The 906,992-nt window shown below is 42.0% G+C and overlaps 15 protein-coding genes, 1 long non-coding RNA gene, 4 other non-coding genes and 6 pseudogenes across 35 annotated transcripts; 12 read left to right on the top strand and 14 right to left on the bottom strand.

Annotated features, from left to right (window-relative positions):
• Positions 1-19,982: 19,982 nt before the first annotated feature.
• LOC136332603 (U4 spliceosomal RNA) lies at positions 19,983-20,126 on the top strand. Its single transcript, XR_010730783.1, has one exon. It is a non-coding gene; the product is annotated as a U4 spliceosomal RNA (small nuclear RNA).
• A 7,946-nt stretch (positions 20,127-28,072) lies between these two features.
• Positions 28,073-29,588, top strand: LOC136331904 (zinc finger protein ZFP2-like). Its single transcript, XM_066271074.1, has one exon. It carries the CDS (start codon positions 28,224-28,226, stop codon positions 29,322-29,324), a length of 1,101 nt encoding a protein of 366 aa, XP_066127171.1. The 5' UTR covers positions 28,073-28,223; the 3' UTR covers positions 29,325-29,588.
• A 22,837-nt stretch (positions 29,589-52,425) lies between these two features.
• Positions 52,426-195,517, top strand: LOC136331889 (zinc finger protein 420-like). Its single transcript, XM_066271043.1, has 5 exons — positions 52,426-52,570; positions 169,930-170,145; positions 182,000-182,219; positions 187,711-187,769; positions 189,711-195,517. The coding sequence occupies exons 2-5, from the start codon at positions 170,131-170,133 to the stop codon at positions 192,180-192,182; spliced, it is 2,766 nt and encodes a 921-aa protein (XP_066127140.1). The 5' UTR covers positions 52,426-52,570; positions 169,930-170,130; the 3' UTR covers positions 192,183-195,517.
• On the bottom strand, positions 81,586-82,148 carry LOC136329263 (activated RNA polymerase II transcriptional coactivator p15). Its single transcript, XM_066265241.1, has one exon. It carries the CDS (start codon positions 82,095-82,097, stop codon positions 81,714-81,716), a length of 384 nt encoding a protein of 127 aa, XP_066121338.1. The 5' UTR covers positions 82,098-82,148; the 3' UTR covers positions 81,586-81,713.
• On the bottom strand, positions 110,222-233,447 carry LOC136331893 (zinc finger protein 420-like). 8 transcript variants are annotated; one of them, XM_066271053.1, is made up of 7 exons: positions 141,612-141,753; positions 138,083-138,226; positions 136,227-136,359; positions 135,791-136,004; positions 125,311-125,437; positions 114,319-114,392; positions 110,222-112,679 (listed from the first exon to the last, which is right to left on the bottom strand). In XM_066271053.1, exons 4-7 carry the CDS (start codon positions 135,803-135,805, stop codon positions 110,895-110,897), a joined length of 2,001 nt encoding a protein of 666 aa, XP_066127150.1. In that variant the 5' UTR covers positions 135,806-136,004; positions 136,227-136,359; positions 138,083-138,226; positions 141,612-141,753; the 3' UTR covers positions 110,222-110,894. The 8 variants fall into 8 exon arrangements, with proteins under 8 accessions (XP_066127150.1, XP_066127151.1, XP_066127156.1 ...); XM_066271054.1 differs by having other exon boundaries at positions 138,083-138,162; XM_066271059.1 differs by lacking the exon at positions 138,083-138,226 and adding an exon at positions 130,250-130,478.
• Positions 204,692-204,836, top strand: LOC136332600 (U4 spliceosomal RNA). The gene has a single exon (XR_010730781.1). It is a non-coding gene; the product is annotated as a U4 spliceosomal RNA (small nuclear RNA).
• On the top strand, positions 207,650-207,725 carry TRNAG-GCC (transfer RNA glycine (anticodon GCC)). Its single transcript has one exon. It is a non-coding gene; the product is annotated as a tRNA-Gly (tRNA).
• LOC136331892 (zinc finger protein 420-like) lies at positions 209,193-442,948 on the bottom strand. The gene is given in 6 exon segments (XM_066271051.1): positions 209,193-209,398; positions 209,401-211,078; positions 213,972-214,045; positions 221,087-221,228; positions 229,931-230,146; positions 442,817-442,948. Coding segments are annotated over 5 exon segments (2,091 nt in total). The 5' UTR covers positions 229,946-230,146; positions 442,817-442,948; the 3' UTR covers positions 209,193-209,216.
• LOC136331890 (zinc finger protein 420-like) lies at positions 286,748-324,357 on the top strand. 3 transcript variants are annotated; one of them, XR_010730554.1, is made up of 5 exons: positions 286,748-286,884; positions 289,768-289,982; positions 302,587-302,713; positions 307,342-307,400; positions 323,991-324,357. XR_010730554.1 is itself a non-coding variant. In XM_066271044.1 (5 exons), exons 2-5 carry the CDS (start codon positions 289,968-289,970, stop codon positions 311,756-311,758), a joined length of 2,247 nt encoding a protein of 748 aa, XP_066127141.1. In that variant the 5' UTR covers positions 286,748-286,884; positions 289,768-289,967; the 3' UTR covers positions 311,759-313,033. The 3 variants fall into 3 exon arrangements, 1 of the variants encoding a protein (XP_066127141.1); XM_066271044.1 differs by lacking the exon at positions 323,991-324,357 and adding an exon at positions 309,722-313,033 and having other exon boundaries at positions 289,768-289,991; XR_010730553.1 differs by lacking the exons at positions 307,342-307,400; positions 323,991-324,357 and adding an exon at positions 303,446-304,310.
• Positions 326,923-328,466, bottom strand: LOC136331909 (transcription initiation factor TFIID subunit 9-like; annotated as a pseudogene).
• Positions 411,166-731,863, bottom strand: LOC136331912 (zinc finger protein 420-like). The gene is given in 6 exon segments (XM_066271080.1): positions 411,166-418,437; positions 418,440-418,609; positions 421,143-421,216; positions 427,318-427,444; positions 437,682-437,833; positions 731,800-731,863. Coding segments are annotated over 5 exon segments (2,454 nt in total). The 5' UTR covers positions 437,697-437,833; positions 731,800-731,863; the 3' UTR covers positions 411,166-416,369.
• On the top strand, positions 459,589-582,099 carry LOC136331895 (zinc finger protein 737-like). Its single transcript, XM_066271060.1, has 7 exons — positions 459,589-459,737; positions 463,000-463,215; positions 492,292-492,418; positions 497,481-497,539; positions 571,596-571,737; positions 576,713-576,786; positions 578,610-582,099. Exons 2-7 carry the CDS (start codon positions 463,201-463,203, stop codon positions 580,137-580,139), a joined length of 1,947 nt encoding a protein of 648 aa, XP_066127157.1. The 5' UTR covers positions 459,589-459,737; positions 463,000-463,200; the 3' UTR covers positions 580,140-582,099.
• Positions 463,201-484,567, top strand: LOC136331897 (zinc finger protein 737-like). Its single transcript, XM_066271065.1, has 5 exons — positions 463,201-463,215; positions 467,719-467,866; positions 474,171-474,312; positions 479,228-479,301; positions 481,078-484,567. Exons 2-5 carry the CDS (start codon positions 467,732-467,734, stop codon positions 482,605-482,607), a joined length of 1,881 nt encoding a protein of 626 aa, XP_066127162.1. The 5' UTR covers positions 463,201-463,215; positions 467,719-467,731; the 3' UTR covers positions 482,608-484,567.
• LOC136328827 (zinc finger protein 91-like) lies at positions 500,127-502,055 on the top strand (the record flags this gene model as incomplete). The annotated part of the gene is made up of 1 exon (XM_066264817.1): positions 500,127-502,055. A coding segment is annotated over one exon (1,929 nt), but the record flags the coding sequence as incomplete, so codon positions are not given.
• LOC136331913 (transcription initiation factor TFIID subunit 9-like) lies at positions 524,490-525,929 on the bottom strand (annotated as a pseudogene).
• LOC136331891 (zinc finger protein 420-like) lies at positions 598,624-621,148 on the bottom strand. Of its 5 annotated transcripts, none has more exons than XM_066271045.1 (6): positions 611,713-611,732; positions 610,511-610,619; positions 605,644-605,785; positions 604,310-604,383; positions 602,519-602,668; positions 598,624-602,181 (listed from the first exon to the last, which is right to left on the bottom strand). In XM_066271045.1, the coding sequence occupies exons 1-6, from the start codon at positions 611,715-611,717 to the stop codon at positions 600,481-600,483; spliced, it is 2,181 nt and encodes a 726-aa protein (XP_066127142.1). In that variant the 5' UTR covers positions 611,718-611,732; the 3' UTR covers positions 598,624-600,480. The 5 variants fall into 5 exon arrangements, with proteins under 5 accessions (XP_066127142.1, XP_066127146.1, XP_066127143.1 ...); XM_066271046.1 differs by lacking the exons at positions 610,511-610,619; positions 611,713-611,732 and adding exons at positions 618,003-618,218; positions 621,014-621,148 and having other exon boundaries at positions 598,625-602,181; XM_066271047.1 differs by lacking the exons at positions 610,511-610,619; positions 611,713-611,732 and adding exons at positions 618,003-618,218; positions 620,979-621,133 and having other exon boundaries at positions 598,625-602,181.
• On the top strand, positions 674,194-765,457 carry LOC136330136 (zinc finger protein ZFP2-like; annotated as a pseudogene).
• Positions 680,055-680,171, bottom strand: LOC136332406 (small nucleolar RNA SNORA51; annotated as a pseudogene).
• Positions 713,640-731,801, bottom strand: LOC136331902 (zinc finger protein 420-like). Its single transcript, XM_066271073.1, has 3 exons — positions 731,650-731,801; positions 720,899-721,025; positions 713,640-717,189 (listed from the first exon to the last, which is right to left on the bottom strand). The coding sequence occupies exons 1-3, from the start codon at positions 731,662-731,664 to the stop codon at positions 716,099-716,101; spliced, it is 1,233 nt and encodes a 410-aa protein (XP_066127170.1). The 5' UTR covers positions 731,665-731,801; the 3' UTR covers positions 713,640-716,098.
• On the top strand, positions 732,415-732,690 carry LOC136331911 (vacuolar ATPase assembly integral membrane protein VMA21-like). Its single transcript, XM_066271079.1, has one exon. It carries the CDS (start codon positions 732,415-732,417, stop codon positions 732,688-732,690), a length of 276 nt encoding a protein of 91 aa, XP_066127176.1.
• Positions 765,458-787,437: 21,980 nt separating the features above from the next.
• Positions 787,438-817,007, bottom strand: LOC136331899 (zinc finger protein 420-like). 3 transcript variants are annotated; one of them, XM_066271070.1, is made up of 5 exons: positions 816,851-817,007; positions 809,691-809,906; positions 801,463-801,589; positions 794,181-794,254; positions 787,438-791,607 (listed from the first exon to the last, which is right to left on the bottom strand). In XM_066271070.1, exons 2-5 carry the CDS (start codon positions 809,703-809,705, stop codon positions 789,994-789,996), a joined length of 1,830 nt encoding a protein of 609 aa, XP_066127167.1. In that variant the 5' UTR covers positions 809,706-809,906; positions 816,851-817,007; the 3' UTR covers positions 787,438-789,993. The 3 variants fall into 3 exon arrangements, 1 of the variants encoding a protein (XP_066127167.1); XR_010730556.1 differs by lacking the exons at positions 787,438-791,607; positions 794,181-794,254; positions 801,463-801,589 and adding exons at positions 802,649-805,215; positions 805,908-806,000; XR_010730555.1 differs by lacking the exons at positions 787,438-791,607; positions 794,181-794,254; positions 801,463-801,589 and adding an exon at positions 805,224-806,000.
• On the bottom strand, positions 800,423-800,539 carry LOC136332589 (small nucleolar RNA U3; annotated as a pseudogene).
• Positions 817,008-830,128: 13,121 nt separating the features above from the next.
• On the bottom strand, positions 830,129-833,862 carry LOC136331888 (nucleolar RNA helicase 2-like). Its single transcript, XM_066271042.1, is given in 5 exon segments — positions 830,129-831,131; positions 831,133-831,607; positions 831,610-831,638; positions 831,640-831,991; positions 832,491-833,862. Coding segments are annotated over 5 exon segments (2,328 nt in total). The 3' UTR covers positions 830,129-831,031.
• A 35,090-nt stretch (positions 833,863-868,952) lies between these two features.
• On the top strand, positions 868,953-869,099 carry LOC136332607 (U4 spliceosomal RNA). The gene has a single exon (XR_010730785.1). It is a non-coding gene; the product is annotated as a U4 spliceosomal RNA (small nuclear RNA).
• Positions 869,100-873,173: 4,074 nt separating this feature from the next.
• Positions 873,174-875,120, bottom strand: LOC136330135 (zinc finger protein ZFP2-like; annotated as a pseudogene).
• Positions 875,121-876,259: 1,139 nt separating this feature from the next.
• Positions 876,260-881,191, bottom strand: LOC136331916 (uncharacterized). The gene is made up of 3 exons (XR_010730559.1): positions 881,078-881,191; positions 877,056-877,129; positions 876,260-876,411 (listed from the first exon to the last, which is right to left on the bottom strand). It is a non-coding gene; the product is annotated as an uncharacterized lncRNA (long non-coding RNA).
• Between the last annotated feature and the right edge of the window lie 25,801 nt (positions 881,192-906,992).

The following is a 906,992-nucleotide window of genomic DNA, read 5'->3' as shown; positions in this document are numbered from 1 at the left end:
AAGACTTTTGAATAAAAATCTATCCAAAGAGGTTCGCTTTTGCCTGCCATTTAAAATGTTACTGAGGCCCTGGCCGGTTGGCTCAGCGGTAGAGCGTCGGCCTGGCGTGCGGGGGACCCGGGTTCGATTCCTGGCCAGGGCACATAGGAGAAGCGCCCATTTGCTTCTCCACACACACACCCCCTTTCTCTCTGTCTCCCTCTTCTCCTCCCACAGCCAAGGCTCCATTGGAGCCAAGATGGCCCGGGCGCTGGGGATGGCTCCTTGGCCTCTAGAAGAGTCTCTAGGGGAGAGACAGACAGACTCCCGCATGCGCCCGACCAGGATCCACTCGGCATGCCCACCAGGGGGCAATGCTCCGCCAATCTGGGGTGCCGCTCTGTTGCAACCAGAGCCATTCTAGTGCCTGAGGCAGAGGCCACAGAGCCATCCTCAGCACCTAGGCCAACTGTGCTCCAATGGAGCCTTGGCTGTGGGAGGGGAAGAAAGAGACAGAGAGGAAGGAGAGGGGGAGGGGTGGAGAAGCAGATGGGCACCTCTCCTGTGTTCCCTGGCTGGGAATCAAACCCAGGACTCCTGCATGCCAGGCCGACGCTCTACCACTGAGCCAACTGGCCAGGGCTCATTTTTACATTTTTTACTAACTTTTTTGTGTGCTATCATGGGGGCAAAGAAAGTGAGTGTAAAGGACAGTGGTGAGAAGAAGAGAATGATGTCAATAGAAGTAAAGCAAAAAACAATAGAAAAACATGAGTGTGGTGTACGAGTGAACTGGCAAGTCTGTACAACCACAATACATCTCCAATTTGTACCATTCTTAAACAAAAGGATGCCATCAAAATTGCAAATCCAGTGAAAGAAACTACAATTCTGTCCCAATTAAGGAAAATATCCATGAAGTAATGGAGAAGGTTCTGCTCATGTGGGTGAAAAAAAAAAGAGCTGGCAGAAGATATAGTGATGGAAATTATAATATGCGAAAAGGCACATATTATTTAAAGCAACTTGAAGAAAGAACCATCAATCTCAAAAGAGGCAGAAGATACGTTTAAGGCAAGTCATGGCTAGTTTGAAAATTTCAAGAACAGATCTGGCATCCACTTGATTGTGAGGCATGGTGAAGCTGCAAGTGCTGACGTTAAGGCAGCTGAGGAATACATCACACGTTTTGCTGCACTTATCACAAAGAAAGGCTACATCCTCGAACATGTGGTCAACTGTGACAAAACAGGATTGTTTTGGAAAACAATGCCCCAGAACACTTTCATCACTGCAGAAAAGAAGAAGCTGCCAGGCCATAAACCTTAGAAGGACCATCTGACCCTTGCATTGTGTGCAAATGCTGGCGGTGACTGTAAAGTATAGCCACTGCTAGTGTATCATTCTGAAAATCCTCGAGCCTTTAAGAGTCACAAGATTCTTAAAGAAAAACTGCAGGTTATGTGGTGCACCAATGCTAGGGCATGGGTTATGCAGCAGTTTTTTATTGAATAGGATATCTCATCTTTGTTCCTGCAGTGAAGAAATATCTTCAAGAAAATAAACTCTCTGACTTCAAACTATATTGTAGGGCCATGACAATCAAAACAGCATGGTATTGGCAGAAAAATAGACACTCAGACCAATGGAACAGAATAGAAAGTTCAGAAGTAAAACCACATATATATGGTCAAATAGTTTTCGATAAAGGGGCCAACAACACACAATGGAGAAAAGAAAGCCTCTTCAACAAATGGTGCTGGGAAAACTGGAAAGCCACATGCAAAAGAATGAAACTCGACTACAGCTTGTCCCCTTGTACTAAAATTGATTGAAAATGGATCAAAGACCTAAACATAAGGCCTGAAACAATAAAGTACATAGAAGAAGACATAGGTACTAAACTCATGGACCTGGGTTTTTTTTTTTGTTTGTTTGTTTGTTTTGTATTTTTCTGAAGCTGGAAACAGGGAGAGACAGTCAGACAGACTCACGCATGCACCCGACTGGGATCCACCCAGCACGCCCACCAGGGGCAAGGCTCTGCCCACCAGGGGGCGATGCTCTGCCCCTCCAGGGCGTCACTCTGACCAGAGCCACTCTAGTGCCTGGGGCAGAGGCCAAGGAGCCATCCCCAGCGCCCGGGCCATCTTTGCTCCAATGGAGCCTTGGCTGCAGGAGGGGAAGAGAGAGACAGAGAGGAAGGAGGGGTAGGGGTGGAGAAGCAAATGGGCGCTTCTCCTGTGTGCCCTGGCCGGGAATCGTACCCGGGTTCCCCGCACACCAGGTCGATGCCCTACTGTGAGCGAACCGGCCAGGGCTGGACCTGGGTTTTAAAGAGCATTTTATGAATTTGACTCCAAAGGCAAGAGAAGTGAAGGCAAAGATAAATGAATGGGACTACATCAGACTAAGAAGTTTTTGCTCAGCAAGAGAAACTGACAACAAAATAAACAGCCAACTAAATGGAAAATGATATTTTCAAACAACAGCTCAGATAAGGGCCTAATATCCAAAATATACAAAGAACTCATAAAACTCAACAACAACAAACAAACAATCCAATAAAACAATGGAAAGAGGACATGAACAGACACTTCTCCCAGGAAGAAATACAAATTGCCAACAGATATATGAAAAGATGCTCATCTTCATTAGTTATTAGAGAAATGCAAATCAAAACTACAATGAGATACCACCTCACACCTGTTAGATTAGCTATTATCAACAAGACGGGTAATAGCAAATGTTGGAGAGGCTGTGGAGAAAAACGAACCCTCATACACTGTTGGTGGGAATGTAAAGTAGTACAACCATTTGGAGGAAAGTATGGTGGTTCCTCAAAAAACTGCAAATAGAAATACCTTATGACCCAGCAATCCCTCTACTGGGTATATACCCCAAAACCTCAGAATCATTGATACGGAAAGACACATGTAGCCCCATGTTCATTGCAGCACTGTTCACAGTGGCCAAGACATGGAAACAACCAAAAAACCCTTCAATAGAAGACTGGATAAAGAAGATGTGGCACATATACACTATGGAATACTACTCAGCCATAAGAAATGATGACATCAGATCATTTACAGCAAAATGGTGGGATCTTGATAACATTATACGGAGTGAAATAAGTAAATCAGAAAAAAACAAGAACTACATGATTCCATTCATTGGTGGAACATAAAAACGAGACTAAGAGACATGGACAAGAGAGTGGTGGTTACCAGGGGTGGGGGGAGGGAGAGCGCAGGAGGGAGGGAGAGAGTTAGAGGGATGGGGAGGGGCACAGAGAAAACTAAACAGAGGGTGACGGAGGACAATCTGACTCTGGGTGAGGGGTATGCAACATAATTTAATGACAAGATAAGCTAGACATGTTTTCTTTGAGTATATGTACCCTGAATTATTAATGTCATCCCATTAACATTAATAAAAATTTATAAAAAAAAAGTTTTAAAACATTTTCTCCTCAGGACTTACTGCAGCTGAGGCATTTTACTCCAGTCAAGCTACAGCCTAAGTCTCTCATGTTATACTGGGATATATTAACTGGCCCTGTTGGGCAAATAAGTTTGTGAAATCTCTATTTTTGTGGTTTGCTCACTTTTATTGTTAAAAAATGGCCACTGGTCAGGTGAATGGTACTGCCAGGTGAAACTGCCAATCACCTTCCTGCTGTGGAGGAGGGTTTTGTGCACCAAAATGCTTTAAGAGAAAAAGAGGCAGGAGGAGTCCGTTTTTTTCAGAGAAGAAAGCCAAGATGGCAGGGTGCTGAAGGTGAAGCCATGTTTTTGCAGTTTCTGCATAGAGAAGCAGATGTGGAATCAGAGGTGAATAAGGCTGGTGGGGGCCTTTGATTCTGGGAAAACCCAGATTTGTCAGTAGCTTTGTGAGTGCTGAATGAATGGGTTTTGGAGCCCCTTGTGTTTGTGTTTACTCTCCAGCCAGGTATGAGGCTAGAATAAAGGTATTTCCCACCAGTTCTTGGCTCCAGAGTTTCTCTACCATCTGACAGAATCTAATGTGAACCTGCATGTACTTGGCCATTAAGGCCATGACCACTGGCCATACATTTAGCATAGTTCATGGCAGGATTCTCATCAGGTTGGTATGGAGCCGCCAACACCCTTGAGGGGTGGGGTGGAGAACCGGTTGTTATGGATCCCCATGGCTATCATTTTGGGGACTGTAGGCTGGCTGAATTCTACAGCCCTGCAAGAGGAAACCTTGAGCTGTGTGGAAGAGGCAGCTGGAGGCCTGCAAACTGAGCAGCAGAAAGAGTTGGAATGGCCACAGAAGGAAGAGATGCAGATCCTGGAACTGGAGGAGGAGACCACTTTTGTGAGTTGTGCCTGAAAATGGAGCAGTCTCTCAAGAAGGAATTATGGATTTGCAAGTTGCAATTTTCCCTGGAAGTTGCTGAGAGCCAAAAGCTGCAGGAGCCTAAGATTGAGCCATGCCAGCAGAGTGGATCTGAGTCAGCCGGAGTAGAGGTTTCCAGCTTCTCTTGATGAGGAGAATCAGACTGGAGTTGTCATCAGCAGACTTCAGAAGGAAATACCGCAACAGAAAGGAGTTCCTACTATACCCCTAGTAATTTGCTGTGGTTTTGGGACCGGTGGATACCAGTGTGCTATCTGGAGCAAAGGTAGAAATGCTGGCTGCCATTGCCACATGCTTCTCTTTCGGGCAGCTCTTAAGAGCTGACAAGATGACATAGATGAGGGGGGAGGCCTGAGGCCCCATGTCCATGGACTGATTCTTGGACTGCAACCAGAGGAGGCACTGGCTCCCTTGTTGGATGGACATACAGTTTTTGAACAATATGAAAAACCCTGATAAAAGGGTACAAGTCTGGTGGAGGCCCTCTGCCCCGGGAAGCTTTTCATCCAGTTGGAGAGAAGCTCTGAAGACATTTTGCGCTTTGGGCTAAGTGCTCAGAGAGACATGGTGAAAGGCACCTTTGTAATTGTTGAAATTCTTGGTCTGTTTAGGCTTTCTGCTTCTTCATGACTCAGTCTAGGAAGGTTGGTCTGGTAACATTGGATCCATCTGCAGGCTCCTCGTGATTTTCAACCTAAATTTAGGTTGTTACAAATAAGCCAAAAAAGTGAGGATTTGGTAAATTATGCAGATAACTTATCTAAGGGCAATACATGGTGAAAGCCCTGAGGTGAGAAATTCTGTTCCTCACAGGGTGTTGAGTAAGGTTACCATACTGTGTAAAGCTTTCCCATGTTCTTTATGTCTCCTCCTCTTCTATCCAGTATAAGCAGATGTTGAGTAGGATATGGATAAGGACAAAGACTTTGGAACATAAATTACATTTGAAGGTTTAATTATCTGATGCTCAATAAGACCTGAAGAAAGCTTAAATGTTATGCCAAATCACTGACACTTTACAGTTTGTCTCTATCATGAAATTTGCAATGTTGAGCAAGTTTTGAGCACAGGTAAAAAACTTCATCATGTACTTTACATTTGCTAGTGCCTCCCTCATATGTATTCTCTTGTTAAGGAAGGAGAGGCCAGTCATTTAAGGTTTTGCACACCTCCATATTCACAAGCCTTCTCTTGAGAATGAATTGTCTAATATTTAATAAGATTCCACTGCCAAGCAAATACCTTCTTAAACTCCCTACAAATATGAGGTTTGCATTCAGTTTGAACTCTTTGGTGAAGAGTAAGCTTTCAGGACTGGTCAAAGGCTTTGCCACATTCTCTTTATTTGTAAAGCTTGTCTCCAGTATGAATTCTCTGATTATTAGTAAGGTAAGATGACATTCTAAAATCTTTGCCAGACTCTACATTTGTATAGTTTCTCTCCCATATGAATTCTTAGATGCACGGTAAGACAAGTTCTGGATAAAGGTTTAACCACACTCTAAACATTTATAAGACCTCTATTCATTATGAATTCTCTGATGGTTAGTAAGTCTTGAGAAAAAGCTAAAGGCTTTGCCTCATTGTCTAAATTGTATGATTTGTCTCCTGTGTGATTTCTTTGATATTTAGTAAGAATTGAGGGTTGAGTAAAAGCTCTTCTGGGGACCCCGCGTTCTCATCCCAAATCCCCACCCCACGGAAAGTGTGCTGTTCCTGGGCCACTTATTAAATTAAATGGGGTGAGGGTTTCCAGAGGGGTACTGCCCGGTTCTGACCGAGGCAGGAAACCCCACAGCAGGGGTTGCCCCACGCCCGACGGCAGGGGAACAGGCAGGGGAACACGGGTGGGTTGGCCTCAGAGTTTTCCCAGAAACCAACGTTGAACCCCCCCACCTGGCAGCGAAGCGGGCAGGCTCGGGGCCTCTCACCTGGACTCCGCACTCACCGCTGGGGGCTCGGGAGCGGCGCTCTCAGCGTCCGCAGCGACCCTTAGGCTCCCGTGTGTAGGAATGGGGGAGGGGAGGGTCAGGTTTGCGCCGGGAAGACTGTCTGCAAGTCCCGCGTGATCTTTGAACAGCCGCGTCTGGATCGGTAACAACCACACGTGTGCACTGCCTCTAAATCTCAGTGGTAGAGCATTGGCCCGGCATGTGGAAGTCCTGGGTTTGATTCCCGGTCAGGGCACACAGGTAAGCACTTATCTTCTTCTCCACCCTTCCCCCTCTCCTTTCCATCTCTTGCTTCTACTTCTGCAGCCACGGCTCCATTGGAGCAAAACTGGCCAGGGCACTGAGGATGGCTCCATGACCTTCACCTCAGGTGCTAGAATGGCTTTGACTGCAGTGGAGCAATGCCCCAGATGGGCAGAGCATCGTCCCCTGGTGGGCATGGCAGGTGGATCCTGGTCAGGCACAAGCAGAAGTCTGTCTCTGTCTCTGCCTCCCTGCTTCTCACTTCAGAAAAGTACAAAAAAATAAAAACTAAAAAAATTTAAAGAATATACGTAAAACAAAAAATTCATGCTGTTTTTGGAGGCTGGAACAGATTAATTTCATTCTCATTAATTTAAATGGGGAAATTCGATTTGACACAGAAGCAAAGAGAGTCACGAGCATGGTCATTAAACAGATTAAACTCATGAGTCAAAGTACCACTCTCTATATATAATAACAAAACAAATTGCGGCAGGTTAGTTCTGTACACATTAATATCCTTTCTTCTTACCATTCTTCCTAAATTTCTGAGGTTTTCATTACATTTACAAGATCAAAACCACACCTTCCATATCTTACCAGTATTGTTTTAGAGAATAAATCTTCTATGCCTGGATTTTGTAACAAGGTCTGGTTGTCTTCAGATGGCACAGCTGAGAGATACAAAATATGACAGTTATGACACAGTAAATGGATATACCAGCAAGTAGTGACAAAATTACATTTTAAGTAAGACAAAGGCAGGTTAAGAGTTCCAGGCAATACCATGTCTTCTCACCTGGGTACAAAATGCATTAGAAATTGGAGCTGTGAAGGAAAATGACAGTATTCTCCCACCCAGGTAGGTGGGATGAGGAAGCAGATGAGGCAGATAAGAGATCTAAAGGCCATGGAGGAAGCCAGACCTTACAGTGTGGTTGGGAAGCTGCTGCAGTGGAAAGGGCTGTGAGAAGCCCAGGTGTATTCTGGTTGCTGTCAGAGAGGGACAGCTTGTCTTCAACACGTTCCATATTCCAGCATCCTCTCAGGACTCTGCTTTTGCTTTAGTGACCTCTGTCATCAAATTAGCAGTGGAGGCAAGTCTTCCTCTTGGACTGAGGGCTGCCATGATGACTCCTCTTCCATAGCTTTGGGGACCTTGGAATACCTGTGTATGTACCTGAGGAGGTTCATGGTAAGCTGTGTTTTCTCATTTGGAGTTTTTGTTGGAAGTGGTTGAGATCTTCAGATTATGTGCAGAAATTTCAGGAATCCTGGGGACCCATGCCATGTTTTCAAAATTATCATCTATCTTTCTTTCTTTCTTTCTTTCTTTCTTTCTTTCTTTCTTTCTTTCTTCTTTCTTTCTTTCTTTCTTTCTCCCTTTTTTCCTTCCTTCCTTCCTTCGTTCCTTGTTCCTTCGTTCCTTCGTTCCTTCCTTCCTTCCTTCCTTCTATCCATCCTTTCTTTTCTTGACAGAGACAGAGAGGGACAGGTAGGGACAGTCAGGAAAAGAGAAAGATAAGCATCAGGGTTTTTTTTGTAGCACCTTACTTGTTCATTGATTGCTTTATTTTATGTGCCTTGATCTGGGGTTACAGGAGAGTCAGTGACCCCTTGCTCAAGCCAGCAACCATGGGTCATGTTTGTGATTCCATGCTCAAGCCAGCAATCCCGCGCTCAAGTTGGTGAGCCCACGCTCAATGTGCTGACCTTTGGGTTTTGAACACGAGTCCTTTGTGTCCCCATTCAACATTCTATGCAGTGCTCCACTGCCACATCAGGCCAGGTTTATTGTTTCCAGTTCTATGGAGGATTCCCACAAGACCATACAGAGTGAAGACCCAATGATTTCATTACAACATAAAGCATCTCCCCAAAGTGTGAAGATCTAATTCTGCTTTAATTCAAAATGTTCTTTTGCTTAGTATGAATTATGATTACAAATTTTTGGTCTGGGCCCTGGCCCTTTGTCTCAGTGGGAAAGCGTCATCTTGGAATATGGATGTCCTGGGTTCAATTCCACTCAGGACATGCAGGGGAAGTGACCATCTGCTTTTCCATCCTTCCCCTTAGCCATTCTTTCTCTTCTTCTCTTCCTTTCTCTTTCCCTCCTGAAGCCATGTCTCATTTGGTTCCTGCATATTATCTTGGGGTGCTGAGGGTGTCTCTGTGCTGTCTCCACCTCAAGCACTAAAAATAGCTGAGTTGTGGCCATGGCCCCAGATGGATAAAATAACAGCCCCAGACGAAGGTTTTTATGTGCATCACATTGAGGTGCATGCACGAGTCTATCTACCCTCCTTTAACTTGGAACAAAATAAAAATATATTTCCAGTCTGTATTTTTAATTTTCAACATTAGAATAACTTCATGTCTCTATGTATCTTAGGGAGTCCTTCAATAGTTACTGCTATAGGTGACCTTAGAGTATCACACAGCAGGTAGGAAAGTGTCCACTGTTACCCGCTTTCACCATCACCTTCATTCTGTAATTCTTTCTTGTGCAGTTGAGAGCTGCCTGGAATTCTGGCTTTCTCTGTTTTCACTTTTTGATTAGATTTTTGTCATATTTTTTCCTTTGTGCTTCAGGATGATGCTCCAACCAATTAAGCTATCTGGCCAGGGCAGGACTATTATTTGTGTTTAAGTATGTTTTCTAAATGGGTCAAAAATATTACACATCTGTGAAACTCCCTCTTTACATCAGCTACATTGCCTATCAGATAGTTTCTAAAAATGCAGATTGTCTCTGGCCAGTTTCGTCAGTGGTACAGTGGCCAAGAGAGTGGATGTCCCAGTTTTGATTCTGGGTCAGGGCCTACAGAAAAGGCAACCATCTGCTTCTTTACTCATCCCCCTGTTGCTTCTCTTTCTCTCTCTTCCCCTCCCACAGCCATAGCTGGATTGGTCGAGTGAGCTGGCCTTGAGCAATGAGAATGGCCCCGTTGTCTCTTCTCTAGGCACTTTTAAAAAATGGCTCTGTTGCTGAGCAATGGAGCACCATCCCCACATGGGCAGAACATTGCCCCTTGTTGGCCTTGTCTGTTCTGTTCCATCAGGGTGCATGTGGGACTCTCTCTCTACTTCCTATGCTTCCAATAAAATAAAATAAAAAATTTAAAAAAATGAAGATCAATAACTATTCTTAGCCTGACCTGTGGTGGCTCAGTGGATAAAGTGTCGACCTGCAAATGCTGAGGGGGCCAGTTCAAAACCCTGGGGCTGCCTGGTCAAGGCATATATGGGAGTTGATGCTTCCTTCTTCTCTTCTCTCTCTCTGCCTCTTTCTCTTCTCTCTAAAATGAAAAAAAAATTTAAAAAACCAAACTATTCATTACTATTACATATTTTTTAAAAAGAGATCATGAAAAGCTAAAGAACTTATGTAATCTTTGGACTAAATTATTACACTGGGGACAATTTTTTTTTCATTTTCTATTGCATGAGGTTTTAGAACTTTTTCTATATATTTCTGCATTGCTGATTCCAAATCTGAAAACCATTTTTTGGTGCATGCTCTAGTTTTTATGCAATTTTAATTTCTTTTTGTTACAGTTAATGGCATGAATTGGTTTTTAAATTGGAGTTAAAGGGCAACAACTCTTGAATTGAACATAACCACAAGGCAATTAATGTTTTACAAACATCACTTTTACATAATTGTAGTTGTTGTTTTTTACAGGGACAGAGAGAGTCACAGAGAGGGATAGACAGGAATAGATAGACAGGAATGGAGAGATGAGAAGCATCAATCATCAGTTTTTCTTCTTTTTTTTTTAACAGGGACAGAGAGAGAGAGTCAGAGAGAGGGACAGACAGACAGGAAAAGAAAGATGAGAAGCATCAATCATTAGTTTTTTGTTGCGCATTGCAACACCTTAGTTATTCATTGATTGCTTTCTCATATGTACCTTGACTGTGGGCCTTCAGCAGACCTAGTAATCCCTCCATCGAGCTAGTGACCTTGGGTCTAAGCTGGTGAGCTTTAGCTCAAACCAGATGAGCCCACGCTCAAGCTGGCGACCTCGAGGTCTCGAAACTGGGTTCTCGGCATCTCAGTCCAATGCTCTATCCACTGCACCACCGCCTGGTCAGGCTGTAGTTGTTTTTAAATGTAAAAGATTATTATCTGATAAAAAAAAACACCCTCTTATTTTGTTTTAAGATTGAATCATGGCTTCTTTGAGTAGGTGTAAATTGAAGAATAGTCCTGATACCTTTTGTTATATATGTGGCTCTTACATACTTCAACATCAAAGGCGCAATATTTCATCATTTGTGACACATGCATATATTGCCTATTTTCAAGTTCCTCTTGGCAATCAAGACAAGAATTGGGCTCCTCATATTGTGTGTCATAATTGTGAGGAAATGCTTTGTGACTGGACAAAAGGAAAAAGCAAAAGAATGCCTTTTGGTATTCCCATGAATTGGCATGAACCTAAGGACCACAGCAGTGACTGTTATTTCTGTCTGGTCCATACAAAGGGCATCGGCAAGATAAAACAGCATATGATCACATATCCTAATATTCCTTCAGCAATATGACCTATCCCACATTCTGAGACACTCCCGGTTCCAGTTTTCAATGGTTTTATATCTTCTAAGGATGAAGAAAGTGAACATGGTGATCAAGTGTATTTTGATAAGATGCATGAGGAAATGTTTGTAGAATCTGAAGGGTCTTCTTCTGATGCCAAGCAGTCATTAATCCCTCAGGAGTTTAGCCAACCCAAATTGAATGACTTAGGAAGAGATTTGGGCCTATCAAAAAAAGCAGCTGATTTATTAGCCTCCAGGCTTCAAGAAAAGAATGTACTTCACTGGTCAGCTAAAGTATCCCATTTCAGGAAGCATGAACAAAGTTTTGTGTACTTTTTTTTGAAGACAAACACTTTGTTTACTGCATGATTTTAGTAGTCTTCTCAGCAGCTAGGTGTTACCATTTACAGTCCAACAGAATGGCAGCTATTTCTTGACAGCCCTAAGTGGAGTCTGAAATGTGTTCTCCTACACAACGGTAATGTTTATGCAGCAGTCCCAATATTTTATTCAATTCATCTGCAAGAATTTTATAGCGACATAAAAATTATCCTTGACTTACTGAAGTACAAGGAGCATAACTGGATCATTTGTATGGATCTTAAAATGGTAAATTTTCTGCTAGGAAAACAGAGAGATTTCACGAAGTATCCTTGCTTTCTGTGTTTGTGCAACAGCCGAGCTCAGGAGAAACACTGGATACAGAAGGAGTGGCTGAAATGTGAAGCTCTGGAAGTAAGGATGCAAAATATTGTGAATTAACCTGTAGTTAATTGAGACATGATCATTTTTCCCCCACTTCACATCAAACTTGGCTTAATGAAGCAGTTTGTTCAGTTTTGAATAGAGAAAGTGAATGCTTTTAATATATTATTTCTGCTTTTCCTGCCTTGTCTTTCAAGAAGATAAAAGTAGGTGTATTTGATGGACCTTAAACTCAAACCCTCATACGTGGCAAAGAATTTGCCAGGAAGATGAATAAAGAGGAGAAAGCAACATGGCAATCTTTTGTGGCAGTTACAAAGAACTTCCTTGGCAACAAAAAAGCAAAAAACTATGAACTTCTGGTTCAAAGGATGCTGTTGGCTTTCCGCGACATTGGATATAACATGAGCATTAAGATTCACTCTTGAATAGTCACCTTGATGTTTCCTGAAAATCTTGGAGCTGTTAGTGATGAGCAGACTACTGCTGGAGCATCAAACGAGATTGTCCTCATCAAGTACACAAACGCAAGAGCTACGTACGGAAATTTTTGCCTGAATAGAATTTAAATAAGTTTTGCACAAATTTTATGAGTAAAATAAGTGTTTTAATATGTTCTATTTTGAAATTGTAAACAAATTCTGATGCAATCATATCTCATAGTGTATTAGTTTATTTACTGCATTATATAAATTATTATATTTTCACAAAGATGGTGCCCAAGAAGACATTCTACTTCATTATGTTAAACTAAATGTTGAAACTTTTACAATAAGGTGAAAACCTAAAATCTTGAATTGCAAAAAATCTGTAGCTTACAGAGAAAAACTAATGTCAGATTTGAGATCAGCACACTCGAATTATGTGTTTTTGTGATGCAACAAAAATTTTGTTCCCTAGTGTAATTAGTTGATACTCTAATTGAGCTGGCATAGGGACATATTGTCCTTCTCCAGTTAACACATCGGCAGTAACAGCAACCTGCTCTTGCTAGTTTCTTCATCCTGCTCAGTGGACTTTTCATAAAAGTCTGATTTCCACAACAAATAATCACCCCCAGAGACACAGGCACGAGCAACTGCCTTCCAGTCATTTGGAGGAAGATCCTTTGCACTAATAGTATCTAATAAACCAAGTGTAAAAGGGGCGGTAGGCCCATACTTAACACAAACAAGTTTAAATTCTTTCATTTTTAAAAGGTAAAGGTTCATGCTTTCATACTACATTCCCTTGATTGTCCCGTCTTTCTACAACAAGAAAACAGTGAACGCCATCATTGTTTCCCCTATATTTCGAGCCTGATGTACAGGTTGTTGGAGCTGGCATTTCCAAGGGTCTGAGCTAGAGACTCTGGAAGCAACCCAATAAAGGCACGGAGGAGCAGAAGGTTGAGCGTAATGAGCAGTGGGCGGCAGCGGCGCCATGGATAAGGCAGCCATAGCTGCGATACTCTTAGTTTCTCCCGAGTCATCCTCAGACTCCAAGGTCTTCTCATATTCACATCCCTCCATTTCTACCTCACCCTGATGCTCTTCAGACAATTCATTCTCATATGGAAACATTTCTACAAAAAGGTCCTTTATTTTTTACCCTGTCACATAATTTATTACTCCCGATTATACTCTCCCTCAAAACTACTCAAATATTTTATTTACTGTGTGCACCTGGGGAGTTCCATCACCTGCCTTTAGTTTAGTTTTTCCTTTCTCAGTCCCTATTCAAGTGCCACTTGTTTTGAACAAGTGCGGCTAGTAATTTCAGGTCCTGAGTGGGAATGGTGCAGAAGTAAGGAAATACGTGTAAAGAATAAAAGGATGGGTTTGGTATGGCTCTGCAAAGCTGCTGACAAAAACAGTGCACTCAAAAACTGCTCTCCCCTTGGCCCTGGCCGGTTGGCTCAGTGGTAGAGCGTTGGCCTGGCGTGTGGAAGTCCCGGGTTTGATTCCCAGCCAGGGCACACAAGAGAGGCATCCATCTGCTTCTCCACCCCTCCCCCTCTCCTTCCTCTCTGTCTCTCTCTTCCCCTCCCGCAGCCAAGGCTCCATTGGAGCAGAGATGACCTGGACGCTGGGGATGGCTCCTTGGCCTCTGCCCCAGGCGCTAGAGTGGCTCTGGTCGCGACAGAGCGACGCCCCAAATGGGCAGAGCATTGCACCCTGGTGGGCGTGCCGGGTGGATCCTGGTCGGGCGCATGCGGGAGTCTGTCTGACTGCCTCCCCATTTCCAGCTTCAGAAAAATACAAAAAAAAAAAAGTTGACGGGCTTTTTGGTTGTTTCCATGTCCTGGCCACTGTGAACAATGCTGCAATAAACATGGGGCTGCATGTGTCTTTACGTATCAATGTTTCTGAGTTTTTGGGGTATATACCCAGTAGAGGGATTGTTGGGTCATAAGGTAGTTCTATTTTCAGTTTTTTGAGGAACCACCATACTTTCTTCCATAATGGTTGTACTACTTTACATTCCCACCAACAGTGTATGAGGGTTCCTTTTCCTCCACAGCCTCTCCAACATTTGCTATTACCTGTCTTGCTAATAATAGCTAATCGAACAGGTGTGAGGTGGTATCTCATTGCTGTTTTGATTTGCATTTCTCTAATAGCTAACGAAGATGAACATCTTTTCATATATCTGTTGGCCATTTGTATTTCTTCCTGGGAGAAGTGTCTGTTCATATCCTCTTCCCATTTTTTTATGGGATTGTTTGTTTGTTTGTTGTTGAGTTTTAAACCAGGAACTGCATTATTCCATACGTAGGTGGGACATAAAAGTGAAACTAAGAGACATTGATAAGAGTGTGGTGGTTACGGGGGGGAGGGGGGAATGGGAGAGGGAAAGGGGGAGGGGGAGGGGCACAAAGAGAACAAGATAGAAGGTGACAGAGGACAATCTGACTTTGGGTGACGGGTATGCATCATAATTGAACGACAAGATACCCTGGTCTTGTTATCTTTGAATATATGTATCCTGATTTATTGATGTCACCCCATTAAAAAAATAAAATTATTTAAAAAAAAAAAAGTTAAAAAAAAAACAACAAAAAAACTGCTCTCCCCTTTAATTTATAGGGCAAAGTGAAGCCATCAGCAAATCAGATTTCTGATCATGTTTCCAAGGCAACCCAAGAATCTTACCAAGTGCAGAAAACCTGCACCATACATATCATCTTAACTTCACACGAAACAAAGGGTAAAAGAAACTTACCTTCAGTCTTTTCCAGGGGACATGTGGTGGATGAGCATAAACAATCCAGCATCACAGCTAACATGGAGGTGTGGGGAAGGGCTTAGCCTTTTGCAATTTAATCAGGCAAGTGAGGTGGGGGGTGGGGGTTGATGAGACTGTCAGCCTATAACCAGTTCCCCACACCTCTGACCCCTAAAATCTAAAGTGTAAAAACCCTGTTGGCTTTTCGGTCCCCAACAGTCTCTCTCTCCCTCCTGCAGCCAAGACTCCAATGGAGCAAAGTTGGCTTGGGTGCTGAGGATGGCTCCATGGTCTCCACCTCAAGCGTTGGAATGTCTGGCTGCATCAGAGCAAAGCTCCAGATGGGCACAGTATGGCCCCCTGGTGGGCATGCCCAGTGAATTCAGGTTGGGAGCATGCAGCAGTCTGTCTGACTGCCTCCCCTCTTCTCACTTCAGAAAAATACAAGAAAATATAATAATAAAAATATAGGTACAGTCCTTGAAGCTCCAGAAAACTCTTCTTGGTTGATGCATATGGTGGGTGGGCAACTGTGGAGCCCAGGCTGAAGCTTCTCATTCTGGTAATGTGTTCCTCCATTGTTTGGTGAGATTTCTACATACTTATTATTCTCTTTTTCTTAGTCTTTTAACTAGCTATTACTCTACAATCCAGGCTGTTTCTTCATTTGGTGATGTTCTGTAGCTTATTGCATATTGATTCTTTTTTTATGTTCTACTTTAGGTTTCATATGTTCAAAACCACTTTAATTTTGACTTTTTTTTCTTGGGCAAGAGAGACAGAAAGAGGGACAGATAGGGACAGAGAGACAGAAAGGAAAAGAGATGAGAAGTATCAATTCTTTATTGTGACACCTTAGTTGTCCATTGATTGCTTTCTCATGTTCCTTGACCCGGGTGGATGCAGTAGAGCCAGTGACTCCTTACTGAAGCAAGCAAGCTTTGGGGTCAAGCCAGTGACCATGGGACCATGTCGATGGTTTCATGTGCAAACTGTGAGCCTGCAATTACACCAACACTTTTGGGGTTTCCACCTGAGCCCTCTGCATCCCATGTTAATGCTCTAGCCACTGCACCATCGCCTGGTCAGGCTATTTGTCCCTTGATTGAAATATTTTTCTCCAGCAAGGCAGGAATCAAGATTTTGTCACCTCACCAGTAGTAGAAGTATTTTCAGCTGCAGGGTAAAAAGTTGTTACATGGGTCAGTAAAACAATGGGAGGGCGTGGTGCTAAGTATGAGAATGTTCAGATAAGTGATGAGGGGGTGACTCACTGGCACAATGTTCAAGGGCCTGAGGGTGGAGCAGGTAAGATATCACTGGGATTGCTCAGGTGGAGGGTTACGAGATCTGCCCTATTCAGGGTCACCTAAAGTTCAACCCAGCTACTGGAGGATTTTGGTAAGAAGCCCTGTACCCAGACCCAACTTTAATCTGAGGGGAAAAAAATATTGTAACTCTAAAAACAATGCACTGAATACAAGATCTACAAGGGTCTCAAAGGTCAGAAAGAAAAAATGCTTTTTTCTTTAACAGAAAAGGGTCGACAGGGCTAGAAAACTTAACCAAAAAATCCCAAAACATCCACTAACACAAACATATGAATAACTAGCTGAGGGCAACCAAGGTGAGGGGTTTGTGAAGTGGAACAAAATACTAAAATAATAAAGCATTTAAAAAATATTAAAGAGAAAAATGAAACTTTTAAATGCAATAGTATGATCACTGTTGGAAGTGATGTGGGTAAAGCACTTGAGGTCATTATGGCTGGAAAGTTAAAACTCTAGACACTGTGGACAAAAAGGGGCCACACTGTGAACATGACAAACTGGGAAGAGGCTCGCATGGTGGCCTTGCAAACTCAGAGACCTGAAGTAACCACACAGGATGGTCTGATACTAAAACTAACTAAAAGCACTTCATGGTGAGTAGTCCTGTCCTAGAACAGTATTTGCTAACAAAGGTGCATGCTTACCTTCATTGAGCCTGTCTCTTGACTTTTGCATCTACAATAATGTATAGGCTAACATACCCTTGTAATGAAAGAGTAATCCTTTTCTACCCCCTCCTGGCACAACCACCCCACCAGAGCAAACACCAAGGAACCCATTTATTGTTATATAAATTGTTAACTGTTACCTATCCTAACCTTGTCTGTGTAAAAGAATTCTGAGTCTATACTATTTATCCTATCCCAGACTTTTTTATTTTGCTTTCTCCCAACTCTCTAATCTACCAGCTGGTTTCTGGGTAGACGAATATCCCCCTGCTCACAGAAATATAATGTCAGGTGAAAATGTGTGAGAAGTAAAGCCTACATCCCCGTGTCATGAGAGAGAGCTGAGCACCCCTGTGGGAGAAGTGAATTGTGTGGCATAGACCCCCCCCCAAAGCTTGTGATTCCCCCACTTGGATCTTTGTCTCTAATGGAACCTTGGTGTCTCAGCCATGGAAGGGAGGGGAGGTCACCTTTTACACATGCCAAAGCAGCAGTCACAATAATCAGTTTTCAGGAGCATGAGTTCCACTCCCTCATTTCCTGCTCCAATTTACTGTCCACACAGTTTTTCCAACTCCATTTCAGAATCAGCCTGTTGCCTGACAAGTCACTAGAAATAGCTTGGTTGTGAGAAGCTACAGCTGGGCAGATCATCAGCCCCAGACAGGGGTTGCTGGGTGGATCACATTTGGAGTTCATGGTAGAGACTGTCTCTATCTCTGCTCCTCTTATTTATTTTTAATTTACTTCAAAAATGTTTTTTAATTGTTAATTTTTAGAGATAAGAGAGAAGGGAGAAGCAGGAAGTATCAACTTCTATTAATCGTTTCCTGTATGTACCCTGACCAAGCAAGCCCAGGGTTTCTTACTGATTAACTCAGGGTTCCAGGTCAATGCTATATGCACTGTGCCTCCATAGGTCAGGTTTCTCACTCATTTTCTAAAGATTTTCTTTATTTTTTTTAAAGCTGTCTCTTGTTAATTTTTATTTATTTATTCATTCCATTTTTTTAGAGAAAGAAGGGAGGGAGGGAGAGAGAGAGAGAGAGAGAGAGAGAGAGAGAGAGAAGGGGAAGGAGCAGGAAGTATCAACTCTCATATGTGCCTTGATCAGGCAAGCCCAGGATTTCGAACCAGTGACCTCAGCATTCCAGGTTGACGCTTTATCCACTGCGCCACCACAGGTCGGGCCTAAAGATTTTCTTTATTAGGGAAAGGAATGAGGGAAATGAAGGTTGGAGCAGAAAGCATCAACTCATATTAGTTGCTTTTTCTATATGCCTTCATACGGCAAGCCCAGGGTTAACTGACATCAGCATTTCAGGTTTATACTTTAACTTTATCCACACTGCCACTACAGGTCAGGCCCCTGCTCTACCTCAGAAAAAAAAAAGCACAAAGTTGACATGCTTCAACCTAGTAGAATTTTAAAATACTCCTTGTCTGATTAGATGGTGGTGCAGTAAATGGAGCATTGGCCTCAGATATAGAGGACCCACATTCAAGATGCTGAGCTAACCAGCCTGTAAGATTATAGACATGACCTCATGGTAGCTGAACTTAAAGGTTGCTGGTTTGAAGCCCAAGGTCACTAGCTTAGAGCCCCTGATAAAACTACATATAAGAAAATAACCAGCCTGACCAGGTGGTGGCACAGTTGAGAGCATCGTACTAGGGCGCAGAGGATCCAGGTTTGAAACCCTGAGGTCACCAGCTTAAGTGTGGGCTCATCTGGTTTGAGCAAGGCTCAGCAGCTTGATTCCTAACTCACTGGCTTGAGCAAGGGGTCACTCAGTCTGCTGTAGCCCTTCGGTCAAGGCACATATGAGAAAGCAATCAGTGAACAAGTTAAGATGTCACAAGGAACAATTGATGCTTCTCATCTCTCCCTTCCTTTCTGTTCCTATCTGTCCCTCCATCTGTTTCTCTGTCTCTGTCACACACAAAAAAGAATGAGAATATAAATATGAAGAAATACATAGATTGTAAAAAGTATAAAACCATAGCATTTGCAGAAGTATGGACACACATTGTCTTAAGTGCAATAAGTCAGAAAGAGAAAGACATCTATCATTTCATGTCAATTATATGTGTAATCTAAAGAATATACATGAATAAGCAACCAAAAACACTAAAAAAAATAGTTCAGACTTTGTAAAGTACATGAAGGTCTAACCACTATATGGTACAGTTGTAACTATTTCAAAATAATATTGAATGAAAGAAAATGCAAAAGAATAAAAAATTTATCCCCAGAATTCTGAGTACATAAAAGTTCAACTGATAAACAATCCATCTTTATAACTAAAATTTTTAAATGAGTGGACCCTGAAATAGCAAACATTTTGCATTGTGACATTATACAGAAGAAACATTTCTTAGGCAATGTATTCATATTCAACAATAACTATAAAGTACAATTTTAATAAAGACATTTAAATAACATGATGACTTTTTCTGGTTTAATATATTTTAGCTAATGCTACAAAAACATGCAGGCTATAATCCTCACAGAATAAAAGCAAAACCCTTTATTTCTACTTTCTTTCTTTTTCTTTTTTTTTTTTTTCAAAGAGAGAGAGGGATAGACAGGGACAGACAGACAGGAACGGAGAGAGATGAGAAGCATCAATCATTAGTTTTTCATTGCGCGTTGCAACACCTTAGTTGTTCATTGATTGCTTTCTCATATGTGCCTTGACCGCGGGCCTTCAGCAGACCGAGTAACCCCTTGCCGGAGCCAGCAACCTTGGGTTCAAGCTGGTGGGCTTTTTGCTCAAACCAGATGAGCCCATGCTCAATCTGGCGACCTCGGGGTCTCGAACCTGGGTCCTCTGCATCCCAGTCCAATGCTCTATCCACTGCACCACCGCCTGGTCAGGCAAAAACCCTTTATTTCTAAATAAAAACCATTAGAAAGCTATAAAATATGAAGAGAAAGACTATTCTTTAAACATTTCAGATTAAGCTTTGCACAGTGGCAGTATCATACCAATGAGGTTTATCGAAGGAGCGATTATTGCTAATTGAAAACATTTCTTAAGCATTTCAGATTAAGTACACCATGTAAAGGAACATACTGAGAAAACAAATGAAAAACCTCATTAGTTTCTCCTGAAGTAAACTTGAATTAAAAAGCAAAAACATTTCCTAATTATGAAGTGCCCATTAATGCTGTATTCCTATTCTTACCAAAGAAAAATTCTGCTTATTGTATCAGCACTTATGATTCTCAAAGCAGAAATATGACAAAGATCTAGTAAAAAGTGAAAACACAAGACATAGTCCTAAGTAGCTCTCAGATGTGTAAGAGAAAGGCAGAATGACAGTGATGATGAAAACAGGTAACTGGACATTTTCCTACCTGCTGGGACATACTCTAAGGTCACCTATATAAGTGACTTACTGAAAATCTCTATGAGATACAGTGAGTCATGAAATTAATGTGGTCAATTAGGAAATAGAGACTGGAAATATTTTACTTCTTTTTCAACTCATAGGGAGATAGACATTCTACCTGCATGCACCCCAAATGGGGTCCACCTGGCAACACCCATCTGGGGCCAATGCACTCAAACAAATTGAGCCATGACTGCTAGAAAAAACAGAAAGAGAAGGGAGGAGGAGATGGGTGGAAAAGCAGATGGTCACTTCCCATGTATGCCCAGACTAAAATTACACCAATCACATCAACATACCATACTGAAGCCTACCACTCAGCCAAATGGCCAGGAATTAGATTGAAAATTTTTAATGATAGTTCATACTAAGCTAAAAAAAGTTTTGAAGGGACTTAGATTTTTGCATTTTGGGGAGGTGTCCTGTGCTGAGAAGAAGTCACTGAGTCTACACTCTGTAGGGTCATGTGAGAAACCTCCACAGGATTAGAAATGACAAACCTGAAAACATGTCTTGTCAGGGTTCAGCCCCGGGGGGGAATCCAGGGGTCCCAGAGGAAGAGACGCCATAGGCGAATTCGAATGAGAGAGCCGAATTCTTTTCTTTCTCTTTATTCTCTAGTTAGCATTTACTGCCAGGCATCTCTGCCAATGGCTGGTCTAACTTTACTTTTTATGCACACACACTAAGTTACAATCACATGGTATTTTGAATACATCATTGTTTTAGTTTCACTATGGTTACATATTTCCAGATAACAGTTAATTCATATCTATAAGCTATAAATCAGGTGGTAAGTCATTCAAAGTACAGTTATACAATAACTTGAATAGTAATAACAATATCGGTACAAATTTCTAAAAGATTAGTACTAATTAATAACTCTATTTTACTGTTGTTGTGAATCAAGGGTACAGAGAGAGATAGCAGACAAAATCATCAAGGACTAGCAAAGGACTACCGCTTGCTCAGGCAAATAGCCTTAAGTTCATGTAGTGTCCTAATTCTTTTTTCACAAGACTACAAAAGGCTTGCTATTTAAGAAACTGACATAGCATTAAGAGTAACTTTTACTTAAAGATACATAGAGTGCACCTGCAAGATAGCTAGTAGCAACATAATATCAGACGGCATTAATTGCTATTGCTGCTATGAATCCCACTACATTCCTCTTCTTATTCTTGGAAAATACAAAAATCTCATGAGAATGTTTTACTGAGAAAAGCCCAGCAACTGCCTTCAGTGACAAGTCTTTTAACAAAACATTCTTTACTTGCCAGCTGCGCTCCCATCCAAGGCCACACAACAGGCCACTCCACTCCACTTTACCTAAGATTCTAATGTCTAGTTCAACTTTATTCATTTACTATATTCATACACTAGTTAAGTTCTAACTTTATTCTTTCTAACATGATTAATAAGAAGAAATTCTCCTACAAACTTAATTCTTTATGAGGGGATATCATGGCCAGCCTCTTATTTATGAGCCCAGTTAAAGGGGCTTACAGGCTTTTCTGTGGAACTTACACCTTCTGTCTCATTTCCAAAGAAATTACTACGAATCTACAGGGGAAGCACAGTACTATTATCCCTGTGCCATAAATAATAGCACACACCCAGAAAAGGGGGGATATAAGGCCAGATTAATTCAAAAGGTCAAAGGGGAAGTATCGTTGTGCCTTTCCTTTGCGGTGACTTTGTCAACCCGCAGCCGTTGGTCTTCACTGCGGTAACTCTATCAACCAGCAGCCATCGATCTTCTTTTGCTGTGACTTTGTCAATCAGCAGTTGTGGATCTTCTCCTGCTGTGACCTTGTTAGCCAGCATTAGTGGATTGGCTCCCGACATCATCTCTGACCACGTGGTGGTTCAGTGGAGAGAGCATCACCCTGTGTTGCAGAAGACCCAGGTTCAAAACGCCAGAGTCATGGCTTGAAAGTGAAATCACCAGCTTGAGCACAGGACTGCTGGCTTGAGTATGAAATCATACACATGACACTGGTTGGTGGCTTGAAACCTAAGTTCGCTGGCTTGAGCACGGGGTCACTCACTCTGCTGTAACCAAGCCAGTAAAAGACACATGAGAAAGCAATCAATGAACAGCCAAGGGTAGCAATAAAGAATTGATGCTTCTCATCTCTCTCCTTCCTGTCGGTCCATGTTCCTCTGTCTTACATTAAAATAAAAAAGTGTAAACCTGACATATGTTCCCAGGTATCTTGAAATTTCTGCACCCAATTAAAGGATCTCTACCACTTCCTTCGTGAACTTCTACATTTAAAAGAAACAGCTTAGCACAGATACGTCAGCTATGTGCACAGGTTTCCCAGGTCCCTGAAGCAATGGAAGAGGAGCCAGATAATAGTGACCCTCAAAGTCCAAGGGGAGGACTTGGGCTACACAGCTAATGTGATGATGGTCATCACTGGAGCAAAATCATGGTCCAGAGAGAATGCAGGAGGACAGGATGTGTTGAAGAGTCCAGCTGTCCCTCTATGACAGCAACAAAAGTAAACCTGCTTCTCACAGCCCTTTCCACTGCAGCAGCTTCCCAACCACACTGTAAGGTCTGGCCTCCTCCATGACCTTTAGATCTCTCACCTGTGTCATCTGCCTCCTCATCCCACCTACCTGGGTGGAAGGATACAGTTTTTTTCACATCCCAACGCTCCTACACTTGCTCCAAAAAGTAATACATGCTTATTTTAAAAGGGAACAAGAATGTTGGTATAAATTCTACAATTTCCAATACATTTGGTGCCCCGGTGAAAAAACATGGCACAATATTACAATGTTCTAATAAATACTGTTTTCTGATAGCACTTTAATTGTTCTAAACAACACATAAGTTTTTATTTTAATTTTTTATTCATTTTAGAGAGGGAAACAGTCAAGTACATTAATCTGTTACTGCATGTGCCCTGACCAGACATCAGACCTGCAAACTGTGTGCTTTGGGACGATGCTCTAACCAACCATGGTATCCAGGAAGGGATAACACTAACTTCATTTTCCTGAGTTGAGCCAGTTGTGCAGCATGGAAACAGGTGTCCTCTCTCCACATACAGCACTCACATCAAATCGGCATCTTGGGTGTTCGTCATCTCCCACCTGGTCCTACAGCCTCACTGCTACTGGATTCAGGGTACTTTATTACAAAGCACCTTTTAGAGTGACAGCACTGTCCTGTGTGTGCTCACTTCATGCAATGTCAGAAGAACAGTGACAGGACATCACCTAATATTCAGATAAACACATTGGCAGAGACAAAGAACTGACTTGGATAACATCACTAACAAAAACTGAGAAATTTTTAATTTAGTGAGAGGAGTGGAGGCAGAGACAGTTTCCAGCAGTTGCCTCAACTGGGATCCACGTGACAAGCCCACTAGGGGGTGATGCTCTGCTCGAGGGGGGCCCTTGCTCCCTTGCAACCACAGCCATTTTTTTATTTACTTATTTTTTACAGAGACAGAGTGAGTCAGAGAGAGGGGTAGACAGGGAAAGACAAACAGAAATGGAGAGAGATGAGAAGCATCAATCATTAGTTTTTCATTGCACGTTGCAACACCTTAGTTGTTCATTGATTGCTTTCTCATATGTGCCTTGACTGCGGGCCTTCAGCAGACCGAGTAACCCCTTGCTGGAGCCAGCGACCTTGGGTCCAAGCTGGTGAGATTTTGCTCAAACCAGATGAGTCCGTGCTCAAGCTGGTGACCTTGGGGTCTTGAACCTGGGTCTTCTGCATCCCAGTCCGATGTTCTATCCACTGCGCCACCTCCTGGTCAGGCACCACAGCCATTTTTTAAGACCTGAAGTGGAGGCCAGAGATTCACCCTAAGCACCTGAAGCCAGCTCGCTCTAATTAAGCCATGGCTGTGGGAGGAGTGAGAGAGAAACAAGAGGCAGAGGCCTGGAGAATCAGATGGGCACTTCTCCTTTCTGTCTCGACTCATACTCAAACCCAAAACATTCACATGCTGGGCCGACATTCTACCACTGAGGCAACAAGCCAGGGCCGAGAATTTTAAAACTGTGATATAATGCTGTTATTCTCCAATGGAAAAACAAAATACACTAAACAAGATAAAGCTTTGTGATCTGAATGAAATTACCTGCATTTTCCAGTTGATTTCTCTATAACACTATATTCCAAAAAAGCCATTCTTAAAATCTCTAAGCAGGTCATATAAATAACATTCCATGACCATAAAAGGAAATAACTATAGGAGGGTTTTTTTGTTTGTTTTTTCTGAAGCTGGAAACGGGGAGAGACAGACAGACTCCCACATGCGCCCGACCGGGATCCACCCGGCACGCCCACTAGGGGGCGATGCTCTGCCCCTCCAGGGCATCACTCTGTCACGACCAGAGCAACTCTAGCGCCTGGGGCAGAGGCCAAGGAGCCATCCCCAGCGCCCAGGCCATCTTTGCTCCAATGGAGCCTCGCTGCGGGAGGGGAAGAGAGAGACAGAGAGGAAGGAGAAGGGGAGGGGTGGAGAAGCAGATGGGCGCTTCTCCTGTGTGCCCTGGCCCGGAATCGAACCTGGGACTTCTGCACGCCAGGCCGACACTCTACCACTGAGCCAACCAGCCAGGGCCTATAGTAGGTTTTTTATTAAAGTAAAAGAGATAACCGCATAGTGAGTTTCTATAACCAAGAGTCATGAGTTTGGGGAAAAGTTAATTATACAGAAATGCAATGTATAGAAAATCACTCATATTAGAAAGTGGTGAGATTTCTACTTGGCAAATAACTTTATCAGTATTGTTGAATTACTTCTTTTGATGCATTATTTCCCTACCCTAATGAAGACATGCACACACATTTCTTTATTTCTCAGTCCTCTCACTCCTACATTACATCTTCAGGTTACTAATGTATCTAATGCATTTTTATAAATCAAACCATGGAAATTTGTTTACACTGACTCAAATAAAAATATATGAAATAATACATAGGCTCAACATTTAAAAATAATTATACTAGGGTGGATTATTTTCAATTACTAGAATTTGTGAAGCAGAGCACTGTGATACTGGAGGGTGAGCAGCAGTTACAGAAGAGACCACAAGGCCGATAAAACAGACACATGGATGACTCACAAGCCCTGGAGGAACAGCACAGCCTGCCTGACTCTACCCGTGGAGGCCTTGGCAGAATGCAGGAAGAGAGAAGCAGGACGTAGCGCAAAAGCTTTTAACAGGATCCATCTGCAGACTCCTCAGCATTCTGAAGTTAGTTTTAGGTTGCTAAAAATAAACTGTAAAAAGCACGTATTTGGTAAGTTACACAAAGAACATAGCTAAGGGTGAAACATGGTGACAGGTCTGAGGTGGGAGAAATTCTATTGCTCACAGGGGTGCAGTAAGGCTAAAGTTTTCCCATGTTCTTTGTTACTCTTCTATCCAGTCTTAGCAGACATTAAGATATAAATTAGGACAAAGACTTTGGAACATAAATTGCACTTTACGCCTTAAGCCTCTGATGCTCAAAGAGGTTTTAACAAAGGTTTAATATTTTGCCAAATTACTTACATTTCTACTGTTTCTCTCCATCATGAATTCCACAATGTTGAGCAAGTTTCCAGCGCAGATAAAAGGCTTTGCCCCATACTTTACATTTGCAAGGTGCCTCTCTGGCATGTGTTCTCTTGTTTAGGAAGGTGAAAGCAGTCATTTCAGGTTATGCCGCAATCTCCATATTTGTAAGGCTTCTCTTGATAATGAATTCCTGAATATTTACTATGATTCCCCTGCCAAAAAAAACCCTTAATACACTCCCTACAAATGTAAGGTTTCTGTCCAGTATGAGGTTCCTGATGGCGAGCAATGTGCCAGGACTGGCCAAAGTCTTTGCTCATTCTTTTTGTTGGTAAGGCTTCTCTTCAGTATGAATCCTCTGATGTCAGGTAAGGTGTGAGGAGCAATTAAAGGCTGTGCCACATTCTGGGCATTGATAGGGCTTCTCTCCAGTGTGAACTCTTTGATGGTTAGTAAGAAAGACTTGATAAATTTCTAAAAGGTTTGCCACATTGCGTACATTTGTATGGTTTGTATTCTGTGAGAATTCTTTGATGTACAGTAAGATGTGATACTTGGGTAAAAGCTTTGCCACATTGTCTGCATTTGTTTGGTTTTTTTCTGTAAGAATGAGATGGCACTGGATCACTAGGTATGCAGGCTTTATTAGAGGAGAAAGACCTGCCTGGGCACTCTTCAGGTTATTAATCATGTTACATCTTCAGGTTACTAATGTATCTAATGCAATTTTGTGAATCAAACCATGGAAATTTGTTTACACTGACTCAAATAAAAATATATAAAATAATACACATAGGTTCAACATTTAAAAAGAATTATACTAGGGTGGATTATTTTCAATTACTAGAATTTGTGAAGCAGAGCACTGTGATACTGGAGGGTGAGCAGCAGTTACAGAAGAGACCACAAGGCAGATAAAACAGACACATGAATGATTCATGGAGGAACAGCACAGCCTGCCTGAGTCTACCCGTGGGAGAAGTCTTGCTCTGGGAGAAGTGCACCAGTACAAGCTAGGGGGACAATTATATGGGGTCAAGAAGAATTTTGAGCATGTGGGTGTTGAATCAAAAGTCCTGGTATGGCCAGAGCTCCTCCTTGGGGCGGCTTGTCAGCTTCTTGGAATTCCTCTGTCTCAGGGGCGATAGTCCAGTAAGGGTGAGGTCTGACAGATAAGCAGAACATCAAGAGGGCAGTTTGGAATGCACATATCTATCATTTCTCAACTCTGGTTACATATAAAAGAAAGGCAGTTATTAATTTTATAATATATGGTGAGGGGTGATGAGAAAGAGGAGAAAAAATTGGAAAATTATTGCTACTTCTGGAGAGAACTCAAGAAAAGAGCCTTGCCAAGCCAAGTCCCCCATCCAGTTAAGGAGGTCATCAATTTCCGTGCTGTAAGGTCTGAACCAGGCGATGTCTTTGAACACCTGAGTGAGGAAATAAAAAAATTTTGCGAGGTAATAATTGTGAATTGCTTGCTGCAAGTGCCAAGTAGTCAGAGTGACATGGTGATACACGGTCTCCTGGATGAGCTTCATGAGACGTGCTGGTCTGGTTCCTCTCAAATGGGAGGACATGTGGAGATTTTTAGAGACAGGGAACCTGTTGGTGTAAGTTTTAGAAGGACTGGGTATGTGTGGTTGAAAAGGAAGGGGGTTTGGAGAACATTCAGGAGGGAACTTCTCGGGCTGAGGGGCGGCTTCTTCCTGCTGTCATCCCTACCTATTTGATATTTCCTTCGTGAAGTTCTCCTTGGGGATTGGGGAATAGGAGTGTAGGAGCATTTGATTATAGGTAATTCTAGAGATTTCTCTCATCCGGGCCTGTATGAACTTGATAAAGAAGGGGGCAAGTATTTGGAGATCAGGAATGCAGAGATAAGGAGGGTTGTATAGCGGGGGTGAAAGTTCTTCCATGGTAAAGTTAGAGATATTCTTTCCTGGCAGCCCTGGAGAGAGCAGTTAGCTTGAGCTAAAAGAAGTGTTTCATGTTCATTTGTAGGCTCTTCTTCGGCCAAGAAGACCCAGTGATCTTGTCCCCTTACTATGTGAAGGGTAAAAAGACTGAGAAGCATTAAGAGGTAAATGTTATTTATTCTCCTAGTTCATAGAGGAGAAAACCATTTTAAATATGAAAAATCTGGTAAGGCATTTAATTGGCATTTATGTCTTAATTTAAATGAGAGAAATATTCACAACAAAGGGAGACCTCACAAATTTAGCAATTTCTCAACCCTTTTTAAACATGAGGAAATTCACATGGGAGAGAGGTTTCATAAATGTTTAGAATGTGGCAAAACGTTTATCCATACATCACACCTTACTCAACATCAAAGAATTCACACAGGAGAGACAAAAGACAATTGCAGGAAATGTGGCAAAGCATTTAACTGTTCCTCCACTCTTACTGTACATCAAAGAATTCACAGAGGAGAGAAACCATACAAATGCAGACAATGTGCCAAAGCTTTTACTCGACCCTCAGGTCTTACTAAACATCAAAGAACTCACACAGGAGAGAAACCATACAAATGCAGATATTGTGGCAAAGCCTTTAGCTGTTCCTCAACTGTTATTGTACATCAAAGAACTCACACTGGTGAGAAACCATACAAATGCAAACTATGTGACAAAGCCTTTAGGTATTCCTCTGAGGTTACTATACATCAAAGAACTCACACAGGAGAGAAACCATACAAATGCAGACAATGTGACAAAGCATTTAGCCGTTCCTACACTCTTACTGCACATCAGAGAATTCATGCTGAGGGTTCTCATAAATGTTTAGAATGTGGCAAAACCTTTATCTGGAAATCAATACTTGCTATACACCAAAGAACTCACACAGGAGAGAAACCATACATATGTAGAGAATGTGGCAAAGCCTTTAGTTGTTCCTCAACTCTTACTGAGCATCAGAAAATTCATACTGGAGAGGGGTCTCATAAATGTTTAGAATGTGGCAAAACCTTTATCTGGAAATCAATACTTACCGTACATCAAAGAATTCATACAAGAGAGAGACCATACAATTGCAGACAATGTGGTAAAGCCTTTAACTCTTCCTCATCTCTTACTAGACATCAAAGAACTCACACAGGAGAGAAACCATACAAATGTAGGGAATGTGGCAAAGCCTTTAGCTGTTCCTCCACTCTTATTGTACATCAAAGAACTCACACAGGAGAGAAACCATACAAATGTAGAGAATGTGGCAAAGCCTTTAGCTGTTCCTCCACTCTTATTGTACATCAAAGAAGTCACACTGGAGAGAAACCATACACATGCAAACAATGTGGCAAAGGTTTTACCCAAGTATCAAGTCTTACTGTACATCAAAGAACTCACACAGGGGAATGATAGATATGTGAATTCCAAACTGCCCTCTTGATGTTCCGCTTATCTGTCAGACCTCACCCTTACTGGACTATCTCCCCTGAGACAGAGGAATTCGAAGAAGCTGACAGGCTGGCCTAAGGAGGGGTTCCTGACATACCAGGACTTTTGATTGAACACCCACATGCTTGAAATTCTTCTTGACCCCGTATAATTTGTCCCCCTAGCTTGTACTGGTGCACTTCTCCCGAAAGAGTGCCCTAGCAGGTCTTTCTCTAATAAAGCCTGCACACCTGGTGATCAAATGCCGTCTCATTCTTACATTTGGTGCCGAAAACTGGGACAGGGTACTAACTGCCTGGACGATCCCGCTTTGCCATCCAAACTTACAACCAGGGAAGCAATGGGCAGTGGCAGCTCATCCCGGGCTTACTCCCTGATTCTGTTTGTATGTGTAAATGTAGGTCGATTGGCTGGCAGTCTAACCCTGTCCTAAACCCTGCTGGACCAGAAGATAAGGAGTTTCTCCCTTCCCCTTCCCTGGTTGGACTCTAAATTTCTCTCTAAAAAAACCCCTCCTTGGTAGGACGGTTTTCTCTGACACACCTCAAATTTTGAGGGGTTTGACTTTCAGTCTCAGTGGACTGCACGGGAGACTAGGAGCCTAGCTAAACCTCTCCACTCTCTCGGACATCTAGTCCTTGGAGCTCCTTGACAGGTGGTGACAACCTCTATCAGAGACGACTCCCCTACATGGAGATTCTCTCCTCTTGGTATAGTGACAAAATGCGGGAATGCCCCCTCTTGCTCACCTGTCTCCATGGTTCTTCAGAGTCTAAGCCTTCCGACCGGACCCCTCTAGGATGTCTCATAAAAAACCTCACCAAACTCGGTCTCTCAGACCTCAAACCGAAGAAATTAATCTTCTGTAACATGGCATGGCCTCAGTACAGACTAGACCAAACTTTTTACACAGGGGGCCAGTTCACTGTCCCTCAGACAATTGGAGGGCTGCCACATACAGTGCTCCTCTCACTGACCACCAATGAAAGAGGTGCCCCTTCTGGAAGTGTGGCCGGGGGGGGCGGATAAATGGCCTCAGGGGGCCGCATGCGGCCCACAGGCCGTAGTTTGGGGATGCCTGGACTAGACAATGACTCCCATTGGCCTGAAAACGGGACATTTGATTACAGTATCCTAAGAGATCTTGACCATTTCTGCCACTGGAAGGGGAGGGCATCAGAGATTCCTTACATGCGGGCTTTTCTTCTCCCTTCTCTCCTGTCCTTAATTTCTGTGCCTTCTGTTCTACTCGCAGGCTGTTTTGGCCAAAGAAATGTCACCTAAAACCTCCACTCCTAATCTTTCCTTCTCCACAGGCTCCCAACTCTCTCCCCCTCCTGCCTGACCCCTGGGGGCACCCCTCTCAGGACCCCTCTTTAGTCCCTCTGCAAATGTCTTTCGCTGGAGTTTCTTCCCTTTAAGAGCCCCCTCCCTCTGCAGAAACCTGTTTCTCATTCACCAGCAAATCCAGTCTCTTTTTCCTCCTCTGCTGGCCAGGGGCCCCTCCCTTTTCTACTGTGTTCTTCATCCCCTCCCCCCTCAGAAGCTGTGACTCCAGCTGTGAAGCCTGTCTCTTCTCTGACCCCTCCTCCTTCCTTACAAACTGTGACTGTGCCTCTTTCCTCCTTGCCCCCTCTCCTCTCCTCAAAGCTCTAAATCATTTTTGACCCTCTGACCACAAGGCACCACACCAGTACTTGACCCTCCTCCTCCTGCAGGTTCTGACCCTCCTTTTCCATCCAGCTAGTCACACTGTCCATTTGCTTTCAATCTCCCTCCCCTCTATACTGGCAACTCCCTGTCATCTTGAAAAACTTTAAAAAAAACAATTGTATAATAAGCTATGTGAGTAAGTAATCTGTCTTTTTGTCAGAAAATATCTCTAGTATAATTTGAGTTAAAACAAGTAAAGCACGCTCATTTAAATTTAATTCATAATATGTGAAGTTTTTGTTTAATATGTAACTGTGTCTTTCTAAGGCCTTAAACCAATAATTACCCACCTTTTATTTTATTTTATTTTATTTTTTCATTTTTCTGAAGCTGGAAACAGGGAGAGACAGTCAGACAGACTCCCGCATGCGCCTGACCGGGATCCACCCGGCACGCCCACCAGGGGGCGACGCTCTGCCCACCAGGGGGCAATGCTCTGCCCATCCTGGGCGTCGCCATGTTGTGACCAGAGCCACTCTAGCGCCTGAGGCAGAGGCCACAGAGCCATCCCCAGCACCCGGGCCATCTTTGCTCCAATGGAGCCTTGGCTGCGGGAGGGGAAGAGAGAGACAGAGAGGAAAGCACGGCAGAGGGGTGGAGAAGCAAATGGGCGCTTCTCCTGTGTGCCCTGGCCAGGAATCGAACCCAGGTCCTCCGCACGCTAGGCCGACGCTCTACCGCTGAACCGACCGGCCAGGGCATTACCCACCTTTTAAATCAAGGCTTACTCATCCCCATGGACTCTCCCTGCAATACCCCCGTTCTTCCTGTTCAAAAACCTTCAGGGGCTTATCACCTCATACAAGACTTATGCATAATCAATGAGGCAATAGTTCCCCTCCATTAGTCCCTAATCTCTACAAGTCACTGTCACTCATTACCTCAAATACCACTCACTTCAGGGTCCTAGACCTCAAAAATGCCTTTTCCATTCCTCTACACCCTGACTCTTACTTTCTGTTTGCATTCACTTGGACTGACCTTGACACTAATACAGTCCAGCAAATTACATAGACTGTCTTACCTTAGGGGATCAAAAATAGCCCACACCTGTTTGTGCAGGCACTAGCTCAGGATTTAGCAGCATGCAATCTCAAAACTAGTACTCTTACAATATGTAGATGATCTACTCCTCTGCAGCCCCTCCCTGCCTGCCTCAAGGAGACACACCACCACCCTTCTTAACTTCCTTGCTGTAAAAGGATATTGCGTCTTCTCTGCTAAGGCTCAACTTGACTCTCAGTCTGTAGTCTATCTAGGCATCTCCTTAACACCCACCACCTGAGGTCTCACCCTAAATCAAACCCAGACCCTCTGCAGTCTCCAACCACCTACCACCACAGATGAAATCTTTTCTTTCCTCTGTCTAATAGGCTTCTTTAAACACTGGATTTCCAATTTTGCTCTCTTAGTCAAGCCCCTCCTTGAGGCTTTTAAGGTCTATAATGGCCAAGGAAGTAACAAAAAAGTCAAATAAGGCCCAAAAGAAGTCAGGAAATACCAGCTTTAGGCATACACTCTTAAAGGCTCCAGTGACCTAAAGGGCTTCATAGAATCCTATCAAGGCCCTGCTCCAGAGTGGAAAGAAAGGTCATTGAACTGAAGCCTGCCAGGCTTCCTGGGCCCATCAAGGGACACACCTGTGCTGTGGAAAGAGGGACATGAGAAGGTAAGATGCCCCCTTGCTCCATGGAGGGAGGGTTCAGTCTCTTCTAGCCCTGCTCCAGCTACCTGTGACCTGACCTTGCCCAGCGTGCTGGGAATTGCCACTGAAGGCCCAAGGACATTGTTCACGAGCCTGAGGTATTTTTTCCAAATAGCAAGTAAGCTAACCTCATTTCTTGTAAACACAAGGTCCATCAACTATGCCTTGCTTGAATATTTAAGTTTTATTTATCCCTCAAAGATCTCTACTGTGGGTATTGACAGTCTGATTTTGTTACTTTACTTAATGTATAGTATCTCCTTTATTCCTCTTATCTCAATGCCTCATGCCTATTATAGGCTGGGACCTGCTGCTAATTCCAGCTAGAAGCAGTGGTCACTAGGACTTAAACTTCAACTGCAAAGTGTAGAAATGTAACCACCCTTTTCCTAAGCACTTGCAGGATTTACAGGTTACTCAGCAAACTGTTCAAAGACTGTTCAAGATGTAATGCTTCCAGCATTACATCACCCAAGGACTGACTTTTACATAGGTCCACACACCATGATCCTGACAACTCCCATTGCTGCTACAGTAGAAAAACGGTATGCCTTACTCCAACTATAAATCTGAAGCTGGTTGGTCTATGTATGGCAAATATATGAAAAAACTAAGGACTCTTTTAATCAGGCTTTGGGAAAAGGGAAACTAGGATAAATAGAAAAGTTTATAACCTTTGTTTTTACCTATACAGGTTTGGGGAAAGAATGAAGGGGGGATGGAACACAATTCATTAGCAAGTTTATAACATTTGTCTATAGGATTCATAAAAAAAAACATTTCTACACATTAAAACTTACAAGGTAACACAATGGGAAAATGTCACTTTACATATTAAAAGATATTCCTATATTTTCTAGTGTTCATTTGCTATTCCTTTGTTTAGAGATATATACATTAACTACATGCTTTCAGGAGGAGAGGGGTAGTTTCCATGGGGACAAATGCCTGTAAATGGCCCATCAATATAAAAAAAGATTTATTTTAACCTTTCTCTTCCTGCACCTGGCTCGTTATTCACCTATTTTCTTACAGCTTCGGTGGTTGGGGGTGAGTGAGGAGGTCAGGGAATCCAAATCTCCTTCCCCTCTTCATTTACAATACAATGCTATCAGCCATCTTGGTTTGATGCTAATCACACAAGTACAAAGATCATTTACAAAATCTCTCTGCACGCTTGCCCAAATTAATAAAATGTTCTTTAAGCTTCCTAAAATATTAATATTAATTTTGTAGCTTTTGGTAACTTACAACAATCCCCACTGGTTTTATTGCCTAAGTCAAATACTTAATTTACTGAATAATATAAAATAATTGTGTAGAAAATATTAACTTATAATATGTAATAGATATTTAATAGAAAATAGTAATACAGATCATTAGAGAAATAAATATTACTGATTGATTTCCCATAAATTGCAAAACCTTTTGTAACTTACATAAAATTAACTGCTTTCATAACAATTTACTTTTAGTCAGAAATTTTAATTTTAAAATCTTTAACCTTTAGTGACAATTAAGTTGGTTTTCTTTTTACCCTAGCTTCCTTTTACCCAAGGTCTGATTAAAAAGGAAGTCCTCAGTGAGTTTTTTCATAAATTCACCATACATAGACCAACCAGCTTCTAGTTTGTGGTTGGAGTAAGGCAAGCCTATCTTGGCATCAGTGGGGGTTCTCAAGATCACGGTATGTGGACCTGTCCATGTGGGAGCCAGTCCCTGGGTGATGTACTGGATTTCCTAGTAATGTTGGAAGTGCCTCTTGGGCAGTCTTTTGAACAGTTTGCTGAGTAACCTGTAAATCCTGCCAGTACATAGGGAAGGGGTGGTTACATTTCCTTTACAATTTGGTTCATGTATTTTACTTGCCCTGGACCTTTGGGTACCTGTGGGTACAATGTAACTTCAAGTTAGTTTTTAATTAATATCGGGTTTCTTTCTTACTAGCTTTGAGATTGTGGACACAAATGAACATCCAATATTAGAATGGGCAAACTAAACCTGGAAAAAATTCTATATAGTAATTTTCTAACAATTGTTACTATAGCCTATTTTAGAAGGAAAAGCTTTTATTTATTTGTCAATTATTTATTAAGTTTATTTCTAAATGTTCACCTGGGAAATTTGGGGGGAGGCTAAAATCTTTTTCTAATTAGTTTTGAATAAGCCTTTGGCAAAAAGGGTCCCCAAACCCCACTGGTTTTGGGTGGCATCTTTCTATTTATTTGAATTCCTATGTCCCAATTTTGAGGCAGACTGAAAAAATATACAATAAACAATAAAATATAAATAGCTAATGTTAACAATACTATAATAAGTGTCTTAATACAATAAAAGGACTAAAGCCTATTACATTATTAAATGAAACAAAGTTCTAACTAATATAACAGTATTTAAAATAAAATTCTTACAGTTATAAATGTTCTTAATATATTAACATAATTTTACTGTCTATGTTGATACTATTGTTGTTTTATATTATTTACAAATGTAGCCCAATTTTTATTTCAGTTTGAGTAATGTCCTAGAGTATGAGTCCTTTATATTCAGGGTAAGTCCACAAGGCACTGGAACTGTGGTCATATTTCTACATTTTATAGCTAGAATTTAAGTCCTAATGATTAATGTTTCTAGCTGGAATAAGGAGCAGGTCTCAGCCTACAATAGGCATGGGGCATTGAGACAAGAGGAATAAAGGAGACACTATACATTAAAAAAAGTGATAGAGATTAGACTGTTAATATGCACAGTAGAGATCTTTGAGGGATAAATAAAACTTAAATATTTAGGCAAGGCATAGTAAATGGTCCTCGTGTTTACAAGAAATGAGGTCAGTTTACCTGCTACTTGGATGAAATTCTCTAGGCTCATAAATGGTGTCATGAGATGGGGCCAATGGCCTTGGGCACCTTAAATCCTTCAGTGACAGGTTCCAGCAGGCTTAATATTAATTTTGTAACTTTTGGTACCTTACAACATAAACAAACATAATAATTTTTTTCCTCTCTTAAATGAGAAGCACATAGGCAGTAATATACTCCTGCATGCATCCCTACCAGAATCCACCTTGCAAGCCCAGTAGGGGCAATGTTCTGCACATCTGGGTCTGTTTCTCAGTAGTTGAGCTCTTTTAGTTCCTGAGGTGTGTCCATGGAGCCTTCCTCAGTGATTGGGGCCCCTTGGACAAAAAAGCCATAGCTGCAGAAGGGAAAGAGAATGATAAAGTGAAGGGAGAAGGGGAGGGGTGGAGAAACAGATCTTTACTTTGCCTGTGTGCCCTTACCAGGCATCAAACCAAGGACTCCACATAACAACCCAATGCTCTACTGTTGAGTCAACTTGCCAAGGCCATAACCAGAGTTTATAATTCTTTGCCAAATATGAGACAGTCTCAAATTTTAAATTTTTGATCCTAGAAGTCGTTACATTAAAAAAGATTTCATATAATTTCCCTTTTAAATACATTGTGTCAAGTTTAAATTCTGAGCCCTGCATTCTTTCTAGTGTCTATCATATATTGAAAAGCCATTGGTATTTAGTAAAGCATATTGGGCTATTTCATTGTGCACTTGGTAAGGATGTCTGATCTTAGCAGTCAGATCCTGTGTCTTGAGTTCATCAAATGTTCAACAGTTTTTTTTCTTGTGACCTGTTGAATTAGTGACTGAAGGTTGAAACCACCCTCACAGTATCCAGAAGTGTGAGGTGTGCTGTCTGATACCTGTCAGCCAGTGCTGCTGAAAACAGCTCTGAGGGAGCAATGCAGGCACCACAGGGACCTAGATAAAGATGCTATATCATTGGCCCCACTGAAGAACTGCAGAACCACAACTTAGAATAGAGCCCTCATTTCCAAGGGACTGCATGTTTATTGAAGCTAAACTATTTCCCTCTGGGGTTCTATTAAATGGCTTTATTTTTAAGAAAGGATATCACCTGTACCATCACCCTGAAACTTGGAGACCTGCTCTGGGTGGAGCAGCATTGTTGTTTTGTTTAGTTATTTATTCCATTTAGAGAGTAGCAATGGAGAGAAGGAGGGAGACAGAAAAGAGAGAGTGGAGCAGGAAGCATCAACTCCCATATGTGCCTTGATTAGGGAAGCCCAGGGTGTTTAACCAGAGACCTCATTGTTCCATGGTCGCTGCCTTGGGCCCATATTTCACTGCCTTGAAACCTAAGTTGCTGGCTTGAGAAAAGGGTCACTCACTCTGCTGTAGTCCCCCCCTTTCCCATCAAGGCACATATGAGAAAGCAGTCAAGGAACAACTAAGGAGCTGCAATGAAGAATTGATGCTTCTCATCTTTCTTTGTTACAGCCTGACAGTACATATTAGTTCCCCTCTCTGTCTTAATGATAAAAATAAGTCACAGAATTAGAAGTGGGCTCAAGGAACAAATTTTAGAGGTAAAAGTGTCATGGGCCAGCTGTGACAAGTATATTCCAGGGTCTTGAGTGGGAAATGGTACAAAATTGAATTAAATAGTATAGACAAGAGACTTAAAATTATATGTACAGAATGGGTTCAAGAAAATGCCAATGCATTGCCAAAAATCACTACTGTTTCGAGCCGCAAAAAATGGCTATCCCCAGAAAGAAATTCTTCTTTATTCCAGGGTAACTTGGGCCATTAGCAATTAAATTAAGTTTCCAAGGCAACTCAAGAAAACCATCAGGTGCAGAGAAACCCCTACCATCTTAACTTTTAAACAAAGAACTTACTAGCTTCCAATCCTTCCAGAAACTTGGGCAGGCAGAAGGAGCAGAGAAGCACAGCCCTTTGTTAACTTAATTAGGCAGGTGAGGTGAGGGGTTGGGCAGACTGCCAGCCCTCAGCCAGCACCCAGCACCCCTGTCCCCAAAATCCGGACTAAAAAATACCTTGTTTATTTTTTGGTCCCTTACAAAAGAGGAATTCTCAAACTTTGAGAGAGACAGGCAAAAGTAAGTGGGGAGGAACAGACATTCTCTAGAGAGGAGAATGTACCTGGGAAGCATTAGTGAGAGTGGGGAGCAGGGATGGTCAGGGGAGGTGACAGGTTGTTGTGTTGGGTTTGGGCATTCAGGAGAGCAGCGCCTGTTCTCATTGCTGTGGAAATCTGTGGACGTCTGACGGAGGACAGACAGGTGAAGACAGGAAAATAATACAGTGTGGTCTCCCTGCAGGAGCACTTTTGGCTGACTCCAGTGAGGAAGGACAGGAGAGTGTGTCCTTCTCAGCATTTCCAGGTCCTTCTGTCTGTGAGTGTGGTGGAAGTGGATAGAGGGGCTGTGTGGACACCTGTGGTGACACATTCTCAAAATGCAGACTTGACTCCTCAACACATTGTTACCTGAGAAAACAAGCAGGAGCCAGACCAGGACAAAATGGCTGCTTCTCAGGTAAGCAATATGTCCTGGGCAAAGGCAGTGTTTACTTTTCCTTCTATAGTCAGTGGATTTAGGACCTGCAATCTTTAATTCCCTACTTCTGATGTGACTGTCTATTGAGGCATGAAAAATTCTCACCATGAATTAATGCCCTTCAACTACTGGAAACATCCCCTTTGTGTAGTGGAATAACCCATTGCATGGCCTTGGATGGGAACACAGCCAAGAAGAAAAGAATGTTTTGCCAAGAAAGTTGTTTTGCGACTTGAAGGTGGGTCACTGAAACAGGTGTATGTGACTGACGGCAGTTACTGGGCTTTTCTCAGTAAAACATTCTCATAAGATTTCAGTACCTTCCAAGGTTATCCCTTAAGATAAGGAGAGGAATGTTGTGGGATCCATAGAAGCAATAGCAATTAATGCCTTCTGATATTATGTTGTTACTAAGCTATCTTGTAGGTGCACTCCATGTATCTTTAAGTAAAAGTTACTCTTGATGTTATGCCAATTTCTCAGTAAACAAGCATTTTGAAGTCTTGTGAATAAAATTAGGACACTGCATGAACTCGGGGCCATTTGCCTGAGCGAGCGGTGGTCCTGTGCTAGTCCTTGATGATATCGTCTGCTGATCTCTCTCTCTGCGACCCTGACTCACAACAACATTTGGTGCCCAACATGGGGCCTTTAAGAAGAGGTTGGGAACAGATGGAACCCCGAAAGGGTAAGTTGGACGTGCTGTGTATGCGATACTTTTGGGTAACTAGCAAAGTCATGGGAAATTCCCATTCATTACGTGACAATTATGTACAGGTTTTGAAATCCCTTTTAAAAGAATCTGGGATTCAGATAAAAGACAAGGTTTTGTTACGTCTTTTAAATGCTATTCAGAAACACAGTTATTGGTATACTCCTGAACATTGTAATCAATTGAATTTGAATGTTTGGCAACAAGTAGGAAAATCTTTATGCTGTGTTCATCAGCACGGAAATCCACTTGATGCTAAAATGTGGGCTGCCTATAATCTTATTGCTACAGCCCTTGGACCTTTGCAATCAGATGGAGATTCTGTTAAAGACTTGAGTGAGCTTATTTTTAATAAGCCTGAAGAATTTGATTCAGCACAGAATGAACAGAATAATGACTTGGACAATACTGTCTCTGCTTCTGAAGTTACTGATAATGTTAATGAAATTCAGCCATCCAAAGGCTTTCTTCACTCTTTCTTAAAAAATGAGGGAGCCCCTATGGATGATGTTGCCTGCCTAAAACATTTATTAAGTAAACTACAATTTATACTGGAACAACAGGAGAATGGAAATCAGTATACTGCTTATCCTGTTCAAAAGCAAGATATATGTGAGCCTATGGCTCCTCCAATTCAAGGTAAAAAATTAATTGGTACTGGCAGGGGAAGGATTTTTCAATTCCCTGAAATCTCTGAAATGCAACAAGTGCTTATGCATCATGATGATTTAGAATCTAATTCTAGTAATTTTTCTGCATTTAATTTTCCAATTATTTGACAGCCTTCTCCTCTTAATGCTCCAGATTCTGGGGGAGGGCATAATATCCAATTTGACCAATTTGAATTTACTTTCTTAAAGCAAGTCAAACAATCTGTTGCTATGTATGGACCTCAGTCCTCATTTGTTCAAGGTTTTATCTCTTCCTATTGTAATGATCATTTAATGATTCCTTTGGATTGGGATTTGCTTGCTAGTATGGTTTTGGAACCAGGACAATATTTACAATTCAAATCTTGGTGGAGAGAGGAGGACCTTCTAATATCTCACATGAATGCCAGAAATAATCCCCCGGGAGCTACTTTTGAAATGCTCATCGGCATTGGTGCTTATGCACCTGTGGGACAACAAACTGGTTATACTGATGCTGTTATAGAAGCTTAGATTAGATCGCTTGTCTTAAAGCCTGGATGTAAATCACTGGAGACAGAGACAAGGGAAAAAAGCTTGCAGCTTTACATCAGTTGATAGAAATTCAATTAGAATTAGGACGTATAGAAAAATCATGAAGTCCTTAGGATTCTCTAGTCTTTGTAATAATAAAATAAATAAATACTAATTTTCTTTGGTGTTATAGCTACGATCCTCTGAGCTATCATTTTGTTTCTTTTTTATTCTTTGCCTGGAAACTGAGGCAGGGGACATATGTTGGATCTGACTATAGAAAATATCCCAGCAGCTGCCAAGAGAATTTTCTTGGGGAAATTTTGTTTAGTCTCATCCATCATCAGTCCCTCTGTCAGAAAATGCCCTGATTAAAATCAGGCAGGCATCTTTCTAGTCTGACTGTGCTCTGAAATCCCGGGTTTTTCTTTGGTTTGTCTAGTCTGGTTTGTCTGATTCTAATTTCTGTTTAGTTTTTGTTTGATGTTTTCTAAAATGTGATTTTTAAGGCCTAAGTTAAGTTCTTGCATGCAAAAATTGGAAATACTGGCTCTAATATTGAAGAAAAAATAAAATAGTTTTATTCCTACATTTTTGCTTAAAAATAAGAGCACATAGTGTTCATTTAAATGTAAATAGAATGTAATTTGGATCATAAAGACTTACTAATTTAATTTGTGTTTTGTGAGGTATATTCTCTACTGTCTTCAGAGTTGGGAGCTAATAGCAACTCAGATATTAGGATTAGTCAGATTTCTGTGTTATATGTATATTTCTGTACTGTAAGTTATATTGTTTGTGTGTGAAACTGTACTCAGGTCTGTGAAACAAAGAAATTAAGAAAAATTAGGCAGTGCCCTGATAAGTCATCTCAGGAGTGTGTCTCACCCGCCTGCTTCAGGCAGTGGGAAGAATAGTATAAGAATGCGAATTCTGCTTTTCAGGCCACATCCTGCAAAAGGGGCCCTGAGGAGATGAGGAATTTAGTTTCTCTGATTTTGCCTATTGAATTAAAAAAATAGCTAAGGGATGCCCTGAAATGGAACTAATAATACAAGGGTGTAAATTCAGAGGACATTTAGAGACAAGAGATATTGTATCTATTATTGCTGAGAAATGTTGGCCTTCTCCCTGGTTCACGCATGAAGCAGTCACTGAGCTGAAAGGCTTAGGGAAAAGTACATTTCCCTAACAAAGCTGTAAGTTTTTTCCAATGCAAAGATAAAAATCATATTGGACTTTTTCAGCCTTATGTGCTCTCTAGGTTGGGATTAATATGTTTTGAAAGATGTGTAAGCCTTACTTGTCAGTCCTAATAAGGTAGTCAGTGACAATGCTCCTGTGTATGTAGTAAAAGCATTTACTACATTTTGTCAGACTTTTGAAATCACCCTGAGGACAGGTATTCCTTACAATCCTCAGGGCCAAGGCATTGTAGAGCGTGTTCATCAAGCTCTTAATGGTCAATTAGAAAATGAAAATGTGGAAATCATACCCTGGAACTTTTGCAAATCATCTTTGTAACACTCTTTTTACTATAAAAAATTTTGAATACTAATGTACAGGGTCATTCAGTGGCTAAGAATCCAATAAGGAAGGCCTTCCCTGAAGTACGATGGAAGGACACGCTTACAGGATCTGACAAGTGCCATTCTGTTCTCTTGTGGGGCCAAGGATTTGTGTGTTTTTCTAGGTCTGCTGAGCCTTTTTGGTGGGTTTCAGAATGTTTGACAAGACATCATGAGTCAAGAGGAATGGCTCACCCTACAAGAGCAATTATATAAGGCTTAGTTTACTCTTAAAATATTTTTGACCATTTTCTGCTCAATACTTACTGCAGCTGAGAGGTATATATATATCAGCCCAGCAAAGCCTACTCCTCATGTTATATCAGAATATATTAACTGGTACTAAGTGGCTAAATTCAAGCAAATTACTAAATTGGGGGCGAGGATATGTTCCAATTTTGTCATCAACAGGTCCGCTTTTAATGCCAGCCAAGAACAAGGAAGGTGAAGCCTCATATTGGAGGAAGCAACCAATTTCCAGAGAGGTCCAGAATCCCCATTAAGCTTAAAGCAAGGGCTTAATTGGCACTCCAAATCTTGGAATAACTTCTGTGAGCAATGTCCTGGTTATTTCCCTAGCCTGTTCTGTCCAGTGAGGCAGGCTTCTATCCATCCGGAATAGATACATAGTAGGACCAGCAAGGACTGGTAACTTTGACTTTTGGGCATCTCGGTGAAGTCTACCTGTGCATTCTCAAAGGGAGCTGCCCCATAAGACTGGATGCCAGGGGGCACTGAAGTTTCTTGTTTTGCATTGTTCTGGTGGCAGGTTTGGCAGCAAAGGCTGACTTTCTTGGCTAAGGTTGCTAGGAGAGGGATGTAGAAATACCTCTCTAGAAGTTTTTCTGTCTTTTCTTGTCCTAAATGGGTGGCAGTGTACAAAGCCTAAACTGCTGCCGGTCCCCGTAGGCGGGGGATGACATCTCTACCATCTGGCAGCTGCATCCAGCTGACTTTTAATTCTTCTGTTTCCTCCTTTTGTATCCACCTTTTTCTCCTTCAGAATATTTGAATGCAAAATCCGGGGCCCATGAAATAAAAGGGGCAATTAGCCTTGTGATAGGGCAGAGTAGGAGCCCTCTTTGCCTCTGTATCTATCTGCTCTGGCATTTCCTTGGGCTTCTACCATTTCTCCCTTCTGATGTCCTCAACAGTGGATCACTGCTACTTGTTTTGGCTTCCTAACTGCTTCCAGCAGCTAGAAATTATTCCTGGATATTTTGTATCTTTGCCACCAGAAGTTAAGAGTCCCCTCTCTTTCTAAATTGCCCCATTTCCTCTACAAGTGAGGAAGGCAGAATGAGAATCAGTAAAGGTATTACTCCTTTACTTTCACTGAGCTTTAAGGCTCCAGTCAGGGCAAACAGTTCTGCCACCTGACCACAGGTGCCCGGGGTTAGAGGCCACACCTCTATACTCTCTGTTAGAGTCAGTTCTGCATACCCTGCCTGTTGCAAACTGAAATATAAACAGGGTATTTTTGCAATCTGGATAAGTCTAGGGACAGAGGTGTTGGGCCCAACCCCCCACTTCACCTACCTAGTTAACAACGAGCTATACCTGATTCTCAATTGTACCACCCATGTTCACCAGAGCAGGCTGGAAACTAGTTTCTTATTGATGTAAAGTTAGATTTGAATAGTATGGTGGCAGTTGTCTTTGAGTTGTCTTGGAAATAATTGAATTGCTAATGGACCATATTTCTTCCCTGAGTAAAGATGGATGTGCTTCTGGGGCCACCATTGCATTGGCTCAGGAACAGTAGAGACTGTTCGCTGTGCCGTCCTACTGAACTCATCTGTATGTATGTATCTTTAAGTCTCTGTCTATCATTTATTCAATTTTATACCTTTTCCCATTTAAAACCCCATAATAGACTCGTCGCAGCTGGACCACGACAATTGGTGCCCATAAGTGTGGCCATTGAAAAAGGGAAAGAGGAGATGTAATGGAACTCCCCAGAAGTGTGCACACAAAGTAAGTATAAAGCTTTGAGCAAGTGAAACTTGTAAGTAAAGTTTGGGGGAGAGAATAATAATGAAGTAATTTGGGAGTAAATAATCATGGGGCAGAATAGGTTCAAAAATGAGGGACTTTTTTCTTTTTGTACAAATGTTTTTATTTGAGAATAAGTTGTTTGATCAGAATGAGGTAAAAACATTGGAATGTAAATATGAGAAGAACTTGGAGTCTGGGAATAACTCAGGAGATGAGAATATTATGGCTGTGGCCATTTTAAACTTTGCACCTCTGTGCCCTCTGCTCCCAAGGTCTTTGTCTCAGACCCTGGGAGATCTCTGCTCCAACAAGCTTTGGATCAGGCTTGAGATGCAGGGGAAGAAATGAAGGAATTCAGCAATAGTAGGCAAGGTTCTGATGAGCAATATCAACAATTTGTTTCAGGGCTGATTCCGGAAGTTGAAAGAATAGTAGTAAAAAAAGAAGTTTATATCAGAATATGTACTGATATTGGCCTTTATACATGGAAGGTCTTGCTTTTGCCACAGGCATTAAGCAAGAATTCCAGGGCATTTTGATAAAAGGCAAAACAAACGAAAGAAGGAAAGTCAGGGAAATATTTATGCCAGTGGATCTTGTTTCCAATGTGGAAAATTTGGGGCATTTTGCTAGAAACTGCCTTGCTCCCCCTGAATATCATCCTTGACCTCTTTTTCAAGCCCAGCTGGCTCCTAAGGACCCAGACTTTTGCCCGCACTGTAAAAAAGTGAAACACTGGGTGAACAAGTGTAAGTCTAGATATGATATAATGCGGAGGAGCAAAGTATTCAGAGAAGCCGCGAAGGCTACTGCTGCCTTGCACCCGAGTGGTTGCCAGCAGGCCTGTCATGGTTACCTCTTGGAAGCTCTGGTGGCCAAGCATGCAGGCGGCCAAGGGGGCGTGTCCCCCAGGCAGCGTGGGCAGCACAGCCTCCTTTCCTGGAATGTGCGGCTTTCGTGAGCTCACACCACAGCAGCAGAGGAAGCGCCACTGAGGTTCTGTGCCCCAGATCCCGGTAGTGGTAGTGGCGGTGGCTGTGATATGACAGGCTGACCCTGATATGGGTGGGGAGTGGCTCAGCTGGGAGGCCAAGCCCCGAAAGGGGAGCTGGAAAGCCTTCCCCTGCCTTTCAGTGGGGATTGAAATGGAGGGATTTAGGTTGCCAGACACAGCAGCTATTAGAATTTAAGAATGTTTAGAAGACCCAGATGTTTTTCAAAGTTGTATTTTTATCTGATTTTCATTAGTAAATAAAAAGAGTTAAGAGTTTGTGAAAATTACAGCTTTTTTCTGTTATTCTCTAACTTTCTCTAAACTATCACTTTATTTCTTTCCTATTCTGTGCCTGAAAAGGGGGTGAAGGAAACGTCTGTTTGGATGTGGCTGAACAGATATCTCATACAGCCATCTTGAGACTTTTCAAGACAGTGTTCTGTTTAGTTTTTATCCTTTATTATGTTCCTATAAAAATAGCCCTGTGTAGAGATCAAGCAGGCCACGTTCTAATCTCTAAAATTCTGAGTTTCACTCTTGATTTGTGTGATTGCATGTGAACTCTTTGTTTAATGTCTAAATGTGTGTTTTTAAGGCCTGAATTAATTTCTTGTATGCAAAAATTGAAAATGAATAGAAATTGAAAATGCCAGCTCTAATATTGAAAAAATACAATGATATCATCCCTACAAATTTTAAATTTTAATTAGAATAAGTAAAGTGCACTCATTTAAATTTAAATAAAATGGGATATGGGTCAAATAAGTTTGCAAATATGATGTATATGTTCACTTGCTTATAGTTTGCATTGGGTGTGGGTGACAGCCTGTAAGCAGGCAGGGTCCTTATACCCTAAGCCTTAGTTTTAAGACTAAGCCTTTCCCACCCTTTGAATTCTAAACTCTTCTCAACACTAGGCTTTTCCCCACACCCTTGACTGTTGCATGATGTGGGGTGGTGCACTTTTATGAGGAATCCCATTTATGCCTCAGATAAGTGACCGTATCAGAGACTTCCTTATTTGTATATTGGCTTAAAGGTTTTGATTTCTACACTATGACATGGGGCAGACTAGGGGCTTGATCTCTCAGTTCCCACTATTAGCATGTCAAGGAGAAGCAACCAAGATGGTGGAGTGCTGAAGAAGAAGAAGCCAGTTTGTACAGAGAGAAGGAGATGGGGAACAGAGGTGAATAAGGCTGGTGAGGTAGAAACTTTTGATTTTAGGAATACTCGGATAAGTCAGTGTCTTTGGAAGCCCTGAATGGAAAGGGAAGTGTTTTCTCATTGTGTGTATTACTCGCCCGCCAAGTGCGAGCTAGGATTAAAGATAATGGTTCACCAGTTCTGGCTCTGTTGTTTCATTACCGACTGTTTGAATCAAACCTGAATCTGCATGGCCCAGGCGGCTGTGTTGGTGACCACAGCTACTGGTTTTATACTTGGCGTAGTCTGTGGCAAGATTTGAATCAGATTGGTATGGAGCCATCACCACTTTTGAGCAGTGGAGTAGAAGACTGGCTGCTGTTATGGTTCCCCATGTCTGTCCTTTTAAGGACTGTAGGCTGGCTGACTTTTACAGGCATGTGTGAGGAAACCAAGAGCTCTGTGGAAGAGGCTGCATGGGTCCTGCAAACCGGGCAGTGGAAGGAGGTGGAGCAAACCTGGAAGAAAGAGATGCTGATCCTGGAGCTGGAGCAAGCACTGGAGGAGGCCAGCCAGGTTCATGAAGTTCACTGGGAAATAGAGCAGCTGCTGAAGAAGGAATCACAGGTTCATGAGTTGCAGTATGCCCTCAATGTTGTGGAGAGGCAGCAGCAATGAGAGGCCAGGGCTGAGACTGCAAGACACATAGAGAAGGAGGCGGTGGTGGTCCGGGGCTCGAGCCTCGTGGCAAGAGTTGGCATTTCCAGTTTCTCTTTGGAGGATGAGGAGAATCAGGCTGGAGTTGTGATCTGCAGTCTCCAGAATGTGAGAGCCCAGCAGCAAGGAGTACCTACTACACCCCTGGTAGGTCTGTGATTTTAGGACATAGGGGTAGATACCATCATGTTCTCCAGAGCAAACATGGAAATGCTGGCTGCCATTGCCACATGCTCCTCCTTGGGACAGTGTAAGACCTGCCAGGACAGCAGGAGTGAGGGGGATTGCTGAGGCCCCATGTGCGTGGACTGATTCCTGGACTACGACCGAAGTGGGCACCAGCTCCTTTGTTGCATGGACTTATGGATTTTGGACAATGTGAAATACACTGATGGGGGTGGGGGACAGCTTTGCTGGAGGCCCTCCCCCTGAACTGGGAAGCTTTATCCATGGCTAGAAAGAAGTCTGAGGATAATTTGTGCCCTTGGCATAGTGCTCAGAGACTGGTGAGATTTATCTGTGTAATTATTAAAATTGTATAATTTGTTATGTTGTACTTTGTGTAATGTGCCTATTTTCCTTGTACAAGAATACCTGTGCTTTAGATTGTAAGTGAGCAAAAGGGGTAGAATGTGGATCCTAGAGACTTGTTAATTTGGCCAAACTGCTGCAAGCTGCAAGCTGAAAAGCTTGAAGTAGTGTGGATTTGCTTAGTATAGGAAAATAATGAAAGCCACATTGGAATTTTCCAGCTTTAACATACTCTTTATTTCTCATGTTAATTAATGGGGTAGAAATGTTTTAATAAGTATGGGAATGTTACTTGAAAATGCATTACTATATTTTGTTAGAAGTTAACATAAAGTCAAGTATTTCTTACAATCTTTAAAGTCAAGGTGTTATAAAGTGTGCCCAACAAATGCTTAAAGGTCATTTGTAAATAATATAAAAAAGGGGGGAGAGTCATATCATGGAACTCCTGCAAATTTTTTTTATCATGCTTTTTAATTTAAAAAATTTATTTTGGCCCTGGCCGGTTGGCTCAGCGGTAGAGCGTCGGCCTAGCGTGCGGAGGACCCGGGTTCGATTCCCGGCCAGGGCACACAGGAGAAGCACCCATTTGCTTCTCCACCCCTCCGCCGCGCTTTCCTCTCTGTCTCTCTCTTCCCCTCCCGCAGCCAAGGCTCCATTGGAGCAAAGATGGCCCGGGCGCTGGGGATGGCTCTGTGGCCTCTGCCTCAGGCGCTAGAGTGGCTCTGGTCGCAACATGGCGATGCCCAGGATGGGCAGAGCATCGCCCCCTGGTGGGCAGAGCGTCGCCCCTGGTGGGCGTGCCGGGTGGATCCCGGTCGGGCGCATGCGGGAGTCTGTCTGACTGTCTCTCCCTGTTTCCAGCTTCAGAAAAATGAAAAAATAAATAAATAAAAAATTTATTTTGAATGCTGATGTACAGGGTTATTCAGCAGCTGAGAGACTCTGGAATTCTACAGGAGACACCAAATCTCTTTCTCCTGCAAACTTCTACCCCCTTTTATTTGATGCAGCTAATAATGCTGTTTTGTCTTTTTCCAAATAGCTCCAGATATACAGAAAACATTTATATAGGTGGAAGAGGACCCTCAAACCCCTCAGCGATATCTTCTGAGCATGGCTTTTAAGGTCTATAATGACCAAGAGGAACAGAAAAGGAGACAGAGCCCAAAAGAGATCAGGCAAAATACCAGCTCTTGGCATACACCCTTAAAGGCTTCAACACCCCGAAGGGGTTTCATAGGACTCCATCAGGGCCCTGCTTCAAGAGTGGAAAGAAAGTCATTGAGCTAAGGCCTACCAGGCTTCTTGGCCCCCACCAGGGACATGCCTTTGCTATGGGAAAAAGGGACACTTGAAGATAAGCTTCCTCCTCCCTCCTCTAAGGGAGGGTTCTCCCTCTTCCAGTCCTGCTCCAGCCACCCATGACCTGTCCTTGCCCAGCCTGCTGGGACTTGCCACTGAAGGCTAAAAGTGCCCAGGGCCTTTGGCCCCCTCTCACATCTTTGTGGACGAGCCTAGAATATTTCTTCGAAGTAGCAGGTAAACTGATCTCATTTCTTACAGACATGAGGACCACTTACTATGCCTTGCCTGAATATTTGAGTATTTATTCATCCCTCACAGATCTCTGTTGTGGGTGTTGATAGTCTTATTTCCTGCTGCTTTGTTTAATATACAGTATAGTGTCTCTTTTATTCCTCCTGCCTCAATGCCCCATGCCAATTTAGGTTGGGACCTGCTCCTAATTTAGATTAATTTACCTCTGTCAACCAGCATAGTGTATGTTAAGGTTCTCTTCACTATGCCACGGTTGCAGATCTCCAGGGAAAGGCCCCCTGGGTTCATCTCTCCAGTTTAAAGAAAACAGAAGCTCCATCTTCGTATGTGCTGCAGACGGCTTTTCCAGTCTACCTGAATCGTTACCAGCTAGAAGCAGTGGTCATTGGGACTTGGACTCTAGCTGCAAAGTATGGAAATGTGACCACAACTCCAGTGCCTTGTGGACTTTTCCTGAATGTGTGTGACTCCTGCTCCTTGGGACAGTTCTCAGACTGAAGCAGGGTTGGGTTACATTTAAAAATAATGTGAAGCGGTGATTGTGTCAACATGGACTTGGTGAAATTACAGTAACATGTTAATGACATTTAAGACTAAGAATTTTATTTTAGGTCCTATTTTACTAGTTAAGACTTTGCTAGATAATCTAATAGGCTTTAATCACTTCATTGCATTTGAACACTTGATATAGTATCTGTTAGCATTGGCTATTTTAATTTTTTTGTTTATTTCATATTTTTGCAGTCTGCTTCCAAATCAAAACATGGGAATTCAGATGAGTATGAGTCACAGCACACGAATTGAAGTTTTAAAAAATATAGAAGGGGGGTCTGTTGGGGACTGAAATATAAACAAGGTATTTTTGCAATCTGTATATGTCTAGAAGACAGAGGTGTTAGGCCTAACCCCCCACCTCACCTGCCTAGTTAACAATGAGCTATACCTGATTCTTGCTTGTCCCACCCATGTTCTCCAGAGCAGGGTGAGAGCTAGTTTCTTATTGGTGTAAAGTTAGATTTAAATGGTATGGTGGGGGTTGTCTTTGAGTTGTTTTGGAAACAATTGAATTGCTAATGGACCACGATTTTTCCCTGAATAAAGACAGATGTGCTTCTAGGGGCTGCCATTGCATTGGCTCAGGAACAGTAGATTCTGTTCGCTGTGCTGTCCTCCTGAACCCATCTGTATGTATATATATTTAAGTCTCTGTCTATCATTTATTCAGTTTCCTACCTTTTTTTGTTCTAGACCTCATAATAGGCTCATCGCGGCTGGACCTCAATATCTGCCTTCCTTTCTCCCTTTGAGTGACAGCTGTTTACATCTACATAAAGCTCCCACTCGGGCTCCCTTAGGGGTTGATCTAGTAAGCCTGGCTGGCTGGAGTATACCGCACCAAGCACTTCTAAGTAATTGTGCTGCAGCTTTCCCTTCTTCACTGGGAGCAGTATTGCTGGATTTAAAGTGGTACACATCTCTATTACCAGTCTTGGGTTTTCACATAACAAACTCTGCTACTTAGTGAGACAGGTATTAGTAGCTACTGACTTCCTTTGGCATTCACCAGAGTCACTACAGCATGTGGCTCCTGCATCTTTTGTTCTTGGCCCAAGGTTAATTTGTCTGCCTCTTGTACCAGCATACATCTGGCTTCTAGGGCTCTCAAGCATGATGGTCAGCCTTTTTAAAATTTTTTTATTTTTTACAGAGACAGAGAGTAAGTCAGAGAAAGGGATAGTCAGGGACAGACAGGAACAGAGAGATGAGAAGCATCAATCATTAGTTTTTCATTGCGCATTGCAACACCTTAATTGTTCATTGATTGCCTTCCCATATGTGCCTTGACTGCAGGCCTTCAGCAGACCGAGTAATCCCTTGCTCGAGCCAGCAACCTTGGGCTCAAGGTGGTGAGCTCTTGCTCAAACCAGATGAGCCCTCACTCAAGCTGGCGACCTCGGGGTCTCAAACCTGAGTCTTCTGCATCCCAGTATGATGCTCTATCCACTGCGCCACCACCCAGTCAGGCTATGACGGCCAGCCTTTTGCAACCCTTTCTAATTTCTTGAAGAGGTAGGCTACTGGTCTATGCCATGACCACAAGTCCTGTGTTAATACATCCACAGTTGTCTTGCTCCTCTCTGAGACATACAGCACAAAAGCTTTTTCTAGGTTAGAAAGACCAAATGCTCAGGCAACTTGTAATTCCATTTTAAGAGTCAGTAAAGCACTCTTCTGTTTCAGCTCACACTCTGTGGGCTCATTCCCCCCTCCATGTAACTTCATAGGCCGGTTTGGCCAGAACTACAAAGTTGGGGATTCAGAACTTTGCACTACTGGCTAAACCCCTCTATGAAGTCACAAAATGGGGAGAAAAAGAGCCCATGAACTGGGGGCTGGAACAGAACTGTGCCTTTCAAACTTTTAAAAAGGAACTACAAGTTGCCTCAGGACTAGATATTTGTAACCTAGCAAAACTTTGTGTACTGTATGTCTCAGCAGCAAAACACAGTGGGTGTATTAACCCAGGATTTAGGGTCATGGCCTAGACCTGTATAGCCTACCTCTCCAAGCAATTAGATGGTGTTGTAAAGGGCTGGCCACCATGCTTAAGAGCCTTAGCAGCCACTGTCATGCTGATACAAGAGGCAGACTAATTTTAGGACAAGATCTAAAGGTGTGGGTGCCACATGCTATAGTGATTCTGATGAATGCCAAGGGACATCACTGGCTCACAAATGCCTGGCTCACTAAGTAACAGAGTTAATTACGTGAAAATCTATGACTGGTAATAGAAGTATATAGCACTCTAAATCCAGCAACACTGCTCCCAGTGAATGAAGAAAAGCCACAACACAATTGCTTGGAAGTGCTTGATGTAGTATACTCCAGGCGGCCAGACTTGCTAGATCAACCCTTAAGGGAGTTAGACTGGGAACTGTATGTGGACAAAAGCAGCTCCTTCAAATTCACAGGGAGAAAGGCAGGCAAGGTATGCAGTACCACCACTAACACACACTACAGAGGTGTGGCCTGTATCCCAAGGTACTTCCACTCAGCGGGCAGAACTGATTGCCCTGACTAGAGCCTTAAAGCTCAGTGAAAGAAAAAGAATGAATCTCTTTACAGATTCCAGTTTTGCCTTCCTCACTCTCTAAGTACATGGGGCAATTTACAAAGAAAGAGGACTCTTAACTGCTGGGGGCAAAGATCTTAAATATCCAGGAGAAATTCTCCAGCTGTTGGAAGAAGTCTGGAAGTCAAAACTAGTAGCAGTGACCCACTGCCGAGGACACCTGAGGGAAGAACAGTAGAAAAATGGCAGAACAGATGCAGAGCCAAAGAGGGTTTCTACCCTGCCCTACCACGAGGCTACTATAGCCCCTCTGACCTCTTGGGCCCCAGAACTGTTACCCAGATATTCTGAAGGAGAGAAAAGGTAGATGGAGAATGAAGCAGCCGAAGAGGTAAAGGGCGGATAGCTGCAATTTCCAGACGGTAGCGTTGTCGTTCCCCACCTGTTGGGTCAGCAATCCAAGCTTTCCATGTTGCCACCCATCTGGGACAAGAAAATACAGAAAAACTGCTAGGGAGATATTCCTATATCCGTCTCTTGGCAACTCTAGGCAAGAAAGTCAGCCATTGCAATCTTAGGAATAATTACAAAGTTCAAACCAACACACAAAAAAAGGCTTTAACGAATGAAAGCACGTGGATGGACCCGGAACCCGCTCCTTTTTATTTTTTTTAGATATAGACCCGCCTCGTGAAACGCACGGCCAATTGCAGAAGCGCTTATACAGTCAATAGTCCCGCCCGGCTTTTAAGGCAATGCGCACGCGCAGGTGCCAGAAACCCGGAAGCGGCTATAGCTAGGTCACGCAGGGTCTGGTAACGATCTTTCCTGTTTAAACATGGCGCTCCCCATCCGCAGCCTTCCACGCGGGAAGCTGGAGGGTCGCTGAGGAGTCCGAGATCCCCGCTCCCGAGCCCCCAGCGGTGAGTGCGGAGTCTCGGTGAGAAGCCCTAAACCCGCCCGCTTCTCCCCGAGTGGGGGCTCCGCGTCTGTCCTGGGGAAAAGCTGAAGCCGCCCCACACGTGTGACGGCGGGGCACCCCTGCCCCCCAGCCCTGCCTCAGAGTTTCCTGCCTCGGTCCGAGGGGGCAGCCCCCCCCCCATCGCACAGTTTAAATTCTCGGGAGACGGACAGTGTGCGCCCCTCCCCCGCCCAGCCTGTCTAGGCGGGTAGAGCCCGGACTGGCTCGCCACAGGCATGGGGACCTGCGGACCCCCTCCTGCGATTCCCCCCATTTAATAAGAGGCTCCGGTCCACAAGGAGCACACTCTTCATGGGGTGTGGATTTGGGGTGAGAACGCGGGGTCCCCAGAAGAGCCCCCGGCCCTGCGCAGCGACAGCAAAGGGGCCCCGGGGACGCGCAGAGCGGGGCTGGGAGGGGTCAGGGGACGGAGAGAGACACGGGAGGGGAGGAGAGGTCAGTGAGGGGCCATGAAGAGACGGCCACGTGGGGGTGCGGGGGACGGGACCGCGACTGGGAGAGTGACTGTTGCATCCACCGGGTCCGAGAACAAACGTCGGAGACTTTCAGGAGTTTAGATGGTACTTTATTGGCCAAATTTAACCTGCGCAGGGGCGAACTCCCAAGATGTCCAGAGACACCGTACTCACAAGGAGCTGCAAACAGGAGTCGAGCCTGGCGCTTATAGCTAGGTCTTTATATATCCTAAGTGAGCAAGCATTTACAGAAGCAGATGTGGCAGTTAGCTATTCGCTAGGGAGGTCACAGGCAGCCTAGCAACAGGGGTTTGGTTAGCTTAGTGGAGAATTTCAAACATAAACTTCTGATAAGGGTCTCTGACCTTCTTTGTTCTCAGCCTCACAGGGGCCCTATCAGCATTCCCTGTTCCTGCCAGCACTCCCTGTTCCTGCCAGCACTCTGGCAGCTACAGCACACTATCCTGAATCTAACAGACTAACCAGGGAAAGGAGCGTGAGGGGAAGAAGGGAGAAACCCCGAGGAGAGGGAGGGGCCTGGAGAGAAGGGCATAGGGAGGGGGCTGGGGAGCAGAAGTGGGGATAAAGAAAAAATATATATTTTGGCCTAATGGATTTACCTATTTTTTTTTTACACATCTCACATGTATTTCCTTTTAAAAATAACATATTGAGATAAATCTTAGTATGTTAACTGTAAGGCCAGTAGCTACGGGCACCATCACAGCTGCCTTGCCCGTGGAGGTTCGCATTTGATTTGGACAGACGGTAATGAAATGAAGGAGCCAAGAACTGGTGGGCCATTATCTTTAATCCTAGCTTGCACACAGCGGGCAAGTAAAAACACACACTGGGCTCCAAAACCCACTCACATTCAGTGTTCACAAAGCTACTGAGTTATCTGAGTTTCCTAGAATCAAAGGTTTCTAAGATCACCAGACTTAATCACCTCTGTTCCCCATCTCCTTCCTTCTCCCTGCACAAACTCTGCACATACTAGCTTCTCACTCAACACTCCGCCATCTTGGATGCTTCTCCTGGCCTCCTCCACGTGGCCTTTCTCTGCTCTCCTCTCTAATGTTAATGTCAGGAACCAAGAGAAGAAGCTCCCTGTCTGCCCCATTTTATAGTGTAGAAATCAAAACCTTTAATCCAATATACAAAATAGGGAAGTCTCTAATACAAAGTCACTTATCTGAGGCATGATGGGATTGCACCACCCCACATCAAAAAGGGTGGGAAAGGTTTAGTTCTAAAACCAAGGCCCAGGCTACAAGAATCCTTCCTGCTCACAGCCCACCACCAACACACATTAATATAATTACGCCCATTCCAAGCATAAGAGCAACAAAAATCATCACCTGGGAGACAGACTTCCACGTGGGCAGCGCCATCTTTAACAAAGTGAGCATAATATATTTTATCTGCCCAACAAACGTGATCTGTCTTCCTTTTAAAACCTTTTGGCGCCTGACCAGGTGGTGGCAAAGTGGATAGAGCTTCAGACTGGGATGCGAGGACCCAGGTTCGAGACCCCGAGGTTGCCAGCTTGAGTGCAGGCTCATCTGGTTTGAGCAAAGCTCACCAGCTTGGACCCAGGGTCGCTGGCTCGAGCAAGGGGTTACTCGGTCTGCTGAAGGCCCGCAGTCAAGGCATATGAGAAAGCAGTCAATGAACAACTAAGGTGTCACAATGAAAAACTGATGACTGATGCTTTTCATTTCTCTCCGTTCCTGTTTGACTCTCTCTGTAAAAAAAAACAAAAAACTTTTTGGCATAAAAGGCCTCCTCCAACACACATTAGTATAATCATGCCTATCCCAAGCAAGAAGGGCAACTAATATTATCACCTGGGTGATGGGCTTCCATGTGGGCAGCGCCATCTTTAACAAAGTGAGCATAATATATTTTATCTGCCCAACATTGACTATGTGCTTTCTTGCAGTAGTTATTGAATTTTAAAAAAAGCATTGGTGATATCTCATAGCCACAGCGTATAATTCTCCCCCCCCCCCATTTAATGAGAAGCAGGGAGGCAGAAAGACGCTATTGCATGTGTCCCTACTGGGATCTACCTTGAAAGCCCACTAGGGGGCGATGCTCTGCTGTTAAACTGTTTTAGTGTCTAGCTAAGTGTCTAGCTATTCTAGTGCCTGAGGTGAGGCCATGGAGACATCCTCAGTGCCTGGGGCCACTTTGCTCCAATAAAATAATGGCTGCAGAAGGTAAAGAGAAAGAGTGAAGGAAGACGGGGATGGTTGGACAAACAGATGGTTGCTTAGCCTGAGTTCCCTTACTAGGAATTGAATCCAGGACTTTCACACAACAAGGCAATAGTATACTGCTGAACCAAATGGCCAAGGCCATAACCAGAGCTTATAATTCTTTGTCAAATATGAGTCAGTCTCAAATTTTAAATCTTTGATCCTAGAAGTTGTTACATTAAAAAAGATTTCATATCGTTTTTCTTTTAAATATATCGTGTCAAGTTTAAATTCTAAACCCTGCATCCATTTTAGTGTCTTTCATATGTTGAAACGGCCATTGGTATTTAGTCAACTATATTAGGTTCTTTAATTGTGCTCTTGGTAAGGCTGTCTGATCTTAGCAGTCAGAGCCTTGTGTCTTGAGTTCATCAGATGTTCAGCAGCTTTTATTCATGTGATTTCTTGAATTAGTGACTGAAAAAGAGAAACCACCTTCATAGTATCAAGAAGTGTGAGGTGTGCTGTGTCTGATCCCTGTCAGCCAGTGCTGTGGAAACAGCTCTGAGGGAGCAATGCAGGCGGCACCGTAGGGACCTAGATAAAGATGCCATATCCTGGGCCCCACCTGTGAAACCACAACTTAGAGTGGAGCCCTCATCCCCAAGGGATCTGCATGCTTATTGAAGCTAAACCATTCCCCTCTGGGGTTCTATTATTAGATGGTTTGATTTTTAAGAATGGAGATCACCTGCACCATCCCCCTCAAACTCAGAGAGTTGTTCTGGCTAGAGCACCATTGTTGTTTAGTTCTTTATTCAATTTGGAGAGTAGCTAGGGTGAGAGAGAGAGAGAGGAAAGAAAGAGAAATAAATAGAGAAAGAGGAGGGAGGTATAGGAAGCATAAACTCCCATATGTGCCTTGATCAGGCAAGCCCAGGGTTTTGAATCAGCAACCTCAGTGTTCCAGGTCTACACTTTATCCACAGCACCACCTCATGTCAGGTAGCATTGTTGTTTTCGTGAGCTGCTCCAGATGATTTTAGAGTGAGCCCAGGAATTAGCAGGAAGGATCCTGCATACATTTGTTTTTTTGTTTTTTATACAAAAAATTTTATTAAAAGTCATAAGTATCCTGACCAGGTGGTGTCGCAGTGGATAACATGTAAGACTGGGATGTAGAGGACTCAGGTTCAAAACACTGAGGTCAGTGGCCTGAGCGCGGGGTCACTGGCATGAGTGTGGGATCATAGACATGACCCCATGGTCGCTGCCTTGAAGCCCAAGTTTCCTGGCTTAAGGCAAGGGTTACTGGCTTGAGTAAGGGGTCACTCGTGTGCTGTAGTCTCCCCTTTCCCCATCAAGGCTCTTATGAGAAAGCAATCAATGAACAGCCAAAGAGCCAAAATGAAGAATTGATGCTTCTCATCTCTCTCCCTTCCTGTCTGTCTGCACCTATCTGTCACCCCTCTGTCGCATCGAATGAAATCAGTCACAGAAGTAGAATTCAGCTCAGGTAACAGGTTTCAGAGGCCAAAAAGGAAAGGTGAGTGGGGAGGCACCGACATTCCCAGAAAGGAGAGCGCCCGGGATGCATTAGTGAGAATGGGGAGCAGGGATGGTCAGGGAGGTGACAGGGTGTTGTGTTGCTCTGTATGGTCAAGGTCGTGACTTTAGTATTTATGTTTTGTTTTATGTAATTTACTCTTTCAGCTCTTTTTTTTTTTCTTTAAAAGACAGAGAGTCAGAGAGAGGGATAGACAGGGACAGACAAACAGGAACGGAGAGATGAGAAGCATCAATCAGTTTTTCGTTGCGTGTTGCAACACTTTAGTTGCTCATTGATTGCTTTCTCATATGTGCCTTGACCGCGGGCCTTCAGCAGAACTATTGATAGTGCCCCTTGCTCGAGCCAGCGACCTTGGGCCCAAGCTGGTGAGCTTTTCCTCAAACCAGATGAGCCTGCGCCCAAGCTGGTGACCTCGGGGTCTCAAACCTGGGTCCAGTGCTCTATCCACTGCGCCACTGCCTGGTAAGGCTCTTTCAGCTCTTATATTTATATTTAGGTCTTTGATCTATTTTGAATTACTTTAAAATACCTCTGGCTTTGTTCTTTTTTTTCTCAGGATTGCTTTTGTTATTTGAAGTTTTTTTTAAGGGTACATACAAACTTGGTGATTTTTTTGGTTCATTTCTTTAAAAAATGACTTGGGATGTTGATGGGTATTGCATTGTTTGTTTATAGCTTTGGGTAATATGGCCATTTTAACTATGTTGACACTTCCAATCCACAAACATGGAATATTTTTTCATTTTATTTTGTCCTTTTTAATTCTTTAATAATGCTTTTTAGTTTTTTATAGATACTTTACATCATTTATTAAGTTTATTCCAAAGTATTTTATTTTATTTTTAACTGTTATTGTAAAGGGAATTTTTTTTTAGTTCATTTCCTTGAGTTTCTCTGTTGGCATATATGAAAGGAATACATTTTTGGATGTTGATTTTGTATCCTGTGACTTTACTGCATTGGTGTTTAGTTTTTAATTTATTTTAGTTGAATTTTTGGAGTTTTCCTTCTTTCTTTCTTTTTCCTTCAGTGAGAGGAGGTGAGGGTAGACAGAATCCCACATGCATTCAACAGGGATCCATCCAGCAAGACCACTAGGGGTGATGCTCTGCCATCTGGGGTTCTTACTTTGTTGCTCCTGGAGAAATATTTTAGCACCTGAGGCGGAGACCATGGAGCCATCCTCAGTGCCTAGTGCCAACACACTGCAATTGAGCCATGGCTGCAGGAGGCGAAGAGGCGCAACTGAGAGAGGGTAGGGTGGAGAAGCAGATGGGTGCTTCTCCTGTGTGCCCTGACAGGAAATTGAACCCTGGACTTCCATAGGTTGAGTAGATGCTCTACCGCTGAGACAGCTGGCCAGGGCATTGAGTGTCCTATGTACAGGATTATATCGTCTGGAAAAATGTGATACCATTAATTCTTTTTCGATATGAATGCCTTTTATTTCTTTCTCTTGCCTGATACTCTGGCTAAAATTTCCAGCACTATGTTGAATATTAGTGAAGAGACTGGCACCCTTGATTTGTTCCTAATTTTAGTGTAAAAGCTTTCAGTTTTTCTTCATTTAATATTATATTAGCTGATGATTTGTCATATATGGCAGTTATGTTGAGGTACTTTAATTCCAATTTTATTGAGTGTTTTAAACATATAAAGGGATGTTGTATCTTACTGAATGGCATTTCTGTATCTATTGATAGGATTGTATGAGTTTTCTTCCTTTTGTTGATATGTGTTATGTTAAACGACTTACATATATTGAACCATCTTTGTGTACCTGGAATAAATTCCACTCAATAATGATGTATATTATTTCTTTCATCTGTTGTATTCTAATTGTTAGTATTTTTTTAGGATTTTTTCATCATATTCATTAGATATACTGGTCCATTGTTTTCTGTTTATTTTTGTAGTAACCTTGCCAGGTTTTGGTAACATGATATTGTTGATCATATAAAATGTGTTAAGAAGTTCTGCTTGTTCTCTTTGGAAGAGTTTGAGATTCACAGGAACTGAATCTTTGAATGTTAGGTAGAATTTGCTAGTATAGTCATCTGGTCCTGGACATTTATTTTTAGGGAGGATGTTTCTTTGGGGGGGAATGAAGACAGAGAGAGGGACAGATAAAGACATTCAGGAGGGAAGAGAAATAAGCATCAATTCTTTGTTGTGGCTTCTTAGTTGTTCATGAATTGCTTTCTCACGTGTGCCTTGACCAGGGAGCTACAAGAGACTGAGTGACCCCTTGCTCAAGCCAGTGACGTTGGGTTCAAGCTGGTAGCCATGCTCATTCCAGTTGCCCCTGTGCTCAAGGTAGCAGCCTCAGAGTTTTGAATCTGGGCCTTCAGCGTTGCAGTCCAGTGCTCTATCCACTGTGCCACCACCTGGTCAGGCCTCTTACTACTGTTTTTGCAGAATCCCTTAAATTTCTAATTATTATTTTTTGTATTTTTCCAAAGCCAGAAACAGGGAGGCAGTCAAACAGACTCCCACATGAGCTCGACTGGGATCCACCTGGCATGCCCACCAGGGGGCGATGCTCTGCCCATCAGGGGCGTCGCTCTGTTGCAACCAGAGCCACTCTAGCACCTGAGGCAGAGGCCACAGAGCCCTCCTCAGCGCCCGGGCCATCTTTGCTCCAATGGAGCCTTGGCTGCGGGAGGGAAAGAGAGAGGCAGAGAGGAAGGGGGGGGGGTGGAGAAGCAGATGGGTGCTTCTTCTGTGTGCCCTGGCTGGGAATCAAACCCAGGACTCCTGCACGCCAGGCCGACACTCTAACACTGAGCCAACCAGCCAGGACCGGAATCCCTTAAATTTTTATTTATCAAATTGTCACTTTCTGGTGTGTGTGTGTGTGTGTGTGTCAGACAAGGAGAGAGCCAGAGGGGGACAGATAGACAGGAAGGGAGAGAGATGAGAAGCATCAATTCTTCCTTGCAGCCCCTTAGTTCATTGATTGATTTCTCATATGTGCCTTGACCAGGGGCTATAGCAGAGTGAGTGAACCCTTACTCAAGTTGGCGACCTCGGTATTTAGAACCTGAGTTCTGTACATCCCAGTCGGATGCTCTATTCACTGCGCCAGCACTGTTCAGGTTGTATGTACCTTTTGATCTTTGCTTTTATTTTTTCTTTAACCCAGGCATTTTTTAGAAGTAAAGTTTAATTTTCACATTTTTTTGGTTTCTTTAATTTCTTTTTGCAGGTCAGTTCTCATTTTTCTTTAAAAAAAATTTTTTTTAGAGGAGGGATAGAGTGAAAAGGGGGAAGCAGCAGGAAACATTAATGCCTTATATGCCTTGACCAGGAAAGCCTAGGTTTTGAACCGGCGACATCAGTGTTTCAGGTAAACGCTTTATCCACTGTGCGACCTCAGGTCAGGCTGAATTCTATTTTCAAGGCCTTATGGTCAGAGTATATACTTGGTATAATTTCAGTCTTGAATTTGTTGATATTAGTTTGAGATCCAACATACGGTTTATTCTTGAGAATGTTATATTCGTACTGGAGAAGAACGTATAATCTGGTATTTTGTGATGAAATGTCTTGTAAATGTTTATTATCTCCATTTCATCCAGTGTGTCATTTGAGGTCAATATTTCTTTATTGATTTTCTGTTTGGATGATCTATCTAAAGTTGTCAATTGTGTGTTGAGATCTCCCAAGAACGTCTGTGTTTTTCTGTGCTTCTATTTTTAGATCAGTTAGTAGATGTCATATATATTCTGGTGTTTTCTGATTCGATGCACATAAAGAATTTTTATGTCTTCTTTATACAGTGTCCCCTGTATCATTATGAAATATCCATCTGTGTGTATGGTTACTTTTCTTGGCTTGAAGTCAGCATTGTTAGATCTGAGTATGGCTACACTTATTTTTGGTTTGTTTGTTTGTTTGTTTGTTTTTTATGTATTTTTCTTAGATAGTAAGTAAAAAGGCTGAGAGGACAGACTCTTGCATGTGTGTGAATGGGATTCACCTGGCAATTACACTATAGAATGATGCTTTGCTCATCTTGGGCCATTGCTTCATTGTAACTGCAGCCAGTTTAGTTCCTGAGGTGAGTCCATGCAGCCATCCTCAGTGCCCAGGCCAACTTCATCTTTTGGAGCCTTTGTTGTGGGAGGGGAAGAGAGAGATATATAGAGAGAAAGGAGATGGGTAGGAGTGGAGAAGCAGATGGTTGCATTTCTTGGGTGTAGGTCTGTTTGGGTTGAGGTAACTCAGCATTGTGTTTACTTTTGTTACATTCAAGGCTCTAACTCTTTTCATAGGCTTGGAAAGTTCTCATCCATTATTTGTTTGAATAGACTCTCCATCCCCTTCTCCCACTTTTCTTTTTCTGATATACCCATTATTCTTATATTGCTTTCTTTTCTGTTTTGTTGTTGTAGTTGTTGTTGTTGTTAAAGACACAGAGAGAGACAGATAGGGACAAATATACAGAAAGGGAGAGAGATGAGAAGTATCAATTCTATGTTTTAGTTCCTTAGTTGTTCATTGATTGCTTTCCCATATGTGCCTTGATGAGGAGCTACAGCAGTGTGAGTGACCCCTTTCTCAAACCAGTAATTTTTGGGCTCAGCCAGTTAGTATGGTATCATGTTTATGATCCCATCAATGCACACTCCAAGAAAAACCCATGCTCAAGCTGTTGACCATGGGCTTTCAATCCTGGGTCCTCTGCATCCCAGTCCAACTCTATCCACTGCACCACCACCTGGTCACACCTTATATTGGTCTTTCTGATGGAAGCAGTCAAATTCTTGTGGTGCTTTTATTTTTTATTATTTGTGAGTTTATTTTCTTTTCTCTCTGTAGTATCTCTGGTTGCCTATTTTGGTGTTACTGAGTCTTTTTTTTGTCTGGTCTGTTTTATTATCTAAACTTGCTACCTTATTTTTCAGTTCATGTATTGAGTTTATCTATGTTTCTTTTTGAAAGTTTAAATCTCTTTAGTGAAGTACTTTTTTTCATTAATTTGTTTTTCATCTCAATAAGTAGCCTATCAGTGTTTCCTCGCAACTTATATATATTGAGGTTTTGTTATAACTTCAGCTTTAAATTCTGTTTTTATGTCAAGGTTTCCATGTTACTGTGATCTCTTTATGGAGATATTTTACTCTTTCTTGTGTATTCATGGTATTTGATTTCTTCTGTCTTGATGACATTTGAGAGCGGTATTGTTAAGAACTCTAAAAAGAAACATCAACATATGAAAAATAAAAACAAAAGAATATCATGAATAATATAAAAATTTTATACATAATAAGTAAAATGAAAAACTACAGAAAAGTAGGAAAAATACAAAAAGAAAAATAAACAAAAAATTAAAATTAAACGTAGTAAGATTCAAATTTAAAAAACAAAGGAAAAAGAAAAATAATTCAAATAAATAAAATGAGGAAAAGAAATAATAGGAAATGTTTTTTTCAGGTTTGTGAGGTTACTGTTTCTTTACAGTAGGTGTTGCAGTCCTGAAAGTTTTAGCTTTCAGATTTTAGGAAAGAACTCACTGCGACCTTCCTGTTAATGATGCAGGCCAGGCTGCAGTCAGTGGTGGGTGGTGTGTAGTGAGGGTTTTTCGGCTTCAGCTTTATACCTTTACAGCTCTGTTGCTTTAGGTTTTAGTAGTGGAGATTTCAGGTCTCTGGGAGTTCCTCCCCATGACTCAAAAACCAGGGGACCGGATGTGGAGTAGCTCTATTTCTCAGGTGAGAGAGTAGCTCTGGAGAGCTAGCTGTGGGGTCTGCCACTGCCACTTTTCCTACCCATGAGGTGAGTGAGTTGGCATCTGGGAGGCTGGGGCGCTGCACTTTGTCTCGGTGCAGAGAGTAGCTGCAGGCAGACCACGGGAAGTGTGGCCGGGACCCTGAGCTAAGCCTGCCTCCTCTCCCCTCTTTAGTTCAGCACCTTCTCCTCTGCTTCTCAGCCTCTCCGCTTCTCCTATCTGAAGGAGGCTCAGGGACTGTGGACTTGACTCTTCATTTCTTGGTAAACAAGACCCAGGCAGCATGGCCCTTCCTCCTTCCCACAGTGCAGAAGAGAAAAAGAAAGAAAAACCTGGTCAGGCTGGTTTCTTTCCCCTTCAGAGCTGACTGAGTGTGTTTTATCTTTCGCCCTTTCATCCGCTTCACCTTCAGTCCATTCGGTGTGGGGATCCTTCAGGTGCTCTGTGAGCCCAGCTGGGATTTCTGCACTGTGTTGTAATTGTGCAATTTGTTGAAATTTCAAAGGGAGAGATCAAGGGCATCTCTCATGCCGCCATTACTCTGTAATGACTTTCAAGTACTAGAAATATCTCCTTTGTAAGGTCAACCTGGGAGAGCAACTGTGTCCAACATCCTTATGAGGATGGGTCAGAGGCTCGGGCATCAGTAAGAAGGGAAAGTAGGCTATAGTTCCATGTGGCTGCAGCGTCACCTCTGAGGGACAGGATTAAGGAAATGAACCTTCTACGGGTCAGAATAGCTGAGGAAGTTCTGACAGAGAAGAGCAGCTAGAAGAGACCTGCTCACTAGATTGCTGAGAATGTCTTTATTTTATTTATTTATTTTTTTTTTAGAGAGGAGAGAAAGAGACAGACAGAGAGAGAGAGAGAGGAGAGACAGAGAAAGAGAAGGGGGGAGGAGCTGGAAGAATCAACTCCCATATGTGCCTTGACCAGGCAAGCCCAGGGTTTCGAACCCGCGACCTCACCATTTCTAGGTCGACGCTTTATCCACTGCGCCACCACAAGTCAGGCTGAGAATGTCTTTATTTTAAGAGTGTTAAAGAACAGATCATGGAGGGTACATGTGGATGGACATTTTCAAAAATTACTATTTTTTTGACCATTTTCAGATAATTTTCTTACTCATATTGTGTGTCTACAGTGTCACAGCAGAGCTCTCCATGGATGTGTATCAAAATTTTCAGACAGGCCTGACCTGTGGTGGTGCAGTGGATAAGGCATCGAACTGGAATGCTGAGGTCGCCAGTTAAAAACCCTGCACTTGTCTGGTCAAGGCACATATGGGAGTTGATGCTTCCTGCTCCTCCCCCATTTCTGTCTCTCTCTCTCTTTCTCAGTCTCTTCTCTGAAATGAATAAATAAATAAAAATAATTTTTTTTCAATGAAGTTAAAAGAAAAAAATTGCTTTAAATTCTTTTCTATTATTGTTATGTTTTACTTGCTATTGTTTTTATTAAAAATGAGTATCACCTGACCCAGTGGTGGCTCAGTGGATAGAGGGTTGAACTAGGACACAGAGGACCCAGGTGTTAAATCATAGACTTGACTCCATGGTCTCTTGCTTAAACACAGAGTTCTCTGGCTTGAAGCCCAAAATTGCTGTCTTGCCCCAAGGTGTAAGCAAGGGGGTTACTAGATCTGCTGTAATTCCCCCCACCCTCATCAGCTCACATATGGCAAAGGAATCAATGAACAACTAATGAGATGCAACTAAGAACTGATGTTTCTCATCTCTCTCTTTTCCTGATTGTCCCTCTTCCTGTCTGTCTCTGTCAAAAAAAAAAGCATAAACGCCAGTATGTGCCTTAAATAGGAAAGTCCAGGATTTTGAACCGGCAACCTCAGTATTCCAGCTTGATGCTTTTTCCTCTGCACCACCACAGGTGGGGCTCTATCACTTTCAAATTGTACCTAGTTCTCCTGTTATGTCTGTGTGTATAACATGTTAACATTATTTGAGCTATATATTCTTCTTGCTTAAGAAGTATTTTTATCAGTTTATAGAAACATTTATAGATGTTTATGAAATTTCTTATGACTATGGGCCGGTGTTTGTATTGTGTTTGTTTTGTTTTTTTTTGAAAAATTGTAGATTATTTTTGAAGTAAAATTCAAGGTCTACTCTTCACTGAATGTTTGCTTCAAAGAGGAGTCACACAGCAAACTAAGCTATATCTGGTTATAACATTATTATGTATTGTAAATTTTTGGTTGCTATGAATCATATTCCTTGAGAACAAGAAATTCCATTAAAATTTTAGCTCACAGTCATGTATGCATTTTCCCTTGTGTTTTCTCTGTGCTATTCAGGAGTATGGCAGGTGGACTGGAGACAGTGGTGTCTGTTGAATGTCTGCTTTCTTGCAGTAGTTATTAACTTTAAAAATAAGCATTGGTGATATCGCAGAAGCACACCTTATAATTGTTTTATTTTTCCTCCCTTAAGTGAGAAGCGGGGAGGCAGAAAGACACTACTGCATGCGCCCCCACCGGGATCCATCCACTTTGGAAGCCCACTACTTGTACTCTGCCCACCTCGGGCTGTTGCTCTGCAGTCCAGCTATTTTAGTGTCAAGCTATTGTAGCGCCCGAGGTGATGCCATGGAACCATCCTCAGTGCCTGAGGCCACCTTGCTCCAATAAAGCCATGGCTGCAGGAGGGGAAGAGAAAGATAAAATGAAGGGAGAAGGTAAGGGGTGGAGGAGCAGATGGTTGCTTAGCCTGTGTGCCCTGACCAGGAATCGAACCCAGGATTTCACACATTGTGCGGATGCTTTACCACTGAGCCAACTGGCGAAGGCCATAAACAAAGCTTATAATTCTTTGTCAAATATGAGGCAGTCTCAACTTTTTAAATTCTTGATCCTAGAAGTCGTTACATTTAAAAAGATTCCGTATAGTTTTCCTTTTAAATATATTGTGTCAAGTTTCAATTCTGAGCCCTGCATCTCTTCTCCAGTCTATCATATGGTGAAACAGCCATTGGTATTTAGTAAAGTATATTAGGCTATTTCACTGTGCACTTGGTAAGGGTGTCTGATCTTAGCAGTCAGCGCCTTGTGTCTTGAGTTCATCAAATGTTCAGCAGCTTTTTCTTTTTTTGTGATTTGTTGAATTAGTAACTGAAAAGGTGAAACTGCCCTCATAGTATCCGGAAGTGTGATTGTGCTGTGTCTGATCTCCATCAGCCAGTGCTGCTGAAAACAGCTCTGAGGGAGCAGTGCAGTCACCACAGGGACCTAGATAAAGATGCCATATCCTGGGCCCCACTGCAGACCTGCAGAACCACAACTTCAAGTGGAGTGCTCATCCCCAAGGGATCTGCATGCTTTTTGAAGCTAAACCATTTCCCTCTGGGATCCTATTAGATGGCTTGATCTTTAAGAAAGGACATCACCAGTGCCATCCCCCTCAAACTTGGAGAGCTGCTCTGGGTGGAGCAGCATACTTGTTTTGTTTAGTTTTTTATTTTTTCAATTTAGAGAGTAGCAAGGGAGAGAGAAAGAGAAAAGGAAGGGAGGAACAGGAAGCATCAAGTTCCACGTGTCTTGATCAGGCAAAGCCGAGGGTTTTGAACCAGCAACCTCAGTGTTGCAGATCTACACTTTATCCACTGCGCCGCCACCGCAGATCAGGTAGCATTATTGTTTTCATGAGCTGCTCCAGGTGATTCCAGGGTGAGAGCCCAGGGATTAGCACAGTGTTTCCCAACGTGGGGCCCACGCCCCACAGGGGGGCAATTCGATAGTTAAGGGGGGCAATTTGAAAATGGACTCAACACGACTTTAACTCTTTCGCCCCGGGCCATTTAAATGCAATGCTAGATATCGGTGCCAAATTTAACAAAAAATGCAATTCTTAAATAATTGCGGTAAATAATTATTAAGTATAATTTCGTTTGACGAAACCAAAATATCAACTGGGTGATTGGCGCCTTCAAGTAAACTTCATCCTGGGTTCACCCCGGAGCGTGCCGTCTGCCGCGGGGAACCCCAGACGTTTTAAAAACTTGCTAAATAACGCAGTTATTCTCACCTAATTGGCCCATCGCAACTTCTGTAGTGTTTCACATCATTCAGCTGGTGTTAATTTGAAATAAGTGTCAGTCAAAACTGTTGTAAAAGCTCGTTGATTTAATAAATATACATATATATATTGTATAGATATAATTGGTAAGTATTTGATTTTATTTTTATCAATATTAAACTCTTTATTAAGTACTTCTTGCATCGGGGCTAGAAAGCACTAATATTTTATAAATATTATTGGGGCTATAATAGTGCATGCATGACAATTTTAATTTTAGAAGCATAACTTTCCAGAAAATTTTGTCAAGTGGAAAAAATATAGATACCTTTTGATTTGTGGTGGTAGTGTAGTAAATGTGTTATATACATTTAAATAAATATGAATTTTTAGTATACGTTTACTCTATGTCACATTGAATATATTTTAACACATATTTTAATATTAGTTTTTAATTGATCTTATTTTTGTTTCTTATAGCCCATAGTAAAATGAGTGGTGCAAGCAAGAAAAAAACTCGTCAATATTCGGAGGAATATTTAAAATTTGGGTTCATACCCGCTGTTCACGATGAGCGGATTCCTTTTTGTCTTTTATGCCAGCAATGCTTGACCAACGAATCAATGAAATGAGGTCATCTTGAGGCGCATTTGAAGGCGAAACATAGTGCTCATATTAATTCAGATTTGAGTTACTTTAAAACGTTAAAAAAATTTTTGAAAAAAGAACATTATAGTCTCTATTTACTGCTCATATTTCAACTAATAATCGTGTTCTTGAGGCTAGTTATCAAATTTCTTTATTCATCGCTAAAACTGAAGAAAATCACACTATAGGAGAGAATTTAATAAAACCATCAATATCAGCATTTCTTAAAACAGTTCTTGAAAAAGATGACAAAGATGTAAAAGCTATGCCACTCAGTAACAATTCTGTTAGCAGAAGAATAGATGAAATGAGTGAGGATATTAAAAAACAACTTATTGAAAAGCTGAAAACAAGAAAATTCTCCTTGCAAATGGATGAATCAACTTTGAGAGACAGTGAGGCAGTATTGATAACTTACGTAAGATATATTGATAAAGGACATTTTGCTGAAGAAATGTTGTTCTGTAAAAGATTAGAAAGCACCATTACCTCCAAAGATATATAAAATAAGCTAAAAAACTACTTAGGTGTCAATGATATACCAATGAAAAATATAACATCTTGTGCTGCAGATGGTGCTCCCAATATGATGGGCAAGAAAAATGGCTGCTTAAAATTGATGAAAGATGCGAATCCAGAAATGATTCTTGTGCGTTGTGTTATTCATAGGGAAAACTTGGTAGCTAAAAACATCTCGCCTGTTCTGAATGAAGTATTACATATAATAATAAAGTGTGTTAATGCTATTAAAGCTAGTGCCAAATGTGAGTGTCTTTTCAAGCTATTTTGTGAAGAACAAAATGAAGACCATGTGAGACTTTTACTTCATACTGAAGTAAGATGGCTATCTAAAGGAAACTGTTTGAAAAGATTTATGGAACTGTTTGATACTCTTAGTGATTTTTTAAGCGACAAACCTGAAGTGAAGTATCTGTTAACAATAGATGGTAAAGCATTTGTGAGTTATTTAGCCGATATCTTTGAAAAACTAAATATATTAAATAAGCAACTTCAAGGAACAAATAAAACTCTTGTTGATGCAAAAGCAAAGATATTTGGTTTCATTACCAATACTTAGTTATGTCAGAAACATATTAACAACAAAAACTTTAAACAGTTTCATTGGCTCCAAAAATGTGAAGTAACTGATACTGCTTTACTTGTTATTGTCAATCATTTGAATATTCTATCGGCTGATTTAAAAGAAAGATTTTCTGATTTAAAACAAATTGATTTCCCAACATGGATGATGCAGCCAATGTTAGTATATTTGTCTGATATATCAAATATGCAGTATCAAGAAGAACTCACAGAATTGCAAAATGATGAGTCAGTTAAAGCTTTATTTAATATCAAAGGAGCGATGGCATGGCTTTGTGAGGAAACAGAAATCAAATACCCAAATTCAACCAAATGTGCAAGAAAACTATTGCTACCGTTTCCATCTTCATTTTTAGCTGAATGTGGATTTAGTGCTGTAAATGATTTACTGGTAAAAAAAAGAAATCGGCTGGATATAACACAACGTGGAGACTTGAGACTAAAGCTAACCAAATTGGAACCTACTATAAAATCTCTGTGCAGCAAGCATCAAGCGCAAGGATCACACTAAATTAAAATAATAAATTAATATAGAAAAATCTGTATTAAAATTATTTGGAATTTAAATTTCTGTTTTTCCATTATATGTTTTGAAATTTTACTTACTGTGTTTTGTTAACAATTTCATAGTGATTTCTTCCTAGAACCTATCATTTATGTTTATTAAGTGAACAAATCAATTTTTTAATGTTAAAAATTATGTATGTTACATAGGGGGGGACATAAAAATTTTAGAAAAGTTAAAGTGGGGCATGGCACAAAAAAGGTTGAGAAATACTGTGCTAGAATGTTTATTTTTGGTAAGAAATGAGTTACAGACTTACAATCCTTTTAAATTTAGAACAACGTTTGTTCCTTAAAGTAAGTTTACTTCAGGCAAAAACAATGATAAGGTTTTTCATTTGTTTTCTCATTCACCTTTAGCATGGTGTACTTAATCTGGAATGTTTAAAGATTTTTTTTCAATATTTTACAATTTTCTAATGATTTCTTTATTTAGATATGAACATTTTTTTTGTCTGTGGCTGAGACAGAAAGAGTCAGAGAGAGGGACAGATAAGAACAGACAGGAAGGGAGAGAGATAAAAAACATCAATTCTTTGTTGAGACTCTTTAGTTGTTCATTGATTGATTTCTCATATGTGCCTTGACTGGAGGGCTACAGCAGACCAAGTGATCCCTTGTTCAAGCGAGCGACCTTGGGCTTAAGCTGGTGAGCCTTGTTCAAACCAGATGAGCCCACACTGAAGCTGGCAACCTCGGGGTCTCAAACCTGGGTCCTCCACATCCCAGCCCAACACGAGATTCTCTGCGCCACCGCCTGGTCAGGCAGAAATGAACATTTTTTTTTCTTTCTTTTTCTATGAGGTGCATTACAGCCTATATATTTTGTGTAAGAGTAGTTGAAATATATTAAACCTGAAAAATATTTTCCATGTCATTTAAATGTTACTGTATTACAATTATGCTTTACAGTTATTTATTTTTACTTTTCTGAAGTTGGAAACGGGAAGGCAGTCAGACAGACTCCCGCATGCGCCCGACTGGGATCCACCCGGCATGCCAACCAGGGGGCAATGCCCTGCCCATCTGGGGCGTCACTCTGTTGCAACCAGAGCCATTCTAGCACCTGAGGCAGAGGCCATGGAGCCATCCTCAGCACCCGGGACAACTTTGCTCCAGTGGAGCTTCGGCTGCGGGAGGGGAAGAGAGAGACAGGAAGGAGAAGGGGAGGGGTGGAGAAGCAGACGGGTGCTTCTCCTGTGTGCCCTGGCCAGGAATTGAACCCGGGACTTCTGCATGCCAGGCTGACGCTCTACCACTGAGCCAACCGGCCAGGGCTTTTACAGTTATTTTTGAATGATTTGACTGCATTGTTTAAGAAATCTTTTTGCGCCCTGGCCGGTTGGCTCAGCGGTAGAGCGTCGGCCTAGCGTGCGGAGGACCCGGGTTCGATTCCCGGCCAGGGCACACAGGAGAAGCGCCCATTTGCTTCTCCACCCCTCTGCCGCGCTTTCCTCTCTGTCTCTCTCTTCCCCTCCCGCAGCCAAGGCTCCATTGGAGCAAAGATGGCCCGGGCGCTGGGGATGGCTCTGTGGCCTCTACCTCAGGCGCTAGAGTGGCTCTGGTTGCAACATGGCGACGTCCAGGATGGGCAGAGCATCACCCCCTGGTGGGCAGAGCGTCGCCCCTGGTTGGCGTGCCGGGTGGATCCCGGTCGGGCGCATGCGGGAGTCTGTCTGACTGTCTCTCCCCGTTTCCAGCTTCAGAAAAATGAAAAAAAAAAAAAAAAGAAATCTTTTTGCTGTATATTATCTGTCATAATGCAAACTATTTGCTGTTTTAGGGTATACTTATAAATTTAAGTATAAAGAATGAATTTATATGTGAAACTTTTATATAATCAGAATTCTGTGTATAAATTTACTATTCTTGTTTTGCATTTGTTTTTATTCAGTAGAATTTTTAATTAGTTGCAGCTATATAGCATAATGGTTAGATCTTTATATATTTTACAGAGTCTGAAAGTATTACCCATGATATTTCCAGGACCCAAGATAGTTAATACAGTATTGTTTACTATGGTCTCCATGCTGCACTTTACATCACATAACCATTCTGTAACTACCAATGTGTCCTCTATTGCAGGGGTCTCAAACTCGTGGCCCGCGGGCCGCATGCGGCCCGCCGAACAATTTTGTGCAGCCCGCAGACTAATCCACGAAGTTCAAAATATTTTGGATAAAATTAAGTAAGCCTAGGGGCCTACTTGTATTTTTCATTTCTCTAGCATCCTAGCTAGATATTAGCTTAGTTAACAGCAGTTGTGATGCGAACTACAGTTTCTGGTCGTTTTGTGACACTGAGTAAACTGCATGTACGATTGTGCTTGTTGTACTGATTTTTTTTTGTTTTCAACTGCAGTGAGAAAAGTGTTGCGTAACAGTTGCCTTTTGTAGACCTAGTGCGGCCCGCCGAATGGCTGTGATCTTGCTCTGCGGCCCACATGCTGAGTTGAGTTTGAGACCCCTGCTCTATTGATTCATTTTTTTTGACCCAGTCTCTCAAGTCCCCTCCCTTCTGGCAGCCATCACTCTGTTCTCTGTACCTATGAGTCTGTTTGTGGTTTCTTTATTCATGTATGTAGTTTTTCTTTATATCTTTATTTTTATTTTTATATGTGAATATTTTTTGTAAGTGAGAGAAAGGGAGATAAAGTGCAGACTCCTGTATGTGTCCCTAAAGGCATCAACCCAGCAACCCTAGTCTAGACCAGATGCACAAATCACTGAGCAAACTTCAGTGCCTGAGGGCAGCACTCAGACCTACTGAGCCATCATCATCACCCAGTGCCAATAGTCAAACCAGTCTGGCCCCTTGCTGCAGGAGGGGAAAGGAGAGAGAAGGAGAAGAGTGAGGGCCGGGAAGCAGATGGTCACTGCTCATGTGTGTCCTAAATGGGGTTCAAGCCAAAAGCTGCACACCAGGCTGACTATTTACTGAGCCTTCTGGCCAGCATTATATTGGTTTTTTATATTCCATATATAAATGACATCATATAGTACATGTCTGTATTTGCCTGAGTTATTTCACTTAGCACAATTCTTCCATATGTGTTTATGCTTTTGCAAATGCTATGATTTTATTCTTTATTAATACATTTATTTCTTCACATTTATCATTCACATTTTTATGTGTGTGTTTTGTTTTTTTTTGCTCTTTTTAACAATTCCCTTTTTTGTGAGACAGAAAGTGAGAGAGATTAGAAGCATCAATTCCTATTTGAGGCAGTTTTTAGTGATTAATTGATTGCTTATTCTATGTGCCTTAACCAGAGGACTCTAGCTGAGCCAATGACCCCTTGCTCAAGCCAGCATCTTTGTGCTTAAGCCAGTGACCTTGGGCTCAAGTTAGCAACTATAGGATCATATAGATGATTCCATGTTCAATTTGGAGACCTTGCGCACAAGCTGATGAGCCAGAGTTCAATCCTGGTGAGCTGGATCTCAGAAAAGAGACCTCAAGGTTTTAGACCTGGGACCTCAGCATCTCAAAGTGACACTCCATTACACCACCACTAGTCAGTCTGTTTCTGTTTTTAATATAGGTTTTCAGTACTGCAGTTTTGTGTGTTTGATAAATTACTCTTTAGTAGTCAATACAGTGCTTTGCCCATGTACTGCCATTCTCCTAGCAATTGGTGTCATGCAGAACAGAAACAGGTCTCTCAAGAAGCAGCAAAGCAGCTGGTACATTGAGCACAGAGTACTTTCATCTCTGTCTCCTGAGAAGTAACAGTGAATTGGGAATTTTTCTTATAATATTGCCAATGTGTGCCAGGATGTTTGAGCAGCTACTGTCAGTAGTAAAAGCAACTATACATCCCTTTCTGATGTGACATGGTATGTCCATTAACCTTTGTTTCAAAACTGCAAACATTTATTTTGTCTCTTTCAGCTTTGCCATTAGAAGAGAGTCAGTCCTCAACTCTTACTATACATCAAAGAACTCAGGAGAGACACCATACAAATGTAGAGAATGTGGCATGGCCTTTAGCCACTCTTTGACTCTTATTGACCATCAGAAAGTTCAAACTAGAGAGGCATCTCATAAATGTTTAGAATGTGGCAAAACATTTATCCAAAAATTACAACTTATTGTACATCAAAGATTTCACACAGGAGAGAAACCATACAAATGTAGAAAATGTGGCAAAGCCTTTAGCTGTTATTCAGTTCTTACTAGACATCAGAGAATTCACACAGGAGAGAAACAATACAAATGTAGAGAATGTAGCAAAGCCTTTAGCCAATCCTCAACTCTTAACTGCATGAAAGAACTCACACAGGAGAGAAACCATACAAATGTAGACAATGTAGAAAAGCCTTTAGTCATTCCTCAGGTCTATCTGTGCATGCAAGAACTCACATAGGAGAGAAACCATACAAATGTAGGGAATGTGGCAAAGCCTTTACCCAATTCTCAACTCTTACTCTACATCAAGGAACTCACACAGGAGAGAAACCATACAAATGTAGAGAATGTGGCAATGCCTTTAATCATTCCTCAACTCTTACTGACCATCAGAAATTTTATACTAGAGAGTGGTCTCATAAATGTTTAGAATGTGGCAAAACCTTTATTCCTAAATCAAACTTTACACAACATTAAATAATTCACACAAGAGAGAGGCAATAAAATTGCAAGCAACATGGCAAAGTCTTCAGTGGTTTCTCATCTCTTACTGTACATGAAAGAACTTACACAGGAGAAAAATCATATAAGTGTATAGAATGTGGCAAAGCCTTTAAAGATTCCTCAACTTTTACAGTACATCAAAGACTCCACACAGGAGAGAAATCATACAGCTGTAAAGAGTGTGTCAAAGGCTTCATTCACTCCTCAGCTCTTACTATGCAACAGAAAATTCATCCTAGAGAGCAGTCTCACAAATGTTTAGATTGTGGCAAAACTTTCTTCTGAACTCACACCTTACTGTACATCAAAGAATTCACATGGGATAGAAACCATAGAATTGGAGGCAATGTCGTTAGGCTTTCAGCATACCTCAGCTCTTGCTAAGCATTGAAAAACACACAGGATAGAAATGATACAGATGTATAGTGTGCCAGTGCTTTTGGCCATTTTTCAGCTCTTGCTAAATGTCAGAAAATTCATACTAAAGAGAGGTCTCATAAATATTTAGAATGTTGCAAAGCTTTTAGCAATTCCTCAGTTTTTTTTTTTTTGTTTTTTTTTGTTTTTTTTTCTGAAGCTGGAAACGGGGAGAGACAGTCAGACAGACTCCCACATGCGCCCGACCGGGATCCACCCGGCACGCCCACCAGGGGGCGACGATCTGCCCACCAGGGGGCGATGCTCTGCCCCTCCGGGGCGTCACTCTGCCGCAACCAGAGCCACTCTAGCGTCTGGGGTAGAGGCCAAGGAGCCACCCCCAGCGCCCGGGCCATCTTTGCTCCAATGGAGCCTTGGCTGCGGGAGGGGAAGAGACAGAGAGGAAGGAGGGGGTGGGGATGGAGAAGCAAATGGGCGCCTCTCCTATGTGCCCTGGCTGGGAATCGAACCCGGGTTCCCCGCATGCCAGGCCGACGCTCTACCGCTGAGCCAACCAGCCAGGGCTCAATTCCTCAGTTCTTGCTAAACATTGGAAAATTTATACTAAAGAGAGATTTCATAAATGTTTAGAATGTGGCAAAACCTGAACCCAGAAATTAGTTTATTGTACATCAAAGATATCACACTGAAGAGAAACTATACAAATGCAGACAATGTGGCACTGCCTTTTGAAATTCATCAGCTCTTACTAACCATTAGAAATTTATACTGGAAAGAAGTCTCTTGGGGCAAACAAGTTTGTTAAATCTGTATTTTCTGATTTTGTTCACTTTTATTGCTAAAATGGCGCTGCTCACATGAATGGCCGTCACTTGTGTGATACAACTAATTACTTTCTCACTTGGGAATGGGCTTGGTTATGGTAATGTGTGCTGGTGCAGGGATTGTTGCACCAAAAAGTTTTTTTTATATATAAATTTTTATTAATGTTAATGGGGTGACATCAATAAATCAGGGTACATATATTCAAAGAAAACATGTCCAGATTATCTTGTCATTCACTTATGTTGCATACCCATCACCCAAAGTCAGATTGTCCTCCGTCATCTTTTATCTAGTTTTCTTTGTGTCCCTCCCCCTCTCCTCCTTCCCTCCCCTGCCCCCCTCCCCACCCCACCTCTGGTAACCACCACACTCTTGTCCATGTCTCTTAGTCTCATTTTTATGTCCCACCAATGTATGGAATCATGTAGTTCTTGGTTTTTTCTGATTTACTAATTTCACTCCGTATAATGTTATCAAGATCCCACCATTTTGCTGTAAATGATCCGATGTCATCATTTCTTATGGCTGAGTAGTATTCCATAGTGTATATGTGCCACATGTTCTTTATCCAGTCTTCTATTGAAGGGTTTTTTGGTTGGTTCCATGTTTTGGCCACTGTGAACAATGCTGCAATGAACATGGGGCTACATGTGTCTTTACATATCAATGTTTCTGAGTTTTGGGGTATATACCCAGTAGAGGGATTGCTGGGTCATAAGGTAGTTCTATTTTCAGTTTTTTAAGGAACGACCATACTTTCTTCCATAATGGTTGCACTACTTTACAGTCCCACCAACAGTGAATGAGGGTTCCTTTTTCTCCACAGCCTCTCCAGCATTTGCTATTACCTGTCTTGTTGATAATAGCTAATCTAACAGGTGTGAGGTGGTATCACATTGTAGTTTTGATTTGCATTTCTCTAATAACTAATGAAGATGAACATCTTTTTATATATCTGTTGGCTGTAGCATGCACTGGGTACGAGAACAAACGTCGGAGACTTTCAGGAGTATAGATGTTTCTTTATTGGCCAGTTTAACCTACACAGGGGTGAATTCCCTAATGTCCAGAGACACCGTACTCACAAGGAGTTGCAATGGGAATCGCGCCTAGCACTTACCGCTAAGTCTTTTTATAAGCTCAGCAAGGAAGCAGTTCATAGAAGCAAATGTGGTAGTTAGCTATTGGCTAATTCACACTTACATAGCATAACAACCCAAATATGGAATGGAATTTTTCAAAATTCTGCAAGTCTAAACACATATACTGTTATTGTGTGGTCAGTGAGTCAGTATCTTAAACAACCTTGGTCATGGCATTTCTAACAGTCAGGGACAGGACCTGCCTGTACACTTAAGTTCCCTGTTCTGTTAGTGCCTTGCCTACATCCTGTTATTTTAAACATTCTGATCTTTTTTTTGGTCTTTACATTCCCTACTCCTGTTGAGGCATAAATCAAACCCTTGATTCTTCATCAGTGGGGAGAATGGTATAAGGCTGGGGCCCATGAGAATTTTCTACTTTAGCTGTAGCTATAAGTTACTTGGGTCTTATACACTGGCCAGTGATTAGCCTACCATGCCTCTCACAATGGTCAGTGATGAGCTCAGGGGGAGAGGGGTATTTATAGGTGAAACCTACAAGGTTACAATGTTTCAGCACAATTGTACAATATCTTTGCAAAAGTACACAAGCACACACTGTTTTAAGATAATAAACTACTTTCCTGCAATATCTTCAGGGCTGATACACAAGGAACATGTCCTTCCTTGTATTGTTCTTCTCTGTACTAACTTCTTACAACTTGCACAAACCTTCTGCAACTTACACAAACCTTCTGCAACTTACATCAACCTTCAACTTTTATGAAGTTTCTTTATAACTAGCTTTCACAACAACTTACTTTTTTCTTTTCTTTCAAAAGTATTTCTATACCTTATACCTTCTATTATCAAAACTATACAATTCCTTTCTAGTCAAAACTCTTGATTTTTAAAAACCTTAACCTTCAGTGAGGACTAAATCAGTAATAAGTAATCCTCTTTTAAAGATTGCTTTTGGAGGTGTTCTTTTCCTAAGTAGCCTATTGGACACATGACCAATATTCATAGGTTATTCTATAGTGGTAGCTATGAGCACATTTATAATTTTCATTTACCTTATAGCTTCTCTCTCAGCCAAGGGACTTATACTCCCTTTCTGTATGACTCATAGCAGTACATGCATCAAACCTTAAGATGACTTACTTGGCTTTCCTTTACCTTAGTTTCCCTCCCTCCCCAAAGTCTAATTAAAAGGAGGTCCTTAGTGAGTTCCTCTAGGCATTAGCCATGCGTGGACCAGTTAACTTCTGGTTTGTGGCTGAAGCAGGGCATGTGGTCCTTCTCAGGGTCAGCTTACAAGAATTGGCGGGGTCAGTCTTCGCTGTCCACAAAGGTGTCTCTGCTGGGACTGCAAGCTTCAGTTGGCTGCGGTGGACCCAGGCGGGTATGCCTTCAAACTTGGCAGTAGTGGGAGTGGTCAGGATCATGGTGTGTGGACCCGTCTACGCGAGAGTCAGTCCTTGGGTGGTGTACTGCTAGAAGTGCCTCTTGGACAGTCTTTGAACAGTTTGCTGAGTAACCTATAAAACCTGTAAGTACTTAGGGAAAGGGTGTTACCTTTCTACACTTTGCAGTTAGAGTTTAAGTCCTAGTGACCACTGCTTCTAGCTGGAATTAGCAGCAGGTCCCAGCCTATAATACGGATGGGGCATTGAGATAAGAGAAATAAAGGAGATACTAAACATTAAATAAAGCAATAAAATCAGACTGTCAATACCCACAGTAGAGATCTTTGAGGGATAAATAAAATTTAAATATTCAAGCAAGGCATAGTAGGTGGCCCTTGTGTTTACAAGAAATGAGATTAGCTTATCTGCTACTTGGAAGAAATACCTTAGGCTCCTGAATGATGTCCTTGGACCTTCAGTGGCAATTCTTAGCACGCTGGGCAAGGTCAGGTCACAGGTAGCTGGAGCAGGGCTAGAAGAGACTGAACCCTCCCTCCATGGAGCAAGGGGGCAGCTTACCTTCTTATGTCCCTCGTTCCACAGCACAGACGTGTCAACCAGTGGGGCTGGGAAGCCTGGCAGGCTTCAGTTCAATGACCTTTCTTTCCACTCTGGAGCAGGGCCTTGATGAAGCCCCTTAGGGCGCCGGAGCCAAAAGTTGGTATTTCCTGACTTCTTTTGGGCCTTATTTGCCTTTTCTGTTACTTCTTTGGTCATTATAGACCTTAAAAGCCATGCTCAGAAGATCTCACTGAGGGGCTTGACTAAGAACAAAATTGGGAATCCTGTATTTAAAGAAGCCTATTAGACCGAGGAAAGTGATCTGTGGTGGTAAATCAGATGGAGGTTCAGGATCAAAGCCAGTATCCAGGGCTGCCACTATCAGCCGCCTGGCCCATGCAGGTTCACATTGGATTCGGACAGTTGGCAAAGAAATAACGGAGCCAAAAAACTGGTGGGCCATAGTCTCTAATCCTAGCTTGCACCCGGCGGGCAAGCAAAAAACACACATTGGGCTCCAAAACCTACTCACATTCAGTGCTCACAAAGCTACTGACTTATCCGAGTTTCCTAGAATCAAAGGTTTCTAGCTCACCAGTCTTATTCACCTCTGTTCCCCATCTCCTTCCTTCTCCCTGCACAAATTCTGCACAAACTGGCTTCTCACTCAACACTCTACCATCTTGGCAGCTTCTACTGGCCACATGGCCTCTTTCTGCTCTCCTCTCTGCTCTCTCCTCTAATGATAATCTCAGAAACCAAGAGTGCAAGCTCCCGTTCTGCTCCTATTTTATAGTGTAGAAATTTAAACCTTTAATCCAATATACAAAATAGGGAAGTCTCTAATACAAAGTCACTTCTCTGAGGCATGATTGGATTGTACCACCCCACATCAAAAAGGGTGGGAAAGGCTTAATCCCAAAACCAAGTCCCAGGCTACAACAATCCTGCCTGCCCACAGCCCGCCCCCAACACACATTAATATCACCTGGGCAACAGCCTCAATGTGGGCAGCACTATCTTTAACAAAATGAGCATAATACATTTTACCTGCCCAACAATTAACAATTATTGAATTATTATATATCCCCTAATATTTAAACTAAAATTTTAACATCACAGGCTATGAAATAGCAAATGAAAAGGAGAATTAACAAAAAGACTGTTGAAATAACATATACATTTCTAACATAGAAAATGTTTTTTTTTTTTACAACAAATCCTTGGTACAAAAAGGAAGTCTTTGTATTTGACAGACTATACAATTCTATTATGGCAGAAGCAGTGGGTTTAGAAGGGGCCGTATTCCCTAAATCTTCTTTTTGGGTCTGGCTCCAGATAGGAGGTGGGGATTCCCCAGAGCTAAAGCAGAGGAGGGCAGGGGCTGTAGCAAGGTGATGATAACCTCTAACTTACTGCACTGTTATCTTTTGCCTGACTAAGCAGTGGCTCAGCCCTTGAGCTGGTGCCCAAGGGGGAGGGGCAAGTGCCTGAAACTGTGAGGGGAGCCTGCCGCTTCTTCTGCAGCCAGCTGCAGCCTGGCTGCCTTTTCTTTCTCTACCTCTGCTGCTATACTGGGCTGCATACTGACCATGCCACCTGCCTATAGGTGGGTGCTGGTGATAGTACGCTAAACTCTCTATGTTTTCTATGGGTCTAGCAATCCTTGGTTTGGCCGGTCTGCTAAAAGTGCTTCCCTTCCCCCTGAGGTATTTGGGTCCCAGTTTGGGGGTTGTTTAGGAAGGACATTCTCTACTTCCATATCTGTTCCCCCGTCCTCTAAAACAGCCTTTGCTGCTTCTCTCATTGTCCTGTTCCTTTCTTCTGTAGTAAAAAAGTTTGCAAGACCTGTTGCAATCATCCCATGTTGGCTGATGGGTCCTGAAAATGGTCTCAAGCAAGGATATTAATCCCTGCGGTTTCTCAGAAAAGGGAGGATTCTGATGCTTCCAATTGTATAAATCACTGGAAGAAAAGGCACATAAATAAAAGGGGTGGCGCGCGGGGACCCGCCTCCAGTGCCGGTGGCGCCTCCTGAAGCGGTAAAATGGCCGTGCTCCCCTGGGCACCTCCCGCCGGAGGAGATAAAACGGCGGCACCTTCCACCGCCCCATACACCACCCCTCCTCGGGTGTGAGACAGGCTTGAAAGCTCGCTCACATCTTGCCTCGAAGAATCAGGTTCTTCCTGCCGCCGATAAGGTGGTGGAAAATTCATCGGATCTAGGTGGTCCTCCAGCGGCTCAGGCAAAACAGGGTAAATTCTAGATGACGGCAGGGTAGGTCGTGCCCGGGGAATAGCCTCTCCCCTTTTCTTCTTACTGCCTTGCCCTGCCTTCTGATTATCTGCAGTAACACACACTGCCCTTCTCTGTCCCTTGCTATCCTTTATATGCTTCCTGATATAACTTGGCTTGTCAGTAGCAATATCAATCCACACATTTATATACAAATATTGGTCTGGGTGGGGCACCAGATAGATAATGGCCCGGACCGCAAACACAATAGGGAGATCAAAAGTTCCCTCAGTGGGCCACCCTACATTGAAGGTGGGCCATTCTAACTGGCTTAAATTCTGGAGGGTCTCTCAATCTGGAGGCATTTCCCTGTAATCTTGTGCCCTTTTCTGGAAATCAGAAAAAATTGTTTAACAAACACTCAAGCAGAGAACCGGGCACAGACTCTTGTTGTCCCATTCTTCTGTATTCCACTCTTTTTGCTTCTAAAACTTCACGAAAGAACAGAACAAGTGTTAAAGTACAACCACCAATTAGTATTGTTAATAGGATACAAGATTGTCCTTCACTTATTTTACTCATTCAAGCTCAGACAAAGCGCAGCGCAAAGGAATCCCTAATGTGACCGGTCGCTTCTAATGTTAACTCCTAGAGTTAACAATTCCTTTCAGAAAATGGCGTCCCGTTTCTGAAAGCCCTGGGTAAATTACCAGCAGCGTCCCACCTACTACCACAGGTTTATGCGCTCTGGAGCTTAAAACCACACCAAATGAGGATCCTCAGCAAATACTTAGCTTGAGCTGTCCCGTCGGTCTCCGACTCAAAAACTCCACCAAGGGAGATCTCGCTGGCGCCTCGAAGATGTAGCATACACCAGGTACGAGAACAAACGTCGGAGACTTTCAGGAGTATAGATGTTTCTTTATTGGCCAGTTTAACCTGCACAGGGGCGAATTCCCTGATGTCCAGAGACACTGTACTCACAAGGAGCTGCAATGGGAATCGCGCCTAGCACTTACAGCTGTCTTTTTATAAGCTCAGCAAGCAAGCAGTTCATAGAAGCAAATGTGGCGGTTAGCTATTGGCTAATTCATACTTATGTAGCATAACAACCCAAATATGAAATGGAATTTTTCAAAAACACGTATACTGTTGTTATTGTGTGGTCAGTGAGTCAGTATCTTTTTTGTGTGTGTGTGTGTGTATTACTTGATTTTATTTTACACTAGGTGGCGCACACAGCAATCTACCTTAATAAAGTTGACAATTATTTTCACTCAGAATGTTTTTAATAATGCACATTAAAAAAAAAGTATTCTGCCTGACCTGTGGTGGCGCAGTGGATAAAGCATTGACCTGGAATGCTGAGGTTGCTGGTTCAAAACCCTGGGCTTGCCTGGTCAAGGCACATATGGGAGTTGAAGCTTCCTGCTCCTCCCCCCTTCTCTCTCTCTCTCTCTCTTTCTCTCTCTCTCCCCCCTCTAAAAAAATGAATAAATAAATAAAAATAATTTTAAAAAAAAAGTATTCTTACAAATTGTTCTGCAATCCAAATATACAACGGTTGGAAAACAACGTTTAGAAAACAAAAGCCAATGTAAAAAGACAGGTTAAAACAACTAGAACAGTACAAGTGTGTATGGCTCTGATTTTACAGTTTTCTTACTGCATCATCAATGTCAGAAATCTGTTCCTTCAGCTGGCTCCACTGCTCAGGATTTAAAGAAATACCTTTTCTTCCTGGTTTCATTTCACCTTCTGGGTCCATCCAATATTCTCTAATATCAATTAGGACTTTTCCTTTGAAGTCCCGAACACTGACATACCTCATTTTCCCAATCTGAAACATGTTATCATCTCTGCTGCTGCTGCTCTGCTTAGAAGATGACAGGGCTCTTGAAGTTTCACCAGTCTTTTGCTTCTTTACAGGTTTTTCTGAAGCAACTTGCTTTTTCCTCTTTAACTTTTTGTCAACTTCACTGTCAGAATCGCTGCCAGAAGAACTTGAAGAAACAAGTTCCTTTGATTTAGGCATTGCTCCGCTCCTGCTCCGGATCAGCCCAGTGCTCGCTCGCTACCTCGCTCGCTACTCGAGTCAGTATCTTGAACAACCTAAACACATATACTGTTATTGTGTGGTCAGTGAGTCAGTATCTTGAACAACCTTGGTCATGACATTCCTAACGGTAAGGGACAGGACCTGCCTGTATACTTAAGTTCCCTGTTCTGTTAATGCCTTGCCTACATCCTGTTATTTTAAACATTCTGATCTTTTCTTGGTCTTTACATTGGCCATCTGTATTTCTTCCTGGGAGAAGTGTCTGTTCATGTCCTCTTCCCATTTTTTTTTTTTCTTTCCATTTTTCTGAAGCTGGAAACAGGGAGAGACAGTCAGACAGACTCCCGCATGCGCCCGACCGGGATCCACCCGGCACGCCCACCATGGGGCGACGCTCTGCCCACCAGGGGGCGATGCTCTGCCCATCCTGGGCATCGCCATGTTGTGACCAAAGCCACTCTAGCGCCTGGAGCAGAGGCCACAGAGCCATCCCCAGCGCCCGGGCCATCTTTGCTCCAATGGAGCCTTGGCTGCGGGAGGGGAAGAGAGAGACAGAGAGGAAAGCGCGGCGGAGGGGTGGAGAAGCAAATGTGTGCTTCTCCTGTGTGCCCTGGCTGGGAATCGAACCCGGGTCCTCCGCACGCCAGGCCGACGCTCTACCGCTGAGCCAACCGACCAGGGCCCTCTTCCCATTTTTTTATTGGATTGTTTGTTTGTTTGTTGTTCAGTTTTATAAGTTCTTTGTAAATTTTGGATATTAGGCCCTTATCTGAGCTGTTGTTTAAAAATATCTCCCATTTAGTTGGCTGTCTGTTTATTTTGTTGTCAGTTTCTCTTGCTGAGCAAAAACTTTTTAGTCTGATGTAGTCCCATTCATTTATCTTTGCCTTCACTTCTCTTGCCTTTAAAGTCAAATTCATAAAATGCTCTTTAAAACCCAGGTCCATGAGTTTAGTACCTATGTCTTCTATGTACTTTATTGTTTCAGCTCTAATATTTAGGTCTTTGATCCATTTTGAATTAATTTTTATACAAGGGGACAAGTTGTAGTCGAGTTTCATTCTTTTGCATGTGGCTTTCCAGTTTTCCCAGCACCATTTATTGAAGAGGCTTTCTTTTCTCCATTGTGTGTTGTTGGCCCCTTTATCAAAAACTATTTGACCATATATATGTGGTTTTACTTCTGGACTTTCTATTCTGTTCCATTGGTCTGAGTGTCTATTTTTCTGCCAATACCATGCTGTTTTGATTATCATGGCCTTATAATATAGTTTGAAATCAGGTATTGTAATGCCCCCAGCTTCATTCTTTTTCCTTAGGATTGCTTTGGCTAATTGGGGTTTTTTATAGTTCCATATAAATCTGATGATTTTTTTGTTCCATTTCTTTAAAGAATGTCATAGGAATTTTGATGGGAATAGCATTAAATTTATATATTGCTTTGGGTAATATGGCCATTTTGATTATATTTATTATTCCTACCCATCAACAAGGAATATTTTTCCATCTCTTTGTATCTTTTTCGATTTCCTTTAACAATGCTTTGTAGTTTTCATTATATAGGTCCTTTACGTTTTTTGTTATGTTTATTCCTAGGTATTTTACTTTTTTTGTTGCAATCATGAAGGGGATTATTTTTTTGAGTTCATTTTCTAATATTTCATTGTTGGCATAGAGAAAGGCTATGGACTTTTGTATGTTAATTTTGTATCCTGCAACCTTACTGTATTGGTTTATTGTTTCTAGTAATCTTTGTGTGGAGTCTTTTGGGTTTTCCATGTATAGGACCATATCATCTGCAAAAAGTGATACCTTTACTTCTTCTTTTCCAATATGGATGCCTTTTATTTCTTTCTCTTGTCTGATTGCTCTGGCCAGAACTTCTAGCTCCATGTTAAATAAGAGTGGAGAGAGTGGACAACCCTGTCTTGTTCCTGATTTAAGGTGGAAAGTCCTCAGTTTTATGCCATTTAATATGATGTTGGCTGATGGTTTATCATATATGGCCTTTATCATGTTGAGATATTTTCCTTCTATACCCATTTTGTTGAGTGTCTTAAACATAAAGTTGTGTTGTATTTTATCGAATGCTTTTTCTGCATCTATTGATAAGATCATGTGGTTTTTGTTCTTTGTTTGTTGATATGGTGTATTACGTTAACCGTTTTACGTATGTTGAACCATCCTTGAGATTCTGGGATGAATTCTACTTGATCATGATGTATTATTTTTTTAATATGTTGTTGTATTTGATTTGCCAGTATTTTGTTTAGTATTTTAGCATCTGTATTCATTAGAGAGATATTGGTCTGTAGTTTTCTTTTTTTGTGCCATCCTTGCCAGGATTCGGTATGAGGGTTATGTTGGCCTCATAAAATGTGTTTGGAAGTATTGCTTCTTCTTCAATTTTTTGGAAGACCTTCTGTAGAATAGGGACCAAGTCTTCTTTGAATGTTTGATAGAATTCACTAGTATAGCTGTCTGGGCCTGGACTTTTATTTTTGGGGAGGTTTTTTAATGGTTTTTTTCTATTTCTTCTCTACTATTGATAATAGGTCTGTTTAGGCTTTCTGCTTCTTCTTGACTCAGTCTAGGAAGGTTGTATTGTTCTAGGAATTTATCCATTTCTTCTAGGTTGTTGAATTTAGTGGCATAAAGTTTTTCATAGTAATCTACAATAATTCTTTGTATATCTACGATGTCCATGGTGATTTCTCCTCTTTCATTTTGGATTTTGTTTATATGAGTTCTTTCTATTTTTTCCTTGGTAAGTCTTGCCAGGGGTTTGTCAATTTTGTTGATCTTTACAAAGAACCAGCTCCTTGTTTTATTAATTTTTTCTATACTTTTCCTGTACTCTATTTCATTTACTTCTGCTCTGATTTTTATTATCTCCTTTCTTTGGCTGGTTTTGGGTTGTTTTTGTTCTTCTTTTTCCAGTTCCTTAAGGTGGGAAGTTAAGTGGTTCACTTGGGCTCTCTCTTGTTTGTTCATGTACGCCTGAAGTGATATAAACTTCCCTCTTATCACTGCTTTTGCTACATCCCATAGATTCTGATATGTCGTATTGTCATTTTCATTTGTCTGTATATATCTTTTGATCTCTGCGCTTATTTCTTCTTTGACCCATTCATTTTTTAAAAGTATGTTGTTTAGTTTCCACATTTTTGTGGGGGTTTTTTCCTCTTTTTTTGCAGTTGAATTCTAGTTTCAAGGCTTTATGATCAGAAAATATGCTTGGTACAATTTTGATTTTTCTGAATTTGCTGATATTATTTTTATGGCCCAACATATGGTCAATTCTTGAGAATGTTCCATGTACACTAGAGAAAAATGTACACTCTGTCACTTTGGGATTAAGTGTCCTGTAGATGTTTATCATATCCAGGTTCTCTACTGTTTCATTTAAGGCCACTATATCTTTATTGATTTTCTGTTTGGATGACCTATCTAGAGCCATCAGCAGTGTATTGAGGTCTCTAAGTATGATTTTATTTTTGTCAGTTTTTGTTTTTAGGTCAATAAGTAGCTGTCTTATATATTTTGGTGCTCCTTGGTTTGGTGCATATATATTAAGGATTGTTATGTTTTCTTGATTCAGCATCCCCTTAATCATTATGAAATGACCATTTTTGTCTCTGTGTACTTTTGCTGTCTTGTAGTCAGCATTATTAGATATAAGTATTGCTACACCTGCTTTTTTTTGGATGTTATTTGCTTGGAGTATTGTTTTCCAGCCTTTCACTTTGAATTTGTTTTCATCTTTGTTGCTTAGATGTGTTTCTTGTAGGCAGCATACAGTTGGATTTTCTTTTTTAATTTATTCTGCTACTCTGTGTCTTTTTATTGGTGAGTTTAATCCATTTACATTTAGTGTAATTATTGACACTTGTGGATTCCCTATTGCCATTTTATAAATTGCTTTCTTTTAGTTTTGGATCTTATTTGATTCTTCTCTTTTGTTTTTCTATCATTTGTTTTTGTTTGTTTGTATTGCATACTTCTTTCCTCTGTTGCTACCTTTTTTAAGTCATGTGCTTTTGTGGTGGTTTTTTCAAGGGTGGTTACCATTAAGTAATGAAAAAGATACCTACCATACTCATTGTAGTACCCTATCTTGCGAGTGTTTCTGCATTTCATCGTCTTTTGCTACTGTTAATCTCTGTGCTCTCCCCCCCCCCTTTTTTTGTCACAGGTTAAATTTGGTTTTATTGTGTTCTTGGTGGAGCTTTTACTTGTGGTTTTGTTTTGTTTTGTTCTTTGAATCTGGTTGGAAAACCCCCTTTAGTATTTCCTGGAGAGGGGGTTTTCTGATGATAAATTCCCTCATCTTTTCTGTATTTGTGAATGTTTTTATTTCTCTTTCGTACTTGAAGGATAGCTTTGATGGGTATAGTATTCGTGGCTGGAAGTTCCTCTCTTTCAGGACTTTAAATATTGGGGTCCACTCTCTTCTAGCTTGTAGAGTTTCTGCTGAAAAATCTGATGATAATCTAATAGGCCTTCCTTTATATGTTGTATTCTTCTTTTCCCTGGCTGCCTTGAGCATTTTTTCTTTGTTGTTGGTTTGTGCTATTTTCATTATGATGTGCCTTGGAGTAGGTTTGTTGTAGTTAAGAAAACTCAGTGTTCTGTTTGCTTCTTGAATTTGAGGCTTTAGTTCTTTCCAAATGCTTGGGAAGTTCTCGTCTATTATTTGTTTGAATAAATTCTCCATTCCATTTCTCTCTCTTCTCCCTCTGATATACCTATTATTCTTATGTTATTCCTTTTAATGGAGTCAGACAATTCCTGTAGGGCTTTCTCATTTTTTAAAATTTTTGAGTCTCTTTCTTTTTCTCTCTGTTGTGCCTCAAGTTGCGTGTCTTCTATATCACTAATCCTATCTTCTATCTGGCCTGTTCTATTAGCTAAGCTTGTTACCTCGTTTTTCAGTTCATGAATTGAGTTTTTCGTTTCTGTTTGATTTATTTTCATAGTTTCAATTTCCTTGCTAATATATTCTTTGTGTTTGTTGAGTTGTTTTTCTGAGCTCACTAAATTGCCTTTCTGTGTTTTCTTGTATATCTCTGAGTATTTTTAGGATTTCTATGTTAAATTCTCTGTCATTTAGCTCCAAGCTTTCTAATATATTAAATTTTTTCTCCATAGATTTTTCCACATCTGTGTTATTTCTCTTTCTTTTGTATACATGATATTTGATTTCCTTTTTCTTAATGGCATCTGAGGGTGGTCTTGTTGATAGCACTTTGCCTTCAGGGTGTGAAACTCTCGGATGCTCCAAGAATAGGTTTTTCTGTCTCTGGTTGTTGAACTTGTTGAAATTTTGGGGAGATTTTTCGGTCTGTGTCCTAACGGCGCCATTTCTATGACCAAAAAGTTTTAATAGGAGGAGCTAGAAGGCCATTTTAGAGGAGACCACAATGTTGCAGGGCTGGGAGGCCATGTGGTGGTTGGATAGAAAGCAGCAAAACGAAGGCTTGCTGACAGGGAACACAGTGAGAGGCTCTTTAAGTTCCGCTGAACTGGTGATGGCCTTCGTTTCTAGGAAAACTTGGATGTCTCATTAGCTGTGTGAGCACTGAATGAGTGGCTTTTGTTTTCCGTGTGTTTGTTTTTACTCGTCTACCAAGTGTGAGGCTAGAAATAAAGAAAATGGTCCACCAGTTCTTGGCTCCGTGTTTTATTACAATCTATCTGAATCTAATGTGAACCTGCACAGGCATGGTAGTTGCTGTGATGCCCACAACTACTGGACCTACAGGTCTCATAAATGTTTAGAATGTGGGCCTTTATGTGGAAGTCAGAGGTAACTATACATCAGAGGATTCACATGGGAGAGTAATCATACAAATGTAGAGAATGGTAAAGCTTTTTGAAGATCATCAAATCTTACTAAGCATCAAAGGTGCATACTGGTTAGAAGACCTTTAAATGTGAATAATGTAGCATTTAGGTTTTCCTCCAACCTTACTGAACACTGGAGACTTCATATTGGTGAGAAGCCCTTTACTTTTTATTTATTTATTTTTTGGTATTTTTCTGAAGTGAAAAGCAGGAAGATAAAGACAGACTCCCACATGTGCCCACTGGGGTCCACCCAGAATGCCCACTGTGGTGCAATCCTCTGCCCATTCTTGGCATTGCTCCATTGCAACTGAAATCATTCTAACTCCTGAGGCCGAGGCCATGGAGCCATCCTCAGAGCCCGGGCAAACTTTGCTGCAATGAAACCTTGGCTGTGGAAGGGGTAGTGCGAGACAGAGAGAAAGGAGAAGGGAAAGGGTGGATAAGCAGGTGGGCACTTCTGTGTATCCTGACTGGGAATTGAACCTGGGACTTCCTTACACCAGGCCAATGCTCTGCTGCTCAAAAATGCCCAGCAAGCCCTTTAAATGTAGAGAAAGAATGTGGCAAAGTGATTGGCCATTCTTAAGTTTTTAATAAACATCAAACACTTCATATTGGAGAGAAGCTCTATCATTGTCCATGTGACACAGTCTTTCATTCAGTCATGCATTTCTTTGTTTGCTTCCTGTGTGTGACCTGTTTGGAGATTAAACTTGTCACCTTGTTGTTTCAGGAGGACTCTCTTAGCAAACTGAGTTAATTACCCATAGTCAATCTTGAAGTCTTGCATAATTTAAATATTTACATCTGGTTTATATGACATCTTAGGACAAGCTGTGCAGGCCACCAGCCATGAAAACTGAGTACATCCAGTACATGGCTGGAGGCAAAAGATAAATAACCGTTAGAAATGTAGCAATATTTTCCACTGAACTCTATGTACCCAACATCCAGGAAGCCCTACCCTAGAGACTTAGCCAAGAATAAGGTCAGCTAATTTCACCTCTTCTGCACTTGTAAATGCTGCTTCTTGCTCAACCTAGATAGCCACCCTATAAAAAGGAGCCATTTTAGAGGCTTGGGACTGCAGTGTTCCTTTGTGTGGGTTACCTGCAGTCCCTGCGCAGGTTTGCAATAAAAATTATAAAATTTGGCCTTGGACCGGTTGGCTAAGCAGTAGAGCATTGGCCTAGTGTGCGGAGGACCCGGGTTTGATTCCCGGCCAGGGCACACAGGAGAAGCGTCCATTTGCTTCTCCACCCCTCCGCCACGCCTTCTCTCTGTCTCTCTCTTCCCCTCCCGCAGCCGGGGCTCCATTGGAGCAAGGATGGCCCGGGTGCTGGGAATGGCTCCGTGGCCTCTGCCTCAGGCGCTAGAGTGGCTCTGGTCACAACATGGCGACGCCCAGGATGGGCAGAGCATCGCCCCCTGGTGGGCAGAGCATCACCACATGGTGGGCGTGCCGGTTGGATCCCGGTCAGGCACATGCGGGAGTCTGTCTGACTGTCTCTCCCTGTTTCCAGCTTCAGAAAAATGCAAAAAAAAAATCAATTTGTTTTAAATTAGAAAATCTTTCTTTTAAATCAGCCAATAGAATATTCAAATGATTGACAATAACAAGTAAAGCAGTATCAGTTACTTCACATTTTTGGAGCCAATGAAACTGTTTAAAGTTTTGTTGTTAATACGTTTCTGACATAACTCAATATTGGTAATGAAACCAGATATCTTTGCTTTTGCATCGAGAAGAGTTTTATTTGTTCCTTGAAGTTGCTTATTTAATATATTTAGTTTTTCAAAGATATCGGCTAAATAACTCACAAATGCTTTACCATCTATTGTTAACAGATACTTCATTTCAGGTTTGTCGCTTAAAAAAATCACTAAGAGTATCAAACAGTTCCATAAATCTTTTCAAACAGTTTCCTTTAGATAGCCATCTTACTTCAGTATGAAGTAAAAGTCTCACATGGTCTTCATTTTGTTCTTCACAAAATAGCTTGAAAAGACGTTCACATTTGGCACTAGCTTTAATAGCATTAACACACTTTATTACTGTATGTAATACTTCATTCAGAACAGGCGAGATGTTTTTAGCTACCAAGTTTTCCCTATGAATAACACAACGCACAAGAATCATTTCTGGATTCGCATCTTTCATCAATTTTAAGCAGCCATTTTTCTTGCCCATCATATTGGGAGCACCATCTGCAGCACAAGATGTTATATTTTTCATTGGTATATCATTGACACCTAAGTAGTTTTTTAGCTTATTATATATATCTTTGGAGGTAGTGGTGCTTTCTAATCTTTTACAGAACAACATTTCTTCAGCAAAATGTCCTTTATCAATATATCTTACGTAAGTTATCAATACTGCCTCACTGTCTCTCAAAGTTGATTCATCCATTTGCAAGGAGAATTTTCTTGTTTTCAGCTTTTCAATAAGTTGTTTTTCAATATCCTCACTCATTTTGTCTATTCTTCTGCTAACAGTATTGTCACTGAATGGCATAACTTTTACATCTTTGTCATCTTTTTCAAGAACCATTTTAAGAAATGCTGATATTGACGGTCTTATTAAATTCTCTCCTATAGTGTGATTTTCTCCAGTTTTAGCGATGAATAAAGAAATTTGATAACTAGCCTGAAGAACATGATTATTAGTTGAAGTATGAGCAGTAAATAGAGACTTTAATGATCTTTTTTCAAAATTTTTCTTTAAAGTTTTAAAGTAACTCAAATCTGAATTAATATGAGCACTATGTTTTGCCTTCAAATGTGCCTCAAGACGACCTCGTTTCATTGATTCGTTGGTCAAGCATTGCTGGCATAAAAGACAAAAAGGAATCCGCTCATCGTGAACAGCGGGTATGAACCCAAATTTTAAATATTCCTCCGAATATTGATGAGTTTTTTTCTTGCTTGCACCACTCATTTTACTATGGGCTATAAGAAACAAAAATAAGATCAATTAAAAACTAATATTAAAATATGTGTTAAAATATATTCAATGAGACATAGAGTAAATGTATACTAAAAATTCATGTTTATTTAAATGTATATAACATTTACTACACTACCACCACAAATCAAAAGGTATCTATATTTTTTCCACTTGACAAAATTTTCTGGAAAGTTATGCTTCTAAAATTAAAATTGTCGTGCGTGCACTATTATAGCCCCAATAATATTTATAAAATATTAGTGCTTTCTAGCCCCGATGCAAGAAGTACTTAATAAAGAGTTTAATATTGATAAAAATAAAATCAAATACTTACCAATTATATCTATACAATATATATGTATATTTATTAAATCAACGAGCTTTTACAACAGTTTTGACTGACACTTATTTCAAATTAACACCAACTGAATGATGTGAAACACTACAGAAGTTGCGATGGGCCAATTAGGTGAGAATAACTGCATTGTTTAGCGAGTTTTTAAAATGTCCAGGGTTCCCCGCGGCAGACGGCATGCTCCGCAGTGAACCCAGGACGAAGTTTACTTGACGATGCCAATCACCCAGTTGATATTTTGGTCTCATCAAATGAAATTATACTTAATAATTATTTACCGCAATTATTTAAGAATTGCATTTTTTGTTAAATTTGGCACCGATATCTAGCATTGCATTTAAATGGCCCGGGGCGAAAGAGTTAAAGTCGTGTTGAGTCCATTTTCAAATTGCCCCCCTTAACTACCGAATTGCCCCCCTGTGGGGCATGGGCCCCACATTGGGAAACACCGACCTAGATCCTGTAGCCACAGGATGGCCCACATGCATGAGAGCCATAGCTGCCATGGCGGCACTAGTCAAAGAAGTTCAGAAGTTGACTCTTGGGCAGGACCTCCAAATACATGGTCATACCACTGAAGCCCTTCAAAGGTCCCCACCGGATTGATAGATTTCTAATGGTAGGTTAACTCAATATCAAGTACTCCTTTTGAACCCTCCTCATGTAACGTTTTCCAAGTCAGTAGCCCTCAACCCGACAACCCTGCTGCCCAAGACAGAGGAACATCCCGGCCCTGATCATGATTGCCTTGAACTTCTTGACACTATTTCCAGTCTCTGCCCAGATCTTCAGGACTTCCCATTTTTGAATGCAGAAACTACTCTCTTCACTGATGGGAGTAACTTCCTCGACCAGTGGGTCCAAAGAGCTGGAGCAGCTATAACAACAGAGGGCAAGGTAATATAGGCCCAGTCTCTTCTACAAGGAACTTGTGCCCAGAGGGCTGAACTTATTGCTCTCACTCAAGCCTTAAGATAGACAAAAAGAAAAATTTGTCAACATCTACATGGACAGCAGGTATGACTTTCTACTGCACATATACATAGGGCTTTATATAAGGAGAGAGGCCTTCTTACTTCTAGAGGGAAAGAAATTAAAAATAAAGAAGAAAGTTTAGCACTCCTGAAGCCATTTGGCTACCAGCTAAAGTAGCTATTATACATTATAAATAACATCAAAAGGGGTCGGATCCAATAGCAAAAGGAAATAACCTAGCAGATGATACAGCAAAAGCAGTTGCTTTAAAACCTGGGGAACCAGTTACTATCCTTCCCTTACTTCCAGAAAGTCTTTTACCTGAGAAGCCTCACTATTTAGAAAAAGAAATTCAATTAGGAAATAAATTACACTGCAGAGACTTACCTAGTGGATAGAAGCAGCTACCCAATCAGAGACTGTTTATACCTAAGGCTATAGGAACAACTTTAATTCAGGAAATACATCAAGGAACCCACCTAGGTATTAACAAGCTTGCTTCCTTGCTATGAAGGCACTATTACATACCTGACTTAAGTAGTCTTGTAGAATCAGAAGTATCCAGATGCCTTGCATGTGCAAAAGTAAACCCACACCAATGGAAGAATATACCTAAGAAAGACAACAGGGACACTCTCCAGGTAAAATTTAGGAAGTAGACTTTACTGAAATAAAGAAAGGAAGATATAGATACAAGTACATATTAGTCTTTATTGATACTTATTCAGGATGGGTTGAAGCCTTCCCTACAAAGCATGAAACTGCTACCACTGTGCTCAAGTACCTCACCTCTGAGATTATCCCTTGATTTGGCCTTCCCGTTGCTCTGGGGTCAGACAATGGTCTGGCTTTCATAGCTTCAGTTTCTCAAAATTTAGCCAAAGCTTTAGGTATTAACTAGAAACTTCATGACATATACAGGTCACAGAGTTCAGGACAAGTAGAGAAAATAAATAGAATCCTAAAAGAAACTTTAACTAAATTAAGAGAGGAAATAAGTGATGATTGTGTAGGCCTCTTGCCCTTTGCCCTTCTCCGTACTAGGTGTTCTCCTTACTATAAAGGCTTAACCCCTTTTGAAATTCTTTTCAGAAGACCTCCTCCTATCCTGCCCAAGTTAAGTTCAAGCATGTTAGCCCCCTTTGATAACTTACAGTTCCTTAAGTCCTTACAAGCCATTGAGGCAGTGTGAGCAGAAGCCAACTCCCACACCCAAAGAATACCTAACCAGCACCCGCATTCCAGCGAGCCTCTCATTGAGCCTGGACAGTAGGTTTGGGTCAAGCGGCTCCATCGTGGGAACCTTCAGTCCACTTAGGAGGGACCTCACCTTGTTATCCTGGCTACTCTAACAGCAGTTAAGGTAGTGAATCGCAAACATTGGATTCATCACAGCCAGGAAGGACACATCTCTCTGGCTGGATTCCAAGGAAAAAGACATTACTTCACCTTAGGAGAACTGACAGACCCCACCACCATTGGATATCAGAACTCTTGTCTCTCCATGACTCACATCAGTCCACCGGCAGCCGGAAGAACATGGGTACTAAAAGCACCAGAAGGAACTTAGGTTTCTTGTTTATCTCGAGTCAGCAAATGTATCTTACCTAGCACCTCTAATGATTTTTGTATATCTATCTATATTGTACCTCAGGTTTACCTATACGGGGGAAACTGTGAATTTCTTCTCCAACCCGACATCAGGTACAGAGCTAAAAAAGCTGTACCCCTACTTTTACCTATCATAGCAACCTTAGGGATCACAGGAGCCATAGCTACAAGAACATCTGCTCACATCACCCTAGAAACTAGAATTAAACAATTATTTTTTTACCTTTTCAAAGGATAGATCTATTTTACAAACTCAGATGTCATACCTTGAACATGCTGTGGATTCTTTAGCAGAGGTAGCTCTTCAAAACAGCAGAGGGCTAAATTCACTCTTCGTGAAACAAGGAGGATTGTGTGCTGCTCTAGGAGAAGCTTGTTGCTTTTATGCTAACCATTCAGGAATAATTAGAGAAAGTAAGTATCCAAGAAAAAGTTTTAAGAAAAAGGCTCCAAGATAGGAAAAAGAAATTACAACAAGACAATAACTGGTATCAAAATCTTTTTAATTAGTTCCCTAGGTTAACAACCTTACTTACTGCATTAGCTAGGCCAGTTTTAATACTGCTACTCATCCTCACCTGTGGACCAATCATTGTCAATCATTTAGTAGCATTTGTTTGAGAAAGAATAGATACTGTAAGACTTATAGTCTTAGCTCAGCCCTACCAGATTATACCCAGTTTGAATGAGCAATACCAAAGTTCAATGGTTTGAACTAGTAAGAAGAAAAGGGGGAAATGTGACATCTTAGGACAAGCGGTGCAGGCCACCAGCCATGAAAACTGAGTACATCCAGTACACGGCTGGAGGCAAAAGATAAACAACCGTTAGAAATGTAGCAATATTTTCCACTGAACTCTATGTACCCAACATCCAGGAAGCCCTACCCTAGAGACTTAGCCATGAATAAGGTCAGCTAATCATACTTCTTCTGGTCTTGTAAATGCTGCTTCTTGCTCAACCTAGATAGCCACCCTATAAAAAGGAGCCATTTTAGAGGCTCGGGACAACAGTGTTCCCTTGTGTGGGTAACCTGCAGTCCCTGCGCAGGTTTGCAATAAAACTTATAAAATTCACTTTGGGTTTGCTGTGGTCTGTCTCCTGGGATGTAACAGTTTATAATGAGAAAAGAGAAAGACATATGTCAAAATTTTGAAACAATTAAATACAGTAATACTTCACTTTTCTTTGACTTCGGTTATCATCAGTTTAGGTTTCTGTCGGTTTCTTCTGCAAAAAAATTGTCTCGGATATTGTTGACATGCTCAACTGACCTCACTGTTAATTTTGTGAAAACAAAGGTCAAGCTAAGCTTTCTCCTGCTCAGTGTGGCATTGTTTCTCATTGCGTGAGCATCATCTCACATGTACAGTCAAGCAATTCCATGCTTTCCAGTGTTTTTGTGATTTTTATTGATTGTGGGTACTAATACTACAATTACATGTATGTGATTACTGTGTAGAGTAATTGCATTTACATTGATTTATGTGGAAATAATTGCCTTGGGTTTCATCAGTTTTGGATTTCGTTGATTGCTTTGAGATGAAACATCAACAAAACCTGAGGTATCACTGTAGTCTTTTCTTTCTTGTAAATATGTTTCTTTCACTCCCTCATACATTTTACAAACAACAAAACTTCCCCAAAACAAAATAAATTCTTAGCCTTCACTGAAAATTGGCCTTTCCCTAAATGTTTTGAGTTTGATAGAGTGTTCTTGCTGCTTCGTATTTCTTTGCTGTGAACATGAGTGTTAGCTTTAAGTTGGCTCTTATAGATCCAGAGCTCCTTTAAAGCTCAAATTCCCATACCCCGTCTCCCCACTCAAGCTCAAAACAGAACAATGTCATCCTGCACTGTGAGGTTGTAGTTAATTTGCCTGCTAGTCTCTTACTGCCTTTCTGGTCTTCACTTTGAAATGATGGAAAGTATGTACTTTTGCAGAAATGTCATGGAAAACTTATATTGGGGAGGGTCCTGACCATTAAGCAAGTTTAATTCATTATAGAGTGGCATCTTGAGATACAATCAGACCAACATACAAATTTTTTAAGATACGAGCTGCGACTCAGTCCGTATTTTTGTTCGAGATCCGAGGAAAATACTAAGATACGAGTCATGATTTGAGAAGTTGCCACTAGTTGGCGCACGGGTGCAGTATCAGCAGCACAACATGAGCATCTCGTTCTTTCTCACGTGTTACCTGAAGAATCAAGTCGAATCTCATGTGCTGTACTCATTCTTGCATCTTTTTTTTTTTTTTTTAGTTTTCTGAAGTTGGAAAAGACTAGGCAGTCAGACAGACTCCTGCATGCACCCGACTGGGATCCGCCTGGCATGCCCACCAAGGGGCAATGCTCTGTCAATCTGGGGCGCTGCTCTGTTGCAACCAGAGCCATTCTAGCGCCTGAGGCAGAGGCCACAGAGCCATCCTCAGCGCCCAGGCCAACTTTGCTCCAATGGAGCCTTGGCTGCAGGAGGGGAAGAGAGAGACAGAGAGGAAGGAAAGGGGGAGGGGTGGAGAAGCAGATGGGCACCTCTCCTGTGTTCCCTGGCTGGGAATCACCCAGGACTCCTGCATGCCAGGCCTACAGTCTATCACTGAGCCAACCGGCCAGGGCTCATTTTTACATTTTTTACTAACTTTTTTGTGTGCTATCATGGGGCCAAAGAAAGTGAGTGTAAAGGACAGTGGTGAGAAGAAGAGAATGATGTCAGTAGAAGTAAAGCAAGAAATAATAGAAAAACTTGAGTGTGGTGTATGAGTGAACTGGCAAGGCTGTAAAACTGCAATACATCTCCAATTTGTACCATTCTTTAAAAAAAGGATGCCATCAAAATTGCAAATCCAGTGAAAGAAACTACAATTCTGTCCCAATTAAGGACAAATATCCATGAAGTAATGGAGAAGGTTCTGCTCATGTGGGTGAAAAAGAAAGAGCTGGCAGGAGATATAGTGATGGAGATTGTAATATGTGAAAAGGCACATATTATTTACATTGACTTGAAGAAAGAACCATCAACCTCAAAAGAGGCAGAAGATATATTTAAGGCAAGTCACATCTAGTTTGAAAAATTCAATAAGAGATCTGGCATCCACTTGATTGTGAGGCATGGTGAAGCTGCGAGTGCTGACGTTAAGGCAGCTGAGGAATACATCACATGTTTTGTTGCATGTATCACAAAGAAAGGCTACATCCTCGAACATGTGTTCAACTGTGACAAAACAGAATTGTTTTGGAAAACAATGCCCCAGAGGACTTTTATCACTGCAGAAAAGAAGAAGCTGCCAGGCCATAAACCCATGAAGGACCATCTGACCCTTGCATTGTGTGCAAATGCTAGCAGTGACTGTAAAGTATAGCCACTGCTAGTGTATCATTCTGAAAATCCTTGAGCCTATAAGAGTCACAAGATTCTTAAAAGAAAAACTGCAGGTCATGTGATGCACCAATGCTAGGGCATGGGTTATGCAGCAGTTTTTTATTGAATGGGTAAATCTCATCTTTAGTCCTGCAGTGAAGAAATATCTTCAAGAAAATAAACTCCCTGACTTCAAACTATATTATAGGGCCACGACAATCAAAACAGCATGGTATTGGCAGAAAAATAGACACTCAGACTAATGGAACAGAATAGAAAGTTTAGAAATAAAACCACATATATATGGTCAAATAATTTTTGATAAAGGGGCCAACAACACACAATGGAGAAAAGAAAGCCTCTTCAACAAATGGTGTTGGGAAAACTGAAAAGCCACATGCAAAAGAATGAAACTCGACTACAGCTTGTACAAAAATTAATTCAAAATGGATCAAAGACCTAAATATTAGACCTGAAACAATAAAGTACATAGAAGAAGACATAGGTACTAAACTCATGGACCTGGGTTTTAAAGAGCATTTTATAAATTTGACTCCAAAGGCAAAAGAAGTGAAGGCAAAAATAAATGAATGGGACTACATCAGACTAAGAAGTTTTTGCTCAGCAAGAGAAACTGACAACAAAATAAACAGACAGCCAACTAAATGGGAGATATTTTCTATTTTTTTTTTTTCTTCTCATTTTTCTGAAGCTGGAAACAGGGAGAGACAGTCAGACAGACTCCCGCATGCGCCCGACCGGGATCCACCCGGCACGCCCACCAGGGGCAACGCTCTGCCCACCAGGGGGCGATGCTCTGCCCATCCTGGGCGTCGCCATGTTGCGACCAGAGCCACTCTAGCGCCTGAGGCAGAGGCCACAGAGCCATCCCCAGCGCCTGGGCCATCTTTGCTCCAATGGAGCCTTGGCTGCGGGAGGGGAAGAGAGAGACAGAGAGGAAAGCGCGGCAGAGGGGTGGAGAAGCAAATGGGCGCTTCTCCTGTGTGCCCTGGCCGGGAATCAAACCCGGGTCCTCTGCACGCTAGGCCGACGCTCTACCGCTGAGCCAACCGGCCAGGGCCAGGAGATATTTTCAAACAACAGCTCAGATAAGGGCCTAATATCCAAAATATACAAAGAACTCATAAAACTCAACAACAAACAAACAAACAATCCAATAAAAATATGGGAAGAGGACATGAACAGACACTTCTCCCAGGAAGAAATACAAATTGCCAACAGATATATGAAAAAATGCTTATCTTCATTAGTTATTAGAGAAATGCAAATCAACACTACAATGAGATAGCACCTCACACCTATTAAATTAGCTATTATTAACAAGACAGGTAATAGCAAATGTTGTAGAGGCTGTGGAGAAAAAGGAACCCTCATTCACTGTTGGTGGGAATGTAAAGTAGTACAACCATTATGGAAGAAAGTATGGTGGTTCCTCAAAATACTGAAAATAGAACTACCTTATGACCCAGCAACCTCTCTACTGGGTATATACCCCAAAAACTCAGAAACATTGATACGTAAAGACACATGTAGCCCCATGTTCATTGCAGCATTGTTTACAGTGGCCAAGACATGAAAACAACCAAAAAGCCCTTCAATAGAAGACTGGATAAAGAAGATGTGGCACATGTACACTGTGGAATACTACTCAGCCATAAGAAATGATCAGATCATTTACAACAAAATGGTGAGATCTTGATAACATTATACGGAGTGAAATAAGTAAATTAGAAAAAACCAAGAACTACATGATTCCATACATTGGTGGGACATAAAAATGAGAGTAAGAGACAAGGACAAGAGTGTGGTGGTTACCGGGGGTGGAGGAAGGGGGGACACGGGAGGGAAGGAGGGAGAAGAACACAAAGAACTAGATAGAGGGTGACAGAGGACAATCTGACTTTGGGTGATGGGTATGCAACATAATTGAATGACAAGACAACCTGGACATGTTTTCTTTGAATATATGTACCCTGATTTATTGATGTCACCCCATTAACATTAATAAAAATTTATTTATAAAACAAATAATAAATAAATATTCTAAAAAAGAAAAAGAAAAAATAAACTCCCAATGAAAGCATTACTAATCCTTGATAATGCTCCAGCCTACCCACTTGATCTTGAAGACATTCTCAATGAGTTCAAATTCGTGAAAGTCCTCTACCTCCCATGCAACATGACTTCAATCTTGCAATCTATGGATCAGCAGGTCATTCCCAACTTTAAAAAACCTTACACAAAGCACTTGTTCTGCCACTGCTTTGATGTGACTGAGAATTCAATTCTAACCCTTCGAGAGTTTTGGAAAGATCACTACAACATTGTGATATGTTTACACATTATTGAGTTGGTATGGCAAAAGGTTACAAGAACCTTGAACTCGGCATGGAGAAAGTTATGGCCTGATGTTGTTGCAGACAGAAACTTCAAAGGATTCGAACAACAGACTGAGACTGAGGTAAGAAGCACTGGAGGAGACTGTGTCCTTTGGAAAGTCGATGGGTCTAGAGGTAGATGAGAGTGACATAGATGAGCTTGTCCAGGAACATGAGGAGGAACTTCCAACTGAGGAGTTGAAGGAGCTACAGATGATGCAACATATGGAGCTTCTGCAAGAGATTAGTAGTGAGGAGGAGGTAGAGTCGGAGGAAGTGATTTCTACAAGTGAAATTAAAGACATGCTGGCAATGTGGAAGAAGCTTTCAAGTTTCATTGAAAAGAAACACCCAGAAAAAGTTTCAACTGGTCGTGCTTTAGCACTTTTTAATGACACTTTTTTTGTCACATTTCAGTAACATTTTAACCATTTTATTTATTTATTTATTTTTTACAGAGACAGAGAGAGAGTCAGAGATAGGGATAAATAGGGACAGACAGACAGGAACAGAGAGAGATGAGAACCATCAATTGTTCATTTTTCATTGTGACACCTTAGTTGTTCATTGATTGCTTTCTCATATGTGCCTTGACCACGGGCCTTCAGCAGACTGAGTAATCCCTTGCTTGAGCCAGCGACCTTGGGTCCAAGCTGGTGAGCTTTGCTCAAACCAGATGAACCCGCGCTCAAGCTCCGACCTCGGGGTCTCGAACCTGGGTCCTCCACATCCCAGTCCGACACTCTATCCACTGCGCCACCACCTGGTCAGGCATCAGTAACATTTTAAAAGGCAGGCAAAAGCAAACCTCTTTGGATAGATTTTTTTTTTTGGTTATTTATTTTTTTTTAATAATTTTATTTTTTTAATGGGGCAACATCAATAAATCAGAATACATATATTCAAAGATAACATGTCCAGGTTATCTTGTCATTCAATTATGTTGCATACCTATCACCCAAAGTCAGATTGTCCTCTGTCACCTTCTATCTAGTTTTCTTTGTGCCCCTCCCCCTCTCCCTTTCCCTCTCCCTCTTGGATAGATTTTTATTCAAAAGTCCTACAAGTAAAAGTGCCAAAAGTGCAGCCAAAAAGGCAAAAACTGGTGATGATTAAATAAAAAATATGTAATGTTAAGCTTAGGTTAAGTTCAAAGTTAAGAAAGTGCATTTTTTTACAATTAAGATTTTCTGGTTTTATTTTAAGTAAAGAAAGTGCAGTTTTAGTTTTGTTTAAAGTAAAGAAAATGCAATTTTAATTTACATTTAGTGTTAAGGAAGTGCAGTTTTAGTTTATGTGTCTACAGTGCCTGCATCCCTTCCTCCCGCCCTCCTCCTCCACCATTCACCTTTGTTAGTCACTCTCGTCTGTATCCAAGGTAAGAATACAGTACTAAATAACACTTTTTTCTTTTATTTAACATATTTTGTTATGCATTGGTAAGGTATACATGTGTGTTTCTTAATTTAAAATGTCTTCATAATTTAGAATGGTTTGGGGATATTTCACAGGGCTGAAACAGATTAAATCTATGTCAGTTATTTTAAATTGGAGAAATTTGTTTGATATATGAGTTGACTGACTTACGAGCTAGGTTACAGAACAGATTAAACTTGTATCTCAAGGTACCACTGTAGTCGTTTGTAAAAGGCTAGCCTTGGGCTCAGAATTGCCGAGTCTCAGCTGTTCCTGAGACATTCCTGACCTCTTAGCTATCTTCAGTATTTTCCCAGGACACTAAATAGGACCACTGTCATTGACCTGTACTACATCACAAAGAACTTGTGCTTCTGCAACAAAATTTCCCTCCTGCTCTTTGTCAGATCAGTGACCAGCCCCCAAATCCTGATTTGCTAATTTGAGCATGTCCCAGTGCAGGCAACCTCATACCAGCAAGTGCCTGGTTCAGCCTCTATATCTAATGCTGCTTCCCACATCTTGAGTTTGACACCCTTTGTTGTCACTGCCTGCTTGCATCCAGACACTTTTAAAATACACTTTCCTCTTGAAACACACTAACCTCAAATTTTTGGTTCATCTTGTGGTTTCTGTGTTTCATCGACTGTACATACTGAAATATCTTTTATGCCAACATGGCTGACTAAAATACTACACAGTCCTGTATAATCTCTATATTCTGTATTACACAGAACCCCAAATCTATAACCAACTGTATATATTTTTTAAAAGATACTTGGGAAGCAAAACAAGAAATGACTTGACAAAAGCGTTACATTGCACTTTCAGTCCTATGAGAATCAACCATAGAGATTAAAACTATTATGTATAAATATGCCTGACCAGGCGGTGGCGCAATGAATAGAGCATCGGACTGGGATGTGGAGGACCCAGGTTCGAGACCCCGAGGTCGCCAGCTTGAGCACGGGCTCATCTGGTTTGAGCAAAGCTCACTAGCTTGGACCCAAGGTTGCTGGCTTGAGCAAGGGGTTACTCAGACTGCTGAAGGCCCACTGTCAAGGCACATATGAGAAAGCAATCAATGAATAACTAAGGGGTCACAACAAAAAACTGATGACTGATGCTTCTCATCTCTCTCCGTTCCTGTCTATCTGTCCCTATCTATCCCTCTCTCTGACTCTCTCTGTCTTTGTTAAAAAAAAAAAAAACTATTATGTATAAATATATAATTGTTATAAATCTGTCAAAATGGTTGTTTCAATATCTGGAAAGAATCTAAGTATGAAATCCAACCTTCACAACAAAGATAAAAAATATTGATCTATTTTTTTGTAGATTTTTATTTATTGACTCTAGGGAGAGGACAGAGAGAGAATGAGAGAGAGAGAATGGAAAGAGTAGCAGATAGCATCCATCCCAATATGTGCCTTGACCAGGAAGCTCAGGGTTTCAAACTAGCTACCATAGCATTGCCAGGTTAATGCTTTATCCACTGCGCCACCACAGATGAGTCTAATTCTTCATTAATTACTAAACATCACAGTTATACTAATTAGAGAAACACTACAAATATAATCAGTTTGGAAGGACTTTCAGCAGAATATATTTTCACACAATATCTGGAACACCCACAGAGAAAAATAAAATATAATAAATGAGGTGATGTATTTCATCTATATTTAAATACATTATTTAAAAAATTATCCAAAGAAAGTCTTCATTTTAAATGAAATTTGAATATAAACATATTATGTTTAGAGAAAGAGACAGAAATCCACTTGATATTCAATTTACTTATACATTTGTTGGTTGATTCCTGTAGGATGCCTGATCAGTGTTCACACTCACAACCTTGGCATATTGAAAGGTTGCTCTACCCATTGAGCTACTAGATCGGGGTGTCTAAGAAATATCTTACAACAAATGTGTGAGTCAACGTTGTTCTCCAACACTGAATCTTTGGGTCATCATCAAAATGATCCTCAATGTATTTATTGATTAATATCGAGGTGAGGAGGGGATGGTGCGAGACTGAAAAATATGGACTTGTGTTCCCCTCATTTATACATTCATAGCTTGCTTCCTGTATGTGCCCTGTCAAGGTTACTGCAACTGTGTTCTATCAGGATGACACCCTAACCAACTGAGCTCTGGGGAAATACATCTTACCAGTTATATGAGTAATGATATTTAAGTCTTACTAAAGATTACCTTATTTAAATTCAATGACCAAGAAAATAACTGCAATCAGTGCTGTCTCCACTCCTAACTTGTCAGTGTTAAGGCCCCACCCACTGCTTGAAGTCGTCAGCCAGTGGTTTGGCGCACCGAATTTAGAGGCACTGCTCATGGGCACCTTCCTATCAACTGGAAGCGTTTCTAGCGAGGTCACACAGGATCTCAAAACGGTCGGCCCTATTTAAACCCCACCCTCCCTGTCACCGTTTCTCCACGCAGAGCGCTTGAGGTTCGCTGCGGTTGCCGAGAGCCCCACTCCAGAGCCCCCAGCGGTGAATGCAGAGTCCCGGTGAGAGGCCCTGAGCCTGCCTGCTTTGCTGCCTGGTGGGGCTCCGCATTGGTTTCCGAGTAAACTCTGAGGCCGCCCCACCTGTGTCCCCCATGTCGTCCAGGGTGGGATCCCCCTGCCACAGGGTTTCCTGCCTTGGTTCCAAAGGAGCAGCCCCAACCCCCTGGGGACCTGCAGACCCCCTCCTGAGACCCCACCCCATTTAATAAGAGGCCTGGGTCCACATTCATGGAGCAGGGATTCCCAGCAGGAACACGGAGTCCCCAGAAGAGCTCCTGGCGACAGCAAAGGGGTCCCGGGGATGCACAAAGTGAGGCTGGGAGGGGTCTGGGCAGAGAGAAATGGGAGGGGGAGGTCAGTGAGGGGCCATAGAGGAAAACGGGGTGCAGTGGACGGGACCATGATGGGGAGAGTGACAGTAAACGAGGAAAGAAGCCCTAGGGGAAGAAGGCAGAAACCCCGAGGAGAGGGAGGGGCCCCAGAGAGAAGGGCGCAGAGAGGGGGGCTGGGGAGCAGAGGTGGGGGCGCAGGACAGGGCCCTTCAGGAGGGAGTGGCTCAGTCTTATAGCGAAATCAGCAGGAGTATATAAATGGTCTCCACACCAAAGTACAAATTTATAAAAATTTTTGGTCAAAACTGGTGACTGCACAAAGATCTGAGTCAGTCAGGTCATGCAGCCCTGAACAGTTTGAAGTTAGCTTTTAAAGACAAAATCACATACTGATTGGGGTATGAGGAAGGGAAACCTAGCAGTAAAACAAGCACGGAAACAAACTCATTTACAGTGTTTATCTGTGGGATTAATTCAGGGAAAATCATTCTGGGAACATCTGCAACCTTGCAAAACTAGCCCAAGGCCATAGCCTGTAATACTAGGCTCAGGACCAGGGTTAGAGAGTCTTTTAGAAAAAGTTTTGCCTGACCAGGCAGTGGTGCAGTGGATAGAGCGTCAGACCGGGATGCAGAGGACCCAGGTTCGAGACCCCAAGGTCACTGGCTTGAGCGTGGGCTCATCTGGCTTCAGCAAAGCTCACCAGCTTGGACCCAAGGTCGCTGGCTTGAGCAACAGGTTACTCAGTCAGCTGAAGGCCCATGGTCAAGGCATATGTGAGAAAGCAATCAATGAACAACTAAGGCCTTGCAACAAAAAACTGATGATTGATGCTTCTCATCTCTCTCCATTCTTGTCTGTCCCTGTCTATCCCTCTCCCTGACTTTTTCTGTCCCTGGTAAAAAAAAAAAAAAAAGAAAAAAAGTAAGTTCTGCTGAGTCTCTTTGTTTTAGGTAAAGTTCTGTTGCTTATTTTCAAGAGGATAGTTTGGGGAGAAAGTAAGGGTAGAAAGAGGGGTTTAAGGATGAGGGAGCCAAGAGGAAAACAGCTGAGTCAGCCTGCGGTGGGGGTGGGGGTTAGGACTAGAAAGAGTAACAGGCAGCAGGAGTCACGTGTAGGGAGAGAAGAACGTGGACAGGTGTGGAGATGGGAGCACTCAGATCAGAGAAAGCAAGTTAAAGTGAAATAGGTTTCAAGAGTTTCACAAAGCAGATGTAGGGACAGGAACAGAAAATGGGAGAAAGAGCAGCGGAGGGCGTGGGGAAAGACAGGAAGGGTTGACTGTGCCTAGAAGCTGGGAAGAGACAAAAGCAGTTCTATAGACAGAAATACTTAGAAGCAGGAAGAAGGGGAACCAGGACCTGCTGGTGAGCCCATGGGGTATGCATGGTTAAGCTGTAGATACATGGGAGTTTGGCTTTATATTCTAACAGTCACTGAATTGTTTTAGTTAAAAAGATTTAAATGAGAATTACCAATCTCTAGTTTGAAGGCTTGTAAATTTTACGATTGTTTGCTTCCAGTTGCAGCACTTGTTCACTCAGAGGGATAAGACCTATCAGTCATGGGTCTCTTCGACTCCTGGGATGGCAAGACATAGGAAACTGGGGACAAGAAATGACTAAACACATGAATCTTTAAGAATATTGAATTTTTTTTTGTTTTGCTTTTTAAAAAATGTTCAGTGGATTTACCTTTTTCTTTTTCTTTTTTATTCATTTTAGAGAGGAGAGGGAGAGAGAGAGAAAGAGAGAGAGAGAGAGAGAGAGAGAGAGAGAGAGAGAGAGAGGAGAGACAGAGAGAAGGGGGAGGAGCTGGAAGCATCAACTCCCATATGTGCCTTGACCAGGCAAGCCCAGGGTTTCGAACCAGCGACCTCAGCATTTCCAGGTCGACACTTTATCCACTGCGCCACCACAGGTCAGGCAGATTTACCTTTTTCAAGTCTACATTTCACATTTAATTCTTTATTTGAAAAAATTATAAAGAGAAATCTTAGTCTGTTGACTATTTGCTATCCTGTAAATAGTCATTAACTTCTGAAATAAGCATTGGTGATATCTCAAAACCAGGGCTTAACATTCTTTGCCAAACATAAAGTAGTCTTAACTTTTTTTTTTTAATTTATTCATTTTAGAGAGGAGAGAGTGAGAGAGAGAGAGAAAGCGGGAAGGAGCAGGAAGCATCATCTCCCATATGTGCCTTGACCAGACAGGTGCAGGGTTTCAAACCGGCAACCTCAGTGTTCCAGGTCAACACTTTATCCCCTGAGCCACCACAGGTCAGGCAGTCTTAACTTTTTAAAACTTTCTAGAAGTTATTACATTACAAAGTTTTCATATCATTTTCCTTTTCAACATAGTTTTTAGTTTGTATTTTGAGCCCTGCATCATTTATAGTGTCATGTGTTGAAGCAGCTATTGGTACTTAGTAAACAATATTGGGCTGTGTCAGTGTGCACTTGGTAAGGACGTCTATGACCCTAATAGTCATAACCTTGGTAAAGAACGTCTATAATCCTAATAGTCATAACCTAGGTTCAGGTTTTTCATCATTTTTGTAGTTTGTTGAATTAGTGTGAGCCACCAAGCAGTTTTTCCCCTCCACTCCCTCTTGTCCGCTCTCTGAAAACACTGAAGGATGGCCTGCATTGACATGAAACTTGATTCTTATACAACCAAAGCTACTGACACATCTGGGTTTTCCTAGAATCAAAGGCCCCCACCAGTCTTATTCACCTCTGATTCCACATCTGCTTCTCTCTGTAGAAACTCTGCAAAAACATGGATTCTCCTTCAGCATCTGCTGTCTTCACTTTCTTCTCTGAAAATGACCTTGTTTTTCCTTCTCTCAAATCTTTTTGGTGCAAACAGCCCTCCTGCAGCACACATTAGCATACCAAAGGCCCATCCTAAGCAGGAAGGTAACTGGCAGTTTCACTTGGCAGCGCCATTCACATGGGCAGTGGCCATTTTTAACAATAAAAATGAGCAAACCCCAAAAATACAGGTTTCACAAACTTATTTGCCTAACATTCCACCCCTTTTGCTCAATTTGCAATCCACACCACAGGCATTTCTATGCACGGAATTAGGCACATCACACAAATTACAGCAACATCACAAGTCATATAATTTCAACAATTACAAAGGTGCCTTTCACCAGTCTCTCTGAGCACTTAGCCCAAAGCGCAAAATGTCCTCAGAGCTTCTCTCCAAGTGGATGAAAAGCTTCCCGGTGCAGAGGGCCTCCACCAGACTTGTCCCCCTTTCATCAGGGTTTTTCACGTTGTCCAAAAGCTGCATGTCCATCCAACAAGGGAGCCAGTGCCTCCTCTGGCTGCAGTCCAAGAATCAGTCCATGGACATGGGGCCTCAGGCCTCCCCCCTCATCTATGTCATCTTGTCAGCTCTTAAGAGCTGCCCTAAAGAGAAGCATGTGGCAATGGCGGCCAGCATTTCCACCTTTGCTCCAGATAGCACGCTGGTATCCACCGGTCCCAAAACCACAGCAAATTGCTAGGGGTATAGTAGGAACTCCTTTCTGTTGCGGTATTTCCTTCTGAAGTCTGCCAATGACAACTCCAGTCTGATTCTCCTCATCCTCAAGAGGAGCTGGAAACCTCTACTCCGGCTGACTCAGATCCACTCTGCTGGCATGGCTCAATCGTAGGCTCCCACAGCTTCTGGCTCTCGGCAACTTCCAGGGCAAATTGCAACTCGCGAATCCATAATTCCTTCTCAAGAGACTGCTCCATTTTTAGGCACAACTCACGAAAGTGGTCTCCTCCTCCAGTTCCAGGATCTGCATCTCTTCCTTCTGTGGCCATTCCAACTCTTTCTGCTGCTCAGTTTGCAGGCCTCCAGCTGCCTCTTCCACACAGCTCAAGGTTTCCTCTTGCAGGGCTGTAGAATTCAGCCAGCCTACAGTCCCCAAAATGATAGCCATGGGGATCCATAACAACCGGTTCTCCACCCCACCCCTCAAGGGTGTTGGCGGCTCCATACCAACCTGATGAGAATCCTGGCATGAATTACGCTAAATGTATGGCCAGTGGTCATGGCCTTAATGGCCAAGTACATGCAGGTTCACATTAGATTCTGTCAGATGGTAGAGAAACTCTGGAGCCAAGAACTGGTGGGAAATACCTTTATTCTAGCCTCATACCTGGCTGGAGAGTAAACACAAACACAAGGGGCTCCAAAACCCATTCATTCAGCACTTACAAAGCTACTGACATATCTGGGTTTTCCCAGAATCAAAGGCCCCCACCAGCCTTATTCACCTCTGATTCCACATCTGCTTCTCTATGCAGAAACTGCAAAAACATGGCTTCACCTTCAGCACCCTGCCATCTTGGCTTTCTTCTCTGAAAAGAACAGACTCCTCTTGCCTCTTTTTCTCTTAAAGCATTTTGGTGCACAAAACCCTCCTCCACAGCAGGAAGGTGAATGGCAGTTTCACCTGGCAGTACCATTCACCTGGGCAGTGGCCATTTTTTAACAATAAAAGTGAGCAAACCACAAAAATACAGATTTCACAAACTTATTTGCCCAACAGGGCCAGTTAATATATCCCAGTATAACATGAGAGACTTAGGCCGTAGCTCAACTAGAGTAAAATGCCTCAGCTGCAGTAAGTCCCGAGGAGAAAATGTTTAAAAACTTCTTAAAGTAAATTAAGTAATATAGTTGGTTATTGGTGAGTCTCTCCTACTGACTCATGATGTCTTACCCAACTTTCAGAAGCCCACTGAGGAGCCTTATCAGACCTAGGCAAAACACATGTATCCTTGGCCTCACAAGAGAACAGTGTCTGGCCCCTGCCAGATTCCTGTGAACAGATCCCTCCATCGCACTTCAGGCTTTCCTTGTTGGATACCAGTCTCTGAGCTGCTGAATGGCCCTGTACATTAGTGCTCAAAGAAAGAATTTTTTAATTATTTCCCTACCTTTATGAAGGCATGCACACACATTTCTCTATTTCTCAGTCCACTTACCCTTACATCTTCAGTTTAATAATGTACATAATACATTTTTATCAAACCATGTAAGTTTGTTTACACTGACCCAAATAAAAAAATATGAAATAATACACATAGGCTCAATAGTTAAAAAGAACTTCCTCATTATACTAGAGTGTATTATTTTCAATTACTAGAATTTGTGAAGCAAAGCACTGTGATATTGCAGGGTGAGCAGCAGTTACAAAAGAGACCACAAGGTACATAAAAAAAAAAAAAAAAAAAAAAGACGCATGGATGACTCACAAGCCCTGGAGGAACAGCACAGAATGGCTGAAGAGAGAAGCAGGGCCCAGAGATCAAGCATTTAACAGGATCCATCTGCAGACTCCTCAGCATTCTCAGTTAACTTTAGATTGTTAAAAATAAACCAAAAAACGTATCTGGTATGTTGCACAAAGAACATAGCTAAGGGTAAAACACAGTAAAAGCACTAAGGTGAGAGAAATCCTGTTGCTCACAGGGGTGTCAGTAAGGCTTGCATACAGTGTAAAGCTTTCCCATGTTCTTTATATCTGTTACTCCTCTATCCAGTCTTATTAGATGTTGAGTAAGATATAAATTAGGACAAAGAGCCTGACCAGGCGGTGGCACAGTGGATAGAGTGTCGGACTAGGATGCTGAGGACCCAGGTTCAAGACCCCAAGGTCGCCAGCTTGAGCGCAGGCTCATCTGGTTTGAGCAAAAGCTCACCAGCTTGGACCCAAGGTCGCTGGCTCAAGCAAGGGGTTACTCAGTCGGCTGAAGGCCCATGGTCAAGGCACATATGAGAAAGCAATCAATGAACAACTAAGGTGTTGCAATGCACAACAAAAAACTAATGATTGATGCTTCTAATCTCTCCATTCTTGTCTGTCCCTGTCTATCTCCCTGATTCTCTGTTTAAAAAAAAATTAGGGCCCTGGCCGGTTGGCTCAGCGGTAGAGCGTCGGCCTAGCGTGCGGAGGACCCGGGTTCGATTCCTGGCCAGGGCACACAGGAGAAGCGCCCATTTGCTTCTCCACCCCTCCGCCGCGCTTTCCTCTCTGTCTCTCTCTTCCCCTCCCGCAGCCAAGGCTCCATTGGAGCAAAGATGGCCCGGGCGCTGGGGATGGCTCTGTGGCCTCTGCCTCAGGCGCTAGAGTGGCTCTGGTCGCAACATGGCGACGCCCAGGATGGGCAGAGCATCGCCCCCTGGTGGGCAGAGCGTCGCCCCTGGTGGGCGTGCCGGGTGGATCCCGGTCGGGCGCATGCGGGAGTCTGTCTGACTGTCTCTCCCTGTTTCCAGCTTCAGAAAAATGGAAAAAAAAAAAAAAAAAAAAAAATTAGGACAAAAACTTTGGAACATAAATTGCATTTTATGGTTTCTCTGGTGCTCAAACAGGTTTTAAGAAAGGTTAAATATTTTACTAAATGACTGACATTTTTACTGTTTCTCTTCATCATGAATTCTGCAATGTTCTGAAAGTCTTCAGTGCAGATAAAACGCTTTGCCACATACTTGACATTTGCCAGGTGCCTCTCTGGCATGTATTCTCTCCTTTAGACAGGTGAAACAGTCATTTAATGTTTTGCCACAACCTCCATATTTTTAAGGTTTTTCTTTATGATGAATTCTTGAATGCTTACTAAAATTCTGCAGCCAAGCAAAAACCTTAATACACTCCCTAAAAAATTTCTGTCCATTATGACAGTTCTGATGATAAATGACATTTCAGGATTGGTCAAAGGCTTTACCGCTTTCTCTTCACCTGTAAGGCTTCCCTCCAGTATGAGTCCTCTGATGTAAGGTAAGGTATTAGGAGGAATTAAAGGCTGTGCCATATTCTCAACATTGATAGGGTTTCTCTCCAGTATGAACTCTTTGATGTACAGTAAAAGTAGAGGAATTGTTAAAGGCTTTTCCATTCTCTACATTTATATAACTCTCTTGTATGAGTTCTTTGATGTACAGTGGGACTGGACAGTTGAGTGAAAGCTTTACCTCATTGTCTCATTTGTATGGTTTTTCTCTTGTGTGAATTCTTTGATGTTCAGAAAGAGTTGAGGAATAGCTAAAGGCTTTGCCACATTGTCTGCATTTGTATGGTTTCTCTCCTGTGTGAGTTCTTTGATGCCTATTAAGAGTTGAGCGATCAGTAAAAGCTTTGACACATTGTCTGCATTTGTATGGTTTCTCTCCTGTGTGAGTTCTTTGATGTATAGTAAGTTTAGGGGAACAGGTAAAGGCTTTGCCACATTGTCTACATTTGTATGGTTTCTCTCCTGTGTGAGTTCTTTCATGTACAGTAAGGTCAGAGGAATATCTAAAGGCTTTGCCACAATACCTGCATTTGAATGGTTTCTCTTCTGTGTGAGTTCTTTGATGTTTATTAAGAGTTGAGCGATCAGTAAAAGCTTTGACACATTGTCCGCATTTGTATAGTTTCTCTCCTGTGTGAGTTCTATAATGTACAGTAAGTTCAGAGGAATACCTAAAGGCTTTGCCACAATTCCTGCATTTGTATGGTTTCTCTTCTGTGTGAGTTCTTTGATGTACATTAAGACCGGACAGTTGAGTGAAAGACTTGCCACATTGTCTGCATTTGTATGGTTTTTCTCCTGTGTGAATTCTTTGATGTTGAGTAAGAGTTGAGGAATAGCTAAAGGATTTGCCACATTGTCTGCATTTGTATGGTTTCTCTCCTGTGTGACTTCTTTGATGTTTATTAAGACCGAACAGTCTAGTAAAAGATTTGCCACATTGTCTGCATTTGTATGGTTTCTCTCCTGTGTGAGTTCTTTGATGTTTATTAAGAGTTGAGGGATCAGTAAAAGCTTTGACACATTGTCTGCATTCGTATGGTTTCTCTCCTGTGTGAGTTCTTTGATGTTTATTAAGACCAAACAATCTAGTAAAAGATTTGCCACATTGTCCGCATTTGTATGGTTTCTCTCCTGTGTGAGTTCTTTGATGTTTATTAAGAGTTGCGCAATCAGTAAAAGCTTTGACACATTGTCTGCATTTGTATGGTTTCTCTCCTGTGTGAGTTCTTTGATGTACAGAAAAATTGGAGGAACAGGTAAAGGCTTTATCACATTGTCTACATTTGTATGGTTTCTCTCCTGTGTGAGTTCTTTGATGTTTATTAAGAGTTGAGCGATGAGCAAAAGCTTTGACACATTGTCTGCATTTGTATGGTTTCTCTCCTGTGTGAGTTCTTTGATGTATATTAAGCTTTGATTTCCTGATAAAGGTTTTACCACATTCTAAACATTTATGAGGCCTCTCTCCACCACAGATTTTCTGATGGTTGAAAAGGGTTGAGGAATGGCTAAAAGCTTTGCCACACTGTCTGCACTTCTGAGGTTTCCCTTTGGTGTGAATATTTCTATCAGGTAAATTAAGAAATGAATTCCAATTGAATGCCGTGCCAGATTTTTCATATTTATAAAGTTTTTCTGCACTATGGACCTTAAGTATATTTACATTGAGTATTTCACTGAAAGCTCTGGTACATAAATTATAAGTGTAAGCGTCCTTCTCAGTATGAATATTCTCTTCTTCTGGATGATCTGAGGATTGCATAAAAGATCTGACACATTTACTTTGTTCCTTTATCTCCACATCATGAATATCATGATGAATATTATAATGTGATATCTGGTCAAATACTTCTCCGTGTCCATTATGGTTCTTGGGAAATGGAGTTTTCTCATTTTGATTACAAACTGATTCTTGTTCAAAGTTTTTCCAATGTTCATTGTATCGATAACTTCTGTCTTCATTATGCATAATCTGGTAATAATGAAAGATAGATATACTTTTATTGAAAGGTATAATTTCATTTAACATGTACACTTATTCCCAAATAACTACTCTGTGATACCTATTAAACCATGTTGGCTGTACAAAATTTGCTACCAACTTAATGAATATCAGACATTAAAATGGAAAAACATTTGAAAACCAAACCCAATCATTATTTATTCCAAAGTTTACATAACTTCCTAACTTTTCCAGATTTTCTTTTCAAAAGTATATAATAGTAACAGATAGTTTATGATGTTGGTGGGCAAGCCTACCTATGTGGGGATATTAGCAATGAAGCCATTTTTTTAGTGCCTTAGGAAGAGTTCAAAGAGTGATCGATCCATTGTGCCTAAGGCCAGCTTACTCAACCAATGCATCCATGGCTGTGGGAGGTGAAGAGTAAAAGAGAAGCAAGAGGGGGACGGGTAAAGAAGATGGTTGCTTTTCCTGTAGGTCCTGACTCAGAATTGAACCCAGGACATCAACATTCTTGGCCACTGAAAACACCAGCCAGAACCAATTTGAATTTTTAGAAACTGATACCCAATGTAGCTGACTTAAATATGGAGTTTCACAGATGTGTAATATTTTTTACCTATTTATAAAACAATGAATTAACCACAAATAATAGTCTCGCCCTGGCCAGATAGCTCCTTTGGTTGGAGCATCATCCTGAAGCATAGAGGTTGCTGGTTCGATCCCCAGCCAGGACACATACAGGAAAAGATTAATGTTTTTGACTCAGTCTCTTTCTCTCCCCATTCCACTCTCTCTTAATACAGTGGTACCTTGACACATGAGCACTTGATTTTGCAAGCAATTTGAGAGAGGAGCAATCACTTGCAGAATTTTTTGCTTTATGTCACCAGCAAATATTAAAATCACGAGGTTCCACCAACTTCTAATAAATGGCCTTCTGATTGTTCTAAAAGGGAGGAACAAACAAACTTCCATGGAAAGGTTTTCGGTGAAACAGCTTCTAGGTGAAAGCAAGGAAAGTGTGCCAAAAAAGCCAATAGTCCGTGAAGAAAATTATGATGATTAAGCAAAGTAAAAAAATGGCAATAAGATTATCAAGAAAATTACAAATCATATGTAGTGTGTAAATTTTGCAATTAAATGTAGTGTTAAGTGTGTAGAGAGTAAGTTATAAGTTAAGCAATAGTGCACGAAATAAAAACATCCTCCGCGGTCTCCTCCCCCTCCACCAGCATCTTTACCTGAACTTGAAGGTAAATACAATTCATAAACAAGCTTATTTCTTTACATTTTCTCTTATTATGTATATATGTACATATTTGTTATTTATAAAGTACTTTTTATTTAAAATCATATATGTAAAACAAAAACTTTGTTTGGTTTTTGGAAACCAGAACAGATTAATTGTATTCCCCAAAATTTAAGTGGGGAAATTCTCTTTGACATACAAGGATATTGAGTCACGAGCTCGGCCAGGAAACAAATTAAACTTGAGTGTCAAGGTAACACTATATATAAATAACAAAAAAAAATTGTGGTAGATTAGTTCTGTATATATTAATATTTTTTCTTCTAACCACTCTGCTAAAATTTTTGAGGCTTTTATTAAATTTAAATGATCAAAACAATACCTTCCATATCTTACCAGTATTCTTTTAAAGAAAAAATCTTTGATTCCTGGATTTTGATACAAGGTCATGTTGTCTTCAGACGGCATAGCTAAAAGATACAAAATATGACAGTTATGACACAAGGTAAATGGATATACCAGCAAGTATTCACGAAATTACATTTTAAGTTGCCAAAGGCAGGTTAAGAGTAAAAGGCAAGACCAAGAAAGGTAACAATGAAGAAAGTCCCATCAGTGAGGAATAAAAATTTACATCTACTCCTAACAATATCTGCTAAAACACCCGAGCACACAAGGCTGATGTGGTAAGAATATTCCCAATTGGGAGAGAAGATGGCAGCGGAGTAGGTGGATGCACAGACGCCCAGCTCTCAACACCAAACTGGAATACAAATCAATTTAGAAAAAATCAGCATGAAAAACCAACACTGAACTGCAAGAACAGCTCTCAAAAACCAAGGAGCAAAGAGGAAGCCACAATAATCCTGGTAAGGAGTGCCTGAATCTCCTCTTCTTACAGGAAGGGAAGGAGGGGGGTGAGGCTGAGAGCCCAGAGAGGATTTCACAGAGGAAAAAGAGCAGAAACTACTGCTCACAGCCACTTACCTGGCAACCAGGGAGCAAGGTGGGTTGAAAAGACCAGCTTATCTCCCAAGTGGAAAAGACAGGGAGAGGGACAGACTGTGAGGGGCTAAGGTATGCAAGAAACAAAATAAAAAAGCTGACTCATTCGTGCTGGAGGCGGCCATAGCTGGGGGAGGGACTGAACCTTTCACAAAACAGAGCTGAAGTGCTTCCGGATCAGAGATCTCCGGACATCTATCCAGCTCCAATCAGCACAACAAGACACAGCTGAAAACAAGAAGTGGGGAGGAGGGGCAGTAACTCAGGTCTCCATGGAGATCTGAGATACACCTCCCCCTACTGAAGCTGAGAGAAAAAACCCTGCCCCCAGTGAGATTAGTTGGAGGAAGAGACCTTCAGCGTCTCAGGTTACACCCACAGCATTCCTGGATACAGTTTCAAGGAAGCCCCCTGCTGAGATCAGTTAACAAGACTATCACCTGTTAAGAAAACAAACAAATCAAGACTTCAAAGCTGCCCAAATCCGAAAGTGGATTACAAATAATAGCTGATACCAACCCACGAAGACCTAAAAATAACACAACTGAAAACTGGAGGCAGACAACACCAAGCCTAGACTCAATCAACTCTACAAATAATAAAAAAAAAGAAGATGAGAAGACAAAGGAGTGCAATCCAAATGAAACCACAAGAGACACCTTCAAGAGATGAACTGAGTGATATGGAAATAATCAAACTTCCAGATGCGGAGTTCAAAATAATGATTGTAAGGATGCTTAGGGATCTTAGAACAACAATGGAGGGGCAGTTTGAAAACCTAAATAAAGAAATAGCAAGTATAAAAAAGAATCAGTTGGAGACGACAAATACAATATCAGAAATAAAGACCACAATGGAAGGAATTAAAAACAGGATAGATAGAGCAGAGGATCGAATCAGCGAGTTAGAGGACAACTGGAATGAAGGCATGAAAGCAGAGAAGAAAAGAGAAAAAAGACTCAAAAAGTCAGAGGAAACTCTTAGAGAGCTCTGTGACAACATGAAGAGAAGTAACATCCGCATCACAGGGGTTCCTGAAGAAGAAGAAAAAGAACAAGGGATAGAGACATTGTTCAATCATATCATAGCTGAAAACTTCCCTAAATTAATGCAAGAGAAACTCTCACAAGTCCAAGAAGCACAGAGGACTCCATTAAAGAGAAACCCAAAGAAACCTACACCAAGACACATCATAATTAAAATACCAAAGCTAAGCGATAAAGAGAAAATATTAAAAGCTGCAAGAGAAAAAAAAGTTATCACCTACAAAGGAGCCCCCATAAGGATGACATCTGACTTCTCAACAGAAACACTTGAGGCCAGAAGGGAATGGCAAGAAATATTCAAAGTAATGCAGAACAAGAACCTACAACCAAGACTACTTTATCCAGCAAGGCTATCGTTTAAAATTGAAGGAGAAATAAAAAGCTTCCCAGACAAAAAACAACTCAAGGAATTCATTACAACCAAACCAATGCTGCAGGAAATATTAAGGGGCCTGGTGTAAACAGATAAAGTGGGAAAAGAATACAGAAAAAAAAAAAAAAAAGGAATACAACTTTAAAGAAGAAAATGGCAATAAACAACTACATATCAATAATAACCTTATATGTAAATGGATTAAATGATCCAATCAAAAGACATAGGGTAGCTGCGTGGATAAGAAAACAGGACCCATACATGTTGTCTACAAGAGACACACCTTAGAACAAAAGACACACACAGATTGAAGGTAAAAGGATGGAAAAAAACGTTTCATGCAAACGGAAATGAAAAAAAAGCTGGGGTAGCAATACTTATATCAGACAAATTGGACTTTAAAACAAAGGATATAGTAAGAGATAAAGAAGGCCACTACATAATGATAAAGGGAGTAATCCAACAGGAAGATATAACTATTATAAATATCTATGCACCTAATATAGGAGCACCCAAATATATAAAGCAGACTTTGATGGATTTAAAGGGCGAGATCAACAGCAATACTATAATAGTAGGGGATTTCAATACCCCACTAACATCACTAGATAGATCCTCAAGAAAGAAAATTAACAAAGAAACAGCAGACTTATTGGAAACACTAGATCAACTCGATTTAATAGATATCTTCAGAACCTTTCACCCTAAAGCAGCAGAATATACATTCTTTTCAAGTGCTCATGGTACATTCTCTAGGATAGACCACATGTTAGGGCACAAAAGTGCTCTCAACAAATTTAAGAAGACTGAAATCATATCAAGCACTTTCTCCAATCACAACGGCATGAAACTAGAAATGAATCACAGCAGAAAAGCTCAAAAATTCTCAAACACATGGAAACTAAATAGCAGGGTGTTAAATAATGAATGGATTAAGAATGAGATCAAAGAAGAAATAAAGAAATTCCTAGAAACGAATGACAATGAGCATACAACAACTCAAAATTTATGGGACACAGCGAAAGCAGTGCTGAGAGGGAAGTTCATAGCACTACAGGCACACTTTCAGAAGCTAGAAAAAGCTCAAATAAACAACTTAACCCTGCATCTAAAAGAATTAGAAAAAGAACAGCAAGTAAAGCCCAAATGTAGTAGAAGGAAGGAAATAATAAAGATCAGAGCAGAAATAAATGACATAGAGGCTAAAGAAACAATACAGAGGATCAATGAAACTAGGAGCTGGTTCTTTGAAAAGGTAAACAAGATTGATGAACCTTTAAGTAGACTCACCAAGAAAAAGAGAGAGAGGACTCAAATAAATAAAATTAGAAATGAGAGGGGAGAAATAACAACTGACACAACAGAAATACAAAATATTGTAAGAAAATACTATGAAGAACTGTATGCCAAAAAACTAGACAACCTAGATGAAATGGACAAATTCCTTGAAACGTACAATCTTCCAAAAATCAATCTGGAAGAATCAGAAAACTTAAACAGACCGATTACACCAAAGGAGATCGAAACAGTTATCAAAAAACTCCCAACAAAGAAAAGTCCGGGGCCCGATGGCTTCACAACGGAATTCTACCAAATATTCAAAGAAGAACTAACTCCTATCCTTCTCAAACTATTTCAAAAAATTCAAGAGGAAGGAAGACTTCCAAACTCCTTTTATGAGGCGAGCATAATTCTGATTCCAAAAACAGGCAAAGACCACACAAAGAAAGAAAATTATAGGCCAGTATCTCTGATGAATATAGATGCTAAAATCCTCAACAAAATATTAGCAAACCGGATCCAACAATATATGGAAAAAATCATACACCATGATCAAGTGGGATTTATTCTGGGGAGGCAAGGCTGGTACAATATTCGTAAATCAATCAATGTGATTCATCACATAAACAAAAAGAAGGAGAAAAACCATATGATAATTTCAATAGATGCAGAAAAAGCATTTGATAAAATCCAGCACCTATTCATGATCAAAACTCTCAGCAAAGTGGGAATACAGGGAACATACCTCAACATGATAAAAGCCATCTATGAGAAACCCACAGCCAACATCATACTCAATGGGCAAAAATTAAAAGCAATACCCTTAAGATCAGGAACAAGGCAAGGGTGCCCCCTTTCACCACTCTTATTTAACATAGTCCTGGAAGTCCTAGCCACAGCAATCAGACAAGAAGAAGAAATAAAAGGCATTCAAGTTGGAAAAGAAGAAGTAAAACTATCATTATTTGCAGATGATATGATATTGTATATAGAAAACCCTAAAGTCTCAGTCAAAAAACTACTGGACCTGATAAATAAATTCAGCAAAGTGGCAGGATATAAAATCAATACTCAGAAATCAGAAGCATTTTTATACACCAACAATGAACAGTCAGAAAGAGAAATTAAGGAAACAATCCCCTTCACAATTACAACCAAAAAAATAAAGTACCTAGGAGTAAACTTAACCAAGGAGACTAAAGACTTGTACTCGGAAAATTACAAAACATTGATAAAAGAAATCAAGGAAGATACAAACAAGTGGAAGCATATACCGTGCTCATGGTTAGGAAGAATAAACATCATTAAAATGTCTATATTACCCAAAGCAATTTATAAATTCAATGCAATACCAATTAAAATACCAATGACATACTTCAAAGATATAGAACACATATTCCAAAAATTTATATGGAACCAAAAAAGGACACGAATAGCCTCAGCAATCTTAAAAAAGAAGAATAAAGTGGGAGGTATCACACTTCCTGATATCAAGTTATACTACAAGGCCATTGTACTCAAAACAGCCTGGTACTGGCATAAGAACAGGCATACAGATCAATGGAATAGAACAGAGAACCCAGAAATAAACCCACAGTTCTATGGACAACTGATATTTGACAAAGGAGGTAAGGAAATACAATGGAGTAAAGACAGCCTCTTTAACAAATGGTGTTGGGAAAATTGGACAGCTACCTGCAAAAAAATGAAACTAGATCACCAGCTTACACCACTCACAAAAATAAACTCAAAATGGATAAAAGACTTGAATGTAGGCCGTGAAACCATAAGCATCTTAGAAGAAAACATAGGCAGTAAGCTCTCCGACATCTCTCGGAGCAATATAGTTGCTGATTTATCTCCACGGGGAAGTGAAATAAAAGACAGGTAAACAAATGGGACTATATCAAACTAAAAAGCTTTTGCACAGCTAAAGACAACAAGAACAGAATAAAAAGACAAACTACACAATGGGAGAACATATTTGACAATACGTCTGATAAGGGGTTAATAACCAAAATTTATAAAGAACTTGTAAAACTCAACACCAGGAAGACAAACAACCCAATCCAAAAATGGGCAAAAGAGATGAATAGACACTTCTCCAAAGAGGACATACAGATGGCCAATAGGCATATGAAAAAATGCTCAACATCACTAATCATTAGAGAAATGCAAATTAAAACCACAATGAGATATCACCTTACACCAGTCAGAATGGCGCTTATCAACAAAACAACACAGAATAAGTGCTGGCGAGGATGTGGAGAAAAGGGGACCCTCCTGCACTGCTGGTGGGAATGCAGACTGGTGCAGCCACTGTGGAAAACAGTATGGAGATTCCTCAAAAAACTGAAAATCGAACCGCCTTTTGACCCAGCTATCCCACTTTTAGGAATATACCCCAAGGACACCATAGAAAGGCTCGAAAAGGAGAAATGCACCCGCATGTTTGTGGCAGCATTGTTCACAATAGCGAAGATCTGGAAACAGCCCAAGTGTCCGTCAGAGGACGAGTGGATTAAAAAACTTTGGTACATATATACTATGGAATACTACTCAGCCATAAGAAATGATGACATCGGATCATTTACAATAACATGGATGGACCTTGACAACATTATACGGAGTGAAATAAGTAAATCAGAAAAAAAACTGAGATGAATCCATACATAGAAGGGACATAAAAATGAGACTCAGAGACATGAACAAGAATGTGATGGCAACAGGGGCGGGGGGGTTGGGGGAGGGGGAGGGGGTGAAGAAGGAGAGAGGGGTTAGGGGAGGGGAGGGGCACAAAGAAAGCCAGATAGAAGGTGACAGAAGACAATTTAACTTTGCGGGAGGGGTATACAGCACAATCAAATGTCAAAATAATCTAGAGATATTTTCTCTCAACATATGTACCCTGATTTATCAATGTCACTGCATTAAATTTAATAAAAAATATATTAATATTAAAAAAAAAAAAAGAATATTCCCAATTACCAGTTTCTTCCTAAGAAACAGAAACTATAGTACTGCATGCTCAGTGAACTGGCGGCTTTGCTTCTTCCTGAAATATCGTTTCTGTTTTGCATAATAAAGTGCCAAGAGAATGGCAGTACATGGGGAATGTACTGTAATGACCATTTCTTAAGAAGTAATTGTTCAAGCACATAGAGACTGCAGTATTGACAGATATCAAAAACAGAAACAGCATGACCAGTGGTGGTGCAGTGAATAGTGTCAACCTGGGATGCTGTGCTGTGGTATCAGGTCTCAATCCCTAAGCTCTCTGGCCTATGACCTCATTTCCCTTGAGTGCAGGCTCAAATGATTAAGAGCAAGAATACCAGGCCTGATGAGGTGGTGGCACAATAAATTGAGTGTTGGCTGAGATGGTGAGGAACCAGGTCCAAAGTCCCAAGGTCGCCGGCTAAAATGTTGGCATACCTGTTTAACAGTGGGCTCACTGGCTTAAGAGTGCAGTGGTACCTTGAGATACAAACAGAACAACATATGAATTTTTTAAGATACGAGCTGCAACTCGGTCCGTATTTTCGTTCGAGATCCGAGCAAAATTCCTATACATGTCATGATTCGGTAAGCTGCCGCTAGTTAGCACGTTGGCACATGAGTCCATTATCGGCAGTTTGATATACGAGTTGACTGACTTACGAGCTTGTTTACAGAACAAATTAAATTTGTATCTCAAGGTATCACTGAATCTATGCCTGGTAGGTCACTGGAATAGATATGACCCATGGTTACTGGCTTCAACCCCAATGCACTGGCATAAGCAAGAAGTAAGTGGCTCAGGTTGAACTCCCCAACAAGGCACATATATGAAAGCAATCAATAAACAACTAATGTGCCCCAATTATAAATTGATGCTTTTCTTCTCGCTCTGTTTCTGACTGTCTCTCTCGCTCTCTCACTAAGAAAATAAATAAGACAGAAAAAGAGAAAATAATGTCAAGGCTGCCACTTCAGCATAATAGGATCATCATGATTATATCACTACTAGCTTGATACCAAGGTCAATAGTTTGTGCAAGCTATCACTCACTGCCTCAGCTGAAGACACCCAGGCAAGGCACATATAAGAAGTAGTCAATGAACAACTAACTAAAGTTACTCAACTATTAGTTGAAGCTTTTCATCTTTCTCCCTTGCTTACTCTCAGTAAAAGAAAACAACAGAGTTGTCATCTTAAAACGAAGAAAGTAAGATCAGGGTCACGTAAAATAAAGAACAAAAATATATATCAAGAACGTGAATATAAATATTAAAAAATAAATGGATGATAAAAATGAAATCATAGCATTTACAGAAGCATGTACAAGCATAGAAGATATTGTGCTAAGTGAGATAAGTCTGGCAGAGAAACATATGTACCATATGATGTCAGTTATATTTGGAATGTAAAGAACAATATAAATGAACAAACAACCAGAAAGATATTCACAGGTACAGTAAATAGAGTTAAAGCTGTCAGAGGGCAGGGGAGTTGTAAGACTGAGACAAAATGTTGAAGCACTTGAGAAGAACACACTGGTAGCTACAGAACAGTCATGGGATGTAAAATGCAGCGTGGGGACTATAGTAAATATCATAATACGGTATTAACTATGCTGGGTCCTGGAAATATCACGGGGAATACTTTCAGATTTTATAAAGTATATTAAAGTCTAACCATTATCCTGTACATCTGAAACTAGTTCAAATTAATACGAATGAAAAAGAAAATGCAAACCAAGAACAGAAAATTAATCTGAAGAATTTTGAAAATTATATAAAAGTTTCAGTGATTAAAAATCACTATATTAAAAATCACAATATTAACTATAATTTTTAAATGAGTATACCCTCAAACAGAAAATAGTTTGCATCATGACACTCTAGAGCAAAAACATTTCTTAGACAATGTATTCAAATCATTAAAAAAATAACTGCAAAGTATAATTGTAATAAAGATATTTAAATGACATGAGAAAGTTATTCTGGTTTACTCTATTTCACCTAAGCTTATAAAAATGTGTAGGTTGTAATTCACCTAAAAACATAATCTTTATTTCTAAATAAAAAAAGCATCAGAAAGTTCTGAAATATGGACAGACTAATCTAATCTTTAAACATTTCAGATACAGCACACTATAAGAAAAAAACATGCTGACAAAGTAAATGAAAAACCTCATCATTGCTTTTCCCTGAAATAAACTTGAATTAAGGAACAAAGCCACTTCCTAAATATGAAGTGCCCAATAATGCTGTATCCCACTTCTTACCAAAGAACAATTCTGCGTCTTGTACTAGCACTTGTGAATCCATAAGCACAAATATGACAAAAATCTCATTAAAAAGTGAAAACAGAAAAAGTCAGTCAGGGGCAGCCCTCAAGTGCACAAAAAGAATTACAGAATGACAGTGACGATGAAAGCAGGTAACAGTGGACACTTTCCTACCTGCTGGGCAATACTTCAAGGTTGCCTATGACAGTCATTATTGAAGTATTCTGTGAGATTCGGAGAGATATGAAATTACACTATTGTGCAGAATTAAAAAATACAGACTAAAATATTTTTTCCAAGTTAAAGGATGAGAGACAGCCTAGTGCATGCACCTCAATGTGATCCACCTGAAAACCCCCATCTGGGTTGTTGATTTATCCATCTGGGGCCAGGTTGCAACTGACCTATTTTTAGTGCTTGAGGTGCAGATAACACAGAGCCATCCTCTGTGCCCAGGGATAATACACTGAAACCAAACAAGACATGGCTTCAGGAGGGAAAAAGAGACAGTGAGAGAAAAGGGTGAAGAATCAGATGGTCACGTCCCCTGTATGTCCTGAGTGGCATCCATCCCAGGATATCTATATGGTAAGCCGATGACCTCCCACTGAACCAAAGTGCCAAGGCTGAGACCAGAATTTGTAACGATAATTCATACTAAGCAGAAGAAGAATTTGAATTAAAACAAAATCTGAACATCCCACTTTGGGGATATGCTTTGTGTTGTGATGAAATCATTGAGTCTATACTTTGTACGGTCTTGTGCGAAATGTCCATAGGATTAGAAATGATAAAACTGACCCAAACAGGCAGTGGTGCAGTGGATAGGGCACAGAATGAGCACACAGAAGACCCACGTTTAAAACCTCTTTAACAACTGAGCTGTGATAGCGCAGTGGATAAAGCATCAACCTATAACACTGAGGTTGCCGGTTTGAAACCCTGGGCTTTCCGGGTCAAGGCAAATACGGGATTTAATGCTTCCTGCTCTTCCCCTTTTTCTCTCTTTCCTGTATCTCTAAATGAATAAATAAAATCTAAAAAAATAACAAAACACTCAAGGTCACCAGCTTGAGTATGCGATTGCTGGCTTGATCATGGGATCACAGATACAACCCCATGGTTGCTGGCTTGATGCCAAAACGTTGCTGGCATGAGCACGGGGGTTACTCGCTCTGCTGTAGCCTCCCAGTCAAGACACATATGAGAAAGCAATCAAAGAGCAGGTAAGGTGCCACAAAAAAGAATTAATGCTTCTCATCTCTCTCCTTTCCTGTCTATCCCTATCTGTCCATCTCTATCTCTGGCAAAAAGAAAAAAGAAAAAAATAATACATCTGAAAACAAGGCATCTGTCCCCAGCATTCCTAAAATTTCTGCACCCAATTTGAGAATCTCAACCATTTCTGTGAAAAATGCCAAATGAGAAAAAAAAGCTTATCATGTAATTCCTCAGGTGCATGCATAGGTTTTCTGTGATGCCCAAAGCTATGGAAGAGGAGTCATCATGGCAGCCCTCAGTCCATGGGGAAGACTTGGACCCCACTGCTAATGTGATGATGGAGGTCACGAGAGCAAAAGCAGAGTCCTGAGAGGATGTCAGAACTCAGGATGTGTTAGCAACCAGGATAAATCTGGGCCTCTCACAGCCCTTTCCACTGCAGCAGCTTCCCAACCACACTGTAAGGTCTGGCCTCCTCCGTGACCTTTAGATCTCTCACCTGTGTCATCTGCTTCCTCATCCCACCTACCTGGGTGGAAGGATACTGTCATTTTCCTTCCCAGCTCCAATTTCTAATTCACTTTTTGCCCAAGTAAGAAGACATGGTACAATATAACAATGTTCCAGGAAATAACTTTTAAAATAACATTTTCTGAGAGCACCTTAATCATTCTAGACCAGTGGTCCCCAACCCCTGGGCCACGGACCGGTACCGGTCCATGGGCCATTTAGTACCGGTCCGCAGAGAAAGAATAAATAACTTACATTATTTCCACTTTATTAATATTTAAGTCTGAATGATGTTTTATTTTTTAAAAATGACCAGATTCCCTCTGTTACATCTGTCTAAGACTCACTCTTGACGCTTGTCTCGGTCACATGATAAATTTATCCGTACCACCCTAAAGGCCGGTCTGTGAAAATATTTTCTGACATTAAACCGGTCCGTGGCCCAAAAAAGGTTGGGGACCACTGTTCTAGACAACATGTAAGTTTTCATATACTGAGTTCTAATTAATGTGCATCATGAAGCCTTTGTTTCTACACCAGCAAACCCTCATATTTGTTCCCTGATGGCAGAACTCTAAAACCTAACCTGCAGGGCAGAAGCTCCCATGTAATGTTCCCCCTAATGAACAGAAGAAAAAGCTGCAGGTAGAGAATAAACTCAGGAAGGAAGTCATCCTCACCCAGGGAGACCAGGTTCCTGTAGTTCTCCAACATCACATCTGTGTACAGTTTCCGCTGAGCTGGGTCCAGGCATTCCCACTCCTCCTGAGAGAAATCTACAGCCACATCCCTGAAGGTCAATGGTTTCTGGAAGAAAAGACACATTAACAGAGGTCTGCAATCTGAGTTCATAATCCCATCCAACAATAAAACCGGGTTAGAACTGGTTTTGTCCTAAGAGAAATGACCCAGTAAGATCGTTTTCCCCCAGCAATATATAGTTTTTCTAAATGTGTGTGAGAAAGAGGGTCACACAAACTAGTTTGAGAGAGATGAGACTGTGGGACTTCTTACTTTTTCATTAACTACTTTCTGATATGTGCCTTGGCCCTAGCTGAGCCAGTGACCCGTTTCTCAAGCCAGCAAGGTTTGGCCTCATACCAGTAACCACGGGGTAATATCTATAAGCCCACACTCCAGGAAGGGACCCTGGGTTGAAATCAGTGACCTCAGGGCTTTAAATCTGGGTCCTCAGTGTCCAGGTCACTGCCTTATCTACTGTGCTACTTCCTGGTCAGGTAATACGCTTTCTAAAAAATTTTTTATCGTCCTTTGTTTCCTTAATTTTTCACACAGTAATTTTCTCTTATTCTCTATCATTGAGTAACAAGGATTACACATGTCCATAAATCCACTATATAGACTTGGCTTTCCAAGAATATAAATTTTAAAATTAAGACATCACTGTGATCTGGTAGGTCAGCTGAATAAAGCATTCTCCTGAAATACCAATGTGGCAGGTTCAATTCCTGCTTAAGCACATACAAGAAATCAACCAATTAACTAATAAGGGAAATAGCAAGCTCATGGCTTTTCTCTCCTCTCTCTCAAATTAATCAATAGAATTAACGCATCAGCATAGGCATGTGGATTTGTCAGTGCTGTATGTGATCACTCATGATCAGTTGTGTATATTTTTTCAGGTGGAAAAGTCACAATGAGTTGGAAGTGTAAGTACTTCTTCAATTTTGACATGGGACAACAGTGAACTGCTGTTTTCTAAAAATGCTGATTCTCACTCAGGAGTTCTGAGATGGGGCCTGTGTTTCCACACAGCTAACAAGCTCTCTTTTTACCAGTGACACCAATGTCTCCAGTCCACGTGCCACACTCCTGAATAGCACAGAGAAAACACAAGGGAAAATGCATACATGACTGTGAGCTAAAATTTTAATGGAATTTCTTGTTCTCAAGGAATAGGATGCATAGCAACCACTAATTTACCATATGTGATTTTAGAACAAGGTATTTCTTCCCTTGCTGTGGGATTGCTTTGTGAAACATACAGTGAAGTGTAGACCTTGAGTTTTATTTCAAATGTAATCTACGTTTCCTAAAAAAGTAGAAACACTGGCCAATTCTCATAAGAAACCTCATCAACATCTATTGAAGGTCCTATCACTGATAATAACCAAAATATCTTAAGAAGAAAAAAAATACCTCAAATAATGTTAACATGTTATGCACAAAGACATAACAGAAGAACTAGGTACAATTTCAAAGAGATAGAACCTGACCTTTGGTGGTGCAGTGGGAAAAACGTCAACCTGGAACACTAAGGTTGCCGGTTCAAAATCCTGGGCTTCCCTAATCAAGGCACATATGAAGTTCATGCTTTCTGCCTTGTTCTCTCTCTCCTCTTTAAAATAAATTTATAAAAATCTTAAAAATAACATAAAATGATAGAAAATAAAATGAAGATACTGTGATTCTGTTGTTTCATGAATCACTTGTGAATGATACTTTTTTGTGTGTAACAGAGAGAGAGACAGAGGGACAGACCAGAGAAGAGAGAGATGAGAAACATTAGTTCTTTGTTGCTTCTCCTTCATTGTTCCTTGATTGCTTTCTCATATGTACATTGATGGAGGAGCTACAACAGAGCGAGTGACCCCCTTACTCATCCCTTAGGACAAGCCAGGAACCTTAGCTTTCAAATCAGAGAACTTTAAGTTTAAGCATAAGACCATTATAGGTTATGTCTATGATCCCGCGCTCAAGCCAGTGACCTCAAAGTTTCAAACCTGGGTCCTCTGTGTCAGCAATGCTCGTTTTTAATAAACACAGTAGCAAGAAGAACATCCATGAAAATTAAGAAGAATTTAAAGCAAGTGACTTTTTGTCTCTAATTTCTTTGAAAATTTTTATACACATTTGTGAAAAATTATCTGCTGTGACATTGTAGGCACACAACATGAATAAGAAAATTATCTGAATATGATCATTAGGGAATAGTAATGTTTCCAAATGTCCTCCACATGTTCTGTTCCAGAGAAGGTGCATTTCCTTAATCCTGTCACAGAGTTGATACTGCAGCCACATGAACCTACAGTCTACTTTCCCTTTTTATTGATGCTCGAGCCTCTGACCCATCCTCGTAAGGTTGTTGGACACAGTTGACTTCCCACGTTGATGTCACAAAGGGGATATTTCTAGTATTTGAAAGTTATTAGAGAGTAATGGTAGCATGAGAGATTCCCCTAATCTCTTCCTTTGAAATTTCAACAAATTGAACAGTTGTAACACAGTGAAGTAACCCCAGCTGGCCTCACAGTGCACCTGAAAGATCCCCACACTGAATGGACTGAAGGTGTGCCGAGTTGAAAGGGTGGCAGATGATAAAACTCCTTCGCAGTCAGCTCTGAAGGGGAAAGAAACCGGCTGGACCAGGTTTTTCTTTCTTTTTCTTTGCTGTTCTATGGGAAGGAAGTAGGGCCATGCTGCCTGGGTCTTGTTTCCCTTTCAAGGAAGAGTTAAATCCGCAGTGTCTTAGCCTCCTTCAGATGGGAGAGGCAGAGAGGCTGAGAGGCAGAGGAGGAAGTGCTGAACTGAGGGGTGTAGACGGGATGGCCTGGGATCAGGGTCCTGGCCACACTTCCCGTGGTCTGCCTGCAGCCCACTCTCTACACCGAGACAAAGTGCAGTGCCCCAGCCTCCCAGATGCCAACTCGCTCACCTCACAGGTAGAAAGTGTGGCAGTGGCAGACCCAACTGGTAGCTCTCCAGAGCCACTCTCTCCCGAGATGTACTCCACATCGGGTCCCCTGGTTTCTTGAGTCATGGGGAGGAGTGCCCAGAGACCTCAAATCGCCACTGCTAAAACCTAAAGCCACAAAACCTTAAAGCCATAAAGCAAAAGCTATAAAACCCTCACTACACACCACAACCATCACTGACTGCAACCCTGCCAGCATCATTAACAGGAAGGTCGCAGTAGAGTTCTGCCCAAGAATCTCAGAGTCAAAACTTGCACTACAACAACACTTCCTGGAAGAAAACAATAACCTCACAAACCTAAAAAAATTATACATATATATATTTTTTTTGTATTTTTTTTTCTGAAGTTGGAAATGGGGAGGCAGTCAGACTCCTGCATGCGCCCGACCGGGATCCACCCGGCAAACCCACCAGGGGGTGATGCTCTGCCCATCTGGGCTGTTGCTCTGTTGCATCCAGAGCCATTCTAGCGCCTGAAGCAAAGGCCATAGAGCCATCCTCAGTGCCCGGGCCAACCTTGCTCCAATGGAGCCTTGGCTGCAGAAGGGGAAGAGACAGAGAGGAAGGAGAGGGGCACCTGTCTGTGTGCCCTGGCTGGGAATCGAACCTGAGACCCCTGCACGCCAGGCCGATGCTCTACCAGAGCCAACCGGCCAGGGCTATATATATATTTTTTTTTCTACTTTTATTTACTTTGTTTTTTCATTTACCCATTTAAATTTTATTATCTTTAACTTTTATATATATTTTTTTCCAGCTGACTTTTTTTTATATATATTTTTGCTCTGTACTTTGGTATTTCCTTTTACTTATGATTATGTTTAAAATTTTTATATTTTTCATGGCTTTTTATCAATTTTAATTTTTCATTTTTTAGTTGTTTCTTGTTAGCGTTCTTAACAATACCACTGCCAAATGGATCAAGAAAGAAGAAATTTAAGACCATGCATACAGAAGAAAGAGATGTAGAGTTCAGGTAACAAAAAATCTCCAGGGAAAAAAATCTCAACTACATGGAAATCTTGGAGTTAAAAAACAGAATTCAAAATTGAATTTATAAAAAAACTCAATGAGTTGCAAGAAAACACTAATAGGCAAATTAATGAGCTCAAAACAAATTAATGAACAAAATGAGTTCTTCACCAATAAAACTTAAACTCTATAAAAAAAAATCAAACAAAGCTGAAGAATCCAATATATAAATTGAAAAATAAGGTAGCAAGTTTAGCTAATACAACAGGCCAGAAAGAGGAATCAGTAACATCGAAGACAGGCAAATAGAGATACTACAGAGAGAAGACACTCATGAATTTAAAAAAACAAGAGAGCACCACAAGAACTGACTACCTCCATCAGAAAGGGTAATATGAGGCCTGAGCAGGTAGTGATGCAGTGGATTGTGATTCAGACTGGGATGCAGAGGACCCAGGTTTAAAACCCCAAGGTCACTGGTTTGAGCCCAGGCTCACGAACTTGACCATAGGCTTGTTGGCTTGAGCCTGGGATTATAGATAAGACCCCATGATTACTGGCTTGAACCCAAAAGTTGCTGGCTTGAAGCCCAAACTCACTGGCTTGACCAAAATGTCACTCGCTCTGCTGTAGGACCCCCATCAAGGCACATATGAGAAAGCAATCAATGAACAATAAAGGAGCCGCAACAAAGAGCCACAACAAAGAATTGATGTTTCTCATCCCTCCCTTCCTGTCTGTCCCTGTATGTCCCTCTTTCTGTAACAATAAAAAAAGTAATGGTATCACTTTTTGCAGATGATATGATCCTGCATATAGAATAACCAAGGCTTTGGCCAGTTGAATCAGAGGTAGAGCCTGTGGATTGTCTGGGTTCAATTCTTTGTCAGGGCACACAGGAGACATGCCCTTCTGTTTCTCCACCCTTACCCTCTCACTCATCCACCTATTCCCCTCCTGCAGCCATGGCTCTATTGGAGCAAGTTGGACTGGCCACTTCAGATGGCTCTGTGGCCTCTGCCTTAGGAACTAAGAGGAGCTTCGTTGATAAGCAATGGAACTATGCCCCAGATGGGCACGGCATCATCCTCTAGTGGGCTTGCTGGGTAGATCCCAGTCAAAAGCATGCATGAGTCTGTCTCGGCCTCCCTTCTTCTCACTGAAAAAGAATAAAAGAAAGAAGAAAAAAGGAAAGACCCAAAGACTCCACCAAAAAAATATTAGAAACAATAAAGCGATACAGTAATGTCACGGGATACAAAATCAACATACAAAACTCTACTACTTTCATATATGCCAATAATCAAACTCCAGAAAATGAACTAAAAAAATAATCCCCTTTACAATTGCAACAAAAAATAAAATAAAATATCTTAGGATAAACTTAATAAATGATATATAAGATCTATATATAGAAAACTACAAAGCATTAGTAAAAGAAATGGAAAAGGACAAAATAAAATGGAAATATGATATATTCCACGTTCATAAATTGGAAGAATGTAATAGTTAAAATGGCCATATTACCCAAAGCAATATACAGATTTAACATCATCCCCATCAACATCCCTGTCATTTCTTAATGAAATGAAACAAAAATATCATCAGGTTTGTATGTAATAATAAAAGACCCAGCATAACAAAACCAATCATGAGGGGAAAAAAAGCCAGAATTATTACAATACCTTATTTCAAATTAAACTACAGAGCCATGATAACCAAACCTGGTAGTATGGGCAGAAAAATAGCCACACAGTCCAATGCGGAAAAAATCAAGAGCCCAGAAATAAAACCATGTATGGACAAATAAATCATCTCTGTCAAAGGAGCCAAAAACACACAATGGAGAAAGGAAAGCCTCTTCAATAAATGGTGCTGGGAAAATTGGACAGCCACATGCAAGAGAATGAAACTTTTTTGTCCCCCTGCAGAAAAAGTAATTCAAAACAGATCAAAGGCCTTAAGCCTTGGCCGGTTGGCTCAATGGTAAAGCGTTGGCCCAGCATGTGGAAGTCCTGGGTTTGATTCCAGGCCAGCACACACAGGAGAAGCACCCATCTGCTTTTCTACCCTTCCCCCTCTCCTTTCTCTATCTCTCTCTTCCTCTCCCACAGCCAAGGCTCCACTGGAGCAAAGGTGGCCCAGGCGGTAAGGATGGCTCCATGGCCTCCGCCTCAAGCGCTAGAATGGCTCCAGTTACAATGGAGCAATGCCCTAGATGGGCAGAGCATTGCTTCCTAGTGGACTTGCTGGGTGGATCCTAGCCAGGGGCGTATAAGAGTCTATCTCTCTGCCTCCTCACTTCTCACTTCAAAAAATACAAAAACAAAAAACCAGGTCAAAGACATAAATAGAAGAACTGAAACAGTAAATTACATAGAACAAAACATTCTAAACTCATAGACCTTGATCATATAGAACAATTTATGACTTTGACCCCAATGGAAAGAAAAGTAAAGGATAAAATGAGTAAGACTATATCAAACTATAAAGCTTCTACAAAGCAAAACTAACTGGAAACAATGTAGATAAGCACCCAATGAAATGGGATATGATACTTGCAAACAACAGCTTCAAATAGGGGTTAATATCCAAAATATCAGGTCTACTGGAAAGTTCTGTCCATTTCTATCACAAGTTTCGACACGTAAGCACATGTTTATTTGGCGCATGTATGCCTCTCTATTTTTATCACTTAATGTATACATACTGACGTAGCAAATTAACTAAAACAAAGTTGATTCACGTTAGTCTTATGTGTGAAGCAATAGTGTACCCATGGCTACTGATAAAGTTCATTTACGCCACTGTAATTTTTACGAATTTCAACAAGGAATGATATAGAAGCATGTAGAAATTTATTGAAAGTGTTTGGTGAAGGTACAGTTTCTGATAGGACATGCAGAAGACAGTTTGAAAAATTCAAAACAGGTGATTTTGACCTTTCCGATAAGCCATGTTCTGGGCGACCATCTGTGATCAATGACGATGTTGTTAAGACCATGTTGGAGCAAGATCCTTTTCTGACAACATCGGAGATTGCAGAAAGGCTTAATTCAGCTCAGCAAACTATTTCAGACCATATTCGGAAGACAGGATTGGTGTGGAAATATTCAAGATGGGTGCCACATGAATTAAGTCAGAAGAATTTGGATGATCGAGTCGTCATATGCACATCTCTGCTTGCTCAGAACAAAATTGAGCCCTTCTTGAACCGGATGATAACTGGGGATTAACAGTGGATTACCTACGAAAACATCGTAAGGAAAAGGGCATACTGTGAACCCGGAAAACCTAGCCCTTCCACCTCTAAACCAAATTTGACTCTGAATAAGAGAATGTTGTGTATATGATGGGACATTCGAGGACCAATACATTATGAGCTTTTAAAACCGAATGAAAAGCTCAATTCAGAGAAGTATTGTCAGCAACTAGATAATTTAAAGACAGCAGTCCAAGAAAAGAGGCCAGCGATGTTCAATAGGAAGAACATCATACTGCATCATGATAATGCCAGGCCACATGCTGCTTTGGGGACTCGTCAAAAAATTACAGAACTAGGCTGGGAAATTCTGTCGCAGCCACCATATTCTTTGGACTTAGCACCCTCCGACTATCACTTGGTTTTGTCCTTACAAAATTTTTTGAAGGGCAAAAAATTCAAAAATGAAGAAGATATCAAACAAGCACTGGTTCAATTTTTCACATCAAAAGATAAAAACATTTTTCAAAAATGGGATATACAAATTGCCCTCATGCAGGCAAGAAATCATTAATAGTAATGGCAACTTTATATTATTTAATAAAGTTTATTGACGGTAAGAAAAATTTGTATTTTGTTTTTTCCAAAAATGGACAGAACTTTCCAGTAGACCGTATATATAAAGACCTCACAAAGCTTAGCAACAAACAAGCAAAAAATCCAAATAAGAAATAGGAGAGGGCCCTGGAGAGCGTCGGCCTGGCATGTGGGAGTTCCGGGTTCGATTCCCGGCCAGGGCACACAGGAGAAGCGCCCATCTACTTCTCCACCCCTCCTCCTCTCCTTCCTCTCTGTCTCTCTCTTACCCTCCCGCAGCCAAGGCTCCATTGGAGCAAAGATGGCCCAGGCACTGAGGATGGCTCTGGTCACAACAGAGTAATGCTCCAGATGGGCATGCCAGGTGGATCCCGGTCAGGCGCATGCGGGAGTCTGTTTGACTGCCTCCCCGTTTCCAACTTCAGAAAAATACAAAAAAAAAAAAAAAGAAAGAAATAGGAGAGGATCTGACATACACTCCTAAGAAGACATACAAATGACCAACAGATACATGAAACAATGCTCATCTTCACTAGCTATTTTGAGAAATGCAAATCAAAACTACAATCACATACCACCTCACACCTGTTAGATTGGCTACTGTCAACAAGACACGTAATAACAAGTAATGGAGAGGGTACAGAGAAATAGGAACCCCCATTCACTGCTGATAGGAATGTAAACTATAACAGCCATTGTGGAAGAAAAATGAAGATTCCTCAAAACATTAAGAATAGAACTACCATGACCCAGCAATCTCTCTACTGGATATCGACCCCAAAAACTCAAAAACATTCATACCTAAACAAAAATGCAGCCCCATATACATCGCCATGTTAATCACAGTGGCCAAGACATAAAAACAACCAAAGTGGCCCTGGCCGGTTGGCTCAGTGGTAGAGCGTCAGCCTGGCGTGCAGAAGTCCCAGGTTCGATTCCCGGCCAGGGCACACAGGAGAGGCGCCCACCTGCTTCTCCACCCCTCCCCCTCTCCTTCCTCTCTGTCTCTCTCTTCCCCTCCCGCAGTGAGGCTCCATTGGAGCAAAGATGGCCAGGGCGCTGGGGATGGCTCCTTGGCCTCTGCCCCAGGCGCTAGAGTGGCTCTGGTCGCAACAGAGCGACGCCCCGGAGGGGCAGAGCGTCGCCCCCTGGTGGGCGTGCCGGGTGGAACCTGGTCGGGCGCATGCGGGAGTCTGTCTAACTCTCTCTCCGCGTTTCCAGCTTCAGAAAAAAATTAAATAAATAAAAAACAACCAAAGTGTCCTTCGATAGAGGATAGGATAAAGATGATGTAGTACATATTCAATATATACAACGGATTACTGCTCACCATAAGAAATGATATAGTGTCATCTATGTCAACATGAATGGACCCTGAGAACATTATGCTGAGTGAAAAAGTGTATCAACAAAAGTTAAGAACTGTTTTTACCTAGAGGTGGGATGTAAAACTGATACCTATGGACATAGATAGATAAAAGTGGTTGGCAGGAGAAGGGGTGTGCAGGGGAGAAGAATAAGGGGAGGGGTGCGGGACAGGGTATAAAGAGGAAGGACAAATATGAGGTGACACAAAATAATTTGACTCCGGGTGATGGGAATACAATATAATCAATAGTTCAAATGCTGTGGAGGTGTTTACATGAAACCAATGTACTCTTGTTGATCAATGTCACCCTGTTAAGTTTAATTTTCTAAATAGTAATAAAAGCCTGACCAGACAGTGGCACAGTAGAAAGAGCGTCGAATTGGGATGTGGAGGACGCAGGTTCGAGACCCCGGGGTCGCCAGCTTGAGCGTGGGCTCATCTGGTTTGAGCAAAACTCACCAGCTTGGACCCAAGGTCACTGGCTTGAACAAGGGGTCACTCTGTCTGCTGTAGCCCCACGGTCAAGGCACATATGAGAAAGCAACCAGTGAACAACTAAAGTGCTGCAACAGAAAACTGATGATTGATGCTTCTCATCTCTCTCCGTTCCTGTCTGTCTCTCCCTACCTATCCCTCTCTCTGTCTCTCTAAAAAAAAATAAATAAATAATAATAATAATAAGTGATTAATTCACAGTGGGAATTGTTCATGCCCTTAGGGAACGTGGATGGAGAGGAGGCACAGAAGGCTCTGGGACAAAGGAGGGAAGTAGGTAAGCGGCTGACCCTGACAATTAAAAATGCCTGGGCCCCGGGCCAGATAGCTCAGTAGGTTAGAGCATGGCCTTAAAGTACAGTGGTTGCTGCTTTGATCCCTGCCGGGGCACATACAATAACAGGTCAATGTTCTCACCTCTCTCTCTCACTCTCTTCGTGCCTCTAAAATTAATAAAATAAACATTAAAAAAAAGAATGGAACAGCCTGACTGTGGTAACAGAGTCAATAAATCGTCAACCTGGGATGCTGAGGTTGCTGTTTCGAAGCCCAGGGTTTACCCAGTCAAGGCACATATGGGAAGCCACTACTAGGAGTTGATAGTCCCAACTTCTCCCCCCTTTCTCTGCCTCTCTCCTTCTCTCTCCCCTCTATCTAAAACCAAAAAATGAAATAAAAAAATAAGTAATCAGAAACAACCGCAGTAGGCAGGAATATCAAAAGTGGAGAACTACAGGTTGCAGGTCTTAAATCCACTGAAGTTAGGAGGAAAAGCAAACACTGTCTCTGAGCAGGACACATCGCTTACCTGAGAAGCAGCCATTCTGTCCTGTTCTGGCTCCTGCTTGTTTTCTCAGGTGACAATATGTTGAGGAGTCCAGTCTGTATTTCGAGAATGTGCCACCAGTGTCCACACAGACCCTTTATCCACTTCCACCACACTCACAGACAGAAGGACCTGGAAATGCTGAGAAGACCATGTTCTCCTGTCCTTCCTCACTGGAGTCAGCACAGAAGTGCTCCTGCAGGGAGACCACACTGTATTATTTTCCTGTCTTCACCTGTCTGTCCTCCCTCAGACATCCACACATTCCCACAGCAATGAGAACGGACGCTGCTCTCCTGAACGCCCAAACCCAACACAGCACCGCGTCACCTCCCCTGACCATCCCTGCTCCCCACTCTCACTAATGCATCCCAGGTACACTCTCCTCTCTGGAGCATGTCTGTGCCTCCCCACTCACCTTTGTCTGTCTCTCTTATAAGATTCAAGGGTTCATCTTTTGCCTCTGAAACCTGAGTTCCACAAGCCCGCTGTACTTCTGTGACTTATTTTTTTTGATAGGACGGAGAGGCGGACAGATAGGTGCAGACATGCTGTCAGACAGAGAAATGAGAAGCATCAATTCTTCATTGTGGCTCTTTAGTTGTTCCTTAATTGCTTTCTCATATGTGCCTGGAGGAGGAAGGGGGGGATACTAAGCAGAGTGAGTAACCCCTTGCTCAAGCCAGCTAACTTTTGACTCAAGCCAGCAACCCTAGTGTCATATGTATAAATATATATGATCACACACTCAAGCTGGCAACCCAGTGCTCAAGCCAGTGACCTCAGGATTTCGAGAGTGGGTCCTCTTCACCACAGTCTAACTTTTATGCACTGCGACACCAACTGGTAAGGCTACTTCTGTGACTTCTAAATAAAATTTATCATATGAAAAACAAAAACAGAAAACAAATTCTTCAAGGATCCTTCCTGCTAATCCCCTGGATCACCTTATGAAAACAACAATGCTAACTGACTTGCGGTGGCACAGTGGATAAATTGTCCACCTGGAACACTGAGGTCACTGGTTCAAAACCCTGGGCTTGCCTGACCAGACAGGGGCGAAGTGGATAGAGCGTCGGACTGGGATGTGGAGGACCCAGGTTCGAGACCCCGAGGTCGCCAGCTTGAGCGCAGGTTCATCTGGTTTGAGCAAAGCTAACCAGCTTGGACCCAAGGTCGCTGGCTCGAGCAAGGAGTTACTCGGTCTGCTGAAGGCCTGCGGTCATGGCACATATGAGAAAGCAATCAATGAACAACTAAAGTGTCACAACGCGCAACAAAAAAACTAATGATTGATGCTTCTCATCTCTCCGTTTCTGTCTGTTCCTGTCTATTACTCACACTGACTCTAGAAAGAAAAAAAAAGCAAAACAAAAAACCCTGGGCTTGCCTGATCAAGGCACATATGGGAGTTGATGCTTCCTGCTCCTCCCTCCCTTCTCTCTCTTGCCCTAGCTACTCTCTAAATTGAATAAATAAAGAATTAAACTGGTGTTTCCCAACGTGGGGCCCACGCCCCACAGGGGGGCAATTCGGTAGTTAAGGGGGGCAATTTGAAAATGGACTCGACACGACTTTAACTCTTTTGCCCCGGGCCATTTAAATGCAATGCTAGATATCAGTGCCAAATTTAACAAAAAATGAAATTCTTAAATAATTGCGGTAAATAATTATTAAGTATAATTTCGTTTGACGAGACCAAAATATCAACTGGGTGATTGGCGTAGTCAAGTAAACTTCGTCCTGGGTTCAACGCGGAGCATTCAGTTGGTGTTAATTTGAAATAAGTGTCAGTCAAAACTGTTGTAAAAGCTCGTTGATTTAATAAATATACATATATATATATTGTATAGATATAATTGGTAAGTATTTGATTTTATTTTTATCAATATTAAACTCTTTATTAAGTACTTCTTGCATTGGGGCTAGAAAGCAATAATATTTTATAAATATTATTGGGGCTATAATAGTGCATGCATGACAATTTTAATTTTAGAAGCATAACTTTCCAGAAAATTTTGTCAAGTGGAAAAAATATAGATACCTTTTGATTTGTGGTGGTAGTGTAGTAAATGTGTTATATACAATTAAGTAAATATGAGTTTTTAGTATACATTTACTCTATGTCACATTGAATATATTTTAACACATATTTTAATATTAGTTTTTAATTGATCTTATTTTTGTTTCTTATAGCCCATAGTAAAATGAGTGGTGCAAGCAAGAAAAAAACTCGTCAATATTCAGAGGAATATTTAAAATTTGGGTTCATACCCGCTGTTCACGATGAGCGGATTCCTTTTTGTCTTTTATGCCAGCAATGCTTGACCAAAGAATCAATGAAACGAGGTCGTCTTGAGGCGCATTTGAAGGCGAAACATAGTGCTCATATTAATTCAGATTTGAGTTACTTTATAACTTTAAAGAAAAAATTTGAAAAAAGAACATTAAAGTCTCTATTTACTGCTCATACTTCAACTAATAATCGTGTTCTTGAGGCTAGTTATCAAATTTCTTTATTCATCACTAAAACTGGAGAAAATCACACTATAGGAGAGAATTTAATAAAACCATCAATATCAGCATTTCTTAAAATGGTTCTTAAAAAAGATGACAAAGATGTAAAAGCTATGCCACTCAGTAACAATTCTGTTAGCAGAATAGACGAAATAAGTGAGGATATTGAAAAACAACTTATTGAAAAGCTGAAAACAAGAAAATTCTCCTTGCAAATGGATGAATCAACTTTGAGAGACAGTGAGGCAGTATTGATAACTTACGTAAGATATATTGATAAAGGACATTTTGCTGAATGTTGTTCTGTAAAAGATTAGAAAGCACCACTACCTCCAAAGATATATATAATAAGCTAAAAAACTACTTAGATGTCAATGATATACCAATGAAAAATATAACATCTTGTGCTGCAGATGGTGCTCCCAATATGATGGGCAAGAAAAATGGCTGCTTAAAATTGATGAAAGATGCAAATCCAGAAATGATTCTTGTGTATTGTGTTATTCATAGGAAAAACTTGGTAGCTAAAAACATCTCGCATGTTCTGAATGAAGTATTACATACAGTAATAAAGTGTGTTAATGCTATTAAAGCTAGTGCCAAATGTGAGCGTCTTTTCAAGCTATTTTGTGAAGAACAAAATGAAGACCATGTGAGACTTTTACTTCATACTGAAGTAAGATGGCTATCTAAAAGAAACTGTTTGAAAAGATGTATGGAACTGTTTGATACTCTTAGTGATTTTTTAAGCGACAAACCTGAAATGAAGTATCTGTTAACAATAGATGGTAAAGCATTTGTGAGTTATTTAGCCGATATCTTTGAAAAACTAAATATATTAAATAAGCAACTTCAAGGAATAAAACTCTTGTCGATGCAAAAGCAAAGATATTTGGTTTCATTACCAATATTGAGTTATGTCAGAAACATATTAACAACAAAACTTTAAACAGTTTCATTGGCTCCAAAAATGTGAAGTAACTGATACCGCTTTACTTGTTATTGTCAATCATTTGAATATTCTATCGGCTGATTTAAAAGAAAGATTTTCTGATTTAAAACAAGTTGATTTCCCAACATGGATGATGCAGCCAATGTTAGTGGATTTGTCTGATATATCAAATATGCAGTATCAAGAAGAACTCGCAGAATTGCAAAATGATGAGTCAGTTAAAGCTTTATTTAATATCAAAGGAGCGATGGCATGGCTTTGTGAGGAAACAGAAATCAAATACCCAAACTCAACCAAATGTGCAAGAAAACTATTGCTACCGTTTCCATCTTCATTTTTAGCTGAATGTGGATTTAGTGCTGTAAATGATTTACTGGTAAAAAAAAGAAATCGGCTGGATATAACACAACGTGGAGACTTGAGACTAAAGCTAACCAAATTGGAACCTACTATAAAATCTCTGTGCAGCAAGCATCAAGCGCAAGGATCACACTAAATTAAAATAATAAATTAATATAGAAAAATCTGTATTAAAATTATTTGGAATTTAAATTTGTTTTTCATTATATGTTTTGAAATTTTACTTACTGTGTTTTGTTAACAATTTCATAGTGATTTCTTCCTAGAACCTATCATTTATGTTTATTAAGTGAACAAATCAATTTTTTAATGTTAAAAATTATGTATGTTACATAGGGGGGGACATAAAAATTTTAGAAAGGTTAAGGTGGGGCATGGCACAAAAAAGGTTGGGAAACACTGAATTAAACAAAAGAACAATGGTGCTCCATCCAGGGCAGCTCTCCAAGTTTGAGAGAGATGGTGCAGGTGATGTTCTTTCTTAAAAACCCAGCCGTCTAATAGCCCACAGGAGAATGGTTTAGCTTTAATAAGCATGGAGATCCCTTGGGGATGAGGGCTCCACTTGAAGTTGTGGTTCTGCAGGTCTGCAGGGCTCAGAATGTAAACTTGACACAATATACTTAAAAGGAGAAAGATATGGAATCTTTTTAAATGTAACAACTTCTAGGATAAAGATTTAAAAAGTTGAGACTGACTTATATTGAGCAAAAAATTATAACCTCTGGTTATGGCCTTGGCCAGTTGGCTCAGCAGTAGAGCATGGGCTTGGTATGTGCAAGACCTGGGTTCGATTCCTGGTGTGAGCACTCAGGCTAAACAGCCATTTGCTTCTTCACCCCTTCCCCCTCTACCTTCACTCTACCTTTTCCCCTCAGGAAGCTATGGATTTATTAAAGCAAGGTGGCCCCAGGCTATGAGGATGGCTCTATGGCATAACCGCTGGTGCTAAAATAGTTCCACTGCCGAGCAACAGTCCCAGATGGCAAGAACACCCCTAGTGGGCTTGCAAGGTGGATCCCGGTGGGGGCGCATGCAATATTGTCTTTCTGCCTCCTTGCTTCTCATGTAAGGAAGGAATAATAAAACCATTATTGGCTGTGGTTCTGAGATATCATCAATGCTTATTTTAAAACAATAGCTCCTGCAAGAAAGCAGATAATCAACAGACTAAGTTATCTCACTAGGTTTTTTTTAGAAATGAATTAAATGTGGTGTAATAAAAGAGATAAATACATTGGGTTAAAAAAATTACTTTCTCCCGCACTTCTGCACACATTCCCTCCCCCACCTGTGTATTTCTCTGCAAGCCCCGCCCTCTCCTCGGGGTTTCTCCCCCTCGCGCTCCTCTCCCCGGTTACTATCACTCTCCCCGTCGCGGTCCCGTCCCCCCGCACGCCCACGTTGCCGTCTCTTCATGGCCCCTCACTGACCTCTCCTCCCCTCCCGTGTCTCTCTCCGTCCCCTGACCCCTCCCAGCCCCGCTCTGCGCGTCCCCGGGGCCCCTTCGCTGTCGCCGCTCCCACACAGCCTTCCCCGTGCGGGGCCGGGGGCTCTTCTGGGGACCCCGCGTTCTCGTCCCGAATCTCCGCCCCAAGGAGAGTGTGCTCTTCCTGGACTTGGGCCTCTTAATAAATGGGGTGGGGTCTCAGGAGGGGGTCCGCAGGTCCCCAGGCCAGGGGGTGGGGCAGTCCGGGCTCTACGGGCCGAGAGAGGCCGGGAGGGGGGAGGGGCGCACACTGTCCGTCTCCAGCGCCCGCTTCCGTCTCCTGGGACTTTAAACAGCGCGGGGGAGGTGGGATGCACCCTCGGGACCAAGGCAGGAAACTCCGCGCATGGGGTAGTCCCAACGTCCAACGGTGGGGGGACACGGGCGGGGGGGAGCTTCAAAGTTTCCCCAGAAACCGACACAGAGCCCCCACCCGGCAGCGAAGCGGGCAGGCTCGGGGCCTCTCACCGGGACTCCGCACTCACCGCTGAGGGCTCGGGAGCGGGGCTCTCGGCATCCGCAGCGACCCTCAGTCTCCCCGCGTGCAGGGATGGGGATGGGGAGGGTCAGGTTTAATCCGGTATGAACATCAACAGACATCGCGGGACTTCGCAAATCTACAGCGGCTTCCGGTTTGTAGGAAACTGCGCGTGATCAGCGCCTCAAAAACCCAGCTGATTTACCACTTCCCTCAGGGGGCGGGATGTTAATACTGAGGCCAAATCGCCTCAATCGTGGCTTCCCTTTACCTTTCTAGTCGGTTACAATTTTTTATAGGTCTTGGAATTTGACTAAGGTAATAAAATGTGTAAGAGTTTTTCCCCAAAGTTAATATTATGACGAGGCCCTGCCCGGGTTGCTCAGTTTGTTGCTGTCCTCCTGATCCACTAAGGGGTGGAGTAATGGGATGGAGCTCCTACAAGAAGGAAGCAATGAATGCATAACTGCATGGAACAAAAAAATCTGCGTTTCTCTTTCTCTCTGCCCCACCATGCCCTCTTAAATATCAATCAATAAAAACTAACTTTCAAGATTATTATGACACTTCAGGGATTAAATGTTGCATAACAACTTTGACACACACACACTGTAAGATTTTCTTTTTTTTACCAAGAGAGACAGTAAAAGGAACAGACGGGAAAGGAAAAAGATGAGAAGCAGCAACTGGTAGTTGTACACTTTAGTTATTCATTGACTGCTTTCTTATATGTGCATTCATGGGGATGGGGCAAAAATGGGGATGAGGGGGCGGGCTCCAACTCAGCCCATGACCCCTTGCTCAAGCCAGCAACCTTGGCCTCAAGCCCCTGACCTTGGAGTCATGTCTATGAAACCACATTCAAGCCAGAGATCCTGTGCTCAAGCTGCTGGTTTTGAACCTGGGTCCTCAGTATCCCAGCTCAATGCTCTACCCACTGGTCCACAGCTTGGTCAGACTGTAAGATTTTTCTTAGATGGCTTTGGACTAATTGCTCACTGGCTTAGAGAAGCCTCCCAATATGCCAAGGCTGTGGGCAAGAATCAACAATGAATACCTGTATATGAATAAGTGGAACAAGAAGTGAATGTTCGTCTTCCCCCACCTCTAAACTGAATAAAAACATTTAAATTGAAATCTCATTTAAAAAAAGATTACTCTTAAGTGTATATTGCCTGATGTATTATCATTATTATTATTATTATTATTATTATTATCTGAAAGCTGGGGAAGCAAAGAGACTCCTGCAAGAGCCTTGACTGGGATTCACCCAGAAAGCCCCTTACCAGGCAATGCTGTGCCCATCCCATCTGGGTCTTTTACTGCGTTGCTCGGCAACTGAGCCATTTTAGCGCCTGAGGAAAGCCATGGAGCAATCCTTAGCACCTGTGTCCTACTTGCTTGAACCATTTGAGCCATGGCAGCAGGAGAAGAGAGGGGCGGGGGTGGAAATGCAGATGTTCACTTCTCCTGTATACCCTGATTGGGAATCCAACCCGGGACTTCCACATGCTGGGCCGACACTCTACTGCTGAGACTACTAGCCAGGGTCTATTGTCTGGCTTTTAATAATGTTTTTTAATAATGCATTGGAGTCTTAATTAAATACATCAATATATTCATTCTATTTTATTATTTGTCCCAGGGTGTATTCCTGATGTTCTGTGAAAATTCATCTTGCCAAAAGTCTTTCCAAATCGATTATACTTGCATTTTCTCTAATTATATAGTATAACTGTTTTATTTGCTTAATTATGAAGAATGAATCAAAACTTTCCTGTCTTTATTGTAAATGTTGTGTTTGATACCAGGAGAAATTTTCTTCAGAAGTGAAAACTAAGAAACAATTCTAACAGATTTTTACTTTGATTATATTTATATTCTACATAATTGTTTTAATTGCTATAGTTGATTTTGAAGGGACTGAAAGTTTAATGTAATGCGTTTGTCAAATCATTCTATGCGTAGGTTCCAAAATATCTTTTTAAAACTCTATAATGTTGGTAACAGGATTTGGGATCTGTGGAATTCAGATTATGGAGCATACAGTGCTGTGTAGTATTTCCCTCAGCCATATTGACATGAAATACATTTCAGTGTGCACACTCGTGTTCACAAGCAAATACATACAGGGCTGCTGGAACACTTCATGAAACTCAAATCATTTGGAAATAGTCAATAAAGTCAAAAATTCATTTTGTTTTGGCAAGTTTTGTTGCTCGTATATTTACAAAGGAGGGAAATGAACATATTTACAAGAGAGAAAATACGAGTGAATTGGTGCAAAATTTGGACATATGTCTTTCTGGTTTGTTTGTGTTTTTTTTTTTTCAATATAAAACAAATGCAATAAAAAGGCAGTGGATAAAGCTTTTACCTGTGAATGCTGAGGTCGCCAGTTTGAAATTCTGGGCTTGTCTGGTCAAGGCACATATGGGAGTTAATGCTTCCTGCTCCTCCCCCTTCTCTCTCTCTCTCTCATCTCTAAAGTGAATAAATAAAACCTTTTTTTAAAAAGGGATAGAGACAGTCTATGATCAAGGCAACAAACCAAGATATGCAAATCTGAGCAGGTCTAAGTGCACCCAACCCCATGCCAGCAAATGCTTACAAGAACCCCTGTTTCAGACACCTGCTCCTTACAGCTCTGTGCTGATGCCACTAGCGTTTCATCCCAGCTGTTTAGAGGATACAGAAATAAACTTATAAAAGTCATCAGGCCTATGTGTCCTCACTTCGGCCTAGCTAACATTTGGTGCCCAAACCTGGGAGAGTCTCTTAGGGGCAGGATTGGAGCAGCGCTGTTGACCCCCAACTATCCTGAGCTTGCAACACATAGAGCGGTGGGCAGTGACAGCTGGTTTCAGACTTACATCTGAACCCTGCTCGGGGTTGCAGGGCTGACCTGTGCCGGTTCTCTTCCCGGTGACCCTCCTGAGCCAGCCAAGGATGCCAGACATTGGGAGGTTCTCTTCTCCATTGCTGACTTCTTCGTCCAACTGGTCATCCATTCTGGTGAGTGACTCTCTGATCCCTCTCACTGGGTCTGTCAACTCCACTCACTTTCGCTTCGCTTTGGCCCTCGACTCACTTCAGAAGTCCTCAGCTAGGCCTGGAGACCCTCTCAAGTTAGCATCCCTTAGAATCGGGGTGCCTGATGTCAGGGACTCACTCACTCACTCAGGGTGACTCCGCTACTGGTAGGGACGTCTGTCAATAGAAAGTCACTCTCAGAGATTGTAGTTAAGTCACTCCCCCTGCCCTTGCTACCCTTCTCTCCCTCCTCTCACTGTGGGCAACGCACACTCCACACCTCCAGAATCCACTGCCTTAGGCTATCTCTTCAAAAATATAAATCATCTCATCTTAAAAGAGAAATCAAGCAAAAATCCTTTTTTTTTTTTTTTTTTGGCAACAGTTTGGCCTCTGTATAAACTAGACAATTATTCTTAATGGCTGGATAATGACACTTTTAGTTTCAAAACCTTACAAAACCTCACTAACCTCTGTCACTGCAATGGAAAATGGTCAGAAATTCCCTATGTGCGGGCCTTCTGCACCTTTCACTACAGATTCTCTCTGTCAGTCCTGCTCAACCTATCAAATTCTTCTCAAAATGAGAAAATAATGACTCAAAAATTAAACTAAATCAATGCATTTAAATATACTGTTCTAACTGTATGTACTCTATGTAATAGTCTCATTCCTGTGTCTACATAGCATGAGCTTTGTTGCTTTAAAATTAGAATGTATAAGGGACACTCATTTAACTTTTAATAGAATGGAATTGTATATCCGGAACTTGTTTCTGTATTCGGTAAGGTCTTGCCACGTTAATTTTTGTGCTATGTGCTCATTCTCTCCTGCGTGAAGGGCCAGACTGCAACTCTGCTATTTGGTTTAATCCGGTTTTATTTCTGTGTCATGCTTGTGTCTGCGCTGCAGTTGCCTCTTTTCTACGTAGGCAGTCTCAGGTTGAGACCTCTCCTCTGTCTAAAATGTTTGCTGTTCTATACACCCTGGGGATTCTCTGTCTCTGCCCTTTAGCTTTTATGTCACCTGGACCTTGGAAATGTGTCTGCGGCACCAGTTGGTGTGAAACAAGATGAGTGTCTCTGTCCCTCCTTCTGGAGGATTTAGTTTATAAATATCTTTTTGTTTGACTTTGTTTTTATTTTTTATTTTGTTTATTATGATATGCACCAGCTTTTATGTTCTTATTAAAAATTCTATTCAAAAGGATAATAAAATTTCAAAGTAGAAAATATCTCACTTTCCTTTCCAGACAGTAAATCTCAGAAAAAAGAAAAAAAAAAACCAGGGCATACTGACACTTTTAAAACCCACGCACCTCAGTAGCGTGTTCTCGCCCTTCACTTAGGCCTTCTTAGAAGGTTGCCAAAGGGAAGTGAGAAGTATTGCCTTCTGTATAACTATTAAGAATACTATTTATATACATAACAAAGTATAAAGTTATTCCAACCTGACCAGGAGGTGGCGCAGTGGATAGAGCGTTTGACTGGGATGCCGAAGACCCAGTTGGAAAGCCCAAGATCCCTGGCTTGAGTGCAGGCTCATCTGGTTTGAGCAAGGCTCACCACCTTGAGCCCAAGGTATCTGGCTTTTCAAGGGGTCACTCAGTCTGCTGTAACCCCCAGGTCAAGGCACATATGAGAAAGCAATCAATGAACTAAGGTGCCACAGTGAAGAAATGATGCTTCTCATCTCTCTCCCTTCCTGTCTGCCTGTCCCTATTGTAAGGTATTTTTCCCCACCTAGGAAGAAGGAAGGGGCGTAGCCACTAAGTGTGGAATAGTAAAGGCTTTATTTAGTACAGCTAGTACTCGACTTACGACCACGATTGGTTCCAACAGACTGGTCATAACACGATTTGGTCATAAATTTAAAAGGCTATATGTACAGTACTGTGAAATGATGTTATAAAAATCTTTAAGTCATATTTTATCATAATTTTCTTTCATTATTGTTATATATCATTATTTTCTTTGTTCCTTTTATTCCATTTGTATCATCTCTACACCATTTTGTTTCTATTTTTACATTCGTCAGGTTTAAGTAAAAACACTGCATTACCAGTACAACTGGTTTAATATTTGCAAAGACAATTTCCTCTTGTAGACATCTTGGGAGGGGTTTGATGAAAAATATCCAAGACACAAAACACAAATTGCTGTACCAAGTCTGGGGTAACAATTAAAATGGTGCACGTGGAGATGGTAGTGCTTCCAGAAGCTGGTCCACACTGTCATTCGCCCAGCTGGGCAACGCTTGCACTGCCAGATGCGGAGCAGTTGGAGCAGTCGTGGCTAGTGATTGTGGTCGTAAAGTCAAATGGTCATAAGTTGCATAGGTCATGAGTCGATCAATATTTGTACAGAGTGTTTCTCTAATGAGATTCACTGGTCCAGAAGATGGAAGTTAGGAAAATCGCGCATGGAAAAACTGCATGGGCAAATTTAAAGAAGTCCCCCAGGGAAGTTGGGCTAATCTGACGTAGCGAAATCTCACTGGCTGACAGTCACTTTCTTCCAAAGGACTCCTGGGAAGTTTCTTTTGGCTTGCTTGGTTGCAGGAGGTCCTAGCCAAAGTTCCCGGACTGAGTTCCCCACATGACCTTCCCCATTATCCACCGATCTTACATTCAGATCTTTTTGTGTTAATTAGGGGTGCCGTTTATTTATCTGCCTACTTCCTGCTGATTAGGGCCATCACGGGGAGGGGGAGATCAGAAGGTGGTGGCTTTGAGGGGTGTCACGAGGAACATCTGTTTGGCCATGAGTTGAGAAACTTGACTGGTGTGGTTCTGTAAGAATTTAAAAAGGCGGGGCAAATATGAGTTATACGCTGATAATTAGAAGAAGATTTAGGTAGGATAGAGGCAGCCCAGGTAAGCATGGGTGGCTTCCATTAGGAGTTAAGCAGGTTGTAGGAGAGATTTTTGCTTAATTTTTCTTGCAGACAGTTGAGATTGAAGCTTCTTTTATCAGGCCAGCCTTACTGAACAGCATTGCTCCCTGCTTCAGCTCACTCTGGTGGCAGGTTCCTGGTGGGAGGGACAGGAGCAACTGGAGGGTCTGCATGGCCCAGTCTTTTGGTGAGCTGCAGACGAGTAAGGCCCAGTGGTTCTGACTCCCAACAATCCTGTATGGGAGCAAGTTTGAGGCGAGAGACATGATACCAAGGTGTTTGCTCTAGAAGTTTAGCTGCAGTACGAAGAGTCAGTATTACCGTATGGGGTCCCGTCCATCTGGGCTGTGGGAAGCCAGGTTGGAGCTCCCTTAGAAGAACACTGTCTCCTGGTTGGAGGGGGACCATCGGGTGTGTTTCATCTGGACCCCCTATGGGAGGAAGGGTCTAGTCCACATGTTCCCTGAGAAGATGGTGAAGTAAAGACAGAAAGGGGAGGTATGTGGCAAGAGGAGGGGGGTTGACATTAAGTTGTGATTGATTAGGAATGGTCTACCATAAACCAGATCAAAGGGGCTGAGTTCAGTGGGGTTTGCAGGGTTGCTCTGATTCTGGTGAGTGCCGGGGGGAGGAGATTTGGCCAGGAGAGTCTGGTCTTGATGGAATGTTTAGTTAGCTGATTCTTCAGGATGCCGTGGGCTCTTTCCACCTTACCTGATGATTGAGGGTGATCGGGTATGCAGAGCTTCCAGGTAATGTTGAGAGAGGTGGCAACCTGCTGACTATTTGGGCAGTGAAGGCCGGGCCATTGTCTGACTGGATGGTAGTCAGCAGTCCAAACTGCGGGATGATGTTTTCAATGAGAATGGAGACAATGGTGTCTGCCATCTCTCGAGAGGTGGGAAAGGCTTCTATCCATCCTGAAAAGGCGTCAACAAAAGTTAAGATATACGGAGTTTTTTGTAAGGGTGCATATGAGTGAAGTCAATCTGCCAATCCTGGCCGGCATGTGCCCCCTCAGCTGATGAGTGGGGAAGTGGGGGCAGAGTCCCTCTTATATAGAGGCTTTGGAACAGATAGCACATGCTGCGTGTACCTTTCAATAGTCTGCTGGAGGCCTGGGAAGAAAAAGAGTGGTTGCAAGAACCGATAGAGAGCTTTTGGCCCTATGTGTAAGGAACAGTGGATATCAGAAAAGAGAGTTTCACCTTGTCTTTTTGGTAAGGCAATTCTATCTCCGAGAAATATCCATCCATGGTTGCACACATCTCCACCCTTTCTGAGGAGGGCCTGTTCTTCCTCAGGAGTGTAGGAAGGTTTCAAAGAGGTGGAGAGAAACATAGAGGAGTGGGGGAGGCTCCCAGGGTGAGGTTTCGAGCCGTTGTGTCAGCCCGAGCATTTCCCAAGGCCACCGGGTCCTGAGAGGTTTGATGGCCTCTACAATATACCACAGCCACCTCAGTGGGAAGCTGTAATGCCTGCAGAAAAGATTAGTTTCTTCTTTTTTAGGGAAGGATCAATGTTTGAGAGATTCCAGATAAGGCCCCCCAGGGGTGTTTTAGAGTCAGGTTTGGATCCCTTTTCCCCCATGGTCACCCTCAGTTCTCGGAGTGGTCAGAGATGAGTATCGGAGTCCCAAAACTCAAGCTCTAGCCAAGGACGGATAAAGTAAAGTGAATATTCTCAGGATGTCTTCACGGGCACACACGCACTTGGAACAGAAAGAAGTCCCTGATGCAGCTGTGGTTTCGAACAGGGATACTTGGTGGAAAGAACTGAGGTGGGGGTGGGGAGGTGGGGGACTTACTGCACTGTGCGCCGAAGTGGTGGAAGGTCAGTGATCCTAGTTCATTCTCAGAGGGGAAGAGGAGGGGAGTGGTCCTTGCGGACTTCAAATTCCTCCCGGGTTTCGGCACCAAATGTAAGGTATTTTTCCCTGCCTAGGAAGAAGGAAGGGGCATAGCCACCAAATGTGGAATAGTAAAGGCTTTATTTAGTACAGAGCATTTCTTGGATGAAATTTACTGGCCCAGAAGATAAAGGTCAGGAAAATTGCACATGGAGAAATGGCATGGGCAAATTTAAAGGGGTCCTCTAGGGAAGTCGGGCTAATCTGATGTAGTGAAATCTCACTGGCTGACAGTCGCTTTTTTCCCCAAGGACTTCTTTTGGCTCGATTGGTTGTGGGTGGTCCTAGCCAAAGTTTCTGGCCTGAGTTCCCCATATGACCTTCCCCCATTATCCACCGATCTTACACCTATCTGTTCCTCTCTCTGTCTCTGTCACAAAAAAATAAAATAGAAATAAATAAAGTTATCCCTAGTTTTTTTTAATCAGGTGGTCTAAAAAGGCATGTGATATTACTACTGGTTTAAAAAATTAATATCTTTCAAAATTCTTCAAAAATAATACATGTTTGTTTTGCCTGAGTTTAAAAAGATTCCTCTTATCTCAGTTATATCTTCCAAAAATATGAATGTTTCCAATAAAAAAAATCTTTCTGATAGTTATAAAATATGCTCATAAAAATATTAATCTAAAATTGCTAATTAGTTCTTAGGTTTGGGATCAGGGCTCCTTTAAATCCAAAGCCCCTTTAAAACTCAAATTCCCCTCACCCAATTTCCTACTCGGGCAATTTCTTCGGTAAGCATCTCCCTGGTCCTCTCTCCCCCTGCTTTCAGCATCTTCCCCTCATCTAGAAAAGGTTCCAGAAAATGTCCTTGGGACAAAACCATCGAGAGGAAACTTAGGATTAATTTGAGAAAGGGAGACAGTCTGTGCTCAAGGCAGCAAAGCAGATATGCTAATCTGAGCATGTCCAGGTGCACCCAACCCCATGCCAGCAAATGCCGGCAACCATCCTTCTATCAGTCACTCATTTCCTGCAGCTCTCTGCTGGCGCTGCCAGAGTCTCAGCCCGTCTCCTTTTCAGATGCGTAAATAAACTTCTTATAAACCTCATCAGGTCTGTGTGTCCCTCTTTAGTCGAACTAACATTACTGACTGGCTTAGGTCTCACTTAAATTTAAGGACTTTGAAAATTGAAAATTTTAATCAATTGGAAAAAAATTGCATAGTTTTAGCAATAAAAGGAATAACGTATAGAAATACTTTTTTAAAGTTCTAAATCAAAATATTTATGAAAGGTGCAGAATGTTTATGCAGGTTGTAGAGGGAGAAATAAGAAGGGAAACACAGGAAAAAAACACACACATATTACAGAAAAAGAGACATTCAAAAAAAATTTTTGACCTGGCCTTTAAGGTCTTCAATAATTGGAGGAGGAACAAAGACTAGGCCTTAAAGATGTTTGCCAGGGGATCCACCAGGCTGTAAAATAACAAAAAGTCTCCCCAAATCCCAGCAGGGATTTTCTGGCCCTTTGCCAGGGATCTACTTTAAGGGCAGATGGGAGGTAGACTGGAACTGCTCCTGTCCCAATCCCAGGCCACCAGGCAGACCCTGCCCTCTCTGTAGTTGTGTGGGCCATTGGAGTTCAGACCTCCCAGAGCCCCTCAAGGCATGAGAGACTCCCTTCTTGCCCCAGCCTCTCCCTGGCACTAGCACTTCTTGACACCCTGGAGTAAAGAAGACTGATAGGACCTGACCTCTCCACAGGCCTCCACCTGCCCCATCTGAATGGCAGAGCCTTGCTTAACTCGACAGGTTTCTAGTAAGGCCATTTCTCCCCTATTAGGTATAGGCCACTTACTTGGCACTCCTTCAATATTCAGGACGACTGTTTTCTTTCACTATCTCGATTATTTGGGTGCACAGTATTTTCTCCAACTCACTGATCTACCCCACTCCTCTGTTATCCAGAAAATTACCCCTTTACCCACCCTGTTGGAGACTGCAAGCTGACAGGGTTTTTGAAATTTAGATTTGTGGGGGACAGAGGTGTGGGGGACTGGCAGTAAACTGATAGGGTCCTTGCTGCCCATGCCCCCAACTCACTTGCCTGATTAAGTTGCTAAAGGCTAAGCTCTTCCCCACAACCTCTGACTGATTGTTGAAGTTGGTAAAGGCAATTTACACGCCCTTCCCCACACCTCCATGTTGCTGTGATGCTGAAGTATCTCTACTCATCCTATCCCCCCCCCCATCCCTGGGAGAGACTGGAGGCAGTATTCTTTTGACCCTTTGTTTTGGGAAGTTAAGATGTTATATATAGTGGAGGGGTTTGGGGGGCTCTGCAGAGAATTCTTAGTTTGCCTTTAAAATGTGACTTTATTTCTGAGCTCTCATTGATGAGCAAAAGACTTTACTTTACACTATAACAATCAATCTAATCTTTTTTCTTTCTGTGTTTATTTTCTAATCCTCTACCGTTCCCACCCGAGACCCACAAAATTATTTGTCACGGTGGTTTGCAAGAAATGACAACCAACCTGAGGCCTCAGGTAAGGCGGGACTGAAGCTGAAGAAGGCAGGTGAGGGGACTCCCTGGGTTGCACGCATAAGTAAAAGAAGTTTTCAGGGAGAGTACATTTGGGAGTAATACATTATGAAACAGGGTTAAAAAGAAAGGGACCGACTTGGCCGGTTGGTTCAGTGGTAGAACGTCAGCCTGGCATGCGGAAGTCCCGGGTTCAATTCCCGGCCAGGGTACACAGGAGAGGCGCCCATCTGCTTCTCCACCCCTCCCACTCTCCTTCCTCTCTGTCTCTCTTTTCCCCTCCCTCAGCCGAGGCTCCATTGGAGCAAAAGATGGCCCGGGCGCTGGGGATGGCTCCTTGGCCTCTGCCCCAGGTGCTAGAGTGGCTCTAGTTGCGACAGAATGACACCCCGGATCTGCAGAATATCCCTCCCTGGTGGGCGTGCAGGGTGGATCCTGGTCAGGTGCATGCGGGAGTCTGTCTGACTGCCTCCCCGTTTCCGGCTTCAGAAAAATACAAAAAAAAAAAAAGAAAAAAAAAGAAAAAGAAAGGAACCTTTTTGTAAGAATAGTTATGCAGTTAGTAAGCTTTTTGTGTTATGTTCAAGATGTGTGCCCTGGTTCCTGGAGGTGGGAATGGTTAGTTCTGCTACAGGGGAGCAAGTAGGGAAAGTTCTGAGAAGGCAGTGGTGTGAGGAGACTATGGCAGGAGGAATGAAAGTGGCAGTCTCTCTGGCAGTTGGTGCCATACTCTGTGGCTGGGGGCCCGAGGGACGTGGGGTAGTGTGGATGCTTCTAGTTCTCTCTGGCTGCTTGGTTTGCTGCTCAGATAAAATTGAGAAAGAGGAGAAGTCTTGGCATGGTCAACCTGAGCTGCCAGTTACAGCAACTGTGAAATTTTAGAATGGATAGGAGACTCATGTAAAATTACAGCATTTCCTGTTATTGTCTGATTTTTTTTTTGATGTTTTTGCTACAATCCTTGGAACTATCATTTGTTTCTTTCCTATTCTTTGCCTGGAAATTCAGCAGAGAACCCCTGGTGGATCTGACTACCAAAATCTCCCACGCAGCTGCTGAGAGTCTATTTTCTCAGGGAGATTTTGCTAGTTCCATCCTCCAGTGTCTCTGTCAGAAAATGCCCAGACTGAGATCAGGCAGGCATCTTTCTGGTATGGTTGTACTCTGAAATCCCAGGTTTCTCTCTGATTTGTCTGTTTCTAGTTTCTATTTAGTTTTTCTCTGACCTTGTCCAAAATATGTCTGCTCTTAAGGCCTAAGTTAAGTTCTTGCATGCAAAAATTGGAAATACTGGCTCTAATATTGAAGAAAAAATAAAATAGTTTTATTCCTGCATTTTAGCTTAAAAATAAGAGCACATAGTGTTCATTTAAATGTAAATAGAATGTAATTTGGATCATAAAGACTTGCTAATTTAATTTGTGTTTTGTGAGGTATGTTCTCTACTGTCTTCAGAGTTGGGAGCTAATAGCAACTCAGATATTAGGATTAATCAGATTTCTGTGTTTATGTGTATTTCTGTACTGTAAATTATCTCTTTGTGTGTGAAACTACTCAGGTGTGTGAAACAAAGAAATTAAGAAAAATTAGGCAGTGCCCTGATAAGTCATCTCAGGAGTGTGTCTCACCCGCCTGCTTCAGGCAGTGGGAAGAATAGTATAAGAATGCGAATTTTGCTTTTCAGGCCACATCCTGCAAAAGGGGCCCTGAGGAGATGACGAATTTAGTTTCTCTGATTTTGCCTATTGAATTAAAAAAATAGCTAAGGGATGCCCTGAAATGGAACTAATAATACAAGGGTGTAAATTCAGAGGACATTTAGAGACAAGAGATATTGTATCTATTATTGCTGAGAAATGTTGGCTTTCTCCCTGGTTCACTCATGAAGCACTCACTAAGCTGAAAGGCTTAGGGAAAAGTACATTTCCCTAACAAAGCTGTCAGTTTTTTCCAATGCAAAGATAAAAGTCATACTGGACTTTTTCAGCCTTATGTGCTCTCTAGGTTGGGATTAATATGTTTTGAAAGATGCAGAAGCCTTACTTGTCAGTCCTAATAAGGCAGTCAGTGACAATGCTCCTGTGTATGTAGTAAAAGCATTTACTACATTTTGTCAGACTTTTGAAATCACCCTGAGGACAGGTATTCCTTACAATCCTCAGGGCCAAGGCATTGTAGAGCGTGTTCATCAAGCTCTTAAAGGTCAATTAGAAAATGGAAATGTGGAAATCATACCCTGAAACTTTTGCAAATCTTCTTTGTAACACTCTTTTTACTATAAAAAATTTGAATACTAATGTACGGGGTCATTCAGTGGCTAAGAATCCAATAAGGAAGGCCTTCCCTAAGTACGATGGAAGGATCTGCTTACAGGATCTGACAAGGGCCAGACTGTTCTCTTGTGGGGCCAAGGATTTGTGTGTTTTTCTAGGTCTGCTGAGCCTTTTTGGTGGGTTTCAGAATGTTTGGCAAGACACCATGAGTCAAGAGGAGTGGCTCACCCTACAAGAGCAATTATATAAGGCTTAGTTTACTCTTAAATTTTTTTTGACCATTTTCTGCTCAAGACTTACTGCAGCTGAGAGGTCTATATATATATCAGCCCAGCAACAGCCTACTCCTCATGTTATATCAGAATATATTTACTGGTACTAAGTGGCTATATTCGAGCAAATTATTAATTTGGGGGCGAGGGTATGTTCCAATTTTGTCATCAACAGGTCCGCTTTTAATGCCAGCCAAGAATAAGGAAGGTGAAGCCTCATATTGGAGGAAGCAACCACTTTCCAGAGAGATCCAGAATCCCCATTAAGCTTAAAGCAAGGGCTTAATTGGCACTCCAAATCTTGGAATAACTTCTGTGAGCAATGTCCTGGTTATTTCCCTAGCCTGTTCTGTCCAGTGAGGCAGGCTTCTATCCATCCGGAATAGATGCATAGTAGGACCAGCAAGGACTGGTAACTTTGACTTTTGGGCATCTCGGTGAAGTCTACCTGTGCATTCTCAAAGGGAGCTGCCCCATAAGACTGATTACTGGGGGGCACTGAAGTTTCTTGTTTTGCATTGTTCTGGTGGCAGGTTGGGCAGCAAAGGCTGATTTTCTTGGCTAAGGTTGCTAGGAGAGGGATGTAGAAATACCTCCCTAGAAGTTTTTTTGTCTTTTCTTGTCCTAGATGGGTGGCAGTGTACAAAGCCTGGACTGCTGCCGGTCCCAGTAGGTGGGGGATGACATCTCTACCATCTGGCACCTGCATCCAGCTGATTTTCAATTCTTGTTTCCTCCTTTTGTATCCACCTTTTTCTCCTTCAGAATATTTGAGTGCAAAATCCGGGGCCCATGAAATAAGAGGGGCAATTAGCCTTGTGATAAGGCAGAGTAGGAGCCCTCTTTGCCTCTGCATCTATCTGCTCTGGCATTTCCTTGGGCTTCTACCATTTCTCCCTTCTGATGTCCTCAGCAGTGGATCACTGCTACTTGTTTTGGCTTCCTAACTGCTTCCAGCAGCTAGAAATTATTCCTGGATATTTTCTATCTTTGCCAGCAGAAGTTAAGAGTCCCCTCTCTTGCCTGACCTGTGGTGGCGCAGTGGATAAAACGTCGACCTGGAAATGCTGAGGTCGCTGGTTCGAAACCCTGGGCTTGCCTGGTCAAGGCACATATGGGAGTTGATGCTTCCAGCTCCTCCCCCTTCTCTCTCTCTCCCTCTCTCTGTCCTCTCTAAAAATGAATAAATAAAAAAAAATAATAAAAAAGAGTCCCCTCTCTTTCTAAATTGCCCCATTTCCTCGACAAGTGAGGAAGGCAGAATGAGAATCAGTAAAGGTATTACTCCTTTACTTTCACTGAGCTTTAAGGCTCCAGTCAGGGCAATCAGTTCTGCCACCTGAACACAGGTGCCCGGGGTTAGAGGCCACACCTCTATACTCTCTGTTAGAGTCAGTTCTGCATACCCTGCCTGTTGCAAACTGAAATATAAACAGGGTATTTTTGCAATCTGCATATGTCTAGGTACAGAGGTGTTGGGCCCAACCCCTCACTTCACCTGCCCAGTTAACAACGAGCTATACCTGATTCTCGCTTGTTCCACCCATGTTCTCGGAGCAGGCTGGAAGCTAGTTTCTTATTGGTGTAAAGTTAGATTTGAATGGTATGGTGGGGTTGTTTTTGAGTTGTCTTGGGAACAATTGAATTGCTAATGGGCCATGTTTCTTCCCTGAATAAAGACCGATGTGCTTCTGGGGCTGCCATTGCATTGGCTCAGGAACAGTAGAGACTGTTCGCTGTGCCGTCCTACTGAACCCATCTGTATGTATATATCTTTAAGTCTCTGTCTATCATTTATTCAATTTCATACCTTTTCCCGTTCGAGACCCCGTAATAGACTTGTCACAGCTGGACCGCGACAATTGGTGCCTGTATGTGCGGACATTGAAAAAGGGAAAGAGGAGATGTAATGGAACCCCCCAGAAGTGTTCACACAAAGTCAGTATAAAGCTTTGAAAGAGTGAAGCTTTTAAGTAGAGTTTGGGTGGAGAGCATAATAATAAAGTAATTTGGGAGTAAATAACCATTGGACAGATAGGTTCAAAAGTAAGGGACCTTTTTCTTTTTGTACAAATGTTTTTATTTGAGAATAAGTTGTTTGATCAGAATGAGGTAGAAACATTTGAATGTAAATATAAGAACAACTTGGAGTCTGGGAATAACTCGGGAGATGAGAATATCGCGTTGTGGCCAATTTAAACTTTGCTCCTCTGTGTCCTCTGCTCGCAAGGTCTTTGTCTCAGACCATTGGAGATCTCTGCTCCAACAAGCTTTGGATCAGGCTCGAGATTCAGGGGAAGAAATGAAGTTTGGGTGGAGAGCATAATAATAAAGTAATTTGGGAGTAAATAACCATGGGATAGATAGGTTCAAAAGTAAGGGATCTTATATCTTTTTGTACAAATGTTTTTATTTGAGAATAAGTTGTTTGATCAGAATAAGTTGTTTGCTCAGCAATATTAGGCAAGGTCCTGATGAGCAATATCAACAATTTGTTTCAGGGCTGATTCCAAAAGTTGAAAGAATAGTAGTAAAAAAAAAAGTTTATATCAGAATATGTACTGATATTGGCTTTCATACTTGGAAGGTCTTGCTTTTGCCACAGGCACTAAGGCAATAATTCCAGGGTATTTTGATAAAAGGCAAAACAAACAAAAGAAGGAAAGTCAGAGAAATATTTATGCCAGTGGATCTTGTTTCTATTGTGGGGGATTCGAAGAATTTTCCTAGAAAGTGCCTTGCTTCCCCCAAATATCATCCTTGACCTCTTTTTAAAGCCCAGCTGGCTCCTAAGGGCCCAGACTTTTGCCCACGCTGTAAAAAAGGGAAACACTGGGTGAACAAGTGTAGTTTAGATATAATGCCGAGGGGCAAAGGATTCAGAGAAGCCGCGAAGGCTACTGCTGCCTTGCGGCTGAGTGGTTGCCGGGCGGCTGGTCATGGCTTCCTCCTGGAAGCTCTGGTGACCACGCAGGCAGGCGGCCAAGGGGACGTGTCCCCCAGGAGGCGTGGGCCGTGTGGGCAGTGCAGCCTCCTTTGCTGGAATGTGCGGCTCCCATGAGCTCACACTGCAGCAGCAGAGGAAGCGCCACTGAGGTTCTGTGGCCCAGATCCCGGTAGTGGTAGTGGCAGCAGAGGTGCTATGGCAGGCTGACCCTCATATGGGTGGGGAGTGGCTCAGCCTGGCAGGCCAAGCCCTGGGAGGGGAGCTGAGAAGCCTTCCCTTGCCTTTCAGCAGGGGTTGAAATGGAGGGATTTAGGCTGCCAGACACAGCAGCTATTAGAATTTAGAATGTCTAGAAGACTCAGATGTTTTTCAAAGTTGTATTATTATCTGATTTACTTTAGTAAATAAAAAGACTTAAGAGTTTGGGAAAATTATAGCTCTTTCCTGTTATTCTCTAACTTTCTCTAAATTATCACCTTATTTCTTTCTTATTCTATGACTGAAAATAGGATGAAGGGAATGCCTGTTTGGACATGGCTAAACAGAGATCTCATACAGCCATCTTGAGACTTTTTGAGAGTTCTGTTTAGTTTTTATCCTTTATTATGTTCCCATCAAAATAGCCCTGTGTAAAGATCAAGCAGGCCATGTACTAATCTCTAAAATCCTGGGTTTCACTCTTGATTTGTGTGATTGTATGTGAAGTCTTTGTTTAATGTCTAAATGTGTCTGTGTTTAAGGCTTGAATTAAGTTCTTGCATGCAAAAATTGGAAATACCAGCTCTAATATTGAAAACATAAAATGATATCATCCCTACAAATTTTAAATTTTAATTAGAATAAGTAAAGTGTGATCATTTAAATTTAAATAAAATGGAATATGGGTCAAATAAGTTTACAAATATGATGTATATGTTCACTCACTTATACTTTCCATTGGGTGTGGAAAACAGGCTTTAAGCAGGCTGGGTCCTTATACACTAAGCCTTAGTTTTAAGACTAAGCCTTTCCCACTCTTTTAATCTTAAAATCTCAATGCTAGGCTTTTCCCACATCCTTGACTGTTGCATGATGTAGGGTGGTACACTTTTATAAGGAATCACATTTATGCCTCAGATAAGTGACTGTATCAGAGAATTCCTTATTTGTTTATTGGCTTAAAGGTTTAGATTTCTACACTATGAAATGGGGCAGTCTAGGGGCTTGCTCTCTCAGTTCCTGCTATTAGCATGTCAAGGAGAAGCAACCAAGATGGTGGAGTGCAGAAGGAGAAGCCAGTTTGTGCAGAGTTTGTGTAGAGTGAAGAAGATGGGGAACAGAGGTGAATAAGGCTGGTGAGGTAGAACCTTTGATTTTAGGAATACTCAGATAAGTCAGTGGCTTTGGGAGCCCTGAATGGAAAGGGAAGTGTTTTCCCATTGTGTGTATTACTCTCCTGCTGAGTGTGAGCTAGGATTAAAGATAATAGCCCACCAGTTCCGGCTCCATTGTTTCATTACCGACTGTTCGAATCAAACCTGAATCTTCATGGGTCAGGAGGCTGTGTTGGTGCCCACAGCTACTGGCTTTATATTTGGCATAGTCTGTGGCAAGGTTCGAATCAGATTGGTATGGAGCCACTACCACCTTTGAGCAGTGGAATAGAGGACTGGCTGCTGTTATGATTCCCCATGTCTGTCCTTTTGGGGACCATAGGCAGGCTGACTTTTACAGGTATGTGTGAGGAAACTGAGGATAGGCTGCATGGAACCTGCAAACTGGGCAGTGGAAGGAGGTGGAGCAAACCTGGGAGAAAGAGATGCTGACCCTGGAGCTAGAGCAAGCACCAGAGGAGGCCAACCAGGTTCATGAGATTCACCTGGAAATAGAGCAGCCACTGAAGAAGGAATCACAGGTTTGTGACTTGCAGCATGCCCTGGACATTGTGGAGAGCCAGCAGAAATGGGATGCTGAGGCTGAGGCCGGGGCTGTGGCTGCAAGACACATAAAGCAGAAGGCGGTGGCGGCCTGTGGCTCAAGCCTGGCAGTGGTAGCTGGCATTTCCAGTTTCTCTTTGGAGGATGAGGAGAATCAGGCTGGAGTTGCGATCTGCCGTCTCCAGAAGGTGAGAGCCCAGCAGCAAGGAGTACCTACTACACCCCTCATAGGTCTGTGATTCTGGGACATAAGGGTAACTGCCATCATGCTCTACAGAGCAAAGATGGAAACACTGATTTACATTGCCACTTGCTCCTCTTTGGAACAGTGTAAGACCTGCCAGGACAGCAGGAATGAGGGGGGTTGCTGAGGCCCCATGTGCATGGACTGATTCCTGGACTATGACCAGAGTGGGCACTGGCTCCTTTGTTGCATGGACTTACAGATTTTGGAAAATGTGAAATACCCTAATGGGGGTGGGGTCAGCTTTGCTGGAGGCCTTCCCCCTGCCCTGGAAAGCTTTTTTCATGGCTAGAAAGAAGTCCGAGGACATTTTGGGCCTTTGGCAAAGTGCTCAGAGACTGGTGAAGTTTATCTGTGTAATTGTTGAAAATGTATAATTTGTTATGTTGTTGTAATTTGTGTAATGTTCCTAATTTCCTTGTACAGGAATACCTGTGCTTTAGATTGTAAGTGAACAAAGGGGTAGAATGTGGATCCTAGAGTCTTGCAAATTTGGCCAAAGTGCTGCAAGCTGAAAAGCTTGAAACAGTGTGAATTTGCTTAATATAGGAAATTAATGAAAGCCACACTGGAATTTTCCAGCTTTAATATACTGTTTAATTTACATGTTACTTAATGGGGTAGAAATGTTTTAATAAGTATGGGAATGTTACTTGAAAATGCATTTACTGGCCTGACCTGTGGTGGCGCAGTGGATAAAGCGTCGACCTGGAATGCTGAGGTCACCGGTTCAAAACCCTGGGCTTGCCTGGTCAAGGCATATATGGGAGTTGATGCTTCCTGCTCCTCCCTTCTCTCTCTCTCCTGTCTAAAATGAATAAATAAAGTCTTTTAAACAAATGCATTTACTATATTTTGTTAGAAGTTAACATAAATAAAGTCAAATGTTTCTTACAATCTTTAAAGTCAAGGTATTATAAAGTGTGCCCAACAAATGCTTAAAGGTCAATTGTAAATATAATAATATAAAAAAGGGTGGGGAGTCATATCCTGGAATTCCTGCAAATCTTTTTTATCATGCTTTTTACTTTAAAAAATTTATTTTGGGCCTGACCTGTGGTGGCGCAGTGGATAAAGCATCGACCTGGAAATGCTGAGGTCGCTGGTTTGAAACCCTGAGCTTGCCTGGTCAACGCACATATGGGAGTTGATGCTTCCAGCTCCTCCCCCCGTCTCTCTCTCTGTCTCTCCTCTCTCTGTCTCTCCCTCTCCTCTCTAAAATGAAAAAAATAAACCAGAAGAAAAAAAATGATTTTGAATGCTGATGTACAGGGTTATTCAGCAGCTGAGAGACTCTGGAATCCTACAGGAGACACCAAACCTCTTTCTCCTGAAAACTTCTACCCTCTTTTATTTGATGCAGCTAATAACACTGTTTTGTCTTTTTCCAAATAGCTCCAGATATACAGAAAAAGTTTATATAGGTGGATGAGGACCCTCAAATCCCTCAGCAATATCTTCTGAGCATGGCTTTTAAGGTCTATAATGACCAAGAGGAACAGAAAAGGAGACAGAGCCCAAAAGAGATCAGACAAAATACCAGCTCTTGGCATACACCCTTAAAGGCTTCAACACCCCAAAAGGATTTCATAGGACTCCATCAAGGCCCTGCTTCAAGAGTGGAAAGAAAGGTCATTGAGCTAAAGTCTGCCAGGTTTCTCAGTCTGCACCAGGGACATGTCTTTGCTGTGGGAAAAAGGGATACAAGAAGGTAAGCTGCCCCCTCCCTCCTCTAAGGGAGGGTTCTGTCTGTTCCAGCCCTTCTCCAGCCACCCGTGACCTGACCTTGCCTCGACTGCTCGGACTTACCACTGAAGGCTAAAGGTGCCCAAGGCCGTTGGCCTAATCTCACATCTCTGTAGACGAGCCTAGGGTATTTCTTCAAAGTAGCAGGTAAACTGATCTTATTTCTTATGGACACGAGGGCCACTTACTATGCCTTGCCTGAATATTCGTGTTTTTATTCATCCCTCGAAGATCTCTATTGTGGGTGTTGATAGTCTTATTTCCTGCTGCTTTGTTTCATATACAGTATAGTGTCTCCTTTATTCCTCCTGCCTCAATGTCCCATGCCAATTTAGGTTGGGGCCTGCTCCTAATTTAGATTAATTTACCTCTGCCATCCAGCATAGTGTATCTTAAGGTTCTCTTCATGATGCCACAGTTGCAGATCTCCAGGGAAAGGCCCCCTGGGTTCATCTCTCCAGTTTAAAGAAAACAGAACCTCCATCTCCATACATGCTGTAGATGGCTTTTCAAGTCTACCTGAATCATTACCAGCTAGAAGCAGTGGTCATTGGGACTTGGACTCTAGCTGCAAAGTATGGAAATGTGACCACAACTCCAGTGCTTTGTGGACTTTTCCTGAATGTGTGTGATTCCTGCTCCTTGGGACAGTTCTGAGACTGAAGCAGGGTTGAGTTACATTTACAAATAATGTGAAGCAGTGATGGTGTCAACATGGACTTGGTGAAATTACATGAACCTGTTAATGACATTTAAGACTAAGAATTTTATTTTAGATCCTGTTGTATTAGTTAAGACTTTCCTAGATAATATAATAGGCTTTAATCACTTCATTGCATTTGGATACTTGTTATAGTATCTGTTAGCATTGGCTATTTTAATTTTATTTTATATTTTTGCAGTCTGCCTCCAAATCGGAACATTGGAATTCAGATGAGTAGGAGTCAGAGCACATGAATTGAAGTTTTAAAAAATACAGAAGGGGGATTTGTTGGGGACTGAAATATAAACAGGGTATTTTTGCAACCTGGATACGTCTAGGGACAAAGGTATTAGGTCCAACCCCCCACCTCACCTGCCTAGTCAACTAAGAGCTATATCTGATTCTCGCTTGTCCCACCCATGTTCTCCAGAGCAGGCTGGAAGCTAGTTTCTTATTGGTGTAAAGTTAGATTTGAATGGTATGCTGAAGGTTGTTTTTGAGTTGTTTTGGAAACAACTGAATTGCTAATGGACCATGTTTTTTTCCTGGATAAAGACAGATGCGCTTGTGGGGGCTGCCATTGCATGGGCTCAAGAACAGTAGAGACTGTTCTCCATGCCGTCCTCCTGAACCCATCTGTATGTATATATCTTTAAGTCTATGTCTATCATTTATTCAATTTTCTACTTTTATCCGTTCGAGACCTCATAATAGACTCGTCATGGCTAGACCGCGATATCTGCCTTTCTCCCTTTGAATGACAGCTGTTTACGTCCACATACAACTCCCACTCGGGCTCCCTTAGGGGTTGATCTATTGATAGTAAGCCTGGCCCCTGTAGTGTACTGCACCAAGCACTTCTAATTGTGCTGGAGCTTTCTGTTGTTCACTGGGAGCAGTGTTGCTGGATTTAAAGTGGTACACATCTCTATTACCAGTCTTGAGTTTTCACGTATGTTGGGCAGATAAAATGTATTATGCTCACTTTGTTAAAAATGGCGCTGTCCACGTGAGGCCGTCGCCCAGGTGATATTAATGTGTGTTGAGAATCCTTGTAGCCTGGGGCTTGGTTTTGGGATTAAGCCTTTCCCACCCTTTTTGATGTAGGGCGGTACAATCCTATCACGCCTCAGAGAAGTGACTTTGTAGAGACTTCCCTATTTTGTATGTTGGATTAAAGGTTTTGAATCGACACTATAAAATGGGGGCAGAACAAGAGCTTGCTCTCTTGGTTCCTGAGATTATCATTAGAGCAGAGAGCAGAAGGAGCAGAGCAGAGAGAGCAGAAAGAGGCCACGTGGCCAGGAGACGGAGCCAAGATGGCGGAGTGCTGAGTGAGATGCCAGTTTGTGCAGAGTTTGTATCTGGGATAAGGAAGGAGATGAGGAACTGAGGAGAATGAGGCTGGTGAGCTAGAAACCTTTGATTCTAGGAAACTCAGATAAGTCAGTGGCTTTGTGAGCACTGAATGTGAGTGGGTTTTGGAGCCCAGTGTGTGTTTTTCTTGCCCGCCGGGTGCAAGCTAGAATTAAAGAAAATGGCTGTAAAGCCAGGAGGCAGGGCCATGGCCAGCATCAGAGCTGCCTGGCTCATGCAGGTTCGCATTGGATTCGGACAGTCGGTAAAGAAACCATGGAGCCAAAAACTGGTGGGCCATAGTCTTTAATCTAGCTTGCACCCGGCGGGCAAGTAAAAATACACACTGGGCTCCAAAACCCCAGTCACATTCAGTGCTCACAAAGCTACTGATTTATCCGAGTTTCCTAGAATCAAAGGTTTCTAGCTCAACAGCCTTATTCTCCTCAGTTCCCCATTTCCTTCCTTATCCCAGATACAAACTCTGTACAAACTGGCATCTCACTCAGTACTCCGCCATCTTGGCTGCTTTTCCTGGCCTTCTCCACGTGGCCTCCTCCCGCTGCTGGCTCTATTCTCTCTGCTCTCTCATGCTAACCTCAGGAACCAAGAGAGCAAACTCCCGCTCCGTTCCCATTTTATAGTGTAGAAATCCAAACCCTTAATCCAATATACAAAATGGGGAAGTCTCTAATACAAAATCACTTCTATGAGGCATGATAGGATTGTACCACCTCACGCCAAAAAGGGTGGGACAGGCTTAATCCCAAAACCAAGCCTCAGGCTACAACAATTCTCAACACACATTAATATCACCTGGGCAATGGCCTCTTTAACAAAGTGAGCATAATACATTTTATCTGCCCAACAATGGCCCACCAGTTTTTGGCTCCAGTGTTTCTTTACCAACTGTCCGAATCCAATGCGAACCTGCATGAGCCGGGCTGCTGTGATGGTGGCCCTGGCTTCTGGCTTTACAACGTAACAAAATCTGCTAGTTAGTGTAAAGTATTTTTCCCCGCTGAGAAAGAAGGAAGGGGCTGTAGCCACGAAGTGTGGAATAGCAAGGCTTTATTTAGTACAGCACATCCAGCCCGACAAGGTCCTCTAGTCCTGGGAGAGAGGCCAGAGGAGTCACATGGATTAAACTGCATGAGGGATATTTAGAAGGGTCCTCTCGGGTGGGTGAGCGAATATGACGTGATGAAATCTCACTGGCTGACGACGGTCGCTCTTTTCCCAAGGACTTCTAGGAAGTTTCTTTTGGCGCACTTGGCTGTGGGCGGTTCTAGCTAACTTCCCAGGCCTGGGCTCCCCACGTGACCTTCCCCCATTATGCACCAATCTTACACTTAGTGAGACAGGTATTAGTGAGCTACCGATGACCTTTGGCATTCATCAGAGTCACTACAGCATGTGGCTCCTGCATTTTTTGGTCTTGGCCCAAAGTTAATTTGTCTGCCTCTTGTACCAGCATAGGTCTGGCTTCTAGGGCTCTCAAGCATCATAGCCAGCCGTTTGCAACCCTGTCTAGTTTCTTGAAGAGGTAGGCTACCGGTCTATGCCATGACCCAAAGTCCTGTGTTAATATACCCACTGCTGTCTTGCTCCTCTCCGAGACACACAGCACAAGAGCTTTTTCTAGATTAGGAAAACCTAATGTTGGGGCAACTTGTAGTTCCATTTTAAGAGTCAGTAAAGCACTCTCCTGTTTCAGCTCACACTCTATGGGCTCGTTTTTTCCTCCCTCTGTAACTTTATAGATGGGTTTGGCCAGAACTACAAAGTTGGGGATCCAGAACTTTGCACTACTGGCTAAACCCCTCTATGAAGTCACAAAGGGGGGAGAGAAAGAGCCCATGGACTGGGGGCCAGAACAGAACTGTGCCTTTAAAAGTCTTTAAAAGGAATTACAAGTTGCCTCAGGACTAGGTGTTTGTAACCTAGCAAAACTTTGTGTACTGTATGTCTTAGGAGCAAAACAGCAGTGTGTGTATTAATTCAGGATTTAGGGTCATGGCCTAAACCTGTAGCATACGTCTCCAAGCAACTAGACGGTGTTGCAAAGGGCTGGCCACCATGCTTAAAGAACCTTATTAGCCACTGCCATGCTGATACAAGAGGCAGACTAACTAATTTTAGGACAAGATCTAAAGGTGTGGGTGCCGCATGCTATAGTGACTCTGATAAATGTCAAAGGACATCACTGGCTCAAAAATGCCTGCCTCAATACGTACCAGAGTTAATTATGTGAAAACCTAAGACTGGTAATAGAGGTATATAACACTCTAAATCCACCAACACTGCTCCCAGTGAATGAGAAAAAGCCGCAACACAATTGTTTGGAAGTACTTGATGTAGTATACTCCAGTTGGCCAGACTTGCTAGGTCAACCCTTAAGGGAGTTAGACTGGGAGCTGTATGTGGACAAAAGCAACTCCTTCAAACTTACAGGGAGAAAAGTAAGCAAGGTATGCAGTACTGACTCTAACACAGACTACAGAGGTGTGGCCTCTACCCCAAGGTACTTCTGCTCAGTGGGCAGAACTGATTGCCCTGACTCGAGCCTTAAAGCTCAGTGAAAGAAAAAGTGAATATCTTTACAGATTCCAGTTTTGCCTTCCTCACTCTCTAAGTACATGGAGCAATTTACAAAGAGAGAGGACTCTTAACTGCTGTGGGGCAAAAATCTTAAATATCCAGAAGAAATTCTCCAGCTGCTGGAAGCAGCCTGGAAGTCAAAACTAGTAGCAGTGACTCCACTGCCGAGGACACCAGAGGGAAGAAGGTAGAAAAATGGCAGAACAGATGCAGAGCCAAAGAGAGCTTCTACCCTGCCCTACCACGAGGCTACTATAGCCCTTCTGATCTCTTGGGCCCCAGAACTGTTACCCAGATATTCTGAAGGAGAGAAAAGGTAGATGTAGAAAGAAGCAGCAGAAGAGTTAAAGGACGGCTAGATGCAACTTCCAGACGGTAATGTTGTCGTTCCCCGCTTGTTGGGTGAGCAATAGTCCAAGCTTTCCATGTTGCCACCTATATGGGTCAAGAAAAGACAGAAAAACTGCTAGGTAGATATTCCTATATCCGTCTCTTGGCAACTCTAGCCAAGAAAGTCTGCCATTGCAATTTTAGGAATAATTACTAAGTTCAAACCAACATACAAGAAAAGGCTATAACCACCTGACCAGGTGGTGGCACAGTGGATAGAGCGTTGGGCTGGGACTTGGAGGACCCAGGTTCGAGACCCCAAGGCTGCCAGCTTGAGCTCAGGATCATCTGGTTTGAGCAAAGCTCACCAGCTTGGACCCAAGGTCGCTGACTCAAGCAAGGGGTCACTCGGTCTGCTGGAGGCCTGCGGTCAAGGCACATATGAGAAAGCAATCAATGAACTAAGGCACTGCAATGAAAAACTGACGATTGATGCTTCTCACGTCTTCGTTCCTGTCTATCTACCCCTCTCTCTCTGTCTCTGTAATAAAAAAAAAAAAAAGTCCCGCTTGGTTTTTTTTAGGCACTGCGCACGCGCAGTTTGCTAAAAACCCGGAAGCGGCTGGGGATGGTTTTTCCTGTTTAAATATGGCGCTCTCCGTCCCCAGGCTTCCACGCAGGAAGACGGATGGTCGCTGAGGATGTGGAGAGCCCCGCTCTTGAGTCCCCAGCGGTGAGTACGGAGTCCCAGTGGGGGCTCCGCGTCGGTTTCCCGGAAAAATCTGAGGTCGCCCCACCCATGTCCCCTCGTCGTCGGGAGTGGGACGCCCCCCTGCCGCGGGGTTTCCTGCCTCGGTCCCGAGGGGGCAGTTACTCCCCCCATCCCCCACCCCCCACACCTCCCCGCGCTGTTTAAAGTTCCGGGAGACGGACTCCGGCGCTGGAGACGGACAGTGTGCGCCCCTCCCCCCACCCGGCCTCTCGGCCCATAGAGCCCGGACTGCACCACCCACCATGGCCTGGGGACCTGCGGACCCCCTCCTGAGACCCCACCCCATTTACTAAGAGACCCGGGTCCAGGAAAAGCACACTCACCATGGGCGCGGGGATCGGGGCGAGAACGCCGGGTCCCCAGAAGAGCACCGGCCCCGCGCGGGGAGGGCTGTGTGGGAGCGGCGACAGCGAAGGGGCCCCGGGGACGCGCAGAGCGGGGCTGGGAGGGGTCAGGGGACGGAGAGACACGGGAGGGGGAGGAGAGGTCAGTGAGGAGACATGAAGAGACGGCAACGTGGGGGTGCGGGGGGACGGGACCGCGACGGGAGAGTGACAGTAACCGGGGAGAGGAGCGCGAGGGGAAGAAAGGGGAGAAACCCCGAGGAGAGGGAGGGGCCTGGAGAGAAGGGCGCAGGGAGGGGGGCTGGGGAGCAGAAGTGGGAATGAAGATAAAAAGAATTTTTTTTTGGCCCAATGGATTTACCTATTTTATTATACATCTCACATGTAATTCCTTTTAAAAATAACATATTTAGATAAATCTTAGTATGTTGACTATGTGTTTCCTTGCAGTAGTTATTAAATTTTAAATAAGCAGTGGTGATATCTCATAGCCACAGCATATAATTCTTTTTTTCCTTCTGTTAAATGAGAAGCGTTAGGCAGAAAGACGCTACTGCAAGTGTCCCTACTGGGATCTACCTTGAAAACCCACTGGGGGGCGATGCTCTGCGGTTGAACAGTTTTAGTGTCTAGCTATTCTAGTGCCTGAGGTGAGGCCATGGAGACATCCTCAGTGCCTGAGGCCACTTTGCTCCAATAAAGTCATGGCTGCGGAGGGAGAAGAGAAAGACAAAGTGAAGGGATAGAGGGAGGGTTGGAGAAGCAGATGGTTGCTTAGCCTGAGTTCCCTTACTAGGAATTGAACCCAGGACTTTCACACAACAAGCCAACGGTCTGTTGCTGAGCCAAATGGCCAAGGCCATATCCAGAGCTTATAATTCTTTGCCAAATATGAGTCAGTCTCAAATTTTAAATTTTTGATCCTAGAAGTCATTACATTAAAAAAGATTCTGTATCGTTTTTGTTTTCAATGTATTGTGTCAAGTTTAAATTCTAAGCCCTTCATCCTTTGTAGTGTCTTTCATATGTTTAAACAGCCATTGGTATTTAGTAAAGTATATTGGGCTACTTCACTGTGCACTTGGTAAGGATGTCTGATCTTAGCAGTCAGAGCCTTATGTCTTGAGTTCATCAGATGTTCGGCAGCTTTTATTTTCTTCATGTGATTTTTTGAAGTAGTGACTGAAAAAGTGAAACCACCCTCATAGTATCGAGAAGTGTGAGGTGTGCTGTGTCTGATCCCCGTCAGCCAGTGCTGCTGAAAACAGCTCTGAGGGAGCAGTGCAGGCACCTTAGGGACCTAGATAAAGATGCCATATCCTGGGCCCCACCTGCGAAACCACAACTTAGAGTGGAGCCCTCATCCCCAAGGGATCTGCATGCTTATTGAAGCTAAACCATTTCCCTCTGGGGTTCTATTATTAGATGGCTTGATTTTTAAGAATGGAGATCACCTGCACCATCCCCCTCAAACTCAGAGAGTTGCTCTGGGTAGAGCAGCGTTGTTGATTAGTTTAGTTATTTATTCAATTTAGAGACTAGCTAGGGCAAGAGAGAGAGAGATAAAGAGAGAAAGACAAATAGAGAAAGAGGAGGGAGGTGTAGGAAGCATCAACTCCCATATGTGCCTTGATCAGGCAAGCCCAGGGTTTTGAACCAGCGACCTCAGTGTTCCAGGTCTACAGTTTATCCACTGCATTACCTCCAGTCAGGTAACGTTGTTTTTATGAGCTGCTCCATATGATTTTTGAGTGAGCCCAGGAATTAGCAGGAAGGATCCTGGATGCATTTGTTTTTTATATGAAAAATTTAATTAAAATCCGTAAGTATCCTGACCAGGTGGTGTCTCAGTGGATAAAACATCAGGCTGGGATGCAGAGAACTCAGGTTCAAAACACTGAGGTCAGAGGCCTGAGCATAGGGTCACTGGCATGAGTGTGGGATCATAGACATGACCCCATGGTCGCTGCCTTGAAGCCCAAGGTCGCTGGCTTAAGGCAAGGGTCACTGGCTTGAGTAAGGGGTCACTCGTCCGCTGTAGTCTCTCCTTTCCCCATCAAGGCTCTTATGAGAAAGCAATCAGTGAACAGCCAAAGAGCCAAAATGAAGAATTGATGCTTTTCAACTCTCTCCCTTACTGTCTGACTGCACCTATCAGTCGGGGCACCCCTCTGTCACATCGAATGAAATAAGTCACAGAAGTAGAATTTGGCTCAGGGAACAGGTTTCAGAGGCAAAAGAGGAACCCTCAGAGCTTAGGAGAGAGACAGGCAAAGGTGAGTGGGGAGGCACCGACATTCCCAGAGAGGAGTGCACCCGGGATGCATTAGTGAGAGTGGGGAGCAGGCATGGTCAGGGGAGGTGACAGGGTGTTGTGTTGGGTTTGGGCGTTCAGGAGAGCAGCGCCCGTTCTCATTGCTGTGGGAATGTGTGGACGTCTGAGGGAGGACAGATGAAGACAGGAAAATAATACAGTGTGGTCTCCCTGCAGGAGCACTTTTGGCTGACTCCAGTGAGGAAGGACAGGAGAGTGTGGCCTTTTCAGCATTTCCAGGTCCTCCTGTCTGTGACTGCGGTGGAAGTGGATAGAGGGGCTGTGTGGACACCTGTGGTAGCACATTCTCGAAATGCAGACTTGACTCCTCAACATACTGTCACCTGAGAAAACAAGCAGGAGCCGGACCAGGACAGAATGGCTGCTTCTCAGGTAAGCGATGTGTCCTGGGCAGAGGCTGTGTTTGCTTTTTCTCCCAATTTCAGGGGATTTACGACCCTCAACCTTTATTTCTGTACTTCTGATGTTCCTGCCTAGTGATGTTGTTTCCATTTACTTATTTTTTAAAATTTTATTTATTGATTTAGGATAGTAGGTAGAAAGATGGAAGCAGAGAAAGAGAGGGGAGAAGTGGGGAGAATCAACTTGTAGTAGGGGCTTCCCTTATGTGCCTTGACTGGGTCAGCCCAGCAACCTCAGCATCCCAGGTTGACGATTTATTGACTGTGCCACCAGTCAAGCTTGTTTTCTTTCTCTCTCTCTTTTTTTTTAAAAAAATATTTATTTCATTGATTTTACAGAGAATGAGGGAGAGAGTGTCAGAGTGGCAAGAACATTGATCTGTTCCTGTATGTGCTCTGGGCAGGGATCAAAACAGCAACCTCTGTACTTCAAGACCATGCTCTAACCTACTGAGCTATCAGACTCTTTTATTTGTCATGGTCAGCAGCTTATATACTTCCCTCCTTTGTCCCAGAGCCTTCTCTCCATGCAGGCTCCCTGAGGGTGTGAAAAATTCCCACCATGAATTAATCACTTTTTATTTAGATAATTTAACAGGGTGACATTGATCAATAAGAGTACATAGGTTTCAGGAAAACACCATCACAGCATTTGAATTATTGAGTATATTGTATTTCCATCACCCAGAGTTAAATTAATTCCTGTCACCTTATATTTGTCCTTCCTCTTTATACCCTTCCCTGCACCCTCCCCTTATTATTCTCCCCCTCATCCCCTCCTCCTGTTAACCACTTTTTTTATGCCCATGAGTCTCAGTTTTTCTATCTCAACTATGTGTGTAAATATGTAATTCTTAGGATTGATATACGTGATTCAGTCAGCATAATGTTCTCAGGGTCCATCCATGTTGTTATAAGTGATACTATATTATCAATTAATTTTTTTTTGTATGTGACAGAGACAGAGAGTGGGACAGATCGGGACAGACACACAGGCAGAGAGAGATGAGAAGCATCAGTTCTTTGTTGCAGCACCTTAGTTGTTCACTGACTCCTTTCTCATATGTGCCTTGATGGGGAGGCTACCTCAGAGCGAGTGACCCCTTGCTCACGTCAGGGAACTTGTGAAAAAGCTGGTGAGCCTTGCTCAAACCAGATGAGCCTGTGCTCAAGCCGGCAACCTCAGGTTTTTGAACCTGGATTTTCTGCGTCCCATTGCAATGCTCTATCCACTGCGCCACCGCCTGTTCAAACTGTGTATTATCATTTCTTATGGCTGAGTAGTATTCCATTGTACATCATCTGACCCTATTCTCTACTAAAGGACACTTTAGTTGATTCCATGCCTAGGCCATGGAGTGATTGACATGGGGCTGCATGTGTCTTTACGTATGAATGTTTCTGAGTTTTGGGGTAGATACCCTGTAGAGGGATTGCTGGGTCATGGTAGTTCTGTTCTTAATGTTTTGAAGCCCATCCATACTGTCTACCACAGTGGCTGTACTAGTTTACATTTATACCAGCAGTGAATAAGGGTTTTTTTTTCTGCACGGCCTCTCCAGTACTACTTGTTATTACCTGTCTTGTTGACAGTAGCCAGTCTAACAGGTGTCAGGTCGTATGCCATTGTACTTTTGATTTGCATTTCTCAACTAGTGAGTGAAGATGAGCATCTTTTCATATATTTGTTGGCCATTGGTTTGTCTTTTTAGGAGACGTATATGTTCAGGTCCTCTCTCTACTTTTTAATTGGATTGTTTCCTTTTTTGTTTTTGAGCTTTGTGAGGTGTTTATTTATTTTGGATACTAACCCCTAATATGAGCTGTTTTCAAGAATCATCTCCCGTTTAGTTGGCTATTTGTTTTGTTTTCAGTTTCTTCTGCTCTTTAGAAGCTTTTTAGTTTGATATAGTCTTACTCATTTATTTTTGCCTTTACTTCCCTTGCCATTGGGGTCAAATACATAAATTGCTCTGTATGGTCAAGGTCTGTGACTTTAGTATCTATGTTTTTTTCTATATAATTTACTCTTTCAGCTCTTATATTTAGGTCTTTGATCTATTTTGAATTACTTTATGTGCAGTGAACAAAAATGTTTCATTGTATTGCATGTGAGTTTTCAGTTTTCCCAGCAGCATTTATTGAAAAGGCTTCCTTTTCTCCATTGTTTGTTTTTGGCTTCTTAATGAAGATGATTTGTCCATATGTATATATGTGGTTTTATTTCTGGGCTCATGATTCTTTTCATTGGTCTTTGAATCTACTTTTCTACCAATACTATCTGTTTGATTATCACAGCTCGGTAGTATAATTTGAAGTCAAGTAATGTGATAAAATACCTCTGGCTTTGTTCTTTTTTTTGTCAGGATTGCTTTTATTATTTGCGTTTTTTTAAGGGTACATATGAACTTGGTGATTTTTTGGTTTATTTCTTTAAAAAATGACTTGGGATGTTGATGAGTATTGTATTGTTTGTTTATTGCTTTGGGTAATATGGCCATTTTAAGTATGTTGACCCTTCTAATTCACAAACATGAAACATTTTTCCATTTCATTGTGTTCTTTTTAATTTCTTTAATAATGCTTTTTAGTTTTCTGTATATAGGTACCTTACATCTTTTATTAAGTTTATTCTAAAGTATTTTATTTTATTTTTTCCTGCTATTGTAAAGGGAATTTTTTTTAGTTCATTTCCTTGAGTTTCTCTCTTGGCATATATGAAAGGAATACATTTTTGGATGTTGATTTTGTATCCTGCGACTTTACTGCATTGGTGTTTAGTTTCTAATTTATTTTGGTTGAATTGGGGTTTTTCTTTTTTTTTTCAGTGAGAGGAGGTGAGGGTGAGACAATACCGCATGCACTCGACAGGGATCCACCCAGCAAGACCACTAGGGGCGGTGCTCTGCCATCTAGGGTCCTTACTTTTTTGTTCCTGGATAAATTTTTTAGCACCTGAGGCGGAGACCATGGAGCCATCCTCAGTGCCTAGTGCCAACACACTGCAATTGAGCCATGGCTGCAGGAGGCTAAGAGGCTCAACTCATCAAGAAGCAGATGGGTGCTTCTCCTGTGTGCCCTGAGAGGGAATTGAACCCAGGATGTCCATAGGCTGAGTAGATATTCTACCACTCAGACAGCTGGCCGGGGTGTTGGGTGTCCTTTATACAGGATAATATTGTCTGGAAAAATGATACAATTAATTCTTCTTTTCCAACATGAATGCCTTTTATTTCTTTCCCTTGCCTGATACTCTGGCTGAAACTTCCAGCACTATGTTGAATATTAGTGAAGACAGTGGCAGCCTTGATATGTTCCTAATTTTAGTGTAAAAGCTTTCAGTTTTTCTTCATTTGGTATTGTTACATCCCAGGAGACAGGCCACAGCAAACCCAAAGTGAATTTTATAAGTTTTATTGCAGACCTGTACAGGGACTGCACGCAACCCACGCAAGGGAGCACTGCAGCCCCCCCAAACCTGCGTAGGGACTGCAGGCAACCCACGCCTCCAAAGAGACTGGAGCACTGCAGCCCCGAGCTTCTAAAATGGCTCCTTTTTATAGGGTGGCTATCTAGGATGAGCAAGCATCATACAGAAGCTGATGTGGCTGTTAGCTATTGGCTAGGGAGGTCGTGCGCAGTTACGGGGGGAGGTGGGTATTGCTCAGTGGAGAATTTCAAACATAAACTTCTGATAAGGGTCTCTGACTCATAGCCTGTTTTTCTAAGAGTTAGACAGCACACTTCCTTGAACCTAACAGTATGATATTAGCTGATGATTTGTCATTTGTGGCAGTTATTATATTGAGGTACTTCTATTCCAATTTTATTGAGTGTTTTAAAGATATAAAGGGATGTTGTATCTTACCGAATGGCATTTCTGCATCTATTGATAGGATCGTATGATTTTTCTTTGTTTTGTTGATGTGTGTTATATTAAACGACATACGTATATTGAACCATCTTTGTGCACCTGGAATGAATTCCACTCGATACTGATGTATTATTTCTTTCATGTGTTGTTATATTCTAATTGCTAGTATTTTTGTTTAGGATTTTTTCATCAGTATTCATTAGAGATACTGGTCCATTGTTTTCTGTTTATTTTTGTAGTAACCTTGCCAGGTTTTGGTAACATGATATTGTTGATCATATAAAATGTGTTAAGAAGTACTGCTTGTTCTCTTTGGAAGAGTTTGAGATTCACAGGAACTGAATCTTTGAGTGTTAGGTAGAATTTGCTAGTATAGTCATCTGGCTCTGGACTTTTACTTTTAGGGAGGATTTGTTTTGGGGGGGTGATGAAGACAGAGAGAGGGACAGACAGGGAGAGACATTCAGGAGGGAAGAGAGATAAGAAGCATCAATTCTTTGTTGTGGCTTCTTAGTTGTTCATTGATTGCTTTCTCATATATGCCTTGACCAGGGAGCTACAAGAGACTGAGTGACCCCTTGCTCAAGCCAGTGATATTGGGTTCAAGCTGGTAGCCATGTTCATTCCAGTTGACCCTGTGCTCAAGGTAGCAGCCTCAGTTTTCAATCTGGGCTCTCAGCGTTGCAGTCCAGTGCTCTATCCACTGCACCACCACCTGGTCAGGCCTCTTAATACGATTTTGCAGCATCCCTTAAATTTTTATATGTCAAATTGTCACTTTCTTTTGTCTGTATGTACATTTTGTGTGTGTGTGTGTGTGTGTGTGTGAGAGAGAGAGAGAGAGAGAGAGAGAGAGAGAGAGAGAGAGAGACAAGGAGAGAGCCAGAGAGGGACAGATAGACAGGAAGGGAGAGAGATGAGAAGCATCATCAATTCTTCCTTGTACCCCCTTAGTTGTTCATTGATTGCTTTCTCATATGTGGCTTGACCAGGAGGCTATAGCAGAGCGAGTGACCCCTTACTCAAGCTGGCAACCTCGGTGTTTAGAATCTGGGTTCTGCACATCCCAGTCTGATTCTCTATCCACTGTGCCAGCACCAGGTCAGGGTGTATGCACCTTTTGATCTTTTTTTTTTCTTTGACCCAGTCATTTTTTAGAAGTATACTTTAATTTCCACATTTTTGTTGGTTTTTTAAATTTCTTTTTGCAGTTGAATTCTCATTTCTCCTTTTTTTAAAAGAAAATTTTTTTTAGAGGAGGGAGAAATAGAGTGAGAAGTGGGGAAGGAGCAGGAAGCATCAGCTGCCTTATATCCCTTGACCAGGAAATCCTAGGTTTTGAACCAGCGACATCAGTGTTTCAGGTAAACGCTTTATCCACTATGCCACCTCAAGTCAGGCTGAATTCTATTTTCAAGGCCTTATAGTCAGAGTATATGCTTGGTATCATTTCAATCTTGAATTTGTTGATGTTAGTTTGAGACCCAACATATGGTTTATTCTTGAGAATGTTATATGCACACTGGAGAAAAACGTATAATCTGATATTTTGTGGTGAAATGTCCTGTAAATGTTTATTATCTCCATTTGGTCCAGTGTCATTTGAGGTCAATATTTCTTTATTGATTTTCCGTTTGGATGATCTATCTAAAGTTGTCAATTGTATGTTGAGATCTCCAAGAATGTCTGTGTTTTTCTGTGCTTCTGCAGTATTTTTAGATCAGTTAGTAGATGTCATATATATTCTGGTGTTTTCTGATTCGATGCACATAAAGAATTTTTATGTCTTCTTTATACAGTGTCCCCTGTATCATTATGAAATGTCCATCTGTGTGTATGGTTACCTTTTTTGGCTTGAAGTCAGCATTGTTAGATCTGAGTATGGCTACACTTTTTTTGATTTTTTTATGTATTTTTCTTAGGTGGTAAGTAAAAAAGCTGAGAGACAGACTCCTGCATGCACGTGAATGGGATTCACTTGGCAATTACACTATGGAATGATGCTTTGCTCATCTCAGGCCATTGCTCCATTGTAACTGCAGCCAGTTTAGCACCTGAGGAGAGGCCATGCAGCCATCCTCAGCGCCCAGGCCAACCTCATCTTTTGGAGCATTTGCTGTGGGAGGGGAAGGGAGAGAGCGAGAGAAGGTAGATGGGAAGGAATGGAGAAGCAGATGGTCACTTTTCCTCGGTGTAGGTCTGTTTGGGTTGAGGTAACTTGGCATTGTGTTTGCTTATTGCATTCAAAGCACTCTTTTCATGGGTTTGGAAAGTTCTCATCTGTTATCTGTTTGAATAGGCTCTCCATCCCCTTGTCCCACTCTTCTTTTTCTGATATACCCATTCTTATATTGCTCGTTCTTTTCTGGGGTTTTTGGGGGGGCTTTTTGTACAGAGAGAGAGACAGGGAGAAATATACAGAAAGAGAGAGAGATGAGAAGCATTAATTCTATGTTGCAGCTCCTTAGTTGTTCATTGACTGCTTTCCCATATGTGCTTTCATGGGGAGCTATAGCAGTGTGAGTGACCTCTTTCTCAAGCCAGTGATTTTTGGGCTCAAGCCAGTGACTATAGTGTCATGTTTATGATCCCATCAATGCACACTCCAAGAAAACCCCATGCTTAAGCTTTTAACCACAGGGTTTCAGTCCTGGGTCCTCTGCATCTCAGTCCAATCCTCTATCCCATGCACCAATGCCTGGTCACTCCTTATATTGGTCTTCCTTTTTTTTTTTTCCTTTTTGTATTTTTCTGAAGCTGGAAACTGGGAGGCAGTCAGACAGACTCCCTCATGCACCCGACCGAGATCCACCCAGCATGCCCACCAGGGGGCGATGTTCCGCCCATCCGGGGCATCACTCTGCCACAACCAGAGCCATTCTAGTGCCTGAGGCAGAGGCCACAGAGCCATCCTCAGCGCCTGGGCCAACCTTGCTCCAATGGAGCCTTGGCTGTGGGAGGGGAAGAGAAAGAGAGGGAGGAAAGGGGGAGGGATGGAGAAGCAGATGGGCGCTTCTCCTGTATGCCCTGGCCGGGAATCGAACCCGGGACTCCTGCATGCCAGGCCGGTGCTCTACCACTGAGCCAACTGGCCAGGGCCATATTGGTCTTTCTGATGGAGGCAGTCAATTCTTGTGGTGATCTCATTTTTTATTTTTTGTGAGTTTATTTTCTCTTCTCTCTGTAGCATCCCTGGTTGCCTGTTTTCCGTGTTTGCAATTCCTTTTTTTGTCTGGCCTGTTTTATTAGCTAATCTTGCTACTTCATTTTTCAGTTCATGTATTGAGTTCTTCTCTGGTTTTTTTTGATAGTTTAAATTTCCTTAGTGAAGTACTGTTTTTTTCATTATTATTTTTTTTTACAGAGACAGAGAGTCAGAGAGAGGGATAGATAGGGACAGAGAGACAGGAACGGAGAGAGATGAGAAGCATCAATCATCAGTTTTTCGTTGCGACACCTTAGTTGGTCATTGATTGGTTTCTCATATGTGCCTTGCCTGTGGGCCTTCAGCAGACCAAGTAACCCCTTGCTTGAGCCAGTGACCTTGGTTCCAAGCTGGTGAGCTTTGCTCAAACCAGATGAGCCCGCACTCAAGCTGGCGACCTCAGGGTCTCGAACCTGGGTCCTCCGCATCCCAGGCTGACACTCCATCCACTGCGCCACCACCTGGTCAGGCTTAATTTGTTTTTCATCTCAGTAAGTAGACTAGCAGTGTTTCCTCGCAACTTATTGAGGTGTTTTTTATAACTTCAGTTTTAAATTTTGTTTTTTAGAACCAGGGTTTCCATGTTGTTGTGATCTCTTTATGGAGATACTTTACTCTTTCTTGTGTATCCGTGGTATTTGATTTCTTCTGCCTTAATGGCATTTGAGAGTGTTATTGTTAAGAACTGTAAGAAGAAACATCAACATATGAAAAATAAAAACAAAGGAAAGTCATAAATAATATAAAAATTTTATACATTATAAGTAAAATAAACTACAGAAAAGTAGGAAAAATACAAAAAAAATTAACAAAAAAATTAAAGTTAAAGATAAGATTCAAATTAAAAAAAACAAAGGAAAAAAGAAAAGGAATGTAAATAAAATGAGGAAAAGAAATAATAGGAATTTTTTTTTCAGGTGTGTGAGGTTACTGTTTCTTTACAGTAGGTGTTGCGGTCCTGCAAGTTTTAGCTCTCAGATTTTAGGAAAGAACTCACTGCGACCTTCCTGTTAATGATGCAGGCCGGGCTGCAGTCATTGGTGGGTGTGGCCTGTAGTGAGGGTTTTACGGCTTCAGCTTTATACCTTTACAGCTCTGTTGCTTTAGGTTTTAGCAGTGGAGATTTCAGGTCTCTGCGAGCTCCTCCCCATGACTCAAAAACCAGGGGACCGGATGTGGAGTAGCTCTACTTCTCAGGGGAGAGAGTGGCTCTGGAGAGCTACCTATGGGGTCTGTGACTGCCACTCTTCCTACCCGCGATGTGAGTGAGTTGGCATCTGGGAGGCTGGGACACTGCACTTTGTCTCGTTGCAGAGAGTAGCTGCAGGCAGACCACGGGAAGTGTGGCCGGGACCCTGAGCTAAGCCTGTCCCCTCTCCTCCCCTTAGTTCAGCACCCCCTCCTCTGCCTTTCAGCCTCTCCATCTCTCCTAACTGAAGGAGGCTCAAGGACTGTGGACTTGACTCTTCGTTTCTTAGTAAAGAAGACCCAGGCAGCATGGCCCTTCCTCCTTCCCACAGAGCAGAAGAGAAAAAGAAAGATAAACCTGGTCAAGCTAGTTTCTTTCCCCTTCAGAGTTGACTGAGTGCGTTTTATCTTCTGCCGTCTTTTCATCCGCCACACCTCAGTCCATTCGGTGTGGGGATCCTTCAGGTGCCCTGTGAGTCCAGCTGGGATTACTGCACTGTGTTGTAATTGTTCAATTTGTTGAAATTTCAAAGGGACAGATCAGGGGTATCTCTCATGCCACCATTACTCTTTAATGACTTTCAAATACTAGAAATATTCCCTTTGTGAAGTCAACCTGGGAGGGCAACTGTGTCCAACATCCTTATGAGGATAGGTCAGAGGCTCGGGCATCAGTAAGAAGGGAAAGGAGGCTATAATTCCATGTGGCTGCAGTGTCACCTCTGAGGGACAGGATTAAGGAAATGAACCTTCTACGGGTCAGAATAGCTGAGGAAGTTCTGACAGAGAAGAGCAGCTAGAAGAGACCTGCTCACTAGATTGCTGAGAACGTCTTTATTTTAAGTGAGTGTTAAAGAACAGATTGTGGAGGGTACATGTGGATCGACATTTTCAAAAATTACTATTTTTTGGACCATTTTCAGATAATTTCCTTATTCATGTTGTGTGTCTACAGTGTCATAGCAGGGCTCTCCACAGATGCGTATTAAAATTTTCAGAGAGGCCTGACCTGTGGTGGCGCAGTGGATAAGGCATCGAACTGGAATGCTAAGGTCGCCAGTTGAAAACCCTGCACTTGTCTGGTCAAGGCACATATGGGAGTTGATGCTTCCTGCTCCTCCCCCATTTCTGTCTGTCTGTCTGTCTCTCTCTCTCTTCTCTAAAATGAATAAATAAATAAAAATAAAAATAAAATTTTTTCAAAGAAATTAAGAGATAAAAAACCAATTGCTTTAAATTCTTTTCTATTATTGTGTATCTTTTACTTGCTGTTGTTTTTATTAAAAATGAGTATCACCTGACCTAGTGGTAGCTCAGTGGATAGAGGGTTGGACTAGGACACAGAAGACCCAGGTGTCGGATCATAGATTTGACCCCATGGTCTCTTGCTTAAACACAAAGTTCTCTGGCTTGAAGCCCAAAGTTACTGTCTTGCCCCAAGGTGTAAGCAAGGGGGTCACTAGATCTGCTGTAGTTCCCCCCACCCTCATCAGCTCACATATGGCAAAGCAATCAATGAACAACTAAGGAGACGCAACTAGGAATTGATGTTTCTCATCTCTCTCTTTTTCTGATTGTCCCTCTTCCTGTCTGTCTCTGTCACAAAAAAAGCATAAATTCCAGTATGTGCCTTAAATAGGAAAGTCCAGGACTTTGAACCGGCAACCTCAGTATTCCAGCTTGATGCTTTTTCCTCTGCACCACCACAGGTCAGGCTCTATGACTTACAAACTGTACCTAGTTCTCGTATTATCTTCTCCTACTATGTCTGTGTGTATAACATGTTAACATTATTTGAGCTATATATTCTTCTTGCTTAAGAAGTATTTTTTATCAGTTATAGAAACATTTATAGGTGTTTATGGAATTTCTTATGACTATGGGCCAGTGTTTGTATTTTTTTTTTAATTGTAGATTATTTTTGAAGTAAAATTCAAGGTCTACCCTTCACTGAATGTTTGCTTCACAGAGGAGTCACAGAGCAAACTAAGCTATATCTTGTTCTAAGATTATTATGTATTGTAAATTTGTGGTTGCTATGCATCATATTCATTGAGAACAAGAAATTCCATTAATGGGCCCTGGCTGGTTGGCTCAGTGGTAGAGCGTCGGCCTGGCGTGTGGAAGTCCTGGGTTCGATTACTGGCCAGGGCACACAGAAGTGCCCATCTGCTTCTCCACCCTTCTACCTCTCCTTCCTCTCTCTCTCTTCCTGTCCCACAGCCATGGCTCCACTGGAGCAAGGTTGACCTGGGCGCTGAGGATGGCTCCATGGCCTCCACCTCGGGTGCTAGAATGGCTCTGGTTACAGTGGAGCAACACCCACATGGGCAGAGCATCACCCCCTGGTGGGCCTGCCTGGTGGATCCCAGTCGGGTGCATGTGGGAATTTGTCTGCCTGCCTCCCCGCTTCTCACTTCAGAAAAATACAAAAAAGGAAAATATTAAGTAAAAAAAAAAAATTTAGCTCACAGTCATATATGCATTTTCCCTTGTGTTTTCTTTGTGCTATTCAGGAGTGTGGCATGTGGACTGGAGACATTGGTGTCACTGGTAAAATGAGAGCTTGTTAGAGGTGTGGAAACACAGGCCCCATCCCAGAACTCCTGAGTGAGAATCAGCATTTTTAGAAAACAGCAGTTCACTGTTGTCCACGTCAGAATTAAAGAAGTACTTACACTTCCAACTCGTGACTTTTACACAAGTGATCATGAGTGATACACATACAGCATTGACAAATCCACGACTGTGTTGATGCCTTATTCTATTGATAAATTTTAGAGATAGAGAGAGGGAAAAGCCAAAGACTTGCTATTTCACTTATTTATTAATTAACTGGTTGATATATTGTATGCGCCTTGACCAGGAATTGAACGTGCCACATTGGAAATCAGGAGAATGGTCTACCCACCTGACCTACCAGGTCACGGTGATGCCTTAATTTTAAAATTCATCTTTTTGGAAAGTCAAGTCTGTGTAGTGCGTTTATGGACATGTGTAATCCTAGTTCCTCTGTGTTAGGAAATAAGTTAGAAAATATTACTGTGTGAAAGATTAAGGAAACAAAAGATGACAAAATATTTTATGGAAAGATTATTGCTGTCTGACCAGGTAGTGGCACAGTAGTTAATTAAGGCACTGACCTGGGACACTGAGGATCCAGCTTCAAAGCTCTGAGGTCACTGACTTAGACCCAGGCTCTCTGGCTTGAGCATGGGGTTATAGACAGTACCCCCTGGATGCTGGCATGAGTCCAAAGGTTGCTGGCTTGAAGAACGGGTCACTGACTTGGCTATAGCCACCTGGTCAAGGCACATATTAGAAAGCAGACAATGAATAACTAAAAGTCCCATAGCTTAAAAGTGATGCTTCTTAACTCAATCTAGTTTGTGTGACCCTCTTTCTCACACACACTCAGAAAATACATATATTTCTGGCTGAACATGATTTTACTGGATTATTTTGTGTTAGGACAAAACCAATTCTAACCCTGTTTTTATGTTGGATGCCATTATGAACTCAGACTGTGGACATCTCCTAATGTTTCTCTTCTTCCAGAAACTATTGACATACAGGGATGTGGCTGTGGATTTCTCTCAGGAGGAGTGGGAATGCCTGGACCCAGATCAGCGGAAACTGTACATGGATGTGATGTTGGAGAACTACAGGAACCTGGTCTCCCTGGGTGAGGATGACTTCCTTCCTGAGTTTATTCTCTACCTGCAGCTTTTGTTTCCTTCATTAGGGGGAACGTCATGTGGAGCTTCTTCCGTGCAGGGTAATTTTATAGTTCTGCCATCTGGGAACAAATATGGGGGTTTGTAGGTATAGAAACAAGGGCTTATGATGCACATTAATTAGGTCTCTGTGTGTGAAAACTTACATGATTCTAGAATGTTTAAGATGTTTTCAGAAAATAGTATTTTGGAAAGTTATTTTCTAGAACATTGTAATATTGCACCATGTTTTCTCACAAGGGCACAAAATGAATTAGAAATTCGTGCTGTGCAAGAAAGTGAGAGTATCCTTGCACCCAGGTAGGTGGGATGAGGAAGCAGATGACACAGGTGGAGATCTAAAGGTCACGGAGGAAACCAGACCTTATAGCAGGGGTCCCCAAACTTTTTACACAGGGGGCCAGTTCACTGTCCCTCAGACCGTTGGAGGGCCAGACTATAAAAAGAAACTATGAACAAATCCCTATGCACACTGCACATACCTTATTTTAAAGTAAAAAAAAAACCAAAACGGGAACAAATACAATATTTAAAATAAAGAACAAGTAAATTTAAATCAACAAACTGACCAGTATTTCAATGGGAACTAAAAATAAGACAGCCCCCGTATTTGGGGGGTAAAATTAATATAAGACAGGGTCTTATAATAGGGGAAACCTGGTGTATAGTAATGTGGGGGGAGACTTTTGGGCAAAGGGAAGTTATAGGGGCCATTATGTTGTTGTACATTTGGGGAATATGGGGACCATTGTACTGTATAGTAATGGTTATAGTGCTTTGCCTTTCTTCCTACTTCTGCTGTTATTTCACACTGCTTCTGGTGATGTGCTTCACATGACGTGCTTCCAGAGCCCTGACGCGTGTGTCCTGCATCACGGGAAGTAGTACTGCATGTGAGTGATGCCGGGCTTTGCGGCACCGCCACATACAGTACTGCAGGAGCACAGGATGCAGATGCATCCGCATCCTGTGCTCCTCTCACTGACCACCAATGAAAGAGGTGGCCCTTCCGGAAGTGCGGCGGGGCCGGATAAATGGCCTCAGGGGTCCGCATGCGGCCCACGGGCCTTAGTTTGGGGACCCCCGCCTTACAGTGTGGTTGGGAAGCTGCTGCAGTGGAAAGGGCTGTGAGAGGCCCAGGTGTATTCTGGTTGCTGTCATAGAGGGACAGCTCATCTCCAACACATTCTGTTTTTTGGCATCTTCTCAGGATTCTGGTTTAGCTTTAGTGACCTCCATCATTACATTAGCAGTCGGGTCTAAGTCTTCCCCTTGGACTGGGAGCTGTCATGATGACTCCTCTTCCATGGATTTGGGCATCACAGAAAACATTTTCACGTCCCTGATGAATTACGTTATGCTTTTTTTCATTTCTAGTGTTTTGTTTGTTCTTGTGACAGACACATAGCGACAGAGTGACACGAAGGGAGAGGGAAAAGAATCATCAGTTCTTGGTTGTGGCACCTTATATGGTCATTGGTTGCTTTCTTTTATGTGCCTTGATTGGGGGGCTACTGCGGAGAGAGTAATCCCTTGCTCACGCCAGCGACCATGGGGTCATTCATGTCTATGAACTTCTGCTAAAGCTAGCAATCCCGTGCCCAAGCTGGTGATCCCACGCTCAAGCTGCAACCTTGGGGTGTTAAACGTTGGTCCTCTGTGTCCCCATTTGACGTCTATTCACTACACCACTGCCTGATCAGCCCAGATTTATCATTTCTAATCCTATGGACGTTTCCTACAAGACCATATAGAGTGTAGACTCAATGACTTCATCACAACACAAAGCATCTCCCCAATGTATGAAGATATAATTCTGTTTTAATTCAAAATGTTCCTTTGCTTAGTATGAATTATTGTCATGAATTTCTGGTCTGGACCCTAGCACTTTGTCTCAGTGGGAGAGCGTCAGCTTGGCATACACATGTCCTGGGATCGATTCCACTCAGGGCATACAGGGGAAGTGACCATCTGCTTCTCTACTCTTCACCCTTCTCTCTCTTCTTTCTTTCACACTCTCTCTTTTTTCCTGAAACCATATTTCATTTGGTTCCAGTGTATTATCCCTGGGCACTGACGATGGCTGTGTGGTTTCTCTACATCCAGCACTAAAAATAGCTCAGCTGGGACCTTGTCCCCAGATGGGTAAAACAACAGGCCCAGATGGGGTTTCATATGCATCAGATCAAGGTGCACGCATGAGTCTATCTTTCCTTCTTTAACTTGAAAATATAGAAATAAATATTTCCAGTCTGTATTTTTTGTCTACATAAGAGTAATTTCATGTCTCTGTGTATCTCATAGAGTCCTTCAATACTTACTGTCATAGGTGATCTTAGTTTATTGCACAGCAAGTAGGAAACTGTCCACTGTTATCTGCTTTCTCATCATCACTTGTCATTCTGTAATTTTTTCTTGTGCAGTTCAGAGCTGCCTGGGATTGTGACTTTTTCTGTTTTCACTTATTGATGAAATTTTTGTCATATTTGTGCTTTTGGATTCACAAGCCCTGGTACAACATGCAGAACTGTTCTCCTTTGGTAAGAAGTGGGATACAGCATTATTGGGCACTTTATATTTACGAACTGCTTTGTTCCTTATTTCAGGTTTATTTTAGGCAAAAGCAATGATGAAGTTTTTCATTTGCTTTCTTAGTATGTTTCCTTCTTGTGTGCTTAATCTGAAATGTTTAAAGGCTAGAGTAGTCTGTCCATATTTCAGAACTTTGTAATGCTTTTTTAATTTAGAAATGAAGGTTATTTTTTAGGTGGATTACAGCCTACACACGTAAGTGTAGTTGAAATACAGCAAACAAGAAAAACTGTTTCATGTCATTTAAATATCTTCATTACAATTATACTTGATACTATTTTTGAATGACTTGAATGCATTGTCTAAGAACGTTTCTGCTGTATAATGTCATGATGCAAACATTTTGCGGTTTGAGGGTACACTCAGTTATAAATTATAGTTAATATAGAAGGATTTTTGATCAGTGAAATGTTTATAAAATTTTCAAAATTCTGCAGATTAATTTTCTGTTCTTTGTTTGCATTTTCTTTTTCACTCAGTATTAGTTTGATCTCCTTTCGGTTGTACATGATAGTGGTTAAATCTTTATGTACTTTATAAAAACTAGAAGTATTCCTCGTGATATTTCAAGGACCCAGCATAGTTAACACAGTATTATTTACTATAGTCCCCATGGTGCACTTTACATCCCACAACCCACTGTAACTACCAGTGTGTTCTTCTGAAGTGTTTCAAATTTTTGTCCCAGTCTTTCATCTCCTCTGGCAGCCATCACTCTGTTCACTGTACCTGTGAGTGTCTTTCTGGTTGTTTATTCATTTATATTGTTCTTTAGATTACAAATATAACTGACATCATATGGTACATGTGTTTCTGTGCCAACCTTATTTCCCTTACAGTGGTCAGCAAACTTCACCTCGCGAGCCACATGCAGCTCTTTGGCCCCTTGAGTGTGGCTCTTCCACAAAATACATTTTGGGCACGACTTTGATAAGGAATGTACCTACCTATATAGTTTAAGTTTAAAAAATTTGGCTCTCAAAAGAAACTTCAATCGTTGTACTGTTATTTGGCTCTGTTGACTAATGAGTTTGCCGACCACTTCCTTAACACGATACCTTCTGTGTGTCCATACTTATGCAAATGCTAAAGATTCATTCTTTTTTATCATCATTTTCTTTTTTTCTTTTTTTTTAGTGGCAGAGACAGAGTCAGAGAGAGGGACAGATAGGGACAGATAGGAAGGGAGAGAGATGAGAAACATCAATTTTTTGTTGCGGTTTCTTAGTTCCTGGATTGATTTCTCATATGTGCCTTGATCGGCGGCTACAGCAGACCGAGTGACCCCTTGCTCGAGCCAGCAACCTTGGGCTCACGCTGGTGAGCCTTGCTCAAACCAGGTTGAGCCCACACTCAAGCTGGAGACCTCAGGGTCTCGAACCTGGGTCCTCCACATCCCAGTCCAACACTATCCACTGCGCCACTGCCTGGTCAGGCTCATTGTTTTATTTCTTAACATTTATATTCACATTCTTGATATTTTTTTTTATTTTACAATGACCCTGATCCTTTTTCCATTTTAAGATGACCCTCTTTTTTTACTGAGGGTGAGAGTGATCAAGGGAAACAGGTAAAAGGCTTCAACTCATATTTGAGTCATGTTAGTTAGTTGTTCAGTGTGTACTTATATTTGCCTTGACTGAGGGTCTTCAGCTGAGGCAGTGATGCCTTGCTGAAGCTGGCAAGCTTACAATCAAGCTAGTAAGCATACAATTATGATGATCCCATGCTTCAACTGATGACCTTAATATTATATTTCTTTTTCTGTCTTCTATTTTTTTGTTTGTGTGAGAGAGAGAGGGACAGTCAGAGAGTCTGAAGAAAAGTATTGGGATCTTTTTTTTTTTTTAATTTTTTTTTATTTATTTATTCATTTTAGAGAGGAGAGGGAGAGACAGAGAGAGAGAAGGGGGAGGAGCTGGACGCATCAACTCCCATATGTGCCTTGACCGGGCAAGCCCAGGGTTTTGAACCGGCAACCTCAGCATTTCCAGGTTGACGCTTTATCCACTGCACCACCACAGGTCAGGCAATTAGTTAACAATTAACTCATAGTTGGAACATGTTAATTGTTCATTGATTACTTTCTTATATGGGCCTTGATGGGGAGCTCCACCTAAGCCATTCACTCCTTACTCAAGCCAGTGACCTTGAGCTTCTGGCCAGTGACAGTGTGGTCATATTTATGCCAGTGACATACTGGACATCGATATTTCTAAGCCAGTGGCCCCACTGTTCATCTGGTGTGCCCACACTTTAGCCAGTAACCTTGGGGTTTTGGACCTGGTTCCTCAACATCTCAACTGACACTCAATTAATTGTGCCACCACCTGGTCAGGCCTGGTGTCCTTGCTCTTAAACTTTGGAGTCTGCACTCAAGGCAAATGTCATGCTCAGGACAGAGACCTCAGGGATTGAGACCTGGTACCTCATTATCCTAGGTTGAAAATTTATTTACTGGACCACTAAGCATGCTGTTTCTGTTTTTGATATCTGTCCTCAGTACTGCAGTCTCTGTGTGCTTGAACAGTTACTGTTTAAAAAATGGTCTTTACAGTACATTCACCATGTACTGCCTTTCTCTTTGCACTCTGTCTTGCAAAACAGAATGATCTTTTAGGAAGCAGTGAAGCAACCAGTTCAGTGAACATACATTACTGTCATTTCTGTTTCATAAGAAGAAACTGGTAATTGAAAATGTTCTTTTCCTATTGCCCGTGTGTGCTTCAGTGTTTCCGCAGATATTTTCGGTAATAAATGTAAGTTTTTATTCCTCTCTGTTGTGACTCTTTTTCATTTTTACCTTTCTTGGTTTTGCCTTGAATTCTTAACCTGCCTTTGGCGTACTTAAAATGTAATTTTGTCAATACTTGCTGGTATATCCATTTACCTTGTGTCATAACTGTCATGTTTTGTATCTTTCATCTACGCCATCTGAAGACAACCAGACCTTGTTACAAAAGCCAGGAATCGAAGATTTCTTCTCTAAAACAATACTGGTAAGATATGGAAGATGTGGTTTTGATTATGTGAACCTAGTGAAAGCCTCAGCAATTTCAGAAGAGTGCTGAGAAAAAAGGATATTAATGTGGACAGAACTAACCTGCCACAATTGTTTTTTTATTATTATTTATATATTAAAAAAGAAATGGGAGGAGGGAGACACTGACAGAAAAATTGATATTTTCCTGTATGTGGCTTGACCAGAGACTGAGCCTGAGACCTCTGCATACTGGGATGACAGTGAATCCAGAGGAGGGTATTATTCACGGTGGGACCATTATTATTATTATTATTATTATTATTATTGTTATTTTTCCAAAGTGAGAAGTGGGGAGAGGGAGAAAGACAGATTGCTGCATGTGCCCAACCAGGAATCACCTGGCATGCCTACCAGGGGTTGATGCTTGGCCCCTCTGGGGCATTCCTCCACTGTAATCAGAGTCATTCTAGCGCCTGAGGCAGAGGCCATCAAGCCATCCTTAGAACCCGGGCCAACTTTGCTCCAGTGGAGCCTTGACTGCAGGAGAGAAAGAGAGAGATAGAGAGGAAGGATAGGGGGAAGGTTGGAGAAGCAGATGGTCACTTTTCCTCTGTGCCCTGGCCAGGAATCGAACCCGGGACTTCCACATGCTGGGCTGACGCTCTATGGTTGAGGAAACCCGCCAGGGCCATTATTATTATTAATTATTTAAGTGTTTATTCTACTCTGGCCTGTTAAGCTCTCAGTTCGTTAAAAGCGCCATACTGAAACAAGGTTGTGGATGTAATCGCTTCTAGGGGCACAAGGGAGAAGCTGCCAATGAATGGACAGCAGGGTTGGGCAACAAATGAATGCTTCCCTTCTTGTTTCTCTTTCTCTCCTTTTATCTCTCTGACTCTCTGAATATAAAAAAACCCCTCAGTTCTGCCTGAATAGGTCAGTTAGTTTGTGAGTTGTCCTGGAGCATGGACACTGCTGTTGTGATTCCACAGTGGGGGCTCATACAAGGGGAAATCAATGTCTCTTTCTCCCTGCCTTTCGCAAAAAAACCCAACAAAGCTTATTTCATTGATTATATCAAAGAAAGGAACAGAAAAAGGTGGAGAGACAGGAACATACATATGTTTCTATATGTACCCTGGCTGGGAATCGAACCAGTAACCTCTGTGCTTCAGGATGATGCTTCAACCAATTGACCTATCTGTTTATGACAGGACTATTATTTCTGATTAAGTCTTTGTTGTCAATAGTTCAAAATATTCCACATTAGTGAAGCTCCCTCTTTAAGTCAGCTACATTGCCTATCAGTTAGTTTATAAAAGGGCAGATTGGCTCCAGCCGGTTTCCTCCGTGGTAGAGTGGCCAAGAGTATGGATGTCCCAGGTTTGATTTTGGGTCAGGACTTAAAAGAAAACCAACTATCTGCTTTTTACCCATCCCCCTCTTGCTTCTCTTTCTCTCTCTTCCAATCTCACAGCCATTGCTGTATTGCTTTAGTGAGTTGTCCTCAAGCACTGAGGATGGCTATGTGGTCTATTCTCCTGGCACTAAAATAATGACTCCATTGCTGATCAATGGAATATTTCCACATGGGCAGAACATTGCCCCTTGCAGGTCAGTTCTGGTCAGGGTGCTTGATGGGACTCTCTCTCTGACTCCTATACTCCCTCTAAAAAAAAAAATAATTAAAAACTGATGATAAAAAACTGTTCTTTACTACTACATACTTTTGGAAAGGAAATCAGGAAAAGCTACGAACTTATGTAATCTTTAGAGAAAATAATCATTGGATTTGTTTTTCATTTCAATGTCTATAATATTCATTAATTTTGGAGCAAATTTTGTACAGCCAACATGGTTTAATAGGTATCACAGAGTAGATATTTGAGAATAAGTGTACATATTAAATGAAATTATACCTTTCACTAAAAGCATACCTATCTTTGATGATTACCAGAATACACATAATGAAGACAGATGTTACCATTGCAATGAACATTGGAAAAGCTTTAAAAAAGAATCAATTCATAATCAAAATGAGAAAACTTTATTTCCAGAGAACCATTATGAACAAGGAAGAGTGTCTGACCAGATGTCGCATTCTAATAATCATCAGGTTCTTCATATTCTGGAGAAGACAAATGAACAAACTAAATGTGTTGAATCTTTCAAGCAATCTTCAAACCATAATGACAATGAGAATATTCATACTAAAAATGAAGCTTACAATTATAATTCATGTAAGAGTGCTTTCAGTTTAATTTCCCATGTAAATACACTTAAGAAAGTCCATACTGAAGAAACACTTTATAAATGTAAAGAACGTGATAAAACACTTAATTGGAATGCATATCTTACTTTATATGAGAGATATATTGACGCCGAAGTGAGAATTTACAAATGCACAGAATGTGGAAAAGCCTTTAACCATTCCTCTGCTCTTATTAGACATGAAAGAAATCATTCAGGAGAGAAACCAGACAAACATAGAGAATGTGGCATAGCATTTTGCCACTCCTCAGCTGCTACTGAACATCAGAAAATTCATACTGGAGAGAAATCTCATAAATGTTTAGAATGTGGCAAAACCTTTATAAAAACATTACAACTTATTGTACATCAAAGAAGTCACACAGAAGAGATACTATACAATTGCGGAGAATGTGGCAAAACCTTTAAGGATTCCTCAGCTCTTACTGTGCATCAAAGAATTCACACAGGAGAGAAACCATACAAATGTAGAGAATGTGGCAAAGCCTTTACCCGTTCCTCAGTTCTTACTAGACATCAAAGAACTCACACAGGAGAGAAACCTTACAAATGTAGAGAATGTGGCAAAGCCTTTGTACGATCCTCAGCTCTTACTGACCATCAGAAAATTCATACTGGAGAGAGGTCTCACCATTGTTTAGAATGTGGCAAAACCTTTATCCGTAAATCAAACCTTATTCAACATCAAAGAATTCACACAGGAGAGAGACCATACAATTGCATTCAATGTGGAAAAGCATTTAATGATACCTCTACTCTTACTGTACATCAGAGAATTCATACAGGAGTAAAACCATACAAATGTAGAGAATGTGGAAAAGCCTTTAGCCGTTCCTCAGTTCTTACTAGACATCAAAGAATTCACACAGGAGAGAAACCATACAAATGTAAAGTACGTAGCAAAGCTTTTAGCCAATCCTCAACTCTAACTGTGCATCAAAGGAGTCACACAGAAGAGAAACCATACAAATGTGAAGAATGTGGCAAAGCCTTTAATCATTCCTCAACTCTTACTGACCATCAGACAATTCATACTGGAGAGAGGTCTCACAAATGTTTGGAATGTGGCAAAACCTTTATCCGGAAATCACACCTTACTGTACATCAAAGAATTCACACAGGAGAGAAACCGTACAATTGCAGACAGTGTGGAAAAGCATTTAATGATAACTCTACTCTTACTGTACATCAAAGAATTCACACAGGACTAAAACCATACAAATGTAGACAATGTGGCAAAGCCTTTAGCCAATCCTCAGCTCTTACTGTACATCAAAGAACTCACACAGGAGAGAAACCATACAAATGTACAAAATGTAGGAAAGCCTTTAGCCGTTCATCAGCTTTTATTAAACATCAAAGAATGCACACAGGAGAGAAACCATATAAATGTACAGAATGTGGCAAAGCCTTTAGTGATTTCTCAGCTCTTAGTATGCATCAAAGAAATCACACAGGAGAAAAACCACACAAATGTAGAGAATGTGGTAAAGCCTTTAATTATTTCTCTGATCTTACTAGACATCAAAGAATTCACACAGGAGAGAAACCATACAAATGTACAGTATGTAGCAAAGCTTTTAGCCAATCCTCAACTCTAACTATGCATCAAAGAAGTCACACAGTAGAGAAACCATACAAATGTGGAGAATGTGGCAAAGCCTTTATACGCTCCTCAACTCTTACTGAGCATCAGACAATTCATACTGGAGAGAGGTCTCACAAATGTTTAGAATGTGGCAAAACCTTTATCCAGAAATTACACCTTACTGTACATAAAAGAATTCACACAGGAGAAAAACCACACAAATGTAGAGAATGTGGCAAAGCCTTTAATTATTTCTCTGATCTTACTATACATCAAAGAACTCACACAGGAGAGAAACCATACAAATGTAGAGAATGTGGCAAAGCCTTTAGCCGTTCCTCAGTTCTTACTAGACATCAAAGAACTCACACAGGAGAGAAACCATACAAATGTAAAGTATGTAGCAAAGCCTTTAGCCAATCCTCAACTCTTACTGACCATCAGAAAATTCATACCGGAGAGAGGTCTCACCAATGTTTAGAATGTGGCAAAACCTTTATTCGTAAATCAAACCTTACTCAACATCAAAAAATTCACAGAGGAGAGAGACTATACAATTGCAGACAATGAGGAAAAGCATTTAATGATACCTCTACTCTTAGTGTACATCAAAGAATTCATACAGGAGTAAAACCATACAAATGTAGACAGTGTGGCAAAGCCTTAAGCCAATTCTTCGCTCTTACAGTGCATCAAAGAACTCACATAGGAGAGAAACTATACAAATATAGAGAATGCAGCAAAACCTTCCACTGCTCATAAATGTTTACAATGTGGCAAAACTTTAGCCCAGAAATTACACATTAAAGTCACACAGGAGAGAAACTATACAAAATGCAGACAATGTGGCAGTGCCTTTTGAAATTCATCAGCTCTTAATAACCATCAGAAAATTTATACTGGAGAGAGGTCTTCGACAAATAAGTTTGTAAAATCTGTATTTTCTGGTTTTGATCACTTATTGTTAAAAATGGCACTGGTCATGTGAATGGCCGTCACCCAGGTGATACCGCTGATTTCCGTCATGCTTGGGAAGGGGCTTGGTTATGCTAATGTGTGCTAGAGGAAGGACTGTCTCATCAAAAACTTTTAAAAGGAGGATCTAAGAGGCCCTTTTAGAGGAGACCACGTTGTTGCAGGGCAGACTGGCCACACGGAGGTTGGAGAGATGGAGGCCTGCTGATGGGGATTAGGAGGGAGGGGCTTTGTAAGCACCACTGAACTGGTGATGGCCTTCGTTTCTAGGACAACTTGGATGTGTCGGTAGCTTTATGAGCACTGAATGAGTGACTTTTGTTTTCCATGTGCTGCTTTTTACTCATCAGCTAAGTACGAGGCTAGAAATAAAGAAAATGGCCCACCAGTTCTTTGTTCCGTTGTTTCATTACAATCTATCTGAATCTAATGTGAACCTGCACGTCCTGGTGGTGGCTGTGAAGCCCACAACTACTGGACTTACAGGTCTCATAAATGTTTAGAATGTGGCCAAGCCTTTATGTGAAAGTCACAGTTAATTGTACATCAGAGGATTCACATTGGAAAGAAAATCATACAAATGTAGAGAATTGTGAAGCCTTTTGAAATCACCAAATCTTACTCAGCATTAAAGAATGCATACTGGTGAGAAGACACATAAATGTGAAGAATGTGGCAAAGCCGTTAGGTTTTTTTCCGACCTTACTGAACATTGGAAACTTCATATTGGTGAGAAGCCCTTTATTTTTTATTTTATTATTATTATTATTTGGTATTTTTCTGAAGTAAAACATGGGGAGACAGAGAGACAGACTCCGTGTATGCCCAACCAGGATTCACCTGGCATGCCCACTAGGGGTTCATCCTCTGCTCATCCTGGGCATTGCTCCTTTGCAACTGAAGCCATTCTAGCCCCTGAGGTGGAGGCTATAGATCTATCCTCAGCACCTGGGCCAACTTTGCCCCAATGAAGCGTTGGCTGCAGAAATAGTAGAGACAGGAGAGCAGAAAGGGTGGAGAAGCAGATGGGCGCTTCTCCTGGCTGGGAATCAAACCTAGAACTTCCATACACTGGGCCAGTGCTCAACTGCTGAGCCAACCAGCTGTGGTCGGCAAGCCCTTTAAATGTAGAGAACGTGGGAAGCCATTGTCCATTTCTCAGTTGTTAATGAACACCAGAGACTTCGTATTGGAGAGAAGCTGTATCATTGTGAATCTGGTACAGTCTTTCATTCACTCATGCATTTCTTTCTTTGCTTTCTATGTGTGACCTGTCTGCAGATTAAACTTGTCACCTAGTTGTTTCAGGACGACACCAGTAACAAAATGAGATAACTAGCCAGAGCCAATCTTGAAATCTTTCAGAATCTAAATATTTGTATCTATCTTAGAATGAGAAAAGAGAAAGATACATGTCCAAATTTTGCACCAATTAACTAAATACAGTAATACTTTGGTTTTCATTGACTTCAGTTATTGTTGGTTTACGTTTTTGTCAATTTCTTCAGTGTAAATTTGTCTTGATATTGTTGATGTGCCCACATGACCTTGCTGCTAATTTTGCGAAAATAGGGTGAGCTATGCTTTCTCCTGCTGAATGTGGCATCGTTTCTTTTTTGAGAGTCACCCTGCATGTATAGTATACAATTCCATTGCTTTCCAGTGTTTTCTGTGCTTTATGGATTGTGAGTGCTAATACTACAGTTGCATGTATGTGATTACTGTGTATACTAATTGGATTTAAATTGATTTATATGGAAATAATTTCCTTGGGTTTTGTCTCATTTGGATTTAGTTGATTGTGTTCAGATGGGATATCTATGAAAACCAAAGTATCCCTGTAGTTTTTTCTCTCATAAATATATTTCTTTCACTCATACATTTTAAAAGTGACAAAACTTCCCATAAACAAAATGAATTCTTAGCATTCATTGAAAATTGGCCTTTCCCCAATTGTTTTGAGTCTGATAAAGTGTTCTAGCTGCCTCAAATTTCTTTGCTGTAAACATGAGTGTTAGATTTAAGGTGGCTCCTTTAGATCCAGAGCTCCTTTAAAGTTCAAATTCCCATCACCCATCTTCCCCCTAGGGCTCAAAACAGAACATTCTCATCCTCCACTTTGAAGTTGGAGTTATTTTGCTTGATATTCTCTCATTGACATTTTGACCTTCATTTTAAAATGTAGCAAAAAGTTTACCTTTGCAGAAATGTCACAGAAAGCTTGTATTGAGGAGGGACCTGACCATTACACAAGTTTAATTCAGTATAGTTGTTTGTAAAAGCCTAGCCACAGGCTCAGAGATGCTAGGTCCCAGCTGTTTCTGGGACATTCCTGACATCTTGGAAGCCTTCAAAATTTTCCCAGGACACCCAAAGAGGACCACTCTCATTAACCTGTACTACCTCACAATGAACTTGTGTTTCTGCAATAGAATTTCCCTGTTGCTCATTGTCAAGTCAGTGACCAGACCACAAACTGTGATATGCTCGTTTGAGCACATCAGGCGCAGGCAACCCCATTCCAGCAAGTGTCAGCTGTACCCCCTATATCTAATGCTGCCCCCCACACCTTGGGTCTGACTCCCTTTGCTAGTCTCAGCCTGTTTGCTTCCAGGCACTTTTAAAATAAACTTTTCTTTTGAAACATTCTAGCCTCGAGGTTTTGGTTCATCTTGTGGTTTCTGCTTTTCATCGAGTGTATCTACTGAATGTCTTTTATGCCACCATGTCTGGCTGAAATAAAACACAGTACTGTATGAAAGTTTCTTTTTTGTGACAGAGAGGGATAGGTAAAAAGGGAAAGATGAGTAGCATAAATTCTTTGTTGTGGCACCTTAGTTGTTTGATTGCTTTCTCATATGTACCTTAGCCAGGGGGCTACAGCAGGCCGAGTGACCCTTTGCTCAACCCAGAGTCCTTGGGCTCAACCTGGTGAGCCATGCTTAAATCAGATGAACCCGCGCTCAAGGCGGCTTTGGTTTCAAAGCTGGGTCCTCCAGATCCCAGTCCAACACTGTATCCACTGCACCACCGCCTGGTCAGCCAACACAGTACTGTATGATCTCCATTATCTGCATTATACAGATCCCCAAATCTATTACCAACCTTATATAGATAAGATAGTTTTAAAAAGATATTTAGGAACCAACACATGAAATGATTTGACAAAAGCATTCCATTGAACTTTCAGTTGTCAGAAAGAACCACAGACATTAAAACTATTACAAATAATGTAAGCATATAATCATGTTATAAATCTGTCAGAAATGATTTTTTGTTTTCACAACTGGAGAGAATCTCTTTAGTATGAAACCCAACCTTTGCAATGAATATAGAAATGTATTGTTCCAGGTTTTCTAGGTTTTATTTATTTTAGAGGATAGAGACAGAATGGAAGGAGAAGCAGGAAACATCTAGTCCAATATGTGCCTTGAGCAGGCAAGCTCAGGGTTTCAAACTAGCTTCCATTCCATAGTGTTACCAGGTCAATGCTTTATCTACTGCATCACCACAGATTAGGCCAGTTCCTCATTAATAACCAAACATCACAGTTATACTAGTTAGAGAAACACTACAAATATAAATCAGTTTGGAAGGACTTTCAGAAGAAAATCTTCTCACACAGTATCTGGAATACCTGCTGGGGAAAATAATATATAATGAATGAGGTGATGTATTTATTCTAGATTCCTATACATTACTAAAAATTTAAGCATCATCCAAAGAAAATCTTCATTTTAAATGAGATTTGAATATAAACACAATTTTATTATGTTTAGAAAGAGACAAATCCATTTGATATTCCATTTATTATACATTCGGTGGTTGATTCTTGTAAGCTCTGACCCCGGTTCAAACCCACAACCTTGCCATATTGGAAGGATGCTCTAATCCACTGAGCAACTTGATCAGGGGTATCCTAAGAAAAATCTTACAAAAAGTGTGTGTTGTTGTCTAACATTCAGTCGTTGGGGCATTATCAATATGTTTCTCCGTGTTTTTATTGATTGATATCAAAGTGAGGTGGGGATGGTGACAGATAGAAAACATTGATTTCTGTTCCCCTCAATTCTACATTCATAGCTTGCTTCCTAAATGTGCCCTCTCAGGAATTAGTGCAACCTTCTTGTATCAGGATGACACTCGAACCAACTGAGCTTTGGGGAAAAAAAATCTTACAAATTTTATAAGTAGTGACATTTAAGCCTTACTCAATATTCCCTTAGTCAAATTCAACCACCAAGAAAATAACCAATCAGTGCCGAACAGAGAAGGAGGAATGGCCAGTACATAACCGTTTTTGGCCCCTCCCATTTTACTGCTGTCTCCACTCCTGATTTGTCAGTATTAAGCCCCCCCACCCCCCACCCCCGCTTGAACCGCTTGAAGCCCTCAGCTACCGGTTTGAACCTCCGGGAGTTAGAAGCAATGCACACGTGCAGGTTGTTACTGATCCGAATGTGGCTGTACGAAGATCACGTGGGACCTGAAGAGAGTCTTCCCGGTGTAAACCTGACCCTCCCTCCCCGCCCCCATTCCTCCACACAGGAGCTTGAGGGTCGCTGGGGACCTCGAGAGGCCGGATCCCGAGCCCCCAGGGGTGAGTGCGGAGTCCCGGTGAGAGGCTCAGAGCCTGCCCGCTTCGCTGCCAGGTGGGGGCTCAGCGTTGGTTTCTCGGGAAACTCTGAGGCTGCCCCACCCTTGTCCCCCCAGCCGTTGGGCATGGAGCACCTTCTGCTGTGGGGTTTCCTGTCTCTGTACGAAATGGGCAGGACCCCTCTGAGACCCCCCACCCCATTTAGTAAGAGGCCCAGGCCCAGGAAGAGCACACTTTCCATGGGGTGGGGATTCGGGACGAGAACGCGGGGTCCCCAGAAGAGCTTTTACTCAACCCTCAACTCTTAATATCAAAGAAATCACATAGGAAACAACTCTTACAATTTAGACAATGTGGCAAAGCCTTTAGCTTTTTCTCAAGACTTACTAACCATCAGAGAATTCATAATGAATAGAGGTCTTATAAATGTTTAGAGTGTGGTTAAACCTTTATCCAGAACTTGTCTTACCGTGCATCTAAGAATTCATATGGGAGAGCAACTATACAAATGGAGAGTCTGTGGCAAAAATTTTAGAATGTCATCTTACCTTACTAATAATCAGAGAATTGATACTGGAGATAAGCTTTACAAATAAAGAGAATGTGGTAAAGCCTTTGACCAGTCCTGAAAGCTTACTCTTCACCAAAGAGTTCAAACTAAATGGAAACCTTACATTTGTAGTGAGTTTAAGATATTATTTACTTGGTTATTAAACATTAGACAATTCATTCGCAAGAGAAGGCTTATGAATATGGAGGTGTGCAAAACCTTAAATGACTGGCCTCACTTTCCTTAACAAGAGAATACATATGTAAGTACATAGCAAATGTAAAATCCATGATGAAGTTTTTTATCTGTGCTCAAAACTTGCTCAACATTGCAAATTTCATGATAGAGACAAACTGTAAAGTGTCAGAGATTTGGCATAACAACTAAGCTTTCTTCAAATCTTACTGAGCATCAGACAAGTAAACCTTCAAATGTAATTTATGTTCCAAAGTTTGTCCTTATCTATATCCTACTCAACATCTGCTTATACTGGATAGGAGACATAAAGAACATGGGAAAACCTGGGTTCGATTCCCGGCCAGGGCACACAGGAGAAGCGCCCATTTGCTTCTCCATCCCTCCGCCGCGCTTTCCTCTCTGTCTCTCTCTTCCCCTCCCGCAGCCAAGGCTCCATTGGAGCAAAGATGGCCCGGGCGCTGGGGATGGCTCTGTGGCCTCTGCCCCAGGCGCTAGAGTGGCTCTGGTCGCAACATGGCGACACCCAGGATGGGCAGAGCATCGCCCCCTGGTGGGCAGAGCGTCCCGCTCCTGGTGGGCGTGCCCGGTGGATCCCGGTCGGGCGCATGCGGGAGTCTGACTGTCTCTCCGTTTCCAGCTTCAGAAAAATGGAAAAGAAAAAAAAAAAAAAAAAAAAAAAAAAGAACATGGGAAAGCTTTCAGTATGGTAACCTTACTCAACACCCTGTGAGGAACAGAATTTCTCACCTCAGGGCTTTCACCATGTATCACCCTTAGATAAGTTATCTGCATAACTTACCAAATCCTCACTCTTTTGGCTTATTTTTAACAATCTAAATTTAGTCTGAAAATCACGAGGAGTCTGCAAATGGATCCAATTAAAGGCTCTGGGTCCTGCTACGCTCTTTTTGATTTTATTTTATTATTATTATTTTTTTTCCTGAAGCTGGAAACGGAGACAGACAGACAGACTCCCGCATGCGCCCGACCAGGATCCACCCGGCACGCCCACCAGGGGCTACGCTCTGCCCACCAGGGGGCGATGCTCTGCCCCTCCAGGGCGTCGCTCTGTTGCAACCAGAGCCACTCTAGCGCCTGGGGCAGAGGCCAAGGAGCCATCCCCACCGCCTGGGCCATCTTTGCTCCAATGGAGCCTCGGCTGCGGGAGGGGAAGAGAGAGACAGAGAGGAAGGAGAGGGGGCGGGGTGGAGAAGCAGATGGGCGCTTCTCCTGTGTGCCCTGGCCGGGAATCAAACCCGGGACTTCTGCATGGCAGGCCGACGCTCTACCACTGAGCAAACCAGCCAGGGCCACCTGCTACGCTCTTTTGGCATTCTGTCATGACCTCCGTTAGGAACTACAGTAATGCTGGCTTTTCCCTCCAGACATGTGAGTTAAAACGTCTGTTCCCATCTCCCTTGTGATCTCCTGTGTAGCTGCTGCTCACCCTCCAATATTACTGGGCTCTGCTTCACGAGTTTTACTAATTGAAAAAACTCTAGTCTACTATTAGGAAGCTCTTTTTAACTTCTGACCTTATATATATTATTTCACATGTCAGTTTCCTGATCAAGCCCACTTAAACAAATTTACATGGTTGGATACACAAAAACACAGAATGTTCATTAGTAATGTGAAGACATAATGTAGAAATAAAAGGACAGAAATAAAAATTGTGCACATCTTCACTAGAATAGGGAACTTATGCATTAATATATAATTTTTAAAAGCTGATGTTACTAGCCACGTAGGCATCTTTCAGAATTTTAATGTGAATGACTTTTTGTATTTTTTTTACTTTTTTTCTTAAAATTCATAAATCTTTGCCTGACCTGGAGGTGGTGAAGTGGATAAAACGTTAGACTAGGATGCAGAAAAACCAGGTTTGAGACCCCAAAGTCACCAGGTTTAGTATGGGCTCATCTGGTTTGAGCAAGGCTCACCAGCCCAAGATTGCTGGCTTGAGCAAGGGGTCACTTGGTCTGCTGTAGCCCCCCCCAATCAAGTCACATGTGAGAAAGCAATCAATGAACAACTGGGATGCCACAGTAAAGAATTGATGCTTCTCATCTCTCCCTGTCTGTCCCTCTCTGACATTGTGTCACAAAAAACCACAAAAAATAATATTTGTTATAGAAAGTTACAATGCAGTTATTCTTTTTATTTTGTTTAATATAAAGCCTACTATAGTACTTCCTTGTTTCACTGGTCATTAAATGTTGAGTATATGAACTGCTCAGATTTTAAGAATGGTTTCTGCAGAATGGAGTGGCATTCAGAAATCACCTGTAAAATGCAAGTAATTTCAGAGCTCACAGAAAGTTTCATTTTGTTTAGTATATTCCATTTTTCCATTGGAGAATAACACTAGTACATCAATGTTTTAAAATTATTGTTTTGGTAACCAATGTCCTCCAAGTATGGAGGAAAATATGCATGTGTGTAAATTAGAACTCAATTGAACATGAAAAAAAAGGGTCACAAAAAATGGTTGCAGGACAGACTTTGACATCTACTCAGGGTGGGATAAGACTTTCTGCTGCAGTTTCCCCTGAAATCAGGAAGAAAGGTCTGAAGACAGGTTTCCCTGAAGCCAGGGAGGATGTGACTACTCCATTGCCAGCTTAAGTTCATTATTTCAGAATGTGGTGACCTTTCTTTTTCCCTAGAAGTTATGCATGAAAGACTCTTGTGTAAAACTGTCCAGCCCAAATTGTAGGTACCGTTCTTGAATCTCCAGAGAATTCTTCCTAGTTGATGCACACGGTGTGAAGCTTCCCATTGTGGTAATGTGTCCCTTTTTCTTAGTCTTTTAACTAGCTATTATTATACAATCCAGGCTGTTTATTTGGTGATGTTGTGTAGCTTATTGCATATTCTTTTTTTATATTCTACTTTAGGTTTCATACATTCAAAACCATTTTAATTTTGACTTTTTTTTTTTGCAAAAGAGACAGAGGGAGGATCAGATTGGGGCAGACAGGAAGGGAGAAAGATGAGAACCATCAATTCGTTCTTGTGGCACCTTAGTTGCCCATTGATTGCTTTCTCATGTTCCTTGACCTGGGGGGATGCAGTTGGCCAGTGACTCCTTATTGAAGCCAGCAACCTTTGGGGTCAAACCAGTGACCATGGGAACATGTGGAAGATTCCAGTTGCAAACTGGTGAGCCTGCAATTATGCCAACAATTTTGGGGTTTCAACCTGAGTCCTCTGCACCCCAGGTTGATGCTCTAGCAACTGCACCAGCTCCTGGTCAGGCTACTTGTTTCTTGATTGAAATATTTTTCTCCAACAAGGCAAGAATTAAGATTTTATTGCCCCACCAGTGGTAGTAGTATTTTCAGCTGAAGGGCAAAAGTACTGTTACATGACTCAGTAAAACAATGGGAGGGCATGGTGCTAAGTATGAGAATGTTCAGATAAGTGATGAGGGGGTGACTCACTGGCAGGATGTTCGAGGGCCTGAGGGTTGGAAGAGGTAAGATATTACTGGGATTGCTCAGGTGGAGTTACGGGATCTGCCTGGCACAGGGTCACACAAAATTCAACCCATCTAGTGGAGGATTTTGGTAAGGAGCGATGTACCCAGACCCAACTTTACTCTGAGGGGAAAAAATATTGTAACTCTAGAAACAATGCACTGAATACAAGATCTACAAGGGACTCAAAGGTCAGAAAGAAAAGGTGATTTTTTTCTTTAACAGAAAAAGGGTCAACAGGGCTAGAAAACTTAACCAAAAAATCCCAAAACATCCACTAACCCAAAGAACTAGCTGAGGGCTACCAAAGGTGAGGGGTTTGTGAAGTGGAACAAAAAACTAAAATATTATAGGATTTTAAAAATATTAAATTGGAAAATGAAAATTTGAAACGCAATAGTATGATCACTGTTGGAAATGATATGGGTAAAGCATCTGAGGTCATTATGGCTGGAAAGTTAGAACTCTAGACACTGGACAGAAAGGGGCCACACCGTGAACATGACAAACTCAGAAGAGGCCCGCATGGTGGCCTTGCAAACGCAGAGACCTGAAGTAACCACACAGGATGGTCTGATACTAAAACTAAAAGCAGTTCATGGTGAGTAGTCCTGTCCTAGAACAGTATTTTCTAACAAAGGTGCATACTTACCTTAATTGAGTTTGTCTCTTGACTTTTGCATCTACAGTAATGTATTGGCTAACATACCTTTGTAATGGAAGAGTAATCTTTTCCTACGCCTTCCAGGCACAACCACCCCACCAGAGCAAACACCAAGGAACCCATTTATTGTTATCATATAAATTGTTAACTGTTACTTATCCTATCTGTGTCTGTGTAAAAGAATTCTGAGTCTATACTTTTTATCCTATCCCAAAGATTTTTTTACTTTGCTTTCTCCCACCTCTCTAATCTACCAGCTGGTTTCTGGGTAGATGAATGTCTCCCTGCTCACAGAAACATAACGTCAGGTGAAACTGTGTGAGAAGTAAAGCCTAAATCCCCGTGTCAGGAGAGAGAGCTGAGCACCCCTTTGGGAGAAGTGAAGTGTGTGGCATAGACACCCCCCCCCCCAAGCTTGTGATTCCTCCACCACTTGGATCTTTGTCTCTGATGGAACCTTGGTGTCTCAACCATGGAAGGGAAGGGAGGTCACCTTTTACACACGCCAAAGCAGCAGTCACATTAATCAATTTTCAGGAGCATGAGTTGCACTCCCTCTTTCCCTGCTCCAATTTGCTCTCCAGTTTTTCCAGCTCCATTTCAGAATCAGCCTGTTGCCTGACCAGTCGCTAGAAATAGCTTGGTTGTGAGAAGCCACAGCTGGGCAGATCATCAGCCCCAGAGAGGGGTTGCTGGGTGGATCACAGTTGGAGCTAATGGTGGAGTCTGTCTCTATCTCTGCTCCTCTTACTTATTTTTAATTTACTTTAAAAATGTTTTTTTCATTGTTAATTTTTAGAGATAAGAGAGAAGGGAGAAGCAGAAAGTATCAACTTCTAGTAACTGCTTCATGTATGTACCCTGAGCAAGCAAGCCCAGGGTTTCTTCTGATAACCTTAGCATTCCAGGTCGATGCTATATGCACTGCGCCTCCATAGGTCAGGTTTCTCACTTATTTTCTAAAAATTTTCTTTGTTTTTTGTTTTTTTAAAGCTAAGTCTCTTTTAATTTCTTTTATTTATTCATTCATTCCAATTTTTTTTAGCGAAAGGAGAGACAGAGAAAGAGAAGGAGGGAGGAGCATGAAGCATCAACTCCCATATGTGCCTTGACCAGGCAAGCCCAGGGTTTTGAACTGGTGACCTCAGCATTTCCAGGTTGACACTTTATCCACTGCAACACCACAGGTCAGGCCTAAAAATATTCTTTATTAGAGAACAAAATGAGGGTTGGAGCAGAAAGCATCAACTCATTAGTTGCTTTTTATATGTGCCTTGACACAGAAAGCCCAAGGCTAACTGACATCAGCATTTCAGGTTTATACTTTATCCACTCTGCCACTACAGGTCAGGCCCCTCCTCTACCTCAGAAAAAATAAAGCACAAACTTGACATGCTTCAACCTAGTAGAATTTTAAAATACTCCCTGCCTAATTAGATGGCAGTACAGTAAATAGAGCACTGGCCTCGGATACAGAGGACCCAGGTTCAAGACCCTGAGCTCACCAGGCTGTGAGATTATACACATGACCTCAAGGTAGCTGGCTTGAACTTAAACGTTGCTGGTTTGAAGCCCAAGGTCACTGGCTCAGATAGAGCTCCTGATAAAACCACATAAAAGAAAGTAACCAGCCTTACTAGGCGGTGGCACAGTTGAGAGCGTCGTACTGGGGTGTGGAGGATCCAGATTCAAAACGATGAGGTCACCAGCTTAAGTGTGGGCTCATCTGGTTTGAGCAAGGCTCACCAGCTTAAGTCCCAGCTTGCTGGCCTGAGCAAGGGGTTACTCAGTCTGCTGTAGCCCTTTGGTCAAGGCACATATGAGGAAGCAATCAATGAACAAGTTAAGATATCGCAATGAACAATTGATGCTTCTCATCTCTCCCTTCCTGGCTCTTCATATCTGTCCCTACTTCTGTTTCTCTGTCTCTGTCACACACAAAGAATGTGAATATAAATATGAAGAAATACATAGATTGTAAAAAGTACAAAACCATAGCATTTGCAGAAGCATGGCCACACATAAAAGGTATTGTGCTAAGTGCAATAAGTCACACAAAAAAAGACATCTACCATTTCATGTCAATTATGTGTGTAATCTAAAAAACAATATACATGAATAATAAACCAAACACAGACTCAAAAAAGTAATTCAGACTTTGTAAAGTACATGAAGGTCTAACCACTATATGGCATAGCTGAAACTATAAATATTTCAAAATAATATTGAATGAAAGAAAATGCAAAAGAATAGAAAATTTATCCCTAGAATGATTACATAAAAGTTCAACTGATAAACAATCATTCTTTATAACCAAAATTTTTAAATGAGTGGACCCTGAAACAGCAAACATTTTGCATCATGACATTATACAGAAGAAATATTTCTTAGACAATGTATTCAAATTATTCAACAATAACTATAAAGTACAATTTTAAAGACACTTAAATAACCCAATGGCTTTTTTCTAGTTTTATATTTCAGCTAATGCTACAAAACATGCAGGCTATAATCCTCCTCGCAGAATAAAAGCAAAACTCTTTATTTCTAAATAAAGAAACCATTAGAAAGCTACAAGATATGGAAAGACTATTCTTTAAACATTTCAGATTAAGCTTTGCACAGTGGCAGTATCATAGCAAATGAGGTTTATTCGAGGAACGATTATTGCTAATTGAAAACATTTCTTAAGCATTTCAGATTAAGTACACCATGTAAAGGTACATGCTGAGAAAACAAATGAAAAACCTCATTAGTTTCTCCTGAAGTAAACTTGAATTAAAAAGCAAAGTCATTTCCTAATTATGAAGTGCCCAATAATGCTGTATTCCTATTCTTACCAAAGAAAAATCCTGCTTATTGTAATCAGCACTTATGATTCTCAAAGCACAAATATGACAAAGACCTAATTAAAAACTGAAAACACAAAAGACATAGTCCTGAGTAGCTCTCAGATATGTAAGAGAAAGGCAGAATGGCAGTGATGATGTAAACAGGTAATAGTGGACACTTTCCTACCTGCTGGGACATACTCTAAGGTCACCTATGTAAGTGACTTACTGAAAAACTCTATGAGATACAGTGAGTCATGAAATTAATGTGGTCAATTAGGAAATAGACTGGAAATATTTTACTACTTTTTCAACTCATAGGGAGATTGAAAGACATTCTACCTGCATGCACTCCAAATGGGATCCACCTGGCAACACCCATCTGGGGCCAACGCACTCAAACAAATTGAGCCATGGCTGCTAGAAAAAACAGAAAGAGAAGGGAGGAGGAGATGGGTGGAAAAACAGATGGTCACTTCCCGTGTATGCCCAGACTGAAATTACACCCATGACATCAACATACCATACTGATGCCTACCACTCAGCCAAACGGCCAGGAATTAGATTGAGAATTTTTAATGATAGTTCATACTAAGCTAAAAAAAGTTTTGAAGACTTAGATTTTTGCATTTTGGGGAGGTGTCTTGTGCTAAGAAGTCACTGAGTCTACGCTTGTAGGTCATGTGAGAAACCTCCACAGGATTAGAAATGACAAACCTGAAAACATGTCTCTGACCAGGTGGTAGTGCAGTGGAAAGAGCATCACCCTGCATAAGACCCAGGTTCAAAACGCCAGTCATGGCTTGAAAGTGAAATCACCAGCTTGAGTGCAGGATTGCTGGCTTGAGCATGAATGAAATCATACACGACACTGGTTGGTGGCTTGAAACCTAAGTTTGCTGGCTTCAGCACGGGGTCATTCACTCTGCTGTAACCAAGCCAGTGAAGAGACATATGAGAAAGCAATCAATGAACAGCAAAGGGCAGCAATAAAGAATTGATGCTTCTCATCTTTCCTTCCTATCTATCCCTAACTGTTCCTCTGTCTTTTACATAAAATTAAAAAGTGTAAACATGACATATGTTCCCAGGTATCTTGAAATTTCTGCACCCAATTACAGATCTTTACCACTTCCATCCTAAACTCCTACATGAAAAAAAACAACAGCTTAGCACACACACGTCACCTACGTGCACAGGTTTCCCAAGTCCCCGAAGCAATGGAAGAGGAGCCACATAATAGTGACCTTCGAAGTCCAAGGGGAGAATTTGGGTACATTGCTAATGTGATGATGGAGGTCACTGGAGCAAAATCACGGTCCAGAGAGAATGCAGCACAGGACGTGTTGAAGAGACCAGCTGTCCCTCTATGACAACAGGAATACACCTGGGCCTCTCACAGCCCTTTCCACTGCAGCAGCTTCCCAACCACACTGTAAGGTCTGGCCTCCGCCATGACCTTTAGATCTCTCACCTGTATCATCTGCCTCCTCATCCCACCTACTTGGGCAGAAGGATAGTGATTTTTTTTCACATCCCACTGTTCCTACACTTGTTCCAGAAAGCAAGACATGCTTATTTAAAAATGGAACATGAGTGTTGATATAGATTCTACAATTTCCAATACATTTTGTGCCCTGGTGAAAAGACATGGCACAATATTACAATGTTCTAATAAATATTGTTTTCTGATAGCACTTTAATTGTTCTAGACAACATGTAAGTTTTTACTTTTATTTTTTTATTCATTTTAGAGAGGGAAACAGTCAGTAAATTAATCTGTTACTGCATGTCCCCTGACCAGACATCAAACCTGCTAACTGTCTGATTTGGGACGATGTTCTAACCAACCATGGTATCCAGGAAGGGATAACACTAACTTCATTTTCCCAAGTTGAGGCAGTTGTGCAGCATGGAAACAGGTGTCCTCTCTCCACATACAGCACTCACATTAACTCGGCATCTTGGATGTTCATCATCTCCCACCTGGTCCTACAGCCTCACAGCTACTGGATTCAGGCTACTTTATTACAAAGCACCTTTTAGAGTGACAGCACTGTCCTGTGTGTGCTCACTTCATGCAGTGTCAGAAGAACAGTGACAGGACATCACCTAATATTCAGATAAACACATTGGCAGAGATAAAGAACTGACTTGGATAACATCACTAAGAAAAAGTGAGAAAATTTTAATTTAGTGAGAAAAGTGGAGGCAGAAACATAGTCCAGCAGGTGCCTCAACTGGGATCCACCTGACAAGCCCAGTAGGGGGTGATGCTCTGCTCGAGGGGGCCCCTTGCAAGCACAGCCATTTTTTAAGACCTGAAGTGGAGGCCAGAGATTCAACCTAAGCACCTGAGGACAGCTCGCTCTAATTAAGCCATGGCTGCGGGAGGAGACAAGTGAGAGAGAAACAAGAGGCAGAAGCCTGGAGAAGCAGATGAGCACTTCTCCTTTCTGTCCCAACTTATACTCAAACCAGAACATTCACATGCTGGGCTGACATTCTACCACTGAGGCAACAAGCCAGGGCTGAGAATAATTTTAAAACCGTAATATAATGCTGTTATTCTCCAATGGAAAAATGAAATACACTAGACAAGATGAAACTTCGTGATCTCTGTGAAATGACTTATATTTTCCAGTTGATTTCTCTATGACACTACATTCCAAAAAAGCCCTTCTTAAAATCTCTAAGCAGGTCATATAAGTAACATTCCATGACCATTAAAAAAAAAGAGGCCCTGGCCAGTTGGCTCAGTGGTAGAGCATCGGCCTGCCATGCAGAAGTCCCAGGTTCGATTCCCGGCCAGGGCACACAGGAGAGGCGCCCACCTGCTTCTCCACCCCTCCCCCTCTCCTTCCTCTCTGTCTCTCTCTTCCCCTCCTGCAGCTGAGGCTCCATTGGAGCAAAGATGGCCCGGGCGCTGGGGATGGCTCCTTGGCCTCTGCCCCAGGCGCTAGAGTGGCTCTGGTCGCGGCAGAGCGACCCCCCGGAGGGGCAGAGCATCGCCCCCTGGTGGGCATGCCGGGTGGATCCCGGTTGGGGGCATGTGGGAGTCTGTCTGCCTCCTCATTTCCAGCTTCAGAAAAATACAAAAAGAAAAAGAAATAACTATAGTAGGTTTTTTATTAAAGTAAAAGGGATAACTGCATAGTGAGTTTCTATAACCAAGAGTCATGAGTGTTGGGAAAAATTGTACAGAAATGCAATGTATAAAAAATCATTCACGTTAGAAATCTATGAGATTTCTACTTGGCAAATAACTATGAGCATTGTTGAATTACCTATGTTGATGCATTACTTCCCTTTCCTAATGAACACATGCACACACATTTCTTTATTAGTCCTCTTACTCCTACATCTTCAGGTTACTAATGTATCTAATGCATTTTTGTGTATCAAACCATGAAAATTTGTTTACAGACTCAAATAAAAATATATGAAATAATACACATAGGATCAACATTTTAAAAAAACTTAATTATACTAAAGTGGATTTTCAATTACTAGAATTTGTGAAGCAGAGCACTGTGATACTGGAGGGTGAGCAGCAGTTACAGAAGAGACCACAAGGCAGATAAAACAGACACACGCATGACTCACAAGCCCTGGAGGAACAGCACAGCCTGCCTGAGTCCATTCATGGAGGCCACGGGAGAATGCCGGAAGAGAGAAGCAGGACTCAGAACACAAGGTTTTAACAGGTTCCATCTGCAGACTCCTCAGTGTTCTGAAGTTAATTTTAAGTTGTTAAAAATAAACCATGAAGAGCACCTATTTGGTAAGTTACGCAAAGAACATAGCTAAGGGTAAAACACGGTGACAGACCTGAGGTGGGAGAAATTCTATCACTCACAGGGGTGCAGTAAGGCTTGCATACTGTGTAAAGCTTTCCCATGTTCTTTATGTCTGTTTCTCTTCTATCCAGTCTTAGCAGATGTTGAGTAAATATAAATTAGGACAAAGACTTTGTAACATAAATTGCACTTTAAGGCTTAATTCTCTGATGCTCAAAGAGTGTTTAACTAAGGTTTAATGTTTTGCCAAATTACTTACATTTCTGTTTCTCTCAATCATGAATTCCACAATGTTGAGCAAGTTTTCAGTGCAGATAAAAAGTATCGCCAACATACTTTACATTTGCAAGGTGCCTCTCTGGCATGTGTTTTCTTGATTAGGAAGGTAAAAGCAGTCATTTCAGTTTTTGCCACACCTCCATATTTATAAGGCTTCTTTTGATAATGAATTCTTGAATGTTTACTATGATTCCCCTGACAAAAAAAACAAACACCTTAATACGCTCCCTACAAATACAAGATTTCTATCCAGTATGAGATTCCTAATGGTGAGTGACCTGTCAGGACTGGCCAAAGTCTTTGCTCATTCTTTTTGTTAGTAAGGCTTTTCTTCAGTATGAGTCCTCTGATGTCTAGTAAGGTATGAGGAGCAATTAAAGGCTGTGCCACTTTCTGGGTATTGATAGGGCTTCTCCAATATGAACTCTTTGATGTTTAATAAAACTTGATGAAATTCTAAAGGCTTTGGCACATTCTCTACATTTCTATGGTTTCTCTATGTGAATTCTTTGATGTACAGTAAGGATCGATTTCTGGATAAAGGTTTTGCCACATTCTAAACATTTATGAGGCCTCTCTCCAGTATGAATTTTCTGATGCTCAGTAAGATTTGAGGAATGACTAAAGAGTTTGCCGTATTCTCTTCATTTGTATGGTTTCTCTCCTGTGTGAGTTCTTTGATGTTTAGTAAGAGTGGAGGGGTGAGTAAAAGCTTTACCACATTGACTGCATTTGTATCGTTTCTCTTTTGTGTGAGTTACTTGGTGCGTAGTAAGACTTGAGATTTGAGTAAAAGCTACGCCACACTGGCTGCATTTGTTTGGTTTTTCTCCTGTGTGAATTCTTTGATGTACAGTAAGACTTGATACTTGGGTGAAAGCTTTGCCACATTCTCTGCATTTGTATGGTTTCTCTCCAGTGTGACTTCTTTGATGTACAACAAGAGTTGAGGAACAGGTAAAGGCTTTGCCACATTCGCTACATTTGTACGGTTTCTCTCCTGTGTGAATTCTTTGATGCACTCTAAGAGTGGAGGAATCATTAAAGGCTTTGCTACATTCTCTACATTGATATGGTTTCTCTCCTGTGTGAGTTCTTTGATGTCTAGAAACAGATGAGGAACGGTTAAAGGCTTTACCACATTGTCTGCAATTGTATGGTCTCTCTCTTGTATGAATTCTTTGATGTACAGTAAGTAATGATTTCCGGGTAAAGGTTTTGCCACACTCTAAACATTTATGAGACCCCTCCCCAGTATGAGTTTTCTGATGCTCAGTAAGAGTTGAGAAACGACTAAAGGCTTTGCCACATTCTCTGCATTCGTATGGTTTCTCTCCTGAGTGAGTTGTCTGATGTCTAGTAAGAGCCGAGGAACGGTTAAAGGCTTTGCCACATTCTCTGCATTCGTATGGTTTCTCTCCTGAGTGAGTTGTTTTATGTATAGTAAGAGCTGAGGAATGGTTAAAGGCTTTGCCACATTTCCTGCAATTGTATTTTGTCTTTCTTGTATGAGTTCTTTGATGTTGAGTAAGGTGTGATTTACGGATAAACATTTTGCTACATTCTAAACATTTATGAGACCTCTCTCCCGTGTGAATTTTTTGATGTTTAAAAAGGGTTGAGGACTTGCTAAAGGCTTTGCCACACTGTATGCATTTGTGAGGTTTCTCTTTGGTGTGAATATTTCTCTCATTTAAATTAAGACATGAATGCCAATTAAATGTCTTACCAGATTTTTTATGTTTTTCTCCACTATGAACTTTCTTACATTTATTTACATTGAATATTTCACTGAAAGCTCTGGTAAATAAATTGTAAGTGTAAGCTTCCTCCTCAGTATGAATATTCTCTTCTTCAGTATGATCTGAAGATTGTTTAGCATATTTGACACATTTACTTTGTTTGTTTGTTGTCTCCACAATATGAATCACGCGATGAATGTTAGAATGTGATATCTGGTCAAATACTTTTCTGTGTTCATAATGGTTCTTGAGAAATGGAGCCTTTTCATTTTGATTATGAATAGATTCTTGTTTAAAATTTTTCCAATGTTCACTGTATTGATAACTTCTGTCTTCATTATGTGTACTCTGGTAATCATCAAAGATAGATATGCTTTTACTCAACAGTATAATTTCATTTAACATATAAACTTATTCCCAAATAACTACTCTATGATACCTACTAAACCATGTTGATTGTACAGAATTTGCTCCAAATTTAATAAATATTATAAACATTGACATGAAAAAACATTTCAAAAACAAATCCAGCTGACCAGGTGGTGGCGCATTGGATGGAGTGTCAGACTGCAGAAGACCCAGGTTTGAGACCCCGAGATCGCCAGCTTGAGCACGGGCTCATCTGGTTTGAGCAAAAAGCTCACCAGCTTGGACCTAAGGTCACTGGCTCGAGCAAGGGGTTACTCAGTCTGTTGGAGGCCCACAATCAAGGTACATATGAGAAAGCAATCAATGAACTGAGGTGTCGCAATGAAAAACTGATGATTGATGCTTCTCATCTCTCTCCGTTCCTGTCTGTCCCTGTCTATCCCTCTCTCTGTCTCTGTTAAAAAAAAAATTCAAGGATTATTTACTCCAAGGATTACATAACTTCCTAACCATTCTAAATTTTCTTTTCAAAAATATATAATAGTAAATAAGTTTTGATCTTGGTGGGCAAGCCCGCTAAGGCATAAACTTTTCCCCATGTGGGGATTTTGCTCAATTGGTCAGCAATGGAGCCATTTTTTTAATGCCTGGGGTAGAGTCCACAGAGCCATCCTGAGTGCTCAAGGCCAGCTCACTGGACCAATCCAGCCATCACTGTGGAAGGGGAAGAGAGAGGGGGAAGCAGGAGGAGGACAGGCAAAGAAGCAAATGGTTGCTTTTACTATAGACCCTGATTCCGAAATGAACCCTGGACATCTAAACTTTTGACCATTCACAATCATTAACGAAATGGGCCAGAGCCAATTTGCACTTTAAGAAACTGATAGACAATGTAGCTGACTTAAAGAGGGAGTTTCACAAATATGTAATACTTTTGATTTATTTAGAAAACAAAGAGTTAACCAGAAATAATAGTACTGCCCTGAACAAAGAGCTCAGTTGGTTGGAGCATCATCCTGAAGCATAGAATTTGCTGCAATTCCCAACCAGGGTACATACAGGAGCAGACAGATGTTCCTGTCTCTTTTTACATTTTTCTCATCCTCTTTTTTTTGTTTTTTTTTGTTGTTTTTTTTTTATTCATTCCAATTTACAGATAGGAAAACTGAGTCACAAAGAGTTTAAGTAACTTGCTCAAGATCACACATCTAGTAGGTGACAACAGCCAGGCTTTTAGTCCAGTCAATCCAGCTCCGCTTTCTTTCTTTTCTTTTTTTTTTTTTTTAATTTTATTTATTCATTTTAGAGAGGAGAGAGAGAGAGACAGAGAGGGAGAGAGAGAGAGACAGAGAGAAGGTGGGGAGGAGCTGGAAGCATCAACTCCCATATGTGCCTTGACCAGGCAAGCCCAGGGTTTCGAACCGGCGACCTCAGCATTTCCAGGTCGACGCTTTATCCACTGCGCCACCACAGGTCAGGCGCATCCTCTTTTTTTGATAAAATCAATGTAAGAAGTTCTTTGTTTTTGTTTTTGAAAAAGGCAGGGAAAGTGACAAAACATTTATTTGCTCTTTTTTGAACCTTTACCAGAAAATCAAACCAGCAATCTGTGCTCCAGGACAATTCTACAACCAAATGACGTATTCAGGCAGGACTCAATTTCTTTTTTATGTTCACAGAGACAGAGAGAGGCAGGTAGAAAGAGAGGATCAAAAAGAAAACATTCATTGTTTTTTCACCCTGCTGTCCATTCACTGACTGCTTATCCTGTGTGCCATTACCAGCAATTAAATCCACAATGTATTTGTTTAAGGACGACACTCTAACCAAGTGAGTTGTTAACAGGCCAGAGTAGAGTAAACACTTAACCAATTAATAATACTAATTGTCCCACCAAGGAAAATATACTTCATTGTTTTCACTGTCATTCCACTATGCAAAGGCTGTAGGCTTAATCCCTGGTTAGGGCACATATAGGAAAAGATCAATGTCTATGTCACTATCTCCTCTCTCTCTAAATACAGTGGTACCTTGACACATGGGGACTTTAAATCATGAGCAATTTGAGAGATGAGCAGCCACTCATGGGATTTTTTGGTTTAAATCACAAGCGGATATTTGAATTCAGAGCTTCTGCCACCCTATACTAAATGGTCTGCTGAACGTTCTGAAAGGGAAGAGGAAACAAACTTCCATGGAAAGGTTTTTGTTGAAACAGCCTCTAAGTGAAAGCGAGGAAAGTGTGGCAAAAAAGCCAAAAGTCAGTGAAGAAAATGATTAAGCAAAGTAAAAGAATAGCAATTAAGTTTAGCAATAAAGTTACATATCATATGTAGTGTGAAAGTTAAATCCTGCAATTAAATGTAGTGTTAAATGTGAAGAAAGTAAGTTATGTTAAGCGACAGAGCACGAAATGAAATCCTCCTCTGCCAGTCTCCTCCCCCTCCGCCAGCATCTTCACCTGAACTTGAAGGTAAATACACTTCATAAACCAGTTTATTTCTTTACACTCTTTCTTATTGTGTGTGTGTATAGATATATGTATTTGTTATTTATTAAGTACATTTTCTTATTTAAAAGCATATATGTAAAACAAAATATTTGTGTGGTTTTGGGAGGCTGGAACAAATGAACTGCATTCCCATTAATTTAAATAAGGTATTTCGATTTGTCACATGAGCAATTGAGTCACAAGCTCAGCCATAAAACAAATTAAACTCATGTGTCAAGGTACCACTGTATAAAAATAACAAAAAATAATTGTGGCAGGTTACTTCTGTCCACATTAATATCCTTTCTTCTCACCACTCTTCCTAAATTTGAGGCTTTCATTAAGTTTACATTATCAAAAACAAAACCTTCCATATCTTACCAGTATTGTTTTAGAGAAAAAATCGTTGATTCCTCGCTTTTGTAACAAGGCCTGGTTGTCTTCAGATGGCATAGCTGAAAGATACAAAATATGACAGTTATGACAGAAGGTAATTGGATATACTAGCAGTTATTGACAAAATTACATTTTAAGTACACCAAAGGCAGGTTAAAAGTTCAAGGCAAGATCAAGAAAGGTAACAATGAAAAAAGTCACATCAGAGAGGAATAAAAAATTACATCTATTACTAACAATATCTGCTGAAACACCCAAGCACACAAGGGCAATATGGTAAGAACATTTCTAAGTACCAGTTTCTTCTCAAGAAACACAGAAATGACAGTACTGTATGCTCAATGAACTGGTTGTTTTGCTGCTTCCTGAAAGACCGTTTCTGTTTTGAATAATAAACTGCCAAGAGAATGGCAGTACATGGTGAATGCACTGTAAAGACCATTTTTTAAAAAGTGAGTAATTGTTCAAGCACACAGAGAGTGCAATACTGAAAACAGATTATCATAAACTGAAACAGCATGAGTAGTGGTGGTGCAGTAAAGAGAGTGTCAACCTGGGATGCTGAGGTACCAGGTCTCAGTGCCTTAGGCCTCTATCCTGAGCATAACCTCATTTGCCTTGAATGCAGACTCCAAAGTTTAAGAATGAAGAGAATGAAGACACCAGGCCTGACCCGGTAGTAGCACAATAAACTGAGTGTTGGCTGAGATGTTGAGGTACCCAGGCCAAAATCCCAAGGTCGCCAGCTAAAGTGTGGGTACATCAGTTTAACAGTGGGGTCACTGACTTATGAGTATCTATTCCCAGCAGGTCACTGGCGTAGATATGACCCCATGGTCACTGGCATGAAGCCCAAGTTCACTGGCTTAAACAAGGAATCAGAGTCAGTGGCTCAGGTGGAGCTCCCCGTCAAGGCACATATAACAAAGCAGTCAATTAACAACTAACGTGCCCCAACTAAGAGTTGATCATCCTTCTCTTCTCGCTGTTTATGACTGTCCCTCTCTCTCAGGAAAAAAAAAGACAGGCAAAGAAAACAATATCAAGGTCACAAGCTTAGGAAGGCTTCACTGTCTCAGCTGAAGACCTCAAGTCAAGACACATATAAGATGTTGTCACTGAACTAACTAGAATGACTCAACTATGAGTTGGACCTTTTCATCTCTCTCCCTTGCTCTCATCACTCTCAGTAATAAAAAGGAGAAGTGGGGGAGAGGGTAACCTTAAAATGAAGAAAAAATTATCAGGGTCATTGTAAAATAAAGAAAAAATATAAAAAATAAATATAAATGTTAAGAAATAAAATGATGATAAAAACAAATTAAACCATAGCATTTGCAGAAGCATGAACACACATAGAAGGTATTGTGCTAAGTGAAATCGGACTGGCAGAGAAACACATATAGCATATGATGTCAGTTATATTTGGAATCTAAAGAACAATATAAATAAATAAACAACCAGAAAGAGACACACAGTTATAGTGAACAGAATGATGGCTGCCGCAAGGCAGGGGAGTTGGAAAAGTCGGACAAAAAGTTGAAACACTTTAAGAGAACACATTGGTAGTTACAGAACGGTCATGAGGTGTAAAGTGCAGCATGGGCACTACAGTAAATAATAATGTATTAACTATGCTGGGTCCTGGAAATACCATGGGCAACACATTCAGAATTTATAAAGTATATTAAGGACTAACCAGTACATCTGAAACTAGTTCAAAATAATACTGAATAAAAAAAAATGCAAACTATGAACAGAAAATTATCCTACGGAATTTTGAAAATTATGTTTCAGTGATCAAAAATCATTGTATATTAACTATTTTATAACTGAGTGTACCATCAAACAGCAAAGTTTGCATCATGACAATATACACCAGAAAAATGTCTTACACAAGGCATTCAAATCATTCAAAAATAACTATCAAATATTATTCAAATAAAGATATTTAAGTGAGCCTGACCAGGCAGTGGTGCAGTGGATGGAGCGTCGGACTGGGATGCAGAGGACCCAGGTTTGAGACCCCCAAGGTCACCAGCTTGAGTGCAGGCTCAACTGGCTTGAGCAAAAAGCTCACCAGCTTGGACTGAAGGTCGCTGGCTCCAGCAAGGGGTTACTCGGTCTGCTGAAGGCCTGCGGTCAAGGCACATATGAGAAAGCAATCAATGAACAGCTAAGGTGTCACAATGAAAAACTGATGATTGATGCTTCTCATCCCTCTCCATTCCTGTCTGTCCCTATCTGTCCCTGTCTCTGACTCTCTCTCTCTCTGTCCCTGTAAAAAAAAAGGATTAAAAATATTTAAATGATATGGTAAATTTTTTCTGGTCCTGTATTTCAGCTACTCTTACAAAAATCTGTAGGATATAATCCACGTAAAAAAATAACCTTCATATCTAAATAAAGCATTACAAAGTTTTGAAATATTAAGAGACTAATTTAATCTTTAACATTTCAGGTTAAGCACACCATTAGAAAAAAACATGCTGAAAAAGCAAATTAAAAACCTCATCACTGCTTTTGCCTGATATAAACTTGAATTAAGGAACAAAGCCGCTTCCTGGATATGAAGTGCCCAATAATGCTGTATCCCACTTTACCAAAGGAGAACAATTCTGCATGTGTACCAGCACATGTGAATCCAAAATATGCCATCAAAGATCTCATGAAAAACTGAAAACACATAGGAAAATTCCCAGGCAGCTCTCAACTGCACAAGAAAGAATTACAGAATGAAGGTGATGATGAAAGCAGGTAACAGTGGACACTTTCCTACCTGCTGGGCAATACTCTAAGGTCGCCTATGGAAGGACTCTATGAGATACATAGAGATATGAAATTAATGTAGACAATTAAAAATTACAGACTGGAAATATTTTTTTCTTTTCAAGTTAAAGAAGGAAAGATAGAAAGACTTGTGCATGCATCTCGATGTGATGCATATAAAACCCCACCTGCAGCCGTTGTTTTATCCATCTGGGGCCATGGTTGCAACTGACCTATTTTGAGTGCTGGAGGTACAGAAACCACACAGCCATCCTCAGAGCCCAGGGATAATACACTGGAAACAAACAAGACATGACTTCAGGAGGTAAAGAGAGAGTAAAAGAGAGAGAGACCATGGAGTGGAGAAGCAGATGGTCACTTCCGCGGCATGCCGTGATTGGAATCTAATCCAGAACATCAATATGCTAAGCTGAGGCTCTCTCACTGGGACAAAGTGCTAGGGTCCAGACCAGAAACTAGTAACAATAACATTGGGAAACAAAATTTTTGTTGCATCCACAAAGACACTTGTTCTTACCTAATACGAGTGTGTTGATCTCAAATCTGACATTAATTTTTCTCTGTAAGCTACAGTTTTTTTTGCAATTCAAGGTTTTAGGTTTTCATCTTATTGTAAAATTTTCAACATTTAGTTTAACATAATGAAGTAGAATGTCTTCTTGGGCATCATCTTTGTGAAAATATAATAATGTATAGAAGGCAGTAAATACACTAATACACAAAAAGATGATTGCATCAGAATTTGTCTACAATTTGGAAATAGAACATATTAAAACACTTTTAATCATAAAATTTGCGCAAAACTTATTTAAATTCTATTCAGGCAAAAATTTCTGTACGTAGCTCTTGCGTTTGTGTACTTGTTGAGGACAATCTCGTTTGATGCTCCAGCAGTAGTTTGATCATCACTAACAGCTCCAAGATTTTCAGGAAACTTATCAAGATGACTGTTCAGGAAGTAAATTTTTTTTTTTTTTTTTTTTTTTTTTACAAAGACAGAGTCAGAGAGACGGATAGATAGGGACAGACAGACAGGAACGGAGGATGATGAGAAACACCAATCATCAGTTTTTTGTTGCGACACCTTAGTTGTTCATTGATTGCTTTCTCATATGTGCCTTGACTGTGGGCCTTCAGCAGACTGAGTAACCCGTTGCTCAAGCCAGCATTCTTGGGTCCACGCTGGTGAGCTTTTGCTCAAACCAGATGAGCCCGCGCTCAAACTGGAGACCTCGGGGTCTCGAATCTGGGTCTTTCCGCCTTCCAGTCTGATGCTCTATCCACTGCGCCACCGCCTGGTCAGGTGGGGGAAGTGATCTTAACGCTCATGTTACATCCAATGTTGCAGAAAGCCAACAGCATCCTTTGAACCAGAATTTCATAGTTTTCTCCTTTTTGGTTGCCAAGGAAGTTCTTTGTAACTGCCACAAAAGACTGTCATGCTGCTTTCTCCTCCTTATTCATCTTCCTGGCAAATTCTTCTTCACATATGAGGGTTTGAATTTGAGGTCCTTCAAATACACCTGCTTTTATCTTCTCAAAAGACAAGGTAGGAAAAGCAGAAATAATATGTTGAAAGCATTCACTTTCTCTATCCAAAACCTGAACAAACTGCTTCATTAAGCCAAGTTTGATGTGAAGTGGCGGAAAAATGATCCTGTGTCAATTAACTACAGGTTCATTCACAATATTTTGCATCCCTACTTCCAGAGCTTCATGTTTCGGCCACTCCTTCTGTGTCCAGTGTTTTTCCCAAGCTCAGCTGTCCCACAAGCACAGAAAGCAAGAAAACTTTGTGAAACCTCTCTGTTGCCCTAGCAGGAAATTTACCATTTTAGGATCCACACAAATGATCCAGTTATGCTCCTCATACTTCAGTAAGTCGAAGACGATTTTTATGTTATTATAATCTTCTTGCAGATGAGTTGAACAACCCATTGGAACCGCTGCATAAACATTACCATTGTGTAGGAGAACACATTTCAGACTTTGCTTAGAGCTGTCAAGAAATAGCCGCCATCCTGTTGGACTGTAAGTGGTAACACCTAGCTGGCTGAGAAGACTACTGATATTATGACAGTAAACAATGTGTTTGTCTTCAGACAAAATGTCCACAAAACTTTGTTCACGCTTTCTGAAATAGAATACTTTAGCTGACTGGTGAAGTACATTTTCTTGAAGTCTGGAGGCTAATAACTCAACTGCTTTCTTTGATAGGCCCAAATCGCTTCCTAAGTCATTCAATTCAGGTTGGCTATACTGCTGAGGGGTTAATGACTGCTTGGCATCAGAAGAAGATCCTTCAGATTCTATAACCATTTCCTCATGCATCTTATCAAAATACACTTGATCACCATGTTCACCTTCTTCATCCTTAGAAGAAATAAAACCATTGAAAACTGTAACTGGGAGTGTCTCAGAGTGTGGGATAGGTCGTATTGCTGAAGGAATATTAGGATATGCAATCGTATGCCGTTTTTTCTTGCTGATCCCCTTTGTATGGATCAGACAAAAATAACAGTCACTGCTGTGGTCCTTAGGTTCACGCCAAACCATGGGCATACCAAAAGGCATTTTTTTGCATTTTCCTTTTGTCCAGTCATGAAGCATTTCCTCACAATTATGACATACAATATGAGGAACCGAATTCTTGTCTTGATCGCCAAGAAGAACTTGAAAACTGGCAATATGTGCACATGTCACAAATGATGCAATTTTGCACCTTTGACATTGAAGTGTGTAACAGCCACATATATAACAGAAGGTGTCAGGACTATTCTTATATTTATGCCTACTCGTAGAAGCCATGATTCAATCTTAAAACAAAAGAAGAGGGTGTTTTTTTATCAGATAACAATTTTTTACATTTAAAAACGACTACAATTATGTAAAAGTGCCATTTGTAAAACATCGATTGCCTTGTGGTTATGTTCAATCCAAGAGTCATTGTCCTTTAACTCTAATTTAAACACCAATGTATGCCATTAACTGTAACAAAATTAAAATTGCATAAAAACTGGAGCATGCACTAAAAAATGGATTTCAGATTTGGAACCAGCAATGCAGAAATATATAGAAACAGTTCTAAAACCTCACACAACAGAAAATTTAAAAAATTGTTCCCCAGTGTAATTCATACTAAGCAGAAGAACATTTTGAATTAAAACAGAATTAGATCTTCATACTTTGGGGAGATACTTTGTGTTGTGATGAAATCACTGAGTCTACACTCTGTACAATCTTGTGCATAGGATTAGAAATGATAAATCTGGCCTGACCAGGCAGTGGTGCAGTGGATAGACATCAAATGGGTACATAGAGGACCCATGCACAACACCCAAAGGTTGCTGGCTTGTGCACAGGCTCACAAGCTTCAGTACGGGATTGCTGGCTTGAGCATAAGATCATAGACATGACCCCATGGTCACTGGATTTAGCAAGAGATTACTCCCTCGGCTGTAGCTCCCCATCAAGGCACATAAAAGAAAGCAATCAATGAACAAGTAAGGTGCCACAATGAAGAACTGATGCTCTTATCTCTCTCTCCTGTCTGTCTGTCCCTCTCTATATTTGTCACAAAAAAAGAAAAAGCAAAACACTACAAATGAGAAAAAACAGCTCATCATGTAATTTCTCAGGTATATGCACAGGTTTTCTGTGCTCCCCAAAGCTATGGAAGAGGAGTCATCATGGCAGCCCTCAGTCTTAGTAGAAGACAGACCACACTGCTAATGTAATCATGGACTTCACATAAGCTAAAGCAGGGTCCTCAGAGGATGTCAGAACACAGGACACGTTGGAGACAAGCTGTCCCTCTCTGACAGCAACAAGAATAAACCTGGGCTTCTCACAGCCCTTTCCACTGCAGCAGCTTCCCAACCACACTGTAAGGTCTGGCTTCCTACATGACCTTTAGATCTTTTACCTGCCTCATCTGCTTCCTCCTCCCACCTACCTGGGTGGAAGGATACTGTCATTTTCCTTTCCGGTTCCAATTTCTAATTCATCTCCTGCCCAGGTGAGAAGACATGGTACAATATTACAACGTTCTAGAAAATAACTTTCCAAAATACTGTTTTCTGAAAATACTTTAATCATTCTAGACACATGTAATTTTTCATACACTGAGTTCTAATCAATGTGCATCATAAAGTCTTTCTTTCTACACCACCAAACCCCTATATTTGGTCCCTCATGGCAGAACGCTGAAATCTACCCTGCAAGGTAAAAGGTCCTATGTGACATTCTCCCTAATGAAGGAAACAAAAGCTTCAGGGACAGAATAAACTCAGGAAGAAAGTCATCCTCACCCAGGGAGACCAGGTTCCTGTAGTTCTCAAACATCACATCCATGTACAGTTTCCGCTGAGCTGGGTCCAGGCATTCCCACTCCTCCTGAGAGAAATCTACAGCCACATCCCTGAAGGTCACATCCCTGAAAATCAATGGTTTCTGGAAGAAAAGACACATTAATAGAGGTCCGCAGTCTGAGTTCATAAATCCTACATGAAAACAGGATTTGAAGTGGTTTTGTCCTAAGAGAAAATGATCCAGTAAGATCATTTTAGCGCAGCAATATATATTTTTTCTGACTGTGTGTGTGAAAGAGAAAGGGGTCACACAAACTGGTTTGAGAGAGATGAGAAGCATCAACTCAAGCTGTGGGACTTTTAGTTGTTTACTGCTTTCTGATGTTTCATGACCACGTGCCTGTAGCCAAGCCAGTAACCCAATGGACAAGCCAGCAACTTTTGGACTCATAACAACCATGGGGTAATGTCTATAACCCCACGCTCAAGCCAGGAATCCTGAATTAAAGTCAGTGATCTCGAGGCTTTGAATCTGGGTCTTCAGTGTCCCCAATCAGTGCCTTTTCTACTGTGCCACTACGTGGGTAGGTACTAATTCTCTCAAAAAAATTTTTATCTTTTGTTTTCTTAATCTTTCACACAGTAATATTTCCTAACTTATTTTCTAACACTGAGTAATGAGGATCACACATGTCCATAAATGCACTACACAGAATTGACTTTCCAAGATGAATTTTAAAATTAAGGCATCATCATGACCTGGTAGGTCAGATGGATAGAGCATTCTCCTGATATACCAATGTGGCTGGTTTGATTCCTCGTAAAGACATATTTAAGAAATCAACTAATTAATTATTAAGATGTGAAACAGCAAGTTTATGGTATCTCCCTCTCTCCTTCTATTATTAACAATAGAATTAAGGTATCAACACAGGCTTGTGGATTTCTCAATGCTGTATTTGTATCACTGATGATCAGTTGTGTATATTTGTCAGGTGGAAAAGTCACAAGGTGGAAGTGTAAGCACTTCTTCAATTTTTACATGGACAATAGTGAACTGCCGTTTTCTAAAAATGCTGATTCTCACTCAGGAGTTCTGGGATAAGGCCTGTGTTTCCACAGCTCTAGTAAGCTCATTTTACCAGTGACACCAATGTCTCCAGTCCACGTGCCACACTCTTGAATAGCACAGAGAAAGAAACATGAGGGAAAATATATACATGACTTTGAGCTAAAATTTTAATGGAATTTCTAGTTCTTAAAGAATAGGATGCGCCTGGTCAGGCGGTGGCGCAGTGGATAGAGCATTGGACTGGGATGCAGAGGACCCAGGTTCGAGACCCCAAGATTACCAGATTGAGCGCAGGCTCATCTGGTTTGAGCAAAAAGCCCACCAGCTTGAACCCAAGATCGCTGGCTCCAGCAAGGGGTTACTCAGTCTGCTGAAGGTCCGTGGTCAAGGCACATATGAGAAAGCAATCAATGAACAACTAAGGTGTTACAAAGCGCAATGAAAAACTAATGACTGATGCTTCTCATCTCTCTCCGTTCCTGTCTGTCTGTCCCTGTCTATCCCTCTCTCTCTCTGAAAAAAACAAAAACAGGATGCATTGCAACCATAAATTTACTATACACGATAATCTTAGAACAAGATATTTCTTCCCTTGCTGTGAGACCGCTTTGTGAAACATACAGTGAAGTGTAGACCTTGAGTTTTATTTCAAATGAAATCTACAATTAAAAAAAAAAAAGTACAAACACTGGCCAATACTCATAAAAAACATCATAAGCATCTATAGAAGTTTTTATAATTGATAAAAACTTCTTAAGCAAGAAGAGAAAATAGCTCAAATAATGTTAACATGTTATGCACAGATATAATAGGAGAACTAGGTACAATTTGAAAGTGATACGGCCTGACCTGTGCTGGTGCAGAGGAAAAAGTGTCAACCTGGAACAGTGAGGTTGACAGTCAAAACCCCTGAGCTTTTCTAATCAAGGCACATACTGGAGTTTGTTTTCTGCTCCTACTTTCTTCTCTCTCCCTACATATTTTGTCTTGCTTGCCCTCTCCCTCTTTGAAATGATTTAATAAAAATCTTAAAAATAAAGTAAAATAAAATGATAAAAGATACTGTGATTCTGTAGATTCATCAATCACTTGTGAATGATACTTACTTTGAAATTTGGTTTTCTTGTGACAGAGAGACAGAGAGAGGGACCATCAGGAAAAGAGAGAGATGAGAAACATCAGTTCTTAGTTGCGTCTCCCTAGTTGTTCATTCATTGCTTTCTCATATGTGCATTGATGAGAATGGGGGGGAACTAAAGCAGCGCTACTGGCCCACTTGCTTACCCCTTGGGACAAGCCAGTAACCTTGGGCTTCAGGCCAGAGAACTTTGTGTTTAAGCAAGTGACCACGGGGTCATGTCTGTGATCCGACACTAAAGCTGGTGACCTCCGGGTTTGGAAACTCAGTCCTTGTGTCCCAGTTCAACAGTCTATCCACTGTGCCACCACCAGGTCAGGTGATACTCATTTTTAATAAACAGAGTAGCAAAAAGTACATCCACAATAATAGAAAGTAATTTAAAACAACTGAATTTTTTTCTCTATTTTCTCTGAAAATTTTTATAAACATTCGTGGAGAGCTCTGCTGTAACACTGTAGGCACACAATATGAGTAAGAAAATTATCTGAAAATGGTCATAAAAATAGTAATTTTTGTAAATGTCCATCTACATGTTCCTTAACACTCCTTTAAAATAGCAAGACTTTTTTAGCAATCTAGTGAGTAATTCTCTTTCAGCTGCTCTTCTCTGTCAGAACTTCCTCAGCTATTCTGACCTGTAGAAAGTGCATTTCCTTAATCCTGTCCCAGAGAGGTGACGCTGCAGCCACATGAAACTAAAGCCTACTTTCCCTTCTTATTGATGCTTGAGCCTCTGACCCATCCTCATAAGGATGTTGGACACAGTTGCCCTCCCAGGTTGATGTCACAAAGGAGATATTTCTAGTATCAGAAAGTGACTAGAGAGTAATGGCGGCATGAGAGATATCCCTGTTCACTCTCTTTGAAATTTCAGCAAATTAAACAACTACAACAGTGAAGTAACCCCAGATGGGCTCACAGGACTCCTGAAAAATCCCCACACCAAATGGACTGAAGGTGAGGCCGGTTGAAAGGGCGGCAGAAGAGAAAACGCACTCACTGTCTGCTCTGAAGAGGAGAGAAACTGGCCTGACCAGGTTTTCTTTCTTTTTCTTTGCTGCTGTATGGGAAGAAGGAAGGGCCATGTTGCCTGGGTCTTGTTTACCAAAAAATAAAGAGTCAAGTCCACAGTCCCTGAGCCTCCTTCAGATAGGAGAGACTGAGAGGAGGAGAGGCTGAGAGGCAGAGGAGAAGGTGCTGAACTAAGGGGGTGGGAGGGCTGAGCTCAGGCTCTATGCTACACTTCCTGTGGTCTGTCTTCAGCCCACTCTCTGCACCAACACATAGTGCGGTCCCCCAGCCTCCCAGATGCCAACTCCCTCCCTTCACAGGTAGAAAGAGTGGCAGTGGCAGACCCCTCTGTGGCTCTCCAAAGCCACTCTTTCCTCTGAGAAATAGAGCTTCTCCACATCGGGGCTCCTCGTCTCTTGAGACGTGGGGAGGAGCGCCAGAGACCTTAAATCTCCATTGCTAGGACCTTAAACTACAGTGCTGTAAAGGTATAAAGCTGAAGCCGTAAAACTTTTACTACACACCACACCCACCAATGACTGCGGCCCTGCCTGCATCATTACCAGGAAGGTCGCAGTAGAGTTCTCCCAAGAATCTCAGAGCAATAACTTGCAGTACAACAACACCTACTGGAAAAATATAGTAACCACACAAATATGAAAAGAATATTTCCTTTTACTTTTTTTTCCCTCATTTTATTTACTTTTTTTCTCTTATTATCTTTAATTTCTATATTTTTATTACATACTTCCCTCCTTTGTCCCAAATCCTTCTCTGCCTTCATTTTATCTAGGCTCTCTGTGGGCATGAACAATTCCCACCATAAATTAATCATTTTTTTTATTATTTAGACAATTTAATTTAAAAGTGTGACATTGATCAATAAGAGGACATAGGTTTCAGGTAGATACCTCCACAGCATTTGAGTTCTTGATTATATTGTATTCCCTTCACCCGGAATTAAAAATCGTTTCTGTGACCTTATATTTGTCCTTCCACTTTATACCCTTCCCACACCCCTCCTGTTAGTCTTCTCCCCCTCCTCCCCTCCTCCTGGTAACCACTATTTTCTATGTCCATGAGTTAATTTTCCATCCCAACTATGTGTGTAAACAGTTATGATTAATATGCTTATTTCACTCAGCATAGTATTCTCATTGTCCATCCATGTTTTTATAAATAACACTATATTATCATTTATTTTGTGTATGTGTGTGACAAACAGAGAGGGATAGAGAGGGACAAAGAGACAGGAAGGGAAAGAGATGAAAAGCATCTAAGGGGGTGAGTTCTTCAATGCAGCAGCTTAGTTATTCATCGATTGCTTTGTCATGTTCCTTGACCGCAGAGCTACAACAGACTTAATGACCCCTTGCTCAAGCCAGCCACCTTGCGTTCAAGCTGGTAGCCATCCTGGTAGCCATGCTCATACCAGATAACCCTGTGCTCAGGACAGTGACCTCATGGTTTTGAACCTGGGTCCTCTGCATCCCAGTCTGAGGCTCTATTCACTTGGACACTACCTGGTCAGTCCTTTTTCTACTACTTTTGCAGCATCCCTAAAATTTTGATATGTCAAATTATTACTTTCTTTTGTCCATATGTACCTTTTTCTTGTGTGTGAGTGTGACAGAGAAATAGAGAGGGACAAATAATGATAGACAGGAAGGGAGAAAGATAAGAAGCATCAATTCTTTGTTGCAGCACTGTAGTTGTTCATTGACAGCTTTCTCAGATGTGCCTTGACCAGAGATCTACAGCACAGCGAGTGACCCCTTACTCAAGCTGGCAAACTTGAGGTTTCGAACCTGGTTCTTTCACATCCCAGCCTGATGCTCTATCTAGTGCGCAACCATCATCTGGTCAGAGTATATGTAACTTGATCTTTTATTTTTTATTTCACCTAATCAATTTTTAGAAGTATGTTGTTCAATTTTTACATTTTTGTAGGTTTCTTTACTTTCTTTTTGCAGGTGAATTCTAATTTCTTTTTAAATTTTTATTTATTTATTTATTCATTTTAGTGGAGCGAGAGAGAGAGAAGGGGGGAGGAGCAGAAAGCATCAACTCCTATATGCTCCTTGACTGGGGAAGCCCAGGGTTTTGAACTGGTGGCCTCAGCATCTCAGGTCAACTCTTGAGCACCACCACAGGTCAGGCCAATTTCTGTTTTTAAAAATTTATTTTTAGAGGAGCTAGAGAGAGAAGGAAGGAAAGAGCAGGAAGCATCAACTGCTTTATATGCCTTGATTAGCTAAGCCTAGTGTTTTTGACTGGCAACATCAGCATTCAAGGTAGATGCTTTATCCACTGTCCCACCACAGGTCACACTGAATTCTAATTTTAAAGCCTTATAGTCAGAGTATATGCTTGGTATAATTTCAGTCTCGAATTTGTTGTTAGTTTGATACCCAAAATATGGTTTATTCCTGATAATGTTACATGCACACTGTGGAAGAATAAATCTGATATTTTGGGATTAAATGCCCTGTAAATGTTTATTATCTCCATTTAGTCCAGTGTGTCATTTGCAGTCAATATTTCTTTATTGATTTTCTGTATAGATGATTGATCTAAAGGTGTCAATGGTGTGTTAAGATCTCCAAATATGTCTGTGTTTTTGTCTGTTTCTATTTTTAGATGTTAGTAGATGTCATAGATTCTGGTGCTTTCTGAGTTGGTGCATATAAAGAATTGTTGTCTTCTTGATACAATATCCCCTGTATCATTTTGAAATGTCCATCTGTGTCTACAGTTACCTTTGTTGTCTTGAAGTCAGCATAGTTAGACATGAGTATGGCTACACCTGTTTTTTGTTTGTTTTTTATGTATTTTTCTTAGGTGATAAGAAAGTCGACTCCAGCATGTGCTTGACCGGGATTCACCTGGCAAGTCCACTAAGAGATGATGCTTTGCTCATCTGGTGCCATAGGCTCCATTGTAACTGGAGCCATTGTTAGCATCTCAGGTGAGCCCATGGAGCCATCCTCAGTGCCTAGGCCAACTTCACCTAGTGGAGCCTTTGCTGTGAGAGGGGAAGCAAGAGAGAGAAGGGAGAAGGGTAGGAGTGGAGAAGCAGATGGGCACTTTTCCTGGGTGTAGGTCTGTTTGAGTTAACTCAGCATTGTGTTTTCTTTTTAGATTCGAGGTTCTCTTTTCATAGGCTTGGAAAGTTCTCATCCATTATTTGTTTGAGTAGGCTCTCCATCCCCTTTTCCTTCTCTTTTTCTTCTGATATACCCATTATTCTTATATTGCTCTTTTTTTGTTGTTGTTACAGACAGCAATGGAGAAAGGGACAGATAAGGAAAGATAGACAAGAAAGAAGAGAGATGAGAAGCATAAATTCTTGTATGTAGTTCCTTTGTTGTTCATTCATTGCTTTCTCATATATGCCTTTATGAAGAGCTACAGCAGCATGAGTGACCCTTTCCTCAAGCTAGTAATATTTGGGTTCAAGGCAGATAGGTATTATGGGGTCATGTTTATGATCCCATCAACGCTCAAGCCAGCAAACCAACGCTCATGCCGGTTATCTCTGTTTTAATGCTGGATCTACTGCGTTTCAGTCCAACTCTCTATCCACTGTGCCACCACATGGTCACATCTTATATTGGTCTTCTTGTTGGAGGCAGTCAATTCTCGTGGTGCTCTATTATTTTCTTTTATTTGTGAGTCTATCTTCTCTTCTCGCTGTAGCATCTGTACTTGTCTGCTTTCAATGTTACTAAATCTCTTTTTGTCTGGCCTGTTTTATTAGCTAAAATTACTACCTCATTTTTCTGTTCATCTGTTTGACTTCTTCATCTCTGTTTGGTTCTTTTTTAAAGTTTAAATCTTTTTCTTAAAGTACACTGGTACCTTGAGATATGAACAGACCAACATACAAATTTTTTTAAGATACGAGCTGCACCATGGTCCGTATTTTTGTTTGAGATCTGAGCAAAATTCCGAGACATGAGCTGTGATTCAGGAAGCTGCCGCTAGTTGGCACACTGGCACACGGGTCCAGTATCGGCAGTTTGATATACGAGTTGACTGACTTAAAAGCTCGGTTACAGAACGAATTAAATTTGTATCTCAAGGTACCACTGTATATAAGCCAGTGACCCTAACAATGAAAGAAGCCTGGCCTCTGGCCAGATAGCTCAGGTTTCTCAAGTACTTATAAACTAATTACTAAAGAAAAAGGGGCCCTGACCTCTTCTTCTTTAATAACTAATTTATTTCTGCCATGTGATGAAAATGGTTGTATTTAGTCAGTGGCACTGACCTTAGTAATTAGTGTATGTTTGTGCCATGAAAAAAAAAGGTTGAAAATCACTGGGTTAGAGCATGGTCTTGAAATGCAAAGGTTGCTGGTTTGATCTTTGCCCAGGGCACAAAAAAAAAACAGATCAAAGTTTTTGCCTCTCTCTCGCTCTCTCCCTGACTCTCTCTAAAATCACTAAAATAAATATTTAAAAACAGAAAGAAAAAGCCCTGGCCGGTTGGCTCAGTGGTAGAGCGTCGGCCTAGCGTGCGGAGGACCCGGGTTCGATTTCCGGCCAGGGCACATAGGAGAAGCGCCCATTTGCTTCTCCACCCCTCCGCCGCGCTTTCCTCTCTGTCTCTCTCTTCCCCTCCCGCAGCCAAGGCTCCATTGGAGCCAAGATGGCCCGGGCGCTGGGCATGGCTCTGTGGCCTCTGCCTCAGGCGCTAGAGTGGCTCTGGTCGCAATATGGCGACGCCCAGGATGGGCAGAGCATCGCCCCCTGGGGGGCAGAGCACCGCCCCTGGTGGGCGTGCCGGGTGGATCCCGGTCGGGCGCATGCGGGAGTCTGTCTGTCTCTCCCTGTTTCCAGCTTCAGAAAAATGAAAAAATATATATATATATTAAAAAAAAAACAAAAAAAACAGAAAGAAAAAGAGAAAGAGGCTGTGGTGGCACTGTTGATAAGTCATCAAGCTGGGATGCTGAGGTTGCTGGTTCAAAACTAGGGCTTAGCCCTGGCCAGTTGGCTCAGTGGTAGAGCGTTGGCCTGGCGTGCAGAAGTCCCGGGTTCGATTCCCGGCCAGGGCACACAGGAGAGGCGCCCATCTGCTTCTCCACCCCTCCCCCTCTCCGTCTCTCTCTTCCCCTCCCACAGCGAGGCTCCACTGGAGCAAGGATGGCCCAGGCGCTAGGGATGGCTCCTTGGCCTCTGCCCCAGGTGCTAGAGTGGCTCTGGTCGCAACAGAGCGAAGCCCCGTAGGGGTAGAGCATCGCCCCCTGGTGGGCGTGCTGGGTGGATCCCGGTCGGGCGCATGCAGGAGTCTGTCTGTCTCTCCCCGTTTCCAGCTTCAGAAAAATACAAAAAAAAAACAAAAAAAAAACACTAGGGCTTACCCAGTCAAGGCACATAAGGGAAGCCCCTACTACTGGTTGATGCTCCCCACTTCTCCCCCCCCTTCACTGCCTCCATCTTTCTTTTTACTATCTAAAATCAATAAACAAAATTTTAAAAAAATAAGGAAATGTTTAGAAACAACCTCATTAGGCAGAAACATGAGAAGTAGAAAATTAAAGGTTGAGAATCCTAAATCCACTAAAGTTAGGAGGAAAAGCAAACACAGCCTCTGTGCAGGACACACCACTTACCTGAGAAGCAGCCATTCTGTCCTGGTCCTGCTCTTGGTTGTTTTCTCAGGCGACAGTATGTTGAGGTGTCAAGTCTACATTTCAAGAATGTGCCACCACAGGTGTGCACACAGCCCCTCTATCCACTTCCACCACACTTACAGACAGAACGACCTAGAAATGCTGAAAAGGCCACACTCTCCTGTCCTTCCTTACTGGAGTCAGCCAAAAGTGATCCTACAGGGAGACCACACTGTATTATTTTCTTGTCTTCACCTGTCCATCCTCCCTCAGACGTCCACACATTCCCATAGCAATGAGAACGGGTGCTGCTCTCCTGAACGCCCAAACCCAACACAACACCCTGTCACCTCCCCTGACCGTCCCTGCTCCCCACTCTCACTAATGCATCCTGGGCGCTCTCCTCTCTGAAGCATGTCGTTGCCTCCCCATTTACCTTTGTCTTTCTCTCTCCTAATCTCTTAGGGCTCCTTTTTTGCCTCTGAAACCTGTTTCCTGAGCCCCGTTTTACTTCTGTGACATATTTTTTTCATGAGACTGAGAGGGACAGACAAATATGAAGGGAGAGAGATGAGAAGAATCAATTCTTTATTGTTGCTCTTTGGCAGTTCTTTGGTTGCGTTCTCATATGTGCCTTAACCGGGGAACTACAGCACATGAGTGAACCCTAGCTCAAGCCAGAAATCCTGGCCTGAACCCAACAATCTTGGGATTCAAGGGAGCAAAGTTTGGACTCAAGACAGTGACTTTGGAGTTTTGAACCTGGGTCCCCTGCATCCCATCCAACATTTTATCCACTGTGACACCACCTGGTCAGTCTACTTCTGTGAATTTGAAATAAAATTTGTCATATAAAAAAACAAAAACAGAAAGTAAATGCATCCAGGATCCTTCCTGCTAATCTCTTGGGCTCAACTTGCAATCACCTGGAGCAGCCCATGATAACAACGTTACTTGACCTGCGGTGGCACAGTGGATAAAGTGTAGACCTGCAACACTGAAGTCGCTGGTTCAAAATCCTGTGCTTGCCTGATCAAGACACATATGGGAGTTGATGTTTCCTATTCTCTCTCTCTCTCTCTACCTCACTACTTTCTAAATTGAATAGAAAAGGAACTAAACAAAACAACAATGCTGCTCCACACAGAGCAGCTCTCCAAGTTTGAGCGGCATGGAGCAGGTGATGTCTTTTCTTAAATCAAGCCAACTAATAGCACCCCAGAAATGAATGATGTAGCTTCAATAAGCATGCAGATCCCTTGGGGATGAGGGCTCCACTTGAAGTTGTGGTTCTGCGGGTCTGCAGTGGGGCCCAGGATGCGGCATCTTTATCTAGGTCCCTGCGGTACCTGCATTGCTCCCTCAGATCTGTTTTCAGCAGCACTGGCTGACAGGTATCAGACACAGCACACCTCACAGTTCTGGATACTATGAGGGTGGTTTCAACCTATTAGTCACTAATTCAACAAATCACATGAAAAAAATAAAAGCTGCAGAACATTTGAAGAACTCAAGACACAAGGCTCTGACTGCTAAGATCAGACATCCTTACCAAGTGCACAGTGAAATAGCCCAATATACTTTACTAAATACCAATGGCTTTTCAACATGATAGACACTAGGACTGATGCAGGTCTCAGAATTTAAACTTGACAAAATATATTTAAAAGAAAAACGATATGGAATCTTTTTAAATGTAACAACTTCTAGTATCGAAGATTTAAAAAATTGAGATTGCCTCATACTTAACATAAGAATTCTAAGCTCTGGTTATGGCCTTGGCCAGTTGGCTCAGCAGAAGAGCATTGGAGCAGTGTGTGGAAGTCCTGGGTTTGATTCCTGGTCAGGGCGCACAGGCTAAGCAACCATCTGCTCCTCCACCTCCTACCCTCTCCCTTCACTCTATCTTTCTTTTCCCATCCTGCAGCTAGGGATTTATTGTAGCAAGGTGGCACCAGGCACAGAGGATGGTTCTATGACCTCACCTCAGGCGCTAAAATAGCTCAACATTAAAACAGCTCGATTGCTGAGCAACAGCCCCAGGTGGACAGAGCATCACCCCCGAGTGAGCTTGCATGGTGGATCCTGGTGCCAGTGCATGCAGTAGTGCCTTTCCGCCTCCCTGCTTCTCACTTATAAGAGGGGAAAAAAATAATTATATTCTGTGATTATGAGATATCACCAATGCTTATTTTAAAAAGTTAGTAACTACTGCCCTGGCCGGTTGGCTCAGCGGTAGAGCGTCGGCCTAGCGTGCGGAGGACCCGGGTTCGATTTCCGGCCAGGGCACACAGGAGAAGCGCCCATTTGCTTCTCCACCCCTCCGCCGCGCTTTCCTCTCTGTCTCTCTCTTCCCCTCCCGCAGCCAAGGCTCCATTGGAGCAGAGATGGCCCGGGCGCTGGGCATGGCTCTGTGGCCTCTGCCTCAGGCGCTAGAGTGGCTCTGGTCGCAATATGGCGACGCCCAGGATGGGCAGAGCATCGCCCCCTGGGGGGCAGAGCACCGCCCCTGGTGGGCGTGCCGGGTGGATCCCGGTCGGGCGCATGCGGGAGTCTGTCTGACTGTCTCTCCCTGTTTCCAGCTACAGAAAAATGAAAAAAAAAAAAAAAAAAAAAAGTTAGTAACTACTACAAGAAAGCAGATAGTCAAATGACTAAGATTTATCTCAATAGTTACTTTTTTACTGTATTAAATGTGAGATGTGTATTTAAAAAGGTAAAAATATTAGACCCGCCTCCCCCAAATTCTATTTTCTTCATCCCCACTTCTGCTCACCAGCCCTCCTCCCTGCGCACCCTAATCTTCGGGGCCCTCCCCCTCTTCGGAGTTCTACCCCTTTCTTCCCCTCGTGCTCCTTTCTCCCGGTTAATGGTTAATGTCCCTCTTTCCGTCGCGGTCCCAACCCCCCTCCCCCGCACCCCCACGTTGCCATCTCTTGATGGCCCCTCACTGACCTCTCCTCCCCCTCCCGTGTCTCTCTCCGTCCCCTGACCCCTCCCAGCCCCGCTCTGCGCGTCCCTGGGGCCCCTTGCTGTCGTCGATCCCACACAGCCCTCCCCGCGCGCGGCCGGGGACTCTTCTGGGGACCCAGCGTTCTCGCCCCAAATCCCCACCCTCTGGTATTCCGAGGTTGGGTTAATCCCAACAGAGCACATACAAGAGGCAAGCAATGAACGCATAAATGAGGGGAACAATAAATCTGTATTTTTCTGTCTCTCCTCTTTCCCACACACACACACACTGCCTAAAAATCAATTAGTCCAGGAGAGTGTGCTCTTCCTGGACCCGGGCCTCTTACTAAATGCGGTGGGAATCTCGGGGATGAGTGGGGCTGACCCCTTGGAACCAAGAACCCCGCGGCAGTGGGGGTCCCACGCCCTATGCGGGGGGACACGGGCAGGGTGGCCTTAGAGCTTCCCCGGAAACCGACGCGGAGCCCCCACCCGGCAGCGAAGCGGGCAGGCTCGGGGCCTCTCATCGGAACTCCAAACTCACCGCTGGGGGCTCGGGAGTGGAGTTCTCGGCATTCGCAGCAACACTCACCCTCAGTGAGAGAAAGAATGAGGACGAGGAGAGCCAGGTTTAAATCAGGAAGACCGGGTCCAGATCTCGCGGTATCTTCGCTCCAGCTTTTTCCCGGGCGCAAAAAAAAAAAAAAAAAGCGCGTGCGCATTATGTCTAAAGGTCAGGCAGAAAAGACCGCCAAGAGCTTTCTGATGTGGGCGGGGCCTTAATACTGACCTATCAGAATTGGAGGCTGCAGAAAAAGTGGGAGGTACCAAAAGGCAGCGTGTTCTAGGTTCACCTACAGATTTCGTGACCACTGATAATTTTTGTTGGTCATTGAATTTCAGTAAAGTCATGTTTAGTAAGCCTCAAATATTAGTACTGACAAAATTGTGTGTTTTTTACCCAAAGTTAACATAAAGATAAGTTCTTGGCTGTGTAGTTCCAATGCTTAGAACCTCATTCTGGTACTCCGAGGTTGGGTTAATCCCAACAGAGCACATACAAGAGGCAAGCAATGAACGCATAAATGAGGGGAACAATAAATCTGTATTTTTCTGTCTCTCCTCTTTCCCACACACACACACACTGCCTAAAAATCAATCAATCAAAAAAATTAAGGAACATTGCGATGACACCCCAAGGATTCAATGTTGGATTAAAACATTGACACACACATTGTTTATCAGATTTTTCTTAGATGTCTCTGGTCCAGTTGCTCAATGGGTTAGAGCAGGGATAGTCAACCTTTTTATACCTACCGCCCACTTTTGTATCTCTGTTAGTAGTAAAATTTTCTAACCGCCCACCGGTTCCACAGTAATGGTGATTTATAAAGTAGGGAAGTAACTTTACTTTATAAAATTTATAAAGCAGAGTTACAGCAAGTTAAAGCATAATAATAATTACTTACCAAAAGTACTTTATGTCAGATTTTCACTAAGTTTGGCAGAATAAATCTTTATAAAACAACTTACTATAGTTAAATCTATCTTTTTATTTATACTTTGGTTGCTCCGCTACTGCCCACCATGAAAGCTGGAACGCCCACTAGTAGGCAGTAGGGGCCAGGTTGACTACCACAGGGTTAGAGCATCCTCGCAACGTGCCAGGATTGTGGGTTTGAACCAGTGTCCTGACCAAGCAGTGGTGCAGTGGTTGGAGCATTGGCCTAGGTCGCTGAAGTTTCATTTTCAAAACCTCCAGGTTGACAGATTGAGCATGGGCTCACTGAATTTATCACAGGGTTGCTGGCTTGAGCATGGGATAGACATGACACCATGGTCACCAGCTTGAGCCCAAATGTCACTGGCTTGAGCATAAGGTCACTGGCATTAGCAAGAGGTCACTGGCTTGGTGAAATTCCCCCGCTCCTATCAACACAGATATTAGAAGGCAATCAATGAATAAGTAAGTTGCTGCAGCAAATAATTGATGCTTTTCATCTCTCTCCATTCCTGCTTGTCTCTCCCTCTCTCTCTTAAAAAAAATCAACTAATGAATGAATAAATAAGTAGATGTGGATGTTACCCTTTCTCCTCTCTCTCAACAAAATAAATATTTTTAAATTAACATATCATTCTTAAAAAGATTTTCCCTGATGTATATTGACTGATGTTTAATATTTTATTAATATATTTGTGCTTTGATTAAATACATCACCTTATTCATTATATTTTATTTTCCCCAGTGTTCTTTCTTGATTCTATGTGAAAATCCATCCTGATGAACGTTCGTCCAAGCTAAATATTTTTGTAGTTTTTCTCTAACTGGTATAACTGAGATATATTGCTATTCAGGAAAAATGATCTAAAGTTTCCTATCTTTTTTTTTTTTTTTTTTTTTTTTTACAGAGGCAGAGATAGACAGGGACAGACAGACAGGAACAGAGAGAGATGAGAAGCATCAATCATCAGTTTCTCGTTGCGCATTGCGACTTCTTAGTTGTTCATTGATTGCTTTCTCACATGTGCCTTGACCGTGGGCCTTCAGCAGACCGAGTAACCCCTTGCTGGAGCCAGCGACCTTGGGTCCAAGCTGGCGAGCTCTTTGCTCAAGCCAGATGAGCCCGCGCGCGACCTCGGAGACTCGAACCTGGGTACTTCCGCATCCCAGTCCGACGCTCTATCCACTGCGCCACCGCCTGGTCAGGCTAAAGTTTCCTATCTTAATTGCAGAGGTTGGGTTTGATATCAAGAGAGATTCTCAATTGTGAAGACTAAAAAACAATTTTGACAGATTCTTTACTTGATTACACATATTTAAAATAATAGTTTTAATTTCTAGGTTTGATTCTGATGGAACTGAAAGTTCACTGTAATGCTATCATTCAATCATTTCATGCATTGTTTCTCAATTATCTTTTTAAAACTTTATAACACGGGTAAAAGATTTGGGGATCTGTGGGATGTACATTATGGAGATCATACAATGCTGTGTAGTATTTTCATCAGCCATGTTGGCATGAAAGACATTTCAGTGTGCACACTTGTGTTCACAAACAAATAAATATGAGGCTGCATGAATATTTCATCAAAGTCAGAACATTTTAAGAAAGGCCAATTGTTGATGAAAGTCAAGAATTCATTTTCTTTTGGAAAGTTTTGTTGCTTGTCAGTGGCGTAGGGAACATAACTGGCTCCCAGGGCACCACTTTACTGGCGCCCCCCTCCCCTTCTACTATACTTTTCTTGTTTGTCTTAGACACCTTTGGCGCAGCTCTGCAAGTGGCGCCCGGGGCATGATAGACCCTCTTGACCCCTCCCCCTTGTTACATTGAGGAAGTGAAATAAACATATTTACAAGAGAAAGAACACGATTTAATCAATTGATGCTAAATTTGGACATCTGTGTCCCTCTTTTCTCATTATAAAACAGTTGCAAATATTTAGATCATGAAAGACTTCAAAACTGGCCCTGGCTGGCTCACTCAGTTAAGAGCATCATCCCAAAACAACAGGGTTGATGGTTCAATCTCTGGAGCCTCTCATTTCTGGATGAAGGTAATTGGACCCACTGGAAGTTTCAATAGAAGTGTACTGGCTCAGTCCTCTTGATATGGAGCCCATTGACAAAATTCCATCCACATCTGGTACTTGGTCCTCTCAACTATCAAAGCAGAATCCTACCTTGGATTTCAAAAGACTTGTTAGTTCAGAACATTGGTGTTGGTGACTCCCTGTGAAGAAGGAATATGAGTTACTCAGAGTTGAAACATGAGTCCACTCTGAGCATGTCCTGTCTGCACCAGGAACCACGGTCACTATGAGGGAGGACAGAGAAAAACAAGATTTCTGCTTAATTTCCATGAGCACAAGGTTGTCATCTGAATCAGGTCATCTGTTAAAACAGCTCTCATGAGAACTCATGTCACTTGTTCAATTCCTCTTCCCTGTGTTTTCTGTGTTTCCTGGAACTTTCTGTTTGTCAATTTACCACAACCAATGTTATATTAATACAAGTAACTCTGTGTTTCTGTCCAGGTATTTATCTAAATATTTTAATCTCTCATCTGCTTCTTTCCTATCAATCTTTCTGTCTAGGCTACAAACTCAGAAGATCTGGTAATTGTGGTAATCCTTGATTCTAGAAAGAATGTTTGGTGTCTTGGATATATTACACTATTTATTTCCTAAAAGAAGAGATCAATAGAACAAAGAAACCTGATGTGGAAATATATAATCCCACGTCAGAGAAGAAAAGAATCAGCGGTTGAGGAACTAAAAGGTAGACCATTTTGACCAGGTTGTGGTGTAGTGGAAAGAGCATTGGCCTGGAACACTGAAAACTCAGGTTCAAAACCCCAAGATTATTGGCTTGAGGATGGGCTTGTCTGACTTGAGCTCAGGCTCATCAGCATGAGCCTGGAGTCCCTGGCTTGAGCGTGGAATCATAGACATGAATTCATGGTCACTGGCTTGAGCTCAAAGGTCAGTAGCCTGAAGCCCAAGGTCACTGGCTTGAGTTCAAAGGTCAGTGGCCTGAAGCCCAAGGTCACTGGCTTGAATTGAAGGCCTATGGCTTGAAATAAGGTCAGTAGCTTGAGCAAGGGGGTCACTGGCTTATCTGGAGCTTCCCAGTTAAGGCTCATATGAGAAGGCCATAAATGAACAACTCAAGTGGTACAACTACAAGTTGATGCTTCTCATCTGTCTTCCTATCTGTCCATTTATTTATTTTTGTCTCTCTCTAGCTCAGTCCTTCACTAAAAATAAGGATAGGTAGACCCAACCATTCTCATCCTCATGTTCCTGATCTCAAGACAAAATAAGTTCCCAAATGTTCAGCTTTGTCTCCTAATTTGATGCAAGATAAAACACTGAAGATGGTAATCTCAAGGAATTGAGATGACATTATTAGTGTTTGAGACTCTTTGGAGATCAGAGAAGTGATTATTTAAGCATCATCACATCTCCTCACACACCACACACAGTGTGTGTTTGTTTCTTAGGAGCAGAAAATATCCGGGGACCATCAGAACAAGTCAGACTTCAAGAGAATTGAGTATAAGAAATTCAGTATAAAGCTGAGTACAGAGGGTCAGTTTCAACCAATAAAAATAAGTGAACTTGGATAAACACCCAGGAGTTTTGGGATCATTTAATATTGCTCTGAACGTTGTGACCTGATTGTCCACAATCTGGTAACCACTACACTGTTGTCTGTGTCTATGAGTCCAAACTATTTTTGACATGTACCCATTTATTTGGTTGTGTAAAACAGATCTGGTATTCTGAATAATGAGAAACACAATCAGTAAATGTGGTAAATAAAAGTGAACAAGTGTCTTACATGAAAGTGGATGCGAGTTTCAATCCAAATCCACAATATCTAGCTTCAAACACCTGAGACTACACAGTGGGGAATGAGTCAGGGTGTCTGTGGCTGTTTTGATCTTTGTGGTCCTCTGGGTGCTACTGTTTCAATCTTGGCATCAGAGGAGACCCCACAGTGCAGCCAGGATGGAAACAGAAGAGACCTCAAACCCATCATTCAGTGAGGTAGAACCTTGGAAATGACTCTGATGGCACCAGAAGGTTGTGGAAGAACATGTGGGCTGACGTGGGGACTGTCTGCTGAGAGTGTCAAGGATGTAAGCATGGTTCATATGCAGGAAAACATCAGTACTGTGGAGACTTTTTTTTATCATTAAACTGTGGTCATTTTACTTCATGGCATTATTGATTTTCCCTGACTGGACCTTCTTTTCTCAAACTTATGACACGACGCTACAACCACCTCATAAGTTTGGATTGAAACTCGCATCCACTTTCATGTAAGACACTTGTTCACTTTTATTTACCACATTTACTGATTGTGTTTCTCATTATTCAGAATACCAGATCTGTTTTACACAACCAAATAAATGGGTACATGTCAAAAATAATTTGGACTCATAGACACAGACAACAGTGTAGTGGTTACCAGAGAGAAGGAGAAAGAGGGATGTAGTTCAGGGTACAAGAGGTTAAATATATGGTGATGGAAGGAAACTAGACTTTGGATATCAGACACAATGCAATATACAGATGATGTATCAGAAAATTGTACACCTGAAACCTATTTCATTTTCTTAAGCAGTGCTATCCCAATAAATTTAATTAAGAAGATTAATGTGGACACAGAGGACCCAGGTTCAATGCCACAAGGTCACTAGCTTGAACACGAGGTCATCTGGCTTGAGCACAGCTCACCAGCTTGAACCCAAGGTCACTGGCTTGAGCAAGAGTTCACTTGCTCTGCTGGAGTCCCCCAGTCAAGGCACATACAAGAAAGCAATCAATGAACAACTAAGGTGCTTCAACCAAGAACTATGCTTCTCATCTTTCTCTCTGTTCCTGTGTCTCTGTCCCTATCTGTTCTTCTTTCTGTCTCTCTCTCTGTTTCTGTCACACACATGCAAGAAGATTAATGTGGGACTAACAAATTTAAAATTGTGAAAAGCCTCCCTGATCCCATCAAGTCCTTCTGTTTTGATCAGATAACTTACATGATGTAGAATCTCTGAAAATAGCAGCAGTTTGAATGAGAACACTGGTGTGTCAAATGAGAGTCAGGTGGTGTGTTAGTAAACCAGCTCTAAGAAAATATCTTTTTTTTTTAAAAGCCCTTATTTGTGTGGCATTTGCCTGATTTCTGGTTGTAAATACCCTCGTCATGGCCAACTTGAGGATGGCAGTGTGAGTGTCCTGTAGGCACAGTGGGGATGGAATACAAAGAACCATCTTTACATGTGATGACGGTCACCGATAGTCCTTGACTGATGACATGCTTTCTTCTATTGTGAAGGTATGGTAATTTTTCCTACAGACTATTGCCATTATCTCATTAAAACTCTGATGTCAAAATTCTAGTACATGCACATTAGACAAAACAACAACAACAAAAAACATGACAATATCAACTGTGGGAGAAATACTGAGTGCCTAGAATCCCAGTATATTCCAGGGAGGAGTACAGACTTCCACCATCCACCTCCACTGTGGGGTCTGATGCCATGATGCTCTTAAGTGGCAGCTCTTCTATGTCTTATCCTGGTTCAAGGGTAAAAGCAGTTGACCTCACTTCTGTACCAGCAACAGTGACCCCACACTCACTCTGATGACAGATTTCTCCAAATGCAGATACTAGAGCTCAGTGATTCTACATTACTGCCCCTGTCACACAGCCACTGGAAGAAGGATAAATATTCATAGAGGCCAGATTTTAAATTAAAACCACTAAACTCACTGACCCATAAAGCTTGAAGGCAGGACCACAGGACCAAAGTTCAGCTCTAAGAAAGGGCTCAAGGGGGCAGTGATGAGCAGCATGGACTCAGAGCTTTGCTTCAAGACGTGGTGAGTGTGTTGGAAAAATGAGAGAAAAGTCCATGAGTGGGAGCCTTGGGTAGAAAAATTCCACTCTCTGGGATCAAGAGAAAAGTCATATTTTCTCCTGATACTACCTTTTTTTCTCCTTTGTGCTCACTGTCACAGAAAAGCTGAATTTCACCTGCACAGTGGATGGTAAAGGTGTGTCTGAGACATGAGTTCTGCAGTGTATGCGTCACTGAACATCTATCTATCACTGTGCTTTTTGCTGGTGGAAGGAGGAACTAAGACACATACATGCACAACTTAAAAGCAACACGTCTTTTTCTTAAATACATTTTGGTATAGAATAACTTTTAAGTTAAAACTATTTACATTATGCAGAGGTAAAATAAGCATGAGATAATATTTTTACTTCAATTATTATTGATGAAGTAACTTGAAAGATGTCAGAACCAGTTTCCAGAGAAATGCAGAGAACAGACACTTATGGAAGAAGAACATTGAATCGAATTCCCAGGTGAAGTGTGAGGGCTTCTTCCACAGGTGAAGTGTGAGGGCTTCTTCCACATGCCCTTGTCTCTTCCTGGAATTCTCTGGAAATCTCCCATCACCTTAGTTGGGAAGCCCCTCTCACCTTCATTGTGTGATCAGGAGAAGACATGCAACTTAATAATCCTGCCACTAGGGGGAGCAAGAAACACGGAGTGGGTGTATCCACACAAGGTCAGAGAAGCCCCAGAACATAAACAGGACCAGCGGAAAGGACCTGTCACCTGATAGGACTGGTCAAGATGGGAGGAGGTGACTGCTAACTTCACATACAAAACAGGAACACAGAACTCAAAAGAACATGAAGAATCCAAAACTATGACATCACCAAAGATTATAATACCTCCCCCCAATATAACTGAACCCAAAGATACAGAGATATGCAATTTACCCGATAGGTAATTCAAAAGAAATGTCATGATTGACAAGTAAACAACTGAAAGACAATTCAATATAATGAGGAAAACTTGACTTGGAGCAAGTGGCAAATTTAACACAGATAGAAATCATTTTTATAAATCACAAATTCTAATGTTAAAAACTCAATGAGTCAAAGAAATAATGCAGGCCCTGGCCAGTTGGCTCAGTGGTAGAGCGTCGGCCTGGCGTGCAGGAGTCCCGGGTTCGATTCCCGGGCAGGGCACACAGGAGAAGCGTCCATCTGCTTCTCCACCCCTCCCCCTCTCCTTCCTCTCTGTCTCTCTCTTCCCCTCCCGCAGCCAAGGCTCCATTGAAGCAAAAATGGCCTGGGCACTGAGGATGGCTCTGTGGCCTCTGCCTCAGGCGCTAGGATGGCTCTGGATGCAACAGAACGATGTCCCAAAGGGGCAGAGCATCGCCCCCTAGTGGGCATGCCCGGTGGATCCCAGTCAGGCTCATGCGGGAGTCTGTCTGACTGCCTCCCCGTTTCCAGCTTTGGAAAAATCAGAAGAAGAAGAAGAAGAAGAAGGAGGAGGAGGAGGAGGAGGAGAAGGAGGAGGAGGAGGAGGAGGAGGAGGAGGAGGAGGAGAAGAAGAAGAAGAAGAAGAAGAAGAAGAAGAAGAAGAAGAAGAAGAAGAAATAATGCAATAGGAGGCAACAACAGAAGAATAAATTAGAAAAGAAAAATAGAGGCCAAGATCCTTGTTGAAAATAGAGACAAAGCTTCTCAACAAAATAGTAGCAAACAGATAAAGATGTTCAAATTGGTTGTTACAGAACAGTCATGTGAAATAGACTATACCTATATACAGGGGGTCCTCTGGTTATGATATAGTTTTGTTTTTACGAGAGTGACAAAACCCAAATTTTGGTGTAAGTCAAAACACACCCTAGCCTAAGTCACTTACCTATCCTAACAACAGAGGCAGATTAAGGTCAATTTAGGTCTCAGGCGCAGAAGAAAATATTGGGCCCCTTAAAAAACTTGGTGACATTCAAAAAAAGTGTAAGGTTTTGTGGGGCCCTTCAGAAGCCAGAGCCCAGGGTGCTTGCACAGTGCACCTGTGGTTAAATTCACCACTGCCTAACACATTTGTAAAATTATAGTCTAGAACATAAAAACACAACTCAGCCAAAGAAAAGTATACTGTGTAATCTTCCATTGTGCACGACCAAAGTAGTTTGCCCATGTAGTCCATAAGTATGATGCTAATGGCATAAGCCGAAACACTCACACTGAGGGAAGAGAAACCAGAAGAATGCATAAGGGGGGCCTGCAATGTCTGGGATCTTATGCTCCAGCCAGCAATCTCAGTATTTATAATTGAAGGAGCAAGGGAAGACAGAAAAGTTTGAAAAATAGCAAACCACAGCTGTGGTCCCTGCATGTAATCAGTTCTTTGAAATGAACTTGCAGTTCCAGAGAGAATGAGTGATACTTAAGGACATACCTTCCGCCTGCTCTCACTATCCCCTCCTGGAGACACAAAAGTCAGGTAGGTTGGCAAAGAAGTCATAGATATCAGGCATTTGTCACATGAGAGCTAAAGCTGTAAAGGCATATAAGATGTAAGAAATCTAACTTTGGGGAGGTAGTGTCTTTTGTGTTATCAGCCCCAAGAGCTCCATCAGCTATTAAAATTCTTTCTCCCTGGCCTGACCAGGCAGTAGCGCAGTGGATAGAGCATTGGGCTGGGATGCAGAGGACCCAGGTTCAAGATCCCGAGGTCGCCAGCTTGAGCGTGAGCTCATCTGGTTTGAGCAAAAGCCCATCAGCTTGAACCCAAGGTCGCTGGCTCCAGCAAGGGGTTACTCGGTCTCCTGAAGGTCTGCGGTCAAGGCACATATGAGAAAGCAATCAATGAACAACTAAGGTGTTGCAATGCACAATGAAAAACTAATGATTGATGCTTTTCATCTCTACGTTCCTGTCTGTCTGTCCCTGTCTATCCCTCTCTCTCTGACTCACTCTCTGTCTCTGTAAAAAATAAATAAAGAAATAAAATTTAAAAAAAAATTCTTTCTCCCCTGTCAAGTTGTCTGGGCGCTTGTCTCCCATTCGCAGCTATTTCCTACTACAACATCTCAATTTTTTGAAGTTTTTATTGTGTTGTAAGATACCAAAAGCTACAGAATTAATATTAATATTTTAGGAAGCTTAAAGAACATTTTATTAATTTGGGCTAGGCATGCAGAGAGATTTTGTAAATGATCTTTGTACTTTTGTGATTAGCATAAAACCAAGATGGCTGATGGCATTGTGTTGTAAATGCAAAGGGGAAGGAGAACTTGGATTCTCTGACCTACCACCACACCTATGAGGAAATGGGTGAATAGCTAGCCAGGTGCAGGAAGAGTAAGTTTAAATTAAACCTTTTCTTATATTAATGGGCCACTTACAGGCATTTGTCCTCATGGAAACTACCTCTCCCCTCCTGAAAGTATGTAATTAATGTATGTATCTCTGTACAAAGGAATAGCAAATAAACACTAGAAAATATAGGAATGTCTTTTAATATGTTAAGTGACATTTTTACCATTGTGTTACCTTGCAAGTTTTAATGTGAAGAAATGTCTTTTTATGAATCCTATGACAGATGTTATAAACTTGCTAATGATAGATAAATGAATTTACCAGAACTTCCAACTGCCCCTTTGTTGTCTCACCTGGCCACCTGACCTCACCCTAACTTACTGGATAATCGCCCCTGAGGCAGAAGAGTTTCTGAAAGCTGATCAACCACCCCTAGGAGAAGAGTTCCAGGAAGCAAAAACTGTAAAACCATAAAAGGGAACATACCAGAACTTCTGACTCAGTATCTCCTCAGGCTCTCCCAAGCCCTATAAAATTTGCCCCCTAGTCTGTAACCAATGCCCTTCTCCCTAGAGAAGTGCCCAGCAGGGTTCCTTTCTTCCTTTCAATAAAGCCTCTTACTCTGTTTTTTTTTCGGACTCCCATGGATTCCAACAGATAATGAATTGTGTCTCATCTCCCCTCCCTTCATTCTTTTCCCAAACCTGAATAGGAGAAAACAAAGCTTATAAGCTTATGCTGTGATGTCAGGCTCTTGATCCCTGCCCATGTATAATTAAGGGTATATAACCAGACCCTAGAATATTATAAAGGCACACAATTTGGGTCTGCCCCGTGTAAGCTATATATGGCTGGCATATTTAATACATTTCCTTCTTTAATAAAACTCTTCAAAAATGTATTTGGACTTGGTGTCTCTACAAAAACCCGTGGAATTGTGTCTTAGGTACTTTATAACAATTGGAGTGTCATAAACTTAAAATGTCATATGTCAAGACTGTTGTATCCCGAAGAACTCCTGTATAGTGTATGATGAGTATGATATTAACTGGTATGGTCACTTAGTTGTATAATGTCTAATTATTGGTATGTCCATCTGAAATTAATATACTACTGTATATTGACTGTAATTTTAAAGTAAAACATGACTTTAATAAAAAATACTAGCAAAGTGAATTCAATAGCACATTAAAAGTTTTATACACAGTGATCAAATGTGATTTATCTTTCAGATGCAAAGATATTTTAACATATACAAATGCATAGATGTCTTCACCACAATAACAAGTTGAAAGATATAAATTATGGGGTCATTTCCACAGATGCACAAAAAGCATTTGAGAAAACACAACCATTTATAATAAAAACTCTGAACAAATACAGAAGGAAGGTACCTCTATAAAATAAAGACCATATACAACAATAAAGACCCACTGTCAACAGACTCAACAGTGAAGAGGTGAAAGTTGTTCCTCTGAGATCAGGAACAAGACAAGGTTGTCCAGTCTCACCACTCTTATGCAAAAGATACTAGAAGTCCTGCTAGAGCAGAAAGACAAGAAAAAAAAGGCATTCAAATTGGAAAGGAAGAAGTAAAAGTGTTTGCAGATATACAATCTTATGTATAAAAATATCCTAAAGACTCTACCAAAAAAGTTAAAACTTATAAACAATTTTATTAAAGTTGCAGGATTCAAAACCACCATACAGAAACCAGTTGCATTACTTTGCATCAATCATAAAATATCAAGTAATGAATAAAAACAATTTTATTTATAATAGCAACAAAATCATTAGAAATAAATATAACCAATGAGGTAAAAGATCTGGACATTAAAACCCCAAGACTGATAAAAGAAACTTTAAAGGACACACATATGTGGACATATATCATATTCACAGTTTAGAAGAACTTCCCAGTGTGATCTACAAATTCAATGCAATCTGTATCAAAATTCAAATGGCATTTTTTAAAGAAATAGAACAAGTAATACTAAAATTTATAAAGAACTACAAAAGACCTTGAGTACCCAAAGCAATCTTGGAAAGAGAGGAGAAAGTCTGACCAGGTGGTGGCGCAGTGGACAGAGTTTTGGCCTGGGATACTGAGGACCCAGGTTTGAAACTCCAAGGTCACTGGCTTGAGTGCAGGCTAACCAGCTTGAGCATGGAGTTGCTGGCTTGAGTGTGAAATCATAGATATGACCCCAATGTCGCTGACTTGTGCCCAAGGTCACTGGCCTGAGCAAGGGGTCACTGGCTCAGCTGGAGTCCCCCAGTCAAGGCACATATGAGAAAGCAATTAATGAACAACTAAAGTGCCACAGCTATAAGTTGATGCCTCTCTCTCTCTTTTCTTGTCTGTCCTCTTTCTCTCTATTTCTCTTTCACTCTTTGTGAGAGAGAGAGAGAGAGAAGAAAAAAGATAGAAGCATCACATTAGTTGATACCAAATTGTATTACAGAGCAATATTAATTAAAACAGAGTGGTAGTGGCCAAAAAAGACATAGAGATCAATAGAATAAAATAAAAAGCCCAGAAACACACACACAGCTAACATTTGACAAGGTGTCAAGAATACACGATCCAGGAACAGTCTCATCTGCAAGAGAATAAAATAGAACCTTTTCCTATTTCCACAACATCACATCATTATGGTTACTTTCTTTCACGACTACAACAAAGATCTATCCTCAACAAATCTGAACTATATACGTATTACATTATTGTTCATTATAATCACCGTTCTGCGCACTAGCTCCCCAGAATTTATTCATCTTTTAACTGGAAGTGTGTGGCAATGGTAGTTTGTTCATGTGGCCTCCTACACTATATGAAATATAATGAAATTGAGAGAATTCAATCTTAGATTTTTCCAACTTATTTTTTGAATTACCAGCCATTCCAAATTACTCTGGAATTTAACTCTCAGAACCTGTGTGTAACCACCCTGCTTCTTGGCTTTTAGACCACATTAATGCTTCAATTATTATAAAAATGTAGCTTTAGGCCCTGGCTGGTTGGCTCAGTGGTAGAGTGTCGGCCTGGCATGCAGGAGTCCCAGGTTTGATTCCTGGACAGGGCACACAGGAGAAGTGCCCATTTGCTTCTCCACCCCTCCCCCTCTCCTTCCTCTCTGTCTCTCTCTTCCCCTCCGCAGCCAAGGCTCCACTGGATCAAAGTTTGCCCGGGTGCTGAGGATGGCTCTGTGGCCTCTGCCTCAGGCGCTAGAATGGCTCTGATTGCGGCAGAGTGACGCCCCAAGATGGGCAGAGCATCGCCCCCTGGTGGGCATGCTGGGTGGATCTCGGTCGGGCGCATGTGGGAGTCTGACTGCCTCCCCGTTTCCAGCTTCAGGGGAAAAAATATAGCTTTAGACCCTGGCTGGTTGACTCCATGGTAGAGCGTCAGCCCCTCATGTGGATATCCTGATTTGATTTCTGGTCAGGGCACACAGAAGCACCCATCTGATTCTCCACCCCTCTTCCTCTCCCTTCTCTCTATCTCCCTTCCTTTTCTTCCCCTCCTATAGCCATGGCTCCATTGGAGTGAGTTGGCCCTGGGAGCTGAGGATGGCTCCATGGCTTCTACCTCAGGTGGTAAAATGGCTCTGGTAGCAATGGAGCAAGGGGCCCAGATGGACACATCATCACCCTCTGGTGAGTGTAGCATCCACCGGGTATGAGAACAAACATCGGAGACTTTCAGGAGATAGATGTAACTTTATTGGCCAGTTTAACCTGCACAGGGGTGAATTCCCAAGATGTCCGAAGACACTGTACTCACAAGGAGCTGCAAATGGGAATCTCGCCTAGCGCTTATAGCTAAGTCCTTTTATAAGCTGAGCGAGCAAGCAGTTCATAGAAGCAAATGTAGCGGTTAGCTATTGGCTAATTCATGCTTATGTAGCATAACAACTCAAATACGGAATGGAATTTTTCAAAATTCTGCAAGTCTAAACACATATACTGTTATTTTGTGGTCAGTGAGTCAGCATCTTGAACAACCTTGGGTATGGCATTCCTAATGGTCAGGGGCAGGACCTGCCTGTAACACTTCAGTTCCCTGTTCTGTTAGTGCCTAACCCTCATCCTGTTATTTTAAACATTCTGATCTTTTCTTGGTCCTTAGAGTGGGCATGCTGGGTGGATCCCAGGTGGGGTGCATTCGGGAGTCTGTCTCTGCCTCCCCTCCTCTCACTAAAAAGAAAAAAAGAAAGAAAGAAAAAGAGAAAAAAAATGTAGCTTTGAATTTCCAAGGTAACTTTAGAGTAAATGAAAGACACAACTGCCAGCTCTCTGACCCCAAACTTAATTTCCAGTTCAATTACAGTGAGACCCAGAGGTAGATTTAACCGTGAGCCCCGACTTCTGAAGGGCCCTGCAAAACCCCAACATCACACTTTTTTTTCTATTGGAAGGGGCCCGATATTTTTTTCTGTGCCTGGGGCCTCAACCGACCTTAATATGCGTCTGGTGAGACCAACCTGAATAAGTGACTGAAGGATCGCCAAACTGAGATATTACTGTGTAGCCCAGGATTTGCGAAGAAGCCACGCTAAGATTGGTAAGGAGCTCGCAGATGCAGACAGAGCAGCCCACTGACAGGTGTGGGGGCGGCAGCAGTGGGACTCCCTCCCTCTCCCGAGTAGTGTGGGTGGGAGTCGGAGTGTATCTCACCTGAAGCTGGGATCCCAAACCCAGAGAGGTGGAGGTAAAAAGAGAAGCCTGCAAAGCAATTGGTGGTGAAAACCAGAGAAAACTGAGTCGACCTGAGTCACCCAGACATCACCTACACAGGGGCGTGTCCCCTATTGTTACAGAACCAGTGCGCTCCCCTCCCCCACTCCTATTGCGGCTGCTCCGCCCTGTGTGGTCCTGCAGTGGGATCTTCAGGTGGCAACCAGCAGTGAGTTTGGGGGCCACTGTCTCCTGGGGGAGCCTTGTGGGTGAGATACAGACAGTGACTGGGTGGGAACGTTTTGGAAAAAGGACCTATCTCCCCCATATGGAGAGATTAGGCATTGTGGAGGAACAGTACTTGAAAGAAAAATGAACTTGAACTCAACTGAATGTGAACAATAAGCGTCACAAGGGTGGTTACAAGGAGGACTGAGTCATTTACTCCAAGTGAGGTAAGACATCCTGCTTTGCCCGAGGCTGCTCAGGTGTGCGGTTTCCCGTGAAGGCAGAGAGGTAGGAGCTGGGTGTTCTTAACGCGTGAATGCCGGCCTAGGTCACTGTTCACCGTGCCAGGATGTGGTGACTGTGGTAAGGTACCAAAGAATAGAAAAATTAATATTAATATTTTAGGAGAAAGAGTCAGGTTTTTGCTCTCTGCAGGGGGTGAGGGAAAAAGGAATGTGAAATTTTCCTGGCTTGCAGAGACATACTGTGTAGGAAACCCCTTTTTTACCAGGAAGCTTAAAGGGCATTTTATAATTTAGGCTAGGCATACAGAGAGATTTTGTAAATATGATTTTTATACTTGTGTGTGATTTGCACCAACTCAGGATAGACAACAGCATTGTATTGCAAAAAGATTGTATGCTAGCGAGATTTAGATTCCCCCTTGCCCCACTTCTGTGAGAAACAGGTGAACACCTAGCCAGGTGTGGGAGGGGAGGGAGAGGTCAAGGGAACCCTTTTCCTGTACACTTTTTTCTTGTTTAATGGGCCATTCACAGGCCATTATCCTTTGGCACCATGTAGATTCCCCCTCCCCTCCTGAAAAACATGTAATTAATGTATATACCTCTAGACAAAAGGATGGCAAATGAGCACTAGAAAATTTGGGAATATCTTTTAATATGTAGAACATTTTTTGCTATTTTGTTACCTTGTAAGTTTTGATATATAGGAATATTTTTTAAATCCTATAGACAAATGTTATAAGCTTGCTAAAGAATGTGTCACCTTCCCCTCCTCCTCCTTTTTCTACCAACCTGTGTGAGATCAAAGATGCATAATCTGCCTCAGGAGCTGTGTGTGGCATGCACAATTTGGGTCAGCTATGATTCGTGTTAGTCATATGCAGCTGCCATATTAATAAATCTCCTTTTAATAAAACTTCTTAAAAATTCATTTCAACTTGGTGTCTGTACATAAACCTGTCAGAAAGTTACTTTATAATAGTGACCTTTCTTTGTTCCTAGAAGCTATGCATCCAGTGCCTTCCTGTAATGGCCTCCAGCCAAAATTTCCCCATAGAATGGATAGGGTCCCAGACCGCCCCTGAGAGCTTCCTCACCAATGCACAGGGCAAGTGGCTGACTTTGGAGCCCAGGCTGAGGATTCTCGATCTGGTGATGTGTTTGTTCCTCCACAGTTTTCTGAGATGTGTACATAATTCTTTTTTCTTAGTCTATTGCTTTAACTAGCTGTTACTCTAGAGCCAAGGCTTATGTTTCTCCATCTGGTGATGCTGTGTAGCTTATTGTTGTGTTGATTATACTACACTTTTCTCTTTAGTCTTTTTTCAAGGTTACATAAGTTCAAACCCTCTTCGATTTTGCCTTGACTATTTTTATTATTGTTATTAATCATAATAAATTTCTCCCCTAAAATCCAGCTGTGAGTAATTGCATCTCTGTACCACGCCCCCTGCACAGCACATGTTGTAAGGTACCAAAGCTGAAAATTGATATTGATATTCTGGGAGGAAAGGTCAGGCTTTCCAACCAGGCTTTCCTATCCTGTCCCTCCTTTAGGGAGGAAAGGGAGAAAAATGTAGAAGTTTCTGGCTTGCAAGAACAATGGGTCATTCTGTTTTAAATCTAAAATAAAGTTTAACCTAGAAACTTCTTCTCTTTCAATAGGAGGCAGAATTTACATGCCACCTTGCATTGATTGTAGTTTCTCCCCCTTCCTGGAATCATGAGGGTAAAATACCTCTAGGCCAGTGGTTCTCAACCTTTCTAATGCCGTGACCCCACAATACAGTTCCTCATGTTGCGGTGACCCCAAACCAAAAAATAATTTTGGTGGCTACTTCATAACTGTAATTTTGCTACCAGTTATGATTTGGAATGTAAATACCTGATATGCATTATATATTCTCATTGCTTTAGGCAACCCCTGTGTTTTGGTTGTTCGACCCCCACTGGGGTCGCGACCCACAGGTTGAGAACCGCTGCTCTAGGCTAACGAGGGAAGAGGAACCCTGAAATATTTGTAAATGTCTTTGATTGTGTTACCTTTAAAGTCTTAATGTTTCTGTGTATCCCCTAAACAAATGTTGTCAGCTTGTACCATGACATCATGCTCTCCCCTGCTCATGTGTGATCAAGGGTATATAAGCAGCTCCTGAACTATTTTTGATACTGCATGATTTAGGCCTGCAGATGCCCTGTGTCAGCCATATGCAGACAGCATATTAATAAATCTCCTCCTCTAATAAAGCTCTTCAAAATTTATCTGGTGGGTGTCTCTACCTGAACTCGATGAAATGAGGTACAGTGCCTTTCAGAATCTGGGGTGTGGTACTTTATAACATTTGGGATCTTGTCCGGAATCCGGTGTTTTACGGCACTGGATCGAGACAACTGAATCGGCTGGTCTCTCCGGGGAGCTTCCCTGCCCCACTTGAATCTCAAGGAGAGGTGCGCCACCTGGAACTTTCCAGGGCTCCGTCTTCCTATGGGGTACAGACTGTTCCTTGGTAGATGCCTTGCGATTCCCAAATTTGACAATTTGGATAATTCAGCAGAGAAAATCAAGGAGGTAGGTAGAGCAACTCTTTCTGCTCTACTGAACTTTCTGGCTTTCCTCTGAACTCTTTGCTTTCACTTTTATGTTTTGGACTAGAATGTAGATAGAGTGGATTTGGGGACTTTATTGAATTATGACTCCAGGGATGTGGAACCCCGGTGGAAGTAGGTAGGGCTTTCAAAACTGCTTTGTTGGTTGTTACTAGTCTATGGTTTTTAGGTTTTGAACTTGATCTGCCATGAAACAGACCAGACGTGGTCATAAGTTAATGCAGGCTCTCCAAGACTGAGACATCAGTGGGGAGTTTTAGTGGTTGGTCCTGCCTTGGGTTCTAGTTGCACTCTCAGTAGAATACCAGAAATGGGAACATGTATCTATCTCTTGGAAGGCTAATAGAGGTTAAGACCATTCAGGATTGGTCAGTCTCGCATCACACTGAATCAGTGGAGGCTGAGCTAACCTGGATTGATTAATCTCAACCAAGACTTTCAAGAGACATCTCTGTATTTGTCGAGACTTCAGTCTTTGTTTATAAAGGTGTCTGTTTTAAAAACCCTGGTTTAAAGGAATCTCTGGTGCAGCCTGCATGCACCTGAGAAGCCACGAGAGGGAGCCCTTTTCTCATCAGTGAGGCACAGCACTTTTCAGAATCTGGAGTGCGGTGCTCTCCACTGAGGGGAACTCCTCCCTTGTCTATTGAACTTTGTCTTTGTTTACCAGAAAAATTAGGATAAATAAAGCACGCTCATTTAAACTTCTTGATATGTGTGTATAAGTCCTTTTGTCCAATGTCTAAATGTGTCTCTTTGGGTCTTTTGTGTCAAGATTGGAAGCTTCTGATTAAGAGCTATGTTAAGTGTCTTTCTTTGTTCTCAGAATCTACCTTCAGGGCACTCTGATTTCTCCCCTATAGAAAAAATCATTCTCGCCTGACCAGGTGGTGGCGCAGTGGATAGAGCGTCGGACTGGGATGCGGAAGGACCCAGGTTCGAGACCCCGAGGTCGCCAGCTTGAGCGCAGGCTCATCTGGCTTGAGCAAAGAGCTCACCAGCTTAGACCCAAGGTCGTTGGCTCCAGCAAGGGGTCACTCAGTCTGCTGAAGGCCCACGGTCAAGGCACATGTGAGAAAGCAATCAATGAACAACTAAGAAGTCGCAACACGCAACGAGAAACTGATGATTGATGCTTCTCATCTCTCTCCATTCCTGTCTGTCTGTCCCTGTCTATCTCTGCCTCTGTAAAAAAAAAAAAAAAAAAAAAAAAAAAAAAAAAAATCATTCTCTTTGATTGGCTTCTTCCCCTTTTCTTGTGTAATAATTAATGTCTCTATAGTCAAACACCCTCTTATTCTGGTTGCTAGTTATCTATCTTATCTTTCTTGATAGTGCACTAATTATTAGATTCTCCTGAAACAAGTTTTAGTTTTGTAATATGTAATAGCAACTGGGAATTCTAATCCCTGGATAATAAGGACAGTCTGGAATATAGTAATTGGGAACCCAGGCTGTGCCGATCAGTTTCCATACATTGTTCGGTGGCTAAATTTAATAATGGATCCAGCACAGTGGCTTAAAAGCTTGCTCAATACAGAAAGGGCTGGCAAACAAGCGAATTAAATGAAAGAAAAGCAGAGCCCACAAATTGAATGGGTTTCTCCAAACTCTGGAGCAAAAGAACTAGCAAGTAAGCAGTTTGAGTGAAAGGAAAACCAAGCAGTTCTGCGTGGTGCGCAACACGAGGTGGTGGGGCCATGGCCAAGGAGAGGCAAACATACACATGCCCCCTCCTCTCTCCATCGTTCTCTGGTCTCCGCGGGTTCTGCACCCAAGTGGAAGGCAAACAGTAAACAGCAAACCAAGAGACAAGCCCCACCGCCTTCAGGCACACGGTTAGGTTAGAATTCAGCTTGCTGTGTGCGGTGCAGAGGAGAAAGAACAACGAAGTAAGGATAAAATAACTAAAATGTAAAATAAAAATTAATTTCAAAGGTCCGCCTACTGATCAAAGGAAGTTTTGCCCATTTAGAAATTACAGGGTAGGGATAGTATTAAAAATTAAAACTTTGCTTTAAAAAAAATTATAAAGAAGAGAAAAGGAATTTAAAAATTAACAAACCATAGGTGTGGACTATGCTAGTTAATTGGCAGTTTCTTAAATTAAATTGCAGCTACAGAAGGAGTGATAGAATCATAAGTGTTGGAATCTATGGGAGTCTGTAGACCAGAGTAACAGGCTTTATTGAAAGGAAGAAAGCAATCCTGCTGGGCACTTCTCCAGGGAGAGGAGTGCCGGTTACAGACTAGGGGCAAGTTATATAGTGTTTGGGAGAGCCTGAGGGGATATTGAGGCAAAAGTCCTGGTATGCCCAGAATGCTCTTCCTTGGGGGGCTTGCCAGCTTCTTGGAAATCCTCTGTCTCAGGGTCAATAGTCCAGTAAGGGTGAGGTCTGACAGATAAGCGGAACATCAAGAGGGCAGTTTGGAATACACATATCTATCATTTCTCAGCTCTGTGCTTACATATAAAAGAAAGCTAGTTATTAATATTATAATATACGGTGAGGGTAACAAGGAGAAAGAGGAGAAAAAATTGGAAAATTATTGCTTCTTCTGAAGAGAACTCAAGAAGGAACCTTGCCAAGCCAAGTCCTCCATCCAGTTAAGGAGGTCGTCAATTTCCATGCTGTAAGGTCTGAACCAGACAATGTTTTCAAAAACTGTGTGAGGAAGTAAAAAAATTTGTGAGGTAATAATTGTTAGTTGCTTGCTGTGAGTGCCGAGTGGACAGAGTGACATGGTGATCCATGGTCTCCTGGATAAGCCTCATGAGATGTGCTGGTCGAGTTCCTCTCGAATGGGAGGACATGTGGAGATTTTTAGAGACAGGGAACCTGTTGGTGTAAGTTTTTAGAAGGACTGAGTATGTGTGGTTTAAAAGGAAGAGTGTTTGGCCCTGGCCGGTTGGCTCAGTGGTAGAGCATCAGCCTGGCATGCAGGAGTCCCGGGTTCGATTCCTGACCAGGGCACACAGGAGAAGCGCCCATCTGCTTTTCCACCCCTCCCCCTCTCCTTCCTCTCTGTCTCTCTCTTCTCCTCCAGCAGCCAAGGCTCCATTGGAGCAAAGTTTGCCCGGGCGCTGAGGATGGCTCCATGGCCTCTGCCTCAGGTGCTAGAATGGCTCTGGTCACAACAGAGCAACACCCCAGGTGGGCAGAGCATTGCCCCCTGGTGGGCATTCCAGGTGGATCCTGGTCGGGCGCATGCAGGAGTCTCTCTGACTGCCTCCCTGTTTCCAACTTCAGAAAAATACAAAAAAAAAAAAAAAAAAAAAAGACTCATTAAGAAAAAGGATGGGCATGACCAGGCAGTGGTGCAGTGGATAGAGCATCGAACTGGGATGCGGAGGACACAGGTTCAAGACCCTGAGGTCGCCAGCTTGAGCATGAGTAAAGCTCACCAGGTTGGACCGAAGGTTACTGGCTTGAGTAAGGGGTTACTCAGTCTGCTGAAGGCCCATGGTCAAGGCACATATAAGAAAGCAATCAATGAACAAAGGTGTTGCAACAAAAAACTGATGATTGGCCTGACCTGTGGTGGCGCAGTGGGATAAAGCTTCGACCTGGAAGTGCTGAGGTCGCCGGTTCGAAACCCTGGGCTTGCCTGGTCAAGGCACATAGGGGAGTTGATGCTTCCTGCTCCTCCCCCCCCTTCTCTCTCTCTGTCTCTCCCTCTCCTCTCTAAAATGAATAAATAAATAAAAAAAAAAAAAACAAAAAAAAAAACTGATGATTGATGCTTCTCATCTCTCTCTATTTCTGTCTGTCTGTCCCTATCTGTCCCTCTCTTTCTTACTCTCTCTCTGAAAAAAAAAAGAAAAAAGAATAAAGGATGGGATCAGGAGGCCTCTTCAATGCTGATGGCAATATCCAAGTGCCCAATAGCCCCAGTTTGCTTTATTATATAGCCATATGCAAATAAGGATGTGTTGGGCAGATAAAATATATTATGCTCACTTTGTTAAAGATGGCGCTGCCCACACAGAAGTTGTCACCCAGGTGATATTAATGTGTGTTGGGGGAGGGCAGTGGGCAGGCAGGATTTTTGTAGCCTGGTGCTTGGTTTTAGGACTACGCCTTTCCCACTTTTTTTTTTTTTTTTTTTTTTTTTTTACAGAGAAAGAGAGTCAGAGAGAGGGATAGACAGGGACAAACAGACAGGAACAGAGAGATGAGAAGCATCAATCATTAGTTTTTTGTTGCGTGTTGCAACACCTTAGCTTTTCATTGATTGCTTTCTCATATATGCCTTGACTGCGGGCCTTCAGCAGACTGAGTAACCCCTTGCTCAAGCCAGTGACCTTGGGCTCAACCAGTGAGCTTTTGCTCCAACCAGATGAGCCTGCGCTCAAGTTGGAGACCTCGGGGTCTTGAACCTGGGTCTTCCGTATCCCAGTCTGATGCTCTATCCACTGCACCACTGCCTGGTCAGGCTTTCCCACCCTTTTTGATGTGGGGTGGTACAATCCCATTATGCCTCAGATAAGTGACTTTGTATCAAAGACTTCCCTGTTTTTTATATTGGGTTAAAGGTTTTGATTTCTGCACTATAAAGTGGGGGCAGACCGGGAGCTTGCTCTCTCGGTTCCTGAGATTATCATTAGAGGAGAGAGCAGAGCGGAGAGCAGAGAAAGGCCACATGGAGGAGGCCAGGAGAAACAGCCAAGATGGTGAGTGCTAAGTGAGAAGCCAGTTTGTGCAGAATTTGTGCAGGGAGAAGGAAGGAGATGGGGAACAGAGGTGAATAAGTCTGGTGAGCTAGGAACCTTTGATTCTAGGAAACTCAGATAAGTCAGAGCTTTGTGAGCACTGAATGTGAGTGAGTTTTGGAGCCCAGTGTGTGTGGGGTTTTTTTAAACCTTTTTTTTTTATGTGCCTTGACTGCGGGCCTTCAGCAGACCAAGTAACCCCTTGCCTGAGCCAGCGACGTTGGGCTCAAGCTGGAAAGCTTTTGCTCAAACCAGATGAGCCCTCGCTCAAGCTGGCGACCTCGGGGTCTCAAACCTGGGTCTTCTGCATCCCAGTCCGACGCTTTATCCACTGCACCACCGCCTGGTCAGGCCTCAGTGTGTGTTTTTACTTGCCCGCCAGGTGCAAGCTAGGATTAAAGATGATGGCCCACCAGCTTTTGGCTCCATTGTTTCTTTACCTACTGTCCAAATTTAATGCGAACCTGCATGGGCCAGGCGGCTGTGATGGTGGCCATGGCTACTGGTTTTACAAGATGTTTGTAATACAAAGTTACACATCTGAGGCAGAAACAGAAACTCTCCTAAGGCATAACAAGAATCTCCCTACCGTGCATAAGCAAAATCAACCAACATCTGAACAAACAGAGGGTGAGAGGAAGGGCATGTAAATTGCTTCCAGCAACTGAAGCAAGCAATTGAAGCGGGTGCAAATACTCAGCATCATAGCCAATATGGAGGTGGTGAGGGGAGAATTTAGCCTTTTGCTAAGCCTGGAATTACAAAGGCTTTTTGCCACTTGCAGTCTACAATAGTTTTCTGTAGAATCCTAGGAGAGGAGGAGGCAGTGTGTTAGATGGGGCTCACCCATCCCTCATGTCCCCCAACACTGAGCTGTGAGAGGGGACCCCTTTCCTGAAGGCAGAGCCTGGGGCTGGGACCCTGAGTGTGCCCTCACCTGTCACCACCAGCTCTAGGGGGTCACTGCACTCTGAGCAGCCAGTGGAGCTGAGGTAGTAATGGTGGCATCTCCCTGTGTCACGTTCTGTCATGCATATGATGGAGAAAGTGTGTTTTTTTTTCCATGGGGACCATGACTTCCAAAGGACACGTTTTTCTTCTTTATCCAAATGAAACTCCTGAGCCTCCAGGGTCCCCTGACACCAGACAGTTACAGAACTTCCCCAGAGGATGACAGGGCCTGGCTTGGCCCAGATGATGGGTTTAAGGAGGGTCCCTGGAAGGAAAGCAGAGGCTGCATTACAAAGAACCTCCCTTTCTCATTCCCCAGCTCAGCCCAACACCCTCCTGTTCTATTTTGGTAAAGTACCAAAAAGTTGCAAAATTAATATTGATTTTTAGGAGGAAAGATCAGGCTTTCTGTCCCATCCTTCTTTTGGGGAGGGGAGGAGAAGAATGTAGAAGTTTCTGGCTTGCAAGGACAATGGGTCATTTAGTTTCAAATACAGAAAAAAAGTTATCTGAGGAACTTCTTTTCCCCGTCAATACGAAACAGAATTTACAAACCACCCTACACTGATTTTGGCTCTTCCTTTCTTTCTGGAATCCTGAGAGTAACATACCTCTAGGCAAAGGAGGGAAGATAGACACTAAAAGATTTGTAAATGTCTTTAATAGTATTACAAAAGTTTTAGTGTTTTATGAATCCCCTAAACAAATGTTATAAGCCTGTTAATAATTATGTTGCCTCTCCCCAACCTGTCTGTAATCAAGGGTATATAACCAGCCTCTGAGATGTATTTGGCATGCACAATTTAGGTCTGCAGTGCCCCATGTTATTCATATGTAGCTGGCATATTTAATCTCCTCCTTTAATAAAACTCCTTAAAATTCATCTGGACTTGGGATCTCTATGTAAACCCGCATAAGGGAGGTACGGGTACTTTAAAACATTTGGTGCCCAACGTGGGGCAGTGGTGTTTTGCATCATTGGGTAGAGACACTCCGAATTGGCTGGTCTCTCCAGAGGACTGCCCAACCCCACTGGAATCTCAAGGAGAGGTGCCACCTGAGACATTTTCAAGGCTCCTTGTCTTCCTATAGTGTTAGGACAGTTCTTTGGCAGACACCTTCAGTTCCCAAATTGGACAATTTGGCAGAAAGATTGAGGAGGTATGGAGGTAAGGCAAATCTTTTGCTTTGCTGAATTCTGTTTGGGACTAGTCAATTTGGGCTATTGTGTAGAGAACCGGACGTGGTCTCACTTGTGCAATAGGGTCTCCAAGACCAAAACATCAGTGGAGAGTTTTTGGTCCTGCCTTGGGCTCCCCTGGGAAACATCTGGTTGTACTTTGGAAGGACGATTCGTGGGGGTTAGGTCCTACCTCGGACTCCCAGGGATATCTGCTCATACTCTAGGAGGGCATTAGTGGGAACTGAGCTAACCAGGTTAGTCAGTTCTGTCTCAGACCTCCAGAGACATCTGTTTATGCTCTAGGGAGACAATTAGTGGGCCTTCATCCTGCCCAGAACTTCCAGTGACATCTAGTAGTTCCCCCAGAGGGAGACATTAGTGGGGACATTTGGCGGTGCTCTCAGGAAGAGACCTGAGTAGGAACTGAATTAATAGTAAGCTAATCAGTCCTGTCTCAGGACTTCCAGGGACACCTTTGTGTGTTTCAAGATCTCAGTCTTTGTTTTTATTGTTTCTGTCTAAAACCCCTGAGTAATTGGTATATAAATGGAAATCTCTGGTGCCTAAGCCTAATTTCCAGGAATGTGGCTAGGAGAACACCTGAGAAGCCCTGAAGAAATTCTTTGTTTATTGAGCTGTGTGCTTAAACAGTAAATGATTTGTTCTGTCTCTTTGTTTGCCAGGAACCATCTCTGGTTTAATTTTAATTGGAATAAGTAAAGCGCGTTCATTTAAATTTTGTAATTTGTGATTTGTGTATGTGAAATCTTTGTTTAATGTCTAAATGTGTCTGATTTTAAGGCTTGGCTTAAGTTCTTGTGTCAGAAATTGGAAGCTTTTGGCTTAAAACTAGAGGGCAATCTTCAATGGTGAAGGGTCTGTGATGTAGATTCTCCTTGTTCATCTGAGAAATCTCTTGTGACATTTCATAGTTTAGGCCTCTCACCTCAAAGCAACTAAATATCTTTTCTTGGATCCAAGACCTCTGGCTTCAGGGCACTCTGTCTGATTTCCCCCCAAAGAAATTATTCTCTTCTGTTGGCTCCTTCCCCTTGTCTTGTGTAATAATTAATATCTTTTTTGCTTTTATTAGTGTGCTAATTCCTGCATTTTTCCAGACAGTTTCAATTTTGTAAATCAGTGCCCCAGACATTAAATATAGGAAAAGAGGGGCTATAGTAGCCTTGTGGTAGGGCAGGATAGAAGCCCACTTTGGCTCTGCATCTGTTCTGCCGTTTTTCTACCTTTTTCTCTTCTGGTGTCCTTGACAGTGGGCTCACTGCTACTAGTTTTGACTTCCAGGCTGCTTCCTGCAGCTGGAGAATTTCTTCTGGATATTTAAGATTTTTGCCCACAGCAGTTAAGTGTCCTCTCTCTTTGTAAATTACCCCATGTACTTAGAGAGTGAGGAAGGCAAAACTGGAATCTGTAAAGATATTCACTCTTTTTCTTTCACTGAGCTTTAAGGCTAGAGTCAGGGCAATCAGTTCTGCCAGCTGTGCAGAAGTACCTTTGGGTAGAGGTCACAGCTCTGTAGTCTGTGTTAGAGTCAGTACTGCATACCTTGCCTGCCTTTCTCCCGGTGAGTTTGAAGGAGCTGCTTTTGTCCATATACAGCTCCCAGTCTAACTCCCTTAAGGGTTGATCTAGCAAGTCCGGCCAACTGGAGTATATTACATCAAACACTTCCAAGCAATTGTGTTACGTCTTTTTCTCATTCACTGGGAGCAGTGTTGCTGGATTTAGAGTGCTATGTACCTCTATTACCAGTCTTGGGTTTTTACATAATTAACTCTGGAACTTAGTGAGGCAGGCATTTGTGAGCCAGTTATGTGCTTTGGCATTTATCAGAGTCACTATAGCATGCAGCACCCACACCTTTAGATCTTGTCTTAAAATTAGTTAGTTTGCCTCTTGTATCAGCATGGCAGTGGCTGATAAGGCTCTTAAGCATTGGGCATGCCCTTTGCAACACCGTCCAGTTGCTTGGAGAGGTATGCTACAGGTCTAGGCCATGACCCTAAATCCTGGATTAATACACCCACTGCTGTTTTGCTCCTCTCTGAGACATACAGTACACAAAGTTTTGCTAGGTTACAAACACCTAGTCCTGAGGCAACTTGTAATTCCTTTTTAAGACTTTTAAAGGCACAGTTCTTTTCCGCCCCCAGTCCATAGGCTCTTTCTCTTCCCCCTTTGTGACTTCATAGAGGGATTTAGCCAGTAGTGCAAAGTTCTGGATCCCCAACTTTGTAGTTCTGGCAAAACACGTCTATAAAGTCACAAATGGGGGAGAAAACGGGCCCACAGAGTATGAGCCGAAACAGGAGAGTGCTTTACTGACTCTTAAAATGGAATTACAACTTGCCCCAGCATTAGGTCTTTCTAACCTAGAAAAAGCTCTTGTGTTGTGTGTCTCAGAGAGGAGCAAGACAGCAGTGGGTATATTAACATAGGACTTGGGGTCATGGCATAGAACGGTAGCCTACGTCTTCAAGAAACTAGACAGGCCTGACCTGTGGAGGCGCAGTGGCTATAGCGTCGACCTAGAAATGCTGAGGTCGCCAGTTCGAAACCCTGGGCTTGCCTGGTCAAGGCACATATGGGAGTTGATGCTTCTAGGTCCTCCCCCCTTCTCTCTCTCTGTTTCTCTCTCCTCTCTCTCCCTCTCTGTTTCTCTCCTCTCTAAAAATGAATAAATAAATAAATAAATAAATTTTAAAAAAGAAACTAGACAGGGTTGCAAAAGGCTGGTTATGATGCTTCAGAGCCCTAGAAGCCAGACCTATGCTGGTACAAGAGGCAGACAAATTAATTTTGGGCCAAGACCAAAAGATGTAGGAGTCACATGCTGTAGTTACTCTGATGAATGCCAAAGGACATTGGTAGCTCACTAATACCTGTTTCACTAACTGTAATATTGGTGCATAATGGGGGAAGGTCACATGGGGAACCCAGGCCCGGGGACTTAGCTAGAACCGCCCACAGCCAAGCGCGCCAAAAGAAACTTGCTAGAAGTCCTTGGAAAAAGTCAGCCAGTGAGATTTCACCACGTCATATTAGCTCACCCAACCTAGAGGACCCCTTTAAATATCCCTCAGACAGTTTAATCCATGTGACTCCTCTGGCCTCTCTCCCAGGACCAGAGGACTTCCTTGGGCGGGATGCACTGTACTAAATAAAGCCTTGCTTTTCCACACTTCGTGGCTACAGCCCCTTCCTTCTTTCTGGGCGGGGAAAAATACCTTACACTAACTAGCAGAGTTTGTTACGTGAAAACTCAAGACTCGTAACAGAGATGTGTACCACTTTAAATCCAGCAATACTGCTCCCAGTGAAGAAGGGAAAGCTGCAGCACAATTACTTAGAAGTGCTTGGTACGGTATACTGCAGCCAGCCGGGCTTACTAGATCAACCCCTAAGGGAGCCCGAATGGGACGTATGTGGACGTAAACAGCTGTCACTCAAAGGGAGAAAGTCAGGCAGATATCCCCGTCTAGCTGTGACGAGTCTATTATGAGGTCTCGAACAGAAAAAGGTAGGAAATTGAATAAATGATAGACAGAGACTTAAAGATATATACATACAGATGAGTTCAGGAGGACGGCATGGAGAACAGTCTCTACTGTTCTTGAACCGATGCAATGGCAGCCCCCACAAGCGCATCCATCTTTATTCAGGAAAAAAAACATGGTCCATTAGCAATTCAATTGTTTCCAAGACAACTCAAAGACAACCTTCACCATACCATTCAAATCTAACTTTACACCAATAGTAAACTAGCTTCCAGCCTGCTCTGGAGAACAGGGGTGGGACAAGCAAGAATCAGGTATAGCTCTTTGTTAACTAGGCAGGTGAGGTGGGGGGTTGGGCCTAACTCCTCTGTCCCCTAGACATATCCAGATTGCAAAAAATACCCTGCTTATATTTCAGTACCAACAGATCCTCTTTCTGTATTTTTTAAAACTTCAATTCGTGTGCTGTGACTCATACTCATTTAAATTCCCAAGTTCTGATTTGGAGGCAGACTGCAAAAATATAAAATAAACAAAATTAAAATAGCCAATGCTAACAGATGCTATAACAAGTATCCAAATGCAATTAAGTGATTAAAGCCTATTAGATTGCCCAGCAAAGTCTTAACTAATACAACAGGATCTAAAATAAAATTCTTAGTATTACATGTCATTAATATGTTAATGTGATTTCACCAAGTCCATGCTGACACCATCACTGCTTCACATTATTTGTAAATGTAACCCAACCCTGCTTCAGTCTGAGAACTGTCCCAAGGAGCAGGAATCACACACATTCAGGAAAAGTCCACATGCACTGGAATTGTGGTCAATATTTCTATACTTTGCAGCTAGAGTCCAAGTCCCAATGACCACTGCTTCTAGCTGGTAATGATTCAGGTAGACTTGAAAAGCCATCTGCAGCACATATGGAGATGGAGCTTCTGTTTTCTTTAAACTGGAGAGAAGAACCCAAAGGGCCTTTCCCTGGAGATCTGCAACCGTGGCATGGTGAAGAGAACCTTAAGATACACTATGCTGGCCCTGGCCGGTTGGCTCAGTGGTAGAGCGTCGGCCTGGCGTGCGGAAGTCCCGGGTTCAATTCCCGGCCAGGGCACACAGGAGAAGCGCCCATCTGCTTCTCCACCCCTCCCCCTCTCCTTCCTCTCTGTCTCTCTCTTCCCCTCCCACAGCCGAGGCTCCATAGGAGCAAAAGATGGCCCGGGCACTGGGGATGGCTCCTTGGCCTCTGCCCCAGGCACTAGAGTGGCTCTGGTTGCGACAAAGCGACGCCCCGGATGGGCAGAGCATCGCCCCCTGGTGGACATGCCGGGTGGATCCCAGTCGGGTGCATGCAGGAGTCTGTCTGACTGCCTCCCCGTTTCCAGCTTCAGAAAAATACAAAAAAAAAAAAAAAAAAAAAAAAAGATATACTATGCTGGTTCATAGTATAAATTCATCTAAATTAGGAGCAGGTCCCAACCTAAATTGGCATGGGGCATTGAGGCAGGAGGAATAAAGGAGACACTATACTGTATATTAAACAAAACAGTGGAAAATAAGACTATCAACACCCACAACAGAGATTTGAGATTTGAAGGATGAATAAAACCTCGAATATTCAGGCAAGGCATAGTAAGTGGCCCTCATGTCCATAAGAAATGAGATCAGTTTACGTGCTACTTCGAAGAAATACCCTAGGCTCATCCACAGAGATGTGAGATGAGGCCGATGGCCTTGGGCACCTTAAGTTTTCAGTGGCAAATCTGAGCAATCTAGGCAAGATCAGGTCATGGGTGGCTGGAGCAGAACTGGAAAAGACGGAACCCTCCCTTAGAGGAGCGAGGGGGAAGCTTACCTTCTGTGTCCCTTTTTCCCATAGCAAAGGCATGACCCTGGTGGGGACCGAGAAGCCTGGCAGGCCTTAGCTCAATGACATTTCTTTCCACTCTTGAAGCAGGGCCCTGATGGAATCCTATGAAACCCCTTCAGGGTGTTGAAGCCTTTAAGGGTGTATGCCAAGAGCTGGAATTTTGCCTGATCTCTTTTGGGCTCTGTCTCCTTTTCTGTTCCTCTTGGTCATTATAGACCTTAAAAGCCATGCTCAGAAGATATCGCTGAGGAGATTGAGGGTCCTCGTCTGCCTATATAAACTTTTTATGTATGTCTAGAGCTATTTGGAAAAAGACAAAACAGAGTTATTAGCTGCATCAAATAAAAGAGGGTAGACGGGCCTGACCTGTGGTGGCGCAGTGGATAAAGCGTTAACCTGGAAACACTGAGGTTGCCGGTTCAAAACCCTGGGCTTGCCTGGTCAAGGCGCATATGGGAGTTGATGCTTCCTGCTCCTCCCCCTTCTCTCTCTCTCTCTCTCCTCTCTATAATGAATAAATAAAATCTAAAAAAAAAAAAAAAAAAAAAAAAAAAAAAAAAAAGAGGGTAGACGTTTGCAGGAGAAAGAGGTTTGTTGTCTCCTGTAGGATTCCAGAGTCTCTCAGATGCTGAATAACTCTGTACATCAGCATTGAAAAGAAATTTCTTAAAGTAGAAAGATTGATAAAAAAGATTTGCAGGAGTTCCAGGATATAACTCCCCCACTTTTTTTATATTGTTTACAATTGATCTTTAAGCATTTGTTGGGCACACTTTATAATACCTTGACTTCAAAGATTGTAAGAAATACTTGACTTTATGTTAACTTCTAACAAAATATAGTAAATACATTTTCAAGTAACATTCCTATACTTATTAAAAGATTTCTACCCCATTACTAACATGCAAATTAAAGAGTATATTAAAACTGGAAAATTCCAGTGTGGCTTTCATTATTTTCCTATATTAAGCAAATTCACCCTGCTTCAAGCTTTTCAGCTTGCAGCTTGCAGTAGTTTGCCAAATTATCAAGTCTCAAGGATCCATATTCTACCCCTTTTGCTTGCTTACAATCTAAAGCACAGGTATTCCTGTACAAGAAAATTAGGCACATTATGCAAATTACAACAACATAACAAATTATACAATTTCAACAATTACACAGATAAACTTCACCAGTCACTGCGCACTTTGCCAAGAGCACAAAGTGTCCTCGGACTTCTTTCTAGCCATGGAAAAAGCTTCCCAAGGCAAGGGGAGGGCCTCCTGCAAAGCCAACCCCCACCCACATTAGGGTATTTCACATTGTCCAAAATCCATAAGTCCATGCAACAAAGGAGCCAGTGCCCACTCTGGTCGTAGTCCAGGAATCAGTCCATGCACATGGGGCCTCAGCAATCCTCCTCATCCCTGCTATCCTGGCAGGTCTTACACTGTTCCAAAAAGGAGCACGTGGCAATGTAAGTCAGCATTTTAGTTTTTGCTCTGGAGAGCATGATGGCATCTACCCCTATGTCCCAAAATCGCAGACCTACGAGGGGTGTAGTAGGTACTCCTTGCTGCTGGTCTCTCACCTCTGGAGACTGCATATTGCAACTCCAGCCTGATTCTCCTCATCCTCCAAAGAGAAACTGGAAATGCCAGCTACCTCTGCCGGGCTCAAGCACCGGGCCGCCACCACCTTCTACTTTATGTGTCTTGCAGACACAGCCTCAGCCTCCCATTGCTGCTGGCTCTCCACAATGTCCAGGGCAAATGCCAGAGCAGATATAGAGGCAAAGAGGGCTCCTACTCTGCCCTATCACAAGGCTAATCGCCCCTTTTATTCCATGGGCCCCAGATCTTGCACCCAAATATTCTGAGGGGAAAAAAGGTAGATACAAAAGGAGGAAACAAAAGAATTGAAAGTCAGCTGGATGCAGCCATCAGATGGTAGAGATGTCATCCCCTGCCTATTGGGACCAGCAACAGTCCAGGCTTTGTACACTGCCACCCATCTAGGACAAGAAAAGACAGAAAAACTTCTAGGGAGGTATTTCTACATCCCTCTCCTAGCAACCTTGGCCAAGAAAGTCAGCCTTTGCTGCCCAACCTGCCGCCAGAACAATGCAAAACAAGAAACTTCAGTGCCCCCTGGTATCCAGTCTTACGGGGCAGCTCTCTTTGAGGATGCACAGGTAGACTTCACCGAGATGCCCAAAAGTCAAGGATACCAGTCCCTGCTGGTCCTACTATGCATCTATTCTGGATGGATAGAAGCTTGCCTCACTGGACAGAACAGGCTAGGGAAATAACCAGGACATTGCTCACAGAAGTTATTCCAAGATTTGGACTGCCAGTTAAGCCCTTGCCTTAAGCTTAAAGGGGATTCTGGATCTCTCTGGAAAGTGGTTGCTTCCTCCAATATGAGGCTTCACCTTCCTTGTTCTTGGCTGGCATTATAAAAGGACCTGTTGATGACAAAATTGGAACATACTCTTGTCCCCAATTTAGTAATTTGCTCGAATTTTGCCAGTTAGTACCAGTTAATTTATTATGGTACAACATGAGGAGTAGGCTGTTGCTGGGCTGATATATATATATATATATAACTCTCAGCTGCAGTAAGTCCTGAGCAGGAAATGGTCAAAAAAATTTAAGAGTGGCCCTGGCCGGTTGGCTCAGCAGTAGAGCGTTGGCCTGGCATGCAGGAGTCCCGGGTTCGATTCCCGACCAGGGCACACAGGAGAAGCGCCCATCTGCTTCTCCACCCCTCCCCCTCTCCTTCCACTCTGTCTCTCTCTTCCCTCCCGCAGCAGAAGCTCCATTGGAGCAAAGATGGCCCATGTGCTGAGGATGGCTCTGTGGCCTCTGCCTCAGGCGCTAGAGTGGCTCTGGATGCAACGGACCATTGCCCTAGAGGGGCAGAACATCACCTCCTGGTGGGCATGCTGGTTGGATCCCTGTCGGGCGCATGCGGGAGTCTGTCTGACTGCCTCCCTGTTTCCAGCTTTGGAAAAATGAAAAACAAAATATTTAAGAGTAAACTAAGCCTTATATAATTGCTCTTGTAGGGTGAGCCACTCCTCTTGACTCTTGCCAGACATTCCTAAACCCATCAAAAAGCCTCAGCAGACATAGAAAAACACACGCATTCTTGGCCCCACAAGAGTACAGTCTGGCCCTTGTCAGATCCTGTAAGCGTGTCCTTCCATCGTACTTCAGGGAAGACCCTCCTTATTGGATTCTTAGCCATTGAATGACCCTGTACATAAGTATTCAAAATTTTTCATAGTGAAAAGTGTGTTAGAAAGAAGATTTGCAAAAGTTCCAGGGTATGATTTCCACATTTTTATTTTCTAATTACCTTTAAGAGCTTGATGGGCACGCTCTCCAATGCCTTTGTCCTGAGGATTGTAAGGAATACCTGTCCTCAGGGTGATTTCAAAAGTCTGACAAAATGTAGTAAATGCTTTTACTACATACACAGGAGCATTGTCACTGACTACCTTATTAGGACTGACAAGTAAGGCTTCTGCATCTTTCTTTTTTTTTTTTTTTTTTTTCTTTTTTTTTTTTTTAGTTTATTCATTTTTAGAGAGAAGAGAAAGAGGAGAGAGAGAGACAGGGGGGAGGAGCTGGAAGCATCAACTCCCATATGTGCCTTGACCAGGCAAGCCCAGGGTTTCGAACTGGCGACCTCAGCATTTCCAGGTCGACGCTTTATCCACTGCGCCACCACAGGTCAGGCCTCTGCATCTTTCAAAACATATTAATCCTGCCTGACTGGGCGGTGGTGCAGTGGTAGAGTGTCGGACTGGGATGTGGAAGACCCAGGTTCGAGACCCTGAGGTCACCAGCTTGAGCCCAAGGTTGCTGGCTCAAGCTAGGGATTACTCGGTCTGCTGAAGGCCATGGTCAAGACACGTATGAGAAAGCAATCAGTGAACAACTAAGGTGTTGCAATGTGCAATGAAAAACTAATGATTGATGCTCTCACCTCTCTGTTCCTGTCTGTCTGTCCCTGTTTATCCCTCTCTCTCTCTCTCTCTGTCTCTGAGAAAAAAATATTAATCCCAATCTAGAGAGCACATAAGGCTGAAGAAGTCCAGCATGACTTTTATCTTTGCATTGGAAAAAACTTACAGCTTTGTTAGGAAAATGTATTTTTCCCTAAGCCTTTCAGCTTAGTGACTGCTTCATGAGTGAGCCAGGGAGAAAGCCAAAGTTTCTCAGCAATAATAGATACATCAGCTCTTGTCTCTAAATATCCTCCAAATTTACACTCTTGTATATATTATTAGTTTTGTTTCTGGGCATCCCTGACTTATTTATTTTAATTCAATAGGCAAAATAAGAGAAACTAAATTCCTCATCTCCTCAGGGCCCCTTTTGCAGGATGTGGCCTGAAAAGCAGAATTCGCATTCTTATACTATTCTTCCCACTGCCTGAAGCAGGCGGGTGAGACACACTCCTGAGATGACTTATCAGGGCACTGCCTAATTTTTTTTAATTTCTTTGTTTCACAGACCTGAGCACAGTTTAGCACACAAAGAGATAATTTACAGTACAGAAATATACATATAACACAGAAATCTGATTAATCCTAATATCTGAGTTGCTATTCGCTCCCAACTCTGAAGATAGCACAGAACACACCTCACAAAACACAAATCAAATTAGCAAGTCTTTATGATCCAAATTACATTCTATTTACATTTAAATGAACACTTTTTATGTGCTCTTATTTTTAAGCGAAAATGTAGGAATAGAACTATTTTATTTTTTACTTCAATATTAGAGCCAACATTTCTCATTTTTGCATGCAAGATCTTAACTTAGGTCTTAAGAGCAGACATATTTTGGACAAGGTCAGAGAAAAACTAAATAGAAACTAGAAACAGACAAGTCAGAGAGAAACCTGGGATTTCAGAGTACAATCATCAGAAAGATGCCTGCCTGATCTCAGTCTGGGCATTTTCTGACAGAGACACTGGAGAATGGAACTAGCAAAATCTCCCTGAGAAAATAGACTCTCAGCAGCTGCGTGGGAGATTTTGGTAGTCAGATCCACAGGGGTTCTCTGCTGAATTTCCAGGCAAAGAATAGGAAAGAAACAAATGATAGTTCCGAGGATTGTAGCAAAAACATCAAAAAAAAAAACCCAGACAATAACAGGAAATGCTGTAATTTTACATGAGTCTCCTATCCATTCTAAAATTTCACAGTTGCTGTAACTGGCAGCTCAGGTTGACCATGCCAAGACTTCTCCTCTCTCTCAATTTTATCTGAGCAGCAAACCACGCAGCCGGAGAGAACTAGGAACAGCCGCACTGCCCCACGTTCCTCGGGCCCCCAGCCACAGAGTATGGCACCAACTGCCAGAGAGACTGCCACTTTCATTCCTCCTGCCATAGTCTCCTCACACCACTGCCTTCTCAGAACTTTCCCTACTTGCTCCCCTGTAGCAGAACTAACCGTTCCCTCCTCCGGGAACCAGGGCACACATCTTGAACATAACACAAAAAGCTTCCTAGCTGCATAACTATTCTTACAAATGGTCCCTTTCTTTTTAACCCTGTCTCATAATGTATTACTCCCAAATGTACTCTCCCCAAAAACCTCTTTTACTTATGTGCACACCCCAGGGAGTCCCCTCACCTGCCTTCTTCAGCTTCAGTCCCGCCTTCCCTGAGGCCCGAGGTTGGTTGTCATTTGTTGCAAACCACCATGACAAATAATTTTGTGGGTCTCAGGTGGGAACGGTAGAAGATTAGAAAATAAACACAGAAAGAAAAAAGATGAGATTGTGAGGTCTTATGGTGACTGATGGCCTACTAAGAGCACCTGCCCTCCCCAAAGCTTTTTTTTTCCCAAAAGCTTTATTGCTATAGTGTAAAGCAAAGTCTTTTGCTCATCAATGAGAGCTCAGAAATAATGTCACATTTTAAAGGCAAACTAAGAATTCTCTGCAAAGCCCCCAATACCCCTCCACTATATATAACATCTTAACTTCCCAAAACAAAGGGTAAAAACAAAACTGCCTCCAGTCTCTCCCAGGGACAGGGGGGATAGGATGAGTAGAAATACTTCACCATCACAGCTAACATGGAGGTGTGGGGGAGGGCGTGTAAATTGCCTTTACCAACTTCAACAATCAGAGGTTGTGGGGAAAAGCTTAGCTGCAACTTAATCAGGCAAGTGAGGTGGGGGGATGGGCAGCAAGGACTCTGTTAATTCACTGCCAGTCCCCCACACCTCTGTCATCTTTAGGGGCCAAGCAGAGCTAGGTGATTTAGGGAGGAGTAATGTTTCTTCCAAAATGCTTAGTTTTATTCACTTATTTATTTTTAGCAGCTGATGATGCAACCCCCCCCTTCTTTTTTTTTTTTTTTTGAAATTTACAATATATTTTTTAATTTCTAGAGCTGATTGCTATGTAAAGGCTAAGTTGACTGCTTCAGTATCTTTTCTGATCCTGGCTAACAGAAACTGAGGGAAAATATCTAAATCTTCCTCACTTGCTTGGTTGCTAAAATCTTATTTAAGCTAGGCAATTAGAAACATTTTCTTGAGGTAGTCTTGATTGTTTTACAGATTCTAACAGTCCTGTTAGGGCTGAGGCTTTCCTCATAAAGGGAATTCTGAGCTTTCTAATTCTATAGGTTACTCTGGTTTTTGGTAACTTAACAATGAACAATACTGCTTTAAAAATGATAATAAACTAAACATCATATAAAAAGACATTATTAACAATTATTACATATTTTCCAAATATTTAAACCAAGATTTCAACATCACAGGGCTATGAAACAGCAAATAAAGAGGAGAATTAACAAAAGGCTTTTGAATTAACATATATATTCTTAACATGGAAATTATTTTTTACACAATAGGGATCCTTGGTACAAAAAGGAAGTCTTTGGATCTGGCAAGCTATATAATTTTATTTTATTTTATTAATCTATATAATTTTATATGCCTTGTTATTAGTACAATTTTAGTATAGTTTACAATAAGAGGATTGTAAACTACCACTCCCAATGAACTATTGATTTACTGAGAAAAATAAGAAATGCTCAAAGTGCACTCACTAATTCGTAACTACCCAGCTGGCAAAGAAATGTTAACTCTATTTTTGACCTATAGTGCTTGTAAAGCCAGGAGGCATGGCTAGGGCCACCATCACAGCTGCGTTCTGGCCCATGCAGGTTCACATTGGATTCGGACAGTCGGTAAAGAAACAATGGAGCCACAAACTGGTGGGCCATAGTCTTTAATTCTAGCTTGCACCCGGCGGGCAAGTAAAAAATACACACTGGGCTCCAAAAACCACTCACATTCAGTGCTCACAAAGCTACTGATTTGTCCGAGTTTCCTAGAATCAAAGGTTTCTAGCTCACCAGCCTTATTCTCCTCAGTTCTCTATCTCCTTCCTTATCCCAGATACAAACTCTACACAAACTGGCATCTCACTCAGCACTCCGCCATCTTGGCTACTTCTCCTGGCCTCCTTCACGTGGCCTTTCTCTGCTCTCCTCTGCTCTCTCTTCTAACCTCAGGAACCAAGAGCACAAACTCTGTTCTGCCCCCATTTTATATTGTAGCTTCACAACCTCTAATCCAATATACAAAATAGGGATGTCTCTAGTAGAGTCACTTCTTTGAGGCATGATTGGATTGTACCACCCCACATCAAAAAGGGTGGGAAAGGCTTAATCCCAAAACCAAGCCCCAGGCTACAACGATCCCCAACACACATTAATATCACCTGGGCGACGGCCTCACGTGGGCAACGTCATCTTTAACAAAGTGAGCATAATATATTTTATCTGCCCAACAGTGCTTTACACTATTAAATCAATATAAGGATTGGGGTGCCTGGGATTCTTGGTGCCCAAGGGGAAGCAGGCTCCAGGAGCTATGAGAGGAGCCTGCCGCTTTTATTATTTTTTTCTGCTGTTTATCCTGTGGTCATTAGCAAAACAATGGTTCCTCCCAAGCAGAATTTTAATCCAATCTGCAACCTGCAGCTAACTAACTGCCTTGTTCTGAGTAGCTGCTCAGTGCTATTTCCCACAACAAAAGTAGCAAATTAAAAATACAGTGGTACCTTGAGATACAAACCGACCAACAAACAAATTTTTTTTAAGATACGAGCTGTGACTCTGTTCATATTCTTGTTCGAGATCTGAGCAAAATTCTGAGATATGAGTAGTGATTCAGGAAGCTGCCACTAGTTGGCACGTTGGCGCATGGGCCCAGTATCGGCAGTTTGATATACAAGTTGACTGACTTATGAGCTCGGTTACAGAATGGATTAAATTCGTATCTCAAGGTACCACTGTACAAATTTTACAATTTACTTTCCCAACAGTGGGCTGCTTTAGCCCACATGAGGTTTTTAATTTCCCCGCAATTTCCTAAGAATTTGTATTTCAATTTTTTATTATTATGGCTAAAGCAGTGGCTCTCCCCCATGAATTCCATGCCTCCCACATCAGACAACAATTATGCTACACGAAGGAACTGGGGAAGGGTAGGGGAAATTGGAGGGGACCTAACACCTGCTTTGGCCCCACAGGAGAGAGTTGGAACCCCTCTATAATTTTTTACACCAGTGGAGGGCAACAAGCCACCATCCCAACCCATAAAGGGCCCACACGACCCCTATGTCCTAGGGAGAGTATAGGAAGGGGATAGGCAGCCAGAGGGCCTGTCTCTGTGTAAAGCCAGCAGCCAGGGCTGCCAACACAGCAGCCTGGCCCATGCAGGTTCGCAGGTTCGAACAGTTGGTAAAGAAACAATGGAGCCAAAAACTGATGGGCTGTCATCTTTAATTCTAGCTTGCACCCGGCGGGCAAGTAAAAACACACACTGGGCTCCAAAACCCACTCACATTCAGTGCTCACAAAGCTACTGACTTAATCCGAGTTTTCTAGAATCAAAGGTTTCTAGCTCACCAGACTTATTCACCTCTGTTCCCTGTCTCCTTCCTTCTCTCTGCACAAACTCTACACAAACTGGCTTCTCACTCAACACTCCACCAACTTGGCTGCTTCTCCTGGCCTCCTCCACGTGGCCTCTCTCTGCTCTCTCTTCCAATGCCAATAATCCCAGGAACCAAGAGCAAGCTCCCGTTCTGCCCCTATTTTATAGTGTAGAAATCCAAACCTTTAATTCAATATACAAAATAGGGAAGTCTCTAATACAAAGTCACTTCTCTGAGGCATGATGGTATTGTACCATCCCACATCAAAAAGGGTGGGAAAGGCTTAATCCCAAAACCAAGCCCCAGGCTCCAAGGATCCTGCCTGCCCACAGCCCACCCCCAACACACATTAATATCACCTGGGCGATGGCCTCCACGTGGGCAGCACCATCTTTAACAAAGTGAGCATAATATATTTTATCTGCCCAACACTCTGATAATCCAATCCCCTATAATCCTGTTACTCATGACCCCTCGTGGAGCTGTAATTCAATTCAAGAAACTGACAATTAACAGGGTCTACACCCGTGGTTTGTTAATTTTTTTTTTTAACCTGGCCCTGTTTTGTTTTTTGTTTTTTTTAAGATTTTTCTAAAGCAAAGTTCTAATTTTTAATACTATTCCTACCCTGTATTATCCAAATGGGTAAAACTTCTTTTGTCAGTAGGTGGATATCTGAAACTAGTTTCTATTCTATATTTCCTCTAGTCACCTCACCCTTACTCCAGCACCTTTCCCCCGCTGCTTCACACACAGCACATCCCAGCCCCGCCTTCCGTTTTTCTCTCACCCAAACCACTTACTTGCCAGCCCTTCCCCCCAGATGCTGGAGAAACACTTTCCTTTCCATTCAAGGCTCCCAAAACCACTGACTCATTCTAGTTTTCTAGAATCAAAGGTTTCTACCTGTTGGGCAGATAAAATGTATTATGCTCACTTTGTTAAAGATGACGCTGCCCACGTGGAGGCCATTGCCCAAGTGATATTAATGTGTGTTGGGGGCGGGATGTGGGCAGGCAGAATCCTTTTAGCCTGGGGCTTGGTTTTGGGATTAAGCCTTTCCCACCCTTTTTGATGTGGGGTGGTACAATCCCATCATGCCCCAGATAAGTGACTTTGTATTAGAAACTTCCCTATTTTGTATATTGGATTAGAGGTTTTGATTTCTACATTATAAAATGGGGGCAGAACAGGAGCTTGCTCTCGGTTCCTGAGATTATCATTAGAGGATAGAGCAGAGAGGAGAGCAGAAAGAGGCCATGTGGCCAGGAGAAGCAGCCAAGATGGCGGAGTATTGAGTGAGAAGCCAGTTTGGGCAGAGTTTGTGCAGGGAGAAGGAAGGAGATGGGGAACAGAGGTGAATAAGTCTGGTGAGCTAGAAACCTTTGATTCTAGGAGAACTCGGATTAAGTCAGTAGCTTTGTGAGCACTGAATGTGAGTGGGTTTTGGAGCCCAGTGTGTGTTTTTACTTGCCCGCCAGGTGCAAGCTAGGATAAAAGATGTTGGCCCATCAGTTTTTGGCTTCCTTGTTTCTTTACCGACTATCTGAATCCAATGCGAACCTGCGTGAGCCGGGCTGCTTTGATGGTAGCCCTGGCTTCTGGCTTTACACTACCTCATCAGCCTTCTTTTCCCATATTTAATGTCTGGGGCACTGATTTACAAAATTGAAACTGTCTGGAAAAATGCAGGAATTAGCGCACTGAATGTGAGTGGGTTTTGGAGCCCAGTGTGTGTTTTTACTTGCCCGCCGGGTGCAAGCTAGAATTAAAGATGACAGCCCATCAGTTTTTGGCTCCATTGTTTCTTTACCAACTGTTCGAACCTGCGAACCTGCATGGGCCAGGCTGCTGTGTTGGCAGCCCTGGCTGCTGGCTTTACACAGAGACAGGCCCTCTGGCTGCCTATCCCCTTCCTATACTCTCCCTAGGACATAGGGGTCGTGTGGGCCCTTTATGGGTTGGGATGGTGGCTTGTTGCCCTCCACTGGTGTAAAAAATTATAGAGGGGTTCCAACTCTCTCCCGCAGAACCGAAGCAAGTGTTAGGTTCCCTCCAAGTTCCCCTACCATTCCCCAGATCCTTCGTGTGGCATAATTGTTGTCTGACATGGGAGGCATGGGATTCATGGGGGAGATCCACTGCTTTAGCCATAATAATAAAAAATTGTAAAAAAGAATTCTCAGGAAATTAAAAACTTCATGTGGGCTAAAGCAGCCCACTGTTGGGAAAGTATATTGTAAAATTTGTACAGTGGTACCTTGAGATATGACTTTAATCTGTTCTGTAACCGAGCTCGTAAATCATTCAACTCGTATATCAAACTGCCGATACTGGGCCCATGCGCCAACGTGCCAACTAGTGGCAGCTTCCTGAATCACTACTCATATCTCAGAATTTTGCTCAGATCTCGAACAAGAATATGAACAGAGTCACAGCTCGTATCTTAAAAAAAAATTTGTTTGTTGGTCGGTTTGTATCTCAAGGTACCACTGTATTTTTAATTTGCTACTTTTGTTGTGGGAAATAGCACTGAGCAGCTACTCAGAACAAGGCAGTTAGTTAGTTGCAGGTTGCAGATTGGATTAAAATTCTGCTTGGGAGGAACCATTGTTTTGCTAATGACCACAGGATAAACAGCAGAAAAAAATAATAAAAGCGGCAGGCTCCTCTCATAGCTCCTGGAGCCTGCTTCCCCTTGGGCACCAAGAATCCCAGGCACCCCAACCCTTATATTGACTTAATAGTGTAAAGCACTATAGGTCAAAAACAGGGTTAGTATTTCTTTGCCAGCTGGGTAGTTACAAAATAGTGAGTGCACTTTGAGCATTTCTTATTTTTCTCAGTAAATCAATAGTTCATTGGGGGTAGTAGTTTACAATCCTCTTATTGTAAACTATATTAAAATTGTACTAATAATAAGGCATATAAAATTATATAGATTAATAAAATAAAATAAAATTATATAGCTTGCCAGATCCAAAGACTTCCTTTTTGTACCAAGGATCCCTATTGTGTAAAAAATAATTTCCATGTTAAGAATATATATGTTAATTCAAAAGCCTTTTGTTAATTCTCCTCTTTATTTGCTGTTTCATAGCCCTGTGATGTTGAAATCTTGGTTTAAATATTTGGAAAATATGTAATAATTGTTAATAATGTCTTTTATATGATGTTTAGTTTATTATCATTTTTAAAGCAGTATTGTTCATTGTTAAGTTACCAAAAACCAGAGTAACCTATAGAATTAGAAAGCTCAGAATTCCCTTTATGAGGAAAGCCTCAGCCCTAACAGGACTGTTAGAATCTGTAAAACAATCAAGACTACCTCAAGAAAATGTTTCTAATTGCCTAGCTTAAATAAGATTTTAGCAACCAAGCAAGTGAGGAAGATTTAGATATTTTCCCTCAGTTTCTGTTAGCCAGGATCAGAAAAGATACTGAAGCAGTCAACTTAGCCTTTACATAGCAATCAGCTCTAGAAATTAAAAAATATATTGTAAATTTCAAAAAAAAAAAAAAAAAGGGGGGGGTTTGCATCATCAGCTGCTAAAAATAAATAAGTGAATAAAACTAAGCATTTTGGAAGAAACATTACTCCTCCCTCAATCACCTAGCTCTGCTTGGCCCCTAAAGATGACAGAGGTGTGGGGGACTGGCAGTGAATTAACAGAGTCCTTGCTGCCCATCCCCCCACCTCACTTGCCTGATTAAGCTGCTGCCAAGCTCTTCCCCACAACCTCTGATTGTTGACGTTGGTAAAGGCAATTTACACGCCCTCCCCCACACCTCCATGTTAGCTGTGATGGTGAAGTATTTCTACTCATCCTATTCCCCCTGTGCCTGGGAGAGACTGGAGGCAGTTTTGTTTTTACCCTTTGTTTTGGGAAGTTAAGATGTTATATATAGTGGAGGGGTATTGGGGGCTTTGCAGAGAATTCTTAGTTTGCCTTTAAAATGTGACTTTATTTCTGAGCTCTCATTGATGAGCAAAAGACTTTGCTTTACACTATAGCAATAAAGCTTTTGGAAAAAAAAAGCTTTGGGGAGGGCAGGTGCTCTTAGTAGGCCATCAGTCACCATAAGACCTCACAATCTCATCTTTTTTCTTTCTGTGTTTATTTTCTAATCCTCTACCGTTCCTACCTGAGACCCACAAAATTATTTGTCATGGTGGTTTGCAACAAATGACAACCAACCTGGGGCCTCAGGTGAGGGGACTCCCTGGGGTGCACGCATAAGTAAAAGAGGTTTTTGGGGAGAGTACATTCCGGTGTAAGAAATTATGAGACAGGGTGAAAAGAAAGGGACCTTTTTGTAAGAATAGTTATGCAGCTAGTAAGCTTTTTGCGTTATGTTCAAGATGTGTGCCCTGGTTCCCGGAGGAGGGAACGGTTAGCTCTGCTACAGGGGAGCAAGTAGGGAAAGTTCTGAGAAGGCAGTGGTGTGAGGAGACTGAGACAAGAGGAATGAAAGTGGCAGTCTCTCTGGCAGTTGGTGCCATACTCTGTGGCTGGGGGCCTGAGGAACGTGGGGCAGTGCTGCTCTTCCTATTTCTCTCCGGCTGCTTGGTTTGCTGCTCAAATAAAGTTGAGGTATAGGAGGAGTCTTGGCATGGTCAACCTGAGCAGTCAGTTACAGCAACTATGAAATTTTAGAATGGATAAGAAACTCATGTAAACTTACAGCATTTTCTGTTATTGTTTGATTTTTTTTTTTTTTTGATGTTTTTGCTACAATCCTCGGAACTATCATTTGTTTCTTTCCTATTCTTTGCCTGGAAATTCGGCAGAGGACCCCTGGTGGATCTGACTACCAAAACCTCCCACGCAGCTGCTGAGAGTCTATTTTCTCAGGGAGATTTTGCTAGTTCCACCCTCCAGTGTCTCTGTCAGAAAATGCCCAGACTGAGATCAGGCAGGCATCTTTCTGGTCTGACTGTGCTCTGAAATCCCAGGTTTCTCTCTGATTATCTGTTTCTAGTTTCTGTTTTTAGTTTTTCTCTGACTTTGTCCAAAATGTCTTCTTTTAAGACCTAAGTTAAGTTCTTGCATGCAAAAATGGGAAATATTGGCTCTAATATTGAAGTAAAAAATAAAATAGTTCTATTCCTATATTTTTGCTTAAAAATAAGAGCACATAAAAAGTGTTCATTTAAATGTAAATAGAATGTAATTTGGATCATAAAGACTTGCTAATTTAATTTGTGTTTTGTGAGGTGTGTTCTGTGCTATCTTCAGAATTGGGAGCCAATAGCAACTCAGATATTAGAATTAATCAGATTTCTGTGTTATATGTATATTTCTGTACTGTAAATTATCTCTTTGTGTGTGAAACTACTCAGGTGTGTGAAACAGAGAAATTAAGAAAAACTAGGCAGTGCCCTGATAAGTCATCTGAGGAGTGTGTCTCACCCGCCTGCTTCAGGCAGTGGGAAGAATAGTATAAGAATGCGAATTCTGCTTTTCAGGCCACATCCTGCAAAAGGGGCCCTGAGGAGATGAGGAATTTAGTTTCTCTTATTTTGCCTATTGAATTTAAAAAAATAGCTCAGGGATGCCCTGAAACAAAACTAATATATACAAGAGTGTAAATTTGGAGGATATTTAGAGACAAGAGCTGATGTATCTATTATTGCTGAGAAACTTTGGCTTTCTCCCTGGCTCACTCATGAAGCAATCACTAAGCTGAAAGGCTTAGGGAAAAGAACATTTCCGTAACAAAGCTGTAAGTTTTTTCCAATACAAAGATAAAAGTCATGCTGGACTTCTTCAGCCTTATGTGCTCTCTAGGTTGGGATTAATATTTTTTTTCTCAGAGACAGAGAGAGGGATAAACAGGGACAGACAGACAGGAACAGAGAGGTGAGAGCATCAATCATTAGTTTTTCGTTGCACATTGCAACACCTTAGTTGTTCATTGATTGCTTTCTCATACATGTCTTGACCATGGCCTTCAGCAGCTCGAGCCAGCGACCTTGGGCTCAAACTGGTGACCTCAGGGTCTCGAATCTGGGTCTTCCACATCCCAGTCCGACACTCTATCCACTGCACCACCGCCCAGACAGGCAGGATTAATATGTTTTGAAAGATGTGTAAGCCTTACTTGTCAGTCCTAATAAGGTAGTCAGTGACAATGCTCCTGTGTATGTAGTAAAAGCATTTACTACATTTTGTCAGACTTTTGAAATCACCCTGAGGACAGCTATTCCTTACAATCCTCAGGACCAAGGCATTGGAGAGCATGCCCATCCAGCTCTTAAAGGTCAATTAGAAAATAAAAATGTGGAAATCATACCCTGGAACTTTTGCAAATCTTCTTTCTAACACTCTTTTCACTATAAAAAAATTTGAATACTTATGTACAGGGTCATTCAATGGCTAAGAATCCAATAAGGAAGGCCTTCCCTGAAATACGATGGAAGGACGCGCTTACAGGATCTGACAAGGGCCAGACTGTTCTCTTGTGGGGCCAAGAATGTGTGTGTTTTTCTATGTCTGCTGAGGCTTTTTGATGGGTTTAGGAATGTTTGGCAAGAGTCAAGAGGAGTGGCTCACCCTACAAGAGCAATTATATAAGGCTTAGTTTACTCTTAAAATTTTTTTTTTTCATTTTTCCAAAGCTGGAAACAGGGAGGCAGTCAGACAGACTCCCGCATGCGCCCGACCGGGATCCACCTAGCATGCCCACCAGGGGACAATGCTCTGCCCCTGTAAGGCAATGGTCCATTGCATCCAGACCCACTCTAGCACCTGAGGCAGAGGCCACAAAGCCATCCTCAGCGCACGGGCCATCTTTGCTCCAATGGAGCCTCTGCTGCAGGAGGGAAGAGAGAGACAGAGTGGAAGGAGAGGGGGAGGGGTGGAGAAGCAGATGGGCGCTTCTCCTGTGTGCCCTGGTCGGGAATCGAACCCGGGACTCCTGCATGCCAGGCCAACGCTCTACCGCTGAGCCAACCGGCCAGGGCCACTCTTAAATTTTTTTTTACCATTTCCTGCTCAGGACTTACTGCACCTGAGAGGTATATATATATATATATATATATATATATATATATATATATATATATATATATCAGCCCAGCAACAGCCTACTCATCATGTTGTACCATAATATATTAACTGGTACTAACAGGCAAAATTCGAGTAAATTACTAAATTGGGGACAAGAGTATGTTCCAATAATGTCATCAACAGGTCCTTTTTTAATGCCAGCCAAGAACAAGGAAGGTGAAGCCTCATATTGGAGGAAGCAACCAATTTCCAGAGAGGTCCAGAATCCCCATTAAGCTTAAGGCAAGGGCTTAATTGGCACTCCAAATCTTGGAATAACTTCTGTGAGCAATGTCCTGGTTATTTCCCTAGCCTGTTCTGGCCAGTGAGGCAGGCTTCTATCCATCCAGAATAGATGCATAGTAGGACCAGCAGGGACTGGTAACTTTGACTTTTGGGGCATCTCGGTGAAGTCTACCTGTGCATCCTCAAAGAGAGCTGCCCCGTAAGACTGGATGCCAGGGGGCACTGAAGTTTCTTGTTTTGCATTGTTCTGGCGGCAGGTTGGGCAGCAAAGGCTGACTTTCTTGGCTATGGTTGCTAGGAGAGGGATGTAGAAATACCTCCCTAGAAGTTTTTCTGTCTTTTCTTGTCCTAGATGGGTGGCAGTTTACAAAGCCTGGACTGTTGCTGGTCCCAATAGGCAGGGGATGACATCTCTACCATCTGATGGCTGCATCCAGCTGACTTTCAATTCTTTTGTTTCCTCCTTTTGTATCTACCTTTTTTCCCCTCAGAATATTTGGGTGCAAGATCTGGGGCCCATGGAATAAAAGGGGCGATTAGCCTTGTGATAGGGCAGAGTAGGAGCCCTCTTTGCCTCTACATCTGCTCTGGCATTTGCCCTGGACATTGTGGAGAGCCAGCAGCAATGGGAGGCTGAGGCTGTGTCTGCAAGACACATAAAGTAGAAGGTGGTGGCGGCCCGGTGCTTGAGCCCGGCAGACGTAGCTGGCATTTCCAGTTTCTCTTTGGAGGATGAGGAGAATCAGGCTGGAGTTGCAATATGCAATCTCCAGAGGTGAGATACCAGCAGCAAGGAGTACCTACTACACCCCTCGTAGGTCTGCGATTTTGGGACATAGGGGTAGATGCCATCATGCTCTCCAGAGCAAAAACTAAAATGCTGACTTACATTGCCACGTGCTCCTTTTTGGAACAGTGTAAGACCTGCCAGGATAGCAGGGATGAGGAAGATTGCTGAGGCCCCATGTGCATGGACTGATTCCTGGACTACGACCAGAGTGGGCACTGGCTCCTTTGTTGCATGGACTTATGGATTTTGGACAATGTGAAATACCCTAATGTGGGTGGGGGTTGGCTTTGCTGGAGGCCCTCCCCTTGCCTTGGGAAGCTTTTTCCATGGCTAGAAAGAAGTCCGAGGACATTTTGTGCTCTTGGCAAAGTGCTCAGTGACTGGTGAAGTTTATCTGTGTAATTGTTGAAATGGTATAATTTGTTATGTTGTTGTAATTTGCGTAATGTGCCTAATTTTCTTGTACAGGAATACCTGTGCTTTAAATTGTAAGCGAGCAAAAGGGGTAGAATATGGATCCTTGAAACTTGATAATTTTGCCAAACTGCTGCAAGCTGCAAGCTGAAAAGCTTGAAGCAGGGTGAATTTGCTTAATATAGGAAAATAATGAAAGCCACACTGGAATTTTCCAGTTTTAATATACTCTTTAATTTGCATGTTAGTAATGGGGTAGAAATGTTTTAATAAGTATAGGAATGTTACTTGAAAATGTATTTACTATATTTTGTTAGAAGTTAACATAAAGTCAAGTATTTCTTACAATCTTTGAAGTCAAGGTAGTATAAAGTGTGCCCAACAAATGCTTAAAGGTCAATTGTAAACAATATAAAAATAGTGGGGGAGTCATATCCTGGAACTCCTGCAAATCTTTTTTATCAATCTTTCTACTTTAAGAAATTTCTTTTCAATGCTGATGTACAGAGTTATTCAGCATCTGAGAGACTCTGGAATCCTACAGGAGACACCAAACCTCTTTCTCCTGCAAACGTCTACCCTCTTTTATTTGATGCAGCTAATAACTCTGTTTTGTATTTTTCCAAATAGCTCTAGACATACATAAAAAGTTTATATAGGCAGACGAGGACCCTCAATCTCCTCAGCGATATCTTCTGAGCATGGCTTTTAAGGTCTATAATGACCAAGAGGAACAGAAAAGGAGACAGAGCCCAAAAGAGATCAGGCAAAATTCCAGCTCTTGGCATACACCCTTAAAGGCTTCAACACCCTGAAGGGGTTTCATAGGATTCCATCAGGGCCCTGCTTCAAGAGTAGAAAGAAATGTCATTGAGCTAAGGCCTGCCAGGCTTCTCGGTCCCCACCAGGGTCATGCTTTTGCTATGGGAAAGAGGGACACAGAAGGTAAGCTTCCCCCTCGCTCCTCTAAGGGAGGGTTCTGTCTTTTCCAGTTCTGCTCCAGCCACCCATGTCCTGATCTTGCCTAGATTGCTCAGATTTGCCACTGAAAACTTAAGGTGCCCAAGGCCATCGGCCTCATCTCACATCTCTGTGGATGAGCCTAGGGTATTTCTTCGAAGTAGCAGGTAAACTGATCTCATTTCTTATGGACATGAGGGCCACTTACTATGCCTTGCTTGAATATTCGAGGTTTTATTCATCCTTCAAATCTCAAATCTCTGTTGTGGGTGTTGATAGTCTTATTTTCCACTGTTTTGTTTAATATACAGTATAGTGTCTCCTTTATTCCTCCTGCCTCAATGCCCCATGCCAATTTAGGTTGGGACCTGCTCCTAATTTAGATGAATTTATACTATGAACCAGCATAGTATATCTTTTTTTTTTTTTTTTTTTTTTTTTTTTTTTGTATTTTTCTGAAGCTGGAAACGGGGAGGCAGTCAGACAGACTCCTGCATGCACCCGACCGGGATCCACCCGGCATGTCCACCAGGGGGCGATGCTCTGCCCATCCGGGGCGTCGCTTTGTCGCAACCAGAGCCACTCTAGTGCCTGGGGCAGAGGCCAAGGAGCCATCCCCAGTGCCCGGGCCATCTTTTGCTCCTATGGAGCCTCGGCTGTGGGAGGGGAAGAGAGAGACAGAGAGGAAGGAGAGGGGGAGGGGTGGAGAAGCAGATGGGCGCTTCTCCTGTGTGCCCTGGCCGGGAATTGAACCCGGGACTTCCGCACGCCAGGCCGACGCTCTACCACTGAGCCAACCGGCCAGGGCCAGCATAGTGTATCTTAAGGTTCTCTTCACCATGCCACGGTTGCAGATCTCCAGGGAAAGGCCCCTTGGGTTCTTCTCTCCAGTTTAAAGAAAACAGAAGCTCCATCTCCATATGTGCTGCAGATGACTTTTCAAGTCTACCTGAATCATTACCAGCTAGAAGCAGTGGTCATTGGGACTTGGACTCTAGCTGCAAAGTATAGAAATATTGACCACAATTCCAGTGCATGTGGACTTTTCCTGAATGTGTGTGATTCCTGCTCCTTGGGACAGTTCTCAGACTGAAGCAGGGTTGGGTTACATTTACAAATAATGTGAAGCAGTGATGGTGTCAACATGGACTTGGTGAAATCACATTAACATATTAATGACATGTAATACTAAGAATTTTATTTTAGATCCTGTTGTATTAGTTAAGACTTTGATGGACAATCTAATAGGCTTTAATCACTTAATTGCATTTGGATACTTGTTATGGCATCTGTTAGCATTGGCTATTTTAATTTTGTTTATTTTATATTTTTGCAGTCTGCCTCCAAATCAGAACTTGGGAATTTAAATGAGTATGAGTCACAGCACACGAATTGAAGTTTTAAAAAATACAGAAAGAGGATCTGTTGGTACTGAAATATAAACAGGGTATTTTTTGCAATCTGGATATGTCTAGGGGACAGAGGAGTTAGGCCCAACCCCCCACCTCACCTGCCTAGTTAACAAAGAGCTATACCTGATTCTCACTTGTCCCACCCCTGTTCTCCAGAGCAGGCTGGAAGCTAGTTTATTATTGGTGTAAAGTTAGATTTGAATGGTATGGTGAAGGTTGTCTTGGAGTTGTCTTGGAAACAATTGAATTGCTAATGGACCATGTTTTTTTTCCTGAATAAAGATGGATGCACTTGTGGGGGCTGCCATTGCATCGGTTCAAGAACAGTAGAGACTGTTCTCCATGCCGTCCTCCTGAACTCATCTGTATGTATATATCTTTAAGTCTCTGTCTATCATTTATTCAATTTCCTACCTTTTTCTGTTTGAGACCTCATAATAGACTCGTCACAGCTAGACGGGGATATCTGCCTGACTTTCTCCCTTTGAGTGACAGCTGTTTACGTCCACATACGTCCCATTCGGGCTCCCTTAGGGGTTGATCTAGTAAGCCTGGCTGGCTGCAGTATACCGTACCAAGCACTTCTAAGTAATTGTGCTGCAGCTTTCCCTTCTTCACTGGGAGCAGTATTGCTGGATTTAAAGTGGTACACATCTCTGTTACGAGTCTTGAGTTTTCACGTAACAAACTCTGCTAGTTAGTGTAAGGTATTTTTCCCCGCCGAGAAAGAAGGAAGGGGCTGTAGCCATGAAGTGTGGAAAAGCAAGGCTTTATTTAGTACAGTGCATCCCGCCCAAGGAAGTCTTCTGGTCCTGGGAGAGAGGCCAGAGGAGTCACATGGATCAAACTGTCTGAGGGATATTTAAAGGGATCCTCTAGGTTGGGTGAGCTAATATGACGTGGTGAAATCTCACTGGCTGACTTTTCCCAAGGACTTCTAGCAAGTTTCTTTTGGAGCGCTTGGCTGTGGGCGGTTCTAGCTAAGTCCCCGGACCGGGGTTCCCCATGTGACCTTCCCCCATTATGCACCAATATTACAGTTAGTGAGACAGGTATTAGTGAGCTACCAATGTCCTTTGACATTCATCAGAGTAACTACAGCATGTGACTTCTACATCTTTTGGTCTTGGCCCAAAATTAATTTGTCTGCCTCTTGTACCAGCATAGGTCTGGCTTCTAGGGCTCTGAAGCATCATAACCAGCCTTTTGCAACCCTGTCTAGTTTCTTGAAGACGTAGGCTACCGGTCTACGCCATGACCCCAAGTCCTATGTTAATATACCCACTGCTATCTTGCTCCTCTCTGAGACACACAACACAAGAGCTTTTTCTAGGTTAGAAAGACCTAATGCTGGGGCAAGTTGTAATTCCATTTTAAGAGTCAGTAAAGCACTCTCCTGTTTCGGCTCATACTCTGTGGACCCGTTTTCTCCCTCCTTTGTGACTTTATAGACGTGTTTGGCCAGAACTACAAAGTTGGGGATCCAGAACTTTGCACTACTGGCTAAATCCCTCTATGAAGTCACAAAGGGGGAAGAGAAAGAGCCTATGGACTGGGGGTGGAAAAGAACTGTGCCTTTAAAAGTCTTAAAAAAGAATTACAAGTTGCCTCAGGACTAGGTGTTTGTAACCTAGCAAAACTTTGTGTACTGTATGTCTCAGAGAGGAGCAAAACAGCAGTGGGTGTATTAATCCAGGATTTAGGGTCATGGCCTAGACCTGTAGCATACATCTCCAAGCAACTGGACGGTGTTGCAAAGGGCATGCCCAATGCTTAAGAGCCTTATCAGCCACTGCTATGCTGATACAAGAGGCAAACTAACTAATTTTAGGACAAGATCTAAAGGTGTGGGTGCCGCATGCTATAGTGACTCTGATAAATGCCAAAGCACATAACTGGCTCACAAATGCCTGCCTCACTAAATTCCAGAGTTAATTATGTGAAAACCCAAGACTGGTAATAGAGGTACATAGCACTCTAAATCCAGCAACACTGCTCCCAGTGAATGAGAAAAAGACGTAACACAATTGCTTGGAAGTGTTTGATGTAATATACTCCAGTTGGCCGGACTTGCTAGATCAACCCTTAAGGGAGTTAGACTGGGAGCTGTATATGGACAAAAGCAGCTCCTTCAAACTCACTGGGAGAAAGGCAGGCAAGGTATGCAGTACTGACTCTAACACAGACTACAGAGCTGTGACCTCTACCCAAAGGTACTTCTGCACAGCTGGCAGAACTGATTGCCCTGACTCGAGCCTTAAAGCTCAGTGAAAGAAAAAGAGTGAATATCTTTACAGATTCCAGTTTTGCCTTCCTCACTCTCTAAGTACATGGGGCAATTTACAAAGAGAGAGGACACTTAACTGCTGTGGGCAAAAATCTTAAATATCCAGAAGAAATTCTCCAGCTGCAGGAAGCAGCCTGGAAGTCAAAACTAGTAGCAGTGAGCCCACTGTCAAGGACACCAGAAGGGAAAAAGGTAGAAAAACGGCAGAACAGATGCAGAGCCAAAGTGGGCTTCTATCCTGCCCTACCACTAGGCTACTATAGCCCCTCTGATCTCTTGGGCCCCAGAACTGTTACCCAGATATTCTGAAGGAGAGAAAAGGTAGATGTAGAAAGAAGCAGCGGAAGAGTTAAAGGACGGCTAGATGCAACTTCCAGACGGTAGAGTTGTCGTTCCCCGCTTGTTGGGTCAGGAATAGTCCAAGCTTTCCACGTTGCCAACTATCTGGGATAAGAAAAGACAGAAAAACTGCTAGGGAGATATTCCTATATCCCTCTCTTGGGAACTCAAAACAAGAAAGTCTGCCATCGCAATTTTAGGAATAATTACTAAGTTCAAACCAACACACAAGAAAAGGCTATAACCGCCTGACCAGGCGGTGGCGTAGTGGATAGAGCGTCAGACTGGGACGAGACCCCGAGGCCGCCTGCTTGATTGCGGGCTCATCTGGCTTGAGCAAAAAGCTCACCAGGTTGGACCCAAGGTCGCTGGGTCGAGTAAGGGGTTACTTGGTCTGCTGTAGTCCCACAGTCAAGACACATATAAGAAAGCAATCAATGAACAACTAAGGTGTGGAAAGAAAAACTAATGATTGATGCTTCTCATCTCTCTGTTCCTCTCTGTCTGGCTATCCTATCTATCCCTCTCTCTGACTCTCTGTCTCTCTGGAAAAAAAAACGAAAAAAAAAAACTATAACCAATGAGAGTAGCTGGATGGACCCAGAACCCGCCTCTTTTCATTTTTTCCTTTTGATATAGACCCGCCTCAGGAAACGCTGGGTTAATTGCTGAAGGGCTGATTCAGTCAATAGTCCCACCCGGATTTTTAGGCTTGCGCACGCGCAGTTTGCTAAAAACCCGGAAGCGGCTGTATTTCGGTCACGCGGGATCTGGGGATGGTCTTTCCTGTTTAAATATGGCGTTCTCCGTCCCCAAGCTTTCACGTGGTAAGATGGATAGTCGCTGAGGATGTGGAGAGCCTCATTCTCGAGCCCCCAGCGGTGAGTACGGAATCCTGGTGGTGTTCCGCGTCAGCTTTCGGGGAAAATCTGAGGTCCCCACCCGTGTCCCTACGTCGTCAGGAGTGGGACCCCCCTACCGCGGGGTTTCCTACCTAGGTCCCGATAGGGCAGGCCCCCCCCCCCACCTTCCCGCGCTGTTTAAAGTCCGAGGAGACGGACGCTGGCGCTGGAGATGGACAGTGTGCGCTCCTCCCCCCACCAGGCCTCTCGGTCTGTGGAGCCGGGACTGCCCCCCCACAATGGCCTGGGGACCTGCGGACCCCCTCTTGCAACACCCCCCCCCCCAATTAATAAGAGGCCCTGGCCCAGGAGGCGCACATTCTCCATGGGGTGTGGATTCGGGGAGAGATCGCGGGGTCCCCAAGAATAGCCCCCCCCCCCGCGCTTGGAGGGCTTTGTGGGAACAGCGACAGCGAAGGGGCCCGGGGGACGCACAGAGCGGAGCTGGGAGGGGTCAGGGGACGGAGAGAGACACGGGAGGGGAGGAGAGGTCAGTGAGGGGCCGTGACGAGCCAGCATTGTGGGGGTGCGAGGGGACGGGACTGGGACGGGGAGAGTGGCAGTAATCGAGGAAAGGAATGTGAGGGGAAGAAAGGAGAGAAATCCCAAGGAGAGGGAGGGGCCTGCAGAGAAGGACGCAGGGAGGGGGGCTGGTGAGCAGATGTGGGAATGAAGAAAAAAAGAAAAAAATTTTTTTTGGCCCTATGGATTTACCTGTTTTACTACACATCTCACATGTAATTCCTTTTAAAAATAACATATTTAGATAAATCTTAGTATGTTGACTATGTGCTTTCTTGCAGTAGTTATTAAATTTTAAAGAAGCATTCGTGATATCTCATAGCCACGGCGTATAATTCTTTTTTTCCCACTGTTAAATGAGAAGCAGGGAGGCAGAAAGACGCTACTGCATGCGTCCCCTCCATGATCTACCTTGAAAGCCCACGGGGGGTGGGGGGCAATGCTCTGCCGTTGTTGAACTGTTTTAGTGTCTAGCTATTCTAGTGCCTGAGGTGAGGCCATGGAGACATCCTCAGTGCCTGGGGCCACTTTGCTCCAATAAAGTCATGGCTGCGGAAGGAGAAGAGAAAGACAAAGTGAAGGGAGAGGGGGAGGGTTGGAGAAGCAGATGGTTGCTTAGCCTGAGTTCCCTTACCAGGAATTGAACCCAGGACTTTCACACAACAAGCCAACAGTCTACTGCTGAGCCAAATGGCCAAGGCCATATCCAGAGCTTGTAATTCTTTGCCAAATATGAGTCAGCCTCAAATTTTAAATTTTTGATCCTAGAAGTCATTACATTAAAAAAGATTTTATATTGTTTTTGTTTTAAATAGGATATATTGTGTCAAGTTTAAATTCTAAGCCCTTCATCCCTTCTAGTGTCTTTCATACATTGAAACAGCCATTGGTATTTAGTGAACTATATTAGGCTCTTTCATTGTGTACTTGGTAAGGATGTCTGATCTTAGCAGTAGCAGTCAGAGCCTTATGTCTTGAGTTCATCAGATGTTCTGCAGCTTTTATTTTCTTCATGTGATTTTTTGAAGTAGTGACTGAAAAAGTGAAAGCACCCTCATAGTATCGAGAAGTGTGAGGTGTGCTGTGTCTGATCCCCGTCAGCCAGTGCTGCTGAAAACAGCTCTGAGGGAGCAGTGCAGGCACCACAGGGACCTAGATAAAGATGCCATATCCTGGGCCCCACCTGCGAAACCACAACTTAGAGTGGAGCCCTCATCCCCAAGGGATCTGCATGCTTATTGAAGCTAAACCATTTCCCTCTGGGGTCCTATTAGATGGCTTGATTTTTAAGAATGGAGATCACCTGCACCATCCCCCTCAAACTCAGAGAGTTGCTCTGGGTAGAGCAGCATTGTTGTTTAGTTTAGTTATTTATTCAATTTAGAGACTAGGGCAAGAGAGAGAGATAAAGAGAGAAAGACAAATAGAGAAAGAGGAAGGAGGTGTAGGAAGCATCAACTCCCATATGTGTCTTGATCAGGCAAGCCTAGGGTTTTGAACCAGTGACCTCAGTGTTCCAGGTCTACACTTTATCCACTGCGTCACCTCCGGTCAGGTAACATTGTTGTTTTTATGAGCTGCTCCATATGATTTTTGAGTGAGCCCAAGAATTTGCAGGAAAAATCTTGGATGCATTTGTTTTTTATACGAAAAATTTTATTAAAATTTATAAGTATCCTGACCAGGTGGTGACTCAGTGGATAAAACATCAGGTTGGGATGCAGAGAACTCAGGTTCAAAACACTGAGGTCAGAGGCCTGAGCATAGGGTCACTGGCATGAGTCTGGGATCATAGACATGACCCCATTGTCGTTGACTTGAAGCCCAAGGTTGCTGAATTAAGGCAAGGATCACTGGCTTGAATAAGGGGTCACTTGTCTGCTGTAGTTTCCCCTTTCCCCATCAAGGCTCTTATGAGAAAGCAATCAGTGAACAGCCAAAGAGCCAAAATGAAGAATTGATGCTTTTCAACTCTCTCCCTTACTGTCTGACTGCACCTATCAGTCGGGGCACCCCTCTGTCACATCGAATGAAATAAGTCACAGAAGTGGAATTTGGCTCAGGCAACAGGTTTCAGAGGCAAAAGAGGAACCCTCAGAGCTTAGGAGAGAGCCAGGCAAAGGTGAGTGGGGGGCACAGACATTCCCAGAGAGGAGTGCACCCGGGATACATTAGTGAGAGTGGGGAGCAGGGATGGTCAGGGTAGGTGACAGGGTGTTGTGTTGGGTTTGGATGTTCAGGAGAGCAGCGCCCGTTCTCATTGCTGTGGGAACGTGTGGACGTCTGAGGGAGGACAGACAGGTGAAGACAGGAAAATAATACAGTGTGGTCTCCCTGCAGGAGCACTTGTGGCTGACTCCAGTGAGGAAGGACAGAAGGGTGTGGCCTTTTCAGCATTTCCAGGTCCTTCTGTCTGTGAGTGTGGTGGAAGTGGATAGAGGGGCTGTGTGGACACCTGCGGTAGCACATTCTCAAAATACAGACTTGACTTTCAACATATTGTCACCTGAGGAAACAAGCAAGAGCCTGAACAGGACAGAATGGCTGCTTCTCAGGTAAGTGATGTGTCCTGGGCAGAAGCTGTGCTTGCTTTTCCTCCTAACTTCAATGGATTTAGGACCCTCAACCTTTATTTCTGTACTTCTGATGTTCCTGCCTAGTGATGCTGTTTCCATTTACTTAATTTTGTTTTTTTGTATTTTCCTGAAGTTGAAAACAGGGAGGCAGTCAGACAGACTCCTGCATGCACCTGACTGGGATCCACCCAGCATGCCCATTAGGAGGCAGTGCTCTGCCCATCTGGGGCGTTGCTCTGTTGCAACCAGAGCCATTCTAGCGCCTGAGGCAGAGGCCACAGAGCCATCCTCAGTGCCCAGGCCAACTTTGCTCCAATGGAGCCTTGGCTGCGGGAAACGAAGAGAGACACCGAGAGGAGAAGCAGATGGGCGCTTCTCCTGTGTGCCCTGTCCAGGAATCGAACCTGGCACTTCTGCACGCCAGGCAGACACTCTACCACTGTGACAACTGGACAGGCTCATTTACTTATTTTTAAAAAAAATTTTATTTATTGATTTTAGATAGTAGGTAGAAAGGTGGAGGCAGAGAAAGGGGGGAGAAGTAAGGGGCATCAACTTGTAGTAGGGGCTTCCCTTATGTGCCTTGACTGGGTAAGCCCTGGGTTTCGAACCAGCAACCTCAGCATCCCAGGTTGACGATTTATCGACTGTGCCACCAGTCAAGCTTGTTTTCTTTTTCTCTCTCTCTTTTTTTAATATTTATTCCATTGATTTTAGAGAGAATGAGGGAGAAAGCAACAGAGAGGCAAGAACATTGATCTGTTCCTTTATGTGTTCTGGACAGGGATCAAAACAGTAACCTCTGCACTTCAAGACCGTGCTCTAACCTACTGAGCTATCAGACTGTTTTATTTGTCAGGGTCAGCAGCTTATATACTTCCCTCCTTTGTCTCAGAGCCTTCTGTGTCTTCTCTCCATGCAGGCTCCCAGAGGGTGTGAAAAATTCCCACCATGAATTAATCACTTTTTATTTAGATAATTTAACAGGGTGACATGATCAATAAGAATACATAGGTTTTGCCCTGGCTGGTTGGCTCAGCGGTAGAGCGTCGGCCTGGCGTGCGGGGGACCCGGGTTCGATTCCCGGCCAGGGCACATAGGAGAAGCGCCCATGTGCTTCTCCACCCCCCTCCCTCCTTCCTCTCTGTCTCTCTCTTCCCCTCCCACAGCCAAGGCTCCATTGGAGCAAAGATGGCCTGGGCGCTGAGGATGGCTCCTTGGCCTCTGCCCCAGGCGCTAGAGTGGCTCTAGTTGCGGCAGAGCGACGCCCCGGAGGGGCAGAGCATCGCCCCCTGGTGGGCAGAGCATCGCCTTTGGATCCCGGTTGGGTGCATGCGGGAGTCTGTCTGACTGTCTCTCCCCGTTTCCAGCTTCAGGAAAAAAAAAAAAAAAAGAGTACATAGGTTTCAGGAAAACACCATCTCAGCATTTGAATTATTGATTATGTTGTACTCCCATCACCCAGAGTTAAATTAATTCCTGTCACCTTATATTTGTCCTTCCTCTTTATACCCTTCCCTGCACCCTCCCCTTATTATTCTCCCCCTCCTCCTCTCTTCTTGTTAACCACTTTTTTTATGTCCATGAGTCTCAGTTTTCCATCGCAACTATGTGAGTAAATATGTATTTCTTAGGATTGATATATGTGATTCAGTCAGCATAATGTTCTCAGGGTCCATCCATGTTGTTATAAGTGATGCTATATTATCAATTTTTTGTGTGTGTGACAGAGACAGAGAGTGGGACAGGTAGGGACAGACACACAGGCAGGGAGAGAGATGAGAAGCATCAGTTCTTCATTGCAGCACCTTAGTTGTTCACTGTCCCCTTTCTCATATGTGCTTCGATGGGGAGGCTACCTCAGAGCGAGTGACCCCTTGCTCAAGCCAGGGAACTTGTGAAAAAGCTGGTGAGCCTTGCTCAAACCAGATGAGCCTGTGCTCAAGCCGGCAACCTCAGGTTTTTGAACCTGGGTCCTCCACGTCCCATTTCAATGCTCTATCCACTGCACCACCACCTGTTCAAACTGTGTATTATCATTTCTTATGGCTGAGTAGTATTCCATTGTACATCATCTGACCCTATCCTTTATTGAAGGACACTTTAGTTCAGGGGTCCCCAAACTACGGCCCAGGCCGCATGCGGCCCCCTGAGGCCATTTATCCAGCCCCCGCCACACTTCCAGAAGGAGCACCTCTTTCATTGGTGGTTAGTGAGAGGAGCATAGTTCCCATTGAAATACTGGTCAGTTTGTTGATTTAAATTTACTTGTTCTTTATTTTAAATATTGTGTTCCTGTTTTGTTTTTTTTTTTACTTTAAAATAAGATATGTGCAGTGTGCACAGGGATTTGTTCATAGTTTTTTTTTACAGTCTGGCCCTCTAATGGTCTGAGGGACAGTGAACTGGCCCCCTGTGTAAAAAGTTTGGGGACTCCTGCTTTAGTTGATTCCATGCCTAGGCCACGGAGTGATTGACATGGGGCTGCATGTGTGTTTACATATGAATGTGTCTGAGTTTTGGGGTAGATGCCCTGTAGAGGGATTGCTGGGTCATGGCAGTTCTGTTCTTAATGATTTGAAGCCCTTCCATACTGTCTACCACAATGGCTGTACCAGTCTAAATTTCTACCAGTGAATGATGGTTCTTAGTTCTGCACAGCCCCTCCAGTACTTGTTATTACCTGTTTTTTTTTTGTTTGTTTGTTTTCCTTTTTGTATTTTTCTGAAGCTGGAAATGGGAAGGCAGTCAGACAGACTCCCGCATGCACCTGACCGGGATCCACCCAGCATGCCCACGGGGGAGGGGTGGGGGGTGGGATGCTCCACCCATCTGGGGTGTCGCTCTGCCGCAACCAGAGCCATTCTAGCACCTGAGGCAGAGGCCACAGAGCCATCCATCCTCAGCGCCCGGGCCAACCTTGCTCCAGTGGAGCCTTGGCTGCGGGATGGGAAGAGAGAGACAGAGAGGCAGGAGAGGGGGAGGGGTGGAGAAGAAGATGGACGCTTCTCCTGTGTGCCCTGGTTGGGAATCGAACCCGGGACTCCTGCAGGTTACCTGTCTTTTTTACAGTAGCCAGTCTAACAGATATCAGGTCAAATGTCATTGTAGTTTTGATTTGCATTTCTCAACTAGCGAGTGAAGATGAGCATCTTTTCATATATTTGTTGGCCATTGATTTTTCTTTTTAAGAGGCGTGTATGTTCAGGTCCTCTCTTTTTTTTTTTTTTGTCAAATATGTTTGATAACCTTCCGAGAGTTTGAATTTTAGAAGGAGACTTTTTATTTTTATTTACAGAGACAGCGAGAGATTCAGAGAGAGGGATAGACAGGGACAGTCAGGAACCAAGAGAGATGAGGCGCATTAATCATCAGTGTTTCATTGCGACAGCTTAGTTGTTCATTGATTGCTTTCTCATATGTGCCTTGATATTGGGCCTTCAGCAGACCAAGTAACCCCTTGCCCGAGCCAGCGACCTTGGGTCCAAGCTGGTGAGCTTTGCTCAAACCAGATGAGTCTGTGCTAAAGCTGGCGACCTCGGGGTGTCGAACCTGAGTCCTCCGCATCCTAGTCCGACACTCTATCCACTGCGCCACCACCTGGTCAGGCTTTGTTTTTTTTCTCTGCTTCTATATGATAGAAAATTTGGGGATGAATTTCTAAGAAACTATTTATTGATTTTTTTATTTATTTATTTATTTTATTTTATTTTTTTAGAGAGAGAGGAGTGAGAGAGAGAGACAGAGAGAGAAGGGGGAGGAGCAGGAAGCATCAACTCCCATATGTGCCTTGACCAGGCAAGCCCACGGTTTCAAACCAGCGACCTCAGTGTTCCAGGTCGATGCTTTATCCCACTGCGCCACCACAGGTCAGGCAGGCTTTGTTTTTTAATTGGATTGTTTCCTTTTTTGTTTTTGAGCTTTTGAGGTATTTATTTATTTTGATTCTTTTTTTTTTTAATTTTTATTCATTTTAGAGAGGAGAGGGAGAGACAGAGAGAGAGAGAGAGAGAGAGAGAGAGGGGAGAGACAGAGAGAGAGAAGGAGGGAGGAGCTGGAAGCATCAACTCCCATATGTGCCTTGACCAGGCAAGCCCAGGGTTTCGAACCGGCGACCTCAGCATTTCCAGGTCGACGCTTTATCCACTGCGCCACCACAGGTCAGGCCTATTTATTTATTTTGGATATTAACCCCTAATATGAGCTGTTTGCAAGAATCATCTCCCATTTGAGTTCGTTATTTGTTTTGTTTTCAGTTTCTTCTGCTGTGTAGAAGCTTTTTAATTTGATATAGTTTTATTTATTTTTGCCTTTACTTTCATTGTCATTGGGATCAAATACATAAATTGCTCTGTATGGTCAAGGTCTGTGACTTTAGTATCTATGTTTTCTTCTATATAATTTACTCTTTCAGCTCCTGTATTTAGGTCTTTGATTTATTTTGAATTACTTTATGTGTAGCAGACAAAAATGTTTCATTGTATTGCATGTGAGTTTTCAGTTTTCCCAGCAGCATTTATTGAAAAGGCTTCCTTTTCTCCATTGTTTGTTTTTGGCTTCTTAATGAAGATGATTTTTCCATATGTATATATATGTAGTTTTATTTCTGGGCTCATGATTCTTTTTATTGGTCTGTGAGTCTACTTTTCTACCCATACTATCTGTTTATCACAGCTTGGTAGTATAATTTGAAGTCAAGTAATGTGATAAAATACCTCTGGCTTCGTTCTTTTTTTTGTCAGGATTGCTTTTGTTATTTGCGTTTTTTTAAGGGTCCATATGAACTTAGTGATTTTTTGGTTTATTTCTTTAAAAAATGATTTGGGATGTTGATGACTATTGTATTGTTTGTTTATTGCTTTGGGTAATATGGCCATTTTAAGTATGTTGACCCTTCTAATCCATGAACATGAAACATTTTTCCATTTCATTGTGTCCTTTTTAATTTCTTTAATAATGCTTTTTAGTTTTTTGTATATAGATACCTTACATCTTTTATTAAGTTTATTCCAAAGAATTTTATTTTATTTTTTCCTGCTATTGTAAAGGGAATTTTTTTTTAGTTCATTTCCTTGAGTTTCTGTTGGCATATATGAAAGGAATACATTTTTGGATGTTGATTTTGTATCCTGTGACCTTACTGCATTTGTGTTTAATTTCTAATTTATTTTGGTTAGAATCCTTGGGATTTTTCTTTTTTTCTTTTTTTTTTTTCAGTGAGAGGAGGTGAGGGTGAGACAATCTCACATGCACTCGACAGGGATCCATCCAGCAAGACCACTAGGGGCGATGCTCTGCCATCTGGGGTCCTTACTTTGTTGCTCCTGGAGAAATTTTTAGCACCTGAGGCGGAGACTATGGAGCCATCCTCAGTGCTTAGTGCCAACACACTGCAATTGAGCCATGGCTGCAGGAGGCGAAGAGGCGCAACTGAGAGAGGGGGTAGGGTGGAGAAGTAGATGGGCGAGAGAGAGAGAGAGAGAGAGAAAGAGAGAGAGATAAGGAGAGAGCCAGAGAGGGACAGCTAGACAGGAAGGGAAAGAGATGAGAAGCATCTCAATTCTTCCTTGCACCCCCTTAGTTGTTCATTGATTGCTTTCTCATATGTGCCTTGACTGGGAGGCTACAGCAGAGTGAGTGACCCCTTATTCAAGCTGACGACCTCGGTGTTTAGAATCTGGGTTCTGCACATCCCAGTCTGATGCTCTATCCACTGTGCCAGCACCAGGTCAGGGTGTATGTACTTTTTGATCTTTTCTTTTTTCTTTGACCCAGTCATTTTTTAGAAGTATAGTTTAATTTCCACATTTTTGTTGGTTTTTTAAATTTCTTTTTGCAGTTGAATTCTCATTTCTCATTTTATAAAGAAATTTTTTTAGAGGAGGTAGAAATAGAGAAGGGGCCGAGGAGCAGAAAGCATCAGCTGCCTTATATGCCTTGACCAGGAAATCCTAGGTTTTGAACCAGTAAAATCAGTGTTTCAGGTAAATTCCTTATCCACTGTGCCACCTCAGGTCAGGCTGAATTCTGTTTTCAAGGCCTTATGGTCAGAGTATATGCTTGGTATCATTTCAATCTTGAATTTGTTGATGTTAGTTTGAGACCCAGCATATGGTTTATTCTTGAGAACGTTACATGCACACTGGAGAAGAACGTATAATCTGATATTTTGTAATGAAATATCCTATAAATGTTTATTATCTCCATTTGGTCCAGTGTGTCATTTGAGGTCAATATTTCTTTATTGATTTTCCATTTGGATGATTTATCTAAAGTTGTCAATTGTGTGTTGAAATCTCCAAGAATGTCTGTGTTTTTCTATGCATCTGCGGTATTTTTAGATCAGTTAGTAGATGTCATATATATTTTGGTGTTTTCTGATTTGATGCACATAAAGAATTTTTATGTCTTTATACAGTGTCCCCTGTATCATTATGAAATGTCCATATATGTGTATGGTTACCTTTTTTGGCTTGAAGTCATCATTGTTAGATCTGAGTATGACTACACTTGTTTTTGGTTTGTTTCTTATGTATTTTTCTTAGGTGGTAAGTAAAAAGGCTGAGAGACAGACTCCTACATGCACATGAATGGGATTCACCTGGCAATTACACTATGGAATGATACTTTGCTCATCTCAGGCCATTGCTCCATTGTAACTGCAGCCAGTTTAGCACCTGAGGTGAGGCCATGCAGCCATCCTCAGCGCCCAGGCCAACTTCATCTTTTGGAGCTTTTGCTGCGGGAGGGGAAGAGAGAGGTAGAAAGGAGGGAGATCGGTAGGAATGGAGAAGCAGATGGTCACTTTTCCTCTGTGTAGGTGTCTGTTTGGGTTGAGGTAACTTGCCATTGTGTTTGCTTGTTGCATTCAAGGCTCTAACTCTTTCCATGGGCTTGGAAAGTTCTCATCCATTATCGGTTTGAATAGGCTCTCCATCCCCTTGTCCCACTCTTCTTTTTCTGATATACCCATTCTTATATTGCTCATTCTTTTCTGGGGGAGCTATAGCACTGTGAGTGACCTCTTTCTCAAGCCAGTGATTTTTGGGCTCAAGCCAGTGACTCCAGTGTCATGTTTATGATCCCATCAATGCACACTCCAAGAAAAACCCATGCTTAAGCTGTTGACCAGAGGGTTTCAGTCCTGGGTCCTCTGCATCCCAGTCCAACTCTCTAGCCCATGCACCAATGCCTGGTCACACCTTATATTGGTCTTTCTAATGGTGGCAGTCAATTCTTGTGGTGCTCTCATTTTTTATTATTTGCAAGTTTATATTCTCTTTTCTCTGTAGCATCTCTGGTTGCCTGTTTGTGTGTTTTTTTTTTTTTTGGTCTGGCCTGTTTTATTAGCTAAACTTGCTACTTCATTTTTTAGTTCATATATTCAGTTCTTCTCTGGTTCTCTTTGATAGTTTAAATCTCCTTAGTGAAGTACTGTTTTCTTCATTAATTTTTTTTTTATTTTTTACATAGAGAGTGAGTCAGAGAGAGGGATAGATAGGGACAAACAGACAGGAATGGAGAGTGATGAGAAACATCAATCATCAGTTTTTTGTTGTGACACCTTAGTTCATTGATTGCTTTCTCATATGTACCTTGACCAGGGGTCCTCAAACTACGGCTCACGGGCTGCATGCGGCCCCCTGAAGGCATTTATCCAGCCCCTGCTGCACTTCCAGAAGGGGGGGAACCTTTTTCATTGGTGGTCAGTGAAAGGAGCACAGGATGCATCCACATCCTGTTATCCTGGATTACTGTATGTGGTGGAGCCGCAAAGTACGGCATCGCTCACTTACAGTACTACTTCCAGTGACGCGGGAAGCACGCTTCACAACTCTGGAAGCGAGTCATATCACTTGTTACAGCTAGCAGTGACAAATATGGAACCAGGCATTGACCATCTCATTAGCCAAAAGCAGGTCCATAGTTCCCATTGAAATACTGGTCAGTTTATTGATTTAAATTTACTTGTTCCTTATTTTCAATATTGTATTTGTTCCAATTTTGTTTTTTTACTTTCAAATAAGATATGTGCAGTGTGCATAGGGATTTGTTTATAGGTTTTTTTTATAGTCCAGCCCTCCAATGGTCTGAGGGACAGTGAACTGGCCCCCTGTTTAAAAAGTTTGGGGACCCCTGGCCTTGGCTGTGGGCCTTCAGCAGACTGAGTAACCCCTTGCTCGAGCCAGTGACCTTGGTTCCAAGCTGGTGAGCTTTTGCTCAAACCTGATGAATCCATGCTCAAGCTGGTGACCTCAGGGTCTCGAACCTGGGTTCTCCGCATCCCAGTCTGATGCTCCATCCACTGCGCCACCATCTGGTCAGGCTTAAATTTTCATCTCAGTAAGTAAACTAGCAGCGTTTCTTCGCAACTTATTGAGGTTATTTTATAACTTCGGTTTTGAATTTTATGTTTTTTATGTCCAAGGTTTTCATGTTGTTATCTCTTTATGGAGATATTTTACTCTTTCTTGTGTATCCATGGTATTTGATTTCTTCTGCCTTAATGGCATTTAGAGTGTTATTGTTAAGAACTCTTAAGAAGAAACAATAACATATGAGAAATAAAAACAAAGGAAAGTCATAAATATAAAAATTTTATACATAATTAAAATGAAAATACAGAAAAGTAGGAAAAATACAAAAAGAAAAAAGTTACAAAAATTAAAGTTAAAGATAAGATTCAAATTAAAAAAGTTAAAGGAAAGTAAATAAAATGAGGAAAAGAAATAATAGAAATTTTTTTTTTTCAGATTTGTGAGGTTACTGTTTCTTTACAGTAGGTGTTGCAGTCCTGCAAGTTTTAGCTCTCAGATTTTAGGAAAGAACTCACTGCGACCTTCCTGTTAATGATGCAGGCCAGGCCGCAGTCATTGGTGGGTGGTGTGTAGTGAGGGTTTTACGGCTTCATACCTATAAAGCTCTGGCTTTAAGGTTTTAGCAGTGTAGATTTCAGGTCTCTGGGAGCTCCTCCCCATGACTCAAAAACCAGAGGACCTGATGTGGAGTAGCTCTATTTCTCAGGGGAGTGACAGGGTCTGGAGAGCCACCTGTGGGATCTGCCCCTGCCACTCTTCCTACCCGTGAGGTGAGCGAGTTGGCATCTGGGAGGCTGGGGCACTGCATTTTGTCTCGGAGCAGAGAGTGGCTGCAGGCAGAACACGGGATGTGTGGCCGAGACCCTGAGCCCAGCCCGACATCTCCCCCCTTAGTTCATCACCCCTTCCTCTGCCTCTCCACCTCTTCGCCTCTCCCATTTGAAGGAGGCTCAGGGACTGTGGACTTGACTCTTCATTTCTTGGTAAACAAGACCCAGGCAGCATGGCCCTTCCTCCTTCCCACAGAGCAGAAGAGAGAAAGAAAGAAAATCTGGTCAGGCCAGTTTTTTTCCTCTTCAGAACAAACCGTGAGTGCGTTTTATCTTTCACTGCCTTTTCAACCACACACCTTCAGTCCATTCAGTGTGGGGATCTTTCAGGTGCCCTGTGAGCCCAGCTGGGATTACTGCACTGTGTTGTAATTGTTCAATTTGTTGAAATTTCAAAGGGAGAGATCAGAGGTACCTCTCATGCCGCCATGATTACTCTTTAATGACTTTCAAATACTAGAAATATTCCCTTTGTGAAGTCAACCTGGGAGGGCAACTGTGTCCAACATCCTTATGAGGATGGGTCAGAGGCTCGGGCATCAGTAAGAAGGGAAAGTAGGCTGTAGTTTCATGTGGCTGCAGCGTCACCTCTGAGGGACAGGATTAAGGAAATGAACTTCTACGGGTCAGAATAACTGAGGAAGTTCTGACAGAGAAGATCAGCTAGAAGAGTCCTGCTCACTAGATTGCTGAGAACGTCTTTATTTTAAGAGAGTGTTAAAGAACAGATCGTGGAGGGTACATGTGGTTCTACATTTTTAAAATTAATATTTTTTTTACCATTTTCAGATAATTTTCTTATTCATATTGTATGTCTATAGTGTCACAGCAGGGCTCTCCACGGATGCGTATCAAAATTTTCAGAACCTGAAATTTTCACCACCTGACCTGTGGTGGCGCAGTGGATAAAGGATCGAACTGGAACGCTGAGGTCGCCAGTTGAAAACCCTGCACTTGTCTGGTCAAGCACATATGGGAGTTGATGCTTCCTGCTCCTCCCCCATTTCTGTCTCTCTCTTTCTCTCTTCTCTAAAATGAATAAATAAAAATAAATTATTTTCAAACAAATTAAGAGACAAAAAATTCATTGCTTTAAATACTTTTCTATTATTGTGGATGGTTTTACTTGCTACTGTTTTTAATTAAAAATGAGTATCACCTGACCTAGTGGTGGCTCAGTGGATAGAGGGTTGGACTAGGACACAGAAGACCCAGGTGTCGGATCATAGACTTGACCCCATGGTCTCTTGCTTAAACACAGAGTTCTCTGGCTTGAAGCCCAAAGGTGCTGTCTTGCTCCAAGGTGTAAGCAAGGGGGTCACTAGATCTGCTCTAGTTCTCCACACCCTCATCAGCTCACATATGGCAAAGCAATCAATGAACAACTAAGGAGACGCAACTAAGAATTGATGTTTCTCATCTTTCTATTTTCCTCATTGTCCCTTTCCTTGTCTTTCTGTGTCACAAAAAAAGCATAAACTCTAGTATGTGCCTTAAATAGGAAAGTCCAGGATTTTGAACCGGCAACCTCAGTATTCCAGCTTGATGCTTTTTCCTCTGCACCACCACAGGTGGGGCTCTATCACTTACAAATTGTACCTAGTTCTCCTGTTATGTCTGTGTGTATAACATGTGAATATTATTTGAGCTATATATTCTTGCTTAGGAAGTCTTTTTTTATCAGTTATAGAAACATTTATAGATGTTTATGAAATTTCTTACGACCTTGGGCCAGTGTTTGTTTTTTGTTTTTTTGTTTTTTTTTTTTATTGAAAAATTGTAGATTATTTTCAAAGTAAAATTCAAGGTCTACCCTTCACTGAATATTTGCTTCACAGAGGCGTCACACAGCAAACTAAGCTATATCTTGTTCTAAGATTATTATGTATTGTAAATTTGTGGTTGCTATGCATCATATTCATTGAGAACAAAAAATTCCATTAATGGGCCCTGGCTGGTTGGCTCAGTGATAGAGTGTCGGCCCGGCGTGTGGAAGTACTGGGTTCGATTACTGGCCAGGGCACACAGGAGAGGCGCCCATCTTCTTCTCCACCCTTCCCTCTCTCCTTCCTCTCTCTCTCTCCCTGTCCCACAGCCATGGCTCCACTGGAGCAAAGTTGGCCTGGGAGCTGAGGATGGCTTTATGGCCTCCACCTCAGGTGCTTAGAATGGCTCCAGTTGCAATGGAGCAACACAGTACATGGGCAGAGCTTCGCCCTCTGATGGGCATGCCTGGTGGATCCCAGTCAGGCGCATGAGGCAATTTGTCTGCCTGCCTCCCCACTTCTCACTTCAGAAAAATACAATAAAGGAAAATAAAAAAAAATTAAAAAAGGTTTTAGCTCACAGTCATGTATGCATTTTCCCTTGTATTTTCTTTGTGCTATTCAGGAGTGTGGCACGTGGACTGGGGACATTGGTGTCACTGGTAAAATGAGAGCTTGTTAGAGGTGTGGAAACACAGGCCCCAACCCAGAACTCCTGAGTGAGAATCAGCATTTTTAGAAAACAGCAGTTCACTGTTGTCCACGTCAGAATTGAAGAAGTACTTACATTTCCAGCTCGTGACTTTTCCACCTGACAAATAAACACACGTGATCATGAGTGATACACATACAGCACTGACAAATCCACGACTGTGTTGATACCTTAATTCTATTGATAAATTTGAGAGATAGAGAGAGGGAAAAGAGAAAGACTTGCTGTTTCACTTATTTATTAATTAATTGGTTGATATTTTGTATGTGCCTTGACCAGGAATTGAACGTGCCACATTGGAAATCAGGAGAATGGTCTATCCACCTCACATACCAGGTCACGGTGATGCCTTAATTTTATAATTCATCCTTTTGGAAAGTCAAGTCTGTGTAGTGCGTTTATGGACATGTATAATCCTGGTTCCTCTGTTAGGAAATAAGCCAGAAAATATTACTGTGTGAAAGATTAAGGAAACAAAAGACAAAATATTTTATGGAAAGATTATTGCTGTCTGACCAGGTAGTGGCACAGTAGTTAATTAAGGCACTGACCTGGGACACTGAGGATCCAGCTTCAAAGCTCTGAGGTCACTGACTTAGACCCAGGCTCTCTGGCTTGAGCATGGGGTTATAGACAGTACCCCCTGGATGCTGGCATGAGTCCAAAGGTTTCTGGCTTGAGCAACGGGTCAGTGGCTTGGCTAGAGCCACCTGGTCAAGGCACATATTAGAAAGCAATGAACAACTAAAAGTCTCATAACTTAAGTTGATGTTTCTCAACTCAATCCAGTTTGTGTGACCCTCTTTCTCACACACACTCAGAAAATACATATATTTTTGGCTGAAAATGATCTTACTGGATCACTTTGTATTAGGACAAAACCAATTCTAACCCGTCATGTTGGATGCCATTATGAACTCAGTCTGCGGACCTCTGTTAATGTTTCTTTTCTTCCAGAAACTATTGACATACAGGGATGTGGCTGTAGATTTCTCTCAGGAGGAGTGGGAAAGCCTGGACCCAGCTCAGCAGAAACTGTACGTGGATGTGATGTTGGAGAACTACTGGAACCTGGTCTCCCTGGGTGAGGATGATGTTCTTCTTGAGCTTATTCTGTCCCTGCAGCTTTTGTTTCCTTCACTGGGGGGAACATAACGTGGGAGCTTCTTCCGTGCAGGGTAATTTTATGGTTCTGCCATCCAGGAATAGATATGGGGGTTTGGTGGTGTAGAAACAAAGGCTTCATGATGCACATTGATTAGATCTCAGTTTGTGAAAACTTACATGATTCTAGAATGTTTAAGACGTTTTCAGAAAACAATGTTTTGGAAAGTTATTTTCTAGAAAATTATAATACTGTACCATGTTCTCTCATGTGGGCTCAAAGTGAAGTAGAAATTTGTGCTGTGAAAGAAAGTGAGAGTATCCTTGCACCCAGATAGGTGGGATGAGGAGGCAGATGACACAGGTGAGAGATCTAAAGGTCACGGAGGAGGCCAGACCTTACAGTGTGGTTGGGAAGCTGCTGCAGTGGAAAGAGCTGTGAGAGGCCCAGGTGTATTCTGGTTTCTGTCAGAGAGGGACAGTTTGTCTCTAACACATTCTGTGTTCTGGCATCCTCTGAGGAGTCTGATTTTGCCCTAGTGACCTCCATCATTACATTAGCAGTCGGGTCTAAGTCTTCCCCTTGGACTGAGAGCTGCCATGATAACTCCTTTTCAATGGATTTGCGCACCACAGAAGACGTTTTTACGTTCCTGAGGAATTATGTTATGCTTTTTTCTCATTTCAAGTGTTTTGTTTGTTTTTGTGACAGACACGTAGACAGCGACAGAGAGACACGAAGGAAGAGGGGAAAGAATTATCAGTTTTTGGTTGTTGCACCTTATATGGTCATTTGTTGCTTTCTTTTATGTGCCTTGATTGGGGGGCTACCGCGGAGAGAGTAATTTCTTGCTCACGCCAGCGACCATGGGGTCATTCATGTCCATGAACTTCTGCTGAAGGTAGCAATCCCGTGCCCAAACTGGTGATCCCTCGCTCAAGCTGCAACCTTCGGGTGTTAAAAGTGGGTCCTCTGTGTCCCCATTTGACGTCTATTCACTTTGCCACTGCCTGATCAACTCAGATTTATTATTTCTAATCCTATGGGCATTTCCTACAAGACCATATAGAGTGTAGACTCTGATTTCATCACAACACAAAGCATCTCCCCAATGTATGAAGATTTAATTGTTTCAATTCAAAATGTTCCTTTGCTTAGTATGAATTATTGTTACAAATTTCTGGTCTGGGCCCTAGCACTTTGTTTCAGTGGGAGAGCATCAGCTTGGCATGTACATGTCCTGGGATCAGTTCTACTTGGGCGTACAGGGTTAGTGACCATCTGCTTCTCCATTCTTCCCCTATCTCTTTCTTCTTTCTTTCACACTCTCTCTCTTTTTTCCTGAAGCCATATCTTGTTTGGTTCCAGTGTATTATCCCTGGGCACTGACGATGGTTGTGTGGTTTCTCTACCTCCAGCACTAAAAATAGCTCAGCTGGGACCTTGTCCCCAGATGGGTAAAACAACAGGCCCAGATGGGGTTTCATATGCATCAGATCGAGGTGCATGCATGGGTTTATCTTTCTTTAACTTGAAAATGAAGAAATATTTCCAGTCTGTATTTTTTAATTGTCTACATAAGAGTAATTTCATGTTTCTGTGTATCTCATAGAGTCCTTCAATACTTACTGTCATAGGAGACCTTAGTTTATTATTGCACAGCAGGTAGGAAAGTGTCCACTGTTATCTGCTTTCATCATCACTGTCATTCTGTAATTTTTTCTTGTGAAGTTCAGAGCTGCCTGAGATTGTGATTTTTTCTGTTTTCACTCATTGATGAAATTTTTGTCATATTTGTGCTTTTGGATTCGCAAGCCCTGGTACAACGTGCAGAATTGTTCTCCTTTGGTAAGAAGTGTGATACAGCATTATTGGGTACTTTATATTTAAGAACTGCGTTGTTCCTTAATTCAAGTTTATTTTAGGCAAAAGCAGTGATTTTTTTTGTGTGCTTTCTTAGTATGTTTCCTTCTTGTGTGCTTAATCTGAAATGTTTAAAGACTAGAGTAGTCTGTCCATATTTCAGAACTTTGTAATGCTTTTTTTATTTAGAAATGAAGGTTATTTTTTAGGTGGATTTAAGTGTAGTTGAAATACAGCAAACGAGAAAAACTTTTTCATGTCATTTAAATATCTTCATTCCAATTATACTTGATATTATTTTTGAATGACTTGAATGCATTGTCTAAGAATTTTTTCTACTGTATAATGTCATGATGCAAACATTTTGTCGTTTGAGGGTACAGTTATAAATTATAGTTAATATAGAAGGATTTTTGATCAGTGAAATGTTTATATAATTTTCAAAATTCTGCAGATTAATTTTCTGTTCTTTGTTTGCATTTTCTTTTTCACTCAGTATTAGTTTGATCTCCTTTCGGTTGTACATGATAATGGTTAAATCTTTATGTACTTTATAAAAACTAGAAGTATTCCTCGTGATATTTCGAGGACCCAGCATAGTTAACACAGTATTATTTACTATAGTCCCCATGGTGCACTTTACATCCCACGACCGTCTGTAACTACCAGTGTGTTCTTCTGAAGTGTTTCAAATTTTAGTCCCAGTCTTTCATCTCCTCTGGCAGCCATCACTCTGTTCACTGTACCTGTGAGTGTCTTTCTGGTTGTTTATTCATTTATATTGTTCTTTAGATTACAAATATAACTGACATCGAATGGTACATGTGTTTCTGTGTCAACTCTATTTCCCTTACAGTGGACGGCAAACTGCGCCTCACGAGCCACATGCAGCTTGATCCCCTTGAGTGTGGCTCTTCCACAAAATACCACGTTTTGGACGCTACCTCGATAAGAAATGTACCTACCTATATAGTTTAAGTTTAAAAAATTTGGCTCTCAAAAGAAATTTTAGTTGTTGTACTGTTATTTGGCTCTGTTGACTAATGAGTTTGCCAACCACTTCCCTAACATAATACCTTCTATGTGTGTCCATATTTATGCAAATGCTAAAGATTCATTCTTTTTTATCATCATTTTATTTTATTTTATTTTATTTTTTTTAGTGGCGGAGACAGAGTCAGGGAGAGGGACAGATAGGGATAGACAGGAAGGGAGAGAGATGAGAAACATCAATTTTTTGTTGCGGTTTCTTAGTTGTTTTTGGATTGGTTTCTCATATGTGCCTTGATAAGGGGGCTACAGCTGATCGAGTGTCCCCTTGCTCAAGGCAACAACCTTGGGCTCACGCTGGTGAGCCTTGCTCAAACCAGATGAGCCCACGTTCAAGCTGGTGACCTTAGGGTCTCAAACCTGGGTCCTACACATCCCAGTCTGATACTGTATCCACTGCGCCACTGCCTGGTCAGGCTCATTGTTTTATTTCTTAACATTTATATTCACATTATTGATATATTTTTTTACTGTACAATGACCCTGATCCTTTTTTCATTTTAAGATGACCCTCTCTCTTTTTTTACTGAGAGTGAGAGTGATCAAGCGAGACAGGTAAAAGGCTTCAACTCATATTTGAGTCATTTTAGTTAGTTGTTCAGTGCCTACTTCTTATATTTGCCTTGACTGAGGGTCTTCAGCTGAGGCAGTGATGCCTTGCTGAAGCTGTCAAGCTTACAATCAAGCTTGTAAGCATACAATTATGACAATCCCATGCTTCAACTGGTGACCTTGATATTATATTTCTTTCTCTGTCTTCTATTTTTTTGTGTGTGAGAGAGAAGGACAATCAGAGAGTCCAAAGAAAAGCATTAACTTCATAGTTGGGGAATGTTAGTTGTTCATTTATTACTTTTTTATATGGGCCTTGATGGGGAGCTCCACCTAAGCCATTCACTCTTTACTCAAGCCAGTGACCTTGAGTTTCTGGCCAGTGACAATGTGTTCATATCTATGCCAGTGACATACTGGACATCGATATTCCTACGTCAGTGGCCCCACTATTCATCTGGTTTGCCCACACTTTAGCCAGTAACCTTGGGGTTTTGGACCAGGTTCCTCAACATCTCAGCTGACAATTAATTGTGCCACCACCTGGTCAGGCCGAGTGTCCTTGCTCTTAAACTTTGGAGTTTGCACTCAAGACAAATGTCATGCTCAGGACAGAGACCTCAGGGATTGAGACCTGGTACTTCAGTGTCCTAGGTTGAAAATTTATTTACTGGTCCACCAAGCATGCTGTTTCTGTTTTTGATATCTGTCCTCAGTACTGCAGTCTCTGTGCTTGAACAATTTTTAAAAAATTGCCTTTACAGTACATTCACCATGTACTGCCTTTCTCTTCACACTGTGTCATGGAAAACAGAATGATTTTTCAGGAAGCAGTGAAGCAACCAGTTCATGGAACATACATTACTGTCATTTCTGTTTCTTAAGAAGTAACTGATAATTAAAAATGTTCTTTTCCTATTGCCCGTGTGTGCTTCAGTGTTTCCGCAGATATTGTCGGTAATAAATGTTTTTATTCCTGTCTGTTGTGACTTTTTTTATTTTTACGTTTCTTGGTTTTGCCTTGAATTCTTAACCTGCCTTTCGTGTACTTAAAATGTAATTTTGTCAATACTTGCTAGTATATCCATTTACCTTGTGTCATAATTGTCATGTTTTGTATCTTTCATCTATGCCATCTGAAGACAACCAGACCTTGTTACAAAATCCAGGAAATGAAGATTTCTTCTCTAAAACAATACTGGTAAGATATGGAAGGTGTGATTTTGGTGATGTGAACCTAATGAAAGCCTCAGAAATTTAAGAAGAGTGCTGAGAATAAAGGATATTAATGTGGACAGAACTAACCTGCCACAATTTTTTTTGTTGTTATTTATATATTAAAAGAGAAATGGGAGGAGAGAGGGAGACATTGACAGAAAAATTGATTTTTTTTTTTGTATTTTTTTTTTCTGAATCTGGAAACGGGGAGGCAGTCAGACAGACTCCTGCATGTGCCCAACCGAAATCCACCCGGCACACCCACCAGGGGGCGATGCTCTGCCCATCCGGGGCATCTCTCTGTCGCGACCAGAGCCACGCTAGCGCCTGGGGCAGAGGCCAAGGAGCCATCCCCAGCGCCCGGGCCATCTTTTGCTCCAGTGGAGCCTTGGCTGCGGGAGGGGAAGACAGAGACAGAGAGGAAGGAGAGGGGGAAGGGTGCAGAAGCAGATGGGCGCCTCTCCTATGTGCCCGGGCCGGGAATCGAATCCAGGACTCCTGCATGCTAGGCTGACGCTCTACCACTGAGCCAACTGGCCAGGGCCAAAAATTGATATTTTCCTGTATGTGGCTTGACCAGAGACTGAGCATGAGACCTTTGCATACTGGGATGAGAGTGAAACCAATGGAGGGTATTGACCACAGTGGGACCATTATTATTATTATTATTATTATTATTATTGATGTTTTTCCAAAGTGACAAGTGGGGAGAGGGAGAAAGACAGACTGCTGCATGTGCCCAACCAGGAATCACCCGGCAAGCCTACCAGGGGCTTATGCATGGCTCCTCTGGGGCATTCCTCCACTGTAATAAGAGTCATTCTAGCGCCTGAGGCAGAAGCCATTGAGCCATTCTTAAATCCCGGGCCAGCTTTGCTCTAATGGAGTCTTGACTGCAGGAGAGAAAGAAATAGAGAGAAAGGATAGGGGAAAGGATTGAGAAGCATATGGCCCCTTCTCCTCTGTGCCCTGGCCGAGGATCAAATTCTGGACTTCCACATGCCGAGCCCATCCTTTATGGTTGAGCCAACCCGCCAGGGCCATTATTATTATTAATTATTTAAGTGTTTATTCCACTCTGGCCTGTTAAGCTCTCAGTTTGTTAAATCGTCATACTGAAACAAGGTTGTGGATGTAATCGCTTCTAGGGACACATAGGAGAAGCTGCCAATAAATGGACAGCAGGGTTGGGCAACAAATGATTACTTCCCTTCTTGTTTCTCTTTCTCTCCCTTCATCTCTGACACTCTGAATATAAAAAAAAAACTCAGTTCCTCCTGGATAGGTCAGTTAGTTGATGAGTTGTCCTGGAGCATGGAAACTGCTGGTCTGATTCCCCAGTGGGGGCTCATATAAGAGGAAATCAATGTTTTGTCTCTTTCTCCCTGCCTTTCTCAAAACAAAAAAGCTTGTTGCATCGACTATATCAAAAGAAAGGAACAGAAAAAGGTTAGAGAGATAGGAACATAGATATTTTTTTTATGTGCCCTGGTTGGGAATCAAACCAGCAACCTCTGTGCTTCAGGATGATGCTTCAACCAATTGACCTATTTGGCTGTGACAGGACTATTATTTCTGGTTAAGTCTATGTTGTCAATAGTTCAAAATATTCCACATTAGTGAAGCTCCCTCTTTAAGTCAGCTACATTGCCTATCAGTTAGTTTATAAAAGGGCAGATTGGCTCCGGCCGGTTTCCTCCGTGGTAGAGTTGCCAAGAGTATGGATGTCCCAGGTTTGATTCCGGGTCAGGACTTACAAGAAAACCAACCTTTTGCTTATTTACCCATCCCCCTCTTGCTTCTCTTTCTCTCTCTTCCAAAATCACAGCCATGGCTGTATTGCTTTAGTGAGTTGTCCTCGAGCACTGAGGATGGCTATGTGGTTTATTCTCCAGGCACTAAAATAATTCCATCGCTGACCAATGGAGCAACATCCCCATTGCCCCCTGCAGGTCAGTTCTGGTCAGGGTGCATGTGGGACTGTCTCTCTGACTCCTATACTCCCACTAAAAAAAAATAATTAAAAACTGATGATAAAAAGTATTCTTTACTACTACATTTTTTTGTAAAGGAAATCAGGAAAAGCTATTAACTTATGTAATCTTTAGAGAAAATAATCATTGGATTTGTTTTCAAATGTTTTCCATTTCAATGTCTATAATATTCATTAACTTTGGAGAAAATTTTGTACAGCCAACATGGTTTAATATAGGTATCACAGTGTAGATATTTGAGAATAAGTGTAAATATTAAAATGAAATTATACCTTTCACTAAAAGCATACCTATCTTTGATGATTACCAGAGTACACATAATGAAGACAGATGTTACCATTGCAATGAACATGGGAAAAGCTTTCAAAAAGAATCAGTTCGTAATCAAAATGAGAAAACTTTATTTCCAGAGAACCATTATGAACAAGGAAGAGTGTCTGACCAGATGTCGCATTCTAATAATCATCAGGTTCTTCATATTCTGGAGAAGACAAATGAACAAACTAAATGTGTTGAATCTTTCAAGCAATCTTCAAATCATAATGACAATGAGAATATTCATACTAAAAATGAAGCTTACAATTATAATTCATGTAAGAGTGCTTTCAGTTTAATTTCCCATGTAAATACACTTAAGAAAGTCTGTACTGAAGAAACACTTTATAAAGGTAAAGAACGTGATAAAACACTTAATTGGAATGCATATCTTACTTTATATGAGAGATATATTGACGCCGAAGTGAGAATTTACAAATGCAGAGAATGTGGAAAAACCTTTGTACGGTCCTCAGCTCTTACCTATCATCAGAAAATTCCTACCAAAAAGAGGTCTCACCAATGTTTAGAATGTGGCAAAACCTTTCTCCGGAAATCACACCTTACTGTACATCAAAGAATTCACACAGGAGAGAAACCGTACAATTGCAGACAATGTGGAAAAGCATTTAAGGATACCTGTACTCTTACTGTACATCAGAGAATTCATACAGGAGTAAAACCATACAAATGTAGACAATGTGGCAAAGGCTTTTACCAGTCCTCAGCTCTTACTGTGCATATAAGAACTCATACAGGAGAGAAACCTTACAAATGTAGAGAATGTGGCAAAGCCTTTGCAATATCCTCAGCTCTTACCTACCATCTGAAAATTCATACTGGAGAGAGGTCTCACCAATGTTTAGAATGTGGCAAAACCTTTAGTCGTAAATCAAGCCTTAATCAACATCAAAGAATTCACACAGGAGAGAAACCATACAATTGCATACAATGTGGAAAAGCATTTAGTGATAACTCTGCTCTTACTGTACATCAGAGAATTCATACAGGAGTAAAACCATACAAATGTAGACAATGTGGCAAAGCCTTTCGCAATTCCTCAGCTGTTACTGTGCATGAAAGAACTCACACAAGAGAGAAACCATACAAATGTGGAGAATATGGCAAAGCCTTTATACGATCCTCAATTCTTTCTGACCATCAGACAATTCATACTGGAGAGAGGTCTCATAAATGTTTAGAATGTGGCAAAACCTTTATCTGGAAATCACACCTTATTGTACATCAAAGAATTCACACAGGTGAAAAACCATACAATTGCATACAATGTGGAAAAGCATTTAGAGATAACTCTATTCTTACTGTACATCAAAGAATTCACACAGGAGTGAGACCATACAAATGTAGACTTTGTGGCAAAGCCTTTTACCTATCCTCAGCTCTTACTGTGCATGAAAGAACTCACACAGGAGAGAAACCTTACAAATGTAGAGAATGTGGCAAAGGCTTTATACAATCCTCAAATCTTACTGACCATCAGAAAATTCATACTGGAGAGAGGCCTCACCAATGTTTAGCATGTGGCAAAACCTTTAGTCGTAAATCAAACCTTACACAACATCAAAGAATTCATACAGGAGAGAGACCATACAATAGCATACAACGTGGAAAAGCATCTAATGATACCTCTACTCTTACTGTACATCAGAGTATTCATACAGTAGTAAAACCACACAAATGTAGAGAATGTGGCAAAGTCTTTAATTATTTCTCTGATTTTACTATACATCAAAGAACTCACACAGGAGAAAAACCATACAAATGTAGAGAATGTGACAAAGCCTTTAGCCGTTCCTCAGTTCTTACTAGACATCAAAGAACTCACACAGGAGAGAAACCATACAAATGTAAAGTATGTAGCAAAGCCTTTAGCCAATCCTCAACTCTTACCTACCATCAGGAAATTCATACTGGAGAGAGGTCTCACCAATGTTTAGAATGTGGCAAGACCTTTATTCATAAATCAAACCTTACTCAACATCAAAAAGTTCATAGAGGAGAGAGACTATAGAATTGCAGACAATGAGGAAAAGCATTTAATGATACTTCTCTTATTGTACATTGAAGAATTCATACTGGAGTAAAATCATACAAATGAAGATAATGTGGCAAAGCCTTTAGACAGTTCTTTGCTCTTACTGTGCATCAAAGAACTCACACAGGAGAGAAACCATACAAATGTAGAGAATGCGGCAAAGCCTTTAGCTGCTCCACAGCTTTTACTAAACATCAAAGAATGCACACAGGAGAGAAACCTTAGAAAAGTACAAAATGTGACAAAGCTTTTCGTGATTTCTCAGCTCTTAGTATGCATCAAAATATCATAAGAAAAAAACCATACAACTGTAGAGAATGTGGCAAATACTTTAGTCGTTCCTCAACTATTACCATTAGAAAATTCATACCGGACATAGATCTCACCAATGTGTAGAATGTGACAAAACCTTTTTTTGTAAATCAAACATTACTGAACATCAAAGAATTCACACAGGAGAGAGACCATACAATTGCAGGCAATGTGTCAAGGATTTAACTATTCCTCAGCTCTTGCTAAGCATTGAAAAACTTACACAGGAGAGAAACAATACAAATGTGAAGAATGTGGAAATGCTTTCAACCATTCCTTGCCTCTTGCTAACTTCGCAATATTTATGCTGAAGAAAGTTCTCATAAATGTTTAAAGTGTGGCAAAACCTTAACCCAGATGTTATACTTTTTTGTACATCAAAGAAATTACACCAGAGAGAAAGTATACAAAATGCAGACAATGTGGCAATGCCTTTTGAAATTCATCAGCTCTAAATAATCATCAGAAAATTTATACTGGAGAGAGGTCTTGTTGGGCATATAAGTTTGTAAAATCTGTATTTTCTGGTTTTGCTCACTTTTATTGTTAAAAATGGCACTGGTCACGTGAATGTCCATCACCCAGGTGATACAGCTAATTATCTTTATGCTTGGGAAGGGGCTTAGTTATGCTAATGTGTGTTGGAGGAGGGATTGTCATGCCAAAAATTTTAAACAGGATATAGGAGGCGCTTTTAGAGGAGACCATGTTGTTGCAGGGCAGACTGGTCGAATGGAGGTTGGCGAGATGGAGGCCTGCTGATGGGGACTAAGAGTGAGGGGCTTTGTAAGCTCCACTGAACTGGTGATGGCCTTTGTTTCTAGAAAAAGTCGGATGTGTTGGTAGCTTTTTGAGCACTGAATGAGTGGCTTTTGTTTTCCGTGTGCTTGTTTTTACTCACCAGAGTGTGAGGCTAGAAATAAAGAAAATGGCCTACCAGTTCTTGGCTCCGTTGTTTCATTACAGTCTATCTGGAATCTAATGTGAACCTGCACAGGCCTGGTGGTGGCTTTGAAGCCCACAACCACTGGACTTACAGGTCTCATGTTTAGAATGTGGTAAAACCTTTAGGTGAAAGTCACAGTTAATTATACATCAGAGGATTCACATGGGAAAGAAAATCGTACAAATTTAGAGAATTGTGAAGCTTTTTGAAGATCACCAAATCTTATTCAGCATTCAAGAATACATACTGGTGAGAAGACACGTAAATGTGAAGAATGTGACAAAGCCGTTAGGTTTTTCTCCAACCTTATTGAACATTGGAAATTTCATATTGGTGAGATTGGTGAGAATTCTGTTCCTTATATTTTGTCTTTTTTTTTTTTGATTTTTCTGAAGCTGGAAACGGAGAGACAGACAGACTCCTGCATGCGCCCGACCGGGATCCACCCGGCACGCCCAACAGGGGGCGACGCTCTGCCCACCAGGGGGCGACGCTCTGCCCATCCTAGGCGTCGCATGTTGCGACCAGAGCCACTCTAGCACCTGGGGCAGCGGCCAAGGAGCCATCCCCAGCGCCCGGGCCATCTTTGCTCCAATGGAGCCTTGGCTGCGGGAGGGGAAGAGAGAGACAGGAAAGTGCGGCGGAGGGGTGGAGAAGCAAATGGGCGCTTCCCCTGTGTGCCCTGGCCGGGAATCGAATCCGGGTCCTCCGCACGCTAGGCCGACGCTCTACCGCTGAGTCAACCGGCCAGGGCCTCTTTATATTTTAATCTTTTTATTTTTTGCTATTTTTCTGACGTAAGTTGTGGGTAGACAGACTCCGTGTGTGCCCAACCAGGATTCACCTGGCATGCTCACTAGGGGTTGATCCTCTGCCCATCCTGGACATTGCTCCTTTGCAACTGAAGCCATTGTAGCCGCTGAGGTGGAAGCTATAGATCTATTCTCAGCACCTGGGCCAACTTTGCCCCCATAGAGCATTGGCTGCAGTAGAGAGAGAGAGAAAGGAGAGCAGAAAGGGTGGAGAAGAGATGGGTGCTTCTCCTGTGTACCCTGGCTGGGAATCAAACCCAGAACTTCCATACACTGGGCCAGTGCTCAACTGCTGAGCCAACCAGCCATGGTCGGCGAACCCTTTAATTGTAGAGAACGTGGAAAAGCCATTGTCCATTTCTCAGTTTTTAATGAACAGCAGAGACTTCGTATTGGAGAGAAGCTCTATCATTGTGAATCTGGCACAGTCTTTCATTCACTCATGCATTTCTTTTCTTTGCTTCCTATGTGTGACCTGTCTGCAGATTAAACTTGTTACCTACTTGTTTCAGGATGACAGTGGTAACAAACCAAGCTAACTAACCAGAGCCAATCTTGAAATCTTTCAGAATCTAAATATTTGCATCTATTTTAGAATGAGAAAAGAGAAAGATACATGTCCAAATTTGGCACCAATTATTTAAATATAGTTATACTTTGGTTTTAATTTACTTTAGTTATTGATTTACATTTTGTCGATTTCTTCAGCGAAAATTTATGTTGGATATTGTTGACGTGCCCACATGACCTTGCTGCTAGTTTTGTGAAAATAGGGCGAGCCACACTTTCTGCTGCTCAGTGTGACATCATTTCTTGTTTGAGCGTCACCCCCAGTGTATAGTCAAACAATTCCATTGCTTGTGATTTTGTGCTTTTTATTATTGAATGTGAGTGCTAATACTACAACTACATGTATGTGATTAATATGTACAGTAATTGGATTTAAATTGATTTATATGGAAATAATTTCCTTGGGTTTTGTCTGATTTGGATTTAGTTGATTTTCAGATGGAATATCTATGAAAACGAAAGTATCCGTGTAGTTTTTTCTCTTGTAAATGTTTCTTTCACTCACTCATACATTTTAAAAGCAACAAAACTTCCCATAAACAAAATGAATTCTTAGCATTCACTGAAAATTGGTGTTTCCCCAGTTCTGAGTTTGATAAAGTGTTCTAGCTGCCTCGTATTTCTTTGCTGTTAACATGAGTGTTAGCTTTAAGTTGGTTCCTTTAGATCCAGAGCTCCTTTAAAGTTCAAATTCCCATCACCCATCTTCCCACTAGGGCTCAAAACAGAACATTCTCATCCTCCACATTGAAGTTGTAGTTATTTTGCCTGATATTCTCGTACATTTTGACCTTTGTTTTAAAATGTACCAAAAAGTTTACCTTTGCAGAAATGTCTCAGAAAGCTTGTATTGAGGAGGGATCTGACCATTACACAAGTTTAATTCACTATAGTTGTTTGTAAAAGCCTAGCCACAGGCTTAGAGATGCCCGGTCCCAGCTAGTCCTTGGACATTCCTGACATCTTGGAAGCCTTTAAAATTTTCCCTGGACACCAAAGAGGACCATTCTCATTAACCTGTACTACCTCACAATGAACTTGTGTTTCTGCAACAGAATTTCTCTCCTGCTCATTGTCAGGTCAGTGACCAGGCCACAAACCGTGATATGCTGATTTGAGTACGTCAAGGTGCAGGCAACCCCATTCTAGCAAGTGTCAGCTGTAACCCTTATATCTAATGCTGCCCCCCACACCTTGAGTCTGACTCCCTTTGCTAGTCTCAGCCTGCTTGCTTCAAGGCACTTTTAAAATAAACTTTTCTTTTGAAATATTCTAACGTCAAGGTTTTGGTTCATCTTGTGGTTTCTGCTTTTCATCGAGTGTATCTACTGAATGTCTTGTGCCACTATGTCTGACTGAAATACAACACAGTACTGTATGAAAGTTTCTTTTTCATGATACAGGGATAGATAGGAAGGGAAAGATGACTAGCATAGATTCTGTGATTGCTTTCTCATGTACCTTAGCTAGGTGCTACAGCAGGCTGAGTGACCCTTTGCTCAACCCAGGGTCCTCAGGCTCAACCTGGTGAGCCATGCTTAAATCAGATGAGCCCGTGCTCAAGGTGGCTTGTGGTTTCGAACCTGGGTCCTCCAGGTCCCCGGCCGACGCTGTATCCACTGCACCACTGCCTGGTTAGCCCTATACAGTATTGTATGGTCTCTATTATCTGCATTATACAGATCCTCAAATCTATTACCAATCTTATATAGTTTTATTTCTTTTTTTTTTGCATTTTTCTGAAGCTGGAAACAGGGAGAGACAGACAGACAGACTCCCACATGCGCCTGACCGGGATCCACCTGGCACGCCCACCAGGGGGCGACGCTCTGCCCACCAGGGGGCGATGCTCTGCCCATCCTGGGCATCGCCATGTTGCGACCCTCCTGGGTGTTGCCATGTTGCGACCAGAGCCATTCTAGCGCCTGGGGCAGAGGCCACAGAGCCATCCGCAGCGCCCGGGCCATCTTTGCTCCAATGGATCCTTGGCTGCAGGAGGGGAAGAGAGAGACAGAGAGAAAGGTGCGGCGGAGGGGTGGAGAAGCAAATGGGCGCTTCTCCTATGTGCCCTGGCCGGGAATCGAATCCGGGTCCTCCACACGCTAGGCCGACGCTCTACCGCTGAGCCAACCGGCCAGGGCCCCAATCTTATATAGTTTTAAAAAGATATTTAGGAACCAACACATGAAATGATTTGACAGAAGCATTCCATTGAACTTTCAGTTCTGTTAGAAAGAACCACAGACATTAAAACTATTACTAATAATGTGAGCATATAATCTTGTTATAAATCAAATGATTTTTTGTTTTCACGACAGGAGAGAATCTTTTTTAGTATGAAACCCAACCTTTGCAATGAATATAGAAATGTATTCATCTATTTTTTTCAGGTTTTATTTATTTTAGAGCAGTGGTTCCCAACCTTTTTTGGACCACGACGGTTTAATGTCTGAAAATATTTTCACGGACTGGCCTTTAGGGTTGGTCGGATAAATGTATCACGTGACCAAGACAAGCGTCAAGAGTGAGTCTTAGACGGATGTAACAGTGGGAATCTGGTCATTTTAAAAAAATAAAACAGACAAGTATAAATAAAATGGAAATAATGTAAGTGATTTATTTCTCTGCGGACCAGCACCAAATGGCCCATGGAACGGTACTGGTCCACGGCCTGGGGGTTGGGTAACACTGTTTTAGAGGATATAGATAGAATGGAAGGAAGCAGGAAACATCCACTCTGATATGTGCCTTGACCAGACAAGCTCAGGGTTTCAAACTAACTTTCATACCATAGTGTTACCAGGTCAATGCTTGACCTACTGCGTCACCACAGATTAGGCCAATTCTTCATTAATAACCAGACATCACAGTTATACAACTTAGAGAAACACTACAAATATAATCAGTTTGTCAGAGCTTTCAGCAGAAAATCTTTTCACACAGTATCTGGAGACCCACTAGGGAAAGTAGTAATATATAATGAGTGAGGTGATTGATTTATTCTAGATTCCTATATATCAGCGGTTCTCAACCCGTGGGTTGTGACCCCTTTGAGGTCGCCTAAAGCCATTGGAAAATACATAATGCATATCAGGTATTTACATTTCGAATCATAACTGGAGCAAAATTACAGTTAAAATTATTTTTTGGTTTGGGGTCACTGCATCATGAGAAACTATTGCAGGGTCACGGCATTAGAAAGGTTGAGAACCACTGCTATGTATTAGTAAAAAAATTAAGCATCATCCGAACAACGTCTTTGTTTTAATTGAGATTTGAATATAAAGGTTTTATTATGTTTAGAAAGAGACAGAAATCCATTTGATGTTCCTTTTAATTATACATTCAGTGGTGGATTCTTGTAATCCCTGACCCAGTTTCAAACCCACAACGTTGGCATATTGGGAGGATGGTCAACCCACTGAGCAACTTGATCAGAAATATCTTAAGAAAAATCTTACAAAAAATATATGTGTTGCCCAACACTCGGTCGTTGGGGCATTATCAATATGTTTCTCAGTGTTTATTGTCATCAAAGCGAGGTGGGGATGGTGACCTATAGAAAACATGGATTTGTATTCCCTTCAATTCTACATTCATAGCTTGCTTCCTAAATGTGCCCTCTCAGGTATTAGTGCAACCTTCTTGTATCAGAATGACACTCGAACCAGCTGAGCTTTGGGGGAAAAAATCTTACAAATTTTCTGAGTAATGACATTTAAGCCTTACTAAATATTCCCTTAGTCAAATTCAATGACCAAGTAAATAGGTGCAATCAGTGGGGAACAAGGAGGAGGAAAGGCCAGAACATAACCGTTTTTGGCCCCTCCCATTTTACTGCTGTCTCCACTCCTGACTTGTCAGTATTAAGTCCCCCACCAACTGGTGGAAGCCCTCAGGTACCCTTTTGAACCTCCGGGATTTAGAGGCAGTGCACACATGCAGGTTGTTACCGATTCGGATGTGGCTGTAGGAAGATCACGTGGGAATTAGAGACAGTCTTCCCGCCCCCCATTCCTCCACGCTGGAGCGTGAGGGTCTCTGCGGGTGTCGAGGGCCATGCTCCCGAGCCCCCAGCAGTGAGTGTGGAGTCCCAGTGAGAGGCTCTGAGCCCGCCCTCTTTGCTGCCAGGTGGGCGCTCAGCGTTGGTTTCCAGGGGAAACTGAGGCTGCCCCCCCCGAGCCCCCCCCCCCGCCATCGGGCGTGAGACACCCCCTGCTGTGGGGTTTCCTGCCTCTGTCCGAAATGGGCTGCACCCCTCTGAGACCCTCAACCCATTTAATAAGAGGTCCAGGAAGAGCACACTTTCCATGGGGTGGGGATTTGGGACTGGAACGCGGGGTCCCCAAAAGAGCTTTTACTCAACCTTCAACTCTTACTAAATGTCAAAGAAATCACACAGGAGACAAATCGTACACTTTATAGAATGTGGCAAAGCATTTAGCTTTTTCTCAAGACTTACCATCAGAGAATTCATACTGAATAGAGGTCTTATAAATGTTTAGAATGTGGTTAAACCTTTATCCAGAACTTGTCTTACCCTGCCTCTAAGAATTCATAGGGGAGAGAAACTATACAAATGTAGAGTCTGTGACAAAGATTTTAGAATGTCATCTTACCTTACTAATAATCAGAGAATTGATACTGGAGATAAGCTTTACAAATAAAGAGAATGTGGCAAAGCCTTTGACCAGTCCTGAAAGCTTACTCTTCACCAAAGAGTTCAAACTGAATGCAAACCTCATATTTGTAGGGAGTTTAAGAAATTATTTTCTTGGCAGTGGAATCTTATTAAACAATAGAAAATTCATTTTCAAGAGAAGGCTTGTGAATATGGAGGTGTGCAAAATCTAAAATGACTGGCCTCATCTTCCTTAACAAGAGAATACATATGAGGGAGGCACTAGCAAATGTAAAGTCTATGATGAAGTTTTTTTACCTGTGCTCAAAACTTGCTCAACATTGCAAACTTCATGATACAGACAAACTTTAAAGTGTCAGAGATTTGGCATAACAGTTAAGCTTCATCAAATCTTATTGAGCAACAGACAATTAAACCTTCAGATGTAATTCATGTTCCAATGTTTGTCCTTATCCATATCCTACTCAACCTCTGCTTATACTGGATAGATAGAAGAGGAGGAGACATAAAGAACATGGGAAAGCTTTACACAGTATGGTAACCTTACTCAACACCCTGTGAGGAACAGCTTTCACCATGTTTCGCCCTTAGATAAGTTATCTGCATAATTTACCAAATCCTCAATCTTTTGGCTTATTTTTAACAATCTAAATTTAGTCTGGAAATCACGAGGATTCTGCAGATGGATAATTAAAGGCTCTGAGTCCTGCTATGCTCTTTTGGCATTCTGCCGTGGCCTCCGTGAGGAACTACAGTAATGCTGGCTTTTCCCTCCAGGACTTGTGAGTTAAAAACGTCTGTTTCCATCTCCCTTGTGATCTCCTGTGTAGATGCTGCTCACCCTCCAATATTACCGGGCTCTGCTTCATGGATTTTACTAATTGAAAAAACTCTAGTTTACTATTAGGAAGCTCTTTTTAACTTCTGACCTTATATATATTGTTTCACATGTCAGTTTTCTGATCAAGCTCACTTAAACAAATTTACATGGTTGTATACACAAAAATACAGTATGTTCATTAATAATGTAAAGACGCAATGTAGGAATAAAAGTACAGAAAATTGTGCATATCTTCACTAGAATAGGGAACTTACGCATTAATATATAATTTTTAAAAGCTGATAAGTTACTAGCCACATAGGCATCTTTTAGAATTCTACTGTGAATGACTTTGTATTTTTTTTACATTTTTTCTTTAAAAGTCATAAATCTTTGCCTGACCTGGAGGTGGCGCAGTGGATAAAGTATTAGACTAGGATGCAGAGAACTCAGGTTTGAGACCCCGAGGTTGCCAGGTTTAGAGTGGGCTCATCTGGTTTGAGCAAGGCTCACCAGCCCAAGGTCGCTGGCTTGAGCAAGGGGTCACTTGGTCTGCTGTAGCCCCCGGTCAAGTCACATGTGAGAAAGCAATCAATGAATTGGGATGCCGCAGTAAAGAATTGATGCTTCTCATCTCTCCCTGTCTGTCCCTCTCTCTGACATTGTGTCACAAAAAAACACACAAAAAAATATTTGTTATAGAAAGTTACAATGCAGTTATTTTTTTTTTTTTTTTTTTTTTTACAGAGGCAGAGATAGACAGGGACAGACAGACAGGAACGGAGAGAGATGAGAAGCATCAATCATCAGTTTCTCTTTGCGAGTTGCAACTTCTTAGTTGTTCATTGATTGCTTTCTCACATGTGCCTTGACCGTGGGCCTTCAGCAGACCAAGTAACCCCCTGCTGGAGCCAGGGACCTTGGGTCCAAGCTGGTGAGCTCTTTGCTCAAGCCAGATGAGCCCGCGCTCAAGCTGGCGACCTCGGGGTCTCGAACCTGGGTCCTTCCGCATCCCAGTCCGACGCTCTATCCACTGCGCCACCACCTGGTCAGGCTGCAGTTATTCTTTTTACTTCTTTTGTTTAATATAAAGCCTAGTATAGTACTTCCTTGTTTCATTGGTCATTAAACGTTGAGTAGATGAACTGCTCAGATTTTAAGAATGGTTTCTACAGAATGTAGAGGCATTCAGAAATCACCTGTAAAATGCAGGTAATTTCAGAGATCACAGAAAGTTTCATTTTGTTTAGTGTATTCCATTTTTCCATTGGAGAATAACATTAGCATATCAATGTTTTAAAATTATTCTGTTTTGGTAAGCGATGTCTTGCAAGTATGGAGGAAAAGTATACATGTGTGTAAAATAGAACTCAATTGAACATGAAAAAAAAAAGTCACAAAAAATGGTTACAAGAGAGACTTTGACATTTACTCAGGGTGGGATAAGACTTTCTGCTGCAGTTTCCCCTGAAATCAGGATGAACGGTCTGAAGACAGGTTTCCCTGAAGCCAGGGAGGATGTTACTACTTGATTGCCAGCTTAACTTAATTATTTCAGAATGTGGTGACCTTTTTTTTCCCCTAGAAGTCATGCATGAAGAACTGTTGTGTCATAACGTCCAGCCCAAATTTTTCTATAAATGTAGGTATGGTTCTTGAGTCTCCGGAGAACTCTTCCTGGTTGATGCACATGGTGTGAAGCTTCACATTGTGGTAATGTGTCCCTCCATTGTTTGGTGAGATTTGTACATACACATTATTCTCTTTTCCTTAGTCTGTTGTTTTATTAGCTATTACAGTGGTACATTGACACACGAGTTTACTTCATTTCACGGCCGATCTTGAGATTCAATCTAGTTGAGTGCCAAATCTAATTTTATTAAATTAATGGGAATGTAATTAATCCATTATGGCCCCCCCAAACCACAGAAATTTCTTCTCTTATATGCTTTTAAATAAGAAAATGTACTTAATACACACACATATACACACATAATAAGAGAGAATGTAAAGAAATAAACTGGTTTATGAAGTGTATTTACCTTCAAGGTGAGGTGCAGATGCTGGCCGTGGGGAAGGAGACTTGCTGAGGAAATTCTCATTTCATGTGCTATCACTTAGCACAACTTACACTCAATGCTACATTTGATTGCAAAATTTTACTTACACGCTACATATGATATGTAACTTTATTGCTTTTTACTTTGCTTAATCATCATCATTTTCTTCACTGACTTTTGGCTTTTTCACCATACTTTTCTTGCTTTCACTGAGAGGCCGTTTCAACAAAAACCTTTCCATGGAAGTTGGTTTCTTCCTCCAATGCTAAAGATTTCGATAATGTGTGAAGGAAGTGTTGTTATACAGCTCTAACGCACAACTTGTTGCACGCTTTTCTGGGTGTGACTTTTTAATAAACGTTAATTTATTTCCAGTTTCCCAACATTTCCTTAATCTTACTTCTATTGATTCCTGCATCCACCTCTGGCTCCTTCCCGCTGAATTCTTGCAGAACCTTCGTACACTGAGGGTGTAACCTGTAAAACCGAACGTTCAACAGGCTATCTAGTGGAGGGTGGTGGAAACTCATGATTCAAATATTTGTTCGTGACCTAAAGCAAAAAATCCCACACGTGACTGCTCGTTTCTCAAATTGCTCATGATTTAAAGTGCTCGTGTATCAAGGTACCACAGTACTATAGAATCCAGGCTGATGTTTCTTCATCAGGTGATGTTATGTAGCTTACTGTGTTGATAGTTTTTCTTTATTCTACTTTGGTTGCATAAATTGAAAACCATTTTTTATTTATTTTTGGCTAGAGAGACAGAGAGAAGGACAGAGGAATAGAGAGAAAGGGAGAGAGATGAGAATCATTCTTTTTTGTGGAACCTTAGTTGTTGATCGCTTTCTCATATGTTCCTTTACCAGGAGGCTAAAGTTCAACCAGTGACCCCTTGCCCAAGTCAGTGACCTTGAGCTTTAAGCCAGCCATTTCTGGGGTAATGCCAGTGGTCATGTGTATGATCACATGCTTAAGCTGGATGAGCCTGCACTCAAGCTGGTGAATTTGGGTTTTGGAAGCTGAGTTCTCCTTGTCCCAATCTGATGCTTTACGTACTGCATCACTACCTGGTCAGGCTTGACTTGATTATTTTTTAATTGATAATAATCATAATAAATTTCCCCTCTCTAATCCATCCATAAATAATTGCAACTCTGTACCATGAGTCCTACAAAGCATACCAAGTCATTTCTTAGTCTCAGCCATCTGTTCATTTGAACACTAGGTGACGTCCTGTCATTGTGTTCCTCTTCCATTTAAATGAACACACTTAGGACAATGCAGTCACTCTAACCAGTGCTTCATAATGAAGAGACTTGAATCCCAGGGGCAATGATGCTGTAGGACCAGATGGTAGATGACTAAGACTCAGGGTGCCGAGTTTACATGAACACTTCACGTGGAGCGCTGACACCTGTTCCCAGGCTGCACAGCTGGCTAAACTCAGGGAAATTATGTTTATTTTTCACTTCCTGTTTCTTTTAGAGTCTTTCTTTTTATGCTCAGCTGCAGACATCACAGCCATTCTTCTCTGAAGCACTGTGGCCACAGCTTCTCACTTCTTTCTCTCCTTGCCCTGGGCATGTTAGCACTGGGGGTTTTGTTTTGTAATTTGAAGTCTTTCTAATGCAATGACACATCAGAATTCTATAAATATTTTTACATTATATATTTCATAAAGTATGTAGCACACAACTCATAATTTCATGCTGAACTCTCCAAATATAAATATGGATTTTTGGATGAAATGGCATTTGTGTGTTGAGGTGATCTACCTGCTTTCAATTTTTATCAGAGTTCTGAAGATTTTCTAAGTTTTACATTACTACCTTCTGCCTTACTGAAGTGGACCCAGGACAAGTTGAACTGGTTTGATTCTCAGTTATGATTGTAGCCAACTGTTGATCATTTTTTCTAGAGAAATTTGGAGATTGTAGCAGCCTTTGGGTTGAAATATTTTTTTATCACTCTATTTTTGAAAGAGTTGATAAGCACCAATAGGTTGCTGTGTTACTTTACTTGCTCATTTATTGTTTCTCACAGGTGTCATGACCTTTGAGGATAGAGCTGATGCAGTGGTCTCTTGCTCAAGTCAATGACCATGGGAACCTTGGGATCATGTTGTTCTCACACTGAAATCAGTGACCTAAGGATTTTGATACTGAAACCTCACCATCCCAAGTTGCTGCCTATCCACTTGACCAGCAACTGTCAGGCAAACCATTTTCTTTAGTGTTTGGATGCAAGGTTATTGTCTATGTTCATTGCATGGCCAGAAGTAGATCCACTGACACCTGTTGTGCCTTGAGTGTATTTCAAGTAATGGTCACCATTACCAGGAATTACTAGGAGGAAGGTTTGAAAATAAAACAAAGTTTGTTGGCTGTTTCAGTGTCCTGTCCTGCTTCAGTTTAAGCTGCTCAATAATAGTTCCTATGCACGTGCCCATGCTAAAAATAAAGAGCGTATAGAAAGTACATATGAATATGGTTTTCTTCTGCTTCCTATAGAGTCACTATATGTAGTATTCATATTTATATGCATCTAAAGATGTTTTGTGTCTTGTAGTCATTACTAGCTACAGTGTCTTTGTGGTTACTTTGTTATAACACAAACTACAGGGCTTCAGCTTGATGGGAGTTCAGTTTCCAGGTAGTCTAGTGTGGGACGTTGAAGTGTATTGATGCACATTGTTTATAAGTTGATTTATTTGTTTTTCTTGTGGTCATTAGGAAGACAAATGAAACTGTGTCTCTAGGCTTAGAGAACATTCTGTTTTCATTATGTCTAGAATGTATATACTTATGTTTTGGGGTGAAATACTTTAATTAATGCAAATTTATCTTGTATAATGTGTCACTAGAGAGCTATTTACTTGTTGATTTTCTTTCTGGGAGATCTAGCCATTCATGTCAATTGAAAGTTAAAATCCCCTTCTATGATTGTAATACTATATTTAAAAATGCCAAAAACTATATAACTTTTAATAATTAAAATGAAAAGAAATGCTTCAATTAAGACCCTGGTCGGCCTGACCTGTGGTGGTGCAGTGGATAAAGCGTTGACCTGGAAATGCTGAGGTTGCCGGTTCGAAACCCTGGGCTTGCCTGGTCAACGCACATATGGGAGTTGATGCTTCCAGCTCCTGCCCCCTGTCTCTCTCTCCTCTCTGTTTCTCTCTCTCTCTCTCTCCTCTCTAAAATGAATAAATTAAAAACAAAACAAAACAAAACAAAACAAAAGACCCTGGTCAACTGGTTCAGTTGTAGAGCACTGACCCTGTGTGTGGATGTCCCACATTGCATTCTCAGTCAGGGTATACAGGAGAAGCAACTGTCTACTTCTCCTCCCTTATCCCTTTCTTCTATCATGTTTCTTACACTCCCTCAGTCAAGACTCAGTTGGTTTGGTCACATTAGTCCCAGGCACTGAGTATGTTTTTTTGGAGTCTCTTTCTCAGGCTCTAAAAATAGGATGTTTGTGAGCATAGCCCCAGATGGGCAGAGCATCGGCCCCAGAGAGTTTGCCAGGTGAATTCCAGTGAGGGTGAATGTGGCAGTCTACCTATTTCTCCTCTCACTTTGGAAAAAAGAAATGCTTTAATTAAAATCACAGGGGCCTGTCCAGGTGATAACGCACTGGAAAAAGCTTTGGCCTTGCATATAGAGGAACCAAGTTTGAAACCCCATGGTCACTAACTTGAGCATAGGATAGTGGATAGAAACTCATGGTCTCTGGATTATGTCTTGGGTTGCTTGTTGGCACTCAATGTCACTGGATTCAGCCCAAGGGCTCAAGTTGTCACTAGCTCTGCTGTATCCTTCTCAGTGAAGGTACATGTGAGAAAGCAATTGATGAGCTAAGGTGCCACAATAAGGAATTGATGCCTTTCATCTTTTTCCTTTCCTATCTTCCTTTTCCCTACCTGACCCTCTCTGTGTCTCTTGCAAAAGTGAAAAATGGAAACAAAAAAGTCACGGGGTACCTGAATGGATATGAGAAAAACTAAACATATGCTGTGTACAAGAGACCTACTCCAAATCAAACAACAGGATGAAAGTAAAGGAAAAAATGTTATTTCACCAATTTGTGTAGACCCCGCAGAATGTACTCTGCAGAGAATTGTGCTGCAGTGAGAGGTCTCATGGTGGACTGTGTACATAGAAAAGCCATGAGAGTAACTCTGCTCATATTTTGCATCCTCATGTGGTTCAGGTGACGTTCAGTGGAGTCATCATTGAAAACAGTCTGCAGACACTCAGGAATTCATTTTGAATATGGTCAGGCAGGTCAGAGCAGGTGTGATGGAAAATTCATTAAAGATACTTCTGTTTTATAGTGAATGACTTGAGAAGCTGATGGGCACTTTTCCTTTCTGTCCTGAGTCATAATAAAACCCTAGACATTCACATGCCGGGCAGATATTTTACCACTGAGGCAACAAGCCAGGGCCGAGAATACTTTTAAAACCTTGATATAATGTTGTTATTCTTCAATTGAAAAAATGAAATAACACTAAACAAGATGAAACTTTGTGTGATCTCTGCAAAATTACCTATATTTTCCAGTTGATTTCTCTATGCCACTACATTCCAAGGAAGCCAGTCTTAAAAGCTCTAAGCAGGTCATATTGTTTTTGTAAGTCAGGGGGCGCAGAGAGAGAGATCAGTAGACAAAATCATCGTTGACTAGCAAAGGACCACCACTTGCTCAGGCAAATGGTGCTGAATTTGCGCTGTGTCCTATTTTTATTCACAAGATTTCAAAAAGCTTGTTTACTTAGAAATTGGCATAGCATCAAGCATAACCTTTACTTAAAGATACATGGAATACATCTGCATGATAGCTTAATAACTATAATATCAAAAGGCATTAATTGCTATTGCTTCTATGGTTCCCACAACATTCCTCTCTTTATCTCAAGGGACAACCTTGAAAGGAATAGAAATCTTATGAGAATGTTTTTTTTTTGTTTGTTTTTTATTTTTATGAATGACAACTTTATTTCTTACACTTAAAGGCCAATGAAAATCATTATGAATTCTATTAAAGAAAATACAAAATCTCAATGAAAAACTATGGTACCTGTATTGACTCATTGAATATTATTTAAGTTTTCTAAAACACAACTTGAAAACAACCAGCATGCATGTTTAATCTCAGTGTAGTGGGGACAAGAACAAGTGTACATGTTACATGCATCAGGCTAGATTACAAGTTATCATAGTCATCTTCATCATCGTCATCGTCATCTTCACGTTTTCTTTTCAGCACACTTGATGGTTCATTGACAGTGTTTTATGATGACACCATATTAGTGGTAATGAGAATGTTTTTGGACCCAATTAACGATGGATTAATCAGAACATTGTGAACTGTTGATGTTGCAGGAATTGATGCTTTTACAGCTGGGGACTGTGAAGTGGGCATCTGTACTGTAAACCTTTGCCCTGTGAGGGACATTGGAGTCCCTACTTTAGTTGAAACTGACATGGTTTGTGGGGTTGGTGTGCCAAGTGTAGGAGTACTTGGTCTGCTAGTAACTGAACTAACACTTAATCATGGAACTGTTATTCTTCCTGCTGAAGTAGGTGCCTTTTTTTGTAAAGACTTAAGTCTATAGTTTGGAGCAGTCAAGCAATATCTATCAGGTGGCAATCTAGGGTCTGAATATGGCTTGATCAACGGCAAAGGGGTTTGATTTCTTTGGCGTGCAATATCTAATAAAAAATCTCTTGGGGGAGGAGTGGTAAAAGACTAGTCAGCACGACACCGGATTGCCAATCACACATCATCTGCATCGACAGTAGCTTTCTTAGCATGGCTTGAATAAATTTTTGCATCATCTAGAATTGTGGTCACATATCGGAAGGCAAACTCCAACATCTGATTTATAACTCTTGGCTCATATTCTGTAATCCCCATATCCTTCAGGATTTGTGCCATCATCTGTGCACCTTTCGGCATGCTCTTGGGAGAAGCCATCTTGCCAGACTCCATGATATCCAGTGATCAGACTTCTCGAGCTAAATCACACACTTTAATGTATTTCAGTCCTGATTTTGATGCAAGTTCTTTGCCTAGTGTGGTTTCTCCAACCCCTGGTGTACCGGTGATCAGAATATTCGGAAGCAACATGGTCCTCAAGGCGATGGCTCTGGAAACCTCTGCACAGGGGTCCTGAAATCTTATGAGAATGTTTTACTGAGTAAAAAGCCCAGCAACTGCCTTCCATCACATAGACCTGTTTCAGTGACTCACCTTCGAGTCACAAAACAATTCTCTTGGCAAAACATTCTTTTCTTGTTGGCTGTATTCCCATCTAAGGCCATGCAATGGAGTATTCCACTACATTTCTCCTTTTTTGTTTATGCTGAATGTTATGAAGCACAATAGAAAACGGCCTTCTGTCGTTCATCCCTTATTTTTCGTTTTGATTTGTCGACAGACTATATAAAAGAAAACATAGAATTAATACTTTTATAAAAAATCCCACAGTGGACCTCCAAAATCCTTTAATATATTCAATAAGATTTAATTGTGACAAGTTATCCATTAATCCCTTCAATATAGATTGACATGTTAGAATTTCTATTTTTTTTTGAAAAGCTTCATGAATATGTCTTTGTAATTTAATGATTTCTTTAGTCATATTATCATGATTTAACAAATGCTTTTTAACATTTTCCTAAGGGAAATATGTATGATTTTAAGGAATAGGGGTAACACAAGAAGTAGTTACATTCTAATCACATCTTAGCTTAATTTGTCTTTGCAGGCTAACAGTTTGATCTTTTACATAATCATAGTCTGTTCTAAATCATTAATGTTAGTATTAATATTATTTATATGTTATTGAGAAGTCCATGGTTGTTCAGAATTTTTATTCCATTTTTGTAGAAAGTTCACAGTCTGAATACTTTGATGTAATGCAACTCCAGACACAGCAGCCGCTGTGGTTACAGCTATTTGTCCTATAATGGTACCGCCAATTGTCCAACCAGTCTCATGGTTCACTTCCAGGACTTAATAAGATGTTATAACAGCATCATAGAAGGAGAACCCTGCCACATTCGATGCATCTGTACTTGAATCCAGACTCCTGTTCGGTTTCTTAAAATGTAAAGACTTTGACTATTTTTATTTAAAAAAATAGAAGAATGAATACATGTATAAAAAGCACACTTATTGCAAGTTATTGAATAATTTTCAGCTGTCTATTTGGTTTCACCTATAATAAACATATAAGGAAATCTAACACAAGCAGATATGAAATGTGTTGTTTCATTTTTCTTAAAGATTAACATAATATGATTAGGAGGATAATTTCTCCAGATTTTTCCTTTCTACACTGACATATGTTTAAGTGCCGTGGCTACTTTCTACAAATGATATTGTATAGGACCAAATTTTATATGAGGAGCTTGAGGTGACATCCCTCCTCTATACTATATGATAGTATGATTACCTTGACCACCAGCTATAATTAAACCATTGTTCTTATGCCACCTTAAATCAGCACCCTGCCCTTTAACTTGGGCGGAGGTATGATGGCTTTAATCTATGATGTTTTATGTACAGATGCATTACTTTTAAATCTATATCCTTGTAACAAACGTGTTTTTTTTATCTCCTTTACTGTTATCTTTGACAATAGAGAGCCAAGCTTGAGCTTCTATGTTTAAACAATGTGGCTCATGTCCTATACATATAGGTAATTCCTCAACTCCTGTTGTATAATTTTCTAATTTCATGCCTTCTTCTGAAGGTGCTAAGGGACCTCTATTATTAAAAGGTCCTGGAAGCCAAGTAGAGTCATTAACAAAAATAGAAAAGGCACTATTTTCCTAATGAATAGCTCTACTTAATGGAGGATTTGGGACATATGCCTTATAACTAAAATTTGCAGCTCTACTTACCAAATTGTTACCAAAGCAATTATTGCTAAAAACAGGTTAGTAGCATTTTCTTTTTTTCTAGTAGCTTGTAGCATTTTTTTTTACCATTAAAGGTCAGTTTCTTAAGTTGACCCCAACTTGGTATTTTAGCCTTTTCAATACCAAGCAGCAGCACCTTTAAGATTCTTCTTTTGAAATTCATTTCTTCCATCTCAGCAATGGGCAGATATGAAAGAATCTATTGTTCTTATTCATGTTGTTAGTTTAATTCTGTGAGCAGGACTCCAAAGGACTTCACCAGATTCTGCAATGACACAAGCAAACCCTCTTCCCCAATATTGCACTACACTAGGTACCTATTGATCCAACTCACTTTTATAATGTATAGGTTGATTAATCTTAGAACTGTTATTTTTTTGTCCAGTGTCTGCAGCAGTCAAATTATCTTCTTCTGTATTTAAGAAATTTAAAGTAAATAAAGCTTTGTGTAACATAGTTCTAGGGGATAATCTTCCTTTTCTCTCCCTTTTGTTTAAGTAACATTTTTTCAGAGTGCAATTACTGCGTTCTATAATCGCTAGTTCTTGTGGATTATATGGAATTCTAGTAGTATGTTTAATATTCTAAAATGCTAAGAATTGTTGAAATTTAGCAGATGTATAGGCAAGACTATTGTCAGTTTTAATTGCTTTAGGAATGCTTATAACATTAAAAGCTTCAATAAGATGTTGAATGACACAATCAGCCTTTTCTCTAGGCAAAGGTGTGGCCTATCGAAAGGAAGAATAAATATTAATAGAACTGTACATAAGACAGTTTTATAAAAGAAGAAATATGAGCAATATCTATTTGCTACAGGTTATTTCTATGTTTTCCTCTAGGATTTATTCCTCTCAGTAATGGAGGAGCATTCATAATACTATACTGAGGACAGTTTCTAACAATATTCTGAGCTTGTTGCCTGGTCATTTTAAATTTTTGCATTAAACCTTTTCTATTTGTATGAGTCTTTGCATGAAACTTAGTAGCTATTTCTATTGATCCAATGAGTAATTGATTAACTTTATTATTTGTAGTAGACATCAATCCTGGTAAAGCTGTATGAGAATGAATATGAGTTATATCGACAGGCGAATTTTGTTTTTACAATAAAAGTTGTAACTCTTGAAACAATTTGTGCAATCTAGAACTATCATTTGAAATATAAACAGTTTCTATAAGTTCAACTCTACGTTCTACATATTTTGAATCAGTAACAATGTTAATAGGACAGGATCTTTGAATTTTGTCTTCGGCTATAATTAAACTATACTGATTTAAGGTTTCAGAAACATTTTTAAGGATGACTGAAAGTTCAGCATTTTTTTACAAGGTATTAATATGTCATATAATGGATAATTAAAGATTGAGGATATTTCTGATGAGTTTTTTTATAAATGTTGATTTACATAATGATACAGTGTTGGGCTATTCAATATTGCTTATGGAAGTAATATAAATTTAGTAAGAATAGTTAGTTCTGCTTATAGACACAACAGCTAGCATTGCTAGAAACAAAGTCAAAGATGTTTCTTAAAGTCTGAGTCTTAAATAAAACATTTTTTGCCTCCTAGGTAAATTTATTTAATTGTCAAATCTCCCTTTTTTCTATTTCTGACTTCTGCCAAGGCGTCAACCTTCTGTAAGGTATCTACTGGTCTCCCGTATCTCTGGAGATAAGAGCAAATCCTCATCCCTACATTTTGCCTACATTGCTGTTGTAAATTAGCAAACTGTCCATCTAAAAAGTCCATTTTGTGTAATATTAATAAGAGGGTTAGCATTAGCATTTTGATTAGCTTGAATACAAGCCTGATTCTCCTACTAAGTCATAAATTGTAACTTTCACTTTTGAAAGAACAGCCCGAGCTAACATTTCTAAATTTTTTGAAATAAAACATTCAGAGTCCATGAAGGAGGATAGCAGTTCCTGCAAATAAAGACAGTTAGTTGTATACTGGGAGCAAGCCATTTTTAACTCTTTAAGAGCTTTGACAGAAATTTGGTCATAGAGAGTATAAAAAAACTCCTTGTCAGAAAGTTTAGACTGTAATTTTAAAAGTTGCTTTTTTAGCCTGACCTGTGGTGGCGCAGTGGATAAAGCGTCGACCTGGAAATGCTGAGGTTGCCGGTTTGATACCCTGGGCTTGCCTGGTCAAGGCACATATGGAGTTGATGCTTCCAGCTCCTTCCCTCTTCTCTCTGTCTCTTTTCTCTCTCTCTCTCTCTCTCTCTCCCTCCCTCCCTCCCTCTGCCTCTCCCTCTCCCCTCTAAAATGAATAAATAAATAAATAAATAAGTTGCTCTTTTAAGTATAAGATAAATGTTTTCTTTTATCAGAGGTCAAATGACCCTTGTTATTTTCCTATTGTAAAAAATATCTTAGAGCTTTGTTAGGGACTTTTCCTAAGCCATGCAGCTTAGTGACTACTGCCTAAGTGGGCTAAAAATAAAACTAATGTTGCTAGTAATAGCAGATGCATTAGCTTCTATATCTAAAAGTCTTTTGTATAGTTAAGTCTATTATAGGGCATCAGAGGAACTAAATTCTCGTTTTCCTCAAGTGCCTCCTTTTTCAGGATGTTGCCTTACAATCAGCCAACTGTCTGAAGCAGCTTGAGATAATTTCTTAAAATGACTTAATTTTACTTAATTCCTTACTTTTACAAATTTGAGCATATTTTACACACAAACGACAATTTTCAACACAAAAATACAAGTATAACATATAACTTTAACCCTAATAATTAAATTCTTATTTGATTTCAAATTTTGAATATACCTTACAATGTATTAATCAAATTAGCAAGTCTTAAGGATCCGTATTCTATTATTTAAATTTAAATGAGTGCTCCTTATAATTTCTAATTTTAAAGCAAAAAATATATGGATGAAACTTTTTCAATATAGAAGCCAGCATTTTTTAATCTTTGCATGTAAACATTTAATTCAGGCCTTAAAAATCACATTTTAGACAACATCAAAAAAAAAAAAAAACCAAACCAAACTAAACAGAAATTAGAATCAGACAAACCAGACTAGACAAACCAAAGAGAAACCCGGGATTTCAGAGCACAGTGAGACTAGAAAGATGCCTGCCTGATGTTAATCTGGGCATTTTCTGACAAAGGGATGGACAATGTATGAGACTAAACAAAATTTCCCCAAGAAAATTCTCTTGGCAGCTACTGGGATATTTTCTATAGTCAGATCCAACACATGTCCCCCGACTCAGTTTCAAGGCAAAGAATAATAAAGGAACGGAATGGGCCCCGGCCGGTTGGCTCAGTGGTAGAGCGTTGGCCTGGCATGCAGAGGTCCCGGGTTCGATTTCCGGCCAGGGCACACAGGAGAAGCGCCCATCTGCTTCTCCACCCCTCCCTATCTCCTTCCTCTCTGTATCACTCTTCCCCTCCCGCAGCGAGGCTCCATTGGAGCAAAGATGGCCTGGGCGCTGGGGATGGATCCTTGGCCTCTGCCCCAGGTGCTAGAGTGGCTCTGGTCACAGCAAAGTGACACCCTGGAGGGGCAGAGCATCGCTCCCTGGTGGGCAGAGCGTCGCCCCCTGGTGGGCGTGCCGGGTGGATCCCGGTCTGGCCCATGTGGGAGTCTGTCTGACTGTCTCTCCCTGTTTCCAGCTTCAGAAAAATACAAAAAAAAAAAAAAAAAGGAACAAAATGATAGCTCAAAGGACCATAGGAAAACACCAAAGATACTCAGTATTCATTTATTTTATTATTACAAAGACTAGAGAATTCTAAGGACTTCATGATTCTTCTATATGTCCTAATTCTAATTGAATTTTAACAACCGGTGTAAAGCTGCAAGCTTTTTTCTTGTGTTTATCTCCAGTGATTTGCATCCAGGCTTTAAGACAAGCGATCTAATCTGACTTATAACAGCATCAGTATAACCAGTGTGTTGTCCCACAGTTGCATAAGCGCCAATGCTGATGAGCACTTCAAAAGTAGCTCCCAGGGGATTATTTCTGGCATTCATGCAAGATATTTGAGGAGCCTCCTCTCTCCACCAAGATATGAATTGTAAATATTGTCCCGGTTCTAAAACCATACTAGCAAGTAAATCCCAATCCAAAGGAATCATTAAATGATCATTATAATGGGAATAGATAAGGCCTTGAATGTATGGGGACTGAGGTCCATGCATAGCAACAGATTGTTTGAATAGCTTTAAGAAAAATTCAATTTGGTCGAATTGAACACTATGCCTCCCTCAAGATCATTAGGAGGAAAAGGCTGTTGAATAATTGGAAAAATAGATGCAGAAAAATTACTAGAATTAGATTCTAAATCATCATGACGCACAAGCACCTGTTGCATTTCACAGATTTCAGGGAATTGAAAAATCCTTCCTCTGCTAGTACCAATTACCTTTTGACCTTGAATGGGAGGAGCCGTAGGCTCACATATATCTTGCTTTTGAACAGGATAAGCAGTATGCTGATTTCCAATCTACTGTTGTTCCTGTGTAAATTGTAATTTTTTTTTAATTTTTAAATTAATTTTTAGAGAGAAGAGAGAATGAGAGAGAGAGAAAGAAGGGGGAGGGAGGAGCAGGAAGCATCAACTCCCATATGTGCCTTGACCGAGCAAGCCCAGGGTTTTGAACCAGCGAACTCAGCGTTTTCAGGTCGATGCTTTATCCACTGCGACACCACCGGTCAGGCATTTTGTAATTTATTTAATAAATGTTTTAGACAGGCAACATCATCCATAGGGGCTCCCTCATTTTTTAAGAAAGAGAGATGAAAGCCTGTGGACGGCTGAATTACATCAACATTATCAGTAACTTCAGAAGCAGAGACAGTATTGTCCAAATCATTATTCTGTTCATTCTGTGCTGAATCAAATTCTTCAGACTCATTATAAATAACCTCACTCAATACTTTAACACAATCTCTATCTCATTGCAAAAGGCCAAGGGCTGTAGCAATGAGATTATAAGCAGCCCACATTTTAGCATCAAGCGGATCTTTGTGCTGATGAGCATGGCGTAAAGATTTTCCTTCTTCTTGCCAAACATTCAAATTCAATTGATTATGTTGTTCAGGAGTATACCAATAACAGTGTTTCTGAATAAGATTTAAAAGACGTAACAAAACCTTGTCTTTTATCTGAATCCCTTATCCTCTTGAGAAAGATTTAAAAACTTGTACATAGTCATCTAATAATAAATGGGAATTCCTCATGACTTTGGTAGTTTTCCCAAAAGTTCGCATACACAGCGCGTCCAACTTACCCTTTCGGTGTTCCGCCTGTTCCTAATCTCTTATTAAGGCCCCAGTTTGGGCGCCAAATATTGTTGTGAGTTGGGGGGCACAGAGAGAGATCAACAGATGAAATCATCATTAACTAGAAAAGGATCACCGCTCGCTCAGGAAAATGGTGCTGAGTTTGTGCTGTCCTATTTTTATTCACAAGATTTCAAAAAGCTTGTTTACTTAGAAATTGGCATAGCATCAAGCATAACCTTTACTTAAGGATACATGGAATACATCTGCATGATAGCTTAATAACAATATAATATCAAAAGGCATTAGTTGCTATTGCTTCTATGGTTCCCACAACATTCCTCTCTTTATCTCAAGGGATAACCTTGGAAGGTACAGAAATCTTATGAGAATGTGTTACTGAGAAAAAAGCCCATCAATTGCCTTCAGTCATATAGACTTCTTTCAGTGCCCCGCCTTCGAGTCACAAAAAATTCTCTTGGCAAAACATTCTTTTTTTGTTGGCTGTGTTCCCATCCAGAGCCATGCAATGGATTATTCCACTACATTATATACGTAACATTTCATGACCATAAAAAAAGAAATAACTACAGTGGGTTATTTATTAAAATAAAAGAGATAACTGCATAGTGAGTTTCTATAACCAAGATTGGTTATTTTGGAGAAAAAGTTAAGTATACAGAAATGCAATATATAGAAAATCATTCACATTAGAAATATGTGAGATTGCTACCTATCGAGTAACTTTATCAGCTTTGTTGAATTACCTATGCTGATGCATATTTTCCTACCCTAATGAAGACATGCACACACATTTCTTTATTTCTCAGTCCTCTCACTCCTACATTACATCTTCAGGTTACTAATGTACGTAATGCATTTTGTGTATCAAACCATGGAAATTTTTTACGTTGACTCAAATAAAAAAAGATATAAGGCCCTGGCCGGTTGGCTCAGCGGTAGAGCGTCGGCCTAGCGTGCGGAGGACCCGGGTTCGATTCCCGGCCAGGGCACACAGGAGAAGCGCCCATTTGCTTCTCCACCCCTCCGCCGCGCTTTCTTCTCTGTCTCTCTCTTCCCCTCCCGCAGCCAAGGCTCCATTGGAGCAAAGATGGCCTGGGCGCTGGGGATGGCTCTGTGGCCTCTGCCTCAGGCGCTAGAGTGGCTCTGGTCGCAACATGGCGACGCCCAGGATGGGCAGAGCATCGTCCCCTGGTGGGCAGAGCATCGCCCCTGGTGGGTGTGCCGGGTGAATCCCGGTCGGGCGCATGCGGGAGTCTGTCTGACTGTCTCTCCCCGTTTCTAGCTTCAGAAAAATGAAAAAAAAAAAAAAAAAGATATGAAATAATACACATAGGCTCAGCATTTAAAAAACTTCCTAATTATACTAGAGTAGATTATTTTCAATTACTGCAATTTGTGAAGCAGAGCACTGTGATACTGGAGGGTGAGCAGCAGTTACAGAAGAGGCCACAAGGCAGATAAAAACAAACACATGATTAACTCAGAGGCCCTGGAGGAACAGCACAACCTGCCTGAGTCTACCTGTGGAGGCCACGGGACAATGCCGAAAGAGAGAAGCAGGACCCACAGCACAAGCATATAATAGGATCCATCTGCAAACTCTTCAGCGTTCTAAAGGTAACTTTAGGTTGTTAATAATAAAGTATAAAAAGCAATTATTTGGTAAGTTACACAAAGAACACAGCTAAGGGTGAAACATGGTGAAAACCATGAGGTGGGATAAATTCTGTCGCTCTTAGGGGTGTCAAGTAAGGCTTGCATACCATGTAATGCTTTTTCATGTTCTTTATGTCTGTTATTCTTCTATCTAGTCTTAGCAGATGTTGACTAAAACAAAAATTAGGACAAAGACTTTGGAACATAAATTGCCTTTTATGGCTTAATGTTTTGATGCTTAGAGGTTATAACAAAAGGTAAATGTTTTGCCAAGTTACTGACATATTTACTGTTTCTCTCCATCATGAATTGTGTGACGTGCACCAAGTTTTCATTAAAGAAAGTCTTTGCCACATACTTCACATTTGTAAGGTGCCTCTCTGGTATGTATTTTCTTGTTTAGGAAGGTGAAAGAAGTCATTTCAGGATTTGCCACAACCTACAAATTTGTTAGGCTTCTCTTGATAAGGAATACTTGAATGTTTACTAAGATTCCCCTGCCAAGCAAAAACCTTGGCCTAACCTGTGGTGGCGCAGTGGATAAAGCGTCGACCTGGAAATGCTGAGGTTGCCGGGTCGAAACCCTGGGCTTGCCTGGTCAAGGCACATATGGGAGTTGACGCTTCCAGCTCCTCCCCCCTGTCTCTCTCTCTCCTCTGTCTCTGTCTCTCTCTCCTCTCTAAAATGAATTTTAAAAAACCCGTAATACAATCCCTATAAATGTAAGGTTTCTGTTCAGAATGAGGTTTAAAATGAGTGATGTTTCAGGACAGGCAAAAGGTTTTTTCACATTGTTAGTAACTCTTCTCTCTAGTATGAGTCCTCTGATGTCGAGTAAGGTGTGAGGAGAAATTAAAGGCTGTGCCACATTCTGAGCGTTGATAGAGCTTCTCTCCAATGTGAACCCTTTGATGTTTAATAAGACTTGATGAAGTTCTAAAGGCTTGGCCACATTCTCTACATTTCTATGGTTTCTCTCCGATGTGAATTCTTTGCTGTACAGTAAGGTTTGATTTTTGGAGAAAGGTTTTGCCACATTGTAACCATTTATGAGACCTCTCTCCAGTATGCATTTTCTAATGCTCAGTAAGATTTGAGGAATGACTAAAGGCTTTGCCACATTCTCAATATTTGTATGGGTTCTCTCCTGTGTGAGTTCTTTGATATATAGTAAAATCAGAGAAAGACCTAAAGGCTTTGTCACATTCTCTGCATTTTTTAATCTTTTTTTTCCATTTATAAATAAATTTTTATTTTAATGGGGTGACATCAATAAATCAGGGTACATATATTCAAAGAAAACATGTCCAGGTTATCTTGTCATTCAATTCTGTTGCAAACCCATCACCCAAAGAGAGATTGTCTTCTGTCACCTTCTACCTAGTTTTTTTTGTACCCCTCCTCAGCCCCCTCCCCCTCTCCCTCCTTCACTCTCCCCACCCCCTGTAACCACCACACTCTTGTCCATATCTCTTAGTCTCATTTTTATGTCCCACCAATGTATGGAATCCTGCAGTTCTTTTTTTATAATTTAATTATTTCACTCCATATAATGTTATCATTTTGTTGTAAGTGATCCTATGTCATCATTTCTTATGGCTGCATAGTATACCATGGTGTATATGTGCCACATCTTCTTTATGTAGTCTTCTAATTTTTTTTTACAGTAATTAAAGTCTTTAAGCAAACTCTTGGCCAATTCAACAAGAATCCATAAAAGAGTAGTGTCCTTAATATGTTCACCAAGTCCAAATTGGCCCCAACACCATGCCAAATCCCTGAAAAATGCAACCCAACTCCAGTTCAGTCTGTTAGGAGCTGTCACAAGGAGCAGGAGTCCAGGAAAAGTCCACATCTAGGAAAAGTCCGCGTGGCACTGGAATTGTTGTCACAATTCTACACTTTGTAGCTCACGTCCATGTCTCAATGACCGCTGCTTCTAGCTAGTAATGATTCAAGTATACTGGAAAAGCCATTTTCAGCATGTGTGGATATGAAGTTTCTTAACTATGTCAGGCAAGACATAGTTAAGTGGCCCTTGAGCAAATGAGATCAGTTTACCTTTCTTGGAAGAAGTACCCTAGGCTCATCCACAGTTTCATAAATGGGGTTGACGGGCCTGGGCCCCTTCAGCCTTCAGTGACAAACCCCAGCATTCTGGGCAAGGGTAGGTCATAAGTGACTGAAGCAGGGCTGGACGAGACTGAACCCTCCCGTAGAGCAGCGAGGGGGAAGCCTACCTTCCAGTGTCCCTGTTTCCTCACAACAGAGGCATGTAAGTCTGGCAGGCTTTAGCTCAATGAACCTTCCTGTCCACTATTGAAGCAGGACCCAGATGACATCCTATGAGACTTTTTTGGGGCGTTGGCGCCTTTAAGGGCGTATCCTAAAAGCTGGTAGTTCCCCTGATCTCTATTGGGCTTTTTCTGCCTCTAGGTATCTTAAAAGCCATGCTCAGAAGATCTCGCTGAGGGGTTTGAGGATCCCCATCCGCCTATATAAATCTTTTTTATATATCTGGAACTATTTGGAAAAAGACAAAACAGTGTTATTAGCTGCATCAAATAAAGAAGGTAGTAGTTTGCAGGTGAAAAAGATTTGGTGTCTCCTGTTCATCAGCATTCAAAAGAAATTAAAAAAAAAATTTAAGTAAAAAGCATGATATGGTAGACCCGTAGGAGTTCCAGGATATGACTACCCCCTTTAAATTTTTTTTAATTGACCTTAAATTATTTGCTGGGTACACTTTAATAATACCTTAACTTTAAAGATTGTAAGAATGACAAAATAAAGTAAATGATTTTGCTCTATATGCAGGGGCATTTTCAGTTTAACCAGTTTAGGAAATCCAATAATAGAACGATTCAGAAAAATACAAAAAAAAAAAAAAAAGAAAAGAAAAGAAAAAAAGGGGGGCATTTCCTTGTGCTAAAGTTCCAGGTAGCATGGAGTGAGCTTGAGTATGTCCTGTGAAACATGTAGCTCTATGTTGACATACAAGTCTTTGAAGAAGGAGGAACTGCTGAAATAGTTCATCAGCATTTGTCCCTAAGACAGCAGTCTTTATAGTGGAAACACCATAAGTAAATATTTGCTGTCTGTATATAGATTAAAGGGGGAATATGGCAAATGCTGAAAAGCCATGATAATGGCATATAATTCAAGACTTTGAGCTGATTTTAAGTTGACAGTTTCAGTATAAAGTTGTCCATTGATTTGCAAGAGTGATTTGCCATTTAGTGGAAGTTTCCCAGAGCCATTGTTGTTGATCCTTTGAAAAAAGGAACAACAATAGTTTTGAGATTCAAAACCTATAAGATGTAAGGGTCGCCTATGCCCCTTGATAATCCAGGAGGCAACAAGATCAAAATATGGAAGTGTATTCCATGGGACATTCTCTGCATTTGTATGGTTTCTCTCCTGTGTGAATTCTTTGATGTAAAGTAAGAGATGAAGAACAGTTAAAGGCTTTGCCACATTCTAAACATTTGTGAGACCTCTCTCTTGTAAGAGTGGAAGGGTGAGTAAAAGCTTTACCACATTAACTACATTTGTATGGTTTCTCTTTTGTGTAAGCTGCTTGATGTATAGTAAGACCTGAGAGTTGACTAAATTCTTAGCCACGTTGTCTGCATTTGTGTGGCTTCTCTCCTGTGTGAGTTCTTTGACGTACAGTAAGAGATGAAGAACAGTTAAAGGCTTTGCCACAATCTAAACATTTGTGAGACCTCTCTCTCGTATGAATTCTCTGATGTACAGTAAGAGTTGAGGAACTGCTGAAGGCTTTGCCACATTGTCTGCAGTTGTATGGTTTCTTTCCTATGTGAGTTCTTCGATGTTTAGTAAGACCTGAGAGTGGACTAAAACCTTTGCCACATTATCTGCTTTTGTATGTTTTCTCTCCCATGTGAGTTCTTGGATATACATTAAGAGTGCAGGAATCTTTAAAAGCTTTGCCACATTCTTTACATTTATATGATTTTTCTCCTGTGTGAGTTCTTTTATGTACAGTAAGAACTGAGGAATGATTAAAAACTTTCCTACATTGCCTGCAATTGTATTGTCTCTCCCCTGTATGAATTCTTTGATTTTGAATAAGGTGTGATTTACAGATAAAGGTTTTGCCACATTCTAAACATTTAAAAGACCTCTCTCCAGTATGAATTTTCTGATGGTAAGTAAGTGCTGAGGAATGCCTAAAGGCTTTTCCACATTCTGTACATTTGTATGGTTTCTCTTTTGTGTGAGTTTCTTGCTGTATAGTAAGAGCTGAAAAGCTAAAGGCTGTGTCACATTCTTTGCATTTATACAGTTTTTCTCCCGTGAGAATACTTTGATGTATATTAAGCTTTGATTTCTGGGTAAAGGATTTGCCACATTCTGAATATTTATGAGCCCTCTCTCCAGTATGAATTTTCTGATAGTTAAAAAGAGTTGAGGAATGGCTAAAGGATTTGCCACACTGTTTTTATGTGTGAGGACTCCCTTTGATGTGAATATTTTTCTCATGTAAACTAAGACACAAATGCCAATTAAATGTCTTACCAGATTTTTCATATTTATAAAGCTTTTCTATACTATTGTCTTTCTTAAATATATTTACATTGAATATTTCACTGAAAGCTCTAGTACGTAAATTATAAGTGTAAGCTTCCTCCTCAGTATGAATATTCTTTTCTTCAGTATGATGTATTGATCGTTTAAAGGAGTTGACACATTTACTTTGTTTGTTTGTTATCTCCAGAACATGAATAAGCATGATGTAACATGATTAGAATGTAACATCCGGTCAAACACGTTTCCATGTTCATAAGGTTCTTGGGAAATGGAGTTTTTTCATTCTGATTACAAATTGATTTTTTTTAAAGATTCTCCAATGTTCACTGCATTTATAACTTCTGTCTTCATAATGTATACTCTGGTAATCATCAAAGATATATGCTTTTACCGAAAGGTCTAATTCATTTAACATTTACATTTATTCCCAAACAACTACAGTGTAATACCTGTTAAACCATGTTTACTGTAAAAAAATTGGCTCCAAGCCTGACTAGGTGGTGGTGCCGTGGATAGAGTGTCAGACTGGTATGCGGAAGGACCCAGGTTCGAGACCCCTGCGGTTGCCAGCTTGAGCGTGGGCTCATCTGGCTTGAGCAAAAAGCTCACTAGCTTGGACCAAGGTCACTGGCTCAGCGTGCTGAAGGCCCACAGTCATGGCACATATGAGAAAGCAATCAATGAACAACTACAGTGTCGCAACAAAAAACTGATGATTTACTTTACAAGATGATGAATTTTAAAATTAAGGCATCACTGTGACTTGGTAAGCCAGATAGATAGAGCACTTTCCTGATATACCAATGTGGCCAGTTTGATTCCTGCGCAAGACACATTCAAGAAATCAACCAATATATAATAAAGAAGTGCAACAGAAAGTTTATGGCTTCTCTCTCTCTCTCTCAAAGTTATCAATAGAATTAAGATATCAACATAGGCATGTGGATTTGTCAGTGCTGTGTTTCTATCATTCATAATTAATTGTGTATATTTGTCCAGTGGAAAAGTCACAAGGTGGAAGTGTAAGTACTTCTTCAATTCTGATGTGGATAACAGTGAACTATGCTTTTTAAAAATGCTGATTCTCACTCAAAAGTTCCGGGATGGGGCCTATATTTCCACACCTCTAAAAAGCTCTTTTTTTTTATCAGTTACACAAATGTCTCCAGTCCGGGTGCCACACTCCTGAATAACACAGAGAGAGAAAACAAAGGAAAATGCATACATAACTTCAAGGAAAAATTATAAAAAGATTTCTTGTTCTCAAAGATTAGGATTCATAGCAACCACAAATTTACGTAATTTTAGAACTAAATATTCTTTTTTTGTGAGACTGATTTGTAAAACAAACATACATTGAAGAAAAGATCTTGCGTTTTACTTGAAACTTAATCTACAATTTCTCAAAAAAATGTACAACCACTGGCTAATAATCATAAGAAACCTCATAAACATATCTAGAAGTTTCCATAAGTGATAAGAAAAACTTAAGAAGAAAAAATATTTCAAATAATATTAAAATGTTATGCAGAAAGACAATAGAAGAACTAGGTATAGTTTGAAACTGATAGACTGAGACCTGTGGTGGTGCAGTAGAAAAAGTGTCAACCTGGAAAACTAAGGTTACTGGTTCAAAATGCTAGGCTTCCGCCTAACCAGGCAGTGGCGCAGTGGATAGAGCTTCAGACTGGGATGCAAAATACCAAGTTTGAGACCCCAAGGTCACCAGCTTGAGTGCAGGCTTATCTGGTTTTAGCAAAGCTCACCAGCTTGGACCCAAGGTTGGTGGTTCAAGCAAGGGGTTACTCGGTCTGCTGAAGCCCTGCAGTCAAGGCACATATGAGAAAGCAATCAATGAAGAACTAAGGTGTTGCAACAAAAAACTGATAATTGATGCTTCTCATCTCTCTTCGTTCCTGACTGATTATCCCTATCTATCCCTCTCTCTGACTCTCTCTCTGTCTCTGTAAAAAAAACCCACAACAAACCAAAAACCCTAGGCTTCCTTAATAAAGGCACAAATTGGAATTTATGCTTTCTACTCCTACCTCTTTTCCCTACTTTTTCTTTCTTGCTCTCATCTTTTTAATTCATTTTTTTAGAGAGGAGAGAAAGAGAGTGAGACAGAGAGAGCAAGGAGAGAGAGAGAAGGGGGAGGAGCTGGAAGCATCAATTCTCATATGTGCCTTGACCAGGCAAGCCCAGGGTTTCGAACCGGTGACCTCAGCATTTCCAGGTCGATGCTTTATCCACTGCACCACCACAGGTCAGGCTGTTGCTCTCTCTCATATTTAAAATGAGTTAATAAAAATCTTAAAAATAGGTTGGGCGTATGTGGGAGTCTGTTTGACTGCATCCCCGTTTCCAACTTCAGAAAAATACAGAAAAAAAAAAGTTACAAATTCTTTAATATTCCTCTATTCAGAGGAAAGTAGAGATGGCAGTGGAGTAGGCGGATGCACAGACGCCCAGCTCTCAACACCAAACTGGAATACAAATCAATTTAGAAAAAATCAGCATGAAAAACCAACACTGAACTGCAAGAACAGCTCTCAAAAACCAAGGAGCAAATAGGAAGCCACAATAATCCTGGTAAGGAGTGCCTGAATCTCCTCTGCTTACAGGAACGGAAGGAGGGGGGTGAGGCTGAGAACCCAGAGAGGATTTCACAGAGGAAAAAGAGCAGAAACTACTGCTCACAGCCACTTACCTGGCGACCAGGGAGCAAGGTGGGTTGAAAAGACCAGCTTATCTCCCAAGTGGAAAAGACAGGGAGAGGGACAGACTGTGAGGGGCTAAGGTATGCAAGAAACAAAATAAAAAAGCTGACTCATTTGTGCTGGAGGCGGCCATAGCTGGGGGAGGGACTGAACCTTTCACAAAACAGAGCTGAAGTGCTTCCAGATCAGAGATCTCCGGACATCTATCCAGCTCCAATCAGCACAACAAGACACAGCTGAAAACAAGAAGTGGGGAGGAGGGGCAGTAACTCAGGTCTCCATGGAGATCTGAGATACACCTCCCCCTACTGAAGCTGAGAAAAAACCCTGCCCCCAGTGAGATTAGTTGGTGGAAGAGACCTTCAGCATCTCAGGTTACACCCACAGCATTCCTGGATACAGTTTCAAGGAAGCCCCCTGCTGAGATCAGTTAACAAGACTATCACCTGTTAAGAAAACAAACAAATCAAGACTTCAAAGCTGCCCAAATCCGAAAGTGGATTACAAATAATAGCTGATACCAACCCACGAAGACCTAAAAATAACACAACTGAAAACTGGAGGCAGACAACACCAAGCCTAGACTCAATCAACTCTACAAATAAAAAAATAAAAAAAAATAAAAAAAGATGAGAAGACAAAGGAGTGCAATCCAAATGAAACCACAAGAGACACCTTCAAGAGATGAACTGAGTGATATGGAAATAATCAAACTTCCAGATGCGGAGTTCAAAATAATGATTGTAAGGATGCTTAGGGATCTTAGAACAACAATGGAGGGGCAGTTTGAAAACCTAAATAAAGAAATAGCAAGTATAAAAAAGAATCAGTTGGAGACGACAAATACAATATCAGAAATAAAGACCACAATGGAAGGAATTAAAAACAGGATAGATAGAGCAGAGGATCGAATCAGCGAGTTAGAAGACAACTGGAATGAAGGCATGAAAGCAGAGAAGAAAAGAGAAAAAAGACTCAAAAAGTCAGAGGAAACTCTTAGAGAGCTGTGTGACAACATGAAGAGAAATAACATCCGCATCATAGGGGTTCCTGAAGAAGAAGAAAAAGAACAAGGGATAGAGACTTTGTTCAATCATATCATAGCTGAAAACTTCCCTAAATTAATGCAAGAGAAACTCTCACAAATCCAAGAAGCACAGAGGACTCCATTAAAGAGAAACCCAAAGAAACCTACACCAAGACACATCATAATTAGAATACCAAAGCTAAGCGATAAAGAGAAAATATTAAAAGCTGCAAGAGAAAAAAAAGTTATCACCTACAAAGGAGCCCCCATAAGGATGACATCTGACTTCTCAACAGAAACACTTGAGGCCAGAAGGGAATGGCAAGAAATATTCAAAGTAATGCAGAACAAGAACCTACAACCAAGACTACTTTATCCAGCAAGGCTATCGTTTAAAATTGAAGGAGAAATAAAAAGCTTCCCAGACAAAAAACAACTCAAGGAATTCATTACAACCAAACCAATGCTGCAGGAAATATTAAGGGGCCTGGTGTAAACAGATAAAGTGGGAAAAGAATACAGAAAAAAAAAAAAAAAGAATAAACCTTTAAAGAAGAAAATGGCAATAAACGACTACATATCAATAATAACCTTAAATGTAAATGGATAAAATGATCCAATCAAAAGACATAGGGTAGCTGCGTGGATAAGAAAACAGGACCCATACATATGTTGTCTACAAGAGACACACCTTAGAACTAAAGACACACACAGATTGAAGGTAAAAGGATGGAAAAAAATGTTTCATGCAAACGGAAATGAAAAAAAAGCTGGGGTAGCAATACTTATATCAGACAAATTGGACTTTAAAACAAAGGATATAGTAAGAGATAAAGAAGGCCACTACATAATGATAAAGGGAGTAATCCAACAGGAAAATATAACTATTATAAATATCTATGCACGTAATATAGGAGCACCCAAATATATAAAACAGACTTTGATGGATTTAAAGGGCGAGATCAACAGCAATACTATAATAGTAGGGGATTTCAATACCCCACTAACATCACTAGATAGATCCTCAAGAAAGAAAATTAACAACGAAACAACAGACTTATTGGAAACACTAGATCAACTCAATTTAATAGATATCTTCAGAACCTTTTACCCTAAAGCAGCAGAATATACATTCTTTTCAAGTGCTCATGGTACATTCTCTAGGATAGACCACATGTTAGGGCACAAAAGTGCTCTCAACAAATTTAAGAAGACTGAAATCATATCAAGCACTTTCTCCAATCACAACGGCATGAAACTAGAAATGAATCACAGCAGAAAAGCTCAAAAATTCTCAAACACATGGAAACTAAATAGCAGGGTGTTAAATAATGAATGGATTAAGAATGAGATCAAAGAAGAAATAAAGAAATTCCTAGAAACGAATGACAATGAGCATACAACAACTCAAAATTTATGGGACACAGCGAAAGCAGTGCTGAGAGGGAAGTTCATAGCACTACAGACACACTTTCAGAAGCTAGAAAAAGCTCAAATAAACAACTTATCCCTGCATCTAAAAGAATTAGAAAAAGAACAGCAAGTAAAGCCCAAATGTAGTAGAAGGAAGGAAATAATAAAGATCAGAGCAGAAATAAATGACGTAGAGCTAAAGAACCAATACAGAAGGTCAATGAAACTAGGAGCTGGTTCTTTGAAAAGGTAAACAAGATTGATGAACCTTTAAGTAGACTCACCAAGAAAAAGAGAGAGAGGACTCAAATAAATAAAATTAGAAATGAGAGAGGAGAAATAACAACTGACACAACAGAAATACAAAATATTGTAAGAAAATACTATGAAGAACTGTATGCCAAAAAACTAGACAACCTAGATGAAATGGACAAATTCCTTGAAACGTACAATCTTCCAAAAATCAATCTGGAAGAATCAGAAAACTTAAACAGACCGATTACACCAAAGGAGATCGAAACAGTTATCAAAAAACTCCCAACAAAGAAAAGTCCGGGGCCCGATGGCTTCACAACGGAATTCTACCAAATATTCAAAGAAGAACTAACTCCTATCCTTCTCAAACTATTTCAAAAAATTCAAGAGGAAGGAAGACTTCCAAACTCCTTTTATGAGGCGAGCATAATTCTGATTCCAAAACCAGGCAAAGACAACACAAAGAAAGAAAATTATAGGCCAATATCTCTGATGAATATAGATTCTAAAATCCTCAACAAAATATTAGCAAACCGGATCCAACAATATATGGAAAAAATCATACACCATGATCAAGTGGGATTTATTCTGGGGAGGCAAGGCTGGTGCAATATTCGTAAATCAATCAATGAGATTCATCACATAAACAAAAAGAAAGAGAAAAACCATATGATAATTTCAATAGATGCAGAAAAAGCATTTGATAAAATCCAGCACCCATTCATGATCAAAACTCTCAGCAAAGTGGGAATACAGGGAACATACCTCAACATGATAAAAGCCATCTATGAGAAACCCACAGCCAACATCATACTCAATGGGAAAAAATTAAAAGCAATACCCTTAAGATCAGGAACAAGGCAGGGGTGCCCCCTTTCACCACTCTTATTTAACATAGTCCTGGAAGTCCTAGCCACAGCAATCAGACAAGAAGAAGAAATAAAAGGCATTCAAGTTGGAAAAGAAGAAGTAAAACTATCATTATTTGCAGATGATATGATATTGTATATAGAAAACCCTAAAGTCTCAGTCAAAAAACTACTGGACCTGATAAATAAATTCAGCAAAGTGGCAGGATATAAAATCAATACTCAGAAATCAGAAGCATTTTTATACACCAACAATGAACAGTCAGAAAGAGAAATTAAGGAAACAATCCCCTTCACAATTACAACCAAAAAAATAAAGTACCTAGGAGTAAACTTAACCAAGGAGACTAAAGACTTGTACTCGGAAAATTACAAAACATTGATAAAAGAAATCAAGGAAGATACAAACAAGTGGAAGCATATACCGTGCTCATGGTTAGGAAGAATAAACATCATTAAAATGTCTATATTACCCAAAGCAATTTATAAATTCAATGCAATACCAGTTAAAATACCAATGACATACTTCAAAGATATAGAACACATATTCCAAAAATTTATATGGAACCAAAAAAGGACACGAATAGCCTCAGCAATCTTAAAAAAGAAGAATAAAGTGGGAGGTATCACACTTCCTGATTTCAAGTTATACTACAAGGCCATTGTGCTCAAAACAGCCTGGTACTGGCATAAGAACAGGCATATAGATTAATGGAACAGAACAGAGAACCCAGAAATAAACCCACAGTTTTATGGACAACTGATATTTGACAACGGAGGTAAGGAAATACAATGGAGCAAAGACAGCCTCTTTTACAAATGGTGTTGGGAAAATTGTACAGCTACCTGCAAAAAAATGAAACTAGATCACCAGCTTACACCACTCACAAAAATAAACTCAAAATGGATAAAAGACTTGAATGTAGGCCGTGAAACCATAAGCATCTTAGAAGAAAACATAGGCAGTAAGCTCTCCGACATCTCTCGGAGCAATATATTTGCTGATTTATCTCCACGGGGAAGTGAAATAAAAGACAGGATAAACAAATGGGACTATATCAAACTAAAAAGCTTTTGCACAGCTAAAGACAACAAGAACAGAATAAAAAGACAAACTACACAATGGGAGAACATATTTGACAATACGTCTGATAAGGGGTTAATAACCAAAATTTATAAAGAACTTGCAAAACTCAACACCAGGAAGACAAACAACCCAATCCAAAAATGGGCAAAAGAGATGAATAGACACTTCTCCAAAGAGGACATACAGATGGCCAATAGGCATATGAAAAAATGCTCAACATCACTAATCATTAGAGAAATGCAAATTAAAACCACAATGAGATATCACCTTACACCAGTCAGAATGGCGCTTATCAACAAAACAACACAGAATAAGTGCTGGCGAGGATGTGGAGAAAAGGGAACCCTCCTGCACTGCTGGTGGGAATGGAGACTGGTGCAGCCACTGTGGAAAACAGTATGGAGATTCCTCAAAAAACTGAAAATCGAACTGCCTTTTGACCCAGCTATCCCACTTTTAGGAATATACTCCAAGGACACCATAGAAGGGCTCGAAAAGGAGAAATGCACCCGCATGTTTGTGGCAGCATTGTTCACAATAGCGAAGATCTGGAAACAGCCCAAGTGTCCGTCAGAGGACGAGTGGATTAAAAAACTTTGGTACATATATACTATGGAGTACTACTCAGCCATAAGAAATGATGACATCGGATCATTTACAATAACATGGATGGACCTTGATAACATTATACGGAGTGAAATAAGTAAATCAGAAAAAAAAAACTGAGATGAATCCATACATAGAAGGGACATAAAAATGAGACTCAGAGACATGAACAAGAATGTGATGGCAACAGGGGCGGGGGGTTGGGGGAGGGGGGATGGGGTGAAGAAGGAGAGAGGGGTTAGGGGAGGGGAGGGGCATAAAGAAAACCAGATAGAAGGTGACAGAAGACAATCTAACTTTGCGAGAGGGGTATACAGCACAATCAAATGTCAAAATAATCTAGAGATATTTTTTCTCAACAAATGTACCCTGATTTATCAATGTCACTGCATTAAATTTAATAAAAAATAAAAATAAAAAAATAAAAAAATAAAAATAAATCTTAAAAATAAAGTAAAATGACAAAATAAAATGAAAGATACTATGATTTTGTAGTTTCATGAATCACTTGTGAATGGTACTCATTTTGTTTTCTTTTTCTCTGACAGAGAGACAGAGAGAGGGATCATCAGGAAAAAAGGAGAGAGGCGAAACGTCAGTTCTTAGTTACATGTCCTTAGTTGTTCATTGATTGCTTTCTTATATGTGCACTGACGAGAATTTGGGGGAACTACAGTAGAGTGAAGGATTCCATTCCTTACTGCTTCGGACAAGCCAGTAACCTTGAGCTTTAAGCCAAAGAGCTGTGTTTAAGGAAGTCACCATGGGGTCATATCTATGATTCCATGCTCAAGCTAGTGACCTCAAGGGTTTGAACCTGGGTTCTCTGTGTCTTAGTTCAATGCTCTATCTACTGTGCCCCCTACTGGTCAGATGATACTCGTTTTTAATAAACACAGTAGCAAGAACATCCATAATAACAGAAAAGAATTTAAAGCAATTGATTTTTTTCTCTAATATTTTGAAAAATTTTATACACATTTGTGGAGAGCTCTGCTGTGGCACTGTAGTCACACAATATGAATAAGGAAATTATCTGAAAATGATCAGAAAATAGTAATTTTTGCAAATGTCTATCCACATGTACGATCCACATTCTGAACCTTAACTCCCTTGAAATAGAAGAACGTTCTCAGCAATCTAGTGAGCAAGTATCTCCTAGTTCCTCTTCTCTGTCAGAACTTCCTCAGCTATTCTAACCCATCGAAGGTGCATTTCCTTAATCCTGTCCCACAGAGGTGACGCTGCAGCCATGTGAAACTGAAAGCCTACATTCCCTTCTTACTGATTCTCAAGCCTCTGACCCACCCTCATAAGGATGTTGGATACAGTTACTGTCCCAACTTGATGTCACAAAGGAGATATCTCTTGTATTTGAAAGTGATTACAGAGTAATGGTGAAATGAGAGATACCCTTGATCTCTCCCTTTAAAATTACATCAAATTGAACAGTTGTAACACAGTAAAGTAACCCCAGCTGAACTCACAGTGCACCTGAAAGATGCCCACACTGAATGAACTGAGTGAATGATGCATTTGGAAGTGGAAGATATAATGCCTTCAAGGTCATCTCTGAATAGAGGAACCAGCCTAAACAGTTTTTGGTTTTTTGGGTTTTTTGGCTGCACTGTGGGAATGAGTAAGGGCCATGTTACCTGGGTCTTGTTTACTGTGACATGAACAGTGAAGTCTGCAGTGCCTGAGCCTCCTTCAGATAAGAGAGGTGGAGAGGCAGAGGAGGAGTTGCTGAACTAAGGTGGGGAGAGGGGGCAGGCTGGGCTCAGGGTCCCGGCAACACTTACCATAGTCTGCCTGCAGCCCACTCTCTACACGAACACAAAGTGCAGCACCCAGCCTTCCAGATGCCAACTCGCTCACCTCCCAAGTAGGAAGAGTGGCAGTGGTATACCCCACAGCTAGCTCTCCAGAGCCACTCTCTCCACTGAGAAACAAAGCTACTCCATATTGGGTCCCTTGGTTTCTTGAGACATGGGGAGGAATGCACAGAGACCTCAAATACCACTGTGAGAAACTGAAAGCCACCAAGCGATAAAGCTGAATGTGCAAACCCTCACAACATACCACACACAACAATGACTCCAGCCCTGCCTACATCATTAACAGGAAGGTCACAGGAATTCTTGCCAAAAATCTCAGAGACAAAATTTGCAGTACAGCAACACCTACCACAAAAAAATACTAGCCTCATAAACTGGAAAAAATATTTTATTTCTTTTTCTCATTTTATTTACTTTCATTTCTCTTTTTCTCATTTGAATTCATTTATCTTTAATTTTTATTCTTTTATTTATTTTTGTTTGTAATTTTCCCTTTTTAATATTTTTCTTTTCTGTGATTTTTTAATTTTACTTATCAATATGTAAGAATCTAACATAATAAAGGCCATATGTGAGAAACTATAAGCCAATAACATACTAAATGGATAAAAACAGAGCTTTTAGACTAAAATCAGAAACAACTAAAATCACGAAAAAGGCTGCCCAGTCTCTTCACTCCTATACAACATAGTGCTAGAAGTTTTAGCCAGAGCATTAGGGAGGACAAAGGGAAAAGAAGGCTTTCATATCAGGAAAGAAGTAATGGTATCATTTTTCCAGATGATATGATTCTGTATATAGGACACCCAACACCCTGGCCAGTTTGCTCAGTGGTAGAGAGTCTCTCCAGTGTATAGATGTCAAGGGTATAATTTCCTGTTAGTGCACACAGGAGATGCATCCATTTGCTTCTCCACTATACCCTCTCACTCGCCCCTCATTGCCTCCTGCAGCCATGGCTTGATTAAAGCCAGTTGGCACTAGGCATTGAAGACCGCTCCATGGTCTCTGCCTCAGGTGCTAAAAAATGTCTCCAGTTGCAATGAAGCAAGGTCCCCTGATGGGCAGAGCATCACCCCTAGTGGGCTTGCCAAGTGCATCCTGGTCAGGGGCATCCACAGGTCTGCCTCTGCCTCCTCTCTTCTCCCTCAAGAAAAAATAAAAATTTAAAAAACAAAATAACTCCACCAAAAAATATTAAAAAGTATAAACCAATGCAATCAAGTCGCAGGATAGAAAATCAACATACAAAAGTGTATTGTTCTCACATATGCCGGAGATGAAACGAGACAATGAACTGACAGAAAAATTCCCTTTATAGTTGCAACAAGAAAAATAAAATACTTTGGAATAAACTTAATAAAGAATGTAAATTTTCTGTATAGAGAAAACTACAAAGCATTATTAAAAGAAATTGAAAAGGACACAATGAAATGAAAAATTATTCCATGTTCATTGATTGGAAGGGTCAACAAAGTAAAAACGGCCATATTACTCAAAGCAATATACAAATTTAATGTAATTCCCATCAACATGCCCAAGTCATTTTTTTAAAAAATGAAACAAAGAATCACTTTGATTTTATGTATCCTTAAAAAAATAACCTGAATAACAAAAGCAATCGTGAGAAAAAGAAAAACAAAAGTATTTCAGTACTTCAAATTATACTACCGCGCCATGATAATCAAAACATTGTATAGGTAGAAAAGTAGACCCACAGACCAATGGAAAAAATTGTCAGTCTAAAAATAAAACTACATATATACATATGGACTAATCACCTTTACCAAAAGAGCCAAAACCACACAATGGAGAAAAGAAAGCTTTTTCAATAAATGGTGCTGGGAAAACTGAAAAGTCGCGTGCAATAGAATGAAACATTTTTCCCCCTGCACAGAAAGTAATTCAAAATAAATCAAAGACCTAAATATAAGAGGTAAAACAGTAAATTACATAGAAGACAATATAGGTATTAAACTCACAGACCTTGGCCATACAGAGCAATTTATAAATATGACCCCAATGGCAAGGGAAGTAAAGGCAAAAATAAGTAAGACTGTATCAAACTAAATAGTTTCTACACAGCAGAAAAAAATGGACAACAAAACAAATAGGCAGTCAACAAAATGGAAAATGATACTTACAAACAACAGCTCTTATTAGGGGTCAACATCCAAAATAAATAAAGACCTCACAAAGCTCAGAAACAAAAAAGCGAACAACGAAATTAAAAAATAGGGAGAGTACCTGAACATACACTTCTCCTAAAAAGACATACAAATGGCCAACAGATATATGAAAAGATGCTCATCTTCACTAGGTAGTTGAGAAATGCAAATCAAAACTAAATGACAGTAAACCTCACACTTGTTAGATTGCCTACTGTCAACAAGACAGGTAATAACAATATTGGAGATGCTATAGAGAAAAAGGAACCCTCATTCACTCCTGATAGGAACGTAAACTTACAGCCATTGTCGAAGAAAAGTATGGAGATACTTCAAAACATTAAGAATAGAATTACCATGACCCAGTGTTGGGAACTGAAATATAAACAAGGTATTTTTATATCTAGGGGACAGAGATGCTGAGCCTAACCACCCATCTCACCTGCCCAGTTTTAACAAAGACTTATACCTGATTATGGCTTGTCCCACCCATGTTCTCTGGATAAGGCTGGAAGCTGGTTTCTTTCTTTTTTTTTTTTTTTTTTGTATTTTTCTGAAGCTGGAAACGGGGAGAGACAGACAGACTCCCGCATGCGCCCGACTGGATCCACCCGGCACGCCCACCAGGGGCGACGCTCTGCCCAACAGGGGGCAATGCTCTGCCCCTCTGGGGCATCGCTCTGCCACGACCAGAGCCACTCTAGCACCTGGGGCAGAGGCCAAGGAGCCATTCTCAGCGCCCGGGCCATCTTTGCTCCAATGGAGCCCTGGCTGCAGGAGGGGAAGAGAGAGACAGAGAGAAAGGAGGGGTGGGTGGAGAAGCAAATGGGCGCCTCTCCTATGTGCCCTGGCCAGGAATCAAACCCGGGTCCCCCGCACGCCAGGCTGACGCTCTACCGCTGAGCCAACCGGCCAGGGCATGGAAGCTGGTTTCTTATTGGTGTAAAGGTAGGTCTAATCAGTATGGTGGGTGTAAGGTCGGTGGAAATGGGGGATGGTCACGTGGGGAACCCAGACCCGCGAACTTTGGCTAGGACCGCCCACAACCAAGCGCGCCAAAGGAGGCTTTACAGGAACCATTTGGAAAAAAGCTACTGTCTACCAGCCAGTGGTATTTCACCACATCATGTTAGCTCAACTTCCCCAGGGGGACCTCTTTAAATATCTCCCATATGGTTTAATCTGTGCAACTTCCCTAGCCTCCATCGCCTCCATCTTTCTTTCTTTGGGGCCAGGGAACCTTGCTGGGTGAGATGAGCACTCTGTACTCAATAAAGCCGTTTGCTATTTCACACTTTGTGGCTCTGGCCTCTTCCTTCCTTCTTGGCGGGGAGAAATACCTTACAGTGGGGGTTGTTTTTGAGTTGTCTTGGAAACAACTGAATTGCTAATGGACCAGGTTCCCCCCCACCACTCCCAATAAAGATGGATGCACTTCTGGGGGCTGCCATTGCATTGGCTCAGGAACAGTAGAGACTCTTCACCGTGTGGTTCTCCCAAACCCATCTTTATGTATATATCTTTAATTCTCTGTCTATCATTTATTTAATTCCATATATTTTCCCATTCGAGGACTCCATAATAGACTAGTTGTGGCTGGACCGTGACAACTGGTGCCCATACATGTGGCCATCAAAAAAGGGAAAGCGGAGAGGTAATGGAACTCCCCCAGAAGTGAACATATGAAGTAAGTTAAAGCTTTTAGAGAGTGAAGCTTTTAAGTACAGTGTGGGGGGAGAGTAAATTAATAATTTGGGAGTAAATAACTATGGGAGTACTAAGTTCAAAAGTGAGGAACCTTTATTTTGTATAAATGTTTTTATTTGAGAATTGTTGTTTGATCAGAAGGAGGTAGAAACAGGAATGTAAATGTAAGAGCTTGGAGTCTGAGAGTAACTTGGAAGACGGGAATATCATGGCTGTGGCCATTTTAAACTTTGTGGCTCTGCAGCCCTCTGCTCCCAAAGTTTTTGTCTCAGGGCCTTGGAAATCTCCTCTCCAAAGAGCAGAAGGCTGGCCTCCCCACACAGATGTAATGAGCCGAGAGCTCATTAAGTTACTGTCACACATTTTCTCAAACACCACTCCAGGGTTCTAGACCTCAAGAATGCCTTCTTTATCATTCCTCTACACTCTGACTCTTACTTTCTGTTTGCATTCACCTGGACTGACCTGGACACTAATGCAGCCCAGCAACTTACATGGACTGTCTTACCCCAGGGGATCAAAACAGCCCACACCTGTTTAAGCAGACACTAGCTCAGGATTTAGCAGCGTGCAATCTCAAAACTAGTTCTCTCTTACAATATGTAAATAACCTACTCCTCTGCAGCCCCTCCCTGCCTGTCTCAAGGAGACACACCACCACGCTTCTTAACTTCCTCACAATGAAGTGATATCATGTCCTCTCTGCTAAGGATCAGCTTTATTCTCAGTCCCTAGTCTATCTAGGCATCGCCTTAACCCCCACCACCTGAAGTCTCACCCTAGATCAAACTTAGACCCTCCACAGTCTTCAACCACCTACAACCACAGATCAAATCTTTTCTTTCCTTGGTCTACTAGGCTTCTTTAAACACTGAATTCCCAATTTTGCTCTTAGTCAAGCCACTCAGTGAGATCTTCTGAGCATGGCTTTTAAGATCTATAATGACCAAGGACGTAACAGAAAAGGCAAATAAGGCCCAAAAGAAGTCAGGAAATACCAACTTTTGGATCCAGTACCCTAAGGGGCTTCATAGAATTCCATCAGGGCCCTACTTCAAGAGTGAAAAGAAAGGTCATTGAACTGAAGCCTGCCAGGCTTCCTGACCTCACCGGTTGACACACCTGTGCTGTGGAAAGAGGGATACGAGAAGGTAAGCTGCCCCCTTGCTCCATGGAGGGAGGGTTCAGTCTCTTCTAGCCCTGCTCCAGTTACCTGTGACCTGACCTTGCCCAGCATGCTGAGAATTGCCACTGAAGGCCCAAGGACATCATTCAGGAGCCTAAGGTATTTCTTCCAAGTAGCAGATAAGCTAATCTCATTTCTTGTAAACACAAGGGCCATCTACTATGCCTTGCTTGAATATTTAAGTTCTATTTATCCCTCAAAGATCTCTACTGTGGGTATTGACAGTCTAATTTTGTTACTTTATTTAATGTATAGTATCTCCTTTGTTCCTCTTATCTCAATGCCCCATGCCTATTATAGGCTGGGACCTGCTGCTAATTCCAGCTAGAAGCAGTGGCCACTACGACTTAAACTCTAGCTGAAAAGTGTAAAAATGTAACACCCTTTCTCTAAGTACTGGCAGTATTTACAGATTACTCAGCAAACTATTCAAAGACTGCCAAGAGGCACTTCCAGCATTACATCACCGAAGGACTGACTTTCACATGGACAGGTCCACACACCGTGATCCTGACAACTCCCACTGCTGCTGAAATAAAAAAAATGGCATGCACTACTTCAACTACAAATCTGAAGCTGGTTGGTCTATGTATGGCAAATATATGAGAAAACTAAGGACTCTTTTAATCAAACTTTGGGAAAAGGGAAACTAGGGTAAAAAAAAGTCAGCTTAATTTTTACTAAAGGTTAAAAAATTTTAAATCAAGAGTTCTGAGTAGAAAGGAATTGTATGATTTTGATAATAGAAAGTATAAGGTATGGAAGTACTTTTGAAAACAAAAAAGGAAAAGCAAGTTGTCATGAAGGCCAGTTATTTGTGGATAAGAAAGTTCATGAAAGTTGAAGGTTTATGAAAGTTGTAGAAGGTTTGTGCACGTTGTAGGAGGTTTGTACCGAGAAAAAAGAATTTGTAAAGTCAGAAAACTGGTTTTCAAAGAATGTTTAATCAGTCACCCTAGCTAACAATCCTGTACTCTCCCCAATTATTGGGACGACTCTTTACCCTGACCATCTGCAACTCAGAAACAGAGAAATAAAACTGATCCCTTGTCCTTTTATTCTCTATTCATCTCTCAGCCTACCTAACCCTATCAGGGGCTTTCTACTCGTATGAGACCAACACCTACCTATATGTGTCTCCTTACTAATTGTACAGAAACCTGTACCCTAATCTGTCTCACCCCAAATGTCAACCTAATCCCACCCCATGAGCCTCTTCCAGTTCCTAATACACTATCCATCAATCTAAGGACCAAATGAGCTATACAGGTAATTTCTCTTCTTGTTGCTTTAAAAATTTCTATAAAAGTAGGTCTAGGGGCAGGGGCCTGGCTACTTCCCTGTCTTATTCCTATTTGTGCGCTCTCTCTCTCTCTCTCTCTCTCAAGCCTAGCGAATTCGTAAACATGGAATCAGTGGTTTCACACAAACTGGATGTCTTGACTATTGCCTTTCATGAGTCCACTCACTTTCATATTTTTTTTTAACTTTTAAACCCTGCTTCTTATGTTAGTTCACTAGTTTCTTACAGAACTGCATGCAGACCTTCACCAATCAGAAAATTGGAAAACTCTATCTAACCCTACACACCAACCCTGAAACCTGCCCTCGCGAAACAGAAAAATCTGAAACCCTATATCAGCAAACCTCCTAAATCCTATCTTTTAACCCCTACATGTCCCCTAACCCTAAAGCTCTCCCTTATCCCTGAAGAACTAGGAGAATGAATAGCATTCACCTCTTAACGCTTCTCAGTCTTTTTACCCTTCACATAGTAAAAGGACAAGATTGCTGGGTCTTCTTGGCTGAAGAAGAGCCTAAAAATGGACATGAAACATTTCTTTTAGCTCAAAGTAACTGCTCTCTCCAGAGCTGCCAGGAAAGAATATCTCTAACTTTACCATGGAAGAACTTTCGCCCCTGCTATACAACCCTCCTTATCTCTGCATTCCTAATCTCCAAATACTTGCCTCTTTTTTTTAAAAAACAAATTCCTACAGGCCCGGATGAGAGAAATCTCTAAGATTACCTACAATCAAGTGCTCCTACACTCCTATTCTTCAATACCCCAAGGAGAACTACATGAGGGAAATATCAAATAGGTAAGGATGGCAGCAGGAAGAAGCCGCCCCTCAGCCTGAGAAGTTTCCTCCTGAATGTTCTCCAAACCCCCTTCCTTTTAAATCACACATATTCAGTCCTTCTAAAAACTTACACCAACAGGTTCCCTGTCTCTTAAAATCTCCACATGTCCTCCCATTTGAGAAGAACCAGACCAGCACATCTCATAAGGCTCATCCAGGATACCATGTATCAACATGTCACTCTGTTCACTTGGCACTCGCAGCAAGCAACTAACAATTATTAATTTGCAAAATTATTTTACTTCCTCACTCAGGTTTTCAAGGACATCGCCTGGTTCAGACCTCACAGCATGGAAATTGACAACCTTCTTAACTGGATGAGGGACTTGGCTTGGCAAGGTTCTCTTCTTGAGTTCTCTCCAGAAAAAGCAATAATTTTTCAAATTTTTCTCCTCTTTCTCCTCATCACCCCTCACCATATATTAAAAAATTAATAACTGCCTTTCTTTTATATGTAACCACAGAGTTGAGAAATGATAGATTTGTGAATCCCAAACTGCCCTCTTGATGTTCCGCTTATCTGTCAGACCTCACCCTTACTGGGCTGTCGCCCCTGAGACAGAGGAATTTCAAGAAGCTGACAAGCCGCCCCAAGGAGGGGCTCTGGACACACCAGGACTTTTGATTCAACACCCACATGCTCGAAGCCCCCCAAGGAGGAGCATTCCAGACATACCAGGTTTTTTGCCTCAGTATCCCCTCAGGCTCTCCCAAACACTATATAACTCGCCCCTAGTTTGTAACTGGCACTCTTCTCCCGGGAGAAGTGCCAGGCAGGGTTCCTTTCTTCCTTTCAATAAAGCCTGTTATTCTGTTCTTTTGGACTCCCATGGATTCTAACAAAAGTTATTATCTGATTTTCTTTAGTAAATAGAAATACTTAAGAGTTTGGGAAAATTACAGATTTTTCCAGTTATTCTCTTTCTCTAAACTAATTTTATTTCTTTACTGTTCTATGCCTGAAATTAGAGCAAAGGGAATGCCTGTTTGGATGTGGCTAAAGAGAATCTCATAAACGGCCGTTTTCAAACCTTTTTGAGAGAGTTCTGTTTAGTTTCTATCCTTTTGTTCCTATCATAATAGCCCTGCATAAAGATCAAGCAGGCCACGTTCTAATCTCTAAAATTCCTGGTTTCTCTCTAATTTGTCTGATTAGTCTACCTTGTCTGATCCTTGTTTGTGTTTAGTCTTTGTTTAATGTTGTCTAAATGTGATGTTTTAAGTTCTTGCATGCAAAAAATTGGAAATGCTGGCTTTAATATTAAAAAAATAAAATGATATCATCCCTACAAAATTTTAATTTTAATTGGACCAAGTATAGCGTGCTCATTTAAATTTAAATAGAATGGAATGTGGAGCCTAAAGACTTGCTAATTTTGGCTAAACTGCTTCAAACTTCAGGCTGTTTGCTGTGGCTGCAGAGCTTGAAGCAGAGTAGATTTACCTAACAAAGGTATAGATTTTTGTTAATAATATAGGAAAATAATGAAAGCCACACTGGACTTTTCCAGCTTTAATGTGCTCTTTAATTTGCCTGTTAATTAATGGGGTAGGAATGTTTTAATAAGTATGGGAATGTTACTTGAAAATGCATTTACTGTATTTTGTTAGAAGTTAACATAAAGACAAGCATTACTTAAATTTTGAAGTAAAAGTACTATAAAGTGTGCTCAAAAAATGCTTAAAGGTCAATTATAAATAATTTTTTAAAAGGGGAAGGAGTCTTATCCTGGAACTCCTGCAAATCTATTTTATCATGCTTTTTACTTAAAAAAATTTTCTTTTGAATGCTGATGTACAGGTTTATTCAGCAGCTAAGAGACTCTGGAATCCTACAGGAGATGCCAAACTTCTACCCTCTTTTATTTGATCCAGCTGATAACTTTGTTTTGTCGTTTTCCAATCAGCTCCAGATATACAGAAAAAGTTTATATAGGTAGATGGGGACCCTCAAACCTCTCAACGAGTTCTGAGCATGGCTTTTAAGGTCTATAATGACCAAGAGAGGAACAAAAAAGGCATTCAGAGCCCAAAAACGAGATCAGGCAAAATATCAGCTTTTGGCATATGCCCATAAAGGCTCCAATGCCCCAAAGGGGTTTCATAGGTCTCCATCAAGGCCCTGCTTCAAGAGTGAAAAGGGCCTGACCAGGCGGTGGTGCAGTGGATAGAGCATTGGACTGGGATGCAGAGGATTCAGGTTCGAGACCCTGAGGTCACCAGATTGAGCACGGGCTCATCTGGTTTGAGCAAAAAGCCCACCAGTTTGAACCCAAGGTTGCTGGCTCCAGCAAGGGCTTACTTGGTCTGCTGAAGGCCCGCGGTCAAGGCATATATGAGAGAACAATCAATGAACAACTAAGGTGTTGCACCACGCAATGAAAAACTGATTGATGCTTCTCATTTCTCTCCGTTCCTGTCTGTCTGTCCCTGTCTATCCCTCTCTCTCTCTCTGAAAAAAAAAAAAGTGTAAAGAAAGGTCACTGAGCTAAAGCCTGCCAATCTTCTCGGCCCCTACCAGGGACATGCCTTTGCTATGGGAAAAAGGAACACTGGAAGGTAAGCTGCCCCCTCACTTTTCTAAGAGAGGGTTCAGTCTCTTCCAGCCCTGCTCTGGCCACTTGTGACCTGAACTTGTTAGCCTACTAAGACTTGCCACTGAAGACTAAAAGTGCCCAGGGTTGTCAAGCCCATCTCACGTCATTGTGGATGAGCCTAGGGTATTTCTTCTAATTAGCAGGTAAACTGATCTCATTTCTTATGGACACAAGGGCCACTTCCTATGCCTTGCCTGAATATTCAGGTTTTTATTCATCCCTTGAAGATCTCTGTTGTGGGTGTTGATAGTCTTATTTTCTGCTGCTTTGTTTAATATATAATATATTGTTTTCTTTTTTCATCTTGCCTCAATGCTCCATGCCTATTTTAGGCTGGGACTTGTTTCTAATTTAGACAAATTTACCTCTGCCACCCAGTATAGTGTATCCCAAGGTTTTCTTCACCATGCCATGGTTGCAGAGCTCCAGGGAAAGGCACCCTGGGTTCACCTCTCCAGTTTAAACAAAACAGAAGCTCCATCTCCATATGTGCTGCAGACAGCTTTTCCAGTCTACCTGAATGAATCATTACCACTAGAAGCAGTGGTCATTAGGACTTGTACTCTAGCTGCAAAGTGTGGAAATGTGATCACAACTCCAGTGCCTTGTGGACTTTTCTTGAATGTGTGTGACTCCTGCTCCTTGGGACAGTTCTCAGACTGAAGTGGGGTTGGGTTACATTTACAAATAATATGAAGCAGTGATGGTGTTAACATGGACTTGGTGAAATTACATTAACATGTTAAGGACATTTAAGACTATAAGAATTTTATTTTAGATCCTGTTATATTAGTTAAGACTTTGCTTGATAATCTAATAGGCTTTAATCACTTCATTGTATTAGGACACTTGTTATAGTATCTGTTAGCAATGACTATTTTAATTTTGTTGTTTATTTTATACTTTTATAGTCTGCCTCCAAATCAGAACATGAGAATTCAGATGAGTATGAATCATAACACACGAATTGAAGTTTTAATAAATACAAAAGGGGATCTGTTGGGGACTGAAAAATAAACAAGATGTTTTTATATTTAGGGGACAGAGATGCTGGTCCTAACCACCCATCTCACCTTCCCAGTTAACAACGAGCTATACCTGATTATTGCTTATCCCACCCACGTTCTCCAGAAGAGGTTGGAAGCTAGTTTCTTAGTGGTGTAAAGTTAGATTTAAATGGTATGGTGGGGGTTGTCTTTGAGTTGTCATGGAAACAACTGAATTGCTAATGGACCACGTTTTTTCCCTGAATAAAGACAGATGCACTTCTGGGGGCCGCCATTGTATTGGCTGAGAAACAGTAGAGACTGTTTGCTGTGTGGTCCTCCTGAACCCATCTTTATGTATATATGTTTAATTCTCTATCATTTATTTAATTCCATACCTTTTCCCATTTGAGGACCCTGTGATATACTAGTCGTGGCTGGACTGCAACAACACAGCCATCTCTCTACTGGGTATCTACCCCAAAACTGAAAAATATTCATGCATAAATATACAGGCAGACACAGGTCAATTGTTGCATAAATCACAGTGACTAATGCATGGAAACAAGCAAAATGTCCTTCAATAGAGGATAGGATAAAGATAATATACAATGGAATAGTACTGAGCCATAAGAAATTATAACAGCATGACCAGGAAGTGGCACAGTAAATAGAGCATCAAACTGAGACATGGAGGACCCAGGTTTGAAAACCCGAGGTCACCGGCTTGAGCACAGGCTCTTCCGGTTCAAGCAAGGGTGAGTGAAATACAAATATCAAACCTAAGAACTATTTACAAACATAGTTGGGATGTTAAACTGAGAGTCAAGGACATAGAAAATAGTGGTTACCAGGAGGAGGGGAAGTGGGGAGAATAAGAGGAGGTGTGTGGGAAGAGTATAAAGAGGAAGGACAAATATAAGGCGAGAAAAAGTAATTGAACTCTGAGTGATGGGAATACAACATAATTCATGGTTCAAATGCTGCAGAGGTGTTTTACTGAAACCTATGTCCTCTCATTAATCAATGTCATCCTGTTAAATTAAATTGTCTAAATAATAATAAAAAAGTAATTTATTCATGGTGGAAATTGTTCATGCCCTCAGGGAGCCTAGATGGAGAGAAGGCACAGAAGGCTCTGGGATAAAGGAGAAAAATATATAAGCCATTGATACTGACAATTAAGAAAAAGAGCCTGGGCCTGGCTGGATAGCTCAGATTAGAGCATGGTCTTGAAGTGCAGAGGTTACTGGTTTGATCCCTGCCCAGGGCACATACAGGAAGAGATCAGAGTTCTCGCCTCTCTCTTTCACTGATTCTCGCTAAAATAAATAAAGTAAACATTAAAAAAAAGAGAGATAAGAGCTTGAACTGCTGGCACAGTTGATAAATCATCCACCTGGAATGCTGAGGTTGCTGGTTCAAAACCAGGCCTTACCCACTCAAGGCACATGATGGAAACACCTTCTACAAGTTAATACTTCCCACTTCTTCCCCCTCTTTCTGTGCCTGCATTTTTCTCTCTCCTATCTAAAAATCAATAAATATAATTTAAAAAATAAAAACAACCTCACTAGGGAGGAACATCAGAAGTAGAGAATTAATGGCTGATAATCTTAAACCCACTAAAGTTAGAAGGAAAAGCAAACACAGCTTCTGCTCAGGACACATTGCTTAACTGAGAAGCAGTCATTCTGTCCTGGTCTAGCTCCTGCTTGTTTTCTCAGGTGCCAATATGTTGAGAAGTCAAGTCTGCATTTCAAGAATGTGCCACCACAGGTGTCCACACGGCCCTTTGTCCACTTCCACCGCATTCACAGACAAAGGACCTGGAAATGCTCAAAGGGCCACACTCTCCTATCCATCGTCACTGAAGTCAGACAAAAGTGCTCCTACAGGGAGAACACACTGTATTATTTTTCTGTCTTCACCTGTCTGTCCTCCCTCAGACATCCACACATTCCCACAGCAATGAGAACTGGCGCTGCTCTCCTGAACACCCAAACCCAACACAACACCCTGTCACCTCCCCTGACCATCCCTATTCCCCACTCTCACTAATGCATCCCGGGTGCTCTCCTCCCTGGAGCATGTCTGTGCCTCCCCACTCACCTTTCCCTGTCACTCTCCTAAGATTCCAGAGTTTCTCTTTTGACTCTAAAACCTGTTCCCTGAGCCCACTTCTACTTCTGTCACTTATTATTATTATTTTTTTATGTCATACAGGGCAGACTGATAGGTGCAGACAAACAGGAAGGGAGAGAGATGAGAAGCATCAATTCTTCATTGTGGCTCTTTGACTGTTCATTGATTGTTTTCTCATGTGAGCCTTGATGGGGTAGGGGGGTCTACAGCACAGTGACTAACCCTTGCTCAACCCAGCAACCTTGGTCTTAAAGGCAGCAAACTTTCGGCTCAAGCCAGTGATCATAGGGTTATGTCTGTAATCTCACACCCAAGCCGGCGACTCAGTACTCAAGCGGGTGACCTCAGAATTTCAAATCTAGGTTCTCTGCATCCCAGTCTGCTGTTTCATCCACTGTGACAGCACCTGGTCAGGATACTTCTGTGATTTCTAAGTAAAAGTTTTTGTACAAACACAAAAAGAGAAAGCAAATACCTCCAGGATCCTTCCTGCTAATCCCTGGGCTCACCTGAAATCATCTGGAGCAGCTCATGAAAACGTTACCTGACCTGTGGTGGTGCAGTGGATAAGGTGTTAACCTTGAACACTGAGGTCCCTTGTTGAAAACCCTGAGCTCGCCTGATAAACAAATGAAAGTTGATGGTTCTTATTCCTCCCTTCCTTCTCTCTCTCTCTCTCTCTCTCTCTGTCTCTGTCTCTGTCTCTCTCTCTCTCTCTCCCTTACTGCTCTCTGAATTGATTAAATAAAGAACTAAACAAAACAACAACACTGCTCCACCCACAGCAGCTCTCCAAGTTTGAGGCAGATGGTTCAGGTGATGTCCTTTCCTAAAAATTAAGCCATCTAATAGCACCCCAGAGGGGAATGGTTTAGCTTTAATAACCATGCAGATTCCTTGTGGGTGAGAGCTCCACTCTAAGTTGTGGTTCTGCAGGTCTGCAGTGGGGCCCAGGATATGGCATCTTTATCTAGGTCCCTGTGGTGCCTGCATTGCTCCCTCAGAGCTGTTTTCAGCAGTACTGGCTGATGGGTCTCAGACACAGCACACCTCACACTTCTGGATACCATGAGGGTGGTTTCACCCTTTCCATCACTAATTCAACAGCTCATATAAAAAAATGAAAAAGCTGCTGAACATTTGATGAACTCAAGACACAAGGCTCTGACTGTAAAATCAGACATCCTTACCAAGTACACAGTGAAATAGCCTAATATACTTTACTAAATACCAATGGCTGTTTCACCATATGATAGACATGAGAACGGATGCAGGGCTCAGAATTTAAACTTAACACAATATATTTAAATGGAAAACTATACGGAATCTTTTTTTAATGTGACGACTTCTAGGATCAAGGATTTAAAAAGTTGAGACTGCCTCATTTGGCAAAGAATTCTAAACTTTAGTTATGGCCTTGGCCAGTTGGATTAGCAGTAGAGTGTCAGCATGGTGTGTGGAAATCCTGTGTTTGATTCTTTGTCAGAGCACACAGGCTCAGTGAACATTTCTTTCTCTACTCTTCCCTCTCTCCCTTCTTTCTATCTTTCTCTTCCCCTCCTGAAGCCACGGCTTTATTGAAGCAAGGTGGCCCCAGGTACTGAGAATGGCTCCATGCTTCACATCAGTCACTAAAATAGTTCAACACTAAAATAGCTCGACTGCAGAACAACAGACCCAGATGGACAGAGCACCCCTAGTGGGCTTGCCAAATGGATCTTGGTGGGGGGGGCATGCAGTATTGTCTTTCTGCCTCCCTGCTTCTCACTTAAGAGAGGAAAAATAGAATAAACTGTGGTTCTGAGATATCACCAATGCTTATTTTAAAAGTTAATAACTACTGCAAAAAAGCAGACAGTCAATGTATTAAGATTTATCTGAAAAGGTTGTTTTCTTTTTCTGAAGTGAGAAGCAGGGAGGCAGGAGAGACAGACTCTCTCATGAGCCCAACTGGGATCCACCTGGTATTTTCACCAGGGGGCAATGCTCTGCCAATCTAGGGTGTCGCTCTGTTGCAACCAGAGCTATTCTAGTTCCTGAAGTAGAGGCCATGGAGCCATCCTCCGCACACAGGCAAACTTTTCTCCAATTGAGCTTTGGCTGCGGGAGGGGAAGAGACAGAGAGAAAAAAGAAGAGAAGGGGAGGAGAAACAGATGGGTGCTTCTTTTGTGTGCCCTGGTCGGGGATTAAACCCAGGACTTTCACATGCTGGCTAATGCTCTACTGCTGAGCCAGCTACCGAGGGCCTCATTAGGTTTTTTTTTTAAAAAAGTTTTTTTATAATGAATTAAATGTGACATGTGTAATAAAAGAGGGAAATCCATAGGGCCAAAAAAAAAAATTCTCTATTTTTCATCTCCCACTGGGTCCATCTCTCTCCTCTGGGTTTCTCCCCTTTCTTCCCCATCTCACTCCTCTCCCTGGTTATTTTTGTGGCAAGAAAGTGTAAAACAGCATAACAAATGCCATTTTTGTGTGCCTTCTGTAATCACCACTTTTACAATTGCTTGTATTTTGTCAGTGCAGACTTTCAAACTAAGCTAGACTGCAAATAAAACTATTAGCAACAGTCAGGAAACTCTGAAAAAGGCATTGATTGTTGTACTAACTGAAATTTCTGCTTCCGTGAAACGGCTTTTTTGCAGTTGCTAAAACTTCCCTAACTGAATCCTGTAACTTTTCCCTTTATAAACCCTGAAAACTGACCCCTCGGGGCTGCATGATTTGAGCCTGTGAGCTCCATGCAATCAATTACCTTAATAAATCTCCCATTGAAATTTTGCTGTAACTCTAGTGTCTTCTTTGAATTCATTGGTCACTTTACAACATTTTGGAGGCCTCAGCGAGATTCCTGCTGCTCTGTGTCACCGGGTTAAGATACTTGGGCTGCCTGGGCTCTCCAGGATGTTTCCCAATCCCGCTGGATCTCTAGAAGAGGCGTCCCCTGAGACGATCCAGTGCTCCAGTTATCCTGTTGATCGCAGACAACATCTTGGCAGACACCTATGGCCCCAGCATGTGGCAAAAGTTGAGTATAGATTCTGACCTCCTGAGATGAGTAAACAAAATCTCTTGCTTTACTGAATTCTGTTTTTCTGTTTGGGACTAGTCAATTAGGAACTATTTTGATGGAGGATCACACGTGATCACACTCATGCACTAGGCTGTCCAGGGCCAAGACGTTGGCAGAGAGTTAAGTCCTGCCTTGGGCTCCCGGGATACACTTGGTTGTGCTCCCATGGAAGACAATTAGTGGGGAGGTTTGTGCTCTTAGGGAAAAGTCAGTTTAGTGGGGACTAAACTGAGTCCTGTCATGGGCTTCCTGAGACTCCTTTTGCTGAGATCTCATTCTTTGCTCTTATTGTTCTGTCTGAAAACCCGAGTGATGGGTTTGTGTGTCAGGATCTCTGGTGCTGGCACCCCAGATTCCTGTATGTGGCTCCACGGTCAATAACCATGGAGTCTGAGTGGGCTCTAATAACCTGCAGTTCCCTGGTGATCCTCATATGGCTATGGTGGTATCAGACAGTCTCTGATCCGAGTCGGGGCTTTATACCGACCCACCAATTGCTAAGAGGTGCCTAAGCTTCCATTAGGGATGCAGCCAGGCAAGCACCTGACAGGCTCCTCACAGAACACCTCCTTCCCTTACTTATAGAACTGTGTCTAAAAGTCAAGAGTAAATGTAAATAATAAATTGCCTGTTCTGTACATTTTCTTTGCTCATCCGAGAAATCTCCTGAGACATTTCCAGGTTTGTGCCATTCTCCTCAGAACTGCTAGGCCTTTTTTTTTTGGATCCAAGACCTCAGTTTTCAGGGCACTCTGTCTGACTTCTCACCAGAGGAAGTTGCCCTTTTCTGTTAGCTCCTTGTCATACTTTGTCTAAAAACTCTCTGTCACTTAGTACTCCAAGAATTGGTCCAATAGGGAATGTTTTAGAGAATTAGCACAAACCTCAGGTCTTGATCCCTTTTGTAATCTTAGGGAGCTCATTTGAGCTAATATTACTTACTTGTAACAAGAGGGGATAGACAAAGTAAGAACCAAACCCCACTCAAATATAAGCTTAAGAATTTCAAAATTAGATTTTCTAGTAATTAAAATGTAAAAACTGTCTAAAAACACACTGAAAACTCTGTAAATTAAAATGGCCAACTTTTAGAGTGGACTGGCCAAATCAAGAGACTAACCACCCCAGAGGAATTTGAACTGTCATGCCCCTGCTACAGCCCCTCCTATGTCCTCTGCTTTGGCTCCATGAACTGCCTCATACCTGGAGCCAAACTCGAGGAGAAGACTTAGGAAATACTGCCCCTTCTAAACCCATTTTGCCTCTGTGGGAAGCCCTGCCTGCTAATAAGTTGCTTCAAGGAAAGCAACCTTTTATAGTTTATGTCGTTTTCCCCCTAAAGTGACCTATAAAATTAGAAAACTCAGAATCCTCCTTTCTCAGAGAAGCCTCAAGCCCTAACAAGACTGTTAGAAACTCTACTGTACACACACCACCCCAGCTGGAATGATTGCCAGCAGCTCTAATTCACTCCATTCACTACTAAGGCTAGGAAACAACTCAAAACTAAGGTGAAAAAAAAAAAAGACTTCTACGTTAGGAATAAACTAAGGAGCTAAGGAAGATAACCAAGAACATCTCAAGAAGGTGTTTCCAGTAGTCCAGCCTAGATAGAACCCTAACACTACAGTGGAATGGGAAGCTTTGAACACTTTTTGCCAGTTTCTGTTAGCAGAGATCAAGGCAGCTGCTAAAAGCCCATAAATTTGTCTAAGGTGTCAGAAGATATTCAGGGTCCTCAAGAGACTTCTGCAACTTTCTTAAAGAGACTAGCAAAAGCTTACAGGGTCTATACACCTCTAGACCCTGAAGCACCAGAAAATGCTAGGGCAATTAACTTAGCCTTTATATCACAGTCAGCTCCAGACATTAAAACAAAAGTGTACTACAAAAATTAGAAAACTTCCTGGGAATAAGCCTTTAAAAGGTAGAACCATCAACTGCTAAAGAAATAAAGCCATGGCCCTGGCCGGTTGGCTCAGCGGTAGAGCGTCGGCCTAGCGTGCGGAGGACCCGGGTTCGATTCCCGGCCAGGGCACACAGGAGAAGCGCCCATTTGCTTCTCCACCCCTCCGCCGCGCTTTCCTCTCTGTCTCTCTCTTCCCCTCCCGCAGCCAAGGCTCCATTGGAGCAAAGATGGCCCGGGCGCTGGGGATGGCTCTGTGGCCTCTGCCCCAGGCGCTAGAGTGGCTCTGGTCGCAACATGGCGACGCCCAGGATGGGCAGATTATCGCCCCCTGGTGGGCAGAGCGTCGCCCCTGGTGGGCGTGCCGGGTGGATCCCGGTCGGGCGCATGCGGGAGTCTGTCTGACTGTCTCTCCCCATTTCCAGCTTCAGAAAAAATGAAAAAAAAAAAAAAAAAAAAAAAAAGAAATAAAGCCAAACATTTCACAAAGGACCTTGCCCCTCCCTCACTCACATCACCGTGTTTTGCCCCTCAGATGGCTGGCTAGCCAAAGACGGGTAAGATTCCTAAAGGCAGACAGGCACAGTCAAAGAGGGGCCATCAGGAGAAGACTTCAAAACTAACAAAGATAAGGCTCAAACCCTCACCTCAACAATGCAAAAGTCTGCTCCCCTAAAATAGTGGCTGTCATCCACTGTCCAAGGTACCAAAAGAGGGGGGAAATTCCCTAAAAGCTCAAGAAAAACCAAGCGGCTGATGCTACTACCAAGAAGGTAGCCCTAAAACCAGTGGATCCTTTAGAAAGTTTAGTAACTAGAAAAGGACAGCTAAGTATAAGAAAAAAATAGTTTAAAGTGCAAAACAAAGGATTTTTCTTTCCTAAGCCCCAGTTGAAAAAAGCAGTGTCCAAGTGTTTAGTCTGTGCCCAAATAAATATTAAGCAAAATAGAGAAGTTATAAAAATAGAAAAAGAGGAACTTTCCCAGGTAAACATTTAGAAATAAATTTTACTGAGGTAAAGCCACCGGCACAGGGATATAAGTACCAATTAGTTTTTACTGACACCTTTTCAGGATAAATGGAAGCTTTCTCTACTAGAGATGAGACCACAGTAACAGTTGTTAAGAAATTATTACATTAAATTATACAAAAATGTAGCTTGCCCATTAATATTAGGTCCAATAATGGGCCTGTATTTATATCCAAGGTCTCACAGCTAGTAGGAAAGGCACTCAATATTAATTAGAAATTACATTGTTCTTACAGACCTGAGTTTGGGACAAGTATAAAAAATAAACCAAACTCTGAAAGGAGTCTTGACCAAATTCATTCTAAAAACTGGTGAAAACTGGACTTACTCCCCCTAATTGTATTAAAACCTAAATGCACCCCCTACAAGGCAGGATTCACCCCATATAAAATTGTATCAGATAGGGCAACAACCCCTTCTCCCTAAGTTCCATTAGAGACCCCCTCAGAGATGGTGCAAACAGATCCCACCAACCCTTGTAAGTTGACCCTGATTAGGACAACATACCCTGCTCCAGCCACAAACCAGAAGCTGGCTGGTCTGTGAATGCCTGAAGCCTGATTAATCTCACCTTAGGACTACATTAATTAAATCTTAAAAGGGGGGGGGGAACTAGGGTTGGGAAAGGTCAAAACAAGTCATCTTAAAATTTAATATATGTGCTGCTATAGGTCCTACAGGAGGTGGAGAACAACTCTACATAATAAATAAAAAATAAAAAATATATGTGCTTGTAGCTACCCCTGTAAAGTAACCTGTAAGTATTAGCTACTTAGGGTGAAGACACCTCCAAAAGAAAGTATATTTTAAAGTAGAAATTGCTATAAAAACTAAATATTTAAAGTTCATAAAAAATTAAAAACTTATGTTACAAAAAAATTTATTCAAATTGTAAAAGGTACAAAGAAAAAAACAAGGTTAAAACAAAATAAGTTTCTATCATATATTGTAGTATACGTTATGCCTCAGTTTCATTTACATAGAGGAAATAGTTTCACAAAATAGGAAGGGACTAAACCTGCTGTTCCTTAAACAGGCAAGGCTTTGCGTAGCCCTCAGGGAAGCTGCTTCTTCCATGCCAACAACTCAGGAGAAATTCAAGAAAGCTCATCACCAGTCCAGAAAAACTTAGGCAAAAAATTTTTTAAAAATCTAATTAATGGTTTTCCAAAGTATTTACACTCCCCTCCCTATAGAGGAAAATAAGTCAAGCTTTTACACATAGCATTAAAACCAGCGGGAAATTTGACAGGTGCCAAGAAACTAAAACTGTTAGCGTAAGCAAATGGCATTTTGTATGCCTTCTGTAATCACCATTTTACAATTTCTTGTATTTTTCAGTGCAGACTTGCAAACTGAGCTAGACCTCGAGTCCCAACTGTCAGCAATAGTCAGGAAACTCCGCAAAAGAAACTGTTTGATGAACTAACTGCAACTTCTGCTTCTGTGAAATGGCTTTTTTGCACTTGCTAAAACTTCCCTGACTGAATCGTGTAGCTTTAGCCTTTATAAACCCTGAACACGGACCCCTAAGGGCCGCATGATTTGAGCCTATGAGCTCGATGCAACCAGCCGGTTTACTAAATCTCCCTTTTAAGGTCTCCTGTAACTCTAGTGTCTCTTTGGAACTCGGTGGTCACTTTACCACATTTTCTCTCTCCCGGTCGCGGTCCCGTCCCCCGCACCCCCACGTTGCCGTCTCTTCATGGCCCCTCACTGCACTGACCTCTCCTCCCCTCCCGTGTCTCTCTCCGTCCCCTGACCCCTCCCAGCCCCGCTCTGCGCGTCCCCGGGGCCCCTTCGCTGTCGCCGCTCCCACACAGCCCTCCCCGCACAGGGCAGGGGGCTCTTCTGGGGACCCCGCGTTCTCGCCCCGAATCCCCGCCCCATGGAGAATGTGCTCTTCCTGGACCCGGGCTTCTTATTAAATGGGGTGGGCGGTCTCAGAGCGGAGGCTGCCCGGCGCGGGACCGAGACAGGAAACCCCGCGGCAGGGCGTCCCACGCCCGATGGCAGGGACACGGGCGGGGCGGCCTCAGAGTTTCCCGGGAAACTGAGCGGAACTCCCACTCGGCAGCGCAGCGGGCAGGCTCGGAGCCTCTCACCGGGACTCCGCACTGACCGCTGGGGGCTCGGGAGCGGGGCTCTCCACGTCCGCAGCGACCCTCAGGTACCCCACTTGCAGAAATGGAGACAGGGAGGAGCGGGTTTAAACTGGAAAGACCGCTTCCAGATCCCACTTGCCCTTCGCTACAGCAGCTACCTGGTCTGTAAGGAACTCTGCGTGCGCCTCGCCTTTAAAGGCCAGCGGCCTACTGCCCAACGGAGCGCTTCGCTCAGAGGGCGGGCTTTTTTTTTTTTTTTTTGACAGAGACACTGTGAGAGTCAGACAGTCAGGAAAAACAGCATCCTAGGCTGACGCTCACTGCACCCTCGCATTTATGCATTCATTGCTTGCTTCTCGTATGTGCTCCATCCCATTACCCACAGCCCATAGTGGATCAGGAGGCCCCTAACAAACTGAGCAATCCAGGCAGGGACTCGTCATAATATTAACTTTGTGAGAAAAAATCTTAGAAATTTTATTACTTTAGTGAAATTCCAGGACCTACAAAAAACCGGACCTGGTGAGAAAGGTGGAGGGGAGCCCACGATAGGGGCGTTTTAGTCTCTCCCACCCCCACTGTCTCTACTCCTGATTGATCAGTATTAATAACCCGCCCGCGCCTGACCAGGCGAAGGTGCAATGAGCATCAGACTGGGATGCTGAGGACCCAGGTTCCAAACCCCAAGGTCGCCAGCTTGATCCGGGGCTCCTCTGGCTTGAGCAACAGGGTCACTCAGTCTGTTGTAGCCCCGGTCCCTCGGTGAAGGCACATATGAGAAAGCAATCAGTGAACAACTAAGGAGCCACAACAAAAAACTGATGCTTCTCATCTCTCTTCCTTCCTGTCTGACTTTCACAGTATCTTTGTCAAACAAACAAAAAAATCCCAACTGCTGAGGGAACCGCTCAGTTGCGTGGTAACCCGCTGGCCTTTAGGGGGATGCGCACGCGCAGTTCCTTACAGACGAGGAAGCGTCTGTAGCAAAGGTTACACGGGTTCTGTGGGCGGTTTTCCCAGTTTAAACTCGACCCTCCCCGGTCCCCATTTCTGCACTCGGGGACAGTGAGGGTCGCTGCAGAATCCGAGAGGCCCCCTCCCGAGCCCCCAGCGGTGAGTGCGGAGTCCCGGTGAGAGACCCCGAGCCTGCCCGCTGCGCTGCCGGTGGGGGCTTCGCGTCGGTTTCCGGGGAAACTCTGAGGCCGCCTTGCCTTTTCCCCGCTGCCGTTGGGCATGGTACACTGCCCCCCACCGCACTCCCCACCCCTCCGCCGCTGGATTTCCTGCCTCGATCCCCAGGGGGCAGCCCGTCTACCCCCCTCTGCGCTGTTTAAAGTTTCGGGAGATGGACGCAGGCGGTGGAGACGGACAATGTGGGCCCCTCTCCCTTTCCCGGCCTCTCTCGGCTTGTAGAGCCCGGACTGTCCCCGCTACGGGCCTGGGGACCTGCGGACCCCCTCCTGGGACCTCACCCCACTTAATAAGAGGCCTGGGTCCAGGAAAGGGACACTCATCATAGCGTGGGGATTCGGGGCGAGAGCGCGGGGTCCCTAAAAGAGCGCGGGCTCCGCGCAGGGAGGGCTGTGTGGGAGCGGCGACAGCGAAGGGGCCCCGGGGACGCGCAGAGCGGGGCTGGGAGGGGTCAGGGGACGGAGAGAGACACGGGAGGGGGAGGAGAGGGCAGTGAGGGGTCATGAAGAGACGACCACGTGGGGGAGCGGGGCGACGGGTCCTCGATGGGGAGAGTGACAGTAACTGGGAAAAGGACCTCGAGGGGAGGCAGAGGCCCGCAGAAAAGGGTGCTCAGGGAGTGGGGCTAGTGAGCAGAAGTGGGGATGAAGAAAAAATAATTCTTTTTTCTTTGGCCCAATGCACTGACCTTTTAAAAAAAAATTTTTTTTTTATTGATTTTTAGAGAGAGGGGAGAGAGAGAGAGAGAGAGAAGGGGGAGGAGCAGGAAGCATCAACTCCCATATGCGCCTTGACCAGGGAAGCCCAAGGTTTTGAGTAGGCAACCTCAGTGTTCCAGGTCAATGCTTTATCCCACTGCGCCACCACAGGTCAGGCTGCATTGACCTTTTTTATTACACATCTGACATTTGTTGTAATCCATGGCAGTCCGAAAAGACCAGAGTAACAGGCTTTATTGAAAAAAACTCTACCAGGCACTTCTCTGGGGAGAATGGCACCAGTACAAGCTAGGGGAACGAATTTATAGGGTAAGGAAGAATTTTGAGTAAGTGGGTGTTGAAATATGAGTCCTGGTATGTCAGGAATGCTTCTCCTTGGGGCAGCTTGCCAGCTTCTTGGAATTCCTCTGTCTCAGGGGCGATAGCCCAGTAAGTAAGGATGAGGTCTGACAGATAAGCGGAACATCAGAGAGCAGTTTGGGATTCCTGGTAAATTCACATATCTATCATTTCTCAACTCTGTGGTTACATATAAAAGAAAGGCAGTTATTAATTTTATAATATATGGTGAGGGGTGACGAGGAGAAAGAGGAGAAAAAATTGGAAAATGATTGCTTTTTCTGGAGAGAACTCAAAAAAGAACCTTGCCAAGCCAAGTCCCCCATTCAGTTAAGGAGGTCGTCAATTTCCATACTGTGAGCTGTGAACCAGGCGATGTCTTCAAAAATCTGAGTGAGGAAGTAAAAAAAATCTTGTAGGTAGCCCTGGCCGGTTGGCTCAGTGGTAGAGCGTCAGCCTGGCATGCGGAAGTCCCGGGTTCAATTCCCGGGCAGGGCACACAGGAGAAGCGCCCATCTGCTTCTCCACCCCTCCCCCTCTCCTTCCTCTCTGTCTCTCTCTTCCCCTCCCGCAGCCAAGGCTCCATTGGAGCAAAGATGGCCCGGGCGCTGGGGATGGCTCTGTGGCCTCTGCCTCAGGTGCTGGAGTGGCTCTGGTCACAACAGAGCGACGCCCCGGAGGTGCAGAGCATCGCCCTCTGGTGGGCAGAGCGTTGCCCCCTGGTGGGCGTGCCAGGTGGATCCTGGTCGGGCGCATGCGAGAGTCTGTCTGACTGTCTCTCCCCATTTCCAGCTTCAGAAAAAAAAAAAATCTTGTGAGGTAATAATTGTTAGTTGCTTGCTGTGAGTGCCGAGTGGACAGAGTAACATGGTGATACATGGTCTCCTGGATGAGCCTCATGAGACGTGCTGCTCTGGTTCCTCTCGAGTGGGAGGACATGTGGAGATTTTTAGAGACAGGGAAACTGTTGGTGTAAGTTTTTAGAAGGCCTGAATATGTGTGGTTTAAAAGGAAGGGGGTTTGGAGAACATTCAGGAGGGAACTTCTCGGGCTGAGGGTGGCTTCTTCCTGCAGTCATCCCTACCTATTTGATATTTCCTTTGTGAAGTTCTCCCTGGGGTATTGGGGAATAGGAAGGAGTGTAGGAGCATTTGATTGTAGGTAATCCTAGAGATTTCTCTCATCCGGGCCTGTATGAACTTGATAAAGAAGGGGGCAAGTATTTGGAGATCAGGAATACAGAGATAAAAAAAGGGTTGTATAGCAGGGTGGGGGGAGGAGTGAAAGTTCTTCCATGGTAAAGTTAGAAATATTTTTTCCTGTTAGCCCTGGAGAGGACAGTTAGCTTGAGCTAAAAGAAATGTTTCATGTCCATTTGCAAGGTCTTCTTCAGCCAAAAAGACCCAGTGATCTTGTCCTCTTACTATGTGAAGGGTAAAAAAACTTAGAAGTGTTAAGAGGTGAATGCTATTCATTCTCTTACTTCTTCAGGGATACAGGAGAGCTTTATGGTTAGGGGACTTGTAGGGATTAAAAGAAAGAATTTAGGAGGTTTGCTATTAAAGGGTTTTAGATTTTTCTGTTTCGCGAGGGCAGGTTTCAGGGTTGGTGTGTAGGGTTAGGTAGATTTTCCCAATTTTCTGATTGGTGAAGGTCTGCATGCGGTTCTGTAAGAAACTAGTGAACAATTGTAAGAGGCAGGGTTCAAAAGTTAGAAAAATAAATAGGAGAGTGAGTGGACTCATGAAAGGCAATAGTCAAGATACCCAGTTTGTGTGAAACCACTGATTCCATGTTTACAAATTTGCTGGGCTTCAGAGAGAGAGAGAGAGAGAGAGAGAGAGAGAGAGAAGGAATAAGACAGGGAAGTAGCCATCCCCCCTGCCCTTAGACCCATTTTTATAGAAATTTTTAAAGCAACAAGAAGAGAAATTACCTGAATATCTTGTTTGGTCCTTAGATTGACAGGTAGTGTACTAGGAACTGGAAGAGGCTCATGGGGTGGGATTAGGTTGACATTTGGGGTGAGACAGATTAGGGTACAGGTTTTTGTCCAATTAGTAAGGAGATACATATAGGTGTTGGTCCCACATGAGCAGAAAGCCTCTGATTGGGTGAGGCAAGCTGAGAGGTGCAGTGGGAGTTGTTAGGATTACGGTGTGTGGACCTGTTCATGTGAAAGTCAGTACTTGGGTGATGTAATGCTGGAAGCACCTCTTGGACAGTCTTTTGAACAGCTGGTTGAGTAACCTGTAAATTCTGAAAGTACCTAGGGAAAGGATGGTTACATTTCTACACTTTGTAGTTAGAGTTTAAGTCCTAGTGACCACTGCTTCTAGCTGGAATTAGCAGCAGGTCCCAGCCTATAATAGGCATAGGGTATTGAAACAAGAGGAATAATGGAGATATTATACATTAAATAAAGCAATAAAATCAGACTGTCAATACCCATAGTAGAGATCTTTCAGAGATAAATAAAACTTAAATATTTAGGCAAGGCATAGTAGATGACCCTTGTGTTTATAAGAAATGAGATTAGCTTATCTGCTACTTAGAAGAAATACCTTAGGCTTGTGAATGATGTCCTTGGGCCTCAGTGGCAATTCCTAGCATGCTGGGCAAGGACAGGTCACATGTAGCTGGAGCAGGGCTAGAAGAGACTGAACCCTCCCTCCATGGAGCAAGGGGGCAGCTTACCTTCTTGTGTCCCTCTTTCCACAGCAAAGGTGTGTCAACAAGTGGGGCTGGTAAGCCTGGCAGGCTTCAGTTCAATGATCTTTCTTTCCACTCTGGAGCAGGGCCTTGATTGAATCCTATGAAGCCCTTTAGGGTGCTGGAGCCTTTAATCGCATATGACAAAAGCTGGTATTTCCTGACCTCTTTTGGGCCTTATTTGCCTTTTCTGTTATTCCCTTGGCCATTATAGACCTTAAAAGCCATGCTCAGAAGATCTCACTGAGGGGCTTGACTAAGAGAGCAAAATTGGAAATCCAGTGTCTAAGGAAGCCTATTAGACTGAGGAAAGAAAGGATTTGATCTGCGGTGGTAGGTGGTTGGAGACTGTGGAGGGTTTGATTTCGATCTAGGGTGAAACCTCAGGAGGTGGGGGTTAAGGTAATGCCTAAATAGACTATGGACTAAGAGTGAAGTTGAGCCCTAGAAGAGAAGACACGATATCCCTTCATGGCAAGGAAGTATTGAAGGGTGGCTGTGTGTCTCCTGGAGGCAGGCAGGGGAGGGGCTGCAGAGGAGTAGCTTATTTATATTTTGTAATAGAGTACTAGTTTTGAGATTGCATGCTGCTAAATCCTGAGCTAGTGCCTGTTCAAACAATTGTGGGCTGTTTTTGAACCCTTAGGTTAAGGCAGTCCATGTAAGTTGCTGGGCTGTATTATTGTCTGGGTCAGTCTAGGTGAATGCAGAGAAAGTAAGAGTCAGAATATAGAGGAATGGTAAAGAAGGCATTCTTGAGGTCTAGGACCCTGAAGTGACTGGTGTTTGAGGGACTGTGTGACAGTAACCTGTAGAGATTAGAGACTACTGGATGGAGGGGAATTACCACCTCATTGATTAGATGTAAGGCTTGTACAAGGCGATAAGCCCCTGAAGGTTTTTGAACAGGAAGGTTAGGGGTATTGCAGGGAAAGTCCATGGGGATGAATAAGCCTTGATTTAAGAGGTGGGTAATTATTGGTTTAAGGCCTTAGAAACAGACACAGTTACATATTAAATAAAAGTTTTACAAATTATGAATTAAGGAATTTAAATTAGCATGCTTTACTTGTTTCAATTCAAATTATACTAGAGATATTTTCTGACAAACAAAGAGACGAGACGGATTACTTATTCATGTACCTTAATATATAATTCTGTTTTTTTAAGTTTTTCAAGATGGCAGGGAGTTGCTAGCATAGAGGGGAGGAAGAGAGAAAGCAGATGGATGGACAGCGTGAATAGCTGGATGGAAAGAAGGAGGGTGATAATTTGCAGGAGGAGGAGGAGGAGGTTAAAGTTCTGGTGGTGGCAGCACGTGTTTAGAGGAGTCAAAAGGATTTGGAGCTCTGAAGAGAGGGGAGAGTATGAGGGTGAGAAGGGCATAGCTCTAGTCTGTGAGAAGGGGGGTTTGGGGCAAGGAGAAGAAAGGCAGAGCCTGCAATTTGTAAAAAGGGAAGAGGGGTTAAAGAACACAGTGGAGAAGGGAGGTGCCCCTGGGCAGCAGGGGAGGAGAAAGAGAGGATGGTATTTTCAGGTGAATGAGAAACAATTCTGTGAAGGGAGGGTGCTTTTGGAGGGAAGAGACTCGAGTGGAAGAGATTTGTAGAGGGACCAGAGAGGGGTCCCAAGAAAGAGGTGCCCCTGGGGGTCAGGCAGGAGGGGAAGAGAGCTGGGAGTCCACGGAGGAGAGATTAGGAGTGGAGGTTTTAGGTGAGGTTTTTCTGGCCACAAAACGGCCTGCATGTAGAACAAGCAGTATAGAAATTAAGGACAGGACCAAAGGGAGAATGAAGCCTTCACATAAGGAATTTCTGATGCCCTTCTGTCCAGTGGCAAAAGTTGTCAAGGTCTCACAGAATATTGTAAACAAATGTCCTCTTTTCAGGTCAATGGGAGTCATTGTCTAATTTATATCATGGCCAGGTAGTATGGCAAAAGAAAATCAGTAGAAGACAGCCCAACGGGGTTTGGTCAGATAGCTTTGACTCTGAGGAGCCCAATGTGGAGATTAGTGATCTAGAGAGGGTGTCCCCGCCTCCAGTCACAATCTCAAAGGAGAAAGCTCTCCTGGGAATGTGGAGTCGTCCTATTTAGGAGTCATCAACAAAAATGGCATACCCCTCAAAATGTGAGGCTGACCGGAGAAAGACGTCTAATGATGAATTAGAGACTTATGGGTCAAATTAAAGCCAGCCGGGAGAGGGAAGGGAGAAACTCCTTACCTTCTGGTTCAGCAGGGATTCAGGACAGGGACAGTTCACTGGCCAATCAATCTACAATTACTTGTCCAGGCTTCATTTGAACAGCAAAGAGGGATCATCCAGGCAACCAGTACCCCATCCTGGGTTTTGGTACCAGATGTTAGAATCCATTGGAGTATGAAAAGACCATAGTAACAAGCTTTATTGAAAGGAAGAAAGAAACCCTGCTGGGCACTTCTCCATGGAGAAAGGCACCAGCACAAGCTAGGGCGACAAACTTATATGGTAAGGAAGAATTTTGAACAAGTGGGCATTGAATTAAAAGTCCTGGTATGTCAGGAATGCTTCTCCTTGGGGCGGCTTGCCAGCTTCTGGGAATTCTTCTATCTCAGGGGCAATAGTCCAGTAAGTACAAGTGAGGTCTGACAGATAAGCAGAACATCAAGAGGGTAGTTTGAAATTCCTGGTAAATTCATGTATCTATCAATATTTAATTCATTTAAAAAACCCTATTGAGATAAATCTTAGTCTGTTGAATGTCTGCTTTCTTGCAGTAGTTATTCACTTTAAAAATAAGCATTGGTGGGGAGACCTGAAGATGGCAGTGGAGTAGGCAGACGCACAGACGCCCAGCTCTCACCACCAAACTGGAATACAAATCAATTTAGGAAAAATCAATGTGAAAAACCAACTGTGGACTACAAGAACAGCTCTCAAAAACCAAGGAGCAAAGAAGAAGCCACAACAAACCTGGTAGAGAGCACCTGAATCTCCCCTGCTTACAGAAATAGGGGGGGGGGTGAGGCTGAGAGCCCAGAGGAGCTCTCACTCTAGGGAAAAAAGCAGAAAATACTGCTCACAGCCACTTGCCTGGTTACCAGGGAGAAAGGTGTGTTGAAAGGACTGGCTCATCTTCCAAGTGGAAAGGGGAGAGAGAGGGACAGATGGTCAGGGGCAAAGGAATGCAAGAGATGACCTAAAAATCTGACTCATCCACTGCTGGAGGCTGCCATAGCTAGGGGAGGGACTGATTCTTCCACAAAACAAGAATAAATTGCTTCCAGATCACAGATCTCCAGACATCTCTCCAGTTCCAATCAGTGCAACAAGACACAGCTGAAAACTAGAAGTGGGGAGGAGGGGCAGTAACTCAGGTCTCCATGGAGATCTGAGATACACCTCCCCCTACTGAAGCTGAGAAAACACCCTGCCCCCAGAGAGATTAATTGGTAGAAGAGGCCTTTAGAGTCAGAGGTTACACCCACCTCATTGCTGGATACACTTTCAAAGAAGCCACCTGCTGAGATCAGTAAACAAGACTATCACCTGTTAAGAAACAAACAAGACTTCAAAGTGGCCCAAATCCAAAATTGGATTACAAATAATAGCTAATGCCAACCTAAATATACCAAGAAATAACACATTTGAAAACTGGAGGCAGACTACACCAAGCCTAGACTCAACCAACTCTACAAACAAAACACTCAAACACAGATAATGAGAAGACAAAGAAGTGCAATCCAAATGAAACCACAAGAGAAACCTTCAGGAGATGAACTGAGTAATAAGGAAATAATCAAACTTCCAGATGCGGAGATCAAAATAATGATTGTAAGGATGCTTAGGAATTTTAGAACAACAATGGATGGTCATTACGAACACCAAAATAAACAAATAGCAAGTATAAAAAAGGATATTGAAATATTAAAAGATAATCAGTCGGAGATGACAAATACAATATCATAAATGAAGACTACAATGGAAGGAATTAAAAAATGGATAGAGCTGAGGATCAAATCAGCAAGTTGGAGGACAACTGGAATGAAGGCAAGAAAGCAGAGAAGAAAAAACAAAAGAGACTCAAAAAGTCTGAGGAAACTCTTAGAGAGCTCTGTGACAACATGAAGAGAAATAACACCCGCATCATAGGTGTTCCTGAAGAAGAAGAGAACAAGGGATAGAGACTTTGTTCAATCATATCATAGCTGAAAACTTCCCTAAATTAATGCAGGAGAAACTATCATAAGTTCAAGAAGCACTGGGAACTCCATTAAAGAGAAACCCAAAGAAACCTACACCAAGACACATCATAATTAAAATACCAAAGCTAAGTGATAAAGAGAAAATATTAAAAGCTGCAAGAGAAAAAAAGCTATCACCTACAAAGGAGCCCTCATAAGGATGACATCTGACTTCTGAACAGAAACACTTGAGGCCAGAAGGGAATGGGAAGAAATATTCAAAGTAATGCAGAACAAGAACCTACAACCAAGACTACTTTATCCAGCAAGGCTATCATTTAAATTGAAGGAGAAATAAAAAGATTCCCAGACAAAAAACAACTCAAGGAATTTATTACAACCAAACCAATGCTGCAGGAAATGCTAAGGGGCCTGTTGTAAACAGATCAAAGTGGGAAAAGAATATAGCAAAAGAAGAATACAGCTTTAAAGAATAAAATGGCAATAAACAACTACATATCAATAATAACCTTAAATGTAAATGGATTAAATGATCCAATCAAAAGACATAGGGTAGCTGCATGGATAAAAAAAAACAGGACCCGTAATATGCTGTGTACAAGAGACACACCTTAAAACAAAAGATGCACATAGATTGAAGGTAAAAGGATGGAAAAAACATTTCATGCAAATGGAAATGAAAAAAAAAGTTGGGGTAGCAATACTTATATCAGACAAAATGGACTTTAAAACAAAGGATATAGTAAGAAATAAAGAAGCCACTATAAAATGATAAAGGGAGTAATCCAACAGAAAGATATAACTATTATAAATATCTATTCTCCTAATATAGGAGCACCTAAATATACAAAGCAGACTTTGATGGATATAAAGGGCGAGATCAACAGCAATACTATAATAGTAGGGGATTTCAATACCCCACTAACATCACTAGATAGATCCTCAAGAAAGAAAATTAACAAAGAAACAGCAGACTTAAAGGACACACTAGATCAACCTGATTTAATAGATATCTTCAGAACCTTTCACCCTAAAGCAGCAGAATATACATTCTTTTCAAGTGCTCATGGTACATTCTCTAAGATAGTTCACATGTTAGGGCACAAAAGTGGTCTCAATAAATTTAAGAAGATTGAAATAATATCAAGCACTTTCTCTGATCACAATGGCATGAAACTAGAAATAAACCACAACAGAAAACCTCAAAAATTCTCAAACACATGGAAACTAAATAGCAGGTTGTTAAATAACAAATGGATTAAAAATGAAATCAGGCTCTGGCCAGTTGCTCAGTGGTAGAGCATCGGCCTGGCGTGTGGGGGACCCGGGTTCGATTCCCGGCCAGGGCACATAGGAGAAGCGCCCATTTGCTTCCACCCCCACCCCCCTTCTTCTTCTCTGTCTCTCTCTTCCCCTCCCGCAGCCAAGGCTCCATTGGAGCAAAGATGGCCCGGGTGCTGGGGATGGCTCCTTGGTCTCTGCCCCAGGCGCTAGAGTGGCTCTGGTCGCGGCAGAGCGACGCCCCGGAGGGGCAGAGCATCGCCCCCTGGTGGGCAGAGCGTCGCCCCTGGTAAGCGTGCCGGGTGGATCCCGGTCGGGCGCATGCGGGAGTCTGTCTGACTGTCTCTCCCCATTTCCGGCTTCAGAAAAAAAAAAAAGAAATCAAAGAAGAAATAAAATAATTCCTAGAAACAAATGACAATGAGCATAGAACAACTCAAAATTTATGGGACACAGCAAAAGTAGTAATGAGAGGGAAGTTCATAGCACTACAAGCACACTTTAAGATAGTAGAAAAAGCTCAAATAAACAACTTAACCCTGTATCTAAGAGAACTAGAAAAAGAATAGCAAGTAAAGCCCAAATGTAGTAAAAGAAAGGAAATAATAAAGATCATAGCAGAAATAAATGACGTAGAGCTAAAGAACCAATACAGAGGATTAATGAATCCAGGAGCTGGTTCTTTGAAAAGGTAAACAAGATCGATGAATCTTTAACTAGTCTCACCAAGAAAAAAAGAGAGAGGACTCAAATAAAATTAGAAATGAGAGTGGAGAAATAACAACTGACACAACAGAAAAAAAAATGTTGTAAGAAAATACATGAAGAACTGTACGCCAAAAAACTAGACAACCTAGATGAAATGGACAAATTCCTTGAAACATACAATCTTCCAAAAATCAATCTGGAAGAATCAGAAAACCTAAACAGACCAATTACACCAAATGAGATTGAAACAGTTATCAAAAAACTCCCAACAAAGAAAAGTCTGGGCCTGATGGCTTCACAAGTGAATGCTACCAAATATTCAAAGAAGAACTAACTCCTATCCTTCTCAAGCTATTTCAAAAAATTCAAGAGGAAAGAAGACTTCCAAACTCCTTTTATGAGGCGACCATAATTCTGATTCCAAAACCAGGCAAAGACAACACAAAGAAAGAAAATTATAGGCCAATATTCCTGATGAATATAGATGCTAAAATCCTCAACAAAATATTAGCAAACCGGATCCAACAATATATGAAAAAAATCATACACCATGATCAAGTGGGATTTATTCTTGGGAGGCAAGGCTGGTACAATATTTGCAAATCAATCAATGTGATTCATCACATAAACAAAAGGAAGGAGAAAAACCACATCATAACTTCAATAGATGCAGGAAAAGCATTTGATAAAATCCAGCATCCGTTCATGATCAAAACTCTCAGCAAAGTTGGAATACGGGGAACATACCTCAACACGATAAAGGCCTTATGCCCTGGCCGGTTGGCTCAACGGTAGAGCATCGGCCTAGCGTGCGGAGGACCCGGGTTCGATTCCCGGCCAGGGCACACAGGAGAAGCGCCCATTTGCTTCTCCACCCCTCCACCGCGCTTTCCTCTCTGTCTCTCTCTTCCCCTCCCGCAGCCAAGGCTCCATTGGAGCAAAGATGGCCCGGGCGCTGGGGATGGCTCTGTGGCCTCTGCCTCAGGTGCTAGAGTGGCTCTGGTCGCAACATGGCGACGCCCCGGAGGGGCAGAGCATCGCCCCCTGGTGGGCAGAGCTTCGCCCCTGGTGGGCGTGCTGGGTGGATCCCGGTCGGGCGCATGCGGAAGTCTGTCTGACTGTCTCTCCCTGTTTCCAGCTTCAGAAAAAATGGAAAAAAAAAAAAACATGATAAAGGCCATCTATGACAAACCCACAGTCAACATCATATTCAATGGGCAAAAATTAAAAGAAATCCCCTTAAGATCAGGATTAAGGCAGGGGTGCCCCCTTTCACCACTCTTATTCAACATAGTCCTGGAAGTTGTAGCCACAGCAATCAGACAAGAAGAAGAAATAAAAGGCATTCAAGTTGGAAAAGAAGAAGTAAAATTATCATTATTTGCAGATGATTTGATATTGTACATAGAAAACCCTAAAGTCTCAGTCAAAAAACTACTAAACCTGATAAATGAATTCAGCAAGGTAGTAAGATATAAAATACTCAGAAATCAGAGGCATTTTTATATGCCAACAATGAACAGCCAGAAAGAGAAATTAAGGAAACAATCCCCTTCACTATTACAACCAAAAAAATAAAGTACCTAGTAGTCAATTTAACCAAGGAGACTAAAGACTTGTACTCGGAAAATTATAAAACATTGATAAAAGAAACCAATGAAGATACAAACAAGTGAAAGCATATACCATGCTCATAGTTAGAAAGAATAAACATCATTAAAATGTCTATATTACCCAAAGCAATCTATAAATTCAATGCAATACCAATTAAAATACCAATGACATACTTCAAAGATATAGATCACATATTCCAAAAATTTATATGGAACCAAAAAAGACACGAATAGCCTCAGCAATCTTAAAAAAGAAGAAAAAAGTGGGAGGTATCACACTTCCTGATATCAAGTTATACTACAAGGCCGTGTACTCAAAACAGCCTGGTACTGGCATAAGAACAGGCATACAGATCAATGGAACAGAACAGAGATCCCAGAAATAAACCCACAGCTCTATGGACAAATGATATTTGACAAAGGAGGTAAGGAAATACAATGGAGTAAAGACAGCCTCTTTAACAAATGGTGTTGTGAAAATTGGACAGCTACCTGCAATAAAATAAAACTAGACCACCAGATTACACCATTCACAAAAATAAACTCAAAATGGATAAAAGACTTAAATGTAAGCCGTGAAACCATAAGCATCTTAGAAGAAAACATAGGCAGTAAGCTCCTACATCTCTTGGAGCAATATATTTGCCAATTTATCTCCACGAGGAAGTGAAATAAAAGATAGGATAAACAAATGGGACTATATCAAACTAAAAAGCTTTTGCACAGCTAAAGTGAATAAGAACAGAATAAAAAGACAAACTACACAATGGGAGAACATATTTGACAATATGTCTGATAAGGGGTTAATAACCAAAATTTATAAAGAACTTGTAAATCTCAACATCAGGAAGACAAACAATCCAATCAAAAAATGGCAAAAAGAAATGAATAGACACTTTTCCAAAGAAGACATACAGATGGCCAATAGGCATATGAAAAAATGCTCAATATCACTAATCAGTAGAGAAATGCAAATTAAAACCACAATGAGATATCACCTCACACCAGTCAGAATGGCACTCATCAACAAAACAACACAGAATAAGTGCTGGTAAGGATGTGGAGAAAATGGAACCCTCCTGTACTGCTGGTGGGAATGCAGCCTGTTGCAGCCACTGTGGAAAACAGTATGGAGATTCCTCAAAAAATTGAAAATCAAACTGCCTTTTGACCCAGCTATCCTACTTTTAGGAATATACTCCAAGAACCCCATAGAAGTGCTCCAAAAAGAAAAATGCACCCCTATGTTTGTGGCAGCATTGTTCACAATAGCAAAGATCTGATAACAGCCCAAGTGTCCATCAGAGGACCAGTGGATTAAAAAGCTTTGGTACATATATACTATAGAATACTACTCAGCCATAAGAAATGATGACAAGGGATCATTTACAATAACATGGATGGACCTTGATAACATTATACGGAGTGAAATAAATCACAAAAAACTAAGAACTATTTGAATCCATACATAGATGGGACATAAAAATGAGACTCAGAGACATGAACAAGAATGTGATGGCAACGGGGGTGGGGTTGGGGGAGGGGGGATGGGGCAAGGAAGGAGGGAGGTGTAGGGAGGGGAGGGGCACAAAGAAAACCAGATAGAAGGTGATGGAAGACAATTTGACTTAGGGTGAGGGGTATACAGCATAATCAAATGTCAAAATAATCTGGAGATGTTTTCTCTCAACATATGTACCCTGATTTATCAATGTCACTGCATTAAATTTATTATTTATTTATTTTTTATTTTATTTTTTTACAGGGACAGAGAGAGTCAGAGAGAGTGATAGATAGCGATAGACAGACAGGAATGGAGAGAGATGAGAAGCATCAATCATCAGGGTTTTTTTTTGTTATGACGCCTTAGTTGTTCATTGATTCCTTTCTCATATATGCCTTGACCACGGGCATTCAGCAGACTGAGTAACCCCTTGCTTGAGCCAGCAACCTTGGGTCCAAGCTGGTTCTTTTTTTTGCGCAAGCCAGATGAGCCTGCGCTCAAGCTGGCGACCTCGAGGTCTCGAACCTGAGTCCTTCCACATCCCAGTCCGACACTCTATCCACTGCGCCGCCTGGTCAGGCGGATCTGCATGCTTCTTGAAGCTAAACCATTTCCCTTTGGGATCTTATTAGATGGCTTCATTTTTAAGAAAGAACATCACCGGCCCTGGCTGGTTGGCTCAGTGGTAGAGCGTCGGCCTGGCGTGCAGAAGTCCTGGGTTCGATTCCCAGCCAGGGCACACAGGAGAAGCGCCCATCTGCTTCTCCACCCCTCCCCCTCTCCTTCCTCTCTGTCTCTCTCTTCCCCTCCCGCAGCCGAGGCTCCATTGGAGCAGGGATGGCCTGGGCACTGGGGATGGCTCCTTGGCCTCTGCCCCAGGCGCTGGGGTGACTCTGGTCGCAAGAGAGCAAGGCCCTGGAGGGGCAGAGCAGCCCCCCCTGGGGGCGGAGCGTCGCCCCCTGGTGGGCATGCCGGGTGGATCCCGGTCAGGCGCATGCGGGAGTCTGTCTGACGGTCTCGCCCCGTTTCTAGCTTCAGAAAAATACAAAATAACAACAACAAAAAAAATCACCAGTGCCATCCCACTCAAACTTGGAAAGCTGCTCTGGGTGGAGCAGGATACTTGTTTTGTTTAGTTTTTTATGTTTTCAATTTAGAGAGTAGCAAGGGAGAGAGAGAGAGAGAGAAAGAAGGGAGGGAGGAGCAGGAAGCATCAACTCTCACATTTGTCTTGATCAGGAAAGCTGAGGGTTTTGAACCAGTGACATCAGTGTTGCAGGTCTATACTTTATCCACTGTACCACCACAGGTGAGGTAGAATTGTTTTAATTAGCTGCTCCAGGTGATTCCAGGGTGAGCACAGGGATTAGCAGCAAGGATCCTGGAAGCATTTGCTTTCTGTTTTTGTTTTTCATACAATAAATTTTATTTAAAAGTCACAGAAGTATCCTGACCAGGTGGTATCACAGTGGTTAAAACGTTGGACTGGGATGCAGAGAATCCATGTTTGAAATCCTGAGGTCACTAGCTTGAGTGCTGGGTCTCTCGCTTGAATGTGGGATCATAGGCATGACCCCATGATCCTGGCTTGAGCACAAAGATCACTGCCTTGAAGCCTATGTCACTGGCTTGAGGCGAGGGTTAGTGGCTTGAGCAAGAGGTCACTCACTCTGTGGTAGCCTGCCCCTCTTCCCCATCAAGACACAGATGAGAAAGCAATCAATGAACAACCAAGGTGCAACAGTTAAGAATTGATGCTTCTCATCTCTCCCCTTTCCTATCTGTTATTCCCTATCTGTCCCCCTCTTTGTTGCATTGAAAAAAAATAAGTCACAGAAGTAGAAGTGGGCTCAGGGAACAGGTTTTAGAGGCAAAAGAGAAACCCTGAAATCTTAGGAGAGAAACAGGCAAAGATGAGTGGGGAGGCACCAACATTCCCAGGGAAGAGAGCGCCCAGGATGCATTAGTGAGAGTGGGGAGCAGGGATGGTCAGGGCAGGTGACAGGGTGTTGTGTTGGGTTTGGGTGTTCAGGAGAGCAGCGCCCGTTCTCATTGCTGTGGGAATGTGTGGACGTCTGAGGGAGGACAGACAGGTGAAGACAGGAAAATAATACAGTGTGGTCTCCCTGTAAAAGCACTTTTGTCTGACTCCAGTGAGGAAGGACAGGAGAGTGTGGCATTTTCAGCATTTCCAGGGCCTTAGGTCTGTGACTGTGGTGGAAGTGGATAGAGGGACTATGTGGACACCTGTGGTGGCACATTTTCAAAATACAGACTTTACTCCTCCACATACTGTCACCTGAGAAAATAAGCAGGAGCAGGACCAGGACAGAATGGCTGCTTCTCAGGTAAGCGATGTGTCCTGGGCAGAGGCTGTGTTTGCTTTTCCTCCTAACTTCAGTGGGTTTAGGAGTTGAAACTTCTAATTCTATATATACTCCAGTTCGCCTGCCTAGTGAAATTGTTTCCATTTGGTTATTTTTTTAAATTTTATTTATTAAGTTTAGATAGTAGAGGGAAAGATGGAGGTAGAGAAATGAGGAGAATTGGGGAGCATCAACTTGTAGAAGGGATTTCCCTTATGTGCCTTCATTGGGTAAACCCTAGGTTTCAAATTAGCAACCTCCACATCCCAGGTTGACAATTCATCCTCTGTGCTACCATGGTCAGCCTCTTTTACTTTTTCATTCTTTTTTTAAAATATGTATTTTATTGATTTTATAGAGAGGCAAGAACATTGATCTGTTCCTGTATGTGCCCTGGGCAAGGATCAAACCAGCAACCTCTGCACTTCAAGGCCATGCTCTAAAATACTGAGCTATCTGGCCAGGGCCCAGGCTGTTTTTGTTAATTGTCAAAGTCAGCAGCTTATATACTCCCTCCTTTGTCCCAGACCCTCTGTGCCTTCTCTCTATCCATGTTCCCTGAGGGCATGAACAATTCCCACCATGAATTAATTTCTCTATGAAACTATTATTTACAAAATTTAATTTAACAAGATAACATTGATCATCAATTGTATATAGGTTTCAGGCAAACACCTCCACAGCATTTGAACTATTGATTATGTTGTATTCCCATCACCCAGAGTAAAATCATTTTCTGTCACCTTATATTTGTCCTTCCTCTTTATACCCTTCCCTGCACTCTCCCTTTATTCTTCTCCCCCTCATCCCCTCCTCCTGGTAACCACGTTTATCTATCTGTGTCCATGTGTCTCAGTTTTACATCCCATCTATGTGTGAAAATGGTTCTTAGCTTTCGCTGATACACTTTTTCACTCATGATAATGTTTTCGGGGTCCATCCATGTTGTCATAAGTGACTCTATATCATCATTTCTTATGGCTGAGTAGTATTCCATTATACATCATCTTTATCCTATTCTGTATTGAAGGACAGTGGTTGTTTCCATGTCTTGGCCACCGTGACTTAGTTGGTGATGGACATGGAGCTGCATGTGTCTTTACCTTTGAATGTATTTGAGTTTTTGGTGTAGATATGCAGTAGAGGGATTGCTGGGTCACGGTAGTTCTATTGTTAATGTTTTAAGCATCTCCATAATTTCCTCCACACTGGCTGTACCAGTTTACATTTCTACCAGCAGTGAACAAGGGTGCCTTTTTCTCTACATCCTCTTCAATTCTTATTACCTCTCTTGTTGACAGTAGCCAATCTAACAGGTGTGAGGTAGTATGTCATTGTAGTTTTTTATTTGTTTAAAATTTTTTTTCTCCTTTTTTCTTTCAGATTTTTATTTATTTATTTTAGAGAGGGAAAAAGAGAGAAGGGGAGAGGAGCGGGAAGCATCAACTCCCATATGTTCCTTGACCAGGCAATCTAGGGTTTTGAACTGGTGACCTCAGCGTTCCAAGTCGATGCTTTATCCACTGAGCTGCCATAGGTCAGGCTGTCCACTGTGCTACTGCCTGGTCAGCATAGGTCAGGCTATCACTGTAGTCTTGATTTGCATTTCTCAACCAGCTAGTGAAGATGAGCATGTTTTCATTTATCTATTGGCCAATCGTATGTCTTTTTAGGAGGAGTATACAGGTATTGATCGACTTATGACCTATGCAACTTATGACCATTCAACTTTACCACCACAATCTCTAGCCATGACTGCACTGCATCTGGCAGCGCAAGCATTGCCCAGCTGGGCATAAGGCAGTGTGGACCAGCTTCCGGCAGCACTACCATCTCCACGTGCACCATTTCAACTGTTATCCCAGACTCGGTACAGCAATTTGTGTTTTGTGTCTTGGATATTTTTCATCAAACCCCTCTCAAGATGTCTACCAAGAGGAAATTGTGTTTGTTTTTGCCTCAGCCTGCCAAGAAGAAAAGAAAGGCCATCAATCTCGACAAAAAAATGAAGGTAACTAAGCAGTAAGTAGGAGAGGAAGTGAATGTGATCGCACATGATACGAAGTTATCACACTCGTCTGTGTTGATGATTTTGAAAGATAAAGAAAGAATTCGTGAAGCTGTGAAAGGTTCTGCACCCATGCGATCAACAGTTATAACAAAGCAACGAAGCAGGCCCATCCACAAAATGGAGAAATTGCTATATATTTGGATGGAAGATCAAATTAAAAAATGGACACCATTTACTCTGGGTGATGGGAATACAAAAAGTAAGTCTTTTTACTGTGCAGATGAAGGCGAGAAGTCTATTTCAGACTCTGAAGGAGCGTGTTGGAGAAAATTACAGTCAAGAATTTGTAGCAATCACTGGCTGATTCCAGAGATTCAAGAAAAGATTCCAAATGCATAGTATTTGAGGGACTGGAGAAGCAGTGAGTGTGGATGAGGAAGTAGCGTGTCAGTTTGTTGATAGTCTGGATGAATTAATTACAGATGAGGGATAAGAAACAAAATGGTGTAGAGATGATACAAATGGCATAAAATGAACAAAGAAAATAATGATATATAACAATAATGAAAGAAAATTATGATAAAATATGACTTAAAGATTTTTATAACATCATTTCATAGTACTGTGCATATAGCCTACTCAACTTACAACCAAATCGTGTTACGACCAGTCTGTCAGAACCAATCATGGTTGTAAGTTGAGCACTAGCTGTATGTTCAGGTCCTCTCATTTTTTAATTGGATTCTTTGCTACTTTGTTTCTGAGCTTTGTGAGCTCTTTATTTATTTTGGATATTAATCCCTAATAGGAGCAGTTGTTTGCAAGTATAATCTCCCATTTAACTGGCTGCCTCTTTGTTTTGCTGTCAGTTTCTTTTGCTGTGTACCAGCTTTTTAGTTTGATACAGTCTTACTCATTTATTTTTGCCTTTACTTCCCTTGCCATTGGGATCAAAATAATAAATTGGTCTGTATGGTCAAGGTCTGTGAGTTTAGTACCTATGTTTGTTCTACATAATTTACTGTTTCAACTCTTACATTTAGTACTTTGATCTATTTTGAATTACTTTCTGTGCAGGGGGACAAAAATGTTTCATTCTATTGCATGTGGTTTTTCAGTTTTCCCAGCAGCATTTATTGAAAAGGTTTCCTTTTTTCCATTGTGTATTTTTGGCTCCTTAAATGAAGGTGATTTTTCATATATATATATATATATATATATATATATATATATATATATATATATGGATTTATCTTTGGGCTCACGATTCTTTTCCATTTGGGTTAGTATATTTTTCTACCCATACTATCTGTTTTGATTCTCATGGCTCAGTGGTATAATTTTTTTTTTAATTTTTATTTTATTTATTCATTTTTTTAGAGAGGAGAGAGAGAGGGAGAGAGAGAGACAGACAGAGAGAGAAGGGGGGAGGAGCTGGAAGCATCAGCTCCCATATGTGCCTTGACCAGGCAAGCCCAGGGTTTTGAACTGGCGACCTCAGCATTTCCAGGTCGACGCTTTATCCACTGCGCCACCACAGGTCAGGCTCAGTGGTATAATTTGAAGTCAAGTATTGTAATACCTATGGCTTCGTTCTTTTTTTCCTCAGGATTGTTTTTGTTATTTGGGTTTATTTTAAAGGTATATTCAAACTTGGTGTTTTTTTGTTTCATTTATAAAAAAATGACTTGGTGATATTAATGAGGATTGCATTAAATTTGTATATTGCTTTGGATAATATGGCCATCTTAACTATGTTGACCCTTCCAATCTATGAACATGAAATATTTTTCCATTTCATTGTGTGCTTTTCAATTTCTTTTAATAATGCTTTGTAGTTTTCTATATACAGAAACTTTATTTCATTTATTAAGTTTACTCCAAGGTATTTTATTTTATATTTTGTTGCAATAGTAAAGGGAATTTTTTTTAGTTGACTTTCTGGATTTTTATTGTTGGCACATATGAAAGCAATATACTTTTGTATGTTGATTTTGTATCATGTGACATTACTGCATTGGTTTATAGTTGCTAATTTATTTTGGTGGAGTTTTGGGGGTTTTCTTCTTTCTTTTTTCTTCAGTGAGAGGAGGGAAGGCAGAGACAGACTCCCACATGCCCCTGACCAGGATACACCTGGCAAGCCCTCTAGGGGCGATGCTCTGCCCATCTGGGGGTCCTTGCTCTGTTTCAACCAGAGCCATTTCTTAGCACCTGAGGCAGAGACCATGGAGCCATCCTCAGTGCCTAGTACCAACTCCCTCCAATTGAGCCATGGCTGCGGGAGGCAAAGAGGGGCTAGTGAGAGGGCGTAGGGTGGAGAAGCAGATGGGCACATCTCCTGTGTGTCCTGACAGGGAATTGAACTGGGACTTCCATACACTGGACGAATGCTCCACCACTGAGCCAACTGGCCAGTGTGTTGGGTGTCCCATATTCAAGACCATATCATCTGGAAAAATGATACTGTTACTTGTTCTTTCTCATATTAATGCTTTTTATTTCTTTTTCTTCCCTGATGCTCTGGCTAAAACTTCCAGCGCTATGTTGAATAGGAGTGAGGAGACTGGGCAGCCTTGTGTTGTTCCTGATTTTACTGGAAAAACTTTCAGTGTTTCTCCATTTAGTATGAAATTAGCTTGATGGTTTGTCATATATGACCTTTATTATGTTGAGGTACTTCTATTCCAATTTTCTTGAGTGTTTTAAACATAAAGGTATGTTGTATCTTACTGAATGGCTTTTCTGCATCTATTGATAGGATCATATGATTTTTCTTTGTTTTCTTGATGTGGTGTGTTATGTTAAATGACTTATGTATATTAAACCATCTTTGTGCTCCTGAAATAAATGCCCCTTCATCAAGATGTACTATTTTTTTAATGTGTTGTTGTATTCGAGTTGCTAGTATTTTGTTTAGGATTTTTGCATCAGTACTCATTAAACATATTGGTCTGTTGTTTTCTGTTTATTTCTATACTATCCTTGCCAGGTTTTGGTAACATGATATTGTTGACCACATAAAATGTGTTAAGGAGTAATGCTTCTTCTTCTGTTCTTTGGGATCATTCGAGATGCATAGAGACCAAATCTTTGAATGATTCATAGAATTCTCTAGTGTAGTCATCTGGTCCTGGACTTTTATTTTTGGAAATGATGTTTTATGGAGGCTGCGTGGACGAAGACCGAAAGAGGGACAGATAGGGACAATCAGAAAAGGAGAGAGATAAGAAGCATCAATTCTTTGTTGAGGCTCCTTAGTTGTTCATTGATTGCTTTCTCATATGTGCATTGACCAGGGGGTCTAGAGCAGAGCAAGTGGAGCCTTGCTCAAGCCAACAAACTTTGGGCTCAAGCCAGCAACCATGGGATCATGTCTATCAACTAGCATGATAAAGTAACCCTGCGCTCAAGCTCATCAGATCCTGATCAAGTTGGATGAGCCCACGCTCAAGCCAGTAACCTCAGGGCTTCGAACCTGTGCTCTCCCCCAGTCCAACCCTCTATCCAGTGTGCCACCCCTGTTGGGCTTTTGGGAGGTTTCTGATAGTTGTTTATATTTCCTCCCTCCTTATGGATCTATTTAGGTTTCCTACTTGTGACTCAGGCTAGGAAGATTGTACAGTTGTAGGAATTTATCCATTTCATCTAGTTTGTTAAATTTGATGGCATAAATTTTTTCATATTATTGTATGATGATCTTTTCTATATCTGTGATTTCTGAGATAATTTCTCATCTTTCATTATAGATTTGTTTAATATGAGTCATTTCTTTTTTATTTTTTATTTTATTTATTTATTTTTTTAATTTTTCTGAAGCTGGAAACAGGCAGTCAGACAGACTCCCCATGCGCCCGACCGAGATCCACCCGGCATGCCCACCAGGGGCGGTGCTCTACCCCTCTGGGGCATTGCTCTGTTGCATCCAGAGCCAGTCTAGCACCTGAGGCAGAGGCCACAGAGCCATCCCCAGCACCTGGGCCATCTTGGCTCCAATGGAGCCTTGCTGCGGGAGGGGAAGAGAGAGACAGAGAGGAAGGAGAGGGGGAGGGGTGGAGAAGCAAATGGGTGCCTCTCCTGTGTGCCCTGGCTGGGAATCGAACCCAGGAGTTCTACACGCCAGGCCAATGCTCTACCGCTGAGCCAACTGGCCAGGGCAAGTAATTTCTTTTTTTACCTTCATGAGTCTAGTCAGTGGTTTCTCAATTATATTGATCTTTTATAAACTGAGCTGTTTGTAGCATTTATTTTTTCTATACTTTTTCTGCTCTATATTTCTTTTAGTTCTGTTTTAATTGATACTAATTAACTTCTGCTGACTGGTTTCTTTTTATTCTGCTGTTTCTAGTTACTTAAGGTGGCATGTTAGGTTGTCTACTTGGAATCTTTTATGTTTCTTCATATAAGCCTGTAATGACACAAACATTCCTGTATACTTTATTATTTGTTTTGTGACAGAGACAAAGAGAGAGAAACAGAGAGATGGATAGGAAAAGACAGAAAGGGAAAGAGATGAGATGCATCAATTTTTTGTTGTGGCACCTTAGTTGTTCATTGATTGCTTTGTGATATGTGTCTTGACCAGGGAGCTACAACACACCAAGTGACCCCTTGTTCAAGCCAGTGACCTTGGGTTCAAGCTGATATCCATGCTTATACCAGATGACCCTGTGCTCAAGCCAGAAACCTCGGTGTTTTGAACATGGGTCCTCTGCGTCCCAGTCTGATGCTCTATTCACTATGCCACCATTTAGTCAGGTGTCTTACTGCTACTTTTGAAGAATCTCTTAAATTTTCATATGTGAAATTATCACTTTCTTTTGTCTGTATGTACCTTTGTGTGTGTGTGTCTTTGTGTGTGACAGAATCAGGGTCAGATAGGGACAGACAGACAGGAAGGGAGAAAGATGAGAAGCATCAATTCTTCATTGCAGCAACTTAGTTGTTCATTTATTGCTTTCTCACATGTTTCTTGGCCAGTGGGCTACAGCAGAGCGTGTGATCCCTTACTGAAGCTGGCAACCTTGGGGTTTCGAATCTTGATCCTCCATGTCCCAGTCCGATGTTCTATTCACTGTGCCATGACATGGTCAGTGTGTATATACCTTTTAATTTCTGCTTTTATTTTTTCTGTGACCCAGTCATTTTTTAAAAGTATGTTATTTAATTTCCACATTTTTGTAGGATTTTTGACTTTCTTTTTGCAGGTGAATTCTAATTTCTTTATTTTAAATGTTTATTTTTAGAGAAGAGAGAGATAGAGTGACAAGGGGGGAAGGAGCAGGAAGTATCAACTGTCTCATATGCCTTCACCAGGAAAGTTTAGGGTTTTGAACCTGTGACATCAGTGTTCCATGTCGACGCTTTATCCACTGTGCCACCAGAGGTCAGGCTGAATTCTAATTTCAAAGCCTTATGGTCAGAGTATATGCTTGGTATAATTTTAATCTTGAATATTCTGATGTCTGTTTGTGGCCCAACATATGATCTATTCTTGAGAATGATATATACACACTGAAGAAGAATGTATAATCTGATATTCTTGGATTAAATATCCTGTAAATGTTTATTTTCTCCATTTGGTCCAGTGTGTCATTTGAGTTCAATATTTCTTTATTGATTTTCTGTTTGGATGATCTATCTAAAGGTGTATATGGTATGTTGAGTTATCCAAGTATGTCTGCTTCTATTTTTAGATATTAGTAGATGTCTTATATATTCTGGTGCTGACTTGATGCATATAAAGAATTGTTATGTCTTCTTGATTAAATGTCCCCTGAAACATTATGAAATGTCTATCTGTATGTATGGTTACCTTTGTTGTCTTGGAAGTCAGCATTGTTAGATATGAGTATGGCTATACCTTTTTTTGTTTGTTTTTTATGTGCTTTTCTTAGGTGATAAGTAAGAAAGAGAGACAGACTCCAGCATGCATATGACCGGGATTTATCTGGCAATTCCACTAGGAAATGATGCTTTGCTCGTCTGGGGCCATTGCTTCATTGTAACTGGAGCCATTTTACCACCTGAGGTGAGGCCATGGAGCTATCCTCAGCACCCTGGCCATCTTGATCGAGTGGAGCCTTGGCTGCTGGAGGGGGTGGGGAGAGAGAGAGAGAGAGAGAGAGACAGACAGACAGAAAGACAGAGAGAAGGGAGAGGTGTACAGGTGGAGAAGCAGATTGTCGGTTTTTCTGTGTGTAGGTTTTTGTTGAAATAACTTGGCATTATGTTTGCTTCTTAGATTTGGTCCTTTAACTTTTTTCACAGGCTTGAAAGTTCTCATTCATTATTTGTTTGAACAGGTTCTCCATCCCCTTCTCCTTCTCTTCTTCTCCTGATATGCTCATTATTCTTATATTACTTAGTTTTTTTGTTTTCAGAGACAGAGAGAGAGAGACAGAGAGAGGGATAGACAGGGACAGACAGACAGGAACGGAGAGATGAGAAGCATCAATTATTAGTTTTTGTTGCGCATTGTGACACCTTAATTGTTCATTGATTGCTTTCTCATATGTGCCTTGACTGTGGGCCTTCAGCAAACCAAGTAACACCTTGCTTGAGCCAGCGACCTTGGGTCCAAGCTGGTGAGCTTTTGCTCAAACCAAATGAGCCCGCGCTCAAGCTGGCAACCTCGGAGTCTCGAACCTGGGTCCTTGGCATCCCAGTTCAATGCTCTATCCACTGCACCTGGTCAGGCATATTACTCTTTCTTTCTTTTTTGTTACAGACAGAGACAGAAAGAGAGACAGGTGGGGACAGATAGACAGGAAGGGAGAGAGATGAGAAGCATCAGTTCTCTGTTGTAGTTCCTTAGTTGTTCATTGATTGCTTTTTGATATGTGCCTTGATGGGGAGCTACAGCAGAGCAAGTGACCCATGCCTCTAGCCAGTGATTTTTGGGCGCAAGCCAGTGACTATAGTGTCATGTCTATGATCCCATCAATGCTCAAGCCCACTGAAGCTGGCAACCTTGGGATTTGAAACCTGGGTCTTCTCCATCCCTGTCCAAGTCTCTGTCCACTGAGCCACCACCTAGTCACACCTTATATTGGTCTTTCTGATGAAGGCAGTCAATTCTTGTGGTGCTCTCTCATTTTCTTTTTATTCATGAGTCTGTCTTTTCTCTCTGTAGCATCTCAAGTTGCCTGTTTTTGGTGTTACATATTCACTTTTTTGTCTGGTCTGTTTTATTAGCTAAACTTGCTGCCTCATTTTTCAGTTCATATATTGAGTTCTTCATATATAGTTCTTTTTGAAAGTTTAAATTTCCATCATGACTTCGCCTTTTGTTCATGAATTTGTTTCTCAGCTCAATAAATAGCCTATCATTTTTTTCCATGGAAATTATTGAGTTTTTTTTTATAACTTCAGTTGTAAATTCTCTGTCTTTTATGTCCAAGGTTTCCATGTAGTTGAGATTTCTTTATGGAGATTTTTTTATTATTTATCCAAATTATGTCTCTATCTTCTGTATCCATAGTATTTGATTTCTTCTATCTTGATGGCATTTGAGAGTGGTATTGTTAATAACTCTAACAAGAAACAACTAAAAAATGAAAAAAATTTATGAAAAATATAAAAATTATATGCATAATAAGTATAATGAAAAACCACACTAAAGGACAACCATAAAAAGAGAAAAAGAAATCACAAACAAAAATAATAAACTATAAAAATTAAAGATAATAAAATGTAAAAAAAGAAAAGAGAAAGATAAATGAAAGTAAATAAAATGAGGAAAAGAAATAAAAGGAGAAAATTTTTTCAGGTTATTGTGGTTACTATCTTTTTCCAGTATGTGTTGCTCTACTGCCAGTTTTAGCTTTGAGATTCTTGCGCTGAACTCCACTGCGACCTTCCTGTTAATGATGCAGGCAGGGCCACAATCAGTGGTGGGTGTGGCATGTACTGAGAGTTTTACAGCTTTAGGTTTATAACTTTATCATTTTGTGGCTTTAAGTTCCTAGCAATGGTGATTTGACATCTCTGGGAGCTCCTGCCACATGTCAAGAAACCAGACCTGATGTGGAGTAGTTCTATCTCTCTGGGAGAGAGTGGCTCTGGAGAGCTGCCTGTGGGGTCTGCCACTGCCATTCATTGCACCTGCGAGGTGAGCAACTTGGCACCTGGGAGGCTGGAGTGCTGCACTTTGTTTTGTGCAGAAAGTGGGCTGCAGGAAGACCATGGGAAGCATTGTCGAGACTCTGAGCTCAGCCCTCCCACAGTCCACCCTTTTAGTTCATCACTTCTCTGCCCATCAGCCTCTCCGCCTCTCCTATATGAAGGAGGCTCAGGTACTGCAGTCTTGACTCTTCATTTCATGGTAAACAAGACTAGGCAGCATGGCCCTTCCTCCTTCCCACAGTGCAACAAAGAAAAAGAAAAAAACCTGGTCAGGCCGGTTTCTCTCCTCTTCAGAGGTGACTGCAAGTAATTTTTATCTTCCACTGCTCTTTCAACCCACATCACCTTCAGTCTGTTCACTGTGAGGATTTTTTAGGTGCACTGTGAGCCCAGCTGGGGTTACTTCACTGTGTTGTAGTTGTTCAATTTGTTGAAATTCCAAAGAGAGAGATCAGGGGAATCTCTCATGTGCCATTACTCTCTAGTCACTTTCAAGTACTAGAAATATCCCCTTTGTGACATCAATCTGGGAGGGCAACTGTGTCCAACATTCTTATGAGGATGGTTCAGAGGCTCAAGCATCAATATGAAGGGAATGTAGGCTTTAGATTTATGTGGCTGCAGCATCACCTCTATGGGACAAGATTAAGGAATTGTACCTTCTGTGGGTCAGAATAACTGAGGAAGTTCTGACAGAGAAGAGGAGCTAGAAGAGACTTGGTCGCTAGAATGCTGAGAACGTCTTGCTATTTTATGGGAGTGTTAAAGAACAGAACGTGAAGAGTACATGTGGATGGGCATTTGCAAAAATTACTGTTTTTATGATTATTTTTAAATAATTTCATTATTTTTATTGTGTTCCTACAATGTCATAAGAGAGCTCTCCACAAATGTGTATAAAATTTTTCAAAGAAATTAGACAACAAATCAATTACTTTAAATTATTTTCTATGATTATGGATGTTCTTCTTGCTACTGTGCTTATTAAAAATGAGTATCACCTGACCCAATGGTGGCACAGTGGGTAGAGCATTGGACTGGGACACAGAGGACCTGGTTCAAACCCCCGATGTCACCAGCTTGAGCATAAGATTATAGACATGACCCCATGGTCTCTTGCTTAAACACAAAGTTCTCTGGCTTGAAGCCCACAATTGCTGGCTTGCCCCACGGTGTAAGCAATGGGGTCCCTTGCTCTGCTGTAGTTCCCCCCTATTCTCATCAATGCACATACAAGAAAGCAATCAATGAATAAGTAAGGTGATGCAACTAAGAACTGATGTTTCTCTTCTCTTTTCCTGATATCCTTCTCTCTCTCTGTTACAAAAAAAATTATTCACAAGTGATTCATGAAACTACAGAATCACAATATCTTTCATTTTGTTTTCTATCATTTTATTTTTCTTTATTTTTAAAATTTTTATTAATTCATTTTAAAAAGAAGAGAGAGAGCAAGACAGAATAAGTATGGAGAGAGAAAGGGGTGGGAGCAGACAGCATAAACTCCAATATATGCCTTGATTAGGAAAGCCCAGGGTTTTGAACTGGCAACCTTAGTGTTCCAGGTTGATGCTTTTTCCACTGCACTACCACAGGTCAGGCTCTATCACTTTCAATCTGTACCTAGCTCTGTGCCTGACATGTTAACATTATTTGAGCTACTTTTTCTTCTTGTTTAAGTTTATATTATTGCCTGACCTGTGGTAGCTCCGTGGATAAAGTGTCAATCTGGAATGCTGTAGTTGCTGGTTCAGAACCCTGGGCTTGCCTGATTAAGGCTCATATGGGAGTTGATGCTTCCTGCTCTTCCCCCTTCTCTCTCTCTCTGTCTCTCCTCTAAAAAAATTAATTAAAAAATGTTTGTTATAATCAGTTATAGAAACTTCTATAGATGTTTACGAGGTTTCCTATTAGTATGGGCCAGTGTTTGTACATTTTATTGAAAAATTATGGGTTATGTTTGAAGTAAAACTCAAGGTCCATTATTCACTGTATGTTTGCTTCACAAACCAGTCTCACAGCAAGGGAAGAAATATCTTTTTCTAATATTACGTATAGTAAATTTGTGGTTGCTGTGCATCTTATTCCTTGAGAACAGGAAATTCCATTAAAATTTTACATGAAAGTCATGTATGCATTTTCCTTCTTGTTTTTTTCCTGTGCTATTCAGGAGTGTGGCACATGGACTGGGGACATTGGTGTCACTGGTAAAGAGAGCTTGGTAGAGCTGTGGAAACAAAGACTCCATCTCAGAACTCCTGAGTGAGAATGAGCATTTTTAGAAAACAGCAGTTCACTGTTGTCCACGTCAAAATTGAAGAAGTACTTACACTTCCAACTTGCTGTAACTTTTCCACCTTATAAATATACACAACTGATCACGAGTTATACAAATACATCACTCACAAATCCACATGACTTTGTTGATACCTTAATTCTATTGATAATGTTTGAGAGAGAATGAGGGACAAGCCATGAACTTGCTGTTACACTTATTTATTTATTTATTTATTTATTGGTTGACTTCTTGTTGTATCCATGATATTTGATTTTCTCTTCCTTAATGGCATCTGAGGGTGGTTTCGATGATAGTATTAATGAGATTTAATAAAGAATAAAAAGTTAAAAAAATAAAAAGTCAAAAAAAGTTGTTTTTTTAAAATTAATAATGAAATAAAGAAAAATAAAATAAAAATTAAAGAAAAGGAAATTATTTCCCCCCCTCCTTTTTTCCTCTCCTCTCCTCTCCCCTCTTTCTTGAGAAAATCTTGTGGTGAACTGTGAATTACATTATATTTAATAGAACAAACAATGCCTGTAATGGAGGGCCTGAATTAGGGAAAAGTAATAAAGGGGCAAGAAAAAATAATAATAAAATAAAAAATAAAAAATGGGGGTATGGACCCACAAAAAGCAAATAATGAAAAAATTTGAATCAAGAATAAAATGATTTGCGTTTAGGTGTTGGTTGACTAAGAGTTATGATGAGAGGAATAAGAGGGAAACAGGAAAATGGGGGGACAAATTAAAAAATTACTATTGTATTTAGTGGAAGAGCTTGATAAAATAGAGCCAGGGATGGGAGCACTGCTAGTGAGTTAAAAAGGTGAAGTAAAAACCCCCCAAAATGCCACAAACATAAGTTTGAGCCCCAGATAAGATAAATTGTTCGTTACTGAGGTTTGAATGAGAGGAGACGTAAAGGAGAAAGGAAGAAACTAATATAGAAGGAGAAAAGAGAGAGAGAGAGAAAAAAAGAGGGAACCACTAAAAGAAGAAAAAAGAAAAAAGAGAGAGAGAGAGAGAGAGAGAGAGAGAGAGTTAAGGGTTTTGGAGTGCAACCCTCATAGAGAGAAAGGAAGAGGAAAGAAAAGATAATGGGAGATGTAACACTTATGGGTAGTGTAGTTCAAGGAGAGGAGAGAGTAAGACCGGTAGAGAGTTAAACGACCAAATTGGAGGAGGAAAAAAAATAAAAAAAATCAAGGATGAAGATAAGAGAAACAAACAAACAAATATAATAAAATGGGATAGGTTATAAAGTCTGCGGATTATTCTTGATTTTGAGAGGTTATTTTCTTGCTTTTTCTTTTCTCTCCCTCTTCCTGGTCGGTGACTCTGTACCCCGGGTTCTTCCCCTTTGGCATGCTCAGGTAGAGGTTTGCAGTTGATAAGTCTCTATGGCGATGTCATGTATTGTGCTTCAGTCTCATTGGCAGTCAAGGCTCATTAGCATTTATAGGCTCCGACAGTGAGAGAGTCTGTTCCTGGAGCCTCTCTCCTAGTCTTTCCTTCCTCAATTAGTAGCCTGATAATCCAGCTATGGGGTTGCTGCTGCCTCTGCCTGGATAGTAAGAGGCTCAAAGAGCTGGCAACTCCCCACTCTATTTCCACTCAGCACAGGGCTCTGGGTAAGGCTCAGTCAGTCAGAGCCGCTAGCATAATCAGGCGGGGCTTCTGCCCACTCAAAGACCTCTAGCTCTGCCACTCTGTCCGGTAACATGGGTGGGCACCCACTTCCTGGGCGCTTGGAGGAAACTCTTGCTCACTATCTGCGTGCGCAGACCAGGATGTCAGGCCAGAAGTCTCGCCCTCTGAGTGAAACCCCCTGCCCGCATGGAAAAGTTCCAGAGTTGAAATTGGCTCTCGCTCCGCCCCCGTGTGCGGCTTTTTCAAGGCGCTGGGGTGGCCTGAGACTCTGCCCTCGGCCCACACAAAGGCCCCCGACTCTGCCCCTCCATGGGACAACAGGGGCTCCCACTCCTGAGGTGCTGGGAGGAGTTTCCGGCCCACTCTCCGTGCGCACAGACCAGGATGTCAGACCGGAAGTCTTGCCCTCTGAGTGAAACCCCCTGCCCGCACTGAAAAGTTCCTGCATTGGAATTAGCTCTTGCTCCCTTCCCGTGCGTGGCTCCCTCAGGGTGCTGGGGCAGCCCAAGATTCTGCTTTTTGGCCCACACAAAGGCCCCTGACTCTGCCATTCTGTGGGATAACACGGGCAGGCACTGCCGAGGCACTCAGAGGAATCTCTCGCTCACTATCTGCACGCGCAGACCAGGATGTCAGACCGGAAGTCTTGCCCTCTGAGTGAAACCCCCCGCCCGCACTGAAAAGTTCCAGTGTTGGAATTAGTTCTCGCTCCCTCCCCATGTGCGGCTCTCCCAGGGCGCTGGGGCGGCCCGGAGGCTTTCGGCCCACACAAAGGCCTCTGACTCTGCCTCTCTGTGGGGTATCACGGGCGCACCCTCCCGGGGCTTTGGAAGGAATCTCTCGCCCACTATCTGCGCGCGCCGACCAGGAGATCAGGTAAAATGGCTGCCCCGCTTGTCTTTCTTTGTCTGGGTTTGGCGCGAGTGTTAGCTGTATTGCCCGGGTTGTCACAGGAACAGTTTTTCCTCGGCTTGGATCTCCGTGCCACAGCCTGGTTCGGCTGTTTGTGCCGCGGCCTGGATCTATTCACTCCCTTTGCCCGCCTTAGTTTCTATATTCTCAGTTTCGAGTGAAAGCCGCCCTGTTTAGGTTAGTGAGGAAGGCGGAGCATTTCTTACTCCCTATTTCCTTCAGGGTTTGGTTATATATTTAGCCAATTTTTCGCTCGATCATACCTTTGGGTGTATTGTGAAACATCTGGAGGCTCCAAGGATAGGTTTTTCTGTTTCTGGTTGAAGATCTTGTTGAGTTTTGGGGGAGATTTATCGGTATCGCTTCCTACCCCATCATTACTCTGACGTCATCTCTCCGGTTGACTTCTTGTACGCACCTTGACCAGGAATTGAACCTGCCACCCACGTTGTTATTTCAGGAGAATGCTCTATCCATCTGACCTACCAAGTCACAGTGATGCCTTAATTTTAAAATTCATCTTTTTGGAAAGTCAAGTCTGTTTAGTGGGCTTATGAAAATGTGTAATTCTCATTACTCAGTGTTAGAAAATAAGTTAGAGAATATTACTGTGTGAAAGGTTAAGAAAACAAAAGATAAAAAACTTTTTGCAAAAGAATATTACTGCTTGATGAGGTATTGGAACAGCAGATAAGACACTGGCCTGGGACACTGAAGACCCAGACTGAAAGCCCCGAGGTCACTGACTTCAACCCAGGGTCCCCCGATTGAGTGTGGGGTTATAGGCAGTACCCCATGGTTGCTCTCAGGATCCCAAAGGTTTTTGGCATACACTGGCTCAGCTAGAGCCACTTAGTCAAAGTACAGATCAGAAAGCAGTAAATGAACAATTAAAAGTCCACATCTTGAGTTGATGCTTCTCATCTATCTCAATCAGTTTGTGTGATCCTCTTTCTCTCACACACACACTCAGAAAAAATATATATTGCTGGGCAAAAATGATCTTACTGGATCATTTTCTCTTAGGACAAAACCACTTCTAACCCTGTTCTCATGTTGGGTGGCATCATGAACTGACACTGCAAACCTCTGTTAATGTGTCATTTCTTCCAGAAACCATTGACCTTCAGCCATGTGACCTTCAGGGATGTGGCTGTAGATTTCTCTCAGGAGGAGTGGGAATGCCTGGATCCAGTTCAGCGGAAACTGTACAGGGATGTGGTGTTGGAGAACTACAGGAACCTGGTCTCCCCAGGGTGAGGATGACTTCCTTCCTGAGTTTATTCTCTACCTGCAGCTTTTGTTTCCTTCATTAGGGGGAACATCACATGGGAGCTTCTGCCTTGCAGGGAAGATCTCAGAGGTCTGCCATCAGGGAACAATTATGGGGGTGTGCTGGTATAGAAACAAAGGCTTCATGATGCACGCTGATTAGAACTCAGTGTATGAAAACTTATATGTTTTTTTTTAAAGATATATATTTTTTTATAGGAAGATTTTTTAAAATTTATTCATTTGAGAGAGGAGAGAGAGAGGGAGAGAGAGAGAGAGGAGAGAGACAGGGGGAAGGAGCTGGAAGCATCAACTCCCATATGTACCTTGACCAGTCAAGCCCAGGGTTTCGAACCGGCGACCTCAGCATTTCCAGGTTGACACTTTATCCACTGCACCACCACAGGTCAGGCGAAAACTTACAAGTTGTCTAGAACAATTAAGGTGTTTTCAGAAAACAGTATTTTTTAAAGTTATTTTCCAGAGCATTGTAATACTGTACCATGTCTTCTCAGTTGTGCATGAAATAAATTAGAAATTGGAGCTGGGAAGGAAACTGACAGTATCCTTCCACCCAGGTAGGTGGGATGAGGAAGTGGATGAGGCAGGGAAGAGACCTAAAGATCATGGAGGAAGCCAGACTTTACAGTGTGGTTGGGAAGCTGCTGCAGTGGAAAGGGCTGTGAGAGGCCCAGGTTTATTCTGGTTGCTGTCATAGTGGGACAGCTCATCTCCAACACGTCCCATGTTCTAGCATCATCTCAGGGCTCTGCTTTTGCTCTAGTGACCTCCATCATTACATTAGCAGTGGGGGCCAAGTTTTCTGCTTGGACTGAGGGTTGCCATGATGACTCTTCTTCCATAGCTTTGGGGACCTTGGAAAACCTGTGTATATACCTGAGGAATTACATGATAAGCTGTGTTTTCTCACTTGGAGTTTTTGATGGAAGTGGTTTAGATGTTCCGATTGGGTGCAGAAATTTCAGGAATCCTGGTGACCCATGCCATGTTTTCAGAATTATCCTTTCTCGCATCTTTCCTTCCTTCCTTCCCTCTTTCTTTTCTTGCTTATTTCCTTTTTTCTTCCTTTATTTTCTTTTCCTTTTTTTCCTTTCTTTTCTTGACTGAAACAGAGAGGGACAGATAGGGACAGTCAAGAAAAGAGAGAGATAAGCATCAGTTCTTTTTTGTAGCACCTTACTTGGTCATTGATTGCTTTCTTTTATGTGCTTTGAACTGGAGCTACAGCAGAGTTAGTGACCCCTAGCTCAAGCCAGCAACTATGGGTCATGTCTGGGATTCCATGCTCAATCCAGCAACCCCGCACTCAAGTTAGTGAGCCCATGCTCAAACTGCTGACCTTTGGGTTTTGAACACGAGTCCTCTTTGTCCCCATTCAACATTCTATGCACTGCTCCACTGCCACATCAGGCCAGGTTTATCGTTTCTAATTCTATGGAGGATTTCCACAAGACTGTACAGAGTGAAGACTCAATTGTTTCATTACAACATAAAGCATCTCCCCAAAGTGTGAAGATCTAATTCTTCTTTAATTCAAAATGTTTTTTTTGCTTAGTATGAATTATGATTACAAATTTTTAGTCTGGGCCCTGGCCCTTTGTCTCAGTGAGAGAGCATTATCTTGGAATATAGATGTCCTGGGTTTGATTCCACTCAGGACATACAGGCCAAGTGACCATTTGCTTTTCTACCCTTCTCCTTAGCCCTTCTCTCTCTTCTTCTCTTCCTCTTTTCTTTTTCTCCTGAAGCCATGTCTCATTTGGTTGCAGCATATTATCTTGAGGCGCTGACGATGTCTCTGTGCTGTCTCCACCTCAAGCACTAAAAATAGCTGAGTTGTGACCATGACCCCAGATGGATAAAATAACAGCCTCAGATGAAGGTTTTAATGTGCATCACATTGAGGTGCATGCACAAGTCTTTCTATCTACCCTCCTTTAACTTAGAACAAAATAAAAATATATTTCCAGTCTGTAATTTTTAATTTTCAACATTAAAATAACTTCATGTCTCCATGAGATCATGGAGTCCTTCAATAGTTACTGCTATAGGTGACCTTAGAGTATCACACAGCAGGTAGGAAAGTGCACTGTTACCTGCTTTCATCATCACCTTCATTCTGTAATTGTTTCTTGTGCAGTTGAGAGCTGCCAGGGATTCTGATTTTCTTTCCACTTTTTGATTAGATTTTTGTCATTTTTTGGCTTTTGGATTCATAAGTGCTGTTATAACATGCAGAATTGTTTTTTTGGTAAGAAGTGGGATACAGCATTATTGGGCACTTCATATATACGAAGCAGCTTTGTTCCTTAATTCAAATTTATTTTAAGAAAAAATAATGATGAGGTTTTTAATTTGCTTTGTCAGCATGTTTCTTTATTACAGTGAGCTTAATTGGAAATGTTTAAAGATTAGTCTGTCCATATTTTAAACTTGCAAAGCTCTTTTTATTTAGAAAAAAATGTTTTTTTAGGTGGATTACGGTCTACACATTTTTATAACATTAGGTGAAATACAGTAAACCAGAAAAAAATTTCTCATGTCATTTAAATATCTTTATTATAATTATACTTGACAGTTTTTGAATGATTTGAATGCATTGTCTGTGAAAATTTTCTGCTGTATAATGTCATGGTGCAAAATTTTGCTGTTTGATGGTACACTCAGTTAAAAGTTTAGTTGATATAATAGGATTTTTGATCACTAGAACATTTATATAATTTTCAGAATTCGACAAATTAATTTTCTTGGTTTGCATTTTATTTTTTATTCAGTACTCTTTTGAACTAGTTTCAGATATACAGGATAGTGGTTAGACCTTAATATACTTTATAAAATCTGACAGTATTCCCCATATTTCCGGGACCCAATATGGATAATACAGTATTATTTACTATACTTTCCATGCTGTACTTTACACCCATGACTGTTCTGTTACTACCAATGTGTTCTTCTCAAATGTTCCAAATTCTTGCTCCAGTCTTCCAACTCCCCTGCCCTCTGACACCCATCACTCTGTTTACTATATCTGTCTCTTTTTATTTATTCATTTATATTGTTCTTTAGATTCCAAATATAATTGACATCACATGGTACATGTGTTTTTCTGCCAGTCTTGTTTCTCTTAGCACAATACCTTCTATGTGTATTCATGCTTCTGCATATGCTATGCTTTTCTTTATTATAATCCATTTATTTCTTTTATCTGTGGCAGAGACAGAGAGTCAGAGAGAGGGACAGATAGGGACAGACAGAAAGGAAAGAAGAGAGATGAGAAATATCAATTCTTTTTTGTGGTTCCTTACTTGTTCATTGATTGATTTCTCATGTGCCTTGACCGGGGGGCTACAGCAGACCGAGTGACCCCTTGCTGGAGCCAGCGACCTTGGGCTCAAGCTGGTGAACCTTGCTCAAACCAGATGAGCCCACACTCAAGCTGGTGACCTTGGGTCTCAAACCTGGGTCTCCCGCTTCCCAGTTCTACGCTCTATCCACTGCGCAACCGCCTGGTCAGGCTCAGGATTTTAATGTAAATGACTTTTTGTACTTTATTTTTTATGTTTTTTCCTTAAAATTCATAAATTGTTGACTGACCTGGTGGTGGCGCAGTGGATAAAGCATTAGACTTGGATGCAGTGAATCCATGTTTGAGACCCTGAGGTCACCAGGTTTAGCGTGGATTCATCTGGTTTGAGCAAGGCTCACTAGCCCAAGATCGCTGGCTTGAGCAAGCGGTCACTTGGCCTGCTGTAGCCCCCTCCTCTGGTCAAGGCACATGTGAGACAGCATCAATGAACTGGGATGCTGCAGTGAAGAATTGATGTTTCTCATCTCTCCCTGTCTGTCCCTCTCTCTGACATTCTGTGTTGTAAAAAACCCCCCACAAAAAAACCCCATAAATCTTTGTTAAAAAAAAGTCACAATGCAGTTATTCTTTTTACTTTTTTTGTTTAATATAGAGCCTAGTATAGTACTTCCTTGTTTCACTGGTCATTAAATGTTGAGTATATGAAATGCTCAGATTTTAAGAATGGTTTCTGCAGAATGCAGTGGCATTCAGAAATCACCTGTAAAATGCAGGTAATTTCAGAGATCACAGAAAGTTTCATTTCGTTTAGTATATTCCATTTTTCCATTGGAGAATAACACTAGTACATCAATGTTTTAAAATTATTCTCTTTTGGTAAGCAATGTCCTCCAAGTATGGAGGAAAAGTATACATGTGTGTAAATTAGAACTCAATTGAACATGATTTAAAAAAAAAGGATCACAAAAAATGGTTGCAGGAAAGACTGACATCTATTCAGGGTGGGATAAGACTTTCTGCTGCAGTTTCCCCTCAATCCAGGAAGAAAGGTCTGAACACAGGTTTCCCTGAAGCCAGGGAGGATGTGACTACTGGATTGCCAGCTTAAGCTAATTATTTCAGAATGTGGTGACCCTTTCTTTTTCCCTAGAAGTCATGCATGAAAGACTGTTGTGTAATAATGTCCAGCCCAAATTTTTCCATAAATGTAGGTATGATCCAGAGAACTAGATCTCTAGAGAACTCTTTCCGGTTGATGCACATGGTATGAAGCTTCCAATTGTGGTAATGTGTCCCTCTATGGTTTGGTGAGATTTGTACATACTCATTATTCTTTTTCTTTTATTGTTTTATTAGCTATTACAGTGGTACTTTGACACACAAGTTTACTTCGTTTCATGGCCGATTTTGAGACTCAATTTGCTTGTGTGGTAAATCGAATTTCCTCATTTAAATTAATGGGAACATAATTAATCCGTTCTGGCCCCCAAAAACCACACATATTTCTTGTTTTATATGCTTTTAAATAAGAAAATATACTGTATAAATAACACACACACATATATATTTATACATATATAATAAGAATATAAAAAACTGGGCCATGGCCGGTTGGCTCAGCGGTAGAGCGTCGGCCTGGCGTGCGGGGGACCCGGGTTCGATTCCTGGCCAGGGCACATAGGAGAAGCGCCCATTTGCTTCTCCACCCCCCCCTTCCTCTCTGTCTCTCTCTTCCCCTCCCGCAGCCGAGGCTCCACTGGAGCAAAGATGGCCCAGGCGCTGGGGATGGCTCCTTGGCCTCTGCCCCAGGCGCTAGTGGCTCTGGTCGCAGCAGAGCGACGCCCTGGAGGGGCAGAGTATCGCCCCCTGGTGGGCAGAGCTTCGCCCCTGGTGGGCGTGCCGGGTGGATCCCGGTCGGGTGCATGCGGGAGTCTGTCTGACTGTCTCTCCCCGTTTCCAGCTTCAGAAAAATACAAAAAACCAAAACAAAACCAAAAAAAAAACTGGCTTATAAAGTGTATTTACCTTCAAGGTCAGGTGCAGATGCCGGCTGAGGGGAAGGAAACTGGAGGAGGGGATTTTCAGTTCATGCGGCATTTACTTAACATACTTACTTGTGACACTCTTAATGCTACATTTGATTGCAAAATTTAACTTACACACATTATATGTATTTTTATTGCTATTTTTTACTTTGCTTAATCATTTTCTTCACTGACTTTTGGCTTTTTTGCCACACTTTTCTCACTTTCACTGAGAGGCCTTTTCAACAAAAACCTTTCCATGGAAGTTTGTTTCTTCCTCTCTTTCAGAACATTTCAATAAAGGTGTGAAGCAAGTGTTGTTACACAACTCCAATGTACAACCTCTTGCATGTTTTTCTGGGTGTGACTTTTCAATAAACTTTCATTTTTTCCCAGTTCCCCAACATTTCCTTAATCTCACTTGTATTGATTCCTTCATTCACCTCTGGCTCCTCCCCACTAATTTCTTGCAGAACCTTCGTACACTGCTGAGGGTGTAACCTGTAAAACTGAACGTTCAATAGCCTATCTAGTGGAGGGTGGTGGAAACTCATGATTCAAATATCTGTTCATGACTTAAAGCAAAAAATCCCACACGTGACTGTTCATCTCTGAAACTGCTCATGATTTAAAGTACTCATGTATCAAGGTAACACTGTACTCTAGAATCCAAGCTGATGTTTCTTCATCTGGTGCTGTTATGTAGCTTTTTGACTTTTTTTTTTCTTTTGGCAAGAGAGAGAGAGAGGGACAGATAGGGATAGAGAAAGGGAGAGATGAGAAGCATCAATTCTTTCTTGTGGCACCTTAGTTGTTGATCGCTTTCTCATATGTGCCTTGACCAGGAGGCTAAAGTTCAGCCAGTGACCCCTTACTCAAGTAAATGACCTTGGGCTTCAAGCCAGTGATTTCTGGGGTCATGCCATTGGTCACAAGGTCATGATTATGCTCCCCTGCTGAAGCTGGTTGAGCCTGCACTCAAGCCAGTGACCTTGGGCTTTTGAAGCTGGGTCCTCTGTGTCCCAGTCTGATGCTTTATATATTGCATCACTACCTGGTCAGGCTTGACTTATTTTTAATTTTTATTAATCATAATAAATTCCCCCCCTCTAATCCATCCATAAATAATTGCAACTCTGTACCATGAGTCCTGCAAAGCACACCAAGTCATTTCCTAGTCTCTGCCAATGTGTTCATCTGAACACTAGGTGATGTCCTGTCATTGTGTTCCTCTTACATTTAAATGAGGTGAACACACATAGGGCAGTGCAGTCACTCTAACAGATGCTTTCATAATGAAGATACTTGAATCCCAGGGGCAATGATGCTGTAGGGCCAGGTGGGAGATGACTAAGACCCAGGGTGCCGAGTTTACATGAACACTTCCTGTGGAGCACTGACACCTGTTCTCAGGCTGCACAGCTGGCTCAACTCAGGAAAATCAAGTTTATTTTCCACTTCCTGTTTCTTCTAGAGTCTTTTTATTCTCAGCTGCAGACATCACAGCCATTCTTCTCTGAAGTGCTATGGCCACAGCTTCTCACTTCTTTCTCTCCCTTGCCCTGGGCATGTTAGCACTGGGGGTTTTGAATTGTAATTTGAAGTCTTTTTAATGCAATGATACATCAGAATTTTATGAATATTTTACATTATATATTTCATAAAGTATGTAGCACACAACTCATTTCATGCTGAACTCTCCAAATATAAATATGGATTTTTGGATGAAATGGCATTTATGTGTTGAGGTGATTTTCCTGCTCTCAATTTTTATCACAGTTCTGAAGATTTTCTAAATTTTACATTACTACATTCTGCTTTACTGAAGTGGAACCAGGACAAGTTGAACAGGTTTGATTCTCAGTTATGATTGTAGCCAACTGTTGATCATTCTTTCTAGAGGAATTTGGAGATCATAGCAGCCTTTGGGTTGAAATATTTTTTTATCACTATTTTTGAAAGAGATAGGAAATGGGAGAGTTGAGAAGCACCAACAAGTAGCTGTGTTTCGTTGCTCATCGATTGTTTCTACAGTGGTACCTTGAGATACAAATTTAATTCGTTTTGTAACCGAGCTCATAAGTCAGTCAACTCGTATATCAAACTGCTGATACTGGACCCGTGCACCAATGCGCCAACTAGCAGCAGATTCCCAAATCACTATTTGTATCTCAAAAGTTCACTCAGATCTCGAACAAAAATACAGACCAAGTCACAGCTCGTAGCTTAAAAAAATTGCATGTTGGTCTGTTCGTATCTCAAGGTACCACTGTAATAGGTGTCATGACCTTTGAGGATGGAGCTGATATAGTAATCTCTTGCTCAAATCAATGACCATGGGAACCTTGGGATCATGTTGATCTCACACTCAAATCAGTGACCTCAGGATTTTGATACTGAAACCTCACTATCTCAGGTTGCTGCCTATCCACTTGACGAGCAACTATCAGGTGAACCATTTTCATTAGTGTTTGGATGCAAGGTTATTGTCTATGTTCAATACATGGCCAGAGGTAGATCTATTGACACCTGTTGTGCCTTGAGTGTATTTCAAATAATTGTCACTATTACCAGGAATTCCTAGGGGGAAGGTTTGAAAATAAAACAACAGTTTGTTAGCTCTTTCAGTATCCTGTCCTGCAACAGTACAAGCTGCTCAATATTAGTTCCTATGCACATGCCCATCCTAAAATCAACAGCATTATAGAAACCAGGTATCAAATACAGCTCTCTTCTCCTTACTACAGTCACTGTATGCAGTGTTCATATTTATATGCATCTAAAGATGTTTTGTGTCTTGTAGTCATTACCTGCAACAGTATCTTTATGGTAATTTTATTACAGCACAAACTACAGGGCTTCAGCTTGATGGGAGTTGTTTAGTTTCCAGGTAGTCTAGTGTGGAATGTTGAGGTGTATTGAAGCACATTGTTTATATGTTGACTTTTCTTGTGGTCATTAGGAAGACAAATGAAACTGTCTCTAGGTTTAGAGAGCATTCTGTATTATGTCTAGAATGTATATACTTTTGTTTTGGGGTGAAATACTTCAATTAACGCAAATTTATCTTGTATAATATGTCACGGGAGACAGCTGTTTACTTGTTGATTTTCTGTCTTGGAGATCTAGCCATTGATGTCAATTGAAAGTTAAAATCCCCTTCTATGACTATAATACTGTTTTTCAAAATGCCAAAAACTATATAACTTTTAATAATCTAAAATGAAAATAAATGCTTCAATTAAGACCCTGGTCAATTGGTTCAGTTGTACAGCGTCAGCCCTGTGTGTGGATGCCCCATGTTGGACTCTTGGTCACGGTTCACAAAAGGAACCATCTTCCTTCTCCACCCCTACCCCTCTCTTCTATCATTGTGTATTACACTCCCTCAGTCATGACTCAGTTGGTTTGGTCACATCAGCCCCAGGCACTGAGTATATCTTTATGGAGTCTCTTTCTCAGGCTCTAAAAATAGGTTGGTTGTGAGCATGGCCCCAGATGGGCAAAGCATAAGCCCCAGAATTTGCCAGGTGGATCCCAGTGAGGGTGAATGTGGCAGTCTACCTATTTACCCTTCTCTCACTTTGGAAAAAAGAAATACTTCAATTAAATGTCATAGGGGCCTGATCAGGTGATGACACAGTGGAGAACGTTTCAGCCTTGCATATAGAGGAACAAAGTTTGAAACCCTGCGGCCACTAGCTTGAGCATGGGATAGTGGACGGAACCCTATGGTCTCTGTCTTAAGCCTAGGGTTGCTGGTTTGCATCCAATGTCTCTGGATTCAGCCCAAGTGCTCAAGGTGTCACTCGCTCTGCTGTATCCTCCTCAGTGAAGGTACATGTGAGAAAGCAATTGATGAGCTAAGGTGCCACAAGAAGGAATTGATGCCTTTCATCTTTTTCCTTTCCTATCTTGTTTTCCCCTACCTATTACTCTGTCCCTCTCTTGCAAAACTAAAAAATAGAAACAAAAAGTCACAGGTTCCTAAATAGATATGAGAACAAGAACTATCCATATGCTATGTACAAGAGACCCTCTCCAGATCAAAGGACAGGATGAAAGTAAAGGGAAAATGTTATTTTACCGATTTGTGTAGGGCCTGTGGAACTTTCTCTGCAGAGAATTGTGCTGCAGTGAGAAGTCTCATGGTGGACTGTGTACATAGAAAAGCCATGAGAATAACTGCTCATATTTAGAATCCTCATGTGGTCCAGGTGACGTTCAATGGAGTCAGCACCGAAAACAGTCTGTAGACACTCAGGAACTCAGTTTGAATGTGGTCAGGCAGGTCAGAGCAGGTGTGATGGGAAACTCAGTAAAGATGCTTCTGTTTTATGTGAACCACGTAAGAAGCAGATGGGCACTTTTCTTTTCTGTCCTGAGTCGTAATAAAACCCTAGACATTCACATGCCAGGCAGATATTCTAACAACAAGGCAACAAGCCAGGGCTGAGAATACTTTTAAAACCTTGATATAATGTTATTATTCTCCAATAAAAAAATGAAATACACTAAACAAGATGAAACATTGTGTGATCTCTGCAAAATTACGTGCATTTTCTAGTTGATTTCTCTATGCCACTACATTCCAAGGAACCTAAACTTTCTAAGCAGGTCATATAAGTAACATTCTATGACCATAAAAAGAAGAAATAACTATAGTGGGTTCTTTATTAAAATAAAAGATAACTGCAGAGAGAGTTTCTATAACCAAGAGTGGTGATTTGGGGGAAAGTTTAAGTATACAGACATGCACTGTATAGAAAATTATTCACCTTTAAATATGTGATTTCTACCTGTTAAGTAACTTTATCAGCTTTGTTGAATTACCTATGTTGATACATTATTTCCCTACCCTAGTGAAGACATGCACACACATTTCTTTATTTCTCAGTTCTCTCACTCCTACATTACATCTTCAGGTTACTAATGTACGTAATGCATTTTTGTGTATCAAACCATGGAAATTTTTTACATTGACTCATATAAAGAAAGATGTAAAATAATACACATAGGCTCAACAGTTAAAAAGAACTTCCTAATTATACTAGAGTGGATCATTTTCAATTACTAGAATTTGTGAAGCAGAGCACTGTGATACAGGAGGGTGAGCAGCAGTTACAGAAGAGACCACAAGGCAGATAAAACAGACACATGGATGACTCACAAGCCCTGGAGGAACAGCACAGCCTGCCTGAGTCTACCCGTGGAGGCCACGGGAGAATGCCAAAAGAGAGAAGCAGGACCCACAGCACAAGCCTTTAGTAGGATCCCATCTGCAGACTCTTTAGCATTCTAAAGTTAACTTTAGGTTGTTAAAAATAAAGCATAAAAAGCAACTATTTGGTAAGTTACACAAAGAACACAGCTAAGGGTGAAACATGGTGAAAGCATGAGGTGGGATAAATTCTATTGCTCACAGGGGTGCAGTAAGGCTTGCATACCATGTAAAGCTTTCCCATGTTCTTTATGTCTGTTACTCTTCTGTCCAGTCTTAGCAGATGTTGATTAAGAAATCAGGACAAACACTTTGGAACATAAATTACCTTTTAAGGCTTAATTCTCTGATGCTCAACGAGCTTTTAACAAAAGTTAAATATTTTGCCAAATTCTAACATTTTTACTGTTTCTCTCCATCATGAATTCTGCGATGTGCAGCAAGTTTTCAGTAAAAAGTCTTTGCCACATACTTCACATTTGCAAGGTGCCTCTCTGGTATGTATTCTCTTGTTTAGGAAGGTGAAAGCAGTCATTTCATGATTTTCCACAACCTGCAAATTTATCAAGGCTTCTTTCTTCTGATAATGAATTCTTGAATGTTTACTAAGATTCCCCTGCCAAGCAAAAATCTTAATACACTATAAATGTAAGGTTTCTGTTCAGAATGAGGGTTAAGATGAGTGACGTTTCAGGACAGGCAAAAGGCTTTTCCACATTCTCTTTGTTAGTAACTCTTCTCTCCAGTATGAGTCCTCTGATGTCGAGAAAGGTGTGAGGAGCCATTAAAGGCTGTGCCACATTCTGGGCATTGATAGAGCTTCTCTACAATGTGAACTCTTCGATGTTTAATAAAACTGGATGAAATTCTAAAGGCTTTGCCATATTCCCTACATTTCTATGGTTTCTCTCCCATGTGAATTCTTTGATGTACAGTAAGGTTTGATTTCTGGATAAAGGTTTTGCCACATTTTAAACATTTATGAGACCTCTCTCCAGTATAAATTTTCTGATGCTCAGTAAGATTTGACGAATGACTAAAGGCTTTGCCACATTCTCTACATTTGTATGGTTTCTCTCCTGTGTGAGTTCTTTGATGTATAGTAAGATCAGAGGAACACCTAAAGGCTTTATCACATTCTTTGCATTTATATGGTTTCTCTCCTGTGTGAGTTCTTTGATGTTTAGTAAGAGTGGAGGGGTGAGTAAAAGCTTTACCACATTGACAGCATTTGTATGGTTTCTTTTTTATGTGAGTTGCTTGATGTATAGTAAGACCTGAGAGTTGAGTAAAAGCTTTGCCACACTGTCTGCATTTGTATGGCTTCTCTCCTGTGTGAGTTCTTTGATGTAGAGTAAGAGATGAGGGGTGAGTAAAAGCTTTGCCACATTGTTTACATTTGTATGGTTTCTCTCCTGTGTGAGTTCTTTGATGTATAGTAAGGTCAGAGGAATAGCTAAAGGCTTTGCCACATTGCCTGCATTTATGTGGTTTCTCTCCTGTGTAAGTTCTTTGATGTATAATGAGAGTTGAGGAACATCTAAAGGCTCTGCCACATTGTTTGCATTCATATGGTTTCTCTCCTGTGTGAGTTCTCTGATGTACAGTAAGACCTGAGGTTTGAGTAAAAGCTTTGCCACATTGTCTCCATTTGTATGGTTTCTCTCCTGTATGAGTTCTTTGATGTACAGTAAGAGATGAGGAACAGTTAAAGGCTTTGCCACAATCTAAACATTTATGAGACCATTCTCCAGTATGAATTTTCTGATGTACAGTAAGAGTTGAGGAACAGCTTAAGGCTTTGCCACATTGTCTGCATTTGTATGGTTTCTCTCCTGTGTGAGTTCTTTGATGTACAGTAAGAGTGGAGGAATCTTTAAAGGCTTTGCCACATTCTCTACATTTATATGGTTCTTTTCCTGTGTGAGTTCTTTTATGTACAGTAAGAGCTGAGGAACGATTAAAAGCTTTGTCACATTGCCTGCAATTGTATTGTCTCTCTCCTGTATGAATTCTTTGATGTTGAATAAGGTGTGATTTACGGATAAAGGTTTTGCCACATTCTAAACATTTAAAAGACCTCTCTCCAGTATGAATTTTCTGATGGTAAGTAAGTGTTGAGGAATGCCTAAAGGCTTTGCCACATTCCCTACATTTGTATGATTTCTCTCCTGTGTGAGTTCTTTGATGTGTAGTAAGAGCAGAGGAACAGTTAAAGGTTTTACCACATTGTATGCATTTGTATGGTTTCACTTTTGTGTGAGTTTGTTGATGTATAGTAAGAGCTGAAGAAAAGCTAAAGGCTGTGTCACATTCTCTGCATTAATACAGTTTCTCTCCCATGTGAATTCTTTGATGTACATTAAGCTTTGATTTCCTGGTAAAGGATTTGCCACATTCTAAATATTTATGAGACCTCTCTCCAGTATGAATTTTTTGATAGTTAAAAAGAGTTGAGGAATGGCTAAAGGCTTTGCCACACTTTCTGCATCTGTGAGGTCTCCCTTTGTTGTGAATATTTCTCTCATGTACACTAAGACACGAATGCCAATTAAATGTCTTACCAGATTTTTCATATTTATAAAGCTTTTCTATACTATTGTCTTTCTTAAATATATTCACATTGAATATTTCACTGAAAGCTCTAGTACATAAATTATAAGTGTAAGCTTCCTCCTCAGTATGAATATTCTCTTCTTCAGTATGATCTGTAGATTGTTTAAAGGAGTTAACACATTTACTGTGTTCGTTTGTTATCTCTACAACATGAATAAGCTGATAAATATTAGAATGTAACATCTGGTCACTTTTCCATGTTCATAATGGTTCTTGGGAAACGGAGTTTTCTCATTTTGACTACAAATTGATTCTTGTTTAATGGTTCTCCAATGTTCACTGCATTGATAACTTCTGTCTTCATTATGTATACTCTGGTAATCATCAAAAATAGATATGCTTTTACTGAAAGGTATAATTCATTTAACATTTACATTTATTCCCAAATAACTACACTTTGATACCTATTAAACCATGTTTACTGTACAAAATTGGCTCCAAAATTAATGAATATTATAGATCTCAAAATGGAAAAACAAATTGAATGATTATTTACTCCAAAGATAACATAACTTCCTGACTTTTCCAGATTTACTTTTCAAAAACATGTAATAGTAAAAGTATAGTTTTTGGTCTTCTGGGCAAGCCCACAAAGGGTTAATATTTTGATCTAGGGGGGACACTGCTCTATGGCTCAGCAATGGAGCCGTTTTTTTACTGCCTGGAGAAGAGACCACAGACCCATCCTCAGTGTCTGAGGGCAGCTCTCTCGACCAATTCACCGATGGTTGTGGTATGGGAAGAGAGAGAGAGAGAGAGAGAAGCAAGAGGGGGACAGGTAAAGAAGATGGTTACTTTTCCTGTAGGCCATGACTCAGTATTGAACCCAGGACATCCACATTCTTGGCCACTCAAACACTGAGGAAATGAACCAGAGCCAATTTGCATTTTTAGAAACTAACTGGTGACAATGTAGCAGACTTAAAGAGGGAGTTTCACAAATGTGTAATATTTATTACCTATTTAGAAAAAAACGAGTTAACAACAAATAATAGTTCCCCTCTGGCCAGATAGCTCAATAGGTTGGAGAAGCATCCTGAAGCACAGAAGTTGCTGCCTGGATTCCCAGTCAGGCCACATACAGGAGCAGATAGATGTTCCTGTCTCTCCACCTTTTTCTCCTCCTCTCTTTTGATAAAATCAATGCAATAAGTTGTTTTTTCCTTTATTAAGAAGGGTAGGAAGAGATAGAAAACATTGATGTGCTCTTGTATGAACTTTGGGGAATCACACCAGCAATCTGCTCCAGGACAATTCTACAACAAACTGAGCTATCCAGGCGGGACTCAACTTCTTTTTATTTTCAGAGAGACAGAGAGAGGCTGGGAGAGAGGAGTGAGAAGGGAAGCATTCATTGTTGCTTCAACATGTTGTCCACTCATTGGCTGCTTATCCCGTGTGCCCTTACAGTGATTAAATCCAGTGTTGTTTCAGGACGACGCTCTAACCAATTAAGTGGTTAACAGGCCAGAGAGGAATAAACACTTAAACAATTAATAATATTAATTGTCCCACCATGGCCAATACCCTCTATTGGTTTCACTGTCAGCCCAGTATGCAAAGGTTGCAGGCTCAATCCCTGGTCAGGGCACATACTGGAAAAGATCAATATTTCTGACTGTCCCTGTCTCCTCTCTCTCTCCCCATACCTCTCTCTCTAAATACAGTGGTATCTTGACACACGAGCACTTTAAAGCAATTTAAAGCAACTTGAGAGATGAGTAGTCACTCGTGGAATTTTTTGCTTTAATTCACGATCAGATATTTGAATCATGAGTTTTTGCCACCCTCCACTAAATGGCCTGCCGAATGTTCTGGAAGGGAGGAAGAAACAAACTTCCATGGAAAGGTTTTTGTTGAAATGGCATCTACGTGAAAGTGTGGAAAGTGTGGCAAAACGCCAAAAGTCAGTGAAGAAATTGATAATAATTAAGCAAAGTTAAGAAAATAGCAATTAAATTTAGAAATACAGTTTTATATCATACATAGATGTAAGTTAAATTTTGCAATTAAATGTAGTGTTTAGTGTGTAGAGAGTAAGCTATGTTAAGCAATAGCATGAAGTGAAAATCACCTACGACAGTCTCCTTCCCCTCCGCCAGCATCTTTGCCTGACCTTGAAGGTCAATACATTTCATGAACCAGCTTATATCTTTACATTCTTGTTTATTATGTGTGTGTGTATGTATTTGTTATTAATAAAGAACAATTTCTTATTTAAAAGCATATATGTGGCCCTGGCTGGTTGGATCAGTGGTAGAGCATTGGCCCGGCATGTGGAAGTCCTGGGTTCAATTCCCGGTCAAGGCACACAAGAGAAGCAGCTATCTTCATCTCCACCCTTCTCTCTCTCTTTTCCATCTCTTCCCCTTCCACAGTCAAGGCTCCATTGTAGCAAAATTGGCCTGGGCGCTGAGGATGGCTCCATGGCCTTCGCCTCAGGTGCTAGAATGGCTCTGACCACAGTGGCGCAAGGCCCCAGATGGGCAGAGCATCGCCCCCTGGTGGGCATGCCTGGTGGATCCTGGTCGGGCACAAAAGGGAGTCTGTCTCTGCCTCCCTACTTCTCACTTCAGAAAAGTACAACAAAATAAAAACTAAAAAAAATTAAAGAATATACGTAAATCAAGAAATTCTTGTGGTTTTTGGAGGCCAGAACGGATTAATTTCATTCTCATTAATTTAAATGGGGAATTCGATTTGACACAAACTGAGTCACAAGATTGGTCATTAAACAAATTAAACTCATGTGTCAAAGTACCACTGTATATAAATAACAACAACAAAAAAATTACGGCAGGTTTTCATTACATTTACATGATCAAAACCTCACCTTCCATATCTTACCAGTATTGTTTTAGAGAATAAATCTTCTATGCCTGGATTTTGTAACAAGGTCTGCTTGTCTTCAGATGGCATAGCTGAAAGATACAAAACATGACAGTTATGACACAAGGTAAAGGAATATATCAGCAAATATTGACAAAACTACATTTTAAGTACACGAAAGGCAGGTTAAGAGTTCAAGGTAGACTAAGAGACATGGACAAGAGTGTGGTAGTTATGGGGGGGAGGGAAGGAGGGAGAGGGGGAGGGGGAGGGGAAGGGGCACAAAGAAAACTAGATAGAGGGTGACGGAGGACAATCTGACTTTGGATGATGGGCATGCAACATAATTGAATGACAAGATAAGCTGGACATGTTTACTTTGAATATATGTACCTGATTTATTGATGTCACCCTATTAAAATAAAACTTCAGGTATTTAAAAAAAAAAAAGAGTTCAAGGTAACACCAAGAAAAGTAATAATCAAAATGTCACATCAGAGAGAAATAAAAACTTACATCTCATACTAACAATAGCTTCTGAAAAACCAAAGTGCACAAGGGAGATACGGTAAGAACATTTCCAAATACCAGTTTCAACTTATTGTAAGAAACACAGAAATGACAGTACTGTATGATCAATGAATTGGTTGCAGAGCTGCTTCCTGAAAGATCATTTCTGTTTTGCATGACAGAGTGCCAAGAGAACGGCAGTACATGGTGAATGTACTATAAAGGCCATTTTAAAAAAAGTAATGGTTCGCCTGACAAGGCGGTGGCGCAGCGGATAGAGTGTCAGACTGGGATGCAGAGGGCCCAGGTTTGAGACCCCGAGGTCGCCAGCTTGAGCGTGGGTTCATCTGGTTTGAGCAAAAGCCCAGCAGCTTGAACCCAAGGTCGCTGGCTCCAGCAAGGGGTTACTCGGTCTGCTGAAGGCCTGCGGTCAAGGCACATATGAGAAAGCAATCAATGAACAACTAAGGTGTTGCAAGGCGCAATGAAAAAACTAATGATTGATGCTTATCTCTCTCCATTCCTGTCTGTCTGTCCCTGTCTATCCCTATCTCTGACTCACTCTCTGTCTCTGTAAAAAAATAAATAAATAAATAAAATAAAATAAAAAAGTAATGGTTCAAGCACACAGACTGCAGTACTGAAGACAGGTATCAAAAACAGAAACACCTTAAATTGGTGGTGCAGTGAATACAGTGTCAGCCTGGGATGCTGAGGTTCCAGGTCTCAATCCCTGAGGTCTCTGGCCTGAGCATGACCTCAGTTGCCTTGAGTGCAGGCTCAAAAGCTTAAGAGCAAGGACAACAGGCTTTAGCAGGTGGTGGCACAATTGTTGGCTGAGATGTTGAGGAACCAATTCAAAATCCCAAGGTCCCTGGCTAAAGTGCAGATATACCAGTTTATCTGTGGGGTCACTAGCTTAGGATTATCTATGCCCAGTAGGTCACTGGCATAGATATGACCCCATGGTCTCTGGCTTGTAGCCCAAGTTCACTGGCTGGAGCAAGGAGTCAGTGGCTCAGGTGGGGCTCCCTGTCAAGACACATATAAAAAAGCAATCAATGAACAACTAAGGAGCCCCACTAATGAGTTGATGTTTTTCTTTCTTTCTTTTTTTCTTTTCTTCAGAGACAGAAAGAGAGTCAGAGTGAGGGACAGATAGGGATAGTCAGACAGGAACAAAGAGATGAGAAGCATCAATCATCAGTTTTTTGTTGCGACACCTTAGTTGTTCATTTACTGCTTTCTCATACGTGCCTTGACCGCGGGCCTTCAGCAAACTGAGTAAATCACTGCTTGAGCCAGTGACCTTGGGTCCAAGCTGATGAGCTTTGCTAAAACCAGATGAGGCCCCACCCACTCAAGCTAGCAACCTCGGGGTCTCGAACCTGGGTCCTTCGCATCTCAGTCTGACGCTGTATCCACTGCGCCACTGCCTGGTCAGGCGATATTTTTCTTATCACTCTCTTTCTGATTGTCCCTCTCTCTCTGTCACTAAAATAATTAATTAAAAATATTGATAAAACAATAATATCAAGGTCGCCAGCTTGAGCATGGGATCGTCATGATTCTATGGTCACTAGATTAATTCAAAGTTTGCTGGCTTGAGCACGGTGTCACTGCCTCAACTAAAGACCCCAAGTCAAGGCACATATAAGAAGTAGTGACTAAAAAACTAACTAAAGTGTCTCAACTATGAGTTGATCATTTTCATCTCTCTCTCTTGCTCTCTTTTTTTTTTTTTCTTTTCTCTGAAGCTGGAAACAGGGAGAGACAGTCAGACAGACTCCTGCATGCGCCCGACCGGGATCCACCCGGCACGCCCACCAGGGGTGACGCTCTGCCCACCAGGGGGCGATGCTCTGCCCATCCTGGGCATCGCCATGTTGTGACCAGAGCCACTCTAGCACCTGAGGCAGAGGCCACAGAGCCATGCCCAGTGCCCGGGCCATCTTTGCTCCAATGGAGCCTTGGCTGCGGGAGGGGAAGAGAGAGACAGAGAGGAAAGCGCGGCAGAGGGGTGGAGAAGCAAGTGGGCGCTTCTCCTGTGTGCCCTGGCCGGGAATCAAACCCGGGTCCTCCGCACGCTAGGCCGACGCTCTACAGCTGAGCCAACCGGCCAGGGTTCTCTCCCTTGCTCTCTTAATGGGGGTGGGAAAGTCATCTTAAAACAAACAAACAAAAAAATCAGGGTTATTATAAAATGAAGAAAGAATATAAAAAATGAATATAAATGTTAAGAAATAAAAGGATAAGAAAGAATGAAACCATAGCATTTGCAGAAGCATGGATACATATACATAGAAGGTATTGTGCTAAGTGAAATAAGACTGTCAAAGAAACACATGTACCATTCGACGTCAATTATATTTGGAATCTAAAGAACAATATAAATAAATAAACAACCGGAAAGAGAGTCACAAGTTCAGTGAACAGAGTGACTGCTGTCAGAGGGCAGGTAACGTGGAAGGCTGGGGCAGAAAGTAGAAGCACTTGAGAAGAACACATTGGTAGTTACAGAGTGGTCATGGGATGTAAAGTGCAGCATGGGGCCTATAGTAAATAATACTGTATTAACTACGCTGGGTCCCGGAAATATAATGGGGAACACTTTCAGATTTTATAAAGTATGTTAAGGTGTAACCATTATCCTGTACACTTGAAACTAGTTCAAAATAATACTGAATGAAAAATAAAAAGCAAATCAAGAACAAAAAACTGATCTTTAAAATTTTTAAAGTTATATACTGTATAAGTTTCAGTGATCAAAATCCTTTATTAACTATAATTTATAAGTGAATATACCCTCAAACAGCAATAATTTTTCATCATGACATTATACAGCAGAATAAATCATTAAAAAATAACTATCAAGTATAATTGTAATAAAGATATTTAAATGACATGAGAAATTTTTCTGGTTTATGTATTTCAGCTACTCTTACAAAAATGTGTAGGCTGTAACCCACATAAAAAAAAATAACCTTCATTTCCAAAGAAAAAAAGTATTACAAAGTTCTGAAATATGGACAGACTAATGGAATCTTTAAACATTTCAGATTAAGCACACCATAAAAAGACACATGCTAAGAAAACAAATGAAAAATTTCATCATTGATTTTGCCTGAAATAAACTTGAATTAAGGAACAAAGCCACTTCCTAAATATTAAGTGCCCAATAATGCTGCATCCCACTTCTTACCAAAGGAGAACGATTCTGCATGTTATACCAGCACTTGTGAATCCAAAAGCACAAATATGACATAAATCTCATCAAAAAGTAAAAACAGAAAAGGACACAGCCCTAGCAGCTCTCAAGTGCACAAGAAAGAATTACAGAATGACGGTGATGAAAACAGGTACAGGGGACACTTTTCCACCTCCTGGGCAAAACACTCTAAGGTCGCCTATGGCAGTAACTATTGAAGGACTCCATGAGATACACAGAGACATAAAATTACTCTAATGCACACAATTAAAAAATAAGACTGGAAATATATTTTTCTTTTCTTTCAAGTTAAAGAAGGAAAGATAGACTCGTGCATGCACCTCGATGTGACGCACATGAAACCCCATCTGGAGCTGTTGTTTTATCCATCTGGGGCCATGGTCACAACTCAGCTATTTTTAGTGCTGGAGGTAGAGACACCAGAGAGCAGTCCTCATCGGCCAAGATTAATACACTGGAACCAAACAAGAGATGGCTTTAGAAGGGAAAGAGAAAGAGAGTGAAAGAGGGAGAAGAAGAGAGAGAGGAGTGAAGAGTGAGAGGAGTAAAGAGTGAAGAAGCAGATGGTCACTTCCCCTGTACGCCCTGAGTGGAATCCATCCCAGGACATGTGTATGCCACGCTGACACTCTCCCACTGAGACAAAGTGCTAGGGTCCAGACCAGAATTCTGTAACAAAAATTCATATTAAGCAAAAGAATATTTGAAATTAAAACAGAAATACATGCTCACACTTTGGTGAGATGATTTGTGTTTTGATGAAATCATTCAGTCTACACTCTGTAAGGTCTTGTGGGAAATGTCCATAGGATTAGAAATGATAAATCTGGCCTGACCACACAATGGCATAGTGGATAGATGTGCAATGGGGACATAGAAAACCCACTTTCAAAACACCAAGGTTGCCGGCTTGAGCGTGGGCTCACCAGCTTGAGTACAGGATTGCTGGATTGAGCATAAGATCAAAGACAGCCTGACCTGTGGTGGTGCAGTGGATAATGCGTTGACCTGGAAATGCTGACATCGCCGGTTCGAAACCCTGGGCTTGCCTGGTCAAGGCACATATGGGAGTTGATGATTCCAGCTCCTCCCCCCTTCTCTCTCTCTCTCTCTCTCCCTCTCTCTCTCCTCTCTAAAAATGAATAAAGAAAAAAAGAAAAAAAAAGATTAAAAAAAAAAAAGATCAAAGACAGGACCCCATGGTCACTGGCGTGAGATAGGGATTACTCCCTGTGATGTAGCTCTCAACTAAGGCACATAAAAGAAAGCAATCAAAGACAACTACAGTGACACAACAAAAAACTGATGCTTCTTTTTTTTTTTTTTAATTTTTTAGAGACAGAGAGTGAGTCAGAGAGAGGGATAGACAGGGACAGACAGGAACTGAGAGAGATGAGAAGCATCAATCATTAGTTTTTCATTGTGCCTTGCAACACCTTAGTTGTTCATTGATTGCTTTCTCATATGTGCCTTGACTGTGGGCCTTCAGCAGACCGAGTAACCCCTTGCTGGAGCAAGTGACCTTGGGTTCAAGCTGGTGGGCTCTTGCTCAAACCAGATGAGCCCGTGCTCAAGCTGGCGACCTCAGGATCTCGAACCTGGGTCCTCTGCATCCCAGTCCAATGCTCTATCCACTGCGCCACCGCCTGGTCAGGCAAAAGTGATGCTTCTTATCTCTCTCGCTTCCTGTCTCTCTGTCCGTGTCTATGTGTCTCTCACAAAAAAATAAAACAAAATACTCCAAATGAGAAAAAACAGCTTATCATGTAATTCCTCTGGTACGTGCACAGGTTTTCTGTGGTCCCCAAAGCTATGGAAGGGGCATCATCACGGCAGCTCTCAGTCCAAGGGGAAAACTTGGCCCCCACTGCTGATGTGATGATGGAGGTCACTAGAGCAAAAGCAGAGTCCTGAGAGGATGTCAGAACACAGGACATATTGGAGAGCAGCTGTCCTTCTATGACAGCAACCAGAGTACACCTGGGCCTCTCACAGCCCTTTCCACTGCAGCAGCTTCCCAACCACACTGTAAGGTCTGGCCTCCTCCATGATGTTTAGGTCTCTTACCTGCCTCATCTGCTTCCTCATCCCACCTACCTGGGTGGAAGGATACTGTCATTTTCCTTCACAGCTCCAATTCCTAATTCATTTTGTGCCCAGGTGAGAAGACATGGTACAATATTACAATGTTCTACAAAATAACTTCCCAAAATACGTGTTTTCTGATAACACCATAACTGTTCTAGAAACATGTAAGTTTTCATACACTGAGTTCTAATTAATGTGCATCATGAAGCCTTTGTTTCTACACCACCAAACCCCCATATTTGGTCCCTGATGGCAGAACTCTGAAATCTACCCTGCAAGGCAGAAGCTCCCACGTGATGTTCCCACTAATGAAGAAAACAAAAACCCACAGGTAGAGAATAAACTCAGGAAGGAAGTCATCCTCACCCAGGGAGACCAGGTTCCTGCAATTCTCCAACATCACATCCGTGTACAGTTTCTGCTGAGCTGGGTCCAGGCTTTCCCACTCTTCCCGAGAGAAATCTACAGCCACATCCCTGAAGGTCAATGGTTTCTGGAAGAAAAGACACATTAACAGAGGTCCATAGTGTCAGTTCATGATGCCATCCAACATGAAAACAGGGTTAGAAGTGGTCTTGTTCTAAGAGAAAATGATCCAGTAAGATCATTTTGCCCAGCAATATATATTTTTTCTGAGTGTGTGTGAGAAGAGGGTCACACAAACTGATTTGACAGAGATGAGAAGCATCAACTAAAGATGTGGGGCTTTTAGTTGTTCATTCACTGCTTTCTGCTCTTGACCAGGTGGCTCTAGGTGAGCCTGTGACCCGTTGCTTAAGTCAGCCATCTTTGGGCTCCTGCCAGCACCCATGGGTTAACAAGTATAACCCCACTGTGAAGCCAGGGACCCTAGTTTGAAGTCAGTAACCTCGGGGCTTTCAATCTAATACCTGTGTCCCAGGCCAGTGTGCCTTATCTACTGTGCCACTACTTGGGTAGGTGACAATGCTCTTTCTCAAAAATTTTTTTGTCATCCTTTGTTTTTTAATCTTTCACATAGAAATATTCTGTAACTTATTTTTTAACACTGAGTAATGACAATGCACATATCCAAAAATGCACTACGCAGAATTGACTTTACAAGAAGATGAATTTTAAAATTAAGGCATCACTGTGACCTGGTAGATCAGATGGATAGAGCATTCTCCTGATTTACCAATGTGGCAGGTTTGATTCCTGGTCAAGGCACATACAAGAAATCAACTAATATATAATAAATAAGTGCAACAGAAAGTTGATGTCTTTTCTCTCTCTGTCTCTAAAATTTATCAGTAGAATTAAGGTATCAACACAGGCATGTGGATTTGTCAGTGTTGTATGTGTATCACTCATGATCAGTTGTGTATATCATATTTGTCAGGTGGAAACGTCACAAGGTGGAAGTTTAAGTACTTCTTCAATTCTGACATGGACAACAGTGAACTGCACTTTCTAAAAATGCTGATTCTCACTCAGGACTTCTGGGATGGGGCCTGTGTTTCCACAGCTCTAACAAGCTCTCTTTTTACCAGTGACACCAATGTCTCCAGTCCACGTGCCATACTCCTCAATAGCACAGAGAAAGAAAACAAAGGAAAATGCATACAGAACTTCAAGCTAAAATTTTTTTTTCCATTTCAAGAAAAAAAATTTAATCTGGATGGCTAACATCAAGTGTTGACAAGAAAGGAAAGCAATCAGAACTCTCAGTCATTGCTGGTGGAAGTGCAAAGTGGAGCCACCAACTTTGGAATTCTCTGCAGATTCCAGCAATGGCTCCAGCAAACTCACTCCTAGGAATATGTTCCAAAGAAACACATGTTTATGCTCACCAGGAGTTATGCACAAGAAAGTTCATAGCACTGGAATATATAATAGTGAGAAACTTAACACAGCCACCACAACAGTGAAGAGAAAAGGACTGCTGATCGACAGTATGACGTGGGTGAATCTCACAGACATGCTGAGCAAAACAGCAGACAGGAAAGAGCACATCTGTGTAATTCCATTTATATGAAATTCAAAACAGCAAAACTAATATGTGAGGATAAATATTGTCCTGCCTCTGAGAGGAGTCTATTATCAGACTTAATACCTTAGATCTGTGCACTTTGTTGAATAGAACTTATGCCTCAATAAAAATATAAAAGATATTTACTGTTTTCTTCTTTCTAGAATAACTCATTATCTATTCATTCTTCTCCTTCTCCTTCTCCTTCTCCTTCTCCTCCTCCTTCTCCTCCTCCTTCTTCTTCTTCTTCTTCTCCTTCTTCTTCTTTAGAGAGAGAGGCAGGGAGAAACAAAGAGACTGTTCCTGTATGTGCCCTGACCGGGGATTGAACCAGTAGCCTCTGCACTTCAGGACAACACTCCAACCAACCGAGCTATCTGGCCAGGGCTGTCTGTCTTCTTTTGAAAAAGATTTAAGGTGTCTTACAAAGGTGTATGGTATTGAACTGTATTTATAAGTGAAGAATTCTGGGTGATTCTAAAATGAAGGCAGGAAAATGAAATGCAATGAGATGTGCAGGTAGTCCTCAGCACTAATGCCAAGCAGTTCTGCACTCTTTCTAGGGGTGAACTGAACAGAGCATCCTAGCAGTCAAGAGAAAGAAGAAACACCACAATTCCACATCCAGAAACTGGTAGTCCAGCCGGTCAGAAGCACAGAGATACCAGAGAGAAATTTCCCCTGTGCCGTCTCAGAAAAAGGCAACTAGGCAATCAAACTTCTTTGTGCTGTTTAAACATCCTATTTGGGACCCCGGATCTCTGAGTTCCTTTTGGCTACATTTTCACCCCTATGCATGGCATATCCCCTCAGAGAACTTAGGGAGAGGCAGCAACCCTCTGACAGGCAAGGTTCCCCCTGGACCGTTCTGTGGGACCAACACCAGACCCTGCTTACTTTCCTGGGTGTGGTTTGGGGGAAGCCCTGCTCATGACCGCTGGGTCTCTGTTCTTGGGGGTGCCTGGCTTGCCATCCTGGTTTCTGGACCCTGGGTGTGCCTCCTCAGCCTTTGCTTTGCCACGCGGCCACTCTCCTTCCCTGTCGGTGCTCCTCGGTGGCCCAGTTCCTTCCACAGACACAGCTCTGCTTGGAGCTGCTCCGTGCATGCTGGACTCAGTCTGCTTTGGCATTTGCATTAAGGGATCTTTCCACTCTCTGGCTCCAGTTTTTGAGTTGAATCTGTATTTTGCCCCAGTACCTGGGTCTATGGCTTCACCATCAAAGACAGTGCTCATCTGGATGGTTTCCACCACAACTTCTCTATTTGCATTCTTCATTTCTCTGTTCTCCATCTCCTTCTCTCTGCACAAACTCTACACAAACTGGCTTCTCCTTCAGCACTCCACCACCTTGGCTGCTACTCCTCTCCTCCACGTGGCCTTTCTCTACTCTCCTCCTAGAATGTCCAAGCTAAAATTTTAAAAGGATTTCTTGTTCTCAAGGAATAGGATGCATAGCAACCACAAATTTACTATACGTAATCTTAGAACTAGGTATTTCTTCTTTTCCGTGAGACTGCTTTGTGAAACAAACATACAGCGAAGAAATGACATTGCATTTTACTTGAAACTTAATCTACAGTTTCTCAAAAAAACTGTACAAACACTGTCTAATACTCATAAGAAACCTCATAAACATCTCAAGACGTTTCCATAAGTGATAATAACAAAAACTTCTTAGGAAGAAAAAATAGCTCAAATCATATTAACATGTTATGCACAAAGACATAATAGAAGAACTAGGTACAGTTTGATAGTGATAGACTCTGACCTGTGGTGGTGCAGTGGAAAAAGTGTCAACCTGGAAAAATGAGGTTGCCGGTTCAAATCCCTAGCTTCCCTAATGAAGGCACAAATTGGAGTTTATGTTTTCTACTCCTACCTTTTCTCTCTCCCTACTTATTCGTTTTTGCTCCCTCTCGTCTTTAAAATGAGTTAATAAAAATCTTAAAAATAAAGTAAAATAAAATGAAAGATATTGTGGTTCTGTAGTTTCATAAATCACTTGTGAATGATACTCATTTCATTTTCTTTTTTCTCTGACACAGCGAGACAGAGAGAGGGACTGTCACGAAAAGAGAGGGAGGAAAAACATCAGTTCTTAGTTAAGTCTCCTTAGTTGTTCATTGATTGCTTTCCCATAAGTGCATTGACAAGAAGGGGGGGGGGAGAGTACAGCAGAGCGAGCGACTCCATTGCTTACTGCTTGGGCAAGCCAGCAACCTTGGGCTTCAAGCCAGAAAGCTTTGAGTTTAAGCAAGTGACCATGGGGTCATGTCTATGATTCCATGCTAAAACTGGTGACGTCGGGGGTTTGAACCTGGGTCCTCTGTGTCCCAGTTCAATGCTCTATCCACTGTGCCCCCTACTGGTCAGCTGATACTCATTTTTAATAGACACAGTAGCAAGAACATCCATAATAACAGAAAAGAATTTAAAGCAATTGATTTTTTGTCTCTAATTTTTTGAAAAATTTTATACACATTTGTGGAGAGCTCTGCTGTTACACTGTAGGCACACAATATGAATAAGGAAATTATCTGAAAATGATCAGAAAAATAGTAATTTTTGCAAATGTCCATCTACATGTATGCTCCACATTCTGAACCTTAACACTCCCTTAAAATGGCAGGACGTTCTCAGCAATCTAGTGAGCAGGTGTCTTCTAGCTGCTCTTCTCTGTCAAAACCTCCTCAGCTATTCTGACCCACAGAAGGTGCATTTCCTTAATCCTGTCCCACAGAGGTGATCTGCAGCCATGTTAAACTGAAGCCTACATTCCCTTCTTACTGATTCTCAAGCCTCTGACTCATCCTCATATAGATGTTGGACACAGTTACCGTCCCAACTTGATGTCACAAAGGAGATATTTCTTGTATTTGAAAGTGATTACAGAGTAATGGTGGGATGAGAGATACCCCTGATCTCTCCTTTTAAAATTACATCAAATTGAACAGTTGTAACACAGTAAAGTAACCCCAGCTGAACTCACAGTGCACCTGAAAGATCCCCACACCGAATGAACTGAGTGAATGATGCACTGAAAATAGGAGTGGAAGATATAATGCCCCCAAGGTCAGCTGTGAATAGGAGAGGAACCAGCCTTACCAGTTTTTTGGTGGTTTTTTTTTTTTTGGCTGCACTGTAGGAATGAGTAAGGGCCATGTTGCCTGGGTCTTGTTTACTGTGAAATGAACAGTGAAGTCAGCAGTGCCTGAGCCTCCTTCAGATAGGAGAGGCAGAGAGGCAGAGGAGCAGGTGCTGAACTAAGGTGGGGAGAGGGGGCGGGCTGGGTTCAGGGTCCCGGCAACACTTTTTGTAGTCTGCCTGTGGCCTACTCTCAGCACCAAAACAAAGTGCAGCGTCCCAGCCTCCCAGATGACAACTCGCTCACCTCGCCCAAGGGAAGAGTGGCAGTGCCAGACCCCACTGCTAACTCCAGAGCCACTCTCTCCACTGAGAAACAGAGCTACTCCACATCGGGTCCCCTGGTTTCTTGAGACATGTGGAGGAGTGCCCAGAGACCTCAAGTCGCCACTGCAAGAAACTTAAAGCCACCAAGCCATAAAGCTGGAACTGTAAACCCTCACAACATACCACACCCACCACTGACTGCGGCCCTGCCTACATCATTAACAGGAAGGTCATCGGAGTTCTTCCCAAGAATCTCAGAGCCAAAATTTGCAGTACAGCAACACCTACCACAAAATAATACTAATCTTGCCTGACCAGGCAGTGGCGCAGTGGATAGAGCATCAGACTGTGATGCCAAGGACACAGGTTCGAGACCCTGAGGTCACCAGCTTGAGCGTGGGCTCATCTGGTTTGAGTAAAAGTTCACCAGCTTCGACCCAAGGTTGCTGGCTTGAGCAAGGGGTTTCTTGGTCTGCTGAAGGCCCATGGTCAAGGCACATATGAGAAAGCAATCAAAAATCAACTAAGGTGTCACAATGCGCACTGAAAAATTAATGACTGATGCTTCTCATCTCTCCATTCCTATCTGTCTGTCCCTGTCTATCCCTCTCTCTGGCTCTCTCTCTGTCTCTGTAAAAAACAAAGAAAAACTAACCTCATAAACTGAAAAATAATTTTTTTTTTGTATTTTTCTGAAGCTGGAAATGGGGAGAGACAGTCAGACAGACTCCCGCATGCGCCCGACCAGGATCCACCCGGCACGCCCACCAGGGGCGACGCTCTGCCCACCAGGGGGCGATGCTCTGCCCCTCCGGGGCGTCGCTCTGCTGTGACCAGAGCCACTCTAGCACCTGGGACAGAGGCCAAGGAGCCATCCCCAGAGCCCGGGCCATCTTTGCTCCAATGGAGCCTTGGCTGCGGGAGGGGAAGAGAGAGACAGAGAGGAAGGAGGGGGTTGGTGAAGAAGCAAATGGGCGCTTCTCCTATGTGCCCTGGCCGGGAATCGAACCCGGGTCCCCCGCACGCCAGGCCGACGCTCTATCGCTGAGCCAACCGGCCAGGGCCTGAAAAATAATATTTTATTTCTTTTCCTCATTTTATTTACTTTCATTTTACTTTTTCATTTCTCTTCTTTATCTCATTTGAATTTATCTTTAATTTTTATTCTTTTATTGTATTTATTTTTGTTTGTGATATTTTTCCTTTTTATATTTTACCTTTTTTTTCTGTGACTTTTTATTTTACTTAGCAATATGTAAGTATCTGCCTGACTTGTGGTGGCGCAGTGGATAAAGTGTCGACCTGGAAATGCTGAGGTCACTGGTTTGAAACCCTGGGCTTGCCTGGTCAAGGCACATATGGAAGTTGATGCTTCCAGCTCTTCCCCCCCTTCTCTCTCTCTGTCTCTCCTCTCTCTCTCCCTCTCTGTCTCTTCCTCTCCTCTCTAAAATGAATAAAAAATAAATAAATAAAATATGTAAGTATCTAACATAATAAAGAGCATATATGAGAAACTATCAGCCAATATCATACTAAACGGAGAAAAACTGAAAGCTTTTAGAATAAAATCAGGAACAACACAAGGCTGCCCAGTCTCTTCACTCCTATACAACATAGTGCTAGAGCATCAGAAAAGAGAAAGAAAGAAAAGGCTTTCATATCGGGGAAAGAAGAAGTAACGGTATCATTTTTCCAGATGATATGATCCTGTATATAAGACACCCAACACCCTGCCAGTTGGCTCAGTGGTAGAGAGTTTGTCCAGCATATAGATGTCCCGGTACAATTCCCTGTCAGTGCACACAGGAGATGCACCCATTTGCTTCTCTACTCTACCCCCTCACTTGCCCCTCTTTGCCTCCTGCAGCCATGGCTCGATTGAAGCCAGTTGGCACTAAGCACTGAAGACAGCTCCATGGTCTCTGCCTCAGGTGCTAAAAAATGTCTCCAGTTGCAATGAAGCAAGGTCCCCTGATGGGCAGAGCATCAGCTCCTAGTGGACTTGCCAGGTACATCTTGGTCAGGGGCATCCACGGGTCTGTCTCTGCCTCCTCTCCTCTCACTGAAGAAAAAAGAAAGAAAACAAGAAAACCCCAAAAACTCCACCAAAAAAATATTGAAAAATATAAACCAATGCAATAAAGTTCCAGATAGAAAGTCAACGTACAAAAGTATATTGCTCTCACATCTGCGAAAGATGAAACTCGAGAAAATGAACTGAAAAAAAAAATTCCCTTTACAGTTGCAACAACAAAAATAAATAAAATACCTTGGAATAAACTTAATAAACAATGTAAAGTTTCTGTATAGAGAAAACTACAAAGCATTATTAAAAGAAATTGAAAGGGGCACCATGAAATGAAAAATTATTCCATGTTCATGGATTGGAAGGGTCAACAGAGTAAAAATGGCCATATTACCCAAAGCAATATACAAATTTAATGCAATCCCCATCGACATCCCCAAGTCATTTTTTAAAGAAATGAAACAAAGAATCACCATGATTCTATGTACCCGTAAAAAAAAATCTGAATAACAAAAACAGTCCTGAGAAAAAGAAAAACAAACCCAGAAGTATTTCAATACTTGACTTCAAATTATACTACCGTGCCATGATAATCAAAACAGATTGTATAGGTAGAAAAGTAGACCCACAGACCAATGGAAAAGAATTGTGACCCAAAAAATAAAACTATAGATATACATATGGACTAATCACCTTCACCAAAGGAGCCAAAACCACACAATGGAGAAAACAAAGCTTTTTCAAGGAATGGTGCTGGGAAAACTGAAAAGTCACATGCAATAGAATGAAACATTTTTGTCCCCCTGCACAGAAAGTAATTCAAAATAGATAAAAAAACTAAATGTAAGAGCTAAAACAGTAAATTACATAGAAGACAATATAGGTACTAAACTCACAGACCTTGGCCATACACAGCAATTTATGAATATGACCCCAATGGCAAGGGAAGTAAAGGTAAAAATAAGTGAATAAGACTGTATCAAACTAAAAAACTTCTACACAGCAGAAGAAACAGACAACAGAACAAATAGGCAGCCAACGAAATGGGAGATGATACTTGCAAACAACAGCTCTTATTAGGGGTTAACATCCAAAATAAAAAAGACCTCAAAAAGCTCAGAAACAAAAAAGCGAACAACCCAATTAAAAAATAGGGAGAGGACCCTGGCCGGTTGGCTCAGTGGTAGAGCGTCGGCCTGGCGTGTAGGAGTCCTGGGTTCGATTCCCGGCCAGGGCACACAGGAGAAGCACCCATCTGCTTCTCCACCCCTCCCCCTCTCCTTCCTCTTTGTCTCTCTCTTCCCCTCCGGCAGCCAAAGCTCCATTGGAGCAAAGTTGGCCCGGGCACTGAGGATGGCTCTGTGGCCTCTGCCTCAGGCGCTAGAATGGCTCTGGTTGCAACAGAGCTGCGTCCCAGATAGGCAGAGCATCGCCCCCTGGTGGGCATGCCGGGTGGATCCCGGTCAGGAGCCTATGGGAGTCTATCTGACTGCCTCCCCATTTACAACTTTAGAAAAATACAAAAAAAAAAAAAAAAAAAAAATAGGGAGAGGACCTGAACATACACTTCTAAAAAGACATACAAATGGCCAACAGATATATGAAAAGATGCTCATCTTCACTAGCTAGTTGAGAAATGCAAATCAAAATTACAGTGACATTAAACTTCACAACTGTTAGATTGCCTACTGTCAACAAGACAGGTAGTAACAAGTATTGGAGATGCTGTAGAGAAAAAGGAACCCTCATTCACTCCTGATAGGAATGTAAACTGTTACAGCCATTGTGGAAGAAAGTATGGAGATACTTCAAAACATTAAGAACAGACCTACCATGACCCAGCCATCTCTCTACTGGGTTATCTACCCCAAAACTCAAAAATATTCATACATAAATATACTTGGAGACCCAGGTCAATCGTTGCATAAGTCACAGTGACCAAGGCAAATGGAAACAAGCAAAATGTCCTTCAATAGAAGATAGGATAAAGATGATGTACAATGGAATACTACTGAGTCATAAGAAATGATAATAGCCTAACCAGGAAGTGGCGCAGTGGATAGAGCATCAAACTGGGACACAGAGGACCCAGGTTTGAAAACCTGAGGTTGCCGGCTTGAACACAGGCTCATCTGGTTTGAACACGGGGTCAATCGCTCTGCTGTAGCCCCGCAGTCAAGGCACATATGAGAGAGTGGTCAATGAACAACTAATGTGCCGCAACGAAGAACTGATGCTCTCATCTCTTTCCCTCCTGCCTGTCTGTCACTATCTGTCTGTCTCTCTGTCACACACACAAAAAAATAAATGATAAACTAGTGTCATTTGCAACAACATGGATGGACCCTGAGAACATTATGCTGAGTGAAATCCGTGTATGAAACCTAAGAACTGTTTACACACATAGTTGGGATGTTAAACTGAGACTCAAGGACATAGAAAAAAGTGGTTACCAGGAGGGGAAGTGGGGAGAATAATAAGGGGAGGGGTGTGGGAAAGGTATAAAGAGGAAGGACAAATATAAGGCAAGGGAAAGTAATTGAACTCCAAGTGATGGGAACACAACATAATTCATAGTTCAAATGCTGTGAGGTGTTTTACTGAAACCTATGTCCTCTTATTGATCAATGTCACCCTGTTAAATTAAATTGTCAAAATAATAATAAAAAAAGTGATTAATTTGTGGTGGAAATTGTTCATGCCCTCAGGGAGCCTAGATGGAGAGAAGACACAGAAGCCTCTGGGACAAAGAAGAAAAATATTTATATATAAGGCGCTGACCCTGTCAATTAAGTAAAAGAGCCTGGACTCTGGCCGGGTAGCTCAGTAGGTTGGAGCATGGTCTTGAAGTGTAAAGGTTGCTGGTTTGATCCCTGCACAGGGCACATACAGGAACAGATCAGCATTCTCGCCTCTCTCTTTCTCTCTCACTGACTCTCTCTAAAATAAATAAAATAAACATTAAAAAAAAGAGAGAAAGAGCTAATCTGGTGGCACAGTTGATAAATCGTCAACCTGGGATGCTGAGGTTGCCGGGGTTCAAAACCGGGGCTTACCCACTCAAGGAACATGAGAGAAACCCCTTCTAGAAGATGATGCTTCCCATTTCTTCCTGCTCTTTCTGTGCTCCATTTTTCTCTCTCCTATCTAAAATCAATAAATAAAATTTTAAAAAAAAGTAAATGGAAACAACCTCACTAGGAAGGAATATCAGAAGTAGAGAATTAATGGTTGAGAGTCGTAAACCACTAAAGGTAGAAGGAAAAGCAAACACAGCTTCTGCCCAGGACACATTGCTTACCTGAGAAGCAGCCATTCTGTCCTGGTCCGGCTCCTGCTTGTTTTCTCAGGTGACAGTATGTTGAGAAGTCAAGTCTGCATTTAGAGAATGTGCCTTCACAGGTGTCCACACAGCCCTTTGTCCACTTCCACCACACTCACAGACAGAAGGACCTGGAACCTGGAAATGCTTAAAGGGTCACACTCTCCTATCCATCGACACTGGAGTCAGCCACAAGTGCTCCTACAGGGAGACCACACTGTATTATTTTCCTGTCTTCACCTGTCTGTCCTCCCTCAGACGTCCACACATTCCCACCGCAATGAGAATGGGCGCTGCTCTCCTGAACGCCCAAACCCAACACAACACCCTGTCACCTCCCCTGACCATCCCTGCTCCCCACTTTCACAAATGCATCCTGGGCTCTCTTCTCTGGAACATGTCTGTGCCCCCCACTCACCTTTGCCTGTCTCTCTTTTAAGATTCCAGGATTCCTCTTTTGCTTCTGAAACCTGTTTCCTGAGCCCACTTCTACTCTGTCAGTTATTTTATTTGATGTGATAGAGGGGGGGACCGATACGTGCAGACAGATAGGAAGGGAGAGAGAAGAGAAGCATCAATTCTTCATTGTGGCTCTTTGACTGTTCATTGATTGCTTTCTCATATGTGCCTTGATGGGGCAGAAGGTTCTACAGCAGAGTGAATAACCCCTTGCTACACTCAGCAGCCTTGGGCTTCAGGCAGCAAACTTTGGGCTCCAGCTATTGATCATAGGGATATGTATTTGATCCTATGCTCAAGCTGGCAACCCAGCGCTCAAGTGGGTGACCTCAGGGTTTCAAACCTAGGTCCTCTGCATCCCAGTCTGCAATTTTATCCACTGTGACAGCATCTGGTCAGAATACTTCTGTGATTTCTAAATAAATTTTTTTGAACAAACAACAAAAAGAGAAAGCAAATATATCCAGGATCCTTCCTGCTAATCCCTAGGCTCACCCTGGAATCATCTGTAGCAGCTCATGAAAACAACAGTGCTACCTGACCTGCGGTGACACAGTGGATAAGGTGTCCACCGTGAGCACAGAGGTCGCTTGTTCAAAACCTGGGGCTTGCCTGATCAAGGAACAAATGAAAGTTGATGCTTCTTGCTCCTCCCTCCGTAATTGATTAAAAAAACTAAGTTGTGGTTCTGCAGATCTGCAGTGGGGCCCATGATATGGCATCTTTATCTAGGTGCCTGAGAAGCAACCTTTCATAGTTTATGTGCTTTTCCCCGTAAAGCAACGTATAAAATTAGAAAATTCAGAATCCTCCTTTCTCAGAGAAGCCTCAAGCCATAACAAGACTGTTAGAAACTCTACTGTACACACACCTCCCCAGTTGGGATGATTGCCAGCAGCTCTTAGTCACTCTGTTCATTACTAAGGCTAGGAAACAACTCAAAACTGAGGTGAAGAAAAAAGGCTGCTACATTAGGAATAAACTAAGGAGCTAAGGAAGACAACCAAGAACACCTCAACAAGGTGTTTCCAGTAGTCCAGTGTAGATAGGACCTTAACACTACAGTGGGATGGGAAGCTTTGAACACTTTTCACTAGTTTCTGTTAGCAGAGATCAAGGCAGCTGCTAAAAGCCCGTAAATTTGTCTAAGGTGTCAGAAGATATTCAGTGTCCTCTAGAGACTTCTGCAATTCTCTTAAAGAGACTACCAAGCCTGACCGGGTGGTGGCGCAGTGGATAGAGCATCGGACTGGGATGCGGAGGACCCAGGTTCGAGACGTCGAGGTCACCAACTAGAGCGCGGGTTCATCTGGTTTGAGCAAGGGCTCACCAGCTTGAGGCCAAGGTTGCTGCCCCCGAGCAAGGGGTTACTCGGTCTGCTGAAGGCCTGCGGTCAAGGCACATATGAGAAAGCAATCAATGAACAACTAAGAAGTCGCAACGAAAAACTAATGATTGATGCTTCTCATCTTTCTGTTCCTGTCTGTCTGTCTGTCCCTGTCTATCCCTCTCTCTGACTCTCTCTTTGAAAAAAAAAAAAAAAAAGAGACTACCAAAAGCTTACAGGCTCTATACATCTCTAGACCCTGAAGCACCAGAAAATGCTAGGGCAATTAACTTAGCCTTTATATCACAGTCAGCTCCAGACATTAAAACAAAAGTATACTACAAAAATTAGAAAACTTACTGGGAATAAGCCTTTAAAAGGTAGAACCATCAGCTGCTAAAGAAATAAAGCTAAATATTTCACAAAGGACCTTGCCCCTCCCTCACTCATATCACCCTGATTCGCCCCTCAGATGGCTGGCTAGCCAAAGACGGGTAAGATTTCTAAAGGCAGGAGCAACTTAAGACAGGCCCAGTAGAAAAGGGGCCATCAGGAGAAGACTTCCAAACTAACAAAGGTAAGGCTCAAACCCTCACCCCAACAATGCAAAAGTCTGCTCCCCTAAAATAGTGGCTGTCATCCACTGTCCAAGGTACCAAAAGAGGGGGGAAATTCCCTAAAAGCTCAAGAAAAACCAAGCGGCTGATGCTACTACCAAGAAGGTAGCCCTAAAAAACCAGTGGAGCCTTTAGAAAGTTTAGTAACTAGAAAAGGACAACTAAGCATAAGAAAAAAAACAGTTTAAAGTGCCAAACAAAGGAGTTTACTTTCCTAAGCCCCAGTTGAAAAAAGCATAGTGTCCAAGTGTTTAGTCTGTGCCCAAGTAAGTATTAAGCAAAATAGAGAAGTTATAAAAATAGGAAAAGAGAAACTTTCCCAGGTAAACATTTAGAAATAAATTTTACTGAAGTAAAGCCACTGTCACAGGAATATAAGTACCGATTAGTTTTTACTGACACCTTTTCAGGATAAATGGAAGCTTTCTCTACGAGAGATGAGACCACAGTAACAGTTGTTAAGAAATTACTACATAAAATTATTTCCAAATTTAGCTTGCCCATTAATATTAGGTCCAATAATGGGCCTGTGTTTATATCCAAGGTCTCACAGCTAGTAGGAAAGGCACTCAATATTAATTAGAAATCACATTGTGCTTACAGACCTGAGTTTAGGAGAAGTCAAAAAAATAAACCGAACTCTGAAAGAAGTCCTGACCAAATTCATTCTAAAAACTGGTGAAAACTGGACTAACTCCCCCTAATTGTATTAAAACCTAAATGCACCCCCTACAAGGCAGGATTCACCCCATATAAAATTGTATCAGGTAGGGCAACAATCCTGCTCCATAAGCTCCATTAGAGACCCCCTCGGAGATGGTGCAAACAGATCCCACCAACCCTTTTAAGTTGACCCTGAGAAGGACATGCCCTGCTCCAGCCACAAACCGGAAGCTGGCTAGTCTGTGAATGCCTGAAGCCTGATTAATCTCACCTTAGGACTACTTCTTTAACTTTTTTTTTTTTTTTATTCATTTTAGAAAGGAGAGGGAGAGACAGAGAAAGAGAGAAAGAGGACAGAGAGAGAGAAGAGAGAGAGAGAGAGAAGGGAGGAGCGGCTGGAAGCATCAACTACCATATGTGCCTTGACCAGGCAGGCCCAGGGTTTTGAACCGGTGACCTCAGCATTTCCAGGTCGACACTTTATCCACTGCGCCCCCACAGGTCAGGCAGGACTACTTCTAACTAAACTTTAAGAAAGGGAAAAAACTAGGGTTGAGAAAGGTCAAAACAAGTCATCTTAAAATTTAGTATATGTGCCGCTATAGGTCCTACAGGAGGCGGAGAACAACTCTACATAATAAATAAAAAATATATGTGCTTGTAGCTACCCCTGTAAAGTAACCTGTAAATATTAGCTACTTAGGGCGAAGACACCTCCAAAAGAAAGTATATTTTAAAGGAAAAATTGTTATAAAAGCTAAATATTTAAGGTTCATAAAAAACTAAAAATTTATGTTACAAAGGATTTATGCAAATTGTAAAGGTACAAAGAAAAAAAAACAAGTTTAAAACAAAATAAGCCTCTATCATATATTCTAGTATATGTTATGCCTCAGGTTCATTTATATAGAGGAAACAGTTTTACAAAATAGGAAGGGACTAAACCTGCTGTTCCTTAAACGGGCAAGGCTTTGCGTAGCCCTCAGGGAAGCTGCTGCTTCTATGCCAACAGCTCAGGAGAAATTCAAGAAAGCTCATCGCCAGTCCAGAAAAACTTAGGCAAAAATTAGAGAAAAATCCAATTAATGGTTCCGCAAAGGACTTACACTCCCTATAGAGGAAAATAAGTCAAGGTTTTACACATAGTATAAAAACCAGCGGGGAATGTGACAGGTGCCAAGAAACTAAAACTGTTAGCGTAAGCAAATGGCATTTTGTATGCCTTCTGTAATCACCACTTTACAATTTCTTATATTTTTCAGTGCAGACTTGCAAACTGAGCTAGAACCCAAGTCCCAACTGTCAGCAATAGTCAGGAAATTATGCAAAAGAAACTGATGAACTAATCGCAACTTCTGCTTCTGTGAAATGGCTTTTTTGCACTTGCTAAAACTTCCCTAACATAATCCTGTAGCTTTTGCCTTTATAAACATTGAACAGGGACGCCTAAGGACCGCATTTGAGCCTTTGAGCTCGATGCAACCAGTCAGATTAATAAATCTCCCCTTTAAGGTCTCCTGTAACTCTAGTGTCTTTGGAACTCGGTGGTCACTTGACCACATTTTCCCTCTCCCCGTCGCGGTTCCCCCCGCCCGCCCCCCCCGCACCACGACATTGCGGTCTGTTCATGGCCCCTCACTGACCACTCCTCCCTTCCCGTGTCTCTCTCCGTCCCCTGACCCCTCCCAGCCCCACTCTGCGCGTCCCCGGGGCCCCTTCGCTGTCGCAGCTCCCACACAGCCCTCCCCGCACGGGGCCGGGGGCTCTTCTGGGGACCCCGCGTTCTCCTCACCCCCCAATCCCCGCCCCATGGAGAGTGTGCTCTTCCTGAACTCGGGTTTCTTACTAAATGGGGGGGGGGGGTCTCAGAGCGGGACCGAGGCAAGAAACCCTGCGGCAAGGGGGTCCCACGCCCGAAGACGGGGGCGGGGGAGAGGGGCACGGGCTGGCCGGCCTCAGAGTTTCCCTGGAAATGGAGGGGAGCGCCTCCCCCCTACCCGCAGCAAAGTGGGCAGGCTCGGGGCCTCTCACTGGGACTCCGCACTCACCGCTGGGGGCTCGGGAGCGGGGCTCTCGGTGTCCACAGGGACCCTCAGGCTCCCCACGTGCAGGAATGTGGACAGGGAGGGTCAGGTTTAAACCGGGAAGCCCGTCACCAGATCCCGCGTGACGTTCGCTATAGCGGCTGCCTGGTTTGTAAATTGGAACTGCGCGTGCGCCTCGCCTTTAAAGGCCAATTGGTTACTGCCTAACTGAGCGCTTCGCACAGCAAGCGGTTTTTGTGTTTTTTTTTTGACAGAGACACTGTGAAAGTCAGTCAGTCAGGAAAAGCAGCGGCCTAGTCTGAGGCTCACTGCACCCTCGCATTTATGCATTCATTGCTTGCTTCTTGTATGTGCTCCATTGAATTACCCACAGCCCTAGTGGATCAGGAGGCCCCTAAGAAACTGAGCAATCCAGGCAGGGACTCGTCATAATATTAACTCTGCGAGAAAAAAATCTTACAAATTTTATTACCTTAGTGAAATTCCAATACCTACAAAAAACCAGAACTGGTGAGAAAGGTGGAGGGGAGCCCACGATAGGGGCGTTTTAGTCTCTCCTACCCCCACTGTCTCTACTCCTGATTGGTCAGTATTAATATCCCGCCCGAGCCTGACCAGGCGAAGGTGCAATGAGCATCAGACTGGGATGCTGAGGTTCCAAACCCCAAGGTTGCCAGCTTGACCAGGGGCTCCTCTGGCTTGAACAATGGGGTCATTCAGTCTATTGTAGCCCTCGTCCCTCGGTGAAGGCACATATGAGAAAGCAATCAGTGAACAACTATGGATCCGCAACGAAAAACGGATGCTTCTCATCTCTCTTCCTTCATGTCTGACTTTCAGTGTCTCTGACAAAAAAAAAAAAAAAATCCCGCCCGATGAGGGATGGGCTCAGTTGGGTGGTAACCCGCTGGCCTTTAGTGGCGATGCGCACGCGCAGTTGCTTACAGACCAGAAAAGTCAGGCTGGATCTGGGGGCAGTCTTCCTGGTTTAAACCCGACCCTCCCGGTCCGCATCCTTGCACGCCGGAGGGGGTGGGGGTGGGGGTGGGGGTGGGGGCGGGGGGGCCTTGAGGGTCGCTGTGGACGAGAGCCCGCTCCCAAACCCCCAGCGGTGAGTGCAGAGTCCCGGTGAGAGGCCCAGAGCCTGCCCCCTTAGCTGCCGGGTGGAGGCTCCGTGAGTTTCCCGGGAAACTCTTGAGGCAGCCCTGCCCGTGTCCCCTGGTGTTGGGCGTGGGGCAGGCTCTGCCCCGGGGATTTCTGTCTGGGTCCCAAGGGGGCAGCTCCCTCCTCCCCCAGATGTTTAAAATCCTGGGAGAGAGATCCCCATTGCTAGGGACGGACACTGTGCGCCCCTCTCCCCAAGTCCTGCCTCTCTCTGCCGGCAGAGCCTGGACTGCCCCTCCCACATCTGCGGACCCCCTCCTGAGACCCCCCAATTTAATAAGAGGCACATGGGTCCAGGAAGAGCACACTCTCCATGGGGCAGGGATTCCAGGTGAGAATGCAGGGTCCCCAGAAGAACTCCCAGCCCCTCGTCGAGAGGGGCTGTGTGGAAGCTGCAACAGCAAAGGGGCCCCAGGGACAGAGAGAGACACGGGAGGGGGAGGAGAAGTCAGTGAGGGGCCCTGAAGAGACAACAACGTGGGGTTGCAGTGGAATGGGACCCAATGGGGAGAGTGACAGTAACTCGGGAAAGGACCTAGAGGGGGAGAAAGGGGAGAAACCTCAAGGAGAGGGAGGGGCTTGTGGGTCAAGTAAGCTTACAAATATGATATATATCAGTGGTCCCCAACCTTTTTTGGGCCATGGACCGGTTTAATGTCAGAAAATATTTTCACGGACCAGCCCTTAGGGTGGGACAGATAAATGCACAAAAAATTATTCGACCGGCGTAAAAACTGGTATTTTTAAATATAATTGTCGAACTTATGATATTTATTGGGCTAAGTTAAAGGAGGAACAAGCATGTCATCATTATTCAGGCTGTATTTAAACTTGTTATTCAATTTGAATATGATAGGTTCAGGCTCACTACCAATCATGAACCTACGACATAAAAATAAACATGAATCCACTGTGTACTCGTATGCAACTTTATTAGAAGTGTCCTCTTAACATCACACCAACAACATAACATGAGTAACATCCTCTCTGCCTCCAAACACTTTCCAGTCACTATGGTAACGTTTAAACATGCCTTAAAAATAAATGTTTTTATAGAATGAGAGATAGTAGCCTATCTCTCAACAACCATAATGCTAAATCAGTGGGAGCCCTGATTACAGAGCTTGTTTCTCTGTAACAAGACGGTCCCATCTAGGGGTAATGGGAGACAATGTCACCCGAAGTGTGTTGCTTATGTCCAGTCTATTCCGTAATTTTGTTTTGGTTGCTGTCACTGCAGAAAATCCTGCTTCACACAAATAGGATGTCGGAAATGGCAACAGGGTTTTTAGTGCTTTTGTGGCAATCTCGGGGTATTCTGCCATGACTTTAATCCAGAACACCGGCAGAGTTGTAGTCTTGAACATACTTTTAAGGCCATCGTCATTTGCGATCTCCAGAAGTTGATCCTCTTCTTGCATAGACACGCTGGATTCACCCGGTTTGTTGACAAATGGATCGCGGATCCATTCTTTGGCAATTCGAGGGTCTTTGGTGGTTGGCAAGTAGCATTCAAACTCTTTTAAAAGCAAATACGGTGATTGTGCACCAGCTGGGACAATGAAGGCTTGGGCTCTGTTTCTTCCAAAATTCCCACAAATGTTTGAAACATGTCAAATATACCCGTTCACGCATCGTCCCCACAAATCCAGTTTGGCTTTAAATGCAGCTACTTTATCTGCCAACTTGAAGACAGTTGTCATTTTCCCCTGAAGTGACCGACTGAGTTCATTGAGGAGGTTAAATATGTCGCTCAAGTAAGCGAGTTTTGCGACCCATTCCTTGTCACTGAAATGTGCTGCTAGTGGTGACTTTTTTCCTGAGAGAAATCTGCAGTGGCTCAGTAATTCAAACACTCTGGCCAGGGACCTCCCTCGGGATAACCATCTTACTTCTGTGTATAAGAGAAGGTGACTGTGCTCCGTGTTCATTTCCTCACAAAGCTGCTCAAACAGGCGCGAGTGAAGGGCGTGTGCTTTCATGTGGTTAATAACTTTAACAACATCATTCAATACGCTGTTAAGTTCCAGTGGTATATTTCGGCTAGCCAGCATTTCCCTGTGAATGACACAATGCATAGACTCGCATTCAGGTGCAACCTCCTTAATCCGAGTAGTTAAACCAGACATCCTTCTGGTCATGGCAGCAGCTCCATCTGTGCATATGCTGACACAAAAAGACCATTTCAGTTTTCCTGATATGTAGTCATCCAGCAATTTAAATAGTTCTGCGGCTGTGGTTTTGGTTGGCAATGATACTGCACATATCCTCATGCACATCCTCTTGATAAAGTTAATGCTGGTAAACATGTAGCATTGCCTTGTTGTCAATATCTGTAGATTTGTCAACTTGGAGAGCGTACCACGGTGATTTATTAATCCTTTCCAACAATTGTGATTCAATGTCCTCTGCTATTTCCTCAATGCGCCGTGTGATGGTGGTAGCCTAAAGAGGCATCTGTGCTATCTTTTTAGCCGCAGCCTCTCATAGAAGTTCACAACAAATCTTTAGTGGCTGGAAGGATCAATTCTTCACCAATGATGAATGGCTTCTTAGCCTTAGCAATACGATTAGCCACCAAGTATGATGCTCTCAGTGCACTCGGATTTGATGTAGTGGCCACCAGTAATTGTTTCTGTCCTTCTTGTTCATGCTTTTTTCTTTTGAAATACTCAGAAGGCTTGTCTTTTAAAGTAGGGTGCTTGGTCTCCAAGTGGCGAAGCAGTTTTGAAGGCTTCATTGCCTCATTACTTAGCTGGTCACCACATATTATGCAGAGTGGCCTTGGTGCGCAAGACTCACCAGTTGCGATAAATCCAGACTTCAAGTAGGACTCCTGGTATTGACTGTTAACTGAGCCTTCTTTTTCTTCGAGGTTGTAGGTTCTTCTTCTGTCTCCTCACTGGCCCTTTTCCACTTCGCAAAAAAAGTATCGATGGAATTTTGTTTTTCACTCATTTTGCTAGTTTATGGGTTTAATTTTAGCGGCAACATATCACATGACCAAGACAAGCATCATCAAGAGTGAGTTTTAAGATGGATGTAACAGAGGGAATCTGGTCATTTTTAAAAAATAAAACATCGTTCAGACTTAAATATAAATAAAACGGAAATAATTTAAGTTATTTATTTTTTCTCTGCGGACTGGCACCAAATGGCCCACGAACCGATACCAGTCTGCGGCCCGGGGGTTGGGGACAACTGATATATATGTTTGCTTGCTAATATCTTGCACTGGGTGTGGGGGACAGGCTGTAAGCAGGCAATATCCTTATAGCTTAAGGCTGTTTTAAGACTAAGCCTTTCCCACCCTTTTAATACTAAGATCTTTTCAAATCTAAGCTTTTCCCCACACCCTTGTCTGTTGCATGATGTGGCGTGGTGCACTCTCATGAAGAATCCCATTATGCCTCAGATAAGTGACTTTGTATCAGAACTTCCTTGTTTGTATATTGGATTAAAGGTTTTGATTTCTACAGTATAAAATGGGGTAAAAGAGCCCATGCTGGGGAGAGCAGAGAAAGGCCACGTGGAGGAGAGGAGAAGCACCAACATGGCAGAGTGCTGAAGGAGAAGCCAGTTTGTGCAGAGAGAAGGAGATGGGGAACAGAGGTGAATAAGGCTGGTGAGGTAGAAACCTTTGATTCCAGGAAACTCGGATAAGTCAGTGGCTTTGGGAGCCTTGAATGGAAAGGGAAGTGTTTTCCCACTGTGTGTATTTTCTCGCCCACCCAGTGCAAGCTAGGATTAAAGCTAATGGCCCACCAGTTCTTGGCTCCGTTGTTTCATTACCGTCTGTCCGAATCAAATCCATATCTGCATGGGCCAGGTGGCTGTTGTGATGGTGGCCGTGCCTATTGGCTTTACAGGGGCCCGGAGAGGGGCGCTCAGGGAGGGGGCGCTGGTGAGCAGAAGTGGGGATAAAGAAAAAAGAATTACTTTTCTTAGGCTCAATGGATTTACCTATTGTATTACACATCTAACATGTAATTCCTTTTAAAAATAACATATTGAGATAAATCTCAGAATGTTGACTATCTGCTTTCTTGCAGTAGTTTTTTTTTTTTTAATTTTTTTTGTTCTTTTTTAAATTTTTTTTAATTTATTCATTTTAGAGAGGAGAAGGAGAGACAGAGGGAGAGAGAGAGAGAAGGGGGAGGAGCTGGAAGCATCAACTCCCATATGTGGCTTGACCAGGCAAGCCCAGGGTTTCGAACCGGCGACCTCAGCATTTCCAGGTCGACGCTTTATCCACTGCGCCACCACAGGTCAGACTGCAGTAGTTTTTAAATTTAAAATAAGCATTGCTTATATCTCATAGCCACAGCGTATAATTCTTTTTTTCCCACTGCTAAATGGGAAGCAGGAAGGCAGAAAGACACTACTGCATGTGTCTCCACTAGGATCAACCTTGCAAACCCACTAGGGGGCTGTAGCTGTGCAGTTGAACTATTTTAGTGTCTAGCTATTCTAGCACCTGGCGTGAGGCCATGGAGCCATCCTCAGTGCCTGGGGCCACTTTGTTCCAATAAAGCCACGGCTGCAGGAGGGGAAGAGAAAAGAGTCAAGGGAGAGGGGGAGGGCTGGAGAAACAGATGGTCGCTTAGCCTGAGTTCCATTACCAGGAATTGAACCCACAACTTTCACACAATAAGCCAATGGTCTACTGCTGAGCCAAATGTCCAAGGCCATAACCAGAGCTTATAATTCTTTGCCAGATATGAGTGAGCCTCAAATTTTAAGTCTTTGATCCTAGAAATAAAAATCACCTACGCCAGTCTCCTTCCCCTCCGCCAGCATCTTTACCTGACCTTGAAGGTAAATACATTTCATAAACCAGTTTATATCTTTACATTCTTGCTTATTATGTATTATACATAAATGCATATATATATATATATATGTATGTGTTATTAATAAAGTACAATTTCTTATTTAAAAGGATGTTCGTGGCCCTGGCTGGTTGGATCAGTGGTATATACATGGTGGTCCTGGGTGGTTGGATCAGTGGTGGAGCGTTGGCCTGGCATGTGGAAGTCCTGGGTTCGATTCCTGGTCAGGGCACGCAGGAGAAGCACCTATCTGCTTCTCCACCCCTACCTCTCTCCTTTCCATCTCTCTCTTCCCCTTTTGCACCCAAGGCTCCACTGGAGCAAAATTGGCCTGGGTGCTGAGGATGGCTCCATGGCCCTCGCCTCAGGTGCTAGAATGGCTCTGACTGCAGCAGCACAATGCCCTAGATGGGCAGAGCATCGGCCCCTGGTGGGCATGCCAGGTGGATCCCAGTATGGCACAAGCAGGAGTTTGTCTCTACCTCCCTGCTTCTCACTTCAGAAAAATACAACAAAATAAAAACTAAAAAAAATAAAAGCATATACGTAAAACAAAAAATTCATGTGGTTTTTGTAGGCCGGAAGGAATTAATTTCATTCCCCTTAATTTAAATGGGAAAATTTGATTTGACATACAAGCAAACTGAGTCATGAGCATGGTCATTAAACAAATTAAACTCGTGTGTCAAGGCACACTGTATATAAACAACAAAAAATAATTGCAGCAGGTTAGTTCTGGACTTTTTTTTTTTTTTTACAGGGACAGAGAGGGAGTTAGAGAGAGGGATAGATAGGGACAGATAGACAAGAATGGAGAGAGATGAGAAGCATCAATCATCAGTTTTTCGTTGTGACACCTTAGTGGTTCATTGATTGCTTTCTCATATGTACCTTGACCGTGGGCCTTCAGCAGACCGAGTAACCCCTTGCTGGAGCCAGCGACCTTGGGTCCAAGCTGGTGAGCTTTTTGCTCAAGCCAGATGAGCCCGCACTCAAGCTGGCGACATTGGGGTCTTGAACCTGGTTCCTTCCGCATCCCAGTCCAACACTCTATCCACTATGCCATCACCTGGTCAGGCAGTTCTGTACATATTAATATCCTTTTCTCTTATCATTCTTCCTAAATTTCTGAGGTTTTTATTACATTACATTATCAAAACTACACCTTCCATATCTTACCAGTATTGTTCTAGAGAATAAATCTTCTAGCCTGTGTTTTGTAACAAGGTCTGGTTGTCCTCAGATGGCATAGCTGAAAGATACAAAATATGATAGCTATGACATAAGGTAAATGATATACCAGCAAGTAGGGACAAAATTACATTTTAAGTAAGACAAAGGCAGATTAAGAGTTCAAGGCAAGACCAAGAAAGGTAACAATCAAAAATGTCACATCAGAGAGGCATAAAAACTTACATCTAAGACTAATAACAGCTGCTGAAAAACCCAACCACACAAGGGAGATATGGTAAGAACATTTCTTTTTTTTTTTTTAATTTTATTTATTCATTTTTAGAGAGGAGAGAGAGAGTCAGAGAGAGAGAGAGAAAAAGAGGGAGGAGCTGGAAGCATCAACTCCCATTTGTGCCTTGACCAGGCAAGCCCAGGGTTTGGAACTGGCGACCTCAGCATTTCCAGGTCGATGCTTTATCCACTGCGCCACCACAGGTCAGGCCAAGAACATTTCTAATTACCAGTTTCTTCATAAGAAACACAGAAATGACAGTGCTGTATGCTCAATGAACTGGTTGCATTCCTGCTTCCTGAAAGATCGTTTTTGTTTTGAATGACAGAGTGCCAAGAGAATGGTGAATGTACTGTAAAGGTCTTTTTTTTTTCTTTTTTTTTTAATTTATCTTAAGGGTTTTTAAAATTATTTATTTATTTATTCATTTCTAGAGAGGAGAGAGAGACAGAGAGGGAGAGAGAGGAGAGAGAGACAGAGAGAGAGAAGGGGGGAGGAGCTAGAAGCATCAACTCCCATATGTGCCTTGACCAGGCAAGCCCAGGGTTTTGAACCAGTGACCTCAGCATTTCCAGGTCGACGCTTTATCCACTGCGCCACCACAGGTCAGGCCTGTAAAGGTCATTTTAAAAAAAGTGAGTAATTGTTCAAGCACAGACTGCAGTACTGAAGATAGGTATCAAAAACAGAAACACCAAGACTGGTGGTACAGTGAATACAGTGTCAGCCTGGGATGCTGAGGTACCAGGTCTCAATCCCTGAGGTCTCTGCCTGAGCATGAGCTCATTTGCCTTGAGTGCAGGCTCAAAAGCTTAAAAGCAAGGACACCAGGCCTTAGCAGGTGGTCGAACAATTAATTGAGTGTTGACTGAGATGGTGAGGAACCAATTCAAAATCCCAAGGTCCCTGGCTAAAGTGCAGATATACCAGTTTATCTGTGGAGGTCACTGGCATAGATATGACCCATGGTCACTGGCTTGAAGCCCAAGGTCACTGGCTGGAGCAAGGGGTCATTGGCTCAGGTGGAGCTCCCCATCAAGGCACATATAACAAAGCAATGAATGAACAACTAACGAGCCCCAATTATGAGTTGATGCTTTTCTTCTTACTCTCTTTCCGACTGTCCCTCTTTCTCTCACTAAAATAAATTAATTAAAAATAAAACAGAAACAATAATATCAAGGTCGCCAACTTGAGCATGGGATCGTCATGATTCTATGGTTACTAGCTTGATTCCAAGGTCGCTGGCTTGAGCAAGGTGTCACTGCTTCAACTGAAGACCCCAAGTCAAGGCACATATAAGAAGTAGTCACTGAACAACTAACTAAAGTGACTCAACTACGAGTTGAGGCTTTTTATCTATCTCCTTTGATCTCGTACTCTCAGAAAAAAAAGGGGGAAGGGAGGGTCATCTTAAAACAAACAAAAAAAAGATCAGGGTCATTGTAAAATGAAGAATATAAAAAATGTGAATATAAATGTTTAGAAAGAAAAGGATGATAAAAAAGAATGAAACCGTAGCATTTGCAGAAGCATGGGCACACATAGAACGTACTGTACTAAGTGAAATAAGACTGTCAGAGAAACATGTACCATCTGATGTCAATTATGTTTGGAATCTAAAGAACAATATAAATAAATAAACAACCAGAAAGAGAGTCACAAGTTCAGTGACCAGAGTGATGGCTGTCAGAGGGCAGGGGAGTTGGAAGACTAAGGGAAAAAGTAGAAGCACTGGAGAAGAACAAATGTTAGCTACAGAACAGCCATGGGATGTAAAGTGCAGCGTGGGGACTACAGTAAATAGTACTGTGTTAACTATGCTGGGTCCCGGAAATATAAGAGGGAACACTTTCAGATTTTATGAAGTGTATTAAGGTGTTAACTACTATCCTGTACAGTTGAAACTAGTTCAAAATAATACTGAATGAAAAATAAAAAGCAAATAAAGAACAAAAGATTGATCTGTAGAATTTTGAAAATTATATACAAGTTTCAGATATCAAAATCCTTCTTTATTAACTATAAGTGAGTGTACCTTCAAACAGCAATAATTTTTCATCATGACATTATACAGCAGAATAATTTCTTAGATAATGCATTCAAATCATTCAAAAATACCTATCAAGTATAATTGTAATAAAAATATTTGTGAAATGAGAAATTTTTCTGGTTTATGTATTTCAGCTACTAATCCACCTAAAAAAATAACCTTCATTTCTAAATAAAAAAAGCATTCCAAAGTTCTGATTTATGGACCAACTAATGTAATCTTTCAACATTTCAGACTAAGCACACCATAAAAAAGACATATGTTGAGAAAAGAAATGAAAAACCTCATCATTGATTTTGCCTGAAATAAACTTCAATTAAGGAACAAGGCCGCTTCCTAAATATGAAGTGCCCAATAATGCTGCATCCCAATTCTTACCAAAGGAGGCGATTCTGCATGTTGTACCAGCACTTGTAAATTCAAAAGCACAAATATGATAAAAATCTCATCAAAAAGTAAAAATAGAAAAAGACAAAGCCCCAGCTGCTCTGAACTTCAAAAGAAAGAATTACAGAATGACAGTGATGATGAAAGCAGGTAACAGTGGACACTTTTCTACCTGCTGGACAAAATACTCTAAGGTCGCCAATGGCAGTAACTATTGAAGGACTCTATGAGATACACAGAGACATGAAATTACTCTAATGTGGACAATTAAAAAATAGATACTGGAAACACATTTTTCTTCATTTCTAAGTTAAAGAAGGAAAGATTGACAGACTCGTGCATGCACCTCGATGTGATGCACACGAAACCCCATCTGGGGGTGTTGTTTTATCCATCTGGGGCCATGGTCACAACTCAGCTATTTTTAGTGCTAAAGGTGGAGACACAACAGAGCCGTCCTCAGCGCACAGGGATAATACACTGGAACCAAAGAAGACATGGCTTCAGGAGGGAAAGAGAGAGAATGAAAGAGAGGAAGAGAGAGAAGGGTGAAGAGTGAAGAAGCAGATGGTCACTTCCCCTGTACGCCCTGAGTGGAATTGATCCCAGGACATGAATATGCCAAGCTGACGCTCTCCCACTGAGACTAAGTGCCAGGGCCCAGACCAGAATTCTGTAACAATAATTCATACTAAGCAAAAGAACATTTAGAATTAAAACAGAAATACATGCTCATACTTTGGTGAGATGATTTGAGTTTTGATGAAATCATTGACTCTATGTAAAGTCTTGTGGGAAATGTCCATAGGATTAGAAATGATAAATCTGGCCTTACCACGCAGTGGCATAGTGGATAGACATGAAATGGGGACATAGAAAATCCATTTTCAAAACTCCAAAATTGCCAGCTTGAGCGTGGGCTCACCAGCTTGATTACAGGATTGCTGGCTTGAGGGTAAGATCAAAGACAGGAACCCATGGTCGCTGGCATGAGGTAGGGATTACTCCCTGTGCTGTACCCCCCCCCCCCACCAAGGCACATAAAAGAAAGCAATCAATGAACAACAAAGAAAAGTGGTGCAACAAAGAATTGATGATTCTTATCTCTCTCTCTTCCTGTTTCTCTGTCCGTGTCTATGTGTCTGTCACAAAAAAATAAAAGAAAACAAAACACTCCAAATGAGAAAAAAACAGCTTATCATGTAATTCCTCAGGTATATACACAGGTTTTCTGTGGTGCCCAAAGCTATGGAAGAGGAGTCAGATCATGGCAGCTCTCAGTCCAAGTGGAAGACTTGGACCCCACTGCTAATGTGATGATGGAGGTCACTAGGGCAAAAGCAGAGTCCTGAGAGGATGTCAGAACACAGGACGTATTGGAGACACATCATGACAGCAACCAGAATACACCTGGGCCTCTCACAGCCCTTTCCACTGCAGCAGCTTCCCAACCACACTGTAAGGTCTGGCTTCCTCCATGACCATTAGATCTCTTACCAGCCTCATCTGCTTCCTCATCCCACCTACCTGGGTGGAAGAATACTGTCATTTTCCTTCCCAGCTCCAATTTCTAATTCATTTCATGCCCAACTGAGAAGACATGGTACAGTATTACAATGTTCTGGAAAATAACTTTTAAAAATACTGTTTTCTGGAAACACCTTAATTGTTCTAGACAACATGTAAGTTTTCACACACTGAGTTCTAATCAATGTGCATCATGAAGCCTTTGTTTCTATACCAGCACACCCCCATAATTGTTCCCTGATGGCAGAACTCTGAGATCTTCCCTGCAAGGCAGAAGGTCCCACGTGATGTTCCCCCTAATGAAGGAAACAAAAGCTGCAGGTAGAGAATAAACTCAGGAAGGAAGTCATCCTCTCCCAGGGAGACCAGGTTCCTGTAGTTCTCCAACATCACATCCACGTACAGTTTCCGCTGAGCTGCATCCAGGCATTCCCACTCCTCCTGAGAGAAATCTACAGCCACATCCCTGAAGGTCACACGCAATGGTTTCTGGAAGAAAAGACACATTAACAGAAGTTTGCAGTCTGAGTTCATAATGCCATCTAACATGAAAACAGGGTTAGAAATGGTTTTGTCCTAGGAGAAAATAATTCAATAAGATCATTTTCGCCCAGCAATATATATTTTTTCTGAGTGTGTGTGAGAGAGAAAGAGGGTCAAACAAACTGGTTTGAGAGAGATGAGAAGCATCAACTCAAGCTGTGGGACTTTTAGTTGTTAATCCACTGCTTTCTGATCTGTGCCTTGATGAGGTGGCTCTAGATGAGCCAGTGACTTGTTGCTCAATCCAACTTTCTTTGGGCTCCTGTCAGCACCCATGGGGTAACGACTATAACCCCACACTCAAGCCAGGGACCCTGGGTTGAAGTCAGTAAATCTGAGACCTGTGTCCCAGGCCAGTGCCTTATCTACTGTGCCACTACCTGGGTTAGGCAGCAATGCTCTTTCTCAAAAAATTTTTTGTCGTCTTTTGTTTTTTCTTTCTTTCTTTCTTTTTTTTGGTTGCAGAGACAGAGAGTCAGAGAGAGGGACAGATAGGGACAGACAGACAGGAAGGGAGAGAGATGAGAAACATCAGTTCTTCGTTGCAGCTCCTTAGGTGTTCATTGCTTGATTTCTCGTTTGTGCATTGACCGGGGGGCTACAGCAGACCGAGTGACCCCTTGCTCAAGCCAGCAACCTTGGGCTCACACTGGTGAGCCTTGCTCAAACTAGATGAGCCTGCGCTCAAGCTGGCAACCTCGGGGTCTTGAACCTGGGTCCTCCACATCCCAGTCCGACACTCTATCGACTGCGCCATCGCCTGATCAGGCTCATCTTTTGTTTTTTCAATCTTTCACACAATAATATTCTCCAACACATGTCCAAAAATATACTACACAGACTTGATTTTCCAAGATGAATTTTAAAATTAAGGCATCACTGTGACCTGGTAGGTCAGATGGATAGAGCATTCCCCTGATATACCAATGTGGCAGGTTTGATTGCTGGTCAAGGCACATAGAAGAAATCAACCAATATATAATAAATAAGTGAAACAGCAAGTTTATGGCTTCTCTCTCTCTAAAATTTATCAATAGAATTAAGGTATCAACAGAGGCATGTGAATTTGTCAGTGCTGTATGTGTATCACTCATGATTAGTTGTATATATCTATATTAGTCAGGTGGAAAAGTCACAAGGTGGAAGTGTAAGTATTTCTTCAATTTTGATGTGGACAACAGTAAACTGAGTTTTCTAAAAATGCTGATTCTCACTCAGTAGTTCTGGAATGGGGCCTGTATGTTCACACCTCTTACATGCTCTCTTTTTATCAGTGACACCAATGTCTCCAGTCCACATGCCACACTCCTGAATAGCACAGAGAAAGAAAACACAAAGGAAAATGCATACATGACTTCGAGCTAAAATTTTAAAAGGATTTCTTCTTCTCAAATAGGATGCATAGCAATCACAAATTTACTATACGTAATCTTAGAACTAGATATTCCTTCCCTTGCTGTGAGACTGCTTTGTGAAACAAACATACAGTGAAAAGACCTTGCATTTTACTTGAAACTTAATCTATAATTTCTCAAAAAAAACTGTACACTGACCAATACTAATAAGAAACCTCATAAACATCACCAGAAGTTGCCATAAGTGATAATAACAAAAACTTCTTACGAAGAAAAAATAGCTCAAATCATGGTAACATGTTATGCACAAAGACATAATAGAAGAACTAGGTACAGTTTGAAAGTGATAGACTCAGACCTGTGCTGGTGCAGTGGAAAGTGTCTACCTGAAACACTGAGGTTGACGGTTCACAACCCTGGGCTTCCCTAATTAAGGCACATATTGGAGGTTATGCTTTCTGCTCCTACCCCTTCTCTCTACCTACTTATTCTGTCTTGCTTTCTCTCTTCTCTTTAAAATGAGTTAATAAAAATCTTAAAAATAAAGTAAAATAAAATGATAGAAAATAAAATGAAAGGTATTCAATATTATGATTCTGTAGTTTCATGAAGCACTTGTGAATGATATCAGATAGGGCAATACCCCTCCTCCCTAAGCTCCCTTAGAGACCCCCTCGGAGATGGTGCAACCAGATCACACCAACCCTTTATATGGAGTGAATGCTGCCTAGTAGCGGGGGTGCATTTAGGTTTTAGCAGAATTAGGGGAAGTAAGGTAGTCCAGTTATCATTAGTTTTTAGAATGAATTTGGTCAGGACTTCTGTCAGAGATCAGTTTATTTTTTTTGACTTGTCCCAAACCCTGAGAAGAATGAAATGCCCTGCTCCAGCCACAAACCGGAAGCTGGCTGGAGCATTCTATAAATGCCTGAAGCCTAATTAATTTTGCCTTAGGACTACTTAAAATTAAACTTTAAAAAAGGGGGAAAACTAGGGTCGGGAAAGGTCAAAACAAGTCATCTTAAAATTTAATATATGTGCCGCTATAGATCCTACAGGAGGCGGAGAACAACTCTACATAATAAATAAAAAATATATGTGCTTGTAGCTACCCCTGTAAAGTAACCTATAAATATTAGCTACTTAGGGAGAAGACACCTCCAAAAGAAAGTATATTTTAAAGGAAAAATTGTTTAAAATGCTAAGTATTTAAAGTTCATAAAAAATTAAAAATTTATGTTACAAAGGATTTATGCAAATTGTAAAAGATACAAAAAAAAAAAAAAACAAGTTTAAAACAAAATAAGCCTCTATTATATATTCTAGTATATGTTATGGCTCAGGTTCATTTATACAGAGGAAATCGTTTTACAAAATAGGAAGGGACTAAACCTGCTGTTCCTAAAAGAGGCAAGGCTTTGCGTAGCCCTCAGGGAAGCTGCTGCTTCTATGCCAACAGCTCAGGAGAAATTCAAGAAAGTTCATCACCAGTCCAGAAAAACTTAGGCAAAAATTAGAGAAAAATCCAATTAATGGTTCCCCAAAGGATTTACACTCCCCTTTCTATAGAGGAAAATAAGTCAAGGTTTTACACATAGTATAAAAACCAGCGGGGAATGTGACAGGTGCCAAGAAACTAAAATTGTTGGCGTAAGCAAATGGTATTTCGTATGCCTTCTGTAATCACCACTTAACAATTTCTTACATTTTTCAGTGCAGACTTGCAAACTGAGCTAGACCTCGAGTCCCAACTGTCAGCAATAGTCAGGAAACTCTGCAAAAGAAACTGTTTGATGAACTAACTGCAACTTCTGCTTCTGTGAAATGGCTTTTTTGCACTTGCTAAAACTTCCCTGACTGAATCCTGTAGCTTTTGCCTTTATAAACCCTGAACACGGACCCCTAAGGGCCGCATGTTTGAGCCTGTGAGCTCGATGCAACCAGCCGGTTTAATAAATCTCCCCTTCAAATTTTCCTGGAACTCTAGTGTCTCTTTGGAACTCGGTGGTCACTTGACCACATTCTCCCTCTCCACGTCGCGGTCCCGTCCCCCCCGCACCCCCACGTTGCCGTCTCTTCATGGCCCCTCACTGACCTCTCCACCCCTCCCGTGTCTCTCTCCGTCCCTTGACCCCTCCCAGCCCCGCTGTGCGCGTCCCCCGGGCCCCTTCGCTGTCGCCGCTCCCACACAGCCCTCCCCGCGCGGGGCCGGGGGCTATTCTGGGGACCCCGCGTTCTCGCCCCGAATCCACACCCCATAGAGAGTGTGCTCTTCCTGGACCCAGGCCTCTTATTAAATGCGGTGGGGTCTCGGGGGAGGGGGCGCTGCCTGGCTGGGGAGCGAGGCAGGAAACCCCGCGGCAGGCGCGTCCCACGCCCCACGGCGTGGGACACGGGCGGGGCGTCCTCAGAGTTTCCCTGGAAACCGACACGAAGCCCCTACCCGGCAGCGAAGCGGGCGGGCTCGGGGCCTCTCACGGGGACTCCGCACTCACGGCTGGGGGCTCGGGAGCGGGGCTCTCGGCGTCCGCAGCGACCCTCAGGCTCCCCGCGTGCAGGAATGGGGACAGAGAGGGTCGGGTTTAAACCAGAGAAGACCGGCTCTAGATCCCGCGTGATCCTCGCTACAGCCGGTTCCTGTTCTGTAAGGAACTGTGCGTGCGCGTCGCCTCGAAAGGCCAGCGGGTTACGGACCCATTGAGCGCTTCCCTAAGGGCGTGGCATCCCTAAGGGCGTGGCATTTTTTATTTTTTTATTTATTTTTTGACTGAGACAGTTGGAGAGTCAGACAGGAAGGACAGCGTCCTAGTCTGACGCTCACTGCGCCATCGCATTTATGCATTCATTGCTTGCTTCTTGTATGAGCTCCATCCCATTACCCACAGCCCTTAGTGGATCAGGAGGACACTAATAAACTGAGCAACCCCGGCAGGGACTCGTCATAATATTAACTTTGTGAGGAAAAATCTTATTTTATTACCTTAGTGAAATTCCAAGACCTACAAAAAACTTAACTGGTGAGAAATGTGGAGGGGAGCCCACTACAGGGACATTTTGGTCCCACCCATTCCTTCTCCCTCCCCCGCTGTTTCAACTCCTGATTGTTCAGTATTAACATCCGCCCGTGCCTGACCGGAGGATGGTGCAGGGAGGGTCAAACTGGGACGCTGAGGACACAAGTTCGAAACCTCTAAGTGTCCAGCTTGAGCGCGCGCTCCTCTGGCTTGAGCAATGGGGTCACTCGGTCTGTTGTAGCCCCCCGGGTGAAGGCACATATGAGAAAGCAATCAGTGAACAACAAAAATGCCGCAACGAAAAATTGATGCTTCTCATCTCCCTTCCTGACTGACTCTCACAGTTTCGTTGTCAAAAAAGAAAAAAGAAAGAAAAAGAAAAATCCCGCGCGCAGAGGGAATCTAGCAGTGAGACGATGCGCACGCGCAGTTCGTTACAGACCAGGAAGCGGCTGTAGCGAAGGTCACACGGGATCTGGAGCCGGTCTTCCAGGTTTAAACCTGACCCTCCCGTCCTCATTCGTCCACGCGGGGAGCCTGGGGGTCGCTGCGGACGCCGAGAGCCCGCTCCCGAGCCCTCAGCGGTGAGTGCGGAGTCCCGGTGAGAGGCCCCAGCCTGCCCGCTTCGCTGCCGGGTTGGGGCTCCGCGTCGGTTTCCGGGGAAACTCAGGCCGTCCGGCCGTAGGGCGTGGGACGCGCCTGCCGCGGGGTTTCTTGCCTCGGTCCCGAGAGGGCAGCGCCCCTGCCCCTCCCCTTCCTCCCCGGCCTCTCTCCATCCGTAGAACCCGGACTGCCCCCCTGCCCCGCCCTGAGGACCTGCGGACCCCCTCCCGAGACCCCACCGCATTTAATAAGAGGCCTGAGTACAGGAAGAACACACTCTCCATGGCGTGGGGATTCGGGGCGAGAACTCGGGGTCCCCAGAAGAGCCCCCGGCCCCGCGCAGGGAGGGCTGTGTGGGAGCGGCGACAGCGAAGGGGCCCCGGGGACGCGCAGAGTGTGGCTGGGAGGGATCAGGGGACGGAGAGAGACACGGGAGGGGAGGGGAGGAGAGTTCAGTGAGGGGCCATAAAGAGACGAAAACTAGGGGTGCGGGGGGGGGGAGAGGACGGGACCACGACGGGCAGAGTGACAGTAACCGGGGAATGGAGCGCAGGGAATAAATGGAACTCCGAGAAGACGGAGGGGCCCGGAGAGAAGGGCGCTCAGGGAAGGAGGCTGCTGAGCAGAAGTAGGAGAGGAGAAAAGATTTTTTTTTTTTGGCCCAGTGGATTTACCTTTTTTATTACACATCTGACATTTAATTCATTAAAAGAAAAGAACCTATTGAGGTCAAGCTTAGTCTGTTGAATGTCTGCTTTCTTGCAGTAGTTATTAATTTTAAAAATAAGCATTGCTGATATCTCAGAATCACAGCTTATAATTGTTTTATTTTTCCTCTCAAGTGAGAAGCAGGGAGGCAGAAAGACACTACTGCATGCACCCCTTGCTGGCCCACTAGGGGTGGCTGTTGCTCTGTAGTCAGCTATTTTAGTGTCAAGCATTCTAGCACCTGAGGTGAGGCCATGGAGCCATCCTCAGTGCCTGGGGCCACCTTGCTCCAATAAAGCCATGGCTGCAGGAGAGGTTGAGAAAGGTAGAGTGAATGGAGAGGTGGAGGAGTGCAGAAGGAGATGGTTACTTATTCTCTGTGCCCTTACCAGAAATCGAACCCAGGATTTCCACACATCGTGTGGACGCTTTACTGCTGAACCAACTGGCCAAGGCCGTAAACAAAGATTTAATTCTTTGCCAAGTATGAGGCAGTCTCAACTTTTTAAGTCCTTGATGCTAGAAGTCGTTACATTAAAAAAGATTCCATATAGTTTTTCTTTGAAATATATAAATATTTTGTCAAGTTTAAATTCTGAGCCCTGCATCCCTTCTAGTGTCTATCATATGTTGAAACAGGCACTGGTATTTAGTCAACTATATTAGGCTGTTTCACTGTGCACTTGGTAAGGATGTCTGATCTTAGCTGTGAGAGCCTTGTCTTGAGTTCATCAAATTTTCAGCAGGATTTTTTTTCTTGTGATTTGTTGAATTAGTAACTGAAAGGGTGAAACTGCGCTCATAGTATCCGGAAGTGTGAGTTGTGCTGGGTCTGAAGCCCATCAGCCAGTGCTGCTGAAAACAGCTCTGAGGGAGCAATGCAGACACCGCTGAGACCTAGAAAAAGATGTCATTATCATGGGCCCCACTGCAGACCTGCAGAACCACCACCTCAAGTGGAGCCCTCATCCCCAAGGGATCTGCATGCTTATTGAAGCTAAACCATTCCCCTCTGGGGTCCTATTAGATGGCTTGATTTTTAAGAAGGGACATCGACTGCACCATCCCCCTCAAATTTGGAGAGCTGCTGTGGGTGGAGCAGCATACTTGTTCTGTTTAGTTTTTTATTTTTCAATTTAGAGAGTAGCCAGGGAAAGAGACAGAGAGAAGGAAGGGAGGAGCAGAAAGCATCAACTCCAACATATCTCTTGATCAGGCAAGCCCAGGGTTTTGAACCAGGGACTTCAGTGTTCCAGGTCTACACTTTATCCACTGCACCACCGCAGGTCACGTGGCACTGTTGTTTTTATGAGCTGCTCCAGGTGATTCCAGGGTGAGCCCAGGGATTAGCAGCAAGGATCCTGGAAGGATATGCTTTCTGTTTTTGTTTTTCATACAATAAATTTTATTTAGAAGTCACAGAATTATCCTGTCCAGGTGGTGTCACAGTGGATAAAATGTTGGACTGGGACGCAGAGGACCCATGTTTGAAATCCTGAGGTCACCAGCTTGAGCGCTAGATCGCCCAGCTTGAATGTGGGATCATAGACATGACCCCATGGTCCTGGTTGGAGCACAAAGATCACTGCCTTGAAGCCCTAGTCAGTGGCTTGAGGCCAGGGTCACTGGCTTGAGCAAGAGGTCATTTGCTCTGCAATAGCATTCCCCTTTTCCCCATCAAGGCACATATAAAGCAGTCAATGAACAGCCAAAGAGCCACAATTAAGAATTGATGCTTCTCGCCCTGGCCGGTTGGCTCAGCAGTAGAGCGTCTGCCTGGCGTGCGGGGGACCTGGGTTCGATTCCCGGCCAGGGCACATAGAAGAAGCGCCCATTTGCTTCTCCACCCCCCCTTCCTCTCTGTCTCTCTCTTCCCCTCCCGCAGCCAAGGCTCCATTGGAGCAAAGATGGCCCGGGCGCTGGGGATGGCTCCTTGGCCTCTGCCCCAGGCGCTAGAGTGGTTCTGGTCGCGGCAGAGCGACGCCCCAGAGGGGCAGAGCATCGCCCCCTGGTGGGCAGAGCGCCCCCCCTGGTGGGTGTGCTGGGTGGATCCCAGTCGGGCGCATGCGGGAGTCTGTCTGACTGTCTCTCCCCGTTTCCAGCTTCAGAAAAATACAAAAAATAAATAAAATAAATAAATAAATAAATAAATAAATAAATAAATAAATAAAAAAAAAGAATTGATGCTTCTCATCTCTGTCCTTTCCTATCTGTCTGCACATATCTGTCCCCCTTTCTGCAGCATCGAAAAAAATAAGTCACAGAAGTAGAAGTGGGCTCAGGGCTTAGAGCCAAAAGAGGAACCCTGGAATCTTAGAAGAGAAACAGGCAAAGGTGAGTGGGGAGGCACAGACATGCTCCAGAGAGGAGAGTGTACCCGGGATGCATTAGTGAGAGTGGGGAGCAGGCATGGTCAGGGGAGGTTAGGGCGTTCAGGAGAGCAGTGCCCATTCTCATTGCTGTGGAATGTGTGGACGTCTGAGGGAGGACAGACAGGTGAAGACAGGAAAAAAATACAGTTTGTTCTCCCTGTAGGAGCACTTGTGGCTGACTCCAGTGAGGACGGACAGGAGATTGTGGCCTTTTCAGCATTTACAGGTCCTTCTGTCTGTGACTGAGGTGGAAGTGGATAGAGGGGCTGTGTAGACACCTGTGGAGGCACATTCTCAAAATGCAGACCTGACTCCTCAACATATTGTCACCTGAGAGAACAAGCAGGAGCTGGACCAGGACAGAATGGCTGCTTCTCAGGTAAGCGATGTGTCCTGGGCGAAGGCTGTGTTTGCTTTTCCTCCTAACTTCAGTTGATTTAGGACCTGCAACCTCTAATTCTTTACTAGTAGTATCCCTGCCTAGTGACGTTTCCATTTGCTTAGTTTTTAAAATTTTATTTATTGATTTTACATAGTAGATGGAAAGATGGAGGCAGAGAAAGCGGGGGGAGGAATGGGGAGCATCAGCTCGTTGAAGGGATTTCCCTTATGTGCCTTGACTGGGTCAGCCCTGGGTTTCAAATCAGCAACCTCAGCATGCTAGTTTGACGATTTATCGTCTGTACCACCACTGCCAGCCTCTTTCTCTTTTTCATTCTTTTTTTTTTAATGTTTATTTTATTGATTTTAGAGAGAGATGAGAACATTGATCTGTTCCTGTATGTTCCCTGGGCAAGCGACCTTGGGTCCAAGCTGGTGAGCTTTGCTCAAACCAGATGAGCCCATGCTCAAGCTGGTGACCTTAGGGTCCTCTGCATCCCAATCTGATGCTCTATCCACTGTGCCACCACCTGGTCAGGCGCAGTATACTTTTGTATGTTGATTTTATATCATTCGACTTGATCGTGTTGGTGTATAGTTGCTAATTTATTTTGGTGGAGTCTAGGGTTTTCTTCTTTCTTTCTTTCTTCTTCAGTGAGCGGAGGGAAGGCAAAGACAGACTCCCGCATGCCCCTGACTGGATATACCTGGCAAGCCCACCAGGAGGCCATGCTCTGCCCATCTGGGGTCCTTGCTCTGTTGTAACCAGAGCCATTTCTTAGCACCTGAGGCAGAGACCATGGAGCCATCCTCAGTGCCTAGTGCCAACTCGCTCCAATTGAGCCATGGCTGCAGGAGGCAAAGAGGGGTTAGTGAGAGGGCCTAGGGTGGAGAAGCAGATGGGCGCATCTCTTGTGTGTCCTGACAGGGAATTGAACCGGGACTGCCATACGTTGGACGAATGCTCTACCACTGAGCCAACTGGCCAGGGTGTTGGGTGTCCTATATACAGGGTCATATCATCTGGAAAAATGATAACGTTACTTGTTCTTTCCCATATTAATGCCTTTTCTTTCTTTCTCTTCCCTGATGCTCTGGCTAAAACTTCCAGCACTATGTTGAATAGGAGTGAAGAGACTGGCAGCCTTGTGTTGTTCCTGATTTTAGTGGAAAAGCTTTCAGTTTTTCTTCATTTAGTAGGAAATTAGCTGATGGTTTGTCATATATGGCCTTTATTATGTTGAGGTACTTCTATTCCAATTTTCTTGAGTGTTTTAAACATAAAGGGAAGTTGTATCTTACTGAATGGCATTTCTGCATCTGTTGATAGGATCATATGATTTTTCTTTGTTTTCTTGATGTGGTGTGTTATGTTAAACGACTTATGTATATTAAAACATCTTTGTGCTTCTGGAATGAATCCCACTTCATCAAAATGTATTATTTTTTTTATTTATTTTCAAGAGGAGAGAGAAAGTGAGAGAGAGAGAGAGTGAAGGAGAGAGAGAGAAAGAGAGAGAGAAAGGGGGGAGGAGCAGGAAGCTTCAACTCCCATATGTGCCTTAGACTAGGCAAGTACAGGGTATTGAACCGGTGACCTCAGCATTTCAGGTCTGTGCTTTATCCACTGCGCCACCACAAGTCAGGCCAATGTATTATTTTTTTAATGTGTTGTTGTATTCGAGTTGCTAGTATTTTGTTTAGGATTTTTGCATCAGTATTCATTAGAGATAATGGTCTGTTGTTTTCTGTTTATTTTTGTACTGTCTTGTCAGGTTTTGGTAACATGATATTGTTGACCACATAAAATGTGTTAAGGAGTAATGCTTCTGTTCTTTGGAGAACGAGATGCATAGGAACCAAATCTTTGACTGTTTGGTAGAATTCTCTAGTATAGTCATCTGGTTCTGGACTTTTATTTTTGGAAATCATGGTTTTTTGGGGGGAGGGGCTCGTAGACAGAAAGAGTAACAGATATGGAAAGACAGGAAGGGAGAGAGATAAGAAGCATCAGTTCTTTGTTGAGGCTTCTTCGTTGTTCATTGATTGCTTTCTTATATGTGCATTGATCAGGGGCACTAGAGCAGACCTAGTGACCCCTTGCTCAAGCCAGCGACTGTGGGATCATGTCTAGCAACTAGCATGAGAAAGTAACCCTATGCTTAAGCTTATCACCTCCTGATCAAGTTGGATGAGCCCACGCTCCAGCCAGTAACCTCAGGGATTCGAACCTGTGCCCTCTGCATCCCAGTCCAGCCTTCTATCCAATGTGCCACCGCTGTCGGGCTTTTGGGTGGTTTCTGATACTTGTTTTTAATTCCTCCTTCTTTATGGGTCTATTTAGGTTTTCTACTTGTGACTCAGTCTAGGAAGATGGTATTTGTAGGAATTTATCCATTTCATCTAGGTTGTTTAATTTGATGGCATAAAATTTGTTATGGTATTGTACTATGATCTTTTGTATATCTGATTTTTGAGGTAATTTCTCATCTTTCATTTTAGATTTGTTTACTATGAGTCATTTCTCTTTTTACCTTCATGAGTCTAGCCAATGGTTTCTCAATTATATTGATCTTTTATAAACTGAGCTGTTTGTTGTGTTTTTTCTATACATTTTCTATTCTGTATTTCTTTTAGTTCTGCTTTAATTGATACTAATTTACTTCTTCCGTTTTTTTTATTCTTTTCCTAGTTACTTAAGGTGTCATGTTACTTAAGGTTGTCTACTTGGGATCTTTTATGTTTCTTCATATGAGACTGTAATGATAGAAACGTTCCTGTTACATATACTTTATTTTTTTGTGTGTGACAGAGACAGAAAGAAGGATAGATAGGGACAGACAGACAGAAAGGGAGAGAGATGAGATGCATCGGTTCTTCGTTGCAGCCCCTTAGTTGTTCATTGATTGCTTTGTCATATGTGTCTGGACCAGGGAGCTACAACAGACCAAGTGACCCCTTGCTCAAGCCAGTGACCTTTGGTTCAAGCCAGTATCCATGCTCATACCAGATGACCCTGTTCTCAAGCCAGCAACCTCGGGGTTTTGAATATGGGTCCTCTGCGTCCCAGTCTGACGCTCTATCTGCTGTACCACCACCTGGTCAGGTCTCTTATTGCTACTTTTGCAGCATCCCTTAAATTTTCATGTCAAATTGTTGCTTTTTCTTTCTATATGTACCTTTTTCATGTGTGTGTGTGTGTGTGTGTGTGAGAGAGAGAGAGAGAGACAGAGAAAGACAGGGTCAAATAGGGACAGACAGAAAGGAAAGGAGAGAGATGAGAAGCATCAATTCTCTGTTGTTACTTAGTTGTTCATTGATTGCTTTCTCATATGTGCCTTGATGCAGAGCTACAGCAGAGCAAGTGACCCGTTCCTCTAGCCAGTGATTTTTGGGCAGAAGCCTGTGACTGACTATAGGGTCGTGTCTATGATCCCATCAGTGCTCAAGTCAGCAAACCCCCACTCAAGCTGGCAACCTTGGAGTTTGAAACCTGGGTTGTCTGCGTCCCAGTTCAAATCTCTTATCTACTGCACTACCACCTGGTCACACCTTGTATTGTTCTTTCTGATAGAGGCAGTCAGTTCTTCTAGATCTCTCTTTTTTTTTTTTATTTTTTATTCATGAATCTTCTCTGTGTAGCATCTCTAGTTGCCTGTTTTCGGTGTTACTTATTCTCTTTTTTTTCTGGCCTGTTTTATTAACTAAACTTGCTACCTTATTTTTCAGTTCATGTATTGAGTTCTTCATCTCTGGTTCTTTTTGAAAGTTCAAATCTCTTTTATGAAGTACTGTTTTTGTTCATTAATTTGTTTCTCAGCTCAATAAAGAGCTTATCATTGTTTTCATGGAAATTATTGAGTTTTTTTATAACATCAGTTTTAAATTCTCTTTTATGTCCTGGGTTTCCATGTAGTTGAGATTTCTTTATGGAGATTTTTAATTACTTATCTGAATTACGTCTCTTTCTTGTGTGTCCATGGTATTTGATTTTTTCTACCTTGATGGCATTTGAGAGTGATATTGTTAAGAACTCTAACAAGAAACAACTAAAAAATGGGAAATAATAACTGAAAAAAAATTCATGAAAAATATAAAAATTATATATACAATGATAAGTATAATGAAAAACCACAGGAAAGGAGGAGAAGCTTAGAAAAGGAAAAAAGAAATCACAAAGAAAAATAATAAAATATAAAAGTTTAAGATAATAAAATTTAAAAGAGAAAGAGAAGAAAAGAATAAGAGAAATGAAAGTAAATAAAATGGGGAAAAGAAATAAAAGGAAAATTTTTTTTCAGGTTTTTGTGGTTACTACTTTTGTTCCAATACGTGTTTCTCTACTGCAAGTTTTGGCTCTGAGATTCTTGGGAAGATCTTCCCTGAGACCTCATTGTTAATGATGCAGGCAGGGTCGCAGTCATGGGTGGATGTGGCATGTAGTGAGGGTTTTACAGCTTCAGGTTTATAACTTTATGGTTTTGTGGCTTTAATGTCCTAGCAGTGGCAATTTGATGTCTCTTGGAGCTCCTCCCCACATGTCAAGAAACCAGGAGACCCAATGTGGAGTAGCTCTATTTCTCAGTGGAGAGAGTGGCTCTGGAGAGCTAGCTGTGGGTTCTGCCACTGCCATTCTTCCTACCCACGAGGTGAGCGAGTTGGCACCTGAGAGGCTGGGGCGCTGCACTTTGTTTTGTTGCAGAGTGTGGAGGGCAGGCAAACCACGGGAATTGTGGCCAGGACCCTGAGCTCAGCCCGTCCCCTCACTCCCCCTTAGTTCAGCACCTCCTCTGCCCCTCAGCCTCTCCGCTCCTCCTATCTGAAGGAGGCTCAGGCACTGTGGGCTTGATTCTTCATGGTAAATAAGACCAAGGCAGCATGGCCCTTCCTCTTCCCCACAGAGCAGCAAAAAAAAAGAAAAAACCTGGTCAGGTGGTTTCTCTCCTCTTCAGAGCTGAGCATGAGTGCGTTTTATCTTCTGCCCCCTTTTCAACCCACCACACCTTCAGTCCATTTGGTATGGAGATCTTTCAGGTGCACTGTGAGCCCAGCTGGGGTTATTTCACTGTGTTGTAGTTGTTCAATTTGTTGAAATTTCAGTTGGAGTTATCAGGGTTATCTCTCATGTCGCCATTACTCACTAATCACTTTCCCCTTTGTAACATCAACTGGAAGGACAACTGTGTCCATCATTCTTATAAGGATGGATCAGAGGCTCAAGCATCAGTAAGAAGGGAAAGGAGGCTTTAGTTTCATGTGGCTCTAGCATCACCTCTGTAGGCCAGGATTAAGAAAATGTACCTTCTACAGGTTAGAATAACTGAGGAAGTTCTGACAGAGAAGAGCAGCTAGAAGAGACCTGCTCACTAGATTGCTGAGAATGTCTTTATTTTAAGGGAGTGTTAAAGAACAGAACGTGGAGGGTGCATATGGATGGGTAGTTGCAAAAATTACTGTTTTTATGATTATTTCCAAATTTCATTATTTATTTTGTGTTCCTACGATGTCATAACAGAGTTCTCGATGAATGTGTATAAAAATTTTCAAAGAAATTAGAGACAACGAATCAGTTGCTTTAAAATGTTTTCTATTATTATGGATGTTCTTCTTGCTTCTGTGTTTATTAAAAACGAGTATTACCTGACCCGGTGGTGGCACAGTAGATAGAGCATTGGACTGGGACACAGAGGACCCTGTTCAAATCCCCAATGTCACCAGCTTGAGCATGCGATCATAAACATGACCCCATGGTGTCTTGCTTAAAGACAAAGTTCTCTGGTTCGAAGCCCAAGGTTGCTGGCTTGCCCCATGGAGTAAGCGGGGGTCACTCGTTCTGCTGTAGTTTTCCCCTACTCTCGACAATGCACATATGAGAAAGCAGTCAATGAAAAAGTAAGGAGATGGAACTAAGAACAGATGTTTCTCGTCTCTTTTCCTGGTGATCCCTGTCTCTCTCTCTCTCTCTCTCTCTCTCTCTCTCTCTGTCTCTTTCTATCACACACAAAAAAAATAATAAGTATTATTCACAAGTGATTCGTGAAACTACAGAATCACAATATCTTTCATTTTATTTTCTATCATTTTATTTTTAAGATTTTTATTAATTCATTTTAAAGAGGAGAGATCGACCAAGACAGTATAAGTAGGAAGAGAGAAGGAGCAGAAAGCATGAACTCCAATATGTGCCTTGATTAGGGAAGCCTAGGGTTTTGAACCAGCAACCTCAGTGTTCCAGGTTGACACTTTTTCCTCTGCACCAGCACAGGTCAGGCTCTATCACTTTCAAACTGTACCTAGTTCTGTGTATAATGTGTTAACGTTATTTGAGCTATTTTTTCTTCTTGCTTAAGTTTATATTATTACCTGACCTGTAGTGGCACAGTGGATAAAATGTCAATCTGGAATGCTGTAGTCGCCAGTTCGGAACCCCGGGCTTGCCTGGTCAAGGCACATATGGGAGTTGATGCTTTCTGCTTCTCCCCCTTATCTCTATCTCTCTCTGTCTCTTTTCTGTCTCTCTTCTCTAAAAAATGAATAAATAAATAAATAAATAATGATAAAAAGTTTATTATCTGTTATAGAAACTTCTATAGATGTTTACAAGTTTTCCTAGCAGTATGGGCTAGTCTTTGTACAATTTTTTGAAAAATTATAGATTACATTTGAAGTAAAACTCAAGGTCCATCATTCACTGTATTGTTTGTTCCACAAAGCAGTTTCACAGCAAGGGAAGAAATATCTTGTTCTAAGATTACGTATAATAAATTTTTAGTTGCTATGAATCCTAATCCTTGAGATCAAGAAATTCCATTAAAATTTTAGATCAAAGTCATGTATGCATTTTCCTTTGTGTTTTCTTTCTCTGTGCTTTTCAGGAGTGTGGCACGTGGACTGGAGACATTAGTGTCACCGGTAAAAAGAGAGTTTGGTAGATGTGTAGAAACACAGGCCCCATCTCAACATCTGATTGAGAATGAGCAATTTTAGAAAACAGGAGTTCACTGTTGTCCATGTCAAAAGTGAAGAAGTACTTACACTGCCAAGTTGCTGTGACTTTTTCACCTGACAAATATACACAACTCATCATGACTGATACAAATACAGCACTGACAAATCCACATGCCTGTGTTAATGCCTTAATTCTGTTGATAAATTTTTGAGAGAGAGAGAGGGAAATGCCATAAACCTGCTGTTTTGCTTCTTAATAATTAATTGGTTGATTTCTTGAATATGCCTTGACCAGGAATTGAACCTGCCACATTGGTATATCAGGAGAAAGCCCCTGGTGTGGGTGAAAGAGAATATTTTCCTACCAGGTCACGGTGATGCCATACAGTGGTACCTTGAGATACGAGTTTAGATTGTTCTATAACCAAGCTTGTAAGTCAGTCAACTCGTATATGAAACAAATTTCTCCCATTTAAAATAACTGAAATAGATTTAATTCATTCCAGCCCTGTGAAACATTCCCAAATCATCCCAAATTATGAAAAAAGACATGTTTTTAATTAAGAAACACACATTATACATTATAAATGCATAACAAAATATATGAAATAAAAGAAAAAAGTGTTATTTAGTACTGTATTCTAACCTTGGACACAGACGAGTGCGGCTAATGGAGGTGAATGGTGGAGGAGGAGGGAGGGAGGAAGGGATGCAGGCACTGTAGACACAAAAACTAAAACTGCACTTTCTTAACACTAAATGTAAACTAATACTGCATTTTCTTTACTTTAAACAGAACTAAAACTTTACTTAAAATGAAACCACAAAAACTTAATTGTAAAAAAATGCACTTTTTTAACTTTAAACTTAACCTAAGCTTAACGTTATGTATATTTCATTTAATCATCACCTGTTTTTGCCTTTTGGCTGTACTTTCAGTACTTTCACTTGCAGGACTTTTGAATAAAAATCTATCCAAAGAGGTTTGCTTTTGCCTTCCTTTTAAAATGGTACAGAAATGTGACAAACAAGTGTCATTAAGAAGTGCTGAAGCATGACCAGTTGAAACTTTTTCTGGGTGTTTCTTTTCAATGAAACTTGAAAGCTTCTCCCACATTGCCAGCATGTCTTTAATTTCTCTTGTAGAAATCACTTCCTCTGACTCTACCTCCTCCTCACTACTAATCTGCTGCAGAAGCTCCGTATGTTGCATCATCTGTAGCTCCTTCAACTCCTCAGTTGAGAGTTCCTCCTCATGTTCCTGGATGAACTCATTTACGTCACCCTCATCTACCTCCAGACCCATAGACTTTCCAAGGGACACAATCTCCTCCAACGCTTCTACCTCGGTCTCGGTCTCTGGTTCGAATCCTTCAAAGTCCTTGTTTGCAACAACATCAGGCCATAACTTTTTTCATGCCGAGTGAAAGGTTCTTGTAACCTCTTGCCATGCCAAGTCAATAATGCATAAACATATCATGATGTAGTGATCTTTCTAAAAGTCTTGAAGGGTTAGAATTGTATTCTCAGTCACCTCAAAGCAGCTGAGGAGTACATCACACGTTTTGCTGTGCTTATTGCAAAGGAAGGCTACATCCCCCAACAGGTGTTGAACTGTGATGAAACAGAATTGTTTTAGAAAAAAATGCCCCGGAGGACTTTCATCAAAGAAGCGGCGAAACAAGTGCTTACAGTGTAAAGCTTTTTTTTTTTTTTTTTTTTTTTTACAGAGGCAGAGATAGACAGGGACAGACAGACAGGAACAGAGAGAGATGAGAAGCATCAATCATTAGTTTTTCGTTGCGCGTTGCGACTTCTTAGTTGTTCATTGATTGCTTTCTCATATGTACCTTGACCGTGGGCCTTCAGCAGACCGAGTAACCCCTTGCTGGAGCCAGCGACCTTGGGTCCAAGCTGGTGAGCTTTCTGCTCAAGCCAGATGAGCCCGCGCTCAAGCTGGCGACCTCGGGGTCTCGAACCTGGGTCCTTCCGCATCCCAGTCCAAGGCTCTATCCACTGCGCCACCGCCTGGTCAGGCAAGTGTGAAGCTTTTTAAAGTTGGAAATGACTTGCTGATCCATAGGTTGCAAGATTGAAGTCGTGTTGGGTGGGAGGTAGAGGACTTTCACGAATTTGAACTCATCAAGAATGTCTTCTTCAAGACCAGGTTGGTGGGCTGGAGCATTATCAAGGATTAGTAATGCTTTCATTGGGAGTTTAGTTTCTTGAAGATATTTCTTCACTGTCGGACCAAAGATAAAATTTACCTATTCAGTAAAAAACTGCCACGTAACCCATCCCCTAGCATTGGCGTGCCACATAACCTGCAGGTTTTTTTTAAGACTTGTGAGTCTTAAAGGTTCGAGGATTTTCGCAATGATACACTAGCAGTGGCTTTACTTTATGGTCACTGCTAGCATTTCCACACAATGCAAGGATCAAATGGTCCTTCATGGGTTTATGGCCTGGCAGCTTCTTCTCCTCTGCAGTGATGAAAGTCCTCTGGGGCATTTTTTCTAAAACAATCCTGTTTCATCACAGTTCAACACCTGTTGAATGTAGCCTTCCTTTGCAATAAGCACAGCAAAACGTGTGATGTACTCCTCAGCTGCCTTAAAGTCAGCACTCACAGCTTCATCATGCCTCACCACCGAGTGGACGCCAGATCTCTTTTTGAAATTTACAAACCAGCTGTGACTTGCCTTAAATGTATCTTCTGCTGCCTCTTTTGAGATTGATGGTTCTTTCTTTTTCAAATCGCCATAAATAATATGTGCCTTTTCGCATATTACAGTCTCTGTCACTGTATCTCCTGCCAACTTTTTCTCTTTCACCCACACCAGCAGAAGCTTTTTCATTTCTTCATGGATATTTGTCCTTAATTGGGACAAAATTATAGTTCCTTTCACTGGATTGTACTTTTGATGGCATCCTTTTGTTTAAGGATGGTACAAATTGTAGATGTATTGCGGTCATACAGCCTTGCCAGTTCAATCACTCGTACACCACACATTCATTTTTTCTATTATTTCTTGCTTTACTTCTATGGACATCATTCTCTTCTTCTTCTCGCCACTGTCCTTTACACTCATGTTCTTCGACCCCATGGTAGCACACAAAAAAAGTTAGTAAAAAATACAAAAATGATGGAAGAATGAGTACAGCGCACAAGATTCGGCTTGATTCTGCAGGTATCACGTGAAACAATGAGATGCTGGTGTTGTTCTGCCGATTATGGACCTGTGTACCAATGTGCCAACTAGTGGCAGCTTCCTGAATCACAACTCATATGGGAATTTTGCTTGGATCTCGAACAAAAATATGGACCGAGTCGCAGCTCATATCTTAAAAAATTTGTATGTTGGTTTGCTTGTATTTCAAGATACCACTGTAATTTTAAAATTCATCTTGTAAAGTTAAGTCTATGTAGTGGATTTATGGAAATGTGTAATCCTTATTACTCAGTGTTAGAAAATAAGTTAGAGAATATTACTGTGTGAAAGATTAAGAAAACAAAAGATAAAACACTTTTTGCAAAAGAATATTGCTGCCTGACAAGGTATTGGCACAGTAGATAAGACACTGACCTGGGACACTGAGGACCCAGATTCAAAGCCACAACATCAGTGACTTCAACCCAGGGTCCCCCGATTGAGCGTTGGTTTATAGACATTACCCCGTTGTTGCTGTCAGGATCTCAAAGGTTTTTGGCTTAAGCAATGAGTCACTGTCTCAGCTAGAGCCACCTGGTCAAAGTACAGATCAGAAGGCAGTGAATGAACAACTAAAAGTCCCACAGCTTGAGTTGATGCTTCTCATTTCTCTCAAACCAGTTTGTGTGACCCTCTTTCTCACACCCACTCAGGAAAAATATATATTGCTGGGTAAAAATGATCTTACTGAATTATTTTCTCTTAGGACAAAACCACTTCTAACTCTGTTTCCATGTTGGATGGCATTGTGAACTGAGACCGTGGAACTTTGTTAATGCGTTTCTTCTTCCAGAAACCATTGACCTTCAGGAATGTGACCTTCAGGGATGTGACTGTAGATTTCTCTCGGGAGGAGTGGGAATGCCTGAACCCAGCTCAGCGGAAACTGTACACGGATGTGATGTTGGAGAACTACAGGAACCTGGTCTCCCTGGGTGAGGACGACTTCCTTCCTGAGTTTCTTCTCTACCAGCAGCTTTTTCTTCTGTTCTCTAGGGTGAACATCACGTAGGAGCTTCTGCCTTGCAGGGTAGATTTTACAGTTCTCCCATCAGGGACCAAATATGGGGGTTTGGTGGTGTAGAAACAAAGGCTTCATGATGCATATTGATTAGAACTCAGTGTATGAAAACTTATGTGGTGTCTATAATGATTAAAATGCTATCAGAAAACACGTATTTTGGAAAGCTATTTTTTAGAACATTGTAATATTGTATCATGTCTTCTTACCTGGGCACAAAATGAATTAGAAATTGGAGCTGGGAAGGAAAATGACAGTATCCTTCCATTGAGATAAGTGGGAGGAGGAAGCAGATGAGGCACGTAAGAGATCTAAATGTAATGGTGGAAGCCAGACCTTACAGTGTGGTTGGGAAGCTGCTGCAGTGGAAAGGGCTGTGAGAGGCCCAGGTGTATTCTGGTTGCTGTCAGAGAGGGACAGCTTGTCTCCAACATGTCCCATGTTCCCACATCCTCTCAGGACTCTGCTTTTGCTCTAGTGACCTCTGTCATCACATTAGCAGGGCGGCCAAGTCTTCCCCGTGGACTGAGGGCTGCCATGATGATTCTTCTTCCATAGCTTTGGGCATCACAGAAAACCTGTGTATGTACCCGAGAAATTACATTATAAGCTATTTTCTCACTTGTAGTTTGTTTTTTTTTGTTTTTACAGGGACAGATAGAGAGTCAGAGAGAGGGGTAGACAGACAGGAACAGAGAGAGATGAGAAGCATCAATCTTCAGTTTTTTGTTATGACACCTTAGTTGTTCATTGATTGCTTTCTTATATGTGCCTTGACCGTGGGCCTTCAGCAGACCGAGTAACCCTTGCTCGAGCCAGCGACCTTGGGTCCAAGCTTGTGAGCTTTTTGCTGAAGCCAGATAAGCCCATGCTCAAGCTGGCGACCTCAGGGTCTCTAACCTGGGTCTTCGCATCCCAGTCCCACACTCTATCTACTGCGCCACCTCCTGGTCAGGCTCATTTGTAGTTTTTGATGGAAGTGGTTGAGATCTTCAGATTGGATCCAGAAATTTCAGGAATTCTGGGCACGATGCCATGTTTTCAGAATTATTTCCTTACCTCCCTCCCTGTCTGCCTCCCTCCCTCCTTTCCTTCCTTCTTTTCTTCCTTTATTCATTCCTTCCTTCCTTCCTTCCTTCCTTCCTTCCTTCCTTCCTTCCTTCCTTCCTTCCTTCCTTCCTTCCCCTTCCTTCCTTCCTTCCTTCCTTCCTTCCTTCCTTCCTTCCTTCCTTCCTTCCTTCCTTCCTTCCTTTATTTCTTCCTCTTTTTTCCCTCCTCCCTCCCTTTCTCCCTTCCTTTCCTTTTCTTTCTTTCAACAGAGAGAGATAGACAGAAAGAGAGAGACATAAGAAGCATTATTTCTTTTTTGCTGCACTTGTTCATTGAATACTTTCATTTATGTGCCTTGATCTGGGGCTATAGCAGAGTCAGTGACCCCTTGCTCAAGCTAGCAACCCTGGGTCATGTCTATGATTCCATGCCCAAGCCAGCAATCCCGTGCTCAAGTTGTTGAGCCACTTTCGATTGGGTACCTTTGGGTTTTGAACACGAGTCCTCTGTGTCCCCATTCAACATTCTGTGCTCTGTTCCACTGCCACATCAGGCCAGATTTATCATTTTGAATATAATGGAGGATTCCCACAAGACTGTACAGAGTGAAGACTTAATGATTTCATTACAACATAAAGCATCTCCCCAAAGTGTGAAGATCTAATTCTGTTTTAATTCAAAATGTTCTTTTGCTTAGTATGGATTATCGTTACAAATTTCTGGTCTGGTCCCTGGCCCTTTGTCTCAGTGGGAGAGTGTTCGCTTGGAATATAGATGTCCTGGGTTCGATTCCACTCAGGACATACAGGGGAAGTGACCATCTGCTTTTCCTCTTTACACTTCTCTGTTTTCCTCGGTCTCTTTCACTTTTTCTCCCTATTCCCCCTGAAATCATGTCTCATTTGTTTCCAGTTTGTTATCCCTGGGTGCCTACGATGGCTCTGTGGTGTCTCCACCTCAAGCACTAAAAACAGCTCAGTTGTGACCATTGCCCTGGGTGGATAAAACAACAGCTCCAGGCAAGGGTTTTCCTGTGCATCACATCGAGGTGCATGCATGAATCTCTCTACCCTCCTTTAACTTGGAACAAAATAAAAATATATTTCCAGTCTGTTATTTTTAATTTTTAACATTAGAATAATTTCATGTCTCTATGTATCTCATGGAGTCCTTCAATAGTTGCTGCCACAGGTGACCTTAGATTATTGCACAGTAGGTGGGAAAGTGTCCATTGTTACCTGCTTTCATTATCACTGTCATTCTGTCATTCTTTCTTGCACAGTTGGGAGCTGCCCAGGACTCTGACTTTCTCTGTTTTTACTTTTTGATTAGATTTTTGTCATTTTTTGACTTTTGAATTCACAACTGCTTTTATAACATGCAGAATTGTTCTCCTTTGGTAAGAAGTGGGATACAGCATTATTGGACAGTTCATATTTAGGAAGTAGCTTTGTTCCTTAATTCAAGTTTATTTCAGGAAAAAGCAATGATGAGGTTTTTCGTTTGTCAGCATGTTTTTTTATTATGATGTGCTTAATCTGAAATATTTAAAGATTAGTCTGTCCATATTTTACAACTTTCTAATGCTTTCTTTATTTAGAAAAAATGGTGTTTTTTTTTAGGTGGATTATGGCCTACACATTTTTATATCATTAGGTGAAATACAGTAAGCCAGAAAAAATTTCTCATGTCACTTAAATATCTTTATTATAATTATACTTGATAGTTATTTTTGAATGATTTAAATATATTGTCTAAAAATTTTTCTATACAATGTCATGATGAAAACTTTTGCTGTTTGAGGGTACACTCAGTTATAAATTATGGTTAATATAAAAGGATTTTTGATCACTGGAACATTTATTTTTCAAAATTTGACATTAATTTTCTTGATTTGCATTTTATTTTTTATTCAGTACTATTTTGTACTAGTTTCAGATGTACAGGAGAGTGGTTAGACCCTAATATACTTTATAAAATCTGACAGTATTCCCCATGATATTTCAGGGACCCAGCGTGGATAATACAGTATTATTTACTATACTTTCCATGCTGCACTTTATATCCCACAACCACATTCTGTTACTACCAGTGTATTCTTCTAAAGTGTTTCAACTTTTTTTTTTTTTTAAGATTTTATTTATTCATTTTAGAGAGAGGCCAAGAGAGAGAAGGGAGGGAGGAGCAGAAAGCATCAACTCCCATATGTGCCTTTACCAGGCAAGCCCAGGGTTTTGAACTGGCAACCTCAGCATTCCAGGTCAATGCTTTTACCCACTGCACCACCACAGGTCAGGCTAAAGTGTTTCAACTTTTTGACCCAGTCTTCCAACTCCTCTGCCCTCTGACAGCCATCATTCTGTTCACTATATCTGTGAGTCTCTTTCTGGTTGTTTATTCATGTATATTGTTCTTTAGATTCCAAATATAATTGACATTATATGGTATATGTGTTTTTCTGCCAGTCTTATTTCACTTAGCACAATACCTTCTATGTGTGCTATGCTTCTGCAAATGCTTTGGTTTCATTCTTTATCATCATCCATTGATTTCTTAACATGTCTATTTTTATTCATGATTGTTTTATTTTACAATGACCCTGATTCTCTTTTCTTCATTTGAAAATGACCCTCCCTCCCTTTTTTTTAACTGAGAGTGAGAGAATGCAAGGGAGATGACACACATCAACTCCTAATTGAGTCACTTTTTAATTTGTTGTTCAGTGACTATTTGTTATGTGTGCCTTGATGGGGGTTTTCAGCTGAGGCAGTGACCACTTACTCAAGCTGGCAACTTTGGGATCAAGTTAGTAACCATGGAATAATGAGAATCCCATGCTCAAGCTGGTAACCTTGATACTAATTTTCCTTTTTTATTTTGTATATTTTTTTAGTGAGAGAAAGAGGGACAGCAGAAAGGGAGACAGATGAAAAGCATCAACTCATAGTTGGGACATCTTAGTTGTTTATTGATTGCTTTCTTACATGTACCCAGGAGTCATCTGAGACACTGACTCCTTGATCAAGCCAGTGACTTTGGCCTTCAAGCCAACAACCCTTGTGCTTAAGCCAGTGATCCCACTGTTAAACTGGTGTGCCTACACTTGAGCCAGCAACCTTATGGTTTTGGACCTGGGTCCTCAACATCTCAGCTGTCATATTTACTGTGCCATTACTTGGTCAGGCCTGCTGTCTTTGCTCTTAAACTTTTGAGCCTACGCTAAAAAGGTAAATGAGATGCTCTGGCCAGAGACCTCAGGGATTGAGACCTGGTACCTCAGCATCTCAGGCTGTCACTCTGTCCACCCCACCACTACCGGTCATGCTTTTTATGTTTTCGATATCTGTCATCAGTACTGCAGTCTCTGTGTGCTTGAACAATTACTCGCTTTTTAAAAATTGGACTTTACCGTACATTCCGCATGTACTGCCATTCTCTTGGCACTCTCTCATGCAAAACAGAAATCTTTCGGAAGCAGTGAAGCATCCAGTTCATTGAGCATACAGTACTGTCTTTTCTATGTTTCTTGAGAAGAAACTGGTAATTGGGAAATTTCTTTTATCACTGTTGTGTGCTTGAGTGTTTCAGCAGATATTGTTAATAATGGAAGTAAGTTTTTATTCCTCTTTGATGTGACTTTTTTCATTGTTACCTTTCTTGGTCTTGCTTTGAATTCTTAACCTGCCTTTGATGTACTTAAAATGTAATTTTGTCAATACTTGCTGGTATGACCATTTACCTTGTGTCATAACTATGAATATTTATTTTGTATCTTTCAGCTGTGCCATCTGAAGACAACCAGACCTTGTTACAAAATCCAGGGATAGCAAATTTCTTCTCTAAAACAGTACTGGTAAGACATGGAAAATGTGGTTTTGGTAATGTAAACTTAATGGAAGCCTCAGAAATTTTGGAAGAGTGGTGAGAAGAAAGGATATTAATATGGACAGAACTAACCTGCTGCAAATGATTTTTGTTATTTATATATTTTGAGAGAGATGGAGAGATGGAGACAGTGCCAGAAACATTGATCTCTTTCTGAATATGCCCTGATGTGGGATTGAACCAGAGACCTTTACATACTGGGATGACAATGAAACCAATGGATGGTTTTGGCCATGGTGGGACCATTATAATCATTAATTATTTAAGTATTTATTTCACTCTGGCCTGTTAAGCACTCAGTTGGTTAAAAGTGTCATACTGAAACAACAAGGTTGTGGATTTAATTGCTGGTAAGGCCACACAGGAGAAGCAGCCATTGAGTGGTCAACAGGGTTGGGCAAAAAATGAATTCTTCCCTTCTTGTTCCTCTCTCTATCCTTGTGTCTTTCTGTCTCTCTGAAAATAAAAAACAAACTGAGTTCTGCCTCAATAGGTCGGTTAGTTGGAGACTTGTCATGGAGCACAGACATTGTTCATCTGATTCCCTTGTCAAGACTCATACAGGAGCAGCTCAATTTTCCTGTCTATATATCCCTTCCTTTCTCAAAAAAACAAAAAAAAAACAAAGAAAACTTATTGCATTGATTATATCAAAAGAGAAAAAATGGAGACAGGAACATAAATCTGTTCCTATATGTGTCCTAGCTGAGAATCAAACCAGCAACCTCTGTGCTTCAGGATGATGCTCCCAAACAACTGAGCTATCTGGTCAGGGCAGGACTATTATCTGTGTTTAAGTCTTTGTTTTCTAAATAGGTAAAAAATATTATACATTTGTTAAGCTCCCTCTTTAAGTCAACTAGATTTCCTATCAGTTAGTTTCTAAAAATGCAGATTTGCTCTGGCTGGTTTCCTTGGTGGTAGAGTGACCAAGAGTGTGGATGTCCCAGGTTTGATTACAGGAAAGGCAAGCATCTGCTTCTTTACCCATTCCGCTGTTGCTTCTCTTTCTCTCTCTTCCACTCCCACAACCATGGCTGGATTGGTCAAGTAAGATGGCCTTGGGCACTGAGAATGGCTCTGTGGTCTCTTCGTCAGGCACTAAAAAATTGGCTCCGTTACTGAGTAATACAGCACCATCCCCACATGGACAGAACATTGCCCCTTGTTGGGCTTGTCAGGCTGATTCCCATCAGGGTGCATGTGGGACTCTCTCTCTGCTTCCTCCGCTTCCAATAACATAAAATAAAATAAAATGAAAATTATTTTAAAAAATGAAAATCAAAACTATTGTTAGCCTGACCTGAGGTGGCGCAGTGGATAAAGAGTTGACCTAGAAATGCTGAGGTGGCCAGTTCAAAACCCTGGGCCTGCCTGGTCAAGGCACATATGGGAGTTGATGCTTCCTGCTTCTCTTCTCTCTCTCTCTCTCACCCTCTTTCTCTCTTCTAAAATGAATACAAAAAATTTGAAAACAAACCAAAAAACCTAATCATTATTATTACATATTTTGGAAAAAATAATGAAAAGCTACAAACTTATGTAATCTTTGGAGTAAATTATTATTGGAGTTGATTTTCAAATGTTTTTAATTTCAATGTCTATAACATTAATTTTGGAGCAAATTTTGTACAGTCAACATGGTTCAATACATATAACAGAGTAGTTATTTGGGAATTAGTGTATATGTTAAATAAAATTATACCTTTCACTAAAAGCATATCTATCTTTTGACGATTACCAGAGTACACATAATGAAGACAGAAGTTATCAATGCAATAAACATTGGAAAAACTTTAAACAAGAATCAGTTCGTAATCAAAGTGAGAAAACTCCATTTCCAGAGAACCATTATGAACAAGGAAAAGTGTTTGATCAGAGAGCACCTGCTAATCATCAAGTTATTCATGTTGTGGAGACAACAAATGAACAAAGTAAACGTGTCAAGTCTTTTAAGCAATCTTCAAGTCATTCAGAAGATGAGAATATTCATACTAAGGAGGAAGCTTACACTTATAATTTATGTACCAGAGCTTGCAGTAAAACATTCAATGTAAATATACTTAAGAAAGCACATAGTGGGGAAAAACTTGATAAATTTGAAAAATCTGGAAAGACAGTTTATTTGCATTCATGTCTTAATTTACATGAGAGAAATATTCATGCCAAAGAGAGACCTCACAAATGCAGACAGCTTGACAAAGCCTTTAGCCATTCCTCAACTCTTACTAGACATCAAAGAAATCACACAGGAGAGAAACCTTACAAATGCAGACAATGTGCCAAAGCCTTTAGTAGTTCATCAAGTCTTACAAAACATCAAAAAATTCATACTGGACCGAGTTCTTATAAATGTTTAGATTGTGGCAAAACCTTTATCCAAAAGTCAAAGCTTACTGTACATCAAAGAATTCACACGGGAGAGAAACCATACAAATGTGAAAAATGTGGCAAAGCCTTTAACCAATCCTCAACTCTTACTAACCATCAGAGAATTCACATGGAAGAGAAGCCATACAAATGTAGAGAATGTGACAATGCCTTTAAGATTTCCTCAGCTGTTATTATACATCAACGAAGTCACACAGGAGAGAAACCATACAAATGTAGACAATGTGGCAAAGCTTTTACTCAACCCTCAAACCTTACCATACATCAAAGAATTCATACTGGAGAGAAACCATACAAATGCAGACAATGTGGCAAAGCCTTTACCCAAGCTTCAACTCTTACTACACATCAAAGAAGTCACACGGGAGAGAAACCATACAAATGTAAAGAATGTGGGAAAGCTTTCAGCAATTCCTCAACTTTTAATAACCATAAGAGAATTCATACTGGAGAGAGGTCTTATAAATGTTTAGAATGTGGCCAAACCTTTATCCGAAAATCAAAGCTTACTGTACATCAAAGAATTCACACGGGAGAGAAACCATACAATTGTAGAGAATGTGGCAAAGCTTTTAGCCGTTCCTATACTCTTACTGCACATCAGAGAATTCATACTGGAGAGAGGTCTCATAAATGTTTAGAATGTGGCAAAGCCTTTAGCTGTTCCTCAACTCTAACTATACATCAAAGAACTCACACAGGAGATAAGCCGTACAAATGCAGACAATGTGGCAAAGGCTTTAGGCAATCCTCAGCTCTTACAAAACATCAAAGAATTCATAATGGAGAGAGGTTTCATAAATGTTTAGAATGTGGCAAAGCCTTTAGCTGTCCCTCAACTCTTAGTATACATCAAGGAACTCACATAGAAGAGGAACCATAGAAGTGCAGACAATGTAGCAAATCTTTTACTCAACTTTCAAGTCTTATTAAACATCAAAGAAGTCACACAGGACTGAAACTATAGAAATGCAGCAAAACTGGTTAAGCCTTTAATTTCTCACCTCTTACTAAACATCAAAGTCACAAAGGAGAAATCATACAATTTAGATAATGTGGCAAAGCCTTGAGCTTTTTCTGAACTATTAAGCATCAGAGAATGATGGGAGATCCTATAAATGTTTAAAATGTGGTAAAACCGTTATCTGGAAGTTAAGTCTTACTGTACATCAAAGAATTCATATGGAAAAGACTATACAAATGTAGAGTATGTGGGAAACTTTTAGAATGTCATCTTTAACTAATAATCTGAGAATTCAAACTGTAGATAAGCTTTACAAATAAACAATGTGGCAAAACCTTTGACCACTCCTGAAACCGAACTCATCACCAAAGGGTTCAAACTGGTCTGAAACTTTACATTTGTAGGAAATTGAAGGTATTTGCTCGGCAGGGGAATCTTACTAAAGATTAAAGAATTAATTCTCAAGAGAAGCCTTACCAATATGGAAGTTTGGCAAAACTTTAAATGACTGATCTCATCTTCCTTAACAAGAGAATACATATAAGAGAGGCAACTTGCAAATGTGTAATATGCGATGAAGTTTTTTACCTGTGCTCAAAACTTGCTCAACATTGCAGAATTCATGATGAAGACAAACAGTAAAAATGTCAGTGATTTGCCACAACATTTAACCTTTCTTCAGGCCCTATTGAGCATCAAACCTTCAAATGTAATTTATGTTTCAAAGTTTTTGTCCTTATCCATATCCTACTCACATTTGCTAAGACTGGAAAGAAGAGTAGCAGACATAAAACAGGAGAGCTTTACACAGTATGGTTACCTTGCTCAACGCCTATGTGAACAAAATTTCTCACCTCAGGGCTTTCACAATGTATCGCCCTTGGATAAGTTCTCTGCGTAACTTACAATACCTCACTTTTTTGGCTTATTTTTAACAATCTAAATTTAGGTTGAAATCCACGAGGAGCCTGCACATGGATTCTATTAAAGTCACGTGCTCTCAGTCTTGCTACTCTCTTCTGGCATTCTGCCATGGCCTCCATGCAGAAAAAGTCATGCTGGCTTTTTCCGCCAGGGCTTGTGAGTTAAAAGCTTGTCTGTTTCTATCTCCATTGTGATCTCCCGTGTAACTGCTGCTCACCCTTCAATATTACCGCTCTCTGTTTCATAAATTTTGCTAATTGAAAAAAATTGAGTCTAGTATAATTAGAGAGTTCTTTTTAACTTCTGATCTTATATATATTATTTCACTTATCTGTTTCCTGATCAAGCCCACTCAAATTTACATGGTTTGATAAACTAAAATACAATATGTGCATTAATAATCTGAAGATGTACAAATGAAAGGACAAGAAAACTGTGTGTTCACATCTTCAGTAGAATAGGGACATAAGGCATCAATATGTAATTTTAAAAGAGCTGATAAGTTACTAGCCAAGTAGACAATTCTGGGGATTTTAATGTGAATGATTTTCTGTACTTTTGTATTTTTCCTTTTTTCCCTTAAAACTCATAAATCTTGATTATAGAAAGTCACAATGTAATTATTATTAATATAAAACCTACCGTAATATTTCTTTTTTCATTGGTCATGATATGTTAATAACATAATCTGTTCAGATTTTAAGAATGGTTTCTGTGGAATGTAGTGGCATACAGAAATCACCTGGAAAATGCAGGTAATTTCACAGAGATCACACAAAGCTTCATTTTTGTTTAGTATATTACATTTTTCTATTGGAGAATAATGCTAGTATATTAATGTTATAAAGTTATTCTCACTTTTTGTAAATGATGTCATTCAAATGTGGATGAAAAATATATAAATGTGTAAATTTGAACTCAATTGAACATGAACAATAAAGGTCACAAAAATGGTTGCAGGAATGACTGTCATTTACTCAGGGTGGGATAAAACTTTCTGCTGCAGTTTTCCCTGAATCCTGAATAATGATCTTAAGAAAGATTTCACTGAAGCCAAGGAGGATGTTCTTACTACTTGATTGTCAGCCTAAGTTAATTATTTCAGAATGAGGTGATCTTTCTTCCTAGAAGCTGTGCATGAAGGACTGTCATGTAATAATCTTCAGCCTCAGATTTTTTATAAATATACATAAGGACCCTGGCCAGTTGTCTCAGCGGTAGAGCATCGGCCTGGCATGTGGAAGTCCTGGGTTCGATTCAGGGCATACAGGAGAAGCGCCCATCTGCTTCTTCAGCCCTCCTCTTTTCTCTCTGCCTCTTGTTTCAAACCAGCACTGCTAGTAATTCCAGGTCCTGAGTGGGAGTGGTGTGGAATTAAGAAAATATACTTTAAAAATAAAATGATGGGTTCAGAAGGGCTCTACAAAGCTGCTAATAAAAACAGAGCACGCTTGAAAACCGCTCCCTCCTTTATTTATAGGGCAAAGTGAGGCCATTAGCAAATCAGAGGTTTCTGGTCACGGTTCCAAGGCAACCCAAGAATTTTACCAAGTGCAGAAAACCCCCACCATACATAACATCTTAAATACACAAAACAAAGGATAGAAGAAACTTGCTTCTCATCTTTCTGGGGTCATGGGGGGTAGTATGAGCATAAACAATCTAGCATTACAGCTATCATGGAGGTGTGGGGAAGGGCTTAGCCTTTTGCAATTTGATCAGGCAAGCAAGGTGGGGGTTGGGCAGACTGTCAGCCTACAGCCAGTTCCCCACTCCTCTGTCCCCCCTAAATCTAAACTGCAAAAACCCAGTTGGCTTTTTGGTCCCAAACATATCCCCCTTTTCTTTTTTTTTTACTTTAATTCCTGTGCTGTGATTGATGCTCAACTGATTTCCAATGTTCTGATTTGGAGGCAGACTGGAAAAATATGAAATAAACACAATTAAAATAGCCACTAGTAACAAATGCCAAAGCAAGTGTCTTAATACAGTGAAGGGATTAAAGCCTTTTAGATTTTCAAGCAAATTCTTAGCTAATACAGCAGGATCTAAAATAAAATCTTTGCAGTTTTGACTGTCCTTCATATGTTAATGTAATTCAACAAATCCATGTTGACACCATCACCGCTCCACATTATCTGTAAATGAAACCCAACCCCACTTCAGTCTGAGAACTGTCCCTAGGAGCAGGAGTCACATTCATATAAAGTCTGCATGGCACTGGAACTGTTGCCACATTTCCACACTCTGCAGCTAGCGTCCAAGTCCCAATGACCACTGCTTCTAGCACATTAAACTTTTGTCTCAAACTTAATATCAATACTGGATTTCTGGAAATGATTCAGGTAGACTTGAAGGGCCATCTGCAGCGTGTGCAGAGATGGAGCTTTTGTTTTCTTTAACCTGGAGAGATGAAACCAGGGGGCCTTTCCCTGGTGTTTGCAGCTCTGTGGTGGTGAGAACCTTGGGATACACTATGCTGGGGATACAGGTAAATTCATAACAGAAGTGTGCAAAGGAGAGAGGTTCTGAATTTGGAGAGTATCTCCTAGCCTAAAATAGGCATGAGGCATTGAGGCAGTAGAAAAGAGTGTGTAAAGGAGACCCTATGTATTAAACAAGGCAGTGAATTTGTGAAAAATGGGAAGGAAAATAAGACCCTCAACACACACCAGAGATTTTCTAGAGATGAGCATAACCTGAATATTCAGGCAAGGCAGATTAAGTGGCCCTCTTGTCTATAAGAAATGAGATAGGCTTATCTGCTACTTGGATGATTACCCTAAGTTTGTCCACAGTGACGTGAGATGAGGCCAACAGCCCTGGGCATTTTCAGTCTTCAGTGGCAAATCCCAGCAGGCTCGGCAAGGTTAGGTCAGAGGTGACTGGGGTAGAGCTGGAAGAGACTGAACCCTCCCTTCGAAGAGCGGGAGGCAGCCTACCTTCCAGTGTTCCTTTTTCCCACAGCGAGGGCATGGCCCTAGTGGGGGCCAAGAAGCCAAACAGGCTTTAGCCCAATAACCTTTCCACTCTTGAAGCAGGTCCCTGATGGGAGTCTTATGAGGCCACTTCGGGATGTTGGACCCTTTAAGGATGTATGCCAAGAGCTGGTATTTTGCCTGATCTCTTTGGGCTCTCTTTTTTCTGTTCCTCTCGGTCATTATAGACCTTATAAGCTATTCTCAGGATATCTCGCTGAGGGGTTTGAGGATCCTTCCTTGCCTATATAAACTTTTTCCATATATCTAGAGCTGAATGGAAAAAGGACAGCATTATCAGCCAAATCAAATAGAGGGTATGAATTTGCAGGAGAAAGGTTGGGCATGAGCTAAGAGAACTAGATGGATGAAACTGTGTCGTAGACTGCAAGTGGCAAAAAGTCTTTGTAAATTCAAGGCTTAGGACTTAGCAAAAGGCTCAGTTCTCCCACCTCCATATTGGCTATGAAGCTGAGTATTTGTACTCACTTAACTTGCTTGCTTAAGTTCCTGGAAGCAATTTACATGCCCTTCCTCTCACCCTTTGTTTGTTCAGATGTTGGTTGATTTCACTTATGCATGATGGGTGGATTCCTGTTTATGCCTTGGGAGAGTTCCTGTTTTAGCCTCAGATGTGAGACTTTGTATTAAACACTTCCTTATTTGCATATGGCTATATAATAAAGCAAACTGGGGCTATGGGGCAATCGGATATTGCCATCAGCATTGAAGAGGCTTCCTGATCCCATCCTCTTTTTTTAACGAGTCTATTTTCATAATTCTGCACCATTCTCCCTCAAGACCCAGAATTTTTTTTTTTTCATTTCTCTGAAGCTGGAAACAGGGAGAGACAGTCAGACAGACTCCCGCATGCGCCCGACTGGGATCCACCCGGCACGCCCACCAGGGGCGACGCTCCGCCCATCCTGGGCGTCGCCATGTTGCGACCAGAGCCACTCCAGCGCCTGAGGCAGAGGCCACAGAGCCATCCCCAGCGCCCGGGCCATCCCCGCTCCAATGGAACCTCGGCTGTGGGAGGGGAAGAGAGAGACAGAGAGAAAGGCGCGGCGGAGGGGTGGAGAAGCAAATGGGCGCCTCTCCTGTGTGCCCTGGCCGGGAATCAAACCCAGGTCCTCCGCATGCTAGGCCGATGCTCTACCGCTGAGCCAACCGGCCAGGGCCAAGACCCAGAATTTCTAGCCGTGCTGGTCCACGGCAAGTGGCGCCCGAATAGGGACTTGAGTACGAGAAAACTAAACTAAAGATGACAGAACTCCCCAAGTGTGCAAAGTGAGTAAAGAAAGTTTTGGGGGAGAGTATAGTTGGGAGTAATAAATTATGGGACAATTAGGATCAAAAGTAGGGGACCTTTTTGTAAGAATAGTTATGCAGCTAGAATGCTTTTTGCGATATGTTCAAGATATGTGCCCCCAGTTCCCAGAGGAAGGAATGGTTATTTCTGCTACAGGGGAGCAAGTAGGTAAAGTTCTGAGAAGGCAGTGGTGTGAGGAGACTACGGCAGGAGGAATGAAAGTGGCAGTCTCTCTGGCAGTTGGTGCTGTACTTTATGGCTTGGAGGCCAAGGAACATAGGACAGTGTAGCTGCCTCTGGTTCTCCCGCTACTTAGACTGCCGCTCAGCTGAAGTTGAGATAGGGGAGAAATCTCAGCATAGTCAACCTGAACTGCTGGTTACAGCAACTATAGAATTTGAGAATGGATAGGAGACTCGGGTATTAGGAAAGTTACAGCTTTTCCTGTTATGGTCTGATTTTCTTTAATGTTTTAACTACAAACTTCTGAACTATCATTTTGTTTTTTTCTTATTCTTTGCCTGGAAATTGAGGTAGGGGACCTGTGTTAAATCTAACTATAGAAAATATCCCAGTAGCTGCTGAGAAAATTTTCTTGGGGAAATTTTGTTTAGTCCCATCCTTCAGTCCCTCTGTAAGAAAATGCCCTAAGATCAGGCAGGCATCTTTCTAATCTGGTTGTGCTCTGAAATCCCGGATTTCTCTCTGGTTTGTCTGTTTCGTCTTATTCTTGTTTCTCTTTAGTCTTTGTTTAATATTTCTAAAATGTATCTGTTTTTAAGGCCTGAATTAAGTTTTTGCATGCAAAAATTGGAAATGCCGGTTCTAATATTGAAAAAATAAAATGATTTTAGAACTTTTATGGAGCACTCATATAAATTTAAATAGAATAGAATGTAGATCCTTAAGACTTACAAATTTGGTTAGTACATTGTGAGGTGTGTTCAGAGTTAGGAGCCAAATAGCAATTTAAGTATTAGGATTAATCAAAGTTATATGTTATACTTCTGTTTTTGTGCAGAAATTGTCTTGTATATGTGTAAGGCTATACTCAGGTAGGTAAAACAAAGAAATTGAACAAAGTTAAGCATGGCTCTCATAAGTCATTTCAAGAATTTGTCTCATGCCTGACCTATGGTGGTGCAGTGGATAAAGCGTCGACCTGGAAATGCTGAGGTCACCGGTTCGAAACCCTGGGCTTGCCTGGTCAAGGCACATATGGGAGTTGATGCTTCCAGCTCCTCCCCCTGTCTCTCTCTCTCCTCTCTAAAATGAATAAATAAAATAAAAAAAAATTTAAAAAAAGGAAAAAAAAAAAGAAAATATTAAAAAAAAAAAAAAGAATTTGTCTCAAGCTACTTCAGACACTTAGAAGAATAGTATAAGGATGCTACTTCTGCTTCTCAGGCCACATCCTGCAAAAGGGGCCCTGAGAGAATTGAGGGTTTGGCTCCTCTGATTTTTGCTATTGGATTCAAAAAATAACTCAGAAATGCCCTGAAATGAAACTGACAATATAAGGGCATAAATTTAAAGAACATTTAGATACTGGAGCTGATGTATCTGTTATTGCTAAGCTACATTGGCCTCCTTCCTGGCCCACTCATGCAGCAGCCACAGAATTACAAGGTATAGGGCAGAGTAAATCTCCTCAATAAAGCTCTAGTTTTCTATATTGGGAAGATAAAGAAGGTCATTCTGGACTTTTTCAGCCTTATGTGATCCCTGGATTACCAGTTAATTTGTGGGGTAGAGATGTTTTGAAATATATGGGAGCTTTGATTGTCAGTCCTAAAAGTTTAGTCAATACTCAAATGCTTAATCAGAAATTTTGCCCACTAAGGGACTAGGAAAAGAACAGCAGGGAATTTTCACCCCCATAGAAGTGGCACCCAATACCAGAAGGCATGGATTAGGATATCAAAATTTAACATAGGGGCCCTGGTAGCTCCTGCTACCCCAATAATGCATTGTGCAGACTCAATTACCCGGAAATCAGATAATCCTGTATGGGTAGACCAATGACCCCTTTCTCAGGAGAAACATAAAGCAGATGCTCAATTGGTACAAGAGCAATTACACCTTGGGCACATTGAACCTTCTAATGTAGCGCATGGAGTATGCTTATATTTGTTATTTTAAAAAATCAGTTAATGAGACTATTACAAGATTTGAGAGCAATAAATAAGACTAGAAATTATGGGTCCTCTCCAGCTAGAACTCCCTTTTTTTACTGCCATTCCATGGAATTTTCACCTTGTAATTATTGGCTTGAAGGATTGCTTTTTTACTATTCCTTTAAGCACTCATGATTGTAAGCGTTTTATATTCAGTGTTCCTTCACTTAATTTCCAGGCTCCAATGGAGTGATACCAGTGGAGAATTTTGCCTCAAGGTATGGCTAACAGTCTTCCCTTTTGCCAAAAATATGTTTCTCAAGCTATCGCTCCAGTATGAAGGCAGCACCCTGATATATATAATTCATTACATGGATAATATTCTTATTGCTCATCCAGATAAAGACACTGTGTTGACCATTTTGCAACAACTAGAATATTCTTTGAAAGAATCAGGACTTTATATAGCTCCTAAAAAAGTACAGCAATCTTTACCTTTCTCTTATTTAGAAAAAATTATTGAGGGACAACAAATTCGCCCACAGAAATTAGAAATCAGGACAGATCATTTGCAAACTTTAAACGATTTCCAGAAATTATTAGGAGATATTAATTGGCTTAGACCTTCCTTGAAATTAACTACTGGAAAACTGAAGCCATTTGCTTCACAGAGGCGTCACACAGCAAACTAAGCTATATCTTGTTCTAAGATTATTATGTATTGTAAATTTGTGTTTGCTGTGCATCATATTCATTGAGAACAAAAAATTCCATTAATGGGCCCTGGCTGGTTGGCTCAGTAATAGAGTGTCGGCCCGGCGTGTGGAAGTCCCGGGTTCGATTACTGGCCAGGGCACACAGGAGAAGCGCCCATCTTTTTCTTCACCCTTCCCTCTCTCCTTCCTCTCTCTCTCTTCCTGTCCCACAGCCATGGCTCCACTGGAGCAAAGTTGGCCTGGGAGCTGAGGATGGCTTTATGGCCTCCACCTCGGGTGCTTAGAATGGCTCTGGTTGCAATGGAGCAACACACTACATGGGCAGAGCATCGCCCTCTGATGGGGATGCCTGGTGGATCCCAGTCAGGCGCATGAGGCAATTTGTCTGCCTGCCTCCCCACTTCTCACTTCAGAAAAATACAATAAAGGAAAATAAAAAAAAATTTAAAAAGGTTTTAGCTCACAGTCATGTATGCATTTTCCCTTGTATTTTCTTTGTGCTATTCAGGAGTGTGGCACGTGGACTGGGGACATTGGTGTCACTGGTAAAATGAGAGCTTGTTAGAGGTGTGGAAACACAGGCCCCATCCCAGAACTCCTGAGTGAGAATGAGCATTTTTAGAAAACAGCAGTTCACTGTTGTCCACGTCAGAATTAAAGAAGTACTTACACTTCCAGCTCGTGATTTTTCCACCTGACAAATATACACAAGTGATCATGAGTGATACACATACAGCATTGACAAATTCACGACTGTGTTGATACCTTAATTCTATTGATAAATTTTAGAGATAGAGGGAAAAGACAAAGACTTGCTGTTTCACTTATTTATTAATTAATTGGTTGATATTTTGTATGCACCTTGACCAGGAATTGAACGTGCCACATTGGAAATCAGGAGAATGGTCTATCCACCTCACATACCAGGTCACGGTGATGCCTTAATTTTAAAATTCACCCTTTTGGAAAGTCAAGTCTGTGTAGTGCGTTTATGGACATGTGTAATCCTAGTTCCTCTGTGTTAGGAAATAAGGCAGAAAATATTACTGTGTGAAAGATCAAGGAAACAAAAGACGACAAAATATTTTATGGAAAGATTATTGCTGTCTGACCAGGTAGTGGCATAGAAGTTAATTAAGGCACTGACCTGGGACACTGAGGATCCAGCTTCAAAGCTCTGGGTCACTGACTTAAACCCAGGTTCTCTGGCTTGAGCATGGGGTTATAGACAGTACCCCCTGGATGCTGGCATGAATCCAAAGGTTTCTGGCTTGAGCAACGGGTCAGTGGCTTGGCTAGAGCCACCTGGTCAAGGCATATATTAGAAAGCAATGAACAACTAAAAGTCTCATAACTTAAGTTGATGTTTCTCAACTCAATCCAGTTTGTGTGACCCTCTTTCTCACACACACTCAGAAAATACATATATTTTTGGCTGAAAATGATCTTACTGGATCACTTTGTATTAGGACAAAACCAATTCTAACCCTGTTTTCATGTTGGATGCCATTATGAACTCAGACTGCGGACCTCTGTTAATGTTTCTTTTCTTCCAGAAACTATTGACATACAGGGATGTGGCTGTAGATTTCTCTCAGGAGGAGTGGGAAAGCCTGGACCTAGCTCAGCAGAAACTGTACGTGGATATGATGTTGGAGAACTACTGGAACCTGGTCTCCCTGGGTGAGGATGACGTTCTTCTTGAGTTTATTCTGTCCCTGCAGCTTTTGTTTCCTTCACTGGGGGGAACATAACGTGGGAGCTTCTTCCGTGCAGGGTAATTTTATGGTTCTGCCATCCAGGAATAAATATGGGGGTTTGGTGGTGTAGAAACAAAGGCTTCATGATGCACATTGATTAGATCTCAGTTTGTGAAAACTTACATGATTCTAGAATGTTTAAGACGTTTTCAGAAAACAATGTTTTGGAAAGTTATTTTCTAGAAAATTGTAATATTGTACCATGTTTTCTCACATGGGCACAAAGTGAATTAGAAATTTGTGCTGTGAAAGAAAGTGAAGAGTATCCTTGCACCCAGATAGGTGGGATGAGGAGGCATTTGACACAGGTGAGAGATCTAAAGGTCACGGAGGAAGCCAGACTTTACAGTGTGGTTGGGAAGCTGCTGCAGTGGAAAGAGCTGTGAGAGGCCCAGGTGTATTTTGGTTACTGTCAGAGAGGGACAGTTTGTCTCTAACACATTCTGTGTTCTGGCATCCTCTGAGGAGTCTGATTTTGCCCTAGTGACCTCCATCATTACATTAGCAGTCAGGTCTAAGTCTTTCCCTTGGACTGAGAGCTGCCATGATAACTCCTTTTCAATGGATTTGCGCACCACAGAAGACGTTTTTACGTTCCTGAGGAATTATGTTATGTTTTTTTCTCATTTCAAGTGTTTTGTTTGTTCTTGTGACAGACACATAGACAGCGACAGAGAGACACAAAGGGAGAGGGAAAAGAATCATCAGTTCTTGGTTGTTGCACCTTATATGGTCATTTGTTGCTTTCTTTTATGTGCCTTGATTGGGGGGCTACCGCGGAGAGAGTAATTTCTTGCTCACACCAGCGACCATGGGGTCATTCATGTCCATGAACTTCTGCTGAAGGTAGCAATCTCGTGCCCAAGCTGGTGATCCCACGCTCAAGCTGCAACCTTGGGGTGTTAAACGTGGGTCCTCTGTGTCCCCATTTGACGTCTATTCACTTCGCCACTGCCTGATCAGCTCAGATTTATAATTTCTAATCCTATGGACGTTTCCTACAAGACCATATAGATTGTAGACTCAGTGATTTCATCACAACACAAAGCATCTCGCCAATGTATGAAGATCTAATTCTGTTTCAATTCAAAATGTTCCTTTGCTTAGTATGAATTATTGTTACAAATTTCTGGTCTGGGCCCTGGCACTTTGTCTCAGTGGGAGAACATCAGCTTGGCATGTACATGTCCTGGGATCGATTCCACTCAGGGCATACAGGGGAAGTGACCATCTGCTTCTCCATTCTTCCCCTATCTCTTTCTTCTTTCTTTCACACTCTCTCTCTTTTTTCCTGAAGCCATATCTTGTTTGGTTCCAGTGTATTATCCCTAGGCACTGACGATGGCTGTGTGGTTTCTCTATCTCCAGCACTAAAAATAGCTCAACTGGGACTATGTCCCCAGATAGGTAAAACAACAGGCCTAGATGGGGTTTCATATGCATCAGATCGAGGTGCATGCATGGGTTTATCTTTCTTTAACTTGAAAATGAAGAAATATTTCCAGTCTGTATTTTTTAATTGTCTACATAAGAGTAATTTCATGTCTCTGTGTATCTCATAGAGTCCTTCAATACTTACTGTCATAGGCGACTTTAGTTTATTGCACAGCAGGTAGGAAAGTGTCCACTGTTACCTGCTTTCATCATCACTGTCATTCTGTAATTTTTTCTTGTGCAGTTCAGAGCTGCCTGGGATTGTGACTTTTTCTGTTTTCACTTATTGATGAAGTTTTTGTCATATTTGTGCTTTTGGATTCACAAGCCCTGGTACAACATGCAGAATTGTTCTCCTTTGGTAAGAAGTGTGATACAGCATTATTGGGTACTTTATATTTAAGAACTGCATTGTTCCTTAATTCAAGTTTATTTTAGGCAAAAGCAGTGATTTTTTTGTGTGCTTTCTTAGTATGTTTCCTTCTTGTGTGCTTAATCTGAAATGTTTAAAGACTAGAGTAGTCTGTTCATATTTCAGAACTTTGTAATGCTTTTTTTATTTAGAAATGAAGGTTATTTTTTAGGTGGATTACAACCTACACACGTAAGTGTAGTTGAAATAACAGCAAACGAGAAAAACTTTTTCATGTCATTTAAATATCTTCATTACAATTATACGTGATATTATTTTTGAATGACTTGAATGCATTGTCTAAGAATTTTTTCTACTGTATAATGTCATGGTGCAAACGTTTTGTGGTTTGAGAGTACACTCAGTTATAAATTATAGCTAATATAGAAGGATTTTTTTTTTTTTGCATTTTTCTGAAGCTGGAAACAGGGAGAGACAGTCAGACAGACTCCCGCATGCGCCCGACCGGGATCCACCTGGCACGCCCACCAGGGGCGACGCTCTGCCCACCAGGGGGCGACGCTCTGCCCATCCTGGGTGTTGCCATGTTGCAACCAGAGCCACTCTAGCGCCTGAGGCAGAGGCCACAGAGCCATCCCCAGCGCCCGGGCCATCTTTGCTCCAATGGAGCCTCGGCTGCGGGAGGGGAAGAGAGAGACAGAGAGGAAGGCGCGGCGGAGGGGTGGAGAAGCAAATGGGCGCTTCTCCTGTGTGCCCTGGCTGGGAATCAAACCCAGGTCCTCTGCACGCTAGGCCGACGCTCTACCGCTGAGCCAACTGGCCAGGGCCTATAGAAGGATTTTTGATCAGTGAAATGTTTATATAATTTTCAAAATTCTGCAGATTAATTTTCTGTTATTTATTTGCATTTTCTTTTTCATTCAGTATTATTTTGAACTACTTTCAGATGTAGATGATAGTGGTTAAACCTTCATGTACTTTATAAAAACTAGAAGTATTCCTCGTGATATTTCGAGGACCCAGCATAGTTAACACAGTATTATTTACTATAGTCCCCATGGTGCACTTTACATCCCACGACCGTCTGTAACTACCAGTGTGTTCTTCTGAAGTGTTTCAAATTTTAGTCCCAGTCTTTCATCTCCTCTGGCAGCCATCACTCTGTTCACTGTCCCTGTGAGTGTCTTTCTGGTTGTTTATTCATTTATATTGTTCTTTAGATTACAAATATAACTGACATCAAATGGTACATGTGTTTCTGTGTCAACTTTATTTCCCTTACAGTGGACGGCAAACTGCGCCTCGCGAGCCACATGCAGCTTGGGCCCCTTGAGTGTGGCTCTTCCACAAAATACCACGTTTTGGATGCTACCTCGATAAGAAATGTACCTACCTATATAGTTTAAGTTTAAAAAATTTGGCTCTCAAAAGAAATTTTAATCATTGTACTGTTATTTGGCTCTGTTGACTAATGAGTTTGCCGACCACTTCCTTAACATAATACCTTCTATGTGTGTCCATATTTATGCAAATGCTAAAGATTCATTCTTTTTTATCATCATTTTATTTTATTTTATTTTATTTTTTTTAGTGGCGGAGACAGAGTCAGGGAGAGGGACAGATAGGGATAGACAGGAAGGGAGAGAGATGAGAAAAAACATCAATTTTTTGTTACGGTTTCTTAGTTGTTTTTGGATTGGTTTCTCATATGTGCCTTGATAGGGGGCTACAGCTGATCGAGTGTCCCCTTGCTCAAGGCAACAACCTTGGGCTCACGCTGGTGAGCCTTGCTCAAACCAGATGAGCCCACGTTCAAGCTGGCGACCTTAGGGTCTCAAACCTGGGTCCTCCACATCCCCGTCTGATGCTCTATCCACTGCGCCACTGCCTGGTCAGGCTCATTGTTTTATTTCTTAACATTTATATTCACATTCTTGATATTTTTTCTTTATTTTACAATGACCCTGATCCTTTTTGTATTTTAAGATGACCCTCTCTCTTTTGTACTGAGAGTGAGAGTGATCAAGGGAGACAGGTAAGAGGCTTCAACTCATATTTGAGTCATGTTAGTTAGTTGTTCAGTGCCTACTTCTTATATTTGCCTTGACTGAGGGTCTTCAGCTGAGGCAGTGATGCCTTGCTGAAGCTGGCAAGCTTACAATCAAGCTAGTAAGCATACAATTATGACAATCCCATGCTTCAACTGGTGACCTTGATATTATATTTCTTTCTCTGTCTTCTATTTTTTTATGTGTGAGAGAGAAGGACAATCAGAGAGTCCAAAGAAAAGCATTAACTTCATAGTTGGGGCATGTTAGTTGTTCATTGATTACTTTCTTATATGGGCCTTGATGGGGAGCTCCACCTAAGCCATTCACTCTTTACTCAAGCCAGTGACCTTGAGTTTCTGGCCAGTGACAATGTGTTCATATCTATGCCAGTGACATACTGGACATCAATATTCCTACATCAGTGGCCCGACTATTCATTTGGTGTGCCCACACTTTAGCCAGTAACCTTGGGGTTTTGGACCTGGTTCCTCAACATCTCAGCTGACAATTAACTGTGCCACCACCTGGTCAGGCTGAGTGTCCTTGCTCTTAAACTTTGGAGTTTGCACTCTAGGCAAATGTCATGCTCAGGACAGAGACCTCAGGGATTGAGACCTGGTACTTCAGTGTCCTAGGTTAAAAATTTATTTACTGGTCCACCAAGCATGCTGTTTCTGTTTTTGATATCTGTCCTCAGTACTGCAGTCTCTGTGCTTGAACAATTACTTTTTAAAAAATTGCCTTTACAGTACATTCACCATGTACTACTTTTCTCTTCACACTGTGTCATGGAAAACAGAATGATCTTTCAGGAAGCAGTAAAGCAACCAGTTCATTGAACATACATTACTGTCATTTCTGTTTCATAAGAAGTAACTGATTATTGAAAATGTTCTTTTCCTATTGCCCGTGTGTGCTTCAGTGTTTCCGCAGATATTGTCGGTAATAAATGTTTTTATTCTTGTCTGTTGTGACTCTTTTTATTTTTTCCTTTCTTGGTTTTGCCTTGAATTCTTAATCTGCCTTTCGTGTACTTAAAATGTAATTTTGTCAATACTTGCTGGTATATCCATTTACCTTGTGTCATAATTGTCATGTTTTGTATCTTACATCTATGCCATCTGAAGACAACCAGACCTTGTTACAAAATCCAGGAAATGAAGATTTCTTCTCTAAAACAATACTGGTAAGATATGGAAGGTGTGATTTTGATGATGTGAACCTAATGAAAGCCTCAGAAATTTAAGAAGAGTGCTGAGAATAAAGGATATTAATGTGGACAGAACTAACCTGCCACAATTTTTTTTGTTGTTATTTATATATTAAAAGAGAAATGGGAGGAGAGAGGGAGACATTGACAGAAAAATTGATTTTTTTTTTTGTATTTTTTTTTTCTGAATCTGGAAACGGGGAGGCAGTCAGACAGACTCCCGCATGTGCCCAACCGAAATCCACCCGGCACACCCACCAGGGGGCGATGCTCTGCCCATCCGGGGCGTCGCTCTGTCACGACCAGAGCCACTCTAGCGCCTGGGGCAGAGGACAAGGAGCCATCCCCAGTGCCCGGGCCATCTTTTGCTCCAATGGAGCCTCGGCTGCGGGAGGGGAAGACAGAGAGGAAGGAGAGGGGGAGGGGTGGAGAAGCAGGTGGGCGCTTCTCCTATGTGTCCTGGCCGGGAATTGAAGCCAGGACTCCTGCACACCAGGCCGATGCTCTACCACTGAGCCAACTGGCCAGGGCCAAAAAATTGATATTTTCCTGTATGTGGCTTGACCAGAGAGTGAGCCTGAGACCTTTGCATACTGGGATGACAGTGAAACCAATGGATGGCATTGACCATGGTGGGACCATTATTATTATTATTATTATTGATATTTTTCCAAAGTGAGAAGTGGGCAGAGGAAGAAAGACAGAGTGCTGCATGTGCCCAACCAGGAATGACCTGGCATGCCTTCCAGGGGCTTATGCTTGGCTCCTCTGGGACATTCCTCCACTGTAATAAGAGTTATTCTAGCGCGTGAGGCAGAAGCCATTGAGCCATTCTTAAATCCCAGGCCAACTTTGCTCTAGTGGAGTCTTGACTGCAGGAGAGAAAGAAATAGAGAGAAAGGATAGGGGGAAGGATGGAGAAGCATATGGCCCCTTATCCTCTGTGCCCTGGCCAAGGATCAAATTCTGGACTTCCACATGCCAAGCCCATGCTTTATGGTTGAGCCAACCCGCCAGGGCCATTATTATTATTAATTATTTAAGTGTTTATTCCACTCTGGCCTGTTAAGCTCTCAGTTTGTTAAAAGCATCATACTGAAACAAGGTTGTGGATGTAATCGCTTCTAGGGGCACAAGGGAGAAGCTGCCAATGAATGGACAGCAGGGTTGGGCAACAAATGAATGCTTCCCTTCTTGTTTCTCTTTCTCTCCCTTCATCTCTGACTCTCAGAATATAAAAAAAAACTCAGTTCTGCCTGGATAGGTCAGTTAGTTGATGAGTTGTCCTGGAGCATGGACACTGCTGGTCTGATTCCCCAGTGGGGGCTCATATAAGAGGAAATCAATGTTTTGTCTCTTTCTCCCTGCCTTTCTCAAAAAAGCAAAAAAGCTTGTTGCATTGACTATATCAAAAGAAAGGAACAGAAAAAGGTTAGAGAGACAGGAACATACATATTTTTTTATGTACCCTGGCTGGGAATCAAACCAGCAACCTCTGTGCTTCAGGATGATGCTTCAACCAATTGACCTATTTGGCTGTGACAGGACTATTATTTCTGGTTAAGTCTATGTTGTCAATAGTTCAAAATATTCCACATTAGTGAAGCTTCCTCTTTAAGTCAGCTACATTGCCTATCAGTTAGTTTATAAAAGGGCAGATTGGCTCCAGCCAGTTTCCTTCGTGGTAGAGTTGCTAAGAGTATGGATGTCCCAGGTTTGATTCTGGGTCAGGACTTACAAGAAAACCAACCTTTTGCTTATTTACCCATCCCCCTCTTGCTTCTCTTTCTCTTCCAAAATCACAGCCATGGTTGTATTGCTTTAGTGAGTTGTCCTCGAGCACTGAGGATAGCTATGTGGTTTATTCTCCAGGCACTAAAATAATTCCATCGCTGACTAATGGAGCAACATCCCCATTGCCCCTTGCAGGTCAGTTCTGGTCAGGGTGCATGTGGGACTGTCTCTCTGACTCCTATACTCCCACTAAAAAAAAATAATTAAAAACTGATGATAAAAAGTATTCTTTACTACTACATATTTTTGTAAAGGAAATCAGGAAAAGCTATTAACTTATGTAATCTTTAGAGAAAATAATCATTGGATTTGTTTTCAAATGTTTTCCATTTCAATGTCTATAATATTCATTAACTTTGGAGAAAATTTTGTACAGCCAACATTGTTTAATATAGGTATCACAGTGTAGATATTTGAGAATAAGTGTAAATATTAAAAAGAAATTATACCTTTCACTAAAAGCATACCTATCTTTGATGATTACCAGAGTACACATAATGAAGACAGATGTTACCATTGCAATGAACATGGGAAAAGCTTTAAAAAAGAATCAGTTCGTAATCAAAATGAGAAAACTTTATTTCCAGAGAACCATTATGAACAAGGAAGAGTGTCTGACCAGATGTCGCATTCTAATAATCATCAGGTTCTTCATATTCTGGAGAAGACAAATGAACAAACTAAATGTGTTGAATCTTTCAAGCAATCTTCAAATCATAATGACAATGAGAATATTCATACTAAAAATGAAGCTTACAATTAAAATTCATGTAAGAGTGCTTTCAGTTTAATTTCTCATGTAAATACACTTAAGAAAGTCCATACTGAAGAAACACTTTATAAATGTAAAGAACGTGATAAAACACTTAATTGGAATGCATATCTTACTTTATATGAGAGATATATTGATGCCAAAGTGAGAATTTACAAATGCAGAGAATGTGGAAAAGCCTTTGTACGATCCTCAGCTCTTACCTATCATCAGAAAATTCCTACCAAAGAGAGGTCTCACCAATGTTTAGAATGTGGCAAAACCTTTCTCCAGAAATCATACCTTATTGTACATCAAAGAATTCACACAGGAGAGAAACCGTACAATTGCAGACAATATGGAAAAGCATTTAAGGATACCTGTACTCTTACTGTACATCAGAGAATTCATACAGGAGTAAAACCATACAAATGTAGACAATGTGGCAAAGGCTTTTGCCAATCCTCAGCTCTTACTGTGCATATAAGAACTCATACAGGAGAGAAACCTTACAAATGTAGAGAATGTGGCAAAGCCTTTGCAATAGCCTCAGCTCTTACCTACCATCAGAAAATTCATACTGGAGAGAGGTCTCACCAATGTTTAGAATGTGGCAAAACCTTTACTCGTAAATCAAGCCTTATTCAACATCAAAGAATTCACACAGGAGAGAGACCATACAATTGCATACAATGTGGAAAAGCATTTAATGATAACTCTGCTCTTACTGTACATCAGAGAATTCATACAGGAGTAAAACCATACAAATGTAGACAATGTGGCAAAGCCTTTCGCAATTCCTCAGCTGTTACTGTGCATGAAAGAACTCACACAAGAGAGAAACCATACAAATGTGGAGAATATGGCAAAGCCTTTATACGATCCTCAATTCTTTCTGACCATCAGACAATTCATACTGGAGAGAGGTCTCATAAATGTTTAGAATGTGACAAAACCTTTATCCGGAAATCACACCTTATTGTACATCAAAGAATTCACACAGGTGAAAAACCATACTATTGCAGACAATGTGGAAAAGCATTTAGAGATAACTCTATTCTTACTGTACATCAAAGAATTCACACAGGAGTGAGACCATACAAATGTAGACTTTGTGGCAAAGCCTTTTACCTATCTTCAGCTCTTACTGTGCATGAAAGAACTCACACAGGAGAGAAACCTTACAAATGTAGAGAGTGTGGCAAAGGCTTTATACAATCCTCAAATCTTACTGACCATCAGAAAATTCATACTGGAGAGAGGTCTCACCAATGTTTAGAATGTGGCAAAACCTTTAGTCATAAATTCATAAATCAAACTTTACACAACATCAAAGAATTCACACAGGAGAGACCATACAATAGCATACAATGTGGAAAAGCATTTAATGATACCTCTACTCTTACTGTACATCAGAGTATTCATACAGTAGTAAAACCACACAAATATAGAGAATGTGGTGAAGCCTTTAGTTATTTCTCAGATCTTACTATACATCAAAGAATTCACACAGGAGAGAAACCATACAAATGTGAAGAATGTGGCAAAGCCTTTATACCATCCTCAACTGTTACTGACCATCAGACAGTTCATACTGGAGAGAGGTCTCACAGATGTTTAGAATGTGGCAAAACATTTATCCAGAAATTACACCTTACTGTACGTAAAAGAATTCACAGAGGGGAAAAACCACATAAATGTAGAGAATGTGGCAAAGTCTTTAATTATTTCTCTGATCTTACTATACATCAAAGAACTCACGCAGGAGAGAAACCATACAAATGTAAAGTATGTAGCAAAGCCTTTAGCCAATCCTCAACTCTTACCTACCATCAGGAAATTCATACTGGAGAGAGGTCTCACCAATGTTTAGAATGTGGCAAGACTTTTATTCATAAATCAAACCTTACTCAACATCAAAAAGTTCATAGAGGAGAGAGACTATAGAATTGCAAACAATGAGGAAAAGCATTTAATGATACTTCTCTTATTGTACATTGAAGAATTCATACTGGAGTAAAATCATACAAATGAAGATAATGTGGCAAAGCCTTTAGACAGTTCTCTGCTCTTACTGTGCATCAAAGAACTCACATAGGAGAGAAACCATACAAATGTAGAGAATGCGGCAAAGCCTTTAGCTGCTCCACAGCTTTTACTAAACATCAAAGAATGCACACAGGAGAGAAACCTTAGAAAGGTACAGAATGTGGCAAAGCTTTTCATGACTTCTCAGCTCTTAGTATGCATCAAAAAAAAATCATAAGAAAAAAACCATACAACTGTAGAGAATGTGGCAAATACTTTAGTTGTTCCTCGACTATTACCATTAGAAAATTCATACCGGACATACATCTCTCCAATGTTTAGAATGTGGCAAAACCTTTTTTTGTAAATCAAACATTACTCAACATCAAAGAATTCACACAGGAGAGAGACCATACAGTTGCAGGCAATGTGTCAAGGATTTAACTATTCCTCAGCTCTTGCTAAGCATTGAAAAACTTACACAGGAGAGAAACAATACAAATGTGAAGAATGTGGAAATGCTTTCAACCATTCCTCGCCTCTTGCTAACTTCGCAAAATTTATGCTGAAGAAAGGTCTCATAAATGTTTAGAGTGTGGCAAAACCTTAACCCAGATGTTATACTTTTTTGTACATCAAAGAAATTACACCATAGAGAAAGTATACAAAATACAGACAATATGGTAATGCCTTTTGAAATTCATCAGCTCTAAATAATCATCAGAAAATTTATACTGGAGAGAGGTCTTGTTGGGCAAATAAGTTTGTAAAATCTGTATTTTCTGGTTTTGCTCACTTTTATTGTTAAAAATGGCACTGGTCACGTGAATGGCCATCACCCAGGTGATACAGCTAATTATCTTTATGCTTGGGAAGGGGCTTAGTTATGATAATGTATGTTGGAGGAGGGATTGTCACGCCAAAAATTTTAAACAGGATCTAGGAGGCGCTTTTAGAGGAGACCATGTTGCAGGGAAGACTGGTCGAATGGAGGTTGGCGAGATGGAGGCCTGCTGATGAGGATTTGGAGTGAGGGGCTTTGTAAGCTCCACTGACCTGGTGATGGCCTTCGTTTCTAGAAAAACTCAGATGTGTTGGTAGATTTGTGAGCACTGAAAGAGTGGCTTTTGTTTTCCATGTGCTTGTTTTTACTCACCAGAGTGTGAGGCTAGAAATAAAGAAAATGGGCTACCAGTTCTTGGCTCCGTTGTTTCATTACAGTCTATCTGGAATCTAATGTGAACCTGCATGGGCCTGGTGGTGGCTTTGAAGCCCACAACTACTGGACTTACAGGTCTCATGTTTGGAATGTGGCAAAACCTTTAGGTGAAAGTCACAGTTAATTATACATCAGAGGATTCACATGGGAAAGAAAATCATACAAATTTAGAGAATTGTGAAGCTTTTTGAAGATCACCAAATCTTATTCAGCATTCAAGAATACATACTGGTGAGAAGACACGTAAATGTGAAGAATGTGACAAAGCCGTTAGGTTTTTCTCCAACCTTACTGAACATTGGAAATTTCATATTGGTGAGAAGCTCTTTATATTTTAATTTTTATTTTTTGCTATTTTTCTGAAGTAAGTCATGGGTAGACAGACTCCGTGTGTGCCCAACCAGGATTCACCTGGCATGCCCACTAGGGGTTGATCCTCTGCCCATCCTGGACATTGCTCCTTTGCAACTGAAGCCATTGTAGCCACTGAGGTGGAAGCTATAGATCTATTCTCAGCACCTGGGCCAACTTTGCCCCCATGGAGCATTGGCTGCAGTAGAGAGAGAAAGGAGAGCAGAAAGGGTGGAGAAGAGATGGGTGCTTCTCCTGTGTACCCTGGCTGGGAATCAAACCCAGAACTTCCATACACTGGGCCAGTGCTCAACTGCTGAGCCAACCAGCCATGGTCGGTGAACCCTTTAATTGTAGAGAACGTGGAAAAGCCATTGTCCATTTCTCAGTTTTTAATGAACATCAGAGACTTCGTATTGGAGAGAAGCTCTATCATTGTGAATCTGGCACAGTCTTTCATTCACTCATGCATTTCTCTTCTTTGCTTCCTATGTGTGACCTGTCTGCAGATTAAACTTGTCACCTGCTTGTTTCAGGATGACAGTGGTAACAAACCGAGCTAACTAACCAGAGCCAATCTTGAAATCTTTCAAAATCTAAATATTTGCATCTATTTTAGAATGAGAAAAGAGAAAGATACATGTCCAAATTTTGCACCAATTATTTAAATACAGTAATACTTTGGTTTTAATTTACTTTAGTTATTATTGATTTACATTTTTGTCGATTTCTTCAGCGAAAATTTATCTTGGATATTGTTGACGTGCCCACATGACCTTGCTGCTAATTTTGTGAAAATAGGGCGAGCCACACTTTCTGCTGCTCAGTGTGACATCATTTCTTGTTTGAGCATCACCCCTCAGTGTATAGTCAAACAATTCCATTGCTTGTGATTTTGTGCTTTTTATTATTGAATGTGAGTGCTAATACTACAATTACATGTATGTGATTAATATGTACAGTAATTGGATTTAAATTGATTTATATGGAAATAATTTCCTTGGGTTTTGTCTGATTTGGATTTAGTTGATTTTCAGATGGAATATCTATGAAAACGAAAGTATCCGTGTAGTTTTTTCTCTTGTAAATGTTTCTTTCACTCACTCATACATTTTAAAAGCAACAAAACTTCCCATAAACAAAATGAATTCTTAGCATTCACTGAAAATTGGTGTTTCCCCAGTTCTGAGTTTGATAAAGTGTTCTAGCTGCCTCGTATTTCTTTGCTGTTAACATGAGTGTTAGCTTTAAGTTGGTTCCTTTAGATCCAGAGCTCCTTTAAAGTTCAAATTCCTATCACCCATCTTCCCACTAGGGCTCAAAACAGAACATTCTCATCCTCCACATTGAAGTTGTAGTTATTTTGCCTGATATTCTCTTACCTTTGTTTTAAAATGTACCAAAAAGTTTACCTTTGCAGAAATGTCACGGAAAGCTTGTATTGAGGAAGGACCTGACCATTACACAAGTTTAATTCACTATAGTTGTTTGTAAAAGCCTAGCCACAGGCTTAGAAATGCCCGGTCCCAGCTAGTCCTTGGACATTCCTGACATCTTGGAAGCCTTTAAAATTTTCCCTGGACACCAAAGAGGACCACTCTCATTAACCTGTACTACCTCACAATGAACTTGTGTTTCTGCAACAGAATTTCTCTCCTGCTCATTGTCAGGTCAGTGACCAGGCCACAAACCGTGATATGCTGATTTGAGTACATCAAGGTGCAGGCAACCCCATTCCAGCAAGTGTCAGCTGTAACCCCTATATCTAATGCTGCCCCCCACACCTTGGGTCTGACTCCCTTTGCTAGTCTCAGCCTGCTTGCTTCAAGGCACTTTTAAAATAAACTTTCCTTTTGAAACATTCTAACATCGAGGTTTTGGTTCATCTTGTGGTTTCTGCTTTTCATCGAGTGTATCTACTGAATGTCTTGTGCCACTATGTCTGACTGAAATACAACACAGTACTGTATGAAAGTTTCTTTTTCATGACAGAGGGATAGATAGGAAGGGAAAGATGACTAGCATAGATTCTGTGATTGCTTTCTCATATGTACCTTAGCCAGGTGCTACAGCAGGCTGAGTGACCCTTTGCTCAACCTAGGGTCCTCGGGCTCAACCTGGTGAGCCATGCTTAAATCAGATGAGCCCGTGCTCAAGGTGGCTTGTGGTTTCGAACCTGGGTCCTCCAGGTCCCAGGCCGACGCTGTATCCACTGCACCACTGCCTGGTTAGCCCTATACAGTACTGTATGGTCTCTATTATCTGCATTATACAGATCCTCAAATCTGTTACTGTTGTGGACCGTTAATGGCAGGAAGCCATTATAGATTCAAGGCTTAGCAAAAGGCTAAGTTCTCCCCCCTCCATCTCCATATTTGGCTTTGATGCTGAGTGTTTGCACCCATTCCACTTCCTTCCTTGGGTTGCAGGAAGCAATATACATACCCTTCCTCTGACTCTGTTTGTTTCAGATGTTTGTAAATTTCACTAATGTATCCTGTTTTTGCCTTGGGAGAGTTCCTGTCTTAGCCTTTGATGTGCAGCTTTGTATCAGGGTCCTTGATTTGCATAGGTCCATATAATAAAGCGAACTGGGGCTGTGAGGCACTCAGATACTGCCAGGCAGTTTGAAGAGTCCTCCCGGTCCCATCGGTTTTATTCTGACAAAGTGTGTTTCCTTAATTCCGCACCGTTATTTGGAAGCTGCGCTGGTCCGCGGCAAGTGGCGCCCGAACAGACGACTTGAGTACGAGGAAACTAAAACTGAAGGAAGGTGACGGAACTCCCCAAAGTGAAGTGCGCACAGTGAGTAAAGAAAGTTTTTGGGGAAAGTGTAGTTGGGAGTAAAAGAATATGGGACAGATAGGGTCAAAAGTAAGGGACCTTTTTGTAAAAATGTTTCCATATGAAGACAAATCATTGTCTGAAGAGTATCAGGGTAAGCCGGAAACAGAGGGATGTGAATATGAGGATAACTTGAAGTCTGAGGATGACAGGGGGGATGAAAAATCCGTGGCTATGGCTGCCTTAGCTGTGGGGCCTCCGCTGCCCTCAGCTCCTTCCTACATTCAACCCTCTGCTCCTCCGTTCCCTTATCGGGCTGATTCCATAGTCTATAGCTCAAAATCTGGGAAATCTCCTCTCCAACAATCTATAGACCAGGCTCGAAATATAGGGGAAACAATAGATGGCTTTGCCTGTTTTCCTATTGTGGAAAGACAGGATGATACAGGGAGACTAGTGCAAGAACATGAACCTGTACCTTTTAAAACTCTGAAAGAGCTTAAACTTGCTTGTGCTCAGTATGGGCCTACTGCCCCTTTTACACTTGGTTTATTAGATACCATTAGTGCAAAGGCTCTTCCCCCAAATGACTGGAAGGCAATTGCTCATGCTTGTCTCTCTGGGGGTGATTATTTGTTGTGGAAGTCAAACTTTCATGAAAAGGCTATAGAGCTGGATGAGAAAAATCAGCAAGAGGAGGTTGCTGTTACTGTAGATATGTTAACTGGAGAAGGACAGTATGCCCATATGGCAACTCAATTAGAGTATCGACCAGCTATTTATGATATAATTAATCAGCTAGCCACACAGGCATGGAAATGCCTGCCTATTCCAGGGACCAAACCAGAAGAATTTGGTAAAATTAGGCAGGGTGCAGACGAGCGATTTCAAGACTTTGTCTCACGGCTAATTCAAGCAGTTGAAAGAATAGTAGGGGATAAAAATGTGGGAAAGGTTTTAATAAAACAACTAGCCTATGAAAATGCTAATTCTGCTTGTCAGGCTGCACTTCGGCCTCACCGCAAGAAGGGAGATATAGAGGATTATATTAGAATATGCGCCGATGTTGGGCCTTCATACATGCAAGGTCTTGCCTTTACCACAGGTAATAAGGCAAGATTTCCAGGACAAAACTTTGATAAAGGACAGAACAAGCGAAGGAAGGAAGGTCAGGGAAGTACTTTTGCCTGTGGAAACTGTTTTCAATGCGGGGGTTTGGGGCATTTTGCTAAAAACTGCCCTGCTTTCCCCGGATATTGGTCTCGGCCTCTCCCTCAAGGACAGCCAGCCCTTAAGGCTCCGGACCTCTGCCCACTTTGTAGACAAGGGAAACATTGGAAGAATAAGGGGAGGCCTAAATGTACTACTGCAGGGCAGGGAAACGGACAATGGGGCCCTCCCCGGCCCCATCAAACAATAGGGGCAATGTCAGTGTTTCCTCAGCAAATTCAGATTTCAGCAGGCCAAACATTGCCCAACTATTCCAGGCAACAACAGGCAGTACAGGACTGGACCTCAGTCCCACCTCCCAATTCGTATTGACTCCAGAGATGGGACCTCAAGCCATACCCACTGGAATTTTTGGGCCACTTCCCAGTAACACAGTAGGAATCTTGTTAGGCAAAAGTAGTTTAACTATGAGGGAATTCTTTGTTCTTCCTGGAGTGATAGACTCTGATTATACAGGGGAAATTAAAGTAATGGCTCACACTTTGAGGAATATAGTCACTATCTCCCCTGATATGAAAATTGCTCAATTAATCCTTTTACCTCTTTTAAGACAAGGCCAAACCCCGCTAAAGGGACCTTGAGAGAATCAAAGATTTGGTTCCACTGATACTGCCTATTGGATTCAAAAAATAGGTCAGGAACGCCCTGAAATGGAACTAACAATACAAGGGCATAAATTTAAAGGGCTTTTAGATACTGGGGCTGATGTATCTGTTATTGCTAAGCTACATTGGCCTCCTTCCTGGCCCACTCATGCAGCAGCCACAGAATTACAAGGTATAGGGCAGAGTAAATCCCCTCAACAAAGTTCTAGTTTTTTACAATGGGAAGATAAAGAAGGTCATTCTGAATTTTTTCAGCCTTATGTGCTCCCTGGATTGCCAGTTAATTTGTGGGGTAGAGATGTTTTGAAAAATATGGGGGCATTGCTTGTCAGTCCTAATAGTTTAGTTAGCACTCAAATGCTTGATCAGGGATTTTTGCCCACTAAGGGTCTAGGGAAAGAACAGCGAGGAATTCTCACCCCCATAGAAGTGGCACCCAATACCAGAAGGCATGGATTAGGATATCAAAATTTAGCATAGGGGCCTTGGTAGCTCCTGCTGCCCCAATAATGCACTGTGCAGACCCAATTACTTGGAAATCAGATAATCCTATATGGGTAGACCAATGGCCCCTTTCTCAGGAGAAACTTAGGGCAGCTGCTCAATTGGTACAGGAACAGCTACAGCTTGGGCACATTGAACCATCTAATAGTCTATGGAATATGCCTATATTTGTCATTAAAAAGAAATCAGGAAACTGGAGACTATTACAAGATTTGAGAGCAATAAATAAGACTATGGAAATTATGGGTCCTCTCCAGCTAGGACTTCCTTCTCCTACTGCCATTCCATGGAACTATCACCTTATAGTTGTTGATTTGAAGGATTGCTTTTTTACTATTCCTTTAAGCCCTCATGATTGCAAGCGTTTTGCATTCAGTGTTCCTTCACTTAATTTTCAGGCTCCCATGGAGCGATACCAGTGGAGAGTTTTGCCTCAAGGTATGGCTAATAGTCCTACCTTGTGCCAAAAATATGTTGCTCAAGCCATCTCTCCAGTACGAAGGCAACACCCTAAGGCATACATAATTCATTATATGGATGATATTCTTATTGCTCATCCAGATAAAGACACTGTGTTGACCATTTTGCAACAACTAGAATATTCTCTGAAAAAATCAGGACTTTATATAGCTCCTGAAAAGGTACAGCAATCTTTACCTTTTTCTTATTTAGGACAAATTATTGAGGGACAACAAATTCACCCACAGAAAATAGAAATCAGGACAGATCATTTGCAAACTTTAAATGATTTCCAGAAACTGTTAGGAGACATTAATTGGCTTAGACCTTCCTTGAAATTAACTACTGGAGAACTGAAGCCACTTTTTGATATTCTTAGAGGCTCAGCTGAACCAGCTTCTCCTCGGCTACTTACACCTGCGGGACAACAAGCTTTAAAGCTTGTAGAAAAGGCCTTGCAGCAAGCACAACTAAAACGCATAAATCCTGAGGAATCAATTGCCCTACTAATATGTCCCTCAAGTTACACTCCAACAGGACTATTGTGGCAAGCTTCAGGTCCTATTGAATGGATTCATTTAGCTGTTACTCCTAAGAAAGTTTTATCTCCATATTTTGATCTTGTTGCCTCCTTGATTATCAAGGGGCGTAGGCGACTCTTGCAGCTTATAGGTTTTGAGCCACAGACTGTTGTTGTTCCTTTTTCAAAGGATCAACAACAATGGCTCTGGGAAACTTCCACAAAATGGCAAATCGCTTTTGCAAATTTTACAGGCCAAATTAATTCTCACTACCCAGCTGATAAAATAATTCAATTTTTATTAATTACTACCTTTATATTTCCTAAGACAATTGTTAATGAGCCCATTCCTGAAGCACCTACAATCTTTACTGACGGATCCAGCTCAGGAATAGCAGGCTTAATAATCAATGGACAGCTTTATACTGAAACAGTCACCTTAAAATCAGCCCAAAGAGTAGAATTACATGCCATTATCATGGCTTTTCAGCATTTGCCATACTCCTCCTTTAATTTATATACAGACAGCAGATATTTACTTATGGTTGTTTCCACTATAGAGACTGCTATCTTAGGGACAACTGCTGATGAGGAACTATTTCAGCAGTTCCTCTTTCTTCAAATACTTGTATGTCAACATACAGCTCCGTGTTTTATAGGACATATTCGAGCTCACTCCATGCTCCCTGGAGCTTTAGCGCAAGGGAATGCCCTTGTTGATCAAGCTACCCAAAAGAAAATGATTGGAGCAACCATGACAGATCAAGCAATTCAGTCTCATACTATCCATCACCAGAACGCTGCAGCCCTGCGTAAATAGTTTCAACTTTCTCGGGAAGCAGCACGGCAGATTGTTAAATCTTGTCCAAGGTGCCCTATATTACAATCTGTCCCTTCGTTTGGAATTAACCCTCGAGGACTCCTACCGGGACAACTTTGGCAAATGGATGTTACTCATATACCTTCATTTGGCAAACAATCCTTTGTCCACGTTACAGTAGATACTTATTCTGGATTTATAGTAGCCTCTGCCAGAACAGGAGAGGCTGCTAAACATGTTATAGCTCATTGCTTGTATGCATTTTCTATTATTGGACTTCCTAAACTGATTAAAACTGACAACGCTCCTGCATATGTAGGAAAAGCATTTACTACATTTTGTCAGACTTTTGGACTAAGGACGGGAATTCCTTACAATCCCCAGGGTCAAGGCATTGTAGAGCGTGCACATCAAACACTTAAAAACCAATTGGAAAAAATTAAAAAAGGGGAATTATACCCTCAAACTCCTGCAAATCTTCTTTGTCATGCTCTTTTCACTTTAAATTTTTTGAATACTGATGTACAGGGTCATTCAGCAGCAGAAAGACTCTGGAACCCTGCAGGGAAAGCCTTCCCTGAAGGGCGATGGAGGGACCCACTCACAGGAATCTGGCAAGGGCCAGACCCTGTTCTCTTATGGGGCCGAGGATATGTGTGTGTTTTTCCAAGGTCTGCTGAAGCTCCTCGGTGGATCCCTGAATGACTGGTGAGACACCATGATTCTAGATGAGAGACTCACTTTACAAGAGCAATTGCATAAGACTTACTATGCTCTCTTCCCTTTCTCAATTATTATCTAATTTTTTAAATGTTTTAGATCATTTTATTTTCCTGATCCATTGCTTGAAAAGAGGGCGAAAGGGGGGCCTGATTTGGGTATTGCTGAATAGAAATCTCATACGGCCATCTTGAGATTTTTTGAGAGAGATCTCTGTTTAGTATATATCCTTATTACATTCCTATTAAGGTAGCCCTACTTAAGATCAAGCAGGCCATAGTTTAATCTCTAAAACCCCGGGTTTCACTCTTGATTTGTGTGATTGTATGTGAAGTCTTTGTTTAATGTCTAAGTGTTTTTGTTTATAAGGCCTGAATTAAGTCCTTACATGAAAAGTAACGATGATGATAGTTTTGGAAGTGCTGGCTCTAATATTGAAAACAAATGGGGATAATTTTATTTCCCTACATGGATATGATTTTGTTTGGAATAAGTAAAGCACACTCATTTTGGATCCAAAAGACTTGCTGGTTTGGCCAGGCTGCTCCAGGCTGCAAGTGAAAGGCTTGAAGCAGCATAGATTTACATAATAAAGGTGTAAAGATTTTTTTTGCTGTAGAAGAATAATGAAGATCACAATGGGATTTTTCAGTTTTGATATGTACTCTCTAAAGTGCCTGTTAATTAATGTTAAGGGGGTGTTTTGATAAGTGTGGGAATGTTGTTTGGAGGTGCTTTTACTCTATTTTTGTTAAAAGTTAACAAAGTCAAGAATTTCTTGCAATAGAAGTCAAAATATTGTAAAGAAAAGGGGGGGGAGTCATGTTCTGGAACTCCTACAGGTCTACCCTGTTACGCTTTTTACTTCAAACAGTTTATCTTGAATGCTGATGTACAAGAGATGCCCAAATTTTTGTCCTGCAAACTACTACCCTTTTTTTTTACTTTTATTTGATTCCAGCTAATGACACTGTTTTGTTTTTTTCTGAATAGCTCCAGATATATAGGCAGATAGGAACTCTCAAGCCCCTCAGCGAGATCTTCTGAGCATGGCTTTTAAGGTACCAAGAGGCCAAAAAAGCCCAAAGGAGATCAGGTAAAATACTAGCTCTTGGCATACGCCCTCAGAGGCTCCAACGCTCCAACTGGAACTTCATCAGGGCCCTGCTTCAATAGTGGGAAGGATGGTCATTTAAGCCAAAGCCTGCCAGGCTTACATGCCTTTGCTGTGAGGAAGAAGGGACACACTGGAAGGTAGGCTTCCCCCTCACTCCTCTAAGGGAGGGTTCAGTCTCTTCCAGCCCTGCTCCAGCCACCTGTGACCCTTGCCCAGAATACTGGGATTTGACACTGAAGGGTAAAAGGTGCCCAGGGCCGTCAGCCCCATCTACGACACTGTGGACGAGCCTGGGGTATTTCTTCCAAGTAGCCAGTAGACTGGTCTCATTTACACAAGGGCCACTTAACTATGTCTTGCCTGAATAGTCAGGTTTTTTATTCTTCCCTCGAAGATCTCTGTTGTGGGTATTGATAGTCCTGTTTTCTGCTGCTTTGATTAATATATAGTCTTTCTTTTATTCCTCCTGCCTCAATGCCCCACTCATAGTTTAGGCTAGGACCTACTCCTAATTCAGAGCTCCTTTTTTCCTTTTTTTGCCAACTTACAAATTTACCTCTGCCACCCAGCTTAGTGTATCCCAAGGTTCTCCTCACCACTCCATGACTGTAAAGCTCCAGTATAGGACCCCTGGGTTCATCTTTCCAGTTTAAAGAAAACGGAAGCTCCATCTTCATGCGTGCTGCAGATGGCTTTTCCAGTCTACCTGGGTCATTGCCAGCTGGGAAGCAGCGGTAATTGGGACTTTGATACTAGCTGCAGAGTGTGGAAGTGTGACAGCAATTCCAGTGCCATGTGGACTTCTCCTGAAAGTGGACTTTTCCTGGACTCCTGCTCCTGTGACAGTTTTTGATGGACTGAACTGGGGTTGGGTTGCATTTGCAGAGATTTGGAATGGTGTTGGTGCCAACTTGGACTTGGTGAACACTTTAAGGACATTACTCTTTTATAGATTCTTGCTGTATTAGCTTAAAGAGTTTGCTTAAAGTCTTTGATCACTGTGATGTATTGGTATACTTGTTTTGGGTATCTGTTAGCATTGGCTATACTAATTTTGTGTTTGTTTTGTATTTTTTCCATCTGCCTCCAAATTAGAAAATCAGATGAGTGCAAATCTCAGCACACAAATTAAAAAGAAAAGGGGGATATGTTGTGGACCGTTAATGGCAGGAAGCCATTATAGATTCAAGGCTTAGCAAAAGGCTAAGTTCTCCCCCCTCCATCTCCATATTTGGCTTTGATGCTGAGTGTTTGCACCCATTCCACTTCCTTCCTTGGGTTGCAGGAAGCAATATACATACCCTTCCTCTGACTCTGTTTGTTTCAGATGTTTGTAAATTTCACTAATGTATCCTGTTTTTGCCTTGGGAGAGTTCCTGTCTTAGCCTTTGATGTGCAACTTTGTATCAGGGTCCTTGATTTGCATAGGTCCATATAATAAAGCAAACTGGGGCTGTGAGGCACTCAGATACTGCCAGGCAGTTTGAAGAGTCCTCCCGGTCCCATCGGTTTTGTTCTGACAAAGTGTGTTTCCTTATTTTATTTTATTTTATTTTTTTTTTACAGAGGCAGAGATAGACAGGGACAGACAGACAGGAACGGAGAGAGATGAGAAGCATCAATCATTAGTTTTTCATTGCGCGTTGCAACTTCTTAGTTGTTCATTGATTGCTTTCTCATATGTGCCTTGACCGCGGGCCTTCAGCAGACCGAGTAACCCCTTGCTGGAGCCAGCAACCTTGGGTCCAAGCTGGTGAGCTTTTCGCTCAAGCCAGATGAGCCCGCGCTCAAGCTGGCGACCTTGGGGTCTCGAACCTGGGTCCTTCCACATCCCAGTCCGATGCTCTATCCACTGCACCACCACCTGGTCAGGCCAAAGTGTGTTTCCTTAATTCCGCACCGTTATTTGGAAGCTGTGCTGGTCCGCGGCATGTTACCAATCTTATATAGTTTTAAAAAGATATTTAGGAACCAACACATGAAATGATTTGACAGAAGCATTCCATTGAACTTTCAGTTCTGTCAGAAAGAACCACAGACATTAAAACTATTACAAATAATGTGAGCATATAATCATGTTATAAATCTTTCAGAAATGATTTTTTGTTTTCACAACAGGAGAGAATCTTTTTTAGTATGAAACCCAACCTTTGCAATGAATATAGAAATGTATTGATCCATTTTTTCCAGGTTTTATTTATTTTAGAGCAGTGGTTCCCAACCTTTTTTGGGCCACGACCGGTTTAATGTCAGAAAATATTTTCACGGACTGGCCTTTAGGGTTGGTTGGATAAATGTATCACGTGACCGAGACAAGCCTCAAGAATGAGTCTTAGATGGATGTAACAGTGGGAATCTGGTCATTTAAAAAAAATAAAAACATCAGACAAGTATAAATAAAATGGAAATAATGTAAGTGATTTATTTCTTTGCGGACCAGCACCAAATGGCCCATGGAACGGTACTGGTCCACGGCCTGGGGGTTGGGTAACACTGTTTTAGAGGATATAGATAGAGAGAATGGAAGGAGAAGCAGGAAACATCCACTCTGATATGTGCCTTGACCAGGCAAGCTCAAGGTTTCAAACTAGCTTTCATACCATAGTGTTACCAGGTCAATGCTTGACCTACTTTGCCACCACAGATTGGGCCAATTCTTCATTAATAACCAAACATCACAGTTATACAACTTAGAGAAACACTACAAATATAATCAGTTTGTCAGGGCTTTCAGCAGAAAATCTTTTCACACAGTATCTGGAATACCCACTGGGGAAAGTAGTAATATATAATGAGTGAGGTGATGGATTTATTCTAGATTTCTATATATCAGCGGTTCTCAACCCATGGGTCGTGACCCCTTTGGGGTCGCCTAAAGCCATTGGAAAATACATAATGCATATCAGGTATTTACATTTCGAATCATAACTGGAGCAAAATTACAGTTATGAAGTGGCCACCAAAATTATTTTTTGGTTTGGGGTCACTGCAACATGAGAAACTGTACTGCAGGGTCACGGCATTAGAAAGGTTGAGAACCACTGCTATGTATTACTAAAAAAATTAAGCATCATCCGAAGAACGTCTTTGTTTTAATTGAGATTTGAATATAAAGGTTTCATTATGTTTAGAAAGAGACAGAAATCCATTTGATGTTCCATTTAATTATACATTCAGTGGTGGATTCTTGTAAGCCCTGACCCAGTTTCAAACCCACAACGTTGGCATATTGGGAGGATGGTCAACCCACTGAGCAACTTGATCAGAAATATCTTAAGAAAAATCTTACAAAAAATATATGTGTTGCCCAACACTCGGTCGTTGGGGCATTATCAATATGTTTCTCAGTGTTTATTGTCATCAAAGCGAGGTGGGGATGGTGACCTATAGAAAACATGGATTTGTATTCCCTTCAATTCTACATTCATAGCTTGCTTCCTAAATGTGCCCTCTCAGGTATTAGTGCAACCTTCTTATATCAGGATGACACTCGAACCAACTGAGCTTTGGGAGAAAAAAATCTTACAAATTTTTTGAGTAATGACATTTAAGCCTTACTAAATATTCCCTTAGTCAAATTCAATGACCAAGTAAATAGGTGCAATCAGTGGGGAACAAGGAGGAGGAAAGGCCAGAACATAACCGTTTTTGGCCCCTCCCATTTTACTGCTGTCTCCACTCCTGACTTGTCAGTATTAAGTCCCCCACCCACTGGTTGAAGCCCTCAGCCACCCTTTTGAACCTCCAGGATTTAGAGGCAGTGCACACGTGCAGGTTGTTACCGATTCGGATGTGGCTGTAGGAAGATCACGCGGGACCTGGAGACAGTCTTCCCTCCCCCCATTCCTCCACGCTGGAGCGTGAGGGTCTCTGCGGGTGTCGAGGGCCATGCTCCCGAGCCCCCAGCAGTGAGTGCGGAGTCCCAGTGAGAGGCTCTGAGCCCGCCCTTTTTGCTGCCAGGTGGGCGCTCAGCGTTGGTTTCCAGGAGAAACTGAGGCTGCCCCACCCGTGCCCCCCCCCCCCCGCCATCGGGCGTGAGACACCCCCTGCTGTGGGGTTTCCTGCCTCTGTCCGAAATGGGCTGCACCCCTCTGAGACCCTCAACCCATTTAATAAGAGGTCCAGGAAGAGCACACTTTCCATGGGGTGGGGATTTGGGACTGGAATGCGGGGTCCCCAAAAGAGCTTTTACTCAACCTTCAACTCTCACTAAATATCAAAGAAATCACACAGGAGACAAATCGTACACTTTATAGAATGTGGCAAAGCATTTAGCTTTTTCTCAAGACTTACCATCAGAGAATTCATACTGAATAGAGGTCTTATAAATGTTTAGAATGTGGTTAAACCTTTATCCAGAACTTGTCTTAACCGTGCCTCTTAGAATTCATAGGGGAGAGAAACTATACAAATGTAGAGTCTGTGACAAAGATTTTAGAATGTCATCTTACCTTACTAATAATCAGAGAATTGATACTGGATATAAGCTTTACAAATAAAGAGAATGTGGCAAAGCCTTTGACCAGTCCTGAAAGCTTACTCTTCACCAAAGAGTTCAAACTGAATGCAAACCTCATATTTGTAGGGAGTTTAAGAAATTATTTTCTTGGCAGTGGAATCTTATTAAACAATAGAAAATTCATTTTCAAGAGAAGGCTTGTGAATATGGAGGTGTGCAAAATCTTAAATGACTGGCCTCACCTTCCTTAACAAGAGAATACATATGAGGGAGGCACTAGCAAATGTAAAGTCTATGATGAAGTTTTTTACCTGTGCTCAAAACTTGCTCAACATTGCAAACTTCATGATACAGACAAACTTTAAAGTGTCAGAGATTTGGCATAACAGTTAAGCTTTCTTCAAGTCTTATTGAGCATCAAACAATTAAACCTTCAGATGTAATTCATGTTCCAAAGTTTGTCCTTATCCATATCCTACTCAACATCTGCTTATACTGGATAGAAGAGGAGGAGACATAAAGAACATGGGAAAGCTTTACACAGTATGGTAACCTTACTCAACACCCTGTGAGGAACAGAATTTCTCACCTCAGGGCTTTCACCATGTTTCACCCTTAGATAAGTTATCTGCATAATTTACCAAATCCTCAATCTTTTGGCTTATTTTTAACAATATAAATTTAGTCTGAAAATCACGAGGATTCTGCAGATGGATAATTAAAGGCTCTGAGTCCTGCTATGCTCTTTTGGCATTCTTCCATGGCCTCCGTGAGGAACTACAGTAATGCTGGCTTTTCCCTCCAGGACTTGTGAGTTAAAACGTCTGTTTTTGTCTCCCTTGTGATCTCCTGTGTAGGTGCTGCTCACCCTCCAATATTACCGGGCTCTGCTTCACGAGTTTTACTAATTCAAAAAACTCTAGTCTACTATTAGGAAGCTCTTTTTAACTTCTAACCTTATATATATTGTTTCACATGTCAGTTTTCTGACCAAGCCCACTTAAACAAATTTACATGGTTGTATACACAAAAATACAGTGTGTTCATTAATAACGTGACAACGCAATGTAGGAATAAAAGGACAGAAATAAAAATTGTGCACATCTTCACTAGAATAGGGAACTTATGCATTAATATATAATTTTTAAAAGCTGATAAGTTACTAGCCACATAGGCATCTTTTAGAATTCTAATGTGAATGACTTTGTATTTTTTTAATGTTTTTTCTTTAAAATCATAAATCTTTGCTTGACCTGGAGGTGGCGCAGTGGATAAAGCATTAGACTAGGATGCAGAGAACTCAGGTTTGAGACCCCGAGGTCACCAGGTTTAGAGTGAACTCATCTGGTTTGAGCAAGGCTCACCAGCCCAAGGTCGCTGGCTTGAGCAAGGGGTCACTTGGTCTGCTGTAGCCCCCGGTCAAGTCACATGTGAGAAAGCAATCAATGAATTGGGATGCCGCAGTAAAGAATTGATGCTTCTCATCTCTCCCTGTCTGTCCCTCTCTCTGACACTGTGTCACAAAAAAATATTTGTTATAGAAAGTTACAATGCAGTTATTCTTTTTACTTATTTTGTTTAATATAAAGCCTAGTATAGTACTTCCTTGTTTCATTGGTCATTAAACGTTGAGTAGATGAACTGCTCAGATTTTAAGAATGGTTTCTGCAGAATGTAGAGGCATTCAGAAATCACCTGTAAAATGCAGGTAATTTCAGAGATCACAGAAAGTTTCATTTTGTTTAGTGTATTCCATTTTTCCATTGGAGAATAACATTAGCATATCAATGTTTTAAAATTATTCTGTTTTGGTAAGCAATGTCTTGCAAGTATGGAGGAAAAGTATACATGTGTGTAAAATAGAACTCAATTGAACATGAAAAAAAAGTCACAAAAAATGGTTACAAGAGAGACTTTGACATTTACTCAGGGTGGGATAAGACTTTCTGCTGCAGTTTCCCCTGAAATCAGGATGAACGGTCTGAAGACAGGTTTCCCTGAAGCCAGGGAGGATGTTACTGCTTGATTACCAGCTTAAGTTAATTATTTCAGAATGTGGTGACCTTTTTTTTCCCTAGAAGTCATGCATGAAGAACTGTTGTGTCATAACGTCCAGCCCAAATTTTTCTATAAATGTAGGTATGGTTCTTGAGTCTCCGGAGAACTCTTCCTGGTTGATGCACATGGTGTGAAGCTTCACATTGTGGTAATGTGTCCCTCCATTGCTTGGTGAGATTTGTACATACACATTATTCACTTTTCCTTAGTCTGTTGTTTTATTAGCTATTACAGTGGTACATTGACACACGAGTTTACTTTGTTTCACGGCTGATCTTGAGATTCAATTTAGTTGAGTGCCAAATCTAATTTTATTAAATTAATGGGAATGTAATTAATCCATTATGGCCCCCCCAAACCACAGAAATTTCTTCTCTTATATGCTTTTAAATAAGAAAATGTACTTAATACACACACATATACACACATAATAAGAGAGAATGTAAAGAAATAAACTGGTTTATGAAGTGTATTTACCTTCAAGGTGAGGTGCAGATGCTGGCCGTGGGGTAGGAGACTTGCTGAGGAAATTCTCATTTCATGTGCTATCACTTAGCACAACTTACACTCAATGCTACATTTGATTGCAAAATTTTACTTACACGCTACATATGATATGTAACTTTATTGCTTTTTACTTTGCTTAATCATCATCATTTTCTTCACTGACTTTTGGCTTTTTCACCATACTTTTCTCGCTTTCACTGAGAGGCCGTTTCAACAAAAACCTTTCCATGGAAGTTTGTTTCTTCCTCCAATGCCGAACATTTTGATAATGTGTGAAGGAAGTGTTGTTATATAGCTCCAACACACAACTTGTTGCACGCTTTTCTGGGTGTGACTTTTTAATAAACTTTAATTTATTTCCAGTTTCCCAACATTTTTTTAATCTTACTTGTATTGATTCCTTCATCCACCTCTGACTCCTTCCTGCTGAATTCTTACAGAACTTTCGTACACGCTGAGGGTGTAACCTGTAAAACCGAACGTTCAACAGGCTATCTAGTGGAGGGTGGTGGAAACTCATGATTCAAATATTTGTTCGTGACCTAAAGCGAAAAATCCCACATGTGACTGCTCGTTTTTCAAATTGCTCATGATTTAAAGTGCTTGTGTATCAAGGTACCACAGTACTATAGAATCCAGGCTGATGTTTCTTCATCAGGTGATGTTATGTAGCTTACTGTGTTGATAGTTTTTCTTTATTCTACTTTGGTTGCATAAGTTGAAAACCATTTTTTATTTATTTTTGGCTAGAGATACAAAGAGAAGGACAGAGGAATAGAGAGAAAGGGAGAGAGATGAGAATCATTCTTTTTTGTGGTACCTTAGTTGTTGATTTCTTTCTCATATGTTCCTTTACCAGGAGGCTAAAGTTCAACCAGTGACCCCTTGCCCAAGTCAGTGACCTTGAGCTTTAAGCCAGCCATTTCTGGGGTAATGCCAGTGGTCATGTGTATGATCACATGCTTAAGCTGGATGAGCCTGCAGTCAAGCTGGTGAATTTGGGTTTTTGAAGCTGGGTCTCCATGTCCCAATCTGATGCTTTATGTACTGCATCACTACCTGGTCAGGCTTGACTTGATTATTTTTAATTGTTAATAATCATAATAAATTTCCCCTCTCTAATCCATCCATAAATAATTGCAACTCTGTACCATGAGTCCTGCAAAGCATACCAAGTCATTTCTTAGTCTCTGCCATCTGTTCATCTGAACACTAGGTGATGTCTTGTCATTGTGTTCCTCTTCCATTTAAATGAACACACTTAGGACAATGCAGTCACTCTAACAGGTGCTTCATAATGAAGAGACTTGAATCCCAGGGGCAATGATGCTGTAGGACCAGGTGGTAGATGACTAAGACCCAGGGTGCCGAGTTTACATGAACACTTCATGTGGAGCACTGACATCTGTTCCCAGGCTGCACAGCTGGCTAAATTCGGAAATTATGTTTATTTTCCACTTCCTGTTTCTTTTAGAGTCTTTCTTTTTATGCTCAGCTGCAGACATCACAGCCATTCTTCTCTGAAGCACTGTGGCCACAGCTTCTCACTTCTTTCTCTCCTTGCCCTGGGCATGTTAGCACTGGGGGTTTTGTTTTGTAATTTGAAGTCTTTCTAATGCAATGGCACATCAGAATTCTATAAATATTTTTACATTATATATTTCATAAAGTATGTAGCACACAACTCATAATTTTATGCTGAACTCTCCAAATATAAATATGGATTTTTGGATGAAATGGCATTTGTGTGTTGAGGTGATCTACCTGCTTTCAATTTTTATCAGAGTTCTGAAGATTTTCTAAGTTTTACATTACTACCTTCTGCCTTACTGAAGTGGACCCAGGACAAGTTGAACTGGTTTGATTCTCAGTTATGATTGTAGCCAACTGTTGATCATTTTTTCTAGAGAAATTTGGAGATCGTAGCAGCCTTTGGGTCGTAATATTTTTTATCACTCTATTTTTGAAAGAGTTGATAAGCACCAACAGGTTGCTGTGTTACTTTACTTGCTCATTGATTGTTTCTCACAGGTGTCATGACCTTTGAGGATAGAGCTGATGCAGTGGTCCCTTGCTCAAGTCAATGACCATGGGAACCTTGGGATCTTGTTGATCTCACACTCAAATCAGTGACCTCAAGATTTTGATACTGAAACCTCACCATCCCAAGTTGCTGCTTATCCACTTGACCAGGAACTGTCAGGCGAACCATTTTCTTTAGTGTTTGGATGCAAGGTTATTGTCTATGTTCACTGCATGGCCAGAGGTAGATCCACTGACACCTGTTGTGCCTTGAGTGTATTTCAAGTAATGGTCACCATTACCAGGAATTTCTAGGAGGAAGGTTTGAAAATAAAACAAAGTTTGTTGGCTGTTTCAGTGTCCTGCCCTGCTTCAGTTTAAGCTGCTCAATAAAAGTTCCTATGCACATGCCCATCCTAAAAATAAAGAGCGTATAGAAAGTACATATTGAATATGGTTTTCTTCTGCTTCCTATAGAGTCACTATATGTAGTATTCATATTTATATGCATCTAAAGATGTTTTGTGTCTTGTAGTCATTACCAGCTACAGTGTCTTTGTGGTTACTTTGTTATAACACAAACTACAGGGCTTCAGCTTGATGGGAGTTCAGTTTCCAGGTAGTCTAGTGTGGAACGTTGAAGTGTATTGATGCACATTGTTTATAAGTTGATTTATTTGTTTTTCTTGTGGTCATTAGGAAGACAAATGAAACTGTGTCTCTAGGCTTAGAGAACATTCTGTTTTCATTATGTCTAGAATGTATATATTTATGTTTTGGGGTGAAATACTTCAATTAATGCAAATTTATCTTGTATAATGTGTCACTAGAGAGCTATTTGTTGATTTTCTTTCTGGGAGATCTAGCCATTCATGTCAATTGAAAGTTAAAATCCCCTTCTATGATTGTAATACTATATTTAAAAGTGCCAAAAACTATATAACTTTTAATAATTAAAATGAAAAGAAATGCTTCAATTAAGACCCTGGTCAGCCTGACCTGTGGTGGTGCAGTGGATAAAGCGTTGACCTGGAAATGCTGAGGTCGCTGGTTCAAAAACCTGGGCTTGCCTGGTCAACGCACATATGGGAGTTGATGCTTCCAGCTCCTCCCCCCTGTTTCTCCTCTCTGTCTCTCTCTGTCTCTCTCTCTCCTCTCTAAAATGAATAAATAAAAATAAAATTAAAAAAATTTTAAAAAAAGACCCTGGTCAACTGGTTCAGTTGTAGAGCACTGGCCCTGTGTGTGGATGTCCCACATTACATTCTCAGTCAGGATATACAGGAGAAGCAACCGTCTACTTCTCCACCCCTACCCCTCTCTTCTATCACTTGTTTCTTACACTCCCTCAGTCATGACTCAGTTGGTTTGGTCACATTAGTCCCAGGCACTGAGTATGTTTTTTTGGAGTCTCTTTCTCAGGCTCTAAAAATAGGTTGTTTGCGAGCATAGCCCCAGATGGGCAGAGCATCGGCCCCAGAGAGTTTGCCAGGTGAATTCCAGTGAGGGTGAATGTGGCAGTCTACCTATTTCTCCTTCTCTCACTTTGGAAAAAAGAAATGCTTTAATTAAAATCACAGGGGCCTGTCCAGGTGATGACGCACTGGAAAAAGCTTTGGCCTTGCATATAGAGGAACCAAGTTTGAAACCCCATGGTCACTAACTTGAGCATAGGATAGTGGATAGAAACTCATCGTCTCTGGCTTAAGCCTTGGGTTGCTTGTTGGCACTCAATGTCACTGGATTCAGCCTAAGGGCTCAAGTTGTCACTGGCTCTGCTGTATCCTTCTCAGTGAAGGTACATGTGAGAAAGCAATTGATGAGCTAAGGTGCCACAATAAGGAATTGATGCCTTTCATCTTTTTCCTTTCCTATCTTGCTTTTCCCTACCTGACCCTCTCTCTGTCTCTTGCAAAGTGAAAAATGGAAACAAAAAAGTCATGGGGTACCTGAATGGATATGAGAAGAACTATACATATGCTGTGTACAAGAGACCTACTCCAAATCAAACGACAGGATGAAAGTAAAGGAAAAATGTTATTTCACCAATTTGTGTAGACCCCGCGGAATGTACTCTGCAGAGAATTGTGCTGCAGTGAGAGGTCTCATGGTGGACTGTGTACATAGAAAAGCCATGAGAGTAACTCTGCTCATATTTTGCATCCTCATGTGGTTCAGGTGACGTTCAGTGGAGTCATCATTGAAAACAGTCTGCAGACACTCAGGAATTCATTTTGAATATGGTCAGGCAGGTCAGAGCAGGTGTGATGGAAAATTCATTAAAGATACTTCTGTTTTATAGTGAATGACTTGAGAAGCTGATGGGCACTTTTCCTTTCTGTCCTGAGTCATAATAAAACCCTAGACATTCACATGCCGGGCAGATATTTTACTACTGAGGCAACAAGCCATGGCTGAGAATACTTTTAAAACCTTGATATAATGTTGTTATTCTTCAATTAAAAAAATGAAATAACACTAAACAAGATGAAACTTTGTGTGATCTCTGCAAAATTACCTACATTTTCCAGTTGATTTCTCTATGCCACTACATTCCAAGGAAGCCAGTCTTAAAAGCTCTAAGCAGGTCATAGTGTTTTTGTACGTCAGGGGGCACAGAGAGAGAGAGATCAGTAGACAAAATCATCGTTGACTAGCAAAGGACCACCACTTGCTCAGGCAAATGGTGCCGAATTTGCGCTGTGTCCTATTTTTATTCACTAGATTTCAAAAAGCTTGTTTACTTAGAAATTGGCATAGCATCAAGCATAACCTTTACTTAAAGATACATGGAATACATCTGCATGATAGCTTAATAACTATAATATCAAAAGGCATTAATTGCTATTGCTTCTATGGTTCTCACAACATTCTTCTCTTTATCTCAAGGGATAACCTTGAAAGGAATAGAAATCTTATGAGAATGTTTTTTTTTTTTTTTATGAATGACAATTTTATTTCTTACACTTAAAGGCCAATGAAAATCATTATGAATTCTATTAAAGAAAATACAAAATCTCAATGAAAAACTATGGTACCTGTATTGACTCATTGAGTATTATTTAAGTTTTCTAAAACACAACTTGAAAACAACCAGTATGCATGTTTAATCTCAGTGTAGTGGAGACAAGATCAAGTGTACATGTTACACGGATCAGGCTAGATTACAAGTTATCATAGTCATCTTCATCATCGTCATCGTCATCTTCACGTTTTCTTTTCAGCACACTTGATGATTCATTGACAGTCTTTTGTGATGACACCATATTAGTGGTAATGAGAATGTTTTTGGGCCCAATTAACGACAGATTAATCAGAACATTCTGAACTGTTGATGTTGCAGAAATTGATGCTTTTACAGCTGGGGACTGTGAAGTGGGCATCTGTACTGTAAACCTTTGCCCTGTGAGGGACATTGGAGTCCCTACTTTAGTTGAAACTGACATGGTTTGTGGGGTTGGTGTGCCAAGTGTAGGAGTACTTGGTCTGCTAGTAACTGAACTAACACTTAATCATGGAACTGTTATTCTTCCTGCTGAAGTAGGTGCCTTTTTTTGTTTTTTTTGTTTTTTTTTTTTTTATAATTTTATTTATTTATTTATTCATTTTAGAAAGGAGAGAGAGAGGGAGAGAAGAGAGAGACAGAGAGAGAGAAGGGGAAGGAGCAGGAAGCATCAACTCCCATATGTGCCTTGACCAGGCAAGCCCAGGGTTTTGAACCGGCAACCTCAGCATTTCCAGGTCGACGCTTTATCCACTGCGCCACCACAGGTCAGGCAGGTGCCTTTTTTTGTAAAGACTTAAGTCTATAGTTTGGAGCAGTCAAGCAATATCTATCAGGTGGCAATCTAGGGTCTGAATATGGCTTGATCAACGGCAAAGGGGTTTGATTTCTTTGGCGTGCAATATCTAATAAAAAATCTCTTGGGGGAGGAGTGGTAAAAGACTGGTCAGCACGACACCGGATTGCCAATCACACATCATCTGCATCGACAGTAGCTTTCTTAGCATGGCTTGAATAAATTTTTGCATCATCTAGAATTGTGGTCACATATCAAAAGGCAAACTCCAACATCTGATTTATAACTCTTGGCTCATATTCTGTAATCCCCATATCCTTCAGGATTTGTGCCATCATCTGTGCACCTTTCGGCATGCTCTTGGGAGAAGCCATCTTGCCAGACTCCATGATATCCAGTGATCAGACTTCTCGAGCTAAATCACACACTTTAATGTATTTCAGTCCTGATTTTGATGCAAGTTCTTTGCCTAGTGTGGTTTCTCCAACCCCTGGTGTACCGGTGATCAGAATATTCGGAAGCAACATGGTCCTCAAGGCGATGGCTCTGGAAACCTCTGCACAGGGGTCCTGAAATCTTATGAGAATGTTTTACTGAGTAAAAAGCCCAGCAACTGCCTTCCATCACATAGACCTGTTTCAGTGACTTCACCTTCGAGTCACAAAACAATTCTCTTGGCAAAACATTCTTTTCTTGTTGGCTGTATTCCCATCTAAGGCCATGCAATGGAGTATTCCACTACATTTCTCCTTTTTTGTTTATGCTGAATGTTATGAAGCACAATAGAAAACGGCCTTCTGTCGTTCATCCCTTATTTTTCGTTTTGATTTGTTGACAGACTATATAAAAGAAAACATAGAATTAATACTTTTATAAAAAATCCCACAGTGGACCTCCAAAATCCTTTAATATATTCAATAAGATTTAATTGTGACAAGTTATCCATTAATCCCTTCAATATAGATTGACATGTTAGAATTTCTATTTTTTTTTGAAAAGCTTCATGAATATGTCTTTGTAATTTAATGATTTCTTTAGTCATATTATCATGATTTAACAAATGCTTTTTAACATTTTCCTAAGGGAAATATGTATGATTTTAAGGAATAGGGGTAACACAAGAAGTAGTTACATTCTAATCACATCTTAGCTTAATTTGTCTTTGCAGGCTAACAGTTTGATCTTTTACATAATCATAGTCTGTTCTAAATCATTAATGTTAGTATTAATATTATTTATATGTTATTGAGAAGTCCATGGTTGTTCAGAATTTTTATTCCATTTTTGTAGAAAGTTCACAGTCTGAATACTTTGATGTAATGCAACTCCAGATACAGCAGCCGCTGTGGTTACAGCTATTTGTCCTATAATGGTACCGCCAATTGTCCAACCAGTCTCATGGTTCACTTCCAGGACTTAATAAGATGTTATAACAGCATCATAGAAGGAGAACCCTGCCACATTCGATGCATCTGTACTTGAATCCAGACTCCTGTTCGGTTTCTTAAAATGTAAAGACTTTGACTATTTTTATTTAAAAAAATAGAAGAATGAATACATGTATAAAAAGCACACTTATTGCAAGTTATTGAATAATTTTCAGCTGTCTATTTGGTTTCACCTATAATAAACATATAAGGAAATCTAACACAAGCAGATATGAAATGTGTTGTTTCATTTTTCATAAAGATTAACATAATATGATTAGGAGGATAGTTTCTCCAGATTTTTCCTCTCTACACTGACATATGTTTAAGTGCCGTGGCTACTTTCTACAAATGATATTGTATAGGACCAAATTTTATATGAGGAGCTTGAGGTGACATCCCTCCTCTATGCTCTATGATAGTATGATTACCTTGACCACCAGCTATAATTAAACCATTGTTCTTATGCCACCTTAAATCAGCACCCTGCCCTTTAACTTGGGCGGAGCTATGATGGCTTTAATCTATGACGTTTTATGTACAGATGCATTACTTTTAAATCTATATCCTTGTAACAAACATGTTTTTTTTATCTCCTTTACTGTTATCTTTGACAATAGAGAGCCAAGCTTGAGCTTCTATGTTTAAACAATGTGGCTCATGTCCTATACATATAGGTAATTCCTCAACTCCTGTTGTATAATTTTCTAATTTCATGCCTTCTTCTGAAGGTGCTAAGGGACCTCTATTATTAAAAGGTCCTGGAAGCCAAGTAGAGTCATTAACAAAAATAGAAAAGCACTATTTTCCTAATGAATAGCTCTACTTAATGGAGGATTTGGGACATATGCCTTATAACTAAAATTTGCAGCTCTACTTACCAAATTGTTACCAAAGCAATTATTGCTAAAAACAGGTTAGTAGCATTTTCTTTTTTTCTAGTAGCTTGTAGCATTTTTTTTTATCATTAAAGGTCAGTTTCTTAAGTTGACCCCAACTTGGTATTTTAGCCTTTTCAATACCAAGCAGCAGCACCTTTAAGATTCTTCTTTTGAAATTCATTTCTTCCATCTCAGCAATGGGCAGATATGAAAGAATCTATTGTTCTTATTCATGTTGTTAGTTTAATTCTGTGAGCAGGACTCCAAAGGACTTCACCAGATTCTGCAATGACACAAGCAAAACCTCTTCCCCAATGTTGCACTACACTAGGTACCTATTGATCCAACTCACTTTTATAATGTATAGGTTGATTAATCTTAGAACTGTTATTTTTTTGTCCAGTGTCTGCAGCAGTCAAATTATCTTCTTCTGTATTTAAGAAATTTAAAGTAAATAAAGCTTTGTGTAACATAATTCTAGGGGATAATCTTCCTTTTCTCTCCCCTTTGTTTAAGTAACATTTTTCAGAGTGCAATTACTGCGTTCAATAATCGCTAGTCCTTGTGGATTATATGGAATTCTAGTAGTATGTTTAATATTCTAGAATGCTAAGAATTATTGAAATTTAGCAGATGTATAGGCAAGACTATTGTCAGTTTTAATTGCTTTAGGAATGCCTATAACATTAAAAGCTTCAATAAGATGTTGAATGACACAATCAGCCTTTTCTCTAGGCAAAGGTGTGGCCTATCGAAAGGAAGAATAAATATTAATAGAACTGTACATAAGACAGTTTTATAAAAGAAGAAATATGAGCAATATCTATTTGCTACAGGTTATTTCTATGTTTTCCTCTAGGATTTATTCCTCTCAGTAATGGAGGAGCATTCATAATACTATACTGAGGACAGTTTCTAACAATATTCTGAGCTTGTTGCCTGGTCATTTTAAATTTTTGCATTAAACCTTTTCTATTTGTATGAGTCTTTGCATGAAACTTAGTAGCTATTTCTATTGATCCAATGAGTAATTGATTAACTTTATTATTTGTAGTAGACATCGATCCTGGTAAAGCTGTATGAGAATGAATGTGAGTTATATCGACAGGCGAATTTTGTTTTTACAATAAAAGTTGTAACTCTTGAAACAATTTGTGCAATCTAGAACTACATTTGAAATATAAACAGTTTCTATAAGTTCAACTCTACGTTCTACATATTTTGAATCAGTAACAATGTTAATAGGACAGGATCTTTGAATTTTGTCTTCGGCTATAATTAAACTATACTGATTTAAAGTTTCAGAAGCATTTTTAAGGATGACTGAAAGTTCAGCATGTTTTTTACAAGCTATTAATATGTCATATAATGGATAATTAAAGATTGAGGATATTTCTGATGAGTTTTTTTTCTAAATGTTGATTTACATAATGATACAGTGTCGGGCTATTCAATATTGCTTATGGAAGTAATATAAATTTAGTAAGAATAGTTAGTTCTGCTTATAGACACAACAGCTAGCATTGCTAGAAACAAAGTCAAAGATGTTTCTTAAAGTCTGATTCTTAATTAAAACATTTTTTGCCTCCTAGGTAAATTTATTTAATTGTCAAATCTCCCTTTTTTCTATTTCTGACTTCTGCCAAGGCTTCAATCTTCTGTAAGGTATCTACTGGTCTCCCGTATCTCTGGAGATAAGAGCAAATCCTCATCCCTACATTTTGCCTACATTGCTGTTGTAAATTAGCAAACTGTCCATCTAAAAAGTCCATTTTGTGTAATATTAATAAGAGGGTTAGCATTAGCATTTTGATTAGCTTGAATACAAGCCTGATTCTCCTACTAAGTCATAAATTGTAACTTTCACTTTTGAAAGAACAGCCCGAGCTAACATTTCTAAATTTTTTGAAATAAAACATTCAGAGTCCATGAAGGAGGATAGCAGTTCCTGCAAATAAAGACAGTTAGTTGTATACTGGGAGCAAGCCATTTTTAACTCTTTAAGAGCTTTGACAGAAATTTGGTCATAGTGAGTATAAAAAACTCCTTGTCAGAAAGTTTAGACTGTAATTTTAAAAGTTGCTTTAGCCTGACCTGTGGTGGTGCAGTGGATAAAGCGTCAACCTGGAAATGCTGAGGTTGCTGGTTCGATACCCTGGGCTTGCCTGGTCAAGGCACATATGGGAGTTGATGCTTCCAGTTCCTCCCCTCTTCTCTCTCTCTCTCTCTGTCTCTCCCTCTCCCCTCTAAAATGAATAAATAAATAAAAAAGTTGCTCTTTTAATTATTTATAAGATAAATGTTTTCTTTTATCAGAGGTCAAATGACCCTTGTTATTTTCCTATTGTAAAAAATATCTTAGAGCTTTGTTAGGGACTTTGCCTAAGCCATGCAGCTTAGTGACTACTGCCTAAGTGGGCTAAAAATAAAACTAATGTTGCTAGTAATAACAGATGCATTAGCTTCTATATCTAAAAATCTTTTGTATAGTTAAGTCTATTATAGGGCATCAGAGGAACTAAATTCCCGCTTTCCTCAAGTGCCTCCTTTTTCAGGATGTTGCCTTACAAGCATCCAACTGTCTGAAGCAGCTTGAGATAATTTCTTAAAATGACTTAATTTTACTTAATTCCTTACTTTTACTAATTTGAGCATATTTTACAAACGACAATTTTCAACACAGAAATACAAGTATAACATATAACTTTAATCCTAATAATTAAATTCTTATTTGATTTCAAATTTTGAATATACCTTACAATGTATTAATCAAATTAGCAAGTCTTAAGGATCCGTATTCTATTACTTAAATTTACATGAGTGCTCCTTATAATTTCTAATTTTAAAGCAAAAATATATGGATGAAACTTTTTCAATATAAAAGCCGGCATTTTTTAATCTTTGCATGTAAACATTTAATTCAGGCCTTAAAAATCACATTTTAGACATCAAAAAAACAAAAACAAAACCAAACTAAACAGAAATTAGAATCAGACAAACCAGACTAGACAAACCAAAGAGAAACCCGGGATTTCAGAGCACAGTGAGACTAGAAAGATGCCTGCCTGATTTTAATCTGGGCATTTTCTGACAAAGGGATAGACAATGGATGAGACTAAACAAAATTTCCCCAAGAAAATTCTCTTGGCAGCTGCTGGGATATTTTCTATAGTCAGATCCAACACATGTCCCCCGACTCAGTTTCCAGGCAAAGAATAAGAAAGGAATAAAATGGGCCCTGGCCGGTTGGCTCAGTGGTATGGTAGAGCGTCGGCCTGGTGTGCAGAGGTCCCGGGTTCGATTTCCAGCCAGGGCACACAGGAGAAGCGCCCATCTGCTTCTCCACCCCTCTCGCTCTCCTTCCTCTCTGTCTCTTCCGCTCCCGCAGCAAGGCTCCATTGGAGCAAAGATGGCCTGGGTGCTGGGGATGGCTCCTTGGCCTCTGCCCCAGGCGCTAGAGTGGCTCTGGTCGCAGCAAAGTGACGCCCTGGAGGGGCAGAGTGTCGCCCCCTGGTGGGCGTGCCGGGTGGATCCCGGTCGGGTGCATGTGGGAGTCTGTCTGACTGTCTCTCCCCGTTTCCAGCTTCAGAAAAATACAATTAAAAAAAAAAAAAGAACAAAATGATAGCTCAAAGGACCATAGCAAAACACCAAAGAAACTCAGTATTTATTTATTTTATTATTACAAAGACTAGAGAATTCTAAGGACTTCATGATTCTTCTATATGTCCTAATTCTAATTGAATTTTAACAACTGATGTAAAGCTGCAAACTTTTTTCTTCCTTGTGTTCAACTCCAGTGATTTGCATCCAGGCTTTAAGACAAGCGATCTAATCTGAGTTATAACAGCATCAGTATAACCAGTGTGTTGTCCCACAGTTGCATAAGCGCCAATGCTGATGAGCACTTCAAAAGTAGCTCCCAGGGGATTATTTCTGGCATTCATGCAAGATATTTGAGGAGCCTCCTCTCTCCACCAAGATTTGAATTGTAAATATTGTCCCGGTTCTAAAACCATACTAGCAAGTAAATCCCAATCCAAAGGAATCATTCAATGATCATTATAATGGGAAGAGATAAGGCCTTGAATGTATGGGGACTGAGGTCCATGCATAGCAACAGATTGTTTGAATAGCTTTAAGAAAATAAATTCAATTTGGTCGAATTGAACATTATGCCTCCCTCAAGATCATTAGGAGGAAAAGGCTGTTGAATAATTGGAAAAATAGATGCAGAAAAATTACTAGAATTAGATTCTAAATCATCATGACGCACAAGCACCTGTTGCATTTCACAGATTTCAGGGAATTGAAAAATCCTTCCTCTGCTAGTACCAATTACCTATTGACCTTGAATGGGAGGAGCCGTAGGCTCACATATATCTTGCTTTTGAACAGGATAAGCAGTATGCTGATTTCCAATCTACTGTTGTTCCAGTGTAAATTGTAATTTTTTTTAATTTTTAAATTAATTTTTAGAGAGAAGAGAGAATGAGAGAGAAAGAGAGAGAGAAGGGGGAGGGAGGAGCAGGAAGCATCAACTCCCATATGTGCCTTGACCGGGCAAGCCCAGGGTTTTGAACCAGCGAACTCAGCGTTTCCAGGTCGATGCTTTATCCACTGCGACACCACCGGTCAGGCATTTTGTAATTTATTTAATAAATGTTTTAGACAGGCAACATCATCCATAGGGGTTCCCTCATTTTTTAAGAAAGAGAGATGAAAGCCTGTGGACGGCTGAATTACATCAACATTATCAGTAACTTCAGAAGCAGAGACAGTATTATCCAAATCATTATTCTGTTCATTCTGTGCTGAATCAAATTCTTCAGACTCATTATAAATAACCTCACTCAATACTTTAACACAATCTCTATCTCATTGCAAAAGGCCAAGGGCTGTAGCAATAAGATTATAAGCAGCCCACATTTTAGCATCAAGCGGATCTTTGTGCTGATGAGCATGGCGTAAAGATTTTCCTACTTCTTGCCAAACATTCAAATTCAATTGATTATGTTGTTCAGGAGTATACCAATAACAGTGTTTCTGAATAAGATTTAAAAGACGTAACAAAACCTTGTCTTTTATTTGAATCCCTTATCTTCTTGAGAAGGATTTTAAAACTTGTACATAGTCATCTAATAATAAATGGGAATTCCTCATGACTTTGGTAGTTTTCCCAAAAGTTCGTATACACAGTGCGTCCAACTTACCCTTTCGGTGTTCCGCCTGTTCCTAATCTCTTATTAAGGCCCCACTTTGGGCGCCAAATATTGTTGTGAGTCGGGGGCACAGAGAGAGATCAACAGATGAAATCATCATTAACTAGCAAAGGACCACCGCTCGCTCAGGAAAATGGTGCTGAGTTTGTGCTGTCCTATTTTTATTCACAAGATTTCAAAAAGCTTGTTTACTTAGAAATTGGCATAGCATCAAGCATAACCTTTACTTAAGGATACATGGAATACATCTGCATGATAGCTTAATAACAATATAATATCAAAAGGCATTAGTTGCTATTGCTTCTATGGTTCCCACAACATTCCTCTCTTTATCTCAAGGGATAACCTTGGAAGGTACAGAAATCTTATGAGAATGTGTTACTGAGAAAAAAGCCCAGCAACTGCCTTCAGTCATATAGACTTCTTTCCGTGCCCCGCCTTTGAGTCACAAAAAATTCTCTTGGCAAAACATTCTTTTTTTGTTGGCAGTGTTCCCATCCAGAGCCATGCAATGGATTATTCCACTACATTATATATGTAACATTTCATGACCATAAAAAAAGAAATAACTATAGTGGGTTCTTTATTAAAATAAAAGAGATAACTGCATAGTGAGTTTCTATAACCAAGATTGGTTATTTTGGAGAAAAAGTTAAGTATACAGAAATGCAATATATAGAAAATCATTCACATTAGAAATATGTGAGATTGCTACCTATCGAGTAACTTTATCAGCTTTGTTGAATTACCTATGTTGATGCATATTTTCCTACCCTAATGAAGACATGCACACACATTTCTTTATTTCTCAGTCCTCTCACTCCTACATTACATCTTCAGGTTACTCATGTACGTAATGCATTTTTGTGTATGAAACCATGGAAATTTTTTACGTTGACTCAAATAAAAAAAGATATAAAATAATACACATAGGCTCAGCAGTTAAAAAGAACTTCCTAATTATACTAGAGTGAATTATTTTCAATTACTACAATTTGTGAAGCAGAGCACTGTGATACTGGAGGGTGAGCAGCAGTTACAGAAGAGACCACAAGGCAGATAAAAACAAACACATGATTAACTCAGAGGCCCTGGAGGAATAGCACAACCTGCCTGAGTCTACCTGTGGAGGCCACGGGACAATGCCAAAAGAGAGAAGCAGGACCCACAGCACAAGCATATAATAGGATCCATCTGCAAACTCTTCAGCGTTCTAAAGTTAACTTTAGGTTGTTAATAATAAAGTATAAAAAGAAACTATTTGGTAAGTTACACAAAGAACACAGCTAAGGGTGAAACATGGTGAAAACCATGAGGTGGGATAAATTCTATTGCTCATAGGGGTGTCAAGTAAGGCTTGCATACCATGTAGTGCTTTTTCATGTTCTTTATGTCTGTTATTCTTCTATCCAGTCTTAGCACATGTTGACTAAGACAAAAATTAGGACAAAGACTTTGGAACATAAATTACCTTTTAAGGCTTAATGTTTTGATGCTTAGAGGTTTTAACAAAAGGTAAATATTTTGTCAAGTTACTGACATATTTACTGTTTCTCTCCATCATGAATTCTGTGATGTGCACCAAGTTTTTATTAAAGAAAGTCTTTGCCACATACTTCACATTTGCAAGGTGCCTCTCTGGTATGTATTTTCTTGTTTAGGAAGGTGAAAGCAGTCATTTCAGGATTTGCCACAACCTGCAAATTTGTTAGGCTTCTCTTGATAAGGAATTCTTGAATGTTTACTAAGATTCCCCTGCCAAACATATACACTATGGAATACTACTCAGCCATAAGAAATGATGACATTGGAACATTTACAGCAAAATGGTGGGATCTTGATAACATGATACGAAGCGAAATAAGTAAATCAGAAAAAACCAGGAACTGTATTATTCCATACGTAGGTGGGACGTAATAGTGAAACTAAGAGACATTGATAAGAGTGTGGTGGTTACGGGGGGGAGGGGGGAATGCGAGAGGGAAAGGGGGTGGGGAGGGGCACAAAGAAAACAAGATAGAAGGTGACAGAGGACAATCTGACTTTGGGTGGTGGGTATGCAACATAATTGAACGACAAGATAACCTGGACTTGTTATCTTTGAATATATGTATCCTGATTTATTGATGTCACCCCATTAAAAAAATAAAATTATATATATAAAAAAAAGATTCCCCTGCCAAGCAAAAACCTTGGCCTAACCTGTGGTGGCGCAGTGGATAAAGCGTCGACCTGGAAATGCTGAGGTTGCCGGGTCGAAACCCTGGGCTTGCCTGGTCAAGGCACATATGGAAGTTGATGCTTCCAGCTCCTCCCCCCTGTCTCTCTCTCCTCTCTCTCTCTCTGTCTCTCTTTCTCCTCTCTAAAATGAATTTTAAAAAACCCTTAATACAATTCCTATAAATGTACGGTTTCTGTTCAGAATGAGGTTTAAAATGAGTGATGTTTCAGGACAGGCAAAAGGCTTTTCCACATTGTTAGTAACTCTTCTCTCCAGTATGAGTCCTCTGATGTTGAGAAAGGTGTGAGGAGAAATTAAAGGCTGTGCCACATTCTGGGCATTGATAGAGCTTCTCTCCAATGTGAACCCTTTGATGTTTAATAAGACTTGATGAAGTTCTAAAGGCTTGGCCACATTCTCTATATTTCTATGGTTTCTCTCCAATGTGAATTCTTTGCTGTACAGTAAGGTTTGATTTTTGGATAAAGGTTTTGCCACATTGTAACCATTTATGAGACCTCTCTCCAGTATGAATTTTCTAATGCTCAGTAAGATTTGAGGAATGACTAAAGGCTTTGCCACATTCTCAACATTTGTATGGTTTCTTTCCTGTGTGAGTTTTTTGATATATAGTAAGATCAGAGAAAGACCTAAAGGCTTTGTCACATTCTCTGCATTTTTTTTAATCTTTTTTCCATTTATAAGTAAATTTTTATTTTAATGGGGTGACATCAATAAATCAGGGTACATATATTCAAAGAAAACATGTCCAGGTTATCTTGTCATTCAATTCTGTTGCAAACCCATCACCCAAAGAGAGATTGTCTTCCGTCACCTTCTATCTAGTTTTCTTTGTGCCCCTCCCCCTCCCCCGCCCCCTCTTCTTCCTTCCCTCCCCCACCCCCTGTAACTACCACACTCTTGTCCATATCTCTTAGTCTCATTTTTATGTCCCACCAATGTATGGAATCCTGCAGTTCTTTTTTTATGATTTAATTATTTCACTCCATATAATGTTATCATTTTGTTGTAAGTGATCCTATGTCATCATTTCTTATGGCTGAATAGTATACCATGGTGTATATGTGCCATATCTTCTTTATCTAGTCTTCTAATTTTTTTTACAGTGATTAAAGCCTTTAAGCAAACTCTTGACCAATACAACAAGAATCCATAAAAGTGTCCTTAATATGTTCACCAAGTCCAAGTTGGCCCTAACACCATGCCAAATCCCTGAAAAATGCATCCCAACCCCAGTTCAGTCTGTTAGGAGCTGTCACAAGGAGCAGGAGTCCAGGAAAAGTCCACATCCAGGAAAAGTCTGTCTGGCACTGGAATTGTTGTCACAATTCTATACTTTGCAGCTCACGTCCATGTCCCAATGACCGCTGCTTCTAGCTGGTAATGATTCAGGTAGACTGGAAAAGCCATCTTCAGCATGTGTGGATATGGAGTTTCTTAACTATGTCAGGCAAGACATAGTTAAGTGGCCCTTGAGCAAATGAGATCAGTTTACCTGCTTCTTGGAATAAATACCCTAGGCTCGTCCACAGTGTCATAGATGGGGCTGACGGCCCTGGGCCCCTTCAGCCTTCAGTGGTAAACCCCAGCATTCTGGGCAAGGGTAGGTCATAGGTGGCTGAAGCAGGACTGGACGAGACTAAACCCTCCCTTAGAGGAGCGAGGGGGAAGCCTACCTTTCAGTGTCCCTGTTTCCTCACAGCAGAGGCATGTAAGTCTGGCAGGCTTTAGCTCAATGAACCTTCCCGTCCACTATTGAAGCAGGACCCAGATGGCATCCTATGAGACCCTTTTGGAACGTTGGAGCCTTTAAGGGCGTATCCTAAAAGCTGGTAGTTCCCCTGATCTCTATTGGGCTTTTTCTGCCTCTAGGTATCTTAAAAGCCATGCTCAGAAGATCTCGCTGAGGGGTTTGAGGATCCCCATCCGCCTATATAAATCTTTTTTATATATCTGGAGCTATTTGGAAAAAGACAAAACAGTGTTATTAGCTGGATCAAATAAAGAAGGTAGTAGTTTGCAGGTGAAAAAGATTTGGTGTCTCCTGTTCATCAGCATTGAAAAGAAATTAAAAAAAAATTTTAAGTAAAAAGCATGATATGGTAGACCCATAGAAGTTCCAGAATATGACTACCCCCCTAATTTTTTTTAATTGACCTTAAAATATTTGCTGGGTACACTTTAATAATACCTTAACTTTAAAGATTGTAAGAATGACAAAATACAGTAAATGATTTTGCTCTATATGCAGGAGCATTTTCAGTTTAACCAGTTTAGGAAATCCAATAATAGAACAATTCAGAAAAATACAAAAAAAAAAAAAAAAAAAAAAAAAAAAAAGAAGAAAAGAAAAAGGGTGGGGGGCAGTTCCTTGTGCTAAAGTTCCAGGGAGCATGGAGTGAGCTCGAGTATGTCCTGTGAAACATGGAGCTCTATGTTGACATACAAGTCTTTGAAGAAGGAGGAACTGCTGAAATAGTTCATCAGCATTTGTCCCTAAGACAGCAGTCTTTATAGTGGAAACACCATAAGTAAATTGTTGCTGTCTGTATATAGATTAAAGGAGGAATATGGAAAATGCTGAAAAGCCATGATAATGGCATATAATTCTAGACTTTGAGCTGATTTTAAGTTGACAGTTTCAGTATAAAGTTGTCCATTGATTTGCAAGAGTGATTTGCCATTTAGTGGAAGTTTCCCAGAGCCATTGTTGTTGATCCTTTGAAAAAAGGAACAATAATTTTGAGACTCAAAGCCTATAAGATGTAAGGGTCGCTTATGCCCCTTGATAATCCAGGAGGCAACAAGATCAAAATATGGAAGTGTATTCCATGGGACATTCTCTGCATTTATATGGTTTCTCTCTTGTGTGAATTCTTTGATGTAAAGTAAGAGATGAAGAACAGTTAAAGGCTTTGCCACAATCTAAACATTTGTGAGACCTTTCTCTCATAAGAGTGGAAGGGTGAGTAAAAGCTTTACCACATTAACTACATTTGTATGGTTTCTCTTTTGTGTGAGCTGCTTGATGCATAGTAAGACCTGAGATTTGAGTGAAAGCTTTGCCATATTGACAGCATTTGTATAGTTTCTCTCTTGTGTGAATTGCTTTATGTATAGTAAGACCTGAGAGTTCGCCCTGGCCGGTTGGCTCAGTGGTAGAGCATCGGCCTGGTGTGCAGAAGTCCTGGGTTCGATTCCCGGCCAGGGCACATAGGAGAAGTGCCCATCTGCTTCTCCACCCCTTTCCCTCTCCTTCCTCTCTGTCTCTCTCTTCCCCTCCCACAGCCAAGGCTCCATTGGAGCAAAGATGGCCCGGGCACTGAGGATGGCTCCTTGGCCTCTGCCCCAGGTGCTAGAGTGGCTCTGGTCGTGACAGAGCGACGCCTCGGAGCGGCAGGGCAGAGCATCGCCCCCTGGTGGGCAGAGCGTCGCCCCTGGTGAACGTGCCGGGTGGATCCCGGTCGGGCGCACGCGGGAGTCTGTCTGTCTCTCCCCGTTTCCAGCTTCAGAAAAATACAAAAAACAAACAAACAAACAAACAACAAAAAAGACCTGAGAGTTGAGTAAAAGCTTAGCCACATTGTCTGCATTTGTGTGGCTTCTCTCCTGTGTGAGTTCTTTGATGTACAGTAAGAGATGAAGAACAGTTAAAGGCTTTGCCACAATCTAAACATTTGTGAGACCTCTCTCTCGTATGAATTCTCTGATGTACAGTAAGACCTGAGAGTAGATTAAAACCTTTGCCACATTATCTGCTTTTGTATGGTTTCTTTCCTATGTGAGTTCTTGGATATACATTAAGAGTGCAGGAATCTTTAAAAGCTTTGCCACATTCTCTACATTTATATGATTTTTCTCCTGTGTGAGTTCTTTTATGTACAGTAAGAACTGAGGAACGATTAAAAACTTTCCTACATTGCCTGCAATTGTATTGTCTCTCACCTGTATGAATTCTTTGATTTTGAATAAGGTGTGATTTACAGATAAATGTTTTGCCACATTCTAAACATTTAAAAGATCTCTCTCCAGTATGAATTTTCTGATGGTAAGTAAATGTTGAGGAATGCCTAAAGGCTTTGCCACATTCTGTACATTTGTATGGTTTCTCTTTTGTGTGAGTTTCTTGCTGTATAGTAAGAGCTGAAAAGCTAAAGGCTGTGTTACGTTCTTTGCATTTATACAGTTTTTCTCCCGTGAGAATACTTTGATGTATATTAAGCTTTGATTTCTGGGTAAAGGATTTGCTACATTCTGAATATTTATGAGCTCTCTCTCCAGTATGAATTTTCTAATAGTTAAAAAGAGTTGAGGAATGGCTAAAGGATTTGCCACACTGTTTGCATGTGTGAGGACTCCCTTTGATGTGAATATTTTTCTCATGTAAACTAAGACACAAATGCCAATTAAATGTCTTACCAGATTTTTCATATTTATAAAGCTTTTCTATACTATTGTCTTTCTTAAATATATTCACATTGAATATTTCACTGAAAGCTCTAGTACATAAAGTATAAGTGTAAGCTTCCTCCTCAGTATGAATATTCTTTTCTTCATATGATGTGTTGATTGTTTAAGGGGGTTGACACATTTACTTTGTTCGTTTGTTATCTCCAGAACATGAATAAGCTGATGAATATTAGAATGTAACATCTGGTCAGACACGTTTCCATGTTCATAAGGTTCTTGGGAAATGGAGTTTTTTCATTCTGATTACAAATTGATTTTTTTTAAAGGTTCTCCAATGTTCACTGCATTGATAACTTCTGTCTTCATTATGTATACTCTGGTAATCATCAAAGATAGATATGCTTTTACCGAAAGGTCTAATTCATTTAACATTTACATTTATTCCCAAACAACTACAGTGTAATACCTGTTAAATCATGTTTACTGTACAAAATTGGCTCCAAGCCTGACTAGGTGGTAGTGCCGTGGATAGAGTGTCGGACTGGTATGCAGAAGGACCCAGGTTCAAGACCCCCGCGGTTGCCAGCTTGAGCGCGGGCTCATCTGGCTTGAGCAAAAAGCTCACTAGCTTGGACCAAGGTCACTGGCTTGAGCAGGGGGTTACTCAGCCTGCTGAAGGCCCGCAGTCATGGCACACAAACGGTTAATATTCTGATCATGTGGGACCACTGCTCCAAGGCTCAGCAATGGAGCCGTTTTTTTACTGCCTGGAGACCACAGAGCCGTTCTCAGTTCCTGTGGGCAGCTCACTCGACCAATCCACTCATGGGTGTGCGAGGGGTAGAGAGAGAGAGAGAGAGAAGCAAGAGGGGGACAGGTAAAGAAGATGGTTACTTTTCCTGTAGGCCATGACCCAGAATTGAACCCTCGACATCCACACTCTTGGCCATTCAAACACTGAGGAAATGAACCAGAGCCAATTTGCATTTTTAGAAACTAACTGATGACAATGTAGCTGATTGAAAGAGGGAGTTGCACAAATGTATAATATTTTTTACCTATTTAGAAAAAAACAAGTTAACCACAAATAATAGTTCCCCTCTGGCCAGATAGCTCAATAGGTTGGAGAAGCATCCTGAAGCACAGAAGTTGCTGCCTGGATTCCCAGTCAGGCCACATACAGGAGCAGATAGATGTTCCTGTCTCTCTCCACCTTTTTCTCCTCCTCTCTTTTGATAAAATCAATGCAATAAGTTGTTTTTTCTTTATTAAGAAAGGTAGGAAGAGATAGAAAACATTGATGTGCTCTTGTATGAACTTTGGGGAATCACACCAGCAATCTGCTCCAGGACAATTCTACAACAAACTGAGCTATCCAGGCGGGACTCAACTTCTTTTTTATTTTCAGAGAGACAGAGAGAGGCTGGGAAAGAGGAGTGAGAAGGGAAGCATTCACTGTTGCTCCAATATGTTGTCCATTCATTGGCTGCTTATCCTATGTGTCCTTATAAGTGATAAAATTCAGTGTTGTTGTTTCAGAACAATGCTCTAACCAACTGAGTGGTTAACAGGCCACAGAAGAATAAACACTTAAACAATTAATAATATTAATTGTCCCACCATGGCCAATACCTTCCATTGGTTTCACTGTCATCTCACTATGCAAAGGTTGCAGGCTCAATCCCTGGTCAGGGACATACTGGAAAAGATCAATATTTCTTATTGTCACTGTCTTCTCTCTTTCCTCATACCACTTTCTCTAAATACAGTGGTATCTTGACATACGAACACTTTAAAGCAATTTAAAGCAAGTTGAGAGATGAGCAGTCACTCGTGGAATTTTTTGTTTTAAGTCACGAGCGGATATTTGAATTTTAAGTTTTTGCCACCCTTCACTAAATGGCCTGCTGAATGTTCTAGAAGGGAGAAAGAAACAAACTTTCATGGAAAGGTTTTTGTTGAAACGGCAGCTACGTGAAAGTGTGGAAAGTGTGGCAAAAAGCCAAAAGTCAGTGAAGAAATTGATAATAATTAAGCAAAGTTAGAAAATAGCAATTAAATTTAGAAATACAGCTTCATATCATACATAGATGTAAGTTAAATTTTGCAATTAAATGTAGTGTTTAGTGTGTAGAGAGTAAGCTATGTTAAGCAATAGCATGAAGTGAAAATCACCTACGACAGTCTCCTTCCCCTCCGCCAGCATCTTTGCCTGACCTTGAAGGTCAATACATTTCATGAACCAGCTTATATCTTTACATTCTTGTTTATTATGTGTGTGTGTTTGTGTGTGTGTGTGTGTGTATATGTATTTGTTATTAATAAAGAACAATTTCTTATTTAAAAGCATATACGTGGCCCTGGCTGGTTGGATCAGTGGTAGAGCATTGGCCTGGCATGTGGAAGTCCTGGGTTCAATTCCCGGTCAAGGCACACAAGAGAAGCAGCTATCTTCATCTCCACCCTTCTCTCTCTCTTTTCCATCTCTTCCCCTTCCACAGTCAAGGCTCCATTGTAGCAAAATTGGCCCGGGCGCTGAGGATGGCTCCATGGCCTTCGCCTCAGGTGCTAGAATGGCTCTGACCACAGTGGCGCAAGGCCCCAGTTGGGCAGAGCATCGCCCCCTGGTGGGCATGCCAGGTGGATCCTGGTCGGGCACAAAAGGGAGTCTGTCTCTGCCTCCCTACTTCTCACTTCAGAAAAGTACAACAAAATAAAAACTAAAAAAAATTAAAGAATATACGTAAATCAAGAAATTCTTGTGGTTTTTGGAGGCCAGAATAGATTAATTTCATTCTCATTAATTTAAATGGGGAATTCGATTTGACAAAAACTGAGTCACAAGATTGATCATTAAACAAATTAAACTCATGTGTCAAAGTACCGCTGTATATAAATAACAACAAAAAAATTACGGCAGGTTTTCATTACATTTACATGATCAAAACCACACCTTCCATATCTTACCAGTATTGTTTTAGAGAATAAATCTTCTATGCCTGGATTTTGTAACAAGGTCTGCTTGTCTTCAGATGGCATAGCTGAAAGATACAAAACATGACAGTTATGACACAAGGTAAATGAATATATCAGCAAGTATTGACAAAACTACATTTTAAGTACACGAAAGGCGGATTAAGAGTTCAAGGTAGACTAAGAGACATGGACAAGAGTGTGGTAGTTATGGGGGGGGAGGGAAGGAGGGAGAGGGGGAGGGGCACAAAGAAAACTAGATAGAAGATGACAGAGGACAATCTGACTTTGGGTGATAGGTATGCAACATAATTGAATGACAAGCTGGACATGTTTACTTTGAATATATGTACCCTGATTTATTGATGTCACCCTATTAAAATTAATAAAACTTTAGGTATTAAAAAAAAAAAAGTTCAAGGTAACACCAAGAAAGGTAATAATCAAAATGTCACATCAGAGAGAAATAAAAACTTACATCTCATACTAACAATAGCTTCTGAAAAACCAAAGTGCACAAGGGAAATATGGTAAGAACATTTCCAAATACCAGTTTCAACTTAAGAAACACAGAAATGACAGTGCTGTATGTTCAATGAATTGGTTGCATAGCTGCTTCCTGAAAGATCATTTCTGTTTTGCATGACAGAGTGCCAAGAGAACGGCAGTACATGGTGAATGTACTGTAAAGGCCATTTTTAAAAAAAGTAATGTTTTGCCTGACAAGGTGGTGGCACAGCGGATAGAGTGTTGGACTGGGATGCAGAGGGCCCAGGTTCGAGACCCCGACCGAGGTCGCCAGCTTGAGCGCGGGTTCATCTGGTTTGAGCAAAAGCCCAGCAGCTTGAACCCAAGGTCACTGGCTCCAGCAAGGGGTTACTCGGTCTGCTGAAGGCCTGCGGTCAAGGCACATATGAGAAAACAATCAATGAACAACTAAGGTGTTGCAACGCGCAATGAAAAAACTAATGATTGATGCTTCTCATCTCTCTCAGTTCCTGTCTGTCTGTCCCTGTCTATCCCTCTCTCTGACTCACTCTCTGTCTCTGTAAAAAATAAATAAATAAATAAAATTAAAAAAAAAAAGTAACGGTTCAAGCACACAGACTGCAGTACTGAAGACAGGTATCAAAAACAGAAACACCTTAAACTGGTGGTTCAGTGAATACAGTGTCAGCCTGGGATGCTGAGGTTCCAGGTCTCAATCCCTGAGGTCTCTGGCCTGAGCATGACCTCAGTTGCCTTGAGTGCAGGCTCAAAAGCTTAAGAGCAAGGACAACAGGCTTTAGCAGGTGGTGGCACAATTGTTGGCTGAGATGTTGAGGAACCAATTCAAAATCCCAAGGTCCCTGGCTAAAGTGCAGATATACTAGTTTATCTGTGGGGTCACTAGCTTAGGATTATCTATGCCCAGTAGGTCACTGGCATAGATAGGACCCCAAGGTCGCTGGCTTGTAGCCCAAGTTCAATGGCTGGAGCAAGGAGTCAGTGGCTCAGGTGGAGCTCCCTGTCAAGACACATATAAGAAAGCAATCAATGAACAACTAAGGAGCCCCACTAATGAGTTGATGTTTTTCTTTCTTTTTTTCTTTTCTTCAGAGACAGAAAGAGAGTCAGAGTGAGGGACAGATAGGGATAGACAGACAGGAACAAAGAGATGAGAAGCATCAATCATCAGTTTTTTGTTGCAACACCTTAGTTGTTCATTTACTGCTTTCTCATACGTGCCTTGACCGCGGGCCTTCAGCAAACTGAGTAAATCACTGCTTGAGCCAGTGACCTTGGGTCCAAGCTGATGAGCTTTGCTAAAACCAGATGAGGCCCCACCCACTCAAGCTGGCAACCTCGGGGTCTCGAACCTGGGTCCTTCGCATCTCAGTCTGACGCTGTATCCACTGCGCCACTGCCTGGTCAGGCGATGTTTCTCTTATCACTCTCTTTCTGATTGTCCCTCTCTCTCTGTCACTAAAATAAATAAATTAATTAAAAATAAAACAATAATATCAAGGTCGCGAGCTTGAGCATGGGATCGTCATGATTCTATGGTCACTAGATTAATTCAAAGTTTGCTGGCTTGAGCACGGTGTCACTGCCCCAACTAAAGACCCCAAGTCAAGGCACATATAAGAAGTAGTGACTGAAAAACTAAAGTGTCTCAACTACGAGTTGATCATTTTCATCTCTCTCCCTTGCTCTATTAATGGGGGTGGGAAAGTCATCTTAAAACAAACAAACAAAAAATCAGGGTTATTGTAAAATGAAGAAAGAATATAAAAAATGAATATAAATGTTAAGAAATAAAAGGATAAGAAAGAATGAAACCATAGCATTTGCAGAAGCATGGATACATATACATAGAAGGTATTGTGCTAAGTGAAATAAGACTGTCAAAGAAACACATGTACCATTCAACGTCAATTATATTTGGAATCTAAAGAACAATATAAACAAATAACCAGAAAGAGAGTCACAGGTTCAGTGAACAGAGTGACTGCTGTCAGAGGGCAGGTAACGTGGAAGGCTGGGGCCGAAAGTAGAAGCACTTGAGAAGAACACAGTGGTAGCTACAGAGCGGTCATGGGATGTAAAGTGCAGCATGGGGACCTATAGTAAATAATACTGTATTAACTATGCTGGGTCCCGGAAATATAATGGGGAACACTTTCAGATTTTATAAAGTATGTTAAAGTGTAACCACTATCCTGTACACTTGAAACTAGTTCAAAATAATACTGAATGAAAAATAAAAAGCAAATCAAGAACAAAAACTGATCTTTAAAATTTTTAAAGTTATATACTGTATAAGTTTCAGTGATCAAAATCCTTTATTAACTATAATTTATAAGTGAATATACCCTCAAACAGCAATAATTTTTCATCATGACATTATAAAGCAGAATAAATCATTAAAAAATAACTATCAAGTATAATTGTAATAAATATATTTAAGTGACATGAGAAATTTTTCTGGTTTATGTATTTCAGCTACTCTTACAAAAATGTGTAGGCTGTAACCTACCTAAAAAAAATAACCTTCATTTCCAAAGAAAAAAAGTATTACAAAGTTCTGAAATATGGACAGACTAATGGAATCTTTAAACATTTCAGATTAAGCACACCATAAAAAGACACATGCTAAGAAAACAAATGAAAAATCTCATCATTGATTTTGCCTGAAATAAACTTGAATTAAGGAACAAAGCACTTCCTAAATATTAATTGCCCAATAATGCTGCATCCCACTTCTTACCAAAGGAGAACGATTCTGCATGTTGTACCAGCACTTGTGAAGCCAAAAGCACAAATATGACATAAATCTCATCAAAAAGTAAAAACAGAAAAGGACACAGCCCCAGCAGCTCTCAAGTGCACAAGAAAAAATTACAGAATGACGGTGATGAAAACAGGTACAGTGGACACTTTTCCATCTCCTGGGCAAAACACTCTAAGGTCGCCTATGGCAGTAACTATTGAAGGACTCCATGAGATACACAGAGACATGAAATTACTCTAATGCAGACAATTAAAAAATACGACTGGAAATATATTTTTCTTTTCTTTCAAGTTAAAGAAGGAAAGATAGACTCGTGCATGCACCTCGATGTGATGCACATGAAACCCCATCTGGAGCTGTTGTTTTATCCAACTGGGGCCACGGTCACAACTCAGCTATTTTTAGTGCTGGAGGTGGAGACACCACAGAGCCGTCTTCATCAGGCAAGATTAATACACTGGAACCAAACAAGAGATGGCTTTAGAAGGGAATGAGAAAGAGAGTGAAAGAGGGAGAAGAAGAGAGAGAGGAGTGAAGAGTGAAGAAGCAGATGGTCACTTCCCCTGTACGCCCTGAGTGGAATCCATCCCAGGACATGTGTATGCCAAGCTGACGCTCTCCCACTGAGACAAAGTGCTAGGGTCCAGACCAGAATTCTGTAACAAAAATTCATATTAAGCAAAAGAATATTTGAAATTAAAACAGAAATACATGCTCACACTTTGGTGAGATGATTTGTGTTTTGATGAAATCATTTAGTCTACACTCTGTAAGGTCTTGTGGGAAATGTCCATAGGATTAGAAATGATAAATCTGGCCTGACTACACAATGGCATAGTGGATAGATGTGAAATGAGGACATAGAAAACCCACTTTCAAAACACCAAGGTTGCCGGCTTGAGCATGGGCTCACCAGCTTGAGTACAGGATTGCTGGCTTGAGCATAAGGTCAAAGACAGGACCCCATGGTCACTGGCGTGAGATAGGGATTACTCCCTGTGATGTAGCTCTTGACTAAGGCACATAAAAGAAAGCAATCAAAGACAACTACAGTGACACAACAAAAAAACTGATGCTTCTTTTTTTTTTAAATTTTTTACAGAGACAGAGAGTGAGTCAGAGAGAGGGACAGACAGGGACAGACAGACAGGAACTGAGAGAGATGAGAAGCATCAATCATTAGTTTTTCATTGCACCTTGCAACACCTTAGTTGTTCATTGATTGCTTTCTTATACATGCTTTGACTGTGGGCCTTCAGCAGACTGAGTAACCCCTTGCTGGAGCCAGTGACCTTGGGTTCAAGCTGGTGGGCTCTTGCTCAAACCAGATGAGCCCGCGCTCAAGCTGGCGACCTCAGGGTCTCGAACCTGGGTCCTCTGCATCCCAGTCCAACGCTCTATCCATTGCGCCACCGCCTGGTCAGGCAAAAGTGATGCTTCTTATCTCTCTCGCTTCCTGTCTCTCTGTCCGTGTCTATGTGTCTCTCACAAAACAAAACAAAACAAAACAAAACAAAACAAAAAACACTCCAAATGAGAAAAAACAGCTTATCATGTAATTCCTCTGGTACGTGCACAGGTTTTCTGTGGTCCCCAAAGCTATGGAAGGGACATCATCATGGCAGCTCTCAGTCCAAGGGGAAAACTTAGCCCCCACTGCTGATGTGATGATGGAGGTCACTGGAGCAAAAGCAGAGTCCTGAGAGGATGTGGGAACACAGGACATACTGGAGAGCAGCTGTTCCTCTATGACAGCAACCAGAGTACACTTGGGCTTCTCACAGCCCTTTCCACTGCAGCAGCTTCCCAACCACACTGTAAGGTCTGGCCTCCTCCATGACCTTTAGGTCTCTTACCTGCCTCATCTGCTTCCTCTTCCCACCTACCTGGGTGGAAGGATATGTCATTTTCCTTCACAGCTCCAATTCCTAATTCATTTTGTGCCCAGGTGAGAAGACATGGTACAATATTACAATGTTCTAGAAAATAACTTCCCAAAATACGTGTTTTTTGATAACACCATAATTGTTCTAGAAACATGTAAGTTTTCATACACTGATTTCTAATTAATGTGCATCATGAAACCTTTGTTTCTACACCACCAAACCAAACCCCCATATTTGGTCCCTGATGGCAGAACTCTGAAATCTACCCTGCAAGGCAGAAGCTCCCACGTGATGTTCCCACTAATGAAGAAAACAAAAACCCACAGGTAGAGAATAAACTCAGGAAGGAAGTCATCCTCACCCAGGGAGACCAGGTTCCTGCAGTTCTCCAACATCACATCTGTGTACAGTTTCCGCTGAGCTGGGTTCAGGCTTTCCCACTCTTCCCGAGCGAAATCTACAGCCACATCCTTGAAGGTCAATGGTTTCTGGAAGGAAAGACACATTAACAGAGGTCCATAGTGTCAGTTCATGATGCCATCCAACATGAAAACAGGGTTAGAAGTGGTCTTGTTCTAAGAGAAAATGATCCAGTAAGATCATTTTGCCCAGCAATATATATTTTTTCTGAGTGTGTGTAAGAAGAGGGTCACACAAGCCCTGGCTGGTTGGCTCAGCGGTAGAGCGTCAGCCTAGCGTGTGGAGGACCCGGGTTTGATTCCCGGCCAGGGCACACAGGAGAAGCGCCCATTTGCTTCTCCACCCCTCCGCCGCGCTTTCCTCTCTGTCTCTCTCTTCCCCTCCCGCAGCCAAGGCTCCATTGGAGCAGAGATGGCCCGGGCGCTGGGGATGGCTCTGTGGCCTCTGCCTCAGGCACTAGAGTGGCTCTGGTCGCAATATGGCGACGCCCAGGATGGGCAGAGCATCGCCCCTGGTGGGCGTGCCGGGTGGATCCCGGTCGGGCGCATGCGGGAGTCTGTCTGACTGTCTCTCCCCGTTTCCAGCTTCAGAAAAATGAAAAAAAAAAAAAAAAAAAAAAAAAAAAGAAGAGGGTCACACAAACTGATTTGACAGAGATGAGAAACATCAACTGAAGATGTGGGGCTTTTAGTTGTTCATTCACTGCTTTCTGCTCTTTACCAGGTGGCTCTAGGTGAGCCAGTGACCCGTTGCTTAAGTCAGCCATCTTTGGGCTCCTGCCAGCACCCATGGGTTAACAAGTATAACCCCACTGTGAAGCCAGGGACCCTAGTTTGAAGTCAGTGACCTCGGGGCTTTCAATCTAATACCTGTGTCCCAGGCCAGTGTGCCTTATCTACTGTGCCACTACTTGGGTAGGTGACAATGCTCTTTCTCAAAAATTTTTTTGTCGTCCTTTGTTTTTTAATCTTTCACACAGAAATATTCTCTAACTTATTTTTTAACACTGAGTAATGACAATGCACATATCCAAAAATGCACTACGCAGACTTGACTTTACAAGAAGATGAATTTTAAAATTAAGGCATCACTGTGACCTGGAAGATCAGATGGATAGAGCATTCTCCTGATTTACCAATGTGGCAGGTTTGATTCCTGGTCAAGGCACATACAAGAAATCAACTAATATATAATAAATAAGTGCAACAGAAAGTTTATGTCTTTTCTCTCTCTGTCTCTAAAATTTATCAGTAGAATTAAGGTATCAACATAGGCATGTGGATTTCTCAGTGTTGTATGTGTATCACTCATGATCAGTTGTGTATATCATATTTGTCAGGTGGAAACGTCACAAGGTGGAAGTTTAAGTACTTCTTCAATTCTGACGTGGACAACAGTGAACTGCACTTTCTAAAAATGCTGATTCTCACTCAGGACTTCTGGGATGGGGCCTGTGTTTCCACAGCTCTAACAAGCTCTCTTTTTACCAGTGACACCAATGTCTCCAGTCCACGTGCCATACTCCTCAATAGCACAGAGAAAGAAAACAAAGGAAAATGCATACAGAACTTCAAGCTAAAATTTTTTTTTCCATTTCAAGAAAAAAAATTTAATCTGGATGGCTAACATCAAGTGTTGACAAGAAAGGAAAGCAATCAGAACTCTCAGTCATTGCTGGTGGAAGTGCAAAGTGGAGCCACCAACTTTGGAATTCTCTGCAGATTCTAGCAATGGCTCCAGCAAACTCACTCCTAGGAATATGCTCCAAAGAAACACATGTTTATGCTCACCAGGAGTTATGCACAAGAAAGTTCATAGCACTGGAATGTATAATAGTGAGAAACTTAACACAGCCACCACAACAGTGAAGAGAAAAGGACTGCTGATCGACAGTATGACGTGGGTGAATCTCACAGACATGCTGAGCAAAACAGCAGACAGGAAAGAGCACATCTGTGTAATTCCATTTATATGAAATTCAAAACAGCAAAACTAATATGTGAGGATAAATATTGTCCTGCTTCTGAGAGGAGTCTATTATCACACTTAATACCTTAGATCTGTGCACTTTGTTGAATAGGACTTATGCCCCAATAAAAATATAAATGATATTTACTGTTTTCTTCTTTCTAGAATAACTCATTATCTATTCATTCTTCTCCTTCTCCTTCTCCTTCTCCTCCTCCTTCCTCTTTTCCTTCTTCTTCTTTAGAGAGAGAGGCAGGGAGAAACAAAGAGACTATTCCTGTATGTGCCCTGACCAGGGATTGAACCAGTAGCCTCTGCACTTCAGGACAACACTCCAACCAACCGAGCTATCTGGCCAGGGCTGTCTGTCTTCTTTTGAAAAAGATTTAAGGTGTCTTACAGAGGTGTATGGTATTGAACTGTATTTATAAGTGAAGAATTCTGGGTGATTCTAAAATGAAGGCAGGAAAATGAAATGCAATGAGATGTGCAGGTAGTCCTCAGCACTAATGCCAAGCAGTTCTGCACTCTTTCTAGGGGTGAACTGAACAGAGCATCCTAGCAGTCAAGAGAAAGAAGAAACACCTCAATTCCACATCCAGAAACTGGTAGTCCAGCCGGTTAGAAGCAGAGAGACCAGAGAGAAATTTCCCCTGTGCCGTCTCAGAAAAAGGCAACTAGGCAATCAAACCTCTTTGTGCTGTTTAAACATCCTATTTGGGACCCCGGATCTCTGAGTTCCTTTTGGCTACATTTTCACCCCTATGCATGGCATATCCCCTCAGAGAACTTAGGGAGAGGCAGCAACCCTCTGACAGGCAAGGTTCCCCCTGGACCGTTCTGTGGGACCAACACCAGACCCTGCTTACTTTCCTGGGTGTGGTTTGGGGGAAGCCCTGCTCATGACCGCTGGGTCTCTGTTCTTGGGGGTGCCTGGCTTGCCATCCTGGTTTCTGGACCCTGGGTGTGCCTCCTCAGCCTTTGCTTTGCCACGTGGCCGCTCTCCTTTCCTGTCGGTGCTCCTCGGTGGCCCAGTTCCTTCCACAGACACAGCTCTGCTTGGAGCAGCTCCATGCGTGCTGGACTCAGTCTGCTTTGGCATTTGCATTAAGGGATCTTTCCACTCTCTGGCTCCAGTTTTTGAGTTGAATCTGTATTTTGCCCCAGTACCTGGGTCTATGGCTTCACCATCAAAGACAGTGCTCATCTGGATGGTTTCCACCACAACTTCTCTATTTGCATTCTTCATTTCTCTGTTCTCCATCTCCTTCTCTCTGCACAAACTCTACACAAACTGGCTTCTCCTTCAGCACTCCACCACCTTGGCTGCTACTCCTCTCCTCCACGTGGCCTTTCTCTGCTCTCCTCCTAGAATGTCCAAGCTAAAATTTTAAAAGGATTTCTTGTTCTCAAGAAATAGGATGCATAGCAACCACAAATTTACTATACATAATCTTAGAACTAGGTCTTTCTTCTTTTTCTGTGAGACTGCTTTGTGAAACAAACATACAGCGAAGAAAAGACATTGCGTTTTACTTGAAACTTAATCTACAATTTCTCAAAAAAACTGTACAAACACTGTCTAATACTCATAAGAAACCTCATAAACATCTCAAGACGTTTCCATAAGTGATAATAACAAAAACTTCTTAAGAAAAAATAGCTCAAATCATGTTAACATGTTATGCACAAAGACATAATAGAAGAACTAGGTACAGTTTGATAGTGATAGACTCTGACCTGTGGTGGTGCAGTGGAAAAAGTGTCAACCTGGAAAAATGAGGTTGCCGGTTCAAATCCCTAGCTTCTCTAATGAAGGCACAAATTGGAGTTTATGTTTTCTACTCCTACCTTTTCTCTACTTATTCATTCTTGCTCCCTCTCGTCTTTAAAATGAGTTAATAAAAATCTTAAAAATAAAGTAAAATAAAATGAAAGATATTGTGGTTCTGTAGTTTTATAAATCACTTGTGAATGATACTCATTTTATTTTCTTTTTTCTCTGACACAGCGAGACAGAGAGAGGGACTGTCACGAAAAGAGAGGGAGGAAAAACATCAGTTCTTAGTTACGTCTCCTTAGTCGTTCATTGATTGCTTTCCCGTTCATTGATTGCTTTCCCGTATGTGCATTGACGAGAAGGGGGAGGGAGTATAGCAGAGCGAGCGACTCCATTGCTTACTGCTTGGGGCAAGCCAGCAACCTTGGGCTTCAAGCCAGAAAGCTTTGAGTTTAAGGAAGTGACCATGGGGTCATGTCTATGATTCCATGCTCAAGCTGGTGACGTCGGGGGTTTGAACCTGCGTCCTCTGTGTCCCAGTTCAACGCTCTATCCACTGTGCTCCCTACTGGTCAGCTGATACTCGTTTTTAATAGACACAGTAGCAAGAACATCCATAATAACAGAAAAGAATTTAAAGGAATTGATTTTTTGTCTCTAATTTTTTGAAAAATTTTATACACATTTGTGGAGAGCTCTGCTGTGACATTGTAGGCACACAATATGAATAAGGAAATTATCTGAAAATGATCAGAAAAATAGTAATTTTTGCAAATGTCCATCTACATGTATGCTCCACATTCTGAACCTTAACACTCCCTTAAAATGGCAGGACGTTCTCAGCAATCTAGTGAGCAGGTGTCTTCTAGCTGCTCTTCTCTGTCAGAACCTCCTCAGCTATTCTGACCCATAGAAGGTGCATTTCCTTAATCCTGTCCCACAGAGGTGATCTGCAGCCATGTTAAACTGAAGCCTACATTCCCTTCTTACTGATTCTCAAGCCTCTGACTCATCCTCATAAGGATGTTGGACACAGTTACTGTCCCAACTTGATGTCACAAAGGAGATATTTCTTGTATTTGAAAGTGATTACAGAGTAATGGTGGGATGAGAGATTCCCCTGATCTCTCCTTGTAAAATTACATCAAATTGAACAGCTTTAACACAGTAAAGTAACCCCAGCTGAACTCACAGTGCACCTGAAAGATCCCCACACCGAATGAACTGAGTGAATGATGCACTGAAAATAGGAGTGGAAGATATAATGCCCCCAAGGTCAGCTGTGAATAGGAGAGGAACCAGCCTTACCAGTTTTTTGGTGGGTTTTTTTTTTTTTGGCTGCACTGTAGGAATGAGTAAGGGCCATGTTGCCTGGGTCTTGTTTACTGTGAAATGAACAGTGAAGCCAGCAGTGCCTGAGCCTCCTTCAGATAGGAGAGGCAGAGAGGCAGAGGAGCAGGTGCTGAACTAAGGTGGGGAGAGGGGGCGGGCTGGGTTCAGGGTCCCGGCAACACTTTTTGTAGTCTGCCTGTGGCCTACTCTCAGCACCAAAACAAAGTGCAGCGTCCCAGCCTCCCAGATGACAACTCGCTCACCTCGCCCAAGGGAAGAGTGGCAGTGCCAGACCCCACTGCTAACTCCAGAGCCACTCTCTCCACTGTGAAACAGAGCTACTCCACATCGGGTCCCCTGGTTTCTTGAGACATGTGGAGGAGTGCCCAGAGACCTCAAATCGCCACTGCAAGAAACTTAAAGCCACCAAGCCATTAAGCTGGACCTGTAAACCCTTACAACATACCACACACACCAATGACTGTGGCCCTGCCTACATCATTAACAGGAAGGTCATAGGAGTTCTTCCCAGAATCTCAGAGCCAAAATTTGCAGTACAGCAACACCTACCACAAAATAATACTAATCTTGCCTGACTAGGCAGTGGCACAGTGGATAGAGCATCAGACTGGGATGCCAAGGACACAGGTTCGAGACCCTGAGGTCACCAGCTTGAGCGTGGGCTCATCTGGTTTGAGTAAAAGTTCACCAGCTTTGACCCAAGGTTGCTGGCTTGAGCAAGGGGTTTCTTGGTCTGCTGAAGGCCCATGGTCAAGGCACATATGAGAAAGCAATCAAAAAACAACTAAGGTGTCACAATGCACAATGAAAAACTAATGATTGATGCTTCTCATCTCTCCATTCCTATCTGTCTGTCCCTGTCTATCCCTCTCTCTGGCTCTCTCTCTGTCTCTGTAAAAAACAAACAAAAACTAACCTCATAAACTGAAAAATATTTTTTTTTTCTATTTTTCTGAAGCTGGAAACGGGGAGAGATAGTCAGAGAGACTCCCGCATGCGCCCGACCGGGATCCACCCGGCATGCCCACCAGGGGCGATGCTCTGCCCACCAGGGGGCGATGCTCTGCCCCTCCGGGGTGTCGCTCTGTCGTGACCAGAGTCACTCTAGCGCCTGGGACAGAGGCCAAGGAGCCATCCCCAGCGCCCGGGCCATCTTTGCTCCAATGGAGCCTTGGCTGCGGGAGGGGAAGAGAAAGACAGAGAGGAGGGGGGGGGGGGGTGGAGAAGCAAATGGGCGCTTCTCCTATGTGCCCTGGCCGGGAATCGAACCCGGGTCCCCCGCACGCCAGGCCGATGCTCGGGGCCTCTCACCGGGACTCTGCACTCACCGCTGGGGGCTGGGGAGCGGGGCTCTCGCGTCTGCAGCGACACTCAAGCTCCCCGCCTGCAGGAATGGGGACAGAGAGGGTCGGGTTTAAACCCGGAAGAGCGGCTCCAGATCCCGCGTGATCCTCGCTAAAGCCGGTTCCTGTTCTGTAAGGAACTGTGCGTGCGCGTCGCCTCGAAAGGCCAGCGGGTTACGGACCCATTGAGCGCTTCCTTCAGGGCGTGGGATTTTTTTTTTTTTGACTGAGACAGTTGGAGAGTCAGACAGGAAGGACAGCGTCCTAGTCTGACGCTCACTGCGCCGTCGCATTTATGCATTCATTGCTTGCTTTTTGTATGAGCTCCATCCCATTACCCACAGCCCTTAGTGGATCAGGAGGACGCTAATAAACTGAGCAACCCCGGCAGGGACTCGTCATAATATTAACTTTGTGAGGAAAAATCTTAGATATTTTATTACCTTAGTGAAATTCCAAGACCTACAAAAAACTTAACTGGTGAGAAGTGTGGAGGGGAGCCCACTACAGGGATATTTTGGTCCCACCCATTCCCTCTCCTTCCCCCGCTGTCTCAACTCCTGATTGGTCAATATTAACATCCGCCCGTGCCTGACCGGAGGATGGTGCAGGGAGCGTCAAACTGGGACGCTGAGGACACAAGTTCGAAACCCCTAAGTGTCCAGCTTGAGCGCGCGCTGCTCTGGCTTGAGCAATGGGGTCACTCGGTCTGTTGTGGCCCCCCGGGTGAAGGCACATATGAGAAAGCAATCAGTGAACAACAAAAATGCCGCAACGAAAAATTGATGCTTCTCATCTCCCTTCCTGACTCTCACAGTGTCATTGTCAAAAAAAAAAAAAAAAAAAAAAAGAAAGAAAAAGAAAAATCCCGCGCGCAGAGGGAGTCTATCAGTTGGTCTGTAACCCGCTAGGCTTTAGAGACGAGGCGCAAGCGCAGTTCGTTACAGACCAGGAAGCGGCTGTAGCGAAGGTCACACAGGATCTGGAGCCGGTCTTCGGGGTTTAAACCTGACCCTCCCGTCCTCATTCGTGCACGCGGGGAGCCTGAGGGTCGCTGCGGACGCCGAGAGCCCGCTCCCGAGCCCCCAGCGGTGAGTGCGGAGTCCCGGTGAGAGGCCCCAGCCTGCCCGCTTCGCTGCCGGGTTGGGGCTCCGGGTCGGTTTCCGGGGAAACTCAGGCCGCCCGGCCGTCAGGCGTGGGACGCGCGTGCCGCGGGGTTTCTTGCCTCGGTCCCGAGAGGGCAGCGCCCCTGCCCCTCCCCCCGCTCCCGGCCCCTCTCTGACCCGGTAGAGCCCGAACTGCCTCCCCTGCCCCGGCCTGAGGACCTGCGGACCCCCTCCTGAGACCCCACCGCATTTAATAAGAGGCCCGGGTCCAGGAAGAGCACACTCTCCATGGCGTGGGGATTCGGGGCGAGAACGCGGGGTCCCCAGAAGAGCCCCCGGCCCCGCGCGGGGAGGGCTGTGTGGGAGCGGCGACAGCGAAGGGGCCCCGGGGACGCGCAGAGCGGGGCTGGGAGGGATCAGGGGACGGAGAGGGGAGGAGAGGACAGTGAGGGGCCATAAAGAGAGGAAAACTAGGGGTGCGGGGGGGACGGGACCGCGACGGGCAGAGTGACAGTAACCGGGGAATGGAGCGCAGGGAATAAATGGAATTCCGAGAAGAGGGAGGAGCCCGGAGAGAAGGGTGCTCAGGGAAGGGGGCTGCTGAGCAGAAGTAGGGGAGGAGAAAAGATTTTTTTTTTTTTTTTTGGCCCAGTAGATTTACCTTTTTTATTACATATCTGACATTTAATTCATTAAAAGAAAAGAACCTATTGAGGCCAATTTTAGTCTGTTGAATGTCTGTTTTCTTGTAGTAGTTATTAAGCATTGGTGAAATCTCAGAATCACAGCTTATAATTGTTTTATTTTTCCTCTCAAGTGAGAAGTAGAGACACTACTGCATGCACCCCCACCGGTATCTACCCACCTTGCTGGCCCACTAGGGGTGTTCTGCCCATCAGGGGCTGTTGCTCTGTAGTCAGCTATTTTAGTGTCAAGCATTCTAGCACCTGAGGTGAGGCCATGGAGGCATCCTCAGTGCCTGGGGCCACCTTGCTCCAATAAAGCCATGGCTGTAGGAGAGGTTGAGAAAGGTAGAGTGAATGGAGAGGGGGAGGAGTGCAGAAGGAGATGGTTACTTATCCTCTGTGTGCCCTTACCAGAAATCGAACCCAGGATTTCCACACATCGTGTGGACGCTTTACTGCTGAACCAACTGGCCAAGGCCGTAAACAAAGCCTGTAATTCTTTGCCAAGTATGAGGCAGTCTCAACTTTTTAAGTCCTTGATGCTAGAAGTCGTTACATTAAAAAAGATTCCATATAGTTTTTCTTTGAAATATATAAATATTTTGTCAAGTTTAAATTCTGAGCCCTGCATCCCTTCTAGTGTCTATCATATGTTGAAACAGGCACTGGTATTTAGTCAACTATATTAGGCTGTTTCACTGTGCACTTGGTAAGGATGTCTGATCTTAGCTGTGAGAGCCTTGTCTTGAGTTCATCAAATTTTCAGCAGGTTTTTTTTTCTTGTGATTTGTTGAATTAGTAACTGAAAGGGTGAAACTGCGCTCATAGTATCCGGAAGTGTGAGTTGTGCTGGGTCTGAAGCCCATCAGCCAGTGCTGCTGAGAACAGCTCTGAGGGAGCAATGCAGACACCGCTGAGACCTAGAAAAAGATGTCATTATCATGGGCCCCACTGCAGACCTGCAGAACCACAACTTCAAGTGGAGCCCTCATCCCCAAGGGTTCTGCATGCTTATTGAAGCTAAACCATTCCCCTCTGGGGTCCTATTAGATGACTCGATTTTTAAGAAAGGACATCACCTGCACCATCCCACTCAAACTTGGAGAGCTGCTGTGGGTGGAGCAACATACTTGTTCTGTTTAGTTTTTTATTTTTCAATTTAGAGAGTAGCCAGGGAAAGAGATAGAGAGAAGGAAGGGAGGAGCAGGAAGCATCAACTCCAACATATCTCTTGATCAGGCAAGCCCAGGGTTTTGAACCAGGGACCTCAGTGTTCCAGGTCTACACTTTACCCACTGCACCACCGCAGGTCACGTGGCACTGTTGTTTTTATGAGCTGCTCCAGGTGATTCCAGGGTGAGCCCAGGGATTAGCAGCAAGGATCCTGGAAGCATTTGCTTTCTGTTTTTGTTTTTCATACCATAAATTTTATTTAAAAGTCACAGAATTATCCTGACCAGGTGGTGTCACAGAGGATAAAACGTTGGACTGGGACGCAGAGGACCCATGTTTGAAATCCTGAGGTCACCAGCTTGAGCGCTGGATCGCCCGGCTTGAATGTGGGATCATAGACATGACCCCGTGGTCCTGGTTTGAGCACAAAGGTCACTGCCTTGAAGCCCTAGGTCAGGGGCTTGAGGCTAGGGTCGCTGGCTTGAGCAAGAGGTCATTCGCTCTGCAGTAGCATTCCCCTTTTCCCCATCAAGGCACATATGAGAAAGCAGTCAATGAACAGCCAAAGAGCCACAATTAAGAATTGATGCTTCTCATCTTTGTCCCTTCTTATCTGTCTGCACATATCTGTCCCCCTTTCTGTAGCATCGAAAAAAATAAGTCACAGAAGTAGAAGTGGGCTCAAGGCTCAGAGCCAAAAGAGGAACCCTGGAATCTTAGAAGAGAAACAGGCAAAGGTGAGTGGGGAGGCACAGACATGCTCCAGAGAGGAGAGTGTACCTGGGATGCATTAGTGAGAGTGGGGAGCAGGCATGGTCAGAGGAGGTTAGGGCGTTCAGGAGAGCAGTGCCCATTCTCATTGCTGTGGAATGTGTGGACGTCTGAGGGAGGACAGACAGGTGAAGACAGGAAAAAAATACAGTTTGTTCTCCCTGTAGGAGCACTTGTGGCTGACTCCAGTGAGGACGGACAGGAGATTGTGGCCTTTTCAGCATTTACAGGTCCTTCTGTCTGTGACTGAGGTGGAAGTGGATAGAGGGGCTGTGAGGACACCTGTAGTGGTACATTCTGAAAATGCAGACCTGACTCCTCAACATATTGTCCCCTGAGAAAACAAGCAGGAGCAGGACCAGGACAGAATGGCTGCTTCTCAGGTAAGTGACGTGTCCTGGGCAGAGGCTGTGTTTGCTTTTCCTCCTAACTTCAGTGGATTTAGGACCTGCAACCTCTAATTCTTTACTGGTAGTGTCCCTGCCTAGTGACGTTGTTTCCATTTGCTTAGTTTTTTAAATTTTATTTATTGATTTTAAATAGTAGATGGAAAGATGGAGGCAGAGAAAGCGGGGGAGGAGTGGGGAGCATCAGCTCGTTGAAGGGATTTCCCTTATGTGCCTTGACTGGGTCAGCCCTGGGTTTCAAATCAGCAACCTCAGCATTCCAGCTTGACGATTTATCGTCTGTACCACCACTGTCAGCCTCTTTCTCTTTTTCATTCCTTTTTTTTAATGTTTATTTTATTGATTTTAGAGAGATGAGAACATTGATCTGTTCCTGTATGTTCCCTGGGCAAGCGACCTTGGGTCCAAGCTGGTGAGCTTTGCTCAAACCAGATGAGCCCATGCTCAAGCTGGTGACCTTAGGGTCCTCTGCATCCCAATCTGATGCTCTATACACTGCGCCACCACCTGGTCAGGCGCAATATACTTTTGTTTGTTGATTTTATATTATTCGACTTTATTGTGTTGGTGTATAGTTGCTAATTTATTTTGGTGGAGTCTGGGGTTTTCTTATTTCTATCTTTCTACTTCAGTGAGCGGAGGGAAGGCAAAGACAGACTCCCGCATGCCCCTGACCGGATATACGTGGCAAGCCCACCAGGAGGCCATGCTCTGCCCATCTGGGGTCCTTGCTCTGTTGCAGCCAGAGCCATTTCTTAGCACCTGAGGCAGAGACCATGGAGCCATCCTCAGTGCCTAGTGCCAACTCGCTCCAATTGAGCCATGGCTGCAGGAGGCAAAGAGGGGGTAGTGAGAGGGCGTAGGGTGGAGAAGCAGATGGGCGCATCTCTTGTGTGTCCTGACAGGGAATTGAACCGGGACTGCCATACGTTGGACGAATGCTCTACCACTGAGCCAACTGGCCAGGGCGTTGGGTGTCCTATATACAAGGTCATATCATCTGGAAAAATGATAACGTTACTTGTTCTTTCTCATATTAATGCCTTTTCTTTCTTTCTCTTCCCTGATGTTCTGGCTAAAACTTCCAGCACTATGTTGAATAGGAGTGAAGAGACTGGCAGCCTTGTGTTGTTCCTGATTTTAGTGGAAAAGCTTTCAGTTTTTCTTCATTTAGTAGGAAATTAGCTGATGGTTTGTCATATATGGCCTTTATTTTGTTGAGGTACTTCTATTCCTTTTTTTTTTTTTTTTTTTTTTGGTGAATAAGGAACAGGTTTTTGAGAAGGGAGGTGAGGGGTCTTTCAGAGGGAAGAGAACTGAGCACAAAAGAGGTCCACAGAGGGACCAGAGAGAGAGATGCCCCTGGGGGTCAGGCAGGAGGAGAGAGAGTTGGGAGTCCTCGGAGAAGGAAAGATCAGTAGTGGAGGTTTTAGGTGAGGTTTCTCTGGCCAGAAAAAGGCCTGCGCGGTGGAACAGGCAGCACAGAGATTAAGGACAGGTGTGCGAATAATGAGAAGCCGTGTATGTAAGATCTCCAATCACTTCCCAGCTTTTTTGGCGATAGTTAAATTGGTGAGGGTGTTAACACCGAAAGTCCCTTCAGGAGGCTAATCGAGTGGGTTCTGTGGCCTGGCCACAGCGGAGAAGAAGAACAGTTTCTTGTTCTTTAAGGAGGGAGATTTCTCTGCCCCAACAGCTGCCCTCAGTCTTCGGGAGTGGTCAGTATTGAGCATTATCATCCTAAAAACTCAAAGTCTGGCCACGGACGAAAAAGGTAAAGTGGATGCGCTTGGGGACAAGTACACGCACTCGGATGGATGGAAAAGACTTCCCTGACGTAGCTACGGTTTTGGACAGGGAGTCTTGGAAGAAAGAACTGAGAGGAAGGCTGGAGGCAGGGGACTTACCGCACCATGCGCCGAAGTGGGTGGAAGGTGGGAGATCCTGGTTCTTTCTCAGAGGGGTGGGGAAAGGAGCGGTCCTTGCAGACTTCTAACTCCTTCCTGGTTTTCGGCACCAAAATGTAAGGTATTTTTCCCCGCCGAGAAGGAAGGAACGGGGCTCAGAGCCACGAAGCATGGAATAGTAAACGGCTTTATTGAGTACAGAGCACGCATCCCGCCCGACAAGGTTCCCTGGCCCCGAGGTAAGATGGAGGCCAGGGAAGTTGCCTTCTATTCCAAGGGAAGTTGTATCTTACTGAATGGCATTTCTGCATCTATTGATAGGATCATATGATTTTTCTTTGTTTTCTTGATGTGTGTTATGTTAAATGACTTATGTATATTAAACCATCTTTGTGCTTCTGGAATGAATCCCACTTCATCAAAATGTATTATTTTTTTTTAATTTTTTTAATGTTTTTTATTTATTTTCAAGAGGAGAGAGAAAGTGAGAGAGAGAGTGAGGGAGAGAGAGAGAAAGAGAGAGAGAAAGGGGGGAGGAGCAGGAAGTTTCAACTCCCATATGTGCTTTAGACCAGGCAAGTACAGGATATTGAACCGGTGACCTCAGCATTCCAAGTTGGTGCTTTATCCACTGCGCCACCACAGGTCAGGCCAATGTATTATTATTATTTTTTTTTTCTGTATTTTTCTGAAGCTGGAAACAGGGAGAGACAGACTCCCGCATGCGCCCGACTGGGATCCACCCGGCACGCCCACCAGGGGGCGACGCTCTGCCCACCAGGGGGCAATGCTCTGCCCATCCGGGGTGTCACTCTGTTGCGACCAGAGCCACTCTAGCACCTGGGGCAGAGGCTGAGGAGCCATCCCCAGCGCCCGGGTCATCTTTGCTCCAGTGGAGCCTCGGCTGCGGGAGGGGAAGAGAGAGACAGAGAGGAAGGAGAGGGGGAGGGGTGGAGAAGCAGATGGGCGCTTCTCCAGTGTGCCCTGGCCGGGAATCGAACCCGGGACTCCCGCACGCCAGGCCGACGCTCTACCACTGAGCCAACTGTCCAGGGCCCCAATGTATTATTTTTTTAATGTGTTGTTGTATTCAAGTTGCTAGTATTTTGTTTAGGATTTTTGCATCAGTATTCATTAGAGATAATAGTCTGTTGTTTTCTGTTTATTTTTGTACTGTCTTGTCAGGTTTTGGTAACATGATATTGTTGACCACATAAAATGTGTTAAGGAGTAATGCTTCTTCTTCTGTTCTTTGGAGAATTCGAGATGCATAGTAACCAAATCTTTAAATGTTTGGTAGAATTCTCTAGTATAGTCATCTGGTTCTGGACTTTTATTTTTGCTCCAGAACCAGAACCAGATTTTGGAAATCATGGGTTTTTGGGGGGAGGGGCACGTAGACAGAAAGAGTGACAGATATGGAAAGACAGGAAGGGAGAGATATAAGAAGCATCAGTTCTTTGTTGAGGCTTCTTCGTTGTTCATTGATTGCTTTCTTATATGTGCATTGACCAGGGGCACTAGACCAGAGCTAGTGACCCCTTGCTTAAGCCAGCGACTGTGGGATCATGTCTAGCAACTAGCATGAGAAAGTAACCCTATGCTTAAGCTTATCACCTCCTGATCAAGTTGGATGAGCCCACGCTCCAGCCAGTAACCTCAGGGATTTGAACCTGTGCCCTCTGCATCCCAGTCCAACCCTCTATCCAGTGTGCCACCCCTGTCGGGCTTTTGTGTGGTTTCTGATACTTGTTTGTAATTCCTCCCTCTTTATGGGTCTATTTAGGTTTTCTACTTGTGACTCAGTCTAGGAAGATTGTATTTGTAGGAATTTATCCATTTCATCTAGGTTGTTTAATTTGATGGCATAAAATTTTTCATGGTATTGTACTATGATCTTTTGTATATCTGATTTTTGAGGTAATTTCTCATCTTTCATTTTAGATTTGTTTACTATGAGTCATTTCTCTTTTTACCTTCATGAGTCTAGCCAATGGTTTCTCAATTATATTGATCTTTTATAAACTGAGCTGTTTGTTGCATTTGTTTTTTCTATACATTTTCTATTCTATATTTCTTTTAGTTCTGCTTTAATTGATACTAATTTACTTCTTCTGTTTTTTTTATTCTTCTTTTCCTAGTTGCTTAAGGTGTCATGTTAGGTTGTCTACTTGGGATCTTTTATGTTTCTTCATATGAGACTGTAATGATAGAAATTTTCCTGTTACATATACTTTATTTTTTGTGTGTGTGACAGAGACAGAGAGACAAAGAGAGAAGGATAGATAGGGACAGACAGACAGAAAGGGAGAGAGATGAGATGCATCGGTTCTTCGTTGCAGCACCTTAGTTGTTCATTGATTGCTTTGTCATATGTGTCTGGACCAGGGAGCTACAACAGACCAAGTGACCCCTTGCTCAAGCCAGTGACCTTTGGTTCAAGCCGGTATCCATGCTCATACCAGATAACCCTGTTCTTAAGTCAGCAACCTCGGGGTTTTGAATATGGGTCCTCTGCGTCCCAGTCTGACGCTCTATCTGCTGTACCACCACCTGGTCAGGTCTCTTATTGCTACTTTTGCAGCATCCCTTAAATTTTCATGTCAAATTGTTGCTTTTTCTTTCTATATGTACCTTTTTCGTGTGTGTGTGTGTGTGTGTGTGTGTGTGTGAGAGAGAGAGAGACAGAGACAGACAGGGTCAAATAGGGACAGACAGACAGGAAAGGAGAGAGATGAGAAGCATCAATTCTCTGTTGTAGTTACTTAGTTGTTCATTGATTGCTTTCTCATATGTGCCTTGATGCAGAGCTACAGTAGAGCAAGTGACCCGTTCCTCTAGCCAGTGATTTTTGGGCAGAAGCCCATGACTGACTATAGGGTCATGTCTATGATCCCATCAGTGCTCAAGTCAGCAAACCCCCACTCAAGCTGGCAACCTTGGAGTTTGAAACCTGGGTCATCTGCATCCCAGTCCAAATCTCTTATCTACTGCACCACCACCTGGTCACACCTTGTATTGTTCTTTCTGATAGAGGCAATCAGTTCTTCTAGATCTCTCTTTTTTTTTTTTATTTTTATTCATGAGTCTTCTCTGTGTAGCATCTCTAGTTGCCTGTTTTCGGTGTTACTTATTCCCTTTTTTTTCTGTCCTGTTTTATTAGCTAAACTTGCTACCTTATTTTTCAGTTCATGTATTGAGTTCTTCGTCTCTGGTTCTTTTTGAAAGTTCAAATCTCTTTTATGAAGTACTGTTTTTGTTCATTAATTTGTTTCTCAGCTCAATAAAAAGCCTATCATTGTTTTCATGGAAATTATTGAGTTTTTTTATAACATCAGTTTTAAATTCTCTTTTATGTCCTGGGTTTCCATGTAGTTGAGATTTCTTTATGGAGATTTTTAATTACTTATCTGAATTACGTCTCTTTCTTGTGTGTCCATGGTATTTGATTTTTTCTACCTTGATGGCATTTGAGAGTGATATTGTTAAGAACTCTAACAAGAAACAACTAAAAAATGGGAAATAACAAAAAAATTCATGAAAAATATAAAAATTATATATACAATGATAAGTATAATGAAAAACCACAGGAAATGAGGAGAAGCATAGAAAAAGAAAAAAGAAATCACAAAGATAAATAATAAAATATAAAAGTTTAAGATAATAAAATTTAAAAGAGAAAGAGAAGAAAAGAATAAGAGAAAGGAAAGTAAATAAAATGGGGAAAAGAAATAAAAGGAAAAAATTTTTTCAGGTTTTTGTGGTTACTACTTTTTTTCCAATACGTGTTTCTCTACTGCAAGTTTTGGCTCTGAGATTCTTAGGAAGATCTTCCCTGAGACCTCCCTGTTAATGATGCAGGCAGGGCCGCAGTCATGGGTGGATGTGGCATATAGTGAGGGTTTTACAGCTTCAGGTTTATAACTTTATGGTTTTGTGGCTTTAATGTCCTAGCAGTGGCGATTTGATGTCTCTTGGAGCTCCTCCTCACATGTCAAGAAACCAGGAGACCCAATGTGGAGTAGCTCTATTTCTCAGTGGAGAGAGTGGCTCTGGAGAGCTAGCTGTGGGTTCTGCCACTGCCATTCTTCCTACCCACGAGGTGAGCGAGTTGGCACCTGAGAGGCTGGGGTGCTGCACTTTGTTTTGTTGCAGAGTGTGGAGGGCAGGCAAACCACGGGAATTGTGGCCAGGACCCTGAGCTCAGCCCGTCCCCTCACTCCCCCTTAGTTCAGCACCTCCTCTGCCCCTCAGCCTCTCCGCTCCTCCTATCTGAAGGAGGCTCAGGCACTGTGGGCTTGATTCTTCATGGTAAATAAGACCCAGGCAGCATGGCTCTTCCTCTTCCCCACAGAGCAGCAAAGAAAAAGAAAAAAACCTGGTCAGGTGGTTTCTCTCCTCTTCAGAGCTGAGCATGAGTGCGTTTTATCTTCTGCCCCCTTTTCAACCCACCACACCTTCAGTCCATTTGGTATGGAGATCTTTCAGGTGCACTGTGAGCCCAGCTGGGGTTATTTCACTGTGTTGTAGTTGTTCAATTTGTTGAAATTTCAGTTGGAGTTATCAGGGTTATCTCTCATGTCGCCATTACTCACTAATCACTTTCTAATACTAGAAATATCCCCTTTGTAACATCACCTGGAAGGACAACTGTGTCCATCATCCTTGTAAGGATGGATCAGAGGCTCAAGCATCAGTAAGAAGGGAAAGTAGGCTTTAGTTTCATGTGGCTCTAGCATCACCTCTGTAGTCCAGGATTAAGGAAATGTACCTTCTACAGGTTAGAATAACTGAGGAAGTTCTGACAGAGAAGAGCAGCTAGAAGAGACCTGCTCACTAGATTGCTGAGAACGTCTTTAATTTAAAGGAATGTTAAAGAACAGAACGTGGAGGGTGCATGTGGATGGGTAGTTGCAAAAATTACTGTTTTTATGATTATCTCCAAATTTCATTATTTATATTGTGTTCCTACAATGTCATAACATAGCTCTCGATGAATGTGTATAAAATTTTTTAAAGAAATTAGAGACAACGAATCAGTTGCTTTAAAATGTTTTCTATTATTATGGATGTTCTTCTTGCTTCTGTGTTTATTAAAAACGAGTATTACCTGACCCAGTGGTGGCACAGTAGATAGAGCATTGGACTGGGACACAGAGGACCCTGTTCAAATCCCTGATGTCACCAGCTTGAGCATGCAATCATAAACATGACCCCATGGTGTCTTGCTTAAAGACCAAGTTCTCTGGTTTGAAGACCAAGGTTGCTGGCTTGCCCCATGGAGTAAGTGGGGGTCACTCGTTCTGCTGTAGTTTTCCCCTACTCTCGACAATGCACATATGAGAAAGCAGTCAATGAAAAAGTAAGGAGATGGAACTAAGAACAGATGTTTCTCATCTCTTTCCTGGTGATCCCTGTCTCTCCCTCTCTCTCTCTCTCTCTCTCTCTCTCTCTCTCTCTCTTTCTGTCACAAAAAAAGTAATAATAAGTATTATTCCCAAGTGATTCGTGAAACTACAGAATCACAATATCTTTCATTTTATTTTCTATCATTTTATTTTTAAGATTTTTATTAATTCATTTTAAAGAGGAGAGATCAACCAAGACAGTATAAGTAGGAAGAGAGAAGGAGCAGAAAGCATGAACTCCAATATGTGCCTTGATTAGGGAAGCCTAGAGTTTTGAACCAGCAACCTCAGTGTTCCAGGTTGACACTTTTTCCTCTGCACCAGCACAGGTCAGGCTCTATCACTTTCAAACTGTACCTAGTTCTGTGTATAATGTGTTAACGTTATTTGAGCTATTTTTTCTTCTTGCTTAAGTTTATATTATTACCTGACCTGTAGTGGCACAGTGGATAAAATGTCAATCTGGAATGCTGTAGTCGCCAGTTCGGAACCCCGGGCTTGCCTGGTCAAGGCACATATGGGAGTTGATGCTTTCTGCTTCTCCCCCTTATCTCTATCTCTCTCTGTCTCTTTTCTGTCTCTCCTCTCTAAAAAATGAATAAATAAATAAATAAATAATGATAAAAAGTTTATTATCCGTTATAGAAACTTCTATAGATGTTTACAAGTTTTCCTAGCAGTATGGGCTAGTCTTTGTACAATTTTTTGAAAAATTATAGATTACATTTGAAGTAAAACTCAAGGTCCATCATTCACTGTATTGTTTGTTCCACAAAGCAGTCTCACAGCAAGGGAAGAAATATCTTGTTCTAAGATTACGTATAATAAATTTTTAGTTGCTATGAATCCTAATCCTTGAGATCAAGAAATTCCATTAAAATTTTAGATCAAGGTCATGTATGCATTTTCCTTTGTGTTTTCTTTCTCTGTGCTTTTCAGGAGTGTGGCACGTGGACTGGAGACATTGGTGTCACCGGTAAAAAGAGAGTTTGGTAGATGTGTGGAAACACAGGCCCCATCTCCACACTTGATTGAGAATGAGCAATTTTAGAAAACAGAAGTTCACTGTTGTCCATGTCAAAAGTGAAGAAGTACTTACACTGCCAAGTTGCTGTGACTTTTTCACCTGACAAATATACACAACTCATCATGACTGATACAAATATAACACTGACAAATCCACATGCCTGTGTTGATGCCTTAATTCTGTTGATAAATTTTTGAGAGAGAGAGAGAGAGGGAAATGCCATAAACTTGCTGTTTCACTTCTTAATAATTAATTGGTTGATTTCTTGAATATGCCTTGACCAGGAATTGAACCTGCCACATTGGTATATCAGGAGAAAGCTCCTGGTGTGGGTGAAAGAACATTTTCCTACCAGGTCATGGTGATGCCATACAGTGGTACCTTGAGATACGAGTTTAATTTGTTCTATAACCAAGCTCGTAAGTCAGTCAACTCGTATATCAAACAAATTTCTCCCATTTAAAATAACTGAAATAGATTTAATTCATTCTAGCCCTGTGAAACATTCCCAAACCATCCTAAATGATGAAAAAAGACATGTTTTTAATTAAGAAACCCACATGTATACATTACAAATGCATAACAAAATATATGAAATAAAAGAAAAAAGTGTTATTTAGTACTGTATTCTAACCTTGGACACAGACGAGTGCAGCTAATGGAGGTGAATGGCAGAGGAGGAGGGAGGGAGGAAGGGATGCAGGCACTGTAGACACAAAAACTAAAACTGCACTTTCTTAACACTAAATGTAAACTAAAACTGCATTTTCTTTACTTTAAACAGAACTAAAACTGCACTTTCTTTACTTAAAATGAAACCACAAAAACTTAATTGTAAAAAAATGCACTTTTTTAACTTTAAACTTAACCTAAGCTTAACGTTATGTATTTTTCATTTAATCATCACCTGTTTTTGCCTTTTGGCTGCTCTTTCAGTACTTTCACTTGCAGGACTTTTGAATAAAAATCTATCCAAAGAGGTTTGCTTTTGCCTTCCTTTTAAAATGGTACAGAAATGTGACAAACAAGTATCATTAAGAACTGCTGAAGCACGACCAGTTGAAACTTTTTCTGGGTGTTTCTTTTCAATGAAACTTGAAAGCTTCTCAGAACCACATTGCCAGCATGTCTTTAATTTCTCTTGTAGAAATCACTTCCTCTGACTCTACCTCCTCCTCACTACTAATCTCCTGCAGAAGCTCCGTATGTTGCATCATCTGTAGCTCCTTCAACTCCTCAGTTGAGAGTTCCTCCTCATGTTCCTGGACGAACTCGTTTACGTCACCCTCATCTACCTCCAGACCCATAGACTTTCCAAGGGGCACAATCTCCTCCAACGCTTCTACCTTGGTCTCAGTCTCTGGTTCGAATCCTTTGAAGTCCTTGTCTGCAACATCAGGCCATAACTTTTTTCATGCCGAGTGAAAGGTTCTTGTAACCTCTTGCCATGCCAAGTCAATAATGCATAAACATATCATGATGTAGTGATCTTTCTAAGTCTTGAAGGGTTAGAATTTATTCTCAGTCACCTCAAAGCAGCTGAGGAGTACATCACACTTTTTGCTGTGCTTATTGCAAAGGAAGGCTACATCCCCCAACAGGTGTTGAACTGTGATGAAACAGGATTGTTTTAGAAAAAAATGCCCTGGAGGATTTACATCAAAGCAGCGGCAGAACAAGTGCTTACAGTGTAAAGCTTTTTTTTTTTTTTTACAGAGGCAGCAATAGACAGGGACAGACAGACAGGAACGGAGAGAGATGAGAAGCATCAATCATTAGTTTTTCGTTGCACGTTGCGACTTCATAGTTGTTCATTGATTGCTTTCTCATATGTACCTTGACCTTGGGCCTTCAGCAGACCGAGTAACCCCTTGCTGGTCCCAGCGACCTTGGGTCCAAGCCGGTGAGCTTTTTGCTCAAGCCAGATAAGCCCGCGCTCAAGCTGGCGACCTCAGGGTCTTGAACCTGGGTCCTTCCGCATCCCAGTCCAACACTCTATCCACTGCGCCACCGCCTGGTCAGGCAAGTGTAAAGCTTTTTTTTTTTTTATTCTTTTTTTTTTTTTTAGAGAGGAGAGGGAAAGACAGAGAGAGAGAGAGAGAGAGAGAGAGAGAGGAGAGACAGAGAGAGAAGGGGGGAGGAGCTGGAAGCATCAACTCCCATATGTGCCTTGACCAGGCAAGTCCAGGGTTTCGAACCGGCGACCTCAGCATTTCCAGGTCGACGCTTTATCCACTGCGCCACCACAGGTCAGGCGTGTAAAGCTTTTTAAAGTTGGAAGTGACCTGCTGATCCATAGGTTGGTTGCAAGATTGAAGTCGTGTTGGGTGAGAGGTAGAGGACTTTCACGAATTTGAACTCATCAAGAATGTCTTCTTCAAGACCAGGTTGGTGGGCTGGAGCATTATCAAGGATTAGTAATGCTTTCATTGGGAGTTTAGTTTCTTGAAGATATTTCTTTACTGTCAGACCAAAGATGAAATTTACCTATTCAATAAAAAACTGCCACGTAACCCATCCCCTAGCATTGGCGTGCCACATAACCTGCAGGGTTTTTTTTAAGACTTGTGAGTCGTAAAGGCTCGAGGATTTTCGGAATGATACACTAGCAGTGGCTTTACTTTAGGTCACCGCTAGCATTTCCACACAGTGTAAGGGTCAAATGGTCCTTCATGGGTTTATGGCCTGGCAACTTCTCTGCGGTGATGAAAGTCCTCTGGGGCATTTTTTTCGAAAACAATCCTGTTTCATCACAGTTCAACACCTGTTGAATGTAGCCTTCCTTTGCAATAAGCACAGCAAAACGTGTGATGTACTCCTCAGCTGCCTTAATGTCAGCACTCACAGCTTCATCATGCCTCACCACCGAGTGGACGCCAGATCTCTTTTTGAAATTTACAAACCAGCTGTGACTTGCCTTAAATGTATCTTCTGCTGCCTCTTTTGAGATTGATGGTTCTTTCTTTTTCAAATCGCCATAAATAATATGTGCCTTTTCGCATATTACAGTCTCTGTCACTGTATCTCCTGCCAACTTTTTCTCTTTCAACCACACCAGCAGAAGCTTTTTCATTTCTTCATGGATATTTGTCCTTAATTGGGACAAAATTATAGTTCCTTTCACTGGATTGTACTTTTGATGGCATCCTTTTGTTTAATGATGGTACAAATTGTAGATATATTGCGGTCATACAGCCTTGCCAGTTCAATCACTCGTACACCACACATTCATTTTTTTCTATTATTTCTTGCTTTACTTCTATGGACATCATTCTCTTCTTCTTCTCGCCACTGTCCTTTACACTCATGTTCTTTGGCCCCATGGTAGCACACAAAAAAAGTTAGTGAAAAATGCAAAAATGATGCAAGAATGAGTACTGCGCATGAGATTCGGCTTGATTCTGCAGGTATCACGTGAAACGAGATGCTGGTGGTGTTCTGCCGATTATGGACCTGTGCGCCAACGTGCCAACTAGTGGCAGCTTCCTGAATCACAAGTCTTACGGGAATTTTGCTTGGATCTCGAACAAAAATATGGACTGAGTCGCAGCTCATATCTTAACAAATTTGTATGTTGGGGCCCTGGCCGGTTGGCTCAGCGGTAGAGTGTCGGCTTGGCGTGCGGGGGACCCAGGTTCGATTCCCGGCCAGGGCACATAGGAGAAGCACCCATTTGCTTCTCCACCCCCTCCCCTCCTTCCTCTCTGTCTCTCTCTTCCCCTCCCGCAGCCAAGGCTCCGTTGGAGCAAAGATGGCCCAGGCGCTGGGGATGGCTCCTTGGCCTCTGCCCCAGGCGCTAGAGTGGCTCTGGTTGTGGCAGAGCGACGGCCCGGAGGGTCAGAGCATCGCCCCCTGGTGGGCAGAGCGTCGCCCCTGGTGGGCGTTCCGGGTGGATCCTGGTTGGGTGCATGCGGGAGTCTGTCTGACTGTCTCTCCCCATTTCCAGCTTCAGAAAAATACAAAAAAAAAAAATTTGCATGTTGGTTTGCTTGTATTTCAAGATACCACTGTAATTTTAAAATTCATCTTGTAAAGTTAAGTCTGTGTAGTGGATTTATGGAAATGTGTAATCCTTATTACTCAGTGTTAGAAAATAAGTTAGAGAATATTACTGTGTGAAAGATTAAGAAAACAAAAGATAAAACACTTTTTGCAAAAGAATATTGCTGCCTGACAAGGTATTGGCACAGTAGATAAGACACTGACCTGGGACACTGAGGACCCAGATTCAAAGCCACAACATCAGTGACTTCAACCCAAGGTCCCCCGATTGAGCGTTGGTTTATAGACATTACCCCGTTGTTACTGTCAGGATCTCAAAGGTTTCTGGCTTAAGCAATGAGTCACTGTCTCAGCTAGAGCCACCTGGTCAAAGTACAGATCAGAAGGCAGTGAATGAACAACTAAAAGTCCCACAGCTTGAGTTGATGCTTCTCATTTCTCTCAAACCAGTTTGTGTGACCCTCTTTCTCACACCCACTCAGGAAAAATATATATTGCTGGGTAAAAATGATCTTACTGAATTATTTTCTCTTAGGACAAAACCACTTCTCTGTTTCCATGTTGGATGGCATTGTGAACTGAGACCGTGGAACTTTGTTAATGTGTCTTTTCTTCCAGAAACCATTGACCTTCAGGAATGTGACCTTCAGGGATGTGACTGTAGATTTCTCTCGGGAGGAGTGGGAATGCCTGAACCCAGCTCAGCGGAAACTGTACACGGATGTGATGTTGGAGAACTACAGGAACCTGGTCTCCCTGGGTGAGGACGACTTCCTTCCTGAGTTTCTTCTCTACCAGCAGCTTTTTCTTCTGTTCTCTAGGGTGAACATCACGTAGGAGCTTCTGCCTTGCAGGGTAGATTTTACAGTTCTCCCATCAGGGACCAAATATGGGGGTTTGGTGGCGTAGAAACAAAGGCTTCATGATGCATATTGATTAGAACTCAGTGTATGAAAACTTATGTGGTGTCTATAATGATTAAAGTGCTATCAAAAAACACATTATTTTGGAAAGCTATTTTTTAGAACATTGTAATATTGTATCATGTCTTCTTACCTGGGCACAAAATGAATTAGAAATTGGAGCTGGGAAGGAAAATGACAGTATCCTTCCATTGAGATAAGTGGGAGGAGGAAGCAGATGAGGCACGTAAGAGATCTAAATGTAATGGTGGAAGCCAGACCTTCCAGTGTGGTTGGGAAGCTGCTGCAGTGGAAAGGGGTCTGAGAGGCCCAGGTTTATTCTGGTTGCTGTCAGAGAGGGACAGCTTGTCTCCAACACGTCCCATATTCTAGCATCCTCTCAGGACTCTGCTTTTGCTCTAGCGACCTCTGTCTTCACATTAGCAGTGGGGTCCAAGTCTTCCCCGTGGACTGAGGGCTGCCATGATGATTCCTCTTCCATAGCTTTGGGCATCACAGAAAACCTGTGTATGTACCCGAGAAATTACATGATAAGCTGTTTTCTCACTTGTAGTTTTTTTTTTTGTTTTGTTTTTACAGGGACAGATAGAGAGTCAGAGAGAGGGATAGACAGACAGGAACAGAGAGAGATGAGAAGCATCAATCATCAGTTTTTTGTTATGACACCTTAGTTGTTCATTGATTGCTTTCTTATATGTGCCTTTACCGTGGGCCTTCAGCTGACTGAGTAACCCTTGCTCGAGCCAGAGACCTTGGGTCCAAGCTGGTGAGCTTTTTGCTCAAGCCAGATGAGCCCATGCTCAAGCTGGCAACCTCAAGGTCTCTAACCTGGGTCTTCGCATCCCAGTCCCACACTCTATCTACTGCGCCACCGCCTAGTCAGGCTCATTTGTAGTTTTTGATGAAAGTGGTTGAGATCTTCAGATTGGATCCAGAAATTTCAGGAATTCTGGGCACGATGCCATGTTTTCAGAATTATTTCCTTACCTCCCTCCCTGTCTGTCTCCCTCCCTCCTTTCCTTCCTTCTTTCCTTCCTTCTTTCCTTCCTTCCTTCTCCACCCTCTCTTTTCCTCCCTCTCTTCCTCCCTCCCTCCCCCCTTCCTTCCTTCCTTCCTTCCTTCCTTCCTTCCTTCCTTCCTTCCTTCCTTCCTTCCTTCCTTCCTCCCTTCCTCCCTTCCCCTTCCTTCCTTCCTTCCTTCCTTCCTTCCTTCCTTCCTTCCTTCCTTCCTTCCTTTCTTCCTCTTTTTCCCCTCCTCCCTCCCTTTCTCCCTTCCTTTCCTTTTCTTTCGTTCAACAGAGAGGGATAGACAGAAAGAGAGAGACATAAGAAGCATTATTTCTTTTTTGCTGCACTTGTTCATTGACTACTTTCATTTATGTGCCTTGATCTGGGGCTACAGCAGAGTCAGTGACCCCTTGCTCAAGCCAGCAACCCTGGGTCATGTCTATGATTCCATGCCCAAGCCAGCAATCCCGTGCTCAAGTTGTTGAGCCACTTTCGATTGGGTACCTTTGGGTTTTGAACACGAGTCCTCTGTGTCCCCATTCAACATTCTGTGCTCTGCTCCACTGCCACGTCAGGCCAGATTTATCATTTTGAATATAATGGAGGATTCCCACAAGACTGTACAGAGTGAAGACTTAATGATTTCATTACAACATAAAGCATCTCCCCAAAGTGTGAAGATCTAATTCTGTTTTAATTCAAAATGTTCTTTTGCTTAGTATGGATTATTGTTACAAATTTCTGGTCTGGTCCCTGGCCCTTTGTTTCAGTGGGAGAGTGTTCGCTTGGAATATAGATGTCCTGGGTTCGATTCCACTCAGGACATACAGGGGAAGTGACCATCTGCTTTTCCTCTTTACACTTCTCTGTTTTCCTCTGTCTCTTTCACTTTTTCTCCCTTTCCTCCTGAAATCATGTCTCATTTGTTTCCAGTTTGTTATCCCTGGGTGCCTACGATGGCTCTGTGGTGTCTCCACCTCAAGCACTAAAAACAGCTCAGTTGTGACCATTGCCCTGGGTGGATAAAACAACAGCTCCAGGCAAGGGTTTTCCTGTGCATCACATCGAGGTGCATGCATGAATCTCTCTACCCCCCTTTAACTTAGGAACAAAATTAAAAATATTTCCAGTCTGTTATTTTTAATTTTTAACATTAGAATAATTTCATGTCTCTATGTATCTCATGGAGTCCTTCAATAGTTGCTGCCACAGGTGACCTTAGATTATTGCACAGTAGGTGGGAAAGTGTCCATTGTTACCTGCTTTCATTATCACTGTCATTCTGTCATTCTTTCTTGCGCAGTTGGGAGCTGCCCAGGACTCTGACTTTCTCTGTTTTTACTTTTTGATTAGATTTTTGTCATTTTTTTGACTTTTGAATTCACAACTGCTTTTATAACATGCAGAATTGTTCACCTTTGGTAAGAAGTGGGATACAGCATTATTGGACAGTTCATATTTAGGAAGTAGCTTTGTTCCTTAATTCAAGTTTATTTCAGGAAAAAGCAATGATGAGGTTTTTCGTTTGTCAGCATGTTTTTTTATTATGATGTGCTTAATCTGAAATATTTAAAGATTAGTCTGTTCATATTTTACAACTTTCTAATGCTTTCTTTATTTAGAAAAAAATGGTGTTTTTTTTAGGTGGATTATGGGTACACATTTTTATATCATTAGGTGAAATACAGTAAGCCAGAAAACATTTCTCATGTCACTTAAATATCTTTATTATAATTATACTTGATAGTTATTTTTGAATGATTTAAATATATTGTCTAAAAATTTTTCTATACAATGTCATGATGAAAACTTTTGCTGTTTGAGGGTACACTCAGTTATAAATTATGGTTAATATAAAAGGATTTTTGATCACTGGAACATTTATATAATTTTCAAAATTTGACATTAATTTTCTTGGTTTGCATTTTATTTTTTATTCAGTACTATTTTGTACTAGTTTCAGATGTACAGGAGAGTGGTTAGACCCTAATATACTTTATAAAATCTGACAGTATTCCCCAAGATATTTCAGGGACCCAGCGTGGATAATACAGTATTATTTACTATACTTTCCATGCTGCACTTTATATCCCACAACCACATTCTGTTACTACCAGTGTATTCTTCTAAAGTGTTTCAACTTTTTTTTTTTTTTTAAGATTTTATTTATTCATTTTAGAGAGAGGCCAAGAGAGAGAAGGGAGGGAGGAGCAGAAAGCATCAACTCCCATATGTGCCTTTACCAGGCAAGCCCAGGGTTTTGAACTGGCGACCTCAGCATTCCAGGTCAATGCTTTTACCCACTGCACCACCACAGGTCAGGCTAAAGTGTTTCAACTTTTTGACCCAGTCTTCCAACTCCTCTGCCCTCTGACAGCCATCATTCTGTTCACTATATCTGTGAGTCTCTTTCTGGTTGTTTATTCATGTATATTGTTCTTTAGATTCCAAATATAATTGACATTATATGGTATATGTGTTTTTCTGCCAGTCTTATTTCACTTAGCACAATACCTTCTATGTGTGCTATGCTTCTGCAAATGCTTTGGTTTCATTCTTTATCATCATCCATTGATTTCTTAACATGTCTATTTTTATTCATGATTGTTTTATTTTACAATGACCCTGATTCTCTTTTCTTCATTTGAAAATGACCCTCCCTCCCTTTTTTTTAACTGAGAGTGAGAGAATGCAAGGGAGATGACACACATCAACTCCTAATTGAGTCACTTTTTAATTTGTTGTTCAGTGACTATTTGTTATGTGTGCCTTGATGGGGGTTTTCAGCTGAGGCAGTGACCACTTACTCAAGCTGGCAACTTTGGGATCAAGTTAGTAACCATGGAATAATGAGAATCCCATGCTCAAGCTGGTAACCTTGATACTAATTTTCCTTTTTTATTTTGTATATTTTTTTAGTGAGAGAAAGAGGGACAGCAGAAAGGGAGACAGATGAAAAGCATCAACTCATAGTTGGGACATCTTAGTTGTTTATTGATTGCTTTCTTACATGTACCCAGGAGTCATCTGAGACACTGACTCGTTGATCAAGCCAGTGACTTTGGCCTTCAAGCCAGCAACCCTTGTGCTTAAGCCAGTGATCCCACTGTTAAACTGGTGTGCCTACACTTGAGCCAGCAACCTTATGGTTTTGGACCTGGGTCCTCAACATCTCAGCTGTCATATTTACTGTGCCATTACTTGGTCAGGCCTGCTGTCTTTGCTCTTAAACTTTTGAGCCTACGCTAAAAAGGTAAATGAGATGCTCTGGCCAGAGACCTCAGGGATTGAGACCTGGTACCTCAGCATCTCAGGCTGTCACTCTGTCCACCCCACCACTACCGGTCATGCTTTTTATGTTTTCAATATCTGTCATCAGTACTGCAGTCTCTGTGTGCTTGAACAATTACTCGCTTTTTAAAAATTGGACTTTACAGTACATTCCGCATGTACTGCCATTCTCTTGGCACTCTCTCATGCAAAACAGAAATCTTTCGGAAGCAGTGAAGCATCCAGTTCATTGAGCATACAGTACTGTCTTTTCTATGTTTCTTGAGAAGAAACTGGTAATTGGGAAATTTCTTTTATCACTGTTGTGTGCTTGAGTGTTTCAACAGATATTGTTAATAATGGAAGTAAGTTTTTATTCCTCTTTGATGTGACTTTTTTCATTGTTACCTTTCTTGGTCTTGCTTTGAACTCTTAACCTGCCTTTGATGTACTTAAAATGTAATTTTGTCAATACTTGCTGGTATGACCATTTACCTTGTGTCATAACTATGAATATTTATTTTGTATCTTTCAGCTGTGCCATCTGAAGACAACCAGACCTTGTTACAAAATCCAGGGATAGCAAATTTCTTCTCTAAAACAGTACTGGTAAGACATGGAAAATGTGGTTTTGGTAATGTAAACTTAATGGAAGCCTCAGAAATTTTGGAAGAGTGGTGAGAAGAAAGGATATTAATATGGACAGAACTAACCTGCTGCAAATGATTTTTGTTATTTATATATTTTGAGAGAGATGGAGAGATGGAGACAGTGCCAGAAACATTGATCTCTTTCTGAATATGCCCTGATGTGGGATTGAACCAGAGACCTTTACATACTGGGATGACAATGAAACCAATGGATGGTTTTGGCCATGGTGGGACCATTATAATCATTAATTATTTAAGTATTTATTTCACTCTGGCCTGTTAAGCACTCAGTTGGTTAAAAGTGTCATACTGAAACAACAAGGTTGTGGATTTAATTGCTGGTAAGGCCACATAGGAGAAGCAGCCATTGAGTGGTCAACAGGGTTGGGCAAAAAATGAATTCTTCCCTTCTTGTTCCTCTCTCTATCCTTGTGTCTTTCTGTCTCTCTGAAAATAAAAAACAAACTGAGTTCTGCCTCAATAGGTCGGTTAGTTGGAGACTTGTCATGGAGCACAGACATTGTTCATCTGATTCCCTTGTCAAGACTCATACAGGAGCAGCTCAATTTTCCTGTCTATATATCCTTTCCTTTCTCAAAAAAACAAAAAAAAAAACCAAAGAAAACTTATTGCATTGATTATATCAAAAGAGAAAAAATGGAGACAGGAACATAAATCTGTTCCTATATGTGTCCTAGCTGAGAATCAAACCAGCAACCTCTGTGCTTCAGGATGATGCTCCCAAACAACTGAGCTATCTGGTCAGGGCAGGACTATTATTTGTGTTTAAGTCTTTGTTTTCTAAATAGGTAAAAAATATTATACATTTGTTAAGCTCCCTCTTTAAGTCAACTAGATTTCCTATCAGTTAGTTTCTAAAAATGCAGATTTGCTCTGGCTGGTTTCCTTGGTGGTAGAGTGACCAAGAGTGTGGATGTCCCAGGTTTGATTACAGGAAAGGCAAGCATCTGCTTCTTTACCCATTCCGCTGTTGCTTCTCTTTCTCTCTCTTCCACTCCCACAACCATGGCTGGACTGGTCAAGTAAGATGGCCTTGGGCACTGAGAATGGCTCTGTGGTCTCTTCGTCAGGCACTAAAAAATTGGCTCCGTTACTGAGTAATACAGCACCATCCCCACATGGACAGAACATTGCCCCTTGTTGGGCTTGTCAGGCTGATTCCCATCAGGGTGCATGATTCCCATCAGGGTGCTGATTCCCATCAGGAAGCAGACTCTCTCTCTGCTTCCTCCGCTTCCAATAACATAAAATAAAATAAAATGAAAATTATTTTAAAAAATGAAAATCAAAACTATTGTTAGCCTGACCTGAGGTGGCGCAGTGGATAAAGAGTTGACCTAGAAATGCTGAGGTGGCCAGTTCAAAACCCTGGGCCTGCCTGGTCAAGGCACATATGGGAGTTGATGCTTCCTGCTTCTCTTCTCTCTCTCTCTCTCTCTCTCTCTCTCTCACCCTCTTTCTCTCTTCTAAAATGAGTACAAAAAATTTGAAAACAAACCGAAAAACCTAATCATTATTATTACATATTTTGGAAAAAATAATGAAAAGCTACAAACTTATGTAATCTTTGGAGTAAATTATTATTGGAGTTGATTTTCAAATGTTTTTAATTTCAATGTCTATAACATTAATTTTGGAGCAAATTTTGTACAGTCAACATGGTTCAATACGTATAACAGAGTAGTTATTTGGGAATTAGTGTATATGTTAAATAAAATTATACCTTTCACTAAAAGCATATCTATCTTTGACGATTACCAGAGTACACATAATGAAGACAGAAGTTATCAATGCAATAAACATTGGAAAAACTTTAAACAAGAATCAGTTCGTAATCAAAGTGAGAAAACTCCATTTCCAGAGAACCATTATGAACAAGGAAAAGTGTTTGATCAGAGAGCACCTGCAAATCATCAAGTTATTCATGTTGTGGAGACAACAAATGAACAAAGTAAACGTGTCAAGTCTTTTAAGCAATCTTCAAGTCATTCAGAAAATGAGAATATTCATACTAAGGAGGAAGCTTACACTTATAATTTATGTACCAGAGCTTGCAGTAAAACATTCAATGTAAATATACTTAAGAAAGCACATAGTGGGGAAAAACTTGATAAATTTGAAAAATCTGGAAAGACAGTTTATTTGCATTCATGTCTTAATTTACATGAGAGAAATATTCATGCCAAAGAGAGACCTCACAAATGCAGACAGCTTGACAAAGCCTTTAGCCATTCCTCAACTCTTACTAGACATCAAAGAAATCACACAGGAGAGAAACCTTACAAATGCAGACAATGTGCCAAAGCCTTTAGTAGTTCATCAAGTCTTACAAAACATCAAAAAATTCATACTGGACCGAGTTCTTATAAATGTTTAGATTGTGGCAAAACCTTTATCCAAAAGTCAAAGCTTACTGTACATCAAAGAATTCACACGGGAGAGAAACCATACAAATGTGAAAAATGTGGCAAAGCCTTTAACCAATCCTCAACTCTTACTAACCATCAGAGAATTCACATGGAAGAGAAGCCATACAAATGTAGAGAATGTGACAAAGCCTTTAAGATTTCTTCAGCTGTTATTATACATCAACGAAGTCACACAGGAGAGAAACCATACAAATGTAGACAATGTGGCAAAGCTTTTACTCAACCCTCAGACCTTACCATACATCAAAGAATTCATACTGGAGAGAAACCATACAAATGCAGACAATGTGGCAAAGCCTTTACCCAAGCTTCAACTCTTACTACACATCAAAGAAGTCACACAGGAGAGAAACCATACAAATGTAAAGAATGTGGGAAAGCTTTCAGCAATTCCTCAACTTTTAATAACCATAAGAGAATTCATACTGGAGAGAGGTCTTATAAATGTTTAGAGTGTGGCCAAACCTTTATCCGAAAGTCAAAGCTTACTGTACATCAAAGAATTCACACGGGAGAGAAACCATACAATTGTAGAGAATGTGGCAAAGCTTTTAGCCGTTCCTATACTCTTACTGCACATCAGAGAATTCATACTGGAGAGAGGTCTCATAAATGTTTAGAATGTGGCAAAGCCTTTAGCTGTTCCTCAACTCTAACTATACATCAAAGAACTCACACAGGAGATAAGCCGTACAAATGCAGACAATGTGGCAAAGGCTTTAGGCAATCCTCAGCTCTTACAAAACATCAAAGAATTCATAATGGAGAGAGGTTTCATAAATGTTTAGAATGTGGCAAAGCCTTTAGCTGTCCCTCAACTCTTAGTATACATCAAGGAACTCACATAGAAGAGGAACCATAGAAGTGCAGACAATGTAGCAAATCTTTTACTCAACTTTCAAGTCTTATTAAACATCAAAGAAGTCACACAGGACTGAAACCGTAGAAATGCAGCAAAACTGGTAAAGCCTTTACTTTCTCACCTCTTACTAAACATCAAAGTCACAAAGGAGAAATCATACAATTTAGATAATGTGGCAAAGCCTTGAGCTTTTTCTGAACTATTATTAACCATCAGAGAATGATGGGAGATCCTATAAATGTTTAAAATGTGGTAAAACCGTTATCTGGAAGTTAAGTCTTACTGTACGTCAAAGAATTTATATGGAAAAGACTATACAAATGTAGAGTATGTGGGAAACTTTTAGAATGTCATCTTTAACTAATAATCTGAGAATTCATACTGTAGATAAGCTTTACAAATAAACAGAATGTGGCAAAACCTTTGGCCAGTCCTGAAACCGAACTCATCACCAAAGGGTTCAAACTGGACTGAAACTTTACATTTGTAGGGAATTTAAGAAGGTATTTGCTTGGCAGGGGAATCTTACTAAACATTAAAGAATTAATTCTCAAGAGAAGCCTTACCAATATGGAAGTTTGGCAAAACTTTAAATGACCGATCTCATCTTCCATAACAAGAGAATACATATAAGAGAGGCAACTTGCAAATGTGTAATATGCGATGAAGTTTTTTACCTGTGCTGAAAACTTGCTCAACATTGCAGAATTCATGATGAAGACAAACAGTAAAAATGTCAGTGATTTGCCACATTTAACCTTTCTTCAGGCCCTATTGAGCATCAAACCTTCAAATGTAATTTATGTTTCAAAGTTTTTGTCCTTATCCATATCCTACTCACATTTGCTAAGACTGGAAAGAAGAGTAGCAGACATAAAACAGGAGAGCTTTACACAGTATGGTTACCTTGCTCAACGCCTATGTGAACAAAATTTCTCACCTCAGGGCTTTCACAATGTATCGCCCTTGGATAAGTTCTCTGCGTAACTTACAATACCTCACTTTTTTGGCTTATTTTTAACAATCTAAATTTAGGTTGAAAACCATGAGGAGCCTGCACATGGATTCTATTAAAGTCACATGCTCTCAGTCTTGCTACTCTCTTCTGGCATTCTGCCATGGCCTCCATGCAGAAAAAGTCATGCTGGCTTTTTCCGCCAGGGCTTGTGAGTTAAAAGCTTGTCTGTTTCTATCTCCATTGTGATCTCCCGTGTAACTGCTGCTCACCCTTCAATATTACCGCTCTCTGTTTCATAAATTTTGCTAATTGAAAAAAATCGAGTCTAGTATAATTAGAGAGTTCTTTTTAACTTCTGATCTTATATATATTATTTCACTTATCTGTTTCCTGATCAAGCCCACTCAAATTTACATGGTTTGATAAACTAAAATACAATATGTGCATTAATAATCTGAAGATGTACAAATGAAAGGACAGGAAAACTGTGTTCACATCTTCAGTAGAATAGGGACATAAGGCATCAATATGTAATTTTAAAAGAGCTGATAAGTTACTAGCCAAGTAGACAATTCTGGGGATTTTAATGTGAATGATTTTCTGTACTTTTGTATTTTTCCTTTTTTCCCTTAAAACTCATAAATCTTGATTATAGAAAGTCACAATGTAATTATTAATATAAAACCTACCATAATATTTCTTTTTTCATTGGTCATGATATGTTAATAACATAATCTGTTCAGATTTTAAGAATGGTTTCTGTGGAATGTAGTGGCATACAGAAATCACCTGGAAAATGCAGGTAATTTCACAGAGATCACACAAAACTTCAGTTTTGTTTAGTATATTCCATTTTTCCATTGGAGAATAATGCTAGTATATTAATGTTATAAAGTTATTCTCACTTTTTGTAAATGATGTCATTCAAATGTGGATGAAAAATATATAAGTGTGTAAATTTGAACTCAATTGAACATGAACAATAAAGGTCACAAAAATGGTTGCAGGAATGACTGTCATTTACTCAGGGTGGGATAAAACTTTCTGCTGCAGTTTTCCCTGAATCCTGAATAATGATCTTAAGAAAGATTTCACTGAAGCCAGGGAGGATGTTCTTACTACTTGATTGACAGCCTAAGTTAATTATTTCAGAATGAGGTGATCTTTCTTCCTAGAAGCTGTGCATGAAGGACTGTCATGTAATAATCTTCAGCCTCAGATTTTTTATAAAAATACATAAGGACCCTGGCCAGTTGTCTCAGCAGTAGAGCATCGGCCTGGCATGTAGAAGTCCTGGGTTCGATTCAGGGCATACAGGAGAAGCGCCCATCTGCTTCTTCAGCCCTCCTCTTTTCTCTCTGCCTCTTGTTTCAAACCAGCACTGCTAGTAATTCCAGGTCCTGAGTGGGAGTGGTGTGGAATTAAGAAAATACACTTTAAAAATAAAATGATGGGTTCAGAAGGGCTCTACAAAGCTGCTAATAAAAACAGAGCACGCTTGAAAACCGCTCCCTCCTTTATTTATAGGGCAAAGTGAGGCCATTAGCAAATCAGAGATTTCTGGTCACGGTTCCAAGGCAACCCAAGGATTTTACCAAGTGCAGAAAACCCCCACCATACATAACATCTTAAATACACAAAACAAAGGATAGAAGAAACTTGCTTCTCATCTTTCTGGGGACATGGGGGGTAGTATGAGCATAAACAATCTAGCATTACAGCTATCATGGAGGTGTGGGGAAGGGCTTAGCCTTTTGCAATTTGATCAGGCAAGCAAGGTGGGGGTTGGGCAGACTGTCAGCCTACAGCCAGTTCCCCACTCCTCTGTCCCCCCTAAATCTTTTTTTTTTTTTTTAAATTTTTTTTTTTATATTTTATTTATTAATTTTTAGAGAGAGAGGAGAGAGAGAGAGAGAAGGGGAGGGAGGAGCAGGAAGCATCAACTCCCATATGTGCCTTGACCGGGCAAGCCCAAGGTTTCGAACCGGCAACCTCAGTGTTCCAGGTCGACGCTTTATCCCACTGCGCCACCACAGGTCAGGCTGTCCCCCCTAAATCTAAACTGCAAAAACCCAGTTAGCTTTTTGGTCCCAAACATATCCCCCTTTTCTTTTCTTTTTTTTTTACTTTAATTCCTGTGCTGTGATTGATACTCAACTGATTTCCAATGTTCTGATTTGGAGGCAGACTGGAAAAATATGAAATAAACACAATTAAAATAGCCACTAGTAACAAATGCCAAAGCAAGTGTCTTAATACAATGAAGAGATTAAAGCCTTTTAGATTATCAAGCAAATTCTTAGTTAATACAGCAGGATCTAAAATAAAATCTTTGCAGTTTTGACTGTCCTTCATATGTTAATGTAATTCACCAAATCCATGTTGACACCATCACCGCTCCACATTATCTGTAAATGAAACCCAACCCCACTTCAGTCTGAGAACTGTCCCTAGGAGCAGGAGTCACATTCATATAAAGTCTGCATGGCACTGGAACTGTTGTCACATTTCCACACTCTGCAGCTAGCGTCCAAGTCCCAATGACCACTGCTTCTAGCACATTAAACTTTTGTCTCAAACTTAATGTCAATACTGGATTTCTGGAAATGATTCAGGTAGACTTGAAGGGCCATCTGCAGCATGTGCAGAGATGGAGCTTTTGTTTTCTTTAACCTGGAGAGATGAAACCAGGGGGCCTTTCCCTGGTGTTTGCAGCTCAGGCGGTGTTGAGAACCTTGGGATACACTATGCTGGGGATATAGGTAAATTCATAACAGAAGTGTGCAAAGGAGAAAGGTTCTGAATTTGGAGAGTATGTCCTAGCTTAAAATAGGCATGGGCATTGAGGCTGTAGAAAAGAGTGTGTAAAGGAGACCCTATGTATTAAACAAGGCAGTGAATTTGTGAAAAACGGGAAGGAAAATAAGACCATCAACACACACCAGAGATTTTCTAGAGATGAGCATAACCTGAATATTCAGGCAAGATAAAGTAAGTGGCCCTCTTGTCTATAAGAAATGAGATAGGCTTATCTGCTACTTGGATGATTACCCTAAGTTTGTCCACAGTGACGTGAGATGAGGCCAACAGCCCTGGGCATTTTCAGTCTTCAGTGGCAAATCCCAGCAGGCTTGGCAAGGTTAGGTCAGAGGTGACTGGGGTAGAGCTGGAAGAGACTGAACCCTCCCTTCGAAGAGCGGGGGGCAGCCTACCTTCCAGTGTTCCTTTTTCCCACAGCGAGGGCATGGCCCTAGTGGGGGCCAAGAAGCCAAACAGGCTTTAGCCCAATAACCTTTCCACTCTTGAAGCAGGCCCCTGATGGGAGTCTTATGAGGCCACTTTGGGATGTTGGAGCCTTTAAGGGTGTATGCCAAGAGCTGGTATTTTGCCTGATCTCTTTGGGCTCTCTTTTTTCTGTTCCTCTTGGTCATTATAGACCTTATAAGCTATTCTCAGGATATCTCGCTGAGGGGTTTGAGGATCCTTCCTTGCCTATATAAACTTTTTCCATATATCTAGAGCTGAATGGAAAAAGGACAGCATTATCAGCCAAATCAAATAGAGGGTAGGAATTTGCAGGAGAAAGGTTGGGCATGAGCTAAGAGAACTAGATAGATGAAACTGTGTCGTAGACTGCAAGTGGCAAAAAGCCTTTGTAAATTCAAGGCTTAGGACTTAGCAAAAGGCTCAGTTCTCCCACCTCCATATTGGCTATGAAGCTGAGTATTTGTACTCACTTAACTTGCTTGCTTAAGTTCCTAGAAGCAATTTACATGCCCTTCCTCTCACCCTTTGTTTGTTCAGATGTTGGTTGATTTCACTTATGCATGATGGGGGGATTCCTGTTTATGCCTTGGGAGATTCCTGTTTTAGCCTCAGATGTGAGACTTTATATTAAACACTTCCTTATTTGCATATGGCTATATAATAAAGCAAACTGGGGCTATGGGGCAATCAGATATTGCCATCAGCATTGAAGAGGCTTCCTGATCCCATCCTCTTTTTTCAATGAGTCTATTTTCATAATTCTGCACCATTCTCCCTCAAGACCCAGAATTTCTAGCCGTGCTGGTCCACGGCAAGTGGCGCCTGAATAGGGACTTGAGTACGAGAAAACTAAACTAAAGGTGACAGAACTCCCCAAGTATGCAAAGTGAGTAAAGAAAATTTGGGGGGAGAGTATTGTTGGGAGTAATAAATTATGGGACAATTAGGATAAAAAGTAGGGGACCTTTTTGTAAGAATAGTTATGCAGCTAGAATGCTTTTTGTGATATGTTCAAGATATGTGCCCCCAGTTCCCAGAGGAGGGAATGGTTATTTCTGCTACAGGGGAGCAAGTAGGTAAAGTTCTGAGAAGGCAGTGGTGTGAGGAGACTACGGCAAGAGGAATGAAAGTGGCAGTCTCTCTGGCAGTTGGTGCTGTACTTTATGGCTTGGGGGCCAAGGAACATAGGACAGTGTAGCTGCCTCTGGTTCTCTTCCGCTACTTAGACTGCTGCTCAGCTGAAGTTGAGATAGGGGAGAAATCTCAGCATAGTCAACCTGAACTGCTGGTTACAGCAACTGTAGAATTTGAGAATGGATAGGAGACTCGGGTATTAGGAAAGTTACAGCTTTTCCTGTTATGGTCTGATTTTCTTTAATGTTTTAACTACAAACTTCTGAACTATCATTTTGTTTTTTTCTTATTCTTTGCCTGGAAATTGAGGCAGGGGACCTGTGTTGGATCTGACTATAGAAAATATCCCAGCAGCTGCTGAGAAAATTTTCTTGTGGAAATTTTGTTTAGTCCCATTCTTCAGTCCCTCTGTCAGAAAATGCCCTAAGATCAGGCAGGCATCTTTCTAATCTGGTTGTGCTCTGAAATCCCGGATTTCTCTCTGGTTTATCTAATTCTTGTTTCTCTTTAGTCTTTGTTTAATATTTCTAAAATGTATGTGTTTTTTAAGGCCTGAATTAAATTTTTGCATGCAAAAATTGGGAATGCTGGCTCTAATATTGAAAAAATAAAGTGATTTTAGAACTTTTATGGAGCACTCATATAAATTTAAATAGAATAGAATGTAGATCCTTAAGACTTATAAATTTGGTTAGTACATTGTGAGGTGTGTTCAGAGTTAGGAGCCAAATAGCAATTTAAGTATTAGGATTAATCAAAGTTATATGTTATACTTCTGTTTTTGTGCAGAAATTGTCTTGTATATGTGTAAGGCTATACTCAGGTAGGTAAAACAAAGAAATTGAACAAAGTTAAGCATGGCTCTAATAAGTCATTTCAAGAATTTGTCTCAAGTTACTTCAGACACTTAGAAAAATAGTATAAGGATGCTACTTCTGCTTCTCAGGCCACATCCTGCAAAAGGGGCCCTGAGAGAATTGAGGGTTTGGCTCCTCTGATTTTTGCTATTGGATTCAAAAAATAACTCAGAAATGCCCTGAAATGAAACTGACAATATAAGGGCATAAATTTAAAGAACATTTAGATACTGGAGCTGATGTATCTGTTATTGCTAAGCTACATTGGCCTCCTTCCTGGCCCACTCATGCAGCAGCCACAGAATTACAAGGTATAGGGCAGAGTAAATCTCCTCAATAAAGCTCTAGTTTTCTACATTGGGAAGATAAAGAAGGTCATTCTGGACTTTTTCAGCCTTATGTGATCCCTGGATTACCAGTTAATTTGTGGGGTAGAGATGTTTTGAAATATATGGGAGCTTTGATTGTCAGTCCTAAAAGTTTAGTCAATACTCAAGTGCTTAATCAGAAAGTTTGCCCACTAAGGGACTAGGAAAAGAACAGCAGGGAATTCTCACCCCCATAGAAGTGGCACCCAATACCAGAAGGCATGGATTAGGTTATCAAAATTTAACATAGGGGCCCTGGTAGCTCCTGCTATCCAATAATGCATTGTGCAGACCCAATTACCCGGAAATCAGATAATCCTGTATGGGTAGACCAATGACCCCTTTCTCAGGAGAAACATAAAGCAGATGCTCAATTGGTACAAGAGCAATTACACCTTGGGCACATTGAACCTTCTAATGTAGCACATGGAATATGCCTATATTTGTTATTTTAAAAAATCAGTTAATGAGACTATTACAAGATTTGAGAGCAATAAATAAGACTAGAAATTATGGGTCCTCTCCAGCTAGAACTCCCTTTTTTTACTGCCATTCCATGGAATTTTCACCTTGTAATTATTGACTTGAAGGATTGCTTTTTTACTATTCCTTTAAGCCCTCATGATTGCAAGCATTTTATATTCAGTGTTCCTTCACTTAATTTCCAGGCTCCAATGGAGCGATACTAGTGGAGAATTTTGCCTCAAGGTATGGCTAACAGTCTTCCCTTTTGCCAAAAATATGTTTCTCAAGCTATTGCTCCAGTATGAAGGCAGCACCCTGATATATATAATTCATTACATGGATAATATTCTTATTGCTCATCCAGATAAAGACACCGTGTTGACCATTTTGCAACAACTAGAATATTCTTTGAAAGAATCAGGACTTTATATAGCTCCTGAAAAAGTACAGCAATCTTTACCTTTCTCTTATTTAGAAAAAATTATTGAGGGACAACAAATTGGTCCACAGAAATTAGAAATCAGGACAGATCATTTGCAAACTTTAAACAATTTCCAGAAATTATTAGGAGATATTAATTGGCTTAGACCTTCCTTGAAATTAACTACTGGAAAACTGAAGCCATTTTTTTAATATTCTTAGAGGCTTTGCTGAACCAGCTTCTCCTGGGCTGCTTACAGCTGCAGGATAACAAGCTTTAAAGCTTGTAGAAAAAGCCTTGCAATAAGCACAACTAAAATGTATAAATTCTGAAGAATCAATTGCCTTACTAATTTGTCCCTCGAGTTACACTTCAACGGGACTATTGTGGCAAGGTTCAGATCCTATTGAATAGATTCATTTAGCTGTTATTCCTAAGAAAGTTTTCTCTTTGTATTTTGGTCTTGTTGCTTCCTTGATTATCAAGGGGTGTAGGCGACTCTTAAAGTTTATAGGTTTTGAGCCTCGAATTATTGTTGTTCCTTTTTCAAAGAATCAGCAACAATGGTTCTGGGAAACTTCCACTAAATGGCAAATTGCTTTTGCAAATTTTACAGGCCAAATTGATTCTCACTACCCAGCTGATAAAATAGTTTAATTTTCATTAATTCCTACATTTGTTTTTCCTAAGACAATTGTTAATGAACCCATTTCTGAAGCACCTACAGTCTTTACTCATGGGTCTAGCTCAGAAATACCAGGTTTAATAAACAATGGACAAGTTTATACTGAAACAATTGCCTTGAAATCAGTTCAAAAAGTAAAATTGCATGCCATTATCATAGCTTTTCAGCATTTGCCATGTTCCTCCTTTAACGTGTATACAGACAGCAAATATTTACTTATGGTTGTTTCCACTATAGAGACTGCTGTCTTAGAGACAACTGCTGATGAGGAACTATTTCAGCAATTTCTCCTTCTTTGAAGACTTATATGTCAACATAGAGCTTCATATTTTATGGGACATATTCGACCTCACTCCATGCTCCCTGGAACTTTAGCACAAGAGATTGCCGTTGTTGATCAAGCTACACAAAAGAAAAATTATTGGAGCAACCATGACAGATCAAACAATTCAGTTTTATACTATTCATCACCAGAACGCTGAAGCCCTACGTAAACAGTTTCAACTTTCTTGGGAAACAGCATGGCAGATTGCTAAATCCTGTCCAAGGTGTCCTATACTACAATCTGTCCCTTCGTTTGAAGTTAACCCTCTAGGACTCCTACCGAAACAACTTTGGCAAATGGATGTTGCTCATATATCTTCATATGGCAAACAGTCCTTTGTCCACGTTACAGTGGATACTTATTCTGGATTTATAGTAGTCTCAGCCAGAACAGGAGAGGCTGCTAAGCATGTTATAGCTCACTGTTTGTATGCATTTTCTATTATTGGACTTCCTAAACTGGTTAAAACTGACAATGTTTTTACATATGTAGGAAAAGCATTTACTATATTTTGTCAAACCTTTTGAATTATGTGTATTTATTACAATCTTTAAAGTCAAGGTATTATTAAAGTGTACCCAGCAATTATTTAAGGTCAGTTTTAAAAAATATAAAAGGGGGAGTCATATCCTGGAACTCCTGCAAATCTACCTTATCTTTAAAAAATTTCTTTTGGATGCTGATGTACAGGAGATGCCAAACTGCTTTCTCCTGCAAAGTTCTACCCTCTTTTATTTGATCCAACTAATAACGCTTTTTTGTCTTTTTCCAAATAGCTCCAGATATACCAAAAAAGTTTATATAGGCAGATGAGGATCCTCAAACCCCTCAGTGAGATCTTCTGAGCATGGCTTTTAAGGTCTATAATGACCAAGAGGCAGAAAAAGCCCCAAAGAGATCAGGTAAAATACCAGTTCTTTGTATACACCCTTAAAGGCTCGGACACCCTGAGGGGGCCTCATAGGACTCCATCTGGGCCCTGCTTCAATAGTGGAAATGAAGGTCATTGAGCTAAAGCCTGCCAGGCTTGTTGACCCCCACCAGGGCCATGCCTTTGCTGTGAGAAAAAGGAACACTGAAAGATAGGATTCCCCCTTGCTTCTCTAAGGGAGGGTTCAATCTCTTTCAGCCCTACTTCATCCACCTGTGGCCTAACCTTGCCCAGCCTGTTGGGACTTGCCACTGAAGGCTAAAGGTGCTCAGGGCTGTTGGCCCCATCTCACATGGACAAGCCTAGGGTATTCCAAGTAGCAGGTAAACTGATCTCATTTCTTATGGACACAAGGGCCACTTACTATGTCTTGCCCGAATATTTGGATTTTTACTCGTCCCTCGAAGATCTCTGCTGTGAGTGTTGATGTCCTATTTTCTGCTGCTTTGTTTAATATATAGTGTTTTCTTTATTCCTCCTGCCTCAATGCCCCATTCATATTTTAGGCTGGGTCCTACTCCTAATTTACTTTTTTAAGATTTTATGTATTCATTATAGAGAGGAGAAAGAGAGAGAGAGAGAGAGAGAGAGAGAGAGAGAGAAGGGGGGAGGAGCAGGAAGCATCAACTCCCATATGTGCCTTGACCAGGCAAGCCCAGGGTTTTGAACCGGCAACCTCAGCGATTCCAGGTTGACGCTTTATCCACTGCACCACCACAAGTCAGGCCCCTACTCCTAATTTAGAGCTCCCTTTTTCCTTTTTGCCAACTCCTGTTACAAATTTACCTTTGCCACCTAGCATAGTGTATCCTAGGTTCTCCTCACCACCCTATGGCTGTAAAGCCCCAGGGAAAGGCCCTCTGGGTTCATAACTCCAGTTTTGAAGAAAACAAAAGTTCCATCTCTACACATGCTGCAGATGGCTGTTTCAGTCTACCTGAATCATTACCAACCAGAAGCAGCAGTCATTGGGACTTGGATGCGAGCTGCAAAGTGTGGAAATGTGAGTATTCCAGTGCCATGCAGATTTTTCCTGGTTGTGTTTTCTGGACTTCTGCTCCTTGTGACAGCTCTTAATGGACTGAACTGGAGTTGGGTTGCATTTGCAGGGATTTTGAATGGTGTTGATGCCAACTTGGACTTGGTGAACATGTTAAGGACATTACTCTTTTATAGATTCTTGTTATATTGGCTAAGAATTTTCTTAAAGGTTTTAATCACTGTAATGTATTAGAATACTTGTTTGGGTATTGCCTATACTAATTTTGTGTTTGTTCTGTATTTTTTCAGTCTGCCTCCAAATTAGAATCTGGGAAACTAGGAAATCAGATGAGTGCAAATCTCAGCACACAAATTAAAAATAAAAAAGGGGGGTATGTTGTGGACCATAAATGGCAAGTAGCCATTGTAGATTTGAGGCTTAGCAAAAGGCTAAATTTTCCCTCATCACCTCTATATTGGCTATGATGCCAAGTATTTACACCCATTTCACTTGCTTGCTTAATTTGCTGGAAGCAATTTACATGCCCTTTCTCTTACTCTTTGTTCAGATGTTGGTTGATTTCTCTTATGCATGATAGGGGGATTCTTGCTTATGCCTTGGGAGAGTTCCTATTTTAGCCTCGGATGTATCAAGGACTTCCTTGATTTGCCTATGACTCTATAATAAAGCAAACTGGGGCTATGGGGCACTTGGATATTGCCATCAGCATTGAAGAGTCCTCCTTATCCCATCCTTTTTTCTTAATGACTCCGTTTTCTTAATTCTGCACCATTCTAACTCAAAACCCAGGTTTAGGAGTCGTACTGAACCACGGCATGACACTGTACTGTTGGGTAGGAGGGAGGAGCTGAGGAAAGCTGATAGATTCACAGGGTGTGGTGGGCAGGGGCCTCACACCACAGTCTTTACTGTTCACAAGGTGCCTGTCACACAGGAAGATGACTGGCTTCTTCTCATTATGAGGCAAGTACTGGGGGGTCTGACCTGAGCCGCGTGAGTGAACACGCATCATATCGAAGGTATCACCTTTTGTTTCCCTAGAGTCTGAAGTCAGGCAATGGTACTAAGTTTTCTCACTGCCTTTTGTAAGTCACAGCTGCTGTTGAGTTTATAACATGCAGTATTTCCTTCACAAGGTAGTATAGAAATAGCAATGTTATAAAACGGTTGGCAGAAGGATTATCTGTTGTGTTCCCAACACTTATATTTTAGTGCTTGCATTTGCTACAGATTCTTTCTTTTGCTTTAAGGCTTTAATTACTGTAAAAAAGTAGAATACTGGATAAAGAAGATGTGGCACATATACACCATGGTATACTATTCAGCCATAAGAAATGATGACATCGGATCACTTACAACAAAATGGTGGGATCTTGATAACATTATACGGAGTGAAATAAGTAAATCAGAAAAAAACAAGAACTGCAGGATTCCACACATTGGTGGGACATAAAAACGAGACTAAGAGACATGGACAAGAATGTGGTGACTATGGGGGGGGGGCAGGGGGAGGGAAGGAGGGAGGGGGAAGGGAAAGGGGCACAAAGAAAACTAGATAGGTGACAGAGGACAATCTGACTTTGGGTGATGGGTATGCAACATAATTGAATGACAAGATAACTTGGACATGTTTACTTTGAATATATGTACCCCAATTTATTGATGTCACCCCATTAAAATTAATAAAAATTAAAAAAATCAGTTAACCAGGAACTTGGTTTCTTCTTCTTCAGCTTGAGGTATAATATCAAATGGGAATTGTGTACATTTAATAAAACATCTTGGTGCTTTGATATATATGTCCACCTTTCAAAGATCACCCCATTCAAATAACTAGCATCTCCAGCAACTCCCACAGATTCCTGTTTTTCTTTGCAGGGGATGAGAATGCTTGACATCTACCCTTAGCAAATTTCAAGAATACGAGTCATTATTTGTAATTAGGATCAATAGTCCATACCTTAGGTTTTCAGAACTTACTGATGGTATAACTGAGAGTTTCTATGTTCTGATTTGTATCTTCTCTTTTTCCCTCCCCAAAGCTTTTGGTAACCACTATTTTCCCATTTTATAGTATGAGTCCAGTTTTTTTTTGTGTTTTTTTTTAAAGCTTTGTACATGTGAATGACTCATGCAGTATTTACCTCACTGTGTCTGGCTAATTCCACTGCCACCTAATGTCCTCTGGGCTTGTGCATTCACGTTGTCCAATGTGGCAGCGTTTCCTTCTTTGTAAGGCTGAGTGACATTCCATTGTGTCGATATGCACCACATCTTTACCCGTTTACCCCTGGACGGACACTGGCGATGTCCACATCTTGGCAGCTGTGATTTCATTTCCTTTTAATGGACACCAAGAGAGACAGAGCGGCTTAGAGGAAAGTTGTTTTCAGTTTTGTGAGGAATGTCCATGCCAGCTACAGGGTCCATTGTGCGCAGGCTGCGGAGGCCCACATGTCCATTCCTGGGAACCCTCCTCATGTCCCTGCTGAGCTTCCCCAGAGGGATTAGCCCTGCTGAGCTCCTCACAGGATGGAGTCCCGCCTCGCAGGCAGTACTCGGAGAGGTTTCGGGTGGTCAGAGGCTCACATCCCCCACCCAGAAGTCACAGTGGAGGCTGTCTCTCTGTGCTGAGCTCTGCCGGCTTGTGAAGGCTGAGGCCAGTAAAAAGAAGTAGTTTTGAACTTTGTGCTCCGCTAGGTGCTGGGACCTCACGATGTCACCCCAGAGTATCTGTGAAGATATCTTTGTCTATAGATGGTGGTAAATTGTTACCTCTGCAGGTGAGAAGAGCTGGGGCTTCTGATCTCACCACCATCATGCTGGCCTTCATCACTGTCATCTTCCTTTGTGTTTCCCTAACAACTGGTGGCGGGGCGCATCTTTCCCTGGGCTCATTGTCTGTCTGTAGAAACTTGTCTTCTTTGAAAAATATGTTTGGTAGAAATGTCTACTGAAGTCCTTTGATCATTAAAAAAAAAAACCTCTCTGTATGTGTGTGTCTGTGTGTGTTTGAGTTCCATGGTGCTTTAATAGTCGAGACCAGATATTATCAGATACATAATTTGCCAATGTTTTCTCCAGTTTTTTTTCACTTTCTTGATATAGCATTTTTGACTCTTATTATTTTAATAAAGTCAAACACACCTATATTTTTATTTATTGTGCTTTCGGTGCCATTTTTTTAAATTTTTTGACAGAGAGTCAGAGAGGGACAGACAGGAGAGAGAATAGAAGCATCAACTTTTTTCATTGTGGCACTTTAGTTATTTATTGATTGCTTTCTCATATGTGCCTTGATTGGGGGGCTACAGCAACGCGAGTGACCCCTTGCTCAAGCCAGCGACCTTGGGCTCAGGCTAGTGAGCTTTTGCTTAAATAAGGTGAACCCGTGCTCAAGCCAGTGACCTCGGAGTCTAGAACCTGGGTCCTCTGCAACCCAATTTGATGCTCTATTCACTGTGGACCACCTGGTCAGGCTTGGTGCCATTTCTAATCAACAGTTCTAATGTGATAGAAATGTTTGCTTGAAATAGGTGTGCTCTTATTGATCAAGGTCACAGTGTTCAAGTTAATTTTCTAAATAAAATTTAAAAATTAAAATGAATAAATAAATGCTGGAGAAAAAAAGAAAACACCCCACAGAAACATAACAAGGTTAAAGCTCACAGAAGATGACCTGTTTTCTCCTGAGTTTCACATTAGTTTATTTATGCTGATTGACTTTGAAGTCACCTTGGCACATGGTGTCCTACATGTCACAAAAAGTTCTTTTTTCATTTCTTACATCCATTATCTACCACCACTTGTCAAAGATGATAGTCTAATAGACGCTGTATCTGTATTTAAGGTCAGATGTCTAGTGAGTTTCCATCTGGGAATGGAGTGAAGACAAACCTGCTCTCAACATCTCCCCCAACACGCTGCTGCACACCGCTGCCTATCTACGAGTCCTCAGTGGGGTCCAGCAGGGTACCCAGCATCCTCAGTACTGGTAAGCCTATCCCCAAAACCTGTGACCCCAATCCACTACGTAATGGAGCTGAATCCCATTCTGTGCAATGACCCCCAGGTCCCTCATGGTGACCTCGACACCAATTCAGGGTGTGGGAATAAGATGGAACCGGAATTAGCGATGCACACATAAAAATTTCAGTTGGATGTTGGATGACACTATGCAGGTGCTTCCTCTCCTGAGTCCAGTGGCCACCTCAGGCAGGGAGTCACTGTTGCTTGGACAGAGTGAGCCCAGTCATGCAGGTGGGGATCATGTTTGGAGGCAGCCACATCACCAGCATGTGACACATTTGTCACAAACACATCAACAACCACTTTTCGGAAGTTCAATGTCTCATTCATCTTGGGAAGTCGCCACCATACTCCATCATGACAACTCCCTACAGTCATGGTAGACATCCTATCTGCCTCAGGTTATACATGATAACCAGAGTCAGATGGGCTACAGGTTAAAATGTTAAAATTAAATCAATTAATGTTTTATTCACCAAAACAAACTAAACAAAATAACCATAGAAAACAACTGTACTGGCTCTGGGTGATAAGGTTGTCTTCAAATAGACACAAGACCAAGACTTTAGAGGAAAATAGAAACAGTGGAATCCAGCAACATTACAAACTTTTGTTCCTCGTAGGCTCGAGCAAGGGAGTGTAGAGGAAACCACACAATGAGACTCAGAGGGATAAGGTATTCCTGATGGCAAAATCAGACAATGGCCTGGTACTGAGATCATTGAAGGAAAATGTACACATCAGTAACATGACAGCAAACAACAGAAAAAACAAGAAAAAAACTTTAACCAGCAAGTCACATTCTTATGCAAATGTAAAGTAATATTTCTAGAGGTGCAGAGTGTTATACATCATTGAAGAAATGTACATTACATCACAGGGTGGTGCCCATACACACACTGGATGGTTAAAATTTTTTAAGATGGCCGAAAACTCTAAGGGTCAGCATAAATGTGACCCCACCAGAACCTTCAGACACAGGAAAAGGATTGGAAATGCTATGGTCACTCTGGGAAAAGGCACAGCAGAAGTTTCACAAGTGAGCACCCTCAGTGACGATGGTTAATATCCAATTCTGCTGTTTAGAACAAGACTGTCAAGGCCAGGTCAGGATGAGAACCTGGGTCCTTTCCTCTCTGAGCAGGATTTCACCAGACAGAAAGATAAGAGCATGGAAATCAGGTAGGACCTCACATACTGCTGACCATACACTCCTGCCAACCCGGAGTCCTCCTGAGTCCTCATCCTGAGGAAACCCAAAGCCAGGCCCTGGGCAGCGCCGTCCCCTTGCTGAGTCCACAGCTGTGGGAACCCGGAAGGGTGGCAGCCCCTGATTCACCACATCCTGTGCGTCTCTGTCCTTCAGGCCCAGGAGCTCCTCCATCTGCAGAGCAGGAGCACTCCGAGCAGACGCCATGCTGTCCCTCTTCTCTGCCTTGGTCAGTTGTGGGCATGAGGAGAGGGCAGCAGAAGGAGGTGACAGGGTGGCTCACATCCCTCACTCCTGAGAAACCAACCTCAGGTTCAGGCAGTCTGAGTTGTTGTCTTGTTGAAAGACAACTTTGAATTTCTGCTGCAAATATCTAAAAGAAACTCTCTTCCAGGACTGAGTCTGGGCAGAGGACCCACGTGAAGACAGGTGAGTCCTCCCCAGGCGCCGGGTCCCACCTCTTACTTCATCCTCTGGGACTCAGGAGCACAGAGGTCCTGGGCTGAGGTGATAGAACAGGAGGGTGTTGGGCTGAGCTGGGGAATGAAGGAGGGAGGGTCTTTGTAATGCAGCCTATGGTTTCCTTCCAAGTAGTCCCCAAACTCACCACCTAGGCTAAGCCAACCTCTGTGATGCCCTGAGGAAGTTCTATGACCATCTGGTGTCAGGGGACCCTGGTAGCCCAGGAGTTCCATCTGTATACAGAAGACACAAATATGTCTTTGGAGAGATAGAAAGTGATGGATCCTGGGGACAAGGCCAAATTCTTCATGAAAAACATCTATGCTGGGAGATATTATTGTACCTACCCCAGCCCCACTGGGTGGTCAGAGCGCAGTGAGACCCTAGAGATGGTGGTGACAGGTGAGGGAACACTCTGAAGTCTCAGCCTCAGGTTCTAGCAGGAAGGGGGTCTGCTGTCAGGGGGTCTCCCCTCTCACAGCCCAGCCCTGAGGGACATGAGATGTGAGCTTCATCTAACATGCTGCCTCCTCCTCTCCTAGGATTCTACAGCAAACCCAGCCTCTCAGCCCTGCCCAACCCTGTCGTGACCTCAGGAGGGAAGTGACCCTCCAGTGTGGCTCAGGGCAGGGATTTGACAGTTTTGTTCTGACTAAGGGAGGAGAAAACAGCTTTCCTGGACCCTGGACTTACATCAACATGACAATAAGGCATTTAGGGCAGTATTCCCTGTGGACCTTATCTCAGCTACGAATGAACATTCAGATGCTATGGATATTTTAAGAAAACACCCCAGTAGTGGTCACACCTCAGTGACCCCCTGGATCTACTAGTTTCAGGTGAGGTGCCCCCAAACCCATCCTTTCTGAGCACTGTCAGCTCAGGCTTCTGTCCCCAGGACACATCAGAAGTTGGATGAGAGTCAGGAACCTCTGAGTCATAGTCTCTCAGCAGAGATCTGCCTCTCAGGGATCCTCCCACATGATCACCCCCCTGGTTTTAAAGGTGGCAGGTGGACATGGGGAGTATCTTTGGGATGACACAGGTCAGACGTAGAAGACTCTGAGAGATTTGAGAATTTCTTCTTACCCCCAGCCTCTCACCACTGTTGTAATTTTATTCTTAGGACCCTCTTGAAGCCCCAGCCCCCCACTCACAGGCCCCATCTCCACAGCTGGTGAGTCACTGAGAACTCTGCTCAGAGGGAGCACAGACCTCCCCAGGGCAGTTCTGAGTCTCTCAGATGAACTTCTGCCCCCAGAGACTCAGCAAAACCCTGTCTCCCAGAGGAGCTGGTAGTTCTGAATAGATGATTATAGAATAGTGGTTCTCAACCTGTGGGTCGCAACCCCGGCAGGGGTCGCACGACCAAAACACAGGGGTCGCCTAAAGCCATTGGAAAATACATATTTCCGATGGCTTTAGCCCTGAGAAGCCTCGCTACTGTTCGCAGCAGCGCTATTCAGCTTGAACGCATGCCTTTATGGACGTTCGTTCCAAACTGAATGCCTGCGGTTATGCGCAGATGTGATTGCATCATCCGTCCGGGGCCTAAGGGGTGGGGGAAGCAGGGGGAATGCTCCACAGTCCATAGCAGCTTGGCTGCTCATCCACAGCAGCACATTACATGTGTCCAGCGCTTGCTGACGTCATCAGTGGGCGGGTGCAGCAAGCGCCGGAGGACAGAAGCCTAGGAGGCAGAGAGCCAAGAGAGCCTGCGAGACAGCCAGCTGGTGTAAAAAAGGTTAATAATGTAAAAACAGTACACACACCATACACACAATACTGTGTAAATGTAAGGTGCTTTGTGTGTAATCATTACACAGTACACAAAGCACCTTACACTTACACAAAGCACCATACATTTACACTGTGAACTACATCGGTCTTATACTATTAGAGATCACTATAAGATGTAGTTCACACTGTTCCCCAATGTATAGTTATCTCCCATATCTCCCACTATTTTCCCATATTCTGAATGAGGAAACTGCTGAAATCAGCGGTTTCCGGCATTGAATCCGCCTCCTATTGATTTCATTGGGAGTGCCGCGGATTTTGTGGAAGAGAGCTCCTGAGAATCTCGGGTTACCACACAATCCGACACAGCCTCCTTTTGATTTCAATAAGAGGCTGAGAAATGACAGTTTCCGACACATTTCTTCCTCTCCTATTCAAGTCAATGGGAGGCCGCAGCAGATTCCGCTCAAATATAGAGCATGTTGCTTAATTTTTTTCACGCTAGAACTTTTCCTAGAGCAGAAAAATTCCAAAGGTGGAATCCACCACCCCCAATAGACTGAAAGAGGCCTCACACTGAGGAATCTGCTGTGCAGATTCTGTAGTGTAAAGGATCTGCCTCCTATAGAAGTCTGGCTCAATGTCATGTTCCTCAAAGAAGGCAGATAATGTAGGAAACATGTAAATTTTATTTTTATCCAATTTATTTTTCCAAAGCTGAAGTTTCATTTGGAATGATTTAATTTTTTCAGACAAATCGAGGTACGTTGCATTTGGTCCTTGCAGTGATAAATTTAAGTCATTCAAGATGACAAAGATGTCCACCAAGTAAGCTATTTTCTGCAGCTCAGTTTTATCGCTAAAAAGTGCTTCGAATTGCGGTCTTGCTTTCTGATTAAAAAATGTTTTCAGTTCATCACAAAGCTCAAAGACACGTTTTAAAACTTTTCCTCTTGACAACCATCTGACTTCAGTGTAAAATAACAGAGCATTGTTTGGCACATCTAGCTTGTTGCACAGTTGCCAAAACAGCCGACTGTTTAAGGCGCATGACTTCTGTGAAAGAACATTTGCACATGCTTGCAGACGAAATTTCATCATACTTTCCTAATCTACCTGACACCCCATTTGCACTTGCTAGAAGTCCATTCACAGTGAAAGTTGAAGATGTTCCGGAGACAGCGCAAGAAGAGTTCATTAACCTAATTAACAATGATGCAGCGAGAACAGATTTCTCTACGATGCCACTGACAAAATTCTAGATTGTTTACAGTTATATCCTATTCTGTCTGAGACTGTGCTGCACCTTCTTCTTCCTTTTCCAACAACATATCTTTCCGAAACAGGGTTTTCCAGCTTGCTGGTAATCAAGTCTAAATACCAAAGTAGACTTGTTGAAAATGATCTTCGCTGTGCCCTTGCAAAGACTGCCCCAAGAATTTCTGAATTGGTAAGCAAGAAGCAACCACAACCATCTCACTGAATTTGGCAGCATACTGTTGCAAAATATTGCACTGTTGTTTACTGTTATAGTACTGTTGTTATATTTAAACCCATGCTATGCCGTGGTGAAATGTTATTTGGAATTGTTGTTATATTTAAACCCATACTATGCCATGGTGAAATGTTATTTATTGGAATTAGTAATAAATATTTCTCAATATATAATTAAATATTGTTTTGTGATTAATAACTCTTTAAATTATGTTTTATTTGTAGCAATGAGAATACATAATGCATATCAGGTATTTACATTCCGAATCATAACTGTAGCAAAATTACAGTTATGAAGTAGCCACCAAAATTATTTTTTGGTTTGGGGTCACTGCAACATGAGGAACTATATTGTGGGGTCACGGCATTAGAAAGGTTGAGAACCACTGGCCTAGACCCTCCTTTTAAAACTTTTCGGTGCAACTATCCCTCCTCCAGCACACATTAGCATAACCGAGTCCCTATCCAAGCATGAATGTAATTAGCCGTATCACATGGGCGATGGCCATTCATCATTTTTAACAATAAAAGTAAGCAAAACCAGAAAACACAGATTTTACCAACTTATTTGCCCAACAAGACCTTTCTCCAATATAAATTTTCTGATGGTTATTAAGAGCTGATGAATTTTAAAAGGCATTGCCACATTGTCCGCATTTGTATACTTTCTCTCCCGTGTGACTTCTTTGATGTACAATAAAGTGTAATTTTGGGGTTAAGGTTTTGCCACATTCTAAACATTTATGAGACCTCTCTTCAGTATAAATTTTCCAATGTTTAGCAAGAACTGAGTAGTTAAAAGCTTTGCAACATTCTAAATATTTATGAGACCTTTCTTCAGTATGAATTTTCCCATGTTTAGCAAGAGCCAAGAGCCAAGGAATGGCTAAAAGCATTGCCACATTCTTTACATTTGTATCATTTCTCTCCTGTGTTTCCATGCTTAGCAAGAGTTGAGAAATGGTTAAAGCCTTGACACATTGCCTGCAATTCTATGGTTTCTCTCCTGTGTGAATTCTTTGATGTACAGTAAGGTATGAGCTCAGGAGAAAGTTTTTGCCACAATCTAAACATCTGTGAGACCCATCTCCAGTATGAATTTTCTGATGCTTAGTAAGAGCTGAAGAATGGGTAAAGACTTTGTCACATTCTCTACATTTGTATGGTTTCTCTCCTGTGTGAGTTCTTTGATGTACAGTAAGGGATGAGGAACCACTGAAGACTTTGCCACATTGCCTACAATTGTATGGTCTCTCTCCTGTGTGAATTCTTTGATGTTGAGTAAGGTATGACTTACGAATAAAGGTTTTGCCACATTCTAAACATTGATGAGACCTCTCTCCGGTATGAATTTTCTGATGGTCAGTAAGAGTTGAGGAACGACTAAAGGCTTTGCCACATTGTCTACATTTGTAAGGTTTTTCTCCTGTGTGAGTTCTTTGATGTACAGTAAGAGTACAGGTATCCTTAAATGCTTTTCCACATTGTCTGCAATTGTACGGTTTCTCTCCCGTGTGAATTCTTTGATGTACAGTAAGGTGTAATTTCCGGATAAAGGTTTTGCCACATTCTAAACATTTGTGAGACCTCTCTCCAGTATGAATTGTCTGATGGTCAGTAAGAGCTGAGGATCGTATAAAGGCTTTGCCACATTCTCTACATTTGTATGGTTTCTCTTCTGTGTGAGTTCTTTGATGCATAGTTAGAGTTGAGGATTGGCTAAAAGCTTTGCTACATACTTTACATTTGTATGGTTTCTCTCCTGTGTGAATTCTTTGATGTCTAGTGAGAACTGAGGAACGGCTAAAGGCTTTGCCACATTCTCTACATTTGTATAGTTTCTCTCCTGTGTGAATTCTTTCATGCACAGAAAAAGCTGAGGAATCCTTAAGGGTTTTGCCACATTGTTCACAATTGTATGATTTCTCTCCTGTGTGCATTCTTTGATGTACAGTAAGTTGTAATTTTTGTATAAAGGTTTTGACACATTCTAAACATTTATAAGATCCCTCTCCAGTATGAATTTTCTGATGTTCAGTAAGAGTTGAGGATTGGGTAAAGGCTTTGCTATATTCTCTACATTTGTATGGTTTCTCTCCAGAGTGAGTTCTTTGATGTCTAGTAAAAATTGAGGAATGGCTAAATGCTTCCATACATTCTTTACATTTGTACGGTTTCACTCTGTTGTAAATTTTTTGATATCTAGTAAGAGCAGAGGAATTGTTAAAGGCTTTTCCACATTCTCTGCATTTGTAAGGTCTTACTTTGGTGTTAATATATCTCTCATATAAAGTAAGATATGCATGCCAATTAAATGTTTTATCACTTTCTTTACATTTATAAAGTGTTTCTCCAGTATGAACTTTCTTAAGTGTATTTACATGGGAAATTAAACTGAAAGCACTCTTACATAAACTATAATTGTAAGCTTCATTCTTAGTCTGAATATTCTCATTGTCATTATGATTTGAAGATTGCTTGAAAGATTCAACACATTTAGTTTGTTCATTTGTCTTCTCCAGAATATAAAGGACCTGATGAATATTAGAATGTGACATCTGGTCAGACACTTTTCTTTGTTCATAATGGTTCTCCGGAACTGGAGTTTTCTTACTTTGATTACAAATTAATTCTTCTTTAAAGCTTTTCCAGTGTTCATTGCATTGGTAACATCTGTCTTCATTATGTGTACTCTGGTAATCATCAAAGATAAATATGCTTTTAGTGAAAGGTATAATTTTATTTAATATGTAAACTTATTCTCAAATATCTACTCTGTAATACCTATTAAACCATGTTGGCTGTACAAAATTTGCTCCAAAGTTAATGAATATTATAGACATTGAAATGAAAAATATTTGAAAAACAAATGCAATTATTTACTCAAAAACTTACATAAGTTCCTAGCTTTTCCTGATTTCCTTTCCAAAAATGTATAGTAGTAAAAAGTAGTTTCTGATCTTCATTTAAAATTTTTTTTCCCCAGTGGGAGTATAAGAGTCAGAGAGAGAGTCCCACATGCACCCTTACCAGAATTGACCTGCAAGGAACAATGTTCTGCTCATGTGAGGATGTTGCTCCATTGGTTAGTGATGGAGTCATTTTTTTAGTGCCTGGAGAATAGACCACAAAGACATCCTCGGTGCCCAAGGCCAGCTCACCCGACCAATCCAGCCATGGCTGTAGGATTCGAAGAGAGATAAAGAGAAAAAAGAAGAGGGTGGGTAAAGAAGCAGATGACTGTTTTTCTTGTAGGTCGTGACCTGGAATCAAACCTGGGACATCCATACTCTTGGCCACACTACCAAGGAGAAAACCAGCTGGAGCCAATCTGCATTTTTAGAAACTAACTGATAGGCATTGTAGCTGACTTAAAAAGAATGTTTTAAAAATGTGTAATATTTTTGAACTATTTACAACAAAGACTTAACCAGAAATAGTCCTGTCATGGCCAGATAGCTCAATTGGTTGGAGCATCAGCCTAAAGCACAGAGGTTGCTGGTTCAATTCCCAGCTAGGGCACATACAGGAACAGATTTATGTTCCTGTCTCTCTCCACCTTCCTTCCTTTTGATATAATCAATGCAATAAGCTTTATTTCTTTTTTGAGAAAGGAAAGGAGAAAGAGACAAAACACTGATTCCCTCTTGTATGAACCTCAGCTGAGGAATCAGACCAGCAGTGTCCATGCTCCAGGAAAACTGGCCAACTAACTGACCTATTCAGGCAGAACTCAGTTTCTTTTTTATATTCAGAGAGACAGAGAGAGAGGAAGGGAGACAGAGAAGAGTAAGAAGGGAAGCAGTCATATGTTGCCCAACCCTGCTGTCCATTCATTGGCTGCTACTCCTGTGTGACCCTAGAAGCGATTACATCCACAACCTTGTTTCAGTATGACACTTTTAACCAACTGAGAGCTTAACAGGCCAGAGTGGAATAAACACTTAAATAATTAATAATAATAATGGCCCTGGCCAGTTGGCTCAGCTGTAGAGCATCGGCTTGACATGTAAAAGTCCTGGGTTCGATTCCTGGCCAGGGCACACAGGAGAAGTGCCCATCTGCTTCTCCACCCTTCCCCCTCTCCTTCCTCTCTTTCTCTTCCCCTCCTGAAGCCAAGGCTCCACTGGAGTAAAGTTAGCCCAGGTGCTGAGGTGGCTCCATGGCCTCTGCCCCAGGTACTAGAATAACTCCGATTATAGTGGAGCAACACCCCAAAAGGGGCCAAGCATTGCCTCCTGGTGAGCATGCCTCCTAGATCCTGGTTGAGCGCATGCAGGAGTCTGTCTCCCTTCACCCCACTTTTCACTTCAGAAAAATACATTAAAAAAATAATAATAATTGTCCCACCATGGCCAATACACTCTGTTAGTTTAACTGTCATCCCAGTATGCAAAGGTCTCAGGCTCAATCCGTGGTCAGGCCACATACAGGAAACTATCAATGTTTCTGTCAAGGTCTCCATCTCTTCCCATTCCTCTTTTTAAATATATAAATAACAACAAAAAACAATTGTGGCTGGTTAGCTCTGTTCATATTAATATCCTTTTTACTCAACACCCGTCTTAAATTTCTGAGGCTTTCATTAGGTTCACATTATCAAAACCATACCATCTAGGCCTGACCTGTGGTGGGCAGTGAATAAAGCGTCGACCTGGAAATGCTGAGGTCGCCGGTTCGAAACCCTGGGCTTGCCTGGTCAAGGCACATATGGGAGTTGATGCTTCCTGCTCCTCCCCCCTTCTCTCTCTCTCTCTTCTTTCTAAAATGAATAAAAAAAAACCCCCCAAAAACCAAAAAACCATACCATCTATATCTTACCAGTATTGTTTTAGAGAAGAAATTTTTGATTCCTGGCTTTTGTAACAAGGTCTGGTTGTCTTCAGATGGCATAGCTGAAAGATGCAAAATAAATATTCACAGTGATGACACAAGGTAAATGGATATACCAGCAAGTATTGACAAACCTACATTTTAAGTACGCCAAAGGCAGGTTAAGAGTTAAAGGAAGACAAAGGTAAAAATTTAAAAAGTTACATCAGAGAGAAATGAAAACTTACATCTATTACTGACAATATCTGTGGAAACACCAGAGCACACAAGTGTGATACGGTAAGAACATTTTGAATTACCAGTTTCTTCTTAAGAAACACAGACATGACAGTGCTGTATGCTCAGTGAACTGGTTGCTTTGCTGCTTCCTAAAAGATCATTCTGTTTTGCATAACAGAGTGCCAAGAGAATGGCAGTACATGGTGAATGCACTGTAAAGACTATTTTTTTAAAAATGAGTAATTGTTTAAGCACACAGAGACTGCAGTACTGAGGACAGATATCAAAAACAGAAACACCAAGACTGGCGGTGATTCTAATCCCTCTCCCTTCCAGTTTTTCTGTTCCTTTCTATATGTCTGTCACAAAAATTAAACAAAACACTTCCGATGAGAAAAAACAGCTGATAATGTAATTCCTCAGGCACGTGCAAATGTTTTCCATGGAGCCCAAATCTATGGAAGAGGAGTCATCATGGCAGCTCTCAGTCCAAGGGGAAGACTTGCCTCCACTGCCAATGTGATGATGGAGGTCACGAGAGCAAAGGCACAGTCCTGAGAGGATGCCAGATACCAGGCGCGTTGGAGATGAGCTGTCCCTCTATGACAGCAACAGGAATACACCTGGGCTTCTCACAGCCCTTTCCACTGCATCAGCTTCCCAAACCATATTTTGAAGTCTCGCTTCCTCCATGACCTTTAGATTTAGATCTCTTACCTGCCTCATCTGCTTCCTCATCCCATCTACTTGGGTGGAAGGATACTGTCATTTTCCTTCCCAGCTCCAATTTCAAATTCATTTTGTGCCCAGGTGAGAAGACATGGTACAATATTACAATGTTCTAGAAAATAACTTTCCAAAATACTGTTTTCTGAAAACATCTTAAACATTCTAGAATTGTGTGAGTTTTCACACACTGAGTTCTAATCAATGTGCCTCATGATGCCTTTGTTTCTATACTAGCAAACCCCCATATTTGGTCCCTGATGGCAGAACTCTAAAATCTACCCTGCAAGGCAGAAGCTTCCACATAATGCTTCTTCTAATGAAGAAAACAAAAGGCTGCAGGGAGAAAATAAACTCAGAAAGGAAGTCATCCTCACCCAGGAAGACCAGGTTCCTGTAGTTCTCCAACATCACATCCATGTACAGTTTCCGCTGAGCTGGGTCCAGGCATTCCCACTCCTCCTGAGAGAAATCTACAGCCACATCCTTGAAGGTCACATCCCTGAAGGTCAATGGTTTCTGCAAGAAAAGACACATTAACAAAGGTCTGCAGTCTGAGTTCATAATGCCATCCAACACTGGCCAATAGTCATAAGAAACCTCACAAACATCTATAAATGTTTCTATAACTAATAAAAAATACTTCTTAAGTAACAAAAAAAATAGCTCAAATAATGTTAACATGTTATACACACAGACATAATAGAACTAGGTACAATTTGAAAGTGATAGAGCCCGACTTGTGGTAGTGCAGTGGAAAAAGCATCAAGCTGGAACACTGAGTTCAAAACTCTGGGCTTTCCTATTTAAGGCACATACTGGAGTTTATGCTTTTTTCTTGTGACAGAGAGGCAGGAAGAGGGACAATCAGGAAAAGAGAGAGGTGAGAAAAATCAGTTCTTAGTTGCGTCTCCTTAGTTGTTCATTGATTGCTTTCCCATATGTGAGCTGATAAGGGTGGGGGGAACTACAGCACATCTAGTGACACCCTTGCTGACCTCTTGGGGCAAGACAGCAACTTTGGCTTCAAGCCAGAGAACTTTGTGCTTAAACAAGAGACCATGGGGTCAAGTCTATAATCCCACGCTCAAGCTGGTGACCTCAGAGTTTTGAACCTGGATCCTCTGTGTCCTAGTCCAAACCTCTATCCACTGAGCCAATACTAGGTCAGGTGATACTCAATTTTAATAAAAACAGTAGCAAGAAAAACATCCACAATAGAAGAGAATTTAAAGCAATTGATTTTTTGTCTCTAATTTCTTTGAAAAACTTTTTTACTTTTATTTATTCATTTTTGAGGAGTGAAAGAGAGAGAGAGAGAGAGAGAGAGAGAGAGAGAAAGGGGAGAGGAACAGGAAGCATCACCTCCCATATGTGCCATGACCAGACAAGTGCAGGGTTTTCAACCAGCGACCTCAGTGTTCCAGTTCAATGCTTTATCCACTGCACCACAAAAGGTCAGGCCTCTCTAAAAAATTTTATATGCCTTCATGGAGAGCTTTATTTCAACATTGTAGACACACAATATGAATAAGGAAATTATCTGAAAAATGGTCATAAAAATAGTAAGTTTTGAAAATGTCGATCCACATATACCCTCCACATTCAGTTCTTTAACACTCTCTTAAAATAACAAGACTTTTTCAGCAATCTAGTGAGCGGGTCTCTTCTAGCTTCTCTCGGTCAGAACTTCCTCAGTTATTCTGACCCATGGAAGGTGCATTTCCTTAATCTGGTCCCAAAGAGGAGACACTTCAGCCACATGAAACTACAGCCTACTTTCCCTTTTTATTGATGCCCAAGCCTCTGACCCATCCTCATAAGCATGTTGGACATAGTTGCCCTCCCTGGTTGATATTACAAAGGAGATATTTCTAGTATTTAAAAGTGATTAGAGAGTAATGGTGGCATGACAGATAAATCTGATCATTCCCTTTGAAATTTCAAAAAATTGAACAACTACAACACAGTGAAGTAACCCCAGCTGGGTTCACAGGGCACCTGAAAGTTCCCCACACCTAATGGACTGAAGGTGAGGCAGATTGAAAGGGTGGCAAAAGATAAAACACACTCACTGTCAGCTCTGAAGAGGAAACTGGCCTGACTAGGTTTTTCTTTATTTTTCTCTTCTGCACTGTGGGAAGGAGGAAGGGCCATGCTTCCTGGGTCTTGTTTACCAAGAAATGAACAGTCAACTCTACAGTGCCTGAGTCTCCTTCAGATGGGAAAGGTGGAGAGGCTCAGAAGCAGAGAAGGAGATGCTTAACTAAGGGGGGAGAGAGGGCAGGCTGAGCTCAGGGTCCCGGCCACAGTTCCCGTGGTCTGCCTACAGCCCACTCTCTACACCGAGAGAAAGTGCAGCGCCCCAGCCTCCCAGATGCCAACTCGCTCACCTCGTGGGTAGGAAGAGTGGCAGTGGCAGACCCCACAGCTAACTCTCCAGAGCCACTCTCTCCCAGGAGAAATAGAGCTTCTCCATATCGGGTCCCCTGGTTCTAAGAGTCATGGGGAGGAGCACCCAGAGACCGAATCTCTACTGCTAAAACCTTAAAGCCACAGAGCTGTAAAGCTATAAAGCTGAAGCTGTAAGACCCTCACTACACACCACACCAACCAATGACTGCAACCCTGCTTGCATCATTAACAAGAAGGTCGCAGTGGAGTTCTTTCCTAAAATCTCAGAGCTAAAACTTGCAGGACTGCAACACATACTGTAAAGAAAAACTAACCTCATAAACCTAAAAAAAAATTTCCTATTGTTTCTTTTCATTTTATTTACTTTCATTTTTACTTTTCCTTTGTTTTTTTATTTGAATCTTATCTTTAATTTGTATTTTTATTTTTTGTATTTTTTTTTACTTTTCTGTAGTTTTTCATTATATTTATTTTGTATAAAATTTTTATATTATTCATGACTTTTAAAAAATTTTTCATGTTGATGTTTCTTTTTAGAGTTTTAACAATACTTCTCTCAAATGCCATCAAGGCAGAAGAAATCAAATACGATGGATACACAAGAAAGAGATGTAATAGATAGCTAATAAAATATCTCAATAAAGAAATCTCAACAACATGGAAACCTTGGACATAAAAAACAATTTAAAATTAAAGTTATAAAAGAACCTCAAGTTGCGAGGAAACATTGATAGGCTACTTATTGAGATGAAAAACAAATTAAAAAAAGAGTACTTCATCAAGGAGATTTAAATTTTCAAAAAGAACCAGAGATAAAGAACTCAATACATGAACAGAAAAATGAGGTAGCAAGTTTAGCTCATAAAACAGGCCAGACAAAAAAAACAGAATCAGTAACACCAAAAACAGGCAAACAGATGCTACAGAGAACAGAAAACTCACAAAAAATGAGAGCACCACAAGATTTGACTGCCTCCATCAGAAAGACGAATATAAGATGTGACCAGTCGGTGGTGCATTGGGTAGAAAGTTGGATTGGGATGCAGAGAACCCAGGATTGAAACCCCGTGGTCGACAGCTTGAGCATGGGTTTTTGATGGAGTGTGCATGGACAGGATCATAAATATGACACCACAGTCACTGGCTTGATCCCAAAGATCACTGGCTTGAGAAAGGGATCACTCGCACTGCTATAGCTCCCCATCAAGGCACATATGAGAAAGCAATCGATAAACAACGAGCTGCAACATAAAATTGATGCTTCTCATCTCTCCCTTTCTGTATATTTGTCCCTCTCTGTCTCTTTCTCTCTGTCTGTAATAAAAATAAAGCAAAACAGAAAAAAAAGAGCAACATAAGAATAATGGGGCCTGATCCAGCAGTGGCACAGTGGGTAGAGCGTTGGACTGGATGTGGAGGACCCAGCTTCGAGACCCTGAGGTCACCAGCTTGAGCGTGGGCTCATCTGGTTTAAGCAAGGCTCAACAGCGTGAACTCAAGGTCACTGGCTCAAGCAAGGGATCACATGGTCTGCTGTAGCCCCCCAGTCAAGGCACATGAGAAATCAATCAATGAACAACTAAGGAACCACAACGAAGAATAGATGTTTCTCATCTCCCTCCCTTCCTGTCTGTCTGTCTGTCCCTATCTGTCCCTCTCTCTGACTCTGTTTCTGCCACAAGAAAAAAGAATAATGGGTATATCAGAAGAAGAGAGAGAGAAGGGGATGGAGAGCCTATTCAAACAAATAATAGAGGAAAACTTCCCAGGCCTATGAAAAGAGTTAGAGCCTCAAATCTAAGAAGCAAACACAATACCGAATTATCGCAACCCAAACAGACCTACACCCAGTAAAAGCGACCATCTACTTCTCCACTCCTACCCATCTCCCTTCTCTCTCTCTCTCTCTCTCTCTCTTTTCTGCTCCCGCAGCAAAGGCTCTACTAAATGAAGTTGGCCTGGGCGCTGAGGATGGCTGCATGGCCTCACCTCAGGTGCTAAAATGGCTCCAGTTATAATGGAGCAATGGCCTGAGAAGAGCAAAGCATCATTCCATAGTGTAATTACCAGGTGAATCCCATTCACGCGCATGTAGGAGTCTGTCTCTCAGCCTTTTCTTACCACCTAAAAAAAATACACAAAAAACAAACAAACCAAAAACATGTGTAGCCATACTCATATCTAACAATGCAGACTTCAAGCCAAGAAAGGTAACCACATACACAGATGGACATTTCATAAAGATACAGGGGACACTACATAAAGAACACATAAAAATTCTTTATATGCATCGAATCAGAAAACACAATATATATGATATCTATTAACTAATCTAAAAATAGAAGCAGACAAAAACACAGACATACTTGGAGATCTCAACACACCATTGACAACTTTAGATATACATACAAACAAAAAATCAATAAAGAAATATTGACCTCAAATGACACACTGGACCAAACGGAGATAATAAACATTTACAGGGTATTTCACCACAAAATAACAGATTATACGTTCTTCTCCAGTGTGCATGTAACATTCTCAAGAATAAACCATATGTTGGGCCTCAAACTAACATCAACAAATTCAAGATTAAAATTATACCAAGCATATACTCTGACCATAAGGCCTTGAAATTAGAATTCAGCCTGACCTGAGGTGGCACAATGGATAAAGCATTTACCTGAAACACTGATGTCACCAGTTCAAAACATAAGCTTTCTTGGTCAAGGCATATAAGGCTGTTGATGCTTCCTGTTCCTTCCCCCCTTCTCTCTTGAAATTAGAATTCAGCCTGACCTGAGGTGGCACAGTGGATAAAGCATTTACCTGAAACACTGACGTCACCAGTTCAAAACATAAGCTTTCTTGGTCAAGGCATATAAGGCTGTTGATGCTTCCTGTTCCTTCCCCCCTTCTCTCTTTATTTCTCACTCCTCTAAAAAAATTAAAAAAAAAAAAAGAGAATGAGAATTCACCTGCAAAAAGAAATTAAAGAAACCTACAAAAATCTGGAAATTAAACTATACTTTATACTTCTAAAAAATGACTGGGTCAAAGAAAAAATAAAAGCAAAGATCAAAACGTACATACACCCTGACCCAGTACTGGCACAGTAGATAGAATGTCAGACTGGACATGCAGAACCCGGGTTCTAAACACTGAGATTGCCAGCTAGACTAAGGGGTCACTCGCTCTGCTGTAGTCCCCCAGTCAAGGCACATATGATAAAGCAATCAATGAACAACTAAGAGGCTATAAGGAAGAATTGATCCTTCTCATCTCTCTCCCTTCCTCCTTCCTGTCTATCGCTGTCTGGCTTTCTCATGTCTGTCACACACAGACACAAATGAACAAGATACATACAGACAAAAGAAAGTGACAATTTAACATATCAAAATTTAAGGGATGCTGCAAAAATAGTAGTAAAAGGCCTGACCAGGTGGTGGTGCAGTGGATAGTGTTGGGTTGGGACGCTGAGAACCCAGGTTCAAAATTCTGAGGCTGCTGCCTTCAGCACAGGGTCAACTGGTATGAGCATGGCTTCCAGCTTGTACCTAACGTTGGTGGCTTGAGCAAGGGGTGACTCAGTCTGTTATAGCTCCCTGAACAAGGCACATATGAGAAAGCAATCAATGAACAACTAAGAAGCCACAACAAAGAATTGATGCTTCTTATCTCTCTTGCTTCCTGAATGTCTCTCCCTATCTGTTCCTCTCTCTGCCTTCATCCCCCACCCCCCAAAATCCTCCCTAAAAATTAAAGTCCAGGACCAGATGACTATACTAGCAAATTCTACCTAACATTCAAAGATGCAGTTCCTTTGCATCTCAAACTCTTCCAAAGAAGAGAAGAAGCAGTACTTCTTAACACATTTTATATAATCAACAATATCATGTTACCAAAATCTGGCAAGGATACTACAAAAATAAACAGAAAACAACGGACCAATATCTCTAATGAATACTGATGAAAAATCCTAAACAAAATACTAGCAATTAGAATACAACAACACATTAAAAAAATAATACCTCATGATCAAGTTGAATTCACTCCAGGTGCACAAAGATGGTTCAATATACGTAAGTCCTTTAACATAACACACATCAACAAAACGAAGAAAAATCATACGATCTTATCAAAAGATGCAGAAATGACATTCGGTAAGATACAACATCCCTTTATATGTTTAAAACACTCAATAAAATTGAAATAAAAGTACCTCAAAATAATAATGGCCATATATGACAAATCATCAGCTAATATCATACTAAATGAAGAAAGTCTGAAAGTTTTTACACTAAAATTAGTAACAAATCAAGGCTGCCAGTCTCTTCACTAATAGTCAACACTAGCTGTACCCAGCCACGCATTGCTATGGCTCAGTCTGGTTAAATGGAAAAGAAAGAAAAGAGAAAGCATACGTTTCTTATATGTTTAATTTCACAATGCTTGTGGGTATACAGTATTTTTTGTTGTTCCATTGTCTGTGCAGATATAGAGAGTATCTGGTTTGTCGACTCTAGAATATGCAACATATAATTGTCCATGTGAGAAGCAATCTGTGTCTAGATCTAAACCGCACAATTCTAAAGATTGACCCTGAGCTTTGTTAATGGTGATTGCAAATGTCAATCGAATTGCAATCTCTTAAACTGAAATGGCATATCTGTTGGAATCATAGGAATGTGAGGAATGAGGACTTCACCTTTGAAAGGTCCTGTCAAGATTGTTGCTTCTACGATGTTGCTCATTAATTTTTTTACTGCAAGCCACCTGCCGTTGCAAAGCTTTGGCTGGTTGATATTTCACAATACGATAACTGGCACACCGATTTTCAATTGCAGTACATGCGGTGGCATCCCTGGCATATCGAGTGAATTCAATAATTCTGTTGGATAATTAACTGCTTCATCTGCTTTCACAAGTGTCGATGGACTTGTAGTGACTGCCTTGCATTGAATGTTAGGCTGAATAATATTGTGAAGTTCCTAGACATCTTTGTTCTTGGCCGCAAGGATAGCTCATTCACTCAGCCAATCGTGATTCTGCTAATTGGTTTGAATATTGGGAAATACTTTTTCAACCAATTCTTCTTTTGACGTCACTAAATTGCAGAAGTTATGAGGCAATAAAATTCGTCCTGAGGTCAGATTAACTGGCACCTTTCCATTCCCAATTTCCAGCAATTGATGTGAGAATATCTCAGCTAATCGATCATTTTACAGCTGAACACATGCATATTTGTAGTTAATTTTAACGTCTTTAATGTATCACCAGAAAGTAGAGTATTTCAGGCAAGCATTTATTTCATCCGCTGGGGTCGAACTGAGGAATTACAGGTAATGTTTGCCTGAAATCTCCTGCAAGCAATATTAATGCGTTCCCAAATGGTCTGATGTTTCCACACAAATCTTGCAATGATCGATCAAGAGCCTCAAGCAATTTTTTGTACACCATTATGCATTCATCCCAAACAATAAGTTTCCACTTCTGCAATACTTTTCCCATGCTTTGGAGATGTTGCACGTGGGAGTTTCAATGAATTCCATGTTCAATAGCAATTTCAAAGCAGAATGAGCAGTTCTTCCACCTGGTAGCAATGTCGCAGCTATTCCAGACAATGCACGAGCCAAGGCTATGTTATTTTGGGATCGAATTGCTGACAGAATCAATCTAATTAGAAACATTTTACCAATTCCTCCTGGCACATCTAAGAAGATTTCTCCAACCCTGTTATTGACAGTTTACATTATTTGATCATAAATGCCCCTTTGCGCAAGCGTTAGGTTAGGAATATTTTATTGCACATATGACAAAAGATCACCCATGTTGTAATTTTGTTCAGGAAAAAAAATAAACTATACTCACAAAATGAATGCTATGGTAAAAGACACAGCTCAATTCCAACACAATGTCACATGAAATAATTAAATCAAAATAAAAATAAATCAAAATCTATGACAATTCAATTTAACAATGCAATTGGAAACACTGAAATGGAGTCGTAAAATTGGAAATTTGGAAATCGTAAATGGATTGTAAATCAAAAACATTGAAATGGAATTGTAAAAAATTTACTATAGCGTGTATTGATTTTATATCCAACAGATAGCCTGACCAGGCGGTGGCGCAGTGGTTGGAGCATCGGACTGGGATGCAGAGGACCCGGGTTTGAGACCCCAAGGTCGCCGGCATGAGCGTGGGCTATCTGGTTTGAGCAAAAAGCCCACCAGCTTGAACCAAGATCGCTGGCTCCAGCAAGGGGTTACTCGGTCTGCTGAAGGCCCGAGGTCAAGGCACATATGAGAAAGCAATCAATGAACAGCTAAGGTGTTGCAACACGCAATGAAAAGCTGATGATTGATGCTTCTCATCTCTCTCCGTTCCTGTCTGTCTATCCCTCTCTCTGACTCACTCTCTGTCTCTGTAAAAAATAAATAAATAAAATAAAAACAAAAAAACTTCCCATGTTTATATCCAACAGATAGCGCTGTTTTTCAAAAAAAGCATGTTTTTACCTATCATAGGTGTGACATTTATATAATAGTAGGTATATAAAAATGCACGTATTTGAATGCAACTTTCTGTCAAAATTTCAAAGCAATCGGTGAAGAACTTTCAGAGATTTAAGATTTTGAACAAATGAATATTTACATTTGTATTTATATAGATAGTGCTGAAAGTTTTAGCCAGAGTATCAGGCAAGAGAAAGAAATAAAAGGCATTCATTCATATCAGGAAAGAAGAATTAATGGTATCATTTTTCCAGATAATATGATCCTGTAGATAGGACACCAAATGCCCTGGTCTGTTTTCTCAGTGGTAGAGCATCCACCCAGCGTATGGATGTTCTGGGTTCAATTCCCTTTCAGGGCACACAGGAGAAGCACCCATTTGCTTCTCCACCCTACCCCCTCTCAATGGCCCTCTTCGCCTCCTGCAGCCATAGCTTGATTGGAGGGAGTTGGCACTAGGCACTAAGGATGGCTCCATGGTCTCCGCCTCAGGTGCTAAAAAATGTCTCCAGGTGCAGTGAAGTAAGGACCCCAGATGGGCAGAGCATCAACCCCTAGTGGTCTTGCAGGGTGGATTCCACTTGGGTGCATGCAGGATTCAGTCTCACCCTGACCTCCTCTCACTGAAGAAAAAAGAAAAAAGGAAAACCCCAAGAATTTCACCAAAATAAATTAGAAATTAAACACCAATGCAGTAAAGTCGCAGGATACAAAATCAACATCCAAAAATGTATTCCCTTCATATATGCCAACAGAGAAACTCAAGGAAATGAACTAAAAAAAAAAATCCCTTTAAAATAGTAGAAAAAAATAAAATAAAATACTTTGGAATAAATTTAATAAATGATGTAAAGTATCTATATATAAAAAACTAAAAAGCATTATTAAAAGAAATCGAAAAAAACACAATGAAATGGGAAGATGTTCCATGTTCATGGATTGGACATAGTTAAAATGGCCATATTACACAAAGCAATGAACAAACTTAATGCCATACCCATCAACATCCCAAGTCATTTTTTTAAAAAATGAATAAAAAATCACCAAGTTTGTACGTACTTTTAAAAAAACCCAAATAACAAAAGCAATCCTGAGGAAAAAAGAATGATGCCAGAGGTATTTTATCACATTACTTCACTTCAAATTATACTATCGAGCCATGATAATCAAAACAGATAGTATGGGTAGAAAAGTAGACTCACAGACCAATGGAAAAGAATCATGAGCCAAGAAATAAAACCACAATATACATAAGGACAAGTCATCTTCATCACAGAAGCCAAAAACACACAATGGAGAAAAGAAAGCCTTTCCAATTAATGGTGCTGGGAAAACTGAAAAGCCACATGCAATACAATAAAAACTCCGTTGTCCCCCTGCAGATAAAATAATTCAAAATAGATCAAAGACCTAAACCACAATAAATTATATAAAAAACACACAGACCTTGGCCATACAGAGCAATTTATGTACTTGACCCCAATGGCAAGGGAAGTAAAGGCAAAAATAAATGAGTAATACTGTATCAAACTAAAAAGCTGGTACACAGCAAAAGAAACTGACAACAAAACAAAGAGGCAGCCAACTAAATGGAAGATGATTCTTGCATACAGCTCCCATTAGGGGTTAATATTCAAACTAAATAAAGACCTCACAAAGCTCAGAAACAAAAAAGCAAACAATTCAATTAAAAAATAGAGAGAGGACCTGAACATACAACTTCTCCTAAAAAGACATACAAATGGCCAATAGATATATAAAAAGATGCTCATCTTCACCAGCTAGGTGAGAAATACAAATCAAAACTACAATGACAGCCTGACCAGGTGGTGGCGCAGTGGATAGAGCATCGAACTGGGATGCAGAGGACCCAGGTTTGAGACCCCGAGGTCACCAGCTTGAGCACGGGCTCATCTGGTTTGAGCAAAAAGCTCACCAGCTTGGACCCAAGGTCGCTGGCTCGAGCAAGGGATTACTCGGACTGCTGAAAGCCTGTGGTCAAGGCACAAATAAGAAAGCAATCAATGAACAACTAAGGTCTCCCAACAAAAAACTGATGATTGATGCTTCTCATCTCTCTCCATTCCTGTCTGTCTGTCCCTGTTTATCCCTCTCTCTGTCCCTGAAAAAATAAAAAAAATAAAAAATAAAACTACAATGACATACCACCTCACAACTGTTAGATTGGCTACTGACAAGACAGGTAATAACAAGTACTAAAGAGGCTGTAGAGAAAAAGGAACCCTCATTCACTGCTGGTAGAAATGTAAACTGGTACAGCCACTGTGGTAGAAAGTATGGATGGGCTTCAAAACATTAAGAATAGAACTACCAAGATCCAGCAATCCCTCTACTGTGTATCTACCCCAAATTTCAAAAACATTCATATGTAAAGACACATGAAGCCCCATGTCAATCGCTCCGTAAATCACAGTGGTCAAGGCATGGAATCAACTAGTGTCCTTCAATAGAGAATAGGGTCAGATGATGTACAATGGAATACTACTCAGCCATAAGAAATGATAATAGTTTGAACAGGCGGTGGCACAGTGGATAGACCATCGCAATGCAATGCGGAGGACCCAGGTTCAAAAACCTGAGGTCACCGGCTTGAGCACAGGCTCATCTGGTTTGAGCAAGGCTTATCAGCTTGTTCCCAAGTTCCCTAGCTTGAGCAAGGGGTCACTCCCTCTGATGTAGCCTCCCCATCAAGGCACATATGAGAAAGGAGTCAATGAACTATGATGCTGCAACGAAGATGCTTGTCATCTCTCTCCCTGCCTGTGTGTCTGTCCCTATCTCTGACTCTGTCACACACACAAAAATTGAAATAATATAGTGTCATTTATAACAACATGGATGGACCCTGAAAACATTATGCTGAGTGAATCATGATATCAATCCTAAGAACTATTTACACACATAGCTGGGATGGAAAACTTGAGACTCATGCACACAGAAAAAGTTGTTACCAGGAGGGGATGAGGGGGAGACGAATAAGGGAAGAGGGTATAAAGAGGAAGGACAAATATAAGGTGACGGGAAATAATTTAACTCTGGGTGATGGGATTACAATATACTCAATAATTCAAATGCTGTGATGGTGTTTTCCTGAAACCTATGTACTCTTATTGATCAATGTCACCCTGTTAAATTATCTAAATAATAATAAAAAATGATTGATTTATTGTGGGAATTTTTCATGCCCTCAGGGAGCCTGCAAGAAGAGAAGGAATAGAAGGCTCTGGGACAAAGGAGGGAAGTATATAAGCTGCTGATCCTGACAATGAAAAGAACCCGGCCCCTGGCCGGACAGCTCAGTAGGTTAGAGCATGGTCTTGAAGTGCAGAGGTTGCTGGTTTGATCCCTGCCCAGGGCACATACAGGAACAGATCAAAGTTCTTGCCTCTCTGTCGCTCTCTCCCTTACTCTCTCTAAAATCAATGCAATAAATATTTTTAAAAAAAGAGAAAGAAAACAAGCTTGACTGGTGGCACAGTCCATAAACTATCAACCTCGAATGCTGAATTGCTGGTTCAAAACCCAGGGCTTACCCAGTCAAGGAATATAAGGGAAGCCCCTACTACAAGTTGATGCTCCCCTCTTCTTCACCCTCTTTCTCTGCCTCCATCTTTCTACCTACCATCTAAAATCAATAAATAAAATTTTTTAAAAATAAGTAAATGGAAACAGCATCACTAGGCAGGAACATCAGAAGTAGAGAACTATATGTTGACGGTCCTAAATTCACTGAAGTTAGGAGGAAAAGCAAACACAGCTTCTGCCCAGGACACATCACTTACCTGAGAAGCAGCCATTCTGTCCTGGTCCGGCTCCTGCTTGTTTTCTCAGGCGACAATATGTTGAAGAGTCAAGTCTGCATTTTGAGAATGTGCCACCACAAGTGTCCACACAGCCCCTTTGTCCACTTCCACCATATTCACAGACAGAGGGACCTGGAAACGCTGAGAAGGCCACACCCTTCTGTCCTTCCTCATGGGAGTCAGCCAAAAATGCTCCTGCAGGGAGACCACACTGTATTATTTTCCTGTCTTCACCTGTCTCCTCCCTCAGATGTCCACACATTCCCACAGCAATGAGAACGGGCGCTGCTCTCCTGAACACCCAAACCCAACACAACACCCTGTCACCTCCCCTGACCATCCCTGCTCCCCACTCTCACTAATGCATCCTGGGCGCTCTCCTCCCAGGAGCATGTCTGTACCTCCCCACTCACCTTTGCCTGTCTCTCTCCTAAGCTCTGAGGGTTCCTCTTTTGCCTCTGAAACCTGTTTCCTGAGCCCAATTCTACTTCTGTGATTTATTTTACTCGATGTGACAGAGAAAGGGACTGATAGGTGCACACAGGCAGTAAGGGAGAGAGATGAGAAGCCTCAATTCTTCACTGTGGCTCTTAGGTTGTTCATTGATAACTTTCTCATATGAGCCTTGATGGGGAATGGGGGACTACAGCAGACGAGTGACCTCTTACTGAAGCCAGTGATCCTTGCCTTAAGCCAAGGACCTTGGGCTTCAAGGCAGCAAACTCTGGGCTCTAGCCAACGACCACGGTGTCATGTCTATGATCCCACACTCAAACCAGTGTCCCAGCGCTCGACCAGTGACCTCAGCATTTTGAACCTGGGTCCTCTGCATCAGTCTGATATTTTATCCACTGTGACACCACCTGGTCAGGATACTTCTGTGACCTGTGACTTTTAATGAAATTTTTCATATAAAAAACAAAAAACAAATGCATCCAGAATCCTTCCTGCTAATTCCTGGGTTCACTCAAAATCACCTGGAGCAGATCATGAAAACAACAATGCTACCTGATCTGAGGTGACGTAGTGAATAAAGTGTCCACCTGAAACACTGAGGTCGCTGGTTCAAAACCCTGGGCTTGCCTGATCAAGGCACATATGGAAGTTGATGCTTCCTAGTCCTCCCTCCTTTCTCTATTTGTCTTTTTTTTCTCTTGCTCTATCGCCCTAGTTACCTTCTAAATTGAATAAATAAAGAACTAAACAAAACAACAATGCTGCTCCACCCAGAGCAGCTCTCTAAGTTTGAAGGAAATGGTGGAGGTGACGTCCTTTCTAAAAAAATCAAGCCATCAATAGGATCCCAGAAGGAAATAGTTTAGCTTCAATAAGCATGTAGATCCCTTGGGGATGAGGGCTCCACTTCAATATGTGGTTCTGCAGGTCTGCAGTGGGGCCCATGATATGGCATGTTTATCTAGGTCCCTGCGGTGCCTGCATTGCTCCCTCAGAGCTGTTTTCAGCAGCACTGGCTGACGGGGATCAGACCAGTACACCTCACACTTCTCGATACTATGAGGGCAGTTTCACCCTTTCAATCACTCATTCAACAAATCTCATCAAGAAAATAAAAGCTGTTGATCATTTGATGAACTCAAGACACAAGACTGACTGCTAAGTTCAGACATTCTTACCAAGTGCACAATTAAATAGCCTAGTATAGTTTACTAAAAACTAATGGCTGTTTCAACATATAACCACTAGAAAGGATGCAGGGTTTAGAATTTATAGTTGACACAATATATTTAAAAGAAAAACAATATGGATCTTTTTTAATGTAACGAAATCTAAGATCAAAGATTTAAAATTTGAGAGTGCCTCATATTTGGAAAAGAATTATAAGCTCTGGTTATGGCCTTGGCCATTTGGCTCAGCAGTAGACGGTTGGCTTGTTGTGTGAAAGTCCTGGGTTGGATTCCTGGTAAGGAACTCAGGCTAAGCAACCATCTGCTTCTCCAACCCTCCCCCTCTCCCTTCACTCTGTCCTTCCTTTCCTGCAGCCATGGCTTTATTGGAGCAAAGTGGCCCCAGGCACTGAGTATGGCGCCATGGCCTCAACTCAGGCGCTAGAATAGCTACACACTAAAATAGTTCAATTGCAGAGCAACAGCCCAAGTTGCTCTGAGCATCGCCCCCTAGTGGGCTTCAAAAGTGGATCCCCGGTGGGGACGCATGCAGCAGTGTCTTTCTGCCTCCCTGCTTCTGACTTAACAGAGGAAAAACAAAGAATTATACGCTGAGGCTATGAGATATCTCCATGCTTATTTTAAATTTAATAACTACTGCAAGAAAGCAGATAGTCAACATACTAAGATTTATCTCAATATGTTATTTTGAAAAGGAATTATACGTGAGATGTGTAATAAAATAGGTAAATCCATTGGGCAAAAAAAAATCTTTTTATTTACCCCCACTTCTGCTCACCAGCCCCCCTCCCTGAGCGCCCTTCTCTCCGGGCCCCTCCCTCTCCTCGGGGTTTCTCCCCTTTCTCCCCCTCACACCCGGTTACTGTCACTCTCCCCGTCGCGGTCCCGTCCCCCCGCACCCCGACATTGCCGTCTCTTCATGGCCCCTTACTGACCTCTCCACCCCTCCCGTATCTCTCTCGGTCCCGACCCCTCCCAGCCCCGCTCTGCGCGTCCACGGGGCCCCTTCGCTGTCGCCGCTCCCACAAAGCCCTCCCCGCGTGGGGCCGGGGGCTCTTCTGGGGACCCCGCGTTCTTGCCCCGAATCCCCGCCCCGTGGAGAGTGTGCACTTCCTAAACCTGGGCCTCTCATTAAATGGGGTGGGATCTCAGGAGGGGGCCCGTAGGTCCCCAGGCCGGGGTGGGGGGCTGCCCCCTCGGGACAGAGGCAGGAAACCCAGCGGCAGTGGGGGGGTCCCACGCCCAACGGCGGGGGGACACAGGCGGGGCGGCCTCAGAGTTTCCCCGGAAACCAACGCGGAGCCCCCACCCGGCAGCGAAGCGGGCAGGCTCGAGGTCTCTCACCCGGACTCCGCACTCACTGCAGAGGACTCGGGAATGGGGCTCTCGGCATTCTCAGCGATCCTCCCGCTTCCCGCGTGGAGGACTGGGGACAGAGAGCGCCATGTTTAAACCAAGAACAGGGTCACCAGTTCCCGCGTGACCTAGCTACAGCTGCTTCCGGTAGTCTAGCAACCTGCGCGTGCGCAATGCCTCAAAACCCGGGCGGGAGTATTGATTGAATGAACGCTTCTGCAATTGGCCGGGCGATTTACGAGGAGGGTCTATATCTAAAGGAATGAATGAAGAGGGGCGGGTTCCAGGGCGGGTCTTGGTCCATCCACCTACTTTCATTGGTTATAGCCTTCTCTTGTGTTGGTTTGAACTTCGTAATTATTCTAAAATTGAAATGGCTGACTTTTCTGGCTAGAGTTGCCAAGAGAGGGTTATAAGAATATCTCCCTAGCAGTTTTTGTCTTTTATTGTCTCAGATGGGTGGCAACATGGGAAGCTTGGACTACTGCTGGCCCCAACAGGTGGGGAACGACAAGTCTACCATCTAGAAGTTGCATCAAGTGGTCCTTTAACTCTTTGGCTGCTTCTTTCTCCATTTTCCTTTTCTCTCCTTCAGAATACCTGGGTACAAGTTCTGGGGCCTAAGGGATGAAAGGGGCTATAGTAGCCTAGTGGTAGGGCAGGGTAGAAGCCGTCTTTGTCTCTGCATCTGCTCTGGCATTTCCCTGGGCTTCTACTGTTCTTTCCTTCTGGTGTCCTCAGCAGGGGGTCACTGCTACTAGTTTTGGCTTCCAGAAGCTGGAGAATTTCTCCTGGATATTTAAGATCTTTGCCCCCAGCAGTTTAGAGTCCTCTCTCTTTGTAAATTGCCCCATGCACTTGGATAGTAAGGAAGGCAAAATTGGAATCTGTAAAGATATTCACTCTTTTTCTTTCACTGAGCTTTAAAGCTCGAGTCAGGGCAGTCAGATCTGCCTGCTGAGCAGAAGTACCTTGGGGTAGAGGCCACACCTCTGTAGTTTCTGTTAGCGTCAGTACTGCATACCCTGCTTGCCTTTCTCCCCATGAGTTGAAGCAGCTGCTTTTGTTTACATACAGCTCCCTGTCTTACTCCCTTATGGGTTGATCTAGCAAGTCCGGCCAACTGGAGTATATACTACATCAAACACTTCCAAGCAATTGTGTTGTGGCTTTTTCTCATTCACTGGGAGCAGTGTCACTGGATTTAGAGTGTTATATACCTTTATTACCAGTCTTGGGTTTTCACATAATTAACTCTAGTACATAGTGAGGCAGGCATTTGTGAGCCAGTGATGTCATTGGCATTCATCAGAGTCACTATAGAATGTGACACCCACACCTTTAGATCTTGTCCTAAAATTAGTTAGTCTGCCTCTTGTATCAGCATGGCAGTGGCTGCTAGGGCTCATAAGCATGGTGGCTAGCCGTTTGCTACACCGTCTAGTTCAGGGGTAGTCAACTTTTTTACACCTACCGCCCACTTTTGTATCTCTGTTAGTAGTAAAAATTTCTAACCACCCACTGGTTCCACAGAAATGGTGATTTATAAAGTAAGGTGGAGGGTGGTCAGCAATGGGGGCAGTCACGTGAAGAACTCAGACCCAGGAATTTTGGCTAGGGCTGCCTACAACCAAGCATGCCAAAAGAAACTTCCCAGAGGTCCTTGGGAAAAGAGCAACCATCCGTCAGCCAGTGAGATTTCACCACATCATATTTGTTCGCCTACCCTAGAGGACCCCTTTAAATATCCCTCACGCGGTTTAATCCATGCAACTCCTCTGGCCTCTGTCCCCCAGCATCAGAGGACTCGTCAGGTGGGATATGCTATACTAAATAAAGCCTTTGCTATTCCACACTTCGTGGTTACAGTCCATTCCTTCCTTCTCAGCGGGGAAAAATACATTACATTTTGGTGCCAAAAACCCAAGAGGAGTTGAAATCCGCAAGGACCGCTCCTCTTCCCTTTCCCTCCAAGAAAGAACCAGGATCTCCAACCTTCCACCCACTTCGGCATGCAGTGCGGTAAGTCCCCTGCCTACAGCCTTCCCTTCAGTTCTTTTCACCAAGACTCCCTATCCGAAACCATAGCTACATCAGGGACCTCTTTCCATCCAAGTGCATGTATGCACGTGGAGACGTCTGGAGCACATCCACTTTCCCTATCTGTCCATGATGAGAGCTTGAGTTTTGGGATGCCAATTCTCATCTCTGATGACTCTGAGGACTGAGGGAAGCTGTGGGGGCACAGGAATCTAAACCTAATCCAAAAACACTCTGGGAGGCCCTGGCCGGTTGGCTCAGCGGTAGAGCGTCGGCCTGGCGTGTGGGGGACCAGGGTTCGATTCCCGGCCAGGGCACATAGGAGAAGCACCCATTTGCTTCTCCACCCCCACCCCCTCCTTCCTCTCTGTCTCTCTCTTCCCCTCCCGCAGCCAAGGCTCCATTGGAGCAAAGATGGCCCGGGCGCTGGGGATGGCTCCTTGGCCTCTGCCCCAGGCGCTAGAGTGGCTCTGGTAGCAGCAGAGCGATGCCCCGGAGGGACAGAGCATCACCCCCTGGTGGGCAGAGCTTCGCCCCTGGTGGGCGTGCTGGGTGGATCCCGGTCGGGCATATGCGGGAGTCTGTCTGACTGTCTCTCCCCGTTTCCAGCTTCAGAAAAACAAAACAAAACAAAAACACTCCGGGAGTTGCCTTATCCGAAGTTTCTCCCTCCCTAAAGAAGAGGAAACTGTTCTTCCCCGCTGTGGCCAGGCCACAGAACCCACTGGATAATCGAACCAGGTAGCCTCCTGAAGGGACTTTCGGTTTTAACACCCTCACCAACTTATCATCAAAAAAGCTGGAAACTGCTTGGAGATCCCTTACATACAGGGCTTCTAGTTATTCATGCGCCTGTCCTTAATCTCTGTGCCGCCTGTTCTACACACAGGCCTTTTTTTTTTTTTTCTTGGCCAAAGAAACCTCACCTAAAACCTCTGCTCCTAATTTTTTCTTCTCCGCGGACTCCATACTCTCTCCCCCACTGCCTGACTCCTGGGGGCACCCCTCTCTCAGCACGCCTCTCTGGTCCCTCTGCAAACTTCTCCCACTTGAATCTCTTCCCTCCAGAAAGCCCCCTCCCTTCGCAGGCTCCTGTTTCTCATTCACTTGCAAATACCAGTCTCTCTTTCTCCTCCCCTGCTAGCCAGGGGCCCCTCCCTTCTCCACTGTATTCTTAAGTCCCTCCTCCGTCAGGCTATTCTCAGCCTGTCATTGGCCCTTTACACAGGTTTGAAGGATCGCCAACCCCAATCAGCTTGCAGGAACTTCTGGCCCTCTCCTGCCTCTGGCTCTAGCATTTCCAGCTGGGTGTGGGTGCTGGGCTCCCTAGGAGTGCTCATACTTTTATTCACAACCCCCAACCCCCTATCTGGGACCTGTGAACATGGCATTTAAAATTTTCAATAATCGCGGCTAGTAGAAAAAGGCCAAGGCTGTTCACCAGGCCCACATGCAGCAGAAGGTAACTCTCCAAACCCAGGCTCTTGTGGCAGCCCTGAGGCCGGCAGAGCAATAGGGGCAAGGCACAGGAGGTGCCTGACCCAAGTCCGGGCCGCAAAGAAAATCCCCACCAGGAGCTTGCTTTAAGTGTTGCAAGCAGGACTACTGTGCCCGACAGGGCCCCTGCCCACGGCTGCCCACTGAGCCCTGCCCTAACTGCAAGCAGCCCAGTCACTGGCAAAGTGATTGCCCCTTGGGCAACAGGCTTTTTCTTCAACACCTCTATGTGGAGGATGAGCCAGCCAGGTGCATCATTCAGATTCCTAGGACACAGCCTGGACTCAGAGAACCCAGGGTATGCTGCAATTAGTGGGTAAGTCCATCTCATTTCTTGTGGACATGGGCTAACTTCTCTGTTTTGGCATCACACTCTGGACCTCTAATTCCCTCACAGGTCTCGATTATGGGAATGGATGGGACCCCTTCTTTTCCCCTTCACACACCACCCCTGTATGCAGTTTGCACAGAATCCCCTTTCTTGCATTCCTTCTTAGTTATGCCATTATGCCCTGTACCCCTTCTGGGTCGAGACATTCTACATAGTTTTGGAGCCACTATCCAACTGACAGCATCTTCCCACTTACTCCTACAATTCCTCAATACCAAGGGCTCCCCCATAATCAATACCCCCTCATTTCTAACCATGTCTCTCGCCTCAAGCTTGCTCCCATGCAGGATCGCTGGCAGTTTGGAACCACTGGGCCCTACACATCTCCAGCTCACCAAAAGGCTGGACCCTGCAAATTCTTCTATTATTCTTCTCTTTTTAAACTCTTACAGGACTGCATCTGCGAAGTTCCTCAACTCACGACCAAACAGATGTTCCTTCCAACTCCCCTCAAAACCACTAACTTCCAATCTCACCTCACCATGATGCCCCTAATCAGCAGGAATTAGCCAGATGAATAAGCGGAGCCCCTAATTAACACCAAAAGGTCAGAAGGTAGAGTGGTCAGTAATGGAGGATAGTCATGTGAGGAACTCAGACCCGGGAATTTTGGCTAGGACTGCCCACAAACAGGCACGCCAAAAGAAATTTCTCAGAGGTCCTTGAGAAAAGAGCGACCGTCCATCAGCCAGTGAGATTTCACCACATCATATTTGCTCACCCACCCTAGAGACCCTTTAAATATCCCTCATGCAGTTAATCCATATGCCTCCTCTGGACTCTGTCCCCTGGGATCAGAGGACCTCATCGGGTGGGATGCGCTTTACTAAATAAAGCCTTTGCTATTCCACACTTCATGGCTGTGGCCCCTTCCTTCCTTCTTGGTGGGGAAAAATACCTTACATAGGGAAGTAACTCTATAAAATTTATAAAGCAGAGTTATAGCAAGTTAAAGCATATAATAATAATTACTTACCAAGTACTTTATGTCAGATTTTCGCTAAATTTGGCAGAATAAATCTTTATAAAACAACTTACTATAGTTAAATCTATCTTTTTATGTATAATTTGGTTGCTCCACTACCACCCACCATGACAGCTGGAATGCCCACTAGTGGGTGGTAGGGACCAGGTTGACTACCACTGGTAGTTGCCTGGAGAGGTAGGCCACAGGTCTAGGCCATGACCCTAAATCCTGGATTAATACACCCACTGTTGTCTTGCTCCTCTCTGAGACATACAGTACACAAAGTTTTGCTAGGTTACAAACACCTAGTCCTGAGGCAACTTGTAATTCCCTTTTAAAAGTTTGAAAGGCACAGTTCTGTTCCAGCCCCCAGTCCATGGGCTCTTTTCCTCCCCGCTTTGTGACTTCATGGAGGGGTTTAGCCAGTAGTGCAAAGTTCTGGATCCCCAACTTTGTAGTTCTGGCCAAACACATCTATGAAGTTACACAGGAGGGAGAAAAAGAGTCCACAGAGTGTGAGCCAAAACAGGAGAGTGCTTTACTGACTCTTAAAATGGAATTAGAAGTTGCCCCAGCATTAGGTCTTCCTAACCTAGAAAAAGCTCTTTTGCTGTGTGTCTCAGAGAGGAGCAAGACAGCAGTGGGTGTATAAACCCAGGACTTGGGGTCATGGCCTAGTTTGGTAGCCTACTTCTTCAAGACTGGGTTGCAAAGGCTGCCCATCATGCTTGAGAGCCCTAGAAGCCAGATCTATGCTAGTACAAGAGGCAGACAAATTAACTTTGGGGCAAGACCAAAAGATGCAGGAGCCACATGCTGTAGTGACTCTGATGAATGCCAAAGGACGTCAGTAGCTCACTAATACCTGTCTCACTAAGTAGCAGAGTCTGTTATGTGGAAACCCAAGACTGGTAACACAGGTGTGTACCACTTTAGATCCACCAACATTTCTCCCAGTGAATGATGGAAAGCTGCAGCACGATTACTTAGAAGTGCTTGGTGCAGTATACTCCAGCCAGCCAGGCTTACTAGATCAACCCCTAAGGGAGCACAATTGGGAGCTGTATGTGGAGGGAAGCAGCTCTGTCACTGAAAGGGAGAAAGTTAGGCAGGGTATGCAGAACTGACTCTAACAGAGAGTATAGAGGTGCAGCCTCTAACCCCGGGCACCTCTGTTCAGGTGGCAAAACTGATTGCCCTGACTGGAGCCTTGCCAGGGTCCAGCCCCGGGGGGAATCCAGGGGTCCCACAGGAAGAGACAGCATCGGCACAAATTGAGTGAGAGAGCCGAATTCTTTTCTTTCTCTTTATTCTCTCATTAGCATTTACTGCCAGGCATCTCTGCCAAATGCTGGTCTAGCTTTCTTTTTATGCACACACACTAAGTTACAATCACATGGTATTTTGAATACATTGATTAATCATTGTTTTTGTTTCACTATGGTTATATATTTCCAGATAACAGTTAACTCATATCTATAAGCTATAAATCAGGTGGTAAGTCATTCAAAGTACAGTTATACAATAGCAATAACAATATTGGTACAAACTTCTAAAAGATTAGTACTAATTAATAACTCTACTTTACTGTTGTTGTGAGTCAAGGGCGCAGAAAGAGAGATAAACAGACAAAATCATCAAGGACTAGCAAAGGACCACCGCTTGCTCAGGTAAATGGCCTTGAGTTCATGCAGTGCCCTAATTTTTTCACAAGACTACAAAAAGCTTGTTTTACTGAGAAATTGACATAACATCAAGAATAACTTTTGCTTAAAGATACATAGAGTGCACCTGCAAGATAGCTTAGTAGCAACATAATATCAGAAGGCATTAATTGCTATTGCTTCTATGAATCCCTCCACTTTCCTCTCCTTATCTGAAGGGAAAACCTTGGAAGGAACGAAAATCTCAGGAGAATGTTTCACTGAGAAAAGCCCAGCAACTGCCTTCAGTCACAAAACAAATCTCTTAACAAAACATTCTTTTCTTGCTGGCTGTGCTCCCATCCAAGGCCACACAACGGGCCTCTCCACTACACCTTACCTAAGATTCTATTGTCTAGTCAAATTTTATTTATTTACTATATTCATACACTAGTTAAGTTCTAACTTTATTCTTCTCAGAGTGTTCCACCACCTACACGTCAGGTATGTAAGAAGAAAGGAAAGTTTCTCTACTCTATCACATGAAAAGGCTAGGGAGGAAAAATGATGAATTAAGTGAAGGCTGAAAGGTGCTCTGTGTATAGTTATTGTTTCCTACCTATTCATAAGTCACAATCTATTCTTTCTAACATGATTAATAAGTAGAAATTCTCCTACAAGCTTAACCCTTTACGAGGGATATCATAGCCAGCCTCTTATGTTTATGAGCCCAGTTCAAGGGGCTTACAGGCTTTTCTGTGGAACTCACACCCTCTGTCTCATTTCCAAAGAAATTACTACAGGGAAAGCATGGTACTATTATCCCTGTGCCATAAATAATAGCACACACCCAGAAAAGGGGGGGATATAAGGCCAGATTAATTCAAAAGGTCAAAGGGGGAAGTATCGTTGTGCCTTTTCTTTGCGGTGACTTTGTCAACCCACAGCCATTGGTATTCACTGCGGTGACTTTGTCAACCCGCAGCCATTGGTCTTCTCTGTTGTGACTTTGTCAATCAGCAGTTTTTGATCTTCTTCTGCTGTGACCTTGTCAGCCAGCAGTTGTGGGTCTTCTCTGGCTGTGACCTTGTCAGCCAGCAGTTGTGGATCTTCTCTGCTGTGACCTTGTCAGCCAGCAGTCATTGATCGGCTCCCGACAGAGCCTTAAAGCTCAGTGAAAGTAAAAAAGTAATACCTTTCCTGATTCTCATTTTGCCTTCCTCACTCTTCAAAAAAATGGGGCAATTTAGAAAGAGAGAGGACTCTTAACTTCTGGTGACAAAGATATTAAATATCCAGGAAAAATTCTCCAGCTGCTGGAAGCAGTTAGGAAGCCAAAACCAGTGGCAGTGATCTGTGCAGAGGACACCAGAAGGGAGAAATGGTAGAAGCCCAAGGAAATACCAGAGCAGATGCAGAGGCAAAGAGGGCTCCTACTCTGCCCTATCACAAGGCTAATATATAGCTCTTATCCCATGGGCCCAGGAGCTTGCACCCAAATAGTCTGAGGAAGAAAAAAGGTCAGTACAAAAGGAAAGAACAAAAGAATTGAAAGATGGCTGGATGCACCCACCAGATAGTAGAGATATCACCCCACCTACTGGGGCTGGCAGTAGTCCAGGCTTTGTATATGGGTGCATCTGGGACAAGAAAAGTCAGAAAAACTTCTAGGGCATTATTTCTACATCCCTCTCCTAGCAACCTTAGCCAAGAAAGTCAGCCTTTGCTGCCCAACCTGCTGCCAGAACAACGCAAAACAAGAAAATTCAGTGCCCCCCCACACCCAGGATGCACAGGAAGACTTCCCGGAGATGCCGAAAAGTCAAGGTTACCAGAGCCTGTTGGTGCTACTATGCACCTATTCAGTGATAGAATCAATCAGAAACCGAAAGACCAGTGTAACAGGCTTTAATGAAAGGAAACCCGCTGGGCTGTCTCGTAAGGAAGAGCAGCAGTGGCTACAGTCTTCAGGCCACCTTTTAAGGGTAAGGATAGGGAAGTAGGAAGGGTAGTGGGGCACTTGCTGATTGGCTGTCGCTATTGCTGGATGCAGGGGTGCTTTTCACCAATTATGGATGTTGGTGCATTTTCAATTGTCAGCAGTTTCAACCGTCCATGACTTCAATGGACATTCCTTTGTGGTTGGTCACCTGCCATAAGCCCTGAAACAAAACTCATGCTGGCAGGGTTAAAGAAATGAAACCTAAGATTTCTGACTATTTGATATATTTTTATAAAAAGGAAAGAGAATGATTCCTAAAAAGCCTTCAAGGGAAAGGGGATGGAGGTCATCATCTTCTGTAAATTCTTCCTGCTGAGTAGGGGCGGTGAGGGGTTATGGCCTCTCTAAGGATTACTCTCAGTGAGGGGTAGAGAGGTGCAGTGATGGCTTCCTGCCAGGTAGGGGTATATTTACAGGGGTCCAGATTTTTCTGGTGCACGAGGGCAGGTTTCAGGGTTGGTGTGTAAGGCTAGGTAGATTTCTTCAATTTTGTGATTGACGAAGGTCTGCATACACTTCTGTCAAAAACTAGTGAACAGACGTAAGAGGCAGGGTCCAAAAGCTAGAAAAATAAATAGGAAAGTGAGTGGACCAATGAAAGGCAATAGCCAAGACACCCAGTTTGTGAGAAATCACTGATTCCATGACTCAGATTGCTTCTCACGAATTTCCTGGGCTCGTTTCTTTAATTTGGTTGCTGCGTCTCTAACTAGTTCTGACTGATTAAGGTAAAAGCAAAACTCTTCTCCTAGAAGGACACAAATACCTCCTTTTTTCTGCCAATAAAAAATCAAGTTGAGATGACGTCAGAGTAATGGCGGGGTAGGAAGCGATACCGATAAATCTCCCCCAAAACTCAACAAGATCTTCAACCAGAAACAGAAAAACCTATACTTGGAGCTTCCAGATGCTTCGCAATACACCCAAAGGTATGATTGAGTGAAAAATTGGCTAAATATATAACCAAACCCCGAAGGAAAAAGGGAGTAAGAAATGCTCCGCCTTCCTCACTAACCTAAACAGGGCGGCTTTCTCTGGTAACTGTGAATATAGAAACTGAGGCGGGCAAAGGGGGTGAATAGATCCAGGCCGCCGCGGCACAAACGGCCGAACCAGGCTGTGGCACACAGATCCAAGCCGAGGAAAATCTGATCCTGTGGCAACCCGGGCAATACAAGCTAACACTCGCGCCAAACCCAAACAAAGAAAGACAAGCGGAGCGGCCATTTTACCCGATCTCCTGGTCGGTGTGCAGTTAGTGGGCGAGAATTTCTTCCTAGGCCCCGAGAGTGGGTGCCCGTGTTGCCCCACGGAGAGGCAGGGTCAGAGGCCTTTCTGTGGGCCGAGGACAGAGTCTCTGGGCAGCCCCAGCGCCCTGGGAAAGCCACGCACGGGAGGGAGTGAGAACTAATCCCAACGGTGGAGATTTTCCGTGCTGGTGAGGGTTTCACTCAGAGGGAACCGCGGCCGGCCTCATATCCTGGTGTGCGCGCGCAGATAAGGGGTGAGCGATTCCTCCGAGTGCCTCCGCAGTGCGCGCCCGTGTTATCGCAGAGAGGGGCAGAGTCAGGGGCCTTTGTGTGGGCCAAAGCGGAATTTCGAGCCGCCCCAGCGCCTTGCAAAAGCCGCGCACGGGGACGGAGCGAGACTCAATTCCAACGCTGCAACTTTTCCCTGCGGTTGGGGGTTTCACTCAGAGCGTGAGACTGCTGGCTGGATATCCTGGTCGCAGACAGTGAGTGAGAGTTTCCTCCAAGCGCCCTCCAGAAGTGGGCGCCCGCTTGTGTTACCGGACAGAGTGGCAGAGCCAGTGGATTTTGAGTGGGCGGAAAGCCCGCCTGATTATGCTAGCAGCTCTGACTGACTGAGCCTTACCCAGAGCCCTGTGCTGAGTGGAAATAGAGTGGGGAGTTGCCAGCTCTTTGAGCCTCTTACTATCCAGGCAGAGGCAGCAGCAACCCCATAGCTGGATTATCAGGCTACTAATTGAGGAAGGAAAGACTAGGAGAAAGGCTCCAGGAACACGGACTCTCTCACTGTCGGAGCCTATAAATGCTAATGAGCCTCGACTCCCACGAGACTAAAGCACAATACATGACATTGCCATAGAGACTTATCAACTGCAAGCCTCTACCTGAGCGTGCCAAAGGGGCAGAACCTGGGGTACAGAGTCACCGACCAGGAAGAGGGAGAGAAAAGAAAAAGCAAGAAGATAACCTCTCAAAATCAAGAATAATCTGCAGACTTTATAACCTATCACATTTTATTATATTTGTTCGTTTGTTTCTCTTATCTTCATTCTTGATACTTTTTTTTCTTCCTCCAATTTGGCCGATTAACTCTCTACTGGTCTTACTCTCTCCTCTCCTTGAACTACACTACCCATAAGTGTTACATCTCCCATTATCTTTTCTCTTCTCTTCCTTTCTCTCTATGAGGGTTGCACTCCAAAACCCTTAACTCTCTCTCTCTCTCCTTTCTTTTTTCTTCTTTTAGTGGTTCCCTCTTTTTTTTCTCTCTCTCTCTTTCTTTTCTCCCTCTATATTAGTTTCTTCCTTTCTCCTTTACATCTCCTCTCATTCAAACCTCAATAACAAACAAATTATCTTATCTGGGACTCAAACCTATGTTTGTGGCATTTTGGGGGTTTTTTACTTCACCTTTTTAACTCACTAGCAGTGCTCCCATCCCTGGCTCTCCATATTATCTAGTTCTTGTTCCACTAAATACAATAGTAAGTTTTTAATTTGTCCCCCCATTTTTCCGTTTTCCTCTTATTCCTCTCATCATAACTCTTAGACAACCAACACCTAAAAGCAAATCATTTTATTCTTGACCCAAATTTTTTCCTTATTTGCTTTTTGTGGGTCCATACGCTCTTTTTTTTTTCTTTTTTCTTTTTTTCTTTTTTGCCCCTTTATTACTTTTCCCCAATTCAGGCCCTCCATCACAGGCATTGTTTGTTATAACTCACAGTCCACCACAAGATTTTCTCAAGAAAGAGGGGAGAGGAGAGGAGAAGAAAAAAGGAGGGGGGGAATAATTTCCTTTTTTTAAAAATTTTTATTTTATTTTATTTTTCTTTATTTCATTATTAATTTTTTTTAAAAAAAACAACTCTTTTCGATTTTTTATTTTTTTTTATTTTTTTTAACTTTTTATTCTTTATTAAATCTCATTAATACTATCAACAAAACCACCCTCAGATGCCATTAAGGAAGAGAAAATCGAATATCATGGATACAAAAGAAAGAGAGGTAACACAGCTAGATGAAGAAAAATCTATGGAGAAAAAATTTAATATATTGGAAACCTTGGAGCTAAATGACAGAGAATTCAAGATAGAAATCCTAAAAATCCTCTGAGATATACAAGAAAACACAGAAAGGCAATATAGGGAGCTCAGAAAACAACTCAATGAACACAAAGAATATATGTCCAAGGAAATTGAAACTATAAAAACAAATCAAACAGAGATGAAAAACTCAATTCACGAGCTGAAAAACGAAGTAACAAGCTTAGCTAATAGAACAGGTCAGATAGAAGAGAGGATTAGTGAAATAGAAGACAAGCAACTTGAGGCACAACAGAGAGAAGAAGAAAGAGACTCAAAAATTAAAAAAAATGAGATAGCCCTACAAGAATTATCTGACTCCATCAAAAAGAATAACATAAGAATAATAGGTATATCAGAGGGAGAAGAGAGAGAAAATGGAATGGAGAACATACTCAAACAAATAATAGATGAGAACTTCCCAAGCCTGTGGAAAGAACTAAAGCCTCAAGTTCAAGAAGCAAACAGAACTCCAAGTTTTCTTAACCCCAACAAACCTACTCCAAGGCATATCATAATGAAATTGACACAAACCAACAGCAAAGAAAAAATTCTCAAGGCAGCCAGGGAAAAGAAGAATACAACATATAAAGGAAGGCCCATTAGATTATCATCAGATTTCTCAACAGAAACTCTACAAGCTAGAAGAGAGTGGACCCCAATATTTAAAGTCCTGAAAGAGAGGAACTTTCAGCCACGAATACTATACCCATCAAAGCTATCCTTCAAATACGAAGGAGAAATAAAAACATTCACAGATACAGAAAAGATGAGGGAATTTATCATCAGAAAACCCCCACTCCAGGAATTACTAAAGGGGGTTCTCCAATCAGATACAAAGAACAAAAAAAAACAGAGCCACAAGTAAAAGCTCCAAGAAGAACACAATAAAACCAAATTTAAACTGTGACAACAACAAAAAGAAAGAGGGGGAGAAGACGGAGATTAACAGTAGCAAAGGACGATGGAGTGCAAAAGTACTCACAAAATAGTTCGCTACAATGAACAGGGTAGGGACCCTTTTCATTACTCAAAGGTAACCACCATTGAAAAAACCACCACAGAAGCACATGAGATAAAAAAGATAGCAACAGAGGAAAGATGTATGGAATACAACCAAATAAAAACAAAAGATAGAAAAACGAAAGAGAAGGATCAAACAAGACACAAAACTAACAGAAAGCAAGATATAAAATGGCAATAGGGAACTCACAAGTATCAATAATTACACTAAATGTAAACGGATTAAACTCACCAATAAAAAGGCACAGAGTAGCAGAATGGATTAAAAAAGAAAATCCAACTGTATGCTGCCTACAGGAAACTCATCTAAGTAACAAGGATAAAAACAAATTCAAAGTGAAAGGCTGGAAAACAATACTCCAAGCAAATAACATCCAAAAAAAAGCAGGTGTAGCAATACTCATATCGGATAATGCTGACTACAAGACAGGAAAAGTACTCAGAGACAAAAATGGCCATTTCATAATGGCTAAGGGGACACTGAATCAAGAAGACATAACAATTCTTAATATATATGCACCAAACCAAGGAGCACCAAAACATATAAGACAGCTACTTATTGATCTTAAAACAAAAACTGACAAAAATACAATCATACTTGGAGACCTCAATACACCGCTGACGGCTCTAGATCGGTCATCCAAACAGAGAATCAACAAAGACATAGTGGCCTTAAACAAAACACTAGAGCACCTGGATATGATAGACATCTACAGGACATTTCATCCCAAAGTGACTGAATATACATTTTTCTCCAGTGTACATGGATCATTCTCAAGAATTGACCATATGTTGGGCCACAAAAACAACATCAGCAAATTCAGAAAAATTGAAGTTGTACCAAGCATATTTTCTGATCATAAAGCCTTAAAACTAGAATTCAACTGCAAAGAAGAGGAAGAAAATCCCACAAAAATGTGGAAACTAAACAACATACTTTTAAAAAATGAATGGGTCAAAGAAGAAATAAGTGCAGAGATCAAAAGATATATACAGACTAATGAAAATGACAATACGACATATCAGAATCTATGGGATGCAGCAAAAGCAGTGATAAGAGGGAAGTTCATATCGCTTCAGGCATATATGAACAAACAAGAGAGAGCCCAAGTGAACCACTTAACTTCCCACCTTAAGGAACTAGAAAAAGAAGAACAAAGACAACCCAAAACCAGCCGAAGAAAGGAAATAATAAAAATCAGAGCAGAAATAAATGAATTAGAGAACAGAAAAACTATAGAAAAAATTAATAGAACAAGGAGCTGGTTCTTTGAAAAGATCAACAAAATTGACAAACCCTTGGCAAGACTTACCAAGGAAAAAAGAGAAAGAACTCATATAAACAAAATCCAAACTGAAAGAGGAGAAATCACCACGGACACTGTAGATATACAAAGAATTATTGTAGAATACTATGAAAAACTTTATGCCACTAAATTCAACAACCTAGAAGAAATGGATAAATTCCTAGAAAAATACAACCTTCCTAGACTGAGTCAAGAAGAAGCAGAAAGCCTAAACAGACCTATCAGTAGAGAAGAAATAGAAAAAACCATTAAAAACCTCCCCAAAAATAAAAGTCCAGGCCCTGACGGCTATACCAGCGAATTTTATCAAACCTTCAAAGAAGACTTGGTTCCTATTCTACTCAAAGTCTTCCAAAAAATTGAAGAAGAAGCAATACTTCCAAACACATTTTATGAGGCCAACATAACCCTCATCCCAAAACCAGGCAAGGATGGCACAAAAAAAGAAAACTACAGACCAATATCTCTAATGAATACAGATGCTAAAATACTAAACAAAATACTAGCAAATCGAATACAACAACATATTAAAAAAATAATACATCATGATCAAGTGGGATTCATCCCAGAATCTCAAGGATGGTTCAACATACGTAAAACGGTTAATGTAATACACCATATCAACAAAACAAAGAACAAAAACCACATGATCTTATCAATAGATGCAGAAAAGGCTTTCGATAAAATACAACACAATTTTATGTTTAAGACTCTCAACAAAATGGGTATAGAAGGAAAATATCTCAACATGATAAAGGCCATATATGATAAACCATCAGCTAACATCATATTAAATGGCACTAAACTGAAGGCTTTCCCCCTTAAATCAGGAACAAGACAGGGTTGTCCACTCTCTCCACTCTTATTTAATGTGGTACTAGAGGTTCTCGCCACAGCAATCAGACAAGACAAAGAAATAAAAGGCATCCATATCGGAAAAGAAGAAGTAAAGGTATCACTTTTTGCAGATGATATGATCCTATACATCGAAAACCCCAAAGAATCCACAAAAAGACTACTAGAAACAATAAGCCAATACAGTAAGGTCGCAGGATACAAAATTAACATACAGAAGTCAATAGCCTTTCTATATGCCAACAATGAAACAACTGAGAAGGAACTCAAAAGAATAATCCCCTTCACGATTGCAACAAAAAAAATAAAATACTTAGGAATAAACATAACAAAGAATGTAAAGGACTTATATAATGAAAACTATAAACCATTGTTAAGGGAAATCGAAAAAGATATAATGAGATGGAAGAATATACCTTGTTCTTGGCTAGGAAGAATAAATATAATCAAGATGGCTATATTACCCAAAGCAATATACAAATTTAATGCAATTCCCATCAAACTTCCAATGACGTTTTTTAAAGAAATAGAGGAAAAAATCATCAGATTTATATGGAACTATAAAAAACCCCGAATAGCCAAAGCAATCCTAAAGAAAAAGAATGCAGCTGGGGGCATAACAATACCTGACTTCAAACTCTATTATAGGGCCACGACAATCAAAACAGCATGGTATTGGCAGAAAAATAGACACTCAGACCAATGGAACAGAATAGAAAGTCCAGAAATAAAACCACATATATATAGTCAAATAATTTTTGATAAAGGGGCCAACAACACACAATGGAGAAAAGAAAGCCTCTTCAATAAATGGTGCTGGGAAAACTGGAAAGCCACATGCAAAAGAATGAAACTGGACTACAGTCTCTCTCCCTGTACAAAAATTAACTCAAAATGGATCAAAGATCTAAACATAAGACCTGAAACAATTAAGTACATAGAAGAAGACATAGGTACTCAACTCATGGACCCGGGTTTTAAAGAGCATTTTATGAATTTGACTCCAATGGCAAGAGAAGTAAAGGCAAAAATTAATGAATGGGACTACATCAGACTAAGAAGTTTTTGCTCAGCAAGAGAAACTGATAACAAAATAAACAGAAAGCCAACTAAATGGGAAATGATATTTTCAAACAACAGCTCAGATAAGGGCCTAATATCCAAAATATACAAAGAACTCATAAAACTCAACAACAAACAAACAAACAATCCAATAAAAAAATGGGAAGAGGATATGAATAGACACTTCTCCCAGGAAGAAATACAAATGGCCAACAGATATATGAAAAGATGCTCATCTTCTTTAGCTATTAGAGAAATGCAAATCAAAACGGCAATGAGATACCACCTCACACCTGTTCGATTAGCTGTTATTAGCAAGTCAGGTAATAGCAAATGTTGGAGAGGCTGTGGAGAAAAAGGAACCCTCATACACTGTTGGTGGGAATGTAAAGTAGTACAACCATTATGGAAGAAAGTATGGTGGTTCCTCAAAAAACTGCAAATAGAACTACCTTATGACCCAGCAATCCCTCTACTGGGTATATATCCCCAAAACTCAGAAACATTGATACGTAAAGACACATGCAGCCCCATGTTTATTGCAGCACTGTTCACAGTGGCCAGGACATGGAAACAACCAAAAAGCCCATCAATAGATGACTGGATAAAGAAGATGTGGCACATATACACTATGGAATACTACTCAGCCATAAGAAATGATGACATCGGAACATTTACAGCAAAATGGTGGGATCTTGATAACATGATACGAAGCGAAATAAGTAAATCAGAAAAAACCAGGAACTGTATTATTCCATACGTAGGTGGAACATAATACTGAAACTAAGAGACATTGACAAGAGTGTGGTGGTTACGGGGGGGGGAGGGGGGAATGGGAGAGGGATAGGGGGTGGGGAGGGGCACAAAGAAAACAAGATAGAAGGTGACAGAGGACAATCTGACTTTGGGTGGTGGGTATGCAACATAATTGAACGACAAGATAACCTGGACTTGTTATCTTTGAATATATGTATCCTGATTTATTGATGTCACCCCATTAAAAAAATAAAATTATTAAAAAAAAAAAATCAAGTCCTCCAGAGTGGCTGTACCAGTCTGCATTCCCACCAGCAGTGCAGGAGGGTTCCCTTTTCTCCACATCCTCACCAGCACTTTTCTGTGTTGTTTTGTTGATGAGCGCCATTCTGACTGGTGTGAGGTGATATCTTATTGTGGTTTTAATTTGCATTTCTCTAATGATTAGTGATGTTGAGCATTTTTTCATATGCCTATTGGCCATCTATATGTCCTCTTTGGAGAAGTGTCTATTCATTTCTTTTGCCCATTTTTGGATTGGATTGTTTGTTTTCCTGGTATTAAGTTTTACAAGTTCTTTATAAATTTTGGTTATTAACCCCTTATCAGATGCATTGTCAAATATATTCTCCCATTGTGTAGTTTGTCTTTTTATTCTGTTCTTATTTTCTTTAGCTGTGCAGAAGCTTTTTAGTTTGATATAGTCCTATTTGTTTATCCTGTCTTTTACAGTATGGAGATTCCTCAAAAAATTAAAAATCAAACTGCCTTTTGACTCAGCTATCCCACTATTAGGAATATACCCCAAGAACAACATAGCACTGTATGAAAAGAAGAAATGCACCCCCATGTCTATGGCAGCATTGTTCACAATAGCGAAGATCTGGAAACAGCCCAAGTGTCCGTCAGAGGATGAGTGGATTAAAAAGCTTTGGTACATATATACTATGGAATACTACTCAGCCATAAGAAATGATGACATCGGATCATTTACAACAACATGGATGAACCTTGATAACATTATACTGAGCAAAATAAGTAAATCAGAAAAAACTAAAAACTATATGATTCCATACATAGGTGGGACATAAAAATGAGACTCAGAGACATGAACAAGAGTGTGGGGGTTACAGGTTGGGGGGAGGATAGAGAGGGGGCTGGGGGATGGGAGGGGCACAAAGAAAACCAGTTAGAAGGTGACGAAAGACAATTGGACTTTGGGTGATGGAAATGCAGCATAAGCAAATGGCAAAATAACCGAGAGCTGTTTTCTCTGAACATATGTACTCTGATTTATCAATGTCACCCCATTAAAATTAATTTTTAAAAAAATCAAGTCCTTGGCGATTTTGTAGCATGAGAGTGGCAAGGGATTCTGTAGTTGTACTAGGGTGAAGGCAATTTCTTCCAGGGAGTTTTGAAGGTCTTCAGAGGAACAGTGGGAATAAGACAGGGCAGTGGCCAGTCCCCCTGCCCCTAGACCTACTCCTGTAGAGATTCCTAAACTGACAAGAAGAGGGATTACCTATATGACTCGTTTGGTCCTTAGATTGATGGGTAATATACTAGGAACTGGAAGAGGCTCATGGGGCAGGATTAGGTTGATATTTGGGGTGAGATAGATTAGGGTACAGGTTCCTGTCCAATTAGTAGGGAGACACATATAAGTGTTGGTCCCACACAAGTAGAAAGCCCCTAATTGGGTGAAGCAGGCTAAGAGGTAAATAGGGAATAGAAGGACAAGGGGTCGGTTTTGTGTCTGTTTCTGAGCTCAAGATGGTCAGGTTGGAGGAAAGAGCTGCCCCAACAAGTGAGGAGATATGAGTAGAGGATTGTTTTGAGCATTTTAAGGTAGTCAAAGCTGTTGAAGAAAGCCAGGGATAGAGTTGGTTTGTGGGATAGGAGAATTTATGAGATTGAGCCATAAGGGTAGGGGGTCCTGTGAATTGAATGGGGTTAGAAAATAATCTGTTTGCTTTTGGAGACTTGCTAGTTAACTCGATGGTTCTGATGGTCTTTGGAAAATTGAATAGCTATTGTGGTGTTGCAGAGGTTAGAGGGGAAGTGACCAGCTGGGATGTTTCCCTGAGCCTTGAAGCATAGGGGAGTAGGCAAAAGGAGAGGAGTATTCAGGGTGACTGGAACTCAAGTAGGGGGAATTTTGGGTTTTAATATTTCTTTTTTTTTTTTTTGTATTTTTCTGAAGCTGGAAATGGGGAGAGACAGTCAGACAGACTCCCGCATATGCCCGACGGGGATCCACCCGGCACGCCCACCAGGGGCCACGCTCTGCCCACCAGGGAGCGATGCTCTGCCCCTCCGGGGTGTCGCTCTGCCGCGACCAGAGCCACTCTAGTGCCTGGGGCAGAGGCCAAGGAGCCATCCCCAGCGCCCGGGCCATCTTTGCTCCAATGGAACCTTGACTGCGGGAGGGGAAGAGAGACACAGAGAGGAAGGAGGGGGGAGTGGACAAGCAAATTGGCGCTTCTCCTATGTGCCCTGGCCGGGAATCGAACCCGGGTCCCCCGCACGCCAGGCCAACACTCTACCGCTGAGCCAACCGGCCAGGGCGGGGTTTTAATATTTTGAGCTGAGAATAATGGGTTTGATATAGCTTATTTACTTGGTTGGTGGCTGAAGTGGAATAATTTCCTAAAAGAGTGTCGGCTCTCTCAAAGGAAGCCCCCTTTTTGGGTTTTGTATATGAGAACTGTCCATAGAAGGTGGGTGTTGTTGTTTGAGATAGGGAGGGCAAAGTAGGCTGAGGAGGACATACACATTCAGCAATTAATGGCATAGGAAGAATTAGCTTCAATTAAAAGTCTTCGAGTGAGGTTAAGAGAGCGTTCTATATATGTGGCCTCTAGGAGAGAGGTGATGGGGGCGGCATATGTGGCGCCCAGTAAGAGAGAAAGTGAACTGCTGTTAGGAGATCAAGAATTGGGGGCATGATGGTTAGGCTTAGTGGTGATTAAGAGGAAGAGAAGAAGAAATTGAAAAGCTGCTGTTTCTTCTGGAGAAAATTCAAGTAGAGAACCTTGCCAGGCCAAGTCCCGCATCCAATTGAGCAGTTTGTCAATTTCACTGGAGTGAGCTTAAATTAGGAAAGGTTCTCAGAGGCCTAAAGGAAGAATTAGAAGAATCTGGCAAGGTGGTAATTTGTAGTTGCCTGTTGTGAGTGCCTGCTGGACTGGGCAGTATGGTGGGATATGGTCTCTTAGAGGAGCATTATGAGATGGACTGGTCTGGTTCTTCTTGGATAGGAGAATATGTGGAGATTTTGAGAGACAGAGGACCTGTGGGGGTGGAGATGTAGGTTTTAGAGGTATTGGTGGGATAAGGCTTAATGTGGGAGAGGTGAGTCCAGTGTGAGTCTCCTTCCACTTTGATGGCGGTAGGGGTGGACAGGATAACAGTATGGGGCCCTGTCCAGGTAGGCTGGAGAAGGGTTTTCCCCATGTCCTCCTGTAGATCTGCACCTCAGGAAGGATTGATAGGTGTGAGTCCGTGGTTGGAAAAGGCTGTGGAAAGAGCTGCTCAAGCTGGAAATAGTAGGTTTAGTATTGCTTGTTTGCTCAGTGTAAAGCCAGCATTCAGGACCACCATCATCACAGCAGCCTGGCCCATGCAGGTTCACATTGGATTCGGACAGTCAGTAAAGAAACAATGGAGGCAAAAACCGGTGGGCCATCATCTTTAATCCTAGCTTGCAACCAGCGGGCAAGTAAAAACACACACTGGGCTTCAAAACCCACTCACATTCAGTGCTCACAAAGCTACTGACTTATCTGAGTTTCCTAGAATCAAAGGTTTCTAGCTCACCAGACTTTTTCACCTCTGTTCCCCATCTCCTGCCTTCTCCCTGCACAAACTCTGCACAAACTGGCCTCTCACTCAGCACTCCACCATCTTGGCTGCTTCTCCTGGCCTCCTCCATATGGCCTTTCTCTGCTCTCTGCTCTGCTCTCTCCTCTAATGCTAATCTCAGGAACCAAGAGAGCAAGCTTCCTGTTCTGTCCCCATTTTATAGAGTAGAAATCAAAACCTTTAATCCAATATACAAAATAGGGAAGTCTCTAATACAAAGTCACTTATATGAGGCATGATGGGATTGTACTACCCCACATCAAAAAGGGTGGGAAAGGCTTAGTCCTAAAATTAAGCCCCAGGCTACAAGGATCCTGCCTGCCCACAGCCTGCCTCCAACACACATTAATAGCACCTGGGTGATGGGCCTCTACGTGGGCATTGCCATCTTTAACAAAGTGAGCATAATATATTTTATCTGCCTAACACTCAGTTTGCAGCTGAGGTAGGGTAATCTCCTATGAGAGTGCTGGCTCTCTCAAAGAAGGTGGCCCCTTTCTGAATCTTGTACATAAGAGTGGTGTGAAGGAGATGAGTATTATTAAGAGGAATAGGGAGAGCTGAGTAAGCTGAAGATGACATGGACAGACATATCCAGCAGTTAGCTGCATAGGAGGAGTTAGTCTTGATTATGAGATTTTAAATAAGATTAAGAGAGCTTTCTAGATGAGAGGATTCCAAGAGGAAGGGTATGGGTGGCAGAGTATGCCTTCAAGGGTAAGGAGATAAGAAAGAATAGAATTAAAATCTCTATTCTATCTGTTATCAGGGGTAATCATAGTTACTTATGGCTCAGGCTGTTGTTCTTCTTTTGGGGTTTTAGTCAGACTGACCTTGGTGTGCCCTAAGGGGAGCAGGTGTATCTAAGTGATGATTCAGGTTGACTGGAAGGGTCATTCATAGACATGTGTGGAGATGGAACCTGGAGACATGAAACTAAGGGGCCTTTCCCTGGAGTTTTACTGCCATCAGGGTGGTGAGGAGAACCTTCAGATTCACTATGCTGGGTGGTAGAGGTAAATTTATAACAGAATTGGGCAAATCTGGCTAACTGAGAAGCAGTAACAGAGCTGAATCTGAGGACAGGAAGTGATAGGAAAGTAGGTCCCAGCCTAAAATAGGTATAAGGCATTGAGGCAGGAGGAAAACAGAGTGTGCAAAGGAGACACCACATATTAGACAAGGGAGTGGATACATGGCCAATAGGGAGGAAATAAGACCATCAACACCCACAACAGAGATCTTTAAGGGGTGAGCAGGACCTGAATATTTGGGCAAGGCAGAATAAATGGCCCCTGTGTCTATAAGAAATGAGATCAGCTTACCTAATACTTGGATGGTTTGATGGTGATGTGAGATGCGGTCAATAGCCCTGAGCACCTTCAGTTATCAGGGTCAAGTGCCAGCAGGCTGGGCAAGGTTAAGTCACAGGTGGCTGGGGTAGGGCTAGAAGAGATTGAACCTTCCCTGAGAGGAGCGAGGGGGAAGTCTACCTTCCAATGTCCTTTTTTCCCCACAGTGAGGACAAGGCCTTGGCGAGGGTTGAGGAGCCAGACAGGCTTTTGCCCAATGACTTTTCTTTCCACACTTAAAGCAGGACTCTGCTGGAGTTTCACGAGGCCCCTTAGGGACATTGGAGAATTTAAGGGCAGCCGCGAAGAGCTGGTACTTTGCCTGATCTTTTTTGTGCTGTCTGCCTTCTTCTGTTTTTCTCAATTATAGACTTTAAAAGCCATGCTCAGGAGATCTCATTGAGGGGTTTGACTCAAAGAGATCAAATTTTGTTTTGAGAGCAAAATTTGGAATCCGGTGTCTAAAGAAGCCTATTAGACTGAGGAAAGAAAGGATTTGATCTGCATTGGTAGATGGTTGCAGACTGTGGAGGGTCTGAGTTTGATCTAGGGTGAGACCTCTGCTGGGGGGGGCTTAAGGTGATGCCCATATAGACTACAGACTGAGAGTGAAGTTGAGCCTTAACAGAGAAGACACAATCACCCTTCATGGCAAGGAAGTTAAGAAGGGTGGCAGTGTGTCTCCTTGAGGCAGGCAGGGAGGGGCTGCAGAGGAGTAGGTCATTTACATATTGTGAGAGTACTAGTTTCAAAATTGCATGCTGCTAAATCCTGAGCTAGTGCCTGCTCAAAACAATATGGGCTGTCTCTGAACTCCTGGGGTAAGAGAGTACATGTAAGTTCTGGGCTGCATTAGTGTCTGGGTCAGTCCAAGTAAAGGCAAACAGAAAGTTAGAGTCAGGGTATAGGGCAGGGGTAGTCAACCTTTTTATACCTACTGCCCACTTTTGTATCTCTTTTAGTAGTAAAATTTTCTAACCCCCCACCAGTTCCACAGTAATGCTGATTTATAAAGTATGGAAGTAACATTACTATACAAAATTTATAAAGCAGAGTTATAGCAAGTTAAAGCATAGAATAATAATTACTTACCAAGTACTTTATGTCGGATTTTTGCTAAGTTTGGCAGAATAAATCTTTATAAAACAACTTACTATAGTTAAATCTATCTTTTTATTTATACTATGGTTGCTCCACTACCACCTACTATGAAAGCTGGAACGCCCACTAGTGGGTGATAGGGACCAGGTTGACTACCACTGGTGTAGAGGAATGGTAAAGAAGGCATTCTTGAGGTCTAGGACTGTGAAGTGAGTGGTGTCTGAGGGAATGTGTGACAGTAACATGCAGAGTTAGGGACTACTGGATGGAGGGTTATTACCATCTCATTGATTAAGTGTAACTCTTGTATGAGGCAATAAGCCCCTGAAGGTTTTTGAGCAGGAAGGATAGGGGTATTGCAAGGAGAGTCTGTGGGGATGAGTAAGCCTTGATTTAAGAGGCAGGTAATTATTGGTTTAAAGCCTTAGAAACAGACACAGTTACACATTAAACAAAGACTTCACATTCAAATTATAAATTAAAAAATTTAAATGAGTGTGCTTTACTTGTTTCAATTAAAATTACACTAGAGATATTTTCTGACAAAGAGACAAAACAGATTACTTACTTACACAGCACAATAGACAACTCTTCCTTTTTAAGCTTCTCAAGATGGCAGGGAGTTGTCAGCATAGAGAATAGGAAGAGAGGAAGCAGATGGACAGACAGTGTGGACAGCTGGATGAAACTAAGGAGTGTCAGAATCTTCAGAAGGAGGAGGAAGAGGTTGAGATGCTGGTGGTGGCACCACATGGTTAGAGGAGTCAAAAAGATCAGAGCTTGGTGGAGAGTTGGAGGAGGATGAGGGAGAAGGGGGTTTTGCTTAAAGTATTTGGTAGGTCGAGCAAGAGGAGCAGAGGGAGAGTTGAGATTTGAGAAAGAGGAAAGCCTGTACATAGGGAATTTCTGAGGACTTCCCAGTTCGATGGCAAAAATTGTCTAGGTCCCGAAAGATGTTTATGTCAAATGTGCCATTTTCTGGTTAATGGGAGTCATTGTCGAGTTTATATTCACGCCAGGCTGTATTGTGGAAGACGAGGTCTGAGAGACAGAGTTTAACGAGATTTTTAAGAGACAGCCTGGGGGTGTAGCCTTTGAGGGTCATGATTGGAAGGTGCCCATGATGGGCTGAGAATAAAGAGAAAGACAAGCATCCTCAGACTCCTTCAATTATTCCCCATGGAATAAATAGAACGTGAGGCAACCAGTCCTCACCAGAGACCTCAGTCCTAATGAGAATGAGAGTGACCTGACTAGGTGCCTAGGTTTTTGAGAAAATGAGAAATGGGACAGGCCACTTAAATGAGAATCCTCCCAAAGCACAACCCTGGGCCAGGGATGGATAGGATGGATGGGAGGCACAAGGACCTAGCAGGGATAGAAAGATTTCAAAGAAATTTCCTACCTCTGGTCTGGCAGGGGTTCGCAACAGGGTCAGACCACCGGCCAAGCAACCTACAATTACACATCCAAACAGAATCAAGGAATTAGCCTGGGACGAGCTGCTGCTGCCCATTGCTTCCCTGGTTGTAAGTTTGGACGGCAAAGAGGGATCATCTAGGCAGTTAGTACCCTGTCCTGGGTTTCGGCACCAAATGATGGAATCAATCGGAGTCCGAAAGACCATCTCATAAGGGAGAGCAGCAGCGGCTATAGTCTTTAGGCCACCTTTTAAGGGTAAGGATAGGGAAGTTAGAAGGGTAGTGGGGATATTTCTGCTTGGCTGTCGCTATCGCTGGGTGCAGGAGTGCTTTTCATCAATTATGGATGTTGGCGCATTTTTAATTGTCAGCAGTTTCAACCGTCCATGACTTCATTGGACATTCCTTTGTGGTTGGTCACCTGCTGCAAGCCCTGTAATGAACTCATGCTGGCAGGGTTAAAGAAATGAAACCTAAGATTCAGGATGGATAGAATCCTGCCTCACTTGGACAGAAAAGGCTAGGGAAGTAACTGGGACATTGCTCATAGCAGTTATGCCAAGATTTGGACTGCCACTAAAGCCCTTGGCTTAAGCTTAATGGGCATTCTGAATCTCTTGAAATGAGTTGCTTCCTAGGGGCTGATGCCAATCTATGATGAGGCTTCACATTCCTTGTTCCTCACTGGCATTAAAAGAGGACCTGTTGATGACAAAATTGGAACATACCCTCGTCCTTAATTTAGTAATTTGATTGAATTTTTCCACTTAGGGCCAGTTAATATATTCTGGTACAAAATGAGAGGCTTAAGCTGCTGCTTAGTTGATATAAATGTGTCTCAGCTGCAGTAAGTCCTGAGCAAGAAATGGTCAAAAAAATTTTAAGAGTAAAATAAACCTTACATAATTGTTCTTGTGGGGTGATACTCTCCTCTGGACCCATGGTGTCTTGCCAAATGTTCAGGAACCCACCGAGGAGCCTCAGCAGACCTAGAAAAACACACACATATCCTTGGAACACAAGAGAACAGGGTCTGGCTCTTGTCAGATCCTGTAAGCGAGTCCTTCCATCATACTTCAGGGAAGGCTTTCCTTAATGGATTCTTGGCCACTGAATGGCCTTGTACATAAGTATTCAAAAATTTTTATAGTAAAAAGAGTGTTACAAAGAAGATCAGCAGCAGTTCCAGGGTATGATTCCCACTTTTTCATTTTCTAATTGACCTTTAAGCATTTGATTGGCACGCTCTACAATGCCTTGGCCCTGAGGATTGTAAGGAATACCTGTTCTCAGGGTGATTTCAAATGTCTGACAAAATGTAGTAAATGCTTTTACTACATACATAGGAGCATTGTCACTGACTACCTTATTAGGACTGACAAGTATGGCTTCCAAATCTTTAAAAACATTTTTTTTTGTATTTTTCCGAAGCTGGAAACGGGGAGAGACAATCAGACAGACTCTCGCATGAGCTCGACCGGGATCCACCCGGCACGCCCACCAGGGGTGACGCTCTGCCCACCAGGGGACGATGCTCTGCCCCTCCGGGGCGCCGCTCCACCGTGACCAGAGCCACTCTAGCACCTGGGGCAGAGGCCAAGGAGCCATCACCAGCGGCCGGGCCATCCCCGCTCCAATGGAGCCCCGGCTGCAGGAGGGGAAGAGAGAGACTGAGAGGAAGGAGGGGGTGGGGGTGGAGAAGCAAATGGGCGCCTCCCCTACGTGCCCTGGCCGGGAATCGAACCCGGGCCCCCCACACGCCAGGCCGTTGCTCCACCGCTGAGCCAACCAGCCAGGACCTTTAAAAACATTTTAATCCCATAGATTAACAAGCAATCTAGAGAGCACATAAGCCTGAAAAAGTCCAGCATGACTTTTATCTTCACATTGGAAAAAACTTATAGCTTTGTTAAGGAAATGTACTTTTCCCTAAGCCTTTCAGCTTAGTGACTGCTTCATGAATGAGCCAAGGAGAAAGGCAACATTTCTCAGCAATAATAGATACATCACCTCTTGTAACTAAATGTCCTCTGAATTTATGTCCTTGAATTATTAGTTTCAATTCAGGGCATCCCTGACCTATTTTTTTTAATTCAATAGTCAAAATCAGAGAAACTAAATTCGTCATCTCCTCAGGGCCCCTTTTGCAGGATGTGGCCTGAAAAGCAGAATTCGCATTCTTATACTATTCTTCCCACTGCCTGAAGCAGGCGAGTGAGACACACTCCTGAGATGACTTATCAGGGCACTGCCTAGTTTTGCTTAATTCCTTTGTTTCACAGACTTGAGTACAGTTCCACACACAAACAAGATAATTTACAGTATGGAAATACACGTATAACATAGAAATCTGATTAATCCTAATACCTGAGTTGCTATTGGCTCCCAACTCTGAAGACAGCACAGAGTTTACCTCACAAAAAACAGATTAAATTAGCAAGTCTTTATGATACAGATTACATTCTATTTACATTTAAATGAGCACTCTCTACATGTTCTTATTTTAAAGCAAAAAATGTAGCAATAAAACTACTTTATTTTTTACTTCAAGATTAGAGCCAGCATTTCTAATTTTTGCATGCAAGAACTTTAATTTAGGCCTTAAAACCAGAAACTTTTATTTTATTTTATTTTATTTTATTTTATTTTATTTTATTTTATTTTACAGAGACAGAGAGAGAGGGATAGATAGGGACAGACAGACAGGAACAAAGAGAGATGAGAAGCATCAATCATCAGTTTTTCGTTGCAACACCTTAGTTGTTCATTGATTGCTTTCTCATATGTGCCTTGACTGTGGGGCTACAGCAGACTGAGTAACCCCTTGCTTGAGCCAGCAACCTTGGGTCCAAGCTGGTGAGCTTTGGTCAAACCAAATGAGTTTGTGCTCAAGCTGGCGACCTCAGAGTCTCAAACCTGGGTCCTCCGTGTCCCAGTCTGACGCTCTATCCACTGCGCCACTGCCTGGTCAGGCAAAACTGGACACATTTTAAACAACATCAGAGAAAAACTAAATAGAAACCAGAAACAGACAAATCAGAGAGAAACCTGGGATTTCAGAGCACAGCCAGACCAGAAAGATTCCTGCCTGATCTCAGTCAGGGCATTTTCTGACAGAGGCACTGGAGGATGGAACTAGCAAAATCTCCCTGAGAAAATAGACTCTCAGCAGCTGAGTGGGAGGTTTTGTAGTCAGATCCACCAGGGGTCCTCTGCCGAATTTCCAGGCAAAGAACAGGAAAGAAATAAATGATAGTTCAGAGGATTGTAGCAAAAGCATAAAAAAAACAACAACAAAAAAACCAGACAATAACAGGAAATGCTGTAACTTTACATGAGTCTCCTGTCCATTCTAAAATTTCATAGTTGCTGTAACTGGCTGCTCAGGCAGACCATGCCAAGACTCCTCCATCTCAATTTTATCTGAGCAGCAGACCAAGCAGCTGGAGAGAACTAGAAGCATCCACATTGCCCCATGTTCCCCCAGCCCCCAGCCACAGAGTATGGCACCAACTGCCAGAGAGACTGCCACTTTCATTCCTCCTGCCGTAGTCTCCTCACACCACTGCCTTTTCAGAACTTTACCTATTAGCTCCCCTGTAGCAGAACTAACCGTTCCCTCCTCCAGGAACCAGGGCACACATCTTGGACCTATCGCAAAAAGCTTACTAGCTGCATAACTATTCTTTAAAAAAAAAGGTCCCCATTTTTTTTTTTACCCTGTCTCATAATGTATTACTCCCGAATGTACTCTCCCCGAAAACCTCTTTTTACTTATGCATGCACCTCAGGGAGTCCCCTCACCTGCTTTCTTCAGCTTCAGTCCCGCCTTACCTGAGGCCCCAGGTTGTTTGTTATTTGTTGCAAACAACCGTGACAGATAATTTTGTGGGTCTCAGGTGGGAACGGTGGAGGGTTAGAAAATAAACACAGAAAGAAAATGTTATAAAGTACCGTTTTGCTGGGTTTACATAGAGACACCAAGTCCAAATTAATTTTTAAGGAGTTTGATTAAAGGAGGAGATTTATTAATATGCCGGCTACATATGACTAACACGAGGCAAGCTGACCCAAATTGTGCACCCCTCTCACAGCTCCTGAGGCAGGTTATATACCCTTGATTACACACAGGTCGGCGGGAAAAGGAGGAGTGGGAAGGGACAGAATTCATTAGCGAGCTTATAACATTTGTCTATATTATTTATAAAAACCATTTCTAGCCTGACCAGGCAGTGGCACAGTAGATAGAGCGTTAAACTGGGACACGGAGGACCCAGGTTGCCAGCTTAAGCGCGGGCTCATCTGGTTTGAACAAAAGCTCACCAGCTTGGACCCAAGGTCGCTGGCTTAAGCAAGGCATTACTCGGTCTGCTGTAGCCCCGCAGTCAAGGCACATATGAGAAAGCAATCAATGAACAACTAAGGTGTCACAACGAAAAACTTCTAATTGATGCTTCTCATCTCTCTTTGTTCTTGTCTATCTGTCCCTATCTATCCCTCTCTCTGACTCTCTGTCTCTGTAAAAAAAAAAAATCCATTTCTACATATTAAAACTTATAAGGTAACACTATAGCTAAAAATGTTGTTCTGCATATTAAAGATATTCCTAAATTTTCTAGTGTTCATTTGCCATTTCTTTGTTTAGAGGTATATACATTAATTACACGTTTTCAGGAGGGGGGGAATTTACATGGGTGCCTGGGCATAACTGTGTGAATGGCCCATCCAATAGAAAAAGAGGAAGAGGAAAAGGTTTTGCTTAATCTCTTTGTCCCTGCACCTGGCTATCTATTTACCTGCTTCTTTACTGGTGTGGGGGAAGGGAGGGAATCCAAGTCTCCTTTCTTCTATTCATTTACTATCGGCATTACTTCAATGCTATCAGCCATCCTGAGTTGGTGCAAATCACACAAGTATAAAAATCATTACTACAAAATCTCCCTGTATGCCTAGCCCAAAATAATAAAATGCCCTTTAAGCCTTCTGGTAAAAAGGGTTTTCCTACACAGTATGTTTCTGCAAGCTAGGAAACTTTCACATTTCTTTCTTTCTATTCTCTATAGGAAGGAGGGGACAAGAAGCCTAACTATTTTCCCTAAAATATTAATATTAATTTTCTATTCTTTGGTACCTTACCACAAAAAAAGATAGGATTGAAAGGTCTGGCCCTGGCCGGTTGGCTCAGCGGTAGAGCGTCGGCCTGGCGTGTGGGGGACCAGGGTTCAATTCCCGGCCAGGGCACATAGGAGAAGCACCCATTTGCTTCTCCACCCCCCCCTCCTCTCTGTCTTTCTCTTCCCCTCCCGCAGCCAGGGCTCCATTGGAGCAAAGATGGCCCGGGCACTGGGGATGGCTCCTTGGCCTCTGCCCCAGGCGCTAGAGTGGCTCTGGTCTTGGCAGAGCGAAGCCCCGGAGGGGCAGAGCGTCGCCCCCTGATGGGCAGAGTGTTGCCCCTGGTGGGCGTGCTGGGTAGATCCCGGTCGAGCGCATGCGGGAGTCTGTCTGACTGTCTCTCCCCGTTTCCAGCTTCAGAAAAATACAAAAAAAAAAAAAAAAAAAAAAAAAAGAGAAAGGTCTTATGGTGGCTGATGGCTGCCAATATCGCCTGCACTCCCCAAAGCTTTATTGCTATAGTGTAAAGCTAAGTCATTTGCACATCAATGAAAGCTCAGAAAGAAATTCATATTTCAGAGACAAACTAAGAATTCTCCACCGAGCCCCCCAAAACCCTCCACCATATATAACATCTGAACTTCCCAAAACAAAGGATCAAAAGAATACTGCCTCCAATCTCTTCCAGGGACAGGGGGGATAGATGAGTAGAAATACTTCAGCATCACAGCTAACATGGAGGTGTGGGGGAGGGCGTGTAAATTGCCTTTACCAACTTCAACAATCAGAGCTTGTTGGGAAGAGCTTAGCCTTTAGCAGCTTAATCAGGCAAGTGCATTGGGGGGATGGGCAGCAAGGACCCTATCAGTTTACTGCCAGTCCCTCCCCTCCTCTGTCCCCCACAAATCTAAATTTCAAAGACCCTGTCAGCTTGCAGTCTCCAACAGAGTGGATAAATGGGTAATTTTCTAGACAGCAGAGGAATGGGGGAGATCAGTGAGTTGAAGAAAATACTTGTGCACCCCAATAATCGAGATAGAGAAAGAAAACAGTAGTCCTGAATATTCAAGGAGTGTCAAGTAAGTGGCCTTATATCTAATAGGGGAGAAATGGCCTTACTGGAAACCTGTAGAGTTACCCAAGGCTCTGCCATTCAGATGGGGCAGGTGGAAGCCTGTGGCGAGGTCAGGTCCTGTTGCATCCACCGGGTGCGAGAACAAACGTCAGAGACTTTCAGGAGTGTAGATCGTACTTTATTGGCCAGTTTAACCTGCGCAGGGGCGAACTCTCAAGGCATCCAGAGACACCGTACCCACAAGGGGCTGCAAACGAGAGTCGCACCTGGCGCTTACAACTAGGTTCTTATATATCCTAAGTGAGCAAGCATTTACAGAAGCAGATGTGGCAGTTAGCTATTCGCTAGGGAGGTTGCGCACAGCATAGCAACAGGGGAAGGGTTTAGCTCAGTGTAGAATTTCAAACATAAATTTCTGATAAGGGTCTCTAACCAATAGAATGTAGGATGTTGGCTCAGCTTTGTGCTGATCTCTTTGTTCTCAGTCTCACAGGGACCCTCTCAACCCTTCCCTGTTCCTGCTCCTTCAAGAGTTAAACTCTGGCAGTGACAGCACACCTCCCCAAACCTAACATTCCCCCATCTCTTTTGGGCATGAATCAAATCCTTGATTCTTCATTGGTGGGGAGAATGGTATAAGGCTGAGAGAGGACCACTAGTTTTACTACTTCTAATCTTTCTTTAAAATAATTGAGTAGCTTGTTGAACAAAATGGGCCCTAAGGATAAGAGGCATAAGAGGCCGATACATGAACCTAGCAAAGGGAGAAGGTAAGGCAAAGCACCGTTGAGGCTACTCCACAGGGGGCTTTCAAAGAGCTCTCCTCTTCTTTTTACTAGATCTTCTTGTAGTCTTTTGATTTTGTCTCATACTATACCAGATTTGTTGACATAGAAGCAGCAACGTTCCTGTAAAGCCAGACAGATACCTCCCTGCTCTGCTGTAAGTAAGTCTAAGCCCCTTCTATTTTGCAGGACCATTTCTGCTAGAGAATCTAACTGATCTTGAATATCTTGGATAGTACTAGATATAGCTTGAATATCATCTATTAGCTTGTTAGAAAGCTTAGTATAGGAATGAACGGCCACCCCTAGTCCAGCAGTACCAGTAGCAACAGCCCTGGTAATACCCAGACCTACTAACAATGGAATGAGTGTAACAGCTCTCTTAGAGCGACCTGCAATACAGTCTAAAATAGGAATGGGGACAGGCTCATTCCCAGGTATAATGTCTATATCTGGCAATAGAGTGGCCAGCACACAGACCCCGGTCCAGTTGGTGGGCAAATAAGAGAAAGCTAAGTTACCCCCACATAACAACACTTGTCCCCTGCCAGGGCAGAGGGGGGAGCTGGAGTTAATGAATTCGCTACAATTAGCAAAATCCGCAAACCCAACGTCTATATCAAAGCTGTTATTTTGTGGATGACTTAGGATGCAAGAAACATTGAGGAAGTCTATGGGCTGAACTCTAAAAGGAGTGTTAGCACTGCAATTAGGATGTTGGGTAAGCATAGACTCATTGAACACTGCTGGTAAAGCAATTGGCATGGGTGTGCCTAGTGTCATACAAAACCAGCAATCAGCAGCTAGAGTAAGATTTGAGGCATTAAGTGCCCGATGGGTAGCTAGGAGTATATCAGAGGACTGAGTGTCTAAGTCGACACCTCGTGCTTTTGGCAAAGCCAAAGGATAATAATTAAATTTTGAGTACATAAAGTTAATAATTTGTTCAATTCTTTCTTGCACTATAGATTCCCTGATAGTATCTTGGGGTCCTCCTCCATCCGAAACATGTAGAGGGGATTTCTTAGACCAACATATGGGCTTGCCGCGCGTCTCTTTGCACGAAGTCTGCATGCGGCCATGTGATCCTATCTCCAGGCTAACGCTCGCTCGAGTTCTCTGAAGAATGGCAGTGAAGTAGGTAGTATCATAACTAGTGCATTCCTGAAATTCCTCGTAACAGGAGGAGTGCATTTGATCATAGAAGCTAGTGCACTCAGCAGGACAGGGTCCTGGCTTGCCTTGAATAGGGGGAATTATGTGGGGTTTGTTATTGCAGACCCACTTTTGGGTGATACCTCCCCCTATACCCGGTGTCACGGCGAGGTACGCTATTTTGCTATTACAATCAACCTGTCTTGTGTATTTCTCTGGTCTAGTGGTAGTGGTTCCTCCTCTGCAGTCACAAGGGGAGCCATACAGTGTCCTGAGTAGCTCTTCAGGGTTTGGTGCTGGCCCCAATCCTCCCTCTGAAAAATTTAATAGACACAGTAGTCCTTCTAGGATGTGGACGAGAACCGCAACCTTAAGGGGTCCTTGGGATTTGCATGGACTCTCCATTTTCTCAGGTCCGAGTCCTGGGCCCCTGTTACCTCGTCAAGCTGGGCTGGTTTTATGTGGGAGAGATGGATCCAGTAAAGTTTTTCAACTACCTTGATAGCTGTGGGTGTACTCAGGATCACCTGGAACGGTCCATTCCAACGTGGCTCAAGGTTGCCCTGTCTGTAGTTGAGAATCCACACCCACTGTCCAGGCTCCAGTGGCTCCAGTAGTTGGGAGCTATGTTTCGCATTCAATTGGGCTGATCTCTGGAGGGCTCGTACCTCGCTTCTGATGTGTTGCAGGGCCTGCAAGGACTTGAGGAAATTATGATTAGAAATCTCTAGTTCCCCTCTGGTCAATCGAGGTACAAGGGGCACAGGTTGCCCTAATAAGATTTCATAAGGGGTCCGTTTATTGAGATAGGGGGTACATCTGGTTCTAAAAAGGGCAAAAGGGAGGAGCTCAACCCAGTTTTCGCCGGTCTCCTCTCTTAGCTTAATCATAGTTTCCTTCAGAGTCCTGTTCATTCTTTCTACCTGTCCCGAACTTTGGGGCCTATAAATGCAATGCAATTTCCAATTGATACCTAACTTAGTGGCTAATTCTTGAGATATCCTGGATATGAATGCAGGTCCATTGTCTGATCCTAGGGCTAGGGGAATGCCATATCTAGGTATGATTTCCCTTAATAAGACTTTGAAAACTGTGGAAGCAGCCTCTCCTCGCAAGGGGAATGCTTCCACCCATCCTGAGAAGGTGTCTATTAATACTAATAGATACTTATAACCTGACTTCCCAGGGGTCATCTCTGTGAAATCTATTTCCCAAAATTCCCCCGGAGCCTTCCCCTGATACCTCACAAAGGAAGGTAGCTTCTTATTCTGCACATTTACTCTGGCACAGATGCTGCACCTCGAGACAATGGAGTGGACAATATCCCTGATGTTGGGCCCGGAATAATATTTCTTGACAAGTTGTTCTAACTTATTCTGCCCTAGGTGAGTGCTAGTATGAATATCTCTCACTATTTCCCTTATTATTCCCTGGGGTAAATAGAGCTGGGAATCAGGAAGCTCTATCCATCCCTGCTGGTTTCTCTTTCCCTTCAATTGTATCCCTTCCTGCTCTTCTTCTGGGGAATATCTAGGATCCAGAGGTAGTGTTGGCTTAGGCAGTAATGGTAAAAGGCTCTCTTGTGACCCAATGGCTGCCTTTCTTGCAGCTGAGTCTGCTAGGTTGTTACCCTTTACAATAGGAGTGTCCCCTTTCTGGTGTCCTTTGCAGTGGATGATGGCATCTTTGGTAGGTAGCCAAATGGCATTTAGGAGGGCAAGAATTTCATTGCGGTTCTTAATGTCCTTCCCCCCTGCTGTTAGGAGGCCTCTCTCCTTGTATATGGCTCCGTGGACATGGGCGGGGCAAATGCATAACGGCTGTCAGTGTAGATGTTGGCAACTTTTCCCTCCGCTATCTGTAAGGCCCTGGTTAGTCCTATCAGCTCTGCCCTCTGTGTAGATGTCCCTGCGGGCAGCACTTTCTGCCATAGGACCTTATCTCCCGTGGTCACTGCTGCCCCTGCATACCGCTATCCATCCTTGATAAAACTGCTCCCGTCAGTAAAGAGAGTCAGGTCTGTCTTCTCGTAGGCCTGATCCCTTAAGTCCGGGCGGGAGCCAGTCACTGTGTCAAGGATTTGTTTGCAACTGTGGGCCAAAGTGGAGTCCGGTATTGGCAACAGAGTCGTTGGATTCAGGGCCGCAGTTTTGAGGAACTGAACAGATGGAGGGTTCAGCAGCTGAGCCTGACACTGCATTAGCCACGCATTAGATAGCCACCTGTCAGGAGGTGCTCGCAGCACTTGCTCTACATAGTCTTCCCCAATGACTTGGATGTCCTGCCCTAAAGTCAATTTACTAGCCTCCTTGACTAGTATGGAGGTGGCAGCAAGTGCCCTCAGACATGTTGGCCATCCCGAGGCTACAGGATCAAGTTTCTTGGACAGATAGGCGACGGGCCTCTTCCACGGCCCAAGTTCCTGGCTCAGTATCCCTAAAGCTACCCCTCCCTTTTCTGCTATAAATAGCTGAAAGGGTTTTGCCAGATCTGGCAGGGCCAAAGCTGGGGCGGCCACCAGGACCACTTTAAGCGCTTGGAACGCTTGCTTCTCCTTATCTGTCCATGTGAACTGCTCTTTCTTACCCCTGGTTAGTTCATGCAGGGGTCTAGCTAGTTCTGCAAAGCCTAATATCCACAGTCGGCAGTATCCTACTGCACCCAGGAATTCTCGTACCTGCCTCTTGCTAGTAGGCTCGGGGATCTGCAAGACCATCTGGATTTGCTGCCTGGACAATGTCCTTTGCCTTCCCTGTAAGTTATAGCCAAAATAACTTACAGTTTGCATCACAATCTGGGCCTTCTTGGTGGAAACTCGATACCCCCTTTGCCCGAGATCTTGAAGCAGGTCGGAGGTGGCTTCTTCACACACTCTTTTGTCCTTGGTAGCTATGAGGATGTCATCCACATACTGGAGCAGTACGATTGATGGATGGGAGGAGCGGAAAGCTTGCAGATCTTTGCTGAGGGCCTCATTAAAAATGGTGGGGGAGTTTTTAAACCCTTGTGGTAGTCTGGTCCATGTGAACTGCCCCACCAGTCCATTTTCTGGGTCATTCCATTCAAAAGCAAAGATTTCTTGGCTCTTAGGTGCCAGGAGAATACAAAAGAAGGCATCCTTCAAATCTAGAACGGAGTAATAGATATGAGTTGGGGGCAATGAACTCAGTAAGGTGTATGAGTTGGGCACCATAGGATGAATAGTCTCTACACGCGCATTCACTTCCCGCAAGTCCTGGACCAGATGATAGTCTTGGCTCCCTGGTTTCTGGACGGGAAGCAGCGGGGTGTTCCAGGCTGATTGGCATCTTCGAAGGATGCCTGCCTCCAGCAGGCGCTGCAAGTGCCGGGCGATGCCCTGTCTAGCTCGGGCTGGGACCGGGTATTGCTTGATCCTAACCGGGCTAGCAGTGCTCAGCAGTTGCACCAGGACAGGCGGCTGGTGAGCGGCTAAAACCGGGGGGTTGATTTCCACCCAAACCTCAGGCACCCAGGCATGCAGGGCATCTGGAACCCCTTCTTTGGCCTTTTTACCTTCCAGGACGGTGGCAAGTAAGTGTTCTTCAGACAGTGGGACAGTTACTTCCATGCTGACCTCTGCCTCTTTGTTCCCCATAGGGATTTCCTCCTGTTAGAAGGTTATTGTGGCCTGAAGTTTCTGCAATAAGTCCCTTCCAAGCAGTGGGTAAGGGCAGTCTGGAATGACTAGGAAAGAGTGGGTGATGGTGCCTCGGCCCAAGTTAGTAATTCTTGCGGTGGCCATGGGTAGGCTTCTGCTTTGCCAGTTGCCCCTATTATCTTAGTAGTTGCCTTCTGCATTTGGCCCCGTGGTTTCTTTAGGACTGAGTAGGTGGCTTCCGTGTCGACTAGGAAGTCTATTGGCTTTCCTTTGACTGTTAAGGTGACCATGGGCTCCTGGGAGCCAACGGGAATGGAGCCCTGGCCCCGTCAGTCTAAGGTTTGAAGCAAGACCTCTGGGGCTTGTTTTGGCCTCTGGCTGTCGGCCCTCAACTTTGGGCACTCTCTTTTCCAGTGTCCTTTCTCCTTGCAATAGGTGCATTGATCCTTGTCTATTCACTGTCCCTGGCCCTTTTGCTGTCCCCCTTTTCCTTTGGGGGGTGGTTTCTGAGCAGCAATCAGGATCTTGGCTACCTCCTTTGCTCTGCCAACTTCTGGATCATCCCTGTTGATATATACCTTCTGGGCTATTTCTAATAGCTTACTCCTATTCTCTCCCTCGAACCCCTCAATCTTTTGAAGCTTCTTCCTTGTATCAGAAGCGGCTTGAGTCACAAAGGCTATGTTTATTAGTGTCCTGTTCTCTTCCGCTTCTGGGTCTAAGGGGGTGTACACTCTATATGCCTCCATGAGTCTCTCTAAGAAGGCTGCTGGGGATTCCTCCCTTCCCTGGATGACCTCACTTACCTTGCTAAAGTTGGTTGGCTTTCTAGCTGCTGCCTTGAGCCCCCTTAACAGAGCCCGGTGATACTGGAGGAGCATGTCCCTTCCCCCAGCGGTATTAGGGCCCCAGGTAGGAGGTTGAGATGGGAGAATATCTTCTATTTCCCTTCTTCCCTCCCAAGTTTCCCTCTCTTCTCCCAATACCGCCTTAGCAGCTTCTCTCATTATTCTGTCCCTTTCTTCCAAAGTGAAGAGGGTTTGTAAAATCTGCTGACAGTCGTCCCACATAGACTGATGGGTCCTAAAAATAGTCTCAAGGAGAGATATTAATCCCTGAGGTTTCTCGGAAAATGGGGGATTCTGATGCTTCCAATTGTATAAATCACTAGTGGAAAAAAGCACATAGATGAGGCGAGGAGGTGCCTGTGGGCCAGCATATGGTGCCAGCGGCGCCTCCCGGAGAGGCAAAATGGCTGCGCCTCCCATACCATAGACCGCCCCTCCTTGAGTGTGGGGCGGGCTCAAGAGCCTGCTTACGTCCTGCCACAAGGAATCTGGTTCCTCCTGCCACCGATAAGGTGGAGGGGAATTCACTGGGTCTAGGTGGTCCTATGGTGGTCCAGGCAAAACAGGGTAAAGTCTGGATGGTTCACCAGGCCGTGTCGGGGGATGGGCTTCTCCCTTTTCCTTTTCTTTGATCCTCCCAACTTTCCCATTTTCTGTAGCGAGACAAATCACCTGCCTGCCTTGCTGGCTGTCCTTCAGACACTTTCTGATGTACCCAGGCTGCTCAGTGGCTATATCTACCCACACATCTATATACAGGTATTGGTCTGGGTGTGGTGCTCTATAGACAGTAGCTCTGACAGCAAATAAAGTCGGAAGGTCAAAAGTGCCCTCTGTGGGCCAGCCTACATTAAACGCAGGCCATTCCAGCTGGCTCAAGGTTCAGAGGAAACCTGGACTCGATGGCGGACCTCCATACCCCTGAGCCCTCTTCTGGAAATCAGAAAAATTCTTCAACAGGCACTCGAGCGGGGATCCCGGCACAGACTCCTATTGTCCCATCCTAGATGATTCAGGAATAATGAGGAGGGATAGGATACAGGAGACACACACTAGTAACACAAGGAACACACTTGCTTCTCTCATACTCAACTCAGTCATTCGAGCTCAGACAAAATGCAGCGCAGCGTGGCACAAAAAGATTCCTAATGTTCCTAATGTGACCGGTCACTCCTAAAGTTAACAAATCCAAATGTCAGAGAGCGGTGTCCCGCTCCTGAAAGCCCTGGGTAGGCTACCGGCGGCGTCCCACCTACTACCTCAGGATTGTGTGCTCCAGAGCCCAAAAGCCAAACCAAATGAGGATCCTCAGTGAATACTTACTCAGCTCGAGCTGTCCCTCCAGTCTCCAACTCAAAACTTCGCCGAGGGAGATCCCAGATGAGCCCCAAAAATGTTGCATCCACTGGGTGCAAGAACAAATGTCGGAGACTTTCAGGAGTGTAGATCGTACTTTATTGGCCAGTTTAACTTGTGCAGGGGCGAACTCTCAAGGCGTCCGGAGACACCGTACCCACAAGGGGCTGCAAATGAGAGTCGCGCCTGGCGCTTACAACTAGGTCCTTATATATCCTAAGTGAGCAAGCATTTACAGAAGCAGATGTGGCAGTTAGCTATTCGCTAGGGAGGTTGCGCACGGCATAGCAACAGGGGAAGGGTTTAGCTCAGTGTAGAATTTCAAACATAAACTTCTGATAAGGGTCTCTAACCAATAGAATGTAGGATGTTGGCTCAGCTTTGTGCTGATCTCTTTGTTCTCAGTCTCACAGGGACCCTCTCAGCCCTTCCCTGTTCCTGCTCCTTCAAGAGTTAAACTCTGGCAGCCACAGCACACCTCCCCAAACCTAACAGGTCCCATCAGTCTTCTTTCCCCCAGGATGTCAAGAAGTGCTGTGGCATCCATGCCAGTGCCAGGGAGAGGTTGGGGCAAGAAGGGAGTCTCTCATGCCTTGAGGGGCTCTGGGAATTCTGAACTCCAATGGCCCACACAACTACAGAGAGGGCAGGGTCTGCTGCTGGCCTGGGATTGGGACAGGAGCAGTTCCAGTCTACCTCCCATCTGCCCTTAAAGTAGATCCCTCGGGAAAGGCCAGAAAATCCCTGCTGGGATTTGGGGAGACTTTTTGTTATTTTATAGCCCAGTGGATCCCCTGGCAAACATCTTTAAGGCCTGGGTAAGGGCTAGTCTTTGTTCCTCCTCCAATTATTGAAGACCTTAAAGGCCAGGTTTACAATTTTTTTTGAATGTCTCTTTTTTTCTGTAATATGTGTGTGTTTTTCCCTTATACCTTTTATTGCTAAAACAATACAATTTTTTTCCCAATTGATTAAAATTCTCAATTTTCAAAAACATTAAATTTAAGTGAGAACTAAACCAGTAAGTAATGTTAGTTTGACCAAAGAGGGACACACACCGGTCTGATGAGGTTTATAAGAAGTTTACTTACATATCTGCAAAGGAGACAAGCTGAGACCCTGGTAGCAGCAGCGGAGAGCTGCAGGAAATGAGTGACTGATAGAAAGATGGTTGCGGGCATTTGCTGGCATGGGGTTCCATGCACATGCACATGCTCAGATTAGCATATCCGGTTTGCTGCCTTGAGCAAACACTGTCTCCTTTCTCAAATCAACCCTCAGGTCCCTGCCGATGGCCTTGTCCCAAGTACATTTTCCAGAACCTTCCCCAGGTGGGCAGAAGATGCTTAAGAGGAGGGGGAGAGAGGGCTAAGGAAATGCTTACTGAAGAAATTGCCTGAGTGGAAAGTTGAGTGAGAGAAATTTGAGTTTTAAAGAGGCTCTGGATTTAAAGGAGCCCTTATCTCAAACCTAAGAAGAAATTAGCAATTTTAAATTGATATTTTAAAAGCATATTTTATGACTATCAGAATGATTTTTTAATTGGAAACATATTTATATTTTTAGAAGATATAACAGAGATAAGAGGAACCTTTTGTAAACTCAGGCAAAACAAATTGTATTTTTTGTTAAGAATTTTTAAAGATATTAATTTTAAACAGGTAGTAATATCACATGTCTTTTTAGACCACCTCCTTAAAAAAACAGTTGGAATAACTTTATTTATTTCTATTTTATTTTTTTGTGACAGAGATAGAGAGAAACAGAAAGAGGAACAAAGATGGACAGATAGACAGGAAAGGAGAGAAATGAGAAGCATCAATTTTTCACCGCAGCAGCTTAGTTGTCTTAGGTTTCATTTTTTTTAACCCTGCCAGCACGAGTTTCATTTCAGGGTTTGCGGCAGGTGACCAACCACAAAGGAATGTCCGATGAAGCCATGGACGGTTGAAACTGCTGACGATCGAAAATGCACCAACATCCATAATCGGTGAAAAGCACCCCTGTGCCCAGCAATAGCGACAGCCAATCAGCAAGTGCCCCACTACCCTTCCTACTTCCCTAAACCTAGCTCTTAAAACGTGGCCTAAGTCTGTAGCTGGGGCTGCTCTCCCTTACGAGACAGCCCGGCAGGTTTCTTTTTATTAAAGCCATTACTCTGGTCTTTCGGACTCTGGTTGATTCTATCATTTGGTGCTGAAACCCGGGACAGGGTACTAACTGCCTGGATGATTTCTCTCTGCCATCCAAACTTACAACTAGGGAAGCAGTGGGCAGCGGCAGCTCATCCTGGGCTTACTCCCTGATTCTGTTTGGACATGTAATTGTAGGTTGATTGGCCGGCGTTCTGACCCTGTCCTGAACCCCTACCAGACCAGAGATAGAAATTTTCTTTGAGGTTTTCCTATCCCTGGTAGGTCCTTGTACCTCCCATCCATCCCCAGCCCAGGGTTGTGCTTTGGGAGCACTCTCGTTTAAGTGTCCTGTCTCATTTTCATTTTCTCAAAAATCTAGGTGCCTAGTCAGGTCTCTCCTGGTCCACAGACCCTCTGGACTTGAGACCTGCAGTTACGATTGACAGTCTTTGTCTCTCATTTTCTCTCTACAATAAGTAATCAGGACAGGAACGCCTATTCCCTCTGTTGTTGCTCACCCAGTATGGGCTCCTCCCAATCATGACCCTCAGAGGCTACAGCCCCAGGCTGTCTCTAAAAATCTAGTTAAACTCGGTCTCTCAGACCTCTTCTTCCACAATACAGCCTGACCCCAATATAAACTCGACAATGACGCCCATTGACCAGAAAATGACACAGTTGACATAAACATTCTTATGGACCTATACAGTTTTGCCAATAGACGGGAAAGGCCTCAGAAATTCCCTATGTAGAAGCTTTCTTCTTTCTCCAATCTCTACTCTCCCTCTGTTCCTCTTGCTCGACCTACCACATACCTTTAACAAAAACCCCTTCTCCCCCGTCCTCCTTCAACTCCCCACCAAGCTCTGATCTTTTTGACTCCTCTGACCAAGTGGCGCCACCACCAGCACCTCAACCTCCTGCTCCTCCCCCTCCTCCTCCTCCTTCAGATTCTGACCCTCCTTCTTTCCATCTAGCTGTTCACACTGTCTGTCCATCTGCTTCCTCTTTTTCTCCTCTCTATGCTGACAACTCCCTGCCATCTCTAGAAGCTTAAAAAGGCAGAGTTGTCTATTGAGCTTTGTGAGTAAGTAGCCTGTTTTGTTTCTTTGTTTGTCAGAAAATATCTCTAGTATAATTTTAATTGAGAAAAGTAAAGCACACTCATTTAAATTTCTTAATTTATAATTTGAATGTGAAGTCTTTGTTTAATGTGTAACTGTGTCTGTTTCTAATGCCTTAAAACAGTAATTTTTTTGCCTCTTAAATCAAGGCTTACTCATCCCCACAGACTCTCCCTGCAATATACCCATTCTTCCTGTTCAAAGACCTTCAGGGGCTTATCACCTCGTACAAGACTTATGCTTAATCAATAAGGTGATAGTTTTCCTCCATGCAGTAGTCCCTAATTCCTCACACATTTCCTCAGACACCACTCACTTCACAGTCCTAGACCTCAAGGATGCCTTCTTTACCATTGCTCTGTACCCTGATTCTTACTATCTGTTTGCCTTTACTTGGACTGACCCGGACACTAATGCGGCCCAGAACTTATGAGGACTGTCTTACCCCAGGGGTTCAGAGACAGCCCACACCTGTTTGGGCAGGCACTAGCTTAGGATTTAACAGCATTCAATCTCAAAACTAGTACTCTCTTACAATATGTAAATGACCTGCTCCTCTGAAGCCCCTCCCTGCCTGCCTTGGGGAAACACACTGCCACCCTTCTTAACTTCCTCGCCATGAAGGGATATCATGTCTTCTCTGCTAAAGCTCAACTTCACTCTCAGTCCGTAGTCTATCTGGGCACCTTAACCCCCACCACCTGAGGTCTCACCCTATCGAACTCAGACCCTTCACAGTCTCCAACCACCTACCACTGCAGATCAAATCCTTTCTTTCCTCGGTCTAATAGGCTTTTTTAGACACTGGATTCCCAATTTTGCTCTCTTAGTCAAACCACTCAATGAGATCTCCGGAGCATGGCTCTTAAGGTCTATAATATCCAAGAGGAACAGGAGAAGGCAGACAGCCCAAAAGAGATCAGGCAAAATACTAGCTCTTGGAAGCTGTTCTTAAAGTCTCCAACACCCCTAAGGGCCTTGTAAAACTTCACCAGAGTCCTGCTTCAAGTGTGGAAAGAAAAGTCATTGGGCAAAAGCCTGTCTAGCTCCTCAGCACCTGCCAAGGTCTTGTCCTCACTGTAAGAAAGAGTGACACTGGAAGGTAGACTGTCCCCTTGCTCCTCTAAGGGAGGGTTCAGTCTTTTCTAGCCCTACCTCAGCCACCTATGACCTAACCTTGCCCAGTCTGCTGGCACTTGACACTGATAACTGAAGGTTCCCAGGGCTATCGACCCATCTCACATCACCATCAAAGAGTCTAGGGTAGCCATCCAAGTAGCAGGTAAGCCGATCTCATTTCTTATAGACACAGGGGCCACATACTCTGCCTTGCCCAAATATTTGGGTCCTGCTCATCCCTGAAACATCTCTGTTGTGGGTGTTGATGGTCTTATTTCCTCCCTATTGGCCACGGATCCACTGCTTTGTCTAATACATGGTATCTCCTTTGCACACTCTTTTCTCCTCCTGCCTCAATGCCCTATACCTGTTTTAGGCCATAACCTACTCTCCAAACTCAGAGTCTCTCTCTCCTTTCACTTCCTGTCCTCAGAGTCAGCTCTGTTACTGCTTCTCGGCCAGCCAAATTTGACCAATTTTGTTATAATATACTTCTACCACCCAGCATAGTGAATCTCCAGGGTCTCCTCACCACTCTTATGGCTGCAAAACTCCAGGTAAAGGCCCCCTAGTTTCATGTCTCCAGGTTCCATCTCCACACATGTCTATGAATGACCCTTCCAGTCAACCTGAATCATCACCTAGATAAGCCTGTTTTCCCTTAGGGCCCACTAAAGTCAATCTGACTAAAATCCCAAAAGAAGAAGAACAGCCTGAGCCATGAGTAACTATGATTACCCCCTGACAACAGACAGGATGGAGATTCCAGCTTGCTCCATTCTTCTTATCTCCTTACCCTTAAAGGCATACTCTGTCCCCATACCCTCCCTCTTGGAATCCTCTCATCTAGAAAGCTCTCTTAATCTTATTTAAAATCTTGTTATCAAGACTAACTCCTCCTATGCAGCTAACTGCTGGATATGTCTGTCCGTGTCATCTTCAGCTTACTCAGCTCTCCCTATTCCTTTTTTTTTTTTTTTTTGTATTTTTCTGAAGCTGGAAACGGGGAGAGACAGTCATACAGACTCCCGCATGCGTCCGACCGGGATCCACCCGGCACGCCCACCAGGGGCGACGATCTGCCCACCAGGGGGCGATGCTCTGCCCCTCCAGGGCATCGCTCTGCCGTGACAAGAGCCACTCTAGCGCCTGGGGCAGAGGCCAAGGAGCCATCCCCAGCGCCCGGGCCATCTTTGCTCCAATGGAGCCTTGGCTGCGGGAGGGGAAGAGAGAGACAGAGAGGAAGGAGGGGGTGGGGGTGGAGAAGCAAATGGGTGCTTCTCCTATGTGCCCTGTCCGGGAATCGAACCCGGGTCCCCCGCACGCCAGGCCGACACTCTACTGCTGAGCCAACCGGCCAGGGCCTCCCTATTCCTCTTAATAATACTCATCTCCTTCACACCACACTTATGTACAAGTTTCAGAAAGGGGCCATCTTCTTTGAGAGAGCCAGCACTCTCATAGAGATTACCCCACCTCAGCTGCAAACTGAGCAAACAAGCTACACTAAACCTACTATTCCCAGCTTGACAAGCTCCTTCCACAGCCCTTTCCAACCATGGACTCACACCTATCAATCCTCCCTGGGGGCCAGGTCTACAAGAGGACATGGGGAAAACCCTTCTCCAGCCTACCTGGACAGGGCCCCATACTGTTATCCTGTCCACCCCACCACCATCAAAGTGGAAGGAGACTCACACTGGACTCACCTCTCCCACATTAAGCTTTATCCCACCAATACCCCTAAAACCTACATCTCCACCCCCATAGGTCCTCTGTCTCTCAAAATCTCCACATGTTCCCCTATCCAAGAAGAACTAGACCAGTCCATCTCATAATGCTCCTCCAGGAGGCCATAGGCACTCACAACAGGCAACTACCAATTACCACCTTGCCAGATTCTTCTACTTCCTCCTTCAGGCCTCCGAGGACCTCTCCTGGTTTAGGCCTCGCTCCAGTGAAATTGACGGACTGACCAATTGGTTGCAGGACTTGGCCTGGCAAGGTTCTCTACTTGAATTTTCTCCAGAAGAAACAGTGGCTTTTCAATTTCTTCTTCTCTTCCTCTTAATCACCCCTAAGCCCAACCACCATGCCCCCAGTTCTTGATCTCCTAACAGCAGTTCACTTTCTCTCTTACTGGGTGCCACATATGCCGCCCCATCTCCTCTCTCCTAGAGGCCACATGTATAGAACGCTCTCTTAACCTCACTCAGAGACTTCTAATTAAATCTAATTCTTCCTATGCCATTAATTGTTGGATGTGTATGTCTATGTACATCTCAGCCTACTCTGCCCTCCCTATCCCAAACAACAACAGCCACCTTCTATGGACAGTTCTCATATACCAAACCCCAAAAAGGGGTTCCTTCTTTGAGAGAGCCGACACTCTTATAGGGAATTATCCCACTTCAGCCACCAACCGAGCAAATAAGCTATATCAAACCCATTATTCCCAGCTCGAAAAATTAAAACCCCAAATCCCCTCTGCTCGGGACCAGTCACCCTGGACACCCCCCTGCTTTCACCTGCCCCTTTATGCTTTACTGCTCAAGGTACTGTCCCAGTGGGTCACCTCCCTTCTAACCTCTGCAACACCACAATAACTATACAATCTCCCAAAGACCATCAAAATCATCAAATTAACTATCAAGTCTCTCCAAAAGCAACGGATTATTTTCTAATCCCGTTCGATTCACAGGACGCCCTACTCTTACAGCTTCACAACATAAATGCTCCTATCCCACCACACAGCTATGTCCCTGGCTCACTACCCCTACCTCACAGTTGCAATGCTCAAAGCAGGCCTCTGACCACATCTCTCCCCTAGTTGGGGCTGTACTTTCCTCCACCTTGACCGTCTGGAGTTCAGAGCTGGATGGAAGAAACCGACCCTTTGTCCATCTATTATCTATTCACCTCTCAGCCTGCCTCACCCAATTAGGGGCTTTCTACTTGTGTGGAACCAACACCTATATGTGTATCCCTACTAATTGGACAGGAACCTGTACCCTAGTCTATCTCACCCCAAATATCAACCTAATCCCATCCCATGAGCCTCTTCCAGTTCCTAGTGCACTACCTGTCAATCTAAGGACCAAACGAGCTGTACAGGTAATTTCTCTTCTTGTTACTTTAGGAATCTCTACAGGAGTAGGCCTAGGGGCAGGGGGACTGGCCACTGCCCTGTCTTATTACCTCTCTCCCTCTGAAGACCTCCTAAGCTCCCTAGAAGAAATTGCCTCCACCCAAGTAAAACTCCAGGGTCAAATTGATTCCCTAGCTGCCATCATGCTACAAAACCACCAAGGACTTGATTTCTTAATGGCAGAAAAAGGAGGTATTTGTGTCTTTCTAGGAGAAGAGTGTTGCTTTTACTTTAATCAGTCAGGATTGGTTAGAGACCTGGCAATCAAATTAAAGGAATGAGCCCAGCGAATTTGTAAAAAACAAACTGAATTGTGGAACCAGTGGTTTCGCACAAACTGGGTGTCTTGGCTATTGCCTTCATTGGTCCACTCACTTTCCTATTTATTTTTTTAACTTTTAGACCCTGCCCCTTATATTTGGTCACTAGTTTCTTATAGAACGGCATGCAGACCTTGCCAATCAGAAAATTGGAGAAATCTACCTAGCCCTACACACCAACCCAGAAACCTGCCTTCATGAAACAAAAAATCTGGACCCCTGTAAATACACCCCTACCCAGCAGGAAGCCATCACTGCACCTCTCTACCCCTCACTGAGAGTAATCCTTAGAGAGGCCATAACCCCTCACCGCCCCTACTCAGCAGGAAGAAGTTACAGAAGATGATGACCTCCATCCCCTTTCCCTTGAAGCCTCTTTAGGAATCATTCTCTTTCCTTTTTATAAAAATATATCAAATAGTAGGAAATCTTAGGTTTCATTTCTTTAACCCTGCCAGCACAAGTTTCATTTCAGGGCTTGCGGCAGGTGACCAACCACAAAGGAATGTCCATTGAAGTCATGGACGGTTGAAACTGCTGACGATTGAAAATGCACCGACATCCATAATTGGTGAAAAGGACCCTTGTGCCCAGCGATAGTGATAGCCAATTAGCAAATGTCCTGCTACCCTTCCTACTTCTGTAAACCTAGCTCTTAAAACAAGGCCTAAGTCTGTAGCTGGGGCTGCTCTGCCTTACAAGACAGCCCAGCAGGTTTCCTTTCATTAAATCCTGTTACACTGGTCTTTCGGACTCCAATTGATTCTAGCAAGTTGTTCATTGATTGCTTTCTTTCTTTTTTTTTTTTTTTTTTTTTTACAGAGACAGAGAGAGAGAGTCAGAGAGAGGGATAGATAGAGACAGACACGCAGGAATGGAGAGAGATGAGAAGCATCAATCATCAGTTTTTCGTTGCAACACCTTAGTTGTTCATTGATTGCTTTCTCATATGTGCCTTGACCATGGAGCTACAGCAGACTGAATAATCCCTTGCATGAGCCAGTGACCTTGGGTCCAAGCTGGTAAGATTTGCTCAGACCAGATGAGCCCGTGCTCAAACTGGCCACCTCGGGGTCTTGAACTTGAGTCCTCTGCATCCCAGTCCGACGCTCTAACCTCTGCGCCACCTTCTGGTCAAGGTAATTGATTGCTGTCTTATTTGTGCCTTGCCCCGGGACTACAGCAGACTGAGGGATCCTTTGTTCAAGCCAGGAACCTTGGGCTCAAGCAGGTGAGCCTTGCTCGAACCAGATGAGCCCGCGCTCCAGCCGGCAACCTCGGGGTTTCATACCTGGTAACTCCATTTCTCAGTCCAATGCTTTATTCACTGTGCTACCTCCTGGTCAGGTTGGAATAACTTTATATTTTATTATGTATGTAAATAGTATTCTTTTTTTTTTGTAAATAGTATTCTTAATAGTTGTACAGAAAGCAATAGTTCTCACTTGTCTTTGGCAGCCTTCCAAGAAGGCCTCAGTGAAAGGAGGGAATATGCTACTGAGGTGCTTGGGTTTTAAAAGTGCCAATATGTTTCTGACCTGTGGTTGTGCAGTGAGTAAAGCATCAACCTGGAATGCTGAGGTTGCCAGTTCAAAACCCTGGGCTTGCCTGGTCAATATGCATTCCCTGTTTTTCTTTTCTCTTCTCTGAAATTTACTGTCTGGAAAGGGAAGTGAGATTTTTTTCTACTTTGAATTATTATTATTATTATTCTTTTGAATAGAATTTTTAATAAGAACATGAAAGCTGGTGCATATCATAAACAAAATAAAAAAGTAAAGACAAAGTCAAACAAAAATTTATTTATAAACTAAATCCTCCAGAAGGAGGGACAGAGACACTCATCTTTGTTTCACACCAACTGGTGCCACAGACAGCATTTCCAATGTCCAGATGACATAAAAGCTAAAGGGCAGAGACAGAGAGTCCCCAGTGTGTATAGAACAGCAAACATTTTAGACAGACAGAGGAGAGGTCTCAACCTGAGATTGCCTACATAGAAAAGAGGCAACTGCAGTGCAGACACAAGCATGACACAGAAATAAAACCGGATTAAACCAAATAGCAGAGTAGCAGTCTGGCCCTTCTCACAGGAGAGAATGAGCACATAGCACAAAAATTAACGTGGCAAGACCTTACCGAATACAGAAACAAGTTCCAGATATACAATTCCATTCTATTAAAAGTTAAATGAGTGTCCCTTATACATTCTAATTTTAAAGCAACAAAGCTCATACTATCTAGACGCAGGAATGAGACTGTTGCATAGAGTATATACAGTTAGAACAGTATATTTAAATGCATTGATTTAGTTTAATTTTTGAGTCATTATTTTCTCATTTTGAGAAGAATTTGATAGGTTGAGCAGGACTGACAGAGAGAATCGATAGTGAAAGGTGCAGAAGGCCTGCACACAGGGAATTTCTGACCATTTTTCATTGCAGTGACAGAGGTTAGTGAGGTTTTGTAAGGTTTTGAAACTAAAAGTGTGATTTTCCAGCAATTAAGAATAATTGTCTAGTTTATTCAGAGGCCAAATTGTTGCAAAAAAAAAAAGAATTTTTGCTTGATTTCTTTTTTAAGGTGAGATGATTTATATTTTTGAAGAGAGAGCCTAAGGCAGTGGATTCTGGAGGTGTGGAGTGTGGGTTGCCCACAGTGAGAGGAGGGAGAGAAGGGCAGCAAGGGCAGGGGGAGTGACTTAACTACAATCTCTGAGAGTGACTTTCTATTGACAGGCGTCCCTACCAGTAGCGGAGTCACCCTGAGTGAGTGAGTGAGTCCCTGACATCAGGCACCCCGAGTCTAAGGGATGCTAACTTGAGAGGGTCTCCAGGCCTAGCTGAGGACTTCTGAAGTGAGTTGAGGGCCAAAGCCAAAGGAGAGTGAGTGGAGTTGACAGACCCAGTGAGAGGGATCAGAGAGTCACTCACCAGAATGGATGACTAGTTGGACGAAGAAGTCAGCAATGGAGAAGAGAACCTCCCAATGTCTGGCATCCTTGGCTGGCTCAGGAGGGTCACCGGGAAGAGAACCGGCACAGATCAGCCCTGCAACCCCGAGCAGGGTTCAGATGTAAGTCTGAAACCAGCTGTCACTGCCCACCGCTCTATGTGTTGCAAGCTCAGGGTAGTTGGGATCAACAGTGCTGCTCCAATCCTGCCCCTAAGAGACTCTCCCAGGTTTGGGCACCAAATGTTAGCTAGGTCGAAGTGAGGACACATGGGCCTGATGAGTTTTATAAGTTTATTTATGCATCCGCTAAACAGCTGGGATGAAATCCTAGTGGCATCAGCACAGAGCTGTAAGGAGCAGGTGTCTGAAACAGGGGTTCTTGCTGGCATTTGTGGCACGGGTTGGGTGCACCGGACCTGGTCAGATTAGCATATCTTGGTTTGTTTCTTTGATCATAGACTGTCTCTATCCCTTCTTTTATTTTTTAAATTTATTCAATGTTTTAGAGGGGAAAAACAGAGAAAGAGACAGAGAGAGAAAGGGAGAAGAAGCAGGAAGCATCAACTCCCATATATGCCTTGACCAGGCAAGCCCAGGGTTTCAAACCGGTGACCTCGGCATTTGAAGTTGACACTTTATCCACTGTGCCACCACAGGTCAGGCTCTATCCCTTTTTTTAAAAAGATTTTATTTTTTCACTTTAGAGATGAGAGAGAGAGAGAGAGAGAGAGAGAGAGAGAGAGAAGAAGAAGAAGAAGAAGAAGAAGAAGAAGAAGAAGGAGGAGGAGGAGGAGGAGGAAGCATGAACTCCCATATGTGCCTTAACCAGGCAAGCCCAGGGTTTCAAACTGGTGACCTCAGCACTCACAGGTAAAGGCTTTATCCACTGCCTTTTTTATTGCATTTATTTTATACTGAAAAAAAAAACAAACAAATCCAGAAAGACATATGTCCAAATTTTGCACCAATTCATTGGTCTTTTCTCTCTTGTAAATATGTTTATTTTCCTCCCTTGTAAATATACATACAAGCAACAAAACTTGCCAAAACAAAATGAATTTTTGACTTTTATTGACAACTGAGTTTTCTCCAAATGATTTGAGTTTCATGAAGTGTTCCAGCAGCCCCATATGTATTTGCTTGTGAACACGAGTGTGCACACTGAAATGTCTTTCATGCCAACATGGCTTTGGGAAATACTACACAGCACTGTATGATCTTCATAATCTGCATTCCACAGGTCCCAAATCCTGTTACTAACATTATATAGTTTAAAAAAGGTATTTAGGAACCCATACATAGAATGATTTGACAAAAGCATTACATTAAACTTTCAGTCCCTTCAAAATCAACTGTAGCAATTAAAACTATTATGTATAATATGAATATAATCAAAGTAAAACTCTGTCAGAATGGTTTCTAAGTTCTCATAACTGAAGAAAATCTCTCCTGGTATCAAACGCAACATTTACAATAAAGATAGGAAAGTTTTGATCCATTCTTCATAATTAAGCAAATAAAATGGTTATAATAGAGAAACTGCAATTATAATCAATTTGGAAGGATTATTGGCAAAATGAATTTTCACAGAGCATCAGGAATACACCTTGGCAAAGATAATAATATACAATGAATACATTCATGTATTTAAGCAAGACTCCAATACATTATTAAAAAACATTATTAAGTGTCAGACAATAGGCCCTGGCAAGTAGTATCAGCAGTAGTGTCGGCACAGCATGTGGAAGTCTCGGGTTGGATTCCTAATCAGGGTACACAAGAGAAGTGAACATCTGCATTTCTACCCCCACCCTCTCTCTTCTCCTCCTGCTGCCATGGCTTGAATGGTTCAAGCAAGTTGGACACGGGAGCTAAGGATGGCTCCATGGCTTTCCTCAGGCGCTAAAATGGCTCAGTTGCTGAGCATCGGAGCAAAGGACACAGATGGGCAGAGCATCACCTGGTAAGGGGCTTTTTGGGTGAATTCCTGTCAAGGTTCTTGCAGGAGTGTGTCTCTCTGCCTCCTTGGTTCTCACATAATAATAATAATAATAATAATAATAATAAAACATTAGGCAATATACATTTAAGAGAAATCTTTTTTTAAAATGAGATTTCAACTTAAATGTTTTTATTCAGTTTAGAGATGGGGGGAGAGAAACATCCACTTCTTGCCCATTTATTCATGCATTCATTGTTGATTCTTCAATGTGCTCTGACCAGGGATCAATCCCACAACCTTGACATATTGGGAGGCTTCTCTAACCCAGTGAGCAATTAGTCTAAAGCCATCTAATAAAAATCTTACAGCCTGACCAAGTTGTGGGCCAGTGGGTAGAGCAAAGAGCTGGGATACTGAGGACCCAGGTTCAAAACCTGGAGCTTGAGCACAGGATCTCTGGCTTGAATGTGGTCTCATAGATATGACTCGAAGGTCACTGGCTTGAGGCCAAGGTTGCTGGCTTGAGCAAGGGGGTCATGGGCTCAGTTGGAGCCCGCTTCCTCGGCCCCATTTTTGCCCCATCCTCATAAAAGCACATATAAGAAAGCAGTCAATGAATAACTAAAGTGTTACAACTACCAATTACTGCTTGTCATCTTTTTCCCTTCCTGCCTGTCTGTTCCTTTTTCTGTCTCTCTTGGTAAAAAAAGAAAAGAAAAGAAAAGAAAATCTTACAAACAGTGTGTATGTCAAAGTTGTTATCCAACATTTAATCCCTGAGGTGTCATGATAATCTTGAAAATTATTTTTTATTGATTGATATTTAAGCGGGCATGGCAGGGCCAAGAGAGAGAGAAACGTAGATTTTTTTGTTCCATGCAGTTATGCATTCATTGCTTCCTTCTTGTATGAGCTCCAACCCATTACCCACAGCCCTTAGTGGATCAGGAGGACAGTAACACACTGAGCAACCCGGCCAGGGACAGGTCATATTAACTTTGGGGAAAAAACCTTACACATTTTATTACCTTAGTCAAATTCCAAGACATACAAAAAATATAACCCCCGAGAAAGGTGGACGGGAGCCACGACAGAGGCAATATGGCCCCGCCCGTTTCCCCTGAGAGGAAAGCGCTCAGATGGGCGGTAAACCCGCTGGGATTTTGAGGCGACGCGCACGCGTAGTTTCTTCCGAACTGAAAGCCGCTGTAGATTTGCGAAGTCCCTTGATATCTGGTGATGCTCATACCGGTCCCCATTCTTGCACGCGGGGAGTCTGAGTGTCGCTGCGGACGCTGAGAGCCCCGCATCCGAGCCCGCACTGGTGAGTGCAGAGTCCCGGTGACAGACCCCGAACCTGCTCGCTTCGCTGCCGGGTGGAGGCTCCGCGTAGGTTTCCGGGGAAACTCTGAGACAGCCCCGCCGTCGGTCGTGGGACACCCCCTACCGCGGATTTTCCTGCCTCCGTCTCGAGGGGGCAGCCCCCCCCACCAGCTGTTTAAAGTCCCGGGAGACGGACAGTGTGCGCCCCTCCCCTTGCCAGGCCTCTCTCGGCCCGTAGAGCCCGGACTGCCCCCCACTTCCGGCCTGGGGACCTGCGGACCCCCTCCTGAGACCCCACCCCATTTAATAAGAGGCCAGAGTGCAGGAAGAGCACACTCTCCGTGGGGCTGGGATTCGGGGCGAGAACGCGGGGTCCCCATTAGAGCCCCCGGCCCCGTGCGGGGAGGGCTGTGTGGGAGCGGCGACAGCGAAGGGGCCCCGGGGACGCGCAGAGCGGGGCTGGGAGGGGTCAGGGGACGGAGAGAGACACGGGAGGGGGAGGAGAGGTCAGTGAGGGGCCATGAAGAGACGCCAATGTGGGGGTGCGGGGGGACGGGACCGCGGCGGGAGAGTGACAGTAACCGGGGAGAGGAGCGCGAGGGGAAGGGGAGAAACCTCGAGGAGAGGGAGGGGGCCGGAGAGAAGGGCGCGCAGGGAGCGGGGCTGGTGAGCAGAAGTGCGGGTGGGAGAGGAAATTTTTTTTCTTACCAAATGTATTTACCTTTTATCACACATCTTATATTTAATTCATTAAAAAAAACCCTATTGATATAACTCTTAGTCTGTTGACTATCTCCTTTCTTGCAAGAGCTATTAAGTTTTAAAACAAGCATTGATGATATCTCAGAACCACAGCCAATAATTGTACTCTCATGTCCTCCCTACATGAGAAGCAAGGAAGCAGAAAGAAACTACTGCATGCGCCCCCACCCGGATCCACCTTGCAAGTCTACTAGGGGTTCTGGCCATCTGAGGCTGTTGCTCAGCAGTCGAGCTATTTTAGTGCCTGAGGTGAGGCCATGGAAGCCGTCCTCATAGCCTGGGGCCACCTGGCTCCAATAGAGTCATGGTTGCAGGAGGGGAAGAGAAAGAATGAAGGGAGAAGAGGAGGGGTGGGAAAAGCAGATGGTCGCTTAGCCTGAGTGCCCTGACCAGGAATCAAACCCAGGATTTTCACACACCAAGCCGACATTCTACTGCTGAGCCAACTGGCCAAGGCCATAACCAGAGCTTATAATTCTTTGCCAAATATGAGGCAGTTTGTTGGGCAGATAAAATATATTCTGCGCACTTTGTTAAAGATGGCGCTGCCCACGTGGAATCCTGTCGCCCAGGTGATTGCTTGGGATGAGCGTGATTATATTAATGTGTGTTGGGGGCGGGCTGTGGGCAGGCAGGATCCTTGTATCTTGGGGCTTGGTTTTAGAACTAAGCCTTTCCCACCCTTTTTGATGTAGGGTGGTGCACTCTCATGAAGAATCCCATCGTGCCTCAGATAAGTGACTCTGTATTAGAGACTTCCCTATTTGTATATTGGATTAAAGGTTTTGGTTTCTACACTATAAAGTGGGGCAGACCGGGAGCTTGCTCTTTCTCGGTTCCTGGGATTAGCATTACAGAGGACAGCAGAGAAACACCACGTGGAGGAGACCAGGAGAAGCAGCCAAGATGTTGGAGTGCTGAGTGAGAAGCCAGTTTGTGCAGAGTTTGTGCAGGGAGAAGGAAGGAGATGGGGAACAGAGGTGAATAAGTCTGGTGAGCTAGAAACCTTTGATTCTAGGAAACTCAGATAAGTCAGTAGCTTTGTGAGCACTGAATGTGAGTGGGTTTTGGAGCTCAGTGTTTTTACTTGCCCGCTGGGTGCAAGCTAGTATTAAAGATGATGGCCCACCAGTTTTTGGCTCCGTTGTTTCTTTACCGACCGTCCGAATCCAATGCAAACCTGCATGCACCAGGCGGCTGTGATGGTGGCCGTGGCTACTGGCTTTACACAGTCTCAACTTTTTAAATCTTTGATAGAAGTCATTACATCAAAAAAGATTTCGTATCATTTTCATTTTTAATATATTGTGTTAAGTTTAAATTCTGAGCCTGCATACCTGCAGAACCACAACCTAAAGTGGAGCCCTTATCTCCAAGGGATCTGCATGCTTATTAAAGCTAAACCATTCCCTTCTGGGCTCTTATTAAACGGCTGGATTTTTTTAAAATAAATTTTTATTAATGGTAATGGGATGACATTAATAAATCAGGGTACATATATTCAAAGAAAACATGTCTAGGTTATTTTGTCATTAAATTATGTTGCATACCCCTCGCCCAAAGTCAGATTGTCCTCCACCACCCTCTATCTAGTTCTCTGTGCCCCTCCCCCTCCCCCTAACTCTCTCCCTCCCTCCCTCCCATGTTCTCCCTCCCCCCACCCCTGGTAACCACCACACTCTTGTCCATGTCTCTTAGTCTCGTTTTTATGTTCCACCAATGTATGGAATCATGTAGTTCTTGTTTTTTTCTGATTTACTTATTTCACTCCGTATAATGTTATCAAGATCCCACCATTTTGCTGTAAATGATCTGATGTCATCATTTCTTATGGCTGAGTAGTATTCCATAGTGTATATGTGCCACATCTTCTTTATCCAGTCTTCTATTGAAGGGCTTTTTGGTTGTTTCCATGTCTTGGCCACTGTGAACAGTGCTGCAATGAACATGGGGCTACATGTGTCTTTACGTATCAATGTTTCTGAGGTTTTGGGGTATATACCCAGTAGAGGGATTGCTGGGTCATAAGGTAGTTCTATTTTCAGTTTTTTGAGGAACCACCATACTTTCCTCCATAATGGTTGTACTACTTTACAGTCCCACCAACAGTGGATGAGAGTTCCCTTTTCTCCGCAGCCTCTCCAACATTTGCTATTACCCGTCTTGTTGATAATAGCTAATCTAACAGGGGTGAGGTGGTATCTCATTGTAGTTTTGATTTGCATTTCTCTAATAACTAATGAAGCTGAGCATCTTTTCATATATCTGTTGGCCATTTGTATCTCTTCCTGGGAGAAGTGTCTGTTCATGTCCTCTTCCCATTTTTTTTATTGGATTGTTTGTTTGTTTGTTGTTGAGTTTTATGAGTTCTTTGTAAATTTTGGATATTAGGCCCTTATCTGAGCTGTTGTTTGAAAATATCATTTCCCATTTAGTTGGCTGTCTGTTTATTTTGATATCAGTTTCTCTTGCTGAGCAAAAACTTTTTATTCTGATGTAGTCCCATTCATTTATCTTTGCCTTCACTTCTCTTGCCATTGGAGTCAAGTTCATAAAATGTTCTTTAAAACCCAGGTCCATGATTTTAGTACCTATGTCTTCTTCTATGTACTTTATTGTTTCAGGTCTTATATTTAGGTCTTTGATCCATTTTGAATTAATTTTAGTACACGGGGACAGGCTGTAGTCGAGTTTCATTCTTTTGCATGTGGCTTTCCAGTTTTCCCAACACCATTTGTTGAAGAGGCTTTCTTTTCTCCATTGTGTGTTGTTGGCCCCTTTATCAAAGATTATTTGACCATATATATGTGGTTTTATTTCTGGGCTTTCTATTCTGTTCCATTGGTCTGAGTGTCTATTTTTTTGCCAATACCATGCTGTTTTGATTATCGTGGCCCTATAATATAGTTTAAAGTCAGGTATTGTAATGCCCCCAGCTTCATTCTTTTTCCTTAGGATTGTTTTGGCTATTCGGGGTTTTTTATAGTTCCATATAAATCTGATGATTTTTTGTTCCATTTCTTTAAAAAATCTCATAGGAATTTTGATGGGAATTGCATTAAATTTATATATTGCTTTGGGTAATATGGCCATTTTAATTATATTTATTCTTCCTATCCAAGAACAAGGAATATTTTTCCATCTCATTGTGTCTTTTTCTATTTCTCTTAATAATGCCTTGTAGTTTTCGTTATATAGGTCCTTTACATTCTCTGTTATGTTTATTCCTAGGTATTTTATTTTTTTTTTGTTGCAATCGTGAAGGGGATTATTTTTTTGAGTTCGTTTTCTAATATTTCATTGTTGGCATATAGAAAGGCTATGGACTTTTGTATGTTAATTTTGTATGCTGCGACCTTACTGTATTGGTTTATTGTTTCTAATAATCTTTTTGTGGAGTCCTTCGGGTTTTCGATGTATAGGATCATATCATCAGCAAAAAGTGACACCTTTACTTCTTCTTTTCCGATATGGATGCCTTTTATTTCTTTGTCTTGTCTGATTGCTCTGGCCAGAACTTCTAGCACCACGTTGAATAAGAGTGGAGAGAGTGGACAACCCTGTCTTGTTCCTGATTTAAGGTAGAAAGTCCTCAGTTTTATACGGCTGGATTTTTAAGAAAGGACATTATCTCCTTCAAACTTGGAGAGCTGCTCTGGGTGGAGCAGCATTGTTGCTTTGTTTACTTCTTTATTCAATTTGGAGAGTAGCTAGGGCAAGAGAAGAGAAAGAGAGCACGAGAGAGAGAGAGAGAGAGAGAGAGAGAGAGAGAGAGAGAGAGAAGGGAGGGAAGACCAGGAAGCATCAACTCCCATATGTGCCTTGATCAGGCCATCCTACTTTTTTGAACCAGCGACCTCAGTGTTCCAGGTCAACACTTTATCCACTGCACCACCGCAGGTCAGGTAGCATTGTTGTTTTCATGAGCTGCTTCAGGTGATTTCAGGGTGAGCCTAAGGATTACCAGAAAGCATCCTGGAAGAATTTGCTTTCTGTTTTTGTTTTTCATATGATAAATTCTATTTAGAAGTCACAAAGGTATCCTGACTAGGTGGTATCATGGTGGATAAAAGTTGGACTGGGACGCAGAGGAAGGACCCAGGTTCGAAATCCTGTGGTCACCAGCTTTAGCAGACAGATGAAGACAGGAAAGAAAATACAATATGGTTTCCCTGCAGGAGCACTTTTGTCTGACTCCAGTAAGGAAAGACAGGAGAGTGTGGCCTTTTCAGCGTTTCCAGGTCCTTCTGTCTGTGACTGAGGTGGAAGTGGATAAAGGGGCTGTGTGAACACCTGTGGTGGCACATTCTCAAAATGCTGACCTGACTCCTCAACATACTATCACCTGAGAAAACAAGCAGGAGCAGGACCAGGACAGAATGGCTGCTTCTCAGGTAAGCGATGTGTCCTGGGCAGAGGCTGTGTTTGCTTTTCTTCTGAACTTCAGTGGATTTAGGACCCCCAACCTTTAGTTCTCTACTCCAGATATTCCTGCCTATTGCGGTTGTTTCTAATTACTTATTTTTTTAAATTTCATTTATTGGTTTTAGATAGAGTGGAGAGAGGCAGAGAAAGAGGAGAGAAGAGTCAGGAGTATCAGCTCCTAGTAGTGGCTTCCCATATGTACCTTGGCTGGCTCAGCCCTGGGTTCTGAACCGGCAACCTCAGCATCCCAGGTTGATTACTTACCGACTGTGTCACCACAGTCAGGCTCTTTCTATTTTTCCTTTTTTCTTAATGTTTATTTTATTAATTTTAGAGAGAGGCAGAGAGAGAGTGAGAGAAAGGTGACAACATTGATCTTGATCTATTCCTTTATGTGCCCTGGCCAGGGATCAAACCAGCAACCTCTGCACTTCAAGACCATGCTCTAACCTACTGAGTTATCCAGCCAGGGCCCAGGCTCTTTTAATTGAGAGGGTCAGCAGCTTATATACTTCCCTCCTTTGTCCCAGAGCTTTCTGTGCTTTCTATCCTGTGTTCAGCTCCCTGAGGGCATGAACAATTCCCACCATGAATTAATCACTTTTTTAATTCTTATTTTGAAAATTAAATTTAACAGGGTGACATTGATCAACAAGAGTACATTGGTTTCAGATAAACACCTCCACAGCATTTGAACTATTGATTTTATGTTGTATTCCCATCACTCAGAGTAAAATCATTTTTCTCACCTTATATTTGTCCTTCCCCTTTATGCCCTTCCCACACCCCTCCCCTTATTCTTCTTCCCCTCCTCCCCTCCTCCTGGTAACCACTTTTATCTGTGTCCATGAGTCTCAGTTTTACATCTCACCTATGTGTGAAAACAGTTCTTAACTTTTGCTGATACACTTTTTCACTCAGCATAATGTTCTCAAGGTCCATCCATGTTGTGTTAAGTGACACTATATCATCATTTCTTATGGCTGAGTAGCAATCTGTTGTATATATGTACTACATCATCTTTATCCTATCCTCTATCGAAGGACACTTTGGTTGTTTTTATATCTTGGCCACTGTGACTAACATGGTGATGTACATACAGTTGCATGTGTCTTTACATATCAGAGTTTTTGAGTTTTGGGGGTAGATACCCAGTAGAGAGATTGCTAGGTCATGGTAGTTCTATTTTTTTTCTTTTTTCTTTTTCCCCATGTCCCCCCATTCACAATACAGACCAGGCAAAGGGACAGGGCTGAGGTGTAGATGGGTGGGTTTACTCTGCCTCCTCTTTCTGTATAGTGTAAGAACACAGCCTACGGTAAGCTGTGTTCTTAAAAATAGTTCTATTTTTAATGTTTTGAGGAACTTTCAAACTTTCTTCCACAATGGCTATACCAGTTTACATTTCTATTAGCAGTGAATGAGGGTTCCTATTTCTCTGTACCCTCTCCACTGCTTGTTATTACCTGTCTTGTTGACAGTAGCCAATCTAACAGGTGTGAGGTATTATGTCATTGTAGTTTTGATTTGCATTTCTCAAATAGCTAGTGAAGATGAGCATTGTTTCATGTATCTGTCGGTCATTTGTATGTCTTCTTAGGAGTGTATGTCAGATCCTCTCCTCTTTCGTATTTGGATTGTTTGCTTGTTTGTTGCTGAGCTTTGTTTGGTCTTTATATGTATATATTTTGGATATTAACCCCTAATCGAAGCTGTTGTTTGCAAGTATCAATTCCACTTCATTGGCTGCCTATCTGTTTTGTTTTCAGTTACTTTTGCTGTGTATAGTCTTACTCATTTTTTCCTTTACTTCCCTTGCTATTGGGGTCAAAATCATAAATTGTTTTGTATGACCAAGGTCTATGAGTTTAGTACCTATGTTTTGTTCTATGTAATTTACTGTTTCAGCTTTTATATTTATGTCTTTGATCTGGCATTTTGTTTTTGTGTTTCTCTGAAGTGAGAAGTGAGGAGGCAGAGAGATAGACTCCCATACACCCCCGACTGGGATCCACCCAGCAAGTCCACTAGGAAGTGATACTCTGCCCATCTGGGGCATTGCTCCGTTGTAACTGGAGCCATTCTAGCTCCTGAGGCAGAGGCCATGGAGCCATCCTCAGCGCCTGGGCCAACTTAGCTCCAGTAGAGCCCTGGCTGCGGGAGGGCAAGAGAGAGAGAAATGAGAGGGTCAAGGGTGGAGCAGCAGATGAGTGCTTCTCCTGTGTGCTCTGGCCTGGAATCAAACCCAGAACTTCCACATTGCAGGCCAGAGCTCTACCATTGAGCCAACCAGCCAAGTCCCAAGGTCTTTGATCTGTTTTGAATTACTTTTTGTGCAGGGAGAAAAAAAAGTTTCATTCTCTTGCATATGGCTTTCTAATTTTCCCAGCACCATTTATTGAAGTGGCTTTCTTTTCTCCATTGTGTGTTTCTGGCTCCTTTGACGGAGATGATTTGTCCATATATATGTGGACATATTTTATTTCTGGGCTCTCGATTTTTTTCCCAGTGGACTGTGTGTGGCTATTTTTCTGCTCATACTATCTGGTTTGATTATCATGGCTCTGTAGCAGCGGTTCTCAATCTGTGGTTGCGACCCACAGGTTGAGAACCACTGCTCTGTAGTATAATTTGAAATAAGGTATTGTAATACTTTTGGCTTTTTTTTTTCCTCATGATTATTTTTGTTATGCTGGGTCTTTTATTATTACATACAAACCTGATTATTTTTTTGCTTCATTTCATTAAAAAATGACTCTGGTATTTTGATGGGGATTACATTAAATCTGTATATTGCTTTGGGTAATATGGCCATTTAAACTATTTCATCCTTCCAATTTATGAACATGGAATATATTTCCATTTTATTTTGTCCTTTTCAATTTCTTTTAATAATGCTTTGTAGTTTTTGATATATAGATCCTTTACATCATGTATTAAGTTTATCCTAAGGTATTTTATTTTATTTTTTGTTGAAATTGTAAAGTGGATTATTTTTTTTAGTTTATTTTCTGGAGTTTCATCATTGGCATATATGAAAGCAGTAGAGTTTTGTATTTTGATTTCGTATCCCGTGACATTACGGTATTGCTTTATTGTTTCTAATACTTTTTTGGTGGAGTCTTTCTTCTTTTTCAGTGAGAAGAGATGAGGCAGAGACAGACTCATGCATGCTCTTGACCAGGATCCACCCAACAAGCCCAGTAGGGGATGATGCTGTGCCCATCTGGGGCATTGGTCCGTTGCTCAGCAACAAAGCTCCTCTTAGTGCCTGAGGCAGTGGCCAAAGAGCCATCCACAGTGGCCAGTGCCAACTTGCTCCAATTAAGCCATGGCTACAGGAGGGGAATAGGGGGATGAGTGAGAGGGTAAGGGTGGAGAAACAGATGTGCATGTCTCCTGTGTGCCCTGACAAAAAATTGAAGTCGGAACATTCAAATGCTCTACCTCTAAGCCAACTGGCCAAAGCCTTGGTTTTTCTATATGTAGGATCATATAATCTGTAAAAAGTGATACCGCTACTTTTTTGTTGTTGTTACAGAGAGAGGGACATATAGGGACAGACCGGAAGGGAGGGATGAGAAACATCAATTTTTTGTTGTGGCTCTTTGTTGCAGCTCCTTTATTGTTCATTGATTGCTTTCTCATATGTGCCTTGATGGGGGGCCTACAGCAGAGCGAGTGACGTTTTGGTCAAGCCAGTGACCTTGGAATCAAGCCAGCGACTTTGGGCGTCAAGCCAGCAACTTTTGGGTTCAAGCCAGTGACCATGGGGTCATATCTAACCCCAGGCATAAGCCAACAAGCCCATAGTGAAGTTGGTGAGCCTAGGCTCAAACCAGCGACCTTGGGGTTTCAAACCTGGGTCCTCTGCATCCCAGTCTGAATCTCTATCCACTGCATCACTACCTGCTCAGGCTTCATATTTCCCTTTCTGATGGAGGTAGTCAGTTCTTGCGGTGTTCTTCTGGGTTTTTTTATTCATGAGTGTCTTCTCTCTGTAGTATCTCTATTTGCCTGTCTTTGATGTTACTGATTCCTCTTTCTGGCCTGTTGTATTAGCTAAACTTGCTACCTTACTTTTCAATTTATATATTGAGTTCTTCATCTTTGATTCTTTTTTAGAGTTTAAATCTTATTGGTGAAGAACTCATTTTGTTCATTAATTTGTGTTTCAAGCTCATTAATTTGCCTATCAGTGTTTTCCTGCAACTCATTGAGTTTTTTTATAACTTCAATTTTGAATTCTTTGTCTTTTAACTCCAATTTCCATGTAGTTGAGATTTTTTGTTATCTATCTGAGCTATATCTCTTTCTTGTGTATCCATGGTCTTTGATTTCTTCTTTCTTGATCCATTTGGGAGTGGTATTGTTAAGAACTCTAACAAGAAACAACTAAAAACTGAAAAATTAAAATTGATAAAACCATGAAAAATATAAAAAATTTATAAGTAAAAGGAAATTTATAAGTAAAAGGAAATACCAAAGAACTGAGCAAAAATATGAAAAGAAATAAAAAACCAAAAGGAAAAGAATAAAAAATATAAAAGTTAAAGATAATGAAATTTAAATGGAAAAAAACCCCAAAATAAAATTAGAAAAAAAATAAAATTTTATTTTTAGGTTTGTGAGGTTACTGTTTTCTTCCAGTAGGTGTTGCTGTACTACAAGTTTTGGCTCTGAAGTTCTTGGGAAGAACTCCACTGTGACCTTCCTGTTAATGATGCAGGCAGGGCCACAGTCAGTGGTGGTTTTGGTGTGTAGTGAGGGTTTTACAGCTTCAGCTTTATGGCTTTCCTGTTTTGTGGCTTCAAAGTCCTAGCAGTGGCGATTTGAGGTCTCTGGACACTCCTTCGCATCTCTCAAGAAACCAGGGGACCTGATGTAGAGAAGCTCTATTTCTCAGGGGAGAGAGTGGCTCTGAAGAGTTAGCTGTGGGGTCTGCCACTGCCACTCTTCCCACCCACAAGGTGAGTGAGTTGGCATCTGGGAGGCTGGGACGCTGCACTTGGTCTCAGTGCAGAGAGTGGGCCGCAGGTAGACCACGGAAGTGTGGCCGGAACCCTGAGCCCAGCCTGCCCCTCTCTACTCTTAGTTTAGCACTTTCCTCTGCCTCACAGCCTCTCTGCTTCTCCCATCTAAGGAGGCTCAGGGACTGTGGGTTTTACTCTCCCTTTTATGGGAAAGAAAACCCAGGCAGCATGGCCCTTCCTCTTTCCCACAGTGCAGCAAAGAAAAAGAAAAACCTGGTCTGGCTGGTTTCTCTCCTCTTTAGAGCTGACTGTGAGTGTGTTTCATCTTCTATCGCCCTTTCAACCCGCCTCACCTTCAGTCCATTTGCTGTGGGGATCTTTCAGGTGCACTATGAGCCCAGTGGGGATTATTGCACTGTGTTATAATTTTTCAATTTGTTGAGATTTCAAAGGGAGAGATCAGGAGAATCTCTCATGCTACCAATACTCTAAGAACTTCATATACTAGAAATATCCCCTCTGTGACAACGTGGGAAGTCAACTGTGTCCAACATCCTTATGAGGATGGGTCAGAGGCTTGCTTGAGCATCAGTAAGAAGGGAAAGTAGGCTGTAGTTTCATGTGGCTGCAGCATCAGCTCTCTGGGACAGGATTAAGGAAATGTACCTTCTACGGGTCAGAATAACTATGGAAATTCTGGCAGAGAAGAGCAGATGGAAGAGGCTTGCTCACTAGATTGCTGAGAACGTCTTGCTATTTAAAAGGAATGTTAAAGAACAGAACGTGGGGAAACATTTGGATGAACATTTGCAAACATTACTATTCTTTAAAGATCATATTTAGATAATGTTCTTATGTTGTGTGCCTCTAATGTCACAGCAGATAATTATCCAAGAATATGTATAAAAATTTTCAAAGAAATTAGAGACAAAAAATCATTTGCTTTAAATTCTTTTATATTATCATGGATGTTCTTGTTGCTACTGTGTTTATTAAAAATGAGTATCACTGACACAGAGGACCCAGGTTTGAAACTTTGAGGTTGCTGGCTTGAGCATGGGATCATAGACGTAACCCCATGGTCTTATGCTTAAACCCAAAGTTCTCTGGCTTGAAGCCCAAGGTTCCTGGCTTGTCCTAAGGGATAAGTAAGGGGGTCACTCGCTCTGCTGTAGCTCCCCCATCAGTGTACATATGAGAAAGCAATCAAGGAACAACAAAGGAGATGCAACAAAGAATTGATGTTTCTCATCTCTCTCTTCTCTGGTCTGTCCCTCTCTCTGTCTCTCTCACACAAACACAAAAAAAACAAGTATCATTCACAAGTGATTCATGAAACTACAGTCACAATATCTTTATTTCCTTTTATTTTCTATCATTTTGTTATTTTTAAGATTTTTAATCATTTATTTTAAATAGGAGAGAGAGAGCAAGGCACAAAGCATGAACTTCATATGTTCCCAGGGTTCTGAACTGGCAACCTCAGTGTTTCAGTTTGATGCTTTTCCCACCGCACCACCACGAGTCAGGCTCTATCACTTTCAAATTGTACCTAGTTCTTCTATTATGTCTTTGTGCATAGTGTGTTAATATTATTTGAGGTATTTTTTTTCTTCTTAAGATATTTTGGTTATTATCAGTCATAGGAACTTTGATAGATGTTAATGAGGTTTCTTATGAGAATTGGCCAGTGTTTTTACTTTTGGAAACACTGTAGATTACATTTTTAAATTTTATTATTATTATTATTATTTTTCCTTTTGTGGCAGAGACAGAAAGAGTCAGAGAGAGGGACAGATAGGGACTGACAGGCAGGAAGGGAGAGAGATGAGAATTGTTCTCTGGAGAGAGTTGTTCATTGATTGATTTCTCATATGTGCCTTGATCGGGGGTGGGGGATACAGCAGACTGAGTGACCCCTTACTTGAGCCAGAAACCTTGGGCTCAAGCTGATGAACCTTGCTCAAACCCGATGAGCCCATGCTCAAGCTGGCAGCCTCGGGGTCTCGAACCTGGGTCCTCCGCATCCCAGTCCAATGTTCTATCCACTGCACCACCACGTGGTCAGGCTAGATTACATATGAAGTAAAACTCAAGGTCTACACTTCACTGTATGTTTCACAAAGCAGTCTCACAGCAAGGGAAGAAATACCTTGTTCTAAGATTATGTATAGTAAATTAGTGGTTGTTATGCATCCTATTTCCTGAGAACAAGAAATGCCTTTAAAATTTTAGCTCAAAGTCACATATGCATTTTCCCTTGTGTTTTCTTTCTCTGTGCTATTCAGGAGTGTGGCACATGGACTGGAGACATTGGTGTCACTGGTAAAAAGAGAGCTTGATAGATGTGGAAACACAGGCCCCATTTCAGAACTCCTGATTGAGAATCAGCATTTTTAGAAAATGGCAGTTTACTGTTGCCCACGTCAAAATTGAAGAAGTACTTACAGTTCCAGCTCATTGTGATGTTTCCACCTGACAAATATACACAACTGATCATGAGTGATACACATACAGCACTGACAAATCCACATACCTGTGCTGATGCGTTAATACTATTGATGAATTTGAGAGAGAGTGAGAGAAAAGCCATGAACTTGCTGTTTCACTTATTGATTGGTTGATTTCTTGTATGTGCTTAAGCAGGAATTGAACCTGCCACATTGGTATTTCAGGAGAATGCTCTATCCAATTGACCTACAAGGTCACGATGATGTCTTAATTTTAAAATTTATGTTCTTGGAAAGCCAAGTCTGTATAGTGGATTTATGGACATGTGTAATCCTTGTCACTCAATCTTAGAAAATAAGTTGGAGAATATTACTGTGTGAAAGATTAAGAAAACAAAGGAGACAAAAAATTTTTAGGAAGCATATTATTGCCTGACCAGGAAGTAGCACAGTAGATAAGGCAGTGACCTGGACACTGAGGACCCGGATTTAAAGCCCTGAGGTCAATGACTTCAACCCAGGTTCCCTGCCTGGAGCATGAGGTTATAGACAGTACCCCGTGGTTGCTGGTATGACGCCAAAGGTCGCTGGCTTGAGAACCGGGTCACTGGCTCAGCTAGGGCCACCTGGTCAAGGCACACATCAGAAAGTAGTTAATGAAAAACTAAAAGTCCCACAGCTTGAGTTGATGCTTCTCATCTCTCTTAAGCTAGTTTGTGTGACCCTCTTTCTCACACACATTTAGAAAAACTATATGTCTTAGGACAAAACCACTTCTAACCGTGTTTTCATGTTGGATGGGATTATGAACTCAGACTGCGGACTTCTGTTAATGTGTCTTTTCTTCCACAAACCATTGACCTTCAGGGACGTGGCTGTAGATTTCCCTCAGGAGGAGTGGGAATGCCTGGACCCAGCTCAGCGGAAACTGTACACAGATGTGATATTGGAGAACTACAGGAACCTGGTCTCCCTGGGTGAGGATGACTTCCTGAGTTTATTCTGTACCTGCAGCTTTTTCTTCTGTTCATTAGGGGGAACATCACATGGGAGCTTCTGCCTTGCAGGGTAGGTTTTAGAGTTCTGCCATCAGGGAACAAATATGAGGGTTTGCTGGTGTAGAAACAAAGTTTCATGATGCACATTAATTAGAGCTCAGTGTATGAAAATTTACATGTTTAGAATGATTAAGGTGCTATCAGAAAATGGTATTTTAAAAGTTATTTCCAAGAACATTGCTGTTATATTGTACCATGTCTTCTCCCCTGGGGACAAAATGAATTAGAAATTGGAGCTGTGAAGGAAAATTACAGTATCCTTCCACCCAGGTAGGTGGGATGAGGAAGGAGATGAGGCAGGTAAGAGACCTAAAACTCACAGAGGAAGCCAGACCTTACAGTGTGGTTGGGAAGCTGCTGCAGTGGAAAGACCTGTGAGAAGTCCAGATTTATTCTGGTTGCTGTCAGAGAGGGACAGCTCGTCTCCAACACATCCCACATTTCGACATCCTCTCAGGACTCTGCTTTTGCCCTAGTGACCTCCATCATCACATTAGCAGTGGGATCCAAGTCTTCCCCGTGGACTGAGAGCTGCCATGATGACTCCTCTTCCATAGCTTTGGGCATCACAGAAAACCTATGCATGCACCTGAGGAATTACATGATAAGCTGTTTTTTCTCATTTGGCATTTTTGACAGAAATGGTTGAGATCCTCAAATTGGGTGCAGAAATTTCAGGAATGCTAGGAACAGATGCCATGTCTTCAGATGTATCATTTCTCTCTTCCTTATTTTTGCCAGGGACAGAGAGGGACAGATAGGGATAGACAGGAAAGGAGAGAGATGAGAAGCATCAATTCTTCTTTGTAGCACCTTACCTGCTTGCTCATTGATTGCTTTCTCATATGTGTCTTGACTGGGAGGCTACAGCAGAGTGAGTGACCCCTTGCTGAGGCCAGCAACCTTTGGGCTTCAAGCCAGTGACCATGGGGTCATGTCTGTAATCCCATGATCAAGCCAGCAATCCCATACTCAAGCTGGTGAGCCTGTGCTCAAGCTGGTGACCTTGAGTGTTTTGTTATTTTTTTAGATTTTATTTATTCATTTAGAGATACAAGAAAAAGAGAGAAAAAGGGGAAGAGCAGGAAGCATTAAATCCCATATTTGCCTTGACCCAGGGTTTCAAACCAGCGACCTCAGTGTTACAGGTTGATGCTTTATCCACTGCGCCACCACAGGTCAGTCGTTAACGAGGTGTTTTTTTGTTTTTTGTTTTTTTTTCTGACCAGAGTAACAGGCTTTATTGAAAGGAAGAAAGGAACCCTGCCGGGCACTTCTCCTGGGAAGAAAGGCACTGGTACAAGCTAGGGGGACGAATTTATAGAATAAAAGGAGAGTCTCAAGCAAGTGGGTGTTGAATCAAAAGTCATGGTATGTCCAGAATGCTCCTCCTTGGGGTGGCTTGGTGGCTTCTTGGAATTCCTGTCTCAGGGGCAATAGTCCAGTGAGTAAGGGTGAGGTCTCGATTTCTGTGGATCTGAAGTTGGAAAGTCATGGTCATAACTGGGGACATCGCAAGGTACTGGCAAAAGGGCTCTCCAGTAATGAAGACCAGGACTCCGCACCATGAGATCCTATTCGCGTGAGTAAAACCCCAAGCCATCTCTAGTATTGTGTCAACATTTCGCCACTGTCCGCCAACAACGGCGATAGCATCCACAGCTCGATGTAAACGGCCACTGAGTGAGGGTGGTCATCCACAAGCGATCTCCGAATTTGGACGCGACGAAGCCCTCTGCGCTGACGGGGAGCAGGGAGCAGCACCCCGCTAGGTTAACGAGGTTTTAAATGTGGGTCTTCTGTGTCCTCATTCTGTGCCCTATCCCCTACACCACTGCCTGCCTGTTCAGGCCAGATTTATCATTTCTAATCCTATGGACATTTCCCACAAGACTGTACAGAGTGTAGAGTCAATGATTTCATCACAACACAAAGCATCTCCCCAAAGTGTGAGGTTCAAATTTTGCTTTAATTCAAATTGTTCTTATGCTTAGTATGAATTATTGTTACAAATTTCTGGCCTCGGCCTTAGCACTTTGGTTCAGTGGGAGATCATCGGCTTACCATATAGATATCCTGGGATGGATGCCACTCAGGGCATATAGGGGACGTGACCATCTGATTCTTCACCCTTCCCCTTCCCCCTTCTCTCTCTTCTTCTCTCTCTGTCACTCTCTCTTTCCCTCCTGAAGCCATGTCTTGTTTGGTTCCAGTGTATTATCCTTGGGCACAGAGGATGGCTCTGTGGTATCTGCACCTCAAGCACTAAAAATAGCTCAGTTGCAACCATGGCCCCAGATGGATAAAACAACAGCCCAGATGGAGGTTTTCAGGTGGATACATAGAGGTGCATGCACTAGTCTATCTCTCATCCTTTAACTTGGAAAAGAAGAAAAAAGTATTTCTAGTCAGTATTCTTCTTCTTCTTATTATTATTATTATTTTTTTCTCATTTTTCTGAAGCTGGAAACAGGGAGAGACAGTCAGACAGACTCCCGCATGCGCCCAACCGGGATCCACCCAGCACGCCCACCAGGGGCGATGCTCTGCCCACCAGGGGGCGATGCTCTGCCCATCCTGGGCGTCGCCATGTTGCGACCAGAGCCACTCTAGCGCCTGGGGCAGAGGCCACAGAGCCATCCCCAGCGCCCGGGCCATCTTTGCTCCAATGGAGCCTTGGCTGCGGGAGGGGATGAGAGAGACAGAGAGGAAAGCGCGGCGGAGGGGTGGAGAAGCAAATGGGCGCTTCTCCTGTGTGCCCTGGCCGGGAATCGAACCCGGGTCCTCCGCACGCTAGGCCGACGCTCTACCGCTGAGCCAACCGGCCAGGGCTCTAGTCAGTATTTTTAAATTCTGCACATTAATTTCATATCTCTCCTTATCTTGGAATTCTTCAATAGTGACTGTTATAGGCGACCTTGGAGTATTGCCCAGCAGGTAGGAAAGTGTCTGTTGTTACCTGCTTTCATAAACACTGTAATTCTTTTTTGTGCACTTGAGAGCTGCCTGTGACTGTGACTTTATGTTTTCAATTTTTAATGAGATTTTTGTCATATTTGTGCTTTTAGATTCACAGTGCTAGTACAACATGAAGAATTATTTTTCTTTGGAAAGAAGAGGGATACAGCATTATTGAAAAATTCATATTTAGGAAGAAGCAGCTTTGTTTCTTAATTCAGGTTTATTTCAGGGAAAAGCAATGATGAGGTTTTTCATTTAGTTTTTCAGCATGTTTCTTTCTTAATGGTGTGCTTAATCTGAAATGTTTAAAGATTAGATTAGTCTGTTTGTATTTCAGAACTTTCTAATGCATTTTTATTTTGAAATGAAGATTATATTTTTTAGGTGGATTACAGCCTACACATTTTTATAAGATTAGGTGAAATACAGTAAACCAGAATAACTTTTTTATGTCATTTAAATATCTTTATTACAATTGTACTTTGCAGTTTTTTGTTTGTTTTTTATTTTTCTGAAGTTGGAAACAGGGAGGCAGTCAGACAGACTCCCGCATGCTCCCGACCGGGATCCACCCAGCACGCTCACCAGGGGGCGATGCTCTGCCCATCTGGGGTGTCACTCTGTTGCAACCAGAGCCATTCTAGCACCTGAAGCAGAGGCCACGAAGCCATCCTCAGCGCCCAGGCCAACTTTGCTCTAATGGAGCCTTGGCTGCGGGAGGGGAAGAGAGAGACAGAGAGAAAGAAGAGGGGGAGGGGTGGAGAAGCAGATGGGCACTTCTCCTGTGTGCCCTGGTCGGAAATTGAACCCGGGACTCCTGCACGCCAGGCTGACGCTCTACCACTGAGCCAACCAGCTAGGGCTGCAGTTATTTTTTAATGATTTGAATACATTGTCTAAGAAATTGTTTTGCTCTAGAATGTCATGATGCAAACTATTTTTATATTTGAGGGTACACTCAGTTAAAAATTATAGTTAATATACAAGAAATTTTGATCACCAAAACATAATTTTCAAAATTCTGCAGATTAATTTTCTGTTCTTAGTTTGCATTTTCTTTTTCATTTAGTATTATTTTGAACTAGTTTCAGATGTACAGGATAGTGGTTAGACTTTAATATACTTTATAAAATCTGAAAATATTCCCCTTGATATTTCTGGGACCCAGCATAGTTAACACAGTATTATTTACTATAGTCCCCACGCTGCACTTTACATCCCATGACCATTCTGTAACTACCACTGTGTTCTTCTCAAGTGTTGTTACAACATTTTATTTCAGTCTTCCAACTCCCCTGCCCTCTGAGAGCTGTCACTCTGTTCACTATACCTGTATCTTTCTGGTTGTTCATTCATTTATATTGTTCTTTACATTCCAACTATAACTGACATATGTTACAGGTGTTTCTCGGCCAGACTTACCTCACTTAGCATAATACCTTCTATGTGTGTCCATGCTTCTGTAAATGCTTTGATTTCATTCTTTTTTATCATCCATTTAAATTTTAATATTTATATTCACATTCTTGATATTTTTTTCTTTATTTTACAGTGACCCTGATCTTATTTTCTTCATTTTAAGATGACCTTCTGTGGCTTTTTTTTGTTTTTTGTTTGTTTTTTTACTGAGAGTAAGAGCAAGGGAGAGAGATGAAAAGATAGTTCAGTCACTTTAGTTAGTTGTTCAGTGACTACTTCTTATATGTGCCTTGACTGGGTGTCTTCAGCTGAGGCAGTGACACCTTGCACAAGCTATTGACTTTGGAATCAAGCTAGTAACCATAGAATCATGATGATCCTATTATGCTGAAGCTGGCGACCTTGATAATATTTTCTCTTTTTCTGTCTCTTTTTTATTTTTATTTTTTAGTGAGAGAGAGAGAGGGACAGTCAAAAACAGAGTGGGAAGAAAAGCATCAATTTATAGTTGGGACACATTAGTATTTTATTGATTGCTTTCATATATGTGCCTTGTAGGGGAGTTCAACCTGAGCCACTAACTTTTTGCTTAAGCCAGTGCATTGGGCTTGAAACCAGCAACCATGGGCCATATCTATGCCAGTGACCTACTGGGCATAGATACTCATAAGCCAGTGACCCCACTGTTAAACAGGTGTGCCAACACTTTAGCCGGCGACCTTGTGATTTTGGCTCTGGTTCCTCAACATCTCAGCCAACACTCAATTTACTGTGCCACCACCTGGTCAGACCTGATGTCTTTGCTGTTAATCTTTTGAGCCTGCACTCAAGACAAATGAGGTCATGCTGAGGCCAGAGAGCTCAGGGATTGAGACCTGGTACTTCAGCATCCCAGGTTGACACTTTATTCACTGCATCACCACTGGTCATGCTGTTTCTGTTTTTGATATCTGTCTTCAGTACTGCAGTCTCTGTGTGCTTGAACAATTACTCACTTTTTTAAAAATGGTCTTTACATTCCCCATGTACTGCCATTCCCTTGGCACTCTGTCTTGCAAAACAGAATATTTCAGGAAGCAGTGAATCCACCAGTTCATTTAGCATACAGCACTGTCATTTCTGTGTTTCTTAAGAAGGAACTGGTAATTGGGAATGTTCTTACCATGTCGCCCTTGTGTGCTTGGGTGTTTCAGCAGATATTGTTATAATAGATGTAAGTTTTTATTCCTCTCTGATGTGACTTTTTTATTGTTACCTTTCTTGGTTTTGCCTTTAACTCTTAATCTGCCTTTGGTGTACTTAAAATGTAATTTTGTCAAAACTTGCTGGTATATCCATTTACCTTGTGTCATAACTGTCATATTTTGTATCTTTCAGCTGTGCCATCTGAAGACAACATGACTTTGTATCAAAAGCCAGGAATCAAAGATTTTTTCTCTACAAGAATACTTGTAAGATATGGAAGGTGTGGTTTTCATAATTTAAACTTAATAAAAGCCTCAAAAATTTTAGAAGAGTGGTTAGAAAAAAAAATATTAATATGGACAGAGCTAACCTGCCACAATTGTTTGTTGTTATTTACATATAGTGGTACCTTGACACACAAGTTTAATTTGTTTCTAGGCCGAGCTTTTGACTCAATATCCTTGTGTCAAATGAAATTTCCCCACTTAAGGGGAATACAATTAATCTGTTCTAGTTTCCAAATACCACAGGATTTTTTGTTTTATGTATATAGTTTTAAGTTAAATGTACTTTATAGATAACAAATACATACATATATACATAATAAGAGAGAATACAAAGAAATAAACTGGTTTATGAAGTGTATTTATCTTCAAGTTCATGTGAGGGAAAGGAGAGTGGCAAAGGAAGTTTTTATTTTGTGAGCTATCACTTAACATAACTTCCTCTCTACACACTTAATGCTACATTTGATTGCAAAATTTAATTTACACACTACATTATATGTATTTTTATTGCTATTTTTTACTTTGCTTAATCATCATTTTCTTCACTGACTTTTGGCTTTTTTGCCACACTTTTCTCGCTTTCACTGAGAGGCCATTTCAACAAAAACCTTTCCATGGAAGTTTGTTTCTTCCTCCTTTTCAGAACGTTTGGAAGGCCATTTAGTGGAAGTTGGCGGAAGCTCCTGATTTAAATATCTGCTGGTGACATAAAGCAAAAAAAATTCTGCAAGTGACTGCTCCTTTCTCAAATTGCTTGCAAAATCAAGTGCTTGTGTGTCAAGGTACCACTATACTTAGAGAGAGTGGTATGTAGAGAGAAAGAGCGAGACAGTGACAGTCAGAAACATTGATCTTTTCCTGTATGTGCCCTGGCTGGGAATCAAACCAGCAACCTCTGTGCTTCAGGATGATGCTCCAACCAACTGAGCTATCTGGCCAGGGTGGGACTGTTATTTGTGCTTAACTTGTTGTTTTCTAAATAGGTAAAAAACATTACACATTTGTGAAACTCCATCTTTAAGTCAGTTACATTGGGTATCAGTTAGTTACTAAAAATTCAAATTGGTTCTGGCTGGTTTCTTCAATGGTTGAGTGGCCAAGAATGTGGGTGTCCTGGTTTCAATTCTGGGTCAGGGCTTACAGAAAAAGCAAACATATTATTCTTTACCCATCCCCCTCTTGCTTCTTTCTCTCTCTTCTCTTCCCTCTTCCCACAGTAATGGCTGGATTGCTTGAGTAAGCTGGCCTTGGACACAGAGGATTGCTCTTTGATCTCTTCTCCAGGCACTAAAAAAATGGCTCCATTGCTAATTGTTTTTTTTTTTTTTTTTTTTTTTTTTTTTACAGAGGCAGAGATAGACAGGGACAGACAGACAGGAACGGAGAGAAATGAGAAGCATCAATCATCAGTTTCTCGTTGCGCGTTGCGACTTCTTAGTTGTTCATTGATTGCTTTCTCACATGTGCCTTGACCGCGGGCCTTCAGCAGACCGAGTAACCCCCTGCTGGAGCCAGCCACCTTGGGTCTAAGCTGGTGAGCTCTTTGCTCAAACCAGATGAGCCCGCGCTCAAGCTGGCGACCTCGGGGTCTCGAACCTGGGTCCTTCCGCATCCCAGTCCGATGCTCTATCCACTGCGCCACCACCTGGTCAGGCGCTAATTGTTGGGCAGATAAAATATATTATGCTCACTTTGTTAAAGATGGCATTGCCCACATGGAGGTTGTCACCCAGGTGATATTAATGTGTGTTGGGGGCAGGCTGTGGGCAGGAAGGATCCTTGTAGCCTGGGGCTTGGTTTTAGGACTAAGCCTTTCCCACCCTTTTGGATGTGGGGTGGTACAATCCCATCATGCCCCAGATAAGTAACTTTGTATGATATTAGACACTTCCCTATTTTGTATATTGGATTAAAGGTTTGGATTTCTACACTATAAAATGGGGGCAGAATGGGAACTTGCTCTCTCGGTTCCTGGGATTAGCATCAGAGAGCAGAGCAGAGAAAAGGCCATGTGGAGGAGGCCAGGAGAAGCAGCCAAGATGGTGGAGTGTTGAGTGAGAAGCCAGTTTGTGTAGAGTTTGTGCAGGGAGAAGGAAGGAGATGAGGAACAGAGGTGAATAAGTCTGGTGAGCTAGAAACCTTTGATTCTAGGAAACTCAGATAAGTCAGTAGCTTTGTGAGCACTGAATGTGAGTGGGTTTTGGAGCCCAGTGTGTGTTTTTACTTGCCTGCCAGGTGCAAGCTAGTATTAAAGATGAGGGCCCACTAGTTTTTGGCTCTGTTGTTTCTTTACTGACTGTTCTGAATCCAGTGCGAACCTGCATGCGCCAGGTGGCTATAGTAGTGGCCCTGGCTACTGGCTTTACACTAATGTCCCCATATGGGCAGGCTTGCCCAACAACATCAAAAACTATTCCGTTACTATTATATCTTTTTGAAAAGGAAATCTGGAAAAGTTAGGAAGTTATATAAACTTTGGAGTAAATAATGATTGGATTTGGTTTTCAAATGTTTTTCCATTTCAATGTCTAGGATATTTCATTGACTTTGTAGCAAATTTTGTACAGCCAACATAGTTTAATAGGTATCACAGAGTCGTTATTTAGGAATAAATGTACATGTTAAATGAAATTGTACCTTTCAGTAAAAGCATATCTATCTTTTTGTTTGTTTGTTTGTTTGGTTGGTTTTTTTTTTTTTGTATTTTTCTGAAGCTGGAAACGGGGAGAGACAGTCAGACAGACTCCCGCATGCACCCGACCGGGATCCACCCGACACGCCCACCAGGGGCGACGCTCTGCCCACCAGGGGGTGATGCTCTGCCCCTCTGGGGCGTCGCTCTGCCGCGACCAGAGCCACTCTAGCGCCTGGGGCAGAGGCCAAGGAGCCATCCCCAAAGCCCGGGCCATCCTTGCTCCAATGGAGCCTTGGCTGCGGGAGAGGAAGAGAGAGACAGAGAGGAAGGAGGGGGTGGGGGTAGAGAAGCAAATGGGCCCTTTTCCTATGTGCCCTGGCCGGGAATCGAACCCAGGTCCCCCGCACGCCAGGCCGACGCTCTACCACTGAGCCAACCGGCCAGGGCCAAAAGCATATCTATCTTTGATGATTGCCAGAGTATGCATAATGAAGACAGAAGTTATCGATCCAATGAACATTGGAAGAACTTTAAACAAGAATCAATTTGTAATCAAAATGAGAAAACTCCATTTCCCAAGAACCATTATGAACATGAAAAAGTATTTCACTGGATATCACATTCTAATATTCATCAGGTTATTTATGGTGTGGCGATAACAAAGGAACAAAGTAAATATGTCAAATCTTTTACACAGAGAATATTCATACTGAGGATGAAGCTTACACTTATAATTTATGTACCAGCGCTTTCAGTGAAATATTCAATGTAAATATACTTAAAGTCCATAGTGTAGAAAAACTTTGTAAATATAAAAAATCTGGTAAGACATTCAGTTGGAATTCATGTCTTAATTTACCTGAGAGAAATATTCACACCAAAGGGAGACCTCAGAAATGCAGACAGTGTGGCAAAGCTTTTAGCCATTCCTCAATTCTTTTCAAGAAAATTCATAGTGGAGAGATGCCTCATAAATATTTAGAATGTGGTAAAACCTTTATGTGGAAATCAAAGCTTAATATACATCAAAAAATTCACACGAGAAAAGCCATACATGTGCAGACAATGTGGTAAGGCCTTTAGCTGTTCCTTTAAACTTACTAGACATCAAAGAACTCACACAGAAGAGAAACCATACAAATGCAGAGATTGTGTCAAAGCTTTTACTGATTGCTCAACTCTTAATAGACATCAAAGAACTCACAGGAGATAAAGTATACAAATGTAGATAATGTTCCTCAGATCTTACTGGGCATTAGAAAATTCATACTGGAGAGGTCTCATAAATGTTTAGAATGTGTCAAAACCTTTATCCAGAAATCAAAGCTTACTATACATGAAAGAATTCATACTGGAGAGAGACCATATGATTGCAGGCAATGTGGAAAAGGCTTTAGTGGTTCCTCAGATTTTACTGTACATCAAAGAAATCACAAAGGAGATAAACCATATAAATGTAGAGAATGTGTCAAAGCCTTTAACGATTCCTCTACTTTTACTGTACATCAAAGAATTCACATGGGAGACAAACCATACAAATGTAGGGAATGTGGCAAAGCCTTTCAAACTTTATCAAGTCTTACTAGACATCAAAGAGTTCATACTAGAGAGAAACCCTACCAATGTTGAGACTATGGCACAGCCTTTAATTCCTCCTCACAGCTTACCCAACATCAGAGGACTCATACTGGAGAGAAGCCTTTGACCAGTCTTTAAATATCAATCATCATCAGAAACATTATAGTGGACAGAAAACTTACATTTGTAGGGAGTGTATTAAGGTTTTTTCTTGGCAGGGGAATCTCAGTAAGCATTCAAGAATTCATTATCAAGGGAAACCTTACAAATATGGAGGTTGTGGCAAAACTGGAAATGACTGCTTTCACCTTCCTAAAGAAGAGAACACATGCCAGAGAGGCACCTTGCAAATGCCAAGTGTGGGGCAAAGCCTTTTATCTGCACTCAAACATTGCAGAATTTGTAATGGAAAGAAACAATAAAAATGTCAGTAATTTGGCAAAACATTTAACTCTTTTTTTTTTTTTTTTTTTTTTGAAGCTGGAAACAGGGAGAGACAGTCAGACAGACTCCTGCATGCGCCCGACCGGGATCACCAGGCATGCCCACCAGGGGCGATGCTCTGCCCATCCTGGGCGTTGCCATGTTGCGACCAGAGCCACTCTAGCACCTGAGGCAGAGGCCACAGAGCCATCCCCAGCGCCCGGGCCATCTTTGCTCCAATGGAGCCTTGGCTGTGGGAGGGGAAGAGAGAGACAGAGAGGAAAGCACGGCGGAGGGGTGGAGAAGCAAATGGGCGCTTCTCCTGTGTGCCCTGGCCGGGAATCGAACCCGGGTCCTCCGCACGCTAGGCCGACGCTCTACCGCTGAGCCAACCGGCCAGGGCCAACATTTAACTTTTGTTAAAACCTCTGACCATCAAAGAATTAAGTGTTAAAAGGCAATTTATGTTCCAAAGTCTTTGTCCTGATTTCTATGTTAGTCAACATCTGCTGAGACTGGATAGAAAAGTAACAGATAACAGACATAAACAACATGGGAAAGCATTAGATGGTGTGCAAGCCTTACTTGACACTCCTGTGAGCGATAGAATTTAGCCCACCTCATGGCTTTCACCATGTTTCACCCTTAGCTGTGTTCTTTGTGTAACTTACCAAATAGTTGCTTTTTATGGATTATTTTTTAACTTTAACCTAAAATTTAGAAGGCTGAGGAGTCTGCAGATATATCCTACTAAAGGCTTGTACTCTGGATCCTGCTTCTGTCTGTGCATTCTGCCAAGGTCTATGAGTAGACTACAGGCATTCTGTGCTGGTCCTCCAGAGCTTGTGAATCATCCATGTGTCTTTTTTTTTATCTGCCTTGTGGTCTCTTCTGTAACTGCTGCTCACCCTCCAGTATTACAGTGCTCTGCTTCACAAATTTTAGTAATTAAAAATAATCCACCTTAGTATAATTAGGAAGTTCTTTTAAACTGTTGAGCCTATGTGTATTATTTCATTTTTTTATTTGTCAACGTAAACAAATTTACATGGTTTGATACACAAAAATGCATTTTGTACATTAGTAACCTGAAGATGTAAGAGTAAGAGAACTGAGAAATAAATGTGTGTGCATGTCTTCATAAAGGTAGGGAAATAATATATCAGCATAGGTAATTCAACAAAGCTGATAAAGTTACTTGCCAAGTAGAAATCTCACAGATTTCTAATGTGAATCATTTTCTGTACATTGCATTTCTGTACAATTAACTTTTTCCGCTAACTCATGAGTTTGGGTTATAGAAACGTACTATGCAGTTATCTCTTTTACTTTAGTAAAAAACCTACTAGAGTTATTTCTTTTTTCTATGGTCATGGAATGTTACTTATATGACCTTCTTAGAGATTTTAAGAATGGCTTCTTTGGAATGTAGAGACATAGAAAAATCAACAGGAAAATGTAGTTAATTTCACAGAGAACACACGAAGTTTCACCTTTAATGCATTTCATTTTTCCATTGGAGAATAACAGCATTATATCAGAGTTTTAAAATTATTCTCAGTCCTGGCTTGTGGCATCAAGGGTAGAATGTTGGCCCAGCATGCGAATGTCCTGGGTTTGATTACAAGTCAGGACAGAAATGAGAAGCACCCATCTGCTTCTCTACTTCTCTCTTGTTTCTTTCTCACTCCTCCCGCTGCCATGGCTCAATTAGAGCAAGCTGGCCTCAGGCACTAAGGCTAACTTGCTGGCCTCTGCTTCAGGCGGTAAAAAACAACTTTGGTTACAAGGAAGTAAAGGCCCCTGTCGGGTGGGGCATCACCTCCTAGTGGGCTTGTCAGGTGGATCCCAGTTATAACACCTGCTGGAGTCTGTCTCTGCCTCCACTCTTATCATTAAATTAAAATTTTCTCACTTTTTGTTAGTGATGTCATCCAAGTCAGTTTCTTCTCTCTGCCAGTGTGTTTATCTGAATACTAAGTGATGTCCTGTCACTGTGTTCTTCTGACATTGCATGAAGTGAGCACACACAGGACAGTATTGTCACTTTAATAGATGCTTCATAATAAACCTGAATCCCAGTAGCAGTGAGACTGTGGGACGAGGTGGGAGATGACGAACACCCAAGATGCGGAGTTGATGTGAACGCTGTGTGTGGAGAGAGGACACCTGTTCCCATGCTGCACAACTGGCTCAACTCAGGAAAATGAAGTTTGTTTTAGTCCTTCCTGGATAGCCTGGTTGGTTAGAGCATCGTCCCAAAGCACACAGTTTGCAGCTTTGCTGTCTGGTCAGCACACATGCAGTAACTTCCTACTTTTTCCTTCTCTCTCTTATCTCTAAAAATTTACAAATAAGAATTTTAAAAGTAAATTAAAAATAAGTGAGAGAGCCCTGGCTGGATGGCTCGCTTGGCTGGAGCATTGTCCTGCAATGCAGAGCTGGCTGGTTCGGTCCTTGGCTGGGGCACATACAGAAACAGATTGATGCTTCTGTCTCCCCCTTACCCCCCTTCCTCTCTCTGGATTCAGTAAAAATAAAAGATTAAAAAAATAGAAAAAAAATAAAGACCAAAATAAAAAATAAGTGAGAGAATTAGAGATACAGAGACAGACTCCATCATGATCTCAGCTGGTTCTGAAATGGAGTTGGAAAGTCTGATGTGGAGAGTTAACTGGAGCTGGGAATGAGGGAGTGGGACTCAGGCTCCAGAAAACTGCTTAATGTGACTGCTTCTTTTGTTTGTGTGAAAGGTGACCTCCCCTCCCTGCCGTGGTTGAGACACCAAGGTTCCATCAGAGACAACGACCCAAGTGGTGGGGGGAATCAGAAGCTTTGAGGGGGCTGTCTATGCCACACACTTCACTTCTGCACTCACAGGGCTGCTCAGCTCTCTCTCCTGACACGGGGATGCAGGCTTTATTTCTCAGTTTCATCTGACTTTGTTTCTGTGAGCAGGGGGACATTCCTCTGCCCACAAACCAGTTGGTAGATGAGAGATGGGAGAAAGCAAAGTAAGAATATTTTTGGGATAGGATAAAAAGTAAAAACATATAGACTCAAAATTATTTTACTCAGACAGGGACAGGATAGGTGACAGTTCATATAACAATGAAGGGGTTCCTTGCTGTTTGCTCTGGTGGGGTGGTTGTGCCTGGAGGGGGCAGAAAAGATTACTCTTACATTACAAAGGTATGGTAGCCGATACAGTAAATTCAAAGGTCAAGAGACAGGCTCAGTGAAGGTAAGCATGTACCTTTGTTAGCAAATACTGTTCTATGACAGGGCTACTTGCCATGAACTGCTTTTAGTTTTAGTATCAGACCATCCTGTGTGGTTACTGAGTTTGCAAGGCCACCATGTGGGCCTCTTCTGAGTTTGTCATGCTCACGGTGTGGCCCCTTTTTTGTCCACAGTGTCTAGAGTTCTAACTTTCCAGCCTTAATGACCTCAGATGCTTTACCCACATCGCTTCCAACAGTGATCATACTATTGCATTTCAAATTTTCATTTTCTGCTTTAATATTTTTTAAATGCTTTATTATTTTAGTTTTTTGTTCCACTTCACAAACCCCTCACCTTTGGTAGCCCTCAGCTTGTTCTTCATATCTTTGGGTTAGTGGGTGTTTTGGGATTTTTGGTTAAGTTTTCTAACCCTGTAGACCCTTTTCTGTTAAAAAACAAAAAAGCACTTTTTCTGTCTGACCTTTGAGTCCCTTGTAGATCTTGTATTCAGTGCATTGTTTCTAGAGTTACAATATTTTTTTCCCCTCAGAGTAAAGTTGGGTCTGAGTACAGGGCAGGTCATGTATCTCCTCACCTGAGCTATCTTTTTTTTTTTTTTTTTTTTTTTTTAAAGGTACAGAGAGAGGGGGGGGATAGACAGGGACAGACAGGCAGGAATGGAAAGAGATGAGAAGCATCAATCATTAGTTTTTTGTTGCAACACCTTAGTTGTTCATTGACTGCTTTCTCTTATGTGCCTTGACTGTGGGCCTTCAGCAGACCGAGTAACCCCTTGCTTAAACCAGCGACCTTGGGTCCAAGCTGGTGAGCCTTGCTCAAACAAGATGAGCCACCGCTGAAGCTGGCAACCTTGAGGTCTTAAACCTGGGTCCTCCACATCCCAGTCCAATGCTCTATCCACTGCGCCACTGCCTGGTCAGGCCACCTGAGCTATCTTAATGATATCTTACCTCCTCTAACCATCAGGCTCTCAAACATCCTGCCAATTAGTCACCCTCCCCCATCACTTAACTGAACATTTTCTTACTTAGCACCACAAGCCTCTTCCCATTGTTTTGCTGACTCATGTAACAGAACTTTTTGCCTTGCAATGTGAAATACTATGACTAGTGAGGCAACAAAACCTTGATTCCTGCGTTGCTGCAGAAAAATAACTCAATCAAGAGACAAATAGCCTAACTGGGCAGTGTTGCAGTGGATCAAGCATCAACCTGGGATGCAGAGGGCTCAGGTTTGAAACCTCAAAATTTTTGGCTTGAGTGCAGGCTTCCAAGCTTGAGCGTGAGATCATCATGATCCCATGGTCACTGGCTTGAGCCTGAATGTTGCTGGCAGAAGTCTGAGTTTGCTGTCTTAAACCCAAAGTCACTGGCTTGAACAAGGTGTACTGGCTTGGCTGTAGCCCCCCATTAAGGCACATTATGAGAAAGCAGTCAATGAAAAACTAATGTGCCACAACTGTGTTGATGCTTCTCATGTTTCTCTTCCTGTCTGTCTGTCCCTGTTCATCCATCATTCTTTGTCATTCTCTGACTAAAAAAAGAAAACAAATAAAGCATACAAAACAAGGCTTTATTAGCTGTGCAGGAATACATAGGCAACTCACCTGTGAGAATGAGGGACCCGATTATATATGGAGTTTAGTTATTTATGTGCTTTATCTTCTTATTTACCTAATTTCATTATATTGCTATATGGCTGATACTATATCAGGAAATTTAAGACCACCAATCTCAATGTGGTGAGGGAAGTCTGTTCTAGCTTAAAGAGTTTCTTAGATCCTGCATACCAAGAATGCACTTCCTTTACCTGTCCAGCTCATGTCTAGCTAGCTACCTAACCTAACTCTACCAAACCCTGTCCTGTATAGGCTAAGACTTCTCTTCCACTGGTGCCAAAGCCACTAGAATCTCTGCCCATCTCTTCACAGATGCATAAATTCCTTATAAATCTCATCAGGCCTTGAGTGTCCCTTCTTTTGCGACCCAACAATAATATTTTGTGTGAGGTCCCTTTCTATGTCCACGTTTAAAAAATTTGAGAAAGGTTGCCTGATCAAATTGGGTCATAGTTGACAGCATTGAACTGGGATGCTGAAGACCCAGGTTCAAAACCCTGAGGGGTTGAGCTTGGGTTGAGCTTGGGCTCACTACCTTGAAAGCAGGGTCGCCACCTTGAGCATGAGATCATAGACATCATCCTGTGGTTGTTGACATGAGCCCAAATGTCGCTGGCTTGAGAGGAAGTTTCCTGACATGAGCAAGAGGTTATTGCCTCACCTGGAGCCCCTGGATAGGGCACATATGAGAAAGCAGTCAATGAGCCCTAGCCGGATAGCTCAGCTGGTTGCAGCATTATTCTGGTGCATGGAGGTTGCCAGAAATTTAGGCAGGGAACCAACAGTGTATTTGTACAAAATCTCATAGTGGCTGCCAAGTTTTTTTCCCGGGGAGAATTTGTTTAGCCCATTTATTGTCAGTCCCTCTGTTAGAAAATGTCCTGACTGAAACCAGGCAGGCATCTTTCTAGTCTGGTTGTGCTCTGAAAGACAGGTTTTCTCTCTGGTTTTTATTCTTGTTTCTGTTAGTCTTTGTCTGGTGTTTTCTAAAATATGATTTTTTAAGGCCTGAATTAAGTTCTTGCATGCAAAAAAAAAATTGGAAATGCTGGCTCTGATATTAAAATAAAAGAGCTTCATCCCCAAGTTTTTTGCTTTAAAATGGGAACTTGTAAGGAGCGCTCATTGAAATTTAAATAGAATGGAATGTGGATCGTTAAGACTTGCTAATTTGGTTGGTGCATTGTAAAGTGTGTTCTGTGTTGTCTTCAGAGTTAAGATCCAAATAGTAACTCAGGTATTAAGATTAATCAGATTTATGTGTTATACCTATGTTTCTGTGCTGTAAATTGTCTTGTTTGTGTAAAATTGTACTCAGGTCTGTGAAACAAAGGAATTAAGCAAAATTAAGCAGGGCTCTGATAGGTCATTTCAAGAATTTGTCTCAAGCTGCTTCAGGCAGTTGGCTGCTTGTCAGGCCACATCCTGCAAAAGGGGCCCTGATTAAATTGGGAATTTGGTTCCTCTGATGCCCTGAAATAGACTTAACAATACAAAAGACGTTTAGATACAGGAGCTGATGTATCTGTTATGCTGAGCAACATTTGCCTTCTTTCTGGCTCACTTATGCAATGGTCACTGAGCTGCGAGGCTTAGAGCAGAGTTAATTTCCCTAACAAAGCCCTAAGTTTTTTACAATGGGAAGATAAAGAAAGTCATGGGATTTTTTTAGCCTTGTGTGCTCTCTAAATTGCCTGTTAATTAATGGGATAGAAATGTTTTGAAAGCTATGGAAGCATTACTTGTAAAATCATTTACATATTTTGTCAGACTTTGGAATTAATGTGAGGACAGGTATTCCTTACAATCCTCAGGGTCAAGACATTGGAGAGCATGCCCAGGAAATGCTTAAAGTTCAATTTTAAAAAATTATAAAGTGGGAGTCCTGCCTTGGAACTCCTGTAGATCTTCTTTATTATGATTTTTACTTTAAAAAATTATTTGAATGCTAGTGTACAGGGCCATTGAGTGGCTCAGAGACTCGTATCCAACAAGGAAAGCCTTCCCTGAGTGCAATGGAGGGATCCGCTCACAGGAATAAGGCAAGGGCCAGACCCTGTTCTCTTGTGAGGCCGAGGATACGTGTGTTTTGCCTAGGTCTGCTGAGGCTCCTCGGTGGGTTTCTGAAAGTTTGGTAAGACATCATGTGTCAGTAGGAGAGACTCACTGATAAGAGCAACTATATAAGACTTAATTTACTTTTAAAAAGTTTTTAAACATTTTTTTCCTCAGGACTTACTGCAGCTGAGGCATTTTACTGCAGTTGAGCAACGGCCTAAGTCTCTCATGTTATACTGGGCTATATTAACTGGCCCTGTTTGAGGAGCCACTGTGCCACTTCAGCCGCAGGCGTTGTAAAGTACCAAAAGCTGCAGAATTAATATTAATATTTTAAGAGGCTTGAAGAACATTTTATTAGTTTGGGTTAAGGTGTGCAGAGAAATTTTGAGAATAATCTCTGTACTGTGTGATTGGCCTAAAACCAGGATGGCCCTTGGCATTGTATTGTAAATGCAGAGGTAAGGAAAATATGGATTCCCTGACATTTCACCACACTTGTGGGGAAAGGGGTGAATGGCTAGCCAGGTGCAGGAAGAGAAAAGCCAAAATAAACCTTTTCTTATAGTAATGAGCCATTTAAAGGTATTTGTCCCCACAAAAACTACCTCTCCTATATGAATGCATGTGGTTAATGTGTATGACTCTGGACAGAGAGATGGTGGATAAACCTTAGAGAATATAGGAATGCCTTTTAATATGTAAAGAGACATCTTTCTACTATTGTGTTGACTTGTAAATTTTGTTTTCTCCAAAATGATGTATGGCTTGCAAATTGAACATGGTCCTATCATATTAAAGGACATATGACTATAACCAATAGTGGTAAAAGGCACCTAATTGCAATTTTTGCTTCTGTACTTCCCACTTGCAAAAACTATAAAAACGAGGTAGAACAAAGGGCTGGTGCGCTCTCCCTCAGATTTCTGTTGGAGTTGCTGCCGCTTGGCCAAGCTAGACAATAAAGCTCTGGTGTGGAATAGACAGATTTTGTTCGTGTCTTCAATGTTTCAGGTCCCTCTGGATTAGGCTTAACACTGTTGGGAAAGTTTGTGAAATCTGTATTTTTGAGGTTTGTTCACTTCTATTGTTATAAATGGCCACTTTCCACATGAATGGTACTGCCAGGTGAAACTACCAATCACCTTCCTGCTTGGGAAGGGCCGTTGTTATGCCAATGTGTGTTGGAGAAGGGTTTTTTGCACCAAAATGTTCTAAAAGAAAAAAGAGGAAGAAGGAGGCTGTTTTTTCAGAGAAGAAAGCCAAGATGGCAGCGTGCTGAAGGAGAAGCCATGGTTTTGTAGTTTCTGCATAGAGAAGCAGATGTGGAATCAGGTGAATAAGACTAGTGGGGGCCTTTGATTCTAGGAAAATCCAGATATGTCAGTAGCTTTGTGAGTGCTGAATGAATAGGTTTTGGAGCCCCATGTGTTTGTGTTTACTCTCCAGCCAGGTACGAGGCTAGAATAAAGGTATTGCCCACCAGTTCTTGGCTCCACAGTTTCTCTACCATCTGACAGAATCTAATGTGAACCTGCATGTGCCTGGCCATGTTGGCCATGACTACTGGCCATACATTTGGCGTAGTTCATGGCAGGATTCTCATCAGGTTGGTATGGAGCCGCCAACACCCTTGAGGGGTGGGGTAGAGAACTGGTTGTTATGGATCCCCATGACTATTGTTTTGATGGCCATAGGCTGGCTGATTTCTACAGCCCTGCAAGAGGAAAATAAGAGCTGTGTGGAAGAGGCAGCTGGAGGCCTGCAAACTGAGCAGCAGAAGGAGTTGGAATGGCTACAAAAGGAAGAGATACAGATCCTGGAACTAGAGAGGGAGGCTGACCAGGTTTGTGAGTTGCACTTGGAGATGGAGCAGTCTCTCAAGAAGGAATTACAGATTTGTGAGTTCAGTGTGCCCTGGAAATTTCCGAGAGCCAGGAGCCGCAGGAGCTTAAGATTGAGATGTGCTGGCAAAGTGGATATGAGTCGGCGGGAGTAGACATTTCCAGCTCCTCTTGAGGATGAGGAGAATCAGACTGGAGTTGTCATCTGCAGATTTCAGAAAGTAACAGCCCAGCAGGAAGGAGTTCCTACTCTACCCCTAGTAATTTGATGTGGTTTTGGGACAGGGGTGGATGGCAGTGTGCTCTCTGGAGCAAAGGTGGAAATGCCACCACTGCCACATGCTCCTCTTTGGGACAGCTTCTTAAGAGCTGACAAGACAACAGGGATGAGGGGGAGGCCTGAGGCCCCATGTCCATGGACTGATTCCTGGACTGCAACCAGAGGAGGCACTGGCTCCCTTGTTGGATGGACATACAGCTTTTGGACAATGTGGAAAACCCTGATGAAAGGGGGCAAGTCTGGTGGAGGCCCTTTGCACCAGGAAGCTTTTCATTCAGTTGGAGAGAAGCTCTGAGGACATTTTGTGCTTTGGGCTAAGTGCTCAGAGAGACATGGTGAAGGGTACCTTTGTAATTGATTTTGTAATTTATCTTTGTAAGTTTTTCAAATAAAGAATTAAATGTGAAATGTAGACTTGAAAAAGGTAAATCCACTGGACATTTAAGAAAAGCAAAACAGCCTGACCAGGTGGTGGTGCAGTGGATAGAGCATCAGACTGGGATGCAGAGGACCTAGGTTCGAGACCCCGAGGTTGCCAGCTTGAGCGCAGGCTCATCTGGTTTGAGCAAAGCTCACCAGCTTGGTCATTGGCTTGAGCAAGGAATTACTTGGTCTGCTGAAGGCCTGCAGTCAAGGTACATATGAGAAAGCAATCAATGAACAACTAAGGTGTCGCAACGAAAAACTGATGATTGATGCTTCTCATCTCTCTCCGTTCCTGTCTGTCTGTCCCTGTCTATCCCTCTCTCTGACTCTCTGTCTCTAAAAAAAAAAAAAAAAAAAAGCAAAACAAAACAGAAACTAAAATTAAAAAAAAATTTTTTTAAAATATTCCTTGAAACAGCATCACATGTTTACAGTCATTTCTTGCCCCAAGTTTCCTCCCTCTTGTCATCCCAGGAGACACGAAGAGACCCATGATTGACAAGGCTCATCCCTCTGAGTGAACAAGGCTGTTACTGGAAGCAAATAATCATAATATGCACAAGCCTTCAAACTGGAGATTGGTAATTCTCATTCAAATCTTTCTAACTATAACAATTCAGTGACTGTTAAATAGAGTATAAAGCCACAGCCTGTGTATCACACCTTAATCGTGCACACCCCACGGGCTCACCACCAGCAAGTCCAAGTTCCCCTTCTCCCCACTTCTAAGTATTACTGTCTATAGAACTGTTTTTGTCTCTTCCCAACTTCTAGACACAGTTGACCTTCCCTGTCTTTCCTCACGCCCTCCGCTGCTCTCTCACTTTCTCTGTTCCTGTCCCTACATCTGCTTCGGGAAACTCTTGAAACCTATTTCACTTTAACTTGCTTTGTCCCTGATCTGAGTGCTCTCATCTCCACACCTGTCCGCGTCTTTCTCCTCTCCCCACACCTGTGACTCCTGTGCCTCTATTTCTGTCATTATTTCTGGTCCCATCACCCACCCCCACTGCAGGCTGAGTCAGAGCTGTTTCCCCCTCAGCTCCCTCATCCCTAAACCACCCTTTCTGTCCTTACTTTCTCCCCAAACTATCCTCCTCTTGAAATGAAATAGAACTTACTTCCTCTAAAACAAAAAGAGTTTAAGTGGAACTTACTTTTTCTAAAAGACTCCCTGCCCCTGGTCCTGAGACTAGTACTACAGGCTGTGTATGGCCTTGGGCTAGTTTTGCAAGGCTGTAGATGTTCCTAAAATGTTTCTTCCCTAATTAATCCCACAGATAAATACTGTACATGAGTTTGTTTCTGTGCTTTGTTTTACTACTAGGTTTCACTTCTTCATATCTCAATTATATGTGATTTTGTCTTTAAAAGCTAACTTCAAACTATTCAGGGCCACATGATCTGATGTACTTAGATCTCACTGGCTTTCACTAAAACTTTCCATAAATTCGTACTTTGTTGTGGAGAACATCTATATGCTCTGGATGGTTTCCATACAACAGTGCCCTGTATTGCACCCCCACTTCTGCTCACCAGCCCCCCTCCCTGTGCGCCCTTCTCTCTGGGCCCCTTTCTCTCCTCGGGGTTCTCCCCTATCTTCCCCTTGCGCTCCTTTCACCGGTTACTGTCACTCTCCCTGTCGCAGTTCCATCCCCCCGCACCCCCACATTGTCTCTTTATGGCCCCTCACTGACCTCTCCTCCCCCTCCCCTGACTCTCTTTCCCGACCCCTCCCAGCCCCGTTCTGTGCATCCCAGGGGCCCCTTCGCTGTCGCTGCTCCCACACAGCCCTCCCCGCGGGGCTGGGGGCTCTTCTGGGGACCTGGCGTTCTCCCCCGAATCCCTGCCCCACGGAGAGTGTGCTCTTCCTGGACCCGGGTCTCGTGTTAAACGGGCTGGGGGTCACAGGAGGGGTCTGCAGTTCCCCAGGATAGGGATGCACATTGTCCATCTCCAGCGCTGTGTCCTTCTCCCAGGACTTTAAATAGCGCGGGGTGGGAAGGCGGTGTGCCCCTTCGGGCCGAGACAGGAAACATTTCGGCAGGCGGGGTCCCATTCCCCACGGCGGGGGTGGGGCACGGAGTAGCATACCTCAGAGTTTCCCTTGAAACAGACGCAGAGCTCTCACCCAGCAGCGAAGTGGGCAGGCTCGGGGCCTCTCACCAGAACTCCACACTCAACGCTGGGGGTTGGGGAGCAGGTCTCTGGTTGTCCACAGCGACACTCAGGCTCCAAGTGTGCAGGAATGGGGACCGGAAGGGTCAGGTTTAAACCGGGAAGACCCTTAGGAGATCCTGTATGACTTCGCTAGAAACGCTTCCAGTTGATAGGAAGCTGCGAGTTTGCAATGCCTCTAAATCCGGGCTGGTCAAATCGCAGGCTGAGCGCTTCAAGCAGTGGGTGGGGCCTTAACACTGACAAGTCAGGAGTGGAGACAGCAGGAAAAGAGAAGGGGCCAAAACGGGAGTGTACTGGAATTTCCTTTTTCCTTGTTCTGCACTGATTGCAGTTATTTTCTTGGTCATTGAATTTAACTAAGGTAATCTTTAGTAAGGCTTAAATATCATTACTCATATAACTTAAGATTAATTTCCCCAGAGCTCAGTTGGTTAGAGTGTCATCCTGATACAACAAAGGTGCAGTAACCCCGACAGGGCACATACAGGAAGCAAGCTATGAATATATAAATGAGGGGAACACAAATCTATCCTTTTCTATCACCATCACCATCTTGCCTTAGTATCAATAAATACATTGAGGAACATTTTGATGATGACGCAAATATTCACTGTTGGATAACAACGTTGACACACACATTTGTTGTAAGACTTTTCTTAGACACCCCGATCTAGTAGCTAGAGCATCCTCAATATGCCAAGAATCAGCCAACGAATGTGTAAATAAATTGAACATCAAGTAGATTTCTGTCTCTCATAATATTTGTTTATATTCAAGTCTCATTTAAAATGAAGACTTTCTTTGGATACTTAATTTTTTTTTAGTAATGTATTTAAATCTAGATTAAATACATCACCTCATTCATTATATTTTATTATTTTCCCTGGTGGGTATTCCAGATATTGTGTGAAAATATATTCTGCTGAAAGTCCTTCCAAACTGATTATATTTGTAGTGTTTCTCTAACTAGTATAACTGTGATGTTTGGTTATTAATGAAGAATTAGACTCATCTGTGGTGGTGCACTAGATAAAGCATTAACCTGGTAACACTATGGTAGCTAGTTTGAAACCCTGAGCTTCCTGGTCAAGGCATATATTGGAATGGATATTATCTGCTTCTCATTCCATTCTATCTTTCTCTTGTTTTCTCACTGTCCTCTCTCTAAAATGAATAAAATCTAGAAAAAAATAGATCAATATTTTTGTTTGTTGTAAAGGTTGGGTTTCATACTTGAAGAAATTTTTCCAGATGTTGAAACAAAGGACGATTTTTGACAGATTTATAACATGATTATATTCATATTACACATAATAGTTTTAATCTCTATAGTTGATTCTGATATGACTAAAAGTTAAATTTAATGCTTTTTTCAAATCATTTCTTGTTTTGGTTCCTAAATATATTTTTAAAAACCATATACAGTTGGTTGTAGATTTGGAGATCTGTGTAATACAGATTAGAGAGATCATACAGGACTGTGTAGTATTTTAGTCAGCCATGTTGGCATAAAAGACATTTCAGCGTGTACACTGGATGAAAGGCAGAAACCACAAGATGAACCAAAAACTCGAGGCTAGAATGTTTCAAGAGGAAAGTGTATTTGAAAAGTGCCTGGGTGCAAGCAGGCAGAGACCAACAAAGGGTGTCAGACCCGAGATGTGGGAGGCAGCATTAAATATAGGGGTTGCAGCAGGCACATGCTGGTATGAGGCTGCCTGGACTTGCTGGTATAAGGTTGTCTGGACTGGTAGATACTCAAATTAGCATATCAGGATTTGTGGGCTGGTCAGTGATTTTACAATGATCAGGAGGGAAATTCTGTTGCAGAAACACAAATTCTTTTGATGTAGTACAGGTTAATGAGAGCAGTCTTCTTTCGCGTCCTGGGAAAATTCTGAAGATAGCCAAGAGGTAAGGAATGTCCCAGGAACAGGTGAGACTTGGCAATTCTGAGCCTGAGGCCAGGCTTTTACAAACAACTATAATGAATTACACTTGCATAATGGTCAGGTCCCTCCCCAATATAAGCTTTCCGTGACATTTCCGCAAAGATAAACATTTTGAGTCATTTCAAAGTAAAGGCCAGAAAGGCAGTAAGAGAATAGCAGACAAATTAACTTCAACCTCACAGTGGAAGAAGAGAATATTCTGTGTTGAGCCCTAGTGGGAAGAGGGGGGATGGGAATTTGACCTTAAATTGAGGTCTGGAGCTAAAGGAGCCAACTTATCACTCATATTCACAACAAAGAAATACGAGGCAGCAAGAACACTTTATCAAACTCAAAACATTTGGGGAAAGGCCAATTTTCAATGAAAGCTAAGAATTCATTTTGGGAAGTTTTGTTGCTTATAAAATGTATGAGGGAGTGAAAGAAACATATTTACAAGAGAGAGAAGACTACAGTGATACCTCAGTTTTTGTCAATATTCCATCTGAAATCAACTAAATCCGAAACTGACAAAACCCAAGGAAATTATTTCCACATAAATCAATGTAAATGCAATTACACAGTAATCACATACATATAATTGTATTAGTACTCACATACATGTACGCAGTAATCACATACATGTAATTGTAGTATTAGTACTCACAATCAATAAAAAAAGCACAAAAACACTGGAAAGCAATGGAATTGCTTGACTATACGTGTGGGATGATGCTCACACAATGAGAAAAATGCCACACTGGGCAGGAAAAAGCTTAGCTGGACCTTTGTTTTCAAAAAATTAACAGTGAGGTCACTTGGGCACGTCGACAATATCTGAGACATCTTTCGCAGAAGAAATCGACAGAAACCTAAACCCACCATAAATGAAGTCTAAAAAAACCAAAGTATTACTGCATCTAATTAATTGGTTCAAAAGTTTGACATGTCTTTTTCTTTTCTCATTATAAACCAGATGTAAATATTTACATTATGAAAGATTTCAAGATTGACTATGGCGCCTGACCAGGCAGTGGCGCAGTGGATAGAGCGTTGGACTGGGATGCAGAGAACCCAGGTTCGAGATTCTGAGGTCACCACCTTGAGCGCGGGCTCATTTGGTTTGAGCAAAAAGCTCACCAGCTTGGACCCATGTTCGCTGGCTTGAGCAAGGGGCTACTCGGTCTGCTGAAAGGCCTGCAGTCAAGGCACATATGAGAAAGCAGTAAATGAACAACTAAGATGTTGTAACATGCAACAAAAAACTAATGATTGATGCTTCTTATTTCTCTGTTCCTGTCTGTCTGTCCCTGTTTATTCCTCTCTCTGTAAAAAAAAAAAAAAAAAAAAAAAAAAAAAAGACTATGGCGAATTAGCTCATTTTGTTAAGAGTGTCATCCTGAAAAAACAAGGTGACAAGTTTAATCCTCAGACAGGTCACACACAAGTATCAAACGAAGAAATGCATGACTGAATGTAAGACTGTGCCACATTGACAATGATAGAGCTTCTCTACAATATGAAGTCTTTGATGTTCATTAAAAACTGAGAAATGGCCAATCGCTTTGCCACACTGTCTACATCTAAAGGGCTTGCTGGGCACGGGCAGTTCACTGAGCAAGTAGAACGTTGGCCTGGTCTGTGGATGTCCCGGGTTCAACTCCCCGTCAGGACACACAGAAGTGCCCATCTGCTTCTCCTCCCTTTCTCCTCTTCTATTTCTCTCTACCCTTTCCACAGCCCAGGGTCCATTGGAGCAAAGTTGGCCTGGGCACTGATGATGGCTCCATGGCCTCAACCTCTGGTGCTAGAATAGCTTCAGTTGTAACAGAGCAATGCCAAGGATGAGCAGAGGATCACCCCCTAATAGGCTTGCCGGGTGGATCCCAGTGGGAATATGTGGGAGTCTGTCTTTCTCTCTCCCTGCTTCTCACCTCAGAAAAATACCAATAAATAAATAAATAAAAATAAAGAGCTTCTTACCAGTATGAACCTTTTGATGCTGAGTAAGATTTGAGGATCTTCAAAAGGCTTCACCATTCTCTACATTTGTATGATTGCTCTCCCATATGAATCCTCTGATGTACAATTAACTGTGACTTCCACATAAAGGATTTGCCACATTCTAAACATTTGAGACCGGTAAGTCCACTAGTTGTGGGCACCACAGCTGCCGCAAGGCCCGTGCAGGTTTACAGTAGATTTGGATAGATCATAATAAACAAAACGGAGCCAAGAACTGGTGAGCCATTTTCTTTATTTCTAGCCCCACACTCAGCCGGCAAGTAAAAACACACAGGAAACGGAAGCCATTCATTCAGTGCTCACAAAGCTACTGACACATCCGAGTTTTCCTAGAATCAAAGGCTATGACCAGTTCAGCCCAGCTTTAAAAGCCCCTCACTTTTGTTCCGTTACCAGGCCTCCATCTGACTGCTTTCTATCCAACCACCACGTGGCCTCTGTCCTACAACATCATGGTCTCCTCTAAAATGGCCTCCTAGCTATTCTCATTAAAACTTTTCGGTGGAACAATTCCTGCTCCAGCACACATTAACATAAGCCCATTCCCAAGCGTGAAAGTAATTAGCCACATCATCTGAGCGACGGTCATCCACAAGAACAGTGCCATTTTAACAACAAAAGTGAACAAAATCAGAAAATACAAATTTTACAAACTTATTTGCCCAAAAAGATCTCTCCTCAGTATAAATTTTCTGATGGTTAGTAAGAGCTGATGAATTTCAAAAGGCATTGCCAGTTTGCATTTGTATGGTTTCTCTCCCATGTGACTTCTTTGATGTGTAGTACAGTGTAATTTCCAGATTAAGGTTTTGCCACATTCTAACTATTTATGAAACCTCCTTCAGTATAAATTTTCTAATATTTAGCAAGAACTGAGGAATGGCTAAAATCTTTGCAACATTCTAAACACTTATGAAACCTCTCTTCTGTATATATCTTCCGACATTTAACAAGAGCTGAAAAAGGCCAAAAGCATTGCCACACTCTATACATTTGTAGTTTCTATCCTGTGTGAGTTTTTCAATGCTTAGCAAAAGCTAAGGATTGGTTAAAGCCTAACAACATTGTGTGCAATTATATGGTTTCTCTCTCATGTTAACTCTTTGATGTACAGTAAGGTGTGAGATCAGAAGTAAGTTTTGCCACAATCTAAATATTTGTGAGCCTGACCAGGCAGTGGCATAGTGGATAGTGTCGGACTGGGATGTGGAAGGAACCAAGTTCGAGATCCTGAGGTTGCCAGCTTGAGCGCAAGCTCATCTGGTTTGAGCAAAGCTCACCAGCTTGGACCCAAGGTCACTGGCTCGAGCAAGGGGTTAGTCTGCTGAAGGCCCAGTCAAGGTACATATGAGAAAGCAATCAAGCAGGGGTCCCCAAACTTTTTACACAGAGGGCCAGTTCACTGTCCCTCAGACTGTTGGAGGGCCACCACATACAGTGCTCCTCTCACTGACCACCAATGAAAGAGGTGGCCCTTCCGGAAGTGCGGTGGGGGACCGGATAAATGGCCTCAGGGGGCCGCATGCGGCCCGCGGGCTGTAGTTTGGGGATGCCTGAACTAAGGTGTCGCAAGAAAAAACTGATGATTGATGCTTCTTATCTCTCTCTGTTCCTGTCTATCCCTATCTATCCCTCTCTCTATTAAAAACAAAGCCTGACCAGGCGGTAGTGCAGTGGATAGAGCATCAGACTGGGATGCGAAGGACCCAGGTTCAAGACCCCGAGGTCACCAGCTTGAGCGTAGGCTCATCTGGTTTGAGCAAAAGCTCACCAGCTTGGACCCAAGGTCGCTGGCTCGAGCAAGGGGTTATTCAGTTGGCTGAAGGCCCATGGTCAATTCACATATAAGAAAGCAATCAATGAACTAAGGTGTTGCAATGAAAAACTGATTGATGCTTCTCATCTATCTCCGTTCCTGTGTGTCCCTATCTATCCCTCTCTCTGACTCTCACTCTGTCTCTGTAAAAAATAAAATAAAAATAAAATTATAAATAAAATAAAAAATAAAAAAATATTTGAGACTGCTCTCTAGGATGAATTTTCTGATGCATAGTAAGAGTTGAAGAATGGCTAAAGGCTTTGTCACATTTTTTACATTTGTATGGTTTCTCTCCTGTGTGAAGTCTTTGATGTACAGTAAGAGTTGAGAAATCCTCAAAGGCTTTTCCACATTCTATACATTTATATGATTTATCTCCTGTGTGAGTTCTTAGATGTATGGTAAGAGATGTAGAACCACTGAAGACTTTGCCACATTGCTTGCAATTCTATGGCCTCTCTCCTTTGTGAATTGTTTGATGTTGTGAAAGATTTGATTTACGAATAAAGGTTTTGCCACATTCTTAATATTGATGAGTCCTCTCTCCAGTATGAATTTTCTGATGGTAAGAGTTGAGGAGCGACTAAAGGCTTTGCCACATTCTCTACATTTGTATGGCTTCTCTCATGTGCGAGTTTCTTGATGTAGAGTAAGATCAGAGAAATAACTGTAGGCTTTGCCGCATTCTCAACATTTGTATGGTTTCTCTCCTGTGTGATTTTTTCGATGCATACTAAGAGCTGAGGAATCGATAAAGGCTTTGCCACATTCTCTACATTTGTATGGCTTCTCTCATGTGTGAGTTTCTTGATGTAGAGTAAGATCAGAGAAATAACTGTAGGCTTTGCCGCATTCTCAACATTTGTATGGTTTCTCTCCTGTGTGATTTTTTCGATGCATACTAAGAGCTGAGGAATCGATAAAGGCTTTGCCACATTCTCTACATTTGTATGGTTTCTCTCCTGTGTGTATTCTTTGATGTACAATAAGAGCTGAGGAATGGCTAAAGGCTTTGCTACATTGTCTACATTTGTATGGTTTCTCTCCTGTGTGAGTTCTTTCATGCACAGTAAGACCTGAAGACTGACTAAAGGCTTTGCTACATTGTCTACATTTGTATGGTTTCTCTCCTGTGTGAGTTCTTTGATGCACATAAAGAGATGAGGATTGGCTAAAGGCTTTGTTACATTGTCTACATTTGTATGGTTTCTCTCCTGTGTGAGTTCTTTGATGTATAGTTAGAGTAGAGGAATCATTAAATGCTTTTCCACACTGTCTGCAATTGTATGGCTTCTCTCCAGTGTGAATTCTTTGATGTACAGTAAGGTGTAATTTCCGGATAAAGGTTTTGCCACATTCTAAACATTTGTGAGATCTCTTGCCAGTATGAATTTTCTGATGGTCAGTAAGAGTTGAGGATCGTATAAAGGCTTTGCCACATTCTCTACATTTATATGGTTTTTCTTCTGTGTGACTTCTTTGATGCATAGTTAGAGTTGAGCATTGGCTGAAGGCTTTGTTACATTCTCTACATTTGTATGGTTTCTCTCCTGTGTGAATTCTTTGATGTCTAGTAAGAACTGAGGAACGGCTAAAGGCTTTGCCACATTTTCTACATTTGTATACTTTCTCTCCTGTGTGAATTCTTTGATGCACAGTAAGAGCTGAGGAATCCTTAAGGGCTTTGCCACATTGTCCACAAGTGTATGGTTTCTCTCCTGTGTGAATTCTTTGATGTACACAAAGTTGTAATTTTTGGATAAAAGTTTTGCCACATTTTAAACATTTATGAGATCCCTCTCCAGTATGAACTCTCTGATGGTCAGTAAGAGATGAGGATTGGGTAAAGGCCTTGCCACATTCTCTACATTTGTATGGTGTCTCTCCTGAGTGAGTTCTTTGATGTATAGTAAGAGTTGAGGACTGACTCTCTTCTAATGGCATAGCTGAAAGAGACAAAATAAATGTTTATTTTGTTATGAAACAAAGGCGAATGGACATACCACATGACATCAGAGAGGGATGTATAGTTGCTTTCATTACTGACAATAGCTGCTGAAATATCCTGGCACACAATGGCAAGAGTATAAGAAAAATTCCCAATTCTCAGTCACTTCTCTGGAGAGACAAGAGATGACAGTACTCTGTGCTCAATGTACCAGCTGCGGTCCCAGGTTTCTTTTCTGAGAGCCAGCTCACCAGGATTGAACTTGGCTCATCAGTTTGTGCGCAAGGTCACCAACTTGAACATGGAATAATCTACATGATCCCATAGTTGCTAACTTGAGCCCAAGGTCACTGGCTCTGACACAAAGTTGCTGGCTTGAACAAGGGGTCATTGGCTAAGCTGGAGTCCTCTGGTCAAGGCACATATAATAAGCAATCAGTTAACCACTAAAAACTGCCTGAAGTAGGAGTTGATGCTTCTAAACTCTCTCCCTTCTTGTCTCACCCCCCCAAAAAAGTTAAAAGGAGCAAAAAAGATAAAAAATGTGAACGATAAATGTGAAGAATAAATATATTAATAAAGAATGAAATCATAGCATTTGCAAAAGCATAAACACATATGGCAGAATTGTACTAAGTGAAATAACTCAGGCAAATACAGACATGCACTATATGATGTCATTTATATATGGAATATAAAGAACAATATAACGCTGGCCAGCAAGCTCGGTAGATAGAGGGTCAGCCTGGTGTGCAGAAGGTTTTGAATCAAACCCTACTCAGGACACACATGAGCAGTGACCATCTGCTTCCCTTCCCTCGGTCTTCTCCTTCTCTCTCCCTTCTCCTCCTGCAGCAAGGGGCTAGCCTGGTTTGACTATCGGCACTGGGTGATGATGATGGCTCAGTAGGTCCGAGTGCTGCCCTCAGGCACTGACATTTGCTCTGTGATTTGTGCATCTGGCCCTGACTAGGGTTGTTGGGTTTATGCATTTTGAGGCACATACAGGAGTCTTTCACTCTATATCCCTTTCTCTCCTTACAAAAAAAGTTTATTTATAAAGAAACCACAAACAGACTCACAGGTACAGAGAACCGAGTAATGACTGACTGCCAGAGGGGAGGGGAATTGAGAGTCTGGGTCAAAAAGATGAAGCAATAGAGGAGACGACATTGAGAGTTACAGAATGATCATGGGATGTAAAGTGCAGCATAGAGAATACAGTAAATAATATTATAATAACTATGCTGGGTCCTGGAAATATCACAGGGAACACTTTCAAACTCTGTAAAGTACATGACGGTCTAACCATTATGCAAAATAGCTAAAACAATTAAAAATGCTACTGAATAAAAACAAATGCGAAACAAGAATAAATTTATCTCCAGAATTCTGAATATTATATAAAAGGTTCACTTATAAAAGCTGATTCTATATAATTAAAGTTGTAAGTGTACCCTAAAACAGCAAATAGTTTGCATTATGACAGATAATATACAGCAAAAAAATTTCTTAAACAATGCAACCAAATCATTCAAAAATAACTATGAAGCATAGTTGTAATACAGTAACATTTAAATGACATGGGAAATATTTTTTCAGGTTCAATATATTTCAAGCACTTTTACACAAAATGTAGAGGCTGTAATGCACCTCAGAGCAAAAAAGAAATTTAAAAAGTTCATTTCTAAATAAAGAATTCATTAGAAATTTGTAAAATGCTGAAAAAAATAATCTTTAAACATTCTAGATTAAGTACACCATGCTAAAGGTGAATGCTGAGTAAACAGATGAAAAACTTTATCATTGTTTTTGCCTGAAGTAAACTTGAATTAAGGAACAAATAAATCTCCTTCTAAATTTAAAAGGCTTGTAAGTCTGTAACTCATTTCTTGCCAATAATGAACATTCTAGCACATTGTATTAGCACTTCTAGATCTCAAAGCACAACTATGACAAAAATCTAATCAGAAAGTGAAAATACAGAGGACACAGTCCAGGCAGCTCCGGACTGGACAGGAGAGAATTACAGAATGACAGTGATGACGAAAGCAGGTAACAACGGACACTTTCCTACCTGCTGGGCAACACTCTGAAGTCGTCTATGGCAGTAACTTATTGAAGAACTGAATGAAGTATGTACATAGAGACATGAAATCACTCTAATGTGGAGAATTATGAAATGCAGGCTGGAAATTTTTAATGACAGTTCATACTAAACAAAAGGACCTTTTGAAGTGAAACAGAGAATTAGATCTCTGCACATTGTGGAGGTGCCCTGTGCTGTGATGAAACCACTGAGTCTACACTCTGTAGGGTCTCGAGGGAAACCTCCACGGGATTAGAAATGACAAACCTGAAAACATGACATCTGTCCCAGGATTCCTAGAATTTCTGCACCCAGTTTCAGGATCTCAACCACTTCCTTCATAAACTGCTACATGAGAAAAAAACAGCTTATCATACAATTCCTCAGCTATGAGCACAGGTTTTCCCAGGTCCCCAAACAATGGAATAGGAACCAGACCACAGCAGCCCTCACAGTCCAAGGGGAGGACTCTGCCCCCACAGCAGTGTCCTGAGAAAGAGCAGGAACACGGGACGTGTTGGAGACCAGCTATCCCTCTATGACAACAGAGATACACCTGGGCCTCTCACAGCCCTTCCCACTGCAGCAGCTTCCCAACCACACTGTAAGGTCTGCCCTCCTCTGTGACCTTTAGGTCTCTCACCTGTGTCATCTGCCTCCTCATCCCACCTACCTGGGTGGAAGGATACTGTCATTTTTCTCCACAGTCTACTGCTATATTTGCTCAAAAAAGAGAACTAGGACAGCCTGACACATGGTGGCACACACTGAAAAGGGTACTGACCTGGAACACTGAGGTCCCAAGTTTGAAACTGGCTTGAGTGCAGGCTCACCAGCTACAGCACAAGATCAGCAGCTTGAGCATGACATGATTCCATGGTGACTGGTGTGAGAAAGGTCACGGGCACCTGCCCTGTGGTGGTGCTGTGGATAAAGTGTCAACCTGGAACACTGAGGTTGCTGCTTAGAAACCCTGCGCTTGTCTGGTTAAGGCACATATGGGAGTTGATGCTTCCTCCTCCTCCTCCTTTCTCACTCTCTCCCTCTCCTCTTTAAAATGAATTTTAAAAATAATTAAAAGTTCACTGGCATGACTTGAGCCCTGAGTTCAGGACACATATGAGAAGAAACCACTGAGAAGCTATAGTGACAGAAATACAAGTTGATGTTTCTCACTTCTCTCCCATACTCTGTCTCTCCCTGTCTCAAGGGTAAAAACAAAAAAGAAAAATAAAAAGGACCAGGATTGATTTACAAACAGCAAAACACACTTATTAAAAAAGGAAACATTAAGTTTTGACAGAGAGTCTTCAATTTCCAATCCAGTTTATCCCCAGTTGAGAAGACATGGCAGAATATTACAGAAATTGATTTCCAAAATACTGTTTTCTGTTACATCTTAATTATTCTAGACAATATAAAAGTTTTCAGACACTGACTTCTGATTAATGTACAGCATGAAGCCTTTCTTCCTATATTAGCAAACCCCCATATTAGTTTCCTGAGGGCAGGTCTGAATCCAGCCATTCAAGGCAGAAGCTTAAAAGAGATGTTCTCCTAAGGAAGAAAACAAAACACTGTGGATGTAGAATAAACTCTGAAAGAAAGTCATCCTCACCCAGGGAGACCAAGTTTATGTAGTTCTCCAACATCACATCCATGTACAGTGTCCGCTGAGCTGGGTCCAGGCATTCCCACTCCTCCTGAGAGAAATCCACAGCCACATCCCTGAAGGTCAAAGTCCCCTGAAATAAAGGACACATTGCCATAGGTCATGGACAGGGTTCATAATGTCACCCAACTGGAAAACACAGGAGAGGTGGCTTTGACCTAGAAAAGAATCCTGAATTATCCAGTAGTATCATTTTTCACCTACTAACATTTTTTAAATGTCTTTTTTGGCTTGACCTAGTGGTGGCGCAGTAGATAGAGCACAAACAGGATGCAGACAATCTAGGTTTAAAATCCCGAGGTCACTGGATTGAGCACTGGTTCATCCAGCTTGAGTGTGGCATCACTGACTTGAGCATGGGATCATAGACATGACCTGCTCACTGGCTTGAGTAAGGGGTCTCTTGGTCTGCTGTAGCCCCCCACACACAAGGCATGTATGAGAAAGCCATCAATGAAAAACTAAGGAGCCTTAACAAAAGATTGATGTTTCTCATCTCTCTCCCTTCCTATTGTTATGAAGTACTGCACCCCAGATTCTGAAAGGCATTATACATCATTTCATCAAATTCATGTAGAACACCCAGTCCAGATGAATTTTGAAGAGTTTTATTAAAGGAGAAAATTTATTAAATATGCCAAATGCATATTGCTTACACGGGGCAGCAGTCCCAAATTGTGTGTCTCTATAATATTCTAGGGGTTGGTCATATACCCTTAATTATACATGGGTGGGGAAAAAGCCTGACATCACAGCATAAGCTTATAACCTTTGTTTTCACCTATACAGGTTTGGGGAAAAGGATGAAGAGGGGATGGGACACATTCATTAGCAAGTTTATAACATTTGTCTACAGGACTCATAAAAAATGTTTCTATACAATAAAACTTACAAGGTAACACAATGGTAAAAATGGCACTTTACATATTAAAAGATATTCCTATATTTTCTAGTGTTCATTTGCTATTCCTTTGTCTAGAGATACATACACCAACCACATGCTTTCAGGAGGGGAGGCGTAGTTTCCATGGGACAAATGCCTGTAAATGGCCCATCATTATAAGAAAAGGTTTATTTAAATCTTTCTCTTCCTGCACCTGCCTAGTTATTCACCTATTTCCTTACAGCTGCCAGGAGAGAGGTAAGAGAATCCAAATCTCCTTCCCCTCTTCATTTACAATACAATGCTATCAGCCATCCTGGTTTGATGCTAATCACACAAGTACAAAAATCACTTACAAAATCTCTCTGCACACCTAGCCCAAATTAATAAAATGTTCTTTAAGCTTCCTAAAATATTAATATTAATTCTGTAGCTTTTTGGTACCTTACAACAATCCCCATTGGTTTTATTTCCTAAGTTAAATCCTTGACTTAATTTACTGAAGAGCATGAAGCTGTTGTGTAGAAAATACTAACTTATGCCATGTAATAGATATTTAACAGACAGTATTAATAGCAATACAGTTCACTAAAGAAACAAATATTACTGATTGATTTCCCATAAACTGCACAAACCTTTTGCAACTTACATAAAATTAACTGGCTTCTATAATAATTTACTTTTAGTCGAACTCTTAATTTTAAAAGCTTTAACCTTTAGTGACAATTAAGTTGGCTTTCGTTTTACCCTAGTTTCCCTTTTTCTAAAGTCTGATTAAAAAGGAGTCCTTAGTGAGTTTCTTCATACATTAGCCGTACGTAGACCAACCAGCTTCCGGTTTGTGGTTGGAGTGAGGCAAGCCTTCTATTTTGGCAGCAGTGGGAGGAGTCAGGATCACAGTGTGTGGACCCATCCACGTGGGAGCCAGTCCTTGGGTGAGGCACTGGATCTCCTAGTAATGTTGGAATTGCCTTCGGACAATTTTTTGAACAGTTTGCTGAGTAACCTATAAATCCTACAAGTACGTAAAGAAGGGGTGGTTACGTTTCCTTTACTATTTGATTCATGCATTTTACTTGCCCTGGACCTTTGGGGCCTGTGAGAACAATGTAACTTCAAATTAGTTTCTAATTAATATTGGGTTCCTTTCCTACTAGCTTTGAGACTGTGGATACAAATGTAGGCCCAATACAGAATGGTCAAGCTAAACCTGGAATGAATCCTATATAGTAATTTCCTAAAAATTGTTACTGTAGCCTAGTTTAAAAGAAAAAGCTTTTATTTATTTGTCAATTATTTATTAAAGTCTATTTCTAAATGTTTACCTGGGGGCCCTGGCCGATTGGCTCAGCGGTAGAGCGTCGGCCTGGCGTGCGGGGGACCCAGGTTCGATTCCCGGCCAGGGCACATAGGAGAAGCGCCCATTTGCTTCTCCACCCCCACCCCCTCCTTCCTCTCTGTCTCTCTCTTCCCCTCCTGCAGCAAAGGCTCCATTGGAGCAAAGATGGCCCGGGCGCTGGGGATGGCTCCTTGGCCTCTGCCCCAGGCGCTAGAGTGGCTCTGGTCGCGGCAGAGCGATGCCCCGGAGGGGCAGAGCATCGCCCCCTGGTGGGCAGAGCTTCGCCCCTGGTGGGCGTGCCGGGTGGATCCTGGTCGGGCGCATGCGGGAGTCTGTCTGACTGTCTCTCCCCGTTTCCAGCTTCAGAAAAATATAAAAATAAAAATAAAAAATAAAAATAAATGTTTACCTGGGAAAATTCTTTTTCTGTTGGTAAAATCTTTTTCTAATTGGTTTTGAATAAACCTTTGGCAATAAGGGTCCGAAAACCCCACTGGTTTTGGGTGGCATTTTTCTATTTGAATTCCTATTTATTTGAATTCCCAATTTTGAAGCAGACTATAAAAATATAAAATAAACAATAAAATTCAAACTACTAATGTTAACAAATACTATAACAAGTGTCCTAATACAATAAAGTGACTAAAGCCTATTAGACTATTAAATGAAATAAAGTTCTAACTAACATAACAGGATCCAAAATAAAATTCTTAGTCACAAATGTTCTTAACACGTTAATGTAATTTTACTAAGTCTATGTTGACACTATTGCTGCTTTATATTACTGACAAATGAAACCCAATTTCTATTTCAGTCTGAGAAATGTCCTGAAGAGCATGAGTCATACATAGGAAAAATCTACAAGGCACTGGAACTGTGGTCATATTTCTACACTTTGCAGCTAGAGTCTATGTCCTAATGATTAATGTTTCTAGCAGGAATTAGGAGCAGGTCCCACTCTACAATAGGCATGGGGCATTGAGACAAGAGGAATAAAGAAAACACTATACATTAAACAAAGTGACAGAAATTAGACTGTTAATACCCACAGTAGAGATCTTCGAGAGATAAATTAAACAAATATTCAGGCAAGGCACAGTAAATGGCCCTCGTGTTTACAAGAAATGAGATCAGTTTACCTGCTACTTGGAAGAAATTCCCTAGGCTCATAAATGGTGTCATGAGATGGGGGGGGGGGTCAATGGCCTTGGGCACCTTTAATCCTGCAGTGGCAGGATCCAGCAGTCTAGGCAAGGTCAGGTCACAGGAAGCTGGAAAGGGTTGGAAAAGACTGAACCCTCCCTCCACGGAGCAAGGGGGCAGCTTTATTTTCTCGTGTCTCCTTTTCCCACAGCAAAGGCATGTCCCCTGGTTGGGGGTTGAGAAGCCTGGCAGGCCTCAGCTCAATGAAATTTCCACTCTTGAAGCAGGGCCCTGATGGAATTCTATGAAGCCCTTTTGGGGAATTGAAGCCTTTAAGAGCATATACCCAAAACTGGTATCTTTCCTGATCTCTTTTGGGCTCCACTTGCCTTTTCCTGTTTCCTCTCTTGGTCATTATAGACCAGGGGTCTGTAACCTATGGCTAGTGAGCCAGATGTGGCTCTTTTGATGGCTGCATCTGGCTTGCAGACAAATCTTTAATAAAAATAATAATGTTAAAAATATAAAACAGGCCTGACCTGTGGTGGCGCAGTGGATAAAGCATCGACCTGGAATGCTGAGGTCACTGGTTCAAAACCCTGGGCTTGCCTGGTCAAGGCACATATGGGAGTTGATGCTTTCTGCTCCTCCCCCCCTTTCTCTCTCTGTCTCTCTTCTCTAAAATGAATAAATAAAAATAATTAAAAGAAAAAAAAAGATCAGAGCAGAAATAAATGACAAAAAAAATATATATATATAAAACAGCCTGACCAGGTGGTGGCACAGTGGGTAGAGCATCAGATTGGGATGCAGAGGACCCAGGTTCAAAACCTTGAGGTTGCCAGCTTGAGCGTGGGCTCATCTGTTTTGAGTAAAGCTCACTAGCTTGGACCCAAGGTCACTGGCTTGAGCAAGGGGTTGCTTGGTCTGCTTAAGGCCCATGGTTAGGGCACATAAGAAAGAGCAATCAATGAACAACTGGGGTGTTGCAACAAAAAACTAATGATTGATGCTTCTCATCTCTCTCTGTTCCTGTCTGTCTGTCCGTATCTATCCCTCTTTCTGACTCTCTGTCTCTGTAAATAAATAAATAAATAAATAAATAAAACAAAACATTCTCATGTATTACAATCCATTCATTTCCTACCGCTCTTGTTCATGGTTGTGGGAGGCTGGAGCCAATCACAGCTGTCCTCTGGGACAACACCAAATTTTTATTGAATAATGCATAACGTACACGGGTCGTTGTATGGCTCTCACAGAATTACATTTTAAAATATGTGGTATTCATGGCTCTCTCAGACAAAAAGTTTCCCAACCCCTATTATAGACCTTAAAAGCCATGCTCAGAAGATCTCACTGAAGGGCTTAAGGTTCTTTTCCTGTCTATATAAACTCTTGGAAAAAGACAAAGGACAACATTATTAGCTGGATTAAACAAAAGAGAATAAAATCTTGCAGGAGAAACAGGTTGGTTTGGTGTCTCCTTTAGAATTCCTGAGTCTGTTCTGTTCGCTGCTGAATAACTGAGTACATTAGCATTCAAAAGAAATTTTAACAAAAGCATGATAAAATAGATTTGTAGGAGTTCCAGGATATGACTTCTTTTCTTATATTACCTAGCATTAAACAATGTTGTTTCAAAATGATAATAAATTAAACATTATATAAAAGACATTATTAACTATTCTTAATATTTAAACTAAGATTTGAATATCACAGGGCTATAAAACAGCAAATGAAAATTAACAAAGGCTTTTGAAATAACATATTTCTAACATGGAAAATATCTTTTTTTACACAACACTGGGGGAACAACAAGTCACCCCTCCTAATCCAGTGGTCAGAAAACCTATTAATTAATAGAGCCAATTATTAACAGTATAATAACTGAAACTTCTTTTAAGAGCCCATTTAAATTTGAACTATATATGTAGGCACTGTCCCTATTGAGACAGTGCCCACAATTGGCACTCCGTTGGAGAGCTATACCTAAGAGGGCAAAAAGGCCTTTTGTGGGCCGTGAGCTGTTTGCAAATGGTAGTTTGCTGACCAGAGTTCTTAGGAAAAGAGGGAAAAGGAAGAGGCATCCGATGTGTCTGTCCCTCTTTGCACAACCCGAGGGCTGACTGAACCCGATCCTGGCCAAGTGCAGGATGGCAGCAGCGGCGAGGCTCCGGGCTCAGTTCCCAAAGCGGTGCCCATCCTTCCCAGGCTCCCGTTCCCTTCTCCTTTGCCGTCAGATTAGGGACACAGTTGCCATGGGAGAGGTGGCGCGGACAGGCGGGCGTTTGGACCTAGCATTTCCAAAAACCAAGCCGACTTTCATTCCCTCCCCGAGCATCTGTTTAGCTTTATCTTTTACAATAAAAGCAGCAAATTAAAATACAATTTTTATAAATTTACCTTCCTAACAGTGGGCTGCTTTAGCCTATATGAGGTTTCCAATTTTTTCCGCAATTCCCTGAAAATTGTTTTTACAATTTTTACTATTATGGCTAATGCAGTGGGTCTCCCTTATGAACCCCAGGCCTTCTACGTAACTGAGAGGCTTGGAGAGACTCCAACTTCCCCTTGGCCCTGAAGGAGAGTGTTGGAATTTTTCTCTAATTTTTTACACTAGTGGAGGGCAACAAGCCACTATCCCCAACCCACGGGGGGCTTATTTCTAATAATTCTATTCCCTATAATCCTATTACTCATGATTCTATTACTCCTTCTGGAGCTGCAATTTAATTTAATAAACTGCCAATTAATTAGTAAGGTCTACATCCATGGTTAATTTCTAAATTCTTTTCTTTCCTTTAAGATTTTTCTAAAGCAAAGTTCTAATTTTAATATTATTCCTATCCTGTATTTTCTAAATGGGCAAAACTTCTTTTGGTCAGTAGGCGGATATTTGAAACTAGTTTCTAGTCTATATTTTTGTCACCTTACCCTTAATTTGTCGCTCTCTCCCCGTCGCTCTGCACACAGAAAGGTGAACCCTAGGCTACCGTGTGTCTGGAGGTGGCAGGGCTTGCCTCTTGGCGCGTGGCCTCCTGCTTCGGTGCGCTGTGGTGGCGAGGGCGGGAGCACGGCTAGGGGAGGGGGAGGCATGTCTACGTTCTTCTCTCCACGGCCTTGCCCCCACTCCATCGTTCCGCACACCCCGCATCCCAGCTCGGTTTTTCTCTCTTCTCTCACCTAAATCGCTTACTTGCCAGCCCTTTCCCATAGAGGCTGGAGAAACACTTTCCTGGCCATATTCCCTATTGCAATACGCATATTGACTTCTTTCTAACTGAGTTCTAATTCTTTCTCTCGAATCCCTTTTCTGTCTTAGATATGTCTGGCCATACTAGGAAGACGTAGTGCCCTTTCTGTATTGAACAAGCTTTTAGCCATTGTGGGGGATCTGATGTTAAATTTAGCCATTGATCAATGTATGGAAATTGATCAGGGTAACCTGGATCCTCAGTTACGATATTCCAGACTTCCTTTACTAGCTGGAGATTAAAGGTTCCCTTTGCTGGCCATTGTATTCCGAAAATAGGCCATTTTGATTCACAGAGATAGCGTAGCCTTTTCTTGGACCATTTAATTCCGTATTCACAGCCATCTCCATAAGCTTCTTGAAAGTGCTTTAAAAGACAACCTAACGGGGTCTTCTGTGAACTGGCCCCTCCTCCCATATTCAATAACCAAGGCCATGAATTACAAAATTAAAACTACTTCAGAAAAATCCAGAAACTAGTGCATCGATAAAACAAGAAAGATAAGACAGATAATTAACTAGCACCCATAACAAAAGGGTGTTTGACTATAGGGATATTAATTATTACACAAGACAAGGTGAAGAAGCCAACAGAACAGAATAATTTCCTGCAGAGGAGACCTAACAGAGCGCCCCGAAGCTAGAATTTGAGAACAAAGAGAACAACAATTCGCCAATTAAGATTGCTTTTTAGGCCCTGGCCGGTTGGCTCAGCGGTAGAGCGTCGGCCTAGCGTGTGGAGGACCCGGGTTTGATTCCCGGCAAGGGCACACAGGAGAAGCGCCCATTTGCTTCTCCACCCCTCCGCTGCGCTTTCCTCTCTGTCTCTCTCTTCCCCTCCCGCAGCCAAGGCTCCATTGGAGCAAAGATGGCCCGGGCGCTGGGGATGGCTCTGTGGCCTCTGCCTCAGGCGCTAGAGTGGCTCTGGTCGCAACATGGTGACACCCAGGATGGGCAGAGCATCGCCCCCTGGTGGGCAGAGCTTCGCCCCATGGTGGGCGTGCCGGGTGGATCCCGGTCGGGCGCATGCGGGAGTCTGTCTGACTGTCTCTCCGTTTCCAGCTTCAGAAAAATGAAAAAAAAAAAAAAAAAAAAAAGATTGCTTTTTAGTCAGAGGCTTCTAGTCTTGACACAAAAGACTCAAGCCAGGCCTTAAAGAAGACACATTTAGACATTAAACAAACGACTTAGACCTGTGTGGGCGCGCACTTTCACAGATGAGGAAAGGGCTCCCCCTTGTGGCCTCTCAGGTGTATGAAGGCTGCATCCCTGCAAGGACTTTAGTCTTAAATTCAGGAATTTTAGACAAAAGAAAGGAAAAGAATGAGATCTCGACAAACACAGAGAAGTTTCTGGGAGCACGGGCAGAACTGGTGGACCTGGTCCACTCAGTTCCTCCCAGACCAGAAACAATTGACCCCACTAAATGGCACTTTACTGAGAGCCTCAACTAGATATCTCTGGAAGTCCTAGGCAGGAAGAAGTCTCCACCAGTACCTCTTTTAGAGAAACAGATATCCCCAAGAGCCTCAAGCAGGACCCAATCCCAATACTCGTCCTTCCAGAGTATAACCAGAAGTCCCTCTCCTAGCAAAACCTGGGCAGGACCCAGAAACTCTCCACTGACGTCTTGGTCTTGGAGAGCATACTGCAAACATGCCGACCACGTCTGATCTATTTGGCAGCACCCCAAAACACAAAGACTATAGACTAGTTACAAACAGCAAAGTAGTTTTGAAGGCCCTACCTACTCCACCAGAGTTCCATATCTCCGGAGTTACAACTCAGCAAAGCCCCCAAATCCACTCTCCCTACTTCTAGTCCCACACAGGAAAGCAAAAGCAAGAATTCAGAGGATGATAACATTATACAGAGTGAAATAAGTAAATTAGAAAAAACCTAAGAACTGTATGAACCAATGCATAGATGGGACATAAAAATGAGACTTAGAGACATGGACAAGAATGTGATGGTAACAGGGCGTGGGGTGGAGGGGTGGGGAAGGGGCGAGGAAGGAGAGGGAGGGAGTGGGGGGAGAGTAGGGGAACAAAGAAAACCAGATAGAAGGTGACGGAGGACGATTTGACTTTGAGTGAGGGGTATGCAGCATAATCAAAGGTCAAAATAATCTGGAGATGTTTTCTTGGAACATATGTACCCTGATTTATCAATGTCACTGCATTAAAATTAATAAAAATAAGATTTAAAAAAATAAATAAAAAAATAAAACTACCAAAAAAAAAAAAAGGGGGGGAAGGTATTAAAGAGACCTGACTGTCACAGTGCAGGAAAAAAAAAAAAAAAGAATTCAGAGGAAAGTCAGAAAATTCAGTAAAGCAAAAAGAGTTGCTTTACCTACCTCCTCGATTTCTCTGCCGAATTGTCCAAATTGTTGAATTTGGGAACAGGGGTGTCTTTTTGGTACCTTACAATACTATTAGTCCGTCTCTACCTGCCTGCCTGTCTCTCACAAAAAAAAGTTTTTTTCTGTTTTTTTTTTCTTTTACACACAGTAATATTCTTTAACATACATTCCAACATTTAATAAAGAGGATAACACCCCTCTACAAATACACTACACAGAGTTTATTTTTCAGAAAAATATATTTTAAAATTTATTTAATTTTATTAAGTGAGAGGCAAGGAGGCAGAGAACCTGAATCCCACATGCACCTCAACCAGGATCGCCTGGCTAGCTCCCTACTAAGCAATGTTGTGCCCATCTGGGACCACTGCTTCATTGCTCGGCAACCAAGCCATTTTAGCAGCTGAGGCAAGGCCGTGGAGACATCCTCAGCACCCAGAGTCAACTTGCTTGAATCATTTGAGCAACGGTGACAGAAAGGGAAGAGAAAGAGAAAGAGAAAGAGAAAAAGAAAAAAGATAGTAAATGAAAAAAAGAATGGGGAATGGTAGAGAAGCAGATGGTCGCTTCTCTTGTGTGCCCTGACCAAGAATTAAACCCAGGATTTCCACACACTGGGCAGATGCTCTACAGTGGAGCCAACTGACCAGAAATATAAATTTTAAAATTAAGGCATCATCCGGTTTGGGTAGCTCAGTCAGTTAGAGCATTATCCTAATATGCCAGGCTGAAGATCCGACCCCCAGTCAGGGCACATCCAAAAATCAAACAATGAATACAGAAACAAGTAAAACAGCAAATTCTTGTTTTTCTCTCGCTAAACCAATCAGTAAATCAATTTATAAAATTAAAGTATTAACACAGGCATGTGGATTTGTATCATTCACTCTCAGCCGTGTATATTTCTCAGCTGAAAAAGTCAGGGTCAGTTGGAAATGTAACTACTTCTTCAATTTTGATGTGGACAATAAACTGCAGTTTGCTAAAACTGCTGATACTCACTCAGGAGTTCTGGGAAGGGAACTGTGTTTCCACACATTTAAAGAGCTCACTTTTTACTAGTGACGCTAATGTCTTGAGTCCCCATGTCATACTTCTCAATAGCACAGGGAAAAAATACCCAGGAAGAAATTCATACATGACCTTGAGGTCAAATAGTTTTATGAAATTTATTGTTTTCATAGAACAGTATGCACAGCAACCACAATTTTATCTGAAAATTTACTATCTATAAACATAATCTACAATTTTTGCAAATGTCCATCGAACGTTTCCCCCCAGGTTCCGATCTTTAACACTCCCTTTAAATAGCGAGTCTTTTGCAGCAATCTCGTGACCATGTCTCTTCTAGCTGCTCTTCTCTGTCAGAACTTCGTCAAGTATTCTGAGCCATAGAAAGTGCAGTTCCTTACCCCTGACCTGAGGACCTGACCCTGCAGCCACATGAATCTATAGACTACATTCCCTGCTTCACTGATACTCTGAGCCTCTGACCTGACCCCATAAGGAATTTCGACACAGGTGCCCTCCCATGTTGATGTGTCACAAAGGGGATGTTTCCAGTAGTGGAAGGGCATTAATTCATGGTGGGAATTGTTCATGCCTCAATAGACAGACACATCAGAAATAGAGAATTAAGGTTTCAGGTCCTAAATCCAGTGAATTTAGAAGAAAAAGCAAACACCGCCTTTGCCCAGGATATATGGCTTACCTGAGATGCAGCCATTCTGTCCTGGTCCGGCTCCTGCTTATTTACTCAGGCAACAATACGTTGAGGAGTCAAGTCTGCATTTTGAGAATGTGCCACCACAGGTGTCCACACAGCCCCTCTATCCACTTCCACCACAGTCACAGACAGGACCTGGAAACGCTGAAAAGGCCACACTCTCCTGTCCTTCCTCACTGGAGTCAGCCAAAAGTGCTCCTACAGGGAGACCACACTGTATTACTTTCCTGTCTTCACCTGTCTGTCCTCCCTCAGACGTCCACACATTCCCACAGCAATGAGAACAGGCGCTGCTCTCCTGAACGCCCAAACCCAACACAACACCCTGTCACCTCCCCTGACCATCCCACTCCCCACTCTCACTAATGCATCCCGGGCACTCTTCTTTCTGGGGCATGTCTGTGCCTCCCCACTTACCTTTGCCTGTTTCTCTCCTAAGATTTCAGAATTCCTCTTTTGTTGGGGACCAAAAAATAAACAGGGTATTTTGTAGTCTGGATTTTGGGGACAGGGGTGCTGGAAGCTGGCTGTGGGCTGGCAGTCTGCCCAACCCCCCACCTCACCTGCCTAATTAAATTAACAAAGGGCTGTGCTTCTCTGCTCCTTCTGCTTCCCCATGTTCACTGGAAGGATTGGACACTAGTTACTTCTTTGTTTAAAAGTTAAGATGGATCTCAACCAGGCACCTACAGAGCCAATTCAGAATAGCCAAGGACGCTGGTCCGAGGACCTGGTTCAGATGGCAAAGCCATGGAGCGCCTTGATAAAGCGGCGCTAAATGCGCTGCAGCCGCCCGACTTCAGAAATGAAAGTTCATTAGCATCTACCCTGAAGACTCTCCTGTTCACAGCTTTAATGATCACTGTACCTATTGGCTTATATTTTACCACTAAATCTTATGTTTTTGAAGGTGCCTTTGGGATGTCCAATAGGGAAAGCTATTTTTATGCTGCTATTGTTGCAGTGGTTGCTGTCCATGTGGTGCTGGCCCTCTTTGTTTATGTGGCCTGGAATGAAGGCTCATGAGTGGCGTGAAGGCAAACAGGATTAAAGTGAACATCACTTTTTCATAGCATTAAGTTGGTTTTTAAAAATGGCAAATGCATCCAGGATACAGGTGATTTCAATAAAAATGAAAGGACATGTTAAAGTCTAACTTAAGGAGTTAAAAAAAAAAGTTAAGATGGTGGGGGGTTTTCTGCACCTGGTGGTTTTCTTGAGTTGCCTTGGAAACTTCATTGAATTGCTAACGGACCACGCTACCCAGGAATAAAGATGGATGTCTTTCTGGGAGTAGCTATGTTTTGCTGCTCGAAACAGTAGTGACTGTTGGCAATGCTGTGTGTGGCACCCTCCCAAACCCACTCTGTATATATATCTTTAAGTGTCTATCTTTAATTCAATTTCGTACCATTTCCTGCTCAAGAACTTGGAATATACTCGTCGCAACTGGCCCACGGCATTCTTTTGCCTCTGAAACTTGTTCCTTGAGCCCACTTCTACTTTTGTGACTTATTTTTATCATTAAGACAGAGAGGGGAACTGATAGGTACCAACAGTGTAACAAAGAAAGATGAGAACCATCAATTCTTCATTGCAGCTCCTTAGTTCTTTGATTGCTTTCTCATATGTGCCTTGATGAGGAATGGGGGGACTACAGCAGAGTGAGTGACCCCTTGCTCAAGGTAGCAACTTGGGTTTCAAGGAAGTGAAATATGGGCCCAAGGCATCAACCATAGGGTCATATCTATGATTCCACATTCAAGCCAGCGACTCAGCGCTCAAGCCAGGTTTTGAACTTGGGTCATCTTAATCCTAGCCCGACATATAATCGACTGTGACACCACCTGGTCAGGATACTTCTGTGAATTCTAAAAAAACTTATCGTATAAAAAACAAAAACAGCAAGCGTCTCCAGGATACTTCCTGCTAATTCCTGGGCTCACCTGCAATCACCTGGAGCAGCTAATGAAAACAACAATGCTACCTGACCTGAGGTGGCGCAGTGGATAAATTGTCAACCAAGAACACTGCAGTTGCTAATTCAAAATTGTGGTCTTGCCTGATCAAAACACGTATGAAAGTTGATGCTTCCTGCTCCTCTCTCTCTCCCTCGCTACTTCTAAATTGAATAAATAACTAAACAAAACAACAATACTGCTCCATGTAGAGCAGCTCTCCAAGTTTCGGGGGGATGACCCAGGTCATGTCCTTTCTTAAAAATCAAGCCATCTAATAGAACCCCAGAAAGAAATAGTTTAGCTTTAATAAGTATGCAGATGCCTTGGGGATGAGCGCTCCACTCTAAGCTGTGGTTCTGCAGGTCTGCAGTGGGGCCCAGGATATGGCATCTTTATCTAGGTCCCTGCGGTGCCTGCATTGCTCTCTCAGAGCTGTTTTCAGCAGCACTGGCTGACGGATATCGGACACAGAACTACTCACACTTCTGGATACAATGAGGGCGGTTTCACTTTTTCAGTCTCTAATTGAACAAATCACATGAAGAAAATAAAAGTTGCTGAACATCTGATGAGCTCAAGACCCAAGGCTCTGACTGCTACAATCAGACATCCTTACCAAGTGCACAATGAAAGAGCCTAATATACTTTATAAAATATTAATGACTGTTTCAACATATGATAGACACTAGAAAGAATGCAGAGCTCAGAATTTAAATTTGACACAGTACATTTAAAAGGAAAATTATGTGGAATATTTTTTAATGTGACGACTTCTGGATCAAAGATTTAAAATTTGTGACTGCCTCATATTTGGCAAAGAATTATAAGCTCTGCTTATGGCCTTGGCAAGTTGTCTCAACAGTAGAGCATGGGCTTGTTGTGTGGAAGTCCTGGGTTTGATGTCGAGTAAGGACACACAGGCTAAGCAAACCTCTGCTTCTCCGCTCCTCCCCCTCTCCCTTCATTTTGTCTTTCTTTTCTCCTGCAGCCATAGCTTTTTTGTCCAAGGTGGCCTCAATCACTGAGGAAGGCTCCACGGACACACCTCAGGCACTAAAATAGTTCAACTGCCGAGAAACAGGCCCAGATGGGCAGAGCATTGTCTCTACTGTGCTTGCAAGGTGGATTCTGGCAGGGGTACATGCAGTGGTGTATTATTGCCTATGTGCGTCTCACTTAAGAAAGGAAAAAATATTTTAAGTTGTGGTTATAAGATATCACCAATGCTTATTTTAAAAGTTAATAACTACTGCAAAAAAAATGATCGTCAGCCCTGGCCGGTTGGCTCAGCGGTAGAGCGTCGGCCTAGCGTGCGGAGGACCCAGGTTCGATTCCCGGCAAGGGCACACAGGAGAAGCGCCCATTTGCTTCTCCACCCCTCCGCCAAGCCTTCCTCTCTGTTTCTCTCTTCCCCTCCCGCAGCCAAGGCTCCATTGGAGCAAAGATGGCCCGGGCGCTGGGGATGGCTCCTTGGCCTCTGCCCCAGGCGCTAGAGTGGCTCTGGTCGCAACATGGCGACGCCCAGGATGGGCAGAGCATCGCCCCCTGGTGGGCAGAGCCTCGCCCCTGGTGGGCGTGCCGGGTGGATCCCGGTCGGGCGCATGCGGGAGTCTGTCTGACTGTCTCTCCCTGTTTCCAGCTTCAGGAAAAAAAAAAAAAAAAAAGATGATCGTCAACAGACTAAGAGTTATATCAGTAAGTTTTCTTTTTAGATGAATTACATGTGATAATTACAAGTGATAAAAGAGATAAAGCCACTACGTAAAAAATTTTTTTTTCTTCATCCCAACTTCTCCCCAGCCCCCCTCCCTGCTCGCCCTTCTCTCCGGGGCCTTCCCTCCCCTCTGGGTTTCTCCCCTTTCTCCTCCTCGCGCTCCTTTCCTCGGTTACTGTCACTCGCCCCGTCGCAGTCCCGTCCCCCCGCACCCCCACGTGACCGTCTCTTCATAGCCCCTCACTGACCTCTCCTCCCCCTCCCGTGTCTCTCTCCGTCCCGACCCCTCCCAGCCCCGCTCTGCGCGTCGCCGGGGCCCCTTTGCTGTCGCCGCTCCCACACAGCCCTCCCCGCGCGGGGCCGGGGCTCTTCTGGGGACCCCGCGTTCTCGCCCCGAATCCCCGCCCCATGGAGGGGGTGCTCTTCCCGGACCTGGGCCTCTTATTAATGGGGTGGGGGTCTCAGGAGGGGGTCCGCAGGTCCCCAGGCCGGAGGGGGGGGCAGTCCGGGCTCTACGGGCCGAGAGAGGCCGGGCGACGGGAGGAGCGCACACTGTCCGTCTCCAGCGCCCGCGTCCGTCTCCCGGGACTTTAAACAGCGTGTGTGTGTGTGTGTAAGGGGTAGGGGCGGGGGGAGGCTGCCCGCTCGGGACCGAGACAGGAGACCCCGCGGCAGGGGTTGTCCCACGGCCGACAGCGCGGGAGACACGGCGGGGCGACCTCAGAGTTTCCCTGGAAACCGATGCGGAGCCCCCACCCGGCAGTGAAGCGGGCAGGCTCGGGCCTCTCACCGGGACTCCGCACTCACCGCTGGGGGCTCCGGAGCGGGGCACTCCGCTTCCACAGCGACCCTCAGGCTCCCCGCGGGCAGAAATGAGGAGACAGTCAAATTTAAACCGGGAAGTTGGTAACCAGATCCCGCGTGATTTAGCTAAAGCCGCTTCTGGATTTCTAGCAATCTGCGCGTGCGCAATGCCTCAAAACCCGGGCGGGACAATTGTCGAATGAGCGCTTCTGCAATTGGCGGGTCGTGATAGGAGGCGGGTCTATAACTAAAGAGCTGACGATGAGGGGCGGGTTCCGGGGTGGGGCCTGAGTCCGTCCACTTTTCTCATTGGTTGTGTGTTGGATTGAACGTGGTAATTATTCCTAAAATGGGAAGATTTTTGTACAAACTCTATGTTATGGCCTGACCTGTGGTGGCGCAGTGGATAAAGTATCAACCTGGAACGTTGAGGTTGGCAGTTCGAAACCCTGGGCTTGCCCGGGCAAGACACAAATGGGAGTTGATGCTTCCTGCTCCTCCCACTTCTCTATCTCTGTCTCTCCTCTCTAAAAATGAATAAAAAAATAAAGATAAATAAAAACAGGCCCTGGCTGGTTGGCTCAGCGGTAGAGCGTCGGCCTGGCGTGCAGGGGACCCGGTTGGATTCCTGGCCAGGGCACACAGGAGAAGCGCCCATTTGCTTCTCCATTCCCCCCCCCTCCTTCCTCTCTGTCTCTCTCTTCCCCTCCCGCAGCCAAGGCTCCATTGGGGCAAAGATGGCCCGGGCACTGGGAATGGCTCCTTGGCCTCTGCCCCAGGCGCTGGAGTGGCTCTGGTCGCGGCAGAGCCACGCCCTGGACGAGGAGAGCATCGCCCCCTGGTGGGCAGAGTGTGGCCCCTGGTGGGCGTGCCGGGTGGATCCCCCTCCGGCGCATGCGGGAGTCTGTCTGACTGTCTCTCCCCGTTTCCAGCTTCAGAAAAAAAAAAAAAGATAAATAAAAACAAACTTTATGTTATAATCATCTTTCACAGATTCAATTATTATTATTATTAGTAGTAGTATTTTATCCAATGAGAGGCGGCGAGGTGTAGAGACAATACCTCATGCCTCCTCCCAACCAGGATTCACTGGCAACAATCCTCTGGGGCTGATGTTCCTAACGAAAATAACGAATTGAGAAAGTGCTCCAGAAAATAGCGGTTTCACCACTTATAGAATACATCAGAATCAAGGGAGGAAAATATGGGTTGGGGGGTTACATTAAATTTGATTTGTGCCAAATCAAACGGTGGCCCAGTGAATAGAGCATTGGACTAGGACATGGAGGACCCAGGTTTGAATGCCAGAGGTCGCCAGCTTCAGCCTGGGCTCATCTGGTTTGAGCAAGGCTCACCAGCTTGAGCCCAAAGTTGCTGGATTGAGCAAGGGGTCACTAGGTCTGCTGTTGCTTCCTCCGCTCCCCACCCCACCGTTGGTGAAGGCACATATGATGAGAAAGCAATCAATAAGAAACTAAGGTGCAGCAAAGAAGAATTGAAGCTTCTCATCTCTCTCCATTCTAGTCTGTCTGTGTCTATTTGTCCCTCTCTCTGTCTGTTACACACATAAAGAAAAAAAAAGAACCTGACCAGGCAGTGGTGCAGTGGATAGAGCGTCAGACTGGGATGTGGAGGACCCAGGTTGGAGACCCCGAGGTCACCAGCTTGAGTGCAGGCTCATCTGGTTTGAGCAAAGCTCACCAGCTTGGACCCAAGGTCGCTGGCTTGAGCAAGGGGTTTCTTGGTCTGCTGAAGGCCCACAGTCAAGACACATATGAGAAAGCAATCAATGAACAACTAAGGTGTCGCAACAAAAAACTAATGATTGATGCTTCTCATCTCTCTCCATTCCTTTCTGTCTGTCCCTATCAATCCCTCTCTCTGTCTCTGTAAAAAAGAAAAAGAAAAAAAAAAAAAAACAACAAAGGTAAGGAGCCAGCAGGAGTAACTGAGTCAGCCAGTGATAAATTGACATCTCCTAGTTCTCTCTAAATGGTTGCTTAGCGCTCTTTGCAACACAAAGCAAGAGAAGCAGGCTCTGTATGTAGCTATGACCAATGATTTGGAAACCCCTTGCCCCTTGTTGACCCCACAGAAACTTTGCATCCCCTGTCCTTGAGTCCTAAGAAACCTTAAACAAAGGAATCGCGTGCCCAATACTTGGATACTGTAAAGGTATATAACCTGTAAGAAAATTTAATTTTGGAAACTCATGCTTTAGTTCTACTAGCCCCACATGCTTCACCAGCTACTAATAAATTTTTGCTGCTCCATTAATGCAATTTTCTGAGTGTCACCTCCATTGGGATCACTTTGTTACATTTATAATTTCTCAACAAAGCTGGCTTTGTCAGGTGTTGGTCAAATAAGTTTGTAAATATGATATATATGTTTGCTCGCTTATAGTTTGCATTGGGTGTGGGAGACAGGCTGTAAGCTGGCAAAGTCATTATAGTCTAAGGCTTAGTTTTAAGACTAAGCCTTTCCCACCCCAAGTGGCTTTGTATCAGAGACTTCCTTGTTTGTATATTGGATTAAAGGTTTGGATTTCTACAGTATAAAATGGGGTAGACTGGGAGCTTACTCTCTCTTGGTTCCTGAGATTAGCATTAGAGAGGAGAGCAGAGATAGGCCACGTGGAGGAGAGGAGAAGCAGTGAAGATGGCAGAGTGCTAAAGAAGAAGCCAGTTTGTGCAGAATTGGTGAAGAGAGAAGGAGATGGGGAAAAGAGGTGAATAAGGCTGGTGTGGTACAAACCTTTTATCCTAGGAAAACTTGGATAAGTCAGTGGCTTTGGGAACCCTGAATGGAAAGGAAAGTGTTTTCCTACTGTGTGTATTTTTTGCCTGCCAGGTGCAAGCTAGGATTAAAGCTAATGGCTTTCTGTGGAGAATGGAGAGAGAAGAATGCAGGAACTTCCTGGCTTACAAGGACAACTAGGTCATCTAGTCATAGTTTAACTATAGTTCTCTGGAAGGATAAAACTTATCTGAAATCTCCCTCTTCCCCTTCCTTAAAATCCTTTAGAAGACAATGTATACATACCTTAATTAAGAATTCCTACACTCTGCCTGACTGGGTGGTGGCGCAGTGGATAGAGCATCGGACTGGGATGCGGAAGACCCAGGTTCGAGACCCCTGAGGTTGCCAGCTTGAGTGAGGGCTCATCTGGTTTGAGCAAAAGCTCACCAGCTTGAGCCTAAGGTCACTGGCTCCAGCAAGGGGTTACTCGGTCTGCTGAAGGCCCGCAGTCAAGGCACATATGAGAAAGCAATCAATGAACAACTAAGGTGTTGCAATGCGCAATGAAAAACTAATGATTGATGCTTCTCATCTCTCTGTTCCTGTCTGTCTGCTGTCTGTCCCTATCTATCCCTCTCTCTGACACTCTCTCTGTCCCTGTAAAAAAAAAAAAAAGAATTCCTCAACTCTGACTCACCCTCCCCTCCTGGAGTCCTGAGAGTGACCTATACCTCTAGACAAAGGGATCATGAAACCACTCACCCTGCTTGAAAAACCTGCATTCTGTAACATTTTATTTTCTTTCTAATAATCATCCCTCTTGAAATCCTTTATATGTATAAAAACTTGTAAACTAAACAAGCAGGGACTAGCTTATTGGGTTTCCTAATAAGCTAGCCCCAACACTTTTAGCAAAGGTATATACATTTGGTCTCTCTCCTTATCCTAAGCTAACTGTGAGGTCGGTTGGTCATGTGAGGAACCAGGCCTGGAAACTTTGGCTGGAACCACCCATACCCATGCATGCCAAAAGAAACTTCCCAGGAGCCCTTTGAAAAAGAAGGACTGTCTGTCAGCCAATAAAATTTTGCCATGTCATATCAATCCAACCACCTTACCAATGGTATAAATTACCCCCAAACAGGGGAGGCGGTGTGACTTCTTTGGCCCCTGTCTTGCAGACCAGAGAACATCGTCTGGGAAGCACTGTACTAAATAAAACTTTTGCTTATCCACACTTGGTGGCTACACCCTTCCTTCTTCCTCGGAGGGAAAAAATACCTTACATTTGGTGTTGCAACCCGGGAGGGGTTTGAAGTCCACAAGGGACTGCTCCTCTCCCCTTCCCTTCCAAGGAAGAACCAGGACCTCCAACTTTCCACCCACTTCAGCACATGGTGCAGTAAATCCCCTGCCTCCAGCTTTCCCTCAGTTCTTTCCACTGAGACTCCCTGTCCATAAACGCAGCTGTGTCAGGGACCTCTTATCCATTCCAAGTGCATGTGTGCTTGTGGAGACGTCCTGGACACTCTCACTCTACCTAACCATCCGGTGATAGAGATTGAGTTGCAGGATGCCAATTTTCATGTCTGATCACTCCGAGGACTGAGGGCGGCCCTAGAGGCTCAGGAACCTAAACCTGATCCCAAAACACTCCTGGAGTGCCTTATCTGAAATCTCTCCCTCCCTAAAGAAGAAGAAACTGTTCTTCTTCTCCACTGTGGCCAGGCCACAGAACCCACTGGATAATCGAACCAGGTGGCCTCCTGAAGGACTTTCAATTTTAACACACTAACCAATTTAACTATTGCCAAGGAACTGGGAAATGGTTGGAGATCCCTTACATTCAGGGCTTCTAGTATTTGTGCTCTCATCCTAATCTCTGTGCCACTTGTTCTACAGCACAGGCCCTTTTTGGCCAGAGAAACCTCACCTAAACCCTTTGCTCCTGATCTTTCCTCCTTCACCTACCCCCAACTCTCTCCCCCACCTGCTCGATCCCTAGGGGCACCCCTTCCTCAGGACCCCTCTCTGGTACCTCTGCAGACCTCTTCCACTTGGGTCTCTTCCCTCCAGGAAGCCCCTCCCCTGCCTGCCATGATCTCCTCCCTTCTCTGCTGTATTCTTAAGCCCCTCCCCCACCAGGCCCTCCTCCACTGGCCATTGGCCTTTATGCGGGTTTGCACAGCTTCTGACCCGACAGCCCAACCCCAATCTGCTTGCAGGAAGGCCTGGCCTTGTCCTGCCTCTGGCTTGGGCATTTCCAGCTCAATCTGGGTACTGGGCTCCCCAGAAGCCCCCCTGATCTTATTCTAAACCCCAAACCCCTATTCGAGACCTGATGAACATGGCATTTAAGGGTTTTCTTTGTGGTTTTTTTTTTTTGTATTTTTCTGAAGTTGGAAATGGGAGGCAGTCAGACAGACTCCCGCATGCACCCGACCGGGATCCACCTGACACACCCACCAGGGGGCGATGCTCTGCCCATCTGGGGCGTTGCTCTGTTGCAACCAGAGCCATTCTAGCGCCTGAGGCAGAGGCCATAGAGCCATCCTCAGCACCCGGGCCAACTTTGCTCCAATGGAACCTCGGCTGCCGGAGGGGAAAAGAGAGACAGAGAGAAAGGAGAGGGAGAGGGGTGGAGAAGCGGATGGATGCTTCCCCTGTGTGCCCTGGCCAGGAATTGAACCCAGGACTCCTGCACACCAGGCTGACGCTCTACCACTGAGCCAACTGGCCAGGGCTGCATTTAAGGTTTTTAATGGTCAGGAGGAAAAGACTGAGGCTGTTCACCAGAACTGCATGCAGCAAAAGGTAATGCTCCAAACCCAGGCTCTTGTGGCAGCCCTGAGGCCGGCAGAGCAACAGAGGCAAGGCATTGGAGGCACCTGACCCAAGTCCAGGCCACAAAGAGAAATCCCACCAGGAGATTGCTTTAAATGTGGCAAGGAGGGTCACTGGTCTCGGCATTGCCCCTGCCTGAGGCCACCCACTAAGCCCTGACCTGACTGCAAGCTGCCTGGTCACTGGCAGAGTGATTGCCCCTTTTGGGCAACAGGCTTTTCCTTGTGCCTCTACGTAGAGGACAAGCCATCCAAATGGGAGGCCAAGCCAACTAAGTGGGCCCACCACTCAAACTTCTCAGTCTCATGGATGACTGACACGGCCCGGACTCAAAGACCCCCGTCACCCTCGCCAAGCCTAGGGTAGTACTGCAGGTAGTGGGTAAGTCCATCTCAGTTCTTGTGGACACAGGGGCTACCTTCTCTGTTTTGCCATCACACTCTGGACCTCTAGATCCCTCACAGGTCTCGGTTATGGGAGTGAATAGAACCCTTTTTTCCCCTCTTTGCACATCACCCCTAATATGCCGTTTGGACAGAATCCCCCTTTTCACACTCCTTCAGATTCTTTCTTTCCTCAATCTAATAGGCTTCTTTTGACACTAAATTCCAAATTTTGCTCTCTTAGCCAAAACCCCCTCCTCTTGCCACATACCTCCCCTTTGTGTCTTTACTCTGCCATCTTCTTGGGGGACACGTGTACCAGACCCTTCCTTCCATAGGGAGTCCAGATGAAGCACAGCCAGCAGTCCCCCTCCAGCCTGGAGACACGTTTCTTCTGAGGGAGCTCCAGCCCGGCTCCCTACAGCCCAGGTGGACAGGACCCCATATGATAATATTGACTACTCTTACTGCAGCCAAGCTCCTAGGGCAAACACCTTGGTACCATGTCTCTCGCCTCAGGCTTGTCCCCATATAGGACAGCTGGCAGTCAGAACCACTGGGCCCCAACTGTCTCCAGCTCACCAAAAGGTTGGGCCCTGCAGATCCTCCTGTTGCTCCTTTCCCTCCCACCAGGAACCTGCAACCAGAGTGAGTTAAAGCAGGGAGCAATGCTGTTCAATGATACTGGCCCAATGGAAGAAACCACTCAATCATCTACAAGAGAAATTGTATAAGGACCTCTCCTCCTACAACCTGCTTAACTCCTGGTGGCAGCCACCCACCCTCACCTGGGCTACCTCTATCCTAGGTCCTCTTCTAATTATCAGCATATTACTCACATTTGCTCCTCTTTTTTTTAGATTGTTACAGGGCTGCATCCACAAGGTTTCTTGAGTCACGATCAACCAGATGTTCCTACACCCATATACGTGACTCTCCTCAGAGCTACCACCTTCTAACCTCCCTTCCCCACGACACCCCTAACCAGCAGGAAGTAGCCAGATGAATAGCGGCGCTCCTATCTAACATAAAAGGTCAAAATGTGAGATTGGTTGGCAATAGGAAAGGTCATGTGAGGAACCAGGCCTGCCAAGTTTGGCTGGAACTGCCCATACCCATGCATGCCAAAAGAAACTTACCAGGAGCCCTTTGAAAATGAAGGACTGTCTGCCAGCCAATAAAATTTTGCCATGTTATATCAACCCGACCACCCTACCAATGGTATAAATTACCTCCAAACAGGGAAGGTGACGTGACTTTTCTGGCCCCCATCTCGGGGACCAGAGAACATCGTCTGGGAAGTACAGTACTAAGTAAAGCTTTTGCTTATCCACACTTGGTGGCTACACCCTTCCTTCTTCCTCGGTGGTGAAAATACCTTACACTAACCATTTTACTGTGGTGACAGGGATGTGTTGGAATCCATGGGAGTCCGAAAAGACCAGAGTAACAGGCTTTATTGAAAGGAAGAAAGAAACCATGTCAGACACTTCTCCAGGGAGAAGAGCACTGGTTACAGACAATGAGGTGAATTTTATAGGGCTTGGGAGAGCCTGAGGAGATATTGAGTCAGAAATTCTGGTATGTTCCCTTTTACAGTTTTGGCTTCCTGGAATGCTTCTCCTTGAGGTGGGTGACCAGCTTTTTGGAACTCTTCTGCCTCAGGGGGGAATTATCCAGTAAGTAAGGGTGAGGTCAGGCAGCCAGGTGGGACAACAAAAGGGCAGTTGGAATTTCTGGTAAATTCATATATCTATCAGGATGGGGGGTAGACACTAGAAGATTTGGGAATGTCTTTGCCGGGTATGTAAGCCAATTGTCACAACTGTGTTATCTTGTGGTGTAAGAATGCTTTTTTCCTTTTAATAGATTCTATAGATAGATGTTGTAAGCTTGTTAGTAACTGACTATTGTACCATGCTCCCTCCTTACCCACCCAACCAGTACTGGATTTTGTATAAAAGAAGGTCTGGAACAGTAAGAGGGCCTATGCGATTTGGGATCGTGCCCCATGTAGCTAGCCGGCTGATTAATAAATTCCTCAAAAAATCATTTGGACTTGATGTCTCTATGTAACCCTCAGATTGCAGTACTTTACTACATACAAGCCTGCCAATATCCATGTTTTATTGGACACATAAGTCTTAGGTTTCATGTCTTTAACCCTGCCAGTAAGTCTGTTTCAGGACTTGAGGCAGATGACCAACCGCAAAGGAATGTCTGATGTCACAAGCCCACGACCCTTCTCACCCCCCCTCCCCAAAGCCCTTAAAAACCTGGTCCCAGTCTGTGCCTGGTGCGTGACTCCCCTTGTGAGTCAGCTGGGCAGGGTTCCTTTCTTCCTTTCAATAAAGCCTGTTACTCTGGTCTTTTCAGACTCCCATGGGTTCTAACATTTACTTCCATGGATTCCAACATTTGGTGCCGAAACCTGGGACAGGGTACCAGATGCCTGAACGATCCCCTTTACCTGCCAAACTTACTACCAGGGAAGCAGTGGGCAGAGGTAGCTCATCCAGGGCTAACTCCTTGATTCTGTTTGGCTATGTGAACATAGGTTGATTGGCCAGCTACCGACCCTGTCTCGAACGCCCCCCCCCCCCACGCCAAACCAGAAGATAAGGAATTTCTGCTCTTTCCCATCTCCGGTAGGCTCTTATTCATCCCTCACCCTCACTCTCTCTCTCTCCTTTCAGGGTCACTGATTGGGAGGTCTCTACTCAGGGAAGCCTATAATTGGGCTTTCCTGAAAGTCTAGGCGACTAACCAGGTTGCTCCACTCTCTTTTGAAAGCGAGATTCCTGGCCTGACCTGTGTTGGCACAGTAGATAAAGCATCAACCTGGAATGCTGAGGTCGCCGGTTTGAAACCCTGGGCTTGCCTGGTTTAGGGCACATATGGGAATTGATGCTTCCTGCTCCTCCCCCTTTTCTCTCTCTCTCTCCCCATTCTAAAATCTTAAAAAAAAGAAAAAGAAAAAGAAAAAGAAAGCGAGATTCCCGGTGACGATCGGCCTTCTCGTTTTCCACTTTCAGTATAAAGGATAGGTGAAAGAGTCAGAGGATGCTCTTCTCTTTCTCTATTCTCTGCCCTCATGGGCTCCTCCCAGTCAAGACCCTCAGAGACTACTCCTTTGGGATGCCTCTTAACTTCTTCTGTAACACAGCATAGCCTTAGTACAGACTAGATAATGGCTCCCATTGGCCCAAAAATGGAACTTTTGATATTAACATCCTCCGGGACCTAGATAATTTCTGCCACTGGACTAAAAAAGCCTCAGAAATTTCTTACGTGCAGGCTTCCTTCTACCTTCACTCCTGTCCTTAATCTCTGTGCTGCCTGTTCTACACGCAGGCCGTTTTTGTCCAGAGAAACCTCACCTAAAACCTCCACTCCTAATCTTTTCTTCTCCATGGACTCCCAACTCTCTCCCCCTCCTGCCTGACCCTTGGGGACGCCCCTGTCTTGGGACCCCTCTCTAGTCCCTCTTCAGATCTTTTCCACTTGAGTATCTTCCCTCTAAGAGTTCCCTCCCCTCTCTTCACTGAATCCTCTTTCTCATTCACTTGCAAATACCAGTCTCTCTTTCTCCTCCCCTGCTGGCCAGGGGTCCCTCCCTTCTCCACTGTGTTCTTAAACCCTTCCTCCCTCCTTACAGATGAGCAGCTCTATCTCTTTTTCTTCTTTGACCCATTCACCCTCCCTGCCGGCTTCTGTGGTGCCTGTCTCTCCTTCACCCCTACCCCCTCTTCACAAGCTCTGCCTCTTTCTTCTTTGACCCCTCCTACCTCCTTATGGGCTTCAGTGGGGGTGCCTTTCTTCCCCTGTCCCCTCCCCTCTCCTCAGAGTTCTAAATCTTTTTGACTCCTCTAATCACGTGGCAACACCACCAGCATTCCAACCTCCTCCCGCTCCTCCTGCAGATTCTGACCCTCCTTTCTATCCAGCTGCTCACACTGTCCATCACCGCCTGCTTCCTCTCTTCTTCCCCTCTATGCTGACAACTTCCTGCCACCTCAATTTATATGTAAAATCTTTGTTTAATGTGTAAATATGTCTGTTTCTAAGGCCTTAAACCAATAATTACCCACCTCTTAAATCAAGGCTTACTCATGCCCATGGACTCTCCCCGCAATACCCCCAACCTTCCTGTTCAAAAATCTTCAGGGGCTTATCGCCTCATACAAGACTTACACCTAATCCATGAGGTGGTAATTCTCCTCCATCCAGTAATCCCTAATCTCTATAAATTACTGTCATACATTCCCTCAAACACCACTCACTTCATAGTCCTAGACTTCAAGAATGCCTTCTTTAGCATTCCTCTACACCCTGACTCTTACTTTAGACTGACCCAACCACTAATGCAGCCCAGCAGCTGATATAAACTGTCTTATCCTAGGGGTTCAGAAACAGCCCACACCTGTTTGGGCAGGCACTAGCTCAGAATTTAACAGCATGCAATCTCAAAACTAGTACTCTCTTACAATATGTAGATAACCTACTCCTTTGCAACCCCTCCCTGCTGCCTCAAGGAGACACACCACCACCCTTCTTAACTTCCTTGCTATGAAGGGATATAGTGTCTTCTCTGCTAAGGCTTGACTTCACTCTTAATCCATAGTCTATCTGGGCATCGCCTTAACCCCCACCACCTGAGGTCTCACCCTAAATCGAACTCAGATCCTCTGCAGTCTCCAACCACCTACCACTGTAAATCAAATCCTTTCTTTGGTCTAATAGACTTCTTTAGACACTGAATTCCCAATTTCACTCTCTTAGTCAAGCCCCACAGTGAGATCTTCTAAACATGAGTTTTTAAGGTCTATAATGGCCAAGGGAGTAACAGAAAAGGCAAATAAGGCCCAAAAGAGGTCAGGAAATATCAGCTTTTGGCATATGCTCTTAAAGGCCCCAACACCCTAAAGGGCTTCCTGGAATTCCATCAGGGCCCTGCTTCAAGAGTGGAAAGGTCATTGAACTGAAAGCTGCCAGGTTACTTATCCTCTGTGCCCTTACCAAGAATTGAACCCAAGATTTCCACACATCATGCAGATGCTTTACTGCTGAGCCAACTGCCCAAGGCCTTAAACAAAGCTTACAATTCTTTGCCAAGTATGAGGCAGTCTTAACTTTTTAAAACTCTGATCCTAGAAGTTGTTACATTAAAAAAGATTCCATATCATTTTCCTTTTAAATATATTGTGTCAAGTTTAAATTCTGAGCCCTGCATCCCTTCTAGTGTCTATCATATGTTGAAACAGCAACTGGTATTTAGTAAATTATATTGGGCTATTTCATTGTGTACTTAGTAATGATGTCTGCTCTTAGCAGTCAGAGCCTTGTGTCTTGAGTTCATCAAATGTTCGACAGCTTTTTCCTTTTTTCTTGTGATTTGTTAAATTAGTAGTTGAAAGGGTGAAACTGTTCTCATAGTATCCAATAGTGTGAGTGTGCTGTGTCTGATAACTGTCAGCCAGTGATGCTAAAAACAGCTCTGTAGGAGCAGTGCAGGCATCACATGGACCTAGATAAAGATGCCATATCATGGGCCCCACTGCAGACCTGAAGAACCACCACTTAGAGTGGAGCCCTCATCCCCAAGGGATCTGCATTATTGAAGCTAAACCATTTCTCTCTGGGGTCCTATTAGATGGCTTGATTTTTTTTTTTTTGTATTTTTCTGAAGTTGGAAACGGGGAGGCAATCAGACAGACTCCCGCATGCGCCCGACCGGATCCACCCGGCATGCCCACCAGGGGGCGATGCTGTGCTCATCTGGGGCATTTCTTTGTTGCAACCAGAGCCATTCTAGTGCCTGAGGCAGAGGCCATAGTGCCATCCTCAGCGCCTGGGCCAACTTTGCTCCAATGGAGACTTGTCTGCGGGAGGGGAAGAGAGAGACAGAGAGGAAGGAGAGGGGTAGGGGTGGAGAAGCAGATGGGCGCCTCTCCTGTGTGCCCTGGCTGGGAATTGAACCCAGGACTCCCACACGCCAGGCCAACGCTCTACCAGTGAGCCAACTGGCCAGGGCAGATGGCTTGATTTTTAGGAAAAGATATCACCAGTGCCATCCCTCTCAAACTTGGAGAGCTGCTCTGGGTGGAGAAGCATATTTGTTCTATTTAGTTTTTAATTTTTTTAATTTAGAGAGTAGCAAGGGAGAAAGAAAGAAGGAAGGGAGGAGCAGGTTGATGAACTCCCACATGTGCCTTGATCAGGCAAGCCCGGGTTTTGAACCAGTGACCTCAGTATTGCAGATCTACACTTTATTCAATGAGCCACCGCAGGTGAGGTAGCATTGTTGTTATCATGAGCTGCTCCAGGTGATTGCAGGTTGAGCCCAGGGATTAGCAGGAAAGATCCTGGAATCATTTGCTTTCTGTTTTTGTTTTTCAACTATATATTTTATATAGAAGTCACAGAAGTATCCTGACCAGGTGGTGTCACAGTGGATAAAACATTGGACCGAGACACCGAGAACCCATGTTTGAAATCCTGAGGTCACCAGCTTGAGCGCTGGGTCACCAGCTTGGATGTGGGATCATAGACATGACCCCATGGTCCTCGCTTGAGCACAAAGATCACTGCCTTGAAGCCCAAGGTCACTGGCTTGAAGCCAGGGTCAGTGGTTTGAGCAAGGGGTCATTTGCTCTGAAGTAGCCCCCCCCCACCTTCTCCATCAAGACACATGTGAGAAAGCAATCATTGAACAGCCAAAGAGCCACAATGAAGAATTGATGCTTCTCATCTCTCTCCCTTCCTGTCTGTCTGTTCCTATTTGTCTCCCTCTCTGTCGCATTGAAAAAAATAAGTCACAGAAGTAGAAGTGGGCTCAGGGTACAGGTTTCAGAGGCAAAAGTGGAACCCTGGAATCTTAAGAGAGAGGCAGGCAAAAATGAATGAGGAGGCACAGACATGCTCCAGAGAGGAGAGTGCCCGGGATACATTAGTGAGTGTGCGGAGCAGGGATGGTCAGGGGAGGTGACAGGGTGTTGTGTTGGGTTTGGGCGTTCAGGAGAGCAGCACCCGTTCTCATTGCTGTGGGAATGTGTGGGTGTCTGAGGGAGGACAGACAGGTAAAAACAGGAAAAAAAATACCGTGTGGTCTCCCTGTAGGAGCACTTTTGTCTGACTCCAGTGAGGAAGGACAGGACAACGTGATCTTCTCAGCATTTCCAGGTCCTTCTGTCTGTGAGTGTGTTGGAAGTGGATAAAGGGGCTGTGTGGACACCTGTGGTGGCACATTCTCAAAATGCAGACCTGACTCCTCAACATACTGTCCCCTGAGAAAACAAGCAGGAGCAGGACCAGGACAGAATGGTTGCTTCTCAGGTAAGCGATGTGTCCTGGGCAGAGGCTGTGCTTGCTTTTCCTCTTAACTTCAGTAAATTTAGGACCTGCAACCTTTAGTTCTCTACTTCTGGTGTTCGTGCCTAGTGTAGTTGTTTCCATTTGCTTACTTTTTAAAATTTTATTTATTGATTTTAGATAGTAATGGGAAAGATGGTGGCAGAGAAAGCAGGGGTGGGGGTGTGGAGAAGTAGGTAGCATCAACTTGTAGAAGGGACTTCCCTTATGTGCCTTGACTGGGTCAGCCCTGGGTTTCAAATCAGCAACCTCAGCATTTCAGGTTGACTATTTATCTACTGTTCCACCACAGCCTCTTTCTCTTTTTCATTCTTTTTTTTAATGTTTATTTTATTGATTTTAGAGAGAGGAAACAGATCAACTTTCTCACCACTCTCTAAAATCAATAAAATAAACATTAAAAAGTATGTGCCCTGGCAGGGATTAAAGCAGGCACCTCTGCACTTCAAGATCTGGCCAGGCCCCAGGCTGTTTTATTTGTGAGGGTCAGCAGCTTATATATTTCCCTCTGTCCCAGAGCCTTCTGTGCCTTTTCTCCATCCAGACTCCCTAAAGGCATAAAAAAATCCCACAATCAATTAATTTCTCTATCTATAAAACTATTATTTACAAAATTTAATTTAACAGGATGACGTTGAAACATTGGTTTCAAGTAAACACCTCCACAGCATTTGAACTATTGATTATGTTCTATTCCCATCACCATGAGTTAAAATATTTTCTGTCACTTTATACTTGTTCTTCCTCTTTATAATCTTCCCCACACCCCTCCTCCTGGTAACCACTTTTATCTATCTGTGTCCATCAGTCTCAGTTTTACATCCCACCTATGTGTTAAAACAGTTCTTAGCTTTCACTGATACAGTTTTTCACTCAGGATCATGTTCTCAGGGTCCATCCATGTTGTCATAAGTGACACTATATCATCATTTCTTATGGCTAACTAGTAATCCATTGTACATCATCTTTATCCTATTCTCTACTGAAGGACACTTTGGTTGTTTCCATGTCTTGGCCACTTTGACTTACATGGTGATGGACATGGGGCTGCATGTGTCTTTATGTATGAATGTTTTTGAGTTTTTGGTGTAGTTATACAGTAGAGGGATTGCTGGGTCATGGTAGTTCTATTCTTAATGTTTTGAGTAGCCTCCATACTTTCTTCCACAATGGCTGTACCAGTTTACATTTTTATCAGCAGTGAATGAGGGTTCATATTTCTCTACAGCATCTCCAATACTTGTTATTACCTATTTTGTTGACAGTAGCAAATCTAACAGGTGTGAGGTGGTATGTCATTGTAGGTTTTTTCTTTGTTTGTTTGTTTTTTGTGACAGAGACCAAGAGAATCAGAGAGAGGGACAAACAGACAGAAAGGAAGAGAGATGAGAAACATCAATTCTTCATTGCAGCACCTTAGCTGTTCATTGGTTGCTTTCTCTTACATGCCCTGACCGGGAGCTACAGCAGACTGAGTGACCCCTTGCTCAAGCCAGTGACCTTAGGCTCAAGCCAGTGAGCCTTGCTCAAACCTGATGAGCCTGCGCTCAAGTTGGCAACCCTGGGGTCTTGAACCTGGGTTTTCTGGCATCCCAGTCCAATGCTCCATCAACTGTGCCACCGCCTGGTCAGGCCATTGTAGTTTTTTTATTGTTTTAAAATTTTTCCCCCCTTTTTTTCTTTCAGATTTTTAGGTATTTATTTTAGAGAGGGGAAAGAGAGAGAGAAGGGTCAAGGAGCAGGAAGCATCAACTGCCATATGTGCCTTGACCAGGCAATCTAGGTTTTGAACCGGCGACCTCAGCATTCCAGGTTGATGCTTTATCTATTGAGCTGCCATAGGCAGGCTGTCATTGTAGTTTCGATTTGCATTTCTCAAGTACCTAGTGAAGATGAGGATCTTTTCATATATCTGTTGGCCGTTTGTATGTCTTTTTAGGAGGAGTGTATATTCAGGTCCTCTTCCTATTTTTTAATTGTATTGCTTGCTTTTTTGTTTCTGAGCTTTGTGAGGTCTTTATTTATTTTAGATATTAACCCCTACTAGGATCTGTTTTTTGCAAGTATCTCCCATTTAGTTGGCTGCCTTTTTGTTTTGTTTTCAGTTTCTTTTGCTGTGTACCAGCTTATTAGTTTGATACAGTCTTATTTATTTTTGCCTTCACTTCCCTTGCCATTGGGGTCAAAATAATAAATTGCTCTGTATGGTCAAGGTCTCTGAGTTTAGTACCTATGTTTGTTCTATGTAATTTACTGTTTCAACTCTTATATTTAGCTCGTTGATCTATTTTGAATTACTTTATGTGCAGGGGGACAAGAAAGTTTCAATCTATTGCATGTGGCTTTTCAGTTTTCCCAGCAGCATTTATTGAAAAGTTTTCCTTTTCTCCATTGTGTGTTTTTGGCTCCTTTAATGAAGATAATTTTTCCATATGTGTGTGTGTGTGTGTGTGTGTGTGTGTATGGTTTTATTTTTCCATATATCATATATATGGAAAAAAATTTATACATATACAGTGTGTCCCTAAAGCATAAAGTCATGGTGCACTTTTGACCGGTCACAGGAAAGCAACAAAAGACAATAGAAATGTGAAATCTGCACCAAATAAAAGGAAAACTCTCCCAGTTTCAGACCTATTCAGTGCAGTTTGATGTGGGCTCACACACAGTTTTAGGGCTCCTTAGGTAGCTATCCTGTATAGCCTCTACAGACTCGTCACTGACTGATGGCCTACTGGAACGGGGTTTCTCCACCAAACTGCCGGTTTCGTTCAACTGCTTATCCTACCAAGTAATGCTATTCCTAGGTGGTGGTGCTTCGTTATAAACGCACCGATATTCACGTTACACTTTGGTCACGGATTTGAATTTAGCAAGCCACAGAACACACTGAACTTTCCTCTGTACCGTCCACATCTCGACTGGTATGGCTGTGGGCTGCTCCATTGTATACACGCTGTTATGTCATCATCTGCGCATGCGCACATGCTGCCACATCATCCTACAGAAACTGGAAGGGTTTTCCTTTTATTTGGTGCAGATTTCACATTTCTATTGTCTTTTGTTGCTATCCTGTTACTGGTCAAAAGTGTACCATGACTTTACAGACACACTGTGTATATATATATATGGTTTTATTTCTTGGCTCACGATTCTTTTCCATTGGGCTGTGAGTATATTTTTCTACCTGTACTATCTGTTTTGATTATCATGGCTTGGTAGTATAATTTGAAGTCAAGTATTGTAATATGTCTGGCTTAGTTCTTTTTTTCCTCAGGATTGCTTTTGTTATTCGGGTTTATTTTAAGGGTACGTTCTAACTTGGTGATTTTGTTTCATTTAAAAAATGAATTGAGTATATTAATGAGGACTGCACAAAATTTGTATATTGTCAGATCGGGACAGTCAGGAAGGGAGAGAGATAAGAAGCATGAATTTTTTGTTGAGGCTCCTTAGTTGTTCATGATTGTTTTCTTATAAGTGCATTGACCAGGGGGGCTAGAGCAGAGCGAGTGACCCCTTGCTAAAGCCAGCAAACTTTGGGTTTAATGCAGTGACTGTGGGATCATGTCAAGTAACTAACATGAGAACGTAACCCTGCACTCTAGCTTGTCAGCTCCTGATCAAGTTGGATAAGCCCACGCTGAAGCCAGTAACCTCAGGGATTTGAACCTGTATGCTCTGCATCCCAGTCCAACCCTCTATCCAGTGTGCCACCCCTGTCGGGCTTTTGGGAGGTTTCTGATAGTTGTTTATATTTCCTTCCACTTTATGGGTCTATTTAGGTTTTCTTTTTTTTTTTTTTTGTATTTTTCTGAAGCTAGGAACTGGGAGAGACAGTTAGACAGACTCCCGCATGCGCCCGACCGGGATCCACCCGGCACACCCATCAGGGGGCAACGCTCTGCCCACCAGGGGACGATGCTCTGCCCCTCCGGGGTGTCGCTCTGTCGTGACCAGAGCCACTCTAGCGCTTGGGGCAGAGGCCAAGGAGCCATCCCCAGCGCCCGGGCCATCTTTGCTCCAATGGAGCCTCGGCTGCGGGAGGGGAAGAGAGAGACAGAGAGGAAGGGGGGGGTGGAGAAGCAGATGGGCGCTTCTCCTATGTCCCCTGGCCGGGAATTGAATCCGGGACCTCTGCACACCAGGCCGACGCTCTACCACTGAGCCAACTGGCCAGGGCCTATTTAGGTTTTCTACTTGTGACTGAGGCTAGGAAGATTGTACAGTTATAGGAATTTATCCATTTCATCTAGCTTGTTGAATTTGATGGCATAAAGTTTTTCATAGTATTATACTATGATATTTTGTATATCTGTGATTTCTGTGGTAATTTTTCATCTTTCATTTTAGATTTGTTTAATATGAGTCATTTCTCTTTTTACCTTCATGAGTCTAGCCAGTGGTTTCTCAATTATATTGATCTTTTATAAACTGAGCTGTTGGTTGCATTTATTTTTTTTAATACTTTTTCTGTTCTATATATATTTAAATCTTTGAAGTGAACAATGTGGCATTTTCTGTTTCATGCATCACTATGATGTTTCCTTTTTTTCTTTTATTTTTTTACAGAGAGAGAGAGAGAGTCAGAGAGAGGAATATATAAGGACAGACAGACAGGAACAGAGAGAGATGAGAAGCATCAATCATTAGTTTTTCATTGCAACACCTTAGTTGTTCATTGATTGCTTTCTCATATGTGCCTTGACCAGGGCTACAGCAGACCAAGTAACCCCTTGCTTGAGCCAGCAACCTTGGGTCCAAGCTGGTGAGCTTTGCTCAAACCAGATGAGCCTGCACTCAAGCTGGTGACCTTCAGGTCTCGAACCTGGGTCCCCCTCATCCCAGTCCAATGCTCTATCTACTGCGCCACCGCCTGGTCAAGCTCTGTTCTATATTTCTTTTAGTTATGCTTTAATTGATACTAATTTACTTCTTCCGCTGACTTTTGGTTTTCTTTTACTCTGCTTTTTCTAGTTACTTAAGGTGTCATGTTAGGTTGTCTACTTGGGATCTTTTATGTTTCTTCATATAAGCCTGTAATAATACAAACGTTCCTGTTACATATACTTTATTATTTGTTTTGTGACAGAGACAGAGAGAGAGAGAGAGAGAGAGAAAGAGAGAAGGATAGATAGGGACAGACAGAAAGGGAAAGAGGTGAGATGCATCAATTCTTTGTTGCGACATCTTAGTTGTTCATTGGTTGCTTTTTCATATGTTCCTTGACTGGGGAGCTACAACAGAACAAGTGACCCCTTGCCCAAGCCAGTGACCTGGGGTTCAAGCTGGTATCCATGCTCATACCAGATGACCTTGTGCTCAAGCCAGCAACCTTGGGGTTTTGAACATGGGTCCTCTGAGTTCCAGTCTGACACTCTATTCACTGTGTCACCACATGGTCAGATCTCTTACTGCTACTTTTGCAGCATCCCTTAAATTTTCATATGTGAAACTGTCACTTTCTTTTGTCTGTATGTTCCTTTTGTGTGTGTGTGTCAGAGACAGGGTCAGGTAGGGATAGACAGACAGGAAGGGAGAGAGATGAGAAGCATCAATTCTTTGTTGCGTCATTTTAGTTGTTCATTCATTGCTTTCTTACATGTTCCTTGCTCGGTGGGCTACAGCAGAGCGAGTGACCCCTTACTGAAGCCAGCGACCTTGGGGTTTTGAACCTGGATCCTCCATGTCCTAGTCCAATGTTCTATCCACTGTACCACATCATGGTCAGTGTGTATATACCTTTTGATTCTGCTTTTATTTTTTCTTTGACCTAGTCATTTTTAAAAAGTATGTTATTTAATTTCTGCATTTTTGTAGGTTTTTATTCTCTTTTTGCAGGTGAATTCTAATTTCCTTTTTAAAAAAATTTACTTTTAGAGGAGAGATAGAGAAGGAAGAAAGGAGCAGGAAGCATCAACTGCCTTATATGCCTTGACTAGCCAAGCGTAGTGTTTTCAACTGGCAAAATCAGCATTCCTGGTTGATGTTTTATCCACTGTGCTACCAGAGGTCAGGCTGAATTCTAATTTTAAAGTCTTATGGTTAGAGTATATGCTTGGTATAATTTCAATCTTGAATATTCTGATATCAGTTTGAGGCCCAACATATGATCTATTCTTGAGAACATTATATACACACTAGAGAAGAACATATCATCTGATATTCTTGGAATAAATATCCTGTAAATGTTTAATATCTCCATTTGGTCCAGTGTGTCTTTTGAGGTCAATATTTCTTTCTTGATTTTCTGTTTGGATGATCTATCAAAAGGTGTCATTGGTGTGTTGAGAACTCCAAGTATGTCTGTGTTTTTGTCTGCTATTTTTAGATCTGTCAGTAGATGTCTTATATATTCTAGTGCTTTCTGATTTGATGCATGTATGTAATTGTTATGTCTTCTTGATTATATGTCCCCTGAATCATTATGAAAGGTCCATCTGTGTGTATGGTTACCTTTGTTGACTTGAAGTCAGCATTGTTAGATATGAGTATGGCTACACCTCTTTTTGTTTGTTTTTTATGTGTTTTTCTAGGTGATAATAAGAAGGGAGAGAGACAGACTCCAGCATGTGCATGACTGGGATTCACTTGGCAGTTCATTAAGAGATGATGCTTTGCTCATCTAGGGCCTTTGTTCCATTGTAACTGGAGCCATTTTAGCACCTGAGGCAAGGGCATGCAGCCGTCCTCAGTGCCCAGGCCATCTTGATTGAATGGAGCCTTGACTGTGGGAGGGGTAGAAAGAGAGGGGGAGAGGTGTAGGGGTGGAGAATCAGATGGTCACTTTTCCTGGGTGTAGGTCTGTTTGGGTTGAGGTAACTTGGCATTGTGTTTGCCTCTTAGATTTGAGGCCCTAACTCTTTTCATAGGCTTGGAAAATTCTCATTTATTATTTGTTTGAATAGGCTCTCCATCCCCTTCTACCTCTCTTCCTCTCCTGATATGCACATTATATTATATTCCTTTTTCTTTTCTTTTTTATTTTTGTTACATACAGAGAGGGGGGGACAGGTAGACAGGAAGGGAGAGAGATGAGAAGCATCAATTCTCTGTTGTAGTTCCTTAGTTGTTTATTCATTGCTTTCTCATATGTTCCTTGATGGGGAGCTACAGAAGTGCAAGTGACCCCTTCTCAAATCAGTGATTTTTGGGCTCAAGCCAAGTGGATAAGGTGTCATGTTTATGATCCCATCAATGCACACTCCAGCAAAAACCCATCTCAAGCTGTCTACTGCAGGGTTTCAATCCTGGGTCCTCTCCATCCCAGTCCAAGTCTCTATCCAATGCTCCACCACTTGGTTACACCTTATATTGGTCTGATAGAGGTTGCCAGTTTTTGTGGTGCTCTCTCATTCTTTACTATTTGTGAGTTTGTTTTGTCTTCTCTCTTTAGCATCTCTGGTTGCCTATTTTCGGTGTTACAGATTCTTTTTTTTTTTGTCTGGCCTGTTTTATTAGCTATACTGTCTAACTCATTTTTCAGTTCATGCATTGAGTTCTTCATCTGTGGTTCATTTTGAAAGTTTAAATCTCCTTAGTGAGGTACTGTAGTTTTCATTAATTTGTTTCTCATCTTAATAAGTAGCCTATCAGTGTTTCCTCGCAACTTATTATTTTCATAACTTCAGTTTTAAATTCTCTTTTATGTTCAAGGTTTCCATGTGGTTGAGATTTCTTTATGGAGATATTTTATCTATATGAATCACATCTCTTTCTTGTGTATCCATGGTATTTGATTTCTTCTGCCTTGATGGCATTTGAGAGTGGTATTGTTAAGAACTCTAAGAAGAAACATCAACATATGAAAAATAAAAACAAAAAATGTCAGGAATAATATAAAAATTTTATGCATAATGATAAGTAAAGTGAAAAACTACAGAAAAATAGGAAAAATATAAAAAACGAAAGAAACATAAAAATGAAAGATAATAAGATTCAAATTAAAAAATGAAGGAAAAAGAAAAATGAAAGTAAATAAAGTAAGGAAAAGAAATAATAGGAAATGATTTTTTCAGGTTTGTGAGGTTACTATTCAATATTTCTTTACAGTAAGTGTTGCAGTCCTGCAAGTTTTAGCTCTGAGATTTTAGGAAAGAACTTCACTGCGACATTCCTGATGCAGGCCAGGTCGCAGACATTGGTGGATGTGGCATGTAGTGAGGGTTTTATGGCTTCAGCTTTATGGCTTTACAGCTCTGTGGCTTTAAGATTTTAGCAGTGGAAATTCAGTCTCTGGGTGCTACTCCCCACGACTCAAGAACCAGGGAAAATGATGTACAGTAGCTCTATTTCTCAAGGGAGAGAATGGCTCTGGAGAGCTAGCTGTGGAGTCTGCCACTGCCACTCTTCCTACCCGCGAGGTGAGTGAGTTGGCATCTGGGAGGGTGGGACACTGCACTTTGTCTCGGTGCAGAGAGTGGGCTGCAGGCAGACCACAGGAAGTGTGGCTGGGACCCTGAGCTCAGCCCACACCCTCTCCTCCCTTTAAACACCTCATTCTCTGCTTCTGAGCCTCTGTGCCTCTGCGCCTCTCCCATCTGAAGGAGGTTCAGGCACTGTGGACTTTATTCTTCATTTCATGGTAAACAAGACCCAGGCAGCATGGCCCTTCCTCCTTCCCACAGTGCAGCAAAGAAAAAGAAAGAAAAACCTGGTCAGGCCAGTTTCTCTCCTCTTCAGACCTGACCGTGAGTGCATTTTATCTTCCACCTCCCTTTACATTACACCACACCTTCAGTCCATTCAGTGTTGGGATATTTCAGGTGCTCTGTGAGCCCCGTTGGGGTTACTTCACTGTGTTGTAATTGTTCAATTTGTTGAAATTTCAAAGGGAGATCAGAGGTATGTCTCATCCCACCATTACTCTGTAATCATTTTTAAATACTAGAAATATCTCCTTTCTGACATCAACCTGGGAGGGCAACTGTGTCCAACATTCTTATGAGGATGGGTCAGAGGCTCGGGCATCAATAAGAAGGGAAAATAGGCTGTAGTTTCATGTGCCTGCAATGTCAGCTCTGTGGGACAGGATTAAGGAAATGCACCTTTTACGGGCCAGAAAAACTGAGGAAGTTCTGACAGAGAAGAGCAGCTAGAAGATACCTGCTCACCAGACTGCTAAAAAAGTCTTGTAATTTTAAGAGGATGTTAAAGAACAGAACATGGAGGGTACATGTTGATGGACATTTTCAAAAATTATTATTTTTATGACCATTTTCAGATAGTTTCCTTTTTCATATTATGTACCTGCAATGTCGAAACAAAGCTTTCTACAAATGCATATGAAAATTTTCAGTGAGGCCTGACCTGTGGTGGCGCAGTGGATAAAGCATCAAACTGGAATGCTGAGGTCACTGGTTGAAAACCCTGCACTTGTCTGTTCATGGCGTATATAGGAGTTGATGCTTCATGCTCCTCCCCCCTTTCTCTCTCTCTCTCTCTCTTCTTCTCTCTCTCTCTTTCTCACTCTCTCTCTTATCTAAAATTAATAAAGAAAAATAAAAAAAATTTTTCAAAGGAATTAGAGTAAAAAAAATCAATTGCTTTAAATTCTTTTCTATTATTGTAGATGGTTTTCTTGCTACTGTTTTTATTAAAAATGAGTATCACCTGACCTAGTGTTGGCTCAGTGGATAGAGGATTGGTTTGGGACACAGAGGACCCAGGATCAAAACCCCGAGGTCACCAGCTTGAGCATGGGCTCATAGACATGATCCCATGGTCTCTTGCTTAAACACAAAGTTCTCTGGTTTGAATCCCAAGGTTGCTGCATTGCCATAAGGGGTAAGCAGGGGTGTCAGTAGATGTTCTGTAGTTTCCCCCACCCTCATCAGCTCACATATGGAAAAGCAATCAATGAACAACTAAGGAGACACAACTAGGAACTGATGTTTCTCACCTCTATCTTTTCCTGATTGTCCCTCTCCCTGTCTCTCTCTGTCACAAAAAAAGCATAAATTCCAGTATGTGCCTTAAATAGGAAAGCCCAGGGGTTTGAACAGGCAACCTCAGTGTTCCAGCTTGACTCTTTTTCCTCTGCACCACCACAGGTCAGGCTCTATCACTTATAAATTGTACCTAGTTCTCCTGTTATGTCTGTGTGCCTAACATGTTAACATTATTTGAGCTATATTTTTTTCTTAAGGAATATTTTTTATCAGTTATAGAAACATTTATAGATGTTTATGAGGTTTCTTATGACTACTGGCTAGTGTTTGTATTTTTTTTTTGTGAAAAATTGTAGATTATTTTTGAAGTAAAATTCAAGGTCTACCCTTCACTGAATGTTTGCTTTACAGAAGTCACACAGTAAACTATATTTTGTTCTAAGATTATTATCTCTAGTAAATTTATGGTTGCTATGCATCATATTCCTTGAGAACAAGAAATTCCATTAAAATTTTAGCTCAAAGTCATGGAAGCATTTTCCCTTGTGTTTTCTTTGTCTGTGCTATTCAGGTTTATGGCACGTGGACTGGGGACATTGGTGTCTCTGGTAAAATGAGAGCTTGTTAGAGGTGTGGAAACACAGGCCCCACCCCAGAACTCCTGAGTGAGAATCAGCATTTTTAAAAAACAGCAGTTCACTGTTGTGCACGTCAGAATTGAAGAAGTACTTACACTTCCAACTTACGACTTTTCCACCTGACAAATATACACAAGTGATCATGAGCTATACAAATACAGCACTGACAAATCCACAACTGTGTTGATACCTTAATTCTATTGATAAATTTTAGAGAGAGAGGAGAAATCCAGACTTACTGTTTCACTTATTTATTAATTAATTGGTTGATATCTTGTATGTGCCTTGACCAGGAATTGAACCTGCCACATTGCTAAATCAAGAGAATGCTCTATCCACGTAACCTACCAGGTCACAGTGATGCTTTAATTTTAAAATTCATCTTTTTGGAAAGTCAAGTCAGTATACTGCATTTATGGACATGTGTAATCCTAGTTCCTCTATGTTAGAAAATATTACAGTGTGAAAGATTAAAAAAACAAGACAACAAATTTTTTTGTGTGGAAAGTTTATTGCTGTCTCATCAGGTAAAGGTAGTAGCACAGTAGATAAGGCTCTAACCTGAGAAACTGAAGATCCAGCTTCAAAGCTCTGATGTCAATTACTTCAACCCGGGGTCTCTGGCTTGAGCATGGGGTTATAGACAGTGCCCCGTGGTTGCTGGCATGAGTACAAAGGTTTCTGTCTTGGACAATGGGTCACTGGCTCAGATAGAGGCACCTGGTCTCCCTAGGTGACGATGAGTTTCTTCCTGAGTTATTCTCTCCTTGCAGCTTTTTGTTTCCTTCAATAGGAGGAACATCACGTGAGAGCTTCTTTCTTGTAGGGTAGATTTTAGAGTTTTGTCATCAGGGACCAAATATCAGGGTTTGGTAGTGTAGAAACAAAGGCTTCATGATGCACATTAATTAGAACTCAGTGTGTGAAAACTTACATGATTCTAGAATGTTTCAGGTGTTTTCAGAAAACAGTATTTTGGAAAGTTATTTTCTAGAATTTTGCAATATTGTGTACCATATTTTCTCACATGGGCACAAAATGAATTAGGAATTGGAGCTGTGAAGGAAAATGACAGTATCCTTCCACCCAGGTAGGTGGGATGAGGAAGCAGATGAGGCAGGTAAGAGATCTAAAGATCACGGAAGTAGCCAGACTTTCAGCATGGTTTGGGAAGCTGCTGCAGTGGAAAGGGCTGTGAGAAGCCCAGGTTTATTCTAGTTGCTGTCATAGAGGGAAAGCTGGTCTCCAATGTGTCCTGTGTTCTGGCATCCTCTCAGGACTCTGCTTTTGATCTAGTGACCTCCATCGTCACATTAGCAATGGGGGCCAAGTCTTCCTCTTGGACTGAGAGCTGCCATGATGACTCCTCTTCCATAGATTTGGGCACCACAGAAAATGTTTGCACGATCCTGAGGAATTACATGATAAACTGTTTTTTCTCATTTGGACTGTTTTGTTTTAATGACAGACACATAGACAGGGACAAAGAGACATGAAGGGAAAGGGATAAGAATCATCAATTCTTGGTTGTGGCACCTTACTTGTTCATTGGTTGCTTTCTTTTATGTGCCTTGATGGGGGGCTAGGGCAGAGACAGTAATCCCTTGCTCATGCCAGCAACCATGGGGTCATGTCCATGATCTTATCCTCAAACCAGCAATTCCATACTGAAGCTTGTGAGCCCATGCTCAAGCCATAACCTTGGGGTGTTGAACATAGGTCCTCTCTGTCCCCATTTGACATCTCTCCACTACACCACTGCCTGATCAGCCCAGATTTATGATTTCTAATCCTATGCATGTTTCACACAAGACTGTACAGAGTGGAGACTCAATGATTTTATCACAACACAAAGCATTTCCCCAAAGTGTGAAGATCTGCTTCTGTTTTAATTCAAAATGTTATTTTGCTTAGTATGAATTATTGTTTCAAAATCCTGGTCTGGCCCCTAGCACTTTGTCTCAGTGGGAGAGTGTCAGCTTGGCCTATAGATGTCCTGGGATGGATTCCACTCAGGGCATACAGGGGAAGTGACCATCTGCTTCTCCACTCTTCACTCTTCTGTCTCCTTTTCTTTCTTTCACACACTCTCTCTTTTTTGCTGGAGCCATGTCTAGTTTGGTTCCAGTGTATTATCCTTGGCTCTGAGGATGGCTGTGTGCTGTCTCTGCCTCCAACACTAAAAGTAGCTCAACTGGGACCATGGCCCCAGGTGGATAAAACAACAACCCCAGATGGGATTTTTTTAGGTGGATTCCATCAAAGTGCATGTATGAGTCTGTCCATCTCCTCTCCTTAACTTGAAAAAGAAGAAAAATATTTCTAGTCTGTATTTTTTAATTGTCCACATAAGAGTAATTTTATACCTTTATGTATTTCATAGAGTCCTTCAGTAGTTACTGCCATAGGTGACTTTAGATTATTGCATAGCTTGTAGGAAAGTGTCCACTGTTATCTGCTTTCATCATCACTGTCATTCTGTAATTTTTTCTTGTGCAGTTGAGAGCTGCCCGAGACTGTGACTTTTTCTGTTTTCACTTTTTGATGAGATTTTTGTCATATTTGTGCTTTTGGATTCACAAGTCCTGGTACAACATGCAGAATCGTTCTCATTTGGTAAGAAGTGTGATACAGCATTATTGGGCACTTCATATTTAAGAACTGCTTTGCTCCTTTTTTAAAAAAATTTTATTTATTCACTTTAGAGAGGAGAGAGAGAGAGGGAGAGAGAAAGAGAGAGAGAGAGAGAGGAGAGAGAGATGGGGGAGGAGCTGGAAGTATCAACTCCCATATGTGCCTTGACCAGGCAAGCTCAGGGTTTCGAACCGGCGACCTCAGCATTTCCAGGTTGATCCTTTATCCACTGGCCCACCACAGGCCAGGCCTGCTTTGCTCCTTAATTCAAGTTTATTTTAGGCAAAAGCAATGATGAAGTTTTTCATTTGCTTTCTTAGTATGTTTCCTTCTTATGTACTTAATCTGAAATGTTTAAAGACTTGAGTAGTCTCTCCATATTTCAGAATTTTGTAATGCTTTTTTATTTAGAAATGAAGGTTATTTTTTAGGTGGATTACAGCTTACACACTTACATAAGTGTAGTTGAAATACAGCAAACCAGAAAAACTTGCTCATGCCACTTAAATATCTTCATTACAATTATACTTGATATTATTTTTGAATGACTTGAATGCATTGTCTAAGAACTTTTTCTGCTGTATAATGTTATGATGGAAATTTTTGCTGTTTGAGGGTACACTCAGTTATAAATTATAGTTAATAAGAATTTTTGATCAGTGAAACTTTTATTTACTTTTCAAAATTCTGCAGATTAATTTTCTGTTCTTGGTTTGCATTTTATTTTTCATTCAGTATTATTTTAAACTCCATTCAGATGTACATGATAGTGGTTAAACCTTCATGTACTTTCTAAAAACTAGAAGTATTTTTGTGATATTTTCAGGACCCGGCATAGTTAACACAGTATTACTTAATATAGTCCTCATGGTACACTTTACATCCCACGATTGTTCTGTAACTACCAATGTGTTCTTCTGAAGTGTTTCAACTTTTTGTTCCAGTCTTTCATCTCCCCAGCCCTCTGGCAGCCATTACTCTGTTCACTGTACCTGTGAGTCTCTTTCTGCCTTTATATGATCCTCAACTCTTACTGACCATCACACAATTCATACTAGAGAGAGGTCTCACAAATGTTTAGAATGTGGCAAAACCTTTATCTGGAAATTACACCTTATTGTACATCAAAGAATTCACACGGGAGAGAAACCATACAATTGCAGACAATGTAGAAAACCATTTATCGATTCCTCTACTCTTATTGTATATCATAGAACTCACACAGGAGAAAAACCATACAAATGTAGACAATGTGGCAAAGCCTTTAGCCGCTCCTCAGCTTTTACTAAACATCAAAGAAAGCACACAGAAGAGAAACCATACAAATGTACAGAATGTGTCAAAACCTTTATTAATTCCTCAGCTTTTAGTATGCATCAAAAAAATCACACAAGCCTGGCCGGTTGGCTCAGTGGTAGAGCATCGGCCTGGCATGCGGGGGACCTGGGTTCGATTCCCGGCCAGGGCACATAGAAGCGCCCATTTGCTTCTCCACCCCCCCTCCTTCCTCTCTGTCTCTCTCTTCCCCTCCCGCAGCCAAGGCTCCATTGGAGCAAAGATGGCCTGGGCGCTGGGGATGGCTCCTTGGCCTCTTCCCCAGGCGCTAGAGTGGCTCTGGTCATGGCAGAGCGATGCCCCGGAGGGGCAGAGCGTTGCCCCTGGTGGGCGTGCCGGGTGGATCCCGATCGGGTGCATGCGGGAGTCTGTCTGACTGTCTCTTTCCATTTCCAGCTTCAGAAAAATACAAAAAAAAAATCACACAAGAGAAAAACCACACAAATGTAAAGAATGTGGCAGTCTTTAGCAATTCTTCAGCTCTTACTAAGCATCAGAAAATTCATACTGGAGATGGGTCTCACAGATGTTTAGATTGTGGCAGAAATTTCTCCTGAACTCAAACCTTCCTGTACATCAAAGAATTCACACAGGAGAGAAACCATAGAATTTCAAGCAATGTGTCAAGGCTTTAACCATTTCTCATCTCTTGCTAAGCATGGAAACACACAGGAGAGAAACGATACAAATGTAAAGAATGCGGCAATGTTTTTAGCCATTCCTCAGCTCTTGCTAAACGTAGGAAAATTCATATTGAAGAAAGGTCTCATAAATGTTTAGAATGTGGCAAAACCATAAGCCAGAAATTACACTTTATTGTACATCAAAGAAGTCACACGGGAACTATACAAATGCAGACAATGTGGCATTGCCTTTTAAAACTCATCAGCTCTTAATAACCATCAGAAAATTTATCCTGGAGAGAGGTCTTGTCAGGCTGTTTGTAAAATCTGTATTTTCTGGTTTTGCTCACTTTTATTGTTAAAAATGGTGCTGGTCACGTGAATGGCCATCGCCCAGGTGATAGAGCTAATTACCTTCATGCTTGGGAAGGTGTTCGGTTATGCTAATGTGTCCTGGAGGAGGGATAGTTGCACCAAAAAGTTTTAAAAGGAGGGTTTAGGAGGCCTTTTTAGAGGAGACCACATTGTTGCAGGGCAGAGAGGCCACGTGGAGTTTGGAGAGATGGAGGTCTGCTGATGGGGATTAGAAGTGAGGGGCTTTGTTTCTGATATGTGTATTCCAAACTGCCCTCTTGATGTTCCGCTTGTCTGTCAGACCTCACCCTTACTGGACTATTGCCCCTGAGACAGAGGAATTCCAAAAAGCCCCAAGGAGGGGCTCCGGACATACTAGGACTTTTGATTCAACACCCACAAACTTGAAATTCTTCTTATAATTTGTCCCCCTAGCTTGTACTGGTCCTCTTCCCCTGGAGGAGTGTCCCGGCAGGTCTTTATCCTCTAATAAAGCCTGAACACCTGGTGATCGAGTGCCATCTCATTCTTACAGTTTCTAGGAAAACTCGGATGTGTCAGTAGTTTTGTGAGTGCCGAATGAGTGGGTTCTGGAGCCTGTGTGCTTGTTTTTACTCGCTGGCTGAGTGCGAGGCTAGAAATAAAGAAAATGGCCCACCAGTTCTTTGTTTCGTTGTTTCATTACAATCTATCTGCATCTAATGTGAACCTGCACGGGCCTGGTGGTGGCTGTGATGCCCACAACTACTGGACTTACAGGTCTCATAAATGTTTAGAACATGGCAAAGCCTTTATTTGAAAGTCAGTTAATTATACACCAGAGGATTCATATGGGAAAGAAATCATACAGATGTAGAGAAATGTAAAACCTTTTGAAGATCATCAAATCTTACTCAGCATCAAAGAATGCATACTGGTGAGAAGACATAAATGTGAAGAATGTGGCAAAGCTGTTAGGTTTTCCTCCAACCTTACTGAACATTGGAGACTTCATACTGCTGAGAAGCCCTTTATTTTTAATTTTTGGGGGTATTTTTCTGAAGAAGCTGGGAGACAGAGAGACAGACTCCAGCATGTGCCCAAGCAGGATTCGCCCGGCATGCCAACTAGGGGGTGAATCCAATCTAGCACCTGAGGTGGAGACCACGGATCTATTCTCAGCACCCAGGCCAACTTTGCTCCAATGGAGCCTTGTCTACAGAAGCGGTAGAGACAGAGAGAAAGGAGAGGAGAAAAGATGGAGAAGCAGATGGGCACTTCTCCTGTGTGCCCCGGCTGGAAATCAAAACTGGGACTTCCACACACCGGGCCAATGCTCAACTGCTGAGCCAACTAGCCATGGCCGGCAAGTGCTTTAACTGTAGAGAATGTGGCAAAGCCATTGTCCATTTCTCAGTTGTTAGTGAACATCAGAGACTTCGTATTGGAGAGAAGCTCTATCATTGTGAACCTGGCACAGTCTTTCATTCATTCATGCATTTCTTTTCTTTGCTTCCTGTGTGTGACCTGTCTGCGGATTAAACTTGTCACCTAGTGTTTCAGGATGACACTTTTAACACACTGAGCTAACTAGCCAGAGCCAATCTTGAAATCTTTCATAATCTAAATATTTGCATCTGATTTAGAATGAGAAAAGAGACAGACATATGTCAAAATTTAGCACCAATTAATTAAATACAGTAATACTTCAGTTTTCTTTGACTTCAGTTATTGTTGGTTTACGTTTTTGTCAATTTCTTCAGTGAAAATTTGTCTTGGATTTTGTTGACGTGCCCTCACTGCTAATTTTGGGAAAACAAAGGGCGAGCCATGCTTTCTCCTGCTGAGTATGGCATCGTTTCTTATGTGAGCTTCACCCTGCGTGTATAGTATTCAATTGCATTGCTTTCCATTGTTTTTCTGCTTTTTTTTTTATTGATTGTGAGTGCTAATACTACAATTACATGTTTGTGATTACTATGTACAGTAATTGGATTTAAATGGAAATAATTTCCTCGGGTTTTGTCAGTTTCAGATTTAGTTGATTGTTTTCAGATGGAATATCTATGAAAACCAAAGTATCCCTGTAGTCTTTTCTCTCTTGTAAATATGTTGCTTTCACTCCCTCATAAATTTTACAAGCAACAAAACTTCCCATAAACAAAATGAATTCTTAGCATTCACTGTAAATGGGCCTTTCCTCAAATGTTTTTAGTTTGATAAAGTGTTCTAGCTGCCTTGTATTTCTTTGCTGTGAACATGAGTGTTAGCTTTAAATTGGCTCCTTTAGATCCAGAGCCCCTTTAAAGGCCAAATTCCCATGCCCCATCCTCCCACTATGGCTCAACACAGAACATTCTTATTCATCACTGTGAGGTTGTAGTTAATTTGCCTGCTATTTTCTTACTGCCATTTACCTTCACTTTGAAATGTAGGAAAAAGTTTACCTTTGCGGAAATGTCAGGGAAAGCTTGTATTGAGGGGGACCTGACCATTACACAAGTTTAATTCACTATAGTTGTTTGTAAAAACCTAGCCACAGGCTCAGAGATGCCAAGTCTAGGCTGTTCCTGGGACACTCCTGACCTCTTGGCTATCTTCAGAAATATCCCAGGACACCAAAAAGGACCGCTCTCATTAACCTGTACTACATCACAATGAACTTGTGTTTCTGCAACAACATTTCCCTCCTGCTCATTGTCAAGTTACCAGGCCACAAACCGTGATATGCTCATTTGAGCATGTCCAGGCGCAGGCAACCCCATGCCAGCAAGTGCCAGTTGTAACCCCCATATCTAATGCTGCCCCCCACACCTTGGGTCCGACACCCTTTGCTAGTTTCAGCCCACTTGCTTCCAGGAACTTTTAAAATAAACTTTCCTTTTGAAACATACTAGCCTCGAGTTTTTGGTTCATCTTATGGTTTCTACCTTTCATCGAGTGTATATACTGAATGTCTTTTATGCCAACATGGCTGACTGAAATATAACACAGTATTGTATGAAATAGTTTTTTTGTTGTTGTTGTTGTTTTGTGGTGTGTTTTTTTTGTGTGACAGAGGCAGAGTGAGGGACAGACAGGAAGGGAGGGATGAGAAGCATAAATTCTTTGTTGTGGCACCTTAGTTGTTCTTTAATTGCTTTCTCATATGTGCATTAGCCAGGTGGTTACAGCAGACAGAGTGACCCTTTGCTCAATCCAGAGTCCTCGAGCTGAAGCTGGTGAGCCATGCTTAAATTAGATGAGCCCGTGCTCAAGCCAGCTTGGGGTTTCCAACTTGGGTCCTCCACATCCCAGTCCGACGCTCTATCCACTGCACCACCGCCTGGTCAGCCCTACACAGTACTGTATGATCTCTGTAATCTGCATTATACAGATCCTCAAATCTATTACCAACCTTATATAGTTTTAAAAAGATATTTAGGAACCAACACATGAAATGATTTGATAAAAGCATTACATTGACCTTTCAGTTCTGTCAGAAACAACCAGACATTAAAACTATTACATATAATGTAAGCATATAATCATGTTATAAATCTGTCAGAAATGATTTTTTGTTTTCACAACTGGAGAGAATCTCTTCTAGTATGAAACCCAACCTTAGCAGTGAATATAGAAATGTATTGATCCATTTTTTTCTAGATTTTATTTATTTATTTTAGAGAGAGGATAGAGACACAGAGACAATGAAAGGAGAAGCAGGAAACATCCACTCCGATATGTGCCTTGAGCAGGCAAGCTCAGGGTTTCAAACTAGCTTCCATACCATAGCGTTACCAGGCCAATGCTTTACCTACTGCACCACCACAGATCAGGCCAGTTCCTCATTAATAACTGAACATCACAGTTATACTAGTTAGAGAAACACTACAAATATAATCAGTTTGGTAGGGCTTTCAGCAGAAAATCTTTTCACACAGTTTCTGGAAACCCACTGGGGAAAATAGTAATATATAATGAATGAGGTGATGGATTTATTCTAGATTCCTATACATTACTAAAAAATATTAAGCATCATCCAAGGAAAGTTTCATTTTAAATGAGATTTGAATATAAACAAAATTTTATTTATTATGTTTAGAGAGAAAGAGACAGAAATCCACTTGATGTTCCATTTACTTATACATTTGTTGGTTGATTCATGTAAGAGCCCTGACCCGGGTTCAAACCCACAACCTTGCCATATTGGGAGGAGGCTCTAACCCATTGAGCAACTTGATCAAGGTTGTTAAGAAAAATCTTACAAAAAAATGTGTGTCAATGTTGTCCAACATTCAATCATTGGGGCATTATCAAAATGTTCCTCATTTTTTTTTATTGATATCAAAGTGAGGTGGGGATGGTGACAGATAGAAAACATAGATTTGTGTTCCCCTCAATTCTACATTCATTGCTTGCTTCATATATGTGCCCTCTCAGGAATTAGTGCAACCTTCTTGTTTCAGCATGACATCTGGGGAAAAAAATCTCATTCTGTCTTCATTATGTCTAGAATGTATATACTTCTGTTTTGAGTGAAATACTTCAATTAACGCAAATTTGTCTTATATAATGTGTCACTGGAGACAGCTGTTTACTTGTTAATTTTCTGTCTGGGAGATCTAGCCATTGATGTCAATTGAAAGTTAAAATTCCCTTCTAGGACTGTAATACTGAATTTCAAAATGCCCAAAACTATATAACTTTTATTAATCTAAAATAAAAATAAATGCTTCAATTAAGATCCTGGTCAATTGGTTCATTTGTAGAGCATCGGCCCTGTGTGTGGGTGTCCACAGCTGGATTCTCGATCATGGTACATAGGAGAAGCAAACATCTACTTCTCCACCCCTACCCCTCTGTTCTATCACTGTCTCTTACCCTGCCTCAGTCATGACTCGGTTGGTTTGGTCACAGCAGCCCCAGGCACTGAGTATGTCTTTGTGGAGCCTTTCTCAAGCTTTAAAAATAGGTTGGTTGTGAGCATGACCCCATATGGGCAGAGCATCAGCCCCAGACAGAGTTTGCCAGGTGGATCCCAGTGAGGGTGAATATGGGGGTCAGTCTACCTATTTCCCCTCCTCTCACTTTGGAAAAAAGAAATACTTCAAATGAAAGTCACAGGGGCCTAAACAGGTGCAGTGGAGAAAGCTTCGGCTTTGCATATAGAGGAACCAGGTTCGAAACCCCGTGGTCACCAGCTTGAGCATGGGATAGTGGACAGGACCCCAAGATCTATGGCTTGAGCCTTGGGTCACTGGATTGGGGCCCAAAGTCGCTCAATTCAGCCCAAGGGCTCAAGATGTCACTCACTCTGCTGTCTCCTCCTCAGTGAGGGTACATGTGAGAAAGCAGTTGATTAACAACTAAGGTACCACAAGAAGGAATTGATGTTTCTCATCTTTTTCCTTTCCTATCTTGTTTTCCCCTACCTGTCCCTCTCTCGCAAAACTGAAAAATGGAAAAGAAAACCTCACAGGGTACCTGAATGGATATGAAAACAAGAACTATCCATATGCTGTGTACAAGAGACCCTCTCCAGATCAAAGGACAGGATGAAAGTAAGGGAAAATGTTATTTCACTGATTTGTGTAGACCGGTGGAACGTACTCTGCAGAGAATTGTGCTGCAGTGAGAGGTCATGGTGGACTGTGTACATAGAAGAGGCATGAGAATAACTCTGCTCATATTTACTGCATCATGTGATTCAGGTGACGTTCAATGGAGTCAGCACTGAAGACAGTCTGTAGACACCCAGGAACTCAGTTTGGCATGTGGTCAGGCAGGTCTGAGCAGGTGTGATGGGAATCTCGGTAAAGATGCTTCTGTTTTTATGTGAACTACTTAACTATTGCTTTCCTTTCTCTTAAAATTTGAAATGCTATTAAGGAGAAGACTGTGTCTTTGTAAAAAAAATAGTTATTTCATACAACTGGGAATTAAGAAATACTGGACTAATGATGCTTACATCATTGGAAAAGGCCAGTTGTCAGTGAAAGTCAAGAATTCATTATGTTTATGGGAAGTTTTGTTGCTTGTAAAATGTGTAAGACAGTGAAATAAATATCTTTTCAAGAGAGAAAAGACTGTTTAATCAATTGGTGCAAAACTTGATATATGTCTTCCTGTTTTCTCATTATAAAAGAGATGCAAACATTTAGATTATGAATGACTTCAAAATTGGCCAGTTAGATCAGTCGGTTAAACTTGTTCAAAAATAACAAGGTTTAATCCCCAGGGAGGACACACACAGGAAGCAGGGAAAAAAATACCTGACAACAAATGAATGGTTCTGTTCCCTTTCCTCTCCCCTCTCCCTTTCTCTGTTGTCTCTCTAAAAAATCAGTAAAAAGTTAAACACTGCCAGGGACGGTCTAGAACATCTTCCCGGAGTGTGAAGGTTGCTGGTTTGTGTTTTCTGTCAGAGCTTTACAGGAATAGCTCAATGTTCCTATCTGTCTCTGTAACTGCCTCTCTCTCTCGAAAAGGAAAGGAATAAGAGAAAGTAAAAACATCAAAATTATTGAATGTTTCAAAAATTTTATAAACACAGAAACTAGTTTGAGTTAGTAAAATAAGCCCTTTATTATAAAAATTAGAGTACATTTTAAAGCACACATAGAGCACACAATATTTACCACTACCAAATTGTGTTTTTTTTTCTTTAGCATGCACAGAGAGACAGAGATAGAGACACAGGAAGAGAAAGAGAGGGGATGAGAAGCACTAGCTTGTAGTTGTGGTAATTTTCTTTCCTTTTTTGGGGAATGGTCAGAGGCAGGGAGAGAGAGAGAGGCAGAAACATTGACCTTCTTCTGTAGGTGCCCTGACCAGGAAATCAATCTGGCAACCTCTGTGCTCCAGAATGACGCTCCAAACAACCGAGCTATCCAGCCAGGGCTCATTGACTGCTTTCTCATATGTGCCTTGTCTGTGGGCTCCAGTTGAGGCAGGACCCCTTGCTCATGTCAGCAAACTTTCTTTCAAGCCAGCAACGTTGGGCTCAATCAAGAACCATGGGAACATGTCTATGATCTCATGCTCAAGGTGGCGACCCTGCATTCAAGCTGGTGAGCCCAAGCTCAAGCCAGCACCCTCAGGGTTTTGAACCTGTGTCCTCAGCATCCCTGGTCAATGCTCTTTCCACTATGACACCACTTGGTCAGGTAACCACAGTCAAATTTTTAAAATGTGGAAATAGAAAAGAACCTTATATAAAATATTATTGTTGAGTCATCAAAGAAGGAATACTCAAAGCCTGATGAGATTTATAAGAAATACATGCATCTGTGAACAGATGGGCTAAGATCATAGTGGGTTCACCAGCCAGTGGAAGAGAAGCTTTAGCCTATACATGATGGGGTTTGGTAGTGTTAGGTTAGGTAGTTAGATATGAGCCAGACAGGTAAAGGAGGTTCATTCCTGGTTTTCAAGATCTAATAAAGTTTTTTTTTTTTTTTTTTTTTTTTTTTGTGTGTGTGTGTGTGTGTGTGTGTCAGACAGACAGGGAGAGAGATGAGAAACATCAATTATTCATTGCAGCTCCTTAGTTGTTCATTGATTGCTTTCTCATATGTGCCTTGACTGCAGGCCTTCCGCAGACCGAGTAACCCCTTGCTCAAGCCAGCAACCTTGGGCTCAAGCTGGTGAGGCTTGCTCAAACCAGATGAGCCCATGCTCAAGCTCTTGACCTTGGGATCTCGAACCGGGGTCCTCCACGTCCCAGTCTGATGCTCTATCCACTGTGCCACCGCCTGGTCAGGCTCAAGATCTAATAAACTCTTTAAGCTAGAACAGACTTCACAACATCAAGATTGATGTTCTTGAATTTCCTGACATGGTATCAGCCACAAAGCAATACAATGGAGATAAGTAAATGAGAAGATAAAGCCCATAAATACCTAAATTCTATAACTGTGTCTCTCATTCTCACAAGTGAGTTGCCTGCTCAGGCTTTCCTGAGTGTGTTCCTGCACAGCCAGCAAACCCTTGTTTTGCTTGCTGTGTTTGTCTTGTCTTTTTTCTTTTCAGTGAGAGAATGATAGAGTGATAGACAAACAGGGACAGACAGACAGGAAGAGAGAGACATGAGATGCATCAATTCAGTGGTGGCACTTTAGTTTTTCATTGATTGTTTTCTCATATGGGCCTTGATTGGAGGCTACAGCCAAGTCAGTGATGTAGTGCTCAAGCCAGAGACATTCAGGCTCAAGACAGTGACCATCGGACCATGTTGATGATTCCATGCACAAACTGGTGAGCCTGCACTCATGCCGACAATTCTTGTGTTTCAAATCTGAGCCCTCTGCATCCCAGGCCAATGCTCTATCCACAGCACCACCGCTTGGCCAGGCTATTTATCCCTTGATTATTTTTTCCAGCAATGCAGGAATCAAAGTTTTGTCATCTCATCAATAGTAGTAGTATTTCCTGCTACAGGGCAAAAACTTCTGTTACATGTGTCAGTAAAACAATGGGAGGGGCATGGTGCTAAGTAAGAGAATGTTCAGATAAGTGATGAGGGGGTGACTCACAGGCAGGATGTTCGAGGCCCTGAGGGTTGGAAGAGGTAAGATATCACTGGGATTGCTCAGGTGAAGGGTTACGGGATCTGCTCGGCACAGAGTCACTTAAAGTTCAACCTGGCTAGTGGAGGATTTTGGTAAGGAGCCCTGTACCCAGACCCAACTTTACTCTGAGGGGGAAAAAATAGTGTAACTCTAAAAACAATACACTGAATACAAGATCTACAAAGATCTCAAAGTTCAGAGAGAAAATGTGCTTTTTTCTTTTTTAAAAGAAAAGGGTCTACAAGGGTAGAAAACTTAACCAACCCCCCCAAAAAAAACATCCACAAACCCAAAGATAAGAAGAACCAGCTGACGACTACCAAAGGTGAGGGGTTTGTGAAGTGGAACAAACAAACTAAAATAATAAAGCATTTTTAAAAAAAGGAAAAAGGAAAATGAAACTTTTAAATGTAATAGTATCACTGTTGGAAGTGGTTGGTGGCTTGAGCAAGGGGTCCCTCCCTTAGTCTACTGTAACTGCTCTGGTCAAGGCACATATGAGAAAGCAATCAATGAACAAGTAAGGGCCACAATAAAAAATTGATGCTTCCCATCCTTCCTTCCTGTCTCTCTGTCCCTATCTGTTCCCCTCTCTGTCTCTCTTACATAAAAACTAAAAAACAAAAAGTGTAAACATCATATATATTTCCAGGTATCTTAAAGTTTCTGCACCCAAATACAGGATCTCTACCACTTTCTTCATAAACTCCTACATGAAAAAGAAACAGCACACACTCCTCAGCTACGTGCACAGGTTTTCCAGGTCCGGAAGCAATGGAAGGGGAACCAGATAATGGTGGCCCTCAAAGTCCAAGGGGAGGACTTTTGTCCACACTGCTAATGTGATGATGGAGGTCACTGGAGCAAAATCAGTGTCCAGAGAGAATTCAGGGGCACAGGACTTCTTGAAGAGACCAGCTGTCCCTCTATGACAGCAACAAAAGTAAACCCGCTTCTTACAGCCCTTTCTACTGCAGCAGCTTCCCAACCACACTGTAAGGTCTGGCCGCTTCCCTGACCTTTAGATCTCTCACCTGTGTCATCTGCTTCCTCATCCCACCTACGTGGGGTGGAGAGATAGTTGTTGTTTGGTTTTTTTTAATGTTGGCTGTTTGTCATAGATGGCCTTTATCATGTTGAGGTATGTTCCGTGTATTCCCACTTTGCTGAGAGTTTTGAGCATAAATGGGTGCTGGGTTTTATAAAATGCTTTCTCTGCATCTGTTGAGATTATCATGTGATTTTTCTCCTTTCTTTTGTGTGATGAATCACATTGATTGATTTCTGAATATTGTACCAGCCTTGCTTTCCCAGAATAAATACCACTTAAGCATGATGTATGATTTTTTTTCATGTATTGCTGGATTCGGTTTGCTAATATTTTGTTGAACATTTTAGCATCTAAACTCATCAGGGATATTGGCCTAAAGCTTTCTTTATTTGTAGTGTTTTTGCCCAGTTTTGGAATCAGAATTATTGCTTGCCTCATAAAAAGAGCTTGAAAGTCTTCCCTCCTCTTGAATTTTTTGAAATAGCTTGAGAAGGATAGGAGTTAGTTCTTTAAATATTTGGTAGAATTCACCTGTGAAGCCGTCTGGGCTTTTGTTTGTTGGGAGTTTTTTGATAACTGTTTCTACCTCATTTGTTGTAACTGGTCTGTTTAGGTTTTCTGATTCTTTTAGATTGATTTTTGAAAGATTATACATTTCAAGGAGTTTGTCCATTTCACCTAGGTTGTCTGATTTTTTGGCATACAGTTATTCATAGTATTTTCTTACAATCCTTTGTATTTCTGCTGTGTCAGTTGTTACTTCTCCACTCTCATTTCTAATGTTATTTATTTGAGTCCTCTCTTTTTTTCTTGGTGAGTTTGGTTAAAGGTTCATCAATCTTGTTCACCTTTTGAAAGAACAAGCTCTTGGTTTCATTGAGTCTCTGTGTTGTGTTTTCAGCCTGTATGTCATTTATTTCCACTCTGATCTTTATTATTTCCTTACTTCTACTTTCTCTAGGCTTCACTTGCTGTTCTTTTTCTAGTTCTTTTAGATGCAGGGTTAAGTTGTTTGAGCTTTTCCTCGTTTCTTAAGGTATGCCTGTAATGCTATGAACTTCCCTCTCAGAACTGCATTTTCTGTGTTGCTGTATGTTCATTTTCATTTGTTTCAAGGAAATTTTTGATTTCTTCCTTGACCTCATTGTTAACCCATTCGTTATATAATAACATGCTATTCAGTTTTCAAGTGTTTGAGTGTTTTTCAGTTTTTCTATTGTAGTTGATTTGTTTCATTCCTTTGTGATCAGAGAAGATAATTGATGTGATTTCAGTCTTCTTAAATTTATTGAGACTTGTTTTGTGTCCTAACATGTGGTCTATCCTAGAGAATGTACCATGAGCACTTTATTTATTATTTTTTTTTGTATTTTTCCAAAGCTGGAAACAGGGAGGCAGTCAGACTCCTGCATGCTCCCGATCGAGATCCACCCGGCATGCCCACCAGGGGGCGATGCCCTGCCCATCTGGGGCATCGCTCTGCGGCAACCAGAGCCATTCTAGCGCCTGAGGCAGAGGCCATGGAGCCATCCTCAGCACCCGGGCCAACTTTGCTTCAATGGAGCCTCGGCTGAGAGAGGGGGAGAGACAGAGGAAGGAGAGGGGGAGAGGTGGAGAAGCAGATGGGCACTTCTCCTGTGTGTCCTGGCCGGGAATCAAACCCGGGACTCCTGCACGCCAGGCCGATGCTCTACCACAGAGCCAACCAGCCAGGGCCAGAACTTTAAAAGAATATATATTCTGCTGCTTTAGGGTGAAAGGTTCTGAAGATATTTATTAAATTCAGTTGATCTAGTGTGTCCTTTATGCCATTTCTTTGTTAATTTTATTTCTTGAGGATCTGTCCAGTGATGTTAGTGGGATATTGAAATCCCCTACTATTATAGTATTGCTGTTGATCTTGCCCTTTATGCCCATCAAAATCAGCTTTATATATTTACATGCTCCCATATTAGGTACATAGATATTTATAATGGTTATATCTTCCTGTTGGATTGCTCCCTTTATCATTATCTAGTGACCTTCTTTTTCCATTACTATAGCCTTTGTTTTAAAGTCTAGTTTGTCAGATACAAGTATTGCTACCCCAGCTTTATTTTCATTTTAATTTGCATGAAATGTTTTTTTTCCATCCCTTTACTTTCAGTCTATGTGTATCTTTTGTTTTGAGGTGGGTCTCCTGTAGACAGCATATGTATAGGTCCTACCGTACATATGCTTATCCATGAAGCTACCATATGTCTTTTGATTGGAGCATTCAATCCATTTATATTTAAGGTTTTTATTGATATGCTGTAGTTTATTGTCATTTTATTCTTTAAATCTACATTCCTCTTTTACTAAATCCTCTCCCCCCCGTTTATTCTGTTTACACAGGTCCCTTAACATTTCTTGCAGCATTGGTTTGGTTATAATGAATTTATTGAGTTTTTGTGGGGTTTTTTTTGGGGGGGGGGTGGGAAGCTTTTTTTTTTAATATCTTTTATTTTTTTTCACTTTTAAATAATTTTATTTTTTTTAATGGGGCGACATCAATAAATCAGAATACATATATTCAAAGATAACAAGTCCAGGTTATCTTGTCGTTCAATTATGTTGCATACCCATCACCCAAAGTCAGATTGTCCTCTGTCACCTTCTATCTAGTTTTCTTTGTGCCCCTCTCCCTCCCCCTTTCCCTCTCCCTTTCCCTCCTCCTCCCGTAACTATCAAACTCGTATCAATGTCTCTTAGTTTCACTTTTATGTCCCACCTACATATGGAATAATGCAGTTCCTGGTTTTTTCTGATTTACTTATTTCACTTCGTATCATGTTATCAAGATCCCACCATTTTGCTGTAAGTGATCCGATGTCATCATTTCTTATGGCTGAGTAGTATTCCATAGTGTATATGTGCCACATCTTCTTTATCCAGTCATTTATTGACGGGCCTTTTGGTTGTTTCCATATCCTGGCCACTGTGAACAATGCTGCAATGAACATGGGGCTGCATGTGTCTTTACGTATCAATGTTTCTGAGTTTTGGGGGTATATACCCAGTAGAGGGATTGCTGGGTCATTAGGTAGTTCTATTTTCAGTTTTTTGAGGAACCACCATACTTTCTTACATAATGGTTGTACTACTTTACATTCCCACCAACAGTGGATGAGGGTTCCTTTTTCTCCACAGCCTCTCCAACATTTGCTATTGCCTGTCTTATTGATAATAGCTAATCTAACAGGTGTGAGGTGGTATCCCATTGCAGTTTTGATTTTCATTTATCTAATAACTAAAGAAGATGAGCATCTTTTCATATATCTGTTGGCCATTTGTATTTCTTCCTGAGAGAAGTGTCTCTTCATGTCTTCTCATTTTTTTATTGGATTGTTTGTTTGTTGTTGAGTTTTATGAGTTCTTTGTATATTTTGGATATTAGGCCCTTATCTGAGCTGTTGTTTGAAAATATCATTTCCCATTTAGTTAGCTGTCTGTTTATTTTGTTATCAGTTTTTCTTGCTGAGCAAAAACTTCTTAGTCTGATGTAGTCCCATTCATTAATTTTTGCCTTCACTTCTCTTGCCTTTGGAGTCAAATTCATAAAATGCTCTTTAAAACCCAGGTCCATGAGTTGAGTACCTATGTCTTCTTCTATGTACTTAATTGTTTCAGGTCTTATGTTTAGATCTTTGATCCATTTTGAGTTAATTTTAGTACAGAGGGACAAACTGTAGTCGAGTTTCATTCTTTTGCATGTGGCTTTCCAGTTTTCCCAGCACCATTTATTGAAGAGGCTTTCTTTTCTCCATTGTGTGTTGTTGGCCCCTTTATCAAAAATTATTTGACTATATATATGTGGTTTTATGTCTGGACTTTCTATTCTGTTCCATTGGTCTGTCTATTTTTCTGCCAATACCATGCCGTTTTGATTGTCGTGCCCTATAATATAGTTTGAAGTCAGGTATTGTAATGCCCCCAGCTTCATTCTTTTTCTTTAGGATTGCTTTGGCTATTTGGGGTTTTTCATAGTTCCATATAAATCTGATGGTTTTTTGCTCTATTTCTTTAAAAAATGTCATTGAAATTTTGATGGGAATTGCATTAAATTTGTATATTGCTTTGGGTAATATGGCCATCTTGATTATATTTATTCTTCCTAACCAAGAACAAGGTATATTCTTCCATCTCATTATATCTTTTTCGATTTCCCTTAACAATGGTTTATAGTTTTCATTATATGTCCTTTACATTCTTTGTTATATTTATTCCTAAGTATTTTATTGTTTTTGTTGCAATTGTGAAGGGGATTATTCTTTTGAATTCGTTCTCAATTGTTTCATTGTTGGCATGTAGAAAGGCTATTGAGGCCCTGGCTGGTTGGCTCAGCGGTAGAGCGTCGGCCTGGCGTGCGGGGGACCCGGGTTCGATTCCCGGCCAGGGCACATAGGAGAAACGCCCATTTGCTTCTCCACCCCCACCCCCTCTTTCCTCTCTGTCTCTCTCTTCCCCTCCCGCAGCCAAGGCTCCATTGGAGCAAAGATGGCCCGGGCGCTGGGGATGGCTCCTTGGCCTCTGCCCCAGGCACTAGAGTGGCTCTGGTCGCGGCAGAGCGACGCCCCAGAGGGGCAGAGCATGGCTCCCTGGTGGGCAGAGCGTCGCCCCTGGTGGGCGTGCCGGGTGGATCCCGATTGGGCGCATGCAGGAGTCTGTCTGTCTGTCTCTCCCGTTTCCAGCTTCAGAAAAAAAAAAAAAAAAAAGAAAGGCTATTGACTTCTGTATGTTAATTTTGTATGCTGCGACCTTACTGTATTGGCTTATTGTTTCTAGTAGTCTTTTAGTGGATTCTTTGGGGTTTTGGATGTATAGGATCATATCATCTGCAAAAAGTGATACCTGTACTTCTTCTTTTCTGATATGGATGCCTTTTATTTCTTTGTCTTGTCTGATTGCTCTGGCTAGAACCTCTAGTACCACATTAAATAAGAGTGGAGAGAGTGGACAACCCTGTCTTGTTCCTGATTTAAGGGGGAAAGCCTTCAGTTTAGTGCCATTTAATATGATGTTAGCTGATGGTTTATAATATATGGCCTTTATCATGTTGAGATATTTTCCTTCTATACCCATGTTGTTGATATTCTTAAACACAAAATTGTGTTGTATTTTATTGAAAACCTTTTCTGCGTCTATTGATAAGATCATGTGGCTTTTGTTTTTTGTTTTGTTGATATGGTGTATTACGTTAACCGTTTTACATATGTTGAACCATCCTTGAGGTTCTGGGATGAATCCCATTTGATCATGATGTATTATTTTTTAAATATGTTGTTGTATTCGATTTGCTAGTATTTTGTTTAGTATTTTCACATCTGTATTCATTAGAAATATTGGTCTGTAGTTTTCTTTTTTTGTGCCATCCTTGCCTGGTTTTGGTATGAGGGTTATGTTGGCCTCATAAAATATGTTTGGAAGTATTGCTTCTTCTTCAATTTTTTGGAAGACTTTGAGTAGAATAGGAACCAAGTCTTCTTTGAATGTTTGATAAAACTTGCTGGTATAGCCATCAGGGCCTGGACTTTTATTTTTGGGGAGGTTTTTAATGTTTTTTTCTATTTCTTCTCTACTGATAGGTCTGTTTAGGCTTTCTGCTTCTTCTTGACTCAGTCTAGGAAGGTTGTATTGTTCTAGGAATTTATCCATTTCTTCTAGGTTGTTGAATTTAGTGGCATAAAGTTTTTCATAGTATTCTACAATAATTCTTTGTATATCTACGGTGTCCGTGGTGATTTCTCCTCTTTCATTTTGGATTTTGTTTATATGAGTTCTTTCTCTTTTTTCCTTGGTAAGTCTTTCCAAGGGTTTGTCAATTTTGTTGATCTTTTCAAAGAACCAGCTCCTTGTTCTATTAATTTTTTCTATAGTTTTTGTTTTCTATTTCATTTATTTCTGCTCTGATTTTTATTATCTCCTTTCTTCGGCTGGTTTTGGGTTTTGTTCTTCTTTTTCTAGTTCCTTAAAGTGTGAAGTTATGTGGTTCACTTGGGCTCTCTCTTGTTTGTTCATATATGCCTGAAGTGATATGAACTTCCCTCTTATCACTGCTTTTGCTGCATCCCATAGATTCTGATATGTTGTATTGTCATTTTCATTAGTCTGCATATATCTTTTGATCTCTGCACTTATTTCTTCTTTGACCCATTCATTTTTTAGAAGTATGTTGTTTAGTTTCCACACTTTTGTGGGATTTTTTTCCTCTTTTTTGCAGTTGAATTCTAGTTTCAGGGCTTTATGATTAGAAAATATGCTTGATACAACATCGATTTTTCTGCATTTGCTGATGTTGTTTTTATGGCTCAACATATGGTCAATTCTTGAGAATGATCCATGTACACTGGAGAAAAATGTATACTCAGTCACTTTGGGATGAAATGTCCTGTAGATGTCTATCATATCCAGGTGCTCTAGTGTTTTGTTTAAGGCCACTATGTCTTTGTTGATTCTCTGTTTGGATGACCGATCTAGAGCCGTCAGCAGTGTATTGAGGTCTCCAAGTATGATTGTATTTTTGTCAGTTTTTGTTTTAAGGTCAATAAGTAGCTGTCTTATATATTTTGGTGCTCCTTGGTTTGGTGCATATATATTAAGAATTGTTATGTCTTCTTGATTCAGTGTCCCCTTAGCCATTATGAAATGGCCATTTTTGTCTCTGAGTACTTTTGCTGTCTTGCAGTCAGCATTATCAGATATAAGTATTGCTACGCCTGCTTTTTTTGGATGTTATTTGCTTGGAGTATTGTTTTCCAGCCTTTCACTTTGAATTTGTTTTTACCCTTGTTACTTAGATGAGTTTCCTGTAGGCAGCATACAGTTGGATTTTCTTTTTTAATCCATTCTGCTACTCTGTGCCTTTTTACTGGTGAGTTTAATCTGTTTACATTTAGTGTAATTATTGACACTTGTGAGTTCCCTATTGCCATTTTATATATTGCTTTCTGTTAGTTTTGTGTCTTGTTTGATCCTTCTCTTTCTTTTTTCTATCTTTTGTTTTTATTTGGTTGTATTCCATACATCTTTCCTCTGTTGCTATCTTTTTTTATCTCATGTGTTTCTGTGGTGTTTTTTTTAATGGTGGTTACCTTTAAGTAATGAAAAGGGTTCCTATCCTGTTCATTGTAGTGCACTATTTTGTGAGTACTTTTGCACTCCATCGTCCTTTGCTACCGTTAATCTCCATCCTCTTCCCCTCTTTCTTTTTGTTGTTGTCACAGTTTAAATTTGGTTTTATTGTGTTCTTCTTGGAGCTTTTACTTGTGGCTTTTTTTTTTGTTCTTTGCATCTGATTGGAGAACCCCCTTTAGTAATTCCAGGAGTGGGGGTTTTCTGATGATAAATTCCCTCATCTTTTCTATATCTGTGAATGTTTTTATTTCTCCATCATATTTGAAGGATAGTTTTGATGGGTATAGTATTCGTGTCTGAAAGTTCCTCTCTTTTAGGACTTTAAATATTGGGGTCCACTCTCTTCTAGCTTGTAGAGTTTCTGCTGAGAAATCTGATGATAATCTAATGGGCCTTCCTTTATATGTTGTATTCTTCTTTTCCCTGGCTGCCTTGAGAATTTTTTCTTTGCCGTTGGTTTGTGCCAATTTCATTATGATGTGCCATGGAGTAGGTTTGTTGGGGTTAAGAAAACTTGGAGTTCTGTTTGCTTCTTGAATTTGAGGCTTTAGTTCTTTCTACAGGCTTGGGAAGTTCTCATCTATTTTTTGTTTGAGTATGTTCTCCATTCCATTTTCTCTCTCTTCTTCCTCTGATATACCTATTATTCTTATGTTATTCTTTTTGATGGAGTCAGATAATTCTTGAAGGGCTATCTCATTTTTTTTTTAAATTTTGAGTCTCTTTCTTCTTCTCTCTGGCCTGTTCTATTAGCTAAGCTTGTTACCTCGTTTTTAAGCTCGTGATTTGAGTTTTTCATCTCTGTTTGATTTGTTTCTATAGTTTCAATTTCCTTGGAAATATATTCTTTGTGTTCATTGAGTTGTTTTCTGAGCTCCCTAAATTGCCTGTGTTTTCTTGTATATCTTGGAGGATTTTTAGGATTTCTATCTTGAATTCTCTGTCATTTAGATCCACGGTTTCAAATATATTAAATTTTTTTCTCCATAGATTTTTCCTCATCTAGCTGTGTTACCTCTCTGTCTTTTGTATCCATGATATTCGATTTTCTCTTCCTTAATGGCGTCTGAGGGTGGTTTTGTTGATAGTATTAATGAGATTTAATATAGAATAAATAGTTGAAAAAATAAAAAATCAAAAAGTTTTTTTTAAAAAATAATGAAATAAAGAAAAATAAAATAAAATAAAAAAATTTTAAAAAGAAATCATTCCTCCCCCTCCTTTTTTCCTCTCCTCTCCTCTCCTCTCCCCTCTTTCTTGAGAAAATCTTGTGGTGAACTGTGAATTATATTGTATTAAATAGAACAAACAATGCCTGTAATGGCGGGCCTGAATTGGGGAAAAGTAATAAAGGGGCAAAAAAAAAAAAAAAAAAAAAAAAAAAAAAGAAAGAAAAAAGAAGGGGGTATGGACCCACAAAAAGCAAATAAGGAAAAAATTTGGGTCAAGAATAAAATGATCTGCTTTTAGGTGTTGGTTGACTAAGAGTTATGATGAGAGGAATAAGAGGGAAACTGGAAAATGGGGGGGACAAATTAAAAAATTACTATTGTATTTAGTAGAACAAGAACTAGATAAAATGGAGAGCCAGGGATGGGAACACTGCTAGTGAGTTTAAAAGGTGAAAAATCCCCCAAAATGCCACAAATATAAGTTTGAGTCCCAGATAAGATAATTTGTTCGTTATTGAGGTTTGAATGAGAGGAGACGTAAAGGAGAAAGGAAGAAACTAATATAGAGGGAGAAAAGAAAGAGAGAGAGAAAAAAAGAGGAAAGCACTAAAAGAAGAAAAAAGAGGGGAGAGAGAGAGAGAGTTAAGGGTTTTGGAGTGCAACCCTCATAGAGAGAAAGGAAGAGGAAAGAAAAGATAATGGGAGATGTAACACTTATGGGTAGTGTAGTTCAAGGAGAGGAGAGAGTAAGTCCGGCAGAGAGTTAATCGACCAAATTGGAGGAGGAAAAAAAAAAATCAAGAATGAAGATAAGAGAAACAAATGAACAAATATAATAAAATGGGATAGGTTATAAAGTCTGCGGATTATTCTTGATTTTGAGAGGTTATCTTCTTGCTTTTTCTTTTCTCTCCCTCTTCCTGGTCGGTGACTCTGTACCCCAGGTTCTGCCCCTTTGGCACGCTCAGGTAGAGGTTTGTAGTTGATAAGTCTCTATGGCGATGTCACGTATTGTGCTTTTGTCTCGTCGCCAGTCGAGGCTCATTAGCATTTATAGGCTCCACCAGTGAGAGAGTCCGTGTTCCTGGAGCCTCTCTCCTAGTCTTTCCTTCCTCAATTAGTAGCCTGATAATCCAGCTATGGGGTTGCTGCTGCCTCTGCCTGGATAGTAAGAGGCTCAAAGAGCTGGCAACTCCCCACTCTATTCCCACTCAGCACAGGGCTCTGGGTAAGGCTCAGTCAGTCAGAGCTGCTAGCATAATCAGTCAGGGCTTCCCCCACTCAAAGACCTCTGGCTCTGCCACTCTGTCCGGTAACATGGGCGGGCGCCCACTTCCAGGGCACTTGGAGGAAACTCTTGCTCACTATCTGCATGCACAGACCAGGATATCAGGCTGGCAGTCTCACACTCTGAGTGAAACCCCCACCCGCATGGAAAAGTTCCAGCGTTGGAATTGGCTCTCGCTCCGTCCCCATGCACAGTTATTTTTTTTTTTTTTTTTTTTTTTTTTGTGGAATAATAAACGGCTTTATTGAGTACAGAGCGCACATCCCGCCTGGCAAGGTTCCCTGGCCCCGAGGAAAGAAAAATGGAGGCTAGGGAAGTTGCCCCGTGCACAGCTTTTTCAAGGTGCTGGGGCAGCCCGAGATTCTGCTTTTGGCCCACACAAAGGCCCCTGACTCTGCTCTCTGTGGGATAACTCGGGCGCACACTGCCAAGGCACTAGCAGGAATCTCTCGCTCACTATCTGTGCGCACAGACCAGGATATCAGGCCGGCCGCCTCACCCTCTGAGTGAAACCCCCACCCGCATGGAAAGTTCCAGCATTGGAATTAGTTCTCGCTCCCTCCCTGTGCGTGGCTTTTTAAGGGCACTGGGGCGGTCCAGAGATTCTGCTTTTGACCCACACAAAGGCCTCTGACTCTGCCTCTCTGTGGGATAACACGGGCGCCCACTCCTGGGGCTTTGGAAGGAATCTCTTGCCCAATATCTGCGCACACCGACCAGGGGATTGGGGAAAATGGCTGCCCCACTTGTCTTTCTTTGTCTGGGTTTGGCGCGAGTGTTAGCTTGTAGTGCCCAGGCTGCCACAGGAATAGTTTTTCCTCGGCTTGGATCTTCGTGCCACAGCCTGGTTCGGCTGTTTGTGCTGCGGCCTGGATCTATTCACCCCCTTTGCCCGCCTTAGTTTCTATATTCTCAGTTCCCAGTGAAAGCCACCCTGTTTAGGTTAGTGAGGAAGGCGGAGCATTTCTTACTCCCTATTTCCTTCAGGCTTTCATTATATATTTAGCCAATTTTTCGCTCGACCATACCTTCGGGTGTATTGTGAAACATCTGGAGGCTCCAAGGATAGGTTTTTCTGTTTCTGGTTGAAGATCTTGTTGAGTTTTGGGGGAAATTTATCGGTATCGCTTCCTACCCCGCCATTACTCTGACGTCATCTCCCTGGGAAGCTTTTTATTTTCCCTCAATCTTAAACAATAGCCTTGCTGGATAAAGAAGTCTTGGTTGAAGGCTCTTGCTCTTTCTGCATTACTTTTAATATTTCTTGCCATTCCCTTCTGGCCTGAAGTGTTTCTTTTGAAAAGTCAGATGTCATCCTTATGGGGGCTCTTTTGTAGGTGATTGACTGCTTTTCTTTTGCAGCTTTTAGTAGTATCTCTTAGCTTTGGTATTTTAATTATGATGTGTCTTGGTATAGGTCTCTTTGAGTTCCTTTTTAATTGGATTCTGTGCTTTTTGAACTTGTGTGACTTTTTCCTGCATCAATTTAGGGAAGTTTTCAGGTATGATTTCCTCAAACAGGTTCTCTATCTCTTGTTCATTTTCTCCTTCACAAACCCTTATTATGCTGCTGTTGTTTCTCTTCACGTTGTCACAGATCTTAGTTTCCTCAGCCTTCTTGATCCTCTTCTTTTTGCTGTTCTGCTTCTATGCTTTCGCTTATTGTGTCCTCTAAATCATTGATTTGGTGCTCCGCTTCATGCAGCCTGTTTTCAATTCCTTTCAGTGTAGTCTTCATTTCTGATATTGTCATTTCTGTCTGATTGTTTTTTTATGATTTCAATGTCCTTATTGATGCATGCTATCTCTTTGTTTAGGTGTTCATTTTGTCCATCTATTGTTGCTCTAAGATCCTTGAGCATCCTAACAATTATTGTTCTAAACTCTGCATCCAGTATCTTGGTTAGTTCCATCTCATTCAGTTCTTTTTCTGGGGATTTCCCTTTTGATTCAGTTGAATTGCATTTCTCTGTCTTCCCATTTTGTCTCTGTATAGACTGCTTCTTTGGTTGTGGTGTTTGTGTAGCTGAGTATAGGGTTGGTGTTGTCTGCCTCCAACTTTCAGTTGTGTTGTTTCTAGATCTTCTTGGGTGGGCTTCAGATGTTTGTAACCCGCTGTGTGCTACTTTTCTGCTGCTACTGCTCTTTTTGCTGTTTGTGACAGCATTTTCTATGCCTTAGCTGGGTCAGGTGTAAGGAGTCTTTTCTTAAGATACCTCTCTAACTAGGGTTGTTAGGTCCTGAGCTGATGCACTCCATATCTGGCTGCTAGATGTACCAGCCCTGGACCTCCCTGGCTGGAACCTGGCGCAGACCAGTGGGGGGTCACTGCTTTTGGCCCTTAGCAACCTTTTGGAAGCTAAAGGCAATCCATAATTTGTGGCTGCCTCTGCTGGGCCCAGATGCCATGGTAAATATCAGCTGCACTCCTAGGCTGGCTTTTATTTACTGTTGGCCAATTTGTGTGTCCTCTCTATTCCTGAAGTGTGGTCTTTATGCTGACCCTCTGCTGCTTCTGCCTCCTCGGGCTCTCGCGAACTGGTGCAGGCTCACAGCTGTAACTCAGGCTGCTCTGTGGGCGTGGGGGATTCCTCACTTAACTCGGATAGTGATTTTCTTTCACATTCCAGTGCTCCTACACTTGCTTCAGAAAGCAAGACGTGCTTATTTACAAAGGGAACATGAGTTTTGATATAGAGCAGGGGTCCCCAAACTTTTTACACAGGGGGCCAGTTCACTGTCCCTCAGACTGTTGGAGGGCCGGACTATAAAAAAAAAACTATGAACAAATCCCTATGCACACTGCACATATCTTATTTTAAAGTTAAAAAAAAAAAAAGGAACAAATACAATATTTAAAATAAAGAACAAGTAAATTTGAATCAACAAGCTGACCAGTATTTCAATGGGAACTATGAGCCTGCTTTTGGCTAATGAGATGGTCAATATCTGGTTCCATATTTGTCACTGCTAGCCGTAACAAGTGATATGTGCTCCTCTCAGTGACCACCAATGAAAGAGGTGCCCCTTTCGGAAGTGCAGCGGGGGCCGGATAAATGGCCTCAGGGGGGCCGCATGTGGCCTGCGGGCCGTAGTTTGGGGACCCCTGATATAGAGTCTCCAATTTCCAATACATTTTGTGCCCAGGTGAAAAAACATTGTACAATATTGCAATATTCTAATAAATATAGTTTTCTGATAGCACCTTAATTGTGCTAGACAACACATCAGTTTTTTTTTTTATAAAAAAGTAATTTATTATTCATTGTAGTGAACGAGTCAGACACATTAATCTGTTACTGCATGTCCCCACCAGACATAAAATCTGCAAACTGTGTGCTTTGGGATGATGTTCTAACCAGCTGACCTATCCAAGAAGAGATAACACAGTCTTCATTTTCCTGAGTTGAGCCAGTTGTGCAGCATGGCAACAGGTGTCTCCTCTCTCCATTGACAGCATTGACATCAACTGGTATCTTGGGTGTTCATCATCTCCCACCTGGTCCTACAGCCTCAGTGCTACTGGGATTCAGGTTTCTTTATTACAAAGCATCTATTAGAGTGAAAGCAATGTCCTCTGTGTGCTCACTTCATGCAATGTCAGAAGAACACAGTGACAGGACATCACCCAGTATTCAGATAAACACATTGGCAGAGACAAGGAATTGACTTGGATAACATCACTAACAGAAAGTGAGAAAATTAATTTAGTGAGAAGAGTGGAGGAAGAAACAGACTCCAGCAGGTGTCTCAACTGGGATCCACCTGAGAAGCCCACGAGGGATTGATGCTCTGCTCAACGGGGGCCCATGCTCCCTTGCAACCAGAGCCAATTTTTACCACCTGAAGTGGAGGCCAGGGAGTCAGTCTCAGAGCCTGGGACCACCTTGATCTAATTGAGCCATGGCTATGGGAGGAGAGAGTGAGAGAGAAAGAAGAGGCAGAATGGTGGAGCAGATGGGCACTTTTCCTTTCCATCCTGAGTTGTAATAAAACCATACATGCACATGTCGGTCAGATAGTCTACCACTGAAGCAACAAACCAGGGCTGAGAATACTTATAAAACCTTGATATAATGCTATTATTCTCCAATGGAAAAATGAAATATACTAAACAAGATGAAACTTTGTGTGATCTCTGTAAAATTACCTGCATTTTCTGGTTGATTTCTCTATGCCACTATAGTCCAAAAAAGCCATTCTTAAAATCTCTAAGCAGGTCATATAAGTAACATTCCATGACCATAATAAAAAGACACAACTATAGTAGGTTCTTTATTAAAATAAAAAGATAACTGCATAGTAAGTTTCTATAACCAAGAGTGTTGATTTTGGAGAAAAAGTGTACAGAAATGCAATGTACAAAAAATCATTCACATGAAAAATTTGTGAGATTTCTACTTGGGTAGTATTATCTGCTTGTTGAATTACCAATTTTGATGCATTATTTCCCTACCCTAATGAAGACATGCACACACATTTCTTTATTCCTCAGTCCTCTTACTCCTACATTACATCACTAATATATGTAATGCACTTTTGTGTACCAAATCATTGAAAATTTTTACATTGACTCAAAGAAAGATATATGAAATACACATAAGCTCAACATTTAAAAAGAACTTCCTATTATACTAGAGTGGATTATTTCCAAGTACTACAATTTGTAAAGCAGAGCACTATGATATGGGAGGGTGAGCAGCAGTTACAAAAGAGACCACAACACAGATTAAAACAGACACATGTATACCTCACAAGCCCGGGAGGAACAGCACAGCCTGCCTGAGTCTACCCGTGGAAGCCATGGCAGTATGCCAGAAGAATGAAGCAGGACCCAGAGTGCAAACTTTTAACATGATCCATCTGCTGACTCCTCAGTGTTCTAAAGTTAATTTTAGGTTGTTAAAAATAAACCGTAAAAAGCAACTATTTGGTAAGTTACACAAAGAACATAGCTAAGGTTGAAACATGGTGAAAACCGAGGTGGGAGAAATTCTATTGCACACAGGGATGTCAAGTATGGCTGGCATACTGTGTAAAGCTTTCTAATGTTCTTTATGTCTGTTACTCTTCTATCCAGTTTCAGCAAATGTTGACTAAGATACAAATCAGGACAAAGACTTTGGAACATAGATTGCCTTTTAACACTTAATTCTTTGACAAAGAGGTTTTAACAAAAGTTAAATGTTTTGCCAAATTACTGACATTTTTACTGTTTCTCTCCATCATGAATTCTGCAATGTTCAAGTTTTCAGCAAAGATAAAAGGCTTTCCCACATACTTTACATTTGCAAGGTACCTCTTTGGTATGTATTCTCTTGTTTAGGAAGGTGAAAGCAGTCATTTCAGGATTTGCCATAACCTGCAAATTTGTAAGGCTTCTCTTGATAATAAATTCTTGTTAATAAGATTCCCCTGCCAAGCAAAATCTTCATATATTCCCTACAAATGTAATGTTTCTGTCCAGTATGAGGTTCCTGATGAGTGGCAAAAGGCTTTTCCACATTCTCTTTGTCTTTTTCCAGTAGGAGTCCTCTGATGTCAAGTAAGGTGTGAGGAGGAATTAAAGGCTGTGCCACATTCTGGACATTGACAGGGCTTCTCTCCACTGTGAACTCTTTGATGATCAGTAAGACTTGATAAAATTCTAAAGGCTTTGCCACATTCCCTACATTTGTATGGTTTCTCTTCCATGTGAATTCTTTGATATAGTCAGGTATGAGTTCAGGAAAACATTATTTCCAGTCTAAACATTTGTGAGACCCCTCTCCAGTATGAATTTTCTGATGCACAGTAAGATATGAGGAATACTAAAGGCTTTGTAACATTCCCTCCATTTCTATGGTTTCTCTCTCATGTGAATTCTTTGATGTACAGTAAGGTTCGATTTCCAGATAAAGGTTTTGCCACATTCTAAACATTTATAAGACCTCTCTCCAGTATGAATTTTCTGATGTGCAGTAAGATTTGAGGAACGACTAAAGGCTTTGTCACATTCTCTACACTTGTATGGTTTCTCTCCTGTATGAGTTCTTTGATGTATAGTAAGATCAGAGGAACACCTAAAGGCTTTGTCACATTCTTTGCATTTGTATGGTTTCTCTCCTGTGTGAGTTCTTTGATGTTTAGTAAGAGTGGAGGGGTGAGTAAAATCTTTACCACATTGAGTGCATGTGTATGGTTTCTCTCTTGTGTTTGTTGCTTGATGTATAGTAAGACCCAAGAGTTGAGTCAAAGCTTTGCCACATTGACTGTATTGATATGGTTTCTCTCTTGTGTGAGTTGCTTGATGTATAGTAAGACCTGAGAGTTGAGTAAAAGCTTTGCCACATTTGCTGCATTTGTATGGCTTCTCCCCTGTGTGAGTTCTTCGATGTACAGTAAGACTTGAGAGTCGAGTAAAAGCTTTGCCACACTGTCTGCATTTGTATGGTTTCTCTCCTGTGTGAAGTCTTTGATGTTTAGTAAGAGTTGAGGGGTGAGTAAAAGCTTTGCCACATTGTCTACATTTGTATGGTTTCTCTCCCGTGTGAATTCTCTGATGTACAGTAAGAGTTGAGGAACAGGTAAAGGCTTTGCCACACTGTCTGCATTTATATGGTTTCTCTCCTGTGTGAGTTCTCTGATGTACAGTAAGACCTGAGATCTGAGTAAAAGCTTTGCCACATTGTGTGCATTTGTATGGTTTCTCTCCTGTGTGAGTTCTTTGATGTATAGTAAGAGATGAGGAACAGTTAAAGGCTTTACCACAATTTAAACATTTATGAGACCATTCTCCAGTATGAATTCTCTGATGTACAGTAAGAGTTGTGGAACAGCTAAAGGCTTTGTCACATTGTGTGCATTTGTATGGTTTCGCTCTCATGTGAATTCTTTGATGTACATTAAGCTTTGATTTCCGGGTAAAGGATTTGCCACATTCTAAATATTTATGAGACCTATCTTCAATATGAATTTTCTGATGGTTAAAAAGAGCTAAGGAATGGCTAAAGGCTTTGCCACACTGCCTGCATTTGTGAGGTCTCCTTCTGGTGTGAATATTTCTCTCATGTAAACTAAGATTTGAATGCCAATTAAATATCTTACCAGATTTTTCAAATTTGTGTTTTTCTTTACTATGGTCTTTCTTAAATATATTCATATTGAATATTTCACTGAACGCTCTGGTACATAAATTATAAGTGTAAGCTTCCTCCTCAGTATAAATATTCTCTTCTTCCTTATGAGCTGAAGATTGTTTAAAAGATTTGACACATATACTTTGTTCATTTGTTATTTTCACAACATGAATAACCTGATGAATATTAGAATGTGACATCTGGTCAAACACTTTTCCGTGTACATAATGGTTCTTGGGAAATGAAGTTTTCTCATTTTGATTATGAATTGATTCTTGTTTAAAGGTTCTCCAATATTCATTGCATTGATAACTTCTGTCTTCATTATGTATAGTCTGGTAATCATCAAAGATAGATATGCTTTTACCAAAAGATATAATTTATTTAACATTTACATTTATTCCCAAACAACTACACTTTGATACCTATTAAACAATGTTTACTGTAAAAATTGGCTCCAAAGTTAATGAATATTACAGATATTGAAATGGCAAAAGATTTGAAAAACAAATTGAGTGAATATTTACTCCAAAGATTACATAACTTCCTAACTTTTCCAGATTTCCTTTTCAAAAACATGTAATAGTAAAAGAATAGTTTTTGGTCTTGTGGGCAAGCCCATCAGGGGTTAATATTCTGATGATGTGGGGACATTGCTCCATTACTCTGCAATGGAGCCATTTTTTAGGGCCTGGAGAAGAGATGACAGACCCATCCTCAGTGCCTGAGGACATTTCACTCGGCCAATCCAGCCATGGCTGTAAGAGGGTAAGAGAGAGAGAGAAGCAAGAGGGGGAAGGGTAAAGAAGCAGATGGTTGCTTTTCCTGTAGACCCTGACCCAGAATTGAACCAAGGACCTCCACATTCTTGGCCACTGAAGCACTGATGCAACAAACCAGAGCCAATTTGCCTTTTTAGAAACTGATAGACATTGTAGCTGATTTAAAGAGAGAGTTTCACAAATGTGTGATATTTTTTACCTATTTAGAAAACAAAGAGTTAACCACAAATAATAGTCCCGTCCTGGCCAGATATCTCGGTTGGAGCATCATCCTGAAGCACAGAAGTTGCTGCCTCAATTCCAAGCAGGGCACATACAGGAGCAGATAAGATGTTCCTATCTCTCTCCACCATTTTTCTCCTCCTCTCTTCATAAAATTAATGCAATAAGTTTTTTCCCTTTTTTTAGAAAGGCAGGGAAAGAGAGAGAAAGCATTGATTTGCACTTGTATGATCCTTGACCAAGGAATCAAACCAGCAATTCGTGCTCCAGGAAAATTCTTCAAACAATCGAACTATCCACACAGGACTCAATTTCTTTTTTATTTTCAGAGAGACAGAGAGAGGTAGGGAGAAAGGAGGAGCAAGAAAGGAAGCATTCATTTGTTTCTGCACCCTGTTGTCTATTCATTGACTGCTTATTCCATGTGCCCTTACCAGTGATTAAATCTACAGTGTTGTTATTTCAGGACAATGCTCTAACCAACTGAGTGGTTAACAGACCACATGGAATAAACACTTAAACAATTAATAATTATAATTGTCTCACCATGGCCAATACCCTCCATTGGTTTCACTGTCATTCTAGTATGCTAAGGTCGCAGGCTCAATCCCTGGTCATGGTACATATAGGAAAAGTTCAATGTCTCTGTCTGTCACTGTCTCCCTCTCTTTCTCCATACCTCTCTCTAAATACAGTGGTACCTTGACACACAAGCACTTTAACTCGCTAGCTGTTTGAGAGATGAGCAGTCAGTTGTGGGATTTTTTGCTTTAAGTCACAAGCGGATATTTAAATCCCGAACTTCCAACACCCTCCACTAGGTGGCCTGCCAATGTTCTGAAAGGGAGGAAGAAACAAACTTCCAGGGAAAGGTTTTCGTTGAAACGGCCTCTAAGTGAAAGCAAGGAAAGTGTGGCAAAATAGCCAAAAGTCAGTGAAGAAAATGATGATGATTAAGCAAAGTAAAAAAAAATAGCAATTAAATTTAGCAATAAAGTTACATATCATATGTAGTGTGTTAGTTAAATTTTGCAGTTAAATGTAGCATTAAGTGTATAGAGAGTAAGCTATGTTAAGCAATAGTGCATGAAATAAAAACCACCTCCGCCAGTCTCCTACCCCTCCGCTAGTGTCTTTGCCTGACCTTGAAGGTAAATATTTTCATAAACAAGTTTATATCTTTACATTATATATTTGTTATTAATAAAGTACATTTTCTTATTTAAAAGCATATAAGTGGCCCTGGCTGGTTGGATCAGTGGTAGGGCATTGACTGGGTTGTGGAAGTCCCAGGTTCGATACCCAGCCAGGACACACAAAAGAAGCGTCCATCTAATTCTCCACCCTTCAACCTCTCATTTCTCTCTCTTCCCCTCTCACAGCAAAGCTCCATTGGAGCAAAATTGGCCCGGGTGCTGAGGATGGTTCCATGGCCTCTGCCTCAGGTGCTAGAATGGCTTTGATTGCAGTGTAGCAATGCTCCAGATGGGCCAAGCATTACCCTCTGGTGGGCACTGGGTGGGTCCCAGTTGGGTGCATGTGGGAGTCTGTTTGTCTTCCTCTCTGCTTCTCATTTCAGAAAAAACCAAAAAAATAAAAAATAAAAGCATATACTTAAAACAAAAAATTTGTGCAGTTTTTGGAGGCCAGAATGGATTAATTTCATTTCCATTAATTTAAATAGGGAAATTCGATTTGACACACAAGCAAACTGAGTCACGAGCACAGCCATTAAACAAATTAAACTCATGTGTCAAGGTACCACTATATATAAATAATAAAAAAAAACAGTTGTGGCATTTTAATTATGTACATATTAATATCCTTTTTTCTCACCATTCTTCCTAAATTTCTGAGGCTTTCACTACATTTACATTATCAAAACCTCCCCTTCCATATCTTACCAGTATTGTTTTAGAGAATAAATCTTCTATGCCTGGATTTTGTAACAAGGTCTGTTTGTCTTCAGAAGGCACAGCTGAAAGATACAAAATAAATATTCACAGTTATGACACAAGGTAAATGAATATACCAGCAAGTACTGACAAAATTACATTTTAAGTACGACAAAGGCAGGTTAACAGTTAAAGGCAAAACCAAGAAAGGTAAAAATGAAAAAAGTCACATCAGAGAGGAATGAAAACTTACATCTATTCCTAACAATATCTGCTGAAACTCCAAGCACACAAGGGCGATATGGTAAGAACATTCCCACTTACCAATTTCTTCTTAAGAAACACAGAAATGACAGTGCTGTATGCTCAATGAACTGGTTCCTTCACTGCTTCCTGAAAGATCATTTCTGTTTTGCATAATAGAGTTCCAAAAAATGGCAGTACAGAGTAAATGTACTTTAAAGACCATTTTTAAAAAAGTAATTGTTCAAGCACACAGAGAATGCAGTACTGAAGACATATTTCAAAAACAGAAACAGCATGACCAGAGCTGATGCAGTGGATAGAGTGTCAGCCTGGGATGCTGAGGTACCAGGTCTCAATCCCTGAGCTCTCTGGTCTGAACATGACCTCATTTACCTTGAGTGCAGGCTCAAAAATTTAAGAGCAAAGCCACCAGGCCTGACCAAGTGGTGGTACAATAAATTGAGTGTTGGCTGAGATGTTGAGGAAACAGCCCCCAAATCCCAAGGTCGCCGGCTAAAGTGCGGGTACACTAGTTTATCTGTGGGGTCACAAGTTTAGGATTATCTATGCCCAGTAGGTCACTGGCGTAGATATGACCCCATGGTTGCTGGCTTGAAGCCCAAGGTCACTGGCTGGAGCAAGGAGTCAGTGGCTCAGGTAGAGCTCCCCATCAAGGCACATATAACAAAGCAATCAATGAACAACTAACAAGCCCCAATTATGAGTTGATGCTTTTCTTCTCACTCTCTTTCCAACTGTCCCTCTCTCTCACTAAAATAAATAAATTTAAAACAAACAATAATATCAAGGTCGCCAGCTTGAGCATGGGATCGTCGTGATTCTATGGTGACTAGCTTGATCCCATGGTCGCTGGCTTGAGCAAAGTGTTACTGCCTCAGCTGAAGACCCCAAGTCAAGGCACATATAAAAAGTACTCACTGAACAACTAACTAAAGCGACTCAACTATGAGTTGTTGCTTTTCATCTCTCCCCTTGCTCTCTTACTGTCAGAAAAAAAGGAAGGGAGGGTCATTTTGAAATGGAAAAAAAAGGATCAGGGTCATTGTAAAATGAAGGAAAAATATAAAAAATGTGAATATAAATGTTAAGAAATAAAAGGATGATAAAAAAAGAATGACCCTGGCCGGTTCGCTCAGTGGTAGAGCGTCGGCCTAGCGTGCGGAGGACCCGGGTTCGATTCCCGGCCAGGGCACACAGGAGAAGCGCCCATTTGCTTCTCCACCCCTCCACCGCGCTTTCCTCTCTGTCTCTCTCTTCCCCTCCTGCAGCCAAGGCTCCATTGGAGCAAAGATGGCCCGGGCGCTGGGGATAGCTCTGTGGCCTCTGCCTCAGGTGCTAGAGTGGCTCTGGTCACAACATGGCGACGCCCAGGATGGGCAGAGCATCGCCCCCTGGTGGGCAGAGCGTCGCCCCCTGGTGGGCGTGCCGGGTGGATCCTGGTCGGGTGCATGCGGGAGTCTGTCTGACTGTCTCTCCCTGTTTCCAGCTTCAGAAAAAAAAAAAAAAAAAAAATGAAACCATAGCATTTGCAGAAGCATGGACACACATAGAACGTATTGTGCTAAGTGAAATAAGTCTGTCAGACAAACATATACTATATGATGTCAGTTATATTTGGAGTCTAAAGAACAATATAAATACTGGGATCCACCCAGCACGCCTACCAGGGAGTATGCTCTGCCCATCTGGAGTGTTGCTCTGTTGCAACCAGAGCCATTTTAGTGCCTGAGGCAGAGGCCACGGGGCCATCCTTAGTGCCCGTGCCAGCTTTGCTCCAGTGGAGCCTTGGCTGCGGGAGGGGAAGAGAGAGACAGAGAGGAAGGAGGGGGAGGGGTGGAGAAGCAGATGGGCGCTTCTTCTGTTGCTCTGGCCGGGAATTGAACACGGGAATCCTGCACGCCAGGCCAACGCTCTACCAGTGAGCCAACCAGCCAGGGCCTAGGAATGCCCTTGTTGATCAAGTTATCCAAAGAAAATTATTTGGAGCAACCATGACAGATCGAGCAATTCAGTCTCATACTATTCATCACCAGAACGCTGCAGCCCTGTGTAAACAGTTTCAACTTTCTCGGGAAGCAGTACGGCAGATTGGGAAATCCTGTCAAGGGCTCCTATACTACAATCTGCCCCTTCATTTGGAGTTAACCCACAAGGACCCCTACTAGGACAACTTTGGCAAATGGATGTTACTCTTATACCTTCATTTGGCAAATAGTCCTATGTCCACGTTACAGTGGATACCTATTCTGGATTTATAGTAACCTCTGTCAGAACAGGAAAGGCTGCTAAGCATGTTATAGCTCATTGTCTGTATACTTTGTTCTATTATTGGATTTCCTAAACTGGTTAAACTGAAAATGCTCCTACATATGGAGCAAAAGCATTTACTGTATTTTGTCATTCTTTTTTTATTCATTTTTTTTTTAGAAAGGAGAGAGACAGAGAGAGAAAGGGGGAGGAGCAGGAAGCATCAACTCCCATATGTGCCTTGACCAGACAAGTGCAGGGTTTTGAACTGGCGACCTCAGCGTTCCAGGTCGACGCTTTATCCACTGCGCCACCACAGGTCTGTATTTTGTCATTCTTACAATCTTTAAAGTTAAGGTGTTATTAAAGTGTACCCAGCAAATATTTTAAGGTCAATTAAAAAAAATTTAAAAGGGGGGAGTCATATCCTGGAACTCTGATGGGCCTACCATATCATGCTTTTTACTTAAAAAAATTTTAAATTTCTTTTGAATGCTGATGAACAGGAGACGCCAAATCTTTTTCTCCTGCAAACTACTACCTTCTTTATTTGATCCAGCTAAAAACACTGTTTTGTCTTTTTCAAAATAGCTCCAGATATATGAAAAAGATTTATATAGGCAGATGGGGATCCTCAAACCCCTCAGCGAGATCTTCTGAGCATGGCTTTTAAGATACCAAGAGGCAGAAAAAGCCCAATAGAGATCAGGGGAACTACCAGCTTTTAGGATATGCCCTTAAAGGCACCAATGCCCTAAAGGGGTCTCATAGGATGCCATCTGGGTTCTGCTTCAATAGTGGAAAGGAAGGTCATTGAGCTAAAGCCTGCCAGATTTACATGCCTCTGCTGTGAGGAAACAGGGACACTGGAAGGTAGGCTTCCCCCTCGTTCCTCTAAGGGAGGGTTCAGTCTCTTCCAGCCCTGCTCCAGCCACCTATGACCTAACCTCGCCCAGAATGCTGGGGTTTGCCATGGAAGGCTGAAGGTGCCCCAGGGCCGACGGCCCCATCTACGACACTGTGGACGAGCCTAGGGTATTTCTTCCAAGAAGCAGGTAAAATGATCTCATTTGCACAAGGGCCACTTAACTATGTCTTGCCTGAATAGTCAGGTTTTTTATTCTTCCCTCAAAGATCTCTGTTATGGGTGTTGATAGTCCTATTTTCTGCTGCTTTGTTTAATATATAGTGTTTCCTTTATTCCTCCTACCTCAACGCCCCACTCATATTTCAGGCTGGGACCTACTCCTAATTTAGAGCTCTCTTTCCTCCTTTTGCCAATTTCTATTATGAATCTACCTTTGCCACCCAGCTTAGTGTATCCCAAGGTTCTCTTTACCAAGCCACAGTCACAGAGCTTCAGGGAAAAGCAACCTGGTCTCATCCCTCCAGGCAGGGGAGAACAGAAGCTCCATCTCCACACATGCTGCAGATGGCTTTCCAGTCTCCTGCTCCCTGTGACAGCTCCTAACAGACTGAACTGGGGTTGGGTTGCATTTTTCAGGGATTTGGCATGGTGTTGGGGCCAACTTGGACTTGGTGAACATGTTAAGGACAGTACTCTTTTATGGATTCTTGCTGTATTGGACAAGAGTTTGCTTAAAGGTTTTAATCACTGTAAAAAAAAATAGAAGACTAGATAAAGAAGATGTGGCACATATACACCATGGTATACTATTCGGCCATAAGAAATGATGACATCAGATCACTTACAACAAAATGGTGGGATCTTGATAACATTATATGGAGTGAAATAAGTAAATCAGAAAAAAACAAGAACTGCAGGATTTCATACATTGGTGGGACATAAAAACGAGACTAAGAGACATGGACAAGAGTGTGGTGGTTACAGGGGGTGGGGGGAGGGAAGGAGGGGGAGGGAAGGAGGGAGAGTGGGAGGGGTGGGGGAGGGGCACAAAGAAAACTAGGTAGAAGGTGACAGAGGACAATCTGACTTTGGGTGATGGGTATGCAACAGAATTGAAGGACAAGATAACCTGGACATGTTTTCTTTGAATATATGTACCCTGATTTATTGATGTCACCCTATTAAAATAAAAATTTATTTATTAAAAAAGAAAAAGAACAATATAAATAAATAAACAACCAGAAAGACACTCATAGGTTCAGTGAACAGTGATGGTTGTCAGAGAGCAGGGGAGTTGGAAGACTGGGACAAAAAGTTATAGCAAAGTAAAAAAATAGCACCTATGGGGACTATAGTAAATAATACTGTATTATCCATGCTGGGTCCTGGAAATATCACGGGGAACACGTTTCAGATTTTATAAAGTATATTAAGGTCTAACCACTATCCTGTACATTTGAATACTGAATGAAAGATAAAAACCAAACCAAGAACAGAAAATTGATCTGTAGAATTTTGAAAATTATATACAAGTTTCAGCGATCAAAATCCTTTTTTATTAACTATAATTTATAACAGTGTACCCTCAAACAGCAATAATTTTTCATCATGACAGTATACAGCAGAAAAATTTTGTTAGATAATGCATTCAAATTATTCAAAAATAAATATTAAGTATAATAAAGATATTTAAGTGACATGAGAAATTTTTTCTGGTTTATGTATTTCAGCTACTCTTACAAAAATGTGTAGGCTGTAATCCAACTAAAAAAATAACCTTCATTTCCAAATAAGAAAAGCATTACAAAGTTCTGAAATATGGACAGACTAATCTTTAAACATTTTAAACTAAGCACACCATAAAAAAGACACATGCTGAGAAAGCAAATGAAAAACCTTATCATTTCTTTTTCCTGAAATAAACTTGAATTAAGGAACAAAGCCACTTCCTAAATATGAAGTGCCCAATAATGCTGCATCCCAATTCTTACCAAAGGAGAACAATTTTGCATGTTGTATCAGCACTTGTGAATCCAAAAGGACAAATATGACAAAAATCTCATCAAAAAGTAAAAACAGAAAAGGACACAGTCCCAGCAGCTCTCAAGTGCACAAGAAAGAATTACAGAATGACGGTGATGAAAGCAGGTAACAGTGGACACTTTCCTAACCGCTGGGCAAAATACTCTTAAGATTGCCTATGGCAGTAACTATTGAAGGACTCTATGAGATAAGTAGAGACATGAAATTACTCTAATGTGACTAATTAAGACTGGAAATATGTTTTTCTTCATTTCCAAGTTAAAGGAGGGGGAGATAGATGGACTCGTGCATGCACCTCAATGTGATCCACCCTAAAACTCCCATCTGGGGCTGTTGTATTATCATTCTGGGGCTATGGTCATAGCTGAGGTATTTTTAGTGCTGGAGGTAGAGACAAAACAGAGCCATCCTCAGCGTCCAGGGATAATACACTAACCAAACGAAACATGGCTTCAGGAAGGAAAGAGAGAGAGTGAAAGAGAGAGAAGGGTGAAGAGTGAAGAAGCAGATGGTCACTTCCCCTGTATGCCCTGAGTGGAATCGATTCCAGGACATGTGTATGCCAAGCTGACGCTCTCCAACTGAGACAAAGGGCCAGGGCCCAGACTAGAAACTTGTAACAATAATTCATACTAAGCAAAAGAATATTTTGAAATAAAACAGAATTACATGCTCATACTGTGGTGAGATGATTTGTGTTTTGATGAAATCATCAACTCTACACTTTGTATTGTCTTGTGGAAAATGTCCATAGGATTAGGAATGATATATCTGGCCTGACCACGCAGTGGCACACTGGAGAGATGTCAAAAAGGGACACAGAAAACCCACTTTCAAAACCCCAAGGTTGCTGGCTTGAGCGTGGGCTCACTAGGTTAAGTACAGGATTGCTGGCTTGAGCATAACAACAAACTATAGAAATGATCCCTGAAAGTATAGTCTTGACTTGAGTGTAAGATCAAAGACAGGACCCCACGGTCACTGCCTTGAGCAAGGGATTACTCCCTGTGACGTAGCCAACCCATCAAGGCACAGAAAAGAAAGCAATCAATGAACAAGTAAGGTACCACAACAAAGAATTGATGCTTCTTATCTCTCTCCCTTCCTGTCTCTCTGTCCGTGTCTATGTATTTGTCACAAAAATTAAAACATTCCAAATGAGAAAACACAGCTTATTATGTAATTCCTTAGGTATGTGCACATGTTCCCCGTGATCCCCAAAGCTATGGAAGAGGAGTCATCATGGCGGCTCTCAGTCCAAGGGGAAGTCTTGGCCCCCACTGCTAATGTGAAGACAGAGGTCACTAGAGCAAAAGCAGAGTCCTGAGAGGATGCCGGAACATGAGACGTGTTGGAGTCCAGCTGTCCCTCTCTGACAGCAACCAGAATACACCCGGGCTTCTCACAGCCCTTTCCACTGCAGCAGCTTCCCAACCACACTGTAAAGTCTGGTTTCCTCCATGACCTTTAGATCTCTTCCCTGCCTCATCCACTTCCTCATCCCACCTATGTTGGTGGAAGGATACTGTCATTTTCTTTCCCAGCTCCAATTCCTAATTCATTATGTGCCCAGGTCAGAAGACATGATACAATATTACAATGTTCTAGAAAATAACTTTCCAAAATACTGTTTTCTGAAAACACCTTAATTGTTCTAGACAACATGTAAGTTTTCATACACTGAGTTCTAATCAATGTGCATCATGAAGCCTTTGTTTCCACACCACCAAACCTCCTAATTGTTCCCTGATGGCAGAACTCTGAAATCTACCCTGCAAGGCAGGAGCTCCTATGTGATGTTCCCCCTAATGAACAGAAGAAAAAGCTGCAGGTAGAGAATAAACTCAGGAAGGAAGTCATCCTCACCCAGGGAGACCAAGTTCCTGTAGTTCTCCAACATCACATCCGTGTACAGTTTCCGCTGAGCTGGGTCCAGGCATTCCCACTCCTCCCGAGAGAAATCTACAGCCACATCCCTGAAGGTCAATGGTTTCTAGCAAAAAAAAAGACACATTAATGCCAAAATGTGTTCAAAATGCCATCCAACATGAAAACCGGGTTAGAAGTGGTTTTGTCCTAAGAAAAAATGATCTAGTAAGATCATTTTTGCCCAGCAATATGTATTTTTTTCTAGGTGTGTGTGAGAGAGAAAGAGGGTCACACAAACTGGTCTGAGAGCGATGAGAAGCATCAACTCAAGCTGTGGACTTTTAGTTGTTCATTCACTGCTTTCTGATCTGTGCCTTTACCAGGTGCCTCTAGCTGAGCCAGTGACCAGTGGGTCAAGCCATCAATTTTGGGCTATTGCCAGCAACCAAAGGGTACTGTCTATAACCCCACACTCAACCTAGGGACCCCAGGTTTAAGTCAGTGATATCGGGGCTTTGAATTTGGGTCCTCAGTGTCCCAGGTCAGTGCCTTATTTACTGTGCCACTACCTGGTCAGGCAGCAATACTCTTTTTCAAAAAAAAATGGTCTTTTCTCAATCTTTCACACAGTAATATGTATTCTCACTTATTTTTTAACACTGAGTAATGAGGATTACACATGTCCAGAAATGCACTACACAGACTTAATTTTCCCAGAAGATGAATTTTAAAATTAAGGCATCACTGTGACCTGGTAGGTCAGGTGGATAGAGCATTCTCCTGATATGCCAATGTGGCCAGATAGATTCCTGGTCAAGGCACATACAAGAAATCAACTAATATATAATTAAAAAGTTAAACAGCAAGTTTATGGCTTTTCCTTCTCTCTCTCTCTAAAGGTTATCAATATAATTAAGGCATCAACACAGGCATGTGGATTTGTCAGTGATGTATGTGTATCACTCATGATTAGTTGTGTATATTTGTCAGGTGGAAAATCACAAGTTGAAAGTGTAAGTACTTCTTCAATTTTGACGTGGACAACAGTGAACTGCGTTTTCTAAAAATGCTGATTCTCACTCACAAGTTCAGGGATGGGGCCTGTGTTTCCACACCTCTAACAAGCTCTCTTACAGTGACACCAATGTCTCCAGTCCACGTGCCATACTCCTGAATAGCAGAGAAAGAAAACACGAAGGAAAATGCATACATAACTTCGAGCTAAAATTTTAAAAGAATTTCTTGTTCTAAAAGAAAAGGATGCATAGCAACCACAAATTTACTATACATAATCTTAGAACAAGATGTTTTTTCCCTTCCTGTGAGATTGCTTTGTGAAACAAACAGTGAAGAAAAGACCTTGTGTTTTACTTCAAACTTCATCTAAAATTTCTCAAAAAAAATGTACAAACACTGGCCAGTATTCATAAGAAACCTCATAAACATCTCTAGAAGTTTCCATAACTGATAAAAACTTCATAAGCAAGAAGGAAAATAGCTCAAATAATGTTAACATGTCAGGCACACAGATATAACAGGAGAACTAGGTCAGTTTGAAGGTGATAGAGCCTGACCTGTGGTGGCGCAGTGGGAAAAGTGTGAACTTGGAACACTGAGGTTGCTGGTTCAAAACCCTGGACTTCCCTAATCAAGGCACATATTGGAGTTTATGCTTTCTGCTCCTACCCCTTCTCTCTCCTTACTTGTTGTCCTGCTCTCTCTCCTCTTTAAAATAAATTAATAAAAATCTTAAAAATAAAGTAAAATAAAATGAAAGATACTGTGATTCTGTGGTTTCATGAATCACTTGTGAATGATACTCATTTTGTTAAGAGAGAGAGAAGAAATATCAGTTCGTGCATCTCCTTAGTTGTTCACTGATTGCTTTGTTATATGTGCCTTGATGAGAATGGAGAGGAACTACAGCAGAGAGAGTGACCCCATTGCTTACTGCTTGGGGCAAGCCAGCAACCTTGGTCTTCAACCAGGGAACTTTGGGTGGAAGGAAGTGACCATGGGGTTATGTCTATGTACCCACACTCAAGCTGGTGACCTCTGTGTCCCAGTCCAACACTCTATCCACTGTGCCCCCCACAAGTCAGGTAATACTCATTTTTAATAAACATAGTAGCAAGAAGTACATTCATAATAACAGAAAAGAATTTAAAGCAATTGATTTTTTGTCTCTAATAATTTTGAAAATTTTATACATTCATGGAGCTCTGTTGTGACATTATAGACACACAATATGAATAAGGAAATTATCAAAATGATCATAAAAATACTAATTTTTGCATATGTACATCCACATGTATGCTCCACGTCCTGTTCCTTAACACTCCCTTAAAGTAGCAAGTCTTTCTCAGCAATCTAGTGAGCAGGTCTCTTCTAGCTGCTCTTCTGTCAGAACTTCCTCAGTTATTCTGATCCGTAGAAGGTGCATTTCCTCAATCCTGTCCCACAGAGGTGACGCTGCAGCCCCATGAACCTAAAGTCTACATTCCCTTCTTACTGATGCCCGAGCCTCTGACCCACCCTCATAAGGATGTTGGACACAGCTGCCCTCCCAGGCTGATGTCACAAAGGAGATATTTCTAGTATTTGAAAGTGATTACAGAGTAATGGTGGGATGAGACATACCCCTGATCTCTCCCTTTGAAATTTCATCAAATTGAACAGTTACAACACAGTGCAGTAACCCCAGCTGGGTTCACAGGGCACCTGAAAGATCCCCACACCGAATGGACTGAAGGTGTGACCGGCTGAAAGGGCAGCAGAAGATAAAAACGCACTCAGTCAGCTCTGAAGAGAAGAGAAACCGGCCTGACCAGGTTTTTCTATTTTTTTCTTTGCTGCTCTATGGGAAGGAGGAAGGGCCATGCTGCCTGGGTCTTGTTTACTGTGAAATGGAGAGTGAAGTCCACAGTCCCTGAGCCTCCTTCAGATGGGAGAAGCGGAGAGGCTGAGGGGCAGAGGAGGAAATGATGACTAAGGGGGGGAGAGGGGAGAGGGGGCAGGCTAAGCTCAGGGTCCTGGCCACAATTCCTGAGGTCTGCCTGCAGCCACTCTCTGCACCAAGATAATGTGCAGCGCCCCAGCCTCCCAGATGCCAACTTGCTCACCTCACAGGTAGGAAGAGTGGCAGTGGCAGACCCCACAGCTAGCTCTCCAGAGCCACTCTCTCCCCTGAGAAATAGAGCTACTCCACATCCGGTCCTCTGGTTTCTTGAAATGTGGGAAGGACTGCCCAGAAACCTCAAATCGCCACTGTAAGAAACTTAGAGCCACCAAGGCATAAAGCTGGACCTGTAAACCCTCATAACATACCACACCTACCACTGACTGTGGCCCTGCCTGCATTAACGTGAAGGTCGCAGTGGAGACCTTCCCAAGAATCTCAGAGCCAAAACTTGCAGTACAGCAGGGGTCCCCAAACTTTTTACACAGGGGGCCAGTTCACTGTCCCTCAGACCGTTGGAGGGCCGGACTATAAAAAAAAAACTATGAACAAATCCCTATGCACACTGCACATATCTTATTTTAAAGTAAAAAAACAAAACGGGAACAAATACAATATTTAAAATAAAGAACAAGTAAATTTAAATCAACAAACTGACCAGTATTTCAATGGGAACTATGCTCCTCTCACTGACCACCAATGAAAGAGGTGCCCCTTCTGGAAGTGCGATGGAGGCTGGATAAATGGCCTTAGGGGGCCGCAGTTTGGGGACCCCTGCAGTATAGCAACACCTGCCAGAAAAAAACAGTAACCTCTTAAACCACAAAAAAATATTTTATTTTACTTATTTTCAATTTTTTTCATTTCTTTTTTTATTTGAATTTATTTATCTTTAATTTTTATACTTTTATTATTTTTTGTTTGTTTTTTCTTTTTTCCTTTTTTATGTTTTCCCTGCTTTTCTGTGGTATTTTATTTTACTTATCAATATTTAAGTATCTAACATAATAAAGGCCATATATGAGAAACCATCAGCCAATATTATACTAAATGGAGAAAAACTGAAAACTTTTACACTAAAATCAGGAACAACACAAGGCTGCCTGGTCTTTCCACTCCTATTCAACATAGTGCTGGAAGTGTTAGCCAGAGCACCAGGGAAGAGAAAGAAAGAAAAGGCATTAATATGGGAAAGAAGTAACGGTATCATTTTTCCAGGTGCTATATGGTCCTGTATATAGGACACCCAATGCCCAGTGGTACAGAGTTCATCCAGCATATAGATGTCCTGGGTTCAATTCTCTGTCAGGACACACAGGAGATGCGCCCATCTGCTTCTCCACTCTATCCCCTCTCAGTCGCCCCTCTTTGTCTCCTGCAGCCATGGCTCGATTGAAGCCAGTAGGCACTAGGCACTGAAGACAGCTCCATAGCCTCCACCTCAGGTGCTAAAAAATCTCTCCAGTTGCAACGAAGCAAGGACCTCAGATGGGCAGAACATCACCCCTTAGTGGGCTTGCCAGGTGGATCCTGGTCAGGGACATCCATGGGTCTGTCTCTGCCTCCGCTTCGCTCACTGAAGAAAAAAGAAAGAAAATAAGAAAACCCCAAAAACTCCACAAAAAAATATTAGAAACTATAAACCAATGCAATAAAGTTCCAGGATAGAAAATCAACATACAAAAGTGCATTGCTTTCATATATGCCAAAGATGAAACTTGAGGAAATGACCTAAAAAAAAAAAATTCCCCTTACAGTAGCAACAACAACGAAAAAAATAAAAGAAAATACCTTGGAATAAACTTAATAAACAATGTAAAGTTTCTGTATGGAGAAAACTACAAAGTATTATTAAAAGAAATTGAAAAGGACACAATGAAATGGAAAAATATTCCATGTTCATGGATTGGAAGGTCAACATAGTAAAAATGGCCATATTACCCAAAGCAATATACAAATTTAATGGAATTCCTATTAACATCCCCAAGTCATTTTTAAAAGAAATGAAACAAAAAATCACCATGATTCTATGTACCATTAAAAAAAACCCTAATAATAAAAGCTATTCTGAGAAAAAGAAAAACAAAGCCAGACATATTTCAATACTTGACTTCACATTATACTACCGTGCCATGATAATCAAAACAGACAGTATGAGTAGAAAAATAGACCCACAGACCAATGGAAAAGAACTGTGAGATGAAAGATAAAACCACAAATATACATATGGACTAATCATCTTTATCAAAGGATCCAAAACCACACAATAAAGAAAAGAAAGCTTTTTCAATAAATGCTGCTGGGAAAACTGAAAAGTCACATGCAAAAGAATGAAACACTTTATTCTCCGCCTGCACATAAAGTAATTCAAAATAGATCAAAGAGCTAAATATAAGAGCTAAAACAGTAAATTACATAGAAGAAAATATAGGTACTAAACTCACAGACCTTGGCTATACAGAGCAATTCTGTATTTGACCCTGAATTTGACCCCAATGGCAAGGGAAGTAAAGGCAAAAATAAATAAGACTATATATCAAACTAAAAAGTTTCTACACAGCAAAAGAAACTGACAACAAAATAAAGAGGCAGCCAACTAAATGGGAGATGATACTTGCAAACAACAGCTCCTATTAGGGGTTAATATCCAAAATAAATAAAGACCTCACAAAGTTCAAAAACAAAAAAAGCAAACAATCCAATTAAAAAATAGGGGGAGGACCTGAACATAAACTCCTCCTAAAAAGACATACAATTGGCCAACAGATATATGAAAACATCCTCATCCTCACTCACTAGTTGAGAAATGCAAATCAAAACTATAATGACATTAAACCTCATACCTGTTAGACTGGCTACTGTCAACAAGACAGGTAATAAGTATTGGAGACACTGTAGAGAAAAAGGAACCCTCATTCACTGCTGATAGGAATGTAATCTGGTACAGCCATTGTGGAAGAAAGTATGGAGATGCTTCAAAACATTAAGAATAGAACTACCATGACCCCAGCCATCTCTCTACTGGGTATCTACACAGAAACTCAAAAATATTCATACGTAAAGACACATGCAGACCAATGTCAACTGCTTCTTAAGTCACAGTGACCAAGACCTGGAAACAAGGAAAGTGTCCTTCAATAGAAGATAGGATAAAGATGATATACAAGGGAATACAACCCAGCCATAAAAAATGGCCCTGGCCGGTTGGCTCAGCGGTAGAGCGTCGGCCTAGTGTGTGGAGGACCCGGGTTCGATTCCCGGCCAGGGCACACAGGAGAAGCGCACATTTGCTTCTCCACCCCTCCGCCACGCTTTCCTCTCTGTCTCTCTCTTCCCCTCCCGCAGCCAAGGCTCCATTGGAGCAAAGATGGCCCGGGCGCTGGGGATGGCTCTGTGGCCTCTGCCTCAGGCGCTAGAGTGGCTCTGGTCGCAATATGGCGACGCCCAGGATGGGCAGAGCATCGCCCCCTGGAGGGCAGAGCGTCGCCCCTGGTGGGCGTGCCGGGTGAATCCCGGTCGGGCGCATGCAGGAGTCTGTCTGACTGTCTCTCCCCGTTTCCAGCTTCAGAAAAAAAAAAAAAAAGATAATAGCCTGACCAGGAAGTGGCGCAGTGGATAGAGCATCAAACTGAGATGTGGAGGACCCAGGTTTGAAAACCTGAGGTGTCCTGCTTGAACACAGGGTCATCTGGTTTGAACAAGGGGTCATTCGCTCCGCTGTAGCCCCCTGACAATTAAAGGCACGTATGAGAAAGCATTCAATGAACTAAGGTGCCGCAACGAAGAACTCATGCTTCTCATCTCTCTCTCTTCCTGTCTGTCTGTCCTTATCTGTCAAACTCTCTGTATCCATCACACACACGCAAAAATAAATGATAATCTAGTGTCATTTACAATAACAAGAACGAACCCTGAGAACATTATGCTGAGTGAAATACGTGTATCAAACCTAAGAACTGTTTACATACATAGTTGGGATGGAAAACTGAGACTCATGGACATAGATAAAAGGGGTTACCAGGAGGAGGGGAGGGAGGGGAAGGATAAGAGGAGGGGTGTGAGGAAGGGTATAAAGAGGAAGGACAAATATAAGGCGAGAGAAAATAATTGAACTCCGGGTGATAGAAATACAACATAATAGTTCAAATGCTGTTCAGGTCTTTTACTGAAACCTATGCCCTCTTATTGATCAATGTCACCTTGTTAAATTAATTTGTCTAAATAATAATAAAAAAAGTGATTAACTCATGGTGGGAATTGTTCATGCCTCAGGGAGCCTGGATGGACAGAAGGCACAGAAGGCTCTGGGACAAAGGAGGGAAGTATATAAGCCGCTGACCCTGACAATTAAAAGAGCCTGGGCCCTGGCTGGATAGCTCAGTAGGTTGGAGCATGGTCTTGAAGTGCAGAGGTTGCTGGTTTGATCCCTGCCCAGGGCACATACAGGAACAGATCAACGTTTTTGCCTCTTCCTCACTTTCTCACTGACTCTAAAATAAGTACAATAAACATTAAAAAAAAGAAAAAGAGGCCCTGGCCGGTTGGCTCAGTGGTAGAGCGTCGGACTGGCGTGCAGAAGTCCCGGGTTCGATTCCTGGCCAGGGCACACAAGAGAAGCGTCGGTCTGCTTCTCCACCCCTCCCCCTCTCCTTCCTCTCTGTCTCTCTCTTCCCCTCCTGCAGCGAGGCTCCATTGGAGCAAGGATGGCCCGGGCGCTGGGGATGGCTCCTTGGCCTCTGCCCCAGGCGCTAGAGTGGCTCTGGTCGCAACAGAGCGACGCCCCGGAGGGGCAGAGCATCACCCCCTGGTGGGCAGAGCATCGCCCCCTGATGGGCATGCCGGGTGGATCCCGGTCGGGCGCATGCGGGAGTCTGTCTGACTGTCTCTCCCCGTTTCCAGCTTCAGAAAAATACAAAAAAAAAAAAAAAAAAAAAGAAAGAAAGAAAAAGAGAAAGAGCTTGACTAGTGGCACAGTCGATAAATTGTCAACCTGGCATGCTGAGGTTGCTGGTTCAAAACCAGGGCTGACCCATTCAAGGCACATGAGGGAAACCCCTTCTAGAAGATGATGCTTCCCACTTCTCCCTGCTCTTTTTTTGCCTTTATTTTCTCTCTCCTATCTAAAATCAGTAAAATTAAAAAAAAAAAAAAGTAAATTGAAACAACCTCAGTATGCAGGAACATCAGAAGTAGAGAATTAAAGGCTGAGAGTCCTAAATCCACTAACGCTAGGAGGAAAAAAATAGTCTCTGTCCAGGACACTTACCTGAGAAGCAGCCATTCTGTCCTGGTCCTGTTCCTGCTTGTTTTCTCAGGTGACAATATGTTGAGGAGTCAAGTCTGCATTTTGAGAATGTGCCACCACAGGTGTCCACACAGCCCCTCTATCCACTTCCACCTCACTCACAGACAGAAGGACCTGGAAACGCTGAAAAGGCCACACTCTCCTGTCCTTCCTCACTGGAGTCAGCCAACAGTGCTCCTACAGGGAGACCACACTGTATTATTTTCCTGTCTTCACCTGTCTGTCCTCCCTCAGACGTACACACATTCCCACAGCAATGAGAACGGGCGCTGCTCTCCTGAATGCCCAAACCCAACACAACACCCTGTCACCTGCCCTGACCATCCCTGCTCCCCACTCTCACTAATGCATCCCGGGTGCTCTCCTCTCTGAAGCATGTCGGTGCCTCCCCACTCACCTTTGACTTTCTCTCCTAAGATTCCAGGGTTCCTCTTTTGCCTGTGAAACCTGTTTTTTGAGCCCACTTCTACTTCTGTGACTTATTTTTTTCAATACGACAGAAAGTGGGACAGGTACATGCAGACAGACCGGAAGGGAGAGAGCATCAATTCTTGTGGCTCTTTGGCTGTTCATTGATTGCTTTTTCATATGAGCCTTGATGAGGAAGGGGGGTCTACAGCAGAGTGAGTAACCCCTTGCTCAACCCTACAACCTTGGGCTTCAAGGCAGCAAACTCTGGGCTCAAGCCAGTGACCCAGTGCTGAAGTGGATGACCTCAGGGTTTCAAACCTAGGTCCTCTGCATCCCATCTATCCACTGTGACACCAACTGGTCAGGATACTTCTGTGACTTCTAAATAAAATTTATCGTATGAAAAACAAAAACAGAAAGTAAATGCATCCAGAATCCCTTCTGGTAATCCCTGGGCTCACCCTGGAATCACCTGGAGCAGCTCATGAAAAGAACAGTGGTACCTGACCTGCGGTGGTGCAATGAATAAAGTGTAGACCTGGAACACTGAGGTTGCTTGTTCAAAAAGCTGGGCTTGACTGATCAAGGAACAAATGAGAGTTGATTCTTTTTGCTCCTCCCTCCCTTACTGCTCTCTAAATTGATAAAGAACTAAACAACAACACTGCTCCACCCAGAGTAGCTCTCCAAGTTTGAGTGGGATGGTGCAGGTGATGTCCTTTCTTAAAAACTAAGCCATCGGCCTGACCTGTGGTGGCGCAGTGGATAAAGCATTGACCTGGAAATGCTGAGGTCACCGGTTCGAAACCCTGGGCTTGCCTGGTCAAGGCACATATGGGAGTTGGTGCTTCCTGCTCCTCCTCCCCTTCTCTCTCTGTTTCTCTCCTCTCTCTCCTTTCTAAAATGAATTAAAAAAAAAAAAATTTAAAAAAACTAAGCCATCGGCCTTGGCCGGTTGGCTCAGTGGTAGAGCGTCGGCCTGGCGTGCAGAAGTCCCAGGTTCGATTCCCGGCCAGGGCACACAGGAGAAGCGTCAGTCTGCTTCTCCACCCCTCCCCCTCTCCTTCCTCTCTGTCTCTCTCTTCCCCTCCTGCAGCGAGGCTCCATTGGAGCAAGGATGGCCTGGGCGCTGGGGATGGCTCCTTGGCTTCTGTCCCGGGCGCTGGAGTGGCTCTGGTCGCAACAGAGTGATGCCCCGGAGGGGCAGAGCATCGCCCCCTGGTGGGCAGAGCGTTGCCCCCTGGTGGGCAGAGCGTGGCCCCTGGTGGGTGTGCCGGGTGGATCCTGGTCGGGCGCATGCAGGAGTCTTTCTGACTGTCTCTCCCCGTTTCCAGCTTCAGAAGAATGCAAAAAAGAAAAAAAAAAATCTCCCGTTGAAATTTTCCTGTAACTGTAGTGTCTCTTTCGAACCTGCTGGTCACTCTACAACATTTTGGAGGCACCAGTGAGATCCCTGGTGCTCTGTCACCGGGTTAAGACAGGCTGGCTGGGCTCTCCAGGATGATGCCCGACCCCGCTGGATCTTTAGGAAAGGCACCCCTGAGACGTTCCAGTGCTCCAGTTATCCTGTGGGTCATGGACATCTCAGCAGACACCTCCAACCCCACATATGGCAAAAGTTGAAGAGTACAGATTCTGACCTCTCAAGATGAGTAAACAAACTCTCTTGCTTTACTGAATTCTGCTTTTCTTTTTAGGACCACTCAATTAGAAACTACTGCAATGGAGGATCGGACGCGATCACACTCAAGCACTAGGCTCTCCAGGGACGTTGGCAGAGAGTTAAGTCCTGCCTTGGGCTCCCAGGACACATTTGTTTATGCTCCCATGGAAGACAATTAGTGGGGACATTTGTTTGTGCTCTTAGAGAAAACAATTAGTGGAGACTAAAATGAGTCCTGCTGTGGGCTTCCTGATTCTCCTTTTGCCAAGATCTCGTTCTTTGCTCTTATTGTTCTGTCTGAAAACCCCTGAGTGATTGGTGTGTGAGTGGGGATCTTGGTGCCTGCACCCAAGTTTCCTGTATGTGGCTCCACAGTCAATAACCAGAGAGTCAGAGTAGGCTTTAACCTGCAGTTCTGTGGTGATCCTCATGTGGCTTAGGGTGGCATCCAACACTCTCTGATCCCAGGCAGGGCTTTACACAGACTCACTAATTGCTAAAAGGCACCTAAGGTCCCGTGAGGGACACGGCCAGGTGAGCACCTCAGAGGCTCTTCATGGGGCAACCACTTCCATTACCTGTAGAACTGTGTCTACAATTCAAGTGTAAATGTAAATAATAAATTGCCTGTTCTGTAAATTTTCTTTGCTCGTCCCAGAAATCTCCTGAGACATTTTCTGGTTTGGGCCATTTTCCTCAAACCTGCTAGGCCTCTTTTCTTGGATCTAAGACCTCTGTTTTCAGGGCACTCTGTCCGACTTCTCCCTAAAGGAAGTTACCCTTTTCTGTTAGCTCCTTGTTTGTCAAACTTTGTCTGAAAACTCTCTGTCCTTTAGTCCTCCAAGAATTGATCCAATAGGGAACATTTTAGAGAAGTAGCACAAACCTCGGGTCTTGATCCCTTTCGTAATCTTAGGGTGCTCATTTGTGCTAATGTTGTTTGCTTGTAACAAGAGGGGATAGACAAAGTAAGAACCAAACCCCACTCAAGTATATGCTTAAGAATTTCAAAATTAGATTTTCTAATAATTAAAATGTAAAAATTGTCTAAAAACACTGAAAACTCTGTAAATTAAAACAGCCAACTTTTAGAGCAGACTGGCCAAATCAAGAGACTAACCACCCCAGAGGAATTTGAACTGTCATGCCCCTGCTACAGCCCCTCCTACCTCCTCTGCTTTGGCTCCGTGAACCGCCTTATACCTGGAGCCAAACTCGAGGAGAAGACTTAGGGAATACTGCTCCTTCTAAACCCATTTTGCCTCTGAGGGGAGCCCCACCTCCTAATAAGTTGTTGCAAGAGAAGCAACCTTTCATAGTTTATGTCCTTTTTTCCCCTCAAGTGACCTATAAAATTAGAAAACTCAGAATCCTCCTTTCTCAGAGAAGCCTCAAGCCTAACAAGACTGTTAGAAACTCTACTGTACACACACCTCCCCAGCTGGGATGATTGCCAGCAGCTCTTAAGTCACTCTGTTCACTACTAAGGCTAGGAAACAACTCAAAACAAAGATGAAAAGAAAAGACTGCTTCGTTAGGAATAAACTAAGGAGCTAAGGAAGACAACCAAGAACACCTCAACAAGGTGTTTCCGGTAGTCCAGCCTAGATAAGACCCTAACACTACAGTGGGATGGGAAGCTTTGAACACTTTCCACTAGTTTCTGTTAGCAGAGATCAAGGCAGCTGCTAAAAGCCCGTCAATTTGTCTAAGATGTCAGAAGATATTGAGGGTCCTCAAGAGACCACCAAGAGCTTACAGGGTCTACACACCTCTAGACCCTGAAGTGCCAGAAAATGCTAGGGCAATTAACTTAGCCTTTATATCACAGTCAGCTCCAGACGTTAAAAGTGTACTACAAAAATTAGAAAACTTCCTGGGAATAACTCTTTAAAAGGTATAAACATCAGCTGCTAAAGAAATAAATCTAAATATTTCACAAAGGACCTTGCCCCTCCCTCACTCACATCACCCAATCTGGCCCCTCAGATGGGTGGTTAGCCAAAGACGGGTAAGATTCCTAAAGGCAGGAGCAACCGAAGACAGGCACAGTCGAAGAGGGGCCATCAGGAGAAGACTTAAAAACAACAAAGGTGAGGCTCAAACTCTCACCCCAACAATGCAAAAGTCTGCTCCCCTAAAATAGTGGCTGTCATCCACTGTTCAAGGTACCAAAAGAGGGGGGAAATTCCCTAAAAGCTCAAGAAAAACCAAGCAGCTGATGCTACTACCAAGGTAGCCTTAAAACCAGTGGAGCCTTTAGAAAGTTAATTAACTAGAAAAGGACAACTAAGTATAAGAAAAAAAATAGCTTAAAATGCCAAAGAAAAGCTTTTCTTACCTAAAGTCCTAGTCAAAAAAAGCATAGAGTCCAAGTGTTTAGTCCAGGGGTAGTCAACCTTTTTATACCCACCGCCCACTTTTGTATCTGTTAGTAGTAAAATTTTCTAACCGCCCACTGGTTCCACAGTAATGGTGATTTATAAAGTAGGGAAGTAACTTTATGTTATAAAATTTATAAAGCAGAGTTACAGCAAGTTAAAGCATATAATAATAATTACTTACCAAGTACTTTATGTCGAATTTTCGCTAAGTTTGGCAGAATAAATCTTTATAAAACAACTTACTATAGTTAAATCTATCTTTTTATTTATACTTTGGTTGCTCTGCTACTGCCCACCATGAAAGCTGGAATGCCCTCTAGTGGGCGGTAGGGACCAGGTTGACTACCACTGGTTTAGTCTGTGCCCAAGTAAATATTAAGCAAAATAGAGAAGTTATAAAAATAGAAAAAGAGGAACTTTCCCAGGTAAACATTTAGAAATAGATTTTACTGAAATAAAGCCACTGGCACAGGAATATAAGTACTGATTAATTTTTACTGACACCTTTTGAGGATAAATGGAAGCTTTCCCTACTAGAGATGAGACCACAGTAAGTTAAGAAATTACTACATAAAATTATTCCCAAATTTAGCTTGCTCATTAATATTGTTTAATAATGGGCCTGTGTTTATATCCAAGGTCTCACAGCTAGTAGGAAAGGCACTCAATATTAACTAGAAATTACATTGTGCTTACAGGACTCAAGAGTTTGGGACAAGTCAAAAAAAATAAACCGAGCCTGACCAGGCGGTGGCACAGTGGATAGAGCGTCGGACTGGGATGCCGAGGACCCAGGTTCGAGGTTGCCAGTTTGAGCGAGGGCTCATCTGGTTTGAGCAAAGCTCACCAGCTTGGACCCAAGGTCGCTGTCTCGAGCAAGGGTTACTCAGTCTGCTGAAGGCCCACGGTCAAGGCAATGCACCCCCTACTAGGCAGAATTCACCCCATATAAAATTGTATCAGATGGGGCAACACCCCTTCTCCCTAAGCTCCATTAGAGACCCCCTCGGATATGGTGCAAACAGATCCCATCAACCCTTGTAAGTTGACCCTGAGAAGGACATGCCCTGCTCCAGCCACAAACTGGAAGATGGCTGGTCTATGAATGCCAGAAGCCTGATTAGTCTCACCTTAGGACTTGTTATAACTAAACTTTAAAAAAGGGAAAAAACTAGGGTCGGGAAAGGTCAAAACAAGTCATCTTAAAATTTAGTATATGTGCCGCTATAAGTCATACAGGAGAGGGAGAACAACTCTACATAATAAATAAAAAATATATGTGCTCGTAGCTACCCCTGTAAAGTAACCTGTAAATATTAGCTACTTAGGGTGAAGACACCTCCAAAAGAAAGTATATTTTAAAGGAAAAATTGTTATAAAAGCTAAATATTTAAAGTTCAGAAAAAATTAAAAATTTATGTTACAAAGTATTTATGCAAATTGTAAAAGGTACAAAGAAAAAAACAAGTTTACAACAAAATAAGCCTCTATTATATATTCTAGTATATGTTATGCCTCAAGTTTATTTATACAGAGGAAATAGTTTTACAAAATAGAAAAGTACTAAACCTGCTGTTCCCAAAACAGGCAAGGCTTTGCGTAGCCCTCAGGGAAGCTGCTGCTTCTATGCCAACAGCTCAGGAGAAATTCAAGAAAGCTCACCACCAGTTCAGAAAACCTTAGGCAAAAATTAGAGAAAAATCCAATTAATGGTTCCCCAAAGGACTTAGACTCCCCTCCGTATAGAGGAAAATAAGTCAAGGTTTTACACATAGTATAAAAACCAGCGGGGAATGTGACAGGTGCCAAGACACTAAAACTGTTAGCATAAGCAAATGGCATTTTGTATGCCTTCTGCAATTACCACTTTACAATTTCTTGTATTTTTCAGTGCAGACTTGCAAACTGAGCTAGACCTCGAGTCCCAACTGTCAGCAACAGTCAGGAAACTCTGCAAAAGTTTGATGAACTAACCGCAACTTCTGCTTCTGTGAAATGGCTTTTTTGCACTTGGTAAAACTTCCCTGACTGAATCCTGTAGCTTTTGCCTTTATAAACCCTGAACATGGACCCCTCGGGGCCGCATGATTTGAGCCTGTGAGCTCGATGCAACCAGCGGATTAATAAATCTCCCCTTTAAGGTCTCCTGTCACTCTAGTGTCTCTTTGGAACTCAGTGGTCACTTTACCACACTTTCCCTCTCCCCGTCCCGGTCCCGTCCCCCCGCACCCCCACGTTGCCGTCTCTTCATGGCCCCTCACTGACCTCTCCTCCCTTCCCGTGTCTCTCTCCGTCCCCTGACCCCTCCCAGCCCCGCCCTGCACGTCCCCCGGGCCCCTTCGCTGTCGCCGCTCCCACACAGCCCTCCCCGCGCGGGGCCGGGGGCTCTTCTGGGGACCCCGCGTTCTCGCCCGGAATCCCCGCCCCATGGGAAGTGTGCTCTTCCAGGGCCCGGGCCTGATATTAAATGGGGTGGGGTTTCAGGAGCGGGGCTGCCCGGCTCCGGACCGAGACAGGAAACCCTGCGGCAGGGGGGTCCCATGACACACGGCGGGGGGACACAGGCGGGGCGGCCTCAGAGTTTCCCCGGAAACCGACGCGGCGTTTCCACTGCGCAGCGAAGCGGGCAGGCTCGGGGCCTCTCACCGGGACTCCGCACTAACCGCTGGGGGCTCGGGAGCGGGGCTCTCAGCGTCCGCAGTGACTCTCAGGCTCCCCACGTGCAGGAATGAGGACGGGGAGAATCAGGTTTAAACTCGGAAGACCGGCTCCAGATCCCACGTAACCTTCGCCACAGCCGCTTCCTGGTCTGTAAGGAACTGCGCGTGCGCATCGCTTCTAAAGGCGTGCGGGTTACGGACCAACTGAGCGCTTCCTTCAGCGCGCAGGATTTTTTTTTTTTTTTTTTTTGACTGAGACAGTATGAAAGTCAGACAGGAAGGACGGCATCCTAGTCTGACGCTCACTGCGCCCTCGCATTTATGCATTCATTGCTTGCTTCTTGTATGTGCTCCATCCCATTACCCACAGCCCTTAGTGGATCAGGAGGACAGTAACAAACTGAGCAACCCCGGCAGGGACTCGTCATAATATTAACTTTCTGAGGAAAAATCTTAGATATTTTATTACCTTAGTGAGATTCCAAGATCTACAAAAAACTGTAACTGGTGAGAAAGGTGGAGGGGAGCCCACTACAGGGGTGTTTTCGTCCCTTCCCTGCTGTCTCCACTCCTGATTGATCATTACTAATATCCCGCCCGCGCCTGACCAGATGACGGTGCAGGGAACATCAGACTGGGACCCCGAGGACCTAGGTTCGAAACCCCTAGGTCTCCAGCTTGAGCAACGAGGTAACTCGATGTGTTGTGCCCAGACCCACCCCCGCCCCTCAAGGCACATATGAGAAAGCAATCACTGAACAACTAAAATGCCGCAACAAAAAATTGATGCTTCTCATCTCTCTTCCTTCTTGTCTGACTCTTACAGTGTCTCTGTCAAAAGAAAACCAAAAACCTGACTGGGATGCAGAGGACCCAGGTTTGAGACCCCGAGGTCGCCAGCTTGAGCGTGGGCTCATCTGGTTTGAGCAAAAAAGCTCACCAGCTTGGACCCAAAGTGGCTGGCTCCAGCAAGGGGTTACTTGGTCTGCTGAAAGCCCGCGGTCAAGGCACATATGAGAAAGCAATCAATGAACAACTAAGGTGCCACAACAAAAAACTAATGATTGGTGCTTCTCATCTCTCCGTTCCTGTCTGTCTGTCCCTGTCTCTCTCTGTCTCTTTAAAAAAAAAAAAAAAAAAAAAAATCCCGCGCGCTGAGGGAACCGTTCAGTTGGTTCCATAACCCGCTGGCCTTTAGAGGCGAAGCACACACGCAGTTCCTTACAGACTAGGAAGCGGTTGTAAGGAAGATCACGCGAATCTGGAGCGGGTCTTCCAAGTTTAAACATGATCCTCCCCGTTCCTATTCATGCACGCGGGGATCCTGAGAGTCGCTGTGGACGCCGGGAGCCCCGCTCCCGAGCCCCCAGCGGTGAGTGCGGAGTCCCGGTGAGAGGCCCCGAGCCTGCCCGCTTCGCTGCCGGGTGGGGACTCCGCGTCGGTTTCCGGGGAACTCTGAGGCCGCCCCGCCGGTGTCTCCCCCCCCCCCCCCCGCCATCGGGCGTGGGATCCACCCTGCCGCGGGGTTTACTGCTTCGGTCCCGAGGGGCAGCGCCCCCCTCCCGGCCCTATGCGCTGTTTAAAGTCCCGGGAGACGGACAGTGTGCGCCCCTCCCCTCGCCCGGCCTCTCTCGGCCCGTAGAGCCCGGACTACACCCCACCCCCCTCTTGGGGAACTAAGGACCTCCTCCTGACATCCCCCGGCTTAATAAGAGGCCCGGGTCCAGGAAGAGCACATTCTCCATGGGGCGGGGATTGGGGGCAGGAGAACGCAGTTTCCCCAGAAGAGCCCCCGGCCCCGCGCGGGGAGGGCTGTGTGGGAGCGGCGACAGCGCAGGGCGGAGCTGGGAGGGGTCAGGGGACGGAGAGAGACATGGGAGGGGAGGAGAGGTCAGTGGGGCCCCTTGAAGAGACTGCGGAGGGGGGGGGGACGGGGACGGACGGGACAGCGACGGGGAGAGTGACAGTAACGGGGAAAGGAGCGCGAGGGGAAGAAAGGGGAGACACCCCGAGGAGAGGGAGGGGCCCGGAGAGAAGGGCGCTCAGGGAGGGGGGCTGGTGAGCTGAAGGGGGGAGGAGAAAGAATTCTTTTTGTTGTTGTTGTCCCAATGGATTTACCTTTTTTATTACACATCTGACATTTAATTTATTAAAAAGAAAAAAAACCTTAGTCTGTTGAATGTCTGCTTTCTTGCAGTAGTTAACTTTATAAATAAGCATTGGTGATACCCCAGAAACACACCTTATAATTGTTTTATTTTTCCTCCCTGAAGTGAGAAGCAGGGAGGCAGAAAGACACTACTGCATGCACCCCCACCGGTATCCACCCACCTTCCAAGCCCACTAGGGCTTATCTGGGGCTGTTGCTCTGCAGTCCAGCTATTTTAGTGTCAAGCTATTGTAGCACCTGTGAGGTCAGTTGGCAATGGGGGAGGTCACGTGAGGAACCAGACCCAGGAAATTTGGCTGGAACCACCCATACCCATGAGCGCCAAGAGAACTTCCCAGGAGTCCTTTGGAAAAGAGTGACTGTCAACCAATGAAATTTCCCCACATCATATTAACTTGACCGCCCTAACGACCCTTTAAATTTTCCCCATACGGATTGCCCCATGCGACTTCTCTGGCCAGACTGCCAGAGCAGAGAACATCATCTGGGATGTGCTCTGAATAAAGCTTTTGCTATTCTACAGTTCGTAGCTATGCCCTTCTTCCTCAGCAGAGAAAATACCTTACATTTGGTGCCGAAACCCAGTAAGAGTTCAAAGCCCACTAGGGCCGCTCCTCTCTCCTTCCCTTCCGAGGAAGAACCAGGATCTTTGACCTCCCACCCATGTTGGCACACGGTACAGTAAGTCCCCTGCCTTCAGTCTCCCCTCAGTTCTTACGGCCGAGACTCTCTGTCCATAATCGCAGCTGCGACAGGGACTTCTTATCTGTTCTGAGTGTGTGTGTGCCCGTGGAGATGTCCCGGGCACTCCCACTCTACCTAACCATTCGGTAGCCAGAGTTTTAGTTGTGGGACGCCAATTCTCATCTCTGAGCACTCCAAGGGCTTAGAGCAGCCATGGGAGGCACAGGAATCTAAACCTGATTCAGAAACACTCCTGGAGTGCCTTATCCAAAATCTCTCCCTCCCTGAAGAAGAAGAAACTGTTCTTCTTTGATGTGGCCAGGCCACAGAACCCACTGGATAACCAGACCAGGTGGCCTCCTGAAGGGACTTTTGATTTTAACACCCTCACCAGTTTAACTATTGCCAAAAGGACTGGGAACTGGTTGGAGATCCCTTACATTCAGGGCTTCTAGTATTTGCACTCCCGTCCTCATCTCTATGCCGCCTGTTCTAAGGCACAGGCCCTTTTTGGCCAGAGAAACCTCACCTAAACCCTCCGCCCCTGATCTTTCCTCCTTCACCGATCCCCAACTCTCTTCCCCTCTTGCAGGGCTCCCTAGGTCCTATCGGGCTCCTCCCCTCCCTTCGCAGATGCTGTTTCTCATTCACCTGCAAAGACCAGTCCCTCTTTCTCCTCCCCTGCTGGCCAGGGGCCCCTCTCTTCTCCACTGTGTTCTTAAGCTCCTCCCCTGTCAGGCCCTCCTCTGCTGGCCATTGGCCCTAACACGGATTTGTAGGGCTCCTGGCCCCACAGCCCAGCCCGGTCTTGTAGGAATGCCTGGTCCTGTCCTGCTTCTGGCTCCATCGTTTCTGGCCGGATCTGGATGCGGGGCTCCCCAGAGCCCCCTTCCTCTTATTAACCCCCAAACCCCTATCCGAAACCTGTGAACATGGCATTTGAAGTTTTTAATGGTTGCGGCTAGTAGAAAATTGCTGAGGCTGCTCGTCAGGCCCACATACAGCAGAAGGTAACGTTCCAAACCCAGGCTCTTGTGGCAGCCCTGAGGCTGGCAGAGCTACAGGGGCAAGGCACAGGAGGTGCTCGACCCAAGTCCGGACCACAAAGAGGAACCCCACCAGAAACTTGCTTTAAACGTGGCAAGGGGGGTCACTGGGCCTGACAGTGCCCCTGCCTGCACTGTCCACTAAGCCCTGACCTAACTGCAAGCAGCCCTGTCACTGGTGGAGCGATTGCCACTTTTGGCAACAGGCTTTTCCTCAGCGCCTCTACATGGAGGAGAAGCCACCCAAATGAGAGGCCAAGCCAGCCAGGCGGGCCCACCGGTCAAACTCCTAGACCCCATGGATGACTGACACAGCCCAGACTCGAAGATCCCCATCACCCTCATCGAGCCCATGGTGATGCTGCAAATAGCAGGTAAGTCCTCTCATTTCTTGTGGACACGGGGGCTACCTTCTCTGTTTTGCCATCACACTCTGGACCTTTAGTTCTCTCACAGGTCTCAGTTATGGGAGTGGATAGTACCCTTTCTTTTCCCCTTTGCACACCACCCGACATGCAGTTTGGATGGAATTCCCTTTTTGCACTCGTTCTTAGTTATGCCATTGTGTCCTGTACCCCTCCTGGGTTGGGACATTTTACAAAGTCTCAAAACCACTATCCAGCTGACATCTTCCTCACTACCAAGGGCTCCCCCATAATCAATACACCCTCATTTCTAACCACGTCTCTCGCCTCAAGCTTGCCCCCATGCAGGACTGCTGGTAGTTGGAACCACTGAGCCCTACCTGTCTTCGGCTCACCAAAAGTTTGGGCCCTGCAAATCCCCCTGTTGCTCCTGTCCCTCCCACCGGGAACCTGCCACTAGAGTGAGTTAAAGCAGGGAGCAGTGCTGTTCAATGAGACTGGCCCAATGGAAGAAAGCATCAGGGTCCTCCATTGTCTGCAAGAGAAACTGCACAAGAACCTCTCCTTCTACAACCTGCTTAAGTCCTGGTGGCAGCCACCTATCCTCACCTGGCCTGCCCATATCCTAAATCTTCTAATTTTCAACATATTACTCATATTTGCTCCTTTAAAAAAAATTCTTACAGGACTGCAACCGCAAAGTTTCTCGAGTCACGGTCAAAAAGACGTTTCTACACACATATACGCAACTCCCCTCAAAGCCACCACCTTCTGACCTTCCCTCCCCACGGCGCCCATAACCAGCAGGAAGTAGCTAGACGAACAGCGGTGCCTCTATCTAACATAAAAGGTTGGAATGTGAGGACGATTGGCAATGGGGGAAGGTCACATGAAGAACCAGACCAGGAACTTTGGCTGGAACCGCCCACCGCCATGCCCGCCAAAAGAAATTTCCCAGGAGTCCTTTGGAAAAGAGCAACTGTCTGCCAGCCAATGAAATTTTGCCATGTCATATTAATTTGACCACCCTAACAACCCTTTAAATTTCCCCGACGTGGATCCCCCCATGCAACTTCTCTGGCCTCTATCCCCTGGACCAGAGAACATTGTCCGGGAAGCACTGTACTAAATAAAGCTTTTACTATTCCACACTTCATGGCCAAGCCCTTCCTTCTTCCTCAGTGGGGAAAATACAGCACGTGAGGTGAGGCCATGGAGCCATCCTCAGTGCCTGGGGCCACCTTGCTCCAGTAAAGCCATGGCTGCAGGAGGGGAAGAGAAAGATAGAGTGAAGGGAGAGGGGGAGGAGTGCAGAAGAAGATGGTCACTTATCATCTATGTCCTTACCAGGAATCGAATCCAGGATCTCCACACATCGTGCAGATGCTTTACTGCTGAGCCAACTGGCCAAGGCCATAAACAAAGCTTAAAATTCTTTGCCAAAGATGAGGCAGTCTCAACTTTTTAAATCTTTGATCCTAGTAGTCTTTACATTAAAAAGATTCCAGCCCTGGCCGGTTGGCTCAGTGGTAGAGCATCGGCCTAGCGTGCGGAGGACCTGGGTTTGATTCCCGGCCAGGGCACACAGGAGAAGCGCCCATTTGCTTCTCCACCCCTCCCCCGCACTTTCCTCTCTGTCTCTCTCTTCCCCTCCCGCAGTCAAGGCTCCATTGGAGCAAAGATGGCCCCGGCGCTGGGGATGGCTCTGTGGCCTCTGCCTCAGGCGCTAGAGTGGCTCTGGTCGCAATATGGCGACGCCCAGGATGGGCAGAGCATCGCCCCCTGGTGGGCGTGCCGGGTGGATCCCGGTGGGGCGCATGTGGGAGTCTGTCTGACTGTCTCTCCCCATTTCCAGCTTCAGAAAAATGAAAAAAAAAAAAAAAAGATTCCATATCGTTTTTCTTTTAAATATATTTTGTGAAGTTTAAGTTCTGAGCCCTGCATCCGTTCTAGTTTCTATCATCTGTTGAAACAGCCATTGGTAGTTAGTAAAGTATATTGGGCTATTTCATTGTGCACTTGGTAAGGATATCTGATCTTAGCAGTCAGCGCCTTGTGTCTTGATTTCATCAAATGTTCAGCAGCTTTTTCTTTTTTTCTTGTGATTTGTTGAATTAGTAACTGAAAGGGTGAAACTGCCCTCATAGTATCCAATAGTGTGAGTGTGCTGTGTCTGATCTCCATCAGCCATGCTGCTGAAAACAGCTCTGAGGGAGCAGTGCAGGCACCACAGGGACCTAGATAAAGATGCCATATCCTGGGCCCCACTGCAGACCTGAAGAACCACAACTTAGAGTGGAGCCCTCATCCCCAAGGAATCTGCATGCTTATTGAAGCTAAACCATTTCCCTCTGGGGTCCTATTAACATGGCTTAATTTTTAAGAAAGGACATCACCTGCAGCATCCCCCTCAAACTTGGAGACCTACTCTGGGTGGAGCAGCATACTTGTTTAGTTTTTTATTTTTTCAATTAGAGAGTAGCCAGAGAGAGAGAGAGAAGGAAGGGGGGAGCAGGAAGCATCAACTCCCACAGGTGTCTTGATCAGGCAAAGCCAGGGTTTGAACCAGCGACCACACTGCAGGTCAGATAGCATTGTTGTTTTCATGAGCTACTCCAGGTGATTGCAGGGTGAGCCCAGGGATTAGCAGGAAGGATCCTGGAAGCATTTGCTTTCTGTTTTTCATACGATAAATTTTATTTAGAAGTCACAGAATTATCCTGACCAGGTGGTGTCACAGTGGATAAAACGTCGGACTGGGACGCAGAGGACCTGTGTTTGAAATCCTGAGGTCACTAGCTTCAGCGCTTGGTCACCGGCTTGAATGTGGGATCATAGACATGACCCCATGGTCCTGGCTTGAGCACAAAATCACTGCCTTGAAGCCCAAGGTCAATGGCTAAGGCCAGGGTCACTGGCTTGAGCAAGAGGTCATTCGCTTTGCTGTAGCCTCCCCCCACTCTGCCCCATCAAGGCACATATGAGAAAGTAATCATTGAACAGCCAAAGAACCACAATGAAGAATTAATGCTTCTCATCTCTCTCCTTTCCGGTCTGTCTGCATGTACCTGTCCTACTTTCTGTCGTATTGAAAAAAATAAGTCACAGTAGTAGAAGTGGGCTCAAAAAACAGGTTTCAGAGGCAAAAGAGGAACCCTGGAATCTTAGGAGAGAAAGTGAAAGGTGAGTGGGGAGGCACAGACATGCTCCAGAGAGGAGAGCACCCGGGATGCATTAGTGAGAGTGGGGAGCAGGGATGGTCAGGGGAGGTGACAGGGTGTTGTGTTGGGTTCCGGCGTTCAGGAGAGCAGCACCGTTCTCATTGCTGTGGGAATGTGTGGATGTCTGAGGGAGGACAGACAGGTGAAGACAGGAAAATAATATCGTGTGGTCTCCCTGTAGGAGCACTGTTGTCTGACTCCAGTGAGGAAGGACAGGAGAGTGTGGCCTTTTCAGCGTTTCCAGGTCCTTCTGTCTGTGAGTGAGGTGGAAGTGGATAGAGGGGCTGTGTGGACACCTGTGAAGGCACTGTCTCGAAATGCAGACTTGGCTCCTCAACATATTGTCGCCTGAGAAAACAAGCAGGAGCTGGACCAGGACAGAATGGCTGCTTCTCAGGTAAGCGATGTGTCCTGGGCAGAGGCTGTGTTTGCTTTTCCTCCTAACTTCAGTGGGTTTAGGACCTGCAACCTCTAATTCTCTACTTCTGGTGTCCTTGCCTAGTGAAGTTTCCATTTGCTTACTTTTTAAAATTTTATTTATTGATTTTAGATGGTAATGGGAAAGATGGGGGCAGAGAAAGCGGGGAAAGGAGTGGGGAGTGTCAACTTGTAGAAGGGATTTCCCTTATGTGCCTTGACTGGGTCAGCCCTGGGTTTCAAATCAGCAACCTCAGCTTGACGATTTATTGTCTGTACCACCACTGTCAGCCTCTTTCTCTTTTTCATTGTTTTTTTTTTAATGTTTATTTTATTGATTTTTAGAGAGAGGCGAGAACATTGATCTTTTCCTGTATGTGCCCTGGGCAGGGATCAAACCAGCAACCTCTGTACTTCAAGAACATGCTCTAACCAACCTAGCTATCCAGCCAGGGGCTCAGGCTCCTTTAATTGTGAGGGTCAGCGGCTTATATACTTCCCTCCTTTGTCCCAGAGTCTTCTGTGCCTTCTCTCCATCCAGGCTCCCTGAGGGCATGAACAATTTCCACCATGAATTAATTACTCTATAAAACTATTATTTACAAAATTTAATTTATCAGGATGAGGTTGATCAACAAGTGTACATAGGATTCAAGTAAACACCTCCACAGCATTTGAAGTATTGATTATGTTGTATTCCTGTTGCCCGGAGTCAAGTCATTTTCTGTCACCTTATATTTGTCTTTCCTCTTTATACCCTTCCCCGCACACTCCTTTTCCTGGTAACCAATTTTATCTGTGTCCATGAGTCTCAGTTTTACATCCCATCTATGTGTGAAAACAGTTCTTAGCTATCGCTGAAACACTTTTTCCCTCAGGATAATGTTCTCAGGGTCCATCCATGTTGTCAGAAGTGACACGATATCATCATTTCTTACGGCTGACTAGTAATCCATTGTACATCATCTTTATCCTATTCTCTATCAAAGGGCACTTTGGTTGTTTCCATGTCTTGGCCACTGTGACTTATATGGTGATGGACATGGGGCTGCATGTGTCTTTACATATGAATGTTTTTGAGTTTTTGGTGTAGATACTCAGTAGAGAGATGGCTGCATCATGGTAGTTCTATTCTTAATGTATTGAAGCATCTCCATACTTTCCTCCACACTGGTTGTACCAGTTTACATTCTTATCAGCAGTGAATGAGGGTTCCTTTTTCTGTATACCCTCTCCAATACTTATTATTACCTGTCTTGTTGACAGTAGTGAATCTAACAGGTATGAGGTGGTATGTCATTCTAGTTTTTTATTGTTTGTTTAAAAATTCTTTATTCCCCTCTCCTTTTTTTCTTTCATATTTTTATTCATTTTAGTGATGGGAAAGAGAAAGAGAAGGGTGGAGGAACAGGAAGCACCAACTCCCATATGTGCCTTGACCAGGCAATCTAGGGTTTTGAACCAGCGACCTCAGCTTTCCAGGTCGATGCTTTATCCACTGAGCTTCCATAGGTTATGCTGTCATTGTAGTTTTTGATTTGCATTTCTCAACTACCTAGTGAAAATGAGCGTCTTTTCATATATCTGTTGGCCATTTGTATGTCTTTTTAGGAGGAATGTATGTTCAGGTTCTCTCCCTAATTTTTAATTGGATTGTTTGCTTTTTTGTTACTGATTTTTGTGAGATCTTTATTTATTTTGCATAGTAACCGGTAATAGGAGCTGTTGTTTGCAAGTATCATCTTCCTTCTAGTTGGCTGCGTCTTTATTTTGTTGTCAGTTTCTTTTGCTGTGTACAAGCTTTTTATTTATTTATTTATTTTTGTATTTTTCTGAAGCTGGAAACAGGGAGAGACAGACTCCCGCATGCGCCCGACCAGGATCCACCCTGCACGCCCACCAGGGGCGATGCTCTGCCCACAAGGGGCGATGCTCTGCCCCTCCGGGGCGTCGCTCTGTTGCGACCAGAGCCACTCTAGCGCTTGGGGCAGAGGCCAAGGAGCCATCCCCAGCGCCCGGGACATCTTTGCTCCAATGGAGCCTCGGCTGCGGGAGGGGAAGAGAGAGACAGAGAGGAAGGAGAGGGGGAGGGGTGGAGAAGCAGATGGGCGCTTCTCCTGTGTGCCCTGGCCGGGAATTGAACCCAGGACTTCTGCACGCTGGGCCGACGCTCTACCACTGAGCCAATCGGCCAGGGCCAGAAGCTTTTTAGTTTGATACAGTCTCACTCCTTTATTTTTGCCTTTACTTCCCTTGCCATTGGGTTCAAAAATCATAAATTGCTCTGTATGGTTGAGGTCTGAGTTTAGTACCTATGTTTGTTCTATGTAATTTACTGTTTCAGCTCTTACATTTAGTTCTTTGATCTATTTTGAATTTCTTTATGTATAGGGGGACCAAAAAGTTTCATTCTATTGCATGTGGCTTTTCAGTTTTCCCAGCAGCATTTATTGAAAAGGCTTTCTTTTCTCCATTGTGTGTTTTTGGCTTCTTTAATGAAGATGATTTATCCATATGTATATTATATATGTGGTTTTATTTCTGGGCTCACGATTCTTTTCCATTGGTCTGAGAGTGTATTTTTCTACCCGTACTATCTGCTTTGATTCTTGTGGCTCAGTAGTATAATTTGAAGCCTAGTATTGTAATACCTCTGGCTTCCTTCTTTTTTTTCCCTCAGGATTGGTTTTGTTATTCGGGTTTATTTTTAGGGTACATTCAAACTTGGTGATTTTTTGTTTCATTTAAAAAAATGACTTGGCGATATTAATGGGGATTTCATTAAATTTATATACTGCTTTGGGTAATATGGCCATCTTAACTAGTTGACCCTTCCAATTCATGAACATGGAATATTTTTCCATTTCATTGTGACCGTTTTAATTTTTTTAAATAATGCTTTGTAGTTTTCTATATACAGAAACTTTACGCCCTGGCCGGTTGGCTCAGCGGTAGAGTGTTGGCCTGGCGTGTGGGGGACCCGGGTTTGATTCCTGGCCAGGGCACATAGGAGAAGCACCCATTTGCTTCTCCACCTCCCCTCCTTCCTCTCTGTCTCTCTCTTCCCCTCCCGCAGCCAAGGCTCCATTGGAGCAAAGATGGCCCAGGCGCTGGGGATGGCTCCTTGGTCTCTGCCCCAGGCGCTAGAGTGGCTCTGGTCATGGCAGAGCGACGCCCCGGAGGGGCAGAGCATTGCCCGCTGGTGGGCAGAGCGTCGCCCCTGGTGGGCGTGCAGGGTGGATCCTGGTCGGGCGCATGCGGGAGTCTGTCTTGACCGTCTCTCCCCGTTTCCAGCTTCAGAAAAAATACAAAAAAAAAAAAAAAAGGAAAGAAACTTTACTTCATTTATTAAGTTTACTCTAAGGTATTTAATTTTTGTTGCAATAGTAAGGGTTTTTTTTGTTTGTTTGTTTGTTTTTAGTTCATTTTCTGGATTTTCATTGTTGGCATATGTGAAAGCAGTACACTTTGTATGTTGATTTTGTATCATGTGACTTTATTGCGTTGGTTTATAGTTCCTAATTTATTTTGGTGGAGGCTTTGGGGTTTCCTTCTTTCTTTTTTCTTCAGTGAGAGGAGGGAAGGCAGAGACAAACTTCCACATGCCCCTGACCGGGGTATACTCGGCAAGGCCACTAGGAGGCAATGCTGTGCCCATCTGGGGTCCTTGCTCTGTTGCAACCAGCGTCATTTCTTAGCACGTGAGGCAGAGACCATGGAGCCGTCCTCAGGGCCTAGTACGAACTTGCTCCAGTTGGGCCATGGCTGCAGGAGGCAAAGAGGGGTGAGGAAGAGGGCGTAGGGTGGAGAAGCAGATGCACGCATCTCTTGTGTGCCGTGAGAGTGAATTGAATCTGGAACTTCCATACACTGGGTGAACATTCTACCACTGAGCCAACTGGCCAGGCTGTTGGGTGTCCCATATATAGGATCATATCATCTGGAAAAATGATAATGTTACTTTTTTTTAGTACTAATACCTTTATTATGGCATAAAGCAGTATTTTACACTATAGTAAATACATTTTCTGTACAATTGTAAAGAAATCACTTGCACAGGTAACTCTAATGTAAAAATGGATTGTATTTTAAAAGTTCACTGAATTCATGAGGTGAAAAATATTTCCTCTACAGAAAATAGTAAAAATGGTAACATTCTCCAGGCTAGACCAACAAGTCAATTTCAACCAAGCAGTAGTTGAATACACATTTATAAATATGGTTTGAATTCTAGAATCCAGGAGAAACTTTAACTTCATTTATTGAAACAGTCATAGCCATGCTTTTCTTAAAATTAAGTTGCATAGAGTGAAATATCCAATCATGTTCTCCCTTACTTTTGATTTAGACCTGATTATTTTTCTTCAGGCTAATTCACATCAAGGTTTTAATCAAGGGCGAGTACTGTGTACTTTTAATCTGCTTGATAAGGTACCCATCTCTACCCAAACTGAAATGTTTTGGTTGTCATCCAAGTATGCTCAGTATTTAAGCAAAACCAGAATCTAATAAACTGTAATCCACAAGGCACATGAGTTTTTCTCTGTCATCAAACACCTTTGCCTAAATATCTGTGACTTGATGGGAAGCCATGAGGAACACGAGGAAAAGAGATAAAAGTGACAAGTGGACTGGGAATAAAAGCCAAGAGAATTTCTGAGAACAGAGAAACATCCAGTCAGATTCAAAGATGGAACTGCTGTTAGAACAGAAAAAGAAGGTTGCCTCAAGGATCAGAGCTCAGCTGGCTTGCTGAGCCCTATTGCAAGGTGACCAAGTAAGAGGCAGTTAGACTTGACTAATTCAGAGAAACCAGGTCCCAGCAAGACTTCATTTTTCAAAATAAATAAATGAAAACAAGACTGGCTGTGGAGTTTAACTCCTCCCATCATAGTTTATTCCCTGAGAGTCCCAGTGCATAATTCCTAGGAATTAAGGCGAGAAGATAATGCCACTCTTAAGCTCCTGGACCATGCAGAGAGTTTTCCAGAGAAGTAATATTTGAGAACTCACACAGTTAAATGGCTAGGGGTTAGTTACATCAAGTTCTTGAGTTCCCTCAAAGCAACAACCAAAAATAGCCATAGTTTGTCTTAAAAAATAAAAAGAGTCCTAAACAGCTAAAAGCTCCCAATGTAGTAGCAGTCTAATAGAAATCGATTCCTATAATGTGGCTGTAGGAACCAGGCCTTTGAAAAACTAAACCACATCATGCTACCTAAAAATTTCATTTTGCCCATTAGATGTTAATCTCCAGAAACAGCAATGATCCATTAAGTTTTCATCATTAAAGAACGCTTTACCATGCACCTCCACTTGTTCTTCTCTTTGCTCTCCACAGTTGTTTCCTTCTTGCATATAAAAAATATTTTCAGTGGTTCTTTTTTTTTTAAAATTTTTGAATCTTCAGCAATGCAAATCTCTGCCCCCTACTCCCTTAATTCTTTCTTGATAAATAATATTATCTTCCAATAGGAAGTGGGACACATTATCATCAAGCCCCATTTATCCAGCCTACTTACTCATGAAGAAAGTTATGAGGCCATCTTATACATTTAGAATTCCTTAAAGATACTTGCTTTCTATTAAAATATTGTTATTTATATACATACAGATATATAAATGTACAAAATCTGTGAAGAATTCACTGAAGCACAACTCACCTTATACAGAGAAGCTAGAAATGTATCAAAGTGCACATAATGATGGCTAATCTCTATAACATCTATCAGATATATCACACATCCTCCAAATCTAAAGCATATGCTGGCATAAACTTTATTACATCCAAGCTAAGTTTGACATCTTGCTTCAAAACATCACTCAGTATTCTCGGAAGACGTGCTATCAGACCACACGAGGACCTGTGGCAGTGGCTGAGGAATGCCAGTCACACAGCAAAGTGCTCTCCGGATACTGCTGCATTCCCCATAGGCATTTAGGAAAGAAGACCATTAGTATAAAGACAGATCAACTTAAAAGTATACGCAGATACATGTTTGACTTTATCTTATAATCTATAAAAACTGCATTAGAATAAACATGTAATGAATTCATACACCTTTACAAAAGGAAAACCTGATATAGAAGTAGCAATCAAATTATAAATGATAAGCATCAGATGAAATAATCTGGATGAAGCTTGTCTCTCTGGAATAGAGGGGCCTCCGAAAGTGGTCAAGAAGGAAACACAATGTATGTTTAACTTTGTATGAAAAAAAATAGTCAGTTCCATGTTGCCAAACATATTTCTGTTTTGCCATATAAACCTTCTATTTCAATTACTGACCGAATGCTTTACTAAAACTCTGTTTCTGGCCTTTGTTTTGGAATCTGTTATTTCTGTTCCTACCTCCTGATCGCTCTCCTCTAAAGTTTCTATTTCTGTCCCCTGGAGCTTCTGTTTCTGTCCCGCCATCCCCTAAAACCCCGATTGCCTTCACACTGGCCCCTGGGGCTTCAGTATCCCTCCCATGGTCCTGGTTGCTCAGTGTCCACAGAGAGTTGCCAGTGCCGTGAATCATGCCATTTTCCCTGTATTTCCATCACTGCTGCAGTAGGAACATCAAAGCAAACACCCTGCTTTCCTTTGAGAAAGATCATTCCCTTCACTTTAGAATCAATACCCTCACCCAGCTGCTCTTTAAGTTCTTTCCAAGCATAATTAATGTTTGGCATTTCAATTGAGCACTGCAAGATCATGGTCACAAAGCCCGCATCTGTGTTGATCAAGGAGCGCTGGTCTACAGATGTGGCACCTGAAATATGGGCCAGTGCTGCCGCCAGGGCTTCCACAGCACCCTTCTCCTCTATCAGTTTCTCAGCTGTCTGCTTAAAGTGAGTAATAGCAGTGGGAGAACAGAATCCAAAAGTCTGATAGCATCTTTCTTTTATTATCTCTGTAGCAGAAGGAACACCTATTCGTTTAAATTTAATTCCCGCTTTTTGCTCCACTGGTGCTAACTGATATTCTTCCTTGTGCTGATAAAAGCAAATGCAAACTCCAGTCCTTCTGGCTCTACCTGTTCGCCCAGAACGATGAATGTAGGACTCCACATCCTTTGGTGGAGAACTTTGTACAACCAGATCAACCTCAGGGATGTCTAACCCACGAGCACCAACGTTGGTTGCAACCAAAACTCCAAAATCACCATTTCTAAATCCTTTCAGGGTGATTTCCCTTTGCTTCTGTGGAATATCTCCAAGTAATGACTGGGCATCCTGCTTTATGGATGTATTCTTTTTTTTTTTAATAAATTTTTATTAATGGTAATGGGATGACATTAATAAATCAGGGTACATATATTCAAAGAAAACATGTATAGGTTATTTTGTCATCAAATTATGTTGCAAACCCCTCGCCCAAAGTCAGATTGTCCTCCGTCACCCTCTATCTAGTTCTCTGTGCCCCTCCCCCTCCCCCTAACTCTCTCCCTCCCTCCCTCCCTCCCATGTCCTCCCTCCCCCCCCACCTTTGGTAACCACCACACTCTTGTCCATGTCTCTTAGTCTCATTTTTATGTTCCACCAATGTATGGAATCATGTAGTTCTTGTTTTTTTCTGATTTACTTATTTCACTCCTTATAATGTTATCAAGATCCCACCATTTTGCTGTAAATGATCTGATGTCATCATTTCTTATGGCTGAGTAGTATTCCATAGTGTATATGTGCCACATCTTCTTTATCCAGTCTTCTATTGAAGGGCTTTTTGGTTGTTTCCATGTCTTGGCCACTTCTGAGACAACTCCTGGGCTTCTTTCTTACTTTCACAGAAGATGATACTGCGCCCATGAAAACCACTGTATTCTCAGATCACATCCCCAATAACTGCTGCTCTTTGAGTCCAGTGGCACTTGATGGCCAGATGCTCCACAGTTATTGCAGTTTTCTGAGTCTTTTTACCAATCAGGTCCACCTGTTCATATGTAGATTTCATGTATTTCTTAGCAACATATACCCCATGAGGGCAAGTTGCAGAAAAAAGCAGTGTTTGAGGATTGTCTTCCAAATCTTTCTTGTATGCCACACTTAAAATCTCTTCCACTTGATCAGCAAACCCCATATCCAACATCTGGTCAACTTCATCCAGAACAACATGCTTAAGTTTGGTGAGATCTAGCTTGCCATTCTGCAGGTGGTCTTTGATACGACCTGGTGTCCCAACCAGGATGTCAATCCCATTTTGCATACGTTCAATTTGACCTCCATAGGGAGTTCCACCATAAAAACAAGCCACTGCCAACTTTTTTGTGATGTCACTGAAGTCTCTACTTACTTGATTTGCCAATTCCCTTGTGGGTGCAAGAACCAGTACCTGAGGGGCACGGCCTCTCTTCCGGTCTTGCAGTTCTTTCAGAAGCTTCTCAATCAAAGGGATGGCAAAAGAGAATGTCTTCCCAGTTCCTGTCCGTGCCTGTGCAATTAAATCTTTTCTACTATACACATGGTAAAATGTCTTTGCTTGTATAGGAAACAGGAAGGTCACCCCATGGGCTTTGAGAAGTTTAATAGTCTCTTCAGACATGGGGAAATTAGAGAAAGCTCCTTCTTTTTGTTCCACAGGTATTTCCTGATCCAACTCATTGTTACTTTCTTCAGTGGCAGTTTCATTGTAGTTAGAGTCGGGTGCAGAATGAGAGAATCCATTCTTTAGTTGGGGGCTTTTCTCCCCAATTTCTCCATTCATTTTCTTTTCTTTCTTCATCTTCTTGGGCTTAGGAGCACCCACTTCTTCAGAAGGCTCTTTTTTTTTTTTTTTTTTTTTTTTTTTGGTTTTCAGAGGAACAACTTTCTTTTCCATGGGCTCCTTTGGTTTTTTTACATTTTTGATTTTAGGAGAAATCATGTCATCTTGAGATGGCTCCTCTTTCTTTTTTGCCTTTTTGGATTTAGAAGAATTCATGTCAACCTCAGAAGGCTCTGCTTTCTTTTTAACTTTTTTAGCTTTTGGGGAAATAGCATCTTCCTTTTCTTCTGCTGCCTCTTCAGTCTTATTCAATTTTGGCTTCTCTTTTCTACCTTTCTTCTCATTTTGTTTTCGTGGTGTCTCCACTTTTCCCATGGCTGCGTCTGATTCCAAATCCGCTTCAATGAGGAGGTTCCCTGGCATCACGCAGCACCATCTGTGTAGGCCCGCCGATATCGGCCACCGCGTCGATAACGTTACTTCTTGTTTCCCAATATGAATGCATTTTATTTCTTTCTCTTGCCAGATGATCTGGCTAAAACTTCCAGCACTATGTTGAATAGGAGTGACAAGTCTGGGAGCCTTGTGTTGTTCCTGATTTTAGTGGAAAAGCTTTCAGTTTTTCTCCATTTAGTATGAAATTAGCTCATGATTTGTCATATATGGTCTTTATTATGTTGAGGTACTTTTATTCCAATTTTATTGAGTGTTTTAAACATAAAGGGATGTTGTATCTTACTGAATGTCATTTCTGCATCTATTGATAGGATCATATGATTTTTCTTTGTTTTCTTGATGTGGTGTGTTATGTTAAATGACTTATGTATATTAAACCATCTTTGTGCTCCTGGAATGAATCACCCTTCAAGATGTATTTTTTTTTAATGTATTGTTGTACAGTGGTACCTTGAGATATGAGCAGACCAGCATACAATTTTTTTTTATTTTTATTTTTTAGATATGAGCTGTGACTTGGTCCATTTTTTTTGTTAGAGATCTGAGCGAAATTCCGAGATACGAGTTAAAGTCAACTGGTCGTGCTTCAGCACTTTTTAACGACACTCGTTTGTCACATTTCCATAACATTTTAAAAGGCAGGCAAAAGCAAATCTCTTTGGATATATTTTTATTCAAAAATCTTGCAAGTGAAAGTGCCGAAAGTGCAGCCAACAAGGCAAAAACACGTGATGATTAAATGAAAAATACATAATATTAGGCTTAGGTTAAGTTTAAGTTAAGAAAGTGCATTTTTTTTACAATTAAGTTTTTGTGGTTTCATTTTAAGTAAAGAAAGTTCAGTTTTAGTTTTGTTTAAAAAATGCAGTTTTAGGCCTGACCTGTGGTGGCGCAGTGGATAAAGCGTTGACCTGGAAATGCCGAGGTCGCCGGTTCGAAACCCTGGGCTTGCCTGGTCAAGGCACATATCGGAGTTGATGCTTCCAGCTCCTCCCCCCTGTCTCTCTCTCCTCTCTCTCTCTCTCCCTCCCTCCTCTCTCTCTCTCTCCTCTCTAAAATGAATAAATAAAAAAAAATTAAAAAAAATAAATAAAAAATGCAGTTTTAGTTAACATTTAGTGTTAAGAAAGTGCAGTTTTAGTTTACGTGTCTACAGTGCCTGCATCCCTTCTTCCCTCCCTCCTCCTCTGCCATTCACCTCCATTAGCCACACTCATCTGTGTCCAAGGTTAGAATACAGTACTAAATAACACTTTTACTTTATATATTTTGTTATGCATTGGTAAAGTATACCTGTGTGTTTCTTAATTAAAAACATGTCTTTTTTCATAATTTAGGATAGTTTGGGGATGTTTTACAGGGCTGGAACAGATTAAATCTATTTCAGTTATTTTAAATGGGAGAAATTTGTTTGATATACGAGTCGACTGACTTACAAGCTCGGTTACAGAACGAATTACACTCGTATCTCAAGGTACCACTGTATTCGAGTTGCTAGTATTTTGTTTAGGATTTTTGCATCAGTATTTATTAGAGATATTGGTCTGTTTTTTTCTGTTTATTTTTATACTATCTTTGCCAGGTTTTGGTAACATGATATTGTTGACCACATAAAAGGTGTTAAGGTGTATTGCTGCTTCTTCTGTTCTTTGGGAGAATTCGAGTTGCATAGGAACCAAATCTGAATGTTTGGTAGAATTCTCTAGTATAGTCATCTGGTCCTGGACTTTTATTTTTGGAAATGATGGTTTCTTGGAGGAGGGGGACGAAGACAGAAAGAGGGACAGATAGGGACAGATAGTCAGAAAGGGAGAGAGATAAGAATCATCAGTTCTCTGTTGAGGCTCCTTAGTTGTTCATTGATTGCTTTCTCATATGTACATTGAGCAGGGGGATAGAGCAGAGCGAGTGACCCCTTGCTCAAGCCAGCAAACTTTGGGCTCAAGCCAGTGACCGTGGGATCATGTCTAGCAACTACCATGAGAAAGTAACCCTGCGCTTAAGCTCGTCACCTCCTGATCAAGTTGGATGAGCCTATTCTGAAGCTAGTAACCTCAGGGATTCAAACCTGTGTGCTCTGCATCCCAATCCAACTCTCTATCCAGTGTGCCACCCCTGTCGGGCTTTTGGGAGGTTTCTGATAGTTATTTATATTTCCTCCTTCCTTATGGGTCTATTTAGGTTTTCTACTTGTGACTTAGTCGAGGAAGATTATAGTTGTAGAAATTTATCCATTTTATCTAGGTTCTTGAATTTGATGGCATAAAATTTTTCATAGTATTGTACTATGATCTTTTGTAAGTCTATGATTTCTGTGGTAATTTCTCATCTTTCATTTTAGATTTGTTTAATATGAGTCATTTCTTTTTTTACCTTCATGAGTCTAGCCAGTTTCTCAATTATATTGATCTTTTATAAACTGAGCTGTTTGTTGCATTTATTTTTTTCTATACTTTTTCTGTTCTATATATCTTTTAGTTATGCTGTAATTGATACTAATTTACTTCTGCTGACTTTGGGGGCTTTTTATTTTGTTTTTTCTAGTTATGTAAGGTGTCATGTTAGATTGTCTACTTGGGCCCTGGCTGGTTGGCTCAGTGGTAGAGCATTGGCCTGGAGTGCAGGAGTCCCGGGTTCGATTCTCGGCCATGGCATCCATCTGCTTCTCCACCCCTTCCCCTCTCCTTCCTCTCTCTCTCTCTCTTTCCCTCCCACAGCCAAGGCTCCATTGGAGCAAAGTTGGCCTGGGCGCTGAGGATGGCTCCATTGCCTCTGCCTCAGGCACTAGGATGGCTCTGGTTGCAACAGAGAAATGCACCAGATGGGCAGAGCATCGCTCCCTGGTGGGCGTGCGGGGTGGATCCTGGTCGGGTGCATGCGGGAGTCTGTCTGACTGTCTCCCTGTTTCCAACTTCAGAAAAATACAAAAAAAAAATAGATTGTCTACTTGGGACCTTTTATGTCTCTTCATATAAGCCTGTAATGATAGAAACATTCTTGTTACATACACTTTATTTTTTTTTGTGACAGAGACAGAGAAAGTGATAGATATGGACAGACAGACAGAAAGGGAGAGATATGAGTTGCATTAGTTCTTTTTTGCAGTATCTTAGTTGTTCATTGGTTGCTTTGTCATATGTGCCTTGACCAGGGAGCTACAACAGACCAAGTGACCCCTTGCTCAAGCCAGTGACCTTGGTTTCAAGCTGGTACCCATGCTCATACCAGATGACCCTGTTCTTAAGCGAGCAGCCTTGGGGTTTTGAACATGGGTCCTCTGCGTCCCAGTCTGACACTCTATCTGCTGTGCCACCACTTGGTCAGGTCTCTTACTGCTACTTTTATAGCATCCCTTAAATTTTCATGTTAAACTGTCACTTTCTTTTGTCTGTATGTATCATTTTTGTGTGTGTTTGTGTTACAGAGACAGACAGGGTCAGATAGGGACAGACAGAAAGGAAGGGAGAGAGATGAGAAGCATCAGTTCTCTGTTTTAGTTCCTTAGTTGTTCATTGATTGTTTCTCATATGTGCCTTGATTGGGAGCTACAGCAGAGCAAGTGACCCATTCCTCTAGCCAGTGATTTTTGGGTATAAGCCAGTGACTGACTATAGGTTTATGTCTATGATCCCATCAGTGCTCATGCCAGCAAACCCCTGCTCAAGCTGGCAATTTTGGGGTTTGAAACCTGGGTCCTCTGTGTCCCAGTCCAATCTCTATCTACTGCACCACCACCTGGTCACACCTTGTATTGGTCTTTCTGATGGAGGCAGTCAATTCTTTTTTTTTTTTTCTTTTCATTTTTCCGAAGCTGGAAATGGGGAGGCAGTCAAATAGACTCCCGCATGCACCCGACCGGGATCCACCCGGCATGCCCACCAGGGAGCGATGCTCTGCCCCTCTGGGGCGTTGCTCTGTTGCATCCAGAGCCATTATAGCACCTGAGGCAGAGGCCACAGAGCCATCCCCAGTGCCCAGGCCATCTTTTGGTCCAATGGAGCCTTGGCTGCAGGAAGGGAAGAGAGAGACAGAGAGGAAGGAGAGAGGGAGGGGTGGAGAAGCAGATGGGTGCTTCTCCTGTGTGCCCTGGCTGGGAATCGAACCCAGGACTCCTGCACTCCAGGCCGACGCTCTACTGCTGAGCCAACCGGCCAGGGCTGGAGGCAGTCAATTCTTGTGGCACTCTCTCATATTTTTTTTATTCATGAATCTGTCTTTTCTCTGTAGCATCTCTAGTTGCCTGTTTTGGGTGTTACTTATTCCCTTTTTTGTCTGGCTTGTTTTATTAGCTAAACTTGTTACCTCATTTTTCAGTTCATGTATTGAGTTCTTCATCTCTGGTTCTTTTTGAAAGTTTAAATCTCTTTCATGAAGTACTATTTTTGTTCATTAATTTCTTTCTCAGCTCAATAAATAGCCTACTAGTGTTTTCACAGAAATTATTGAGTTTTTATAACTTCAGTTTTTAAATTCTCTCTTTTACGTCCAAGGTTTCCATGTAGTTGAGATTTCTTTATGGAGCTTTTTTATTATTTATCTGAATTACGTCTCTTTCTTGTATATTCATGGTATTTGATTTCTTCTACCTTGATGGCATTTGAAAGCGGTATTGTTAAGAACTCTAACAAGAAACAACTAAAAAATGAATAACAATAACTGAAAAAAAATTCATGAAAAATATAAAAATTATATACATAATGATAAGTATAATGAAAATCCACAGAAAAGGAGAAGCATAAAAAAGGAAAAAAGAAATCACAAACAAAAATAATAAAATATAAAAATTAAAGATAACAAATTTAAAAAAGAAGAAAAGAATAAGAAAAATCAAAGTAAATTAAATGAGGAAACGAAATATAGCGGTACCTTGAGATATGAATTTAATTTGTTCTGTAACCGAGCGTGTCAGTCAACTCGTATATCAAACTGCCGATACTGGACCTGTGTGCCAACCGGCCAACTAGCAGCAGCTTCCCAAATCACGACTCATATCTCGGAATTTCGCTCAGATCTTGAACAAAAATACAGACCAAGTCACAGCTCATACCTTAAAAAATTCATATGTTGGTCAGTTTGTATCTCAAGGTACCACTGTAGAAGAAAAAAATGTTTTTAGGTTTTTGTGGTTACTACTTTTTTCCAGTAGGTGTTGCTTTACTGCAAGGTTTGGCTCTGAGATTCTTTGGCAAAACTCCACCGAGACCTTCCTATTAATGATGCAGGCAGGGCTGCAGTCATTGGTGGATGTGGCGTGTACTGAGAGTTTTACAGCTTCAGGTTTATAGCTTTATGGTTTTGTGGCTTTAAGGTCCTAGCAATGATGATTTGATGTCTCTTGGAGCTCCTCGCCACATGTCAAGAAACCAGGGGACCAAATGAGGAGCTTTATTTCTCAGGGGAGAGAGTGGCTTTGGAGAGCTAGCTGAGGGGTCTACCACTGCCACTCTTCCTACCTGCGAGGTGAGTTGGCACCTGAGAGGCTGGGGTGCTGCACTTTATTTTTTGCAAAAAGTGGGCCACAGGCAGACCATGGAAAGTGTGGCTGGGACCCTGAGCTCAACCCACCCTCTCTATCCCCCCTTAGTTCAGCACCTCCTCCTCTGCCCCTCAGCCTCTTTGCTCCTCCTATCTGAAGGAGGCTCATGCACTGTGGACTTGACTCTTCATTTCATGGTAAAAAAGATGCAGGCATCATGGCCCTTCCTCCTTCCCGCAGAGCAGCAAAGAAAAAGAAAAAAACCTGGTCAGACTGCTTTTTCTCCTCTTCAGAGCTGACTGTGAGTGTATTTTATGTTCCACTGCCCTTTCAACCCACCACACCTTTGGTCCATTTGGTGTGGGGATCATTAGGTGCCCTGTGAGCCCAGCTGGGGTTACTTCACTGTGTTTTAGTTGTTCAATTTGTTGAAATTTCAAGTGGAGTGATCAGGGTTATCTCTCATGCTGCCATTACTCTCTAGTCACTTTCTGATACTAGAAATATCTCCTTTGTGATGTCAACCTGGGAGGGCAACTGTGTTCAATATCCTTATGAGGATAAATCAGAGTTTCAAGCATCAATAAGAAGGGAAATTACGCTTTAGTTTCATGTGGCTACAGTGTCAGCTCTGTGGACGGGATTAAGGGAAATGCACCTTCTATAGGTCAGAATAACTGAGGAAGTTCTGACGGAGAAGAGCAGCTAGTAGAGACCTGCTCACCAGATTGTTGAGAACGTCTTACTGTTTTAAGGGAGTGTTGAAAAACAGAACGTGGAGGGTACATGTGGATGGGCACTTGCAAAAATTACTGTTTTTATAATTATTTAAAAATTTCATTATTTATATTGTGTTCCTACAATGTTATAACAGAGTTCTCTATGAATGTGTATAAAAATTTTCAAAGAAATTAGAATAAACATATCAATTGCTTTAAATTTTTTTCTATTATTATGGATGTTCTTCTTGCTACTGTGTTTATTAAAAATGAGTATCAGCCTGACCAGGCAGTGGCACAGTGGATAGAGCGTCAGACTGGGATGCAGAGGACCCAGGTTTGAGACCCCGAGGTCGCCAGCTTGAGCACAGGCTCATCTGATTTCAGCAAAGTTCACCAGCTTGGACCCAAGGTCACTGGCTTGAACAAGGGGTTACTCAGTCTTCTAAAGGCCCACGGTCAAGGCACATATGAGAAAGCAATCAAATGAACAACTAAGGTGTCACAATGAAAAACTGATGATTGATGCTTCTCATCTCTCTCCGTTCCTGTGTGTCTGTCCCTGTCTATTCCTCTCTCTGACTCTCTGTCTCTGTAAAAAAATAAAAAATAAAAAATGAAATAAATAAAAATGAGTATCACCTGACCTGGTGGTGGCACAGTGGATAGAGTGTTGGACTGGGACACAGAGAACCCAGTTCAAACCCCCAATGTCACCAGCTTGAGCAAGGGATCATAGACATGATCCCATGGTGTCTTGCTTAAACACAAAATTCTCTGGCTTGTATCCCAAGATTGCTGGCTTGCCCCACAGGGTAATCAAGGGGGTCACTCGCTCTGCTGTAGTCCCCCCCCCCCAGCCTTGTCAATGCACATATGAGAAAGCAATTAATGAAAAAGTAAGGAGTTGGAACACTAAGAGCTGGTGTTTCTCCTCTCTCTTTTCCTGACGTCCCCCATTCTCTCTGTTACAAAAAAAAAAAAAATGAGTATCATTCACAAGTGATTCATGAAACTATAGAATCACAATATCTTTCATTTTGTTTTCTATCATTTTATTTTACTTTATTTTTAAATTTTTTATTAATTTATTTTAAAGAGGAGAGAGAGAGAAAGACAGAACATGTAGGGAGAAAGAAGGGGGTAGAAGCAGAAAGCATAAACTCTAATATGTGCCTTGATTAGGGAAGCCCACGGTTTTGAACCAGCAACCTCAGTGTTCCAGGTTGACACTTTTTCTACTGCACCACCACAGGTCAGGCTCTACCACTTTCAAACTGTACCTAGTTCTGTGCATAATGTGTTAACATTATTTCAGCTATATTTTCTTCTTAAATTTATATTATTGCCTGACCTGTGGTGGTGTAGTAGATAAAGTGTCAATCTGGAATGCTGTGGTTGCAGATTCGGAACCCTGGGCTTGCCTGGTCAAGGCACATATAGGAGTTGATGCTTCCTGCTTCTCCCCCTTCTCTCTCTCTCTGTTTCTTTCTCTGTTTATCTTCTCTAAAAATATAAATAAATAAATAATGATAAAAAAGTTTCTTATTATCAGTTATAGAAACTTCTATAGATGTTTATAAGATTTCCTATTAGTATGGGCCAGTGTTTGTACATTTTTTTGAAAAATTATAGATTACATTTGAAGTAAAACTCAAGGTCCATCATTCACTGTATTGTTTGTTTCACAAAGCAGTCTCACAGCAAGGGAAGAAATATCTTGTTCTAAGATTACGTATAGTAAATTTGTGGTTGTTATGCATCCTATTCCTTGAGAACAAAAAATTCCATTAAAATTTTACTTATTTATTTTTATTTTTTTTACAGAGACAGAGTGAGAGAGTCAGAGAGAGGGATAGACAGGGACAGACAGACAGGAACAAAGAGATGAGAAGCATCAATCATTAGTTTTTCATTGCGCATTGCGACGCCTTAGCTGTTCATTGATTGCTTTCTCGTATGTGCCTTGACCACAAGCTTTCAGCAGACTGAGTAACCCCTTGCTTGAGCCAGCGACCTTGGGTCCAAGCTGGTGAGCTTTTGCTCAAACCAGATGAGCCTGTGGTCAAGCTGGCGACCTCGGGGTCTCGAACCTGGGTCCTCCACATCCCAGTCCAACACTCCATCCACTGTGCCACTGCCTGGTCAGGCTCCATTAAAATTTTAGATCAAAGTCATGTATGTATTTTCCTTTTTGTTTTCTTTCTCTGTGCTATTCAGGAGTGTGGCACGTGGACTGGGGACATTGGTGTCGCCGGTAAAAAGAGAGCTTGGTAGATGTGTGGAAATACAGGCCCCATCCAGAACTCCTGAGTGAGAATCAGCATTTTTAGAAAACAGGAGTTCACTGTTGTCCACATCAAAATTGAAGAAGTCCTTACACTTCCAACTTGCTGTGACTTTTCCACTTGACAAATATACACAACTCATCATGAGTGATACAAATACAGCACTGACAAATCCACATGCCTGTGTTGATACCTTAATTCTATTGATACATTTTTGAGAGTGAGGGGAAAGCATGAACTTGCTGTTTTACTTATTTATTTATTAATTGATTAATATCTTTTATATGCCTTGACCAGGAATTGAACCTGCCACATTGATATATCAGGAGAATGCTCTATCCACCTGACCTACCAGGTCACAATGATGCCTTAATTTTAAAATCATCTTGGCAAGTCAAGTCTGTGTAGTGGGTTTATGGAAATGTGTAATACTCGTTACTCAGTGTTAGAAAATAAGAGAATATTACTGTGTAAAAGATTAAGAAAACAAAAGATAACAAAAACCTTTTTGCAAAAGAGTATTGCTGCCTGATGAGGTATTGGTACAGTAGACAAGATACTGACCTGGGACAATGAGGACCCAGATTCAAAGCCCTGAGGTCACTGACTTCAACCCAGGGTCCCTGGATTGAGCGTTGGTTTATAGACATTACCTTGTGGTTGCTGTCAGGATCCCAAAGGTTTTTGGCATACGCAATGAGTCACTGGCTCAGTTAGAGCCACCTGGTCAAAGTACAGATCAGAAAGCAGTGAATGAACAACTAAAAGTCCCACAGCTTGAGTTGATGCTTCTCATCTCTCTCAAACCATTTTGTGTGATCCTCTTTCTCTATCACACTTACTCAGGAAAAATATATTGATATATTGCTGGATGAAAATGATCTTACTGAATCATTTTTTTCTTAGGAAAAAACCATTTCTAATCCTATTTTCATGTTGGATGGCATTATGAACTGAGATTGTGAAACTTTGTTAATGTGTCTTTTCTTCCAGAAACCATTGACCTTCAGGGATGTGACTGTAGATTTCTCTCAGGAGGAGTGGGAATGCCTGGACCCAGCTCAGCGGGAACTGTACACGGATGTGATGTTGGAGAACTACAGGAACCTGGTCTCCCTGGGTGAGGATGACTACCTTCCTGAGTTTATTCTGTACCTGCAGCTTTTTCTTCTGTTCATTAGGGGGAACATCATGTAGGAGCTTCTGCCTTGCAGGGTAGATTTTAGAGTTCTGCCAGCATGGACCAAATATGAGGGCTTGGTGATGTAGAAACAAAGACTTAATGATGCACATTAATTAGTACTCGGTGTATGAAAACTTATGTGGTGTCTAGAATGATTAAGGTGCTATAAGAAAACACATATTTTGGAAAGTTATTTTCTAGAACATTGTAATATTGTTCCATTTCTTCTCACCTGGGCACAAAATGAATTAGAAATTTGAGCTGTGAAGGAAAATGACAGTATCCTTCCACCCAGATAAGTGGGAGGAGGAAGTAGATGAGGCAGGTAAGAGATCTAAAGGTCACAGAGTAAGCCAGACCTTACAGTGTGGTTGGGAAGCTGCTGCAGTGGAAAGGGCTGTGAGAAGCCCAGGTTTATTCTGGTTGCTCTCATAGAGGGACAGCTCATCTCTAACACGTCCCATATTCCAGCATCCTCTCAGGACTCTGCTTTTGCTCTAGTGACCTCTGTCATCACATTAGCAGTGGGAGCCAAGTCTTCCCCTTGGACTGAGGTCTGCCATGGTGACTCTTCTTCCATAGCTTTGGGCACCACGGAAAACATGTGCACGTACCTGAGGAATTACATGATAAGCTGTGTTTTCTCATTTGGAGTTTTTTGATGGATCAGTTCTTTTCTTTTTATAAGTTTTTATTAATTATAATGGGGTGACATCAATAAAACAGGGTGCATTAGTTCTTTTTTGCAGCACCTTAGTTGTTCATTGATTACTTTCATTTCTGTGCTTGATCTGGGACTACAGCAGTGAGTGACCCCCTGCTCAAGCCAGCAACCATGGGTCATGTTTGTGATTCCACGCTCAAGCCAGCAATTCCGTGCTCAAGTTGGTGAGTGCACGCTCAATCCGGTGTCCTTTGGGTTTTGAACATGAGTCCTCTGTGTCCCCATTCAACATTCTATGCTCTGCTCTAGTGCCACATCAGGCCAGGTTTATCATTTCCAATATAACGGAGGATTCCCACAAGACTGTGAAGAGTGAAGACTCAATGATTTCATTACAACTCAAAGCATCTCCCCAAAGTGTGAAGATCTAATTATGTTTTAATTCAAAATGTTTTTTTTTTTTTTTTGCTTAGTATGAATTATCATTACAAAGTTCTGGTCTGGGCCCTGGCCCTTTGTCTCAGTGGGAGAGTGTTGGCTTGGAATATAGATGACCTGGGTTTGATTCCACTCAGGTCATACAGGGGAAGTGACCATCTGCTTTTTCTCTCTTTACACTTCTCTCTCTTCCTCTCTCTCTTTCACTCTTTCTCCCTTTCCCTCCTGAAGTCATGTCTCATTTGGTTCCAGTTTGTTATCTCTGGGTGCTTCTACGATGGCTCTGTTGTGTCTCCATGTCAAGCACTAATATGGCCCCAGGTGGATAAAACAGCCCCAGGCAAGGGTTTTCATGTGCATCACATCGAGGTGCATGCATGAGTCTGTCTATCTACCCAACTTTAACTTGGAACAAAATAAAAATATATTTCCAGTCTGTAATTTTTTTTTTTGTATTTTTCTGAAGCTGGAAACGGGGATAGACAGTCAGACAGACTCCCGCATGCCCCTGACTGGGATCCACCTGGCATGCCCACCAGGGGGCAATGCTCTGCCCACCAGGGGGCGTTGCTCTGTTGCGACCAGAGCCACTCTAGCACCTGGGGCAGAGGCCAAGGAGCCATCCCCAGCGCCCAGGCCATCTTTGCTCCAATGGAGCCTCGCTGCGGGAGGGGAAGAGAGAGACAGAGAGGAAGGAGAGGGGGAGGGGTGGAGAAGCAGATGGGCGCTTCTCCTGTGTGCCCTGGCCGGGAATCGAACCCGGGACTTCTGCACGCCAGGCTGACTACCACTGAGCCAACCGGCCAGGGCCTCCAGTCTGTAATTTTTAATTGTCCACATTAGAATAATTTCATGTCTCTGTGTATCTCATGGAGTCCTTCAATAGTTACTGCCATAGGTGACCTTAGAGTATTTTGCTCAGCAGGTGGGAAAGTGTCCACTGTTACCTGCTTTCATCATCACCTTCATTCTGTAATTCTTTCTTGTGCAGTTGAGAGCTGCTTGGGACTCTGACTTTCTCTGTTTTCACTTTTTGATTAGATTTTTGTCATTTTTTGCTTTTGGATTCACAAGTGCTGTTACAAGATGCAGAATTGTTCTCCTTTGGTAAGAAGTGGGATACAGCATTATTGGGCACTTCATATTTAGAAAGCAGCTTTGTTCCTTAATTCAAGTTTATTTCAGGAAAAGCAATGATGATGTTTTTCATTTGCTTTGTCAGCATGTTTCATTATTATTATGTGCTTAATCTGAAATATTTAAAGATTAGTCTGACCATATTTTACAACTTTCTAATGCTTTCTTTTAGAAAAAATGGTGGTTTTTTTTTTAGTTGGATTACAGCCTACACATTTTTATATCATTAGGTGAAATACAGTAAACCAGAAAAATTTTCTCATGTCATTTAAATATCTTTATTATAATTATACTTGACAGTTATTTTTGAATGACTTGAATGACCCCGACCAGGATCCACCTGGCATGCCCACCAGGGGGCAAGAACGTTTGTCTTGAACGTTTCTTGTCTAAGAACGTTTCTGCTGTATAATGTCATGATGCAAACTTTTTGCTGTTTGAGGGTACACTCAGTTATAAATTATAGTTAATATAAAAGGATTTTTGATCACTGGACCATTTATATAATTTTCAAAATTTGACAGATTTTCTTGTTTTGCATTTTATTTTTTATTTAGTACTATTTTGTACTAGTTTCAGATGTACAGGATAGTGGTTACACCTTAATATACTTTATAAAATCTGACAGTATTCCCCATGATATTTCAGGGACCCAGCATGGATAATACAGTATTATTTACTATACTTTCCATGCTGCACTTTATATTCCACAACTGTTCTGTTACTACTAATGTGTTTTTCTCAAGTGTTTCAACTTTTTTTGCCACAGTCTTCCAACTCCCCTGCCCTCTGGCAGCCATCACTCTGTTCACTATATCTGTGAGTCTCTTTCTGGTTGTTTATTCACTTATATTGTTCTTTAGATTGCAAATATAATTGACATCATATGGTACGTGTGTTTTTCTGCCAGTTTTATTTCACTTAGCACAATACCTTCTATGTGTACCCATGCTTCTGCAAATGCTGTGGTTTCATTCTTTATTATCTATTTATTTTTTAATATTCCTATTTTCATTGATGATTTTTTTTTATTTTACAAGACCCTGATTCTTTTTTCTTCGTATGAAGATGAGCCCCCCCTTTCTATTTAACTGAGAGAGAATGCAAGAGAGATGACACGCATCAACTCGAGGTTGAGTCACTTTAGTTAGTTGTTCAGTGACTACTTCTTATATATTTGCCTTGACTGGGGGTTTTCAGCTGAGGCAGTGACACCTTGCTCAAGCTCATGACCTTGCGATCAAGCTAGTCACCATGGAACCATGAGAATTCCATGCTCAAGCTGGCAGCCTTGATACTAATTTTTCTTTATTTTTTATATATTTTTTAGTGAGAGTGAGAGGACAGTCAGAAAGGGAGACAGATGGAAAGCATCAGCTCATAGTTGGGACACCTTAGTTGTTTATTGATTGCTTTCTTATATGTGCCAAGGAGTCATCTGAGACACTGACTCCTTGCTCAAGCCAGTGACCTTGGCCTTCAAGCCAGCAACTCTTTTGCTTAATCCAGTGACCCCACTGTTAAACTGGTATGCCTGCGCTTGAGCCAGCAACCTTGGGGTTTTGGACCTGGGTCCTCAATATCTCAGCCGACACTCTATTTACTGTGCCATTACATGGTTAGGCCTGCTGTTTTTGCTCTTAAACTTTTGAGCCTGCACTCAAGGCAAATGAGGACATGCTCTGGCCAGAGACCTCAGGGATTGAGACCTGGTACCTCAGCATCCCAGGCTGACACTCTGTCCACCGCACCACCAATGGTCATGCTCTTTATGTTTTTGATATCTGTCATCAGTACTGCAGTCTCTGTGTGCTTGAACAATTACTTTTTAAAAATTAGTCTTTACAGTACATTCCACATGTACTGCCATTCTCTTGGCACTCTGTCGTGAAAAACAGAAATGATCTTTCAGAAAGCAGCAAAGCATCCAGTTCATTGAGCATACAGTACTATCTTTTCTATGTTTCCTAAGAAGAAACTGGTAATTGGGAACTTTCTTATATCACCGTTGTCTGCTTGAGTGTTTTAGCAGATATTGTTAATAATGGAAGTAGGTTTTTATTCCTCTCTGATGTGATTTTTTTCATTGTTACCTTTCTTAGTCTTGCTTTGAACTCTTAACCTGCCTTTGGCATACTTAAAATGTAGCTTTGTCAATACTTGCTGGTATGACCATTTATCTTGTGTTATAACTGTGAACATTTATTTTGTATCTTTCAGCTGTGCCATCTGAAGTCAACCAGACCTTGTTACAAAATCCAGGCATAGCAGGTTTCTTCTCTAAAACAATACTGGTAAGACATGAAAAATGTGGTTTTGGTAATGTAAACTTAATGGAAGCCTCAGGAATTGTGGAAGAGTGGTGAGAAGAAAGGATATTAATATTGACAGAACTAACCTGTCGCAAATGACTTTTATTGTTTATATATTTTGAGAGAGAGGAATAAGAAGAAGGAGGGAGACAGTGCCAGAAACACTGATCTCTTCCTGAATGTGCCCTGACCTGGGAGTTAGACTGAGACTTTTACATACTGGGATGACAGGGAAACTAACGGAGGGTATTGGCCACGATGGGACCATTATTATCATTAATTATTTAAGTGTTTATTCCACTCTGGCCTGTTACGCACTCAGTTGGTTAAAAGCATTGTCCTGAAACAACAAGGTTGTGGATTTAACTGCAGGTAAGGCCACACAGGAGAAGCAAAGCAGCCACAGCTCAATTTTCTAGTCTATCTATCCCTGTGTCTCTCTCAAAAAAAACCCAACAAAACTTATTGCATTGATTATATCAAAACAGAGTAAGAGACAAAATGGAGAGAGAGACAGGAACATAAATCTGTTCCTGTACGTGCCCTGCCTGGAAATCGAAGCAGCAACCTCTGTGCTTCAGAATGATGCTCCATCCAAATGAGCTATCTGGCCAGGGCAGGACTATTCTTTGTGTTTAAGTCCTTGTTTTATAAATGGGTCAAAAATATTACACATTTGTGAAGCTCCCTCTTTAAGTCAGCTACATTGGCTATCAGTTTTTAAAAATGCAGATTTGCCCTGGCTGATTTCTTCAGTGGTAGACTGGCCAAGAGAGTGGATGGCCCCAGGTTTGATTCTGGGTCAGGGCCTACAGGAAAGTCAACCATCTGCTTCTTTACCCATTCCCCTGTTGCTTCTCTTTCTCTCTTTCCACTCCCACAGCCATGGCTGGATTAGTTGAGTGAGTTGGCCTTGGGCACTGAGAATGGCTCTGTGGTCTCTTCTCCAAGCACTAAAAAAATGGCTCTGTTGCTGAGCAATGGAGCAACATCCCCACATTGCCCCTTGAACATTGCCCCTTGTTGGGCTTGTCAGTCCGATTCCTGTCAGGGTGCATGTGGGACTCTCTCCTTCCTATGCTTCCAATAAAATAAAATTAAAAAAATTTTTTTTAAAATGAAGATCAAAAACTATTCTTAGCCTGATCTGTGGTGGTGCAGTGGATAAAGCATTGACCGAAATGCTGAGGTGGCCAGTTCAGAACACTGGGCCTGCCTGGTCAAGGCACATATGGAAGTTAATGCTTCCTGCTTCTCTTTCTCTCCTCTCTAGCCCTCTTTCTCTCCTCTAAAATGAATACAAAAAAATTTAAAAACAAAAAAATTTAAAAACAAAAAAATTTAAAAACAAAAAAATTTTTTTACTATTACATATTTTTGAAAAAGAAATCATGAAAAGCTACAAACTTATGTAATCTTTGGAGTAAATTATTACTAGATTTGATTTTCAAAAAAATTTTTTTTACAGAGACAGAGAGTCAGTGAGAGGGATAGATAGGGACAGACAGATCGGAACAAAGAGATGAGAAGCATCAACCATTAGTTTTTTGTTGCATGTTGTAACACCTTAGTTGTTCATTGATTGCTTTCTCATATGTGCCTTGACCACGGGCCTTCAGCAGACCGAGTAACCCCTTGCTCGAGACAGAAACCTTGGGCTCAAGCTGGTGAGCTTTGCTCAAACCAGATGAGCCCATGCTCAAGCTGGCAACCTCGAGGTCTTGAATCTGGGTCCTCTGCATCCCAGTCTGATGATCTATCCACTGCACCACCACCTGGTCAGGCCATAGATAACATCTTAACTTTAAACAAAACAAAGGATAGGAGAAACTTGCCTCCAGTCTTTCCAGGGTCATTAGGGGTAGGATGAGCATAAACAATCCAGCATGACAGCTAAAATGGAGGTGTGGGGAAAGGCTTAGCCTTTTGTAATTTAATCAGGCAAATGAGGTGGGGGGTTAGGCAGACTGTCAGCCTACAGCCAGTTCCCCACTCCTCTGTCCCTCAAAAATCTAAACTGCAAAAACCCTGTTGGCTTTTCGGTCCCCAACATATCCCCCTTTTCTATTTTTTAACTTTAATTCGTGTGCTGTGATTCATAGTCATCTGATTTTCAATGTTCTAATTTGGAGGCAGGCTGGAAAAATATGAAATAAACACAAAATTAAAATAGCCAATAGTAACCAATACCAAAACAAGTGTCTTAATACAATGAAGGGATTAAAACCTTTTAGATTATCAAGCAAATTCTTAGCTAATACAACAGAATCTAAAATAAAATCTTTGCAGTTTTGAATGTCCTTGATATGTTAATGCAATTTCACCAAGTCCATGTTGACACCATCACCACTCCACATTATTTGTAAATGTAACCCAACCGAGAACTGTCCCAAGGAGCAGGAGTCACACACATTCAGAAGAAGTCACCATGGCACTGAAACTGTTGTCACATTTCGACATTCTGCAGCTAGCGTCCAAGTTCCAATGACCACTGCTTCTAGCACATTAAGCTTTTGTCTCAAACTTAATGTCAATACTGGATTTCTGGCAAAGATTCAGGCAGACTGGAGGGCTGTCTGCTGCATGTATGGAGATGGGGCTTGTTTTCTTTAACCTGGAGAGATGAAACAAGGGTGCCTTTCCCTAGAGCTTGCAGCCATTGGGTGGTGAGGAGAACCTTGGGATACACTGTACTAGGGGGTAGAGGTATATTCGTAACAGAAGTGGACAAAAAGGAGAGAGTATGAAATTGGAGAGTATGTCCCAGCCTAAAATAGGCATGGGGTATTGAGGCAGAAGTAGAAAAGAGGGTGTAAAGGAGACCCTATGTATTAAATAAGGCAGTGGATTTGTGGCAAATGGGAAGGAAAATAAGACTAACACCCACAACAGAGATTTTCGAGAGATGAGTATAATCCAAATACTCAGGCAAAGCAGAGTAAGTGGCCCTCTTGTCTATGAAAAATGAGATAGGCTTACTTGCTACTAGGATGATTACCCTAGGCTAATCCATGGTGATGTGAGATGGGGCCAATTGCCCTGGGAACCTTCAGTCTTTGGTGCAGGTCCTAGCAGGCTGGGCAAGGTTAGGTCAGAGGTGGCTGGGGTAGAGCTGGAAGAGACTGAACCCTCCCTTGGAGGAGATGGGGGGCAGCCTACCTTCCAGTGTTCCTTTTTCCCACAGCAAGGGCATGGCCCTGGCGGGGGACGAGAAGCCAAACAGGTTTAGCCCAATGACCTTTCTTTCCACTCTTGAAGCAGGGCCCTGATGGAGTCTTATCAGGCCACTTAGGGGTGTTGGAGCTTTTAAGGCCATATGCCAAGAGCTGGTATTTTGCCTGATCTCTTTGGGCTCTGTCTTTTCCTGTTCCTCTCAGTCATTGTAGACCTTATAAGCCATTCTCATAAGATCTCGCTGAGGGGTTTGAGGATCCTCTCTTGCCTATATAAACTTTTTTCCATATATCTGGAGCTGAATGGAAAAATATAGGACAGTATTATCAGTTGGATCAAATAAAGGAGGGTAGGAATTTGCAGGAAAAAGGTTTGGTGTGTGCTAAGAGGATTTGATAGACAGAACTGGTTTGACAGAGGAAGGCATGAGAGCATAATAAAATAAGCCTTATACAATTGCTTCTGTGAAGTGTGTCATCCTGGCTCATGGTGTCTCATCAAGTGTTCAGGAACCCAGAAAGGAGTCTCAGGAGACCTTGGAAAAACACACACACATCCTCGGCCCCATAGGAGAACAGGGTCTGGCTCTTGCCCAATTCCTGTGAGTGGGTCCCTCCATCACACTTCAGGGAAGGCTTTTCTTGTAGGATTCCAGAGTCTCTCGGCTGCTGAATAATCTTGTACATCAGCATTCAAAAAATTTTAAAGTAAAAAGCATGATAAAGAAGATTTGCAGTTCTAGTATATGACTCCTCCTTTTATTTTTTATAACTGACCTTTAAGCATTTGTTAGGCACACTTTATAATGCCCTGACCCCGAGGATTGTAAAAAACACCTGTCCTTATGTTAATTCCTAAAGTCTGACAAAATATAGTAAATGCTTTTCTAAGCAACACTCCCATATTTTTAAAAACATTTCTACCCCATTAATTAACAGGTAATTTAGAGAGTACATTAAGGCTGAAAAAATTCAATATGACTTTCATTGTCTTCCCATTGTAAAAAAACCTTACACTTTTTTAAGGCAAATCTACCCTGCCCCAAGCCTCACAGCTTGCAGCTCAGTGACTGCTTGCAGCAGCTTGGCCAAATTAGCAAGTCTTTAGGATCCACAAACTCACCAAGAAAACGAGAGAGATGACTCAAATAAATAAAATTAGAAACGAGAGAGGAGAAATAACAACTGACACAACAGAAATACAAAGGATTGTAAGAAAATACTATGAAGAACTGTATGCCAAAAAACTAGACAACCTAGATGAAATGGGCAAATTCCTTGAAACATACAATCTTCCAAAAATCAATCTGGAAGAACCAGAAAACCTAAACACACCGATTACACCAAATGAGATCGAAACAGTTATCAAAAAACTCCCAACAAAGAAAAGTCCTGGGCCAGATGGCTTCACAAGTGAATTCTACCAAATATTCAAAGAAGAACTAATTCCTAAAGTCTCAAGCTATTTCAAAAGATTCAAGAGGAAGGAAGACTTCCAAGCTCCTTTTATGAGGTGAGCATAATTCTGATTCCAAAACCAGGCAAAGACAACACAAAGAAAGAAAATTTTAGGCCAATATCCCTGATGAATATAGATGCTAAAATCCTCAACAAAATATTAGCAAACCAAATCCAACAATATATGGAAAAAATCATACACCATGATGAAGTGGGATTTATTCTGGGGAGGCAAGGCTGGTACAATATTTGCAAATCTATCAATGTTATTCATCACATAAACAAAAGAAAGGAGAAAAACCATATGATAATTTCAATAGATGCAGAAAAAGCATTTGATAAAATCCAGCACTCATTCATGATCAAAACTCTCAGCAAAGTGGGAATACAGGGAACATATCTCAACCTGATAAAAGCCATTTATGACAAACCCACAGCCAACATCATACTCAATAGGCAAAAATTAAAAGCAATCCCCTTCAGATCAGGAACAAGGCAGGGGTGCCCCCTTTCACCACTCTTATTCAACATAGTCCTGGAAGTCCTAGCCACAGCAGTCAGACAAGAAGAAGAAATAAAAGGCATTCAAGTTGGAAAAGAAGAAGTAAAGCAATCATTATTTGCAGATGATATGATATTGTATATAGAAAATCCTAAAGTCGGGAGATGACGTCAGAGTAATGGCGGAGTAGGAAGCGATACCGATAAATCTCCCCCAAAACTCAACAAGATCTTCAACCAGAAACAGAAAAACCTATACTTGGAGCTTCCAGATTCTTCGCAATACACCCAAAGGTATGATTGAGTGAAAAATTGGCTAAATATATAACCAAACCCCGAAGGAAATAGGGAGTAAGAAATGCTCCGCCTTCCTCACTAACCTAAACAGGGCGGCTTTCTCTGGTAACTGTGAATATAGAAACTGAGGCAGGCAAAGGGGGTGAATAGATCCAGGTCCCCGCAGCAAAAACGGCCGAACCAGGCTGTGGCTCAGAGATCCAAGCCGAGGAAAATCTGATCCTGTGGCAACCCGGGCAATACAAGCTAACACTCGTGCCAAACCCAAACAAAGAAAGACAAGCGGAGCGGCCATTTTACCCGGTCTCCTGGTCGGTGCGCAGTTAGTGGAAGAGAGATTTCTTCCTAAGCCGCGGAAGTGGGTGCCCGTGTTGCCCCACGGAGAGGCAGGGTCAGAGGACTTTCTGTGGGCTGAGGGCAGAGTCTCTGGGCAGCCCCAGCGCCCTGGGAAAGCCACACACGGGAGGGAGTGAGAACTAATCCCAATGGTGGAGATTTTCCGTGCTGGAGGCTGTTTCACTCAGAGGGAACCACGGCCGGCCTCATATCCTGGTTTGCGCGCGCAGATAAGGAGTGAGCGATTCCTCCGAGTGCCTCGGCAGTGCGCGCCCGTGTTATCGCAGAGAGGGGCAGAGTCAGGGGCCTTTGTGTGGGCCAAAGCGGAATCTCGGGCCGCCCCAGCGCCTTGCAAAAGCCGCACACGGGACGGAGCGAGACTCAATTCCAACGCTGCAACTTTTCCCTGCGGTTGGGGGTTTCACTCAGAGCGTGAGACTGCTGGCCGGATATCCTGGTTGCAGACAGTGAGTGAGAGTTTCCTCCAAGCGCCCCGGAAGTGGGCGCCCGCTTGTGTTACCGGATAGAGTGGCAGAGCCAGAGGTCTTCGAGTGGGCGGAAAGCCCGCCTGATTATGCTAGCAGCTCTGACTGACTGAGCCTTACCCAGAGCCCTGTGCTGAGTGGAAATAGAGTGGGGAGTTGCCAGCAATTTGAGCCTCTTACTATCCAGGCAGAGGCAGCAGCAACCCCATACCTGGACTATCAGGCTACTAATTGAGGAAGGAAAGACTAGGAGAAAGGCTCCAGGAACACAGACTCTCTCACTGTCGGAGCCTATAAATGCTAATGAGCCTCGACTCCCAACGAGAATAAAGCACAATACATGACATTGCCATAGAGACTTATCAACTGCAAACCTCTACCTGAGCGTGCCAAAGGGGCAGAACCCGGGGTACAGAGTCACCGACCAGGAAGAGGGAGAGAAAAGAAAAAGCAAGAAGATAACCTCTCAAAATCAAGAATAATCTGCAGACTTTATAACCTATCCCATTTTATTATATTTGTTCGTTTGTTTCTCTTATCTTCATTCTTGAGACTTTTTTTTCCTCCTCCAATTTGGCCGATTAACTCTCTACTGGTCTTACTCTCTCCTCTCCTTGAACTACACTACCCATAAGTGTTACATCTCCCATTATCATTTCTCTTCTCTTCCTTTCTCTCTATGAGGGTTGCACTCCAAAACCCTTAACTCTCTCTATCTCTCTCCTTTCTTTTTTCTTCTTTTAGTGGTTCCCTCTTTTTTTCTCTCTCTCTCTTTCTTTTCTCCCTCTATATTAGTTTCTTCCTTTCTCCTTTACATCTCCTCTCATTCAAACCTCAATAACAAACAAATTATCTTATCTGGGACTCAAACCTATGTTTGTGGCATTTTGGGGGGTTTTTACTTCACCTTTTTAACTCACTAGCAGTGCTCCCATCCCTGGCTCTCCATATTATCTAGTTCTTGTTCCACTAAATACAATAGTAAGTTTTTAATTTGTCCCCCCATTTTTCCATTTTCCTCTTATTCCTCTCATCATAACTCTTAGAAAACCAACACCTAAAAGCAAATCATTTTATTCTTGACCCAAATTTTTTCCTTATTTGCTTTTTGTGGGTCCATACGCTCTTTTTTTTTTCTTTTTTCTTTTATTTTTTTTCCTTTTTTTTTTTTTTTTTCTTTCTCTCTTTTTTGCCCCTTTATTACTTTTCCCCAATTCAGGCCCTCCATCACAGGCATTGTTTGTTATAACTCACAGTCCACCACAAGATTTTCTCAAGAAAGAGGGGAGAGGAGAGGAGAGGAAAAAAAGAGGGGGGGAATAATTTCCTTTTTAAAAAATTTTTATTTTATTTTATTTTTCTTTATTTCATTATTAATTTTTTTTTAAAAAAACAACTCTTTTCGATTTGTTATTTTTTTATTTTTTTTAACTTTTTATTCTTTATTAAATCTCATTAATACTATCAACAAAACCACCCTCAGATGCCATTAAGGAAGAGAAAATCGAATATCATGGATACAAAAGAAAGAGAGGTAACACAGCTAGATGAGGAAAAATCTATGGAGAAAAAATTTAATATATTGGAAACCTCGGAGCTAAATGACAGAGAATTCAAGATAGAAATCCTAAAAATCCTCCGAGATATACAAGAAAACACAGAAAGGCAATATAGGGAAATCAGAAAACAACTCCATGAACACAAAGAATATATGTCCAAGGAAATTGAAACTATAAAACAAATCAAACAGAGATGAAAAACTCAATTCACGAGCTGAAAAACGAAGTAACAAGCTTAGCTAATAGAACAGGTCAGATAGAAGAGAGGATTAGTGAAATAGAAGACAAGCAACTTGAGGCACAACAGAGAGAAGAAGAAAGAGACTCAAAAATTAAAAAAAATGAGATAGCCCTACAAGAATTATCTGACTCCATCAAAAAGAATAACATAAGAATAATAGGTATATCAGAGGGAGAAGAGAGAGAAAATGGAATGGAGAACATACTTAAACAAATAATTGATGAGAACTTCCCAAGCCTGTGGAAAGAACTAAAGCCTCAAGTTCAAGAAGCAAACAGAACTCCAAGTTTTCTTAACCCCAACAAACCTACTCCAAGGCATATCATAATGAAATTGAGACAAACCAACAGCAAAGAAAAAATTCTCAAGGCAGCCAGGGAAAAGAAGAATACAACATATAAAGGAAGGCCCATTAGATTATCATCAGATTTCTCAGCAGAAACTCTACAAGCTAGAAGAGAGTGGACCCCAATATTTAAAGTCCTGAAAGAGAGGAACTTTCAGCCACGAATACTATACCCATCAAAGCTATCCTTCAAATACGAAGGAGAAATAAAAACATTCACAGATACAGAAAAGATGAGGGAATTTATCATCAGAAAACCCCCACTCCAGGAATTACTAAAGGGGGTTCTCCAATCAGATACAAAGAAAAAAAAAAAACAGAGCCACAAGTAAAAGCTCCAAGAAGAACACAATAAAACCAAATTTAAACTGTGACAACAACAAAAAGAAAGAGGGGGAGAAGACGGAGATTAACAGTAGCAAAGGACGATGGAGTGCAAAAGTACTCACAAAATAGTTCGCTACAATGAACAGGGTAGGGACCCTTTTCATTACTCAAAGGTAACCACCATTGAAAAAACCACCACAGAAGCACATGAGATAAAAAAGATAGCAACAGAGGAAAGATGTATGGAATACAACCAAATAAAAACAAAAGATAGAAAAACGAAAGAGAAGGATCAAACAAGACACAAAACTAACAGAAAGCAAGATATAAAATGGCAATAGGGAACTCACAAGTATCAATAATTACACTAAATGTAAATGGATTAAACTCACCAATAAAAAGGCACAGAGTAGCAGAATGGATTAAAAAAGAAAATCCAACTGTATGCTGCCTACAGGAAACTCATCTAAGTAACAAGGATAAAAACAAATTCAAAGTGAAAGGCTGGAAAACAATACTCCAAGCAAATAACATCCAAAAAAAAGCAGGTGTAGCAATACTCATATCGGATAATGCTGACTACAAGACAGGAAAAGTACTTAGAGACAAAAATGGCCATTTCATAATGGCTAAGGGGACACTGAATCAAGAAGACATAACAATTCTTAATATATATGCACCAAACCAAGGAGCACCAAAATATATAAGACAGCTACTTATTGATCTTAAAACAAAAACTGACAAAAATACAATCATACTTGGAGACCTCAATACACCGCTGACGGCTCTAGATCGGTCATCCAAACAGAGAATCAACAAAGACATAGTGGCCTTAAACAAAACACTAGAGCACCTGGATATGATAGACATCTACAGGACATTTCATCCCAAAGTGACTGAGTATACATTTTTCTCCAGTGTACATGGATCATTCTCAAGAATTGACCATATGTTGGGCCACAAAAACAACATCAGCAAATTCAGAAAAATCGAAGTTGTACCAAGCATATTTTCTGATCATAAAGCCTTGAAACTAGAATTCAACTGCAAAAAAGAGGAAAAAAATCCCACAAAAATGTGGAAACTAAACAACATACTTTTAAAAAATGAATGGGTCAAAGAAGAAATAAGTGCAGAGATCAAAAGATATATACAGACTAATGAAAATGACAATACGACATATCAGAATCTATGGGATGCAGCAAAAGCAGTGATAAGAGGGAAGTTCATATCGCTTCAGGCATATATGAACAAACAAGAGAGAGCCCAAGTGAACCACTTAACTTCCCACCTTAAGGAACTAGAAAAAGAAGAACAAAGACAACCCAAAACCAGCCGAAGAAAGGAGATAATAAAAATCAGAGCAGAAATAAATGAATTAGAGAACAGAAAAACTATAGAAAAAATTAATAGAACAAGGAGCTGGTTCTTTGAAAAGATCAACAAAATTGACAAACCCTTGGCAAGACTTACCAAGGAAAAAAGAGAAAGAACTCATATAAACAAAATACAAAATGAAAGAGGAGAAATCACCACGGACACCGTAGATATAAAAAGAATTATTGTAGAATACTATGAAAAACTTTATGCCACTAAATTCAACAACCTAGAAGAAATGGATAAATTCCTAGAACAATACAACCTTCCTAGACTGAGTCAAGAAGAAGCAGAAAGCCTAAACAGACCTATCAGTAGAGAAGAAATAGAAAAAAACATTAAAAACCTCCCCAAAAATAAAAGTCCAGGCCCTGACGGCTATACCAGCGAATTTTATCAAACATTCAAAGAAGACTTGGTTCCTATTCTACTCAAAGTCTTCCAAAAAATTGAAGAAGAAGCAATACTTCCAAACATATTTTATGAGTCCAACATAACCCTCATACCAAAACCAGGCAAGGATGGCACAAAAAAAGAAAACTACAGACCAATATCTCTAATGAATACAGATGCTAAAATACTAAACAAAATACTAGCAAATCGAATACAACAACATATTAAAAAAATAATACATCATGATCAAGTGGGATTCATCCCAGAATCTCAAGGATGGTTCAACATACGTAAAACGGTTAATGTAATACACCATATCAACAAAACAAAGAACAAAAACCACATGATCTTATCAATAGACGCAGAAAAGGCTTTTGATAAAATACAACACAATTTTATGTTTAAGACTCTCAACAAAATGGGTATAGAAGGAAAATATCTCAACATGATAAAGGCCATATATGATAAACCATCAGCTAACATCATATTAAATGGCACTAAACTGAAGGCTTTCCCCCTTAAATCAGGAACAAGACAGGGTTGTCCACTCTCTCCACTCTTATTTAATGTGGTACTAGAGGTTCTAGCCAGAGCAATCAGACAAGACAAAGAAATAAAAGGCATCCATATCGGAAAAGAAGAAGTAAAGGTATCACTTTTTGCAGATGATATGATCCTATACATCGAAAACCCCAAAGAATCCACAAAAAGACTACTAGAAACAATAAGCCAATACAGTAAGGTCGCAGGATACAAAATTAACATACAGAAGTCAATAGCCTTTCTATATGCCAACAATGAAACAACTGAGAAGGAACTCAAAAGAATAATCCCCTTCACGATTGCAACAAAAAAAATAAAATACTTAGGAATAAACATAACAAAGAATGTAAAGGACTTATATAATGAAAACTATAAACCATTGTTAAGGGAAATCGAAAAAGATATAATGAGATGGAAGAATATACCTTGTTCTTGGCTAGGAAGAATAAATATAATCAAGATGGCTATATTACCCAAAGCAATATACAAATTTAATGCAATTCCCATCAAAATTCCAATGACATTTTTTAAAGAAATAGAGCAAAAAATCATCAGATTTATATGGAACTATAAAAAACCCCGAATAGCCAAAGCAATCCTAAAGAAAAAGAATGAAGCTGGGGGCATAACAATACCTGACTTCAAACTCTATTATAGGGCCACGACAATCAAAACAGCATGGTATTGGCAGAAAAATAGACACTCAGACCAATGGAACAGAATAGAAAGTCCAGAAATAAAACCACATATATATAGTCAAATAATTTTTGATAAAGGGGCCAACAACACACAATGGAGAAAAGAAAGCCTCTTCAATAAATGGTGCTGGGAAAACTGGAAAGCCACATGCAAAAGAATGAAACTGGACTACAGTCTCTCCCCCTGTACAAAAATTAACTCAAAATGGATCAAAGATCTAAACATAAGACCTGAAACAATTAAGTACATAGAAGAAGACATAGGTACTCAACTCATGGACCTGGGTTTTAAAGAGCATTTTATGAATTTGACTCCAATGGCAAGAGAAGTGAAGGCAAAAATTAATGAATGGGACTACATCAGACTAAGAAGTTTTTGCTCAGCAAGGGAAACTGATAACAAAATAAACAGAAAGCCAACTAAATGGGAAATGATATTTTCAAACAACAGCTCAGATAAGAGCCTAATATCCAAAATATACAAAGAACTCATAAAACTCAACAACAAACAAACAAACAATCCAATAAAAAAATGGGAAGAGGATATGAATAGACACTTCTCACAGGAAGAAATACAAATGGCCAACAGATATATGAAAAGATGCTCATCTTCTTTAGCTATTAGAGAAAAGCAAATCAAAACGGCAATGAGATACCACCTCACACCTGTTCGATTAGCTGTTATCAACAAGACAGGTAATAGCAAATGTTGGAGAGGCTGTGGAGAAAAAGGAACCCTCATACACTGTTGGTGGGAATGTAAAGTAGTACAACCATTATGGAAGAAAGTATGGTGGTTCCTCAAAAAACTGAAAATAGAACTACCTTATGACCCAGCAATCCCTCTACTGGGTATATATCCCCAAAACTCAGAAACATTGATACGTAAAGACACATGCAGCCCCATGTTTATTGCAGCATTGTTCACAGTGGCCAGGACATGGAAACAACCAAAAAGCCCATCAATAGATGACTGGATAAAGAAGATGTGGCACATATACACTATGGAATACTACTCAGCCATAAGAAATGATGACATCGGAACATTTACAGCAAAATGGTGGGATCTTGATAACATGATACGAAGCGAAATAAGTAAATCAGAAAAAAACAGGAACTGTATTATTCCATACGTAGGTGGGACATAATAGTGAAACTAAGAGACATTGATAAGAGTGTGGTGGTTACGGGGGGGGGGGAGGGGGGAATGGGAGAGGGATAGGGGGTGGGAGGAGCACAAAGAAAACAAGATAGAAGGTGACAGAGGACAATCTGACTTTGGGTGGTGGGTATGCAACATAATTGAACGACAAGATAACCTGGACTTGTTATATTTGAATATATGTATCCTGATTTATTGATGTCACCCCATTAAAAAAATAAAATTATAAAAAAAAAAAAAAAAAAAAAAAGAAAATCCTAAAGTCTCAGTCAAAAAACTACTAGACCTGATAAATGAATTCAGCAAGGTGGCAGGATATAAAATTAATACTCAGAAATCAGAGGCATTTTTATACACCAACAATGAACAGTCAGAAAGAGAAATTAAGGAAACATTTTATTTAAATTTAAATGAGTGCACCATACAAGTTCCAATAAATAAAATGTAGGGATAAAAGAACTTTATTTTTTAAATATTTGAGCCAGCATTTTCAATTTTTGCATGCAAGAACTTAATCCGGGCCTTAAAAACAGACACATTTTAGAGAACATTAAACAAAGATTAAACAGAAACAAAAATGAGATGAACCAGACAAACCAGAGAAACCTGGGATTTCAGAGCACAACCAGATTAGAAAGATGCCTGCCTGATTTCAGGGCATTTTTTGAGAGGTACTAAATGATGAATCAGACTAATCAAAGCTTTTTCTAGAAAAATCTCAGGCCGCCGCATGAAAATTTTGTATAGCCAGATCCAACAGGCATCCTCTGCCTTAATTTCCAGGGAAAGAATAAGAAAGAACAAAACGATAGTTCAGAGGATTGTAGCTAAAACATTAACAAAAATCAGACAATAACAGGAAAAGCTGTAAGTTTCCTAATACCTGAGTCTCCTATTCATTCTCAAATTCTATTCACTGCTGCAACTGGTAGTTCAGGTTGATTATGCTGAGATTTCTCTACTTCAATTTTAGCTGAGTGGTAAACTTAGTTGATGGAGGTGGAAAAGGCTTCCTTGTCCTTTTCCCTGAATTACCTGCCCTTTGTCAGTATACTTAGACTTACATTCATTCACCTAATGTTTCCCTCTACCACAGAGTGGGAAGAGGTCCAGAGCTTTAAGAGCTGCCTGCCCTTGAAGGGGAGGCCAAGACTGATATCTGGGGGAGCAGGGCAATTTCTAGCAAAATGTCCCAAACCCCCACATTGGAAACAAGATCCATGGGCAAAAGTACTTCCTTGACCTTCCTTCTTTTGTTTGTTCTGCCTTTTATCAAAGTATCCTGGAAGCCTCCCTTTAAGTGCTGTGACAAAAGCAAGATCTTGTATGTATGAAGTACCAATATCAGTGCATATTCTGATATAGTCCTCTGTATCTCTTTGTGGTGAGGCTGAAGTGCAGCCTGGCAAACAGAATTAGCATTTTCATATGCTGTTTTACTAAAATCTTTCCTACTTTTTTTTTTACCACTATTCTTTCAAATGTCTGAATCTGCTGTGAAACAAATTCCTGAAATGGCTCATCACCGTCTTGCCTAATTTTTCTCAATTCCTCCATTTGGGTCCCTGAGGTAGACAGGCATTTTCATGCCTGTGTGGCTACCTGGTTATTTGATAAGTAATTAGTTGATACTCTAATTGAGCTGCCATAGGGGCATATTGTCCTTTTCCAGTTAACATATCAGCAGTAACCACCACCTGCTCTTGCCATTTTCTCTCATCCTTCTCAGTGGCCTTTTCATAAAAGTCTGATTTCCACAACAAATAATCACTCCCAGAGAGACAGGCACAAGCTGTCACCTTCCAGTCATTTGGAGGAAGAGCCTTTGCACTAATAGTATCTAAGTTAGAGACTCTAGAAGCAACTTGATAAGGGTACAGAGGAGCAGAGGGTTGAGCGTAAGGAGTAGAGGGTGGCGGAGGCGCCATGGTTAAGGCAGCCATAGCTGCGATACCCTCATTTTCTCCCGATTCATCCTCAGACTCCAAGGTCTTCTCATATTCATATCCCTCCATTTCTAGCTCATTCTGATACTCTTCAGAAAATGATTCATTCTTATTTGGAAACATTTCTACAAAAAGGTCCTTTACTTTTGACCCTAACTGTCCCATAATTTATTACTCCTGATAATACTCTCCCCCAAAACCCTACTCAAATATTTTACTGCGTGCACCTGGGGAGTTCCGTAGTCATCTGCCTTTAGTTTAGTTTCCCCTTTCTCAGTCCCTATTCGGGTGCGACTTGTCACGAGCCACTGCAGCTAGTAATTCCAGGTCCTGAGTGAGAATGGCACGCAATTAAGAAAATATGCTTAGCCTTGGCTGGTTGGCTCAGTGGTAGAGCATTGGCCTGGCGTGCAGAAGTCCCGGGTTCGATTCCCAGCCAGGGAACACAGGAGAAGCGCCCATCTACTTCACCCCTCCCCCTCTCCTTCCTCTCTGTCTCTCTCTTCCCCTCCTGCAGCGAGGCTCCATTGGAGCAAAGATGGCCTGGGCACTGGGGATGGCTCCTTGGCCTCTGCCCCAGGCGCTAGAGTGGCTCTGGTCACAACAGAATGATGCCCCGGAGGGGCAGAGCATCGCCCCCTGGTGGGCAGAGAGCATCGCCCCCTGGTGGGCGTGCTGGGTGGATCCCGGTCGGGCGCATGCGGGAGTCTGTCTGACTGTCTCTCCCCGTTTCCAGCTTCAGAAAAATACAAAAAAAAATTGCTTAAAGAATAAAAGGATGGGCCTGACCAGGCGCTGGAGCAGTGGGTAGAGCGTCAGACTGGAATGTGGAGGACCCAGGTTCGAGACCCTGAGGTCACCATCTTGAGCACAGGCTCATCTGGTTTGAGCAAGGCTCACGAGCTTGAGCCCAAGGTTGCTGGCTCAAGCAAGGGGTCACTCAGTCTGCTATAGCTCCCCAGTCTAGGCACATATGAGAAATCAATCAATAAACTAAGCAGCCACAATGAAGAATTAATGTTTCTCATCTCTCTCCCTTTCTGTCTGTCCCTATCTGTCCCTCTCTCTGACTCTCTCGGTCTCTGCCACAGGAAAAAAAAAAAAAGAAGAACAAAATGATAGGTTTGTAGGGCTCTGCAAAGCTGCTGGCAAAAACAGTGCGCTAAAAAACTGCTCTCCCCTTTATTTATAGGGCAAAGTGAGGTCATTAGCAAATCAGAGATTTCTGATGTTTCCAAGGCAACCCAAGAATTTTACCAAGTGCAGAAAACCCCCACCATACATAACATCTTAACTTCACACAAAACAAAGAATAGAAGAAACTTGTCTCCAGTATTACTGGGGGACATGGGGGTAAAATGAACATAAACAATCCAGCATCACAGCTAACATGGAGGTGTGAGGAAGAACTTAGCCTTTTGCAATTTAATCAGGCAAGTGAAGTGGGGGGTTGGGCAGACTGTCAGCCTACAGCCAGTTCCCCACTCCTCTGTCCCTCAAAAATCTAAACTGCAGAAACCCTGTTGGCTTTTCATTCCCCAACAGTCTCTTCCCTCCTGTAGCCAAGGATCCAATAGAGCAAAGTTGGTTTGAGTGCTGAAGATGGCTCCATGGTCTCCACTTCAAGCATTAGAATGTCTCTGGCTGTATCGGAGCAACGCCCCAGATGGGCAGAGTATGGCCCCCTGGTGGTCATGCCCAGTGGATCTGGGTTGGCAGCATGCAGGAGTCTGCCTGCCTCCCCACTTCAGAACAATACAAAAAAATATATAATAAAAAAATAAATGTATGTAGGGTCCCTGAAGCTCTAGAGAACTCTTCCTGGTTGATGCACATGGTGGGTGGGCAACTTTAGAACCCAGGCTGAAGCTTCCCATTCTGGTAATGTGTCCCTCCATGGTTTAGTGAGATTTGTACATACTCATTATTCTCTTTTTCTTAGTCTGTTGTTGAACTAGCTATTACTCTACAATCCAGGTTGTTTTTTCATTTGGTGACGTTCTGTAGCTTATTGTATATTGATTCTTTTTCTTATTCTACTTTAGGTTTCATAAGTTCAAAACCATTCTAATTCTTTTTTTTTTTTTTTTTTTTTTGGCAAGAGAGAAGGACAGATAGGGACAAACAGGAGGGGCGGAAATGAGAAGCATCAATTGTTTCTTGTGGCAACTTAGTTGTCCATTGATTACTTTCTCATATGTTCCCTGACCCAGGAGAATATAGTTGAGCCAGTGACCCCTTACTCAAACCAGCAACCTTTGGGATCAGGCCACTGAGCCCTCTGCATAGCAGGTTGATGCTCTATCAACTGCACCACCACCTGGTCAGGCTATTTATCCCTTGATTGAAATATTTTTCTCTAGCAAGGAAGGAATCAAGGTTTTGTAGCATCACTAGTAGTAGTACTTTCAGCTACAGGGCAAAAAGTTCTGTTACTTGAGTCAGTAAAACAATGGGAGGGCGTGGTGCTAAGTAAGAGAATGTTCAGATAAGTGATGAGGGGGTGACTCACTGGCAGGATGTTTGAGGGCCTGAGGTTTGGAAGAGGTAAAATATCACTGGGATTGCTCAGGTGAAGGGTTACGGGATCTGCCTTGCACAGTGTCACCTAAAGTTCAACCTGGCTAGTGGAGGATTTTGGTAAGAAGCCCTGTAACCAGACCCAACTTTACTCTGAGGGGAAAAAAATATTGTAACTCTAGAAACATTGCACTGAATACAAGATCTACAAGAGTCTCAAAGGTCAGAAAGAAAAAGTGCTTTTTCCTTTTTAACAGAAAAGGGTTGACAAGGCTTGAAAACTTAACCAATAAAACCTCAAAATATCCACTAACCCAAAGATATGAAGAACAAGTTGAGGGCTACCAAAGGTGAGGGGTTTGTGAAGTGGAACAAAAAACTAAAATAATAAAGCAATTAAAAAAATATTGAAGAGGAAAATAAAAATTTGAAACGCAATAGTATGATCACTGTTGGAAGTGATGTGGGTAAAGCACCTGAGGTCATTATGGCTGGAAATTTAAAACTCTAGACACTATGGACAAAAAAGGGGCCACACCGTGAACATGACAAACTCAGAAGAGGCCCGCATGGTGGCCTTGCAGACTCAGAGACCTGAAGTAACCACACAGGATGGTCTGATACTAAAACTAACTAAAAGCACTTCATGGTGAGTAGTCCTATCCTAGAACAGTACTTGCTAACAAAGGTGCATGCTTACCTTCATTGAGCCTGTCTCTTGACTTTTGCATCTACAATAATGTATCGGCTAACATACCTTTGTAATGGGAGAGTAATCCTTTCCTGCCCCCTCCAGGCACAACCACCCCACCAGAGCAAAAACCAAGGAACCCCTTTATTGTTATAAATTGTTAACTGTTACCCATCCTATCCCTGTCTGTGTAAAAAAAATTTGAGTCTATACTTTTTATCCTATCCCAAGGTTTTTTTTATTTGCTTTCTCCCAACTCTCTAATCCAGTGGTTCTCAACCTTTGTAATGCCGTGACCCTGCAATACAGTTCCTCATGTTGCGGTGACCCCAAACCAAAAAATAATTTTGGTGGCTACTTCATAACTGCAATTTTGCTACAGTTATGATTCGGAATGTAAATACCTGATATGCATTATGTATTTTCCGATGGCTTTAGGCGACCCCAGTGGGGTCGCGATCCACAGGTTGAAAACCACTGCTAATCTACCAACTGGTTTCTGGGTAGATGAATGTCCCCCTGCTCACAGAAACATAACGTCAGGTGAAACTGTGTGAGAAGTAAAGCCTACATCCCCATGTCAGGAGAGAGAGCTGAGCACTCCTGTGGGAGAAGTGAAGTGTGTGGCATAGACAGCCCCCCCAACTTTGTGATTCCCCCCACCACTTGGATCTTTGTCTCTGATGGAACCTTGGCGTCTCAGCCATGGAAGGGAGGGGAGGTCACCTTTTACACATGCCAAAGCAGCAGTCACAATAATCAGTTTTCTGGAGCACGAGTTCCACTCCCTCATTCCCTGCTCCAATTTGCTCTCCACATCAGTTTTTCCAACTCTATTTCAGAATCAGCCTGTTGCCTGACAAGTCGCTAGAAATAGCTTGGCTGTGAGAAGCCACAGCTGGGCAGATCATCAGCCCCAGACAGGGGTTGCTGGGTGGATCATGGTTGGAGCTCATGGTGAAGTCTATCTCGGCTCCTCTCATTTATTTTTAATTTACTTCAAAATGTTTTTTAATTGTTAATTTTTAGAGATAAGAGAAGGGAGTATCAAACTAATCGCTTCCTGTATTTACCCTGACCAAGCAAGCCCAGAGTTTCTTACCAATTAACTCAGCATTCCAGGTCGATGCTATACACACTGCGCCTCCATAGGTCAGGTTTCTCACTTATTTTCTAAAGAGTTTCTTTATTAGAGAAAGGAGAGGAGTGAGAGAAATGAGGGTTGGAGCAGGAAGCATCAACTGATATTAGTTGCTTTTTAAAATTTTTTTATTTATTTTTATTTTTATTTTTTTATTCATTTTAGAAAGAAGAGAGAGAGAGAGAAGGGGGGAGGAGCAGGAAGCATCAACTCCCATATGTGCTTTGACCAGGCAAGCCCAGGGTTTCGAACCGGGGACCTCAGCATTTCCAGGTCGACGCTTTATCCACTGCGCCACCACAGGTCAGGCCATTAGTTGCTTTTTATATGTGCCTTGACACGGCAAGCCCAGGGTTAACTGACATCAGCATTTCAGCTTTACACTTTATCCACTCTGCCATACAGGTGAGGCCCTTCCTCTACCTTAGAAAATAAAGCACAAACTTGACATGCTTCAACCTAGTAGAATTTTAAAATACTCCCTACCTGATTAGACAGTGGCACAATAAATGGAGTATTGCCCTCGGATACAGAGGACCCACGCTCAAGACCCTGAGGTCACCAGGTTGTGAGATTATAGACATGACCTCATGGTAGCTGGCTTGAACTTAAAGGTTGCTGGTTTGAAGCCCAAGGTCACTGGCTCAGATAGAGCCCCTGGTAAAACCACGTATGAGAAAGTAATCAGCCTGACCAGGCGGTGGCACAATTGAGAACATCGTATTAGGGTGCAGAGGATCTAGGTTTGAAACCCTGAGGTCACCAGTTTGAGTGTGGATTCATCTGGTTTAAGCAAGGCTCACCAGCTGGAGTCCAAGCTCGCTGGCTGGAGCAAGGGGTCATTCAGACTGCTGTAGCCCTTTGGTCAAGGCACATATGAGAAAGCAATCAATGAACAAGATCCTGCAACAAACAATTGATGCTTCTCATCTCTCCCTTCCTGTCTGTTCCTATCTGTCTGTCTGTTTCTCTGTCACACACAAAAAAGAGTGTGACTATAAATACGAAAAAATATATAGATTGTAAAAAATATAAAACTTTAGCATTTGCAGAAGCATGGACATACATAGAAGGTATTATGCTAAGTCCGAAAGAGAAAGACATCTACCATTTCATGTCAATTATATGTGTTATCTAAAGAAAAATATACATAAATAAGCAACCATAAACGGACTAAAAAAATAGTTCAGACTTTGTAAAATACATGAATGTCTAACCACTATATGGTACAGCTGGAACTATTTAAAAATAATATTGAATGAAAGAAAATGCAAAAGAATAGAAAATTTGTCCCCAGAATTCTGATTATATAAAGTTAAACTGATAAACAATTTTTCTTTATAACTGTACTTTATAAATGAGTGGACGCTGAAACAGCAAACATTTTCAATCGTGACATTACACAGCAGAAACATTTCTTAGACAATGTATTCAAATTATTCAACAATAACTGTAAAGTACAATTTTAATAAAGACATTTAAATGACATGATGACTTTTTCTGGTTTAATATATTTCAGCTAATGCTACAAAAACATGCAGGCTATAATCCTACTCACTGAATAAAAGCAAAACCCTTTATTTCAAAATAAAGAAACCATTAGAAAGCTATAAAATATGGAAAGACTATTTAAACATTTCAGATTAAGCTTTGCACAGTGGCGGAATCATAGCCAATGAGGTTTATCTGAGAAGCGATTATTGCTAATTGAAAACATTTCTTAAGCATTTCAGATTAAGTACACCCTGTAAAGGAACATGCTGAGAAAACAAATGTAAAAACTTATCATTGTTTTCTTCTGAAGCAAACTTGAAAAGCAAAGCCATTTCCTAATTATGAAGTGCTCAATAATGTTGTATTCCTTTTCTTACCAAAGAATAATCCTGCTTATTTTATCAGCACTTGTGATTCTCAAAGCACAAATATCTAATAAAGAAGTGAAAACACAAAAGACACAGTCCCGAGTAGCTCTCAGATGTGTAAGAGAACTGCAGAATGACAGTGATGATGAAAGCAGGTAACAGTGGACACTTTCCTACCTGGTGGGCAACACTAAGGTCATCTATGGCAGTGACTTACTGGAAAACTCTATGAGGTACATTGAGTCATGAAATTACCTTAATGTGTCAGTTAAGAAATAAGAGACTGGAAATTTTTTCCTTCTTTTCCAAGTGAGAGGGAGATAGACATTCTACCTGCATGCATCCCAAATGGAATCCACCTGGCAACACCCATCTGTTGCCAGTGCGCTCAAGCCAATTGAGCCATGGCTGCCAGATACAGAAAGACAGAAGGGAGGAGATGGGTGGCAAAGCAGATGGTCACTTCCCGTGTATGCCCAGACTGGAATTACACCAACATACCATACTGATGCCCTACCACTCAGCCAAAAAGCCAAGACTCAGATTGAAAAATTTTAATGATAGTTCATACTAAGCAAAAAAGGTTTTGAAATAATTAGATTTTTGCATTTTGGGGAGGTGCCTTGCACTGAGAAGAAATCACCAAGTCTGTAGGGTCATGTGGGAAACCTCCACGGGATTAGAAATGACAAACCTGAAAACATGACATCTCTCTGACCAGGTGGTGGAGCAGTGGAGAGAGCATCACCCTGCATTGCAATGGACTCAGGTTCAAAACCCCAGGGTCATGGCTTGAAAGTGAAATCAGCAGCTTGAGCACAGGATTGCTGGTTGAACATGAAATCATAGAAATGACACCATGGTTGGTGGCTTGAAACCTAAGGTTGCTGGCTTGAGCACGGAGTCACTCACTCTGCTGTAACCATGCCAGTGAAGACACATATGAGAAAGCAATGAAAAACTAAGGTCTGCAATAAAGAATCGATGCTTCTCATCTCTCTCCTTGTCCCTATCCGCTCCTCTCTCTTACATGAAAAACAAAAAGCATAAACATGACATATGTTCGCAGGTGTCTTGAAATTTCTGCACCCAATTACAGATCTCTACCACTTCCTTCATAAACTCCTACATAAAAACAAAACAAAACAAAAAAAACAAAAAAACCTAGCTTAGCACACATTCCTCAGCTACGTGCACAGGTTTCCCAGGTCCCCACAGCAATGGAAGTGGAGCCAGATAGTGACACCCAAAGTCCAAGGGGAGGGCTTGGGCCACACAGCTAATGTGATGGACGTCACTGGAGCAAAATCAGTGTCCAGAGAGAATGCAGGAGCACAGGGCGTGTTTGAAGAGTCCAGCTGTCCCTCTACGACAACAGGAATACACCTGGGCCTCTCACAGCCCTTTCCACTGCAGCAGCTTCCCAACCACACTGCAAGGTCTGGCCTCCTCCGTGACCTTTAGGTCTCTCACCTGTGTCATCTGCCTCCTCATCCCACCTACCCAGGTAGAAAGACAGTCTTTTTTTTTTTTCTCTTCACTTTCCAGTGTTCCTACACTTGCTCCAGAAAGCATGACATGCTTATTTTAAAAGGGAACATGAATGTTGGTATAGATTCTACAATTTCCAATACATTTTGTGCCCCGGTGAAAAGACACGGCACAATATTACAATGTTCTAATAAATATTGTTTTCTGATAGCACTTTAATTGTTCTAGACATTTTTAAAATGTACTTTTAAATTCATTTTAGAGAGGGAGACAGTCAAGTACATTAATCTGTTACTGCATGTGCCCTGACCAGACATCAGACCTGCAAACTGTGTGCTTTGGGACGATGCTCTAACCAACCATGGTATCCAGGAAGGGATAACACTAACTTCATTTTCCCGAGTTGATCCAGTTGTGCAGCATGGAAACAGGTGTCCTCTCTCCACATACAGCTCTCACATCAATTTGGCATCTTGGGTGTTCGTCATCTCCCACCTGGTCCTACAGCCTCACTGCTACTGGATTCAGGCTACTTTATTACAAAGCACCTTTTAGAGTGACAGCACTGTCCTGTGTGTGCTCACTTCATGCAATGTCAGAAGAACAGTGACAGGACATCACCTAATATTCAGATAAACACATTGGCAGAGACAAGGAACTGACTTGGATGACATCACTAACAAAAAGTGAGAAATTTTTAATTTAGTGAGAAGAGTGGAGGCAGAGACAGACTCCAGCAGGTGCCCTGACTGGGATCCACCTGACAAGCCCACTAGGGGGTGATGCTCTGCCCGATGGGGGCCCTTACTCTCTTGCAACCACAGCCATTTTTTAAGACCTGAAGCAGAGGCCAGAGCTTCAGCCTAAGCATTTCGGGCCAACTTGCTCTAACTGAGCCATGGCTTCGGGAGGAGAGTGAGAGAGAGAAACAAGAAGCAGAATGGTGGAGAAGTAGATGGGTACTTCTCCTTTCTGTCCCAAGTCATAATCAAACCCAGGACATTCACATGCCAGGCCAACATTCTACCACTGAGGCAACAAGCCAGGGCTGAGAATAATTTTAAAACTGTGATGTAATGCTGTTATTCTTCAATGGAAAAGCAAATACACTAAACAAGATGAAACTTTGTGATCTCTGTGAAATGACCTGCATTTTCCAGTTGATTTCTCTATGACACTACATTCCAAAAAGCCATTCTTAAAATCTCTAAGCAGGTCATATAAGTAACATTCCATGACCATAAAAAAAAAAAAAAAAAAGAAAGAAATAACTATAATAGGTTTTTTATTAAAGTAAAAGAGATAAATGCATAGTGAGTTTCTATAACCAAGAGTCATGAGTTTGGGGAAAAAGTGTACAGAAATGCAATGTACAGGAAATCACATTAGAAATTTGTGAATTTCTATTTGGCAAGTAACTTTATCAGCATTGTTGAATTACCTATGTTGACGCATTATTTCCGTACCCTTATGAAGACATGCACACACATTTATTTACTTCTCAGTCCTCTTATTCCTACACATTACATCTTCAGGTTACTAATGTATGTTATGCATTTTTGTGTATTAAACTATGAAAATTTGTTTACATTGACTCAAATAAAAATATATGAAATAAATACACATAGGCTCAACATTAAAAAAAATTATACTAAATTCTTTTCAATTACTAGAATATGTGAAGCAGAGCACTGTGATACAGGAGGGTGAGCAGCAGTCACAGAAGAGACCACAAGGCAGATAAAACAGACACATGGATGACTCACAAGCCCTGGAGGAACAGCACAGCCTGCCTGAGTCTACCCGTGGAGGCCTCGGCAGAATGCCGAAGAGAGAAGTAGGACCCAGGGCACAAGCCTTTAACAGAATCCATCTGCAGACTCCTCAGCGTTCTCAAGTTAACTTTAGGTTGTTAAAAAATAAACCAAAAAAAGCAACGATATGGTAAGTTACACAGAGAACTTATTTAAGGGTGAAACATGGTGACAGCCCTGAGGTGGGAGAAATTCTATCCCTCACAGGGGTGCAGTAAGGCTTGCATACTGTGTAAAGCTTTCCCATGTACTTTATGTCTGTTACTCTTCTATCCAGTCTTAGCAGATATTGAGTAAGATATAAATCAGGACAAAGACTTTGGAACATAAATTGCATTTTAAGGCTTAATTCTCTGATGCTTAAAGAGATTTTAAAAGGTTTAATATTTTGCCAAATTACTGACATTTTTACTGTTTCTCTCCATCATAAATTCCAAAATTTTTAGCAAGTTTTCAGCACAGATAAAAGGCTTTGCCATATACTTTACATTTGCAAAGTGCCTCTGTGGTATGTGTTCTTTTGTTTAGGAAGGTAAAAACAGTCATTTCAGGTTTTGCCACAACCTCCATATTTGTAGGGCTTCTCTTGATAATGAATTCTTAAATGCTTACTAAGATTCCCCTGCCAAGTAAAACCTTAATACGCTCTCTACAAATGTAGTTTCTGTCCAGTATGAGGTTCCTGATGGTGAGTGATGTGTCAGGACCGGCCAAAGTCTTTGCTACATTCTCTTTGGTTGTAAGTCTTCTCTCCAGTATGAGTCCTCTTATGTTCAGTAAGGTGTGAGGAGCAAGTACAGGCTGTGCCACATTCTGGGCATTGACAGGACTTCTCTCCAGTATGAAGTCTTTGATGTCTAGTAAGACTTGATGAATTTCTAAAAGCTTTGCCACATTGCCTACATTTGTATGGTTTGTATTCTTTGTGAATTCTTTGATATACAGTAAGGTGTGAGTTCAGGACAAAGTGTTTGCCACAATCAAAACATTTGAGACCTCTCTCCAGTATGAATTTTCTCATGCACAGTAAGATTTGAGGAAAAACTAAAGGCTTTGCCACATTCCTTACATTTGTATGCTTTCTCTCCTGAGTTCTTTGATGTTTAGTAAGAGATGAGGAATCATTAAAGTCTTTGCCACATTCTCTACATGTGTATGGTTTTTCTCCTGTGTGAATTCTTTGATGTACAGTAAGACTTGATACTTGGGTAAAAGCTTTGCCACATTGTCTGCATTTGTATGGTTTCTCTCCAGTGTGAGTTCTTTGACATATAGTAAGAATTGAGGAACAGATAAATGCTTTGCCACAATCTAAACATTTATGAGACCTCTCTCCAGTATGAATTCTCTGATGTACTATAAGAGTTGAGGAACAGCTAAAGGCTTTGCCACATTGTCTGCATTTGTATGGTTTCTCTCCTGTGTGAGTTCTTCGATGTTTAGTAAGACCTGAGGGTTGACTAAAACCTTTGCCACATTGTCTGCATTTGTATGGTTTCTCTTCTGTGTGATTTCTTTGATTTATAGTAACCTCAGGGGAATACCTAAAGGTATTGCATTGTATGGTTTCTCTCCTGTGTGAGTTATTTCATGTTTAGTAAGATAAGAGGGTTGAGTAAAAGCTTTGGCACATTGTCTGCATTTGTATGGTTTCTCTTCTGTGTGAACTCTTTGATGTTAAGGTGTGTGTGATTTACAGATAAACGTTTTGCCACATTCTAAACATTTATAAGACCTCTCTTCAGTGTGAAATTTCTGATGTTTAAAAAGGGCTGAGGAATTGCTAAAGGCTTTGCCACACTGTCTGCATTTGTGAGGTTCCCCTTTGGTGTGAATATTTCTCTCATTTAAATGAAAACATGAACGCCCATTAAATGTCTTACTAGATTTTTCATATTTATAATGTTTATCTCCACAATGAACTTTGTTAATTACATTGAATATTTCATTGAAAGCTCTGGTACATAAATTATAAGTGTAAACTTCTTCAGTATGAATATTCTCTTCTTCAGTATGATCTTAAGATTGTTTAACAGATTTGACTCATTTACTTTGTTCATTTTTTATCTCCACAACATGAATCACGTGATGGATATTAGAATGTGATATATGGTCAAATACTTTTCTGTGTTCATAATGGTTCTTGAGAAATGGAGATTTTTCATTTTGATTATGAAAGATCCTTGTTTAAAATTCTTCCAATGTTCATTGCATCGATAACTTCTGGTAATCATCAAAGATAGATATGATTTTACTGAAAGATATAATTTCATTTAACATGTACAATTATTCCCAAATAACTACTCTGTGATACCTATTAAACCATGTTGGCTGTACAAAATTTGCTCCAAATTTAATGATTACAGACATTGAAATGAAAAAAAAAATTGAAAACAAGTCCAATGATTATTTATTCCACAGATTAAGTAACTTCCTAACCATTTCAGATTTCCTTTTCAAAAATATGTAATAGTATAAAAGAATAGGTTTTGATCTTGGTTGGCAAGCCTGCTATGGTGTAAAGTTCTCCCCATGTGGGAACTTTGCTCCATTGGTCAGCAATGGAGCTATTTTTTTAGTGCCTGGAGTAGAAACCACAGAGCCATTCTGAGTGCCCAAGGACAGCTCACTCGACCAATCCAGCCATGGTTGTGGGAAGGGAAGAGGGACAGGCAAAGAAGCAGATAGTTGCTTTTCCTGTAGGTCCTGGTTCAGAAATGAACCCTGGATATCTAACCTTTTGGCCATTCAACCATTCACAAAATGGGCCAGAGCCAATTTGCACTTTAAGAAACTGATAGAGAATGTAGCTGACTTAAAGAAGGAGTTTCACAAATGTGTAATATTTTTTTACCTATTTAGAAAACAAAGAGTTAACCACAAATAATAGTCCTGCCCTACACAAAGAGTTCAGTTAGTTGGAGCATCATCCTGAAGCATAGAAGTTGCTGTGATTCCCAGCCAGGGTACATACAGGAGCAGATAGATGTTCCTGTCTCTCTTTACATTTTTCTCTTCCTCTCTTTTGATAAAATCAATATAAGAAGTTCTTTTTTCAAAAAAGGCAGGGAGAGCGACAAAACATTGATTTGCTTTTTTATGAACATTTACCAGAAAATAACACCAGCAATCTGTGCTCCAGGACAATTCTACAACTAAACATTGTATTCAGGTGGGACTCAATTTCTTTTTTATTTTCAGAGAGACAGATAGAGAGGCAGGCAGAAAGAGAGGAGCAAGAAGAGAAGCATTCATTTGTTGCTCCACCCTGTTGTCCATTCACTTTCACTGACTGCTTATTCCCTGTGCCCTAACCAGCGATTAAATCCCCAATGTTGTTGTTTAAGGACGACACCCTAACCAAGTGAGTGCTTAACAGGCCAGAATGGAATAAACATTTAACCAATTAATAGTAATAATTGTCCCATTGAGGCCAATATGCTTCATTGGTTTCACTGTCATTCCACTAAAAAAAGGTTGCAGGCTCAATCCCTGGTCAGGGCACATACAGGAAAAGATCAATGTCTCTGACTGTCACTGTCTCCTCTTTCTCCCCCTATACCTCTCTCTCTCTATATAGATCACTTTAAATCGTGAGCAATTTGAGAGATGAGCAGTCACTCGCAGGACTTTTTGCTTTAAGTCACTCACGGATATTTGAATCACAAGCTTGCATCATTCTCCACTAGATGGCCTGCCGAATGTACTGAAAGGGAGGAAGAAACACACTTCCATGGAAGTTTTTTTTTAAATAAATAAATTTTTATTAGTTTTAATGAGGTGACATCAATAAATCAGGGCACATATATTCAAAGAAAACATGTCCAGGTTACCTTGTCATTCAATTCTGTTGCATACCCATCACCCAAGATCAGATTGTCCTCCATCACCTTCTATCTAGTTTTCTTTGCATGGAAGGGTTTTTGTTGAAACAGCCTCTAAGTGAAAGTGAGGAAAGTGTGGCAAGAAAGCCAAGTCAATGAAGAAAATGATGATGATTAAGCAAAGTAAAAGAATAGCAATTAAGTTTGGCAATAAAGTTACATATCATAGGTAGTGTGCAAGTTAAATTTTGCAATTAAATGTAGCATAAAGTGTGTAGAGAGCAAGTTATGTTAAGCAATAGAGTATAAAATTAAAACCTCCTCTGCCAGTCTCCTCCCCCGCTGCCAGCATCTGTGCCTGATCCTGAAGGCAAATACACTTCATAAACCAGTTTATGTCTTTACATTCTCTCTTACTATGTGTGTGTGTGTGTGTGTATGTATATTGTTGTTTATTAACTACATTTTCTTATATTTAAAAGCATGTATGTAAAACAAAATATTCATGCGGTTTTGGGGGCCTGGAACAAATGAACTGCATTCCCATTAATTTAAATAAGGATTTTTGATTTCTCACATGAGCAACTGAGTCACAAACATGGCCATAAAACAAACTCGTGTGTCAAGGTACCACTGTATAAAAATAACAAGAAACAATTGCAGAATGATTGTTCTGTCCATATTAATATCCTTTCTTCCTAAATTTCTGAGGCTTTCATTAAGTTTACATTATCAAAACCATACCTTATATATCTTACCAGTATTGTACTAAAGAAAAAATCTTTGATTCCTGGCTTTTGTAACAAGGTCTGATAGTCTTCAGATGGCATAGCTGAAAGATACAAAATATGAGTTATGACACAAGGTAAATGGATATACCAGCAATTATTGACAAAATTACATTTTAAGTATACCAAAGGCAGGTTAAGAGTTAAAGGCAAGACCAAGAAAGGTAACAATGAAAAAAATCATATCAGAGAGAAATAAAAACTTACATCTATTACTAACAATATCTGCTGAAACACCCAAGCACACAAGGGTGATATGATAACAACATTCCCACTTACCAGTTTCTTCTTAAGAAACACAGAAATGACAGTGTTGTATGCTCAGTGAACTGGCAGCTTTGCTGCTTCTTTAAGTATTGTTTCTGTTTTGCATGAATGAGTGCCAAGAGAATGGCAGTACATGGTGAATGTACTATAAAGGCTATTTTTAAAAAAGTGAGTAATTGTTCAAGCACACAGAGACTGCAGTACTGAAGACAGATATCAAAAACAGAAACAGCATGACCAGTGGTGTGTGGTGGATTGTGTCAACGTGGGATGCTGAGGTATCAGGTCTCAATGCTCCAGGTGTCTAGCCTGAGCATGACCTCATTTGCCTTGAGTGCAGACTCCAGAGTTTAAGAACAAGGACACCAGACCTGACTCGGTGGCGGCACAATAAATTCAGTGTTGGCTGAGATGTTGAGGTATCAAGACCAAAATCCCAAGGTAGCCAACTAAAGTGTGGGTACACCAGTTTAACAGTGGGGTCACTGGCTTATGAGCAACTATGTCCAGAAGGTCACTGGCAAATATATAACCCCACGGTCGGTGGCATGAAGCCCAAGTTCACTGGCTTGAACAAGGAGTCAGTGGCTCGGGTGGAGCCTCCTGTCAAGGCACATATAACAGAGCAATCAATGAACAACTAATGTGCCCCAACTATGAGTTGATGCTTTTCTTCTCACTGTTTCTGACTGTCCCTCTCTATCTCAGAAAAAAAAAGACAAAAAGAAAACATAATATCAAGGTCGACAGCTTGAGCAAGGCTTCACTGCCTCAGCTGAAGACCCCAAGACCAGACACATATAAGACATAGTCACTGAACAACTAACTAGAGTGATTCAACTATGAGTTGACATTTTTCATCCCTCTCCCTTGCTCTCATCACTCTCAGTAAAAAAAAAGGAGGGGGGCGGGGGAGAGGGTAATCTAAAATGAAGAAAAAATGATCAGGGTTATTGTAAAATAAAGAAAAATATCACAAATGTGAATATAAATGTTAAGAAATAAAATGATAAAAACAAATGAAACCATAGCATTTGAAGAGGCATGGACACACATAGAAGGTATTGTGCTAAGTGAAATAGGACTGGCAGATAAACACATGTACCATATGATGTCAATTATATTTGAAATCTAAAGAACAATATAAATAAATAAACAGCCAGAAAAAGACTCACAGTTATACTGAACAGAGTGATGGCTGCCAGATGTCAGAGGAGTTAGAAAACTGGGACTAAAAGTTGAAGTACTTTAGGAGAACATACTGGTAGTTACACGGCAGTCATGAGATGTAAAGTGCAGCATGGGGACTATAGTAATAAATAATGTATTAACTATGCTGGGTCCCAGAAATACCACGGGCAACACTTTCAGAATTTATAAAGTATATTAAGGACTAACCACTAATCAGTACATTTGAAACAAGTTCAAACTAATACTGAATAAAAAGGAAAATGCAAACTATGAACAGAAAATGTACAGAATTTAAAAAATTATATAAAAGTTTTAGTGATCAAAAACATTCTATATTAACTATAATTTAAAACTGAGTGCACCTTCAAACAGGAAAAAGTTTGCATCTTGACAATGAACAGCAGAAAAATGTCTTAGACAATGCATTCAAATCATTCAAAAATAACTATCAAATATTATTCAAATAAAGATATTTAAATTACATAATAAATTTTTTCTGGTTTCCTGTATTTCAGCTACTCTTACAAAACTCTGTAGGCTATAATCCACCTAAAAAAAATAACCTTCATATCTAAACAAAGCATTACAAAGTTATGAAATATAAACAGACTAATTTAATCTTTAAAGATTTCAGATTAAGCACACCATGAGAAAGAAACATGCTGAAAAAGCAAATGAAAAACCTCATCATTGCTTTTGCTTGAAATATACTGGAATTAAGGAACAAGGCCACTTCTTAAATATGAAGTGCCCAATAATGCTGTATCCCACTTCTTACCAAAGGAGAACAATTCTGTTGTACCAGCACTTGTGAATCCAAAATATGACAAAGATCTCATCAAAAACTGAAAACACATAGGAATGATTCCCAGGCAGCTCTCAATTGCACAAGAAAGAATTACAGAATGAAGGTGAGAATGAAAGCAGGTAACAGTGGACACTTTCCTACCTGCTGGGCAATACTCTAAGGTCACCTATGGCAGTAGCTATTAAAGGACTCTATGAGATACATGGAGACATGAAAACCCCCATCTGGGGCTGTTGTTTTATCCATCTGGAGCCATGGTCACAACTGAGCTATTTTTAGTGCTGCAGGTAGAGAAACCACAGAGCCATCCTCAGAGCCCTAGGATGATACACTGGAACCAAACAAGACATGGCTTCAGGAGGGAAAGAGAGAGAAAGAGTGAGAGGAAGAGAGAGAAGGGTGAAGAGAGGAGAAGCAGATGGTCACTTCCCCTGTACGCCCTGAGTGGAATTGATCCCAGGACATCTATATGCCAAGCTGACGCTCTCTCACTGAGACAAAGTGCTAGGGCCCAGACCAGAAACTTGTAACAATAATTCATATTAAGGAGAAGAACATTTTGAATTAAAACTGATTGAGATCTTCATACTTTTGAAAGATACTTTGTGTTGTGATGAAATCACTGAGTCTACACTTTGTGCAGTCTTGTGGGAAACGTCCATAGGATCAGAAATGATAAATCTGGCCTGACCATGCAGTGGTGTAGTGGAAAGAGCATCAGATAAGGACACCGAAGACCCACGTTCATCACCCCAAGGTTGCCGGCTTGCGCACAGGCTCACAAGCTTCAGTAAGGGATTGCTGGCTTCAGCATAAGATCATAGACATGACCCCATGGTCACTGGCTTGAGCAAGATATTACTCCCTCTACTGTAGCTCCCCATTAAAGAACATAAAAGAAAGCAATCAATGAACAAGGTGCCACAACGAAGAATTGATGCTTATCTCTCTACCTTCCTGTCTGTCTGTCCCTTTCCATATTTCTGTCACAATGAAAGAAAAAAGAACCACTCCAAATGAGAAAAGACAGCTTATCATATAATTCCTCCGGTACGTGCACATGTTTTCTGTGCTCCCCAAAGCTATGGAAGGGGTATCATCATGGCAGCTCTCAGTCCAAGTGGGAGACTTCGACCCCACTGCTGATGTGATGATGGACATCTCTTGAGCAAAAACCAAGTCCTGAGAGGATGCCAGAACACTGTACGTGTTGTAGATGAGCTGTCCCTCTATGACAACAGGAATACACCTGGGCTTCTCACAGCCCTTTCCACTGCAGCAGCTTCCCAACCACACTGTAAGGTCTGGCTTCTTCTGTGATCTTTATGTTACATCTCTTCCCTGCCTCATCTGCTTCCTCATCCCACCTACCTGGGTGGAAGGATACTGTCATTTTCCTTCACAGCTCCAATTCCTAATTCATTTTGGGCCAGGTGAGAAAACACGGTACAATATTACAATGTTCTAGAAAATAACTTTCCAAAATACTGTTTTCTGAAAACACCTTAATCATTCTAGACATATGTAATTTTTCATACACTGAGTTCTAATTAATGTACATCATAAAGTCTTTATTTCTACACCATCAAACCCCCATATTTGGTCCATGATGGCAGAACACTGAAATCTACCCTTCAAGGCAAAAGGTCCCACGTGATGTTCCCCCTAATGAAGGAAAGAAAAAGCTGCAGGTAGAGAATAAACTCAGGAAGGAAGTCATCCTCACCCAGGGAGACCAGGTCCCTGTAGTTCTCCAACATCACATCCATGTAGTTTCCGCTGAGCTGGGTCCAGGCATTTCCACTCCTCCTGAGAGAAATCTACAGCCACATCCCTAAAGGGCAATGGTTTCTGGAAGAAAAGACATTGACAAAGATCCGCAGTCTGAGTTCATAATGCCATCCAACATGGAAACAGGGTTAGAAGTGGTTTGTCCAGTAAGATCATTTTCGCCCAGCAATATATATTTTCTGAGAGTGTGTGAGAGAGAAAGAGGGTCACACAAACTGGATTGAGAGAGATGAGAAGCATCAACTTAAGCTGTGGGACTTTTAGTTGTTCATTCACTACTGACAGGTTTCAATACCAGATGCCTGTAGCTGAGCCAGTGACCTGTTGGTCAAGCCAGAAATCTTTAGACTCATGCCAGCAACAATGGGGTACTGTCTATAACCCCACGCTCAAGCCAGGGACCCCGGGTTTAAGTCAGTGACCTCAGGGCTTTGAATCTGGTTCCTCAGTGTCCCAGGTCAGTGCCTTATCTACTGTGCCACTACTTGGGTAGGTACTAATTCTCTCAAAAAAATTTTTTTATTTTTTGTTTTCTTAATCTTTCACACAGTAATAGTCTCTAACTTATTTTCTAACACTGAGTAATGAGGATCACACATGTCCATAAATGCACTACACACACTTGACTTTCCAAGAAGATAAATTTTAAAATTAAGGCATCACTGTGACCTGGTAGGTCAGATGGATAGAGCATTCTCCTGATTTACCAATGTGGCTGGTTTCATTCCTGGTCAAGGCACATTCAAGAAATCAACCAGTTAATTATTAAGAAGTGAAACAGCAAGTTTATGGCATTTCCCTCTATCTTTCTAAAATTAACTATAGAATTAAGACATCAACACAGGCATGTGGATTTGTCAGTGCTGTATTTGTATCACTCATGATGAGTTGTGTATATTTGTCAGGTGGAAAAGTCACAAGGTAGAAGTGTAAGTACTTCTTCAATTTTGACGTGGACAACAGTGAACTGCTGTTTTCTAAAAATGCTGATTCTCACTCCGAGTTCTGGGATGGGGCCTGTGTTTCCACATATCTAACAAACTTTCTTTATACCAGTGACACCAATGTCTCTAGTCCATGTGCCATACTCCTGGATAGCACAAAGAAAACATGAGGGAAATTGCATACATGACAATGAGCTAAAATTTTAATGGAATTTCTTGTTCTCAAGGAATAGGATGCATAGCAACCATAAATTTACTATACGTAATCTTAGAACAAGATATTTCTTTCCTTGTTGTGAGATTGCTTTGTGAAACATACAGTGTAGACCTTGAGTTTTATTTCAAATAAAATCTACAATTTTTCCAAAAAAAGGTACAAACACTGGCAAATACTCATAAAAAACATCATAAACATCTGTAGAAGTTTCTATAACCGATAATAAAAACTTCTTAAGCAAGAAGAGAAAATAGCTCAAATAATGTTAACATGTTATGCACACAGATATAATAGGAGAACTAAGTACAATTTGAAAGTGATAGAGCCTGACCTGTGCTGGTGCAGAGGAAAAAGCGTCAACCTGGAACAGTGAGGTTGCCGGTTCAAGACCCTGGGCTTCCCTAATCAAGGCACATACTGGAGTTTATGTATTCAGCTCCTACTTCCTTCTCTCTCCCTATGTATTCTGTCTTGCTCGCCCTCTCCTCTTTAAAATGAATTAATAAAAACCTTAAATATAAAGTAAAATAAAATGATAGAAAATAAAATGAAAGATATTGTGATTCTGTAATTTCATGAATCACTTGTGAATGATACTTTGAAATGTTTTGTTTTATGTGTGAGACCGAGAGAGAGAAAGAGACAGAGAGAGGGACCATCAAGAAAACAGAGAGATGAGAAACATCAGTTCTTAGTTGCGTCTCCCTAGTTGTTCATTGATTGCTTTCTCATATGTGCACTGACGAGAATGGGGGAGGGGGAACTACAGCAGAGCGAGTGACCCCCTTGCTTACCCCTTGGGAAAAGCCAGTAACCTTGGGCTTCAGGCCAAAGAACTTTGTGTTTAAGCAAGACACCATGGGGTCATGTCTATGATCCCACACTCAAGCTGGTGACCTCGGGATTTGGAACCTCAGTTCTCTGTGTCCCAGTCCAACGCTCTATCCATTGTGCCACCACCAGGTCAGGTGATACTCATTTTTAATAAAGCAGCAAAAAGTACATCCACAATAATAGAAAATAATTTAAAGCAACTGCTTTTTTGTTCTCTAATTTCTTTGAAAATTTTTATACACATTCGTGGAAAGCTCTGCTGTGACACTGTAGGCACACAATATGAATAAGGAAATTATCTAAAAATGGTCATAAAAATAATAATTTTTGAAAATGTCCATCTACATGTACCCTCCATATTTTGTTCTTTAACACTCCCTTTAAATAGCAAGACGTTCTCAGCAATCTAGTGAGCAGGTCTCTTCTAGCTGCTCTTTCTGTCAGAACTTCTTCAGTTATTTTGACCTGTAGAAGGTGCATTTCCTTAATCCTGTCCCTCAGAGGTGACACTGCAGCCACATGAAACTAAAGCCTACTTTCCCTTCTTATTGATTCCTGAGCCTCTGACCCATCCTCATAAGGATGTTGGACACAGTTGCCCTCCCAGGTTGACATCACAAAGGAGATACTTAGATACTTCTAGTATCAGAAAGTGATTAGAGAGTAATGGCGGCATGAGAGATTCCCCTGATCTCTCCCTTTGAAATTTCAACAAATTGAACAATTACAACACAGTGAAGTAACCCAAGCTGGGTTACAGGGTATCCGAAACATCCCCACTCCAAATGGACTGAAGGTGTGACTGGTTGAAAGGGCGGCAGAAAATGAACTCACTGTCAGCTCTGAAGAGGAGAGAAACTGACCTGACCAGGTTTTTCTTTTTCCTTTGCTGCTCAGTGGGAAGAAGGAAGGGCCATGCTGCCTGGGTCTTCTTTACCAAGAAATGAAGAGTAAATGCCTCAGTCCCTGAGCCTCCTTCAGATGGGAGAAACGTAGAGGCTGAGAGGCAGAGGAGGAGGTGATGAACTAAGGGGGAGGGGCGGGCTGAGCTCAGGGTCCCGGCCACACTTCCCGTGGTCTGCCTGCAGCCCACTCTGCACCGAGACAAAGTGTAGCAACCCAGCCTCCCAGATGCCAACTCACTCACCTCACTGGTAGGAACTGCATCAGTGGCAGACCCCACAGCTAGCTCTCCAAAGCCACTCTCTCCCCTGCGAAATAGAGCTTCTCCACATCGGGGCTCCTGGTCTCTTTAGACATGGGGAGGAGTGCCCAGAGACCTGAAATCTCCATGGCTAGGACCTTAAACCACAGTGCTGTAAAGCTATAAAGCTGAAGCCGTAAACTTTCACTAAACGCCACACCCACCAATGACTACGGCCCTGTCTGCATCATTAACAAAAAGGTCGCAGTGGAGTTCTTCCAAGACTCTCAGAGCAATAACTTGTAGCACAGCAACACCTACTGGAAAAAAATAGTAACCTCACAAATATGAAAAAAATGTTTCCTTTTACTTTTTCCCCTCATTCTATTTACTTTCATTTTTTTCTTCTTTTGAATTTTATTATCATTAATTTCTATATTTTTATTATTTTTGTTTTTGATTTCTTTATTCCTTTTTCATGTTTTTCCTAATTTTCTGTAGTTTTTCATTTTACTTATCACTATGTATAAAATTTGTATATTTTTCATGACTTTTCTTGTATTTATTTTTAATTTTTTGTTGTTTCTTGTTATAGTTCTTAAGAATACCACTCTCAAATGCAATCAAGGTAGAAGAAATCAAATGCCATGGATACACAAGAAAGAGACGTAGTTCAGATAGATAATAAAAAAATCTCCAAAAAGTAGTCTCAACAACATAGAAATCTTGGACATAAAAGATTTTAAAACTGAAATCATGAAAAAAACAAAAGATTGCAAGAAAACACTGATAGGCTATTTATTGAGCTGAAAAACAAATTAATGAACAAAGAGTACTTCAAGAAAAAGATTTAAACTCTAAAAGAGAACCAAAAAGAGATGAAGAACGCAATAGATGAACAGAAAAATGAGGTAGTGAGTTTAGCTAATAAAACAGGCCAGACAAAAAACAGATTCAGTAACACTGAAAACAGGCCACTAGAGATGTTACAGAGACAAGACAGACTCATGAATAAAAGAAAATAAGAGAGCACAAGAACTGACTGCCTCCATCAGAAAGACCAATATAAGGTGTGACCAGGTGGTGGTGCAGTGGATACAGAGTTGGACTGAAATGCAGAGGACCCAGGATTGAAACACGAAGATAGCCGGCATGAGCATGGGTTTGCTGGCTTGAGCATTGATGAGATCAGAAACATGACCCCATAATACCTGCCTTGATCCCAAAAATTACTAGCTTGAGGAAGGGGTCACTTGCTCTTCTGTAGCTCCCCATAAAGACATATGAGCCTGACCAGGCAGTGGCGCAGTAGAGTGTCGGACTGGGTTGTTGGGGACCCAGGTTCGAGACCCCGAGGTAGCCAGCTTGAGCACGGGCTCATCTGGTTTGAGCAAAGCTCACCAGCTTGGACCCAAGGTTGTTGGCTCGAGCAAGGGGTCACTTGGTCTGCGGTAGCCCCACGGTCAAGGCACATATGAGAAAGCAATCAATGAACAACTAAGCTGCTGCACTGAAGAACTGATGCTTCTCATCTCTTTCCCTTCCTGTCTGTCCCTCTCTATCCCTCTCTGTCACACACACACACACAAATAAATGATAATATAGTGTCATTTATAACAACATGGATGGACCATGAGAACATTATGCTGAGTGAAATAAGCATATCAATCCTAAGAACTGTTTACACTCATGGTTGGTATGGAAAACTAACTCAAGGACATAGGTAAAAGTGGTTACCAGGAGGAGAGGACGAGGGGGAGAAGAATAAGGGGAGGGTGCGGGGAAGGGTATAAAGAGGAAGGACAAATATAAGGTGACAAAAAACATTTTAACTCCAGGTAATGGGAATACAATATAATCAATAATTCAAATGCTATGGATGTATCTACCTGAAACCTATGTCCTCTTACCGATCAAGATCAGAATTTTAAATTAAATTGTCTAAATAGTAATAAAAAAAGTGATTAATTTATGGTGGGAATTGTTCATGCCCTCAGAGAGCCTGGATAAAGAGAAGGCACAGAAGGATTTGAGACAAAGGAGGGAAGTATATAAACCGCTGACCCTTGCAATTAAAAGATCCTGGCCCCTGGCCAGATAACTCCGTAGGTTAGAGCATGGTCTTAAAGTGCAGAGGTTGCTGGTTTGATCCCTGCCCAGGGCACATATAGGAACAGATCAAAGTTTTTGCCTCTCTCTTGCTCTCTCCCTGACTCTCTCTAAAATCAATAAAATAAACATTTAAAAAAAGAAAGAAAAAGAAAGAGGCTGTGGTGGCACTGTTGATAAATCGTCAACCTGGGATGCTGAGGTTGCTGGTTCAAAACCAGGGCTTACCCAGTCAAGGCACATAAGGGAAGCCCCTACTACAAGTTGATGCTCCCCAGTTCTCCCACCCCTTTCACTGTCTCCATCTTTTTTTGTACTATCTAAAATCAATAAAAAAAAATAAGTAAATAAAAACAAACTCACTAGGCAGGAACATCAGAAGTAGAGAACTCAAGATTGTGGGTCCTAAATCCATGGAAGTTAGGAGAAAAAGCAAACACAGCCTCTGCCCAGGACACATTGCTTACCTGAGAAGCAGCCATTCTGTCCTGGTCCGGCTCCTGCTTGTTTTCTCAGGTGACAGTATGTTAAGGAGTCAAGTCTGTAGTTCAAGAATGTGTCACCACAGGTGTCCACACAGCCCCTCTATCCACTTCTACCACAGTCACAGACAGAAGAACCTGGAAATGCTGAAAAGGCCACACTCTCCTGTCCTTCCTCACTGGAGTCAGCCAACAGTGCTCCTGCAGGGAGACCACATTGTATTATTTTCCTGTCTTCACCTGTCTGTCCTCCCTCAGACGTCCACACATTCCCACAGGAATGAGAATGGGTGCTGCTCTCCTGAACGCCCAAACCCAACACAACACCCTCTTCCCTCCCCTGACCATCCCTGCTCCCCACTCTCACTAATGCATCCTGGGTACTCTCTTCTCTGGAGCATGTCTCCCTCCTAAGCTCTTAGGGTTCCTTTTTTGCCTCTGATACCTGTTTCCTGAGCCCACTTCCACTTCTGTGACATATTTTTTTGATGAGACCAAGAGAGGGACAGATAGGGACTGACAGATAGGAAGGGAGAGAGATGAGAAGAATCAGTTCTTTATTGAGGTTCTTTGGCTGTTCATTGATTGCTTTCTCATATGTGCCTTGATGAGGAAGGGGGGGACTACAGCAGACAAGTGAACCCTTGCTCAAGCCAGTGACCCTGGCCTCAACCCAACAATCTTGAGATTCAAGGCAGCAAAGTTTGGACTCAAGATAGTGACCATGGGGTCAAGTCTACAATCCGACACTCAAGCCAGTGACCTCGGGGTTCTGAATCTGGGTCTCTTGCATCCCATCTGACATTTTATCCACTGCGACACCACCCGGTCAGGCTAATTCTGTGAATTCGAAAAAAAAAAAGATCGTATAAAAAACAAAAACAGAAAGTAAATGCATCCAGAATTCTTCCTGCTAATCCCTGGGCTCACTCTAAAATCACCTAGAGCAGCTCATGATAACAACAATGTTGCTTGACCTGCGGTGGCGCAATAGATAAAGTGTAAATCTGGAACACTGAGGTTGCTGGTTCAAAACACTGGGCTTGCCTGATCAAGGCACATATGGGATGCTCCTCCCTTCCTTCTCTCTCTCTCTCTCTCTCTCTCTTCCTTGCTATTCTCTAAATTGAATAAAGAACTAAACAAAACAAGTATGCTCCTCCACTCAGAGCAGCTCTCCAAGTTTGAGGGGTATGGTGGAGGTGATGTTCTTTTTTAAAAATCAAACCATCTAATAGAACCCCAGAGGGGAATGGTTTAGCTTTAAGAAGCATGTAGATCCCTTGGGGATGAGCACTCCACTCTAAGTTGTGGTTCTGCAGGTCTGCAGTGGGGCCCAGGATGCAGCATCTTTATCTAGGTCCCTGCGGTGCTTGCATTGCTCCCTCAGAGCTGTTTTCAGCAGCACTGGCTGATGGGTATCAGACACAGCACACCTCACATTTCTGGATACTATGAGGGTGGTTTTAACCTTTCAGTTACTAATTCAACAAATCACAAGAAAAAAAGAAAAAGCTGCTGAACATTTGATGAACTCAAGACACAAGGCTCTGACTGCTAAAATCAGACATCCTTACCAAGTGCACAATAAAATAGCCTAACATACTTTACTAAATACCAATGGCTGTTTCAACATATAATGGACACTAGAAAGGATACAGGGCTTAGAATTTAAACGACACAATATATTTAAAAGGAAAATGATATGGAATCTTTTTAAATGTAACAACTTCTAGGATCAAAGATTTAAAAAGTTGAGATATGGTTATGGCCTTGGCCAGTTGCCTCAGCAGGTAACGGCATCTGGAAGTTCTGGGTTGGATTCCTGGGAAGGGCACACAGGCTAAGCCACCATCTGCTTCTCCACCCTTCTCCCTCTCCCTTCTCTTTACCTTTCTCTTCCCTTCCTTCTTCAGCCATGGCTTTATTGAAGCCAGGTGGCCCCTGGCACAGAGGATGGCTCCATGGCCTCACCATAGACGCTAAAATAACTCAACTGCTGAGCAACAGCCCCAGATGGGCAGAGCATCGCCCCACAGTGGGCTTGCATGGTGGATCCCGGTGGGGCGCATGCAGTAGTGTCTTTCTGCCTCCCTGCTTCTCACTTAAGGGAGGAAAAATAAAACAATTATAAGCTGTGGTTCTGGGATATCACCAATGCTTATTTTAAAATGTTAATAACTACTGCAAGAAAGTTAATAGTCAAATGACTAAGATTTATCTCAATAACTACTTTTTTAATGAATTAAATGTCAGATGTACACTAAGTAAATCTATTGGACACCCCCCCCCCCCAAATTTTTTTCTTCACTCCGACTTCTACTCACAGGCTCCCCTCCCCTCGCGCCCTTCTCTCCGGGCCCCTCCCTCTCCTCGGGGTTTCTCCCCTTTCTTCCCCTTGCGCTCCTCTCCCCGGTTACTGTCACTCTCCCCGTCGCGGTCCCGTCCCCCCGCACCCCCACGTTGCCGTCTCTTCATGGCCCCTCACTGACCTCTCCTCCCCTCCCGTGTCTCTCTCCGTCCCCTGATCCCTCCCAGCTCCGCTCTGCGCGTCCCCGGGCCCCTTCGCTGTCGCCGCTCCCACACAGCCCTCCCCGCGCGGGGCCGGGGGCTCTTCTGGGGACCCCGCGTTCTCGCCCCGAATCCCCGCCCCATGGAGTGTGCTCTTCCTGGACCCCGGCCTCTTATTAAATGGGGTGGGGTCTTAGGAGGGGGGCAGCCGGGCTCGGGACCGAGGAGGGAAACCCCGCGGCAGGGGGGGGGGGGGGAGTCCCACGACCGAGGGAGGTGGGACACGGGCGGGGCGGCCTCAGAGTTTCCCTGGAAACCGACGCGGAGCCCCCACCCGGCAGCGAATCGGGCAGGCTCGGGGCCTCTCACCGGGACTCCGCACTCACTGCTGAGGGCTCGGGAGCCGGGGCTCTCGGCGTCCGCAGCGACCCTCAGGTTCCCCGCGGAAAAGAATGGGATGGGAAGGGTCGGTTTAAATCAGGAGGTCCGTCTCTAGATCTGGCAGTACCTTCGCTCCAGCCACTTCCGGGGTGCCAAAAAAAAAAAAAAAAAAAAAAAAGTGCGCTTGCGCATTGCCTCTAAAGGGCCAGCGGAAGGGACCGCAGCTGAGAGCATCCCTATGTGGGTGGGGCCTTAATCCTGACCAATCTGAAGTGGAGACTGCGGAAAATGTGGGGGGTACCAAAACGCAGTGTGTATTGGGTTCACCTACTACACATTTCCTGACCAGTGATAATTTTTTTTGGTCATTGAATTTAAGCAAGGTGATGTTCAGTAAGCGTTAAATATCATTACTCATAAAATTTTTGTGTTTTTTACCCAAAGTTAATATAATAAGTTCTTGGCTGGGTAGTTCAAATGCTTAGAACCTCATCCTGATAAACCCTGACAGAGGGTGGAGTAACCCTGACAGGGCACAAACAAGAAGCAAGCAATGAACGCATAAATGAGGGGAACAATAAATCTGTATATTTCTGTCTCTCCCCCTTCCTCCGCACACACACCGCCTAAAATAAAAAAAAAAAAAAAAAAGGAACATTGCGATGACACCCCCAGGATTCAATGTTGTATTACATTGACACATACATTGTTTACGAGATTTTTCTTAAATGTCCCTAGTACAGTTGCACAGTGGGTTACAGCATCCTTGCAACATGCCAAGGTTGTGGGTTTGAACCAGTGGCCTGACCAGGCAGTGGTGTAGCGTTGGCCTAGGTCTCAGAAGACTCGTGTTTGGAACCTCTAGGTTGACAGCTTGAGCGTGGGTTCACTGAATTTATTACAGGGTTGCTGGCTTGAGCATAGGATCATAGACATGACACCATGGTCACCAGCTTGAGCCCAAATGTCACTGTCTTGAGCATAAGTGACCAGCAAGGGGTCACTGGCTTGGTGGAATTCCCCTCCTCCATCAACACAGATATTAGAAGGCAATCATTGAATAAGTAAGTTGCTGCAGCAAATAATTGATGCATCTCATCTCTCTCCATTCCTGCTTGTCTCTCCCTCTCTCTTTAAAAAAAAAAAATCAACCAATGAATGCATAAATAAGTAGACCATGTGGATGTTACTCTTTCTCCTCTCTCCCTCTCAACACAATAAATATTTTTAAATTAACATATCATTCTTAAAAAGATTTTCCCTGATGTATATTGACTGATGTTTAATATTTTTTATTAATGTATTTGTCCCTTGATAAAATACATCACCTTATTCATTATATTTTATTTCCCTCAGCATGCATTCTTGATTCTATGTGAAAATCCATCCTGATGAAAGTCCTTCCAAACTGAATATTTTTGTAATTTTTCTCTAACTTGTATAACTGTGATATATTGCTATTCATGAAGAATAGATCTAAAGTTTCCTGTATTTATTGCAAAGGTTGGGTTTGATACCATGAGAGATTATCTCCAGTTGTGAAGACTAAAAAACAATTTTTACAGATTTTTAACTTGATTACACTTATATTCTACATAACAGTTTTAATTTCTAAGGTTGATTCTGATGGGACTGAAAGTTCAATGTAATGGTGTCATCAAATCATTTCATGCATTGGTTGCTAATTATCTTTTTAAAACTATATAATGTTAGTAAAGGATTTGGGGATCTGTGGGATGCACATTATGGAGATCATACAGTGCTGTGTGGTATTTCTATCAGCCATGTTGGAACTCATGTTCACAAGCAAATATATATGAGGCTGCTAGAATATTACATCAAAGTCAAAACATTTGGAGAAAGGTCAATTGTTGATGAAAGTCAAGAATTAATTTTGTTTTGGGAAGTTTAGTTGCTTGTAAAATTTATGAGGGAGTGAAATAAATATATTTACAAGAGAAAAAACACTATTTAATCAATTGATGCTAAATTTGGACATATATGTTCCTCTTTTCTCATTATAAAACAGTTGCAAATAGATCATGAAAGACTTCAAAGTTGGCTCTGGCTGGTTAGCTCACTCGGTTAAGAGCATTATCCTGAAACAATTAGGTTGATGATTCAATCCTGGAGTCTCTCATTTTTGGATCAAGGTAATTGGACCCAGAGGGAGTTTCAATAGAAGTGTACTGGCTCAGTCCTCTTGAGATGGAGCCTACTGACAAAATTCCATTTGTATCTGGGACTTGGTCCTCTCATCTATCAAAGCAGAATCCTACCCTGGATTTCAAAAGACTCGGTAGTTCAGACCTTTGGTGTTGGTGACTCCCTGTGAAGAAGGAATATGAGTTACTCTGAGTTGAAACATGAGTCCACTCTGAGCATGTCCTGTCTGCACCAGGAACCACAGTCACTATGAAGGAGGACAGAGAACAACAGGATCTCTGCTCAATTTCCATGAGCACAAGGTTGTCATCTGAATAAAGTCATTTAAACACCTCTCATGAGAACTCATGTCACTTGTTCACTTTCTCCTCCCTATGTTCCCTGTGTTCCCTGGAATTTTGTTTCTCGATTTACCCAACCAATGTTACATTAATACAACTGTGTATTTCTGTCCAGGTATTTATCTAAATATTTTCATCTGTCATCTGCTTCTTTCCTGTCAATCCTTCTGTCAACTTACAAACTTAGAAGGTCTAGCCATTGTGGTAATCCTTGATTCTAACAGAAAGAATGCTTGGTGTCTTGGATATATTTCACTATTTACTTTCTAAAAGAAGAGATCAATGTAATCCCAAGTCGGAAAAGAAAGGAATCAACCAAGGCTGAGGAACTGAAAGGTAGACCCTACCTGACCAGGTGGTGGTACAGTGGAAAGAGCATTGGCCTGGGACACTGAGGACCAAGGTTCTAATCACCAAAGTTGCCTTCTTGAGTATGGGCTTGCCTGGCTTGAGCATGGTATCACAGACATAACGTGACCAACTTTTTTTTTTTAATAATTTTATTTATTTATTTATTTATTTATTTATTTATTTATTTATTTATTTATTTTTTGTACTTTTCTGAAGTCGGAAACGGGGAGAGACAGTCAGACAGACTCCCGCATGCACCCAACCGGGATCCACCCGGCACGCCCACCAGGGGCGACGCTCTGCCCACCAGGGGGCGATGCTCTGCCCCTCCGGGGCATTGCTCTGCCACGACCAGAGCCACTCTAGCGCCTGGGGCAGAGGCCAAGGAGCCATCCCCAGCGCCTGGGCCATCTTTGCTCCAATGGAGCCTTGGTTGCGGGAGGGGAAGAGAGAGACAGAGAGGAAGGAGGGGGTGGGGGTGGAGAAGCAAATGGGCGCTTCTCCTATGTGCCCTGGCCGGGAATCGAACCCGGGTCCCCCGCACGCCAGGCCGATGCTCTACCGCTGAGCCAACCGGCCAGGGCCAATAATTTTATTTTTTTAATGGGGTGACATTAATAAATCAGGATACATATATTCAAAGATAACAAGTCCAGGTTATCTTGTCGTTCAATTATGTTGCATACCCATCACCCAAAGTCAGATTGTCCTCTGTCACCTTCTATCTAGTTTTCTTTGTGCCCCTCCCCCTCCCCCTTTCCCTCTCCCATTCCCCCCTACCCCCCGTAACCACCACACTCTTATCAATGTCTCTCAGTTTCACTTTTATGTCCCACCTACGTATGGAATAATGCAGTTCCTGGTTTTTTCTGATTTACTTATTTCGCTTCGTATCATGTTATCAAGATCCCACCATTTTTCTGTAAATGTTCCGATGTCATCATTTCTTATGGCTGAGTAGTATTCCATAGTGTATATGTGCCACATCTTCTTTATCCAGTCATCTATTGATGGGCTTTTTGGTTGTTTCCATGTCCTGGCCACTGTGAACAATGCTGCAATAAACATGGGGCTGCATGTGTCTTTACTTATCAGTGTTTCTGAGTTTTTGGGGTATATACCCAGTAGAGGGATTGCTGGGTCATAAGGTAGTTCTACTTTCAGTTTTTTGAGGAACCACCATACTTTCTTCCATAATGGTTGTACTACTTTACATTCCCACCAACAGTGGATGAGGGTTCCTTTTTCTCCACAGCCTCTCCAACATTTGCTATTACCTGTCTTGCTAATAATGGCTAATCGAACAGGTGTGAGGTGGTATCTCATTGCAGTTTTGATTTGCATTTCTCTAATAGCTAAAGAAGATGAGCATCTTTTCATATATCTGTTGGCCATTTGTATTTCTTCCTGGGAGAAGATTCTGTTCATATCCTCTTCCCATTTTTTTATTGGATTGTTTGTTTGTTTGTTGTTGAGTTTTATGAGTTCTTTGTATATTTTGGATATTAGGCTCTTATCTGAGCTGTTGTTTGAAAATATCATTTCCCATTTAGTTGGCTTTCTGTTTATTTTGTTATCAGTTTCTCTTGCTGAGAAAAAACTTCTTAGTCTGATGTAGTCCCATTCATTAATTTTTGCCTTCACTTCTCTTGCCTGTGGAGTCAAATTCATAAAATGCTCTTTAAAACCCAGGTCCATGAGTTGAGTACCTATGTCTTCTTCTATGTACTTAATTGTTTCAGGTCTTATGTTTAGATCTTTGATCCATTTTGAGTTAATTTTTGTACAGGGGGACAAACTGTAGTCGAGTTTCATTCTTTTGCATGTGGCTGTCCAGTTTTCCCAGCTCCATTTATTGAAGAGGCTTTCTTTTCTCCATTGTGTGTTGTTGGCCCCTTTATCAAAAATTATTTGACTATATATATGTGGTTTTATGTCTGGACTTTCTATTCTGTTCCATTGGTCTGAGTGTCTATTTTTCTGCCAATACCATGCTGTTTTGATTGTTGTGGCCCTATAATAGAGTTTGAAGTCAGGTATTGTAATGCCCCCAGCTTCTTTCTTTTTCTTTAGGATTGCTTTGGCTATTCGGGGTTTTTTATAGTTCCATATAAATCTGATGATTTTTTGCTCTATTTTTTAAAAAAACGTCATTGGAAGTTTGATGGGAATTGCATTAAATTTGTATATTGCTTTGGATAATATAGCCATCTTGAATATATTTATTCTTCCTAGCCAAGAACAAGGTATATTCTTCCATCTCATTATATCTTTTTCAATTTCCCTTAACAATGGTTTATAGTTTTCATTATATAAGTCCTTTACATTCTTTGTTATGTTTATTCCTAAGTATTTTATTTTTTTTGTTGCAATTGTGAAGGGGATTATTCTTTTGAATTTGTTCTCAATTGTTTCATTGTTGTGACCAACTTTTTTACAGTGAAAAGGAGATTGAAGAAAACAATATTGTAAATAAAAGAAACATTTTATTCATTGCAACAATAATACACTATAATATAATAAATACATAATAAAAACATTTGTAATATTTTATATTGTCATTATACTCTCATGCCTATTAATTTTTAAAAATAATTGTAAGAAAAAATACTCATTTTGTAAAACTACATAGCAAACAAAATCACTAATTTGGAGTGATATTTGCATGTATTTATTATTTTCTAATTAAAAAATGTCTGTTTCATGCAACTATTTAATCAAAATGTGTTATTAATAGATATGGTTTGAGGTTAGATTTCCACTTTAAACCTCAAATTTTGGGAAAATACTTATAAATACAATTATATGTATTTGGAAATTATTAAATAGTTAATGAATTAATAAAACATGAATTGTGCTTACCTGTCTATGATTGAATATTCACTGAGAAAGAAATAATCGTGAGTCTACAATGTTATATGTGCCGTGTCATGTTTCAGTAAGAAGTACACAAAGCTATTTGCGTGCTCAGTATATCACCCGCTCTCTCAAAGTCTCCCATGCGGAGTGCATGAGTCTCATTATCGCGTCTTGCTGCACTGTACTGATCCTTGACAAATCGTAATGTCAAATACAAATATGTCACATCACACGCAATGGATCGATTCTGCATTGATCAAATACGGACATTTACAGAATAGGCTTTCAATATCAAAAAGGAGGACATATAGGAGGACACTTTTTGAAGGAGGACGGAACTTACAAAGGAAGAACAGTCCTTCCTAAAGGAGGACAATTGGTCACCTTAGTAGACATGACCCCATGGTTGCTGGCTTTAGCTCAAAGGTCAGTGGCCTGAAGTCCAAGGTCACTGGCTTGAACCTAAGATTGTTGACTTGAGCAAGGGATCACTGGCTCAGCTGGAGCCCCCTAGTCAAGGCTCATATGAGAAGGCAATTAATGAACAACTATAGTGGTGCAACTACGAGTTGATGCTTCTCACCTGTCTCCCTTCCTGTTTGTCTTCCCTGTCTGTCCATTTCTCTCTCTATTTTTTTCTCTCTCTCCCTTAATTCTTCACTAAAAAAAAGGAAAAGTAGACTCAGCCATTCTCTCCTTCATGTTCCTGATCTCAGGACAGATTGAATCCCCAAATGTTTAGCCTTATCTCTTAATTTGATGCAAGACAACATATGGAAGATGGTAATCTCAAGGAATTGAGATGACATTATTAGTGGTTGAGACTCATTGGAGATCAGAGAAGAAATTCCTTAGGCATCCTCACATCTCCTCACCCACAGCCTCTGTGTGTTTGGTTCTTAGGAGCAGACAATATTTTGGGACCATCATAGAACAAGTCAAACTTCAAGAAAGTTGAGTATGAGCTGTATAGAGCTCAGTATAGAGCTGAGTACAGAGGGTCAGTTCCAACTGATGAAAATAAGTGAACTTGGATAGACACCCAGGAGTGCTGGGATCATTTAATATTGCCCTGAACTTTGTGACCTGATTGTCCACAATCTCCAGCCTCAAACACCTGAGACTACACAGTAGGAAATGAGTCCAGATGGGTGTGGCTGTTTTGATCTTCGTGGTCCTCGGAGTGCTGCTGTTTCAAACTTGGCATCAGAGGAGACCCTATGGTGCAGCCAGGATGGAAACACAAGAGACAACAAACCCATTATCCAGTGAGGCAGAACCTTGGAAATGACTCCAATGACAGCAGGAAGTTCTGGAAGAACATGTGGGCTGACCTGGGGACTGTCTGCTGGGAGTGTCAAGGATTTAATCATGGTTCATATGCAGGAAAACATCAGTGCTGTGGAGGCATTTTTATGATTAAACTGTGGTCATTTCACTTCATGGCATTATTTATTTTCCTTGACTGGACCTTCTTGTCTCCACCCTATGACGTGAGGCTACAACCACATCACAGGTTTGGATAGAAACCCATATTCAGTTTCATGTAAGATACTTGTTCATTTTTATTTACCCCATTTATTGATTGTGTTTCTCATCATTCAGAACACCAGATATGTTTTACACACCAGATAAATGGGTACATGTCAAAAATAGTTTGGACTCATAGACACAGACAACAGTGTAGTGGTTACCAGAGAGAAGGAGAAAGAGGGATGTAGTACAGGGTACAAGAGGTTAAATATATGGTGATGGAAGGAAACTGGGCTTTGGATATCAAACACAATGCAATATACAGATGATGTATCAGAAAACTGTACACCTAAAACCTATTTAATTTTCTTAACCAGTGTCACCCCATTAAATTTAATTAAAAAAGATTAATGTGGATTCAGAAGGACCAGGTTCAAAGCCCCAAGATTGCCAGCTTGAGCTTGGTGTCATCTGTTTTTTTTGTTTTGTTTATGGTGTCATCTGTTTTGAGCAGAGCTCACTAGCTTGAACCCAAGGTCACTGGCTTGAGCAAGAGGTCACTCAGTCTGCTTGAGCCCCCAGTCAAGGCACATATAAGAGAGCAATCAATGAACAACTAAGGTGCCGCAATGAAGAACTGATGCTTTTCATCTCTGTCCATTCCAGTCTGTCTGTCCCTATCTATCCTTCTCTCTCTCTGTCTCTGTCTCTGTCTCTCTGTCTCTCTGTCTGTCTGTCTCTCTCTCTCTCTCTCTCTCACACACACACACACATATGCACACACACACACAAAGATTAATGTGGGACAAATACATTTAAAATTGTGAAAAAGCCTCCCTGATCCCATCAAGTCATTCTGTTTTGATCAGATAACTTACATGATGTAGAATCTCTGAAAATAACGGCAGTTTGAATGAGCACACTGGTGTGTCGAATGAGAGTCAGGTGGTGTGCTGGTAAACCAGCTCTAAGAAAATACCCTTTTTTTTTCTTTTTTTTTAAATAAATTTTTATTAATGGTAATGGGATGACATTAATAAATCAGGGTACATATATTCAAAGAAAACATGTCTAGGTTATCTTGTCATCAAATTATGTTGCATACCCCTCACCCAGAGTCAGATTGTCCTCCGTCACCCTCTATCTAGTTTCTCTGTGCCCCTCCCCCTCCCCCTAACTCTCTCCCTCCCTCCCTCCCATGTCCTCCCTCCCCCCCCACCCCTTGGTAACCACCACACTCTTGTCCATGTCTCTTAGTCTCGTTTTTATGTTCCACCAATGTATGGAATCATGTAGTTCTTGTTTTTTTCTGATTTACTTATTTCACTCCGTATAATGTTATCAAGATCCCACCATTTTGCTGTAAATGATCTGATGTCATCATTTCTTATGGCTGAGTAGTATTCCATAGTGTATATGTGCCACATCTTCTTTATCCAGTCTTCTATTGAAGGGCTTTTTTGGTTGTTTCCATGTCTTGGCCACTGTGAACAGTGCTGCAATGAACATGGGGCTACATGTGTCTTTACGTATCAATGATTCTGAGGTTTTGGGGTATATACCCAGTAGAGGGATTGCTGGGTCATAAGGTATTTCTATTTGCAGTTTTTTGAGGAACCACCATACTTTCCTCCAAATGGTTGTACTACTTTACATTCCCACCAACAGTGTATGAGGGTTCCTTTTTCTCCACAGCCTCTCCAACATTTGCTATTACCCGTCTTGTTGATAATAGCTAATCTAACAGGGGTGAGGTGGTATCTCATTGTAGTTTTATTTGCATTTCTCTAATAACTAATGAAGCTGAGAATCTTTTCATATATCTGTTGGCCATTTGTATTTCTTCCTGGGAGAAGTGTCTGTTAATGTCCTCTTCCCATTTTTTTATTGGATTGTTTGTTTGTTGTTGTTGAGTTTTATGAGTTCTTTGTAAATTTTGGATATTAGGCCCTTATCTGAGCTGTTGTTTGAAAATATCAGTTCCCATTTAGTTGGCTGTGTTTATTTTGATATCAGTTTCTCTTGCTGAGCAAAACCTTTTTATTCTGATGTAGTCCCATTCATTTATCTTTGCCTTCACTTCTCTTGCCATTGGAGTCAAGTTCATAAAATGTTCTTTAAAACCCAGGTCCATGATTTTAGTACCTATGTCTTCTTCTATGTACTTTATTGTTTCAGATCTTATATTTAGGTCTTTGATCCATTTTGAATTAATTTTAGTACACGGGGACAGGCTGTAGTCGAGTTTCATTCTTTTGCATGTGGCTTTCCAGTGTTCCCAACACCATTTGTTGAAGAGGCTTTCTTTTCTCCATTTTGTGTTGTTGGCCCCTTTATCAAAGATTACTTGACCATATATATGTGGTTTTATTTCTGGGTTTTCTATTCTGTTCCATTGGTCTATTTTTCTGCCAATACCATGCTGTTTTGATTATCATGGCCCTATAATATAGTTTAAAGTCAGGTATTGTAATGTCCCCAGCTTCATTCTTTTTCCTTAGGATTGCTTTGGCTATTCGGTGTTTTTTATAGTTCCATATAAATCTTATAATTTTTTGTTCCATTTCTTTAAAAAATGTCATAGGAATTTTGATGGGAATTGCATTAAATTTATATATTACTTTGGGTAATATGGCCATTTTAATTATATTTATTCTTCCTATCCAAGAACAAGGAATATTTTTCCATCTCATTGTGTCTTTTTCTATTTCTCTTAGCAATGCCTTGTAGTTTTCGTTATATAGGTCCTATTCATTCTTTGTTATGTTTATTCCCAGGTATTTTATTTTTTTTGTTGCAATCGTGAAGGGGATTATCTTTTTGAGTTCGTTTTCTAGTATTTCATTGTTGGCATATAGAAAGGCTATGGACTTTTGTATGTTAATTTTGTATGCTGCGACCTTACTGTATTGGTTTATTGTTTCTAGTAATCTTTTTGTGGAGTCCGCTGGGTTTTCGATGTATAGGATCATATCATAAGCAAAAAGTGATACCTTTACTTCTTCTTTTCCAATATGGATGCCTTTTATTTCTTTGTCTTGTCTGATTGCTCTGGCCAGAACTTCTAGCACCACATTAAATAAGAGTGGAGACAGTGGACAACCCTGTCGTGTTCCTGATTTAAGGTGGAAAGTCCTCAGTTTTATGCCATTTAATATGATGTTGGCTGATGGTTTATCATATATGGCCTTTATCATGTTGAGATATTTTCCTTCTATACCCATTTTGTTGAGAGTCTTAAACATAAAATTGTGTATTTTATCGAAAGCCTTTTCTGTGTCTATTGATAAGATCATGTGGTTTTTGTTCTTTGTTTTGTTGATATGGTGTATTACGTTAACCGTTTTACGTATGTTGAACCATCCTTGAGATTCTGGGATGAATCCCACTTGATCATGATGTATTATTTTTTTAATATGTTGTTGTATTCAATTTGCTAGTATTTTGTTTAGTATTTTAGCATCTGTATTCATTAGAGATATTGGTCTGTAGTTTTGTTTCTTTGTGCCATCCTTGCCTGGTTTTGGTATGAGGGTTATGTTGGCCTCATAAAATGTGTTTGGAAGTATTGCTTCTTCTTCAATTTTTTGGAAGACTTTGAGTAGAATAGGAACCAAGTCTTCTTTGAATGTTTGATAGAATTCACTAATATAACCGTCTGGGCCTGGACTTTTATTTTTGGGGAGGTTTTTAATAGTTTTTTTTTTTATTTCCTCCCTGCTGATTGGTCTGTTTAGGCTTTCTGCTTCTTCATGACTCAGTCTAGGAAGGTTGTATTGTTCTAGGAATTTATCCATTTCTTCTAGATTGTTGTATTTGGTGGCATATAGTTTTTCATAGTATTCTACAATAATTCTTTGTATATCTATGATGTCTGTGGTGATTTCTCCTCTTTCATTTTGGATTTTATTTATTTGAGTCCTGTGTCTTTTTTCCTTGGTGAGTCTTGCCAAGGGTTTGTCGATTTTGTTGATCTTTTCAAAGAACCAGCTCCTTGTTTCATTGATTTTTTTTATAGTTTTTCTGTTCTCTATTTCATTTATTTCTGCTCTGATTTTTATTATCTCCTTTCTTTGGCTGGTTTTGGGTTGTCTTTGTTCTTCTTTTTCTAGCTCCTTAAGGTGTGAAGTTAAGTGGTTTACTTCGGCTCTCTCTTGTTTGTTCATATAGGCCTGAAGTGATATGAACTTTCCTCTTATTACTGCTTTTGCTGCATCCCAAAGATTCTGATATGTCATATTTTCATTTTCATTTGTCTGTATATATCTTTTGATCTCTGCACTTATTTCTTCTTTGACCCATTCATTTTTTAGAAGTATGTTGTTTAGTTTCCACAATTTTGTGGGTTTTTCCTCCTCTTTTTTGCAGTTGAATTCTAGTTTCAAGGCTTTATGATCAGAGAATATGCTTGGTACAATTTCAATTTTTCTAAATTTGCTGATATTGTCTTTGTGGCCCAACATATGGTCAATTCTTGAGAATATTCCATGTACACTAGAGAAAAATGTATACTCTGTCGCTTTGGGATGAAGTGTCCTGTAGATGTCTATCATATCCAGGTGTTCTAGTATTTCGTTTAAGGCCACTATATCTTTATTGATTCTCTGTTTGGATGACCGATCTAGAGCCGTCAGCGGTGTATTGAGGTCTCCAAGTATGATTGTATTTTTGTCAGTTTTTGTTTTAAGGTCAATAAGTAGCTGTCTTATATATTTTGGTGCTCCTTGGTTTGGTGCATATATATTAAGGATTGTTATGTCTTCTTGATTCAGTGTCCCCTTAATCATTATGAAATAAACATTTTTGTCTCTGAGTACTTTTTCTGTCTTGTAGTCAGCATCATCAGATATGAGTATTGCTACACCTGCTTTTTTGGGGGTGTTGTTTGCATGGAGTATTGTTTTCCAGCCTTTCACTTTGAATTTGTTTTTATCCTTGTTGCTTAGATGAGTTTCTTGTAGGCAGCATACAGTTGGATTTTCTTTTTTAACCCATTCTGCTACTCTGTGTCTTTTTATTGGTAAGTTTAATCCATTTACATTTAGTGTAATTACTGACACTTGTGGGTTCCCTATTTCCATTTTATAAATTGCTTTCTGTTAGTTTTGTATCTTGTTTGATTCTTCTCCTTTGTTTTTCTACTGTTTCTTTTTGTTTGTATTCTATACTTCTTTCTTCTGTTGCTACCTTTTTTAAGTCAAGTGTTTTTGTGGTGGTTTTTTCAAGGGTGGTTACCATTAAGTAATGAAAAAGGTACCTACCATATTCACTGTAGTACCCTTTCTTATGAGTATTTCTGCACTTCCATCGTCCTTTGCTGCTGTTAATCTTCATCTTTTCTCCCCTTTTTTTTCTTTTGTCACAGTTTGTTTGGTTTTATTGTTTTCTTGGTGGAGCTGTTACTTGTGGTTTTGTTTTCTTTTGTTCTTTGAATCTGGTTGGAAAACCCCCTTTAGTATTTCCTGGAGTGGGGGCTTTCTGATGATAAATTCTCTCATCTTTTCTGTATTTGTTAATGTTTTTATATCTCCTTCGTACTTGAAGGATAGCTTTGATGGGTATAGTATTCTTGGCTGAAAGTTTCTCTTTCAGGGCTTTGAATATTGGGGTCCACTCTCTTCTAGCTTGTAGTTTCTGCTGAGAAATCTGATGATAATCTAATAGGCCTTCCTTTATATGTTGTATTCTTCTTTTCCCTGGCTGCCTTGAGAATTTTTTCTTTGTCATTGCTTTGTGTCATCTTCATTATGATGTGCCTTGGAGTGGGTTTGTTGGGGTTAAGAAAAGTTGGTGTTCTGTTTGCTTCTTGAATTTGAGGCTTTAATTCTTTCCACAGGCTTGGGAAGTTCTCGTCTATTATTTGTTTGAGTATATTCTCCATTCCATTTTCTTTCTCTTCTCCCTCTGATATACCTATTATTCTTATGTTATTCTTTCTGATGGAGTCAGACAATTCCTGTAGGGCTTTCTCGTTTTTTATTATTTTTGAGTCTCTTTCTTCTTCTCTCTGTTGTGCCTCGAGTTGCTTGTCTTCTATTTCACTAATCCTATCTTCTATCTGGGCTGTTCTATTAGCTAAGCTTGTTATCTCGTTTTTCAGTTCTTGAATTGAGTTTTTCATTTGTTTGATTTGTTTTTATAGTTTCAATTTCCTTGGTAATATATTTGTGATCACTGAGTTGTTTTGATTTCCCTAAATTGCCTTTCTGTGTTTTCTTGTATATCTCTGAGTATTTTTAAGATTTCTATTTTAAATTCTCTGTCATTTGGTTCCAAGGCTTCCAATATGTTAAATCTTTTCTCCATAGATTTTTCCACATCTATTTGTGTTACCTCTCTATCTTTTGTATCCATAATATTCGACTTTCTTTTTCTTATTGGCATCTGAAGGTGGTCTTTTTGATAGTGTTAATTAGAATTAATAAAGAATAAAAAGGGGGAAAAAAAAGGAAAACATTCCATACACAAAAAAAGTAATAATTATTTCCCCACTTTTTTTTCTTCTTCTCCCCTCCTCTCACCTCTTTAGGAAAATATTGTGATGACCTGTGAATTATATTATGCTAAATGGAAAACTGCCTATAACGGAGGGCCTGATTTGGGGTGAAGAGTTCAAGGGGCAAAAAAGGGAGTAGGGATCTACTAAATGCAAAAAAAAAAAAAAAAGGGAGAATATCTTAGACAAGCATAAAATGATTTGCTTGTAAGTGATGGTCGACTAAGAGATATAATGAGAGGGATAAGAGGAAACAAAAAAGGAGAGAAAAAATAATATTTAAAGAAGAAAAAATAAAAATAATAAGTAAAAATCTGTTGTATTAAGTGGAGCAAAGACTAAATACAATGGAGACCTTGGGTTGGGAGGAATGCTAGTGAGTTAAGAAGCAACGTAAAAAGTACCCAAAATGCCACAAAAACAAAGAAAAGAAAACCAAAAACAAAAGCAAAAAAAAAAAAAAACCAAAAAAAAACTCAAAAAAACTTGAGTCCCAAATTAAATAGTTTGTTCGTGATTGAGGATTGAATGGAAGGAAAAGTAAAAGGAGAAAAGAAGAAATGAATAGAAAGGAAAAAATTAAAAAAAGAGAAAAATGAAGGAAGAAAAAAGGAAAAGAAAAAAAAATAAAAGGGGAGAGAGTGAGAGTTAAGTGTTTTGGAGTGTAACCTTAAAGGAGAATAAGGATGAAGAAAAGAAATAAAATGTAACACTCATGGGTAGTGTAGTTCAAGAAAAGGGAAGCATAAGATGGGCAGAGAATAAAAGGACCGAGGTGGAGGAAATAGAAATAATAATAATAAAGGCAATAAGATAAAAGAAACAAACAACAACAATGAAAAAATAGTGGAACAAGTTATAAAGTCTGTGGATTTTTCTTGATTTTGAGAGGTTAACTTCTTCCTTTATCTTTTCTCTCCCTCTTCCTGGTCGGTGACTCTGTACCCCAGGCTCTGCCCCTGTGTCACGCTTAGGTAGGGATTTGCAGGTGATGGGATTCTATGGCAATGTCATATAATTGGCTTTAGTTTGGCTGGTAGTCAAGGCTTGTTGGCATTTGCAGGGTCCAACAATGAGAGAGTTTTCTTTCCTTGAGTCTCTCTCCTAGTCTCCCCTTCCTGAATTAGCAGCCTGATGATCCAGCTATGAGGCTGCCACTGCTTCTGCCTGGGGAGTAAGAGGCTCAAAGAGCTGGGAAATCCCCACTCCATCCTCACTCAGCGCAAGGCTCTGGCAGTCAGAGCCTCCAGCATAATCAGGTGGGGCTGGGAGTCAATTGTTGTCAAGGTGACTGTTCAGTGCCTACCATAAAGTTGGACCACTCAACCCAGGCTTTCCACACTTTGTAGCCTGTTTTGGCTGGGAAGAAGATGCACTATTCGCTGCTTGCTGTATAGATCTTAATATCTGCCAAGTCCCTCTTGTTAGCGTTTATCCCTGAATATGGAGGCTCTATCAATCAGAAGTTGCCCCCGCCCCTTTAGCGAGAGGCACTAAAATATATCACGCCTCTTGTCTTGGATCGCTGAACTGGAGAGAGATCTTATCAATTAGAACCGAGGGTGCGCAGATTTCATGGGTTAAGCTAATTTCAGTGATTGGGTCGCAGCTGTGCTTCCAAAGGTATTTTAGGCTGCCTGCGCGCGCCCCTCCCCCAACGCTTGATTGTTAGCTTGAATGGCTGGGTGAGGTGCCCCACCCACGGAGAGAATCTCCCAAGCCTCTCCCGCTCGCCCCGCCGCTGGCGGCTGGACCGCACCAGGCGCAGGATAATGGAGCACCCTGGGTGTGTGGGCCAGCAGGGCGCCCTGGGCGCGTGGAATGCCCAAGGCATGTGCGCAAATGGGGCTCTCCGGGCACCGGTGGCCGGCGACCCCCACTCGCAGTGTGCGGGCCGCTGGGAACATCAGCGGTGCTCAACCGGACCGGGCGCGTGCGCGGCTGCTCGCGGCGGCGGCTCGCGGGGGCTCGCGGTGGTGGCTCGCGGGGGTCACGGCGGCTCGCTGCGGCGGCTCGCGGGGGTCGCGGCGGCTCGCGGTGGCGGCTCCCGTCGGCCGCTCGCAGCAGCTCGCGGTTCCCAAGTATATGGGCTGACTCACCACAGGCGCACTTCCTTGCGGTTTGAAAGAACGTCCCTGTGGTAGATTCCTCCACACCCTCGTCTCTCAGATTCAAGTGATAACAGTCCTTTCGCTATCAGTTTGTGTGGAACTCCAGAATGCTCCGAGGATAAATTTTTCTGTTTCTAGTTGATAAATTTGTTGTGATTTAGAGGAGAGCTGTCGGACGCGCTGCTCATGGCGCCATTTCCGTGACGTCACTCCGAAAATACCCTTTTTTTAAAAAAGCCCTGCCCTGGCTGCATAGCTCAGCTAGTTAGAGCATCGTCCCAAAGCACAGAGGTTGCTAATTCGATTCCTGCTCAGGGCACACAGAGGATCAGATTGATGTTCTTCTCTCTCTCTTTCTCTCTCTCTTCTCTCTCTTTCCTCCCTCAATGAATCAACAAATTAAAAAAATAAAATAAAATAAAGCTCTGATTTGTAGCATTTGCCTGATTCCTCGTTGTGAATACTCCTGTCATGGCCAACTTGAGGATGGCTGTGTGAGTGTCCTGTATGCACAGTGGGGAGGGAAAACATAGAACCGTCTTTACATGTGATGACAGTCACCTATAGTCCCTCACTGATGACCAATGTATTCACATGCTTTCTTCTATTGTGAAGGTCATGGTAATTTTTCCTTCAGACTATTGCCATTATCTCATTAAAACTCTGATGTCAAAATTCTAGTACATGCACATTAGACAAAACAACAACAAACATGACAATATCAACTGTGGGAGAAATACTGAGTGCCTAGAATCCCAGTACATTCCAGGGAGGAGTACAGACTTCCACCATCCACCTCCACTGTGGGGTCTGATGCCATGATGCTCTTAAGTGGCAGCTCTTCTATGTCTTATCCTGGTTTGAGGATAAAAGCAGTTGACCTCATTCCTGTACCAGCAACACTGACCCCACACTCACTGCGATGACAGATTTCTTCAAATGCAAAAACTGAAGCTCAGTGACTCTACATTACTGCCCCTGTCACACAGCCACTGGAAGATGGATAAATATTCATAGAGGCCAGCTTTTAAATTAAAACCACTAACTCAACTCACTGACCCATAAAGCTTGAAGGCAGGACCACAGGACGTGAGTTCAGTTCTGAGAAAGGACACAAGGGGGCACTGAGGAGCAGAATGGACTCAGAGCTTTGCTTCAAGGAGATGTGGTGGGTGCTGTTGTAAGAATGAGAGAAAAGTCCATGGACGGGAGCCTTGGGTAGAAAAATTCCACTGTCTGGAATCAAGAGAAAAGTCACATTTTCTCCCAATATTACTATGTTTTTCCCCTTTGTGCTCACTGTCACAGAGAAGCTGAATTTCACCTGCACAGTGGATGGTAAAGGTGTGTCTGCGACCTGAGCTCTGCAGTGCACACAGCACTGAACTTCTATCACTGTGCTTTTTGCTGGTGGAAGGAGGAGGTTAAGAC

Source organism: Saccopteryx bilineata, chromosome 3, assembly GCF_036850765.1.
Source record: "Saccopteryx bilineata isolate mSacBil1 chromosome 3, mSacBil1_pri_phased_curated, whole genome shotgun sequence".
In the NCBI taxonomy this organism is placed as follows: Eukaryota; Metazoa; Chordata; class Mammalia; order Chiroptera; family Emballonuridae; genus Saccopteryx; species Saccopteryx bilineata.
Note: the sequence above shows the minus strand (reverse complement) of the source record. Positions and strands in the feature narration are given on the sequence as shown.

Coding starts and splice junctions, on each gene's coding strand:
- LOC136331904 (XM_066271074.1), top strand. CDS start 28,224: ATGGGAGAGAGGTTTCATAAATGTTTAGAATGTGGCAAAACGTTTATC.
- LOC136329263 (XM_066265241.1), bottom strand. CDS start 82,097: ATGCCTAAATCAAAGGAACTTGTTTCTTCAAGTTCTTCTGGCAGCGAT.
- LOC136331893 (XM_066271057.1), bottom strand. Junction 114,393..125,310: donor CAGGAACCTGGTCTCCCTGG/GTGAGGATGACT, acceptor TGTATCTTTTAG/CTATGCCGTCTGAAGACAAC. Junction 112,680..114,318: donor TTTTCTTTAAAAGAATACTG/GTAAGATATGGA, acceptor CATTATTACCAG/ATTATGCATAATGAAGACAG.
- LOC136331889 (XM_066271043.1), top strand. Junction 182,220..187,710: donor TGGAGCTTCTTCCGTGCAGG/GTAATTTTATAG, acceptor CGCCATCTGAAG/ACAACCAGACCTTGTTACAA. Junction 187,770..189,710: donor TCTTCTCTAAAACAATACTG/GTAAGATATGGA, acceptor GATGATTACCAG/AATACACATAATGAAGACAG.
- LOC136331890 (XM_066271044.1), top strand. CDS start 289,968: ATGGCTGCTTCTCAGGTAAGTGAT. Junction 289,992..302,586: donor CTGCTTCTCAGGTAAGTGAT/GTGTCCTGGGCA, acceptor CTTTTCTTCCAG/AAACTATTGACATACAGGGA. Junction 302,714..307,341: donor CTGGAACCTGGTCTCCCTGG/GTGAGGATGATG, acceptor TGCCATCTGAAG/ACAACCAGACCTTGTTACAA.
- LOC136331895 (XM_066271060.1), top strand. Junction 492,419..497,480: donor CTGGAACCTGGTCTCCCTGG/GTGAGGATGACG, acceptor TGCCATCTGAAG/ACAACCAGACCTTGTTACAA. Junction 571,738..576,712: donor CAGGAACCTGGTCTCCCTGG/GTGAGGACGACT, acceptor TGTATCTTTCAG/CTGTGCCATCTGAAGACAAC.
- LOC136331897 (XM_066271065.1), top strand. CDS start 467,732: ATGTCTCTTGGAGCTCCTCCCCACATGTCAAGAAACCAGGAGACCCAA. Junction 467,867..474,170: donor CCATTCTTCCTACCCACGAG/GTGAGCGAGTTG, acceptor TTCTTCTTCCAG/AAACCATTGACCTTCAGGAA. Junction 474,313..479,227: donor CAGGAACCTGGTCTCCCTGG/GTGAGGACGACT, acceptor TGTATCTTTCAG/CTGTGCCATCTGAAGACAAC.
- LOC136331891 (XM_066271045.1), bottom strand. Junction 605,786..610,510: donor TGGTGACGTCAGTGTTTCAG/GTAAATGCTTTA, acceptor CTTTTCTTGCAG/AAACCATTGACCTTCAGGGA. Junction 602,669..604,309: donor TCTTCTCTAAAACAATACTG/GTAAGATATAGA, acceptor CGAATCCTACAG/CCATGGCTGGATTGGTCGGG.
- LOC136331902 (XM_066271073.1), bottom strand. Junction 717,190..720,898: donor CATAAACTTGGTCTCCCTGG/GTGAGGATGACT, acceptor TGTCTCTTTCAG/CTATGCCATTAGAAGAGAGT.
- LOC136331911 (XM_066271079.1), top strand. CDS start 732,415: ATGGAGCGCCTTGATAAAGCGGCGCTAAATGCGCTGCAGCCGCCCGAC.
- LOC136331899 (XM_066271070.1), bottom strand. Junction 794,255..801,462: donor CAGGAACTTGGTCTCCCTGG/GTGAGGATGACT, acceptor TGTATCTTTCAG/CTGTGCCTTCTGAAGACAAA. Junction 791,608..794,180: donor TATTCTCTAAAACAATACTG/GTAAGATATGGA, acceptor GATGATTACCAG/ACTATACATAATGAAGACAG.